Source organism: Gorilla gorilla, chromosome 3 (genome assembly GCF_029281585.2).
Source record: "Gorilla gorilla gorilla isolate KB3781 chromosome 3, NHGRI_mGorGor1-v2.1_pri, whole genome shotgun sequence".
Taxonomy (NCBI): domain Eukaryota; kingdom Metazoa; phylum Chordata; class Mammalia; order Primates; family Hominidae; genus Gorilla; species Gorilla gorilla.
This window is the reverse complement of record NC_073227.2, coordinates 132,903,725-133,829,272: the sequence shown is the minus strand read 5'-3', so window position 1 is coordinate 133,829,272 and position 925,548 is coordinate 132,903,725. Positions and strand designations below refer to the sequence as shown.

Here is a 925,548-nt window from a genome sequence, read left to right as displayed (position 1 = left end):
ATGTCTCCATGGGCAAGAACTGTGTATTCATCATTGCATTCCTAAACCCAAACCAAGGCCAGGAATGGAGATATCATTGATAAATAGTGGTTGAATTGAGGCCAACCCCTTTTGATAACAGAAGCCTCAAGGGGTACCCAGATAGTCCTTGTTTTAATGATGGGTTCTCTCACCACTGTCTTGATGCTCTGAGCAAGTTACCTCTTCCCTCTGACCCTCAGTTTCCATATTTGTAAAATGAGAATAAACATACCAACTTAATAAAGATATTGTGAGGATTAATGGGTACAGAGTGACTAGAATGATATTTGATAGAAATTAAATGGTAGCAGTATAACTATTCTGATCACTGACATTAATATTCCTATTGTTATTATTCTTTACTCAGGAGGGTATACAACTCTTGTTTTGCTGTTGGGCTGCCCTCTTTATGTAGGTTTACTGTTAATGCTGAGGATATACTCGGACTCAAATGTCTCAGCAGGAGGCTGAGAGACACCAAATGAAGTGGTCATCTAGCTGAATGTAGGAAAAATGAAATGTAGTAGCAAATCAGTATATTCTAAGGAAATTTTCAAGGAATATTAATCTTCACCCAAATTTTGAATTTTTATATAAAAAGAATTATAATTTAAGGGTAAACATAGATGACACAACTTTCGAGTGATTTCATTGAATAAAATTCTGCTGACTTCTATGAACCTTTCATGGCTCTGTGGTCTCTTTATCAGATTTTTTAAAGGTGAGAATGTACAAAAAGATTACAATGAAGATCAGCGTACTAGACCATGTGTCCATGAACTGAACAACAGCTGTCATAAACCACCCTAACCTGAGAAAGCAGCAGGAAGCATTTACAACATTCCTGCTTTTCTCTCAGACAAAACCAATTCTCAGAAGAGAGCTAGAATGTTCTCCTGCAGACTGGAGTAGGAAAAGTCGATAACAGACTAAGCAGTAATTGTACTCCAGAAGGATTTGCATTTAGGCTTTTGCTGCTTTACAACAGAAAAAAAAAATTCTTGTTTGTCTGTAAGAAGTGTTTTTATGTTTTTTTAAATGTCACCAACATTTAAAAATTGGATATGTCATGTAAAAGTCAAGATTTCTGGCTTAATTAATTTGAAAAAGTGTAAGGTCTGCCCCACTGGTTCTGTGTTCACTACAGCAGCAGTCAGAGAAGCTGCTGCCTGTTTTAGAAGGGAGCAGGCACTCCCCTATCCCCACCAGGCACACACATACTTCACATCTGCCCCATGAGTTTGCTGCTGGCTCCTGTGGACACTGAAGACTTTGATCTCTTTCTTTTTTTCTTTTTTCTTTTTTTTTTTTTTTTTTTTTGACAGTCTCACTCTGTCACCAGGCTGGAGTGCAGTGGCACAAACTTGGCTCAGTGCAGCCTCGTCCCGGCTTCAAGCCTCATGCCTCAGCCTCCTGAGTAGCTGGGATTACAGGTGCATGCCACCACACCCAGCTAATTTTTGTATTTTTATTAGAGATAGGGCTTTGCCATGTTGTCCAGGTTGGTCTCGAACTCCTGAGCTCAAGTGATCCACCTGCTTGACCTCCCAAGTGCTGGGATTACAGGCGTGAGCCATTGCGCCCAGCCAGCTTTGACCCCTTTCTTAAAGCCAAGGGGCACCTCTGTTGGCACCTCAGGCCCCAGTGAACAGGTATGGGCATTGGTTTGTAGAGGGATTGTTCTCAGCATCCCTAAAACCATGCTACTTAGGCAGCTGTCTTCTGCTGGGCCCCTGCTACTAAAATGTTTGTCATTATTTTTACTTCGTTTTAAGAAGAAAATCAAGGTCTACAAAAAAAAAAAAAAAAGCACAAAGTGTTTCTATGGTACTATTTAATTTCTTAAAGGAAGATCTGCAGCTATTTTACAGTAAAATGAGTTTATGTTGTCCTAGTTTCAAAGTCTTCAATGGCCAAGAACTGTTGGGTAATTTTTATTGCTGAGTCTCTAGGCAGGACCAGGACAAATTGTGAAATACTTATACAAATTATAGTAACTTTCTATCTATAACCAGATGTTTAGAAACTGCTTTGGGATATAATGGTTTGCACTATGGCCTGACTCAATTGCTAGCACATAATGTAGTCTGGGCTGCTTAATCTAAGTTAGCTCTTTACAAGGCTAGTAGAACCTAACTCACTTGCTCCTTGGACTTTCTCACACTGTTGGAAACTCACAACCATGGATACATCCTCTTATCTGCTTGGGCCATGCTCATAATCCTAAGGCTGAATGTAGCTGGAAAAACGTGCACCTATGCTGACAGGTCTTGTTATATATTCACGGCCATTGACCTGCCTCAAGTAAGCCCTAGAGGCTGCCCAAAAATCATATGTCCCTAATCCATTCTCTCTTCCAGTCTTCTGTCAACTATTTCAGACTTCATTTACTTTTCCCACCTCCAACATTTCTTCCCCTATTCTCACTCAGGTGAGGACCTTGCTGCTTATTTCACTGCAAGAAATGAAGTAATCTCTGCATCTCTGTGTATGCACCCTGCTATCTCTTTCATTACTGTTTGTAAATAGGTCACGCACCTAACAAAGGCCACCACCTCTGCTCACAAGTATTGCTCTAGCAACTCTCCTCACCTTGCCTTGTCATTATAAATAATTTCCTCCATACTAGTTGTATCCACCAGTGCCCCATTTCTTTATAGCCAGATTCCTTGAAAGGCTTGCCTAAACTGCTGTCTGAAATTTGTCTCCTCCCATTCTCTCTTAAACCCACTCCAGTTACCTTTACCACTCCACAAAACAGTTCTCTAAGTCACCAATGACTACCATGTTGTTAAATCAAGGATCCATTTTCTGTCCTCATTTTTATTTCATCTCTCAGCAGCATTTGACAGAGTTGTTCATTGTCTCACTCTTTAAACATTCTTCTTTTGTCATTCAAACAATACATTTGCCTGATTTTCCTCCCAGCTTTATAGATGCTCCTTCCCAGTCTCTGACTGGTCCTTTTTCATCAACCTGACTTTTACATTTGGAAGACTTTTTGTTTTCATTATTTTTTTTTTTCTGTCTGTTTTTGAGACAAGGTCTTGCTGTGTTGCTTAGGCTAGCCTTGAACTGGGCTCCAGTGACCTTTCTACCTCAGCTTCCTGAGTAGCTGGGACTATAGCACATGCCACCATGCCCAGCTTGACTTTTAAATTTGGAACTCATCTTCATTCTCTCCCAGGGTAATTGCATCTAATCTCAATGGCTTCAAATTATATTAATGATTCTTAAACATATCTCTCCAGCTTAGATCACTCCCCTAAACTCCAAACATATATATTCAGCTGCCTATTGGAAATCTACATTATACATCTACTAGGCATGCCAAATTAACATGTCATAAACTGAACACCTGATAGTCTGTACCAAAACCCTTTCTTATAACTCTTTCCATATCTCAAGGATGGATAACTCAATTCTTCCACTGATCAGACCAGAAATCTTGGTATCATTCTTAATTCCTCTCTTTCTATTTGAAATTCCTTCAAAACATAATCAGAATGTGACCACTTCTCACAGTACTGTCTGCTACCTCTCTTGAATCAAATCATCATCCTGTTATCTCTATTACTGAAATATCCTCCTAACAGTTTCTTGGCTTCTGCTCTTTGTCTATTCTCAATGCAGCAGCCAGAATAAACTTGTTAAAATATGTCAAAGCATGTCACTTCTCTGCTAAAAATCATCTGATAGTTTCTGCTTTCACTCAAAGAGACAAAGTGAGTTCTGCCTGATGCTCTTCTCCCCATGACTTTCTCCCCTTCCTCTTCTGTGAATGTGCCAGCGATGATCCCATCTCATGACCTTTACACTTGCTGTTTACTGTGCTAGAAATACTCTTCCTCAGAAAGGCAAGAGGCAAGAGGCTGGCTCTTTCACCTTCTTATTTCGTTACAAAATAAAGTCACCTTCTTGGTCAAGCCTTCACTGATAATCCTAAGATTTCAAACTCCCTCCCCCACCGGCAGTTTATATCTTCCTTCCCTGATTTTCTTCTGCTTGGCACTTACTATTTAACATACTGCTTTCCTCATTTTATTCATGTTATTTATCAGTTGTCTCCTCTCCTAAATTACACACACAGCGAGAGCAGGGATTTTTATCTCTTTTGTTCACTGATGTATTCCCAACTCCTAGAATTATCTGGAACATAGTAGGTGCTTAATAAATATTTGTGGCTGAATAAATAAATGAATTGCTCTCTAGCTTTACAGTTGAAAAACCTGAGGCTCCCAGCGCATATATGACTTGCTTCAGAGTAATTCCAAGAGCTGTATATTGCTTACATCGTAATCAACTGAAAAAGAAAAGAACAACTCTACTGTAGCTAAATAACTTTTAGCCATCATTGCACACATTTAGAATTTCTTAAGCCATAAGGAACAGAAACTAGATTCCAAACACCTTAAATAATAAGGAAAATACATTACTTCAACAAGAGAGAGATGAGTCAGCTCTGGCTGTTTATTTCAGTAACTTCAACAACATAAAAAAAGGACCCAGGTTCTTTCCATTTTTTAGCTCTGCCCTTGCAAGAGAGGAAACTCTATCCTCCAGGTTAAGCGACCTTGAGGTCCCAAAATGCATGACTTGGTTCCTCGTGTCACATCCAGACAGGACAACACCCACTGGAAGAGGAACGCTTGCTCAAGTCTTCTCCACACCTCCCCAACCCATCCTCAGCAAGGAAACATTTTCTAGCAGCCCAATTGGCCCAGAACTGGATCACAGGCCACACACTATTGGGCTTAGACTGATAAGAACCTAACCCTCAGCTAAGTATGAGCTACTGTTTTTTAGACCATGGGTGTTCAGGGGAGGGTGGACACTTAGAGAGAGACTGGATTGCGTTGCTTTTTTCAAGAAAGAGTTTGGGAACTCATTGGAATCAAGAAAAGTCAGAACAAATTATGTTTGTATTGTCCCCTTTAAGGTTGTTATTCTATGGATATAATGAGAGTTGTGAAAAAATAAAATATGAAGAAAGAAATTGTTATTTTCTTCAAACTCTAAACTTCATCCGCTGTTGCATTCACTCTTGCTGATGTGCCCAGCCAGTGCTGGATAGTTTTTCATCACATAATGATTTGGGACTAGGAAACTAAACGTCCCACTCAGTTTAAAGTTCTTGTAGGAATTCCAGTTGGAAGAAGGGTATGTTAAGCCAGAAGTGCTCTGTATCACCTTTAGATGATACTGTCTTCTCCCTGCCCTAACTTCAATGAAAATTTTTTTAAAAACAATGAAAAGACTGCTTAGCACCTGAAACCGCATTTAGTGATCAATTTTCTTCAGTTCTGCTTTTCTGTTTTATTACTTTAAATAAGCAAAATAGGAAAGTGAGCGTGTGGGGCGACTAGCAACCAAGTAAACATCAATGATCTTATTCACAGTCCACCCACTTGATTGTGCCTGGCAAAGTGAACAAAAGAACAAGCAGCTAGTTCACCCACAGAACCTGTTCCTCCAGGGTCTGAAGAAACAATTGGTGTTGTGTGGGAAGAAGGATTTAGCTAAGTAATTTGTGATTAGGTGGTGTTATGTGTACAATGCTTCTTTTTGTCAATATCATTGCTCATCATAGGTGACTCAGAGACATTCTACTGAAGATGGAGTTGGTTAGTCACCACAGCCTTATAAAAGCATTAATTTTCAGAATTTCCCCTCCTCTCCTATTTGCTCTTTTAATCTTGTCATGAGTACCCTTTCGCCCCCAAGCAAAAGAAGTAGATGCTTTGTTGTTCACACCATGAGGAAAGAACTCCCTCTAAGGCATAGGGCTAAGAGGACTAATTTAAAAAATGACAATCAAGTTTACATTCCTGCATTTCCCTCTTTCAGTTCATAAGAAAATTACTTGGCCCATTTTACTAAAAGATGGAAAACTCAATGTATACACACGTGTATATGTAGGTATATATGAGGAGATATGGAAAAAGAGACACTTTAGAATGGCGAAGAGTCATTTGGCTAGCAAGTAGAGATGAAAAACAAAATTAAACAAAACTTCCTTGCAGGCAGAAGAGAAGAACTAAAGGAAACATTGATTAAGGAGCCACTATGTTACAGGCACTGTGATAAAGAAAATGTTCCCAGAAGGAGAGAGCCCCTTTCCCGGAAGATTTCACTTTGGGATCATATCTAGTTTCTAACTTGGCTCCACTGCCTTCTGAGAGATTCATGCTTTAGCCAACAAAACTCCTTCTTGAAACTTATCCAAGTAAACATGCTCTACTTTTGGAACAAGTCACACTTAGCCATGGGAGATTTCACCATCTGATTTATTACTCATTCCCCAAGAGCCATTCTCAGGGTTGAGACATCGAGGCTGGAGAAGCATCATGGGCCTCGCTCAATGTGATCCCTACGCTGATGTTATAATGCCACTTGGCAGGAAAGTGTGAAAAGGAAATGAGGGAAAAAGGGGGTGAGAGTTTCGAAGCTCCAGGTCTCAGCAACATGAAACTTCAAGTATATTTCTCTTTCGGGTTAATCCCATCATTGTGTTTCTCATCCACAAAAAAACTTTGCTGGCTGTCCCGTGATCATGAATGTCCTCTCTCATTTTTAGTGTATTTGGTTTCTTTTCTACTTTCCCTTCGAGCTTACCAGAAAAACTATGGAGCACTATATACTTTTAATGATGATTTTATAAGAGAGATTTTGAAATGCTGAGTATCTTTTGTTCATATCATTCTTCATCTGCATACAGAAAAGGGGGTATCCTGTTCTCCCAATTACATAAATACAACAAATACAAGATCATACTATACATTCCTTTTTGTAACTTGCTTTTTCACTTACCAACATATAATAAACAATAAATTTTATTTCAGAAAATATGCTTCTGTTATGGCTAGTGGCTTCACTGGAATCTGTGTGTATCTAAATGATACACAATTTATTTAATCACCTATTGTTGAACATGTACATTTTCTTATTTTATGCTACCAACAATAAGCCAATTAAGTAATTCTTGTAGCCAATTTTTTGCACAGACACTTATTTCCTTAGGGAAATTGCTAGAGGCAAAAATACTGAGTCATCCATTCCATTTTAACTTCCAAAAACAGTTATGATTTATAGTGCAGAAATTACCAGAAAGATAAAATTACATACCCAAGCTAACTTAGTGGCGAAATTTTATCACAAATCCAGGTTTCTTCATATCATGTCCAGTGTCCTTTGCACTGTCCAGTCATCTGCAGCTTTTTTAAGCCAGCATGCTTGGCTCTGGCAACAAGTGCATGGCACCACACAGGAGAGAGATTCCAGAACAATATTGCTATTCATAGCTTTAGTTCTGAGATGCTGTCCTCAACTTGTTCTTTATACCTGATTACATTCTTCTCCAGATCTTCCTATACATGGGCCTTGCTATTGAGGCTGTTGTTTTAGTTTTGTTGTTGTTTCTTCATTTTGACCTTTAAAAGCGACACACTCATTTCTTACGTATCTTTTAGGTTCGAAAGTCCTGATAGAGCTACTCAGCCTAAATTATCGGTTTCAGAACTACTGTATAGATCAGAGAGAATGACACAAGAATGCAAAAGGATCCATTTTTCCTTATAACCCCACCTTAGCTGTTATTTTTGTTATATGGGTACTAGCAGAAGAAAGAAAGAAAGAAAGAAAGAAAGAAAGAAAGAAAGAAAGAAAGAAAGAAAGAAAGAAAGAAAGAAAGAAGGAAGGAGAGAGAGAAAAGGAAGGAAGGAAAAAAGAAAGAAGGAAGGAAGGAAGAAAGAAAAGAAAGAAAAAAGAAAGGAAAGAGGGAAAGCAAAAGAGAAAGGAAGAAAGAAGAGAAAGAAAGAGAGAAAGAAAGAAAGAAAAAGAAATGCCTCATTTTCAGAAGCCCAGATAAATGGATAGCTTATAGATGCTATCCAGTCTAACAGCTAATTTTGTAAGTGAGAAATCCCAAGAAATGGAATAGCCATTGTCCATTTAAAAACTGGAATGGAAACAGGATGAATTTATGAAAAGCAGTGTTTCTCAATTTCATCCCAGGACCACTTTACACTCCTAAATGTAATTCGTAACCTCATAAAGCTTTTCTCTATGTAGGTTATATTTATTGATATTTGCCATTTAAAAACACGAAAACTAAAAAAGTTTTCAAACACAAAAATATTCAAGCACATTGTCCATTAGCTCTCAGAGGAATGATGTCACAACACTTTTTTTTTTTTTTTTTTTAAAGACAGGGTCTCACTCTGTGGCCCAGGCTGGAATGCAGTGGCTCAATCATGGCTTTCTGCAACCTTGACCTCCTTGAGCTCAAGTGATCCTCTCACCTCAACGTCCTAAGTAGCTGGGACTACAGGCATGCACCACCACCACACCCAGCTAATTTTCATATCTTTCGTAGAGATGGGATTTTGCCATATTGCCCAGGCTGGTCTTGAACTCCTGGACTCAAGCGATCCACCCACCTTGACCTCTCAAAGTGCTGGGATTACAGGTGTGAGCCACCATGTCCAGCCTTGCCACACATTATAGAGCCTCTGGAAAACACTGTACACTCATGAAGGAATAAGAATGAAACAGGAAGTTAAGGTTTTAGTATTATAATGAAAATAGTTTTAACCTCTTGCAATCCTTGAAAATGTCTCAGGGACCCCAGGATGTTCTTGAATCACACTTTAAGAATGTCTGTGGGCCAGGCACGGTGGCTTACCCATGTAATCCCAGCACTTTGGGAAGCCAAGATGGGCGGATCACTTGAGGTCAGGAGTTCAAGACCAGCCTGGCCAACAGGGTGAAACCCCATGTCTACGAAAAAAAAAAATAGTTGGGTGTGGTGGTGGGCACCCGTAATCCCAGCTACTCGGGAAGCTGAGGCAGAGAATCACTTGAACCCGGGAGGTGGAGGTTGCAGTGAGCTGAGACCACACCACTGCACTCCAGCCTGGCAACAGAGAAACTCCGTCTCAAAAAAAAAAAAAGAAAAAAAAAAGAGCTTCTGTACTAGATAAAATAATAAAGAGGTACAGAGTAACTAATCAGAAATGTAACCATGTACCTAAATTATTAACAATCAGGGGACAGACCATTTGGAATCCATCCTCCTCCAATACATTTCTGATGATGGACTATAAACAGTGATTTGGGTGTTAAATAGATAATTGAATTTAGAATAAGAACAAAGGACAAGTAGATATTGATGAATAGAAAAAGATGAAAAGTAGATTTGGACAGAAACAGAGAGGGAAAAACAGTCGCCAAACATAGCAATTGACAATATGACTATAGCATTTGGAGGACAGGGGAGAGGTGGAGAAGAAATCAAGCATCCCAAATTATTTAAATTGGCCAAGATGGAGTACGAGGGGCTGGATTTATTCTCCTCCCTGAAATAACTTCAAAAAAGACAAAATCTATAAAACAATGGTTTTCAGACATTGGCTATCACGCACCACAGGACAGTGAATCCCTCAGAGATAGGAAGAACCAAGGTGAGCCCGGCAATTGCCCTAGCATACAGGCCAGAGGATTTCCAGCCTACAGCACAAGGCGGGTAAAATCCAGGCATTACTCAGCCAAGTACCCAAGTTGAAGAGATAGAGGTGGGAGAACAGGGAGGTCAAAGCGGCTACAATTCATAGGACAATGTGCCAGAGAGAAGAGAACTGCATGGAGAATGCTGTGGAGATTTGCAGAGGATTCTCCTTTAGCCTTCAGCTGAGTACTGATTAGCGAGGCTAGGGAAAAATACACCTGAAATAATTAACTGGTGAGATCCCTGGGGCTCACACAAGCCCAGGAATAGTTTGTGCTGTCACCAGCCAGAGAAAAAAATCCTTGTCATTCACTGGGCATGGGATGCAGTACTCAAAAATATATTCTCCCTGTAGTGGGAGAATATTAGCCCTAGACTAAAGGCTTCTCCGATCCCACTTGATGATATTAAAAACAAGTCTCAAAAAAGATCAGACTGTTTGCAAGTGGTGTAATGGAGCCCCCAGAAAAAAAATTTAAGAATAATTTACAAGAGTATAAAGTGCCCAGCAACAAATAAGGTAAAATTTACTATGGCGGGCATCCAATAAAAAAAATCATCAGGTGTGAATCATGACAGGAGAAAAACCAATAAAAGAAACAGATCCAGAGAGGACACAAATGACAGAATTAGCAGGCAAAGACATCAAAACAGGTATTACAATTATATTTCATATATTGAAGAAGGTAGAGAAAAAATTGAGCATATCAAATATAAATATTCAAGAATATATGTGTGTGTGTCTAAAGAAATACTTTTTATAATTTTTGGATTTAATTTTCTAAGATTTTTTTTGAGAATTTTTACATCTATGGTCTTGAGAAATATTGGTGTATAGTTTTCCTTTCTTATAGTGTCTTTATCTGGTTTTGGTGTTAAGGTAATGCTGGCCTCACAGAATGTGTGCACCTGCTTCTATTTTCTGGGAGAAATTGTAGAGAATTTGTATTATTTCTTTTTTAAATGTTTGGTAGAATTCTTCAGGGAAACCACGGTCCTGGTGCTTTTTTTTTTTTTTTTGAGGTAGTTAATTATTGATTCAATTTTTGTAATAGATATAGGCCTATTCAGGTTCTCTACTTCTCCTTGTGTGAGTTTTGGTGGTTTGTGTCTTTCAAGTAATTGGTCCATTTTCTCTAAGTTATCAAAGTTGCCTGCATAGAGCTGTTCATAGTTTCCCTTTATTATACTTTCAATATCCATATGATCAGTAGTGAGGATCTCTCTTACATTTATGATATGTGTAATTTGTCTTTTTTTTTGGTGACAGTAACTTCAAATCTCTGAATTGATTTGTATTTGCTTCTATCTAATAAATCATTAGAAAGTTATTTCTATCATTAAAAAGTTATTTTATTTTAAAAATAATCCTCCTTGGAGTATACATTGGAATGACTTTCTCCAGATGAAATTCACAGTTCCTCAGACACTCGTTTGCTCCAGGGTAAAGCACATCTACCAACAATGGATTCTGAACTCATTTTTTTCTAAACTACAACAGGTTAAAATTGCGCTTGAGTGAGTACTGTTTGTTAGTAAAATGGCCAGGGCACATTTTTTGAGGCTGTGTCCTGTGAGGTCATTTGTTGGCAGTCTTACTTTCTGTCAGATAAAATTGTGGTATAAGGAATGCTCCCATACCATGTATCAAGAAGTTTGCAACTGTCCATAAAAACAAACCAAAAGTTACCGGTCTACAAGTTTAGACAATTCAGTACTCCATACACATTGCTGTGACTCTGTTCTCAGTGCCTTGGTCTTCTGCAATTCATCATAATAACATGCAAAGAAAATGTAATGTCAGCCGGGCACAGTGGCTCACGCCTGTAATCCCAGCACTTTGGGAGGCCGAGGCAGGTGGATCACCTGAGACCAGGAGCTTGAGACAAACCTGGCCCATATGGTGAAACCCAGTCTCTACTAAAAACACAAAAATTAGCCAGGCGTGGTGATGTGCACCTGTAATTCCAGCTGCTTGAGAGGCTGAGGCAGGAGAATCGCTTGAACCCAGGTGGCAGAGGTTGCAGTGAGCCAAGATCACACCATGCACTCCAGCCTGGGCAACATAGTGAGACTGTTTCAAAAAAAAAACAAAAAAAAAGGGAAAGAAAATGTAATGTCTTCCAATAGAAAACACTCTGTGCCACTGCCTGATTCCCTTCAGATTTCTCTAGATGCCAGTAAATAATGATTTTATTATGAGTGGGGGTGTTAATTGTTTCCAGAAGTAGTGAAATCTATTTAAACTTAATTGTCCAAATAAAAATGAAATGAATAATTAGGAGACTTATACTCTCTTAAACTTCACAGAGGACAGGGCATGTAAAATATAAAATCACATCATTTTGAGGTTAATTTTAGGACAATTGCCACTAAATTCACACCAGTATTTTGATCTATTCCTAAAACACAGATATTAAAGTTTTGAGCAAATCTGAAATCAGAGAGATTAAATGATACTTTTGATATCACTCATTCTGTAGTCCTAGGCAAATTTCCCAATTCTCTCTAACCTCAGTTGTATCCGGAATGGGAGTGATAAAAGTCGGTTGTTATAGAATAAGATAATGGATACAATGCATTTTAATTGAATGCCTGGTACAAGTGCCTAATAAATATTAATGATGATGATAATGCTGCTGACAATGATAATGATCATGATAATGATGATTAGCGGAACATGTTCAGAGGAAAGCAGGAAGCACATTGCCTACCTTACTTTAATGGTGACTTTAAAAAAGCTTTATTGAAGTCTGCTTCCCATACTATAAAATTCACCCATTTAAAGTGTGCATTTCCATGGTTTGAGTATATTTACAGGGTTGTGCATCACTATTAACTTTAGAGTATTTTCATCATCCCCAAAAGAAACCCCTTATTTAATAGCAATCACTTCCCACTCCAACCTCACCCCAGTCCTAAGCAAGCAACTACCACTAATCTATTTTCTTTCTCTATAGATTTGCTATTTATATAAATAGAATCACACAATATGTGGTCTTCTGTAGCTGGCTTCTTTCATTTAGCATTATGCTTTCAAGGTTCACCCATGTTGTAGCGTCAATCAATATTTCATTTATTTTTATTGCCAAATATTTTTCCATTGTATGGATATTTTACGTATTCACTCATCCGTTAATGGACATTTGGGTTGTTCCCACTTTCTGGATATTATATGTAATGCTGTTTTAAACATTCATTTGCAAGTTTTTGTGTGGACATATGAGTGGACTATTTTTAAAAAGAAATTTTAAAAGCTCCTTTGATAAAGAAGCAGCACTGCCCAAATCTCCTTCAAACAAAGTCTTGCTCTCAGCTTGTGGTGAGTGTGATATTCAAAAACCTACAGCTGTCAGCTTCTTCAAAGTCAGCCTCAGCTACAGAGAATCAAGGCCATGCCCTTTCTAGGGCAGCCCGCATAGCATGACGGACCAGAGAAGTCTAAAGACCGGCTATTTCAAGTTGTTGTGGGATGCTCTGAAGGCCCATACTCCGTTGAGAGCTTCCCATTGGGTTAGCCAAGGTTTGTTGCCACTCCACTGCAGTTCAGCTTCTTCCTATATCAAGTTCTGTTTCATCCCCTTTTCTTCACATGTGTGGATCCTAACGAACATTTTGTGCCCCTAATTTATTCTTGCCTTCCTGGTCATCCAATTTGGAAGACTCCTGGATGAGGATGATATTGGGGAAGGATTAACCACTTGATGATGCTGATCATGAGTCCTTATCTCTAATCCTTTGATTCTGGGATTGCTTTAAAACCATAAAAGTGAGACATCCAGAATGGTGGCATTTTATGGCCCTTGGAGGAAAGTGATACAAGAGACTTCAGAGAAGCACGTTTTCACACATCTTAATCACAGTATGACAAATATAATCCTGGGTTGGTAAAAAAGAACCTGGGAAATTCAAAGGATAAATATGAGAATTGATTGCTACTCATTTACTACCCTATGGAACAATCTTTGACAACGTAGGAATTCAATACTACTTGACTCTCCAAATCTTTGAATCCAGGTTTTAACCAATCCATACTATCCCAAAGAGATATTTACCAAGCGAGAAAAATATAAAGATGATCTAAACTTGTCTCACATTCTTTGTCCTATGTTACTTGGGGCTTATACAGTTCAATTTTTGAATAAGTAAAATGAAGATTTTAAATAATTATTAATCTAGTATCTCATGAACGAGAAGGAATTTCTTGCCTTCATCTTTACACAGATGGAATACTAAATAAACTCAACATTCACAATTTAATCTGAACAATTGTTCTCCTCTGAAGCCCTTATTTAAGGTAAAATTAGAGAAAGAGAGAGAGAGAGAGAGAGAGACACTGCTGAGCTGAGCTAGAGAGAGAGACCTGTCTGGATTTCCTAGGTAGGGTAGATGTCCCAGAAAAATCAGAAAAAGACTAGTAAGTAGTCCTTAGCATGGACCATGGGCAACAGCTGTTAGTAGATCTTATGCACCACAGATTTTTTTTAAAACCATCTTATAACTTCCACAAGTATTTTGCCATCAATCTTGCCGTGTTAGTGTGCCCTTTATTACTTACTACTGCCGTGCTCTGTTCTGTGGAAAATCAAGCATCCATCCAACCCAAGCAAAATCAGAGTGTTTTAGGAAATGTGAATTCAATTGATCAGCACATTTCAGACTAAACATGGCCACTGCCTCTTTATTTCCTGCACTTGTTTAGTTTACAATTCACATTTGGGTATTTTCTCTTCAATAACCCCATTTCTTAGAGGTCTCTGGAGTCCCTGAATCTGTGTTGTTTACTTTATTGGATTTCTTCCAGGCTGTGTCTGAGAAATCATGACTGCTTTTGCTCAGAGCAACTGAGGACTTGCTTGCTGTAATTCATCTGCAGTATGCCTTTGACCTCAGGACACCCCAAGCTGCTCTCCAGCTTCACTTGTAGCTGTGTATTTCAGCTTCAGTGTTTTCTTCTGTTTTGCTGTCTTATTACCAAATTGATCTACATTGTAATGTTTTAAATAACAAGATATGTTCACTCTGCTTTCTAAAGATACTCTTAGCTTTTTGTAACTCTTATTAACAAGTTATGAGCCTTTCCACTGAAGAACCATGCAGCCATCATCTTGCTCCATTTCAAAGATGCTCTCTTTGGAACCAGAATCTTGAGCAAGAGTCTTCATATAAGAATATTGGCAGTCGCTGTATTAAAAATTGTGAAATTTTAGAGTGTCACCTTTACAAAAAAAAAATGGTGCTTCATTAGCTATTTGTGCTGAAGTCTGCCTGTATGGTTAGGGGGAAAAGAGAGAAAAAAAATTCTAATTTGAATGCTGTATTTTCTGTGCAGTGATGTGTGTGTGTGTGTGTGTGTGTGTGTGTGTGTGTGTGTGTGTGTGTTAACCCTGGGAAAATTTGATCATGAATCCTTACTTTCACAGTTAAATTTGACTTGAACAGTTGCATTTTCTTTTTCTGGTCCATCTCAATCTCTTTTATGTTCTTTCTCTTAATAAAACATGGTTTCAAAAGCCACATGGTTGTTTCCAGAATGTTTTCAACTGCCTAATTGGCTCGTCTCCATGCAAAACTGTTCACTAGGATTTCTATTTCCTGTCTACTCAACTTCTGTTTCAGCAGCAGGAAGACATCCTCCCCTCTGCCTCCAATTATCTTCTGAAAAGGCCACATTCTACCAGGAACTCTTCATCATAACACCGTTGTTTGTTCTACAAGACTAAATGGAATACTGCTTTGGTTTTCTATGCACTGTATATACTTAAATTAATCTTTTCTTCTAACAACCAGATAGTTTTGGCTCTTTGAAGAACATGAATATTTAAGGGTTAATGTATTTTTCTATAGCTATTTTTTGTTTTGTTTTGTTGTTTTGCTAAAAAGCTTGCCTTCTCCACTTTCAAAGCAAAGTTAGGCTTTGGAATTGCTTGCTGGAATTCTCACTGCTTGGCTGCATCATTTTATTCATTTGGTTAAATGTTTTTTGTTAGCAGACGGAAGAGCTACACCACATTAATGAGGCCAAAAGCAATGGCTCATCCGCGTCTGGAAGTGCTGATTTTACCCTCATGGGATTGAGAGTAGAAACCTTTTTAATCAAGACGATCCGCCCTGCTGCCATGGTGATAGGAAGCAAGTTTTCACAGGTAGTTAGAATTGGATGACACTTCAGCATTTCTCTGGGGAGAAAGATACCACTACCAGCAACTCCTCTCTCATCCCAAATGCTTTCAGGAACGAATTTCTTGCCCTAATGATGGTTCTTAATTAGGAGTCACAGTATTAGGTCACTCATGTCTGAAAAACTGTTGTTTCACCCTTACACTTCTTAAACTTTGCTCTAATAAAGATTATAATGATGTTACCTACTGGACACTATCATTTGGAAAAAATGACTTAAAAAGTTGCTTTTTGAACAAAGAGCATCTTCAAGCCCAAATCTGGAAAAGGTTATTAATAGTGACAACTTTTTAAAAATTCTTATTTTTCTTATATCAGAAGTAATTCATATTAAGTATAGAGCATTTGGAAAATTCAAAAAAGCATAAATAGTAAGATAGAAATTATCAGTAGCCACAATAGTCACAAATTTTTATTAATGAAGACTTAATGGATATTTTTCCTTGTTTCTTCTATTTATATAGATGCTTTTCTGTTATTACAAAAAATAACTTGGTTACATAAATATGTCTTTGTATTGCTTTTTCAATTAATGTATAAAATGTCACTCTATGAATTCATATTATACATTTTATATTTTATGATATCCCCATGTATTAGCTAGGATACTGCTACCTGCTATTCTAAATATGCTTCCAACTCTCAGTGACTTAACCCAACAGAAGTTTGTTTCTTTCACATGTAGCAAACCAATGTGGGCCCGTCTGGTCTGCAGGCAACATTCCATGTATGGATTCAAGGATCTACCTTCTTCCATTTTTTTTTTTGCCTTCTCCTGGAGTTCCAAAATACTCCACTTTCTGTGCCAGATGGAGAAAGAGAAAATGGAAAATGCACACCTATTTTACAGATTCTAGGTCTGAAAGTGGCCCATATCATCTCCACTCAAATCATATTCATATTGTTGGGAACTATCACAAGGCTCCACATGGCCACACAGGAAGCTGAAAAACGTAGTCTCTAGATGGGCAGCTGATTCTCAGCGATAATTCTTTTTAATGGAAGGGAAGCACATAGTTTTAGTGATCTTACATGGTCCACCATGTAAGTGGATCATGAAGTGTTTCTTACATGTCCACCCAACTGGGCAACCAATATCCATGTGCAAACTTCTTTGTAAACACAATACAACTGCTTTCTTTCCAAGGAGCCGTGTAAGAGTACACTATGTAAGATGGTTCCTCCAATCGCTACATCGTCAAAATCCTAGATTTCTAGGTCATGAGGCTTTCTCTCCACCAGGCTTGAATGTGGCTCCTCCCAAGTTGGCAACATTTGAGTTAAAAGGCACATCTGACCCCCTGTCATGGAGGGGCATGAATGGGATAGCTAGAAGTGTGAGAATTAATGCCTTATATGTCAATATTATTTAGATAAATATTGTGGACCACAATTTGTTGCTTGCTCCAGCAAAATTTTGACTAGGAAAGACAAGTCTGTAAATCAAGAAACAACTTCATAGTTTGCCTCAGGAAATTTCCACAGATCATTTTTTCCCCCAAGCACAATAGTCTGCTTACTTGGGTGAATGGCTCGCTTGTAAAAACGGCTTACTTATAAAGGCTTTGGTTCAGGACCTTTCTTGCAATTGCATCAGCCATTCCTAAACTATTATGTCACATAGTACTTTGCCCTGTTTCAAATGGTTCTCCACCTTGACCTTGCCTTTAACCAATTGATCCCAGACTCTGAAACCCTGTAAATATCCCACTTCTGACTTCTCCCTTCTGAGACACTGCTAAGCCTCCATCAAGATGGCATTTTCTCTTACTGCAGTAAGTTCTAAAAATTTTTAGTTTTGCTTTATTAACTAGTTATCTGGTGACATTATGAAATGCAATGATGGAGGGGGTGAATGAGAGTCATACAGTAGTCATTGGTACTTGGCAAAGTTGAAATTATTCTTGATTAGATATTGAACCAGCTCTGTGGTAGGAATTCATGCAACAAGGCGCATGATCCCTACTCACAAGGGAATGGAGAAATGTAGTCACTCTGTTTAACTGAGAAAAGTAAAGGTTTTTTGTGTTCAATTTTATTCAGTTTTATCTATTCATGTTTGAGTTCTAGAATCATGCAGATTTTCCAATTGTGAGAAATCCCAAATAACTGGATTCTTTCTATTCCCTTTCACTTTTGCTTGCACATGTGTCAATTCATGTCTAAGCTCATCTTTCTTCGAAAAACTTGCTAAATATGGCCAGTAACAAGCTAACACAAACATTCTAACTTAGAGCTACAAGTTTGGCAAGTACTCCTTTATGATTGTCAGCCAAGTTTTTTCAAGTTTATTGCCACTGCATAGCACGGCTCTCCATCTTTCCAACATCTTACATCAATTTTATCTACTCAACAATGACACATATTTTAGGATTCTGTTAAAATAGTATCCCAGTTGCAATATCATTTTTTTAATGAAATAAATCCCCAAAATCAATGACTTACAAAACCAGAAGTGTATATATCTTCCTTATCATACAGACCTATGTAGGCATTCCTGGTCAGCAGATGACCTTCCATGTGGAGATTTGGGGACCTTCTTTTAAATTGTGGTTCTGCACCTTTCTGCTGCTCTGCCACTCAGAACCTTGGAATCTTCTACACTTACCTAGTGTATGGTGAATGGGAGACTATAGAATGCACATCTGGTTTTTTTTTTTTTTTTTTTTTTAGCTATTTGACTTTAAAAAGTGACACACAGCATTTCTGTTCACATTCCATTAGCACTAACAAGCCTCATGATCCCTACTTGCAAGGGAACAGAGAAATGTAGTCTCTTTCTAGGCAGCAAGTTTCTAGTAACATTATTGTACTTTGGAAGGAAAAAAAATGATTTATGGCAGTAAATTACTCATCTGTCACATTCCCTCTTTGACAGCAATTTCTTTTTGATCTGGACATCAGAACACTAATTTTCTCTGGTCACATCTCTAATAATTACCCAGTGAGTTTGCTGTCTTCACTGTTGTTCAGAAGTCTCCATCATTACCTGGATTACTGCAATAAATTCCTAGTTGAAATTCTATTGCTGCTGTAACAAATTACCAGAAACCTAGTGGCTTAAAACAACTTTTATTGATTTTCTTACAGTTCTGAGGGTCAGAAGTCTCACAGGGCTAGAATGAAGGTGTTGGAAGGGCTGCGTATCTTCTGGAGGCTCTCAGGAGAATCTGTTTTCCTGCCTTTTCCAGCTTCTAGAAGCCACCTGTACTCCTTGGTTTCTTCTATTTTCAGAGACAGATGTACACCATCTTCAAATATACCTCATTCTCTCTCTGTTTCTGTAGTCGCATCGCCTTCTCTTAATTGTTCTGCCTCTTCTTTCCCCTTATAAAGACCTTTGTAGCTACACTAGGCCTGCTCAGGTAATCCACCCATCCCAAGATCCTTAACTTAATCACTTTCGCTATGTATAGTAACTCATGCCCAGGTTCTGGGTATTAGGAGGTAAATATCCTTGAAGGGCCATTACTTTGCCTACCACAGAATCCACATATGCAATCTTTAACAACTCCAGTATAGGATCCACATTGCTGCACTGCTGCCAGGGTAATCTCTCTACAATACAAAACTAATCATATCATCCTTCTAATTAAAACCCTTAAATAGTTCTCTGTTGTAAATTCTAATATTCTTACCATATATGCCATTGGATTCCTTTTGCTGTCTGATATTTTAGTAGATTTACCTGCTGGCAGAAAACACAAGGCCACTAGTGTCTGTAGTATTGTCTCCTGACACCTTTCCTGCATGTCCACTTTTTGCACCAACAACATGGAACTACATGTAGTTTTCTGAACACACTATAACATTTCACTCTTTCATAGCTTTGCATATTTGGTTCCATCTACCTGAATCTCCTCTTCGGTCCAGCTGGCAAAGTTTAATTAATATTTCAAAATTTAACACATATATCTACTCATTTGCACTCTTGGATAATTGCCTAACCTGACTAATTCAGACTTTGCCTAACCTGACTAAATTCAACTGTTGACATGTTCAGTACCAGCATCCAAGCAGCCGATCATGGCAGGAGAAAAATATTCCACTATGATGACTTGTCTTATTTTAAAATTCATAACTAAAAATTCTAGTGGGCCTTCAAAAGTTCCTATCAATCTGCCTACATTTCCTTAGCCTGCTAATTCTTCTCTGTCTCCATCCCTAACTACATTTCTTATCTCTCCTATCTCTTCAAAAGCCCAATTTAATGTCTCCTTTTTCCTCATACTAAGCTGAAGACTTTACTTGCTGTTCCACGCTGTCCATCCAAAAATCTACTTTCCTGTCTGTAGGAAATTATAGTTTCCCACCTTCTACCTGTTAAATGGAAGGCCTTTCAGTGTTTCTTTCTAAGGTAGCTCTTCCTCTGGGGCAGTGCTGCCCGTCTCCCTTCCCACTCCAGTGTCATCACCTTTTTTTTTTTTTTTCGAGATGGATTTTGCCTCTGTCACCCAGACTGGAGAGCAGTGACATGATCTCAGCTTATTGCAACCTCCACCTCCCAGGTTGAAGCGGTTCTCCTGCCTCAGCCTCCCAAGTAGCTGGGATTACAGGTGCATGCCACCACACCCAGCTAATTTTTTTATTTTTAGTAGAGACGGGGTTTCACTGTGTTGGCTGGTCTCAAACTCCTGACCTTAAGTGATCTGCCCACCTCGGCCTCCCAAAGTGCTGGGATTACAGGCGTGAGCCAGTGCACCCGGCCACTCTCTGCTGTTTTTAAGAATCATTTTCATCAGTTTTAAAACATAATGCATGTTATCCTATTTCAAAACAAGCAACAAACAAAAAACATACCATTCTTGGCACCAAATCCCTTCGGTTACTATACCATTTCTCTGCTTTCTTTTATAGAAAATCTCTTCAAAATAAAATAAATAAATCAACAATTCAAAATAAATAAGAATGAGTCGGCCATTTTCCTGCCTCAGCCTCCTGAGTAGCTGGGTCTACAGGAGCCTGCTATCACGCCCGGCTAATTTTTTGTGCTTTTAGTAGAGATGGGGTTTCATCGAGTTAGCCAGGATGGTCTTGATCTCCTGACCTCATGATCCACCCTCCTCGGCCTCCCAAAGTGCTGGGATTACAGGCGTGAGTCACCGTGCCCAGCCAGGGCAAATCTCTTTAACTACTGTAATTTTCTCAGGTATAATCTTGCAATGGTGGTTTCAAAAGGTGACTGGAAGAAAGCGGAAGGAATGCTTGCCTCATCTTGCAGACATCAGGTGCATTCCTGAGAAGCTACAGAGGGCCTCCAAAACTGTATACGCTTTCAGCCCTACAAAAACCAGATCCGACCAGGGTGGAGCCAAGATGGCCAAATAGGAATAGCTCCGGTCTACAGCTCCCAGCATGAGCAACGCAGAAGACGGGTGATTTCTGCATTTCCATCTGAGGTACTGGGTTCATCTCACTAGGGAGTGCCAGACAGTGGGAACAGGACAGTGGGTGCAGCACACCGTGTGCGAGCCAAAGTGGGGCGAGGCATTGCCTCACTCCGGAAGCACAAGGGGTCAGGGAGTTCCCTTTCCTAGTCAAAGAAAGGGGTGACAGACGGCACCTGGAAAATCAGGTCACTCCCACCCTAATACTGCGCTTTTCTGACAGGCTTAAAAAACGGCACACCAGGAGATTATATCCCACACCTGGCTCGGAGGGTCCTATGCCCACGGAGTATTGCTGATTGCTAGCACAGCAGTCTGAGATCAAACTGCAAGGTGGCAGCGAGGCTGGGGGAGGGGCACCCGCGATTGCCCAGGCTTGCTTAGGTAAACAAAGCAGGTGGGAAGCTCCAACTGGGTGGAGCCCACCACAGCTCAAGGAGGCCTGCCTGCCTCTGTAGGCTCCACCTCTGGGGGCAGGGCACAGACAAACAAAAAGACAGCAGTAACCTCTGCAGACTTAAATGTCCCTGTCTGACAGCTTTGAAGAGAGCAGTGGTTCTCCCAGCACGCAGCTGGAGATCTGAGAATGGGCAGACTGCCTCCTCAAATGGGTCCCTGACCCCCGAGCAGCCTAACTGGGAGGCACCCCCCAGTAGGGGCAGACTGACATCTCACACGGCCGGGTACTCCTCTGAGACAAAACTTCCAGAGGAACGATCAGACAGCAGCATTTGCGGTTCACGACAATCTGCTGTTCTGCAGCCACCGCTGCTGGTACCCAGGCAAACAGGGTCTGGAGTGGGCCTCTAGCAAACTCCAACAGACCTGCAGCTGAGGGTGCTGTCTGTTAGAAGGAAAACTAACAAACAGAAAGGACATCCACACCAAAAACCGATCTGTACATCACCATCATCAAAGACCAAAAGTAGATAAAACCACAAAGATGGGGAAAAAACAGAGCAGAAAACTGGAAACTCTATAAAGCAGAGCGCCTCTCCTCCTCCAAAGGAACGCAACTCCTCACGAGAAACGGAACAAAGCTGGACGGAGAATGACTTTGACGAGTTGAGAGAAGAAGGCTTCAGACGATCAAACTACTCTGAGCTACAGGAGGAAATTCAAACCAAAGGCAAAGAAGTTAAAAACTTTGAAAAAAATTTAGATGAATGTATAACTAGAATAACCAATACAGAGAAGCGCTTAAAGGAGCTGATGGAGCTGAAAGCCAAGGCTTGAGAACTACGTGAAGAATGCAGAAGCCTCAGGAGCCGATGCAATCAACTGGAAGAAAGGGTATCAGTGATGGAAGATGAAATGAATGAAATGAAGCGAGAAGGGAAGTTTAGAGAAAAAAGAATAAAAAGAAATGAACAAAGCCTCCAAGAAATATGGGACTATGTGAAAAGACCAACTCTACGTCTGATTGGTGTACCTGAAAGTGACGGGGAGAATGGAACCAAGTTGGAAAACACTCTGCAGGATATTATCCAGGAGAACTTCCCCAGTCTAGCAAGGCAGGCCAACATTCAGATTCAGGAAATACAGAGAATGCCACAAAGATATTCCTCAAGAAGAGCAACTCCAAGAAACATAATCGTCAGATTCACCAAACAACTCCAAGACACATAATTGTCAGATTCACCAAAGTTGAAATGAAGGAAAAAATGTTAAGGGCAGCCAGAGAGAAAGGTCGGGTTACCCACAAAGGGAAGCCCATCAGACTAACAGTGGATCTCTCAGCAGAAACTCTACAAGCCAGAAGAAAGTGGGGGCCAATATTCAACATTCTTAAAGAAAAGAATTTTCAACCCAGAATTTCATGTCCAGCCAAACTAAGCTTCATAAGAGAAGGAGAAATAAAATACTTTACAGACAAGCAAATGCTGAGAGATTTTGTCACCACCAGGCCTGCCTTACAAGAGCTCCTGAAGGAAGCACTAAACATGGAAAGGAACAACAGGTAACAGCCACTGCAAAAACAAGCCAAATTGTAAAGACCATCGAGGCTAGCAAGAAACTGCATCAATTAACGAGCAAAATAACCAGCTAACATCATAATGACAGGATCAAATTCACACATAACAATATTAACCTTAAATGTAAATGGGCTAAATGCTCCAATTAAAAGACACAGACTGGCAAATTGGATAAAGAGTCAAGACCCATCAGTGTGCTGTATTCAGGAAACCCATCTCACGTGCAGAGACACACATAGGCTCAAAATAAAGGGATGGAGGAAGATCTACCAAGCAAATGGAAAACAAAAAAAGGCAGGGGTTGCAATCCTGCCTGATAAAACAGACTTTAAACCAACAAAGATCAAAAGAGAAAAAGAAGGCCATTACATAATGGTAAAGGGATCAATTCAACAAGAAGAGCTAACTATCCTAAATATATATGCACCCAATACAGGAGCACCCAGATTCATAAATCAAGTCCTGAGTGACCTACAAAGAAACTTAGACTCCCACACAATAATAATGGGAGACTTTAACACCCCACTGTCAACATTAGACAGAACAATGAGACAGAAAGTTAACAAGGATACCCAGGAATTGAACTCAGCTCTGCACCAAGCAGACCTAATAGACATCTACAGAACTCTCCACCCCAAATCATCAGAATATACATTCTTTTCAGCACCACACCACACCTATCCCAAAATTGACCACATAGTTGGAAGTAAAGCTCTCCTCAGCAAATGTAAAAGAACAGAAATTATAACAAACTGTCTCTCAGACCACAGTGCAATCAAACTAGAACTCAGCATTAAGAAACTCACTCCAAACCGCTCAACTACATGGAAACTGAACAACCTGCTCCTGAATGACTACTGGGTACATAACGAAATGAAGGCAGAAATAAAGATGGTCTTTGAAACCAATGAGAACAAAGACACAACATACCAGAATCTCTGGGACACATTTAACGCAGTGTGTAGAGGGAAATTTATAGCACTAAATGCCCACAAGAGAAAGCAGGAAAGATCTAAAATTCACACCCTAACATCACAATTAAAAGAACTAGAGAAGCAAGAGCAAACAATTTCAAAAGCTAGCAGAAGGCAAGAAATGACTAAAGTCAGCCGAGAAATGAAGGAAATAGAGACATAAAAAACCCTTCAAATGAATCCACGAGCTGGTTTTTTGAAAAGATCGACAAAATTGATGGACCACTAGCAAGACTAATAAAGAAGAAAAGAGAGAAGAATCAAATAGATGCAATAGAAAATGACAAAGGGGATATCACCACCGATCCCACAAAAATACAAACTACCATCAGAGAATACTATAAACACCTCTATGCAAATAAACTAGAAAATCTAGAAGAAATGGATACATTCCTCAACACATACACCCTCCCAAGACTAAACCAGGAAGAAATTGAATCTCTGAATAGACCAATAACAGGCTCTGAAATTGTGGCAATAATCAATAGTTTACCAACTAAAAAGAGTCCAGGACCAGATGGATTCACAGCCGAATTCTACCAGAGGTACAAGGAGGAACTGGTACCATTCCTTCTGAAACTATTCCAATCAATAGAAAAAGAGGGAATCCTCCCTAACTCATTTTATGAGGCCAGCATCATCCTCATACCAAAGCCGGGCAGAGACACAACCAAAAAAGAGAATTTTAGACCAATATCCTGATGAACATTGATGCAAAAATCCTCAATAAAATACTGGCAAACCGAATCCAGCAGCACATCAAAAAGCTTATCCACCATGACCAAGTGGGCTTCATCCCTGGGATGCAAGGCTGGTTCAACACACAAAAATCAATAAACATAATCCAGCATATAAACAGAACCAAAGACAAAAACCACATGATTATCTCAATAGATGCAGAAAAGGCCTTTAACAAAATTCAACAACCCTTCATGCTAAAAACTCTCAATAAATTAGGTATTGATAGGACGTACCTCAAAATAATAAGGGCTATCTATGACAAACCCACAGCCAATATCATACTGAATGGGCAAAAACTGGAAGCATTCCCTTTGAAAACTGGCACAAGACAGGGATGCCCTCTCTCACCACTCTTATTCAACACAGTGTTGGAAGTTCTGGCCAGGGCAATCGGGCAGGAGAAGGAAATAAAGGGTATTCAATTAGGAGAAGATGAAGTCAATTTGTCCCTGTTTGCAGATGACATGACTGTTTATCTAGAAATCCCCATCGTCTCAGCCCAAAATCTCCTTAGGCTGATAAGCAACTTCAGCAAAGTCTCAGGTTACAAAATCAATGTACAAAAATCACAAGCATTCTTATACACCAATAACAGACAGAGCGCCAAATCATGAGTGAACTCCCATTCACAATTGCTTCAAAGAGAATAAAATACCTAGGAATCCAACTTACAAGGGATGTGAAGGACCTCTTCAAGGAGAACTACAAACCACTGCTCAAGGAAATAAAAGAGGATACAAACAAATGGAAGAACATTCCATGCTTATGGGTAGGAAGAATCAATATCGTGAAAATGGCCATACTGCCCCAGGTAATTTATAGATTCAATGCCATCCCCATCAAGCTACCAATGACTTTCTTCACAGAACTGGAAAAAACTACTTTAAAGTTCATATGGAACCAAAAAAGAGCCCGCATTGCCAAGTCAATCCTAAGCCAAAAGAACAAAGCTGGAGGCATCACACTACCTGACTTCAAACTATACTACAAGGCTACAGTAACCAAAACAGCATGGTACTGGTATCAAAACAGGGATATAGACCAATGGAACAGAACAGAGCCCTCAGAAATAATGCCGCATATCTACAACTATCTGATCTTTGACAAACCTGAGAAAAACAAGCAATGGGGAAAGGATTCCCTATTTAATAAATGGTGCTGGCAAAACTGGCTAGCCATATGTAGAAAGCTGAAACTGGATCCCTTCCTTACACGTTATACAAAAATTAATTCAAAATGGATTAAAGACTTACATGTTAGACCTAAAACCATAAAAACCCTAGAAGAAAACTTAGGCAATACCATTCAGGACATAGGCATGGGCAAGGACTTCATGTCTAAAACACCAAAAGCAATGGCAACAAAAGCCAAAATTGACAAATGGGATCTAATTAGACTAAAGAGCTTCTGCACAGCAAAAGAAACTACCATCAGAGTGAACAGGCAACCTACAGAATGAGAGAAAATTTTTGCAACCTACTCATCTGAAAAAGGGCTAATATCCAGAATCTACAATGTACTCAAACAAATTTACAAGAAACAAACAAACAACCCCATCTAAAAGTGGGTGAAGGATATGAACAGACACTTCTCAAAAGAACACATGTATGCAGCCAAAAAACACATGAAAAAATGCTCATCATCACTGGCCATCAGAGAAATGCAAATCAAAACCACAATGAGATACCATCTCACACCAGTTAGAATGGCAATCATTAAAAAGTCAGGAAACAACAGGTGCTGGAGAGGATGTGGAGAAATAGGAACACTTTTACACTGTTGGTGGGACTGTAAACTAGTTCAACCATTGTGGAAGTCAGTGTGGCGATTCCTCAGGGATCTAGAACTAGAAATACCATTTGACCCAGCCATCCCATTACTGGGTATATTCCCAAAGGACTATAAATCATGCTGCTATAAAGACACATGCACACGTATGTTTATTGTGGCACTATTCACAATAGCAAAGACTTGGAACCAACCCAAATGTCCAACAATGGTAGACTGGATTAAGAAAATGTGGCACATATACTCCATGGAATACTATGCAGCCATAAAAAATGATGAGTTCATGTCCTTTGTAGGGACATGGATGAAACTGGAAACCATCATTCTCAGCAAACTATCGCAAGGACAAGAAACCAAACACCACGTGTTCTCACTCATAGGTGGGAATTGAACAATGAGAACACATGGACACGGGAAGGGGAACATCACACTCTGGGGACTGTTGTGGGGTGGGGGGAGGGGGGAGGGATAGTATTAGAAGACATACCTAATGCTAAATGACGAGTTAATGGGTGCAGCACACCAACATGGCACATGTATACATATGTAACAAACCTGCACGTTGTGCACATGTACCCTAAAACTTAAAGTACAATAATAATAAAATTTAAAAAAAGAAAAAAAAACTTTTTTTGCTTAAGATCTGTGCCTTAAAATTAGTAGTTAGAAAAAGTTTCCTAAGAAAGAATGGTATAGATCTGAAGTTAGAAAGGACTATCCTAGGATATTTAAAACCCTTTATCTCCCATTTCCCCTCTCTCACCATACTTTGGCAACCGGTAATCTAATTTTTTTCTCTATTGATTTACCTATTCGGGACATTTCATATAAATTAATTCACCCAGCGTATGTCTTTTTCCGTCTGGTTTCTTTCACTTAGCATAACGTTTTCAAGGTTCACCCATATTGTAGTATGTATCAGTACTTCATTATTTTTTGTGGCTGAGTAATATTCCATTGTTTAGACATATCAACTTTTGTTTATCCACTAATCAATTGATGAATACCTTAATTATTTCCCTTCTTTGGCTACTATAAATATTGCTGCTGTGAAAAATCATGTACAAGTTTTTGTATGTATATATAGTTTTTAATGCATTGGGGCAGATATATAGATATGGAATTGCTGGTCATATAGTTAGAAAACTCTATTTAACTTTTGAAGAACTGCTAAATTGTTTTCCTCAGTAGCTGGGCCATTCTACATTCTTACCAGCAATGTACGAGGGTTTTAATTTCTCCATATCCTTGAAAATACTTGATATTTTCAGGTTTTCTCATGGCCATTATAGTAGGAGTACATTGGTGACTCATGGTTTTGATATGCATTTCCCTAATGCTTAATGATACTGAACATCTTTTCATGTGCTTTTGGCCATTTGTATATCTTCTTTAGAAAAATACCTATTTCAAATATTTTGCCTATTTTTTATTGAGTGGCTTATCTTTTTATAATTAAGTTCTAAGAATTTTTTTAAAAAAGGGTCCTAGACCCTTATCAGATGTATGGTTTGCGAATATTTTCTTTTATTTTGTCATCTTTTCATTTTCTTGATGGTGTCCTTTGACACACAAAAGTTTTTATTAATTTTGATAAGGTGTGTCTTATCTGTTTTTTCTTTTCTTGCATAAGCTTTTTGTGTCATATTGAAGCAGCATACTTTTTTTTTTTTTTTGAGACAAGATCTCTCCCTGTCACCCAAGCTGGAATGCAGTGGCCTGATCATGGCACACTGCAGCCTTGACCTTCCAGTCTCAGCCAATCCTCTCACCTCAGTCTCCTGAGTAGTTAGGACCACAGGCACATACCACCATGCCCAGCTAATTCTTTAAAACATGTTTTTGTAAAGACCGGATCTCCCTATGTTTCCCAGACTGTTCTCGAATTCCTGGGCTCAAGCCATTCTCCCACCTCAGTTTCCCAGAGTGCAGGGATTACCGGTGTGAGCCACCATGCCTGGCCAAGCAGCATAGATTTTTAATCTCCCCACTAATGCATCCACCAAAAATAAAAATACATATATATATACACACACACACAATAAAAATACATACAAATATATATATATAATACACACACAAAGCAGACATTATGACTAGGCTTGCATAACTTAAAACACAGAAAACATCCATGACTGATAAAAATCAGGCAAATTTTTATCACCTACAAACCAAAATTAAGATCTGGTAGGGTTGAACACTTTCCAGTTACAAAGTCTTGTAGTATAAACATCTGTGTTGAGGAAAGCAGAGGAAAACAATTAGGCCTATGATGGACCTGAGACCAGAAGAACCCCAAATTTCTAAAAGGCAGCCACTGGAATTCACACAGTGGGACAATTTTGAGAAAAACAGCAGAAACTGAAAGGGTCTTTGGCACAGTCTAGTTCTTAGGCAAATCTTGCCTGGGCCTGTGGACTCTTGAAACCAACCAGCCAAAGGGCCCCTTCTGGAACAAAAGCCCACAGAAACAGGACAGGGATAATAGGGACACAGAAAAAAAAAAAAAAAAAAAAAAAGAGCCTCAAATAAAAGCTAATGGGAGAAAAAGAACCAGGAGGTCTCTGAGAGTACAGCACCTCATAATTGAACAAATAATAAGCTCCGAAGTTGTGAATCGAAAAAAGCTATCCTGGCCAACCCTATCCTTATAGTTACAGAAAATTAACTTTACATAAAAAGAAACAACAGAAACTGATTGTAACTGAATTGCATACAAATTATTCTAGGAAAGGAAGGGAAAATAAGGAGCAGAATAACATCCCTAATAAAACTACAGCATGCCAGAAAGAAACATGCCAACAAAAAAGATAAAAATGACATCTAATATTTTAGGATGAGCTAAAATGAATAGAAAAAATAGAATTCTGAAAAACAACATAAGTAAGAATTAGAAACACTTAGAGATGTGGTGATAGAACTAAGGAAGGAATTAGAAATAAAATAACAAATAGATTTGGAAACAAGGACTAAAACTTCTAGTGTAGTCTTTTTTACACCACAGAGAGAATACATGCAATGGATAATATCTTAAGAGTTACAGATGAAATGAGAAAAATTTTTAAATGAAGAAATTATAAAAAGAAATAGAGAATTTTAAAATATTTGAAAGTGATGCATAAATAGAAGATATTTATAGAAGAAAACCAAAACAGAAGAAAATAATTAAAATTCATAATTCAAAAAAAGTTTTTTTGAAATATTTTTAAAAAGAGAGAATATAAAATAGTATCAAAGCATATTATAAACTCAGAAAAATCAACCTACAATTGCTATTGCTGAGAAATAGTATAATCAAATTACCATACTTTATGGAAAGAAAAAGAATCTTCGGCAATGTAACCAAAAGACCAAATCACTTATAAAGGAAGTAAAATCAGATTACCATTAGATTTTTGACAGCAAGCTTTATCTCAGAAGAAAATAGAGTATGGTAAATATTTTTTTAATTAATATATAGATGAATACATGAATGAGCAACATAAATAATTCTAGTTTTTCATTTTGTATGCACACTGGATCTCTTCCTTTATCTCTAATGATGTATATTTCACAATCTTTGGGGTACCTGGATGAATTATAAAATATTTATAAGCATGTATTTTATAATATCTCCTTATTATGTTAATGCCATTAGACTATTTGCCAAACCTAAAACATAAATTTTATCTGTTTCTTTTTTGAGTTCTACCAATTTTTGCTTCAAAAAATTTGAAGCTCTGATATTAGGTTCATAAACTTTAAGAACTGTTATGTTCTTTTGATGAGTTGAGCCCTTGTCATAATGAAAAAACCTTTTTAAATCCATCCTAATATTTTTTGTTCTGAAATCTACATTGTCTGATATTAATATAAGAAATCTAACTTTTAAATATTATTAGCATCATTTGTTTTCATTATTTTACTCTATTTGTATGTTTATATTTAAAGTAAATTTTTTATAGACAGCTTATTGTTGGGTTGCTTTTTTATACAATCTCTGCCTTTTGGTTGGAGGTGGTTAGGCCATTTACATTTAATGTAATCATCAACATAACTGAGTTTAAATGAACAATTTTGCTGTTAGTTTTCTAGTTGTTTCTTCTGTTTTTTGTTCCCTTCTTTTTCTTGACTTCTTTTGGATTATTATTTTTTAAGAATCCATCATATCTTCTTAGTGGGTTTATTTACTATAACTTTTTATTTGTTATTTAAGTAGTTACTTTAGGACTTATAGTATATATCTTTAACAGTTACTTTAGAATTTATAGTATATATCTTTATAGTATATATCTTTATAGTATTTAGTATATATCTCTAGTATATATCTTTAGATATATATCTATATCTTAGATTTATAGTATATATCTTTAGCTTATCATAGTCTACCTCCTAGTAATATTATACCACTTCAGGTACAGTAAACTTTCTTTCACCACTGCCCCCACAGCCACCACCCATCAGCCTTTGTGCTATTGCTGTTATACGTTTTATTTCACTAATCCCTATGAATTCCATTATATACTATTACTAAACAACATATTTTAAACAGCCAATGATTTTTTAAAGAGACTCAAAATAAGAAAAAGTGTATTTCATTTTTACCCTCTTATTTACCATTTCTAGTGTTCTTCTTTTTTTTTTCCCCAGGGGAAAGCGCAAACAAAATCCCCCACTACCACAAATTATGCAGTTGAGTTTCCCACATTTGGCGAAATCACAGGTGTCAGCACATCCAGAGTGCAATGGATAAGACTTGCCATGGGAAAACCATCTATGTGATCATGGTATCTCCCCTGCCAGGTAAGTATAGTATTCTTCAGTTCTTTGCTGATTGAATGTCTTCTGGCATGGATTATTTCTGAATCTGCTGTCATTTTTTCTTCATTCCTGTATATATAATGTATTTTTCCCACTCCTTTGGATGCTTTTAATGTTTTCTCTTTATCATTTTTTTGTTTTTGTTTTTGGTTTTGGTTTTTGGTTTTTTCTTTTTTTGAGACAGGGTCCTGCTATGTTGCTCAGGCTAGAGTGAGTGGCTATGCACAGGGGTGATTCCATTGCTAATGAGAACAGGAGTTTTGATCATCTCCATTTTTGACCTGGGCCGGTTCACTCCTCCTTAGCAACCTGGTGGTCCCCTGCTCCTGGGAGGTCACCATACTGATACTGAAGTTAGTGTGGACACTTGATTGGCATAGTGCACTACAGCCCAGAACTCTTGGGAACAAGCAATCTTCCCACCTCAAACTCCTGAGTACCTGGGACTACAGGTACATGCCCTAATGCCTGGCTTGGTTCTTAATAACTTGATTATGATGCATGTTCATGTATTTCTGTGTTTCTTGTGCTTGGAGTTCATGAGTCACTGAATTTGTGGGTTATATTTCTCAACAAATTTGAAAAATTTTTGGCAATAATTTCTTCAAATATTTTTAAACTTTCTCCTATTTCTAGCTTGTATAGGGATTCTAATTACATGTTTATTAGGCCGTTTAAATTGCTCACAACACACTGATGTACTGCTCAATACTTTTTCAGGTTTTTCTCCGGGCTTTATTTTGTATAGTTTCAATAAGTTCACTTATTGTTTTTTCTGTAGTGTCTAATGTGTTTTTAATCCCATCCCGTATATTTTCACCCCAGACATTGTAGTTTTCATATATAAAATTCTTTCCAAAGTAAAAAGGTTTTCTAAAAAGTTATTGTCAGAGAGGGACTATGAGAGTTTTTTATATCAATTGATAATCTTTTTTTCTTTTTTTGAGACAAGGTCTCACTCTGTCTTTCAGGCTGGAGTGCAGTGGTACAAACATAGCTCACTGCAGTCTTGACCTCCTGAGCTCAAGCAATCCTCCCATCTCAGCCTCCCAAGTAGCTGGAACTCCAGGCACATGCCACCACACCTAGCTGATTAATTTTTTTTGTAGAGATACAGCGTTACTTTGTTGCCCAGGCTGAAATAGATAATCTTTATCACTGATAAAGATACAGATCCCTGTTCTAGTTATATGTTTATGTATGAAGTTATCAGTGAATGCCATAATTAGTGAGATGGTATACCTGAAATCCACATTTCATAGCATAGCTACTAAAAATTGAAGCCAAGTGACAAATCAAGGTAATATTTGACAGTTAAAAGCCTTTATCAGAAAAAACACTCAATGGTGTGGCAGTACAGTTTATAAATATTGACACAGTTCAGATATTAAGCCACTGCCCATCAAATTATAAGATTCTTATATCCTGCAACTACATTCAAAAAGTCTTTCTAAACACAGAGGCCTCAGTAAATGCAGTTCACTTCTACTTACAGCATTGAAGCCTTCCTATTTTTCCTTGCTCTATCTGCTGTCCAGCCTGAGATCTTAAAAATCTTTTTCATGATTTTTAATTGAATCTCAAACAGACCCTGCTTTATCACCTAATGATAAGAGAGAGAGAGAGAGGAAGGAAGGAGAGGGGGAGAAAAAGAAGAAGGAGGAGGGAAGAAATAGAAAGAGAGAGGGCAGACAGGCATTTACCTTTTTTTCAGGTTCAGTAGACATTACTTGATTATCTTAAATGCCACCTTCAAACCATATAATAAAGCAAATGTGAGAGAGATCATGGCGGATGGGAGGCAGAAGTAGATTGCAGCTCCCACTTGGATGGACAGAACACCATGTGGAGGTTCACATCGTGAACTTTTGCTCCAGAACAACCGCAGAAACAAATCAGGAAAGCCAAGAGAACCCACAGACTCTCTGAAGGAAGCCGATTGCTCCTGCAAGACCCAGAAGACACCCTAAATATTGTGCTGGTATCCGCAGTTTAGAGACCCATAGACAGTTCACAACACAGAACTCTGTACAGACAAACCACAGTACCAGCCTGAAGCCTGCTGCACTGCTGGGTGGCTGGATCCAGAAGAGAGATAACAGTCACTATAGCTTGGCTCTCAGGAAGTCACATCCCTAGGAAAAGGGGGAGAGTACTACATCAAGGGAATATCCCACGGGACAAAAGAATCTGAACAACAGGCCTTGAGCCCTAGACCTTCCCTCTGACAGAGACTACCCAAATGAGAATAAACCAAAAAACCAACTCTGGTAATATGACAAAAGGTTCTTTAACACTCCCGAAAAATCACACTAGTTCACCAGCAATGGATCCAAACCAAGAAGAAATCCCTGCTATACTTGAAAAAGAATTCAGGAGGTTAGTTATTAAGCTAATCAGGGAGGCGCCAGCGGAAGGCGAAGCCCAATTTAAGGAAGTCAAAAAAAAGATACAAGAAACGAGGGGAGAAATAGATAGCATAAATAAAAAACAATCAAAACTTCAGGAAACAATGGACACACTTACAGAAATGCAAAATGCCCTGGAAAGTCTCAGCAATAGAATCGAACAAACAGTAGGAAGAACTTTGGAGCTCAAAGACAAGGTTTTCAAATTAACCCAATCCAACAATTACAAAGAAAAAATAATATGAAAATATAAGCAAACTCTACAAGAAGTCTGGGACTATGTTACATGACCAAACCTCAGAATAATCAGCATTCCTGAGAAAGAAGAAAAATCTGTAAGTCTGGAGAACAGATTTGGGGGAATAATCAAGGAAAGTTTCCCCCGCCTTGCTAGAGACCTAGACATCCAAATACAAGAAGCTCAAAGAACATCTGGGAAATTCAATGCAAAAAGAACATCACCTAGGTACAACAACAACAACAAAACTACAGACCAATATCCTTTATGAACATAGATGCAAAAGATGCAAAAATCCTTAACAAAATACTAGCTAACCGAATCCAACAACATATCATAAAGATAATGCACCATGATCAAATGGGTTTCATACCAGGGATGCAAGGATGGCTTAACATATGCAAGTCAATAAATGTGATACACCATGTAAACAGAATTAAAAACAAAAATCACATGATCATCTCAATAAATGCAGAAAAAGCATTTGACAAAATCCAGCATCCCTTTATCATTAAAATTCTCATCAAAATCAGCATACAGGGGACATAGCTCAATGTAATAAAAGCCATCTATGAAACACCCACAGCCAACATAATACTGAATGAGGAAAAGTTCAAAGCATTCCCTTTGAGAACTGGAACAAGACAAGGTTGCCCACTCTTACCACTTCTCTTCAACATAGTATTGGAAGTTCTAGTCAGAGCAATAGGACGAGAGAAAGAAATAAAGGGCATCCGAATTGGTAAAAAGGAAGTCAAACTGTGACTGTTTGCCAATGATATGACTGTTTACCTAGAAAACCCTAAATACTCCTTCAGAAAACTCCTAGAACTGATAAAGAATTCAGCAAAATTTTGGGATACAAAATGAATGTACACAAATCAGTAACTCTTCTACACACCAACAGCAACAAAGCTGAGAATCAAATCAAGAACTCAACCCCTTATACAATAGCTGCAAAAAATAAAATAAAATACTTAGGAATATACCTAACCAAGGAGGTGAAAGACCTCTACAAGAAAAACTACAAAACTGTGCTGAAAGAAATCACAGACAATACCAACAAATGAAAACACAGCCCATGCTCATGGATTGGTAAAATCAATATTGTGAAAATGACCATACTGCCAAAACCAATCTACAAATTCAATGCAATTCCCACCAAAATACCACCATCATTCTTCACAGAATTAGAAAAAAAATCCTAAAACTTATGGAACCAAAAAAGAGCACACATAGCAAAAACAAAACTAAGCAAAAAGAATAAATCTGGAGGCATCACATTACCTGATTTCAAACTATACTATAAGGCCATAGTCACCAAAACAGTATGGTACTGGTATAAAAATAGGCACATAGACCAATGGAACAGATTAGAAAACCCAGAAATAAACCCAAATACTTACAGCCAACTGATCTCCCCAAAGCAAATACAAGCGTAAAGTGGAGAAAGGACACCGTATTCAACATATGGTGCTGGGATAATTGGCAAGCCACATGTAGGAGAATGAAACTGGATCCTCATCTCTCATCTTATACAAAAATCAACTAAAGATGGATCAAAGACTTAAATCTAAGACCTGAAACTATAAAAATTTTAGAAGATAACATTGGAAAAACCCTTCTAGACATTGGCTTAGGCAAGGATTTCATGACCAAGAACCCAAAAGCAAATGCAATAAAAACAAAGATAAATAGCTGGAATTTAATCAAACTAAAAAGCTTTTGCACGGCAAAAAGAACAGTCAGCAGAGTAAGCAGACAACCCACAGAGTGGGAGAAAGTCTTCACAATTTATATATCTGACGAAGGAGTAATATCCAGAATCTACAATGAACTCAAAAATATTAGCAAGAAAAAACAATCCTATCAAAAAGTAGGCTAAGGACATGAATAGACAATTCTCAAAAGAAGATATACAAATGGCCAACAAACATATGAAAAAATGCTCGACAACACTAGTGACCAGGGAAATGCAAATCAAAACCACCTTACTCCTCCAAGAATGGCCATAATCAAAAAATCAAAAAATAATAGATGTTGGCATGGATGCGGTGAACAGGGAACACTTCTACACTGCTGGTGGGGATGTAAACTAGTACAGCCACTATGGAAAACAGTGTGAAGATTCCTTAAAGAAATAAGAGTAGAACTACCATTTGATCCAGCAATCCCACTACCAGGTATCTACTCAGAGGAAAAGAAGTCGTTATATGAAAGAGATACTTGCACACACATGTTTAAAGCAGCACAATTTGCAAGTGCAAAAATGGGGAACCAACCCAAATGCCCATCAATCAATGAGTGGATAAAGAAACTGTGGTATATATATAATGGAATACTACTTAGCCATAAAAATGAATTAACGGCATTTGCAGCAACCTGGATGAGATTGGAGACTATTATTCTAAGTGAAGTAACTCAGGAATGGAAAACCAAACATCGTATGTTCTCACTCATAAGTGGGAGCTAAGCTATGAGGATGCAAAGGCCTAAGAATGACACAATGGACTTTGAGGACTCATGGGGAAAGGGTGGAAAGGAATTAAGGGGTAAAAGACTACAAACTGTGTGCAGCGTATACTACTCAGGTGATGGGTGCACCAAAATCTCACAAATCACCACTAAAGAACTTACTCATGTAACCAACCACCACCTGTTCCTCAATAACCTATGGAAATAAAAATTAAAAACAAACAAAAAACCTAAATGTAATGAGGGTGGCAATAATCATCACCCTGCCCCTTTCAGGTGAGTAAACATGGCATGCAGCTATTCACTGTATCTGAGAGTCTCACAGAAGAAATATAATGCCCTTGCCTCCTAGGATGATTTGGAAACCATATTGGCAGACAAAGTTGCCTGTCTCTTGAGTCAATTGTGTTGTGTAATAAAGTATATTGAAAAGTTCTGGTCAGTCAAGCTTCTGTTCATATAGCCGATGTAATTGCTTTATAAGCTAAAAGCTATTTTTTGGCCAAGTTATTTAATTGTTCTGGGTCTCAGTTTCCTCAATTGAAAAAGAGGAGGTTGTGCCAGTTGGTAAGAGTCCTCAGCTCCATTGGCCCACACCAAGCTGCCTGAGAATAACAAGACCCACTTTTTATTTTCATTGTTTATCAGAAATTTTGACTTCAACTTTGAGTTATAACCCAGTCTATCACATTTATATGCCCACTCTTACTTTCTATCAATTCATTTACAAAAACAAAACTTGCTTAGAAAATTCAGTCATACAGAGCAAAGTTTTCTATCTTGATAGCATTCTGATTTGTTCTTTTTAATTCTTAAATATAATTTTCAAGAAATGTATTTTTTCCTTGGGCTGCCATAACAAACTGCCAGAAATTGGATGCCTTAAACAAGAAAAGTGTATCGTCTCACAGTTCTAGAGTGGCTAGAAGTGCAAAAATCAAGGTGCTGGAAGGATTGGCTTCTCCTGAGCTCTGTGAGATCTCTCCTAGTTCCCAGCAGCCTCAGGCACTCGTTGGCTGTAGACGGCCTTCTCCCTGTGTGTTTACATGTCTTTCCTTTATCCATGTCTATTTCTGTGCCCAAATTTCCCTCTTTTAATAAGGACACCAGTCAGATTAACGCCCACCCTAATGACCTCATCTTAATTTGATCACTGGCAAAGACCTTATTTCCAAATAAGATCACATTCACAGTTTCTGGGGGTTAGGATTTTATTCTGGTTTGGAGGGACACATTTCAACCCATAAACAAGAAGGAGAAGAGGCAATGTGATTCTAAATCACTGGTTACAATGTCTGCCTTTCCAAGTTTGACCTTTTAAAAATGACACTGCCACCTGAGGCTTCCAGTCCCACCATCTGCTTTCTTTTCATATTTGCATAATTATCTCTCTCCTCTCCTTTTTTTTACCCTTTCCCCATCATTTCTTTTTTTCTGTGCAATGTGAACATCTAAGAACTTGATGCAGACTTTTGAGCCTTCTGTTTGTCTTTCAATTATCTCATTCATCAGATTAGCTTTAGCCACTGTGGATGATAACCTGCAGTTACTTGTTTAGCAGGGACTTCTAGGAATATATATAGTCCTTAAACCCAGGGAAGAGGGAAGGGTCTGTGAAGAAGAGAAACATCAGCATCAGTGATGAGATGAATAGTGGCCAAGGAGAGGTGGGATTCTAAATCTGCAAGTCCATTAACCCAGGTCTGGACAATTGAGAAAATTCCCTGCAAAACTACTGATAAAATCTGTGCAGTTCTTCCTGGTTGAGACAGGATGCCTCCTCATCCCAGATCCTGGCTGTTATTGTAGCGTAAAATTTGCCCTGGTCTGAAATGTGTATTTATGCCAAGGTGCCACTGGTGCTTCTGAAATAGTCCCTCAACTTACCCCTAGCAATATATACGTAGTACAAGAGCCAGATAAGCCCACTAGAAAATTAATCTAAAGCTCCTGGATCTAGGACTAGTGAGCAATTAGCATCTCTGTGGTTGGTGCTTTTTAGCAAGAAAAATCTAATTGTGTTTTAATCGTTTCTGGGACTGCAGTGTCATGAGTATTATTTCTTCTCTTTCAATCTACGTTTATTACAGTGGATTAAATGTGTTTTTCATATTTCCCTCTGTACATTCTTGCTTTATATGTATGCCTGTTCCAGATTGCATTCTAAGACTGTAAACTGCCATAGTAGTGTTCCCCAAACTGTGGCATGCATAAAAATCATTGAGAAATTTATCTTTAAAAATCCATATGTAGGTCCGGGAGCAGTGGCTCACGCCTGTAATCCTAGGACTTTGAGAGGCCAAGGTGGGTGGATCACCTGAGGTCAGAGGTTCAAGACCAGCCTGGCCAAAATGGCAAAACCCCATCTCTACTAAAAATACAAAAATTAGCTGGGCATGTTGGCGCATGCCTGTAATCCCAGCTACTCAGGAGGCTGATACAGGAGAATCACTTGAACCCAGGAAGTGAAGGTTGCAGTGAGCTGAGATTGGGCCACTGCACTCCAGCCTGGACAACAGAGTGTGACGGAAAAAAAAAAAATTCTTGTATGGGTTTACTACCTAAAGAGATTCTGAATCAAGATCTGGAAGAGGGATCTTAGAACCTGTATTTGTAACAAGTACCCTCTTTGGTTCTGATACAGCTGATCCTTGGATCCCATTTTAAGAAACATAAACCAAGAGGGTGGGAACTGATTTCTTTTAAGATTACTTATATCACTCATGAGGATTGCCCCAGGCCGGTAGATATTTAACCAACTCTAGTTGTTGGCTGCTGATGTTAATTGTCTGCTAAGTACTTCTTATGGCCAACTTGCTGTACAGAAATTGAGTTTCATGTAGTCCATTAGGCACTGAGAAATAGAATAAAAGCCTGATGGATTTTCTTCCTGAATGGTAGAGATGAGCATCAATGCTTAAACAAGCCCGGAAAACACCCTCTTTTCTTTGATGCCCTGTAATTCCTTTATTACAACGGGTCTTGTGGATTGCTATTTTTGTATGGATAACAACATATAGATGAAAAAGCATTTGTATGTACAGAGATGTACTCATTTCTCCCTCTCTGTGGCCCATCACCCTGTCACCTCTCTTCACATTTTCCTGATGTCAGTTGAGGAAGATGCATTTATTTTATCAATCACAAAAATATTGCCCACAAAGAGAAGTACCTCATTAGGGCCAGAAGCACTGTGCCCTAGCTAAATAAATTTTCACCTAGCAGGCAAGGAAAACTGAGAAATACAAGCCCCCACTAGGGCTAAGGTTCCAGCATAGACAGAGCCCTAATTTTGATGCCTCCAGCAGACACTTCCTCTGACTGCCTTTGGGGAAGAATAGCACCCCCCGCTCCCCTCATCCCATGACAGCCCTTATCTAGAATTGCATCATTGACAGTTCACTTGTCTGAATCTCATTCTCATTTCTCCTTGAGGAGTAGGAACTATGTCACAATCATCTGTGTATCCATAGCTCTTGGCAAACTGCCTGAGCTAAAGTAGGCGATGAATCAATAAACTAAGCTCCTGGAAAAGTAGAGTTAGTTCTCCTAAATGCTTCTAGGGAAATTCCTAGTTTCTGTGGTGGTGTTGGGTCTGTACTGGAATTCACCCGGCAGCCCAGCCAGTTCCCAGTGTCTCCACCTTGCGTTGCATCTGCTTCACTAGATTTGTTCTAGAAGAAGTGGTTGGAAAGAGATTTTTTTAAAAATCTTCTTAAGCTCCCAAATATAAAATGTCCAAGGTAAAGAGCAGGCTCAGAAACATGAAGGAGTGGTGTGTGTTGTGGGGTCAAAAACATTCTCACATCCGTCAAGATTCTGAATCTAACCCTTCACAACTGAAGTTACATTTGGAAACTACATATAGATTTGCTCAAAAACCTACAAATATTACTAAAAACATTTTCTCTCTTTGTTTTCCCACTGTTTCTCTTCTTATATCTGTATTTTTATTTATTTGATAAAATATGAATCAGGTGAAAGTTGGAAGAGGAAATCTGATGATCTGGCAGTTTATCATTCGCCATCTCCTAAAATGCGCCTAATGCATCTGGACACTGGAAGGAGGCAATAAGACATTTTCTCAACCCCACGAAGAAAAGGGGAGGAAAATTCTATCCCCTTGGAATCTTCATGCTCCATCTTACCCATCCATGGTGCTTGCAGCTGAGCCATTTTCTACCTTTGATGCATCCTTGGTAGAAAAAGAAAGCACAGCCTTTATAACTGAGAGTCTAACTGTAAATAAAACAGAATCTAAGCTTTGAGGTATAACAGGAAATGGAATGATTTCATTTAAAATCTGATGACTCTAACACCTGGTGGTTTAAAGCACTGATATATAAAGAAGCAGGCAAAACCCTGAAGAAGCCAAAAAAAGAGAAACAGTGTTGAATTTGCTCTTTGGTACAGATTCTCTCTTGATATTAATACTAAGAGTGGAGCACCAAGGCTTTCTCCTGCTTCCTGTTTACAAGATGAAGTGGCATCATGATTCAGGGCAGAAATTTTAGAATCAGACAAAACTAGATTTGAATGTTGCCTGGACTTGGGAAAGTTATTTCAACTCTGGAAACCTCAATTCACTTATCCAGGAAAATGATTAAAATACCTCATGGAATGTATGAATAATGTCTCTTTAGACAGCATATACAGGCTATATAGAGAGAGCAGTTAGCATAGTGCCTAGCTCATTATAAATGCTCATCCAGAGTGGTGGCTCACGCCTGTAATCTTAGCACTTTGGGAGGCTGAGGCAGGCAGATTGCTTGAGTCCAGGAGTTTGAGACCAGCATGGGCAATATAACCTTAGTCTGTCTCTGCTAAAAATAAAAAATTAGCTGGGCGTGGTGGCACATCTGTAGTCCCAGCTACTCAGGAGGCTGAGGTGGGAGGATCACTTGAGCCTAGAAAGTTGAGGTTGCAGTGAGCCAAAATTGCACCACTGCATTCCAGCCTTGACAACAGAGTCAGACCCTGTCTCAAATAAATAAAATAAAATAAAATAAAATAAAATAAAAATGTTCCACAAAAGCAAGACGTTATTAAATTTTGAACAAAGGCAAAAGAGCACTCGGAATGGAGATTGGCTCCTGGTTGCTGAACTGTCTTATTTTATTCTTACACATCCCTTCTCTTCCCCTTCTCCAGGTTTTTGCATGAGTCTAGGTTATTGTATTTTTTCTTCTTAAGTTCTCCTGTCATTTTTAGTACACTATTTTAACCCTGTGAAGTTGCTGATATTTCATCATTTCAGACCTGCAAAAATGGCTGTTTCACAGGATCCAACCAAATATCTTTCCACAGGTTAAAAGTCATTGGCCATTGTTAGAAGCTTTTCTAAATGAATAAACAGGTTGGGATAATTATTTTCAGCAGGCTCAAATCATATCATTATAATTAGTTCACCCACTGAACTTAAATGGACCCTAGCACACAGTACTTAGCTCATAAAAAATCTCTTTACTATAAGCTTTACATTAAAGCACCTGTGATTAGTTGAATTAAAAGATTCTTCTGTGATTCACAATAAGAATTTTACAAGAAATTATATGCTATGTAACTGAAGATTTTAAAGATAATTTTTATAAATATAACCCAAAACTGCTTTCTTTTTTACCATCTATGAAATCAAGAAACCATAGAAAGTGTGGTTACAGAAAATAAAAACTTCCTAGGCAACAACCTCACACAGTACAAAAATAATCAAATGCTGGCAGAAATGGTCCCTTGGAAATAGTGGCTCATTTGTTTAGAGTTCTACTGCTATTAGCTTCTGGTGATCAGGGAGTGAGAAATGGAAAGTATGCCACAGAGAATCATTAAGAACAACACACTAGATAGAGATAACCCATTTAGCTGACAAGCCACACAATGCAGTTCGAATTAAAAGCAAACAAACACATGAAAACAAAGAAAAAATGTAAAACAAGTGGAGAGCATGAAGACCCTGAAAATCCTGACAGATTCCTAAAGTCTCCACAAACAAAGATTTCAGTATTGTCCAGGCGCAGTGGCTCACGCCTGTAATCCCAGCACTTTGGGAGGCTGGGGTGGGTGGATCACGAGGTCAGGGGTTCGAGACCAGCCTGACCAACATGGTGAAACCCTGTCTCTACTAAAAATACAAAAATTAGCTGGGCATGGTGGTGGGCGCCTGTAATCCCAGCTACTCAGGAGGCTGAGGCAGGAGAATTGCTTGAACCCGGGAGGCGGAGGTTGCAGTGAGCTGAGATTGCACCACTGCACTCCAGCCTGGGCAGCAGAGACTCCATCTCAAAAAAAAAAAAGAAAAGAAAAAAGAAAAAGATTTCAGTATTATTGTCCTAAACCAAGAAAAAATGCCAAATGTGCTTTTAAAAGCTAGGAAAATGAAAAGAAGACAAATTCTGAGGTGGAACCCGGCAATGTTAAAATGAGAGGTTTAAAATGCTTGAAGGGTCCTCGCCTCTGTGGCTTTAAACAACCAGATGCTTCTGCAGAGGCAGCACCTCCATGGTCTGTCCTGATCCGAGTGCAGAGCCCAATCTGGAACCTTCCAGGCATTGCCAGAACTCCTGGAGCTCATTCCTTTGGCTTTCCTTGTGCTGTCACTTACTCAAAATAATAGAACCAGACTTTGACCTCTGAAGACTAAATTAATCATTATGTCCACTTTGAAAAGTTTTCTAAACGCTTGCTGAATGCAGAAACTGTACTGATATTCAGAGAATCTGAGAGTGTGATGTGCCCACTACGGGCCCAGAGCAGAGTGGGGTCCCCTCTCTGAATGCATAGGATAGGCTTGGGCGATGCTCAGCTACTCTCTCTGGGCTTTTGGCAGTGTCATCATTGAGCAAAACCTGCTAAAGGGTTACAGCATCCTTGCTTTCTTACCCTTTCCCTCACCTACAGCTTCTCATATTTGAGAGGAGTATAATGATTGCATAAGCACCGAAGGATTTCCCAATGGGGTTATTGAGATATGAAAGGGATGACCAGAATTTTTGCTTTCACATACACAAAAAAGTGTTGAGGTATATTCTCGATGAATAATAGCAGAGTCAGAGATGTGGATCATTTCAGGCTTACAACATGAAATGCTTTAAAATTATTAGATGTATTTAACTGATAAAAGCTAGAAAATCAAGTCAGATTTGTTTGCCATCGAAGGAAGACTTTTACCTGAATTTATTTGTTCAGTGCCTCATACCTTCTTGAATTTTTCTCTGTATGAGTAAACGTTTCTGTTACTTATCATAAAATAATTGCTCCAAAAAGAAACATAGTTAAATCAGCTATTTGATAAAATATATTTTATCTTCTCAGAATTCAAATTTTTACAATAAAACAGTCAGATCTGTTTGTACAAACATGGCCATTTAAGGCCAAATGAGTTCTTCACGATATTTTATTCTCCCAAACCAGTTAGTTAATTGTATAGGTTTTAGTCAGAAGAATGGCCAGTCACTACACAGCTGTATCCCTTTACAACATCAGGATCAAAAGGAATCCACCTGGATGCAAATCCCCACACTCAGGCCTCTCTTTGCTCAGCCACTCTCCTCGCCATTGGCCAGGTGGCTACAAGGCTGTCTCCCTGGCCCCCTTCAGGTCTTTGCTAAGAGTCACTTTGGTGAGGCCTTCCCTGCCCACTTCTGTTCAAAGCTACAAGCCCACCCATCTGCTCTAGTTCCTATTGTACTTCCCTGATTTGTTCATCTCAATAGGACCTTTATCCTCTTCGTTGTTATATATATTATTCATTTTTTTATGAAGATTTCTCCTTCCTGTAAGGTGAGGCATCTCTGCCTCTTCTTTGTTGCTCTATTTTCAGGACCTAAAAGAGTGCCAGGCACATCGTGGGTCATAAAGACTTACTAAATAAAGAAAAGAGACACTTGTGTGATTGAAAGTTTGCTTTGCAGCCATCTCTGTAGTCACTCACTATGAATGGAATTAATTTATATATCTAGGAAAATATAAAATGTCTCTGCAGGGCAAATCAAATGTGCCAAAACAAATAGTGACAGTAAGTGTGATACATTATTTTGGGGGCATTACGAAACCAAACATACAAAAGGGCAATCTCTGAAGAGGAAAAACGCCACAAAAAAAAATCTGTTTGAGCGAGAGACACATTCTCAAAAGTGCTTTGCAATGCTTAGAACAGGACAACAATAAATAGTACACATACCTGTAACGATTATGAACGGGTGAGTTGGCTGCCTCTTACCGTGGATTTTTAGCTTCTTCACAGGTGACTGCAGACGTTGCCAAATATTGTGAACTGAAACCAAAGGAAAGATTCCCCTGAGCTGCTGACAGAGCTACCTGCCAAGAGTTTCATGTTTCTGAGTTGGAGCTGCAGTTGAACGGTGAAAGAAGCTTCCGTAGCTAATGAGCCCTTTTCCAGGTGCTCTGCATTGCTGAGGCCATACAGAAGTCAATGCCCTGTCAGTGATTGCTCAAAGGAACTCTCTGGAGTTTAATTGGGCTTTCTGATATGATCATTAGGCACAGCTATTGGTGTGTCCCCAGGTGACCTGAGATGCCTGCTCGGTAGTTATTGCTCCCTTCTTTGGCACTCACTAGAGGAGTGTTTACCATTTGTTGAGTTACAGAACAGAAAGGGCAGAAGAGGATTTAGTACAACATGTGATGGCAGCCCACAGTTGCTATTTAACCTCACAGGAGGTGTCCTTCATAAACTAATTCAACAGCGATGGCACAAGCAGCATCTATTCTGCCTCCAGATGGAGGAACAAGGGTGATGGTATGGCTTCTTCCCTCTGCTTCCATTTTCATTTGCTGCTAGCTTTCTTCTCCCCTTATAGTGGGCTGGGGGTATATGGGTAGTCTAAATTCCATGACGTTTTATTTCCCAGTCATTTGGTGAAGACCGTCCAGGGAAAATTGCTTTAATGGCTGAGTCAGCAACATAGCATGGAATTCTTGACTCCTGGCTAGATACTTCATTCTATTCTAATCCTATGGAGGCAAGAAGAACTTCACAGATTAATTCACTTTCTCAAAAGAAAAAACATGTGCACCCTATTTACTTTAGAAATGAGCATTTAGAGTTTGCTACCGGAGTAGGGAGGATGAAGAGTGCAAAGGTTCAACTCCTGGTCTCTGCCTCTGAGCACTGCCTCGCTGCCGAGTAGGTATGCACACTTGGTGAGTCAGGAAGCCCCTTCATGTCCCAATTTTCCTGACTATGAAACAGGGATAATAAAAGTATCTACCACCCAGGGTTGTAGAGAGAATTTATGAAACCATGTACATAAAGCATTTAAGATCATACCTGACACATAATCTTTCAATAAATCTTCACTGTTATAATTATTTCTGGTTACACATTATACACAGAAAAATGCATTAAACTCTTCTTAACATGAATATGTGATAAATTTAGAGCACTGCATAATCTTCCAGACACCTCTCAAGCATCAGTGCTTATGAGACCAGGAGGAGATAAAGGATGATTATCCACAGTCTTAACTACATTTCAGCTGCAACCGGTCAACTCTATTTTCATCAGGCTTAAGAAGTAATTACCAAGCTGATGTTTATTTCATCATCTCTAGCTCCTTCTCAGCACCACCTGGTTCAGGTGCTGATCAACAGTGCAACTTGTCTGCTGATGATCAGCAGTGCAACTTGTCTGGGAAAAGAGAAGAAACCAGGGAAAAGGAGAAGTCAGTAGCCTGGATGATCCCCAGCAAAGCAAAGGCTTCGAGTTAGTGAGTGGGATCAAGCCGCACCTTCCCATTTCAGGACGTTGGTGATTTACCCTTGAGTTCAGGGTCTGCTTGGAGCTTGAAGGAGCTGGCTCTTGAAGATCTACTGGCCAGTGATATGCAGGTCCACATTGTACTTTTCTACTGTTACAAACCTAGGCTGAGCCACAGAGAGTTAAAATGATGTCAGTAAATTTGAAAACTCCTGGGAGTTCATTGCATCAGCAGCGCTGGGCTTCAGCTTAGGTGGAGGTGATGAGGAGCTACAGGACACAGTTGAAGGCACATCAGGAAGAAGATCATCTTCCTCTTTGTCTGCACCCCTCCCAAAGCAACAAATCTCCACACTGTGGGCTGTTGATTTGGGCTGAGACTGTTGGTTGTCTGCCAAAATCCGTATTCCTTTACTTCCAGAATAAAACAACAGCAACTGGCAAAGGAGGAGATCATGTGACTAAGTTCTCTCGGTGAACGATCAGCCCAGATGGTGTGCTTCTCCTGAATCTGAGCTCTCAAGACAGCAGCTGGGCCTCCGCACTCTCCTTCCCCTCCACTGCTGGCTGCATATAACCAGAGGCCTCACCAGAGGGGCTCTGAATGACCACATAAAGGAAATCCGTCCAATAACCCAAATATCCACACTGGACTGTTAGGTGCACGAGAAATAAAATTCCATTGTGTTTGAATCTTGGATGACAGTTTAGCCTATCCTAACACCCTGCCTGAAATTTCACTTTTGAAAATATACTCCTTTGAATTAAGGCTTTTTTTCTTTGTTCATCCCCAATAAAAGACATACCTATCTGGGATATATAAAATACTATGCTTTCTTAGTAATTTGTTCTTAAATGCTTCAATCAGAGATTTACTGAGAACTGATTACAGCATGAGTCAGGAAGGAGAGGACATTTGAAAAGCGAGGAATACATAAGCAGAGAAGAGACCAGGACCCTGAAAGACTGGGCGAGAGTGACCTTTGTGTGTTTCACAACTTTGCATGAATGATGACAGACTTAATAAGGCCAAATTCCATCTTCCTCATGTTTACATGGATGGATGGGTTGGCTTCTCTCTCCTCCTAACTGAGGAAACAGCTCCCATGGGTGATTGCTGTTCTCTGGGGCATGTTTCAGGGAACTCCACTGTATGGTCTGGGCACCCACCATGTGCTGGCGAATGTACATGATGTCCTTTCTCCTCCAGGGGTTAACAGACCTCCGATGCTTACAGCTGGGCTTCCCACAGAGTGAGGTGGAGCTCACATCCAGTAATCAAGCTCTGGGTCACTATGGCCATTGGATCCTACTGGACAAAGTGATGGTGGTGGATACTTTTCAGATTTGTACCTGCTTTCAAATAGGTTTTGATCTTTTGGACTAATTTGGGATTTACTGCTCACTCTAATTTAAACTATTTCATTTTAGGTTAGTGGAACTATTTCAGTTTAGTAGAACAGCATTTATTGAGCACTCACTATGCGCTGGGCATTAGGAATTTTCTGAGGCATAGATAGAATTATTTTTCCTTTGAAATGAACTTTACCTCCACATACACATCTGGAGTTGCCCATATTCTGGGAGATTTGAGTTCAGAAGGCTGAGCTGACCTCCTTTACTGCAGGAGCTGGGGCTGGAGGAGAACATGAGCTATGTCAGAGAGGTAGAATAGAGATGCCTTCTTCCTCATCTTCTCTCCTATCCTTCTTCCCCAACAATGAGAGACCACTGAACTCTCCTCAGCTCTTAGATTTTCATTCGCATTGGCTCCTAATACAAAACCCTGGATCAACAACAAATCTTTGTTCTCTGCATAAAATCTTGGACCATTATTGAGGAATCTGGGCCAGAAACAAATAAGACCTCTATTCATCAGTTTCCATTTGTTGCAGGACTCAGGTTGTTTCTGGGATAGCTCAGTTACGAGATCTTCCTTCGATAGGGGAGGGGATGATGGCATATGATCTGTTTACTCTATTCATTCCTAAGCCAAACAGGAAGACTAACAAACATTGTTGTGCTGTCCTCCTGAAACTGAATTCTTATTTTAAAAATCTTCACGATGCACTCTCTTCATTTTGATGGTCATTAATTCCACTCATTTAATCTAAAAGAAGGAAATAAATCCTTAGTAAAGCTCTATTGAAATAACCACCATGGGCACTAAGAGAGATGATCCACCAAATGCCTCATTTTGTCTAGAGACCTTCATTTTTAGCAACAGGAAGAAGGATTTCAAATGTGTTTGGTAGTAAGAATGGTATTTATATTTTTATTCCTCAAACTGCCAAAGAGAGGAGCTCTTGGCATGGGTGGGAAAGTCACTACAAAGAAGTGGGGAAGGAGTAGGGATCCCAATTTTTGTTTCAAATCAATGCCTAATCCAATTTTTATTTACTAAAATGAAGCTGATACTTACTCCTAAATCTTTTTTCCCATTTGGTTCAGAACTCATAGCACAGGTGATGTGATCCATTATCACTGTCAAACCCCATGGTAACCAGAATAGATAATTAAGAAAGACTATTCACATTGGTAATTTGTCACAGGAATAGACAAAAATATAAAAAAGAAAGAATGTTAACATCCTTATACATATACTCAGGTTCAGATTTGGTTTATAAAAATTGTTTTCAAAATGTTTTTTGAAAGTGAAAGTTCCAACATACATTTTAATATATTTGTTCAGTTTTTGTTGTTGATCAAATTCAGGGTCACCAGTGGGTGAATTTCATAAGCAGTGACAAGGTGGAAGACTGTGGTACATCAAATCAAAATTGTGATAATATTGAGAACCCCTAGTCTTGTAATAGGAAAGAGATTTTGTTGATGTGTGATTCACATATTTTGTTGATATGTCTATGATTCAGGGGTTATTTTGTAGTTATCTGGAAGAAAAGAAAAACATTTATGCATTAATCAGATTTTTTTTTTCAGATGGAATCTTGCTCTGTTGCCCAGGCTGGAGTGCAGTGGCATGATCTCGGCTCACTGAAACCTCCATCTCTCGGGTACAAGCGATCTCCTGCCTCAGCCTCCCAAGTAGCTGGGATTACAGGTGCCCACCACTACGCCCAGCTAAGTTTTGTATTTTTAGTAGAGACGGGGTTTCACCATGTTGCCCAGCATGGTCTCGATCTCCTGATCTCGTGATCCCGCCACCTCAGCCTCCCAAAGTGCTGGGATTACAGGCATGAACCACCGTGCCCGGCCCACTTCATTTTTTGAAAACGTTTCTCCTTTGCAAAATAACAGTCACCTCACATATAGTAACACTCATTTAAAAATTTCAACTGTGTGTAAAGCCCAGGTATAAACACATTTCTGAATACCAGTTACAGCTTATATTAATAAACCCTGTCCTTGGTAAATAGCATTCTGTTTTCCAATAATCTTATTTTCAAGAAGTTTCATCTTAATAACAGCACCAGGCTTTTAACTTTCTTTTCAGGGTTGGTCAGGGCCTTCTTCTTAGACCACACTGCAGCTTCTGTGTCTCCCATCTGAACCCCTTAAATCCATTCCACCCAGGGTTTTGCTGAGCACATTTCTGCTGTGGTTGTACATGGTCAAACACATAACATCCAAACTCCACAGCTTGGCATTCAAGAATTTCCGTAATTTAAGTTTTAAAAAAATCTTTCAGATTTACCCAAAACTAGATCATTCGCCAAAACTAACTTCCTCCAGCAGCAAGACTTCCCTGAATGTGCCTTACGTGCTCCCTCCTCCCTGGTTTTGCTCACGCAGTTTCTCATTTCTCCAGGCTCTCCCCACTGTCCGGGAATGTTAGTTGAAAATCCTGGCATGAATGGAGAGAGAGAACGTACTTCAGGGAAATACCGAATTCTACTGAAGGTTATTTCAGTTTAGGCTAGAAAAAGTTTAAGCATATTTTTTAGGCAAAGAGGAAGAAATTTATGTTTTAGAGAGATAAAAGGATTAAGAGGAGGTGGGATGAGATGCTATTAAAAACATAGGTCAAGGAGACATTTCTAAATGTAGAAAATTATGAGGGTTAAAGTATTTTGAGCATTGATGCCATATATCTTGGTGAATAGAAGGGCATCCATTTTAGTAAGACATTTTACAAAAAAAGCACCAAAGTTTGGAAGCAGATCCAAAGACTGGTTTGCAAACAGACAAAAGCCAGCAGAGCTGACTCTAGAGGGGTCAATGATTAACCCTCAGGCATAATATTAGCCTGAATCCTGAGCACCTGTGAAAAGAAGCAAAGGTTTAGCATCAGCAAGAATGTTTTCAATTCAGTGACTCCCTGGCGTATACAAGGTGTTTCTGTGTAAAAGTTATGTGACTCTGACTTTAATTATTTCTTCAAAAATTGATAAGTAGGCCGGGGATGGTGGTTCACAGATTGCTTGAGCCCAGGAGTTCAAGGCCAACTGAAACTCCATCTCTACAAAAAAATAAAAATAAAAAAAATAAGCCAAGAATGGTGGTGCATGCCCGTAGTTTCAGCTACTCAGGAGGCTGAGTGAGGTAGAAGGATCACTTAAGCCCAGGATGTCGAGGCTGCAGTGATTACGCCACTGCACTCCAGCCTGGGCAACAGAGCGAGACCCCGTCTCAAAAAGAAAAATCGATAAATAGCTACTTCTCTACTTTCACATGAATTGTTAATGCCTCCAGTAGATATCAGGACTCAACCACACAGTATTGGTTTTGACAGTCCTACACCTCTGCAATTAAGATCTAATTCTTGCTCTCTAAATTACCTGGCTGTACCTAAAGATGGTTAATACAGTTTTCAGCATCCAACAGTACCTGGGAAAAATGACTTAAAAGATAACAAAAGAATTGTCATTGCAAACAGTTAAATGAACCCAGTCAGAGAATTATTTGAAGTTATCCAAAACCATTAAGGTCATTGGCAAGAAAAAGAAATAATCTATGTAAAACGCAGACTTGTTAAAAGTCCTCATAGCAAAGGTTTGGAAAGTCTGCATTCACACCTTCATGTACCCTTTCTGTAAATAATTATTATCTACTATATTCCAAGTACTATGCTATACCTTAGAGTACAAAGATGAAAACAGAGAAAGGATCTGACATAAAAGAGCTGAATTCTGGTTGGGAAAACAACAAAGTGAGTATACTACAGTGAGATTGTTGCTGAAGTAGAGAGACGCAAGAAAGAGCACCTCAGACGACCTTGTAGAGACAAGAAAACCTGTGGGGAGACCATACTTGGGGTGTTTCTTGGAAGAGCTTCTCACGGGATGGCGAAGAAACATTTCAGGGAGCAGGTGTGAGAACTGCAGTGAAGCAGGAGGCAGCTGCGGAGGGGACACTGCCTGAGGCTACACCCACCGCTGGTGAGGTTTGAGAGGTGGATATTGGGGAAGGGGCTGATGGAGATTAGCCCAGAGATCAACAGTGGTTGTAAATTATTATTTGCTTTTACGGTAAGTAAATATTACTTAAGTAACAAGGTATAGGATGCAATTATGTGATTCTGTACCCCAAAACGCTCACAAGAAAGTCATTTTCTGTAAGGGAAAAACGGTGAATCGCCAGCCAGATGCAATTATTACCATTTTCTCAGACATTTTATTGCCTTTCATCGCACTAATAGTTCCTAGTGTAATGGAGCTGTTACAAATGTGACCCTACCATTCTGGACCTATCTTTCTAACCGTGAGACCCTGGACAAGTTACTCTACCTCTGTGTACATCACCAACCTTATCTGCAAAGTGGACACCAGAACCGCACTTACCTCAACAGGAGTGTTTTGTAAATGACAATGCCAGCAAAGTGCTTAGAGCAATATTTGGCTTATAAGAGGCTCTCAAGAACCGTTAGCGATGTTTGAAATAAGGAATAATATCTAAACACATTTGAACTTAGTTTTTGTTTGTTTGATGGTTGAACTTTAATACAGTTTAACTTAATGGGCACTATGAGAATACAACTATGTGTTAAAATCGCGGCCTGTTAGAGCTGGCAAAGGTTTTAGAGTCAGCCAGTCCACAAGTCTCTCCACATTTTACAGGTGAAACTGTGATCTAGAAAAGTTCGGCAATGTTTCCGGTTACAAAGCTACGGAGCTCGGAGAGTTCCAGTCTAGTGTGGAAGCCACTCCTAAGGCAAATGACTGATTGTCTGCTGCCCTCCAGTGGCTAGTTTGGGAAATTATCTTCTATACGGTAAGAAATGACACAGTACCACAAGAGCCATTTATTTGCAGAAGGCTCACCAGGCATGTTACAAAGTCTGCATGTATTGTCTCTATAATGCAGTGAAAGTCAAAACTACTGGATGTTTTTATTATTTATATTTACAAGTAGCTGCATTTTTTTCATACAAATCATGTAAGGTATTGCTCTTTTTGAGTATTTACAGCTTTCCTATGTTTAACTCACCTCTCCAATTATTTAAAACCAAAGTGTTGTTTATATATTAACAACATTTCACTGCCAGTATCTATTTCTGCTTGTATTTGATTATTTATAACTAGGTCATCTACCCTTCCTTTAAATAGCATATGATTGAAGAGAAGATAAAGAAGAAAGACAAACAAAGAAGAAATGAAGGAAGGAGAGAAAGAGGAAGAAAGGAAAGGGGGGAAGGAAGGAAAGAAGGAAAGAAGGAAGGAAGGAAGGAAGGAGGAGAGGGAGGGAGGGAGGGAGGAAGGAAGGGGCAAGAAAGAAACTACATAGTACTTGATGAGTCTCCCTTTTTATAGAGACCTGGAGAACAACTATGAATAAATCCACATGTTTACACATAAATTACATTTTACACAAACGTGAGTACGTGCTCTGCCACCTCCTCTGGACCTTACTTACTCATATAAGATATATCTTTTTTTTTTTTTTTTTAAGACTCTCAGTTGCCCAGACTGGAGTGCAGTGGTACGATCTCAGTTCACTGCAAGCCTCAGCCTCCCAAGTAGCTGGGATTACAGGCATGCGCCATCACGCCCAGCTAATTTTTATATTTTTAGTAGAGACAGGGTTCCACCATGTTGGCAAGGCTGGTCTCGAACTCCTAAGCTCAAGTGATCTGCCCTCCTCGGCCTCCCAAAGTGCTGCAATTACAGGCGTGAGTCACCGTGCTCGGGCCAAGACATATCTTGAAGATAACAGCTATACATGTTCCATTATGCATCCTGTTATAGATATAAAATTTGAATATTTTTACTATGATTTTTTAAAAGGTACAATATCTTCCTTTTGCATGGATATGATCAATAAATTCCTTATAGTAGAATTGTTGAATCAAAGAAGTTTCTAAATATTTAATTCTGAAAGGTGTTTTCTTTGTGCATTATTTTTCATTCCCACTGGCCTATGAGTGCCCCGTTTTCCCACTCTTGGGCGACCACTTGGTCTTATAAAAGTTGTAATTATTTCGAAATTGATAGGTTAAAAAGTTACATCTTAATGTTTTGATTTATGATTTCTTTCATTATCGATGAAACCAGGATATTTTCCCAGGTAAACAAGTCATTTGAATGTTTTTTTGTGCCTATGTGAACAGCTTGTTCATATTTTTTGCTTTTTTTTCTGTTAAATTGTTGGCATATGAGACTTTTTTGGACAGTAAATTTATGCTTTTCCATTTATCTTTTAATTTAGCTTATAATATTCTTTCTGCATGGAAAGTTAAAATATTTATATAGTCAAATGTATTATTTTTTTCCACCCATGATTTTTTTCTTGCCTACAAAGATCTTCCTAACCAAAGGTAATAAACCGTTTGCCTAAGCTTTCTTTTATTACTTTTACGGGTTCTTTAAAAAAAAATTTACATGTAAATAATTGAGCTATCTATAAGGGATTTTGGTGAAGGTAATGCATAGGCATTCAGCTTTGTTTCCTGCCCCGAATTAGTAGCCATTTGACCTAACACTCTAGTGTCTAGGCTTCATTTGAAATGCTGTATTTATTATGTGCCAAATTTCCATTGACTTCGGATCATTTTTTCTCTCTGGATTCCCCATCCTATTTCATTGCTCTCGCTGTCTCTTGCTACTCTAGTACTAAACTGTTTTACAAACAGTGGCTTAAAATATATTTTAATATCCGGTAGGTCTACTGAGTCAGGTGACAACATTCCTTTTTTTCTTACCCATAGAATCTTCTTGATTAATTCACATGCTTGTTTTTTTCTTCCTATCAACTCAAATTAAAATCCTATAAGCAATTTTACGGTGATCTTATTAAATTAAGAAATAAATTAAGAAGGAATTGACGTGTTTTAATTGTTATATGCCTACATATATAAGTTAGTGCAAGTCCCTCCATTTATGGAAGTAAAAACTTTAAACATTTTTAAATAGGCTCTTTCTAAATGTATAACTAGGCATTTATTCTCTATTGTTAATGACATATAAAATTCCCTTCATTTTTATTCTTAATGTGGAGGGGTCTGTGTGTGTGTGTGTGTGTGTGTGTTAAGGAAAGTTAGACATATTCTATGATGAGTTGAAAAGAGTGACCAAATGGTTGACAGTAATTTTTCCTTCAGTTGGTTCCTTTTGGCTTTCCTGATTCGCAAACATCGTTTGCATATTGACAATGTTTACCTCTTCTTTTTTTGATTTTTATACTGTATTTCTTCTTTTTTGTCCATTGTATTGAATTGAGTAATACTTCCTTATTAATATTATGCGTTTAATACTTTGCCTTTAATGTTGTGCCACTAAGGACATAGGGGACTTTATTTTCTTATTCTCAATTTTAAGACAGAAATGCTCCCAGTGTTCATCTTCAAACAAGATGAATTTTGGTGTGAGGAGTATGTGTCCCCTCCTTAGTTCCCGTAATTAAATTAAAAAAAAAAAGTTACAAGGTAAAAAGGCATGAAGTAAAAGGTATTCCTGATGAAGCACAAATTCTAGTTAAAATCAAAATCAATTGTGAACTACATCTTAAAAGTAAATTCTTTCTAATTGTATTATGTGACAATAGAATCTTCAATTTGCTTTCTCTTTGTGTTTCTTAATAAATGTATGAGGATTTTGACCTTTTTACAAGAAAGAATTTATAAATACTCCCTAACTGATATCACCTTATAAGCAGATGAGTCAACAATTTAGATACCAATTTTAAAAGGACTGGTAGGCCAGGTTTGTGTCTAACACCTGTAATCTCAGCACTTTGGGAGGCTGAGGCAGGTGGATCACTTGAGTCCAGGAGTTTGAGACCAGCCTGGGTGACATGGTAAAACCCCATCTTTATTAAAAAAAAAAAACAATTAAAATGAATGGTTTAATTGCTGATGCTGAGGGTCAGCACAAGGCAGGCAAGAGGAGAGATGTGGTTGTGTTTGGTGAGAAATCAGAGATAAGGTTTTTTCTGTTGTTGCAAATTATTGCAAAAGCTACGCTAAAATGGTTGTAACTTAAGTGCTCTTAACATAATATTATTTGATCATTTGTAAAGGAAATGCAATTCATACATACACATACACATACACATACACATACATAATTTGATTGCCTTCAGGAAGAATACATCCCTTCCTACTTTCTTAAAAGGACATGAAATGGATGCTAAATTTCACCAAATGCCTCTTGGCCATCTATGGAAACATTGGTATGTGGTTGTTTCTCCTTTAATCTTCCAATATGAGGAATTTCATTAATAGCTTTTACTAATGAACTATTTTTGCTTGGAATGAAACCATTTGTTTATAGTTTGTTTTTTAAATGCATTGTCAATTATATTATATTTTATTTGTAATTTTTGTAAAGAGATTCCTTAGTGAAATTGGTCTAAGAATTTTTGTTGTGTTATTTTGAGGTTCTTTTGACGTAATTTGCCCAGTTTGGGTACCAATGATATACTTGCTGTGTTAAAACAAGATAAACTAGGAATTTTTCTCCTGGGACTCTCTGGTGGTTTCAGTATTAAAATTATCTGTGTATTGAGAGTTTAAGAGAATCCATCTGTGACAGCACCTAGATCTCATTCTTTCTTTTGGGGTTAAATATTTGCTGACTCAAATTATTTTATGGTTATTGGGGTTTACCTTTATTATCTCTTCTGTGGTAGATTTTAGTAATTATCATTTAAAAATCGTCTCTCTTATTGAAGTTTTTATATTTACTTACAAAAAATAAGGTTACATTTTCTTACTGTTATCTATTATTTCCTCTCTAATATCTCCCCCTTTTTTTGTTTTTGTTTGTTTGTTTGTTTGTTTTGAGACAGTCTCACTCTCTCACCCAGGCTGGATGGAGTGCAGTGGTATGATCATAGCTAACTGCAGCCTTAATTTCCTGGGCTCAAGCAATCCTCCTGCCCCAGCCTTCCAAGTAGCTGGGACCACAGGTACGCATCCCCACACTTCATTAATTTTTAAATTTTTTTGTAGAGATGGAATTTCACCACATTGCCCAGGCTGGTCTAGAACTTCTGGGCTCAAGCAGTCCTCCCACTTTGGCCTCCCAAAGTGCTGGGATTACAGGCATGAGCCACAGCACTCAGCCTCCATTCTCTTTTTTATCATTGCATATTTCTACTTTCTCTTTTACCTCTTGATGATGTTACTGGCCATTATCAATATTATTATTTCAAAATGTAACTCTTAGATATATTTTGCATTTTCACATTTTTATTTTCTACATTAAAACCTTCATAAATTGAAGGTTTCTATTTATCTCAATATATATAATATGTGGCATGTTCTCTTAAGTTTGCCATAGGCCAGCCCCTCTGGTGATTTTCTATGTTCAGACAGTTCACATGTTATTTTCCTGTCTGGCTACTCTCAGCACAGGAATTAGAACCCTAGTTTGAGGCTTTTAGTTTTCTTCTGACCTCTGTTTAGCCATATCTCATAGTTTCTAATATGTTTACTGTTCAGCGTTTTTTGAAGCCACACTGCAGGAGGATTGAGTAATGAAAAACTAGGAAAGCATATGTAGAAAAAAAGGAAAAGGAAAAGAGAGAGAGAAAGAGAGCATTAGTTAGGTGTAAAGACAGGATTCAGGGATAAATCTATTTTTCTCCATAAGCTGTGCTCACAGGCTGGGAGAGAAAGCCATCATCAGTGAGCACACCATGACAGAGCAAGGCTGCAGGAGACGGGGAGGGGACAGCAAGAATGTCTTTGTCCATTTGGGATGCTGTAACAAAATACCATAAACTGGACAGCTTATAAACATAGACATTTATTTCTCACAGTTATGGAGACTGTGAAATCCAAGGTCAAGATGCCAGCAGATTTGGTGTCTGGTGAGGGCCCATTTTCCAGTTCATGGATGGCATCTTCTCACTGTGTCCTCGCACAGCAGAAGTAACTAGCTAGCTCTCTGGGGTCTCTCTTATAAGGATGCTAATCCGAATCACGAAGGTGAAGCCCTGCCAAAGGCCCCACCTCTTAATACTATCACGTTGAGGGTGGAGGATTTCAACATATGAATCATCTCCCAAAGGCCTCACTTCCTAATACCATCACATTGCAAGGGTGATTTTAACATACAAATTTTGAACAAAATATTTAGACCATTGCAAGGGTGATTTTAACATACAAATTTTGAACATAATATTTAGACCATAGCAAGGACACAGGCCATAAATCCAGGAGACAGGAGAGCATTCTTTGTGAGAACGATGAGTAGTAGGGTTCACGTAAATACAGACAATTTTGGAGGTAGTAATAGAAAAGGTATTTGTGATGGCTAATTTACGTGTTAACTTGACTGGGTCATGGGGTGCCCAGATATTTGGTTAAACCCTATTCTGCGTATGTCTGTGAGTGTGTTTGTAGAATGAGATTAACATTTGAATGGGTGAACTGAGTAAAGCAGACTGCCCTCCCTAATACAGGTGGGCCTCACCCAATCAATCAAAGACCTACATAGAACAACAACAAAAAGAAAATAAAAGAAACTAAGACAAAACTTCTGCTTGACTGCCCTTCAGCTATTAGTTTTCTTGCCTTCAGACTCAAACGGAAACACTGGCTCTTCTTGGATCTCAAGCCTGCCTTCAGACTGAATCTATATCAGCTCTGCTCACTCTGCTGAGTGCAGATCTTGCGACTTCTCAACCTCCATCATCATGTGGAACAATTCCTTACAATAAATCTCTTTATATATGTGTGCGCACACACACACACACACACACACACGCATGCATGCACACAGGCACATACACACGCATGCATGCACACAGGCACATACACACTATTGGTTCTGTTTTTCCAGAAAACCCTAATATAGCATTGCAGTAATTCGTGCCCATTGACATCTACTTTCTTATAAAACAGCGTCAAGTTCATCTGGCAAATGCGAAGCAGATAAGGAAGAGAAAATGGGCTTGAGAAGCAAGAAAGAGATTTTTCAGAATAGTAATGACAGAGTTACTGAATAAGGTCTGTTTCCCTGCATAAATATATTTTTCCAGAAGAAGAAGAAATTTTTCCAGAAGAAAAGTAATTTTTAATTAATTGTTAAATGATCAGTTCAATATGTCTCTGCTGCAAGATTATAAATTCAAAGGGAGGGGTCTGTGTTTTTCAAAGATGGAGTGTTGTTTATTGTTGGTGCCATTTGCTTGAGTTCTTATCCCAGCTTTGTCGTTTTCTATCTGCATGATTTGGGGCATGTTATTCAATTTCTTTCCCCCTCAGTTTCCTCACCTGGATCTGTTTCCTAGGATTGTGATGGAGATGAAAGAAGTGCATTGAATAGTAACTGGCAACAGTGAAAACTCAGCAAAAGTGACCCACTGGGCCATGATCTTGGCCTGAGCACTTAGCACAATGTTTAAAATATAGTAGGTCTTGAATTGCATGCATTTGTGGATGGATGAAGACTGTTATTCTCTGGCTCAGCCACTGTGATTGATTGTTAGCAGATGAGCATTATTTTGGACCTATTCTACATTCTTCCCTGCATGTTGGGGGAAGAGCCTCAGGTATACATTTTTTGGAATCCCTTTCCAGTGGGGTTATGTATTTGATTTTGCCGATGAAAGTTGTTTGCCCAAGATTTGAAAAGGAAAGAGAAGAAAAATAATTATACCTTTGGGAGCAGCTGGGGAGAGGTGCATGGACTCTGGCAGAAGACACATGGAGTGTTTTTGCAGCCACATATGGGCTATCTCCTAAAAAACATATACTTTGCTGCTACATGAATCCGAGCCCTTCAGTGGCAGCTTGGATTTCTGATTTCTGCACTGGTGGATTTCTTCATAGCAGTAGTAGCTCCTCTGTGTGAAAGGAAAATAAAAGCTTGGGACCCCCAATGCACTATGCCACAAGGAAAAAATTAAGCTGAAAGCTGAGTCAAGCAAGACACTGACTTTCCTTTTGTTTCTAAGCAGATAGCTACAATAAAAGGTTAAAAATCCCCACGGGTAGCTACTCTATGTAAAGCGCCAATTTACTGAGTGTCAAACGAATACATAATTGAGTATTCCCCTACCTGCTCCTTTTCCCTTGCAGCATGTGAATTGAGTAGTGTGATCATACCCTTCCTTTTCCTCCTCCAGCCTGCTTTTCCCGTTTCAATACTGAAGCCCTCAAAATTATTTTCGAAGAAGGCACAGACCTATCTCCCAGGCATGTCCTCAATTTTGGCAAAATATATTTCTAAACTGATTGTGACCTGTCTCAGATCGTTTTTGGTTTACACCTGCCTTCATTTGTTGTGGCACTCCTGACACTGGTGTGAGTTTCTAATCCCCTGCATTAGATCCCTTCCTACTTAAAATACCTAGAGGGCTTTGCTTTTTGGATTAAGCCCAATTGTTAGGGGATGAATTGTGTCCTCTCCTCCTCCAAATTCATGTCAAAGCCCCTAACACCCACTACTTCAGAATGTGACTGCATCTGGAGATAGGGGTCTTCAAAAAGGTGATTAAGTTAAATGAGGCCATTAAGGTGGGCTGTAGTTCAATATGATGGCATCCTTATAAAATCCAGAAAATTGGACATACACAGAGACATAAGGGATGTGGGCACACAGACAGGAAAGTCCATGTGAGGACAGCGAGAAGGTGCTGGTCTGCAAGCCAGAGAGAGTGACCTCAGGAAAAAAAAATCTTGCCCATATTTCAGTCTTAGACTTTTAGCTTCCAGGACTGTGAGAAAATGACTTTCTGTTGATTAAATCATCTGGTTCATGCTATTTTGTTATGACAGCCCTAGGAAACTACTACATTAATCTGAACACAAATTGGATTGTTAGAACAATAGACTCTAAATTATCTCCCTGACTCTTTGAGGAGAAAGGGTATGCTATGGTCGTTCTCTAAGGCTCCAAGGTATCACCTATCTGTGAGCCACTTGAAAAATTCACACAAGGCACCTTTCATCCAGAAGTTGCTGCTGTACCAGTGCCATGTAAGTTCTGTAGCACAGCCTAGACGAGGTCTGAGTTCTGATCAACAGCCAGGAAAAACTGGCACAATGCGTATGTGTATTTTTTGTGGATATCATGATTCAGTTGTTTCTGCACATCATAAAGACAGCTGAGGTGTCCATAGCCACCTCCAGTCAAGCCCAGACCCTGCCCGCAATGCTCTGTAGCAGCTGTGGAGGGCCTGCTGCTAATGGGGGCATAGCCATTCAGTAGGGGAGTTTGAGTGACTCTCTCCAATTCTGTAGTCAGTTTTGACAGGTAAGAAAAAAAAAACACCTCAAAATAGAGAGTGTGGGGGAAGAAAAAGGAATGGAAACCAGAACTGAGTTATAAGGGCCTGTGATGGTTAATAATGAGCATCAACTTTATTGGATTGAAGGGTGCAAAGTATTGATCTTGGGTGTGTCTGTGAGAGTCTTGACAAAGGAGATTAACATTAGAGTCTGTGGGCTGGGAAAGGCAGAGACACCCTCAATCTGGATGGGCACCATCTAATCCAGCTGCCAGCATGGCCAGAATATAAAGCAGACAGAAAAATGTGAAAAGACTAGACTGGCTTAGCCTCCCAGACTACATCTTTCTCCCACACTGGATGCTTCCTGCCCTCAAACATTGGACTCTAAGTTCTTCAGCTTTGGGACTCGGACTGGCTTCCTTACTCCTCAGCTTGCAGACAGCCTATAGTGGGACCTTGAGATCATGTGATTTAATACTCCTTAATAAACTCCCCATATACATATCTATCCTATTAGTTCTGTCCTTCTAGAGAACCCTGACTAATACACGGCCCACTGAAGAAACAGAAAGAGATCCTGAAGAATCCTTCCTCCAAATGGGAAGTGAATCGAAGGGCTTAACTGACAACATCCCTGTGATTCTCATTATAATAGGAAAAGATTTAACTGTATTTTCTAACCTACAGGGGTAAGCTAATGCCTTTAACACCTACCCCGAGGCTGACTCCTACACAAAGAGGCAGAGGGTCGCAAACAGGGATCCACAATGAACGGACATCAAGGACACTTGCACAACAGGGGCTCTTCTACACTAAGGAGTGACAGACAGGCCAGGGCTGGCTGACCTTCCCTGCCTGGAGCAGTGAGATGCATCCAAGGCTAGTAGCAGTGTCTCCTATTTTACTGATGAGGAAATTGTCATCCAGTCGATAAACCTTTACAAAGTCATGGAAGGGGGCTAGACAGAGCTGGACTGATTCCAATCCAGGTCTTACTGTAAGATAACACACTTACCAATTTGTCACATTGCCTCATAGAAACATTCCATGAACTGAACAACTGAATGTCTCCAGTGACTGAAGACATCTCTTGAATTATTACATGTGCCACTGCCAAATGTCTCTGTTTATCATAGACAATAGCTCCATCCAAAGTCTATCCATATGCACTATTTACTTCATACTGTGGAACTAATTTAAAGCCAGGGAGTACTTTTGTTTTTCCCAGAAGGCCTGAGTATAACCCAATAGGAGTATTTTAATTTGTGTTCAGGACATCACCCCCTCCATCCCCACCGCACAGATATCTAAAAGATGTTCTTACTTTGGTGATTCATTCTATGATTGTAATTCTAGCTTCAATTAGATTAGAAAGAGAAATGATACCTTAAATGAAGGAAGGAGCATATAGTTTTTAAGCAGAGGTGGCAACCAAAGACATAGACTTTGAAACATTTTCTTTTAGAGCATGATGAAAGCAAGCAGTTCATTTGTATTCTGTTATTCAGGAAAACCTCGTAGTGATTTTGGTTCTCACTAGACCTACGTTTAACTTCTCTTTATCTGATTTATTCATTTGCCTGACTACTTGCCCACACCCAGACTCTCCATGCTTACAGAAATCAAGTGACTCCACGAGCAAACTAATTTCAAATTCAATTCAAGCCTGTTTCAGAGTGCTTATATGTCACTTTCACCTCTTCATGACTAATACAAATGATTTATAAGTGGTGCATAATCTTCTCTCAGTCTGGAAGTTTCCCCCACCCTACCTTTAAATATACTTCTGTAAAACGGCATATGACTCACTGAAGTTCTTTTACAAAAATGGGTTTTGCACAGCAAATAATTAAACATGAGAAGACATTGAATCTTCTCTGATGCTTTGATTTCCTTAATCAAACCCAGAGTAACACAAGCCCAGAGTTCCTGTAAGTAGAAAGTACAGCACATTAAACAAATGAGAAGGAGAGAGATGATCACACAGACGCTCCTACTTTGGAATTATTTTTAACTGTTTTCTTTGAAAAATGTCATGCATAATTGGTATTTTAAGTTCAGAGGACCTGTAAATCAACCAAGGATAGAAATCAGATCCAGTGAGCTTCCTGTCTCATACCAGATAAGATTCAAATAAAACCTACTCAATTTCTAAATCATGTCTTTTTTTGTTTTGTTTTTACTGTAAAAAATATTAAAGCAACAGTAAAGGGATTTTTCAAAAAATGAAACAAAACTCTCCACACACAACTGATTTTGATTTTGCATAGTCCTACCCTGTCTTTATTTATATTGATATATCCATTTAATTTTAAATTCTCAGGCTCTAAGACAGAAAGAAAACTCGAGAGCCAACTGCTGTTTCCAAAGACAGAAAGTATTTAGTGACAGCCATGGCCTCACGGGAGAGAACCAAACCAGTCTTGCTGTGCTGCCAATCCCACTTACCCTTTCTCATCCCCTGCAAGTCCCCACATTCCTATTTTCTTTCATTTAGTAGTGATCCAAAACAAAAATCCTTATTTTCTTCTTTTGCATAAAAAGAACAATAAGAATTTCTTGAGGGCAGAGGCAAAATCTATTTATCCCAGTGCTTAATCCAGTGCCAGGCATATAGCATATTCAGCGACTAAATAAAAACCATAAGAAAAAAAGCAATTTGTGTCTTTCTGTTGGTTTCAAGTCTAGCTCAACTTTTTAAAACCTCTTATTCTCCTGAAATCACAGACTCATGATAAAGAAGAACAAATCACTGTTGCCACATTTAACACTTGTACATTTTATTTAATTAAATCAGCCATTGTACACATTGCAGCTATGTATTGTTAGTGTTGTATTTTTTTTCCATTAACTAATACATGCCCTCATAGATATATTCAATTAGTGTTATCACCATGGGAACAAGATGCTGATTCGTCAACTGAAAATTCACTTCTTCTCACAGTATTCAAGTTTTTGATAACACAGCAAAAATCAAAATCAAAAAAAGGTGAATAACCATTATGTTGTTACACAGACATCATCTGCACTGCAAATAACACAACAGAAATGCTTTTCTTGAGCTCCAGTGAAGGTTTTGACAAGAAGGCCATAGGGTGTCTCAAAAAGTTTCACCATCGGCCTCTCTTATTTTGGCTGCCAAAGAATGTTTCATTTCCTATCCAACTGCCAAAAAGTGCTAGCATTTGAGGCTTAGGAGATTTGGCTTGTGGGAAACCTCCCTCCCAGGAAATTTTTTCTCTTGGCAACATTACTTTAAATGATGAAGTGCCATTGTTTGTCGCATTTGTTTTTGACATTCGGAGCAATGAGTCATTTTTGCACAACAGGAAAAGACCAGATAATTGGAAAATGTTCAATCCCTGGAGGATAGACTCTGTCCTTTTTTATTTAAATTTCATCTTCATTGAATATACTTTTCTTTAACAAATGACTGATTCAAAATGTATACTGTTTATATGAATATATTTGTGAATATATATATGTTAAAATGCTACACAGCTTCAACCACTAGAGGAATAAGGAAGAGGACATGGAAATTACTCAGATTGTTACAGTCCCTTCTTTGAGACAAACAAACAGAAGTGCACAAATGCACTTAAGAGTTTCCAAGGGAGTGTGGATTTCAAATAAATAAACCAAAAATTTTAACCAAAACCAAATTTTCAAGGATTTCTCAATCTTGTCTGCAAGCTGAAAAACAGACCTAGCTGGAAAGTGAAAAGTGCTCACTCAGGGTAAAAAGAATGGAAACAATTAATGTGATTAGAAGAGGGGTTTGACCGTGGTCTTGATTTTTAAACGCCACATGCAGGTATTAGAGAAGATATAAACCTGAAAAAAAAAAAAAGAAAGAAAGAAAAAAAAAGAAACCACTCCAACATACTGAAGGAGTTTAACCTTTTATGTAGTGGGTAAATCTTGTTTCCAATGAATTATCTACAGTGCAGTGGCCAGAAGAAAGTACCACTGTAAGACAGCGTGGTTTGCTAAAGCAGCAATGAAAACTGGAAAACTACAGTAGTTATAGCTTTTAAAATACCCTGCCAACTTGTCCAAGATCTAAAGACCTGAAGATGCTAGAATGCCACACAATGTAGCTGCTAGCAACTGAATACCCCATCGTTTCATTCTGCGTGGCCTCTGCTCCCTTCTCCCCTCCCTCAGAGTGGCTGTTGGAGTCCTAAGCCATGGCTGGCCAGCACCAGCAATAACTTCTCAGGACAGTTCTGCAAGGCTATTGACCCACCTTTAACTGGGAGCAGTGGCTACTCTGGAAGTTCTAAGGACATAATAGGTTTGAAGTGCTTCTTTTGCAGTAAAACTGTATTATCACTCGATTGTGTTAGCAATATCTTATTTAACCATTGTTCAGCAATTTCTAGAGGCCTTTTATTCTGATGCCCAGTGTAGTTACAATAGGCAGTGGTTTTAATTTTAACATGTTGTTCATCTGAGCATTTCAGCTATATACATTGTACATAGATATTCCTTGGAAGGATTCCTACATAGTGTCACTTGAAGAGGTCTGCAGGTGAAGTTCTTCTGATCAATGGATTTTCATGGATCTTGTGCAGAAGCAAAGAACAATGGAGGTGGCCAGTTCCCAGGTTAGCACAGACACAACAAAGTATTGGATACAGCATCCAGTATGAAGGATGCCATCTTTGGTCACAAATTAGCTTTATAGTTAAAGAGGATGGGGGAAAACTAAAACAAAATGCCGTATATTTGCTAACAGTGGAAATGTCGGGGTATCCCATTAATTAGGCCAGTTAGGTCACTCCCCTACTGAAACAGGAAGCTGCATATTGAGTGAATGTGTGGTTTCTGGTGTGAGAACTGGGCAGCCCCTCACTTGGCCTCTTGCTTCAAGTCCTCCTTGCAGAAATGCCGAAGGAGCTGCTGGAGATCACGCTGGAGGTCGTCCTGGTCTAGTGCTTCTGGTACATCCTCCAGGTGCTCCAAGTCAATGCGTTTTCCATGCTGGTCCTTCACCACAGCCCTCTTCTGTGTGATGGCTTTACTCATTGTTGTCCTGGAGAAAAGCAGACAAGAGAGAATTACGCTCTTTTCACTGCCAGAGGGCAGCTGTTAGGAATGAAGGTGACCATTACACTGAGTACCTAATGTCTTACCTTTAGATGTTTCCACAGCAAACTATTAGCATAACAAACTATAGACATCTTTTTGTGTCTTTCTTTTAAACATGGCTCCCCTCTCTAAAACGATTCATGAGATTTTTTAAAAATGTGTTTTGGAACAAGGAGTATTTTTTAAATCTTTAAGAAAAATTTAAAATAAATGAAACCATGCTTTAATTTGATCTTCTCAAAAACTAACCATAAAATCATTCATGGTTTGATTAAGTAGCCCTTACTTTATAGAGTTTGGTTAATTCTGAAATAGTACCACAAGTACCTTTTGACAGGCTAAAAAAATTTTTTTTTAATTTATTTGAAACACCTTGGCTGCCAGCTTAAACCTTACAGTCACACCCTGACCCAAACTTCCCAAAATTATGTTTTCAGAGAAGTTTTTTATGAGGCATATGTCTTTAAAAACTAAAATATTAGTCTATCAATATATAAGAAGGTGGCTCCCAACAAAAGATGAAGATCTGCCCAGGTCTCTAAGGCTTCATATGGAGATGGTGGGGGAGGAAGGGGAAAAGAGAAAAGCCATTGAGAGACAACTGCTTCCTCCGGATTCTCCAAGCCTCACGTTTGTTGCTCATTTTGTGTATTTCTTGCCATTTAACAGTCTGTTGTTTACTTGCCTCCCTTATAAGACTGGTGGTTACTTGAGAAAAGGAACTATAACACCTTTTCTTGAGACGGAGTCTCGTTCTGTCACCCAGGCTGGAGTGCATTGGTGTGATCTTGGCTCACTGCAACCTCTGCCTCCCGGGTTCAAGCGATTCTCTGGCCTCAGCCTCCTGAGTAGCTGGGACTACAGGCGCGTGCCACCACACCCAGCTAATTTTTGGTATCTTTAGTAGAGACAGGGTTTTGTCATGTTGGCCAAGCTGGTCTCGAACTCCTGAGCTCAGATGATCTGTCCACCTTGGCCTCCCAAAGTGTTGGGATTACAGGTGTGAGCCACCACATTGGGCCAGGAGCTATAACTTTTGTATAGTCATACTAATTTTAACTCATACTAATATTTTCCTGTAACTGCACTTGAAAGTGATTTGCTCATTCTCAATTCTTTTCACTATATATTCTTCTTCTTCTTTTTTTTTTAGAGTAAAGTAAAAGCAAGTTTATTAGGAAAGTAAAGGAATAAAAAATGGCTACTCCATAGGCAGAGCAGCCTTTTTCACTGTATACTTCCAAATGCGGGTCCTCATTCCACAAGTATTTGACGAATGTGTTGTATGGGCCAGACACTATTATAACAAATGAGGAAATTGAATCTCCGAGAATTTAAGCAATAGTCCAAACAAAAAATAACAGAATTAGCACGTAGTGGGACCAAGAGTCAAAGATTCCAGAGCCTGAGTCCATAACCATACACTATGCATCTACACTTAAAACCTCCATAGGAAATGATCAGTTTTTGTAGCTTTACCCAGCATTTTACTTATGTTTTCATTGTTCAGAAGTTGGAAGTTCTGCCATCATCCAATACCTCTATGCATTTGTTACGATCATCCTGATTTTTAAAAATAACTTGCTTCAGCTAAAATACTTTCAGCTTTTTTTTGGACATCCTTGTTTCCTTCTTCCTTCTTCCCTTATGTTCTTCTACTCTCCTTTTTCCTTTAATACTATATGAATTGTTCTGCATCTGGAAGCAAACTTAAATTTGTTCTTGCTGATGAAAAGGTCAAATTTGATTCCAATGATTGAAATCTGATGTTTTCCTAAATACGCGGCAACCATTTTTTTTTTCTTCAAAAAGGCACATTTCTGACTATTTCTGCTAAAAGCTAGTAGAAGCCTTTATAGCATTGATGCCAGGGGTTAAGCCTCCATTATAGGACATTTCGTGATATTCTGTGTAGGCAAATGTAGGCCAATGTGTTTCTGAATATGCACATGTATATGATGTCTTTAACAATGTATAAAATAAGTGTTGTACATCATAAATAGAGTTCTGTAACTAACTAGCTTCCATAACTAACTAGCTGTGGAAACTCTATGGAGTTGTCTATATTCCTGGCTTCAAATTCACCAGCTGTAATTGAGAACTTTGGATTAATTGATCTCTAAATCTATTCCAGTTTGAAGAGCCCATGATGTTAGTGCATGCGTGGATTATGTGGTTTCATCTGAATAATTGAATAAAAGACTTAAAAGTTGAGAGCATAGAAGGCATTTTATCCTTAATTCATGTAGCATTTTTTAAGTTCTGAGAGAGCAATTACACTCTTTTAAATTCCTAGCTGCTGCTCTTTTCCCATTTGATTGGTGGGTGGAATTGTGACAGAACCTTTAATTTTGCTGTTCTAATTATTATGTTCTAAAGGCTTAAAATAGTTCTGTAGCATACTCTGAATGACAATCTTTCTCCCTTTTCAATGAAGTGAAAAGCACAATTGTAACTTGGATTTCCATTGTGTCTTTTCACTGAGAAGCTGAGCACATTTTATTAATCTCAATACTTACAGTGCTGCTAGAGGACCAGTGAGAAGTCAGAGTAGATCTGTGGTACAGTGCCCAAGTTTGTACACCAAATCCATAATAGAGACCTAGGCAGACCAGTGTGCCTCACAGTCAGCCCCCTTGTATAAGCGTAAAAATGTGCTGCTTACTGCTTTCATGACACTTGCTCAACTCATTAAAGCCCCAGGTTTCAGCATCGCTAGGTATATTTTTTTCATGGGTATCAAACTCATGCTTATGTTATTGGCCACTCACATGCAGAATCATAAAGCAGCTGTTAAAAGAAAGCACATACCATTCAAAGTAATGATTTACTAAGATTGAGCTGAATATAGCTGGTCACAAAATTAATTTGTGATCCATCGATTAGATTCTTCTTCCTATGCTCTCTGAATCTATCGACACAATGTAATACCATCAGGCTGGCTTCAACTAAGTTGATGACTTGCTAAAACCCAGGGAGTCAGACTGTGTAAGCGTGAGTCTCATTCTTGCTATGACTTAGTATTATGTTTGAAGTATCAAGAGGATACTTCAGGGATGACACTTCAATAGATCCATTACTTGACCAAAGTATTATAATACAGGAGAGTAGGCAGTTCTCTATCCTCTTTAGGGTAGATGTAGGGATTCTCCCCTTCTTTTCTTAAAATTGGAAAAATTTTTATGGTGTTAGTTGGCAAAGCATCACCCCATGCTAACCCAAACCTTTTAATTATTGATCCATCCTCTTTCAGGATTTCATTCTCTACTAAACTGGGTAAGTGGACTTTCATGTGGCTACCTGTGTAACTCAAAGCCTGAAGTAAGAAGAAAAGAAAAGACAAAGCTCATCATAAACTATAGACTTTCAAACAATCTATTGCTTTGCTTTACTCATAGTCAGTATGAAAAGATATACTTGAAAGGATAAATAAATACAATTCCTAGAAGCAGATTTAAGTTTGGAGTTTTATTTAACAAGTCCTTTTAGTTTCATTTGTGAGGGAGATTTAGTTATTGTACTTTACAAAAGCTGCTAAGCAACATCCATATGGATTGACTTTAAATTTCCTCCTTGCTTCACCCAACTCCTTTCTACAGTGGAGATTTTAATGATAAATATAATAACCAGAGGCAAAAACAAGCAAACAAGGCCCAAATGGTATAACACAGATAATTCATTTTTGACCATTCAAGATTGCCAGTTGTCAAAATGTGAAAACCGAAAGTATTTAAAGAGGTTTGCTTTTAATATTTCAATGAATTCATATATAATTTCAATATATATTATGGGTATAGTAGAGGACACACATACAGCATTTGGTGTCAAAATGTTCCAATAGCAAAAGTACTTTGTAGATGTTTGCACATGCCCAGGACCCCTTAGTCAAAATTTTGGGACCAGATGTGTTTCAAAATTTAGGTTTTTTGTCCCTTTTGGATTTTAGCAAGGTAATATAATGCATATACAGTCACATGCTACATAATGACATTTTGGTTAAAAATGGACTGCATATATGACATGGTCCCATAAGATTATAATGGAGCTAAAAAATTCCTGTCACCTAGTGATCCTATAGCTGTTCTAACTTCATGGTGCAATGTATTACTCAGATGTTTGTGGCGATGCTGGTGTAAATAAACCTACTAAGGTGCCAATCATATAAAAGCACAGCACATACAATTATGTAGGGTACATAATACTTGATAATGATAATAAATGACTATGTTACTGGTTTATGTACGGTAAATATATTTACTATGTATACTAAATACATAAATCAGTAACAGTCACTTATTATCATTATCAAGTATTATAAAAGTGATACTTTTTATCACTATTTTAGAGTGTACTACTTTTACTTATTAAAAAACAGTTAATTATCAAGGAGCCTTGGGCAGGTCCTTCAGGAGGTATTGCAGAATAAGGCATTGTTTTCTTAGGATATGACAACTCCATATGTTATTGTTCCTGAATACCTGAATACCTTCCAGTGGGACAATATGTGGAGGAGGAAGACAGTGATATTGATTATTCTGACCTTGTGTAGGCCTAGGCTAATGTACATGTTTAGGCCTTTGTTTTTAGCCAAAAAAAAAAAAAAACCTTAAAAAGTAAAAACAAATAATAAATTAAAAAATTAAAAGCAGAAAAAAGTTTATAGAACAAGGATATGAAGAAAAACAATTTTTAATGCACCTGTGCAACGTGTTTGCATCTTAACTTGTGTTATTACAAAAGAGTCAAAAGTTAAAATAAATGTAAAAGCTTATAAAGTCAAAGAGTTACAGTAAGCTAATTTATTATTGCAGAAGGAAGATTTAAAAAAATTAAACGAAAATTTAAACATAGCCTAAGTGTACAGTGTTTATAAAGTCTACTGTAGTGTATAATAACGTCCTAGGCTTTCACATTCTCTCACCACTCACTCACTGACTCTCCCAGAGCAACCTCCAGTCCTGCAAGCTACATGGTAAGTATGCTATACAGGTAGAACATTTTTAATCTTTTATTTTGTTTATCTACTGTACCTTTTCTATTTTTAGATAGGGAAATACTTACCATTGTGTTATAATTGCCTACAGTATTCAGCACAATAACATGCTGTGCAGGTTTGTAGCCAGGAGCCATAGGTTATACCATATAACCTAGGTGTATAGTAGGCTATACCACCTAGGTTTGTGTAAGGACATTCTACAATGTTCACACAATGACAAAGTTGTCTAACAATGCATTTCCCAGCACATATCCCTGTCATTAAAACCCACTTATGCCTAGTGAACACTAGGCATGTGGAAGCTATTTATATCCTACTGCTCAAGGTCATCACCAAGGTCTGGTTTTTCACTCATGCAAAAATTTTAAAAATTGCAACCTCTGGCATAAGTGGGTTAAGCAATGCATGACTGTACTATATAATACTAATACTCCAGAGTGAAGATGGCAGCCTGTAATCAAACCCATTTTTATGTCACTAAAACATTCACTCTAGGTAGAATAAAAAAGCTTCATGTCATAATAGCTCCATGCCAATTTATTTCAAGTTTCACTTCCAAATTAACTTACAAAATTTGTTTTGGTTTTCAGCATTTGGGGATTTTAGTAAGAGTTTGTGGATCTGTTACTGTGGACCCATTTTCTTTTTCCTTTCTTTTTTTTTTTTTTTTTTGAGATGAATTCTCGCTCTGTTGCCCAGGCTGGAGTGCAGTGGTGCAATCTCGGCTCACTGCAAGCTCCGCCTCCCGGGTTCACGCCATTCTCCTGCCTCAGCCTCCCGAGTAGCTGGGACTACAGGCACACGCCACCACGCCTGGCTAATTTTTTGTATTTTTAGTAGAGACAGGGTTTCACCGTGTTAGCCAGGATGGTCTCGATCTCCTGACCTCGTGATCCGCCTGCCTCGGCCTCCCAAAGTGCTGGGATTACAGGTGTGAGCCACTGTGCCCGGCCGACTGTGGACCCATTTTCTAATTGTTGGAAACCAGAACTTAAGTAATTGTAAATGCTTTTAAAATTTATGGACATGGAATATATCTGAATTTTCTTTAATGTCTATCACAGATTATATTTGAAAAGACTGGCTAGCAAATATAATTTGCAATGTCTTTATTTCTTTCCCTTATTAATTGACAAAGCAAGACACTTCTGTGACTTTTAAACAAGATGTATAATCATATACCAGCTCCAGAGATTCTGAGTCTGATTCAGCAGAAGCAAATCCTAGTTACCCGGATTTTTAAAAGCTGTTAAGGTGACACCAATGAACACCACAGTTTAAGGAAACGTTACTCTGCAAGTTATTCAAACAGGAGTTCTACCCTCTGGAATTATTCTGCACCTTTCCATGAATTCATGTATAGAATGACACAATGACAAACGATTTTCTTTTCAAATGCAAAGCAACATAAAACACACACATAAAAAGACAAATGATGATGCTTCTATACCTCTTCAAAGTCATCTTTGGCTGAAGGAAGATCAGTGGCTAAACTAGAATCCCCCAGATGTTTCTCCATCCTCTCTCCACGTACCACAGTTGTTTTAACAACTTTGCTGACTCTACGGCCTTCCACTGGCTCAGCCTGAAATTGTGAGGTACTGGACAAAACGCTGGGCTCACACAAAGTGACCTAATGATCGAAGGACACACAATAGACAATGTCTGATTGCCAAATGTAACTATGATGAGTTTTTTCTATGTTAAAAAACAAAGGACAAAACTGTAAAGTTACATACTGGCTTTCCAGAAAACAGCAATGGGAAGCAGAGTTAGAAAAAAACAAACTATAACCTATTGGTAATATCTACATCATGACTGTATCTCCACAACACCAAAGCAATCTTAATTAGTCATTTGAACAAAAAGTTATCAGTTTTGTGTATAAGAAACTGCTCAGTGTAATATAGACATGATAATATGTGAAGAAACTCTCTTTTCTCATGTTTAAATAATTTCTTTTGGTATTACAAAGATAAAATTAGCCCTCAAAGGAGGAGCTCTAAAAGCTATGAGAAACTGAAAAGTAGATTTCTAGAGAATCTCATGTGTATAATATAAAATTTTGAGGATGTGAATGAATGGAAAATAGAATTTCATAAACTATTTGTCAAAACAAGTAAATATGTCCCTGAAAGAGGGAAGTAAAACAGAAATAAATAAAAGTATAGATTGCCAGGTGCAGTGGCTCATGCCTGTAATCCCAGTACTTTGGGAGGCTGAGACGGGTGGATCATTTGAGGTCAGGAGTTCGAGACCAGCCTGCCCAACATGGTGAAATGCTGTTTCTACTAAAAATACAAAAATTAGCCAGGTGTGGTGGTGGGTGCCTGTAATCCCAGCTACTCGGGAGGCTGAAGCAGGAGAATTGCTTGAACCCGGAGGTGGAGGTTGCAGTGAGCTCATATCACGCCACTGCTCTCCAGCCTGGGTGACAGAGTGAGACTCTGTCTCAAAACAAAAAACAAGGATAAATCAAAGAGTTTCTAGATCCTGATTTTAGTAACTCTGCAATGCAGAAATCTGAATATCAAATATTTATCTAGAGTGACTTTCTGAAGGCTGGTGTGCCAACCAGGCACAAGCACCACAGTGCATTTCTACACGATGTCTCCACAGCATACTGCTTGCCCAGCAAATAGAATTGTATTCTTTCAAAATTTGACTTTTGGATTTCTGCAGTGGTCAACCATGAATTAAATAAAGAATAGATATTTTTAAAAAGACCAAACAAAAACAATGAGTATAATGCCTGCAAGTCTCCCTGATGGCTGTCTTAAAATCACATAGAATCATGAAAACAAAAGGGTGAATGTGCAACTAAGAGCAAACTGCCACATGAAAGGGAGAAGTGAGGAAAATATGAATAAACAATCTCACTCATCTTTCTTGAGCTCTATTTTGTTCCTCTCCATCAAATGGGTTTTAGAGAATCAGGTTGTCTCACCTCTGACTGCTCGGTGTCACTCTTCAATACAACACGCTTTATAACTTTGGAATAGCCATCCCCTTCCTCGATGTTGACAGGTTCCTGTGGCATTCCCTGCACCATAATCTCTTCTTTCTCTGCGCCTTCGGAGGATACATACCGCCTAATGATTTTCCTAGTAACCTGAAATGTATTTCATTTGTGTATCTTATTTTTGTGTGACAGTACCATGGAATTGATAAATTTTAAACAGGAAGTTTGTAATCAACCCCGTTAGGATATACTAGACAATACCTTCTTTACCACGGTGTGTCCGTGCTCATCAATGTATTCTTCTTCTGTGACTGTTTCTGGGGGTATTTCAGGCATATCGTCTCCCTAAACAGTTGAGAGAAAAGGGTCACTGCACTGTTTGGCACCAATTCTGAGGAACTACTCCCAAGTGCTTATAATGTGAGGAATGTTAGAAAATCAAAGGCGATGTTGAGAAGCATTGCTGAGATATAAAATCCTGTCAACTAGTGAAAAACTCAAGTGGGTAACAACATGCTTAGGAGAATCTGACCAAAGTTAGATAAAACTTCAACAAAAATAGGAAAGCAAGAGGTGCGGCGGGTGGAAGTGAAGAAGCCGAGTCTTGCTCTTGCTTGGTGGCTCTCCTGGAGGAAAGCTGGAACCACTGCATTTGTTTGCAAACAGAACTTAGGAGAGTTAAGGGATCTGCTTTTGAATGGCCATGCACTACCTAAGGAACATGCCAAGCCTTCATTGATCCAGGTTGATCACTCTTAGAATATGGGGACAGGACTGTCCCTGACGTGCAGTAATTTAACAGCGGGTACCTGAATAATCACTCGCCGGCGGACAACCCTGGTAGTTACCATCGCCTCCTCATCTGAGCTGGCCTCCAGCTCCCCTAATTCCTCTGTTAGCTCCTGGTGGAAGCATGGAAGCATTGCTTTGTTTAACATGCTAAGGAATGACTTCACTACTGGTTTCTTCTTTAGCTTACATTGTATTGTGAAACTTTTATTCATGGAGGCTTTGGTGGACAAGTTGGTAGAGGTGAAAACAAATATGTGCTGGTCTCAGACATCAACAAAAATAGAGTGTTTTGGGTTTTTTTTTTTTTTTTGTTCAATGAATGAAAAAAAATTCTGGAATTCTGAGAGCTGTTGGAGAACCCATCTGTCAAAATCTCTCCAAAATAAAAAGCAGCTTGCTCATGTGACTTCTTTTAAACTCCTAAAAAAAAGCCTGACTGTAAACATAGACCCTAAGCAGTTCAGTAAACACTTATAAGCCACTGACACTTGTGCTTAGGCTTGGAATTATTCACCCAAAGGTATAGGAATATCCCCTGTTTCTAGCAGAACTTTTTGCAGGAAGTCAAAGTTTCCTGTAGCTATTATCTAACCAATAGTGCATCTCCCTGGCATCAAAAAAAGGTAGACTATGAATAATATTAGAATAATTCTATGGAGAAGCTGAGATAAAGTGGTCAATAGTATTTTAGGGCTCTGGCCAAAAGCCAGAGATAAAGCAAAAAACATAATTTTAGCTTAGCACACATTACCTTAGGAGTCATATATTGAATTACTCTTCCCTAATGAAATTTTGTTTTTAAAAAAGAGAAAGCTCAAGTAGATTTACTTAACATACTGTAAAACTCAAGTTATATGTTTACATTTGTCTCTGCTAAAGGAAGACATGTAAATTCTAAACCAAATTATATTTTAAATATAATCAGGAATCTACTGCCTAGAAATACGGTTGGTAAGAAAAGTGATTAAAATTGGATGCCCAAGTTAGGGTTATGAGAAATAAGGGTCCACATGGGAAGCTTAAGAGAAATGCCTGATACTCATCAAGAATAAGTCGAACAGGCCTGTATAAATTATGTGAAATTCAGAATGACTTATACAAACGTATTCCTTTAGTATAGATTAAACATATGTATTATCCAGATAATTGTTTCAAGTCTAACTTCACTAAGCCTATGGATTCTTAGGCTAAATTTGGTAACTTTTAGCCCAGATAATATGTATGAAACATTTTTAGTAGTACTCATTCAAGCCAAGAATTTGAGAGATGAATAATTCTATGCAAAAGCAAACTTGGAATAAACATTCATTCATGGCATGAATTTATTATTTAAGAAAACTGCCAAAATCAGGACACAGTTCTCATCTGCCTGGATCTTTCCTAATTTTAGTTATGATTTCAGATAATTCCTAGCAGCAGATCTCATTCTTACAGTGAACAAAAACAAATGTGTGTCTTAAGCCCAAAGACATGCTGTTTCACTTTATTTGCCCCCTGACATTTCAATTATTTCGTTTAACTCTTCTTTTACTACTAAGCTTTATGTTAACGCTCTAAAAACACTTTGAAATATAGTTTTTGAATTCTATTACTTTTTAAAAGAAAAAACAATACCTAATTTAATTTATATTAAATTAAGTTTAATTCAAATAGATTCTCATACTTTTTTTGTGGCTGAGAATCCTCTGGGGAGTTATTTAAAAGGCAAATTCTTGCTTTCCCTCCCCACCCTGGGATTCATTCTAATTCAGGACTTCTGAGGAGGGATCAAGCTCTCCAATCAGTTCTGACGTATGTGAACTATATAGACAACATTTTGAGAATAAATTGTTGATCAATTTCTTTTTTTCTTTTTTTGAGACAGTCTTGCTCTGTCGCCCAGGCTGGAGTGCAGTGGTATGATCCTGGCTCACTGCAAGCTCCGCCTCCCAGGTTCAAGCGATTCTCCTGCCTCCGTCTCCCGAGTAGTTGGTATTACAGGCACATGCCACCACACCCGGCTAATTTTTTTGTATTTGTAGTAGAGACGAGGTTTCACCATGTTAGCCAGGATGGTCTCGATCTCCTGACCTCATGATCCACCCACCTCGGCCTCCCAAAGTGCTGGGATTACAGGTGTGAGCCACCGCGCCCGGCCAATGGTTAATTTCTTAACATGGTCCCCACCCCTTTTCACAATTTTAAAACTCACTTAATGACAAAGGAAGCGCTATGATGCAATCTTATGCCACCGCCAGGCATTTGGACCTTTAGTTTAGGTACAATGTTCTTTTTCTCAGTCATTCCTAAAATAAATCTTAAAAAAAAATCTAACTTGGAAATCATCTTGCCTCTAATGAGAAAAATTTATTTTGGCAGCTAAACCCCACCCAATATCCACAGTCTGTGTGCTCATCACCTGGCAGGCCAGAGATCTAACAAACCTGCTGGTCCCAGCACCTCCCATGGCTGACTTACCTGGTGCTGCTAATCTCTGCCACCAGGTTTCATGCCCAAGTTTACTAATTTTGAAAAGCTCCTCCAGATATATTGTTTCACCACCGTATTCATTTTTCTTAGCAAAAGACTTTCCAATGATAAGATCAGGGCTCATGGTCAAATCACCAGCACTGGAACTGTGCGCCATTTCTTCAAGATTCATCGGCTCTCAGATTTTAAAAGGGATTGAGGGTTTCCATGTGCCAGGTTAATTAATTTGGTTAACTTTTTTGTTTTGAAGTGCAAAAAATAAACCATCAGAGAAATGGAAACTGGAAGATTTGTAGCTTTGTTACAGGTGGGCAAGAAAGTGGAGAGGAATGTCTTACCTTTTCAAAAGCTGCATCTTCATCGAGTCTTTCACAGGTCTCGGGCTGGTTATCAGCAGACTCCACTATTACGAGGCTGGTTTTCCGCGGAGAGCTCTCCTCTCTGTGCTCTGAGGGCTCTTCAGGTTCTTGTATGATGGGAGAGCCTCCCCGCTCGCTGGATGTTGGGGTCTGGAGGTACAGCTTCTCCTCCTCTGCAGGGGTGCTAACTTCCTCAGGTGTCTTGCTGGGAGAGCTGGGTACTATCATAGCCTTCTGAGTCTCTGACGCTTCTGTTCCTGGAGTTGTCACACTGGAATCAAAAAGCCAAATGAGACTTCAGGGACATTTGCATTTCACCTCCTGCTCAAGCAAGGAAATCGAAAGGCAAGATGGAGCTGGTTTTTCCATAGTCTATGACAGTCAAAATAGTTTTTGTACATTTGGCCAAGAAAGGACATTTGAAGAAAAATAATATGACAAGATATAGAGTTGTAGCTCATTGATCTACCACTGGCAGAGAGTGATGTTATTATTCTAAAGACGAAAATTATCCTAAAATGTATTACAGTTACCCAACCTCTACAATGTATATAAGTTATAGTTTCATCTTTTCTTTTATAACTCAAGGTGATATTGAGGATGCAAGGAATTTTACATAAGTATTTGTAGATAATAAGGCTTTTGAAGCAAGAATAAAAATTTGGCAGAATTACATAAATCCCCATGTTAATATAGTTATCATAAGTATAAATACAAGGAAATTCTTATTGTACCTCTGAAAAACCGTTTTATTTAATAATAGAGGCATCTGTTGACATGGAAACTTTTTTCATTGATATAGTCTGGAGTTACTCCAATGTAACTTTGATAACCTCAACTGCTAAATAAGATTATTGGCCTTTTCTGTGCCTTCTTTTGGTATTTAGTGCAATCTATCACTCCATAGATATTAAATGCCTAAAATGTCTCTCTGTTATCCTCTCCTCTTCTTCCCATCTTTTCCTTGGTCCTTCTCCTTCTTCCTTATATTTTCTTTATGCTCACCCTTAAAACCTACAGGTTGATGGGGCAAGGGTGGCTCAGTGGAAGAAGAGATAATTTCATTACTCATTTCATCCTCTTCTCATGTCAATGACCACAAAACTCACCAAATGACAAGCGAAATGCTTTGATACAATCTCATGACACCCTATTCTCAGACTTCAGGTTTAGGGATACGTTGGCCTTTCTCACGATTTGTTTTCTTTTCTGGACAATCAGTGTCAATTAAACAACTCTTTCTCCTTGGCTTCCATAAAGGCCGGAACTTAAATTCTGAGCCAAATTAGGCCTGCAGCTTCCTTCAGCCAGAAGCTCTTCGGAAGGCTTCTCTTTACTCCCACCCCAACTCTATTCCAACTCATTTTAATAGTCTTTTATTCTATGTGGTTAGTTTGCATTGCATTTATATTTTTACGATTAGTCCCCTCATAGCTTGGTTGAAATGCACCATTGGCTGTGGTATCTACATCATCACTGACCATACTCCTAACCAGCAATGGCACGATGAGCTCCATATTTGAAGTGCTACAGAGCAAATGAGGTGCAGCAATATTATAAGTCATGGCCGTGTCATCTACAGGGAATTTTACAGTTTAGATGAAGCTTTCATAAACACACTTCTGACCCTGTGAGATGAGTCAAGTGTGTATTATTACTATAATTTACAGATGTGGAAATGGAGATTCAAAGCACATAAGGACTTGTTCAAAGTCACAGCTCTGGAAGTTGGTTCTTGTAGGTCTGTGCCCCAAACACTGTCACAATTATGTCTCTTACATGTTAACACTTTTTTTTTTTTCCTTTAGCTCTGGCACTTGTGTTTGGTAGGGTCATTTTAAAAAGTATTTAAAAACTAGTTATGCTTATATATGCCTGGCATCCACAATAGCCTGTTTCTTTGGTATTACATTTGACAGGCTTTCTTTGGAAACTCACAAATATTCCTGCTGATATTCCAGAGATGACTCTTCAGGCAGGTCTTGCATTTTCCCTGAGAAATCCTGTTGAACTTCATCCTTGTGAGTTTGGGGAAAGAGTGCTGTTGCTGAGCTGTCCCCCTCAGTTTTGGGGACGCCATCCTGAAAAGTGGAATAACCAACAGAAATGTCTTCCTCTGAGACGATAGGAGGGTGATCGCAGGTCTCGCTTTCTTTAGAAACAGCTTGCTCCTCTTTCTGCTTGTGCTGTGCAGTGCATAACTCCTCTTGAAGTACCGAGAACCCTAAAGGGAGAATGATTTAAGTATTTAGTTGAAGCTTACCTATATTGAATGGATATTTATTAAGTAATAAATATAAGAGGATAAAAAAATAAGAAGATAAATGTGCTACATCCTGAGATGGGCCCATGGATTACAAAGATGAAGAAGACACTGTGTCCACCTTCAAGATACTGATCATGTAGAAGAGTCCACGCAAGTAAGGGTCAATTCCAGTGCAGAGCAACTGGGTCATAGGTGCCAGTCAATGAGTGTGGGAGCACCTAACATGGGGTTAGAATTTGGAAAGACAATGCAGAGTGTGTTACATGCCAAGGAGACCTAATGGCAAGTGGGAATCGACTGAGATAGTCAAAGCATGGAATCTGAAGAGTAAGATGAGTACAGTTAATAATCATCATAACAAACAATAGCTAATACATACTGAAAATTTATTCCGTGTTAGGCACCGTTTCAAGTGCACTGCAAGTATTAACTTGATTAATCCTGACTCTAACACTATAAGGATAGTACTCTTTTTATGTAGAGTCTTTTATGACAGGCTAAGGAATTTCATTATATCCAGGGAAATGAGGAGTCATTGAAAGATGTTTAGCAGAGGAGTGACTGGCATTCATCTATTGACTCATTTATTCAACAGATATATATTGAGCACCAACTATGTAATATGTGCTGCTTAGATGCTGAATATATAGCAGTGAACAAGATATAAGATATAAAAAGCTTCTGTCCCCACTGAACTTGCATTTCTGCAGATATATATTTATGATAAATATTGGGAGAAAAGTAAACCAGGATAAAGGTAGAGGATAAATGGGGCTAGTATTTTAAATAGACTTGTCAGGAAAGGCTCAGCTTAGGAGGTGATATTTGAGCAGTGACCTAAATAAAGTGAGAGAAAAAGGTATATGTTGATCTGACGAAAGAATATGCTAGGGTGGAGGGAGCAGAAAATACCAGGGCCCTGAAACAGGAGAATGCAGAGGGTGCTCCAGAAATGGCAAGGAGGCCAGGCGTGCAGGACCAGTGCGATAGAGAGAGAGGTGGGAGATGAGGACAAGCTATGAGGCTCTTGCTCAACAGTAAGATACATCATCATTCACATCCATGAGAAGTAACCTGCCACAGGAAGGAGAAACAGCCAGTAAAGTAAAAAAAAAAAAAAAGCAAGAATGTTATGAAATTTAAGTAAAGAAAATGTTTTAAGAAGGCAGGCTTCACTATTCATGCCAAATGTTACCCAGAGGCAAAGTAAGTTGAAGAATGAGAACTGCCTGCTAGATTTGAAAAAGAGGAAACAATAGGTGAATTTTATAAGATTGACTAGAGTGAATTATAGAGTTCTAGAGGGAATGGGAAGAGAGGAAGCAGAGACAGGAAATTCAGACTGTTCTTTTAAGAGGTTTCCTGTGAAATGGATGGAGTAACAGCAATAATACAGGGGGGACATATAGGGTAAAAGGAGTTATTTGCTTTGTTTTTAAAGATGGGATCTATTAAAGCATGGTTTAATGCTGTTGGGTATGGTCTAGTGGTAGGAAGCCAAAAGGGATACTTGCAGGAATGGAGTCCCTGATTGGGTAAAAGGAGATGAAATCTAGTACAAAACAAGAGATGATGGCTTTAGAAAAGTGAAGAAATTTTATCTATTTTAATAGGATGGAAGGTAGAGTAAGTATATGCATTGAGATGCACTCATGTTGGTAGATTTGTGGTGGAAAAATATAGACATTTGCTTCTGATTATTCTTATTATTTTCTAAGAAATAGGAAGTTTGGTCATCAGCTGGGTATAAATAAAGAAAAGAGACAGTGTTGGAGGTTTGAAGGAAGAAGACAACATGTAAAATAGAGATAAGAGAGAGAGAAAAGAAAAAACAGTGTTAGAGACCACAAACGAATGAGAACAGGTTAGGGAAACTTTAATACTGAAAAGGTGGTAAGGCCAATGGCTGAAGGTCCCCGAGGGTATGAAGCACTGTTGGTGCAGAAGTAAAAGAGGAAATGTACAGTCACTGGTAGTGATATAGTCCTAGTTGTGAGCCTAGAAATACGCGGCTAAGGTAGCATAAAAAAATACAAGTGTAAGAAGTGCCACCATGGAACTGAGGAAAGGGAATTCAATGGATCATTTTGTTATCTGTGAAATAACAAAGAATGAGCATGAAGCGGAGGTGGGAGGGTGTGTAAAACAGGGAGGAAAGCCTCAGGGTAGCAAGGAAAAGAACATATGATCACCATAGGCCATGGTCTACCTTCTGAAAAAAAAAAAGACAGTAGGTCCAGTGCCTCAATTAACCACACACAGACACAACACACACACACACAGATACACACACACAGTTTGACCTTCACTATGATCCAGTGTAATGGTCTGTTCAATTTCTGCATAACTATGACTGATGCGCTCCTGGAGGGGTTCTGTGTTGGTCTCCATGAGATGAACAATATCCATTCGGTTGATCTTGGTGAGACATTCAACGAGGTTGGTATCTGACACATTAGAGAAACAGCATTTATTACGTCTGAGAGGTACTCTTAAAAATCTCTTTCACTCAACTGCCTTACTAAGTTTTTGATATCTGTACAGAAAAAAACAATCAAAGCCTAACTAAAAGTCTTTGTAAAAATAAGCCAACAGACAAAAGAGATATGCATAAAAAAAGTGGTACAGCACGGGCACAAGCCCTAAAAGTAGAATTGTCAGATAACACACAGGACACTCACCATACCTGAATTTCAGATAAAAAGCAAATACTTCTTTAGTATAAATATGCCCCAAATATTACAAGGGATATGCTTATGCTAAAAATGTATTTGCTGACCACCTGAAACTGAAATTTAACTGGGCGCCCTTCTGTTTTTATTTGCTAAATCTGACAATTCTACTTAGAAGAATGTAAAGACAAGGAATGATAAATGTAGACTGGATGTTATTTATGAGTAAAGGAAGCAGAAACAGAAGGTAATGAATGCACTACCAGTGAAGCAATGCTAAGTAAAGCAATTGTGTCCACTTATCAATATTTTTAAAATATTAGGGTTTGAGTAACATTACTGTTAGAAGTGAGGGCTGTTATTTAATGTTGTTCATACGCATATCGTGCAAGAGTTTTTATGCAACATGCATACTTCAGAAGTGACAGTAGCTTGTTCTCATTTGCTTACAGTAGTTCACTAAGTTCTCACTCAACATCATTGATAGATTGTTAGAAAACAATGTTCTGGTCACAAAAACACTGCCAAACTTCTAAATAAAACCCCAAACACTTTTAATATTAAACACTGAAGTGAAAGTGAGTTACACATACATTTAAGAAAGACTAATAAACATAAGTAAGATAATTATTCAATTTTTGAGGAACCAGTGAGTGATGGCGGTCATAGTGGTGGTGGGGTTCAATCAAGGAATAAATCTTTGCAAAGTGAAAATTGTAAGGAGCACCTCCTCCCACCATGCCATTCATAAACAAACAATAACAAATATGGTGGGCTCGCTGAGTACTTTCCTAAGGCATCATTTATTTCATGCATTTGTATAATTATCATACACTGTACACATTTTCATTTGACAACAATTTGTATCAATTCATTCATTCTTTTCCCAATCCCCTTATTCAGTTCAGGGTCTCAAGTGGCTGGAACTTAACCCAGCAGCTCAGAGCACTTTGCATGGGAACCAAGCTGGGAGATAATGCCATCCCATTGCAGGGGGCACTCACACACACCCACACTCACTCAGAATGGGATACTGTAGAAACACCAGTGAAACTGATGTGCACATCTCTGGGATGTGGGAGGAAACTGGAGTACTGGGGGAAAAGCTACACAGACATGGGGAGGATACACAAACTATACACAGACAGTGGCCTTGCTGGGAATTGATTCTTTTTTCTCATCAATGTTATAAGGAAATGACACTGAACAAAATGATATTACTCAAGGACCCGCTGTACTGCAGATTAATGGCATTTGCTTCTTTGCTATTTTACTGAATTTGCAAGATGCAGTTGTTGAGCAAGACATGTCCAACTTTAGCCCAATATACATATAGTTCCCCACTTACCTGTAGCATGTTTCCCATCCCTCTCTAGCCAGTACTTCAACAGTGCATGACTCTGGTCTTGAAGAGAGTTGGGATTTTCAATTCGAATTTGATGAATTTGCTCCTCAGTGAAATCCAGTTCTCTTGCTAATTCTAGAAGATAAAATACTACTTTGTAAACTCATTAACTTCAAGGTTTCAGTCTCTACATTTTGCTTTGTGATTTTGTAAATGATGTGTTCTTTATATTGTGGTGAGTATTTGGGTTCCTTAATTTCTACATATTAGAAGTAACTCTTATATGCCTTTGTTCTTCTAGTACTAATTATGGATTTTTTCCCTAAAACTGGGTATAGAATTGATCACTGCATAGTGAAAATAGTAAGTGTGAGGCAGCGATGATAAGATATGTATAACTCAGGCCCATCTGATTCCAAAATGCAAATGAGATCATTAATACTTGCTTATATTTTTAAGCAAGATAATGGAAAATAAATGACTGATAACAAGAGAAAAAAACGTTTCTCCCTTTAATTAACATAGGTGATGTTTTGAGTATTATAAATCCTGTTTCTGGATACTTTGATAAATACTAGTTGTAGCTATATTATGGTGGTTGGATAAATGCCTTTCTTTGATTTGATGTCAACTGAATAAGAGGTCGAGGAAGCATTAATTGATCCAGGGAAGAAGACACAAAGTTTTCCTTTGAATTCTATTAACCTTCCATATGGATTGGGTGGGCCCAGTAGCTCATGCCTGTAATCCTAGAACTTTAGGAGGCTGAGGTGGTAGGGATTGCTTGAGGCCAGAAGCTCAAGACTAGCCTGAGCAACATAGAAAAACATCATTTCCACAAAAAATAATTTTAAAAAATTAGCTGGGTGTGGTAGTGTTTGCCTGAGGTCCTAGCTACTCAGAAGGCTGGGGCAGGAGGATCACTTGAGCCAGGGAGTTTGAGGTTACAGTGAGCTATGATTGTGCCACTACACTCTGGCCTAGGCAGCAGAGCATGATCCTGTCTCTATAAAACAAAACAAAACAAAAACAAAATAACAAACAAAAAACTATTACATATGGATGCTTATACATTATGGGGTGTGTGTATGTGTGTGTGGGTAAATAGGGTGACCTCTTTTGAAGGCAATTTGACAATATCTTTCAAAATTAAAAATATACATATCTTTTCCCCAGCAATTCTACTTCTAAGAATATGCCCTATAGATAAACTCACAAAAATATACCAATGCACAAGAATATTTACTGCCGTTACTGGGAAACGACCTAAAGCCCATCAACAAAGGCCATTGATAAAATTATGGAACCTCCATATAGTGGAATTAAATACCCACTTAAAAGAATGAAATACACGTGTATATGTTAATGGACTACTTATGAGGAATATTATTCAGTAAAACTTTTCTTACTTTTAAATAACAGGCATAAATATAGGCACTGTATATTTTTTCTAAAAGCATGAGAAAATATTAGCAGTTACTTCTGAGGCACATGGCTAGAAGACAGAAGTAGGTGTGAGAGTCATATTCACTTTTCATTCTATATGGTGGTAGGATTTGAATTTTTACCAAATATATACATATTGCATTTACTATGTAGATATGGATACAAACATATTTAAAAACCAAAATAAATAATTCTGAATGTTATCTAGTAAGTCAATCATGGATAGTTTGGTATCATTCTCTCCCTTAAAACCCCGAATTAGTTAAGTCTGATCAGTATGTAAGAATTACTTTAAAATTATTAAAAGTGAGAAAGTGGCCACTTCTCCTGTTTCCAGTCATGTACTCTAAATTAGTAGTTATCTTTATGAGTATTATGGGCTCCTATTCATCACCAAATCTAAGAAATGGAAAGGAAAAGAATATTATTTTACAATGTTTGTCTCTTTGAAGTAGTCACAAGTGATATTAAAAAAAAAAAAAGCCAGACTGAGAATCTTGCTTTAATAGGTTAAGTCACAAGTAGATGAAAATGTATAGTTTTTGAAACATACAAATCATAATGCGTAAATAAAGTATAGTGATTTTAGAATTCACTTTTCCTTAATAAATTATTAACATAAAATTTCTATACTTAAACACTCTCATCTCTCAAAAATATTAGTGAAATATCTCATTCATGTGTGTTTTAACACTTACCCAAAGCAATTTTTAGTGTTGTTTACTATGAAGATTTTTGACATAAGGTATCTAAAAGAAGGAGCCCTGGTTAAATCTCACATTAAATTTGATAAAAATTACATCTAAAAATGATTTTGAAACATAATAATCTCCCCCAAATTTAGATATCCACAACTGCCAATGGAGGTTCCTGAAGGTTGGTATATTCTCTAAATCTTCAAATAGAAAGTTCTATTATTCTAAATTTCAGAGACGATAAAAGGCCTGCCCTGGGCTATACCATTAGCTGATGCAGAGCCCAGGTTTTCTAGTTCTTAGTTTATTCTTCTTTTCATGTATTCTTTCTCAAGAAAGTGGGGGGTACCTTTTATGCTGTGAATGACACCTGACTGATGCATCTATGTCAGGTTTTGTTGAAAACCTGGGTCACATTCTTTTTACCTGTCCAGCTGAAGCCAAGGTGATCAGCAATATAAGCCAGCCTTTCCTCGATCCGTTCCTGCTCATCCTGTGGATCTGGAGAAGGTCAAAAACAGAATGGCCAAAGGTTGTCTATGACAGGAGAGGAACCACAGTACTGATTCATTCAAAGAAAGGAAGTCACTTCTCCAAATATGTGAAAGCACAAACTAGATACTACATTTCAGATCATATTGTGTGTCTGATTTCTGGGGTGGAATGGGGAATAGATCTAATATGAATCATGAAAACCATCTGCTTCCATATCTCTTTAATCAAGACTAGTTACTAGACATAATTATATAAGTTGCTGATTTCTAGTAATCTTATGACTTTTAAATTATTGGAGAGAATACTGCCCACCAAGAAGACCACCATCTTGTTCATGAAACACCAGAGAAATCATAAATGGGATGCAGAAGTAGAGCAATTGGCTAGGACCTCCTATTATTGCTTGTGGAGGGATAGATCATTTCCAGGTCATGTCTGAAAGGAATCACATCAGAGATTCACAAGAGATGTTGATCATGAGCTGATCAGGCCATCCTGATTAGTGTGGCCAGAAACAACATTTGGTCCTGGTGACCCTGGAGAAACGAGGATAAAAGCATATGCATTTTTATGTGTATATTGTATCTGTATGCATATATGTCTTTTGGGCAAAGTTTCTGCCTTCTTGCTATTAAGCTTATATACTACTCACTCCTATAAACTATAATTTTCCCATTCATGTTTAACTCCCACTGATTGATAGGCAGCATTTTAGACCATGGTATAGGAAAGTTTGTATAACCTCAATTTAAGAATGACAGTCTTCATTGTAGAGATATTGGAAGAACACAGGCTACTTTTCAAAGCCATCTATGGTTTCCTTTTTTATAAGTCAAAGAGCCATCATCCCCTCACAGTCAACTTAAACTGTGCAAAGTTTGAGTTTTTGTTGTCTGCTGCATCTAATGAGAGTACATTCTCCATTCATCTACCACATAAATGAAAAGCATATTTTTACCTTAGGTTTGTTTGCTTAAAGTATTTACCAATGGTATCTGAAATCCAACCTTTCTGAATCAAAAACAGATCCACAACAATTAGAATTTCATGTTATGTGAAATCTTCTCAAGCAAATGGCTTCCTAATGATTACAAAATTGTAAGTACAAATTATTTTAAAGTATGCAAAGGTAAGAAGAAAAGCAATGTCTTCATACTATGAAACAAAATACAATATATTTATGTGCAAAAGTGCTTAATTTGAGTCTAAGCTTGGGACTTCAGAACAACAAAACTCAAAGCTCGCATGGCCTTATTACGTGCAGAGGCTAAAGAAAGGCAAGATCACTGTTGCCCGGTTATTATGTTTATGTTTTCCATAAGCATTCTCATTACTCAATCTTGAGATTGTTTTCTTAGACAAGAGTATACAGAGAAAGCACAAAACACAAAGGGCTTACACAAACACATTAGCCACTACAGAAAGCTTAAAGAAAATGAGACACAAATCATCAAATAAAACAAACATACAAAAAAACTATATCAATTTTATGACATGCGTAGCACAGGGAATCCCGGTGGCTGGCAAATACCTTCAGCATGGTCATGGCCATTTTCATCAGGGATGCGTTCAATCAGAGTCTCAATAGACTCATCCCAAATGGGCCTTGTGTCAAAGATGTCCTCAGGAACTGAGTGCTCGGTCTCAACAGGTGGCAGATTTTCAATTACTGATACTTCCAGGGCACTACTACTTTCATCGTCTGAAACTATTTCCTGCTCCCTCTCTGACTGTGTCAGCCTATCCACTAACTTGGAAGCCTCATCACTAATCTCCTCAAAGAATTCTATGGAATTTCTGTAAAGGTCAAAGAAATGCTCCTTACTTTCTTTTGTGGGGCTCGTGCCCCCCCTGCAGGAAGATGTAGTGCTTCTGCTCTTAACTGGCAATCGGGATGTAAGTATCTTTGGTCTTGTGGCCCCTTCTTCTGATTCTAACTCAAGTTCCTCGGCCCTCTCTCTGCTCTCTGTTTCTGTCTCAGTGTAACTTCGGGTTTTTACTGGGCATTTGGTCTTTGAGTCCAAAGAACTAGCATCAGATTCAGATTTGCTTCTATTATCTGGTGCGATGCTTGTCATGTCCTGTCCCTGAGGAGCCACTGTCTTCTGGACAGAGGTGTCTAGATCTGAGAGCTGCTGTTCAACTCTTTGGAGGGGTACTTTGACAGGGAGTTTGGACTTTGGTTTTGCTTCATCCTCCTTATTTTCCTCATCTACACTGGATAGAAAATCTTCAGAAAGTGAACTCTCATACTCTGCAGATGGAGGTGCTGGGGTGGAAGTGGGCATAGTCCTTACAGGAATTTTGGATTTGCTTTCAGTAGAAGGCACATTCTCCATGGGTGCAGTAGGAATTTCGATTACTGATTTCTGTTCTTCTGGGGAAGAATCAGGAGAATCATCACCCCTATCTGAATAAACAGACCTGGTGAGTGTGGAAAAATCTAACTGGACTTGTACAGCTGGTTCAGAAGAGTCAGGGCAGGATATCTGCTTTACACCAGACAGAGGAGGTATATCACCCGTTTGCACGGTGGGGAGGTCCTTGGTCCCTACACTAACAGCCTCTTTTGTAGGTGTTTCAGTGGAGGCTGAAATCCCCATTTGGGAGTTAAGTTGAGCATCCGAAGCAGGTATTTCCTCTACTTCCTCACTGAGGTCATCTGGAAGTAAGTCTGCCTTATCATCCACTGTTTCTTTTGATTCTGAAAGTGCTAGTGATTCAGCCGATGTCTCCAGCGGTAGGGGCTCAGCCCCAGTAGCCCCTTCTTTCACATCTTCAGAGAGAGTCTCTTCCCTGGATTCTTGACCAATTTGGAAAAAGTGAAAACTTTCATCTGCATAGGACCTTTTGGTCATATCAATGGCACCACTTCGGGTCATTTCAAACAATTTTCCTTCCTGAAACAGAAATGGGTTTTGCTCACTTGTTGGGGTCCCCTCTTCAGTTGGGGTCCTAGCAGGAGTGGTGTCAGGGGTGGTACCCTGTGATTGTCTGTCTACCATCAAACCAAATATCTTTTGTTCTTCCTCTTTCACACGAGCCTCAAAGGCTTCATCGTCTTCCCGAATTTCACTCCAAGAATCAGAATCCACATCAGTTTTTGTGATGATGACTTTGCTTATTTGTTCACCAACAACTGCTGTTGTAGCGGACATAGTAGGCTCGAAAGATGAAGAGACACTGTCTGATTGCATTTCCCACAAGGTACTTTCCTGTTGGGATTCCATTTTTATGTCCTGGCCCTCAAAATTAGATTCTTTGCTTAAAACAGTTCCACTAGAGGAGCTTGCCACTACAACATCTTCAACAGGGGATGTGATGGTAACAGAATACACTTCAGAAGAGTGAAAACTTGTGGTGTGATTTGCATCTGTTTGGGTTTTGCTTTCTTCACTAGAGAAAAAAGATTGGGAAGGGACATTTTCATAAGGGCTAGTGATTTGTGGATCATAGATTTCATCAGTCTCAGCTAGGTCAGACACGGGAACATCCATGGAAAATCTATCTGTTTGAGTAGTAATGGATGAGTCTTGAGAGGGGCAGTCCTTTGGTAAGGTCTCAAATGTTTCATCAGTTTTTGTGACCTCTGTTTTTTGAATAGAAGATGTGGCAGATATGTCTTCATCTAATTCTTTTCCTTCAGATACCGAACAATGAGGCAAAGAGGATGAAGATGAAAAGCTTTCACTGGGGCAATCTGCTTGTGGAGATTCTGCTCTAGAAACATCAAGCTCTTCTCCTTCTGTGTCTTTTTCATGAGTGCCTTGGAGAGCTAATGATTCTTTATAGATGACTGGCTGTTCATCAACATCATCACCAGTCGGACTCTGTAGACCTGAAGAGACAGGAGCGGCTGAGCTGCTAGGACTCATGGCCTCACATCCATGGCCATCACAGATTTTTGGCTGATCAGTGTCTCTGTTTAGCTTATCATAAGACCTGTCTTCAGCCTCAGTGGAAACAGCATGACTGTCTTCAGCTAAATGGGATTCAGAATCTTTTTCTTCTTCTGATTTACCTGGCTCTTCCTGAGTATCTTCATTCATCTTGAAAGTATATTGTTTGGAAACGACAGGCTGGAATTGTACTTCTTCTGGACTGGAATTGGAGTCCATGCTTGATGGAAGTGGAGAAGGAGGTTGTACTTGAATCACTGGTTCTGGTAAAAGGCCTGAGTCAGCACCTTTTTTAAGCTGTGCCAACTCAGGTTCACTTTCTGAGGAGGAAGACACCTCCCTGCTCTCCGAAGTTACTAACACAGGGACACCACCTTCATCCTCCCCACTGCCTGTATGTTTTGGTTCATCCACATCTACTGAACAGTCAGCATCTGGGTCAGAAGATGAAGAAGATTCTTCTTGTTTGGGTTCTTTTTTGTAGTCCCTTTTCTGCTTTGCTTCTTGTTCAAGTTCATCAAACATTTTGATTTTGGTTACCATTTTAAACATCTCCTCTTCAGGTGTGAACCTCTTTTTCTCCCCGTTTTCTGAATCATCCTCCTCTGCACATTCATGAATCACAGCTGGTTTTGGTGTACTTACATCTGTGGTTTTGGGTGTAACCTCATAGCTGACTTCTTCAGAGCTGGGGGTGTCAGGAGAAAGGGGGCTCTTCCCTGAGCTCTCCATGAGCGATGTCTGCTCAAGACTGTCATCCTCAGCACTGCCATCAGGGTCTCGGAGTAGCCGGGACCGCACAGAGGCCACTTCCGTCAAGAGTTCTGTTTTGGCAACAGCTGCAGGAAGAGGAAAGTGACTTGGAAAAATTCCAGCCTTCATCTTTGGTTCAACAGGGCTGCTTTCCAGAGAGTCACGGCAAGGGGATTCTTTCAGAGGACTTGGCTCCAGAGAATCAGGGGTTTTGTGTGAAGAGTTATCTTCTAGCACAGGGCTGGCTTCCAGAGAGTCTTTGTGGCTCACTGCTAATGAGTCATCAGCCACAGCGCTGAGGACTTCGCTATCTCGGCTAGGAAGTGCAAGTTCTAACCCTTGGGGACTTCTAATGGCTCCCTGAGGTTTTGATTCAGTTCCTGTATCTGTCTTTACAGAAGCCTCAGGCAGCGGCAAGGCCTTTGTCTCGTCTGAGGTAGCTGTAGATTCCTGAGCCTCACTATCAGTTTGTGTCTTGTGGGCTGAACTACCAAAGGTACGTTGACCTTCATCACAGGCTGCCTCCTCAGTCAGTCCTGTAGGTGTCTCTTTAGCTAATGCTACACTACAGCTGCCTGTGCAATCATCTTCTCTTTTAGGGCTTGTGTCTTTGGGAGAGCCTAGAGTGGCCTCTTTCTGAAAACTCTCAGTAGAGGTCTCTGAGTCTTCAGTGACTGTGGCACCTCGCTCTTCAGAGCCACCAGTAATGTCTTTGGTCGTGGGATGCTCTTTTTCTGAATGAATTTCTGTGGTGGTTTCTGTCTTGGTGCTTTCCTTTGTTTCCCCAGTTTGCTCCTCACTTTTCTTTGGTGAGAAAGAAAGGCTTTCTGGGCTCGTCTCAGGGGTCTCTGCTAGGCCTTCATGCTTATAGCTTTCTTCTGAACTAATCTGAGGGGTCCCCTCCATCAGGCTGCCACACGGAGAGCCGGCTACCCCCACATTCTTTAGGCTTTCAGAACTGCCATCTAAAGCACCGCTTGGTAAAGACAGAGCTGGAAGGAACTCATCTTTCATGTAGTCGAGTGGAAATGTTGTGTTGAAAGGACTAGTGAGTACTTGGTCTAAGTGAAGCTGTGCCTTTTCTGTCTCCTCACTCAGGCGGAATTGTTGGTATTTGTCATTGTCTTCCAACTCTTGCTTAATGACCTCAGAGAAGTCAGTGGAGGTTTTCCTATCCGGGCTGATCTGTAGATCCATGTCTCCCTGCTCATCAGCCATCTTTTCTTTGGGGACTTCGCTCTCTCTGTGGCTTTCTTCTTCAGGCACTGACTGAATAGGTTCAGGTATTTTGTGGCTGAGAACTTTCTCCTTTCCTCCAGCTGCATCTTCTTTCTTAACTCCTATGGAGGAAACACGAACTCCTCTTTTGGATTCTGCTGTGCCCATTACCGGGAGTCTCTGGCCTCGTTTGATTGTCTGATTCTCTGTTTTCTGAGCTTCTCTCTGGGTTAGTATCGGCCCCTTTTCTTTTTCTACCCGAACTTTACCTTTCTCTTGTGGCTGCTTTTGTTTTGCTGATTTGTGCTCAAAGAGTCCAGTTTTATGTTTAGAAGGGTCCTGACCTGACTGGAAAGCCTTCATCAGCTCCCGAACAGACATGGTTTCCTCGATCCTCTCTGTTTTTGAAGTGGGGGATACAGGTGGTTGCTTTTCTGTTTTGCCAGAAGGTGACACGGGCAGGTGCTTCTCAGTTTTCCCAGCTGTTGATACAGGTTGGTGCTTGTCCGTTCTTCCGGAGGGTGAAACAGGCAAGCGTTTTTCTGTTCTCCCAGGCGATACTGGCGGGTGTTTTTCTGTCCTCCCGGAGGGCGATACAGGTGGACGTTTGTCTGTTTTGCCTGAAGGCGAAACAGGTGGGTGTCTTTCTGTTTTTGTAGATGACACAGGAGAGTGCCTTTCAGTTTTTGTCGAGGGTGATACAGGTGAGTGTTTCTCAGTTTTACTCGATGATGACGCAGGTGAATGTCTTTCCGTTTTTGCAGAGGGTGACACAGGTGAGTGTTTCTCAGTTTTACTTGATGGTGATACTGGAGGGTGCCTTTCAGTTTTTGCAGAAGAGGAAAGAGTAGAGTGTCTTTCTGTTTTAGGGGAGGGAGACCCTGGCGCATGTCTCTCTGACTTCAGAGAGGGTGACGCAGCTGGATGTGTCCTGTGGGTGGTCTTTTTTGGCACGTCCTCCTTGCCTTTGACTCTGATGGGCAACTTGCTTCGACCTTTCTGTTCATCTTCCACTCGCTTCTGAAGGGCCTTTACTTTGTCCTTTATGGAACCAATGGGAGTTTCTTCTATCAAAGGAGATGTGGCCTTGACAGTGGGAAGGGGTTCAGGGGCTAAACCTGGGTCTTCATCTAATGACTCTTCTGAACTACCTTTTTTAAGTTCAGCTTTCTCTGCACTAGCTTGTAAACCTTCCTCTTTTTGTTTCTGCTTTTCTTTTAATTTCCTTCTTACTGGCTTCTTTATTCCCAAGCTTGGTTTGTGCTGTTTCTGTGTACTCTGTGTCTCACCTGGGGGTATGTCTTTCCCTTCCTTTTCAGAACTCCTGCCAACAGCCAGAGCCTCACATTTCTTCCCTGCCTTATCTTGAACTGTCTGTAGCTGCTCTTTGGGAAGAGGCACATAAGTATTCAGATCATCAGTAAGGTAGTTCACTAGCCCAGTTGAGTCTTTCTCTACTTTTCCTTTGATCTCTTTATCTATTCTAACTTCTACACATGGATATTCAGTGATTTCTAAAGGTGCTTTTTGCCTAGCCTCTTCTATTTCCTCAACACTGACAATAACCCATTCCTCTTCAACTAATCCTCTCTCAGACCGAGAGCTCTGCACACTGCTTTCATCTCTTGTGCAGGTTCCACTTCTCAGGATTTCATTCACTTTCTCTAAGTCCTCTTTAACTCTTTCAACGATTTCAAAAGGCTCTCCTGGCTCTTCCTCAGCAGCCTTCACCAGCTCCTTCACTTTAATAGAACCTGCCTTATCAGACACATCTGTGGTCAAGATGGCGGTCATTTTGATCAAATCTTGTTTCATCTCAGAAACTTCAGAGAGCAAGTCCGGACTTGCTAGGACAGGAACTTCATTAATCAGGTGACTTTTCAGGACAGATGTTTCTGTAGATTCTGTCTCATCATCTTTGATGTGAATGAAAAACATTGAAAGTAAAATGGAAATCAAAAAAGATATTGGCAAATGTAATCAGGACTGAAACGACACAGCGTCTTTTCCTGTGGTGGTGGTGGGAGAGGCAACAAAATGGGCTGGGAATGGTAGATCCACAAGGCCTCAGGGTACAAGAGCAAAGCAAGGCTAACAAAAAAAAGAAACAACTGAAAAGGAAAAATGAGCAGGAAATAACTTGCTTAATTTTTCTCACTTGTAGCACATCCACACATACAACAAAGCTAAAAGAAGACGCACAAACACACACAAAAAAACACTACATATCGAAACAAAGAACGCAGTGAAATTACACAGAGGTATCTCAAGATTGTTCAGATGTTACAGATCAATGTTGAAAAAAAAAGAAAACCAACCATGGGGAAAAAATAAGAAAAAAAGCATTAGACATTGCAGAAAGTTGATTTCCTCTAGGAGAAAGCCAGTAGTAGCAAGCTCAGAATAACATCTAATGATGTATATACATTTTTAATCACATAAAAATCTGAAATTCAGTATGTTTAGTTCTACCAGTATACAAAGACTATATAAAATACATCTGAATCAGCTGCAAACCGGCATTTCATCTAAGGGAAATTCACACCTAACAATGAAACAAATAGTCTGGTGCTACGAGGCATGGTCATTTCCTTGGAGCAACCTCCTTGTTTAGACACAGAATGGACAGACCAAGGAGGGAAATAAAGGAAAGGAAAGAAAAACAACAGGAACAACAATTGTGATTAAACTTATAAGTGAGTCCAAAGTTAAAATGTGATGCATGGCAACCCAAGTCAGAGACAGTCACACGGGACACACACACAGTTTATGTAAGCCAAGTTATTTCCATGCAAAGCAAAGGTGGAGTAAAACTGCTGGGAGAGGCGGCCTTGCTGAAACGTAGGGGCAGGAGGATGGCGGGAATTTAGAACAGATATGTAAAGCATTACTGTGGCGAAGTGTACTTATTTCCGTATGAGTCCATGCATAAGCTGCTGAAGGTGGTATATTGAGGCTTAGGTTGTGGGGGCTTACCCTCATCAAGGTTAAGGAAGAAAACTCAGTAAACTCTTCTAAAATGTACTGATAAAAAGACTTCAGGTAAGAGTCCCTTCCACAGAGCACTTCTTTAGAGATTAGTTTATACCTAGATGAAGATTATTTAATGATTATCGTTAAATCAAAAGCAAACTTGAGTCTGTATTTAAAACTTCTGAAACACTCAAAACACCTAGAAATCCTTCAGGAAAATCCATGGCATCATAGCAACATGGTAACATTTTTTTTCTTTTTTTTTAACAACTGAGCCATATGGATGAATAAATTTTTAATTCTTACTAGTTTGTATCAGGGGAGCAAAGTAAGAGGCCATTTAAATAAATGGAGTAGTTCTGAAGAAGCAAGTGGGAGAATAAAGTAAAATCACTTAAAAAAAGGAATCAGTGAAGGCAATGTCATATGTCATATAAACAAAAGTGCCTTCTCTTGGGAGAATCTGTATTTTTTGAGGAGATACAGTATGTGAATTTACACATATAAATTTATTAAAATAATTTATACCAATACAAATTTGTTCAATTATATAAACCAATGAAAACATCCAGAATCTCAAACATTCTAGATCTGAATAATGCTTTAACATGAGGGTAAGCCTCATTCAAAGCAACTTCCATAACTTAGTAGTAAATTACATTGTCCTAGGACTTTAAAAAAGCCCTCAGATCATTGTGTAGGGCCACATGAGCATGTTAAACATGGTTCTAAGTTTTCTCATTTTGGGAATATACTGTGAAATACAGCAAATCAAAATAAACTCTGAAATAAAGTTTATTGATATTCAATAAACTTTAAAAATCAGATTTTTAAAAAGCATTTGGGGCACAAAAGCAGAAATCTGTAAAATTCAACTGGAGTTTCCACACAAGAAGCCAGAGAGTCACTAGAAATTGTCCAACAAACTAAAATCTTAATTGGATATTACAAACCTGAAATGAGTTCTAAGATAGCTCTTTTAAGGTCTGTCAAAACCAGTTCTCTCTCTACTAGATCAGGTTTGGGATTTGCATCATTATTTAAAATTAACCCTATAATAACATGCTGTTGTGATTAGTAATTTTATCCAGGGGGTTTTAATTTTTGCATTCTTGGCTCTTCATTTTTGTTTATTTTTGTTTTGTGGTTTTTTTTTTTTCCAGAAAGTTTTCACAGAAGTCTGTTAGACCTCAGCTCTAAAGACATTGGTTACACTTCACCACAGTAAAAAGTGCAAAAGGGTGATGGGGGAGGGGGCAGGCATTGGATGGGGTTAGCTTCAGCTAAGAACTATTAGACAGTATCACTTTTGCAGGTGTATCCTACAAAAATAATGAGCTCTCTACAGAAGTCACTATTGCATTACATAAAAAGTGATACTGTCATGTCAGTGCTTAAAAAATGATGAGATGACAGTGTTATGCTAACAAATGGACAAAACGGTAGGGTGGGTTTCTAAACAAGCGTAACAGCAATACCAGGGTTAACAAGAATGTCAAAAGAAAGTGAATGCTTAGATGAATAATCATTGCATTTTACTGCTAATTAGCTCGCAAATTAGGTATATTTGTAATTTAACTGGCCAAGCTGCTTTTATAAATATATTAATGATTAATAAGGATAATATAAAAATTTAATTACTATAGTGGTTAGTAATAGCAACTAGCTTGCATTTTAATTCATGCTTCTTTTTATGGTAGCCAGCTTTCAAACAAACTCAATTTTCTTTAAATTCTTACTTTTTTCTGATGTCATATCGATCTGAAAGAAAACATACATAAATTGAATGGTTACAAATACTGCCTTGGCTCATAGCCCCTGGTGTGCACAAAAAGCTCCTATTCATAATTATACATGTTGGGTGACACCATAGCTATAGGAAGGTCAGAGTAATTTGCTACATTTTTTCCTGAGAGTCTCCATGATTCTTATCCTGACTTTGAAAAAAACCTTCTGTTTTCTAGACACTACAGGTAGAAAGTCCTTTCTAGCATGTTAATCCTGGGAAGATATGACCCAGGTTGGTTTTGATGTTGGAATACATATTTAGGGAATACATCAGAAAAAGGGTGAAGTCAGTATTGAATAATAAGTATCCATTTAGTGGAGAAAAAGGAAAGGATGACAAACAGCAACGCTAGGGTGATGTGTTCTACAGAAGTAGTTTCATTATCGTTAATAATAAGCCAGCATTCCAGATCCTGAAAAGAATATGAACTGGATCTATTGCCCTAAATAGTTCCAGAAAGTATTCAGTAGGAAAATTATCTAACAGAAAAAAGTGATTTGTGAACATGGCAAAATTGGCTTCCCTATCATTTTTAACAGCTGTGGTGGTAGGGTCACTGAGTACAGGAAGGAAATGGAGTATGTGAAGCAAAGAGTGACTGTGCAGTTGAGGGAAAGAATGACTTCAGTCTTAAGTCGATTGTGTATATGGCTATGTGCGGCAGGACAGTGCGTCTATAGTCACCTCTCTCACCCTGCTCCATTGCAAGGTAGCAGAAAAAAAATGAATCCAGGGCATCTTCTGAACTGATAAGGGCTTACATTTTAAGCTGGTGGGTATAAGGGTATTTATCATATTTTTCATTTTGAATGCATTGGAATAACATTTAAAAAAAGAAAACTAGTATATTTGAAAACATTTACATATAACTAATAACATATGCATCTGTCTATCTTAGAAACAAATATATTATTTTAAGTTTTCCAATTATGTTTTTCATTTCTATTATAATATTTGGGCATTTTCAGATCTTTATAACGGAGACAAACACACATTTGCTTTAAATATTGAAGCAGGTTTAATTCATATAGCTATTTATTCAAGGTAACCTCTCTAAGACTTGCTTTCTTCATCAATAATGTAGTATTTAATAACAAACACCTCATAGGTGGTTGTGAGAGATCAACATTGATGAGGCATGTGCAACACTTAGTAAAGATCCCACTTTATAAGAAATTATTATTATTAGCATAGTTCTGCATTATGATATTATAGTCTAAGGAATCAGCTATATGCTTCTTAAAGTTTTTTGGTCTCAGTGTTTATCAAACCCTTTGGTCTTAGGGCCCCTTTACACTCCCAAAAATTACTGAGGAGCCTGAAAAACTTCCGATGGTGTGTGATATGTATAAATAGATATCCATATTACAAATGAAGGCTGAGAAAATGCTAGAACCTAAGAGTATGCAAGCATACATTCCATTAATTGCCAGAGTGGCAATATCATCACATGTAGTATAGCCTCTGGGAGACTCCTTTATAGTTTGTGAGGATATAGAAGTTTAAAAGGCAAATAATGTCTTAGTACATTAAAAGTGTACTAAGACATTTAATTAAAAATTAATTAATTAAAAATTAAGACATTAATAATGTCTTAGTACAAAAAGAGTTTCAACCACTAGATGTCTTCCGACTAAGAACCCCTGAGATAATGGGTTAGCTCTCAGTAGCTGGTGGAAAAATATAGTATTGCATAGCGACATGGCAACAATTTACAGGGAAACTTTACTATTCCCTTAAGTTGCTCCACAAGAGGAGAAAACAGAGGCTTAGAGAGGTTAAGTGAAATTGTGCCCCTTTAATTACTAAGAAGAACCGCCTACCCCATCTAAGAACACAGGTTAACTATGTGCTCTTATTAGTGGTTACAGCAATGACACAGCCGATAACAAGTGACACTGTCATAAAATTACCTCTTCCTCCTGTTCTTGATCTGACTCTGATTCCTTTCCGCCCCAAGATGCCATGCAAGATGGAAAAAAGAGAGAAGGAAGAGTAGAGAGTATTTAGAAGAAAAGGAAAGAGTAAATAAATACCCTTTCAACAAGCATCAACATGCAAGCATACAGTCAGCGTACTCTTTTTTTATTACTAACAGTTTATAGAAGACAGGCAGAAAAGAAGATTGGCTTAAGTACATAGTTTATAGATTCAAGAGACAAAAGAACCAACATTATAAATATACTAATTCCAGATACTAGGTCACCACAGCAGTCTCAAAGTTTGACCTTAAATGAACTGGATGGCATTTGTCTCTAGAAATAGTGATGATAATATCCCGATCATTACAGATATTGGTTGAAAATATTAAAAGCTACAAATAAGCATATGGTGGAAAATTTTCAATACACGGGCAATATTTAGAAGCATTATTCTAACAAAGAGCTACTGAATTCTTTCTTTTTTTTTTTTAATAGAGACAAGGTCTTGCTATGTTGCTCAGGCTGGTCTTGAACTACTAGACTCAAGCAATCCTCCTGCCTTGGTCTCCCAAAGTGCTGGGATTACAGGTGTGGGCCATGGTGCCCAGCCAAGAGCTACTAAATACTAAGGTATATTTTCAATGTACAATGTCTGGGATTTTTTTCTTTTTGAGTTACAAATTAGAAAATTGTACTGGACTATCACAGCATTAATAGCTGTGTCTGATATGTCTTGACTTAGAAATAAAATGTAATAATAAAGTTAATGCTTTCTCTTAGAGCACACTGAAAGCTCACTGAAATCAGCCAAAGCTCAGTCATCTTTCTTTAACACTCAGGTGGCTTGCCCGCAGCAGTACATATTTCTTTGTGGTTCTTATTGGCATACTGCCTCCACTGACTCACTACTAATCAGCAATACAAACCCCAAAATACATTCTGCACCATCAAAATACAATGAAATTATGCTCATTTGGGTTGATATACCCATTTCTATATTTTAATTCTTGGAATAACATGTATATTTAAATATACAAATAATATTTTATTTTATTCATTTAATAAAAATTTACAATGTCAAACCTAATGCTATGAGCTTTTCTCTAGATGGCTGATCTCTATTTACAAGAATAATTCATTAAGCAAATATAAAATTTAACAATTGTGGTGGGGAAAAAGAAGTACAGGACTTTTTTGTTTTGTGATGTCAAGATTTAGGATTTTAAATATATCCCTACTTCCCCTCCAGGTCTCAGCAGTCACCACTCATCACCCTTCCCAACCTGTTATATAGACACTGACAACTTCTGCATCCACCTATAGATTGCCATGTGGGAGCTTCCTATTCAAAAGAAATATTGGTTAAAAAAATTTAAAAGAATGAAACATAAATTATCCACAACATTTAATTGATTTGGTTTTCTTCTTTGATTTCATCAGAGTATTCAAGGAATTACGTGAGGGGGAGAGGTTTCAAAAGAAAGTAATTCCTGTAGGTAGACTTGGGGTCAGAAATTAATGTATTTCTCCTTTTCAACAATGTTTTAAATCTACTCATAACATGGCGATATGTTTTTTACTAATCAACTATTTCTACTATTTTTTATTTTAACCAATAATTTACACAAGTTATGTTGCCTAAGCTGCCCTTGAACTCCTGGGCTCAAGTGATCCTCTCACCTCAGCCTCCAGAGTAGCTGGGACTACAGGTGTGCACCATCACACCAGTTTATATGCTTCTAAAATATGATAAGTTCGAAGATTAATAGTTAATTACTTAGAAAAAATAAAATATCACGGGGCAGCTCTGAATTTAATAATATGTAAGCCACCTGTGAATTGGTAGTAAACAGAAGCTGATGAACTCTAATATTTTCATAGGGCCAAATGCACGAGTATGGTCGCAGGAAAGCACATGAAAACAATAATGAAGAAAAGCCAATTAGTTTTAAAAATTTCTTCAAAAAGTTAAATCTGAAGCCAACTTTTCTTACTTCCATGCCCAATGTGTATTAATAGAATTTTTGCATCAAAGTGCATTTAACATGAAATCAGGTGGCACTACGTTTTTTCTTAAGTGGAAATCGTAAATCTGACAGAGAATCAAACGTGATTATTACACGTGCTTTCAATCAGTCTTTGTTGGTATTCATTTTATTAGGTCAGTGCAAAAGCAATTGCTGTTTTTGCCATTACTTTTGCACTGACCTAACACAAGATTTAAAAATCAATTCCTATTCTACCTGAATTGCACTATAGCAGATTTTACGATACCTTTGTATAAATCGGCAAAGTGATGTTTAAGTTGCAAATAGCTTGATGCACCAGGCCTCTCGTGGATTTTGGCTCCTTCATGAATGATAGTCGTCCACAAGGTTCCTGAGTCGTATCGCGTACCTTGAACAAGAAAGACATACATGCTTCACCCATATTTGATTTGCAGTATTTACTTTAACTAGATGATGCTTGAAAGGGAAAAGTAAAATTCATTTGTTAATGCTAGGTAAGAACTCAAAGGATTTCCTTTCTCTTTTCCTATTACCATTTGGAAAGCCTTTTTAAAAATCATTCAGCTTTCTTTTTTAGTCTTATTTAAGTATGGTAGACAAAAATTGCATATATTTAAGGTGTACAATGTGATGATTTGATATATGTATACATTGTGAAATGATTAGCGTATCAAATTAATATATCAATCACCTCATCCCCCTTTTTTGTGGTGAGAACACTTGAGATCTCTTAGCAAATTTCAAGTATATAATACATTACATACAATTAACTATAGTTTAATGCTGTATATTAGATCTTCAGAACTTACTCAGCTTTTAAAATAATTATGGTAGAATATACATAACATACAGTTTACCATTTTTACTGTTTTGAGGTAGAAAATTCAGTGGCATTAAGCACATTCACAAAGTTGTATAATCATTACTTCTATCCAGAATGTTTTTCATCCTATGCAGAAACTGTCCCCATTGAACAATAGCTCCCCATTGCCCTCTTGCCCAGCCCCTAATAACCTCTATTCTACTTTCTGTCTCTATACGTTTGCCTATTCTAGGAACATGTAGAAATGGAGCCATATAGTATTTGTGTCTGGCTTATTTTACTCAGCATAATGTTTTCCAAGTTCATTCATATTGCATCATGTGTCAGAATTTCATTCCTTTTTAAAAAAATTGTGATAAATATATGTAATACAAAACTTATCATTTTAATCATAAAAATGATTAAACCTAAAAAGGTGTCTAGTTTGGCGGCATTAAGTACATTCACATTGTTGTATAATCATCACTACCTTCCATCTTTAGAACTTGTTAATCTTCCTACCTGAAATTCTGTATCTATTAAACAATAATTCCCCATTCTTCACTTCTCCTGTCCCTAGCAACCACTCTTCTACTTTCTATCTTTATTTCACTTCAAGGAGAGGTCAAAAAAATAAATTAAAAAAAATACTTTCTCTCTTTATGAATTTGACTACCCTAGGTACCTCATATAAGTGAAACCATACAATATTTGTCCTTTTGTGTCTAGCTTATTTCATTTACCATATTGCAGCATAAATTACAATTTCCTTCCTTTTAAAGGCTGAATAGTATTCCATTGCATGTGTATACTGCATTTTGCTTGTGGACCTTTGGACTTTTGGGTTGTTTCCATTTTGGCTACCATGGCTAATGCTGCTAAGAACATTGGTGTGTAAGTAATTGAGTCTCTACTTTAAATTCTTGTGGGTGTACACCGAGAAGTAAATTGCTGAATCATACACTAATTTTATGTTTAACTTTTTGAGGAAAAACCATAGTGTTTTCCAAAGTCGCTGCACTATTTTGCATTTCCACCAGCAATGTATTAGGGCCCCAATTTGTCCACATCCTTCCCAACATTTGTTTATTTTCTGTTTGTTTGTTTTAATAATAGCCATCCTAATGGGTATGGAGCGGTATCTCTTCACAGTTTTGATTTGCATTTCCCTACGCTGTTGAACATCTCTTTATATGCTTATTGACCATCTGTGTATCTTCTTTGGAGAAATGTCTACTGAAGCACTTCCCTCATTTTGTATTGGGTTGTTTGTAGAATGATTCTGCACACCAATGATGTCAAACATTAGCTTAATTATATAGCTATCTATGTTAAATGGATCCATTACCCCTGAGCAGTTACTGCTTAATGTGGTGATCTGTAAGAATCTATCATCAGTCAGGCAAAACAATTGAACCAGAAATGGCACAATGAGAGAGACTCAGCAGAGATCTTGGAAAAACTTAATAAGAGGTTTGCAGACACATATTTGGAAAAATAATAAGGGGTTAAAATAAAAAGAGTCATTGCCGATGAACAGTTGGAAATGAGTAGGTGAAGTAGGATTGGAAAAAAAACGACAGAAGCCAGCCTATACCTAAGAGGATTGAGCGTTAGGACCTCTGGATTAGTGAAATAAATTGTGAGAAACAAGAAGAAAAATGAGCTTGGAAAATAATGCAGAGTAGAATTATTACCTCCTTTTTATTTCCTGAATCTCTTATTCCTTCATATGTGGTCCCTTTTAGATTGGAATCTAAAATGAAACTTGCATATATCACCTCAAATCCCTAACTTGGTCTCTGTTTAGAGACAACAAACACCTGGTGCACACAAATGTCTCCATGCTGTTTATTGAATGAATTTATGAAAATATATCAAGTCTATAGCTCTACTGCAGATAATTTACTAGCTTAAGTGAGATGCTGGGTCTTTTGAGAGATTTTATTATAAAAAGTTGCCACTTAGAACTCTTTTGATCTCCACACTTGTGAAGTTCACGTGTATTTTTAAATCTAAGCATAAATATTTAAAAGTTATAATAGATAAATAGGCTTTCCTTCAGATTTGGAAAATACCAGTCACTGTGCCTAATTAATGAGTTGGCTATTATTTGTCCTGTTCTCATCCTTAAATATAGGCTATAAAAATTCAGGTTGACTTTGAACCTCAAAAATAAAAATGATTTGTTTCCCAGGGCTATAAAACGTTACAAATATGGTTAAAAAGAAAACTCTGAAGATGACTGAAAAGCAAAAATTTTCTATTACTAAAGGAAGGCAAATTCTTCCTTGATATTGAAAAAAATGCATCACAAAATTCCATGTATATATTACCTTGACAAATAGAGGAAGTCTATTTTCTTTGAAGGCAAAAAAACTGAATATGTGATGCTGGCCACTTTTAGTTAATGGTACCAAGTTGCCGAAACAATCAACGTAGATGGGTTTTCCTTCTAACACCTGAGTGAAAACAGAGAGAAATAACAATAAAGTAGCTGCAATTATACTTGTTGTTTACACAAAGAAGTGGTAGTACTACTTGGAATTTCAAAGTCTTATAATACACATACAACCATCTTTAAATTGACAACTGACATTCTATCTGTGACACAGCAGCATGTCCAGCACTCTTTCTTCTTACTAGTAATGGGAATCTTTAATGCATGGTGACATTTAATGTTCTCATTCCAAAAACTGTATCCCATTATTCCACAAACCCAAAATACATTTAAATCCTAAATTTAAACTTATGCTTTGGTAATATTTTTTTTTTTTTGAGACGGAGTCTCACTCTGTTGCCCAGGCTGGAGTGCAGTGGTGCGATCTTGGCTCACTGCAACCTCCGCCTCCCGGGTTCAAGCAATTCTCCTGCCTCAGCCTCCTGAGTAGCTGGGATTACAGGCATCTGCCACCACGCCCAGTTAATTTTGTATTTTTAGTAGAGATAGGGTTTTGCCATGTTGGCCAGGTTGGTCTCGAACTGGTGACCTCAGATGATCCACCCACCTCGGCCTCCCAAAATGCTGGGAATACAGGCGTGAACCACCACGCCTGGCCTGCTTGGGTAACTTTTGACATCACAATGAGTCAGGTTACTGGACTTCAACACCCAAAGACCTACACTGATGGAAAATTCTGAAATAAGAAAAAGTAATGTAGAAAAGCACTAGACACCCTGCTTCAACATTTATGCAAAAAGATATACTTCCCAGACTGTTTTAGTTACTATTAAAAAATAAGGACAACAAGGAAAGCTAAAAACATCTAAAGTACTACAGTCACTTACATACTTTGAGTTTATCAATAACTCATAATTTTTCCTCAAATAATCTTTAAAGGAATCATCTTACCTTCTCACATACACAGATCATTCCTATTGAATAGGTCCAAAATGGCTAAAAATGGCAGATTTTGGATGTTGACCTTCTAACTGACCAAAATGTGAACTTGTCTTTCACTTTTTAATTATTCTATTTATTAAATGATATTTGAAATGTAATCTATTAATACAGGTATAACAACATGGCATAAATTATTATTATTATTTTTGGTACAGTACCTCCACATCCCTGCTTCTGGCCACCTCAGCAAAATTTTCTTGTTGTTCAAGGGTCTTATCCACTTTATCATCAGTCATGCAGAAACACCTCAACCTGGCTTCAATGGGGTCATGTGATTTGGCAAACACTACAAATTTGGCCATATAAGGTACGCAGATAATTTCTCTGTATACTTGTGATGCAAAAGTAACGGATTCCTGGATCTGTCGACAATCTATCAGCCAGAACCTATTAAAATAAGTAAAGTCAGTTATCTAAAGTTCAAAGTATACCATGTGAAAAATAAAATCAGTTCCTTCAATATGATCAAAGGAGTCAACAAATGCTTCTTGGAAAAAAGGAAGTGAGAGAGGGAGATGATGAGAGAAAGCCAAAGGAAAGAAATAGCAAGACAGGAACAAAAGGAAAGGTAGGAGGAAAGAAGGGAAGGCAGAAGGGAGTGAAGAGAAGAGAGAAAGATATCAGGTTTAAGATCAACTATTAAATACTGTATTTCTAATTTTCTTTTTTGGAAACTCTTCTGAATATTCAGTTTTCTGAACTATATATTTAGTGTTTTGGAATCCTTTAGTGGAGTGAACTCAGTAGCAGACATAAGACAAGGATCTCACTGCATGGTTTTCTATTTTCCTTGATCCCCCCTCCCTAACTGTCATTTCATTTCCTGAAACTCTTTTCAACAAAATCTACCCAGCTTTTCCTCCCCTCGTTATTCTTTTCCAAGGAACTCTAATCACCAAAGTGGAATCAACCCAACCATTTTAAAAAACCTGCTCCAGAACTCCTAAGTATTGCTGAATATAATTCATAGAAGAAATTATTGGCTATAATGACTTTATGATTTCCAGCCTCAACTAAGTCTGTGACATTGACTGGCAATTTTTTGTTCACTGTGGTAACGTTACTAAATCTTATGACACTCTTTAAGCTTCATCCCTCACCACAGGCCCTAAGAGAGCTAACTTCACAAAGAAAGTCGAGGTCATTAGATGGAAATATTTTCATTTTGTTATTTTATACTTCCAAAGGGTTTGTTTTTTTGTTGTTGTTGTTTTTTGTTTTTTGAGATGTTGTCTTGCTCTGTCGCCCAGGCTGGAGTGCAGTGATTTATCACTTCTTAATCTACCCTGTAAGACCTTTTATAAAGTGTTGCCAACCAACAGTCCTAGATTTTGTTTGTTTGTTTTTTGCTATGTTTTGTTTTTGAGACAACGTCTCTGTCGCCCAGGCTGGAGTGCAGTGATGCAATCATGGCTCACTGCAGCCTCGACCTCTCTGGGCTCAAGAGATCCTCCCACCTCAACCTCCCCGGTTCCTAGGACTTCAGATGTGCGCCACCATGTCCAGCTAATTTTTGTATCTTTTTTGTGAGGGACAGGGTTTCACCATGTTGCCCAAGCTAGTCTTGAACTCCTGGGCTCAAGCAATCCACCTGCCTTGGCCTCCCAAAGTGCTGGGATTACAGGCATGAGCCACCAGGCCCAGCCTTAAGCATTATTTTTGAATTATAGACTACATGGATAATTGTTGCTATCCCCCACTACACCTTCTCATTCTATCTTTGCATCTTTGCTCATGTTATTCTCTTTTTCACTTTAATCTGCCTATTAGGTTCCAACGCATGTCTCAAGTCACCTCTTCTCAGATACCCTCTCTAGCTATCCCAATTCGAACACCCTTCTCTCATTCTTTTAGTCCCTCTGGTCTATATCCCTTATTCAGAACATGTCATCTTCTGGATTACAGTATAGATGCTAAATTGGCAAAACACATTGAAACACAGAACTGCGGACTCAATAGTTGAGCCTCTGGGTGGCTGGAACTATAAACATGTGCCACCACACCCAACTATTGTTATGCCATTACTTAACTATTCATGCACTTTTATCTTTTCTCCTCCACCCCAAATAGAAATGTACATTTTAATTACTCTCAACTTCAGTTTTCTCATCTGTAAAATGGACATAATGTCTCTTGCCCTACTTAAGTCACAAAGTTGTTGCAATGTCAAGTTAAAGAGAGGTAACAATGCTTAGCAATCAATTAAAGACCAAAGGAATGGGAGCTAACTTTAATCAATTGAGTTATTGTGTGCATAGGCAATAAAACTAGATAGCTTCACCGTTTTAAAGATATGTAATACATAAATAAGAAATGTGTATAAGAGCCACTGAAGCCTCTAAGCCTTTTAGACAAACCACGGTGAGATTTGTGCTGTTATCATTCTGTTGGAAAAGTAGTTCAGGCTATTTTGCTGACAACAGGAAATTATCATTCCTAAGGACTTTGGAAGTGGAAAAAGCAGCAGCTGCTACTGACTAAGTCAGAATCATACAGGCAAAGCAGACAATCGCTCCTTTTCCTTAGATTTTAATCGGATTGGTAATACTTTGTTACTGTATTATCACTATTCCATTTGCTGACAGATCTAGTTTAAAATATAAAAGCAAAGGCAGACCATATTTAAAATCCAATGAAAAAATAACTTTTAAACAATAAAGAAACAAAATAAAACAAAACAAAGGGCAGTTTTTTTGGAGGGTTAACATATCATAGTGGGCTTTTCTGTGCTATATAACGATACCTGGCAGACACGTTTGTTGTAAAGGAAACACATTCATTGACAAATGTTAATGGCGTAGTTCCTGTAATATCTTCCCACTGGGCAGGGGTGGTTCCACCTGAAATAATATGATTGTTGAAAAAAATCAGGCAAAACTCCAGACTCTAGATTCTAAAATAAAGTCTTTGTGGTTCTGTGTTCACCAGCCAAATCCCACCCCTCAAAATGACACATTGAAAACAAAATGACTAAAATCTACATACTAAAAAATGACACACTGAAAACAAACAGCAGACTACCACTCAAGAAACTAAGTTTTAGGGTAGTTATTTGAATAAGTGTTTATTAAGCCTTCTGTTCTCTTCCTGACATTCTGAAGCTTTTATTATAATTGCAAGGCTCTGAAGATAATTTTGAATTGTATACAGCTGATTATTTTTAAATATCCTTTGACCACCTAAGGAGCTGAACAGTTTGTTAAAACGGTGAACAATCGGCTGGGCGCGGTGGCTCATGCCTGTAATCCCAGCACTTTGGGAGGCTGAGGCGGGCAGGTCACGAGGTCAGGAGATCAAGACCATCCTGGCTAACATGGTGAAACCCCATCTCTACTAAAAATACAAAAAATTAGCCGGGCATAGTGGTGGGCACCTGTAGTCCCAGCTACTAGGGAGGCTGAGGCAGAAGAATGGCATGAACCCAGGAGGTGGAGCTTGCAGTGAGCCGAGATTGCGCCACTGCACTCCAGCCTGGGCGACAGAGCGAGACTCCGTCTCCTCAAAAAAAAAAAAAAAAAAAAAAAATTAGTGAACAATCTAAATATTCTTTTGTTCTTAAACTTCACATTTTATGAAATTGTTTTCAAAAAAGTTCCTCTCAATGTGCAATAAAAGTTTGGCCAAAAAATGTTTGTGAAATAGTAAGAGCTCAATAAATATTGCAAGGTAAATGAAAAAATAAATGAATATCAAAGTATGGCCCCTGTACATTGAAAAACTACCATGAAGGCTAATGGTGACTACCTGTCTTTCATTTCTACTGAGAAATTAAGATCACATAGATAAGGACAAAATTTTAGTTCAAAGGGCTGTAGGAGGAATATATGTTTGAAATGAAGAAAAGTCTTGACTCTAAAGTTTCTTAAAGAAGAGAACAAGTTATCAAAGAAAGGTTATGGAAGTTTATTCTAGTAGGCCTTTAAAATACATACTCAGCATAACTATATGACACAGAAAAATACAAAGACTCAAATGTCTAGGTATTTAAACAATTAATACATTAAATTATTTGTTAATTTTAAAAATAATTTTAATTAAATTTCAGAAATGTTTATGAGAAACCTGTCTAAAGACATTGGGCTGCAATAAATAGAGTAGATGGTGTTTAGGCCCCTAGAGTGTTTATTTAATCACTATAAGGGCAGGGCGTATCACAGATATTCTTCTGCCTCACCTGTTTCACATCCATGACATTATATTGCACATTATAGAAGGTTAATCATATATCTACGGGGCTGGAATTATGGGAAACATACCCAGAAATGATAGCAATAACCAAAAATGAGCAACTGGGAGAGAGATCATAAGTGAAGCATATGATTTCCCCCCACTCATTATTATTGAACTTATGGAATAATCTCGTGGTTCTCTATCATAACTACAAGAAACATACGAGTAAGAAGTGTGAATTAAAGAAAACAAAATAAAGGTGAACATCCTGCCAATACGAAAGAGAAATGAAAAAAATAATTCTAACAATACAAAAACATCCAGGGACGATTACTGTTCCTACTAACAATAGTACTAATATTTACTGAATACCAACACCATGTAATTATTGATAAATAGAGAAATTATCAGTTAAATTATTTAGCCCTGGAACAGATTATTCATGTGAATTTTTTTGCCTCTCACTATTTGTGATGGCATCGTTATGAAGAAACTACCAACGTTCTGGGAGTGTCTTTGGAGAGTTTGGTAGCTGTATGAAAGCGACTACACAACCACAATTGAAAAGACCAAAAATCAGTTAATCCCTGAAAACCTTTAAGTTGTTTTTCTAAAGTTAGTTCAATAGATCAATGATAAAGACATAACCAATTCCATAACATAACAGTTTGGTTTGAACTATTGGGTATAATTACTCAAGACAGTATTTTTTTTTTTCCAGCAGATTTAGTGATCTCTTCAATGAAGGCTTGAAGCCTGAACTTTGGAGACATATGGGTGTGGTTTTGAATCCCAACACCACCAAATATTTATAGTGCAAGTTATAGAACTTCTTTCAACCATGGTTTCCTTCTCAGCAACATGGGGTTAAAGTTTCCTCACAGGGTTACTGTGGAGATTAGAATGACAACGCATATAAACTATCTAACAGTTTGGCATACAGACTTCATTTAGTAAATAATAGTTGTTTCCTTTCACCTTTCATTTCCCTAGTTAATTAAAATGTATTCCCTGAATTAATGCATATGACCCTGCAGACATCTTAATGACAAAGGTAATTTAATATTTCCAATGATCTAAATTTCTTTTTTCAGAACTCTCTACGAACATAGTCATATGTGACTCACCTGTTATGCTGCATAGTAATCTTAAGGTTGGTGCATCTCCCCCAAAACCATTCAACATGACATCACTTGAAGCTTTGGGGACAGGAATGGTCATGGTAATTGGTTTGTGGAATTTTCTTCTTCTAGGTTCCAAAGTGACTATAGGGCTGAAGGTAGCTTTGTTGCCTAGGATCTTCTTAACCAGCTCACTGTGCATAGGTTGAGCCTTTTCAAAGTAAAAACACACACATATATATTTGTGTATATATTTTAAAATAAAGAATGAATCATTATATTTAATTTCAAATTTCTTCCCCAAAGTATTTTTTTATCTTACAAATAAGTTTGGTGGACTTCAAATATGGCAATCATAAGTTCAGTATTATTACTAAGCACTCATAAAATTTTGTAAGATCCACGATCTCTGATGGCAGCTCTTGCTTACTAGGAATAATCTGATTCTTTAACAATTTATTTCTCATTTAAAAGCTAATTTATTTTTTTTTTTACAAGAAGAAAACATTTGTAGCTGGAGATTAATTTTGGTTAATTGTCCAAATATAAGTTGAATTTTTAAATAGATTAGTAACCAATAAATATGGATTTTGACTTTAGCTCTACCATTAATGCTACCTTCCTTTTTGGTGTGATTATAAAACAAAGGTAACAGTCCTTGACAAAGCTAATTTTTAATCATTAGAATACAATCCTATTAGGATCATTTGCATGTAACATGGGCATACCTGCAGGCCTACGCGGATCCGCTTGGTGAGTGCCCCCTCTGGGAAGACGGCCTGCACCTGGGGCACCACTGTGCTGCTCAGCACACCTCCTTCTGGGCCAATCAGATTGCTGTCCTGTTTGATACGAGACACCACTGCAAAGTACTGTGGGAAGTCTCGGGTGATGATGCGGCAGATTCGTTTCTTTTCTAGGTCTTCTGGGCTATCCAGTACTAAGACAAGAAATGACCCACCTTCATTCACATAGCAAAGATTTCCTTCTAACAGCATTCTAGCCAACTCATTCGCTCGGTTAATAATGAACAGAAGTGCCAGCAAAACACATTTTTTTGAAACAACAGGACAATTTTAAAAAGCAAGTCTATCCTAAAAACACCAGAAAACAAAAAATTGCAATATTTCAAGATCTGTCAGCATTTAGCTTGCATGTTTCCTTTCTTCTCAGTGACTTTCCAGGTCACCGAGAAAGATAAACATTTAGTTCTAGGTGCAGCATTGCAGGGCCACCTTTGAAATGAGAGGCATGAGGGCAAATATGGAATGAAATGAACGTGTTCTATTCCTGGTTCATGTGATGGAAAGGAAGTTGTTTCTGGGCTCCTTTTCTTTGCAAATTTCAAAGTTAGCTCAAATCCAAGTTATTGTGGTTTTAAGAAGTAACATAGCCCTTTGGGTTTTCAGGGGAATAATGCAGGAATAAAATCTATCTTGGAAGGGTAAGATTCATGTTTATGAGTTTACTCCAGTGAAAGGATTGTGTCTGAGATACTCACTGTGGATATTAAAAAATCAGTGATTAGGAATTCAGGGTTTCAATATTCCCCTGATGCCATTAAATTTCCAAAAATAACATTTAACATCAAGAGGATGGGATCATGGGTTCTTTATAAATTGCATTAGTGTAGATATTCAGGGCAATACAAAAAAAATCAAACTAGTTTAAATTTAGAAAATGTGCACTACATGGATCACTGAATTTTAAGAGGTGATGGAAAGTTGTTCATTTTTAGAAATCATTTACAATTCATTATAGAGGCAGGAACAGCAACTATGTTTTTCTTGATTATTGGGCATAGCTAGATAGTAAAAGTAAAAAGTCCCAGGATCTGATTCCACATGATTGAAGACTGATGCACTGGCAAATACTAGCCTATATTTATTTTTAAAATTTCCAGACATACACAAATCTTTAACTTTCTATTAATAGATTAATCTATTAACTTTCTATTATAGATTAATCTATTAACTTTCTATTAATACCCATGTAAAAAGCTCATTTTTAAATAAATAAAGTTAAAGAGTGGGTCCCCATCCAAGGGCAAGATACCAATGCTCACTGGCAGTGTCATTGATAGGTAAATATCTCAGAGGAAAATATCCTAAACCTAAATGTCAGCAAAAGGAATGGTTCCAAGAAGTAAAAGCAGCTAAATATTGTAGGGAACAATTTTTATTAATAAAAACCCTGATTTTTTCTTTGCTTAGAAGATATTGACTTAACATATCTAGAGGGCATAATTTCTTCCTCCATCCACCCCTTGGATAAGATAAGCCTGGCCTCTATTCTTACTCAAACCTTGATAGGATGTAGAAAGAAATGGTAAAGAAGCGATGGTCAGGCTACTCTTTCCTATCCATAAGCCATATCTGAAACTAGTGCCAGAAGACTCAAGAACTTGATAAACAGCTATACTTGCTCTTGAGTGTCTAGCTGTATACAAAACTTGGTATGTTCCTGGTATGCAGGCAAAGAACTTGCCCTATTTGTGTAGTTACTTAAAGTTGAATGTGAATTCTACTATTAGGACTAGGACCTTTTCTCTGTGCAAACTATGGAGACCTGAGGAAGAGCCGCTTTCCTCTTTTCATACTGAGATATTACAACCTTGTCCAGTCCAAGACAGAGTTGAGATTTACAGCAATTGAAGTTCTAATGGAAAACTAAGTTCCTAAACTAGATGTGTATGTATGTGTATGCAATTCAACCCTGGCTAACTCCCTGTTTGAATTATAGGTAGGAAATTGAATGAACTTAATTTTCCTACCCCCTTAATAATAGTTTAAAAATTATAGTATTCTATAACTTACTAGTTATGGGTAGATGTAAGTTTTCCAACACAGTAGCTTAACACTTTTTATCAGTATCTTAAATATCTAATGTTTCAAGTTAGGCATTTTTTTAAATCATGGATTTATTATCCAGTATCAGTTCATTTCGTTATGAAGCAACAATATCTATTCTATCTCATTTTCGGCTCAAAAAAGTTTACACTAAAAATGGAAGCATGCTGCATCTCTTTAATGAGATGTTTGATATCTTAAAGGCTTTTATTTTCCTGAATGTAACAGAAGTAAGATTAAGCAAAAGTATTGTGCATTCCAACTCATCACTACAGGAGCAAAGCAGATTACCTGCTGTAGTAAAATACCACAAGGGACACACACACACATACATATACACACACACACACACACACACACACACACATATACACACACCCCTAGGTCATAAGAAAGAAATGAATCATTTTCATGCTTCCAGTTTAGATTTCTTTTAAAACGCTTCATCTGAAAGTACCTTCATCCATGCCGTTAAGAATTTCATTCAATTCATCTTCAGTGTAGTCGCAGAAATGCTCTTTCCAGCTGTCCCCATTCTCACTGCGCAGGACCACCAGTTCCCTTTCCTTTCCTCGAAGGGCCGCAAAGTGAGGGATCTCCACGATCACAGGCCTGACATAGCAATGCAGAACATTCAGTGTGGACAGGAGCTAACCAACAGCAAGACAAGCACCTCGACTCTGTTGCAAAGTGACCTGGAATTCTTCTTTTGCTGGGGACAGGGACATAGTGGGCCATCCCCTGGAGCCCACTGGCTAGCAGATGGTCACACAGTAGCACTCCACCTCAGGGGCACCAATCCTCAGGTACATGCTGCTACCTTAAGCCAAATAATGTTTCCCTGTGAGTGCATGTGGCATTCTGGAACTTCTCCTTTGATAAATGTAAGTAGAACACATTTAACCAAAAGAAATGTACATGCATATCTATGATGTCTGCCAATCTCCTAAAACATTTTCGACAAAGTGCAAAATGACGAAATGGTTTAAGAGGAAAATGGCTCACACATTGCATAATTTGATGTGTCGTAAATGAGGAGATGTCAAAAAGTTGACTACTTGTGAACTAAAGAGCCATGCACTCGTGGTTTTTGCTTATATTTTCTTCATTCAAGGAAACAATAGGCATGTGTACACAGTGTGGCCCTAATTGAGCCCCTCAGCAGACAGCCCAATTGTGTCCAATGCCTATTATACTCAGGATCCGGAACATGCACTGCCCTATTATTTTTAGGTCACAATCGTTCTCAAAATATATAGAGGGTTTGGATTTTTGGGTCCAGGTTGCTTTGATACAGACTCCAAATTCATCATAACAACATCATAACTAGCACATAGTACAACTAGGCAGATCTCATGCTTAAACGAAAATGAAGGTCACAGCACTTTAAGGGGAAAGATATAAAAACATCACTCAAAAATAAAAGTCACATACCACAAGGGTCAGAAATGGTCCACTAAAGATAGGTTATACAGAATTTAAATCATAGAGAGGGACATGTCATGGGCACAATGACAAAAAAGAGAAATCATATTGCAGAAGAAGGAGAAGAATGGGGGGCCAGCAGCCATCAATTTGTTTTAAGTCACTCCTACCCAAGGAATTTGGTTCCAGGAGGCCCCAGCTGAAGAATGCGGCTGACCAAACTTTCTCCCTCATTAAGTGGGGGAGGAGCCGTTGGCAGGTGAAGTTTACTGAGTACATCCAAAGCAGCAGTGAAAGAAAGAACATAGGTAAGCTTCAGGTATTGTCTTCCACAGAACCCCAGCGTCGCCAGCTGATCCACAGGGTGAACTTTGGTTTCACACTGCGTTTGGTTCTGCCCCCTCCATTGGTCACAAAGAGCAAGGAACCGAGACCCAGAGTGTACAATGGAGGCGCGTCTGTGCAAGGAGAGCACTTAGCTGTCCGGTCTGTCCCTAATTAGGTTCACCGCCAGGGCACTAGCCAAAAAGGGGGAAAAAATGCTCCACAAGAAAGACAAGCTGTTGGGAATATAATGAAAACTCTACCCTGTACAGAGGCCAGATGTTTTCATGCATATTCCCCAACAGATCTGAAGATTATTAAAAAGCCTAAACTATCTGAGCATGAGGGGAACACGGTCTGACACAGAATATGAAAAGAATCATTGGGGAATTACTCCAAACATAATGGCATTTTCTGATGCAACCCAGAACTTCACAGGCTCCTTGTAAAGCTCTGGTCTGTCTGATTGGAGGACATGAGAGGTGGTTGCTATAATTGGGAAATATAAACACACCCCTTTTCAGGTGTGAACATAATTTGGAGCAATCTGCTAATAGTTTGGTCCAAATTACAAAGCTTTAGAACATTTCCTGAGTTCTAAAGCAAGAAATCCTCTTCCCAATATGACATCGGCAAAGTAAAAGAGTTCACGATTATTAGGATTTTCTCCCAGTATTTCAAGCACCAAGACTTAAATACAATTGATTTGTTTCAAAATATTTTGAAACTTGTCCCCCTCCAAAACTTCATCCTTTTGTTAATTTCAGCTGTAGCTATTCATTTCTTGGCACAATGAAATGCCACTTAATATAACAGCAGCCGTACGAACAAACAGAAGAAAGAAGAAATGCTAAATTCTGCTCAAAATTGCCAAAACGAGCATGGTGGAAGCTAGTCTTGACGTATTTGTCTTAATATAAACTGTGACTAAATAGCCAATGTAATGATAAGGCTCAAGGTAGCAATTTTGATAGCTGAAAAAAAAAATCACATTGATTAAATTTGTAGGTATTCTGTAAAGGCAACATTGCTTTCCAAAGTAAAGATAATGATTCTGTTTCATAACTATACGAGAATTTACATTTATGCTTGGAACAGAGCAGAATTTTTTCTTTGTGACTTTACCACTTAATTCTCAGATGAGAAAATAATACCTACCATCGGATAAAATATTGCTTATTCACATTGGGGGTCTGGCAGCTATTATTAACATCCAAAAAGAGGAAGTGGTATTCATCCTGAATGTTTAACTCATTAATGCCTTAAAATAAGAGGCGTGTAAGTGGAGTCAAGCATTGAGGTGCTACTTCCAATTTTAAAAATTTCATTGGTGCTGATCCTCTTTCAAAATGGTTTGACGTACCTTTTTCCATTCCATCCTAGTGATTTCATGTAGAGGACACAAGCTCATCGGTGACTAAGTGGGAGGTTTATCAGAAACCCTTACCCAAGGAACTGAGCACCAGAAGGTCCAACTTCGATCAGGCGACTGGCCAGGCCTTCTCCTTCCACCATTGGAGGCATTGTTGCCAGTCTGTGGCGCTTGACCAGTCGGCAGGTGACTCGCGTTGGAGCAGTACATTTCCGAGGTGGAATAATGATTCGGAGCCCATTGTGTCTGCATCCTCGCATAGCACCACCTCGGGCATCCACCATAAAACTAACCAGGAAACTAAAAATTAAAATAGAAGATTAGATATGTTTTGAAATATTGGGGGCAGATGAACAAGCTTTGTCAAGTTGTTTTTCGTAATGCTTTGTCTCAAAATCTCTCTTTTTTATTTAAATGCATGGTGGTAAAATGCTTGTTTTTAAAAGTTATTTTACTTTATACCAATGTCTTTAATTCTGTTTTGTTGTTGTTCTAATTTTTATATTATTTTAATCTGTAAAGAATAATTCTAATTTTTGCTGACAATGGTGATGTTCAATATAAACTGTAAATTAAAAATAAGCCTAATTGATTTTGAAGGAAAATGGAATGAAATTACATAAAGAACAATTGACAAGTTTCCTTTTGTTATAAATGGAAAGACTTCTGCTTCCTTATGTGTACATCCTAAAAAATCTACATGTTGAAATAATACAAGGACAAAGCAGAGAGGAAAGACCAAATTGCAGTTTTTCTGCATCCTGTTCCAACATCATCTTACCCAGGATGTAGATTTTTAACTGATTATATTCTAAAGGAGGAGAAATGCAAAATAATTAAATCTTTTGAATTGAACTAATTTGCTGGTTAAAATGTACTTTTTTACTTATTGAGTAGGAATCTCTCTGCCATACCATTCTAATTGAAACGAACAGCAGGTGGATAGGGAACAAGTAGGCCCCCCCATACACCATTTTTGAAGTGAAATTTCAGGAGTGGGAAACCCTGGGCTCATGCTGCTGGAGGATATCTGTATCACCTGTATCATGATTTTTCTCAAATTGTAATAAATTGAATGTAAAAAATTATAGCTAATAATTTCGAAATGTTAACAGCATCCCTATTAATTTTTCTCCTTTTCTTCTAGGCTAATTGTTCATGAAAAAGGAGAACTATAATCCAAGATGACTTGGTTTCTTTAAGTGTACCAAGAGAACGGGTTTGTCTTAACTTTGAAGTTGTTTCCTTTGGGATGGTCTTAGCAGATCCTGATCCAGGTTAATTTGAATGCTTGTCATTTGGTTGGTATTAACACTCATTAAAGTCTCCCAGGCACTTACTGTGTCGAGGAGCAAAAATTAAACAACACAGCAATCTAAGTGTTGTGTATACGTATACAAAGACATACAAACTGTGTGTACTCTCTTTCACAAATTACATTAGTGTCTTTTCAAATTTTCATTGCATTTGCAAGATCTTTACACCAAAATGGGAAGAGGAAAGCAACATACAGGTGTATCATGTCTCTGCTTATAATCTGCTCAGCACAGAACCAACTGGATTTGTCCCACCTAGATATTGCCTCCATGACATTTAAAACATTTGAAAGGTATTTTATCAAAGTAAGTTATGGGATATAAACACAAAACATTTATGTTATTTTTAGATAAATGAAGAAAAATATCTTAGCATCTTCTTCAAAGCGGAACACAGAAATCATTAAACATGCTATTAAACAGAAATCCTGTTGCTAGTAATAAAAATGGGTGCGAAGGAGCCCAGAGTGCCTGTCTGAAGCACGTCATGCAGGATGAGACCACAAGAGGCAGCACAGGCCTTCCCACATGCAGGGGCCAGGCTAGACCTTCCATTCATACCTAGCCCGCTTAAAGTTTTCAGGAAGGAGTAAAAACTGGGAAGTACAATCAACAGTTCAGTACTGAAGTGTTGATGTTTCTGGTCTTTACCAAAACATAATGAGAAAATATTTGCCACTTTTCTTATTACTAGTCTTCCAGTATGAATTCTTTAAAATTTTCTTTTTTTATTTGACTTTTAAATGAACTATTTGTTGCTCAAAAGAATGAAAATACTGGTAACACTTCTAGACAGATGTAAAGTTTTCCTTTCCATTTTATTGTTCTTATTTGAGTAGGATACTTAGGTTGGTTTTTGTAAAAAAGTAGCAAAAAGTGACAAGTTTCAACTAGTGCTACTTCCAAATTCATTGCAATATTTTTGACTCACTGATAATTAAGATTAATATTTCCTTTGTTTTTTTTTTCATCTTTTGGTTGCTGCCTCCATTGGTGCACAGACAGGAACTCAAACTAGTAAGGAATTATAATACATCTGCTTAATGTTATCAATCCTCAGTACCATTTATACCTTTGAAGGCATTTAGTAAGTTTCCACGCTCATGTTGTGTGCTATAACCTCTCCACTACATTTATTCCAGTGATGGCTTATGGCCTATATAACATGGAGCCTCGATGGAAGAACATGTAGAGTATCTTCTGGTGGCCCATTCTCTAAAGAGTGAATTGAAGTAGCTAAGTTCCTGACTGTAACAATGTTTAAGTAACTACAGGTTAGATTACTTGCCCTGATTGTGTCACTGACTGTGTCTCTTGAAACTCTCTTTTTGTTCTCACTTGCTCTATAGTTCCGTTTCTATGCTCCTTTCAATGCAACATTTGTTACCTTCCTATTAAGTGTCAAGTGCCCTGCTAAGAACTGAGGATACAGAAAGTAAAGACATAGCAGCTGCTGCCACAAAGTTCATGGTGTAAGCCCCAGATGTCACATGATGGTTTCATCATTACTTGGAACTGCTTACTTTCCTGGTCACTGAGAAATGACTAAGTCCACACATAGGAGCCATAAAAGTGCCATAATAACAGTGAACATGTTCTCCATATTTCTTCCTGTGTCCTCTAGAGCCTGGCACAGTGTGGATGGAGCACTTAGCAGGCAGTCAATAAATAACTGTTGAATAAGCGAATGTACAACCTAGTGAAAAGGGCAAGACGTGAGGAGCTGTATATATTTATGTCTAAGGCTAACATAGGAGGAAATTTAATTCTTTAGTCTCTGGACAATCAGAGCAGTCAGAATTCATTCGAATCACTATATTCAGACATAGGAAAGCAGTTGGGAACAACTATCCTGAATGTTAAATATTCTCCTACAGGCTTATTCCTGCTCTAATATATATAGAGAGACCTAATAAATTGATTTCCTTTGATAGAGGACTAGTAGAAAATGAGAGTAAGCAAAAACCAGAAGTTTGAATTTAACAAAATAAACCATTTTAATAGAAGTTAAAATTATATGAAGAAAGACCAAAGATGGGAAAATCAAAATAATAGCACTTAAAGCCTGAAGCTGCAAGCAGATAAATTTACCTATAAGTATCTCTGTGTCATTGTAAACCTGGAAAGTAATATTTAAGTATTGCACAAAAATCCAAAGCAAATCGGAAAAATTCAGGTGCCAGTATGCATAATTCAGAGAAAAAACAATTTTTTTTTTCCTTGAGAGAGGGTCTTACTCTATTACCCAGGCTGGAGTGTAGTGGTGCTATCATAGCACACCGTAACCTTGACCTTCGGGGCTCAAGCGATCCTCCCATGTTAGCCTCCCAAGTAGCTGGGAATACAGGCAGCATCATTGCACCTGGCTAATGTTTGTTTGTTTGTCTTCAGAGATGGGGTCTCCCTATGTTGCTCAGGCTGGTTTTGAACTCCTAGGCTCAAGCAATCCTCCTGCCTTGGAGTTCCAAAGTGCTGGGATTACAGGTATGAGCCACTGTGCCTAGCCTAAATTAAATTTTTAAAGAAAACAAGCCTTCGTGTTTTTATCAAGTAACTAAAGGAAGAAACACAAACCAAAAAAACCCACCAGGTTGTAGTGAGGAAATTTTCTTTAGAAGAGAAAGAGAAGAGAGAGAAGAAAGTAAAACAGAAAGATGTCAAGAAAGAAATAAAAATATTGGAAGATATAAAAAAGCTAAATATTAATAGTCAAAATGAGTAAAACTGTTTATAAAATCTAGCAAGAAAATACTCTAAACAAATTAGACTCAAATAATGGAATTGCCAAACAACTGATAAAAATGCTGAATTTACAGAATTGCATAATAAAAGAAGTCTTTTCTTTAAATAAGAAGGAATAGGAAAAATAACTCAAGTTTATAGCTAGGTGCTGATGAAAAGTCTATTGACAACAGGTATGCTTATCAGTAAATCCTAACAGTTGATAATATAAAATTGGGTAAGCATCTGAGCATTTTCATTAAAAATATCAGAATACCCAAAAGTGCCACTATTTGGACAGGTAGTAGAGTTAGGAGACAGGTATTCTACCACGTAAAAAACAACTGCAAATAAGCATAAAACAAATTGTAAGCAAACGTACTTTTATGTACCACAGGGAAATGAGAAAGGTTAGAAGGTGTGAGTCGCGAGATGAGTCGTTCACATACTGGAGTTGACTGAATCAATATGATTTTTCTCATGTTTGCAGGAGATTAAAAATGGGACAAGATAATCCCCATAAACATTTGGAGATGAAAATAACTTAAGTAAAAACATATAATTAAATATGTTTAGAGGAGGCGGTAATATGGATTGATGGCTCTGCCTGTCATCTATGATCTTTAAGATTGAAACCTCACCTGGCAATGAAAAATAATCCTGTTACCACTTAAGGTTACAGTGAGAAGTCTTGTGTGGGTAAAGCATACAGAATTCAATAAATGCTTGTTCCCATCATTTTCCTTTCTCTACACTTATGGGATTTTACATATTTTAAATATCTTAAACACAATACAATATACCACTTGAAAAATAAATGGAGAAACTAACCTTTATTGAGTACCTACAATGAACCTGGAACTATGCTAAGTAGTTTAATATGATGATGAAGTTTTTATTAGTTTATGAAGTTTACTTAAATAAGATATAAAAATACTATTATCACACAGCACAGGAGAATGCAGCAAGTACCATGCTCTTCGCTGGGTCTAGTTATATCTCTATCTTGAATTAATGTCATAACCTCAGGTAAGTCACTTAACATCTTTAGATTTCAGTTTTCTTATCCATAAAATGGGAGACTTATACTAAATAGACTCTAAGTTGCCTTCCAGTATTAAAATTATATGCACAGTTTACTGTTAACTAGGTTAGGAAACCTACTTAAACCTTTCATTTCAGATGCTCTGAAAGAATTCTTAATTGGAAAATAAACTGCTATTACTTCAGGAAATATATATCATTTTTGCTTTATGGTTAAAACAGCTGTTTTGCAGAAAATGTGTACACACACTGCACTAAACATTGACTTAAGACTGTACATACAAAAAATATCATGTAACACTCAGCTTTAATTGCATCTCTTACTCTCCAAATGAAATTCAGCAATCATGCAAAGTAGAAACTCTTGTTGAAGTTTTCTAAATTGTGAGATACAATGTTATCACAATTTAAAAAGAATAAAAGCAAAAGCAACCATTATTATGCAGATGACTTGCCTACAAATACACAATTTGATTAGCTAAACAGTACATGCTTCAGAGGAGGCAGCAGAAAACCATGATCCAGTCATTTGAGGACTACATCCTCCACCCCCAAAGTTACTATTCCTTTAGTTTTATTTTTAATTCTTTGAGGACCATGGGATGGGAATGGGGAGGAAATTGCAGCATTCAGAGTTAGTTGAAAGAACAGGAAAAAAATCATCAGAGTGCTTCAGTGATCCTCATATACATAGCAAGAGGGCCTCAGATTAAATCCTATTTCTGAGGTACTGTGAGAAAAACCATAGCATGAGCTCTTTCTCCTCTGTAATTCCCTTAATTCCTTCCTAATTCTCCAAATTCTATAAACTTAAAAATTGCTTGGATATGGCTTTGAAAAAAGTGGTTCAATTTTTTTAAAATCACCAAACAATTATTTATCAGCCACTGTGTTCATGTATGGAAAGACAATAGTGTGCATTTGAGAAAAAGTATAAGGATGTATATAAAAGTTTTCAAAAATAAAAATACAAAACTGTCTTTTTTGTAGACTGATAATTTGTAGTACCATAATGGATGGCTGTATAATAAAAATACTATAATTAGCAGTCTAATAGGAACCTTTAAAAATAACTTTAAATAAATAACAGAATAATGGGTATTTTTAGAACACTGACTAGTCATGCTACAGTACAATTTCTAAAATATCAAAAGGTTGCATTTATAGCAGTACTAGCAAGGAAATGCACTATTAATACACTTTCAGCCTTTGCCTCACCTAGAATATGGTATTTAAAATAAAACCCAGAACAACAAAAAACTCTCTGCTAAGTGCCACTTAAAATCATAACCTTTAATAAAACCCTAAAATAGCTTGACCAATTTGCATAATTGTAGGGAACAACATTTTTCATCTCTATGTAGCACTTTTTCTCACAAAAGAAGCTGGAGATGTGGAGACCCATGACCAAGACAGGCAGTCCACAGTAAGACTGGAACAGCCCCACTTTATTTCCACTGAAATTAAAAATACCACTTTCTCTTCATCACAGAGAAAGGGGAATTCAGCAATAGCCACAATTTGGAGAACATCAATCTTTCTATCTCTTTGGCTAGGTATCTTCACACTAAAGCATCCTGAGGCAAGGAATATGCAGAAGGAGATGGCGAAAGGGGGAGAGGAATAGGCAACATGTTCAGAGAAAGAATTATGCAGTAGTTCACCTGCTGTTGTCACGTTCAAGACATGGAGAGGCACGGCTGCAACAGAATAGATACTTTAGCACAGAGAAGGAATGGATAAAGTGAAATATAAGGAAGGAACTCAGAAGTGACTTATTATTTATACACCAATACCTTATTCATTGAAAACAAATGGAAATCCAAATGAGATATAGGTCAAGAAGAGCAAGGTATGGGGGCTTTGTGGCAACTCCCAGTTTAGAGAACTGGGGATGTTACAAAATCACTGGATATGGGTTTTTAACCTTGGTCAACATTGGCTTGTGAGGGCGTTTAACAAAGTCTGAGTGTCCAAGAAGCTACAGAAACATCAAGGGTTATTATGATGAAAAACATAAAGTCTTTGATTTGATGGACACAGTTTTGACGCAAAGGTTTTTGTTTTACACATTTAATACTTTAAAAATAATGATAATAACTTTTTGGGCTATCACAGAAGAAATGCAAAAAGAAAAGGCACAATTTAAAGTATAGATCAACAACAAACAGTAGCATAAACTATAAAGCAGGGTAGGTCATATCAATTACCTACTAGAGTATAGCAAAAAAAAGCTATGCAAACAAAGTCTTGGTGCTTTTGTCAATACTTCATTTCCTGCTTTAGAGATTGCTGTCTTCCTCAGTGGTCATAATGTCTAATCCCACATTATAGTTCTACCTTTCACTCCTCTTCTACCTATGAGTCTGCTCTTCCGTAAAACCCTCCATAAGCTTTCACAAGATTCTCTTGTGTTTTCAACCCTAATGACACACAAAAGTATACATGCTTAATGGACCAGAAATCCAACCTTACTAAACACTTGTTTTGCTACTTATTATGAAAAAACTTTCCTCATCTAAAAGAATTTACCTTCATGTATCTAAAAAAAACCCTAGGCTCTTGTGAAATACATGAATAACTAACTTAACTGCCGTACATATTAGATAAACATTAATATTGTCATGTGAGAGCCTTGACTTCCTTGCATTTCAAATATCCCATTATTTGAGAGAATATCTTCAAGATGATTTTTAAAATAGACTTTATTTTTGGAGAAATTTTAGGTAAACAACAAAATTGCCTTCAACATGTTTTTATGAAAAGAAGTTCTTTAAAAGACAACCTTACAGACCTCCAGTTAATGTATGACTGTGTAGGACATATTAATGAATTGACATTTAATTGTTGGCATTTGACTGTAATTAAAACACTACAAAAACTAAAGACCTTTAATAACAATATTTAAGAAGACTTACAAAGCTAGTTACTGCTAAGAGTTGTGTCTTACATCTTCTAATTCCTTATGCACATATGAAATGAAGAAGAATTGTAAAATTAAAATTCTTGCCCAAGATTATGTTGTTATGATCATGACTAGGATACTAGAAATAACTGTTGATTAGAGTCATTGTGAATCTGAAGACAACACTTTAAAATAAACAGCAAATATTAGTCTTTCTTTTGCCAGGTATTTGCTGTGTGTATTGAGCAGAACAGATTTTTTAATACTGATACTGATTTTTTAATCGCTGATACCTATTGTTCTCTAGTTATGAACATTAGTCACTGGAAACATAAAATAGAGGTAAAATAAAATCACCAATACTGCTTATTGGTAGAAACGATGTCTTCTATTAATGTAAAATCCCTTTATTAAATTTAAGAGAACATTATATGTACAAATCAGTGGCATGTGCATAAAAAACTAACTTTATTATCACCTCTATCAAAATATCTGTTTTTTGGCTGGGCACAGTGGTTCACGCCTATGAACCCAACAGTTTGGGAGGCCGAGGCAGGTGAATCACCTGAGGTCAGGTATTCCAGACCAGCCTGGCTAATGTGGCGAACCCTGTCTCTACCAAAAATACAAAAAATTAGCTGGGCATGGTGGTGCACACCTGTAGTACCAGCTACTCGGGAGGCTGAGGCAGGAGAATCACTTGAACCTGGGAGGTGGAGGTTGCAGTGAGCCGAGATTGTGCCACCACACTCCAGCCTGGGTGACAGAGTAAGACTTTGTCTCCTTTTTTTTTCCTTACATTTTGGGTAGATCTTGAAGTGGCTTAAGAATCCATCCAATTAATTAAAGAAAAACTAAGTTCTTCAAAAAAATAAATAAAAACTACTATTTAGGAACCTGGTGTATAATGAATAAAATTACAAAAAAATCTTGCTACATGACATGGTATGATGAGTGTTACTCATATACATTAATATCATGGTAGCTTTCAAATACCAGGAAACTGAGAATCATTGAGTTTTCAATAGTAATAACTCATTCCGTTAGAGTCATCAAATGCATTGTGTTTGCTGAAACACTAGAGACACTAATAGAGAATAATTTGCCTGAATAAAAATAACAGTAAGTCAAACGTTACTATTGTGAATTGAACCACATTGACGCTGCCATTTAGAGGAGTCATAATACATTTTGCTTAATGGATTTGCAATTTGTGAAAGATCTGGAACATGTGTATGGGGACTGTACAAATACTAATAGCTATAATCTATTGAGCACTTATTATTTCCAGGCAAAGTGCTAATTATTTAAAAAGTATTTAGCTATTAAAGCTCCCCTATGGGATCAATAATATAACACTCATCTTATAGATATGGAAACTGAAACTCAGAGATTTTTATATAACTGTGCCTGATGTCACATACGAGTGTCAGTGTCAGGATTTAATTCTGACAGGTCTGACTCCCAAGCACACTATTAACCACGATGTTTCTCTCTCTTTACAGATTAAGTGTTTTCTAACTTTAAATAACAACATATAGTGTGTTTCTAAAGGCAGAGGCTAGATGTTACTTAGCTTTTTTCTTAGTACCTGGCACAATGTCAGGTACTTTATAGAATTACACAAATGTGTGAAGAATGAATACATAAGTGAATGGAAGAAATAAAGAACATTTGAGAGAACTAGGTATACCTTAATTAACTAGGTCTCTCTAATAACAAAAGTCTTATTAAGCAAAGTTTTTCCTAACAGTTTATATATAAAACAACTGTACTATTGGCGCTTGTAGACAGTATCAATGCCAGGCCTCCAAATAATTGGTCTGGGTTGAGGCCTGGGCACCAGTTTTGTTTTGTTTTGTTTTGTTTTGGAGATGGAGTCTCACTCTGTCACCCAGGCTGGAGAGCAGTGGTGCAGTCTAGGCTCACTGTAACCACCACCTCCCAGGTTCAAGTGATTCTTCTGCCTCACCCTCCTGAGTAGCTGGGATTACAGGTGTGCACCACCATGCCCGGCTAATTTTTGTATTTTTAGTAGAGATGAGGTTTCGCCATGTTGTTCAGGCTGGTCTCAAACCCCTGACCTCATGATCCGTCCACCTCGGCCTCCCAGAGTGCTGGGATTATAGGCGTGAGCCACTGCGCCTGGCCAGCACTAGTATTTTTTAAAGCTCCTAAGTGATTCTAATGCACAGCAAAAGTTAAGAATTATCCAGAGTCAGTATTAAATGCTTGAGATTCATAGGAAAACTGTTTTATTAAAGACTATGAATTTAAAGATCTTTATCTTAACACATAATTCATCTTTAACTACTGGATGCTGTTGGTTCATCATAAGTAGTGCACCATAATTACTTATAGGTGTATCTAGTTGTACATAATTGGGGTGTAATTGAGGTACTTAGGCTATTTTACTGCTCTTCAGTAATGAAAGAACTTCTTTTAAAAGTTCCTTTTTCAAAATATAAATGATTTATTTTGAAAACTGAAGTATTGGCATGCACAGATTCTTGTGTAAATTCAGTTATTATTAGTCAATTACATTTTACCTAAAACCATCTCATCACTTTGTAGGCTGCATATGACCTTTAAACACCTCATTATGATTTCTAGATTCTTATCTATGATCCTACAATACTCTACATCCAGGTCTTTTTCCTTCTTACCACTGTGAAGAAGTTCATTAGCAGAATGCAATGTTGTATCTTTTTAGTAATTTATAGCTTTCTTTTTTTAAAAAAGCAAGTAAATTTGAATGAAGTGTAATTTGTTTTTTATTCTCATGAATAACTCTTGCATCAGGAACTAGCCTCTACTTATTTAACAAGGAAAAAAGTATTAGGATTGTTTTCAATAACTATATAACTTATGTTATTGTATGAACCTTTACTTAGTATAAGATTAGTTGAAGAAGTCTAAAATTTTTAACTAAAATATGTTGGAACTCTTTCCTGAATAAAGAACATTTTAGAATAATAAAAATAAGAAAGGATCTACTTTTCCGAATAGTTCTGGGATTTATGGATAAGGATTTGGGGACAATAATTAAAATCAAAATATTGCATTTTGATATATAGCATATAAATAGGGCTTTAAAAATAATTAAATAAAAAATAGAAATTTTATATATAATTATGACATTACTATATTATTGCAAACTACTAATATGTCAGGAAGAACTTGGAAGAGTGTTACAATTTAAAACTCCTTAAAGAATTTATATTCCACATAACTGAACACCTTAAGAACAACTTTAAGTATGTTTGAAAGTATGACTCAAACTCCTATTTTTTAATGAGTTAATAAAAACAGGCAGCATTGCTTCAACAGTGGTGTGTATACTCTCTGAATGACTTTAAAAAGATAACTGAGAACCTGACTGATTGCGTTCAAATTCCCTTTTTGTTTATATCCCTACTTCAAACAATATATAAACTCCTCTATATATTTGTGTGATTCAAGCTTCTGTAACATTATTTTAAATGCATTAGCATCTGAGAAAGGCATTTATTTCATTGAACCAATCAGCTAATCCTAATAAATAGAAACTTTCTAGAAATCAAATGATTCAGCCCCTCTTTTTAGGATGTCTTAAAGACAGTACGTGAATAGTAGGAAGGCCACTAGTATATTCCAGTTAGGTAGCAAGCTGTTTGACGCAATTCTACTAGTTGTTTTAAAACAATAGTCAGTTTTTTTAATGCTGAATTCAATCTTTTTTGCTGGTTTGTTGGTGTAGATATAGAGTCCATGTTGGATAAAGCAATGTTATTTACAAGTTTAAACAAAGGGCACCTCCACTGTAAAGCTAGCCACCAGCTAAAGCTACTAGACAAAGCTGTTATTTTCACTCCCATCTCTTTTTACCTCTTGATCAGGATACATAATATTGATTTACTCACCCTGAATGAATAGGACTAGAAGAAAGAGCCACGTTGTCTAAGTTCTCAGTGCCCCAGCTTAGGCGATAAGAATTCCTTTCTGCCTCCTTGGCTAGAGTTGACACCTAAACACAAAGAACACTGGATTGAATAAACACACTTTGCTTCAATTAAAGTAAAATATAACAAAATATAAAAAGTGGCATCACTGGAAAGTGGTATAACCTAGAAAAACTTACACTTAAAATATAAAACCAATGTATTTACAATGAATCTTTTAAAATTCATTCTCTTTTAAACTGCATTATTTAAATAGATTATATAAGATTACATTCGTGTAATTGTCTTTGAAGACAGTAGGTATCCATCTATTTCCCTATACCCAATCCACCAAAAGTGATAAAATCATAACTAAAATTAAAATATTCCAGAATAAACTTTAAGCCTTTCTCATAGCTAACAATTTTAAATATTGAAAGATATAACTTAACCTGTACCATTCATCTTATACCTTAAATGCATCCTACTTCACTTTTTCCTTTAATGGAGGTTTTATTTGAAAAATATAATGTTCATATATAATCTCCACAGAAGAATTCAGTATAGCTGAAGAAATAAGCAGTATGCTTTTTCAGAAAAACACTGCTCATTGAAAAAATCTAGTGAACATTTTTCATGTTTTAGGAAAACCCTCAAATCTCTTATCCTAGCTTCTCAACTGAATTGGGAATGATTTGGGGGGGATTAAAAACTTTCTCAGGACATTTCTAGCATCCAATAATGTTACAAAGCTCTCCAGAAAGCAAAGACATGAAGGCAAAATGTCACATACCTGGTGACTGGGAATCACAACTGAGTCATCCATCACAGCACTGTCCCTCAGGTAGGAGGCATGGCTCAGAGTGTGAGACCTGTCGGAACTGAAGGATCGAAGGCTGGTAGGTTGGCAGGAGGCCATGGCATATACCAACAGCGGTAGCAGGGTTGGGATGACAAAATGATGAGCCGAGCAGGAAAGTGAAAAAAGCGTGCTATTAGCTAACAGCACAACTTCCAGGGGGACACAAGTCTCTGTGTTGTCCTACCTTTTTGTCCAACAGCTGAACTAACACATCCTTTGACAGGTTCCTACCGCTCAATGGCAAGAGCACAAGGGAATCCAGAAGTTAAAATTTGATACTCCTAATCTGATTCATTTTCTTCCCAGAAATGTTTGAAACCAGCAACTGTAGTTTATTACTGCCAGTACAAGAAATTCACTCAGGAAATAATTCCAGGATAGATTGCTTAAATCTGTGTTAAATGTTAATCTCTCTGCAACTAAGAAAAATATAAGGAGGAAAGTAGATGGCCCTCAGAGAGAAGAACAAAATGAAAGCCCAGTTTCATTTTCGCTTATTATTTTCCATTCTCTCTCTATGCCTCTTTCTCCTCCTCTCTAAACTGTGAATGACTGAATGTTGGTGCATTCCCCTGGAAGGTACAGAGTGAAATGAACTGTGGCCAGATGCATACTTCCTGCGGAAGTGGAGTTCCTCTTGTTTGTCTCTAGTGACTCCAACAATGCTATTATTTCAAACGAGAGCACTGTCCCCTTTGCATGTCCTGTGTGTGGTGACTGAAGCACCAGAGTGTTGGTTGCCGTGGTGATGAGATGTATGAGCACAAGAAACTGTTTCTAAGCTCCAGCCCAGAACACAGACACACCTGCCAGCACAAAGACAAATTGCCAATGGCCACTGACCAAAAATGAGGTTTGGCTTCAAAATGGGATTTAGGCCTTGATAAACCATGCATTACATTTTTGAAAAATCTGAATTTCAAAGTTCTAAATTACACACTCAAATGTAATAGGTAAAACTTGACATTTGCATAGATGCAATCTCATTCCTTTTAAATCAATTTGTAAAATCAAATGACAGATTGGTATCTTAAATAAGCTATATTTTATACACTGTAGCTCAAGTATTAAAGATCTGTGTTCAAAATATTAGCCCAAAGCCCATAAGGGAAAAAAAAGAGATATGCAAGCTTTCACAATATTTATAGAAGCAAACTTTCATTTACTTTTAGCTAGTAGGTGTTTGGCCAGTGAAGCACTGTAGAATTATGGACTAAATGTTAAATTAGCATATTTATTAGTAGAAACTATCTTCATTTTGCAAGTATATTTAATTTTGTAAGCCATGTACTATCATATCTATGAGGTGTCAACATAGCCCGCATCAATTGTCTTTGAGGAAATCATCACTTTGTAGGTAATTCATAGTAATCCAGGACCTTCTCCTTCTTATTTTACATGCAGGTATATTCCAAAAAAAAGTCTTAAAGGGTAAATGACATGAACAAAAAGAGTTGATTGTCTGATCCTTGCGTTTACACATACATAAATCTGTGTTTACAATAAAACAAAATCTAAATATAACCTGAGAATTAACTATTTTATGTTATGTAGTCTCTTGGAGAAGACTGAGGCTCTTGACAGAGCCTTAGTAATTTCATCAACAAGAGTTTTAGCTCCAGCAATTGGAGGCTACTTATATTACAGATGGTTTTACATTTAGCTTTTGATAGGGGATTAGATTATTGGGAAAAGGGTTAATCTCAGCAAAAGCTTGTCTCAGCTGGTGGAATGGATAATTTGTTTTCCTGCTGTAAATCACAAAGATAGCTAAGATCCACTTGGATGTGTTTTGTACCAGGTGGCACGAGATCAGCAAATCTTTTTTTTTTTTTTTTTTTGAGACGGAGTCTCGCTCTGTCGCCCAGGCTGGAGTGCAGTGGCGCGATGGTGGCCCACTGCAAGCTCCGCCTCCCAGGTTCACCATTCTCCTGCCTCAGCCTCCCGAGTAGCTGGGACTACAGGCGCCTGCCACCACGCCTGGCTAATTTTTTTGTATTTTTAGTAGAGACAGGGTTTCACCGTGTTAGCCAGGATGGTCTCGATCTCCTGACCTCGTGATCCGCCCACCTTGGCCTCCCAAAGTGCTGGGATTACAGGCGTGAGCCACTATGCCCGGGCTAGATCAGCAACTCTTAAATTCTATTCACCTTTATTTTGTTTTGAATTTGGCTAAGGAAGGGAAAATAATAGAGGAGCCAACCTCTTCTGTTTCTAATACAGCTGGTCTATGGGCTCAACCGTCTTCTGGAATAGCAGAAACACCAGTCTCAAAGGGAAAATGAAAATTTAGCTTGAATGAGAACAAACTGAATGGTAAATAATGGTACCTCAAATAAAACTTTGTGATGTGGCTGCCAGATTGCAAAGGTCTAAACTTTGAAAGAATCAATCAGGTCTCAATTGCCACTCTCAAGGAGTGACTATGGCTAAGTAGACAAGTCTGTCTGTTTCAGGAATGTGGTATTAAAGAGCCCATTGGGCTATGAAAGTAAAGTCGCACTTTGCAATCAGTTTATCAGTCATACAAGTGAAATTTTGATATCCATTTAGTTGATACCTGAGTCTATCTCTCAATTGGTTTTGTACTGAGAGGAATAGAGAGGTGTTGGTGTTTTTTGTCTTTCCTAAAACCCCAACAGGAAAGAAATACAGAGGGATAAGAAGAGAAAGAAGGAGACAAAGTGATATATAATCACAAAAAATTGATTAGAGAGAGAAAGATATTAGGATATGTACACAGAGAGTGAGAAAAGTTGCACAGAGAGAGGGAGCAACAATGAGTAAGTCAAAAACATATATAGGAGTGTCTCTACCTTTCTATGGGTTGTATTCTAGCCTCCTCTACTTACTTACTGCCTTCTGAAATGCTAATTGGTTGTTTAATCAATGTGTATCATTTCTAACTGCTTTTTAAAAAATGATGTCGTATAATCTACTTAAATGAAATAAAGATGGACTATTCCAACACCAGAGAAGTTATTCGCTCTAAAAGAATATTCCCTCTAAAATAATAACTAAAGAATTATTCTCACTAAAATAATATAACCAGCATGACAAAGGTCTGGAATAATTTAAGCCCTTGGATCAGAAATTGTTCACTCTGACTTAAGACATTAAAAACAAGTTTAAATATTTTCCAATACAGTTGCCAATTTTTCATGAAGTCAATGGTTCTGCTATTCAGTTAATAAATGTATAATAACATAGCCATAGAAGTGTAAAGTTTTACTTGCTGTTCATCTAGGGGATGTACTAGGGGTTTTGTTATGGTCTTAGTTTATACTTTTTATTTTACTATGGTACAACTGCTTTACGGACACATAATAGGTGGTATGAAAGTAATTTTATTGAAAAGTATAATAATTACTATCTTGGTAAACTGTAATATTTATTAAACATTCAATTAATGGAGTGGCAAACTTAACGAGTAGAAATCCACAATTTTCAATAAATTTGCTTTAAGACATGAAGAAGCTTCTGTGGTTATTTATTATTTAGTATTTTACATTGAATTTGGAAAGCATTTTTAATTTGTAAGCTACAATAAAATAAAACAGATGCAAAATCCAACTAATCATAACTTGGTTGTATTTGTATTTAATGTACATTAAATTGTATGTATTTGTATTCTTCCATATCTATGCATATTTTAGGCATCAGAATATTTTTTCTATCTTCTCCAACTACACATAGGCTAATTGGTGTTGTTTGGGGAAAGCCATGCTAATGTGTTATCAACCACAGGTGCAGCTGTGATTGTTGAAACAAAGCAATACCTGGGTCATGTCACAGATTTACATTTTAATAATATATTCACCTCTTCTAGCTCAGCTAGTTATTCAGTTTAATACATATAAATATTTATTTTAGAATAAATCCATAATTCTAGAATATAAGCACCCCCCCCCCCACTCCCCCACCACTCCCCCCCACCCCCCGCCCCGGCAACACACACACGCAGGTTGAGCAGTGAGCAGGGAAATGTAGATAAATCTAGGAAGGGCTTGTTTCCATGCTCTGTTAATACCTACCTGGGCATGGTGCTAGTGAAAGCAATTCAAATAAAGAAATAATGCAAAGGAAAAAATGGTCACTGAGAAAAGGTAACTTATATTAAATTGCCTAAGCAAAATTAAAAATAAAAGAAGACCATGAAAATGAGATGCTGCCTGTCATTCTATTTTGGAAATGGTGAATACATCTAGTGATCTAGAAATGCAAGAGGAGACCTGGAGAACACAGTATGTCTTGTTTGTTTCATGTCCCCTGACCTTATGTGCTAAAAAGTATTGAATTTAAGCAGGAGCATTCAAGCCATCCATCCTGTTTTACAGAAAGCATTATTCTAAATTCTTCCTCAACCTAAGTACTTTGAAAGAAGAAAAACAGATCAAATCAAGTACTTATTCTTAATAAGGGAGACCATGCAAAAAATAGAAGCTTTATGGTTGACAGTAATAAGACTGTTCATAGATTATCATCAATTTGTGCAATGCCATGAACATTACACTTTATTCAAATTTGAAATCTTTTAAGAATCTCAGAGCATAAGGTCCAAATCTACCAATGTATCAAGACAGCTTATGGAACTCCAGAGGGGCTCCTCCTTCTGGGAGCACCCTTTATCTAAGTTATTGAAGCCAAGGACTCAATTTAATCTCCTTCCCCTTCCTCACCTAACTCATGAAATTCATCATGAAATCTGACTAGTTTTGCCTCCTACACATGTCTCAAAAAACTCTCAAATTTTTTATTTCTGAAATTCTCTCCATGACTATCACCAAGGTTAGAGTGCTAGTCCTCTCACGACACCTGCAGTTAATACACGAACAATTGCTTCTCAGAGTGGCTGCAATCTCCAGGTTTAGCCCTTTGAAACTCTCCTTTAAAATTCATCCTCTTTCTCACTGGCAGAAGGATCCACCTGCTATGCAAATATAATTCCCATCCTCCACACTTACACTCCAGCAACACTGCATTCCCTTTTTTCTCATACACCCTGCGAGCCTTTGCTCAAGACCTTGTTAAGGCTTCAAATGCCCTCCCCACTTTTCCTCACCATTGTTACTTATTATTTGGTCTCAGTTTGGTTTCATCTGCTCCAGGAAGCTAGAGCCTCAGGGCTTCAGTGGCACTCTATGTGTACCACTAGCTTATGCCCTCTCCCATCCCATTAGACTATGAAGTTAGCAAGCCTATCTTGCTAAAGAAAAAAAAAAGATAGTGGAAGGGAGCATTGGTGCTCAAGGAAAAAGCCCAAGAAAAGTTTGTTTTTGCTAATTATTCACTTAGACTTTAAGGTATTTATTTCTTAGACTCTATGCTGGATATTCATAAAATAGCTTGCAATAGTGCCAACTTTAAAACTATAAACCTGAGATTATTGATTAGCAGAACACATTACACTACGTGGACAAACTTCCTTTTTTTTTTTTTTTGTCTCAAGAGACAGTGTCTTGCTATGTTGCCCAGGCTGGACTTGAATTCTGGGGCTCAAGGGATCCTCCAACTCAGCCTCCCAAGTAGCTGAGACTACAGGTACATGCCACTGCACCCAGCTATGACATCCATATTCATGGCCTAACTTATCAGTCATACTTTCAATGAGGAACCACAGAATGTCATTACCTAACTTGCATACAAAAATAACAAGTGCCAGTTGTACTAGTTAATAATAACAAAAAGTAGCACTGATCGTATATCTCAGAATATTATATAAACCTCCCAGATTTGTCTATTAACACTGGGCTCCCTCAGATTTTGCTCCGATTGTTTCTTGTATCCAGGCTCTCGTGGGATTCTGTTCGGATTCTTTTTCATGAAAAAGTCAGTTCCAGGCAGTTTTGTTCTGAATGTATTTCTTTTTAATTCAGCCTCACAACATACTTTATTCACAGAAATTATGTTACTAACAAAAAAGTGGGGGCAGAAGAGTATCCAAAGTGTCTGTGATGCTGCTCAGTAAGAATGTCTATAAGGCAAAATTGTCCTTTTAATTTGAGGAAAAAGTGGCCAGTGATGAAAAACGCCACATTTAAATGATGAGAACTCTTATTTATGATGGTTTTGCTTCTTACTAGTTGTTTGATTTTACCAAGTTATTTGATCTTTCTAGGCCTCAGTTTTCTGTTCTTTAAAATGGGCATATCTTAAAGTTGTTAGACAATGGAAAAACATAACATGCTAACTGCTGAGATTAATAAGGTACCTATTAAATGCTCAATAATTGCGTCTACATTTTTATCATCATCATAAAAAATATGTTGCAGATACTTCTGGCTGACATCAATTATAAGTTTTATGACATACCTGTCAGATCGTCCTCCCTCCAAGCTGTATCGCAGGTAATTCATACCATCCAGGAACTGACTGCTGGGTAGTGAGTCATCACCCAGTTCTTTTAGGTCCTCAGGCCTAAGGTATTCTCCCCCATCACCAGTCATTGTGTCATCACCTTGAAACAATCAGAGGAAGAAGCAGGATTATTTGTTGAATGTAATATCAACTACAACATATGGTCATGATTGTGAAATGCATCAACATCATTACCTTGACTTTGATGAAACTGCACTGCACACTAGAACACAGAACACCAGCAAACAACTATACAGTGCTAAAACTTAGAGAAACAACATTTGATTCATTTTCTTAGTACTTACCAAGAAGAACTAATCACTTGAATTTTAATTCTTTTAATATTAAGTTTGGATATCCCTTGTTGTTTACTTCTAGGAGAAAAAACTTCTAAGATGAATTCTAATTATAGATTTATCAAAACATAGGCATAGTCTGCTTTAGGATTAAGCCTACATTACTTTCAGAAAAAAATATGAGTTTTATTAACATTTCAGGAGACTACATCTATTCTTACTCATGAAAAGGTGAAGGGGATGGTTTAATACAGAATCTGTCACATAATACAAGCACAGTGCAAGCTGCATATTATGGATCCCTTGCAAAAAGCCAAAAAGATTATTTAAAAACCAAAAGTTGGCTGGCTGCAGTGGCTCACGCCTGTAATCCCAACCCTTTGGGAGGCTGAGGCAGGTGGATCACCTGAGGTCAGGAGTTCAAGACCAGCCTGACCAATATAGTGAAACCCTGTCTCTACTAAAAATACAAAAATTAGCTGGGCGTGGTGGCACATGCCTGTAGTCCCAGCTACTTGGGAGGCTGAGGCAGGAGAATTGCTTGAACCCAGGAGGTGAAGGTTGCAGTGAGCCGAGATTGCACCACTGCACTCCAGCCTGGGTGACAGAGTGAGACTCATCTCAAAAAAAAAAAGTCTGCTTATATACTCTTTCTTTCCCCCAGTCTTCTACCCCACCCCTACTCCCCAAAATTCCAGCACCAAATTCTGAATACTACTCAGGTTCGAGCATCCTGTCCCTCCTCAGAGTCTGTTTGCTTTTTCATTTCATCTTGCTTCTCCTAATTTGCCAGTTCTCACTGCTGTCTCTCAGCAGCCAAGATGGTCACAGGGAATAAATACAACTCAAAATAAGCTTTAACTTCTTGGTCCTTAAAAATCCACAAAACTCCTTAATAAAATGGGTACTACATTTCAAATTTTCTTATTTCTCCCATTTATCTTTCCCTCTTGTTACACCTTGGTAGGGTGAGGAAGGTTTATAAGGGTGAAGAAAGAAAAGGTGAGAAAGGTAAAGATAAAAGAAGAGTCTGGCTGGAATGACTCTACATCTGAAGGAGAAAGACACAGCATTTGATCAGGTAGAACATGCAAATCAACCACAGGAACCCAGCCTTCCTCTCTTGTGTGAATAGAATATTATTAGAAAATAGAAAGACATTTGAAGAGTATATTTTTAATCAAATATATCAAAATTTTATGACTCTGGTGACAAGACAAAAGTTTAAAACCTCTGATTGGCCAGGTACAGTGGTTCACATCTGTAATCCCAGCACTTTGGGAGGCTGAGGCAGGAGGATTGCTTGAGCTCAGAAGTTTGAAACCAGCCTGAGCAACACCTGGACCTCATCTCTACTAAAAATTTTTTAAAAATTAGTAGGTCATAGTGTCATGCACCTGTATTCCCAGCTACTTGGGAGGCTGAAGTGGGAGAATCGCTTGAGCCCAGGAAGTGGAGGCTACAGTGAGCCATGATCGCACCACTGCACTACACCCTGGGCAACAGAGTAAGACCCTGTCTCAAAAAAACAAAAAACAAACAAGCAAACAAACAAACAAAAAAACCACCTCTGATTACGCTGAGTTCATAAGTGAATGTCCTTTACATTCTCCCTTATTTTGTGCACTTCGATGGTTTTGTTATGATGCTATCTGCCTAAGGCTGCTGCTAGGTTCAGTGCTACTTAAAGTGAATTTTTAGCATTTTCATATACACCTGTGGTGGCCCTAGGTATATAGTCAATGTCTTGATTATGTCTCAGAGAGAAATGACCCAAAGAAGCAAAGTCCCTAAATGCTGAAAGCAGTGTCTAAATCCTATCCCAGTGTTGGCATTAGTTGGAAAGCCACCTCTCTGGGGACTAATCTTGTCAGTGCTATATAAAATTTCTCTCGAAGACAGTTAGTTGTATATAAATCATGCTATTCAGTAATACATACCAGCAGTGAAAGATGGAAAGTGAAAGCAAGTAGAAATTAACAGAATGTGAAAAATCACTTTGAAAAAAATTACCCAGGTTGGTCTATAACTGGAAAATTCTGCATACAAATCAAAGCTTTAAATGTATTTAATGAGCCCCTGAAATAACAGTCATATTCTTGCTTCCCTTGGTGGGTGAGAAGATTTCTGCTAGTGTAAAGCTGGCCCATCCCTGCCTCCAAAGCCTCATCCCCTCCCGTCTTCCTAGATACCTTTTCTGCTAGGCCCTTCATCTTCAACCTTCTGTCCTCTATTACAGATTCTATGGAGGTCTTTACCCTTCCATGGATAAAACATCCATATTTCTGCCATCTCTGAAATATGGTAGCTTCTTTCCCAAACTCTTAGACCTTCTTTATTTCACACTCTGACTCCTGTTTGTTAACAATCAAACTTATCAAGCAGATGCTTGCTAATTTCAGCAATTAATCAGTGGCTGAGAAGTGATTTCTTCTTTGTAAAACTATTCTCCTTAATTTCTCTGACACAAATCTCTCCTGGTCTTCCCCCTATATTTTTGAGTCTTTCTTCCCTGTCTCTACTTCTCTTAAATGTTGATATTTTCCATCTGCCCTTTCTTCTTATTTCACATATTATCACACGGACTTAGAGGTCCACTAACAATACACAGATCTGTATTGGTCCCAGACCTCTCTCATGAATTTTGCATCTATATTTCAATTGCCTTCTGGACTTCTCCACCTAAATTTTCTATAAGCATCTCAGATTTAGCATGTCCACAGCAGAACTCATCTTCTTTACCTCTCCCCTTGTCAACGTGCTTCTCTTTGAAAATTCCCTACATGAGCAAATAGCACGACTACTTCCTTGCCCAAGCCAAGGGGGGAGAAAAGATGATTTAAAATAATATTCAGATTAAAAGCTTTAGCTCTTATTTGTTTGAATAGAGTGCCATTAGACTTGGAAAGAATTTTGTACAACTCAGACAGCTTTAAGAGAATCATTATATACTTTCTTTTTTTCAACTTACTTATTCAATGTGAAAACAAAACCAAACCAAAAGCAACCTTTAGTTTTTACATTATAGAACAAACCTAAAATGAATTTCTTTATTATTTCCTATACTTGGAATAACTTCCTTCCGGTTGTTACCTATTTACTCACTTAATAGAATGATGATTCCCAGGTTTATGACTTGGCTTTTTCTTGTTTTATTGTCCAATGTTTCCAAACAATTTTGTGAAAACTGTTTTCTACTAACCGTAAAGCATCAGTGTACTGCAGGCTTTTTATGTACAATTGATGTTTTGATACCCAGAAAACACAAGATTCCTCAGTGATAGTGAGTGGTATATTTAACCCCTGTAGGACACGGGTGACCATAGCATGGGAATAACTTAAAGTGGAACGGCGGCCGGGCGTGGTGGCTCACGCCTGTAATCCCAGCACTTTGGGAGGCCAAGTAAGGTGGATTCCCTGAGGTCAGGAGTTCGAGAGCAGCCTGGCCAAAATGATGAAAACCAGTCTCTACTAAAAATACAAAAATTAGCATGGTGGCATACACCTGTAGTCACAGCTACTCTGGGAGCTAAAGGCAGGAGAACCCGGGAGATGGAGGTTGCAGTGAGCTAAGATCACACCACTGCACTCCAGCCTGGGCAACAGAGCGAGACTCCGTCTCAAAAAAAAAAAAAAAAAAAAAAAAGGTGGAATGGCTCCCCTTCCTGACAACCCCTCATGATGCTGACAAGGAGATTCTCTGAAACGTTATGGAACCCACTCCCTCTCAAGCAAGCATTATTCCTGCTGAGACACGGAAAAAGGGCTAAAACCTGAGACAAAGAGCCCCACTAAGTGTTAAGTGTTCAAAACAGAAGCGAGTGTTTCAAAGGAGAAGGCGCCTCTATATTTCATCCCAACATTCAGCCAGTCTGGAGTTCTCTTGATTACTAGTATACGTCATTCCAGAGTACTAGCAGAGATATATGCACAAGCCACCCACTCATGAATCCATAAGAATAAGGCATACATGAGTCACATTTCTATGGGCATTTTGGTTATACAGATGCCACAATCTCTGAGCCCCACCTCATCATTTATGGCTGGGAAGCCGAGTCAGTGAAGACAGGGATCAACTCACGATCCTACAAAGACTTAGACGATTACCTTCACATCTTTGGTTAAATCTGGATGCTATAATTCTGTTAGACTGAATTCCCATTTCTGTCTTTTCCTTGCATTTCGCTGCCATATTCCTCCATAAGGATGTTATTTATATCATGGCTGTGCTATTACAATAGTTTTCATACTAGGTTTTGATTCCACACCCACCACTTAATAGCTGCGTGCTATTGAACAAACTACTTAATGTCTCTAGGCCTCGTTCTCCAAAAATAAGCCTTTCCTTAACTGAAAATATATATATATATGTGGAACGATGTCCACAGCCTGTGTCACAGGGATGGTATAAGGATTAAATGAGACATGTACCTAGCATTATAGAGATTTAGTAAATGCTTCTCTTTTCTTAGATTTCTGCTTCCTTCCAGGTTCTTCTCAATAAACTTTTTCTATGTACCAATGCTAGTTAAATCTTTGTAAAAACAGTCTTAAATGTTTTCATCATTAATTGAAATCTATAAGGTATCGTGTTTCCCAGACTTTTCAGTTAATAATTCAAACAGTCCACCACTGAGCCTGGCATCAGCAGACCGAATGACTGGAGGATTCTGCCACTCTGTGTCTCTCTCTTGTACTTTCCTATCTCAGGACTTTCCCATACTGTTCCTTATCTAATCCCTAAAATCTATGCGCCTGTTATTAATCTCTCATCTCTTAGCACGTTCATGAGACTGTGTTAGGTATATCTAGCTCCTGATCTCCCCAAGTGGATATGAAAAACTGACAACATAGTGCCTTACATTATACTTCTTTTAATATATACATTATTTCTCCATATAGGCTTCCTAAAGGCGTGCCTCATGCTCACCTTTGACCACTGTGGCATCAGTTGTAGAGCTTTCCGAAACACAATAACATCATATTCATTATTTGTTAATTAGATTCATGAGTGGATATTATGGATTACTTTAATGTGTATACAGCAAATTAGCCTGATAGGATATCTCAATGTAAGGACATCTCAATGTAAAGTCTTACCTTATGATTTTATCTTGAAGAACCTAAAGAAACATCCTTAATATTTCTCCTTAAAAGCTATTAGTATTAAACATAGTGCCATTCTTAATGGCAAGAGTTTGAATACTCTTTTTGGGTATCGATACACTATTAGTACTAATAAAACAATAGACTGTAGAGAAAACAGGGATTAGCTAATAATTTTCAAATACATGTGGCTGCATTGTGTCCACGTGGATGATAGCAGGTTTCATAAAAACATATTAACCTCACAAAACATTAAAGTGTTGGCATTGGCAATGTCAACCAGCTAATTTCCTTCACACTAATTCTTTCCATGAAAAAGTTACTTATCAATACTCAAATAGATCCTTTACATTGAAAATTATTCAACTTGAATTTTCCTCTGGGAAAGAAATATCATTAAGTTTTGGCTATTTCTAAAAATGGACTTCTCTTGCCACAAAAGATAATCTTGGCCATTCACCAATATTCTTCACAAACCAAGAGTTCTTATCACCAGTAATATTTAATATATAACATTTTTAATAATGAAAGTACAGAATGTTATAACTTACCTCATTTAATGCAATAGGCAGATCTGAGAGGCTATTTTTTATAAATTTCATTTATAACTCAATATTAAATACTTCAAATGTATTAACTAATGGAATTCTCCAGCAATTATTTTGTAAATAAAGGGCTATTTTTAAATTAAATAATCACTATTCAATTTATCTGATTTATAAATTTAAATTTTCATGTAATAGAGTTGCTTAAAGTGGTACCACGTGTACTTTGGAAACCTCTTACTAGATAAAATATCTTACATTATTCATTTTTCCTTATATGCCAAATTCACCCTAAATAATTTTTAAATGTTACTTTATTCCTATTCTTAGCTATATTAAAAATCACATAACTATTAATATATTTTTAATCACACCTAAAATATATTATCAACCAAGGGGGTGACATAAACTGCATTCATTTCAAGTGGTCTAACTCAGTTATTGTCATGTTCACACTAGCTCAATGTCAACTAACAAAAGAATTACTTTTCTCTAAATTTATATTCTAAGAAAAGATATTAGTTGTGGAAAAATATTTATATAATGTTCATTAGATTATATAATTATGTTAGCAGTTCTCAATAATAGTTGCAAAATCATTAACAGTACAAACAATTCATGACTTTAGGCTTCTAAGTTAATAAAATCCACACACTCAAATGCACACATATACAATTCCACTCATATTACACATGCTATTTCAAAAGAAACAAATTAGTATTAGGCACACAGATTTAAACAAGTTGTTCTACCCAGTTAAGAAAAATCAAAAGCAAAGAAAAGCTTTCACTCCAAAAATATCCTCTAAGGGTACCTGAATCACTAAGTGCCTCCCCATCAATAAAGTGGTCACCAAACTGTTTAAGAGCTGTTCAACATACAAGTAAAGATAATAAAGATGATCCCACAAAACAAAATATGATATGCATATAGGAATGCTGAGAACTAGTAGGCAAGTATTAAGATAGAACACAAAATTATACTAAATATTTGGAACTGCTGGCCTTGGGAATACCTTTGAATTTACTCAAAATACTACATTGATCCAACATTTGTTCATTCTTGTCATAAATTTTTATAAAAGCTGAGAAAACTCAATTTATACTACCAATAGGTGATTCAACAAGTTGGTTCTAAATAAGGACATCTCAATGTAAAGTCTTCTTATGATTTTATCTTGAAGAACCTAAAGAAACATCTTTAATATTTCTCTGTATAAAAGCAATGAGTATTAAACCTAGTGCCATTCTTAATAGCAATAATTTTTCAAACATACATTTTCATGTACATATATGGTGGTAATTTTTCAATCATGTTCATTGGACCAATAGCTGAACTATTGAAACTTGGTTGCGTGATTTTTTTTCTTTCTTTTTTCTATCTTCTCATAAAGAAATGCTTGCAAATTTTATATGCTGCTTTCATGACTTTTTAGTAGCACATTTTTTTACCCAAGTGGAATATTACATGGAAGTTCAAAATACAAAATGAAGAAAAGTCAGCTACTCTAGTTGAAGTAGAGATAGGGAGCTGGACACCCTCCAGCTGGCCCATCTCCAGCTCTAGCCCAATGTCACACACCCACTCCAGGCAGTCCCCACTGCTCCTTTTTGGAAAGCAGGCTTCCCAGGACTTAGGAAGCCATTGCCTGAGATCATTTTTCATCAACTCTAAAATTATAGGGGGGATATTTTCTGACTTAAATAATACATTCTTCTGTGGAATTTATACTACTTCCTGCTGTACTATTTTTAAACCTTCTATAAGGCTCTTTTCCTCTGGGCTTAAAATATATTCTGTACATATGAACCAACCAGAATACAGAGATTTCTCAATTGAAGAACACTCATTGATGGAGTATACTTTAAAGTCTTTACTTAAAGGCATTTGAATAAAAAAAGATTTTTTTTAACATAATTCAAACATATTTTAATAACAATTGTGTTATTATATAGCTATTTTAACACATGGCCAGTTTCCAGTTTTTCCCCTTTTCCAGTCATATTATTTAATAGCCATTAATTATAATGCTAGGAAAAAGAAATAATACCAGAAACAAATATACTAATCAGAACTGCCCCCGGCCCCCGCTGCCATGGCAAAAGTAAATGTATTGAAACAAAGGTGAAAAAGTGACTTTAAATGTTAAGATTCTGTCATCCACATAACCAGCTTGGTCTCTGAAAAAAAGGGTGATTTGCCCTTGTGTAAGAACACGGCAGGTGTCATAGAAGATTGAATAGAAGTCTTACCCTCTTCATCAGAAACATCAAGAACCTCAGTCATCGTCTCAGGAACATTTAGTTTATGTTTTTCTGTAATAGTCTGGAAAAACAAAAATCATTAATGTTCAAGTTGAAACCAAAAGTAAACAAAAGATGAAAAGCATCACATAGGAGGCCACACTCAACAGCAGCAGCAAGCCATCGAGCCATGACTACGGGATCTTTCCCGCGTGTATATTTTGGAAATTTGCTTTCATGAAAACTCATTTGTTCTTTTTGAAGATAAATGATCATTTATGCCAGAGAAGTTGTACAAGAGACAGTTCATTATTTTGAGTTCTCATTTGAAAAATAAATTCTTTAGCAATGGTATTATTAATAATAATTAGTTGTATTGAGAAAGCAGATTGATGTTTTCAAAGCTTCCCTAAAATGAACTAAGCGACGTTTCCAGAAAAGCTTTAAAAAAGAAACAATGAACATATGCAATGTATTAAAAGCAAAGCCATTAGAAAAGAAGCTGTAAATAATGTGAAAGATATAAACTATTTGGGCAGAAAATATGACACATCTCTTTTGGGATCAGAGGATCAAATCATCTCTTTAATATTTCACTGGGCAACAGTTCTGGTTTGTTGCTTATTTGCCTTATGCAATAGCTCTCCAAGGTTGTCAATCCACTGCCTTTCATTCCTCATGTACAGTGTAAGGTTAAGAGACAAGGATCTGAGTCTAGCTGCCTGGGTTAAAATTCTAACTTCATCACTTATTACCTATAAGGCCTTAGCAAGTCCCCTAACCTATCTGTGCCTCAATTTCCTCAACCATAAGTAAAGGATAGAAAAGTACTTCATAAAATGGTTATGAAGATTAAATGATGTAATATATGCAAGAGCTCTAAAAACAGTGCTTGGCATATGTTGGCACTCCATAAATATTAGCTACCATAATTTATTATGATTATTGTAACTCAGTATTAAATGCATCTTAAAAGTGAAGAGCCTCTGGACTTTTTATAATCATTCTTGCACTCAAGGAAAATTCTGAATGTCTACTGCATGCTTGGCACTATTTTAGACACAAGATATACCAGTGATTTTTCAGAATAACAGAAATAAGCCAGACATAGAGACAAATACTGCATAATCTCACTTATATGTGGAATCTAAAAAACTCACAGAAGCACAGAATAGACACCTGGTGGTGACCAGGTGTTGGAGAAGGAAGGGGGAGGAGCATTCGGGAGATGCTGGTTAAAAGATACAAAATTTTAGTTAGACAGGAGAAATAAATTCAAGAGATTTATTGTAAACAATGTAGTATATACTTGAAAATTGCTGAGAGTAGATTTTAAGTGCGCTCATCACAAAAAAAAAAGGATATGTATGTGGAGGTAATAGATATGTTAATAAGCTTGATTTAGCCATTCCACAATGTGTGTGTGTGTGTGTGTGTGTGTATCAAAACATCATGTTGTATACCATAAATATGTACAATTTTTATTTGCCAACTAAAATAAATAAATAAAAGATATTTGTACCCCAAAAACATAAAAATCCAAATCTCATTATTTTGAGCATCACCTAAAGACTATTGAGTGTCAAATTCAAACCTTCAGTTTCTGTAGTGAAAATACATTAAGGGCATCAATTGACACTGTCATAGAAACTTTAAAAAAAAATGAATCCCTTGACATAAGAGTAACATCTTCAACTAAAGCCACCAAAGTACAAAAAATAGGTTGTCTAGTTTTTTAGGCTTTGACCTAGATGTTAGATAATTGTTTGAAAGGCTATAATGAACCTATCATCAATTATTTTCTTTCCAAAAGCAGTAGATAACTTCAAATATATTTACAAAGAAATTCAACTGGTTAATCAAATTCCACTGAGCAACTCTGACTATATACATATATAAGATCTGTGGGATCATAATGTGATACTGCATGAGCTTTTTGGTGGCTCTTTGTTTTCTTCAGAAAACTGATTAAACTGGCTCAGAAGAGCCCTGTGATTCAGTAAAGAGGGAGAGGTAGCAAGGCCTCATCTCTCATTCCATGCTACGATCGTGTTGAGCTGCCTTTATTTTGACAGGTCATGTTCTCTCATGCCTCTGAGTTTTTCCACATATTCTCTCATTTACCAGAAATCTTCTTTCCCCTCTTCTCTTGGCCCAGGTTAGATGTGACTTTCTTGGAGAAACATTCCCTGATCCTCCCCAGTGAATGTCTTTGTTTAACTGTGTTTATCTGCTGCTATGTACTCCTAGAGCATCGTGTGTGCTGTGTCATACACTATGCACTGTGTGTGCCCTCTCTGCTTATCTGCCTCCACATGAGAGCGTGAGTCATTTAAGAGGAAGATTGTTTCCACAGCACCTGAAACATAGCAGGAGCTTTTCAAATATATATCAAAAACTTGTTAATACTAAATTATGCAAAAAATAAATTTAAAATCCATATCATGATGAAATGGATTGTCTTTGGGTGGAATTTTAGTTAAAAGACAGGAAGAAACAGAGAAAGTAAAGAAAGTCTCCTGCTACTCACATGAAGGCACAGTTGGAGGCAAGGGTTGTAAATTCAGCTTGCCTGCATATTTCTAGTGATATTTAAATAGTTTTATTCAGAGTCTTATTCACTGAAAGCAAACTAAATGCTGCAGGAAAAACAAAAGTATCCATCCAAAAATCTGGAGAATAGTAGTGGTTGATAAATATTTGTTGAATGAACAAACTCACAAAGACTATTATAATATAAAATTTGATTATTATTTTAATATTATAAATTTTAATTTAGAAATTTAACACCAATAAATTATAGCCCATATTCTGTATTAGTGGTATTCAACTATAGCTACATATTACAATCATTAGAAACATTTTAAAAATATTGTTGCTTGGGTCCCGTCATAGACCAATTAAATCAAAATCCATAGGGATCGGGCCCAGCTATAATAGGGACCAGGGTATTTTTTAAAGGTTCCTTAGGTGGGTTTATTGCACAGCTCAATTTGAGATTCATTTTCCTGTATTAGGGAAAGTATATAAATTGCAGGAAAATGATTTGCATTTAAAATATAACACAGAGACTACCCTACTATGAAATCTTATTCAACTTTTTTTTTTTTTTTTGAGATGTCGTTTCACTCTTGTTGCCCAGGCTGGAGTGCAATGGCACGATCTCAGCTCACTGCAACCTCCGCCTCCCAGGTTCAAGCCATTCTCCTGCCTCAGCCTCCCGAATAGCTGGGATTACAGGTGTGCACCAGCACGCCTGGCTCATTTTTGTATTTGTAGTAGAGATGGGGCTTCACCATGTTGGCCAGGCTGGTCTTGAACTCTTGACGTCAGGTGATCCACCTACCTTGGCCTCCCAAAGTGCTATTACAGATGTGAGCTACCGCGGCTGACCTTTATTCAACTTTTTGGGAATATTTAAAAATGTGAAAGGATGTCTACTATATTAGACTGCATTAGAAAGTTAATTTTTGCAGAAATGTTTTAGAGTATTTGTCCTTTGTAGTAAACATTTCAATAAGGAGATGATTCTCTGTTTGAAAATAATTACTGGAGATGCTTTTTAAATGATTAAGTTTCATTGCCTGGTAGTCTCAGTTTCTATTTTCAGGTGCTGATAATGGGACTATATTTTCTTTGTACTTGTAAGAGTGGAAACAATAATTTACTTCAGTTTGGTCACTGAATGCTATCAGAATTATCAGCAAATATATGTGGCAACAGAAAAAGTAATACACTGTGATCATATTGGTCATGGATATTTTTCTGTATAGATATTAAAAATGGCCTCTATATGCAATGCGGTAAATACCATATCATTTATACATGAGAAGGTATTTGACCTTTAGAAGGCCATCAGTAAATATTTGTTGAATGGATGGCAAATAAGTAGTCCTACATATGTATAATGTAACAAGAAATGAATACATATTTTCCTTTTAAACAAAATGTCCTTTGAAAACTTGATTATTTAAACATAAACATGGTTTTATGCAACTACCTCTGAATCGTACATAGAGAACAAGGCTATAGTGAAATGATCATGGACATCTCTTTCTGCTACAGAATCCAAGATACTATGGTCAAGATTAGAAACTACTTTAAAAGTTAAAATGAGTACGATACTAAGTACAAGTTTAATGGGATATAATTAAATCAGATAATATGGCAAAAGAAATGGTATATAATAGATGGAAGAGAGATTTAATAATGAATTTATATTGTTAATCACGATATGAAAAATGTAGAAAATAAAGTAGTTCTTAACATTCTGCTTTACAAATAGTAGTCAATATCTGATTTGTTCTATACAAAAGAAACTGTGTGTTTAACTGATCTTCACTTAGCCAACCCTCACTCAGCCAATCCTCCTGGTCACCAGTTGCATTTATATCACATAATCCCTAAGCCACCACAGCATACTGAGTGATCTTGGTTATGATGCCACCTTTTAATGCCCACATCCATAGCTTCCATCAGTGGAGTTCAAGCTAAACTTGTTTTTGTTTCTAAACATACTTATACCAATCATACATATTAATATAACTTTAATAACTAAATTAAATATTATGTAAATACTGTTTTTTTTCTAGAAAAACTAGGGTAGATGTTTTTTAAAGTCCTAACAAAGGTGAGTCACTGAAAGTAATACCCAATTAGATGTAATTGAGACAATTATAACAGGTTGAAAAAACATGTCAAAAGTTTAAAAAGATTCTGCACTAAGTATGTCTTTTTAAGAAAATACACAGCAGGGGCTCAGGCCTGTAATCCTAGCATTTTGGGAGGCCAAGGCAGGTGGATCGTTTGAGACGAGCCTGGACAACGTGGCAAAACCCCGTCTCTACAAAACAATACAAAAATTAGCCAGGAGTGGTGGCACCTGCCCACCTACTACTCCCGAGTAGTCCCTGTTGCTCTGGAAGCTAAGATGGGAGGATCACCTGAGCTGCAGTGAACCATGATAGCACCACTACACTTCAGCCTGGGCAACAGCGTGAGATCCTGTCTCAAAAAAAAAAAAAAAGAAAGAAAAGGAAAGTACACAGAACATACATATATCATATAAATATACATATTATAGCATATATATACATAATATAATAGGTATTGATATTGTTTGTGCAAGAATGGCAATTTAATTTCTAATCGATGGACCTATATTTAAAGAAAAGATCTTGGCTCTACCTCAAAAGGTGTCAAATGACTTTACAAGTATTTATTGTATTGCCATTTTTATGGCTCCTATTTTTAAAATTTTTAAATTTTTATGGATACACAGTTGTACATACTTACGGGGTACAAGTGATATTTTGATATAAACATAAGTATAATGATCAAATCAGGGTAATTGGGATATCCATCACCTCAAACATTTATCATTTCTTTGAGTTGGGGACATTCCAAATCCACTTCTCTAGTTATGTTGAAATATACATTTTAGTTAACTATAGTTAGTCTGTTGTGCTGCCTAACACTAGATCTTACTCCTTCTATCTGACTGTATTTTTGTACCCATTAGACAACTCCTCTATCCCCTCCTCCCCTGATTTTCATGTTAACTGACTTATGGCATCAGGTAAGATTTAGGACTTAGAATATTCACATTTTCTGAGTTTACTGAACTATTCCCTAATGTTCAAGTAATAATATAATATAATATTTTTATTTTACTAATTTATTCAGTAATTTATGGTCTGCATACCAATTATATGCAACATAAAACACAATCACTTTAAGATTATACAAATAATAGAAATAATTGATGATGGTTGATCAATTAGTGGAAGGATGAGTCATATGTCACTGTTCTTCCAAGCTGCATTAGTGGATTGGGCTTGTTGGCTTCTGTCACCAGAAATGTGTCTCTACCATTCTGATATCCTTTCTGGCAAACATATAGTGATTGTAATCCCAGGAGAATGCTAAAGTGTCTCATATTCCCTGCTGTATCTCACAAAGTAAAGTTAGAAAAGCAAAGGTTAAGGAAACAAACTACGATTCCAAAATGTCTCAGAAGTTTCTACAGAAGTGGTTTTTCCTTTACAAACTACTGCCTTATTCCAGTCTCTACACAATGACTTTATTCATACTTTGGGGTAAAGAACTCAAAAGAAAGAATAGGAAAGGAAACTTTCTTTGATCAAAAGGACTACATGGTTGCTCATATGGCACATCATACAAATCCAATTCATGTTAAATTAATATGTCAGTTGTGCAGGTGTAATGCAACTGTTGCATTTAAGCGGTAATAACATTAACTTTTATTAATTTTACTTAACTATTAAGTTGTCTATTGTGCTGTCATCAGTAGTTTCAAATTATTTTTGTGACTGTAGATTTTAGAAAATGATATTGAATATCACTCTCCCACAAAAATCAATAAAGAGCACTATTTAAGTGGTTTTTCTTTTTGTTGAAAATTAGGTGAAAACAGTTTCTTCACAAAATTCCTATTAAGCTATTTTCAGCAAAACCAAAGTCAGTTATATCAGAAAGGTTAAGAACATGGGCTTTAAAACCCGACAACTTAAATCTGAAGCTTAGATCTTCCCTCAATGCCTTACATATTTTTACACTTAAATATTACTGTTTTTAATATCATTAACAATACATTATGTGGAAAAAATATTATGTGGGAAAAGAATGATTGAAAATCTCTTTCCAAAGAGAGGAAGTTTATGTAAGACTCCAAGAATAGATGAGAATAAGTCTATTCTTCCAATCCTTACCCCAAAATTCCATTTCACAAAACAATGAAGCTCACAATTATAAGAGAAATCAGTTCAAAGAGCAGCAGACAGTGAAGAGAGACCAGCATCGAAACATGTAACCATTAAAACTATCCATTTAGATAACAGAGATACTTGTTTAGTTCATGTGGACAATGATTTCTTAGTGTCCTAACTGAAAGCAGAAATGCTGTTATGTTTTCTATTTTTATTGGCTTTTCACCTAGAAACTTGAATTCTAAGTATAGCGACTTTTGATGGAGCAATGCTCAGCTACAGAATGTAGAGAATAATAGTTACCAGAAAAGAAAAAAAGCTCACAGAGGGTTCTAAAAGGAATTTTCATCCCATCTTTTCCAGAGATAGATGTGGTAGAGAGATGATCTTGTATCTGATTTCTGACAAGGACACTGAGAACTTATTTAGAGACAGCAATTACAGTATTTAGAGACAAACTAGAGAATGCTTATTTGCTCTTCTTTTTAAATAGAGATCTTTGTTTGAAGTCATTCACCTGAGTAATATCTACAAACCTGAGATCTCTTTGAAACCAGACATATAAGTTCCATAGTTTTGTTGAGTAAAATATGAATTTATTTTCTTACCAAGCCTGAGTCTCATTCTCTACTCTCATGACACTGAAGTTGCTGGTGGGGAGGAGTAATGTTTTCACCACTGATAAGTCTTCAGCACTTAGCACAGAACTTAGCACATATTTTATATCCAATAAATAATGAAGGAATAAATCAGTTAATGAAATGAATGGAAGCAAAGTAGGTACAAGATAGCAAGAGATACAAGCTTGCCATCTAGTGATAACTTGGTGAAATAAACATACATTATTCCCAGAGCAGGGAAAAGGTAAAAAGTTGAGAGAAAACATGACTTCTAATGGCAGAACAGGTGTGCTTGGCCAATCTTGCCACTAAAGGCTTCACGTATTGTGATATACACCTTGTTTTAAAGATATCAGATGAAGTGGCATATATGTGCAGGCCCTTAATATGAAGATTTTCCTGGTATAAGAAATCATAAAATAAGAAAAAGCCATTAAATATAGTGACCTACAAGTATGGTGCTAGGCAGTGACAAGACCTGTTTTTCTCCTATATAATTTATCAAAGCTATACTTTAAATCTTTAAAAATATTGTGGTGAACTGGCCGAAGGTTTTAAGATTCTGCTTCAGTAACAAGCAGTGCTATTCTTTCCCATCTAAATTCAGTTTGTGTCTTGCAGCTCATTAATAAATCATAGGCCACTCTGCTTAAAACTGCACGTTAAACCAACTGTATTCCATCACTTCAATGTATGTCAACAGGAACTTACTGTCAGCCTGAAGAACAAAATTCCTTTCTTTTTCCTCACATCTGTCAAAAACACCAAGCATTTCAAACTCTATATGCATTTTTAGTTTGGAGCATTTACTAGAACCTCCTTCAGAATTCTTTATTTGTTCATTGTGGTTTTATTGTCTTTGAAGAGCTTCTCATGTCGTACTGTTCTTCTACTTTTCTACTTCACGAAGATAAATTAAAGAGCCATTCTTTAATCCATGCTTAAAGTAGAAAGTTAGTGAATGAATAAATGCAAATATAACAGCACTTCCACTTTCAGGTAGGAGCCCCCTCTCAGGAGGCTCCTTTAAACTTTGCTCCCACTGAATGGTACAGGAGCATTAGGACTCAATATTATCATGGTCTTTACTCTTCTAGAGTTTCTCTAGCAAAGGCCAGTGATAATCACTGATTTGTCATGAAGAGTCAGCAGTTGTATTCAAAACAGAGAAAATAAGAAATTTAAAAATATACATTTTCACAACACAGGCACAATTTACCTAGAAAGCACAAGGAATTCTCTTTTTGAATCAAAAAATAATAATCAGAAATAAGATGCAAAGTAAGGATGAATTGCTCTCACTGGGAGTCCATTTGATCCAGTCATGAGCACAGTGTTGGGAGGAGCAGGGTCTTTCCAGGGGCTGGCCTGACCTCCTGGCTAAGATAAGTTTGCCGTGGAGTGTGTTACCGCTTTGCCAGCGGTAGGTGTCACACACAACTAAAGGAAAAGGGCACAGGAGCCAGAAAATAAGAAGCCAATCACAGAAAAAGGAATTAAATATTATAAAACTATATTCACATATTTTTATAGGGATAGATGCTGAGTAAAGGAAGCTGAAGCCCTGTATTCCTTGTGTGAATCCATTTACTTCTGCATACGCCTATGTATGTGCTACAATACTTTCAACAAAAAGAAGTTCAAAACTAAAAGCTCCAAACATCTTGTGAGTGAAAAAGTACTGTACATGTATTTAGTTTCAAAACGAAGAATAACAGGGCTGAAGCTAGTCAGTCACTCATACTCACTGTGGTGGTGGTGGTGACCTCCTCAGTCACAACCTTCAGGGTGTCGACCACGGAGATGTAGCCCAGACGCTTAGCAATCGCCAAGGCAGTGTTGCCATTCTGAAGAGAGAGTGAAAGAGAGAGAGTGAGAAATAAGAGAGAGGACTGCGATGTGAGCCAATGAGCTCACCCGCTGCTCTGCATGAGCCAGCATTTCCTTCCAAAACAAGGCACAGCTTAGGAAAATCACTAGTTTTTACCATTACGTCTAAATCTGTCTTTGTAACTTCTTCAGACTATAGGCCAGGTCACCATGGTAACACAACAAGCTTGCATCTGCTTGCTCTTTTTAATAAGAAGCACTTGACGCTTTAACCCTAAGGTTGTCAAATATCTTCTACAAATACTATATTGCGCTTAAGAAAGTGCCTCATGACGTCTCCAAAACCTGTTAGCAAGTACCAGGTACACTTATCCCTCATCAGAAGTCAGGCCATCTGCTGCAGGTAAGATGTTACCATCGGGAACACGGTAACATATTTAGCTACAGCTGTGCAGAAGCTCACTGTGCAGCAAAATAACACAAGCAAGCAATTCAGGCTGCATCCAACCCAGGCCACTCGGGATCCCAGTTCGTTTAATTGCACCGCTTAGTTTACATTTCAATGGCTCCACAACCCAATGAGCTTTGTTTAAGCTAGCAGCTCCCTTACTGTGCTCCCTTAAGAAGGCGAGGGGGGGTCAATTTGTGCTCACATCTGAGAGCCAGCTGTAAGCAGAGCACGTTCCAGCAGCCCAAGTGGAGGGCCCCCGTCTCCAGAGAGAGCCAAAGAGTCAGGCTGACTGCTTTCCCTCCCAGGGCAAGCACTTCTGGGGAAGTCACACTGACTTCTGGAAAGCCTGCCCAAAAATCTGGGGCTTTCCAGAGTCCAGGGGGCTTATTTAAAGAGGAGGAATCTGACCTCACTCAGCTCAGACAAGAAGCCACCAGGGCAAGAGAGGAAAAAGAAGAAAGCGTGGTGAGGGGCAGTGGCGTCTGCCTTACCGCGGTAGTGGCGTTGGGCTTGGCCCCATGCTGGAGCAGGACGTTGATGATGTGCGTGTGACCCTGCTGCGCGGCCTGGTGCAAAGGCGTGTAGCCGTTCTGTGGAGGACAGTGGTGGCGGGCCCAGCACCCGATTTCCAGAGGGAGAGGAAAATTAGGTTAGCCTTCATTTTGAATAGTCTTATTTACAACAAAACCATCAAGGATGCTTTATTTGGAGCCCAAGATTATCAGCAACCCATTTCTCAGCAGCAAACACTCCCTCATACCTTATGGTCTGCTAAGCAAAGAGAAGAGACCAGCTGATGAAACAAGATTAACAGACTCCAAATGATAACTATTATTACATTTTAACCAGTTAGCATTAAAAAGGAGGGTTCCCTTAAGAAGGTGAAGGGGGTGGGTGCAGTCGACTTCTGCTCACATCTGAGCTGAGAAGAGAGATTTAAAATAAGAAAACAGCATTATCACTGTGATTTCTTCCCTGGGAAACAAGAGTTAAAATTGTTTTTAACTGAAGGTTGCAGAGGGTCATATAAACCACTGCTTGTTCATCATGACTCTCCTAATAATTAACCTTTGGCTTAGCTTTAGGGATTCTAAATCATTGAAAGTAAATCTACATCTTATACTCCTTTCCAAGAACAGCTTTTCTCCCCATTTCAGACATGATGAAACTGAAAATAAGAAAGTTAAGTAATTTCTCCACAATCCGGCAAGGTTCAGATCCTGTGCAGAAGACCATGACAGCCAATGGCTACCAGACAATGGCTATTATTTATTAAAATCCACCTGCTTCACTTCTCATAAAATTTTATCTATATGTTTCAGACCCAATTGTCCTGGGCTCTGAGTTCTGAGTGGCCCTTTCATACTCTAAGCTTTTAAGTGTACATACCCCTTTCATCCAATGTCACTGCTGCCCTGTGAGCAACATACATATTTGCTTGTTCTGTCTACTATAGATGTGGGTGCTACATGATTTCTTCTATAAATTCACTGCACTCTGTCTGCCCATAGGAACATGCCCACATGTATCAGGGTTACCTAAGTGTCTCTAAGTGTGGCACATCCTCAGCTCTGTCATGTTGGAAGTCTTACATCTCCTTATAAATCCCTACAATGGGATGACCCCAGGAAACCTGAAAATATAAATCAATTACAGGGACTCCAAGAAGCCTTTGGCTATTACAGGGACTCTGTGGTCAAATCAGATAATCCATGGACATTTGAGGAGAATACACTAAGCAATACTTCTTTTTGTAAAAATTCTTCTTTTTCGTTGTGTTTACATCCATTAAATCCATTGAATTTAGTTCATCTTTTCAGTATCAGCCAAGTTAATTCATTCAACAAGCATTTACTAATCACACACTATGTGCTAAATAACTTAGCATGTAAATTAATAAAATATCACTATAATATATAAATAAACCTAAATTATCTATAAATATATGTAAATTAATAATGCCAAAGCAACATTCTTGCCCTCAATAGATCAGTGGACATTGTGGCCACAAAAATGTTCCCCAGCCCTGATTTAACCTAACCTTTACCTGAAATCCCCAGTGAGGATATTTGCCAGGGAAGTCTGGAGCAATTCAAAAGTGTTTACATAAACATTTGGTTGATTCTTAATCCACTGTCATAGGCCCATCTGGCTAGGAGCTGTAGACCCAGTGCTACCAATTATTTGCAGACCCTTAATCCTCTCTAAGCCCCAGTTTCGTCATTTGAAAAATGGAAATGGCCAAGATTTCAAGTCTGATGAAGGATCAGATAAGTTGTTCATGAATATGTTTTATTTTCTAGCTTTCAAAATTTTAGCAATCACTTTGGTGGTGTTGTTTTCATTTTGTTTGTTTGTTTTTCTAATTGAAGAGCTCTATAATCTTCACAGTGTCTTTAATAAATAAAATTTTTTTCATGTGCTGTTCTAAACCCTCTTCACAAATTAAATATATGATTAACCAAGTCTGGTTCGTCCCAAGTTGCTATAACAGGGTTTCATTCTAATTTTAAGCAACAAATAGTCTTATAAAACAAGTTAATTTTGCCAAATCTTTTATACCACATCATGAGAGTTTACAGAGTAAAGTTAATATATATGTTTACATTTTTAAAGCAATGAATCCATTTTTAGTAACTACAGCTACACATAAGATATGAGGAAGAAAACCTAATCCCTTTCCCAAAGATGTCATTTTCACGTGAAAAAAAAATCTGAAGAGTTTATTAAAAGACTGTCCTTTGAGGTTTGTATCTATTTCCCTGAAGATATATGGTTCCAAATGTAACACTGCAAGCAACTTAGTTCACTTAAAAAAAAAAACAAAAAAAACTGAAATGATAAAATGAGATTTTTCTTTCAATCAAATCCTCATTCAATGCAGGTCAAACTCCAGGGAGACCGCTGATATTCTCTAGACAATATAGTGTTTGCCTTCTAAATATTATAACCATTTCAACAATGAAACATTTAAAAATATGATAAGCATTTTCAAGCCCTGCCAACATCTCACTGTACTGTTGCATTTGTTCATTTCAAGAGAATACTTGGATTCCAACAAAAATGTCTTTCCTGGAGTGCTTATATAGGAGCTGGCTCATCAGAAAAGGCTTTAGGAGCTAATGCCTGAGAATTCATATTAGAGGCTTTAAATAAGTCTCAAAGTTCAATTTCATGAGAACTTAAGAACTGGTCAGAAACTAGGCAGCAAGCTATTCTTGCTAGAGTAAGATTGTAAGTTTAAATCTTAAATGTTAATAGTATTATTTATAGTTTAAAAATAAGTTTATTTTACATTAGCTATAAACATGCTTATGTATAGAAATGATTTTGTTTCTGCTTCTAAGAGAATATAAAGACTGACTTATAAAACTTCTGTATATTTTTAATTTATAGAATCTTGAATGATGGCTTTGAAAAGTCCTGAATGTGCTCACACTAATTTACTTGAGCCCATTCAAATAGCTGCAGTCAGAAATTTCTGGGCCAGGCTTGGTGGCTCACACTTGTAATCCCAGCACTTTGGTTGGCCAAGGTGGAAGAATTTCGCTTGAGCCCAGGAGTTCGAGACCAGCCTAGGCAACATAGCGAAACCTCATCTCTACAAAAACTTTTAAAAATTAGCCGGGCATGGTGTCATGCACCTATAGTCCTAGCCAGTCCTGAGGCAAGAGAATGACTTGAGCCCAGGTTCTAGACTGCAGTGAGCTCTGATCGTGCCATTGCTTTCCAGCCTGGGCAACAGAGTAAGACCCTGTCTCAAAAAAAAAAAAAAAAAAAGAAAAAGAAATTTCTGATATACGAACTTAAATAAATGTGCAAATAAATATTTCTTTGGATCAAAGAACTTGGAGCTGCAAGTTATAGTATGCATAATAGCCACAGTTACAATATGAACTTCTATTCACCTTGAACCAAATTGAGTGCACTGAAGTAAAGTGTTACGTTCCAACCTTGCTTTGCTGAATAGGACCTTTCAAATGCCACTGGGGAAACTGCTGGGATCAAGTCAGCTCTGCATTATCCTTGAGAACTTCCAGCCCAGGCCTTATACATTATTGCCTCACTGAGCACGTCCATGGGATGTTCTGAATGTGACAGAGTTCATTAAAAATGAAAGGCATGCAGTCTAGGCTGCCTGTCTGTATTTCTTCATGAGAGGAGAAGGGGTCAGGGGAGGGGGGCCAAGGCACTGAAACAATGTAAAGGAAATCTGCCAGAACATCAAGATGTTCTAGCCGGCATCTATTGTATCCTGCAGTAAGTTGTTAAATCGATGTCAGCTACTTTAACTTTATAATAGAAGTAGTTCGAAGCTAACCTTCATGGCTGTCAAAGGTTATTAGAATGAAAATTCTCAAATAATTACAAAACTACATCACCTCGTCAGAATCACTTTAGAACTAAAAAGGAAGAAAAAAATACACTTGTAGCTTTGGTAAACTAGTGAAGCATCCAGATGGCTGAACCTTTTTGCTTATAGGAATCGAAAATGACCACAAGTACTTTACCTTGGTTTTTGCGTTAACATTTGCTCCCTGCTTCAGAAGAAAGTTGACCATTTTCACATTTCCATAGTGACAGGCCACAATTAAAGGTGTGTAACCAAGCTGTAAATAATAATAAAAAGTTAAAAATAGGTAAAGTAGAAACTTTACTACTCTAGTGGTTAATACCCCAGAGGAGAAGGACTGGGTAGAGTATCAGTTATTATAGGATTCAATTTGACTAAAGATATTATTTAGCAGATTATATATGTGCCCCTGACCACAAGAAACTTCACATCAGTAAGAGAGATCAGATATGGGTGACAAAATCTGCAAAGAACTAAGAGAGAGGCACAAATAATATCTGAAAACAGCAAAGGCAGAATGACTCTGATAGGAGATGCAGCAAACATGTAGCTACAGCAGGCTTAAAGAATGGGTAAGAATTTTATGGCATAGAGAGGGAAAATCCATTTCCAGACCAAGGGCATGGAGATGAGCAAATACAGGAGGAACGCAGTAAGTCATGTGAACTAGCTAAAGCAGTAAGAGAGAGGGTAGACTTAAGGCTGCAAAATTGGAGTCTTCCTGCAAAGGGTCCTGACCTCATGCTATCCATTGGACTTGATTCCAGCAAAAAATAGGGAGCCACCATAGATTTGTGCATAGGAGAGGGTTATGATTAGTTTATATTTCAGAATGGACTCTTGAGGAGGGAAGACCCTGGACATGGGGTGACCCGAATGGGGGCTACTGGGAATCATCCCAGCCAGAACCTGTCACAATACTGAGAATGATTTGCTTTACCTTTGTATGAGCATCCTGATCAGCTCCATGCTTGGTGAGAATATCAGCAACATTCACTTTATCTTCCTGGGCTGCAAGGTGTAAGGATGTGAGTCCACTCTACAGAAAGAATGGAACCAAAGGGATACAGTTGAAGAAGAAAATACATTGCATCATCTATAATATTATGAAAAAATATTGAAAATATTGAAAATATCCTGGAAAACTCATAGCCTCTTCCCAGAAACTATATCTTCTGATATTCAAGGCAAACTCTCTAAATTAATGGTGTTTCATCTAAGACATGTCCTCTAAGTCAATCAACACATCAGGCAAATTACATTTTCTATTTTCTATATTGGGTTCTTATATTATGATGTGAGACTTTAAAATAGCACAGCCAATAAGCTTTCAAATGGCATTTATTTCAAATCCATCTGGATGTCCTGCTGTATCAACTTATTTATTTAAATAGCTGATCAACCAACTATTACACCTATTTTACAAGCATAATAATCATCTATATTTTATCAACAAAATATCACATCAGTGTAAAAAATGGACAGTTACAGGAAATGAGTTCAGAAAAACTTTCTCCAGCACCCAAAGAGAGTATACTTTTCAGGAGGTTCCTCTAAACATTACCTTAAAGTAACCTCATTATTTATACAGCACCATCAACTGCTCAGCTTTATGCAACATGTTTGGTATATATACATCAAGTAATTATTTGAATATCCAATTAAGGTACAGTTATGAATTAATAATAAAAAAAGAAAGGCATGGAGAAAAGATGGGGGAAAGTGGCTTATTCAGCCAATGTCACACTCTGGTAGCCTTACATGTTTACGGGTGTTTTCTTGAGTATGTTTCATATGTCATGAAGTGTTCATATTCTAGGCACTTGAATACAGCAGTGAACAAAAGTTTCTGTCTTTATGGAGCTTACATTCTAGCCTACAGTATATTTATACTGTATATTTCTCTCCCCTCACTATTGTTCAAATGCCTAGTATATTTATGCTCTTCCTGGACATCCTGCAGCTATAGACTGAGGTGGCTACCTGGGTTCTGAGTCAGCACCTCTTCCCCAGTTCACATCTGATTAAAATTGACCAGCCCTGTTGACCACAACTTTTCAGGCCCACTCTCCTGCATTAGCACTTAGGCTGAGAAAGCTAAGCCATGTTCTTCAAAATTCATGATCTCCAACCATGGTGCTACTTCTGGAAATCAAAAAGGACACTGACCTTATTTCAAAAATGTAAGTGAAACCTAGAGAGAGAAAACCATTCTACAGCGTGAGAGGAGGCTTTTTCCTTGTGGGCCTGGAGCTTTTTAATCCTGAGAGCTCTGGGTGAGCTCAACTTTGAGTTTCGTAAAACACAGGGTGAGATAGAAGGTGTATCCTTTTCTATTAAAATTTTCTTCACTTCTAAACAAATATTATTTAATCCTAATGTATAAAAAATGTGAATATTAGGATAAAACAAGATTCTTTCTTAATTTTCTCCTTACTAAAATAACAGAGTATTTCTCTTTACAGAGATAGTCTGTTTAAAAATGTTATTGAAGTGATCATCACATGAAGTGATCATCAAATCTCAAAGACATTTTTGATGACTTTTTAAATATGTGTGCTTTTTTCTACTCTATTTGCAGAATGGATTTTCTGCAATGCAAGATTAGAAACTAACAACCAGTATGAAAATCTCTGCAGTTTATTGTGGTAAACTTGCATATCCAAATCAAAGAATGTAAACTGCAGTGAATATAGGTTTTTGTCCACAGTTGCTGTCTCATAACTCCCATAGCCGTTATTATAGTCTTTCGTTATAGCGTTGTGCATTTTAGGCCTCAGGGCCAGGCCTCAGGAAACAAAATATCTCCCACCTTCCCCTGGCCTCCTTTCACTTTCCCTAAGGCTAGGCTCTAATCTTCCCTCCTAGCATTTGTGGATCATAAGACCCTCCTGAGAGAGACAGTCCCATCCTATATCCTGGGGGAATGAATGCTGACATCATGAAGCTTCCATAAATTCCAGAGGACAGGGATCGGGGAGCTTCTGGATAGCTGAACACTTGGAGCTTCTGGATAGCTGAACACTTGGAGCTTCCTTGTGGAGGGTGGTGCACCCAAGAAGGGCATGGAAGCTGTGTGCCTTCCCTCATACCTTGCCCTATGTGTCTCTTCATCTTCATCCTTTGTAATAGCCTTTATAAGAAACTGTAAGCACTGTGAATGTAAGTGTTTCTGTGAGCTCTGTGAGCCACTCCAGTGAATTAATGGAACTCAAAGGGAGTGTCCTGGGAACCCCAACTTGAAGCCAGTAGTTCAGAAGTTCAGAGGCCCAGACTTGTGATTGGTGTCTGTGCAGAGGGCAGTCTTGGGGATTGAGCCCTCAACTGAAGGGATCTAACACTCTCTCCAGATAGACAGTGTTAGAACTGAATTGGAGGACACCCAGCTGGTGTGTGCTGCTTGGTATGTGGGGAAAACCTCTCCATATTTGGTCACAGAAGTCTTCTGTGTTGATGATTGTTGTGTGGTAGTGTGAGAATAGAGGAAAAACACTGTTTGAAAGGTTTCTGGAAAAAAAAAAACTTTTCTAATAAATCAAGAAAATAGAAAGTGTTGAAGTTCTTTTCAAAAAAAGTAATTTATTTCCTAAGACACACTGGTGGACTCAACGACTGATCTTTTTTGGTTTTATTTTATGATAGATGGTGTTTGGACAATGATTATAATATCACTTCTATATTATAGTTCTTAATGTGAAATAATCATTTGGAGACTATGAAATTATTGAGTTGGCCTTAAAAAGAAAAGAATATATGTTTTCTTCAAAAGCAATGGGAAATTTTTTTATCGGTTTTGCTGCTTACCTGAGATATTTTTATAGTTGCATTATCTTATAATTCTAACCAAAAGGCAAGGTTATATGTTTTATGTAAATTTTGTACATTGTATTATTATTCAGATATATCTGTGTAAACTTACTAAAGTTTTACTCTAGTGATAAACATACTATGTGTTTAGGACACCACTCACATGTAATACTGAAATCATTGTTATAAAGATAACAAAATTACTTTGTGATTCAAAATTGAATGTTTTTCTTCATTGCTGAGTGTGCAACTCAAAAATACTCCTTAAATATTTGCTAACGGATAAAACGCTGTCAAAGAAAGTAATGTATTTAGAAGAATACCGTAAAGGAGGACATAGTGAACTGATTTCAGATATGTACTTGTCATTTTTATAAATTAAAAATACCACCATCAGAAGCACTGTAAGATCAGTTTCATGAACTATCTGGAATTTTAATCCTACTCAAAATACTGCTGAATTGTTTATGGATTTCTTTGGCTTATTTTCAAATGAAGATTTATTTGTTATTAATAGAGTAAACACATGCCCCCTTCATACACTAATACTAAATAAAATATTCTATGCTTCATGATCACATTTTCTCCAACAGGGTAAATGACCACCTGAATGACATGACGTCAACAGTCACAAGGACGTCCATGCCCTAGACTGTAATGATTGTCCATCTGATACACGGAATTTCACTATAAGGCTTTATCGTGTTCGTTCTTATAAAAATGCAACTATCCTTTGGAAGACTAACCCTATAATTTGCTCTCATCATGCTTTAAAAAAGGATTTGTGGGGACTTTTTATAAAGGCCAGAGAAGTACGTAAGGGCAGGGGATGTACAGGAACACTTCTGAGTGACAAGCAAATAGACTAGGACTGCAGAAGTATTCAAGGCAATCTGCCTGTTTCATAGCTCTTCCTGAAGGATGCATGCTACATAACCTATTTACAAATGTCGTTAAGACCAACTTATCACTGATACTTTAAAAGTACCAATTAACAATGAAATGTAGAAAATATAGAGTATTTGTATATTTATGGAAGGAGCTAAGAAACTTAATTTTCACTAAGCTCATATAATGTATTACAAAAAGCATCAAGACATCAAATGACAGACCAACTTAATAAATACAGGTTCCAATTCTGTGTTTCTTAGCAGCTGGCTATAGCAGCGTATATGTAAGTGTAAGATAGAAAGTTAGACAGATGGATCTATAGATCTTTATGTAGATGGATGGATAGATGTATCAAAAGACATATACTTGTAAAAATATATATTTTTATATTTGAATATTTTTCCATTATATCTTTGACTGCCATTGTATTATAATTAATGTGGAGGTCTATAGAGGCCAGTCCCTGGAGAAAGGCTAAAATGACTGATGTGCTTTATTTAAAAAAAATGATTTTCTCACCACCACCACCAAACCTCTCAAGCTAGGCCTACGTTGACTGAAAAAAAATCTGTATTTTATTGAGTTTCCTCTCTCCTATCCATAGGTGCCTCAGATGCCCAGCAGGACTAAAGAATGCCTTGGGTGGTGAACATGGGCCTGCCAGTTTAGAGGCAGTTGTTTAAGCTAAACCCCAGATGGAAGCATTCTTTCTCTCTATATATATATGAAATTTAGAATGAGGAGCAGCAGACACTGGAGCAATTATAGTGATGTTAACTTTGGGAGCTACAGGGTAGCCTCTTTAGACACACAGAGAAAAGTAAGGAAAGCGGGGATGTAGAGATGAATGAAACTGACTTGCATAGAAAAGTCAAGAAGCCAAAGTGTTGCCATACAGAGAGTCTCTCTCCCTTGCTTCCTTATGGTTTTCTAATCTCTCATAAGGCTTGACTCCCTTCCTGTCCTTGGGGTCTGTAAGATATCCCTGTTTCTTTTTAATACATTGCTCCTTTTTGTTCCAAACTGTCTGCGATTGGTTCCTGTTTACATGCATCCAAAACACTCTTGATTGATGCAAGAAAGGACAGAATACCTTAGTTGACATGTGGATATTGGCTCCCTTATCCAGAAGCAAGGTAACCATATCTGTGTGCCCCTCCTGCGAGGCCAGATGGAGTGGAGTTACTCCTTGCTTTGTCACAATGTTTGTCTCTGCTCCATAGTTCAGGAGTGTGGAAGCTATCTGCATTTGATTCTTCTTGGCAGCAATATGTAACGGAGTATAGCCATTCTAAAAAGAACAAAAATAAAACACATGCATATAGAGTAAGATTAACAATTGCTCTAATATGTATCTCTAAAGGAAATAAAAATCTCTAATCAATAGAAGAGTTAAAAGTGAGTTTACAGTTAATCCAAACTCTTACTCATCACATTTCCATTCAACAATAACCGAATCTCTACAATAAAAGTCACAAGGCACCCCATTCTACTGTAAGACAGATATAGACATCAAAGCTCCAGAACTAAAAATTCTCTCCTTATAATATTGCTTCTCTCCTGAAGAGCGACATAGAATAAGCCAGGTTCCTCTTCTACATGACCATCCTTTAAATACCTGGGGATGATTTTCATATCCACCTTTAGTTTTCTGTTTTCCAGGCTAATTTTCTCCATTCCTTCAACCATTCCTGATGGAAGTGCCATTTCTAGATCTCTCCCTATAAGGATGACCTGTTCTGAGCTGATTCTAGTTTGTCAATATTGCTCTTGAATTGTGTGTGCTATCTGGAACCAAGGCTACACTTCACATATGGTTATAACATAAAGAATCAAATGGAATTATTTCTATTATCTTACTATAATACTCCAACTAATATGCTTCTGTTTGGATTGTACTTTAAACTGGTTCAACAAATATTACTGAGTGCCTAGAATATGCCGAGCAGTGTGCTAGGTGTGGGAATACAATGGTGAACATGACATGATCCCTGTCTTTAATGGGTTGCATTCTAATTTAAAATATATTCAACAACAAAATTAGCTTATATTAATCTTGTGGTCCATTCAAATCCTAGATCTCCCCTTCTTTATAACCTGCTGCTTTGAAAGTACAAATATGAGGCTACTCATTTCGGGCGAGAGTTTGTGGAGAGGGACAGGATAACTCATACTCTGCTTACAAGAACAAAACTCTATACCCCATGTTTAGTTAAAAGAAAAAAATGTGGAACAACTGTAAGTCTGCAATATATATTGTTTTATTTCCTTTATCAAATCTGGTAGAATTTTCCATTCAAAATGTGTGATAGAAATTAAAAACAGTGGCTTTTCCCTTCAGTGACATGCTGAAGGGAAAGAGAGCATAATGACCAAGTGCTTCTTGTGAGATTACCATGAGATGTTTTATTTATTTATTTGTTGAGACCAGGTATGGCTCCATCACCAAGACTGGAGCGCAGTGGTGCCATCTCAGTCACTGCAACCTCCACCTCCTGGGCTCAAGTGATCCTCCCACCTCAGCATCCTAAGTACCGAGGACTCCAGGCACACACCACCATGACTGGCTAATTTTTTTGTATTTTTGGTAGAGATGGGGTTTCACCATGTTGCCCAGGCTGGTCTCAAACTCATGAGCTCAAGCGATCTGCCCACCTTGGCCCCCTAAAGTGCTGGGATTACAGGTTTGAGCCTGTAATCAAACTTGAGAGGTATTTTTAGGTCATGCTATTTCCTTAAAGCTAACTGCAAAGTGTACCAAAAAATAAAAAAGTGTTTTGAGAATTTAAATGTCTTTAAGAGCCATCATCAAATCTTGATCCTCACACAACCGTACATTATCTACTCTGTCCCCATTTCTCCAAGCAAGAATAAGTATCTTTCATTTTTGACAAACAATGTTTCTCCTGAAGCAACTGAAGGAAATTCAGCTTGGAAGCCTTTTCAGGGTCTGATCAGAGGTCCCAGATGCTTCAAAATACTGTATTTGTGTCCATAGACTCTATTGAAAAAAAGGACACACAGATTTTTGTGGACCAAATAAGTTTAGTCAACTTCTTTTTGCTACAATGTGTTTCTTTAGTCTCAGTTACCCCACTGCCTACAGCATGGGCTCTACTAAGGTTAGGTAAAGGGATATTTTAGCAAAACAACATAAGCGATCATCAAAGAAGGTGTCAATTCTGGCAATGGAGGAGGTTTGCCTGGTAGATACTCAACCTACAAGATCTGAAAAGCCCTCTTACTCCACAAAGAGGAAACATTTTTGGACTCAAATAATTGCAGCACTCCCAATAAAGACTAAGAGAAGGTTCTGGACTCTGGTGGAAAGAAGCAGAGTCCTCGTGGCCAAAGGACCATGTGTATTAAGGAGAGGGGACATTATAATGAGCAGAAAGAGAGTCTAAAGTGGAGACTACAGTGGGGATCTTACCACCTGGAGCCCTCTAGGAGTGGCCCCAAAGATGAAGGGCTCATGTTCATTGACAGGCTGGGGCAGATAAGTGAAAGACACTAGAGAGGCATTCCCAGAATACCCATCCTACTGTGGACTCTGGAGTAGACAAATGCTTTATGTCATTTTCTGAACTCGGTACGTGCATGCCTAAGATTAAGGACCATACAAAGTAGAGGCTAGAAATCAAGGCTATGTTTATCTCCTTAGGAAAACTATACACATTATTTTATAATCTAGGTCTTCTCTTGCAAGTAGATTGAGAGTCCCTTGTGGAAAGAGAACACACGTTTTACAATTTTACCTCCCATTGAGTACCTATAATCTTTTCTTTGCACATTGTAAGAGTTCAATGAAAGTACTCATCAGTACTAATGAAGTCTTTTGTATCTATGTTGAGAATGGTCAGCCTGGACAGCTAATGAAAAAAAAAAATGCTGGCATGTTAAGTGAGCAGGTATATTTTTTTTTTTCAATGAAAAGAGTATATTCTTTTATTGGTTTTTGTTCATACATGTTAAGTTTCAACTTTCAATAATAAAATTCAATAAATTTGATTCCTTAATCATAAAAACTGGCTTTACACATTATTTACATGTTGTCAAAGTCCATACAAAACATCACAAGGATTTGATTGACTCTATGCATGGTACCATCACACAGGAGGAGGGAGCTAATCCAGTAACATACATTCAAAGATTAAATTGCAGATAGAGCAGGTATATTTTTATTCCATAGTTGCTCAATCTTCATTCTTTCATCCAAATTTATTGGGAACTCACATATGTTATTAAATACCTCATAGATATGCAAATGAATATGATATGAACACTCCTCTAGTAGCTTATAATCTAGTGTGAAGAAAGACATAAAATATGTGCTGAATTGATGAGGTTGTAGAAAAAAGAGGAGTAAGAACAGTGTGGATAATTATGAACATTTGGCACCCTCTTTTGACAGTTCAAGTACTTTATTATAAACTGTTTACTGGCATCAAAAAGATATAAATATACGTAGATGTATATGTATGTATGTGTACAAAGTTATATATTTATGATATATATAATATATTTATATATAAAATATATATTATACAGAACATATTTTATGTATATATCCTATTTTATATTTATAATATGTATAAAATTTAAATAGGCATATGAGTATATATGTATATATTTGTATAACAGAAGTGGAATAAATCTCCCTCTATTGCTTTGGGGCACAAAGGACCTAGTGGTTAAGAGCACTGGCTCTAAAGTCAGTCTGCCTGAGGTCAAACACAGGTACAAGCTCTAACACTTATTATTCATATGACTTTGGAAAATTAACCTACTTAAATCTCACCTTCTCATCTGCAAAACGGAGATCATTAGAATACCAGTCTCATGGGGTTATTATGAGATATTGCCTGTAAAGTGCTCGGCATAGTGTTTGGCAAATAAATGGTGGCAGTTTTTTTATTATGTTGTCTAATATAGCATAAATATTTTCCCACTACAATCAATATTTTTTAAATAAACCCTGATGTGTTCTCAAAATAGGTGTGCTGAATTAATGAACGAAAGACGCAATGAGGACTTTATGCATTATACGACATTCATATATATTTTCAGTGTAATAAGGGGCCAACTAGAATGGTGGGAAATGCCCTGTCCGTAAGTACAAGTCTTAGTTGGAGCTGTTTTGGAATTTGGTGCTAGGTATACACCAAAAAGGCATCCTCCCACCACCTCTGAATCTAGGGACTTAGAGGGATCCATGCTACAGTTAACACAGGTAAAACATTTAAAAAAAGACAAAGAAACAAATAGAAGTTTGAAGTCGGAAAGAATGAGAGTATAAAAGGACATTTTCATCATAGCATTTGGTTTATAGGAGAGAAGAGAAAACATGTTAATGACTTTATTTCTCAATTCTCAAAATTCAGACTTCATTTATAACACACAGAATGTTAGCAATAAGATTCATCTCTACTGGTTTATAGGCACATCCCCTTAATATTTGCTGACTCTTAAAAAATCTTAAAAAAGATTTTCAAGACGCAACTGGCAGAAATACAACGGGAAAAAAAGGGTGTCAATACCAAAAGCTACTATCGCTAGGACTAGTCGCAGTTATACTATACCATGTGTTTAAAAGACAATTCTCATGTGTTTTCAGGCGATAGTTACACCCTGTGCCTGTAAATCCTTTTCTGTGGTCCTCACCTTGGCAGTGGCATGAGGGGAAGCACCCTTCTCCAGTAACAGCAGCGCCACCTTCTGGTTGTCATAATGAGCAGCAACATGGAGCGGGGTAAGGCCATTCTGTAAAGGGTGTGTTTAAGTTTCAGCATTAATAAATTAGGGTTAGCTGCCCTGAAGCTACCAGGATGCCTGAAAACTGATATTGATTAAATTCATGTTAATGAATTAATATAGTCAACAGAAAAAAGAACGAAAATAAACAAATCCCTAATAATTTTCATATTAAAAACATAACTAAAATTGAAAATGAGCATACCACCAGCAAAGGGGATCTTGAGGGTCACAATGTAAAAAGGTCTAAACTGCTATGTAAGAAATACTACATTAACATTGCAGCGATTCTTCTTAATATAGAGACGTTCTGGGGCTGTTGTGACAAGACTTTGAGGCACAGCTCAAAATGCTTTCTGAATCAGCGTGTATGTACATGGACGGTCATGGAAGACATCGCCACCGTGTCTATTTGGGATAGTTTCATCAGTTGCTCTCACATTCCTTTCAGAGAAGTGAGAAAAATGTCTTTACAGATCTCCTAATCTATCACCTTCACTGTTACATAATTATAACGTATAGAAAATCTTTACCTTCCCTGCAGAATCTGCAGCAGCACGGCGTTGCAAGAGAAGTTTTGCCACATCCAGGCTTCCATACTTGGCTGCTACATGCAGGGGAGTAAAACCCTTCTGAAAATGTGAGAAACAAAAGTAAAATCGTATTTATTGTTGTAACTCCTCAAAAAATCTTTTTATTTGTTAACATATTAAGCAAAGTATACTGATTCTTCATTTGGAAAAAATACTGGTAGCATTAAATCTGTTAGCCATGAACAAGGACAAAGACAAAGAATACAATTTAACATACAAAAGTTTGGCTTGATAGACTGAACAAAAGAAATTTTATTTTAAGGGCTTGGAGACTGAAATCCGACTTTATAGGTTTGGGATTTTTAAAAGCCACTAGTGTCAGTAAACTGGCTCCAATTTGTGAATGGGGGAAAAAAGCCTTTTTCTTGCCTCTAAAATTAATAGAATTGAAACAACAGCTGCCTTCTCTCCAACCCTCCTTCTCTTTCTTTCAATCCTTTTTATAACACCTGAATTCCAAATTCATTTAAATTTTAGGATATTTTGGCAGCCATAGTAAAAACAAGTATTCGTGAATTAGTTGACATATTTTATGCAGAAATGGCAAGATAAATGGTCTACAGAACAAAAAACATGTACTATTAAAAAGCAACTCCCATCCTGACTTGTCCCCTTTCCCAAAAGGCTCACACTGTCTAAAAGACCAATTGCTTTTGTAAAATACATTCTACTTCTGGCATGATGTTGGGCTGATTAACACCAGACTTTTAAACACACTGAAGCTTTAAAGCTTTTTTTAGAGGGCTGCTCTCCTACACATGTTGATATGTGTACATTCAGTGTCTTCCGTGCCTAACCAATGGCCTTACTCTGTAATTAGCAGTGTGTTATAAATACAGATAAGTCTCTGGACTAAGATCTCGAGGATGGCACAGTTCCTACACCATGATGTCAAATCCATCCTCTTGGCCAGACAGTTTAACCACATGCTCTTCTGGCACTACAGTGGGAGTGGGGGAATTCTAACACCGACCAGGGCCTGTAAAACACATAGCAAATATGCCTGGGTTAGGTGCTCTAAGCCATGGCTTATCCTGGAACCATTTAAGCCCCCATCATAAACACAGAATATCCCCCAAGAAGCAATATTGCCCTTTCAGTGTCTCCAGACAAATTATTTTTAAATGAGATGACGTTTTTCTTTTTGCTTCTTTTTTGAACATTTGGTATTAATAAATTCTTGGAAGAGAGCGAATCTTCTGGTTTTTTCCAAGTGTGGGACAAACGTAGGAAATATTTATTCCTTCTTGCATTGTCCATATAAACCAGCATTTGTGGTTAGAGCTCTCCTCCCTCCACTCAATGCACACAATGATTAGGGTGATACTCAGGATGAAACAGAGTTCTTTGAGACTAACTGCATCATGAGGAAGAAAACATAAACTCCTTATCTTTAAAGTCTTGCTAGAATAGTGATCCAACTCTTATAAGTTTTGAAATGATTATTAGACAAAAATACATAAAATCTACTGTAGAATAACAAAACCAAAGTTAGAAGGCATCTCTTGAGTCACACATCTGCCTTCTTCCTTTATGTTAATCTCACCAAGATTTCATTTACCCTCTTAAATGGCTTTAATAATGATGAATCAACCACTGTTCAGCCCTGGTCAGCTGAACTCTTAAAATGCTGTTTGGCCCAGTGCAGTGGCTCACTCCTGTAATCCCAGCACTTTAGGAGGCCGAGGTGGGTGGGTCACGACGTCAGGAGATCGAGTCCATCCTGGCTAACACAGTGAAACCCCGTCTCTACTAAAAATACAAAAATTTAGCTGGGTGTGGTGGAGGGCACCTGTAGTCCCAGCTACTCGGGAGGCTGAGGCAGGAGAATCGCTTGAACCCGGGAGGCAGAGGTTGCAGTGAGCCAAGATCGCACCACTGTACTCCAGCCTGGGCGACAGAGCGAGACTCCGTCTCAAAAAAACAAAAAAAATGCTATTTAACATTTTATTCTATTTTATCACCCTAATTTACCATGGATATAGTTATATTTTTTAAATCCTAAGTATCTTTGAAAGACAAAAGACTATGTTTTATTATCTATTTCTGTATTTTATGTATCTTAATTTTGATGATTTACACCCTCCTCTGATAAGACAACCACCAAATCTCTCAGGTTATTACTATATTTGTTGCTTAGTTGTTTTTTTTTTAAGAACTTTTAAAATCCTTTCAACTTTTCAGAGTTCAGAACTTCAATAATTGTCAATTTCTTATATCAAAATACCTTTTACAGCCATAGGCAACCATGTAAGTCATAACAGGCAACCAGATAAGCCATAACAGCTAGTGGGCTGCTCCTACTTACAAGAGGACAGATGCCACATCACTATCTCAGTTTAAATTTGCAACTTTCCCTCTCCCTGGATGCAGTACTTACGCCTACTGATTATGAGAGAATTGAAATTGTCCTTTCATTAATCTGAATCACTGTTAACATGTTAGCATTTGTGGGAATTATTTTGCCCCACGACAAATTCACTTGCACTGGCTCAATTAATTTTGCTCTAATTAGCTGAGTATATTCATGTTTTATTCTAAGTCATCTCCAAATTATGAATGTCAAATAGCATGTATAAAGCATGGGAAAAATTACTCTGCCCTGTCATGAAACTTGGAACATAAGTAAAATTCTTTGCTCGATGTCAATAACAACTAAGGAAGTGTGATTTTCTAGCTTCATCTCTGTTTAAACACTGTAAATACCCAGGCAAAAGTGTAGTTGGTAAAGTTGGAAACTAATACGGGAATGAGAATGTCAGATAAGTGGTGGCTAATAGTAGGGTTGCGAAAACGTGTAAGTAAAGTGAGCTTCGATCTGGTACTATAACTCACAGCAAATATAGTACTGCCAATCTAATGCAGTACCCTCTTCCTCATTAGTATTACCAGTTCAATATATTTAGGAATTTCATTTATCTTTTTCTTAAGAATATATTATGGATTTTATAATAAAAGAGAAGAAAAAGTGAAAATCATCTTAGAGTACTAGATACCTGTCCTAGAAACATTGGCATTAATTAGAATGAAATTCAGCACTCTTTATTGAAGATATATGGAATCTCACAATTCCATTAAATCATTTAGACAATGAGTCTTAAATATGTAGAGAAGGAAGTAAGTCAAGGCCTGAGGAGATCTACCCTCTTGATTCTGTATGTGGTAGAGCAGAAAGGCCATGACTTAGGAATCCTCTTGGTCCATGTTCTCATGATGTCATTCTCCTTACCTTGGTAGCTAAGGAGTGGGCTGCTCCTGCTTCCAACAGGACTGATGCCACATCCACCTGGCCCTCCCGGGCAGAGATGTGCAGTGGTGTGTACCCATTTGTAGTGGCCGCATCTGGATGAGCCATATGTTGTAGAAGCAGCTGGACAATTTCTGTCTTACCCAGGCGGGAGGCAATATGTAAAGGTGTCTGTTCCTCCTACAACTCAAGCCAAGTAAAAAGTTAGTGCCGGGCAGACAGAACTTCACTGGTGATATGTTTCACTCATGATGTCTTCTTGGAATCTCTAGGAACCCCACCCAAAAGAAAATCATTACTGCTTTAACCATGGCATATTTTATATTTTGCTACAGCAGTGACCTTGTTGGTCACAAAGTCTCCCTTTGATTTTTAAAAAGCATATACTTCCATGAACTTGATCACTGCTTTCTGAAATATTTCTCAACTCATTAAGGCTTTAGGCCTCACTTATGTTTAAATATAAACTAACTGATGGTTTGGAATAAGAATAAAATCTAGTCCAAAAGTCCTAGGACCTATATTCTCATCCAAGAGTTTTCACTTAGAAACAGGATTTATTCTGGGAACTCTTTCAAAGAAAAAGAACCAGGGATGCTGGAAAATCTTTGATTTTACTCCATTCAGCAAGCCAAGGATACAAATGCTGGTCATTTTCTTCAAGGAGAGAAACAGTGCACAAAGAAGATATTGTAATCTGGTTTTAAAAGATGTTTCAGAAAATGCTGCAGATAGTTCTGGAACTTGCATCCAGAACTTAAAAAATGAAATGGGACTCTGGCAAAAAGCAAATAGGGTGAACTATTTGCCAAGTACTTTCCATTAAAAACAGAGGATATAGCTGGTTCTAAGGGACAGGAAGGACATGTTCCAGGAGGCTCAGGAAAATCACCTGACTCTGAAGTGTAGTTGGAAATAATGTTTTCAGTGTTTAGAGAACCAGGCCAAACCATTCTTTTGTAAAAAGAAAATTGAGTGTAACTTTAGTGATAAAAAGAGGTATATCTTTACTATCTGCCCAAGGGCATGTCATAATAAAAGTGAGGAAGGGAAAACTGGGCTGACTTTCAGGGCTAAGAATGAATGGAGAAAAGTATATAGAGGAAGAAAGATCTATCCAAAAACATGCAGTATCTTAAAGTTATAAGAAAAAAGAAAAGGAGCTATAGGAAGAGATAAAATAGCACTGTATGAATTCCAAGATAGTAAGAAGTAAATAAATAACAGTAATATGATTATTTTAGACTAGAATTGAAATTTTGTGAACATTTGCAATTGAAAACCTTTCTTCATGTACAATGCATATGTGACCCATCTTCCTAATAGAGTTAAAAGGAAAGCATAAAATGTATTATTAGACCATTTTCCAGGTCAATATTAAGAAAAATTAAACAAGTTCTCAAAGATTGTCCAAGGTTACTCAGCTATTAAAACAGAACTTGAATTCAGGGCATTGGATTCTAAAGACATTTCTCTGCCTATACATTCTTTGGAAACAGATACTACAATAAGATGGCCACTAACAGACCTGTCGGAACAAAGTGACTCTCAGTAGGAAAGGAGACTGACAACACATTAGAAGATAAAATTTCTCTGAAATACAGAGGAAAAAAGTAGAGGACTGGGGAGAATAAACATTTTTTATTTATAAATAAAATGAACATATTTTTATTTATAAAAATAAATGGTTAGCAAAACAAACAACAATTTAAAAACCAAGGAACTTGAGAATAGCTATGATGAACATTTGTTGTTTCTGGGGTTCCCTTCTCAGATCTCTGTCCTGCAAAATTTGATAAAGGTGGGTGGGTATTGCAAGTGACACACTCTAAAATAGATTTTCCACGAGTAAGAGGGATAGTTGGAGCAATGATGACTCTTTAATCCATAGCTGAGAAGTGGCAATCATTGACTAGAGGTAGCTACATAATTGGTTAGTTATTAACTATTGATCCTTGGTTCTTAGACTGTATAGCATTAATGTTCTTCTTTAAAAAAAAAAGTTAAAAAATAGGATGTCTTGCCTATTTTTTTCCATTTTTGGTAAAGCTCTACCTGAAAGTGGAAAAGGAAATAACATGCAAATTTTGCAAAGAAAATCTTTCAACCTGTAACCAGGGATACAAGACTTTTTGAGGTTTGGCCAATCATTTCCCTGCTGAATTGCAAAAGTTGAATTTACTGCTTAAGGGTAATGTTAATTTAAACCAGGGAAAAGAATTGGGAAAGTGCAAAAGAAAAGATTCATGGGAAAAGGTAAAGAAATGAGGGAAGCCTGATCACATAGACCTCTTCCAAAAATGAGAGGCAACAATTCCCTCATCATAAAGCATCACTGGCTGACACAGCCTGGACCGGAAGTAGGTGAGCTCTGCTTTGCCACTGCAGTCTACCATTTTACTCTGGAGACTTGCTGAGCCCCAGCTCCTTTTACAAAGAGAAAAATAACACTGGCTGGGATAAAGTTCAAAGATTTGATAAAATTTCTATTACTAGTTACTAGCTAACAGGGTTCCCAGGAGCCACATCTCCTAGTATCTAACGCCACATCTCCTAGTATCTAACTAAAGTTCTAAATGAGCTAAGTTTCAAGTGAGTTTAAGCCTAGGACCCCTGGGATTGCTCGATCCCCAAAGCAAATGCCAAGCCCTGTAATTGTGCCAACAGAACCAGCTCCTAAAGCAAGAGAGCTCCCAGATGGTCAGGCTCTGGTGGCCTTCTCAGTAATGTCCATTGAGGACACTGGACAAGGAAGGACCTTCCTGCGAGCAGGACCTGGGTGCAAACACATTGGCTGACAGAGGAACTGAGGCCACTGTGGCCCCTGCTCTCCAGTCTGTCCAGCAAAATGTGTCTTATGCTCTGGACTGGTGAATAGAGTGTTCTGCGTGAACTTTAAAAATTACAGATGTTATTATGAGTATATGGTTTTTCTTTTGTTATATATTGTGAATAGGCAAAACATATGACTTAGCCCCATGAGATATTATTTCTAAACCTGATTGAGAAGACTGTGAACTACGCAGCAATCTCAACCTTGGAGCTCAATGTAGTAGCTTGGCACAATTTTTTACTATCTCTTCTTCGGGAGAGGGTGAATTCTCGAGCAATGTTATTAGGTTTAGAGAGGAAGTTTCCAAAAGTGTGTGTGTGTGTGTGTGTGTGTGTCTGTGTGCACGCATGCGTGCGGTGAGAAATCAAGAGGTAAAATAGCAGATATGTGCTCATTTTTCTGCCCAATACCCCCTGCACCCTTCTTCTGGGACAGCCATCCCTCATTTGGGGGAAACGGACATCCCATACTCCATGTGGTTCTAGAAGGGCTGCTGGTCTTCTTATCCCACCTCATAAATGGGCCGCATGAATGGGCATGAGCCCAAGCTTGATCTTATATCCTGATCATAGTCATAAGCTCAGGGAAAGAATGTGACTAATTAGAAACCAGTGGTTTGTTCGGATGGGAGAAAGAGGGGCTCTCTTTACATTTGAAGTGGGAGATAATGACGTTAGCAGAAAGAGTTAGGAGAAAGATGCGGAATCAGAGGAGAAATCTTTTTCTTATCTTAACTCTGTCACCACAGGTTAATCAGCACAATCTTGAATTTCAGGACGCTAAGCCACCCTAAAACACAGGATTGCTCTGGGTATCAAATAAGACACTTTGTGTTTAAATGCTTGATGAATTCTAAAGCACTGTTCAAATGTTAACTAAATCAGAGGCCCAGGAACACATTAAAAGGATTAAATGACAATAAAACACACATGGTGAAAGTACGCTTTAAAATAGGACTTATGAATAGGAAAACCCTAACTCCTTCCTGCTTGAAACATAATCCCAAAATCAGCAGCCCTGACATCACCTGAGAGTTTGTTAAATATGCAGACAGAACTGACTTACAATATGCATTCTAGCAGGGTGCCCAGGTAATTTGTATGCATATTGACCTTTAGGGAGCACTGCTTCACAAGGCTACAGTATTTTTGTTTGTTCACAACAGAAAATGCTATAGGGAAGGGATTTCAGTTGTAGCTTAGAATGGGAGGTAGAGCTGAAAAGAAAAAAAATAAACAAAAGATAACATCTGAAATTTGATATTTAAATTAGAAGGAATAAGGAATTAAGAGGTAGCTATATATGTATATAATGATACTAAATGTAGTTGCAAAAGAGAAGTAAAAAGTAGAATTGATGAAATCTTTGTGTAAAATTAACTAATTAATTAATATTTTAAAGGAAAGACTCTGTTGCCAGTGGTGCTTTTAAGGAAGAGGCTTCAGAGGGTATCCAAAAAGATAAAAGGCTGTAATAATGGGTTATATCAATACAGAAAAATTTGGCAGAGACACATGAAAATGAATAAATTTCCATTAAAAGTAGAAATTTTAATTTGAATAATAAACATAATGGGAAACCCTTTCATTATTAAATATGAATTACAAAAAATTTACAGGAACATCAACACAATTTCCAGTAAAGTATACGATAGTCAGAGTGCACTGGTTGACCATAGAAAATATTTTTCAAATAGCTGAATGCCAGGTAACCTTAAAAGGAAACCAGAAAAATGTTATGGCAGGGGAAGCTCATGGTTGAATAAAGCTTTAAATAGATAAGATTATAATAGATCAATGATGATTACCAAAGAATATAAATTACACTATGCGGGCAATGGACAGAAAGGCAGATGAAAACCAAGACAACAGGAGTAATCTTAAGGCTACCCGTGTATCACTGGATTCTGCATGAAGATCTGTGGAACCTGTTACAAGAAACTGTCTATTAAATTCATTGAATCAAAGAATGTTAAGAAAGTCTGGAAAGGAGTTTTGAGTTTCTGAGTCCAACCCTCATATTTTACTGATAAAGACTTGGAAGTGGCCGGAGGCTGGCAAGATGGTTGAATAGGAACAGCTCCCGTCTGCAGATCCCAGCGAGATCAATACAGATGGCAGGTGATTTCTGCATTTCCAACTGAGGTATCTGGCTCATCTCACTGGGATTGGTTAGACAGTGGGTGCAGCCCATGGAGGGCAAGCCAAAGCAGGGTGGGGCTTCATCTCACCTGGAAAGTGCAAGGGGTCAGGGAACTCCCTCCCCTAGGCAAGGGAAGCCGTGAGGGACCGTGCCATGAGGAATGGTGCACTCTGGCCCAGATACTACGCATTTCCCATGGTCTTTGCAAACTGCAGACCAGGAGGTTCCCTCGGGTGTCTATATCACCAGGGCCCTGGATTTCAAGCACAAAACTGGGATGCCATTTGGGCAGACACTGAGCTAGCTACAGGAGTTTTTTTTCATACCATGGTGGCGCCTGGAACGCCAGTGAGACAGAACGGTTCACTCCCCTGGAAAGGGGGCTGAAGCCAGGAAGCCAAGTGGTCTAGCTCAGTGGATCCCACCCCAGGGGAGCCAAGCAAGCTAAGATCCACTGGCTTGAAATTCTCGCTGCCAGCACAGCAGTCTGAAGTTGATCTGGGAGGCTCCAGCTTGGTAGGGAGAGGGGCGTCCGCCATTACAGAGGCTTGAGTATCACCACTGACCCCACAGAAATACAAACTACCATCAGAGAATACGATAAATGCCTCTACACCAATAAGCTAGAAAATCTAGAAGAAATGGATAAATTCCTGGACACATACACCCTCCCAAGACTAAACCAGGCAGAAGTCGAATCCCTGAATAGACCAATAACAAGTTCTAAAATTGAGGCAGTAATTAGCCTACCAACCAAAAAAAGCCCAGGACCAGACGGATTCACAGCTGAATTCTACCAAAGGTACAAAGAGGAGCTGGTACCATTCCTTCTGAAACGGTTCCAAACAACAGAAAAAGAGAGACTCCTCCAGAACTCATTTTATGAGACCAGAATCATCCTGATACCAAAACCTGGCAGAGACACAACAAAAAAAGAAAATTTCAGGTCAATATCCCTGATGAACATCAATGCGAAAATCCTCAGTAAAATACTGGCAAACTGAATCCAGCAGCACATCAAAAAGCTTATCCACCACGATCAAGTCAGCTTCATCCCTGGGATGCAGGACTGGTTCAACATATGCAAATCAATAAATGTAATCCATCACATAAACAGAACCAATGACAAAAACTACATGATAATCTCAATAGATGTAGAAAAAACTGATAAAATTCAACACCCCTTCATGCTAAAAACTCTCAATAAACTAGGTATTGATGGAACATATCTCAAAATAGTAAGAGCCATTTATGACAAACCCACAGCCAATATCATACTGAATGGGCAAAAGCTGAAAGTATTCCCTATGAAAAGCTGCACAAGACAAGGATGCCCTCTCTCACCACTCCTATTCAACATAGTATTGGAAGTTCTAGCCAGGGCAATCAGGCAAGGGGAGGAAATAAAGGGTATTCAAATAGGAAGAGAGGAAGTCAAATTGTCTCTGTTTGCAAATGACATGATTGTGTATTTAGAAAACCCCATCATCTCAGCCCAAAATCTCCTAAAGCTGATAAGCAACTTCAGCAAAGTCTCAGGATACAACATCCAGGTGCAAAAATTACAAGCATTCCTGTACACCAATAATAGACAAACAGAGAGGCAAATCATGAGTAAATTCCCATTCACAATTGCTACAAAGAGAATAAAATACCTAGGAATACAACTTACAAGGGATGTGAAGGACCTCTTCAAGGATAACTACAAACCACTGCTCAAGGAAATAAGAGAAGAAACAAATAAATAGAAAAACATTCCATGCTCATGGATAAGAAGAATTAATATTGTGAAAATGGCCATACTGCCCAAAGAAATTTATAGATTCAATGCTATCCCCATCAAGCTACCATTGATTTTCTTCACAGAATTAGAAAAAACTACTTTAAACTTCATATGGAACCAAAAAAGAGCCCATATGGCCAAGACAATCCTAAGCAAAAAGAATAAAGCTGGAGGCATCACACTACCTGACTTCAAACTATACTACAAGGCTACAGTAACCAAAACAGCATGGTACTGGTACCAAAACAGATATATAGACCAATGGAACAGAACAGAGGCCTCAGAAAAAATGCCACACATCTACAACCATCTGATCTTTGACAAATCTGACAGAAACAAGCAATGGGAAAAGGATTCCCTATTTAATAAATGGTGTTGGGAAAACTGGCTAGCCATATGCAGAAAACTAAAACTGGACCCCTCTCTTATGTCTTATACAAAAGTTAACTCAAGATGGATTAAAGACTTAAATGTAAGACCTAAAACCATAAAAATCCTAGAAGAAAACTAGGCAATACCATTCAGGACATAGGCATGGGCAAAGACTTCATGACTAAAACACCAAAAGCCATGGCAACAAAAACCAAAATTGACAAATGGGATCTAATTAAACTAAAGAGCTTCTGTACAGCAAAAGAAACTATCATTAGAGTGAACAGGCAACCCAAAGAATGGGAGAAAAATTTTATAATCTATCTATCTGACAAAGGGCTAATATCCAGAATCGACAAGGAACTTAAACAAATTTACGAGAAAAAACATACAACCCCATTGAAAAGTCGGCGAAGGATATGAACAGACACTTTTCAAAAGAAGATATTTATGTGGCTAATAAAATATGAGAAAAAGCTCATCATCACTGGTCACTAGAGAAATGCAAATCAAAACCACAATGAGATACGATCTCATGCCAGTTAGAATGGTGATCATTTAAAAGTCATGAAACAACAGATGCTGGAGAGGATATGAATGCTTTTTTTTTTTTTGAGACAGAGTTTCACTCTTGTTGCCCAGGCTGGAGTGCAATAGCACGATCTCAGCTCACCACAACCTCCGCCTCCCGGGTTCAAGAGATTCTCCTGCCTCAGCCACCTGAGCAGCTGGGATTATAGGCATGTGCCACCATAGCAGTCTAATTTTGTATTTTTAGTAGAGACAGGGTTTCTCCATGTTGGTCGGGCTGGTCTCAAACTCCCAACCTCAGGTGATCTGCTCACCTCAGCCTTCCAAAGTGCTGGGATTACAGAGGTGAGCCACCATGCCTGGCAGAGATAGGAACACTTTTACACTGTTGGTGGGAGTGTAAATTAGTTCAACCATTGTGGAAGACAATGTGTCAATTACTCATGGATCTAGAACCAGAAATACCATTTGACCCAGCAATCCCATTACTGGGTATATACCCAAAGGATTATAAGCCATTCTACTATAAAGACACATGCACACATATGTTTATTGCAGCACTATTCACAATAGTAAAGACTTGGAACCAACCCAAATGCCCACCAATGATAGACTGGATAAAGAAAATGTGGCACATATACACCATGGAATACTATGCAGCCTTAAAAAAGAATGAGTTCATGTCCTTTGCAGGACATGGATGAAGCTGGAAACCATCATTCTCAGCAAACTAACACAGAAACAGAAAACCAAACGCTGCATGTTCTCACTCATAAGTGGGAGTTGAACAATGAGAACACATGGACACAGGGAGGGGAACATCACACACTGGAGTCTGTCAGGGGGTAGGGGGTTAGGGGAGAAATAGCGTTAGGAGAAATACATAATGTAGATGACGGGTTGATGGGTACAGCAAACCACCATGGCACATATATACCTATGTAGCAAACCTGCACATTCTGCACATATATCCCAGAACTTAAAGTATAATAATAATTTAAAGAAAGACTTGTAAGTGAAGTGACCTGCCTGAAATCACTTACAATTTATATGACCATAGCCAGATGCTTTCATTCCAAGATAACACTGTATTATAATGGTACAACTCAAACTGAAATGAGTTCTAACTTACGTATATCAAATATTGAAGAAGGAGGGAAATTATTTAACATGAGAATCTCAATGATGTCAGTGCAAAAGTTAACCAAACAACATGGAAAACGAAATAGAAGGTACAGTATATTGATAGTGTATTCAGTGCATTCTGGTGTATTCAATGTAAAGGAAGGTGAGAAAATAAATTGGCAAGTAAGATTTAAAAACAGAAAAAGAAGGAAAAAGAAACTTGTGAAGGAATTACAAGCTATTAGAAACAGGACAAGTCTGATCAAGCAATCTTCAGTGCCCAAATTCTATTTTGGAACTGTGGAAATACAGAATGTCTAAATTTGTAAAATCAGAGTAAGAAGAAAAGTAAATATCATAAAAAGGAGGGAAGGCAAACAGATGAAGGAAAAACACTAAAACTTTGAGAATAACTTGATTTTATGTAACTAGTGAGGGATGACTGTGGAAATGTGATTGGTTTAAGTGGTAAATAAATTTTAATATGTATAGCATCTAAATACTTTAGGTTAAATTTTAAAATTCATGAAAATAAAGAGATATGAGAAAGTGCTTTCTGAGGTTAAAACAGTATTAAAATATCAGTCAATGTATTTCTTAGATGATAAGTTGTACATTTTTTCAAATGTTAATGTTTCTGAAATTTGGGTGCATTTTTCGTCGTGTGTAATTGCTTAAATAATGTTTCTTTTTTTTTCCTGGAAAACTGCTATTGAATTGATCCTTTCACTTACAGTCCCTGGTATTTCCAAATCAAGAAACTGAAGGGCAACACCCTCTCTTAAGGATGAAACTCATGCGTTGTGATAGAAGAGAACCTCAGGGCACCAGTACCTACCCTGGCTCTGGCATCAACAAGGGCACCATTTCTCAGGAGGCATCGGACCACTTCCACCTGCCCGGCTCGGGCTGCCATGTGTAGTGCCGTCTCACCACGCTGCCAGGGAACAAAGATCGTCAAATCATAAATTAACCCACCGCTCTGGATGGTAAAGAATAAAGTTGTCCCTTTTTGTGAAATTCAGCAATATATCCAAGGATTTAAGAAACCTATGAAAAGGCATAATTATTTAGTCTGGAAAATATAGATTTGTATCTTTTTTTTTTTTTTTTTGAGACAAAGTTTCACTCTTGTTGCTCAGGCTGGAGTGCAATGGCAACATCTCGGCTCACCACAACCTCCACCTCCAGGGTTCAAGCGATTCTCTCGCCTCAGCCTCCCGAGTAGCTGGGACTACAGGTGCCTGCCACCACACCCAGCTGATTTTTGTATTTTTCTTCTCCATCTTTATAAGGATAAAACGAATGTTTATTTTATTTTTTTAAGTCCATGAAAAACTAGTAAATTTATCCAAACATCCAGGATACTCTTGAGTTGTTTCACTTCACAATCAGCAGCTTAAGCATCCCTTTAAATTGATTTTGGTGATGAAGTTTTCTTTTACCCTAAAAACCTAAAAATCTGTCATTGTCTCACTTAACTATGTGATCTCAACTTGAATCTATTTCAGTGAGAAACTAGATGCTGAAGATCAACACGTCGCAAAAAATTAACACCACTTATACCATAAATAAATCATTTCAAGATTCAAAATTTACTTCTGAAATAAAATATTATTTTGTATCTGATTTTTTTGTGTTATGAGACTAGACAAAAATGGATCAGACAAGAAATTTGATTTGCCCAGGAGGTCCTCTATTTAAGACTAATGAGCATATTTAATTATAGACAGTTATTTGAGAGAGCCACTGAAAGATGAATAAAGTGACTGTCAGCAGTGTCATCTGTTGAGGTAGGCCATGCATCATGCCTCAGGTATCTTTGTTCTACCCCAAAATATGACACATCTGTCAGGAAAGGGTGGCTTTAGGTGTAGCATGAAAAACAAGGGTTTGATTAAGGGAATTTTCTCATCAAGTAGCCGGTTATTACTCTACTGTCTCTAAGAGAGAGGTTTTAAAAAATCAGCATATTTTAAAACCATATATAGTTCTAAAGAAGGCAGGGTTTCATTCACTCAAGTAATTTTACAGTTAGAATAAGATATTGGAATAAAAATTATTACAGATTGATTTACCACAACTGTTCTAGAAGATAAGGATGATTTCAACGAAGTAAAGTAAACCATTCCAAATAAACTAAATTTGATTTTAAATTTGGTTGTGGTAATTGACAAACTGCAGTGAATAATTTCTTCTGATTCCTTGTACAACAAACCCTTAAATCTAGAAACTTTAAGGCGAACTTTAATTTGGCACATAGTTCACAGTTAATTTTTTCTCAGTATTTTGGAGACCCATTTCTTTTGAAGTTATGAGAAATTCATGTCAAATGATTTGATTGTGAAAGCACTAAATTGGATATCTACTCTAATTTTCTCTTCTTTGTTGATGACTCATTTATCCTCTAATGGGCTTATTTTCTGATAACAGATTTAGACTTTTGTAAAGTAAATGTATCTGGAGTATGTTGTTTTATAAAACGATGTATCATTGGAATGCTAATATTTATCTTCAGACTTTAGATGTATCACAAGGTTTTTCCTCCCTGGACAGACAATCATGATTTCTAACTTGTTTTCCATATCATTTAAAACCTGTCTCTAAATAGATGAGGCTAAGATCTTTTTTTTTTTTTTTTTTTAGACAGAGTCTTGCTCTGTTTCCCAGGCTGGAGTGCAGTGGCATGATCTCGGCTCACTACAGCCTCAGCCTCCAGGGTTCAATAGATCCTCCTGCCTCACTAACTCAGCCTCCCAAGTAGCTGGGATTATAGGTGCCCGCCACCATGCCCAGCTAATTTTTGTAATTTTAGTAGAGATGGGGTTTCATCATGTTGGTCAAGCTGGTCTTGAACTCCTGACCTAGTGATCCACCCGCCTCGGCCTCCCAAAGTGCTGGGATTACAGGTGTGAGCCACCATGCCTGGCAAGGCTAAAATCTTCTAACTACAGTTGTCCCTCTGTATTGGTGAGGGATTGGTCCCACGCCTCCTGTTTCCCCCACCAATACCAAAATACATGGATGCTCAAGTCCTTTATATAAAGTGGTGTAGTATTTGCATGTAACCTATGCACATAATCCTGTATAATTCAGCTCTATATTACTTATAATACCTAACACAATGTAAATGCTATATAGTTGTTATACTGTACTTTTTAAAATTTTTTGTTATTTTTATTGTAGTTTTTTATTTTTATTTTTCCAAATATTTTCAATCCAAGATTGATTAAATCAATGGATTTAGAACCCACTGATACAGAAGCTACTGATACAGAGGGCCGATGGTATTCAAACAAAACAAAACAAGACCAGTTGCAGTGGCTCAAGCCTATAATCCCAGCACTTTGGGAGGCCAAGGCAGGAGTATTGCTTGAAGTCAAGCATTCAAGACCAGGGTGGGAGACATAGCAAGATCTCTTCTCTAAATAAATAAATAAATAAATTAGCCAGGCATAGTGGTGCATGCCTGTAGTTCCAGCTACTTGGGAGGCTGAGGCAGGAGGATAGCCTGTGCCTAGGAGGTTGAGGCTGCAGTGAGCCATAATCTTGCCCACTGTATTCCAGCTTAGGTGACAGGGCAAGGTCGTGTCTCAGAAAAACAAAAACAACACTCCTCAAATCTTTACGTTATTTCTAGGTCTGATAAAAGGCTAGCAATTTTACTAATTTTGGTAGAAATGACGATAAGAATAAATTTCCGTATAAGAAGTTAAAAGTCAAAGAGGTCCCAGGAATTCCTATGTAATGACAAATTTTCATGTTTATTATTTATTTATGTAGAGACAAAGTTTCGCTCTGTCCCCCAGGCTGGAGTGCAGTGGTGCAATCTCGGCTCATTTAAACCTCCACCTCTTTGGTTCATGTGATTCTCCTGCCTCAGCCTCCCAAGTAGCTGGGATTACAGGCATCCACCACCACGCTTGGCCTTCATGTTTATTTTTTAAGCCAAGCTTTATCAATAAGGGGCTTTCAAAATCTGAAATGTTTCCAATACTGGCCAATATTTCTAAAACCTTTATTTTATACTTAAGTTTTTTTTATGGGTTTTACACACTTGAAATTGATGAGTTAGATATAGAATCTAATTTAAAGCACTATGGCTTAAATTCAAACAAAGGTTATGTATAAACACACACATGGTCTCTCCACTTTATAATAATGGTCTTGTTTAATTATTATCTGACACCTCTGGCATAATGGACTTCTACTGTAAGTTGCCCTTATTAGTCTTTTATGTTAATATTACCATTGTTTATATATAAGAATAAATAAGAAAGTGAAGGTCAGGATATATTGTTGTAATAAATAATTTCCATGTCTTGATTGTCAGGCACCCTATTTTATTTAATAGCCTTGTCTTTCTTATCTCAAGCTAATGAAATTTAAGGATTGGGGGACATTTTTAAGCATAATATAATGTGTGAACTTTACCATTAGTCCACTGATTTCTTGTGGGAAGGAAGATAAAACTTTGTAAGACCTTGCATTCTTTCTTGATAGTTGTTAAAATGCTTAGTTTTCTATTCCTATGGTTATTGATGAATACTTTGGATTATGGATGTGTTGTAACTGGCAGTTCGGCATTCTAAGTTTCAAAGCGTATTAATAAACCTTCTGGAAAAGGAGATTTTCAGTTAAAAAAAAAATATCTATACGTGATTGAGTTACTGGTACACCTCACACTTGGAGTGAATTTTCAGGCAAAAACAAAACTAGTAAGAGAATGGGTATGCTCATGTCCAAAGCAGGTACTAAATTTCATGCCACTCTTCTCAGTTGTTAAAACTGACTCTGCTGACAGGGCTACATTGACTTCCACTTTGGGCGCATCAAGTTGAAAAGCATCGAAGCACAACAAACAGCATTGCATTCAAAAATGCAACATGATTTCAGGCAACACACAAAGGCTCCAAGGGTGGGGTGTTTTAGGGTCAGGAAGTGACCAACTCTGACACAGCAAGCAGGCAGTCAGTGTTCACACGGTTTCTTCATCAACTTGCAAAGAATTTTGGATCCAGTAGCTATATCCTCATGTTCTGAGAAAACACAACTTCACAGGCATCCCACTGCTAGAGAAAGTTAAATTCCTCTAAATGTAGGATTGCCAGATTTAGCAATTAAAAGTACAGGACAGCCAGTTAAATTTTAATTCCAGACAAACAACAAATAATTATTTTACTATGTCTTAACTATTGCATGGGTCATAAATAAAAATTTATTTTTCATCTGAAATTTAAATTTAACTGAGAGTCCTATATTTTACCTGGTAACCCTATCAATAGGTATCTGCTTCCTGAAGGACCTACCTTACAAAACATAACTAGAAAAAACGGAAATTATATTGGCATGTGCCCCTCAAGAATTTGTTTTGAGGGAGCTGGATGGAAAGATAATATAATGGACGAATGAACAGATAAAATGAAGAACTTTAAATGACCAACAGTTGGAAGCTGAAGTTTAATATAATGATTGTCAAATTTGAAAGTCTTCAACAACCTGAAAAATATGTCAAAACTGTTTGTTTCAATTAATATTTTATTATTATTTGAAAATATACATGTACCCCATATAACTTTTTTAATAGAAGGGAGTATATTATAACTCCATAACCATCTGAAGATTTGGAATTGGTCAGTGAAGAAGCAAAGTAAGAGTGGCCACAAATTCCACAACCATTTTATATGGATTATTCTTTGAAGAGTTTGTAAAAATCTCCACTAAAAGAGATTAATTTAGGGGATTGCAATCAAGCAACCCACAGAATATTCTTGTACATGTTATCATTATAATGTGATAACATATTGTAACAGTGTCACTATTGCTCCTCTGATCCTATAAGCATTGGAATGCAAATAAAAAAAGGTGGAGATAAAAAAGGAAAAGGCGGGCAAGAACACAGCGGTTTTTTGTTTGTTTGCTTGTTTCTTTTGTTGGTTGTTGTTGTCGTTGTTTGTTTTTTGTTTTAATGTTACTGGCCTGTACGTAAATCTGTTCAGGTCTCAATTAAAAAAAAAAAAAAAAGGTAGTCATCTCAAAAAAAAAAAAAGGGGGGGATGATGATTACTTTTAAAGTTCTAAGAAGTGACTAGAAATTAAACTTATGTTGGCACATTGTGAAATTACTCTCATGTCTAATGGAGTAAATAAAGATTAGCATATAATATTATGACCTTAGGACCAATAAGCTATAATTAAGAAAACTTATAAATATAGACTTTAAATTCTTCAATGATTTTATGCTCCAATTACTGAATAACATGAAGAGAGAGTATTAAATAATTTTTAAACTCAATTGAATTAATTCTCACAATGGATTTTCCTAGCCATCAGAAACTTCACTGTGGAAATGGTGTGTGAAATACAGAAAAAAAGAAATATAAGAGAGAATACAAATAAAAAGTGAAACTGGACATTCTCTTTCACAGCTTAAATGGAATGAGATGCCAAAAATTAGCAACAAGTGCCAATCAATTGCTTTTGACAACATAGCTCATTTTAATAATAAGCTTATTTATTTTGAGAGAGTTATTTCTGGTGCACATGTGAATCTCAATACTCTACTAGCCCTTCTTGAACTTCAAATACATGCCTGCACCTTGTGAAAAGAAGTTCTCTTGCTCAGGAGAACATTTGCATTCAATGATTTATCCTGATACAATGACCAAAGTTTAAAGGGGGAAAATCCAAGAAAATGAGAGATATACAAAGAAATTAGAAGTGAAAATCCTAATTTAGATTACACAGAAAAATTCTGAGACATCCAGTACTTGTTGATTGAATGAAAGTGGTCTGGAGACCAACATTCATTCCAGGATATGTGGTATAACTTTCAGCTAAGAGAAGCCTCCATGCTAGCAAATCAGATCAAATCAAAAGTAAAAATCAATGTAATGTTACAAAATGGGAAATCCATGTAATTGAAGAAGGAAGAGTTTGACACCAAGTAAAAGTCTCTGTTATTGATCTATCTCTGGTTAATCTTTTGTTAAGGTTAATTATGGTAATGATTTGATGTTTTTGTGAAAATTGCCTGGAATACAATTCCCTCAAGCAACTAGGTTGAGCCCTAAAGATTCTTTTCGAACCAATTATCCATTCACTTGCAGAGGAGCTTTTAAAATGTATTTTGTTTTAATAAATGCATTTAAGATGCATGTTCAATCCACCTACACCCAGAGTCTTAAGCTGTCTCACTTCATAGCTTCCGTTTTACTTTATAACACCTCTTACCCTATCCAGGTTCTTTTCAGTGAAGTTCTGGTGATTATTTCAATAATATGTTATTACAAGGGCCCTTCTCAAAGCTTGGTTGCTTACTTCGATGACATACACGCAAACACACATACACACACCCACAATCTCTGTTCCTCTCGCTCTTCCTCCCTGGGGTTATTCTGACCCAAGCCATACTCACAATGTTAGTGACATCTGGAGAGGCTCCGTTCTGCAGCAGAAGGAGGACAATGTTCAAGTGGCCCATGAAGGCAGCCACATGTATTGGTGTGAGGCCAGACTGCGAAACAAAGCAACAGCAGTTTTACTCCTCTGCACCGGTGGGGCTTTGGGGCTTCTTCAGATAAATAAAACTTGAGTGAAGAGGACAGAAGATGAGAAAAAGGAAAGGGAGGAAGGAGTAAGAGAAGGAATGCTTTGTGACTAGCTAAAACATTTTTCTACCTCTGTTATAGCTTGGATTGAAGCCCCATATTTCACCAGCAGTTCCATGACTTTGATGCGGTTTTTCTTGCAGGCAATGTGCAGTGGAGTAAAACCATTCTGTGCAAAAGACAATCAAGTTAGTTGAAAACATGCAGAAACAATTCTCACACAACTCCATGCTGGCACATTGCAGGCAATAATGTTACATCGTCACATAAGTTACCATTTCTTCAATCCCTGCAGGTGTTGGAATTTGGAAAGAAAAATGGTGATGTGTTCCTGTAGGCACTGAACTTCACTTATGTGTGGTGGGCCTGTACATAATTCTGTTTGTGTGGTTACAGGGAAAACAAAAGTGAAGAAAAATACATGGTCCTTCTCTTTAAAGAAAGAAAAACAGAGAAGCAATTATATTTTAGAAGTTCTAAGATGTTTTAAGGTATATTGATTGTCCTGGTTATTAAATTACTTGAAGATGAATTGAAGATAAGCATATATTCTTCTGAAGGGCCATTTCTCAGAGCACAAGAATTATTCATCTACTTAAAAAATCTAAGAATATACTGCCTTTGTAAGAAATATTTCAACTTTGCTACCACTTTCTTTATAAAGGGCGTATTTCTAGTCAGCAGAAATCATTATGTTGATCATTTTTACATACAGAAGCTATATTTTTACATCATTTTTATAACATATATGCCAATCAGATAAATTTTATTGTATAAAGAAATGACTGTTAAGTTCTTGAATATTTTCAAGAAATGTATGGAGAATTTCTGGGATAAATGCAAGGAGGTAGCTCTGGGGTAAAGAAATGTGGAGAAGAAGTCTGTCAGGTACTTTCTAACTTGGCGAACTAGGCTAATGCCCAGGAATTGGGGCAAATTAAGTAAAATGTGTTAAATGGCTTGGTGCTTACTCATCGTGTATTATATATTTTTTTTATTTCAACAATGTTCCTTTGTTATGTCTATTCTGCCAGCTAACAATTTCGCATGTCCCAACATGGACCAATCATCAGTCAACGTTTTTACACACTAGCAGTTCTCAGGAAAGCATATGGTCTTACTTAAGCTGATGACTTCTTATTTTTCATAATAGAGTGATAAACATAATTAATTGGTTAGGTCATTTCCCCTGTTTATGAGCTATACAACATGCCAGATATAAATAGCCACATGCACATGCAGCACTTAAAATATTTGCAATTAACAGGCTGTGATATTTTATAAGCTTATTGACCACTATCCAATTAAAAATTAATGTTTTTGACTCCCTAGACAAAATGAATGTTTTCACATAATTACATATAATCTGGAAAATATATCCACTTCCCACATAATTATCAATAAATTGATTCCAATGGAAAAATTCTCATAAAAATCATATTTAATATTTGATGATTCTAATGATGGTCTCTCAGCTTAAATACTGATTGTCTGAAGACCAATTTTAACAGACACAAACCATATAAACACATAGAAAAAAAGGATTTACTTTTAGTTTGAGAATTAGGACACAAGAGGCATAAATTAGTACATGTCTAATACTTCCAATGATTATTGTTAGAAAATAAGTGAAGCAAGGAAGATTTATTCAATATCAGAACTGGGGAGACATAAAGCTGCTCTAGGGACAGCCTCTTGCAGTTTTCTCTTGAGCAGTTCCTGAAATGGTGTATATAAAATGCTCCCTGAAGCCGTAACACACTAGGCATAACTTTTCTATTAGCCTATGGTTGAGTAATCAAGACAACAATGAAAATTTTCAATTGAACTCTGCATAGACTTACATTTTATACCCCCTTACATAGTCAAATATATTCACCATTAATTTTTTTTCCAAAAAGAGATTAATAAATTCAACTTTTCATACTCATGTTCTAACTTTATCTAGAGGTATCTAGAATTTATTTTGTAATTTCCTATTTTTCAACTTCTATTTTCCATTTAAAACTGCTTATCACTCCAAAGGTTTCATATCTATCTGTTTGCAACTCATTAGTTTCAGAAATGTTACATTGGTGTTCTCTTAAATACATCTTTGCTCACCAGCATTTGCTAGCAAACTATGAATGTATGAAGTACACAAGCTGATTGTGAAGGGTGATAAATTTAGGAGGATTAACTACATATCTGTAACCTTGCATTGCTGGTGTATGCACGTTGGTCAATGAATGTGGGTTTGTTTGTCTCAATCTGTATTCAGTTAATGTGGACTGGGCCAAGTTTACCAGGGCTCTGGCGTTCGGATTGGCTCTCTTGTCCAAAAGGAGTTTGGTTACACGGTAGTGGCCACAGTGCGCAGCAACGTGGAGGGCTGTCAGGTAGTCTAGGGTGACATCATCAACAGGTGCCTTGTGCTGTAACAGGTGCTTCACACATTCCACGTGGTCTCCCTGGGCAGCCATGTGTAGTGGAGACAGCCCATTCTGCACATTAAAAGAAAACAAAATAATGTCCATTTTTTTTTTTCATTATTTTCAGGTTCCAAAATACAGCAAAGTTGATTCTTGATCTCTAACACAGTTAGTGGCAGGGGAAAAAATAATTTCCATTTGACATCAGAATATACAGCAGACTATATTTCGTAGAGATGAACACTAAGAGATAATTTAATTTCATAATTATGCTACCATAGACAAAAATGCAAATTAGTATGTCTGTCATGAATGGTATGTGTGGCAATTTAGCCTGATTTTACAGTTATTAGGGCAATATTAAATACAGAAAAATAAATAATAGCTAATGCTTAAGTTATTTGTATCCAACTCCATGCATAGCAGTCTGCATTCACTTAATCTCTCTGCCTGCATTTCTTATAAATACAGAGGGAAGTGGGTGAATGAGAAGCAAGTGGGCAGGTCAGGGAGGTACGGAAACTCTGACCATCTTTTAGATCCATGTTCCTCTGAAATTTTACAATTCCTTTTACCTATAGTATTAGGAGACTACTTGAATTGGACTTGGAGAAAACAGGTAGGTAAGGGCTAGAAGAGTGTGAGGCAAATGTGGGCCACGTGCCAATGACCTCACAACTTTTACATTTGAGGATAATCTAAATTTGTCTTCATTAATATGGACCAAAACAGCTTTAGCCTTAATTCTAGAGTAAGGTCAACAGCAGGAACACAAGAAAGCAGGGTAATGCACTGTTCATCAGACTCGGTAAGACTCTCATTTTTTTTAAAGCTAAATAAATAAACTTTCAGGAAACAATATGTAAACTTAGGAAAAACTAAATTTTAAAAAACAATTTGCCTATTAAAGAGATGGGACTATTGTCTTTTATTAATACCAATGCAAATATGGCCACTAGAAAAAGGATTGTTCGCCAAGTATCCAGTTTGGCAGTCATTACATTCAACAAAGCAGAAATTGTATCTGGATATTTTACCAGAAAAGGCCCCCCACCCAATATTCTCAACAAGGAAGGTGATTTCAACAGTGAGGGACAACAAAAACAAATACATTAATTCTTAATTGTGGTAGAGTATATGTGACTTATAAATTATTCATATATTTTGAAATAATCTTCATTCATAATTATTACTTTCATGTTTAGAAGTTCATTAAATAAGTTTAGAAAACAGCAACAGGCTGATGAGAAGTATTTATGCATTGAGGGGAAGATAATTGCAAAGTGTAGAAGAAATTCAAGGCTTGACGACGTTTGGACTGGAGTGTTGCATGTTTCTTTGAAAAATTAACATTCATTGATGCTGTTTTACCTATTTGAAGGTTATTTATGTGGAAAATAAAATATTCATCATCTAATCTTTTGTTGATTTTACACATATTTACTTAGCACCTACTCAAGCCCTGTTCAAGTACTGTGGATACAGCAAGGAACACAACAGACAGGAAACCCCCGTCTCTATTGAGGTTACATTCTAGTGTGGAAGACAGACATACAATGTAAAAACAATAAGAATTAAAGTATATAGTATGTTGGATGGCCATCAATGGAAAGGAGAAAACAAAAACACCGAATGGCCTAGGGAGTTTGTGTACATGAGTGCAATTTTGATAGGATGTCCAGAAATGGCCTCACTGAGAAGATGAGTTTTGACATGAAGGAAGTAAGAGAGCTAGTCTTGTTGACTTGGGGGAAAAACACCTGAGGCTGAGAAAAGGCAAGTGCAAATATATTGTGTTGGGATTATAACTGGCATGATCGATATCAATAATCAGTAAGGAGAAGAATGTGGTTTAAGGCAAGTGATTGAGGAGGATGGATAAGGGGAGGAATTCAAAGAGGTGAGAGACCTTGCAGGTTTGACTTTTACTCAGAGAGACATGGGGTGCTGTTGAAAGGTTTAGGGCAACAGGATTACTCTTGCTGCTGTGCTGAGAATAGACCATATGGACAGAATGCAAAAGAAGGGAAGTCAATTAGGGGCCTCTTGCAGTCCTCCAGGTAGGGTTGATGGTGATCTGGACCAGAGTGGTAGTAATGAGATTGTTGGCAAGCTGCTGACTTAGTGACACATTTTGAAGGAAGAGGTGACAGTGTTTGGTGACAGAATGTGGAAAGTGGGAAAAAGAAGAGTCCAACATGACATGGGTATTTGGCCTGAGAAACTAAAAAAATTAGATGGCCATTTGTTGAGATAAGAAGGATAACAGGAAGATTAGGTTGAGGGGTGGGTATTATATCCAGTGCTTAATTTTGAGCTTACTAAATTTGAGATGCCCAGGAGACATCCAAGTGGCAATGGGGAGCTGACATCTACATACGGAATTCTGGAGATGTACACTCGTGGCACCAGCATACAGGTACTATTTAAAGATAGAACTGCATGGGATTTCATAGCAAGTGAGTGCCAATAGAGAAAAGATACAAAGACTGAGCTCTGGAGGTTCTAACGTTCAGAGACCTGAGAGATGAGGAAGAACTAGTAAAGGAGACTGAGAAGTGGCAGCTAGGAAAACAGAAGGAAAGTCAGAAGAATGCAATGTCCCAGAAAGTAAATAAAGAAAGTGTTTTGAGAAGACAGGACCAAGCAATCACACCAGATGATAGTAACAGGAGAGAATGTAGACTACATGGGCTCCAAGTCATGTCACTGGATAGATATGGATAGATATGGAGGTGGGAGTCTCTGGAAATTATCTTCCAATTGCTTGAATTCTCTCAGTGTTATGGGAAATGAAGACAAGGAAAGAAGTCTACATAAGTTTGAAGAAAATATAGAATGGTCAGATAGCAGGGATCAAGAGTGAATAGACTTAGAAGATAGAGCGAGATTGTCAGGCAGCATTACCAGCTGACTTGAGGTTAGTGATCATGAATCTAAAATGAGCACAGTTAGTGTGGCTGGGTGTTTCCTGTAGCCACATTTGATTGCATGAATGTGAGTTGAATTTAATTGAGTGAAATGTAGGTAGTATGAATACGTAAGGGAGTAGCATAAATGACTATGAAATTTGTGCTGGGCAGAGGTAAGGGCATGATGTGAATGAGGAAGAGTGAAACTATGACTGAAGGACCCAGCAGAATAAAAGAATTTCGGAATTGGGGTTCTGAAGAGAGTGAGCTGAAACATAGGAGGGGCTGGCAAATGTGAAGTTAGACACAGAAATAGATAGAGGGTTTACAGTTACCTAACTGAGAGGCCAACTAGAAGAATTATCTACTGCTTTAATCAAGATCATTAAAGTCACCAAGAATAAGAAGGGGTTGTGGTGAGGAGTCACAATTTGCTGAGAGCTAGAATTGACAAAGAATGAGGGGGTGACACTTAGATAGTTGCTTCAGAAGAATGGGTGATTTAAACCTAGGAGTTTTTATGGAAGGTAATATGGTTTGGCTGTGTCCCCACCCAAATCTCATCTTGAATTGCAGCTCCCATAATTCCCTTGTGTTGCGAGAGGGACCCAGTAGGAGATAACTGAATCATGAGGGCGGATTCCCCCATGCTATTCTCGTGGTAGTGGATAAGTCTCACAAGATCTGATGGTTTTATAAGGGGAAAGCCCTTTCACTGGGTTTTCATTTTCTTCTCTTGTCTGCCACCATGTGAGACGTGCCTTTCACCTTCTGTCATGATTGTGAAGCCTCCTCAGCCTCGTGATTGTGAGTTCCTCCTCAGGTGGAACTGTGAATCCATTAAACTTCTTTGTAAATTGCCCAGTCTCATCTCAAGTATGTCTCTATCAGTAGCGTGAAATGGACTAATACAGAAGGGGAGGGAGAATAGTCTAGCATTAGGTACCTATTCCACTCCCAGGAGAGTGGTATCCCCTCACTCTAACCTGATTAATTCATCTTCTCTGTGTTTATTACCCTATACATATCTCTATTTTTTATAATTATCTTTTTTTTTCTATCATGCCCACTAATTTCTGAGCTTCTTGCAGCTATAGATTGTGTATTATGGCCGGGCACGGTGGCTCATGCTTGTAATCCCAGCACTTTGGGAGGCCGAGATGGGCAGATCACAAGGTCAGGAGATCAAGACCATCCTGGCTAACACGGTGAAACCCTGTCTCTCCTAAAAATACAAAAAATTAGCTGGGCGTGGTGGTGGGCGCCTGTAGTCCCAGCTACTCGGGAGGCTGAGGCAGGAGAATGACATGAACCCAGGAGGCGGAGCTTGCAGTGAGCCGAGATCGTGCCACTGCACTCCAGCCTGGGCGACAGATCGAGACTCCATCTCAAAAAAAAAAAAAAAAGATTCTGTATTATTCATCTTGATGGTGCCTTAGTGACTAGAACACTTGCCTGGCAAATTGTATCTACTCAATATTATATAATAGTTGGATGCATTAATACATGAACATAACTGTACACTCAGAGACACTTTATGCAGGATCCTTACATTTGAATGATACTTGATTTTACAGGAAGAACATTAAAAAAATTCCATCTAGGTAACCTGCCATCTTCATTAGTGACATGACAATTACAAGCAAACTCTGCAGATAAGATTATTTTACGGTTTGTAAAGCATATCTGCCTATTTTCAACTTCATATTGGTTTTTGTATTGGTTGTAACATGATTGGTCTGAAATTTTGTTATTTCCATTTAAATTTCAATGTTTCTTTATCAAAACTTTCCATAATTATCTCTGCATTACCCAGCCCAAATTGTTGCATTTTAAAGACAGATCTATACAACATTCACAGTATAGGTATGAGAATAAAAATAACGCAGATAATTATTTCTCTTCTTCATATATCACTGATTTGAAGCCACTCTTTTATGGCATGTGGGCACACCTTTACAAATTGAGTTCATTCTACACATATCTTAAACATATGGGCTAGTTTTGTTTCAAATGATTTCAATTATATATAAATTGAAAAATATTTGTTTGTGTCAATTGCCTTAGTTTCTTCAGCTTACCCTAGTAATAGCATTAGTTGATACCAACTCTGTCGGGGGGGCGGTGGTATGAGGTGGAATGGAATAGGGAGAAAATATAACAACCGCCCTTTGTCTAACTTTGTGTTGTATTTAAGGATCCAAGGTTGCTGCATATCACATTAATCAGCTCTGTATGAGTATCTCCAATTCGTGTCTCAAAATATTTTCTGATAACCCAATGTAGGGTTGGATAATAGAGAACTATACAATAATAAAAGCATTTAAAATACATTTGATAATGAAAAATCTTCAGCAAACCAGCTCACAGTGTGGTGCTCATGTATATGGAAAAGTGCTTCTCCCATGTTTGAGCATATTGATAAAACAAGAGGAAAAAGGGCTAGATGTAGTATGTCATAAAGAAAATATGCTTGTTTAATAGTTCTTTGTAGGTGGCCTATTGCAACTTGTACTTTCCAAATCACCTCTACTAATCTTCAACATAATCAACCAATGCCACTGTTGAGTAATTACTTTTTATTAGTATTGCCTAAGAGATAAAGATTGGATGAGCAAAAAGATTCATTTTGTGTTGCTAATTGTTCTGCTTTAAAACATAATTTTATATATTTTTCATAGTCATCTGAGAGAATCATAAAAATCTAGACTCAGCATCTAAGAGATAGTCTCATTTATATTTAAAATACAGATGTATTCAGATTTCCATCTGCAGTAAGAATAACAGGTAAAAATATAGACAAAAACTTGAAGGCACACATTTAATACATCTTAATTCATATATCTGTTTATTTTAATAATTTTAAGTGGTTTGATACATATTCCTATTCCTAGCACACAATTATTAAAGAACTAGAAAATGCTTGCCTGATGCTTCAATTTAAAAAAGAATAGAGATAATACATCAAGTGACTTAAAGATTTCTTAGGACCCCATCTTACTCATAATGACTCACCTTAGTCCTTGCCAGCAAGGGGGCACCCCGTTCCAACAGAAGTTCCACCACTTGGTCATGCCCACTTCGTGCAGCACAGTGAAGTGGTGTCAACCCATCCTGCCAAAAGAATTAAATAATTAGGCCCAAGTTTACTTTAAAAAAATCCATATTTCATCTATTGCAACCATAAAGAAGGAGTTCCTAAACTCAATCCTGATTACTCAATAAATCAGTAATAGAACTGCAATTTGTTAAATAACCGGAAAGATGAGTGAAAGAGAAAACAAGTCAGAAGGACATCTTGACAGAGAACAAGAAAGAGAAAGGGAAAGACAAACAAAACAGAGACCGGGAGAAAGCAAGAGAGATCCCCTGTGTGGACAGAGGGTCAATGGAATGAAATTGGCTTCTGGTCATGTGTCTGCGTATTCAAGAAGATGGGAAAGCACAGTATGTGGCATTTGTTGAAATTTAAAGCTCTACTCCCTGGAACCGAAAACAGGGATTATATTAGGTTATACTGTTTTCATTTTGTTTGTTCTAATATACTTTTACTAAAAATTTTTCTTAGTGTAATTTTTTCACATATGTTCTCTTTTGAATTGTCATCACTTTCAAAAATTCTAAAATGCTTCCTAATGCTTGTAAAAGTGAAGCATCATTTTTTAGACTATTTTAAAGATTTTCACACGTATATTTCAACATTTTAGAAATCACATAATTGCTTCCCAAAGATGAACTTTATTATTAATAAATAGAACCCTAACTCCATCAAATAAAATATGGCAGAACTGTATGCTATATTACTTATAAAACTTTCTGATCTTTACACTTCTGGGATAGCCTCTGATTCCAGAGCAATCCCCAAGTGCCCTCTGTCTTTTATATTTTATTTCTCTTGAGGGTGGCATGGGCAAAAAGCAGAGTGGGTGGGAAATGTGAGGCAAAATGTAATTAACAGTGAGCAAGAAGTGAGAGAGAAAATGAAATACTGAGTGCTTAAATTTACTGGTGATTTGAGGCGGAAGGAAAAAGAAAAAAAGATTGTCCCAAGGACAGAGGTGGAGAAGGTGGATAAATCACAGAGAATGGATGGTGAGCAATTAAGAAGATTTCAGCAGTTTCTGATTTATCCAGAACTCAAATGGCCTCTCGTTTGTGTCTCTACTTCCAGGACCATCTCTCCAGGTTATGCTTTACTCCAAATAAAAATAATTCCTCTGAATCGCAACACTCTTTCTGACTCAACACGGAGATTTCTATGCTAGATGTCTTCTGTTTGCCCCTCCAGACCCATGCTCTACCCTTCTCCTCCCTGCTCTGTGTCCCAACAGACTGGCCACTGTAGGGGGCATCAGTGAGCTGCCTTGTCCTCTGGCTTCCAACTGGGTTTGGCCAATGCAGCAAGACATGAAAGCGACTTCGAGAGACCTCCCAAATCCGGCTGTGTGTCTTTACCAAAGTTTACCTTCCTGCCAAAGCAGCCTTTCCACACAATTCTCTCCTTTGAAGTTCTGGGGGTCTCCTGTACTTCTCACTTTTTAGGTTGAGCACTGGTATTGAGTCCCGCTGTTACTAGCCCCTGGGATTCTACACTGTCCCTTGTCCCTTGTCTCTTTCCTACAGACTACACAATATTATAAATAGACCCTTCAATAATCTCTAATCAAATGATCAAATTTGGGCCTCTGTTTTTGGCTAGGACCTTGACTGATAATGATTCTTTGCTTTGTGAAATCCATTTAGCTAGTATGAATATATTGAATAACCAAAACAGATTTTGCAGTTTTGGGTACCTAAGAATTAGCATGAAAAGACTGCCTTCTCAGAAAAAAAGTATTTAGCTAGTGTAGTTGAAATGCTACATTATTTTAAAATTTGCCAGATAGGAGCCTAAAAGAGTTGTTCCAGCAAAGTGATGACAATGATTACACTTTTGTATCCTGATAAAAGCACCCTGTGGTGGAACTACAGAGCATTAGTTGCTACATAACTTACCTAACAATTAGATATAGCATGGTTTCTCAAATGTATTCTTGGTGAGGGCTTTGTGGAGACCTAGGGTTTGAGAAATCCCACATGGTGAACAGAGACATCATATGTAACAGTTCAGTGTGTGGACTTCGGAACCATGGAACCCTGCAGTGAATCTCAAATCGGTCACCATGGATGAATCTCTCTAAGGCTGAGCTTCATGATACATAGAGTGGAGATGACGTTTCTCACCCTATTTAACTTGCAAGCCTTGTTTGAAAGATGAAGGAGGGAATGGCACCTTACATGTTTTTTAGAAAAGGCAGCGTATTGCTTTCTGCAAATTGCATGAAATAGTCTTTGTGTAATCATGTTGAAACATCCAAAATACTCTCAGAGTAACAACAGGAGCTTTATGGAGAACATTTAATATACCCACAAGAACATCAAGGAACAATAAGGATTAAATTAGTTCTAAATCCTACATTTAATGATGCAAGGTGTCTGTGCTTATAAGATGTGTGAATAATGACATCAAATTCAAGCTACCCAACAGGCTCAATTTGATTAGATTTTGAATATTTTCTGCAAAGCACATTATAAAGTTAATGCCCCAAAAAAATTCTTTTCAAGCTTTTGTATTCTAAAACCTTTTTACTTAAATTCTTAAGTTTGTAGTTGCAGGTTATGGGTTTTCCCCCCTTCCAGAGACCCCTTGTGTTTTCTCTGTTTTTTTTTTTTTTCTCTAGAATCAGTTCATCGCACGGATGTACTATACACCATGATGTGGATAATTTTGATAAAGGTAGATCAATCAACGTTGGAGGGATGCCACTTATGTAGTTTCTTTATCTTGTCATATTTTCCCCCGTCTCTGCTTAGGTCATTCTTTCAACAATGTATTCTGAAGTTTGTGTGACTACATGGGTAGGCTCTGCTGATTACAAAGTTCTGTGTCCTAGGTCAAGTTACATAATTCTGCTGAAACTAATTTTTCCCTTTGGTAGTCTCATTTCTCAAATGAAGACCTCCATATATTCTCAACAAGAAAATAATACACACTTCATAAGTTGTTAGGAAGATAAAATAAGATGATATTTGTAGAGTACTTAGCAGTGTGCCTAGAACAACATATGCATATGACAATTGACAACCATTATTGTTACTGCTTTAATTATTACACCTAATAACAAGAAGGGTGATTCCTTTTCCCTATGTGTTTTTTGTTCATCATCCTTTAATGTTTTTGTACACTTTTTATTGTTTGCTTTGAAATATGTTTTTTAATATTTTAAACATAATCCTAATATGCGGTATCACCACATTTAAATAATAAATAAGCTTAAAAACAAAAAAAGAATAATGCCCTTAATAAGCCTAAATTTATAATTTCATTTTAACTAACTATAAAATTTATGTTTTCACATTGAAATGAGGTCTTTCAGATGCCAGTAAAAGGCTCTGGTGCAAATGTCTTAGAGTTTCACATTAGATAGTAGTCAATGATGAGAATGCCAACAAGATGGAAAATGTCTCAATGATTGCCAAAATGGTGATGAGAGCCAAGAAATAACTGTGGGTAATATTTGTTTCTTAATTATCTGAAAGCCTCTCTAGATCTTGCTATTCTCTAGATAATAAAAACCTTATGAATGAGAAAAAATAATGAGAAGATCAAGGTAAGATCCTTGACAGAATATACTAAATTCAGAATATTTGTGGTTAATTTAAATGCGGGGGGAAATTGAGATGTCAACAACAACAACAACAACAAAATGAAAACATAATACTTTAAAAACATTCCGGCCGGGTGTGGTGGCTCATGACTGTAATCCCAGCACTTTGGGAGGTCAAGGCGGGCAGATCACCTGAGGTCAGGAGTTTGAGACCAGCCTGACCAACATGGAGAAACCCTGTCTCTATTAAAAATACAAAATTAACCAGGCACATGCCTGTAATTCCAGCTACTTGGGAGGCTGAGGTAGGAGAATCGCTTGAACCAGTGAGGTGGGGGTTGCGGTGAGCCGAGATCGCACTATTGCACTCCAGCCTGGGTGACAAGAGTGAAAACTCCGTCTCAAAAAAAAAAAAAAAAAAAAAAAAATTAATATGTAGAAGCTTTATTATATTCTCTAAAAATATAGTCAAAACCAAATTAAACATTGATATAGTTTATCAATGTTTTGATTTAGGCGTCACCACCTAAATCTCATCTTGAATTCTATTCCCATAATCCCTATGTATCATGGGAGGGACCCAATGGGAGGTAATTGAATAACGGGGTGGTTACCCTCAAGCTATTTTTGTGACAGTGAGTTAGTTCTCATGAGATCTGATGGTTTTATAAGGGGCTGCCCCCTTCACTGGGCACTTATTTCTCTCTCCTGCCACCATTTGAAGAAGGATGTGTTTGTTTCTGCTTCTGCCACGATTGTAAGTTTCCTGAGGCCTCCCCAGCCCTGCAGAACTGTGAGTCAATTAAACTTCTTTCCTTTATAAATTACCCGATCTCCGGCAGTTCTTCATAGCAGCATGAGAACTAACTAATATAAACATTTTTCTATTTTTGAATACATTTCAAAAGAAAAAGAAAAAGCAAAACATATTCATTTATTTTAGTAATCAAATATTATAGTTCCAGAATTGGCCTCCCAATTCCAGCACACAGTCCTTGATTTCAGTATTTACCTCCTACTTGATTTTGTCTTTAGTAAGAGGGATATAGGTCTGTTAGCTGTAGCCAGAATGAAAAGAACCCAACAATGCTTTTAAAATCCTTCTACTTACAGATGAAGAAGTATTTCAACTTATGGGGGAAAATTTAGTGCTAAAAAAGATCAATGCAACCCTATTCACATAGCAAAAACTTGGAACCAAGCCAAATGCCCATCAATGATAGACTGGATAAAGAAAATGTGGCACATATACACCATGGAATACTATGCAGCCATAAAAAAGGATGAGTTCATGTCCTTTGCAGGGACATGGATGAAGCTGGAAACCATCATTCTCAGCAAACTAACATAAGAACAGAAAATCAAACCCCACATGGTCTCGATCATAGGTGGGAGTTGAACAATGAGAACACATGGACACAGGGAGGGGAACATCGCACACTGGGGCCTGTTGGGGGATGGGTGTAGGAGAGGGATAGCATTAGGAGAAATACCTATTGTAGATGACAGGTTGATGGGTGCAGCAAACCACCATGGCAGGTGAATACCTGTGTAACAAACCTGTATGTTCTGCATATGCACCCCAGAACTTAAAGTATAATAAAAATAAAAAAAGTTCAGTGCAACCATTCAATATTGTAGCTAATCCTGGGGTGTGCTGGAACCAGCTCATATGAAATAAGGAGAGCCACTTTTTGCACACCTCTTCCCAATTCTACATTTAGTGATACCAAGTTGCTAGCTCTAAACTGACCACTATAGAAGTATTTATACCATGGAAACCAGCAAAGGCAATGCTACTAATCAAGGGTTTTGTTTGTTTTTTGTTTTTTTGTTTTTTAAGAACCTATTATTAAACTTTTACAAGAAGACTGTTAACTTAATTCCTTGAACTACTGACTTGCATCTCTATGAGTCTAGAAACCTACTCTGTCTTGTTAACTGTCGTATCTTCAGGGTTCACAGCACCAAGTAGGAACTCAATAGTTATTTGTTTAAGGAATAAATGAATGGAATGTTTATACAATGTATACAGTTAGAAAACCTATTTTATTCTTTTTAAATCCTTGAATGAAATTTAATTTATTTGCTGTATCTAAAGGCTGCACTATGACAGAACTAGTATAAGAATCCATTTCTCTTCATTTCTTAGTACTCTTTTTATGAAGATACACTGTCTATTTGGAGTTAGACTTTTTAATTGTATACCCAAATATATGTAAGCCACACAAATTAGAGTACTTTTATTAAGTAAATACTGTTGATTAATAAGAACAAAATCAACTATCTCAATAATGAGTTAATACTCCAAAAAGCATTAATAAAAGCAATGTGCATCCTTAAGACATTGGCCAAGATAAAAATTTTTTTGCATTTCCAAAATGCTTTCTTTCTAGTGGTAATCTCATAAAGGCGGTATATAGGAAGAAATTATGTTAGTAAAGTATGTTTGTAATGTAATACATTGGTAATGTTAGTAATGTAGTAATGTGCAAAAGCCCATTCCTTTAAACAGAAAGAACAAGTAAGCAAACCATGCAACATAACGCATACTGTTCCAAATTCTGTATACTCACAGTATGGCAAGGAAAAAGGCATGCCTACTAAGCAAAAAGTAGAAACCATATAAAACTCTGATGCAAAGACACTGGACACCACAGCAAAGATTTGACAGAACGCAAACCTCTCCAGAACTCCCACGTGTTGTGATGTAGCCACTCTGGACCAAAAGTTTTAGAGAAGTGAGATTAAGAAAGCAAGGTTTCCTGAGGTCATTAAAAACCATAATTTATAGTCTGGGACTGGTATAGATTCTGGAAGCTTACAGATGATAAAGTTTATTAAACAAAAGTGTTTGCTAGCCCCCAGATTTGCAAGGAAACTAGATTTGATCTTTACTGCTGGGACTATGAAAACATGAAGTCTCAGAATTAAACAAAGTGAAGTAAAATACCATAAGAGATGTATTCTATTTATCATCTTTCATAGGCTTTTTACACCACATATTAACATAGACTTTTTATACCACATATTAACATTTTTGTATTATAGGCACATTTGAAGTTTTGCTGAAGTCTATGATTAACCAAATCTACTCCAGATAATTAATACTGAAATAATCCTTACATGTTTCAGCAAATAACTACATATTGTATAACATCAGTAATATTATCAAATATCATGAAGAGCTAGGTAATTTACTCTGCTTTTTCAAAAATGGTAAATAATATACCTAAGAGTTAATTCTCACACAACTTTATGAAGTAGGTGTGTTATTATTAGCCTAAGTTCAGAGAAGGTAAGTAAACTGCCAATATAATACAACTTATTAATAGTAAAAATAGGACTTGAAATCAGGCAGTTTGCCTTCATTCTGCACTTTTAACAACTGAACTCTACTGTCTATTGTGTTACCTATTTGGGGTGTATTGCAAACTTGAAATGACATTTTACTTAAGTTTGAAACAAATGAAAGCTATCACTTCTACCAAAATGACATAAAGGTATAGTATACTAACTGTATGCTTTTCTCCATAATAGCAAATCCCCTGCTCAGGTCAGTATAGCATAGCTGCTTAAGAAAAATGAATTACGAATTGAATACTTAGAAGCAAAAGATTGTAAACATGTACTAAAATATTTTGTGTAAAAGCCACATTCTCAATCTTAATGTATGGTAATTAGTTTGGGTTCTTGATACTTATAACTACCCAAAAGAGAGTTGTGTAAGCCTAATCTTTGATCTTTGGTCCCAGAAAATCACTAAGCCAAAACTTGAAAAACTGTCTCATTGAGGGAACAACATTTTTCTTCTCTGGGCACTTATGAGCAAATATTAATTTCACTGTATGGTATGAACCCTTTAAATGTTGTATGAGATTTAAATCAATTCCAATAAAGCAATTTCCTTGAAAACACATTGCTTATGTTAATGACCTGGTGTCTTGAGGTGCCTTCTATGAGGATTGAAAGAAATAATAATGGTAGAAAATTGAAAGAACAGAGACACTCACCCTAGTTTTGGCATCGATCTGACCGCCTCGATCCAGTAAGAGCTTCACCATGTTTGTATTTCCTCTTTTGGAAGCCACATGCAGAGGAGTGATTCCATTCTACACCACAGAAAGACCAAACAAGAGCTGTTGGGTATGATAGGGCATGATGGCGATGCCTTTGTGTTAAAGGCCACAAAGGAAGTTGTGACCTACGTGGTAATTTGATCCACAGTTTCTACTCTTTCTATGTCTTTGATTTTTAAGGAACAAAAATCACACAAACCACGAAACAATATAGTTAGAGAATGAAAAATGGAATGAAACTGCATAACTAAGTCAATAACTACAAAATATGTATTGAATGTACAAGTTACAGTCAAGAGACAAAGGGACCACTTTAGTGTCATAGAAACAAAAATTTTAAATCTACCTAAGATAGGGCCCTAGTGTAAAGTCTTTCTTTCTATAACATCCATGCACTTGAAGAGTCTGGCATCTTAAGTTTTATGATTCTTAAAAACAGAATACAAATATTTGGGTATTAATATCCAATATAAAAATGATTCTTAAAAACATCTCCTTCAAGTTGGGCGTGGTGGCTCATGTCTGTAATTCCAGCACTTTGGGAAGTTGAGGTGGGAGGATTGCTTCAAGCCAGGAATTCAAGACCAGCCTGGGCAATACAGTAAGACCTCATCGCTACAAAAAATTTTTAAAAATTAGCCAGGCATGGTAGTGTGTGCCTGTAGTCCTAGCTACTCAGGAGGCTGAGCCAGGAGGATTGCTTGAGCCCATGAGTTCAGGGCTTCGGTGAGCCATGATCATGCCCCTGCACTCCACCCTGGGCAACAGAGCCAGACCCTGTCTCTAAACAGCAACAACAACAAACAAACGTCTCCTTCAGAATAATTCAGTAAGAAAAACAGTTTGAAAATAACACAACATAGTTTCAGTGCAGATGACTTCTTAGTACAAAAAACATTATACATACAAATTATATTTATTTATTTTATTGGCTATCACATATCATCATTATGGCAAGGATATATACCTGATTTTTTGTCTGTTGTAATTTTTGTATATTCATATTCTGCATTAACTGTATATTAAGTATACTGATATATACCATTATCATGTAAGTGAATTCTTTCTAATAACAGCATACCATGAAACATGTAACAATGTGACACCTTTTATGTATTTTAGTAAGACTTCATGTGAACAAATTCTCAATTCATTAAAAACAATTCCCTATCAAATTGTGTGCCCTACAGTCATCATAAGACATGCTACTTATATATTTTATAGTTAACATTTTAACAGTTTAATAATTTTTTGATGTGACTTATCAGGATTCATGGCATGATCGTTAAATATAACTGTTCATACTGGTCAGAATTAATGTCATCCTTAACTATTGGAAATAATTTTTGCATGAGTTTACAACATTCTTATTTTCTGCTTAAGCCAAGATGACTTCTTGTGATTTAAAGAAAGGAAGTGAAAAATCTAGTATCTCCAGCACAGACCCAGGTAAGGAAAAAGAAGTAAAATCTTTAAGAAAGCCATTGGTGTTCCTTTTTACTTTCTTAAAATATTCATTTACTGCTATCTAGAATGAGAAACTATTTCAATCCATACCCTGGCTGTGAAGTCCACAGCAGCTCCCCGGTTTAGAAGAAGAGTTGCCACGTTGACATTTCCGTAATGTGCAGCTATGTGCAAAGGGGTAAAACCACTCTATGAAAGCAAAGATATGACAGTCAGTATATTACTTCACTTTTCTATGTTGCAGCCATTGTATTAGTGAAGAAAGTCACATGGTAAAAGTCTACCTAATATATAAGCAATAATAAATGCTTTAGTAAGATCTTAAATCTTAATGTTATAAGGTGGTACATAACTAAACATATAAAAAGTAAATAAATATTCTACATTTATTGGCATAATATTCATGGCATATTTTTAATTATCTTAAATATTTATCTATTTATGAGATTTGTTGTTTATACAAAACAATGTTTCTTAAGTTGGTTTTGCATATTGAAGAAAACCAGAATATGTTTAAACAATATAAGGTTTCAGCCATAGGATTAACATATCAATGAAGTTTTTTAATGTCTTTTCAGAGAAGATTCAAAGAAACCAGTGTTTTTGTTTTATTTTTGTTTTAAAAAAGCAGTATTTGTTGACATTATACTTTTGGAAGCATGAAAATATGTTGAAAAATTCTTACAAAGGATATAGAATTTGTTCCACATCATTTACACTGTCATGATATTCCTATACCCTTTTACAACTGTGTAGCACGATTATGTTGTTATCATGATGAAATAATTAAAAAACAAAAATTAAACAATATACGTGGCATCAATAGGAATATAAAAGGAAGAAAAAAGTTCAGCTCACTCCAATTTTGAATGTTAAACAAATTTTATCAATACAATAAAATGTAATTTAACCAACCAGGTTAAATCAACTATATGGGCATTACAGAACTGTTTACTCTCAAAATGTTTAAAAAATAAGTCTGAAAATATCAAATAAAAAAATATATTTCCTTTTCTTTCTTTTTCTGATGAAAATCTAGTTGAAAATTGTTGCCATCTTTGCAACAGAAGCATGTTAACTCTTTTCTCATTAAAGTACACAAAGATCTAATAATTTTTCTTACTCTCCAGAATTTTCACTACTTAACAAAAGATTATGGGAAAAATAGAAACTGTTATTTGGCTATCACATCCTGCAGTTTTTGGGTTACTTGGTATTGCTCTCTTTTACTTGAAATCAACTACGATGTTTACTGTATTGTTTTTAAGAAATATTTTCAAAATTACAACCTTTTTTTCTATTGAGTTGATCTATAGGCTTTGGTGACTTTGTTTTAAAAACACCCTATATAAGCATTCAGATACCTTAGGTAATGAAAATTTGTGCTCTTACTGTAGCAACATTAGATACAAATAATTTCTTACTTAGAAGCAAGACACAAAATAAGAACAGTAACTATTAATCCAAATCCCATATCTATGATCAAGATATTTTTATTTTGCATTTACATAATGCCAATATTCATGTCAAAATGGAGGGGAAAATCAGCCCTCAACCTGGCTGTTATTTTATAAAATGTCAAATTTTCATATTTTAAGAAATAATTGACTAAATTTATTTCATGTTTATCTTGATATTTCCTGTCACACAGACATACCCTGAGTGTGTGTCTATTACTGATGTTACAATTTAGTTTCAGAAAAACATATTGAGGGTGGGTGAATCATTTTCAAAGTATTTAAATATAGTAAAATCATTTGCAAAAATAAACTTATTGTCTGATACAGCCTCACTGATCATTCATAATGATACCCAAGCTGTCAATCTTGGATCAGCACAAAACTGGTATCAGCCCTTCAGAGGAACTCTTCCCTGATTAACATGGAAGTAGGAGGCAGAGTTCACATTTCTACAGGATTAGACGAAGGGGTTTCTCTTCTTTTTACTCTATTGTCTTCAAGCAAATATTTATAACTCAGTAAAAATCCACCCAAACTTCTGCTTTCACAATGTTTAGAGCCAATACTGCTTTCAAAAATGTATCTTAAATAATCACCAAAAAGCATCTAAGAAATTAAAGGTATCGAAATTAGTTATTAAGATATCAATTTGTATGGTTCCAGTTGTGAACAAGTTCACCAAGCAGTTGGGCTTTCCGTTGTCTCTGACCTAGGTTCCATGCAACGATAGGGAACAAAAGAAATAACACAAATAATTCACATATACCCTGTGAGAATGCTCAAAAGTCCACAACCTAGTCATCAAGCAAGATGATAGTCTAAAGAATCCCCTCAGCAAAACAATAATGGACCTACATAAAAAGTCACTTGTTTTTGAGTATAGGTTAATTTGTGCAATATACATCAACAATGTTTGTGTTAGTGTCTCTCTCTGTAGCAATGGCCAAGGAGAGACTACTAAATACATACATATACAAACACACCATACTGGGAGGCTTCTGAACTTAATGTTCTTATTGATTGATGTGACTTATTTTGGAATGTGGAAAATATACGATTCCATGACAAGTATTTTAAGACTTACAAGAAAAAGCAATTGGTCTGCTCTTGATATGCTCAATAACATCATTTATTATATAAATGTGGTAAAGAAAGAGAGCATACAGAAAAAAAAAAGGGCAACAGCAATTAGATAAAAAGACAAAACTCAGTGGCAGAGAAACCTCCCAAATTTTCACTTCCTTAAAACTCTAACCTAAGAATTCTCATTAAGGAAATAAAATCATATCTCTTCTTGACAATAAGTTAATAGTAAAGCTCACTCATTAAAATATATGTTAAGAAAGAGTTTCATTTCATTCTCTAATAACCTATTTAAATAGTTTTACTGATAAAAATAATGCTTCAAATATACGTTACACTAAATATCTTTGAATTATCAGTTTGCCTTCATTATGGGAAAGGTTTTCAAATTAATTTCCCATTAATCAAACTTCTAATCATTAGTATGAATTAGTGAGCATTTATTCCAATTGGGCAAAAACTAAAAATAAAGACAAGGTAAATTTTGGTATAACCACAATACTGTACCTCAGTTGTCCTATTCACCATCATCTGAAGCAGTGTTGTTTGGAAGAAAGAGGGAAGATATTACACAATGCAAAATTACGGAAACAGTCAATCTGCTCGCTGCAATTGGGTATACTGTTCCACCATGGCAAAATGCATTCTACTGAAAGAAGACATCCCCAAGCACCACACAATACAATTTTATCTTTTAAATTCTACTATTTGTGACTATAAACAGAATAAGAAAGCAGATTTCTAAAAAGCTCAACCTCATCTTTTAAAGAAAATTATCTTGCATTTAATTTTTTTAGATGGTCCCCTTCTTTCTGAAATACCTCTGAAAGTCATTTATCTCTTTTTACGACCAGAAATAATTTTGCATTATCACCATGGCCTACTTCTTTATCATCCCCCAGGAGGAGTCTGGCAGCCAAAGAGTTCCTTTCCACAAATGTGTTCAGCTTTAAGTACCTTGGATTGTACGTCAGCATTGTGGTCATTCTGAAGCAGAAGTGCGGCAGATTTGGTGTCGTCTTTCCTAGCGGCAATATGCAGAGCTGGCAGCCTCACTTTCCCTTTGGTGTCATTCTCCAAGAGGATGGCCACCGCCTGGTTGTGTCCTTGCTGGAGTGCCACAGCTAGAGGAGTAAAGCCATCCTGGTAAAATAGAAGGTAAAAATTGTCTGTTAACATCTTTAGATGCTAGAGATTTAGTTCTAAGCAATGATGCCTCTAATCTTTAATGATCAAGATTGACAACCAAAAGAATAAAATATTACTGGGAAGATTAGACGCAGATTATAACCAGTTATCCATCATATTATGGAATAGTTTAATCAGACGGCTTTCCTAATTTCTATTCTATACATTTTGAAAAACATCCGCATTCCTTAACAAACATACTACATACAGGATGTGCTCAAATGTATGGTTGCAATCGAAAAATAAAAGTGAGAACCAATCCTAAATAATGCCTCTGTAGGTAAAGCAGAAAAGTGGGAAGGGTAGAAAGAATGGAGACCAAGTCTGACTGGGAATCAAAGATATGGTGACTGAGACAGGGAAATAAAATATATGATTGACTATGCAGGTTATTAAATATCTCTGAATGGTTAGGGAAAACAGCCCCTGGGGATGGAGTTGTCTATTACCAGTTCAATTTTGGAAGTTTAGGGAACAATATGATTTAAAACTCTGGCACATTAGGATAACTTATTAATTATGCTCTTAATAGTTGAATTTTATATTATTTTGACCATTGAGATATAAAATTACATGTGCTAGGTAATGTAGAAAAACCTGTTTTTCAATTCTAAACTTAAAAAGACAGCTTAAAAAACAGTAGCATGGGAAGTGAAAAGGTAGAGAAAACTTAGATAATCATGCTAGAAAACTTGGAAAGCTATCTTTTTCTTTCTAGAAACAAGAATTCAGTTCCCGGAAAGGTGACAAGTACATTAAAAAATAATATATTTTAGGCTCTACTTACGTGAAAGAAAAAAAAAACATCCTTAATCCACAAAAGTTGGAAAACAAGTCTCAAAGTTAGAAGTTTCCATTTACATAGAGAAAAAAATATGGGCAATACAATGGTAAATTGAAAGACTGGGGCCGGGTGCGGTGGCTCACACCTGTAATCCCAGCACTTTGGGAGGCCGAGGCGGGCAGATCATGAGGTCAGGAGATCAAGACCATCCTGGCTAACAGTGAAACCCAGTCTCCACTAAAAACACAAAAATTAGCCGGGCGTGGTGGCAGGCGCCTGTAGTCCCAGCTACTCGGGAGGCTGAGGCAGGAGAATGGCGTGAACCCGGGAGGCAGAGCTTGCAGTGAGCCAAGATCGTGCCACTGCACTCCAGCCTGGGCGACGGCACAAGACTCCATCTCAGAAAAAAGAAAGACTGCATTCTAGGCCAGGGACGATGGCTCACATCTGTAATCCCAGCACTTTGGGAGGCTGAGGCAGGTAGATCACCTGAGGTTCAGGAGTTCGAGATGAGCCTGGCCAACATGGTGAAAACCCATGTCCTCCAAAAATAACAAAGAAAAAATTAGATGAATGTGGTGGCGTGCACCTGTAATCCCAGCTACTTGGGAGGCTGAGGCAGGAGAATCGCTTGAACCCAGGATTGCATTCTAGAGACAATGGTAATTTACCACAATTTAACTACTCCATTTTTTTCCGAAAATAATTTTTTTAAAGTCACTGCAGACTTTTGAGGAAAAAATAATTTTCCTCAAGTGTATTGTATCAATATGCAGTACCAGCAATAATAATTGTTTTTTTAATAATAACTGAATTTTAAACATGACACATTACTTAACAGAATGGAAGAGTAAAGCATGTAGTATCTTAAGATGAAAAATAGTAGCCTGAATTTAGAACTTTGGCACAAATTAAATGCTCTGTGAATGAGAAAAGCACAGACTCATTAGCACATACATATTTAAATGTATTACCTCCTGCAGCACTGTGATAGTTTATATTAAAAGAGTGTGAAATTAATCTTTTTCTTAGAGATGAGGCATTTGCTCACAGAACAGAATGTCATTAAAAAGTTTTTGGCCTTTAATTTTGGTAACATTTAGGAAGAAGGAAGAGAGTAGAGAAATACTGTATAAAAATGGTGCTGGAGAGACTGAGAACTCCCTTCTAAGTATTTAACCTTGGATCTTCACCATGTAGATTTCATTCTAATCTGTACTGCATGGGACGAGGCTAAACATTTGGAATGATTTGTTCAAGTGCCTCAATTAAAAGGAAATCCATATTAAAGTTTGGTAGCTTCATTTTTCATCATTTATTTACCAATGCTAAGTGCCATAATTATGGGAAATTTAAAAACTTTAAATATTTCTTCTCAATCATGAATTTCATTGCCACATTGAATAATCTCACAATTATTTGACTTTAAAGTGATCATAATGTCTTGATTAGTCATTAATTTTTGCAAATTAGCTACCAAACAGCTCAGGGCAAGTCCCCTCTTTAGGCATATTGACACATGGGCACATAAGACTGTAGAAGGTATTTAGCAATATAACACAGGATATCAAATGGCAATCAACCACACAGCCCTGTAAAAACATTATTTTTTTTTTACAGAATGATGCACGAAAAAGGAATATGTAAAGATTTGTCCTTGTGTGTTTTTTGATAACCATTAGTGCAGGCATTGAGAGTTTAATCAATTAAGCTTATATATTCAATCAGAAAAAAGTAATTTTAATTATTTAAATGATTGTCTAAAATGAAACAAATAATGGGTATATAATGTGTCTAAGCTAGAATTTAAAACCTCACATGATTTATTTGCAAAAGACACATTTCCTTGTGGAATCAGAGAGGATTTTAACTTTCTGGGGATCAGAGTGTAACATGGCCTCTACTGCTGCAATGTACATAAAAGGGTATTTTTGGAACCAAATGGGAAATGCTACAGTGGTCTTGACCAAAGGAGCCAGGAGCCATGAGACAGCTGGGAATGCCAGCGAGCTGAGTTCTCCTAAATCCTACACTAGAAACCTTAAGTCTATTTGGTAAATAGAAGCACGCTAGCATAAAGGTTTCATCTGGTAAATGATTCTGCTTTCAAGGAAATCAAAATCAAATAAAACAAATATAGATGTCCTTATTTTGATATATTTCTCAGAGGCCCTGATGCAAAGATGCAGTCTCATATTGTTACCTGAGCTCTGCCTGAAGATATTCCCATGGTACTCCTGGACAGAACTAGTGTCTGAGGGAAAAAAAGGTCCCAAATCATAAAAATCACACTATATCCAAGTGACAAGAGTATAAAATCTGTGTGTATTGAATAAAGAACTCAAAAACATTTCATACTGGGTAGTTGTGTTTTCCAGTCATAGGTAGAAAACATGGTCTCATTAATAGTGATTTCTTGGATTTTTTTTTTTTAACTAATGAGAATAAGCTGTCAGAAACTTGTTGCAATTGGCTCCATAAAAAGTTTTCTCCCAAAGGGACTGGAAAATGATTTATTACATTTTAATAACCTCTCCTTCTAATGCAGCATAGAAGGGAGTTCATGTCCTCAAGACTTAATTGTCCAGAAAGGAAGCCATATTAGACATTAAAAATTATCTTAAGATAATTTCTGGGTAACAAGAATCCACCAGTCATCTTTCACTTCAGGCCAGGAGTTTTGAAATTTTATCAGTGGGGCCACAAAATATGAAATAAGAAAAGCCAAGCCCATATACTCTGGTTGAAACAGGTGAGAAGAGGCATGTCTCAGGGGAGCTTTCTTCCTCTCCTCTTCCATGTCGCCCACTCCCAACCTTCCAGTGGCCCCAAGCACAAGGGCTTCTGGAGCATCACTTGAAATCACTGCCCCAGACAGTCATTGAACTTGCTCCTTAATCTGCCTAAGCAAAAATGAGAGGGAAAATACAAAGAAAATGGAATAAGAAATGCTTAGGAAAGAAAACTGATGTTCTCAGGGTCCCTGCCCACTCCCACTTCTTATGTCTAGATGTCCTGGAACTCTTTAAAACTAGACTAATTTTGAACATTCTATTCAGTTGTTGCCATAATCAGTCACACAACCATGTGTCATAATTTATGCTTCAATAAGGTACAGGGTTTTTTTTTTAATGACATTCCTCATGAAACTGTGCTAACACAGATACTTATGAATTATTTCTGATGGTAAAAAAAATTGTTCCTTTAAGGAATTATATTGGATCCTAACAAAGATAAAGTATTGGTGAAAAGAGATGAGTAGAATTTACTGTAATCGAATTTTAGAATGGTACAAACCTCCTAAAAGGTCAGAGGATGGAAAATTAATGGAAGCATGATTTTATGTAAGAATAAATAGACACGAATCCAAAATGAAGGCATAAACTGATGGAACTCTGTGCACAAGCCTGAGTCATTTGTTCACAGCCACTGTTGCGATTATAATAGTAACATGAACATTCCTAGCATATTTTAGACAAAGTAATGGAGATTATTTGCAGCCTGATATAAAGAATATGGACATTAAGATCAAAGAATTCAAGGCTTTAGGGCTGACAGTCTTACCTCTGTAGCAGTGCTCTGATTAGCTCCATTTTCCAGCAAATATTTTACAACATCAATGTGATTCTCTTGGGCAGCCATGTATAAAGGAGTAAAGCCATTCTGAGGACAAGCAATAAAAAAAGACATCTTCAATCATTTGTATAAGAGAGAACACTAGGAAGTAAACCTTCGACATAGGGAAGATAGATAAAATACTTTCATACTGAATAAATTATACACATATTTATCATTATAAAGCTGGACAAAATCGCAGTGAACCACGCCCCATACACAATTCCTAAAGCAATGAGGAAAGTCTTCATTTCAGTACCAGAGAGTCACATTTCTCGTCAGCTAACACTGTGTTAAAGATATCTTAGTGGCCAGGCTCAGTGGCTCATGCCTGTAATCCCAGAACTTTGGGAGTCTGAGGCGGGTGGATCATGAGGTCAGGAGTTCGAGACCTGCCCGGACAATGGTGAAACCCCATCTCTACTAAAAATACAAAAATTAGCCGGGCGTGGTGGTGCATGCCTGTAATCTCAGCTACTCGGGAGGCTGAGGCAGGAAAATCGCTTGAACTTGGGAAGCGGAGGTTGCAGTGAGCTGAGATCAGGTCATTGCACTCCAGCCTGGGTGACAGAGTGAGACTGTCTCAAAAAAAAAAAAAAAAAAAAAAATCTTAGTGTCTTTAGCATATTTGGTATCTCAGTATCTGTATAAGTTCATAACATATGGAATTATCACTATATATAGCATCTTTATAAAATAACATCTATATAATATCTTCTGTATTTATCATTCATAAACTATTTAAACAGACCATGGTTATCTTGAATATACAGAGTTTAGTTAGCACCCTTAGTGAAGTAATTTACTACTCATAGCAGAATAGGCTAGGAGAGACTACAAATTTGATTGAAAATGCAAAAGTCTTGGCTGGGTGTGGTGGCTCATGCCTTTAATCCCAGCACTTCGGGAGGTCGAGGTGGGTGGATCACAAGGTCAGGAGTTCAAGACCAGCCTGGCCAATATGGTGAAACCCCGTCTCTACTAAAAATACAAAAAAATTAGCCAGGTGTGGTGGCACATGCCTGTAATCCCAGCTACTCGGGAGGCTGAGGCAGGAGAATTGCTTGAATCCGGGAGGCGGAGATTGCAGTGAGCCGAGATCGCACCACTGCACTCCAGCCTGGGTGACAGAGTGAGACTCCATCTCAAAAAAAAAGAAAAAAAAAAAAAAACGAAAATGTAAAAGTCTATATTTCAGTGTTGCGATTGAGGCAGCATGGTTTATATGGAACATCTTTATATTGTTTTTTAAAGCCATTTCGAAATTCTATCATTCATTCTCACATTCACTTAACAGTTATTTACTAAAATACAGCCACTGGTGACTCGGCTATCGCAGAGCTACAGTGATAAACAAGACAGACACATGCGCCCTAATGGAGCACACACTATGGTAATATTACAACATTATTATAGGCATAGATTTTTAAAATCACCGAAATTGTATAACATGAGTTTAAAATTAAATTTGAATGGGCAAATTTTCTTTTCATCAGAGCCTTAGGAATATGTAATGTCTCATTAAGGAAAAAACCTATAAAACCTTCTTGTGAAATAATTCATAAGCTCTCAAAACCATGTCAGACCTTAAACATAGATGATTCCTTAAACTTTCCATGCATTAACGAGAATAAGTAAAAACACAGATCAGCGTTCAGAGATTTCTAAAAACTTAAAAGAGGAGAAAACTTTTTTTTTTTTTTGAGATGAAGTCTCGCTCTGTCACCCAGGCTGGAGTGCAGTGGTGCAATATTGGCTCACTGCAACCTCTGCCTCCCAGGTTCAAGCAATTCTCCTGCCTCAGCCTCCCGAGTAGCTGGGACTACAGGGAGAAAACATTTTTTAAAGATACTTTTTTGGAAATAAAAATTCTTCTGTATACATTGTATAAGTGTGGAAACATTATTTAAAATGGCCAACATCCAGCAAAATATAAAGAGTATACAAGTAGACCAAGTAGAGTGATTTTAAATTAGATTATAGAAGAAAATCTTCTGGCTTCAAATGTTGGAGGAAAATTTAGAACTAAAAAAGAAATATAAGAGGAATGAATTAACAATGTTGTAGGATTCAGGAATAACTTGCTAGCTGGATAGCATATTTTTAAAAAAACACAGCAAGCAGGTGAAATCTTGTGTATTTTAAGAACACTGAAGAGGTGGCGGAAGGCTAGAATTAGAGATTCAAAGGAAGGGAAAGCCAGTGAGGATGGTTAAAAACAATGAGTGGATGTGGAATGGGGCTCTTTCATGACAAGCAAAAGGCAGGGATGAAAATAAGAGAAAAAGAACTTTTAATAGAGTAAAACAATTTGCTAACATGCTTTCCTCTGACAGTCTTGTAGATAGATCAAGAGAAAGGGAATCAGGCAGAGGTCGCCAGATCAGCAGGAGAAAGGAGATGTACCATGCTGAGGTCCCTGCCTGAGAAAGGACCCTGCCCTGGGTCCTGAGCTTTAGAGGGACCTCCTCTGGCTGGGCAGGGCAAAGAATCCTGAGAGCCAAGAGGACAGGCTCACCATGATCCCACAGCTCCTCCACTACCAGAATCCCTGCCTACGTGTTCCCAAGTGTGGCTCCAGTGCTCACTCACACTTCTTCCTTGGGTTCATCCTCTCAAGTGTCCATTGGTATGCACATCCTTTGGGAGGCAGAATGATGGCCCCCACATATGTCCACATCCTAATCTCTGGAACCTGTAAATGCTACCTAATTTGGCAAAAGGAACTCTGTAGATGTGAAGTTAAAAAATTTGAGATGAGGAGGTTATCCTGGATTATCCAAACAGGCTCTATGTAATCACTGGGGTCTTTACAAGAGCAAGACAGGAGGCAAAGAGGAGAGAAGGTGCTACACTGCTGGCTTTGGAGATGGAGAACGGGGCCGTGATCCAAGAATGCAACGTTAGAAGCTGAGAAAGGCAAGAAAAGGGATTCTCACCTAGAGCCTCCGGAAGAAAACAGCAATGTCAACATCTTGGTTTTAGTTCTGTAAGACTAATTTCCAATACTAAAAAAGAATAAATCTGTGTTGTTTCAAGCCACTGGTGGTGTAGTAATTTGTTACAGTAGCAACAGGTATGTAATACACACCTTTCAAGTTGTTTGCTAGGGAAGGTAAAAATGGGAGATCAACAAAGCTTGAATATGTGCAGGTTGGTGTGTACACACCCTTACATGTGATGCTCCTGTCAGGCAGATGGAGTCAGGGATAGGAGTAGAAAGGGGACTGGGTGGTAGGCCCCCGGGATTGGCATTGCCCTCATCACAGTCCTGTGTGCAACTCCAAGCATTCCAGGATGTCTAATTTTGGACCTGTCATGATTTACCCATCAAAGTAGGTTTTTTACTTAACCGTTTTTTAGCTTGATATGTAGCTTTTAATTTAAAAAATATATATATTGCAAGCGGGCCTCTTCTGCATTCCTTGTCCTGGGGCTTACAAAGAGATGAGCTAAAGTAGAAGAAAAGAGGGGAATATCAAGGTTTATAAAAAATATCAAGGGAGACTACTGGGTATCTACCCAGAGGAAAAGAAGTCATTATACAAAAAAGATACTTGCACACACGTGTTTATAGCAGCACAATTCACAGTTGCAAAAATATGGAACCACCCCAAATGCCCATCAATCAATGAGTGGTTAAAGAAATTGTGGTATGTATATATACCATGTACTAATACCCAGCCATAAAAAGGAACAAAATAATGGCATTCACAGCAACCTAGATGGAATTGGAGACCATTATTATAAGTGAAGAAACTCAGGAATGGAAGACTAAACATCGTATGTTCTCACTCTTAGGGGGAGCTAAGCTATGAGGATACAAAGCCATAAGAATGATACGATGGACTTTGGGGACTTGGGGGAAAAGGGTGGGAGGGAGCTGAGTGATAAAGACTACAAATTGGACACAGTGTATACTGCCCGGGTGATGGGTGCACCAAAATCTTAGAAATCACCACCAAAGAACTTATTCATGTAACTAAACACCACCTGTTCCCTTAAAACCTATGGAAATAAAAAGTTAAAACAAAACAAAAAAAATCAAGGAAGAAAGTATCAAGTATATGGGGAGAAGAGTAATGATAGACAAACATTCAAGATCTTGGTTATAGCATTTCACAAACATCACATGTGTGCCTTGCACCATGACCTTGGTGTGCTACAGCTTCCAGCAGAATAGGGGAGCAAATGCGAAGAATGATAAAAATGAAAGTGACTTATTGAGCTTCTGTTATATCCACTGTAAAAAATGCTTTGAATGTATCTCCTCAAATTATAGTGCCCTGGTTTGTCTGGGACAGCTCAAGTTTATCATAGTATCCTGAAGTAATTATTAATAGTGCCTCAGTTTGGATGATAAATGACCTAATACTATATCTAATACTTAGAATAGTGCTGCAACATTTGTACTATTATCCTCATTCAAACTGAGGCAGCTGAGGCTCAAATACCTACGTAATTAAGCCAAAGTCTTGAGCTAATAAGTGATCTGGGAGTGACAGGCAGGTGGCAGTTACTGAATAGTCTCTTCCCTGTAATAGTATTAGGACTCCATCCTGTGGATGAATTTTCCTCAGCCTGGCTGTGTGATAGAATCTCCTGTAAAAGCTTTTAAGAGTGCCTAGGTACCACTCTACCACCTCATCCCTACTGAATTGGAGTCTCCATGTGTAAAGCCCAAAAATGAGCATTTTTTAAGAGCACATTTTTTAAATTGCCTTGAAAAGTTTGTTATAGGTGATGCAGAAAAGTTGAATGTATTTTGGTAGGAAGTACCATAATCACATTTGCATTTTAGAAAGTTCATTCTGGTGAAAACAGATGCCTTGGCTTGGGGTGCTAGGAGACAAGAATGGAAGTAGGTTGTCAATCAGCTCCTGCAGTACCCTTTGCAATAGTGTACATAAAAGATGAAGGAAGCTTTGGTTGGGAGATCGGAGCATTGTTTATTGTTACAAAACATGTGAAGTAAGGCAATAAAGATTTACTACAGGTCCTTAAAATGTGGAAATTATTCTCTCTTAACTTACTGGTATTTAACAACAAAAAATAGCCCACTGGAGAATGTGAAACATGCCTCTGGGTAATTAGGACAAGGCATGGCAGCACTTTAACACCACTGTAAACTTTATAGGAAAGCATTTACCATCACATATTAATAGCTTATGAACACAACCGTATTGGCTTCTGCGTATATGCATCCAGGTGCTTTCCAACACCTTATGTCTCTGTGTGTTTCTAAAAAGTCTCTAGTTGCATGTAGGTATGAAAATAGATGCATTTTCTCCTTTTTGGTATAAAAAAGTCAAAGATATCCACAGCCCAGGCTGATACTGGGTGGGTGAAATAAGTACAGCATTACCAGTTGTTACAGTAGTTCTGGTGTGACCAACAGGTGCTCCTAGCATCTGGTTATTAAATATTTTGAACATTACTCCTGTCCATAGAAAACTATGAATTATTTGTTATTCATTATATTTACTCAACAAAAATATGTTTGGTGACTTTTCACTGCTAGGCATTGTGTTCAGCTCTAATGATTCAGAGACAAAATTCAAGGTTCCTGTTTTGAGAATTCACAGCCCAGAGACTGAGATGGACAAGTTAGCAAAATTCTGTACTACAGTTTAGTGAACACCTATATAATTAGTTTTTTTAAATTATGTGTCAGATATAAAGAGAACACAGATGAAAGACCCATAATTCAACTAGATAAGGAAATGATATATGAAGGAAGTTACTGGGAGTAACAGCTGGAAGACACTGAAGACACAGAAGCAGGCAAGGTATTTGAAAGAGAAGGAACACCGTGCAATGAGACAACACAGGACATACGGAAACTTACAATTAATGCATTGTTACTGGGGAGAAGCAGCTTAGATAGGCAGGGATCGGTCCCTGTCTGCCTTGCTGAGGAGTCTGAATTTTATTCTGAAAGCCTTGCGAGGAATTGGTTTTTGTACAGGGGTTTGACACAGACACATTTGCTTTTTAAAGATATTACTTGGCGAGGAATGGAGAGGATACATTGGAAAACAGAGGCCAGAAGAGTGCAAAGCAGGTTTTTGTTAAATCCCAAGAAGTGAGAATTACAAGTATTAATATGATCTTAGTATTTCAAAATGTAATTTACTCTTCATTTATTTATACTCTGTTTCACGATTAGGAAGATAAGCATTGCATTCAGTCTGTATTATTTATCAGTCATTGATAATAGTTCTCAGGTTTATTAAACAGCTATAATGCTTTTCTTCAAATATAGAAATCATGCTGTATTTTAGGGAATTCAAACACTTATTACAAAAATATCTTCCTATTTACATTAGTAATATGACTATAAACCAGTAACCAGGTTTTAGCCAATGGTGAAAATTCCTTTTGGTAATTGGATTATCTTGACAAATTGAATGTGCAAGAGCTAATATTAATATTTTTACATATCAGATGTAGATTTAATGAATCTTTTGGAAAATCTTTAAAGCAAGTAAATTTATTGATATTTATAAATCATTTCAAAGAAATTATACAGAGAAAAATACTGTTAATATACAACGTAATGAATGGTTTAACACCAATGTTTTGGATAAGAACTTCAACTCTAAGCATTGTCATTATTATCAATTTTAAAGAATCTTAACTTTTCAGCCTTTATTTTCCTGGCACGCATAACTTTATTCTTCCCTTACACAAGTGAAGATTCATCACTTGGTTGGCTTAAAAAGAGTGATCATATAAAATTACTTTTATCTTAATATAAGAGTAAATGTGACTATTCATTTTCAACAGTCTTTATAGCACCAGATTTGTTCTAAAAATTATTCCTAGGCACTGGGGGGTCCTGCTCTCACGAGTAAAAAAAACGACAATTCACAGAATACATCTATATAGAATCATTTAAGGCTCCAGACATACTATAATTTCCAAAAGAGAAACATGAATAAAATGCTGTTGGAATACTAAAGACTGAGCAATTAATTCCGTGAAGAAAGTATATTATGGCCCATGCACACAGATCAGAGAGAACATTAGGAGGTCTAAATGAAATCAGGATGGCAGATACAGAGAAAGTGGAATGTTCTTTATTGTTCTTTTCTCTTCTTGCTCCATTGTCTCTCAAAAGACGTGGTGTTTGTAGGGGAAGTATGAATGTCTTTGCTGCAGACACATATTTCACTTGGGGGTTTTGTCCTCTAAACCTGAGTCTAATGAATAGTGAAAGAACAGTAAGAGAAATTACTAGCATGGGTAAAAGCCAGTGCAAGAATGCATCTCAAAAGGAATTCTTACAGGTCTTAAAATTAAAAAAAAAAAAAAAAAAAAAAACTTCAAAGATCTCTTAGCCAGAACTTAATATAGAAAACTACAATTTTACCACTTAATATAGAAAACTACAATATTATCACTCAGCTAAAGACAGACCTTAGGTAATTTCATAGATGATGCATAAGCTAATTCACATTCTCTAAAATATATCACAAGAGTAGAAAATGATTATGGAAATTTCAAATGATTACATAAAATATCTGTGTAAACTACTCATTTTATTTGTTCTTACTTTCAATGTTACATTGCTAAGCTTATTAAATATATTTCAGTGATTAAAAGAAACTGCCGTATTTTCCTAGATGAAAATGTTGCAGCTGAAACAGATGTCACCATTTTACAGGAATTTTTAACCCAGAGATTGAGTAACCACCAAGGAGACTGGCCAGTTACAGAGGTTTAGGAGAGAATAGGAGGTGAACAGATACAGCAAGTGCAGAGATGTTGGAAACTCTTACCATATCTTCTTCATCTTTCAGGCCTCGACATAAGTGTTACTCTCTCTGAGAGGCTTTATTTAGTGCCCATAAAAATGCTTAGCACTTAGTAAGTGTTCAGTAAATATTTGTTACATAAAGGAATAAAGTAAAACAGAATTCAAATTCCTTTTTATACCTGTGGTGGTTTTAACATACACCTGCAAATTCTTTGACACTCCTCACTTCAAAAAGTGGAGCCAAATTTCCCTCCTCTTGAATGGAGGACATCTGAGTAGTTTGCTTCTAATGCACCGATGATGGCAGAATTGATGGTGCGTGATTTCTGAGGCCAAGGTTTAAAAGTCACTGCCCTTCTGCCTTCTTGTCTCTTTTGGATCATCTTCTCTGAAGGAAATGAGTTGCTGTGTTACGCTGACACTGAGGCAGCCTATGGAAGGACTCACAGGGGGAAGAAACTGACCCCTCTACCAACAATTAACACCAACATGCCAAACATGTGCAAGAATCAGCTTTGGACGGAATCCTCTAGCCCTAGAAAGGCCTTCAGGTGAACTCAGCTCTGGTTAACATCTTCACTACAACCTTATGAGAAACTCTGCACAACTAAGCCACCACTCCACAGTGACTGTGATGATAATATTTATTGCTGTTTTAAGCTAGTAATATCCCCACTAAGTTTGGGGATAATTTGTTATGCAGCAGTAGCCAACTGACATAAAGTCTAATACAGTCTTACATAATCTGGCCCTCACCTACCCTGCCAACCACATCTCTTACAACTTGTATGCTTCCTTTCTGTTTGGAAAAGAAACTCATATCTTAGACATTTATTTTCAAATTTTGTAGTCATTTAGCTCTTCAAATGCTATCTTACCTGGAACCTCTAAAATCTACAGCTCTAAATCTTTACAATACCCTTAATTCCATGTGTTATTTCCAGTTTTCTGAGAGTATTATATACCCTCTATATTTACTGGAAAACACACTGAATACGTTACATAACCAAGTCCAACAGTAGGAAATAAGAATGGTTACAGAAAGATCTGGGTTCAAATTTTGTAAGTAGAATTCCTCTTTTGAAGAAGCACCCCATCTTTTGCAGGCAGGTCAACGTCAAGATTTAAGTTTCTTCACAGAGCAGAACTCTTCAGCAGCCTTAACCGTGACATGCTAGGAGGATCTTCACAGACTCCAGTTAGCACTGGTTGGGAAATACTACTCTAATTCCCATCCCAGATACTATGCATCTTCTTCTTCCTTGGAATTAGCATTATGAAAGGTAAGTTGGAAAACATCCCCAAATTGTCACCAAGCTTTAAGGTCAGGATGATTCAAATTATTTCCCTAAATATATTGTGAAGGCACAGCTGCAAAGGATGTAAAAAAACCAATGGGTACTAATTGTAGTCACAAAAATAAAGACTACTTTGTGTACTGTGGGGGAACATTTAAGGGAAAAGGACAAAATATATGATCATATACTTGTTTAGTATTAATAGTTAAGAAGGCATCCTATTAATCAAAGTATCATATACATTTTCTCAGATAATCTGAAGTTGACAATTCTTAGCCAGGGTTAGGATATTATAAATTATTTTAACTACTTTCCTCTCTCCAAAGATGATTAAAAGATTAGTTCATAGTTAAACTATCCAGTGACATTAAAATGACTAACGTCCTAAATCTTTCTGGGGAGGTTAAGTTTTATTAAGTGTTTACTATGTCATCCTGTTTTATATCCACAACTATGCTGTTAGGCTCCTTTTACGAATGAGACTGTGGCTCAGTTATCCACCCAAGGACACACCAACTGGTGAGACCAAGATCTGAACCCTAAAGGGATCCAAACTCAGTACTCTTTTTACTCCCTCAGCTGCCCTTTTCAATAAGGATCAAATTGCCTCAGACTCAAAAAGGCTGAGGCAGGATAATTGCTGAAACCAAGGAAGCAGAGGTTGCGGTGAGCCGAGATTGCACCACTGCACTCCAGCCTGAATGAGAAAGCAAGACCCTGTTGCCAAAAAAAAAAAAAAAAAAAAAAAATTGTTTCAGAGAACACCTGTACTTTTATCTAGCAATTGGACAATTAACTTTCTTTTACTTTCACCTAAGCCATTTACTAGGGACGGGCTGGAAAGCTCTGCCTTGTGACATTATGGAATTTCTATGACCTGCTTGATGAAGAATGTTCAAATGTTTTCTTAGACACAGGAATTCTTCCAGTTTTTATTCCCAGTGGGTAAGAAATTTGGGTGGTGTTAATAAGAAGAGAGAAGTCTAAGCACTTTACATTTGTTATTTAACGCCAGCAGTCCATTGAAACAAATACTGTATCTTTATATGACTCAAGGAAATTAGCATTCACAGGGATTAAGAAGCATGCCTCAAGTTTCACATTACTTAAAACATGGAGCTGGGATTCGAACCCATGTTTAACTAATTCCAAAATTCATGTTCTTTCAACTACACTATTCTGCCATGTGTTTTAACAGCAAATTCCACAGATGATATTATACCATGTCTGGTTATTGCCAGCAAACAGAAAGAAAATACTGTATTCTCTCTGGGTCTACCATGATCCCTGCTTTCAGCTTCTCATGGATAAATTACCAAGAAAGCATTTGAACTATTTCGCATGTTTCCAGTTATTCATTCCAGTGCATCCTATACAGCAACCTGAATTAATCTTCTTAAAATCTATTTTCAACAAACTACTTATCTACATTGTCATTTAACTGACTGTGATTGGAGATCAGTTTTCTCTCTTTTTTTTTTTTTGAGATGGAGTCTCACTCTGTCCCCCAGGCTGGAGTGCAGTGGCACAATCTTGGCTCACGGGAACCTCCGCCTCCCGGGTTCAAGCGATTCTCCTGCCTCAGCCTCTTGAGTAGCTGGGATTACAGGCCTGTGCCACCATGCCTGCGCCACCATGCCTGCTAATTTTTGTATTTTCAGTAGAGACAGGGTTTCACCATGTTGGCCAGGATGGTCTCAAACTCCTGACCTCAAGTGACCTGCCCACCTCAGCCTCCCAAAGTGCTGGTATTACAGATGTGAGCCACCGCGCCCAGCCCTGGAGATCAGTTTTCATAGACAATAACTGAACATCAAAGACCTTTTATATCCTTGCCCCATTTTACTCAGTAAGTTATAATGAAAACAAACCTTTAATACATATTGTGATGTTGCTCCAGACCAACTTGTCTCACCACTATTTCTACACTCACATGCTCAATTCTACCTCCTCACATTGTTGTTACTAATCTTCCCATCTGCAAAGTCTTCCTTTGCATTTTCCTGTCTGCAGACCTTATCTATGAGTCAATGCCTGGCTCCAGTCCTCTGCGAGTTTTTCGTTAACAAAATCTAGGCTATTCCAAATCTTCCTCCCCAGTGCGTAGTCTATTCCATATAATTTAGTACCAACAGTGTCTTCTGTTGCTTGCCTTTGTTTCTTATGTGTTCACCTTGACTTTGTGTGTAGCCTATACACTTCTTGAAAGCAGCTTCTTCTCTTACATTTGATTGGAATCCTCCATAGAAATCAGCATTGTGCTGAGAACATAGTAAATGTCCAATAAATAGCTGCTGATTGACTAAAAGTTTACTTTTAGCTTTATTTTCCTTAGTTCCTGACAATTATAGATGACTTAGATTTGTGCTTTTCTCCTTTATTCAACATTTGAATTTAATAGCTGAATTACCATCACCCCATTCTACAGAAAAGTTGAGGTGGCTAGTAATGTTTTATTTACTCTCACATAACTCCAAAACATTTTCCTCTCTCTGTTTCACTTTGCAAAAATGAACAAAGACCTTGCTAAACTGTTAAGCTATGATGGAATAATTCTGTTGTTTATGTCTTTGGATTTCTAAACAAAAAATAAGAAAGCAAATAAATATTTTAAAAATCATAGAGAAAGTAAACAAATTTAAAAAGAAAACAAATAAACTTTTTTTAAAAAAAAGAAAACATACGACTTTTTAAAAATGGAATATCCAAGCTATAGAAGTGGGTATTTGTAGGCGCCTACCCAGGATCCTCCTTCTTTCTTGGAAGTATCCTGGTTTTTCATTAGAGTACCCATGTTTCCCCACATAATTCCAGTAAGGTTCCCATAATTACAATAAAGCTGAACTTCTCTCCTTATCTCCTAGGCCCAGAAAGGTTATCAAATGACTTAAGCCAATCGGCAGATTACATTCTCTTGGTAATGCTGGCTTAAGTTTGAGCAAGAGAATTAAGCTCGTTCAATCCACCAAACTCGAATTCTCTTTTGGAAAGCTAGGACACACATGTTCCCTTCTTTTGACTCTGAACAAGAAAATGTGTGGTTCTGATCCTAGGACCACAAGGAAAGCCAGGTGAGGATAAACTGGCACTGTAGAAATTATAGCAAAGAGGAAAAATGATTCTGAGTCCTTGGTTATGAATGAGCCACCAGATGGGCAGGAGGCAATCTTAGAGCTCATTATACCCATTTAAATTTTTTATTTATGAAAGCCAAGAAAACCCCCTTTTTGTTGTTTATCTAATGAGGAGCTGTTTTTCTTATTTGTGATTGAAGGTATCCTAGTTGGTATATCCTAGTCTGGTATATACCAAAATATAGTTTGTACCACTGCCATTAGTTTATAAGGGAGCATTTTCCAGGAAATCTGAAGAGTATCATAAAACACGTCACAGAAATAATAGTAAGAAAAACATAATTTAACATTATTATGGTTAAAATATATTATTTAGTGACCCTGAGACACATCATCTGCAGAGAAAATCTAAAATAGATTTTCAAGTATGAGGTTAAACTACAAAAAAGCAGGTGGATCATTTTCAGTAAGAAAGTAAATCTGCTCTTGCAAGTGATGAGATTTTAAAAATACTTTTTCTGTGTGAGGGGAAAACACAAAATAAGATACACAGCAGTAGGTTTTTCTTCATTGTTTTTTTTAATATATAATGCTTTTATTTAAGTTGTCAATAGAAATATTAAGTTTATTTTAGATTAAGTGCTGCTCACTATATCACATAAAATTTTATAATAATATATAAATGCCTTTATTTTTGTATGCATAATTAATTTAAATAATAAAAATTAAATTTTACAGTTGTTGTACCCGATTTGTTATAAAAATAATGAAAATGTCTAAATGTCAGAGAAGAAATTTTAGTGTAAAGTTAATAAATATTTGAATACTGAAATTGGGTAGAAATTAATTCCCTGGTAGATTTCCTTAAAGAAACTTTTCTAGACTTTCAAATTGTCTAACAACATAGATTACTAGATTCAGATCTTCAGTATGTAGTATAATTTGCTCAGCATGTAGCCAGTGCATTAAAATAGGTATATTGAGCAATTTAATACATGACCTAGTAACTTAGAAGCAAGAGAAAATGTGTTACCTCCAAAAGCAAAAATGCTGACTACTTTGTATAGGCCTAGGGCATTGAGAAAATTAAGTCAATAACAATTGCTATAGGGTGCTTTTATTTTCCCCCAACAGAGCAAAATCCATTAACCTGAAGTAATTATTTTGCATTAAGCTACAGTATTAACTTAATTGGTTATTGTTCTACCATTTTAAGGTTGATTCAACATAATAAGGATAAAAAAATGACTTTCTAGATTAAACCACTCAGAATAAGCTGTAACTCTTTTACTTCTCTCATGCATTATACCCCCCAAAATTATTTAAATGAATGACTACCAAATAGTTTTCTTATTTCTACTTAACTGTCTTTGAAAAAATAAAATGCTGCTCCAAGTTTTTAAAAACACATCTAACATCAAAACACTGTATGATCTGGTTAGACCAACTCATCTAAAGTCACATTTCCTATACTCAGCTAGTACACTGCTAGCTAGTCAACTGCAGCTAGTAGCCTTGGCTTTGTTAATAAATATAGATGGTAGCAGTATAGCACTTTTTATTGCCTGAGATATACACCCAGGAAATCTAAATCTCCAATCAAATGAAGTTATTGCTTTCTTCATCAATGTCAGTCATTTTTTTTTTTTTTTTGGTCATTTAATGATTACTGTTAAACTGACAGATAACTTTGCAGGGCAATTCAAAAATTAAAACACGCATTCTGACACAAATATACTGACACATTCCAAGGGGATTCCAACTTTTAAAAAATTTTCCAAGGTAAAAGGTTCATTTTTTTTATTCTAAAATAGTTGCTGTGTTTTCTCAACAGTTGTCAGAATTATAATGCTATTCTCACTCCATGTCTGGTATTAACAGTTTTGAATATAATCAAAGTCTTGTTTCATATCATATTACATGTATTATACCAATAAAGGTTAGAGCATTAGAACAAGACCTGGGGTTATAAATAGGTTTTATAATGTCTGAACAACAGAGAAATTTAAGCACAATGAAAGTCTTATTATAGAACTTGTCCATTACTAAGTGTGGATTTTTATCTGTGCTGACTTACCCTTATCCAAGGTCTTTAAAAGCTGCTAGGGAGTTAGAGCAGGCAGTGCGCCCAGACAGTGCTGAGATGGAGAAGAAAATTACACTACACCCAGAATCTACAATGAACTCAAACAAATTTACAAGAAAAAAACAACCCCATCGAAAAGCAGGCAAAGGACATGAACAGACACTTCTCAGAAGAAGACACTTATGCAGCCAAAAAACACATGAAAAAATGCTCACCATCACTGGCCATCAGAGAAATGCAAATCAAAACCACAATGAGATACCATCTCACACCAGTTAGAATGGCAATCATTAAAAAGTCAGGAAACAACAGGTGCTGGAGAGGATGTGGAGAAATAGGAACACTTTGACACTGTTGGTGGGACTGTAAACTACTTCAACCATTGTGGAAGTCAGTGTGGCGATTCCTCAGGGATCTAGAACTAGAAATACTATTTGACCCAGACATCCATTACTGGGTATATACCCAAATGACTATAAATCATGCTGCTATAAAGACACATGCACACGTATGTTTATTGCGGCATTATTCACAATAGCAAAGACTTGGAACCAAGCCAAATGTCCAACAATGATAGACTGGATTAAGAAAATGTGGCACATATACACCATGGAATACTATGCAGCCATTAAAAATGATGAGTTCATGTCCTTTTGTAGGGACATGGATGAAACTGGAGACCATCATTCTCAGCAAACTATCGCAAGGACAAAAAACCAAACACCGCGTGTTCTCACTCATAGGTGGGAATTGAACAGTGAGAACACATGGACACAGAAAGGGGAACATCACACTCTGGGGACTGTTGTGGGGTGGGGGGAGGGGGGAGGGATAGCATTGGGAGATATACCTAATGCTAGATGACGACTTAGTGGGTGCAGCGCACCAGCATGGCACATGTATACATATGTAACTAACCTGCACATTGTGCACATGTACCCTAAAACTTAAAAGTATAATAATTTTTTAAAAAAGTGATACACTCAATATTTAGCAGCTGCTTAACAAATTCTAATTCACAACTTGCCAAAGATAAAACCTCAGAGAATGAACATCTTCAACGCATTGACTCAAAACCTCACGTAGACAACACATGGAACCATTCAGTTCCGTACCGAGACTTAGTGTCCCAATCCCCTAGGTCATGAACCGGTACTGAAACTGGGCCGCACAGCAGAAGGTGGGGGCGGGGGAGAGGCGGTGAGTAAGCATTACCGCCTGAGCTCCACCTCCTGTCAGATCAGAGATGGCATTAGATTCTCACAGGTGCACGAACCCTCTCATGAACTGCCTGTGAAAGGGATCTAGGTTGCGCACGCCTTATGAGAATCTTATGCCTGATGATTTGAGGCAGAACGGTTTCATCCTGAAACCATCCGCTGCTCATGGATAAAATGTCTTCAACAAAATCAGTCCTTGGCGACCGCTGCTTTGGAGTATTTAGTTATAATTTATACCTTGAAATATATTCACATTCAAAAATTTAAGGCTACTTGAAACACTTTATATATGTATGGTTAAAATATATATCTACAGTCAAGATAAGGCTATAAGTGCAACCCTGAACAAACTTTAGTTGTAGTCCTTTAGCGGTGGTAACCAGAACTCAGAATGAACAAGGTACAATAATTGAACACTTGGGCTTTTGGCAGCCATAGAAAAAAGGGAAATGTGATAGAGATGGGAGTTCTCATATTTTGATAAAGGAGAACTTGCTTTCTTTTTTGGCCATCTAGAATGATGATTTCATACAAAGGACAGAGAACACACAGTTGGCTGTCTAGTGTACCGGTGGCTGTTCTTTGGAAGAATTCTCGTATGTGTCGAGGGAAGAATCACTATTAAATGAAGGTAAGTTTTCATCAGAGGAATAAGCTCTGATTAGCATATGATGTGGCAAGGTTGATTCATGCAAATCGTGAAAATTGTAGAGTGTGATGTACCCGTACTGACACAGAAGCTGCCTCATTCCAACAAAGACGTTCTATAGCAAGCCTTTCCTTTAAAATCCTTTAAAAAAAAAAAAAAGTGTTTGAACTGCCTTAAAAATCTGGATGGATAAAATTCTTGATCCCAAAGTACAAAAGCTACAAATTGGGCCCCAATAACTTTAAGGGAAGGTGTTGCTCCTCAAAGCTCTTATTTAAAAGGACCTAAGTATGCTCTGCCCACTCTTTATACTTCTGTTCAGAGCCAGATTTTAAACAAAAATATGTTCTGAGTGTTGTTCTTCCTGGATATATTGGCTTCAAAATGTACCCCCCAAAACTGATGAGGGGGGATGTGTTTTCTGGAGCAAGACTGCACAAAACAATAATTATTGTGGCCTCTGAAATGATATTTATTATTGTGCTTTCAAAAGATGATGCCCTAACAGGCCTAATTGCCTTCATAAGGCATTTCATTGGCAATCAACAGGATTCTTACCTCCTTATCTTTCTTTTAGCTATGGCAAGTGAGTATTCACCAATTCTTCTAAGTACAGAATCAGAGTGCTTAGATGTAAGCACCTTTAAAAGTCTAAAATTAGAATGAGATATGTCAATATATAGTGCTTCCCCTTCCTGGCATTATAAACTGTGCTACGCATAGGCTTCAAGAAAGTGTTTATTGTCTGAGGTTGCTGAGAGTATTCTCTAGCTTGGCCTCAAACAGTTCTTGACTATAAAATCAGGAGGTAACAATAAACTGCCAAATAATTTATGAAGATTTATACTGTTTTAGTCATTTTCTCAGTCAATTGAAAGATGATGATAAATATTAGTGATGAAATAGTTATGCCAGAAATGCTTGCTCCTAGTGTAAGGTGGAAGATTTAGAATCTGAAACTTGAAATACCACAAGAAAATGATGACAGAGTAGCCCGATTTAACAGTTGGGAAAAAAGGCTCTTTCTAAGCAGATAATCCTTTATTTTCAGCCTTCAAAATGTGCTTTTCATGTATAAGAAGAGACAAATAATACCTTTCCTTATTAAGTTGTGTATAAATAAATTTGTTAAGTAAATACTGGAATTAAAAATATTAGTTATGATAAAATAATAGAAGATAGAAAAATTGTAGGTGAAGATAACACAAGAGAAAAAGTGGGGTTTTTTTGTTTTTGTTTTTGTGTTTTTAGTTTAACTGTTTAACTACCAAAAGTTAAGAAAGCAAAGCAAAGACTGTATTGTTGCATTCTCAGAGCTGGAACAGTGCTTGGCATATGGTATATAGTTAATGAATATATTCATTTTTTTCTGGCTGTCTGTAGCAAATGCTTTTTCTAATTATTCACATTCAGGCCCTGTGTTCCAAAACTATGTTATACCAAGGTAAAGTTAATATGCTGCTAATCACAAAAGATGAAACTTCTGTACAATCTTTTCTCCACTCCCCACTCCAGAAAATAGTTATCTCTCAGTCTCAATGGAGAATTAGCCATTTTGGGCAATATTGTTCTCAACTCCAGTCAATTTATTTCTTCAATAACTTAAGTAGATAATACAAATATATCTAATGATTAGAAAAGTGGCTAACATTTATATTGCACTTATTACATGCATTATAAGTGTACTAACCCATTTAATCTCTATATCAACCCTATGTAGTAAATACTATTATCCCTTCTTTACAGATGGGGAATGGAGTCGCTAAGAGGTTAAGTAATAAGCCCAAGGTCACACAAATAGTGGATTAATGAAACATATTTCATTGCCTTTCCTCTCCTGTTCAGAAGTAGAGTGGGATTTGCCCTGCTCCTGCATTTACCTCACTTAGTAATGTCTTTATTTTGCTCTCCCATGTTGTTTTCTATTTTAACTTGAAGGTTTTATTATATTATGTATGTTTCCTGCTACTTACGTCTTCTAGTTAATATGTTATTTAAACGTAACATTTTTAAGGGGTATGATTTAAAAGATTGTACCCAGTTATGTTCAGACAACATACAGGAGAGTCTCCTGTACAATAAAATAGTTAATAAATGTCTTTCGATGACATTGTTGGTTCACATGTGTTTTGATTCCTGCAAATCCACCATTCTAAAGGGCCACTTTTTGTAAGTGAAATGATGTGTACTTTCACAGTGATATGATTTCATGGCATTTCAAAATTATTACACAAAAATTTCCCAGTGATTTGAAAAGAATAAAAAATATAGTTGAAGTTAGTCATGGAAGCACACTCTGATGCCTTGACCTTTGCCTCACGAGTCTAATTTCAGATAGGATATTTAAAGTCCTAACCTACCATGCTCATATATAAAAACTTGCTGCTTAATACTCTTAGTAATAAATTTTTTACAGAATGATTCATGTCAACCTTTAGGCTGAAGAAAATATTAGTCAAATACCATGACAAAACAACTCTGTGATTCATGGTATTGAATATTATAAGCAACAGGCTCTTAATAAATTAATGAATGTATAAATATTTTATTAATTGATTTGTAGATTTTTCCAGATTGTTTATTTAAATAATCATAACTTCTGTATACAACAGCATTTTGTCTTTTCTTTTTCCATTTATATTCATAGTTATCTTTCTCTTTTCATTGCACTGGCTAGGGATTGATTGCAATGTCAAATAGTATCACAAACAGGAATCCTTTTCTTGTTACTGCCTTTAATGAGAATACTGATGTTTGCAGTGGTTTTTGGAATGTTTCCTCTGCAAAGAACCTGATATTCCTAGTTGGATACTTTTCAATAATTATTAACATTTAATCTATTGATCTATTTAATCTGGAATTAATTTTAAAATTTTAAAACTAGCCAACTAGGAATATCAGGCTGATTCCAGAGGGCATATTTGCAGATTAAAATTTAAATTAAATCAATGTAAATTATTTACATATATTAATGAATCACTTAAATATTAAAATATTGAATCAAAGATTTATATTATAGGGGAACACTACACTGACCCATAAAAGTATGACCAATTAGCCCTTCTCAAGACTTATATTTGAGACAGCTGCCCACATAGTATTTGCCCAAATAGCAGGTGTTGCATGGAACTTTACATTTATAGAAACCTAGCCCATATAATCAAGAACATTAGATATCTTTTAAATAGCAGCTTAAAATTGGTTCTTCACATTTTTAAACTTGTGACTTTAGCTTCACTGATACTTTGTTCTAAGGTATATTATATTATAGACACTTCAAAAATCATTTTACTATTATGACACAAGCAAATGTAAACACAATACATTTTAGGTTTGTGATATTCCATTTAGAATTTTCCAGACACAGAATTACCTTCTGAAAGTGATTTTCAAAAATAATATTTGGTTAAAACACATTTTGTTAGTTGGACTTCTATTTTCACCATCCAGACTAAGATGAGAATCTTCATTCTTTTTCCCATTAGCTTGAAGCTTCAAGTGTCAGTAGGAGATCAATGTCTATACTATAAGTGTTTTAACAATTAAATTACTTAAGGGTCTTTAGGCATTGTGTTTAGGTGAATGCAATTTCATATACTCAAATTGACAGCATTCTAAGGAAGTTGTGAAACAAGCCAGTCACACAAACTGACTTTGTTATGTTCTTCATTGTGCCAAGAAAAGGCAGCAGTGGGCATACAGAATGGCTGGTCTTGCATGGCTGCACCAGTGCTGAATTTGGTAACAATGACAGCTAACAGTCATTGAGCTCTTAGAATTGCCAGGCATTGTTCTAAATGCCGAACATGGATTAATCTCACAACAACTGTTTGCTGAAGGTACTGTTATTATGATCCCCCTATCACAGATGAGAACTCTGAGACACATTTACATGAGTAGAAAGCAGAAGAGCTCATGAGTTACATGAGTAGAAAGCAGAAGAGCTGAAATTTGACCTCTGGGATTTGACAACCTAGCTTCAGAATTTGCGTTCTTATCCATTTCACTATGCTGCCTACCTCAGGCAATGTCAAAAGAGATCGCTGGCCATTTTAAAGTCTTAAAAACTTCTTCATAGCTTTAAGAGTAGAAATAACCAGAGGATTCCAATTATTACACATAGATAGGTATTAATAGCTATAGCTAACTGTATTGTACATGCATACAAATTTATATTTACCATGTTTAGTCAATTACTGGGCTTTGCATATCTTCCCAATTAAGAAAGGAAATAAACACTAAAGAATAATATCTGAAAAAAAGTTATTAGTAATTGCACCAAATATGAAAACTTTGAAAAAAATAAGATATAATACTGATTACAATTTTCATCTTTCAAGAATGATTATGTAATTAATCAAAGTTTGGGGTTTAAATCAAATCACTTTTGGTACATAGGCAGTTACCTAAACTCTCAGTTTCCTCTGTATAAAATGAAGAAAGCAATGCCTGAAATCTATGCAAATTATGTATTAAGCTGTAATAAAATATTGTCAACAAATATTGTCACGCTTTTCAGGATTTTAGATATATATAACTGGAGAACTCCATTAAGGAGCAATAAAGATGTAATTGTTTATAAAGCAAGATAATATAGCATAAAGAGAATTTAACTGTATAGAAAGGAACAAAAAAAATACTTCTGAGAAAGGCCATTGTACTTGAAAGTTGGGAATGGAGAATTAGGTTTGTTCTCCATATACTTTTGCATTGTTTTGATTGCTTAAAATAGAATATATTCATGTTACTTGTGAAGTTAAGATAGACAGATGATAGATAGATGATAGATAGATAGATAGATAGATAGATAGATAGATAGATAGATAGATACATAGACAGACAAATATTTAACACATATGGAGTATTTAGCCAGATATCAGAAGACACAAATTTGGATGAGACACTTGACCCTGTGAATTTCAAATTCCTGTAATAAGTGTTATGGACACAATGTCTCTAATAGCCCCTTCCAGTTATACACTGAAGTGATTTAGTTAAGAGTATAATATGTGAAGAATGTAAGAAGCTCTCACACCCCCCAAGTAAAGCAAAATATTTGCATTTATTTATGGAAAAGTTGTCTTCAAAATAGTTAAAACACTATGTACATTTTATTGCTTCCACAATTTTTGGTCAAAACACAATGCACAATGCTAACCTAGAAGGTTGAGATCTTTCTAAAAAAAACTTCAAGAAATAGGAAGAACACCAAAACATCCATCTTAGATGATGTTGTCTGTGGAGACTTACTCCAAAATGCAAGCTGTTTGATTATTAATCAATGGCACATTACGTGAAAGAAGGAAAGAACTAACAAAAACTGATCTCGTGCTTCCCACAAAGGTAGTATAATAGCCTTCCCATGCTCATGAAGCTAACAATGAAAATAATAAATATAACAACAGCAACTAACGTAGAGTGCCCCTATATGCTAAGGATTGTGTTAAGCGTTTTACATAATTATTTCTTTCAACCCTCACAAAAACTCAATTTTATGTACTGTAATTATTCCTTACCTGTTTTACAGATAAGCAAATTGAAGCACAGAAATGGGAGGTAACTTGTCCAAGGTCACAAGGCTAGTGAGTGATGGAAGCAGTATTTAAATCTAGTTTATCTGACTCTGGATTCTTGCTCCTAACCAGTGCTAAACTGAAGACAGTCCAGGTTTAAATCAAATGCTGATATCACTGGACTTGATTAGCTCTCATTTTAATTCTTCCAAGCCTGCTACTTTTTACTCATTTTATACTAAGGACCCAAAGTCCTCTGGTCAATGATTATAACTTTTTCAGTTTTTTTGACATATGCCTCAAATTTTCTTCATCTTATTTTCTTCAATGTGAAAATTGTCCCTAAAACATAAACCCTCTTCTATCTCTTGCTGGTAAAGGAAACCAAAATATTTTATCCCCAAAATAGAAGACAGAGCAGGGATCCCCTCTTAGGGACCTGCAGGCTCCCCAAGCATAGAAATAAAGGAAAATCTTGAGTTCCTTCAAGGGGAATTCCAGGCATGTAGCTAACCCTGAGAAGTAAATAAGAAACTTGATGAGCAAGAAGGTAATAGCAGCCAAGGAAGCTAGAATCACAAGATGTTTGGTTCCCCTATAGGCACAAAAGCTAACATCTTAACATATGTCTCTGAGTTCTTTCTCAGAAACCCAGACCCCCACCAAATAGATCTGCTGGCACAGAAGCCCCCGGTAAGGGGGAATGGAGGACTGAACTCTGGCCAACATTCTTTGTTTTACACTTCCTCCTGAGGGGCCTGAAAAAAGTCACGCCCATGAACCCAGGCTAACATTCTTTTCTGCTGACCCTACATTTTTAAACAAAGTTTCTCTCCCTTACCCAACTGCAAATCAGAAAATCTATGACCTGTAAGTCCTCCGCTTCAAGATACCCTGACCTTTTAGGCCAAAACCAATGTGGAACCTCCATGTTTTGATTTACAATTTTGCCTGTAACTTCTGCTTTCTGAAATTTACCCCCGCCTTTAAAAATCTTTACCTGCAAGCCATCAGGGAGGTCAGGATTTAAGCATGAGCTGCCTGATCCTCCTTGTTAGGCACCCTGCCAATAAACACCTTCCTTTCTCCCGCTGCAAACCTTGGTGTGGATATCTGGTATTGCTATACAGGGCGAGTGGGCCCCAGTTTGGTTCGATAACAAATATTCTTCTTTGACATATTTTGAGATGGCCGTTCAGAGGGCCTACAAAAAGAAGTAGCCCCGCAAAGCTGTCCTGTGGGGGAGATTTGCATCTGTAGAGAATCTGCACTGATGCAGCCAGGCTTTCTCTGCGGGCCCTCCCTTGTCCGGATCTAGAAAAAGTGAACTGAGAGTCTGACATCTTCAAAGGTCTGAAAGAAACATTCACCATCTATTTGCTCCAAGGGCTACTACTACTGGTGAGGTTTCATCTATATAGCAAGACCTCCTTTGTTAGCTAGACCTCGCCTTCTCCCCCTCCCATAACTTGTTTTGCCATGCTCCAGGCCCCTATTCTTTCTGTATCCTCAAAATGGTATAAAAGTGTCAATCATCTGGCCATTTCTTTGAGTTGTTATAGCTTTGTATGGCTCCCATGTATGTTAATCCATTTGTATTCCTTTTCTCCTATTAATCTGCCTTTCTGTTAGTTGATTTTTAGCCAGCCTTCAGAGGATGAAGGGGAAGTATGCCCTTTGCCTCTTCACTGTCTTTACTGCTCCGGCAGTCTCATTCGAGTCCACTGCTTTAATAACCATTTACATCAAATGATGTAATAACCACTTATATTTCTTTTAGGGATGTATAACAAGCAGTTCAAATGCTATTCATGATCTCTTACTCTCCTCACCAAAACCAAAAACAAAACCAGAAACAAAGTGGCTCATGCCTATAATCCCAGCACTTTGGGAGGTGGAGGTGGAAGGACTGCTTGAACCCAGGAGTTCAAGGCCAGTCTGGGTGAGATAGCAAGACCCTGTCTCTACAAAACATTTAAAAAATTAGTTCAGCATGTTGGTGCATGTTTGTAGTCCTAGCTACTCAGAAAGCTGAGGTAGGAGGGTTGCTTGAGCCTGGGAGTTTGAGACTGCAGTGAGCTATTATCATGCCACTGCACTCCAGCTTGGGTGACAGAGTGAGATTCCATCTCAAAAAAAATAAAATAAAATAAACAAACAAATCTTTGTCTTTATCCACTGTTTCATATTATACTATTGCATTACCATCTATACTGTTAGGCAAGGGAGAGATCTATTGACACTATCGTCTTCCTCTCCTCCCATAGGCCATCATCATCAAGTGCTCTGAAACTGGTCCTTAATCAGTCTTATAACAGTCCCCTTTTCTCCATCATCCAGACCACTACTACTCCATTCCAAGCTAACATCACCTCTTATATGGAGTAGATCATGACAACGGTCTCCAAATGATTTGTTTTGCATTGCACCTGACTCCCTTCGACTTGTTCTCCAAGCTGCACCAGGGTCATGTTTTCAGAATCCAAAACAGAATCCTGAGCTTGTTCCACCCCCAAGCCAGCCTCATATTGGGCTTAGGATACAAGTCTCAGAACGAAAACCTTAATATGGCTCATAAAATCTTTCAGGATCTGACTTTCTTCCTCAGGCTTCATTTCATACACTGCATTTCCCCTGGATGTTTCAGCTTCCAGATAGCCCATTTCTTTTAGGTTCTTGCATGTATGATTGTATTTGCCCATAGCACACTTCATCCCCTGACCGCTGATGTGCGCATTAACACTTTCTTTTATAAAAGAAGTTCAGTTACCACTTCCTAGGTCTTCTTCCGCATGCCCCCTGCCCACCTCATCATTGTAGGCTTAGCAAGTGTTCGAGGGCACACACTGGATGCCCAAATACCTGCTGAGTGAGTGAGTGCATGAATTATTACTTCCAATCAGTTTCTATTGGAAAGTTTAATTCGTGTCATGTTTTTACTTTTTTTTTTTTTTTTTTTTGCTTTGTGATCCTTGCCTCAAGGGATCACCATTTTGGTTCCTGATGGTTTCACCTAGCTTCTTAGTTGTTGTGGAATATACACATTAATGCTGTTAGATTTGAGGTAAGAAGCAGAATGCTACAGTACTATTTTAACCATTTACTACCAGAGTAGCTTATCTTTCATTTTAACTCAGAAGGGGAGAAAAAAAAAGTAACTCTTATGTAAAATTTGAAGTCTATTTCTATTAACAGAACTTGGAGACCATTTACTTTTCTCCCTACAAGTCTTAACTGACTACAAATTTAGTTCCTTTAAAATGCAATAACATTGGACTTGGATAGGCCTGTGTAGTGATAAATAAATGAGACATCTACCAAAGATTTTAGATGTGATGATGTCTTCGATTATTCATTCAAATTTCAGAATAAAATGACAAGCAGGATTCAGCCTTTCCATACCATCTGTCCCCAGATAAATGAGCATAAAGGCAAAATATAATTGTATTAATTTTATTTCAAAAGTTGAAAAATTACTTTATTATAAATGAAAATACTATTGTCTTTTAGGATGTGGGAGGGTGTGTGTGTGTGCGTGTGCGAGTAGTAATTTTAATGTTGGCTTTTTACTGGAATAGAGAATAGTAATGTCTTTCTTGGCATTTTTTTTTTGAGATGGAGTCTCACTCTGTTGCCCAGGCTGGGGTGCAGTGCAGCGATCTCAGCTCACTGCAACCTCTGCCTCCCAGGTTCAAGTGATTCCCCTGCCTCAGCCTCCTGAGTAGCTGGGGTTACAAGCACCCACCACCAAGCCCAGCTAATTTTTGTATTTTTAGTACAGATGCAGTTTCACCATGTTGGTCAGGCTGGTCTCGAACTCCTGACCTTAAGTGATCCACCCACCTCAGTCTCCCAAAGTGCTGGGATTACAGGTGTGAGTCACCGCGCCCAGCCTGGGCAAAACTTTAAAGACATCGATTCTCATCTTTTTCCCAAGCATATAGAGAACTGGAAAAAGCATATTTTCTTTAACTTGGAGTGCTGAGGAGCACAGATGCCCCTGCAAATTTGTAATCACCCAGTGGCCTGATATTCAGAGTCAAAAACACAAGTGTCCTGACTTCTTTTTTATTCCTTGTCAAATGCAAGTACCTGCCTTCATTTGAATTTCAAAGGATTTGTATTACAGATAGTAATACTCCCAATGGAAAAAAAAACAAGACCCTTATTAAGAAAGATACACCATGGAATACTATGCAGCCATAAAAAGGAATAAGATCATGTCCTTTGCGGGAACATGGACGGAGCTGGAAGCTATTATTCTCAGCAAACTAACACATGAATAGAAAACTAAACATATGTTCCCACTTATAAGTGAGAGCTGAATAATGAGAACGCATGGACACAGGGAGGGGAACAACACACACTGGGGCCTGTCAGGGGGCAGAGGGAGAGAGAGCATCAGGAAAACTAGCTAATGCATTTTGGGCCTAATACCTAGGTGATGGGTTAATAGGTGCAGCAAACCACCATGGCACATGTTTACCTGTGTAACAAACCTGCATGTTCTGCACATGTATCCTGGAACTTAAAATAAATTTAAATTAAATTTTAAAAAAGAGGAAAAAAGAACCATATGCATATATTTTGGGGGAAAACCCTGAAAATAAAACCTGTTTAAAAAAATCTGTGACTATAGATCCCACTTTATACACTGTGTGTGTATGTGTATGTGTGCATATGTGTGCATCCGTGTATGTGTGTGTCTCTGTGCATATGTCACAGAACAGAATGTTCCATTACAAGTTTTTGCTTTCAGAGCCAAGGATGGCTCTAAGACCATATGGAAGCAATTCAAGGTAATGGGCATGCTGACCAACTGTGTGGGTTTCCTTCCTCTTCACAGTTCAATTCCATTATCTGTGACAATGGGTTAGGGCCAATGAAGAAAAAACTATTGGAAGCCACACCTGAAAAGACATTTATCATTGCATATAGTGGGTGCATGCACCCCCATAAATCTGGGGGTGTAACCAATGGTGATATAATCTTACAACTGGCATTAATAGTCGTGGTCTGTAGAAATCCAAAAGCTAATAAAATAATCACCTAATCATCCTTGAGTTATAAATAGGAAAGCCTTCTTTTGAAACAATATTTTCAGGATTGAAAGAAAAGAGTATTAATCACAAAACAGGCAAAAATAACCAATAAAAATGGAAATAAATTTTCAGTGAGATATGATATCAAAAATGCCAAGTAAGAACATCTATTTGAACTCACTTGATATTAAAATAAGATGAAAAGAAAACAAATCTGTTTCTAGAATCCTTATGAGAGGACAGAAACAAGAAATTCCAAGAACAAGTAGAAGAATGTAGAGACAGACAAGAAAAATGAATTGAAAAGGACATCACCAATTTCAGAAATTATATTTAAGCCTTTTTTTTTTTTTTTTTTGAGACGGAGTCTTGCTCTGTCGCCCAGACTGGAGTGCAGTGGCGTGATCTCGGCTCACTGCAAGCTCCGCCTCCCGGGTTCATGCCATTCTCCTGCCTCAGCCTCCCAAGTAGCTGGGACTACAGGAGCCCACCACTACGCCCAGCTAATTTTTTTGTATTTTTAGTAGAGACGGGGTTTCACCGTGTTAGCCAGAATGGTCTCGATCTCCTGACCTCGTGATCCGCCCGTCTCGGCCTCCCAAAGTGCTGGGATTACAGGCGTGAGCCACTGCACCCGGCCAAGTCTTACACGTTAAAAATTTTGTTTGATTGAAGAACAGTCTAAGAGGTGGATGGTTGAATGAAGCCCAGATTATGGATACGCCCTCCCAGTACACCTGAATCGCTTTACTCACTAGTTGCCTAGCTTTGCGGAAGGCTCTTAGTTATAGCAGCATCTAAGCGCCTAGGCAAGCAGGGTTTTGGACTTCCCTAATTCAAGTAGAAGGTGTACAACAGTTTAGTGGGAAAGACTGAGGTATGCCTAGGATTATTTGGAAGGAAGGTATCCGTACCAATGACCACAGGTTTGTGGCTTCATCACTAATTGTTATGAGACCTTGGTTTTTCTACCTATGCCTCAAATTTTTCCATGTCCAAAATGAGACTATTCATTGTTGATTCACATAATTATAAATGAGATTAAATAAATAAAAATACAATTTAAAATTAAGGGTCTGAATGCAAGATATTATTACTGGGCTGTAGTTTAGTGACACTGGAATTTGCTCCAAGGCAGACTGACCGCCCCAGACACAAACTTCTTGAGGAGCCCCATGAAAACTTCTAGCCCTTCCCTTCTTCTACAAAAAAGTCATATTTTCCTAAAAGGAAGGGAAATTTACCGTACCCATTCTCCAAAATTTTGCTTAGCTTCTCATGTTTGATGATGGTGTCTAGTCTAGGATCCAGTTAACCTTTTTTTATCATGTAAAAATATACATTACATAAACCAATTTGCTTTGTAATAATAAAAAACATTTTTAAGACAATTTTGCTTTATTTAGAGTGCTCCTTCTGATTTTAATGATTTTATAATTAGAGAATATATTAATAATAAGTATCTAAAGAAAAAATTCTCTTATATGAGAACTAAAAATTATATTTTTTTTGTAGAGAAAATAATAAGGGGGAAATTCTAAAGCCAGATTTCCTTGGTGGTAACAGCAGAATATCTTTCATTTTCTGAACATTTTGCAGGACATTTATAGTTCATAAAAAATATTAAGTGAGAAATTCCATCTTAAACCTTTTACATGGATTCCACTTTAAGAAAATCAGCTTATTTGGACCTGAATAGGATTTGGACTAGAAGAAAAAGGAATTTTTAAAATTATTCTTTGAGGTCTGTAGAGAAGGTAGAACTGTTATGGGAATTATGAGAAGCAATATTGCCTGGGGATGAAGACTATGGGCAAGCAAATGAGCCACCTGAGTCTCAATTTGTCATCAATAATGATAAAGTAAAGGAATATCAAAAGAGATAATGTACACAACACACTAGAGACAATGCCTGGCAGTCAATGTTATTACCTGTATTATTATTAATATTAATGTCTACTGTTAGGAGTTATTGGAATACACAACAAAGCTAAGACTTATACATAAACAGTATACATGCATATATTCATCCTCCAATCATATATGTGCAAGGTATTATGCATAATCCTGAAACTATAAAGAAGTGTGAGAAAAAATTATCTGCTCCCAAGAAGTTTACCATCTTGGAGAAATTAAAGATGTATTTTTTTTTTTTGCAATCAGAGATAAGCAAATATCAACAGGCAAAATATCAACAAAGAGTGCTGCAAGTATTTAAAGAAACTCATGATTTTGAGAATATTTTTAAAAAACTTTCTAAGTAGAGTTTCTTTGATAGCAATATAGAATTTGAAATTTGAACATTTTTTTAAAAGTCATGTCTCTGAGTCTAACAGACTTACAGGTTATAAAAGTGACCAAACAAATGTCCCATACAGCTTATATGGAAATCATCCCAACATCACGTATGTAAGATTATTTAGAGGATAAGATGCCTACTAAAGATCTTCTGCAAGTGACTTTGTTTTCAGAAAGCAAAAAATCATCTTGAAAGCAAATAACATTCCTCAACTCTATGATTTTCACTTCTAACTCCATAATTCCGGCACCATGGATGAGACCTCCATGTCACTGAATCTAGGATACCAAAGAACCAAGCCAGAGAGCTACATGGTGAGGGGCAATACTTAAAATCACACCAAGAACTGGCTCAGCAGAGACCACACTGATACCACTGTTGAACAAAGAAACAAAAATAAACATTTGTTCATTGTTACTAAATCAATTACACTATACCATTTAAAGTACTGAAGTTGATCCAGCTGGTGTTCTGGAACTCTTAATGAACCAAGGACACTCTCTACCAAAATTGGCACCGTATCATGTGGCGGTAAGCCTCACATGAATCTCATACTTTATATGCAAAATGCAGAAAAATCCGTAAGTGTGTATTTCCCCATAACCTATAATTCCAAAAATTTTACTGAATATATTCCTTGAAGGTTTTTTCAGAAAATTTGTTATCTTCTTAATTCAAAAATAACTTTAGCAGTCTGTTTCCAAATAACTCGGAAGTTTGCCAAAGGCATAGTACTAGGCAGCTGCCAATGTTCCTATAATTTCAGACTATTCTGCATTTCAGTGGTTTAAATTATGTTCTTAGAAAGATATGGAAGAAGGTATCACTTGAATACAAAATTCAGACATTATGTTGTACATTCAGGATTCCCTACGTCCTTTTTCTGGTTCTCAAAAGGAAGAGATTGTTTAACTGCCATAAGTATGTCTCCCATCCAACCACTTGACACCCCATATTGTCACATAAAGAATCCTGTATCTTACATAAGACAGTACTGAGGGAAATAATATCTGTGGAGGAACTCAAATCAGCCCTCAGTGGCCCTGAAACCATCAGTTTTGGGATTGGCTCACACACAGGGGGTAAAATAATCAACCCTCATGTATTTTAATTTTAATCATTATATTATAAAATATTCTAAGTAATAATACTTTTTTTCAACTATGAATGATGGGTACATAAATTCAATACAGGAAATAATGTCATAGGCCTTATCAAAAGACTTAGAAAAACATTTAGAAAAAATTCTAAAATTTGATTACTAATTTTTCTCCCTCTAAAACTTTCGCACAATATGAATGTTAGTTTGAAGCTATTTGTCAGAATCCCCTGCAATATAAATCTTAAATTGACCTAATAGTATAAATTACAAATAGGATTATTTTAACGTCTTAATAATGATACAACCCTTCTTTTAAGATCTGTTATAATTTGGCATGATTACACCTTATAAATAAAAGCCTCTGACTCTGAAAGCGAGTTATGATTAAATGGTTTTAGCTTGTTCTCCTTGAGAAGCCTCCAAAGCATATACATTTCCAATAACTACTGTGTAATAACTGGTATCATAGCTTTAACAAGCATTTACCTTGCAGCATTTGCTACTAGTCAACTTTTATAACAACACTATGTTTGTCATTTTGAGGAAAGTAAAATATGGTCTTTTCACAGATTTTAACAGCACCAATGTATAGGTGAATTTCCTGTCAAAGTCAGGAGAACCTCCACTGAACAATTGAATTTAACCAGGCTTTCATTTTCATGATGTATAAGTACATTATTGATTCAGTCATGTAGTTGAATCTATACCTTGTGAATCTTACTGCAATATCTTACACCCAGTTTTCCCTCACATTTGCTAAAGCCGTAGTTCAGAAATGTGGTCCCTGGACTAGTAGCATTAGCATCATCTGAGAACTTGTAAAAAATGAAAATTGTCCGGCTCCACTCCAGAATTGAATCAGAAACCCTGGGGAGAAGCCTAGAAACATGGGTTTCAACAAGCCGTGCAGGTGGTTATGATGCAGACTAAAGTTTGAAAACCTCTGTCTAAAGCAAAAAGATGTTCTCTTGATATAAAGAAAGGTTTTCCAGCATTGGGATAGCTCAAAAAACTAAAAACGTAACTACCATTAGACCCAGCAATCCCCCTACTGCTTTGGGTAAATACCCAAAGCAAGACCATTTTGGGTATTTACCCAAAGGAAAAGAAATCGTTACATCAAAAAGACACCTTCACTCTTTTGTTTATTATTATTATACTTTAGGTTCTAGGATACATGTGCACAACGTGCAGGTTTGTTACATGGGTGTACATGTACCATATTGGTTTGCTGCACCCATCAACCCGTCATCTACATTAGGTATTTCCCCTAATACGATCCCTCCCCTAGCCCCCCACCCCCTGACAGGCCCCGGCGTGTGATGTTCCCCGCCTTGTGTCCATGTCTTCTCTTTGTTCAACTCCCACCTATGAGTGAGAACATGCGACACCTGCACTCTTATGTTTATTGCAGCATTATTCACAATAGCAAAGTCATGGAATCAACCTAAGTATTCATCAGTGGTTGACGGGATAAAGAAAATGTGGTACATATACACCATGGAATACTAGGCAGCTATAAAAGAGAATGAAATTACATCCTTTGCAGCAACATGGATGGAGCTGGGGGCCATTATCCTACATGAAATAACTCAGAAACAGAAAGTCAAATACAGCATGTTCTCATTTAGAAGTGAGAGCAAAACAATGAGTTCACATGGACATAAAGATGGAAATAATAGATACTAGGGACTCTAAAAGTGGGGAGGGAGAGACGGGACTGAAGGTTGAAAAATTACCTATTGGGTACAATGTTCACTATTTGATTACATAATATACCCATGTAACAAACATGCACATGTACCCCTTGAATCTAAATAAAATAAAGTTTGAAAAAGAAAAGTTTTGAATCACTTAGGTGGAGCAGTAGCTTCTGCACGGACCTTTCTCTCCAAGCCTAAAATGCTGTTATACTTTATAAAATATACAGACGTTCTTTACAGATGGTACCAAATTATAAAAATTTCATCTAATAAGGGTTTTAGACTAAGGCATATTCTCAATACATAAACATTGATGTGCATCCAACTGAATGTTTGAGTTGTAAGGGAAAAAAACGTGACTAATTAAAATAGCATGATATTACAAAGATAAAAATAATGTCTTATCTATCATAATTTCAACAGATTTTTCCCAAAATTAAAATCAAAGAAAATAGGGCTGATTTAACCACTGCCTTTTGTATTTTCTAGGTCCAGAACTTGTGCCATCTATAGAACTAGAGCCATGCCTAGGTAATTAATGAATGAACTATACAGTTAATACATATTCCTACACAATGGCCTTCAAGGGCAACCTGGTGAGGTTATCCCAAAGAATAGATGGAACAGAGCTGGCTTATTTTGCTAATATCCTCCATGATATAGTCTGTGTTATCAGAAAGGCAAAGGAGAAAACCCTAAAAATAGAGAGAATGAATTTTATCATAAAGATATATTTCTCAATCCCCACATGCGTACATGATATAATAGATATCAAGAGTAAAGCTTTGGGCAAAACAACATTTTCTCCCCTTTTCCACCAGAAAAAAAAAAGGGATCAAGCTTATAGTATAATTTTGATTAAATAATTATTGTTTAATTTTTTCTTAATTTCATTTTAAAACCATACATTTCCTATTTATTATTAGTAAAGCTCACATTAGGGGTGTAAAGTGACCAAAGTAGTGTTATTCCCACCTTATGGCAGATTTTCCACTGGAATGTAAATCTTTCAAGAATATTTTAAATTTATGGAAAGAGAATACTTTTACAGAGTAACACGAAACTTGCATGAATAATTCATATTTCACAGATGTCACTGTCATTCTGAAAAAAATCACTTTATATTCTTTTGAAAAATACTTAGAGACAATGATAGACTTACATTTTTCCAGTGTTAAGTTACATTAAAAGGGAGATTATATGTTGAAAAAATAAGCTTCATCATAAAGGTTAATAAAATTATTTGGCTAAAATAAATAACAAAGTACTTATAATAAATTTATCAGTAGAACAGCTAGCTAAACACATTAAATCAATTTCACAAAACTGTTCTAATTTAAATGTATGTACATCAGGGAAAATCTGAATGGAATACCTGAGACTGTGCATTAATATTGGCTCCTTCCTTAACAAGAACTTTGACAACTTCTGCTTGTCCAGCCAAAGATGCAATGTGAAGAGCAGTATTTCCCTTCTGTTTTGGAGAAACAAAATAGAAAATGTTCAAGGTTTCTGAATTTTGCAGAAATCAAAATGTCAGGCATTTTTCAACTTCACTAATCACTTTAACCGATTAAAATGTGTTATTTATCAAGATAGTAGCCCACTTACGAAGAGATTATTTTTTACCATCAAAAAAAAAAATTGGCCACCTCATATAGTGTCTTCCTTTTCTATTTTCACAATATTGGTTTAGTGTTAACATGGAATGACTGTGTTTTCAATTAATCAAAAATTTGTGGGGGGTGTGTGTATGTGTCAATATCTCATGAGATTCATGCAATTTAATCAACAACTAAAGAATCCTATTGCAAAGAAATATTAACTAAAAAAAGGTTTACTGAAACATTGAGTTTCTTTCACCTTGCAAAGAAACCTAGGAATTTTTAGTGGTAGAGAAACGAGCTGCTTATAGTTATGTTTGCAGCTACTGGGGCACTTGAGAATATGTTGGGAATAAGAAAAATAAATTTTACATAAATCATAACAGTACCAATGATTTTCTACCATTTGCTACATCAAAATTTACCAGCCACAACACTAACACCAATGAAAAATAATTTAAACCTTTCGTGAAAATAAAGGCCAAGAGATTAAAAATACCTATGATGTGATTAAAATAAATAACAAAAAGAAAAAAAAAAAAACAGAAACCAGTAGATTCCAAGCCATAAAGTTTGGACTCTAGTTCTCTTTCTGTCTCCAGCTCACTGTGGGAGCATTAGCCACTCACTTAATATTTGGGGGCTTCAGTTTTTTTCTGTTTAAGTGAGATTCTTTTCTGGGAAATTCTACAATTCTAACCTATGATTAAAAGTAAGCCTAATTTTTAAAATATCAACAGAGTTTAGAAGAAAAGAAAAACAAAAATAGTAATAAACACTTAAGCAGGCAAAAATAATTGGCTTAATGAATACACTATATTAACATGGGCAATTATACACCATCTCATACCAGTCAGAATGGCTATTACTAAAAAGACAAAAAATAATAGATGTTGGTGGGGTTGTACAGTGGCAGCCTCAAACTCCTAGGCTCACGTGAGTGCTCCTCTTGCTACAGCCTCCAAAGTAGCTGGGATTACAGATGTGAGCCAGCACACTGGGCTTCAAATAGATATTCTTTAAATATTTGTTTAAAATGTATTTGATGTGCCAGAGAGAAATGCTTATAAAAATGTTTACTCCCTCTTTATGTTCGAAGTAAGAAATTTATTGCGTATAGTGAATTCACATGTTTACTTCTGTGGAATTGCCAGTTGTTAGTTTCTTTTGTTTTTTAATTTCTGCTAGAATTGCTGTTTACTATACTACAAGCAGAACCAATGCACATTTTGGCAATTATGCATGAGGCATTGGAAATCCACGTTAACTGGCCATGTTTTTAATTTATTCTTGTACTTTTTTGTTTGTTTGTTTACTCCAGATTAGACTAGTGTCCCATCTAGAGACCAGAGTGTCTGACTTCTCTCTCTACATCTTCCACAGCCATATTATCACACTCAAGGCTTGATCAGCAGACTTGGCTCTGATTAGCACTGTATTTTTCCAAATAAAATTTTACCTTCAAAAGACAAAGATTGTTGTCATTCATAATAGTTTTTTAAATGTCTGTTGTTTATGAAATGACTCCTCGACAAGTTCAAATATGTTTTAGCAAAAGCAGCATCAAGGAACAGTTTCTGGTTTGCCAAGCGTCCCGTGCATTTCTTTAAAAATGAGTCCAATTTCCTTACCAAACACATTATGATGATAAAATCTAATATTGCCCTAACAATTCAATCCATGACCCAAAATCTCTTTTCTTATTAGAGTATAAATGATTCTGCATAGTCTCATACCAAACTGAATGTATACATTTAAAATTACTTGTTCATTTCCATAGAGAAGTTTCCCACATCAGTTTATTTTTAAACAATGAATTAACCATAGGAAAACAGGTGCTATTGTCTACAAAGGATTATGTCAAACTCATCCTCTTTGTGAATCGAAGGGGGAAAGATAAAATTTTATAAACTAGGTTTACAGATTTTTCAGACTCATGTCCCGTAAGTCCTTAAATGAAACAATTCACTCTGCAGAGTTTAATGGAGGGGGTTTTAATTTTAATTCTGCAGGTTAAGAATCTTGGTGTTCTAGCCAACCTCTGAAATGTACAAGAGGGAAAAGAAGCTTTAAGTGGGTGAGGTGTGGTGGTTCACGCCTATAATCCCAGCACTTTGGGAGGCTGAGGCAGGAGGATCGCTAGAGCCCAGGAAGGCAACATAGCAAGACCTCATTTATACTAAAAAAAATTTTTTAATTAGCTGGGCATGGTGGCGCACGCCTGTAGTCTCAGCTACTCAGGCAGCTGAGTTGGGAGGGTCACTTGAGCCCAGGAGGTGGAGGTTTCGGTGAGCTGTGATTGTACCACTGCACTACTTCCTGGGCAACAGAAAGAGACCTTGTCTAAAAAATAAATAAAAATGAAAAGCTTTAAATAATTTTCACTTTTCTAAGGAAAAAAAGTTCTACCAACATAAATATTACCTTAGTGGCAGAATCCACAGAGGACCCTCTTCCCAGCAGCTCCTGCACCAGCCCCACGTGGCCTTCCTTGGCAGCCAGATGGAGAGCGTTGAGTCCATTCTGAGAGAAGAAACAAACAAGGCTTTAAGAAGTGAAGTAATGAGGGAAATAGTGCCCTGATCCTACTCAAGCATATAACCCAGAGAACAGACAGACTCTGATCTCTTCTTTTTTTTCCTTTTTGCATTAGAATCTTGAATCTATTAATTTAAGAGAGACTAATTTCAGTGTTTTTGATTCAGAGAGGCAATAAGGTAAGTATTCATTAGAAACATGGATTTTGGCAACTTCATTTCAACAGTTTTTTTAAACGAAGAAATCTCTAAATTTTTTAAATGACTTAAAGAGAACAATTTTATATCATTTATTGTACTGGCACAAAATAAAATTCTGTACACTTTCTGGAACATGTACAGCTTTATATTTTTTCAGTCCTTTTGTATCTCAAAGCAGCACTCTGCTAAGCGCTATTCACACTTATGAAGATGTACTCCCCACCTCCTGGGATTTATAGACAACAGTTATACCTTAATTAATATTATAACTAACTCACTCTAACTAGCTACTCAGTGACTCAAAATACTGACCAACAATTTGGAAAAAAACTTAGAAGAAAATTAATATGATTTTAAAAATCAAGAACAAATTTTTAAGAGGAAAATATTAAGTTAATTCAACCTGAAAAATAGAATAAATATTAGTTTCTTCATCTTCAAAACAAGGATTAAAGTATTCAACTGACACAGTAGTAAGGCTTAAACAGAGCAATGGAAATAAAGTGACAGTTTAGCAGCTGGTACATGGTGCCAATTATTAGCTTCCATAGCCCACTTGTCTTATACAGACGGTATTCTAATATCGATACTGAATAATTTAACATTTTTCACATGCAAATTGAAATACACTGTTTTACACATATCATATAGACCCAAGTAATGCTACAAAATGTTATCTCATAACTAATCTCAGAAGCTAATCATAAATGTTTTTGGATATTGAAATGGAATATAGAAATTATTTACATGATGTAGATTGTTATAGAAGAGTACTTATCTAAGAATGACTGTGAGTCATACTCAGAATGTAAAAAAGAAAAAGTTGTACTAAATACGAAGGTTATAGAAACTGTCCTTCTTACACTGTGACATTTAATAGTAATAATAATAATATTTCATTGTTAATTCCTGACCACTGAATTGAAATCAGTCAATAAAATGATCTTATTATGATGTTAGAGTCAGAGAACAAAGACAATCTTGATATTCTTGATAGGGTCTCCAAATTTAGAGGCAAAAGACATGACAATGATATGTAATATGATCAGATTTATAGTTCAGAGATGTGCTATCTAACAGTCTTCTACTGAAATGTAAATTTATGAGGGAATAATTTTAACATTATAATTTGGGGAAGCTGCATCAAGGTATAGATTCACTGCCAGCAATGTTCTACATATCTATCAGTTTCACTGTGTCAGGTTATAGTTTCACTGTGTCAGGTTATATTTCTAGCAATGATTTAAATATCTCTCAATTTTATATATACTGCATGCCAAATGGGAAAAAACTAAAGCAGGATACTATTGATAAGTCATTGATATTGACTTTATGTAAGTTAATTTTGATAAAATAATATGAACTTAGTTTTTTGAAACAATCAGCAAATATTTATTGAGCTCTTATTGTGAGCAAGATATTGGGCTTTGCAGATCTGTGAGTTCCAGACATGATATCATCTTTGATGCCACAACTTCAGAATAATGCTATTTCTATATAATACCATTAAAATGGCTAAAAATATCAGGTAGATTTTAAAAAAAGATGGTAATGCTACACTGAAACAACCATGTGCACATTAATCAATCCTAAAAAACAAAGTTATCTTTTTTCTTCAGCACTTCTATCAAATTTTATAAAGCAATATTTTAACATTTTGTTCATAATCAGATTTATAATAAGCTCTATTCACTATTTCTCTTGCTGATTTTATGAAATACTTTCCCCATTGACTGCCTTTCTATGTTCATATAAAGCTAGTGGATGACCCCAGGTAGAACAGATAGCCAATAAAAATTTTCATGGAACCATTTGAGTGTTTCTGACATATACAGAAAAACCACAGAGGAGTCCATTTGGAAAAGTTGAGGAACAGATTCAAGAAGATATGGCTAAACTTACATGAAGGTTAAATGTTTGCATCATCATCCATCAAACTGTTTTTCACCTTATTATAAATTCATAATTAATACAAATTTATTTGTTAATTTGCTAGGTACCCACTAAGTGCTCAGCTCTCAGTGCTAGGTTCTAAGGGAGAAGTAAAGGACACATTATGTAATTTTTGTCCCAATAAATATTTGGCCCCCAAATACTTATCATTAAACAACTGAAAATCAACTACACAGTAGCATATATTGTCAATGATTTAATTTTCAGATCTCTGTCTGCCCTGCTTTGCATATGTCACATGTTGAATGAAGAGTTTCACAGTCTGTCTTTTGCATATCAGAAAAGTACAACTAACTTATATAACATCTTTAATTGTATGAAAATGTAAATATTTTGGAGAAGGCAATTAAAATATATGAGTTCTTGAAAGTTTTTGAAAGAGGTTAGAAAAAAGAGATAGAGAGAAAATGGGCACATCCAAAGGCAGTAATTGTGAAGGAAAGTGCAACTTGTCCTCTCAGTCCTCACCACCACTCTGAATGGACTTCAGTGTCAAGATTCCCACAAGCCAAGAACTCTTCTCAAGGTGAAATACGTGCCATAAATGTAGATACAAATAGATGTGAAATATTACTGCAGTTTCACTGTGCCATTAATATAAATGACATTGGCAAAAGAAATAATCTATACAATGAAGAAAAAATCAAATTAAAAATGAAAATGACACATTTACATGTTCTCTATCCCTTCTCAGTCCTTACACCCATATATCTTTTATCTGCAATTTTCCCTTCTCTTCCTCAGTGGCTTCTCTAAACCAAGGGTACTTATTCACTGTGGTGGGATTAAGGATTTAGTTTTTTATGAAGAGCAGGAGAAGCAAAGCACACAATGCGCCATCTTTGTCAGACACATTTAACTGAACTGACTGTGTCCTTGGCTGGTCTCCACAGGTTTCTGATTTAACAAAGTAAATCAAACTATAGGTGATCCAAGAGTATATTTGTTTTATTAGTTATTCTCAGATCTTCAAGGGTTTCTTTTAAATTCCCAAATGATAATTTAATATGGTACTTACTAAGCCTTCATTAATTTAAAAATATTTACAATGAGATTTGGAATTTGGCTGTTCAGGTTATTGATTATTTCATAGTGAAAAAGGGCTAGAATAAGAATACTTTGAAGATGTCACTCTATACAGTCCACACCAGGATCTCCACTTCATCCATAGTGGAGTCCCGTCTAGCGCCCTGGATGGTAGCTCCCTTTTTGGCCACTGATCTTTTCTCCCTGTCTAGCCCCATCAAGGGTTTTTTTTTTGTTTTTTTTTTTGAAATAATGCAATCCCTAAAATATAGAGAATGACCCTGAATTTGGTAGTGCATTTGCCTGGGAGAAGAAAAAACTGTAAAAATTGGTCTTCGGAATCTTACTAAAATCAAGAAAAATGAAGAGGTTATGAGTGCTGAGAAATAAATATTTGATGAATGAAAGAATAAGAAATGTTAATGACATAGGAATCACTATTATATTTTACATTTTACATATATTATATTACAGCATATTTTATTATATTTTACAGATGATGACACTAAAATTCTCAGAAGTCAAGTGATTTGCCTCAAAGAACACTACAACTTATAAGAGGAAGAGCAAAAAATCCAAACTCAGATCTGTCTGATTTCCAGACCCATGCTTTTTTATTTAAAATAATTAAATGCTAAACCAGTATTTCAGACTGTAGGTCACAATGCATAAACGGGTCATAAATTCGATCTAATGGACTGCTAATCAGCATGGTTCAAATCATGAAGTAGCATAAAGAAAAACAGAGTGCACTGTGGGTGGACTCTGTTGATTTTGAGGGGTTTTGGTGAAACTTTTTATACACACATGTCTGTGTGTGTGTGCACATGCAGGCATGCTCTGGATTGCAAAAAAGAAGTTTAGTCAAGACCTGAGACAGGAGGTCATCTTGGGGAAGTTAGATGTCCTTTTAGATCAAATAAATAAAACATTGGCACTCACAAAGATCACTTAAGGGAGGATAACGGACATTTAGAAATGGTTTTGTTGGACCTGGATGACAGGTTGATAGATGCGGCAAACCACCATAGCACACGTATACCTACGTAACAAACCTGCACATTCAGCACATGTATCCCAGGACTTAAAGTAAAATTTTTTAAAAAAGAAAAGAAATGGTTTTGTTGGTAGACTTATTTGAGTTTTCTGAACTTAATTTTCATTTTAGATGGGTGTTGTGATGCAAATAAAAGGACTGACAATGGATGAAGCAGAATTCTTCATTTTGAGAATATTGGCTAAATCGTGTCCACATTTGGGGTTCTGAGAGGGACGGTGGCAGAGTGAAGAACACGGGGACAGGGCAAAAGGAAATCTGAGCTCCCGTGCTGTCTCTCCAGTCCTAACAATAGGATTTAAGGTTTCTTCAATAGTAAAAAAGGGAAATGTCCTACTTTGCCTACCTCAGAGAGTTATTTAAGAGTATCAAACAATGTAGGTTAATTCTGTTTGTAATTTATGAAGTAAAAAACAAATGTAAGGTATTATTATTTCCCAGTTATATGCAAACAGTAATACATGTATATATTCCTGCTCTCCCCTTCCACAGCCCTGCCAATGTTCCATCACTAAGATTTGGCTAAATGTGATGAGATGAATTGAGCATTTTTGAGTTCAACATACGTTTACGTAGGCTAGCAAAAGTATTAACATATGCAAAAGTGATTTTTTTTAAGTATTTTGAATTACAATAAAACCTAGGAAGTAGATGGGTAAAAGGAGCTTGGTTTATTAGTAGTCACCCTTGTCAATAATTTAAAGAGTTGCAATTTTACTACTGAACATTTCAACTCTATTTATTTATTCATTTAATTTTTTGAGATGGAATTTTGCTCTTGTTGTCCAGGTTGGAGTGCAGTGGTGCAGTCTCAACTCACTGTGCAACCTCCGCCTCCCAGGTTCAAGCGATTCTCCTGCCTCCGTCTCCCGAGTAGTTGGTATTACAGGCACATGCCACCACACCTGGCTAATTTTTTTTGGTATTTTTAGTAGAGATGGGGTTTCACCCTGTTGGCCAGGATGGTCTCAAACTCCTGACCTCAGGTGATCCTCCCACCTCGGCCTCCCAAAGTGCTGGGATTACAGGCGTGAACCACCATACCCAGCCTCAACTCTCCTATGTAAATGCCATTTTCATGTGGTCTCTCATTTCTTTGGTTAAATTAATTTTTATAAGATTACATAGGTAAATTATTTCTTTAGTAGTTGGCTTAACATGTATAAGAAGAAAACATTTCTATAAGGCTCAAAGAAGAAAAATTATTTGAACTACTTATAATAGTCATGGTTTAAAGGAATGTAAAAATTAAATTTAAAAGTGAGTGGCAAATCATTTAAATAATAGCTAAAATGTATCAGAGTTTATTCTTCTGTGTCAGGTTCTAAGTGCTTGATTGCATTAATTCATATAATCCTGAACTGAACATTCTGAGTTATCAACTACCTGGTGATTCTGGCTCAGAAACTGCACTTTTAAACCTCCTCCCCTTTTCGCCTCCCTGGCCTCCGTAACACAAAAACCAATGGCCTCTGCATCATAATCCTATTTTATTTCCTTTAGACCTCAACTTCTCATTAGCTCTATTTTTTAATAGAAAATATCTGTCTCTAAAAATTATTTCTTTTAGGTTTGTAGATATTTAATGTCCAAATACATCAAAATTAGAAAAAAAAAACATTAAAATGAATTGTAGAATGTTATGGTGTCAAATGAATGCCAAGCTCAGCATTTAAAAGTGAATTCTAGGCAGGTGCAGTGGCTCACGCTTATAATCCGAGCACTTTGGGAGGCCGAGGTGGGAGGATTGCTTGAGCCCAGGAGTTCAAGACCAGCCTTGGCAACATAGAGAGCCCTGTTTCTACAAAAAAATGAAAACTAAAAAATTAGCCGGACTCAGTGGTGTGCACCTGTAATCTCAGCTACTTGGGAAGCTGAGGCTGCACTCCAGCCTGGGTGACAGAGCAAACCCTTTGCCTCAAAATGAGTAAATAAATCGATAAATAAATAAATAAAAGTAAATGCTAAGTAAAAATGGAGCAAAGGGTTTAGAATGGTTTCTCCCTTAAGTTTTTTTTTTACAGTAACAAAATTCTGTGTTTCTAAGATCAGATGACAAGTAATAACAAAATTCTGTGTTTCTAAGATCAGATGACAAGTAGTAAGAGTATAATTTCTAGAAGTTTTTAAAGATACAATCCAAAAGACTAGGTCTTAGTTCTGCATGTTTATCACTGACTCATTTAACATTTCAATGAACCCATCTTAAAAGAGGGCATTAAAAACCTGAACTTTCTCCTACTGACATAGAATTTATCAAGGTTGGCAAGCAGGGGAAGGAGTATGTACCATGAAACAAGAGAATTCTCCAGTGAGATAGCCAGAAGTGGAGATGCCTCCAGGCACCAACGGTGACATCGGAATTGAGAAGAAAGAGGTGGCAGGACCTCGAAGGAAAGGAAGCAAAAAGGGAGGCTAGAACTAAAGAAATTCCACAGCAGATTCCAGTGTGTGCCCTATCCTCCTGCTTCTAATGAGGCACAAGTAAAGAAACATTTTTGAACAAAATACTAAACTCGGATAAAACATGATACAGAGTTTTCAAATTAATAGACTAGGGATAGCTTAAATTCAATAAATAGTAACTAAATTCAAGTATTCACATACTAAAACATTTGTTGACTATTTATTGTTTGCTAAACATTGTGCTAGAAACCAAGTCTATATTTCAAGGTATCAATATAAAAGTTTGGCAATATTATTAGAGCATTACAATGACTTCCGATCTTCTCCACATTTTTTATAATTTTAATTAAAAATAAGCCAAATTTGGCATGCTGGACTCTGTGGGAAGAGAGAGGAGGGAGCATTAGACAATAAAAGCTTTGAAGAGTCTTCTAAATAACACCCTGGTACTCTGTTTTCCATCATTATAAAACAATTCCTATAAATGGTGTTTGGTATCAATTTCAGGTATGTCTGAGACACACAAGCTGGCTTAGTCACTTTCTCCTCTGAGCAATCATAAAATTTGGTTCTTTTAACCAATTTATTGTATTTGCGTGTTTCCTGTTTATCTTCCCAACAAGGCTTCTTTTTCATGAGAAATGGTCAAATTCTATTAATATTGGTAACCTCTACACCTAATATAGTACCTGGCACAAAAAAGGTGCACTTCAATAATGTTTGTACAATAAATGGGCTAATTAACAATGTGTACAGTATGAAAGTAAATAGGAGTTTGCTTAATTCACCCAGGTACTCTACATTTTGTCAGCAAATGCAAGTCAGTGCATGAACAAGTCAGGTATAAATATATCCATCTTTGGAAACAAAATCAGGAGACATTCACTCTCTGAGGCCCAAATTGGTTACCATTAACACATACAAGGGGAAACTAGATTCTGAAGGAAGGACTTAATTTAAATAGCCTTTGTTATTAAGGATCTCAGAGTTCTATGACAATTTTTAAATTTTACATGTTTATTTTAGTGCCAATCTGAAACACATTAATAGAAGCATATTCTGGGTCATCTGGATAATCATATTTAATTAACATTTAGTAATTTTTTGTTCTTGATCATGCTTCTGATTGTGTTTATTTCAAGGAATCACTTAAAGGGAACATTCAAATTTTGATGCAGTTTTTCTCAAACTGAGGCACACAGATGTATTTTCTTAGGGGACCAAAAGAAGTTTCCCCCTATAAGTAGAAGAAATGCTGTCTTAAGAGTTGGTTTGTAAATAGAACCTGATAATATGTGGGTCTTTCCATCTAGAAAGCAGAGTGGATGCTTAAGGAGGCATGACTAGAACCTTCCTAAGTATTAGAAGCTTTCCTGTGTCCCATAGGACTACAAATTATCTAAAAGAAATTATAACAATTAATTAGAAACTTTATAGCCAAAATCAAAAGGAATATACTTGTTAGTACTTGTCCAGAATTTGTCCGTCCATCTACTCTCATGTGGGTGAAATAATCATTTGTGGCTAGCCTAACTTTGCTAACCAAATTCTATCTAAATATAACCATCAGAGCCATAATTTGGTTTCCTAAATGACTGTGCACAACACAATTGATTTTCATATGTATCATCTGAGGCCCCAATCATCTCCTTTTAAAGTAGAGAAGTATGTTGTGAAGATTATACATATGTACATATGTATATACGCACACACACTATGTAACACATACACTGTAGCACAGTGATGAGGATGTAATAGGCATGCAATAAACTATTATTTGATATAACAGGTATTATTATTTCCCACTTCATGAATGGATAATTTGAGATTCAGAATGATTTAAGTGGCTGGCCCAATGTCCACTCAATCATTCATTTTTTATCAAATATTAATTGGATATCTATTATGTGTCAATCCTGGGTCTTCTTCTTTCCAACACTGTGCTCCTGTCGTTATATGACACTGAAGCTTAAATTCTAGTTTATAAATCATTCTTTAAAATAGGTTCATGTAAGTCAGCGATAGTGTCTCTCCCTGGTAAGTTTAATTTTAACCCTGTTTATATTTGTATACTATGTGAGCTTTTCTTTGTAAACCCCTCAAATTTCCTGTGTTGCTAAAGTTCCAAGTTCCCAGTTTGCGGGACTTGCTTTCCTGTCTGCATATTGCAAAATTGCTAGCTGGGGACACAATTGGTTAATAAGAAACTAGTGCCTTTTTTAAGATGCAAAAATTTCACTAAAACTAGAGTTGTTAAAAAGGGCCAAAGTGACCATTAGTTTGGCATCCAGACTTATAATTCCAAGAGAACTTGAACAACAAATCTCTTGAAAAACTTCCGATGGTTACTTTGGATGAGAAACTATATTCTCAACTTTCTGATAAATGGTTTTCTCTGCCTGCTTCCCTCCTCTAACTCCCATAGGCACTGTTGCTGTCTTCCTTTATTCCTCAAAGGAAATATCACACTGCAAATTCTCTTTTTCCCAAGGGCAGTAACAGCCTTCACTGACTGCAGCAATGACTGCACACCCACTGAGGTGCAGGGATTTATTTCAAACTGTCCCCTCTGCCCACTCCAGCCTGCATAAAGAGCTTTCTTTTTTTTTTTTTAAATAATGACAGTTTAGGGGGTGGGGTGGGGTGTGGAATGGGGAAGTTTCCTTATGCCCCAAGGTGTGCCTTTATGGGCTCTTGCTCATCTGCATCTTGGTCTCTTTTATCCTACCCTGAAGACCTTTCATTTCTGAGGAAAAAGGTAAAAAATGAACTGAGTATGGGGACTAAAAACAACTGCCACATGAGGCTCTACACTTGCACATATGCAGCTTCATTCACAGACAGTTGCTCTGATCATGCCCACATCAATCTGACAACCACTGCTTTATTCTGATGAATTCTCTTCTACACAAATTCCTTTTTTTCTAAAAAGAGAATCCCCAATTTGAAGAAGTTGCCATTTTAAAATAAGGTTTCCTTTTTCTTTTCTTCTATGTATTCCATAAGAGAAGAGACCTTGAAAAGACTAGAGATCATAGGATTTGTTTACTTCTTTACAATCATCAATACAGACAGAGAGAGTGAGTGAGAGAGAGAGAGAGAGAGAGACGGGAAGATATCCAGGAAGGCAGGGAGGGATGGGTGGGAAATTACTGGGAAACCTCTACAGAGGGAAGAAAAGACTGTTTAGAATCTTTTTTCAGCCTTTTTGCCCTGGTTTTTCTTCATCTTCATGGATTTACCTACCTTTGGTCTTTGATGTTGCTGACCTTCAAATGGGGTTTTTGTGTGGACGTCCTTTTTGTTGATGTTGATGCTATTCCTTTCTGTTTGTTAGTTTTCCTTCTAACAGTCAGGCCCCTCTGCTGCAGGTCTGCTGGAATTTGCTGGAGGTCCACTCCAGATCGTTTGCCTGGGTATCACCAGCAGAGGCTGCAGAACAGCAAAGATTCCTGCCTGTTCCTTCCTCTGGAAGGTTCATCCCAGAGGGGCACCTGCCAGATGCCAGCCAGAGCTCTCCTGTATGAGGTGTCTGTCAACTCCTGCTGTAAGGTGTCTCCCAGTCAAGAGGCATGGGAGTCAGGGACCCACTTGAGGAGGCAGTCTGTCCCTTAGCAGAGCTCGAGTGCTGTGCTGGGAGATCCACTGCTCTCTTCAGAGCTGGCAGGCAGGAACATTTAAGTCTGCTCAAGCTGTGCCTTCCCTATTTAATAAATGGTGTTGGGAAAACTGGCTAGCCATATGCAGAAAACTGAAACTGAACCCCTTCCTTACACCTTATCAAAAATCAACTCAAGATGGATTAAAAATTTAAATGTAAGACCTAAAACCATAAGAACTCTAGAAGAAAACCTAGGCAATACCATTCAGGACATAGGCATGGACAAAGACTTTATGACTAAAACACTAAAAGCAATGCCAACAAAAGCCAAAATTGACAAATGGTATCTAATTAAACTAAAGAGCTTCTGCACAGCGAAAGAAACTTTCATCAGAGTAAATAGGCAACCTACAGAATGGGGAAATAATTTGCAATCTGTTCATCTGACAAAAGGCTAATATCCAGAATCTACAAGAAACTTAAACAAATTTACAAGAAAAAAAATGCCATCAAAAAGTGGGCAAAGGATATGAACAGACACTTCTCAAAAGAAGACATTTATGTGGCCAAAAAACATATGAACAAAAGCTTATTATCACTGGTCATTAAAGAAATGCAAATCAAAACCACAATGAGACACCATCTCACACCAGTTAGAATGCCTATCACTAAAAAGTCAGGAAACAACAGATGCTGGAGACGATTTGGAGAAATAGGAGCACTTTTACAGTATTGGTGGGAGTGTAAATTAGCTCAACCATTGTGGAAGACAGAGTGGCAATTCCTCAAGGATCTAGAACCGGATCTAGAACCAAACCATTTGACCCAGCAATCCCATTACTGGGTATACACCCAAAGGATTATAAATCATTCTACTATAAAGACACATGCACATGTATGTTCATCGCAGCACTATTCACAATAGCAAAGACTTGGAACCAACCCAAATGCCCATCAATGATAGACTGGATAAAGAAAATCTGGCACATATACACTATGGAATACTATGCAGCCATAAAAAAGGATGAGTTCATGTCCTTTGCAGGGACATGGATGAAGCTGGAAACCATCATTCCCAGCAAATTAACACAGGAACAGACAACCAAACACTGCATCTCACTCATAAGTGGGAGCTGAACAATGAGAATACATGGGCACACGGAGGGAAACATCACACACCGGGGCCTGCTGGGGAGTGGGAGGCTAGGGGAGGGATAGCATTAGGAGAAATACCTAATGTAGATGATGGGTTGATGGGTGCAGCAAACCACCATGGCAAGTGTATACCTATATAACAAACCTGCACGTTCTGTACATGTATCACAGAACTTAAAGTATAATAATAATAATAAAAGAATTAATGATCAGCAAAAAAACAGAATATGAGAACATCAGTTGGCAAAATCTCAGCTACTGCAAAAGGGCTGGATGATTCTTAAAGGCACAAAGAAAATAACCAGGAGAAAAATGACTAGGCAGGAATGGCAGCTTCACCTCATCTCACACACCACCTGTGTTTGTAGTGCATACTGGAAGAATTGCAGCGAGTACATATTTGCATTAAGATCTTTCCTCTCTTTGTCTCCAACAGCAAAAATCAAGATAGGACTCCTGAACTCTACAGACTCCTGGAGAGATTCCCCCCACTTCTTTCTCCAGACAGTCTCCACAACGTCACAATTGCTATCTGCTTGGGACTGTCTGGGCTAAACTTATCATGTCCTCTATCCCTGTTTATGATAGTCACCAACTCCACCATCGTCCCTGCAAATCTTATCCCTCTCCACTTCTGTATACCTCCTTTTCTGATTCTGTCTCCTATCACTTCCCATTTCCCAAAACTCCCACACTGATTCTTTAGAATGCATGGGTGTAGTCATTAGCAAATACTCTGGGCTAAATCTGTTCTCTAAATATCCCTTTTAAGCTTCTTGCTCTAACTAGAATCCAAAGACACTGCTTCCCTGAAGTCTACTCAAGTGATGCATACTTCACTTGAGTAGACTTCAGGGAAGCAGTGTCTTTGGATCTCATATTCCTATTAATCACCGAACTTGGGGGAGCTATATTTTGCTTCTTGCTTCTCACCGCTCTTTTAAACTATTTTTCTTCCTCCTTTTTTTAAACCTCCTGATGTCATCAGCCTGTATCCTCTTGATGCCATTCCTTGTCCCTTGAAGATTTTAGCTTCTAGCTCACTGCCACTTTCTCCTACATATACACAGGTGACTCTTCCAAAACTCCAGGTGTTCAGGTTCTTGAATTCCTCAATGATTCCTTCTTTTCTCTACCTTATCCACTCACTTCCATGGTCACATTCTAGACATTTTCCTTTCCAATAATTATAAACTTCCTCTAGTATTTCAATTTTAAGCATCCAACCCTCTGAACACCACTTACTCTCTTGCTAATCTATTCATCCAACTCCAGAAATCCTTCAATCCTTAATAGTTAGAGCCTATTCATCTTTTCACGGTGCCCACTTATCTCCTCACTTGGCATGAATCCTATGCATAGTCTTTATCGTTATTTTATTCATTACCTTATATGCATCCTCAGTTCCCTTGTGTTTCTCTAGTTCTGCCATATGTGTTTAGCTAAACCACATTCCTGGCTATATATAACTCTCCATGTGATCCCATGTCTGAATGTAGCTGCAGAAGAACACACACACATGCCACCTCCACTCACTTTAAATTCCTGATCATGATGCTCAAGCAGACCCTTCATGCTGCCTGCCAATCATACTGTCTTACCCTCAATTGCCATCTCTCCCACTCTCCTGGATTATTATTTCACACCTTCTCCCTCCTCCACCTCCATCCCCTCCTCTCCTATCTTTACTCTCAGCTGATAACCTAGAATCATATTTCGCTGAAAAACAGAAGCAATTAGAACTTCCACCCCACAACCAGCTCCCAGCATGGCACCCACACCACTTCCTGCTCCTCTGCCCATACATCTTTCCTTTTCCTGAACTATCCATGATTCTAGCAAAAGCCAGTCCCTCCACTTGTGCACCAAGCTCCATCCCCACTTCTCATCAACTCAAGGACACCATCCAGTAATTCTCCCATCTCTCTCTGTCTCTCAAATTATATATTTTTCCTTCCCTGTTGATATTTTTCCATCAACAAAACAAAGCTATTATTTCTTTCCTATTACAAAGAAAGCCTTCTTAATTCCACTTCCTCTTCCAGCTACTTTTCTTATTCTCTTCTTTCTTTTATAGAAAGAGCCCTTGAAGCAGTCCTTGGTCTGCCCGTCATCCATTGAATGAGCTCCAGTCCAGCTTTCACCCCTCCACTCCACCAAAATTGCTATGATTAAGTCACCAGTTTCCATCACATTACTAAGGCTGTTGTTCAGTTCCTCAGCTTATTGGATCAACAGCATTTTACAGAGTTTATCATTTCATCCATCTGAAAATAATGTTTTCACTTGGCTTCTAAGAAATCACAACTTCAGGTTTTCCTCCTACATCCCTGGACACTCTTTCCCATTCTCCTTGATGGTTTCTCATCTTCCTGACCTCTAAATATTGTAGTACTCCAGGGCCAAGCCCCTGAACCTATTCTATTTTTCATAAACTCTCTCTCTTTTGGTGACCTCATGCAGTACCACGGTTTTGAATACTGTCTATACACTGGGTATGCCAAAATATATACTTCAGGCCAAAATCTTTTTTCTGGACCCTAGAAAATTCATATATCCAACTGCCTACTGAATATCTTGGATATCACACAAACAAATCAAACTTAACATGTTCAAAACTGACCTGCTGAGTATTCCCTCAAACCTGCTCCTCACACAGTCTTCCCCATCTCAGTTAATAAAACTTCAGCTCTCATTCTTTCCATTGTAACCTCAACCCTCATGCCTAATTCCTCTTTTGCCTTCATCCTAGATTAACTGCATCAACAAAATAAGCTGTATTTTTGAAATGTATCTAGAATCCAGCCACTTCTCACAAATTCTCCTGCCTGTTGTTCTACTGTAAAACACCTCACTTCTCACCTAAAGTATCATAAAAGTGTTCCCTGCTTCTGCCCTTGTTCCCTTTCAGCCTGAGCCTTACTATTAAGACTTGTCAGCGTATGTCACTCTCCCACTAAAAACCCTCTAATCACTTCTCTGCTCATTCGGAATTAAAGCCAAAGTTCTTAAAATAGCTCACAAGGCCTTACATGACCCGATGCTGCTTTCTGCTCTCCCCAACCTCCTCCTACGCTTCCCCTCCCTCATTCTACTCCAGGCAGGCTTGCTTCCTTGCTGGCCCTTGAACATGCCAGCATGCTCCTTCTGTGCGTTTCTCTCACCTGTCAAACCTTCTTCTAAAGTGTGCTCCCTCCACAGCATGCACGGCCTCCTTGCTCAATTTCTTTAGGTTTTCTTCTGTCCATCCCCTCTAAAGTGACACACCGCTCCCATTCCACCCCTCTCTCCTTCTCCCCTGCTGTATTTTCCTCCATATCACTTACTGCCTTTTCTTCTCTCAGGTTGTAGATTGTGAGCTTTATGAGAGCAGAGTTTTTGTCTCTCTGCACTGCTCCATCCCCAGCACCTAGGACAGAGCCTGCCACTGAGTAAACACACAATACATGTTTGAGTAAGTAGATGAACAAATAGCGTGCCTGAGTTCAGACTGGCAGAAAAAAATGCTGCGATTCTACTCTCTGAGATGAGCTAGGAAGAGTGGAGTGGCTGCTTGGAGTCAGGTATTAAAATCCATGTCGCTTAGCCATAGAAAGAGAGTGTTCAAGAGAATTTCCAGAATACAAAGTGTTCTGTTCCGATCTAAACCACTGCGGAGAGTACTTAATAAGACAGTCATAGAAATAATTTGCATGAAGCTACTCCCAGCATTTTTAAAATGAAAGAAGAGTCACATTTCAAAATCTTCATAAACCTGTCTAATTGTAAACAGAATGAATTTTTTAGAGCTGGGGGCAAGTAGTTGATGAAAACTCTCTACTGGATTTACTTTACTTTGAGCAAATATCAACAAGTAAACTAAAATTTCTAAGTACTCAAAATATTAGACAGGTGTTACTCAATTCTAACCTGAATCAGCACTACCCAGTATAGAGCAAGGACCAGCACTGATGCATCGAAAGAGATTACAGGATGGCACAGAATCCAAAACCACATAACCAGAACCAGATGGAAACATCACCTTTTGCTTCTTCTAAATGAGGGGTCAATAACAAGCATTTAGCTATATAGTTATATTTTTGCATATATATTTGTGCCTAATTTAACGGGTTAGAAAACTGTATATAGCTCATTCCATGCTCCATTAATTCCATGAATTTAATTCTCCCCTATTCATTTTTGTTGTTTTTATAAGGTCCCAGGCTAATAGAATTGTTTTTAGTATTTTTAAAGAGAAGTCTAAACCAGATGAACCCAAATGGCATTTGTGAAAAAGATTTTAGTTCCAGATAAATATTTCAGTTTAATGCAACCCAGATAAATAGTAACTTTACCAAATTGCTACTAATCATAATTTTTTTCTATTTGGTGATACAGGCTATGGCAATACCTTTTATGTTCTGTCCTGCTTGTGCGAATCAGTGCTACTTTTGCTAAAGCTTAGGTTGAGAATCAATATAAAAAAATTACATTATTATAATAAGCATCATTTTCACTAGTATTTATTGAGTACTTGCTCTGCCAAGCATTTTGCAAACATTTCACTTAATCATCAAAACAACCCTAAAACTTCAGTGTTGTTATGCTCACTCCAGTTGAGAAAACTCAGGCCTGCAGAAGCTGACTGCCGAGGGTCACTCAGCTGGTAAGTGGGGAAAACTAGAATTTGGTTTCCAGCATCCACATTGTTAATGTGACTTCCAAATATGCTTCATGGTCTGAGTCATACTGTGTGAGCATATGCTAAAGTCATTGTTGAGTGTATCTTCTTGTTGCTAAAGGTCTGCTATTTGAGGAACATTAATATTGTTTTGAAAATGGTGCTTCGACCTTGCCTTCTGTTTATAAAAAAGGAAACACAGGATTTAACTGATAATTTTGCACCTTTAAACTCCAATGGTAAAAGGCCAAGGCCAAAATTCAGGGCATTTTAAGACCTGTTAATCACTGGTATCATATCCAGGATTGTATTAAATAAATGCTAAGTGATAGTCTTTCATTTTGAAGTCACTATAGTGAAACTAATAAATTGTATACATGATGAAACTTTCTGAAACTACTGGGGTTTTTATTGACTTGTAACTGGCTACAAACTTTTATTAAAATACTATACAGTTTATTTTTAATGTCCTCATGTTAATCTTGTTTGTAACAGTATTAAGTTATGCAGAATTACTAAATAGGGAATAGTTAAGAAAGTACGTCTTCATGAGTTTCAGAAATAAATTGAACGCTAAGATTTATTTTCTCTTCTAAATGTACAAGAGATAATACGGTAAAAAGATGACTGGTGTAATCTTTTAAAGAAAATAAAAGTTAACCATATTTGTAATCATTTAAAAAAGAAAAATGAAAACTTGACATTCTTTTAGAGTATTTTCATGTGCCAAATTTATGAATTTTCCCCATATCATTTAAATAATTAAAAGCAAAATAGTATTTGGGAATTACATTTTAAACTTCTCCTGGTAGTTGTGAAACCAATTTTATAAAGAAAAAACATTGATTCAAATTTCAGTTTAAGGAATCTTAGCACGCCAACACATGTGATATTTTTGGAAAGCTGGTGCAGCCCAGATTGCCTTTCATTGAGAAATGCAACAGAGTACAGAAAGTCCTGGTTTCTATATTACATATTGTAATGCTCCCTAGAAACTCAGGCTTAGCAGCAAACTACAGGATACATTTTCTTTTCTTCTTTCATATGCCATATTAGCTTTGAATATTGTATACTTAGAAATAGCAATAGTTTGGCTGAATAGTTGTCTCTTTTACTTTCCTGGGTATTTAGAAATCATTTCCTGTTGTATATTGTATTTGAGTTTTAGTAGTAATCCTGGGGGTGGTGCTCTTTGACTTAAAAGATCCTGTAACCACCTATGAATAAAGTTATTTTTATATTAGCAGTAGTAATTAAAAATAAGTTTTGAGCTTTAAGATAAAGGACATCACCACTGTATTACTTTGAAGGGCAGCTCCAAATAGCTACTCAAAAAGATATCCTGCAGCAGAAAAAAGCTTGGACATGGGACACAGACAGATCCATGTGGCCCTGGGAATGTCACTTAACCACTGTGGGCCCAGTTTCTACATTTGTAAACTTGAACTAATCCCTGTCTCACAATATTTCATCTCAGTTGACTGATAAGACATCACATGTAAAGCCCCAGCACAAAGTCTAATACACAGTAGCTAAGTAGTTAACATTAGTCACTGTATTTCCCTAATCTTTATTTAATTAATATACTGTCTTGAATAGTATTAATAAAAATACAGAACCAGCATGAGACTGCATTTACTTTGGGGAATTTTTTTTTTTTTTTTTTTTTTTTGAGACGGAGTCTCACTCTGTCGCGCAGGCTAGAGTGCAGTGGCGCAATCTTGGCTCACTGCAACCTCCACTTCCCTAGTTCAAGCAATTCCTCCACCTCAGCCTCCCAAGTAGCTGGAATTACAGGCGCCTGCTGCCACGCCCGGCTAATTTTTTTGTATCTTTAGTAGAGATGGGGTTTCACCATGTTGACCAGACTGGTCTCGAACTCCTGATCTCAGGCATTCTACCCGCCTCCTGGCCTCCCAAAGTGCTGGGATTACAGGTGTGAGCCACTGCGCCCGGCCTGTTTTATTTATTTTTTTAAGAGACAGGGTCTTACTCTGTCACCCACTCAGGCTGAAGCGCAGTGGCACGATCATAGCTAACTGCAGCCTGGAATTCCTGGGCTCAAGCAATCCTCCTGCCTCAGCCTCCCACTGTAATCCCAAAGTGCTAGGATTAGAGGTGTGAGCCACCACACCTGGCCTTGCATTTACCTTATACCTGGTGAGTCAGGGAATTGAAGAGAATCAACCTCATATTTTGAGTGTAAGTCAATTTTAATTTGTATAATTCTTGGTGAATTATATACAGTAATTGTAATTAGAACACATGTACCTTAGAAACTCCTTTTACATTTCATAATTTAACTTACATTGCAACCCAGGGGTATAAGCATTGAATGTATTGTTTTTATCCTGTTTTACAAGTTAGAAAAATGTCACTTTCTAAAGTGAACTGACTTCTTCAAAGTAGAGATGAAACTTGAATTTGAACCTGTGGGATCTAAATTTTGTGTGGGCTTCATGAGATCATGTTGCCTTCTCACAGAAATAAATGTTCTTTCCTTTTATAGTGACACGTTAGTGGACGGCTGGCCACTATAAGAAAAAGCTAACTCAAGAAGCTAAGATGGTCTATAAATATGATAAGAATTGAGTATTTACTGTTGAGAGATTATTCTTTCTCAAAATAACCCTAAGACCTTTCATATAATTAATGTATTTGTTATACTTCAGTGTGAAGTAGACTTGGTTTGAAATGAGCTTTCTTTTCCTTAGGTTCTCTTTTTTGGCATTATTTATGATAAGTTTACCTAAATGAACTAATAGTTACATTGTGTATTCTCTAGCATATTGCAAATTTAGAAAGTTAACAAATTGACATTTAGGGAGTGCATTTAATCTACTTAAAGAAACCTAAGTTTGGCCAGGCGTGGTGGCTCACGCCTGTAATCCCAGCACTTTGGGAGGCCGAGGTGGGCTGATCACGAGGTCAGGAGATCGAGACCATCCTGGCTAACACGGTGAAACCCCGTCTCTACTAAAAATACAAAAAATTAGCCGGGCGTGGTGGCGGGCGCCTGTAGTCCCAGCTACTCGGGAGGCTGAGGCAGGAGAATGGCGTGAACCCCAGGGGACGAAGCCTGCAGTGAGCTGAGATCGCACCACCGCACTCCAGCCTGGAAACCTAAGTTTACATGAAAAGTATTAAATATTTCATATTCTGCACTATTCACAATAGCAAAGACTTGGAACCAACCCAAATGTCCATCAATGATAGACTGGATTAAGAAAATGTGGCACATATACACCATGGAATACTATGCAGCCATAAAAAAGGATGAGTTCATGTCCTTTGTAGGGACACGGATGAAGCTGGAAACCATCAGTCTCAGCAAACTATCTCAAGGACAAAAAACCAAACACCGCATGTTCTCACTCATAAGTGGGAATTGAACAATGAGAACACTTGGACACAGGAAAGGGAATATCACACACCCAGGGCCTGTTGTGGGGTGGGGGGAGGAGCGAGGGATAGCGTTAGGAGATATACCTAATGTAAATGATGAGTTAATGGGTGAAGCACACCAACATGGCCCATGTATACATATGTAACAAACCTGCATGTTGTGCACATGTACCCTAGAACTTAAAGTATAATAAAAAATAAAATAAAATAAAATAAAAATAAATAAATATTTCGTATTCAACTTCATAAGTATTTTATAGAATAAGTCCATATATCCATATGGGAGTTTGAATGTTCTTTCTTTCTTAAGGTAACTAATGTTATCTAAAGTTCAAATTATTTGTCCAAAAGAACACACAAAAAAAATCAGATAAAATGATTCATAATGAAAAATAAGATGGAGGAATGTAGACACAACATACGAAGATTTTACATATTGGAATACAGTAATTTGGGTCTACTCTACAGGTCAGTGTTAAGAACTATGTAAAGTTCTTGAGATTTTATCTTACCAAAGAGTTAAAAACTAAACCGTTACTGTTTCATAATGCTAGTAGAAGACACAAGTCTTCTGGGTGAGAAACAAAGGACGTTGTAATTCAGAGCAAAAGCAGTAGCCAAGTGTCAGCCTGTTGCTTATACCAGTTCCCTATCCCTTTCTTCCCCCATATCTAACAGGGTTGACACAAAGGACCAGTGATGGATGCCCATACATGTGGGCTGTGTTAAAGGAGAACACTGACCTTGGGGGATTCATACAGGCCTGCTTTGTAGCTAGAGGGAGATATCCCCTAATCCCTCAAGGTTGCTCACTGCAAGCACCACCCTGAGAAATGGCCCAGATAAAAAGCAATCCCAAAGTCTTTCATTCTTGTTATTCCCAAAAGTATCTGCAGGACTGCTCAGGGCCACAGCAGAATGCCTTTCCCAACATCAAGTAGCTCTCAACATGTTTTCATGGTAAGAGACACACTCCCCTAAAATATGAGAAATATTGACATCAGTGACAATGCTCTTTATGCCAGTGACTCTGAAGAAGAAGGAGGGAAATCCTGTACCCTTTGCAAAAGCCTGCAGGTGATTTTGAAACAACCACCTCACTGATCTGGGAATTGGTAGCCATATAGGGTAGCCATAGAAGTTTGGGGAGGAAGGAAGTGTTGTAATCTTATTTTTATTTTATTTATCGCTCAAGGCATTATGTGGAGAATTGATCAAAGTGGACAAGATTGAAGACAGAACCTAGTAAGAAGGCTGTTATGACAACTCTGTTAAGTACCACAGGGTGATCCGAGCTCATGTAATCTGGATGCAGAAGGTGAACAAAGAGAGGAGTGCTGGGCTGGAGAGGGGGAAAGATGAGGAACGGGAAACAGTTGGGTTGGAATGGCACATTGGTGAGGAAATCAGCAGGTAGGAATTAGGGAGTACAGTAAGTTTGAGGATAAGATACCAGGCTCAGTTTTTGAAAAGTTGTTTTTGAAAGATTTATTAATTTCAGTGGTCTATAAAGTAAACATAACTGGGTTCAATATATACCAGGATGTAGAAAAAGGAATTTATATATAATTTAGAATCCAGTAGTGACATTTACCTCCTTTTAACTTAAAATTAGCCAGAATTATTCACTTCCTAGTTAGGTCTCTGTCAAACACACACACACAACACACAACACAACATTTAGCATTGAAGTGAATACTGCAGTCCACTAGACACTTTAATTCATGATGTAAAAATCTTACTCAAAAATAGCACAAAAACGTCAACGTTGGTACCAAATAATATCCAAAGTGTATAATATTCTCTAAAGTCCTTATCAAATGGACATGATGAATGGATACATCATTTACAATAATAATTTCAAATTATTCTCATTATGAGCCATATTTTAAAATTAATTAGGAGAACATTTTATCCTCTTATTTCTCTATACTAAATTGTAATAATCAGTTTCCCATGAGTAAAGTGCATATAGTCAAGAAGGAAAGAAGCCAAGATCTGGATTACTAGATGATAAATGAGAAGTAAAACATCATTCTTGGTCAAAATTCCAGCTAAATGTGGCCCAAATCATTTCACAAACAAAATTGACATTCAGTTGTTGTTTTTGATCTATCTACTTTTTCAGCAACATTAGCTCTAGATACAAACATCTGATGCTTGAAAAGTTGGTAAGGGGGCAAAAAATGGGGTTTCAGAAATCTGAGTCACTGATATTTTAGTATTTTTAATAAAGACAAAAATAATCTTGGGCTCTGAGAATGTAATGAGTGTTTCTTCGTTGCACAACACAGAGCTAGCTGCCATGTTCTTACCTGATTGCAGGTATTGATGTCTATGCCCCCCTTCAGATATTCCACGACTTTGTCCAGGTTGCCTGCTCTGGCAGCACGGAGGAAGCTTGCATTGCTGTCAGACTGCGAGAAAAATAAAAGACCTTTAATGAACTATTGATGAAATAGAAATGTATCCAATACAGAAAGACAAGAATGTTTACACTGAAGTCAGAAAAGCTTTAGTTGGAAAAATTTCAATAATACGGAGTTTAAAACATTGAATAATCATTCACTATATAAGGTAGCAACTTCACAATATTTCTAGAGAGTTGTCTAAGTACATTAAAAGTCAATATTTTAGAGTATAAAAGAACCATTAAAATGGAAATAATTGTTACTGCTTTATTCTAAATCTTCGGCCACATTTGAAGATGTGTTGATGCTAGCCTCAAGTACTGCTATTACTCATTCATTTTAGCTTCAAGATTCTAGTGACTTTATACTGAGCTAACCTCAAGTCAAAAAAGAATCAGAAAGCTAAAGAAATTAAAGCTACTGGGTTTTTTTCTTTCTCTTTCTTTCCTGTTGGTTTTCAGATGCTTCTGAGAGAGAACACTGAGTATGGGTCACTTGGCAGTCATCTGGTCTCATTAGAAGGGAATAACAGAAAGCTCCGAGGGTGCTTTGAGGAAAGGGGATAGCCCTGCTTCGCAGGTGTGGACTGGGCTGATGCAAATTTTGTGATCCCAGTGATTCTGGATAAACATGATTAAATTTAAACCACCTGACATAATACCAGACTAAAATCTTTTGGTAAAGATGATCACTCTGGATGGAAACTGCTTTTTAAGTTTCTCATCTTCCCACACTCCTCTCAAAATCAGATGCTGGGAGACTCAGCTGAATTCTGCCCGTGAAAAGTCCGAAGAGAGTTGCTCCAGATGCACAGTTACAATCACACGGGCCCCTGGCTTGGTTATAAAGTCTGGTTATAAAGTCTTGGTTATTATTAACATAATAATGATGATAAACTTTTGTTGGGTTCCAAGACACCTGCATAACTGTTAAAATTTTTTGTGACATAATATCTGACTAAAGAGAAAATGGAGGCATGAAAAGGGACACAATTTACCTATTAGGAATTAAGATGAAGGTTTGATGACTCTTAATCAAACATTCTCCTCACTAGGCTACACTGCCTCCCTCCCTCAAACAAAGTACTTGGCAAGAACCTCTTGGCACACTCGGTCAGAGCTATTTATTATGATCCGTGGTGATGTACAGAGATAGAAATGGAAGTATCTTCTCTGGGAGTTTCAAATATGGAATTACTTGCATACTGTTAAAATGATTTACACATGGGAAGACTGAAAACCATAGAACTAAGTTACCTCACTTTTAACCCAAATACCAAGTGGCTTATATGTTTATAAATGAGATAGATTATTTATTAAGAGTTTAAAGGTGTGACTGAAATCTATACATCCAGAATTCACGCCCTGATTCTTTAGAAATCCATCATCATATGATTAATATCACACTGTTCTTCACTCTTCATCCTTCCTGAAGGCTGTACCAATGTCAGAGTGCCCCAAGAATATCTGCAATGCTGCAGCGACTGAACTGTGACTCGTTTTTAAATGCCTATTCTATGAAATTTATTTTGCTGTTTGCAGCATATGCTAAATTCCAAGAGGATTTCCTACCTTCAGGTTGGTTGTCACAGCACTTAAAAGTGAGTTATAATACTGTGTATTATGTTATATTAATATCTCACAAGAAACATTAATTTTACTATAAAACAACAAAAATTAAATAGTATTAGGTTACAGATATAAAATATGAACATATTATTCCTGTATATAAGGTTTTTCCAAAACAAATCTGTGTGCTATATATTATATTAGAGGTTGTTCCTAGAAAGTACTTCCAATTTGTACATAAAGCAGATGCTTATAGGTAACATTTACTGAGTGTTTAGTGGGTCAGGAACAGAGCTAAAGGAGTCACATGTATTATATCACAAATGCAACAATACTATGAGAAAAAAACTATTCTTATGCCCATTTAATAGATGAGGAAAGAGATTTAGAAAGTTTCCAGAGTCACGTATTTACACACATTTATTTAGTGGAAGACCTGAGATTTAATTTATGTTTATCAGTTCAGAGCTGTAAGTTTTATCTGCTATCCTATCCCACACCTTCAAAGTATCACAGTGGATATTACTACAGATTCCTAGCCTGTGAGCTCTAGGTTTATTTCACCTGCATTAACCCCAGTTATGCCTTTGGTCTACATATTTACTCCGTAAATCATGGCACTTGCTAAATAAAGTGCCTCAGCTGGAGAGAAAATTCTTGACTGCCATCCCTACCCTCACAACTATCACCCCTCTATACGCACCTAGAAAATTAAGAGCCAATCTGAGACGAACTACTTAGAAACACATTCATGTGAGAATGAGGAAACAGGTGATAAAGGATGCTTTGCATTAAGAAGCCAATTGTCTGTCTCCCTCTACATGCTTAACATGATTAAACTCAGCAAAAGATCAGGTTGCTCTATCGTTCCTATAAAAAAGAATGCTGTGAACAGGTGGAGCCAGAAGAAGAGCCTGACACCAAAGGAATGAAGAGACACCTAGAAACACCAGTGCAGCAGCCTGGAGTGGCAATGATGGTCTGATGGGGCCTCAGGTGTTGCTGAGGAGTATATAATAGACCATCTTTGAATCTTCTCTGGGGATTGGACACGACAATGAGGATTGCTTTTGCCGTTATAGAGTAACAAAAAGTTTTCATAACTGGTTTTCTCTTTTCATCAAACTTTTAAAAAGTGAATGCATGTCAAAGTTATAGCAAATCCTTAGAATTTTAGCAAACAATGCTCCCAGTGTTCTGAAGGGTCTGGGTCCTATGGAAATGTAATATCTGAGCCATTCTGCCAAAGACCACTTCAGCAGTTGAGTCATAGGAGACTTTTGTGTAAGGTGAATTCTTCTAGAACCCCTTTAAGGGATTTGGTTTCCCCCAAAGTGAGGAAATGCATTAAATGGAAATATTATCATAAAACGGTCCAAGAATGTAAATTTCAAAGACAGAAATAAAATGAGGTTTTAAAAGTTATGTATGAATATTGACATTATTGAAGCTCAAATTTATATACCTGCATAGAAATACATATTCTTCTCTCCCTTCCACATAGACACAAGCACATCGTACCCTACAATGAGGTCAATCTGTGATTAAGGCCCTTGACACAAGCGCTTTGGATAAACAGTGGTTAGCCTGGTTATCTTCAATCAATACAGAGATGAAAGAGGATTCAAACATTCAGGGAGAGAGATACAGCAATTTTTACCATGCTGTGTTTCCCAACTGATTATGATAAAAGCAAAAGTTTTAAAATCAAGTATAAGTAGGAGGAAAAGCATGCTTTTAAAATAGACTGTTTTCTTTGCTCAACCAGGAGATTTCACACATAAAAGCAAAATAAAGAGAAAATGAGGCAAAAGCAACTTCTTTGGGAGAAAGTCTCAGACAAATGTAAGACTATCCTCTCTCTGCTTTGCTGCTTTATGTCCCTAGGACTCTCAAATCCTAAAACAAATTGTGCAGATGCCCACAGTCAAACTCTGGACAAGGAATTCCAATGCTGAGCCCCACCTATTTGAATCTGCAACAGATGGATGTCATTAAAACTTGCCCCCTTTATAACCCTGGAGTGACATCTCAGGCCAAGAAAGAAAAATTTCCCATTAAATTATTCTTGACACAGTTCTGTATGTTGTCTTGTATCTGAATATTAGAAACACAGAACAATTTTCTTAGCACCCAGCAGTGTGGACATGAAAGGCAGGGAGGAATGTGCATTCATAGAGCCACATTATATCCCCAAGGAGCGCTGACGCAAAGGCTCTAGGGGCATGTCCACAGGGGAACATGAGCTTGCTACAAGTTTTTTAATTCTTTAATTCTGTGCTTACATTTCAATAATAACCTAATAAAGAAAATATTAGCATATTCCGGGTCCTCTACACGGCTACCCTATACGTGAGTATAACCATATAACTTCGGTATATGTCTTTGTGTTTATAACTCAGTACATAACAAGTGAAGTCCAAATGATATACAGATGCATAATAGACAGAACATTTTGCTGTAGTACAGAGACAAGAATGGTCAGAGAATCTGTTCATCATACATGGCAGGACATGACGAGCCAAAAGTGCCTGAGCAGCAGCAGTCAGTAGCATATTAACATATGCTCAGATGCTATCTTCATATGGTCCAACGTGCACTGACCATTAGCAGTGAGTGTAATAGAAAATCCACAGTGAAACATTTTTTCAGTTTTCAATTTTAGCTTTTATTGGTTTGCGTACACAATTCTATCCCAATAGTAATTTCCTCTCCAAGCAAATAAAGAGAGCTTTCAAAGATTATATTCTCTTAAAGCTATTCTCTAATAGCTTTAAGTTTTGTTAGCTTGAAGTAGGAAACAACACCTTAAAGTTACTAAGAATAGTTTGTACAACATACTTACAAAAAAGGTATTCTTTATATTATTTTTACTGGAGTCAAATTCAGAAACTAATTAAATACAGAACTCTGAGGTTATTTCTTTTTTTATTACTAAGCATAATATGTTAAATTTAGTTTCAGACATTTCCATTCATTGTATTAAATTTATGCCCTTTATTTGAATAATATTATAAAACTTACATAAGTTTTACTTAATTTGTCAAAGTTTCTTTTTTATAGTGGCACAAGAATTTAAGAAGTTTTATGTGGTTTTATGTTTTTAATACTTAACACTATAATAAAAATAACACTGGAGGTCATAATTTTTTATATACTTTAAAAGAAATCAATAGACTATTCAAGTTTGAGAACCACTTGTCTAAAAGGGTGACCCAACCAGCAGTCCCTACTAGCCTTAAAAGAGTGACACTGAACACCTCCCCCATCACAGTCTCTGGCTTATGGTGTGCCCTACACACGTATTTGCTGACTGGCTAACCTTACGTAAAGCACAGGCTCCTTGTGGAATTTGAGGAATCTGCTTATTTTCTTAGGAAGCAGTCATTCCTTTGTAAAAACAGGGTCATTTACCTGGTTACTCTGAGATCTGCGTTTTTATAGCAATACAAAATAAATAAAACCTAGTAAAGTAACTTGAAGGGAAAAACTTTAATAAGAATACCAGGAAAATAAGGGACATTTTTACAATTTTTTAGGTCTCTTCCTAGGCATGTAGGATAAGTTAAAATCCATGTCTAGCAAATTGTGACTTGTCCGATCTTGGGTCATTGTATGTCTCAATTTCCTTATCAAAAAAAAAAAATGTACTTTATAGAATTGCTAAGGAAAAAATATGATGATTTGAGCATGCTTACCCCACTGACAGGCACAGAGGACACTTACTGAGTTTGTTTTATATTAGTGGCTTTTCTTGTGAGGGATAAATGCAAAATAACAATAATAAATCAAATTATTGACGCACACACATGACTTTTTTTAAATGTGAAGATTCCTGGCGTTACTGTGTTGCCAGCAGGCCTAAGCTACACCAGAGTACTTAAAAATACACTGAGATGTACAGGTATAAAGGGACAAAATGAACCAGAACTGGGTGTGGTCTGTCACCAGTGATGAAGATGCTGCAGAGAACTCTCTTTGTGATATCTGAATGCTTGTACCTACAGATTTATACTTCTGTCCAAGGACTGCGCTATTGTTTAATTAATTCAGCTCTTTCATTAGCTCACATTATTATTGCTGTCTTGTCGAAACCAACAATTTGGGTTCAGCCAAGAACTGCATGCTGGATATACTAGGATTTTTTAGAAAGAATTGCAGAAGTTACTTTCTTGCAGTGAGAACACATAAGTGATATAAAACACTTTACACTGCAAAATCCCACTTGACAATTTCTATTCAGCTGCTACCAATTTATAAACCATAAATTTGTACACTCTGGCTCAAGCATGCAGGTTAACCTACATTTATGGTGTCCTTCAACAGCTCTTTAGATTGCTACTAAATGAAAATTACTGACAGGTCCCCTAATCTTCAGAGAGAGTAAATGCAACTTCTCAAAAGAGTGTTCTTAATCCAACGGCCTTTGTGTTAAGAAAATTGGTTCAGACATAAAAGTGAACTCTATAAATGCTTTAGTTAGGGGAAGAAGAAAGAGTAAACTTAAGTGTTTATATTTTTACTTTTGAATGTTGTTTAAGATAACTATTAACACAAAATTGAGAATTGGAATCATAACAATATCTAAGTTTAACTAAATAGATAAATTCTACCTAAATATTTTAAGTGAGAGATTATTTGAAATTTCCTTTTTAAATAAAGACAGCAATTTTTCCTTTAATTTAGTATTACATTTTAACACTAATTTTTGCTAGCACACTAGCTAAATTATATCACTTATCAATGCTTTCCCTAAGATACCAACCATGAAAAGTAAGAACCACCTACAGCATACCAATTCTATCTCTTTCAAAGCATTAATTAAGATTATTTTGCAAGGTTGTGTCAAGATTCATGAATTCCTTTCTAAAATTCTTATATTTTAAAAGAGAGTAAAATTGGAATATTTTACAGCAGTGGGAATAGGAATGAATGAATCATATCTATATGCACCATCAATAGATCTCACAAAGATAATGCCAAGCAAAACAAGTCAGACACAAAAAAGGACATGTCTTTTATTCCATTTATTAAAGTTCAAAAACTGGCAAAACAAATCCATAGTGTTAGAAATCAGTAGTAGTTTCGGACACAATCAGAAAGGGGCTTTTGGTTGCTGATAATGTTCTAATTCTACATTCTAGTTCTGGGTGCAGTTTAACAGGTATGTACACTTCCTACATATCAAGATGAGCATTTATAATTTATGCATTTTTCTGTATGTGTGCTATAATTAAATAAAATATTTACTTTAAAAGATGGTGACCTGGCTGGGCGCACTGGCTCACACCTGTAATCCCCGCACTTTGGGAGGCTGAGGAGGGTGGATTGCTTGAGGTCAGGAGTTTGAGACCAGCCTGACCAACATGGTGAAACCCCATCTCTACTAAAAACACAAAATTAGCCAGTCATGGTGGCAGACACCTGTAATCCCAACTACCTGGGAGGCTGAGGCAGGGGAATCGCTCGGATCCGGGAGGCAGAGGTTGCGGTGAGCCGAGATCACCACTGCACTCCAGCCTGGGCAACAAGAGCGAAACTCTGTTTCAAAAAAAAAAAAAAAAAAAAAAAGGTGACCCTAGTTTAGGCAACAGAGTGAGAACCCATCTTTATAAAAAATTTAAAAATTAGCTAAATGTGGGTAGTCCTGAAAAATAAGTTATTCCTAATTTATAAACTGATTACAAAAATCACAGAGAAGTAAATAGGTTTAAAAATTAGTATTCAAAAGCATTATCTTTTTTTCACACTGGAGGCAATTTTTAAATGCAGACTATATTATGTGAGATTTTTAATGAAATTTGTATTGTATATTTATGGTACAGTCTAAGAGACAATGCAGATTACTAAATACATAGAGTTTTGTTCTTTAGCTCAAAAGAATGCTTACTAAGAATCAAACTCTGGAGAATTTTTTATTAGTTGTTCTGATATTCATGAGGCATTGTAATTACAAAAATTGCATAATTCTCTTTGATTATACATGAATTATTATCCTTGGTATATATTGTATAAATAGCATTACTCCCCTGTTCTTCAACATGTTTACTACAAATTCAAGAAGAACAGATCTGGTTCAGAGATCTCAGTTGTTAAATTTTCCGGGATAAATATAAGTGAAGTAAGTTATCAGAGACAATTTTATACATTAAAAAATTCTGAATACTCTTTTTTTATGGCATTTACTTTTCTGAAAATTGAATCAAAATATTAATAATGTGATGCTATCCTCCAGTGAATGAGAATTACTACCAAAAAAAAAAACCAAAAAAACAAAAACTAGTAGGAACAAAAACCACAAACTAGAAATTTCTGATGAAATATCTTTGAAAACTATTTGATAACTATTTTATACTTCACATTCTCTATGTGCTTTTAAAACTTTAGGAAGTGCTTATGTAAGTGTGCATATATATATATACATATATATATACATACACACTTATATGAGTGTAAATATACGCTCATTTTTGAAGAATTATTAAACTGAAGAAATGTGAAATCTGTATTTGGTATTTCATGACATAATAGAAGTGTGACTTAAAAGATAACTTTGTTGTGTTGATATTAGTTTGGCTTCATAAAATGTCTCTATAACTATGCCAGTTACTAAAATGTTAATGACAATGAGGCAACCAAAACTTTCACTAAAATGGGAACTTTAACAAAGATAGGTAAAAACTTTCTTAGGTGTTTATTATTCTGTTAGTTTCCTATTGAACTTTTTAGTGAATTTAAAATTTAAAGTTCTCGTAAGGAACAAAATCAATAGGTTTTGATTACTTGTACTCCAGGCATGATAACTCTGAAATGCCTACAGAACTCAGAAGTTCCAATACTGAACACACATCAGTATTTTCTGAATTTGAATAGGAACATGGTAAGTTTATAGATGAAAATATTTGTGACTTGTATCACAACATTTCCAAATTTCTGCTAAGAAAATCAGAGTAACAGGGAAACATTTTGCTACAGCTTTAGGTCAGATGTCAGATTAAATAACAGTTTGAGGTCCATGTTAAAACTTACCACACTTATCTAAGGCTTCAGATCTTTTCAAGAAATAAGATACTCTTTGAGAGGCCTCAGCTACACAGATTTAAGACATTACTGCTTCAGTCAGGTAAGCACCTTAGTTTCTTTAGCCATTAAACTCTGTAGCAAAAGTTAATATTCCTTCCCAAAGAGTCTATCATACTTCTAGAGAATAACATATGAACTAGAAGAATATGATTCCCTCATTTTTGTTACTGGTTCCTCTTGGTGTGGAGGTATCTTAAAACATCATAGTTGAATTCCACATACAACCTCTAGCCATACTGGTTGAACAGATATATTTGAAAAGTTCTGCTTACTGTTTTATGTTCAAAATGCTGACAATGTAAAGGAAAGCAAAATATTATACAAGTCCTATGTTGACTATTACGGTTTCCAGATAATTTGCCCTAATATTTTTAATAACCAAAGTAACATGGAAATCTGTACTTCTTCAGGCCAGCAATAGAAATAATCAAATCTTACAGCTCCACATTGGATGTTTAATAATACCCACAGCATCTATATATGACTGAATTCTAAATAGTTCTCAATTATTGCTTTAGGATCTCCAACTGGTATTAATTGGGTATAAAATAATGAAAAACTTATTTTTAAAACAATTTGTATCACAGACCCAATCTCTTTCCCAATTTTCAACTAGCTAGATAGCTCTGTAAAAAATGTTCTGCCAGCATCTAAAAGTCAACATGTCCCAAAATGAATATAGGCCCAAGCACGGAAGAGCTGATAGAGTTTTTACATATTGTACACAAATATCCAAAGGAATTTCCTTTTGGATCATCACTGGTCATCAAAAAAAAAGTTGCTTTTATAAATGAATTACAACCACCTATAACAACATTTGGGTCAAGGGAAAAAAGAGAGAACTTTTGAGATCCTTTGGTAACAGTAGTTTATTTAATTCTTTCTTTAAGAAATATTCTCTATACAAAACTCTTTTCATTCCCTAATCAGCATGTTAAAATATTACAGGATGTTTAGAGAAAAAGAAATATTAGAGCTCATCCCACTGCAATACTTAAGGATTAGGATACATGAACCTGAATTAGGTCTTAGCCTCCTTCAAGGCTTTTAGAACTGTCAGGATATGAAAAACAAACCCAACCAAGTGAAAAAAACCTTTCATCAATTTTTCATTATGCTACGCATCCGCATCCTATAGTGTTAATTTACTCTTGCCCCCTTGAGGTAGGCACCACATTTTTATTCCCATTGGTCTCCTTATTCTGCAGCTTCAGAGACCATTTGCTCTGAAGCAGACATCACTCAATCAGAAGCAGCTTCGTGACACAACACAGATGAGGTGCTGACCGCACCCCAAGGGCTGCACACACTAAAAAGTAGATTGCTTGTTTAGTATTAAATTATTCAGGATTGAACAAAAAATAGATTCTTAAAACTTCACAATTACTTAAACTACAGAGACTATTTTAAAAGAACTTGCATATATTTTTCTATCATGGTACATTTTCTCACACTGTTGATCTTAGTGTGGCCCCATGAAGATGCACATGGAAACACAGGTTTTTCATTTGTAACAGTCTAATATATATACATATATGATTGATTTTCCTAGGAGATATCACTTAATTATAGCTTAACCACACTGTGACCTTCTGACTCTACTTGCCTAAATATCTCCCACCTTGGCCTCCCAAAGTGCTGTGATTACAGGTGTGAGCCACCGCGCCCAGCCTAGTCCCTTTTATTAAACTGTTATCTAAGCTTATTGTTGATATAAAAGAAATGTCCAGAATAGACAAACATACAGAGATGAAAAACTGGTAAGTGATTGCCTGGGGCCAAAGGATGCCATGGGGAGGACAAGGGGGAGGGGGTAGAGAAATGGAGAACGACTGTTGATGGTTACAAAGTTCCTTTCTTGAGTGATAAAGATGTTCTGAAATTTATTGTGGTGTTGGTCGCACAACTCTGTGAAAATACTAAAAACCATTGGATAATATACTATAAATGGGTGAATTGTATGATATGGGAATATATCTCCATAAAGCTGGGTTTTCTTTTTTTTTTTTTTTTTTTTTTTTTGAGATGAAGTTTCACTCTTGTTGCCCAGGCTGGAGTGCAATAGCACAATCTCAGCTCCCTGCAACCTCCGCCTCCCAGGTTCAAGCGATTCTCCTGCCTCAGCCTGTGGAGTAGCTGAGATTACAGGCATGCACCACCATGCCAGGCTAATTTTGTATTTTTAGTAGAGATGGGGTTTCTCCATGTTGGTCAGGCTGGTCTCGTACTCCTGACCTCAGATGATCCGCCCGCCTCGGCCTCCCAAAGTGCTGGGATTACAGGAGTGAGCCACCGTGCCCGGCCAAAGCTTGGTTTTTAATTTTAAAAAAAAGCTCATTGTCATCTGTAAGATGACAAAAGCCCATTTTTCTAATGTGTATATAATTTTTGAGAACTTATTCATTCACCCCATTCTCCAAAGTATGTGGGTCACAAATGGGGATGCACAGCTTTCAGCATCTTTTGCATATTTGTGACAATTTACATGGACACTGAGTGCAAATGGTGAGCTTTAGAAGGAAAAATTCCAATTCTAATAAGTCAACATTATACTGAAAGATATATATAAAGGCATTTTGCATCCCTTTTCTCACTCCCATCATGCCAGCCCACTGGTGCACAACAGTGTCAACAAATCTTTTTAACATAAAATTTTTTAAGAGACTAAAGAATATGTAATATGTGTACTGTATAAGAAGAAAATTGCTTCCCAGTTTAACTCACTGAGTTGACTTGATTAAATTACTGGAAGGATCTAGCTGTATCTATCTAAATATGTAAACCTACTGGGAAAAAAATTATAGCTTTCAATTTGTCAAGCGAAAATAAATCAGTCAAACAGCAGGTTATTTTATGATAAATAGTTGAAATAATTTAATCTGTCCTTAACAATGAGTTATTTAGCTGAGATGAGAATCAAAGAAATATTTTTGAAGTACCTACTATGTACCAGGCGCTGTGTTAGATGCTAGGGATTGAATGTAGAAGAAATAAACATGATTCATCCCCTCAAAGATTTTATCATCTTTGAAGTTTAAAAAAAAAAACAAAAAACTTTAGCTACAAGACAGACCAGGAACAGAAGTGGGAAAAGTAGACCCAGGGAGATCCATGTAGAGGCAGTAGTCTAAGCAATAGGTGTTTGTTTATTTGTTTTACAAACTTGTTTTACTATTTACATTTAGAATAGAGATTGCAATATAGTGTTTGATAAAGGTTCCTGCTGATAAGTCAGGTGGAAAACATAGCCAGCCCGGGGAATAGCAAGTGCAATGTCACAGGGGCACGAAAGAACACAGTATAGAGAAAACTATAAATTCAGTATAAGGAGTTATAAAGATCATATTGGAAACAGGAAAGAAGTAAAACTCTAAAAGTAAAGTAGGGCCCACACCATTAATGTTTTGTATGTCCTAATAGGGAGACTGAGTGTTACACCATAAGTAAAAGACAGGAAAAGGCAAGATCAGAATGTCCATTTTAAAATTACCACTCTAGCATGTGATGAGGATAAGCAGTGTCATCAGGGACATGTGAAAACAAAGTATTAGTCATATACAGAAAAAAAAAAAGCTGTAAAACTTGGGGAAATTGACTTTGAAAGTTTATGGAAAAGAAGAAACTAGGGAAAAGTTGGAGACTTCTAGCTTTTGCGTGTAATAAGTGACACTTTCAATAAAGATCAACAATTTAGGGGAACAGAAAACCCTAAAATTGGAGAGAAGAACACAGTTTGGTTTTGACCGGATTGAACTTGAAGTGCTGTCACTGTAGAGTAGGGAATTAAAAATGCAAGGCTAAAAAGTCCAAGAGATGGGCATGGACTAAAGATAGGGGCCATAGAGTGACCTCTGGGAGATGGCCCAGTTTTTCTGTAGACACTGGATTTTGCTTCACTCCTTCCCATTTCTCTGCTCATGAATGTCCTAGGAATAAGGAAGGGCCTCTTGTAATGCCCCTGGAAGGGAATAATGCTGACCCATCAACATATTTAATGAAATACCAGGCAGTGAGAATAAAATAAGGAATTGCAGTGCATACACGCACATGCACACACACACACACACACACACACACGAGACTAAAACAAAATTTTGTACAGGAGTTTTCTCACGAGCTCAGAATACTAATATCATGCAGCTGACATTTTCTCATTTTTCCCATAAGACCAGGGCACAACTGAGAGGCCACTTTATCCTCATTGGATGTGACCTACTGTAACTTTCTAAATTTACCATTGTGCTATGAACTGTAATTGTCAGGAATGTTTGGGCTATTCAATTTGAATTCTATGCAAGGTATAGCACTTACATAATTTTACACTAAAATGTAAAAGATAGGATTGGCTGAAAATGTAGGTGTTTGATTAATTATAGTACATAGCACATGGAGTAGAAAAAAGATGAGCAAATCAAGTATTTGTAGCTTGCACTGCCTTTTAAAAAAAACTTAGCTTATATTGCAAAATTCTTCTGTTGGAACTCCGTCAATAAAAATCCATGTAGTTATTACTGTATTTCAAAAAATATCTGAACTTCTTCTGAGGCAGCTTTCAAAACAAATTCTTGATTTGTTGGTGTAAGAGTACTGGCATCAACTCTAGAGCAAATTTTGAAAAGTAAGGAAATTCCTGATTTAAACACAACTAAAAACAAAAGCAAGCTTAGCTAATTCATCTCATGGAACTAAACTTTAGCCCAGATGCCCAAGATCTTCTTTTAAAAGTAAGTCAGACTTAAGCCAGGCTTAAGGAACAATGAAGAATTCTTTACTAGTTGTCTTTTATTATTTGACTTCTACAGGAATTTGTATTAAGTGGGCCCTGTGAGTCTATTTCCCAGAGGCAAGGATAGCTTCTTCAGAACCCTGCCTTAAATCTACCCTCAAGTTTGACCAAGTCCATTTACTCTGGGGTCCCCAACACCCTGAACATTCAATCGTTTATAAATATGTGTTGACAATGAGTCAGAAGCATAGCACTGTGCTAGATGTTGTGCATGGCTCAAGTGGGGTCCAAATTCATCTGTTTACATGCTTATATCCCCAGCTGGCCTGGCCCTCCAAGGTAGAAATAGTCCATGACTTATTCATTTTTATTTCCACTGTCCAGCACAGTACCTGACACAGAATAGATGGAGAAGTATTTCTGGAAATGAAACAATATAAGGGAAGATGTTCAACAGGGTGAAATTGGCCAATAGGAATGTCAAGCAGCATTGGTCGACATGAATTAAACTAGTGAAGATTTGGGGGATCAAGTAAATTTTTTGCAGACTTACTAAATTTTAACACTTGGTTTCAAACCTTGATTAGCAAAATTTATATCTGCTCTTATTAATTCACCTGAAACTCATTGCCTAAGATTAACTTTGTTTTTCAAAGTTTGCTTTACCCACTGGATGTGGTGACTCATGCCTGTAATCCTAGCACTTTGAGAGGCTGAAGCAAGAGGATCACTTGAGCTCCAGGAGTTTGAGACCAGCCTTGACAACACAGTGAGACCCTGTCTCTATTTATTAATTTTTTTAAGTTTCCTTTATAATTCTATCAAATATCCACAATAAAATCAAACAATGCTGAACTCTTTCTAAGGGTTAATGAGTAAAGTGTGTCTGTATCATTACTATCATACAGCTGAAGTCATGGATGACTAATGAATTTAGAAATACACTTGACTAGACAGGCTCTGCAGCTCAACATTCTCTAACTTTAATTAGGTTAACAGATAAATGACAATTATGACATTACTAAATAAATTAAATACAGAAAGAAACTAGATTCTTGCTGATATTAACTACATAGGAACACTAGTACTCTTTTTTCAGAAATAAACTATAGGCCAGGTGCAGTGGCTCACATCTGAAATTCCAGTACTTTAGGAGGCTGAGGCAGGCAGATCACCTGAGGTCAGGAGTTTGAGACCAGCCTGGCCAACATAGTGAAACCCCATCTCTACTACAAAAATACATATATATATATATAAATTAGCCGGGCGTGGTGGTGGGTGCCTATAATCCCAGCTACTCAGTAGGCTGAAGCAAGAGATCACTTGAACCCAGGAGGCAAAGATTACAGTGAGCCGAGATCGTGCCACTGCACTCCAGCCTGGGTGACAGAGCGATATTCCATCTCAACAAAATGAAAAAAAAAATAAAGAAATAAGAAACTATAATTTTACTCTTCTCTGTGAGGAAAAAGATTTTATGTGAAGCAATATATAAGCTTTAATTATTGTATAAATTATCCATGAAAGGGGAATTACTGACTACTCAGTATTTTTTAATGTGAAACACGCAGTAATATATTTCAGTATCCCCTGTAATTACAGTAAGATTAATTAACCTTCTAAATAAAAGAGATCATTGGTATGTCAAAATTATTCTGGCCAAGATACGAAGGAGAAAGGTTGTTTTCTTTATAATTACTATGTATATAAAATGTATCTCTCTTCAGTCATAGGGAGTCTATATATTTCATTTTACATATACATTTTTACACAAATATCTACCTGTAATATAATATAAACTTGTGTGTGTGTGTGTGTGTGTGGAAGGAAAGAGAAAGAGAGAAAGAGAGAGAGGAAGTCATATATCCCATTTCCAGAACAAAATTTCAATTTACTTGAAGGTGGAAACCATGCCTTATAAATCTTAGAATACCCAAAACCTAATTCAGTGCCTAAAATATATCAGCCAATAATGATGATTACTATGATAACAGCACCTTGGGGAGGATATTACCTTACCTTTTTTATGTAAAGCTGACAACAGTTAATATAAATACAAATTACGCTAGCTTTAATTACTCAAAAAATAAACTTCAAAAATCACTTAAAAAAGAGTTAGATTATTTTGGGATATATGAAAAGATAACAGAACTTTTTTGGCAAAGCAGTAAACTGTACCCAGAAAGATCTTGTTCATTAACCAAATTTAACTTAGTTGAAATGCCAAATTAACACCATAGATACCTCATCTCTAACCCTGACTAAGAACAGGGTAGCAGGCTACCATTGTCTCAGTAATTAAAGGGCAAGACTGTGAAACTACGAGATGTTAAGAATTTCAAATAAAAGGTGTTTAGGTTGTGCCATTTCTCATTGGCAACCTTCAAAATGGGAGCCCAGCATATAATGTGCAGCGTGGTGAGAACCTGGGTCTACCTTAAAATCCTGTGGCATTCCTACAAGATAGAGTTGTCTTCAGCTGGAGATGCTCCACTTTGATTTGGTTTATTTTTTTTTCACATATGATAATCATAGGATATATCAGTAATTGAGTTTCCTCCACTGATAATATCTTTTTCATAGATATAACTATTAACTTTGTACTAATAATGTAGTCATTACAAAGATTTGGTCTGACCAAAAGCCATCTCTTCTGATTATGGTTTCAAGTAAGAGAATTAATCATACGTGTTTTGATTGAGTTTATACTGATTTTCACTATGTCTTAAGATAAACACTTGCTAAAAGGTGCATTGAGCAAGCAAGGCAATTCTTCATTTTTACATGATTCATATGTATTTATTCAGTTTCAGTGATTCCTCACTGAAATGTTTAAATTTTTTCCTACACAACATGGACTGACATAACATCAAATTAGGATGTTACATGCCATCTAAACTTGCTTTTTCTTTTAAGTCATCTGTCTACTCAGGAGACTCTACAATATACAATTTGCTTTTGTGTATACCCTCTGGCTATTCAACTAGACTGTCAGCTTCTTGAGGGAATGAATGAGACCTTGCACCTTACATATTTTGTTCTCACACCTTTTACCACAATATTAATAGCTAACTTTACTATATTCCAAGCACATTTATAATCTTATTTAATCTTCTTAAGCTTCCCAAATGAGAAAACCAAGGTCTCATAAGGTTAAATCATTCATCTGTATATTTTGGGGTAAGAAGTGGCAGACCTGAAATTGATAACTGTTAAGTCTTACCATAGAGACCACCATTCATTACTACTTCCCCAAGTTCCCCCAAAGGTGCTAAATACCTTTCCACTGTTGACCGACATATAGGAGTGGCTGCTGCTTCCTGCCTGGGATGAAGCTACTGCAGTCACATTCCTGGCTCAACGCTCATGTTCTGATCTCCCTTGATGCTCAATTCCCTTTTTTGGTTAGGGGCAGGGCCCAAAGTTTGAACCATGTGGCATTGCCACCTGTGGAATACCAAGATTTCTTTTCTTTAATGTTGCTAACCCAAGAGCTGTGACTTTTAAGGGTATGGTTATATTATTTCAAGAGTGTGTCAATATTATACTCAGTAAGTGAATCTAGAGCAATATCTCTATCAAAATTATCATGATTAACATGCAAAGAAAAAAATTTTTTTAAGCTTCACAGCAATGGTAGGCTTCAAAGACAACATTTGTCCCTCTGTTTCTATAACAGCATGTAGACTGTTACTAGCTCATATTGACATATCTCCCTGAGTGGGATTTAAACCTGGACCCCTTCCAAGATAGATGAAACCTCCCTCAGCTGTTCTTAATTAATCACCGTACTTGCTGTTTAAATGTTGATTACACCTTTAAGAAATTATAACACTAAATCTTTTCACAGTAAAAACTAAGTAGTAGAAATATAACCCATAATAAGTTTTCTCTCCCAAATTGATTGAAGAGCTATTAAAGCATGGATTATTAAAAAAAAAACCTTTAGCTTATAAAACCTTAAGAAACATAGAAATACTTATTTCATAAAAGTATTTGTATAAAACTACAAAATGTCTATGTCCTTTCATGCCTTTTTTGCTCTTACAATCTCCCTTCTCTTAAAAAGAATATATATGTAAAATATAGCCTTCCCTAGCCTTTATGTAATGGAAGTAGACAAATCTGTTTGTGTGTCACACACACATATATTTTTATATATGATGATTTCATGTTCTACTGTGAAAATGTGCATGCAGACATATACATTTTATATATATAATATATATATAGGACATTTGAAAATGACTATAAAAGAAAACAAAATTATGGTCAGCAACCATAATCCCATTAATCAAACTTAACACTGCATATTTTGATGTGTTTTCTTCAAGAATTTTTCTACATTAAGGCTGGGCATTGTGGCTCATGCCTGTAATCCCAGCACTTTGGGAGGCCAAAGAAGGCAGATCATTTGAGCTCAGGAGTTCTAGGGCAACATAGTGAAACCCTATCTCTACTAAATATACAGAAAATTATCCAGACGTGGTGGCGTGCACCTGTAGTCCCAGATACTTGGGAGGCTGAGGCACGAGAATCACTTGAGCCCGGGAGGCGGAGGTTGCAGTGAGTCGTGATCACGTCACTGCACTCCAGCCTGGGCCATGGGAGTGAAACTCTGTCGCAAAAAAAAAAAAAAAAAAAAAAAGAATTTTTCTACATATACTCTATACGTTTGTGTAGGTAATGCTTTCATGATGTTGAAATAATAATATTCTGTTTTACTTTTAAAAATAAACATTACAAAATTAGTATAGCCTATACCACTCAAAAGTTTAAAAAGGTATTTTATATATCATATAATAGTCTACGGATAGATTATCATTGTTTTTAGCATTTCCCAAACATTTGTACAAAACTGGTGCCTTTAATATTCATTATTTTAAGCAACACTGCCATAAAAACTCTTGTATGTACATCTTTGTCCCTGTCTTGATTGTGTCCATTGTTTAAATTCCTAAAAGTGAATTAACAGTGTCAAAGAATGTAGATTTTTGGCACACACTGTAGACATTGAAAGTTGCTAACTGAAAAGACATTACAAATGTTTGCCGGAGAGACCACCTCAACACAATCATAAACTCAAATTGCTTTGCTTAGTTGATAAGTAGATCATTTTGGTTTTCATTTGCCTTTTTCATTTTTGAAGAGTTTGAAAACTTAGTCATATATTTATTGTCTACCACATTTGTTCTTTGATTTGTCTATTCACATTTTTTGTCCTTTTAGAGTTTCAAAAGTATTTCTTAATATTATATAGAAGGATAACATTTTGTCATTGTTTTTGAAAATTTTCTCAAGCTTGTTATAGAAATCAAAAAGTATGAAGTTCCACTTTTAGATTCTTATTCCATTGCTTTTATGCTTTCCAACCCTGAAGTCAATGAAATATTTCTCATTTTCTTATAGATTTATTAATTAAAAATTGTTTTTTTTCTTCCATTTAATTTTTTTAATTTCCTAAAACGTATTTTAGTGTGGGTCATAAGTAACAATCTTATTTGAAATTTTCCAAGTCAGTAATTTTTTCCAATTGTGGAAAATCTTAGAACCCACTTTAAATTTCTCCATTGTCTCCTTTTTTAGGTATCTCTTTCTTTAAAGAGCCAGCATTATAAAATGGGCTTAGAACTGCCTTTCTAATCATGGTTCTATCACTTGCCATGAGCTGTGTGACCTTGAGGAAATTCCTGAACTCAAAAAAGCCTCAATTTCCTAGTATATAAAACGTATAGAATATGTGGATTGGATTATGTCATATACATAAGTCCCTGAGAACAATGTATTGGAATAGTAGGCATCCAATAAAGGCATATTTTAATACTCGGTTCACAAAGCTAATGTCAGTAGTAAATGAAATGGTATGCAGTATGCCATTACAGAATCTAGCAGATAATAGGGGCTCAATAAATGATAGCTATTATTGATGATAATTAATATGGAATTTGCTATACACATTCATACATTTCTTTTATGTGTTTACTGTCTTTACTTTTTATTTCCTTCTTGTTTTCCACCTGTAAGTTATCTTGTGATCCTGGGTAGAATAGATCTGGTCCCAATGCCAGATGAAGTGGTTAAGACCAAGATGGGCCAGGAAGCAGCCCAGTCCATTAGTTGACAGTGTCCATGGGTAGGTTTTGGCATGTAGCTGTAACTGCATGGGTTACATTTAAAATAAGAATGGCAGTTGGCATGTCCATCTAGATCACTGCTTAATTCTTTAAAGAATTGATTGGTGGGTATGACAAATCAATACCAAAGGAAAGACTGATTCTTCAATCTATGTATATATTATAAAACAAGAATAAAGAACATGTAGACTTACAGAATTCATTATTTACTTTCTTGAAAGAAACTTACTGAATACTTAATTTTACAGATTTATATATAATTTTTTAAAATATAGAGAGTATCTAATATTTGATACACTTCACATTAGTCGATATATTAAGAACTTTTAGTGAGGCCAGAAGAATTTTGTTAATCATCTCTCATGTGCTACGTGACATTTTAAGCAGGAGTGTGGGATTCAGCCAAGATATTGTACTCGCCCTCAATTCCAAGGAAGGATCAGATCATTCAGAACAATCTTGCTGTTCAAGCTGACTGCTCAACAATGGAATGAAATTTTGATTTTTCAAAAATTTGGGGACACATTTTCATAACATTGTCTTATAGTACCTTAGTCCTTGGATTTCCAGTGGAAATTGACAAGGTTAAACAATGAATAAAAGGACTCTATATAGGTACACAGTAATTATTAGTTTTTGGAAGTGAAACTTAAATTTATTCTAAGTGTTATGGTTTAAAACTTTATGGTGATACAGCACAGACATTTTCTTATTTTTAAGGTGATGCATATGAAATGCAGAAGGGCCCATTTGATGGCAGAGTATCCTCCATTCCCATGGTCTCAGCTACTTTAATTGCCTCTAAATAGAATTTTGGCAATACATTGAATTAACCTGGATAAGAAGAAGCTTAATAAAATATGAAGGGTTTCTTCTACTTTTATGCTCTTATGTGCTGATGTTACATATTCAGCCCTGACTCTTCAGTAAAGTCAGCCTCTTGCAACACAAAGCAGTGGTTATCATACTTAAGTGCACTTATGGGTTACTTAGAGACTATGCTTAATCTTGTTAAATAAATATTCTTGGCTCTCACCGCTGAGATTTTAACTCAGGAGGTCTGGATTAAAGCTCAGCCATCTACATCATTTAAAAACACACCAGGCGATTCTTCTGATGTGGTAGTTCACAGAGTACACTTTGGGAGGCGCTGACATAAAGGATTAACTAGACTTTTCATACTGTGTATTTATTACACAATCCCAAATACACTTTATCCTATGTCATCTTTAATCATCTAGTCTGTCAAAATGTATGCTGTAAGAATGCATAAAAAGCTGAATATCATAAGCCATTTTTTAAAAGAAATTATGTATTATAGATGGTATAGACAAATCTGTGAAATATATACCTTACTAATATAAAATTGTTAAATGTCTTTTATTCCTGAAAAATACTCTTTTTCTTTTGTAACTCTGGGGAAAAGTTCATATGTAACAACCAGTGGTTTTCAAAAAGGAAAGATTTTCACAAATTTTTCTATGTACTTCTGTTTTACTAGGTATCTTAGAAGATGCTTTCTAATAACCTTCAGAAAGCCAATAATCTAGAAAGGTATGACACAAAAGTAGCAAATATAAAGGTACTTCAGCTCTAGTTCTAATATATTATTTGTGACTTGTGAGAGATCCAATTTAAGTACACAATGTGTTTATTTAATAGAGTTGCTGTACTAGAATATGGAAATTCCTACAGTATCAAACAGAATCTATGATTTCTTCAAAGCCCCCTTTTGGAACTCATTGATGACTGAGGAAGGTAAAGAGTACAGAAAAAAAAAAAGACTGAAATTTAACTAAACTGTATGTCAGCAACACTTAAACTCATCAAAAACACAGTTTCAATTTATAATCTCTATTACACAGCTGGCTTTAAGAAACATAGCTTTAAGAAACAATTCATTAGCTCAAAGCCACCACTGAAATGATTATACTTCTGTCAATCATTGTAATATTTTTACTATTTTTTTTTTTGAGACAGCATCTTGCCCTGTCACCTAGGCTGGAGTGCAGTGGTACAATCAAGGCTCACTGTACCCTCAATTTCCTGGCCTGAAGAGTTCCTCCCAGCTCAGCCTCCCAAATAGCTGGGTCCACAGGTGCACACCATCAAACTTAAAAAAAATTATAGGGACAGAGTCTCCCTGTGTTGCCCAGGTTGATCTCAAACTCCTGGGCACAAGTGATCCTCCTGCCTCAGCCTCCCAAATTGCTGGAATTACACGTATACTCCTTATAAGCAAGTATTAAAGAAAGGCACAAAAAAGTTTTACTATAGTCACATAAGCCCACACAAATATGATATGAAGGTCAGCTCTGGAAAATCAAACACGTAAAATTTTGACAATCATATGTGATATAATATGCCTAAGATTTCACAGAGAAACCCTTAAATAAAAATAAAGAATTCAGGAAACAAGTCAATCTATCTTGTGGCATAATAAGTTTTGATTAAAGGGGCATAAAATCCAAAACAGCAACTAAAAGTTGAGTAAGAGGCACAGCAGATGTCTGTGTGGGAAGGAAGCAAAATACAGCTGAAAAGAGGACTCTCTCCCCAGAGTATTCCCAGCTCCATCATCACACAGGCAACCTTGAAAAAGCCACTATAGGGACAGTGGAACTAATCTTATTAAATATAGCAGAAGAGATATTATTCAAAAGTTATTACATAGTTCAAGTAAATACAAATACTTGGTTTGGATATACCTCATTATAAAAAAAATAAATAGATAATGCTTAACATTACAATGCAATCTTTCTTTCCTTTTTTTTTTTTTTTTTTTTTTTTTTTTGAGACAGAGACTTGCTCTGTCACCCAGGCTGGAGTGCAGTGGTGTAATCTTGGCTCACTGCAATCTCCACCTCCTAGGCTCAAGTGATCCTCCCACCTCAGCCCCCCAGTAGCTGGAATTACAGACGTGTGCCAGCACACCTAGCCATTTTTTTTTTTTTTTGTAGAGATGGGGTTTCACTATGTTTCCCAGGGGGTCTTGAACTCCTGGGCTTAAGTGATCCTCCCACCTCAGCCTCCCAAAGTGCTGGGATTACACGTGTGAGCCATGGTGCCCAGCCTACCTTCACCAAATTTCTTTAAAATGTAACCACTGCATTTTATGTACAACTTGATATAGAGAATAACAATTCAAGAAAATACTACTTTCTACAGTAAATATGTTTTACACATATATTTTATACCAATGCTGTGGTTTCCATATTTGACTCTGCAAACCTCAAGTTGAAATGTGATCCCCAATATTGGAGGCAGAGCCTAATAAAAGGTGTTTAGATCATGAGGGTGGACCCTCATGAATGGCTTAGTGCCATCCTGGTGATAAGGAGTGAGTTTTTGCTGTATTAGTTCCTATGAGAGTTCCCCTGATGGCTGATCATTAACAAGAGCCTGGCACCTCCCCCTGGTTTCTGTACACACCAGCTCTCCTACCCTTTCCTCCGTGAGTGGAAGCTTCCTGAAGCCCTCACCAAAAGCAGATGCTGGTGCAATGCTTCTTGTGCAGCTTGCAGAACTGTGATCCAAATAAACCTCTTTTCTTTATAAATTACCCAGCTTCGGGTATTCTTTTGTAGCTACACAAATGAACTATGACAACCAGTAATGTGTGCAATTGCAGTAAGGGTACATTCCTTTTTTGAGCAGAAGGTTATAATTAAAACTTCTTAGTTACCAACGTCTTTACTGTTTTTAGAAGTGTTTTTGTGCTTCCATCACCTTTTCAATGTTGGCGGCCTCTGGTTTCATCTGGGGGCATGTCACCTGTAGTGGGAAAATTCCCATAAATAGATTTGCTACTTTGGGTGATTTCCTAGTCATTAATTCATTCATTTTTTTCACAAATATTTACTAAGTACCTATTAGCTGGTAGGAACTTCAAAGAAAATAGAGCTTATGATATGCAGACTACAACCTAATTGATTCTCCTAAAACAGCCTTTGGTCAATGGCCTTTCACTAGTATATAGTTCAAATTCTAAATCTTGACTTATGAATCTCTTGATAATCTTAGCCTATGTGCCTCATCTAAATTTTGGGGGTTCCACAAATGTCCAGTAGAAATGGTATTATAGCCATTGCTTTCCAGTCTTTCTAATGAGTCCAATACTGAGTGTGTGAACTTCCCATAATGCCTCAGGACTTAACTTTTCTGCCACCCTCTGAGGCTGAGTTGTCATCCTGAAGTACTCTATAATCCCCTGTGCTTTCTCAGGACATGGGAACACAATATTCAAAGTCCTGCTTTGGCCATCCCTGGATTACACTCCTTCAAGCCAAGTTTGCATGTCCTACTCATCTTGGTAGGCCCATGCCTGGCTGAATACATGCTTACTGAAGGCACAAGTGTACTTTCTTCCCAACAGGAACCCAGATTGTATTTTGCTCCCAAGATCTGCTTCAGGCTCCACCTTCTCCACTGGCAGGATGGATATTAAAAATATTTAACAACTAGTTCAGCTCAGGCACCAACCACTCCCAATGGACACTGGCCACAGCACTAGAGGGGGGTGGTCCTGGAAGCCCCTTGAGAGTCCAAGCATTATTCTTTTGTTTGCTTCTTTAGAGGATGGGAGTAGGCTGGGAAATCCTGAGGATGGGGTCCTGCTAGCCTCAGAAGGGGCAGCTTGGTAGGTTCATAGTAACAGCTGCTTAATTAGCCTGTGTGAAAGCAATTCAAACTGTAAACAAGTGGTACAGCTGATCTGCACCATATCAGCTAAGTATTAGCTCTGTCCACGAGGTGTTCCCAGAGCACCGAGGCCTGCACTGATCCCCTCCTTCTTGGGCATCCTATAATGGCTCATTTCATCACTCGTGCAGCCACTGAATTCTCTACTACCTTTTATAGTTAATTGATTACATGTGGGTAAGCCCTGTTTCTAAAACTGGATTGTAAGTTCCTAGAGAATGAAAGTCATGTCTTCTCTTCTTTCAATCTTTCTTTTTTTTTTTTTTTGAGGCAGGGTCTCACTCTCACGCAAGCTGGAGTGCAGTGGTACGATCAAAGTTCACTGCAGCCTCCACCTCCCCAGGCTCAGGTGATCCTCCCACCTTAGCCTCCTGAGTAGCTGGGACTACGGGCCTGTGCCACCACACCCAGCTAATTTTTGTATTTTTTTGTAGAAACAGGGTCTTGCCATGATGCCCAGACTTATTTTGAACTCCTGGGCTCCAGTGATCTGCCTGCCTCGGCCTCCCAAAGTGATGGGATTACAGATGCGAGCCACCATGCCAGGCCTTTATCTTTAAATAAATCATCTGAAAGTTACATAACCATATCTAAATCATTTTGTATTTTTTGAAATGCTTTATCCGAGTAATTTCCATTACACTTTTGGCTCTTGTTAGGGTTAATATCAAAACTAACCATATGAACAAAATTTCCTTATCTTTTATAAAACTTTTATGGAAGACAATACTATACCATTTAAACTAATTTATATTCTTTTAGAGTTCAAAACTGAAGGAAAGTTTAACTCAACTCTTTTGACATACTGATATGCTTCATAGATAAGGAATCATCTCACTCATTCTCTCACACACACACACGCCTCTATTTCTTTTATAATCTCCCAAAAATCTTTCAATAAAAACAAAAATACATCCTCAATCTGATTACAATCTCACCTCCATTGTTAACATCCTAATCCAATCCTCCATCCTTGTTCACTTCAGGGCTGCAAACCTTGAAACCAATTAAACTGGTCTCCCTTCTTTTTCTCTTGCTGCATTCACAACTCATCCTTCACCAAGGAAAGGGAGGGGGAAATGGAGGGAGGAAGAGATGGGGAGAAAGGGAGAGAGATTTTTCTCAAAGCATAAATGAAGTTCTACCATTTCCTGGTCTAGAGCTCTCCAGAGGCTTCCCACTGTGCTTCTAATGAAATCTCAAGTCCTTTTCCAAGACTCAATTATGTTCAGAAAGAAATCAAACTTTTGCCAAGGTAGGCCCATGCTTGCCTCTCATACCTCGTTGCCATCCGTCCTCTTCTTTGATCACTACATTTCAGTCATGCTAACCATCCTTCCGTCCCTTGAACGTTCCCAGTACATTTCCCTCTCAGTTAGGCACCATGCTTCCTCATCCCCCCATATAAATGCTGAAAGTCTGTCTCCCGCTATCACAGGAACTCTGTCTTGTCATCGTTAAATCGCCAGCATTCAAAACTATACCTAGCTCAGTGAACATTTGCTGATTGACTTATTACCTTTTGAGTCAGCCAGCAGAAAAGTATTGTTTTCATAATAAGAGCAGAATTCATGCTCATGGTCTAAAGTAATAAGAACATTTATAGAATAATGAAAAAGCTCATACGAAAAACCTGAAAATCTCCACTACAATTGGGAAAAATTGTTAAAAACAAATGAAGCAATAAAATAAAAATCTCTGAGAGTAAACTGGTAAAAAAAGAAGGATGTGATAACTTGAAAATCAGCTAGGGTAGGTAACCTAAAAAATGTCTATATTAAAGCATCACATTTATGGTTTTGCTCTTGGGACAGAGCAAATTAATTTGTTATGCTAAGGAAACCACAGTAGAAATACATGATCTCAATGCAAGAAAAATACACAGTATAATTAGACCAATATGCAAATTTATAAATGATATCATCACAAGAATACAAGCCAAAAGAAGACCATAAAATAAAGATACATTTTTTATGCTGTTCTAAATAGCACTTTATCAAAACATGGTCGAGAATCCTTCTCTCTGGAGCCTACTTGGACCCTAACAAGGCCTTGCTGACTCGTGTCAGAGCTACCCTAGGATCCAGGGCAAAGTCTGTAAGGCATCTCCAAGAGCTGCTTCTTTCACAAGTGAATTTGCAATACACCCACCAGTCATCTGCATACATGAACATGGAAAAATAATGAGATGATGCAGTTTTCCCCTCTGTGATTAAAAATTTAGAAGCATTACCAGGACTAAATAAAAATTTAAAAACAGCTGAGTTTTGTTCTTCACTCTGTCCTGTCCTGCATGCTTCCTCTTTTTTGGAGCTGCCAAGCCAATTGTGATAAGAGCAGATCTTTGGTCCTTTAAGGATTTACGTAAAAGGCAAGCTCATTTCAGAGGAAAACCCTGACATATGTTTGTGAGTCTTACATTCTCATTTGGAAGACATAAAGTCCAACTTAAACTACCTAGAACCACATATTTTGCTTAAGTCATGCTTGGTATTAAGTTAAACATTAACTTTTTCTTTTTCTCCATGGCCAAAGTAGAAAAATTCTGGGCAGAATATCACTTCTGAAGGTAGAAAACAGGTCCACTTCCACCTCTACCACACCTTTCCAATGTCACACCAATCATGATATGCTCCAGTCTATAAAACCTTTAGCAGAAGCTTTTATTAAATGACTAACAGGCTATATTAATTAATTCAGAGAAATGAGATTGTATATTTTAAAAAATACACTCATTTTTGTGGTCCTGAACTAGTAGTAATGATACTTTTTGTCCGCTCAGTTCAGAAAGCTGCATTAGAAGTGACTGCTCTGAGAAGTCCGGAGCGGCTCTCCCGGGTGGATGTGGGTAGTGGAAACCATAATCCAGGAGAAACGTTACTGCTCTTGGTTACAAACCTCGCCTGTGCGGTTGTTAACGGTGGGTGATCTCCCTTCCCCGGGACGGTCTCCCTCCCCACCTTTTTTTTTCTTCGTTTTTGACTACGGTGACTTCCATGCTGGAACTACTGTCCTCTTTTTCACGACAGGGCTTTCTGTTCACTGCCAACTGCAAATATTTGCCCTTCATGTTGTTTTTGTTGGTAAATTCTTAGTTTTCGTTTTAGTTTCACTATGGTCTGACAGAGTTTCAGTGCTAAGAAATGATGACATTGTTTCAGGTCAGAGTAAAAGCCAAAGAGAGCAGAGCACCACCTCCTATGCTTCAGACCCTGTTCTCACTCCTGGAAATATCAGGCAAGTACATAACAAGTACAAACGCCTCTGCCTCTCTTACTCAGAAATCCTACATATCTTAGTTTCATAGTTTCAGCCAAACCATGCAACCAGCTATTTATTTTCATGCAAATAAATAACTTGCAATAAGGTGGTCAAATTCCTGGATCTGACAGATAAAAGATAAACTTTATTCTCCAGCAAATATGAAAATCCAAAGATTTCAGAGATTCCTGGCCAAAAAAAAAAAATCACAATAAGCCTTTGTACCCATTTTAAGGAACACATCATGCCTATGAATTATTAAAATCTGAAAGTCAACTTATTTAATTGCTTAACGTTTAAGCCTTTTTACAAACTATTACTATCATAACAAGAAAAGCATTTAAGGACCTCTTCACTGAAGTTAGTCAAATATTAGAGGGAAATACTGTTTTAGGCTGGAGCTGGGATACTAAGGGAGCATATGCTTAAAAAAATGCTCTGTGACTTAGTGAGAAACGAACTATACATGAATAAATAGGCGAAAGAATTTGATAGACTGAACATAAGTGAATCTCTGCAATATTGCTGAAAGTCACTCTATAATAATACTTATGTCCACCTTTGGACAAAATTCCGAATTAAAGAGACAGCGTCATTGCTCATTCCCAAATGTCAGCTCAGAGTTAAAGACAACCAAGAAAAAACAAACATGTGGCATTGCATAACATGAAGAGGAAGCAAAAGCATGCCACTTGATCAGAGGTAGTCAGGTGGTTTGATCACATTGGCTTTATTCTGTCAGCTTCCTTCCAGGAAGTTTAGAGGTTTGACCAATGAGGTCTACTGTTGATTCTTATGCCACCATCCTCCCTTCCTCCTCCTTTGTGGCCTAAAACTTACCCACACTCCAGGTTCTTTGACGTCCTCACTGTTACAGCCATAGTAGTCTGGGGTTTTATCCAGTTCCTGCATGTTTCCTTGTGCTCTTATGCTCTTATCCGCATGGCAAGAAGAGCAGAGGGCTGCATTCCCCATCTCAGCTCTACAGTTCCTGCTGTCAGTGGGCCCGTCCTTGCCCTCTGCACTCTGTCCAGGGCTCCCAGGGGTACACTAATGTGGGCAATTCATCAAGATGATCCTTGGCTCCTCTGCTCAGTTCCCTTCCACGCCCCTCACCAGTTCTCCCCATCTGCTAGCTGGCTTGCTGGTGTCAGAGAGAACTCAAAACCCCCGGCAACTGCAGGCTGCATTCAGTGACCATTTCCAGTGCAGGCGCTGCCAGTCTATTTTTACACCTACCAGGCCAGCTATGCATGTCAATGGAGTGAGGGGGGTGAGGCAGACAGAGAGCAGGGGAGGGGGCGGTGTTGTTTTGTTTTTCACCATGCAAGCAGCCTGCCTCACACATGGACTTAAGTTCCTGCTGGGTAAAATGTCTCTACATATGAGAATTTTTGCATTACTCAATGAATGCCTTTGAATCTTTTTATTTCCCTCTTCTCTGTCTCTTATTCACACAATACTAAATATTTTAATGAATCTGCTCTATCAGCAAAACAGATAAAAATTATTTTTGTAATTGCTTCCACCAAGTGGAAACTACTTGGTTTATGTATACTTTCTCATTATTGTTACAGAAAACAATTAGCCATCCTTTTATCGTTCTTTTAACATGTAATATTCACTGGAAACACATCCATCAAATGGCTCACCTGACACTGGTATAGAAGTTTTGGTTTTTATAATTGTGTAGTTTGTCATTATTCATGATTGTGCCACATGAGAGCAAACATGTTGATTCATTTATAATTCGTTTTAATTTTTAGTATTTTGAAAATGTTTTCCCCAGCTTTACAAACAATAATCAAGATGGCTTTCAACACCATCCAATCTTTGAAATCATATTACAGATTTTTGAAAGAAATTGTTTCCCACTGAGATGAGCATGGCAAATATACATTAGATATGCTGTATGAAGCTAATTATGATCAAATCAAAGCTTTGTGAGGGACTAATATGGATTAAGCTTTATTCCTCCATTAGGGTTTCCTCTAAAACTATATATATATATATATATTTAAAACTATATGTTTATATATAAATTTTTATATATTATATAGTTTAAGTAGTATATAGTTTAAAAACCATATAAAATATATTAATATAAATATTATTATATATAATTATTTGAATATTAGTCCTATCCTTCCTCATTTGTTATTTGCATGTACATACAGCTTATTTTGCAAATCATTTTAAACTACTCAATGCAGGGTCCAGACTTAGATTTTATATTATCCATCCACATGCTATAAATTAAATATTAAATGTCTAAAAAAAGTATTGAATTGGAAGCAATTATTTGGGGAAAACAGGATGTGGAAGATATTTAGAAACTAACCATATTACATTTGATAGACTAGAATTTTCCTTTCCAATATGTCATTTTTTTTAAAGCTAAAAACCATTTGCCATTATTTTTTTAAAAAAAATTAAAAATAACATTCCTGAAATACCTTTCTCAGATTTGAGTTCACAAATCCCTAAACACTCAAATCCGAGAGGGACATTTTTGTATTGTTGCTTTCCACAGGGCCCCACGCTGCTTTTTTGTCAATCTGGTTTTGAATAACTCTTCATTCCAGCGTTTATGAGCCTCAAGTATCTTGCTTATTATAAAGTTTCTATCCTTACAATCCAGTTTCTGAGAGGCATGGCCAGTATTCAGTGAAATTACTTTAACTTCCCAGCTATAGGTGAAGGCATCTTTTAAAATCATGTTTTACAAATTACTGACTGAACCAAAAATATTATGACAACAATGGAAGGGGGCTCATTTCTCCATTCATGTTAAAAGGAACATAATCTAAACCTTTTAAATGTTAAAGTTTTAAGTGAAAGCATTCACAAAGATGATGCTTCAAAATCAGTGACAAGATTAGACTGTTGGCTGGGATACATCAAGCAAAGCCTTTCATGTTTCCTGAATAATTTTATATAGACTAACGATTCATCATAATATGGTAGTTTCTCATCAAATTTTCCACATATTTGAACCATGTACTGTAGGATTTAAGTAGGCTATGATGTTTAATGGTGTACTTATAAATTCTTTTACAAAGATGTGGTTTTAACTTTTTTGTCTCCTTCTATAAGGTTCTTAGAACTTGGAGAAGGTCTGTGGTCCACAAAGTCTTATAATAGGTGCTCCTTCTTGAACATATATGAACTATTTTATTCAGAATATAAACCCAAAACAAAGAATGCCAACCAAGATTTTTCCAGCTATTGAAAGAGATGCACTCCCCCACGCACACTTTTGGAATTAGTGTACTATTTTAAAAACATTCAATAGAATCTTCAAAATAGAATTATGTCCACTTAAAACACTGGTTGTAAATCCTAAAAATTATCTCTAGCCTCCTCACTTCATTCTGGAGCTGAGGTCTGAAACTCTGTACTTACACATGGAAAAGGAATATTTAACCACAGCAGATTCAGGAGATGCCCCTAGGTGCTAGATGAATAATTTTGCTGTGCTTTAACAGCTCGAATCGTTTCCTGGCATCTTTCTGTCTCGTTAGTACATTACCCATTCCACCGCCATGCCTTTAATTTTACTTCTTCCGCCAAGCATGTCTTCCCCCTCCTCCACCAGTCCATGTTCACTGTCTCCTTCAAAGCTCATCTTAAAGCTTTCCTTTCTCTTGCAAGTCTTCATTACACCTGTGATATTAGTCCCTTATTTTGTGTTAATATCTTTTTGAATAAGGTTGCGACTACTGTCAGCTCTCGCTCTTTACAAGATATGCCTGTTTTCTCTGACCAATGTCCTCCCATACCTAAATATGCACACTAGTATTACATGTTTGTGAGGTAAATGAATAAAAGACAACCACAGATAGGGACGCAATTCATAATATCAATATTTAACTGGACTACACTGACCTAAACGTCTTTTTTTTTTTTTTTTTGCAGATTAACAGGAACAGATTTAATCATTTTAAACATATTTAAGGGTGACAAATATTTAATTTCTTTTCCAGATTTTCAATAAACCTCCCTTTTGGCCTTTGAAAAAAAGGTTAACACCTTTTGGGGTAAATTTTCCTAGAAAAGAAATCACAGTGCTTTGTTAAGAAGGAAAAAACCACTGAGAGTATGAACCAACCAAGTAACATGCTGACAACTGTTGGAATACACTTTCCCTAAATAACTAGTTATTTGTTTTCTTCTACCCCCCTCTTTCTTTTTCTTCATCTCAGGGAAATCATCTCATGCTTTCTCCAATAAAGAAACTTTCTGCTTGATGAATATAATATCCATACTCCTATGATTAGCACTGTCCCAAATATGCTATGGAGTGATCCCTGAACCCCGCTGCTAAAGCTTAGTGTCCAAACAGGGACAGGCCAAGGAAAGACAAATACAAACACCTGGTGCTACTGTGATGGCTGAAATTTCCTATTTTCTGGCTGAACAGATTTAAATTACCAACCTGGAACCTGGAAAACATCATAGCTGTGAAAACAGAATTTCCTATGAGCAGCTGCCTATGTGTGATCACTTCAAACTTTGCCGATGATCAGATACTTTCTAATAAAAAATAAAAGTGTAAGGGGTCTGTAGAAGAGGACCTTACTTCAGAAGTTAAAACGTTTCTAGTTCTATCTTCCAGTGGTTAACTAAGGGTGGCTGCCAGACAGGTTTGGCACAGAAGCTTGGGTAATGTGACAACCTATATACGTAACATTTTGTCAAACTGAAGGAAAGCTTAGCAAATACAATGCAGCACCATCCTTTAATAATCTGCCAGTAGACAGTTGGGATCTCTGTGGACATTTGACAAGGAATATGCTTTCTGTCAGGGCAGAACAATGTCACCACTGTTTTTCAAAAATGCTTCAAAGTCATTAGGGCAAATTACTCAGAAAGCAAATATTTGCATGTTTGACCACACTTAGAGCAGGGTACTTGAATTTGATACATGACTTAGAAAGTGAAATTCAAAGCCTCCATGACGTGACATATTTGCAATATCTTCTTAAACTCCCAGGCCCTTTTACTGTTATTATTTCATCTGTATTGCTGTGTTTCAAATCCATCATAAGAGAAAAGCGATTAAGGACTGAGAACAAAGGCTAGCCTCTCAGCTTTAATCTTCTGAAAGTTGCTGCTGAAGTCCCTATGACAGCAAATCTAAAAATCATTCACTGCAGTTTTAAATTTCACCTTTTAAATAAGAAGTCATGATTACAGAACCATCAGGAAACTAACACCTTGGAGAAGAAATAACTGTCTCAGTTCTATAATTTAACCTAAAGGGATAGATCACAACTCCTGAAGTGAAGTTTTGAGAAGACCTCTTAGTTAGGATTTACTAATCCCAGGTTTTGATCCCACTATGAATTTCTCTGTGTGGACTTTTGTAACCTTTATCAAATCTGAGCTTCTATTTTCCTGTTTTTTAAAAAAGAAAATTAGATTCGATGGTTGTTGGATCCCTTCCAGCTCTGAAGTTTTTCACTTCTATGACACAGAATATGTAACATTTGAACACACACCTAACACAAGGCCATAGTTGAAGGTGATTACCTATTTAGTCCATTTGCATGGGGAAAAAAAGGATAGGAATCAAATGGTTTCTCATTCTCGGGGCTGGCTTTGCTCAGTAGTGTTTCCCTGACAGACTCACAGGGAGGATGAAAACACCACTGTGGCATATGACAGACTCTTTGTTAATATCCAGGAGCTCTTTTTCAAGGTGAGGACCATTTCACTCTTATTACACCTTTGCTGAGTATTAGCCTCACTTACACCCTGCCACATCTTTTACATGTCACAATTGTAAACTAACTGTCACCTGGAAACATTCTTACTCTCCCAAACTGGCTTTGCAGGACAGCTTTATAGGACTTTGTAAGACAAGTCTTTGCAAATCAACTGTGTAAGCTAGTTTTATTTTCCTTCCAATGTTTCTATTAATTTATGCTTTTTTTTTTTTTTTTTTAGACGGAGTTTCACTCTTGTTGCCCAGGCTGGAGTGCAATGGCGCAATCTTGGCTCATTGCAACCTCCGCCTCCTGGGTTCAAGTGATTCTCCTGCCTCAGCCTCCCAAGTAGCAAGGACTGCAGGCGTGCACCACCATGCCTGGCTAATTTTGTGTTTTTAGTAGAGACAGGGTTTCACCATGTTGGTTAGGCTGGTCTTGAACTCCTGACCTCAAGTGACACATCTGCCTCGGCCTCCCAAAGTGCTGGGGTTACAAGTGTGAGCCACTGGGCCCGGCCGATTAATTTATTCTTAAAGGGCTAGTGCTATCATATTAAAAAGACTGAAAAAACAATTGCCATGAGTCTTTAAAGTGGCAAATCAGAATGTTTCACTCAGAGTCATTGAATTAAATTTTTTTCTCTCCTCCAAGATCCAAGGATTATTCAAGAACATCACACAGATTTAAAAAGGTCATGTAGAGTTTCTCTTAATCTAAACTATCATGTGCAAAAAAACTATCCTAACGTGATATTTAGTCAATACTTTATATTTTTCAGATCATCATTAATATGTAAGATCTATGTTACCTTTGCTGAATTTAGAAATCTGCTTCAATTACTGTCTGCCCTTCTCCTTATTTTTGATCATGGCAGCTATAATTCAAGACTGATTGTTTCACTCCAATGCGTTTATCTAATTAAATTAATCTTTGGTTATCCCTATTGCATGCAGAATTCTCGATGCCCACATAGTCACATGAATCCAAGGACAAGTTCTCCTGTCTTTGGGAATTACTGACCTGTGGAAAGAAAATTGGAACATTCTGTGCAATAAGCAAGGCAGCATGCTATTTTCTTCCGTGTTTGGGTACATTCAATACAATTTATTTGACTAAAAGTTAAACACATAATGATTTTTACAAATTGGCTCTGTTTATAACTGATCAATCAGGGAAACTGTTGCATAACTTATGGATCTACACTAAATTCCCTATATGGACATGTGGCATAATTTTTCTAATTGAGGTCAATATAAATGACTTTTACTGTTTATGCTTTACACAGATTAATCAAAATGAATATTGCCAAGCTATTCATGTGCCCACAAACATCAATTAACCAATTTAATTTTACATTCCTTCCAGCTATTATTTTCATTCCACACTGCTGCCTCTTGACTTCTGGTACATAAAGGACAACATTCTTTAATAAACAGTGCTAACAGCTTGCATAGCTTTCCGAAGGCTACTCCACACAATGCCCAACACAAAGTGGGCACTCAATAAATGTCGCTGACTGACATTAAAGAGACTATGAGGACAGAAGTGTAGGGTGGCCAAAGCAAGCCTAAAGGGCCATTTGACTAACTCTATGTTCTATCACATCGGACTGGATTTTGAAATGCAATGTGAATAAAACAATTTAGTCACTGTGCACTCCTACTTATTTTGAAGACAAATATGTGTGTACAGAATCCCCCCAAACTGGTGAACTACTAAAGCAGGGGCTTCCCCACAGCTTTTTTGAAGAGAGGGTCAAGTGATTAAAATAAAAAGCAAGATGGGGGCTTCATTACAATCTGGCTGTAATAGCTATTTTTTGAAGCCTAAGCCAGAGTATAATTTATAAACACTTGTAGTAAGTTTCCATCTGGCAACCAGCTGATCGAGATAATCTGAAAAGTACTCAGTTAAGGTGATTTTAAAATAAATGATGCATAGCATGAGAATAGATCAGTTAATGGGCAAAGTTTGGTGCCCACAGGAACAACAATCTTAGAAGAGGTATGACTGTTCATGGTAGGCTGGAGAGAAAGCTGCCTGGCTAGGTTCTATATGTTGCACGCCATGGTTGTCCAGACCTATCTATCAAAGACGACTCACATGCCGTGGTAGTTAGACACACTGCTTGAGCATCTAGACAAGAAAAATGGGAGTATTGTACTAATGAGCATTTATAATCAACCTCCCCAAATAATGTCTTACTATTAAGCAAATTCAAAGTTCACGAAGATCCAGTGAACTATTCATGACTAAGGTTAGAAAATAAATATTCATTTATCCTTTCCTACTACTTATTTCTATTAGCATTTGGCCAGTGTTTTCCTTTGAAAGTTCACAGGCATTAAGCTACATATATTTATATGTTCAGTTTGTATACTCATCCTAGAGGTTCTAGAGAAATAACAACCCTTCATAAACTTTTTTGGGCTTCAACACATGGATTTAAATGTTTTGATACATTTGTCATTACAAAAAGATTTCTTCAACTGTAACACAGAGCTCAGTTCTGTGTAATCCTATACTCAGATATTTTAATCTATTGATTTCAAAATATTTTAAAATCCTACTTTCCCTACAAAATACACACATATGACATTTGGAATTAAGCAAGAGACATAGACATTGAAAATACACTTCCAGGCAGCAGCCAGGCATTCATCAGTCAATAACAAACCTAAGTTCAAACTAAATATCTGATGCTGGTTCAACTAGAGTATGTATGAGTATTTATTTTAGAATTACCAATTAAACCTGATTTATTATGAGGATAACTGATTTTCTTGTACTGTGTTGAAAAACAGAATCAACTAGGCTCTTCCAGTTGTGTTGCACCGACATCAGAGAGTTACTGTAAAATATGGTATTATGATTACTTTAAACAGCATGAAGAGTGTGCATTTAGTCAAGAACAGTTGCACTACAATTATGGAATGATACATAGACTAAATTCATTTTATTTCAAAGACGGAAAACTTAGAGCTCCAAAAAGAACTTGAATTTCATTGTCCAACTTCATTCACTTGGGTTTTATTTCAGGATCTCTTTAGAGTAAATGTATCTATACACTTCAAGGTATAAAGAATTATTTATGATCCTTCATATATTATTCATACTGAAATAAATATCCTGAATATATATCATTTGTTCTCTCTGGAAAATGGGAGAATTATTTTCAAGTTTTCAATCTTGCCCTACTTTTGTTTGGAAAACAAAATCACTTTATAAGCAATCAAAAACTCTGGAAATACAGTCATAAATATATTAGAAAGTCAATGCTGTTATTTCATTCTTCGAAAATTATGTTAATGTGGTCTTATGTCCTCTAAGCTCCATTGCTATTAGCTACATGCTGCTAGAAATAAATTCTAGATGGACACTATCAGCTGTCATTTTGAACTTTGGTGCTGTCATCTGTATAATGATAAGCTATAGTAAATACACTCATGCTGATGTTTATATGTGTTTAATCTTTACAGTCAGAAGTTTATAAATCACACTTAGGTCCACATAAAATTAATCTTCTCTACCAGAAGATAAGAAAGGAAGGAAGAAGGAAGAAGGAAAGAGGAAGAAGAAAGGAATATAAATATGATTTAAAATGCAGATATATCTCTAAAAATTAAGGGTTTTCTTCTTTAAGAGCAATTATTAAATAATATTTTTAAGAAAAAATGTTTTCCTTTTCTACCAGTTCCTTAGTATTTAAACATGCTCAGTGCTTTCCTAAGCAATGCCCTACTCAAACCTGCTCCTGCCCCAGTCTTCTCTGGCTCACTGACCAGCAGCCCTATACACCTTGCTGCCCAAGCTGACAGTCTTGAAGTGTTTGACGTTACCTTTCCCATACATCCAGTCCTGCAGAGTCTACTTTTTTCCATCCCTTTGCCACTATTTTAGGTCAGTGATTTATTTCTTGACTGAATTACTGCAACTGTCTCCTAAAGAGTTTACTGGTTCTAGCTTTGCTCTGTTTCAATCCATTTGTCATGCGCCTTAGCCAAGGAGATCTTTCCAAAGCTCAGACCTATTCAAGGAACTCCCTATAATCTTCAAGATAAAAGCGAAAATCTAGGTCGGGCGCAGTGGCTCACACATGTAATCCCAGCACTTTGGGGGTCCGAGGTGGGTGGATCACCTGAGGTCAGGAGTTTGAGACCAGCCTGGCCAGCCTGTAATCTCAGCGCTTTGAGAGGCCAAGGCGGGTGGATCACTTGAGGTCAGGAGTTTGAGACCAGCTTGGCCAGCATGGTGAAACCTCGTCTCTACTAAAAATACAAAAATTAGCTAGGCCTGGTGGCACGCACCTGTAATTCCAGCTACTCAAGAGGCTGAGGCAGGAGAATCCACTTGAACCCGGGAGGCGGAGGTTGCAGTAAGCCGAGATTGTACTGCTGCACTCCAGCCTGGGTGACAGAATGAAACTCTGTCTCAAAAAAAAAAAAAAAAAAAAAGCCAAAATCCTTAATAATGTGGTATGGACTCCTATCTGAGCTGATCTTTCTTTCCCCAGTTTTTGCTTTTTGTTTATTTGATTGTTTTAAGACAGGGTCTGGCTCTGCCACCCAAGCTGGAGTGCAATGGCGCTCATTGCAACCTCCACCTCCCCCGGCTCAAGCGATTCTACCACCTCAGCCTCCCAAGTAGCTGGGATTACAAGTGTGCACCACCACACCTGGCTAATTTTTGTATTTTTGGTAGAGACAGGGTTTTGCCATGTTGCCCAGGATGGTCTCAAACTCCTGGACTCAAGCATTCCTCCCAAGTGCTGGGATTACAGGTGCGAACCACCATTCCTAGCGTATTCCAGTTTTCATAATCTCATCTTTGCATTCTCTCCCTTGAAATTTCCTCTGGACTTTTATTAATAATTATTCCCCTGGATCACCTCCCTCCCTCTCAGCATCTGCAAGACTCCTCTCGGAAGCCCTGCCTGGCCAACAGGATTAGGAGCCTGCTGTGGACATAGAGCCATCAGGATGATTGTTACCCTGTATTTTAATTGTCTTTTTATGAACAGACACTATATTTTATTTGTCTGTTTGTCCCTAGTACTCCTGATAGTGCCCCTATATAGCAGGCACTCATAATTGATTACTGACTAAATGAGCAATAAAAAAACTTCCTTCACATACTTAAAATATGAGTGGTTTATGCAAACATTTATTTCATTCTTCTCACAAATATTCATTCAGCACTATACGCAGGCCCAAACACAACATTTAAATAAAAAGAGACAAATGCATATTATTACTGATGTACTCACAGAAATGCTTTAATGAATCTCCGAGAATAGCAATCTGCAGTCATTTATCCAATTACCATTAAAAATGATTTTGTTTTGGTCACATTACTATTCTGTCAGTTCTTGTATAATTATATTTTCAGATGTTTGATTTTGGTCCAGGCACCAAATCTGTTGGTGGCCATCTGAACATGAGGAGGAATGAAAAGAACAAAAATGCCAATGGCCACAAAAGCATCAGTAGCCATGAACCACAAGATGGTTCATGAGGTAAGAGTAAGACTGTTGATCACATCATGGATATTTCAGGATATCCATCAATGTCACTATAAACATATGGAGAGTAATCATTGCTAATGTCAGGGAAATATAATTATTGTTCTCTAGAGGTCCAGAAGGATTACTCTTACCATAAATGTCTACACACACACACACACACACACACAAACACACACACAGCTCTATGGTTTGGCCATCATTTGCCTCTACGGTATTACATGTAGTGAAAAGCTCTTTTCATTCCACTCTTTCCACCTGTAGAACTTCTCTGCATTCTTTCATTATGGGTTCCCCTTTTCCAGTGATGGATCCATCACTAGATCCCTGCCTGACCGTGATATCTAATCCTCCTCACAGCTGTCACCTCTGTGTGGCCATCACTTTACTGACATTACCTTTAATCTATGACACTTACTTGCTGCTCCTCTCTCCACAGTTTTTCTTTATTTTTCATAGGTATCTTTACTTCTAACATGTCTTACCTTCAAAGCAAATGCTAACCTTTTAGAGACAACAGCCACCAATAATATGGCATCTTGTAAATGCAAAAACGCCCCACAGTTATCAGCCTACAATAAATACTCACAGAAAGATGTGCATTTTCTACTTGTGTTCATGACCAACAACCCATTCAAATACCCAGGTGGAGCTCTCCATTCTTTGCCACTGTGAAACATCAGTAATTCAGATATATGCTAACTGTAGTAATTGTGCATCCTGAAGAAATGGGCACCATAAAACTTTGGTCATGCCACTTCTAATGTCTAAAATTAGGATTTCCAATTTTTAAGTTTCTATGGTCATAAAATTGATCTGACTTCATATTTTGATAACTCAAACTACATGGCAAAGTTCTAATCTGATTTTGTCAAGTTTTACTAAATACAAAGGTCATATAATATTTAGTAGACCAAGAAGTATGTCATGACAGTTTAATTTTGTCCTAAATTCTTCCTAAAAAAAGAATTATCAATAAAAGAGACTATGGCTTTCATTAACCACTGACATTTTAAAATGTCAATTTTACTGAAATATGCCCTTTCTATTTTAATAACATTCTATTTTAGCTGACCTGGAGATCAAGTGTTAAAAAACATCTCTGATAAGGTAGAAGGTAGTTTTTTTCTCCTTGCTCTGGAACAAGGAGAACATAGTTCAGTTTATTATTATTCCACACTAAGATAAGGGGGGATCAATTTTCCTATGGTATAAAGATGTCTTCCAGATCCTTGGCCTCATTGTTCAGCAGAGCACAAGAGGCATTCAGAGATCTCTATGCACTCCCCAACTTTTCGTATTTGTTGTGAGTAATACCTCAGTAGCCCTCCTTCTTCATTTTACTTTGAATTTTGTCCTTGGGTTCTCTCTGTGGTTGCAGTGAGAAAAAAAAAAAAAAAGAAAAAGACAACTTTCAGGAAATTTTAGAGCTACTTCCATTGCAGTTTAATAAACTAACTCCAAACTAGCCAGTCATATGATACTTTGGGCAGGAACCTACCTCACCTCTCTTCTACTCTAACAAGAGATTCCTGTTGATGACATCCAAGACTTAGAAATCGGCTTTGATGCTATTTTGATCACTGGAGGTGCTAGTAGTATAGATGGTTTCAGCACTTGATAACTCTAGCTCTTCTGTCCTTCTTCCTGTGATCTTATTATTAGGGACCTTGCTGTAGTGTAAATCACATCATAATTCTTCAGAGACTCCCCCCGCTATTTTGTTTGTCTGTTCCTTGAAAGGTTAGAAATATTTTTGTGTAACTTGGTGATACATATTTTTCATCCCAGCTACTCTTCTTTATAGCATTATAAGGTCAGTTGGAGAAGTACAGATTCAGGTCATCTGGGGTCTTACCTCTTCCTTCCTTCTTAAACCTCACTTTTTCCATTGGACAAAAGGGAGTTATAATCATTTCTACCTCATGGTGTTGCTGAAAAGATTAAATAAGTCAGTGCATCTTAAGTACTTAGGACAGTGTCCAGTATATAGCATTGCACAGCAAGCTAACTATGATTATTTTTCCTCAACTCTATTATTTTTTTCTCTTTTTGAATCAGATGGGTCTAAGGTTTGTTTATTATCTGCCCTAAAATTTAAGTTAAAAATACTACAAATCAGACATTACATGGTAGTATAGCATGGTTTAGCGAAAAGGCATGGGATTTGGAATCTGGCATCTGGGGTCTGTCACTTAAGGTATTTATTTGCCATGAAATTTCAGGGGAAAATCTTTTTCAAGCAAAATATTCAAGCATAATTTTCTTCCCCTAAAAAATGAGATTTAGAATATCTACCCCATTGTGAGAATTAAATAATATAATAAACAATTGTAAAAAGTCGAGTATAGAGTCTACATGCTCTTATTCTTCTCTGGATCAGTTTCTCATGCCTGGGACCCTTGATACATCTCACCTGCTGTCTCCATTCACCTCTAATTTCAGAATAAAAGGTCAAACTTTTTTCGACTTCCATCTAATGTTGACTCATAATGAAGTCATCTTCAGAAAACTAAGTGTTCCTGCTCTCCTATCTTACCATTTAGGAACAAGTCCTTATACTTTCACCTATATCTAGAAACAACCAATAATTACGTTGCCCTCAAAATATAACTCCATTTTTCTCTCGCTGGTGTCAGTGAAGAGAATTAACTCTTACTTCTGAATTTGGCCTGGATGACCAAAACTCTGGTGCATCCTTCCAGCTGGAGGGCTGCCATGAAGAGGTTTGTAAGTATAATAATAGTACAGCTCCAAAGGTAGAATCATCACATTTTTCTTTCCCAATACTGAAGCTTTGTCCCACAATCAATATCAGCAGGTAGTATCATGATGGCCAAGAACAAATGATCAGCCCCTTTTTGCTTGATTCCCAAGTATTGATGGCTGCTGGAATTCCCCATTGCTGTATCCCCCTGCTGGAGTGAGAACCCCAATGTTGACTATTTCCTACATTGTGGATGAAGCAACTATGTGATATCATGCCTGGATACCCTGTAGGACCCAGTATGATCTACTCTAGATCAGTTCTCTTCACCCCACCCACAGATCTAATGTCAGATCCCAAATGTTCCTGTCAGAGCCATCTATCTCATGGGCTCCGTCTGGCTGAGAAGCTACCATCATGCCACGGGGTCCAGTTCCAGGGTACAAAGTAGTTCTGTGGAATGATTCTATACCTTAAATTTCAGTACTTTTTAATCTAAAAAATTTCCTATCAATTTCACATACTTATTAAAAGGATCTATCCCTTAGTCAAATTTTATTCAAATGATCATTCCCTTAAGTACATTTGAAGTATGTACTATAGTAAAACTGCAATACTATAACTTCAATATGTTGAAAACTCCAGGAGAAAAAAGTGAAGGGAGAGACATTATTAAAACATATAAAAATGGCAATGCATTTTGATAAATACATTTATATACAATACTGATAAATATGTCCACATATATACATATGTGCATATACATCATATCATAACAATTCCAAGGATGAGTATTCTCAAATAATCTACTCCAAAATGAGCTAATTAGAAAAAATAAACCTCTAATCAAGTGGCATTACACCATATGGTCTGATAGTTGTGACATCTCTGAATAGTTTTCTATTTTTTCTTTTATATGGTAAAAAATATTTTCCTAGTTGACTTTATGACTCTGTTCAGTCAAACTCTTGACCTATCCAGTCTACGGCATTAAATGATAATTGAGCTCAAAGAGGAAAGGGGAAAAAGAAGAAAAAAGCCTTTGAGCCCTTAATCCTTTTGTCTATACATTTCACTCTTATATCTTGCCCGGATGTGTTTTTATCCCTGAATCTTCTATGAAAATGCATGTGGTTTCACACAGAGAAAAAGTGCTTTTTTAGGATATGTGGAATCACAAAGATCCTATTTAAATCTACTGTGCTTTAGTGTGCAGGAATGTTAGGCGGCTTTAAACTCAGTTACAATATACTGCTTGTTGCAACACAATTGTGCCTTTGGTGTTCTGTTTTACAGGTTTGTCTCCACTTAGGAGTGTATAAAGTACTTTGACATGCCACAATCACTTAGACCAGTTTTTAAAAGTCTAAATGAGCTTCACACTTCTACTTCTTGTTTTAATTTTGCATTCCAGTGATGTGCATGCTTTTTAGCAGCTTTCAAACAAGAGAAACCTACAGATATCAGGGATCAAATGTTTTATAAGTCATTGTAACACTGATATGTCTAACAAGGAGTAGACCCTAAATTTCAGTAATGCAGCCTATTCCCAGACAATTCAGATGCCTGGGTCACTGGTGTGTACAGTTTTCTCATTGCAGGAGCTTAAGTGAATTCATCAAAGTCAAACTGAAAGAGAACAAGGAAAGTTACAGAGGCTATGCTTCAGGGCAGCTAAACATGCCACCAATAGGCACTGAGTGTGAACAAGGCTCGAGATGAAGGGGAAAGGAAAACAGTGCAAATAGGAGTTATGAGAGAGGATTGCCAGCCTAAAGTATAGACTTCATGTATCCCAGAGGAAAGTTTCAAGCTCTACAAAGACTAGGAAATTTGAATTGAAAACAGGAGGATTAGTAGTTAATAAAACTATTCATTAAAAACTGTTACAGTTTTTAAACACTTGTTTGACTTTAAGATGGAAACACAGTGCATTAACATTTAAATAGAAATGGTACAAAGGAAGACAAAAATATTTTTCCAGAAATTTTTTTGTCTCATCCTTCATAACATCTTTAATTTCCTTGTTAATTTATAAAATTGAAAATAGCACAAAGCTCTGGTTCTGTTTCATTCTCAAATAACTGTCTATGCATTGGTACAATCTATGTGTTGCCTAAGGAAACTTCTCTTCCTAGGTTTGATTCAGGAGATTAACTTGTGACAAATTTGAAGTTTAAGTTTAGGACACAAAAATAGTATTGGATATTTAGAATCAGTAGAGTATCTATTATGTCTTAGGCAAAGATGATGTGATATAGAAACCTATGTTATTAGGTGCAGAGCAAGCTTGTCAAATCCCATGACATCGGGGCATTAGGCTGTTCCTGGCTGGATGCTGTTCTCATCCTGCACATTAAAACCTCAAAGTACATGGGCTTAGGGAAAATACCTAAAGTTCTCCCAGGTAAACACACTCAGTTGTCACTATACTGCTTAGGTATGTAAAGAACACGCATGTAACATTAATACAGGTACTATCATGGTCTTTGATCACAGTTTGCTCAACTTGCAGTATCATTATACATTTGACTAAAACTGAAAATTTAGTTTCAAAAGTGAACAGATATTACATATCTAAATATTTTACCAAGATAAATTGAAACAGACAGGTGAAATATTAAAGACAATATTAAAGATAAAGAAAACAGAAAAAAAAATTTTACTGAGTTTGGCCATGCTGTAGCAAAGTTAATGAAAATGAGAAATGGAGTGCCTTTTTAGGAGGGACCAAGGGAGAGATTCGTTAGGTGTAGGGTTCTATCTGTATGTGGAGAGCAACTGCTGCTTATGGAAATTATTAGACAATCAAGTGTGATAAATAAAAGACAAAGTTAGTTTTCATCCTACTGAACCCTAGTTCAAAGTGGAAATAGGTCTCAGTTATGAATTATTAACACTGAAACAGAAACAGCATATTATACAGATACCTGCACAGATTTATGACATGTCTTAGTTGCAAAAAGAAGTGGAAGAATAGACAGTTATCTAAGTAATTCAAACTAAATAAAGTTATAATTTCGCAAAACAGAAGGGAGATAGAAAGTGGTCAATGAATGTCAGTTGTAATTGTTATTTTCAACATCATGTAGTTAATATCACCAACAAATTTTTAAAAATCTACTTCCACTCATTACCTCAAAAAAGGGTCTTTTAAGTTTATTTTACTCAAAGAGGAATCAAGAATAAAATAGTAAAATAAGAAATGCATTACATCAATGCCAATATCATATATCTCAAAAGTACAATGTTCAGTATCATGCAGACATATGGTTAATAAAGACCAGCTTCAGATATTTGAAAAATGGTACTATGAACAAAATAGTTTTCTGGTATTTTGGTTATATCATTTAATGTACTATATAGAAGCTCCTTGCTTGTGCTATTTACTCAAATAATAATTTATGTAAAACTTGCAGTCATACGTTTAAAACAAACAAAAATTCTGTTTTGCACTTGTAATTCCATTTTATCTTTAGAATAAACACCTAAAAATGGCAATTTCATAACATAATCTTTTTTTCTAAATACATCTGAGAGTTCAATAGCCAGCAAAAGTCATTCCAAGTTATACAAAGCAATTGTGTCTCAACTTTTTCCCTCTATGATGACTTAAACACAATCGGTTAATTTTTACAGAATTCTATAGTTGAAAACAATTTGCTAATACAATTTTTGATAGTTAAACACAAGCTAGATTGCTGATTGCCTTTGTACTAGTCATAATTTCCATATTTCTTCTAGATTTATTCACTGGAATTCTACTATAAAAAAATCTGTCCCTTCTCCTCCACTTATTTACTTGTTTATTCAATTATTTATTTCCATTAGTAAAGACCCCGGGCTATTTCTTTTATTCTATGAGTTATTATTTGTTTTTATTAGTTATTTTGTTGCTCAGATTTCTGTGTATTCAGTCATTGGGAGCTGCTTCAGGTTGATATGCCCCATCATTTTCCGAGCCTGTTCTTACTCAAATCAGACATTTTCCCAAGAAGTTATATTTTCTTCTGTTGGAAAATTATGTTTGGAAACCAAGATGCAGGCTAGGTTTGCTCATTGCTACTGAAGTATCCTTGCTTCTAGGCCCTCTAAGTGAAGGGAGGTAGGAAATATATGTCTTATACACACAACATACAACTCTACGTATTTGTTTTTATATCTATCTGTGTATATATTAAAAACAACGAGTTCCGGTGGCTCACGCCTGTAATCCCAGCACTTTGGGGAGCCAAGGTGGACGAATCACAAGGTCAGGAGTTCGAGACCAGCCTGGCCAATACGGTGAAACCCCATCTCTACTAAAAATACAAAAAATTATCTGGGCGTAGTGGCAGGTGCCTGTAATCCCAGCTACTCGGGTGGCTAAGGCAGGAGAATCGCGTTAACCCGGGAGCCAGAGGTTGCAGTGAGCCGAGATCGCGCCATTGCACTCCAGCCCTGGTGACAGAGTGAGACTCCATCTCATAAAAAAATAAATAAATAACAACGAGTTCATATGATATTTTCATGGACATTTTTAATCATTTTACTAAGCATATTTTCTTTTGTCCTCTCACATAAAAAGGGGGACTATGGTGATATAATAAGTAATATTACTATGCACATAAGTGCTTTCAAAAGCATCATTTCATTTTAATCCTTAGAATTACTCTGTTTCATATACGTGTGCATTTAAAAATAATTATCATTATTAACTCAGTTTACAGATGAGACAACTGAGGCCAGGGATCAGACATCCAGAATTTGGTAGAGCTAAGATTTGAATTAAGGACTCCAAACTCTAAACTTCGTACTCTTCCTACTATACCCAAACAGAAAGATCACATTTTTATTTATTGGCTTTTTACATATAAAGTCTCTGCAATTAATGAAAATAAACATCATCCTGGCACCACTTCAAACTTACCACATATAAAGCAATGTGTTTTTACTTTCCTTCTGACTTTCACATGAAATCTGTATTTCTGTTGATGACCAGCATTTTTTAATATCATTGAAATATATAACTTTAAAGTTATTTATTTATTTATTTATTATACTTTAAGTTTTAGGGTACATGTGCACATTGTGCAGGTTAGTTACATATGTATACATGTGCCACGCTGGTGCGCTGCACCCACTAACTCCTCATCTAGCATTAGGTATATCTCCCAATGCTATCCCTCCCCCCTCCCCCCACCCCACAACAGTCCCCAGAGTGTGATATTCCCCTTCCTGTGTCCATGTGATCTCATTGTTCAATTCCCACCTATGAGTGAGAATATGCGGTGTTTGGTTTTTTGTTCTTGCGATAGTTTACTGAGAATGATGATTTCCAATTTCATCCATGTCCCTACAAAGGACATGAACTCATCATTTTTTATGGCTGCATAGTATTCCATGGTGTATATGTGCCACATTTTCTTAATCCAGTCTATCATTGTTGGACATTTGGGTTGGTTCCAAGTCTTTGCTATTGCGAATAATGCCGCGATAAACATACGTGTGCATGTGTCCTTATAGCAGCATGATTTATAGTCCTTTGGGTATATACCCAGTAATGGGATGGCTGGGTCAAATGGTATTTCTAGTTCTAGATCCCTGAGGAATCGCCACACTGACTTCCACAATGGTTGAACTAGTTTACAGTCCCACCAACAGTGTCAAAGTGTTCCTATTTCTCCACATCCTCTCCAGCACCTGTTGTTTCCTGACTTTTTAATGATTGCCATTCTAACTGGTGTAAGATGGTATCTCATTGTGGTTTTGATTTGCATTTCTCTGATGGCCAGTGATGATGAGCATTTTTTCATGTGTTTTTTGGCTGCATAAATGTCTTCTTTTGAGAAGTGTCTGTTCATGTCCTTCGCCCACTTTTTGATGGGGTTGTTTGTTTTTTTCTTGTAAATTTGTTTGAGTTCATTGTAGATTCTGGATATTAGCCCTTTGTCAGATGAGTAGGTTGCAAAAATTTTCTCCCGTTTTGTAGGTTGCCTGTTCACTCTGATGGTAGTTTCTTTTGCTGTGCAGAAGCTCAACTTTAAAGTTATTTTTATTCACTCTTCTCTTTTTTCTTTATTCCTAGTTGAGTGCTGATAACCATCCTGTTTTCCTCCCTGCTGCTCTTCTGGTATGACCATTCCAATCCAAGCCCTGTTCATCTCTCTTGGATTACCATAACAGTCTTCTGGGTGACCTTGACATTTCACTTCCCCCTCATAGTCTTTCTTCATCACAGAGAACCTTCCATACCTGCTTATTTTTTGCTTCACTGAGTTCAGCTACTTCTTTGCTCTGTAGGTGCTCCAACTTTATTTCCAACCCCTTTCTTCCACTTTGATCATGCCAAGCTGTTCACCAGCTTCTATGTTCAACCTCTGAGGTACCCTCTCCACCTAGCCAACCCTACCACCTACCTATCCTCAAGTCCACAATCTCTCTTAAAAAGCAACCAGCTATTTCATATTACATGCCTGTATAAAAACATCTCATGTACCCTATAAATATACACATCTACTATGTATTAAAAAAAACAAAAAAAGAAAGAAAATTTAAAAGTAATGATACCTAATCTAGCTCTGTACTCTAATTTTTCCATTGCCATTAACCTTAAATATCTATCTAAAAGGGAAGTTACTTGAGAGAAAATATTTTTTTACTCAGTAAATAATCTTTGTCTCTCAATTTAAAATTTGGCTCATAGCAGTTATTCAACAAATAATTCTTCCATCCAAGGGACTGCAATACCCTGAATTATATATATTATATACATCTGAACCGACTTTGGAAATAGGGAGGATGCTTGATGGAAAAATGAAGCATGGCAAATGTTTTTCTAAGACATGAAAGAAGATAAATAAAAAAGCATAATTTAAAAGAGCTTCTGTTTGATCGTAAGTGAAAATGTGATTAAAACTAAGAAGCATCATTCTCTGAATTTCTTGATCAAAAATAAAGTTTTACAAACTTTTAAAAATCATTGGAGTGACTAAATTGTTTCAGATGCTCTTATACAACTTACTAAAGAATACATAACCCAGAAGGCCCTCATGTGAAGGCCAATTACAGTGATTAATGGGAATTAGTCTTAATTATCAATTTTCCTTCAATGGCAAAATATTTGTCATATTAGCATATTACAAAGTCTTCTTTTATCTTTTGGTTCTCTTTTCTAGTATGAAAGCTGAAAGCTCTAAAATATTGCCCCTTGTGTTGAAAGACTGAGTATGAGTGCTTGATGTTATATACAAGGGCCCTTATATTCGATAATGTGTTTGTAGTCAGAGAATTGGCATCTGCTACTGGGTCCTTTGTTGTCTCCCTTCTCCCCAGTAATGGTAACGTGTGATTTCACAGATGGCTTTTCTCTCTCCCACCCACACCCAGGCTTTGATTCCTGTCCCTCGGAGCCCACAGTGAAGCCCCGTGTTTTGTAGGTGACCACTCTGAACAAAAGCTCCTCATTTCCTAAGTAACCTCTGTCCTCAAAGAAGTTACTGTTTCCAGGTAACCTGTTCCACTTACATTTTATTGGTTTCAGTCATTTTAGGATGTGACATGGTTTAATTAAGCATTCTGGCCCAGTTTGAGGCAGGAGCCATAAATAAGGAAGTTTGTACTACTATCTCTAGAAGAACTCAGGAGATTTATTTTCACTAAGCTGTACAATTGAAAGGTTTGTGAATTGCTGAGGTTTAAGTGTTTACTGTGGACATTTGTTTATTACAGCACCCTGCAATTTAAAGGCAGCTACCATTACTGCCATCAGATCTTTGTAAAATGATTAATTAAACAATGATGGTATTTCTCTGTGAATTTCTAACTCCTGGTATTATCAGTGTACAGAGTACCTAAAAGAAAAGTGAGAATAAACTTCAGGAGAAATCAACTGTGGTTCTCAGGGAACCACAATAAATTTCTTCCTTCATAATGGCTCAAATCAGTATCTGAAATACAAAACAACCATATAGCTTTATATGATTACTTCATTTTGTATGTATCCTGTCTTAATAACTTCCATAAAATTTCATGCACCACAACAGGAACTATTTCCTTCCATTATTTCATCTCCCAGGTAACACCTATTAAAGAAAACTTGCGTCATATAAACAAAAATAGACAATCTCAATTCTAACATAATGGCACAACTAACATTTCATTCTTATTATCTGTGAAAGTTCCTATCACCCAAGGAGGTCTATGAGCTCCTTGGGTAAAGGTACTCTGTCTACGACATAGTGTCAGCTCAAAAAAAATTTATCTTAAATGAAGAAAAACCTGGAAATTCTACCAACTGTCTTAATCATTTATAATAATAAAGGGAAGCAAAGAAACAATTAAAATGACACAGAAGCATAAAGACAGGAAGAATTCTAACAGATCTCAGATCCTTATCATTTTATAGATGCAAAAACTGAGGTCATTTGTTTACCGAAAGTTATAGTGGGTAGACAGAATTAAGCAGAGGTCTCCTGAATTAGTTTTTATGGAGCTTTAGAAGTATCTGGTAATTTTGTATAAATATACTTTATTAACTTAGTAAACAGCTTTCTGGTATGTTGCCTGTTTTTTATAATCTTAGATTTCACATCCACCTCTTATCCTGCTGAATGTCTTGAAAGGGTTATCGGCTAAACTTGGTTTCAAATGCAAAAATAATATTTGATCTTTATAATAATAAAAGTAAAGTAGATTATTAGAATTCATGTTTGTGAGATTAACATTATTTATTTATGAAAAAATAACAGATTTTTTTCGCTAAAAAATAGACTTTTGGAAAAACCATCATTAATTACATTCAAATACACAAAGAGAGGTCATTTTCAGTCTTAATTGAAGGCTTTTTTTACAGACAAACTATAAACAAGTGAGTTAAAATTGGTAATTAATAAGTCTCTATGCAAAAATATATAAAAAGCCAAGAAATACAGGTTAATGTGAAATAACACCATTACTCTTAACCAAATAAATTGATTAGATTAAGATACATGTTTATAATGACTGTCATATCCCTGATTTTTTTTTAAAGAGATGGGGATCTCTCTATGCTGCCTGGCCTGGTCTTCAACTCCTGGCTTCAAGCCCTCCTCACGTCTCAGCCTCCCAAAGTGCTGGGATTACAGACATGAGCCACCACACCCAGCCCACATATTCTCTTCCTTAATACTACTTACATTGTTTTCTATTGAGGTGTTCCCCTATGATAAGCAACATAATAATGATATACAATGAAATAATTTCTCTAGAAAAAGGCTAAGTTGGATATAAATGAAACTCTAATGAGAGAAAAAAGAGTTTTCCCTGGCAAAGTTGCTAATGAAATAAAGGAACATGGAAGAAGGAATTCCAACTGTACATGCTAGAAAGTACATTTCAGAATCCTGTACAACTGAGTAAGGAATCCCTTTCTGACTGCTCTAGAAGCTGTGGTGAACCAGAAAGAGAGTGAGAGAGCAGTTTCATGAAAAAAACAAAAACAGAAACAGAACAACTGACCAACCAAACAAACAAAAGATCCTGGCACTGTGAGAAGTTGAAGAGTTAGGAGTACTGAAAGAGAATATCTGAAGAATTAGGGGAGATAACTCACCTATGAATTACTTATTCCTTCTTTCTTACTAAATTAATGTCATATTACATAATTTTGAAAAGATCTATCAAAGTCAAGTACAAAACACAAAAGGTAGTTGTTGACTTGTGTTAGGAGTCCTAGAAGTGCTGACCTCTCCAAAGGTTTGAGGCCTCCAAGGCTGCTAAGCTACCAATTAAATCCCTAGGACACTAACTTGAGTTCTTTCAAAACAGCATAACGTGTTTAAGACATAATTTTAAATTCACAATGTAGTGGTCTTCCTTTAAAAACTTAGCTTGGATAACTTCTCCACCTGTTTGAGCTTAGTTACATAAAAGTCATTTACACACAACCTTATTTCCTGAAGATTATTCCATTAGGGCAAAGTTAGTCAAACTGCAGATCATGAAGTCTTGCAACTTATCTCTTAAACACTTGTTTCCTCCTTTCTGCGCTCAGAATTAATTGGTTATTACATAAACCAGTTAGTCTTATTAAACTTTCAGAAAGTTGCCAGAGTGTCTCCTATCTACACATGAAAAAATTAGAGTCATACTGATTATTAGAAGTAAATCCACGATTGCTTGAAATTTCAAGATGGAGTAGAGTAGCGGTTGGCGGGGGAATGGAAATGTTTATTCTAGTCATTTCCAACCCTGGTTGGAATCACCAAGGGAGCTTTAAAAATATACGGATTACGGTCTCTTTTCCCTTCCAGTCTACCCCAGGATTCTGACTTATTATGAATGGGATAGAACCAGATGATTCTGTTGAGACTTTCCACAATAAACATTTAAAATCACAGCTCACCTTTGGAGCAAAAGGGTCACACTCAAATAGCTGATGACTTCACTAGCAATTTATGCAGAAATCCAGAATTTGAGAAAAGTCTTCTTTACACTTTTCTTTATTTTAGTATATAATGTCTCTGTGACTAAGACTATTGTAAAGAAGAAATTATTTTGAGAAATACAAATAAAAAAGAGTGGCATAATGGAAAAATATAAACACAAGTAGATCATTAAATATGGCATGAGTAGAAGTCTTAACTTCCTTGTACTTTCACTGACTCTTAAATCTTTCTACAAAATATTTTCTGTATTCATGATGATGTCAAAATGTAGTGTAAATATCATTATTTTTAATCAATTGGTGAATAAGGGGACTAATAAAATTAAGTTGGATAATAAACGTAACGAAAGAATTAATTCTGATTTTTTAAAGATTAAAACATTTATATGAACACAGATTAATGTAATAAAATAGGGAAAAAAATTACATTGAGTGTGTATAAGATTTTAGATTCCAAAAATAAATCAACTCCCTCATAGTAGCTTTTTTTAATTAAAATTTTCTTTTTCTTTCAACTGTCTTCTTAAAACTTACCTCAAGCCATACAATTGGGACTATTTTTGCCACAATTGCACAAATTTGACAGCTGTAAACCTAAGCTATTAGTCACCCATGCAATGGTCAAAAGAAGTTCTTTATAATTAAAAACTAATAAAAACTCAGCCTTATGGTGCTGGTGAAGAGTGTCATTAATAAAGCAAGTCACTTATTTAAAGATAATGATTCTAGCCAAAAAAGGATTCGTGAACTGAGCTAAGAAGAGAAATCAGAGGAGTGATAAGGAAAAAGATAATGGGTTTTAAATAATAATAATGATTCTATGGAAGCTACCACATTTAAATAGATATGGCTGAACATTTTTATTTAGACTCAAAATGGGAAAAGCAAACCAATAAAACTTTTGAATTTTCACATATAAGTGGACACTAAGACATAAGAAGAGCATCTGTCCAGATAAAACTCAAGACAGCACCAATCTACTTCATGTTAATGTGGTTTCTGGAAATACTGACATACTGATGAAAGGGTTCTGGGAAGTTAACATAAAGACAATTCCATGCAGGTTTTAAAAACTGTTGACTGGGATTTCCCATGTTTGTAGAGTTCTAGAATGTAACACATTATACAGTGCCATGTTATTCTGGCTGTGACTTGTATTTTTAATCACAGTGTATTTGGTTTGGTGTCCAGACATCTTTGTGCATACATGGTTCTTGACTAAGTGTTGCAACTTCTGTAGTTGGACTTCCCTTCAGAAACAGGCTGCTGAGTGCCCAAGCAGAAGGCTCAAAAATGAGAGGGATGACTAGGCTGTCCAATCTCCTCCTACACTGCAGTCTTCACCCACAGACCACCAGGGAAAGCATGCTCAGTTTTACACTATGTTTCACTTTCAACTCATTCTTATAACACAACTTTCAACTCATTCTTATAACACACTTTCAACTCATTCTTATAACACAATTCACTTTCAACTCATTCCTATAACACAATTCCAAAGTTATAGAATACATTCCACTCTCAACTTGCAAATAAAACACTTTAAATTAAGAAAAAATACTAATATAACTTTTAAAAATCTTCATTTCTCCATGTCGCGTTACAACTTGATGAGAACTTTATTGTATATACTCAATAAGTATTATCATTGCTATCAATTAAATAACCAAATGAACAAGAAGAATGTGGTGGGGGGGGGGGGGAGATTTCCCCAAAGCCTATCCTAGAAATAAGTCTTGTTCTCACCAAGATAATAACTGTGTATATTTTTAAAAGCAAATAACTAATCAGAACCTTTTACTGTGAAATTAAATGAAAACAACTCAAAAGGAAGTTTTTTTATTTTCTACTTAATCCCATGCAAAATCACCTATCAGTTTAATAAAAGTAGATATGCAAATACATCTTGAAGTCCTAATAAAATTGTGACAAAAAATGATTATATATCATAGTCTATAATTGCCAGTAATTGACCTCAATTTGAAGAGCAAATGTTGACTTCTAACAGTTGATTTTCCAAGAAATCTCATGAAATATTTTGGTGCAATTTTGATAGAATCCCAACATGAATTTACATAATTTCCCCCTCAAATTCATCATTTAATTTACTATCACAGTATTTAAATTTCTTTCAGCTGTAGGAAGGTAATTTAGAAGTGAAGAAATTGAAGCATTGGTGGAATAAGTGATTTCCTTATAATCTACATCCAGTGTAGGTACAAGACCAAGAAATAATATTACTTTTTTCTCCAATGAACTTTAGAGCCAGACAGACCTGGATTCAAATCCCAACTCTGCCACATGCTACTTGTGTGTGATTAAGCAATTTCCTTGTTTGTGAAATCCAGAGAATAATACCTAATATACAGGATTGTTATCATGGTTAACAGCACGATGTGTGTAAAGTGTCAGATACATGACCACATGGGTACTTAATAAATGATCATAAATATTTTTTCAGAAAATGTGAACTCTGGCATTTTAATACTATAAATTAAAATAATAAAAAGAATGTTTTAAGCATCAGGATGTTAAGAACTAGTCATACATTTGCCTTTTAAGTCATATGATTCCAGTGAGTGTTGTAGACATTATGATTGATTGGACAATAGTTTGTCTGTGCTGAGAAATGGAGAACATATTGATTTATTTGAAAATTTATGGTGATCATAAATTTAAATGAGAAATATTATTTAAATATATACTCTGTGTTCTTACTTATAAGTGTGAACTAAATGATGAGAACACATGGACACATAGAGGGGAACAACACACACTGGGGCTTATTGGAGGATGCAGGTTGGGAGGAGGGAGAGGATCAGGAAAAATCACCAATTGGTACCAGGCTTAACACCTGGGTGATGAAATAATCTGTACAGCAAACCCCCATGACACAGGTTTACCTGTGTAACAAACCTGCACGTCCTGAACATGTACCCCTGAACTTATAATAAAGTTTTAAAATAAATAAAATAAATATATGTTTTACTTTCAAGAATAAATTTGTTTACTCATTCTCTAAAAATTATGTATTTTTCAAATTTTAAAAAACATACAGTTGGGAAATAGTATCTAGTTGTGGAAAGAATATTAAACTTCAAATCACTTTCTAGAACTAAGTCTCGCAAATTTGTGAAAACGCTGATAAATCACTTAACCATTTTTTGTTGGCATCCTCCTCAATTCTAAAATTCTCAGATTCCAACATAAAAACTGGCAAAATCTGGACATACAAAGAAATTACTTGCTAATATAAGCTAATAATTAGAATAGAGATATTCTGATTTTTGTAAAATTCCAGATTAATGAACTCTTCAGCAAACATACTAAATTAGTTTAACTCATCTTAATCTTTGCCTATTTGTTTAATGCTTAGTTTTATTCTAGCTCTACATAGTATGACACATACAATGGATATTTGGTACTATACCATATTTAAATATTAGCTAACCAGAGTATAGCCCAAAGAAATCTGAACGTATTATTCTAAGATAAGTTCTGCTTATAATGAGGTTGAAAGTAGATCTCTTAGTATATATTGTTCTAATACAACACCACTGGCAACTTGGTAGAGGGGTTATAGTCAAGTATGCAACATGTTTCAAGTTTACAAATAATTAAAATTAATTTTAAATGTTTTAAGGAGTACAAAATAATAATACAAATATTATTTTAATTAACAGTAAGTTTACAAAAGAATATTAAAATAAAGATTAAAATGACTGCTTAATTGATTTTAATGTGCAATATCTTTACCTTGGTAAAAATCCTTCAAAATCAGCTTATTTATTTTCTTTCGAGCCCCATAATTGGCTTTTATCTGCATTGGGGTGGATCTCATCTGAATTTTTCAAATAAACAGTTTCATTAGTAAGAGGCACTACAAATGGATATGAAAATGATATACTCAATCATCTCTACAACTGATGCTTTCCCTTATGATGATAAAGTGGCATCAGCAAATAAACTATGATAATTTTAAAATTACTTTCTGCAGATGGTATTCCAGAATGCCACTAATAGGCTACCATTTTTTTTCACTTCTTCATGAACTATCATGAAGGTATGTATACCTTAAGGTATGATGTACACCTTAAGGTATGATGATGAGGTAAATTTCTTTTTTCAAAAAAAAATTGAAAACTGGTTCAGTGCGTATGTGTGTGTGGTGGGGTTGGGGGAGGGATTGCCTATCTAGAAAATAAATATAATACAGCTAAAAAGCACACCCACTCTTTTAGCAAGTTTGTTGTGCTGTGTAAATATCTGCAGTAGAAAAGGGAGGAGGAGCAATAGGTGCACATGAAAAAAGAGGAACAAGGACAAATACTAGCTATGCCTTTATTTTCCTAATTTACTCTGGTTCTAGCTTAGATATAATATCTACATGTGAAGACCAGATGATCCTGTCATATGACCACGTTACTAACCAATAATCTTGCCTATGGTTCTGGATTCAAGCTAAAGCAATGCAGCATCCAAGCAACTGAGATTCTCAACAACAACTGGCACCTTTTATTTTAACAGTACAGTTTTTCAGTTTTTCTGTTTTTATCAAGGTTTGGAAAGGGAAAAACATTCAACTAGATACAGAAACAAACCAGAGTGAGATCAAGTGATTTTCCAGGTGTATGCATGGTACTCTAGCTAAGCAAAGTTGCTAGGTCACAGCTGAATGCTGACAAGGGCCGCTAGCCAAGAAATCATATACTGTGTTTTGGAGAACAAAAGATAAAAAAGATATAATCACAGAAAATTACTTTATACAATAATGTTCCATTTAGAGCATTAGAAACAGAACTGCAGTCGCTGTGAAGAAGGAATTCGACCTCCACAAAATGGCTAATAATACTTTTGATACTAAAAAAAAGAATTAATGCAATCTTGAAACAACACGGCCTTTTAAAGGTCAGACAAGCAGTATTAAAGTTTTCCTCAGGAGGGAAATCATTATATACTGCTAATTTTATTTCTGTAGCCTAGTAACAGTCATTTGATCTAGTTGGTGGTGAGATAAGTAGTAAACTGAAATGCAACGAATCCCTATGCAGTAAGATCTCAACTCAATGTTGGTTCTCAAGTGTCTTTCCAAAAATGAGGCAAAGACAACATCCCCCAAATTGAAAGGTAAACATATCTATTATGGAAGAAAAAAAGAGTCCATTGAGCATATGGATTATTAAGTATATGGATCCCCATTGCATCCCTAATCCCAGAGCTATGTTTAACGACAGCTTGTGTACAAACCACTATTTTAATGCTCTGCTAATGTAATATGCCATTTATCATCTTCTGAAATTATTCAGTGACCTACTTTGTTAATTAAAACATTTACAGAGGTCTTTCTTTATAGATCTAGATCACTGACTAAATGAGTATTTCAGTTCCATCAAGTTGTAAGATTATGTCTATTATAAAGGAAAACAATATTTTAACAGAAAGAAACAATAGTTCAATGTAAAAGGAATCAACATTTCATCCCTTGTTTAACCTTGGTTGTTTTGATTTCATTGCCATATTCAGAAAAGAAAATTAAAGGATTAATGATAGAAAACAAAAAATTAATTAAAATTTTAAAAATGCAGAGACACAGCTCACTGCACCAATATTCTTAGTGCAGCTTCACTAAGAAGTGAAAACCTGGTGTAAACCTCCAGGAGGGAAAAAGAGAGCACATAAAATCTTTAGTTTATTCTTAACTAGAGGTCTACATCAAATATACAGTCAGTGAGAAGACACACTGCTAAAGATATAGTAATACAGATGAGGAACAAGAAGAAGAAAATACTTTAACCCTCCAACCGTAAATCAACCCCTTCCTTCTTCTGTGCCCAGTACTAAGAGTAGCCTGAAGAGATAAAGCACCTAGCTTTGAGATTAAATAAAGATAATTGAGACAAAAAAAAAGAAAAATGAAGTGGAGGCATTTTTGCCTTGCTTGGTCAAAGCAAAGGAAATTCACCCTGCTCAAGCATCTCCTCCCAATGCAGCAAATGTAGGCATGAGCTCTAGGCTGCAAACTGAGCTTAGAAATGGTGCAGGGGAATGATGGAATGAAGGGAGGATGAAGTTGCCAGTTCTGAGGTTGATGGTGCTACACAGAGCTGCAGAGAAAGAGGGTTAAAAGGATGCTCCTCATACCTTTCTTTTTCGTTCCATACGTTCTCTGGGGATTTTCCGTTGTTTTTTTCTGTCTCTCTCAAGATTTTTTTCCTTTTCATCCAGATCAGCCTCTCGAACTTTTTTAATAGAAGCAGCAGCGTGAGCCATTTTGCAGAGGAAATCAGCAGAAGCAGTAGCAGAGGATCAGTTTCCACTCCCCAGCAATCCAGGTGATTTCAGAGCTCTATGGAGATGTGATTTTCCCCACCAGGGCAATGGCTGGCAGCCAGAACACTCACAAGATAATCCACTCCGCCCCCGAGCTAGGTCATAATCTTGCTCCAGCCTCTGCAGCACCCACAACTCACTACAATGAACTAAGGTCCCAAACCGAGACCTCCAGCAGCACACACCTGCACGCACACAGGCAGAGGTGTGCACCCACACTCAGAAATGGTCCCGGGGGAAGGCGGAGCACTAGACTTCCAGCTCTTCAGCAGTTGGGTGGCTGCAAGTGCAGAGAAGCATCCTACTAGTTGAAAAAGCCATCCTTAGACACACATCACCAATTGGAACAGTCTTTGGGGACTCCTCCAGACAGACTGTGTCTTCTGACTGGAGCCAGGAAGAGGCCACCTCTGTGAAACTGCTAGGGGGTGGGTAGTTTATTGCTGCTTCCAACCACACCTCTATGCAGGGTGAGAAGAAAATGGTGCAGTCTCGCTAAAGGACTCTCTGCTGCTGCTGCTGCTGCTGCTGCCGTGCTACTGCTGTTACTGCCGTTGCTACGGCTGCTCTGCTGTAGCACATGACATGAATTCCTGCCTTTTTCATCTCACAGCCCTTTCCTTCTCCAAGGTTCATTTAAAGTAAAGAATCGACGTTGCTGTTTTGGGAGAAGAGGAGCACAGTTGGAGTTACTTGCCACTGCCGTGGCAATACAGGGGTGAGCAGGTCTGGGAAGGGCTAGAAGTAGCCGGGTCCTCACTGTACCATTTACAGATCCACGTGAGGCTGAATTAGGGAGCTGCATTAAGCATAGAAAAGAGCTGTCAGTGAACAAACAATATAATCTGGGCTCAGCGAGGTTTTCCTGGGAGAAACAGGGGGGAGCTCAAAAGAGGGAGAGGAAGGCAGGGATAGAGAATGGGAAAGAGGAAAGCAGGCACCACCCAAGCCACTCTTTATCACTCAAAGAGGGCACACAGGTACTCATTATTAATTATCAAAGGCTTTTGTTAAATGCAAATTTACTTGAAAAGCAATGTGATGAAGTAAAGCAGGATTAGTATTTCTGAATATTGCTGTATATACACCCAATAGGGAGGCTCAATGAAAGAGGAAAGAGGATACAACCTGTTAACTCAAGAAGATGAAGTTCTCTATAGTATTCCAATTACCTATACTGCCATAGTTTTATCGAGGCCTAATAGGATGCCAAGGATGGCACTCACTTCTTAGTTATTCACTCTTAGCTGGAGACAGAATCATACCACTATATTGTATATAGAGGACTATGGACGTTCCTTCCCAATACACACAACTGTTGCATTTTAGGAGAAGGGTTTTCACTATTATAATCATTGATAGTAAAACAAGATAATCTGAGTCTACATATATGCTATTGTTAGGAAAAGAGTAAAATAACGTTAAAAATGCTCTCCTAGAAAATGATATGTTTTTGTATCCTAACCCTTATGACATATCTGCTTCCATAAATGAAGAACGTAAAGTCTCATTTCTTGCACTACATAAAGATAGTAAGAGAGCGACTCTTCTAGGAGGGAAAATACTAATGTGGATGGTACATGTTATAGTTTATATAACATAATTTATCATTTTTCCTTTTACTTAAACTGAGTTGAAAGCACTAAGATTAATAAAATATCCCATAAGCAAGCAAAATGCATTCCACAGTAGTACAGAGAACCTAGCACTTAATCTGATTCGAAAGTCAAAGGAAACAGTAATCACCATGGCATGGATCGGTGTTGTATTGTTGATATGATGGTCAGTCAACTTACAGAGGGTAGAGAAAGGGAGAGAAGGGAGCAGTTTTTATCATATATGGGGAGCATTAGCTTTCTCTGATCTGAACAGCTGAAAATTCATGTTCCAAAAAAACAAAAATAAAAACAAATCAGCTTCATTAGTATCTAAGCCCTTCAAACTCCCTTGTCTGAAAAACCTTTTACATATTTACAGAGAAATACACATAGTCATTCAGGCTTTCTGGGAAGATAATGTGTGGATGTGGGGAGGATTCTTCTATCTCCTTGGCCAGGGGAGTCACCGTCTACCACTTGACATAGCATACTTCAAACATTTTCTCCTCTGAAGTACTCTGGAGAATCAGCTGTTGTGGTGTCAAAGCAGTCATTAGGAAAGAAGGTGGTTCAGGGAAAGCAGCAAGACTAGAGCACAGGGTGTTCTGAATGCCATCTGGCATTTTCTTTTCTTCTACTTTTAAAAAAATGTTCGCAACAAGCAAGTCTTACTTGATTGGTGGATGTCCATTTAGCTTAATAGCATGAGTCCCAAGGAAATGTGGCTAAGCCTCCTGCAATGGTTTTCCTGTTGTGAGGGTGACTCCAGCTTCTTCTGGCACAAGACCTTTCCACTGCCCCTTTAGAATCTGCTGATACACTATCAAAATATCCTCTCCTCTTCTAGAAACCTCATTAAGAAAGTGAAAAATCATCAGCACAGATAGAGAAGAACGTGACGAGTTCCTGTTGTCAAAAAAAACCTTTTATTTCATTGGCTTTTAATGAGCTCAATATAGACTCTCTTGTAAAATCAAACAGTTATTAATTTCATTATGTTGTTTTCTAATGCCAGGAAAATTATACATTTTTACACATTTTTTAAACTTCAACTTAATAAGTAAAAAAAAAATTTAGGCATGGTTAACAGAGTCTTAGTCTCTAAGACTCTTTTACTTTCTATAAACAAGTATGACAGCTCTTTTTATCTTTGTCTCATAAAGAAAAGGTAATGAACCAGGTGATAGTTTGTTAGATGTTAGATTGACCAACATACACATTGCACAAAGCACTGTGATTGCCACATCTTTAAGAATCATAATTACACTACTTTGCTTACATTTTCTCATAATATCTTTAAGTGTGACAGAGAAGCAGAGTCACCATGTTTTTATAGATGAGGACACTAGAAGCTAAATAATTTTTTCCAGGTATCTTTCCTTGGGATGGCTCTCAAGGGCAGGAGGGCCAAGGTTCAGGGCTCTTAAATCAACCCACCTCGGAAAAGGAACCCACTCAAAAAGCCCTCATTGAGGGCTCTTACTATTCAAATCACAAAACAGGAAATCCCAGACAATTAGTATAAATATTTGTAAACAAAATAAACTCATCACAAGTCCATTCTTAGTGTGTGATTTTTATTTCTCTTTTCCTTAATTAAGGAACAGATTGCTCCCATAGGAGATAGTAGCACATAATCCTTTTAAGAAAGCTAGGCAGATTAGACATTCCTACACAGTGATAACTTTGCCTCTTTATAACTAACTTATTCAGTAGTAAGCTGATGAGAAATTGATGTTTTTAAAATCTTTCCTTCTTGTATACTTGTGTTGCTCAAACTTAACTATGATTTCTATTTGAATGGAAAATAATTGGTATCAGTTCTCTGAGGAAAGAGAGTAGCTCCTACTCACCAGCTGACCTCTGCACAGACAAGGCACCAGGTTCCAATCCCAGGAGCTCACAGCCATTGAAATGATGCATGCACCACATTAAAAGGCTCTTGCCATCAAACCTCCAGCAGAGATATAATTCTGGCTGAATTTTGAGCTTGTAACAAAAGCTGATTCCTTCCACAAAGCAACATGACCATCAATGGGATAAACTTGTTTCTGCCTTCAAAGGTAAGCAGCACACTGTCCGTTCACATTTAAACTTGAGAGCCAGCATAGACTGCCCTTCAGAGAGGGCATATTTTAAAGACAGGAGATAAAATGGCCATTTGCTGTCCTCACTGTCCAGCACTCCATTGATCAAATTCCAAAGAAAATCCTCTGCAGACATCAGGCATCAGTCAGGCAGCGTTCAATAACAACTGAGCTAGCCACATGCAACTTAATCTCCCCCTTCACTTTCCCTAGCCCTGCCCAGGAGAAGCAGCTATGCAACTGAACAGCATATATCGTCACTGTACCACAAATGCGGTGTGGGTGCTAAGTGGAAAGAGAAGCAGATGCACTACAAAGACAGTTAAAACATCACCTAATCAGGGAAAAAAAAAAAAAGAATGTGCTCACTTGAACTATGTTTGAACTATGTGCCAAGAGTTCATTATTCTAATCAAGTTCGTGGTGTTAATCCATAGTTGAGGCTTCCTCTGTTTTTTGGGACTAATGAGTGATCAAGGTAAGGAAAAGCAAACTGAGTAAGTGAGTCCAATGGCTTAGCACTCTCAATTTGTTTTACCTGAAGCCAAACCCAAAAGCCAATTTGATAATGCAAAATTACCAAGCAAAGCTTGCTCATAATATAATAGATCCTACTTTCTTGTGATAAGAATGTTTCCACAAGGAGATGATTTGGCTAAAATGAGAATGCCCAAAGGATATCTTCCTTCTACTCCTGCCTGAGGAAAGGAAGCAAGGACACTCCAGCTCCAAATCAAAACAGGCAGTTTTCATAGGCTGAGAAGGAGATGTAGAAGCAGTCTCAAGACCCCCCAAGTGTATGCCTCTCAAGCTCATAACACTTCTGAAGTTTCACAGAAAATTTCTAGCTAGTAACAATGGCCAACAGACAAGGAATGAAAAGCTACCCTCTGGACACCCCTTGACATAAAGAAGATAGAGCCGCACAAAGTGTAGGTCATAAATAGTGACCATTCTGTCACCACAGACCTCCCTTTATTATGACAGAGGAAGTCTGGGGATTGCAGGCAGCAGCCACACTGCAGTGGGCAGAGGGAAGGGAAAGGTACAGAGAAGGGAACACTGAAAAAGCCACAGTTCAGAAGCAAAAGACATTTCCATACACATTCTGTCTCCCCCTGCATCCTCCCAACCCCACTCCAGCCTCAATCACTCATTCCCAAATGGACAAAGATGAGTGTGCAACAGCCTAGCTTGTGGAGTCTGCCTGTGTAAACAGGCTGGATTTGCTAGTTGTGAAAACTCTTCTGATGAAAAAATCCCCTCACTAGAACTTCCTAAACAAATGTATTTTGTGTGCTCTCTTTGACAGAAAATAAAGAAATTTATTCCAGAGTCAGAAAAGCCCCAGGATGTTAAAATCATTCTTTTAATTTACTATAATAGTATCTTAAACTGAAAGCCTAGGGATTGAACTTAAAATTTGCCTTTTAAAATATCCTTTATTTAAAATAAAAACTTTCTTATTGTCCCCATCTTATTAGCATACACAGCTTCTTTTTATGGTTGTATCTTCTTATCAAACACAGTTACTAAAGGCCTACTATGAGCCAGCCAGGAAGCACTGGGGATCTGGTAACAAAAATGACAAAACCCTTGTCCTCATGGATATGAAAATCCAGCCATAGAAGTGTTTCTTTTCAGCCTTCCTGGAACACCTCAGTCACTTTGTATAATCTACAGTGACTGCAATTACTAATATTCACATCCTGATAGAAAGCTGCTTCAAAATCTTCAAATGCTTAGCCCAAGTTTGAAACTAATATCTTCAAATGGCTTCTCAGGGCTGCTTTCTTCTCATAAATGATATTTTATTCTATTGCTCACAAGGTTTTTTTTCCAAAAAATATACTGATTTTGGATAAGAAATCCTCATAGTCTATTAAAGGATTGGAACATTACAGTTAATATCTAACTCCTCTATTTATTGCTGTGTTTTATAACACATATAACTTCCCCTTTTGGTTTGTAACAGCTTTTTATAAAATCTCTGGGTATATTTCTTAGCCCTTTTACTTTGGTCAAATGAAAAGCACTGAATTGTGGTTAAAATGTGAAAATTCAATCTCAAGCCTCTTAACCCTCAAGGTCACTGAGGATGTTTTCGTGTGCTCATTTATGTCGTGCCTTTATCCATGAAGAAATTTGTTGTTTTCTTTAGTAATTATATTTTTACTCAGAAATTATATGTTAACAGCTTTAGCATCTCAAGGGAAACAATTTTATTGGTAAGTTTGATCAATACCTGTAAGTTTTACATTTATACAGTGTCAACTAGATGTGTCATTTGGATAAACCTTTGATAGAATATTTTAATTAGACTATTTGCAAAAGAAAAAGATTGATTTCTCCTAATTGGGACAGAAATATTTTTAATTGTTATTCTTTATGTGATTCTAAATTTAAGCCATGTGTATCTTAAATTTTCACAAAATAATTTTGTATTTACATATAAATTAATAATGCTTAAAAGCCTGTAAATGTGATTTTAAATGACTGGGCTATTATTCTGTACTTTTTATAGACCATGAATTCAGTATGCTTGGCCAGTAAATAATTGGCAAAAATATTTTCTTATTTTTCAAAATTAACAATAGAAAAATGGCAAAATGTAATATTAGAGCACATCCAAATCAACTATAGATCAAACATGAAATCAATGATAAAGTGTCAGGTCTCCAGTTTCCCAGCCCAAAGCCCTTATTGTTAAAACACAAACATAAACACTTTCAGCAATTCCAACAACCAATTCTATGGCTAGTAAAGTCCTGTGCAGCAGATACTACAATAAATATAGAATACTTATAAAACATGTTTCAATAGCACAGCCACTCAAAAAACAATCCCCCTGTGGCTGCATTGTTGGCACCAGAGAATTGAAGTGCTACCATCTGGTCATTTTTCACCTGGTGAAAATGACTATTTTATCCATGCGTACTTGGCAATTTTTATGAAGTTGTAAACATCTGGATTATTAATGCTTCTGGATGCTGTCATATTTAACTCTTTTTTTCCCTCTGAAAGAGCTTCTGTGATCCATTTTCATTTCTTTATCAACAGACATAAGATATGCTTGCACCTGTTGTTTAACTAAACTGCAAATAAAATCTATTGCTAGGGATTCCTTGTTTCTTGCTTTAAGCATGAGATATGGTTTGACCACCCAAATCTCATCTTGAATTGTAGCTCCCATAATCCCCACGTGTCATGGGAGGGACCCAGTGGGAAGTAATTGAATCATGGGGTAGGTTTCTCCCATGCTGTTCTCATGATAGTGAGTAAGACTCACAAGATCCCATGATTTTATAAAGGGCAGTTCCCCTGCACACACTCTCTTGCCTGCGGCCAGGTAAAGATGTGCCTTTGCTCCTCCTTCACCTTCCACCATGATTGTGAGGCCTCCTCAGCTATTTGGAACTGTGAGTCCATTAAATCTCCCTTTCCTTTATAAATTACCCAGTCTCTGGAATATATTTATTAGCAGTATGAGAACGGACTAATAACAGCATGACCAGCACTTTTCATTTTATGCCCACTCATGCAAACTCATATTCCATAAATACGGAAACCTAAGTATAAAATTAAATAAAATCTTCTTTAGAAACCACATTTTCAGAGGTAAAGCATGTTTGAGCTTTTTTGTGTGACATGGTCTTTATATCACTTCTAAATCACATCAACAACCAAAACACTAAGCACCTGTATGAACAGCATGTTTCCAGCTAATAGGAGCCAGGTATTCAGACAAACACTACTGCTGAAACAAACTAGAAATACTGGATAAAATATAAATAACTTCTTAAAAGCAACAAACAGCTGGAATGATACTAAGGAATTGCTAGGCAAAACTGAAGGAAAATGGAACCACTGAAAGATAAGCAAGCAGGGAAATTGCTTTTGTTTCCTAAGTGCATTTCCCTGCAAACTTGAGCTTTTATTTTGAAAAGTTCCAGGCAAGAAGGCAGATATCAAAGGTCAATGTCCACACAAGGTGCGCAGTCCAATAGGGAGCCCTCTTCACAGTCATCTGAGACCTCAAAAAGCAATACTCTAAGGGTAAGAGCAGAATAATAAATAACGAGACCTTCAGCAGATTTATAACCTGGGTTTTATTGCCGGGACTTACAACAAAACTCAAGCTTCGAACTTGGTTTAAAATGCTCCACAAGTCACTTGTGACCACAAAGACTGGCAGAAGTAATGTCAAAGACAACCAGGTGTACAGCAGAAACAACAAAAGAGAGAAACAGATCTATAAAGACTTCAAATAATTGAGCTGTGAACAAGGCACTGTGAAACAAAAGGGATGGAGTAAGGAAAGCAGTTATGGTTCCCCAAAGTAGTATCACTTAGTTGGGAAGTTAACCAAGCTGAATTCTTTGAGTACAGATTTATTTCATGGGTGTTTTTTGTTTTTTTCCACTACCTCTCCACCAAGACATACTGCTTTGCATAAGAACAGATGATTATAAATGTTAGCAAATGAGAAATATAAGCATCAAATGAATGGCAGAAACAATATGTACTACGGGACTTCAGAAAGTTATACTCTTAATACAAAGTTTTGATAATGATGTAATAAATCTTAACAGAGAATTGCAACTTGAAACATTTGAGAATTCAAAAGCATCACCAAAATCTGATAAATAAGATGTAATTGAAAGAATTCAAATAACATTTTTCTCACAAATTAAAAGCTTTTTATGAAAACCAAACTTGATGGTTCAGGTAGAAACTTTGGGCAATATTTAACCCAACTAACTTTGTAAAATAAAAACATCTGTAGAGTTTTTTTTTTCTGTTTCAAGTCCTGTGATACACATAGCTTAAATCCCATGTCTTCACAGAAAAGGAGTAAATTCTCTCTCTCCCCTAATTTCTTGAAAAACAGAGTAGAAGCTCTCTCAGCGAAACTTTACTTAAGAAAATGTTTCCATTTTCTCTATAAATGCTGACTGATGCCCACCATACATTAATTAAAAGCTTGTAGCTTACTAGCCATTCTATAATATGTGTACATTCTTCTTCCACTAGTAAAGTTATATGCTCAGCAAGAGTCAAGTATGTTTATCCCAAACCTTTTGATCCTATTGTAGTTGCTATTGCAATTACATAATTTAAATAAATCTTATATTATCTAATAAAAATGAGTTCCAAAAATTGTTGCTTTATGAAAATTAAGATGCATGCTTTGTAAGAACTTAATAAAAAGGAATTTCTACAATATTGCTATTGAATTATGGGTATGTCTGAAACAAATCAAAAAGATTGGGGAGGAAGCTTCGAAAATATTTAGAAGTTCTACAATCAGATTGTTTTGCAAGTGTCTTTAATTACTGACTGCCTTTAACAGATAACAAACCAGTGAGACAATGCCTACAAATAGGTATTGTTTATTTTTAAAAACACAAAGCTAAACCCCAAATTCTGGGAACTTCTTAAATAAAATATACTTAAATAAAAGGTCTTGACTGGACATCAGATCATTGGTAAAAGAATGTCCAACTTACATGTTTCAAGTTGAAATAAAATGTTTCAACTACGCATATATCAGTTTTTTTCTCCACTTTAACCATCTTTTTTATTAACTGATCAAATAATGGTTTTGCTACTGCTATGAAATAAAGCTTCTTTATGTGGTAGAGGGCATCAAATTTGGGTTTTTGAATCCTAATTTGGGTTCTATGTTGGGTGCATTACTTCACCTTTATGGGCTTCAACCTCATTTCACATGAATGAAGACAATATCTACCTAACAGAACCAAGTGAAATAGCACATGTAAAACACTGGTAACAGATCAATAAATGATACTACTATGATTATTGTTCTGAAACAAAACATGAATATAAAAGCGTAAGATAATAAAGTAGATTTACAAGACCAAAACACGATGGATGGACTGGAAATAGATAGACTCATCCCCAGAGATAGTGTGTGTGCAAAGAGATTGCTGATCACTTTGAATGGTCAGCATCATTAATAAGCTCACACTCTTTATGACTATTTGGTAATGATAAAATCCAACACTGGCTGGGCACGGTGGCTCACGCCTGTAATCCCAGCACTTTGGGAGGCCAAAGTGGGTAGATCACCTGAGGTCAGGAGTTCAAGACCTGCATGGCCAACATGGCAAAACCCCATCTCTACTAAAAATACAAAAATTAGCCAGGCATGGTGGCGTGTGCCTGTAATCCCAGCTATTTGGGAGGCTGAGGCAGGAGAATCGTTTAAACCTGGGAGACTGAGGTTGCAGTGAGCCGTTATCACGCTACTGCACTCCAACCTGGGCAACAGAGCAAAACTTCGTCTCAAGAAAAAAAAAAATCTAACACGCAACTTGGGACACTGTGGAATGAGTCTTAAAATCAGTGAGCATGTGTGCTTGAGAAAGTATTTAATATCCCTGATAGAAGTATAGCTATTTATAGTCATTTTTGTTAATGGGCTTCATTATCAAAGATTTACACCAGGCCTTAATCAGAATAAAGGGACGCCTCACAGAAGCTTTGTTTCGAATGGAAAAACACAACAAGGAACAATCACCATTTGACATCAAGTATGCATAATTCCAAATGGAAGTCTCTGTAATAGGTTCTTTTAAAAATAGATTTATTACCAAAGCAAAGTAATAAATAGGCAGGAGATGGACCTTTATTTCACTCCTATAATTGATCCAGTTTTAGTTAAGGGCAGAAACTGGCCCAGTTACAGGAATAAAATAAAAGAGTACAGAGTCAACCAATCTGCCAGCTTGGCACACCTATGAAATATTGTGAAGAAAATTTGTCAGAATAAGCATCTTTCTCACTCATTAGATTGGAGATGAAATGTCACCTTTCCCAAACAAAACAAAACAAAAACAAACTAACAACACATACAACCACACGGTAGGAACTACAGTTATAATTGAAGACAAAATCCAGGAAGAGGAACTTCTATAACTTGGGCATCATTCTGCTTATATATTTTCCATGCGGTGTCAGCATTAAGGATTACGACTGAACCCAAAAAGAGCTGACTTTAAATGTGGAAGTGTATTTTTGGATAAATCAGAGTGGAGGGTTTCAATTATCCTCCACACCTCTCTGGGCCTTCTGGAGAGGCAGCTTGGAGGCCCTTCTCCAATTAAAGCAGAGAGTGTATCTCACTTCCACACTGTAAAACTCTATCTTAAGAAAAGGATCTGCTGCTTAAAACCATCTGAAAACCACTGAAATAACCCATCTGAATTTTTTTGTCATGTGTGTTCACAGAAACTAATGGAGTTTGGTAGCCCTCTGCTGGATGAAAGATATTAAATCCAGTTGCTCTGAAGTACTATTTGAGGATTTACAAGTCTCCATAAGGTTTAGAGGGCTACTTTAACACTTGCTGTGTATATTTTTGTGTTTAGTGGATATTTTTCTGCTTTGCAGAAGAGAAAAAGACAATGTCCTTTCTGTCAAGCCGTACCATATAACAGTAAGCTAGAATAACTGAATACAAATTATAAATTTAAATACTATATAATTTTTTGAGTAAAAATAGGAATTGAAAGAAAGCTGGTAAAATTTAAGCATTAGCAAAATATTTATAAGTTAGCAGTTGCCACATCCCTCTCCCAAATCTCTAATGGGGTTAAGGATTTCTCTTAACTTCATTGTAGGTTAAATCAAAATATGTATAACCAATTTCTTTAAAGTTTGTTTATGCAGTCTCACACTGTACATTAGTATACATTAAGTTAAATCTAGTCTTACACACATTTGAGTAATACAATATGATCAGGTTTTTTGTTTAAGGTAAGAAAATTTCAAACATGATGGTAGAATTACCATAGACTATTCAGCTTTTAAGTTGGATGTACAAACACAGTTTGTGAAGCATGTCAGATCATGGAACAATACTCTACAGAAATTGTTTCACAAATGAACCTTCATGCCTATAGCTGACCCAAGTGGAAAATGATTTAATGTGTGTTTGACAGCAATAGTAAAATTAATGAGTCTTGAAATAGTTTCTTATAATCTTGGATCAATTTTTGGTTAATTTTATTCCACATAGCTAATCTTTTCAAAATCCCATCTTTCTATCGTAGCAATTAAAACTGTCTCTTACTTTCCACCTTCTCTTTTCTCTTGTTACCTGTCTGGCCTCTGTCACTGCTGCTTCCTAAATCAACTGATAAGGTCTTGCCTGGTCCGCAGTCTCTTCAACTTTCCTATCCTCACCACTTGATACTGACTTCCAAATTTTGCTAAGGAATTAAGGAATTCTTTTACAATTCTCCAAAACACAGGACCAATTTACTTTTGCATCTCGGTTCAGATAAAAAAGTTTAAACTTTGATGTCTAATTATAATTCCAACCTAGGTTAATTATATGCCTAAGGCTTCAGAAGGGCTACCTCCTCATAAAATTTGCCTATGACCAACTGCTCATAATTTTACTAAATAGCCAAAATTCCTCTCCTTCTGAATTTCTATTCAGCTTTGCCTGTCTGCTAGGGCACCCCTGTCATGAACATTAGCCTCTCAATCTGATTGGATTATCACCTATTTCCTGGAGTCATTTTCTAGGGTTACCACAACCATCAAGTATGCTGAATTGAGTTACATCCTGTTTCTGCTGCTCATTGTCCATAACTAGATACTTCCAGGAGGGCTCCCAAGATACTATACTATTACCTAAATTATGTTCTTCATTGTTACCCATTATTTCTTATTCCACTAATTTTAAATCCCACTCACTTTGTTTGCTATATTTTTATGATCCTGCATTCTCTTTCAGTTTTTTCCCAATTATACATGTTTTTGTTGTTGTTGTTGTTTTGCTTTGAGATGGAATCTCGTTCTATCACCAAAGCTGGAGTGCAGTGGCACAATCTCAGCTAACTGCAACCTCTGCCTCCTGGGTTCAAGCGATTCTCGTGCCTCAGCCTCCAAAGTAGCTGAGACCACAGACGTGTGTTACCACACCCAGCTAATGTTTTGTATTTTTAGTAGAGACAGGGTTTCATTATGTCGGCCAGGCTGGTCTCAAACTCCTGATCTCAGGTGATCTGCCTGCTTCAGCGTCCCAAAGTGCTGGGATTACAGGCATAAGCCACTGTGCCCAGCCCTCCCAATTATACATGTTTTTCACAATTCTCTTCTCTTCTTCAAAACAACTATCTAGATTTGTAGAGCTCTTTTTGTGATAATAAGGTTTTTTAGAAGGTTTTATTTTGTATAAAGACAAACTAATTGCTTTTCTTTTTCACCTCATTTCCCAGCCCAGACTTCCTACCATGTCTCCATCAAAATCTAAAAAGTAAAGGAAGAAAAGAAGAAAACAACAACAGCAACAACCCCAGCATCTAACTTCTGAACAAAAGGTGGTAGTGTTTCACCTAAGGAACAGGAACATTAAGTAGGAGTTATATTCTTACCTCACCACTGAAAAGAACAACAAGCTGGAGAATGACAATGTGGACAAAGGAGATTTAGAATTTGATCTGTTCCTCTTACTTATCAAACCCTAGGTTTCCGAGACCCTTGGTATTTTAAAAAATACTGCCTAAGTCAGGATTTTGTCTGTCTTCAGAGGGAAGGAATCAAAGGCATGGAGGAAAAGGGGGACAAAAATCACAACTAATATTTTTTAACCTAAAACCCAAATATTGGTATTTTATTCTACATTGAAGCTTAAACATCTTACTCTTGTTTTATATTTAAGCAAATATTCAGATGTGTGTACATATTCCACTTCCTGAGAATGACTAATGGATATATTTAATATGTATACTCTATCAACTTTATATAGCTGACTTTTAAAACACTGACAATAAAAGCTTATACTCCTAAATGTTGATGAAGCATTAAAAGCACAAATAATATTCAGTAATGCATTTCCAAAGATCTTACGTGCTTCAAAAGTACAAAAGCAGTCTTTTAACTGGATTTTGATTAGTGCTAAGCAGAATTCTAAATTATTTTAGTCATTAGTCATAAATTCATGACGATATATACTGGAGTGTCTTTTGACTACTTTCAAAAATTGCCATTAAAACATCACTGACATTCTTTTCCTTTATTTCAAAATACATTTCTCACTTAAAAGAAATCTTCAGTCTTAGATAATACTATTTTTAAAACAGTTGATGTTTTTGTATCATGAAGGCCATCAAACCCAGTCAATTTCTGGCCATCTAAGCACCTATTTCTCAGCATTTAATGCCAAGGCTTTTCTTATATGAATGTTTAAAAAAAAATTAGTGAAAGAGGATGAAACGTTTCAAGTCCTCATGACATCAGCCATATCATAGTATTTGCATTCCACATTAAGGACATCTTCATTTTATGCTAAGGATTATAGCAAATTAAGTTGCAAAGAAAGCTCTATTTATAGTTTAATCACTTCAGGAGTAGACAACACAGGATTACATTTATGTGAGCATGATGAAACAGATAATATTTTAAATTAAAATATACTTGTTTTTCTAAGTAAATGAAATACTTAGGCAAATACAAGGAGGAAAAGCAATTCTGTGAAGAATGCACGAAATTAAATATCATGTTGCATTAACTTTTGTCCTGTTTTCTTTTCCCCACCTCCCCTCCTCCCTGTGTTATACTTTTCTATTGGCCCAAAGTGAGGAGAATAGATGGATAGGAAAATAACTTGGGAAAGTGAAGAGGAACTGAAAATGAAATTAGTCCTGTAACAAAAGGTGAGAACAATAAAGAGGAGGATATCTAGAAATTCAGTTCCGTCTAGGTATGTGGTTAAGATACTAGGAAATATCTTACTAAATTACTAGTGACCTCCACGTTGCCAAATCTCATAGAGATTTGACAGTCCTCATATTATCTGACTTTTTAACAGCACTTCACAGTTGGACATTCTTCCCTCTTTTGGAATTTTCTTTTCTTAGTTCTGGCACTCAACTTTCTCCTGTTCTTTTCACGGTCTTTCTGCTTTGCCTCAGTTTTCTTTGAGGTGTCCTCCTTTTCTATCGGAACTCAAATTCAGAACTGTCCTGGGGCTTCCTCTCTTCTTAGCCTATACATGCGCCCCACCAGCAGCATCTGCTCCCACGGTGGTAAATCTCATATATGTGCTCAATCCAAAGTTCCTATCTCTGGTTCTAGCCTCTTTTCTGAGCTGCCCATTTGACATATCCACTTTGATGTCTCACGTACTATTTTTGGATTTTTTCCCCCGAAATGTTTTTTTCTCCAGGCTTCCCCATCTAAGTGAATAGTACCCAGCCAAACACCTGGGAGTTGTCCACATTCAATCTATCCCTGAGTCTTATAAATTTTTCCACCAAAATATATCTTCCATGTATACTTTTTTTTCATCCCCACAGCCACCAGCCACCACTGCTGCTCACCAGGTCTATAACCATAACATCCTATCAGCTCCCCTACTTCTACTCCATCCCTCCACCATTCCTCTCAGTGTAACAGTGTCAAATTATAGAATTGTTTCCACCTAGCCAATGCCCAAATAATTCCAATAAATTTCCATTAAACTTAGTAACAACTCCAAAGCCTTCATGAGCTGGACCCTCTTTGCTTCTCTATCCTCACCATACACCAGTGACACTGGCCTTCTTTCAGTCCCTATGTGCATCAAGGTCTTTCCCACTTCAGGGCTTGCATGTGTACTTCCCTCTGCCTGGAATGTTGTCCTCATTCTTCCATCTGACTCATCCTTCAAATCTCAGCTTCAGTATAACTTGGTCATAGAAGCCTCCCTTAATGCATTCCCAACTCAAGCCAAACCAGGTCTCCTTGTAAAACTCTCTTATACAAACCTGTGTCCTCTTTCATAGCACCTACCACAACTTCTAGTAATATAGGTAATTGGGTTCTTATTTGTTGAATTTTTTTTTCTCTCCATAGGAATACAAACTCCACTAAGACAAGTTCCTGGTGCCAAAAAACATTAACTGACGTGTTATATGAGCTCTGTAACTTTTTCTTAGATAGATGAATGAATGCATGAATGTATGAAAGAATGAAAAATTTGTTGTTGCCTAAGAACATTGGAAGGAATATTGATAATTAAAAATGCTAAAGTTATGTATCTTTAGAGTCCAGTTAACACCACTAATGCCTAGAATTTGACACATCCCTTGGGATCCATATTGAATTTCCTGGAGAAATTAAGGATATTTCCTTCTTACAGCTAGAAGAAATACTATCTCTGCAAAAAGTTACTCTGTATTTAGTCAAAGCCTGATTTTTGGCAGTGTAGGGAGAAATATCAAATTCATTCATGTATGTAAAAAACTAATTATGATACATTTACATATATACATTTGGAAAGAGATACATGAACATGTTATCAATAGTAATCTCTATAATTTGGAAAAATGTTTTTGTTGTTGATTTTATTCTATTTTTTAATTAATTAAGGTCTATAATTTGCATCAGAGTTTACTCTTTATGTTGTACAGTTCTATGAGTTTGGACAAGTACATTGTGTCATGTATTCCAGGATCACACAGCATTACAAGATCATACAGAATAGTTTCACGACCCTAAAAATTCCCTGTGCCTCATCTATTCATCACTTCCCCTTCTCCCCACAAAAGTTCTGAAAAACACTGATGTTTTTACTATCTCTAAAGTTTTGCCTTTTCTAAAATGTTATATAGTTTGAATCAAATGGTATGTAGCCTTTTCAAAAGGGCTTGTTTCTTCACTTAGCAATATGCCCTTACAGCTGCTGCATATTTTTTTGTGGCTTGATAGTTCATTTGTCACTGAATAATATTCCATTGTAAACTGTAACATCACAGTTTATCCATTCATCTATTGAGGGATATCTTGGTTGCCTCTGATTTTTCACAATTATGAATAAAGCTGCTGTAAACATTCAAGCGCAGATTTCTGTGTGCACCTAAGTTTTCATTTCATTTGAGTAAACACCTAGAAGTATGATCACTAGATTGTACAGTAAGACTGTGTTTACCCTTGCTAAGACACTACCAAATTGATTTCCCAAGTGACTGTGCCATTTTGCATTCTTAACATCAATGAATGACAGTTTCTGTTGTTCCACCTCTTCGCCAGCATTCAGTATTGTCAGTGTTTTGGATTTAGTAATTCTAATAGGTTTGTACTGTAAAACAACGTCTTGTTTTAATTTGTGATTTCCTAATGAGATGTAATGTCCAGCATCTCTTCATATGCATCTTTTGCCATCTGTATATCTTCTTTGATAAAGTATCTGTTCAGATCACTTACACATGTGTGAACTGGATTGCTTGTTTTCTTGTTGTTGAGTTTGAAGGGTTCTTTGTATATAATGGCTACAATTTCTTTATCAGATATGTGTTTTGCAAAGGTTTTTTTTCTTGTAGCCTGTGGCTTGTCTTTCTATTCTTTTAACTGTGTCTTTCATAAAACAGAAGTTTTAAATTTTAAAGAAGCCCAACTTATCAATTTTTGTTTTCCTGAATTATCCTTTTGGTACTGTATCTAAAAACTCATCATCAAACCCAAGGTCACCTAGATTTTCTGCTATGTTATCTTCTAGAAGTTTTATCGTTTTACATTTTACATTTAACTCTTGATCCATTTTGCATCACTTTTTGCGAAAAGTATAATATCTGCCACTAGATTCACTTTTTGTCGCATGTGGGTATGCAGTTATTCCAGCACCATTTGTTGAAAACACTCTCATTTCTGCATTGAATTGCCTTTTATCTTGGTCAAAAATCAGTTCACTGTATTTGTGTGTATCTATTCTGGGCTTTCTATTCTTTTCCATTGATCTATGTGTTAATTCTTTCACCAGTACCACACTGTCTTGATTACTATAGCTTTATATTGTCTTAAGTTGGGTAGTGTCAGTCCTCTGTTATTTTTCTTCCATATTGTGTTTATTATTCTGAGTCTTTTGCCTTTCCATATAAACTTTAGAATCAGTTTGTCAGTATCCACAAGACAACTTGCTGAGATTTTGATTGGGATTGTACTGAGTCTATACATCAAGTTGAGAAGAAGTGAAACCTTAATAATATTGAGTCTTCTTATCTATGAACATGGAATATTTATTTAGATCTCCTTTGGTTTCTTTCATTATAGTTTTGTAGTTCTCCTCATATATATCTTATACATGTCTTATTAGAATTACACATAAGTATTTCATTTTTTGGTGCTAATGAAAAATTCCAATTCCAATTGCTCATTGATGGTATATAGGAAATCAGCTGACTTTTGTATATTAACCTTGTATCCTGTGATCCTACTATCATCAATATTAGTTCCAAGAGGTCTTTGTTATTGTTGTTGACCATTTGGGATTTTCTACATAGACAATTATGCCATCTGTGAACAAAGAGAGTTTTATTTCTTTTTTCCCAATATATCTGTTATTTCCTTTTTTTGTGTTATTGTATTAGCTAAGCTTCCAGTATGATGTAGAATAAGAGAGTAAGAGAAAACATTTTTACTTGTTGCCAGTCTTAGGGGGAAAGCAGCTAGTTTCTCACCATTAAGTGTAATATTTGCTATAGGCCTTTTGTAGATGTTATTTATCAGGTTAAGGAAGTTCCCCTCAGTTCCTAGTTTTCTGTGATTCTTTTTTATTTTTTGAGGAATGGGTGTTGGATTTTGTCTAATGCTTTTTCTACCTTCACTTATATGATCATACGATTTTTCTTCTTTAGCCTGTTGATGTGATGAATTACCTTAATTGACTTTTGAATGGTGAACCAGCCTTGTATACACAGAATAAATCTCACTTGATAATGGTATATAAATCTTTCTGTTCAATATTTTTACATCATTTTCATGACAGATATTGGTCTGTGGTTTTCCTTTCTTGTCATGTCTTTATTGGGTTTTAGAATTAGGGTTATACCAGCCTCATAGGATTAACTAGGAAGTATTCTGTCTCCATTTTTTGGAAGACATTGTAGAGAATTGTTATCATATCTTCCTTAAATATTTGGTAGAATTCATCAGTGAAATCATTTGAGCCTGGTGCTTTATTTATTAGAAGGTTATTAACTATTGATTTGATTTCTGTCATAGATACAGACTTACAGATCACCTATTTCTTTTTGTATAGGTTTTGGTAGATTGTACTTTTCAAGGAATTAGTCCATTTCATCTTAGTTGTTGTGCATAATATTTATTTATTGCTCTTTTAATATCCATGGATTCAATGGTGATGATCCATCCCTCTTTGATTTCTGATATTAGGAATCTGTGTTTTCTTTCTTCTTTTCTTTGTTAGTTTGACTAAAATTTTATCAACTTTATATATCTTTTCAAATAATCAGCTTTTGGTTTCATTGATTTTACTCTATTGTTTTCAATTTCATTGGTATCTGCTGTAATTCTTATTTCTTTTCTTCTGTTTGCTTTAGGTTTATATAGTTCTTTATCTTCTCTAGTTTTCTATGATAAAAGCTTAGATTGATGGATTTTAATCTTTTTTCTTTTCCAAAAAATTCATTCAATGCTATAAATTTCACTCAGTAGGCAAATATAAAAAGAAAGTGGAAACTCTGAAACATGGTTTGTCCAATATTACATGAATAGCATTTATAAACCACTAAGATATTTTAGACTTTATCATTTTATTTATCTTATATATACACATGCACATTTATGATTTGTGTGTGTGTATATATATACATATATATGTGTGTGTGCATGTGTGTGTGTATATATTTACACACACACACACACATATACACAAGAGGAAAATTTATCTATAGCTATTTTGGGTTTTTACTTTGAGCTAATGGCTAACTCAAATTTCAAAGTTAGCTTTGTAAAAGCTAAAATAATTAATAGTGTTCAAATATTTGCAGCATTCTGATTTCCCTACATCTGGGCCTATAATTTCTCTTGATTATGTCTAAAATTAATAGCCCTTCAAACAGAGTCAGCCCTTGGGCAAAAATTGAAAAGTTTTCATTTATACAGTGCTTCCTAAAATGAACATGTACCAAAAGCAGTAGCTTTTTCTCTAACACTAGTCCATCCTAATTTATTTTCCCTTTGGTTTAGGAAATAGAGTAATCTTTGATAAGAAAACACACTCCCAAGCTGTATAAATTGGGTGCAATTTGCATACTGGAGTCTACCACTCTTAGACAATAGCTCAACGCAGCCAAATCCACCTTACAGAGTATAAGCTAGGACTCACTCAGAAAAAAGGAATTACGTTGCTGAGTGACCTGAAGACAACCATAACCAATCTGAATGAGTTCTATTAACTTAACTCTAGCACAGAGATCTATCAGAAAAAAAGAAATCAGCTATACCTTTTTCTGGGAATAATTTAGGGGAGTGAATACTTGTCATGAAAGCACACCATCTGGCACAACTGGTGCAAAGGTCACATCATATAGACTATTCCAGCATATGAGAGAGAGTATGAGTGACTCACTTTAAGAAAATCTAATGATATAAAAAACGAAAAGTGACAATGGACAACTCTGTAAATGACAGACATCCTAGCCCAAATCTGGAATTGAAGGAGTGATAATATTTGCCATAGAAAGGTCCAAATAAAATAGCCCTTGATGGCTTTGGAAGCAATTAATATTGCTTTTGCCCAAGGCATATGGTACTTTACAATGAAGCAAAATATAATGGAGTAGGTCTTAGCTTGAATTTAAGCCCAGACTTAGACAAATTGTGTGGACTGGTAGAATGAGTCTTCCAGAGACCTACTTGCATAAGTATTGAGGCAAAATCGACTTACTGGTTTTTTTTCTGTTTCTATGTACAGCACTGAAGGCTTATTCTTCGATAGATGGTCTCCCTTCTTGCTTTGATAAAATAATAATGATAACAACAATAATAATAATAGTAATAGTTGGGCACATGGCTGCATATGTGCTCCTGCAGCATACATTTCCTAGTGTCATCTAAAGCAAAGTATGGTCATGTAACTATGTGATGACCAATAGAATTTTTTAAAAAAGAGTTATTTGCAGCTTTGGAAGTGGCATTAAAGATAAAGCATAAATACTGCTATCCACTTTTTGTGATTCTGCTGGACATGATGGTTACAGCTTGAGCCATCAGCTCAGGCTGTGAGGTGGAAGCCTCATGCTGAGGATGGCAGAGAAGCAAGATAGAAGGACCCTGGATTCCTGAGCCCATGGAGCGCCTTACCAGCCCCAGGTTACCAATGTCTGGATTTATTTTATGTGGGAGAGAAATGAACTACTATCTTATTTAAGTCACTGTGATTTTGGGGTTTCATTGGTTCCAGTGATTAATCAGTTATTTAACAAATCAATTAATCCTGATTGATGAGGAGACTGGGAGGCTTTTGTAAACAGCTCATTCAAACGGAAGATGGAGCAATTCATAAGGAGACCCATGCAGTGACAAGGTGTCCTTCATAAAATAGGAAAGGCTGGCTGCTGTCACAGGCACTGAATTCCTGGTCAGCTTCTGAGTGCTCCTTATATTTGAACCCTATAGGAAGAATCAGGATGAACTTTGTAAGATGCTGGAGCACAGCTACACTACCTTGGCAGCCCCTCATCAGAGTACCATGGGGAAGAAGGGTTCTAATCAGACAATATACACCTTTGTATCCCAGTGGAGCCTGGTGATAGACCAGAGGGACATGGAATAAAGGAAAGATGTGCTCAGATTCCACATGGCAGCCAACGAAGTGGCTCACCAGACTCATTAGCACAGATGAGAGCCTGCAGTTAACTACTATAAACATGCATGGACAAAAACTGTAGGAAGACATAATATGAGCATGCACAGACAGTGAGATGTAGAGTACAAATGTATTTATACAAGAAACTAGCTCCTTTTCATATGATAAAGAATTCTGTTTCTATAAAAGAATTATTATTATACTTATAAACAGAAAGGTATAAATCTGTTTCACTTATTGTAACCTAGATTCTCCCCCAATCCTCATAATCTAATTTGTGATTCTACATTTCCTCTACTGGGGATAACAATAGAATAATAGAAAGAAAGAATAAAGAGATAGGACATGCCAGAACATAGCAGTTCAAGATCTAAACATTTCCTGTCTTCCTGCCTGATACAAATCACAGGCAAACTCTCAGGCACCTAAATTCATCATTAAAATGACTCCAAATCAAAAACGCATTTTATGTGTAACAATTTTTACTCATATAGGTACAGTTTTAGAGTTCTTGGAGTATATAACCAAAATTAAAAGCTGTAAGAAGAAAAAGGCACAAAAGGAAAAAAGGTAAATAATAAAGATATATTCTGAAGCATCAACACAGTAGAAAAAAATGCAGCCTAAAAAAAGTCTCTTCTAGAAAAAGAAAATCAATATAAACCTTGATGTTTCCTCTGTGAAAAATTCCTGAGTAATAACTGCAGTCAAGCATCACTCAGCATCAGAGCACTTCTTGCCACTGAGGAATCCCAACATTGGAAGAGGGTAGTTCTCACCTTCCATTTTTGAAGACCTAATGTTCTATTTCACCAGCCCCTGCCAATTAGATTGTGCCACAGCATCTTAGCTGATGTGCAAATTGCTCTTATCTTTTAAATTTCACCTGTTGCTTTGACTTTCCCAGTGATGCTATTCTTCAAAGACACCACTGGAGGCCAGTCATGCTACAGCATGCATTCCAGCCACACCCTAAATTTTTTAAAAAACAAGACAAAAACCATTAATTAGTTACAAAAACAATGCTTTGTGACTAAACACAAATGAATATACACAAATCTAACTTAATTTTTGAAATGCAACATAAAGTAAAATTTTTACTGGTGATGAAATCTGGTTCTGACATTCCAATAACTAAATATGTTTAGTAACTAAATGTGTTTTTTATCTTGATTGCAGTGATGGCTTTATGGTTTATACATGTCAGAATTTATCAAATTGTACCCTACACTAAATATGTACACTAAATATCTATGTCAATTACATCTTTTAAAAGCTGCTAACAAGAAGATAACTGTAATCCACTGCAGCTTCAATGTTTATACACACTCGTGCACACACACACACACACACACACGTGCTGCACCCTCTTTTCCATCACATAAATTCCTTCTGGTCCTCTTAGTGCTGGATGTATTGTTTTGAATCCATAATCAAATATCCCCTTCAGATAAGTATCAAAATTTGTATTTAAGAACATGGTTCCTTTGAGAACGTCTCTTTTCTAACGGCTGAAGTCTTTGTCTCAGAGATAGGTTGATAATAAATGTCTTTATTTATTTATGAATCTGATGCTTAAGCATAACAGCACTCCCCAGTTTTTAAGAGATCACTTTATCTCTTTTTTAAAAAACATCACAAAGCACTTCAATGGGATATGATTTGCAGATATATTAAAATAAGCAGAAAAATTGCCTAATTTAATTTGCATTCACATCAACATCCGACTTAATTGAAATATTTATTCAATGTGTTGGCTGCATGTTCACTGGGAAGATTTATCATTAATAATTGAAAAAGAGAAACAAAAGCCACAGATTAAGGAAGGTCTAAGAAGTTCTATTCATTTATACAAGTTTCACAATATACTCTAGTCCAATATAAACACTGGCCAAGTTAATTATGAATTTGGGACAGATTTTTCAAGCAAAGAAGAGTTACAATGAGCTCCTAACTCAAAGTTCTTGGTTATCATAAAGTTGATATTTTGGTACAGACTCTACTAACATAAAAGGGAAGCAACAAATTCCAGTGAATTATTTAATGGAGAGCAGAAAACAAGGGTAAAGTTACTGTCTTATTTGGTGAAGGTTTGTTGTGTGCCTGCAATGATTCAGGCATATATCACCTAGATGAACATGTGACATAAACAGGAGAGGAGAGCTGACTTTTATCTGAAGCTTTAGTAAATGTGTTGGCATTATTACATAATAAACAGAGTTTCAAAAAGCAAATTAGCCGGGGGTGGTGGCTCACACCTGTAATCCCAACACTTTGGAAGGCCAAGGTAGGTAGATCACTTGAGGTCAGGAGTTCGAGATCAGCCTGGCCAACATGGTGAAACTCTATCTCTACTAAAAATACCAAAAATTAGCCGGTTGTAATGGTGGATGCCTGGAGGCTGAGGCAGGAGAATCACCTGGGAGGCAGGGGTTGCAGTGAGCCGAGATTGCACCACTGCACTCCAGCCTGGGTGAAAGAGCAAGACTCTATCTCAAAAAAATAAATAAATAAAATAAATATAAATACACAAAAAACGAACTACTTCTTATACAAATAATGGATTTGGGATTAGATATAGGAAATCAGGACATGTGTTTGCAGCTTAAACAGTAATTTAATGATCTGAAGGATTTACTGAAACTTCTACAAGTACCCAATATAATGTCACAGAACAGCAGTCACCTGAACACCCTATCACAAATTCTCATAGATTAAGATAATGTATGCATAATAATTGGTTACTGACAGTTCTATAAATCTATAAAACTGCACTTATAAGCATGTTAAGGCATTTTATATTCTGATATAATATCCATGAAATCAAAAAAGTTAAATGTCAGGCTCAAGGTCAAAAGAATTGGGACTAGAGTTTAGTCTGTGTAATTCCCATTCCAGTGTTTTTTCCACTAGACTCTTTAACCCTTGGAAAATTTATCTCCTTCTAATTTTTTGATTTTTAAAAGCATATTTATATATCTGTGTAGTAGATTTTGAAAGAAATTTCTAATTCCACTTGTCATGTAATCAATAAGATTATATAGCACACCAGAGAAATAACTAAAAGAACCATCACAAGCACATATTAATCACATACTATATGTGGACAATATTCTATATACTTTACACTCATTACATCATTTAATCCTTATAATAATATGAGGTAGGTATTATTAATATCCCTATTTTATAGGCAACTAAATGAAGATTACAGAATTAAGTTGCTCTAAATCAACATGTAGTAAGTAGCAAGAAATGGAGGAAACTAAAATACAGAGAACATAGTGAGTAAATTATTCAAAGATGAATAGCTAATTCCCAGAGACTGGCAGAATCCAATCTATCTAACCCAATGCTTCTCAGACATTAGTGTGCATAGGAATAATCTGTTGATGTAAATATAAATTCCGCTTCCATAGGTCGAAGCTGGGGTCTGAGAGTCTGCTTTTTACAAGCTCCTGGGTGATGCCCATGCTGCTGGTCCATGGACACTTTAATTAACAAGGACTTCTACACCAAGTGACTTCTCACTAGTTCATCTGCCTTGTGTTTATATGGTTCAGTCCTTGAAGTCAGAAGCAAAGGCAAGCCTGAACTATATTTAGTGCTGTAATGTATGTTTGTTATGTTGTGTAGTGTATGGATTGCAATTCTGTGGCCAGATGCCATTCTTAAAAAAATCCAAATAGTCTCACCGTAATTTTCATCTTTGTACATTACCACATTTAAAAAATAAATTTAAGAACACACACTGGCTATATTCAAACAATCTCAGAAGAGAAAAAAATGACACTTAAAATGGAAATATATGATTTTGTTTTATAAGGAAAATCCACAGTTTCTACCAATCTTCATATTAATGAATTTTAGTTTTGTCTGTTATTACAATACATATGACTATAAATCCTTAAGTTTCATACAGAATGTCCCCAAAGCCCAAAAAACATTGGACTCCTGCACATTCTTACAATGTCTGAAAAAAAGACCTTTGTGAAATTTAGTGGTGGCTGTCACGTGTGTCTGAGAGAGCGCAAACTGAAAGAGGGTGGAGCCAAGCGATTAAAAGCACTTAATCTATAAAACAAGACTATAACCATCGCAAAGCATTGTATAATCTTTAAACAAATTCCTAGAAACAAATCCTCATGCTCTGCAAATTTAGACAAATTTAATCCCCTATCCATGCCTCAATTTTCTCATCTAAAAGTGGGGATATCTATCTCAAAGGGATGGCACATAATAAGCACTGCATAATGTTAGCTACTGTTATTAAAACCTAATTTTGATAATTTTCTGTACTGTTGATCCATTTCATTTCTCTGTTTTAGAAAGTAGAACTGCAGACATTTGGACCGTTTTGCTTTTTAATCAACATTAAAATTTCTAATTGGTAGGACAATGATAACTACTCTGGAAAAAATTCACTGCAGAATTCACAAGATTTTTAACAAAAATATAGATCAAATATCACATCTCTTAAAGACTGTGCCAATCCAAAATTTGATCAAAAGAAAGGTCTACTATTTAGTTAGTTTGCCTAAATTCCTGAGTTCAGAATTAAGGGTAATTTGGGATTATAATTATTGTCCTCCTTTCTTTGTAGCTTTCAGGAGCATTGAGGGAAGTCAAAATTTTAGGCTGTGTTGGCCTTGATATCAATATGATGCTAAAAATGACTGATAAGCAGTATTTTAAAAGCAGCAGGTACAATCTGTGCTGAAGTATTACTGCCAAAATCAGGTTTTATGATATGGTTCAAAGATGGGCAGAACCTGTACCACTGCTATTCAGAGCCTGATCAGGCGGCAGATGGAATTCTTAAGTTCCTCATTTCTCTTTGCACCCATCCATCTGAGGGTCTCAATCCTTTGTCACTGATGTACCACTGATATGCCCAGAAGTAGCCCTCAAATTGTGTTTGTTTATCAAACGTCAGAGGCATGTTTGAATCTTTCAGCCACAACTCTGTCATTGTCTCAAACTCAAATGCCTAGGACAACCAGGCAGATTATAAAAGTATGGAAAGTGAAAATAATGGTAACCAGGTTGCATGTGCCCCGTCTAACGAGGGTAACTTCTATTGAGCTTCAAAACATTAGAGTGGGAATGCTGGCCCAATATTATCAGATATTCTAACTTTTATCACGAAGCTAGAATTTAAGACTTTTACATAAAATCTTCTGATTCAAACATTGGCAACTAACTCAATTTTTAAAACATAATGTGAGCTAAACGAATACGCCTGTGGCTTGGTCTAAGTATTTTCTAATCCCCAGATTTCATGGTAGAGAACGCAACTTAAGTAGATACGTATATATAAAAACAACTCCAAAAAAGGACCAAACTCAAAGCTTTTAATCTTTATAATGTCAGTTATTTGGGCCATTTAAGAACAGATAGTTCAGGGTTAATTTTCAAGAACCTCTTCCTAAGTAAAGTTCTAACGTCTCACCTATTCATCCCTTAAAAAAAGAAGTAATCAAGAGGATATGTTTCATACCACTATGTAGGTTTTCCATTTTAAAACTCATTTTAGCAAACTGTAATAATATTTTGAGATGCAAAAAAAATTAGATTTTAGAAAAGTAAGGAGTTGAGAGTAATAATTTATTTCATAAAACTATAGCTTATCAATGATTTGAGATTTTTATGAAATCTATATTCAAAGTTAGAAAGATTCTTAGAAAGAGATTTAACTGAGGAATCTCACTCTTTGGGAAAGTCTTTTGAGTTAGGAATTTCTGCATTAGTGAAAACCATTCTATTCCCAAGATATGATTTCACAGACTTCCTTGTATGAAGACATCTGTCTGTAATACTATTAACTGCCCAAAGAATGGAAAACCGACTCCATTCAACTTTTACTCACTGTTTGATTTTACACACACAAACAACAACAAAACACTTAATAAAAAATACCACATATTATTACATTTCAGAAAACCATTAGTGCTTCTGTAAGTCTAGAAGAAAGAATTATATGCCCTATGAACAGGAGGTTGTTTCATATATTTTTTTCATCAGCTTTTTTATTTTTATTTTTATTTTTTCTGAGACAGAGATTCGCTCTTGTTACCTAGGCTGGAGTGCAGTGGTGCGATCTCGGCTCACTGCAATTTCCGCCTCCCGGGTTCAAGCGATTCTCCTGCCTCAGCCTCCCGAGTAGCTGGGATGGTGGCATGCACCAACACATCCAGCCAATTTTGTATTTTTCTTAGACACGGGGTTTCTCCATGTTGGTCAGGCTAGTCTCAAACTTCTGACTTCAGGTGATCCACCCGCCTCAGCCTCCCAAATGCTGGGATTACAGGCATGAGCCACCACGCCTGGCCTTCATCTGCTTTTTTAATTGATGAAAATATCATTTCTACAATAAATACTAGCATCTTCCATAAATCATAGTAACATCTTAGATTATAAAGGGCTCTATTTATAGGTTTTCAAAGCATCTCCATGTTCATTACCTCCTTTCAAATATCTTCTTCACAATGGTAAAGCAGAACAAAATTAGGAGGCACATTTTAGAGACAAATAATCTAAAGTTTCACTTGCTAACATTCTTCAGTGCTTTGGTAATAATACAACATAACACAATGTGTTAAAAATTAAAGATAGAAAAGAATAGTGACTGATGGCATATGGTCATGAAATGTTTACAGTTCCTCCCATCAAGAGGTAGAATCTATTTCCCACCATTTAATCTGGGCTGGCCTTGTGACTTTCTGAGACTAATAGAATGTGGTGAAGTGGCACTATGACTTCTAGAGGCTAGAAGTCCTAAGAGATCTCGCAGCTTCCATTTCACTTTTTTGGAATACTTCCCTGAGACCACCAGGTAAGAAAGCCAGTTGAGCCCACTGGAGTATGAGAGAATTTAAATTGTCGGTTTAAAATCATTAAGTGTTGGGGTGGTTTGTTATGTTGTGATAATTAACTAGAGCAGAACTACGGCTCAAAAATATCAAATTACATGTTTAAATAGAGCTGGGACTCATGATAGGGAGGAGCAGTATGAAAAGGGACATTGGAGCCAGAAAGATCTGGATCCAATTCACAGACCTGTCATTCAACTTCTCTGAGCCTCAGTTTACTCATCTGTAAAAATGTGGTTCTAATTATGTCTGTGCAACAATTGTAACAGTTAGGTGAATTCATATATAAAGGCCCATCTACAGATAAATGTTAATTTCCTTTCCAGTTCCTTTCCAGTCATTTGATTTCTGTTTCACCGTCTTTTGGAGACATAAAATGTCCTTTTCTAAATAACATTTTGTAAAAGAAAAAAAACAAAAAAAATAATATTCTCAGGTTTTCAAGCTTTGTTACATAAGCCCCATTAAAATAAGACTACAGTCAAGTTTTTAGATATGTGAGGCCAATTGTTGGTAATGGAGTGCTCTGGAAATGTCCACTTTATATAGGTAAACACTTCCACTTTAAAGTTATGTTTCAAAATCAAAGGTAATGCTCATGTTTTGTTTGCATAGGCATGTATATTCTAAAATGCTGAAACCTCCCCAGCTTGTCCCCTTGCCCATTCCCAGATGAACTGTGACTATTGCCAGTCACTAACAAAAGGACCTCAGCATAGCCAGGAAGGCACCTGTGAAAACTCCCAGTGACCCAATGCTGTCTCTCAGGGCACTGCCTGCTCCTCTGTAAAACCCCAGAGCCTGAGGTTCCCATAACATTATTTCACCATGGTACTTCTGATGCTAATGAAGATCATCAAGGGACACAGCAATTTATCAGCCTTAAATCTATCCAGTGAATAACACTTATGGATTGATCATGATTTCTTATTAAAAAAAAACTAGGCTCTTCTAGAAATTTTAGAAACACTTCAATTTTCAAAAAGAGAACCAATAAAATCAGTCTGATATGAAATCTTTTGAGGTTCAGAGGTTAAAATAATACATTGGGAAAACTTACGCTCAGAATCTAGAATTTATTTATAATTCATTTCTAAAACTTTTCAGCCTAGTTGCAAGACAATGAAGTGAATAAATTTTAAACAATAATAACAGCCATTCAAAATACATTAAATCTCCTGAAAAGTAATATCACATGAGCAAGAAATAGTCCCTTAAAAAGTTACTATATGTATAACTGTAGAACTTGTGGTAAATCAGTATCTGTGAGGAAACTAGGAAACCTATCATTTTTTAAAGTAAATAATTATTAAATAATATAGATATAACTTCAAGGTCTTGATCCCTTCCTCAAAGACCAAAAATTAAAGTGTCATTGAAAATGATTTCTGGTTACCTCCGCTTAAAAAATGATTAAGCCATCTTTGTTTAATATTTTAATTGCTTGTTAATAATTTTTGCTGCTTAAAGGAGCAGCAAAAAATAACACAGAAAAACAATGAGTTTAGTATAATGGATAAGAACTTTAAATTTCTATAGAATAACATAACACAAATGAAAAAGGGAAAATAGTCTAGAATACTTTATTGTAAAGTTTGGAAAATTTTTAAACTTGGAACCTTTACAATTTGGTTCTAACCTATTTTCCACCCTCATCTCCCGTAACTTTCCAATATACATCTTTTTTTAACAGCACTAAACATTTTGCTAAACCAAAAACATGCCAGGATGTTTTTGTCAACTCCTTGACTTTACCATGTGCTGCTCTCTCTGTTTGAAATACTCTTTCCTCTCTTCTTTTCCTGGAAATCTTGTACTCATCCTTCAAAACCCATTTCGGCATCATCGTCTCACTGATGCAGTTAGTTACACTGCTCACAGCACTATACTCCTTTCTTTATAATGGCACCTAACACAATTTGTTGTTCCTTATTTGCTTATACATCTATGTGCCTATTTGAATGTAAGCTTTTTGAAGTTAAGAACTGTCTTGGTCAGGTCTGTATTCCTATCACCCAACATAATACCTGCCATACACAGTGGTCCTTATCAGGTGGTCTCTGCTGACCTCTGACCTCATTTCTGACCACTCTTTCTTGCTCCCTACACTCCAGACTTACTGGTGTCCCTTACTCCTCCTCCAGCATGCCAAGCGAGTTCCCTTCTAAGGCATTATATACTTGCTGTTTCTCTGTCAGGAATGGACTTACCCTGACAGTCACAGAAGTAACTTCCTCACTTCACTCCAGTCAAATCCTCTGCTCAAAGGAGCCTTCCCTAACTCCCCAAGTTTGAAGAGCCCCCCATCACTCTCTGTCCCTTTCTGTGCTTCAGTTTTCTTCGTGGTTTTTTTTTTTGTTTGTTTGCTTGCTTGCTTGCTTTTTGCCACTTGACATTATCTACCTGTTGGCTTATGTGTTAATTGTCTAGCCCCACCCACTTCCACTAGAATATAGTTGCCACAAGGGCATGGACTTTGTTTAATTCACAGCAGTGTCTCCAGCCCTAGAACAGGGCCTGCCAGAGAGTTGGCACTAAGTCAACCTGTGGTCAATGAAAGAATGATGTATGTTTTTGTTGTGTTGCAACTGTATAAAAAAATCTATGAATATAAATGAAGACTAGAACATAAATGGGATGTTGTTAAAATAATATGGGAGTCAAACCTCTTTTCGAATTTTTAATTGTGTTGATTTTATGATAAAAAGAGTTTCATTGTACAAAAAAACAAAGGGAATCTTGCAGATGTGAGTGCCTTTTATCAATGTCTGAGACAGTTTCATTTAAAAGGCAGGCAAAGTGTAGTCAGTGTCTATATTAACAGGATGCAGTGGTTCCTAAATGTGTTCTGAGGCAATTTTAATATTTATATTAAAGATATGATTTCTGTTATACTCTTCTGATCAATGACCAGTTAATATATAACATTGGACCAGCTTTTGTGTCATATAAAAGGAAAAATCTTTTACAGTTTCTATAGTTTGTCAGTAAATTAATTTACAGCCTATGGGGACTTGAAGTTAAAAAATGATCTTGCTAGGTCCTCTATTTTTTTCATCTTTTCCCTTTCCCTCCTAGATACATGCAGAGCTTCTAATGAACTGTTCCAGAAGAATCTATTCCTTTTAAAAGAAAATTATGTAAAGGTTTTCTAAAAACACTAGTGACTGGTTTTAGTGCTTAATAACTCTGAAGGAAAGTTCCTCCTTCCTCCAAATTTCTCAGGCCGTCATCCTTAGGTCTTTGCTGGCATGTGTTCCCAGCCAGGTTCCTCACAGCCAGCCATTCTCTAACAGGCCCTTCAAATAATTGAAGACTTTTACAAAGTTATCTCTTAGATATATCTTCTTCTTGCTTAACATATTTTGATCTGTCCATGGATTTTAAAATACAAATTCCAAGGCCGGGTGCGGTGGCTCACGTCTGTAATCCCAGCACTTTGGGAGGCAGAGGCAGGTGGATCACGAGGTCACAAGATCGAGACCATCCTAGCTAACACAGTGAAACCCCGTCTCTACTAAAAATACAAAAAAAACTAGCTGGGCATGGTGGCACACGCCTGTAGTCCCAGGAGAATGAGGCAGGAGAATTGCTTGAACCTGGGAGGTGGAGGTTGCAGTGAGCCAAGATTGGGCCACTGCACTCCAGCCTGGGTGACAGAGTGAGACTCCATCTCAAAAAAAAAAAAAAAAAAAAAGAAAAAGAAAAAAAAGAAAAGAAAGAAAAAGTCTTAATATCTTAATATCTGTCAGCTCTTGGAATTCTACTCTATAAATACTTAAAAGGCAATACACAAAATATGTCTGTATCAGCAAAATGAATAAACCAGTAATGCTGATCCGTTACTTCAGTCACCTTGGTGATTCTCACATCAACTGCATTTGTGGGCATTTTTATAAATTGTACAACCTGAAAAACATATACGAATGGCCGTTTCTAGTGTCCAGATAGATCCAGTCATTGCAGATAATGAAAAGAATATTACAGGATTACAATGAGAACTATAATCTTAACAATAATCCTGGATTATTTGGATTATAACCCTTAACAACCCAAAGAATTTTAAACTAGTCATTTAAACACTGATAGTCTCATATTCCTTGTGCAAAAAGGGGCTAAGAACACCTGTTCTGTCTCTCTCAGAGGCTCATTGAGAGGCTAAAATGGCATAAGGACTTGGAAGTACTTTGCAGAATACTATCTGGATATTGTTATTCTTAATTACAGAAATTTAATTTAGCATCACAGAATGTTTATATGTCACAATCACTAAATACAAGGTAATGTGTTGCACGTATGTTCAGAGAAAATCATCTTGCTTAGCAGTTTTATTTGAGCAACTACAGAAAGAGGGAATTTTAGACCTTTACTTAAAAAGTAAAAAAAACATTTTACTTAAAAAGTAAAAAATAGTTTCTCCCCTTTTACCCTTGGGAAAAACTATTTTTTACTTTCCAGAGGGAAAAAGGGGAAAAACTATTTTTAATTTCAGAAATCCAAAATATCTCCTTAATCATCTAAATGGGACTCTACTTGATGCTATAACATCTCCTCTAGTTCTAAAGCGAAGTCCTAAATGTATTCAGTTATGGATTTAATCGCGTTTCGTTTCCATTTTTAAAAATAGCCTTATTTTCCATACCATTACACTGACGATTTTCAGTTGTTGCTTGAATACAGCAATCATAGTCACTCTCTTCCCACAGCAGAGGAAGCTAGCTGTCCACCAAAAATTCATGCTGCCTTTTCACAGAGAAGCGTTTTTGGAACATGACTACTCCATGGAAGACTTCATTTTCCTACCCCTTCTGCATGTGCTTTGACCATACAACAGGTTACAGAATGTAAGCAAAAGAGATGCACACCACTTTCAGGCCTGGCCTGTGACAATCTCCTGCGCCATCCTGCACATTTTCAGTTCCTCAGTGGACCAGCTGGACGTCAACTGCTAACGAGACCTCAGAAGCCAATGGTTAGAAGCAGTCTCTATCAAGATGACCCTGTAAACACATCTTTATAAACTTGAGTCCCCGAACAATCGCAAATCAAAGATACAAGATCCTCACCCCCTCACCCCACAACGATCCCACTAGATTTTATGTGAACAAAATTTAAGCATGTTTTGTGCTAAACCATGAAATTTTATGCTTCTATGTTATGGCAGCTATCAGCCGTAACTCTTATGTCACCTAAACTTTGTATGAAAATTAAGCATCTGTTAGAAAGACGTTCTCAGAAAAAAAAAACTCTATTAATTGATTCAGAATACCAGATATATAAAATAAAATATTTTAAATTCTTGCTGTTGGCTAGTTTAATAGGAGATTCAGATTTCTTGTTGCCTAAGCAACAATGTCACTATAAATGAATGCATCTATGTTGTGGTTTTGAACTTCAATGGCCACACGATTTTGATTGGCTCAGAGGGCTTAATAGATTACACACTGAGTGGAATAAATAGTAACCGCTCTCTCTCACTCCTTATACCCAACAGTGATGGGCCTGGATTTTACATCTGGAGGAAGATAAAGACCAGATGCAAGCCAATTCTGCTATCTAACTCAAGAGGAATTAAGAGATTACAGAGCCAGGTGCAGTGGCTGAAGCCTGTAATCCTAGCGCTTTGGGAGGGTGAAGTGGGAGAAGTATTTGAGCCCAAAAGTTTGAGACCAACATAGCAAGACCCTCCATCTCTACAAGAATATTTTAAAAATTAGCCAGGCATGGTGGCGAGCACCTGTAGTCCGAGCTACTCAGGGAAGCTAAGGCAGAAGACTCACTTGAGCCCAGAAGATCAAGGTGACAGTGAGCTATGACTGCATCACTGCACTCCAGCATAGGCAACGAAGTGAGACACTGTCTCTCAAAATAAAACAACAATGCAGCACACCAGCATGGCACATGTATACATATGTAACTAACCTGCACATTGTGCACATGTACCCTAAAACTTAAAGTATAATAATAATAAAATAAAATAAAAAAATAAAAAAATTTAAAAAAATAAAACAACAAAAGAAATTATACAGACATGTACAGTCCTCTCCAGATAAGGGCCAAATGTATATATCAGGAAGTAACTCAGACTGCTTGCCCAGGCTGCCAGATACATTCACACCTTTATAAATGACTCTCAGACAGATTTTGTAATTTTAAGCAGGATCACTTTTACAAAGATGGCTCGATTTTATAGCAAAATTTACATATTTCCTTTCAGGAAATATAAAAATGAACACTAAATATATAAAATGTTAAGAAGAAAATACAAACACATTTTAGAAGGCATTTTTCTTTGTAATATTCACAAGATGCTAAGTAATTGGTCAGACTATTTGAGCCACGTTTTCTCTCTTCACTTTTAAAATATTCTAGTATGAAGCTCTTATCCACAATAGAGGGATACTCTCACATATGTTTCAAATATTGAAGCTGAATTGGTTTTGCAAAAGTACGATTGACAAAATGGAAGGTAAAATTGTGCATTATAACTAAATGCATGTTTCATTAAGTTTTAGTAATTACACATCTCATCATTAGCCATATAAAACTAATTATTAAATAAATTAGTAAAATGTATAGTCACTAAAAAAATTGAAAATATGATTCTATACAAATAAGAAGGCATGCTTGGCTGGGCCAGGTGGCTCACACCTATGATCCCAAAATTTAGGGAAGAAGAGGCAGGAAGATACCTTGTGCCCAGGAGTTTGAGACTATCCTGGGCAATATAGTGAGACCCCACTCTCCACAAAAAGGGAAAAAAAAACAAGTTTGAAATAGGAAGGCGTTTTTATACCAAACGAAGCTTGAGTTATTCTACACACTTACTGGATATTTAGATGCAAAATATAGACCATGCAAATTCAGTTCCAAGCTAAAAATGTAATTTGGTAAGTAGTATTACCTACATGCAGTAAAATCTTATTAATAGAACTAATTAAAAGAATACATGTTTTCATGACCTGGTGCAGTGGCTCATGCCTGTAATCCCAGCACTTTGGGAGGCCGAGACGGGCGGATCGCCTGAGGTCAGAAGTTTGAGACCAGCCTGTCAAACATGGTGAAACCTCATCTCTACTAAAAATACAAAATTAGCTGGGTGTGGTGATGCGCACCTGTAATCCCAGCTACTCTGGAGGCTGAGGCAGGAGAATCACTTGAACCCAGGCAGTGGAAGATGCAGTGAGCTAAGACTGCAGCATTGCACTCCAGCTTAGGTGACAAGCACAAAACTCCATCTCAAAAAAAAAAAAAAAAAGAATACGTGTTTTCATGTATTATTTATCCAACAAATATTTATTGAGTACTTAAAATATGTGGTCACCATACTAATGGCTGTGTATATAAGCATTTAAGTAAAGCTAAAAAAAAAGCTTTGTAAATTCAATCTTTACATTTCAAGTCCTTATCTATGGTATATCATCTAAACACCCTGATTCCAAAGTAGGAGAACAAGGCAAGAGTCTGCTAAGAATACTTGCCATGGCAGCAAAATTTTCCCCAGGAACTGGAATGATAATAAAATTTTTGCATTAAAAAAACAGATCTTTCTTTCCATTAAGTATTAAGCTTCTTACTTTATTACTAAATGGTTCCTAATGTCATACTACTAGAATCGAGACAGTTGAATTCGTGATTAATTCATTTAAACAGAAGCCAGCTGTATTAATCGGAAGAAAATGCCCAGCCATTCTTGCTGGGCATCAAAGACAGTTAGGCTGGAATGAAGTCAAGCTCTTAGAATAAATTAATGATGATTTAGAGGTACTCCTTTCAAAATTAAAGACCATCAATGTGCAAGAAGCTTCCCTATGCACAATTAATACTGAGTTTAAAAATGTAAGGTGGTAAGTGGTACTACCTATGCAGTAAAATCTTATTAACAGAACTAATTAAAAGAAAAGATAGACTGAGTTAGTGAAAACTCTCTATTACATTTTTTTAAGAAACCAAATTCTTCAAAATATACAAAATGATTGATTTCTGGAGTCTGATAAGAATAATACATATTTTGTAAGTAATGCCTTTGAAGAGCTTGAAAATAATTTTTCATTTATTTTATAGATTAAAATATCTTCTTACAATTTTGTTTGTAGTCTCAATGCACTTGTGACTAGTAGATAAACGTGGAGGTTACTATACTGTCCCTAATGGGCTTTCCTGTGTCTCTTTCCTATGCCCATCCTCTTCCTCTCCATTCTGCTATGTCCTCTCCAATGCATCCAGGGTTTCACTTTCTTTCACAACTCCGATTGATTTTCTGTTCTAACAAGCCTGATTCCAAACACAGTTCTACAGGGACAAAGGTATAGAGAACAAACTTGATAGGTTGCTCATCCACGAAACAACAGGTGACATGGCAGAGTTAGAAAAACTACTAAGGAGGCCATGCCAGGAATGAACGCAACAAACTTCTTTGAATATATATTCAAACATTATATTTAGTATATATTCTCGAATGGAATGTATATATTCCATTCCATTTCCTAGTATGGAAAGAAGGTCTACCAGACAATGTACTTAACAAACTAAACTATTTTCCCATCCATCAATTTAAGAGGCTTCCAGAGTTTTTATATTCTCTTTTATTATTTCTGAGTTTTAAAACCTTCTAGTGATAAAGAATAACAATGGAAAATACAGGTTGTGAAATGATAAACCGCTCTAAGAAACAAAACCAATTCCCCTTCAATAAGTCACACACAAATCTCTTCCTTGGGAGAACAATGTAGACTGCTTTGTTACAGAGATCATCTCGGAGCCTAGCTAACCAGGTGACATGTTAATCATTCTCTAAAGTTATGTCAGAGGGCCACAGCCTGGTTACTAAGAACTGCATCTTCCAGAATCAATGCATTAAGAAAGTCAGGGTGGGCAGGGCATGGCGACTCACGTCTGTAATCCCAGCACTGTGACAGGCCGAGGCAGGCGCAACACATTAGGTCAGGAATTCGAGACCAGCCCAGTCAACATGGCGAAACCCCGTCTCTACCAAAAATACAAAAATTAGCCATGCGTGGTGTCAGGTGCCTCTAGTCCCAGCTATTCGGGTAGCTGAGGCAAAAGAATCGCTTGAACCCAGGAGGCAGAGGCTGCAGTGAGCTGAGATCGCACCACCACACTCCAGCCTGGGCAACAGAGCAAGACTCCATCTCAAAAAAAAAAAAAAAAAAAAAATTCTCAGGGTGATAACAGGTTCACTTTATTTAAATTAATAGATAAACGACTTTATGTTTTCATCTTTAATTAGGTTTCATTATTTTTGCTTTATTGAATTTGGGTAATTGTGGCATTCTGAGGAAAAAGTATAGTAAGGAGAGCCCACGTGCAATTGAAATGTCTATTTTCTCCAACAAGATCACTTTCCATAATGACACATTGATTCAGATAAACGAGAAGAAAGGCAGGTATCAACGAAGAAGTTTAAAAAAGAAGAAATCAATTATAATTATTTCCAAGTTTATTTACTTAAAAAACATTTATTGCAATGTGCCACATAGTGTGACGAGCAGTAAGAAAACTAAGGCACGTAAGTCATGTTCCCTGACCACAGATAACTTAAAATCTAGAAAAGAAAACCAAACATGAAAACAAGTAAGTGCAATTTAAAGATGCTGAAATTAAAAGTTTAAAGAACAATTCACAGGCAATTCTATCTGAATGAGTACCTACGGGGACAACCTCAAACACAGCCTCACAGTAGGTGGCCAGAAGCAAAAAGCACAAAACAACACTGAAAATTGCTCCCAGTTCATGTAGGTTAGAATCTCGAGTTTAAGGGAGCAGTGACAAAATCAAGCCATGATTGTATCCGGGAAACAATCGAGGCTAACAAAGAGCATAATAAAACACTAACTCAATAGATTCCAAGAAGAGTCAGTCAACTATACTGAAAAGGTACAAACTTTAATCTCGTAATTCTACGTAAATATATGGACAAGGTCACATGAAGGGCACTGAACCATGAGGTAGGAGGTAGGACCCTTAAGGTCTTGTGCAGTTTCCACGTGTTTATTCTAAGAATTTTGGGAGCAAGTCAACTTCTCTAGGTTTCAATTTTCCTTTTTTTAAAAAACGTAAATGGGTTTAATGAAATAGTCTTCAACTTTTCATGTTTGCAACTATCCTCCAAGATTCTCTCTTTGGGATTTAGAAATCTTATTAGTATATTAAAATATGAGTTTAAGAAGAAAGTAACTCTACTAGTTTGCATTATTTTTATGTGAATGGCTAAACCTAAAATACTCTCTGGCAGTTGGTTTTCCTAAGTGATTAAGTGCTCCTTTTTTAAACTTTGTTCAGAATATTTACAGGTAAACGTTATAAAGTGGTGAGCAGCAGAGGCTCTGCGGTCAACCTACTTGGGACGTTTCAAATTTGGGTTCACCACCCAAATGAGTGAACTTGAGCACCTTCCTTAATCTTTCCTAACCTCAGTCTCCTCGTCTTTAAAATGGCAATAATAACCGTACCTCATAGGACTGATGAGAAGAATCAAAACATATAAGTGGTGATAATCCTATGAGATTTCAGGTTAATTTTGGAAAAAAATCATAATCTGTATGACTTTTGACAGGTGGTAACCCCTAAGTTACCAGTAACTCACTACTTCACTTGACCTTATTTCCCCGACAGCATGGCTACTATTGACGAGCAGCATCCAATATGCTGATAGAGTAATGTCATAGACAATCCTCAGCAACTCTGCCTTCTGGAAGAGCTGCTTCTGCCAATGACATCACAGCTTGTTAGCTCAATATGCCACTGGCATATGGGTTCACTTTAAGTGGTGATAATAAATACCACTGGGCCATCCATTTACAGTCCATTTTGAGATCACATTACAAAGTAGCGTAAGTCCTGGGCATGGCAGGAGGACTGCTGCTATTTTACCGTTCTTTAGCATGATTATGTATGTACTTGAGAAAGCAATCACATAAAAAATGGGAATACGATCACGTAACAACAAGTATGTTAAAACTGTAGTTTATAAACCACTTATATACTTTACAGGACATAATCAGAGGAAGCCATTATGATTCCTATTTTAAACATAAACTGATGTCCAATTGAGTTTCCCAAGGTCACTCAATGAGATGTGGCCCTGGATGTGTTTTGCCTTCCTATTTTACATATTTACTGCCTGAGCATAAGCAGCAGATACAGCCATCCTGGGTGGTGTCTGCTTTTTATGCAGGCATACATTCAAGATACCGGGGCAGGCCTGCTCTTCAGAAGCTTGGGCTCAGGCTATTGTTCTGTGTAGTAGCATGGAGGCCAGCTGCTGGCTTTGATTCTGTAGCCGGTTGTAAAAAGTGAACAAGATTTGCACAGAAGCAAAGTAAAAAGCAGCTTTCGTTGGGGACAGCTTGAACTCAATAAATAGCTCCATTAGTTTAAGGTGGCAGATATGCACAGGGAAACAGAACTCACAAAGGCAGTGTTTCTTTCTGCCTTTACTAATTGGATCTAACTTCTTTCTGTAGTTACTGGTTAATAGGACTGGGCAGATGGTCTTTAGAACTGAAGCAATGTTAAAAAGGTTCATTTAGTCCATCCACCTGTTCTTAAGCTGAACCACTCTTAAAACAACCCAGATTTTTAAAATTATACTTCTTAAAAATTTTTTTTACCTAATTATAAAAGTCACATAAACTTATTGAAAATATTTTGGACTATACAGAAAGTTAGAAAGAAAAAAATTAAAACCACCTACAATTTAATATTCAAGATATGACCAATTTACATTTTGTTGTTTTTCCACTCAATTTTTCATGTGTATGTTTTTATCATTATTAAAATTAACTTTTTTTATCTTATTTCTTCTCTTAACATGATATGAGAATCTTCCTATATTCAATATTTTGAAAAATATTAATTTAAATGACTGCATTTTTCTCTCCTATGGGTATGCCAAAATATGTTTATCCATGTTCCTATGGTTTGAGAGTTAGGTTTATTTTGCTATTGATAAAGTTGCAATGATCATCTATTTACATAAGTTGTTATTCATGTTCCTTCCTCCCTTCCTTCCTTCCTTCCTTCTTTCCTTCCTTCCTTCTTTTTCCTTTCTTTAATGGTAAGTAGCTAAGAAAACATCCAGCACCAGTCAAGTCAGATTCTATTATAGGTTTCTTGTAAAAACTGTACAGTTAGTGAATTTTTTCTTACAAAAAATGCAACATGGTCACTAATCAAATCTAATGCATTGTGTAATACAGCTCTCTTATTTTTTCAGTTTTTTTTTTCTTTTTTTGAGACAGGGTCTCACTCTGTTGCCCTGGCTGGAGTACAGTGGTACTATCACGGTTTATTGCAGCCTCAACCTCCCAGACTCAAGTGATCCTCCCGCCTCAGCTGCCTGAGTAGCTAGGGCCACAGGTATGCACCACCAGGCTTGGCTAATTTTTGTATTTTTTATAGAGACAGGGTTTCGTTATGTTTCCCAGGCTGGTCTTGAACTCCCGGGCTCAAGTAATCCTCTCACCTCAGCCCCACAAAGTGCTGGCATTACACTGTGCCTGGCCCAATAGATTACATATGTCGATGCTTAGAATATGAAATCCTACAATGGATACAAAATCATTTTCTAATATCATCTCCTTCAAAAAGTTGGTGGATCAATCTATGGTTTACTAAGCTTAGGTATTAGCCTGGTGCATAGCTTTAGTTTAGATAATACTGATACCGAAAGAAAATAGTTAATTCCTAAGAATACAATGCCTTAGCAAGTTTGTCCAACCCTTGGCCCACAGGCCACATGCGGCCAAGGATGGATTTGAATGCAGCCCAACACGATTTTGTAAACTTTCTTAAAACATTATGAGATTTTTTTTGCATTATTTTTAAGCTCATCAACTATCGTTCGTGTTACTATATTTTATGTGTAGCCCAAGACATTTATTCTTCTAATGCGGCCCAGTGAAGCCAAAAGATTGGATACCCCTGTCTTAAAGCAATGTGTTTTTTGTTTTTGTTTTGTCAAAATGTAGTATTCTTAGTACCAACAACAAAATCTCCTGGAATGCTTGTTTCAAAAGATTCCTGGACCTTACCCCCAAATTACTGAATCAGATTCTCAGTGGGATCTGGAGTATCTATTTTGAGCAACATCCACTGATATTCTATCGCACACTAAAGTTTGAGAACAGCAGATGATTTTGTAACTAAAGTATACTAAGATCTTGTTGCTAATCATCAACCTAAGGGTGTTTAAGCAGATAACCAAATCCAATACGATTTGGGAAAAGGAATGTTTTAATAATTATTTGTTGATAGGCTGCCGTTTCTTAGGTCAGAAGCACTGTAAGAAAATACCCATCAATAAAATATTCTGCCACTTAACAAAACTTCTCTGAATCATTACTTACTGCTACTTGTTTAATTCAGATTAAAGAGGTAAATAATGCTTGCATGCCCAAGCTGAACCAGCTTCCTGTGTGCCTCAAGTTTCCTCTGGAATCTATGTGTTTCCCAGCCTCATGTCTTTCTGTTCCATCTGCCACATGCCACCGAAACCAGTGTGCAATGAGATGGCAGAGGCACAGGAGATCATAATGCATTTTCAGAGGTGATGTTGAGGACATCCTTTTGAAAAGCACAGAAAACATTACCAAGGTCTAAAATGAAAAGATATTATCTTTTTAGACATAAAGACTGGAACTGGAGAGAACACCTATACAAAGAAACATATATTTAGATGTATTAATCACACATAAGTACATTACTATATGGGGATATATAGGGTGACATATATAAAAAGATATGATTGAAAGAAAAGATTATTGCATATCAACACTATTCATCGTTCACAGTCATAGGTAGAAATTTAATTTGTTGAAACGTACTTCTCTACTCTTCTCAATTAATTACAGCTAATAATGTAATAATAATTGAGACGCTAAAGTAGTGCTTCTCAGACTTTAGTGTGTACACAAAGATCTTATTAAAATGCAGACTTTGATTTGTTAGGTTTGGGGTGGGGGCCAACATCCTGCATTAGCTTCATTTCTAACAAGTTACAGGTGATGCCAATGCTGCTCATCCGAGGACCACACAATCAAATAGCAAGATACTAAAGTGCATTTTTAAATCTATGTCTATTTTGCCATATATTAAACATATTTGTCAACCCTGTTGTTTTAAGAGTAACTTTTAGGAGTAGCAAATGAGGAAAAAAATGCTAAAATATCTCATTACTTCATAAACGTATTTGAGTTCATAGCTAGCTGAAATTACAAATTAATGGTAATGCTTTGTAATAGCAATCAATACTCCTTTTCTCCTAGCCTTGTGTTAGTCACTGGGTATTCACAGAACTGGCCTCATTCTTTTCTCATCCTAGTCTTTGATCCTCTACCTGGATACCTATCTCTGCCGATCAAAATTTTACACATTGAGAGTCTACTTAAATATTACTTCCTTCATGGAGTTTTTTTCTGGCAGCCTCAATAAAATGTAATTTCCTCTCCTTTTAAATCATCATACTTTTCAAATAGATAAATGATTTTAAAACAGTGTCCTTTGCACATCTACAGGGACTTGGCCATGTACTGCCTTTTCACTTCCTTTTATATCAGCTGTTGATTCTCAGATCTAATTACATATTATGAACATGAGGAGACATATGAAAAAATACTGAGGCCACAGACCTTACTCCAGAACAATTAAGTCAGAATTTCTGAGGGCCCAGAATTTTTCAAGTTCCGCTGGGAATTCAAATGTGGAGCCACAGTTGAGAATTGCTGTCTTAGATGGTAGGTTCCCCCAGGGCTCATTTCAGTTCAATCAATATTTAATAAGGGTCTTGAACACAGTAAGCAATTAATAAATACACATCAAGTTGAACATTAAAAGTTGCCATATTTGTACACTGGGAAGAAAATGAAAGCACATCAATCAAAATATGTTATTATTCACAACACATTCTCTACTGATATATTACCAATAATAGAGCAAATCCTTCACGTAAAAAAATTTTGAAATTGCTCACATTTTCCTCAACTCATCTGCCATCAAACGTTCACTCTGTAGATTTGGATTTTCCATAAGACTGAGTCCAATTTACTTTTCCTTTTTCAGAAAAGCACTTTTCTCCTCTCTTCAAGTTGAATGGATATTAAAAATCATTAATGGAATTTTCAGCAGCAAACATACTGGAAATAATCAGCTGGCATCCAACGTAAGGCATACTTTTTGCTGCTGTCAAACAAAATTAATCACAAGCTTCCAGCATGCTGCGTAGAGGCGGCCTGGGCACCATTGGATGAGGTGTTTCCGTGGCGTGGCAGCCGTCGATGATCAGCAGGAGAGTCAAGCTGTTTTCAGAAAACACAGCTATGGGTGGCTTCTTTCCCTTCTTTTCTTTCTTCTTTTTAATTTCTAAGGGAGAATCTCCTGGGAATGCACCTAGGAGATTTTCTTGCCATGGAAACAAGACCGTATGCTGTTTTAAAAGCTGACTGTAGAGAAAAAATGCCATTCTTCTTGCTTTGTTCTACCTCTGGCCTGTAGTCTTCTGTAGAATACTTGGGAATTCTTTCTACTCCTCAGGCTGGCATCCTAGTTCCACCTGAATCACATAGGCAATCTAGGTAGATTGATTTCTCCTGGCTGCACAATCCCAGTGCATCTATTCTCTATTCTAGTGTTCTTTTTTTATTTAGTAGAAGTCTAAATTGCATGTGTCCAGTCAAGAATCAGAGCTCCTCTAGTTATTATTTTTTAAATAAATTAACTGAGGAACATTTATGTGCCAGGTGTTGTGCAAAACTCCAAGAATCAAAAGACACTGTCCCTCAGCCAGACACGGTGGCTCACTACTGTAATCCCAGCACTTTGGGAGGCCAAGACAGGTGGATCACCTTAGGTCAGGAGTTCAAGACCAGCCTGGCCAACATGGTGAAACCTCATCTCTACCAAAAATACAAAAGCTAGCCAGGCATGGTGGTGGGCGCCTGTAATCCCAGCTACTTGGGAAGCTGAGGCATGAGAATCACTTGAACGTGGGAGGCGGAGGTTGCAGTGAGCTGAGATTGCACCACTGTACTCCAGCCTGAGAGATGGAGAAAGACCTCACCTCAACAACAAAAAAAAAAAGACACTGTCCTTGCGACAGAGTCGAGAAGATAAGCAGGTCTACTAATGTCACAATATAATTGTCATACATTTTGTAATGAAAACAATTTGAGTAGGGACACTCTAATATTCAAATATCTATAATTATAGCACCCAATAAGCAATCTAAACACATAAAGATTAAACACTTGCTGGAGAGACAAGACAGAAAAAAAAAATTATGCCAAGTGTCTATTTTAAGGGAAAAAGTCATCAAAAAGTTCTATTAATTTATTACACTCACGTTTTGGCTGAGTATTGCATAAGGCATTGCTATTGCCTAAACAATTCAGAACCTCCCTACACAATTTAACTGAGGTGCTCTCACACCCTGTCCCCCACCCAAACCTCTGCCTCTAAGAAAATAGTTACAGACTCCTTCTAACTTTGAGAATATCTCATGCTCACTTTATTTGAACATCACAAAGACCAGTCCGGCAGGAAGAGAACAGATTGGCATTGGAACTTTGTAGCATTCAAAAAACAGTGCCCCTCTCTACCCACCACCCCAAATTCCAACTGTATATGCTTCTCTGGTTTGCTTAAGTGACTCCTTATGTCTGGGTCTCTGAATCATCCCTACATGCTGGAGATGTCCTGGAAAGGGGATCTGGCTTGAGGACATAAAAATTGTTACAAAAACCAAGTTTTATTATCTCTCTTTTCCATACCAGGTAACCCTGAAGTTATCATGAAGCCAGAGCTCCATCATTATATCTATAGGGTAATGGCAAAAGTGCTGGGGAGAGAAACACAGACAGTGGAGGGCTGAGTTTTTAGATGCCTACTGATATGGTTTGGCTGTGTCCCCATCCAAATCTCATCTTGAATTGTAGTTCCCATAATCCCCATGTGTCGTGGGAGGGACCAGATGGAGATAATTGAATCAAGGGAGCAGTTTCCCCCATCCTGTTCTCCTGATAGTGAGTTAGTTCTCACGAGATCTGATGGCTTTATAAGGGGCTTCCCCCTTTCACAGGGCACTCATTCTTCTCTCTCCTGCTGCCATGTGAAGAAGGATGTGTTTGCTTCCCTTTTCGCCATGATTATAAGTTTCCTGAGGCCTTCCTAGCTACTGGGAACTGTGAGTTAATTAAACCTCTTTCTTTTAAAAATTAGCCAGTCTCGGGTATGTCTTTATTAGCAGCATGAGAATGAACTAATATACCTACTCAAGGTAATTGCTCTTCTCTCTGATTTCTCTGGCCCTATGGTGCAGATTTTAATCAAAATGGGAAAGGAGCAGGGTGTACCACTAAGCCTGGCCAGATTGTAAAGCCCTTATAGCAACTAAAAGGAAGCAATGAATCCTCCTGGGGTTGAGGGTAATGTGTAGGGGACAGAACACTGCGCATGTTAGCTGATCAAGGAAAGAATAAATCTGGATTAAGGAGAAGGTGGATTTGAGTTGAGTCTCGGAAGAGAAGCAAGCATTATCTAGGCAGCCAGGGTAGGCAACCGCCCGGGTAAGGCAAATTACATGGAGATGTTTATGAAGCCCTGCCTGATCTCTTGGTCTGAGTAGAGAACTACTACTGTGCATTTCTGTAGCACTCTCTAACAATATTACCATGGCCTTTATCACAGTGAGTTCTAATTGCTGTTATTATCTAGCCTACTATCCCGTCTGCTGAATGAGGTTTGAAGCCTGCTGTCACACGTGCCAGTGCTTGTACCTATCCTGGCTGAAAAGGCATCAGGTCTAAACTTCTGTCAGCAACTATTGCATGTAGGTTTTGTTTTAAAATCAATGTGAAGTAATTAAATCATGTGCAGTCTATATTAGAAGCAGTAATTATTTTAGGACAATGGGATGGTTGTCATCTCAATTTAAAATGAACCCAGACTTATTCTTAGGGCTTTATCTTGTCTGTTACTTTGTTCTGAGTAAATCTAACTAGACATTCTTGACTCATAACTTCTCTGGGGTGTAATTTTCTCCTTTATCCATCACCATTACTGTCATCAAGATTTGATGTTATGATGGATACTAAGGATTTACTAAGCAACTAAACACAAGCATTTTGAATGTCTCAGGGGCTTATTGTTTTGGGCAGAAAAGACCAAGGCAAAATGGGATATTAACGACATATACCATAAATTAATTTAATTAGTGTTTAAGTGTTTTCAAAAGACACAGTGCATTTAATGGTAGCCACGAGTGAAATCAGGGAAGTCACACAAGGGAATAAGGTTGATGGATCTTTGCTGGAAGAAAATGTAACATCGGGTGAACAAGCAGGAATAGTTGCTATCCAACAAAATAAAGAGTGTTTGATTGGTTGGTTCCAAAGTTATACTGATAAGACTTGTAGGGCAAACTGATAGGCTGTCTTCCTGTCAAACTTATTGCTTTTATGATGGACCAAAACCAGGAAATTCAAGTAAGTACATTTGTGTTTGGATTCAAACTCAGAGTTGCCATGTCTAGTCAGAAGTAAAAGAAAAATTTCAAAGATGGGACAATGCATTTATACTTATGAATCCCAGAGTAAATTATGCCAAGTAATTTTTGGTTAGAAAATCACCACTACTCTTCTAATTAGGACTCATAGTTTCATGATGCAGACTTTTTTTTAATGATAAAGGTGGACAATGTTGGCATTCTAGGAATAGATCTCAGTAGAGTACAAAAAATAAAAAAATAAAAAGCTGATCAACTTTGTCTAGAAGAAGGGAAAATATATCAAGAAACAAGAGAAGCAAATGAAGGAAGCTACATTTTTATTTAAATTTGGAGAATATAAGATGTAACCTCTCTGAGCAGAAAGGCATGGAGCGGAGAGTTTATGCACTAGTTCTCTGAAATGTCCACGCAGGATCAGGAACAATATATGCAAGTGGTATAAAGACTTCAGTCTTTTCACCACTTTTCACTGTGGACCAACTCTACTATGGTGAAATGGCAGGTTGAACAGGACATCCCCCAGGACTTGGGATGAGGTTAACACAAGTGTTAACACAGAGGAGGATAATTCATAGCATGTTGTAAAGCTGGAAATCCCTATGCCTGGAAAACAAGAAGAAAGAAAGGAAAAGATTCTTAGAGTCAAGCATGAGGAATAGGTAACTTCGGCAGCAGCACTACTGGTTGACTAGACTAATGCAGTCCTTGCGGGAGGCCAGAAGGAGGACCGAATAGAAACTGTGTTAAAGGTACAAGTGGTGACTTAATAGATATCACTGGATAGTTAGGATCTGAAAGAGCAATGACTCACATGTGCCCCTGAGGTTAAAGAGAAACATTACCCTTTTGTGGAAAAGTTTAGTATAAATGATGGTGCAATAAAGAGATGAGCAGCTCTTTCTTGTCCTATTTAGTTTCATTTGGTAGCAAAATACTCCATTTAAGGTATCAGATAGCAGTGCCAAAGGCAAAAGGTAATTTTGGCTTTTAAAAGACTGATTGCAACATGGAACTCTTATGACCTTATGCTGATCTTCGTTGATTGGATCAGCCCGTGCTTTCCTGAAGTACACTTCCTTTTCTCTCCGCCTTCATGACAAGGGTTGCTATTGCACACTGTCCACTGTAGCCTGTGCTGGAGACCTGGAAGATGGCCTGCTCTAATTTGGCTGATTTGGTAGTTCGTGCCAATAAATTTTTAAATTCTACTCTCCAGGTGGCAAAGCTGTTTTATAACAAATTGCTCACTAATTAGGGCGTAAATGTTCTTTTCTTCATTTCTCTCTGACCTTGTGCGTTCTCCTCTCCTCACTGATTACCTGCCCCAGCAGCTCTCTCCTTCTTGTTCTACAGAATCTCTTCTGTGCTTACCTCACCTTTTACTTCCAGGACTTTGATCCTCATTTCTAATTCTCTCCTCTCCTCTTTTCTTTTTTCTTTTCTTTTCTCTTCTTTTCTTTTCATTAGACAGGGTCTTGCTGTGTTGCCCAGTGCAGTAGCCCTATCATGGCTCACTGCAGCCTCAACCTCCCAGGCTCAAGCAATCCTCCCACTTCAGCTTCCCAAGTAGCTGGGACTATAGGCATGCACCACCATGCCTAGCTAATTTTGAAAACTTTTTGTAGAGATGAGGGTCTCACTATGTTGCCCAGGCTTGTCTCAAACTCCTGGGTTCAAGCGATCCTCTTGCCTCAGCCTCCTAAAGTGCTGAGATTATAGGCATGAGCCACCATGCCCAGCTCTAACTTCCTTAATCTGTTCAGTCTAACATCTCTTATTTGACTTCATACCTTTTTTGTTTCCCTAAACCTAAAGTGGCAGTTTATTATCTTTATTGTCTACAGTTTTTGACTCTTAGCCATGTCATTTCTCTCTGTAATGCAAATATACGATCATGTGAGTCATTTCTAATCATTCTCTTTATCCTTATGTGATATCAACTTTACATCTGTAATCTAAAAATTACATTTAAGTGCTTCGCTGTACAATTTTCTAATCAAGTATTCAAATGGTGTTAGGTATTTTTATTTGCTTTTCATTATATGTTTTAAAGTTGAAATTTTCCAAAGTTTGTATGGGATGTGAGTTTGTATGACATTCACAACATATTCAATGGTACAAGCAAACAAGGGTAACATACACTTAAAGATCCTCCAAGGACTTCCAGTATCCAAATCATTTAAAATTAACAAAGTCACTATCTTCATAATTTATATCATCACTTATATGCAGCACAGCAAGTTTAGACAAAACTAATTGTTTCAATTTTTGTGTATCTCCACAATTCTTTCATTGTGTAGAAGAAATTCACTCATAAGGGCAGGAAAAACTTATGTGCTCATCAAGGCAATAATGATTGTTGCAAAGATGTGGCTATCAACCTACATCTTTCCAACACTCAGGGGGAAACTAATGAGAAAGAAATAAAAATGCCATAGAGAGAGATGCTATGTTTTGGCTTTCTTTGGGAATGGCTACCCAAATGATCCCAGGAACTAGATAAATAGACTTTTAACAGCATCCTTAGGAAAAATGCCAGCATTACTGAGTGGCTCCAGGAACATAGTGACTGTGTGATCAGTATTAGCAAGAGTAAGCTTGCTCCACCTAACCAGAGAGAAATATGTGACTAGTTATTTTCACCTTGGCCATGTGGCCTGGGTGAAGTTTTGGAACACTAGCAACATTAGACTCATGCTTGGGGCCACATATGTAAAGTGCAACCTAAGAAGAATACTTCTTAAAATCTAATCCTGGCACACATGTGTGAGGAAATCATCTCTGGGGGCAAAAACATGAGCATGTTCTTTTTCCAGTCCTCCCAGGAGCTCTTCTACCTTCTTTGCCTCCAACCTGAAGACCTCTTCTTAGCTTTCCCTGTAACTGTAGATGTCATTCCAAGACTCTGTCCTTCACCTATGAGGGATTTTATTACTCGTGATTTCAACCTCACCATGCTGATGGTTCCTAAAACTCTATCTGTCCTGACCTTCCTCCCAAGTGTTACACTTCAAATGCTTGCTGGACTTTTCCATCAGAAACTTTAGGACCTGCATGTGAAAATCTGGACCCAGTATCTTCCCCTCTGTACCTGCTCCTCCTTTACCATTAGCTAGGTCAGTTGCTGTTACCACCAGTCACCAAATCACCAGCACTACACACCAAGGGGCCATCTTGGACTCTTGTTTCCCCTCCGCCCCCTCCATTTCACTCCCATGTCCCCTCAGTGGCCTAAGCAGACTAATTTCCCCATTCTTCCTACACATACTGCTACATCTTAGTTCATTTCCATATCATGTCTCCCTAGCACTACAGCTCCCTGGGTAAAATCTGTCTCCAGACTTTCCCATTCGCTGCAGTCTCCAGAGTGACAAAAAAACATCTCGCCATGTTTTCCCACTTTTTTAAGCCTTTCAAAGTCCCCTCTGGCTACATAGCATAAAGTCCAAGCTCATAAACATGAGATACAGTCATCCTACTCCTGCCGATGCCTCCAGCCTCATTTCTCACCTGTCCTGCTTGTTTTTCACTTCACAAACTAGCAACAAAAAACTCACATAATGCTTACTATCACCAAACCCTATTCTAAGCACTTTATGTATGCTAGCTCACAATTGTCACAGAAACCCTATTAGGTGGTCCTGTAATTATCTCAGTGTTTACAGATGAGGCAGCTGAGACGCAGAGAAGCTCAGTTACTTGCCCAAAGTTACACACCTTGCATGCAGCAGAGCAGGTGGTCCCGTTCCAGAGTCCATGCTCTACTCAGTTTGCCCTTCTTCACTGGATGTGCAGGGCTGCTTTCACCACCTCATGAGATGGCTCAGACTCCACTTTCTCCCAGAAGTACTGTCAGTCACACCTGTGCCTGGCTCACTCCTATTTATTCTTTAAAGCTCAGCTCAGTCATCATAGCTTGCAGGAGCTCTTGCCTAGCCTTTTCTGTGCTCCTGTGATAGGCTATGTATGTTTCCATATCACAGTTATCATCTCATATAGTAATCATCTATTTATGTATTTGTTTGCCTTTATGAACCGTGAACTTCTTGAGACCAAGGAATATGTCTCTGTCATTTTTGTATCTTGTATTTGGCATGGTGTCTGGTCATTAAAAGGCATTCAATAAATGTGCTAAGTGAAGAATAAATAAATACATAGATGAATAAAAGGCACCCCACCAGTAACCCTTCGTAATAAGAGTACCATAGTAATTGAACTTCAAACACTTACAGAATGAGTCCAGCCCCTGTGGTCGGCTTGCAAAAACTGTAAGAGGCCTAAGAGCACGCTCATGCGCACGCCTGTGTGTTTTGTGGGGCTGGGGGGGGGGGGAGGGGGGGAGGGTACTTGAATCAAGGTAGAAAGAGACTAAAAAATAAAACTACACACACTGTTAAACCAAACACCTTTAGAGGACATATGTGTTAATGGTTCAACAAACCCAAATATTGTTTCCTCATAATATTTTGATTTCAACTACTTTTTTTGTTTTAGTTCTAATTAAAGATGGTCTTAAAGTATTATAAAATATATACCTGAACCAGGTGAAGCCATCTAATTTCCTGGGGACACCAGAGTAGTGACTATAGTAAAATAGTGCCCCGTCCACAAATCACAGCTGAACAACAGACCTAGTTTGGGAGCACTGGTATGACAAGTTCTCATGAAGCAATTGATTAGTAAATATTGGGAAATTAGCTTTGGTGTAATAACGTTGTAGATAGAAGCTCAGTACCCCACTTGGTATTAGAAACATGGCTTGTGCTCATTGCCAAGTTAATCACAAGTCTCCTTCATGCAGCAGATCAGGGGCTTTGCTAAAGCTGTACCTCTCCCAAAATCAACATTGAAATTCTCTCTCCGATTGCTAGTTTTGATTGCTCTTTCAGATGACCTGTAAGAAACAGGAAAAACACTTTTCTAGGAATCAAGTGACATGAGTTCTAGGCCCGTGTCTGCCACTAACTACGTACATGATTCTGGCCAAGGTGCTTGACTTCTTTGGGTCTCCATTTCCTTATATAGAATAAGACAGTTAGAACTGGAAATTTCAAGCTTTCAGCTCTAAAAGTTTATGCTCTAAAACATAAAACTAGTATGAATCACACATTAAAGTCACTTGCATGCATACACACACAATAGAGAGCACTCACATATATATTGATTTTGCAATAACAAAAATATTATATTTATTATACACATATAGGTGATATCTATATGTTCCTGTAGAATTTGAGAAGTGCTGTATTTGTTTAAATTTCAACTCTAACATTTTTGTTAGAAGTTCTACAGAACTTTCTAACAAGAAAATTAACTGTCATTTCATGACAAAGATCTTAAAAGTTAAAATTGACTTCCCAAAGAACAACACGGGCCATACTTTGCACAATCGTTTGGACTTTCTTGAAGTAAGGGTGGTTGGTACTTTTTCACAAAGCACACCACCACAAATTGAGCTCCTAGAGCGAGGTGGATAAGCAGGGCTGGCAGGTGGGGAGGGAAGGGGATTTCTGTCATGGGAAAACAAAAGGTGGCTATGTGCACTGTGGAATGCAGAGCCCCTCCTCCTTAATCCTGGCTGAATCCTGACTGGCACCACCTGCTGTTATGTGTATGCTCACAGAACAATTGGCACCTGCGTATGGTAAATACGATTAAAACAGACACAAAAACCTATCATCACGGTAAGTCACACAGAGTGCTCTTGGGAGAGTTTAGTGTACACAGAGATGATGAGGTAGGTGGAAGGGATCTTTTTCTGCTACTAAACTTGAAGCAAAATGTATTTATGTTATATTCTAAAGGGCTTCAAATTCCTAAAAAGAAAAATTAATGAGGAAAAATTTCCCTACTATCAATGCTAGAAATCTTTAACACCTGTAAACAATTCAGCAATTAAACTGGACTGTATCACTAAAATTTCCAAAAATGACTTCCACTGGGAGGAGAGTCATTTATACATATCTGTTAAAAAGCAAACACAACAACAACAAAAAAATGTCCTTTTATGTTTATGGAAAAATCAAATTTCAGTTTGATGTTTTACGTCAACTCAAAAATAAAACATTTTAAAATCAGCTTTCCATAAGTAATGTGGGATTTGAGACATCAAATGAAATAAAGAAGCAGGAAGGTGTTTTTTTTAATTGCAATCTAAATAAATTCAAATGTATTTAGTTGGACATTAGCAAGAATTTAAACAAAGTCTACTAAAAATAGTCCTGAGATCTATTTTCAGCCTCACTTCTAAATTCACACTAAGAGTTCAGTTTCATTATTTTAGAATTTAAAAATGTATTTGTATGAGATAAAATATCATTTTTCATAATTCAGCTCTTTGAATTTTACATTTGCTGTTAATTCTCAAGTATTTTTCAAATTAAGTATAAAAATACCTACCTATAACTGCCAGCAGACTAAAATAATCTGTTACTATTATCATGCATGTGTATTACTATTTATAAGCTTATTTGTTCTTCCGTCTTCTACCAACTGAGAAAATGTCCACATAAAATATACTAAATGTTTTCTGATTGTAGAAAAAGCAATTCTTTTTATAGTGGAAAAGGGCAAATGCACATCATTAAAGAAATGCAAACTTTGACTAGACACACAGAAGAAAGCAAATTCAAGTACCATATGTTTTCTGAGAAAGCAATGCCAAAATCCACCTTTCCAAGAATTTCTTATTTTAATAATGATTGTTACCAAGTATTCTCTTATCCACAATGTTGGCTGCAGGTATGATTTGAGAGCCCTTAATAAACGATAACCAAATGCTATCATTTAAAACACATAACAAATTTGGTGGTAACTTTTTCCATTATTTAGCAACACCCAAAAAGAATATTTGGCTCGAATACACACACACCCATACACACACAGAGATATGAATATATATTCTACTGGATATCTTTTTACTAAATGTCATATTCAACTTTAGAATTTTAGATTCCAAATAGATATTACACTGTGGAACATGAATTTTCAGTCAGCTATAACACAGGCATTTGTCATCTGTCACCTAAATTGATATTAGCACCTCATTTCCTCAAGGTCATTTTAAGGTCAACAGACATAATTCCTTGTCAACATGATAGGCCCAGGGAAAATAATCAAATTAGTACAGTAATGTAGACAGAAAAGGCAAAATATTAATCCTATTATCAAATATCAGAGCTACATAGCCTATTGGACAAATAGTTAATAAATGTTTACTAGACAGCTGTGCTTGAAAAGGTGCAAGGGATCATTCTCGCATACAATAAACATTCAGTATACTGAAAGACCTAGCCAGCCATATCTGCGTATTAATCACTCCTGTGATGTAATTATTTGTGTCAAAAATGTTCTAGGAGGTCCATGTGGAACCACATATTCTTAGTGTACTGAATTATTCAAAACTGTTTACTTCTGCAATTCATAAAGTATATAATAACCTCTACCTAAAATATGGCTCTTCTGGATGGTACAAAAAAGTGCAGAAAATCTTATACGAATATACTATAAAAGAGTGATATGTAGTCATATAGAAATATACAAAGAGCTATACATCCAGAAAATTCAAGAATTTAATGAGATCCAAACTCATTGTTCATTGGTCACCTTGAAATAAACTTGAGACACCAATTCAAACAGTAAAAATTCTAAAATGCACATTATTATTACTTTCATTTTAAAATATTAAACTGAAATGTACATGATACTTAAATTATAGATTAGGCCATATCATGATGGTCTCCACATGACCCTTGACACCTGAGTTGGAACAAAAAACTGCCAATAGATCCTGACATAGAGAGTTAAAAATCCACCCTGGGGAGAAAGAAGCCTGTTTGAATGTTTGGAAATTTAATTTATGGCTTCTAAATTAATAATTCTGCTTTCAACAATAATCCAAACCCTGTACAGGGCATGGCCTTAGGTTTTTAGAATGAAGACAGTGTATAATAAAAAACTTTCTATGGCAACAGCAATTTTTTTTTAGTTGCTTTTCAAAATTTTTTTAATTTTTAATTTGTGTGGGTACATAATAAGTGTATATGTTTATGGGTTACATAAGATATTTTGATACAGGCATGCAATGCATAATAATCACATCAGGGTAAACAGGGTATCTATCACTTCAAGTATTTATCCTTTGTGCTACAAACAATCCAATTATACTCTTTCAGTTATTTTTAAATGTACAATTACATTATTTTTTACTATAGTCATTCTGTTTTACTAGCTAATACTACATCCTATTCATTCTTTTTAATTATTTTTTTGTGCGCATTAAACAACAGCAGTATTATTGAAGATACTTCAAATATCCAGGCAAATATAAATTGGAGTATGGTTATGGCAGTTTATCTTTTTTAAAAAATCCCCAAAGTTTATAAGCCATTTCCGAGAGCCTCATATCTAAAACTCAGAATAATGTAAGTGTGTGTGTACGTGTGTATGTAATTTTTTTAAATTATTGATGTTGTTATATAAGCAACCTACAAAAATTATCTCCTGATAGCCTTTTTGAAAAGAAAAATTAATTGCTCCACAAAGGAAAACACACTTCCTTTAGCTAATATTCTGCTCATTTTGACAAACTATAAATAAAGTTTACCAAAAATAGTCATCCATTTAAATTATTACTGGGAAAAAGCAATCAGGGGAGGAGCTTTAGTCTCCCACTGGATGAGGGTCAGTGATTCAGAAAATTATTCCAACAGTAATTATTTATCTGATCAAGGCGTTTTGTTACAGTAAGTGTAAGTTCCCCAACCACACCTAACCTGTTGCTAGTGCTCAAGAACTACCTTCACAAATCAAACATGGAAGCCACTTGGGGCAGGGTCATCTGGAAGAGGAACCAAGGTTCCAGATGGAACAGACCTCCTACCCATCCAAAAAAACAGTTTAAAGCACCAGTTTCTAGATGGGCCAGTAAACAAATGCCTGACTGCCCCATGTAATAGGCAATCAGTCCTACTGGTTCTTTAACAACTGGAAAGAGGTCCCTGCTGTGTAATGAGATTATGGAGCAATGATAGATTAGTGACCTTTTGAATTAGGACAAGCAACATGAACTCACTAACAAATTCCCCCTTATATTAGAGAGGCTATGCTAAGGGTGTCAGCCATTTGACAAATACAGTTGAAGTGCAGATGGAAATACCAACTATAAAGCTTCATTCTTCAGTGTTCCACAGCTGAGTCTGAGAATTCACATCTGGCTTGAATATTCTGAAAGCATCCAATAATCTTAGTCAACAACTACATAAAAAAACTTTTCTAATTTGGATTTATACTTCTGTTTTAAACCGTATTTGAAAAAAAAAAAAAAAAAAAGCTTTTTAGATTCATTGACCAATTGACCAATCAGCGAAGGCATATGAGTGAAACAGGTTTGGGACATAAACAAAACTCCTATTTCTTTAATTCTTAATCCTATTTTAATTGTGTAAAAGATTGTTGTATTCACATAGCACAGGGGTTTGGAGATAAGCAGAGTGGTCAGTTTGACCTGGGATAGCTCATTTAGGAGCTATGTAGATTCAAGCAGGAAGGGTTTTTTTAAACCCATCTGGACATCAGTGTCATCTTTAATATGGAATCATAAACTATCTACTCATCACGTTATTGTGAAGATAAAATTAGATAATCTATGTAGAACTCTATGTAGGCTAGCATGTAGATATACTAATCTCTTAATGAATATTAACTACTATTTATTATTATTATTGAAAAATGCTATTCCAACGGGATGAACTATTTTTTCTAATAAATAGTTTTTCTATAAATAAATTGTTCCATTTATTTAACAAAACATCATGTGTTCAAACAGGTTTGATTGAGGTAGACTTCATCACAATGCCACAGAAGACCCCTATTTGACTGTCATTCTATTAGTATCATTTCCCCTCATATGACCTTCTAAAAAGGACCAGAATTCCTTCACACATTAGGAGATAAGTGACTCTGGGATAATCGCAGTGTGTTAGTTTTGTTAATGTAGTTGGGTGTGCACACATCTGGCAGTACTCTGCTTTGCTGTGTCAGTTTGATCAGCTACTCTCTTCAGTTAAGAATGAAGTGTATGCCTTTGACACTAAATGAAGATAACTGGCTCTTATGGGATATTGGTGGCTAGATTAGCACTATGCGCTAAATAGCTAAGCATTCAAACCAAAACCCAGTCACCACTCATCCCCAAACCTCAGTATATGAACTTATTCTGAGTCTTGGAGTATAGTAATGTGTTACTCATGAACATTTTATCAATGCTATTTAAATGCTCTTTTCAGAATAATCTAAAATTATGGAAACAAATGGCTAATTCACATTAAGGCTTTTCATAGTCCCTACTATGAATCATAGACTGTGTGGAAAGTGTTGCCAATTTCTGAATTCTCAAAATACAGTCTCTGTACTTTAATGGGACAGAGGAATGACCTACAAGAATGCCGTATGAACCATTATGATACCTCTTTCCTCTTCACATTGAACAGAACTGATGTTTATAGGCTATTTATACAGTCTCTTTTGAACACCTTTTCTACACAAATGATAATATGTGGTAGATCAAGCCAAGAATAAATCATGTAGACAATTATTAAACATATGTACTATAGTTCATGGCAACAACGTATACATAGATCAAATTCATATGTAGGGCTAGTCTTCTGAATTTGACTGACTTCACAGAACACTGAAAGTATTTACTGTGTCAACTTTACAGAAAATACTATTTAAGCATGCCAGGCTATACACAATCTAATACAAGTTTAACTGAATGAGAGAACATTAAAGCAGACTGCTGTAATCTGAATGTTTGTGTCTTCCTCAAAATTCCTAAGTCGAAATCTAATCACCAATGCAATGGCTTTAGGAGCTGGGGCCTTTGGAAGGTGATTTGGCAATGAGGGCAGAGTCTTCATGAATGGAATTAGTGCCCATATAAAAGATGCCCCAGAAGGCTGCCTTGCCTTTTCCACCATGTGAGGACACAGAGAGAAGGCATCATCTGTGAACCAGGAAATGGGCCTTCATCAGACACCAAATCAGCTGACGGCTTGATCTTCAATTTCCTAGCTTCCAGAACTGTGAGAAATAAATTTCTGTTGTTTTTAAACTACTCACTCTAAGGTATTTTGTTATATCAGCCCAAAAGTACTAAGACAGACATTCACATTAATTTAATAGCAGTATGAATATCTCTAGCAGTTCTAATGGCATCTCTAAACTACTAAAATAATGGAAAGTATCTATACTTATTCTAATATCTTTCCTTCCTGATTTTCATTTTAAATTATTGGCCATTGGGTGTATTGCCACCCCTCTGCACTTATTACAAGACAGTGCTGTGGAGTAAGACAGAAAGGCATCCCGCCACCATACCCTCTGAATTCTGGGCAAGCATTTAGAACATCTGAAAAGGGGATTCTTTAGGGATAAACATTATACAAAAAGAGGACCAAAATCTTGACATAGAAAATACTAAATTTCTCATATATAGTTCTCCTAATGTTTTGAATTTAAGTTTTCATTTTTTTTAAACTAGAATACCTCCCACCTAAACTGGGCTCAATTGGCCACATAGAAATACTTATTATTAAGAATGTTGTCAAATATTAGAACTACAGTAACCATTATATTATAACATTAAAATACTTATAAAAAGGTACCACTTACTAGCACTGGGTGAAACATTCTAGAATGGTTCACAATTTCTTTTTAATTTCTTCCCATTTTTAGTATCGATGCAGACCCTAACTCTTAGCTCTGTTTCTATAGTTTTATTTCAAAACACCCCTTTATTCCTTTCTCTTTAACTATGTGTGATCTTTGAAGTGGCAGTGGCTATAATTGTGCTTATTTTGTAAGTAGGATGTGAAAGGTGGCCAGAAGTGAAATGGTTGGTCATGAGTCACTCTGTTTGCCAGTTAAAATGAACAAAGAAGACTGCACAGAAACCTGTGGCCAGACCAGGAAATGGAAAGGAGGGGAAAGTCTCGAATTTCTTGTTCAAGGATCTGAAAATCCAACAGAAGATCCAGAGCAAACTCAAAGTCAGCCTGCAAAGTGGACTACCTTAGTAATGTTATACTAGCATAACATTATGATCACCAATAAAATAATAACCCAAAGAGACAAACCAGTTTTTAGCTGCTATGCAAAGTATTATGAGTGCCTGTATAAGTGTTCTAGATAATTGCAATCCTGGGTTATCCATACCAGCATCTCTTTCAGGTAAAGGCAGAAGGCTGAATATTTAGATACTTTCAAAAATTGTCCCTACTAGATTCGAATGTCTTGTTAATTTGGAGCCTTACTTATTGGAATTTACTACTGATTGCAGAAATAATCTATAAACAGAGATATGGGGCAAATTTTCATAGGTAAAATGAGTGATTAAACATATATATATAATAGGAGAAGGACACAGGCTCAGTCATCAAAACAAGATGGATTCCAAAATGCAACCTGCAGCTGGCTAAGGCTGAAAGCATAAGGACAACCATGTCAGAGTCCACTCACAATGGTTATGGCTCCGCACTGCAACAAATCACTCAACAGTTTCCTAATCTTTACTGTAATTTGGAATTATATGCCTGAGGCTGTTGCATCCAGAATGCCTGTGTATCCCCTTCCTTTATACTCACACATTAGCCATAACTTACAGCTCTGTACTACTGTTCACCCACTCATAGGGTTTACTCTTCTAACAAAATTACACTGATCTCTTGCCCTTCTACAGAATCCTGTAGAGTTTCTTTTTGGCAATTGCACAACATATTTATATTTTACTTATAATATGTGTGAGTATACCTATAATATTTCTGTAGATTGCTCATTACTTTTTTCTTAGATAGAAATGTCTGCTCAGATTATGAATTCCATGTAAGTATCAATCATTGGCTTTTAGCCTAGCCATGCCATAGCACCTAACACAGTGCTATACACTCAGCAAACCAATACCAATTGTTGAATTGGGGGAACTTTCCTATGTGTTCGGAAGAAACACCTAAATTAAACTGAGCAAAACAAGCTGATTCTTAGAAACTGAATTTCATTAAGCAAATGCTAGAAATCAAGGTCTTTGTCTTAATGACTACAAACACAAATTAGTGTGTGGAAGAAGATGATAGTTGTCTGTGAGTTAACAGAAAAACATGAATAAAAACCAGGTCTCATGACTAAGAAGATGCTCACCCTGTAGACTGTGGTATATTATTATCTAGAACATATTTTCCCTTCTCCCTGCAGCTTTTTAAAAATGACCCTCCCTACGGGTTGGGATGTAGGCATGAATTTCAAAGAAAAAGAAATACCCTATCATATTTATTTGGTCTTGAGTATATAAAAAATTTAAACTTTTTCTATCAAAAGATTGTCTCCTTTGGTAGCAATCCCATCTCTGCTCTATCTAGTAAAAGGAAATTGAAATGGTAACTTTATTTGTTGTGATGTATCCGACCAGTGTCCAATGAGATAAAAATAGGCAGTGATTTTGTTTCTGCCTCCAACGGGAATTAGAACAGAATACAAGCAAGAAAGAAGTAAAGCTGTAAGCATATTTATAATTTAGCATGCTCTGAATCAGGACAAGACAGAAACAAATACAGATTAAAATTTCAAGTCTATTTTAATGTGCAATCAAATGTCTCTTTAGAAACTTTATCAAGAAGGAAAAAGAAACCTCCAACACTTCAGAAAAGAGTGTATGGAAAAGAACTTTTAATAGAACAACTACTGAGAATATCATACTAACAAAATTTTCTCAAGAGAATAATTAGAGCTAAAATGGTGAAAGTAGGGTGAACTTTTTATGGTGGCTTAATTTAACACGCCTAAGCCACATGAAGGCAGCTGTTTACTTAAGTTTTGTTTCTTACATTTTTGTGAATTTTCAAAGTCCAACATGTTGTCTACATGGACTGATGGATACATCTACAACAACATAGCACAAAACATAATGGAAGCAAAAGAAGTTTCCCTTCTTTTGGGAATGCTGCTTGGGACAGTATCATAGATAGCCATGAAAGAAGTTACTTTTCCATGTTATTCCCATAGATAAGAGTGAGCATTTTTGGAAATGTGATCAACTGATGCAAAATGGCAGCAACACTAGAAGGAAGAATCAGGAGGATATCTTAGAAGATAACCACAGAATCTTTGCAAGAGACACAGAAGACTACCTTACACCTGGTTTCCACAGGAGAAATGGCTCAAAATATGTTATTAGTTGAACAGTAGGAAAAATGTCTATGGTCTCTTCAGCACCATCTGTATGCAGTCTCTGAGTCTCCAGTTTCTCATCTATGAAACTGGGATAATAATATTCAATGAGAGTTATTCTGAAGATCAAATAAGATAGCATATGAAAGCAGTTCTAGATTCCAGACATAAGAGTAAGATTAAAAGAAATGTTGTTCTCAATTTTCTTGTGTCATTGCTGCTGCCATCTAGACTTAAACAAATGTTACTGTAAGAGCCAAGTAATAAACTAATACATCTAATCAAAATTAAAGATTCTTCTTTCTAAGATAACTCAACTTCATGACTGTTGACCACATTCTAAGGCAATTGTTCCATTCATTTATTTATTTGTCTATCTATTTATGCATTTATTTATTTATTTAGACAGTCTCACTGTGTCATGCAGGCTGGAGTGCAGTGGCAAGATCATGGCTTACTATGACCTCACCCTTCGGGGTTGCGTGTCCCCAGCAGTCCCCAGTAGCTGGGACTACTGGCATGTGCAACCATGCCTGGCTAATTTTTTATTTTTATTTATTTTTTTAGATACAGGGTCTTGCTATCTTGCCTAGGCTGGTCTCAAACTCCTGAGCTCAAGCAATCCTCCTGCCTCAGCCTCCCAAAGTGCTGGGGTTACAGGTGTGAGCCACTGCACCTGGCTAAGACAATGGTTCTAAACTTGAGTATGCATAAGAAAGAGTTGGGAGCCTGTTAAAAATCCTCAATGGTTCTGATACACAACAGGTCTGAAGTGGGTCCTAAGAAGTGAATTATTTTAGCAGACAACCCAGGTAATTCTGGTATTTGTGGTCAGTAGACAGCACTTTGAAATATGCTGCTCTAAAAAGGATAAATTAGTTATTACTAAGACATGAAATTATCAGCGAAAAAATTAATATCATAAAGGTGAGTAAATAGAAACAGAGAGGAAGACATTGAAAGAAAATCACAGAATACCAGGTTATAAGGTATTTTTCTTTCCAATAAAAATTTCCATCATCCCTGACAGATGGTCATTTTAAATACCTTCAGTGATGGGGAATTACTGTCTTCAGGCAACACATGCTATTTTGGGTTATAAGTTGGTATTTTATAAAGGGCAAATGGTAAGTTATTTGAAAGACTGAAGAAATAGGGATATTATTCAGAATAAATTATACATGGAAGCCTTTCTAGATATCAGTGAACTAGATAAGGCATCAACTTTAAATTCAAAATTAATTGACTCCAATACTATTTGGACACCCAAATGTTGGATCTACTACCTGATTTCACTAAAAAGGGCATAGTTTCTTTGGCTGCTATAAAAATAAACCTTTTAATATGTACCTCATTCACATTTCTATGGTACAACATTTTAACCACACATCTGGCAACACTTTCCTCCTTCATCTCTCTATTTAGGCAGTGGCCTAAACAGCCATTAAATGTGTGTGTGTGTGTGTGTGTGTGTGTACCTTCAAAATATTTTGCAATGCTTATGAATATCTTAGTGATCCAGATCAAAGCATCTTCAATAAATATAAGGTATCCTATAAAGCCATTTTATCCTACTACTCTGTTGAAAATAATGGTGCTGATATTTTATTTTTATCTTCATATCATTATTCCACTAAATGGGAAAAACAGTTAGTAAACCATTTACTCACGTACTTGTTTTAGAAGAACTCACAAGCCTAGTGGTTTCAGATGGCTGTCACCTGTGATTGATGCTTGGGCATTCCCATTTCCAATTATGTAAATTACCAAAATCTCCTACAGCCTCTTTTAGTATAAATCCACTGCTATGTTATTGCTACAAAATTGGAAAGTGTGTGGAGCTGCACACAAAAATATGGTCTTGGATTATTTTAATCTAATCTGTCAAAATAGTGGAATCGTGGAATAAGTTTTATAGTCTCATGCCTGTAATGCCAGCATTTTGAGAGGATGAGAGAGAATTGCTTGAGACCAGGAGTTCAAGACCAGCCTGGGTTCCTTAGGGAGACTGTCTCTACAAAAAGTTAAAAAAACAAAAATAGCCAGCTGTGGTGGCACATGCCTGCAGTCCCAGCTACAAGGGAGGCTGAGGCAGGAAGATCGCTTGAGCCAGGTGGGTTGATGCTGCAGTGAGCCATGATCACACCACTGTACTCCAGCCTGGGTGACAGAATAAGACCCTGCCTCAAAAAATATAAAAATCTTTACAGAGTTGTCTGGGATTTAGAGTAGGCTCAAAGCTGTCTTACACGGATACATTTCACATAGCTACCAATGCTTCTTTTTAGTCCTGGATTCCAGTTGAGAATTAGAATAGCCCCCATTTCCTCTTCGCCACTGAACCACCACTAGAACATCAATCCCAAATCTGCACCTTGGGCAATATCTGCTAGTATGAAATATCTTGGAACTAAGAAAACTTTGTTGGAAGTATCAGATGAAGGTTTTCATGACTACTTTAACAACATTACTACCTACAATTTATTTTCTTTGGGTACTAAAGAGTATCCAATAATAAACAAGTCTTTCTCTCTCTCTCCAAAGGTATCTTTGTGTTCAAGCTGGAGAATGAGAAAGGCAGCCACTGACCTACAGGAGGGGGCCTGGTACTATCAGCTAGGCCTCAGTGTTCTCCTACTGAACATAAAAAATTTCTCAAAGCATCAACATCAGACAAGGCCACTCTGACCATGACAGAGTAAAACCAAAACAGCACCACTCCCATATCATGTCTGAACACAGACAAAACAAAGACGTTGTCCAAGACACAAAATACCAAACATCTCCCTCTCTTGCCAAATGAGATTGCTGCCTCCTTACAACTATAGCTTTAGTAACGCTCTAGCCTGTTCTCCTGTAGATAAGACTTACTGGGATACACAATCGTAGAATTGTTCCTGCTTTCTGGGAGTACCCCATCCCCAGAGTGAGCCACCACTCTCTTGAACCCTCTTTCAAATTACTCAACTGAAGCCCATATCCTGTGCATTCTTCCTGGCACCTGTTTACTGAGATGCCCCCACGGTTCCCCATGATGTGTATCCTCCTCGCGGCAATGAGTCATAAACCCATCATGTTCAACCACCAGTGTACTCCTTGTGGTTTCTGAGTGGAGAGCACCGACAAGCTCACTTACTGAAGCCAAAATAGACAATCTTAAGTAAAGCTCAAAGAATTTCTATTCTCAACACACTCAGTAAAATTTTGACATAAATAAACTCCTCCTTGAGCTTGTTTTCTCACATTGTAGGTCTGGTGGCAAAAGACCCTTTAGCTCTGTCCCTCAGAAGAGGTACTTTTGGAAGGTACAGAATAAACAAGTAAATTACAGCCCATCTGTTACGTATTTACTAGAGATAGACGCATGATTTCAAGGAATATGATTCAGTAGGATAGATCCACACCCAGGCCATAGTGAGCTTGGTGGTCCGTAATCCTGGATGCTTAAGTAGAATCCCACAGCAGATTCAATGTAAACCTCTAGTAGAAAAACAAACAACTGAATTGAAGTGATGTGACATTGACTTTACTCCGATTTTTGCTTTCTCAGCTTTTATGCTTATTAGGGATACTTATCTCTTTATCATTAATGTCCTCATCAAGGCACATTTAATGGTCTAGTGTTTAAATATGAAAATGTAAGTTTCTTGCTGTGCAAAATAATGTGAAACAATAATATAAAGACCTAAGGTACATTTATGTAAATCTCAATGATTTTTTGAGATAAAAAAGTTCCCAATTAAAGCATATAACTTTTGACATTTTGAAAAATGACTACTAGCCTTTGCAAAGCACCAATATTGGATTCTGTCATTTCTGCCTCTCTCAAAAGTATAAACAGATTTTTCTCTTAAAAGGCTTATTGCAATAAACAAATTCCATTTAAGAGAATAACACCTGAAAGTTATTGCCATTGACTATATGTTTTAAATACTGTTCAAATAATCATATATACATTATTTCTAATCCTCACAAAATATTCTATACATAATTATTCTCATTTTACAGATGAATCCCTGGATTCATTAAATGAGAAATTAAATGATGTGCTCCAAACACACAAAATTAAAGGGTAGAACTGAGATTCAGACCCACTTATGTCTGACTGACTAGGCAAGCTGAGGGATGTGTATGTGTGTGTTTATGTGTGTGCGTCCCCTAATCTATTATGTAATTAGCATTTTTTTCAAAAGCAATTTCTCTTAGGTGAAACTCCTTTTAACACTCAATATTCATGGTGCTCTAACACACACATTCAAAACTTGCTCTTTCATTTTGGATGCAAGTTTGGAAAAAGACTTACTCCTAAAATAAATTTATTTGAGAAAATTCAGCTTAAAGATATGATAGTTATTACATAGGATGATTTCGTTGTCTCTACCTCCTCAAAGACTTTAAAATGGCTTTGGTCATGTGAAGTTAGTATCATCATTCAGAGCTCAAAAATCTCAAGATTCATTCTCCACCCCTTTAATAGTCCTGAGTATATTGTTTCTAAAGCACCACAGGGACTTTAGAGAGAAAATACGGGATTTTGAAATGATAATGTGAATTAAAACAAAAATTCCTTTTTTTTCTTTCTTTTTCCCTCTCTCTTGCTTGCTCGCACTCTCTCTTCTATTTTCTTTTTTTATGTTGTTCAATTATCTAACACTCTATAAAAATGCCCTCAAGGTCTAGAGGATCTGGAATGCTTAGGTACAAAAGGAAAAGGACATTCTACCAATGTTCCTGCTTGCCCTGAATTATCCTTTTGCCTGTTATCAGATTGCATCACTATCTCTACGCTATGATTAAAAATCATCACATACTTATTTCTATCAAATTGCATGATACCATACAAATATACTACTCCCTTGTTTGCTGATACAGTGATCTTTTAAATATCAGAGGTTGCAAATTATTTACAATCTTTAGATTATAAAACATTTAGTACACTAGACATCTAGAATTTTGAAACACAATGCAACTTCATTAGCAAAATGAAAAATATTCATTTGTTCATGCTTATTATTTTTGCAATCTGCTTATTCAAAATCCAAAACCATCTAATGTTGAAAGCCATTTACATTACAATCATATCGAATATCCTGCCCATATTATTGCTCCAGGAAATAAATGCATTTTAGGAGAATTTATTTATAGAGCATCTCTTTCAGAGGTGAGGCTCAGGGAAGCTCTGTGAGGCTGCAACAGTTTACCAGAAGGAGTCAGGCCATAAAGAAAGAAGTGCTGGCATTGGGTGGGGCTGAATAGTTTGCATCTTTTCCCACTGTTTCTCGCTGCTATCATTTCCATGAAAATCGAGGGTGTGGGAATGTATGCCACAGTAAGAAATCCTACAGACTGCTTTGTGTGCCCAAGAGCCCCCACCCCATAACATCTTTAGCTGTTTTTCTTATTATTGAAAGAGCTATCACACTAATGTCTGGGAAAACTGCAGAGGAGCTAAGCAAGCCAAAGAAATATCATGCTGGGGATGATATTTCTCCTGTCACAGCAGTCTTTTCTCCTTAGGAGGAATACACTTAGCATGAAACCAAAAGGCTTTTGCTGTCTAGCCATCTCAGGATCATCATAGAGCAAACGCATCTGGCCAAAAATCTGCCTTTTGCTGCACAATCCACGTTGCTTAACACTCTTCCTTTTAAACACTAAAAATAAAACGACTCTCTCTACCCAGTTAACACCAGAAGAATCCATCAGTGGCCACGGTCCTCAGTAATCCACATGTGGAACACACCTTATCTCTATTCACTTCACCATGCTCCAGTCAGTGTATCCATTATGAGCCATGGCTCCTTTACTATTCTCAAAAAGCAGCAGTTTGCACCTGCCTCTTTAAAAAGCAAGGCTTGGCACTGTTATCGTCTACAGTTACTCATAATGCTCCACGGTTTCCATAGCCTTGCTGATATTACACACTCACACATGCACACACATACATATTTATACACAGACATTCCTAATTCTGGCGATTTACCTTCTTGGGTCTTTTTCTCCTCTGACTACTGCCGTTGAACTTCTCTCCACTGTCGCTTTTCTGAGCTGCATCTTCGTTCATCATTTTGAACAGTTTGGAAAGAAAATATCTCTGCCATCAAACCGTGCCGCCTGTACAGACCACTAGCGAGTATGCACTTACTGGAGGAAAGCAGGAGGAGGAGGAGGGGTGGGGAAGGGGCGCGCACTGGGAGGGTAAGGACGGTGACGTTGCCATGGCAGCAGCTGCCACAACTGTTTATCTGACTGCATTGTTAAATCTGATTCAACCAATTACCATCAGGAACCGGTTACAATGAAGAAAGCCTTGAAAAAAGAATGCCAGGGACTCGAATGATTTGGGGACTCTGCTGGTTGGTTTCTGACACACCCTTGATAGGATCAGCTCTCAACCTACACACAAAACCTGTACTTAATTTTCTTCCTACAGGTACTTCAACACGGAACAGATACAATGCATAATGAGAAAACTGTAACATTCTAGAATGTGTCTCTGAACCTGAAGAGGTACATTTAGCCAGTCAAGAGGCTACTTAAGGAAAAGGATTGGTTATTAATATCCTAAAGTGAATATAAGAAAGCTATGTTTTTCAGATGTCATTCACTTGGTTTAAAATATAATCTTTTGAAACTACGCTAAAGAATGACTTCTGTCATAAAGCCTTGAGAACAGCTTCTCCAACCTCCAGATAACCCCAACCACTCTCTTCTCCTGTGCCTTCTCTTTCCAGTGTAAGCTTCTGACAGAATACCTGTGACAATGTATTACACAGCTGCCCAGATACCTAACCATCTTTTCTTGATAGGCCAAGAGCTTTAGATCTGGAGTGTGTGTGTGTGTGTGTGTGTGTGTGTGTGTGTGTGTGTGTGTGTCTGGGTAGGGGGAGAACTGAATTTCCCAGAACCAAGCATAATCCATGGCACATTAAAGGCAGTTAATCAAGGCTTGTTAAATATCTAAGACACTATCAGTAATAAAAACATAAAAAACTAATGGAGTTACAATATTTTATAACTTATCTCAAAAGTTTTCTTAACCTAATTGTGTCTATTGACTGATGAATAAAACACAATCCCTCCTCTCAAGGGGTGTATACTATAAAGTTCTGGAATTCTTGATTTTAAAAAAATGGGGCTTGTTCTTATAACAAGAAACCCAAATTCACTTATTGATTAAGGTGGCCATACTTGTATATTTAAAAATATTAACTTGTAGGCTGGGCGCAGTGGCTCATGCCTGTAATCCCAGCATTTTGGGAGGCCAAGGCAGGTGGATCACGAGGTGAGGAGCTCGACAACAGCCTGGCCAACGTGATGAAACCCTGCCTCTACTAAAAATACAAAAAAAAAAAATTAGCCAGGTGTGGGGAGGCTGGGGCAGGAGAATTGCTTGAACTCGGGAGGCGAAGGTTGCAGTGAGCCAAGATTGCCCCCAGTGCACTCCAGCCTCGGTGACAGAGCAAGACTCCGCCTTGAAAAAAAAAAAATATATATATATATATATACTTGTAGATGCAACCAGAACCTAATATACTTTGTACAAATGCACATATGTATATTCTAAACACTTGCCCTTATTCCCAGACAATGAACGTAAAGTATAATATACAGCATACTTAGAAGTAAAAATAGAGTAAGGATTAAACCAACAAGATAGTGTATATAAATGCACTTTGAAATTGGAAGGTGCCTATGTAAATGTGTTATTATTGCTAATCTTATTATTATTACAAATATAGACAGTTTTCAACTCTGAAAGTGTACCTTAAGAAACATATTTATATGAAAATGACTGCAGCAGTTGAGAACTCACCTTTCCATCAGACAGAGCAACAAAAATTCACCTTTTTCCCCATTGCTGTTAGGATTGCTCCTTGTCTCTGCCTTACCACCCTAAGGCCCCTCCACGTCGTCATCTAGAGTCAACTCTGTTTTGCTGCCCCTCACTCCCTCCACCCTCCTCCTGTTTCAGCAGACCCATTCCACCAATGCCATTCTCTCACCATTGCTTCAGTGGTATCTTGGATCACACAGCCAGGCCAAAGAGGCAAAGGTTCTCTTTTTTTTAAAACAAAACCCCAAAGAGCTTCTACAGAAGCCTCCAGAAGCCCAACTCCCACTGTGGTCAGAGCCCCCACTGAAATCCCCATGCCATTTCCTACTCCCCAACCACCTGCTCTCCCAACCCCTCACTCATTCCCTCACCTCGTCCCATTAGATGCCCCTTTCTTGACCTTTCCTGGGAGCAGCCTCAGCTTGGACACATTCAGTTACTCGATAAATATTTATTGGATGACTATCATGTGCCAGGAACTGAGCACTAGAGGCACATTGCGCTAACTACTGTGGATATCATGATAAACAAAACATTTTTGCAGTCATAGTGCTTACATTCTAACAGTGGAACTAGGTGGTAAACAAAAATAATAGTGACAAATGCTCTGGGGAAAAAAAGTAGAATAAGGAGTGATGAGAGACACATGTTACTGTGCTTAGCACACAAGGTGCTAAGGAATGCTCTTTAGAAATCTGAATGAAGGGACCAAGCCAAGCAATTACCTGAAGGAAGAATATTCTAGGCAAACAGAATAGCAGTTCAAAGGTCCTGAGATGGGAACTTCTTGGCAAAAATGTTGAGGAAACTATTATACTACGAAAAGAAGAAGCAAAATGGAAAACCTTTGTCGTAACTGGATCTATAGGAGAGAGATGCTGTTAATGTTCTTTGTCAGTTGAAGTCAGAACATGTTTTTCAATCAATGTGTTTGGTAGCACAATTAGTAATAGAATCATTGCTTGGACATCACCTCTGCAATGCAAATTGAAAACAAATATACTTCGTATTTCAACAGTTTATGAATTAGTAACTTCTGATTATGTTCTGACAGCCTTTGTAACAATGCCTCCTCTGTCAACATTCAAACATACAGTGCATGGTTGTAAATTCTCAGATTTTGGCTTCTCAATTTGACAGTCTGCTATACTCTGCTGGCTGCTTGTGTATCTTAGTGTGTTGGTGCTGCTATAACAAAATACCTGAGACGAGGTAATTTATAAATAATAGAAATTTATTTGTCACAGTTCTGAGGCTGGGAAGTTCCAAGATCAAGGCACCAGCAGGCTCACTGTCTGGTGAGGGCCAGGTCTCTTCTTCCCAGATGGCATATTGAACACTCTCCTCACATGGCAGAAGGAAAGAAAAGCAAAAAGGGCCTACCTAGTTCCCTCCAGCCCTTTTATAAAGCCACTTATCCCATTCACGAGGGCTCTACCCTCGTGATTTAATCACCTCCTAAAGGCCCAATCCCCTAACACCATCACATTGGGGGTTAAGTTTCAACATGATTTTGGAGGACACAAATATTCAAGCTATAGCAGTGTCATTCTGAAATATTACTTAAACTTGTATACAATGCACTTCCTGTACAAAGTATTGCCCAAATGCTATACAGTATAACATAGATGTAAACATCTAAATTCTGTATAAAATGAAAATCCCAGCCAGTAGTTAAACAGGTGCCGGTAGTATTGTATCAATTACAACACCGGGGGTAAATATCTCTCTGACATTTTCTATAGAAAATGTCAAGATGTTATAAGTGTTTGGGCAGTCATCTTTCCTCTTCTGAAAGCTTTCCGTCAATTTCCTTGTGCCTGTCTGCCGAGTATTCTTCACTTCCTATCCTAATGTACATTTTCCAGTGGGCATGTCCCTAACTGGACTCTAAGCTCCTTGAGGGCAGGATTAATACCTATCTTGGCATGCCACATAAAGCCTACTGCAGTGCATGGCATATAATAGGGGACTAGGAACTATTTTTAAATACAGTAAAGAAACATTTTCAGTACTTACTATGAGTTTTTATTTACAATTAGACATCTAAAATATTATTTTTTATTTCTTAGATTTTTCTTTCCCTTTATGTACTTTCTGATATCTAAGAGCTATATATAATTTTAAATAAGATTTTTACAGATATTTGAGAAAAGGGAGTTGCTGCAGGCACAATAGCAATGATGATAATACCTTACATTTGCATTTTATAATTCATAAAGCCCTTTTAGCTCCTGGAATGGAAGCTCCATGAGAACAGAGATCTTTGTTGTTCTCGTTGATATAATTCAAGTACCTATAAGAGTGCCAGCATATGACAGATACTCAATAAACACTAAGTGACTTTACGGGATTCTCATAACCACACAAGGTTAGTGTCAACCACAGTACAGGTGATAAAACTGAAATAAAAAGTGGGTTTGGTGACTTGTCCAAAGTAAGAAAGTTAATAAGATATAGAGCTGAAGTTCATCAGATTTGAAGGCTGTTGTTCTTTTATTAAATCATAGCTGGCTTCAATGAAAAGCAGCCACTTAATAAAGTATAAGATGGACAAAGACTAAGATGGAAAATGCCAGGAAAAGAAACCGCTGTCAGATGACAATGACCCAGGCAGAAATATGAAGATGTCTTTATTGGTTTTTTGTTAAGCATATTTTATAGGCATGGAGTTTTAGAGGTGATTATTCTAATTTTCATATGCCTATTCTATTTTATTAAACCATGAGAGTTAATAGTATTAAGAACTCTAACATACTATTTAAATTCATAACATTATTTGAGTGAGGTAAAGTTCTCTGAAGTATAAGCCTTGATGTCTTACAGGTAGATTATCTCCATTTGTGAGTCAAGAGTTATCTGTTGTTACAAACACATTTTTTCACAGAAACTATGTTAAAAAATCTCAGTTCTCTAAAGCCCTCAAAAGGCTTTCCCACTCACTATTACTTATGGTAGAAAATCTTAACTTGGCAAAGATCCAATAGGGGACACCAAAGCATTTTTTTTCCTTTTGGACACACAGCTAGACTACTGTTGTGGATTGAACTGTGTCCCCCTAAAAGATATGTTCAAGCCCCAGTTAAGATGAGGTCATAATGAACTAGGGTGGGCTAACCCAATGACCAGGTGTCCTTATAAGAGGAGAAAAAACTAGATGTAGAGACACACAGAGAGAAGATGGCCATGCAAAGACAGAGGCAGAAATTGGAGTGATGTAGCTACAAGGCAAGGGATGCCAATGATTGCCAGCAACCACTAAAAGCTGGGAAGAGGCAGGGGAGGGTCCTTCTCCAGAGCCTTCAGAAGGAACATAGCCCTGAAGACTCCGTGGTTTTGCACTTCTAGTCTTCATAACTGTGAGAGAATACAGTTCTGTTATTTTAAGCCACCCAGTTTGTAGTGCTTTGCTATGGCAACCCTAGGAAACTAGTACAGTTATATTTTCCATCCTCCCTTATAGTTGGTTGCAGCCTTGAGATTTAGTTCTAACCTGTAGAATGTAGGTGGAAGTGTATGCCACGTTGAAGCCTAGTTAATAAACCCTCCCATGAGTAATCTCTATTCATATGCTAGCTCAATACACAGGCAGACAAAACCTAGAAGGTGGAAGAGCAAAGACTGGGGAAAGGCTGAATCCCTGAATTACTGTGTGGAGCAGAGTCCTTCTTATTCCCTTTTTTATTAAACCTCATAGGACACAAGTAACTTTTTCTCATGCGAGTTTAATCACTGAGATTATGGTGTTGTTTATGAAAACAGCTAGCCTATGGTAACTAACCATATCTACCCATGTTTTTAAGGGAATACATAGTTATATTTCCACTTTAGGATGTCTGTTATGTGAACGATACTCCCATTGCACCAACATTCTTAGCTATTGAAAATTGATCCTATGTCCTGTATTAAAGGCACTAGTCTGGTAAGAAAGGGAACCAAAAGGAATTACAGGGAGATCAGAAGAGATGAGGAGAAAAATATTGTTTATTAGGGTTGGGTAGCAAAAAGGAATGCCTGCCAGATCTATAGAATCACAATCCCAGAGCAGCTTCTGTCCACTTTCCTTTTCCTCCTGCCTCTCTTCCTCAATAAATCCTTTGTGTCCTTTTCTGTTGCCAAAAGTCATTGTTCTGACCATGGTAGTCTCCCTTCTTGACTCACTGAGAATGTAAACACAGAATGCCTGCCTGTCTTACAAACAAACACATGACTTTTTTGACGTTCCCTAAGAATTCTTTTTTCTCTCTTTTTTATACTTTTGTTATCAGTGGGGAAAAGATATGGAATATAAAGATAACAAAGAGAAGATCCAGCTTCCCAAAATTCACAATGAAAAAGCCACTGGTCAACCAGGCACAGTGGCTCATGCCTGTAATCCCAGTGCTTTGGGGAGGGCAAAGCAGGAAGACCACTTAAGCCCAGGAATTCAAGACCAGCCTGAGCAACATAGTGAGACCCTGTCTCTTTTTTTTTTTTTAAGCCCCTGGTATTTGTTGGAATGTACACAGAGTTGGGGTCAGATCTACTTCTGGGCCTGGGGACTGCTCTCCTCCAGTGCCCTCCCTGAATTGCCAAGTGTCTGTCCTAGTGTTAGTCTATACTTCTTCTTTTCCATAGAAGACCTGGAAGGACTCTATTTAGTAGTTCCACCTCCTTGGAAGCTAAAGTGAGGATCATGGGCCAGGCAAGAGGCCTTTTTTATTTATTTCTCCCAGTTCTTAGTAGTTACACCATCAGCATCAGCAAGAAGTACTTCTTCTCCGTCCTTGAGATCCTTTTGTTCCTCTCACCTATGTCTTTCTCCTCTAAATTTATTTATTCCTTTATTCATCCAACAGATATTTGGGGGGTCACTGACTACTATATGCTGGACCCCATGCTAGTTACTGGGGCTTTGGCATGAACTAGATAATCTTTTTCCTTACAGAGCTTACAATCTAAAGCTAGTGATGGTCATAGAACCAGAAATACAGTAACACCCTCTGTAGGAGATAAGGTATTACAGAAGCATAAAACAGGGGCACCAAACCTAGTCTGAAAGAACAAGAAAAGTCTCTGAGAGAAAGTGACTTGTAAACTGAGAAGATCTGAGCTGTAAATAGAAATTATCTACATGGAAAGGAAGGTGTAAGTGGGAGTTAAAGAATAATTTGAGCAAAAACAACAGCACTGGAGAATGCCCTCTGGTGGAAAAGACCATGACACTGGCAGAACTGAGATGAGGCCCACATAGTTGAATGGTAGCTTCCAGCCAGGCCTGCAGTAGTGACTCCATCCTAGGCCTAAAAGTATCAGCAAGCATGTTTGTCCATAGACTCTCAGTGTCCCACGTAGGTATCTGTTATTGACAAAACATTTGTGTCCCTGCAAAATTTACATGTTGAAATTCAAACCCCCAATGTGATGGTGTTGGAAGACAAGGCCTTTGGGAGGTGTATTAGTCAGAGTTCTCTAGCGAAATAGAACAAACAGGATATATCACGATAAATAGATGAGGGGATTTATTATGGAAATTGGCTCATACCACTGCAGAGGCTGAGAAGTCCCACAATAAAACACCTGCAAGCTGGAGAACCAAGAAAGCTTGTGGTGTAATTCAGGCTGAGGCCAAAGGCCTGAGACTCCAAGAACCAGGGTGAGGGTGGAGAGGCTGGTGTAAGCCCTGGAGTCTGAAGGCCTAGAACTGGAAACTCTGATGTCTGAGGGCAGGAAGAGATGGATGTCCCAACTGAAGAAGGCAGAGAATTCATCCTTCGTCTCCCTTTTTGTTCTATCTGCGCCTTCAATGGAGTAGATGGTGCTAGCCCACATCGGTGAGGGTGAATCTTCTTTACTCAGTTGACTGATTCAAACGCTAATCTCTTCCAAGAAACTTTCTCACAGACACACTCAGAAATCATGTTTTACCAGCTATCTGGGTATTCCTTAACCCAGTCAAGTTGACACATAAAATTAACTATCAGAGTAGGTAATTAGGTCATAAGCGTGGACTGCTCATGAATGAGATTTGTGCCCTTAAGGAGAAACAGAAGAAAGATTATTTGTCTCTCAGCTATGTGAAGATACAATGAGAAGACAGTCATCTGCAAACCAGAAAGTGGGCCTAGGCCCTCACCAGACACTGACTCTGCCTGCACTTTGACCTTGGACATTCCAGTCCTCAAACCTATGAGAAATAAACGTTTGTAGTTTAAGCCACCCAGTCTATAGCATTCTGTTACAGCAGCCTAAACTAATATAGTAACCATGTGTCACACCTGATCATTATTATATACCTTGTGAACCATGTAGTAAGATGGCCCTGTTAGCTTATGGAAAATATTTCCCTAAAACTAGGATGTTATATACTGGTGATATGGCTAAAAAGGGCAGATTTTGCAACCATGTAACATACTTCCTCTGAAGTTTCAGGGAATATGTTTGGAGATAGAAGAACCAGTCTTATGCCTAGGCAAGAAGAATTCCATGACCACCAAACTAAGCCCATCTCCCATGAAGAGCTGGAGAGATTTGAGAAGCCACACCCAGCAACATCCTCAGCCTGATATTACCAGTGGTTCCTTAGTAAAATATATCATGTGTGCTTATTGCAGCACATTTAAATTAAACCAGAGGGGGCATGGGAAGATGCCAGAGATGCAGGGAGTAAAGAGCTCAACAGGCCATGTTAAGGATTTCGGATTTAGACCTAAAAGCCATCAAAGCCATTTAATGGTTTAAAGAGAGAAGTGAAATGATAAAATCTGAAGTTTTTGTAAACAGCATTCCTTATAAAGAGTTATTGAATGGGAACTAAGCAGCGAATGGATGTGATGAGAGGTATCTAAGAGTCTATAACAGCAGTCCTGTAGAGAGATGATGATGAGGGGTGGACAGATGCATTAGTCTGTCACCACCAAAAATGTTATATTCACAAGTCCTAGGAGGAAGTGAGAAACAAGAAGAGGACAGTGGGAAGGCATCTTGCCTAAACAGAAAGAGACCTCATCATCACAAAAGTCTCACATGGGGAAGGGCTCTCAAAGAAAAATTTGTGAAATCCATTTCATTTGACAAAGGAGGGAACAAGACCCAAAAACATTAGGGACTGCTCTCAAGGTACCACAATTAGTTAGCATAGGGAAGACAGGACCCAGGACTCATACCACCTCACTAAGTAGCCTTTATACCTTGGTCATCTTCACACAGATGAGCTTTAAAAGGTGGCATTATATCTTACCTGCTATGATTTGAAATTAAGGAGCCATAAATTCTTGCTTAAGGTGTAAAAGACCAGAGAGAAATGAGTCCACTAAACAACTACTCCCCTCAGTGAATGATTAAGAGAGGAAAGACCTTTGTGTCTGATGTAAATATGGAGTGTCTCCTTCCTGAATTGCAACCAGCTCAATCAAGGTTTCACTGAGATGGATTTTAAAGCAGCAGCAGCAGCAGCAGCAGCAATTGTTTAGGGACCTGCTTGTTTTCACTTTATACCAGTCCAACATAAGGTTTACCACAGAGGTAATTTGGTTGTAAAATTTACCCTGTCCAATCTAAAAAGAGAACTTTTGGAAATCATAACATACAATTTTAACACCTCACTTCACCTGAGACAAATATTAAATTTAGCCTAGTGATTAATTATGTCTTATTTTACATAAATACCAGCAACAATATTTTAGATGAAATGTAGAATTTCACTGAAGAATAACAAAATGTGGGTGAGCTCACCATGTACATGCTCCCGGCTAGGTCAGTTTTTTAGGACGCATTATCATCTGCTTGCTCTACTATACATTCAGTCTCTAGTGATATTAGTTCTTGAAAATAGCTGTTATAATTGGGTTTTCCTGTAAATGCAAATAAATAGCACATTGGGGCAGGTCGTGTCCTTGAAAGACATATTTTTTCAGCGGCAAGTTAATTTATTACTGTAAACATTTTCTATCTTAAACCAGCTTAAAAATAAGTTATCGCAAATTTTTTTCTTTTAACAAAAGAAAAACTCCGGGCCCATTGATAAAAAGTCAACAAATAACCTAGGGCCCCCATATTTAAGTCCATTATAAATGTAAATCATATTTTAAAAGATATGTACCCATGGAGTGATGGAATTTACAAGAAGACAAAGAATCCCAATGTTAGAAGGTAACTTAGAAACCACTGTATCCAGCTCCTACCTCTAAGTAAGAAAATTGGAACCCCCTAGGCTGTGTTACCTACTCAAGGTTGCACATACAGTTAGGCACTTTGAACTAAATTCTCAGTTTTCTTATTCCTAATGCAGTGTTAATATATTCTAGTGGGGTGTCTTTCGGCTAAAATGAATTCAGGACCCCCCACTCCTCAGCAAACACATAGGCCCAGCAATTGCTCAGTGCTCTGAGAGTGAGGAAAAAAAATATGTAAATCATTATCTATGAGGCAGAAATGTTTCAGATGTTTCAGGCATTACAAGTAGAGAACTGAATAAGAGAAAACGATTTTTTGTTGTTATTGTTGTTTTGCAAAATGCTGCAAAATACCCCAAGTTAAGATCAGGGGTTTCTATAATGGAATCAAAGGAGAAGAAGGCAAAAAAGGATTAACTTGGAGATGAGCCTGTTTTTCACAATGTTACCCTTTGCCAAAGAATCTCAGGAATGGTGGAAACCAACGATAATACGAACATAAAAACTTCAAGGAGACTTTAGATAGCTATGATTAAAAAAAATAGATGGCAAAGGAAGTCAGTTTACTATCTTATCACTCTTGTGAATTAATAATTAATGACTGACCACTAAAATTCCTTCCATTTAGTAAAAAAAAAAATCAACAGAAAAGAGTTTATTACCTTTCAGTGTTCTCTAAATTTTAACTACCATCCAGTCAGGAATGGTGGCATTCTAATTACCTATTACCTCACAAAATACCTCATAAACTTACTGTCTTAAAATAATTTCATTTTTCTCTCAAATTTGTGAGTCAGGGATTAAGGAAGGGCTCACCTGGCTGACTCATTCTGATACATGTGGTGTCAGCTGGGGCAACTCAGGCTGGAGGATCTACTCCTACCGTGGCATCCTTACTCACATACCTGATTTCTTGGTGCTTGTTGCTCTCTCTCTCTTCCCATGTGGCATTTCATTCTTCAAGGCCTCTCCACATGGCTTGGGTTTTCACTGTATGGTGGTTTGAACATAGTTGCATTCTTTTATTACAGTTGGCTTCCTAGAGGCCAGGAAATGGCAAGTGCCTATCCAATTAAGGGCTCTGCCATATTTTATTGGTCAAAGCAGTCACAGGGCCCTTCCAGATTCAAGGGGTGAAGAAATCGACGCCACCTCTTGTTGAGGGGTAGGTGGAAAGTTCACATTGCTGAAGAGCATATGGAAGGGGAGCCATCTTGCAAAATGTACTAGGCCACAGATGGCCAGCAAGTAAAGTAGGCCAGAGAGAGAGAAAGCAGACAGGCTGACTTTGCATACTATACTAAGGGGGTCTTTTCCCAAAGGAACAGACTCTGCTAGCCAGAACTGCAATGTTCTGCATTCCCTTTATTCATTTAAAAAAAAACAGTTATCAATGACTTTCTGAAATGATTACATATTACTGGGTCAAACTCTACTATTTCTTCTCAAAAAAAAGTCTTGTTGATCTTCAAAGATGAGTTTCACGTATCCTGCTTTCTGAATGTGAGCTACTGTCTAATCAATTCACCGGAATTCTTTCATATTAAACTACAGTGCAGCTTTTTTTGAACTTTCTTTAGCCTCTCTCTTTTCACTCTCCTTGGCCCCTCCTCTTCTACGTAACATCTATATGACCTCGTAACAGCCTTAAATTCATACAAAAAAAAGATAATTAAAAAACAAGCTTAAAAATGAAACAAAAGTATATCATAACTTAGAACTAATTTGTACTAATGTCTAAAAAGGTACACATGTAGTGCAAGCATAATTATTGTTTGTTAGCTTCAAACTCTATACTACGAAAATGATTAAACACATAATAGAGTTGGAAGAAAGTTTATTAACTTGTTAACAACCTGCTACTGCAGTCTAGAATTTAGTCTTTAGTTCTGATTTACATAAATATTGGATATTATTTGTGCTAGGCCTTAACAAAACCTATATATCTGATAAATTCCCTTGTTCTCGTCTATTTAGGCCTTATTCATGTTTCTGGCATACAGTAACACTAGAACAGAAAATATCTACTTTAATTATTTAATTTGCTTAACTACCAAGAACAAATTGTGACTTGGGCCTTGATAATGTGGTGATAATCAGACCTGGAGAGTATCCAAATTCAAGTAGGAAAAACAATCCTCCTCAAGAAATTTCATCAAGTCCTACACAAAAAAACTTAGGAACCAAAGTATGGTCAATCCTTCTATTTTGGTCACATTGACTATACAAATTACTACATAGTATCTGCTTGCCAGTTTATCTTGCATAAGTGTCAAAAAAATAACTTTTGCCAGCCTGTTAATTTGCAAAAACATTTAGAGTATAACAATAATAATACATTTAATGCTACAAAGATTGAAATTGATGAGAGCAACTAAGTATAATAGTATTTCACAAATCTAATCAGTTGAGACTCAGAATATTAATGCCACACTTAGACCTTAAGCTGTTCTAATTAAAACTGTAGAAATCTAAGTAAAAATTTAGTTATGTCCATTGATTTACAACATTTCCAATTTTATTTATGCCTAACCAATTATAAGAGTATTTCCTGGGCCCACAGATCTGTCAGCCTAGAAAGTGTTGAACTGTGAAGGAGCTGAGATCTTATCCTACTTGCAAGTTAACAAGTTAGTTTGCTACAATCTCATAGATTGTGGCAGAAGATATGAGACTCCCAGGTCAGAAACAAAGAGCTGTATTATTGTACACCACTGCAAGTAACATTAGCATCAGCATATTTGTGTCAGTTTCCCTGCTCCCAATTAAAGTAATGTGTACAGGCTAGATGGATGCCAGCACACTCAGCAGGCTGTGTACCAGAGAGAAACCCTGAGTTTAGGAAGCCTGAATCTTTTATAGTGGGCAATAAGTATGTGTGTACTTTGCTCCAGAGGGAACCTTTATCTTCATTATACTGGCTAGTAAGCATGCCAGACTTTTGCTTCTCTGTGCTGCTTGCTATACCAACATCTTGGAAAAAAATAATCTAGAACAAAGACAGCCCATGCCTCTGCTTGCAAGATGTACAGAAATGCAAGAAATCTACAGAACATTATTTCAACAGAAAGTTTCAAAAAATATAGGTTATTTTGCAGTTGTGGCTCAAAGTGTGAATTTGCCCTTTGTGTCACAGTCTAAATTTAAGTGGAAACTAGATGAGATTTCGTTCAAATTTCCTGCAGGCATACATATCTGTGTAGTAAGATGTAACAGTTAGCTTAATTATAAACATTTGGAAGATTATCTGTAGTCTTACCCAAATCACTACAGTATACAATCAGAAGCAATGGCTGAAGGTCAGCACACTCAGATTTTAAGCCGTATGCTGTCCTTAACTGACAACAGGACTCACAACAAATCATATAACTTACTTGGTCCTCAGTTTCTATATCTCTTCAAATGTGTGATTACTTTCTAATTTTTCTCCTAGATAATTTTCTTTTTGTTTGCTTCAAGTCCTGGATGTGGCATCTAAACTCCTAGATAATTTTCTACTTTTTTTTTTTTTTTTTTTTTTTACTACTAAAAGTCCTTGAATCTATGAAGCTACATTTCAAGGTGGAAAAAATGACTCAAAGAGAGTTTTAAGGAGCAGATTAAATGGCCAGTGATTCAGTATCAGACAAAATGTAATGTAGCTGTCTTCGTTTTCAATTCCCTTTTCTTTTTCCACTAGAAAACACAGACATTGGAAGACGTATGAGACTACGGAAACTAATTTTCTCAAGGTCAACAAATAGAGTTGGAAAATAACAAAGGAACAAAGAAATGCTGACAGTAATTATGCAAATTATTTAGACCTGAAAAACAGTTTTGGCAGTTGTACAAATGCTATGGTGTTTTACCCATTAATTTGGACAGAAATTTTTAAAATCTATGGTTGAACGTCTATTAAAACTTTTCCCTCTCCTCTTTCCGATTTCTTATATCCAGTATAAAACATTTTGTTTTTCCTTTGGAAACACATTTTAGGTATTCCTTCCATTCTCTATTGCTCCACCCCTTTTTCTCTCCTATCTGAGTTATTTTAATCAACAGGATTTGCTCTCCCTGCCTTCATGTTTTCTTCTCCATCTTATTTCCAGACAGTTGTATTTTTATTCTTCATAAAAAAAGTTTTTAGTCTTCAGCATTTTCAGAATAAAGGTGAAACATCTCCAACTATTGCCTAAATTCATCTACACATTCCTGCCTTCAAGCATTTTACTCGAATATCTATAAAAGGAGATAGATAAGTCAAAATACAGTATGATCAAATTTTTATTAAGGACGAGTTACCAGAGCTTCTAAGAGGAGCATCAAATCCTATTTTCCTGGGCTGGTGAAAAATTTCCAGATTAAAAAATACCTATTTTCTTTCCTTTCATCTCCCTAAAACCTACCTACCTGAAATCCCAAACTGACCATGAAGCTTTTTCTAAAAATGGCAACTACATTAAACTTTCTTTCTCTTTTGATCACTATGCCACTTCTTGTCTATATTAATCACACAAGCTAGTTCTCATTAACTGCTTAATATGCATCTGTATTTTCTTTCCAACTGGATAAATCCAGAACATCCCCTTCCCAACCCACCTGCAGCACACACCAAAACAAAAAAAAAGGTACCTTTTGATACATATCATTTTATTCTGAGTGAAAGCCACTCTTGGTATCTGTTATTTCTTCCACAGACTCATAACATCTAGAATAGTAGAAAAGCCTACTTTTTAAGAAAAAAGGGAAAAAAATGGAAGGTAGATGTCAAGCCAAGTTAGAAAAACGATGAGGTTCTCAAGGTTTGAACACAAAGCTTGTTCCTAGAAATTACATTATATATGACTTGAGTTCCTAGATAGCCCAGAGAAACATTTGTTCTCTGCAAAACAGTTTTCAATTATATCTAATCATTATTATTTCAATTACACATAATGGAAAATAATTATTACGTTTATTTAATAATGTCTAAACTGTTGTTTTAAACATTCCTTCCATAGGAAAATGAATTTCATACTCTAGTAGTGTTACCAAACTACATTTCTCCATCATGGTAGCCTAAGCCAGGAAGTGGAGAAAAGAGAAAGATGTCATTAAGTGGAAAATAATCAGGTAATTTACTCACTCTCTACATTTTCCCAGAAAGATTGTCAATATTTCTTCAGCAAACATTATTACGCACCTGCTAAGTGCCAGCTTCTCTTCTCCTTTCTACAGATAAAAAGATAATTTAGACATGATTCTTGCCCTCAAGGACATGCATAAAAAGGTACTCTCTTCTCACTGAAAAATGTGTTCCCACTTTCACTTAAACCTAGGAAAGTTAAAACCACCCCCAGGAGGTTTCTTTATATTGTCTGCAGTCTTTTCTCATGAATATTTTCTTTCCAGTAATGCTGGTCACAAAGCAGACAGTGTGTATTTCTTGATCAATTGAATAGATTGGAGATAAATCAGGATTACTCAGTTATTATTAGTTTAATTGAAAAACTACATCAGGTTATAAGCTAAATAAAAATATAAACAAACAGCAGATTCCTCTTTTTTGCCAATCTAAGGAACACTCGTGATCCAGTAAAAACTTATCTTGATTTCCGCTCTTGATATAATCGTCATCCTTAAGGTGTTCCTATCAAGAATCCTATCTCAAACCATCTTCAAGGTATTCCTATTCCAATATTTAACCAGGTCTTCCTGGGAGTCAGAGCTTCTTCCTCTTGAACTTTTTAGGTAATTCCCAGCAAATTACTCATTCTATTCTGTTAGCTAACGAGGCATGGCAATATACAGAAAAATGAAGCAAGCAGGAAAAGAGCAGATCTACCCACTGGGTCTGGAGACCTGGATGGCAGTGGAGGCTCAGCCAGCAAGCCAAGACACATTGTTCAAGATAGTTAAGACAGTTCTACCTATAATTCAGACAGCCAGGCATCTATGGTGTAGGAGTGAGGCAATGTAGAAGGAGAGAATCAAGGCAGGTGATTGCTGGAGTTTGTCAATATGGGAGTCGACTGCTAGTAACAAATGGGCAGTTAGATTAGTTAAATGGAAACTATCCATTTGTTTTTTATCATAAAGAGTTGCATACATGGATGGGATTCTTTATAATATTGGATAACGGCAGTAATAAAAGTGACAAATTCCATCTGACCAATTTGCAGTTTAGATACTTTATACACACACACACACACACACACACTTTTTTCTCAAATTGTAACTATTATAAGAGAAATAAATCTCTTTTCTCCAAAAATATAACTAGGCATGTGACAATAACACTAACTTATCATTTGATGTGTGACGAGTTTCGTTTTGTTTGGGTATTTCTCTGTGTTTCCTAGATTTAATTCCTTAAAGAGCACTTTTCCCCTATCATGTCATTACAGACCTTGAGCTTTTTTGTCTGCTTTATTGGAGAAGCAGAACCTAAGAATCCCATTCCTGGATCGACCACTAATTAGATTATAACCATGGGCAACTTACTTTTCCTGAATTGCAGTGTCTTAATTTCTAAAATAAGAAGGTTACACTATAGTTAAGACTTCTGAGGTTGTAATCCTGGTACACACTCAGCCATTCTGTCCTCATGTAATACAAAATAGAGATGTTATCCTACGCTACACTGGTGGCAACATGGTATTCCTTGGTCCCTATTTAGCAAGTTCCTAAGGCCAGGTAATATGTAGTTTTGCAAATACAGGAGAGAGACCATTTAATTTTTCTTAAGTGTAATCCAACTTAAACGGCCCAATGTGGACAAATGGAGTAGTGCTTGTGATTCCACATGGACGCACATGCTTTTCCTGATACTGGAAGCTATTTTATGATATAGTGAATGTCAGCTGGGAGCTCCTAAAGCTCACTCCAAAATCGGATTTCTCTAGAAAAACTCTATGCTTTCCTGGGTAGAAGAATGTTTCATCTAAAAGCTTGATAGCAGATATTTTCAGAAAAGATCTATCTACAAGCACCTGAGTGAGTATTCTAACTTAGCCTAGGAGCACTATCCTATCAGGGGGAAAGCACTACAGGGTGACTGTCTCTTTGAATAATATATTAAAAAATACAACGCATTTAATTGTAAAAGAGTACTTTCCTTCTCTCTAAAGTGATTTTTAAATCTTTCACTGGTATCACTGACTTTGAATAACAGAAGTAGCTGCTTTTTGGCAATACCTCAAAGTCATGTTACAGCCTTACTCATTGCTAAGTGAAAGATGTGAGGACCATATAATCATTCCTGAGACTCTGTTTCCAGAGTCCCAACACCAACAGTACCAGACTCGGAAATTTAAGGGTTTACACTCTCCTCATTAAATCCCCCTGTAATAACAGTTAAAAGGGTGAAGATGGGAATGAAGAACACCCGGCACTGGAAAAGGACTCAGAGGCAAGACAGTATCCACTGCCTCACATTCTGTATTTTTAACCCATGCCCTTCCTTGGCTCTCCACACAGTTTGTGCCCCAGGTCTGGGACAACGCCATCTAACAACAGCTTTTCTATATTAGAAACCAATTCAAAAATTAGATCAACAAAAGAAGACATGAATCCAAAACATTCTATATCTCTTTCTCCCTCAAAAAACAAACAAGCTTATGATTTAAGTTGCATATATTTTTCAAACAGTGTGTGCAGCCTTAGAGTGGTACAGTAAGTAGAACTGTTAATTAGCCTCAAAATAACGCTTTGATTCATTTATGATAGCATTAGCATTCCTGTCAAGGATTTTTGGGATGTTTGGGTTTGAGAAGTTCTTTATGTCTAAAGTACTCGATTGGGCTCATCGAGGAGTTAAGCTATAACTTGACCACACAGTAATTACGTCTAATTATGATTACCTGAAAACATACTATGATTAACTTGAGTGAATACAAATGTCTTGTTTTCAAAAAGAAAAAGATGGAAAGAAAGAAGAAAAGCACACATAGAGTTTCCTGCAGGTTTTGCATACCCTTGCATTTGATATTAAGAATGTCTCTGTTTTATTCATCATGTGTTCTCCATTTACTAAATAATAGGAGAAGAGGTGTTCAGATGGGATTTCTCAATTCTTGTTTAATGAGAAGCTTCTCCTAGCTACCTCCTGCTGAACCCTGCAGTTACATCTGTCCCATCCTGATAACAAAAGAACAAAAGAACAAACCACTGGTCTACTTAAGGTTTCATCAGTGATAACACCAAGTCATCAAGTCAAACAAGAATACCAAAAAAATAGAAATGGGGTGGGAGGGAGGGAGATGAAATAATATCTTTACTTTAATTATACTTCCATGATTGAGTAAACCTCATTTTAAGTGCCTCTGTCCGTTAGGAAGAAGTTTAGAGTCAAATCATCCCAGCTTACTAATAAGCAAGAAGTCAGCCCATCTGCCCATTATCCTGCAACAGTCCCCACGGCATCCTCTCTGTCCTTAAATAAATAGATCCAAGGCAAGATGAATGAATGGTTCAGGGAAAGATAAATATCTCCAGAAAAATGCAATAAAGAGAAATTTTGAGCCAATTAATAAATTATTATAAAAGTAATTTTTTTCTAATGCATCTTAATAGGAGTCTCACAGATACTAATGTTGTATAGCTCTTCCCTCCATTTATTTTAAATTAAAATTTGTAATATATTTTAAAGAGTTTTTGGCAAGCTTCAAATTAGAGTCACAAAACTGGCAGACAATTCAAGTCAGCTGTTAAGTATTTTTCAAGCAAGCAAATATCTTAAATCTTAAAGAAAAATGACCATTCATTATCTTAGTGAAGATTTCCAGGATGGTCATTTTACTATTCTCTTTGTCTCTCATAATATCTATCACTCTGATAGCCCACCAAAATGTCTTTTTCCTTTCACCAAGCCCATTTTTCTTCCATCTCAATATAAAGTGGAAATGATCAACATCCCCCTCACTTAAAAATCTTTTCCTATTCTTAAAAGTGTCTATACAAGGCAGTTTTCAGCTCATCTTTTGAAATGTTTTAAACCTGTACTCATCTACGGCCTTCTTTTCCTTTCTTTCCTATTATTTGGATTATTTTTTTAACATTCTTCAGTCTTACCTTTTAGTTCTTAGAGTACCTTGGCCATTCACAAACATAGAAATAATATAAGCCATAGTCATCATGATGCAGATTTTTTTTAAACAATGGCAGTGAATTACTGACCCATATTCAGCTTGTAACAGATTTCTTCCTGTTCTTTTCCTTCATTTCTCGCACTGAGTCAAATCCTGCATTTACATTACAAGAGGTATCACACTTTTCTGTATAGGATTTTTATTCTCTGCTTTTAAAACTACTTTAGTTTTATTTCTATCTTTTGAGATCTTACCTAATTTGAGCATCAAGGACAAATCTGACAGACATATTCTAGACTCCTAATCAGGTAGCCCCAAACCAGTCCTGTTGTTTGAAATCTCATCAGTAAGGAATTGAGCTACGGAAAATTACACAGGTTCTTGTGTCAAACATTCTCCTTGTTAAACAGCTCATCCAGGCTAGAGATGACCACCTTGTTTAAGAAGATATCAAGTGAGCCACATGTAAGACGTTCCATTCTCTAAATGGTTGAGCCTTCCCTAATATATTATTTGGTTTTTTTTACTGTTATATAAACAATTGACTCTTTTCTGATTTTATGTTAGTTCTACAGGTGAAACACACACTTCATTTTCAATATTACCTTTCTATACACTCTTATTTTGTTGCCCTTTCATGGTATTTATAATTCACATAATACACAAGATTTTTAATTTGCATTTTTGTTTTAGATAATAAATATAATTATTAACTTTTCATGTGGAAAACTATATCTTATTAGCAAGTAAATTAAAAAGTAAAGCAGATTATACATTCCAATGTCAAATAGAACAATGAGAACCATGTAAAATTGTATGGATGTTAATCAAATGACCAGGTATTCATGTTTTATTGTTTCTCTCACAAAATTTAAGAAAAGGTCATTAGACATCTCCATTACTGTACCTCTTTAATCTACTAGGGCATTTTGAGAGTGGTGTTTTTGGCCGTCGAGATAAGTCAGTCATTCTGAGGTATGGATGGACAGAGAGCAAGCACTGGCAAGAACAAGAAGAGACGAATAGGTCGGGCTCTCTCTGTGGGTATAAAACTCTGAGCAGTTCACTTCAATTCATTGGATCTTGGTGGGCCTCAGACCCACTAATTACTACAGTTTCTTAAGGCCTCAAGGTTCATTTTCTAAAGGAGAACTCCTGCCACATTCATTTATAGCTATCTTTAAAAAATACCCAAATCTGGCTGCGCAGTGGCTCACGCCTGTAATCCCAGCACTTTGGGAGGGTGAGGTGGGAGGATTGCTTTAGACCAGCATGGGCAACACAGCAAGACCCCACCTCTACAAAAAATAAATAAATAAATAAAAATTAGCTGGGTGAAGTTGTGTGTGCCTATAGTTCCAGCTACTCAGGAGGTTGAGGCAGGAGAATTGCTTGAGCCCAGGAGTTAGAGGATGTAGTGAGTTGTAATCATGCCACTGACTCCAGCCTGGATGACAGAGTGCCCTGTTTCCAAAACAAAAAAAAACAAAAACAAAAAACAAATCCTCCTATCATGAGTCTTTCCTTTAGAATAATTTTGCTTTCTTAAAATATTATTTTTCTAAGAATTAATAGCAAGTAATATATAATCCACACTTATGTATATGTTAAAAGTGCCTGGAGTTTTTTCAGTTGCTCTAAATCCAGCTTTTTATTTTTATCTTCTAAATCCACTCCATTGTGTTGACACCAGATATGATCAGGTCTTTAGAAGCTGAGTTGCACTAACAGAACACGTAGCAACATGTTATTCCAAGATATTAGCTTATATTAATACACAATGATTGAGTTGACTGAGTACTTCAATCCCCTACCTGAGGAGACTGGGTATATTGGGTTCACATACAGCAATATATAATGGAAGTAGATGGTCTTTGGGGTATCTTTCCTGCAACCCGGGAGTTTGTGAATCATTTTTCCTCATTGTGGAAACAATACGCATTTTTTGTTGTCTCAAATAAAATCATTCTTCTCATTTATTTTAGGCTTCTTATCCCAAAACCTGCTTCAAAGCAAACATGTTATCTTAATAGGACAAGGTCAATTTATAAATTAAGCCCCTAAACAAAAAAAGGACCTCTTTTACTTGAGATGTTGCAAAATAAATCTCCAGCCTTCCTTCATACCTCCAAAGATAATTGGCTTTTACTCCTTTATTCCACTGTGTCCTTAGAACATGTCTCTATTGTAGTGCTTATATACCATCCTACAATTATTTAGTGTATCAGCTTCCTGACTGCATAGTAAACATCATGAAACGGTCACCTTTGCGTAGTGCCTAGCACAGTGCCTGGCACAACATAGGTGCTTAATATGTGTGTTTGTTGCATGAACGAGAGATAACAAGTGTTCTCTGCATTTTTCTAACTTGCTGTGTTCTGACTGACCTCTGGACAGTATCACCTGTTTTCCCCTCTGTTCAGAACCACATTTGTTTGGCTACCTTCTACACCTCCCACAGGTCTCATCCCAAAGGTCATTACCTCTGAGAAGCCTCTGTCCCACTGGGTCAGGTGCTTGCCTACTCTGTGCTCTCATAGTATTTTATATTCCCCCATCATGGCACTTGCTGCACTCTATTGCAGTTGCTTAATTGCTCACATCCCCTACTAGAAACAAGCAAATGTGCAAATTGTTTACCCTGCCACCAAGGCAAAATCCACAGTGTGTGTTAAATAAATGTTTGTTTGATGGATTATCATCAGTCACCTATTTGAATAGCTTTACCAGAGTAGAAGAATATTTGAAGTAAATAAATGGTGAAGTCAGGGGAATGCACATTTTACACCATCTTATTTTGCTATTTTTAACATAAACAAAATTATGTCACCATGTTACATAACCTGATAGTGTACTGTAAACAAAAAAATCAATCATTTCATCCAAAATCACCATTTCTAAATAAAGCCACTAGTCTCCTTCCTCTATGTGAGCTTTGTTTTTGAGAAAATTTCAACAAATAGATAGATTTCTATTTATTTTCTATTTATTTATATTTATTTATATACTACCCAATGAGCAGTTATGTTTAATTTTCTGCAAATAATAGGCCAGCAGGAATATTTAAATTTGTGAACATGGAAGTGTGCCATAACATTCAATAGGAGTAAAAGGAAATGGCTGTAAGACACCTGGGGACATGAGCTCTTCCTTAGCTCTTGGCAACCTGATATAATGCTGCAGTCTCCAGGGCAGAAGCATATGGTTCCGCTCCAATAATGGTGGCCCCAGGAAGAAGACAGACACTGAACTCAGTAGAAGGGCTGCAGGTAAACAGGCAGAGATCAGGTTCTGAACAATCAGCAAAAATAATCACGGAACACTCTTGGCTCAGACTGACCCCACAGTAACTTTATTGAAGCATAACCTGCCTTTAAGGATTCATTCCTGGGATCTGGAGGTGCTTACAGACTAGAGTGATTTTGAGACACAGGAGAGATAGTGTATATTCTGTAATCTGTGAGTTAGCGATGGTACTGAACTTCTGAATATACACAAATAATGAGTCATAACTTTATTAATCATCCCACCCAAAAACTATCAAAATAGTTTATTCACACACCATAGAGGGGTTCGCATATGCAAGATAAGCAAGTCAAAAGGAGACAATCACTTACTTTCCAAGATACCAAGGACAATGAAGAGGATGTATCACCATCCAACTTCAAGCATGCACAGGTATTCCCCATATCCAGCACGCCATCTTCACTGAAACAGATGGATTCCTCCACTCTCACCCCAGCCCTTCTTCCTTTGTGTACAACCTCCTGGAAAAGCAGCATACCTCTGGATCTCCCAGTTTCTCACCTCTAATCCCTTTAACCTTCTCCAGTCTGGCTTCCATCCCAACTACTGAAAAAAGCCACCCTTTCCAAGGTTTCCAATAACCTCCTCTAAGCCAAATCAAATTGCTTCTTCCCTATACTAATCATTTTTTATTTTTTTCCTTCAAAAGGCCAGTCAGCAGAGCTGACTATTATGAATAACTCCCTTTTCCTTGATTACTCATCGTCCTGCACTCCCAGACATGATCCCATTCTCTCCAGCTACTTCAATCTATTTTCTTTGCATGCTGCTAAATCTTTTCTATGTTCCACAGTTCAGCATTTGAGCCTTTTCTTATAAATAGTTGTCCTCAGAATTACCAATGCTCCCTGTCCACTCAAAATACCTCTATAGGTCAAAATTTCCTACAAAAATTCAATCCAATGAAAGTTTTGATGTGATAAAAATTTGCTTTGTTGATATAGTTGAAGAGGAAAGAGTAGACACGGTTTCTGTTATCAAGGAATTTAAAATCACAGTTCTCTGGCACAGAAAGGATCTTCAGGACATATATCACAGCAATCTGTGGGCCGGATATGGCTTCGTTGTGTTTCATTCAGTCCACATGGTTGGGGTTTGGGTTTTGCTAGAATTCACATTTAGAAGACAGGAGATCTCATATAAAAATCTTACTTCTTCTGAAAACTCAAATCTGTCAATATTGTGCTCCCATTCCTACATGACAACAACAGATAGAACTAAGTTGCAGCGGTCCTTTTTAAACAGGGCATTTGCTTTCCACATAGCAGGTCCCAAGTGTCCGTGGCCACGTATTACGGCATTTGTGTTGTTTCCTTATAGTAAAGAGGGAAAATAAATGTACCGTATACGCTTTGTCTATTGAATGCCAAAGTGCAAAATGACCAAGAAAGCAAGCAATTCTTGGGCCCAACCAGTTTCATTTATTTACTTAACCTGCTGTTTCTGTTTTACATTTTATAAACTAGGAAATTAAAATGCCCATGAAAGTGACATAATCTACATAAGTTCACCTTTATATAATTGCCTACTTCTTAAAGTGACATAGCTATCAGGTATAGCAGCTATTCCTCCACATTAGTTATACTACCCATACCTCTACATCTCTCAAAAGCTGCTTTTTCACAAAACAATTTCTGATCTCAGAGTGAGACCCCCTTCCCCTCCACCCTCAGATCTCCTTAGCAATTTAAATTTATAAATTTCACAGAGAAAAAGAGAGAGGTACTCATTAGCCATTCACAAGAAGCCAAGAAACATAATGTACAAAGCTAATTACAACTGCATATGGAGAGAGTTGCATTCATTTTGAAGGAATGAAGGCATGATTGAAGAGAAGCCTTAGAAAGTGTCAAGAGATTGATTTTTAGCAAGGTTTTGAATAGAAGAAACATTATGTGCCAGGAATTTGGAGTTTATCCATAAGGCACAAAGAGAAACGTACATTTGTTTGGACAAAGTAAAGAATACTAGTGGAGATGGGCCTACCTTGAAATAAATGTGTGTGGAGGGAGTAACAGAAAAGAAATGGAATATGGGGACACCCAGGCAGATTCCCCAAATCCACATATACAACCTTTCTTCCTCTGTCACAATTTTTACCTCACAGTATGTGCATTGTGTGGGGTGAGGGGCATCGTGTATGAAGGTAGCCACTTTGTACATGTTACCTTGTTAAAAATAAAAGAGCAGCAACATGTTTAGAGTGGTGTCTATAGATAGAACACTGCTGTTATGTTTAAGGAAAATTGGGGCAAGGGGGCAGAAAAGATCAATATGACTAGTTAGAAGACTATTAAGGAGAACTTTGTATATGAATTATGGATTTAAGAATTAGAAAAAAAAGATGATCATGTTCAGAATTTTAGCTTTTTTACAATTGTAGTGGAAAAGAAAACTCCTAGAGTAATGAATCAATGGTATCCTACAAAAAGAGAGGTGCCAAAAATACCATGAAATATTATATTAAAAAATTCACACAAATAGGTAGTTATAATATGTAAAGACAGACTTCTTTTTATTTATCTAAAAGAAAATTTTTGATGGAAAAGATAAATATTTAAATAAAACATTCTACTTTTCATCACTATCACAGGACATGAAATTTTGTGACTAACAAATGCATAGAACCAATGACCTAAATTGTGCTATCTTCTAGCGTCAAACAATAATTCATATATAGCATTCATTGTATGCTCTTTGTAAGTGGGAAGTAGAAGTGTATTTAAATTTGCATAATGCCATTGGAGTCTTTAAGGAACAAGTTATACAGTCATTACAAAGACACAAGGGAATGACTTGTCCTTAAGTACTTTGCAATTATCCTGCTAGCCACAGACCATGTGACTATTGCTTAGTTACAAAACTTCTGGCAGGTACAGTTTGCTATAAGAAGTATTCCCTTGACAGTCCTAGATTAAAAAACAAAATAGTGTCTCATGTGTTTATTTTTGTAGATCAAGGAAAATTTTTGTATCCTTTAAAAATTTTTGTCTCTCTCAGTCAAATTGACAAACTAAGTAACTAGAGAGAGAAAAATTTTAATGAGGAAAAATAAATCTAATATCCTAAATTTCAATAACAGGCTATCTCACCTGTGTCTATCTGAGAGAGTGTCTAGTATACTAGTAATCTTTAAGAGCAAAATATTAACATATTTTATTCCTTATTAAACCCTGCCTCTGTGATGGAGGAGCATGCTCTTTTGATAAATATATAATTTCATGCTGTTAACAAACTAAGGAATTTATCTATATTCTTTTCTAGTTTTTATTCTCTTTCTTGGTCTCTTTAAGCCTAATACGAGCCTATGTACTGTGCTAATGAACTAGAATATGTGTAACATTACTATAATGGAAGGTTTAAATTGAAGTCTACCTTTCACACAAAACAAATTTTGTAAGCCCTAGGAAGAAAGGGACTTTATCTGTTTCCTTCACTGTTGCCTTTCAAAATTATCTTCTTGTAGTGTAGAGGGGTCCCCAATAAGAATGTGTTCTGCAGTATGTTCCCCCAATCTGTGCATGTCTTCTACAGAAAGGGTTTTAAATACATACGATTAAATCAAAAAAAATTATCTTCTCGTGAAGAAAATTCATTGATTATCTCTCAATTATTTATGAAGCATCCACTAAGTGTCAGGAACTGATGTAGGTGCTGTAGATGTTGCAATGAACAAAACAAAGACCCCGCTGTCATACAGCTTATGGTGTAGTGCATGAACATGAAGACAGAAAACAACGATTAAATAAATGAAGATGAAATGTTGCCGGTGGAGATACAGGCAACATATGATAAGCAGAGGTGGTGCTATCTTATGGCAGAGGTGGTGCTATCTTAGATGTTGTGGTCAGACACAATACCTCTGAGAAATGATATTTCTTCAGGGACCTGAAAGGAATCAGAGAGTCAGCCACAAGCATATCTATATAGAGCATTCCAGGCAGAGTAGACCTCTCTGCACCAAGGACCCAAGGGTAGAGCATGCATGATGGGCATGAGAAAGATGGAGGAGGCCAAGGGAATGGACTGGAGGGTGGGAGGTGGACACAGACGGGGCTGAGGTAGCTGGGGCTGCCCATGCAGGGACAGAATCTTGCTGGGTTAGATCATTGGTGGGGAGTTTGTGAAACGAAATGAGGGCTTAATGTCTGAGTACGGAAAAAATAATGTGAAATGTAAGATGTGATCTGATTTCACTAAAATCTTCAGCCTATAATTATGAACTGGCTCACTTCTCTTTTCCCTCTCATTCATACTCAACTTAGTTTTAAAATATTTTATTTTATTTTAAGTTCCAGGATACATGTGCAGGACGTGTAGGTTTGTTACATTCGTAAACATGTGCCCTGGTAGTTGGCTGCACCTATCAACCCATCACCTAGGTATTAGGTCCCACATGCATTAGCTATTTATCCTGATCACACTCAACCTATTTTTGATTATTAGACACTCCACAGAGTTATGTGTGTGCAATTTAAAAAAAAAATCAATCCAAACATTTAATATTTTTGTAAAACTTCAATAATAGAGACATCTCCCCTTTTGCTGTAACTTCATTGTACTGATTATGCTAACCTCTTGAAATTCAACAGCATTGCTTCCATCAGGATGATAAAACACAATGATGGGAATTTGGCTAATTTTTCAAGTCTCATCATTGCATCATCCAGTCAATGAAAAGTGATATGAAGTCTTTGCTAAAAATAGTCCATGATTCTTATGACACCAAATCTGCTGGCTTAAATTCTTCAAGGTAAGTGAATTACAATGTCAGCAAGATTAATAGAATAGGTAGCAATTATAGTTTTACTTTCTAAATTTCCCTATTATGGTAAGCTCTAAATGAATGAACTATACCCTAAAATTCCATGTACACTCAGTGTCTAGTGGCAGGCAATGATCAAGTGCTTACAGGATGCGACTAAGATGCTAGACTCACCAAGAACAAGGCATTGGATAAATCTCTAAACCATTCTAAGTCACTGTGAAAGGTGAAGCATTTGAACTAGAGCCATGTCCAGTTGGACAATGTGATTATCCTGGAATTGAGTACCAAATATGATGTAGATAAGTAATGTCCAATTTTAGGAAGGGAAACTAGAATTGATTTTAATAGAAGTAATGCTTTTCCTCTTAGTTTCCAATCTGGTAAAGGATGCATTTCATAAAAGATGGGAATTGTGTGGCTGAATTTGCTAAGAAATACTAGTCTCGACATTTATTTGCATTATCAAATACATATGTCCAGCAACACTAATTGGACAAATTGATAATTTGCCCTATTTTCCCTTCCCAGGTAGGGTCTCTCTCTCTCTCTCTGTGTAGAAGCAAACTTGCTAGACCCCTAATCACCAAAGAATCCCCAAATTTTTATGTCAAGGTTTACATATTAATATAAAATTACCCAAATGGGGGAAACATTTAAAGGCTCTGAAGGTTTAAAAAAGAGGGAAATGGACGATGAAGAAAGCCATGCTAGGACTGCCAGCTTCAAAGTGGGAAGCCGAAGTTATGCTGTTTAAGCATTACTTTCGTTATTGTTAATATTTTAAAACATAGTTAATTCTTAAAACAATTTCATCTCTGTCTTCTTTCCATTTAGATTCCAAGCTCCTCAAAAGCTGTGGCTCAGATTACTTAATGCATATTTATATGTAACACGAATTAACTAACAAACACATAGAGAAGTACAGAGGTTTTCATAAATGCGTAATAAATATCTCATTCAGTGAATCATAAATACTTGCATATATTTCAGAAAGTTATCTCCTGATAAAGACAGTGTCGGGGCTCAGAACACGACACCCCAAAATAAGGCTCCTTGGCATATATATATATGTGTGTGTGTGTGTGTGTGTGTGTATATATACACATAATATATACATACACATACACATACATACTTATATATATGGAAAATTCTTACTTAAAGCCATATTGTCTTGAAACAAGAGTGGAAAGTGAGAGACTACATTAGATCCATCACTGGAATAAGTGGTCAGTCATTTTGGCAAACTTGATCTCAGCTTGATCATTAGAGACCCATGAAGCTGTTAAAAACAACTCACACTAACGACCTAGCTGAATAATGGGAATATGCAAGGGAGAAGAAATGTTATGCTCCAAGAGTACAGGGCACTCTGAATTCTCTGTGTATAAAAGCTTCTTTTCATTGGAATTCAAGAGACAGAAAAAAAGCCCTTCCCTCTCTGTGCTTTTGAAGGGTTTACATCACTGCTTCTCACATTCCAGTAATTTAGCAGAAACAGCTGTTCTGCTGTCCCAGGCAAGAAGCCATGAACTGCATTCCAAAGAATATGCTCCATGCTGTTATTATTTATTAATTAATGCTATAGCCCCTGCCTCGTAACAAATGAATATCTGTGAAAAAGTCTAAAAAGAAAGAAAAATCATTTATTTTCTCTTTCCTGAACACAAAGCAATACCCTGATTTTATATCCTTATCCTCTAAATGGACTGCTACACTATTCTATTTTTCAAATACATCCATTAAGCTCTTTTCCTGTTTTGGTAGATTTTTTTTTTTTTTTGAGACAGAGTCTCACTCTGTCGCCCAGGCTGGAATGCAGTGGCGTGATCTTGGCTTGCTACTACCTCCACCTCCTGGGTTCAAGTGATTCTCCTGCCTCAGTCTCCCGAGTAGCTGGAATTACAGGTGCATGCCACCATGCCCGGCTATTTTGTATTTTTAGTAGAGACGGGGTTTCACCATGTTTGCCAGGCTGGTCTTGGACTCCTGACCTCAAGAGATCCACCCAGCTCGGTCTCTCAAAGTGCTGGGATTACAGGCGTGAGCCAGCGCAGCCGGCCATTTTGGTAGATTTTGATCAGAAAAAACAAATTATCGTTAAGATTGCCTCAGGCTGGGCACCATAGCTCACGCCTATAAACCCAACACTTGAGGAGGCAAAGTGGGGAGATAGCTTGAGCCCAGGAGTTAGAGATCAGCCTGCACAACACAGCGAGACCCTGTCTCTACAAAAAATAAAAATAAAACATAAATTAGCTGGGGCAGTAGCATTTGCCTGTACTCCCAGCTACTAGAAAGGCTGAGGTGGAAAAATGGCTCGAGACCAGGAGTTCAAGCCTGCGGTGAGCTGTGATTGTACCACTACATACTCCGGCCTTGGGCAACAGAAAAGACCCCATACCAAAAAAAGAAATGAACAAACAACAACAAACTGCTTCATAAGTAAAAGTATAGAATCTTCTTTGACTCTCAAAAACATTTACATTAAGTGAAAATTAGTAATATTTTGCATACAGCTTTTTAAAATGATAAGCATTTAACAAAATTTCTGCACAGCTGCTGTCAATCATGAAAAGCCTAACCAGTTACCTAGGACTTCCAAATCATAGCAAGACCTATGTATCTTTCACATAATAAACAATACCCAATCTTTGAAGTTTGCCCCTATCTATACAGTTGCACTATGTTTGTTAGATAATAGGTAATCCCTTCCCAGCCTAGGTTTAAAAAAAAAAAAAACCAATGTAAACATATTCAGATTATTTAGAAATACATACACTATTATTCTGGATCTTTATAAAAAATAATTTGACTTCTTCAGATTTTAAATGAGTGATCTAACTCATCTAAGCAAACAGAAAAATGAGAGCTTTTCCCCTAAAACATAATAAAGTTTCAAAACCAGATTCTGGGAAGTACTGAAATTTTGTTGATTACCATTATAATTTTCTCATGTACAGATGGTATTTTTAATGGCTCAAAATGATTGTTAATCTGTGTTCATAAATCAGTTACCTCTTAATTTTTAAAAGATTGAATCCATTCTTTCAAAAATATCTAAAAACTAGTACAAACCAAGAAAAATAGTTGTATTTACTTATTAGTCAAAAACAAATACAATTTTTTCTGGAATACTTTGTGTGTGTTTTATTATACCTGATTTATTTCTGTCCATATGATCAAAGGCTATCCAAAAGCAAATAACAACATTTAACTGAAAGTATCTTGCTTAGAAGAACTGACTTGTATATGCCTAGGGCAAACTTTAAGTACAAAAAAAGTTATGCTCACAATTCTATTTACAAATGTGGTCAGAAAACACGCTCTGTGTTTCCATTTCATCCTATGTGTAGTGATAGAGAATTGGTAAGAACTTTTAATTAAATATTATTGAGAAATAAAAAATATGTTAATGGGATATTTTAAAATGTTAAAAACCACTGGCAGTAGATTATTAACTAGCCTTTTTGTACATATAACCTGAACATACCTGTATCTTTACATGTAAGTATGTACATACCCCTTTTATTACGACCTTAAATAAAAGCATTAAAATCTTATCATAAATGCTCAAAAAAGGAAGTTGCACAGTTGTTCTCCTCAAATGGTTAATTTGGGGAGGGATCCAATATTTGAGGAGGTTCAGCTTCACCTTAGAATTATGTGTCAAATTAGATAAAAAGCATATTGGATGATCACAGAGGATTATAGAATTAACAGAAGAAATTGATATTATTGCAAGAATCAGCGACCTTTCAGAAGCAGTAAGTCAAGTCTGTTTATCCACATCTCAAGGAATTAAAAGTGAAAGAATGACACTATCTGCAAATTAGCCCTTAAAGAAGATCTGAAGGATGTTGTTACATCCCTTGGCTGAAGCATGATCAAGAACAACCTAGAGAAACACCGCCCATGCTCAGGTTCCTGTGCCTCTGCAGGATGATAGGAGGAGAAACCATGCAGGTGCTAGAATTGGTATATTCTTTAGAGTTTTACTTTTGGTTGATCCTGGCTACACCCTGAAAAGTCATCTCACATACCATATTTGGCAAAAGTGCAAATGGATGCTAACCTTAAGTCTAAACTCTAGATTTCTGAACTAGCAAGCTGTCAAATAGTAAAGAAAATTTAATTTATCTTCCATTTACATAGGCTTTTCTCCTAAGACAGTATGACCAACTCCTATGACATTGAATCTTTACGCAATGGTTCCTTTGAGATTTTGCTATCAAAGTAAAATCATGCATTTTATATGTAAGCTGGTGTTTTGATTGATGGTCAAACAATAATATCTCTCAAAATATGGCCCTTACTCCGGGATAGACTTAATTTCAAATTTTCTCCAAGTCACAACCACTAGCTTTGTAAAATCACTTCCTGTCAAGTTGCCTGTGTTTTATATCATTAATTTTAGCCAGTTGCCTCAGGCTACAGAACAGTGGTTTGTCAGTTTAAACACACAGACATCAAGACTGACTGACAACTAAAGCTCCTTAAAAATCTAATGCACTAAACATTTCATCTTGTTATTTTTCAAGGGAAGTATAATCAAAAATTGCGATGAATTCCCATTGCTTTCACACATATTACTTTGAACTTTCTTTTTTGTATCTCATTAAGTCCACAAAAGGAGTTCTTCAGCAGTCTTCTGCTCTTACACCCACCACATTCAATTATTCAGAAAATGAATGTTTTCAATATCAGAGGATCAAGTATGATGTGATGGGTTATTTGACACTAAAATAAAGGTAAGGAGAAAAAGCTTTTCAGAGTAATCGGTATGAATCCCATTGCATCACATACCATTGGGCTCAGAGTGTCTACTTAATAGAAACTTCCATAAGAATTTTATGCTGCGGCTGAAGTTCTACCTTCACTCGCCAAGTTTTTCTAATCCATTTTCAAGTGCACTTAAAACAACTGGCACATCAAAAATCTATACAAAATTCTGCATGTGAATGATAGATGCAAATCCAAGGTTTGGATGGAACCCAAATAATATGGGTTTCCAAAAGATTTGTAGTTGCAGCATACTTCACAAAGGGAGAGTCAGTTGACTAAATTATAGAGTCTGCAGAAAACGTACGATAGTTCTAATTTCTGCAATGTTGGTTTAGCTTTTCCTATTTATGACAGGCCAAAGTAGAGGCTTCAGTCTTGCAGAACTTCTTCTTCAAACAAAAAATATCAAAGACATGCATGGAGCAGTCTGGGCTTCATCTTTTTTTTTTAATTAAAAAAATTCTGTAGAGCTTATATCATCAACCATAATGTTCACAAAATAGATAAGTGGCCGAGTCAGAGTTTCTACACACACAAGACATTTCTTGAAAGTGAAACATGTTCTTGGGAAAATTAAGCTATATAATGGACTCAAGGAATATAAAATAATTTTCATATGTAACTCTATAAAACACAAAGATAAACAAACCCTTACAGAGAAAATACAGTAACATACATAAGAGGTCAAAGATTAGCTACAAACCTTCTTGAAATACCTTTAAATTAAATTAAGAACTGTCTATTCACTGTAGGTATTCATAACATTTTTGCATGTGGTATACCACATTTCTAAGTGTATACTGCATAAAAATGAAGTGAAGGGGATAGTAGATGATAGTGGTAATTCACCTTCACCTGCTGGAGAAGGGATTCAGGCCAGGGTATGGAGAAGTGACCCCTCAAGCACTCCAAGTTGATGGGGGGTAGGGCAGTCAAGGATAACCCATGCTCCTCAGCCTCAGCCTCAGAGGGCAGGGGATAATGGCAGCAGCAAAGTGGCTTCTTCACATCTTCTTGTCCTCAATAGTTCTTTAGAGCCTTTCCAGTAGAATGTGTCTCTACAAACCAGAATCAAGCTTCCTTTCTGCACCCCTGCCTTGGATTCATTTCCCTATTGTCTATTTTCATTCCTTTGTGTCTTGAAGGTAGCTCTTTAAAAAAGGACAAAACTTATGTTGGGGGAGATGGGTTAACACTCTTGTCACAAGAGGTGGAGGGAGGAATTACACAATCAGCTAATGTCTTCATCAGCTTTTTAGCCCTATGCAAGGCTACGGTTGCAGTTCAGTGAAGAATGTGAGACCTAGAGAAGAGCATCCCTGGAGCAGAGAAGAGATGGCAGGAGGGCTCAGAGTGGAAAGGATAGTTGCCAAAAATATGTGATAATTTTGCATTATACCAAAACTGTCTTGCATCAATATTTGGCACATAGGCACAAACTGCCAAGCAGAAACTTGGCGGGTGAAGAACCTATAAGAGTTTGTGCCTCCAGAGTACTGAAAGTGTCCACAAATGATTCTATGGGCCACATATTAGATGAGGTATATACCTCTCTAAGGCCTTTTCAGTCTCTGCCTATTTTCCCCCAATGACAGGAAACTTGCCCTCTACTAGGAAATTTGAAAAAATACAGGTCAGGTGCAGTGGCTCATGTCTGTAATCCCAACACTTTGGGAGGCCAAAGTGGGAGCATGGCTTGAACCCAGGAATTTGAGGTTGCAGTAAGCTATGAACAAGCCACTGCACTCCAGCCTGAGCAACAGAGTAAGACCCTATCTCAAGAAAAAAAAAATTTTTGAAAAAAAAAAGCCATATGAGAATTTTCTCTGATGAGTCTCTCAGATGGTTTTACATCTTTCTTTCTGAAAAAGTTTGTGTATGTTTTGCCAATATTGCCTTTTAATGATCACATTATTATCTCCTTCATTAATCATTTTCTGGTCTCCCCAAATGTGCTATTTGTTATTCATCAAACCTTGAGCAAAGCCTCTTAAATTTACGCTGAATTTTCTTCAACCCTCCATAAAATAAATGAGCAAAAATTCATGTAAGTAGAAAACATGATAAGACAAAATATACCACAATTGAGAATTCAAAATCTATAAGGTTTTTATACTACTTTTAAATTACCTTGTGAAATGGCACCATATGTAACAATAATCATTAGACCACGAAGTTTGCATGGAAAATGGAACATGCTTCAATGTCATCCTACAACCCATATATTTTTCGTTATTCATTAAGTTGAATTAAGGGCAGTAAGCAAAAAGGAAAACCAATACTAATTTTTGAATGGCCTCATGAACATATTAAATCATAACACTTAGTTCAACAATTGAAGATTCAGTAGGCAGGGCACAGAGAGCTGCAAGGTAGATGTTCTTAAAGTTCGGACATATGGTCAAGAAAGCAAGACCCTTTGAAATGTCAACTAATCACACTATTTAAAAATTGTCATATTATTTATTTAGGGTGCTAAGTCTATTCTCATCCTTAATCATGACCTTGAAGATTAGGTATTATTATATCTTCTCACAGATAGGAGAAAATGAAGACTTATGAAAGGTTAGGGATTTGCCCAAAGTTAGACACTATTATGTGCCAGGGTTATTTCTAACAATATCTTTAAACCTGCTCTGCAAACAATACATAAAAAGCTCTATGATCCACATCTATACAGACAATGTCTCCCAAATCCAATATGATGAGATTATTGGCTCCTATATATTAAGAACACTATATGACTGATACAGTACTAAATGCTTTATATACACTTTCTCACTATCTTTACAATAACTTGGAGAAAGATGGAGTTTGAGAAAGATAGTGCACCCCTAGATACGCTAACCAAAAAAAAAAAAAAAAAAAAGATTCTGGGCCAGCAAAGCTGTGGATGAAATCATAGGCCGTGAATACATCTAACTTACCCTAAACAAACCAACCAGTATCCTTCAGAATAAAGCACAGTTGTTTTAAGAGCTGGCTCTGTAGGTAGATCCGGGTTTGAATTTTGGCTCTGAGACTTAACAGACATGGTAGTCATGCAACCTTGGGTGAGTTTTTCAACCTCACTCTGCCTCAGTGTCCTAACCTGTAGAATGGGAATAATAATAGAATCCTCCTAGGGTTATCGCAAGTCATAGAACCTTCATATGGTTATCATAAATCTTAAGTGAGTTAATAGTGAAATTCTTACAACAGTGCCTAGTACATACTTAATTATCAAAATATGTTGGCTTTTTTATCTTTTAGACTATGAGCAGCTTGATATTTATTGATTACCCAGCCATCCTAGGGAACCTGCAAATATTTTCTGTTTTATTTTTCATTTCCATTTTATTTTTCATTTCATTTTGGGGTCTCCATAAAATAACATGCAACAGACAGGGAATGCTACTTATAGTCCATGCGTGATGCAAACCCATATCCAGCCAACCTAAAACCAACTCTCTGGGCTCTAGTGCTCAACCTGTTAAAAACATGTAGTTATTTTAATTCCTTAAATTGAATCAAATTCCACATACAAGATTGGAATGAAACAGTTGCACAACCTTTTTTCCCTCACTCAAAAGTTTAGGGCCTAAAACTAGAAAAAAAAAATGCTGATTTTAAGTTCCACTAAGATGGTGATTTATGAAATCCTTAAACTAAATATTTTAAATACTTTTGGAATAGGACAAAGCAGATATTTAGTAAACACAGAGGCTTTTGACTTTAAGACTAACTCCTGACCATTTCAATGTTTTGAGTGTATGTTTGAGGGGAAAAAAAATGTTCAAAACCACAATAGACCAAACATAAAGACAGTTTTAAAACAGTTTGAAAATATAATGTAAAGTTACCTTTAAGAAAAGCCACTGCCAAGGAAACACATATATGTTTTATGTCTCTTTATTTAGCAACTATAGATATATGTAATGTTTGCAACAAGATGTTAAAAGTAGTTAACTCTGGGAGATTTTTAACTATCTGTTTTGTGCTTTCTAAACTGCCTACATTTTAGATAAGTATGAAGTACTACTATAATTAGAAAAATAGAGCTATTTTCATTTTGAGAAAGACATAAATACCAATAATATATAAACCAAAAATAATAATATAATTTTTGGAGTCCTCAAGTTTCTGCTCTGTGACAGAAATATGAAATGATACTTTTCCTTTTAAAATTATCAATGTATGATAACCTTGTGAACTCTTGAAAGAGTCAGATGGAAATGATCTTTGACTAGGTAGGGACTACGGAATCAAAACACCTGGAAAAACAGGCTGCTAAATTACCACCCTGGTTCTGTAGATTACACACTCTGAACTAATCATAAACTAGAGCGCAGTTCATTGGGGCTATCAATTCCTTTCCAAAGTATGGGATTCCTGCCTTATGCTAGCTAGGATCACTTTAAAATACCACTGAGATAAACAATGTCTTTCACTTATGAATTCCAACTGATTGCAGGGAAACTTTAAAGTCCTAGCAACACTGTTGCTATAGCAATGCAACCTGATTAGATATTCTTAGCAACCAGTCACAACTCACGCCCACAGAGCTCCTTCACTTATTCTAAGAAGAATAATGTTGACATTCCAATTTCTAAAATATACAGATCTCCGTGATAGGCATCTATGGATGAGAGGCCTGTGAGATCCAATGAAATAGCATGCTCATGAACGACGCACCCAGGTCTTGAATATGTGATATGTATATTCAATAAACACATATAAAAGTAGGTTCTGTATGGCTAGAAATTAAAGAAGGATTTCATTTGACTCTTGGAATACAGGTAAATAATGGCAGAATCCTTGAATTTTATATTGTTATATCTAAAGTTTTACACACTTCTCAAATTGCATATTTTTTCTGCTAAATTAACAGATATAGTGATAAAATTATACGTTTGCCACAAACAGCAATGATTTGACATTTTGACTCTAAAGCTTTGATAAAAACTGGTATCTCACTTGAAACACCGCAGGCACTAGCCATAGAAAGGGTATGGTTAATTAAGAGGGTATACAGCAGACATGTGACCTTGATATCACAAATGCTTAAACCAGAGTTGATATGAGAAACTGATGGAGCTTATTCTCTGAAAGGAAAGATCTATCGCATTCTCAACAGGATAAGCTGTGAAGACTAGATTCTGGAGTTATTCCCAGGCAGACTTTAATCGGGAAGGTCAGATGCATAACCAAATCAATGAGGGCACAGAAAAGACAACTACAGTTCAGAAATCTGTCAACATGGCCCATGGTTCTGTAATTAAATAAAGGACACTTTTCTATAACTCCAGGTCCTGAATCATTCTGTTTTGATAGGGAATAAAAACAAATTACCTTCTCCTCCTTCCCCTGAATGGCTGCATTTTTGTGGTAAATAATCCAATCTCTATATACATGCAGTTTCTGTTATAAATGGAGGATCAAGTGTAAAGGCATTAAAGTGAAAAACAACCAGGACCAAAGAACATGTTGTTGTTGTTGCTTTTAAACATGATGAAATTTGAGCCTCAGACATGGTATTATGAGAATAATAACCCTCAACTCAGCTACAGAATTAGGAAACCCTTCCGAGAGGACTTATTTTTTAAATATAAAATAAAATTTCTACATAAGAAATATGCATAAAATTGTTTGCACAACCCTTACATAACAATTGAATGTGAAGGGTGGCAGACTATGCCACCCCAAAATATGCCACTTTGGCATAAAGAATTATTTTGAGCTAAAGGCACTTAAAAAAACAGCAAGTGCAAGAAGGATCCTCTGACCTCCCCATTTTTGTTCCTAAAAGCAGGAGATAAAATATCCATATGTAAGATGTCCTCTCTATACCAGAAGGAAAATTACATCCTTGTCACCAGAGACAGGGAGTCAAGACCCAGAGAAATCTTGACAAACCAACCTTGTTAAACTATCCCTTATCTTCTAGTTACTTTTTCATGATTAACGACTCTAGGCCAAGCTCTTTTGTCTTGTCACATTTTCACAATCCACTACTCTCTGTCCAATTCTGTATATAAGCATTCAATTCTAACTGCTTCTTTGGGTCTTCATTTCCTTAGGAGAGCTCCCATGTCACATAAAAGTCACATTAAATAAATTTGTATGCTTTTCTCCTGTTAATCTCCTTAAGTCAGTTTAATTCTCAGGCCCAAAGAACTCTAAGAGAGCAGAGATAAAATTTCACCTCCCCTACAAATATATCCTAAGAAAATGATCACTAATGTCCACAAATATATGTCTAGAAAAACATTTATCCCAGCTTAAACATTTTATCTCACCTGAATAACCTAAATGGAAACAGCATAGATGTATAAAAATGTGACATTAGCGAAATTGATTATGCTGTTTTGTCTTATGAAATACAGCTCCACCATCCCCTTACTATGATCTTTAAATCCAAAATATGCAGAAAATCAAAAGTTTACATATAACTTATTTAGCAGCAAAACTTTTTCTGACCAGGACTCATTTGACACCAAAACCTAATCTGAAGTGAGGCTAGTCATAGTCATTTTCTCACACAGTGTGATTATTCTTGCTTCACTAGAGGTATATTAATGGTGTATGACAGATTGCTGCCCCACTGCCCCAGACACTGCTGAAAATGTTACCTAATGTATGTATTTAACCATATTATGTTTCAAAGGTTCAAAAAATTCTAAGCTATCTATTACCACAAGAGTTTTATATGAAGAACTGTGACATTTATATCTAGTGGGAAAGAGGACAGGTTAAAAACTGTGTACATCTGGCATTCTCTACCTAAAATACTCTGTTTGGGTATGGATTTATAAATCTCCTGAATTGGTTCCCATCTACCATGCCTAAAGAGGACTCCTCTTTATGCTCTCCATCACACCAGGCTGCTCATTTCCTTCCTAGCACTTATCACAACCATTGATGGTCTCATTTGTTTCTTTATTTGCATATCTAATGACTGTTTTCCCCAATTAGGATGTAAGTTCTCAGAGAGCAGGGACCTTAACTGTCTTGTTCACTTCAGTGTTTCCAGCATCTAGTGCAACGTCAGGTGCATAGTCTACGCTCAGTATGTATTTGTTGAATAAATAAATGGATGAATAAGTAAACAAATGAGGTTTTTAAAACATACATACATTAAAATATTTTTAATCCAATATTACATTTTGATAGGACTAGAGGTAACTCTTTTTTCATTTGGGCTTATCTCTATGTTTGAAATGTTCTAAGAGGGAAATATATTGGTTTTGTAGTAGAGAGAACAATTTTTAAGTGGATAGTGATTAAATTGATTGACATTACAGGAAACACTTCTCTCAGAGTACTTATATTTACCAAATTATACAATCTTACTGATATCAACAATTTCTTCAAATAAGAATCACACAATACAGTTCCTTCAAAAAGAGAAACCAGGCAAAATAAAAGCAAAAGGTAAAAGCCCCAGAAGTGGTTTCACATTTTCTTCAATTTTTTCACCCTTTGCCATGTGAGGATTATTCTCTTATTTGCTAACTTCTGCCTAATTCCCAAACCAAAGTGCTGGCATATTATACCACAAGCACGTGTGTGTGAGTGTGTGTGTGTGTGTGTGTGTGTGTGTGTGTGTGTACTCTCAACAATGGGGCCTTAGGAAACATAGAATCTAAAACCTTTGGGTTCATTAATGAAGATACAGTGAGAATTAAAAGCACATCCCTACTCCATAAAGAAAAAACATTTTTAAAATATACAGTTAAGTATTTCCAAACTTGATTTACCACAGCACTGAGTTACTCTGCATTACTTTACAGAAGACACATACAGTCAAATGTTGAGAAATCCAAATCCTTTCCCAAGCCACTTATCATCAGGAGTGGTCCAACACTGAGCCAGAGAATATGCCCTGTGGGTCCTCTGACCCAACTGAAGTCTCTAGAATCATGGGATGTTCACGATCAGGAAATAGAGGATAAACATGTTTTTAAAAGGCAGGTTAGTTACATTTATGAAAAATCTTCTCGATATATTTTTCTCCAATCTCCAGACATATTTCAGGGCTCTAAATTTCCTGGTGTTTACAGGTTTTTTGCATACTCTATTTTGTACTTAATGTATTTTTTCAGATTAACAATTGGACCCATTGCCATAAATTTAAAAGTATTTCAACTAAAAAGGTATGGAGAATGAGAAAATATATAGATAACACATAAAATTTTAAAATAGTGAATATATATCTAAAACAGTTTTCAAAACTTTAAGGCACTCTGTAGTTTTCAGAATATATTTAAACTAAAGAACAGCAAGGATTTGCCATCATTTTGAGGAATCTACTTAATACCACATCCATCTCACTTAGTTCTTGCTCTGATTTCAACAGCATCCTGAAACAAGCAGCTCAAAAAACAAAAACCTAAACAGAACACTGTTCTCCTTTGTCTGCATGTTTATAATTTAAAACCTTTGATTCAAGAATGGTGGAAGAACCAGTTCCCAACAGCCTTCCCCATATACTTCTGTGGATAGGTGTGTTGTACTGTAACTTAAAACATGCTGTTTAGGACAAATTGAATTCTTTCTCTGAGACCCCATGAGTGAAGCAGCTGATCAGCAGCTGCAAGATTTTTTGCTTTATCTCCCTGCTTTTCTTTGTTAGCTGTGGTCACTGAGCCCTTTTCCCCAATGAACAGGCTGAGTCTGTGGGACAGCTGGACTGGACTGCTCCTATCCACCACCTAGACACAGAACACAGAATCACAGCCTCATCTGCCTACCATCAGCAAGGATTGTGCTTACTTTCAGTAATGGAGTGTCTGGGCTATTAAATAATAAAATATCCCACTACTGATACAAAATGGAAAATGACCATTTCCCCCCTGTGTCCTCCAAATAGAATTTGGATACATTTATGTATTACCTTTCGGCAGAAGAATCATCTCACTTTTTAATTCACATATGACACCACATACCAAAGGCTTATTTTAGGAACTCCAGCTTTGCACCAAACGTAAGTTAAACTGAAATTCTTATACCATTTATCATGTGTTAATTTCATGTAAGTAAATTTCAAAATTTGAGCCTATTGGCTTATAACCAGGGGTCACAAATATTCTTCCAAATAGGAGAATTAAATTGCCTGTGGAAAACCTCCAGTGTGAACTAAAACTAAAATAACATTTCTATTGGCATATCAGAATTCTAGGGCTACACTTGCAAAAGCAAACAGATGGTAATCATGTGAGGCTTTTCTCTAACTACAAATGCAAGTCTTATGTACAATAAACTCCACTCAACTGCCTTTAAAAGCTAATAAAGTGTAGCACACAAAGCTTTATATAATGTTTACAGTCCTATGCAGTTGGGAAATCCTGAAACTATAACCCTAGTTTATTTCCATTAAAAATGTAATTCAAAAGGAAAGACTCATTCAGTAAAAAAAAAAAAAAAAAAAAAAGGAAAAGCTTAATAAGTTAATGGTGTAGGTACCACTTTTTCCAGGTAAAACTACTGTAAAATGTAAGAATTAACACACTACAGGATGATGGCTCCAAGGAGAAAAGTGTATGCTGTTGTGGCAAGATTTCAGAGGAGGTGAACTGGAATGCTTGAGTTCACTAGTTTGGAGTTACACAGTAATCAGGAACAGAACTATGCAATTTCTGTATATTGCATCTTTTTGCTGCCATATCTCTACCACAATACAATATTGTTTCATATTGAGTTTGCAATCCACTCCAATACTAGCTTTTGTTAAGACTAGTCAAGTGCAAGTAGTGAGAAGGCTAATACGTGTTTTAATTTTAGTTATGCCTGTGCTTGTATAACATGGCTTATTTATTCACCTTTATTTGCTTCTGTTTTTAAGTCTTAATTGTAGTTTAAGGTACAAATTTCTTTATCATCAATAAATTCTGTATGTATATTCACTGTTTAGCAATCGAAGTCTTAAATTTAATGTGATGTGGTTGTAAGTCATATTTTCTGACATCAAAGTCTTTCAAGAGCCCTTTCTCTTCTGTAAGTAATAGTTTTCTTCTGAGATGGGGAGAATAAAACACTTTCTAAGAAGCACATGGGAAAAAAACATACTCTGATGCCCTTAGAACATCGTATTTGGGTATCCTGTAATGGAACTGCTGATTATATACAGTTTCTGAGTGTAGTTGTCATCAGGCAAAGATAAATCTTTGGGTGCTCTGTGACCAGAACCACACTTAGCCACCTGCTTCTCCAGGATAGCACAGCGTGTGGCCATATGTGTGAAAACGCCATTCTGAAAAGCTGAAAGCTTACTCTTTTCCCCAGAGGACAAGATGAAGGTCAAAATATTTATACTAACCGCTGCACAAAATACTCAAATTGGGCAGCTTCATGTATTACATATTTTATCAATTTTTATTATAAGTTAAAATAAGTAAATAACATTTGAGCAAAGTATGTACCCAAAAAGAAATAACTGATTTTTTAAAAAATATATCACTGTTTTGGAAAAGCAATGGATGGCATATCGATGATTTAAGACCATTTACTTTCTCAGGCTAAATAAAATGTTAGCTTTTTGGTTCCAAAATAGACGATAAGAAGAGTAACCATTTTCCTTGTTCTAATTTTTCTGCTAATTGTTAACAATTTTTAAAGTATAAAATTTTCAGAGAAATGTGTCAGTCAGGTTCATAATGGATTCATGACAAAGTCCTACATGTTTGAAACCAAATATAAGGAGATACATTGCCCCACCATGAGGCAGGATAAGGAAAAGGGAAAAGATAACACTAGACCAAAAGGTGCTGAAATGAAGATGTTTTTAAGCAAAAGTTTATTTAATTTTTAATTTAAAATTGTATTGATATTTCTAAGTACATTAACCCAGTTACAAATAAATCTGTGAATTAAATAATATGTAAAATTGCTGGATCAAAGAATATGTATATTTGTAACTTCAATAGATATTGCCAAATTGCCCTGTAGAAATCCTGTGCCCATTTATACTCTTATCAACAGTCTATAAGAAAAGATTGTTTCTCCACATTTTCTAACAAAAATTATTACCAAGACTTCTTATGTTTGCTAATCTGAAGGATAAATAATGAGAGCTCAATGTATTTAAACTTGTCCTGCTCTTGTGAGTGAAGTTGTACCTCCTTTCACATGCTGAAGAGGCACTTATATTTCCTTTTCCACTATCTTCTCATCTCTTTTACTTATTTTTATTGGCTCATCAGTCTTTGCCTTATTGAATGTGGGAGCTTTTCCCTCCTTTTATTGATATATAATAATTTATGTATTTATGAGATAGATGTGTTTGTAACATATGTTGAATGTGTAATGACCAAGTCAGGTTGTTTGGGCTATCCATCTTCTCAACTGTTTATCATTTTTATGTGTTGTATGATTTCAAGTCCTTTATTCTAGTTACTTTGAAATATACAGAATATTGTTGTGAAGAATAGTCTCCCTATGTGTTAGTCCATTCTGTGTTGCTATAAAGGAATACCTGAGAATGGTAATTTATAAAGGAAAAAAGGTTTATTTAGCTCACAGTTGTTCTGCAGGCTGTACACGAGGCATGGTGCTGGCATCTGCTTCTGGTGAGGGCCTCAGGAAGCTTACAATCATAGTGGAAAATGAAGGGGAGCCAGCATGTCATGTAGTGAAAGAGGGAGCAAGAGGGAAGAGGAGGAGGTGCCAGGCACTTTTAAACAACCAGATCTTGCATGAACTCATAAAGTGAGAACTCACTCATTACTGTGAAGACAGCACCAAGATATTCATGAGAGATCCACCACCACGACCCAAATGCCTCCCACTAGGCCCACCTCCAACACTGCAGATCACATTTCAATATGTGATTTGGAGGCGGCATACATTCAAATCATATTACCCTAGTCTACTATCAAACGTTAAAATGTATTTCTTCTATCTAACTGTATGTTTGTACCCATAACCAATCTCTCTTCATCCTCTCTCCTTCCTACCCACCCCTCACAGTCTCTGGTATCTATTATTCTATTCTCTATGTCCATGAGAGCGACTGTTTTAGCTCGTACATATGAGTGAGGACACGTGGTATTTGTCTTTTTGTGCCTGACTTATTTCACTTAACCTAATGACCTCCAGTTCTGTCCATGCTGCAGCAAATAGCAAATACTCTTTTTATGGCTGAGTAGTATTCTATTGATTATATATATCACATTTTCTTTATCCATTCTTTCCTTGATGGGCACTTAGGTTGATTCCAAATCTTTGCTATTGTGAATAGTGCTGTGATAAATATGCAGTGTGTGTACCCCTTTGATATACTGATTTTTTTTTCCTTTGGATACATACCCAATGGTGGAATTGCTGGGTCATAGAGTGGTTCTATTTTTAGGTTTTTGAGAAATGCAAGCTTTTTATAAATTAGGTAAATTAGCCCTGTCTATGATACAAGTTGCAAATATTTCTCCCTGATTTCTTATTTCTTAAATTTATTTGTGTTGATCTTTGCATGATGCAGAAACTCTTGATTCATATGTAGTTGAATTCATCAGTCTTCTTTCTTATGGCTTATTGTTTTCATGTCTTAGTTAAAAAGCATTTACTCACTTCAAGATTATAAAAGGATTCTCTTATGGCTTATTAAAATACAGTCATGCGCCACGTGATGACATTTCAGTCAATGATGGACCGTATATACGGCAGCGATCTTAAAGGTTATAATGGAGCTGAAAAATTCCTATCACCTCGTGATGTCACAGCTGTCCATTATGTCATAGCACAGCACATTACTCACGTGTTTGTGGTGATGCTGATGTAGACAAACCTGCACTGCCAGTTGTATGAAATAATAGCATATACAATTAGGTACAGTACATAAAACTTGATAATAAACTACCATGTAACTGGTTTATGTATTTACTATACCATACTTTTTATTCTTATTTTAGAGTATTCCCCATCACTTATAGAAAAAGAAGTTAACTGTAAAATAGCTTCAGACAGGTCTGTCAGGAGGTATTCTAGAAGAAGGCGTTGTTATCATAGGAGATGACAGCTCCGTGTGTGTTACTGCCCCTGAAGACCTTCCAGTGGAACAAGATGTGGAGGTGGAAGGCAGCTATGCTGATGATCCTAATCTTATGTAGGGCGAGGCTACTGTGGGTGTTTGTGTCTTTGTTTAAGAAAAAAAATATTAAAAACAAAAAAAATTTTTTAATAGAAAATAGTTTATAGAATTAGGATACAAAGAAAACAAAATTTCTTTATATCCTAATTGTATAATTGTACAATGAATCTGTATTTTAAGCTAAATGTTATTATAAAAGAGTCTAAAAGTTTAAAAAAACAAAAAGTTTATAAAGTCAAAAAATTACAGTAAGCTAAGGTTAACTTATTATCGAAGAAAGAAAAGCTTTTCAATATAAATGTAGTGTAGCCTAAGTGCACAGTGTTTGTGAAGTCAACATTAGTGTACAATACTGTTCTAGGCCTCCACATTCACTCGCCACTCACTCACTGACTCACCCACAGTGACTTCCAGTCCTGCAAGCTCCATTCATGGTTAGTGCCCTATACCGATGTATCATTGTTTATCTTTTATATTGTATTTTTACTGCACCTTTTCCATGTTTAGATACATAAATACTGATCATTGTGTTATGATTGCTACAGTATTCAGTACAGCAACATGCTGTACAAGTTTGTGGCCTAGGTGAAACAGGCTATACCGTATAGCCTAGGCATGTTGTAGGCAATATACCATCTAGGTTTGTGTAAGTACATTCTAAGGATGCATTTGTCAGAACATATCCCTGTCGTTAAGCGACACATGACTGTGTTTCTTTTATGCTTTCATTTCTCACATTTAAGTATTCAGTTCACTACCATTTACTGTGGTGTAACACAAGATCACTTTTTCAAACCGGACCACAGACCCTACACCAATTATTGGTCTCTACAGACTTGGGATGTCACCTTGATCATATAGTCAATCTTCATAGGTATCCAGTTTATTTCTTGACTTTCTCTTTTGTTGCATTGATTTGTCTCTTTTCATATTCCATACTATATTCTACATTTTATAGTATTTAATAATATTCGGCCAGACCAGTTCCCTCATACATTACTCTCCTTTGCAAGTATTTTTTCAATAAATTTTTGATTCATTATTTTTTTTCATTTGAGTGTTGTCTAGTTCAAAAAAAAGAAATCTATAATATCTCAGGGAGGTAATGTTAAATATATAGATTAACTTAGGAAAAACTTATGTGATATAGAATTTACCTAAGCAAAAACATGTCATGCCTATCTATTTATTCGTATCTTCTTTTGAGACCTTGCAATTATATAAAAAATTGTTTCATAAAAGCTCGCACATTGCTTGTTTTGTTTATACTCATGGATCTTACCTTTTCTATTGCTGTTGCAATTGGGGTTATAAAGAATTACAAGATAAGATTTCCATACTCAAAGAGATCAAACTTTTACAATAAAACACACAGGTCTCTAAAACCACTAAAATATGTGTTACCTGCCATTAATAATGTCTGCAAAAACAGGCTGTGGGAGTGAACCCATGGCAGATGGCTGCATAAGAGAATGTCACCTGAAGGATGAATAACTGTCTCCCAAGAGACAAAGTGGGCAAAGGCATATCAGATGGGCAGGAGTCTATACAGAGCCACAGAGGCCTGAGAGAAAGAGGTGATTTGGTGAACTACAAATAGTTTCCCAGAGGAAATATGTCATAATCTTAGAGGAAGTGGAAGGAGATGAGACTGAAAAGATGGACAAGGACCCACTCACAAGAGAGCTTTATGTCCTGTCAAGGTGTTTGGACTTTATCTCCGTAGGTATTGAAGTGTTATTAACAGAGAAAGTCCAAAATGCCCCAGAAAGGGCTAGCCTGGAAATTAGAAAAACAGAAGCCTATTTCAATTTTCAAGGTAGGAAATGACAAAGGTCTGTAGTACAGGTGGAGATCAAGAAATGGATGAGCTATCCCTCCCCCCTCCCCCCACCCCACAACAGTCCCCAGAGTGTGATGTTCCCCTTCCTGTGTCCATGTGTTCTCATTGTTCAATTCCCACCTATGAATGAGAACATGCAGTGTTTGGTTTTTTGTTCTTGCGATAGTTTACTGAGAATGATGATTTCCAATTTCATCCATGTCCCTACAAAGGACATGAACTCATCATTTTTTATGGCTGCATAGTATTCCATGGTGTATATGTGCCACATTTTCTTAATCCAGTCTACCATTGTTGGACATTTGGGTTGGTTCCAAGTCTTTGCTATTGTGAATAGTGCCATAATAAACATAAGTGTGCATGTGTCTTTATAGCAGCATGATTTATAGTCCTTTGGGTATATACCCAGTAATGGGATGGCTGGGTCAAATGGTACTTCTAGTTCTAGAGGGATAGCATTGGGAGATATACCTAATGCTAGATGACGAGTTAGTGGGTGCAGCACACCAGCATGTCACATGTATACATATATAACTAACCTGCACATTGTGCACATGTACCCTAAAACTTAAAGTAAAATAATAATAATAATAAAAATAAATAAATAAATAAATAAATAAATAAATAAAAGAAATGGATGAGCAATGCTTAGGAGGTGGAATTTTTAAGACATTAGATAATTGCATGTGGAAATAAAAGGGAGAATTTGGGCTTTCTGGCTGGAGCATGCGCCTAGTCAGGACTGGAGAAATAACTACATGGAAACGCACATCTGGAGGCTGTTGAGATTCGCTGTCATAATCAAAATGCTCATTTTGTGATGGTTTATCTCATCACCATTCACCCCAGGATGTGAGCGAGAGGAGAGAAGCCTGAGGACAGAAGCTTAGAGAAACTCAAACTCCTAACTGTCATATAGAAGGGAATCCTTGTTAGACTGACTGAGGAACGACCAGAACTGTAAGTGGAATTTACTTGGTGGGCTCCCAGAATCCAAAGCAGGGTCAAATTCATAAAGAATGAGGGGTCACTAGAATCAAAGGCCAAATAATATTTGAATAATTTTCACTTAATTAGAAATATGGAGACACTGAAATGCTTTGAATTTTTTTGTCGGGGAAGGAAAGTCAAAGTTAAATACTTACTAACCTGACACACTCCCAAGATATTCAACAATATGTCAACCACTTGACTATAGTCTTTCCTTTGGTGGTTTTGCCTAGTTATTTACTTTTTTATGATAAAGTTATTTTTATTAATTGGCAAGCATAAGGTTTCACCTTTTTTTTTTTTTTTTTGAGACAGAGTTTTGCTCTTGTCGCCTAGGCTGGAGTGCAGTGGTGGGATCTCGGCTCACTGCAACCTCCGCCTCCCAGGTTCAAGCGATTCTCCTGCCTCAGCCTCCTGAGTAGCTGGGATTACAGGCGCCTGCCAACACGCCCGGCTAATTTTTGTCTTTTTAGTAGAGCCAGGGTTTTGCCAATTGGCCAAGCTGGTCTCAAATTCCTGACAGGTGATCCACCCGCCTCAGCCTCCCAAAGTGCTGGGATTACAGGCGTGAACCACTGCGCCCGACCTCACATTATTTTTTAAGGAAAAAGAGAAAGGAAGTGACAAAATCCAACGGAAAGAAAAAAACTGTTCAACATGCATCTGATATCTACTATCTCAGACATGAGCTCAAACTTTTGTAGGAATTATTCCTGTAGTTCAAAAACAGGAAAATAGACAAAGAAGTAGTCATTATCTGGTGATAATCTCCTTCCCAGTGATGATGGTTTGGGTACGAGGATGATGATAATAAAATCAACAATTCTAATGTCATTGTTCAGTCATGAAGACTATGACAAGGATCCACATGAAGGAAATGACAGTTTTGATTTACTTTGCTGGTGGATGATGTGATTGGCCTCTACTCTTTCACCAAAAACTGTGCACAAATCTAGTTTTCCTTGTTTACTCAAGACTGAACTCTATCTACCATGTTCAACTCTTCTAAACTCATAATTTTTTTCATATCATTCTATGTCACTGGAAAACTTGTAACTCACTTACCGGATTATCTTCCTCCATAAACACATTTGCCAGTGTAGTAAAATGGGAGAAACACTAGACAATGAAATAGGAATCCCAGATTTTACTGGTGAAGGGGATCAGGATATGCCACCCCAAAATATGACACTTTGGGATAAGAATTATTTTGAGCTGATGGCAGTTGGAAAGCAATAGATTCAGGAAGAGTTCTCTGCCCACCCTTGCCCACTTAAAAGCAGGACATAAACTTCCCTTTGTGAAGATAGCATAAATTTCCCTTCGTGAATGAAGGTGTCCATCTCTCTGTACCAGGAAGAGGAGAGCAATTCTTATCACCAGAGACAGACAGCTGGCACCAAGATGAGTCTGCATAAACAAACCTTACTGAAATAACCCTTATCTTCCATTAGTTTCACTCATATATTTCACAGTCACTTTCCCACAGTTTATCATCCCTCAGAGCCAACCCCCCTTTTCTTTGTTAAAATGGTATATAAGCCCTGCAGTCTAACCATTTCTGTGGGGGTTCACTTCTTTTCTTTGAGTCCTTTTATGTGAACTCCCATGCACATAAAATAAAACTTGTATTCCTTCTCTTGTGTTAATCTGTCTTTCATGAGTTACATGTGTAGGCTCCTAGCCACTGAACTTAAGAGCATAGAGGAAAAGTTTTTTTCCTCTCTGTCACTCTTAATTGCCACAACTTTACTACACATTATTGAACAAATCCCTTTAACTCTCTGATGTTCAATCATCTCTAAGACATTCTATATATCACCTCCTCAAATTAACTTTCTAATGATGCTTGCCAAGAAAAGTAAGACGATTCCAGGGGGTTCAAATAAAATTAAAATCCTTAGCCAAAACCTTTCCTCTATGATTGGAATTCTGAAAATGGAGAATATGGGCCTCTTTGGGTTTGTGTTTTTTTTTTTTTTTTTAAGGAGGAGGAGGAGGAAAAGGACTGGTGGGGTGGGTTACTGGATTAGTATATTGCTGCAAATCACCACTGGTTTTGTATTCCAAAGTTTTAGTGAACCAAGACAGCTTATAAAAGCACAAAATATTTCAAAAGTATATATACACTTCAGGAATTTTGTCCCTTCCCTTTCTCTGTCAGGTGAGAGGCAGAATGGCAGGCTTAGTTTCGTGGTGCCCCATGGCTGTGGGAATCGTCAGTAAGTGATTTAATCTCTCTGATCTTCATTTCCTTAATGTAAAAAGAGCTCATGCTGGGCTTGTCTACTCTGCAGAATGACTGTGAGACTCAAATAAGATAATATATCCAAGGTTACTTGGCAAACTGTAAGGTGATACACAAAAACATAGTATTATATTATAGTTACTCTTTTGAAACTGCATTCCTTACCATTATTTTAGTTTTTTAAATTTTGGTAAAATATTCTCAATCACGAAGAAATTATCCATTAGCATCTGTCTGTATTGCAGAGGGAAACTGGAGAGAAATAATGACAAGAAATGTTTTACTTTAATATTTAAAAGGGCACAAAGTGCACATGTATAGCATTTTGTATAATGTATGTGTTGCAATATTTAATATATTTAAATACCTTATCCATATACAAGTATGGAGACAAGGTTATTCTTGCTAAATTTTAGTTATAGCAATCTCTCCCACTTTGTTATATAGTTATTTTTCCAATCTCTCCCATTTTGATTTGCAATGAAAACATATACAAAAGGAAGTATATACAGAAAGACTTCTCCAAATTAATTTAGAAGAGTGTTCATTTTCTGCAAGATGCAATTGGATATTTTTAAATTTTGAAAAAGGGTGCTGTGATCAAACATGTTTAGGCAATGCTGTGTACTATATGCTTATTTTAGAGATTCAAAATTCACAATGACATATGGAAGGTTCTCAGAAATCCCACAGCAGATGAATCTGCTTAACTTTATTTAACACACTTTCCCAAATTTATTTAACCATGACACTCTAATTTTTTTAACCAACCACCTATTAATATCCATGAACCTCTAGAGTTCTGCATAATGCAATTTGGGAAACCTGATCAATGAGTATGTTTCAAATATGCAGCAGTCGTTATAAAGTAAGACATCCAGCACCAACTCTAACTAGGCTCACTGGGCACTTTTCTTCTCATTCACTAACATTACTACTTAAAGTCATCCTGGAAACCCCTGGCAAATGCATTATGATGGATGCTAGTATGTGACTGAGGTTGAATGAAAAGGCAGAGGACACTTCTGGCAAATGGTACTCAGTATTAACAGTTGTTAAAGACCATCACTCATTTTGGGCACCAAATCTCTTTCGAATTGTACCCTAAGGGCCCAGTGGGTGAGGGGAAAATTGCACCTTCAAAAGGCAGACATAATTGACTTCTGCTTGAAACAGTCCATTTGCCCTTGGCAAAACAGGCAAATGTACCTTGAAAATGGCGATTATTTATTGCCACTGGGTTATCTAAGATTTCTGAAAAACTCACAGTGTGTTGGACACTGTCTTAACATCAGTCTTAACTAATGGACTTTTTATAATTCTAGTAGCTTTTGATAATAAAATGTGAGGAATTAAGACCATCTCATTTAGGACCACATGCTCAAAAGATGGCCTTTAAGGGTTACAATTTTCCACGCGCTTATGTAATTGGACAAAACAGTCAGCAAATAACACCAAAGTTTTGAGAAACAGACTCTAAAATTAGAAAAAAAAAAGCCCAAAATTCTATAATGTATGTGTATGTGTGTGTGTATATATATACGTCATTTGTATATATGTGCATATATGTGTGTGTGTATATATATGTTTGTCATTTGTATACATGTGTATATATGTGTGTGTATATATACACACACATATATACATACCATGTTGTATACCACATACAATTTTTACTTGTCAACTAAAAAAATAATTAACTAATTAAATGAATGATAATATGACCAAAATATTTGTGCACACATATACTGGAAGAAAAGAACAAATGCTACAGTCTCCAAAACAGGGAAGTTCTATGGAGTCTTTTTTAGGTGTTTGACTAGAAATGAGCTACGAGGAGTAAAATACACAAAAGGGATTTGGTGGAGGCATCACCTCTGCATCTGAAAAGTTTCAAGGTGTAGTGAGGGTTGATATTGTTAGATATTTGTTAAGCATATTGCATATCAGTAGTTTTTGGGGGATAGAGGAGGAGCAGATGGGAATATAAATAAGAGGGATCACAGATTTGGTCAGTCAGAAATTTCACAAATTCAAGAGATCTATTGTACATGGTGACTCTAGTTAATAACAACTTATTGTGTACTTGAAAATTGCTAAAAAGAATAGGTTTTAAGTGTTGTCACCACACACAAAAATGATAAGTACATGAAGCAATACATATGTTAATTAGCTTGATTTAGCCATTCCACAGTGCATACATATTTCACAATATCAGGTTGTGTACCATAAATATATACAACGTTTATTTGTCAATTTAAAAAATAGAGTGACATTAAAAGCCTAAAAAAAATCCATAGAGCAGGGACATATGTGCAGTTTGAAAAATACAGGAAAATAAACTTTGTCATAATCTTAACTGGTGAAGATATACTAGACAGAGAGTGAAAAAGCATTAGGAGAGAAGTCTATAATTTATGTCAATTAAATTCATGGACATAGGGAGAAGGATGGTTACCAGAGGCTGGGAAAGGTAGTAGGGGGCTGGGGATCGGGGAGGTAGAGACAGTTAATGCGTACAAAAATTAGAAATAATGAATAAAAAATAATGAATAAAACCTATTATTTGGTGGCACAACAGGGTAACTATAGTCAATAATAACTTAATTGTACATTTTAAAATAAAGAGTGTAATTGGATTGTTTGTAACTCAAAGGACAAATGCTTAAAGGGATGGATACCTCATTCTTCATGATATGATTATTTCACATTGCATGCCTGTATCAAAACATCACATGTACCCCATAAATATACTACATACCCACAAAATTTAAAAATTAAATATCAAAAATGAATCAGTAAATAAAATTTATGTGAATTAAGATGAATGAAATATAATGACATAAGAAAAGTGAATGGTACAATAAAAGGTGCTGTTCCTACTGCATTCTATAAGCACAGTATATGTTTTATGTGCAAAACGAGTAAATATCTTTTCCTTTTAAAATATAGTTTTATTAGAGTATAATTAAAGCATAAAAATTTGCATATATTTAAAGTGTACTATTTGATGATTTACACATTAGCCATCACCACAGTTAAGATAATGAACATATATTCATCACTCCTAAGTTTCCCCATGCTCTTTTGTAGACTGGCCCTCCCTGCTCCCATCCCTATTCCCAGGCACTTACTGATTTGCTTTCTGCCACTATGAATTAGTTTGCATTTTCTAAAATTTTTCATACAACACAGATTCATTTTATGTCTGGCTTCTTCACCTAGATCATTATTTTGAGATCCATCTATGTTATTGCATGTATTAATAGTTTATCCTTTTTATCTATTCACCAGTTGATAGACATTTGGGTTGTTTTCAATTTGGAGCTATTACAAATAAAGTTGCTATAAGTATCTGCATAGAAGTCTTTGCATGGGTTTATGCTTTTATTTCTCTATGTTGGAAGAGCTAGGCATGGTATGCACATGTTTAACTTTTTAAGAAAACACTGAATGGTTCTCCAAAGTGCTTATACCATTTACATTCCCACCAGCAGTGTATGAGAGTTCCAAAGAATTTGGAATACTCATCAACATTCCATAAAAGCAAATTATCCATCAAAATCCTGATGTCCGCTAGAAAGAATACAACTGGACCCCTACCTATCACCATACACAAAATGAAATTGAGATAGATTAAGGACTTAAATGTAAGATCTAAAACTATAAAAAATCCCCGAAGAAAACCTAGGAAATGCCCTTTTGGAAATTGTTCTTGGCAAATTTGTAACTAAGTCCCCAAAAGCAACTGCAACAAAAACAAAAATTGAAGAGTGGGATCTAATTAAACTAAAGAGCTTCTGCACAGCAAGAGAAACTATCAACAGAGTAAACAGACAACCTACAGAATGGGAGAAAATATTCACAAACTATGCATCTGACAGAGGTCTAATATCCAGAATCTATAAGAAACTTAGTTAAACACACAAAAAACAAATAACCCTATTAAAAAGAGAGCAAAGGACATGAATACACTTCTCAAAAGGAGACATACAAGCAACCAACAAACATATGTAAAAATGCTCAACATCACTAATCAGAGAAATGCAAAAACCACAATGACATACCATCTCACACCAGTCAGAATGGCTATGATTAAAAATTCAAAAAATATCAGATGTTGGCAAGACTACAGAGAAAAGGGAATGCTCATACACTATTAGTGGGAATGTAAATTAGTGCAGCCGCTGTGGAAAGCAGTTTGGAGACATCACAAAGAATGAAAAATAGAATTACCATTTGACCTAGCAATCCCATTACTGAATATATACCCAAAGGAAATTAAATCACTCTAACCAAAAGACACATGCACTCATATGTATGTTCATCGCAGCACTATTCACAAATAGCAAAGACATGGAATCAACCTAGGTGCCTATCAGTGGTGGATTGGATAAAGAAAATGTGGTACATATACACCGTGGAATACTATGCAGCCATAAAAAAGGAATGAAGTCATGTCCTTTGCTGCAGCACGGCTGCAGCTAGAGGCCATTATCCTGAGCAAATTAACTCAGAAACAGAAATTCAAATACTGCATGTTCTCACTTATAAGTGGGAGCTAAACACTGGGTACACATGGACATAAAGATGGGAACAGACACTGAGGACTACTGGGGCGGAGGAAAGAAGGGGAGAAAGGGTTGAAAAACTGCTTATTGGGTACTATGCTCCGTACCTGGGTGACAGGATCATTCATGCCCCAAACCTCAGCATCATGCAATATACCCATGTAACAAGATTGCACATGTACCCCCTGAATCTAAAACAGAAGTTGAAATTTTTTAAAAATCCAAAAGCCCGATGTCTATACCACAGTGAATTTTTTAAACTACTAGAGATTGTCTCATAAAAACTTACATTCTGAGTACTTTAACTTCATTAGTACAGAAAACTTCCACAATACTTTTTAGCTTGTTCTCCTATGAATTGTTGAGCTAGCTGAGATAGAAATGTTCGAATTTCGTAAAAGATCACATTATTTTTCTTTTTGCTATTAGTTGCTATGAATCTGCCAATGAAGGAATTGTGTCCATCCATTTATTGCAATATGTGCCAAAAACATAGAAGTGTTCTTTCTTCAAGGGTTACAGAATCTGTAAAAATGTTGCTGTCTACCAGATAGTATCAAAACAATGACAAGAAAATCAGTTGACTGTTGGCACCATATATATAATTTTTCTTTGACAATTAAAAATATAAACAAATCCCATATAAAAGAAAAAGTCAGGATTAATATCTGCTTTTATTAATGTAGTAGTGCTCCATTCAGATCCAAACATCAGCATCCAAACCTGCTTGCTAGCAGTAAGTGAGATGTTCCAGACTGTCAAATGAAAATATGTTTGTGTGGATGGACACTCTAAAGAATGCAGTTGCTGGCCGGGCATGGTGGCTTACGCCTGTAATCCCAGCACTTTGGGAGGCCAAGGAGTGCAGATCACTTGAGGCCAGGAGTTCAAGACCAGCCTGGCCAAGATGGGGAAACCCTGTCTCTAATAAAAAATACAAAAAATTAGCCGGGCATGGTGGTGCGTGCCTGTAATCCTGGCTATTCAGGAGGCTGAGGCAGGAGAATTGCTTGAACCCAGGAGACGGAGGTTGCAGTGAGCCAAGATCGTGCCTCTGCACTCCAGCCTGGGTGACAGAGTGAGTCCCTGTATCAAAAAAAAAATGCAGTTGCCAATAGAATGTAAGCTTCATGCACCTGAAGCCTTCCTCTTATTTCTTTTAATGCTCCTAGCACTCACAATAATCTACGATATATAGAAGGTATACACCGTCCAGGCACAGTGGCTCATGCCTGTAATCCCAGCACTTTGGGAGGCTGAGGCGGGTGGATCATGAGGTCAGGAGTTCAAGACCAGCCTGGCCACAATGGTGAAACACTGTCTCTACCAAAAATACAAAAAAAAAAATTAGCCAGGCATGGTGGCGGGCTACCTGTAATCCCAGCTACTCCGAAGGCTGAGGCAGAGAATTGCTTGAACCTGGGAGGTGGAGGTTGCAGTGAGCCAAGATCGCGCCACTGCACTCCAGCCTGGGTGACAGAGTGAGACTCTGTCTTAAAAAAAAAAGGAAGGTATATACTAAATATTTTTTTTTTTGAGACAGGGTCTTGCTCTGTCACCCAGCCTGGAGTGCAGTCACAAACATGGCTCACTGTAGCCTCGACTTCTCAGCCTCAAGCATTCCTCCCACCTCGACCTCCTGAGTACCTGGGACTACAGGGGCACACCACCATGCCCACCTATTTTTTTTTATTTTTTGTAGAGACAAGGTCTCCTTATGTTGCCCAGGCTGGTCTCGAGTTCATGGGCTCAAGCAATCCTCCCGCCTCAATCTCCTGAAGTGCTGGAATTACAGGTATGAGCCACTGTGTCAGGCCCCACACTAAATATTTTAAATAAATTAATGAATGATATCAGGAAAAGGGCCAACTAATTCAAACTTTCAGATATAACACATTTGAATAGGTTTGGCAATTAAAGATACAACATTTTAAGAACAGATGTCAATTTTAAGAAATAAGCATCCGCATTTTTGCTTGGTACGGACTGAACTGTTTTCTCCCAAAATGTATATGTTAAACCCCTAATGCACAACGTGATGGTATTTGGAGATGGAATCCCTGAAAGGTGATTAAGTTTAGAGGAGATCATGAGGGTGGAGCCCTCTTGATGAGATTCGTGCCCTTATAAGACGAGACACCAAGAGCTTGTTTTTTGTCATCCCTCTCTTTGCCCTGTGAGAACAGTGAGAAGCTAGAAAGAAAGCCCTTGTCAGAACCCGATCATACTGGCACCCACAACTCAAACTCTCCAGAACTGTCGGAAATAAATTTCTGTTTTTTAGGTCACCCAGTTTATGGTATTTTGTCATGGCAGCCTAAGCTGACTAATACAGACTTTGGTACCAAGAAATACCTAAAAATGTAGAAGTAGGCCAGGCTTTGTGGCTCACACCTGTAATCCCAGCACTTTGGGAGGCCAAGGAGTGTGGATCACTTGAGGTCAGGAGTTCAAGACTAGCCTGCCCAACATGGTGAAACACCATCTCCACTAAAAATACAAAAATTAGCCGGGCGTAGTCACTCGTGCCTGTAATCCCAGCTACTTGGGAAACTGAGGCAGAAGAACTGCTTGAACCTGGGAGGCAGAGGTTGCAGTGAGCTGCGATCACGCCACTGCACTCCAGCCTGGGTGACAGAGTGAAAGTCCGTCTAAAAAAAAAAAAAAGTAGAAGTAGATTTGGAACTAGGTAATGAATGGGTAGAAGCTAAAGGAGTTTTGAGGTTCATAATAAAAATATGGATTTTATATGCAATTCTAGCAAAAGCCCAGAAATAAAAGACGAGGGCAAGTTGGAAGGAAAAAGAGAAAGTTTCCATCTTCTCAGAGAATACGTAAAATAATGTACAAAATGTAGAAATACAGACGTTAAGGGCCATTCTGCTGAGGTCTCAAATGGAAATGAGGAACATATTGATGGAAACTGGAGGAAAGGCAATCCTTTTTATATAGTGGGAAAAAAAAACTTGGCTGAACTGTGTTCTAGTGTTCTGTAGAAGGTAAAACTTGCAGGTGATGAAACTGGATGTTTATCTGAGGGAATTGCTAAACAAAGTATTGAAGGAGCAGCTTCATTTTTCCTGACTGCTTCTGGTAAACTGAGAAGGGAAGGAGTTCAGTTGAGGACGGAATTATTAAGCAAAACGAACCAGAAATTGAAGATTTGGAAAATTCTCAGCCTATCCATATTGCAAAAAAAAAAAAAAGAAAGAAAGAAAAGAAAAGAAAAAAAAAAGCTTGCTCTGAAGAGAATATGAGGGGTGTGGCTGAACAGCCATTTGATTAAAAGACTGTGTGTGTAACACATGAACTTAATCAGCCATCTCAACAGAAGCCAGGAATAGAGAAGGGATTATACCAGCAAAGACACTGCCAGTTTGAATTAAATAAATTTCTGGGTTTTAAGCCACCCTATCTATGGTATTTTGTTATGGAAATCTGAGCTAACACATTGCTCAATATGATACCCCAAGCTTTTGCATCCCAAATACAGACATGAATGCAGCAAATGAGTGCTACAGGGTTTTTAATATCATTGAACCAATGAAGGTCTCCAACACGAGGTTCTTGATTTTTTTTTTTTTTTTTTTTTTTTTTTGAGGCTCTGTCACCAGGCTGAAATGCAGTGGCGCAATCTCGGCTCACTGCAACCTCTGCCTCCTGGGTTCAAGCAATTCTGCCTCAGCTTCCCGAGTAGCTGGGACTACAGGCATGCATCACCATGCCCAGCTAATTTTTGTATTTTTTAGTAGAGACGGGGTTTCACCATGTTGGCCAGGATGGTCCCCATCTCTTGATCTCATGATGCGCCCACCTTGGCCTCCCAAAGTGCTGGGATTACAGGCATGAACCACTGCGCCTTGCCCAATAGGATTTCAAAGAAAGAAAATTAGGATGAATTTGGTTGTAATTTAAGAACATCCAATTTGGAAGTTTGTTAGGTGGTCTTCCTTTAATCACATCTATAAAATACTTCACAGTAACACTTAGAGTTTGATGGAATAACTGGAGACTGCTTAGCCAAGTGGATACATCAAAATGACCATCACACCAACCATGCACATGGAGGGTGGTAAGGAGGGAAAAGGAGAATCCTGGTGCTCTGAGCATATTCTGTCCTGGGATAAAGGTAGAAGATTTACATGAACAAGCAGTGAGTCATGCCCTTTGTCTACTATACTCCTCAAAATTGGTATCTTCTTTTCTTGAAATGCCTATCATTTAAAAACATGAAATATTGATCTAGATGAGGGCTATGGAGATGATGAATTTCAATCTCTGTCTCTGAAACACACCCAGACATAGATATGTTACTCTCAGATACACCAAGACAGGTATAAAAAAAAACCCTCTGACAAACATGCTGGACATAAAACAGGAAAGAAGTGCCTGGGTTTAATCAGAGAATAGACTCAGAATGGGTGTCATCTATAATAATATCTAAGAGGTGGGTCGTTTATACCTTGACTATTAGTGAGAGACTCTGATCATGTCAGCCTTTTAACGGACTCTAAGTTATTGTTTTGGCTCAATGCCTGCATTATTATTATTATTTTATTGCTATTGAGACAGGGTCTCACTCTGTCACCCAGGCTGGAGTTCAGTGGCACAATCATGGCTCACTAGAGCCTCAAAGTCTTGGGCTCAAGCTGTCCTACCACCTCAGCCTCCTGAGTAGCTGAGACTACAGGAATGTGCCACTATGCCCAGGTAATTTTAATTTTTTTGTAGAGACGGGGTCTCACTACTTTCTCAGGCTGGTCTTGAACTCCTGGCCTCAATCAATCTTCCTGCCTCAGGCTCCCAAAGCATTAGGATTACAGGCATGAGTCACTGTGCCCAGCCAATACCTGAATTATTTTTTAAAAATTATTAATTTAGTTTGCTACAGTATCACAATTTCAACAATTCCTATTGAGCTATGAAATTAAATGTTAATTTTCTTAATTTAATCTTGGAAGGATACCGTCATGAACTGTCCAAAGTCAAAAAATATGTTTGTGCATGTTTTCTGTAATTTGTTGGTTTAGAAGCATTTCTTATCCCACAGAACAACACTAAGCCAACTATATATTGGCTTACATACCATTTATTACTACTAAACCTTCAGCTCCCTGACTTCCTGCCATTCTCTTTTAAGACCTCTGATGAATGTCCACAATTTGAGAGAGCTGACAAGATACACTATGAGGCTGCAGGATATTTTCTGAAACCATTAATTTAAAATTTGCCCCACTCTGTTGTTTCTTAACATTTGATAGTAGAGACTTACTTTACATAAGCATAATGAGAACATACTGCACGAGGCTGCTGCACCTGTCAGAGGCACCAGGGCTTATTTTTCTCTGCAGAATCAATTAGCTGCAATAAATATAAAACACCACTAAAAATAAAGGGAAATTTGGTAGATAAATATTATGGCTAAGAGGAGTCAATGAATCAGTAAGAGCACATGTTTTATCATATGTTTGTGTCTACAGACTTCATTTTCATCAATTTCACAACATAATTGTCCTGTTGAAGTTATTATATGAGTTTCTGCTATATTATTAAATTGTCCTATTGAAGTAATTATGAGTTTCAGCTATATTACATTATTATTAAAATTCTATATTAAGAATTTTTAACTTGGTAAACCAATAACCTCTTTGTGTCTCAGTTTTCTCGTTTAAAATATGAGCAGAACAAGATCTCTAGAATTACCTCTGAATTGATTCTCAGCCTTTTGGCTAAGATCAAGTGTAGAATTACCTCTGTCCTAGCATTGGTTTTTATCTGCTTCAAGAAGAACACAACTTAGAGATATATCTACACAAAATTAAAGCAGCATTTGTCTACACAGAGAAAACAGAATCATTCCCATTGGACCTGAAACACCCCGAAAATCTGTGTCCTCCCATGAAACTATTAGGAGACCATCAGAATTTTTTTACCATTTGGGTTACCCAGAAAACACTTACATATTGAGCCCTGGTTAAAAGCCATGAGTAGAATAAAGACTCTAAACTCCTTCTGCTAGTCCATCTACCTATCTTCATGCACATAATTAAGCTAATATTACCTTTTCCAATTACCTAAAGGATTACTACTAGGTTCCAATAAGATTAAGTAAGTAAAAGAAGGTTATAAGTCATGAGGCATTGTACATATTTCAGGTGTTACTATTTAACAGAAAGAAGTGCTAAGATATATTCCAAATTATCAGCCACTGTTATACTTCCATTTCCATCCCTAAATCTGGGAACTGGAAGTGACTACATTGGACTGGCCTGTAGCAAACTGTTTCCTCTCCCTTTAGAGAATGTACACATTCTGCATTTCTTCTCAGCTCAACCCTTTTTTCTTTCTATTAATTTCCTCAGATCATCCTTTCTTTCACATCTCAGAACCCACTCCAGTGAGAGCTGAAATGGAATATAGTAACCATGACAATTCCACTTAAGTAAGAAGTCAGCAACTTATTCAAGATACTTCAGCCATCATTCTGTAAGACACGCTCCTAACACGGTCACTAGAATAACAAGTACAAAGTCCATCGAGTATACTTGATTTCCAGTATTATGTTAATGCCAAGAGAGCAAGGGGTTTTCTGGTTCATTTAATGCTGCATTCCAGTTGCTGGAATAGTAGATGCTCAATAAAAATTTTGTAAATTATGCTTCTTCAACAATTTCTAAAAGATATCTTATTTCCCTAGCAGCCCCACTGACATAGCTATTATCACTGCAGTTCTGGTGTAAACCACTGACTCCTTCTCACCCGGACACTGAGGAAATGCTAGTGTACATACTTTATCCTGATTTGGAACCCATTTTTCTCCTTGGTCGTTCTAGCTCTGCTCTAGCATCTGAGTCACCTCTCCTATTTCTATATCTTATGCCGTTGCACACTAATACTGTCAGTTCTGGGGTCTGAAACGGTATACTATTTTTGTAAGTAATATATTCCTAAAAATTGTTACAAAGTTTAATGTCTCTCATTAAACTTTAGGCAATAGACATATATGTTATAGTTGTTTCTATAACATATATGTTATAGAACTAATACATATATTAGTATAATACGTATATTGCCTAACTAATACATGTATTGCCTAACTAAGTTAGGCAATAGACGTGTATGTTACAGTTGTTTCCACAGAAACCTAACAGGGAAAAAATAACTCCTGAATTACATTTTTTTCCAACACTGCTCTCACAGAGCCAAGTAATCCTGTTGGTGGGTATCACCTTCATGGATGGGTATCTGGGGATTGCTGACCTGAGAGCCAGTTGGTCATTTCCTTGTCCTGCCACAAGCAATTAGTCCAGCATTCCCTTCTCCAAAGACTTGTCACCCGCCACCTGTGACCCTTCCCCCAAAGACCTGCCTTCTAACAAAGGCAGATCAGGAATTCAGCCTCCAATCTGAATCTGGTTAGTACCTGAATCAAAGATTAAAGGGTTGTTGTTTGTCTCCTGCCCGTGTCTCCCAGCTGGGCTGAGTATAGAGAACATCACCAGGCTGCACGGCCACCTGCTTCCAGCCCAGCACTGCCCATTCCACTTACCACCATCCCTCTGTCCCCACTGAGGAAGCTCTGGGGCAGAGGAAGTCTGAGACAGGAAAGCAGATACCTGCCCTGAATGCCAGTCTAGTGTGAACAAGATGAGAGGATGAGAATACAGACCCATGCAATATTTTGAAATTATTAGATAGCTCAAGATTGTCCAACCTGCAGCCCAGGATGGCTTTGAATGTGGCCCAACACAAATTCATAAACTTTCTTAAAACATTATGAAATTTTTTGTGTGTGTGTTTTAGCTCATCAGCTATTGTTAGTGTATTTTATGTGTGGTCCAAGACAATTCTTCCAATGTGGCCTAGGGAAGCCAAAAGATTAGACACCACTGAAGTAGCTGATATGTAAAAAATGGAATTGGATATATGCCATGTGTGTCAGTGTCTATCTAAGGTGTCAAAGTTAAGTGAAATGTGAACATAGAAGGTGGAACATCGCACAGTGTTGCCATCTGCAAGCACTCAAGGTTCACTCTAAACTGCTACCCCTACTCCATTACCTATTATGCTATTTCTCTAGCAATTTTTCCCCATTTGATATTTTACAAATCTAAAATACTGGCAATGCATAGTAGTGAAACTCCTATGACGTAAACACTCTGCTACTGCCTTCTATAAAAATGTCTCCTTCAAAGATATCTGTTGTAGTTATAGAGTGTAAAAGGCATCTTAGATGTGCTGAAGACTTTCCAAACTGAGTGTTACCAGGAAGATTCTTCCCCTGAGTCAAAAGCCGTTTCTTCTGTGCCTATCCTCCTTCTCCCATGATCAACAGTTCCCTAACTGGAGTAATGTTAAAAAAAAAAAAAAAAAAAAAAAACAACCCTCTGCTGGCTACCCTCTGGGGCTTTTACAATTTGCCAGTTTTATGCACATGTGGGTTACCAAAACACATGGCTTCATATAAATCTAGCATTGTAAACACCTCAAATTCTATGTTCATATTTTTATAGATGAACTTTCTAATATGTCTTTAATGTTAAAAAGCACTTATATGTACAGAAATGACATACTCAACTAGAAAAAATTTGGCTGTTCATATATAGAAGCTATAATTTATCACACAGCTCAATTATCAAAAAAAAACTAGAGAGTTAAACTGAACTTACCTGGATTTTGAATTCTCTGATTCTATGAACCAGACCACAGTGTACTAACCAGACATACTGTGGTCTAGGTTCATAGAATCAGATAATATATATATATGGATCATAATTTTATATATAATTTTATATACTTTATAATTATATATAATTTTATTTTTTATTTCCATAGATTTTGGGGGAACAAGTGGTGTTTGGTTACATGAATAATTTCTTTAGTGGTGATTTCTGAGATTTTGGTGCACCCATCACCTGAGCAGTGTACACTGCACCCAATGTGTAGTCTTTTATCCCTCACCCCCATCTCACCCTTTCCTCCAAGTCCCCAAAGTCCATTGCCACAGTATATATTTTTAATCAATGCCTACTGTCCCTGAATCTTCAGTCCCACATCCTGCCCTCCAGGGAAGAACCATGGAGCATAATCAGAAAGTCTACCCAAAAACTTGAATAAGGAGACTAAAGGCAGACTTTCATATTACTAAATTAAAATATGGACATTGTCCTCTGAAGCTAGTAGCTTCAAAGAACTAACACTGAAACCAACCAGGTCCCTATGGTATAACTAATGCCCTCATAAATCTTCAGATGAGAACCACTTGACAAATATGGAGCAGGATTGTGCTCAATACAAACTTTAAGAAGCAGCCTCTTTCTGTTAAAACCCACAAAAGAGATGCAGAAGGGAAACACACTACTATGAGAGAGACTTCCCTAGAAGCCTTTCTGCTCTCATTGCCTATTTTTCACCCTTAGAAGAAATGAGAGAAGTGGGGAAGCAAATAGACTCACAGTTAGCATTTGTAATGTGTTGGTGTAGGTGGGTGTTGTGTGGTAACTCAATTGTAATGCAAATCTTTTACCTGTGAAAATCAAACACGACAAGTTTGCTGACACACTCAACTGAGTAATACCTGGAACTATATCTCAGTTGGAGTGGTTTAGGTTAGGTATAGAATAGTATTTTAAAAGTGGATGTTTTGAGGGAAGCCCTTAGATAATTTAGTAGACAGGTTAGAAATACAGATATGTCTGTCTTCATAGCAGCAGATACAGGTGGACAGTCCAGTTTTGAATGACATCACCATTATTTTTAAAGTAAGCTACATAGGAGTTTAATTGTAAAACCTAGATGATGGACTTATAAATATTCACTATACAATTATTTCAACTTTTCTGCATATTGTAACTTTTTTATAACAAAATGTTGAACCAGGTGGAGGGGAACTCAAGCCATACAGAAGGAGTTAGTCCACTGAGCTCAGTTTATCATGTACTACATTTGATCCCAACACACACTGGTAATGTAATTGAGCAGCCTCAGTCCAAAGATGATCTAAATGTTTTCCCAGGTTTGAATGCATGAGCTCACTTCTGACCATGAGAATGAACTTTAACAGCAAAGCATTTTGGAAAATAGTCAATAACCTCTCATCATTGGGTAAATTTCTGTGGCTCTACACATCCATTCCTCTTTATTCTTTACACAGGAAGCCAGAGTCATAGTAAAAAAGACCTGGGCTTTGAATTATGGCTCAGATCTCTACCCCACTGCTTATATACTGACTGATATGATTTGGCTGTGTCCCCACCCAAATCTCATCTTGGATTCCCACGTGTTATGGGAGGGACTTGGTGGGAGGTAATTGAATCATGGGGGCAGGTCTTTCCCATGCTATTCTTGTGATAGTAAGTCTCATGAGATCTGATGGTTATTATAACAGGAAGTTTTCCTGCACAAGCTCTCTCTCTTTGCCTGTTTCCATCCATGTAAAACGTGACTTGCTCCTCCTTGCCTTCTTCCATGATTGTGAGGCTTCCTCAGCCATGTGGAACTGTAAATCCATTAAACCTTTCTTTTGTAAATTGCCCAGTCTCAGGTATGTCTTTATCAGCAGCGTGAAAACAGACCAATACGCTGACCAAACCTCCTGATCCTCTCCCCATACAATAAGAAAAACCAAGATACTAATTTCCATTTTATACAGTTGATATAAGTATTAAATAAATAGATTTTTATAATTCTAAGCACAGTATGAACATAGCGTACAAAACTTTTGGTTATGATTCCACACTGGCTGAGCCTCTCCCAGGCAAAAGTTTGTCTAGAACTTTTTAAGTTGCTTTTAGGCAGTGGGATGTCAAATTATCATTATTATTATTTCATCAAGAATGATGAAAATACAGATAAATTCTGTTAATCAGACTCTGTCTTCATTAAATTCATACATCTAACAGTAAAATATTGAGTTGCTGAATAATGACCCCAAAGTATCTAAAATTCCTGAAGTTTCTACCAAATCATGTAAGTGCAATGAAGAGAAGGAAAAGGGAAAGACAGCTTTCCGCTCTCCTAAAACTCAGCTCCATCTCACCCTACCTTCTATTTTATTCATCAAGATATGGAGAAAGAGAAAAGAAAACAGGAAGAGATAAATCTTTTAAAAGGAGTTCAATTCTTTTTGTCTAGCACTTTTTTTTTTTCTGAGACGGAGTTTCACTCTTGTTGCTCAGGCTGGAGTGCAATGGCGAGATCTTGGGTCACCACAACCTCTGCCTCCCAGGTTCAAGCAATTCTCCTGCCTCAGCCTCATGAGTAGCTGGAATTACAGGCCACCACATCCGGCTAATTTTGTATTTTTTTTTTAGTAGAGACAGGGTTTCTCCATGTTGGTCAGGCTGGTCTCGATCTCCCAACCTCAGGTGATCTGCCCATCTTGGCCTCCCAAAGTACTGGAATTACAGGCGTGAGCCACCGCGCCCGGCCTCTTTTTTTTTTTTTAACCCAATAATGTTAGAAGTCTATGCACTTCAGATAAACAGAGATTTAATGAACCCAAATGCTAATGGAGCATAGTTATTTTTGTCACTACCTAAATAATTATTTTATAACATACATATGAATTAGAAAATAAGAAAGAATCTAATATGCTGAAGGCAATGAAATACGTTAACAATGTGAAGAAATTTACCCATTATATTCAGAAATTCATGTTATTTTAAAATTCAGCATGACCGTTTCTCTTCAGGATAATAAAAGAGAATTTTGGCTTTAAAGATGGCTAAAAATACTGCTAAGAGTTAATGAGAGAAATAAAAAATAGTTACTATTATATTATCAGTCTTGTTGGGTGGCTAAAATGCGGTATGCATCAGATGCACTGGTTGCCATGGTGTATATTGTTGCATTCTTCAGAGTATAAAACAGTTCTGTAACCAATAACAAGGGTTGAAAGAATGAATTCTACTGCACAGATTGCAAAACAGCTTTTTCATCTCTCTTTTTTTCTTGAACTACCAGGAGGAGCCACAAAATGTATACTAAATTATGGGATTTTTTTAGAATCGCTTAACTGAAAGGTGTAAACAGTATGTGCTTAGTAGTATAATTTTGACTTTGACTAGTTTTTATGTCATTTTTCCCTATCTACAGGGCCCAGCTTCCAACAGGGATTGATTGGTCACATGAGAGTCACAGATCACACCCGCAGTGCCCTCTATCCTCTCTGAATCTTCGAATCTCTTGTTAGCTCTCTTCAACTTTTTCTAGGACATAGGCACTATAAGTTCCCCCTTAGCTTAAGATATTTTACCAAATAACTTCAATAATTTTTTTAAATTTCTTCTATCAACTCAATTCTATTTTTCAAGAACACAGCAATAACTATGTGTTTTTAAAATTAGAAAGTTTCATTTGTTGAGAACAATTATCTGCTTATGCTACCAAGTGGATTTTCAGAATTGGCTAAATTCATATTCTTCATACAGATTAGATTACTCCGCCTTTTTGATTACTTTGTATTGATAATTCTACAGAATAATCTGACTTTTCAGCATTTGTCAAAGATGATAGGCATGTCTCAAAATTTAATTCTGGAGATTATTCACCTCTAACTAGAGCCATTTTTCTAAAATGGTTTATTTTAAAAATAAAGTAAAATAAAATAAGATTTTCATAATTAAAAAAATTTTTTTTCTTCTTTTAACTCCAGCATTTCCAAACTCTTTTTTAATTCACAGGCCAAAAATCTATTTTTTGCAGAACACACTGAGAAATGCTGAGTTTGCTGAAGCTTTTTTTAAACATTTAAACCTTGTCTCAGTTTAACTAGAAAGAATTAAGGGAAGGATCACTGCTGTTCTCTGTGTCAAAATGAAAGTTTCACTGCTTCTATAAACATCATGTTGATAGGGACTACTGTTGAAAGGGACAGAAACCCCTTCATACCCCCACACCCAGGAAGTTGTATCTTATGATTGTTGAATTAATACTGTTAGGGTCACAAAATCTGGCCCCCACACAATCTTGGAATTTGGGGATTTGTTTTAAAGAAAGAGGCATTACTTCACAATTCCAAATTCCTATCTCCAGCCCAAACTTCCTTTCTTTAGACCTTCAAATATTGCAGCATCTTTTTACTTTTCCACTAAAGTTGGTATTTTCCTATGCTTCTTCCTTAGGTATATCAGCAAAAGGATTAACTGCAATACTCCACTACCAGAACAGAATTCACTACATTCTTGTCAAGCCAGTTCCTCCTTCTGATTTTATTACACCTGTTAAAAGAACCATCACCCTACTCGTCCTCTCAACCTGAAACTTTAGTCTGTCATTCTTTCCTTTATTTCTCATCCATGAAGGTACTAAATCCCATGGTTCCACCTCTGCAAGGTCGCTTTCATTCCAGGTTATCACCCTAATCCAGACCTTCTCCCATAAAACTCTTCAAACAGCCTCCTAACTGTTCTCAATCCGCTTCTCTCCTCCTCCTCTTCATCGCCTGTATTTCCACTGGTTAGTTTTCATGAAGGCAACTGTGACATTTCTGTACATAAATCTCTGATATCTTGCCATTGCCTACCAATTCAAACACCAACTGGCATTCTGCCTAGGATTTCTACTCCGCAATTTCATACCCAAATTACTTGTCCAACTCATCCTTCCCTTAATCATATGCCAGTGGAGCCTTGAGCATGCACTTCACTTGAGCACATCTCTGCCACTGTTATCTGAAATGTTCTTCTTCCACACTCTTCCTTACATTTCCTTCCAGATCCATCTGAAATAGTTACACTTTCAGCCTGAGGCACGATGTAGTGAAATGGTGAACACAAGTGTATACAAGCCTTGTAATCAGGCAGATCTTCGTTTATAACTCAACTCTGCCTCTTATCAGCTGTAAGTTCTTGGGCAACCTCTCTGATACTTACTGCCCTCATGTGTTATTAAGCAGCCAATCATAAGCTTCCAATTTGCTATACATATTTTTCACAAGAATTAAATGAAACACACGCTTGCTTCTGACACATGAACTATTATGACCATTATGACTGAAATCTTTCCCAATTTCCTATATTCTGAAATGATCTCTCTCAATTAAAAATTTCACAATTTAAAAATTGTACTTTATAGTCAGCTGTAATAACAGAAATATATTCTGCCCTGAGCACCTCAAAGAAAAAGACTACAGCCCTGTTAGCATTTGCTAGAGCACTTACACAATATTTTGATTACAGCATTCAGTCCATATATGTTTAAATGAATTAAGGTGACATAGTTAAGAAGGGTTCTCATTTTCGATACCTTTTTCACAAGCAGAACTAAAGGTCCTTCTTCATTTGCCATTCACAGCAATCTATTGTTGATGGCAGAGACAGCCCATCCAGAGTGGCCGCTGTGAAAAAGCTGGCTGCAGCAGTGCGGCCGGGATTGCACACTCCATGGGGCCAGAGGGAGCCCACAACAGGCGGAGCCCCAACCCCACCGAGTTTGCGTCAGGAGCCCACGCTCTCGGTCAGGCTGCAGCCACACAGCCACAGCTCCAAACCCAGGTAAGCCCCTCTACCTGCAGGCTCAGAAGTGCCTGTTCCCACTCCCTGGCCTATCCCCACTCTCGGCGCCCCCTCCGGTGTGGAGCAAAGTTGAGGCCGAGCCCAGGTGCTGTCGCAGCACAGCAGGGTATGCACGTGCTCGGGGCAGGAATGACATGCCAGCCCCCTGCTGCCTCAGCCCCCTTTGGACTTTGGGCACTGACGAGTGTGGAAGAGGGGCCAGGGGAGTGGCTGAGGGCAGCTCTGCCTGGGCCTGCAGGTAACCCTCAGCACAAACAGCCTGGGCGCATGGACTACATGTTGATGTCAGGAGGGAGACTGGTTACTGGGCGGAAAGGGGCGGGTTTCCGGAGAAATCTCACCTTCAAGCCAGGGAGGGGCTGAAGCCTGGGGCCAGGCTACCAGTTCCAGACAGAATCTGCCTCGGAAAGGGAGAACTTATCATGCTTTTTCCGAACCCGCCCGTGGCCCCCCATGGACCAATCAACATGCACTTCCTCCCTCCTGAGTCCGTAAAAACCACCGGACCCAGCCAGACTCACACAGATGTCAGGACTATCAGCTGCAAGAAGGAGCTACCCACTTCGGATGTCCTAAACTTGTCAGGACAATCTGCCTGCAGAAAATGGCTACCCATTTCAGGTCTCCTGATAACTGTTCTGTCGCTCAGTGAAGCTCCTCTCTGCCTTCTTCACCCTCCAGTTGTCCACATACCTCATTCTTCCTAGGCATGGGACAAGAATTTGGAACCCACCAAGAATTTGGGACCTGCCATTTGGCAAGCCTGAAAGAACTGTAAGACAAACAGGGCTGAAACTTGCCCCCTGCTCACCAGGTTGCAGGCGATGAGGAGAAAAGAGCTGCAGCCCTTTGGGGAGCCCAGACCTAGGGGCTCTCTGAGCGAGGGCTGTGACACCATCTTTGGGGCTCTGCAGTCCCTGGCATCTCCAAGCTTCCAGGCACCACCGTGTTCCCAGGTACCCACCTTGGAAGCTGCTTGCGGTACACCTGGTCCAGCCACAGCCTCGCATGGAGCTGGCACCTGTACCAGCATTTGGAGCTGCCTGCCTTGCTGCAGCTGGCACACCTGACTGTGCACAGTGGTCGGACCCCACACTCACTCACACACCCCTTGCCACTCTGCACCTGGCTCACCCTTGGCAGGTATGGGATCTGGGCTGGTAGCACAAGCCAAGCACAGCCTGCTGGGCCAAGTGGGCAGAACGAGCCCAGCAGGCCTGAGCAAAACTCAGGCAAAGGTGCTGATGACCACAGAGGTTTCCGGCTGGAAAAGCAACACCCAAAGGATCCTGTGACATTGTTATGCTATTATTATTTCTATTGCAAAATATGGACACCTGGTCCCAGAGAAATAATCTACTCAAGCTCACATGTTAGTGATCTACAGAGTCAAGATATGAGCCTACAGAGTTGGCTCCAGTAACAGCACCCTGAGCACATTCTATGGTCTCTTTAGAGTAAAAAGGTCAAATGACTATGCCAAATTCATCATTGTTGAGGCATTTTCAAATTGGTAAAATTATAGGCTTAGAAGCATTAAGTCACTGGGAAATTCTTTAACAGTATGGAAACAACCCAAATGCCCACTGAGAGGTAAATGGATAAATGTGGCATACAGATACAGTGGAATATTATTCAGCCTTAAAAAGGAAGGATATTCAGATACATGCCACAATGTCGATAAACCTTGAAGACATAACACTAAGTGAAATAAGGCAGGCACAAAAGGACAAATACTATGATTCTGCTTACCTGATGTACCTAGAATAACCTAATTCAGAGGGTTGGAAAGGAGAATGGTGGTTTCCAAGGACTAAGAAAAGCGGGAAACTGGGCCTTACTATTTAATGTGTACAGAGTTTCAGTTTGGGAAAATGAAAGAATTCTAGATTGTGATGGTTGCACAGCAATGTGAATATACTTAATCCACTGTACACTTATAGGAAGTTTTATTTTAAGTATATCTTACTATGATACAAAAAAGTGGAACAAAATTATATTGAGAATTCCTAGGAAGAGAAATTTTTAGATGAAACTAACAGAAAACAAACTTTTTTTTTTTTCTTGAGACAGAGTCTTGCTCTGTCACCCAGGCTGCAGTGCAATGGCGCAATCTCAACTCACTGCAACCTCTGCCTCCCAGGTTCGAGCAATTCTCCTGCCTCAGCCTTCCAAGTAGTTGGGATTACAGGTACCCACCACCATACCCGGCTAATTTTTTGTGTTTTAGTAGAGATGGGGTTTCACCATGTTGGCCTGGCTGGTCTCAAACTCTTGACCTCAGGTGATCCACCTACCTCGGCCACCCAAAGTGCTGGGATTACAGGCGTGAGCCACCGCACCCAGCCCAGAAAACAATAAAAAGACTAATAATTATTTTTTGCCTGAATCTTATTTAAAAATTCATTCATTCCAGGGACATGGATGAAGCTGGAAACCATCATCCTCAGCAAACTAACATAGGAACAGAAAACCAAACACTGCATATTCTCACTCATAAGTGGGAGTTGAACAATGAGAACACATGGACACAGAGAGGGGAACATCACATACCAGGGTCTGTAGGTGGATGGAGGGAAAGGGAAGGGAAAGCATTAGGAAAAATACCTAATGCATGTGGGGCTTAAAACCTAGATGATGGGTTGATGGGTGCAGCAAACCACCATGGTACGTGTATACCTATGTAACAAACCTGCATGTTCAGCACATGTATCCCAGAACTTAAAGTAAAAAAATAAAATAAAATAAAAATAAATAAAATTTTTTTTTAATTTATTTATTCATGGTTATTAAATGTTTAAAGGAGAATTGAGTAAAGGTGGATATTAGAAATAATAATCACACTTAAAAGAAATTCATGAAAGACATTACACTCAATTCAAATTCACATTTCAATTTTCTTTATATCTTAAAATTAATATTAAACATTTCTTAAAATTGAATTTCCCAAAGTACTTTCTAATTAGTTTGTACCCTGTTGGAATAAAAATGTACCCTGCTATTGTTAATTTCAACAATATTATTTAAAGAAGAACGGTAATTCATAATAAATAACTGAAAAGTAATTTTTTCCACACAGAAAACAGCTAAGCAATTTGACATCATCAACTCGTTGTTTTTTTAAGATTACAGTAAAGATAAAAGAAAGTTACATGAATACAATTTAATTCCTACTACTTTCTCTTTTCATAAAAATCAGTAAACATGTGGCCCAGTATAAACCATTCTTTTAGAAAGGCAAACCCCGCTTCACTTAAGAAAAGAGAACCAAATGAAAGAGTGGAACAAAGAATTCCTGCTTTCTAGTCTTCTGAATTAAATCTGGTTCAACAGGGACTTACAAGAACTTACAACGGACAAACCCCAGCGCTAGATGCTAGGGATGCAAAGATAAGTGAGGTCACCCTTTCTACCTGCTTTCAAGGAAATGAGTCCAAGGAGGATATAAACATGTACTTAAATACATCTCTGCATTGTGGGTAAAGATTCTAAGGGCAGACTTAATTGTAAAGGTAGATTCAAAGTAGAGCAGGGTCACAAAGAAGTAGTCAGCACTAAGCGTAATGTTTTGGGAGCTCTCTTAAAGGGAAAAAAAAGTGCAAACCTCTCTGGTTTGGAATGGATGTCTTTAGGAAAAAAAAAAAGCAAATACAGCATGAATATCACCTTACATTTCTACTATCAGTTTACATTTCATTTTAAAATTAATTAAGCAGTTCTCATACACTACTAAATGAAACAGCCCTACAATTATTCCCATATTGCAGATGAGGAATGTGCCTCTCAGAGAAGTAGTTGGCTAAAAATTCCACAACCAGGCTGGGTGCCACGGCTCACGCCTGTAATCCAGCACTTTGGGAGGCCAAGGTGGGAGGATCACATGAGGTCAGGAGTTCAAGACCAGCCTGACCAACACAGTGAAACCCCATCTCTACTAAAAATACAAAAATTAGCCTGTTGTGGTAGTGTGCACCTGTAATCCCAGCTACTCAGGAGGCTGAGGCAGGACAATCGCTTGAACCTGGGAGATGGAGGTTGCAGTGAGCCAAGATCGTGCCTCTGCATTCCAGCCTGGATGACAGAGTCAGACTTTGTCCAAAAAAAAAAAAAAAATTCCACAGCCAGTAATACCTAGGGCTATGTATGATAAACTCTTTTAATTCCTAAGCTGCTTTGTCACTGAAGCTGTTTCACACCAGCATGCTTACAAAAGGAAGACATAGAGAATTTGTGGATTGCAGGGAAAAAATGACATAAAATGAAAAAAAATGTCAGAGCATGTGTGAGCATATTCAGTTTTCAAATTGAAAAAAATACCAATTAAATATAAGATAGGAGCCACTACTTAGGCAGCTGAGGCTTTCTGAATAACAACAAATTAAACATAAACTAAAACCAGACACAGATTGATCATATCCAAACGTACCCATAGATGGTACCCATCTATCACTTTTAAAAAATTCCCTTAAAAGGAATGAACTGGAGCTCTAATCTAATAATCTGATATTTTAAATGATATATCTGATCATCATAATACAGAGGAACTGCCTCGGAGATCTGTTACCTGATTACTGTCAAAATTAAAGGGAAGCATTTGGGCAAAAAAAGAAAGGAATGGAGGACTGCGAGAAGGAGATTACTTGCTTCCAGTCCTGCTGCATCTTATTTATAGAAGAAATAAAAATTAGAGTGGTTGATGGTATCTGCTTTCAATTCCTAGGTCACATTGGATAAAACTGTCAGCCAGCCCTCTCCTTTCGATTTATTTCCTTCAGTTTAATTAAACCCATTTTTGTGTAATACTGAATACACCAAACAGTGAAAAATTATTTAAAGTTGTGTATAATATCTTCCAAAATGTTTTTTAGGATCCAATATTTTTTTTCCTTTCAAGTAATCTTCATATATACCTCAACCATACTTGATAATCTGAAAGTACTGAAGAGATTTTTTTTATTTGAAGGAACATTTGGCATCTTCAAATTCATTCTAGCAAAAAATAAATAAAATTGTTGAAATAATAATCATCATGAACTTAGGAAAATTATGATTCCTGCTAAGTGAACAGAAACATCAACAGAATACACTCATAGTTTACCAGTAGCTAAATGGAAGTTCCTAAGCAGTATATTCCTTTACCAAAAGATAACCTCAGACAGGTAAGTGCTGACATTGATTTTTCTCAAAAGGGAAAAACGGGCATTTCCCGGACTGGATGAAAAGCAACGTGATATATGAAAGGGACTGGGCTGAGAGTGGGTAACAGTTCTAATACAGATTTATTTTTTAGCAAATGTTTTACTTTGTTATCTTGAAACTAGAGTTAACCCATTTGAAAATGAAAGCGTCAATTTAGATAACCTGAAAAATTCCTTTCTATGTCATTTTCTCCCTTCTTTCGATAATCCTTCTTTCCTACTTTCAAGCAGGCATAGGCCACGCCTGTGTTCACTTTTTTTTTTTTCTTTTTCTATACTTTTACCAGGACAAAAATAGGAGCTAAATGAGGAGAGGAAAAAAAACAGAGAAGACATTTCTATGAAGAATGCAAGTTCTCTACAGAAAACTAGCTAGGGAAATTTAGACCAATTTGTTAATCTTTCTAAACTTCATTGCCTTTTCCTACAAAGTGAAATAATGAAATTTTCCTGAGGATAAAGGAGATAATCCATTTGCACTTCCTGATGCATAGAAAGCACTTAATAAATTCTGAATGCTACTGCTATTGTTGATTTCCAGTGGGAAGATGGAGGAAGCAGCAGCTCTGGTCCAAGTTCAACTATATCATCTCTTCCTTCCTTTTACTTCATTTTCCCTCTCTTCACAAAAATCTTACAATTCTGTTTTTTGATGTGTGATTATCTAAATGGAATACCAGGTAGTATGTTAATTTAGTAACAAAAGAAAGTAGGCCTTTTGGGTTAGCATTTGATGCTGTAGTTGATTCAATCCCTCTCACTCTTTACATTAGACACAGGAAATTAGCAGGTCCCCTTTTAATGGAAAACATTTTCTTGCTAAATCTGTATTGCTTTCCAATTTAGGCCCTTGTTATTGTGTTCCCACAAATGACACAATTTAACAGTGCATGGGTGGATTCTCTAGAGACTGAGAAGGTTCATGAAAATATTCATAAGAGAGGTGTGTCATTTCCCCTCAGCACTACCCACTGCACCCAATTTAGAAAGACAAACTCCCAGCAGATGGGTCTCCTGGCCTCTTTCCAATACATAATTTAAATTGTTTTTCAAAGACACTACAAATCAAAAGCTGACTGATGCTGCAAACAATTTATGTGTTTCACAGAATCAAGTGACAAGGTCAGTGTACAGCACTGCTTTAATTATTATGCCTTTTAATGACTTGCTTTTTAGTGTGATAGCTTGTAGAATGAGTAGTTTCGGGTTTTCTTGGATTGTAATAAAACATTTCTTACTTTCCGCCATCTATCCAGTCAGATGGACTGTGGCTAACCCCTAACAACAGTGCAGTGGCCCATATGAAATGTTTCAGGTTTTAATTCAGTTCCTTAATGGAGAACCAACTACTTTACACAACCCATCACCCAAAGTATGACCATTTGGACTGAAGAAACAATAGCTAGAAGTGGCCTTGCATCTGTATTATTTAACATTTCAGTCACTATCCTAAATTACAGCAGAAGAAACATGCTTATTAAGTTTGCATAGAAAGCCAGGCTGGGAAGGAAGGCAGAGGATAGCATCTGAGAAAACACTTACCAGCTCTCTATGATCATGTCCATTTGGATCCTTTATCAAAAGCAACACAACTAAACCCAGTAAAGAGAGAACAGACAGCAGGATGGAAAGAGAAGATGGAACAGCGCTGAACTAGTCAGAAGCTCTGCAGTCAAAGACTTAACTCTGCCATTTGCTACATACACGTACATCTTGAGCACATCACTTTGCTTTTATATCTTAGTATATCTTAATTTGCCAATTATAGTGATAAAAATACTCTGCCACGCCTATTTGCTAGAGTTTTGTGAAAATTAAACTGCATCTTCTTAATTTTCAAAATAAAATCATGAAAGACATTCATTTCAATCTCTGAGGTTAAGGTTACTTTCCCTGGAAAAAGTCTTTTTTTTTTTTACAATGCAAATGATTTCTTTTATTTCAATAGTTTTTGAAGTACAGGTGGGTTTTGGTTACACAGAAAAGTTCTTTAGTGGTGATTTCTGAGATTTTGAAAGCACCTATCACCCAAGCAGTGTACACTGTTCCCAATAAGTAGTCTTTTATCCCTCGCTCCCCTCCCAGCCTTACCCCTCAAGCCCCTAAAGCCCATTATGTCACTCTTATGCCTTTGCATCCTCATAGCTTAGCTCCCACTCATAAGTGAGAACATACACTATTTGGTTTTCCATTCCTGAATTGCTTCACTTAGAATAACGGCCTCCAGCTCCATCCAAGTTGCTGCAAAAGACATTGTTTCATTTATTTTTATGGCTGAGTAGTATTCCATGGTATATATATACCATGTTTTCTTTATCCACTCGTTGGTCAATGGACACTCAAGTTGGTTCCATATCTTTGCAATTGCAAATTGTGCTGCTATAAACATGTGTGTGCATGTGTCTTTTTCAAATAATGACTTCTTTTTCTGGAAAAAGTCTTATTGAGGAAATTATATTTGTGGAAAGGTATTAGATTACTATCACACCCCATATTTGCTATATGTACCATCCTATGTATGTGGGCACCTCTCAACCCTTCTCACCCAGGCCCTCCCGCAGCTTAACATAACACCTGTACACTGACAACTCCCAAACACTTATCACCAGGCCCAGGGTCTCCTCTAAACTTCAGTCTACCTGACATCCAAACTTAGATGTCTAAGAAGCACAGAAAATTTTATATAATAACAGTAGTAATTGCAGTGATCACATGGACACAGGGAAGGGAACATCACACACCGGGGCCTGTCGAGGGGTGAGGGGCAAAGGGAGGGAGAGCATTAGGACAAATACCTAATGCATGCAGGGCTTAAAACCTAGATGACTGGTTGATAGGTGTGGCAAACCACTATGGCACATGTAGACCTATGTAACAAACCTGCACATTCTGTACATGTATCCTGGAAGTTAAAGTAAAATAAAAAATAATAATAATTACAGTGATCACAATAGCATCTACAGTCTATTGGACACTGACTTTATACCAAGCACTATGCTACATACATTTTAAATATCAATTTATTTTTCTTGCCCTTGCAAGACCACTCCTCCTCCCTTAACACTACCCTTGGCAGAATTGTAAAAGGGGCCCACCAATCCTTGAGTGATTCTTGTACATCTCTTTGATAATGAATAATTGCCAGAGATGGTTCAAGTAGGTGCATCTTAAAGTCAGATAATTATCTTGTGCTCACTTTTTTCTCACTCTACCATTGCCTCACTGGAATCATTTTCCCTGGGTGGATTTTAATGTTATGTCTGAGTCTTTCATCATAGGGTACGTTGAGGAAATAGCCCTATGACATCTGTTACTGCACCTGCCAGAAGGCTGTTTTTGAGGACCATGGCATGTGTAATTCCAAGTCCCTGTCCCTCCACCCCCAATATGAAGCTCCTCAAGATAAACTTGTCTTTCTCTTAAAAGAAAAAATGTTCCTTCGCTGAAGGAACCAATGTATTTCTTCTTTCCAACGAAGGAACCAATGTATTTCTTCTTTCCAACCATAAAGTCTTCTAGCCTATTATATATTCTATTCACTTTGCCTGCCAGAAAATTCACAACACTTTTCAAACAGCAATTACAATATGCCCTTATAGCCTACGTACTTATGTTCTATTTTCCATATTGGTCTTGGTTCCTCACACTAATTTTGTATTATTTCTCAGAAAAATTGTCTGAATCTCGGAAATAGGCAAATGAGATTACTAGGTATGCTTTTAGTGCAGTGCTGGGCTTGACTTTTACTTAGTGGCTGTTTACAACTCAGTTGGGACAGAGGTTACCTTGTAGATTTTGTGCAGTAGAAATGCGAATAAAGTCTGTCTGCTGGAACCTAAGGTATGCTTTATGGCTCTGTTGGGCATTAACCAATTTTACATCTAATTCAGCAATAATAAGTTGCAATAAATCTAATACAAATCAAGTGCTCTTTGGACCAGTTTTTAACATTTTGCTGGTTCCCTCATCAATTAATAAAATAAATAAAATTTGTGACGTGTTCATTTTAAATTTTCATGAGTCAGATTTTTCCCTTTTTAAAAGTATTCTTTAAGATATTTTATGTAATCATGATTTTTATTTCCCATTTATATTTTCCCCTTTTACCTGTATTTTAAATTAATTTTTAATTGATGAATAAAAATTGTATATATTTATGATGTGCAACATGATGTTTTGAAATATTATGCATTGTGGAATGGCTAAATCAAGCTAATTGACATATGCATTACCACATATACTTATCATTTTTTTAGTGGGACACTTAAAATCTACTATTTTCCTGATTTTCAAGTATCCAATACATCGTTATTAGCTATAAGCATCATATTCTACAAGTTCTAGATCCCTTGAACTTCTTCATCTGTCTAACTGAAATTTTGTACTTTTGACCAAAATCTACCCACTCTCCCCACCATTAAATAGATATAGATATACATGTGTATATATAGTTATAAGCTGCCCTGAAACATTTGTAGAATAAACCTATGTAGAAATAAATTAAAAGAAGCGGGAAGATCACAAGGTCAGGAGCTCGAGACAAGCCTGGCCAGTATGATGAAACCCAATCTCTACTAAAAAATACAAAAATTAGCTGGGCATGGTGGTGCACACCTGTAATCCCAGCTACTCGGGAGGCTGAGGCAGGAGAATTGCTTGAAGCCGGGAGGCAGAGGTTGCAGTGAGCCAAGATTGCACCACTGCACTCCAGACTGGGCGATGGAATGAGACTACATCTTTAAAATAATTAATTAATTAAAATGAATTACATATATGAGCATGTATGTGACAGCACCAAACAAATATGTTACTCTTAAATTTATATGTCTTGCCAGGCATGGTGGCTCATGCCTTTAATCCCAGCACATTGGGAGGCCGAGGCAGGCAGAGTTCGAGATCAGCCTGGCCAACATGGTGAAACCCTGTCTCTACTAAAAATACAAAAAAATTAACCTGGTGTGGTGGCAGGCGCCTGTAATCCCAGCTACTTGGGAGGCTGAGGTAGGAGAATTGCTTGAACTTGGGAGGCAGCGGTTGCAGTGAGCCGAGATAGCACCATTGCACTCCAGCCTGGACGACAGAGTGAGACTCTGTCTCAAAAAAAAAAAAAAAAAAAAAATTATATGTCTCTAGATTAACAGTATTGTTACATAAAACAATATATATGACAGGGGCTTGCATAAAAACTGTTTGGAATTAGATATTAGTCTTCTCACGCTTATCACTAGTGAGACAAAAGTACTCCTACAGAGCTCAGCTTACATATGAGAAAATATAATACATATTATCAAATATAAAAGGAGATTGCTGAATAACTGCTATCCATATCTACCACGGACAGAACAAGAAGATATTGGCTCACTCTACAGCGCAAATTTGGGTTAGATATAAGAATGAATATTCTATAAACAAGATATCCTAAAATATTTTGAAAAACTGGCTAGATATGGTTTGCTTGAGTTTTTCTCCTCCATGCTATCCAATTCCTATTCTGCCATTTTGGAGCATTGGTCTCAAGCTCAGAACACAACCTCCTCTTCCCCCTTTTCACTCTTTTCCTCCTTAGTCTTCATTTTCTTTAAGCCTTCCCTGGAGAGTCTGAACTTGTAGAAACAGCAAAAGGTGTCAACATTAAAGTCCGGGGGGAAGCCAATGGCATAAATCACAGAGGAAGGCGGAAGATAAAAACTAAAGAGAGAAATTTGGAAGTAAGGGAAAATTGCGGACTAGGCCAACCTACATGAATGCCTGTAGATAGGTAGTCAGCAAATGGCAGACTCTTCCTCAAGAGAAACGAGATGTTGCAAATCCAGGAAAAAGAGTGTTCAGGGAATATCTATGGGCTTTAAAACTAAGTGGAACTGCAAGTAATTCTTATTAACAGAGTTAGTGTGGATTCAAAAAGAGCTCCAGTGCCTAGGGTCTGAAGGGTTTAGATACCATCATTCATTAACTATAAATAAAGCCTTTGGAAAATACCTCCTAGAACCTCAGTGTTCTCATCAGTAGAATATAGGTAATCACATCTACCTTGCAAAATTATGTTGAGGATTAGACAACATATACAAGGCCCTCAGCATAGTTACTGGACTATACACAGGGCTAGCTGAATAATTCTGATGTGTAATTTTTAGTAAGGAAGTGAGTCACTCTGAACTGAGACTTTGGGGATGAATCTGAGGCCAAGACACAAAAAGACCTTGTTTCTCTAGGGATCTATTACCAAATTAAAATGGTATAAACAATCAATAAAATCAGTATAAGTAGAGAAATGAACAACTATAGGGCAAGCAAAAATATTAAATTCTCCAGAACAGACTGTTCAATGATTTAACCCTATGCTAAGTTCATTAAATAATGAAGAATTTTGTCCCTATATAGAAATGGCAAATAATTTCTAATTTGGGATTCCCTCACATTGTAGTAAAAGCTGCTCTGAATGTTATAATGGTGGTTGCTATGGGCAACAGCAGTCACAATGTGGGAAACGAGAAGGGAGAAAGAGAAAAAAAAAACAAAAAGCAATGATTCTACAGGGAATGTGCCTTTGCAAAAACCCTACATCCTCACCCCTTTATTCTTAATTTTGGTGGCAGGATAAATTTACCAGAGACAACTGGAAGAAAAAATCTGGCCCAGAGTTCCATGAACAATTCATTCTTCAACCAAAGACTGGCTCTTTTCTCTGGGATGGCCATCATCTTCAGCCAAGGGTGTGGCATAGGGGAGATGAGATGGGAAATGGCACTGTCCAGCTGGTTGGATGGGCCTGGTCCATGGGGAGTGACAGATGTCCGAGCCAGAGACCCAACATCTGAAAGAAAGTCTGTGGCTGAGAAGATCAATGCATCTGAACATTATTCAGTGGTACCACCACCTCTTTGAACCCTGTGCAGTAGGTAATACAGATCTCAGTTCAAGAATTATACTAACCTGCTAATAATTAATGGTTCATTGGAAAGTCCTTCAAATGAATAAGCAATTGAAAAAAAGTTCAATGCTTCTGAAAGTTACACATTCCATGATTGGGCAAATGTCCCTGGAATAAAAAAGGTGAGAGGTTGGGGGAAAAAACATAAAAATCATCTAATTTTACCAACTAGTGGAAGTAATCAACTATCAAATACCAGGAAAAAAGATGTCTGTATGGTATATGAAATGGGTCAATCAGGAGATTTTTCTTTATGAAGGACAATGGATTCCACAGTCTTCCTTGATATATTCACAGGCTTTTTGTCTTTTCAACTCAAGCTGAGAGGGGAAATGATTAAATATTAAAATAAGCAAGCTGCTATCTCTCTGTTTCTGCCACCCACACTAACAATTTTGCATTCAAGATCTGTCTGAGTGTGATTAAAGAGCTAAAAATGAAGGATCCAGCTAAAATAAAAACTGATATAACATCAAAAATATACGGATTTGACAGGATTTTTTTAAAGAAAACATTCAATCATTTAACGCTTTTGACTTACTACAAATTTTTGCTACACCTCTGATAACTTTGTTTTCACACCTTTGGAAAAGTATACATCATTTCAGTAACCCTTTTCACAGATTTTTTTAAAAGATAAAAGCCAGATAATAATGGGCCACTTTTATCATTTAAGTTACTATTTTGATTATCGAACAATGGAAAAATACTTCTGAAGCTCTAAACTAAATGGTGGTGAGGGAAAAGGTTATTACGCTGGGCTCTGCCGCTGCAAGTTTCAGCTCTGGCACACGATTATGTAACTTGGGAAAGTAGTTTAACTTCCTTCAGCATCATTTTGCTCACTTGTAAAAGGAAAGATTTAGATTAGTTTAATCTTGACTTTTGGCTTTCAGCCCCAGGAAGGCACAAGAGCTAATCCAGTCTTTATGCCTGCCAAGGGGGAGCCAAGATCATATACACAGTCTCACAAATCGCACCCTCCTCAATGGTGCAGATGACACTACATTTACTTCTTTACTTGGAACTCAGTACAACACCATCATATTTCAGGATTAAAAATTAATAAGGATTTATTTCATCAAGGGATCAACTGAGAAAATATCTAAATTCTCTGTAGAGAATATATTTTCTCCTACTACTCTGAACTGCTTAATGTGTCCTAAGGACACCCCAAAATCACTCTTATACCAAAGGAACCAGCAATTTGCTTGACATGCTCCCCCCAAGGCCCTCATCAAGCTTTCTTACATTTATTGACAGTGCTCGCTCAAGCTGAAAATGAGATTTGACCATTCTGAAAGGAGAGGGTCAGAAGGAGTAATACCATATTTAATAAGATTTAACAGCATTTTATGCATTGTCAATCAAACATCATAGATCAAGATTTTTTTAACATTTAAAACAACTTCCTAATAGGTTTCAAAAAGGCTTATATAGAATATCTTTTCTATATCCATGATCTTACATATGATTATGGTTGTGATATCTAAATATAGACATCTTTAATTCTCTAAAAATCTATTCTAGGTACAAAAATGTTCACCATAACACTACTTAAAATGGAAAAAAAAGCGACACTGATAAAGGAATACTTTCTGAGAACAGTTACAAACGTGAAGAAACTCTTATTATAGAATTAAGTTAAAAGATTAATTTTTATATATGATTTTAAAATTGCTTTTAAAAAGTATGTGTATACACACACACACACTTATTCATTTGAAAAGAACTGGAAAGAAAAACAAAACATTAACAGTATTTACCATGATTAATGCAAATATTTTTCTAAATGTTCTGCTAGTATTATGAATTACTTTTATAATGAAAAATATATATATTAAAAGAGTTATGCTTGAATTGCATAAACAAGAATTATTTTAGTATATTTCAATTTTTTAATGAGATATAATCTTTTATGAGTGTTAGAAGATATCAATTTAATCAAACATTTATAATGTAATTTGGATTTATAGCATAAATGTTCACAAAGAGAAGGAAACATGTCATAGTTTCTTTCTGAAGTAGTTTGAATCCTAATTGATGCAGATTGTTAAATTATTATAATTGAAGATGTTTATAGATTTAGATTTTTTAAAGTTCTACACCTAACAATGTGAAAATATAGCCTTATTTAAATATGTTAAAATTAAGTTTTTCTAAATTTGAAAGTATCATTAAAATACTTTTATGTCCTGCAACATTTGTTTCTATTAAAAAATTATTTTATAATTTTATAAAATCAGGCAATAAGTATTCTTATAATATAAAATACATAAAATAGTTAGAATATAGAATTACATTGTTTGCTATAACCAGAATATTATAACCAATCAGAATGTGATTTGAAATATCATCGAGAATAGAGAATCCAAAATCAAATTCATACACCTACAGTGAATTCATTTTCAACAAAGGTGCCAAGAACATATATTAAAGAAATGACAGTCTCTTTAATAAATGTTGCTGGGAAAACTGGATATCAATATGCAGAAGAATAAAACTTGATCCCTATCTCTCACCATATATGAAAATCAATTCAAAGTAGATTAAAGGCTTAAATCTCAGACCTCATACTACAAAACTACTATAAGAAAACACTGGAGAAACTTTCCAGGACATTGGTCTGAGCAAAATTTTTTGACTAATGCCCCACAAATACAGGCAACCAAATGGAATCATGTCAAGTTAAAAACAATCAACAAAGTGAAGAGACAATCCACAGGATGGGAGAAAATACTTGCAAACTACTTACCTTACAAGAGATTAATAACCAGAATATACAAGGAGCTCAAACAACTCCATAGGAAAAAAATATCTAATAATCTGATTTTAAAATAGACAAAATAATTGAATAGACATTTCTCAAAAGAAGACATACAAATGGCAACAGGCATATGAAAAGGTGTGCAACATCATTGATCATCAGAGAAATGCAAATCGAAACTACAATGAGATATACTCTCACCCAGGTTAAAACGGTTTTTATCCAAAAGAGAGGCAATGACAAACGCTAGCAAGGATGTGGAGAAAAGGGAATCTTAATACACTGTTGACAAAAATGTAAATTTGTATAATCACTATGGAAAATAGTTTGGAGGTTCCTCAAAAAATTAAAAATAGAGTTACCATATGATCCAGCAACCCCACTGCTGGGTATATACCCTCAAACAAAGGAAATCAGTGTATTGAAGAGATATCTGCTCTCTGGTGTTTGTTACGGTACTGTTCACAATAGCCAAGATTTGGAAGCAACCTAAGTGTCAATCAACAGATTAATGGACAAAGAAAATGTGGTACATGGTCGGGCGCGGTGGCTCACGCCTGTAATACCAGCACTTTGGGAGGCCGAGGCGGGCAGATCACGAGGTCAGGAGTTCAAGACCAGCCTGGCCAACCCTAAACACAATGGGGGAAATGTAGCATGCTTTTATTCTGTTCACATAAGTCATAATCTGCAAAAAGCAAATGGTATTCTCCACCCATGGTATGCACAGTTAAAGTCAAGGCCTGGTCTGTAGTGTATTTTAATCTAAGATATTTAAAACACATTAAAGAAATGAGGAACTTATTAAACACACACTTTTTCTTTCAGAAAAATATTCTGTCCTATATTCAGAATCTTTATTTATGTAGCTTTGTTTGGGCAATTTTGAAATAAAGAAAGATTCTCTTTAGTAGTTATTTCTGAGATAGAAACAATAAATAATTGTTACTCTAGACATAACTAAAAAAAATACCTTATATTCTCCTTTTCCTACCTATAATGAGAGTAGCATTCAATAGTTGTTATTGTTACATTGATATTTTTCTTAATCCAGAGATGCTTTCTTCCCACAGAATTCACTGCAGCTAGATCAGACACTTTCTATAGGCTGTCTGCCCGGACAAGGAAATAGCTTTTCTTATTGAGCTCTTCTGCAGTGATATTTTTATAATGGAATTTTGTCTGTAACCTATTTGTCTCTATTAAGCCCACCAGTTTCAAAAAAAAAGCAGTTATTTAGATAGTTTACAAAAACTAAAGAATTTTTAATATAGTTTAAAAACTAAAATTGCTACTCAAGAATGACATGGAAATTGAGTACTGTAAATACCTTACAAGTCTGATTATTTGTAAAGTATCTGATTCAAGCCTTATGAAAAAACAAATAGCTTTTCTAAACCTGGGTTTTATCTGAAAAATTGGAGTAATGATGCTCTCAATATCCTCATAGGGATGTCATGAAGGCAAAAAGGGGAAAGGCAGATGAGGAAACTTGACAAGCCAATATATAAAATAAATTATCTTATTACTATGAAAATGCTGTAATTGAGGAAAACGATGGTAAAATAAAATAGTTAATGTTAAGGATTATCACTAATTTATCATTTTAAAGAATAAATTTATTAAGAGAGCAGAGCTCGTCTCTTTTAACTCAATTTAATTTTCATCTTGAATTAAATACAATCTAATTCGGGACATTGTGATGTGCCTGAAGTTGGAGACTAATAGTTTATTTTAAAATAGGGAAGTTCTTGTTCTGATTCTTTAAAACAAACAGCAACAGAAAAACAAAACAGCGATTACATTTGAGAGCCAGAAAAACTTTGTAAGGAAATAGAAACTTTTTATATGCGTCTGGTATAATAATCAGATCACTTATGTTTGTCATTTTGAGTGGCTTTGGAAATTAGGTACCACAAGATTTAAAAAAAAAAAAAAAGGCAGACACTAATGCTGCTCTACCTCTGGTTTAGAATCCACCCTGCATACGTGTCATCTAGAGTCATCCCATCTAGACAACCGGACCCCAAAAGGAGGTTGTGGACAATATATGAATATATGCCGGTCCTCCAGCCTAATGGCACCTCCCGATATTCCTGACACAGATGGGCTTTATGTTATCACAGTATGGTTTACTCAGAAGTTAGTCTGGGGGGTGCCATTCATCTGAGTTGTTTGGCTTGAATACACAAAAACTTTTGTCTCTACCTTGGCTATTTTCAATAAATTATTATTATTATCATTGCCACCGCAGGAGACCACCACAATGATGGGCTTATCAGGATTTCCACTATGTACACTGTTTTTCTGGTTTCAAACTCTTTCAGCTGCTTAACATTCAATTAGGCTAAGCCTTGGCCTCTGGATTGCAGGAGCGTTTTGTCATTGTGGACAGTTCCGAGGCAGATTTCAAGAAGGGAGTTTCTCAAATTGGGCTGCAAAAAAATACTCCTCACGGCCCCAACAAGTGTCTGGAGCTGGGCTTGACAATTCTCTCGATCTTGTTAAGGTCTATTAGCCCACATTTCTTGTACCTCCACTCTTTAATCTTACTGCCAAGCTTCCATAGAAGCACCACTATTTATAAACATGAAAATTTGAGTATACATATATTCCTACATATCAATACATTTAAGGTAGGAATTCTGGTCATAAAAGGCAGTTATAATACAGGAAGAGAGTATCTCAAGTAAAATAAACTATTATATTATATACCTACCTATCACATGTGAGTGTTTCCCATAACCTATTCACAAAGTTCCCAAACCTTCACTTTTTAATCTTTACATCAATTCAATTAGGCAAACACTGATTAAAGCATTACAAATTTTAAAATAATTTTTAAAGCCCAAGGAGCACCCTTTTTTCTGTGGGAGAGAGGAAGAAAGCAGGGACTGCTTCATTCAGAAAATAACACACCTTATAATGGAGCCTGTTTTGTTTTTGTTCTTGTTTTCAAAAAAAATCTGCTTCATTAAGGGTTAAGGTTCCACTCTGCATTTTCAATCTTTTTTTTTCCCAATAAGATAACCTGTCTTATCTATTGGATACAATGTTCACTATTCCAGTGATGAGTACACTAAAAGCCCAGACTTTATGCCACTACCCAATATAAGCATATAAGAAATCTGCTGTTGGCCAGGCGCGGTGGCTCACGCGTGTAATCCCAGCACTTTGGGAGGCTGAGGCGGGCGGATCACCTGAGGTCAGGAGTTCAAGACCAGCCTGGCCAACATGGTGAAACCCCGCCTCTACTAAAAATACAAAAAATCAGCCGGGCGTGGTGGCGGGCACCTGTAATCCCAGCTACTCAGGAGGCTGAGGCAGGAGAATTGCTGGAACCCGGGAGGCGGAAGTTGCAGTGAGCCAAGATCATGCCATCGCACTCCAGCCTGGGGGATAAGAGCAAGGCTTCATCACCAAAAAAATAAAAGAAAAGAAAAGAAAAAGAAAAAGAAATCTTCTCTTGTACCCCCAAAATAGATTTTTTTAAGATTTCAAATTTCAAAAGACAATCATTATCATTGAGAAGGAATAAACATTTGGTCCACATCTTAATAATGCATCATAACATGGTATTCAGGTAGAGTCAACTCAAAAAGGGTAACAAAAAAATTGATTAACATGCAGTATTAAATCTTTAAAACAAGAGCAATAGTGCAGATAATTTAGAGGATACAATAATTTAAGAGACAACATCAATAAAAAAAATCATATAATACATAGTAGAGGTAGTGCCTACCTCCCTAACCTTACATTAAGCTGAATTAATACCCAGAACACTTAACATCTTTACCCACTTCATTCTCTTCATTCAGTTTCAGTTTCTGCATCAGGACCCCAGGGAGCAGTGACTTAGGGATCATTTCCAACGAATCTTTTAGGGATGCCCAATATTTACAGTGGTCTCCCTTATCCGAAGTTTCACTTCTGTGATTTATTACCATCAATCAATCAAGTTCTGAAAATATTAAGTGAAAAGAAATAAATAATCCATAAGTTTTAAACTGCGTGCCATTTTGAGTAGTGTGATGAAATCTCACGCTGTTTAGGACATGAATTATCCTTTTGTCCAGCAGATCCACGCTGTCTATGCTGCCCACCCACTAGTCACTTAGAAGCCTTCTCCATTATCGGATCGACTGTTGGATGTGGCAGTGCTTCTTTTCAAGTCACACTTATTTTACTTAATAGCGACCACAAAGCACAAGCGTAGTGATGCTGGCAATTCAGGTGTGACAAAGAGAAGCCGTAGAGTGCTTCCTTTAAGTGAAAAGGTGAAAGTTCTCAACTTAAAGAAGGAAAAAAAAAAATCATATGCCGAGATTGCTAAGATCTATAAATGTTCTATCTATGGAATTGTGAAGAAGGAAAATGAAATTTGTGCTAGTTGTGCTGTCGTACATCAACCTGCAAAAAGTTACAGCCATAGTGCATGATAAGTGCTTAGTTAAGATGAAAAAGACATTAAATTTGTAGGTAAAAGACATTAAATTTGTAGGTAAAAGGCAAACAGAAATGTGCTCTGTTTGCACAGGTAGATGGCAATTGGTTGGTACTATCTGAGGTTTCAGGCATCCCCTGGGGATCTTGAAATATATTCCCAAGAATCAGAGGGGACTACTGTATAAAATGTGATGTCTCACCTCAGGGGCAAGAGCAGAAAAGAAATTACTTTAATGATTTTTGTGGTTTTGGTTACCATTACTTCCTGGCAGTAAGCACAGTAACTGGCACATAGTAGGTGATTGATAAGCACGCATTAAATAAGTGAATACATGAATCCCTATACTTGCTATAAGAAAATTTCTTTAGAAAACAAGATGACATCCATACAAGCTTCCAAAATAGGGATACTAATCCTTCATTTTACCTTCTCTCCCTAACCCTACTAATTATCAAAGATTAGCACATAAATGTTGGTAATTATATAAATAATATTTTATTATTCCTGGCATATTACTACATATAGCATATTTGTTTTCAATAAGTAACATTCATGACACTGTAGACCAGAATCCCATCATATTAGGCTTTCTGAATACCCGGGTGTAAACTGACAGTTCTTTAAGCAATCAGGTCCACAATAAATTCACATTCATTTAAAAAAAAAAAAACAACCTTTTTTTAACAATCAAATATTTTATGGTTTAAAAGATTTTGAACTGAGAATTAAAAGGCTAAGGTGTTAGTCTTCATTACTATTAACGCTCTCATATCTACATGCCAAATGGAAATTTAGAATATATAATCTCAAAAGTTCTAGTCTTTTCACTATTAACACTTTTGCCTTGAGCATAATCTTTAATTATACTAGAAGTAAAAGATGATTTTTGCAATCCTTAGGCCTAGGTTACTTTGATGTCTAGTTTTTGGTCTGCAATGTCACTTATTATTTTTCATATTTTTATTATAAAAGTAATAATTGACCTTTTTAAATTAAAAAAGATAAAAAGTATGTAGATCACAGCAACTATTAGCATATTGAATATTTTCTTCCACAAATAGTTTAAGCTGTAGCTTGTTTTTCATGAACTTTATGTGATTTGTATCAAAGAATAATTTTCATCCTATTTTTCACTTACATTGTCATTTCCATTTTATTGCCTCTTGTTAACATAGTTGTAATGTGGGCATAGTTACTCTAACTGTACACCTCTTGCCAAAGATGTACATATTTTACAATAACAAACATATTTGGTCATACAGTTTTTCACAAATTTGGCATTATTTCCCTATAACTGATTCATAGATGTTGATTATTGCCTGTATATTTTTTCATGCTTTTAATATATATTTCCAAATTATTTTCCAAAAGTATTATTCCAGCTTACACTTATATCAGCAAGCAAACTCCATTTATAATACTGTATGATGATTATTACAAAATGGAGAGACTACCAGATAATTCTCTGAACTTTGCCATTTCTAAAACCAAAACCTTTCTAATTTAAAAAGACCTTGTCAAAGAATATATTTATATTTTGCTATTCTTATTTATTTAGAAATAAGTGTTGGTTAATGGTGAAATAAAATTAAATCTATTAAGAAATCAATGAGTAGTAAAACCCAGGAATTGCTAGTCTAGAGAATTAGTGCTATTTTCTATTGAATGAAGCCCAAAAGCCACCATCTGTCTAACAATTTAGAGTTTGTAGTAGTGTGCTTATACTCGAACTATGTAATGGATATGAGCCGTCACATTTCTGCTGCACAATCCTTTTCATTAAATACTTATCTCATTGTTTCCACAAACAGTAAATGGTATAAATAGAGTCCAAATAACATCTTGCCTTGGTTCAGAAAATAACTTAATGAAAGAGCTTTTTGCCCTGCTAACTCTGTAGAGGGAACTAATACCAGGACTGACATGTTATTGAAAAGGAAGGAAGGAAGGTAGGAAGGAAGCAAGGAAGGAAGGAAGGAAGGAAGGAAGGAAGGAAGGGAGGAAGGAAGGAAGGGAGGGAGGGAGGGAGGGAGGGAGGGAGGGAGGGAGGGAGGGAGGGACAGGAGGGGAAGGGAGGAGAAACGAAGGGACAAAGGAAGAAGAAAGGGAAGGATACAGGGGTGGGACACCAATATCCACTGGCAAATTTAATTCTATGAAAAAGGGATTAAATTGTTCACACAGTGATGACCATTAGGTACTAAAATCTTGTTTGAGTTTAAAATATAAACAGAAATAGTTCTGCATTTTTCTGAGTCTATAAAGTACCAGTCTATCATATATTCTAAATTCTTTTTTTTCTGCCTCTACATTTATAAGAAAGAAAGACGGGGGCGGGGGGAGAGAGAGAAGAAATAAATAAATAAATAATCTGTTTATGTGACTTCAACTGCCTAAAAAACTGAAAAACTGGGATTTTTGCACAATGTCAATGAAATCTCTATGACTGGTTTGTTTATTTTCACCATATATGAGATGCTTATTAAACCACCAAGCACCTGGTAATAATCCTCGTCAAAATTCAGGAGTCAAGATTTAGTGCTGACAAGGCAAAAGAACTACCTCTGCCAGAGTAGAGAGTCAGGAAACAGCCAGTCAATAATTAGACCTCTAGAGAATGTCAAAAGTTTAATTTCCTTAAATGGAAATTAATAACTATCTGAAAGAGTCTCATATGAGTAATGCTAATGGCAAAGCTCTGCAATTAATGCAAACCAAACATATGTAATCCTCTCCACAAACAAGTAATAGGATTCTCCCAACAATTGTGTAAGGACTGGAAGCTTTGGAAGTCTCTGGAGGCTTGGGAACAATAGGCAGGCCTGTCCTCATCATTAACATCTCCCTACTTCGAATGTCATAAGAGACTCTGGCCTGTGCATCTTGCACAGAAGCAAACACCTTAAAACAGAACTTTATTTCCTTCTAGAACTATGCAAAATAGAAACATGAATAATTATTTTTACAATATTCAAGCTATAAATTATGCTTGCCTAAAGAATGGATAAACTTAAACTGCATTTCTAGACTTGCTCTGTGAATGCAGAATATAGTGGAAATCCAGATTAATAATGAGAGGCAGGAGATTATAGTGCCTCTGGGAGTTAAGTTCTGGAATCAGATACACCTGGCTTTGAACCCCAGTGTCCCCACTTACGTAACCTTGAGCAAATTGCTCTACCTCTCTGGTCTGGGTTTCTTACTTGAAAAGTGGAGATTTATGGTATGTTTCATGGGATTAAATGAAACAATAACCGCAGTGTATTTAGAATAGTGCTTGGCATATCCTGGGTACTTTGTCAACAATTTCTGTAGTGATGCTGTTGCTGCTGTTATTATCATTACTAATATAATCTCCTAATCTCTCTTGACTTGGTCAAGTCACTTTACCTCTCTGTTTCCCCATTTCCTAACCTGTAAGAAGAAAATAATAATACGCCCCTTACAGATTTGTAGGAGGGTCAGATGAGACAATATGAGGAAGCATATTAAAAGGTAAATCCTTCTGGATTATTTTATAAAAGTATCTCTAAGAGATATTTTAGTTGAAGTAATTGTATGATAATAATTTTGCTCAATAATTTAGAACTTTGCATATATATTTCACATGTTCATCCTTTTATTTAAAAAGATGCTCAAAGGCTTAAAACACACATGTTAAGGAAGAGTAGGATTACCTCATGGGATTACTCTTCCTTAACATGTACTAACGACAGATAACAATAAAACATGTCATAATATGCTGCTCAGATACAAATTAGAGCTCAAAGAATGGTCTCTTTCATGGCTCTGCAGCTTCCCCAGAACAATAAAGACAACTCAAAAAGCAAAGATAACAGCTATATTCAGTGGTGTGTGGCATTTGCTCATGCAAGATTGTGAAAGCCAACTGTTAAATTTTCAATTTTGCAAGCCAGTTTTAATAGTTAAGTTATATAAACTTATAGTCAAACAAGTTATATTAAAAATAAAGTTAAATATACATTTTAAACATCACTCCCTATTTATTTTACTACATTTACTCCATTTTACCGTTATCTATGCTTTGAAGCTATTATGTCTATCACATATGTAAAGTGAAAATACTACATAATGGAGTGCTACTGTGCATCTGTCCCCAAATCCAGGTTCTGTGTTTTCACATTGGTAGATTGACATCAACCTTAGTGGGAATATTTGCATAACATAAATTTACAAGCACTATAAGGAAGGGTTTGGTTTAGTGCTAAAGCTGAAAGAGATTTGAGCTCAATAAAGATAATTTGTACAATGGTGAGAAATAGTCCAATGGTAGATCACATGTCAGATTTAATGATATTTGGTAAAGGGTTAATAAATTGGCATACAGCTCCATGTGTCAAATCATGGTTGAACTGCAGCCACAGGTTTGCTACAGATACAGCAGTTCAGCAAAAAGCAATGAAAGCAATTTGTTGTAATCAATTAGCTATTTATAATTTAAATAAAGAGTATTTTCTGTTTTCTTATTACTCGTAAAATATGTGCTCCCTCTACATAAATTGTGTGCATCCTTTATAAGTAAAGCTTATTAGAAGTTTATGAATGTATACTTATGTACACAATGCCTTCGGATAGCTGGAAGTAAAATGTTTACTAGCACACCACTGGTGATTTTTTTTTAAACCCTTAGAAAGAGCTACCTTCGGGGAAAAAATAAACGGTAATCTCGAACAATAAAAAAGCAAACCAATCCTCATCCACTAGGTGGCAGTAACAAGAATGAAGAAAATAATCAGAAAAACAAATGAGAAGGAAAAGGAATTTACAAAGAAATTACTTCATCTGTTTTCTTTTCATTTGAATCATTAAATAACACTGGAAAAGGAAATTATGATCTTTATAAAAATCTGTTTTATACCAGCTAGTTATCAAAATAACTCCTGCTCAGTATAATTTTTTCTCCTATATCACAAATACCTTTTTATATCAATAAACACAGACCTATAACATCATTTTTAACAACTAAGTATATTCATTTGTTTGAATGTTTTACAAAATATCAATTTCCTGATTATCAATGAACAATCTCATTTGCTAGTAATTTTTCCCTATCATAAACAATACTTTGTTACACAACCAAATGTATCTCTGTACATTAGTTCAGTAATTTTCTTAGGATAAACTTCCAAGCATTAAATTACTGTCAAAGAGGCACACATTTTAAAATTTGATTCAACTTGCCAAATTTTCCTGCCGAAATACTGTGCTAATTTTTACCTCCAAGAATGATAATACGTTATTTCACTCATACTAGGTATTTTTATTTTTTAACCTTTCTTTTTTTCTTTTTTCTTTTTTTTTTTGAAACAGAGTCTCGCTCTGTCACCCAGGCTGGAGTGCAGTGGCATGATCTCGGCTCACTGCAACCTCCACCTCCCAGGTTCAAGTGATTCTCCTGCCTCAGCCTCCTGAGTAGCTGGGGCTACAGGAGCATGCCACCATGCCAGGCTAATTTTTTGTATTTTTAGTAGAGACGGGATTTCACTGTGTTAGCCAGGATGGTCTCGATCTCCTGACCTCATGATCCGCCCACCTCAGCCTCCCAAAGTGCTGGGATTACGGGCGTGAGCCACCGCACCCAGCCTTACTTTTTAACCTTTCTTAATACAATAGGAAAATACTGTATGTAATTGTTTCCATTTACGTTCTATCAGTTCCTTCATTTATTTACACATTTACTCAACAAACATTTGAGAGTCTACTATGGCCAAGCACTAAATAGGCACTGGGGGAAAAAAGGCATAGATTAGGTATCTGACCTCAAAAAGCTTATATTCAAATAGAGAGAGGCAGGTAAGAAGTGAAGCATGGAGTTACAGAGATGAGGGACATTAGACTGAAGACCCTAGTGAAAAGGAATCAGGTTTACAAAAATTGTGAAGAAAAGGGGAAAGCATTCCAAGCAGACCAAAAAAGTGAATTATTTGCAAGACTGAACATCTAATTATATTTATGTTTATTGATCAACTGCATTTCTTCTCTTTCGAGTTGCCTACTTCTAAATTCCTTCATTTTTCTCATATTTTTATTTTTCTTAATGATATCTCATTATATATTGAGAATAGTAACCCTTTTTGCAAATTATTTCTCCACTATAAAATTTGTCTTTTGTGTTGTGTGCATGCCATGTGAAACTTTTTAATTGTTACAAATGCTAATTGGGCATTCTTTTTCCTGTTTGTTTCTTACCTTTGGCATCAAATTTAGAAAGGCTTATTCCAGACCAAGATGACAATATCTTGTTTTACTAGCAGTTTTATCATTTTAATCTTTAATCCATCTCAGATTTATTTTTGTGTGTGGTACCCAAATAGAGATCAATTATTTTTGTTCTAAATGGTTAGCACGATATTCCAATGTCATTTAGAGAGATATTTCCCCAACATGTTTGATTACATTTGAAAAAGAATGTGGAATTAAACTCTTTTGTGTTGGCTCAGAATTTAAGCTGAGGCCCCAAACTGAGTCAACAAGTCAGTAGCATCCACATTAGTTCCAAAAATAATCAATAGATCCATCGTCTCCCCAGCAATTAAAAGATTACAAAACCCAGCTACTGAACATATTCTAAACACCTATCCCATATTAGAAAAGCTTATAGACCCCTTAAGAGGACAGTTTATTTACAGAAAATTTTAGGAAGAGAATGCTCTATTGGTGTTTTTCCTAAGTGAAGCCATGCAGGAAAAGAAGGGACCAAGTGAACCACTTTGGAGATGTTTGCAAGTTTTACTTCCCTGGGGAGATACCAGCCCCTTCTTTCAAGATGAAACCAGTGAAACAATTCAAGCAGATATCTAGGCTTATGTCATCTTCACTTGACATGCACAGCCCAAGAACACTGCTGCCTGCTGGGGCAAAAGGACCCCAACAGTAAATGGCTGGAGCTGTACCTCCTAGGGTAAAAGCTCAGGGGTGAGGGGGACTCTGAAAGTTAACAGGAGAAATCCCAGGGGAGATCTTCAAAGAACTCCAGTGGCATCAGAGAAGAGGCAGCATCTGAAGGCCTGAGATGAAGAGGACATTTGATAGCCAGGAAAGCACCAAAAGCAATAGGTGAAAATGCCTTTGCCTCTATCTCTCTACTCACTAGCCTCATTCCCTCAACCATACAAAGTCTAAACATCTAAAAACAAGGAGAATATGGGGCAGAGGCAATCATAGGTCAGACCTGAGCTGAAAGGAGACAAAGCCATTAAACTGCATATAACAATAATGATTGATATATATGGCCTAGACTTTTTAATATCTGAAAATGAGACCATTTGATTACCAAAAACAGGGATTTAAAAGCTATAAGATGACTTGAGATGATAGCCAGGGCCAGGAAAAAGAGATGGCAGAGCTTGTTTGAATGAAATGTTGAGGGAAAATAAAAAGTTTTCTGTGTGCAACCCCTTCATTGAATCAAGGCAGTTACTCATTTATGATGTAATTGAATTTCCTTCTGGATTCTGTTCTGGCTCATTGATCTGTCTGTCTCTTCCTTCATCAGGGCCCACCCAGCTTTAATTACCAATTTCTGTTACTTTTCATATCCAAACATAAAAAAATAATGTTCAACTTTAATCCAAACAGTTAAAATGTTATATCAACTCTCACAAATGAATGATATGTAGAAAGCAGACATGTTCAAGATATAACTTGGAATCATATATATACATATGGCTTCTCCAAAGTGCTGTTTTTTTTGTAAATAGGCAAGGCAGCTGCCAGCCCCTCAAGCAGCCTTACAGACTGCTAATGCCCAGGTCTCCATGACAGATGGCACAGACCTGATCCTCTGTGAGAAATTACCCACAACCTACAAACACTTTTGTCCATCTCCCATCTTTCCCTACTCTGATTTCTAATTTGAATAGAAAAATGAAGAAAGTGATAATTGTGGGTTTGCATGTATACATTAGGAAGCACATATTACAAAATGGCAGGGGTCAAGGAGGGAAGAGTGCTCAGAGCACTAAGTAGAACGAAATATTTTAAATCTTGTCATAGGTTAATGAATATCTTAAGGTTCTCCTATTTGCCAAAATCTGTTCTCCAGAAATACGGAAAAGATGACATCTGCACTGTCTTCATTGACATCAAAACAGCCTGTGTTGGGCTTCAGTAGTAATAATAGTAATCATTGTTCACTGCATGCATGCTTAGGTCTAGATGTTTAACACACATTTCATCCAAAGAAGAACACTGCAGTTACGAATGACATACAACATGCAGTAAATATTTTTAAATAAGTTTCAAAGTGATTATATAAATTGCTGAAGGTAACACAGCTATTAGTGAAACACCTGGTTGTGAACTCAAGCCTAAGGAACACTCTTTGCCCTGCATGCTTTCTGCTGCTTCCCCCTAGCTCTCTAGGTAGTTACTAGAAACCGCACCCACTTATTTTCATTTTATATATTAATGTTCTAAACTCTATTATATATATCTATATTAAATATATACCTTCTAATGGTCTGAAAACAATACACTTGTAAGTTTCATTTGTGCAAATTTCAGTGATCTCTCTGCAGCTTTGGTCCAGATGCCTGCATGCTTCGCTTTTCCAAACTTTAAGCTTATGGAAATACAGGTAAATAATTGTAGTCATTTTGTGGCATAACTCAGAACAAATTGTAAGCACCTTAAGTGATAGCAGGATCCCAAAGCAAAGATTTCCATTAAAATTTTGGTCATAAGTCATCTCTTAATGAGCGACATAAAATGCCTAATCATAAAGTAACTACGCTTCATAAAATCAGCCATTCATTGAAGGGCACAACATTAAGAATAATGGGGGTTAAATAACTGTTTAGTTATGGCTCCTACCCCCAAAGAGAATAAAATATTATGTGAAGAAAATATGGACCCAACAAGCATGCAATACCCATTCGCAAGAATGAATCATGCAAGAGAAAATAATACTGATTTGTTGTTTCTGCATCAGCTTCATACCAGAGTTAACTGGCAAAGGTTGTCTAGAAAATATGGGTTGAGTAGGGATCTTAAGAAAAGCTGTTATTCTTCAACTTAAAAGAATAATTGATCCACTGAGCACAATCACCTAAGGAAGTGCATTTTAAAAGAAAGCACATGTTTGAAGAACATTACTACTTTCTAGCTTTATAACTTTGGGGAAATTACATAATCTCTTCAGGTTTCAGTCAGCTTACCTCTAAAATAGAATTACCATACCCACCTCATAAGGTTGTATATGGATTCAAAACAACTGTCTAAGAACTTGGCATTGTACCTGTCACTGTTTAGTAGTTAATTTTAAGCAAAATTAGATTTTTGCACTTATGAATTCCAAAATTAGCTGATCTGATATGCTCCCAGTTTCCTGTATAAACTTAATTTATTTGTAAGTTAGAAATAGTGCATGGACAGCTGCATCTGATTGATGAGAACACCACCACGTTTGCCTTCTAATTCTCCCCAGATTCCACCTTCCTTGTTTGGTGATTTGATTTAAACACTCCTTTAAAGATCCGTTAGCTGTCTGCGTCTTAATCAAATTATAGACAGTCTTCAATTTACAAGAATCCTCACAAGCCCTGGCCATCTGCACCTCTGCTCTGACTTGGGCTGCACTTAGGACAGGCGGCAGGCTAACAGCATCACAGCTTGCTCACTCCCCAGTGCTCCAGCTCCTGAAAGCCGACCCCATCCTCCCCCCCACCACAGGCAGGCATGGGGATGCAGACTCTGTTGGCATGGGCTCCTTTCCAGGAAAGGCTCTGGTGTTTGTGTTCTGGGATATTCCTGTCTCCCGCTCAACAAGCCCCTCTTAAAGCCCAGGAAAGGCAACAAACCCCTCTCAAAGTTCAGGAAAGGCAACTGAGCTTCTGGAGCCTGAGCCCAGAAAATCACTAATTTAAAAACAACTTCTTTGTTCTACTAAGATTATGAGCATGATTACTTGCAGAGTGACAAGATCATTGCCTCCTCTCCTGGGTCCAGCTGACTCAGCTACACTAACTCTCTCCCAGTCACTGTTTCCTGAACCACCCCGGGTTCAGGTATTTCTCTGTGCCAGTCTTGTTGCAAGGTAGCGGAGTATATGGATGAGAGCATGCACTTTGATGTCAGAGGAACATGGGTTCTAGGCAAGGCTCTGTCACTTCTGAGCTGTGTAACTTGGGAAAGGTGACATAATGTCTTAAAGCTTCGGCTCCTCATGTGTAAAATGGGCATTATAAGACAACCATCACTCATGATAAAGACTATATGGTTATATTTTTCAAACTGGAGTCTGTTGAACTGAATTCTTGGCAGGGGTGGTGTCCTGTGTCTGTCAATGTACTCGTGTTGAATTATTTTACCCAGTGACAAAGGAAATAAGCCTTTTTTGCAGGGATTATGTGGAATTAATAGATTCTTTTCAGTTTTGTCAAGGTTCCTCAAACTGATGTGTACAGATGCATTCCCAAGTCTGCTCCTTAGAATGACTGCTTGTGGTTACCAATCAGAAAAGGTAGCTCTGACCCTGCGATTTATTAAATAATTTTTGTAATGAGGCACTATGTCTATTTTTCCTCACCTAATTATTACTTTTAAAATCTTGATACTAAATGGTAGTCAGAAATATTATTTACTCTTTTTGGTTTTGAGAGGTGCAATTCACCAGTATTTCTGGTTCTCCTCCTTCTGGGCACAAGATGGGACAGCCCTTTCCTACACTTGCTTTGGCCAATGAAATGTGAGCCAAAGTAACATGCATCACTTCTAGGGAGAACTCTTTCACACTCAGAACACATTTTGTCATGTTTATTCCTACTGCCAGGCCAGGCAGCATTATTACAGATGGTGGAAGCTCTGCCTCAAATGAGGACAATGTGGAGCAGAGCCCCTGCCAACCCAAGATACATGTGGTATGAGGAAAAGATACACCTTTGTGATTGTAAGCCACTAAGGTTAGGGGCTATTTGTTACTACAGCACAACGTAGCCCATTCTAACTGATACACAGTTGCTTAAATATTTTGTAATAACTCATATAAATTCTTGCCTATCACACTCTTGGTCTAAGAAAGTCAACTGTCAATACGACACTGCCTTTTTCAGAAAGGTACTTTTTCCTAAAAGATAATCAACTCTCAGAGGGAGAGCTACCTGAATTAGATCACAATTTTCCTTAAAGGTAAGGTCAGTCCACTGATTAGCTCCCTCTCACATTCCCTCTTACGTTCTCTACAAGTCATGTATTTATTCTGTTATCTGCCTCAGCTCTCTTCATTGCAAACAAGCTAATCTTTTCATTTTTTTTCTATGCTAAACTTTAACCCTGGAATCACGTACCAATTATCATGTGCATACAACTAGCCTGCTCATCAAACCTTAGATATCCACCCATTTAGAGGTCCCAATGGGGAAGGGGGGTGTGACAGAGGAGAATATGGACATAAAAGACAAAATTAGGGTTAATAAGCTCCTAAACTCTTAGAGTTACGGATATCTTTTATGTACTGTAGCAATGATTACATGTATTCATTATTAATAGTAACTTCCTATTATCCTGATCACAAAGAAGTAAGCTGTTTACATTTTTAAAAATTCCTAATTAACGGATAGTTTAATTTACCCAAGTTAAAGAAAATATTGTGTTAGGCAGTTCTGTCAACTGCAAAATTCACTTCCTCTGTTTATTAACTGGAAATGAAAATACATGTACCATAGTCTGTGGGTAAGATCATAGTGAACAAATAGACAAGAGAATAGCACAAAGCAGCTAACACAATATATCATTTATGACTTAGGAAAAAGCCATAATAAATGGATGCATGCCAGGCCCTCCTGGAACAATAAGTGAAAGGCTTGTCCAGTAAGGGGAAAGGATTTAATGCCTGATTGCTATGTGGATAACCTTTATACATGTGTTTTTTAGTCCTTGCTGGATATAAATATTAGTTCAATGGACTGAAAAATTCTGCAAAATAGACCTCAGGCTTCTGTAATTAAGGACCACCAAAAACCATCTTCATTTTGTTTAGTCTGAGGTCATCTAAATTACATCTGTCATACAAATTAAGTTTGCGTCCATAAAGCTTGTTACTGAATACCAACTCTGCTTTCTTAATTAAAAATTATTAACAAGAGTGCCAGAAGATAAACTAAATTATATTCTCTCAAAGTAATCTCTTCCCACTACCCTTACCCTCTCCCCCAAATGTTTACAGCAAAACAAGGTAAAGGGGAAAGAAGAAAAACAATGTAGGCTCGATTTTACTATTATTTTTGTGAAACACTGTTAATCTTGACATTGTCATCTTGTATACACACTCACACACACATCTGTAGTAAAATATATAATAAAATTAGAAGGGTTTAGAGCTAAACAGATCCTTAGATTTCTAATGCGACTGTTTTAAAGATAAGGAGACAGAACCATACAGAAATTGAGTTTAGGACTGAAATCCAGACCTTATGACTTACAGTCAAGGCTTCCTCCGCTATCACACAACAGCCACAGAGAAAATTAACAGCAAAGAGATCAGTAACAGGAATCTGATTCTCCAACCACTCTAATTTTTTTCAGCAATTGTTCAATCTTCAGAGTAAATTGTTTATTGACACTGCCGATATTTGCAAGCAGTAGAAAGAAGGGATGGAGAGAGGCAGGGAGGGAGGGTAGAAAGGAGGAAAGAAAGAAGCAAAAGAACTTACAGTTTATTACGAGAGAGTTCTCACAGAGAATACACTTGCCTTTCAAGTTTTACATTTGAGACATTAGCATTTATGATGTAGGATAAGAAGAATTAGCTAACTGTTGAAGCCCCATCTCATTGCTTAAATCTGTTTTCAGAGTGAGAGGTTCATTACCATATTTAGACTCTGCCACGCCCCTGTTCACAAAAGTCTGGAGAAAGAAAAAGAAAGATTAAGGGCTGCAAAAATGGAGTGAGAGTGGAAGCAAGACCTTGTTCACCACAGCTTTCATATTCAGAGAAGAAGCAAGCGATTGATGGCTACCAAGTTTAATCATTTATATGTTGGGCAAGTAAAACTAAGTTCCATTTAGCACTTCTTCATGTTGATAACACTTTAGATTGCAGTTAGTTTAAAATCTCCCCTCCCTCTAAAAAAGATATTGTTAGGACTAATTTATAGAGGAATTTTTTTTCTTAATATATTTTATGAAGAAAAAGGAATACAAAAAGATAAGGAAATAAATATAAGACTAAAGTCAATACAAATAAAACTTACTTATTTGCGAAATTATAAGAAAAGCATTTGATATGTGCACACACACAAACCCAACCATAAGGCATGCTAGATGTGCCACATATTCAGTTTCATTTCTCTTAGCTTTCATCTTTTTAATCCCAATAAATATTTCACATATGTCCTATATTATTGATGTAATTCCTTATATAGTATTGCTTTGGTCATTTATCCTCATTTTTCTCATAAGCGGCAGTACACTTTAGTAAGACTACCTGGGTTCAAATCCTGACCCACCCCTTGCTTGTTGTGAGTTTGCCCAGTTTTCTCATCTACAAAATGGGCATAATATCATTTAAAGATATAAAACATAAAACTAAATCACAAATACAAAGTGACTATTAATTGCTTTGAACATAAACTTAACTTTCATTCTCTCAACAAATATTGAGCACTGACTTGGAACAGGAAAAGCATTAGGCACAAGGAAACAAAAATCAGGAAGACAACACAGCGCCACTGAGTGGAGCTTTCAGCTTACTGGAAAAGACAACCCTCAAACAGATAATTAATTAATTGCAGTATCAGTTTGTGCTGCAAAGGAGAATGATAGGATCCTATCTATCCTTCTAAAATTTGGATAACAGAGCTTGGGAACTAAAGAATCCTAGAAGTAGATAATATATTTTTTAAATAACTCAGTTACAAAAGTAATGTTGATTATAGAAAATTAGGAAAATAAGGAAACAAAAGAAAACAAGTTTTATCAAACACACATAAAAATAAAACAACAATAATAGCTATCATTTGTGCCAGCTATTGTTCTAAGCATTTTATAAATATTATAAGTATTATTTTATTTAATCTTTATAACAACCTTATGAAGTAGGTCCTATTATGTTAACTTTTAAATGAAGAAACTGAGGCAAACAGCAAACTTCTGACAAAATTTTGATGTACAGCTTCCCAGTTTTTCCCCATGCATACATTAAAAAATATACACACGTATATGTATATGTAACATGAAGTTTAAAAGATATATATGTACTATATATCTATATGTGTATAGATCATATAATTTTTATAAATATATCTTTATATATCCTTTTATATATCTTTACATATCCTTTTATATATCTTTATATATATCTATATATTTATTTATATATTTATATATTTACAAGTATTTATATATTTATATCCTTTTATATATCTTTATATATCCTTTTATATAGATATATTTATAGAGATAGATGTATATATTAAATATATGTTTTTAATTATATATAGCTTCTATATATTTAGTATATATTTACATATCTTTATTTATATATCTTTATATAAAGATATATTTATAAAAGATATATGTATATATACAAAAAATATATCTTTTTAACTAATTAGGTTCATATAGTTCATACTCTTTTTAATATGTATATTATATATAATATATTTAATATATAACTTTTTATATGTAATATATTTGTATATCTTTTATAAATACATAAATTTATATATCTTTATATATATACCTATATATCTTTTCTATATCTTTTATGAAAAGATATATAAATCTTTTTAACTGAATTAGGTTCATATAGTTAAATGTTCTTTTTTAATATCCTTTATTAGGCAACAAAATAACATGAACATTTTCTCATATTAACTATTCTTCTACCCATATGATTTTAACAGAGTACAGTATAAAGGAAGAATATGAACATCTTAAAGGTGCATTTAGTAACTTTTATGCCAAAGTAGCCAAACTCTTCTCACAATTTTTCAGTGTGTTTTCTCAACTTTAAAAATGCCAGAATCTTATCAACAACCTCATGAGGAACTTGAAAGTATTTGTCCCTTTCTCCCATAGATGTTAAGTTTTTAATAGAAATGTGAGCATTAGCGGCTGTGATTCAGAACATAAATAAATCATACTCTTTGACACGAGAATCCCTGTTCGGCTGTGCTTTCATCAAGAGAAAATAGATGCCTCAGGAACAAATCAATGAGCTTTAAGCTGCCTCAACTAAAAATTATATGTTTTCATGCAAAAAAGAGTTTACAGATTTGCAATAGATTCCTTCACTTTGGGTCTTTTTGTTTAAAAATGTAAATACTGAGCTAGCATTGTAGTTATGGTTCAGAGGTTTGTATGCTAAATAAAATCCTACAGCAGTTATTCAACAGCATGATACTGATGGCTATTCTAATTTTCTATACAATGCCTCTGGCATTTGAGAGAGTCTGAAAAATGCTAATAACATCACTTCTCATTATAAACAAGTACAGCAGTGAAAGTGATCTCATGTCTGTAATTTTTTAAAAATAATTAGATCTTCCCTGTGTGTGTTCAGATAGAGCCAAATTTTTTAATGTCACTAGCTCCTTTTATTGTGTGTCCCTAGGTAGAATTTGTCCCACAAATGTTCTAAGTTAATTAGGTGATTTCTACATTTCCTAGCACAGTTTTAGGCTTACAAGAGTATTTAAGAACGGCTTCTCAAATTAATACGTATCTGACTTCCCTTTACCATTTTCTTAACAGCAAAATTAAGAAATTAAGCCAAAATTGGCCTACTAGGCAAATAAATATTTGATATGAAAGTAAAATGCCTGTAATTGTGTTTTTCTTGTTTGCTGTAGTGATTGCAGCAAATTACTAAGGCAATGGAAACGTGAGATGACATGGTGGAAGTTTATGACCTAGTAAAACTGTCAACCAACATACTGGGAATCTGTGTGAATAATTTATATACAAATACAAATTTATTATAAAACTAACTTAAACAACTGACAAAGCTAAAATAAGAACTGTCATTTAAATATAATCAAAGGGATACCAAATGGCATTTTTCATTCAAAAAAGACTGACATTTTTGTTAATAACTGAAAGCATATTATGATCGTTGAAACAACTCTAAGTTTTACATCAAATTTTGTTCTTTAGAATAATAGGTATAATTTGTATAGCTGCTACTTATAGTAATAGCTCATAAACAGGCAAACACCTAAGAAGTCTCAGGAAGAACACATGGGAAGATAACCTTGGTGGCTTCCAGGAAGGGCATTGGGTAGCTGGAAGACAGATATAAGGAGGGAGAATTTTCACAGTATATCTTTTTGCAATTCTTGAATTATGAGTCATTTTAATGAATGTCCAACTTTAAAATAAAATTGTAATTTTAAAGAATGAACTGGCCGGGCATGGTGGCTTAAGCCTGTAATCCCAGCACTTTGGGAGGCTGAGGCAGGAGGATCACCTGAGGTCAGGAGGTTGAGACCAGCCTGGCCAACATGGCGAAACCCTGTCTCTACTAAAAATACAAAAAAAATTAGCCGGGCATGGTGGCACACGCCTGTAATCCCAGCTACTCGGGAGGCTGAGACAGGAGAATCGCTTGAACAGGGGAGGCGGAGGCTGCAGCGAGCCGAGATCACGCCACTGCACTCCAGCCTGGGCAACAAGAGTGAAACTCCGTCTCAAAATAAATAAGTAAAAATAAATAAATAAAGAATGAACTATTCCCTGATACTTTTTAAAATTTGTAGTTTCTTCTAAATTTGACTTCACTAATATGTCTATTAGCTTTCTCATTTCTAAAAGGCAAGCAAACTTAACAAAATAGCCATGAAAATATTTCCATAAACCATTACAATTTTAAAATAAAATATTTGTTTTAAGTTTCACACAATATTAGCATACTAACTTTACAATAGTAGCTAGGGTACAAAACTATAACGCACAAAAAAGAAAACCAACTCTGACAAACTTGTTTTCATATATGAATTATAAAAAAATTTCCAGTGAAAGGAAAAATGTAAATAATATTTTTATTTCAAATATAAGAAATCAACTTTCACATTAATTCACTCAGTTCCTGCTATGTGGCAGGTACTGTTCTAGATTCTGGAGACACAGTAGTCAACAGAACAGAAAAATTTTTGCCTTCATGGAGTTTACATCCTAGGGTAACATTTCAGTGATGAGCTGTTAAAAGGGTACTAGAGACTCTAAAGTGGCAAACAGACCCATGTCTTAAATCTCCCCTTTCTTCATTCTCTATTTATTTCAGCATTTTTCATTTATATCTTCAAGCCTCCTCTAAATCTTTTCTTATCTCTGCTATCTAGAAGTAATCCACTAGGTGGCAATGTCTGATTGATCCGAATAAAAATTTACTTAGCTTGCCTCCACTGGAATGCATTCTTTTTGTTTGCTTTAATTTTGCCATTACTTGAATTTGGGGATGACCAAAACACAGCTTAAAATATATCATTTTGGGGAAAACAAAAAATATACAGAAAGATTAGATAAAAGTAGATTGCTGGAACATACCACCTTCTCTCATAAGACAGTTCAGGCATGATCTTAATCATACCCCAACACATATAGTGGTAGATAGATTCCTCACCATGAATGAACAGAACTCCTGAAAAGAAATAGTACAGAATGATGGAAAAAAGAAGTCTGGAGAAGGAATCTAGAGATGTGTGTTCAAGTCCTAGCTTTAGTTCACCTTTAATCCACTTAAGATGAGTGACCAGGGGTAACTCACCAAATCACCATGAACCTCAGTTTCTCATTAGAAAAACATAGAGTAATACATCTTTACTCACCTGAGAGGGTCTTATAAAGATGAAATGATTTAAACTCTGCGAAAGTACTATTGTGGACACATGTAGTCACATGATTCTAACATGATATTTTGAGAATGCATGGTTTTGGGGTTTATGAATATAGTAAATAGTATTTTTCAACTTATTTTTTTAACTTAGTGCCCACTATGTATAATAAACTATTCCAAGTGTTTTAAAATGTTCATTCATACTCATAACAACACTATGAGTTAGATTCTATTATTATTTTCATTCACAGCTGGGGAAACTGTTATAAAAAGATGGAATAATTTGACCAAGGCCACTAAGACAGCTAATAAGTTGCAGAGGCCATCTCTTCTAAGGACCACCTCAACTCTGTAAGCCATATCCATTACATGAGCTATTTGAGTGTCTCTTGTACCACTGAAAACATCATAGCCAATAGACCTTTAGGGTAGGCTAGGCCTAAAGAATAGGAATTTCTTCAGAGCATAACAATAATGAATGTAACTGCTTCAGGCGAGGAAACCAAACTAATCAGACCGAAAAATGTCCAAGTCAAAAAAGGTAATAAGGCCGGGGGTGGTGGCTCACGCCTGTAATATCAGCACTTTGGGAGGCCAAGGCGGGTGGATCACCTGAGGTCAGGAGTTGGAGACCAGCCTGGCCAACATGGTGAAACCCAGTCTCTACTAAAAACACAAAAATTATCTGGAGGTGGTGGCAGGTGCCTGTAATCCCAGCTACTCAGGAGGCTGAAGCATGAGAATCACTTGAACCCAGGAGGCAGAGGGTTGCAGTGAGCCAAGATCACGCCACTGTACTCCAGCCTGGTGGAGAAAGCAAGACTGTGTCTCAAAAAAAAAAAAAAAAAAGACAATAATTGTGGTTTTACAAAGAAATTCTATACTCACACATCTTGAGTACTTTTATAGCCGCTTCCATATAGAGCCTGCCATCCAAAAGGTAAGTCATGGAAGGAGAGATTTTTGTCACCCATCACTACTTTACCCATCCTTCGATCCCCTGCTAGGATACTCGTAAGCTTTCAGAACCAAATTCAGATCTATTTGTTGGAGAAAAATTTTAAAAGTGCTTAAAAACTATAAATAGGCCAGGCGTGATGGCTCATGTCTATGATTCCAGCACTTTGGGAGGCAGAGGCGGGGGGATTGCTTAAGTTCAGTCCAAGACCAGCCTGAGCAACACAGTAAGACCTTGTCTCTGCTAAAAATAAAAACTAAAAAAATTAGCCAGGCATGATGGTGCATGCCTGTAGTCCCAACTTCTTGGGAGGCTGAGGTGGAGGATCACTTGAGCCCTGGAGATTGAGGCTGCAATGAGCTATGATCACGCCACTGCACTACAGCCTGGGCAACAGAGTGAGACCTTGTCTCAAAAAACAAACAAACAAACAAAGAATTATAAATAAACTTTATTGGTATAGTAGTTTGGAACATGATCTGTGTAGATTATTGACCTCCATCTTGGTAAAATAGGAATAGTAATAGTACCTCATAAGTTTGCAAGACTAAAACAAGTTTAAAAATGGATAATGCCGGCCGGGCGTGGTGGCTCACGCCTGTAATCCCAGCACTTTGGGAGTCCGAGGCAGGCAGATTACAAGGTCTGGAGTTCGAGACCAGCCTGATCCACATGGTAAAACCCTATCTCTACTAAAAATACAAAAATTAGCCAGGTGTGGTGGCACGCGCCTGTAATCCCAGCTACTCAGGAGGCTGAGGCAGGAGGATCGCTTGGACGCGGGAGGCGGAGGCTGCAGTGAGCTGAGATCACGCTACTACACTCCAGCCTGGGTGACAGAGTGGGACTCCATTTCAAAAAAAAAAAAAAGGATAATGATTAGAAAAGTATCTAGCACATAGAAAGTGCTCAATACATATTAATTATTAGTGTTATTGTTTCTACTTCTCACATCCCAGAGCTCTTTACACTTACTTCCCAAGTCATCAGCCATTTGGTTCTGTACAATGCTGAAGCTCTTCCATTTACAAACTCTCAATTAACATAATTTCAGAGACAGACAAAGCAATGCTTCAGGAAAAAAGAACGCAGAAGCTGCCCACACTATAGGTGGTGACAGTGGCCACTGACAGACTGTCATTTTGAGCTAGTGACAGATTAACTTAGCAACAGTCTTTCTGAGACTAACCTGTCCCAGGAAAGATTAGCTTTATTTATTTTCCATCACTGATGTTGCTTTGTAAATTTTTAATTTCTGTATGTCTTTCCTTGTCTCTTGCTGTGAATGATGGTTAAGTTCTTTGAGGGGTCTTATTGTATATTTCTATATTCCTGGTTGAGTTTGTTTGTTTGTTTGTTTGTTTGTTTGTTTGTTTGTTTTGAGACAAGGTCTCAGTCTTTTGCCCAGGCTGGAATGCAGTGGCATGATCTCAGCTCACTGAAACCTCTGCCTCCCATGGTTCAAGCAATTCTTTTGCTTCAGCCTCCCCAGTAGCTGTGAATACAGGTGTACGCCACCACACCCAACTAATTTTTGTATTTTTTATAAAGACGGGGTTTTGCCATGTTGCCCAGGCTGGTCTCAAACTGCCAAGCTAAAGCAATCCACCTGCCTTGGCCTCCCAAAGTGTTAGGCCTATTTTTATATTCTTCACAGTATTAACTGTGCAAGACTCTCAAAGGGGATTTGTCATTGTCATTGTTATGCTTATTGTGTGCTTCAATAATAACAGAACTGAGAAGAAAAGACACCAGACAGACAATCTCAAAGGCAAGTACCTGGCTCAGACATCTTTCTTCTAGAATTAAGCACTATGCCTGCCCCATCAGAAGTACTCAAAGAATAGTGATTCAAATAAACCAAAGATTATATATTTGCCTTCACAGTTTTACACTTAGATTTCTGTTTAACTTTCACTTTTCAAAGCAGTAAATCTGAATGAAAGAAAATACATTTAAAATACAGTTTGGATCATGTCACATCTCAGTTAGAAGCCCTCCTGTGGCACCCTATCTCACTAGAAGTAAAGCCAAGAACTTATAAGGCACTATGTGTTCTAGCACCCAACTGCACCCTACACACACACACACACACACACACACACACACTTTCTCTGACTTCGGTTCCTACACTTCCTCCTTGCTTACCTACTCCAGCCACAGTGAATGCTTTGGTGCTCCTGGAACAACCAAAATATGTTCTCACCTGAGGACTTTGTCCCCCATTGTTCCCTGCATATGGAAGATTCTTTCCTCCAATATCTAAAGTTTGTTCTCTTACTCCCTTCAGATCTCTACTTAAATGCCATCTAATCAGAATGACCTTCCTGTCTATCCTATATAAAGAACATCCCCTCCTCTGCCCTTCCTATTCCCAGCACTCTCATGTATTTTTCTTTGTAGCACTTATCACAAGTGTAATATATACATCACATATACATAGCATATATTTCATTTTTCTGTCACCTTCCACTAGAATATAAACAACATGAAAGCAAGGATATTTTGTTTATTTTGTTCAGTGCTGAATCTCCAGTGCCCAAAAATATTGCCTGACACATAAAGAATGCTCAATAGTTATTATAAATTAATTCTATCCTGTAACCATGTGTTTAACAAAACGTGAAGAAACAAATACAATAAATACTGAGGAGAGGAAGGGGGGCTGAAAGAGGAAATGTGGTCGTGGAATCTAATAAATACCACTGAATTGACTAAAATGTTGAAAATATAGAAAAGTTGATTAAAAATTCAAATAGAAAGGAATTAGGAGACCAGAGGGAGAAGAAAAGAATGTCGAGAGAGTAATGTTCTGGATAAAATGAAAAGTAGAAAGATATGGAGCAACAGGGACTCATGAAGCCACAGACAGCTGGAATGTTTCTCAAGGCTCAGCTGGATCCAACCTGGAGCTCAAAGACAGAAACACCTTAGCACGGCTCTGCAGTTGGTCACTAGCTTCCTCGGAAAACTTCAATTACGGAAATCATCTTATTTTACAAGACACTTAAATTCTATCTTGCAAAAGTTTTTATTAAGAAGTTCTTCCAAATTCTGATTCCAAACCTTCTAATTTATTCTTTCATAAATTGGTCACAATTCTGTCTCCCGAAACTACACTAGGTGAATTTTCATAACTTGAAATATTTCAAAACAACTAACAGGCTCCAACTCCCCCAACCCTTTCACAAATCTTCCTTTCTCTAGGCTCAATCTCCCGAGCATCTTTAACCATTCTCACATGACGTCATTTCCAGATGGTCACCCTCTTAGTCAATCTCCTTTAGATCTATCACAAATTTGCAATTTGCTTCTCAAAAAAAAAAATTCCACAAGGTTAGGTGATTATGTTTACATTAATTATTTGCACCTTATTTTAGAAAATCACTTTCTACTTTTTTCAGAGTTCTTTCATGTGAATTAGACCATCTCTGCTGGGCACGGTGACTCATGCCTGTAATCCCAGCACTTTGGGAGGCCAAGGTGGGCAGATCACCTGAGGTCAGGAGTTCGAGACCAGCCTGACCAACATGGCAAAACCCCGTCTCCATTAAAAATACAAAATTACCCGGGCTTGGTGGAGCATGCCTGTAATCCCAGCTACTCGGGAGGCTGAGGCCAGAGAATCGCTTGAACCCAGGAGGCAGAGGTTGCGGTGAGCCGAGATTGTGCCATTGCACTCCAGCCTGGGCAACAAGAGCAAAACTTCGTCTCAAAAAAAAAGAAAAAAAAAAGAATTAGACTGTCTGATCCTCACAGTTAGGTGTCTCTTTTTTTCTTCAATTTTAAAATTCGAAAAACTGAAAATCAGAAGGGTTAGGTGACATATCCAACGCTACTGAGTGTGGATCAGAAACCAGAATATCTACCTCTGGTTTTGTTTTTGTTTAATTTTTTATTTTGAAAAATTTCAGACATATATAAAAGCAGAGGGAGATTTGTAAAGTGAACACCTATACTTCCATTCCTTAGATTTAACAATTAATGACATTGGCTTCACTTAATTTTTTAATACTTCGCTAAAGTATTTTAAAGCAAATTCCAGGCATCCTGGCATTTCACCACAAATTCTTTTAGTGTGCATCTCTAAAATATATGTAAGTACATTTGTTTATATAACCATGAACTGGTATGACAGCTAACAAAATTAACAACAATTTCTTAATATCAACTAATTCCCACTTAATATCCAAATTTCCCTGCTTATATCCAAAACATTTTTTACAGTTAATTTATTCATGAATCATGCCCCTTAACTTCTCATCCATTCTTATTTCTGTTATACCATGGAAATTATAACCAAATAGAAAAAGGTACAATAACAGAGGCAAAAAAGAAAGGGAAAGTTGATTTTGGTGGATCATTTAACTTTTACATTATTCTGAATATAGAAAGAAATAGAATTTCAAAAGTAACATGAAGTTGATTCCTTTGATTAATTTCACTCATTTACATGAGTGAAATTTTAATGTTTTCTAGTATTAAACTATTTTGAAAACTAATTGAAAGAGATCTTTGAAGAGTGAAATTATAGGTAGTAATCTGGGAAATATTTTTAAGATAAAGACTCTCTTTCTCATTGGCCTCACATTTTACTAAATCTGATTACAAACAACTTAAACTTTGGACTAACACTAAAACTTATACTCTTTACAGGAAAAAAAAAAGTCACAGCTGCAGAATGAAACTACCTTCTAAGGATCATGTAACATTTCAGCCAAATATGTCTTTTTTTTTTTTTTTGAGACGGAGTCTCACTTTGTGGCCCAGGCCATAGTGTAGTGGCGCTATCTCAACTCACTGCAAGCTCCGCCTCCCGGGTTCATGCCATTCTCCTGCCTCAGCCTCCTGAGTAGCTGGGATTACAGGCGCACGCCACCACACCTGGCTAATTTTTGTGTTTTTAGTAGAGATGGGGTTTCACCATGTGGGTCAAGCTGGTCTCAAACTCCTGACCTCAGGTGATCCGCCCACCTCGGCCTCCCAAAGTGCTGGGATTACAGGCATGAGCCAACACGCCTGGTTAATTTTTTTTGTATTTTTAGTAGAAACGGGGTTTCACCGTGTTAGCCAGGATAGTCTTGATCTCCTGACCTTGTGATCCACCCGTCTCAGCCTCCCAAAGCAAATATGTCATTTTTATCACTATCTTCGGGCTAAAGGCTGTCTCTTGCACTTAGTACACCACAAGTTAACACTTGTTGATAAATAGCTGGTTCTTAAAAATAGGAGCACTATAATATTCTATGTTGTCTTTTTAAGTATGAATATATGGATTAAATTGAATCTTCAGTACCGATGTTCTATTAAACAGCAATTCTACATTTTTTAGAGTCATGAGAAGGTTTTATTGTTTGATTTCATGTCACTTCCAATTATAAGCAAAAATTAACTCTACCTGTTTAAAATGTGCAATTCCTATTAAGATAGTTAGAGACATCTGGATTGGGGTTATAAATCAGCATAGGATACTGTTTGAAAGAGTTATCACATGATTCTCCAAACATCAAGACCAACCTACAGTTACTTCAAGTGGGTAGGAGCCTTTATGGAACTTATCAGGGTCGAAATCTTTGAAACACCAGCCTGGCCAACAAGGTGAAACCCTGTCTCAACTAAAAATACAAGAACATTAGCCAGGCATGGTGGCACATGGCTGGAATTCCAGCTACTCGGGAGGCTGAGGCACAAGAATTGCTTGAACCCAGGAGGCAGAGGTTGCAGTAAGCCGAGATCACACCACTGCACTCCAGCCTGGGCGAAAGTGAGACTCTGTCCCAAAAAAAAAAGAAAGAAAGAAATCTTTGAAAGGTACGTAAAATAAATAGTATCCAATCAAGCTTTTCTTTAGCTTACAGCAATCCTACAGCTTCTCGAAAACCACAGATTTATGCTTTGAGTCTACGATAAAATGGGATTGAGGAGAAGACCTCAGTTTTTCAGGGTGCCTCTTATTTCCAACCACTAAGACTCCGGTCTCCACGGCCCTGCTCTACTCAACCACTTCCCCAAAAATTCCCTCTGATCATCTGCACCCAGCCTTTCTCCCTAGCCGTGTGCAGAGTCAACCCTGGGTTTAAAACCTCTTATCATAACTGTGAGGAAAGGACTGAAGGAACTGTTAGAAGTCATCAGACTTCCTGCCTATCTACAACTCATACCTTGAGGCCTCCATGACCTTGTGTTCTGACCAAAATTCTGGTAGTTCTTCTCAATGCCTGTCTAACTTGTTTTCTCCTCTGAGACATTTTCTATATGTAAATGTCTTGAGGCTCCGCTTGTTATTTGTCTGTTGTCCTTTCATCACTTTAAGTCTTTTTTTTTTTTTCTCTCGAGATGGAGTCTTGCTCTGTCGCCCAGGCTGGAGTGCAATGGCATGGTCTCGGCTCACTGCAACCTCCGCCTCCTGGGTTCAAGCAATTCTCCTGCCTCAGCCTCCTGAATAACTGGGATTATAGGCGTGCACCAACACACCTGGCTAACTTTTTGCATTTTTAGTAGAGACGGGGTTTCACCATGTTGGCCAGGCTGGTCTCGAACTCCTGACCTCATGATCTGCCCTCCTCGGCCTCCCAAAGTCCTGGGATTACAGGCATGAGCCACTGCACCCAGCGTCATCACTTTAAGTCTTATTCCTACATTTTTTTTTAACCATTTACAAAGTCAAATCCAGCCTTCCCTGTGTGCCCCTCATACTATAACTCCCCTGCCTGGGTACAGGTAGCACTCCTCAACAACACTTGAACATTTTCTTTTCTTTTTTTTTTTTTTGAGACAGGGTCTGGCTCTGTCGCCCAGGCTGGAGTGCAGTGGCGTGATCTCAGCTCACCATAGCCTTGACCTCCCTGGACTCAGGTGATCCTCCCACCTCAGCCTCCCAAGTAGCTGGGACTACAGGTGTGTGTGCACACCAAACCTGGCTAATTTTTGTATTTTTTGTAGAGACTGAGTCTCACCATGTTGCCCAGGCTAGTCTGAAACTCCTTGGCTCAAACAATCTGCCCGCCTCAGCCCCCAAAAAGTGCTGGGCTTATAGACATGAGCCACCAGACACAGCCTAAACATATTCAATGAGCAGGAAAATGGCTGTAAAAAAAAAGGGAGCTTTCATTTCTGATCAGATCTTCCTCCTTCCATTCCTCTACCCTTTCAGCACACCCTATTTACCAACTCCATTATGTGACATTGGAAGCAAAAAGTTCATTATTTCACAGGTGACAAGATAATCACTCAAAGAGACTGTACTTTATGAATCAGAGATCCTATCACAGTCTCCTAACTGGGCAATGTCTACTCATAACCTGGGCATAGAATAATTTTTCTTTCAACATCTGTATAGGCTACTACTTTCTAGGAAGAAGACAGAACAAGTCACCATGCCTGTCCTCATGCAGAGAGGGGCGTCATTAGGATTGTGGTCCTCAGAGAGAGAGAGAACTAAGGCTGAGTCTTCAGTGTAGATTGTGAGAGTGAGAACTACCATGGAGGCGCCTGACTCTGGATGCAAGAACAATCACTCATTGTAATCCAGACCTCATTTATCTCTGAATTCACCTAGAGACCAGTCATCTGAGGTCAAGAAATAGAAGATTTCTTAGGAAAAGCTAAGCCTGGCCAGCTGGCTAGTGCCTATGTTGGCCACGACAGAAGCACAGAAGCAGTGCTGCCCATGAACACAATAACACAATGAATCCTCAAAATGGATGAAGATTGGTCACAACAAGCCAACAAGTTCAGGAGCTTCCCTGCCATAAAGCTCTTTTCATTTCTTCACTTGTTCATAATTCTGAAGGCAATTTGCCTTTCTCATTGCAATCCCTTTTTAGAACAGATATTTACCTAATGAATAAATAAGATGTCAATCATTTTCAAGCCAATAAGAGAAGTATAGTAGTGTAAATCATGGACTTCCTAAAAGCAGAAGTTGACTTTGACCAAAGAAAGGGGTCAAAGATATTTTAACTGGTAAGTAAAAATTTACCTATTTATAGACTAATCTGAGTGGTGGTTGTCATATTCTACCCTGAACTCAATTTAAAAAACTGAAGATGGAGGCTGGGTGTGGTGGCTCACGCCTGTAATCCCAGCACTTTGGGAGGCTGAGGCAGGCAGATCACCTGGGAGGCTGAGGTTGGGAGTTCGAGACCAGCCTGGTCAACATGGTGAAACCCCGTCTCTACTAAAAATACAAAAATTAGCTGGGCGTGGTGGTGCACACCTGTAGTCCCAGCTACTCAGGAGGCTGAGACAGGAGAATCACTTGAACCCGGGAGGCCGAGGTTGCAGTGAGCTGAGGTCACACCACTGCACTCCAACCTGGGCCACACAGTGAGACTCTGTCTTAAAAACAAAAAAAAAACAAAAAAAAACAAAACCTAAAGAGATGAGTGGGTTAAACAAAAGAAATATATTTTCTACAATTCTGGGAGCTAAAAGTTCAAGATCAAAGTGTCAAGTAGGACGGGTTTCTTCTGAAGCCTCTCTCTTTGGCTTGCAGACGGGTGTCTCTCCCCTGTGTCCTCATGTGGTCTTTCTTACACACATGTGTGTGTCTTTGTCCTGTGAGTGTCTGAGTCTCAACTTCCTCTTCTTAGAAGGACACCAGTCGTCTTGGATTAGGACCCACACTCATGATTTCATTTTAAATTAATCACCCCCTTTATAGACCCTATAACCAAGTACAGCCACATTCTAAAGTACTGAGGGTTAGGACTTCGACATATGAAATTCAGAGAAGACACAGTTCAGCCAGTAACAATTATGATTGCCAAAAAATTCTACCTTAGATCTTTTAAGAAAAATGTATATTTTTATGGTTGACAATGGAAATGTCTCACAGTATTATACTAGATAACTACATACCAACAGTATCATACTATTTTTTATAGTACCATACTATTTTTATAGTACCATACTATTTTTCTATTTAAGACTTTTTCTAACTCTATCAGCTTAGAAAAATGAAAGACACTTCTGGCAAGTATAATTACTTCAAAGCGAGTTCAAAAAAATAAAGCAACCACTTTAATGTGAAGTCCAGTGTAGTATTATTTTCTCTGTATTTGTACTATTTTTAAATGTATAATCAGAATTCTAAAATTTAATAAACAGGTTATCACAGATGATTTTACTCTTCGGTAAATGTTTCTTTTTATGACATATTCCAAAAGTGTACTTCTTTTATATTATTTAAAATAGAATGAACCTATTGGACTGTTAGAAAATCAGAAAGAGCTTATAAATTATGTAGGCTAATGGCACAGCAGGGGGTTTCTTAATTAAGTACGGAAAGTATCTAGTGACAGCTTTTTCTTGTTCTGATTATTCAGTATGGGAAAGTTTATTGGTCTAGAAAGCAAAAGAGAATATCTTTGAATTGTTTCAGGAGCAAAGTCACATCTCCATACAACAGGTCAGAGAAATATGTACAAGTTACATATCACTTTGACATGTTTTGCCTGTTGCCATGATAGCAAGGAATGTTCCTCCAGTGAATGCAATGGAGTCTATGACTATAGTTTAGTAAAAGACATGAGAATGACTATGATGTAACCAATGGTTGCAAGATACTTGATTTTTCTTCACAAATCTGAAAAAATAGATTTTTCAGAAAAAGCAAGGGCAGATGATGTACCAATTTTTTCTGTTTTTTAGTGTTGTGATATCAGAGAAAGACTTGTGAAGTATTGTCTCAACTTCTGAAAGGGGCAACGATGAGCAAAGGGAATATAATATCCTATCTCCTGATCCAGTGACATGTAGTGACGAGTAAGAAAATAGCCACTACTTGAAAGAGCAACAGATATAGAAATATCCCAGATGGAAAATCCATTCCAAAGGCAAATCTGAGTCACGTAAGGATTTATAGTTGTTAAAGCACCATTTTCAAAATGGTAAAGTCATAGCTATCATACCAATATAAGATGATATAAGTAAAGGATTTTATGTAGCTAATTAATTAATGAGAGGATCAGTAAGATGTTAAAACTGGTTCAAAGGTGAATCTGATATATGTACATGTGATATGGTTTGGCTGTGTCCCCACCCAAATCTCACCTTGAATTGTAATAATCCCCACAGGTCAAAGGTGGGACCAGGTGGAGATATTTGAATCATGGGGGTGGTTCCCTCCCCAGGCCTATGCTATTCTTGTAATAATGAGTAATTTCTCACCAGATGGGGTGGTTTTATAAAGGGCTTCCCCTTTGCTCAGCTCTCATCCTCCTTCCTGCTGCCATGTGTTTGCTTCCCCTTTGGCCATGATTGTAAGTTTTCTGACACCTCCCCAGTCCTGTGGAACTGTGAGTCAATTAAACCTCTTTCCTTAATAAATTACCCAGTCTCAGGTATCTCCTTAGAGCAGCGTGAGAATGGACTAATACAATATGGACAACCACATATGCTAAATACTGAAACGATTTTGCTAATATATGTAAAGCTGGTTAGTATCTTACATGGCAGTAAAATATAATGTTTGGGATTACTTTTCTCTAGGAGAGAAATTAATTATATTTCTGCTTGACAAAGTGTATTAGCATTTCTATGGAAAGGATTCATTTGCCTTATCAGTTTTCTACAAATTAACATCTACCTCTACAAGTTATAAAATAGCCTAGAAAGAGAATCAAATATGCACACCCTTATAGAATCAGATAATTCCTGGAGGTCTGTTAGACAACACCTAGCACTCCAGTGAACAGACACCCAGTGATTTCTTCGGCCCATTTCAGATCTTTGATAATTTATGCTGACATAATTGAATCAATCACTGACCTGTTCTTTGCCCTCATATTCCTGGCATGGTAGAACCTCAGACAATAAACATAAAAACTATCAACATGTGGGAGGAGAGTTCATGACAGGAAAAGATCTTTTTTATTAGAAAAAGAAATATTTTACCAATTTTAAAGAGTAGACTCTGAGCTGCTCTTCAGAGAATGAACAACATGAGGATCTGCCTGATAACTTACTTCTTTGTATCCTCAATGGCTGGCACATATGGATGGCCCAGTCATTCTCAATTTGGACTGCACACCAAAATGACTGGAGGAGGCTTTCTGTTCTGTTTTGTTTTGCTTTGCTTTGTTTTGTTTAAATACAGTCTCCCTGACACTACTGAAAACCTATTGAATCAGATTCTCCAGTCACAGAATCCAAGTCCCTGAACTTTTAAAATGACTCTGATAGAGGTTCCCCCCACTTCAGCCCAAGATGGGACACACTGTTGGCTAAAAAATAAAAGATTCAAGCAAGTTATTTCTGAAATTTTTGTGTAGAGGTCTAGAACACAAACTATTAATGCCTGACTTTACTTGTAAACATTCTATTAAAGAAAAGTATCACCAAATTTTCTTTTCATGACCACTAAAGCTTTCTCCCTTTGCTGACCATGGTTCCATCCAGCTGTGGAATAATGGATTGATTACCAGAGAAATCCAGGAAAAAAACTCATTTCATGCTCTACAACTTTAACTGAACTACTTATAATTCTGTAACAGCTAACTCTTCTATATAATCTCCCAAAGTTCTTCCAAGTTTATTCCATTCAAGTAGGCCGAAAATGTTTATAGTATACTTATACATTTTGATTTTATTAATTAAAAATTTCTTTGAGGTATTTACTATCACTATCATTGGGAACTAGGAGGACTATGCCAAGTTTCATATTAGCAGGGACCTGCAGATTGAAGCTATCATTTTTTTCAACCAAGTGAAATTTTTCTTTCAGGACGTAATTTCTATAGTCAATAGGATCTACATTATGCAGATATATCTTTTATATCAATGGTAAAAGGAAACATGCATATTTCTAAAAATGTTATGCAATGTACTGTAGCAGATAGAAAACAGATGGATGTTATTCTTCTAAGACAGTGGCTGCTGTACTTGAGAGACAAACTGAAGCATTTGACCCGTTTCAGGTTAATCTAGGTGTTTTTTGCATTCTTTGCTCTTTTCTTTCTTGTACATTTCAAAAAACTAGCTTTTATCACAAACTCAATAATGACTATTTTCACTACTGTAATTTACAGTCACCTTTGAAATCAGCAAGCTTTTAAAAATGTAGTTTCTAATTATAAAAGGTAATAAATGGCCAGGTGCGGTGGCTCACGCCTGTAATCCCAGCACTTTGGAAGGCCGAGGCGGATAGATCATGAGGTCAGGAGATAGAGACCATCCTGGCTAACACGGTGAAACCTCGTCTCTACTAAAAATACAAAAAATTAGCGGGGTGTGGTGGCAGGCACCTGTAGTCCCAGCTACTCAGGAGGCTGAGGCAGTAGGATGGCGTGAACTGGGGAGGTGGAGCTTGCAATGAGCTGAGATCGCGCCACTGCACTCCAGCCTGGGCGACAGAGCGAGACTGTGTCTCAAAAAAAAAAAAAAAAAAAAAGTAATAAATATTTAATGTAAGAAAAATTTGAAATTAAAGTATGAAGAAAAATTATATGTATCCAGATAAAAACCACTACTGTCATATATGTATTTCTTTTGCATTTTTCTATGCATATAAATAACATAGTTGAGAGCATGTTGGATATACTTTTTTACATCCTAAATTTTAAAATTATTGGTAGTGGACTTTTTTCCTGTCATTACAATTTCTTTAAAAGCTACTTTTAAATGGCTACATAATATCTAATTTCATAGGTGTTTCATAATTTAACAATTTCCTTATTATTAAATATTTTATTGTTTTCTAAATGGGGCTATCATAATATTGATAAGTCAGCTTTTAAAAAGCTGTTTTCTCACCCAGCAGTAGCCAGAATATGCACTGGTTATCTAAGATGAAGTGTTACCCATAAATATACAGCTCACATCTTTTTTTTCTTTTTTTCTGTTTTTCTTTTTTTTTTTCTGAGATGGAGTCTTGCTTTGTCTCCCAGGCTGGAGTGCAGTGGTGCGATCTCGGCTCACTGCAGCTTCCGTCTCCCGGGTTCAAGCAATTCTCTGCCTCAGCCTCCCGAGTAGCTGGGATTACAGGCGCCCACCACCACACCCAGCTAATTTTTGTATTTTTAGTAGAGACAGGGTTTCACCATGTTGGCCAGGCTGGTCTTGAACTCCTGACCTCATGATCCCCCCGCCTCGGCCTCCCAAAGTGCTGGGATTACAGACGTGAGCCACTGCGCCAGCCAGCTCACATCTTTTAGAGATGTTTCAAGAAATCTAAAAGGCCCTTAGTTTTAAAATGTCAGTATATCTTCACCTTTTTAATTAACTTTAAAATCATTTTTATATATCATTCTTCATTTTTTACACTGAGACTTATAGAATTATCTTCCAAGTCATTAAAGCAGAGGTGCGACTAAAGTGTTTCACAACTGGAAGAATTATTATTTTAAAATCTGTGCTGAATTTCAGAGATCATTTCCTTCTGGTTTGAATCAAATTCCAAGAATCTGGGTGTTTTATTATATTCCTTTCCAAATTCCTCCATCTCTATTCCAATATCTAAAACTTAACAACATAGTAAAAGTGACCAATACTATTTTTTACAACTTTACTCAAGAGATTGCTTAATGTTAATATTTTAGTTCCCATTTTGTTCATTTCACTGTTCAAATTTCAGCACTTGGCCCTTTGGGAGTACTTAAAATGAACATTCTAATTTTAGAGCAGTCATGAATTTTTTGCTTAATATCTAATTCATATTTGCAAAAGACAGTCTTTCTTTCTTTTCAAAAATATCTAGCTCATGTTATTTTTCCCCAATTTTATGTATCACTTGAGCTTGTTATTTTGGAGGATTTCATTAGACAGGTGCTCATTAAAAAAAAAAAAAATACAGCAACATTTAGCTTTATAATCAGCCTCATTTTGAAAGGAATTCCACAGTATAGAGCTTAACATTTTAGTTAGCAGATTAAGTACCCACTACATACAGCACTCTACTAGGGCAAATGTTTTACCATTATATTTGAAAAAGGCAATGAAGCAACAACATTAAAAACATTTTAAAATAACTCTTCAATTTTCTCCCTTAGAGCAATTTTTAAAGTATTGGAATATAAATGTATTTAATTTCACTGATGTCTAGTTTAGTGCTATGTGTTGAGTGGGATTAGCTTTGAATCTAGGGCTACTAAATGTCAAAATATAAAAATGTTAAAGATAGAATAATGTGTCCACTACAGTATGCTGATTGATGAAACTGCGCCTCTATTTTGGAAGTACATATCTTGTGACATTTAAATCTACACATGTCTAATAATAAATTCAAGGTATTTTTTGTAGCTAGAAAAAAAATCCTAGCATTATGTAAGATATTGTCTTTTCTTTTAAGACACAGTAAAAACAACTTATCTTTTATAATAATAGAAAAAGAGGAGATAACCTAAAATAAGAACTTTATTTCCTCTTCTACTGTAGCTTGGGTTTTGCTAGGTTGGTATCAGTGACAAGGAATATTAGAGAGTCATTTTCAATTAAAGCCGTTTTTCAGGTTTTGACCATAGTTAAATAGGTTAAATACAACACTGAGATTGAATTGTCTACACTGATTATTACATCAAGCTTCTAGGACCTTCCTTTTCATATTCAAATAAGCTCTATATGAAATCTTTGCTCAAAATAACTGACTTACCCCATCTTTGACTCTGTCACACAAGGCTAAACAGTCTATGCTACTATCTCAAATATTTCCTAGCAGAACTACATTATTGAATATGCACTGTAGTATCTTTAAATCAAATCCCCTGTCTTTTACTTCTTTGTATCATTTTTCTACAGAGTCTTGAGAACATTGCTGAAGGTAAAAGTTTTTCAACATTCAGCCTAGTTGGGCTAAATCAGATGAACAGGATTTCATTGTTGGTAAATATTCCTTGTCAATTATTTTGTTAAATGCGGCCCATGTGGATAGTAAAAAAAACCCAGTCACAGATTGAATGTGACACCATGAGCCATATATAGGACGCTTGGGCTACATGAAAAGGAGAATTGAACAACCACTTAAGAAAATTAGAGAGGTTAGTGTGAGGATAACTAAAGTGCAGCTCAATACAGATATACTCAAAAAATGCTTTCTGTCCTAAAAACTCTTAAAGAAAGAGCCAGTCTCCCCTCTCTAAATCTGCAGTGAAAGGAAACCAAAGGTTCTAGAAACTGGTGTATGTGGGCACACCTAAGACGAGTTAGAGTAGCCCTACAATTTCAAGAATTACAATATTTGAATCAAAAGGAACTTTAGAAGTTATCCAGTTCTACTTCTTCATTTAACAACTCAGGAAATAGATCCAAAGATGTTAGTCAGTTGTTCAAGGCCATAATGCTAAACAGCACTGGAGCTGGTTACCAGCATCAGAAACTTCTTTCAGACCAGAGTTTTATTCCATCTGGTACCTGTCAGTTGTCAGTACCCAGAAAAACATATTCAAAGACAAATGAATTAAAGCCTAATTATTATAAATTCTAAGTAGTATCCACAGAAGATCATGCTATTTGACATTTGACAATGAAAAAGTAATAAACTTTTCTTAGCAGCCATGATAATAAACATTTAAACACAGGAAAAAATAGTGGATAATGCAAAAAAAAAAAAATAGAATGGTATTTTAAATTCTCCCTTGAAGTTTTGAAAAAAATTAGAAGTCAAGTGCAGTGGCATGTGCCTATAGTCCCAGATACACTGGAGGTTGAGGCAGGAGGATAGCTTGAGCCCAGGAGTTGGAGGTTGTAGTGTGCTATGATTGCACCTGTGAATTGCCACTGCACTCCAGCCTGGGCAATATGGCAAGACCCCATCTCTTTAAAAAATAATTAGAGGAATGGTACCTCACAATCCTCAAAATAATTTATACTTTTAGAATGTCAGATTATAGAACAGTAAAAAAAAAAAAACTTAAAGAAACCTAATGCAGAAAATATTTCTCATAAGAAAATAATACACAGAATCAGCCGGGTGCAGTGGCTCATGCCTGTAATCCCAGCACTTTGGGAGGCTGAGGCAGGAGAATTGCTTGAGCTCAGGAATTCAAGACCAGCCTTGGCAACATGGCAAAACTCCATCTCTACAAAAAAATACAAAAATTAGCAGGGCGTGGCACATGCCTGTAGCCCCAGCTACTTGGAAGGCTGAGATGAGAGGATTGTTTGAGCTGAGATCGCACCACTGCACTCCAGCCTGGGCAATACAGTGAAACCCTGCCTCAAAAAAAAAAGAAAAAAAAAGAAAAAGAAAATAATACATAAAATTATTCATTTGGACTAATCACCATTAAAAACACTCTGATAACATGATGTGTTTATATAAATAAAATTCCCTGAATATTTTATCAGGGATCCATGAGCTATACAACAGCTTTAATTTAGGGTTAACTTTACATATAATATTTAACTATTTTCTATTTGGCATTCAAAGCAATAAAAGTGGGAGGTGAGGCACAAGAGAGCATCCTTGATTCTCAAGTACATGTATGTGCAATACAGTATAGTGAAAATGAGGGTTCAACTAAATGAGAATAGAACAGAGCATCCTTGATGGCAGTATGAAAATACACGCTATATAAGGAAAGTAAGCAAATAAATGGCTTATCTGTGCTGAACTGCACACTATTTATAACTAATATGGTAAAACCTGTGGAAATTCAAAAGAATTTAAAATATTAATGTTCAATTTATATTATTTATAAGTAAAAGTAAAGTACATGTTTAAACAATCAAAGATCCTTAAAGACTGTTGTACTTTGTTCAGTTTTTTAAAACATAGAAATAAAATGCATTTTGTCTCTTTAGTGTTATATTCTACATCCTCTGGTATATGTATAATATTTTGGAAACATTTATTATTTCCTAACTGGTTTTTTGATAGAAAACACATTTTATTTGGCTATAGGAAGGCAGTATATATGGACATTTCCCACTCTAATGTCATGAGATCATGTCTCTCCCTAAAACCATCTCAGTAGTTGTTGCCAGCACACAGTATGTTTTATAAACATTGGTTAAAAAGAAGAATGAGCTGAGTCTTCTCATTAAACATTACAAATGCAGATTGACTTTGTGTCTTATAAAGGGTTAGTGTATATTACATGCCATATAAATCAGAGGCAACATAGAGTGGTGAAAAAGAGTCCTGGGCTTAGAGGCAAGAGACACGAGTTCTAGACCTAATTTTGCCACTAACTGGAGAGAGGAGGAACTTTTACTCCTATAATACTTAAAATAATATCATTGGACCAAATGATCTGAAAATGCCCTTCCCAAGAAACCTAAAATTCCATAATGTTATTATTCAGCTCTAAGTATAATAAATTATTATTCAACTCTAAATATAATAAATTATTATTCAACTCTAAATATAATAAATTATTAATATCTACAAGAAAGAAAAGCTATAGTTAGGCTGACAGATTTACTAATCAAAATGATATTTATTCTTGCATTAAGATGTTCCGTTTTCATTAATGGCAGATATAATGCACTTAAAGTTCGCTTTTGTATTTCTCAACTGGAACATTAGTTTGGCCACACTTTGCTACATTTGCAAAACACTTAGTAAAATTAAAGCAAAGAAATGATTATTTTCTATGACAGGAGTTTGAATAAAATGCTGGTTTATGAATTTTCTACTTGTTACTTTTTGTTAAGGAAAATAAATTTGGTATTATACTTATTTCATTTGTCTTATGAAAAATAAAGAGAATATTGAAAGTTCTATGTATCTCACACTGTTAATACTTAGGCACATTAAAAATAAATATACATGAAAATTAGTATATACATTAATTATATTAAATTGGCCTGCATAAAATAAACTAATTGTTTTATTTCCTTACCTGACACGTTGGACTTCAACCGACACTAATGACCATCAACGAGAGAGTTTCCATAGAGTTTTTAATTTAAAATAATGCTTGTTTTTACATACATTAAAAAATAGTTAACATTTATAAATAAAAATAACTGTGATAAAGAGATAAAAGCTGAGCACCGCTAATGGAGGTACAAATTATAAAATAATAAATTGCTTTAATGCTATACCCTGCTCCATATAACTGCTACAAGTCTTCACTATCACCTATAAATCCATCTAATACAAAAGATGCTATTGCCAATTGTCAATATGGAGCTAAAGCTGGAAGACAATATTAGTATGCATATTCCAGTATACTAAGAGATTTCTTCTAAGCTGAGAAAAGGTCTACTTTACTCAGGCCTAAAAGGGTATTTCCATGTGGAAAATGATAAATAACTCTTTATTAACTAAAAAGTGAAAGAAAATAGAAATTCCATAGAAAGCAGAAGTAATCAGGGGTCAATTAAAGCAGAGCATATTACCACCCCTGATTAGCTATATATAAACTCAAATAATTATGCAGATATAATCATATGCAAACATGAATTCCACATTCAAGAAGTAGCCAAATAAACAACAGCCAAGCAAACAAACAAGTGGGAATTTAGAAAAACAAACTGTCAAGGACAATCTTCAACAAATTTTCAAAAACAGAAAGCAAACAGCATGAAAATTAAAGGATACAAAAAATCATTTGCAATCCAAAACTATTCATTCTGTTGATATGCCAAATAACATTCAAAACACTTAAGAAGACAGTAGATCACATCATTAATATTACTGCCATGCTTTTTAGTTTTATTTGTTAGAGTGTGGCATCATTCCCCTCTCTATTCTTCAAACAGGAAAAATAATATTCACTCAGACAACAAATGCAGCAGCCATGGTGAAGGCGATCATAGAAAACTAGTGTCCGGACTTGGATGTTTCCGCCACGTCTCCCCGCTACTGTCAAATAGCTTACTTTCAGAGTGAGAGTGGGTGTGACAAATCTGGGAAGGTGACTTGATCATCTTTTTTTTTTCACTAAATGAAAACTTGTTGATGTCACTTTCCCACTTATGTTCTTTCAGGTGCTTTCACAACCTGAATTATTTATGCAAGGGTGCCAAATGCATCAAGCTATCTTCATTCCACCCTCCCTGAGCCAGGGCAGACTTCAACCATCACCTCAGGAGCACGCTAGTCCACTGAGCTTGGCTGAGCTCAGAGCCCTTCTCAAGACTTTTCCAGGAAGCTGCCCCTAATCAATCAGATGGCCTGTGTAATAAAACCCATTTACCTTTTGAATAGGTGACTACTCAGAAAAATGCTTTGGCTAAAAGCATAAGTAAAGAACTGACAGGTAAAGCAGGGTCAGAGAAGAAAGATGTTGATAGTGCCAGTCCAAGCAAGGGAAGCAATAAGCAGGCCCCAAATCTCCAGCACTCCAATCCTGGTAGCCAGATAATCTTTTTTATGCAGGTAGTGCTTTGAGGTACTAGCCTGATGCCATTGACAATCAAATTATATAATTGTTTCCCCTTCTTCGGGTCTCGTGCTTATGTAAAAACCTGTTGGCTAGTATTTTGTTCCCACATAGTTTTATCGACCCATAAAGTCAGAACACCAAATTAATTTGGCACAACTATTCTAATTTTATGTGACAATACATATTGAAAGTCCATATTATACATCACTTCCTGTGAGGTTACTTAATGTGAATTCACCCCTAAGAGACTGCTCTCTTCTTAGTGCACTGAAAAACTTAGTTTCTGAGCCTACAAAGTAAGGATTCAATGCTGAACCATGATAAATCCCCAAGATATGTATGTCATCTAATAATATATCTTAATAACCAAACAGTTGAGGTTTATTGTCACTGCCACTTCTTTCTCTTTAGACTTTCAACATGTAACACATGGAATAAAGGTCCCTCATGAACTGAGCTCCACCTTTTTTTCTTTCCAATTTTACCTCCAATGTAGTCCTACAGTTTGTATCAGCCGCAGGAATTCCGATCATGGCAGTGTTGGTGGTGGAGGATAAGTATATTGCTTCAGGACATCAAATCTAAAGTTATAAAGCAAAATCTTAAATACAAGAATAAGCAACAACATTGGAAGTTGGGAGCATTAAAAGTTTGTAGAATTGACCAGGATGTAATATGAAAAGGAATGCATTTTAGATCCAAGAGAGTTATCAGTAAAGAGTCTGTTAGAAGCTCTTTTTCATTGTGGTGCTTGTCACTTTAGCAGAAAGTTAGTAGCATAAAGTAGTTGTGTGGTTCTTGGACACCACAGCTCAAGCCTATAATGTCCACAAACCGTGAGGTCTAGCTATCTGGAATGACTTGCTGCTCTGGAATTTGCATGTTTCTCACATCCCCCTGCCTTTGCATATGCGTTTCCTAATTTCCAGAACATCCATTGGTCTTTATTCAAGCCATGCCTCTCTGCTCCCTTAGCATTTATGGCACTGGAATTTAAGTTGTCCCTATATATTTTCTTTATGATTCTAAGTTCCTTAAAATCAGGGCCCTGTTTAAGACATCTTAATGCCACTGAAGTATCTATCACAGTACTTTATATATGATGAGATATATAATTTGATCATTAAATTGCTTATTAAAATACATTGAATAGAAAATCCTGATGCTATTATACTAGTTGAAGATATTCTCATAAATTCTCACCTATTCATTTATCTGACAAATGTGTATCAGAGTTTTTGGGTTTTGTTTGCTTTTTACTTTTTTAATGTGTCTGACCTTGTGCTAGGAATGGGAGACATTAAAGGGACTCAATCCCAGCCATTAAGGAGAAAGAGATCTTGGTAGAAAGTTGACACTTTTACTCGCAGTAACATCGCTATCCAAACTGCTACCAAATATACAGACTACAAATGTTTCATTGAAATACTTAAATATGTAATAGATTGAAGGCAGGAATTTTATTTATGCATTGATTATTCAAGTTTTTACAGATCAGTTTCCTCTGCTTCATAACTGTAATTTAGGTGTAGAATTATGATGCACATTAAAGGTGATTTTGATTAATAACCCCACATTCTCCTGTTTTCCATCACTGAGGCTCATAGTCCTGCTCAGTTATTAAGATGCTTTAGTATAGTGCATTTAGAGCAGTAACTTTCAATAACTGAAAAAGGCAGATTTTTGTCACTTATACCCATAAACTATTAGGTTTAATATTAGCCCATTTCCTCATCAGAACCATGTCAGAACACAAAAATCCTGCAGATTCATGTGACTGGTTTATTAATTCAGGAATTGTAACATTCAAAATTCACAAGTAAACGGTCCTGTTTAAGCTATAAAACAAATATATTTTTGCTAGGTAGTTTAACTTTTTATCTTAATGAAATTCACACAACAGTTTTTCTCAATGGAGCATCTAAATATCAATAATATCTGACAATTAAAAACACCAAAGAGTTACGCAGGAATGGAAAACTTTTTGCATATATTAATTTTTTATGTTCTGTATATAAAATTCTGTGATAAAAGACAAATGTTATAGTGAGTATATACTTATATAATAATTATACTACACATTAATAATGGGAGACTTTAACACCCCACTGTCAACATTAGACAGATCAACGAGACAGAAAGTCAACAAGGATACCCAGGAACTGAACTCAGCTCTGCACCAAGCAGACCTAATAGACATCTGCAGAACTCTCCACCCCAAATCAACAGAATATACATTTTTTTCAGCACCACACCACACTTATTCCAAAATTGACCACACAGTTGGAAGTAAAGCTCTCCTCAGCAAATGTAAAAGAACAGAAATTATAACAAACTATCTCTCAGACCACAGTGCAATCAAACTAGAACTCAGGATTAAGAATCTCACTCAAAACTGCTCAACTACATGGAAGTTGAACAACCTGCTCCTGAATGACTACTGGGTACATAACGAAATGAAGGCAGAAATAAAGATGTTCTTTGAAACCAACGAGAACAAAGACACAACATACCAGAATCTCTGGTACGCATTCAAAGCAGTGTGTAGAGGGAAATTTATAGCACTAAATGCCCACAAGAGAAAGCAGGAAAGATCCAAAATTGACACCCTAACATCACAATTAAAAGAACTAGAAAAGCAAGAGCAAACACATTCAAAAGCTAGCAGAAGGCAAGAAATAACTAAAATCAGAGCAGAACTGAAGGAAATAGAGACACAAAAAACCCTTCAAAAAATCAATGAATCCAGGAGCTGGTTTTTTGAAAGGATCAACAAAATTGATAGACCGCTAGCAAGACTAATAAAGAAAAAAAGAGAGAAGAATCAAATAGACACAATAAAAAATGATAAAGGGGATATCACCACCGATCCCACAGAAATACAAACTACCATCAGAGAATACTACAAACACCTCTACGCAAATAAACTAGAAAATCTAGAAGAAATGGATAAATTCCTCGACACATACACTCTCCCAAGACTAAACCAGGAAGAAGTTGAATCTCTGAATAGACCAATAACAGGAGCTGAAATTGTGGCAATAATCAATAGTTTACCAACAAAAAGAGTCCAGGACCAGATGGATTCACAGCCGAATTCTACCAGAGGTACAAGGAGGAGCAGGTACCATTCCTTCTGAAACTATTCCAATCAACAGAAAAAGAGGGAATCCTCCCTAACTCATTTTATGAGGCCAGCATCATTCTGATACCAAAGCCGGGCAGAGACACATCCAAAAAAGAGAATTTTAGACCAATATCCTTGATGAACATTGATGCAAAAATCCTCAATAAATTACTGGCAAACCGAATCCAGCAGCACATCAAAAAGCTTATCCACCATGATCAAGTGGGCTTCATCCCTGGGATGCAAGGCTGGTTCAATATACACAAATCAATAAATGTAATCCAGCATATAAACAGAACCAAAGACAAAAACCACATGATTATCTCAATAGATGCAGAAAAAGCCTTTGACAAAATTCAACAACCCTTCATGCTAAAAACTCTCAATAAATTAGGTATTGATGGGACGCATTTCAAAATAATAAGAGCTATCTATGACAAACCCACAGCCAATATCATATTGAATGGGCAAAAACTGGAAGCATTCCCTTTGAAAACTGGCACGAGACAGGGATGCCCTCTCTCACCACTCCTATTCAACATAGTGTTGGAAGTTCTGGCCAGGGCAATTAGGCAGGAGAAGGAAATAAAGGGTATTCAATTAGGAAAAGAGGAAGTCAAATTGTCCCTGTTCGCAGACGACATGATTGTATATCTAGAAAACCCCATTGTCTCAGCCCAAAATCTCCTTAAGCTGATAAGCAACTTCAGCAAAGTCTCAGGATACAAAATCAATGTCCAAAAATCACAAGCATTCTTATACACCAACAACAGACAAACAGAGAGCCAAATCATGAGTGAACTCCCATTCACAATTGCTTCAAAGAGAATAAAATACCTAGGAATCCAACTTACAAGGGATGTGAAGGACCTCTTCAAGGAGAACTACAAACCACTGCTCAAGGAAATAAAAGAGGATACAAACAAATGGAAGAACATTCCATGCTCATGGGTAGGAAGAATCAATATCGTGAAAATGGCCATACTGCCCAAGGTCATTTACAGATACAATGCCATCCCCATCAAGCTACCAATGACTTTCTTCACAGAATTGGAAAAAACTACTTTAAAGTTTATATGGAACCAAAAAAGAGCCCGCATCGCCAAGTCAATCCTAAGCCAAAAGAACAAAGCTAGAGGCATCACACTACCTGACTTCAAACTATACTACAAGGCTACAGTAACCAAAACAGCATGGTACTGGTACCAAAACAGAGATATAGATCAATGGAACAGAACAGAGCCCTCAGAAATAACGCCGCATACCTGCAACTATCTGATCTTTGACAAACCTGAGAAAAACAAGCAATGGGGAAAGGATTCCCTATTTAATAAATGGTGCTGGGAAAACTGGCTAGCCATATGTAGAAAGCTGAAACTAGATCCCTTCCTTACACCTTATACAAAAATCAATTCAAGATGGATTAAAGATTTAAACGTTAGACCTAAAACCATAAAAACCCTAGAAGAAAACCTAGGCATTACCATTCAGGACATAAGCATGGGCAAGGACTTCATGTCCAAAACACCAAAAGCAATGGCAACAAAAGCCAAAATTGACAAATGGGATCTAATTAAACTAAAGAGCTTCTGCACAGCAAAAGAAACTACCATCAGAGTGAACAGGCAACCTACAAAATGGGAGAAAATTTTCGCAACCTACTCATCTGACAAAGGGCTAATATCCAGAATCTACAATGAACTCAAACAAATTTACAAGAAAAAAACAAACAACCCCATCAAAAAGTGGGCGAAGGACATGAACAGACACTTCTCAAAAGAAGACATTTATGCAGCCAAAAGACACATGAAAAAATGCTCATCATCACTGGCCATCAGAGAAATGCAAATCAAAACCACTATGAGATATCATCTCACACCAGTTAGAATGGCAATCATTAAAAAGTCAGGAAACAACAGGTGCTGGAGAGGATGTGGAGAAATAGGAACACTTTTACACTGTTGGTGGGACTGTAAACTAGTTCAACCATTGTGGAAGTCAGTGTGGCGATTCCTCAGGGATCTAGAACTAGAAATACCATTTGACCCAGCCATCCCATTACTGGGTATATACCCAAATGACTATAAATCATGCTGCTATAAAGACACATGCACACGTATGTTTATTGCGGCATTATTCACAATAGCAAAGACTTGGAGCCAACCCAAATGTCCAACAATGATAGACTGGATTAAGAAAATGTGGCACATATACACCATGGAATACTATGCAGCCATAAAAAATGATGAGTTCATGTCCTTTGTAGGGACATGGATGAAATTGGAAATCATCATTCTCAGTAAACTACCGCAAGAACAAAAAACCAAACACTGCATATTCTCACTCATAGGTGGGAATTGAACAATGAGATCACATGGACACAGGAAGGGGAATATCACACTCTGGGGACTGTGGTGGAGTGAGGGGAGGGGGGAGGGATAGCATTGGGAGCTATACCTAATGCTAGATGACGAGTTAGTGGGTGCAGCGCACCAGCATGGCACATGTATACATATGTAACTAACCTGCACAATGTGCACATGTACCCTAAAACTTAAAGTATAATAAAAAGATAAAAAATAAAAAATAATAATTATACTAAGCAAATTCACGTGCCCAGAAATAAAATTGCAAAGCCTCAATAATGAAAGCAAACTCAAGATTAAATCCAAAAATAAATTGAAAAAAATGTATTTATTATTATTATTATTATTTTTTTTTTTTTTGAAACAGAGTCTCACTCTGTTGCCCAGGCTGGAGTGCAGTGGTGCAATCTCGTCTTACTGCAGCCTCATCCTCCCAGGCTCAAGGGCTCCTCCCACCTCAGCCTTCCAAATAGCTGAGACTACAGGTGTATGCCACCATGCCCAGTTAATTTTTTTGTATATTTTTTGTAGAGACGGGGATTCACCCCAGTGCTGAGGCTGGTGTTGAACTCCTGAACTCAAGTGATCCACCCAACTCGGCCTCCCAAAGTGTTGGGACTATAGGGATGAGCCACTGCACCTGGCCAAATGAAAAAATAATTCATACTATCTTGCTACCAGTCTTTAAAATTTAAAATAGACCCCACTTTATATTTTTCTTTGAAACTTATCCTTTAAAAACATCTATTTAAAGTCTTATTTTTCTGTTGGGCCTCATGTTCTTGGTAAAGTGGTCTTTAGATCAAGTTTGACGTACACAAATACCATTTATCTGTCTATCCCAGTACATTTGCTGAGCTCCCATCATGAACTTTGAGTCCCTGAGGATCTTGAAGTTAAGAAGATCCCTGCTCTAAAAAATATGTAAGCTGTATAAAGAACAGTAACAACTAGGAAAGGCATGAAAATCTAATTTCTGTAACTCAGTTCAATTCAGTAGAACTCATAGCCTTATTATCTGGGGAAAATCAGAACATATAGGCCCTAAATTTAGTCATAAACTTTAGTTTAGATGTATTTTCCAGTAATTATTCAGGAGAAAGCAGTAGTCATGGGGACTCAGCCCCAGAGGCATCCGTCACTTGCTATTATATCAGCCTTTGCTGCATTAAGCTTTCCAAAAATAGAATTCACATCTTCAAATTCATGTATTCCTTCAGGTATCCCCAACAGACTTTTCCCCCAACAGACAAACATTATGTTCTTACCTTTGACAATCATTTCAACTGTGATACAGGAATTTGATTCTAAAAAAACAGGGGTAGGATCGGCTCTTTCCAGCCCCTTCTAGCTCTAAATTTTAGGAAACAGTGGGTGCCTCTTCTTCCCAATATGAAGCCACATGGGCTGGGTCCTTTTGTTTTCCTCAGATCACAGAAAGAAAAGTAAGCAAATAAGGGAAAAATCAGATTTTAGTTCACTATTTTTTTCTTTTCTTTTTTTTTTTTTTTTTGAGACAGAGTCTTGCTCTGTCACCTAGGCTGGAGTGCAGTGGCGCCATCCTCCTCTGGGTTCAAGTGATTCTTCTACCTCAGCCTCCCGGGTAGCTGGGATTACGGGCTTGTGCCACCATGCCCGGCTAATTTTTTTGTATTTTTAATAGAGACGGGGTTTCATCATGTTGGCCAGGCTGGTCTCCAACTCCTGGCCTCAAGTGATCTGCCCACCTCAGCCTCCCAAAGTACTGGGATTACCGGCGTGAGCCACGATGCCCAGCCAGATTTTAGTTCACTTTAGATACGATATGCACACCTAATTTTACCCTACGCCAATTCTGTAAATGACTGATATAATAACAGTAACACAAATGGGTTTTTCATTATTATCTTTATATAAAACAATTATAGATGTATTTAGATATGTAAATTACAGTTTGACTTCATGATTAAAAGCATGAGTTTTGGAGTCAGACAGGTGGATTTGAAGTCTACTTGAACCACCACTGATATGACCCAAACAAGTTACAGAAGCCCCAGTTTCCACTTTCACAAAAGGAGGATAATAAAAATCTACCTGAAAAGAAACCCCAAAAAAACTATCTCAAAGTGTGATGTGCCTGAGTTCCTTAGTAGAAAGTAAGAATTATAGATGTTACTATTACTCAACAAAATATTCCCATCAAAAAAAAGACAGGATGAATATCCATGAAAAGTTATCTAATATTTAAAAATATATAGAGAAAAAATATTTCAAAATGCTGTATTTATCTAAATTCCATGGCAAATTGACTCATTTTTATAAGGTTTGGATCTCTTTCAAACTCTAGTCCATGCACTATGTTATAACTTCTCTATGATTTCCAAATAGGGCTTTCAAGTTACTGAACAAAAACAGGTATATCTGTACAACTTTATGATGCATATCTAACAAGTTTATAGATGAGGCAATCTGTAAATTTGTACAAATGAGGGAAAGAGAGGCTATAAACATATTTTTAACCATCCAGAGAATTCAAGGTATTAAACTCATATACAGATTCCAAAACTTAACAGAGCAAAATTCAAAAACATACAGTTTCAAAATGTATTATTCAAAAATTAATACTGATCAGAAACACAGTATTAAGAAAGTTTGGAATAAGTAAAAGTCCAAAGTAAAATCAATTGTTTTAACATTAAAATATACTGTGTACAGGAGGTTGAGGTGGTAGGATCGCTTGAGCCCAGGAGTTCAAGGCAAGCCTAGGTAACACAGAGAGACTGATAATATTGACTTTACATATTCAACAGGAAAAATAATTATACTAGTCAAAATCCTTTACAATAAGCTTCACTTTACCATAAAACTCTACATTATAGAAAGGTAATTAAGTACCCATTACTGTCCATTTACATAAATTTTAATATTCAAATAATATTTAATATAGCACTATGCTATTATCAAATAATTTGGATGGTTAGAATGGGATTGATCCTAGCAACAATAGATATGAAGAACTCTGTACTCTACCACTCGAGCTAACATGAGTTTTTTTACAGTTACATAGGCATCCTGAGCCTATGTAGTGCACTTTGTTCCAATCATCTACATATTATAATATAAAATTATAAATTTGGAAAAAACCTTAGAGACTTCAGTGGATTTTCAGTCTAGTGCTTCCCCCACCCCACACCACCCCCATCAACATTCATTACATCATGTCTTCCTAGATGTAGTCATTTCTAGAACCTGAAAATTATTTTTTAATATTTATTTATTTATTTATTTTAGAGACATGGTCTCACTGTGTTGCCCAGGCTGGACTTGAACTCCTGGGCTCTAGCTATCCTCCCGCCTCAGCCTCCCAAGTAACTGGGACTAGAACCTAAAAATTATTTAATTTACATATACATATCTCTACTTCACTCTGGTCACATGGCTGACTTCTTCCTAATAACATCAAAATAAATTAGGCTGCTCACAAATTTGGTCTTCTAGAAACCATAGTGTGGGCTATCCTCTATTAAGCTCTCATAATTGTGTGATATTTTCCAGGTTACTTTTCTAGGAATACATATTTTTACTTTGGGATTCCCCACTTAAAAGATAAGAAAATGGGAGGGATAGGAAAATCATAATATACACCACCGCTTACCCCACTCAAAAAATGGCAACTAGATTAATTTTCTTAAATTCAATATTACACGAGTGAAATTTTGCTTGGGAACTTTTAAGTAGGAATAAATGGCTTCTAAAGTAATATGTTTTATCAGGGTATCAGGGTTTGGTCATCTTTTCATAGAAAATAAGTATGTTTGGAAACAACTGGCTCACATAACCGGTTCCTCCTTTTTTTCCAATTGTTGTCACTTAAAAAATATTCATCAGAAAGTGGAAAATTTGTTTTGAACTGCACTTGCCGTCCCTAAAGTGCCATATCAGTTTCTTTTTTTTTTGAAACGGAGTCTCGCTCTGTCACCCAGGCTGGAGTGCAGTGGCACGATCTTGGCTCACTGCAAGCTCCACCTCCCGGGTCCACACCATTCTCCTGCCTCAGCCTCCCAAGTAGCTGGGACTACAGGCGCCCGCCACCACGTTCGGCTAATTTTTTGTATTTGTAGTAGAGACGGGGTTTCACTGTGTTAGCCAGGACGGTCTCGATCTCCTGACCTCGTGATCCACCGGCCTCAGCCTCCCAAAGTGCTGGGATTACAGGCGTAAGCCACCACGCCTGGCCCACATCAGTTTCTTAACAACAAAGAAGACATAATTATTAGCACAATAATCAATTAAATAGATGTATTTTTAGCTAACTCACTTTAAAAACTTAAACTATTTTTCTAGCTAACTCAAATATTCTCTAAATATCTAATGTACACAGCTTTTTTCTTTTTTTATCTCAATGACCTGACAAAATATATACAGCAACTTTAGCTTCTCCCTAGTGTCAATGACAACATAATAAGGAAAAACATAGCAACAGAGTTTGTTTAAAAATATATTGATAATGGCAGCCAGGTGTGGGCACGCACCCATAGTCCCAGCTATTCAACAGGCTGAAGTGGGAGGATCTCTTGAGCCCAAGAGTTCAAGTCCAGCTTGGGCAACATAGCGAGATATATCGCTCTGTTGCCCAGGCTGGAGTGCAGTGGTTCGACCTCCGCTCACTGCACGCTCCGCCTCCCAGGTTCATGCCATTCTCTTGCCTCAGCCTCCCGAGTATGCGGAACTACAGGTGCCAACCACCACGCCCGGCTAATTTTTTGTATTTTTAGTAGAGACGGGGTTTCACCGTGTTAGCCAGGATGGTTAACTAGATTAGTTAACTACATCTCCTGACCTCGTGATCCGCCTGCCTCGGCCTCCCAAAGTGCTGGGATTACAGGCATGAGTCACCGCGCCCAGCCGAGATATACCATCTCTAAAAAAAAAAAAAAAAAAAAGCACCATCCTGGCCAACATGGTGAAACCCCGTCTCTACTAGTCTCTACTAAAAATACAAAAATTAGCTGGGCATGGTGGCTCATGCCTGGAATCCCAGCTACTCGGGAGGCTGAGGCAGGAGAATTGCTTGAACCCGGGAGTCGGACGTTGCAGTGAGCTGAGATCGTGCCACTGCACTCCAGCCTGGCGACAGAGCGAGACTCCATCTAAAAAAAAAAAAAATGGCAAATAATAAACAAAAGTCTTCAAATTATAAACCAAATGGTTTGAGCTTCTGCCAATTATGATAAATTATTTTGGGAGCACAAATGGGTATTAAAAACTTTTTAAAAGAAGGCTAAATATAGAATTCTCTTTCAACATTTTTTTAAACATTGCCTCTAAAATCTCTTAATAGTTGTCTTCCAAATATTATCCTCTTTCTAAGGTAAAAAAGACAAAAGATAATTAGTTCCTCTGGAAGTCTCTATGTTTGCCTGATTGTACTGAGCAGAAATATGCATATTTGCAGATCTGCCAAGTGCAACCCATTTTGCTGGACAATTCCCAGTGCATTGAATCTCTGCCAAAAAAATAAGCTGGGTGTTGAAAGTTCCTTTTTATCCGTCTGCAGAATTTCACTTTCTCCCTCTGCTGGCTGCCACAGACCCCCTTTACAGATATTAGGTTTAGATGTGCAATGAAACACACATTTGTTCTCTTTAAGTTTTACGATAATGAATACTTCAGTACCCCTTTCTTATAAGTGTTTCTCTTTAGAGCAGCTCTCAGTAACGAGTTCACCATTCCCTGTGCAACTGAATAAAGCTTTTCTGTGACAGGTCCTTCCTATAAGATTTGCAACTCTTGCCATTATTTAAAGAACTCAGAAGCACTTCTAAAAGCCGTAAGCATTTTACAATGTTTTCTTTGCACCACTGAACAGCCCCAGCTGAGGAAAGCAAAATGAAGAGGGCCAGATTCACGCTGAGGAGGGCATGATCTTTTCTGTGAGATCAGTATTTTCAGATTTAGTTCACTGATTAGGCTAAGTTCCTGTTTCTTTGTATGTTTTGCCTCTAAGCATGTAAACGCAGACATTGGAGATCACTGTGATTCATATAAGTTTGTAGAAACTTATGCTTATTCTATTATTTATTTGTTTGCAAAATTTTAACACTAAAGAATATGGTTAATAATAATTAACACAAATTTTACTGTTGTACCCTTAATTAATTCTATGACCATCATAGTAACTATAATAGACAATTACTAGCATTTCTAGAATTACAATTAATGTGTATGAATTAAATGGAGAAATTGTGGAAAAGGAAGAAAAAAATCTTTGCTTTGAAAAAAGTAAAAAAATGAATGAGCTCATTAGAACTTTGTTCACTTTTATCAGCTACCAATACCTTCGACACAGTCTCTGCTATACATAGACTGACCACAAAATAAGGAATTGGTTCCAGGTAGGGTACAGAAACGCTCACCACAGAGTGAATACTTTTTCCGCAAAATTCAGTTCTTTTCTTTCAGAAAAATCCGTGCTACTTTGGTTTATTGAGTTTTCATTTTCATCTTTTTTCATATAAAGACAGAAAAGAGTTTTAATGTAGATTATAAACCATTTTAACCCAAAACAAAACAAAACAAAAAAATAGTAGGAAACAAAAGAGAATTATTTTCTGTGGTCACAAGAACTGCATATAAAATACAGTTACAGTAATACAAGGATAAGATATCTATTAAGTTTAGATGAGAGACTAGAAATCTCCCATTTGATTTGATGGTTAGAAACAATAAATGGATTAAGATTAACAAACTTAACTCTATCATTACTCCCAATTATGTATGTTCTTCAGGAAAAAGAATTCCAGAAAATACCAAGCTTCAGTTATCTAAATTTAAGCCAATTATGTTACAATTATTGACCAGAACAAAGGGTGAATATTCCATCACTTCAGGAAATGGCTCAAAGATTACACCTAGTTTATACAAGTAGATGGGAAATTAACACCACTGAAGTATACAAAAGATTTTTGGCATCACATGCAAACAGAAATATACACTTATCAATAATCACGTTAATGCAAGGTATTCTATTCCCCAGTATCTAAAAAGTTTAGCCTTCGCTATTTTCTTCCAGTCGTCCCAGTGGTCCTCCTAGGCCTTGAAAATAACTTTTAAAAACTTGAGACAAAATTTTATATCTGGTCCATATGATTTCATACTTAACCCTTTTAATTATTCTCATTTCCTTTTGTGATTTTCTTCTATATAACTAGAACAGGATTTCATGTGCCATAGGTACTGATCTTCATGTGTGGTTCAGGGATATACAGCAGAATATAAGATGGCAGGGACACTGGCCAGACTGAGCCGCTTCACCTTCAGCAGGAAATGAGTTTTGGAATGAAAGGGTCCCCCATCCCCAATCAATGCGCCAGACTTACAAAGTCAGGAAAACCATGGGGAGTCCTCAGCCAGCCAGAGATCTTCCTATCTGACCTCAATATTAACAGCTTTTGGTGGCATAAGTCCTAAGCCCTGCAGAGACAGTCCTCTAATCATTATAGTTTTTAGAGGGAAGGTTGAGAGGAAGTGACTAAACAGGAAGCAGGTTCTAAGGATATAAACCTTCATTGGACTCTCAAAGCCACTTTTTTCTCAGCGAGCCATTGCAGGTATTTGACTTGAGTAGCACTCTCTCATTTTGAAGACCAGCCCTTTTCTTGCTATGTCTCTCCAGTCTCAACTACATCTTATCCTAGCTGTCTGTTTGTTCGGTCTGACTTCACCAGCCCATTTTGGTCTTAAAATAAAATGATCTGGATCTGAATTTTGGCTCTGCCACATTTGCTGGTGATTTGCAGTATGAGTTTGACAAGTTACTTAACCTGTATGAGCCTCCATTTCATCAAATGTAAAACCAAGTTATAATATCCACCTCATTGCATTGCTGACTATCAACAATAACTCAAGTTAAACGGCCCTCTTTAATTTGTCTTTATAACTCTGTTAGCAAGTTCTTCATACTCCAGTTTAACCCTCTTTTAACCATTTCTTATATTGGCTTTTCTACCTTATCAATACTCTGCTTTCCAACATAAAAGTATGGTTTTCTTGAAAACTTCTATCCCATCTTTGTGGATGTTTTCAGCCCTAGGCAAAGTCATACCCTAATGGAAAAGCAACACCCTGGTAACTCATACTACATGCTTTCATGGCTGCTCAATGTCAAGGCAGTTAATCCTCTCTGCCACAGTCATATGTCTATCCTTTGAGGATAACGAAGAACAGTTCTACTCATGAGCTCAGTGAAGGGCTCCACATTAACGAACTTTGGTAATCCTGATCAGCAAAATTAATTAAAAGAAGGGCTTGGCTTTTCAAATCCCAGATTTGTAATATATTTAGCAGTGATTTTTGTTGAGCTTCCTTGATAAAATTAGTATCTACTATCACTAAAATTATCAATATAAGGTAAGAATTTATACCTCAGGTTAAAGTAGATACCAACCTGCCTATTTTAATTGTAAAGAAAAAAATTATCCTCAAACAACAGGTAATTTATCTTAAGAATTTCATGTTTTGATGAAATTCAATATAGTTGTGATCACCTAGAATTGTACTTTTCAAACAATGTTCAATGGAGCCACCAGATTCAATGAGGATGTCTCAGGGGAACTTCCTGAAAGTAGGATGAGGAGGAGGGGAAAGAAGAGGGATAAGTGGGTGGGTTCCACATCCTGCATGCCCACTGTAATCAGAATAGTTCTCTTTGTTAATGCCAGATTTTATTTTTCAAAATGGTTTTGCAGCTAACAAAAAAAAAAAATTTAAGTACCTGAACTAAAAGATCCCTTCAGTCTTACAAAGAGCTCTATGCCCTCAAGTAAACACTCCTAAAAGTCAAATGGGATGCAGAAATTTAGAGTTTCTAGTTAAATGGACATATTAACCTTCTTATAATTCAAAGTCAGCAGACTGAAGTCTTTCATCTTCAGGGCCTGTTTAACACTTTCAGTCTAACTCTACTGTCCAAAGAATGCTTAGCAGAGCAGAAAGAATGTGCCTACCTAAGGACACCTGGGTAAGGACAGCAGGCTCTCTTCAGTCATGGCAAAAAGGACATACATTTTGGAGTGTTAAAGTAATCCTTTCTTCAAGGTCAAAAAGTGTTCTTAAATTTTGCCATGAAAATGCTGTTATTAGGACACATACCAAAACTGAGGACCTAAGAAAAGAAGAGTCAAATCTTTCTTATACCTTCCCTCAAAACAGATGATCCCTGATTTCTGATTTTTAGAGAGTAATATTCATGTACATAATACACTTATAAATTTAAGGGGTTTGATGATACTACAAATTCCCAGTCATCAATACTTGCCTAATCTAATATTGACCTCTCTCTCTCTCTCTTTCTCCACAAACAATACTTCAATCCTTGCCCTTTTCCTCAAATCCTCATTAACTACTCTGGCCACATCTTCTTCACAGAGAAAATACAAATTTTTCTTGACATCCCCTTCAATTTTCCCTACCAAATCTACAAACCTATCTGTATCTGCACGCATCCTACAGAGATTGCCTTAGCTGTGTTGATGTGCATGTTGTCCTTCCCACTGGCTATAGGTAATCCCTCTTCCTAGACCACCTCCTCCATCACTTCCTTCCTTTTCAGAAACCCATACCTCCAATCTCTCTCCTTCTTCTGCACTGTTCCCATTAAAATGTAAACATGTTCAAGACTCTCTCATCCCAACTTCCCTATCCAGACCCTGGATTCTCCACACTTTTATTTCCTGACAAAATTTTCAAAAAGCTATCTTTTTTGCTAACTCTATCCCCTTATCTCTTATTTACTTCTCAAACTAATCTGGTCTGGTTTCTACCCCTGCTTCTCTACTGAAACTTCCCTTGCCAAAGTTACTGAGGACATTTATATGTAAAACTCCAGCTGGTTTGTTGATGCATTCATCTTTCTTGACCTGTCAGCAACATTTGACACTCACTAACAAATCATTATTCTTCCCTTCTTTGTCAAGAAGTGGAATTGGTTCTCCTTTATCATACTATAATCACAGATCTTTCCTCTGAGCTTCTAAGATTCATCTATCCAACTTCTGACTTAGCTTTTATACCTGGAAGTCTCAAATGAAGCAAAATGTATTGGAATATATTCATATAATAATATTAATTATGTAACAAAGCAGAGTAATATCTGCCCTTCTAAAAATAGCCCAAGCTGGCCAGGCGCAGTGACTCATGCCTATAATCCCAGCACTGTGGGAGGCTGAGGTGGGCAGATCACTTGAGCTCAGGAGCTCACGACCAGCCTGGGCAACATAGTCAGAACCCATCTCTACAAAAAAATTAAAAATTAGTCAGGCATGGTGGTGCATGTCTGCAGTTCCAGCTACTCAGCAGGCTGAGGTGGGAGGATCACTTGAGCCAGGAAGGTGGAGGCTGCACTGAGCCATGATTGTGCCACTGCACTCCAGCCTGGGTGACAGAGGGAGACCCTGTCTCAAAAAACAAAACAAAAACAAAAAGAAAATAGCCCAAGCTGATTAATGTATCTCATTATCAACATTAATAAAATTGTCTAATTCTCCTTTAGCACTCAAAAGAATAGGCACAAAGTATAGAAAATGTATGATAAATAATTATCATTCAAAGAGGATAAAATTTTAAGTTATTCCCCGCTCCTTTTATCTTATCTTCAATAGTACATGACCTGAATTTTGTAAGGCCTTGAGGAAATTTCTAAGCAAAATGAGAAATGCTTTAAAAATTGCAATTTTATTAAAAAGCTAAGTTGATTTCTCCTCTTTTGGCATTCTTGCATATCTTCTGTTCTTGGATTAAATTATTAATCTAGTACAAAGGCACCATATATTATTTATTGCACCTGAAACATCATGGATATTTGCATGATTGTCAATGTTAATGGTGTCATACAACTCATCCAATAGTTCACCATGTAATTGTTTCCTCTGTAACCAAATGAGATGATTTTCACAATATTTCATAGATTCCTTCTAGAAAAGAAATGGATTCTTCTAGATGAGATTCATGACTTAAAAATACAAGCAGATTTCCCCAAATCATGTGTGTGATATAAATAGACTAAGAATTTTTACATTCTATCATTTAAGTCTAATATTTCCTTCTTCCCTCCTTCCCCTTGATTTAAATGTAGAATCTGGAGAATTCTCCACATGGATGCAATCTATTTGAATTATTTAGAATCAAATCACTTTATTGACAACCTTATAGCAATCAATTTTATAAGTAATTATGAAGATAATGTTCTGATCACAGAAAACAAATTCATAAGCCTTTAGAGAAAATAGATGACTTTGGCGAACAAATCCCAATGTGTTTATTATGTCTATTGTATTCAGATTTCTTTCCTCCACCTCCCTTTTTCCAGCAATGAATATCTTGAGGAAGAGACAATCTATTTACCTTTTCATTCCCAAATGATACCAATGATAATTGCCTAGACTACAGAAAGAAGTCTTACAGTATATTACATTTCTTATAATTAAAAAATTGTTAATGCTATAACATCTTTAAATCTGTTTTCATAAAAATTGTTTTTACCAAAATAGTACTTAATTACATTCTAACCTCCGTGTCTTTTTATAAGATTCCTTTAAAGTAATATTTAAAATACCAAAAGTACCTTTTGCAACATGGTGGTCATTTGAAATATCAATTCTTCATGTCTCTTTTCATTACTTACCTAAAAGGATAAAAAAGAGAAAATATTAGAAGTTTGAAATCATTTCAATTTATCATTAAGAACAGTTTCCATATTTCAAATCAAAATAAGCTTATAGGAGGCACTGATGGAGTTCTTCATTTTAAAAAGCCACTATTATAAATGCAAAAGAGCAAAGCAAAAATATTTGAACATTTCAAGAGTTCAGTAAAGTAGCGAAAACAGAATGTGATAAAAGATGAAAAATAGCCTATTAATATGTAAGAGAAATAGATTTTTAAAAATATGAGAATGTCCATTCAATCATAAGTAGATTCATAAGAATCTTGAGAGATTATGTTTACTTTCAGAGTCTGTCTAAATGCATGAAAAAGCATTGGCTGAAATTGCTGACCAAAGAGTATTAAATTGGATAAGCATTCCCTACCTAAGAGTCAATGACAAAAACTAAGAAATGACAGATGCGTGTGGCCTATCCCTTCTTCTTCCTTTTATAACTGCCATTTGTTAAACATCTACAATATGTCAGAAGCTACACTAGCCATCTCATATATCGTATCTATTTATCCTTCATGACACGTGGTAAAATAGGAATTACTAAGTCTCCTTTACAGGTAAGAAAAACTAAACATCGTAAAGTTTACGTGACCTGACCAGCATTGTAAATGCCAGAGCCAGGATATATGCATCACAGAAGTCTTCTTTTTTTATTATATTTTGCTGCTTCCTTTCAAAAGATTTGATTTATTTACATGTTACATAATATCAAGAGATTGGACAAGTTTTTAATGCCAAAATCTTGTTATATTACATCAGGTTATGCTAACTGCTCACATTATTGAATCACTATATATCAGACTTTCATGAGATTTGATTTCACCTCTGGTATCATTAAGCCACTAACATATCGCCATGCTTCTACTTTATTTTCTCTTATTCTTCAAAGCATATTGGAACTTAGCCATTCACTGACATTCAAGCCCATAAATGGTTATGGAAACATGAAAGACTCAAATACTAAGTGTTAGAAATGATCCAATGGCTTAGGATCCCTGGACCAATTATAGCAGAATCACTAAGGGTGCTTTTTCAGAAATCTCAGTGTTGAGTCCCACCTCAGTATAATTTTTAAAGACTACACTTTCTACAAACTCTCCAAGATGATCCCTCTGCATATTAAAGCATAGGAAAATATGGCAAGAATCACTGCCTTATACCAGTGGTTCCTAGACCAGCAGAATGAGCATCACCTGGAAATTCATCAGAGACGCAAATTATCGGGCCCCCCTCCACCTTCCAATGAGAAACTGGAAGTGGGGCCCAATACTATGTGTTTTAACAAGCCTTCCAGATAATTTTGATGCAGTTGGAAGTTTGAGGACCATAGCCCAGTGTGAAACAATTCCTGGATTTTCTTGTCCAGAGGGTTTTCACTCTCTCTCTTGTGAACCATTAGTATTTAGAGCTATTATGGATGGAGTCAAGGAAGTGTCATTCTTCAGTTTCCAGGAGGCTCTCTGAACTCCTGGGAATAGCCCTCTGGCACATACCCTGTTCAATGCCCACAGTCCTCTTTCTTCCCCTTATCTTACTTGATCTACTCTTTGTCTAGATTAAAAGATTATAATTTCAACAGATGTGGTGTCCACATTCACATAAACCTTAATAGGAGCTATTAAAATTATAAACACATATTCAGACACTGAAATCATAACCCTGTTTTTAAATTCCCTTGGAACTGTGTATGTAATGACAGTTATCAGATAGCTACCATAATACTTCTTTGAAAAAAAAATCTTCCCATAGTTCACTTCGTATGTGGTGAACAATCCTCTCTGTGTCTTGGTACAAATTCAGAAAGGACAACATTTAAGCATTCATAAGAACTTTCTACGAAAAAGACTAATCAAATTGAAATAAGAAGAACATAGCCTCCAGGTGTCAAAAGAATAAAAGAGGTTCACAAAAACCTGGCCCAATTAAAGTCCAAGGCATACAGACAATAGCATCACAGAATATTAATTGTGGACCAAGTTGCTTTCCAGTTCTTATATTAGTGAATGCGCCAACAGGAACCTGATTCAACATCTCACACAACAATGTGGAACATAGGAAAATCAATGTTGTGCACAGCATGCTGAGCAAAGTGTTCCATCTGACATTTAGAACTGGTTGCACTCAGCTACTTTTAATTTTAGTCCCAATTTCAAGAGACTGCCAAAGACACAAAGCTACTGCTTCAAGTCCTTGCTTCCAGCTCCCATTGGGATGATCTGTAGAGCCTTTGAATACTCAGCTCCACTGACAGAACACACATTATTTCCTTTTGAAACTGAAAAACCAGTTCCTGGGCTTTTGCATACATGTTTATTCTTCTCCAGGAAACTCAAGAGCAATTTAAGTGCTCTCCTCTTCACTGTGATTCTGTAACTCTCCTCTCTTAATGATGCAGTGTCTTGTGCTTAGCTCAGTTTAAAATGCACTTTCCTGGCTGCCTTCAGATTCACAATTTAATTTGATTCTCCTGGCCTCTGGCTGTTGAACAACTTTCCATGGTGAAATATATTACATCTCTTTTTCTTCTTCTTCTTCCTTTTTTTTTTTTTTTTTTTTTTGAGACAGAGTCTCACTCTGTCGCCCAGGCTGGAGTGCAGTGGCATGATCTTGGCTCACTGCAACCTCTGCCTCCTGGGTTTAAGCAATTCTCCTGCCTCAGCCTCCTTCCTGAGTAGCTGGGATTACAGGCACGTGCCAGGTGCCCGGCTAATTTTTGTATTTTTAGTAGAGACGGGGTTTCACCATGTTGGTCAGGCTGGTCTTGAACTCCTGACCTCATGATCCGCCTGCCTCAGCCTCCCAAAATGCTGGGATTACAGGCAGAGCCACCATGCCTGGGCTTTTTCTTCTTTTAAGGCAGGGATTTTGTTTTGAGATTGCAAAGAAACAACACTGAAAACCATTTGTAATAAAAAATTAACTAGACAGATACTTTCAGCATCAGCTTATCAGCATCTCTTTCTTCCCTAAACTTTATTTAAAAACTTCCTATAAAGATGAAGACTCACTAATTTTAACCTAGTATTTTTTTCTCCTAACTTTAACAAGCACTAAAATACTAAATAATAGATACAGTTGCTTTCCCTCACATTCTGGCCATTTTCTGGAATGTATGCTTCCATTTATACCTTATAGTTATCCAATCACAACTACTAAAAACCCATATCTGAATAATTGGATGAATAGTTAGATGGCTGTTGAAATCCCAGGGGCTAAAAGTGGTCATTCTAATACCCAAAAAAAATGACTCCCTACAAAAAGGTATGAAGTGCTAACAGTGTATAAGGCATTATATAGGTGCCTTCCAATGTAGTTGGAGATGACACAATTAAACCAAAAAAGCTAATAATAAAAATTTATAACTTATAGTGTGTTCCCAAGTACCAAAAATTGTATTGACTACATACATCATCTCAACTGGTATTCAAAACAACCTCATGAAAACCCTCCTATTATCCACATTCTGTAGACAAGGAAAGTGAGGCTCTTGTCCAACACCATATTGCTCAATGGCAGGAATGAAAACCAAATCTAGGTTTTCCTGCTTCATAAAGCCTTGGTCTTACGCATAGTTGGTTTTATAAATCAAGGCAATGTAAACTAAATGGCATATTGGTGGGTCAGGCATTAAAGGGCTTGGTGGAGGGTAATCTTCACAGAGGTGATGAAACTTAAGCTGAGTTTTGACATAATTAAGAGGACAGAATAGAAATGGAAACTGGGGGAAGGAGAAAGATGGAAAGAGGGAGACTTGAAGGAAAGTGTTAAGTTGGGTTAATATTGGCTTAAGCAAATATACAAAGCAGGATTTCTCAAGGTAAGTTCAAATAGTGAACATTGTACCCAATAGATAAATTTTAACCTATCTCCCTTGTTCCCTTTCCCCCGCTTTTGAAGTCCCCAGTGTCTATCAGGAAATACATTCTTTATGCAGATCATCACTTACCATCTTTGACATAAATCACACTCCCCTATATGTGAAGGTTAAATAATGCTTCACCATAACCAAAAGCAATGTACAGACCATGTTTGGATCCTAATCTGAACAAACCAATTGAGAAAAAAAGGCAGGTTTGAGATAGGAGATAATCAGGGAGATAAGGATATTAGATATTTGATATTAAACTATCTTAAAGAGGGGTAATAATGGCATGGTGGATATGGTTTTTTTTAATGTCTTACTAGTTAGAGGCATAATAAAATATTCACAGGTAAAATGACATAATATCTGGTGTTCATTTTAAAATGCTCCAGAAAAATGAAACAAAAAAAATGTGGGGTGGAAGATAGATGGAACAAAATTAGTAAAATGATGACGATTTTTGAAGCTAAGTGGATACATGAGATGCCTTATATTATTCTCTTTACTTTGGTCCATATCTGAAAATTTCCACAAAAGACTTTTTTAAGAGCCTCATGAAATGTGGCCAGTAATACAAAAACAACACCAAAATTTTGGTCTATATGGAGAGATGACCTCCCAAAATAGCTATATCATTCATTCATTCATTCATTCAGCCTGTGGTTTTTGAGTCTACAGTGTGCAGGGGGTTGTTCAAAGGTGTGAATGAGACACTGTTCCTGCACTCACAGATCTTATAATCATATAGGGGATGCAGGATGGAAAACTAATGACAGCAATCCAGAGTCATCATGGTGTGCAGATATGGACAAAGGATGTGATTAAGTTTAATATTTGAAAACTTGCTCTGGCTACAGGGATGGACTGATGAAAAGCAGAGAAAATGAAGATGGGAACCAAGACACACTATCACTAAAACTGAAGATGTGATGGATATTAGAAATGCAGAAGAAGTAACATAATTCTCATACTACTTATAACTTATTTCTACTATTCATAAAATAGTTCACTCTGTTAGGTGCCTACGTTGTACCCAATCCTACAGAGAAAACCTTGTTTAGAATCCTCTCATCAATGCTAATGGCTAAGAAAATTGGGTTTTTATGGGGCCAGAGGGAGAAAAAAGAAGAAATTGTATATGCATGTTCATCTTAGTAATAATGTAAATAACAACTAACAAAATGAGAAAATTATAAATAGTTTAAAATTATTTTGGATGTCACTAAGAAAATATGTAAATACACAAATTTAAGCAATCAGTTTAATTGAAAGGGAACTCCTTTTTTCTTAACTCCAATATGTGGTATTTGGAATCCTAATTACTAATGTCACATCTGTATTCTGTTAAAGAAGTTACTTTCCTAACTTTCATTATTATTAAAATATGCATAAAGATATTCAAGTCTTTGTACTATTGCTTTCACTCATTGTTAAATAAAAACAATGAGACTACACCCACAGGAAAGGCTTCACAGCCCCCATCAACTTGGTTAGAGTTGAGCTAGAAAGCAGCACACAAGGCTTAGGTAATGCCTTTCCCTTCCCTAAGTGAGGTGTTAGAAATGCTGAAAATACCCTTCTCGGTGGTCATTTCTTTCACTGTCTTTCAGCCAGAATGAAATATCTGAACTGACAGTCGTGGATCAGTGTCTGTAGGGCAGCAATTTCTTCATGGAGCTGACACATCCCAGAGAAAAATACCATCCTCTGCTTCCTCCCCTTTTATCTCCTGGTGTGTCAACTACAAAAAAATTCTTTCTCTTGGAAAAAGGTCTGAGTAAGCCATGAGCTTAGTTGTGTAGGTCTATGTTCATTAGACAGGAGAAAGAAGAAAATGAACTCTTTCATTTGTTTTTATTATTTTCAAGGTCTTTTCTCAAGTTAATTTTAAATTAATTTCCAAATATGGAATCTAGAATTTTTATTTGAAGGAATAGTCAACACTGGTTTAAAAATGGTTGGCTTCAGTGGAGAAATCATATAAACACTGTCAGCCAAGTGACCAGAGTTCACATCAACAGCACTGTCATGTTCACAGTGCTACTCTTGATATAATGTGATGAAAATGGCACTTTATTCCGTGATCAAAACATGTAATCCAGTCTAATTATAAGAAAATCATCAGACAAATTTCAATAAAGGGATATCGCACAATATACTTAACCAGTACTCCTCAAAATTGTCAAGAGCATAAAAAACAAAGAAAGTCCGTGAAGCTGTTACAGCCAAGAGGAGAATAATAAGACACGACTATATAAATGTGGTATCCTAGAAGAGAAAATGGGCATTTGGTTAAAAACTTTAAAAATCTCAATAAACTATGGACTTTAGTTAATAATAACACAATAACTTTATTTAATAATAATTTATTATTAATTACAATAAATATACCATGCTAATATAAAATGTTAATAATAGAAGAAATTAAGGGGAGAGGATAATCCCAGAACTCTGTACTATTTGCTCAATTTCTCTATAAACGTACAAATGTTCTAAAAAATAAAGTCTATTGATAAAATAAAGATGGTTGGCTTCTTTGATAAAATGTTCCTTTGATAAAATGTCAAAATATTTTCTCACCTGTTTGATCTATAGTTTATGTTCTATAAATTAATATTGATTTGATAGTAAACCTGTTTTTTTGAGATATTTGAGAAGAATATGCATATTTTCTTCACTACCACAAAATAGATCTCCCAGCCTCAAAAAGGAAATATACAGGAAACTAGTTCTTATTATTCTTGGAAATAATGGGAATAAAAAGCTCTTCCAGAGACAAGAGTGCTGACACCTTCTGGAGAGGCATTCTGCCGCTGCTAGCTGAAACGGTGAGCAAGGGGAATTGCAATGCCTTGGTATTACAGGTCCCAAACAGATGTTCAAGCCACTCACCAAGCAGATGCACAGCATGGAGAGCTGAGCATCCATCTGGCCTCCCCCATAAAAAGACAGGACATCATCAGTGCCATGGATATTTTTAGGGCTAGAAAGATCATTAAAAGATTATCTGTTTCAATCCCTTCATTTTCACAGATGAGGAAATTTTAATGGCCAACTAATTTCTGATCGGCAATCCTCTTACCACTCTTACGAAATGTAAAAAATAAAGAGGCTGATCCTGAGAGGTTAAAGAAAATCAGTTGCTTTTCTTTACAACCATGTATGCAAATAACTTTTGCTTGAGACAGATGATGTTTTCCATTTGAACTCCTATTGTGGAGAAGGGGAAAATGAAAAAAGTAACAAGGATGAAGACATGAACAAAAGGCATTGAACAAAGAAAGGGAATATTGGCAGACTAGGTCAAAGAACCCCAGGCTCCCAGGAAAACCCAGGAGAGAGAAACAACTTCTGTCATGGGGGACCAGAAGCTATAGCTATGCAAGGTGTTTGAAGAGAGCCATGGTTTTAGTTTTGCCTGAATGAAAATTTAAAGAATTGGCCACTTCCTCAGTGAACAGTTATCAGAGAAGCTCAGAGAAAGAGCTTCTCTAACCTCGGCTGTAAGAGAAATATGACTTGTCAGATCACCAGCTGGAAAAGAAGCAGAGGGGAGAGTGCGCCGGACAAGGAAAATGGAAGAAAAGAATTCATGATTGAGGAGTTATCGTCCCCTTTCATACAGAGGCTTCACTTTAATCGGCGTATCTGTATGTAGTTCATATGTTGAGCATCCTCACGCTGGAGTTAAGTGGTTTGGTCTTTAAAGAACAGCTTCACTATGAGGGTGGTGGCTCATTGGAAGGAGAAGGTAAGTAAGTGACTGTGGCCGTGGTTCCAAGGCTGAATAAAGGGAGAAGCCCTGAAGTTCTCAGGTTGGTGACAGCAGAAATGACAGCTAAAAAAACAGGCAGTTTGAGCCTGGCATTTACAGTGTTTATCCAAACCAGCCACATAGCAACAGTAAAAACTTGACCAAAAGCTCTTTAACCTCGTTCCTTAGCATCTGAGGTCAGGAATGCGACATCAAAGGTGTCTTTCTTTACTTGAGAAAAGCATTACCAGCACTCACACATTTATCTGTCTTTTCTACAAGGAAAAGGAAATCTCAATAAGCTGAGAAGTTTTATGCTGCATTCCTCAATCCTTTTTTTCTCCCTTCTCTTTTTGTTCTGGTAAAAATGGTTTCTATTTTGTTTCCAGTGCACAGATTTTACCTCTCAGAATTGTTACTTGCTTAAATAAAGCAAAGGGCTTAACAATAGACTGAAGGTAGGAGTAATTCATGTTTACACTTAAGAATTTGCCCCTGATGAATAAACGACTATGTTCTAAACAGAACGTATAGCCCATAGTCTATATCACACATGGCAAAAGAAACAGCTTTTGAAGACATATGCTGTAGCTCCTTCCTCCTATGGCTGGAAAACAAAGTACAAACAGCTAAGCTCTCTCCAAATAACCAACGGACATAAATTAGGTCAGAGCTTTGCTCCAAGTCCAGCAATCCTGCTGACCCTTCCAAGTCTTCTAAAGTGAGCTCCTTTTTCTCTGTCAGAGACTTTGGGTGTAATGGCCTGGAACTGAAGCAGTAGGGTGGCGGGTGGTGAGAGAATGAGAACAAATGCTTTCATTATGCAGCATGCTGAGGCAAAATGAGTTTGACTCACAAATGCAACACAATTGGGGCAATGTAGAGGCCACAATGCAGCAACGCTGAATCACAGACAGTTTGAATGCTCTCGCTTTGACACATACTCTCAGAGTTGACCAGTTTTCTGACATTACTGTCAACCAAGAAAACTATTTTTGAGCTGCTTTTGTTCTGATTTTGATTTTGGAATTTATAAATACTCAGGAAAATAAACTCTGTAGTTTGAGGACAGATTTTGTGGGATGTTAGGCAGACTTTCAATGTAACCAAACTATGTAATGAAGTTGCTTATGAATTAAAAGTGTTCCTTTGGCTTCTCGGCATGATTGTATCACTCATCTGAAAAAAAGACAGAAGTGCCAGCATCTGCAAGCTCTGGGGCTATCTGAGCATAATAGCAAAATTGTGGCCTCAGTGGAGCATTAAAAAAAAATCTATTTAATTCCCCAGAGAACAGATAATGATAAATTTCTGCCACTCTGAGGAGAAATCCATGGCGTTCAGCACCTTAAAGATTGTAAAATTGGTGGGGAAAATAATCCTGATGGTCACTAATGAATGAAAATTCCTTTTGCAAATCCTGCTCTGAATGATTATTTTTTTCTTTTAAATTGGAAATAGGCTTGCCTACCCAACTCTATGAAAGGGACAATTAAAAGGCTTTATGGTGAGTGTATCAAGTTCTCCCTAAGTACTATATTGATGTCATCCACTGTGGTATTAGGCTAATATGTCTGGTTTTTTGGTGCCATCTGTATTTTTCAGACAAATGGAATACGAGAGCAACAACTCTAAGTGGTCCAATGCTTACCACAACAAAAATTTCCATTAAGAATTTTCCATTAGGAAAATATGTTTAAGACTGTTTAGGATAACTAAATTACCCTTAGGCCATTTACCAGCACATTGGTGCTTCATCTCTAAGCATCTCCATCAGGAGAGGCTTTACAAAACTTCTGCACAAAATGCGTCTAATGCACCAGCATCCTGATGTCACCAGTTCATTAACCCTGTCAGGCATTTGGCAAATTACTGGGAATTTTACCACTTATTAGTTATAGTCAAAGACTGTGGGGGAAAAAAAGAAATACTGTACATCAAATCTGGCCTTCAGATCTTGCAACCCTGTCATATCTATGAGCTCTGCTGTTCTAAAGCATGTTTCATTGATGTGACTCAAAGAAATCATAGCTGAAATATAACAAACTTCCCTCTTGTTTCTGCTCCTATAAAATCAAGCTGAAATAGCCAGGGGATGGTGGAAAAAGTGGAGCAGTGAGTTCTAGGGGTGACAATACAAATAACACCATGCTCCCAATAAAAAATGACATGGATTCATGGATCTTCGAGTATTTGCATTTTACCGTGTTTTCTAGACCCAGCTTTTAGGAAATTGTGGAACATTCTACAGCACACCCAGATAAATGTTTAGTTCCTCATAATAATGTGTTACTAAATCTACAACCTTCCATTATCGTCAACTCTTACATAGAACAGCAACACAATCAGCATTCATTTGTAAAGTACTTTCATAATTTAAAGTTTGAAAGTTTTCAAATTATAAAAATAATATATATGTATGTATACTACATATCCATATGTAACACCAAATACAAAAATTTTATGTCAATCAATAATTTTAATCTCCTTAAAAAGAAAAAACTAGAGATTCCTTCTATTTATATAAATGAATGGAGCTCTCCTTCTCCACTAGACTGAATTTCTCAAGGACAGGAAGCCAGGCTTGTATTCACTTCCATATCACAGGGCCTATTACATGCCTAGTCCATAGTAAGTGCTCAAGAAATGAGAGAATTTCATTTTTTTTTTTTTAAAAAAGAAGCCAACTAGGGCATTTTGAAATGGGACATCACAGAGTTTAAAGATGAAGAATTGATGTGGTACTGTGGAAACTGCACAAGGGCAAGGGTCAGCAAGCTTGTGTTTGCAGCCTCATATTCCCGTTTCCTGTCTGTATGACCTTTTGTTTTGTTTTGTTTTTTGAAACGGAGTGTTGCTCCGTTGCCCAGGCTGGAGTGCAGTGGCACCATCTTGGCTCACTGTATCCTCCGTCTCCTGGGTTCAAGCAATTCTCGTGCCTCAGCCTCCCCAGTAGCTGGGACTACAGGTGCATGCCGCCACACTGGGCGAACTTCTTTGTGTTTTTAGTAGAGACAGAGTTTTGCCTTGTTGGCCAGGTTGGTCTCAAACTCCTGACCTTAAGTGATCTGCCCACCTCAGCTCCCAAAGAGCTGGGATTACAGGCATGAGCCACTGCACCTGGCCTGCATGACCTTGAGTAAGTAACTATATCTCTGTGGAGGTTTCCCTCATCTCTAAAAAGGGGAGAAGAATCTTGCAAGACCATTATGGAATAGAGAATGTATACAACATGCAGAGGTTGATAAATGGTCATTATTATGACAGTGTTTCCTGAAGTTGTTTATATTAGGTTGGTGCAAAAATAATCGCAGTTTTGCCATTAAAAGTAATGTCAAAAACCACAATTATATTAGCAAATTAAGACTTAAGGTGCTAGCTGGGTGTGGTGGCTCACACCTGTAATTCCAGCACTTTGAGAGGCTGAGGTAGGAGGATTGCTTGAGCTCAGGAGGTTGAGACCAGCCTAGGAAACATAGGGAAACCTCATCTTTAGGAAAAAATATTTTTTTAAAAATTAACCAGGTGTGGTGGCATGCACCTGTGGTCCCAGCCTACTTGGGATGCTGAGGTGAGAGGATCTCTTGGGTTTGGGAAGTTGGGAATAATAATAATATTCACACTTATAGGTATCATGCACTTTCCCAAATACTTTATATGCTTTATCATATTAATCTAGTCAATAACCACATAAAGTAGTATTATCTTCGTTTTGCATCTGAGAAAATTGAAGTTAACATTTCCAGGATTGTTTATAAGATTGGAGCTAGAATATCCGAATGAGTTCTTAAGAGAACATAAAAGCATCTTTAGAAACCTATTTATCTGAAGTATAGTTGAAATAACCATTTGGGGGATATAAAAGACTTATAAAAGATATATTTTTAGAATGTGCAAATGCATGAAGATTTACCCACTACGCATCCAAAAGGCCATCCTAAAAGCAACAGCTTAAGAAGCAAAATACGTGGAGTTCGATTGGTTTTGCAGACATCAAACTAATATCCCATATCCTATGACCTCAGAATTCAAAAAGGATAAACTAATAACAAGAACAAAAAGAACAATTATGCCTTAAAGTTTCACTTCAATACCCTTAGCATGCATATCAGTCTCACTGATTCTGAATCTTTACAACTCTGACCATGTGAATATGAAACACTGCTATTTTCTAATAGCAGTACATCCAAGGTCTAGAGCTGAAACAGGACAATGTCAGCATTCATAGCAAGTCCATATCTTTGTAAAGTACTTTATATTCATAAAGAGCTTTCAAACACTTTACTTCAAAATTCTTCAAAATTTGAGTTGGGTAACTGTTATGATCCTTAATAATTATAGAAGCTATCATTTGTTGAGTTTCTATAATAAGCAGGATGTTATATACATGCATACACACACATGCAGACACTTACTTCATTCTAATCCTCACAACAGCCCTATAAGGTAGATGTATGTATAGTTTACCAATGAAATAGCCAGGGCTGCTTGCCCAGGGGACTTACCCAAGCTTAACAAAGTTAGTCTAATTCCAAGGGCAAATGTTCCTGCCATGACAGGGCTATTTCCCCTTTTCTAGTACATAACACCAGTAAAATTTTTGTGTAGATAGCATTTGTGTAATGGCCTCTTCCATTTCCATCCCTTCCTTCCCCCTGGAATCCAGAACTGTTTCACTGGCCCAGAGCCACCTAGAACTCCCATATCCCATCTGAATCAGCCCTCCCAGGATCATCAGGTGCTAAATATTTCTCCTACCCCAATTCCCACCCACCCACTGCTATCATCAAAACTTACCTAGCCCATCTCTACATTTTTATGTCTTTTTTGAAATACAAATTATCCTTGTAACCATGGATGCTAGCACATTTTATTCCTCTGGGATAACTTATTCATTCGTTCCTTTAGTAAATATTTATTGAGAACTTATTAGGTAATGCTTTCAGAAAACTATGCTTTAATTCTAAGGACTGACTATAGAAATGAAGCTGTATTTATCTTCAGGCAAGTCTTTTGATACCACTTAAAGCATAATGACAGAAATCACTCTTTCTCCATGTGTAATAATAGACAATACTTCTCAAGGGTTTCCTCTTTCCTAACGCTATGCATGTATAACCTCATTTAAAATACAATTAAATGGTATTAATAATATTATTTTTATTTTATATACGAAGAAACTGAGGCATAGTGGTGAGGCAGTTTGACAAATATAAGATGGCTAGTAAATAGTAGAATCAGGATTTGAACTTAGCTCTGCCTCCAGAGCTGCTACTTCTAACTACTAAGCCATACTATCTCTAGCTTTTTAAATAATGAGGGCATTTATAGATTCTAGTTTGCCTTGGACAATTTTGATATAAGCTTGCTTTCTCCGTGCATAATTAATAGCACTCCTTTTAACTCTCAAAAGTATCCTGTTTCGAAAAATAAATTATATTGTCACCCTGTCTCCAGTAAAAAAAAATTGATAACTTGACATGGCTGGAATAGAAAATAGCACAAGATTATTAATTTCGTAGATTTTATTGTAAGCAGATAAACAAATTCTATCATGCATTCACTGGAACACAAAGGAAGCATGGGAAGGAAGAAAAAAATGAAAGATGAGGAGTCATGAATCTTGATTTAAAAACAGGATCTGCTACTGTTAGTTATGTGGCACGAGGCAAGTCACATAACCTCTGGGTCTCAATCTCATCTATTAAATAGAGTTTAAAACACCAAATCCAGTGTTGTGGTGAAAAGTAAATGACATTACACAGGAAAATACCTGGAACAGTAACTTTACACCTGGAACATAAAAAACTGTCAAAAAGATAGATGATTAGTTATTCTTTGGAATACAGTTTCCCTTGGCCTGCACACTACATCATTTTTCTACTGTAAATGAAAAGGAGTTCTTAGAAGGATTAAAAAGTCTTTGGATAGGCACCTAACATTGCAGAGCCAATAGAAATGTGTATCATAGGCCGGGCGTAGTGGCTCACGCCTGTAATCCCAGCATTTTGGGAGGCCGAGGCAGGCGGATCACCTGAGGTCAGGAGTTCGAGACCAGCCTGACCAACATGGAAAAACCCTGTCTCTACTAAAAATACAAAATTAGCCTGGCATGGTGGCACATGCCTGTAATCCCAGCTACTAGGGAGGCTGAGGCAGGAGAATAGCTTGAACCTGGGAGGTGGAGGTTGCAGTGAGCTGAGATCATGCCATTGCACTCCAGCCTGGGCAATAAGAGTGAAACTCCGTCTCAAAAACAAACAAACAAACAAAAAAACAGAAATGTATATCATAAATTCCTGCTACAAACTTTATTCTTCAGAGTTATTGCATTGGGAATTATGTATGAAAACGAATCCATTTCAGAATGCATTCTTTGAAGGACATGTAATATTCTACAGCCCAAATATCTGATCGTTGTAGGTGGCCTAACATGTAGGTTCAAGTAGCAGAACCACACCATGCTCTTGAATACTATTTAATTTTATTCTAGAATCTGGTACTTCAAAGACTGAGGAGCCAAGTTTCAAGGCTCATCTTGAGGGAACAGGAAAGGAAATCTCAGAGCAGCAAAGTACATAAAGAAAGCTCTTTCTCTTTCTCCCACTGTGAAAGAACAAAACTATTTGGCAAGAAATGTTATGTTTGTACCTCCTCATAGTATTTTTAAAGGAAGAAAAAGAGGTGAAAGAGAATGGAGGGGTCTGAATATGTTATAAGCCCCAACGTTATTAGTTTAACATTCCCTAAGCCTGTTTAATTGTTTACTTCATCTTTTGTTTAAGTAGTCTCTCCTCATAGCATGTCTTTGCTAGACATTAACGAGGCAAAATGCTGAAGAATGATGTATTTTTTACTTACAAGCTATAAAAAGAAGAAATAAATTTACAACTGCACTCAACAAAGAAAACATCACGGTCCCACAGACCTCTGCAACCCTGAGTCCTTGAATTTAGATTCATCCAGCACTGGTTAACATTATGTGGTAATTGTGTTTCCTCAAACTCAAATAATTCATGCCAATTACATAACTCACGCAACTCCCTATGGATTTAGCAATTCTCGAGCAGCTGGGATGTGAAGTAAAGACCATAAACTCAGTTCTTTTCAAGGAGAAATTACAACACAAACCTATTGGATCATGACATGCTTTACTAATAAAGAAAGTATCATGTTTTACTTTCATTTCTCACATTAGCTTGTAAAGTAGAAATAATTCACATTTTTTAAGAAAATAATTAGGAACCCAGTCAAAAAAAAAAGAATAAGGAAAAAAATAGAAAAATCTAAATTTTTAAAAAAGCACCAAAAAAAAAAGTGAGTCATCTAAAATAAAGTGGAGAAAATGTTTATTCTTGTCTACACAGTGTACCTCTGCAGAATTACTGAGCTAGCTTGTAGTCAGAAGGATGAGCATAGGCCATGTGGAGCATACATCCCTAAGTGTATATAATAGTCGATAATATTCTGTCTATTGCAGAAACAACATCATGCATCACTCACCCCAAAGAGAAGAAAGGGCAATATCTCCCATAAAAGAGATGATGAATGGTAAGCACACCGTTCAAGAGAATTTAAGGTTTTGTTTGATTTTTTTTTAATGAGTGACCCCAACAGCTACAGCACTCATAAAATTCAAGTACTGTAAGTGGTATTGTTTCTACTAAACAAGCTTAACAAACTAGAAGAGAAATGTTTAAGAAAATCTTAAATAAATTGAGATTTTTAGGGAGAAATGTGTCATTTATAGAGAAACTAGAAATTATAATTCACAGTTTTGTAATTGCATTTGATATTAGTTGGTAAGTGTATATAGTCTAAGGGAACCAATATAATCTGGGGTTTGTGCTATGATTTCTCTTTTCTATCACTATTAACAAGCCTTGCAGAAAACCCGCCAGAGTTAACAAGGTTCAGTGTACTCGGGTCAGCATTCTGAATCATCCTCTTCTTTGTTTGGCTGTCCTGACATGATACATGTTGGTACCACAACAAGGACAGCTGACAACTGCTTTCCCTGTTTGAAAAGACTTCGCCATTCAACTTGGACCAGAAACATTTGTCATGTTGTAGGCAGTGGATTAACTATAATCAGACCAAGCTAGTGGTAGTGCCAGTGCCAGATTGAAATAATCTGGTGAAACAAAGGCTGGATTTGTCATTTTGAGCATTGCTAGGTTGTTTCTTTTGGGGTAGACAGGGGGAGAGTGGAAGGTTATAAAATAGACATGACTCTCTCTATGTAGAGTCAAAAGAAAATACCAAAATTAAAAATTTTCCAAAAAAAAAATTCAGAGCTGTTTCAAGCTCTTTACCATGCTAAAACTTGCCAGAAGTAGAGATGTTTTCATATTGATTATATCTTAATATGCAAACCCTTGTTATTTTCAGAATACAAAAAATATCTTCCTCATATATTTTTGTTTTTAAAAGGTTGTAGTAGTTATACAAAATATGAGCATGTTCTGACTCTGTGAACAGCTCACTTTAACTTTCTAGAAGTCATTTTTCATAGGGTATAGTGATTAGATAATCTCTAGGGTCCATTCTAACTTTGAAATATGATGACATTAAACATTCTATTAACCATTTCCACTTTCTATATAGGTAGACAAGCCTCCACAAACTGACTTTTTTTAACATGTGAATTGTTATCAAAGAAAGCTTATAAATACTGTCAATATGATATATATAAATAGCAATAAAATCGACAGCTAAAACCATCTTTAAAAAACTAACAAGTAAAGGAAAACACCACCTACCTAGCTTTTGTTAAAATATAGTTAATAGGCCTTATAGTACAGCTATGATATTTGAGAAAAAATATTTTAAAACTCTGCAGGCTTTTATTAAAACACTCAAAATGGCTTAAAATAAATTATGAAATGGTAAAATATTTATCAAAACTTGGCCAAATACCAGTCAACGTAAGACATTTAATAAGTACTTATTAAGCATTTACTATGTGTCAAGAATGGAAAATACTGGGGATATTAAACCATGTCTCTGGCCTCATGGACCTTACAGTTTAGTGAAGATAGACACAAATAAATTTATATTTAATATTCTGGAATAAAAACAATAACCAACTGCTTTTTTTATTTGTACAACAGGAAAGAAGACCAATCTCTTTAGTCTGCTAATTCATGGAAACCTCTATGAAAACTCATAATTTAAACTAACATTAAGATGGATTTTTCACTCATACCTATCTGTACATGAGTAAATACAAAAATTGCAGAGTGTATATGGTTTTAAAACAACAGGGAAATAGGAAACACATATCTTTTATTCATATATTCAAAAATAATTATTGAGTGCTTACTACAGATGCTCCTCAAGTTACAATGAAACTATGTGCTGATAAACACATCATAAACTGAAAGTACCATAAGTCAAAAATGCACTTAATACACCTAACCTACCAAACAGCATAGCTTAGCCTTGCCAATCTCAAACGTGCTCAGAACTCAGAACACTTACATTAGCCTACAGTTGGGGAAAGATCAAAATTTAAAATTTGACGTAGTTTTCTACTGAATCCGTCTAGCTTTCACATCATTGTAAAGTTGAAAAATCATAAGTCAAAGCATTGTAAGTTGGGGACCATCTGTACACGACTTTGGTGGCTAAATACATTAGTAACTAAAAAGATGAGAAAATACAAATCCTTGGCCTCAGCCAAGGAAAGAAAATAAGTACGCAGATGACTATAATATAATTAGGTATCACAGGAGAGACCAGTGAGCAGTCAAAAGAGAAATAAATTATTTCATATTGGAGGAATTCAGGGAATCCTCTTGAAAAAAACCTACCATTTGAATAAGATCTTGACGAATGTGTTAAATATTAGCAAAAAATTGGGAGAACGCACTACAGGTTTCTGTGGGATGGCAACATCTAGGTCATCTCAGGTTCTGTTTCTATTGACTGCATTTTTTTGTGATTGTAGGTCTCATTCCACTTCTTCACATGATTAGTAATTTTTTTATCATATGGTGAACATGGTAGAGATTCTGGATTATGTGGTCTTCCTTTAAAGTGTGTTGAGCTTTTTTTCTGGAAGGCAGTTAAATTATTGGTAGATCACTTTGGCTCCATCCGGATCAATTTTACATTCTTTTTTAGGGAAAGTCTAGTTGTTTTTTGTCTGTTTGTTTGTTTGTTTTGAGACAGAGTCTCGCTCTGTCGCCCAAGCTGGAGTGCAGTGGCGCTATCTTGGCTCACTGCAACTTCCACTTCCCAGGTTCAAGCGATTCTCCTGCCTCAGCTTCCTGAGTAGCTGGAATTACAGGCGCGCGCCATCACACCGAGCTGATTTTTGTATTTTTAATAGAGACGGGTTTCACCATGTTGGTCAGGCTGGTCTCGAACTCCTGACCTCGTGATCTGTCCGCCTCGGCCTCCCTAAGTCCTGGGATTACAGGAGTGAGCCACCACACCCACCCAGTCTATTTGTCTTGAACTTAGACTTAGGGCATAGCTTACTCCGGAGTGCGGCCTTTTTGGTGTCTCAACAGAACACTTAAGGTACCTAATGTGGTATTTATATTCTAGCTGAGCCAGAACTTGAACATCTCCCAGCACAGTAAAACCTCTGTATCACCATTCAGCCCTCAGCCCTGGGGCTGGCAATTTCTCCTAGGCCTCATGGAGTCTTGACCTATACACGTGCAGATCAGCTTTTGGCAAATGATGTTGAACAGCAAGTCCCCAAACAGACTTCCGTGACTGCCATCCTCTCTAAAGACCCGCCTTGCAAATTCCAGCTGCCTCAGCATACTCAAACTCTAATCCCTGCCTCCTCAGCCAGCCCAGTGAGACTGAGCTCTGCAGAGGCTCCACTTCCATGTGCCAGGGCAGAAAACTGTTCCCAGACAGAAGCGAGGGCTTACCTCATGTATATATCTTCTTTTTAGATGTTCAAAAAATACCATCTCAGAGAAAAACTTGGTAAGGAATAGATGAGTATCAATGTCAATGGAAGGTTGCGCTGCTTATTTAATTTTTTTTTTTTTTTTTTTTTTTTGAGACAGAGTCTTGCTCTGTCCCCCAGGCTGGAGTGCAGTGGTGCGATCTCGGCTCACTGCAAGCTCTGTCTCCCAGGTTCACACCATTCTCCTCCCACAGCCTCCCGAGTAGCTGGGACTACAGGTGCCCGCCACCATGCCCGGCTAATTTTTTTGTATTTTTAGCAGAGACGGGGTTTCACCATGTTAGCCAGGATGGTGTCAATCTCCTGACCTCGTGATCTGCCCACCTCCACCTCCCAAAGTGCTGGGATTACAGGCGTGAGCCACCGTGCCCGGCTAATTTTTTTTTTTTTTTTTGGAGTCTTGCCCTGTTGCCCAGGATGGCATGATCTCGGCTCACTGCAACCTCTGCTTCCCGGGTTCAAGCGATTCTCCTGCCTCAGCCTCCCGAGTAACTGGGATTACAGGCGCGTGCCTCCACGCCCAGCTAATTTTTATATTTTTAGTAGAGACAGGGTTTCAACATGTTGGCCAGCCTGGTCTCGAACTCCTGACCTCGTGATCCACCCGCCTCAGCCTCCCAAAGCGCTGGGATTACAGGCGTGAACCACCACGCCCGGCCCTGCTTATTTAATTTTTAAATAGAGTTGAGCGTGATTACGGACAGGGAAGGAAGTCAGTGGGGAAAGATTAAGTGAAGACAGAGAAAAAAAGGGCAAGTATTGAGACCAAAAACCCAAATAAAAATGCTTTAAAACTTAATAAAAGAATGATATATATTGTATTTTGATAGCAAACATGTGAATCTAGTGTTAATACTTCTCTGTGCCCAGTACTATGCTGAGAGAAATGAGAAGAAGTATAATACATGGCTTCTGTTCTAAGAAGTTATAATCAAAAGAAGAATCAAAGCTCACATATCTGAAATAATAAAAGACGAATTCACACTAATCATATGAAAAAAGATCAAAGGTACTAAAGGGAATTTGGAGGCGAGGGACACACCTGAGGGCTAGTGAAGCTGTGAAAATTATCATGAAAGACAGAAACATTAAGCTGATTTTTGGATTAGAAAACAGAACAGAAAATGTTCCCAGCAGGAAAAAATATAAGCAAAATATATGTAAGCAAATATGAACACACTGTGTTTCTGTGACACTAAAAGCAGCTAGATTATAGGGTCGTGAGAAAGGCAGTGCTGGAGAGCTAGAATGAGGCTAGAGCAGGGGAGAGAAACAATGGTCAGCAGGCCAAGTGAAGCCTTCCACATATTTTTGGACAGAGGACAGACTATGAGCTAAGAATGGATTTTATACTTTTTAACGTCTGAAAAAAAAACTAAAGGAGAATAATATTTCATGACACATGAAAATGATATGAAATTCAAATTTTAACACCCATAAAAAAGTTTTATTGGAACACAACCATTCTGATTTGTTTGCATATTTTCTATGGGTGCTTTAGCTACAAGAGCACAGTTGAGTAACAACCACAAGATCCACAAAACCAAAAATATTTCCTATCTAGCCCTTTAACAAAAAAGTCGCCTACTCTAAATAATCAAACTCCTGATCTATTCTATTACCCACAGGCCAAAAAGTAGAATAATTTAAATCAAAGTAGGCCAGTTTGTTTCATTTTGGGGATAACAAAACTACAGAAAAATTTTAAAGATACAAATTTATTTTGTCATCTATCACTTATTTGAAAATCTTTTATCACAATCTCAAGTTTCTCATAATTACTTATCAAAAGTATTGATTGATCTAAGTCATATTTTCATAGTCACTCAGAGGAATTTGTGCTATGAGACCAAATTTGGCTGAAGCCTTATTGAATAATTGTTTAAATCTCTATTTAAAAATATTCATAGTATAAGCTCACATTCCTTATCTAGAGCAATCAGGCCCAGATGAAAAAGAATTGAGAATCATTTTTTATATATATATATATATATATATATATATACACATATATATATGAATGAATGATATTTTTATATATATTTATAATGTAAACATTTTACTTTGATTTAAAGTGTATTTATTTACCATTTCATTCATGAGTAAAGGCCAACAGCCTTTCTCTGATTGCATGACTGCAATATGGAGTTCTAAGTCCTCTTCCTTGCAAAACCCACATCTCCAATGGATAGTCTATTCCAAATTTTAGCTTTTTTAAAGTGGAGAGGGGAAAAAAGTCAAGGGAAATGTCAAGCTAAATGTAGGCAGTATGAATACAGATTCCTTAAAGATTTCAATGAATTTCTTTCTAATCTTGTTACAGTTTTCTGGCCCACCCTGATTCACTTTTATCGTTTTTACTAAACATTCCATTTTTCATAGAAAGAATAACTTTTGTTTTCAAATATGTTTCATCTGCTCATATAATATTTAATTAAATTGCATAATTATAATCATAAATGCAAATGAAAAGAAGCACACATGATCATAACCTATCTGTACATGCAACTCCGCAGGTTGGAACAAGACTGATCAAGCAGGCCGGGCGCGGTGGCTCACGCCTGTAATCCCAGCACTTTGGGAGGCCAAGGTGGGTGGATCACTCGAGGTCAGGCATTCGAGACCAGCCTGGCCAACATGGCAAAACCTCGTCTCTACTAAAAATACAAAAATTAGACAGGTGTAGTGGTGGTGCCTATAATTAATCCCAGCTACTCAGGAGGCTGAGGCAGGAGAATCGCTTGAACCAGGAAGACGGAGGTTGCAGTGAGCCAAGATCGCACCACTGCACTCCAGCCTGGGCAAAAGAGTGAAACTCCATCTCAAAAAGAAAAAAAAAAAAAAAAAAAAGATTAACCAAGTAAACCAGAAAGTGTCCAGTAGCCACACGGAGCACATCGCAGCCATTCAGTTTCTTCTCCAGTGGATAGGAGGTATAGGCCAGTCCAGCCTGGTGACATAGTGTGCACTCCAATGTATTTTGTTACAAGCTAATAAAGGCTTTAATCCTTTGTACAAGACACTGGTGTGTTTCTTTTTTTGGAATTTATCCAGAAATATTCTTCCTATTCTCAGGGTTCCTAAAACTACATTAAATATTATCTGCCTACGGTAAGTGATAAAATCAACAGAACCTAGGTTTTTGGCTTCATTTTTTAAAAAAAATTTCTATTATTAATGCATTAAACCTGGCGTTTTGGCTTAATTTTAATTTGGATAATTCATTTTCCCTACATAAATTTTCCCAAAGTTTCAATTAGATACGGCATCCTTTGATTCTGATCCTGAACCAACATTCTTATTTTTCTGAATCATTGAACAGCTGGCACATTCCCACCCCCTGATCAGGTTTCCATCCATTCCAAGTTAGTAAACATCATTCAGAATTCAAAATAAAAAAATGCATCTTAAACTAGTAATAATTTTTTTTAAGAGACTATGTCTCTGTGTTGCCCGGGCTGAACTGAAACTCTGAGATCAAGCAATCCTCCCACCTTAGCCTCCCGAGCATCTGGCTTGTGCCACCCCTCCCAGCTAAATATTTCAGCAACTTCAGAGGCACTTAATTTTCCTCCCTTTGTAAACTGGCAATCTTGACTCTAACATTTCTAGGAATTACTTATCTATATTTGTCCTTAAATACAGGACTATTAAAAAAAAATCAAGGGCTGCTTTCTGCCCGTGGGTACCGCTGAGGAAGCCTCGTTAAAGTCTCTCTTCCCAGGGCCGTCCTGTCCTAAAGAGCCGGAACAGCTGCGGAAGCTCTTCATGGGAGGGCTGAGCTTTCAAACAACCGATGAGAGCCTGAGGAGCCCTTCTGAGCAGTGGAGAAGGCTCACAGATTGTGTGGTAAGGAGACATGCAAGCACCAAGCACTCCGGGGGCTCTGGGTTTGTCACGTATGCTACTGTGGAGGAGGTAGATGGCAGCCGTGAATGCAAAGCCACACAAGGTGGATGGGAGAGTTGTGGAACCAAAGAGAGTGGTCTCAAGAGAAGATTCTCAAAAACCCGGTGCCCACTTAACTGTGAAAAAGATATTTGTTGGTGGCATTAAAGAAGACACTGAAGAACATCAACTAAAAGTTTATTTTGGACAGTTTGAATAATCGAAGTGATGGAAATCATCACTGACTGAGGCAGTGGCTCGTGTGTATGGGCAAAAAACTCGAGAACTGTGTTTGTGACTAATTGTATTTTAGTTTCTGTTCTGTGGAAAGTGTAAAGCATTCCAACAAAGAGTTTTAATGTACATTTTTTATTGCACCCATGCTGTTGATTGCTAAATGTAATAGTCTGATCATGATGCTGAATAAATGTGTTTTTTAAAAAAAAAAATCAAGGATCAAAGCTTCTAGAAAAAAATGACTTTGAATATTTAGCAGCTGACACAGCTAAACAACAGTATACAATTCCATTAGTTTTTTGTTTGTTTGAGACAAGGTCTCTCTCTGTTGCCCAGGCAGGAGTGCAGTGGCACAATCTCAGCTCACTGCAACCTCCACCTCCTGGGCTCAAGCGATCTCCCAGTCTGCCTCCCAAGTAGCTGGGACCACAGGCACATGCCACCACGCTTGGCTAATTTTTATATTTTTGGTAGAGACGGGGTTTTACCATGTTGCCCAGGCTGGTCTCGAACTCCTGAGCTCAAGTGATCTGCCCGCCTTGGCATCCCAAAGTGCTGGAATTACAGGCATGAGCCACCACACCCAGCCCACTAGTTATTTTAAATTGTTCTATAGAAGATACTTGATAATATATGTTTATTTTATAGTAACATAAGTACTAAAATGTGTAGTATATTTTCATTTTTATAAAAGAGTGAGAATTCAGTTTAGACTACAATATTAAGCAGTTATTTCTATGTAAGAAGCATAGTCATCATTTTTACTTTCTTTTTTTAGCTTATCTGTACATGTAATTTTAACAATAAACTTCTGTAACAAGAAACAAGCAATTGAGGGATTGTCTAGGAAGAGACTCTATTATCCCATTTTGCTCTCACTCTAGGACTCCAAGTGAAGGTGAAAGAGACCAGACGAGACCTTTCCTAATTCCATTCATCTCTGAGGGATTTATAAGGAAGTTACCAACCCCTGGTCTAAATAATCAAACAGAGAAAAGAAGAAAAGGAAAAAAGGATCAGAGGACACAGAAGAATTTCTGGACACACTTCCATCTGCTAATTAAATGGAAGGAGCAAGTTTGGGTTTTTTTGTTTTTCCTCTACCTCAATCAAAGAATCAAAGACTATGAATCTTTCTTTTAATCTCTGGAGCTAACTTCTCTAATTAGTTTCCTAGAGGAAGAGGATGCTTTACTATTGGCATTTCACACTCTGCACAATGGTATGAACTTGACATACCTCTGCTGATCCAGCAGAAAGAGCTCTAAAACTCAAAAGTTATGTCATCAGTAACTGTCAATAGATAGAAGTGTTCACAGGTACTACTAGTTCCAATACTCATTGACTTTGTAACAACTGGTATATTAGCTACAACCAAACAAAATGAGGTATTCTTTACAAGAATTACATAAGCCCTTTCCAATAAATTTTCTGTAACGATGGAAATATTCTATAATCTGTCTAGATAACTAGTTTGGGATGAGGTGAGGGGGGAGGAGAGATTACAAAAGGGCTTGGAGGAAACTTTTAAGCATAAAAGATGTGTTCATTCCTTTGAGCATATTGATGGTTTCAAATTTCATTTTAAATTTGTCAAAGTACATATGTTAAATATATACTGTTTACTTTTTACCTCTATAAAGCTGTAAGAGAGTATATGTGTGTGTGTGTGTGTGTGTGTGAGTGTGTGTGTGTGAGTGTCTGTGTCCTACTGGGTTAAAAACATAAAGGCCATATCACTTTTGCTGAAGAGCTGCTTTATGGTGTGCAGCTAGAGTTTTGCTTCAAGTACATAATCTTTGTCATTCCTGGAATTCAGAAATGTCAGACCATTGATGGAAGTCAAGGGAAACCAACATTAATGTCTCCTGGCTGGAGACACAGAAGAAGGAAGCAGGGGCCAGATCACATAGACACTGGGTAGATAAGTGCAAAGTATTCTTATTTAATTCTAAATAAGACTGTAATGGGAAATCATTGCAGAATTTAGGAAAGGATTTTATTTTCAGAGTTCCCTTTGTGGTTGCTTTTAGTTATACTGTTCAAACTATAGATATACGGTTCCAAAACTCAATACATATAAAAATGTATCTAATGAAAAACCCTCTGCATTAGTTATCTATTACTATATAATAAATTATCCCAAAACATAATGGCTTAGAAACCCAAACATTTATTATTTCACGGTTTCTGTGGATGAGGGATTCAGGAGCGGCTTGGCTGGGTGGTTCTGTATTGGGTCAGGAATCAACACATAGGCCAAGACTACAAGTATCTGCAGGCTTGCCTGGGATAGATGATCTGCATCTAAAATGGGCCACTCACATGGGCTGTTTTCTAGAAGCCTCAGTTCCTCAACACATACACTTCTCCATAGAGCTGTGTGCAGGTCATACACCACGGCAGCTGGCTCCAGAGCTAGTGGTCCAAGAGAACAGGATAGAAGCCACAATATCATTTATGACTGAACCTCAGAAGTCAAACTTCATTATTTCAGCAATATCCTGTAGGTTCACAAGTCAGTCCCACTCAATGTTGGTGGGGGGACTCACATGAGAATAATATACCAAGAGCTGGGAATCCTTTTACTCCAACCCATCCCTAGTTTTTTGTTTTTTGTTTCGTTTTGTTTTGTTTTGTTCATCTTATATGCAACTTCCATCTCATTTTTATCTTTCCAAGTTTATTCAACTTTGAAGTTCAATTTCAAATTTGATATTTTTCCTGAGCTCCTTACATTGGTTAGAAAATATAAATTCCTCCCTCAGTGAGCCCTTCCTAGCATTTTGTGCCTAGATATACCATTAAAAATAAGAATCAGGGGCCGGGCGCAGTGGCTCACGCTTGTAATCCCAGCACTTTGGAAGGCTGAGGCGGGCAGATCACGAGGTCAGGAGATCGAGACCACGGTGAAACCCCGTCTCTACTAAAAATACAAAAAAATTAGCCGGGCGTGGTGGCGGGAGCCTGTAGTCCCATCTACTCGGACAGGCTGAGGCAGGAGAATGGCGTGAACCCGAGAGGCGGAGCTTGTAGTGAGCCTAGATAGCGCCACTGCACTCAAGCCTAGGCGACAGAGCGAGACTCCGTCTAAAAAACAAAAAATTAATACGAGTCAGGGCCGGGCACAGTGGCTCACGCCTGTAATCCCAACACTTTGGGAGGCCAAGGCAGGTGGATCACCTGAGGTCAGGAGTTTGAGACCAGTCTGGTCAACATGGTGAAACCCCCTTCTACTAAAAATACAAAAATTAACTGGGTGTGGTGGCGCACGCCTGTAATCCCAGCTACTCGGGAGGCTGAGGCAGGAGAATCGCTTGAACCTGGGAGGGGGAGGTGGCAGTGAGCTGAGATTGCACCACTGCACTCAGGCCTGGGCAACAAGAGCGAAACTCCATCTCAAAAAAAAATGAAAAAATAAATTAAATAAATAAACAAATAAAAGAACCACAACAGAAAGAGAAAGCTTCAAGTAGGAGACAGTAATGAGTTTGGTTTTGAACATGCTGAGATTGAGGTATCAATTGGACAGCCGGATGAAGATTTCTCAGAGGCAAAAGGAGATAGATAGATAGATAGATAGATAGATAGATAGATAGATAGATGAGTCTAAAGTTAGGGAAAAAGCTAGAGATAGAGAGTTTGAAGCATCAATTTACATATAGGTTTCAAACTCACAAGCTTACATGTAAACCTGGAGGGACTAACTAGGGTAGATGTATGGCATAAAATGATAAGATAGTCAGGACCCTGAGAATCCAACAAACAGGAGTCAAAGATTGGTCATTCATTCATTCAACAAGTAATTTTTTAACAACCATGATTATGGATGGGAGATAGAAATATATGGGAAGATTAGGTTAATGCAAAAAGATAAATATAAGAACTGAAAAATATTTAACGATTTTAGCTAGGTGGAGAATCCAAGGTGGAAGTTTTACCTCCAGCATTAAGATGGAGGTAAAAGGTAAATTGCAGTGGGTGAGGAGGGAATGGGAGTTCAGCAAGTAGAAAAGAGAAGTGTAGATTCTGAGTCAGCTTTGTGATGGGCAACCTATGCAGTCACATAGGGCCCCAGTCCCCAAGAGTTGTTTAATACTCTGAGGTTGCCATCTTGAAATTCTTAATAATTTTGAACAAGTAACCATTCATTTTCATTTGTCCTGGGCTCTGAAAATTCTGTATCCTGTCCTTTGTAGCTCATACTTTAAAGAAGCTTGACTGAGCAAGAAAAGAGAGATAAGGGGCCAGGTGCTGTGTCTCATGCCTGTAATCCCAGCACTTTGAGAGGCTGAGATGTGAGGATCACTTGAGCCCTGCAGTTTGAGGCTGCAGTGAGCTATAATCATACCACAGCACTCTAGGCTGGATGACAGGTAAGATGCTATCTCAAAAAGAGAGAGAGCATGAGAGAGAGAGAAAGGCAGTAGGCAATAGAACTGATGTGCAGACAGCAGAACATTCTCCTTTAATTATTGTGGTGGGCATTCTGGTTGTTCTTGACATTTTAGGATGAAAACGTCTTACAGGCTTAGCAATAGGAGGCAATGAGGGAAAGAGGTTGAAAATACAGAAGGGAGAGGAAATAGATGATAAAGTAAAATAGCAACGACAAAGAATGAAATGAGAACTGCAGAGCCCAGGTGAACACCTAATCCCTGAAACTAAAGGGGGAAAGGTGAAGATGGGGAGAAAGGAATAGAGTTTTGTTCCAAAGGTCTTATTTATCTCAATTAAGGGGGAGAAAGTCATCTGCTCAGAGGAAGGGAGAGGAGATTGTTGGGTAGAAAAAAATTATGGGTTGAGAAAGCAGTTCCATGTCATTTTCAGTACAGCTACACTGCACTTTTTATCTACCAGTGCAACAAATTATCTCTACTAATGGAGACAGGGGTACCTCAGTGATCCTGGAACCTAGACTTTGTAGTATCTGATGTGCACAGGAAAATGAATATTAGAATATTAGAATAGTAGACCTGACACATGGATTGGGTGTAATATTTCCCTGCAATGATAAAAATTACTTCTTCTTTGGCTGCAAGATGAGGATAAATTCGCTCCCTTACCAGATAACAGGCCTTGGGCAAACAGTAAGAATCAGGGAAAGAGCTCTAGCCTAGTCTCAGACAAGCAGCAAATGCCTTACCATCACCTTTTGATGGCGATATATCCATCTCTACATCTGTTTTTTAACACTTTCCTGTAGGGTCAGAGGAAGGGGTATATCCTATCTCAAAGTTAGAGCCTATACCTGTGCCCTACATTCCACACACACTTCTTTTTTTTTGCTTTTTCCATCCCCGCAGTTTCCTACCCTCTTTATTTACCTCTGTAAATACTTCCTACATAAATAAAAACACCCTAATTTATCCATTTTGAGTGTGCCAGCTGCTTTCTGCTGGAATCCACTGTGTAACCTCAAAATATTCCCACAGTATATGCAAAGTTACATTGATTTAAATTAACATTTTAAAGTACGTAGAAATCCCAAGCAGGATTTCCTATTTTAAAGAAGAGATACTGTGATTATCGCTGCAGTGAATCCCCTGAAGCTGTTTTGTACTCAGAATATATGTTTGACTTTCTATTTGTTCAAACTACAAACTTATCTGAATAAACGCATTGAAAACGGATTGATTATATTCATTCAAAACCCACATTAAATTGTTGGTAAGACATTGAATGTTCTATTGAAAAAAAAAAATCCGAAATATACCACATGTGGTGGCTCACATCTATAATCCCAGCAGTTTGGGAAGCCAAGGTAGGAGAATCACTTGAGGCCAGGAGTTCAAGACCAACCGGGAAACATGGCGAGACCTTGTCTCTAGCAAAAAAAAAAAAAAAAAAAAATAGAAAAATTAGCCAGGGAGGGTGATGCACTCATCTGGTCTCAGCTACTTGGGAGGCTGAAGTGGGAAGATTGCTTGAGCCCAGGAGTTTGAGGCTGCTGCAGTGAGCTATGAGCACAGCACTGCCCTCCAGCCTGAGGGAAGAGTGAGACCCTGTCTCCTAAAACAAACAAACAAACAAAAAACCACACACACACAAATATCCAGAAATATCCACAGAAATATCCAGGAAATATTTCACATTTGCTGTAATGATTACAGCAGAAATTAAAGGTAATAAGGGGCTGTGCGTGGTGGCTCACACTTGTAATCCCAACACTTTGGGAGGCTGAGGTGGGAAGATCACTTGAGGGTAGGAGTTCAAGATCTGCCTGCATAAAATAGTAAGATTCTCATCTCCACAAATAAATAAATAAATAAATAAATAAATAAATAAATAAATGTAATTAGCCTGTCATGGTGGCACATGCCTGTAGTCCAAGCAACTCAAGAGGCTAAGCCAGGAGGATCACTTGAACCAGGAGTTCAAGGGTGCAGTGAGCTATGATGGCACCACTGCACTCCAGCCTGGGTGACAGAGCAAGACCCTGTCCCAAAAAACATAATTAGGCGGAGCACAGTGGTGCAAGCCTATAAGCCAACATTTTGGGAGGCCCAAATGGGTGGACCACTTGAAGTCAGGACTTTGAGACCATCCTGGCCAACATGGCAAAACTCATCTCTACTAAAACTACAAAAACCTCAGGCATGGTGGCGCCCACCTGTAATCCCAGCTACTGAGGAGGCTGAGGCACAACAATCACTTGAACCCAGGAGGCCTAGGTTACAGTGAGCCAAGATTGTCTGGGCAACAGAGCCAGACTCAGTCTCAAAAAAAAAAAAAAAAGTAATTAGGGAATTGGTACATAATTTCTCAGAATGGCCTTCATTCATCTAAGCATTTTTGCCTAGAATTCTAAAAACAAACAAGTGTTTCCACCGCTAGTCTCTCAGTTTCTCAATCCATACTTCTGACTACCATCCGACAAATATTTGCTGAGCTACTAAGTACAAGGAATTGCTCTACACCCCGGGGATGCAATCGATATAATTACTAATTCCTTCTAAAAACCTCCACTGATTTCCCACTGATTACAGAAGAAAATTCATATTCATTCACCAAGCAAACATTTCTGAGTTGAATTTTTATCCAGAGTCATTTCCCACCATTCCTTTAGGTCAGTGGTTATCAAACATTTTGGTGTTAGGAGCTATTCACACTTTTTTTTTTTTTTTTTTTTGAGATGGCGTCTTCTTCTGTCGCACCCAGCTGGAGTGCAGTGGTGCGATCTTGGCTCACTGCAACCTCCGCCTCCCGCATTCAAGCGATTCTCCTGCCTCAGCCTCCCAAGTAGCTGGGATTACAGGCGCCTGCCAGCACACCCAGCTAATTTTTTGTATTTTCAGTGGAGATGGGGTTTCACCATGTTGGTCAGGCTGGTCTCAAACACCTGACCTCACGTAATCTGCCCGCCTCGGCTTAATAATTTTTAAAAGTGTGGGCCGGTTGCAGTGGCTCACGCCTGTAATCCCAGCACTTTGGGAGGCTGAGGCGATCGGATTACCTGAGGTCATGAGTTCGACACCAGCCTGACCAACATGGTGAAACCCCGTCTCTACTAAAAATACAAAAAATTAGCCAGGCATGGTGGCAGGCGCCTGTAATCCCAGCTACTCAGGAGGCTGAGGCAGGAGAATCGCTTGAACCCAGGAGGCGGAGGTTGCAGTGAGCCGAGATGGCGCCATTGAACTCCAGCTTGGGAGACAGTGTGAGACTCTGACTCAAAAAAAAAAAAAAAAAAGAGAACCCCAAGAGCTTTTGTGTGTGTGAATTGTATCTATCAATATTTACCATCTTCAAAATTAAAGCTGGAAACTTTCTCAAATGTTGATTTATTAAATCACTTTCACACATGGAACATTCTCCAGGATCAATCACATATTATTCCACAAAGCAAGCTTTAATAAATTTAAAAGGAATGAAATCATACACAGTATATTCTCTCACCAAAGTGGAATAACTTTAGAAACCAATAACAGGGGCCAGGCATGGTGGCTCACGCCTGTAATCCCAGCACTTTGGGAGGCTGAGGCAGGCGGATCACGAGGTCGAGATCAAGACCATCCTGGCTAACACGGTGAAACCCCGTCTCTACCAAAAATACAAAAAAAAAAAAAAAAAAATAGTCAGGCGTGGTGGCGGGTGCCTGTAGTCCCAGCACTTTGGGAGGCTGAGGCAGGCGGATCACGAGGTCGAGATCAAGACCATCCTGGCTAACACGGTGAAACCCCGTCTCTACCAAAAATACAAAAAAAAAAAAAAAAATAGTCAGGCGTGGTGGCGGGTGCCTGTAGTCCCAGCTACTCGGGAGGCTGAGGCAGGAGAATGGTGTGAACCCGGGAGGCGGAGCTTGCAGTGAGCCAAGATCACACCACTGCACTCCAGCCTGGGCAACAGAGCGGGACTCCATCTCAAAAAAAAAAAAGAAACCCATAACAGAAGGAAATTTGGAAAATTAAAAAATAAGTGGAAATTAAACAAAATACTTCTAATAACCAATGGGTCAAAGAATAAGTCATAAGGGACATTACATAATATTTTGAGATAGAATGAAAATATGACATACTAAAACTTAAGAAATGCAGTGAAAGCAGGGGACACTTATAATGGTAAATGCCTATTTTATAAACAAAAAAAAAGATCTTAGGTCAATAACCTAACATTTCAACTTATAAAAATAGAAAAAGGAGAGCGACCTAAGCCCAAAGCAAGCAGAAGGAAGGAAATAATAAATATTAGGGCAGAAATAAACTAAATAGAGAATTTTTTTAAATCAACAAAACCAAAAGTTGATTATTTGAAAAAGTCAACAAATTAACAAACTTTTATTTTAGATCAATCAAGAAAAAAGAGAGAAAATTCAAATTACTCAAATTGGAAATGAAAGAGTAAATATTACTACCAATCTCACAAGGCATAAAAATGGATTATAAGTAAACACTATGAACAACTGCATTCCAACAAATGAGATAACTCAGATTAAATAGAAAAATTCCTAGAAAGATACAATCAACCAAAATAATAAAAGAAGAAATAGAAAATCTGAATACATGCATAACAACTAAAGAAGTTGATTCAGTAATTAAAAAAAAAAAAAAATTCACACAAAGAAAAGCCCATGACCAGATGGCTTCACTGGTAAATTCTGCCAAATGCTTAAATAAGATAAAACACCAATTCTTGAGAAACTCTCCCAAAAAATAGAAGAGGAGGGAACACTCCCAAACTCACTCTGTGATGTCTGTATCACCCTGATACTGAAAGCATAACAAAGAATTACAAGAAAATAAAACTAAAGAAGAATATCCCTTAAGAATACAGATGCACCAGGCGTGGTGGCTCATGCCTGTAATCCCAGCACTTTGGGAGGCCGAGGTGGGTGGATCACCTGAGGTTGGGGGTTCGAGACCAGCCTGACCAACATGGAGAAACCTCGTATCTATTAAAAATACAAAATTAGCCAGGCGTGATGGCGCATGCCTGTAATCACAGCTACTCGGGAGGCTGAGGCGGGAGAATCTCTTGAACCCAGGAGGCAGAGGCTGTGGTGAGCCGAGATCATGCCATTGCACTCCAGCCTGGGCAACAAGAGCAAAACTCTGTCTCAAAAAAAAAAAAAAAAAAAAATACAGATGCAAGACTGGACACAGTGGCGGACACCTATACTCTCAGCATTTTAGGAAGCCAAGGCAGGAGGATCGCTTGAGCCCAGGAGATTGAGACCAGCCTAGGCAACGTAGCAAGACCCAGTCTCTACAAAAGAAATTTAAAAATTAGCCGGGGCATGGTGGTGTGCACCTGTGGTCCCAGTTACTAAGGAAGCTAAGGCAGGAGGATCCCTTGAGCCCGGGAGGTCAAGGCTACAGTGAGCTACAATTGCACCTCTGCGCTCCAGCCTGGGTAATAGAATGAGACCTCTGTCTTGAAAAAAAAAAAAAAAATACAGATGCAAAAACCCTCAATAAAATACTAGCAAACCAAATCCAGTAGTACATAAAGGATTCTATATCACAACCGAGTGGAGTCTATCTCAGGAATACAATGTCAGTTTATATACAGAAATCAATTAATGTAATATGCCATATCAACAGAATAAAAACAAAAACTACATAATCATCTCAACAGATACAGAAAAATATTTAACAAAATCTAACACCCTTTCTTAGTAAAAACATTCAATAAGCTAGGAATAGCAAGGAAATTCCTGAACTTGATAAAGAGCATCTATGGAAAACCCACAACTAACATCATACTTAATGGTGAAAGCCTGAACATTTTCAAAAAAGAGAAAAGAATGTCTGCTCTCACCACTACTTTTAAACTTTATACTGGAGGCTCCAGCAATGGCAATTTGGCAAGAGAAAGAAATAAAAGGCATTCAGATTGGAAAAGAAGAAAGAAAACTATCTGTATTTGCAAATAACGCAATTTTTTACAGAGAAAACTCTAAAGAATCCAACTTTAAAAAATAAAAACTAAGGCCAGGCGTGGTGGCTCATGCCTGTAATCTCAGCACTTTGGGAGGCCAAGGCAGGCGGATTGCCTGAGCTAAGGAAGTTCACGACCAGCCTGGGCAACATGGTGAAACCCCATCTCTACTAAAATACAAAAAATTATCTGGGCATAGCGGCGTGCGCCTATAATCCCAGCCTCTCGGGAGGCTGAGGCAGGAGAATTGCTTGAATCCAGGAGACAGAGATTGCAGTGAGACGAGATTGCACCACTGCACTCCAGCTTGAGCAACAAAGCAAGACTCCCATCTCACAAAAAAAAAAAAAAACTAAAAGCTAATAAATTGAGCAAGTTTGCAGTATATAAGATCAATATACAAATATCAGTCCTATTCCTAAACACTTTGCAGTAAACAACCCAAAATGGAAATTAATAAAACTATTCCATTTGTGATAGCATCAAACGCGATCAAATATTTTTATTTGATTATTTTATTGAATATTTAAATTAGGAATAAATTTTAAAGAAGTACACTGAAAACTGCACAATACTGTTGAAAGAAATCAACGAGGACCTAAATAAATGGAAAGATAGTCCATGTTTATGTATGGGAAGACTTCATATTGTATTGGCAATACTACCCAAAGTGATCTACAAATTCAGTACACTATCAAAATTCCAATGCCTCTTTTGCTGAAATAGACAAGCTGATCCTTAAAATTTACATAGAATTGTAAGGGACCTAGAATAGCTAAAATAATCTTGAAAAAGAAGAACAAAGAACAAAGTTGGAGAACCACACTTCCTGATTTCAAACCTACTACAGGACAGTGTGATACTGACATGGATAAACATGTAGATAAGTGGAATAGTGTCCAGAAATAAACTCATGTGTCTATGGTCACTTGATTTTCAATAAAAAATTTCAAGAGCATTCACTGGGTAAATACAATCTTTCCAAGGAATAGTGTTGGGACAACTGAATATCCACATGCAAAAAAGTGAATTTGGATCCCTCCCTCATACCATATGGAAAATTAACTTAAAGTGGAAAATGAATCAAAGACCTAAATGTAATGACTAACACTATAAAACTCTTAAACAAAAACGTAGGTATAACTTCATGGCCTGAACTAGGCAAGGGTTTCTTAGATATGACACCAAAGGTGCAAGCATTGTAGATGACTGCAGAATAATTTCTTATTATTAAAAAATAATATGGCCAGGTGAGGTGGCTCATGCCTGTAATCCCAGCACTTTGGGAGGCCGAAGTAGGCTGATCACTTGAGGTCAGGAGTTCAAGACCAGTCTGGCTAACATAGTGAAGCCCCATCTCTAAATACAAAAATTAGCCGGGTGTGGTGGCGGGCACCTGTAGTCCCAGCTACTAGGGAAGTTGAGGCAGGAGAATCATTTGAACCCAGGAGGTGGAGGTTGCAGTGAACCCAGAACTTGCCACTGCACTCCAGCCTGGGTGACAGAGCAAGACTCTGTCTCAAGAAAACAAACAAACAAACAAAAACAAACAAAATAATAATAATAATATGCCAGGTACAGTGGCTGTAATCCCAGCATTTCGGGAGGCCAAGGTGGGTGGATCACTTGAGTCCAGGAGTGCAAGATGAGCTCGCAAACATGTCAAAACCCTGTCTCTACTAAAAATACAAAAATTAGCCAGGCATGGTGGCACGTGACTGTAGTCCCAGCTACTTAGGAGGCTGAGGCATGAGAATCACTTCAACTAAGGCGGCAGAAATTGCAGTGAGCAGAGATCACACCACTGCCCTCTTGCCTGTGTGATAGACTGAGAATCTGTCTCAAATAATAAAATAATAATCATAATAATCATAAGCACAAGCAACAAAAGAAAAATAAATACATTGGGCTTTGTTAATATTAAAAATTTGTATGTCAAAAGATACTATTAAGAAATTGAGAGCCAGGTGTGGTGGCTTAAGCCTGTAATCCCAATACTTTGGGAGACCAAGGCAGGTGGATCACTTGAGCTCAGGAGTTCAAGACCAGCCTGGGCAACATGGCAAAAACCCATCTCTACTAAAAATTCCCGTCAAATATTAGCCAGGTGTGGTGGCATGCACTTGTAGTCCCGGCAACTTGCGGGGCAGAGGTGGGAGGATCACTTGAGCCCAGGTGGTGGAGGTTGCAGTGAGCCAAGACCATGCCACTGCACTCCACCTTGGGTGACAGAGTGAGATCCTGTCAAAAAAAAAAGAAAGAAAGAAAGAAATTGAGCCCAAGTGTGGTGGCTCATGCCTGTAATCCCAGCACTTTGGGAGGCCAAGGCAGGAAAATCACTTAGGGTCAGGAGTTTGAGACCATTCTGGGCAACATAGTGAGACCTTGTCTCTACAAAAATAATAAAAAATTTTAAATTAGCTGGGCATGGTGGCACACACCTGTAGTTCCAGCTGCCCAGGGAACTAAGCGGGAGGGTTGCTTGAACCCAGAAATTGGAGACTGCAGTGAGCTATGATCGTGCCACTGCACTCCAGCCTAGGTGACAGAGTGAGACCCTGTCTCAAAAACAAACAATAAATAAAAGAAACTGAAAAGACAACTCTTAGAATGGGAGAAAATATTTGTAAATCATATTTCTGATAAAGATTTAGTATCCATAATATATAAAAACTCATAATTCTATAATAAAAATACAAATAGTTTAACTTAAAAATGGGCAATATTGGATATGTTAATTAGCTTGATTTAACCATTTACAATGTATATATACATATCAAAACATCACATCATACACTGTAAATATATCTCATTTTCATTTTGTCAATTATACCCTAATTTTTTTAAATGAAATATAGAGTTAAAATAACAGAAAAATAAATAAATTTAAACAAATGAGGAACAAATTTGAATAGACATTGCTATGGTTTGAATATCCCCTCCAAAGCTTACATTGAAATTTAATTGCTATAATGATGGTATTAAGAAGTGGGTCCATTAAGAGGTGATTAGGCCATGAGGGCTCTGCCCTCAGGAGCAGATTAATGTTTTTATCACTGGAGTGGATTCATTATTGTGAGAGTGGGTTGTTATAAAACTGAGTTTGGCTCATTTGCTCTCTGTCTGTCTCTTGCTCTCTCTCATGTACTCTCTTGCCCTTCCACCTTCCACCATAAGGTGATGAAGCTTGAAGGCCCCACCAGATGCTGACACTATGCTCTTAGACTTCCTAGTCTCTGGAACTATGTGCCAAATAAATTTCTGTTCATTATAAATACCCAGTGTGTGGTAGTCTGTTATAGCAATGCAATACAGACTAAGACAAACATTTATCCAAATAATACATAAAAATGACCTGACAAGCACATGAAAAAATGCTCAACATCATTTGTCATTAAAGAAATGCAAATCAAAAATATAATGATATATCACTTCACACAGAGAGGGTGGATAAAATCAAAATGTCAGATAATAACAAATGTTAGCGAGGATATGGAGAAATCAGAGCCCTCATATTACGCTGATGGAAATGTAAAATGGTATAGCCTCTTTGGAAAACAGTCTAGCAGTTCTTCAAATGGTAAAACATAGAGTTACTACATGACCCAGCAATTACACTCATAGGTATACATCCAAGAGAAATGAAAATATTATGTCCACATGAAAATTTGTACACAAATATTTATAGTAACATTCTTCATAATAGTCAAAAAGTGGGAACAATCCAAATATCTGTCAAGCAATAAATGAATAAACAAAATGTGCTATATTCAGTGGAATATTATTCAGCCACAAAAAGAAATGAAATAATAATACATGACAACATGGATAAATCTAGAAAACATTATGCCAAATGAAAAAAAAAACAGACTTAAAAGGCCATGTATTGTATGATTCGATTTCTATAAAATGCTCAGAATAAGCAAATCCATAGAAGCAAAGGGTATATTAATGATTGCCAGGGATGAGGGAGTAGGGGGGAAAGGGGAGTTACTGCTAACAGAGTTTCTTTTTAGCATGATGAAAATCATAATAGATAGTAACGGTGGTTGTACAACTCTGTGAATACAGCAAAAACCACTGAATTATACACTTTAAAGTGGTGAATTTTATTATATATGTATTATATCTCAATTTAAAAAAAACAAAACCTATACAAAAATCATAATACTAAAAGAATAGGAGGAAAAAACATAAGGCATAAATGACAAGTGAAGAGTATTCACCAGAAAAATGCTACCAGAGAACAGACAAAAATCTGATCAAACATCTTAATATAATTCTTTTAAAAGTTTAAAAAGCAATAGCCTTTATAAAATAAGAGCACAAGGTAGAAAAACAAGTGCTTAGGGAAGATAAGAAAATACTTTCAATGCAGATAAAACATAGCCAGGTAGAGTTCAAGGAAAAAAAAATGTAAGACCTCGAAAAAAAAGGTCATTATGAAAGCAGAAAGAATTGCCTTACAGACAATACATAATAACTTTTAGTGTATTCAAGAAGAAACTAGAAACAGAGCACTGCGTGAGTCTAGGAAATAGACCTATAGAAATACAAATAATTTTTGATTACATGAAAAGTAAATGTGAAGTAATTTTGGAAACTTAGATTTATCTGTAATTTATATTAAAAGATTTGATACAAGGAAATAACTAGTCGGACACAGAGTAAGACTAATACATCACCACAAAAGATTATCAGTAGACAATGTGGAATTATGAGAGAAAAGGAAAAAAAGAATCTGAGCAGGACCAACACAGAGTTTTTCTTCAGTCATAAATCACTTCTAAGAAAAAATTTAAAATTCACATCAGTAGCATTGCAAAATACTACCTTTAAAAAAAAATAACACAAGAAAAAACATACAAAAAGTTTATACCAATGTTAACATTGATTAATTAACTTTTCATTTCTGGGTAGTTACATGATTAGTAAACTGTATTATCTTCATTTTGCTTATTTGTGGTTTGTTAATGTTTTATCATTTTTCTGCAATAACCAAGTCTCACAATGAAAGAATAAAAATGAACAATGCTGTCTTTTAGTTTGTTATGAAAATATAACTATGTTTAAGGTACCTGAAGAGTGCTCAACTTCATGTTATTTTTATTACATAGTGTGGGTTTAGTCACTCACTCACTTTATTGTCATTATATACTCTCACATAAGTGGTTCCTTCCCATATGTTGACTAAGATCTTGGCCTCACTATAACCTCTACTGTGATCCAGATTTTGATGTTCTTACCTAGCAGTTGATAAGCAGCACCCATTGTATCATGTTGATTTAAGGATTTTTTTCTTGTCTAGGATTTGCAGGAGATAGGAGGACATAAATTACAGTCACAAAGTAGATGCCCAGTAACTGATAATTAAGAGTATTCTGTACTCCAAAAGATATTTTCCTTTGCTGCACTGTATGCTGCACCTCAGCTGAAAAGATAGCTATAGCTGCTGTGTGTTTAAGAAAAACAGTAGTGCTGACTCTTATTAAAACAGAATGCTGCATACATGTAGCACAGTGAGCCACCAAAGTGGTGAAGTAAGGCTGTGTGTGTGTGTGTGTGTGTGTGTAACAAATCTTTATTTCACACAAAACATTGTTTAAAAATTGAAACTCACATTGCTACAGAAAAAAACAGAGGACTTAATTTCTTTAAAACTTACAGCAACGAATTTTTGGAATAAATACATAAAAAACCTAGTAGACCATCCTTACCAAAAATAGATCTTTATAAAGCTGCACAGAAATGTATGAAATTTATCCATCTTAAATTTTCAAGTATATATGGCTGGAGATAAATCTCAGGTATATAAGAATATTTACATTTTTCTAATGGTTATATAATTAGATTAGATACAGTAATTTCTATCAGCACATCTTTTATAAATTCTAACTGCAGCAAAATTTCATTCATGTGACTCACCATGTTCCCTACCTCCATACCTCCACACCACATGTTGTTTTCCCTAACTGTTTTGTAAGCAGTTTATTCATCTATTTTTCTGGATAAAACTGGCAGTAAGTAGAGTGAGATTATTAAAATAAATCTTTTTTTATATGGCATAGTAATACTTTTCATATACTCAGAAATCTTTTTAAAAGAAGAAGTCTTTAAAACCTGAATAAACATTTTAAAACCATAAACATTATCATTGAGAATTTCTGCATTTGTGAGGTTGGTATTATATAAACCAAAACTCACTGTAATTATAATAACAGAGCTTTCAAAAAGTTATGTGATAAAATAAAAGGTGAGAAGGTGAATTTCTTTACTGCAGTTTTTAAAACTGCCGACATTAAGTTTCATGACTTGTACTAGAGAAGATGGTGATTTCTAATGCTAAACCAGAGTTTTCTCCATTACTTTGACAGCAGATGAAGTGCTCATACCATTGGGTAGATGAGAGTACACATAATCTACATGTTGCACTAATGCTATTTCTAAGACCAATGAATCTCTGGTTTCTACTTTTTTTTTTTTTTTTTTTTGAGACGGAGTCTCGCTCTGTCGCCCAGGCTGGAATGCAGTGGCGCGATCTCGGCTCACTGCAAGCTCCGCCTCCTGGGTTCACGCCATTCTCCTGCCTCAGCCTCCCAAGTAGCTGGAGCTACAGGCGCCCACCACCACGCCCAGCTAATTTTTTGTATTTTTAGTAGAGACGGGGTTTCAACGTGTTAGCCAGGATGGTCTCAATCTCCTGACCTCGTGATCCGCCCGCCTCGGCCTCCCAAAGTGCTAGTATTACAGGCGTGAGCCACCGCGCCCGGCTGGTTTCTACTCTTAACAGCCACTCAAAGTGCCATCATCATAGCACTTCGTTGCTTTTATATTATATCAAAACATAGTATGAGCTAATGAATCACCTTTGACCAAGTAAACGTTTTTTAAAAATACTTTAAAAATCCTTACCGGCCGGGCGCCGGGGCTGACGCCGGTAATCCCAACACTTTGGGAGGCCGGGGTGGGCATATCGCCTGAGGTCGGTAGTTCGAGACCAGCCTGGTCAGCATGGTGAAACCCCATCTCTACTAAACATACAAAAATTAGCTGGGCATGGTGGCAGACGCCTGTAATCCCAGCTACTCGGGAAGCTGAGGCAGGAGAATCGCTTGAACTTGGGAGGCGGAGATTGCATAGAGCTGAGATCATGCCATTGCACTCCAGCCTGGGCAACAGAGCGAGACTCCGTCTCAAAAAATAAAAATAAAAATCCTTACCATTTAGTGAAAATGTTACTAGTCTTTTCCAAAATGTCATAATGTCATAGTGATAAGAGATGGCACTGAGAATCAATGGAACAAACTCTTTTTTGAATGCTAAATGAATAAATTTTATTCATGCATTAACCAGAACCCTTATTTTGGTCTTTCCGTGTTATTTTGAACTGTTTTCTTCCTTCTACAAAAAATTTTTGGCTCTTCTCTATAACACCCTACCTAATCTCTTTATTCTTTCTGTGACCTCTACATTTAGACAATTTTTTGGTTGCATGTATTCCCACCTAAATGTAAGCCTCTCAGAAATTCCTGACTGTATCATCTTTTATCTCTTAGTAATTCTTTGAATAATAGTATTTTATCTTCTAATTTTTTACCTTCTTTAGTTCACAAACATTTCATTATTGTCCTCACAATACACAAAATGGAATTGGCTGGTTAGTCATCACTACATCAAAAAAATAATAAAGACACTCTAGGCCGGGCACGGTGGCTCACGCCTGTAATCCCAGCACTTTGGGAGGCCGAGGCGGGCGGATCACGAGGTCAGGAGATCGAGACTATCCTGGCTAACACGGGGAAACCCCGTCTCTACTAAAAATGCAAAAACTTAGCCGGGCGTGGTGGCTGGCGCGTGCAGTCCTGGCTACTAGGGAGGCTGAGGCAGGAGAATGGCGTGAACCCGGGAGGCGGAGCTTGCAGTGAGCCGAGATCACGCCACTGCACTCCAGCCTGGGCGACAGAGCGAGACTCTGTCTCAAAAAAAAAAAAAAAAAAAAAAAAGATACTCTAAAGTTAGATGTTTTCTACAAAATTATGTAAGAATTTCCAAAAAACAATATTTTGTAATTTTTTAAATAATGCGGAAATCTAATCTTTGAATTTATTGCATCTTACATCGAATTAGAAACTGACTTCTAAATTTAGGAGTAATACATAATTATTAAAATTTTTTAATAAGAATGTTTGAAAGATAAATAAATTACCAACATCTCTACTACCCATACATAGCCACTATTTCTCCTAGTCTTTTTCTCTATTGACTCTTCAGATTTTCATATTTATAATCACACCGACTATAACTTAAAATTAAATATCACACTGACTATAGTCACACTGACTATAACTTAAATTAAAATATCTTAGAAATCATTTTTTCAAAGAAAAAAATACAGCATGCTTGGGGGAAAGAAATAAGTTAGTTTCCTAATCCTTTGTTCTACACAGAAACATAAGGATAGCTTAGAATAAATTATAAAATGGCAAAGCATTTAATAGATTTCAAATACTTTACTTCATCACTAAGAGTGCACAACATATTTTATGGATAAAGACTGCATTTATAGGAAAATTCAAACTCTGGAGTTTCCTGAATCCTCTAGAATAAATGGCTTTCATTTCATTTGTTTTTAAGAGAGAGAGTCTTGCTATGTTACCCAGGCTGGACTCAAACTCCTGCACTCCATCTCGCCTCATCCTCTCAAGGAGCCGAGAATACAGGTGCACGCACACCCAGCTTAATTTTTTTCATTTATACAAAAAACATTTATCTCATGCCTTAAAAATGCTTTCCAAATCAAAGATACGAAATAATTGCAAAGAAAATCTAAGAATACAATTATAAATTATAAAAGCACACATTTGAGTATTTAAATGACTAATTTTATTGCCATCTAATATGAAGAGAACACTTCTGAAAGGATTTGGATTCAAACCAGAGTCTATAAACTTTTTTTTCACTAGTTTCCTTTCTGTGCTTTTTTAAAAATCTCATAAAAACAACTAGAACTCTGGCATACAGCTGCCCTTGTTAACATTCCAAAAATTAAAGCTCTGATCTGCCTTGTTCAAGAACACTCTAGAAATAATGAAGTCCAGCCTTCACACAGAAGATTAACATGTCAAAAAGTGTAGCTTAGAACTGTTCTCGTGGGACAAACCATCTATATCTCTTTATCAAATCAAAGGGCAATAATTAGATGCTAAAAAAAATGAAATAAATTTACTTTAAGGAAAGATATTGTAACCTAAATCTGTCAAGCACTACTGCACTAAAGCTCTTCCTTCCTATTTTTAAAATTGAATGCTCAGCAATTTAATACAGTAGTGGAGGTAATGGTGATCACTAACTTTTACTGGGCTCTCAGTACATGCTGGATACTTTCTTTAACATCCTTTATTTCCCTTTCATTTTCACAACCACCCTACAGGTACTACTATCTTCACAATTTGTAGAAGAGGAAACTGAGGCAGAGAAGTTGGAGAACTTGCCCCAGGCACTCAGTCAGTATGGTACATTATAGATTTGAATCCATGAGCCAAGGTTTGGACTTGGTGCCATTTTTTGATGCTCCTAAAGAATAAGGAAAAGTTTTCTTAGTTACGTTTTCCCACATAACTGTGACTCTCACATAAACTGTGAGAGTTTCTCTCTCTCTCTCTCTCTCTCTCTCTCTATGTAGCCACATTTTTGTTGCTTGCCTGTTTTCAACAAAGAAGAATTAGTGCAATTCATGTTTATTATAAAACATTGTCACACTGAAAGTGCCACATTTTAAAACATTACACCATGTAAGAGTCAGAAGCCCTTTCAGGTCCCTTGAGACACTAACTATGTCACTAAATTTTATTTAATACTCTCAATACTCCTGTAGATACCCTATTTTATATATAAGCTCAAGTAACTTGCTTCAAAGCAAAGAGCCACTTAGTGTACAGCTGAGATTTTACACAGCTGAGTTTTAAACCCACATGTTATTTACTCCAAAGTCTGTGTACTCAAGAAGGCTAAAGCATACTTACACTAGCACGCCTGTAGTAAAGAAGATATTTAGGACAAACTTCTAGTAGATCAGAGCGATTGCATTTTTAGTTTGAGTCTCAACGGAAAATATAGTTAGTCCGATACACGTGGCTTCAGGAAGAATTCTGTATTCCTTAGAAAAGGATTCAGAAATTCTAAATTCCTAGGAATCCCAACCCAGGAAGTAGCCCATAAGCAATTTCAACCTTTCCTTTCTCTAATAAGATAAAAACCCAAGAGCTTGAGTGTAGCCCAGCTAATTAGGTCTTTGTAAAACAATAGCCCTTTTCTTTAAATCTGTGGCTTCTCACCCAGATGATAAAAAGCAATTTCGGTTCAAGACTTACTTAATTGGTTTGCACCCTCACAGGGACCTCCTGGGCTCCTCCTGCATATCCCCACATCAGAGTGTAGAGACAATTCTTTGCCTCTCAGCAAAGCATAGTTCTTCTAAGATTTATGCATGGCTTTCATGTTCACCCACTGAATTAAATCTAAAAGCTTTGCTTCTTTTAGTTTTAACTACCTTCCCTGAGGAAAGCACAGCTTTGGAAACTTGTACATGTCAAAGGAAGTTTGTTTACCCTTAGAAAAGTCCAGCAAAATTAACAGTGAAGCAATTCTTTTGTACCCTTTGGCAGCTCCTATGGCTAAGGGCCCCAAATTACAATAGCCCCAGTCACCCAACCCTGAAAAGCAAGACTTACTACCAAAAAATAAAAGTAATATTAAAATCTTTCCACTTTAAAATGTTAACTTTTAATATATTCCACTGGTACTCATTAAACCCACTAACTAAGCAAGCCTCTAATTTTGCAAATATTTCTTTATTTTGTAAAATAAGATGGTGATACAAGTTTAGACCCAAAAAATATTAGTAATTATTTTTTCCAACTGCTTCATTTTTCCAGATATTTAATTTAAAGCCTAGAGGGTTCAAGTGTCTTTCCCAGTTAGTAGCTGGGTGGGTTGAGCTAAACAATCTTCTCAGTTTTTTCCTAGTGTTCAAAGGCGGGCGGATCATGAGGTCAGGAGTTCGAGACCAGCCTGACCAACATGGTGAAACCCCGTCTTCACTAAAAATACAAAAATTAGCCTGGCATGGTGGTGCGCACCTGTAATCCCATCTACTCAGGGGGCTGAGGCAGAAGAATCGCTTGAACCCGGGAGGCGGAGGTTGCAGTGAGCCAAGATCACACCACTGCACTCCAGCCTGGGCGACAGAGCAAGACTCCGTCTCAAAAAAGAAAAAAAAAGAATTTTTTTTTAAAACTTCCAATAAAAACTTAGGTCCCATTAAATGGTAAATCTGGCTCCAAAGACTGTGTGGATGAGAAACTGACTAGAAAAGGAAGCACAGTAAATGGCACTTAATCAAATAAATGTTTTATTCTCAGTTATAGAACACTCTAATAATGACACAATGGTATGAATCCTCCTTTCACTAGAGCTATCAGATTTGCTGGTACATACCGTCCAATTGACGCAACAACACCCCTTATTTAGTAGAGAATGGTCACTGTATTGCTGGCAGAGCAGTGATCAGCTAGTGTGTTCACATGAGTTAGAAAGCAAACAAACATCATGGAAACCAAGACAAGTTTAGTAAACAACTCAAACATCATCTTTCTATTATCGTTTTCCAGGTAATAAAGGTTATCAATTCAGGAAACAAATCTCTATGTGCTAACCCTCTTTAACAATCTAACTTGCAATCAGCCACATGAGAGGGGGCCCTAGACAGAAGCTGTGGCTTGGGTAAGCTGGTCACAGCTAAGTGACAAGGCAGGTGCCCCCATGCCTGCTGCACAGACTTGCTCCTGAACAGAAGCTTTATTAAAGAGTATTCAGGAAGCAGAACTGAATTATCTGGCTTCTAGCCGTATAAGCTGGCAACAAATAAAGAGATAATGGAGGGGTAAAAGCTTAGATACAGGACAGCTCTCCTCGCTGAGGGCTGGAGCCTTCCTGGACACAGCAGGCAGCAGCGGAGACCAGGTAGATCAGTAAAACATACACCTAACTGGGCTCAGCTCCTCTCACTCTTCCCAAATCGAGAAGGAGGTTTTGGAACCACGTAATAGCAGGAATTTAAAAGACATAGTATTCTAATGTAAATATTGCAACAATCATAATTATCTTATGTAAAATACAATTAATTGAGAAAGTGCAACTAAGGAAAAAGCTAAGTTCTCTCTTTTGCTTTGCCCAGGAAGGGCCAAGTGACCGTTTAAACCTGTGCTAGACATATTACTCATCATTTACTCCCAAAGACCTCAGCATCATTAGCGGGGATGCTGTGGTTGGTTATATACACTGGTTTTAATCTACACCCTAAGGGCAGTTAAATCTCCTTTTGATGTAATCTTTTCTTGTGTCTGCCTCCGAGCGAGGTTTTCATGGAAAGTTCTAGGAAGAGTGCAGAGTGCCAAAGGATAAAGATTGAGGTAACCCCACAGACAGGTTGTATCATCCTTCTGAATTTCTTGCTAATAAATGTTTGTAGGTACAGAAGAACTTGGTCTGAAACCTTGCTTTCATTGTTTCATTGAGACTTGTTTCACAAAGGTTTTACGGGACGAGACCCATGTCCCCAGGACATTAACCAATAAAAGCTACTAAGAATATTTTTCAAACAAATCCAACAGTTGTTGAATGGTCAAATAGCTTGGGCAAAAGGAGAAAAGAGAAAAAAGGATTACCTACCTACAATGTGAAGAGAAAGTCAAGAAAAGGGAAACTTTCAAGGTAGAAAATAAGAGAGTTAAATAGTCTCTGACTGATCTTTGTCCTCAAAGATGTTACAGCAATAGTCCTAGACAGAATCATTTTGCCAAGTCCTAACTTTCCCTTTGTTTCAGTCAATGCATGAACTAAGAATGCGAAGAACAGAATCCTCCTGGGAAAATAAAGGACTTTGATATTATTTGCATTGCAACAACCAAATTGGTTCTAATAGATTAGACACAACTTTGGAAACCCAAGTTCAAATTTCTCTTCTCTCACTACAGATACCTTAACTCTCTGAACTATGGTTTTCTCACTCATCAATGAAAAAGTATTTAATAATATCTACCTTGCAAGGTTGATATAAGGGCTTATAAAGGTAACGTATAAAAAGCACCTTGAAGAATGCCTAGCACATAGTCTGTGCTCAAGATATAATAGTTGTATTTTTTACTAACCTTATTTTTGTGACTAAAAATATTGTCAGTAATATTATAATCAATTATAATGTTATTATCAGTAATAATATTGTCACTTACTAGGAGTTTACACTCAAAAAAAAAACTTCCTCTTTACAAAGGATACTAGAACTGATGAATCAGTGACACCTTTAACTAATGCACTACATTTCCTTGAAACAACAGTCATTTCCATGGTATGGAAGTAATAAATTTAAAATTTTGGCTTTCTTTACAATGTGACAAGAACATATATATATGTTTTGAAACTAGGAACTATTCAATCTTACTTTTAGTGGAGAAAAGTAAATAAAGAGCTCAAAAGAGCACTTAGTTCTACTTCCTATTGAGTTAAGTCCTTGCTACTCAAAGTATGGTCCTAGGACCAGCAAAATTAGCATCACTCAGGAGCTCATTAGAAATACAAAATCTGAGGTCCTACTTCAGTCCCACTGAATCAGAACCTGCATGTTAAGAAGATCCTGAATGATTTGATTACTATGCACATTAAAACTTCAGGAGCACTGGATCCCTTAGTATCCAGACCCACCCCTGCATATTTTATGATACTTCAAGTCCAGCCAACTCAGATTGGTAGCATTCTCTTACTCTGTTTCTAATCAGTAGGAGGTGACTCATCAGCAGGAGGTGAATCATTGCAGCATAGTAACATGTTATTTCTTTTTAAACCCTGACTAGAGCCTTGTAGAATGTGTGAAAGGCTTGGAATATCCATGATGCGGAATTCTGGGCAAGTATGCTCTTGTAAATTTAAACATGATATACAAGAAAATACTAGATGAGTATTTCCCAGTAGTTTTTCAATATGCCTGTGAAATCTTCATGAACACCTGTCCTTGGTGCTAGGGCCATTAAAAGAGAGAATACATTTGGCATAATATGTTTATGGTGACTCTGAAGGTAAACAACCTTACATAAACTGATGACTTGATATTGCCTAACTTTTAAAATAGTGAATGCTCAACAAGTCTTAGTATAGTTTTCTCCATTTCGGCCTTCTTAGAGAACTGAATTTCATCCACATGGCTATTGTTAATTGTCTTTAAAAGTTTCTTTTAAAAACTTTTTTTTCTCCTCCTACTGACAAAGACTCTCTTCTTGATCAAACTTTAATCAGGCTCTCCTGAACTCTCTTCTCAACTAAGCCTCATCTTTGACTCCATCTTTGCCAGACCTGCATAGCCCAGTTTTAGCAAAAATCTTGCTAAGTCAGTTTAGAAAGAATCCCCCACTCTTGATATCTGATCAAATTCTTCACTCTCCATCCTTGATATTTGATTACCTTGCCCTGCCTTCTGCAAAGTTCCTGTTAAGTTGTTTTGGCAACAACCCCCTGACCCTTGATGTCTCCTCAGTAATTTTCCAACCCTGACCCCCTAATTCTGCTCATTGGCTATAAGTCTTCAACTGGCTTTGCTATATTAAGAGTTGACCCCAATTTCTCTCCCCTATTACAACAGTTGTGACAGCTAGTCCAACTCCTGAATAAAGTCTTTCCTTACCATTCTAGCAAGTATCTGAGTAATAGTTTAATAATACACTTTTTTGTTTTTTGAGACGGAGTCTCGCTCTGTTACCCAGGCTGGAGTGCAGTGGCGTGATCTTGGCTCACTGCAACCTCTGCCTCCCGGGTTCAAGTGATTCTCCTGCCTCAGCCTCCTGAGTAGCTGGGATTACAGGTGTGCCACACCATGCCCAGCTAATTTTTGCATTTTTAGTAGAGATGGGTTTTCACCATATTGGCCAGGCTGGTCTCGAACCCCGGACCTCAAGTGTTCTGCCCACCTCAGTCTCCCAAAATGCTGGGATTACAGGCGTGAGCCACCACACCCAGCCAATAATACACTTTTAAAAAATTATTTTTAAGAAGCATTCAGGGCACAGATAAATTAGGAAGAAGTACAGCTTACCTGCAAAGAGTTGTAAGACATTGGGAACTATTGGTTTGAATAAAATTTATTTTATTAAAAGTATTCTTGAGGTGCAACTTCCTCTCTTGAATGTGCCTGCATTGCCCTTCCTCAAGCGTGTACTTTTGCTTTGCAATAAATTGCTGTACTTTCACGCTTAAAAAAGTATCCTCAGGACTATTTAGCTTAACAAAAACAAGTTGTATAAGGATGTAATTTCACTTAGAATACTAGACATAGTCAAAAGAAAATCAAACATCTAAATGACAGTCCAAAAATGTAAAGTCCTAAGATTTAATAATCTATTTCTATGTGGAGTCCAAATAGAAATGAGCAAGCCAAACAGAAGTCCAGAGATCATGAATTCACTCACCTCCTGGGCGGGCACCCACATCTAAACTTCACTCACCACTGCTCATGAAACATAAATTAAATCCCAGAAATGGAATTATATGACACTCTTCTCATGTTTCTCCTAAGACCATTAAAATGACAGCAGGAACATAAAGACCAAAGGTGGGCAGCCCAAATCCAAAGCGGAGGACATTCCAGGTAACGCTGCCCCATCACATCAAGCTGTATCCAGACATGGACTCTGGAGCGAGCCTGCCTGATTCTGAATACTGACTCTGTCACTCTCCAGATGTGAGACCTTGGATAAGTCACTTAACCTTCCTGCACCTGTACTTTTGTCACCTAGAATAGTACTTAAGTCATAGCATTGTTAATACATGTAATGAACTTAGGACAATACCTGGCATATAGTAAATACTAGATACGTATTAGTTACTATCATTACAGGTATTTCTGCTATAACTTGATATATACATTCAGGGGGAAAAAGACTGTATTCTACAAAATTGTGCTCTAAAAATATAGGGCCAATTGAGGAGGTGCAGGGAAGAGAAATAAATTTACCTCTCAAAAACCTATGCAACCTGTTGTCAGGCTGCCCAGGCAGGCAATTTAGCATAACTGAAAGTTGTTTCAGCAGATGTTGACAACGAACAAAGACAATAGAGCAGAAGTGTTGGCAACACTTCAGTATGAGCAGACTGGCAGACAGTGAGAGATTACAGAAGAACACAGCTCTGGGCCAGCAGTGCTGCTGTCGAGGTGATCCCAGCAGGCAGTGCCACCCACCAGGAATCATAAACTGCACAAGGCCAGAGGTGAGTCCTTCTGTAAATACATAGCCCTGGCTCCAGGCATTTAATTGTCACAAAAACAACAAAAAATACTCCTATTAACAGTGCAATTTCTCTTTCCAAGGTCTACATCAAAAGAAAGAATATTAGGATGCTAATATTGCATTGTGTCATTGGAGCTTAATGTTTAGAAATAATAAACTAAACTGTTTTGTGGTCTGACTATATATGTCCTCAACTTAATTCTGTAACACCCAGTCAAAAAAAAAAAAATACAAAGATTTAAATAACCCAAATTAAATCATACCACCCTCCCTCCCATTCTACTCCATTCCTCCCACACTGAGCTCTCTCTCTGGAACAGTGTTTCTCCCATTCCCTTTCCTCACCCCAGCTCCCACCTCTGGACTACCAGTCCTCAGCCAAACCCTCAAACTACATATCCACTATGAACTCATTATAATGTTTTCCTCCTAAAGCCAATCTTCCTCCTGCAGTTCCAATGTTGGTCAATCATCTATCACACTCCCTTAAGCTAGAACCTTAATGCCTTCTTAGAATACTACCTCTTCCTCATTCAGACAGCCATTTAGTCACTAAGTCATGTGGATTTAACCTCCTCTCATTCTCACAGTACCAGCCCTCATCATCTCTCACCTGGAGGCTACAATAGTCTCCCAGCTCATGTCCCTGCCTCCCTGCCACCATCCATACTACTATCAAAGTGATATCCCTAAAACAAGGCTATCATATCACCACAGCATGTCAGGCTTTCATTATCTGGCCTGCATTATCTTCAGTGTCCTCCTCTACCATGCACCTTAATCAAATTAAACCACTTAAAGTTCCTTAAACATGCCAGATTGTTTCGTCAATTTTTGGTCTTTCACTCACATATTTTCCTCCGAAAGATCCATCCTGTATTTCTAAGCCACACAACCTTCAATCCTATAATCTACACAATGTCCTTCCTAGTAACCACCTACCAAGTTTATAAGATTCTGTTTAGGAATCATTTCCTCTGTGCTTTCTTTACAAATCCACACTCCTCACCCCTTCTCTATAGAAGTGCCCACTTCTTCCCTTGGGTCCCCATTCCTCCCCATCTATAGTTCTATTATAGTCCCTGTAACGCACTATTGTCCTTATTTTCTTACAGGTACATCTCCCTATACTAGAATCTAGGCTTCCTGAGGACAGGAACTATAAATAAATCATTTCAATAACTCTTATGCCTAACATTATTCCTAGCATGTAGTTGGAGATTATTAAACGTTTGTTTATTGAGTGAATGAATGACACTTATGTATGTTTAATGCATTTATTTCTACACCATCTTGTGGCCATTCCTAGAAACGGCATCCTCTCCACAATTCTCAAACCTTGTGAATTAAGAAACATTTCCAATTTCTCCTAGATTTCCCCCATTCTTAACTGTCCAAAATATTTGTAAAGATGGAAGACTCAACTGGTTAGCTAATTTATAATACTTAGCTAATTTTTTAATAACTGAAATTTAAGAACAATAAAGCTTAGGAAATGAACCTTTCTCAAGTTGTTCTGTATTTACTTAAAGGAAACAATTCTGTGGATATAGGTAAGACAAGATCTTTTTTTAAAAGAATTTCTTTAAGGAAACTTCCTTTTATACATATCAGAGACAAATAGGAGTCATTATAAATCAAGAACATTTTAGGCTGAGCGTGGTGACTCACACTTGTAATCACAGAACTTTGGAAGGCCAAGGCAGGAGGACTGCTTTGAGCCCAAAAGCTCAAGACAAGCCTGGCATCATAGCAGGACCTCATCTCTACAAATTAAAAAAAAAAAAGGCCAGGCATGGTGGCTCACGCCTGCAATCCCAGCACTTTGGGAGGCCGAGGTGGGCGGATCAAGAGGTCAGGAGATCGAGACCATCCTGGCCAACATAGTGAAACCCCATCTCTACTAAAAATACAAAAAATAGCCAGGTGTGGTAGTGCATGCCTGTAATCCCAGCTACTTGGGAGGCAGAGGCAGGAGAATCCCTTGAACCAGGGAGTTGGAGGTTGCAGTGAGCCGAGATCATGCCACAGCACTCTAGCCTGGCGAGAGAGCGAGACTTCGTCTCAAAAAAAAAAAAACAATTAGCCAGATGTGGTGGCACACATTTGCAGTTGAGGCTGTAGCGAGCCATGATCGTGCTACTGCACTCCAGCCTGGGCAACAGAGTGAAACCCTGTCTCCAAAACAACAATAACAACAAATTTCCAACAAGGAAGGTCCACAAAGTGACTTTAAATATTACATGCACCCAAATGTTTTCTTTTAAAATCAATGAGCCTAGACGACGATCTGTCTTTTCTCCAAATTCCTGCTTCATTTCTTCTGATGCTTTCTTGATTGAGGCCATGTGTTATCTTGAGAACATTTTTTTCCTGTCAGTATTCCATTCCAATACTCTCACTTGGGATTCACCGAAGAAAAGGGTATTATCATCCAACAAGGAATGCATCAGAAGAATTTTAAATAGGATATGTGTAAACATCTGTTCATTTAAGGAAATTCTAAATTAGGAAACATAGAAGAAATGTTTGTTGTTTTTTAAGACTCATATCTTCCCCTAGATATTTAACTTCAAACATATTAAATAATTCATACTATCCTAAGATTCTTTACTGATCAAGTCATACAATTTACTAATTATTTCCTATGTGTTTAGCCTATACTAGAAATGTTGGGAAAGGGTGGACAGACATAAAATGTATAAGAATTCCTTCAAAATAAGTTGGAAAGAGATTTTTTAAAAGAAACATAAGCAATTTGATAACAACCAAGTTCTTAATTTTAAATAATGACTTTTAAGTACAATCTCAGAGGTGTGATCTAGAGTACACAGAGAGCCATCTGGGTGGAAATTGAGTTAGAAGATGAAGAACATGAAGAGTCAAGGGTTTGCTTTTCAGGCAAAAAGGTCCACTGGGCAAAGGTGCATATAGGAATGAGCATGGTGTGTTCCAAAACCATCATCTTTTCTAAAGTTCTGTTACATGTTGGAGAATGTTGTAAAAAGGATAATACGTATTAGAGCAATAGACGAAGACTTAAATTCCAGTTTCTATCTAGTCTAAGATACAACAGATTTATGAACAACCTTCTTCAGAAAGCAAACTAGAAGCAAAGGAAAACACTGACAGATTTGACAAACCTATTTAGGGTGCTTAGGCTTCATCATAGGTTTGTGACAGCACTGTTGAAGAAGGGACAAGTAAAAGAAGTATTTTAAAGAAAAGTAATTGTGGCCAGGTGCGGTGGCTCAGGCCTGTAATCCCAACACTTTGGGAGGCCAAGGCAGGTGGATCACGAGGTCAGCAGTTCGAGATCACCCTAGCCAACATGGTGAAACCTCGTCTCTACTAAAAATACAAAAATTAGCCAGGTGTGGTGGCATGCGCCTGTAGTGCCAGCTACTCGGGAGGCTGAGGCAGGAGAATCACTTGAACCTGGGGGGTGGAAGTTGCAATGACCTGAGACCATGCCATTGCACTCTAGCCTGGGTGACAGAGCGAGACTCCAACTCAAAAAAAAAAAAAAAAAAAGAAAAGAAAAGTAATTGTACTTTAATATTCGACTCTATGGCACATGAGGGAAGGTGAATCAAAACTCACACAAAGTTCTAGCGAAACCTAGCAAGTGGAGAAGAAAGTAGCTTTGAGGAGAATGTGATGAGAGTGGACTTGAGGTGATGGTGGAATATTTGGGAAGATAGCCACAGAAGGTATGGGAGAAATGCTCTTCTCACTCCCAAAGTTTCCTCCATGTGGAGGGATGTCCAGAAGTGTCACTACCTTGGTCTCACTCCACCTCCTCGCTCACTCCTCCCCACGTGAGGTTGACTGGGGAACTTGGGAGCAAAAGCTGGACGTGGAAAGCACTGAGATTTCCTCTCCTCGTTATCTTTGGATGGCAATTATTAACAAGGGGTGCATTCTCTTCTACCCCACCTTCCTTAAGTCTCAAAGTGGCCTATATAATTTGAGATTCAGTATTAGGAAGTCCAGTTTCCACAACTATAAGCCACGTTTTCTGGTTTCAGCTCTATTAATAATGAAGACAGCATTTTGGTCTTCATCTGTCTTACTTCTAGTGTATCCCTCTACTGGTTCCGACCTCAGGTATGGAGGACGAGTGCTATTTATTGGTCCCATAAAACCTCAGTAATGTCCTTCAAGTAACGAAATCATACATGGTGTTGCTGATTTCAGAAGTATCAACATATACATCAGAGTTGAAACTAAATTTTTTAAGGGTGAATGTAAAGAAATGAGCAGAAGATGGCGGAGAGATGAATGATCAAAGAAGAGTCACTAAAGCATTCTCGTGCATCCCAAGCAAAAAGATTAGCACAGGAAGGTTAGGCGCAGTGACTCCCGCCTATACTCCCAGCACTTTGGGAGGCCGAGGCAGGCCTCCCAAGTCAGGAGGTCAGGAGATCGAGATCATCCTGGCTAACACGGTGAAATCCCGTCTCTACTAAAAATACAAAAAATTAGCTGGGCGTGGTGGTGGGCACCTGTAGTCCCATCTACTCGGGAGGCTGAGGCAGGAGAATGGTGTGAATCTGGGAGGCGGAGCTTGCAGTGAGCCGAGATCATGCCACTGCACTCCAGCTTGGGAGACAGAGAGAGACTCTGTCTCAAAAAAAAAAAAAAAAAAAAAAAGACTAGCACAGGCAATGTTAAAAAAGCTGGAGGCACTATGAAAAAAAAAAAACAAACAAAACAAAAAGAAACGAACAACAACTCTTAACCCCTGTACTTGTCAAGGTTCTCCAGAGAAACAGTACAAATATAATGGACAGATAGATGAATGGGTGGATGGATGGATGGATGGATGGGCAGATGGATGGATGGAATGATGAACAAATTAGATAGATAGATAGATAGATAGATAGATAGATAGATAGATAGATAGATAGATAAATAGATAGATAGATAGATAGATAGATAGGTAGATAGATAGATAGACAGATAGATAGATAGATAGATGATAGATAGATAGATAGATAGATAGATAGATAGATAGATAGATAGATAGATGAAATTTCTTATGGAAACTGGTTCACATGATTATAGAGTTCGAGAAGTCCCACCATTATGCCATCTGCAAATTGATGCTCTTCAGTCCAAGTTCAAAGGCCTGAGAAACAGGGAAGTTGATAGTGTAACTCTCAGTTTGAGGCTGAAGACCTGAGAATGAAAGTAGGGGTAAGGGATCCAGTGGTATAAATCTTGAAATCCAAAGGCCCAAGAACCAGGAGCTCTGATGCCCAAGGATAGGAGAAGATAGATGTCCCAGCTCAAGAAGAGAATTCACCCTTCCTTCACCTTTTTGTTCTATTCAGGTCCTCACCAGATTGGAGGATGCCCGCCGATATTGGTGAGGGCAGATCTTCTTTACTCAGTCTACTGATTCAAGTGCTAACCTCTTTTGGAAACACCCTCACAGACACACCCAGAAATAATGTTCACCAACTATCTGGGCATCCCTTTGCCCACTCAAGTTGACATGTAAAGTTAACCATCACAACCCTGTTTGATTAAACCATCAAATCTGTATAAGGATTAGAAGAAGGGAACAAAAGATGAAGCTGGAAAGGTAAATTAAAGATAGATCTTAGAGACATTTAGACATTTCTGGACAGCAATGAGGAAACTAAGTATTCTGAACAGATCTATGACTAGACATATGCTACTTTTCTTTAAGAACTATAAACTAGAGGCAGCATATTAACTAGCCTCGACAGGTAAGAGATAACAAAGAAGAAGGAGAAATGGAAATCCAGAAAGGAGTAATAAACCAGGTATGTGCAGTGAAGAGAGCTGGGGGAGACAGAGAATGTAAGAACGGCTATAGAACTGATTGGGCTCAGGCAACTATTAATTGAAGTGGACACAAGAAAAGAAAAAGAGAATTTCAAGATTTCAAACTTTGGAAACCTGAATAACACAAAGACTGGTATTTCTTTTAATGTCATTAAAAGAAATAGAGATGTAAAGAAGAGGTATTTGTAAGAGGATTGAGGGGAGTGGATATTAAGCTTGGTTTTGTCACATATATAAACACCCTACACCTACTGCCAAAATGTCCTCTATAAAAATAGCAGATTATGTTGTCAACTCTGAATGCTTGAATACATCAATTTGTCTTACATGTCACTTTTTTGGGACAGTGCCCCACTTTAACTTTGGCCTCCATACAGATGCTCCTGTAAATCCCTTACATGGTTCAATAAACATGGACTATGAAACTACATTCTATCCCACTGATGCCAAAACAAAACACTCCAGGATAAATGCAATTTTGCAGATTGTTTCACAGCCCAGCAGTTGCTATTTATATTCAGAATCAGAAGACTGCTTCTTTCTATTACAAAACAGCATTCACACATTCATCAAACTCTTCTCCATTCTTTTGGGGAAGGTAAGTCAAAGCCAAGGAAATGGGTTGACCTTTATTTTTCTACTTTAATTTATTTCAATTCAATTCAATGCAATTCAATTTAATAGGCATTTATTCCATGTCTATTTTTGCTAGGCACTAAGGATCAAAGGTGAGTAAGTCAAGACTCCTACCTTCAAGAAGCTCAAAGTCCAGCAGGTGAGACAACCAAAAACATAAATAAATATAATAATAAAACTTATATAACAGAAGCATTATAAAATGCTATAAAAACACAGATTGGAGAAAACGATTTTTTCTTGTACTCACACAAAAAATTACAGAGTAGAAGTGACGTTTGAGAAGGAGAAGGAAGGAACTGACATTTTGAAGCTCTACTATGGCCTCGGTACTTTATGTAATTCTCTTTTTAAATCCATTTTTCTGGCAGGGTGTGGTGGCTCATGCCTAGAATCCCAGCACTTTGGGAGGCCGAGGCAGGTGGATCACCTGAGGTCAGGAGTTCGAGACCAGCCTAGCCAATGTGGTGAAACCCTGTCTCTACTAAAAATATAAAAAATTAGCCGAGCTTGGTGGTGTGCACCTGTAATCCCAGCTACTTGGGAAGCTGAGGCAGGAGAATCGCTTGAACCCAGGAGGTGAAGGCTACAGGTGAATCGCTTGAACCCAGGAGGTGGAGGTGGAGTGACCCAAGATTGTGCCACTGCACTCCAGCCTCGGTGACAGAGTGAGACTCTGTCTCAAATAAATACATTAATTAAAATAAAATAAAATAATCGATTTTTCTGATGAGGAAACTAAGGCACAGATGAGCTCTTAATCCAGGTCTGCCTCGCTCCAAATCGCATGCTCTTTCAGGTGAGTCATTGTGTGCTCAATGAATGATGGGCAGACACCACTCATTACTGAAGAAACAGGAACAAACATAGACCTACTAGTGCCAGCCATGTGTGAGAGAAGCAAGCAATGCACTGTGACTAGAACAGGGAAGATGATGAGAATTCTGGCTACAGGTAAGTTTGGGAAAGTCAGCTAGAACTAGACTGTGAAGGGCCTTCTAGTTACTAGCAAGTAACCTAAATTAAAATCCTGTAGGCCAGCAATTTTCAAACTACCCTCTAAGGACAATGCCATACAAGAAGTTCTGCATTTATTTATTTTTTTATATATTGAAGGGGTTTATATAGGCTTTATTTTAAGGGGGAAAAGGAGGTCAATTTCTAAAAATCATACTTAAAGAAGATACACAGTGGCAAATGGAAGGTCATTACAGATATTTTAAAATGAAGTTATCCCATATGTACTTTAGAAAGACAAATATGGTAGCTGTGCAGAGGACAGGTCACCTAAGGAAACAATTTTTGGGCTGAAGACCAGTTAGGAGGCTTCTGAAATAATACAAGATAGAATTTTTTTAGGGTCTCAATAGACATAGACAGTGGTAGCAGGATAGATTCAAGCATTAAATAGAACTCGGTGACAAATTTTCTGTGGAGAGTAAGATATAAAGAAGAATCAAGAATGGTTGAGATTTCTAGTTCGAACAACCGAGTAACAATACCACTGAGAGAGAGAAAAGTGGTAGGAGCAGCAAACTTAGTAGAAAACGACTAGTCGAGTTTTTGTTTTGTTTTGACATGCTGAGTTTGCAGTATCCGCAGGACACACAGAAGACATCACAAAGCAGCCGGATCTGTAGACCTGAAGTATCGAAGAGTGGAGGCTGAAGGTATTTGAGCAGAGACCATAATTTTGTCCTTCTATCCCTTCTCTTTTTCTTCTTTGAAGTTATTATACTCACAGTTTTTACAGAGTATGTGACTACTGATTGCCCAGCCTCTCTTGAAGCTACATATGGCCATGTGACTATATCCTCATCGATGTAATTTCAGCACAACTGTTATGTACAAGTTCTTTACCACTTCCTCAGGAGGGAAGTCTTGACCTTCGTTTCCTGGATATTGGAACACAGACATGGTGCTGCTGAACTACTCCAGATTTTGTAGATAAAGATAACACATTAGGGAATGGTGGAGCAACAAGAGAGATGAAAACTGAGTTCTTTGATGACCTCATGGGCAAAACGACCCATCTACCTCTTTGTTACAGCAGCTTAGCCTCACTCTGACTGATGCAGGGATCATCAACATATATTGAAACATGAGGATGAATGAGATTACCCAGGAAAAGAAGAAAAGAAACTTAAAGGAGCACAATAATAAACAGCCAATGTCTAAAAGGTGAGCAGAGGCCCTTTGATGAGACTGAAAAGAAGGAAAACCACAGAGACAGGAAGAGATCAAGAGAGAGGAGAGGAGTGTTTCAAAAAGGAAGACCCATTTAGGAATATAAAATGGGGCAGAAGGAAACTAAGATGGAGATTAAAAAGAAGCTAATGAATTTCGTGACTTTGGCCAGAACAATGTCAGTGAAGTAATAAGGTGGACGAATGGCCTATTAAAAGTTAATAGGGTTGGGTGCGGTGGCTCATGTCTGTAATCCTAGCTAGCACTTTGGGCGGCTAAGAAGGGCAGATCGATTGAGCCCAGAGTTGGAGGCCAGCCTGGGCAACGTAGCAAAACCCTGTCTCTACAAAAAGTACAAAAAGTACTTAGCTAGGTGTGGTGGGACGCTTGTAGTCCCAGCTACTTAAGAGGCTGAGGTGGGAGGATCCCTTGAGCCAGAGAGGCTGCAGTGAGCCATAATTGTGCCACTGCACTCCAGCATGGGAGACAAAGTGAGACCCTATCTCAAAAAAAAGAAAGAAAGAAAGAAAAAAATTTAATAGGAAGGAAAGAAGCAGATTCAGTTAGGAAAGACTACTGTTTCAAGAAGTAAGAAGAAATGGAGAAAAACATATACAGGTTTGCCCAAATTCCTAAGTGTGGGGCAAAGTAAAGCCATGGTAACTCAAAGGAATTAGAAACCAAATAAGAGGATGTATTTACTGTCCTGGATCTGGTTGGGCATGCCCATCAGTCATAACACCAGAAATAAGGAAGGAAGTCAAGGTAAGTTTTGATCCTACCCCAGAACCACCGATGTGAAGACAACATCCCAAGAAAATCACCAACATTTAAAAATAACTTGAAAATCTACATTTCTGTAAACTTTTTTAGTAAATACTTGTACGTTGACAGGTATTTCCAAACTAACATTGGTGGTGCCTCTATTACATGATGGCAATATTAAACCCACACAGACACAAAGGAAGGGAAGTGAATGGCAGTTAATTTCCCAGAAGACACACGATTTCCATCTATCACATCCCTGCAGTTAGAACACTTCCATTCAACTTCCCCAACCCCAGAAGAGGGCTCCAGGTACCTGCCCTTCATTGACTGGTTTCTATTCTCACACCTTCCTCTTAGGTCATCATTTTCTGGGATAATTGGTATCTATAAAATCTCACTACAGTCAGTTTCCTTCTACTAAAAAGAAGCTTAAATTGCAACCTAAGGAAGAAATCTATTCTATATTTAACTAACTTTGTCCCTGTTGTTTAATAACTAGTCCTATTTGCTGCGTCCTGAAGTTATATATACAGGGAAAAGTAAAAAAAAAACACCTAAGTATATAATGTTCATCAATATTTGAGCCCCAACCTCAGAAAATTGATTATACTGTTGATTACAATTTATTTATTCTAATAATTAGGCAATATATGTTGCATTACTCCACATTATTTTACTTGCTAGTGAACTTTTATACTCATATTTTAAGTACAGATTTTACCAAAATAAAAAGTTTTGATAAGTGTTTTGCAATTTTGTTAGCATCGTAGGATTTTTATGAACCAATGTCTACTCCTTTCTACAGCTGTACTTCTTATTTAAGTTACGTCATCACAGTGGGGATACTATCATGTAAACCAAGACTGATATAAGAAATTTCTCTCTGAAATATGTTGCTGTGATTGGTGTAAAGATAAGTTGAATATGTTTTTATGTTATTCCTTATATTACACAGCAAACTCCTTCTGATATCCCATGAGAGGATTTTCTCATTGATCCCGGTTCTAGGAATAGCTATGATTCATGTGAGCAACTGACATCTTAATTTTATGGATACTAAAAATCAAATAACCAATTGCTTTCTTCACTGGTTCCTAGTAAGCTTAACACCAAACAATGTCCTCCCCCTACAGATGCATAAAATTTTATGACAAATATTTTTAAGAACTAGGCTCACTCCTAAATCCATTTTACTTTCCAAACCTTGTCTTCCTTTGCCTTAGGTATTTTACCTATTTTGATTTAGCTTTCTCCTTGTTCTACATATATTTTTGTGAGTTTCTTAAACTTTAAGTAGAAAAAAGTATACATGGATGGATCAACTGATGGATGATTGAAGTACACACCTGACATTGCTAAAATTTCCATCCTAAGTCACTCATTTGCAAACATTGGCACAGTTCCTGCTAAGGGAAAAGCCAGGCCTCATGAGGGGTACAGTTATGGCTCTTGCCTTCAAGAGCTTTACTTTGGGCAGATAAGCGATAACATGTAAGTAATAATGTATGATAAGATATAACCGTTGTCATAAGAAAGGGACAAGGTAGGTGCAAAGAAAGACTTATCTGGCAAAGATTGCATTGCCAACCTATGCTAAGGGTAGTCCAATCATGAACCCAGGTGAGAAGGCTAAGGCCCTCTTCACACCATTGTCGGGAGCTGTCAGGTGAATCATGTAAGTTATTAAGGACCATTCTCGACCACTTTACCTTCTCAAAATAGGGAAATGGTGAATACAGCTTTTTAAGATATATTTCAGTCCTGTGAGTCTGACATACTATTCACAATAGTAAATTTTTCCACACATCTTGAAAAACATTCAAAAGATTATCTTACTTTTTCCAGAACAATTTTGTGTTGTCTAGCACAAAATTGTTGTATGCATATAATATTATTCTAAATACTTATTTACAGAACCAAGGTTTTCGTAGCATTAGGTTTTGAGAGTCAATTGCTTTAAAGTCCAAAAAAACCTAAGTTCTGCATAGGTAGAAGGAAGATTAAATAGGAGAGCTGTCATTTAGGAGATATTTAGAATCAGCTCCAATATGCCTTTTGTATTTATTTTTTCAGGGTAACCTAGTTAAGTTTTAGAACGAAAAACTATAATACATTAAGGACAACATTTCTCAAACATAATACATTGGTATTCCTTGAGGTAATCCATAAGCATTCTAAAAAAGAGAGAAAAAGAAAAAAATTTTCATTTTTTGGGAAATTCATTCATTTTGGGAAAAATTGCATTTTTTCCCAAGTGCAAAAACGCACTTGGGAATCACAGACAATAGAATTCTCAGTACCTTTTCCATATGCTAATGTGTATTAAAGATGAAGGTGGGTGGAATGGCACATGCAATGTTTTGTTTTTTAATCTTATCTAAATCAGAACACTTTTTAACATAGAACACCTCCTAACATTGCTGGGCCACTAGAGTTTCTGTTTGGAAAATGTTATTCTCGCAGCCTCTTCATACCACTATTGGGAGTTCTCAGATAAATCAAATGTGAGATCTTAATGGAGCTTCGGGTACTTGGGATGAAAACAGAAAAAAAGAGTTGAGGAAGAAGTGCTAATTTAATATAAATTTCTAATACACAAAATCTTTTAGCAAGTCTGAGTTGTACATCTCCGTGAAGGCTAAATAACACCAACTCCTCAAACATGTCCATCTCCTAATCCCTGGAACCCTTAAATGTCATTTTATACGGCAAACAGGACTTTGCATGTGTGATTAAATTAAGGATTTTGAGTTGGGGAGGTTATCCTGGATTATCCAGGTGGACCCAATGTAATACAAGGCTCCTTATATAAGAAAGAAAAGAGAGTCAAAGAGGAAGAAGGTGATGTGACAACAGAACCAGAGGTTGGAGTGGTGTGCTTTGAAGACGGTTGTCCCCAGGCAACTAGAGGAAAAGGAAAGAAAACAGATTCTCCCTATAGCCTTCAGAGAGCCCACAGCCCTGCGGGCACCTCGCTTTCAGCCCTAGTGAAACCCATTTGGGACTTCTGATCTCTAATTGTAAGATAATAAATGTGTTTTGTCTTAAATAGAGCTTTGTTACAGCAGCAACAAGAAACTAATATAATTGCTTAATAGATTAAGGCAGGGGTCCCCAATCCCCAGTCTGCGGCCCAACAGGAACCAGGCCGCACAGCAGGAGCTGAGCAGCCAGTGGGCCAGCGAGCTTTAGGCCTGAGCTCCACCTCCTGTCAGATCAGTGGTGGCATTAGATTCTCATAGGAGCACGAACCCTATTGTGAACTGCACATGCAAGGGATCTAAGTTACGGGCTTCTTATGAAAATCTCTAACTAATGCCTGATGATCTGAGGTGGAACAATTTCATCCTGAAGCCATTCTTCGCCCCCCAGTCCATGGAAAAATTGTCTTCCATGAAACCCGTCCCTCGTGCCAAAAAGGTTGGGGACCACTGGATTAAGGTAAAAGAATAACTCTTACAAATCATTACTCTATTTTTCAGAGATTTAAACTATTGCTTTCTTCAGTGGGAATGTTATTTTAAGAGAAGCACCAGATATTTGTCAACATTGAAAATAATTTGGGCCGGGCGTGGTAGCTCATGCCTGTAATCCCAGCACTTTGGGAGGCTGAGGTGGGCGGATCACCTGAGGTCAGGAGTTCGAGACAAGCCTGGCCAACATGGTGAAACCCCCATCTCTACTAAAATACAAAAATTAGCCAGGTGTGGTTGTGGGCGCCTGTAATTCCAGCTACTGGGGAGGCTGAGGCAGGAGAATCACTTGAACCTGGGAGGCAGAGGTTGCAGTGAGCTGAGATCATATCACTGCACTCCAGCCTGGACAACGGAGCAAGAGGCTCCATCTCAAAAAAAAAAAAGAAAAGAAAAAGAAAACAATTTTGGGTGAAGATCATTCACCTCTTCAAAGACGTCTTCTTCTATTGGATTTGTTTAATAAGAAGCACATATTATTTTTAATGGGAAAATAATTACTTTAAATTAATAAAAATAATTGGTTTTTGGATTTTCAGTGTGGTCGACAGTCATTTCTGTGAGAACTTCATGTATCTGTCCACAGCTAGAAGTAACTTTGCCCTGTGGTAGGGCTACAAGTGCAGACACAGCTAGGCGAGGGTGTTTGTTGAATGGAAGAGTAAGAGTTTATGGAGCAAACCTATACCTAAGAATGATTCGGTCAGTAAGATAATGTTTCGTGGGTTTAATTCTCCAAACAAGGAAGCCAGGATAAAGCCCAATTTGTCAGGCCATTTGGGCATAATTTCCAAGAAATGGCAGCCTCTCACTCTTCATTCTACAGAATAAGAGAGAACCATCTCACAGTCCACAGTTTTCCTTCTGATTCAATGCACCTTCAGATCTGTTTGCATGCCAGATGTCTATCATCAGCTCAATATGTAATAATGTTACATAGCTCCTGAAAAAGAACTCAGGTCAAATAACTCTTCCTGTTGGAAGCTCAGACTCGCCTCAAACGTATTTTCCCTTGTTAACATTTTTTCAACTTTTTATTAATGACCCATATTTACTGAACATATAACATGAAAGCCTTCAGACACCCAATCTGCAATTAAAATTTTAAAAAAGAAACTGAAAAGTTGTTCAGCCTTCTAAATATGCACTGTGAGTTTTCTTGTATCACACACTTGCTTAAAGACTAAGATACTGTGGCTTTGTCTCTAAAAATAGTGCATCCAGTCTTCACTTCAGGCAGTGAAGGACCAGATCTGCTGTAAAGGGGCTTTTCATATGCATCTAGATTACAAGGTAACAGCAAAGGGAAGGGTGTAATTTCTTCTCTAAAACAGAAGAAACCAGCCCTGAAGGCATTTAAGAGGGCAGTTTTCAGGACTTCCAGAAGTGTTCCTTGTGTAGCCTATGGGGAAGGGAAAGTATTATTTTGGTGAAAAGCTGAAAGATATGGATACTCAAGTATAACAGTAGGAAAGATGTGAGTTTAAACTCCCACTGTACTTTCTGCATTTTAAATGATGACGCTTCTAAGAGGCAGCTGAATGAGCTTACATTCTGCATCACACTCCCTGGGTTGGAATCCTGGCTTATACTGTGTGACTTTGAGCAAATTACTTAACTTCTCTGTTTCCTTATCTGTAAAATGAGGATGATACTACTAGACCCACCTCATAGGATTATTATTAGGATTAATTAATTTATGCAAAGTGCTTTGCACAGCACCTAGGCATATAAGACATTGTATATGTGTTAACTCTTATTGTTTTATCTTTGCATTTTTCCGTCCCTAAATGAATCCTAATGGTATTAGCTGTCAGCTATATTATTCCTCTTTGGACACCCCAGGGGCTACATTATGGACCCTCTGGGTATATAAGCCTGTGGCCCTTATCCCCGCATCCAGCACTCCCAACCTAACCCAGAATCTGCCCCTTGATCCAGAACTGATTTTCTGGAGGACAGAATTTGCACCATTCTAAAATTTACAGTAGCACTTCAGCCTGCCACCTCCAGAGGAACCTTCAAGCCAGGCAAATTGTTCCCCTTCTGAGGAAACTTCCAGAAATATTAAAGCTGAATGGAAGCTCTCTCTGAGGAATGAGCTGTATCACTGTATCTCCCTATTAACTAGCTCACTCCTACCATGTCCTGGGCCAGTGCATAAGAGTCATCAGATGAAAATACAGATTCCTAAGTCCATCCCAAGATTCTGATTCAGTAGCTGAATATGCAGTTGATCTACAAACCACACTGGGAAACCCTGTTAATTCAAGCAGAGATGTTTGATCTAAAGCCTGCTGTTAGAGGAAGGACAGGGACCAGGACGACGTCCTATACATCTTTGTACCTCCAGCACATAGCACAAGACCTAGCATATAGTAATTGCTTAATAAATTATTATCAAATGAATCACAATTATTATCGAATGAATGGTAGGCCATAGCTCAACATACAGAAGAGTACAAACCTGGCCAAGAAAGATTACAAATAGGCATTTTTAAGAGGTTTTTCCCTGAAGGAGAAATATGGTACAAAGAATGTGCAAGGCAAAATTTCAACTGTTGCATATAATTCTCTTTAAAGTCATCCTTCAATCAAAAAATCTCTATACCCAGGATAAAGAGCAGACATGGATCATTATTGCCTTAAAGCTGGTCATTGAAATCTGAACTGACATATCATGGATTAATTGTAAAACAATTGAAAAAATAAGCCACTTCCTTGTTCTTTGATGTTTTCCTTTACTTTACACTTCACCTTTTATTTGAGAAGCAGTGCCATTTTGTGACAGTTTTTGATGCTCCAATCTGAATTAATACACAGAATGGCATTCATTTTATCCAAACCACACCTTAATACGTTAGGAAAACCATTCGAATTTGTCAAAATATTTGGTATCATCTACTCTTTAAAGACTCAGCACATATTCATAATAACCTTACATCAAAATAGAAGGAATGCACTAGAATGACCAAAAATGTCTCTTGTTTTCCAGGCTGTCACTAAAATATGTGTATGCTCCGTCAGCAGATTTCATTGAAAAAAAAAAAAGCCTGATCCTGAGCATCAGGAGCCAATTGTTCTTTTCCAGTCTACAGTGCTGACACTATATTATCTTCAGCACACATTTTCAAATCACTTAACCTTTCTGCCTTCTGTATATTTTAAAACTGGGACCTGTGAATGAAAGTACAGTGTGTGTCAGCTATTAGCTAGAAACATAGGAAAAAGAAATGAGGTAATGCTGAGAAAGGCTAGCTTTATCCATCACATGGACAAAGTGTTACCAAACGAGGGGTGCAAAATGTCTTCATGGACAGATGGTGCTTCTGAGAATGGAAAGATTACAAAAGGAGGGGAGAAAGGAACAGAAGAGAAGATGCCAGAAGTCCACAGAGGAAAGAGGAAAAATTGGCCATTATTTGATAGGGGAAAGTTGAAGACTAAAGCTAAGGCCTAAGATGTTACAAAGATGAAGAACCTATGAGAAAGTAAAGTACCAAAGGCACAGGAGAAACGGTAGTATTGTGAGTTACTAGAAAAGATAATTTAGCATATCACCCAGGCTGGAGTGCAGTGGCACGATCTCGGCTCACGGCAACCTCTGCCTCCCGGGTTCAAGCTATTCTCCTGCCTCAGCCTCCCGAGTAGCTGGGATTACAGGCATGCGCCACCATGCCTGGCTAATTTTTTGTATTTTTAGTAGAGACAGGGTTTCACCATGTTGGCCAGGCTGGTCTTGAACTCCTGACCTCAGGTGATCCACCCACCTTGGCCTCCCAAAGTGCTGGGATTACAGGCATGAGCCATGCGCCCAGCCTGTTAGGATAACTTTCTAATCCTAACAATGAACTGGAAACCAAGGATGAGGTAGGAAGTCCAAGACAGAGAAGGAGAGGAACATTCACTCTAGTTCCACAACTCAGGGTTAAATGAAGTGCTGTTTGCATTCCACCTGAGCCTTTCCAGATTGGGACTGCCTGAAAAGCAGGCATTGCCCAGTATGCAGCAGGGCCTCTGTATTAGTCCATTCTCGCGCTGCTGTAAAGATACTACCCGAGGCTGGATAATTTATAAATAAAAAAGGTTTAATTGACTCACAGTTCTGCATGGCTGGGGAGGCCTCAGGGAACTTACAATCATGGCAGAAGGGGAAGGGGAAGCAGGCACTTTCTTCACAAGGTGGCAGGAGAGAGAGAGAGAATGAGGAAGTGCCACACTTTAAAACCATGAGCTCTCATGAGAACTCACTCACTATTATAAGAACAGCACAGGGGAAACTGCCCCCATGATCCACCTCCCACCATGTCCCTCCCTCAACATGTAGGGACTACAATTCAAGATGAGATTTGGGTGGGGACACAGAGCCAAACCATATCATTCTACCCCTGGATCCTCCCAAATCTCATGTCATTTTCACATTTTGAAACCAATCATGCCTTCCCAATAGTCCCCCAAAGTCTTAACTCATCCCAGCATTAACTCAAAAGTCTAAGTGCAAAGTCTAATCTGAGACAAGGCAAGTCCCTTCTGCCTATAAGCCTGTAAAATCAAAAGCAAGTTATTTCCAAGATACAATGAGGTACAGGCATTGGGTAAATGTTCCCATTCCAAATGGGATAAATTGGCCAAAACAAAGGGGCCAAAGAACCCACACAAATCCAAAACCCAGCCAGGTGGTCATTAAACCTTAAAGCTCCAAAATAACGTCCTTTAACTCCATGTCTCACATCCAGGGAATGCTGATGCAAGGGGTGGGCTTCCAAGGCCATGGGCAGCTCCACTTCTGTGGCTCTGCAGGGTACAGCCCCTGAGGCTGCTTTCATGGGCTGATATTGAGTGCCTGCACTTTTCCAGGCACACAGTGCAAGCTGTTGGTGGATCTACCATTCTTGGGTCTGGAAGATGGTGGCCCTCTTCTCACAGCTTCACTAGGCAGAGCTCCAGTGGGGACTGTGTGTGAGGTCTCCAAACCCACATTTCCCTTCTGCATTGCCCCAACAGAGGTTCGCCATGAGGGCTCCATCCCTGCAGCTGCAGCAGACTTTCATGTGGACATCCAGGCATTTCCATACATCCTCTGAAATCTAGGCAGAGCTTCCCATACCTCAACTCTTGCCTCTGTGTACCCACAGGCCCAACACCACATGGAAGTTGCCAAGGTTTGGGGCTTACACCCTCTGAAGCAACAGACTGAGCTGTACATGGGCCCCCTTTTAGCCACAGCTGGAACTGGAGCTGCTGAGATGCAGGGTGCCCTGTCCCAAGGCTGCACAGAGCAGAGCAGCCTTGGACCTGGCCCATGAAACCATTTTATCCTCCTAGGCCTCTGCACCTGTGATGGGAGGGGCTGCCTTGAAGACCTCTGGCATGCCTTGGAGACATTTTCCCTATTTTCTTGGTGATTAACATTTGGCTTCTCGTTACTTATGCAAATTTATGCATCTGGCTTGAATTTCTCCCCAGAAAATGGGTTTTTCTTTTCTACCATATGGTCAGGCAACAAATTTTCCAAACTTTTATGCTCTGTTTCCCTTTTAAACATAACTTCCAATTTCAAGTCATCTTTTTGTGAGCACATATCACTGTGCACTTTCAGGAAAAACCAGGTCACCTCTTGAATGCTTTGCTGCTTAGAAATGTCTTCTGCCAGATACCCTAAATCATCTCTCTCAAGTTCAAAGTTTCACACATCTTTAGTGCAGGGGCAAAACGCCACCAGTCTCTTTGCTAAAGCATGGCAAGAGTGACCTTTACTCCAGTTCCCAATAAGTTCCTCATCTCCATATGAGACCACCTCAGCCTGGACTTCATTGTCCATATCACTATCAGCATTTTGGTCAAAACCATTCAACAAGTCTCTAGGAAGTTCCAAACTTTCCTTCATCTTCCTGTCTTCTTCTGAGCCCTCAAAACTCTTTCAAACTCTACCTGTTACCCAGTTCCAAAGTCACATCCACATTTTCAGGTTATCATTATAGCAGTGCCCCACTACCTTGGTACTAATTCTCTTTATTAGTCCTTTCTCACACTGAGACTGGGTAATTTATAAATAAAACAGGTTCTGTATGGCTGGGGAAGCCTCAGGAAACTTACAATCACGGCAGAAGGGGAAGCAAGGCACCTTCTTCACAAGGTGGCAGGAGGGAGAGAGAGCGAGGAAGTGCCACACTTTAAAACCATCAGCTCTCATGAGAACTCACAAACTATCATGAGAACAGCATGGAGGAAACTGCCTCCATGATCCAATTACCTCCCATCAGGTCCCTCCTTCAACACATGGGGATTATAATTTGAGATGAGATTTGGGTAGGGACACAAAGCCAAACCATATCAGCCTCCCAGGATAGAAAGCTGTGACCCAGCAATTCCAGATAAGTCTCCATAAAGGCCAACAGAATGACTCTTCACAGCAAAAACCTCAGGGCACCTAAGGTTTATTTATTTATTACTCCTGAAAACAGCCTAGGGAAAAAAAGTAATATTCATTACTACTAAGATTGGGGAAAAATTAAGAAATGGAGAAAAGTGGCACTATTTATTGAACATCTATTTGCTAAGCCCTATCCAACAGAATTTGCATGTGCTATTCCATCTATTCCTCAAATTTTAGCAGAAAGTTCATTTTAATGAGCACTTACTCTATGCTAGGAACTTTACCAAGCATTTTGATAGTTTTTTAATTTAATCCTTAAAACCATCCAGAAACTGGTTATTATTCTCAGTATATGAATTAAGAAAATGAGGCTTAGAACTAATAAATTGAAGGAAAGAAAAAAGAAAGGATAATTTCCCCCATCATCATATGGTAAATAAGTAACCAACCAAGGGTTAAAATACAGGTCTGGCCTCTTATATTTATACTAAATTCATACATACAGAGTGAAAAAGTCTGATAATTATTTTTCCATTAAAATATAACTATAAAATTATATAGTTTACTATTCATTATAAATGCATAAGTATATGAGAAAATACAGTTGGAAAAAATATAAACAAACCAAAAAGAGCAAATACTTTAAATAATAGATGACCAATTAAATTATAGTAGAATAAAATGCTATGTGGTTGTTAAAAAGAATAAGCCAACTGTATACTTTGGTTTATCAAAAAGTCATGAGGGAAACTTCTTTGTAGAACAATTCCAAGTAATAAGTATAAACAGAATGTAAGAATTTAAAAATCGTTTTGTAATCCCTAATGGAATAATGGACTCAGTCATTAATAATCACTGCATGCCAAAAACATCAAGTGAAATCTTGATGGTAGATGAGGCTGACACCACCCAAATCCTCTCCTAAATCTTAGTATCACTCAAAGTGAAACACGAGAAGTATGGGTTTCCTGAGATGATACAGCAGGAAGAGCAGAGCAAGCACCCCCTATGAAGGAGTCTTGGCAAATATACTGAACCTAAATCTAATCAAGACTCAAATATAAGGGATAGAGGAACAAGTTGAACCACACCTGGAGGAAACAACCAGTCAAATCCAGAAGGTGGGGCCTTCTACAGAATAGATGAGCCAGTTTCTCAAAGAAACAAGTGTCTGTTTTTTAAAGATCTGATTTTTTTAAATATCTGATTATTAAAGATCAAGAAAGACCTAAGACATGCCATATGTGGACCTAATTTGACTCTTAAACAATGCAACTGCAAAAAGACATTTTTGAGAAAATCAGAGCAATTGGAAAATGGACTGGATATTGGATTATACTAAGAATTACTGTTAATTTTCTGAGATATGATAATGGCTTTGTAGTGTTTTTTTAAGTCCTTATAATATTAGAAAAACATACAGAAGTATTTATGGGTGAAATTACATAATATCTAGGATTCATTTTTAAATACTTCCAAAAAAGGGGGAGAGCTATAGATAGAACCAGATTGGCAAATGTATTTCTTATTATAGAAATTTTCTAACATATACAAGAGCAGAGAAAATGATATAATGAATCTGCATGCACTCAACTTCAACATTTTACCAATCTTGGTTGAAGCTATTCCTTCCACGCATACTTTTTTCTTCTGGTATATTTTAAAGTAAATCTCAAACGTCAGAGAACATATCATTTCAGTCATAAATATTTCAAGATGCTTCTCTAAGAACATTTTTTAAATATAACCACCAAACCACTATCTCACCTAACAAAGTTAATAATTTTTAATATCATCTAATACATAGTAAGAATGTCAAAATATTGATATATGCATTGAACTGGGTAATGGCTACCTGGGGGTCCATTATACGTTCTAGTTTTGTGTATGTCTGAACTTCTTCATAATAAAACATTTCTTTAAAGCATAAGGCAACTTTGTATGTACTGACAGAGAATAATCTTCAAGACATGTTAAATGAAAAAAGGCACAGAATAGCATATGTAGTATGTTACAATTTGTGTTTTAAAAGTTATATCTATGTATATATAGTCATACAATATACTCGGAAGGCACACATGGAATTAAAAACAGCAGTTGTCTCTGAGGAGGAGAACTGGAGCACCAGGGATAAAGAAAGACTTATTTATCCTTTTGAACCTTTTGAATTTGGGACAGTCTATTATGTATTTTAAAACATAAATCATTCCGGCCAAGTGCAGTGGCTCACGCCTGTAATCCCAGCACTTTGGAAGGCCGAGGTGGGCGGATCACGAGGTCGGGAGATCGAGACCATCCTGGCTAACATGGTGAAACCCCGTCTCTACTAAAAATACAAAAAAATTAGCCAGGCGTGGTGTCGGGTGCCTGTAGTCCCAGGTACTGGGGAGGCTGAGCAAGGAGAATGGCGTGAACCCGGGAGGCGGAGCTTGCAGTGAGCAAAGATGGCGCCACTGCACTCCAGCCTGGGGGACAGAGCGAGACGCCCTCTCAAAAAAAAAAAAATACTTAAATCATTCGTAAATTAAAAGAAAAAATATATAGGCACCTAGGTGCATCACGTATCATCAAAACTAATCATTAAGTGTAAACGAGAGTAGTCACTGCTTAAACTACTCTAATTTTGACCTATCAGATTTATCTTGCAAAAATTGCCCTGACATCTCTAAAATCAGGTATCTCCAGCCAGCTGTCTGTTCCATCCAATATTCTAGCTGTCTAGATTTTAGAGCTACTATGGTCTAAAGATTGGCATTTCAGCATATTATTTCCTCCCCTTACCCACTACCTCATGTTTGGCTTATTCTGTTTAAAACTTTTTATAATTCTGTATTCCAAGGCTTTCTTCAGTAGAACTTCTAAGGAATTTCCTTCACTATCAGAACAACCAAGCCTCTTTCTGCTTCTCTTGTGGTTCAAACTGAAAGTAAGACCACCTTTCAAACTGTCCCATGTCCAAACGAAGCTAGTCTTCCCATCCAGCTGCTACAGATCACTTTCTGTCCTTCCAACCTACTTGTACTAGCTCCATGTCCTAACATATAGTAAGCTACCTACTATCTGTCTTTAGGTGGACTTGTCTCTTTCCAACTTAAATTTCAAATAATTTAATCAGATGCGTGCTTAAACACAAGTATACAGTTGTCTCTTTACAACAATTTAGATTTAACTGAAGCAGAATATTGGAGGTTATAAAGCAAGAATATATATCCTTTTAAAATATTTTTCTAAATTTCTCCTTTTCAATCCCAAATGGAAAAATGAAGCAACAGTGCATAACAGTAGAAGACCATGGAATGTTATTCTCTGTGTGAAATTTTAGAGCAACAATTATTTTTAGTAACATCTGGGCCAAATGTTCTTACAGGACTTAGTTTATTCTGAAATTGAATATCATACAATATCAGGATGAGGCATTTACAATTCTGCAGCACTACTCTACAAATAACTTTACAATTTGAATGGCTCTGCTTTTATCCATATCAACAAAGTTTTAGTAAGCACAGAGTATACAATATGAAGAAACAATAGTCTTTCCTGGGCAAAATAAAATAATTTTGTGACTGTAAAATGATGCAAAATCTATTTTTTTCTTCCAAATTTTATTTTAGGTTCAGGGGTACATATACAGGTTTGGTATATAAGTAAATTGCATCCTACAGGCCTGGTGCTGTGGCTCATGCCTGTATTCACAGCACTTTGGAAGGCCAAGGGAGGCGGATCACTTGAAGCCAGGATTTAGAACCCAGCCTGGTTAACAGGGTGAAACCCTGTCTCTACTAAAAATACAGAAATTAGCCTGGTGTTGGTGGCTCACGCCTGTAGTCCTAGCTACTCAAGAGGCTGAGGCAGGACAATTGCTTGAACATGGGAGTCAGAGGTTGCAGTGGCCTGAAATTGTGGCACTGCGCTCCAGCCTGCGTGACATAATGAGACCATCTTGTGTCCGGAATTGGTGGGTTCTTGGTCTCGCTGACTTCAAGAATGAAGCCGTGGACCCTTGCGGTGAGTGTTACAGTTCTTAAAAATGGTGCGTCTGGAGTTTTTTCCTTCGGATGTTCAGATATGTCCAGAGTTTCTTCCTTCTGGTGGGTTTGGGGTCTCGCTGGCCTCAGGAGTGAAGCTGCATACCTTCACAATGAGTGTTACAGTTCATAAACGTGGCGCGTCCGGAGTTGTTCATTCCTCCCAGTGAGTTCGTGGTTTCGCTGGCTTCAGGAGTGAAGCTGCAGACCTTCGCAGTGACTGTTACAGCTCATAAAGGTGGCGTGGACCCAAAGAGTGAGCAGCAGCAAGATTTATTGTGAAGAGCGAAAAAAACAAAGCTTCCACAGCATGAAAGAGAACCCGAGCAGTGTTGGCTCGGCAGCCTGCTTTTATTCCCTCATCTGACCCCACCCACATCCTGCTGATTGGTCCATTTTACAGGGAGCTGATTGGTCCGTTTTGACAGGGTGCTGATTGGTGCATTTACAAACCTTGAGCTAGACACAGGGTGCTGATTGGTGTGTTTACAAACCTTGAGCTACACACAGAGTGCTGATTGGTGCATTTACAATCCTTTAGCTAGACACAAAAGTTCTCCAAGTCCCCACTAGATTAGCTAGACACAGAGCACTGATTGGTGCGTTTACAAACCTTGAGCTAGACAAAGAGTGCTGATTGGTGCATTTACAATCCTTTAGCTAGACATAAAAGTTCTCCATGTCCCCACCCGACTCAGGAGCCCAGCTTGCTTTGCCTAGTGGATCCTGCACCCGGGCCGTGGGCAGAGCTGCCTGCCAGTCCCACGCCGCATGCCCGCACTCCTCAGCCCTTGGGCAGTCGATGGGACTGGGCGCTGCAGAGTAGGGGGCAGCACCCATTGGGGAGGCTCTGGCCACGCAGGAGCCCATGGAGGGGGTGGGGGCTCAGGCATGGCGGGCTGCAGGTCCCAAGCCCTGCCCTATGGGGAGGCGGCTGAGGCCCAGGGAGAATTCAAGTGCAGCACAGGTGGGCCGGCAGTGCTGGGGGACCCGGGGCACCCTCCGCAGCTGCTGGCCCGGGTGCTAAGCCCCTCACTGCCTGGGGCTGGCGGCTCCAGCCGGCCACTCTGAGTGCAGGGCCCACCAAGCCCGTGCCCACCTGGAACCCGTGCTGGCCTGCGAGTGCCACGCATAGCCCCGGTTCCTGCCCGCGCCTCTCCCTCCACACCTCCCTGCAAGCAGAGGGAGCTGGCTTCGGCCTTGGCCAGCCCAGAGAGGGGCTCCCACAGTGCAGCTGCAGGCTGAAGGGCTCCTCAAGTGCAGCCAGAGTGGATGCCGTAGCCTGAGGAGGTGCCGAGAGCGAGCAAGGGCTGTTAGCACGTTGTCACCTCTCAGTCTCAAAAAAAAAAAAAAAAAAAAAATTGTATGTTACAGGGGTTTGGTGTATAGATTATTTTGTTACCCAGGTAATAACCGTAGTAACCGATAAGTACCAATCTTCACTCTCCTCCCACACTCCACCTTTAAGTAGGCCCCAGTGTCTAATGTTCCCTTCTTTGTGTCCATGTGTATTTGTACTCCATGTTTAGCTTCCACCTATAAATGAGAACATCTGGTATTTTGTTTCCTGTTACTGTGTTAATTTGCTTAGGATAATGGCCTCCGGCTCCATCTATATTGCTACAAAGGACATGATCTCATTCATTTTAATGACTGTAGTATTCCATGTTGTGTATGTACCACATTTTATTTACCCAGTCCTGTTGATGGGCTTTTAGGTTGATTCCATGTCTTTGCTGTTGTGAATAGTGCTGCAATGAACATATGTGTGCATATGACTTTATGGTAGAACAATTTATGTTTCTCTTGTTATACACTCAGTGATGAGATGCTGTGTCAAAGGGTAGCTCTCTTTTAAGTTCTTTGAGAAATCTTCAAACTGCTTTCCATAGTGGCTGACCTAGTTTACATTCCCACCAGCAGTAGATAAGTGTTCACTTTTCTCCGCAACCTCGCCAGCATCTGTTATTTTTTGACTTTTTTTTTATTTTTTATTTTTATTTTTTTGAGATGGAGTCTTACTCTGTTATCCAGGCTAGAGTGCAGTGGCGCGATCTCCACTCACTGCAAGCTCCACCGCCCGGGTTCACGCCATTCTCCTGCCTCAGCCTCCCGAGTAGCTGGGACTACAGGTGCCCACCACCACGCGCAGCTAATTTTGCTTTTCTATTGTTAGTACAGACGGGGTTTCACCATGTTAGCCAGGATGGTCTCCATCTCCTGACCTTGTGATCTGCCAGCCTCAGCCTCCCAAAGTGCTGGGATTACAGGTGTGAGTCACCATGCCCAGCACTGACTTTTTAATAATAGCCCTTCTAACTAGTGTGAGATGGTATCTCATTGTGGTTTTGATTTGCATATCTCTGATTAGTTTTGAGATTTTTTTTCATATGCCTGTTGGCCGCCTGTGTGTCTTCTTTTGAGAAGTGTCTCTCCATGTCCTTTGCCCTTCCTTTTTTTTTTTTTTTTTTTTTTTTGTAGAGATGGGCTCACACTACGTTGCCCAGGCTAATCTAACTCCTGGTCTCAAAGCAATCCTTCTGCCTTCGCCTCCCAAAGTGCTGGGATTATAGGCATGAGCCACTGCACTAGGCCTGAGGATACGATAAATATAATTGTAAATATATATGTACCCAACACTGGAACACCCAGATATAAAGGGAGAAATAGACTCTAATACAGTAATAGTTGAGGACTTAAACACTCTACTCTCAGCATTAGACAGATTATCTAGACATAAAACCAACAAACAAACATTGGATTTAAACTGCATTTTATTCATTCATTCATTCATTCATTTATATTTTTGAGACAGAGTCCTGCTCTGTCACCCAGGCTGGAATGCAGTGGCATCATCTCAGCTCACTGAAACCTCTGCCTCCTGGGTTCAAGCGATTCTTATGCCTCAGCTCCACAAATAGCTGGGATTACAGGCGCCACCACGCCCGGCTAATTTTTGTTTTGCTTTTAGTAGAGACAGACAGGGTTTCACCATATTGGCCAGCCTGTTCTCAAACTCCTGGCCTCAAGTGATCCACCCGCCTCCACCTCCCAAAGAGCTAGAATTACAGGTGTGAACCACCACACCCAGCCTCCTTTGCCCATTTTTAAATAGGGTTGTTTGTTTTTTGCTTTAAGTGCCTTATAGATTCCAGATATTAGACGTTTGCTGGATACATAGACTTTTGCTGGATACATAGTTCGCAAACCTCCATTCTGGAGGTTGTCTGTTTACTCTGTTAATAGTTTCCTTGGCTGTGCAAAGGTTATTTACTTTAATTAGGTCCCATTTGTCAATTTTTTATTTTGTTGCAATTGCTTTTGGAATCTTTGTCATGACATCTTTGCCAGAGCCTGTGTCTAGAATTGTACTTCCTATGTGTTCTGCTAGGGTTTTTATAGTTTCAGATTTTATATTTAAGTCCTTAATTCGGCTGGGCACGGTGGCTCACGCCTGTAATCCCAACACTTTGGGAGGCCGAGGCGGGTGGATCACGAGGTGAGGAATTCAACACCAGCCTGGCCAAGATGGTGAAACCCCCCTCTCTACTAAAAATACAAAAATTAGCTGGGCGTGGTGGGGGGTGCTTTTAATTCCAGCTACGAGGGAGGCTGAGGCAGAGAATTGCTTAAACCCAGGAGGCAGAGGTTGCAGTGAGCCAAGATTATGCCACTGCACTCCAGCCTGGGCGACAGAGCGAGACTCTGTCTCAAAAAAAAAAAAAAAAAAAAAAAAAAAAAAAAAAAAAGTCCGTAATTCATCTTGAGTTGATTTTTGTATATGGTGAAAAAAAGGAGTCGCGTTTCAATCTTCTGCATATGGCTAGCCAGTTATCCCAGCAGTGTTTATTGAATAGGGAATCCTTTCCCCAATGCTTATTTTTGTAGGCTTTGTTGAAGATCAGATGGTTGTAGGTTTGCGACTTTATTTCTGTGTTCTCTAACCTGTTCTATTCGTCTCTGTGTCTGTCTTTGTACCAGTACTATGCTGTTTTGGTTACTGCAGCCTGTGGTATAGTTTGAAGATGAGCAGTATAACGCCTCCAGCTTTGTTCTTTTTGCTTAGGATTGCTTTGTTTATTCAGGCTCTTTTTTTATTCCTTATGAATTTTAGAATAGCTTTTTCTAGTTCTGTAAAAAATATTGTTGTCACTTAGATAGGAATAGTGTTGAATCTGTAAATTGATTTGGGCAGTATGGCCATTTTAACAATATTGATTCTTCCTATCCACGAGCATGAAATGTTTTTCCATTGTTTGCTCTTTCATATTGGTGATTATGTTCCAGGAATCGAAATTTCAGAACAGTGCAACAATGCTCTTTGTGTCTTCCTTGGCAGTAAATTGCAAGGATCTGGATGGAGAGTGGAGTGGTCCCTTCAGAAGGGCCAGGTATAGAGCTCGAGAATATTTCATCTCCTGTTCCTGTTCCATACAAAATATCAAGTCCCTGAGGCAGATTCTTGTGATTCTTAGACGAAGCAACTGTTTGGTGACTGTCAGGCTGGATGTCCCAGAAGCAAGAAGGTTGTCTTTTAAGCCCTCACTTCCAAGTTCTAGTGGTCTCTTCTTCCTTGGTCCAATAGCTGCAAGAGCTGTGAGATTAGCATCTCTATGCTGTATCTGTTCAAGTTCCAGTTGCTGTAACTCATTGGCTTTCTGCTTTAATCTCAGCTGTTCTGGATCTTCTTTATTACAACGACTCTTGGCTGCCTTAAGTAACATTTCTCTTTCTTCTAAATCCTTTCTCTGCTTCTCCAATTGATCCAGCTTTTCAAGAAATTTGAGGTGTGACCTGGTATCACTACACAGGATGTAATTTTCACTTGCCTTGTAAGTAGTCATTCAATGCTGAGCAATTGCAGTCAGTTTTTCTAGAAGGCTTCATAATTTTTCCTGTGTTGCATGGGTGATCAAGTTCACAGCAACAGTTAAGTTCTGTAATGTCATGCTTTTCACCAATGTCTAAAATTCTCTTTTGTAGAACTCCAATAAAAAGAAATGGTTCATCTTTACATGACTGAATGAGTGTGCCAACCAATTCAGAGTTTGTTGCTAAGACACAGGCATTTTCTTCATTAAGGTTGACCCCTGCCATAGAAGTCACATCATTGATGTTATCTTCATCCCTGAAGCATATTGTTCCATTCTCTTTTACTTTATTTTTTTGAGTAGAAGATGCTTGAAGCAACAGAATTTTATTTCCAGGCAGAGTAATTTACTTTAGAACAGAAGATGGAAGAAACTGACTGGTAGGTATTATGGTGTTCACTGGCATCGTCTTCTATCCAGATTTCTGAATGGTCAATGCTGAGGAATGTGTAAGTGTGGTCACCTGTTTTTCATTGCCTCCTGAAGCCTGCTGAACTACTAGTTGCTTGACTTTAACTGCCTATGGAATCCCAGCTGGTTGTGAAAGGACAGGGCCCGGCTGGGCAAGTTTGATTTGCATTGGAGTGCCAATAAGAGGCTTGTCAGATGTGGTCCCAGTAGATGTAACAAAAGGTTTCACAGATGGAAGACAAATAGCTGCACCTGAAGATTCTTCAAAAGTTACTGCTAGTAGGGAAAGTGTTACTGCTGTTCCAGGGACAACTGGCTTTTCAGGTTGCAGTGAGACCATTGTCACTGTGTTTGGTACAGATGTCACAAGTGGTTTTCGAAGTCTGAAGCAAAACAGACTACACAACTCTATAGAAATTTATAGTCAAAATAGTAACAACAGGTTATGAGATAGGCCTTAGACTTAGAAAGTCTGGACTGACTGGATTCTCAAATGACGAGTCACACATTTGGGGCAAGTTCATCTTACCATCTGTGAAATGTCCATAAATAAACGAAGTATTAGTACAGGGTCTTGCATATGGAAAGTGCTCAGCATTTAGCAGTGATGGGATTCAGGACCTGCTACCCCAAAATATGGCACTTTGGCATTTGAGGAAGCAGTAGAAGCAGAAAAGTTACTTGTTGACCTTCTCCCCTGAAGTGAGCCAAAACACAATTCTTTGACCTTCCTGTGAAATAAGTAATTAAGGCTCTCATGGAGAGGTGCCCACCCTATATATGGAGGAAAGGAATGTTCTTATCTCCAAAGGCACAGGGACACAGAGACAAATATGAATACACAGATCTAGCTAAGTCCCCCAGTTTATTACCATTAGATCATACCTCCTTTGTCCAATCATACTTTTCCACAACTGTCTACTCTTCATCAAACCTAAGCACAAAAATGTACAAATTTACCTGTTTCTTTGGGTCTTCATTTCTGAAGGCTCTTATGTCATGTAAACATATTAATTAAGTGAATTTGGTTTATGATTTTCTCTGGTTAATCTGTCTTTTGTTATCGGTGCCTCAGCCATGAACTTAGCAATGGATGAGGAAAAGAAATCTTTCCTCCCCTACAACAGTTGCTTTTGTAGTATTGGTAGTATTATTGGTAGTATTATCATTACTTGTGATACTTCCTCAAAAACCAGTTTAATTGGATGAAAAGGACATAAACCAAATCAGATAGGGTTAAGGGATAAGGGATCTAACTATGTCAACAAAATCTGATAATACTGGGTCTTGAATGATGAAATTTTCTTTCCAACTGAGGACAGTGGATAGTCTTTTTCTTTCTTTTTTTAAATTTTTTTTTATTATCCTTTATGTTCTAGGGTACATGTGCACAACATGCAGGTTTGTTACATATGTATACATGTGCCATGTTGGTGTGCTGCACCCATTAACTTGTTATTTACATTAGGTATATCTTCTAATGCTATCCCTCCTCCCTCCCCCCACCCCATGACAGGCCTGGTATGTGATATTCCCCACCCTGTGTCCAGGTGTTCTCATTGTTCAATTCCCACCTATGAGTGAGAATATGTGATGTTTGGTTTTCTGTCCTTGCAATAGTTTGCTCAGACTGACGGTTTCCATCTTGATCCATGTACCTACAAAGGACATGAACTCATCATTTTTTATGGCTGCATAATATTCCATGTTGTATATGTGCCACATTTTCTTAAGACAGTGGATAGTCTTTTTCTAAATCAATATATACAGAACTGGTTTTTTTACCAAATCATCTTAAAATCTGCATTATAATTACATTTTCTAGTGTGGTTGCCATGCAATAGAATTCCATAGCTTCTTTTCCATGCTCAAAACAAAGAATAAAAATATGCTAAAAGCAGGGTGCAGTGGCTCACACCTATAATCCCAGCACTTTGAGAGGCCGAGGCACGTAGATCACCTGGTCAGGAATTTGAGACCAGCCTGGCCAGCATGGTGAAACCCCATCTCTACTAAAAATACAAAAATTAGCCAGGTGTGGTGGCGCATGTCTGTAGTCCCAGCTACCTGGGAGGCTGAGGCAGGAGAATGGCTTGAACCAGGGAGGCGGAGGTTGCAGTGAGCTGAGATCGCACCATTGCACTCCAGCCTGGGTGACAGAGCAAGACTCCGTCTAAAAAAAAAAAAAAATGCTAAAGGTGGGGTGCAATGGCTCACATCTGTAATCCAAGCACTTTGGAAAGCTAAGGCAGGAGGATTGCTTGAAGCCAGGAGTTCAAGACCAGCCTGGGCAACAGAACAACACCCTGTCTCCAGAAAAATAAAACTTAAAAAATTAACTGGTCATGGTTGTAGTCCTGTCACTCTCCTGTAGTCTTGTAATCTTAGTTACCTGGGAGGCTGAGGCTGGAAGATCGCTTGAAGCCAAGAGTTCGAGACTGCAGTAAGCTATGATCACACCACCGCCCTCCAGCCTGGGTGACAGAACAAGACCCTGTCTCCCTCTAGATAGATAGATAGATAGATAGATAGATAGATAGATAGATAGATAGATAGATAGATAGATACTGAAGACCTACAACACATCCAAGGTCCAAAGACAATAAAGGAAAACAATTTTTACAAGGAAACTCTCCATCTAAAGTTTAGGGTATAATTAGGTTTAAAAGACTGTCCTTAAAAAAAATCGGCATTAATCAAAACAGATCGAAGTATAGAAGCCTAAATCCATGATCAGAAAAATCCATCTATAACTTCCATGGACCCCAAACAGTAATCTCAGATTTCACGTTGAATCTGGCTAAGTCACTAGCACAGTAAACAGTAGCATCTGGCTCTCATGTGGGATGGTATATACAATGGGCTGCTCCATAACTTTAGTGTACTTTGGACATTTAGATGGATGGGCTGAGAGCCCAGTGTGTTATAATAACCCTGAAAAACTTTTGGCTCTGGCTGTGAACACATTAGCATTAACTTAAATTTGTTGCTTTGTTTATAACAAGAGATATTTGCTTGTGCTTTCTGCCTAAATGGAATCGGTTAAAGGCACCCAAGACCTCAAAGAGTGAAATTTACAATTAGTACAGCAGCTATTCACTTTACTGAACTTTGCATTTTTTTTTTTTTTTTGCATTTCCTCTTAGTTACATCTTTTGGAAATAAATGATATCTTTATTTGTAGTTTCTGTCTGTTCATATTAGGACCATTAACAACTAATATCCCCTGCCTAATTTTTTCTTTCCTCCATAACCTGAAGCTTAAAATAAGTAACCATTTAGAGGGTTCCTTGAAGATGTCACCATTTAGAAATGTCACACATGCAGTCATTTGTTTCTGAGCTAGACAGTGTTGGCTGTTTCAAACAGTGTCCCAATTATTCTTTTTGAAACCACTCAAAGCCACCAGAACTAATTTCTCCCAATATATCACTACAGTTTAATGTCTACAATGAAGAGATACCCTCACTCAACCAGTAGAAACTGACTATTGCATATCCAGGATATAATCAGAGGACCTCTGTATTGAATTTGAGATTTCCAAAAATTGTAATTAAACAACACCCAATCTAATTTTGTGTTTATTGCTTTTACAAATAGCATCAACACAGGTGAATTATCTATGACATTTATTCACATGTGCGTTATTTTAAGCAAATAACGCGGGAGTCTTACCCTTACCAAAATAAGACTGAATAATTAACAGATGGGCATTCTAAAAACATTATGGAACAGCATAATGTTGGATTACCTTTTAAATCTCATTATACTCATAAGCAAGAATTGCAGTGTTCTATATATTTGTTCTATCAATGAACAAGTTTTTTTTTTTAAATCTCTTGTGGGTCTAGCATTGATCTCAACAGGGAAAAAAATTAATCTGAGATTTTATTTTGAATTAAACATCTTTTAAATGTTTCTTTCTTTCTTTGTTTTGTTTTTATTATTTCAGGTTTTTTTTTTTTTTTTTTGAGACAGGGTTACACTCTGTCACCCAGGCTGGAGTGCAGGTTGCGATCTTTGCTCACTGCAACCTCCGCCTCCTGGTTTGAAGCCATCCTCCTACCTCACCTCTCCTAGTAGCTGGGGCCACAGGTGCATGCCACCACCCCCAGCTAATTTTTGTAATTTTAGTAGAGACAAGGTTTTGTTATGTTGGTCAAGCTGGTCTCGAACTCCTGACCTCAAGTAATCTGCCCACCTCGGCCTCCCAAAGTGCTGGAATTTACAGGCATGAGCTACTATGCCCAGCCTTAAATGGTTTTTTGTTGTTGTTGTTTTTCTTTTTTTTTTTTTTTTTGAGACAGAATCTCGCTCTGTCGCCCAGGCTGGAGTGCAGTGGCGCGATCTTGGCTCACTGCAACCTCTGCCTCCCAGGTTCAAGAGATTCTCCTGCCTCAGCCTCCTGAGTAGCTGGGACTACAGGCACATGCCACCACGCCCGGCTAATTTTTGTTTGTTTTTGTTTTTTTTTAGTAGAGACAGGGTTTCACGGTGTTAGCCAGGATGGTCTCAATCTCCTGACCTTGTGATCCTCTCGCCTTGGCTTCCTAAAGTGCTGAGATTACAGACGTAAGCCACCGTGCCCGGCCCCTTAAATGGTTTTTAAATATGTCACCATGAATAGGTTTGTATAAAGAAAGAACATTAGGCGCAGTGGCTCATGCCTGTAATCCCAGTTCTTTGGGAGGCTGAGGCGGGTGGATCGCTTGAGCCCAGGAGTTCAAGACCAGCCTGGGCAACAAGGTGAAACCCTGTGTCTACAAAAAATACAAAAGTTAGCTGGGCGTGGTGGCGCACACCTGTGGTCCCAGCTATTTGGTGGGGCTGAGATAGGAGGATGGCTTGAGCCCAGGGTGCGGAGGTGGCATTAAGCCAAGATTGCACGAATGTACTCCAGCCTGGGTGACAGACAGACCCTTTCTCAAAAAAAAAAAAAAAAAAATCTATGACTCAGAAAACCACCCAAATAGAATGAAGCTTCTAAATGTTCTCGTGGTATGTGATTTGCCATAACTGAACAATAATCCCCCTTATTAATTAGGGTAGAAGACAGCATAGTGGTGCTTGCCTATAATCCCAGTTACTTAAGAGGCTGAGGTGAGAGGATCACTTGAGCCCAAGAGTTCAAGGTTACATGAGCTGTGATCACACCACTGCACTCCAGCCTGGGTGACAGACTGAGACCCAGTCTCAAAAAAAAAAAAAAAAAAAAAAAATTAGGGTAGTCTACATTCTCAGAAAGCCAAGATTAGAAAACTATAACAATCAGGTATTTGAGATCTCATCACATGACCCACAAAGAATATAAATATGCTACTTTCCTAAGAAAACAGAACTTAATTTTCTCTGTAAAGATTTTCCAATCTGAACTAGGTGTGATGGTGCATGCCTGTAATCCCAGCTACTAGGGAAGCTAACACAGTAGGATCATTTGAGCCCAGGAGTTCCAGACCAGCCCTGACAACATAGCAAGACTCCATCTCTACAAAAAACATTTAAGGGGCCGGGCGCGGTGGCTCATGCCTGTAATCCCAGCACTTTGGGAGACCGAGGCGGGCAGATCACCTGAGGTCAGGAGTTCAAGACCAGCCTGACCAACATGGAGAAACCCCCATCTCTACTAAAAATACAAAAAAAATTAGCCAGGCATGGTGGCGCATGCCTGTAATCTCAGCTACTCGGGAGGCTGAGGCAGGAGAATCGCTTGAACCCGGGAAGCAGAGGTTGCAGTGAGCCAAGATCGCGCCATTGCACTCCAGCCTGGGCAACAAGAGTGAAACTCGGTCTCAAAAAAACAAATAAATAAATAAAAATTATCCCAGTATAGCAGCATGCACCTGTAGTCCCAGTCACTCAGGAGTCTAAGGCTGAAGGATTGTTTGAACCTGAGTTTAAGGTTACATGAGCTATGATCATGCCCCTGCACTCCAGCCTGGGCAACAGAGAGAGACCCTATCTCGAAAAACAGAAAAACAAAGGCAAAGCTAGGCACAGTGGCTCATGCCTGTAATCCCAGCTACTTGGGAGGCTAAGGTAGGAGGATTACTTGAGCCCAGGAATTGAGTCCAGCTTGGACAACATAGCAAGAACCTGTCTCTAATTTAAAAACACAAAATTGACTTTCCAATCTATTGCAAGACATTCTTCGGGAAAGACAGTGAAATTACAGTCATTTTACTATGCTAATAATTACACAGCATTTTAAATAAAAAAGAACCAGAAATTGAAAAAAACACCTAATTTTTAAAGAAAATGTTCTCTCCTTAGGTTGCATGATTGCAGAAGGAGCACTGGGCAGTCAGGCAATCTGAGTTCTAGTCCCAACTCTGTCACTCATCAGATGTGTAACTCTGACCAGCTTTACCCTCTGTGAAATATGGCTGAACTATCAGTCCTAATAGGGTCTGGTCCAGTTCTAAGACTGTAACTACAGGTGCCTTCCCTGAAAAGCAGAAATCTGAAGGAGTGTGGATAGCCCTTCTGCATTAAACATAGCTAGCCTAATGTGATGATAAAGACAGGAAGAGAATACAGGACATTAAACAGAGTTGTATGAGTGAGATGGAAAAATGGATAATTTTCTTCCATTTCTTTTCACATTACTGTGTTAAAGAAAAGGAATTCTAAAACCCCCATAAATGGGTATCTTCACCCTGAGAAGCAGGAAATGTGTGTCTGCAGAGAAATCAGGCCTCTTCAGTTTTGTGACCCAGGAATCCATGTGCCCAAGGATGGGCATCGTTTTATCACACTCCCCTTCAGAGAGAGTTTTAGGCATGTGGCCAAAAAAGGGGGTGTGGTCTAGGCAGAGACGGAGGGCCAGATCAGGAAGACTACCTCTGAATTCCTCACACCGTGCTCGTCTACAAGAAATGGCTAACAAAATTACAAGCAGTGATGCAGACCCTTTCCAAGATGAATATAGCTTCACTCAACAATATGGAAGGAGGAGAAAGTAGGGTGGGGTGGGAGGATCTTCCATTTTTCTATGTCTTCATTTTAAATGGCTTGTACCTATAACATACAGGGTTCAAAAGATGAATTAGAACTGTCTCTGCGCTAGTGTTTATGCAGTTCAGTGGAATAGAATGGGAGGGGAATCATCCATGTTCACAACACTGGGTGGGGCATGCTCTCTTCTGTTGTTTGTTGTTCTGTGACTTAAACCATATACTGCAAAAGGCTAAAAAAAAAAAGGACAAAACTCATCTAAGCATATTTTCTTTGCATTCATACCATCATCTTTCTCACCCAAAAGTTTCTTCAATGCCTAAGTGTTTCTGGAATCAGTGTTTGGCCCCAAAGTCTCTGGTTTGTGCAGAGATTCATAGAAAAGACTAGGTTCTCTTCCTTTAAAAAATAAAGATTTTCCAATGCTTAAAGACATAGCCTAATTATTTGCCTATTATCCCTCAAGGGGACACCATACACCTTGACCTAGAACTCTATCAAGTGTTCACAGAAAAGTGCCAGGGCAAATAAACAATCTGTTCTTCTAAATTCCCCTTTATATCTCCTTCCAACCACACACATTTATTTTCAGTCTCTAAAGCAAACTTAATGTTATATGCTCAGGAGGAAGAGAAAGATGTTATTGAATTTATTCCTTTGCTCTCCAAAAAGGCCACACCTAAGACATCGTCAAGGTGAGAATCATTCCTGATGCATGAGTGTGGGAATGTGGTGCTTTTTAGGAATAAAAAATAAAAACCAAGCCAAAGAACAAACAAACAAACAAAAAAACACTGCTCAGAAATCTGTATCTGTTACATTTCTCTCTACTCCTTAATTGGGCTTTCGATACAGGAAAGACAATTCACTAGCTGGGAAAGGGAGAAAGAACTCCATCATTCTTCCACTGCCAGCACCTGTTCTGCCAGCTGACACTATTTAATATAAATTTTGACCATAAAAAAAGGCAACATACTAATAGCACTGCTGTTTACCAAAAACTAATTAAATCTCTTTACTGCTGGTTCACCCCCGCTTCCTCTCACACCACCTACTCACCCAATGCAGAGAAGGGGTGGCAACCACTTTCTCCAGCACAGACACAGCCAGTGTCTTAACACAAGCAGTATTCTGACCAAAAGAGCCACCACCCTCTTGCCCCTCTCCCTGCTTATCATACAGGGAACACCAAGTCCACTCTGGGGCTGGGAATCTGAAATAAATCAATTCACTTTAACCAGATCTTAAAAATCTGCCCTACGATTACAGAAAGAGAAAATGCAAATCAGAAAAACACATCACATGGAGAACAAACCAAAACCAGGGCTGGGGAACATTTGCACATCAGCGCTGCCTTTGAACTCCAGAATGGCATGGAAAGCGCCGCTGCCCAGCCCAGATCCAAGGAGGGGGTTTTACAAAGGCTTCCAGCACCCCCTATCAACACAAACACTTCCTCCCCACTTCCAAAATGCTCTGAATAAAGACCTTCTTTAAGCACTTACTGGGAGCGGCAGCTTCTGTCTGCAGTGTGCCTGTGAGTCACGCAGCAGGAGGGGCCCCGGAGCAGGGCAATTCGGAGAGCCCCCAGCTTCCCTGCAAGCTGATGTCTATGAGACAGCAGCCCAGGAACCGACTTTCCCATTACAGCCTCAGACTGTAATCCATGTGCTTTCGGCGGGCCAGTCCCAGCTGCCCACAGAGCACCACATGATCTGCTCTGACATCAGATCAGCCAGACGTGACAGCCCATCCGCCAGCCTCTTCCACACTCTTGGGTTGCATCATTTGGGTGCCTTTGGTTTGCATTTAAGCAGGTGGTACAGAGTAAGGAACTGTTGTTTTCTCACAAAATATTTTTTTTCTGGTTTCTTCTGTTCTAAAAGAAGGGAAAAATAAGCAAGAAAAGCACTTGAATTTGTTGCAGCCTAAATGTATCAGATATATGGGAAGTAACTGGAGTTCCACGCCTAGTTCAGGGAAGCTGAGGAATAAGCTACTGCCAAGATGCCAATGCCGTGGGAGTGATTTCATCTATAAATCACTACCACCACCATACCCCACCGCCTTTCAGTAGATCATCTTTTATATAAGAGTTTATATATATCTATATACACATATATACATATATATATGTTTAAGTCATAAAATATTGGTAGGTGGTGTGTGTGTGTGTTTTAAGCTAGTCACCACTGAGTTTAGTTCATGGGCAATCTCAATGAGGTAACCATGAGACTCAGTGCAATACACAATAATTCTATTTTGAGAGGATTCACATATAGTCCAACAGAAATAGATGTACAGACCTGGACGGATAGGCAGATAAGCAGACAGGAAGTCAGAACCATCCATTCAGGCTTACATTCATTCATTCAATAATCATTTATTGATCACCTACTATATACCCAGTCCAAAAACAGATTATCAAAATGGTGGAGGGGTTGGATATTTGTTACAGAGCTTCTAATTCTACTTCTGTGATAAGACAAGGAAGTAAGAGCCTTATCAAGGATCCTTATAAAATGTTCTGTGTCTAATACTGAATCTAAAGGCTGGTAACAAAATCAGGTTTTATCTTAATTTCATTAGGATAAATGGTAACACATGTAATCTTTAAGGTAAGAATAATCAAAATCAATAAGACTTTATGAAGCAAAATCATAGCCCGCTTAGACAGCTGTGACCAGAAATGATGTAATTCTAAAATTACAAAAAATATAATGCTCCCCTAGCAGAGAGGAGAATTCACTGTTTTTTTTGGACACCGTCTTGCTCTGTCTCCCAGGCTGAAGTGCAGTGGCACAATCTTGGCTCACTGCAACTTCCCCCTCCCGGGTTCAAGTGATTCTCCTGCCTCAGCCTCCCAAGTAGCTGGGATTACAGGCATGTGCCACCACACCTGGCCAATTTTTGTATTTTTAGTAGAGACAGGGTTTCACCATGTTGTCCAGGCTGGTCTCGAACTGCTGACTTCAGGTGATCCACCTGCCTCGGCTTCCCAAAGTGCTGGGATTACAGGAGTGAGCCACTGCGCCCGGCCAAGACACTTCTTAAGTAGAAAAATAAATATTTAATTTTAGTTTTCCTTAGTTTAATAATTAGCTGTTTCCCAGATGCTTGAAGGCAGCATGCTCGTTAAGAGTCATCACCACTCCCTAATCTCAAGTACCCAGGGACACAAACACTGCGGAAGACCGCAGGGTCCTCTGCCTAGGAAAACCAGAGAACTTTGCTCACTTGTTTATCTGCTGACCTTCCCTCCACTATTGTCCTGTGACCCTGCCAAATCCCCCTCTGCGAGAAACACCCAAGAATGATCAATAAAAAATAAAAAATAAAAATCAACAATAATTAGCTGTTTCCTATAAAATAATCACAAAATATGCAAACCCTTGGATTTCATTATTTTGTCTTTGTCCCTTATATTTAAAGTGAATTGTGCCATTTTCTTATATGTTAATTAAGGCTATAATATCATTATTTGATATTGTAATCAATATAATAGTATTTGCATATTTTTATGGAAATAATTCAATCTAATAATTATAAATTACTAATATCATAATAAATTTGTCATTTAATATATAATATTTAACTCATCTATTTCCTTTGTACCAAGTGTGTGATATTTTCCCCTGAGATGACCAGGATGCTTGTGACTGTGGAATTCAATATGAGATTCCAAGAGCACTTGTTTCCATTTGTTCTCTATTGGAAATAAGCTATATAAAGAGTAAAACTGTTCAAGTCTACTACTGTTTCTACTGAAACAGAACATCTCTGACACCAGATATGTGGGTTTTTCACATCAAGAAATTTCCCAATTTTCTGCAGACACCAACTGAGTGCCCTACAATTTAATTCAATTCTGACACTGACTACCCAGAGTTAACGCAGACACCACAGGTTAAGGGCTCAGTTCCACAAGACTGCCCCCAACTTCAAATAAAAATCACAAGTAGTGGGTACCCAGGTTACCCACCCTTTTGTCCAGCTTGGCTACAAATTGGGGGTTCCCATGACTGACTCCATCCTTAGGTTTGATAATTTGTTATAATAGCTCACAGAACTCAGGGAAACACTTTACTTATTATTACCAGTTTGTTATAAAGAATATTATAAAGTACACAAATGAACAGCCAGATGAAAAGGTATGTAAGGTGAGGTATCCAAGTGTCCAGAGTGCAGGAGCTTCTGTCCCCGTGGTGTTTGATGTGGTCCCAACATGTGGATACATTCAGCAACTTGGAAGCTCTCTGAATCCTATTGTTAATGGTTTCTTTTTATGGAGGTCCCATTACAGAGGTATGGTTGATTAAATCTTTGGCCATTGGAGACTGACTCAATCTTCAGCCCCCCTCCCCTCTTTGGAGGTGTGGTGGATCTGAAAGTTTAAATCCTCTAATCACATGGTTGGTTTCTCTGGCAAAGAGTTCCCATCCTGAAGCTATCTAGGGCAGGCCCCTGCCCCCACCAAGAGTCACCTCATTAGCATAAACTCAGGTTTGGTTGAAAGGGCCTTATGAATAGCAAATTATGCTAATCTCTTCTCATTATCTAGGAAATTACCAAGGTTTTATGAGCTCTGTGTCAGAAACTAGGGATGAATATTAATATATGTGTTTATTTATATATCACAATATCACAGAGTTAATTCTTTTACACTTATTTAATTGAACACCTATTATGTTCAAGTCACTGAAAATGATACCAAAGTGCATGATATTCGATGGGTTTATAATCTTGTTAGGGATATAATGTTTCCACACAAATATCTGAAATATAGTTGCTAAATCAATACATAGAAAGTAATGCAGTTAAAGTAGACAAAGAAAGTGAATTCTCGCCAGTGGTGGTGGCTTACACCTGTAATCTCAGCACTTTGGGAGGCCGAGGTGGGCGGATCATTTGAGGTCAGGAGTTCAAGACCAGCCTGGCCAGCCAACATGGTGAAACCCCATCTCTACTAAAAATAGTAGACTTTGAGACTCCATCATAAAAAAAAAAAAAGTGTCTTTTTGTATTTAGTTTCTTGGAATTTTGCTGATCTCTCTAGCTAAAATTAACTGGCAATTTAAAAATAGCACTGTTCAGGTACCTACCAACACCCCCCCATACAGTGATCTTTTGCCACTATTTCTTATAATATGAGCTAAGTGAAGTGCGAAATGTGGCCTCACCGACAAATTGTTCCTTCCAAAATCTATAGAGTTAACAAAGGTTTAATATTCAAAAGATTGTCACTACTCCTAAACTCTAGCACAGGCTACCATCATCACTTGTCTCCTGGACTACAGCAACAGCTTCCAGTCGTCCTCTATAGAGCAAGCAGAATGTTCTCTCTCTTACTTAAAACTCTCTCAGCCTGAGCAACATGGCGAAACCCCGTCCCTAAAAAAAATTTAAAAATTAGCCTGGAGTGGTGGTACACACCTGTAGTCCCAGCTACTCAGGAGGCTGAGGTGGGAGGATCCCCTGAGCCCAGGGAGGTTGAGGCTGCAATGAGCCACAATCATGCCACTGCACTCCAGACTGGGTAACAGAGTAATACCTTGTCTCAAAGAAAAAAAAAAAAAAAACACTCTCCAGTCATTTTCCATCTCATTTAACTCCTCATCATGGCCTCTAATACCCTTTAATGAAACTATATAGATGCTTCTTAAGTAGCTTCCTTCTCCAGTAAATAATATACTGAATATTTCTCTCGTTGGCTGAGTTATTGTTCATTAGGTAATTAACACTTGTTTTCTGAAATTCATTTATTTCCTCAGGAAAGACTATAAGAAAATGAACTATTGAATTAAAGGATGCGATCTTATTTCAAAGTAATAGTGTTTAGGCAAGATATATAACTGCCTGCCCAAAGACTACAGCTCCCAAACTCCCTTGCAACTGAGTGTGGCCTTCTGAGCAGAATTTCTCCTTTCTTGCCTCAAAGAACATTGCTTGCCTTAAACTTCTTTTGTTTCCTTTATGCAAGCTAAAACACAGATTTGCCTGTGACCTCACTTCAACCACACAGCTTTAACAGGGAATGGCAGAGCAAATGAACAGAAGAAAACTGGGCCACTAAATTACCACAGAAAGCAGAGTTGACCTTCTAACCTGGACGACTCATTCATACTGCATTCTTGTCAGCATTGAGGCCTATTTCTTTTAAGGGAAATCTGGCTGGGTCCAGTGGCTCATGCCTGTAATCCTAACACTTTGGGAGGACAAGATGGGTAGACAACTTGAGCTCAGGAGTTTGAGACCAGCCTAGGCAACATGGCAAGACCCTGTCTCTATGAAAAATAGAAAAATTAGCTGGGCATGGTGGTGCACACCTGTGGTCCCAGCTACTCAGGATGCTGAGGCAGGAGAATGGGTTGAGCCTGGGAGGTCGAGGCTGCAGTGAGCCATGATCACACCACTGCACTCCAGCCTTGGTGGCAGAGTGAGACCCTGTCTCAAAAAATAAATAAATAAATAAATATAATTTGGTAAAGGAAAAATAGTATAGAAAGTTGAAAATGGTTCAATAATTACTATTCATCGGCATTCTGTCTTTTAAGAATTGCTTGTCCACATTGATTTTTATTTTTACTGAATTTTTAATATGTTTCTTTATTCTGTTGAGCTTCATTGTTTGCCTTTAAATTCTGCTTTTGGGAAACATGTTGAAGTGTTTTATTGTCATCATTTGTAATTTTTCCATTGTTTTTGTTCCATTGAAAGTTTCCATAATGACCAGATTTTTTTTTTGATTTTTTTTTTTTTCAGACAGAGTCTCACTCTGTTGCCCAGGCTGGAGTGCAGTGGTGCAGTCTTGGCTCACCACAACCTCTACCTCCCAGGTTCAAGCGATTCTGCTGCCTCATCCTCCCAAGTAGCTGGGACTACAGGTGCACGCCACCATGCCCAGCTAATTTTTTTATTTTTAGTAGAGACATGGTTTCACTATGTTGGCCAGGCTGGTCTCGAACTCCTGACCTTGTGATCCACCCACATCAGGCTCCCAAAGTGCTGAGATTACAGGTATGAGCCACCGCGCCCAGCCGATGACCAGATTTTAAACTCTAAATACCATTCCTCACTAAAAAGAACCAGGGCTCTTTGGGGAAAAGGCTGATTTTAAATCTGAGGCAGAGAATGTATAAGATGAGCTTAGCACATTGTCTTATATCAGAAAGCAAAGAAATTACTGAAGAGAAGTAGGGTCGTGTCAAAGGACAGGAATCAACGTGGAGAGGCCCCCAAAAGCCAACTTCACCAAAGCATCTTTTCTAGTTACTATGGCTATGTAAAAAGTCACGCCAAACTTAGCTTAAAACATTTATTTTTCTCACAAATCTGTAGTCTGGGAAGGGTTCAGAGGGTTAGCTGGTTTCTACTCCACTTAGCATCATTTGAGCACCTCAAAAGCTGGAGAATGAAATCCTCTGAGGGTTCATTCACTCACATGTCTGGTGCCTGAACTGGAACATTGAGGAATGGAATAATTAGGGCTCCTTAATCATCTCTGTGTACCTCTTATGTTGCTTTTCCTTATGGTCTTTTAACATGGTGGTTTCAGGGTGGTTGGATTTCACTAAAAGCATGTGTCCCAAGAGAGTGCCAGGCAGAAGCAATGGAGATGTGTCAATATCACATTATAGGAAGACCATGTGAGACTGAATATATTGGTGTATCCTGCTTTGGTAAATACAATCTATCACAGCATCATAAAGAATACTATAATTGAGTGACACACTTGAATATATAAAAGTCCTAATGATACTCAGCCCAGAATGAAAAGACATATTTGCCCCTCATTGAGGTAACTATTATACCAATTCCTTACACGAAAATTAGTCGAGAGTTAAGTATGAATTCTTTCTTTTCCAAATGGAACTCTGTTTTGGCGTAACACATAGCTCTTTTTTTTTTTTTTTTTTTTTTTTGAGACAGAGTCTTGCTCTGTTGCCCAGGCTGGGGTGCAGTGGCGGGATCGTGGCTCACTGCAACCTCCGCCTCCCAGGTTCACGCCATTCTCCTGCCTCAGCCTCCTGAGTAGCTGGGACTACAGGCGCCCGCCACTACACCTGGCTAATTTTTTGTATTTTTAGTAGAGACGGGGTTTCACCGTGTTAGCCAGGATGGTCTCGATCTCCTGACCTCGTGATCGCCCGTCTCGGCCTCCCAAAGTGCTGGGATTACAGGCGTGAGCCACCACGCCCGGACGGAGTAACACATAGCTCTAATTAATAAGGCGAACTCTATTAGAAGAATCTTAGTTAATGAAAGCAACAACACTAACAATTGGAAAAATCACCATTTTGCAACTTGTAATGGAGTAACTGGTTCAGACAACAGTCAGCAATGGGTGCCAACAGCATTGAGTATAAGGTTGATAAAGGCACTGGATACTAATCTGCTGCTGAGTTCTTAGCACACAGAATATTTACTTGTCTCAAGGGGGGAAAACCGTAACTTTATAACAGAGAGATCTAGTAATTTCCCCATTTACCATTAATCTAAAGATCGATCTTAGTATCATAAAAAGTAACACAACTAAGTATTGTACAACTCTTGATATGATAGGATATAATGTTCACAGCATCACCCATGAAACACACTTGACAAAAATGTTTTACCTGACATCAATAACAACTTTAGATCAAAATTTCCAGTCTCCAGGAAATACAGCAGAGAGTTACCTAAAATTTAAATGAAACCAGAAGGAAACAATCATATAAATCCAGAAGGTGGAATTCTACCGGAAAACTGATCCAGTCTCGTGGCCGGGCACGGTGGCTCACGCCTGTAATCCCAGCACTTTGGGAGGCCGAGGCAGGTGGATTACGAGGTCAGGAAATCGAGACCATCCTGGCTAACACGGTGAAACCCCATCTCTACTAAAAATACAAAAAAATTAGCCGGGCATGGTGGCAGGCCCCTGTAGTTCCAGCTACTCGGGAGGCTGAGGCAGGAGAATGGCGTGAACCCAGGAGGCGGAGCTTGCAGTGGGCCGAGATCGCGCCACTGCACTCCAGCCTGGGCGACAGAGCGAGACTCAGTCTCAAAAAAAAAAAAAAAAAAAAAAGAAAGAAAGAAAAAGAAAATTGATCCAGTCTCTTCAGCAAGAAAATGTAACAAAACAACAACAACAAAAAAGCGGGAAGGGGCTGTGCGTGGTGACTCACGCCTGTAATCCCAGCACTTTGGGAAGCCGAGGGGGTGGATCACCTGAGGTCAGGAGTTCAAGACCAGCCTGGCCAACATGGTGAAACCTCGTCTCTACTAAAAATACAAAAATTAGCCGAGCGAGGTGGCGGGTGCCTGTAATCCCAGCTACTCAGGAGGCTGAGGCAGGAGAATTGCTTAAACCTGGGAGGCGGAGGTTGCGGTGAGCTGAGATCGCACCATTGCACTCCAGCCTGGGTGACAAAGTGAGACTCCATCTAAAAATAAAAATAAAATAAAATAAGCAAGAAGGAAACAGAACTTTTCTCAACTAACAGAGAAATATGAGCCATAGCTCACCACATATTAAGAATCATGCAGGTCATTGACTGGATCCTGATTTGAGCAACTTGGCTGGAAAACACACTGGGGCCAACAGAGGAAATCTGGATGTATACTGGGTATCAGAAGATAGCAGAGAATTATTTAATTTTGTAGCTGTGCTCATGATAAAAGTATTGTGCTCAGTTAAGAAAAAAATCTTTATTTGGCCAGGCACAGTGGTTCACACCTATAATCCTAGCACTTTGGGAGGCCAAGGCAGGTGGATCACCTGAGGTCAGGAGTTCGAGATCAGCCTGGCCAACATGGTGAAACCCCATTGCTACTAAAAAAAATATATATATATATATATATATATATATATATATATATACAAAAAAATAAAATATCTTTATTTTAGAGATACTGAAGAACATAATGGTAAAGCAACATTATAATTTACCTACAAATGCTTTAAAAAAATAAAGTAAATATGACAACATGTTAGCAATTGGCAAACCTAGATGAGAAATATACAGGTATTTGTTATACTCTCTATTTATTTCAATATTTGAAATGTTGTACAGTAAAATGTAATAAAACAGAACATTTCTCCCCAAATGCAGGGATTTTCTAAGTACTCAATTCTAATTTTTCTAATTTTTGTGTTTTTGGTTTATTTTTTGAAATGGGCTCTCACTCTCACCCAGGCTGGAGTGCAGTTGCGCGATCACAGCTCACTGCAGCCTTGACTTTCCCAGGCTCAGGTGATCCTCCCACCTCAGTTGTTGTATTTTTAGTAGAGATGGGGTTTCACCATATTGCCCAGACTGGTCTCGAACTCCTGGGCTCATGCTATCTGTCCGCCGCGGCCTCCTAAAGTGCTAGGATTACAGGTGTGAGCCACTGTGCCTGGCCTGGTTTTATTTATTTATTTTTATTGATTTTTTTTTTTTTTTTTGAGACGGAGTCTTGCTCTGTCGCCCAGGCTGGAGTGCAGTGGTGCGATCTCGGCTCACTGCAACCTCCGCCTCCCAGGTTCACGCCATTCTCCTGCCTCAGCCTCCGGAGTAGCTGGGACTACAGGCACCTGCCACCATGCCCGGCTAATTTTTTGTATATTTAGTAGAGACGGGGTTTCACCGTGTTAGCCAGAATAGTCTCGATCTCCTGACCTCGTGATCCATCCGTCTCGGCCTCCCAAAGTGCTGGGATTACAGGCGCGAGCCACCGCGCCCGGCCCTTATTTATTTATTTCTAACCATTTAACATTTAATTTAAACTACCAGGAAGTTTTTTTGAAGTGTTTTGTCTTTCCCCAGTTACCAAATGAATTGTCCTAGAAAATTTATTAAATAGTTTGGGCCGGGTGCAGTGGCTCACGCCTGTAATCCTAGCACTTTGGGAGGCTGAGGTGGGTGGATTACCTGAGTTCAAGAGTTCAAGACCAGCCTGGCAAACATGGTGAAATGCCATCTCTACTAAAAATAAAAAAAATTAGCCAGGTGTGGTGGCACACACCTGTAATCCCAGCTACTCGGGAGGCTGATGCAGGAGAATCACTTGAATCCAGGGGGACAGAGGTTGCAGCGAGCCGAGATTGTACCACTTTACTCCAGTCTGGGCAACAGAGAAAGAATTTGTCTCAATAAATAAATAAATAAATAGTCTGTATGTCCCCAGTTGTTATACCCATTTGTTTTCTATTAAGTTATTGATATATCAGAGTCTATCTCTGAAATAACTATTCCATTAATTTGTCTGTACCAGTGTCACTTTCATTTAATCATTATAGCCTATGTAGTGATCAACCAACCTTCTCTTTCTAATTTTCAAAGTCATTATTGTCTATTTATTTTTCTAGGTGATTTTTGGAATTTGCCCCCAGCCCCACAAAAATACCACAGGTGTTTCTGTCTTCTTGTTTTCTATTGAGTTTTCATTAAAATTGAATTGGGAAGAATTATCATCCCTACAATACTGACAACTAATACTTAATCCCACTTAAATTTTAAGAGCTGAAGTGTGTATTTCTTCTTTGTATTGTATCATAATTTGCTTTCTTTAAATTCTCCAACCGCACTGGTTTTAGTTCTGCTCTCTGGAGTGACATAATATTTGATTACTCCTTCTTTCACATAATGGGAGAGAGTAATTATGCTCCCACTTTATTCAGCCATTTCCTATTTGACATGATTTTTGCTGTCTTCATCATCCTGCTCACCCACTTCCGGATATGCTCCACTTTGTCAATATTTCCTCTTGAAATAGGGAACCCAGATCTAAGGACTCAAGACTCCAAATGTGTGTGGTCTGAGAATCACAAAGAAGTGGGATGACTATTTCCCTTACTCTGGACACTCAGCTGTTATTAATGCAGTGTAGATTTGTATCCCCATGTCTTGGCAGTACTCTTCACTATTGGCTCACATTGAGCTTGCAGTCAACTAAAATCACTAGAACTTTCTCACTGACTGTTCTTAAAATAGACCTTCATTTTCTTGAACATAAGCACATGAATGCTGAATTATTTGTACATAAATTGTTACATAAATCCTGATGAGATTTCATCTTTTCAATATCGGTTTATCATTTCAGCCCAATTAAAAATCCCAATTCTATTTTTCAAAGCATTAAAACTTAGTCATCTGCAAATTTAATAAACATGTCTTTTTTTGGTCTCATCCACAGTCTGACAAAAAGCAAAGGGCCAAGTCCTATAGCAAAGCAACCAAATGCTGTTTCTGGGGAATTGCCCAAGGCCAGGTTGAAATAGTGGATTTTCAGCATTTCTTTATTAACTAGGAGACCTATGAAAGAAAAGACCAAGGTTTCTTTGATCTCATTTGCTCTTCGTAAACCCAAACTTATTCCTACTGATTATTTCTCCCTAATCTAAGTACTCACAAACCACCTATTTTAAAATTCAGTCTAAATGTTGCTGAGGACTAATGTGAAACCTAAGTATACATCAAAATCCAAATTTTACCCCCTTCCTAAAAACATGGATAAAATTCACCATCATCCAGAACCTTTGCCATCCTCCAGCTCTCCTCAAAGAATAGTAACTGTTCTGCCCATTTTCAGTGTTCTGCCATGTTCTTCCTTACAACCTGAAACTGTGAACTCATTATGAGACTTAAATGCACTTCTGTGACGGTATCTGCATACATGTTTGTCTCCTCAAGCAGATTTTTAGTTCCTTAAAAACAATATGAAATCTTATTCAGTTCAATTCAACTGACACTTAATGAGTTTCAGGTATTTTAATAGCAACCGTGATAGGAGACAGGAAGGCCCCTACAAAAGAACGACAGGAACAGAGTTGCAGCACAGCACAGTGTGCCTAGAGACTAGAAACAGTTCTACACTGCTTAATTGAGATGTATGGAGCAGCAGGACATGAGAATGCAGAGGCAGTTAAAAGAGCGCTCCATCAGAGAGGGCCTTGGAAGCCATGCTAATAAACACCAGCTTTATCCAATAGAAGAGAGTTGGAAACGGGCCACCCAAGACCCAGATTATTCCCCTGAAGACTCATTTTGTTTTCCCAGCACACTCTTAAAACAAAGAAAAGAGGATTCCTCAAAAGACTAAAAATGGAACTGCCATAAGACCCAGCAACCTCACTGCTGAGTATACATCCAGAAGAAAGGAAATCAGTATATATATTTTTTCATTTTTTTCTTTTTTGAAACAAGGTATCACTCTGTCACCTAGGCTGGAGTACAGTGGCGTCATCACGGCTCACTGCAACCTCAGCCTCCCTGGGCCCAAGTAATCCTCCCACCTCAGCCTCCCCAAGTAGCTGGGACTACAGGCATGCGCCATCAAGCCTGGCTATTTTTTTTATTTTTTGTAGAGACTGGGTCTTGCTATGTTTCCGAGGCTGGTCTCAAACTCCTGGGATCAAGCAATCCTCCTGCCTCAGCCTCCCAAAGCGCTGGGATTACAGGCATGGGCACCACACCTGGCCTGAAATCAGTATATTGAAGAGATATCTGCACTCCCATGTTTATTACAGCACTGTTCACAATAGCCAAGATTTGGAATCAACCTAAGTATTCATCAGTGGATGAATGGATAAAGAAAATGTAGTATATATACACACAGTGGAGTAGTATTCCAGCATAAGAAGAATGAAATGCTGTCATTTGCAACAACATGGATGGAACTGGAGAACATTATGTTAAGTGAAATGAACCAGGCACAGAAAGACAAATTTCACATGTTCTCATTCACACGTGGGAGGTAAAAATTAAAACAATTCAATGGAGAGTAGAATGAGCATTACCAGAGGCTAGGAAGGGTAGTGTGAGGGGGCTCTGTGGCGATGGTTAATGGGTGCAAAAATATATTTAGAGAGAATAAGATCTAGTTTTGATAACACAATAGGGTTACTATAATCAACAATAATTTATGGTATATTTTCAAATAACTAAAAGAGAGGAATGTTGGAATGTTTCTAACACAAAGAAATGATGAATGCTTGTGATAATGAATACCCTGGTTACTCTGATGTGATTATTACACATTGTATGCCTGTATCAAAATATCACATCTACCCCATAAATATATACACCTATTTTGTACTCATAATAATTAAAGGCTTAAAAATTTAAAAATGAAGATACAAAAGTCTGCATGTGGCCGGGCACAGTGGCTCACGCCTGTAATACCAGCACTTTGGGAGGCCAAGGCAGGTGGATCACGACGTCAGGAGTTCGAGCCTGACCAACATGGTGAAACCCTGTCTCTACTAAAAATACAAAAATTAGCCAGGCGTGGTGGCATGCACCTGTAATCCCAGCTACTCAGGAGGCTGAGGCAGGAGAATCGCTTGAACCCGGGAGGCGGAGGTTGCAGTGAGCCAAGATCACGCCATTGCACTCCAGCCTGGGCAACAGAATGAGACTCTGTCTCAAAAAAAAAAAAAAAAAAAAATCTGCATGCCTATCTGCTTTGTCACAATCCCTACACCCTTGTTTTACACCACCCCAGGAACATTGGCTCTTGAAGAAATGAACCCTTGTCTAGCTTATTTACGACAATGCCTAGATCAGTGCCTGGTGCATAGCGAGCACGAAAAATGATCTGTTGACTGACTTGTTGGCCTGGCCCATTTTGGTTCATGTTACCTGGTACAAAGGTAGGCAACCAATAACAACTGCCGCAAATACTTCTGGTTTCCTCTCATTTCATAAAAATGTATGAAGCTTAGTTTTAAAATTTCATTTTTTTAAAGAATTTCCCATTTCTCTGGCACCTGCTTGTCTTTCAACATCCTCATGATGCAATTATACGTGTCTTTCATTTAACTTTTTGAGGCCTAATTTTCCTACAAACAGTGATCTGACTCAGCCCAGCCCTCCTTTCTGTGGCTACTTCGCATTCAGGGATGATCTGGTCACATCCTTCCTCAGTGCTAGTCACTTCTACATCTCCAACCTATTCTTCCTGGGTGTTCAGAATAAAGTTCTGATTAACCGTTCTTATTGGTTCTTCACCACTCTGTGAGGCACAATTTTTGTGTTCAGGTTGCAATTTTGTTTCTTTTTTTGAGAAGGGGTCACAATTCATCAGCCAGGCTAGAGTGCAGTGGCACAATCATGGCTCACGACAGCCCTGAACTCCAGGGCTCAAGCAATCCTCCCGCCTCAGCCTCCAGAGTATCTAGTATTACAGGTGCGTGTGCCACCATGCCTGGCTAGTTTTTTGTTTGTTGTTTTTGTAGAGACAGGGTCTTGCTGTGTTGCCCAGATGAGTCTTGAACTCCTGGCCTCAAGCAATCTCCTGCCTCACATGTTCCAGTTTATATTTGCATTTATATTTGGAAAATATCATCCATGCCCTCTACATGGGTCTTGAATTCTTGGCTTCAAGCAATCCTCCCACCTCACATGTTACAATTTATATTTAGAAAATATCATTCAAGTCCTCGATATCTTCTGGCATTCTATAACAAGCTCCCTCAATGAGTTACATTGTGTTTTGTTCTCATGTTATCTATATGCAAATGCTCATCACTCTCGATTTCCTCAATTTTTGTCCAAGGAGGTAGCTTCTTGAAATGCAGTGCTAATGCCACCATAGCCCTGTCCCTTCATACACTCATACATATGCTCATAAATAGAAAATCAAACAACTATACCATCAGAGCTGCTTCTCTTGAATAAAGTATTGTTTTAAAAACTGTGAGATTGGCCGGGCATGGTGGCTCACGCCTGTAATCCCAGCTACTAGAGAGGCTGAGGCAGGAGAATCGCTTGAATACAGGAAGCGGAGGTTGCAGTGAGCCAAGATCCTGCCACTGCACTCCAGCCGGGGTGACACAGCGAGACTTCATCTCAAAAAAATAAAAATAAAAATAAATAAATAAAAATTTTAAAAGAAAGGAAAAAATGTTGGAGAGGACGTAAAGTTGGAACTCTTGTTAACTGCTGGAAGAAATATAAAATGGTGCCGCTACCCTAGAAAACAGTATGGAGGTTCCTCAAAAATTAAAAATGGAATTACAATATGATCCAGCCATTCCATTTATGGGCACATACCAGAAAGAATCGGAAGCAGGCACTCGAACAGGTGTCTGTGTACCCATGTTCATGCAGCATTATTCACAATAGCCATTTGCCCATTGAAGCAACCCAAGTGTCCTTCAATGGGCAAATAGATAAAACAAAATATGGTATATACATACAACGGAACGTTATTTAGCTTTACAAAGGAAGGAAATTCTAACACCTGCTACACTGTGGATGAATCTTGAAGACATTATACTAAGCAAAATAAGCCAGTCACAAAAGGACAAATAGTGTGACTCCATTTACATGAGGTACCTAAAGTAGTCAAACTCATACAGACAGAAAGCAAATGGTGGTTGCCAGGGACTGGGGGATAGGGAATTATTTTTTAATGGGTATAGAATTTCAGTTTTGCAAGATGAAAAAAGATCTGGAGACAGATAGTGGTAATGGTTGCACAACACTGTGAATGTACTTAATGCCACTGAACTGTACACTTTAAAATGGTTAAAATGAGCTCCACGCCAGGGGCTCTAGGCACCATCAGACCTACCATGGACAAGCCAAGACAATGGTACCAACCTGAGTAAGTTAGATGGCCAGTCCTGGCACTACCACACCCTTGTGCTACACCAGTGGGGCTAAAGAAACCATGCTATGCATGAGGATGTTACTGAGTGGACTCTACTTTTACACAAAGTTATCAAGCAGATGAGCCACAACTAATATAGGTACAATTGATCATGTTGCTCATAGAAAATCCATAACTGTGGCCAGGCGCGGTGGCTCATGCCTGTAATCCCAGCACTCTGGGAGGCCGAGGCGGGAGGATCACCTGAGGTTGGGAGTTCAAGACCAGCCTGGCCAACATGGAGAAACCCCATCTCTACTAAAAGTACAAAATTAGCCGGGGTGGTGGTGCATGCCTGTTATCCCAGCTACTCAGGAGGCTGAGGCAGGAGAATCGCTTGAACCCGGGAGGCGAAGGTTGCGGTGAGCTGACATCATGCCATTGCACTCCATCCTGGGCAACAAAAGAGAAACTCTGTCTCAAAAAAAAAAGAAAATCCATAAGTGTAAAAACTATTTCTGTCATTCACATGTCAGGTTCAAAAATGAACTGTAAAGAAATATTACTATCAAGTTTGGGCACATTAAATGCCAAGATTATAAACTTGATGACTCAAGTTTCCTCGGCCAGAATGTTACAGATTCTGTGGAAGTAGTACACCTTGATGAGTTTCCTATAAATATTCCAGGGACCAAAAGAAACTTTGAACTAGTCAGACATGTTTCCTTGGTTGACTGTCCTGCCATGATATTTTGATGGCTACTTTGTTGAACGGTATAGCAGTGATGGATGTGACCTTTCTGTTGATAGCCAGCAATGAATCTTGTCCTCAACCTCAGACTCCTCTGAACACCTGGCTGCCATAGATATTAAGAAGCTGAAACATACTTTCATTCTGTAAAATAAAATTAATTTGGTAAAAGAAAGTAAGGCTAAAGAACAGTATGAACAGATCCTTTAATTGTATTAATATAAAGTAGAGTAGCAGAAGAGCCTCCTATTATTTTCATTTCTGCTAAGCTGAAATACAATCCTGAAGTTGTCCATGAGTATATAGCAAGGAAAATTTCAGTACCTCCAAGAGACTTTACTTCAGAACCCCAACTTATTGTTATTAGGTCGTTTGATGTTAACGAACCTGGCTGTGATATTGATGATATTAACAGGGAGAACAACTGGTGGCAGTATTTAAAAAGGTGTATTAAAGGTGGTCCAGGAGACAGGAGTCAGACTTGGTATTGTTCCCAAAAATAGTGAAGGAAAACTCATGTGTAAAACAATCATTTCCAAACTTGTATCACTTTTTGCAGAACACAATGATCCTCAGTACACTGCTCCAGGGAGTCTTATGGGAGTTGGAACAAAAGTTTACCCAACATTCATAGAATGGCAGGGCAGGTGCTTGGTGCAGTTGGAGCTGTACCTAAGATCGTCACAGGACCAGAAATGTCCTATTTACTGCTTAGACAGCTTCTAGGTGTATGTATAGAAGAAGGCAAAAAAACAAAAAAAGTACAAAAGCTGTCCATGAGCGAAGTTCTTATAGTAAACATACAATCTCTGTCTACAGGAAGAAGAGAGTGCAGTCAAAGATGATTTGGGTAAAATAGTTCTCACTAATCCTGTGTGCACAAAAGTAGGAGAAAAAAATTGCCCTTAGCCGAAGAGTTGAGAAACATTAGCATTTAATTCGTTGGGATCAGATAGGAAGAGGAGTGGCCATGAAGCCAACAGTAGATGACAAGTGAAGAATTACAGTTAAATAACACAGTTGGGCAAACTCAGAATTTATCTTAGTAACCTGAGGGTGTATTTTCAAAGCCAAATGAGGGAATACATTTCACAGCTCATTACCTTTGTAGAAACTGTCAGGTGATCCTCACTTTTTGTGATGAAAATTTAACTTCTTCTACTTAAAGAGTTGGATATATAATAATGTCAAAAATGGTATGTTGATCAATTTAATATACATTTTAGCAGACATTGATCATTGTTAAACACTTTCAGATTTGTACTTCAATGCGCTTTGAAATGAAACTGCTTGTTACAACAGGCCTTTGTTGTATCACACATACCGCTGGACCTATTTGAAATAAAGTTTTTATTTTAAAAAAGAAAAGAAAAGAAAAAAAAGAGAAGGTGGCCAGACATGGTGGCTCATGTCTGTAGTCCTAGAACTTTGGGAGGCCAAAGTGAGAGGATTGCTTGAGGCCAGAAGTTCGAGACCAGCCTAAACAACATGGTGAGAACCCGTCTCTATTTAAGTTAAAAAAAATTTAATAGTTAAAAAGGTAAGTTTTACGATATGTATGTGTGTGTGTATATAGATAGATAGATAGATAGATAGATAGATAGATAGATAGATAGATATATTTTTTTTTGAGACGGAGTTTCACTCATGTTGCCGAAGCTGGAGTGCAATGATACAATCTTGGTTCACCGCAACCTCCACCTCCTGACTTCAAGCAATTCTCCTGCCTCAGCCTCCCGAGTAACTGGGATTACAGGCATGCACCACCACATCTGGCTAGTTCTGTATTTTTAGTAGAGACGGAGTTTCTCCATGTTGGTCAGGCTGATCTTGAACTCCCAACCTCAGGTGATTTGCCCACCTCAGCCTCCCAAAGTGCTAGGGTTACAGGTGTGAGCCACCACACTCAACCATGATATGTATATTTTATCACAATTTTTTTAAAAATTCATCTCAGCCAGGTGCTGTGGCTCATGCTTGCAATTCCAGAACTTTGGGAGGCTGAGGCAGGTGGACCACTTGAGTCCAGGAGTTGGAGACCAGCCTGGCCAACATAGTGAAACTCCATCTCTACAAAAAATACAAAAATTAGCTGGGCATGGTGGTGTACACCTATAGTCCCAGCTACTCCCAGAGTCTGAGATGCAAGGATCGCCTGAGCTGGGGAGGTTGAGGATGCAGTGAGCCATGATCACACCACTGCACTCCAGCCTGGGCAACAGAGTGAGAACCTGTCTCAAAAAAAAAAAAAAAAAAGGCTGGGCACAGTGGCTCACGCCTGTAATCCCAGCACTTTGGGAGGCTGAGGCAGGTGGATCACGAGGTCAGGAGACTGAGACCAGCCTGGCCAACACTGTGAAACCCCATCTCTACTAAAAAAACAAAAATTAGCCAGGTGTGGTGGCAGGCACCTGTAATCCCAGCTCCTCAGGAGGCTGAGGCAGGAGAATCACTTGAACCCGGGAGGCAGAGGTTGCAGTGGGCCGAGATCGCACCACTGTACTCCAGCCTGAGGGACAGAGCGAGACTCCATCTCGGAAAAAAAAAAAAAAAAAAAATTTAATCTAGTTCTCCTTTCTAATCCTGTACCTGGATCTTGACATTTATCTAACTTTAGGGTCTGTAGGTCTTGTTCATCTTTCATTGAGAGAAATATTTATACACTTTACCTGAGCACTGAGACTCTGTGAGCAACTGGGGCCACTCTTGGGTTACCTTTCCCTGGAATGAAGGGCTAGTTATCATCATGTCAAGTCTCTGAGTAATATATCCAAACATGAATCTCCCAGGAATCTAGTTTAATTGGATTTACACTGAAGTTAGAGTGGGTGTTAGGGATGGGGCACAGTGGAGAGTGGTAATCTCAATCTCTCTTCTACATTTATTGGAAAATAACATCCACAGATAAGATGGCTTCTGGGATTGTCCAGTGCTCTCTGTCCCTACTTCTATTATTGCAAAGTTTAGTCTCCAAAGGAATCCAAAAGAAGTCAAATTAGATTTGTAGGGGAGAGAGAGAAAATTAAAAATTATGCAGCATGTACCAGATACTGCTATTGTTGCTTGACATTCATTACCTCATTTGATTTTCATAACAAACATGTTATCATCTTTGGACTAGGAGACAAATCTAGTTATTTTCTGACTCCATAGCCCAGGCTCATTCTATTCTATTATGCTCACAGTTGCCTAGAGTCCATTTCTGTCACTGCTTCCTCCTGGAAAAAGCTGTGTTACCCTAAAATCAAAAATCTATAGCCAAACTTTTATGTTGGCAGGCAAATGAGACTCCTGGCAGCAAGTTTACTCTTTGATGAAAGCACTTAATACTGATTCCCTGTTAAAATAGTTTGGGGAGGAGGGAGAGAAGGGGGAATGGCAGAAGAAAGTGCTTCTTTATCTCTGCATTCAGTACCTCCCTTGGCTCAAAAAAGAAAACAGAGCAACAAACTCATATAGATGAAAGAAATTAAACTTGATGCCTGAAAATCACTAAGCATAAATTTAGGCTTATATATTGTACTTTGCTACAAACAAACTAGACCTTTTTGACTTAATCATACCTAAATTGCTTTTCCAGGAGTATTGGTCATGGGATTATTTTGCTTTATTAGCTAGGAATAGACAAAGCAATAAGCAAATAAGATAACTACATACTCTGCTTCTATCAATCACTAATCAACTATCTCCCAACAAATGATCTGATTCTTCTTCCAAACAAGAAGACTTGTCTATCAAAATACTACTTTAAGGACATCAAATCCTTACAAATAAAATCTTAATACACATCAACAAATTTTATAAGACATCCAAGTTAGAAATCCGTGCAAATAAACTATTAGCTGCATGAAAACTTTCCAAAGGATTTTCATAATCTTTTATAGCTTATCTTAAATTGAAATTCACATTTTGTCACAAAAGCACTTCAGAGTTCTGTGTTTGCATTGTAAAATGTCTTCTGACACACTGGATTGGGGTAAAGTCAACAATTAGTTACTCAATAAACCAAATAAAATGTGATTATGGGGTGCTGAGGAGCTGCTTGTTACTCAATGGAGAAAATTATTGGCTGGGCACAGTGGCTCACGCCTGTAATCCCAGCACTTTGGGAGGCCGAGGTAGGCAGATCACTTGAGTTCAGGAGTTCCAGATCCTGGACAACATGGTGAAACCCCATCTCTACCAAAAAAAATAGCCAGGTGTGGTGGCACGTGCCTGTTGTCCCAGCTACTCGGGAGGTTGAGGTGGGAGAATCATTTGAATCTTGGAAGCAAAGGTTGCAGTGAGTCCAGATTGCACCACTGCATTCCAGCCTGGGTGACAGAGTAAGACCCTGTCTCAAAAAAAAAAAAAAAAAAAAAGAAAAGAAAATTATTTTATTTCTATCTGAGCTTTAGTTTTCTCATTTATAAAAGATAGTATATAACAAAATCATCTCTTAGTACATTTCAGTCTTTAAGTTTCTATCATTTGGTTATTCAGTAATACGATAAACCAAGATATAAAATAATTCCTATCTAATTGTTAGTATGTAATGACATAATGAGACAAAATTATTAACAGGGGTTTTCAGAGTAAATAACAATGATAAAATCTACTTCTCTTATTACTACTTTTCTAAATTATTATTTGATAACTAATATGCCTTAATATCATTAAATTCTCTGAAAAATATAAATATTATTCTGGCCTTTCATATAACTAATTTCACATTAAAACCTTAATTTCTTAAAGAAACACGTTTAGATTTGCCTTTTTTTTATTCGTGCAAATTTATGGGGTACATGTGCAATTCTGTTACATGCATAGGTGCATGTAGCAATCTAATAATGGACAAGTCAGCACTTTTAAAAACCTTTACTTATTTACAATTTGTTTTAATTTCTTTGACAAAATGATTTAACAAACGGCATCACAAGATCTAAAAATTTAATTTTAAGTTTTTCTTGTATTTTTAATACCCATAAGTTTTTAATAGTATAAATTGAGGTTCTCCTTGAAGTAAACCACATTCTTCTGGTTTTATTTTAAAATTTTGGATCAAAAGGAATTGTAAGTTTATATTATCCAAAAAAGAAAAAAGAAATGTAGTTTTGAGGTAGCAGATGGGAGGTTTAAAAATAATGCACTCATTTCCAAAAGATGCTGTAATAAGCATGTTTCAGCTTTATAATAAAACAATAAAAGAAATAGCATACCATGCAAATAAAATTCACATCTTCCTTTATAATAGGGCAAAATTTTTCTATCCTTCTCCTTTCTTTGGGGTCTATGTTTCTCCATGTTTCTAAAATAGTAGTAACTCAACTAAGCAGGGAAGATGGAAAATTATAGAATGTGTAGCATCTCTATATTTCTTACATACCTTGTATCAGATGAAATTAGTTTCTCATAAACCTTGTATCCGACAAAATATTTTTCTGCTATAGTTATATAAAATATTTATTTTTATGAGACCCACAGTAAACACCAAGCACCTAAAATGACAACCATCCTTCCCTAGTAACCATTTTATAGTTATCAACAATGCTGATCATTGTAGACTGTGGATCCTCTTTAATACTAAAAGGATTCAAATTCCATGGCAATACTACTTGTACAGTAAGAATGCTTTCAAATCCTTCAAATGTTTAGTTGTCACTAGGTCCAATTCTGATATCCTGCCTGATGCAAAATTTACATCAGTGCCTACTAAAAAGGGAACTAAATATAAGGATGTGTTGTCGCAGGGCACGGTGGTTCACACCTGTAATCCCAGCACTTTGGGAGGCTGAGGCGGACGGATAGCCTGAGGTCAGGAGTTTGAGACCAGCCTGACCAACATGGAGTAACCCTGTCTCTATTAAAAACACAAAATTACCCAGGTGTGGTGGCGCATGCCTGTAATCCCAGCTACTCGGGAGGCTGAGGCAGGAAAATCACTTGAACCCAGGAGGCGGAGGTTGCAGTGAGCCAAGATCGCACCATTGCACTCCAGCCTGGGCAACAAGAGCAAAACTCCGTCTCAAAAAAAAAAAAAAGAAAGGATGTGTTGAAGAACAAAATAAAATGTGGTTTATGTTCTGTAAAAGTAGTTACCAGCATCTACTAACATACAATCTATCTGTAATGCTATTAGGAACTTGTCTTTTAAAGAACCAATATACATATATTCCCTTTATTTCTGTTACTGATAAAGATGTGGGAATTCTATCCAAGTAGATTTTAATATTTTTACTTCTTTTATCTAACAAAGTATAGGCTGCTTTAGAAGTAAGAGGCTAGGCTGGACGCGGTGGCTCACGCCTGTAATCCCAGCACTTTGGGAGGCCGAGGTGGGCGGATCACAAGTTTAGGAGATCGAGACCATCCTGGCTAACACGGTGAAACCCCGTCTCTACTAAAAATACAAAAAAAATTAGCTGGGCGTGGTGGCGGGCGCCTGTAGTCCCAGCTACTCAGGAGGCTGAAGCAGGATAATGGTGTGAACCCAGGAGGCGGAGCTTGCAGTGAGCTAAGATCGCGCCACAGCACTCCAGCCTGGGCAACAGAGCCAGACTCCATCTCAAGAAAAAAAAAAAAAAGAAGAAGAAGAAGTAAGAGGCTTTCTTTACCTCCACCTTGATTTTCCAACATTTGTGATCTTGGTTCCTAAGATGCTCCTAGAAAAAGGTGAAACCTTTTTACGAATATGTACCCCTATATATGCTGCTCAAAAATCTACAGCTTTACCTTGCTCCTTCAGACTCAAGAAAACTTTGAGGTCATCTGGGCAATCCTTTCCTACTGTGGGAATCTCCTCTACAATATTCCTGACAGGTGGCTCACCAGCTTCTGCTTAAAGACTCCAAGCACAGGGTCCTCCCTGCTTCACAAGGTGTCCAATTCCACTCTCATATGTTAGAAAGTTCTTATTTTAAGGAGATATCTACTTCCTGCTGCCTCCACCCAGTAATCCAACTTCTGCCTTCTGAAGCCACATGAAATAAACTTAACTCCTCTTGTCAATAGAATTTTTCTTCAAATAAAGAGATGCAGATATTTTCACAATTCTTCCCATATCCTTTGAGCACTGTCTTTCTTAGACAAGTGCTCAAATTTATCAAAACCCTCTTTAAAACTGGGAGCTAGAAAGACTGCTCAAATATTCTGTAAGATTGAATGATACAGGGACATTATATTTTACTGAATTAGTCCTCATGTAACATTTCCCAGAAGAAAAGCTACTTTTTATTTCTCCCCACCTTTGAAGCCCCTTAAGAAAGGAACAGTTGGGCAGGGTGTGATGGCTCACGCCTGTAATCCCAGCACTTTGGGAGGCCGAAGTGGGTGGATCGCTTAGTCCAGGAGTTCAAGACCAGCCTGGTCAACATGGTAAAACACTATCTGTACTGAAAATACAAAAATTAGCCAGCGTGGTGGCATGCACATGTAATCCCAGCTACTTGGGAAGCTGAGGCCAGAGAAATTGCTTGAACCCAGAAGGCAGAGGTTGCAGTGAGCCATGATTATGCCACTGCACTCCAGCCTGGGCGACAGAGCAAAACTCCATCTCAAAAAAAAAAAAAAAAAAAAGAAAAGAAAAGTTAATGGGGCCCCTGACTGGAAAGAAGGACCTTCTGTGAGTCCCCTCACTCTGCTAGAAATCTGGTTATCAGGCTCAGAAATCAACAAGGTAGACTTCAGGATTAATTGGTTGGAGCCCTGATATTTCATGAAGACAAATTAGTACATTATCAAGCACAGATTATTTTTATTGACTAGTGGTCATTTTAATAAACAAAGAATCCACTAATTCCTTCTTATAAGTAGAAGTTAATTTAATATTTTATCACCTTTCTTATTTCCAAAAATGTCTAAATCAGTCTTCTCTTATTTATTCTCTTTTTTCCACAATGACAAACTATGTAGTCCACTATAGCAAGCTATCTCTACCATATAGAAGAAATGAAATCTAATCCTTTTGGTACCTGGGGAGCTCCTCAGTGAATCCTTTGCTATCACCATCTTGGATAACTCTCTAATGCTGCTTCCAAAAAGGCAGTGGTTGCTGCATTTTACAATCCCACCAACAAGGGTTCCAATTTCTCCACATTCTCACCAACACTGGTTATTTTCTGGTGTGTATGTTTTTGGTTTTGTTTTTATTTTAATAGTAGCCATCCTAACAGATATAAGGTGATATTTCATTTTGGTTTAGTTTCACATTTCTCTGATGCAAAGAGAGAGAGGTTTTGCCTTCAAGTCTTCCACCTTTTGTTTCATGTTCTTTCCCATCCCTTATTCTTCCTTCTTCTCTAGCAGCATACCTTCTCCCATTCCAACTACTGTGATCCCTAACACAGAGATCAATGGCACAGATTTACTAGAATATACAGGAACTTGAGGATATATACTACATATCCCTGAGGGAAATCACTGGCCATCTTTAAATCACTGATTTAAAGCCATCAATGGTCACTATTGTCCTTATTAGTCCATGTTTCTTCTCCTCCCCATAATAAACTCAATTCTAAGTTAATAAATATAAGTATGCTTATTTTTGTGCTCCTACAGCCTGTTAAAAAATTCTTTTTTTCCAAGGCTTTTCTCTACCTCCTTGGTCTCAAATCATAACTTTGGCCCTGGTAGCCATGTGACCTGCTGATTTAGATGGTGTCCTGTGCGCTCTTCGTCTAAGAATTTCTAACAAACTAGTCATCAGGTACCACTTTAGCTAAACCTTCATTTTGATCTTCCTATTCAGGATGCCTTTCTCCCAGCTACCTTTATTTCCAGTCTTCTAACACTTAAGGATTTTCTAGTAAGCTGAGAACCTCAGGCTTCAGCTCATCTAAGACTTGGGGATTTTTCCCTCAAATCCCTTTTGAGTCCTTTCTGAACTTTCCATTTTACCACAGTATAATAATTGTATAAGGGCACCCTCCATGCACAACAACTTCTTTATGAGAGTATTGTTTTCTTGCAAATAAGTATACATTACTTTTTCCTTAGAAGCAAATGTGATTTTTTTAAGATGGCGGAAGGCACCGAACCGTAATCTATTACATAGAATCCATGCCCTAAACACTTTGAGGGAAATAAAAATACACAAAATATGGTTCCTGCCCTCAGAGAGTTTATGCTGTATTTGAGATGATGAAGTATATAATATTAATAATTAAAAAAATAACTCTCTCCTCCTGCAGCCCAAGATGCTGAAAGGAAAGAAGGCCAAGGGAAAGAAGGTGGCTCCGGCCCCTGCTGTCGTGAAGAAGCAGGAGGCTAAGAAAGTGGTGAATCCCCTGTTTGAGAAAAGGCCTAAGAATTTTGGCATTGGACAGGACATCCAGCCCAAAAGAGACCTCGCCCGCTTTGTGAAATGGCCCCGCTATATCAGGTTGCAGCGGCAGACAGCCATCCTCTATAAGCGGCTGAAAGTGCCTCCTGCGATTAACCAGTTCACCCAGGCGCTGGACCGCCAAACAGCTACTCAGCTGCTTAAGCTGGCCCACAAGTACAGACCAGAAACAAAGCAAGAGAAGAAGCAGAGACTGTTGGCCCGGGTCGAGAAGAAAGCTGCTGGCAAAGGGGACATCCCCACCAAGAGACCACCTGTCCTTTGAGCAGGAGTTAACACCGTCACCACCTTGGTGGAGAACAAGAAAGCTCAGCTGGTGGTGATTGCACACGACGTGGATCCCATCGAGCTGGCTGTCTTCTTGCCTGCCCTATGTCGTAAAATGGGGGTTTATCAAGAGGAAGGCAAGACTGGGACGTCTAGTCCACAGGAAGACCTGCACCACTGTCGCCTTCACACAGGTGAACTCAGAAGACAAAGGCGCTTTGGCTAAGCTGGTGGAAGCTATCAGGACCAATTACAATGACAGATACGATGAGATCCGCCGTCACTGGGGTGGCAACGTCCTGGGTCCTAAGTCTGTGGCTCGTATCGCCAAGCTCGAAAAGGCAAAGGCTAAAGAACTTGCCACTAAACTGGGTTAAATGTACACTGTTGAGTTTTCTGTACATAAAAATAATTAAAATAATACAAATTTTCCTTCAAAAAAATATATTGGGTAGTACATAATATGTGTCCTCTGTAATGACTCACTAATCATTAATGATCATATAATGATCATACATGGAGGATGTCAGGAGACTGCAGCATTTGAGACAGGCTTTGCCTAACCCCTTAAGATTTCAGCTAAGTTCAGAATATGTGTAAATTCATGGAGAACGCTCTGTGGTCAAAAAGGAGAGGTACCAGCAAATGCAGGGAGGTGAGATGCTCCAGACATGGTCTGGATATGACAATCCCAGGGTCACACAGAAAGTGATCCCCTTCCAACTGAACTGCCTACCCATGACAGTGGTGCTACTCATTCTTTACGCAGAAGTGGCCACTGATTGGAACAGAGTGGGCCTGACCCAAGGGCAGCTTCTCCACAGCCTGCGTCTTGACCCATGGAGTGGACTTACTCAAAGGACTTTTCCTACTGGGGCAATGGAAATTAGTCCAGACTATCTCCCTCCAGAATTTATAGTAGAGAATGCAGAGAGGATTGGTGAGAGCGAGAAAGGAAGAGAGCAACCCCCTAAGAAGACACCAGAAAACAAAGCCTGGGTCCTGGGTATTTATAATAAACCCCTTTATCTTAAAATTATCTGAGTGAATCTCTTCCTTGCAAACAAAAAAGCCTGATGTAACATATTTTAAGAACAAGTAATACACAAGCCTACCCTGAATAGAGGGTTTATCGAGGGGAGTAGCAGAAGGTAATTTTGAAACAGTTTGAGGTCTTTACATGTGAAGAACTTTGAAGGTCAACTATATATTTTTGTCTTTTTTATCTAATCTATGCTTGAACTTAGCCAAAAGGCTGACAAGTGATTTTTAATCTAATCTTACTTTAATTTTGCCATTGCATATTTAACAAAATTTAAACCAAAACAGTACCTATCAGATTAAATAGAAATAAATTAATTTGCAAGATATATATGTGACTTGAACAGCAGGAATAAAAATGTTTGATTTTGGCCAGGTGTGATGGCTCACACCTGTAATCCCAGCACTTTGGGAGACCAAGGTGGGCGGATCACTTGATGCCAGGAGTTGGAGACCAGCCTGGCCAACATGGCGAATCCCCATCTCTACTAAATATACAAAAATTAGCCAGGCCTGGAGGCGCGTGTCTGTAATCCCAGCTACTAGGGAGGCTGAGACATGAGAATCACCTGAACCTGGGAGGTGGAGGCTGCACTGAGCCGAGATCGTGCCACTGCACTCCAGCCTGTGCGACAAAGTGAGACTCCATCTCAAAAAAAAAAAAAAAAAAAAAAAATTTGATTTTACTCTTATTTGTCACAGATGACCAAAGGCATTAAAAATTCTGGTGGTGTCTGGGCACGGAGGCTCACACCTATAATCCCAACACTTTAGGAGGCTGAGGTGGGCAGGACGTCAGGAGATTCAGACCATCCTGGCCAACACGGTGAAACTCCGTCTCTACTAAAAATACAAAAATTAGCTGGGCGTGGTGGTGCACGCCTGTAATCCCAGCTACTTGGGAGGCTGAGGCAGGAGAATCACTTAAACCGGAAGGCAGAGGTTGCAGTGAGCCAAGATCACGCTACTGCACTCCAGCCCGGGAGACAAAGCAAGACTCCATCTCAGAAAGAAAAAAAAAATATTCTGGTGGTTAGTTGATATAACAAGCTGATGCTTTCTAAATCTTTTCTTTTTTCACACACAAAATGATGGTGATCTATACCCACACCTCATATTGCCATATATTTTTACACACAGTGAAGGATGAATTTAGTTATTTTTTTTTTTACTTTTTTTTTTTTCATCAAACCTGTCAGCAGAAAGTAGAAGGATGGATTTTGTAAACCAAAATGTTTTGGTCAACATTATAAAAAGTTTATAGGATATCTCAAAATAGGCTGTGCGTGGTGGCTCATGCCTGTAATCCCAGCAATTTAGGAGGCTGAGGTGGCCGGATCACTTGAGGCCAGGAGTTCAAGACTAGCCTGGCCAACATGGCAAAACCCCGTCTCTACAAAAAAATACAAAAATTCACCAGGCATAGTGGCACGTGCCTGTAATCCCAGCTACTCAGGAGGCTGAGGCATGAGAATCACTAGAACCCAGCAGGCAGAGGCTGCAGTGAGCCAAGATCACACTGCTGCACTCCAGCCTGGGCAACAAAGCAAGAGACTGTCTCAAAAAAATAAAAATAAAAAGCAACACCAGGCTGGCATAGTGGTTCACACCTAATCCCAGCACTTTGTGGGGCTGAGGCAGGAGGATTGCTGGAGCTCAGAAGTTCAAGGTTATGGTGAGCTATGATTGTGCCCACTACACTCCAGCCTGGGCAACAGAGCAAGATCCTGTCTCTTTAAAAAAACAAAAAGGCTGGGCGCAGTGGCTCACGCTTGTAATCCGGCACTTTGGGAGGCCGAGGCGGGTGGATCACGAGGTCAGGAGTTTGAGACTAGCCTGACCAACATGGTGAAACCCCGTCTCTATTAAAAATACAGAAATTAGCTGGGTGTGGTGGCGGGCTTCTGTCACCCAGCTACTCGAGAGGCTGAGGCAGGAGAATCACTTGAACCCAGGAGGCAGCGGTTGCAGTGAGCCGAGATCATGCTACTGCACTCCAGCCTGGGCGACAGAGCAAGACTCCGTCTCAAAAAAAAAAAGGAAAAAAAGGAAAATAAATAAATAAATAAATAAATAAATAAACAAAAAGAAAAAAAAGCCACTACTGCCAAGAGCTTCACCCATTCATTGAGGGTCATTGGAAGGGTTGTTAATAATCCAAACTGAGGCACACATATTAAGGATCATGGGGAGGTAGCAAAAGAAGCACCAAGAGTAAGCAGTGAAAAAGGTTAAATATTCCCACCAACAACCCAGATGTACAAACTCTTCCATCATTTGCATTCACAGCCTGCAATCTCACAGAACCTTCCAAATGGATTTTCTCTAGAGCAAGCAGCTGTTTCACCAAAGCTGCATTAAAGTGACTTGCTATAATACAATTTTAAAGACTCCCTCTGTTCCCATACTTCTGGTATTTTCCTCTTGTTTTATTTTATTGGCCACAGCATCAAACTGAGTAAACATTTTCCAGCTCAACCACAAAGTACTGTTAGCTTTGTCTATCAACACTTATAATCGCTCTTAAGAGGAAATATATTTTTCTGTAAGACCAAATGAGAATCTTTCATGAGAATTAGTGTGCACCACTTGGAAAATTTTCAGAAAGGATAAAATAAATCCAATCAAATCTGTTCATAAAGCAAAATAAGATGATTAGCTCTGCATTTTTATCCATTAAATTAAAAGTGTAGGGCCAGAAATGGTGGCTCATGCCTCTAATCCCAGCACTTGGAGAGGCTAAGGTGGGCAGATTGCTTGAGCCCAAGAGTTTAAGACCAGCCCGGGCCGGGCGCGGTGGCTCACGCTTGTAATCCCAGCACTTTGGGAGGCCGAGGCGGGCGGATCATGAGGTCAGGAGATCGAGACCATCCTGGCTAACATAGTGAAACCCCGTCTCTACTACAAATACAAAAAATTAGCCGGGAGTGGTGGCAGGCGCCGGTAGGAGGCTGAGGCAGGAGAATGGCGTGAACCTGGGAGGCAGAGCTTGCAGTGAGCCGAGATCGCGCCACTGCACTCCGGCCTGGGCGACAGAGCTAGACTCTGTCTGAAAAAAAAAAAAAAAAAAAAAAAAAAAATCAGTCAGGGTGGTGGCACGTGCCTGTAGTCCCAATTTCTTGGAAGGCTGAGGTGGGAGGATCGATTAAGGCTGGGAGATCGAGGCTGTGGTGAGCCATGATCGCACCACTGTACTGCAAGCGAGACCTGGTCTCAAAAAAAAAAACCATATTAAGTGCCATTGTTTATAGGAGTTTACGCTTTTAACATACTCGTTTAAGTATGCCATATGTATTTGTAGAAGCATTGCTTATCACAAGAAAAGACTGGAAACAACCAAAATGTCCATCAGTAGGTAGAGTTTACTCATACCATGAATGGATACTAAGCAGGTAGTTTAGCTTTAGTTCATGTATTTTCACTATTGTATAGTATGCCAGAGTATGAGTATACCACAATACGTTTTAAAAATATATCAACATAAGCCAGGCGCGGTGGCTCACGCCTGTAATCCCAACACTTTGGGAGGCTGAGGCGGTCGGATCACGAGGTCAGGAGATCGAGACCATCCTGGCTAACATGGTGAAACCCCGTCTCTACTAAAAATACAAAAAATTAGCTGGACGTGGTGGCGGGTGTCTGTAGTCCCAGCTATTCGGGAGGCTGAGGCAGGAGAATGGCGTGAACCCAGGAGGCAGAGCTTGCAGTGAGCCGATCGCGCCACTGCATTCCAACCTGGGTGACAGAGCGAGACTCCGTCTCAAAAAATAAATAAATAAATAAATAATATATCAACATAAATAGATTTCATAACGTAAGTTGAAGACAAAAAGCAAATCACCAAAATGCCAATAGTATGCTATCAAGAAATGTAAAAACATGAGAAACAACTATATTTGTTGTTAGTATACATTCATATGAAGTACAAGTTCAAAGAAATGCATGGGAATGATGAGAGTTGTTACCTGGAGAGTTAAGGGAGGATACACTTGGAAAGAGATATTGGGTTAAACCGCATGACGCTGCCAATGTTTATGCATTTATGACATAGAAAAACACCAATCTCATGTTCCAACCCAACATATAAGTCGTGTTCCATTATGTTAAATAGGTTTTATTTCTTAAGCTAAGAGGTGAATACACATGTGTTCACATGAATGCGTGTGGCTCCACAAACTAACCCTGTGACCCTAGAAAAGCTATTTAGGCCAGGCGAGGTGGCTCACGCCTATAATCCCGGCACTTTGGGAGGCCAATGCGGGGGGAATCACGAGGTCAGGAGCTCGAGACCAGCCTGGCCAACATAGTGAAACCTCATCTCTACTAAAAACACAAAAATTAGCCAGGCATGGTGGTGCACGCCTGTAGTCCCAGCTACTTGGGAGGCTGAAGCAAGAGAATCACTTGAACTTGGGAGGTGGAGGCTGTGGTGAGGCGAGATCGAGACACTGCACTCCAGCCTGGGCAACAGAGTGAGACTCCGTCTCAAAAAGAAAAAAGAAAAGAAAAGCTATTTATTCTGATTTTTTGTTTTTTGTTTTTTTTGAGATGAAGTCTCACTCTTGTCACCCAGGCTGGAGTGCAGTGGTGCAATCTCAGCTCACTGCAACCTCCACCTCCCAGATTCAAGAGATCCTCCTGCCTCAGCCTCCTGAGTAGCTGGGATTACAGGCACCTGCCACCATGCCCAGCTAATTTTTGTATTTTTGGTAGAGACAGGGGGTTTCACCATGTTGGCCAGACTGATCTCAAACTCCTGACCTCAGGTGATCCACCCATCTCGGCCTCCCAAAGTGCTGCAATTACAGGCGTGAGCCACCAAGCCCAGCCTTTAATCTGGTTTCTTCACCTGTAGCATGGGGATAAAAATAATATATATCTCACAGGGGTATACTAAGGATCAAATAAGTTAATATATGTAAAGGACTTAAAGAGTGCCTGGCACATAGGTAAGCATTATTTGATTCCATTACTATTGTTTGTATAGCTGTTTGTATAGTTGGAAAATATTTTATGAAAATATGTTTCAGTTTCTTATGGAAAAAGGTAAATAGAAACAAAAGTAAAGAGAATAGTATAATGATATATAAACAAAAGTAGAGAGAATAATATAATGACTCAAATCATTTTGCCTTCACAATTAGCAAATCATGGCCAGCGTTTCACTTCTATTCCCATCCCCTTTCCAGAAACACATATGAGATTATTTTGAAAAAAATCCTAGATTTTATCAGTAAGCATTTCAATATATATCTTAAAATATAAAGACTTCTAAAAACTTAACCCAGGCTGGGCGCGGTGGCTCACACCTGTAATTCCAGCACTTTGGGAGGCCGAGACTGGCGGATCACGGGGTCAGGAGTTCGAGACTAGCCTGGCCAATATGGTGAAACCCTGTCTCTACTAAAAATACAAAAACTAGCCGGGCATGGTGGCATGCACCTGTTGTCCCAGCTACTCGGGAGGCGGAGGCAGGAGAACCACTTGATCCCTGGAGGTAGAGGTTGCAGTGAGCCAAGATCAAGCCACTGCACTCCAACCTGGGCAACAGAGTGAGACTCTGTCTCAAAAAAAAAAAAAAACAAATACTGTTATCACACTTTAAAAATTAACAATTTCTTAATATTATCAAAAATAGTCACTGTTAAAATTTGTTGCTTGTGTCATAAATACTTATAAGTAAGCTTTATGTTGCAGTATTTATAAGTAGACAGCTTGATGAATTTTTATAAAATGAACATACTTATGTAATAAGCACCTGGAAAAAAAAATAGAGTCTGTGTGTTTTTTATGATTTTTAAAAATCAGGATGCAAATAAGGCCATGCTTTACACTTGATTGACAATCTCTTTCATAGTATTAATAATTAATATTAAAATAATGAAGAATATGAGCTTATTTCTGTTTTTTAGACAACTTGTTTTTTTTCTTTCTGAAGGAATATATAAAACACGATTAGTTACCATTGACAGTGGAAATGGAAGTCAGAAATTCAATAAGGAAAGTTTACTTTTCAGCTGGGTGTGGTGGCTCATGCTTGTAATCCCAGGACTTTGGGAGGCCAAGGTAGGCAGGTCACCTAAGGTCTGGAGTTCACGAGCAGCCTGGCCAACATGGTGAAACCCCGTCTCTACTAAAAATACAAAAATTAGCTAGGTGTGGTGGCAGGCAGAGATCCCTTGAGCCTAGGAGTTTGAGAGTTTGAGACCAGCCTAGGCAACATGGTGAAACCCCTTCCCTACAAAAAATTATCCAGGCATGGTGATGTGCACCTGCAGTCCCAGCTACTTGGTAGGCTGAGGCACAATAATCACTTGAGCACAGGAGGTGGAGGCTGCGGTGAGCTGTGATCACACCACTGCACTCCAGCCTGAGTGATGAGAGTAAGACCTTGTCTCAAAAAATAATATTTTTTTAAGAAAGAAAATACTATCAAAAATTAAAAATGGGTTCAACTTATGGTCATTAAAGTATAACAAATAGTTATATAATTTATATGGTTATGCTTTGTGTCCTCACCCAAATCTTATCTTGAATTGTAATCCTGATAATCCCCACATGTCAAGGGAGAGACCTAGTGGCAGATGATTGGATCATGGGGGCAGTGTCCCTCATGCTGTTCTCATGATAGTGACTGACTTCTCACGAGATCGGATGGTTTTATGCATGTCTAACAGTTCCTCCTTCACACACTTGCTCTCTCTCCCCTTCCGCCATGACTGTAAGTTTCCTGATGCCTCCCCCGGCCATTTGGAACTGAGTCAATTAAATCTCTTTCCTTTATAAATTACCCAGTCTCGGTAGTATCTTCATAGCAGTGTAAGAACAGACTAATCCAATAATTATATGCTATTGTTCTACATATGAATCATATTATACATTAAATTAATATTATACTATACAGAGTTACCTATATTCTACAGCTAACTCAACATATATTAGAATTCACTTGTTTCTTTCATAATTATAATTATTTTCTACCATAATCACTGTGTCTTTGTTACTTAGGTTTCCAGCCCTTGGTCTAATTGAAACAAAAGCGTCTTACTGGTGTGCCAGCAATAGAATTTAAAAATCTTTAGACTGCGATATTGTAGTTTTGCAGACCTTAATGGCGTTGCCCTTGACTGGAGATGCACAAGCAAATTCATTTCCTGTCAGCCTTGCTGAGGATAATGGGCTTTCCCAGTGCTGCAGAGTTTTCACTGACTTCTTTTTTTTTTTCTGAGACAGAGTCTCACTCTGTCACCCAGGCTAGAGTGCAGTGGCGCAATCTTAGCACCGCAACTCAGCCCCCCAAGTAACTGGGACTACAAGCGTGCACCACCAGCCTGGCTAATTTTTGTATTTTTAGTAGAGACAGGGTTTCACCATGTTTCCCAAGCTGGTCTTGAACTCCTGACTTCAGATGATCCGCCCACCTCGGCCTCCCAAAGTGCTAGGATTACAGGTGTGAACCACCACACCTGGCTCACTGGCTTCTATTGACAGTGCAGTGGAGGGGGCTCTGAGCACAATGCCATCTTCTGGCAGAGTTCCTGGAAAAAGGAAATAATGATGCCCTGCAAGAATCCCCTTGTTTCTGGAAACCAGAATGTCAGGCTCTATCATAAAGGTTTCATTTTCCTCCTACTTTAGGATATGTTCAGGTGAAGGCAAGAAGACAACTGAACAGTCCTGAAATTAAAATGTGTGTGAATGTGTCCATAAAACATTTAGAGTACTCCACATTCCAGAACTTTGAGGAAAGTGGTAAATCCGGTGATAATATCTGAGGAGTCCTCTCATACATTTGTATAATTGAGATCATTGTGTAAGTAAATAAGAAGAAAATGAGAAATCTATGTACTTCTTTGTCAATAAAAATAAAGTGGCCTTTTTTTTTCTTTTTTTAGAGATGGAGTCCCGCTCTGTCACCCAGGCTGGAGTGCAGTGGCGCGATCTAGGCTCACCACGAGCTCCGTCTCCCGGGTTCACGCCATTATCCTGCCTCAGCCTCCCAAGTAACTGGGACTACAGGCGCCCATCACCACGCCCGGCTAATTTTTTCTATTTTTCAGTAGAGATGGGGTTTCACCATGTTAGCCAGGATGGTCTCGATCTCCTGACCTTGTGATCTGCCCGCCTCAGCCTCCCAAAGTGCTGGGATTACAGGCGTGAGCCACCGCACCCGGCCAAAGTGGCTTTTTTTTAAAAAGCGGAATTATCCAAAAAATTACTTATCCCACATATATATTATAGGATGTACATTAAAAAATATACCAGGACTTCACCAAGAGAGTTGGCTCGGCACTCCCAGAAAACAGCACTAACAAATAAGGGTTGCAGGATCACTCAAACTGAATGATGACATATTTAAAAGTTGCTTTTGCACCAACCTAATAGTAAACTTGCACAGGGACAAACTTCAATTCCTGACCACTTTGGTACAAATTAGATTTCCCTGGAGGTCCAATGTGATGTGAAGAATAGGGAGTTTAAGCTAGCTCAGCACGTCAGAAATCAGTGGAAAGCACTAGTACTGCCTATAAATGATGATGTTGAGAAGTCAGAAGTTATTACACATTCGATTTCCCCCAGACAAAAAAATTCAACAAACAAAGTAGTTGCAGCCAATGGTGTACTGGGTGGTTATCTAACAGCCACTCCCACATTCCACATTCCCCTAAACACAAACACGAATAATCTAGGTAACAATCCTATTGCAGGCTGGCGCCCCTTGTCAGCGATTGGTTCGAATTGACACCATTATTACAAGGGGTAAGCAAGTCACAGATATCAACCTACCTGCTTCAGAGCAGCGAGAGATGACAAACTCTTTAGGGAGAAGGACTGTGCGTTCTTCTATCCCAGTCTCCCCAACCCTTAACTACACATGGATTTCATTGTATCCTCCACAGATGTTTGTTCAAATGATAGTTAATTAGAAGTCACATTTCAGGGCCAGGTGTGGTGGTTCATGCCTGTAATCCCAGCATTTTGGGAGGCCGAGGCAGGGGGATCACTTGAGGTTAGGGGTTCAAGACCAGCCTGGCCAACTTGGTGAAACCCCATCTCTACTAAAAATACAAAAATTGGCCAGGCGTGATGGTGGGCTCCCATAATCTCAGCTACTTCAAACCCAGCATAAAAATACTGGGATTGGCCAGGTGTGGTGGCTCACACCTGTAATCCCAGCACTTTGGGAGGCTAAGGCAGGTGGATCACTTGAGGTCAGGAGTTCAAGACCAGCCTGGTCAACATGGCAAAACCCCGTCTCTACTAAAAATACAAAAATTAGCCAGGCATGGTCACGTGCACCTGTAATCCCAGCTCCTCGGAAGGCCGAGGCAGAAGAATCGCTTGAACCCAGGAGGCAGAGGTTGCAGTGAGCCGAGATCACACCATTGCACTCCAGCCTGCATGACAAGAGCAAAACTCCGTCTCAAAAAAAGAAAGAAACCTAAATCTTCATGGTGATTACTTCTCAAATATAAGATTATAGATGGGCCGGGCGCGGTGGCTCAAGCCTGTAATCCCAGCACTTTGGGAGGCCGAGGCGGGCGGATCACCTGAGGTCAGAAATTCAAGACCAGCCTGGCCAACATGGTGAAACCCCGTCTCTATTAAAAATACAAAAATTAGCTGGGTGTGGTGATGCATGCCTGTAATTACAGCTACTCGGGAGGCTGAGGCAGGAGAATTGGTTGAACCTGGGAGGTGGAGGTTGCAGTGAGCCAAGATCGTGCCACTGCACTCCAGCCTGGGTGAGAGCGAGACTCTGTCTCAAAAAAAAAAAAAAAAAAAAGATTATAGATGTATTTTTTTAAAACTACTTTGAATATTTTTCAGTATCTTTATTAGCTAGCAGGGCTTTTTAAAAATTTACATGCCAGGTGCTGTGGCTCACGCCCGTAATCCCAGCACTTTGGGAGGCCGAGGCGGGCGGATCACGAGGTCAAGAGATCAAGACGATCCTGGCCAACATGGTGAAACCCTGTCTCTACTAAAACAAATACAAAAAATTAGCTGGACGTGGTGGCAGGTGTCTGTAGTCCCAGCTATTCAGGAGGCTGAGGCAGGAGAATGGCGTGAACCCAGGAGGCGGAGCTTGCAGTGAGCCGAGATCCTGCCACTGCACTCCAGCCTGGGCGACAGAGCAAGACTCTGTCTCAAAAAATAAATAAATAAATAAATAAATAAATAAATAAATAAATAAATAAATAAATAAAAATTTACTTGGTGAGCCAGTTCCCACTGTGTGATTTTGCACATGTAAGCCTTACATATGTATATTGCCCATCAGCTGTAGCTCACCCTTCCAAACAAAACTGTATGGAAACAATTCAACTAAATTAAGAAGAACACATTATGCCAACATTCACTGAGTTATTTGTGTAACTCATATTATTTTTATTTTTCTCAGAGTTTGAAAAATTAAAATCCTTTCAATTTTTAGAAACAACTAATAGGAGATCTCAGGATATAAATTTGGTTTGACTTTTTTGTTTCAGGGATGAGTAAAAGCTGCTCAGTTAATGAGAGGGTTGTGTGAAATGGGTGACTCTCAAACGAAAGCCATTCAGGGATTAAACAGAGTGAGAGGGATTCCTAGAAAGACCAAATATATGGGATTCACAGCATTCTCTCTTTCCCTAGTTTTCTTATGAAACTTCCTGTGTCCCTGATAGATGCCTACTTAATATGCAAATACATGTGCATAATGTACATATTTAATGTGCAACTATTTTTATTACAATGTGATGAAAACTCTAAGACAAATCTGTAAGTATTGAAGAGTAGTGGAATATGCCACCCCAAAATATGCCAATTTGGCACAAGGGTTATTTTGAGCTAAAGAAACTTAAAAAACAGCAAGTGCAAGAAAGGTTCTGACCTTTCCTTTTTCTTCCTAAAAACAGGAAATAAAATTCCCATATGGAAGATGTGCTCCCTACTCCAGAAGGAAAGTAACATTTTTACCAGAGAGGTGGGGAGTTAAGGCTGAGAAAAATCTGTACAAACCTTGTCAAACTCACTCTTCCCTTCCTAGTTACTTTTCCACCATGAATTGTCCTAGCTCAAGCCTTTTTGTCTTGTCACATTTTCAGAATTTACTGCTCTTTGTCCAATTCAGTAAATAAGCATTTGACTCTGCTTCTTTTAGTATTCACTTCTATACGAGAATTCTCATGTCATGTAAAGCTTATATTAAATAAATTTGTATGTTTTTCTCTTGCTAATCTTTTGTTACAGGGGCCCCAGCTGGGAACTTAGGAGGGTAGAAGGGAAAGGATATTTTTCTTCCCTTACAGTATCCCTCACTACTTCCTGTTCCTTCACTTCCTTCTTAACCAGAACACTCCCCCAAATTCTACCCTTAGTTCTCTTCTCTCACTACATGTTCCCTAGGCTGGTGCTTCTCAGAACGTAGTAGTTAGACCAATGGCATCAGCACCACCCGGGAACTTGTTAGAGCTGCAAATTATTGAGCCCTAACCAGACTGAATCAGAAACTCCAAGGGTGGCTGGGCTGCAACATGTTTTAACAAGCCCTCCAGGAGATTCTTACACATGCGAAAGTGTGGAAAACCACAGCCTTCATGCAGTCCCATCCACCTCCAAGACGTCAGTCCTTATAGACCTACAACTACTCAAACCTATATACCTGGCTCTGACCAATTTTGTGAGCTTCAGACCTAATTTCTCATGTCCGCTAGGTCGGTCTCCCTATATGAATACTCCCAGTGTAACTCAAACTAAAAGTGATATACTCCCATCTTCCTACAAAAGCCCTGAGCAACCTCTACCCTACAACCTGCCCATTTTCCTACCTTCCCTTCTCAGTTAATGATACCCAACACTCACCTGGTCTATTAGCCTAGAAATCTTAAAATCTTAGAATTTTTTTTCTTGTGTGTGTGTGTGTGTGTGTGTGTGTGTGTGTGTGTGTGATGGAGCCTAGCTCTGTCACCCAGGCTGGAGTGCGGCGGCCTAATCTCGGCTCACTGCAACCTCCACCTCCTGGGTTCAAGCTATTCTCCTGTCTCAGCCTCCCAAGTATCTGGGATTACAGGCACGTGCCACCACACCCAGCTAATTTTTGTATTTTTAGTAGAGGCAGGGTTTCACCATGTTGGCCAGGCTGGTCTCGAACTTCCGACCTCAAGTAATCCACCTGCCTCGGCCTCCAAAAGTGCTGGGATTACAGGCATAAGCCACCGCCTTTGGTGAAATCTTAGGAATTATCCATTTTAATTGTCTTTCTCTCTTACCAGCCCCTCTGGTCACCAAGTTCTGATTCTACCTTAGGCACATCTCTTTATGCCCTACTCTCTTTCTTCTTTCACTGTCTATACTGCAGATTATCAGTAACTGGCCTCTCCACCTCCAGCTGATCCAAACACAAAAGCATCCATCACACTCCTGCTGTACAAAACCCACGAGAAGAGGGGAAACTGGTGGAGAGACTGTGTTGAATATCAGTACAAATTTCAGTTGAGTCTTTAAAAATTATTCTCCAGTGGCCTGATTCTCTGTGAACCTGTTGCCCACAAGTATTACTTTTCAAAGCATCAGTCTTGTCCCATTAAATCTCTTCTCAAAAACGTTCAAAATTTCCCATTGTCTATAAACAGTTCCAAATCTTTAATGGGACAATAAGTTTTTAAGCCCCTGCCTCCTGCTTAAATGATGTGGTGGTCTCACACTTTGACTCACACTATTCCTTGGACTGGACTTGGCCTCCCGTTTCCACCCCTCTTTCTTTACCATTTCACTTGTTATCCTTTAAAGACAATTCAAATGCTGCCTGCCCACCAGAACTCATGAACTGGTCCTCTTTCTGCTGCCCATGGCAATGTCTTAAACCTTTATGAGAGCTTCATTTCTTCCAGGCTTACAGTAGTTAGTCAGTTCGTTAGTTAGCTATTTATTTTTGAGATGGAGTCTCGCACTGTCGCCCAGACTGGAGGTGCCGTGGTGCGATCTCAGCTCACTGCAAGCTCTGCCACGTGGGTTCACGCCATTCTCCTGCCTCAGCCTCCCGAGTAGCTGGGACTACAGACACCTGCCACTACACCTGCCTAATTTTTTGTATTTTTAGTAGAGACGGGGTTTCACCGTGTTAGCCAGGATGGTCTCGATCTCCTGACCTCGTGATCCACCCACCTTGGACTCCCAAAGTGCTAGGATTACAGGCATGAGCCACCGTGCCCAGTGGTAGTTAGTTATTTATATCTTACAATACATGGATAGAAGATCCTTCCTTAAGGGCGTGACCAGGGCTGCAATTCATTTTTGTCTCTTACACAAATAAAGATTTGTGTAAATCTTACCACAGTACCACAGTAAAGATTTACTGCTGGGCGCGGTGGCTCAAGCCTGTAATCCCAGCACTTTGGGAGGGCTCAAGTCTGTAATCCTAGTACTTTGGGAGGCCAAGGCAGGCAGATCACGAGATCAGGAGTTCAAGACCAGTCTGTCCAACATAGTCAAACCCCACCTCTACTAAAAATACAAAAACTAGCTGGGCATGGTGGCGGGCACCTGTAGTCCCAGCTACTTGGGAGGCTGAGGCAGGAGAATCACTTGAACCTGGGAGGCGGAGGTTGCAGTAAGCCGAGATCTTGCCAGTGCACTCCAGCCTAGGCGATACAGCAAGACTCAGTATCAAAAAAATAAATTAATTAAAATAAAATAAAATAAAATTTACTTAGGTGGATAAAGATTTACTGGATGGATACTGATGGAATGGAAATACATATTGTATCTGTTACCACATAAAGGCTGGGCTAATGAAGCCTAACTGTCTTGGCACAAGTTGAATGCATGAATGTGTCTCTCTATTTCCTCAGAGCAGCAACTCTCAAATCTGGCTAACCATGATAATTAATGGGGGAGATTTTCCCCAAAAAAGTGGATTCCCAAATGTTACCTAGGTAAAAACACAGAAAAGTAGTAATAATCTTTTAGGAAAGAGTCTAGGGGTAGGTGGGAAGAGAGAAGTTTTTACTTTTTACTTTGTTTTATATCTTCAATGCTATGTGAATTTTCCAAACCCATGCGTGTTTTTGGCTTTTTTATGTCAACATGGGTTATCCAGATAAAGGAAACATGGGCCAATTTTGTGTTCTTGTTTATATTTTTCTGTGTTTTTTAAACTAATAATAAGACAGGGTCTCACTCCGTCATCCACGCTGGAGTTCAGCAGCATGATCACGGCTCACCGCAGCCCCAACTTCCCGAGCTCAGGTGATCCTCCCACCTCAGCCACCTCAGTAGCTGGGACTATAGGCATCCACCACCACACCTGGCTAATTTTTGCATTTTTTTAGAGATGGGGTTTTGCCATGTTGCCCAGGCTGGTCTTGAACCCCAGGGCTCAAGTGATCTGCCCACCTCGACCTCCCAAAGTTTTGGGATTTCGGGTATGAGCCACCGCATCCAACCACACTTTAAAAATTAATAAAACTAAATTAAAATACAGATCCTAAGCCCTCATTCTGGAGGTTCTCAGTTGGTACGTATGCAATAGGAATCTGTATGTCTTTTCAAAGCTTCCACATAATTCTTGTACAGCCTCAGAACGCACGCTCCCCAGTACCGTCACCTCCTACCCCTTAAGTGGAGGTGAAAGGATGGGGCACCTCATTAATTTACAAATGTAGCAGAAGAAGAAAGCAACTGCACCAACAGCTAATAAGATGGACTTGAAGGCATAACCTGCTTACAAAACCCATCCTGCTGAGGGTACCAAAGGGACTCAACACTCCCCTCTTGAACACACACTTCTCCTAGGTAATGCTATACTAGTTAATGAGGCTGTTTGCCTTTAGTACCTTCTTTTCCCTTCAGACTATTTCTTGATATTCATTTAAGCCAGGTTTCAGGAGGGTAATCCAGGTGTGGGTTTTTTTTCACATGTGTCCCAGGTGAGTCTCCAGTGAGGAATGGCTGAGTTGGGGCTCACAGGGTTCAGGATACGCTACTCCAAAATAAGGCACTGATATGATTTGGCTGTGTTCCCACTCAAATCTCATCTCGAGTTGTAGTTCCCATAGTTCCCACGTGTTGTGAGAGGGACCCGGTGGAAGATAATTGAATCATGAGGGCGGTTTCTCCCATACTGTTCTCATAGTAGTAAATAAGTCTCACGAGATCTGATGGTTTTATAAAGGGAAACTTATTTCACTTGGTCCTCATTCTCTCTTGTCTGCCACCATGTAAGACACACTTTTTGCCTTCCACCATGATTGTGAGGCCTCCGCAGCCACGAGAAACTGTGATGTGAGTCCATTAAACTTCTTTTTCTTTATAAATTACCCAGTCTCGGGTATGTCTTTATCAGCAGCGTGAAAATGGACTAATATAGACACCTTGGCACATTGAATATCTGAGGCTGAAGGACTCTGAGAAGCAGCATATGCGAGAAGGGTTTTCTGACCTTCTCCTGAAGCAGCTCCAAGAGCCCCATCTGAAAGATGCTACTCTGTACCCAGAGGAAAGGGACTTCCTTATCTCTGAAGACACAGGACACCAAGAGGAATCTGAACAAACAAGCCTTGTTAAGTTTCCCCAGTTTAGGCCAGGCGCGGTGGCTCACGCCTGTAATCTCAGCACTTTGGGAGGCCAAGGCGGGCGGATCACGAGGTCAGGAGATCGAGACCATCCTGGCTAACGCGGTGAAACTCTGTCTCTACTAAAAATACAAAAAATGAGCCGGGCACGGTGGCGGGCGCCTGTACTCCCAGCTACTCAGGAGGCTGAGGCAGGAGAATGGCGTGAACCCGGGAGGCGGAGCTTGCAGTGAGCTGAGATCACGCCACTGCACTCCGGCCTGGGCGAAAGAGCGAGACTCTGTCTCAAAAAAAAAAAAAAAAAAAGTTTCCCCAGCTTATTCCCATTAGATCATGCCCTTTTGTCCTCCTATTATATTTCTCCATGACCTCCACACCTCATCAAGCTCAGCATAAAAACATTCAGTTCTAATTATTTCTTTTGGTCTTCATTTCCTTATGAACGCTTCCTGTCACAAAAACTTATACTAAATAAATGTGGCCGGGTGTGGTGGCTCACGCCTGTAATCCCAGCACTTTAGGAGGCTGAGGCAGACAGATCACCTGAGATCGGGGTTTCGAGACCAGCCTGACTAACATGGAGAAACCCCATCTCTACTAAAAATACAAAACAAAAATTAGCCAAGCGTGGTGGCGCATGCCTGTAATCCCAGCTACTAGGGAGTCTGAGGCAGCAGATTCGCTTGAACCCGGGAGGCGAAGGTCGTGGTAAGCCAAGATCGCACCATTGCACTACAGCCTGGGCAACAAGAGTGAAACTCCATCGTGAAAAAAAAATAAATAAATAAATAAACGTGTATACTTTTCTTTTGTTAATCTGTCTTTTGTTACCGGGGCCCCAGCCACAAACTCAAAATGGAAGAAGGAAGAGATTTTTTTCTGCCCCACAGTGCTTCCTGCATTGTCACTACTTCCTGGCAGAATCCCCTGTTCTTCACACCCAAGGTCGAGTTTTGGAGGTCTTTGCTGTGCTGAGGAGTTAGGACTGTATTCATAAATAAGGTAGTTTTCAAAGTGCAGTCGCAAGACTATCAGCATCAGTGTATCACTATGGGGCGGGAAAGTAAGAAATGAAGTTCTTGGCCCTCACCCTCAGTCTACCTAATCATAAAATCTAGGGATGGCCCTCAGAAATCTGTTTTAATGAGCCTGCCAGATGATTATAATGCACTTTTTTTTTTTGAGAGAGAGAAAGAGTCTTGCTCTGTCACCCAGGCTGGAGTACAATGGCACAATCTCAGTTCACTGCAACCTCTGCCTCCCAAGTTCAAGCGATTCTCTTGCTTCAGCCTCCCAAGTAGCTGGGATTACAGGCACATGCCTCTATGCTCCGATAATTTTTGTATTTTTAGTAGAAACAGGATTTCACCATGTTGGCCAGGCTGGTCTTGAACTCCTGACATCAGGTGATCCACCCTCATCGGCCTCCCAAAGTGCTGGGATTAGAGGCAGGTGCCACCACACTCAGCCTAATGCACATAAATCTGATAACCACTAATGAAATGTAAAGGTAATGAATGGTGATTTAAAACAAAACAATGAAGGCAGGCACAGTGGCTCATGCCTGTCCACATTCCCTGGAGCTCCTCACTGTGGCACACCCTGGGAGGGCTTAAACATCTCTGGAGTTGTGGGTCAGGGCTGCCTGAGAAGGGAGAGACCAACTGATGAGGATCTGCAGGGCTCATACAGAAACTAAACCAGTTTTATTGTGATTCGATGTAGAACTTGATAAGGGGAGAGAAGAAAACCCACGAGTGCAAAGACTATTGTACTAATCCAGGAGAGCTGTATTAGTCAGGGCTCTCCAGATAAACAGAACCAGTGGGACAGGATACATATAAAGAGAAAGAGGAAGAAATTGAGTAAGAAATAATTAGATCGCGTGATTATGAAGGCTGAGAAGCCCCACTATCTGCCATCTGCAAGCTAGAGAGCCAGGAAAGCCAGTGGTATAAATTCCAGTCCAAGCCCAAAGGCCTGAGAACCAGGGGTGCCATTGGGGTAAATCCCAACTTAAGGGCAGAAGACAACTGATGTCCCGGCTCAATCAGGCAGTAGGCAGGAAGCAAAAAGGAAGAAATTCCTCCTTCCTCTGCCTTTTTCCAATCTCAGGATGGATTGGATGATACCTACCCACACTGGGGAGGGCCATCTACTATACTTAATCCACCAATTTAAGTGCCAATCTCATCCAGAAACTCCCTCACAAACTCAGAAATGATGTTTAATCTAGGCACTCCTTGGCCCAGTCCAGTTGAAGCATAGAATTAGCTATCACAAGAGTGACGGTTAAATTCTTCAGAATTATGCAGCATTGATGGGCACTGATGGAAAGGAATGATTCTATTTCTGAGGAAGAATGAAGAGGACATGACCAACTTCATAAAAAGTAAGAAAAACAGAGAAACCAAGGTTGACTCCAAGTCTAACTTCGGTAAGTACAGTAGACTGATTGCATTAATGGCCTCGATTAAATGGGTTCCAGTATGTATACCCTTTCACCTATTATATAATTCTATTTAATCTTCCCCGACTCTGACTCTGTGCTGGGCAATGTGGTATGCTTTGGCCAGTGTGACACTGGCAAACTTGAAGAAAGCAGCAACTTGAAAAAGTTCTTGAGTCTTTCCAATCTCTTTTAGTTTTCTATGATCACCATGAGCATATTCCACAAGATTGCTTGAAAAAATGCCCAGGCTAGCCCGCTGGAGGGACATGACAAACATATGCATGTACGAGACATATGAAGAAGAACCCAGTTATCCAACCAAGTTCAACTTAACCCAGTCTATAGCCAGCTGTCCCCCAACATGTGAAAGCCCAGTCATGTTCAGCGGAGCCATGTAACCTCATAATGCATAAGTGAAACCAGCTGTCAGTCATAATAAATGATTATTATTATTTTAAGCCAATGAACTTCGGGGGTGATTTGTTAGGCAGTATTATTGTAGCAATAGATAACTGAAATAATAAGAACCCAAATGGTTCTCTTTTGATATACTTTTTGAACAAAGGCAGGTCATGTGCATAAAGAAAGATTAGCTCAGGTCCAAACATTTTGAGATAATTACAAGACATCTGGGTATAAATATCCATAAGTCAGATGGAAATGTAAGTCTGGAATTCAAATAAAATTTTTGGCTGGCAACATAAATTTGAGTCATCAGCATAAACTGATCTCTGAGAACACAAAGAATGAGTTTTTTGTTTGTTTGTTTGTTTTGTCAAGAGCAAAACAAGGAACTTTGGGAAACACCATTTAAAGAGTAAGTAGAAAAACAGGTATTCTCTCCTGCTACAGGAGAAAATAAAATTACAACATGTAATGAAAAAGCCGGGTGCGGTGGCTCATGCCTGTAGTCCTACCATTTTGGGAGGCCTCGGTGGGCGGATTGCTTGAGCCCAGAAGTGTGAGATCAGCCTGGGCAACGTGGTGAAACTCCATCGCTACAAAAAATACAAAAATTAACTGGGCATGGTGGCATGAGCCTGTAGTCCCAGCTACTTGGGAGGCTGAGATGGGAAGATCTCTTGAGCCCAGGAGACAGAGGTTGTAGTGAGCCAAGATAGTGCCACTGCACTCCAGCCTGGGTGACAGAGTGAGACCTTATCTCAAAAAAATGAAAAAGACAATTCCAAGAAAGAAAGCATGAACAATAGTACCAAATGCTTCTGAGTTCAGTTGGGATGAGGACTGAAATGTATTTGCCTATTGATTATGGAGTAATATCAATGTAAACATAAAGGACAATATATAAAGTGAAACACCCCCTCATGCCCACATGACCTGTCCTGTTAAACAACAGCCACTCAACAAATCTTGCATATCAACTTCGTCTTCCTATATTTCTTCTTCTTTTCCCTCTCCCTGTCTCCTTCTCCCTTTGTTTTCTCCTTTACCTGCCTTTCTAGCCATACTCTCTTCTTCCTCTGATTTTTTCCAGTAAAAGGCAGAGAGAGGTATTTCAGACTTGGGAGAGGATGAGAGAGATGGGAAAAGATATCTCTGTAACAAGAATATTGGATTGCCTGAATCAGAAATCCCAGACTTTTTGAGGCAATTAAGTCCTTTTTAAGTTAAAAAATGGGTTTCTCTTGGTATCTGCTAAATAACAGTGGCCAAAAATACTATTAATAGACATTTAATTTTTAACAACAGCAGCTACATACTCATAACATATATTCAGAGAGATAACATTGTCTATAAATATTATTTCCTGCTGCCCATTCACTTTCCCCATAGGCAAAGCCTAGTGGGCCTAGGGTACTGTCTGCACCACGTTTTATTATTTATTTATTTATTTATTTATTGAGACAGGGTCTCGCTCTGACACCCAGTGCCAGGCTGGAATGCAGTGACACAATCTCAGCTCACTGCAACCTTGATCTCCTGGGTTCAAGCGATTCTCCTGCTTCAGCCTCCTGAGTAGCTAGGACTACAGACACATGCCACCACACCCAGCTAATGTTTGTATTTTTAGCAGAGACGGGGTTTCACCATGTTGCCCAGGCTGGTCTCGAACTCCTGACCTCAAGTGATTTGCCCACCTCAGCCTCCCAAAGTGCTAGGATTACAAGCGTGAGCCACCGCGACTGGCAGAACATACTGTCTGCCCCTCATTTTAGAAGTCAGATTAAATTTAGCATTTTGATTCATACTATCTTGAATTGCTCTGCAATTATTTTACTAGGAATTTGATAACAAAAGTAGGCCTTAAGAAATACCTGTGGAATTTAATTAAAGGATTCAATTTTGTTTGGAATATCCCTTAGTTTCTAGTTTTGTGGTAAGAAAGAGATGATGCTTTACATCATAAGATATTCAAAATATGAGTGATACTGTATAATTACATTAAAATTACATTGCATAATTATACTTTTAAAATCTGTGCCTAGCACAGGTGATAGTGACTGAATGGATACTTTTCTGATATTTTGTAGAGTGATGGTTTGTGCAGTGGAAATGTGTGTTGTTTCCTGCTCAGCATCCATTCCCTCTTCTGATAAAGACATCTGGATTAGGTGGGCTAACTCAATTCCTGCCTTGGGTGAGGGAAAAGACACAATCCAGCCTGACCCACCACCAATGTACCCCATCTCATCAGGGCACAGTGATTGGTTTAGAGACACACAGATGTTGCATATAACTCTGGTAAGATTAAAGTATGGGTTTAAACTGTTAAGTAAAGAGAATTATCTTTTCTGCTGGGCTTGAGGGTAGAGGGATATAAGCCTTGAGCTGCTGGGCGCCACCTTGAGGAGAAAGCCTTTCAGAAAGTGAAGTCAATACCCAGAGTAGAAAGTCAAAAATTAAAGGAGATTAAGTACAGATAATACGACTTGACCCTCAGGATCCTGCAATTTCTGAAGGCAGATACTCCTGGACTTTTCAATTACATAATCCAGTATAAGCTGAATTTTTCTCACTTGTAATTAAAGGATTTCTAACAAAATAGTTAACTTTTGTGAATTTTTTTGTGGCAAAATAGTCTGCTTTACAAAAGTCAAATTTCAAAATGCATTAATTTATGCAACAAATTTTTTTTTTTTTTTGAGACAGAGTCTTGCTCTGTGGCCAGGCTGGAGTGCAGTGGTGCGATCTCAGCTCACTGCAACCTCAGCCTCCCAAGTAGCTGGGACTACAGGCGTGCACCACCACGCTCGGCTAATTTTTGTATTTTTAATAGAGATGGGGTTTCACCATATTGGCCAGGCTGGTCTCGAACTCCTGACCTCGGATCTGCCCACCTCGGCCTCCCAAAGTGCTAGAATTACAGGCATGAACCACTGTGCCCAGCTGCAACAAATATTTATTAAGCATCTACTATGTGCTGGTGTATCACATTGTGTCAGTCATGCTGAGAGTAAGTTAACTAGGATCGACTACATAGTGTTCCCAACCTAGGCACTATTAGCATTTTAGGTAAGATAATTCTTAGTTGTTGAGGATGATTCCAAGTGTGGCCTCTGGTCAATATATGCCAGTACAGCCCCCAGTCACTGTCACTGTGACAAATGAAAAATGTCACAAATTTTCAGAAGTTTCTCTAGGGGGCAGTACTATGCTGATGTAGAACAGTGAAGTTGGGGGAAAGACAGACCCTGACAACACAGAGTTAAGAATTTTAGAGCTCTCAGACATATACTATCTAAAAGACATGTCAGAAGTCCTGAACGGAAAAAAAAAAAAGGGGGGGGGGGGTTGTTCCAGAACACAGTGGTATGTAGTATTATAAGGTAAAAGGCAAGCAAGGGTTTTAATGAACTTAGAAGAGCTAAGTGAGTGAAAGAAATCTTATAAAATATCACATGATTAAGGACAAACAAACAGAATGCTTGAGGCCACCTATAGCCAGAAGTGAGCTAAAACAAGCTAACAGTGAAATAGAGCTTTGATCCTACAAATTCAAAAGGGGACGTTCTGCAGACAATTGGTTCTCCCTCTCAACAAGGCAAGGTCAAGGCAAGGTCATAAAAAAAGGGATGAGGAAGAGAAGTGTTCAGATTAAAGAGGCCTAAGCAAACAACCAAAAGCAATGTGTGGACTTTACTTATATCCTGATTTGAACAATTTAGCTGTAAAGACATTCTAGGGACAATTGAGGATGTTTAAACACAGACTAGATCTTAGACGATATGAAGAAATTGTCACTTTTCTTTGATGTAGTTACATAGAAAAATGTTCATGTTTTTTGAGAGGTATATTCAGCAGGAGCAATTATGTCAAGCTGCTTAATATCTCAGTACCTCAATTTCATCAGTAGAGATAACAATTACTTCATACATTGTTGAGAAGATTGAGTTAATATTTATAAAGTGCTTAAAAGAATACCTAGCATTGCCAGGTGCGGTGGCTCATGCCTGTAATCCCAGCACTTTGGGAGGCCAAGGCGGGTGGATCACCTGAGGTCAGGAGTTCAAGACCTGCCTAACAAACATGGAGAAACTCCGTCTCTACTAAAAATACAAAATTAGCCAGGGTGGTGGCACATGCCTGTAATCCCAGCTACTCGGGAGGCTGAGGCAGGAGAATCGCTTGAACCCTGGAGGCGGAGGTTGTGGTGAGCTGAGATCATACCATTGCACTCCAGCCTGGGCAAAAAGAGTGAAACTCCATCTCAAAAAAAAAAAAAAAAAAAAAAAAAAAAAAGATAACTTTTCAAGGAGACCAGTTACAAAATACAAAGGAAAGGCAATAAATAATACAAAGAAATTAGGCCGGGTACAGTGGCTCATACCTGTAATCCCAGCACTTTGGGAGGCCGAGGCCGAGGTGAGTAGATCACCTGAGGTCAGAAGTTCAAGACCAGCCTGGTCAACATGGTGAAACCCCATCTCTACTAAATATACAAAAATTAGCCAGGCTTGGTGGCGGGCACCTATAATCCCAGCTACTTGGGAGGCTGAGGCAGGAGAATCATTTGAACCCAGGAGGCAGAGGTTGCAATGAGCCGAGATCGGGCCATTGCGTTCCAGCCTGGACAACAAGAACGAAACTTCATCTCAAAAAAAAATACAGAGAGCATCAGAACAGAAAGATAGATTAGCGAATAGAAAAGAGATCAATGGGACAAAAAAATGGTGGAAGGAAAAACAATCATGAAAGCCAGAGGGGGCGGGGCGCAGTGGCTCATGCCTATAATCTCAACACTTTAGGAGGCCGATGCAGGCGGATCACAAGGTCAGGAGTTCAAGACCAGCCTGGCCAAGATGGTGAAACCCCGTCTCTACTAAAAATACAAAAAAATTAGCCTGGCATGGTGGCGGGCCCCTGCAATCCCAGCTACTAAGGAGGCTGAGGCAGAGAATTGCTTGAACCAGGGAGGCGGAGGTTGCAGTGAGCCAAGATGGCACCACTGCACTCCAGCCTGGACGACAGAGCCAGACACCCTCTCAAAACAAAAAGCCAGAAAGAACATATGTGTGAATTATGTTAAACTTTAAGTGTGAGAGAGATGTGAGTGAGAGATCCAAGGAGAGATATAGGACAACCAGGAGGTACCATTCCCCAAATAAGCCAATGAAAATGCTATATATGGTCGGGCACGGTAGCTCACGCCTGTAATCCCAGCACTTTGGGAGGCCGAGGCGGGCGGATCACGAGGTCAGGAGATCAAGACCACAGTGAAACCCCGTCTCTACTAAAAATACAAAAAAATTAGTCGGGCCCCGTGGCGGGCGCCTGTAGTCCCAGCTACTCCAGAGGTTGAGGCAGGAGAATGGCTGAACCCGGGAGGTGGAGATTGCAGTGAGCCGAGATCGCCCCACTGCACTCCAGCCTGGGCGACAGAGCGAGACTCCGACTCGGGGAAAAGAAAAAAAAAAAAAAAAAAGGCCGGGCGCGGTGGCTCACGCTTATAATCCCAGCACTTTGTGAGGCCGAGGCAGGCAGATCACGAGGTCAGGAGATCGAGACCATCCTGGCTAACACGGTGAAACCCCGTATCTACTAAAAGAAATACAAAAAAATTAGCCGGCCGTGGTGGCGAGCACCTGTAGTCCCAGCTACTCTGGAGGCTGAGGCAGGAGAATGGCGTAAACCCGGGAGACGGAGCTTGCAGTGAGCGGAGATCGCCCACTGCACTCTAGCCTGGGCGACAGAGCGAGACTCCGTCTCAAACGCAAAAAAAAAAAAAAAAAAAAAAAAAAATTAGCTAGGTGTGGTGGCTAATGCCTGTAGTCCCAGCTACTCAGGAGGCTGGGGCGAGTGAATCACCTGAGCCTGGGGGCGTCAAGGCTGTGGTGAGCCCACCGCGCCCAGCCCCCACTCTTATTTCTTAAATGATTATTCATCACATGTTCCAACAATGCTTCTAGGAGTTATTACTTTACACTGATCCAAATTAGCACTTTCTTCCCATCATTTACAATTTAATTTTCCCCCAGTGAAACGTTGAATTTAGAATTAAACTATATCATTTTCAAAACGTAAGGTTTTAACAGTAAATTATTGCCACTAGAGGGCACCAGAAGCTCGGAAGCATAAACATAAAAATAGTTTTCACGAACCACATTTAGGTATTAAAAACAAAATACAGTGCAAGTTATAGTGTCAAAAATATTTAGAAGCCGGGCGCGGTGGCTCACGCCCATAATCCCAGCACTTTGGGAGGCCAAGGCGGGTGGATCGCCTGAGGTCAGGAGTTCCAGACCAGCCTGGCCAACATGGTGAAAACCCACTCTCTACCAAAAATACAAAAATTAGCCGGGCATGGTGGCGCAGGCCTGTAGTCCCAGCTATTCTGGAGGCTGAAGCACGAGAATCGCTTGAACCCGGGAGGCAGAGGTTGCAGTGAGCCGAGATCGCACCACTGCACTCCAGCCTACGTGACAGTGAGACTCTGTCTAAAATAACAACAACAAAAAAAAATTAGAAAAGCATTCACATGCCTTTACTTTTTTTGATTAATATTTTAAACTGATTTTTAAACATTGTCACTAAATGTTTCAAACTCTTGAAAAAGTAAAAAAATCAATAGGATCATATTATAAAGCCTTGTTGCAATTTTAAAATAGAGGTTACTGATTCACCAAATTACCTTGCTTCATTAAGAGTAGACATTTGAACTTACTAATTTTTCCTTTATCTAACATGTTTCCTTGAATTTATTTATGTTCCAATGATTTATTTAATCCAATATTAAGAAAACGTTTGTTTTAACTTGAGTAATCAATTGAAATTCAAATAAATAGCCCTTTGAGTTCTGAGCTTTCAATATGGCAAAACACCGATTGACTGGGGCATCTTAGACAAAGTCACATCTAAAATGTTGGAACTCTCCGCACCTTGGTAATTTACCTGAAATGTCTGTTCCCCATGCCCAGCAAATTCAAGACTCAACTCAGATGTTGGTATGGCTTTCTCTAGCACGACATCACCTGCAGAAAAGTTAATTATTCCTTCCTCTGTGCTTCTCTGTATTCCTACAACACTTGGTGTAGCCAATGCAGTTAGATGAAATCAATAGTTCTTAAGAACGTACTATGTTATTCAGAACCTACCGGAGGCTCAGTTCCTTCTTTCAAGGAGTTTATAGAAGAATAGAGTGACATGAGGAAAAAAGGCAACTGCATGAAAAAATATGGTATTTTTCATGCAACGGTATGAGTATGGTAAGTGAAGAAGTATAGTAGAGGAAGATGACAAGCATTTTGTAGGCATTTATTATTGAAAGAAATATTTCCAAGCACTGTCTTTGCACTTAACTTAGAAGAGAACTTTATTTTTATTTTATTTTTATTTATTTATTTATTTTTGAGACGGAGTCTCACTGTGTCGCCCAGGCTGGAGTGCAGTGGCGTGATCTGGGCTCACTGCAACCTCCGCCTCCCTGGTTCAAGCGACTCTCCTGCCTCAGCTTCCTGAGCAGCTGGGACTGCAGGCGCGTACCACCACATCAGGCTAATTTTTTGTATTTTTAGTAGAGACGGGGTTTCACCGTGTTAGCCAGGATGGTCTCGATCTCCTAACCTCGTGATCCACCCGCCTCGGCCTCCCAAAGTGCTGGGATTACAGGCATGAGCCACGGTGCCAGGCAAGAACTTTATTTTTATTTATTGAGCACCAACTCAGAACACTGTTTAAGACACCATAGAAAGGCTTACAAAAGAAATAAATGGCACAGTTTCTAATTCAAGATATTTCAAGCATACTGGGTAAGTAAAATATGTATGCCCAAAATTTCAGGACATTATAAAAACAACATACATTCAAATGTAATTCATTTACTATAAAAATGCACGTGTTTACGTTATAAAGAAGGAACACATGGCCGGGTGCAGTGGTTCATGCCTGTAATCTCAGCACTTTGGGAGGCCGAGGCGGGCTGATCACGTGGGCAGGAGTTCAAGACCAGCCTGGTCAACATGGTGAAACCCTGTCTCTACTAATAAAACACAAAAATTAGCTGGGCATGGTGGCGTACACCTGTAATTCCAGCTACTCGGGAGGCTGAAGCAGGAGAATTGCTTGAACCTGGGAGGTGGAGGTTGCAGTAAGCCGAGATCGCACCACTGGACTCCAGCCTGGGTGACAGAGAAAGACTCCGTCTCAAAAAAAAAAAAAAAAAAAAATAAGAATAAATACATAATAAATCCACTTAACGGACTTTTGATTTAATATATCGAAAAATAAGAAATCCCATTAAGTCTCCAGGAAAGAGCCCACCTTTAAGAATACGGAATTTGGGGCGAGGGATAGCATTAGGAGATATACCTAATGCTAAATGACGAGTTAATGGGTGCAGCACACCAACATGGCACATGTATACATATGTAACAAACCGGCACGTTGTGCACATGTACCCTAAAACTTAAAGTATAATAATAATAAAATTAAAAAATAGGAAAAAAAAGAATACAATGAAGAAAAAAAAAAGAATATGGAATTTGAGGCTGGGCACGGTGGCTCACGCCTGTAATTCCAACACTTTGGGAGGCCAAGGCGGGCGGATCACAAGGTCAGGAGATCGAGACCATCCTCGCTAACACGGTGAAACCCTGTCTTTACTAAAAATACAAAAAGATTAGCCGGGCGTGGTAGCAGGCGCCTGTAGTCCCAGCTACTCTGGAGGCTGAGGCAGGAAAATGGTGTGAACCCGAGAGGCGGAGCTTGCAGTGAGCCAATATCGCGCCACTGAACTCCAGCCCGGACAGCAAAGCGAGACTCCGTCTCAAAAAAAAAAAAAAAAAGAATATGGAATTTGAAAAATATTTTTCTCCCAACTCTATACAGAATGGAGCGTAACTGGGGTGGGCAGGTGGGTGGGGGTGAAACCAAACAGTCAACCATTGATTTATGGCCTTGAAAGTAGTGGTCAAGGAGCCTGGGGTAGAGGGTAACTATAATCTTGCCAAAGTTACTCAACCACATTAGATCTCAGTTTCTACATCTATAAAATGAGAAGCTCATATTAAGGGGTTTCTAAGGATCCTTCCAGCCCTACTATGCTGTGATTTTTACAGTGTCAGCTACTGAAATTAAGTGGTTGAATTTAAAAGACATTACAGCTATGGAATCAGTTGGAACTTGGTGATGAATTAATAGCAGATGATGAAGGAAAGAGAAAAATATATATATATGAACGTAGAAGCACTTTGAAAAGTACAAAGTCCTCTACAATGTATACAGCCATAATAATCATTATTAATCAAATATGTCCAAGTCTAGAGGACAGGCGAATGCTGGAATGATGCCACTGAAGCAAATCAAAATCAGAAAATGGGAGGGTAAAAGAGAAAATGGCTTGCTTTTCACATGCTGATTTACTCACCCCCCTACCTCTCAACACTATTGAGATGGAATTTACCACCAAGGAACAGGGCAAAGAGGATGCTTATTTTCATGCAACATCTGTCTTTATTCTTATAGTCTGAAAACACTTCCTAGGAAGGTAAAGAAAATAGCTATTCAAATGTGGTAATTAGAAAGATTTGGGCCCAGCGTGGTAGCTCACGCTTGTAATCCCAGCGCTTTCAGAGGGTGAGGCAGGAGGATCGCTTGAAGCCAGGAGTTTGAGACCAGCCTGAGCAATGAAGCGACACCTTGTCTCTACAAAAAATAAAATAATTTTTTTTTATTTACAGGCACAGTGGTGTGTGCCTGTAGTCCCAGCTACTCAGGAGGCTGAGGCAGAAGAATCACTTGAGCCCAGGAGTTTGAAGCTGCAGTGAGCTATGATCACGCCCCTGCACTCTAAACTGGGTGACAGAGCGAGACCCTGTCTCTTAAAAAAAAGCTATCTTGTAAAGACTGCTCTGATAGTAGACCTAATCCGTAGTATTTTTTAAATGAAAATCAAAAATAGAAAAACTAGGGAGAAATAACATTTAATCAGAAAGTAAAATATATTTAGGCTTGCATTTCAAATATAAAAAGGACCATAGGAAGATAGGTCACCTATAAAGGTCCTAAAAGGTTTCTGCACTAGATAACTATGTTGCTATGTGATTCGAAATTCTCCCTAGAATCACCATCATGGGCACAAGGTTCCTCATCCCCAAAGTGGCCACTGCACACATCCACAAGTTCACTAACTGGGGCAAGGAAAAAAAGAATTAGCCAGTATTCCTATCAGCAGAGTTTGATGGAAAGGGGCAAATCCGTGGCGTCGTTACTACAGTTTTTGTCAAAGGGTTTTGAGAAGATTGATTAGAAAGCATTTTGTGCCAGGCGCGGTGGCTCACACCTGTAATCCCAACAGCTTGGGAGGCTGAGGTGGGCAGATCACGTGAGGTCAGAAGTTCAAGACCAGGCTGGCCAACACAGTGAAACCCCGTCTCTACTAAAAATACAAAAATTAGCCGGGCCTGGTGGCGCCTGCTCGCCTGTAATCCCAACTACTCAGGAGGCTGAGGCAGGAGAATCGCTTGAATCTGGGAGGCGGAGGTTGCAGTGAGCCGAAATTGAGCCGCTGCACTCCAGCCTGGGCGACAGAGTGAGACTCTATCTCAAAAAATAAATAAATAAAAATAGACAGCATTTCCTGATTGATGAGAGAATAGCTATGCTCATCTACTCCTGCTGAAAGATTATGCAGTGTATTATGAAGTACTTAATAAAAATTAAATGAAGAAATTTTACAATTGACTATAAATAGGAAAAATAATTCCATTTTTCTAATTTAATGTTAGAATGTGTATGTGACTCAGAAAAATACACCTAAAAAAAAAATCCATCTTGGCCGGAAGCGGTGGCTCATGCTTGTAATCCCAGCACTCGGAGGCCAAGGCACGCGGATCACCTGAGGTCGGGACCTGCGTGACCAACATGGAAAAACCCTGGCTCTATTAAAAAAAAAATACAAAATTAGCCGGGTGTGATGGCACATGCCTGTAATCCCATCTACTGGGAAGGCTGAGGCAGGAGAATCGCTTGAACCCGAGAAGTGGAGGTTGCAGTGAGCCAGGACGGCGCCGTTGCAGTGGGCCAGGACGGCGCCATTGCACGCCAGCCTGGGAAACAAGAGCGAGACTCCGTCTCAAAAAAAAAAAAAAATCTATCTTTAGAAGGATTACAATCCAAAATTAAGAAGGCTTTTACATTTTTCTCCTTTACGTATAGCGCCTCTCAATCCACAGCCTTTCTTTATTCCTGTTTTATAATGATATGACTACAAACACAAAAGATTCACCCTAAAATCCAGCAGTCAAAGTGAAGAGAAGTATAAGATATTCATGAGTCAAAAGCTTCATGATTTCAATTTACAAGAACTCATAATCCATAAACCATGGATTACCTATTAAATAAATGATAAACTGTCCAAAAGTTAACTACTTTAATTCTCTATGCTTCTAATTCCTCATCTATAAAACAGGAGATTATATTAGCTCTCACCTCGCAGGATTCTTATGACATCAAATAAATTAATGTGTGTAAAATACCTGCAAATGTGCCTAGCACGTGGTGATTCATCAATGTAGACTTTTGTTAATACTGTTTGACAGTTACTGATGAGAAAAGTCACTGCTGTCAGCCGGACACAGTGGCTCACGCCTGTAATCCCAACACTTTGGGAGGCGGGTGGATCCCCTGAGTTCAGGAGTTTGAGACCAGCCTGGCCAACATGGTGAAACCCCGTCTCTACTAAAAATACAAAAAAAAAAAAAATTAGCCGGGCGTGGTGGCGGGCGTCTGTAATCCCAGCTACTCGAGAGGCGGAGGCAGGAGACTCGCTCAAACCCAGGAGGCGGAGGTTGCAGTGAGCCGAGATTGCGCCATTGCACTCCAGCCTGGGTGACAAGAGTAAAACTCCGTATCAAAAAAAAAAAAAGAAAAGAAAAGACACTGCTGTCGTTGAGAGAAATGATATAATTTAGGAATTACAGGGTGATGTAAGAACAATTCTTTTTTAAGTGATGGCACTCATGAGTTCTAGGAAAATTTCCTAAGATCTAACTTTCCTTTTTCTTTTGAGATGGAGTCTCGTTCTGTCATCCAGGCTGGATTGCAATGCCGCAATCTCAACTCACTGCAACCTCTGCCTCCTGGGTTCAAGCGATTCTCTTGCCTCAGCCTCCTGAGTAGCTGGGATTACAGATGCCCACCACCATGTAGGGCTAATTTTTGTATTTTTAGTAGAGATGGGGTTGTACTATGTTGGCCAGACTGGTCTCGAACTCCTGACCTCAGGGGATCCACCCGCCTTGGCCTCCCAAAGTGTTGGGATCACACGCATGAGCCACAAGATCTAATTTTTCAATATTTTTCCAGCCGAGCTCAAAAAATCTCTTACTCGAGTGTTCATAATCATAAAGCTTTCATAGTTCCTCAGCTTCCATCACAGATAACTCCCTATGTACGTAACCAATTCTCCCAAGTAACATGTGGATTATTAATTTGGTTTAGCAAGTACTTGAATACCAGATAAACATTACTATTCTAGACATTGGAAAGACACAACCCCACCACTAATAAATTGATTGCCATTTTGGGTTATAAAGCAGTATCTTATAAATTGTAGAGAATCTATTCCCCCAAAGCCTGATTAGTTAGTTCTACGTGAATTGATAACCAAATTATTTCCGAACCAACAATACTGAACTGGTGAAATCATAAACCCCAGATAGATTTTGTATCCTATAATGCTCAACCTGAGAGAGCCAAGTGCTTCAACCCTCACATCCTGCCAAGTAGATACTAGGAAAGGATAAATCTCCAAAGTATGTGTTTTGACACACAATTCTACAGCATTCTGACACTGACTCCTACATTCAGGCTTCACTGTACTCTTCTTCATTGGCAAAGAAAAACCACAATTTGAGTTCATTCTATTTCACTATAGTTGTTAAATAAAAGAGAAAGTGTAAATCTTACTTTTTTTTTTTTGAGACGGAGTTTTGCTCTGTCACTCAGGCTGGAGTGCAGTGGCACGATCTTGGCTCACTGCAACCTACTCCTCCCAGGTTCGAGCGATTCTCTTGCCTCAGCCTCCCGAGTAGCTAGGATTACAGGCGCCTGCCACTGCACTCCAGCCTGGGTGACAGAGTGAGACTTCATCTCAAAAAAATAAAAATAAATAAACGTGCCTACCTTTGTTTTATAGACAAGAAATAATTTGTCTTTTTTTCTTTTTTTGAGACTGTGTCTCATGCTATTGCCCAGGCTGGAAGTGCTGTGGCCTGATCTTGGCTTACTGCAATCTCTGCCTCCTGGGTTCAAGTGATTCTCCTCCCTCAGCCTCCCGAGTAGCTGGGATCACAGGTGCCCTCCACCATGCCTGGGTAATTTTTGTATTTTTAGTAGAGATGGGCTTTCGCCATGTTGGCCAGGCTGTTTTCAAACTCCTGGCCTTGAGTGATCCACCCTCCTCGACCTCCCAAAGTGCTGGGATTACAGGTATGAGCCACTGAACCCTAATGGCCTAATTTGTCATATAGATAAATATTGTCAAATAAATTACGTCAGAGAACACAGTGTATTGTAAAGTGAAATTCAATAACACACTAGGTTGAAGGATTGAGCAACAGATCATTTTGCTCCATGTTATCCCCATGAGCTAGGCTGTTTTCTTTGTTTGTTGTTTTTTGTTTGCATCTTTTTTTCTTGAGATGGGATCTTGCTATGTTGCCCAGGCTGGCCTTGAACTCCTAGGAATAAATGATCCTCCTGTTTCAAGTTGTCCTCTTAGATGTTCTGAGAGTTGCATGAAAGAAGGGGAGTAAATGGTTCTAATTCAGGCTTCGGTTCTGGAAAACAAAGCCAAAACTCAATCCTTCTGACATTAGAAGACCATTCCATCATTTGAGTCTAGGAGGTTGAGGCTGCCGTGAGCTATGATCAAGTCACTGCACTCCAGCCTGGACAGCAGAGTGAGACTCTGTCTTTTTTTTTTTTTTTTTTTTTTTTTTTTGAGACAGAGTCTCGCTCTGTCGCCCAGGCTGAAGTGCAGTGGTGTGTGATCTCGGCGGCTCACTGCAAACTCCGCCTCCCGGGTTCACACCATTCTCCTGTCTCAGCTCCCCAGTAGCTGGGACTACAGGCACCCACCACCACACCCGGCTAATTTTTTGTGTCTTTAGTAGAGACAGGGTTTCACCGTGTTAGCCAGGATGGTCTCGATCTCCTGACCTCGTGATCTGCCCGCCTCAGCCTCCCAAAGTGCTGGGATTACAGGTGTGAGCCACTGCGCCTGGCCAATGACTGTGTCTTAATAATAATAATAATAATAATAATAAGGGTAGTCCAAGTGCAGTGGTATTTACGACGAATTGATTATAACCAGTTACAGATTTCTTTGTTCCTTCTCCACTCCCACTGCTTCACTTGACTTGCTTAAGGAAAAAAAAAAGAAAACATTTATATTATTATTGGCATGACACATGTCAGGCCTCTGAGCCCAAGCTAAGCCATCATATCCCCAGTGACCTGCACGTATACATCCAGATGGCCTGAAGCAACTGAAGATCCACAAAAGAAGTAAAAATAGCCTTAACTGATGACATTCCACCATTGTAATTTGTTTCTGCCCCACCCTGATAAATGTACTTTGTAATCTCCCCCGCCCTTAAGAAGTTTCTTTATAATTCCCCCCACCCTTGAGAATGTACTTTGTGAGGTCCACCCCTGCCCGCAAAACGTTACTCCAAACTCTACCGCCTATCCCAAAACCTATAAGAACTAATGATAATCCCACCACCCTTTGCTGACTCCTTTTTCGGACTCAGCCCGCCTGCACCCAGGTGAAATAAACAGCCTTGTTGCTCACACAAAGCCTGTTTGGTGGTCTCTTCACATGGACACGTGAGACAATACAGAGCCAACTAACAATAGTTCCATGAAGCCCTTACCAGTTAACCAATTCACTGGAAAGGTCATAATTCAGTCTTTAAAAACGTGTGTGGCAGGACAGTGAAACAAGTTAAACAACACAAGGAAGCAATGAGACATATCCAGAATGTGAAACTTGACACAGGACAATCCAGTTTCTTTAATAAATTAATGATGGGGCCCAGGGGATTGGAGGGGGGCAGGATTGAGGTGCGGAAGCAGGGCAGGAAGTCATTCTTGCCACAAGGCATATACAGTGGTCCACTATCAGACTTTAAACCCTGGCAAAATAAATATTAGCTACTTCTAAGATGATATGCCTTCAAGTCTTCACCTGGGATTTTCCCAACTGGTGGATTATTAGGATATAAGAGTTTGAGGTAAAAAAGTAAAAAAATCTTCATCTTTCTCCCTCCTCCCGTGTCTCTATTTCTAGGGGTGACCACCAGTATTAGGTTAGAATGTGTTCTTCCAATATTTCATCTCCTCAAATCTCCACTCTTGTCTTTACATGACCCCCTCACTCTCCCTTCTACTGCCTCACTTTCTAGTAAGTTTTCTTGGGCAACTTTAGAGCAGGGATTATAAACTTAATATATACTGTGGCCTGGAGATGGGGGAACAGGGACCTTAAATTGAGTTTGCAGGTGGCAGCCACATGAGAGTGCTCTAGCCAATGGCTGCCTGAGGGAAAGCAGGCTCAGTGGGCCCTGTTTTTTGGAGATAAGCTAAAAATCTGTACTTTAATATGAAGACTTTTAGCCCCTGGAACTCATTAAAAGTTTTTAACATAATACACCCCCCCGCAAAAAAAAAAAAAAACTCATAACAATACAAACAACAAAAACAATGAGGACCCAACTCAGCTCACAAGCTAACAGTTTGCTACCTCTGCTTTTGATTTATAAGAAGCTTCAGATCAACCATAGGATGTTAGAACTGGAAAGGATGTTAGAAATCATCTGGTGCAAATATTTTATTTTATGGCAAAAGGAAACCGGGGCCCAGAAAGGGGCTTTGGCTTCAGTGCAGGTGAACCAATGTTAACTGGGGACTAATTACTATGCCAGGCAGAGGACATGCCATAGTAATTGTCCTGTCCTCAAGCTGTTCACAGTCTAGTGGAAGAGAGAACCTGTGAACAACTGGAAAGCTGTTTCATATATCCCCATGCAACCATATATATATATATATATATATATATACATTTTTTTTTTTTTTTGAGACAGAGTCTCACTCTGTGGCCCAGGCTGGAGTGTAGTGGCATAATCTCAGCTCACTGCAACCTCTGCCTCCTGGGTTCAAGTGATTATCGTGCCTCAGCCTCCCAAGTAGCTGGGATTACAGGCATGTGCCACCACGCCCGGCTAATTTTTGTATTTGTAGTAGAGACAGGGTTTCACCATGTTGGCCAGGCTGGTCTCAAACTCCTGACCTCAAGTGATCCACCCTCCTTGGCCTCCCAAAGTGCTGGGATTACAGGGATGAGCCACAATGCCCAGCCAGTTATTTCTTGATTATATGCTAAACAAGGGGTGAGTTATTCATGCCTCCCCTTTTAGACAACATAGGGTAACTTCCTGACATTGCCATGGCATTTGTAAACTGTCATGGTCCTGGTGGGAGTGTAGCAGTAAGGGTAACCAGAGGTACTCTCATGGCTATCTTGGTTTTGGTGGGTTTTGGCTGGCTTCTTCACTGCAACCTGCTTTATCAGCACGGTCTTTATGACCCGTATCTTGTGCCAATATCCTATTTCACCCTGTGACTAGGAATGCCTTAACCTTCTGGGAATGCAGCCCAGCAGGTCTCAGCTTCATTTTATGCAGCCCCTGTTCAAGATGGAGTTGCTCTGGTTCAAATGCCTCTGACAATACCATGTAGCCTGGGTGTGTAGTAGGCTCTACCATCTAGGTTTGTGTAGGTACACTCTATGGTGTCTGCACAATTATGAAATTGCTAATGATGCATTTCTCAGAATGTATTCCTATTGTTAAGTGACACATGGCTGTATATGTATCCAGCTATCTAGTCCGCTCAACTGTAATATCTATGGGTTTGGAGATTTCTCCAAAACTCTTTCTACCACCTGCCTGCACATTTATTCCATATCAGCGGATGAAGCAAGACTCATTCTTTGAGTCCGGGAGAAGCACCTTGGTGAGGCTTTGGGAGGCACCAATGTGCTCTCTGAAGGAAATGGCCTGAGGCTCGAGGAAAATAATATGGGATGGAGACCTGGGAAGAGGGAGAGACCAGACTTATTGTCAGGTTCCTGAACAGCATATTCGTGAAATGAAGGGCGGTGGTCATAGAGACAGCATAGCCAGGAGGTGTTGCTTAGAAGAGTGGGAGGCCAGCGCAAAGGTTCACACTTGTAGTCCCAGCACTTTGGGAGCCTGAGGTGGGAGGATCACCTGAGCCCAGGAGTTCAAGACCAGCCTGGGCAGCATGATGAAATCTCTTCTCTACAAAAAATACAAAAATTAGCCAGGTATCGTGGCGCATGCCTGTAGTCTTAGCTACTCAGGAGGCTGAGACAGGAGGATCATTTGAACCTACAAGTTGGAGGCTGCAGCGATTTCCACTGCACTGCAGCTGGGGCGACTGAGAGAGACTCTTTCTCAAACAAACAAAGAGGTGGGGAGAGAAGAGCAAGGTACAGTGGTTCAGGCCTGTGATCCCAGCACTTTAGGAGACAGAAGTGGGAAGACTGCTTGAGCCCAGCCTGGGCAACATCACCAGATCCCTGTCTCAAAAAAAGTTAAAAAAAAAAAAAAAAATTAGCCAGGCCTGGTGGCATGTGTCTGTAGGCACAGTTACTAAATCAAGGCTGCAGTGAGCCGGGATTCTGCTGTTGCACTCCAGCCAGTGAGACAGAGAGAGACCCTGTCTCTAAAAGACAAAAAACAAAAGCTGAGGAGGGGGAGAAAAAGGACTGAACTAGAAAGAAGAGGCACTTGCTGCTTAACATTTAATGCCCCAGAGTTGCTCTCTTGCCTCCTGCTCAGCCCCAGCCCAGCGACCAGGTGAGTGGAGTGCTTGCCCTGCACAGGCATCTACTCACATCTCTCAAGGAGGGTTTAGGGAGTTGAAGCAAATGGTAAAGAGCAGAGAGTGATGTTAGTAATCCAGTGAGGACAAGAAACCCAGAGTGAGCCTCCTAACACAGTGTCCAGTGGAGAATATGGACTCCCTGCTCCCTTGAATTTCTCATAAAAAACCTCTAATTTCTGGGAGTGGGGATCAGGTTGTGCCATGTGTATAAGAACTACTGGCTTCAGTGGTCATTTACCCTTGGTTAATAAGTCCTGGGAATGCTGGCAAAAACACCGGAGCATGCTCCAAGCTACTTTCTCCCTATTCTTTGCACTGATAGTAAAATCAGTAAAATCAACTCACTAACATTTCACAGGCTACACTAAAAGGGTTTCCCAGCTGTGCTGCAACATCCCTTGTTGGGACTCCAGCACATCCTCCACATCCCCTATAAGAAATGGTCCAAAATTTTCCCCCACTTCTTAAGTCCTTAACACCTCCTTTGGGATTCTTTATGCAGCTGGATCTCACTTCCTACCTTAGAGATAAGATCTCTGCCATCTGGTGGGAACTCCCTCTACACCTTAGCATATCTCTGGGTGCATTCCTGTTCCTACATTTTTGTTAAAGCTGTTTCCTTCTGCTTCCCCCTTCCCCCTCCAATTCCATCCCTTCCCCCCTGCTACTTAATCCTTCTCATCCTTTAGGGCCTAATCCAATCCACAGCTCCTCCACACAGTTTTCCCTGACATTTCGTGCCCACAATGATATCTTCTTTCTTTGAACTTAGTGAAGTCTGTTATGAAAAGTTCTAGAATCACCAAACAGGCAGTGCCTTAAGTCACCTTTTAGTCTAACCTCATGGATTTACATATTTGCCTAGTCCTTTAGCCAGTTAATGGCTGAGCCAGGACTGGACTGCAGCTTTCTGATTTCCAGTGCTGTTAACTGTGCTACTATATTTTAAAAATTCAGGGCCGAGTGTTTCTTCTCTTTCACGGGTCGCTTGCTGCTGGTATATGGCATTGTAAATGCTAGCAGTTTTCCTTCACATTGCAAGCCTGGTCACCTTTTACACTGCCACATTTCCTTGGAGGGAGAGGTTGGGGTTGGTTTTGGGGACTGGAGACAGTACCATGTAGCATAAGAATTTAAGGATAGAGAAGCAGGAAAACTGGGTTATGATGATGCATTAAATAGCTACCAGAGAGGTGGCTGCTTCCTTCTTTGTTCCGTTTCTGTACCTTGTTAAATCTTCTAGGCCGGGCATGGTGGCACACGCCTGTAATCCTAGCACTTTGGAAGGCAGAGGCAGGTGGATCACCTGAGGTCAGGAGTTCGAGGCCAGCCTGACCGACATAGTGAAACCCGTCTTTACTAAAAATACAAAAATTAGCTGGGCATGGTGGCCCGTGCCTGTGATCCCAGCTACTCGGGAAGCTGAGGCAGGAGAACTGCTTGAACCCAGGTGGTGGAGGTTGCAGTGAGCCAAGATTGCGCCACTGCACTCCAGCCTGGATGACAGAGTAAGAATGTGTCTCAAAAAAAAAAAAGAAAAAAGGAAAGAAATAACCATAAAAATAGGCAACCCAGCAGCCCTTGGGGCTGCTCTGCCTATAGAGTAGCCATTCCCTTATTCCTTTACTTTCTTAATAAACTTGCTTTCACGTTACTCAAGGGACTCGCCTCTCATTCTTTCTTGCACAAGATACAAGAACCCTCTCTTGGGTCTGGATCAGGACCCCTTTCCCATAACAGTATAGTCTATTGCTCCTAGGCTACAAACTGTACAGCATGTTACTATATATATATATACTGAATATTGTAGGCAAGTGTAACACAATGGTATTTGTGTATCTAAACATATTTAAACATAGAAAAGGTATATAAAAATACAATATTACAATCTTTTTTTTCTTTTTTTGAGACAGGCTCTCACTCTGTCGCCCAGGCTGGAGTGCAGTGGGGCGATCTTGGCTCACTGCAACCTCCACCTCCCAGATTCAAGCGATTCTCGTGAATATGGGGTTTCCTCATGTTGCCCAGGCTGGTCTCAAATTCCTGAGCTCAGGCAATCTGCCCATCTCAGCCTCCCAAAGTGCTGGGATTACGGTTGTGAGCCACTGCACCCAGCCAGCGAGCTGTGATTGCACCAATGCATGCCAGCCTGACAGCAGAGACCCTGTCTCAGAAGAAAAAAAAGTATGAAAGAAAATGTGTTAGAAGTTACCTACAGCTAGATGCCAGGAGCGGTGGCTCACGCCTGTAATCCCAGCACTTTGGGAGGCCAAGGAGGGCGGATCACAGGGTCAGGAGATCGAGACCATCCTGGCCAACATGGTGAAACCCCGTCTCTACTAAAAATACAAAAATTAGCTGGGCGTGGTGGTGGGCGCCTGTAATCTCAGCTACTCGGGAGCCTGAGGCAGGAGAGTGGCTTGAACCTGGGAGGCGGAGGTTGCAGTGAGCCAAGATCGCGCCACTGCACTCCAGCCTGGTGACAGAGCAAGACTCTGTCTCAAAACAAAACAAAACAAAAAGTTACCTACAGCTAGATAATTCCAAAATTTAGCAACTGTTATGTTCTATGATAAATCTCAATGTCTAAAATTTGCTTCATTATTATCTATCACTTTCCACAAACATCATGGTACAATCCTAGGAAACATTGCTGTGACCGTTCTCAATCCAGTAACTATTCAGTAGGAGACCATCTCTCTCATAAGCCCTCCAGGGTTGGTGACTGCTGACTCTGAAAAAGTTTGGAGTAAAGAGCTCATGAGTTTCCATACATTTTCTGAATATAACTTTCCTCCCAAAATTCCAAAGTTGGGTCCATAAACAAGTGATTACCATTAATATCTATGGATCTATTTTTATGCCTGAGTACAAAGTCATTCAAAACATTTTTTCCCACCAGAGACTTGAAACCCCTACATGCATGTTACTCTTGAGACTCAGACTTTTCCTCCCATACTTTACCAGTGATATCACTGGTAACATTACAAATGGTGATAACTGCTCAATGTACAGGTAGCATAGAAGGATGCATGCTTGATCAAAGATGACTTAAAATCATAGGTCAGGCCAGGCGCGGTGGCTCACGCCTGTAATCCCAGCACTTTGGGAGGCTGAGGCGGGTGGATCACCTAAGGTCAGCAGTTCAAGACTACCCTGGCTAACATGGCCAAACCCTGTCTCTACTAATAATAAAAAAATTAGATGGGCGTGGTGGCACACGCCTGTAATCCCAGCTACTCAGGAGGCCGAGGCCCGAGAATCGCTTGAACCCGGAAGGCAGAGGTTGCAGTTAGCTTAGATTGCGCCATTGCACTCCAGCCTGGGTGACAAGAGCGAAACTCCATCTACAAAATAAATAAATAAATAAATAAAATCATAGGTCCGTCCACTGACTTTATTTTAAAGGACAATCTCTACCTCCAGCTGCTGTTTACTAAGTTGAATATCTGCAATTCTTGTTTCCAATAATTCAAAGCATTTTAAAAGCATGGGTGTGTTTCAAAATGTCCTCCAATCAAGTAGTTTTCAATTGCCTTGCCTCAGGGGACCATAAAATATGCATTTGAGTATCTTGGATTCATCAATCCTCAGACCACATCCAGCACAAAATTACACTGTGAGGAACTTTAGGCCCAACAGCTGCAGGAGTTAGAGGAAGGGAAATAAGGTCAAACAGGAATGTGCTGTCTGTGCATAAAATTAGCATAGCCTTATAGGTTAACATAAGATAAACATAAAGCATGCTAGAAAAAAAGCAGGTAAAGGTGAAAATAATATGTCATTGAGCTAGACCTCTCCAGGAATTAAGGACACCAGGTCACTCACATTCCTAAAAGAAATACGTTCCATTAGGCTTGTTATGAGGATGTTCTCTACATTTCCACAGCAGGCTCAAGTCTAACAAGACTGAATTACAACTACCACTGCTTGAGGACCCTGAATTTGATTTTTCATTTGTGCCATATTTACTCTATAAAACCCACAATAACCACTTTAATTTGCTGTATAACCATTATTACATGGTAAGCATGTTTGTCTGTATAGGCACATTTGGTGGTGTTCAGTTCCAGATTTTAAAACTTTGTTTTTTGCCTAAGGTAGCTCCTTGAAAGAAGAGCTCTTCGTGTTCTACATCATACAATATTAATCGCCACATTTTCCTGATGCACTGCAGATATTGAATCACTTGGAGGATGCCTTACAAAAAATGTATGAAAACAGCTTTTACTACATCTCAATAGCTAATGTAGAACACATTATATTCTAGGATGATAGCCAAATCCTTTTATCAATGGAAAAAATTAGTAAATATACATCTGATGACATTTCAAGGAACTCTCTAGAATAGAAAACTATAAACCCATTTTGCGAGGACTATTTTGATAACCCCAGCAGTTATCACATATTCAGAAATCCTTACCAACTTCTCACTTTTATCTCACAATATTTCTCCTTTCCAACCCTAGGATACTGGAGGGTTAAAGTCTGGTATTTAATGTCTTCTGTTACTCCTGTCCTGTCACTCTTTCCCACCTTCTTTTAATTCTCAATATTCTTGATGTTCCAGAAAGTAAAACCAGAAATTAGAGAACCACCATTAAAATAAATCAGATCAGAACCAAGTTACTTAATTGTCAGAAGTTAATATTTAACTTTCAATTTGAAAAATGAATCCACTCTTAAATGTAGTGCTTTCACATAAAACTTTTCTCTTCCTTTTTCTTTCACAAGCTCAAGAGTTCCTAGGAGAACTCCACCCCCTACTCCCAACAAAAAGGTATTCAGCTAACCAATTATGCACATAAACCACCAATTTTCACATGTAAATATTCTTGTACATTATCATTTTACACATTTGAATGTGATTTTTACATTTAAAGTCCCGTGACAAGGCTTTGGAGATCTCAGCCTGTGGGCTATGGACAGATTAAGATTTCTTTTCTAATGATCATTTCCTTTTGGTGCTAATGTGTTTGTTCCTTATTAGTGCCACTCACTGGCCTGGACTTAAGCCAGATTAAAATAAATTCCTTTGATTTGCCTGGTTTCAAAGACACAAAAGAATTTCCCACTTTGAAAATCCCCACAGAGTTTTGGCTAAAGAATGTGTCACCTCAGGATGTTGATACTCTTCATTATGACTTATGCTGTTAGGAATTCCTCAACCTTAAGAGATAAGGTTGGTGTTGCTCCCTTCTTTTTTAGAAAACTGCAAAGGTAATGTCATCTGCTGTGAGTCTGATACCATTGTTAACTGTGCTTAATTCCTGAAATAATATAATACAAATTGAAATTTGTTTTAGGGATTTTGTAAATGCGTGACCACAGTTATACAGCCTTAGTTCTACTGCTTAAAATTGGATATCTGAATATATTTGAAGTATTTGCAGAAAAATCACAAAAGCATGTCTTTTTTATCATTGAATATGTCAAGGAATAATTTTAATAAGCTTCATCCAGCTTTCCTATTATGCATGATTAAAATGTAAGTTAATACATAATTCAAAACTATTTTGAAGTTATTAAAATGAAGACATTCCTTTAGATTAATGTGTTAACTGTTTCTATTTTACAAATCTGCAGATGAAACCAAATTTTATTTAACACTAAAACATGTGATAAGCTAAGGAGCACATCATCTGTATCACTTCAATACAAGAAAATAATGACAGCTTCCTTTATCCAGAAAATTATGCATGTTAGGAGGAGGTCTGTATTCAAAAAGGCATTTTCTTTTTCTCTTTTTTTTTTTTTTGAGACAGCATCTCACTCGGTTGCCCAAGCTGGAGTGCAGTAGTGCAATCTCAGCTCACTGCAACCTCCACCTCCCGTGTTCAAGCGATTCTCCTGCCTGAGCCTCCTGAGTAGCTGGGTTACGGATTTTCTAACCCCCAAGATAACTCTACCACCACAATCCAAACAACATTTGAACTTTTTTTTGTTTGTATCATATGTAAGCACTAAGAAAGCAGTTTTAATAGAAATTAAACATATATAGTGTTCTCTTTAAATATATTTAGAAAATTACTCAAGATTAATATAATTTTTCAATTGTTTTAGTTCTTGTACATTTTGATGATCAATAAAAGCTGGCCATACTTGCTAATTTAATTGTCATCCTAAATATATGTAATCCTGCCTAAGAACTTCCAAAATCTCTTTAAGAGTCACTATAGAATTGAAAATATAGCGGATTCCTTTAAAGGGCTGATAGAAGGGGATGGTAGGTGAGTGAGAGGACAGGATTATTGAAAAAAAACAACAATAACAACAAGAAGAATGATTTAAAACAACTGAATTCATGGAAATAGAATGAAAAATGGTTATCAGAGACCAGGAAGGGCAGCCAATGGGGAAGGGGGAGAGATGTGGGGATGGTTAATGGATACAAACATATATTTACATAGAATGAATAAGATCTAGTACTTGGGGCCGGGCGCAGTGGCTCACACCTGTAATCCCAACACTTTGGGAGGCCAGGGCAGGTGGATCACCTGAGGTCAGGAGTTCAAGACCAGCCTGACCAAGATGGAGAAACCCCATCTCTACTAAAAATACAAAAATTAGCCAGGCATGGTGGTGGGTGCCTATAGTCCCAGCTACTTGGGAGGCTGAGGCAGGAGAATCGCTTGAACCTAGGAGGCGGAGGTTGCAGTGAGCCGAGGTCGTGCCATTGCACTCCAGCCTGGGCAACAGGAGCGAAACTCTGTCTCAAAAAAAAAAAAAAAAAAAAAAAGATCTAGTACTTGATAGCACAACAGGGTGACTACAGAAAACAATAAATTATTGTACATTTAAAAATAACTAAAAGAGCATAATTGGATTGTTTGTAACATAAAAGAAGGATAAATGCTGGAGGTGATGGATACCCCATTTACCTTGATGTGATTATTACGCATTGCATGCCTATATCAAAGTATCTCATATACTCCATAAATATATACACCTACTATGTGCCCACAAAAATTAAAAAGAAAATAAAAATAGATTTAAAAAAGAATGATAGTTTTTATGTCGGAATTTATGTTTGATGTGTTTATGTGATGTGTTTGTGTTGTGACCTATATAATAGGTGAATGTATGCAATACTTTTCTTTTAGAATTAGTCAAGGAAGAAGTAACCAATGAAGGAAGAAAAAGACTGATAAATTGACTGCCTGCTTACATATAATAAAGAAAAAATATGACAAATGAATTCAAAGGATTACAGTCCAACTGAGAAAAAATTACTTGATCACATATGACATATAGAGAAAAAGGGCTTAAAAATCAGTAGAGCAAAACACCAATAGAAAATGACAAAGACTGTCAACAGACATTCACAAATAAGGAAATATAAATGGTTAATAAACTTACAAAAATATGTTTAACCTGATGACAGATGAAGACATACATGTTAATCCACTGAAATGCTTTTTGACGATTATATTGGGAAAGACAAAAATGAGAGAAAAAGCTTAATGTTGGCAAGTATTTGCTAAAGCAGGTACTCTCATATTCTGTAAGTGGGAATACAAATTTGTGCCAAAACTGTAGAGGATAATTTGACAACGTATACTAAAATTCAAGATGCTCTAGTATGATCCAGAAATTCTACTTTTAAAATCTTATCCTGGCCAGGCGTGGTGGCTCATGCCTGTAATCCCAGCACTTTGGGAGGCTGAGGTGGGTGGATCACCTGAGGTTAGGAGTTCGAGACCAGCCTGGCCAACATCGTAAAACTCCATCTTTACTAAAAATGCAAAAAATTAGCCTGGTGTGGTGTGGCATGCCCCAGTAATCCCAGCTACTCAGGAGGCTGAGGTGGGAGAATTGCTTGAACCCGGGAGGCGGGGGCTACAGTGAGCCGAGATCGTGCCACTGCACTCCAGCCCGGGCAACAGAGCGAGACCCCATCTCAAAAAAAAAAAAAATCATATCCTAAGGAAATATTATAGGTAACGTGAAAAACTGGAAACAATGGAAATCTCCCAGAGTAGAATTATTCATGAAGTCTAATATTCTGTATCCATTAAGTTTATCTATGTGAGCTATTTTGTCTGAGATGTTCAATCAGAAACAAAAGCTACAGAATATTATACCTCTATTAGGTTGGTGCAAAAGTAATCACAGTTTTTGCCATTGAAAGTAATGGCCAAAATGGCCGGGCCTGGTGGCTCATGCCTGTAATCTCATCACTTTGGGAGGCCAAGGTGGGCAGAATTCGAGACCAGCCTGGCCAACATGGCGAAACCCCATCTCTACTAAAAAAAAAAATTAGCCAGGCATGGTGGCACATGCCTGTAACCTCAGCTACTTGGGAGGCTGAGGCAGGAGAATTGGATGAACCCGGCAGGCAGAGGTTGTAGTGAGCTGGATCCGCCACTGCAGTACAGCCTGGGTGGAGAAAAAAAAAGAAAAGAAAAGAGGCCAGGCATGGTGGCTCACACCTGTAATCCCAGCACTTTGGGAGGCCAAGGCAGTCAGATCATCTGAGGTCAGGAGTTCGAGACCAGCCTGGCTAATATGGTGAAACTCCGTTTCTACTAAAAATACAAAAAAATTAGCTGGGTGTGGTGGCGCACACCTGTAATCCCAGCTACTTGGGAGGTTGAGGCAGGAGAATTGCTTGAACCTGGGAGGCAGAGGTTGCAGTGAGCCGAGATTGTGCCAGGGCAGTAAAAGCGAAACTCTGTCTCAAAAAAAAAAAAAAAGGGATAGAAAAGAGAGAGAGAGACAGAAAGAAAGGAAGGAAGGAAGGAAGGAATGAAGGAGAGAGAAAGAAAGAGAGAAAGACCGAGATTACTTTTGCACCAACCTAATTACATGTGTTAGTTTAAGCAATATAATATAAGGAAGTTATCTTTAGAGAACTATAAAAGACATATTTTCTTTTAATGTTAAAAACCAATATTGTAGAACTGAAAGAAAACATGTAAATAATAATTAAAAGAATGAACAAGGCAAGTTATTCAGGATTCTACCATAATGAAATTATCAGGTATCAGCCAAAGTAAACTGCCCGCACTTTCATGTTTCTGTCCCCAAAAAGGAAAGGCTATATAAAACACCATTAAAGTGGTCAGCCTGTAGAAGAAGCTATTTCACTAATAACTCCGTCATTGACTACACACTGTATTGAGCTAATATAGGAAAAGATTTTCTTTTACAGTCTGAAGAAGATTAAAATTCCATATTCTTCATGCCAAGTATCAGAGTCAACATTTGGGCCTTGGCCTGACTTGGTAGTCCTGACGGATCTCAGAAGATGTGGAATGAGAGGCCCGTTGCGGTGGCTCATGCCTGTAATCCCAGCACTTTGGGAGGCTGAGGCGGGTGGATCACGAGGTCAGGGGTTCGAGACCAGCCTGACCAACATGGTGAAACCCCATCTCTACTAAAAATACAAAAATTAGCTGGGCATGGTGGTGGGTGCCTGTAATCCCAGCTACTCAGGAGGCTGAGGCAGGAGAATTGCTTGAACCCGGGAGGCAGAGGTTGCAGTGAGCCGAGATCGTGCCACTGTACTCCAGCCTTGGCAACAGAGCAAGACTCTGTCTCAAAAAAAAAAAAGAAGATGTGGAATGAGGACTGAAATCCCCTAAAACCTGTTTATAAATGATTGTAATGGAATTTTGGATTATCTGGCATTTCATTTTAGGGGACTTTTCTTCAGTTTTAGTTTTACTTTCTTTTAAAAAGAAACAAAAGTAAATCTGATTATGTTATTCCTCTATTTGCAAATCTATTATGGATAACCATTGTCTAAAATATAATGCTCAAACTCCTCCTTATCAAGGCAAACAAGGCCCTTCTGACAACCTACCTTAACCAATCTTATCTAGGGTAAGTCTCCACTCACCCAACTCCATAGCCCTCCTAATACACACACACACACACACACACACATACACACACACACACAGAATTCAGTGAAAAGTTTGAAGACACTGTGCCAACACAGTGAATTTCACCTCTGTGAAGCCTTCCCCAAGTCTGTGTAGCAGTTATCATATTTTATTTTTATTTTATTTTAGTATTTTATTTTGTTCTGAGACAGAGTCTCGCTCTGTCGCCCAGGCTGGAGTGCAGTAGTGAACTGCTTGACCTCCTGAGCTCAAGAGATCCTCCTGCCTCAGCCTCCCAAGTAGCTGGGACTTAAGGTACATGCCACCATGCCCAGCTAATTTTTTTAAAAAAATTTGGCTGCAAACGTTGCCCAGACTGGTTTGAACTCCTGGTCTCAAGCAGTCCTCCCACTTCAATCTCCCAAAGCACTGGGATTACATGTGCAAGCCACCACTCCCAGCCCTGTTTTATTTAAGTGCGCATTCTCTTCTCTAAACAGTAACCTGTTCAAATAAAGGGGCCAAGTACTCAACATCTGGTAACTGAAACAGTACTATATTATAATTGTTTATATCAATAAATCAGAAGAATGCTTTGATAAGGGTTTTGAACCCAATGCCAATTTTATTGTGTTTGTTTGTTTGTTTGTTTGTTTTTAAGAAACGGCGTATCACTATGTTGCCCAGGCTGGTCTTTATCTCCTGAGCTCAAGCAATCTTCCCACTTCAGCCGCCCCAGTAGCTATTACAAGCATGAGCCACCACACCTTACCCTGAACCCAAAGCCAATTTTAAAGATTTACAAACCAGTCATTTCAAATGAAGAATAATGAAATCCAAGTGGAAACAAAAACAAACAAAAAGTTTTAGTTATACCCAAAACAAAATTGACGAGGAATGCTTACACTAGGCGTCTGTATGGACGCAGGCATAAAAGCACTGACTATGATGATGACAGACTGACTGCTCTGCCACCCTATCGCTAAAGAGGGCCCATCGATCCTGACCACATTGCCCAGGTCCAGCCCTAAGAAGCAGCATGGACAGAGCAGGCTTTGCTTTGTCAGGATGGCTATGCAACGAAAAGGGAGCTCTCTGAAGAGGGCCAACTGAAGGGATGCTTGGGCTTGCTGGAAAGAAGCCTATTGGTTAGAGAAAAGCCTAGTGGAAATAGTCAGCTCAATGAATCAAAGGGAGTTGACCTAATCTCTTTCTCCTGAGAATTTCTGCCTGGGTGAAGAAGGCAAAACTGGATCTCTGCATATAGAAGCACATGATAAACAGTTGTTGCTAGAAAAACTATGGCTGTAATATGTGATAATATCCATTAAGAGAATAATACTTTTGCCAGGCATGGTGGCTCCTACCAGTAATCCCAGCACTTTGGGAGGCTAAGGCAGGTGGATCACTTTAGGCAAGGAGTTAGAGACCAGCCTGGCCAACATAGTGAGATGTCTGTTCCTAAAAAAAAAAAAAAATTTTTTTTTGAGACAGAGTTCACCCTGTCACCCAGGCTGGAGTGCAATGGTGCAATCTCGGCTCACTGCAACCTCTGCCTCCCGGGTTCAAGTGATTCTTCTGCCTTAGCCTCCTGAGTAGCGGGGACTATGGGTGCCCACCACCATGCCCGGCTCATTTAGTATTTTTTAGTAGAGATGGGGTTTCACCGTGTTGGCCAGCCTGGTCTCGAACTTTTGGCCTCCCAAACTGCTGGGATTATGGACGTAAGCCACTGTGCCTGGCATCTACAATAATTTTTTTTTTCTTCTTTTTTGAGATGGAGTCTTGCTCTGTCGCCCAGGCTTACGTGAAATGCCATGATCTCGGCTCACTGGGTTCCAACTCCTGGGTTCAAGCAATTCTCCTGCCTCAGCCTCCTGAGTAGCTGGGATTACAGGCACGTGCCACCACACCCAGCTACTTTTTTGTATTTTTAGTAGAGACAGGGTTTCACCATGTTGGCCAGGCTGGTCTTGAACTCCTGACCTCATGATTCACCCACCTCGGCCTCCCAAAGTGCTGAGATTACAGGTGTGAGCCATCGCACCCAGCCGCCCCAAATTTTTTTAAGTTAGCCAGGCATGGTGGCATGCACCTGTAGTCCCAGATACTCTGGAGGCTGAAGTAGGAGGATTGCTTGAGCCCAGGAGTTCGAGGTTACAGTGAGCTATGATGACACCACTGCTACAGCTTGGGAGACAGAGCAAGACCTTGTCTCTAAAAAAGTAAAAATAAAAATAAATAAATAATGCTAATAAAAAAGAGAATAATACTTTTGACTCTTTGATAATGGTCATTTTCCTCTGCTTTTCCTCTTTTTTTTTTCCTCATCAGAACAGAACTTTAACTAAAATACTGATAGCTAACCATATTTAGAAAGACCAGGTTGATGTGGAGAATTTGGAAATGGAAATAGGTTAGAAGAACCCGCCTGCAACAAAGATTTTTAACTTTATTATTATTTTATTTATTTATTTATTGAGACGGGGTTCTGATCTGTTGCCCAGGCTAGAGTTCAGTGGTGTGATCACAGTTCACTGCAGCCTTGACCTCCCAGGCTCAAGAGATCCTATGACCTCAGCCTCCAAGTAGCTGGGACTACAGACTGGCTAATTTTTGTATTTTTAATAGAGATGGGTTTTCGCCATGTTGCCTCGCCTGGTCTTGGTCTTTAAATATTTATTTCTTTTAGTATTAAAAGTTAGCTCTACACTGACAAAGCTAAGAGCACAACACACATTTATCAGAGAGTGATAGGAGGGGAGCAAGGAGGAAATTGCTTCTCCCTCCCCCATCTAAGGGAACATCAGGAAATTGGTAATTCAGCATAACATGGGTGGGCAGAGATCTCTTTCTGTTTCCCAGACGGAGTCTTGCTCTGTCACCCAGGCTGGAGTGTAGTAGTGCAATCTCAGCTCACTGCAACCTCCGCCTCCCTGGTTCAAGTGAAACTCCTGCCTCAGTCTCCCAAGTAGCTGGGATTACAGGTGCGAGCCACCACGCCGGGCTAATTTTTGTATTTTTAGTAGAGACGAGGTTTCACCATGTTGGCCAGGCTGGTCTTGACTCCTGACCTCATGATCCACCTGCCTCAGCCTCCCAAAGTGCTGAGATTACTTACAGGCATGAGCCACAGAGCCTGGCCTAGAAATATCTTTTAAAAGCATTCATTCCAGCCGGGCGCAGTGGCGTGCTTCTAAGTGCATCAAACCATTAAATATCCAGACAAATCAGACTTTTTTGCCTATTTTAACTCTGCTTCTCTCCTTACATTGGACTCTTCTAGAATGCAGGAGTTTTTTTGTTTGTTTTTGTGTTCTTGGCAGTTTTTACGGTTTTATTTAAACACAAAACGTGCATATGAGCTATCTATTCATTTTCTTTGCTGCACAGCCTGGCATTGGGGTTGGTGACTCTGACGGCCAGCTGGGCAGAACTTTCCATGATGGTTTTGCGGTTCTTGGTTTTTGTGAGCGATCTCAGCACAGTAAGATTTGTTGCACATCAGCAGCACTTCCAGCTCCTTGATGTTCTGGACCAGGAACTTTCAGAAGCCACTAGCAGCATGTGCTTTGTTTTTTGTTTGTTTGTTTGTTTGTTTGTTGTTGTTGCTCCTATAACCAATGTTGGACATCAAGATCTGGGCCTTGAACCTTCTATGAACCCTGTTGTCAATACCTCTGGGTTTCCACCAGTTAAGCTTCATTTTGACATATGGGTCTGACTGGTGCCGGATGAACTTCTTGGTTCTCTTTTTAATGATCTTGGGCTTCACAACGGGTCTGAGGGTAGCCGTGATGCTGAGGAGGAGATGGCTGCCACCTCTGTAGGCAGCCCAGAGGAAGAGCTAGAATGTAGTTTTTAACTCACAATTCAGAACTCTCCTGAACCTGCAGACTAGGTTAAGGTTCCTGCTAGCTACCTGCAGCATATAGCCCTTACTACTCTCACAGCACCTGTTAAGTAAGGAACTACTGAAATCACTTGCTTAATTACCTGATGTGTACTCCACCTGGGCAAGGATCTTGCATGTCTTTTTTTTTTTTTTTTTTTTTTTGAGACAGACTCTCACTCTTGTTGCCCAGGCTGGAGTACAGTGGCACAATCTTGGCTCACTGCAACCTCTGCCTCCCTGGTTCAAGCAATTCTCTGGCCTCAGTCTCCTGAGTAGCTTGGATTGCAGGTGCCCACCACCACACCCGGCTAATTTTTGTACTTTTTAAATAGAGACGGAGCTTCGCCATGTTGGCTAGGCTGGTCTCGAACTCCTGACCTCAGGTGATCTGCCCACCTCGGCCTCCCAAAGTGCTGGGATTACAGGTGTTAGCCACTGCACCCGGCCTCATGTCTTATTCAATTGTGTATCCACAGTGCCTACTATAAACCTGGGCACAGGACAGATCCTCAGTACATAATTGTGGAATCAGTAAATGAGTATTCTCTTATACATCAAGGTTGCTAAATATGTTAGATGAATGGTGTGGTAGTTTGTTCTATCGATGTACCCCGATGAACCAAATCTCCTGCTATTTACATCCTTTACTGCCATCTCTTCTTGAATCTGACACATTTTAACCAATAGAATACAGCTAAAGTTGTCCTGTGCCAGTTCCAGGCCTAAGTCTTAAGAAACCTTGAGCTTCCTCCTTTTGTACAAATGGAAGAAAATCCTAACATACATAGTCCAACTCCTTCGACTACCAAGCCAGGAAGAAGCCCAAGTCATCTATATGGTGAGGCCACATGTAAGAGAACTAAGAACCCAGCTGACAGCAAGAACTGAGGAACTCAGCTGAGCAAGAACTGAACCCCTTCTCCCATCAAACTCCACCAACTAGCACCAATGTACCAGTCATGTGAATAGGCCACCTGGGAAGTGGATCATCCAACCCCAGTCAAGCTGCTCCAGCTGATGCCATGTGGAGCAAACTGCCAAGTCCTGCACAAATCTCAGAATCGGGAGCAAATAAATGATAGCTACTGTTTTAAAGCCCTGAACATTGGAATGGTTGTTATGCAGCAACTGATAATTGAGATAGAGGATAGGTGGATATTTACATTTCACAGAAATAAAATACAAATCATGTGCTCTATGTGCATGTATATGCAAAGATTTGCTGCAATGAAAGGCAGCAGATTTACAGAGAGAACTTATATATTTCCTGGACATACAATAGTCTAATATGTTATTAAATCAAGCATTATAGAGTGTTAGCATTTTTCTTTTAGTTATGAAAAATAACTAATGTTTGTGAATAAGAACTATTTACTATGTGCGCAGCACTTTGTATGCATAAATTCTCACCATAGCAATATGCTAAACATATTATCCCCAATTTATAGACAATGAAACTGATAGTTAGAGAGGAAGTAACCAGGCCAAAGTCACACACTGAGCAAGATTCAGAGCCCGAATTTGAACTCAAACCATGCAACTTCAGAGCCCAAGGTCTTAAAAACACTAGAGGGACTTTCCGAAAAAAAGCCACCACTACCACCACCACTACTTACTACTACCAAAACCAGTCATGAGAACAATGTAATTGTGCTCCTTCAAGGGAGAATTACTGTCACTATTTCTCTTTCTCTCCATTTCCATTCTTTTTCTCTCCAGCTTCAGCTGAGCTCCTCCAAGACTAGTGGTCTAGTGATGCCATCAGCAATCTCACTACATGACAGCCCCCCAACCAGTGTTTAGGAGAAAAATGACACAGTCACGAATGTTACCTCTAAAAAGGATTTGCAGAATGAGCATTAACCTTACCACACATGCAGCACCTCCTGAAATAGTGTGATTGCAAGGAAATGCCTCTCTAACAAAAAATCTCTTCCCTGAGTGGCAGATGTCTGAAATCTGCCATTGTGAAGGGGAATGAAAAATGATCTGCCACATGCTTCTGTATACCTGATTCTCTGGACTCAATTTCCTCATCTGTAATATTAGAGAACTGATTTGTTAAATTCTCTAAAACTTTATGGTTCTATTTTTTTTTTTTTTTTTTTTGAGACGGAGTCTTGCTCTATTGTCCAGGCTGGAGTGCGGTGGAGCAATCTCAGCTCACAGCAACCTCTACCTCCCAGGTTCAAGCAATGCTCCTGCCTCAGCCTCCCAAGTAGCTGCGACTATATAGGCGCAGGCTGCCACGTCTGGCTAATTTTTTGTATATTAGTAGAGACGGGGTTTCACCATGTTGCCCAGGCTGGTCTCAAACTCCTGAGCTCAGGCAATCTGCCCGTCTAGGCCTCCCAAACTGCTGGGATTACAGGCATGAGCCACCGCACCCAGCCCTGGTTCTGTTTTTTAATTTAAATTTAAGATAAATTTAGCAGCTACTAGGTTATTAAGTTAGGCAAGGGATTATAAAAATATAGTGATTTAATTGAAAGGCACTTGTCATAGATGGGTTTTATTTCTATTCTGAAACCTAAAAGAAAGAATAGGATTCTGGGAACATAGACTATGTAAATTATAGTCTACCTAAGTAGACTACAAATATAACAGGCTATATAAAATAAACCAATCACAAAAAGACAAATACTGAATGATTCCTCTTATATGAGTCACCTATGTAGAAAAATTCATAGAAATATAAAGAATAGTAGTTACCATGGGCTGGGATGAGGAGGAAATGGAGAGCTGTTCAGTGAGTACACAGTTTCAGTTTTGTAAGATGAAAAATTTCTAGAAATTAGTTGCAGAACAATGTGATTAAACCTAATACTACTGAACTGTACACTTAGAAATGGTTAAGCTGATAAATTCTATATGTTTTTTTTACCACAATTTAAAAAAAGAAATAGAATATACATACCCCATGAATGGTACAGAGGGTAATACTTCAGTGGTTTGGGGAAACCAGATTCACTGGTGTCATGTGACTGACATCAGTGTAACAAGGAAAGCCCCCTTGTGGGAAGATGGGTGGCAGTCCTTGAAGATGATGAATGTTGACAGGTAGAGACAGGAAGATGAAGAGATAAGCAAAATTGGGGAGGTGGAAGAGGCTGCAATGTATTGGGGGATATGAAGGAACCCAGTCTGATTTAACACTTAAGCAATGTGCACAGAGAAGAAATGCTTAAAGAACCACATCCAGGGAATTTTATATTTTATTTTATTTATTTTTGAGACAGAGTATCTCTCTGCCACCCAGCCTGGAGTGCAGTGGCACAATCTCAGCTCACTGCAACCTCTGCCTCCCAAGCTCAAGCGATCCTCTCACCTCAGTAATTTTTGTAGAAACAGGGTTTCACTATGTTGCCCAAGCTGGACTCAAACTCCTGGGCTCAAAGGATCCACCCACCTCAGCCTCCCACAGTGCTGGGATTATAGGCATGAGCCACCTCACTTGGCCAGAATTTTAAATTCACTGAAGTTAGAGTTATATTTCCAGTGTGTATCATTTCTTCATAATTGAGGCAACATGTGCAATTGCTCTAGGGAATGAACTTTTTATTGCTTCAATTTTAGATTGATAAGATCACATTATGATGTATCATTAGGAACAGCTAATAACAGTAATGATCTAATAAGTGTAATGCAATCTAAGACACTTCACAAATAAACAAAAATTAAACCAAACTGGGCAAAATGCCCAGATTACTTCCTACACACACCAACAAAATACTATAAAAGTAAAAATGGAAACAAATGTCTCCCAAAAATGGTGGTTATTTTTGGGTTGTAAAACAATGGAAGACTTTTCTTCTTTTTCTCTGTATTACTTCTTATTTCTGTTTTAAAAATAAGCATGAACATCTTTTGATAATGGGAAAACATTTAATGATATAAATTGTTATTATACGTGGCATAAGAATACAAGAGAACCACTTCTTGAAATCCCAAAAGAAAAATGATGAGGAACCCACCTCTATCTCACCAACGTGGGGATTCCAGCTACTTGATAGCAGGCAACTTGCCTTTCATTGATTTTATACAACCCTAACAGGGATCCTCACAGTATACTTTCTCCAATAAGTAGTTTTTGACTATTAATGACTCTGGACACAGGAAAAGGAAAGGTTCTAAGCCATCCCAAGAATACATTTTGGCCCTGAATTTAACTAGAAAGAGGGAATAGCAGAAATGCTCCCACTACTCACCAAGCTAAAGATAATATTTTCAGCACTTGTCAAGTCCCATCAGTGAGCCAGCTAGGGAGCTCAGTTCCTTCTCCAAAAGATTAGAAAGTAAGCATCTTGTTCTCTTAAGGAGAGACTGTGAGTAGGCTTAAAATTGAATTCACACTTTTCATCTCTAATGGAAATCAATGTTACTATTCCTTCTGTTTCCTTCTACAGATATACTATGCATATATATATGTATATATGCAAATATGTATTTTACACACACACACACCACATCATATAAGTAATCTCTGTTAGCTGGATGTGTTGGCTCACGCCTGTAATCCCAGCACTTTGGGAGGCCGAGGCGAGTGGATCACCTGAGGCCAGGAGTTCGAGACCAGCCTGGCCAACATGGTGAAACCCCGTCTCTACTAAAAATACAAAAATTAGCCGGGCGTGGTGGTGGGCGGCTGTATTCCCAGCTACTTGGGAGGCCGATGCAGGAGAATTGCTTGAACCCAGGAGGCGGAGGTTGCTGTGAGTTGAGATCACATCATTGCACTCCAGGCTGGGCGACAAGGTGAGACTCCGTCTCAAAAAACAAACAAACAAACAAAATTGGTCTCTGTCTTCAGTTTTTCCTTTTCTTTTCTATGCAATATATTTAACCTATAGCTATGGTGTTAATTCTTGTTGATTTGAATCAAAGTTGAATTGTTGAATTGAATTGAAGAAAATTTCCTTAATTCATTCCACAAATGTTTAATTTGAGCTAGATGCTGGGTCTGTATCAGTGAAAAAAACAGTTTCTGCAGAAGCTTGAACTCTAATTTGCAAAGTCATGGTAAGTTATTAGTATAAAACTTACATAATTTCTATTAAAAAATGTGTACATGTATGAAATAACTAGAGTAAAATTACTCATGAACTAATGCTTTGTCACTAGTAGAGCTATGGGCTACCTATGGAGCAGATACCGGACCTCCAAATACCAGGACAAAGAAGCAGAATTGGATAGGCTTTGGTTAAACTAGGATTTTACATGTGGGAGGCACTTCATATATAATCATATCCCAATTATTTATACTTAGGGGAGGAATCCAAGTCTCAAGGAGATATAAATAACAGTGTTATTTTTTTTTTTATGTATTATTAATATTATTTTTGAGGCCGAGTCTCGTTTTGTCGCCCAGGCTGGAGTGCAGTGGCGGGATCTTGGCTCACTACAACCTCCGCCTGCCGGGTTCAAGCAATTCTCTGCCTCAGCCTCCAGATTAGCTGGGATTACGGGTGCCCGCCACCACACCTGGCTAATTTTTTTGTATTTTTAGTAGACGGGGTTTCACCATCTTGGCCAGGCTGGTCTTGAACTCCTGACCTCATGATTTACTGGCCTCAGCCTCCCAAAGTGCTGGGATTACAGGCGTGAGCCACTGTGCCTGGCCCTTTTTTTTTGTATTTTTAGTAGAGATGGGGTTTCACCATGCTGGCCAGGCTGGTCTCAAACTCCCGACCTTGTGATCCCCCCGCCTCAGCCTCCCAAAGTGCTGAGATTATAGGCATGAGCCACCACGCCCAGCCTGAAACACTGAGTGTTATTTAGAAGCATAGATTCATGCTCTTTCTAGTCCAGGGTAGACCACATTGTTTGGTGTTGGTGAAGACCCAAGTAGATGACTTCTAAAAGTGCATCCCAACACTCAATTGTGAGGCTAGATTCTGTTTTGTAGAAAACACTGTAAGGAGAGAACACCTCTCTGGGAGCAATCAGTAGCAACATTGCAAAGAGTTTATGACCATGAACTCAAGAACCTGACTGCTACAATTAAAAATCCCTACTCTGGCTGAGCACAGGCCTGTGATTTCAGCACTTTAGGAGGCCAAGGTGGAAGGACTGCTTGAGGACAGAAGTTTGAGACCAGCCTGGGCAACACAAGGAGACTCCCCTTGCTACAAAAAACAAGAAGTAAATAGCTGGGTATGGTAATGTAGTGCCTGTAGCTACTCGGGAAGCAGGATTGGTTGGGCCCAGTAGTTTGAGTAGTTTCAGGTTGCAGTGAGCTATGATCATGCCACTGCACTCCAGCCTGGGCAACAGAGCCAGACCCTGTTTCTTGTAAAAAAAAAAAATCCCTACTCTGTCAGTTCCCACATCTGTAAAATAGGAATAATAACGGTATCCATTTTATAGTCATTGTGAGAGTAAAATGAGCTGATACACACAGTGGTGTGCTGGTAAATGTTTAACCAGCCTAGGAATAAGAAAGCTCTGTAGCTTTGTAGCACTTACCAATTTCCTACCTGATTTCAAGCCACCAACATGAGTCAACTAGCTTATAGAATTCCTGATATTTTAACCATCGGCTCTTGTGAGCTGGTACTTGTATACCACAACATATGAAATATTTATGAAAATCCCTGAGCCAGGCATGGTGGCGCACACCTGTTGTCCCAGCTACTTGAGAACCTAAGGCTTGAGCCCAGGAATTGAAGGCTATAGTGTGCAATGATTGTGCCTGTGAACAGCCACATAGGCACTCCTCTAGCCCAGGCAACATAGTGAGACCTTGTTTCTGCACTTTGAGTATTACATGCATACAAAACATGTAGATATTAGTTACTATATATACTTTTTTTTTTTTGAGACAAGGTCTCACTCTGTTGCCCAGGTTGTAGTGCAGGGGCATGATCATGGCTCACTGCAGCTTCAAACTCCCAGGCTCAAGCAATCCTCCCACCTCACAGCCTCTGAAATAGCTGGGGACTACAGGCATGTGCACACACACCCCGCAATTTTTGTATTTTCTGTAGAGACTGGGGTCTTATTTTGTTGCTCAGTCTGGTCTCAAACTCCTGAGCTCAAGTGATCTAGATCTACCCACCTCAGCCTCCCAAAGTGCTGGGATTACAAGCGTGAGCCACCACGCCCAGCTAGTCACTATATATACTACTAACATATATATGACAGCATTTTCTCTGATTTTGGAATGTTCGAGTACACTATAATTTTCAAAATAACTAAATTCTTAGTGATGCCCAGTGGTACCCTTATCCCCAGGAGGCCCTAAATAAAAATATAAACTAACTAAAACAGTATGTTTACTATGCAAATGCAGCTTCCAGACAGTTTCCTCCAATGCCTCTGCTTTTCCACCCTTAATTCCCTCTAGATCGAGTCTAGAGACATCATAAGTGTGTGACTGATTCCCATCTGAATGACATTATTAATTGTATATTTTTGGGGGTGAAGTTTCTATTTATTTCCTTATTTTATTTTATTTTTTTGGAGATGGAGTCTCTGTCGCCCAGGCTGGAGTGCAATGGCGCGATCTCAGCTTACTGCAACCTCCACCTCCTGGGTTCAAGCGATTCTCCTGCCTCAGCCTTCCAAGGAGGAGCAGCTGGGACTACAAGCGCCCGCCACCACATCTGGCTAATTTTTGTATTTTCAGTAGAGATGGGATTTCACCATATTTGCCAGCCTGGTCTTGAACTCTTGACCTTGTGATCCGCTCGCCTGGGCCTCCCAAAGTGCTGGGATTACAGGCATGAGCCACTGCGCTCGGCCTAGTTCCTTATTTTAATGGAAAAAAGTGTACATATTTATGTTGTAAAACAAGATGTTTTGATATATGTGTATACTGTGAAATACGTAAATCAAGTTAGTTAACTTATTCATTACCTCACATATTTTTTTTTTTTTGAGACTACATCTTGCTCTTGCCCAGGCTGGAAGACAGTGCAGTGGTGCAATTATGGCTCACTGCAACCTCAACCTCCCAGGCTCAAGCAATCCTCCCATCTTGGTCTCCCAAGTAGCTGGGACTACAGTTGTGCACCACTCAGCCTTTTTTTTTTAGACAGAGTCTTGCTCTGTCGCCAGACTGGAGTGCAGTGGTGTAACTCGGCCCACTATAACCTCCACCTCCTGGGTTCAAGCGATTCTCCTGCCTCAGCCTCCTGAGTAGCTGGGTCCACAGGCACGGGCCACCATGCCCAGCTAATTTTTTTTTGTATTTTTAGTAGAGACGGGGTTTCACCATGTTGGCCGGAATGGTCTCGATCTCTTGACCTCATGATCCTCCTGCCTCGGCCTTCCAAAGTGCTGGGACTACAGGCGTAGCCACCGCGCCTGCTCTTTTTTTTTTTTTAGAGACAGTGTCTCACTATGTTGCCCTGCTGGTCTTGAATTCCTGATCTCAAACAATCCTCCCACCTCAGCCTCCCAGAGTGCTGGGTCTACAGGCATGAGCCACTGTGCCCAGCCTATTTATCCTGTTGTGTGTGTGTGTGGTAAGAACACTTAAAATCTACTTTTCTAGCAATTTTCTTTTCTTTCTTTTTTTTTTTTTTTTGAGATGGAGTCTCACTTTGTTGCCCAGGCTGGAGTGCAATGGTGCAATCTCGGCTCACTGCAATCTCCACCTCCCAGGTTCAAGCGATTCTCCTGCCTCAGCCTCTGAAGTAGCTGGGATTACAGGTGCCCACCACCATACCCAGCTAATTTTTTGTATTTTTAGTAGAGACAGGGTTTCACCATGTTGGCCAGGCTGGTCTTGAACTCCTGACCTCAGGCAATCTGCCATCTCGACCTCCCAAAGTACTGGGATTACAGGCGTGAGCCACTGCACCTGGCCAGCAATTTTCAAATGTACAATATATTGTTATTAACTGTATTCACCATGATGTTCAATAGGTCTCCTGAATGTATTCTCTTCTTTCTTTTTTTTTTTTTTTTTTTTTTTGAGACAGAGTCTCACTCTGTTGCCCAGGCTGTAGTGCAGTGGCGCAATCTCAGCTCATGCAACCTTTGCCTCCCTAATTCAAGCGATTCTCGTGCTTCAGCCACCCAAGTAGCTGGGATTACAGGTACGCACAACCACACCTGGCTAATTTTTGCATATTTAGTAGAGACAGGGTTTCACCATATTGGCCAGGCTTAGTCTTCTTAAATTTCATGTCCTTTGTCTAACATCTTCCCAATCCTTGCCCTCTCTGCCAACCCCTACCCCGATAACTAACATTCTACTCTTTGCTTCTATGTTTTTGACTTTTTAGATTTCATATAAGTGAGATCATGCAGTGTTTGTTTTTCTGTGCCTGGCTTATTTCATTTAACATAGTATCCTCTAGGTTCATTTGTATTACTGCAAATGACAGGATTTCCTACTCAGAATACTGAGTAGCATTCTGTTGTGCATATATACCAGATTTTCTTTTCTTTTCTTTTCTTTTTTTTTTTTTTTTTTTTGAGACAGAGTCTCTCTCTGTCACCCAGGCTGGAGTGCAGTGGTGTGATCTTGGCTGCCTGCAACCTCCGCCTCCCGGGTTCAAGTGACTCTCCTGTCTCAGCCTCCCAAGTAGCTGGGACTACAGGCATGCACCACCATGCCCGGATAATTTTTGTATTTTTTAGTAGAGACAGGGTTTTGCCATGTTGGTCTCGAACTCCTGACCTCAGGTGATCCACCTGCCTGGGCCTCCCAAAGTGCTGGGATTATAGGCCTGAGCTACCGTGTCTGGCCCAGATTTTCTGTATCTAATCATCCACTGATGGACACTTAAATTGCTTCCATACCTTGGCTATTGTGAATAATGCTGCAATGAACATAGGCATGCATCTATAACTTCACCATACTGATTTCATTTTCTTTGGATATATATCCAAGAGTGAAATTGACAGATCATATGGTAGTTTTATTTTTAATTTTTTTCAGAAAACTTCATATTGTTTTCCATAATGACTGTACTAATTTACATCCCAACCGTTTACTAGGTTCCTGTTTGTTTGTTTGTTTGTTTGTTTGTTTTGAGAGAGATCTCCCTTTGTCACCCAGGCTGGAGTGTAGTGGGGCAAACATGCCTCACTGCAGCCTTGACATTGGAACTCAAGCTATCCTCCCGCCTCATCCCCTAAGCACCACATGCATGTGCCACCATGCCTGGCTAATTTTTAAATTTTTTGTAGAAATGGGGTCCCACTATATTGCCCAGGTTGATCTCCAACTCCTGGGCTGATGTAGACCTACCATCTCAGCCTCTGGAGTAGCTGGGACCACAGGTGTGTGCCAAAAAAGTACCAGGATTACAGGCTTGAGCCACCACACCCAACCAGGGGTTTCTTTTTCACTACATCTTTACATCCTCACCAACAGTTATTTTAAAATTTTTATTACTCATTATCAATCTGCTCAAATTTTCTGTGTATATATGTATTTTTTACTTTTTATTTATTTATTTATTTTTTGGAGACAATTTTGCTCTGTCACCAACGCTGGAGTCCAGCTGACTGCAGCCTCAACCCCCCGGGGCTCAGGTGACCCTCTCACCTCAACCTTCAGAGTAGCTGAGACCACAGGAGCAAGTCACCACGCCTGGCTAATTTTTTGTATTTTTAGTAGAGACAGGGTTTTGCCATTTTGCCCAGGCTGGTCTTGAACTCCTGGTCTCAAGCGATCATCCTACCTTAGCTTCCCAAAGTGCTGGGATTACAAGGGTGAGCCACTGTGCCAGCCTCAAATTTTTTCATGATTCAGTCTTAGTAGATTGTGTGTGTCTAAGAATGTATCAATTTCTTCTCAGTTATCAAATTTGTTTCTAGGTTCGAATGTGTTGATCTATAATTGTCCATTGTAGTTTCACAAGATCCTTTCTATTTCTTTTCTTTTCTTTTTTTTTTTTTTTTGAGACAGAGTCTCGCTCTGTCGCCCAGGCTGGAGTGCAGTGGCGCGATCTCGGCTCACTGCAATCTCTGCCTCCCGGGTTCAGGCGATACTCCTGCCTCAGCCTCCCGAGCAGCTGGGACTACAGTCGCCTGCCACCACGCCCAGCTAATTTTTGTATTTTTAGTAGAGACGGGGTTTCACCATATTGGACAGGCTGCTCTTGAACTCCTGACCTTGTGATCCGCCTTCCTTGGCCTCCCAAAGTGCTGGGATTGCAGGCATGAGCCACCGCACCCGGCCAATTCTTTGTATTTCTTTTCTTTTTGTTTTCTTTTGAGGCAGAGTTTCGCTCTTGTTGCCCAGGCTGGAGTGCAATGGCGCGATCTCGGCTCACCGCAACGTCCGCCTCCCGCGTGCAAGCAATTCTGCCTCAGCCTCCTGAGTAGCTGGGATTAGAGGCATGCCCCACTACGCCCAGCTAATTTGTTGTATTTTTAGTAGGGACAGGGTTTCTCCATGTTGGTCAGGCTGATCTCAAACTCCCGACCTCAGGTGATCTGCCCACCTCAGCCTCCCAACTTGCTGGGGTTACAGGCCTGATTACAGGATTACAGGCACCCAGCCGATCCTTTGTATTTCTATGGTATCAATTGTAATGTCTTCTCTTTCATTCTGATTTTATTTGGGTATCCTCTATTTTTTCCTAGTCTCACTAAAGGTTTGTAGATTTTGTTTATCTTTTCAAAAAACCAACCCTTGGTTTCATTGATCTTTTTTATCTTTCTAGTTTTATTTATTTATTTATTTCTAGTCTAATAATAATTTTAAATTTAAATTTAAAAATAATAAATTTCCTTCCTTCTACTAACTTTGGGCTTAATTTGTTCTTTTTCTAGTTCTTTAAGGTGTAATATTAGGTTGTTTAATTTGTAATTTTATAAAAATTACTTGGATGTATACCCTATGCTTTATTTACAATATTTCAATCCTTACAGCAACCATAATCTGTGATATTATTTTCAAGTGATGAAACTGAGGCTCAGAGAGCATTTATAACTTTCCAAAGGCTATACATCTAGTCAATAATATTCAGTGTATTTGAACCTGATCTCTGCTGGCTAAATCTTATGTTCTCTCCAATATCACACATTATGCCATAATTAAGAGAGGACTTTGCTCTAGTTCCATATAAAAATTTGAGTTAAACAACACAAAACATAGTATTTTAACCATAACTATTCTGCATACTACAGCTAGTCTCTGAATTATATATGTATTATATAATTTTATATATAAAGTTCATAGTAAGCTATGGATACATATTTATAAACACTGAACATTTTATTACGTATTTTCCAATAAATTATTGATAATTCTGAAATTAAAAGTTTTACTTTGATTATATTTCTCTGTAATTGTAGACATAGTGTCTGTTTGTTTGAAGGCAGTTAGATAGACTCTATCTCCAATACGAATGTTCATCTAACTTAGAGAGGTACAGAGAGTGAAAATATGTCTGAGGTAAGTCAACAGAATCATCTGCCTTCAAACAAACAGACACTATGTCTACAATTACAGAGAAATATAATACCTACATTTTATTCATACCAGGATGCCTTTATACATACTCAGGCATAACTCGAAACATGATCTGTCCATCACCACCTCTCTGAGACCTTATTCCACCACTCTCCTCTCCTATCATGTTTGAGCTACAACTGGCTCTCTTCCTATTCCTAGAACACACCAAACTGGTTCCACTTTTTACCACTGGCATTTGCTTTAACATCTGCTGAAATGCTTTTTCCCCAGATGTGTGCTTCCTCCTTCACAGACTTCAGATCTCTGCTTGACTGTCACTTATCAGGGAAGTGTTCTCTGACCACCAAATATAAATCTACCCACCCCACCCCAAGTGCTCTGTGCACCTACCTTGTTTTATCTTCTTCATAATCCTTCTTACTACCTGATATTTTAAATTTTTATTATTTATTTATGTTTTTAAATTGGATAAAATCATGTAACATAAAATTTGCCATTTTCACATTTACATTGTTGTGCAACCAATCTTCGAGAACTCTTTTCATCTTGCAAAACTGAAACTCTGTACCCATTAAACAATAACTTCCCATTCCCCCAGCCTCCAGCCCTTGGCTACTATTCTACTTTCTGCCTCTGTATATTTGACTACTCTAGGTACCTTATATATTTGGAATCGTGGTTGGCTTATTTAACTTAGGACAATGTCTTTGGCCAGGTGCAGTGGCTTACGCCTGTAATCCCAGCACTTTGGGAGGCTGAGGCGGGAGGATCACTTGAGGTCAGGAGTTCAAGACCAGCCTAGCCAACATGGTGAAACCCTGTTTCTACTAAAAATACAAAAACAGCCGGGCATGGTGACTCGCGTCTGTAGTCCCAGCTACTCGGGAGGCTGAGGCAGGAGAATCGCGTGAACCCGGGAGGCAGAGGTTGCAGTGAGCCGAGATGGCGCCACTGCTCTCCAGCCTGGGTGACACAGCAAGGCTCTGTCTCAAAAAAAAAAAAAAAAAAAAAAGACTGTGTCTTTAAGGCTCATCCATGTTGTAGCATGTGTTAGAATTTGTTTCCTTTTTTTTTTTTTTTTTTTTTCTGGAGACAGAGTCTTGCTCTGTTGCCCAGGCTGGAGTGCAGTAGCGCAATCTCGGCTCACTGCAACCTCCACCTCCTGGGTTCAAGCAATTCTCCTGCCTCAGCCTCCCGAGTAGCTGGGACTACAGGCGCCCGCCACCATGCCCAACTAATTTTTTTTGTATTTTAGTAGAGACAGGGTTTCACCTTGTTGCCCAGGCTGGTCTTGAACTCCTGAGCTCAGACAATCCACCCGCCTCAGCCTCCCAAAGTGCTGGGATTACAGGCATGAGCCACGGCACCCGGCTGAATGTGTTTCCTTTTTAAGGCTGAAGAATATTCCACTGTATGTATATGCCACATTGCGTGTATCCATTCTTCTGACGTTTGGCTTGCTTCTACTTTTTGACTATAATACTGCTGTAAACATGAGTGGACAAATATCTCCTTGAGACCCTGTTTTCAATTCTGCTGTGTATATACCCAGAATTATATTTATCCCTTTAGAAGTGGGATTGCTAGATCATAGAGCAGCTCTATTTTTAATTTCTAAAGAACATTCATAATGTTTTCCACAGTGGCTAAACCATTATTTATTCCCATCAGTAGCACACAAGGGTTCCAGTTTCTCCATGTCCTTTCCAACACTTGTAACTTTCTGGGTTGTTTTGTTTTGTTTTGATAGTAGCCATTCTAATGGGTATGGGATGGTGTGTGGTGTGTGTGTGTGTGTGTGTGTGTGTGTATGTGTGTGTGTCTATATATTTATATCTTTATTTTCTTCCTTTCTTTTACTAGAATGCAAACTCCATGAGGGCCAGGATTTTGTTTTTGTCACTGTTGCATTCCTAAAACTTTTAACCTGCCTAACACATATTAGGCATCCAAAATATATTTGTCAAATGAATCAATAATCTCACATTTTCAAGATTTTTCTGGCCGGGCATGGTGGCTCACACCTTTAATCCCAGCACTTTGAGAGGCCGAGGGCGGCAGATCACCTGAGGTCAGGAGTTCAAGACCAGCCTAGCCAACATGGTGAGACACTGTCTCTACAAAAAATACAAAAATTAACCGGGCATGGTGGCATGCGCCTGTAGTCCCAGCTACTCTGAAGGCTGAGGCACGAGACTCACTTGAACCCGGGAGGCAGAGGCTGCAGTAAGCTGAGATCGCACCACTGCACTCCAGCCTGGGTGACAGAGCAACACTCTGTCTCCAAAAAAAAAAAAAAGATTTTTCCTATATTAGCATTAGTACTCAAACTGAAAAGATGAGAGAACAGTTATTGTAGGAATTATGATACAGAGCATGTCTAACAGATTCCCTTCAATGTTTTAAGGTCTAAAATTATAATCCTTGTCTTTACTGATATTTTAAAATGTAAACACAGTATAATTTTAGTAATGTAATGCATATATCATATCAACTAAAGAATAAATTCAGTCAAAGCACATTCTCATTAGTTGTCAAGAACCATATTTGTTTGTTCCTGTGATCATCATCTGTGACCTTTGTTGTTAGGTTCTAAAGAAATGCTCTTAGGTGGCAATGCTTTTGATCACCATAAAAACATTAACCAGGAAATTTATATCAAGTCCTTGACGAGACAGCTAATTAAAAAAAGATCTTGCCGGGGGCGGTGGCTCGTGCCTGTAATCCCAGCACTTTGGGAGGCCGAGGAGGGAGGATCACCTGAGGTCAGGAGTTCGAGACCAGCCTGGCCAATATGGTGAAACCCCATCTCTACTAAAAATACAAAAATTAGCCAGGCATGGTGGTGGTCACCTGTAATCCCAGCTACTCAGGAGGCTGAGGCAGGAGAATTGCTTGAACCCGGGAGGCGGAGGTTGCAGTGCGCCGAGATCGCACCACTGCACTCCAGCCTGGGTGACAGAGTGAGTCCGTCCTACCCACCCCCCTTCCCCCACAAAAAAAAATCTTGAGGAGCCAGGTGTGGTGGCTTGCACCCATAATCCTAGCTACTCAGGAGGCTGAAGTGGGAGGATCACTTGAAGCAAGGAGTTCAAGGAAAAGAACTTGAAAACTACTTTTCCTCCCTTCCACTGCAGTAATGAAACTAAACATAAGATTCAGTAAACAGGAGCAAGTAACCAGTAACTTAATTCCAGGTTCGTGAGATCTATGATTCAATCTAGTTCCAGCTGTGTAGGTGTATCAGAAGTTGTTGACTGGCTACATATTTCTCTAATGTCTCCCAACCAAAACTTAGTTTCGTTGGATGGCAATGAGCCCAGCCTCAATACATGGCATTCTTTCCTTCATTTCTAGAGAACTTTTTTCTCTTTTTTTTTCCTTTCCTTTTTCTTTTCTTGACACAGGGTCTCTGTCACCCAGGCTGGAGTGCAGTGGCGTGATCATGGCTCACTGCAGCCTCAAACTCCTGGGCTCAAGCGATCCTCCTGCCTCAGCTTCCCAAGTAGATGGGACTACAGGCATGAGCCATCATACATGGCCTTTTCTAGGGGTAAGCGCATGGCCTTTTCTAGGGGTAAGCACATGACCCAGTTCTAATAATTAGAAGAAAGGAAGTGTCTGCAAGATGGCTACTAAGAAAGATTTACCTCCCTCATAAGAAAGACCTTTTGCCACCACCTGACACCTTCCTCCAACCTTGCTTTCTGCTTTGGACACCATTACATGAAGATGTGATTTTTGGAACTGTGGCAGCCATCTCATGACCAGAAGGGATGACACTGCTATCACCTGAGGATGGCAAAGTAGAAGGATCAGAGAAGGTTCAATCATCAATGACACTATTGAGCCACTGAGCCAACAATCCTGGGACTAACAATTTCTGGCCTCCTGTTAGGTAAACAGTGAATGTACTTATGATTTAAGCCACAGTTAGTGGAAACACCCTAAAGGTGTGTGTGTATGTGCACGTGAGCACTCGTGTATGGGGGTATGTGTGCCTGTGTGTGTTTTAGGCAGGATCTTGCATCAAAGAGCTGTGACTCTGGAGCACAGCTTTATCATTTGCAGAGAGAGTTAGTGAGACAAGGAGATACTGTTAGGTGGTCCAAATTCATATGCTTTAGGGGCTAGAGGTAAGGATGAATTAAAAAAAAGTTGAAAATACAAACACAAGATAAATTGCAAACTATCTTGGCTGGAGCTGTCTCTGCCTGCCTTGAAACAATTTAGAACATAGCAAATGCGGACAGCTGTTTAGAAATGGCTCGAATAATGTGACTGCAGAGTCAAAAGCCTGTGGATGTTTAATACAGTTAACAAAATAAAACCTTTCATGAGGTTACATATTTTCCTATTAAATTTTAGAAGGATAACAAATGAAGTCAGATAATAATGCTTGTGAGATATGCAAATTACCTCTCTGATGCCTGCACCTCTCCTCTAGAAGAAACTCACTTTTAAAGATTCCTCCAGATGCCATGAGTTTGGATTAGTGTGATCCCAGGTGACTCACTTACTCAAACAATGAATTGCTTTTGATATCTTTTCTGCCAATGCTTATGATGCCATTTTCATCACACCTGCATATGAGTTCCTGGCTAGACACAATAAATCCTGGCACTTTCATTTCAGGATTCACAATTTCATTATTACTTTCCCCTTCGAAAAGAGCAATAACTTTAGAATCATTTCCTTTACTTTCTGCTTCTCCCATACTCCAAATTGGAAGCTCAGGCCTTTTCCAGGTGTGTAGAGACAGTGCCTAAGTCTTCAGGGTAGCCAAACTGTTGTTTTTTTTTTTTTTTTGAGATGGGGTCTCGCTCTGTCACCCAGGGTGGAGTGCAATGGTGCAATCTCAGCTCACTGCAACTTCCACCTCCTGGGTTCAAACAATTTTCCTGCCTTAGCCTCCCAAGTAGCTAGGACTACAGGCATATGCCACCACATCTCACTAATTTTTTTGTATTTTTAGTAGAGACAGGGTTTCACTATGTTGGCTAGGCTGGTCTTGAACTCCTGACCTCCAGTGATCCACCTGCCTTGGCCTCCCAAAGTGCTGGGATTACAGGTGTGAGCTACCGTGCCCGGCTAGGGCAGCCAAACTTTTAATCAGCTCCAAGATGATAAAGGAGCCTCCATTATCTTCATCACAATAGCAACCCTCCTTCCAAGAAACACAAAGGAATCCTCCATCTCTGTCCCTCCCCTTCTTCAGCATCCTTCCTCTCTCCTACCTTTCATGTACACAACCCTGAGAGTAGCTGGCAAACATGGGTTTCTGAACCTTGGGGATTCCGGGATTATATTTTCTCTGCAGCAAGAGAATAAAAGAAGCCAATAGATGCTGGTGGGGATGGAGTGGAGGATTTTCCTAAATACTGAGATCATTCCATAGTACTTTTCAAAAAAAACAACAGCTAGGCAAAACTTCTAAATCATGGAACCATTATTCCCTTGATGGTCCTCTAATAGTCATGGCCAACGTAAGGTTTCTTTTTAATGCATAATGACTTTTCCATTTGCCAACACAATCTCTAGGCAAGAAATATTTGAGTTATACGTTACACAGTCAAGTGCTTTGAAATACCTTAATTATTAAAAGCACATTATAAAACCAAACTCTATGTTTTCCTTCTATCTAGTCCACACATGTAAGACTTTAATTTCAATTTTAAAAGATTAAATTATTTATTGAGCACCTGTTATATTTCAGGCAATATGACAGGCATTGTTCTACACTCAATACCTCATAGTGTAGCAATTAGGGAAATTTATAACTGATTCCATTAGGAAGTGACAGGATCAGATGTGTTGTATACAAGAGAGTTTGTAAATGGGAGAGACTACAGAGAGTGAGACCAATTAGGACACTATTATAATATAGTCCATATAAGACCCAATGTGGTCCTGAACTTGGACAGAAAAAGTAAGATTGGAGAAAAGATGGAGAGAGGAAAAGAAACCAAAAACAGCACTCGAGGGTAGGCACCAAATAGTGAGACTTTTATAGACATGTAATGTTTGAAGGACCCACAAGACATAAAGGAAGAGATTTATGGAAGTCAGATGAAAGTACCAGGTCAACAGAGGGGTTTACACTAAAGATGCTGTTGAGGAGACATCAACATATGGTAGTAATGGAAGCTACAGGAGTGGATAATTGGTCTGGGAAGAAATATAAATATGTGAGGTGAAAATCAGAGATGGAAAGTAGAACCCTGGTTGACATTAATGTTTAAAGAACAAGTGAAGGAAGAGGAAGTGATGGAGGAGAATGATAAAGAACACTAGTAAGAAAACCATGAATAAGTCATGATAATAAGTACAGCTCCTTAGGATCCGGCTGTTGACGAACTCACCAGTCTCATATCCTGCCACCTCCTCCAAAACTGTGCTCCAGCCATTCAGAACTTCTGATAACTCCCTAAAATGCCTAAAATGCCGTATGCTTTCTACTTCCAAGCCTTTGCAATTCCTGTTTCCTCTGATATTCCCTTTCTATCTTAGGTTGCAAGCTCTTACTCTTCCTTCAAGCACCAGCTTCTGTTTGAAGCCTTTGCTGAAGTCCCCAAGCAGAGGCCTCCACTGCTTTGAATTATACCTTCTTTTTTTTTTTTTTTTTTTTTGAGACGGAGTCGCGCTCTGTCGCCCAGGCTGGAGTGTAATCACGCGATCTCAGCTCACTGCAAGCTCCGCCCCCTGGGTTCACGCCATTCTCCTGCCTCAGCCTCCGGAGTAGCTGGGACTACAGGCGCCCGCCACAACGCCTGGCTAATTTTTTGTATATTTCGTAGAGACGGGGGTTCACTGTGTTAGCCAGGATGGTCTCGATCTCCTGACCTCGTGATCCACCCACCTCGGCCTCCCAAAGTGCTGGGATTACAGGATTGAGCCACCGTGCCCGGCCGAATTATACCTTCTTTATTGAAATCATCACATTCTATCTGCTTAGTTGGTTTTTCCACTGTATCATAGTTCCCTGAGTACTAAGTGTTTTCACCTCCGTACTTCCAGGCCCCAACATGATACCTGGCATGAGGAGGTGGTATTACATGCACTGTTTAAGGACACAAGCTTTGATATCTAACACATGTGGACATGAACCCCTTTCTCTACCATTTCCTTGACTGCATGATCTTCAGCAAACTACTAAGCCTGGTTTCTTTAAATTAGAGTGATTATTGTCCTATCTCATCAAATGGATGGGAGGATGAAATAATACATGTAAAGAATTTGTCACAGAGCTTGACACACACAGAGCTCAGTTAATATAAGCATCTCTATTTCAGATGTTGAATATATGAATGGTAATCTATAGTCCTAATGAGAAGAGCTTCAGGAAGGAGGAAATGGTCAACAGAATAAAAACTGCTGACTGGGAGCGGTGGCTCATGCGACCGACCGGGTGCGGTGGCTCATGCCTGTAATCCCAGTACTTTGGGAGGCCGAGGTGGGCAGATCACCTGAGGTCAGGAGTTCAAGACCAGACTGACCAACATGGAGAAACCCCGTCTCTACTAAAAATACAAAACTAGCCAGGTGTGGTGGCACATGCCTGTAATCCCAGCCACTTGGGAAGCTGAGGCAGATGAATCACTTGAACCTGGGAGGCGGAGGTTGCAGTGAGCCGAGATTGCACCATTGCATTCCAGCCTGGGCAACAAGAGTGAAACTCCGTCTCAAAAATAAAAATAAAAAATAAATAAAAACTGCTAAGAAGTAGGCCAGGCCCAGTGGCTCACACCTATAATGCCAGCACTTTGGAAGGCCGAGGCAGGCAGATTACCTGAGGTCAGGAGTTCAAGACCAGCCTGGCCAACATGGTGAAACCATGTCTCTATGAAAAATAAAAACATTAGTTAGCGTGGTGGTGAGTGCCTGTAATACCAGCTACTCAGGAGGCTGAGGCAGGAAATTTGCTTGAACCTGGGAGGCAGAGGTTGCAGTGAGCCAAGATCACATCACTGCACTCCAGCTTGGGCGACAGAGCAAGACTGTCCGAAAAACAAAAACAATTAAGAAGTCTAATAGGATGAGGGCTATCCACTTACTAAATACTTAACTAAAGCATCCTTGTCTCCCCATCAACTGGGTTTCTTTAACCTCACTGTCAGGCTCAGCCTTGCCCCAATCTCTATAACTAGTGAAGACAAAAGAATTGCGGAAAACAACAACACCTTCTAAACAGAGGAAAGTCCTAGAATAGGCAGGAGAGAATGTGATCAAGGTCAGGATAATTCTTCTTCTGAAACAGGAAGGAAGAAGGCAAGAATATGTGAAAATGCAAATGTTTAGAAGTGGATGTGTGTTCCTGGTTCTCTTTTATAACTGAAGAAGGTGTCTATAAAAGAGGCATTCATGCATAAAACATTTTGTACTGTCAGATGAAAGAACTAAGTCAGCTATATAATCATCCAAGTTTTTATCAGAAAGAGAGATAAGATTTTCTAAGTTGGCATACGAGGTCTCTTATCCAATTAGAAGTCTGATTTAGTCAATAGCCCTGGAACTTTTGTACATTTTAGCTTTTTATATTTATAAATATATTTTTTTAAAGTAAATATTCATTGTTGTCTAAAAAACTGTCTAAGCACTTCCAGCAAAGCTATACAAATACTTGGTAACTATCTTGGATAGGTAATAGCACTAAAGCATATTGGCTTGTTAGATATTATGTTTAGCTCAGTGGTACAAATTCATAAAATAAACATTTTTCCTTATAAACTGGCATTATGAAGTGATTAGTCCTTATAATTTGTATTAAATATGTCTATTACTCTGAAATCTACAAGCTCACACAATTTAAGGAATATCACAGTACCATGCATCTATCATTTTCCTTCATGTTCACTATTATCTATCATTCATTACATTGGGCAGTCTCAGAAAGAGTTTATTTGATTTGCTCAATTCCAAAATGAACTAAGGCAAAATAACCTTATGAAGTTAAAGTGCAGACAGATAGCAGAAGAGAAATTCAGTATTCATAAAACTTGAAGGAAAATAGTTTAATAAGCGCATCTTTTAGGACAATCAGAAAAAAAAGGTCACACAAGCCCAATATATATTAGATAATACACTGCAGAAAAATGACACGCTGCTTCTACATTTATTATGATAAGAGTAGAATAAAGGTTAATGGATTTGAAGAACCACATTTCCAAGAGTCTGGCTTTTAATACCAAGTGCCTGGCAAGATACCATTCATTATAAAGGAAAACTGTTAAGATAAATAACTTGTATATTAGTCTAGTGAAATAAAGCATTGAAAAGAATGAAACTGTTTTTAGACCTGCTCAGGTAAAACAAAAGAAGGTTTGCTTAATTTCATTAAAAGGAAAAATAAATTCCAGATGTAGCACTTGACAATCACCCAGGTCTTCATGTTTCCTCCAATTTCTTCAGGCTACGCAATGCTATTCTCAAGGAGCATGACTGATTCTTCTTAGGCTTCTTGTTGGACTGCTCTTCCATCTCCAATTTTCTAAATTTGGGTACATCTTCAAGGGATCTGCTTCTGTCATATGTGATACGGAAGGGCCAATCTTCTGCTCAAAGGGTTCTGTTTTCAGCCCAAACCCTAATCAAGAAATGACCTGTGAATCTGTAACTTAAAATATCCTTCTCATCACTCACAGCTCCCTAAGCAATGATCATGGCCAAATACACATATTCAAGACAGAAGACACTGGCTAGAGAGACATTTTTATCAGGCTAACAGGTATGTAATGGAAGTTTTTCAGGCTAACAGGTATGTATGGAAGTTTTACACCATAAGGCAAGAGAAGCAAAAAAAAACCCCAAAATTAGATGAACAAACTTAGTACTTTAAGTTAAATGTAATCACATTAGCACCACATAAGATGTACAAATAATAATAATGGCCCTAAAACAAGGATGTTAGCAACCTCAGCATAGACATTGCAGAGAAAGAACAATATGGAATTCAGAATGTGATCAGGCTACATATGGAAGAAAGAAAATCCAGACAGGATTGAGACTTCCTAGTGAAGAGGCACAGAATTTCATACCCAAACCCCAGGGGATAGTATTATTAATATCAAAACCCCAGGGGATAGTATTAATAATTGCAGAGATCTGTTTAAATTCTTTGAATTCTTTGAATGTTATTTCCTACAAATTCCATTATTACTTTCATAAAGTCCTAAATTAAAGAACCTCTTCCAAGTATTGTCATAAAAAATATCTGGCAGCTGGGCACGGTGGTTCACGCCTGTAATCCCAACACTTTGGGAGGCGGACGCAGGCGGATCACCCATGGTCAGGAATTCGAGACCAGCCTGGCCAACATGGTAAAACCACGTCTCTACTAAAAATACAAAAATTAGCCGGGTGTGGTGGCGGGCGTCTGTAATCCCAGCTACTTGGGAGGCTGAGGCAGGAGAATGGCGTGAACCCGGGAGGCGGAGGTTGTAGTGAGCCGAGATCTCGGAATTGCACTCCAGCTTGGGCAACAAGAGTGAGACTGCGTCTCAAAAAAAAAAAAAAAAAAAAACAACCTGGCCTAATATCTCGATGTTAGTCAAGATTCCGTACACAAATGAGCCAAAGCAGTTAAGCAATATCCATCATAATATTCATTTTTTTCTAAGTGTTCTACAAATTACATTCACACAAAGTATCTTAACAGAACTATGATTTTAAATCTAGTACTGTTCAGCCTTTGAAATAAATTATTCCTTCAATTAAAAACCCTGCATGCAGTGACAGTTCCAGAAGTTTTATTTAGGAGGGACTTAATGGAGGCAATCTGATTGGAAGACAGACAGAGAGATTCTAAGGGGGTATGGCATGAAGTGATCTGTCTAGAGGTTAAACATATATATATATATATATATATATATATATATATATATATATTTTTTTTTTTTTTTTTTTTCGAGATGTAGTCTCACACTGTTGCCCAGGCTGGAGTGCAGTGGCACGATCTCGGCTCACTGCAACCTCCACCTCCCGGGTTCAAACAATTCTCCTGCCTTAGCCTCCCAAGTAACTGGGATTACAGGCACCTGCCACAATGCCCAGCTAATTTTTGTATTTTTAGTAGAGACGAGTTTCACCATGTTGGCCAGACTGGTCTCAAATTCCTGACCTTGTGATTCGCCCACCTCGGCCTCCCAAAGTGCTGAGATTACAGGCGTGAGCCACTGCACCCAGCCCCCAAAATATTGTTTTTATTAAATTGTATATTATAGAACTGATGAAAATGGCAATTTTTTAAAAGTTGTATTTGGATTTTAAATAAGATTGTGAAAATATGACATCCATGATTAGGTGATAACGATGACGACGACGACAATGACGACGACGATGATGATGATTTTATTTGGAAGTGGCTTTTATCTGGGGATGGGAGGAAGGTGGCTAATGGTGCCAACACCTTTCAGGGGTATTCATTCTCTACAGAATAAAGAACAAATTCTTTAGTAAACTGAAGGCCATCCATGATATTATACCAAATATATTTTCTTTTTTATTTATTTTGAGACGGAATCTCACTTTGTCACCCAGGCTATAGTGCAGTGGTACAGTCTCGACTCACTGCAACCTCTGCCTCCCAGGTCCAAGTGATTCTCCTGCCTCGGACTCCCAAGTACCTGGGATTACAGGTGCCTGCTGCCACACCCAGCTAATTTTTGTATTTTTAGTAGAGACAGGGTTTCACCATGTTGGCCAAGCTAGTCTCGAACTCCTGACCTCAGGTGATCCACACGCCTCTGCCTCCCAAAGTGCTGGGATTACAGGCGTGAGCCACCATGCCCAGCCTACCAAATATCTTTTCAGTTTTATCTTTCACTGGTAATTCCTTGTCATTTACTCGTTAGTCCATTACTATTGATCACTAACTATTCTGCCTGCCCTCCAATAATTTCCCATCTCTCTGTGTCTCTTTATGCTGCTCCTTCTGGATCTGAAAAGCTCTTTATCCAATCTCTACCTATCAAATTAGAGCCATTCTCCTATATCCCACTCAAATTTCAACTTTTTCATTAAACCTAATACGATTTCCTTCAACCAAAATAAACTTTTATCTGTCCTTCCATGTTATTTCATACACTATTATTGCCCTTACGATATTCTTTTTTTTTTTTTTTGAGATGGAGTTTCTCTCTTCTTGCCCAGGCTGGAGTGCAATGGCTCGATCTCGGCTCACTGCAACCTCCGCCTCTCGGGTTCAAGCAATTCTCTGCCTTAGCCTCCCGAGTAGCTGGGACTACAGGTGCCCGCCACCATGCCCAGCCAATTTTTTTGTAATTTTAGTAGAGATGGGGTTTCACCACCTTGGCCAGGCTGGTCTTGAACTCCTGACCTTGTGATCCACCTGCCTTGGCCTCCCGAAGTGCTGGGATTACAGGCGTGAGCCACAGTGCCTAGCCCATCATCTCCTATGTGATTCTAAGATTCTTGAGAGCGAGGATAGATCTAATGTCCTTAGAAAAAAATTTAAAATATTCTGAGTGCTTTTCAAATTAAACATAACTTATAAAGTCATAACTTTGCTTTTGAAAAATCTGAGGAATATGGCCGGGCACGGTGGCTCATGCCTGTAATCCCAACACTTTGGGAGGCCAAGGCAGGTGGCCTGAGGTCAGGAGTTCGAGACCAGCCTGGCCAACATGGTGAAACCCCATCTCTACAAAATATTAAAAAATTAGCTGGGTGTGGCATCATGCACCTGTAATCCCAGCTACTAAGGAGCCTAGGGCAGGAGAATCACTTGAACCTAGGAGGTAGAGACTGCAGTGAGCTGAGATCATGCCACTATACTCCAGCCTGGGTGACAGAGTGAGACCTTGTCTCAATAAATCAATGAAAAATCTGAAGAATGTATCTTTTAAAATTATTGCCAAGGGTTATATTCCAGGTGACATCTGAAATTATTAATTTGGTTTCTAATTTTAACAGCTACCTTCTATAATGTCGAAATGAAATGTAAGGGAGGATTACATTATTAGTATGTCTTCCATCGAGTGGTAATTAAAACTGAAAATGTAATTGGTAATTTCTCTCTTCATGTTTGAAAGGCCATGAAGTTCCATGGATTAAAGAGCAAATTATTACTAATTAGGGCCCTGCCAGGCTGCCACTTGTTTGCTAGGTAATTTTGAGCAAGTTACTTACACTCTGTGCATCCACTTAACAAATCTGAAATCTAAAATATGGATTATCTGCTTTCCAAGTTGCTACAGATATTAATCATTAAGTTACTGTCAAGAATTATAAGGAAGGAGGGAATCTGAAAAGTGAACAGAAATGGTACTTGTTGGGGGTAGGGTAGTTAAACTACTTCTTGGGTACTATGCTCACTACCAGGGTGGCAGGATCTGTACTCCAAACCTCAGCATCATGCAATATTCCCGTGTAACAAATCTGCACATCTACTCCTTGTATTTAAAATAAAAGTTGAAATTTAAAAAACAAAAACAAAAACAAAAAACAAGTCATACTTGCTAATAACACCCTGAAGCTAAATAACCTCAAGTGAGCTAAGGAAAGAACAGAGTTAAATGAAGAAAAGTTTTCAACTGAGGTGTAATCCCTACTTGTTGCAAGATTATGAGGGTTATTTTCCTAATATGTTGACGTCAGCATGTAATATTTAAAAGTGAAGGAAACAAACAAGATATTTGTAAAATATAAAGCTTGACTAGCAATTGTACACCTAAGACCAAAATTAGTGTAATTCAATTTGTTACTTGAGATTCCTACGTTGCTGAATGTAGTATTCAGAAGTGAGAGGGTGTAAAAGTAGTCTTTAATTCAGCAGTTTCACTTTATTTTTATTTTTTCCATCAGTTAACAGGGTAGAAAGAAAAAAATTTATTTTTTTTTATTTATTTATTTTTGAGACAGGGTCTTGCTCTGTCACTCAGGCTGGAGTGCAGTGGTGTGATCACAGTTCACTGCAGCCATGACCTCCAGACCTCAAGCAATCCTCACACCTCAGTCTCCTGAGTAGCTAATTTTTTTTTTACTTTTTGTAGACATGAGGTCTCGCTATGTTGCTCAGGCTGGTCTTGAACTCCTGGGCTCAAGCAATCCTCCTGTCTTGACCTCCCAAAGTGCTGAGATTATAGGCTTGAGCCACCACACCAGGTCTAAACCACCAGTTTCACTCCTGGGAATTTATCTGTCAGTACATGTGTTCAAGGACCCATATATACTCTTTTTTTTTTTTTTTTTTTTAAAAAAAAAGACAGGGTCTCACCCTGTCACCCAAGCTGGAGTGCAGTGGCACAATTATGGCTCACTGTACCCTCACCCTCCCAGGCTCAAGTGATCCTCCCACCTCAGTCTCCCAAGTAGTTGTGACTACAGGTGCTCATCACCATGCATGGCTAATTAAAAACAATTTTTTTTGTAAAGATGTCATCTCATTGTGTTGCCCTGGTAGTCTTGGGCTCAACAGATCCTCCCACCTTGGCCCCCCAAAGTGCTGGGATGACAGGCATGAGCCACTAGGCCTGGCCCTCACACATGTTCATAAAGATAAATGTACATGGTGTGCACTGTAGCAAAATGCTGGAAACAATCTAAATGCTCATTCATAAAGAAACAGTGAAATGAATTATGATACATGCATATAATAAAATAAGTAACTAAATAAAAAAATGAAGTATATGTACCAAAATGGAATGATAACCAAAATAAATAATAATAAATAATAATAATAATTATTATTATTATTGAGATGGAGTTTCTCTCTTATTGCTCAGGGTGGAGTGCAATGGTGCAAACTTGGCCCACCGCAACCTCCACTTCCCAGATTCAAGCAATTCTCCTGCCTTGGCCTCCCGAGTAGCTGGGATTAGAGGCATGCACCACCATCCCCGGCTAATTTTGTATTTTCAGTAGAGACGGGGTTTCTCCATGTTGGTCAGGCTGGTCTCAAACTACCAACCTCAGGTGATCCTCCTGCCTCAGCCTCCCAAAGTGCTGGGATTACAGGCATGAGCCACCGTGCCCGGCCTACCAAAATAAATTATTATTAAAAAGGCATGATGTAAAGCAATGTGGATAGTAGGCTCCCATTTATGTAAACAAAATGGGGAGGGGGGGTTGCAGTGTTTTGTTTTGGAGTAAGGTTTACTTTTCCCACATATCCATCTATAAATATGTGATGTTATTACCACATTCTTGTATAACTTCTTCAATTAAAAAAAGTACAATAAAATCATGTTTACAGATTATTAGAGGCCAGGTGCAGTGCTGTAAGCCTATAGTACCATTTACTCAGAAGGCTGAGTATCACTTGAGCCCAGGAGTTCAAAGCTGTGGTGCACTATGATCATGCCTATGAATCATCGCTGCACTCCCTGGCCTGGGCAATATAGGAGGCCCCCATCTCTACCAAAAAGACTATTAGAATAAGAGACATTTAGTTAACCAGAAGGCTTACGATATAAACAATTGAAATCAAAATTACATATTTTTTCACAATAGCATATACTCCTATAATATTTTATTATTTTGAAAGCACTTACACTAACATTATACCATTAGAGATTAATGATGGACCAATGAGGCCCAGTGTGGTGGTTTACACCTGTAATCCCAGCACTTTGGGAGGCCAAGGTTGGAGGGACTGCTTGAGGATAGAAGTTCGAGACCAGCCTGGTCAACATAGCAAGACCCTGTCTCTATATATAAAAAAGAAAAAAATAATAATAATGGACCTGTGAGATGGAATTATGGTTATTGCCATTTAATACATTATAAAACTAAAGTTTAGCCAGATTATATAATTTACTCAGAGTTACTCAGATAGGAACTAGGGGGGCTGTGCAAGCCTCATTTCTGACTTCCGTGTCTAATCCTCAGGCAAATGGCTGTCCTTCCTTGTAGTGCTGTCCTTGGGGAAGGGAAGAGGCTGACATTTATTGTGCATTTATCATATAACAACAATAGTTAAAATCATTTAGTATAAACCAACTGCCAGGTATCAAGCAAAATGTATTTTGTACATTTTATTGTTTATTTATTCATTTATTAATTTTGAGATGGGAGTCTCGCTTTGTTGCCCAGGCTGTAGTGCAGTGGCGCAATCTCGGCTCACTAAAACCTCCACCTCCCATAGCTGCAAAGAAAAAGTGCAGGCCCTATGTGAGCAAGTCCCCTGGTCCCATGCCCTCCTCATTCAGTAGGAAAAAGTGTGGTTGGAAGGAGCCCAGAGTGAGAAGTTCTAGAGCTTAGAGCTGTGTCTAAGGGTGGTACTGTGTAACACTCGCCAAACTCAAAGCACAGAGCCCGAGTACAAGGCAACTGAACAATCAAAAGGAAGGTAAACAGCAGAACTACAGCATTTGCATATAGTGATTTATGAAGATTTAAGTGAGGAAATATTTCCTGTGAAATGTTTGTAACTAGTTCTTATCACATCTGTGTTACCTCCTGATCCGATGACAAAAATAACGTGCTAAGTCTTGTTTGATACCAGCTTATTTGTGTTAACCTAGTTCTCACTCTGTGGTAGATCATATTTTCAAAGGTGGCCAATATCCCTCCCACATGCTATTTTTATAATATGATGTTAATATCCATCCCTCCCATGGAATAGTGGAATGTACGTCCCCTACCACTGAATCTAGGTGAACCCATGAGACTGCCTCACCAAGAGTATGACAAAAGAAACCTGTGATTTCTAAGGCTAGGTCTTAAGGATGCCTTTTACTTCTGCCGCAATTTCTTGGGACTTTTACTGTTGGAACCCAATCACCGCGCTGCAAGGAAGCCAAGATCCACACAGAGAGGACTTATACAGGTGTTCTAGCCGACACCCTCAGGTAGTATTGGTCACCAGACGTGTGACTGAGCAAATCTTAGATGATTATTGCTCCAGTCATGGAGTCACCTCCAGCCTTCTAGTCACCCCAGCTGATTCCTCATATCCTTACCAACCCCTACCCAATTGCAGATTAATGAGCAAAACACATGATTACTGTTGTTTGAAGCCACTATGTTTGATGGGGTTTGTTATGTAGCAATTTATAATTGAAACTATTTATATATCCTTGCGATAAAAGCTAGGTTTACAGGCTAGTGAACTCAAGGCTATACGTGTCACTAGAAACAGATAATTAGCTCCTTAATATACCATAATCTACCCATATAATAACCCTTTATAAAAACATAAAATGCTAAACGTCTCCAAACCTTGTAGTGAATGAAGCTTAAAGTCCCTATTTATTTCTCATCTTATTGCTCATATTCAATGTAGCCGATTTAGAAATTGTTTTTTTAAAGCCTCTGGGAACTCTCTGTATTCATCAAGTAGGGTATGACATGTGACATATTACTTTGTCTTTTTTCATTTGATTTTTTGATATACTTTTATTGTATGCAGTTCACTTTCATAAACAGCCTTCCTTCTAGAAATGAGTACTTGTCTTGTAGCTTCATATGATGTTTAAATGGGAAATTGTATAAATAATGTTTTAAGGCTGGGTGCGGTGGCTCACGCCTGTAATCCCAGCACTTTGGGAGGCCAAGGTGGGTAGATTGCTCAAGGCCAGGAGTTCAAGATCAGCCTGGCCAACATGACAAAACCCCATCTCTACTAAAAATACAAAAATTAGCCAGGCATGGTGGCGTGTGCCTCTGGTCCCAGCTACTTGGGAGGCTGAGGCAGAAGGATTGCTTGAGCCCAGGAGGTGGAGATGGCAGTGGGCCAAGATCCCACCACTGCCCTCCAGCCTGGGCAACAGAGCAAGACTCCATCTCAAAAAAAGTAAAGAAAACATAAGGATGTCAAATAAGCACATAAAAAGTATTCAACATCATTAGTCATTAGGGAAATACAAATTAAATCCACAAAGAAGTGTCTCTACACCCTTATTAGAATGACTAAAACAAAAAAATGCCAACATCAAATGTTGACAAGGATGCAGAGCAGTAAGAACTCTAATTCATTGTTGGAAGGAATGTAAAAGCAGCAACACAGTCACATTGGAAAATAGTTTGACAGTTTCTTTTTTTTTTTTTTTTTTTTTTGAGACGGAGTCTCGCTCTGTCGCCCAGGCTGGAGTGCAGTGGCACGATCTCCGCTCACTGCAAGCTCCGCCTCCCGGGTTCACGCCATTCCCCTGCCTCAGCCTCCCGAGTAGCTGGGACTACAGGCGCCCGCCACCATGCCCGGCTAATTTTTTTTGCATTTTTAGTAGAGACGGGGTTTCACCGTGTTAGCCAGGATGGTCTCGATCTCCTGACCTCGTGATCCGCCCGCCTCGGGCCAGTTTCTTATTAAGTTAAACATATACTTACTATATAATCCAAAATTTATATTCCTAGGTGCACACCCAAGAGAAATAAAAACATGCTTCACAGAAAAAATCCATACAAATTTTTTTTGTTTTTGAGACGGTGTTTCACTCATTGCCCAGGCTAAAGTGCAATGGCGCGATCTCAGCTCACCGCAACCTCCGCCTCCAGGGTTCAAGCGATTCTCCTGCCTCTGCTTCCCGAGTAGCTAGGATTACAGGCATGCGCCACCACGCCCAGCTAATTTTGTATTTTTAGTAGAGACAGGGTTTCTCCATGTTGGTCAGGCTGCTCTCGAATGCCTGACCTCCGGTGATCTGCCCACCTCGGCCTTCCAAAGTGTTTTATATAGCAACTTCATTCATCACTGCCCCAACCTGGAAACAACCCAAATGTTCTTCATCTGGTGAATGGCTGGGCAGTGGTGCACCCATACGATGGAATACTACTCGGCAATAAAAAGGAACAAAATGTTTACACATGCAAGATACTTAGAGGGACCTGTTTACAGGCACTATGATGATTGAAAAAAATCAATTTTAAATGGTTTTATTCTAGGTAATTTCATTCAACTGACATTCTCAGAAAGGCAAAACTATATGGACAGAGAACAGATCAGTGGCTATCAGGAATTGAAGGTAGGAGGAGCCTTTGTTTGACTACAGTAGGATTAGCATGAGGGAAATTTTCAGGGAGATAGAATTATTCTCTACCTAGATTGTGGTGTGGTTACACGACTCTTAAGTATTTGTCAATACTCATTAAACTATATAAAAAGTGAATTTTACTATGTGTATATTAAAAAACAAAATTTAAAAACCTAAATTAATAATGTCAATACATAACTATATTTATTTATTGCCTGTGACTGTCATCCCTTCACTGTCTAAAATAAATTTTCCTGTGCTGTAACTCAAATACTTTTTATAAAATAAAAATTAAAAATATAACATCTTGGCCGGGCGCAGTGGCTCATGCCTGTAATCCCAGCACTTTGGGAGGCCAAGGCGGGCGGATCATGAGGTCAGAAGATCGAGACCATCCTGGCTAACACGGTGAAACCCCATCTCTACTAAATATACAAAAAATTAGCTGGGCATGGTGGCGGGCGCCTGTAGTCCTAGCTACTTGGGAGGCTGAGGCAGGAGAATGGCGTGAACCCGGGAGGCAGAGCTTGCAGTGAGCCGAGATCACGCCACTGCACTCCAGCCTGGGCGACAGAGAGAAACTCCATCTCAAAAAAAAAAAAAAAAAAAACCATATATATATATATATATATATATATATATATAACATCTTGGCTGGGTGTGGTAGCTCACACCTGTAATCCCAGCACTTTGGGAGTCCAAGGTGGGTGGATCACCTGAGGTTAGGAGTTCGAGACCAGCCTGGCCAACATAGTGAAACTCCATCTCTAATAAAAATACAAAAATTAGTCAGGCATGGTGGCACATGCCTGTAGTCCCAGCTACTCGGGAGTGTGAGGCAGAATAGCTTGAACCCGAGAGGCAGAGGTTTCAGTGAGCCGAGACTGCACCACTGCACTCCAGCCTAGAGGATGAAGTGAGACTCTGTCTCAAAATAAATAAATAAATAAATAAAAATAAATATATATACATATATATATGTGTGTGTGTATGTATGTAACATCTTGACAAAAATATACAAAGAATGCAATTAATAATAGAAGAAACTGCCAGGTGCAGTGGCACAGGCTTGCTTGTAGTCCTAGCTACCCGAGTAGCTAAGGCAGGAGGATTGCTTGAACCCAGGCATTTGTTTGTTGTGCTTTACTTTTATCTTTTCCTTTTTTTAATTTTATTTTTTATTTTTATTTTTATTTTATTTTATTTTTTTGAGACAGAGTCTCACTCTGTTGCCCAGGTTGGAGTGCAATGGCATGATCTCGGCTCACTGCAACCTCCATCTCCCGGGTTCAAGCAATTCTCCTGCCTCAGCCTCCCAAGTAGCTGGGGTTACAGGTGCCCTCCACTACACCCGGCTAATTTTTTTTGTATTTTTAGTAGAGACAGGGTTTCACCATGTTAGTCAGGCTGGTCTCGAACTCCTGACATCAGGTGATCCACACACCTCGGCCTCCCAAAGTGCTGGGATTACAGGCATGAGCCTCCATGCCCGGCCTGTTGTGTTTTTCTTAGACAGGGTCTCACTGTCATGCAAGCTGGAGTGCAGTGGTATGATCACAGCTCACTGCAATCTTGAACTCCCCGGCTCAAGCAATCATCCCACCTCAGCTTCCCAAGTAGCTGGGAGTACAGGCACCCACGACCATACCCAGCTAATTTTTGTATTTTTTGTAAAGATAGGGTTTTGCCATGTTGCCCAGGCTGGTCGCAAATTCCTGAGCCCAAGCCTTTGAGGCTATAATGCAGAACGACTGCACCTGTGAATAACCACTGCACTCCACTGCACTGCCCATAGCCTGGGCAGTACAGAGAGACCCTGACTTTTTTTTTTTTGAGACAGTGTGCTAGGATTACAGGCCTGAGCCACTGTGCCTGGTGACCCCAACTCTTAAGAGAGAAAAAAAGAAAGAATGAAAAATCCTTTAAAAATGTAAGCCTGGCCAGGCGCAGTGGCTCACACCTGTAATCCTAGCACTTTGGGAGACTGAGGCAGAAGGATCACTTGAGCTGAGGAGTTTGAGACCAGCCTGGACAACATAGTGAAATATCACCTCTATTTATAATAAAAAATAAATAAATAAATAAATAAAAATGTAAGCATATATACATATATATATATATAACCTGTTCAAAAAGATTCTCCATTAACCCATTCATTCTCAGAAATATTTTTCTCAGGACCAGCAGAAATAATTGAGGAGCTCCCAGTGGAGGCAAAAGGTAACTGAAAGCTTTAGTCTCTCCTCTCAGCAACCATGATGCTGGAAAAAAATGTTCTTTCAGAGAACACAGAAGTGAAAATGGAATTCAAGCATTTTTTATTTTTTTGAGATGGAGTCTTGCTCTGTCATCCAGGCTGGAGTGCAGTGGCGCAATCTCAGCTCACTGCAACCTCCACCTCCTGAGTCCAAGCTATTCTCCTGCCTCAGCCTCCCGGGTAGCTGGGATTGCAGGCGCCCGCCACCAAGTCCAGCTAATTGTTTTGTATTCATAGTACAGATGAGGTTTCACCATGTTGGCCAGGCCGGTCTTGAACTCCTGACCTCGGGCAATCCGCTCGCTTCAGTCTCTCAAAGTGCTGAGATTACAGGCGTGAGCCACCTGGCCTGGCCCAGGCTATTCTCCTGATGGATTTGAGTAATGAAAATTACTTCAACTCTACCGTAAATACTATAGTTAAATCCAAGTAACTCAAAGCAGAACTCCATGAGAATAATTATAGTTAGCTAGGAGTAACAGAGGAGTTCTTTAATAGTCACAAGCCCTGAAAATTAGAAGAAGACAGTAAGTAACAGTGATTGCAAAGTAAGGCATCATTAAGACCACATTTTAAATCCCTAACTTCCAATTTCCTAACTATGAACTTGAGTATGTAGCTCAGTTTCTCTAAACCCACGTTTTCTTGTCTAGAAAATGGGAATAATATATCCTTCACAGGATTGTTGTGAAAACTATGCCTCGCTCAGCACCATGCTTGGCTCACTGTAAACATTTCAGTATTACCACATGGGAGGTCTCAATGTTTCCACAGCAAAGAATGAAGGAACACTAGTTTGGTGCCATAAATGATATGACACCAATACCCAGAGACCACGGGGAAGGATTGATGAAGAAACAAGAGAATGACACTGAAGTTTTCTGGCACCAATGACAGACGGTCTTACAGCTCTTCCAAGTCTCACAGCAATCAGTGCCATGATAACACCCATCAGAGTTTGTCAGAAAGATGGTAAGGTCCAGATAGATGCTATCACCATATCTTTTCTTTTTTTCTTTTTTGAGACTGTTTTGCTCTGTCACCCAGGCTGGACTGCAGTGGCTCAATCTCAGCTCACCGCAACCTCCGCCTCCTGGGTTCAAGCAATTCTTCTGTCTCAACCTCCTGAGTATGTGGGATTACAGGTGCCTGCCACCACACCCAGCTAATTTTTGTATTTTTAGTAGAGGCCAGGTTTCACCATGTTGGCCAGGCTGGTCTCGAACTCCGGATCTCAGGCGATACTCCCACCTCGGCCTCCCAAAGTGCTGGGATTACAGGCATGAGCCGCTGTGCCCGGCCTTCAATACATCTTATACGTCATAATCTCAGTAAGTACGCATTTAGCTTTGATTTAAATTCTCTGGAAATGGCCATAAGAGTCATATGGGTCCTTTAATGTACATGACATATACAGACAAACTATTGCAAAACAACCGTTTCTTCATCTTTTCTTTTACAAAGTTAGAAAATGAATGAAGAATAAACATGGGCTGATGTCCACGAAATCTATTTTCATAACTAATTTGACTTACGAGTTGGAAAAAGTAGGTGAAACTTCTGTAACTTATTTATCCTGTATATAAAATACAGAAAAGATACCCCTTTTCTTACAAGAAGAAGACAAAAAGGGAAATACCTAATGCCTAACAAGCCTGAAAAGATGGCGCACTGATAAAGTTATCTCTCCCTTAGCAGAATGAACTTAAAGGTCATTTTTCCTTGTCCTTCTCGTTTTTGGAAATCTAGATTTTAAGTACACTGTGTGAAGGTACTGGACCACTTTAGATATTTCACGCTACATCAGCATTTTCCAAAAGCTTTAAAAAAATCTTTGTTCAAAATATGAAGTTGTAAAAAATAACATACATAGCTTGTGATATGTAATTCTAATAATATATGAAATAATTAATGAGAACAGAAATATAGCAAATAAATGCAAACGAATTCAATCCTACAGTGACATTTTAGGTACATACAAATTAGGTATTATTTAGGCTCATTATTAGAGGAGTGATCAAAACAAAAAGTTGATAAATAACTATTTTGTCTAAATAATATGGAAAGGACCCTATAAGTAATTCAAATTTTAAATAGTTTGATGCTTCAAATACCTACACCTGCTAATGGGTAGGGTTTTTGTCCTCTTCATTTCATTATCTTTAGAACATGAAACATTACTTTATGCTGAATAAATGTCTGTTGAATAAATGAATCCCCACACAGCATAGTTTCATTGAAATTAGTAGTTAAATATACTAATTTGCCAGCTATGTTTATATTCACCAAAAGCTTTCCTAAAATATTTTAATTTCTAAATTTCCATTATATAATTAATAGTATGACCAATAGATTTGTCAAAAATCCACATTAAAATCTTTACTCCTTTGGACTTCTGTGCTTTTCTCAATTACACTTTTTCTGAATTTTTACATGGTTCAGAAAGAGTAAAACAATTCCAATTTTAATTTAATTCCAATTCAATCCAGAATTGATTTGAAAAAGAATTATTAATGAACATGGAAAAATATGTCCAGGAAACAGTGACACAGTTAAAATACAATGTGAATGGGGCCTAAAACATGTCACCACTTAGTAGAACAACACGGTTTTCCCTTCCATTTTTCTATTTCTAATTTGCTCAAAATCACTTTCAGGCAAATGGTGATTCTGCAGCCAGAGGTTGTCAGTACTTCTGTTCCACCTGACTGGATGAATCAGGTAGACTGGAAGGACCAATAATTCCAGCAACCTATTTCTACATCCTATGCAAATTAATGCACCAATCACTAAAACAGTGCTACTGTAAGGTCATATAAATGAAAGCCTGAACAGAGGACACCAGTCAATAACTTGAATGTTGCAGCACTATGTCATTTTACACAGCTTTTAATTATGAGCTTTTCTAAATAGGGTGTCTAGTCTGCAAAATAACAATGACCTTCCACGCACATTTTTTCTATAACTATTTTCATACGTATTATTTGCTAGATCAATAAAAGTGCTTTACAGAATAAGATTTCATAGAAACGTTTGAGTGCACATATTCTGTTTATTAATAAATTAACAAATTTTACTTCCTCAATGTTTATGTATGTGTGCATACATATATATTTAGCCAAATATAAAAATAATTTTTTGCTTAAAATGATTTATAATTGCAAATAACAATAATTTCACCTTCATTCTTGAATGCATAACTATCACAAATACAGATTTAATGATATCTGCTATCACAATTCTTCCAGAAAATAATAAAAAAAAGAATAGCTCCAAGTGCAATTAAAAATGCATTGTCATAAAATTAGAGTCCTAGATTCTACAAGGATTTAAAACCCTAACAATTTCTTTGGGACGCAGATTGCCACAAAAACTGTACACACTACTTTTTAGTCATTGCATTAAAAAATGCCCATAAACAAAGGTTGTCCCTAATATAACACTACCTACACATATTAAAATTCAAACGTGGCAAAGACCTTGTTAGGCATCAATCAATTTTACTGTCACGTTTTCATAAATCCTGGAGTCTCCTTTATTTTTCAAAATTTCCACACTACCAGGGAGAAAGACCATTCTGTTGGGCATTATTTTCCTGCACAGATAGTATTCATCAACCAATTTTAGCCCTCTTTCTAAATAGGAATCCAATTCTCTTCGGTAAAGAGGTTTCCTATTTGCAGTCCATGGATCATATTCTCACACTCATACACTACCATGAACACAGCAAGTGCACAATCGCTACTACTGTGATAACCTAAAGTGCTAGTGCTATAGTTCCTGGCAATGGTAGCCGGGGGGAAAAAAATCTAGATACCAAATCACAGATCACAACCAAATGGAGTACTCCCTTGTTTTAATATTACCATACAAACAGAAAACAGGGCTTATTCAAACAGTCAAAGAAAAGTGCATTCCTCCTTGCAGTGCTGGGGGAAGCTGTTTGTGTCTCTATAGACGTGGAGAGAACAGGAACACATGTTTTCTGTACTACATGGCTAATGCAGGATACAGGGCTGCAGTTGTTGGGTGAAGCTTTGCCCGAAAGTTGAGAAATGGTGAGTAACCTCTAGATGAGGTTCCTGCTCTCCTATGGGTGGAAGTAAATGCTTCCAGCAATCCTTATCAAGGTCCTCGGGGAGTTTGGGTCTGGGGTACCTTTCCCCCAGGGGCACCCTGGTTTCTTCTAACGGTATAGCTCTGCAGTGGGTCATGTGACAGCTGGGTGTGTGCCTCTGTGCGGGGTGGGAGGGATGAGTTTGCGGGGTGCGTGTGTGTGAGTGTGCGTGCGTTCAGAAGTTACACGTCTGGTTTTGGAAGACGTGTATTTTTCTAGGGCTATCTGCGTGTGTCTGTATGTGTGTCTGTGTGTGAAGTGAGACTGAGAATAGAGGTTTAGAGAATGGTCCTGGGCCGGGCGATGTAGCCAAGTTGGCTCTTGTCGGCCCCGCTCCTTGGGGAGCCGCCGCATTGGGGTTGAGGTCCCCGCCCTTGGGGGACGCGAGGACAATGGGGTGCCGGCGCCCCTCCCGCACTTTGTGCACCCACCTGACGAATCCGCGGCGGGTTCGGCGGGGTGGAGGCCCCGCCTTCCGGGGCCGGGGAGGTGGGAGAAGCCATCTTCCTGCGGCTCCGGGTTTCTTCCTCCTGTCACGCCCGGGTCTCCCGCGTCTCCTCGGTCTCCTCCGCGTCGGGCCTGCGGCCCGCGCCCGCCCGGAGTCTCCGCAGCCGCCGCGCCCCGCGGACCCGCCCCGGCTCCTGCGCCGCAGAGTGGAAGGGGCGGCTGTGCCCTCTGCTCGCCCAGCCGAAGTCCCTTCCCGCGCCACCTACATTCCGGCCGGCGGACTCGGGGCCGCGGCGGGCCGGGGTCGGACGCGACCTTGGCCGCGGGGCTGGGCAAGCAGCTGCCCCTTCCCAGCGCCGCGCCCGGCGCGTGTGGTCTGAAAGTGCGAGCTGCCGGGCTTATTCTAGCGGCGGCGCCGGGAGAAAGGAGGCTGCTTCCCTAGCCGCTGCCGCTATCGCCAGGAGAGCGATGAGCTCATGGACAGCTCCCAGAAATATGTCTATATGCACCACTGACTGCCGGAGTTCGGGAGGTGGGTGGGGAGAAGGAGGCTCCTCCGCGGGCGCTCCCGCATCACTGGCGGACGTTCCCTCGGGAGGCCCCTGGCTGTTGGGGCGCGTCCAGCTCTTCCCTGCCCATCTCCACACTCACTCTCGGCTCTTTCCATTCATGCCATACACACATTTCCTATCCGCACTCACTCTCCGCTGGAGTTGTGCTGAGGCACCCACCCACCGACCCACCCACCTCTAGCCTCCACGCGCACACATTCTTTCTTCTGCCAACTACTCCCTATTGATAAGGGGGAATTCATTTACGGAGTGAACGTGGTGTGAAATGCCACCGGGACCTCAACCCCTGTCGGATGTGGGCTGATGGATGAAGTGTCCCAAACGGTGTGTCCTTCACGCTTTGGGCGTTTCCCCCACCCCCGAGATCCAGCCTCTTCCCTTCCCACCTTCTTCACTGTGAGAAAGCATCTTCCAGCTACCGTCCAGGGTAGGGACTTGGCCCCATCCCTCACCAAGGCAGAGAGCACCTCTTTTGTAGCTCTGTGAAGAACTTAAAAGACGGACCATGTTTTGCAGACCTTTGCGCAAGGGCTATGGCAGGAGTCATAAATCCCGCACAGGGGCCGACCTTGTTTGCCTGACTGTTTCCCAGGGGTATAGAGCTTCCATGGATATGCAAACCACCTTCCAAACCTGATTACTGTCTTTCTTCATTGGCTCAGCTGTCCTATTGAGGTGGAATTATGGCTTTTTACAGATAAAATGACCTTCCTGAGATTGTTCCCTTTCTCAGGCATCATAAATTTTCCTTTCTTATAGATTTCCGTAGAAACATACACCTACCTTCAAAAACAAAACAAAGCAAAACTTTCCTTTACCGCAGCCTCCCTTCCCTCAGCTAGTGTTCCAGTTTTGTACATCTCCTTTCAGCAAGAGCCTTTACAAAGTTTCAGTATCTCCTGTTCCTCTCTTCACGTTCTCTATTGAACATAGTCCATTCAGGCTTTCCTCCACCTACATCACCAAACTTTCTCCTGGCAAGGTTCCCAATCACCTCCATGCTGCGAAATCTAATGATCAATTCTCATTCCTCCTTTGGCTTGACCTCCAAATGTTAAAAAGAAAGAAAGAGAGAGAGAAAGAAAGAGAGAGAGAAAGAAAGAGAGAGAGAGAAAGAAAGAAAGAAAGGAAAGAAAAAAAGAAAGAAAGAAAGAAAAAAAGAAAGAAAGGAAAGAAAAAAGAAAGAAAGGAAAGAAAAAAAAGAAAGAAAGAAAGAAAAGAAAAGAAAAAGAAGAGAAAAGAAAAGGAAAGAAAAGAAAAAAAAAAAGAAAGCTAGCTCCCGGGCGCGGTGGCTCACTCCTCTAATCCCAGCACTTTGGGAGGCCAAGGCGGGTGGATCACAAGGTCAAGAGATTGAGACCATCCTGGCCAACATGGTGAAACCCCACCTCTACTAAAAATACAAAAATTAGCCGGGCGTGGTGGCACGTGCCTGTAATCTCAGCTACTCAGGGGGCTGAGGCAGGAGAATCACTTGAACCCCGGCAGGCGAAGGTTGCAGTGAGCCGGGATTACACCACTGCACTCCAGCCTGGCAACAGAGTGAGACACCGTCTAAAAAAAAAAAAAACTATACTTTAGTTTCCTTACCTGTGAAAGGGCAATAATATTACTTACTTTGTAGGATCATTGTGAATAGCAAATGAGATAATGTACATAGACATTGTAAATGCTCAATGTAAATACTCAATACTGTAGTCATTACTACATTATTATGTAATATTATGTAATGATATATTACATAGATATTATGTAATGATATCTACCTAAAAACAGGAGACTGAAGATACAGGTGGTTAAAAAAGAAAACCTTTATGTCATATCAGAAAATCAAGAAAAACTTAGTGAGCCAAGTAAGTACTGATAATACTGCTGTGGCTCCTGAGCGCTCTGTACCATAAGTGGGCACACAGAAATCTAAATTTATGGTCTTCAATCTCTCCTGTCCTGGGGTACATAATCCAAATTAATGAAAAAATGAACATAACAATAAAAGAATAACATTTTAAATAGATAGATAATAGGTTGATATAGAGACAGATGTTGAGATTGATAGATATGGGCAGAGATACAATGCAATATTATAAGTAGGAAAGTATTTTCTTTTTTCTTTTTTCTGTCTTTCTTTTCTTTTTTTTTTTTTTTTTTTTTTAAGTAAGTGTCTCACTGCGTCACCCAGGCTGGAGTGCAGTGGCAAGATCTAGGCTCACTGCAGCCTCCACCTGCTGGACTCAAGCGATGCTCTTGTCTCAGTCCCCCAAGAAGCTGGGACCACAAGCACACACCACCATGCCCAGATAATTTTTGTATTTTTTGTGAATATCGGGTTTTGCCATGTTGCCCAGGCTGATCTCAAACTCTTGGGCTCAAGCCATCCGCCCACCTTGGCCTCCCAAAGTGCTAGGATTACAGGCATGAGCCACTGTGCCTGGCCAGTATTTCAATTTTTACTTTCACAGTTCTGGAGGCCAGAAGTCCAAGATCAAGGGCACAATAGGGTTGGTTCCTTCTGAGGACTTTGAGGGAGAATCTGTTCTATGCTTTTTCCTTAGCTTCTGGTGGTTTGCTGGAGAACTTTGGCATTCCTTGGCTTGTTGAGGTATGACTCAAGTCTCAGTCTCACTTGTCGCTTGCCACAGCAGTGAAGAGTGCTCCAGGAAAGGCATCATTTGGGTTTACCAGGAAACTATGCAAAATGGAGACTACTGTAGTGGTCTCTGAAGCCCTCTTGGGTGGTGGCTGTTTATCTTCCAGTAGCCCTCCTTCTCTCTCAGACCCTGGGATGAGCTTCATCTTTGCTTATAACTGCTACGTCTAGACTCTTGTCCCTACCTCTTCCCGTAAAAAATCCAACTGCTTTGAAAATCATGCTAGACCACCGCAACTTCTCTTTCTTACAGACATTTACATTTCCCGAAGGCCTTAAAAACCTTACTTTCTTCTTCTTCAGCAATATCCTTGTCATAATTCTTGTTAATTTTTTAAAAATCGACATAGGCCGGGTGCAATGGCTCACACCTGCAATCTCAGCACTTTGGGAGGCCAAGGCAGGTGAATGATTTGATGTCAGGAGTTCGAGACCAGCCCAACCAACATAGTAAAACCCTGTCTCAACTAAAAATACAAAAATTAGCCTGGCATGGTAATGCATGCCTGTAATCTTAGCTACTCGAGAGGCTGAGGCTGGAGAATGGCTTGGGCCTGGGAGGTGGAGGTTGCAGTGAGCCAAGATTATGCTGCTGCACTCCAGCCTGGGTGAGAGCATGAGACTCCATCTTAAAAATAAAATAAAATAAAATAAATCCACATAGACAATTAGACAATGCCCCTGTTAACCTGCAATGACTTGACCTCCACCCCACCCCAGATATACACTGTCTACTCCCATGTTCATACCCTAGGGTTTTTCATTATTGATATTTGTCCCCTCTCTATGACCACACTATCAAGCATTCCATTCTCCGGTCATCACTTACTTTCTTTGCAACTGACTTCCTATACTACCCTATCTCCAATAATTCTGTAATCCCACTAAAACCTCCAACCCTGCAGCCCTACTATCTTCACACTATCCCTACTCCATTGCACGTCCCCATCCTCCTCCTAACTCAATTTGGATTCCATGAACCACTATTATATTATTACAACCACTGCCTTGTATGTACTTCAACTTGCCTCTTTCTCCCTCTGCCGTACTCACCTGGCAAAATGAAATCTCAATTATATCCATTTTTCCATCTACTCTAAGCCTGCACCCATGCAATGTATACCTGGAGAAAAATGCTGAGAGGTCTCAGTGTTGCTGGACACTAATTTCAAGTGGGCCCTTGTTGGCGTGTGGTAATCCTTCATATTTCCTTAGTAAATTCATTCTCCCACTTTTCAAGACAATCATTAACACATTAACAACTCTCTCCTCAAACTTCCAGTGCTGCCCCTGAATTTTTTTTTTTTTTTTTTTGAGACAGGGTCTCACTCTTGCCCAGACTGAAGTGCAGTGGAGCAATCTAGACTCACTGCAGCCTCCACCTCCTGGGTTCAAGTAATTCTCATGCCTCAGCCTCTGGAGTAGCTGAGATCCCAGGTGCACGTGACCATGGCTGGCTAATTTTTGTATTTTTAGTACAGACGGGGTTTCACCATGTTGGCCAGGCTGGTCTTGAACTCCTGACCTCAAGCAGTCAACCTGCCTCAGCCTCCCAAAGTGCTAGGATTATAGGTGTGAGCCACCACTCCTGGCCTGGATTCTTCATTCTCAACTGATGACCTTGTTATTTCACCAAGAAAATAGAGGGAATGAAAAGAGAGCTTCCACATAGTTTCATCACCATTATTATATTCATCTGCCCATATGCCGAATGATGCCTTTTATCTTCTTACCATAAATGAATTGTGCATGCTCTTATGAGAGGCCAAGCCCTCCACTTGGGCACTTCATCAGATCTCCTCAAATTTACTTGTGAACATCATTCTTGTAAGTACTCTCCCTCCTCTCTCTCCCTCTGGCTCCCACTTTCCCCTGTATCATCTATTTTCCCTCTCTACTGGCTCGTTCCCATAAGCATACATCCCCGTCGCTCTGTAATTCCATGCTTCTGCTCCACGTATAGAAAACTTTTTCTGAAATGTAGTCTGTACTTGCTATTTCTGCCTTAAATCCACTCCCTTCAGGTTCCCTCCTTACCATTTCACCAAAACTATTCTTGTCAGGGTTGCCACTCACATCCATGTTGTCATATACTTTGGTCTATTTTGTTTTGGATTTTTTTTTTATTTGGATAAATGTATGAGGGTACACATGCAATTTTGTTACATGCAAACATTGCGTAATGGTCAATTCAGGACTGTTAGGGTATCCATCACCCGAATAACGTACATTGTACCCATTAAATAACTTCTCATCCTCCAGCCCCCTCCTACCCCCTCACCCTTCAAAATCTCCATTGTCTACCATTCTACTCTCTACATTTATGTATACACATTTTTAAGCACCCACTTATGGGTGGGAACATGCAATACTTGTCTTTCTGTGTCTGGCTTGTTTCACTTAACATAATGACCTCCAGTTCCATCTTTGTTGCTTTGGTCAATTTTGGTCTGTTCTTGTCTGACTTATCTTCAAAACAAATTTATTTGACATAAATTTCTTCACTTGACTTCCAGGACTCCACACACTGTCTTGGTTTTCCTTCTGCCTAATGGGCTGCTTTTTTAAAATCCATAATCCCAGCCCTTGGACCCCTTTTCTCTGTCTATGCTCACTCCACAGCCAATCCCACATATTCCCATGATTTTTTTGTTGTTTGTTTGTCTGTTTTGTTTTGTTTTTTGAGACGGAGTTTCGTTTTTATTGCCCAGGCTGGAGTGCAATGGCGCGATCTCAGCTCACCGCAACCTCCGCCTCCCAGGTTCAAGCTATTCCCCTGCCTCAGCCTCCCTAGTAGCTGGGATTGCAGGCATGTGCCACCATGCTTGGCTAATTTTGTATTTTTAGTAGAGACAGGGTTTCTCCAAGTTGGTCAGGCTGGTCTCGAACTCCTGACCTCAGGTGATCCGCCAGCCTTGGCCTCCCAAAGTGCTCGGATTACAGGCGTGAGCCACTGCGCCCAGCCATTCCCATGATTTTAAATAGCATCTATAGCTGACGACTCCCAAATCAGATGTCTGGCCCTGCAGCTTCCCCTTTTGCCAACTGACTGCTCTCCATCTCCACCTAGATATCTGGGAATCTGGGAAAGATCTCAGACTAAGCATGTATAAAGCTATGTACTACTCCTCTAGCAGCCTTCCCCATCCCAATAAATAGCAACTGCATCCTTCCAGGTGCTCACCCCAAAACTTTGGAGTCATCCTTGACTACTCTCTCTCATACACACATCCAGTCCATTAGAAAATTCTGTTGACCAAGTCTTCAAAGTATGCCCAGAACCTATTTCCCAGTCATACACCGCTGCGTAGAAAAGTCCAAGCCACCAGTCCCCTCTTTCTTGGATTATTGTAATAGTTACCTATAACTCTAACACCTATTCTTAGCAGGTCATTCAAAATTATCTCTAAATATAAACCCAATCATTTCATATCTCTCCCTAAAATCCTCTAATGGGACAGACACAGTGGCTTACATCTGTAATCCCAGTACTTTGGAGGCTGAGGCAGGTGAATTGCTTGAGGCCAGGAGTTCAAGACTAGCCTGGGCAACACGATAAAACCTCGTCTCTCCAAAAAATACAAAAATTGGCTGGGCGCGGTGGCTCGCACCTGTAATCTCAGCACTTTGGCAGGCCAAGACATGCGGATCACAAGGTCAGGAGTTCGAGATCAGCCTGGCCAATATGGTGAAACCCCGTCTACTAAAAATACAAAAATTGGGCCAGGCACAATGGCTCATGCCTGTAATCTCAGCACTTTGGGAGGCCGAGGCAGACAGATCACAAGGTCTCTACTAAAAATACAAAAGGTTAGCTGGGCGTGGTGACAGGAGCCTGTAATCTCAGCTACTCAGGAGGCTGAGGCGGGAGAATCACTTGAACCTGGGAGGTGGAGGTTGCAGTGAGCCGAGATCTCGCCATTGCACTCTAGCCCAGGCGACAGTGCAAGACTTTGTCTCAAACAAACAAACAAACAACAACAACAACAACAACAAAAATTAGCCGGGCATAGTGGCAAGCACCTGTAGTCCCAGCTACTCAGGAGGCTGAGGCAGGAGAATCACTTGAACCCAGGAAGCAGAGGTTGCAGTGAGCCGAGATCGCGCCACTGCACTCCAGCCTGGGTGACAGACAGAGTGAGACTCCGTCTAAAAAAAAAAACAAAAATTAGCCAGGCATGTGGCACACACCTGTCGTCCCAGCTACTTGGGAGGCTGTGGTGGGAGGATCACTTGAACCAGTGAGATCAAGGCTGCAGTGAGCTGAGATCGTGCCACTGCACTTCACCCTGAGTGACAGTGCCTAAAATACGAGAGATTTAAAATACAGCCTCTCCCTCTCCCTCTCCCTCTCCCTCTCCCTCTCCCTCTCCCTCTCCCCTCTCCCCTCTCCCCTCTCCCCTCTCCCCTCTCCCCTCTCCCCTCTCCCCTCTTTCCACGGTCTCCCTCTGATGCCCAGCCGAAGTTGGACAGTACTGCTGCCATCTCAGCTCACTGCAACCTCCCTGCCTGATTCTCCTGCCTCAGCCTGCCGAGTGCCTGCGATTGCAGGCGCGCGCCGCCCCGCCTGACTGGTTTTCGTATTTTTTTGGTGGAGACGGGGTTTCGCTGCGTTGGCCGGGCTGGTCTCCAGCTCCTAACCGCGAGTGATCTGCCAGCCTCGGCCTCCCGAGGTGCCGGGATTGCAGACAGAGTCTGGTTAACTCAGTGCTCAATGGTGCCCAGGCTGGAGTGCAGTGGCGTGATCTCCGCCCGCTACAACCACCTCCCAGCCGCCTGCCTTGGCCTCCCAAAGTGCCGAGATTGCAGCCTCTGCCCGGCTGCCGCCCCGTCTGGGAAGTGAGGAGCGTCTCCGCCTGGCCGCCCATCGTCCGGGATGTGAGGAGCCCCTCTGCCTGGCTGCCCAGTCTGGAAAGTGAGGAGCCCCTCTGCCTGGCTGCCCAGTCTGGAAAGTGAGGAGCCTCTCTGCCCGGCCGCCATCCCATCTAGGAAACAAGGAGCGCCTCTTCCCGGCCGCCATCACATCTGGGAAGTGAGGAGCGGCTCTGCCCGGCCGCCCATCATCTGAGATGTGGGGAGCACCTCTGCCCTGCCGCCCTGTCCAGGATGTGAGGAGCGTCTCTGCCCGGCCGCCCCGTCTGAGAAGTGAGGAGACCCTCTGCCTGGCAACCGCCCTGTCTGAGAAGTGAGGAGCCCCTCCGCCCGGCAGCCGCCCCGCCCGAGAAGTGAGGAGCCCCTCCGCCCGGCAGCCACCCCGTCTGGGAAGTGAGGAGCATCTCCGCCCGGCAGCCACCTCGTCCGGGAGGGAGGTGGGGGGGTCAGCCCCCCGCCCGGCCAGCCGCCCCGTCCGGGAGGGAGGTGGGGGGGCCAGCCCGCCGCCCGGCCAGCCGCCCCGTCCGGGAGGGAGGTGGGGGGGCCAGCCCCCCGCCCGGCAAGCCGCCCCGTCCGGCCAGCCGCCCCGTCCGGGAGGGAGGTGGGGGGGTTAGCCCACCGCCCAGCCTGCCGTCCTGTCCAGGAGGGAGGTGGGGGTTCGGACCCCCGCCTGGCCGGCCACCCGGTCCGAGAGGTGAGGGGCGCCTCTGCCCGGCCGCCCCTACTGGGAAGTGAGGAGCCCCTCTGATCGGCCAGCCGCTCCGTCCGGGAGGGAGGTGGGGGGGTCAGCCCCCCGTCCGGCCAGCCGCCCCGTCCAGGAGGGAGGTGGGGGGGTTAGCCCACCGCCCAGCCTGCCGCCCTGTCCAGGAGGGAGGTGGGGGTTAGCCCCCCACCTGGCCAGCCGCCCCGTCCGGGAGGTGAGGGGCACCTCTGCCCGGCCGCCCCTACTGGGAAGTGAGGAGCCCCCCGCCCGGCCAGCCGCCCCGTCCGGGAGGGAGGTGGGGGGGTCAGCCCCCCGCCCGGCCAGCCGCCCCGTCCGGGAGGGAGGTGGGGGGTTAGCCCCCCGCCTGGCCAGCCGCCCCGTCCGGGAGGTGAGGGGCGCCTCTGCCCGGCCGCCCCTACTGGGAAGTGAGGAGCCCCTCTGCCCGGCCAGCCGCTCCGTCCGGGAGGGAGGTGGGGGGGTCAGCCCCCCGCCCGGCCAGCCGCCCTGTCGGGGAGGGAGGTGGGGGGGGGTCAGCCCCCCGCCCGGCCAGCCGCCCCGTCCGGGAGGGAGGTGGGGGGGTCAGCCCCCCGCCCGGCCAGCCGCCCCGTCCGGGAGATGAGGGGCGCCTCTGCCCGGCCGCCCCTACTGGGAAGTGAGGAGCCCCTCAGCCCGGCCAGCCGCCCCGTCCGGGAGGGAGGTGGGGGGGTCAGCCCACCGCCCAGCTTGCCGCCCTGTCCGGGAGGGAGGTGGGGGGTCAGCCCCCCGCCTGGCCAGCCACCCCGTCCGGGAGGGAGGTGGGGGGGTCAGCCCACCGCCCAGCCTGCCGCCCTGTCCGGGAGGGAGGTGGGGGTTCGGCCCCCCGCCTGGCCAGCCGCCCCATCCGGGAGGTGAGGGGCGCCTCTGCCCGGCCGCCCCTACTGGGAAGTGAGGAGCCCCTCTGCCCGGCCAGCCGCCCCGTCCAGGAGGGAGGTGGGGGTGGTCAGCCCCCTGCCCGGCCAGCCGCCCCGTCCGGGAGGTGAGGGGCACCTCTGCCCGGCCGCCCCTACTGGGAAGTGAGGAGCCCCTCTGCCCGGCCACCACCCCGTCTTGGAGGTGTACCCAACAGCTCATTGAGAACGGGTCATGATGACAATGGCGGTTTTGTGGAATGGAAAGGGGGGAAAGGTGGGGAAAAGATTGAGAAATTGGATGGTTGCCGTGTCTGTGTGGAAAGAGGTAGACGGGAGACTTTTCATTTTGTTCTGTACTAAGAAAAAATTCTTCTGCCTTGGGATCCTGTTGATCTGTGACCCTACCCCCAACCCTGTGCTCTCTGAAACATGTGCTGTACCCACTCAGGGTTGAATGGATTAAGGGCGGTGCAAGATGTGCTTTGTTAAACAGATGCTTGAAGGCAGCATGCTCGTTAAGAGCCATCACCACTCCCTAATCTCAAGTACCCAGGGACACAAACACTGCGGAAGGCCGCAGGGTCCTCTGCCTAGGAAAACCAGAGAACTTTGTTCACTTGCTTATCTGCCGACCTTCCCTCCACTATTGTCCTGTAACCCTGCCAAATCCCCCTCTGCGAGAAACACCCAAGAATGATCAATAAAAAAAAATAAAATAAAATACAATGCAACCCTTCTCTGTCATCTATCCTACCTATGTGTCCATCTACACAAATTCTCTAAACCTGCTCCATCCTCTTCATTCCTAGCCTAGATGGAGATTCTTACCATCAACCAAATCACTCAAGCTAGAAACCTTAGTGTCATCCTAGACCTCTCTACATCTGTCAGGTTCTATGACTCACCACACCCAGTGAATTCTAATATGGTAATCTCCTGCTTCTTTTTTTTTCTGTATCCTTGGCTTTAGTCGAGGCTTTCAGCCACTCTTTCAGTGTTTTGTTGTAGTTTCTTAATAATGACCCCGGAGTTCTTCCTATCCTGGAACACCCAGCAAAATTCAGCCAGAGCAACTTTCTTTTCAAAAACTCTCCTGTTTAAACAGCCCTGATGGCTTTCTATTGCTTCAGGATAAAATCTGCATCCCTTTGCTTTGAAATAAAAGCCCTTCTAAATATTGATATACTTTTTGCATTAGGGAAGATATTCCTAAGACTGATCGTTATTTAAAAATTTAAAAGGCTGGGTGCGGTGGCTCATGCCTGTAATCCCAGCACTTTAGGGGACCGAGGCAGGTGGAGCACCTGAAGTCAGGAGTTCGAGACCAGCCTGACCTACATGGAGAAATCCCGTCTCTACTAAAAATACAAAATTAGCCGGGCGTGGTGGTGCATGCCTGTAATCCCAGCTCTTCAGGAGGCTGAGGCAGGAGAATCACTTGAACACAAGAGGCAGAGGTTGTGGTGAGCCAAGATAGCACCATTGCACTCCAGCCTGGGCAAGAAGAGTGAAACTCTGTCTCAAATAATAATAATAATAATAATAATAATAATACAAAAATTAGCCAGGCATAGTGGCGGGCATCTGTAATCCCAGCTACTCAGAAGGCTGAGGCAGGAAAATCACTTGAACCCAGGAGGCGGAGGTTGCAGTGAGCCAAGACCTCGCTATTGCACTCCAGCCTGGGCGACAGAGTGAGACTCTGTCTCACAAAAAAAAAAAAAAAGAAAAAAGAAATTAAAAAGAGGCTGGGTATAGGGACTCAAGCCTGTAGTCGTAACACTGTGAGAGTCTGAGGAGGAAGCATCACTTCAGGCCAAGAGTTTGAGACTGCCCTAGGCAACATAGTGAGACCTCCCCTCTATTAAACATAAAAAAAATTAGCTAGTGGGGTGCGGTGGCTCACACCTGTAATCCAGCACTTTGGCAGGCCGATGAGGGCCGATCACCTGGGGTCAGCAGTTCGAGACCAGCCTGGCCAATATAGTGAAACCGTGTCTCTACTAAAAATACAAAAAAATTAGCCGGGTGTGGTGGCAGCCGCCTGTACTTCCAGCTACTCGGGAGGCTGAGGCAGGACCTGAACCTGGGAGGGCAGAACCTGGGAGGTGGAAGTTGCAATGAGCTGAAATCGTGCCATTGCACTCCAGCCTGGGTGACAGGAAGGATACTCCGTCTAAAAAAAACAATTAGCTGAGTGTGGTGGTACTTGCCTCCTGCTCCTAGCTACGCAGGAGACTAAGACTGAAGGATTGCTTGAGCCCAGGAGGTTGAGGCTGCAATGCGCTATGATCGCACCACTGCACTCCAGCCTCAGCAACAAAGCCAGACCCTGTCTCAAAAAAGCAAACAAACAAAAAAAAAGCCGGGTGTGGTGGCTCATGACTGTAATCCCAGCATTTTGGGAGACCAAGGCAGGTGAATCGCCTGAGGTCAGGAGTTGGAGACCAGCCTGGCCAACACGGCAAAACCTCGTCTCTACTAAAAATACCAAAATTATCCGGGCTTGGTGGCACCCGACTATAATCCCAGCTACTTGGAAGGCTGAGACAGGAGAATCACGTGAACCCAGGAGATGAAGGCTGCGATGACCTGAGATGCTGCCACTGCACTCCAGCCTCTGTGACAGGATGAGACTCTTTCTCAATAAATAAATAAATTAGAATAAATTTTACGGTTATATGTAAAATAATCTTTCAGCATTTCTTCTTTTTTTTTGAGACAGAGTTTTGCTCTTTTTGCCCAGGCTGGAGTGCAATGGCGCATTCTTGGCTCACTGCAACCTCTACCTCACCATGTTGACCAGGCTGGTCTACATGGTGACCATGGACCCTAGCAAAGATTTTCATTGTAGCACTGCTTATAATAGATAAAGCATAAATAAACAATAACAACCTGGAAATCAGCTAAATATTCTAAAAGAGAGGATTGAGTACATACATTATGAAGCTTCCACATATTGGGATGTTTTATAGAATGTTATTCAGCCATTCAAATAATATTTTAAGCAAATATTACTGGCTCCATTGTCTGTATAATAAAATCGTTTCAAGCTATTAGTTGCCCCCACCCAGGCCCCACTTTGATGACATTTCCAATTTTTTCCATAACTGGCCTTTTGAGCTGGTTTCCTTCTGCTGTTCACTCATGCTGTGTTCCTGCCGTTCTCCCTCCTCAGAAGACAGTCTTGCCTGTGACTCTGGCTTTGTATATCCTGGGTTCCATCTGCGTAGAACGCCTTCACCTCTCTTCTTCACCTGACTAGCATCTGTGCAAAACTGAAAGGGGTAATAAATCTCTTTTAAAAACAACAACAACAACAATAAATCTCTTTTTAAAAAAAAAAACAAAAACAATGTTCTTTTTATTATTTATTTATTTATTTATTTATTTTTGAGATGGAGTCTTGCTCTTGTCACCCAGGCTGGAGTGCAATGGCACAATCTTGGCTCACTGCAACCTCTGCCTCCTGGGATCAAGCAATTCTCCTGCCTCTGCCTCCCCAGCAGCTGGGATTACAGGAACCCACCACCGTGCCCAGCTAATTTTTGTATTTTTAGTAGAGATGGGGTTTCGCCATGTTGGCCAGGCTGGTCTCAAACTCCTGACCTCGTGATCTGCCTGCCTCAACCTCCCAAAGTGCTGGGATTACAGGCATGAGCCACCGCGCCCAGCTGGGTAATAAATCTCTAAAGAGAATTGGGCCCACTCCCAAATAAACATTTCAAATCAATATAAATAAGGTCCAAAGCAATCTTAATACTAATTGACTAAAAGGGTAGGAGTTTCAGCTACACAGAACAAATCAATAGTCTGAAATTTAGATATTCTAGCTTAAATGGATCTTGAACCAAGTTTTATTCATATTAAATATAGACTGATTGTCAGGTGGCTGATGTTCAACGCTTTTCACATTAAGACTCCATCCTTCCTTTCCAACTTTATTTCCTGTCTCTTCTCTACATAAACATTTCTTCAGCTGAATCAGTCTACTCAATCTTAAATAAAATCCCAAATTTATTCTATCTTCTGCCAAAAGCATGACTGGATTTTCCTGTACTTTTGCTATTACCTCATCCTAGGATAATTTACTGTCTATAGCAACCAAATAATATACATAATACTTGTATATTACTTATATAATATATATGTAGTACTTGTATAATACACATAATACTTATGCTATATTGTATAGTTATTATTATTATTTTTATTTTATACATATTTTTTGAGACGGAGTCTTGCTCTGTTGCTAGGCTGGAGTGCAGTGGCACGATCTTGGCTCACTGCAACCTCCACCTCCTGGATTTAAGTGATTCTCCTCCCCCAGCCTCCCAAGCAGCTGGGACTACAGGCACGCACCACCACGCCCAGCTAATTTTTGTATTTTTAGTAGGGATGGGGTTTCACCATGTTGGCGAGGATGGTCTCGATCTCTTGAACTTGTGATCCGCCCGCCTCAGCCTCCCAAAGTGCTGGGATTACAGGTGTGAGCCACCGCGCCCGACCTATTGTTGTTATTTTTTAAGATGAAGTTTCGCTCTTGTTGCCCAAGCTAGAGTGCAATGGCACGATCTCAGCTCACTATAACTTCCGCCTCCTGGGTTCAAGTGATTCTCCTGCCTCAGCCTCCCTAGTAGTTGGGATTATAGGCACCCACTACCATGCCTGGCTAATTTTTGTATTTTTAGTAGAGACGGGTTTTCTCCATGTTGATCAGGCTGGCCTCGAACTCCCGACCTCAGGTGATCCCCCGCCTCTGCCTTCCAAAGTGCTGGGATTACAGACATGAGCCACTGCTCCTGGCCTATTGTATAGTTATTTATCTTTTATGCATATGCCCTATTTCCCAGTAGCTATGTTATTAACATCTTCAAGTCGGGGGGGGTATCATATGCTTACTTATAACCTTAGCATATGTTCTATGAATATAGGCATTAAATAAATGATAATTGTTTATGATTTGAGGAAATCACAAATGGAAAGAGCACTAGAACTGGGCATTTTTTTAACATAAGCACTTTAAAAAAGAATTATTTGTCTCCTTTTTCAGTCTTTTTTGGCTTTTTCAAACTAATAGAGTTTATAGAGCAGCCAAATTTGGAAGAACACATTGGTCTTTAGGTGACAACATGTTGCTACCTTATTGCCTGAAGTTATTACAGACATTTTCTACCCTCATATTTACAAGTATGTCCCAATATTTTACAAAATTTTATTAAAATTTTAGATTGCTATTAAGCTAGAATTTTTTTTGTAGAATTTTAATTATAAAGGTAGTACATGCTCATGGTGAATAGCATACAAACATTACAGAATTACATATAAAATGGGCTGTGTGCAGTGGCTCACACCTGTAATCCCAGTACTTTGGGAGGCTGAGGAAGGCAGGTAGCTTGAGCCCAGGATTTCAAGACCAGTCTGGGCAACATGGCAAAATCCCATCCCTACTAAAAATTTAAAAATTTGCTGGGTGTGGTGCATTCCTGCAGTCCTAGCTATTCGGGAGGCTGAGGCGGGAGGATCACCTGAGCCCAGGGAGATCGAGTCTTCAGTGAGCCCTGATCATGCCCCTGCACTTAAGCCTGGGCAGCAGAGTAAGACCCGTCTCAAAAAGAAAAAAAAAAAGAAAGAAAGAATTACACATAAAGTGAAAAATAAGTGTCCTTCACTCCCTATTCCTGTAGTCCCATGCCCCAGAGGTAACTACTGTAAACTGCCTCTTTTTTATCCTTTCAAAACGCTTAGCACATGTATTTGCAAAGACAAGTGTATTTTGGGGATTATATTATACATGCTACTTGACAAGGTCCTTTGTTTTAACTTTACAATATAGCATGTTTCCATATCAGTAAATCGACTTCATTTTTATAATATTTGATACCCTACAAAAACCTTACATAACAAATATATAATAATTAAAATATTATATGAAACATGGTGGCTCACACCTGTAATCTCAGCACTTTGGGAGGCCAAGCCTGGAGGATCACTTTAGCCCAGGAGTTTGAGATGAACCTGGGCAACATAGCAAAACCCTGTCTCTACAAAAAAATTTTAAAAATTAGCCAGGCATGGTGTCGTACCACTGTGTTCCCAGCTATTCAGGAGGCCGAGGTGAAAGAATCGCTTGAGCCCAGGAGATGGAAGCTGCAATGAGCCATGATTGCACCATTGCACTCCAGCCTGGGCAACAGAAAGAGACCCTGTCTCAAACAAAAACAAAAACAGAAAATAACAACAACAAAAAAAATATGATATGATGACGCAATATTGATATAAAGTAACTATGGATTCCCGACATTTTTTATTAAGTTGAGGTTTTTATTGAGGTAATTGTAGATTTACATGCAGTAGTAAGAAATAACACAGCAAGATCCCTTACACACTTTGCCTAGTTATCCCCATGTTAACATTTTACAAAGCTATAGTGTAATACCATAACCATGATATTTACGTTATCAATCCACTAGTTTTATTCAGATTTTTCCAGTGTTACTTATACTCATTTGTCCCTGCTTGCAAGTGTGTGTGTACTAAGTTCTATACAATTTTATCACCTTTGTAGATTCGTGTATCCACCTACCACAGGCAAGTTATTAAACAGTTTCAACACCTGGAGGACCTCATGCATTGCCCTTTTATAAACACTTCTTCTTAAACCTTGGCATCCACTTTGTCCATCATTTCTAAAATGTTATCATTTCAGAACTGCAATATAGGTGGATGCCAACATGATCCCCATGGAGCTACCATAGCTAACGGTGCCTACGCCACCAGGAGCATCTAACATGGGCACGGCTAAGGCTAACCACTGGGCGTGGCTGCTGGTGCTCAGATTCCTGTTTGGGTGCAGTGTCCTTCAGATCCTACTCCCGTCCTTCTCTTTTATGTCCAGGGTGCAGCGCAAGGATGCAGAACAGGAGTCGCAGATCAAAGCAGAGATCCAGGATATGAAGCAAGAGTTATCCGCGGTCAGTATGATGGACAAGTTTGCCAGATCTGCCAGGCTGGAAAGAAAGATCATCAAGATGCCGAATAAGCTCAAAACTCATGTGAAAGCACAGACAGCTCAATCAGGAATGCTAAAATGGGTTATAAGTGTTGCTTTCTACAAATTGCCAGGTACCGTGATCAGGCTATAAGGCAGTCTTGTGGGGTTATCCATTACTTGACAGGGTCTCGCTCTGTTGCCCAGGCTGGAGTGCAGTGGGCCATCTAGGCTCACTGTAGCCTCTGCTACCCGGGTTCAAGTGACCTTCCCACTTCAGCCTCACAAGTAGCTGGCACTAAAAGTGCTTGCCACCATACCCAGATAATTTTCATATTTTTTGTAAAGACAGGGTCTCGCCATGTTGCCCAGACTGGTCGCGTTTTCTTCCTCTGTTTAAAATGGCATTTGTTGGACAAGCATTTGTATAGTACTATCTACTTACTTGAAGCTGTTAATTTTTCATTACAATGTTTTGTAAATTTCTTCATGAGGCCATAATGCATTGTTTTGTGCTCAAATTTTGCATTGTATTTAAGGCATTCAAGTGAAATGTATTTTATATAACATTTAATAGTTATGCTCTGTTGAATGGAAAGAGGTAAAAAACAAATTTAGGAAGCCTGATTAAATTAATCTGAACTGAAACCTGTTTGGCCCATAAAGCATAACTCTGCTAGACCTATTTTTTATATACTTTTTTCTAATTAAAATTTTTGCAAGTGCTTGTGTGACTTTCTTCCCTACAGCCACTTATTTGCTATGAGGAGTCTGTAACTGACAAGTGTTGCAGAGGGTTTGCCCATTAACTGAGTAACCATAGCACAATAAAGCTAAATTCTATCACTAGTTTATAAAAGATCATATTTGTATCTTGTGTTCCCTCATGATTGAATAAGTAGCTCGTTATTATTTTGGCTGAGTGCTGCAGTCCTTTAGTTTATTGTCATGCTGTAGACCACCAGAGTGGATTTCAGGTTCCACTTATTCAAGCTCACAGATACCACAGGCTTAGTCAGCACCAAATTTAGTTTCCAGAAAGGACACAGGACAGGGAACACAGCGGCAGCGCCATGGAGGACCTGGCACCAGTTTCCCGTGTCTCATCACCACACAGGATACATTTTGGCCACAAAGGATAAAAAGCCAAACTAAGGTGATTACAGCAGCGTATGGAAGCTGCAGTGTCTATGGTCCTTAGATAAAACTTAGCACTTGGAGGACACGTGCCTAACTCATTTCATTTATTTATTATTTATTTACTTATTTATTTATTTTTGAGACAGTCTCGCTCTGTCGCCCAGGCTGGTGTGCAGTGGCACAGTCTTGGCTCACTGCAACCTCCGCCTCCCGGGTTCAATTGATTCTGCTGCCTCAGCCTTTCCAGTAGCTGGGATTACAGCCACACACCACCATGCCCAGCTAATTTTTGTATCTTTAGTAGAGACGGGGTTTAACCATGTTGGCCAGGATGGTCTCAAACTCCTGACCTCAGGTGATCCACTCGCTTCAGTCTCCCAAAGTGCTGGGATTACAGGTGTGAGCTACCGCTCCCTGCCCATTTTTAGTTAGCTGTTGTTTAGTGGTTAAACAACAAACAATTGGCAGCCAGGTACAGCATGCCCAGGGCCAGTTTTGCATCACTAATCAGTATGAAGTATTCCTGATAAGACCCTTATCTCCTAACCACATATCCCTTCAGTTGTTACCAAAAGAATTTTGACAAATCTCACTGAGACTAGAGAAAAAGATTTATAATTCACAGCTGTTCACTGTTTCCAAATACATTAATAGTCTGTGAAGATTAAGTAGGAAGATTAAATAAGGAAAACTTAAATGTCTTTTATGTTTTATATCATTGTGTTTTTTTGAAAATTGTATTTATTTTAATGTAATTTTATTTTATTTTCTGAGATGGAGGCTCACTTCGTTGCCCAGGCTGGAGTGTAGTGGCACAATCTCGGCTAACTGCAACCTCCACCTCCCAGGTTCAAGTGATTCTGGTGCCTCAGCCTCCCGAGTAGCTGGGATTACAGGCGCCCGCCACCATGCCCGGCTAATTTTTGTATTTGTAGTAGAGACAGGGTTTCACCATGTTGACCAGGGTGGTCTCAAACCCCTGACCTCAGGTGATCTGCCTGCCTCGGCCTCCCAAAGTGCTGGGATTATAGGCGTGAGCCACCGCATATGGCCTGTATTTATTTTTAAGTAGATAATTAACATGGTACTAAATTCAAAAGATACAGAAAGGAATACAGTAAAAAGTGAGTCTCCTGACCCTCTACTGTTTTGTCACCAAATTTCCCAAGGTTTTCTGTTATTACCAGTTTCTTATGATTCTTTCGATAATATTCCATGCATTTATGAATATTAATATATGTGCTTTTTTTTTTTTGAGACAGAGTCTTGCTGTATCGCCGAGGCTGGAGTGCAGTGGCATGATCTCAGCTCACTGCAACCTCTGCCTTCCGGGTTCAAGCAATTCCCTGCCTCAGCCTCCTGAGTGGCTGGGATTACAGGAGCCTGCCACCATGCCCGGCTAATTTTTGTGTTTTTAGTAGAGACGGGGTTTCACCATCTTGGCCAGGCTGGTCTTGAACTCCTGACCTCGTGATCCACCTGCCTCGGCCTCCCAAAGTGCTAGGATTACAGGCATGAGCCACCACACCTGGCCCTTAAAATAAATTTTTAAATTATCAAAGTAATATCTCAAAAATGTTATATAAATGGAATCATAGAATATGTAGCCATCTGAGATTGGCTTATTTGTTCAGCAAAATTCCCTGGAGATTCATTCTAGTTGTTGCATGCATCAGTGGTTCATTCCTTTTTATTGTAGAGTGGTATAAATTAGAATTTTTTTTTCCTTTAATAAACAGGTCTTGCTATGTTGCCCAAGCTGAGTGCAATGGCTATTCACAGGCACAATTGCACTACTCATCAGCGGGAAAGTTTTGACCTACTTTCTTTCCAGCCTGGGCCTGTTCACCCCTACCAAGGTAACCTGGTTGTCTCCTGCCCTCAGGAAGTCACCATGTTGATTCTGAACTTAGTGCGGGCAAGTGATTGGTATAGCACACTGCAGCCCTCCTAGTCTCAAGGATTCTCCTTATTGTGATAGAAGATGCCGTGGTATCTGGTATGAAGATTCTAATTTAGACAGGCCTATCGTCCCAGCTACTGTGTTAACCTCAGACACCACAGCATCTTCTTTTTCTTTTCTTTTCTTTTTTTTTTTTGAGACAGAGTTTCACTCTTGTTGCCCAGGCTGGAGTGCAATGGCGTGACCTTAGCTCACTGCAGTCTCTGCCTCCCAGGCTCAAGCAATTCTCCTGCCTCAGCCTCCCTAGTAGCTGGGATTACAGGCATGTGCCACCATGCCTGGCTAATTTTGTACTTTTAGTAGAGATGGGGTTTCTCCATGTTGGTCAGGCTGGTCTCGAACTCCCGACCTCAGGTGATCTGCCCGCCTCAGCCTCCCAAAGTGCTGGGATTACAGGCATGAGCCACCGCGCCCAGCTTCTTTTTTTTTTTTTAGACAAAGTCTCGCTCTGTCGCCCAGGCTGGAGTGCAGTGGCACAATCTCAGCTCACTGCATTCTCCGCCTCCTGGGTTCAAGCGATTCTCTGGCCTCAGCCTCCCGAGTAGCTGGGACTACATGCGCGTGCCACCACGTCCGGCGTATTTTTTGTATTTTTAGTAGAGACAGGGTTTCACCATGTTAGCCAGGATGGTCTCGATCTCCTGACCTCATGATCCGCCTGCCTCAGCCTCCCAAAGTGCTGGGATTACAGGCGTGAGCCACCGCGCCCGGCCACAGCATCTTCTATCACAATATATTTTAAGAAACTAAATACAGGCTGGGCACGGTGGCTCACACCTGTAATCCTAGCACTTTGTGAGACTGAGGCGGGCAGATTACCTGAGGTCAGGAGTTCGAGACCAGCCTGACCAACATGGAGAAAGTCTGTCTCTACTAAAAATACAAAAAATTAGCCGGGCGTGGTGGCACATGCCTATAATCCCAGCTACTCAGGAGGCTGAGGCAGGAGAATCGCTTGAACCTGGGAGGTAGAGGTTACCGTGAGCCAGGATGGCGCCATTGCACTCCAGCCTGGGCAACAACAGCGAAACTCCATCTAAAAAAAAAAAGAAAGAAACTAAATACAAGTGACTCTAAGCGTCAAAGATTGCATTGAAATTAATATGGGCCTACTTTTGCATTCAGGAGTGTAATGGTAACTTCACGTGAATATGGCCCTGGGTGAAGCCCAGGACAGTCTTTCGAATAGGAAATGTATAAAGTTAGGAAATGCCACTGTGTTTGTATGTATTTTAATCATTTGGTAAACACTATTTATGTTGACCTTAAGGGACAAGAATAGTAATCCTAGATTGAATGAAACCTCTACAAGAGGCTTCTGACCTTCTTCTCCACTGGGATAATTTCCATTTCCTCAGGGCAGCATGCTTGGTACATGAAGAGCCAAAGTGAAAACCAGCTATTTGAGTAGGTCAAAAGGGTAAAGTACTCTTCTATGGATTTGCTCTGGTGTTTAGAACAACTTCCTTTTGAAGGACAAATTTATCTTAGTGGATTAAGATGATATTGCCTTTTCAGAGGAGTTAGGAAACTGTGAAGGAAAAGGACAGATGAGGAAAACTGCAAATTCAGGACACTTCGAACCTCACAATTGTTTAAACAGCTTTGTAAAAAGCTTCAGGAAATGTGAGATAGTACTGTGTCAAGAAGCACTTTTCCTTTTTTTTTTTTTTTAATTTTTTTGAGGCAGGGTCTTACTTTGTCACCCAGGCTGGAGTACAATGGCACATCTAGGCTCACTATAGCCTCGACCCCCTGGGCTCAAGCTATCCTCCCACCTCAGCCTCCCAAGAAGCTAGAACCACAGGCATGTACTACCACGCCCGGATAATTTTTTGTATTTTTGGTGGAGACAGGGTTTCACCATCTTGCCAAGTCTGGTCTCAAACTCCTGAGGTCAAATGATCTTTTTTTTTTTTTCTTTTGAGTAGGAGTCTCACTGTATCACCCAGGTTGAAGTGCAATGGTGCGATCTCGGCTCACTGCAACCTCTGCCTCCCGGGTTCAACAGATTCTCCTGCCTCAGCCTCCTGAGTAGCTGGGATTACAGGCACGCGCCACCATTCCCGGCTAATTTTTGTATTTTTAGTAAAGACGGGGTTTCACCATGTTGATCAGGCTGGTCTCGAACTCCTGACCTCGTGATCCACCTGCCTTGGCCTCCCAAAGTGCTGGGATTACAGGCATGAGCCACTGCGCCTGGCCTTCAAATGATCTTTCTGCCTCAGCCTCCAAAATGCTAGGATTACAGGTGTGAACCACTGCACCCGGCCAAGAAGCACTTTTCTAAAAGAGGAAGCTAGAATATAAAACTATTCTACAAATATATATATATAAATTCTGGCCTAAGTGCAGTGGCTTGCATTTGTAATCCCAGCTTCTCAGGAGGCTAAGCCAGAAGCATGGCTTGATGCCAGAGTTCAAGACTGCGGTGACCTATGACTGTGTCACTGCATCTCAGCCTGGGTGACAGAGCAAGACCCAGTCTCAAAAAAAAAAAAAAAAAAAAGGAATTTTGCCGTATGATAGAATGTCTTTCTTTCAAAGTATTAGCTTTTGGTGAGATCATGGAGGGAATATGAGGAGAGAAAATAATGTTAGACATAGGTTTTTAGATGGGAAAATGTGTGTTTGACCTCTTATGATTTTTAAAATTAAAATATGATCTAAGGATCTGTAAATGGGAGCAGAATATTTATAGCCAACTAGGAAAATTTGAATAGCAAATTTCATTGGTTTGCAGATGGTACATAAATGTGACTTTGCAAAAATAGATCAGAGAGAACAGGAGAGAAATGGAGAGTAATTTATTCCAGTGACAAAGAAAACAATGTCTTGACCCCATAACTAAACAATTGTTTTCCTGTTTCTGCTAAAAGTACTTTATATGTTAACTTTTAAGATAATTACCTCAATATTTTATTCAGTCGAGCATGCAAGGAACATTTTAGTTTGTGTCCTTTAAAGTTTCTTTCCTTCGGCTGGGCGCAGTGGCTCACACCTGTAATCCCAGCACTTTGGGAGGCCTGGGCGGGCAGATCACCTGAGGTTGGGAGTTCGAGACCAGCCTGACCAACATGGAGAAACCCCGTCTCTACTAAAAATACAAAATTAGCCAGGTGTGGTGGCACATTCCTGTAATCCCAGCTACTCGGGAGACTGAGGTGGGAGAATCGCTTGAACCCGGGAGGCGGAGGTTGCGGTGAGCCGAGATCACCCCACTGCACTCCAGCCTGGGCAACAAGAGCAAAATTCCGTCTCAAAAAAAATAAAAAAATAAAAAATTAAGTTTCTTTCCTTCTCTGTGCTCTTTTTTTTTTTTTTTTGAACCGTGCAAATGGAGATATGAAGAATAATAAAGCTAAAAGACCAGGATGAGGATAAAACATACCCCAGAAGTCAACTATTCAGACCTATTAAGCGTTTCAAACTCTGTGTGTCCAAAACCAACTTCAGCTGCTTCTCTGTGTTTTCACATGAAATCTAGAATTTTAGGGATTATCCTAATCTCCTTCTCTCCCTCCAATCTTCCCCACAACAGTCATTGAATTCTCCTCATACCAACTTCTTTTGTAGTACTTCCATTCTCTGTCTTTGCATATGCCACTATCTTTATTCATACTCTCACCATTCTCCCGGTCCCACTTACCCCCTCATTTTAAATATGAACTAGGACTTCCTGAGTGGTCTTTCTGACTCTGATCCTATGATCTATCCTAGAATGATCTTTCTAAAACAAAAATCTAACCAGGTGGCACCTCTCCTTCCACTCCAAGTATTCAGTAAATGCTTGGATTGGATACACTGGATTCAATAAAATCCAAATTCTTCAGCTTAATACACAAAGTTCTTCACAATCTCGTCCTGGCTTGTGGCTTCTGCCTCATGACCAGCCATTCCAGCACTACACACAGGGCCCTGAGTATGTCTTACTCTTCACCACCACTTTGCCTTCAAATATCTTGCTCCCTGTTATTCAAATGCTTCCCTTACTTTTATGAAACACAGCTCAAGATCCCTCTTCTGGGCTCTGCTACCCCCAGCCCCACCCCACACCAGTCTACTTTATTTATTTTATTATTAATTAATTCATTTATTCATTCATTTATTTTTGAGACAGTCTCGCTCTGTCACCCAGGCTGAAGTGCAGTGACGTGATCTTGGCTCACTGCAAACTCTGCCTTCCAGGTTCAAGTGATTCTCCTGCCTCAGCCTCTTGAGTAGCTGGGATTACAGGTGCCCACCACCATGCCCAGCTGATTTTTGTATTTTTAGTAGAGACGGGGTTTCATCATGTTGGCCAGGCTGGTCTCGAACTCCTGACCTTGTAATCTGCCTGCCTCAGCCTCCCAAAGTGCTGGGATTACAGGCATGAGCCACCGTGCCTGGCCTTATTTATTTATTTTTAATTAGGAAGAGGATTTATTTCTGCTCCTTTCATATATCCTATTGTTCAGGAAACAGTCTTACATACATATCTGAAATAATCTACCATCACACACTCTAGTTAAAGGCAAAGCACCATAGGTAAAGCTGATAAGCTGTCCAGAGTTCTCAGCTTATGGAACCTTGCTTCTTAATTTTATGTTAATTTCTGAAAATCAGAAATGTCATCTCCAAAAAATGTTAAGGGGGTTGTAAAAAATAATTATTTGATATTATAGTTGTAGATATGGAGTAAGAAATGAAAAACTAAGAAGAAAATGCCACTAAACATAATTGGTATAGCAATAGGACAGCAGGAAGAAAAGATACTGTAATAAAATTGTCTCTTTAATACCAAGAAATTCTAGTCCAAGCTTCAATACGCTTCCTGTTTTTTTCACTGGATATTTCTTTTACTGCTGCTCTTCATTCTTTTCCACATGTCGTATTAGAGGATTGGTACAGTCTTTAAAACTTCATTGACAGGAGCAAATCCAGTATCCACTGATTTCTTCTCAAAGGCACTCTAACCCATCAGATAGCCCGGCAGTTTCATTCTCACGAATACTCCAGCCATGAAAAAATTTAATAGGACACAGACAAATCCAATGACTAGAAGAAGAAATCTATTGAGTTTGGGGATTTTTGGTGCACTCAATGGGTCCAGGATTATGAAACTTAAACCTCCCATGGTAAACAGGAAGCTGGATGCAAGTCTTTCCATAATATATTGTCCATTTACTCTGTAGGCCAAGAAAGGTACTGGCCTCTGATACCCATGTTCATCAGTCATAGAGCCACACTTGGAGGTTCAACAATAACAACATAAATTATTCCTCCAGTGACGAGGAAGTAAGACACCGTCACCAGAGCATACACAGTCATGGCCGATGGTATGTGCAGCCAGGGCGGCTTCTTCAGCTTCAGGTTGGGACATTTAAGCACTAAGAATGGGACACGGTACAAAGTCTCCATGTTGGTGGCAGCAAGCTATTTATTTATTTTATTTTTATTTTTATTTTTTGAGACGGGTCTTAGTTGCCCAGGGTGGAGTGCGGTGGCACGATCTCGGCTCACTGCTAGCTCCGCCTCCCGGGTTCACGCCATTCTCCTGCCTCAGCCTCCCGAGCAGCTGGGACTACAGGCGCCCACCGCCATGCCCGGCTAATTTTTTGTATTTTTAGTAGAGACGGGGTTTCACTGTGCTAGCCAGGATGGTCTCGATCTCCTGACCTCGTAATCCGCCTGCCTCGACCTCCCAAAGTGCTGGGATTACAGGCATGAGCCAACGTGCCCGGCCTACTATTTGTTTATTTTTAAGACAAGGTCTTGCTGTGTCACCCAGGATGGGGCACAGTGATGTGATAACGGCTCACTGCAGCCTAGACCACCTGGGCTAAAGACATCCTCCCACATCAGCTTCCCAAGTAGCTGGGACTATAGTTGCATGTCAGCAGGCCAGCTAATTTTTAAATTTTTTGGTAGATACAGGGTTTTGCCATGTTAAAAATTTCTGTCTTTTATGCCCTTATTTTACCTATATTATGCGTTCTTTCACTTACTCAATAAATACTTTTGAGTACCTACTATGTGTCAGGCATTGTACTATACTGTCACTCTACTGTGATGATTTACGTGTCTCCCCCCTACTTGAACATAAGCTCCCTAGATACACATTCCATTTAAATACAGTAATGAATGGGTGAATGGATGATGGATGGATGGATGGATAGATGGATGGATGCATGGAGACTTTTGATGGTAGCTAACAGGGTTCCTTACAAGCTCCTATATGTATACATTTATACATATTTTATATATATATTTATATTTATAAATATATATATTTATATATTTATAAATATATAAATATATATAAAACTATATATCTATTTAAATATATATAAATATATTATATAAATATAACTATATAGTTTTATATATTTAAATATATATTTTTTATTTTTTATATATTTAAATATATATTTTTTATTTTTTATATATTTAAATATATATTTGTATATATTTAAATATATATTTTTATTTTTTATATATTTAAATATATATTTTATATTTTTAAATATATAAAAAAATTTATGTGTATTTATATATTTATAAATATATAAATATATATATAAATATATAAATATATATAAAACTATATATCTATTTAAATATATATAAATATATTATATAAATATAACTATATAGTTTTATATATTTAAATATATATTTTTATATTTTATATATATATATTTTTTGAGACAGATTCTCGCTCCATTGTCCAGGCTGGAATGCTATGGCGCGATCTCAGCTCATTGCAACCTCTGCCTCCCGGGTTCAAGCAATTCTCCTGCCTTAGCCTCCCAAGTAGCTGGGATTGCAGGTACCCACCACCATGCCCAGCTAATTTTTTTTTTTTTTTTTTTTTGTATTTTTAGTAGAGACAGGGTTTCACTATGTTGGCCAGTCTGGTCTTGAACTCCTGACCTCAGGTGATCCACCTGCCTCGGCCTCCCAAAGTGCTGGGATTACAGGCATGAGCCACCGCACCTGGCCCAAGATATTTTTATATTAATTATTGTAGGCAGGGTGTGGTGGCTCATGCCTGTAATCCCAGCACTTTGGGAGGACGAGGCAGGCGGATTTCCTGAGGTCAGGAGTTGGAGACCAGCTTAGCCAACATGATAAAATCTCGTCTCTACTACAAATACAAAAATTAGCCGGACGTGGTGGTGCGTGCCTATAATCCTAGCTACTCGGGAGGCTGAGGCAGGAGAATTGCTTGAACCCGGGAGGCGGAGATGCAGTGAGCCGAGATCATGCCATTGCACTGCAGCCCGGGCGACAGTGCGAAACTCTGACTCAAAAAAAAAAAAAAAAGAAAGAAAGAAATGTTCCTACATAAAATGATTTTTTGTTTGTTTGTTTTTTGAGATGGAGTCTCACTCTGCCACCCAGGCCAGGCTGGAGTGCAGTAGCAGGACCTCAGCTCACTGCAATCTCTGCCTCCTGGGTTCAAGCAATTCTCCTGCCTCAGTCTCCTGAGTAGCTGGGATTACAGGCACTCGCCACCATGCCCGGCTACTTTTTTGTATTTTTAGTAGAGACGGGGTTTCACCATGTTGGCCAGGCTGTTCTCAAACTCCTGACTTCGTGATCTGCCCGCGTTGGCCTCCCAAAGTGCTGGGATTTCAGGCGCACCCGACCGTATGCAGGAACATTTCTAAGATGTATTAGAACCTCTCTGCCTTCTAAAAAACACCAGGACCATTTGGCCCTACTAAATGACACTTTACTAATGTTCTTTGGAGGGCTTGAGTTTTCCTTTAAAATTTTTTGTTTTCTTCCGTGCTGACAGGAAATCACTTGTTGCTTGATTGTCATTGATATGCCACCTGAAGCAGCTGATTTTCCTCTAACACCATTCTGATCTGTTACAAGGTTGGAAGCCACATCATGAGAACTGCTGTAACTTCATGCAAAATGCAAACCAATAGATTCAGAATGAGGCCCTGAAGATTCTTATGAGATTGGTCTTGTCCAAACACTTGGGGGTTGATTAAAGAAAAAAACAATTTTTTAAAAAAGAGAATAGTCTTGAATCCAGGGCACCGAACTTTATGACAACTATTTTTCCTACTCAGAATAATTCCTTACTTCCTGATTCTTTGGGCTCTTGGCAAATGTGGCATTAATATGTAAAATGTAGTACCATTTTAAAAACTAGAGTCCACAAAAGGCTGGGCCTTACAGTGGCTCATGCCTGTAATCCCAGCATTTTGGGAGACCAAGGTGCGAGAATCGCTTGAACCCAGGATTTCAAGACCAACCTGGGCGATGTAGCAAGACATTATCTCTACTAAACATTAAAAACAAAAACAAACAAACAAAATACACTAGCCAGGCATGGTGGTGCTCGCCTGTAGTCCTAGCTACTCCAGAGGCTAAAGCAGGAGGATCTCTTGAACAGGGGAGTTTGTGGTTGCAGTGAGCTATGATCATACCAGTGCATTCAAGCCTGGGTGACAAAGCAAGACCTTGTCTCAAAAATAATAATAAATAAATAAAATCCACAAAAAGAGGAATTAATATTTGAACATGTACGTATATAGGAAATGGTGATAAGATATGGTATTGTGAAAAGACACATTTTAAATTCTATTTGATTTAAATATCTGGCGTAATCTATGGTATTTTTTAGTAAATGAAAATAACATGAGCTTGGGAAACAGATGAACCCAGGTCCAAAATTTTGTTCTGTCCATTTGGGTGACCTTTGTGTAACTTAGCTATTTTCCCTTCATTTTCGTCTATAGAATCCCTAACCTGAAAAATGGAGATAAAAACACTTTTTTTCTTTCTTTTTTTTTGAGATGGAGTCTCTCTCTGTTGCCCAGGCTGGAGTACAGTGGAGCAATCTCAGCTCACTGTAACCTCCACCTCCCGGGTTCAAGTGATTCTCCTGCATCAGCCTCCCGAGTAGCTGGGATTACTGGTGCACACCACCATGCCCAGCTGATTTTTGTATTTTTAGTAGAGACAGGGTTTCACCACGTTAGCCAGGATGGTCTCCAACTCCTGACCTCGTGATCCACCAGACTCGGCCTCCCAAAGTGCTGGGATTACAGGTGTGAGCCACTGCGCCCGGCCCCAAAACACTTTTTACTGAATTGTTTGCAAATAGATTAAGATTGTAATTTAAGAGCAGTTGCTTATTTGGCACTTTCTATTGCAGAAATGAGCTAAAATAAGACAGGGTTATGTATCAGTCATTAAAGAGATAACACTAACCATCTCAACAAAATCATTAATGTTTTACTGGGCAAATCTTGTGATCTTTTTCAATTGTATGCTATCAGTGCCCCCTGTGATCTTTGCTCACCTGTGATTAGAGCTTTGCTCATCCTCCTGTCATGAGATCTCCTCTACTCTGAGTGGCAACAAACTCTTCTCTAGACCATCAGGTCACTCTTACACAGGGTCTTGGGTTATCTTCCTGTGTGAAGCAAGCTAAGGAAACGATGTGGGGTGGTTCCCAGCCTCTGACCACTGAGCTGCTCCAGCCACTAACAACCTTTTGCTTTTTATTTTTTTATTTTTATTTTTATTTATTATTTTTTTGAGATGGAGTCTTGTTCTGTCGCCCAGGCTGGAGTGCAGTGGTGCAATGTCACCTCGCTCCAACCTCTGCCTCAAGGGTTCAAGCAATTCTCCTGCCTCAGCCTCGCAAGTAGCTAGGGTTACAGGCATGTGCCACTGCGGATAATGTTTTGCATTTTCAGTAGAGATGGGGTTTCACCATGTTGGCCAGGGCCAGGCTGGTCCCGAACTTTTGACCTCAGATGATCCACCCACCTTGGCCTCCCAAAGTGCTGGGATTGCAAGCGTGAGACACCATGCCCAGACAACAACGTTTTACTTTTAAAATTCTGAGTGTGTCATAATCACTTTGTTGTATCCATTAACAAACTCAATCATATGAGACAGCATTTTCTTAATTAATTGATTTATTATATATATACACATATTTTTTTTTTAAGAGATGGGGACTCCCTCTGTCATCCAGATTGGAATACAGTAACATGATAGATCATAGCTCACTGCAGCCTTGAACCCCTGGGTTGAAGCAATCCTTCTGCCTCAGCTTCCCCAGTAGCTGGAACTACAGGTGTGCGCCACTGCACCCAGCTGACAGATACTATTATTATACATACTTAACAGATAAGAAAACTGAGGCAGAAGTTTGAGTCTGTGCTGTCCAATGTCATATCCATTAGCTCATGTAACAATTGAGCTCTTGAAACATGGCTTGTCTGGGCCAGGCGTGGTGGCTCACTCCTGTAATCTCAGCACTTTGGGAGGCTGAGGCGGGTGGATCACTTGAGGTCAGGAGTTCAAGACCAGCCTGGCCAACATGGTGAAACCCCGTCTCTACTAAAAGCACAAAAATTAGACCGGTGTGGTGGCAGGTGCCTCTAATCCCAGCTACTTGGGAGGCTGAGGCACAAGAATCACTTGAACCTGGGAGGCAGAGGTTGCAGTGAGCCGAGATCTTACCACTGAGATCGTACCACTGCACTCCAGCCTGGGTGATGAAGTAAGACTCTGTCTCAAAAAAAAAAAAAAAAAAAAAGGCAGCTTGTCGGAATTGTGATCTAAGTATAAAGCACACACTAGATTTCAAAGACTTTAAACTATCTAATTAACATTAGTTTACATTAATTATATGTTGAAATTTTTTGGATATATTGGCTTAAGTGAAATACATTATTAAAATTAGTTTCACCTGTTTCTTTTCACGTTCTTTAATCTGGTTACTAGAAAATTTTAAATTAGCCAGGGGCAGTGGCTCACACCTGTAATCCCTGCACTTTGGGAGGCCGAGGCGGGTGGATCACAAGGTCAGGAGATTGAGACCATCCTGGCTAACACGGTGAAACACCGTCTCTACTAAAAATACAAAAATTAGCCAGGCGTGGTGCCAGGCACCTGTAGTCCCAGCTACTTGGGAGGCTGAGGCAGGAGAATGGTGTGAACCTGGTAGGTGGAGCTTGCAGTGAGCCGAGATCACGCCATTGTGCTCCAGCCGGGGCGACAGAGCAAGACTCCGTCTCAAATAAAAAAGAAAAGAAAATTTTAAGTTAGGCCGGGCGTGGTGGCTCATGCCTGTAATCCCAGCACTTTGGGAGGCCGAGGTGGGTGGATCACCTGAGGTTGGGAGTTCGAGACCAGCCTGACCAAAGTGGTGAAAACCCATCTCTACTAAAAATACAAAAATTAGCCGGGTGTGGTGGCACATGCCTGTAATCCCAGCTACTTGGGAGGCTGAAGCAGGAGAATCGATTGAACCCAGGAGGCAGAGGTTGCAGTGAGCCGAGATCATGCCATTGCACTCCAGCCTGAGCAACAAGAGCAAAACTCCACCTCAAAAAAAAAAAAAAAGAAAAATTTAAATTACTTATGTGTCTCACATTATGCTTCTATAGGACGGAGCTGGTTTAAGCAAGTTGCCCAAGGTCAACCTGCTAGTGTCAGCGGCAGAATTGGGACCAGGTGGTCTGGAAATATCGGCATTATAAATTAATGTTAACCATATATTAAAATATTTTAATAATGCAATTAACATATTCATAATTTAGTATGCAAGGTACATTATGGTAATTTCTATACCAGATGTCTGGTAATTCTTATAGTACAGCTAGGCTTAACACATTATTTTAAAACAATTGGACATTTTGGAACCTTTCGTCTTTCAAAGTTGAGGTTAAGAAGGAAATGAAGATACGGTGTCCTTATTACAATCTTTGAGATAATTTAGAGAGGAGAACATATCATTAATCTTTTGACATTATTTGTGTCCTAGTTTCTTTTCTTTTCTTTTCTTTTTCTTTTTCTTTTTTTTGAGACGGAGTTTCACTCTTGTTGTCCAGGCTCAAGTGCAATGGCTCGATCTCGGCTCACCTCAACCTCTGCCTCCTGGGTTCAAGCACTTCTCCTGCCTCAGCCTCCTGAGTAGCTGGGATTACAGGTGCATGCCACCATGCCCGGCTCATTTTGTATTTTTAGTAGAGAAGGGGTTTCTCCTTGTTGGTCAGGCTGGTCTCGAACTCCCAACCTCAGGTGATCCACCCACTTTGGCCTCCCAAAGCGCTGGGATTACAGGCGTGAGCCACCACGCGTGGCCTGTGTCTTAGTTTTCAAAAAATTACTTTTATAAGGCATTAATCTTATGTGTTGCAGAGAAAAAAAAATAGGAAAAGCACTTGTTTTAATAGAACTTATATTCTGGCCATTGGGTATGAGAGAACATAGATGTTAAACAAATAAATATACATAATATCAGGTGGTTATAAGGGCTATGAAGAAAAACAAAGCAGAGTAAGAGGACTGAGAATAACAGGGAAGTGAACGGGGGAAATGGTGCTATTTTTAATAGGAGAATCTAAGAAGTCCTCTCTGATATGCTGACATTTGCAGAGGACCTAAATGAAGTGATGGAGCAAGCCTTGCAGTTATTTTGGGGAAAAGCATTCCAGGCAGAGGACAAACAGGTGCAAAGAACCTAAGGCAAGAACAAAAAGCTAATGTAGTAGGAGTGCTGTGATCGAGTAGAAGATGAGGTCGGAGGATATGGGGTGGGGGTGGATACACAGGCCTGATGGTCCACTAGAAGGACTTTAGACTTCCTTTTGCTTGACACTGAAAGTCACTGGGGGTTTTAGAAGAGAGGAGTGATTAAGTTCTGTCATAACTCTGCCTGCTTTATTGAGAACAGGTTGTAGGGGTCAGAAATAGAAGTAGCAGTGCCAGTTAAGATGCTATTGCAATGGTCCAATTGAGCAAGCATGGTAGCTTAGACTATAATGGTACCAGTGTTCAAGGTGAAAGAGGTCAGATTTGTGTTGTTTATGAAGGTAAGGCTGACAAAATCTGAAAATGGATTGGATGTGAGGCATGGGGAAAAGATTATCAAGTGGCCTGAATGCACATGACTATCTTATTTCATCTGTTCATTTGTTCATTTATCCTTTCAGATATTTATTTATCAAGTATTTCTGCATGCTAGCAGAATGCCAGTAAATGTGGTACATGCTGGGATGATAAGAGCAGAGAACACTTTCAGTTTAGTGGATTTTAGAAGCATATATTTCAAGAACATTTTTTTCTGATTGTACTATTCACTGAAGATATTTTTAAGAGAAAAATAAAATATAAAGAAAAATTAAAATCTCCACCAAGGTATTACAATCTTGAAATAGTTATTTATTTATTTATTTATTTATTTTTCTGACAGGGTCTCACTCTGTCACCCAGGCTGGCATGCGGTGGCACCATCACAGCTCACCGCAGCCTTGACCTCCCAGGCTCAGGTGATCCCCCCACCTCAGCCTCCTGAGTAGCTGGGATTACAGGTGCGCACCAGCACACTCAGATAATTTTTGTATTTTTTGTAAAGATGGATTTTCGCCATGTTGGCTAGGCTGATCTCGAACTCCTGGGCTCAAGTGATTCGCCTGCTCAGCCTAGTCTGCTGGGATTACAGACATGAGCCACCACACCCAGCCAAAATCTTGAAATTTTAACATATATTCATTTCACTTTGAAATTCTTAACATATTATTTCTTTTGATTTATAATTTATGTATTATCTAAGATATATGTAACATAATATAATTGGAATCATACTTTATATTCAGTTTTGCACCTGATATTTTTATCCCTCAATATGGTTCTCTTAACATGTCATTTAAATTTTTTTTTTTCTTTTTTTGAGACAGAGTCTTACTCTGTCGCCCAGGCTAATTTTTGTATTTTCTTTTTTTTTTTTAGAGACGGGGGTTTCACCGTGTTAGCCAGGATGGTCTCGATCTCCTGACCTCATGATCCGCCCGCCTCAGCCTCCCAAAATGCTGGGATTATAGGCATGAGCCACCTCACCCGGCCTTTTTTTTTTCTTGAGATGGAGTTTTCACTCTTGTCGCCCAAGCTGGAGTACAATGGCACAGTCTTGGCTCACTGCAATCTCCGCCTCCCGGGTTCAAGCGATTCTCCTGCCTCAGCCTCCGGAGTAGCTGGGATTACAGGCATGTGCCACCAAGCCTGGCTACTTTTGTATTTTTAATAGAGATGGGGTTTCTCCGTGTTGATCAGGCTGGTCTCGAACTCCCAACCTCAGGTGATCCACCCACCCCGGCCTCCCAAAGTGCTAGGATTACAGACGTGAGCCACCACACCCAGCCAACTAATTTTGTATTTTTAGTAGAGACGGGGTTTAACCATGTTGGTTAGGGTGGTCTTGAACTCCTGACCTCAGGTGATCCACCCGCCTCAGCCTCCCAAAGTGCTGGGATTACAGACGTGAGCCACCAACCCAGGCCTGATTTTACTTCTAAGGTAACACAAATCTTTTAAAAATCATAGGAATACAGAAAGATAAAAATTGGAAAAACTGTTTACTCAGTCCCACCACTCAATCACAGTCACTGCTAAACTCCTGGTGGATCTCATTCCAGTAATTTTTTAATGCTCAGATTATTTTTATTTTTTTAAAAAACTTACTTGTATTTCTACTATAAATACAATTTTGTATCCTGACTTATTCACTTCACCTTTCTCCCCATAAAGTTTTCATGAACATACCGTTTTGATGACTATAAAAATTCTATGGAATAAATGAATAGATGAAGAAATGAAAGCAATCCTCAGCTGTAAAAGAAGGATGCAGATGGTGATAATGGTACCTTTCTTGGCAGTCAATTTAAGGATCAGTAATGGAGTGTTTAGCACAGCATCTTGCACATTGTGTGTACAATAGATGAGAGCCAGTTTTACTAACTGTCTTACCTAATTTCTTTCATCTGTTCATTTATTCATTTTCTGTGGAATTTACTTGGATATTAATATGATCTATCTTTGACTATTGTTGGCCCATCCATCACAGAGTTTAATTAAGTTGATCTGTCAAGCTAAGTGGATGTCTTACTCTTCCCTTAGCACTCCATGAAGTTCACTGCACAGACTTTCCCAAAGAGCTAAGGTGGGTTTACAGAAGCCTCCATGCCAGATCCTCTATAGATTTTCCTTAACTATTCACCTATTGTTTTGAGCATCTGTAATAATATCTTGGTGCTGCATCTGTCCTAACAGCATTTCCAACTTATTTGTTGGCTTTTCACCTTAAATATTGGTAAGTAATCATTTATGCATATTTTAAAATTAAAAATAATCTTTCGTAATTATTAAAAACGCAACATCTGTTTACTTAAGAATGTTATAAATAGGCCGGGCGCAGTGGCTCACGACTGTAATCCCAGCACTTTGGGAGGCTGAGGCGGGGAGACCACCTGAGGTCGGGAGTTCAAGTCCAGCGTGACCAACATGGAGAAACCCTGTCTCTGCCAAAAATACAAAATTAGCCGGGTGTGGTGGCGCATGCCTGTAATCCCAGCTATTCGGGAGGCTGAGGCAGGAGAATCACCTGAACCTGGGAGGCAGAAGTTGTGGGGAGCTGAGATTGTGCCATTGCACTCCAGCCTGGGCAACAAGAGTGAGACTCCATCTCAAAAAAAATCCAAGCAACAACACTAACTCCTAGTATATACCATTTTATATCCTTTTTTTCTATGTACATGTATGAATATATGTCCCTTGAACTTCTCCTGTACTTGTCCATGTTGCTTGTCATAAAAACATGGAGAAAAACCAAATTTTTCATTTTGGAAAAAAACAAATGCAGCATCCTTGAACTAAAGTTTCATATCTTTGTGATGTTTTTCTCAGAGGTGTTTAGGAAGCCTTACCTATTCAGTTTAGGGGACAGAAAACAAAGTGAGGGAAGGTTGATGCTGGATGTAAAAGGAAGTGGAAAAAGAAAGTCAAGGTTAAAGGGGAAGGACAGGTTTCAGAAGCACATGTGTCTTCTTACTGGGTTCTCAGCTGCTGTTGCTTCTCATCTTGCATCTGGACCCCTGCCCAATACCAAGTGCCTGCGCTTTACCTCCCTCCTCCGTCCTGCCCTTGAGACCCACATTAAGACATGCTAAGGCTCAACTCCCACTCTTCCGAACTAACCCTACAATAAAAATGCCCAAGACATTCCAGCTAGTGCTGATTTCTTAGGGTTGCTAGTAATCAGTATTGCCTTAGGGAGCTTTCTTGTGTTTGGGCAATATTTTTGCCTCAATAAAAGATCAAAGAGATCTCTTGCCATAGTAATACACAATTTAAATGGTTTAATTATGTTTAATGCTCCACAGAACAATGAAACTATATATAGACTGTATGCTTGATATTGGTATTCTATTTTTTTCCTTAGTGATTCTTGCTGTGATCTATTTTTTTTTTAAATGTTACCATTTGTGCTGGTAAAACATGGGCTTTAATGTCAGATAAACTTGAAATCTTACACCTAACTTCACTTAACTTCATTAGTTGTAGGAACTTCATCAAACAGTTTTACCTCTCTAAGCTTCAATTTCCTTAGGCAAAATGGGGCTAACAATACCTAACCCCAATTGTAAAAGTTAAATGAAATAATATATTCCAAAGGATTAATATGGTGCCAGGGAGATAGTTTTTTAAGCCCTTGTTTCTTATCAGACCTAGAATGCTGTCTTATGGGTATTTGTTGCAAGTGAATTAAATAGATAAGCACATAATAAACATGAGTTCAATTCTTTGCCAGCATAGATATCTGAGAATTTTTGCAAGGGAGAGAGAACACTCCCTGGTCTTTCAACACAGAAAAATGGTGCCCAGTGCTGTCATTCACTTACACATATCCCAGGTTATGGAGTCTACTTGAGGGCATGGCAAAGAAAAAAAAAGGACTGAGAATTTCAAAGAATGACCAGTAGAATCCAGACCCAGGAATTTTCCAGCATGCTGCCATAGAGCCAGCATGATTGAATTGACAGCAAAGTTATATCAGACTTTGCATTAGTCATCAGTGTCAGAGACTCTCAATATAAATCTTGGTTCCAGCAAAGAATTTAGAAAGGGAAAAATTGCCCTCATCCTAGAAGGAGCTTAAGATCCAGGAGAAGGAATCCATGCACATAGCACTGAATGCATATGAGGTGCTAAAGTTGGTCAGCATTTTTTTAAATTGTGATTTAGCAATGATGGTTTCCTCTTTAATGATGAGTTTACAGTAAGAATAATATTTCTGGAACAATGTAATCTAAAACTTTTTCTTATTTTACCTCTTGTCACTAAAGAGTAGCTTAACTCCCACATCACCAGCAAAATTCAGAGCACTGCATGGCTGCTCTTGTCTGTAGGAAGGGGAAGAGAGAAAGTGAGGTGATTTCAGGAGGAAGACACCCCTACCAAAAAGTATCTTCCTATCCCTGAAATTATGTTTCAGAATCTCCTTGTAAAATGTTTATCACAGAGCCTGCACATATTAATTATTCAATATAAGATGGTTGTTTCTATTACCATTATATTACACATAATAATATATATATGGTCATTATTTTATCTCTACAACTTTGCAGTCCTGGAAAAGACCATACTTTAAGCTGTTTTAGACCATGTCATTCTGCTCAAAACCTTCCAATGGTTTCTCGTCTCCCTCAGAATCAAAATAAAATTTTTTTACAGTGAGCCCCAAGGCCCTATATCATCTGACCTGCAGCACTCTGGCCTCATCTCCTACCACCCACTCCCTTGTTCATGCCACACCATCTATGTTGAACTCCTTATTGCATCTCAACAAAGAAGGCACACTCACACCTCAGGGCCTTTGCACTTGCTATCCTTGGGCCTGAAAGTCTTCCCTCAAACCCTACTACAAATAGCTCCCTATCTCACCTCCTTCAGGTTTTTGCTCAAATGCTATCTTCTAACCAAGACCACTCCAGGTTAACTACACTTGCAACATCACATACACCGTCCCTTTGAACTCCCTATTACCTTTTTTGTTGCTGCTGTTGTTGCTGTTGTTTTTTGAGACAGAGTCTTGCCCTGTGGCCCAGGCTGGAGTGCAGTGGCACAATCTCGGCTCACTGCAACCTCCACCTCCCGGGTTCAAGCCATTCTCCTGGCTCAGCTTCCCGAGTAGCTGGCATTACAGGCTTGCACCACCACACCCCGCTATTTTTTGTGTGTGTGTGTTTTTAGTAAAGGCGGCTTTCACCATGTTTGCCAGGCTGGTCTCGAACTCCTGACCTCAGGTGATCCATCCGACTCGGCCTCTCAAAGTGCCGGGATTACAGGCATGAGCCAACGTGCCCAGCCCCCTATTACTCTTTGTACTAGTCAGGGCTCTCTTAGAGGGACAGAACTAATAGGAGATATATATATAGGAGTTTATTAAGTATTAACTTACACAATCACAAGGTCCCAGTATTAACCATCACACCTTTCCTCTTTTTATTTTTCTCCATAGTCTGTATTATCGTCTGATATAATCAATATGTATATATGTATTCATCTATTTATTGCTATCTCCCAACACTAGAGTAAAAGCTCAGTGAGGGTAGATCTATTATTTTGTTACTGATGCTTGATCCCTGATAGTTGCAAGTTAAATATTGGCTGAATGAATGAATGATACCGCTATCTTGTAATGGAAGATTTTGGAAAGTATTTTAATAAACATACAACCATGTGAGGGATATGAGAATCAGGGTGACACCACCCAAGGAGGTAAAGGGGTCAGAATAGAGAAGTCCTAGAGGTCTGAAGACAAATTTATCTATTTGATCATTTTGTAGAGAGCTAATCCTCTTCACTGGGTCAGCAACGATACTGCATTAGTTTTGGCAATTGAAGAAAACCTAAACCTCATCTCAGGAATTCTATTGCTTTTTAAAAACCCATTTGTGGCCAGTTCTCATTCATGTTAATAGATCTCTCCTTTTCCTTTAAGGGCAGCAAAGCCAAAAAAAGTTACTTCAAGGGCCCAGAAAGGAACAACTAGCTAAATATAGACACATCATACTGTATGAAATAAAGACTGTTTAAGTCTGCCAAAATAAGATCCCATCAATGAGGAACATATTATGTTGTTCCTGGTTTCAACCTTGACATAGGAAAGTTTAACAAACAGATTTGTAATTCTCCATTGCTTATGTAATAATTAGAAATCTTAAACGATCTGGTATTTGGACTATCCTTTCAAAGAGCAACCTGGATATTTAAAGGCAAGGACTGGGACTACGTGACTCCAGACAAAAATATACTGTATCATACTGGAAGCTATGTATGCCTTCCCAGCTGCCGCAAGAACATTTGTCATGTGGTGACAGCATTCTTCTCACTTCTGATAGCTCACACACTCTCAAACTAGTATGCGTGCCCTTTGCTATAGTTTCTGTGTCTTTGTGAATTCAGTTTTCAAGAACCTTTGAAGACAGAACAACATAAGCAAGGTCTTAAGTCTCCTATTACTTTTTCAGACCACTGTAAAGTTAAGGATAAAATCAGTAGAGATTACATGTCAATGATAGGTAGTTTGAGGCTAGAGGTATGATGAAACCAAACACTTTAGGTGTGTGCAGAGTCTCACAATGCTAGGATTAAACATTAGCTTTGGATAGTAAGTAAAGCAGTCATTAAAAAATTGTTCTGGGGCCGGGCGCAGTGGCTCACGCCTGTAATCCCAGCACTTTGGGAGGCCGAGGCGGGCGGATCACGAGGTCAGGAGATTGAGACCATCCTGGCTAACAAGGTGAAACCCTGTCTCTACTAAAAACTGCGTGAACCCTGCAGTGAGCCGAGATCGCGCCACTGCACTCCAGCCTGGGTAACAGAGCAAGACTCCGTCTCAAAAAAAAAAAAATGCTCTGGAAAACTTTATTTTATTTATTCTATTTTATTTTTGAGACAGAGTCTTGCTCTGTCACCCAGACTGGAGTGCAATGGCGCTATCTCGGCTCACTGCAACCTCCGCCTCCCGGGTTCAAGCGATTCTCCTGCCTCAGCCTCCCGAGTAGTTGGGACTACAGGTGCCTACCACTATGCCTGGCTAATTTTTGTATTTTTGGTAGAGACAGGGTTTTGCCATGTTAGTCAGGCTGGTCTCGAACTTCTGACCTCAGGTGATCCACCCGCCTCGGCCTCCCAAAGTGCTGCAATCACAGGCGTGAGCCACCGCGCCCAGTTCTGGAAAACTTTTAATTATAGCTCTCTCTCTCAGTGTAGATAAGTTAGACAGGAAATAATTCTATTTTACAAGATGGTGATATTTTTACATAGAAGCTGTAGAGGAAGAAAAATTAAGCGTAAACAGAGGGGAGGTACTTTGGAGGCAGACAATAGGTTAGCTCACAAGGGAATACGATGTGAGGCTTAAGCAAGAAGAAGCCAAATGATATGCCATAATTTGTTCCACATAGTTAGCATCAGAGAAACACTAGAGCAGTGATCCTCAAAGTGTGTCAGCATCACCTGGGAACCTATTAGAGATGGGAATGCGCAGTTCCACCCCAGACCTATTGAATCAGAAACTCCTGGGATGCAGCCAGCAGGCTTAACAAGCCCTCCAGGTCATTCTGATGCATGCTACAATTTGAAAACCATTGAACTAGTGTATTCTATGCCTTAGTGCAGTGGTTCTCCAGCATTAAAGAGTATTAGAATAATTGCCTGGTAATAGATTTACCTCTGATGCCGCGTACAGAATAGGTGCTTTAGAGCCAGGCACAGTGGGTCATGCCTATAATCCCAGCACTTTGGGAGGCTGAGGTGGGAGGATAACTCGAGCCCAGGAGTTCCAGACCAGCCTGGGTGACATAGTGAGACCCCTTCTCTACAAAATACTAAAAAATTAGCCAGGCATGGTGGCACATGCCTGTGTACTCCCAGCTATTCTGGAGGCTGAAGTAAGAGAATTGCTTGAGCCTGGGAGATCGAAGCTGCAGTGAGCTGTGATTGCACCACTACACTCCAGCCTGGGTGACAGAGCAAGACCTTGTCTAAAAAAAAAAAAAAAACAATACATGCTTCATCAATTCTTGTGGACTTGTGGAAGAAGGGAAGGGAGAGGGAAGAAATATACTCCTATATATATATACCAAAGAACCAGAACTCACAACTTTTGTCACTCATCTCTTATGTTTTCTTTTTCTTTTCTTTTCTTTTTTTTTTGAGATGGAGATTTGCTCTTATTGCTCAGACTGGAGTGCAATGGCACGATCTCGGCTCACGGCAACCTCCACCTCTCAGGTTCAAGTGATTCTCCTGCCTCAGCCTTCCCAAGTAGCTGGGATTATAGGCATGCGCCACCAAGCCCAGCTAATTTTGTATTTTTAGTAGAGATGGGGGTTTCTCCGTGTGGGTCAGGCTGGTCTCGAACTCCCAACCACAGGTGATCCGCCCACCTCGGCCTCCCAAAGTGCTGGGATTACAGGTGTGAGCCAACACACCCGGCTTTATGTTTTCATTTTTATTATATTCCAACAAATTTACAGGATAAAAGTCATCTTCATCTCTAGTACAATTTACATTGTACAAAGTAAATGTACACAACAGATATTTTACTGAGTTGAAATCAGTGTATTATTTTGTGATATTCTTATTTTGTGTTTATTTTTTATTTATGCTTTATAAATGATTTGAGGCTTTTGCTTTTTTTCACTTGGCTTATGTACACATTTCCGTGTATCAGTTTATCTATATGCTTGTCTTTTTTTTTTTTTTTTTTTAGACAGGGTCTCACTCTGTCACCCATGCTGGAGTTCAGTGGCGAGATCTTGGTTTACTGCAGCCTCCACCTGCCAGGCTCAAGCAATCCTCCCACCTGAGCCTCTGGGAATAACTGGGACTACAGACATGCGCCACCATGCCTGGCTAATTTTTGTATTTTTGTAGAGACGAGGTTTCACCAATGTTGCCCAGTCTGGTCTCAAACTTTTAGACTCAAGTGATTGGCCTGACTCAACCTCCCAAAGTGCTGGGATGACATGCATGAGCTACTGCTGGTCATTTTTATGCTTTACTATTTTTCTGCATGTTTCTTTTTCAATGACTTATTAAACAACTAAATTCTGATTTTTATGACAAGCAGTGGTAATAACATCTGAATCTTCTTTTGAAGACAGCATTGAGTGCCATTATGTGCTAAGTTCAGCTCAGATAACAAAGAAACAAAGGATCAGTCCCAGTTCTGTTAGAGACAATAGTCACTTGAAGGAGTTAACAAGGACCGCATTAAGAAGCACCACAGAGCTTAAGTGATTAGAGAATAGGAAGTCAATAAGTGGTCAGAAAGGGATGTCTCCCTGAAGAAAATTAAATTTTGGATTGACACTGGGAGGAAGTGATGGATACAGATTGGCAGAGAGTAGGAAAGACATTTCAAGTTTTTCTTTCTTTTTCTTTTCTTTCTTTCTTTCTTTTTTTTTTTGAGACAGAATCTTGCTCTGTTGCCCAGGCTAGAGTGCAGTGGCGTGATCTCGGCTCACTGCAACCTCCACCTCCCAGGTTCAAGCGGTTCTCCTGTCTCAGCCTCCTGAGTAGCTGGGATTACAGGCATGCGCCACCAAGCCTGGCTAGTTTTTGTATTTTTAGTAGAGACGGGGTTTCAATTTCACCATATTGGCCAGGCTTGTCTCAAACTCCTGACCTCAGGTGATCTGCCCACCTTGGCCTCCCAAAGTGCTGGATTACATGTGCAAGCCCACTGCACTGGGCCCCATTTCAGGTGTTTCTAAGGGCCTAAAGAAAGGAACTAGCGCAAGGCGCAGTGGCTCACGCCTGTAATCCCAGCACTTTGGGAGACCGAGGCGGCGATCACAAGGTCAGGAGTTTGAGACCAGCCTGGCCAATATGGTGAAACCCTGTCTCTACTAAAAATACAAAAATTAGCTAGGTGTGGTGGCAGACGCCTGTAGTCCCAGTTACTCAGGAGGCTGAGGCAGGAGAATCGCTTGAACCCGGGAGGCAGAGGTTGCAGTGAGAAGAGATCATGCTACTGCACTCCAGCTTGGGCGACAGAGTGAGACTCTGTCTCAAAAAAAAAAAAAAAAAGAAAGGAACTAGCTAGTCATGTGCTGCATGCTACCTGCCAATTAACTTGGCCTAAGAAGAAGGTCATGCTAGCGAATAACAAAAAATGAGGTTAGAGAGTTGACAGTAAGCACAGAACCCTAAGCCTAGAGATATGGCAACCAGTACACAGGGAAATAATATATTCACAAATGAGGAAGTGATGTGATAAAAACTACAGCATCGTATGAAGAAATCAAAAACAAAAACAAAAGCTGACACCCCAAATTAATATGGCTATAAGAAGTAAAATCCATGGGTTTATTTTATTGGCAATAGAAGCTATTTAAAGCAAGATTTTTTGTAAATAAGATATATGATAATTATTTACACTATTTTTTTTTTTTTGAGACAGAGTCTTGCTCTGTTGCCCAGGCTGGAATGCAGTGGCACGATCTCGGCTCACTGCAACCTCCACCTCTCCTGCCTCAGCCTCCTGAATACCTGGGATTACAGGCGCATGCCACCACGTCTGGCTAATTTTTGTATTTTTATTTATTTACTTATTTAAAATTTTTTGAGACGGAGTCTCACTCTCTTGCCCAGGCTAGAGTGCAGTGGCACAATCTTGGCTCACTGCAACCTCCGCCTCCTAGGTTCAAGCGATTCTCCTGACTCAGCCTTCCACACAGAGGGGATTACAAGCAAGCATCACAATGCCTGGCTAATTTTCGTATTTTTAGTAGAGATGGGGTTTCACCATGTTGTCCAGGCTGGTCCGGAACTCCTGACCTCAGGTGATCAGCCCACCTCGGCCTCCCAAAGTGCTGGAATTACAGGCGTGAGCCACCGCACCTGACCTATTTATTTATTTTTAAATTTTTTTAAAAAAATTAATTTAATTAAAATTTTTTTTCTTTCTTTTTTTTTTTTTTTTTTGAGACGGAGTCTCGCTCTGTCACCCAGGCTGGAGTGCAGTGGCGCAATCTCAGCTCACTGCAAGCTCCGCCTCCTGGGTTCACGCCATTCTCCTTCCTCAGCCTCCCGAGTAGCTGGGAGTACAGGAACCTGCCACCATGCCCAGCTAAATTTTTAGTATTTTTAATAGAGACGGGGTTTCACCGTGTTAGCCAGGATGGTATCAATCTCCTGACCTTGTGATCCACCCGCCTCGGCCTCCCAAAGTGCTGGGATTACAGGTGTGAGCCACTGCACCTGGCTACTTTATTTTTTTTTTAGTTGAGTCTGAGTTTCACCATGTTGGCCAGGCTGGTCTCGAACTCCTGACCTCAGGCAATCCTCCCACCTCGGCCTCCCAAAGTGCTGGGATTACAGGCATGAACCACCGTGCCCAGCCTATTTATTTATTTTTATTTTTATTATTATTTTTTTGAGATGGAGTCTTACCTTGTCACCCAGGCTGGAGTGCAATGGCACGATCTCGGCTCATTGCAGCCTCCACCTCCCGGATCTAAGCGATTCTCCTGCCTCAGCCTCCCAAGTAGCTGGGATTACAGGCACTCACCACCACGCCCAGCTAATTTTTTGTATCTTTAGTAGAGATGGGGTTTCACCATGTTGGCCAGGCTGGTCTCGAACTCCTAACCTCGTGATCCGCCCCCTCTTGGCCTTCCAAAGTGTTGGGATTACAGGCGTGAGCCGCCACGCCTGGCCTATAATAATTATTAACACTATTATGTCTTTCTTTTGTTGTCTGTGTACAAATGTGCTTTAGCAACTCTCTGCCCTTTTTACCCCAGCATCACAGTGTAAAATAATTCTTTTCTTTTCTTTCTTTCTTTCTTTCTTTTTTTTTTTTTTTTTTTTGAGACAGAGTCTCTCTCTGTAGCCCAAACTGGAGTGCAGTGGTGTAATCTCGGCTCAATGCAACATCTACCTCCGGGGCTCAAGAGATTATTGTGCCTCAGCCTCCTGAGTAGTTGGGACTACAGTTGTGCACCACTAGGCCCAGCTAATTTTTTGTATTTTAGTAGAGACGGGGTTTCACCCAGTTGCCCAGGGTGGTCTCAGACTCCAGAGCTCACACGATCCTCCCACCTTGGCCTCCCAAAGTGCCCAGCGAGTGTAAAATCATTCTAATGTAAGTCATTTCTGCTAGAAAATAGCCCTTGACACATCAAATTCTTTTTTGCTAGGCAGGATGGAGTGCAATGGTGGGACAGCTCAATGCAGCCTTGATTTACTGGGCTCAGGTGATTCTCCCACCTTAGCCTCCTGGGTAGCTGGGACTACAGACACATGCAACCATGCCCAGCTAATTTTTGTATTTTTTGGATTTTTTAGTTGAGATAGGGTTTCACTGTGTTTCCAAGGCTGGTCTCAAACTCCTCCGCTCAAGCAATTCACCTGCCTGGGCCTCCTGAAATGCTGTGGATTACAAGTGTAAACCACTGGGCTCAGCCAACACACCAAATTATTATTATTATTATTATTTTGACATGGAGTCTCACTCTGTCAACCAGGCTAGAGTGCCATGGCATGATCTCAGCTCACTGCAACTCCACCTCCCAGGTTCAAGAGATTCTCTCTCTCACATAGCTGGAATTACAGATGCATGCTACCACGCCTGGTTAATTTTTGTATTTTTAGTAGAGACAGGGTTTCACCATGTTGGCCAGGCTGGCCTTGAACTCCTGATCTCAAATGATCTACCTGTCTAGGCCTCCCAAAGTATTGGGATTACAGGCCTGAACCACCATGTGCAGCCGACGCACCAATTTCTTTTTCTTTCTTTTCTTTCCTTTCCTTTTTTTTTTTTGAGACGGAGTCTCTCTCTGTCGCCCAGGCTGGAGTACAATGGCGTGATCTTGGCCCACTGCAACCTCTGCCTCCTGGGTTCAAGTGATTCTTCTGCCTCAGCCTCCTAAGTAGCTGGGATAACAGCCGCGTGCCACCATGCCCGGCTAATTTTTGTATTTTCAGTAGAGACAAAGTTTCACCATAGTGGTCATGCTGGTCTCGAACTCCTGACCTCGTGATCTGCCTGCCTCGGCCTCCCAGAGTGCTGGGGTTACAGGCATGAGGCACCAAGCCTGGCTGACACACCAATTTCTATCATGCAAAGTAATTTAGATTTTCTTGAACAAATTGTAACACTGTATTTCTGTACTACATTTCTGAATCCACCACACTAGCACTGACCTGTATGGCAGTACCACTTAACCCTAGTCAAACCAGGGAAGTCCGTGCTTGCTGTATTTTTTGCGTCTGCTGTCAGCTTCATTTAAGGCAACTGTATCTAATTTCCCTCTTCATTTTCTTTAATTGGGACAGTAATAAAGCTCAATACAGCTTTAAAATTTTTTAATATGCCAAAGATATCAAATAAAAGAGGAAATGTGATGCTATACTTTCCAGCACTGAGTTCTCTTTTTCCTTTTTTTTTTTTTTTTGAGATAGAGTCTCGCTCTGTCGCCCAGGCTGGAGTGCAGTGGTGCCATCTCGGCTCACTGCAAGCTCCGCCTCCCAGGTTCATGCCATTCTCCTGCCTCAGCCTCCCAAGTACCTGGGACTACAGGCGCCCGCCACCACGCCCAGCTAATTTTTTGTATTTTTAGTAGAGATGGGGTTTCACCATGTTAGCCAGGATGGTCTCGATCTCCTGACCTCGTGATCCACCCACCTCGGCCTCCCAAAGTGCTGGAATTACAGGCGTGAGCCACTGCACCCAGCCTATTTTTTCTTTTTAATTTTAATATTCTACATGCATAAAAATCCATCTATATTGAGCTATAGTTCACTCTGGGGTCCGTATGATTCTGGGCTATCATGGTGAATTTAAATCAAGAGCAGAGTTAATGGACAGCAAATCAGTGCAGGAATTTTGCCAAGGCTTGATAGCCTAGGAAGTAATGATTTCAGAGTGAAATCTTTCCAAACCTGTCAAGAACTGTAAGAGCCATAGAAGAGCAATGTATTGAAAAGCAGAGCCCATGGATTTACTTCAAAATGTTTAAGAGTCGGCACTAACTTTTTGGCCAAAACTCTTTAAGTATTGGGAAATGAGGACAGGTTTGGGGGAGTAAGTAATTGGGATGCTGAGAAAGGAAGGATAAGGATAAAAACCAAAGAAAATCACTAGGTAGTTTCCTCCCTAGTGGATGCATATGACTCTTGTATTTTCCTCTCTGTTCTCATTATTCCAGTTCCTCTTGTGGCCCTGTAAGCCCAACAACTGGAGTCACAAGATAAATAGATATGTTCATTTACCATAATCCCAACACTTTGGAAGGGCAAGGCTGGAGGACTGCTTGAGCGCAGGAGCTTGAGACCAACCTGGGCAACATAGGGAGACCTTGACTCTTAAAAAAACCATATTATCTGAGTGTAGTTGCATGCACCTATAGTCCCAGCTACACAGGAGGCTGAGGTGGGAGGATCACTTGAACCAAGGTGGTTGAGGCTGCAATGAGCTATGATAGCACCACTGCACTACAGCCTGGGCAACAGAGCAAGACCATGTCTCAAAAAAAAAAAAAAAAAAGCAAAACCTTACAGCTAGGAAAACGGAGAAAAGGAAGAAAAGAAGTGAAGAAAAGGAAGGAAGGTGAGGGGAGGAGAAGAGAGTATGATATTTATTAATTAATTTTTATTTATTTGTTTTTAGAGACAGGGTCTTGCTCTGTCACACAGGCTAGAGTACAGTGGAGTGTCATAGCTCACTGTATCCTCAGATTCCTGCTGCCTCAGCCTCCTGGGGAGGGGGGACTACAGGCACACAACACCATACCCAGCTAATTTTTTAATATTTAATTTTGTAGACATGAGGTTTCACTCTGTTGCTCAGTCTTTATTTTATTTATTTATTTATTTTTTGAGACAGAGTCTTGCTCTGTCGTCCTGGCTGGAGTACAGTGGTGCAGTCTCGGCTCACTGCAACCTTCACCTCCCGGGTTCAAGGGATTCTCCTGTCTCAGCCTCCTGGGTAGCTGGGACTACAGGCACGTGCCACCACACCTGGCTAATTTTTTGTATTTTTAGTAGAGAAGGGGTTTCACTGTGTTACAGCTGGCTTCTCATCTTTTAAAAAAATTTATTTTTATTTTTATTTCTTTTGAGACAGGATCAATCAAGCTCTGTTGCCCAGGCTGGAGTGCAGTGGGTATTCACAGATGTGATCATTGAGGACTACAGCCTCAAACTTCTGGTCTCATCCAATTCTCCTGACTCAGCCTCCACAGTAGCTGGGCCTACAGGCACGTACCAGCACTCTTGGCTTCAATTTTCATTGTTATAGCAATGAACATTTATAAAGCACTTGCTACATGCCAGATATTGTACTAAGCACATCGTACCTATTACCTAAGTTAATTTTCTGCACACTCTGTAAAACTAGACATTATCGAAATCTCTATATTAAAAAATAGCTGAGGTGTCAGCTGGGCACAGTGGCTCACGCCTGTAATCCCAGCACTTTGGGAGGCCGAAGCGGGTGGATCACGAGGTCAGGAATAGGAGACCAGCTTGTCCAATATGGTGAAACCCCATCTCTACTAAAAATACAAAAAATTAGTCGGGCTTGGTGGCAGGTGGCTGCAGTCCCAGCTACTCGGGAGGCTGAGGCAGGAGAATGGAGTGAACCCGGGAGGTAGAGCTTGCAGTGAGTGGAGATCGCACCACTGCACTCCAGCCTGGGCGACGGAGTGAGATTCCGTCTCAAAAAAAAAAAAAAAAAAATTAAAATAAGGCTGGGTGTGGTGGCTCACACCTGTAATCCTAGCACTTTGGGAAGCCAAGGCAGGCATATCACCTGAGCCCAGGAATTTCAAGCCAGCCTGGGCAACATGGCAAAACCCATCTCTACAAAAAATTAGCTGGTCATGGTGGTGGTGGCACCCAAAATCCTAGCTATTCAGGAGGCTGAGGCAAGAGGACCACTTGAGCTCAGGAGGTTGAGGCTGCAGTGAGGTGTGATTGTACCACTATACTCCAGCCTGAGTGACAGAGCAAGAACCTGTCTCAAAAAAAAAAAAAAAAAAAAAAAGTCAAGCAATAATGGATTAATTAGTAAATTATGATGGATATCTATAATGGCATACTAAACAGCTATTAAAAATAACCCAGCCTGGCTGGGCGTCATAAAGACCATAATCATAAAGACCATAATCCCAGCACTCTTTTTTTTGAGACAGAGTTTCGCTCATGTTGCCCAGGCTGGAGTGCAATGGTGCAATCTCGGCTCACCACAACCTCCGACTCCTAAGTTCAAGTGATTCTCCTGCCTCAGCCTCCCAAGTAGCTGGGATTACAGACATGTGCCACCACGCCCAGCTCATTTTGTATTTTTAGTAGAGACAGAGTTTCACCATGTTGGTCATGCTGATGTCGAACTCCCGACCTCAGGTGATCCGCCTGCCTGGGCCTCCCAAAGTGCTGGGATTACAGGCATGAGCCACCTCGCCCGGCCAATCCCAGCACTCTTGAATGCCAAGGTGAGAGGATAGGTTAAGGCCAGGAGTTCAAGACCAGTCTGGGCAACAAAGCAAGAGCCCATCTCTACAAATAATAATAGTAATCATCATCATCATCGTCGTCACCCAGCCTGGGCAACATAGGCATAGCCTCTCTGCCAAAAAATTTTAAAAATTAGCCTGGCATGGTGCATTTGTGCCTGTAAGTCCTAGCTACTTGGGAGGCTGAAGTGGGAAGACCACTTGAGCCCAGGAAGTCGAAGCTGCAGTGAGCTATGATCATGCCACTGCACTCCAGCATGGGTGACAGAGAGAGGCCCTGTCTCAAAAACAAAATCAAAACCAAAAAAGAATGCTATTTTAGAGAGACATAGGTGCAGTGGACTAGCAGTTGAGTGATTACCACCTGCCAAGAGTGTATGAGATGGTAGATAATATTATCTCTGTTTTACAGATTAAAAACCTGACTTCGAGGGGATAGAGAATGCTTTTTGAAAGAAAAATTTTTACAAAGGAAGTTATAAAACTGTAATAGTATGTACGGAATTTTGATGCCTTTTTTTTGTTCTTATGTTTTTTCTAGTTTTTTTCCACAATAAATTTTTGTTGAGTGATTGAAATGATAGGGAAAGTAATTTCTAACTAGAATTTTCAGGTCATTGTATTTTTATACTTTTGTCAGTACTTGAGATAATTTAAAAGTATATTTTCATTCCTTCATTCAGCCTTTGTTTCCTTACTATTTATCAAACTTTGTGGCTTTTTCTTTTTTAAACTAGAGAGGGCAAATAGAGTTGGTTTCCTTAGTAATGGTAGCTAAAGCTCCCAAACATTCTTTTCTGTTTTTTTTTTTTTTCATTCCTTTCTCTTAAAACTGTTTGGATTTCCTGAGTAATAGATATGCATACTAATTACCAGTCCAATTTTATTTTAAGGGCTAAAATGATGACTGCAAAAATGGACTGATTCTAAGCTAAAACGAACAATTTTAGTGGGTTGCCGGTTCCTCCTAGAATTTTCATACACTTTTTCAACAGTGCACCTTAAGTTCAAGGGCCAACGTCCTACTGTGTGGTTGTCAACAAAGGCTTTCATATGAAACATGAAGATTGTATTTGAAAGATTCTTCAACTTTCCATTTGTCTACTTAAAATACATTAAATAAAATAATGCATTTTTATTAAAATATACAAACAGGACACAAATACTAAATTAAAAAAAGTTTCCATCTTTGCTTCAGTTCTTCATCAAAGCAACCACTGTTATAAACTTGGACATCCTATGTGGTAAAAGAAAAAAAAAAGGACCACTGTTCATTTCCTATATTATTCTAAAATGTGTTTAATGTATATAACAGCACATATATGATATATGCTTCTTAAAAGGAGATATATTTTCCTTAATATGTTTACCTAGATGGGCTAATACCATATGTACTGAATTGGAACATCTTTTTTCCACTTCAATCTTTTTTTTTTGTAAGACGGAGTTTCATTCTTTTGCCCAGGCTAGGTTCAGTGGCAAGATCTCAGCTCACTGCAACCTCGCCTCCCGGGTTCAAGTGATTCTTCTGCCTCGGCCTCCTGAGTAGCTGGGATTATAGGCACCCACCACCATGCCCGGCTAATTTTTCTATTTTTAGTAAAGACGGGGTTTCACCGTGTTGACCAGGATGGTCTCAAACTTCTGACCTCAGGTGATCGTCCACCTCAGCCTCCCAAAAGTGCTAGGATTACAGGCATGAGCCATGGCACCCGGCCTCCACTTCAATCATAACCACTGCTGAGCATTGTATTTCATTGTATAAATATACCATCATGTAAATAGTCTTTTTTTGATGGATTTTTTTGTTTTTTTCTTTTAGGAACAATCTTGTAATGAGCAAACCAGTAACACCAAAGATCATCTAAATATATGATTCTTTTTATATAAAGCACAAATCGGATACAACTAATCTATTCTGATGAGTTCTCCCTTGGGAAGTGACTGAAGGAGGGGTTGCTGATAATCTGTTTCTTTGTGGGGTTTTCTTAGACGGAGTTTCACTCTTGTTGCCCAGGCTGGAAGTGCAATGGCACGATCTCAGCTCACTGCAACCTCCGCCTCCTGAATTCAAGCGATTCTCTTGCCTCAGCCTCCTGAGTAGCTGGGATTACAGGCATGCACCACCATGCTGGCTAATTTTTTGTATTTTTAGTAGAGATGGGGTTTCACCATGTTGGCCAGGCTGGTCTCGAACTCCTGACCCCAGGTGATCCACCCACCTCAGCCTCCCAAAGTGCCAGGATTACAGGTGTGAGCCACTGTGCCTGGCCATTTGTGGTTTTTTTCTTTTTTAAGACAGACTCTCACTATATTGCCCAGGGTGGTCTTGAACTCCTGGGCTCCAGCAATTCTCCCGCCTCAGGTTCCTGAGGAGGATACTACAGGAATGTGCCACCATGCCTGGCCATCACATTTTTCTGATCAGTTCCAAGGCTGATATAATTCTGGTTTGTTTTTCAGAGACAGAGAGTCTCACTCTGTGATCCAGCCTGGAGTACAGTGGAACCATCATAGCTCACTGCAGCCTCCAGCTACTAGACTAACCAATTCTTCAGTCTCAGCCTCCCAAGTAGCTAGGACTACAGACATGTGTCACCACATCTGTTTTTTTTTTTTTTTTTTTTTGAGATGGCATCTTGCTCTGTCACCCAGGCTGGAGTGCAGTGGCGCGATCTCAGCTCACTGAAACCTCCACCTTCTGGGTTCAAGCAATTCTCCTACCTCAGCCTCCCTAGTGGCTGGGACCACAGGCATGTGCCACCACGCCTGGCTAATTTTTTGTATTTTTAGTAGAGACAGGGTTTCACTGTGTTAGCCAGGATGGTCTCGATCTCCTGACCTCATGATCCACCCGCCTCAGCCTCCCAAAGTGCTGGGATTACAGGCGTGAGCCACCACACCCGGACAACCTGGTTAATTTTTTAAATAGGAGACCGGGTCTTCCTATGTTGCCCAGGCTTGTCTCAAACTCCTGGCCTCAAGCAATTCTCCTGCCTCTGCATCCTGAGTAGCTGGGACTACAGGAATGTGCCAACTTGCCCAGCTAATAATGTGTTTCCTTTTTTTCCCCGACATGCATCTTTGGCCTTGAAGTAATCTGTTTGAGTGCAGTTACCCAGGTACATTCCTTTTATAAAATTTCATAGATCTTTGGTACACTTTTTGGTACATATGATTTACTTCAATGAGAAGTTAAAAAGATAGTTGTCAATGCAAAAGCTTTTTGTAGGACTTAATTAAATGTTATGAAACAAAGTGAGGGCCAGGCGTGGTGGCCCAGGCATGGTGGCCGAGGAGGGTGGATCACGAGGTCAGGAGTTCAAACTCAGCCTGGCCAAGATGGTGAAACCCCGTCTCTACTAAAAATACAAAAACTAGCCAGGAGTGGCGGCATGCACCTGTAGTCCCAGCTACGCAGGAGGCTGAGGCAAGGAATTGCTTGAACCCAGGAGGTGGAGGTTGCAGTGAGCCAAGATCATGCCACTGCACTCCAGCCTAGAGGCTCTGTCTCAAAAAAGAAAAAAAAGAAAGAAAGAAAGAATAAATAGGGTTTCTCCTCCCTTGCATTTTTTCTTACTAGGACTTGTCACTTTCTAACAAACTCTGTAATTTACTTATTTTTGTTTACTGTCTGTATCTGCTGCTGGAATATAAACTCCATGAGTGAGGGATCTTTGTTTTGTTCAATGTTTCTCAAGTGTTACAATGTCCAAACACAGATATTCAATAAATATTTGTTGAATGATAGTTTTAAAAACTGCTAACGGGAGGATTTCTGAAATTTTACTTGGTAACATCTCCATGTTGCCTTAAGACATTCCTCACTGACATCAATTGAATTCTTGAAACCTTGATTTACTCCTGATATTCTGGATCTACTGGAGCATCTTTAGTTATAATCCTCATAATAGGACTTAGCAACTATTTATACATCTTCCTTCTCCTCCATGAAAATGCATATGCTAGCTTTCCTTCATGGAAAGAGAAAAACTTCATGGAGCGGGTGAGTGGGAACTTGCCATGGCACTAACTTTGTAGCAATTAGCTGTCACTCCAACCAGTGAGATGGCCAATCTCCTCAAATATTTGGCTTATAGAAGTGAACAGATCCTGATTGTAGCCTCCCCACAATCCACGGAAGGGGGTGGCCAAATAAGACCCTCAATTTTGGATAAAGCTGACAGATTCAGGATTTGGTTTGTAGCCCAATGAAATTAACTCCATGGCTGTCCAGAGTACTTCCTTGAGATTTTGATAAGAGATTAAGATGACAGTCCTGTATGGACCCAGTTAAGTTCAATTCTGGGAAGGCTTTATATGCTTCACTCCTGTGATTTTCCTGAATAAAATAACACAGCTCAGTTCTGCCTAAGGTTGATTCCTCTATTTTTTCCTTCTTGTGCTCATAGCACCTAGTACATTTTATTTTGTCTAACCAAAAAAAAACATTTAACTTGATTTATGAAGAAACTCAATTCTTTTAAAAATTTAACATTTTAATTAGAACCAATCCCTATGGTCTATTGTTCAATGGAAGCTCAGATAGGCAAAGTGGAATGAATAGAATGAAATATTAAACATGTCTGTATAAATCAACATGAAAAGGTATTGAAGGTATTGCAAGTTACAAACTAAGTACAGTGAAAGTTTAGTGTTAAACATTTCTCTAAACTTTATATATATTCATGTATTTTTGCAATTATGTTTTGTTTTTACAATATAAAAACAAAATCAACACATTTCCAAATAATGTTCAAAACACATTTATTTACTAAATCACCTGACACTGACATCTAAGATAATTTCAACAAATAAAATGTTTAAGAAAAATTGTGGTATACATCGTATTTGTCTCTAGAAAAAAGTCTTATTTACAAGTTGAGGAACAAAGATATTTCTTTTAATTAAAAACACATTAATTATGCAGTGCTACCATAATAAAAGTGAATCTCCCAAGAACAGCTCAAGTATCTTGTGAAGTATTAAGAGGTGAACTGTTTTTTTTTTTTTTCAGTCATATTCAGAAAATCTTATGTGTTTACTCGCTTGTTGAGTCTTTGCCAGTCTAATCTTTTCAGCTTTGGTGATTAACTAAAGAGAAATAAATCAGAAATTAAAATGTATTGGATACTCAAAACACACACACACACACACACACACACAAAACTATGACTAGAAAAAATTTCACAGCTATCAGCTTAAATGGAAATTTTTTAAAAACAGCGAGAAGATGACAAATGAGATAATTATGCTCAGGTCAAATCAATTACAAATCAAATCTGTTATTAAGGCTATTTACTATTTCCTATTTCTTACACCCTTACATAAATTGTTGAATATTTTTAAGGAAGGCAAATGAAATTACACAGAATAAAAAAGAAAACTGTTTAAAATGTCTAAAATATTCCAAAAGCTTCCTTGATAAAAAAAAAGTTAAAATATTAAACTTTGGAGTAAATGCAAATCTTTTTCTCTAAAAAATATAGATTCTAATGAGTATTCATTTAAATAGTTTTAAAGTGTTTGGTACCATATGGCAATTGGAAGGAATTCACTTTTAGATTAAACTAAAAGCCTATTATTCATCACTGAGGTGAATTAAAATCCAAAGATGTTTAGAACTCTATCATACCCATGCTGCTGTTCACAAATTTTATAAATTCTGCCTTTATCTGCTGAGTATCAGTAATTTTTATAGAAAAGAATTCAAATGTTTTAAAAGCCAAAGAGAAATAAGCTTCATTCTGTCTCTAGTAGCTGTTATCTATTTTTACCAATGTGTTCAAAATGATAGGGCATACTACAAAGATTTAGGCTAGCAAAATGAGTAGGAGACTTCCCTTGTGGCAGACCTTTCCTTCATCTTCTTGATCTTTTGTGATACATCACTAATTTAATTTACTTGTGTTTAATATATTATTTTAGTTTAGTTTTTTTGAGAGAGTCTTGCTCTGTTGCCCAGGCTGTGGTGCAGTGGCGCCATCTCGGCCCACTGCAACCTCTACCTCCTAGGTTCAAGCAATTCTCTTGCCTCAGCCTCCCCAGTAGCTGGATTACATGTGCGTGCCAGCTGGCTAATTTTTATATTTTTAGTAGACAGGGTTTCAACATGTTGGCCGGGCTGGTCTCCAACTCCTGACCTCAAGTGATCCACCAGCCTCAGCCTCCTAAAGTGCTGGGATTATAGGCATGAGCCACCGTGCCTGGCCCCATATGTGAATATTAAGAGCCAGAATTTTTTTACTTTTACTCAATTATGGGCCAAATACAACACTGTTGTAGAAATATTGGGCTGTCAGGTCAGTAAGGTATTTATGTAACCTTTTGGCAGATTCACTGATGTTCTACTAGTTTTTTTTCTAAGCAATTTCCATTAATTACTAAGATGCTCCTAGTACTCCAACTACACTGGTCTTCTAGTCCCTGACAATCTTCCCTTCCGGTCTCTGCATTTTCTTTGCTTCTGCCTGAAAAGCTATACTTCTAAACTTTACTGGGGCTTACTCGCTCACTTCCTTATGGGTCTTGGCTGTAACATAACCTTTGCAGAGAGTTTTCCAGACAACCTCAGCTGTTAACAATGCTCTCCTGCAATACACTTTGTTTTATTTTTCTGTCTAGCACTGGTCATCACCTAAACTATATTGCTTATCTGTTAGCTTCATGAAAGTAGGGGACTTTGTGATTCATGGCTTTACCCCAGGTTCCAAGAATGGTGCCTAACACAAGGCACTCAAAAATCATTAGCTGAATTAACTAGCAAACAAGTTGGCTAAACTAATTATGGTCTACTCCTTTTTTCCAACAAGCTTTGCACAGCACTTACTTTCTGTGTTAACCTCCGTTTCATTTCACAAGAGTCAACTTGCTACTTCCATAGCTACTTAACAAATTGTGTTAACGACAATCCTGACGTCATAACTGAGTTGTGTTCCAACTCAATTTAAGAAACTTCCTAGTCAAAGACGAGCTCTAAATTTTTAAAATGAAAAATAAAAGATTTATTCCTAGTTTTAAAAATATATAAAATCTAAATGAAATTTCACACCAATTAGAAGGGTATTATTTAACAAAGTGACTTCACTTCAGTTACCAGTTCTGGATTAGTGATTTTAACATTTGAATAATCTCAAACTGGCTTTGAAATTAACACCTCATATCCCTGAAAGAATCCTTGGGAAGCACAGGAGGCTTCCCCATCACAGCAAGTTCAGCCTCCTTTCAAGGAAACAAAATTCACACCTCCCCACAAATCACGATAAATTCTGGGCAATGGTAGAAGAAGGTTGATGAAAAACACTTGCTTTTTAAGTTAGTTTTTTTTTTTTTTTTTTGTATAAATATGACCCCAAATCAACAAACCTAGATTACAGGAAATAGGACTTTTAACGTGCTCACCTAACAAAAAAGGAAGTTCATCTTTTTAATTTTTCTTACACTTTTATAATATGCATTTCTAAATGTTGATGACTATAGTTAATATTAGGTATTATGTACCCTACTTTGTTCCAGGCACTTTTAAAATGTACTAACCTTTACATGTATAATAATTTGTTTTAAAACTTTTTAAGAGACAGGGTCTTGCTATGTTGCCTAAGCTGGAAAGCAGTGGCTATTCCCAGGTGTGATTCCACTACTGATCAGACCAGTATCATTTTAAGTGACAGAAAAATAAAATTACTGAAAGAGGGGCTTGCTTTAAATTATTTTAGCTTGTTTGTATTACCTACTATCTTAGAGAAAGAGGAATAAAGCTTATCGTTGCTACAGGAAACACTATGCAAAGTCTCTCCATCTTATCTATGGAGCCTCCTATCTTTATAAACTACATTCTGAATACATTGTGTTTTTACCATGAAGATAATCTTTCTATAATCATTTATCACCAAACTACAAGACATAGCAGCCAGATATCAAGACTATTAAAGTATATCACTGGTTAAAAAGAAAAAATCTAAATTAAAATTATGTATCCTTGTGAGAAAAATAATTCAATTTCATGCATTTTGAAATCTAGAGAAATGACTTTTCCCTCCGAACCTAAAACACAGTATATACTCAGTAAATCTTTGTTAGGTAATAGCAAAACTACGATCATTTTATGACTACCTAGTACTGACTTTGGCATTAAACGTTCAAGGAAAGTTTAGTCTAAAAAAACAAAAATGAATCAATTACCTTTTCAGTGCCTCTTTTCTTTTCCCGAGGCTGATTAAGTTTTGCCTGTCTATCAACCAAAATCTTCTGCCAATACCTTTGTTCGTGATCACCTTAAAAACAAACAAAGACTCTAATGGACGAAAAGAAGAACATATCTGAAAAACCATATTCAAGGCATTACATTCTCAATAATAGAAACTAGGACAGTTTTTGATTATATTTAATGCTACTTTACACATATTACAGAATAGAAAAAAAATAGTTTTGCCAGGTGCAGTGGCTCAAACCTCTAATCCCAGCAATTTGGGAGGGCGAGGACAGAGGATCACCAGAGGTCAGCCTGGCCACCAACATGGCAAAGCCCCGTCTCTACTAAAAATATAAAAATTGCCTGGTGCAGTGGCTCATGTCTGTAATCCCAGCACTTTGGGGGGCCAAGGCAGGCAGATCACCTGAGGTCCGGGGTTCGAGACAAGACCAGCCTGACCAACATGGAGAAACCCCGTCTCTATTAAAAATGCAAAATAGCTGGGCATGGTGGCACATGCCTGTAATCCCAGCTAACCTGGGAGGCTGAGGCAGGAGAATCACTTGAACCCGGGAGGCAGAGGTTGCAGTGAGCCGAGATCGCACCACAGCACTCCAGCCTGGGCAACAAGAGCGAACCTCTGTCTCAAAAAATAAAAATATAAAAATTAGCCGGGCGTGGTAACACACGCCTGTAATCCCAGCTACTCTGGAGGCTGAGGCAGGAGAATTGCTTGAAACTGGGAGGTGGAGGTTGCGGTGAGCTGAGATCACACCACTGTACTCTAGCCTGAGCGACAGAGCAAAACCAAAAAAAAAAAAAAACTAGTTTCATTAGCCAAACTCAGAAAATATATTACCCACAATAAGGATGGTAACAAAAAAAAAAGGAAACGTCTATGAAGTTTTACCAGAAAGGATCTCGAGTTTCCAGCAGTGTTTCTTGTTAATTTCTGTATAGGCATTTATTACTGCTTGAGCATCCTCAGGAGTTTTAAATCTAGCATGGCATTCTGTATCCCCTTCTAGCAAATCAACATAAAGAACTTCTGAGATTGCTGCCAAAGTATCCTGCATTAGAGTTAAGTAGAAAGACAAATAAAATTTAAAAAGTTTCACAATAATTCTAAAACTATTCCAATGGTTATGCCAGAATATATTATGTAAATAAAGCATTTTGCAGACTAATGAGGAGCAAATATCCTGCATCAAATATTTCCTGTAAAGCATGTTCTTAAAAATAGATTTGAATAACATCAACTCTAGTAATTTATTTTCATTTATTTTCTTGAAATCACATCCTTAAAATCTGCACTAGAATCGGAATATTCTATAAGGACAACAGATTTATAGAGCAGAAAGCAGAAATAGTGTCCCCCAACCCCCAAATCAGGAAGCGTTCACATCTGGGAGTAGTATAAGGAATAAAATTAAAAAAAAAAAAAAAAAAGGATTAAGGGAGGTTTGTTTTTATTTATCTTTAGAAAATCACTATGACTTTAAAATATGTGTACAAATCATTCAACTTTTAATAACAACTCATGAAAAACAGTTTAACCAAACCTAAAATACTAGATTTCCACACTGTTCAAGAGCTCTTACTTTCTGAAAAAAAATACTTAAGTAACCTCTTCTAAACAAGTTGTGGTCACCCAGCAAGGAAAAGTTTTACCTACACTGCCTGCTGTGAGGGCAAATTAACCAGATTCCTGCATTCTTAATCAACTTTTTTTTTTCACAGCAGGTTTTACAGAGTATACAATGCATTTATGCAGGAATGTTACACTAATTCCTAATTCATCAACTTCCATTCATAAAGCTAAAGAAGTAACTGGAGATTCCTAAATGGGGGGGAAAAATCTTATTTATCTTGCCTCCGTTTCGCTTTGGCCTAAAATTTCAGACATAACTAATTTAGATTACTTTCAGATGTTGAATTTTAGATGTTTGAATTACGGAAAGAACTGAGCAATACCTGGAAGTATTATTTCATCATAGAATAAGAAAAGTTTATCAGTTAATAATAAAAAATATATAATAAAATCTGTGAGTTTCTAGAAGCCAGGGACTAGATCTTAACTCATCCCAACACTCAGCAAACTATCACAAAACAGGCATTTAGTAACTGTTTGCCAAATTAAAAAAAAGAAAACTGCAGAGACTTACACTTGCTAGTCCTTCCCACTTCTTTACCTAGTTAATTAGTACCAAATTTAGATATAAAGCAAGTAAAAAACTCAGTATTGTTGAAATTTGAATGCATTCAGTAGTAGTAATGAGTTTTATAACTGACTTTTGAGCATATTCAATTACTACAACTCAAAAGATATATACTAAATATCCATTATAATGTCAGGCTAATCTCTTGATTTAAAACCCTTAGAATTTAAAACCCATAGAATGACAAATTAGCCTGGTAATCACATGGGCAAGTCACAGACAGTTGTAACCAACACAGCTCAGTTTTTGTTTCAGCAAAATGTAAGTAACTACTAACTGGATTAATGCAGGGATTGATTTTATGATTTTGATGATCATAAATGATGAATTTGTAATTGATAAAGTTACCCTTTAAATAATAGAAGTTATTTAATGAGTTGATTCGAAATAACTCTGAGCAATTTTTGTATTAAATGTTTTGCAATCTGATTAATCAGAGCAGTATTTACATCCCTCAATTTTCAGCCATCTCCTGAAACGCAAGCTGGTAAAAGCAATTTGGATTTGGCCAAATCCTTCACCAACATTGCAAAGAGAATCAAAATTTGTTTCTTAGTGACAGCTATAGGATTGTAGGACAGTATTTCAGATAAGGAGGGCTTACAGATAAACAAACCACCACCTCAATGGTATTCAAGTTAAAACCTGTGACTGATGAGTCTATGTAAAACCAAAACAACATACTAAGTGATGATGAATGTCAGTATAAGAAAATACTTAAAATATGTGGTATGTTACAGAGCATTTCACACTTTTTAAAAAGAAAAGGATTCACTTAAATGGGTGACAGGCAGGGTAAGGGTAAATAAGATATGGTACTCTCACCTAAAAGTATATAATTTCCCTAATAGAAAGTATTGCTACCAATGTGGTATAAAAGGCTACAGAAGATAGACTGTATAAAGCGAAAAAATTATAAACCTGTATGTACAGCAGTTTGTAGCGTAAATTATATAGAACTATGGGTTTTTCGGCACATGCGTGAAAAATTTTAAGAGGTTTTCAAAAATATTTTACACTTTTCTATAATTAAAATTTTAAAGATAATCAGCACATAGGTAATACAAAAAAAATCAGTGCCAATAAAAATAAGCAAAGTTACAATTTTCCTATAGAGAAGGATGTTTAAACTGTGCTTACATATAGATTTAGTGAGGAATTTCAGCCTCTAGATTTTGCTTCAAAATTAAACCTAAGAGTTACCATGGAATTAAAACTGTACAGTAGTTTACCATAGGGAAACAAATTCTAACTTGATTTGTTTTATCTTCCATATTCAAAACATTTTCACACAGGGAAATAATAAGAGAAGAAAGGAACAAATACCCTAGGGGCTCAAAATCATTACCCGGACTTGTTTCCTGCCAGGTAGAGGCTCTGTGCTAATGATCTTCACAATCACTCCACTCACGAACTGTGGTCCTGTTGCATTAACTTTCTCCTGGGTGCGACACTCTTCCCTGTTGGCTGCTGATTAGAAAAGGAAAAAGACCAGGACTAAATCTCTTACACTTAACAACAATTTAATACTTAGGAGGACTACCTTAGAATAATTCCTGAGGCAGATTTAAATAATTTAAAACGTATTTAATTTTAAAATAAACAAACGTTATACGTCATACTGCTTATTTCAAAATACCATGAATAAAACTCAGAAAGTTTTATTATTCTACATGCAAACTGTTACTGCTAGAAGAGCATTCGTAAAGCCTTTAAATTTGCCCCTTCTCCCTGAACAAAGGAACAGCAAATTTTTACTCAATAAAGTTAAAAAAAAGTTAAAGGATACTGTGTTTTAAATACATTATTCAAACGTGAACACTTATTTTTACAAGAAATGAGAATTTAAAATGTATCCTAATTTTGAATTCATAGGAATTCTGCTTTAACTTGTTCCTGCTTGTGGTGCGTACTACAGAATGAAATTAACAGGTGAGAAACTACAATCTTCATTCCTACAAACTTGCTCAGTCTACAAACTCTGCACTCATGTGCTTAATGAAAACTGTAGAGAAAACTCAGGTTATTTAAAAAATTGTTTTAAATGAGCCTTTTAAATATTCTTGTATCAAGAGTAAATAACACATCTGGATAACTTAACAAATCAAGAATTGTTCTAATAATGAAATAGAATAATCAAGTTTTTTAAAATTAAAATTTATAACAACTCAGAGATAGCATTTACATATATAAGTACATTATAATGTTGTCAAAACTATCAGTGATCTTTACTTTTTTCATTTTTCATTCCAGTGTTTTGAGGTACTCCACTGTCTGTTTCCATTTCTGACTCTGATTTTATTCGGGATATTGTTTTTTTTAAAGAAGCCATGCTAGCTTTTTGTAGCGCTAAATACTCTTTTTTCAAATCCATCCATTCGCTCCTACAAGGAAAGAAATGGTGATAACAGATGACTAAATATAAAAAGTAAATATGGAAATATCTAAATATATACATTCACAATGACTTGGAGCAACTCCTCCACCCAACTTTCCTGTTTCTTTAAACACATATTCAAAATATTTCCTAGGTTCTAAAGACATTTAGCAAATAAGCTAAGGGAGTTCCTCTTCCCCCAATATTCAGATTAAATGTTTTAAGATTGCCAATTAAATTTTTGAGTGTCTGAAGTATTTTATAAATTAAAAGTAAAATTTTAGCATTAATTCCTTAACTAGTAACATTTACTAAATCAGTCATCTCTGTGGGAAAAGGGCGAGATTAAAGATTTGTTAAACTGCTTCCAATTTGAGAGATAACATTCCTTAGTATTTACTTGAATCAAAAAGAATTTCTAAGTAGAACAAAACACCCCGTGGAAGCATACATACACTTAACATGTAGATGCTTCTTCAAACAGAGTTCCTCCAGATAGAAACACAATGCCTTTCTCAGCTCAGTGGGAGCACTCATTGTTACCCTAATCTATGCCATCAAACAAGCAGATAGGAGATTTTTTCTTTTTTTTTTTTTTTAAGAGGAAGATATCTTGTGGTAATGGTTTTAGCTGTTAACATTGACATCTGTATACTTCAAAAAAAAAAAAAAAAAGGATCCAGACCCACCCAGGATCATACATTCCCTGAGAGCTGATACATTAAAATAACAAAAGGCCCTTGTAATGATTCTCTGAGATAAAAAGGCAAAAGGAATTCAAGAGTTAAGAATAGTATAAATAGAAGTGGCTGAAGTCCCTGCCTTTTACCCTTCTGGAGGAGAACAGGAATCTTTGGGAACTAGTTCAGGAAGGTAAAGAAATTTTTTTCTTCAAAAGGTATGCCATTTTGTTTTCTTTCTCCTCAGCTCTAAATACTCTGAAGTCCAAAGAAGTTGTATGTGGGTGGGCTCCCTTCAACTTTAACATGGAAGTGCTTTCTGTGACTTTAAAAGTAAGTGCTTCCATGTTTTAGTAGGAGTGAATCCAACTTACTTCTCCAAAATAGAACACGCTAACCTCATTCTCTTAAAGAGGTTGAAGGGATCCCCTTTGCTTTAACATGGGGGTACCTGCTGTGTGAAACAAAAGTAAGTGCTTCCATGTTTCAGTGGAGGTGTCTCCAAGCCAGCACACCTTCTGTTACAAAATTTTTTTGTTATTGTGTTTTAAGGTTACTAAGCTTGTTACAGGTTAAAGGATTCTAAGTTTTTCCAAGACTGGGCTCCCCACCACTTAAACGTGGATGTACTTGCTTTGAAACTAAAGAAGTAAGTGCTTCCATGTTTTGGTGATGGTAAGTCTTCCTTTTACATTTTTAATATTTTTTTAGAAAAGAACTTTATTGTATTGACCGTATCTCATATATTTAAGCTTTATTTTGTATTTTTACATCTGTTAAGGGGCCCCCTCTACTTTAACATGGAGGCACTTGCTGTGACATGACAAAAATAAGTGCTTCCATGTTTGAGTGTGGTGGTTCCTACCTAATCAGCAATTGCGTTAACGCCCACACTGTGTGCAGTTCTTGGCTACAGGCCATTACTGTTGCTAATATGCAACTCTGTTGAATATAAATTGGAATTGCACTTTAGCAATGGTGATGGATTGTTAAGCCAATGACAGAATTTAAACCACAGACTTACTTTGATAGTACTCTTAATGGTATAACTTCTTCTCCCATTTTATGTCTCTCTTTATGTTTTTTCTTATGTTTCCTTTTTGTTTTCAAGAGAGAGCTATCTTTTAGATCTCCAGTATCCTTTTCCTCTTCAGTAGAGATTTCTATATCTTGAAATAAATAAAAAAGCACTCCGTTAAGACATGGGGCTGTGAAATGGGTGAAACAGAAGCTTAATTTTATCTAATTAAAACCTTGTAGTTTTACCTCTATTTTCCTTGGAAGCTTCTGACGCTTCCTTAATGATGTCTTTCTGAATAATTTTCTTTACTTTTGATCGGGGAGCTAGGGATTCTGCATCTTCAGAGCTGCTTCTCTTCCTCTTCCCTGTTCTGACTTCAGGTAAGCTAGATGCTTCAACTCTGTCCCGTTTTTTCTTTTTCTTTGAGGACTGCTTTTGGGGTTCAGTGGACTCAATGTCAGAGCCCTCAGATGTGGGTCTGGATCTTTTCATTTTACTGACGCTGGTGTTGCTTGTGTCCATGTTTTCTTCTTTGGCTTGGATATTGTCTTCCTTTTTCATTCGGCCTTTCTTCTTCTTTTTCTTTTTTTTCTCTTCTGTAAAAGTGCCATCATTAGTTCATCTCACTTCAACTACATCTATTTAAATATTGAAAAATACTCACCCACAACTCTTAAGGCTGGAATGGGCTTATTTTTCACTGTTTTAGGAAATATGCCAGGTTTTCTTGGTGCTTCTTCTGGTGGGTTGTTAAGAAACTGAAATGATTGCAAAAGTTACTACTTGAATACTTGTTTTCTTTTTTTTTTTTTTTTTAGGATCTGGACCTACCTCAATTGCTTTTGCTGCTTGTTCTTTTGTTTCAAATTCCACAAACGCAAATCCCTTTGGATCTCCAGTAGACTTATAATGTGGTATACTTATATAAACAACATTGCCACATTTCCCAAATACTCTTTCAATCCAGCTGTGATTAACATTTTTGGGAAGTAACTCCTATTATAAATTAAAAGCAATATTAGAGTTTTTCACAATCAGAATGCCAATAAATTTTTAACTTAATTATATTGTTTCTGTGCCAGTTTCTGACTGGGGACCCGGGTTCTTAAGCTTACCACATACACTGTGCGTTCATCCTCATCCTTTGGTCTTTCCCCCAGAGGTTTTTTCCTCCGGATTCTGGTGCCTTCCAAATCAAGCTTTAAAATAGTATATTACATTAATAAAACTAATATTATTTATAATTGTAAGCTATAATCATATAATCATTACGTTAACATTCTTTATAATTATAAACTATAAATATAAACAGTAGTTATTCTTGATTCTTACCTCTACAACAGCTGAACTTCTCAATGCTCTGGCAATTAACTTCCCATCAGTAGTCAATTTTTTCATTTTGTTAAAAGACACAAGTAGTGATATATCAACATCTAAAGAAAATGAAAAAGTTAATATGTTAGTGTATCAGCAGGATTAATTCAATTTGGTACAATTTAACCTGCCCCTCAGGCTCAGTGGCTCATGCCTGTAATCCTAGTACTTTGGGAGGCCAAGGCGGGTGGATGGGGGAGTTCAAGACCATCCTGGCCAACATAGTGAAACCCCATCTCTACTAACAATACAAAGAATTAGCTGGGTGTAGTAGCGCACGCCTGTAATCCCAGCTACTCGAGAGTGAGGTTAGGAGAATCGCTTGAACCCAGGAGGCAGAGGTTGCAGTGAGCTGAGATCACTCCAGCCTGGGAGACAGACTCAAAACAAAAACAAAAAATTGTATGAGGGTCTAAATGGCATTGCATATTTGGCGACCTAAAATGACACATTTTAGTGTATGTAACTGCAGATTAAGATTTGAACACAAATTATTAGCAATACCCAGACATTCAAAGAGGATGTCTGGATCCCATCCTATTAGAAACAAGCACAAGGTTGGCTATGTGAAATTTAGCAACTGGGGATGGTGGCTCAATGATTCTTGGTTGGCTATGTGAAATTTAGCAACTGGGGATGGTGGCTCAATGATTCTTATCTCAGCAATTTAGGGGTGAAGGTAAATATCTCTTGAGCTCAGGAGTTCAAGACCAGCCTGGGCAACATGGTGGGACCCCATATCTCTTAAAAATGCCAGAAAAAAAAGCCGGCCTGGTGATGCTTGCCTGTGTTCTCAGCTACTGGGGAGGCTGATGGAGGATTGCTTGGGTGGGGCTGAGGGGGTGGAGGTGGGGGCAGAAGTTGGAGTGAGCAGCCATGGAGCCAGTGCATTCCTGCCTAGGGAAAAAAGATAGACCTTGCCTCAAAAAAATGAAACAAAAAATAACATTGAGCTAGGTGAAATGCCTTCTTGTATGAACTTAAGTATAGCACTCTCGAGTTACACATGATGAATGGTTATTGAAGCAATTAAATCCAAAATACTTATAAGCTTTGATTTGAAATTGCTTATTTAATATAGCCTAAACTCTTACCAACAGTCTTTATTTAGAAGATTGTCATTCACTAAATAAAAATTAGAACAGATTACATGGAACACTTACAGAAAAGAATATACACATTATAGAATATACTATTTTAGGCTGGGTGTAGTGGCTTACGCCTGTAATCCCAGCATTTTGGGAGGCTGAGGTGGGCAGATCACGACGTCAGGAGTTCGAGACCAGCCTGGCCAACACAGTAAAATCCCGTCTCTACTGAAAATACAAAAATTAGCCGGGCATGGTGGTGCTTGCCTGTAGTCCCACCTACTCGGGAGGCTGAGGCAGGAGAATCATTTGAACCCAGGAGGCAGAGGTTGCAGTGAGCTGAGATCATGCCACTGCACTCCAGCCTGGGCAACAGAGCAAGACTCCATCTCAAAAAAAAAAAAAGAAAGAATATACTATTTTATAAGTAAATTTAAAGGCAACCGTATCTAAAAATTGGTTCCTTTACTGAAGCAAACTTACATCCATCTCTAGATTTTTCTATCTGTTCTCGAAGAAATCTATCCTTGTGAAGATTTGCATCCCCAAACCAGAAGTCCACTTGCTTAGCAATATCTGCAAGCACCTGTTTAACTCGTGACCGTTTCTTTTTTTCAACTTCTTTTTTCTTTTCAGTGCTTTCTTCTTCCATTACCTTTTCCTGATTTCCACTTTCAGTTTCCATTCCTGTGAATTACAAGAAAAAGATGTAAATATTTAAATCACCACAATAGCTAATATAGTTAAACATTTAGATTAGCCTTTAATTGTCTGAGAGAATAATGGACTCACATTTGGCCATCAGAAGACAAACAGAAAGAACATTCATTTTTATATTTAATAAATTAAATTTAAAAAATAATTTACTTTCTATGTTAGGGATCATAGCTTTAGTTTCTTTGTACCTTTTAAAACACAGGGCCAGATTATCCTAGAATAATATAAAAAATTACACCTTTATCTCACTAAGCTGCACTTTTAAGTCAGTAAGTGAAAAGTGTAAGATTAAGGGATGTGGACACTCTCCATCGCAACACCCCCTCTCCATCGCAACACCCCCCCGCCCCCGCCCCACCCCAGAGAAGTTGTATTCACTTTTTTTTTTTTTTGGGAGACAGTTTCCCTCTTGTTGTGCAGGCTGGAGTGCAGTGGCGTGAACTTGGCTGACTGCAACCTCCATCTCCCGGGTTCAAGCAATTCTCCTGCCTCAGTCTCCCAAGTAGCTGGGACTACAGGCACATGCCACCATGCCCGGCAAATTTTTGTATTTGTAGTAGGAGACGGGGTTTCACCATGTTTGCCAGGTTTGTCTCGAATTGCTGTCCTGGTGATCTGCCCACCTCCGCCTCCCAAAGTGCTAGGATTACAGACATGGGCCGCCATGCCTGGCAATTTTGATTTTTAAAATGTTAATTTCTGCTTTCTAGGGGCAGAATTCAACTCGTAAGCTGTAGAAATCAGCCTCTTCTCTCTTCTCTTTCTTCTTCTCTTCTCTTTTCTTTGAGGCAGTCTTGCTCTGTTGCCCAGGCTGGAGTACAGTGGCATGATCTCAGCTTACTGCAACCTCTGCCTCCTGGGTTCAAGCGATTCTCCCTGCCTCAGCCTCCCAAGTAGCTGGGAATACAGGCACCACTGCCAATCACACCCGGCTAATTTTTGTATTTTTAGTAGAGACAGAGTTTCACCATGTTGGCCAGGCTGGTCTCGAACTCCTGACCTCAGGTGATTCGCCAGCCTCAGCCTCCCAAAGTGCTGGGATTATAGGTGTGAGCCACCGCACCCAGCCATAAATCAGCCTTTTCAAGTGGCCTTCTCATCCCAGTGTTTATTTCTTGGGCAGCAATTTCTAACCCCCTCCTTCCTCAAGTTACTTTCAGTATCTCTTCCCCTTTGCTTTGTCAGCTCCAGCCATACAGTCCTTGCACTTCTTGAAGCTCACCCAGCAATGTCTAACGGGGTCTTTTAAACCTGTTCTCTTTGAAACACATATCCCCAGAGATAACACAGCTTGCTCTCCTACTTCAAGTGTTTATTTAAATGTCACCTCAGTGCGGTCCCCTCCCACAACCATATTTAATAATGCAAATTTCTGGATACATACACAGTAACTCCCCTGCCTTATTTTTGTTCATAGCATTTATCATCTTCTAACATTACTATTACCACTATGCAATTTATTTCTTTGTTGTTTATCCTTCCTAGATGGTAAGATCAATGAAATCAGAGATTTTTGTTTGTTTACTGATATATTGTCAGTCCCTGCCACACAGTCACTTAAAAATGTGTTGAATAAATTGTGCCTCGATTTTGTTGAATGAATTGAATCACTAGTGGTATAGGAGCAAAGGATTAATATCAGGCCTGGGATAATACAGGCTGCTTGAGAATAAATAACCTCAGTCTCCTATAATACAGTCTTCTTGGAAACTGGAGAGACTAATGCGGAGTGATGTATCGGTTTCCCATGTTGCACCTGGTTTGGAGCAGCTATTAGATGGCATGGAGGCCTTATGCCTACGTGACCAGAACAACAGATTGATAGGCAAAAGAGGTTAAAGCTTTTATGTGTCAAAAAAAAGTGTCCTAAATACACCATGGTCCTTATCTAGGGAAGGCATACATGCCTGTTGTGGGTAAATGGGAGAAAAAAGTAGTGAATTTGGGTAATTGCTAGATATGGGTAAATGGCTTGGTGGCCTCTGGTGGGATGAAGAAGCTGCATCTACCCTATCTTTTGCCTTGACTCTTTCTTTGGTAAACAGTATTTGCATCTCTTGAGTCTGACTGCTGGTTAGAATCTCTAACTGCTACAGTGATGCTGCTGATAGTAACAGAAACAGATAATGTATTTCAAAGTGATATCCAGTAAGAGGGTACAAAGCCCTTAATGCATTTCACCTCAAATCTCCAACTAAACATGCATTCTCATCAAACTCAACAGAAGTACATTTTGGCATTTTAGGTTTCAGTAGATCAATCAAGTACCAATTTTGAAATTATACAAGTAATGACATATTTAGGTGATGCTAGCTTAAGACATAAAACACAACTATAGGTCAGAATTAATAATAGAAAAACAATGAGGTGTCATTGAGTACCACATAACCATGTTCTTCACCTCATGCTCTTACTTCAACCCATCCTGTCAGGCTTTCCTCCTCACCATTCTAGAGAAACTGCAAACAAGCTCCTCAATGAGCTCCACTGTCTACTTGACCTCTCAGCAGCAAATGCAGCTGGTAACTCCCTCCTTGAAAATATTTTCTTCATATAGCTTCCAAACGGGTTTTCTTCCTTTTCAATTTCCTTTTGCAATCTCAGTTTCTCAATTTCCTTTCACACTACCTCTCCCACTGTGCCCTACACCTTTACATGATGCCTAAATTGGACTCAGTCCTGGGCTTCCTTCTCATTTACACACTCATTCTTTCTGAGGATCCTGGCTTTAAGCTCATTGGCTTTATGCTGATGATTTACAAATCTATCTTCTCTCATTAGCTCCCCATTCCAATATTCAACTGTCCACCTGACACCTCCACTAGTTTATCTAAAGGATATTTCAAAATTAACATGGTGAAAATAGGACTCTCAAGTGCTAACAATCCCCTCCCACCAATTTTCCCTATCTCAGAAACACCAATTACAAAATTGCTGAAAAGGCAAAAGCCTTAAACTCATTCTTAATTTCCCTTTTCCTTACACCTCATGGTCAACTCATCAGTATTTCTGTTAGCTCTAACTTTAAAATATATCCCAAATATGAATAATTCTCATTTCCTCCATCACAAGCACCTGGTCCAAGCTACTACTGCGTTGTCTGAACAACTACAAGAACTTTATTACTAGTCTGCCTGCTTCTAATCTTCTTTCCTTATAATCGATTCTCCAGATAGAATTACTATTTAAATACGTAAATCAGATCATGCCAATTCCTTACACAAACTCCTCCAAAGGTTTCTTTTTTTCTCTCTCTCTTTTTTGAGACGGAGTCTCACTCTGTCACCCAGGCTGGAGTGCAGTGGCGCGATCTCGGCTCACTGCAACCTCCCCCTCCAGGTTCAAGCGATTCTCCTGCCTTAACCTCCCAAGTAGCTGGGACTATAGGCATGTGCCACCACACCTGGCTAATTTTTTTTTGTATTTTTAGTAGAGACGGGGTTTCATCATGTTGGCCACCTGACCTCAGGTGATCTGCCCGCCTTGGCCTCCCAAAGTGCTAGGATTACAGGTGTGAGCCACCGCGCCCAGCTCAGAGGTTTCTTATCACACTCAAAATAAAGTCCAGAAACCTTACTGTGGTTGACCAGACCTTAAATAATCTGGCCTGGGGATCTCTCTAATTTCATCTATCACAATTCTTGCCAACAGGCTCAGTCCAAACATAACAACCATCTTTTCGTTCTTTAAACATGCTAAGGCCATTCCCACTTCAGGGCCTTTGCCCTTGTTGCTCCCTTTACCTTCCTTACCGTATCTGTATGAATTACTTCCTTGTTCACTTAGGTCTCTGCAAATGTCACTTCTTAGAGAGACTTACCTCTTTCCGCTCAATCTAAAATATTCCCTCCCTGCTGACCTTAACTCCGTCCACTGCCTCAGTCACTATTTTTTATTCTTGTATCTTGTTGTCACCACCTGGAATTATAACTTTATTTTTTATTTTTAATTATTTATTGAGATGGAGTCTGTTGTGCAGGCTGGACTGCAGTGGCACAATCTTGGCTCACTACAACTTCTGCCTCACAGGTTCAAGTGATTCTCCTGCCTCAGCCTCCTAAGTAGCTGGGATTACAGGCAGCTGTCACCACACCCTGCTAATTTTTGTTTTCAGTAGAGATGCGGTTTCATCATTTTGGCCAGGCGGGTCTCAAACTCCTGACCTCAAGTGATCTGCCCATTTGGGCCTCTCAAAGTGCTGAGATTACAGGTGTGAGCTACCATGGCCGGCCTGGAATTTTAATTTTATTGTCTATCTATCCCACCAGAATGTAGACACTATGAAGGCAGGAGCTTTAACTTCATCAGTACCTAAGTATCTGTTGAATAAAAAAACAGATTTAAAAGTACCTGTAAAGTGTTAAGCATTTCAAATTCTTTGTAAGGTTGTGGGATGTAAATAAAATACAAATAGGCCAGGTGCAGTGGTTCATGCCTATAATCCCAGCACTTTGGGAGGCAGAGCCAGGTGTATCACTTGAGGTCAGAAGTTCAAGACCAGCCTGGCCAACAAAGTGAAACCCAGTCTCTACTAAAAATAACAAAATTATCTGGGTGTGGTGGCCCATGCCTGTAATGCCAGCTACTCGGGAGGCTGAGGCAGGAGAATCGCTTGAACCCAGGAGGCAGAGGTTGCAGTGATTCGAGATCGTACCACTGCACTCCAGTCTGGAAGACAGATTCAGTCTCCATCTCAAAAACGAACAAACACAAACGTAGGCTATGATTATCACTACAGCAGGCTCCACTGCTAATTTTCTCTCTTGAAAAAACAAAGTTATAAAGGGCAGACTACCTGCTCTCCAATTCATTTCCTTGTCAAAGCCCAACATCTAAGGAATAATAGACAGAAATGTATAGGCGCAGAAAGCCACAATTTTCCCAGAAGCCAGGCTTTCCTTATCATTCTCATCGCTCAGCCCAGAGACCCTCCTTCATTCTTTCTCCTAAGGATTATTTTTGTGGCTTGAAGTATTTAAGTTCAGAATGATTTACCTTCGATTTAAACAGCAAGGAACATAAGACATAATAATTTAGCTTCTCTATACATTGACTGCAGAAAATCAGAAGTTACAATACTTTCCTTAGTCTTGATCCTTCTCAAAGTCTGTACTTCTCAATGTCCTGTGATAACAGGTATGTGTATTGTCACTCCACACATTCCAAATCAAACTCATTGTCTTTCTTATCCACACCTGTTCTTTCTACCATCCTCAACTTATTTAAGGATGCCATATTCCACCAAGTTAACCATTCAAACTACTTATTAGCTGTGTGGATTTTGAGCAAGTTACCCCATCTCTCTGTCGTCTATAAAATATGGATAAAAATCATACCTACATAATAAGGCTGTTAGCATTAGCCAAAATAATGTAAATAAAACACTTCAAATTGCTAAGATATAGAACACAAGTAACCAATTATTCTATCCAATAATTCTATCCAATTATCTATAATTATCAATTATTCTATAATTGATAATTATAATTCTATAATTGATAATCTATAACGATCAATTATTGATAACTATCCAATTATCAATAATTCTATCCAATTATTCTATCCAATCTCTTGTTAAATCCTATCAGTTTGACTTTTGAAATGGCTCTCATCTCCATCCAGTGTTTTCTACAACTACTGCTACAACTGTCACTAGACTATGCCAATAGTTTATAAACTGTTCTGTTAAGTCACCCATTCTCAACAGGAGCCTATGTATAACCCATCTAAAACACAGACCTGGTTTTGTGATGCTTCTGTCAAAACTTGCAACATTAGAAATTCCTTAGCACCTTCCCATAACACAATATGCAGTTTATGAAAACACTGTTTAAAAAAAAAAAAGTAACATTTGGCCAGGCGCGGTGGCTCACGCTTGTAATCCCAGCACTTTGGGAGGCCAAGGCGGGCGGATCACGAGGTCAGGAGATGGAGACCATCCTGGCTAACAAGGTGAGACCACGTCTCTACTAAAAATACAAGAAAAGAAAAAAATTAGCCGGGCATGGTGGCAGGCGCCTGTAGTCTGAGCTACTTGGGAGGCTGAGGCAGGAGAAAGGTGTGAATCCGGGAGGCGGAGCTTGCAGCGAGCCGAGATAGTGCCACTGCACTCCAACCTGGGCGACAGGGCAAGACTCCGTCTCAAAACAAACAAAAAAAAGTAACATTTAACTGGCTTTAAATGAAGAATAAAAGTTACTGGGTAACAATACCAGTAACTTTATATACACTTTTGTAAATCCTCACAATCCCACTAGGTAGCAGTTTCTTCCATCTTCTTAATACAAAAACTCAAAAAGGTTTAAGTGACTTGGCCAAAGCTAGCTAAGTAAGTTGTCCCAGGTATGTTTGATCCCACATTGTCTACCTTTTGGTAGAATTTCCCGCAATTTATCACCACGGACTCTATGTTCTGACTCAGGAATTCTTAATCTGAAGTCCATGCAACTTTGGCTGGACAAGAATTCTAGTGGGCTCCATTAAATTGTAAATGATACATTTTAAAGATAACGTAAAATCAAGACTCTTGTACAAATATAAAATGAATACATGGTAAAGATTTAAGCACAGTCATGGGTTGCTTAACGACAAGGACACATTCTGAGAAATGCACAGTCAGGTGAGTAAGTACATCATTGAGTATGTAGTTATTCTATGATGTATTCACACAAACCTAGGTACTGTCGCCTATTACTCACCTATAATCTTATGGGACCACTGTCATACATGCGGTCTGTCGGTATGTGGTGCTTGACTGTAAATAAGGGAACCAGTTAAGTGCTAAAAACCAGTTCAAAGGAGAATTTAAAAAGCAGGTACACAGGCACTCGGGAACGTTGAAATGAATATTAATAAATACTGCTCAGGACAATAATTAATTGCATCTTTACTAGACAAACCTAATTTCCATGATGCTGTAGCGAGTTACACGGTTGAAAAATAGTTCAAAGACCACGAAAGACATAGATAACTTGGAAGAGTGAGTCAGACAAGACACCCAGTCATTTATGTCTGTTTGCTATTTAAAAGTATTTCGTAATTTCTCCTGAGGAAATTATATGAAAAATGTTTGTTTGGAGACGCAGCCTCTCTCAGTGGCCCAGGCTGCAGTGCAGTGGCGCGATCCCGGCTCACTGTAATCTCTGCTTCCCGAGTTCAAGCGATTCTCCCAACCCAGCCTCTTGAGTAGCTGGGACTACAGGTGTGCACCACCACTCCCCGCTAATTTTTGTGTTTTTAGTAGAGACGAGATTTTGCCATATTGGCCAGGCTGGTCTCGAACTCCTGACCTCAAGTGATCCTCCCGCGTCGGCCTCTCAAAGTGCTGGGCTTACAGGCATGAGCCACCGTGTCCAGCCTCGCAAAATGTTTTAATAGGTACATGCACGTTTTCCTGAGAAGCTAATCCATATAATTAAGTTTTCAAAAGAAGTGTGCCACAACAGGTTAAGAATCATTGTTCTGGTCACTGCTTACAATTCAAGTCCCTCAACACATAGTGGCCTGTGTCTTCTGCTTTGTCTGAATCTTCTCGTCTAAATTTCCTTATTAAATTTTCAAGGCCCAGGTTAAATGGCATCTTACTCTTTGAGATCTTCCACCACCCTGTGTCCTATCATTTGTTTTCTCTTAAGTTTGCTAACGCACTCTGCACACCATATCCAGCACGTGTTAGTTCCCTTCCGTAACTGGATTTTTTACTCTTTGAGGACGATGGCAGAGTCCTGCAAAAGAAGATGATTATTTTAGAATATAAATCCTCACGTTCGCTATCCTCTGGCAGCCACAGCTCAGCTCCAACCTGCGAAATACGGCACTCTCTTTATTGACTACTGCTTCTCTCGGCACCCGTACTTCCGCAAGGATGCCGACATAGGCTGGGCGCGCCCCAAACCTCCCCACACCGGGCCCCTATGCGCCCCTACTCTCTGAAAACGGGAACTACAAGTGCTGCCGAAGACTTTTGCGCGTGCGCATAGATAACTAGGCCAAGGAACTGATGGGTGTGCAGGACGGGGGGGCGGGGTAAGAAGGACGATAGATGATAGAGTGGACGGCAAGAAAAAGGACGGAGAGTTAATTAGACTTCGCCCAAGCTGTGCGACCCTATAGGCCGCTTGTAACTTACTCCGTTCGACTCCCAAAATACAGGGTCAAGTACTGCGGCCTTCGGACCTTTCCGTCTCCGGATCCTGATAGTCTTGGCTACTTTTGCGTCATAGGATGAGCGACAACGTTTTCCGGTCCCAATTGAGAAAGACGGGCCCGGAGGCAGTGCGCGCGCCACGTACGTCACAGGCGAGGTGGTTCCAGGAGGGCTGGGCATCGGAGAGCGCGGCCGGCTGAGAGACTCGAAGCCAAGGAAGAATTTGATTGGCGATTTGAAAGCGGCGGTTTTTGGCTTAGGCGGAGGTGGGCGGGCCAAGTTTTGGGTCCTCATCTGGTGAGGTCCCGCGTTAATGACGTCATATTGTTTCGCGGGAGAAATTCGAAAGTGGATTTTGTGCAATTTGACAGGTGAGGTGAAGTGTTTCTCGGGATTTCCTAGGAATGACTTGAGCGATTTGGGGCGAAGGGACGAAAGACTCTGCTCCTTAAGAAGAGAACCGGGAAGGATGCTGTTTGGAACCAGGATTGGGGTGGTCGCAGTCACAGCTACTCGGACTGCTTGTAATAATTGGTGCCTCTTCACCGTTTTTCCCAGGCCTTGCTTTGCAATTTCGAGTAGGTATGAGGACCAAAGAGGGCTTTGCTGTTTGTATTTAGGACTGAGAAAGGATCAAGTCTCCATTGTCATTTGGTGACACAGGATTATGGTTATTAGAATCTTGGCAAATGAGATGTGGGTTTCCTTTGTTTATTTGGACTGGATGGTTTGTTAACAATGTTGAGTTCGTGATTCCAAAACTTTGTTATCCGAACTATTTAGAGGTTCAGGTTTAGGTTCAAAAAATACTCCTTGTTTAAAAAAAAAGGAAAAATATCTTGTATTTAAATGAATAATGGCTCATACTTTACTGAGAACACCGAGTTTTATGTATATATATTGTTTCTGTACATATAGTAGCACAATGTATATGTATATATATGTGTGTATGTACGTATATCTGTGTGTATGTATGTATGTATATAATTATCACAGAACATCTGGGGTCTTTAAAAACTTATTTGGAGATTAATCTTTCACCTATTAGAAGTCGGTCAACAGGTGAATTGTCTGGTAGACATGGACAGATGAACACTTGGAAAAAACTCTATCTTTGCATCTCACTTAAATATATATGATGCTGTTGTCTAAAATAATTTTTTCTGATGAATACTAAGATAAGAAAGGGTGTTGACTTTCAATGAATAAGTATTAGAGCTCTTTTAAATTTTAAAAGATCCAGTTAGCTTTTTTTTTTGAGGTTTTCTCCTATAATCGAATTTAACCATCCTTTAAGAGTTTCAGTCTTCTCAGTTCTTTTTAAACTGTACATTCCAGAAGTAATATCTCAATTTAGGAAAATAATGGAGAATTTATCTTGCAATTGCGAAATAGCATATAAGTAATCCTAAACTAGTAAATACTGGGTTCCTAATCTGTAAATTGTAATAATGCTTATTCTTCAGGATTATGAGACTGATAAATACTGTATGTAAAGTATCTCGTCCAATTCCTGCCTGATACATAGTATGTAATCAATAAATAGTTATATATAATTACACACGATAATCATATAATTGTATATTACATAATACAGTAATATAGTTATATATTATATAACTACATAATAATTATAATGTATATAATTAACATAATATAATGTATATAATGTAGTTTATAATATAGCACTTTGGGAAGCTGGAAGGATTGCTTGAGCCCAGGAGTTTGAGGCAGCAGCGAGCTATGATTGCAACACTGCACTCCAGCCTAGGTGACAGAGTGAGACCCTGTCTCTGTAAAAGAAAAAGAAAAGTTAAAAAGCCAACAGAAACAAAACCTCCAAATAAAGCATTTAACAATCTCTAGCATATGTTAGCACTGAAAAAATGGTAGCTATTAAACAGATCTGATATTAATAACTGCCACATGCCCAGCACTGTGTCTGTACCATGTATTCTCATCTATGTATACAGCATATCTAGCCCAGGAGTGTTTTTCTCGATCTCTCTTTTATCTTCTTGGCATTCTTAGGCATCGGCAATTTATGTACGCTGGAGGGGAGGGAGATAGGATGTGGAAGTTGTATTTCTTTTTTTTTTTTTTTTTTTTGATATGGAGTCTCGCTGCTCTGTCGCCCAGGCTGGAGTGCAGTGGCGTGATCTCTGCTCACTGCAACCTCCGCCTCCCGGGTTCAAGCAATTCTCCTGCCTCAGCCTTCTGAGTAGCTGGGACTACAGGCGTGTGCTACCATGCCCAGCTAATTTTTGTATTTTTAGTAGAGACGGAGTTTCACCATGTTGGTCAGGCTGGTCTCGAGCGCCTGACCTCATGATCCACCCGCCATGGCCTCCCAGAGTGCTGGGATTACAGGCGTGAGTCACCACACCCGGCCAGGAGTTATATTTCTGAAAGGCAGTCCTTCTGTAGGTTTGGTTTATGTCCTGTGACCTGTGTCACGAAGCAAGTATGCATATCTCATTTGCATACCCCTTACCTATTCTTTCTCCGGATCACCTTGATTAGTCAAGGGAAGATGCCACTTTCTTGCACTTCACTGCCCCCGCCTCGCCCTTTTATTTTTATTTTTTTGAGACAGTTTTGCTCTTGTCGCCCAGGCTGGAGTGCAGTGGCGTGATCTCGGCTCACTGCAGCCTCTGCCTCCTGGGTTCAAGTGATTCTCCTGCCTCAGCCTCCCAAGTAGCTGGGATTATAGGCACGAACCACCACACCTGGCTAATTTTTGTATTTTTAGTGGAGACAGGGGTTTCACCATGTTGGCCAGGCTGGTCTCGAACTCCTGACCTCAGGTGATCCGCCTGTCTCGGCCTCCCAAAGTGCTGGGATCACAGGCCTGCAATTCTTGTTTGGGAAGACCTTCACTGGCCTTCCCTTGACTAAGGGTTATTTCAGCTTACAGCTTAGACTTTACCTCCTTGAAGAAGCCTTGTTTGATGATCCACACCAAGCTGGGTGCCCCTGCTGTGCTTATTCCTGCCTTATTTTATTAAAATTACTGTTTATCACCCCGCCATACTGAAATTCCTTAAGATGGAGGATAGAGTTTCCATTTAAATACTTTAGCATAATATCTGGCACAATAGTAAGTACTGAATAAATATATGTAACTTATAAATAATATGTAAGTGGCATATTTTATATGTCTAAAAGAGGAACTGAAAACACAATTACAGCTTTATTGAATCCTTCTAGGTCTTTTAGGTCTGTATTCTCAAACTTGAGTGTCCATCAGCATCACTTGGAGGGCTTCTTAAAACAGACTGCTGGGCCCCCAACCCCAGACTTTCTGACTTAATAGGTCATTTCTTACTAGTTCCCAGATGATACTGTTGGTCCAGGGGTCACATCTTGAGAACCACCTTAGGGGAAAAAAAAGAAAGTATGTTTCTTTGGCATTTCTGTTTACTTCTTCACGGATCACCATCAGTGATTTTAGATTTCCAAATTTGCCCACAAAAACAGTTTTATCCAATAGCATAACAACTACGGTAACTGTTGCAACAGTGTTGGAAAGATTTTTCCTTGCAGAGGTACTATGTAATTGGTCCTAGATACTGTGGTATATTGATGCTAAGAAGTGAAAGGAAAAATTTAAAACACAAGGGGGCCATCTTGTGGTAACCGTAGCAATTCAGAAAACTTTAAAAATTGAATTTGCGCTATAGGGAACCAAACATGTGGAGGACAAATTCGTGTTTTCTGATACATATTATGCATCTGGAAAAATGCAGACTACAAGTTAATTTATGTATTTTACTTAGTTTTTTCTTTACTTATGAAAAAATTCTTGTTTCACAGCATGTTATCACTTTTACTGTGTCCTCAGTGATAGATAATTACACCTCTGTTTCCCTTGGTAGTTAGGTAATCTTGGAACTCCTTGATTCATGTCTGTGGTTGGGAGTTTATTAAGAAAAATTATATTTGATATTTTTTAAAAATCAGGGTTGAAATTTTATGTCATTTTTAATTTTAGGTGGTATAAATAGTTGAATATTTCCTATTTTCTGGACCCAGCTGGTTTATAACTTCAGAAGAAATAATGGAAAGCCAAGAATTTATTGTAAGTTTTACCATTTTTCACAGTTTGGTGAAATTCCCTTCCTCTGTCCCTTTCTTTCTTCTTTCTTTTAAAGGCGTTTCACAAACATCTTGCTGTGTTGCCAGATTTAGCAAAAACAAAACAAAAAACAGGCTACTCAGTTAAATTTGAATTTCAAATAAACAATGCATACCTTTTTTAGCATTAGGATCCCAAATATTGCACAGTATTTTATCTGGTAACCCTATCTGTTACCTACTATTCATATTTGTTACACAAAATCATCACTTTTCAGCCTTTTGGCTAAGATCAAGTATTAGACAAAGTCCTTTGTAACATAATCTTTGAAAGTGTGAGACCGGGAAACAATTTCTTTCTCTTGAAGAACTGGCATCCGTCTTCTGTATAGATCAGCGGTTCTCACACTATTTGGTCTAGGGACTCTTTAACACTTAGAAAATTATTGACCCCAAATAACTTGTGTATATAGGGTCTTACGTCTATTGATGTTTTTCATACTAGAAGTTAAAGCAGAAATGTAAAAAGTATTTATGATTTGGCTTAATGGAAGACAACTGGATTCTCATATTTGTTTCTTCTACATTCAGGTTGCAATTGAATCTTACAATATTGTATATACATAATCCTGGGAAACTTCATTCTGCACCCCTGAAGGAGTGAGGATGAAAAGACAGCATCATGAAAATAGTTTTGACCTCACAGATACCTGTAAAGGTCTTGGAGACCTCCAGGAGTCTCTGGACCAAACTTTGAGAACTGCACAGATTATTAGTACTGTGTAATCCAGTAATTTTTTTCCCTTCCAACTGATGACTAGGGAGCTCAAATTACTTTCAATGCTCATTTATCTTTTTTGTTTCTTCCTTGGATTTCTCCTCTCCTTTCTTCCTTCTCCTGCCATTTCCTCCCCTATTCCCTCCCTCTCCTTCTCTCTCTCCCTTCCTTCCCTTACTTATTTCATTTAATTAATATTTAATGTTATTGTCATGCTATCTGTGCTTTTGTTTTTAAAATTTAAAAAATTGATATGGGTGTATGTGCCTTTTTTTGAGGAAAGGTGCCTTAAATATATTTTGTATGTAGGAAGGATATATAAAATACATAACATTGAATATATATAAATGGAAACCATTTGTTTTGTATTTTTGGAAATAAGGTTCTATATACTCATCAAAAGATGAAGAAGTCAAAAGTGTGGCAAGATGGAATTCTGAAGATCACTCACATAGGAAACAAAGTGAGTACAAAGCAGTTGACTACAGGGTGCAAGAGCAAGGTTCTCGATTTTTGATTGAATATTTAAAAAACTGTACATGATAAAATGTCAGATATATCCATACACTGAAATGATGTGAAAACAGATTTTCAAATGATCCCCATATCACAGTGGTTAATTTGTGCATTATAAAAATAGTTCATTAATAGATAGAATGAATAAGATCTGTTATCCAGTAGCACAGTACAGTAACTATTGTTATTTATTTTTATTTTTTTTGAGACAGAGTCTTACTCTGTCACCCAGACTGGGGTGCAGTGGCACGATCTCGGCTCACTGCAAACTCTGCCTCCTGGGTTCAAACTATTCTCCTCCCTCAGCCTCCCAAGTAGCTGGGACTACAGGCACCCGACACCATGCCTGACTAATTTTTTTGTATTTTTAGTAGAGACGGGGTTTCACCATGTTGCCCAGGCTGGTCTCGAACTCCTGACCTCAGGTGAGCTGCCTGCCTCAGCCTCCCAAAGTTGTGGGATTACAGGAGTGAGCCACTGCCCCCGGCTGAGTGACTATTGTTAATGATAATTTTTTGTATATTTTAAAAATAACTCCAGGAGTGGAATTGGAATGCTCCTAACATAAATGATAAGGCCAGGCATCATGGCTCATACCTGTAATCCCACCACGTTGGGAGGCTGAGGCAGGAAGATTGCTTGAAGCCTGGAGTTCAAGACCAGCCTGGGCAGCGAAGCAAGACTCTGTCTCTACAAAAAAATTAAAAGTAAATAAAAACGTTTTTAAAAAGTTATAAACTGCTTATTATATGCTAGGCATAATGCTTTAAAAGTATCAACTTACTTAGTCTGCATAACTCTCCTACTAGTTAGGTGTTCTTTTAATCTTTATTTTACTGAAGATGAAACGGGTACAGAGAGATGGAGTAGCTTGCCCAAGGGTCAAAGCTGGAAGGTGGAGGAGCCACATATGAACCTAGGCTTTTTGTCCCCAGGGCCCATGTCCTAACCATTCTCCATTCTACTGTGTCTCTTTCTTTTTTTTTTTTTTTTTTTGAGCCAGAATCTCACTCTGTTGCCTGGGTTGGAGTGCAGTGGCATGATCTCGGCTCACTGCAGCCTCTGCCTCCCACGTTCAAGCAGTTCTGCCTCAGCCCCCCAAGTAGCTGGGACTATAGGTGCCACCACCATGCCTGGCTAATTTTTTGTATTTTTAGTAGAGACAGGGTTTCGCCATGTTGTTCAGGCTGGTCTTGAACTCCTGACCTCAGGTGATCCAAATATTACTAATTTTAAAAAAGAACTTTATTACAGTTGAGTCACTAATTTTATATAGGACACATTGACAATGTCTGTGGCCTCCTGAATGAAGTCCCTACTCCTCAGTCTAGCAATTAAAGATAACCATATTCTGTTCTTTTTTTTTGAGATGGATTTTTGCTCTTGTCGCCCAGGCTAGAGTGCAGTGGCACAGTCTTGGCTCACTGAAGCCTCTGCCTCCCAGGTTCAGGTGATTCTCCTGCCTCAGCCTCCTGAGTAGCTGAGATTACAGGCACTTGCAACCATGCTCAGCTACTTTTTGTATTTTTAATAGACACGGAGTTTCACCATGTTGGTCAGGCTGGTCTTGAACTCCTGACTTCAGGTAATCCACCTCCCTAGGCCTCCCAAAGTGCTGGGATTACAGGCGTGAGCCACTGCGCCTGGCCCTACTATTTCTTAATATTTAATTTGTTAAAACAGCAAATTAAAAAACTAATTTTGCCTTAAGCCTTCAAGTTCAATTTATGTAATCCTATTAAATTTGTAAACCTAGTTAAGTTAAACAGTTACTTTCAGTAGGGTTTTAGCTTAATGTTCAAGCAACTTAAGTTGAAAAAACTAAGTGCTTTTTTTTTTTTTTTCTTTTTTTAGACAGAGTCTTGCTCTGTTGCCCAGGCTGGAGTGCAGTGGCACGGTCTTGGCTCACTACAACCTCTGCATCCAAGGTTCAAGTGATTATCCTGCCTCAGCCTCCTGAGTAGCTGGGATTACAAGCGCCCACCACCATGCCCAGCTAATTTTTGTGTTTTTAATAGAGATGGGGTTTCACCATGTTGGCCAGGCTGGTCTCGAACTCCTGACCTCAAGTGATCCACCCACCTCAGCCTCCTAAAGTGCTGGTATTACAGGTATGAGCCACTGTGCCTGGCAAAAGTAGCTTTTTAAAATTAAAAATAACACAAATATTTTATTAGTTTTTTTGTTTGTTTGTTTGTCTTTTGAGAGAGAACTAACTCTGTCACTCAGGCTGGAGTGCAGCGGTGCAATCTCTGCTCTCTGCAACCTCCACCTCCTAGGCTCAAGTGATCCTCCCACCTCAGCATCCCAAGTAGCTGGAACCACAGGCACACACCACCTCACCTGGCAATTTTTACATTTTTTGTAGAGACAGGGTTTCACCATGTTGGCCAGGCTGGTCTCAAACTCCTGAGCTCAAGCCGTCTGCCTGCCTTGGCCTCCCAAAGTATTGGGATTACAGGCATAAGCCACCGCGCCTGGCTCAAATATTTTAAATATCGGATTACCTAATGTCAGATTGGCCAATAACTAAAATCTATTCATGATCATAATTCAAAAGTATTGATATTTTTGTTTCGAATTACTTCATTATCTCTATATCCAGTTCTAAATGTTTCAGGAGTTACAGGGTACTTTCACATTGAGTAAAAAACTTGTTACTCAAGTAAACTGGAGTTATCATATCGATGAACTGAGGCTGCTAATAAGATTTTGGATTGAAATTTGAGACCCAGGGCTATAGATAATCAGGATAACTTGAACACCATCACCAAGGGACATGTCGAGCCTTGTGTTTAATTGTAGTAACAACAGGATCTCCAAGTCTATGCTCTTTAAAGGTGGTGGTCTCATAGTTAATATCGCAAGTCATGTGATTAATTCTTCTAATTTAAATAGATGAATATTCAGGTCTTTGCATATCCATATGTTTTTTTAAATACATAAACTAATTCATTCAGTGTCTGATGCTATTCTATATAACTTTTTCTTTTATGTTCTGCCTTTTTCTTTAGATCCAGTGTCTTTAAAATCTTGTAGATATTTAAAAGCCATTTGATTGGATTCTGCATATCCTTTGTGTTGTCTTCTGGTTCCAAATTATTATGGTCATGCTAGTGCTATTATCCAACTTTATCTTCAACTATAGCATACATTTGTTGAGTGCCCATTATATATCTCACACAAGTAGGTTATAGGAAAACAAGATAGATTCAAGTTAGTCCCTGAAAGTTTCTATGTTCCAGGCAAGTTAATTATCTCACTGTTTCCTAAATAACGCCCTCAATCTTAAATGCAGGCTATTGCTTATATTCTTCTCTTGCTAGTTATGCCTTTTCTCTATCTAAATTCTGTCAGAGTTATTCATCTTCCACTGAATAAGTCATCAACCAACCAACATATTACTGGTAGACAGTGGGAAAAGTCAAATAAGATAGGTGGATGCAGAGTAGAAGAGCAGTTAGCATCAAATGTCAAGTAGACCTCAGTTTCAATTCTGGCTCTTCTCTTATTAGATGTATAATTTTGGGGGAGTAATCTCAGTGCCTCTGTTCTTTCTTTGTAAAATGGGGAAAATGATGCTTCATAAAGTTGTCTTAAGGATTAAAATAAGAAACACGTAAAGACCTTAACGAAGTACCTGCCATATCCTAAGCACGCAATGAATGGTAGTTTTTTATGATAATTCTTGTCTTCAAGGGACTTTTATCTAATTTTTGACTAAGGGCATAAGGATCATAATATGTTTGTTTAGGATTCTATGAGATTACAAGGTAGAGACATTTAGATCTGTCTCTGGTTCAGAGAAGTCTTTCCAGATGAAGCATATATATATATATTTTGTTCTGTTTTGTAAACAAAATTGCTAAGTTAGGGGGAAGGGAGCTGAAGATGGTATCCTAGTCCCAACAACATGAATGTATGAAATGATATGAAATGTGGGGAACTATAAGCATTTAAATATAGCTGAAATGAAGGCCCCATATTGGGAAATGATGCAGTATAAAGCTAAAGTGGTAGACAGGAACCATATCATGAAGAATTTTGTATGCTCAGCCCCAGGAGCTAATGAAGAATTATGAGAAGAAGAGTGACATATCATATTTGTATTTTATTTTATTCTATTTTTTTGAGTAGAAGTCTTCCACTGTCACCCAGGCTGGAGTGCGGTGGCACGATCTCAGCTCACTACAGCCTCTGCCTCCTGGGCACAAGTGATTCTTGGGCCTCAGCCTCCTGAGTAGCTGGGATTACAAGCATGTGCCACCACACTTGGCTAATTTTTGTGTTTTTGGTAGAGACGGGTTTCACCATGTTGGCCAGGTTGGTCTCAAACTCTCGACCTCAGATGATCCACCCGCCTCGGCCTCTTAAAGTGCTGGGATTACAGACATGAGCCACCGTGCCCGGCATATTTGTATTTTAGAAAGATTGGTTTGGCAGCAGTGTAAAAGTTGTGTAGGATGAAAGTCAGATTGGATTTCAGAGACTTATAGTAGAGGCTGTAGAATAATCTAGACAAAAATTAATGGAGGTCTGACCAAGCAGGCATTTGCAATGGCAATGGAGAAAAAGAATGATTATAGAGAAATTATGAAAGCATAGCCTCTTAGATCTTGGATATAGAAGGTGAGAAGAGGATCCAGAATGACTTTTAGGTTTGTGTATTTATTTCCCAAAATGAAATATTTCAAAAAGAAAAATAAGTGAATGGGAACAATCAAGATTTTTAGTTCCATTTTGAACATAATAAATTTGAGGCTGGGCGCGGTGGGTCATGCCTGTAATCCTAGTACTTTGGGAGGCCAAGGTGGGCAGATCACTTGAGGTCAGGAGTTTGAGACCAGGCCAGCCTGGTTAACGTGGTGAAACCCCGTCTCTACTAAAAATATAAAAATTAGCCAGGCATGGTGGCGGGTGCTTGTAATTCCAGCTACTCAAGAGATTGAGGCCCGAGAATCGCTTGAATCTGGGAGGTGGAGGTTGCAGTGATCTGAGATCATGCCACTGCACTGTAGCTTGAGCGATAGAGCAAGACTCAGTCTCAAAAAAAGAAAAAAAGATTAAAATAAAATAAATAAATAAATTTGAAGTATCATAGAAGCACTCACGTAATTAGCTGTAGAGACCGAGACCTCTGGAAGGAGTTCCTGACCACTAGTATAGATTGGAAGTCCTTGGCTTTTAGATGGTATTTGAAACTATTGGAGTGGATTCATTTGTTCAACAAATATTTTTTGAGCATCCGAGTGAGTTGCACACTGTTCTAAGAAATACAGCAGGAAACAAAACAAATAAATCCCTGACTTCATGGAAATAACGTGGAGGAGACAGACCACTAAATTAAATGCATATGTATGTCTAGTGAAAGGCAATAACAAGGACATTAGTGTGGTTGGAACGGAGTGAGCAAGGGCGAGAATGGAGATAAAGGGGATTATATAAGCCTCACTGGCTATGGAAAGAACTTTTGTTATTCTTAGGAGCTGTAGAGACATGGGAATGATTTGAGCAGGAGCATAACATGATCTGATTTATATGGATGATAGTGCTCAGGGAGGGTGTATCAAATTAAAAGAATAGAGGGACAAGAATACCATTTTTTTTAACAGCTTTATTGAGATATAATTCACACTTCACACACTTTTCGATTCACCCGTTCAGTGATTTTTAGTATTTTCACAGTTTTGCAACCATTAGCACAATTTAAATTTGGCATATTTTTGTCACCACCAAAAGAAATCTCATACTCATTGGCAATTACTACTCAGTACCCAGCCCCCAGCCCTATGCAAACACAAATCTACTTACTGTCTCTATAGATTTACCTATTCTGGACATTTTTGCATCAATGAAATTATATAATAAGTAGTCTTGTGAATAAGTCTTATTTAGCATAATATTTTCAGGGTTCTTCCATGTTGAAGCATGTATCTTCATATATATTTTATTTTTTATTGCCATATAACTTTTTTTTTTTTTTTTGAGACGGAGTTTCGTTCTTGTTGCCCAGGCTGGAGTGCAATGGCGTGATCTCAGCTCACCACAACATCCACCTCCCCAGTTCAAGCGATTCTCCTGCCTCAGCCTCCTGAGTAGCTGGGATTACAGGCATGTGCCACCAAGGCTGGCTAATTTTGTATTTTAGTAGAGACGGGGTTTCTCCGTGTTGGTCAGGCTGGTCTCGAACTCCTGACCTCAGGTGATCTGCCCGCCTCAGCCTCCCAAAGTGCTGGGATTACAGACGTGAGCCACCACGCCTGGCATGATTTTCTTTTCTTTTTTTTTTTTTTTTTTGAGACGGAGTCTCGCTCTGTCGCCCAGGCTGGAGTGCAGTGGCGCGATCTCGGCTTACTGCAAGCTCCGCCTCCCGGGTTTCACGCCATTCTCCTGCCTCAGCCTCCCGAATAGCTGGGACTACAGGCGCCTGCCACCGCGCCCGGCTAATTTTTTTGTATTTTTAGTAGAGATGGGGTTTCACCGTGTTAGCAGGATGGTCTCGATCTCCTGACCTCGTGATCCGCCGCCTCGGCCTCCCAAAGTGCTGGGATTACAGGCTTGAGCCACCGCGCCTGGCGATTTTCTTTTTTTAAATAGACAGGGTCTTGCTCTGTCGCCCAGGCTGGATTGCAGTGGTGCAATCATAGTTCACTGTAGCCTCAAACCCTTAGGCTCAAACAATCCTTCCGCCTTAGCTTCCGAAGTAGTTGGGACTACTTAGGCTTGCACCACCATGTCTGGCTAATAAAAAAAATTTTTTAGAGATAGAGTCTTGCTTCGTTCCCTGGATTGATCTTGAACCTCTGGTCTCAGATAATCCTTGCATCTCAGCTTGCAGAGTACCTGGAGTATCTGGGATTAACACCATGAGCCGTGTACCAAGCCCAATACGTCATGTTTTATTTATCCATTCATAATACAGTTGATATACATTTGGGTTACTTCAACTTTTTGGCTATTATGAATAATGCTGCTATGAGCATTAATGTGCAAGTTTTTGTATAGACATAAGTTTTTATTTCTCTTGGGTATATACCTAGGAGTGGAATTGCTGGGTCATGTGGGAACTTTAATCTTTCAAGGAATTGCCAAACTGTTTTCCAAACTGATGGAAACACCAATATTAAAGGGGCTAGTGGAAAAATTGCTATGAAAAAGGGCTACAGACATAAGGGAAAAGCTAGAAAATGGTAATCACCTTAGCATCCTTTTTTCCCCTCTTACCCCTCACATTTAACAAGTTTTATTCATTATACCTCATAAATAATTGTCTTATCCTCCAAAATGTCAATATCTTAAGTGCTAATCATCTCCTTCATCCTGTATACCATCCCATTGCAATAATCTCTTAAAATGATCTTGTCTCCTGTTTGTCCCCTTTAATGTGTTTCAATCATAATTTCTTCCCAATTTTTTTTTTTTTAATTGAGATGGAGTCTCACTCTGTTGCCCAGGCTGGAATGCAGTGGCGCGATCTCGGCTCCCTGCAACCCTGTCACCTGGGTTCAAGCAATTCTCCTGCCTCAGCCTGTATTTTTAGTAGAGATGGGGTTTTGCCATGTTGGCCAGGCTGGTCTAGACCTCAGGTGATCCACCTGCTTTGGCCTCCCAAAATGCTGGGATTACAGGCATAAGCCACCATGCCCAGCCTCTTCCCAGTTTCATTCTAATATCCTCCTGGTAGGAATTAAGTTCTTGAATTCCTTTTTTTTTTTTTTTGAGCAGCAGGAAGATTTATTGCGAAGAGCGAAAGAACAAAGCTTCCACAGCGTGGAAGGGGACCCGAGCGGGTTGCCCGAATTTCTTTTATGTATGCCTTTACTCTCTTAAACAGACTGATGCATAATAAACATTCAAAATAGATGAATTTTCAAATCCAAGTTCAACAAATGTAATCCTTTGATTATATGATTACTTATATAACAATTACTTATTTCCTCTTGAAGAAGTTTAAGAAAAGCATAGTTGTGTTGTTCCTTTTTAACATTTATTTTGTTTTCATACAGGCAATTTTATATGATGACAAAGGAGCATGTTTGGAGAGTCTGTTTCTTAAATGCCTTGAGGTATTTTAGTGTGTTTATCTTATTTTTAAGTTATTATTTAAAAATCTCTTTAAATACCTCCTTTATGAATATTGTTAGTGTAGTCATAATATTAATACTAATAGTTAGTATTTGTTGAACATTATAGCTAGACTTTGTGCTAAAACCTTTTAGATATTGTTTCCTTTAATCTCTACAACTGATTTTTTATAATCAAAAAAACTGATTTTTATAGATTAGGAGTGCAGTGCAGAAAGGTTAAGTAACTTGCTCATGTTCATAGAGTAACAGTGGTAGGAAGGCTGAAATTTGATCCTAGGAGGTGATTCTAGAGTCTAATTCTACTACATGATTTTTTCATAGGCAGAGGTCTACTGTGGGAAATTTTTTGTGACATATTCTCATTTAAGTATAATATTCTCTCACCTAAAAACAGAACTACCATTCAACCCAGGAGTACTATAACTGGGTATATACCCAAAGGAATATAAGTTGTTCTACCATAAAGACACATGTATGTGTATGTTCATTGTAGCACTATTCACAATAGCAAAGAGATGGAATCAGCCTAAATGCCTATCAGTGATAGACTGGATAAAGAAAATGAAATAGAAATACACCATGAAATATTATACAGCCATAAAAAAGAATGAGATCATGTTCTTTTAAAGGAATATGGATGGAGCTGGAGGTCATTATCCTTAGCAAACTAATGCAGGAACATAGAAAACCAAATATTACATGTTCTCACATGTAAGTGGGAACCAAATATTACATGTTCTCACATGTAAGTGGGAGCTAAATGATGAGAATGCATGGACAAAGGGGAACAACAGACACTGAGGCCTACTGAAAAACGGAGAGAGGGTAGGAGGAGGAAGAGGATCAGGAAAAATAATGGGTACTAGACTTAATACTTGGGTGATGAAATAATCTGTATAATAAACCGCCATGACATGGGTTTACCTATATAACAAACCTGCACATGTACTCCTGAACTTAAAGGTTAAAAATAAATACATAAAGTATTCTCTCAAATACATAGTTTGTGTTTTTCCTCTCAAAGAGGAAAAAGCATGGAAAGAGAACTAAAGGCATATTTTAGTGAAGAGTTAGGATATTAAAGTTGGTCATTCTGGGTTCATTTCCCAGTTCTAAATACTTCCTGGCCCACCTAAACTCTCTCTGTCTAACTTCTCTGATGTAAAATGTAGATCACAGACAGATTTTACAGGGTCGGTCTGAAGGTTAGAAATAATTTCTGTAAAGTGCCTAGCAGTTTTACTTAGTACAGTGATTCTTTTTTTTTTTTTTTTTTCGAGATGGAGTCTCCCTCTGTTGCCCAGGCTGGAGTGTGGTGGCATAATCTTGGCTCACTGCAGCCTCTGCCTCCTGGGTTCAAGCGATTCTCCTTCCTCAGCCTCCCAGGTAGCTGAGATTACAGGCGTGCGCCACCATGCCCAGCTAATTTTTTGTATTTTTAGTAGAGATGGGGTTTCACCATGTTGGCCAGGCTGGTCTTGAACTCCTGACCTCAAGTGATCCACGTGCCTTGGCCTCCTAAAATGCTGGGATTACAGGCATGAGCCACCGCACGTAGTCTAGTACAGTGATTCTAAATGTGTTAAAATGCATACTATGATGATGACGATGTTGATTTTTGGCCATAGTATTCATTTTGAAATTTTACGTGACATCAGTAGTGGTTATGTTACTTTTATATATTTTTAAAAGGGTCTAGGAGAATCAGTATCTTAGTATATGGTCTGATTGGTCGTAACTACTATTATTTCATCTTAAAAATCATTTCAGGCCGGGCGCGGTGGCTCACGCCTGTAATCCCAGCACTTTGGGAGGCCGAGGCAGGCGGATCACCTGAGGTCAGGAGTTCAAGACCAGCCTGACCAACATGGAGAAACCCCTTCTCTACTAAAAATACAAAAAATTAGCTGGACGTGGTGGTGCATGCCTGCAATCCCAGCTGCTTGGGAGGCTGAGGTAGGAGAATCGCTTGAACCCGGGAGGCGGAGGTTCGGTGAGCCGAGATTGCGCTGTTGCACTCCAGACTGGGCAACAAGAGCGAAACTCCATCTCAAAGAAAAAAAAAATCATTTCATTAGTAAAATATTAATCTGATATAGATTTTGTGTATTTTCAAATTCAGCTGATAATTTTTTTTTGTTGTTGAGATGGAGTTTTGCTCTTGTTGCCCAGGCTAGAGTGCAATAGCGCGATCTCACCTCACCGCAACCTCTGCCTCCCGGGTTCAAGTGATTCTCCTGCCTCAGCCTCCCGAGTGGCTGGGATTACAGGCATGCACCACCACACCCGACTAATTTGTTTTGTATTTTTAGTAGAGACGGGGTTTCACCATGTTGGTCAGGCTGGTCTCAAACTCCCAACCTCAGGTGATCCGCCCACCTCGGCCTCCCAAAGTGCTAGGATTACAGGTGTGAGCCACTGCGTCTGGCGATAATCTTATTTTTATGCTGCAGTCAGAGGTGGTGGCAAGTACTACATTTGCTCATTAACATGATTAAAATGCATTTTTGGAATATGATTAAGCAACTGTAATGATTTATAATAATGTTTAATTTGTGATAATTATGAGTATCTTATTCATTTGAAGATATATAGTTGGTAATAACTCTAATTTTTGAAAAGTTACACTTAGTTGTATGGATTCTAAGTGAATTGCTTGAGAGGGGGCATTTTGTTCTTGTTTGTCTTTGTATCCCTAGCATGTAACAAGGGGCCTTATATAGGTCCCCAGTATGTAATATTTATTTACTAATTTAATTTTGTTTTTAGAGACATTGTCTCACTCTGTCATCCAGGTTGGAGTATGGTAGTGTGATCATAGCTTACTACAGCCTCAAACTCCTGGGCTCAAGGGATCCTTCCACCTCAGCCTTTCAAGTAGCTGAGACTATAGGAACATGCCACCGTGCCTGGCTAATTTTTTTTTTTTTTTTTTTTTGAGACAGGGTCTCACTCTGTCACCTAGGCTAGAGAGCAGTGGTGTGAAAACTGCTCACTGCAGCCTTGACCTCCTAGTCTGAAATCATCCTCCCACCTCATTCCCCCCAAATAGCTGGGACTATAGGTGCATGCCACCATGCATGGCTAATTTTTTTTAAAGTTTTTTGTAGAGACAGGGTCTTGCTATGTTGACTAGGGTGGTCTTGACCTCCTGGCTTCAAGCAATCCCCCTGCCTTGGTGTCCTTAGTGCTGGGATTACAGGCATAAGCCATCCCATCCAGCCCGGGCTAATTTAAAATAAAAATTTTTTTGTAGAGACAGGATCTCAATATTTTGCCCAGGCTGGTCTCATAATCTTGGCCTCAAGCAATCCTCTTGCCTTGGTCTCCCAAAGTCTTGCGATTACAGGTGTGAGCTACCACACCTAGCTCTAATATGTGTTGTTGAATAAACAAATTAGAGAAATTTTAAAATTATATTATTGTCCTTTTTTGTGCTTATTGATAGTTAATGAGTACATAATAATAAATAATTGAAGACTTTAGTTACTGATTTATTCGTTCAACACCTATTTATTGAACACCCATTGTGTCTTAGTGCTAGTGAGCATCCTGGAATACATAGATAATCAAATAATTAGATGTATGTGATTTTGACATTTATTCTTTCAGGTGAAACCTGGAGATGACTTAGAAAGTGATCGATACTTAATCACAGTTGAAGAGGTTAAAGTTGCTGGAGCCATAGGTATTGTTAAGCAGAATGTCAATAAAGAAGCACCAGAGTTAAATTCAAGGACATTTATATCCTCTGGCCGATCTCTTGGATGTCAGCCCTCTGGCTTAAAAAGGAAGTTTACTGTAAGTTTTGCTATGGAAAATAATATATCAAAATATATTTATAAAATTGTCTCAAAAAGTAGTGAATTTTGAAGTTATTGTTCTCTGTCATTCAAAGGGCACTTCATAGTATACTTAGGTAGAAAGGAAGTAAACCCTACTTTGAAAAATCTTATTACAAATGAATGTACTTTGACAAACTTTAAATCTGAATTATTACTTTACCTTAGGCAAACCAGAAACAATCCTTCTCCTTTTTTTTTCTTAGCCAGTTCATTTCACATTTTCTTAATGGGTAATGGTACACCTAACAGTTATTTTAATATTTTCAGGGTTTTCGAGGACCACGTCAGGTTCCAAAGAAAATGGTTATTATGGAAAGTGGTGAATCAGCTGCATCACATGAGGCTAAGAAAACTGGCCCTACTATTTTTTCTCCATTCTACAGCATGCCTCCTTTGTTTCCTACTGTTGGCAAGAAAGATGTAAATAATATACTGGCAGACCCTGAGAACATTGTGACTTACAAGAACAGGGAGAGAAATGCCATGGATTTTTCTTCAGTTTTTTCTCCATCCTTCCAGATTAACCCAGAAGTGCTGTGTGAAGAAAATTATTTTTGCTCTCCTGTCAATTCTGGAAATAAGCTTTCAGACTCTTTACTGACCAATGAGCCTGTGAAAAGAGATAGTTTGGCATCTCACTATTCAGGAGTTTCACAAAACATCCGAAGCAAAGCACAGATATTAGCTCTTCTGAAGTCCGAATCATCTAGTTCATGTGAGGAACTAAATTCTGAGATGACAGAGCATTTTCCTCAAAAACAACCACAAGGAAGTTTAAAAATTGCTACTAAACCAAAGTACCTAATTCAACAGGAAGAGTGTGCTGAGATGAAGAGCACAGAAAATTTATATTACCAGCATCAATCAGAAAATACCATGAGAAATAAAAGCCGGTGGGCCATGTATTTATCCTCACAGAGTTCACCTATACATTCTTCTACTGTAGATGGGAATGATACAGAAAGGAAACCCAAGGCCCAGGAAAATAATGTAAATTCTAATTTGAAAGACCTTTCATTACAAAAAAATATACAGTTCGTTGAAACATGTGCTGAAGAGAGGAAAAAGTATAATGTAGACCAGTCAGTCGGTAATAATGATCCATCCTGGAATCAGGAAGTAAAATTAGAAATTCCTTCATTCAATGAAAGCAGTAGCTTACAGGTTACTTGTAGCAGTGCAGAAAATGATGGTATATTATCAGAATCTGATATTCAAGAAGATAATAAAATACCTTTTAATCAAAATGACAAGGGGTGCATTAAAGGATCAGTTCTCATTAAAGAAAATGCTCAGGAGGTAAATACATGTGGAACACTGGAAAAGGAGTATGAACAATCAGAGTCATCTCTGCCAGAACTGAAACATCTCCAAATTGAATCTAGTAATAATTCTAGGATCTCTGATGACATTACAGACATGATTTCTGAAAGTAAAATGGATAATGAAAGTCTTAATAGTATTCATGAATCTCTGAGTAATGTAACACAACCATTTTTGGAGGTAACTTTTAATCTGAACAATTTTGAGACCAGTGACACTGAGGAGGAATCACAGGAAAGCAACAAAATTTCCCAGGATTCAGAGAGTTGGGTAAAGGACATTTTGGTTAATGATGGCAATTCATGTTTTCAAAAGAGGTCTGAGAATACAAACTGTGAAGAGACTGAGGGTGAACATTTGCCATTCTTAACATCTGTTAGTGACAAACCTACAGTGATATTTCCTGTTAAAGAGACTCTGCCATCACAGTTTTGTGATAAAACTTATGTGGGTTTTGACATGGGAATATGTAAAACTGAAAACACAGGAAAAGAAATAGAGGAGTATAGTGACACATTAAGCAATTTTGAATCTTTCAAGTGGACTGATGCTGTATACGGAGATAATAAAGAAGATGCTAATAAACCTATTCAAGAAGTCAGGATTAACTATGATTTTGCTTTACCCCCGAATAAATCTAAAGGTATAAACATGAATTTACATATTCCTCATATTCAAAACCAGATTGCTGAAAACAGTAATCTATTTTCAGAAGATGCTCAACCTCAGCCTTTTATTTTGGGAAGTGACTTAGACAAAAATGATGAACCTGTTTTACCCTCAACTTCTAGTAGTGACAACAGTGTCCAACTATTAAATACCAATCAGAATCACTATGAATGTATTACACTTGATAAATCAAATACCCATATTTCCAATTCTTTGTTTTACCCACTGGGAAAAAAGCATCTTATTTCCAAAGACACAGAAGCACATATATCTGAACCTGAAGATTTGGGAAAGATTAGAAGTCCACCCCCTGACCATGCTGAGGTTGAAACTGCCAGAGAAGGCAAACAATACTGGAATCCTAGAAATTCTTCAGAACTTTCTGGATTAGTAAATACCATTTCTATTTTAAAGTCGCTATCTGAACACAGTACTGCTTTAGACAGCTTGGAAATACTGAAAAAGAAAAATACTGTCTTTCAGCAAGGAACTCAACAGACGTGTGAGCCAGATAGCAGTCCTGAAGGTTAGAATTGCATGTCTATTTTGGATTGTTTTCTTTATAGGTCTTTGAGCTATAAAGAAAGAAGATATTTCTGGGTGATACATTAAAGAATTACATAGTGTTTAAATAGGTAATACATGTACTTGGTAAAACCAATATTAATAGAGAATAGTAGCAATGAAAAGTCCCCATCCAACCACATCCCTTAGTCTACCCTTCAGAATTAGCTACAGTTTTCTTCTAGAACATCCTTCCATAAATATTCTATGCGTATATAAGCATATATTGGCACATTTATGTGAATATATGTCAAAAAATGTACATATATATGTATGTATGTGTGTGTATATGTCAATCTTTTTTTTATTTTGGAGACAGTCTCACTCTGTCACCCAGGCTGGAGTGACACGCTGCAACCTCTGCCTCCCAAGTAGTTGGGATTACAGGCATGCACCACCATGCTTAGCTAATTAAATCTATTCTTATTCATTTTTGGACAGGTACTAGGGAATACATTTTTTTTAAAAAGTGAGTTCATGTTGATACCTCTAATTCCAATGCTATACCACAGAGTTCTTTTCCTCTTTCCTCCTTTCCACAATTATGTCTTTTTTTTTTTTAAGACAGTTTCACTCTTGTCGTCCAGGCTGGAGTGCAGTGGCGCGATCTCGGCTCACTGCAACCTCCACCTCCTGGGTTCAAGTGATTCTCCTGCCTCAGTCTCCTGAGTAGCTGGAATTACAGGCACCCACCACCACGCCTAGCTAATTGTTTTGTATTTTTAGTAGAGACGGGGTTTCACTATGTTGGCCAGGCTGGTCTTGAACTCCTGACCTCGTGATCTGCCCACCTCGGCCTCCCAAAGTGTTGGGATTACAGGCGTGAGCCACCACTCCTGGCCCATAATTGTGTTTCTTTTTTTTTTTTTTTTTTTTTGAGACAGAGTCTTGCTCTGTCACCGAGGCTGGAGTGCAGTGGTGCGATCTCGGCTCACTGCAAGCTCTGCCTCATGGGTTCAAGTGATTCTCCTGCATCAGCCTCCCCAGTAGCTGGAATTACAGGCACCTGCCACCATGCCCAGCTAATTTTTTTTTGTATTTTTAGTAGAGATGGGGTTTCACCATGTTGGCCAGGTTGGTCTTGAACTCCTGACCTCAGGAGATCCACCTGCCTCGGCCTCCCAAAGTGCTAGGATTACAGGCATGAGCCACTGCACCCAGCCCCATAATTGTGTTTCTGTACTCTCACAATATGAAAGGATCCTGGCTCCCAGTATCAGTATACCTTCTCAAATCTGCAATACCAGATAGCTTCCAAATTGTTATATCAATATTACTGCTAATAAGAAACCTTTACAAATTTATAAAGTTCACAAATCCTTTGCAGTTTTTGTTTTGAGAATATATTCTGTTGAGTGTATAGAGTTAGAATACTAGTTCAAAAATTGGGTTACTTTTTCCCTAGCATGATATATGTTACTTTATATAAATGGAGTTAAGTTCATTGTTTATAGTCTGTGTGAGGGCTATTTTTGTCCATCCCTATTGACTGATTGATTGATTGATTTTACTTTTTGAGACGGAGCCTCGCTCTGTTGCACGGGCTGGAGTACAGTAGTGTGATCTTGGCTCACTGCAACCTCCGCCTCTTGGGTTCAAGTGATTCTCCTGCCTCAGCCTCCCGAGTAGCTGAGACTACAGGTACACGCCACCACACCCCCGCTAATTTTTTGATTTTTAGTAGAGATGGGGTTTGCCATGTTGGCCAGGCTGGTCTCAAACTTCCGACCTCAGGAGATCTGCCTGCCTTGACCCCTGCAAAGTGATGGGATTATAGGCATGAGCCACTGCACCTGGTCCAATTTATTTTTATTTCTGACAATGTAAAATATTAACTGAGTTCAAAAGTCAAAGCTATATAGAAACATACTCAGATTCTTTTCCTGTACTTTCTGTCCCATTCCTACCCACCTGCTCTAGGCAACCAATATACTTACGGTTCTTTTTGTAAAAATAAATATCTCCATATAGAAATTCTTATTTCCCCATATTCAGTAAAATACCAAATTCATATGCTTTAACATCTTGTATTTTTCACTTAAAAATATATTCTGGGGCCTGGCACGGTGGCTCACACCTGTAATCCCAGCACTTTGGGAGGCTGGGGAGGCGGGCAGATCACCTGAGGTCAGGAGTTCGAGACCAGCCTGGCCAACATGGTGAAACTCCATCTGTACTAAAAAATACAAAAATTAGCCAGGCGTGGTGGCAGGCGCCTTAATCCCAGCTACTTGGCAGGCAGAGGCAGGAGAATCGTTTGAACCCGAGAAGCGGAGGTTGCAGTGAGCCGAGATCAAGCCATTGCACTCAAACCTGGGGGACAAGAGCGAGACTTCTCTCAAAAAAAAAAAAAAAAATCCTGGAAGTTATTTTGTATCACTTCATAGGAATCGTCTTCATTTTATTTGTTTATAGCTCTATAATCTGCTATGTGGATGCACTATTATTTATTCAACTAGTCTCCTAATAGTAAAATATTATGCCCAATATTTTACTATTACAAATGGGAAAATGAATAACCTCAATTTATACTTATTTATATCTGTATAAGTATATATAGTTTTTTTTTTTTTTTTTGGACATAGGGCCTCACTCTGTCACTCACGCTGGAGTGCAGTGGCATGATCTTAGCTCACTGAACCTCCACCTCCCAGGCTAAAGTAATCTTTCTCACCTCAACCTCCCTAGTAGCTGGGATTACAGGTGCACGCCACCATACCCGTCTAATTTTTTGTATTTTTGGTAGAGATGGAGTTTCACCATGTTGCCCAGGCTGGCCTTGAACTCCCGAGCTCAGATAATCTACCTGCCTTGGCCTCCCAAAGTGCTGGGAATTACAGGTGTGAGCCACCATGCCTGGCCTGGATTTTTTTTTTTTTTTTCTTACATTTGGAGATGTGTCTTCAGGGCAAACTTCTAAAATTAGGATTGCTAGGTACATGGGTAATAGATGGGTAGTTTTACAGATACTTCAAAGTTCTCTTTATAGGAATTAATCATTTCTTATTCTCATCAGTAATGTATGAGACTGGGTGTTTCTCCACTGCCTTGCCAATAGTGTATTGCCCAGCTTTTGAATTTTTGCCAATCTAATAGATGAGAAATGGCTTTTCAGTGTATTTTATTGTATTTATTTGTTTGTTTTTGTTTTTGTTTTTGAGATGGAGTTTTGCTCTTGTTGTCCAGGCTGAAGTGCAGTGATGTGATCTCGGCTCACTGCAAACTCCACCTCCCAGGTTCAAGCGATTCTCCTGCCTCAGCCTCCCAAGTAGCTGGGATTACAGGTGTGTCCACCACACCTGGCTAATAGTGTATTTTTAGTACAGATGGGGTCTCACCATGTTGTTGAAGCTGGTCTCGAACTCCTGACCTCAAGTGATCCACCCACATCGGCCTCCCAAAGTGCTGGGATTATAGGTGTGAGCCACCACTCCTGACCTTTTCAGTGTATTTTAAATTTGTGTTTTTACCACTACAGGTGAAATTGAGCATCTTTTCATATGTTTAAACGTCATTTGTGTATATTTTTCCATGAACTATCTTTTCTGTCTACCCTTTTGTCCAGCTTTTTAATGGATGTTGGCTTTTTAATTCTTAATTTATAAGAGTTCTTTATATATTAGAGATAATAGCCCTTTATGATATATGTTGTAAATGTTTTCTTTCAGTATGTCATTGATCTTTTGACTTTCCTTATGGTACACTGGCAACAGCATTGTATTTTAAAGAATATAGTAGTAAATAATGTATACATTTGAATGTAAATGAGCAATGCACTACTTTCAAAAGGTAAAATTGAACTTTTGAGTATCTCATGTGATTCCTGAGAAAAATATAAATTAACTTATTGTACCTACTAAAATGATTCTTTGAAATGTAGTTAAGTTTGAAGATAATTGTTAGTTTATTTTCTAAAATATTAAAAGTAAGTAGCCAGGCACAGTGGCTCAAGCCTGTAATCCCAGCACTTTGGGAGGCAGAGGCGGGTGGATCACCTGAGGTCGGGAGTTCGAGACCAGTCTGGCCAACATGATGAAACCCTGTCTCTACTAAAAATATAAAAAATTAGATGAGCATTGTGGCAGGCACCTGTAATCCCAGCTACTCGGGAGGCTGAGGCAGGAGAATCATTTGAACCCGGTAGGTGGAGGTTGCAGTGAGCCGAGATCATGCCATTGTGCTCCTGGGCAACAAGAGTGAATGAAACTCCCATCTTAAAAAAAAAAAAAAAAAAAAGTAAAAAGCTTTAATGAACAATAAATATGAGTAGATAAAGTTATATGATACCATATAAGAACACAAAGTTCTAGCATGGAGATTTAGGGATTATAGAATTTAGTTTTGAAGGCCAGGTGTGGTGGCTCATGCCTGTAATCCCAGCACTTTGGGAGGCTGAGGTGGGCGGATCACCAGAGGTCAGGAGTTCAAGATTAGCCTGGCCAACATGGTGAAACCCCATCTCTAATAAAATATATAAAAATTAGTTGGGTGTGGTGGTGGGGACCTATAATCTAAGCTACTGGGGAGGCTGAGGCAGGAGAATAGCTTGAACCCGTGAGGCAGAAGTTGCAGTGAGTAGAGATTGTGTCACTGCACTTTAGCCTGGGTGACAGAGCAAGACTCCATCTTAAAAAAAAAAATTAGTTTTGGGAAACCAGCTGGTTTCTCTCATCAAGTTGGAAAGAAAATTAAAGTTGATTCTGATTATTTGCAGTAGTTCTGTGAAGTCACTGCAAACCCATAATTAGTAATAGTAAACCTTGCTCCTATGGGAGATACAGGGTTAGGTTCCTGCAAGCCTGTGGTCAGAACATTTTCATTAATTTATGAATACGTAACCTTGTTTTACGTATGTTTCTGCTTAAAGAACCTTATTTAATATATATTGTTGATTCATTAACATTAAACTCACTCATAGCCAACAGCAATATAACTCTTACCTTTAAAAAACGTACCTAACATATGCACTTTCCTCATAAGGAATATCACAGTCTTCTTGCCCTTGAGAACACTAGATAGCACTATTCTTAGGGGACTTTTGTTTTTTTTTTTTTGACACAGAGTCTCGCTCTGTTGCCCAGGCTGGAGTGCAGTGGCGCAATCTTGGCTCACTGCAACCTCCGCCTCCTGGGTTTAAGCAATTCTCCCACTTCAGCCTCCCAAATAGCTGGGACTACAGGTGTGTGCCACCACACCCAACTAATTTTTTTTTTTTTTTATTAGAGACGGGGTTTCGCTATGTTGGTCAGGCTGGTTTGAACTGACCTCAGGTGATCCGCCCACCTCGGCCTCCCGAAGTGCTGGGATTATAGGCGTGAGCCACTGCACCTGGCCTCTTTGGGGACATTTTAAGTAGTGAAATTACCAATAAACAGCACAAAAATGAAAAATGTGGCACTAAACAACCATGAAAAAGATAATTGTTTACAACATAAGCTAAAACAAGAAGCCAGAGTGTTACCTTGAGAACATGCGCTTCAGGCAATTCGTTTTTTGCTGTTCTATGTATGTCTGCAAATGACCATGAAAGTATAGCAAATACTGATTTGGGGTTACAAATAAACTTTAGGGAGTAGGCAGAATCCATGAGTAATGATCGACTAAATTCGCTTTTTTGATACAAATATATTTCTCTAAAAAGGATTAAGTTGGTTGCTTGAGACAGTTTGAGAAAATTGAATCACTAGGGTATAACATACTTTTATGAAGTTTAAAGCAAAATTAGAGAAGAATAAATTTTGCCACCAATTTAGAATGTGCGAAAGTGTTAAAACTCTAAATTTTTTGTGAGATAATTGTATATAGCTTAGAAATGTTAATTTAGAATGTTTTTCTGGAGCAAAGGCAGTAAAGGAAACAACATCAATTTTCATCCGGTGTTTTAAAAAAACTTGTTAGAAATGTCAAGTTCCAAAATTATTTTTTATTTTATTCTGAATTTTAGCAGGAAAATAATGAAATCATAAATAGGAATTGCCTAAAAATGAAGTTTACACTAGTTATAGCTATGATTTTTTACCGTAATTATCACTTTAAAATTAGTCTTTTTGTGATTTTAGAAGAGATTATTGAATATGTACTTTCTTTTAAGAAAAAAAATTTCTATTTTTAAATGGATACCTGATAAGGTGGCAAAACTAGCCACCCTGCACTCCTTTGCATTCTGCAGGCTTGCCAACTTTTCTGCTGTTTTGTATTCAGCCTTTTACCCAAACACTTTTACCCTTGTCATAGCTGAGTTTTTTCTTCATCTCAACCTAAATGTTACTTCCCATGAGAAACTTTTCCTAATTCCTGTATCAAAAATCGTTCTGTATCATATCACTGTTCAATGAGATACCCTTTTGTATCATAATCTGAATTTATCTGGTTTAGTTATTTGTTTGTCTTTTGTGTCTCTCTTTTTTCAAGGAATTTTTTTTTGTCTTGTTCACTGCTATTTCCCTAGTGCCTGGCACACTGCACTTGGAAAATAATTGTTGAGTGAATTTTTTAGAATATAGAATTTTTTTCTTAAGCCATAGTAAAAATGGATTTAAGATAGACTAGAAATAGCATGAAGTGCTGTTTTTTTTTTCTTTTGTTTGAGACATGGTCTCACTGTCACCCATGCTGGAGTGCAGTGGCACAATCTTAGCTCACTGCAACCTCCACCTCCCGAGTTCAAGTGATTCTCCTGCCTCAGCTTCCTGAGTAGCTGGGATTATAGTTGTGCACCACCATGTCTGGTTAATTTTTGTATTTTTAGTAGAGACAAGGTCTCACCATGTTGGCCAGGCTGGTCTTGAAATCCTGGCCTCAAGTGATCTGCCTGCCTTGGCCTCCTAAAGTGCTGGGATTACAGGCATGAGCCACCATGCCCGACTCTGTTTTTCTTTTCTATGTTTGTATATAGCAACAGTATACTGGGAGTCTTGACTTTCTTTTTCCTAACAGTTGTCCGGTACTTCATTTTTAGCATTTTTAGTATAGGTTATTAACTACTGGGTTAGTATTTATTTTTTAATTAGTGTGAAAAAGGAATACAAGGAAACATTCCTACTATTGACTTAGAAAGTAAACAAAAAGGCTTTCATTCTAAATATTTTTAAATTTTTATCATAAAAATGTTTTAATCTAAACAGAGAACAGTACAGTGAATCCTCAAGTGCTACATTCCAGATTGAACAATTACCAAGATTGTCTGATCTTAAGATTTAAGTTATATTCCTTGTTTTGGTTTTAGGAATAAGTTAAATTTTAGAGTACTGCTATATATAACAATGATATGATTATTTCTTTTCTCCATTACAGTGAGGAAACCATTTATTACAGTAGTTTCACCAAAGTCTCCTCATCTGCACAAGGAGTCTCAACAGGTACAGGTTTTTTTTCTAAGAGTATGTTTTTTTTATTTTGATAAGAATGTTCTATAATTTGTAATAGAATTATAGTAATACAGTCCCAAGCTATCTTGGTTCATGACTCCTCCTGTATCTCAGTAATTTTTCATTGCCTTCCTCAGCCAAAAGAAATGCCTAACAGTTTCATTTATTATGTAGTTAATAGTATTAAGCAACTCAAGTATTTCCTAGTAACTTTGTAAGCATTTTGTTTGTTAAAAAACACAGTTACATGGGTGGACGTGGAGGCTCATGCCTGTAATCCCAGCACTTTGGGAGGCCGAGGCAGGCAGATCACTTGAGGTCAGGAGTTCGAGACCAGCCTGGCCAATGTGGTGAAACCCCATCTCTACTAAAAATACAAGAATTAGCCAGGCATGGTGGCATGCACCTGTAATCTCAACTACTTGGGAGGCTGAGGCAGGAGAATCACTTGAACCCAGGAGGCGGAGGTTGCAGTGAGCCGAGATCATGCCATTGCACTCCAGCCTGGGCAACAAGAGTGAGACTCCATCTCAAAAAAAAAAACAAAACTCCACAGTTACTAATGGAATGTGTACCTCTGTTGGGCACTATAAAACTTCTCAAACCTTGGAATAGATTAGGTAACACCACCTTATTTCTTGATACACATTGATTTTCTCATGATAATTGCTTTTTATCACAGCAGTTTCTCAGAACCCAGCTTCACAAAGGCGCAATGTCATTGAAAGAAATGTAGCAAGATCTGATGTAGAGACAGACCTGGAGTTAGTAGTTCATTAGGTGTCAGACAGATGTCAGGTGACACTGTTACCCTACATATAAAACACCTTATGGAGCTCCTGTGAGTTCATTGTGCCACCTCAGGGTACCTTGTTGCACAGTTTGGGAACCATGGTAGTTATATAAAAAATAATAGTTCTAATTAGGATGAATTGAAATTCTAGGATAAATCATCTAGATGAGTGTTTCTCACTCAATGGGAATGCTGTTAGCACTTTTGGAGGGTCAGTTCTTTCATTATATGGCACTGGTCTTTCTACAGACATGTTTGGAACAAAAGAAAGTAGAATGTTTCACTTGCCTCCATTTTATTTTTGTTTTTATTTATTTTGAGATGGAGTCTCTCTCTTTCGCCCAGGCTGGAGTGCAGTGGCACGATCTTGGCTCACTGCAGCCTCCATCTCCCAGGTTCAAGTGATTCTCCTGCCCCAGCCTCCCAAGTAGCTGGGATTACAGGCGCGTGCCACCACACCCAGCTAATTTTTGTATTTTTAGTAGAGATGGAGTTTCACCATGTTGGCCAGCTGGTCTCCAACTCCTGACCTCAAGTGATCCACCTGCCTCAGGCACCCAAAGTGCTGGGATTACAGGCATGAGCCACCAGGCCCGGCCTCACTTGCCTCCATTTTATATGTTACTTTATTCTTTATGTTACTGGTCCTTTTTTTCCCCTTTTAATAATCTTGATTTTTTTTTCTTTTTTTTTAAATACAGAAAACAGTGAAGAAAAAAATAAAACCTACCCTGCCTCTCAGAATATTTATTAATGTTTCCAGATTTTTTTGTGTCCAGTTAAAAAAAATGGTTAGATTGATGTATATAAATAGTTTTATATCCTTTCCCCTTAATATCGTCGTATTATCTTACATTATTAATAATTCTTCTTAAACATACCTTTTAAAAGTTATTTACCATCCATCCTATGGCTATCTTGTGCTTTGGACAAATAGTTCTCTGTTTTGGTCATTTAAATAATTTCCAGCATTTTGCTATTATAAGTAACACTTTAATAAATGTTTTTACACATAAATCATTGTTTGCATTTTAAGTTTTTTCCTTAGATTTGATTCCAGAAGTAGAAGTAATTATTTGGAAGGCTAGGAACAACTTTCTTTCTTGGGTTCTTGATATTTTCTTTTTTTTTCTTTTCTTTCTTTTTTTTGAGACGGAGTCTTGCTCTGTTGCCCAGGCTGGAGTGCAGTAGCATGATCTCGGCTTACTGCAACCTCTGCCTCCTGGGTTCAAGCAATTCTCTTGCCTTAGCCTCCTGGGTAGCTGGGACCACAGGCGCACGCCACCATGCGTGGATAATTTTTGTATTTTTAGTAGAGATGGGGTTTCGCCATGTTTGCCAGGCTGGTCTCGAACTCCTGACCTCAGGTAATCCGCCCACCTTGGCCTCCCAAAGTGCTGGGATTATAGGCATGAGCCTCTGTGCTTGGCCATGATATTTTCAAATATAAAAATTTTAATGTTTTACAATTAGAATATTTATTTTACTTCATTTTTACTAGTACCGTTGCAAGCTTTTAAAATTCTTGCTAAATGACAATACTGTTTTATCAGGATTTTACTTTTTATGTATGTATTTTTTTCTGAGACAGGTTATTGCTCTGTTGCCCAGGCTGGACTGCAGTAGCGTGATTGGCTCCTGCAGCCTTGACCTCCTGGGCTCAAGTGATTCTCCTGCCTCAGCCTCCTGAGTAGCTGGGACTACAGGTGCATGCCACCATACCTAACTAACTGTTATATTTTTTGTAGAGATGGGGTTTCACTATGTTCCCCAGCTGGTCTCAAACTCACGGGCTCAAGCAATCCTCCAGCCCCAGCCTCCAAAGTGTTGGAATTACAGGTGTGAGCCACAATGCCTGGCCAGTTTTTATTTCATATTAGTGATGGTGTTCTAGTATTTCTTTTTTTTTTTTTTCTTTTTGAGATGGAGTCTTGCTCTTGTCACCCAGACTGGAGTGCAGTGGCGCAATCTTGGCCCACTGCAACCTCCTCCTCCCGGGTTCAAGTGATTCTCCTGCTTCAGCCTCCTGAGTAGCTGGAATTACAGGCATGCGCCACCACGCCAGGCTAATTTTGTATTTTTAGTAGAGATGGGGTTCCTCCATGGTGGTCAGGCTGGTCTCGAACTCCCGACCTGAGGTGATCTGCCTGCCTTGTCCTCCCAAAGTGCTGGGATTACAGGCGTAAGCCACTGCACCCAGTTATACCTGGCATTTTTTTCTAGTGTTCAAACATTTAATTAAAAATTTAGAATCAGAATTTTTTAATATGCTAAGTTTTCAAATTAATTAGCATAGTGACTTATCTGCTAAAGTACCCCTTTGCCAGGGAGAGCTAGCTTGTATGTGTATGTAGAGAGAAGCAAGATAGAGATGGCAAGTGTGTTTTCACAGGGCAAACTTAAGTTTTGCAATTATTTTTCCATCAAAATCATGAACCACCTGTGAAACTATTCTAGCTAACTAGATAACTTATTCATATTTTATCCTAGTTCTCTTCCTCGGGAAGTAAAGAAGAGACTGCTTTTCAAGCTGTTATTCCTAAACAAATAGAGAGAAAAACCTGTGACCCTAAGGTAAAATTTGTGAAGAACATCGATTTCTTTAACCAACTATATTTTCTTTTCTGTTTAAAACAAAAAAACAAGTATCAGAGTTTTCACAGGCAGAAGGTTAGTAGCATAATAAATAAGTCTGGTTTTAAGAACAAGAAAAACTATTTAATGACTCCTGCCCCCGTTTTTGGTCTTAAACTTTCTCTATACTACTAATGAGCTAATAATAACAGTGTTTACATTATCCTTCCATACATAGGATACTCTAGGGGTTGGACACAAAGCCATGTAGAGTAAAATTAATGAATACTCTGTGGGGAACAAAATGAGTATCTTTATACCCTTTAACTTATTATAGTCTATTCTACCACTTATACTTCTGAGTATATAGAAGTATACGTAACCAACATCTAAGTAGTGCTACCTATTCTGTATCAAAAATTAACAAAGACAACAGCATAAAAATGGATGGGTTTTGTAAATAGCAGTTCTACTCCTAAAACCCAACACACCTCTGGAAGAGATCTACATGGCAGCATAGAAGGCAAGGTACCTATTTTGGCCAGGCATGGTGACTCATGCCTGTAATCCCAGTACTTTGGGAGGCCAAGGCGGGTGGATCACTTGAGGCCAGGAGTTCGAGACCAGCCTGGTCAACATGGCAAAACCCCATTTCTACTAAAAATACAAAAACTAGCTGGGTGTGGTGGTACACACCTGTAGTCCCAGCTACTCTGGAGGCTGAGGCATGAGCATCACTTGAACCTGGGAGGTGGAGGTTGCAGCGAGCCAACATTGTGCCACTGTGCTCCAGCCTGGGTGACAGAACGAAACTCTGTCTCAAAAAAAAAAAAAGTGGGGGAGGTAATGTACCTGTTTCCTTGTGGGGAGTATACATTACCCATCAGACAAAGCAGAAGCAGAAATATATAGAATCTTTAACAGTTGAGACTCATTTTTATTGCAATGTTTATTTTTAAATTCAGAAGAATATTTTCCACCAAAGTCCTATTAAAGGGGCATTTAAATTAGATTTTTCTTTCAAATGTGTGATTTACAGTTCTTCATTTTTGAATAAGAGTATATTCAAATTATATATTACTGTCATTTTGTTAGTTAAAAATGAATTAATCCTTTACCTACATTCCTTTGACTCTGTTACAGTCTTATTTTTCCACATTTTGGGTAGGCTTTACTTTGTATGGAGTAAAAAATCCTAGAACCCTCCAGGGGGCAGCAGAGAAAGCCATTTGAAGCCTGAAAACAGACTGAGTGAAAGAGCCTGTCTAAGGAACATGTCTACATTGGAATCACACTCTTAGGCTTTTGCTCTCAGAGCAGTAGGATATCACATCTTTCTACTGAGAGGCAGAGAGTCCACCACCCATCCTGCAGTTGAGCCTGATATTTTACAAAACCCCTAAGTAAAGAGAAATGCTGTTTACATTCTTTCTCATTGTTCCGTTTCTGTTACTGGCTGCTTATTTATTGCTTCCTGTATACCAAGTACTGTGTTAAATATAGGTGGTACCTAGATGAAGCAAAACATCTCTGCTCACAAGGGGCTTACGGTACAATTAGTACAGAAATAAGGAAAAACTTCATTGAAGTATGAAGTTGTGAGTCTATAATATATAGTATTGTATGTAATGCATAGTTATGTAATATATAGTGGAAGCATTGAGAAGCAACTAAATATTTCTGGTGTAATTAGCTATTATTATTATACTCATCTTTATGCTTGTAATAAAATTATACTTGTTCATTTTTTTCCCCCTCATTGGCTATAAATCATACTTTTTTTCTTTTTTTGAGATGGAATCTCTCTATGTCACCCAGGCTGGAGTGCAGTGGCGTGATCTCAGCTCACTGCAACCTCCAACTCCTAGGTTCAAGCAATTCTCCGGCCTCAGCCTCCCGAGTAGCTGAGACTACAGGCGTGCACCACCACGCCTGGCTAATTTTTTATATTTTTAGTAGAGACGGGGTTTCACCGTGTTGGTCAGGCTGATCTTGAACTCCTGACCTCAAGTGATCCACCCACCTTGGCCTCCCAAAGTGCAGGAATTACAGATGTGAGCCACCATGTCCAGCCTAAATCATACTTTTTAATGTTGAACTTAAATGTAGTTAAATCGATGCGCTTTGAATTTGTTACCCATAACGCATGTTTTAGGATAATAGGAGAATTTCCCGGTTTTCAGCATTAGTTCCTGGTATTTACAATAGTTCCTGTAATAAAAAGCTGAATTATGTATTATATTCTGTGTGTTTACTTTGTGACTATATATGTCAACATATAGTTATGCAGTTCTTATTTTTAATAATTTACCTGTAGCCTGTTGAGTTTCAAGGACATCAAGTAAAAGGATCAGCTACTAGTGGTGTAATGGTCAGAGGACACAGCTCACAGCTAGGATGCAGTCAGTTTCCAGATAGCACTGAGTATGAAAACTTTATGACAGAGACACCAGAGTTACCTAGCACGTGTATGCAGATTGACTTCTTGCAGGTAAAAATATTTTTATAGTTGCATTTTGCCAAATCATTTTCTTTATGTTAATACTACATTTTGTGAAAATAGTATAGTTGTTTGTACAGTTATAAGTTAAAAAGGAGTACAGTAAATTGACAAGAAGCATAATATCTCAAAAGTAAATAACAAAAGTATTTTACTTGAAAGATGTATTACTTTTTTAACATTGGGAGTTTAACAGATTACTTTTCACTCTAGAGAAGACTATAAATTCATGACAAAAGCGAACAGGTACATTACACAGAGAAAATACTCACCTGTTTAACATCTAATAGATTTTTTTTCTTCTGATATTTCCCTTCTCTCTTTAAATATGACACTGAGTACCTCTAGTTGCTACCAAAGGCAGATTTCTGGGGATGAAAATAGAGGTCATGAGGTTAGAATGATAAGCATGTATTTGAAACAGTGTTCATCAAAGAGATTTTTTTTTTAATTTCCCTTTTTGTCAAAGCATAATACATATTAGAAGAAATAAAGTAAAAAAAGCATAATACATATATGAAATAAGTAAATCACCACAAAGCATACTCATATAACCTCCACCTTTAACAAATAGAGCATTCTCAGCATCTCAGAAGCTCTCCTGCCCCTTTTCAATCACTACCCTTTTCACTTTTCCCTAAGATATCCACTGTCTTGACTTACAACCATCTATTAGTTTTGCTTTTAAAACTTTATATAAATAGAATCATACACAGTATATTCTTTGTGTCTGCCCTCTTTTGTTTAATATTGCAATTTTGAAATTCATTTATGTTGTTGCCTGTGGCTATAATTTATTCATTTTAATTGCTGGTGTAGTATTCTGTTGCATAAATATATCCCAATTTATCCATTCTTCAGATGTTTGTGTTATTTGTGTTAAGGGACTATTACAGATACTGCTGCTGTGAACATTCAAGTACCATCATGAACATGTACATATACACACATGCGTGACATACTTATGTTGGTTATATTACCTAGGAGTAGCATCATTGAGTCACTGGATAGGATATATTTACTTTTAGTACATAATGCAAAACTGATTTCCAAAGTGGTTTTTATAATTTACATTTCCATTAGGAGTGTATGAGAGTGCCCATCACTCTACATCTTTACCAACACTTGATGCTGACTGTTTTTGGTTTTCAATTTTAGCTATTCTGGTGGGTATATATTGGTACTTCAGTTGTAGTTTTAATTTGCATTTTCCTGCCTGATAGTGAGGTTGGGACCTTTTTTGTATGCCTGTTGGCCATCTCTTTATCCTCTTTGATGTAGTGCCTGTTCAGCTTTCTTCCTTGTTTTTTTTTGAGACAGAGTTTTGCTCTTGTTGCCCAGACTGGAGTGCAATGGCGTGATCTTGGCTCACTGCAACCTCTGCCTCCTGGGTTCAAGCGATTCTCCTGCCTCAGCCTCCCAAGTAGCTGGGATTACAGGCATGCGCCACTGAGCCCAGCTAATTTGTATTTTTAGTAGAGATGGGGTTTCTCCATGTTGGTCAGGCTGGTCTCGAACTCCTGACCTCAGGTGATCTGCCTGCCTCGTCCTCCCAAAGTGCTGGGATTACAGGCGTGAGCCACCATGCCTGGCCTCTTCCTCATTTTTTAATTGACATGCTTATCTTTTAAAAAATTTTCTGGAATTCCATGTTGGTCAGGCTGGTCTCAAACTCCTAGCCTCAAGTGATCTGCCTGCCTCGGCCTCCCAAAGTGCTGGGATTACAGGCATGAGCCACTACTCCCGGCTGCCCAGCTAATTTTTAAAATTTTTTTGAGATGTTGTTTCACCAGGTTGCTGCTGGTTTTGAACTCCTGGGCTCAAACGATCTTCCTGCCTCAGCCTCCCAAAGTGTTGGGATTATAGGTGTGAACCACCACGCCTGGCCTAGTTTATCTTTTTTTTTGAGATGGAGTCTTGCTCTGTTGCCCAGGCTGGAGTGCAGTGGCGTGATTTTGCCTCACTGCAACCTCTGCTGTTGGGGTGATCAGACCCAACACCAGGTTGTAGGGGTGACGAAGTCTGGCAGAGTCAAAGGATTGAGAAAAAGACAGTATGAGAAGTAAAGCTGGGACCAGGTGGCCATCGCGATCATGGAGGCTGCGAAGGCCCGGATCTCTGGGAGCCCACGCTATTTATTGGTAATCCAACAGCGAAACAGGTGGTGAGAATGTGGAGGTCAAAAGGGCAGGCACATGATCTACAGCTGTGACAGTTTAGCATTTATAAGGAACATGTTCTGCTACTTGAGATAATGGGAATAGGAGCCTAGGAGGGCTAGAAGCAAGGAGCCAGCAAGTCTACACACATTCCAGAGGACATTATGTCAGTCCTCTAGAATGACATACCTACCTCAGTTTCCCTCCCAACACTCAGCTTTTTCCCAACACTCCGCCTCCTGGGTTCAAGTCATTCTCCTGCGTCAGCCTCCCAAGTAGCTGGGATTACAGGTGCCCACCACCACGCCAGCTAATTTTTGTATTTTTAGTAGAGACGGGGTTTCACCATGTTGGCCAGGCAGGACTTGAACTCCTGACCTCGTGATCCACTTGCTTCGGCCTCCCAAAGTACTGGGATTACAGGAGTAATCCACCACACCTGGCCCTAGTTTATCATTTTTAATGTAATTTATTTGCTGTTTCCTTTACGATTAGTGCTTTTGTATCTTAAGAAATCTTTCTCTGGACAACAAGGTGACTCACACCTGTAATCCCAGCACTTCAGGAGCCTGAAGCAGGAGGATCACTTAAGGCAAGGAATTCAAGACCAGCCTGGGCAACATAGTGAGACTCGGTCCCTACAAAAAAAATTTAAAAATTAGGTAGATGTCATGATGTGTGCCTCTAGTCCCAGCTACCTGGCAGGCTGAGGTAGGAGGATCGCTTGAGCCTGGGAGATTGAGGCTGCCTTGAGCCGTGATCATGCCACCACACTGGGTGACAGAGTGAGATCCTGTATCAAAGAAAAAAAAACATTTCTCTACCTCAAGATCATGAAGATATTCTCTCATATTATCTTGTACAAGCTTTATTAATTTACATTTCACATTTTGATCTACAGTTTACCTGTAATTGATTTTTATGTATTGAGTACATTTTATGTAAAGTTACATGTTTTCTCCATATGAATATTCAGTTGACCCAGCACCATTTATTGAAAAAGCTATCTTCATTCCTTTGCCATGAATCAAGGGTCCATATATTAAGGGTCTCTTATTAGTTTCTCTTCTGATTTATTGGTCTGCAATTTCAGAAGTCACAAAGCATGTGTTTTCTTTCTTTCTTCCTTTTTTTTTTTTTTTTTTTTTTTTGAGACGGAGTCTTGCTCTGTCGCCCAGGCTGGAGTGCAGTGGCGCGATCTCGGCTCACTGCAAGCTCCGCCTCCTGGGTTCACGCCATTCTCCTGCCTCAGCCTCCCGAGTAGCTGGGACTACAGGCGCCCGCCACCACGGCCCGCTAATTTTTAGTATTTTTAGTAGAGACGGGGTTTCACCGTGTTAGCCAGGATGGTCTCAATCTCCTGACCTCGTGATCCACCCGCCTCGGCCTCCCAAAGTGCTGGGATTACAGGCGTGAGCCACCGCGCCCGGCCCTCTTCCTTTTTTTTTTAAACAGAATCTCACTGTGTCACCCAGGCTGAAGTGCAGTGGCATTATACAGGCTCATTGCAGCTTCAAACTCCTGGGCTCAAGTGATCCTCCCTCCACAGCCTCCCAAGTAGCTGAGACTGTAGGCACACACCACCATGCCTGGCTAATTTTTTTTTTTTTTTTTTTTAGACACAGGGTCTTGCTATTATTGCCAGGCTGGTCTCAAACTCCTGACTCAAGCAGTCCTCTCACCTTGGTCTTCCAAAGTGCTGGGACTGTAGGTGTGAGCCACAGTGGCTGGCCTATGTACTTTCTACATATCTTTAAATCTTCCCACCTTATTCTTCTCGTTTTTTTACATTTGCATATATGTTTAGAACTAGCTTAATGGTTTTCACACATACACACAAGCTGGGAATTTGGATGAAATTCCATTGCGCATGTCAATTTTGGGCAGAATTAACATTTTTATAATATGTTATTGATAAATTTTCAATATTATAAAAATATTTCCCTTTATTTCAATCTGCTGCAATATCTTCCAGTAATGTTTTACAGTTTTGGTATAGAGGTTCTCTATATATTATTTGTATATTTGATTTGTAGGAGCTCTTTGCTCTTTACATACTAAGAAAATTAACCCTTTGTCATTTTTTTCCACTACATTAGTGCTTTGACTCTGATTTTTTTGTTTTTGAGAAGGAGCCTCACTCTGTTGCCCAAGCTGGAGTGCAGTGGCATGATATCAGCTCACTGCAACCTCTGTCTCCCAGGCTCAAGTGATTCCCCCACCTTAGCCTCCTGAGTAGCTGGGACTACAGGTACACACCACCAAACCTCACTAATTTTTAAATTTTTTATAGAGATAGGGTTTTACCATGTTGCCCAGGCTGGTCTTGAACTCCTGGGCTCAACCGATACACCTGCCTTGACCCCCCAAAGTGTTGGGATTCTAGGCATCTGACACCGTGACTGGCCTGATTATGATTTTTCTAAAATTAAATGTTTTAATTTATGTAATCAGATTTGTCAGTGTTTTTTGTGATTTCTGGAGCTCAGAACTCTTTAAGTATTCACTTAATGTTTTTAATTAAAACATTATTTTATTATTAATTAATAAAAGCACCTTGATGCTTTTAATAACTATTATGGTTTTGCACTGTCTTTAACAAGAGCTAATGATTACAGTGGCTACAGTAAAATTAGTTGTTTCTGAATCCCTCCTTTATATTCTTCCAGGTACCTATAATATTAATAGCTATATTATAACTTTAAGATAAATATATATTCAATGTTTTCGTTATTATAAATGTTTTAATATTTTCACTGCTGAGCCAATTGGTATACTATGATTAGATTTTCTTCCCTTTATAACTTCGGGTTTTTCCGGTTGATAATTGTCTCTTTGTAAAATTTGCTTAGTGTTTTTTGAATACTGGGGCAAAGTTTTTCCATACCCTCAAAAAGCTGTATAAAATACTCCTTAATACAGGAATTCACACATACTTTTCATATAATCTGTGTCAGTTCCATTATTTTCCTATGGCATCTTTTCCAGGTTTTTCATCTGCCTGCTTCAGTATGCACTGTATAATTGACAACTTAAGAATGCCCATTGCCGCCTTCCTAGCATGAGTTGCTTACATCTTGAACACCATGTCTCCTTTCTTGTTATGCTGGAGTACATCTTTGAATACCTCCAAAGAAAGGGAGCAAGGGGAGATAAAATTTGGGAGACTTTGCATGTTGAAAATGGTTTTTTTTGCTTTCATACTTGATCGATAGTTTGACTTAGTGTAGAGTTTGGATATGATCTGCTTTATTCTTTTTTTTTTTTTTTTTTAGTGTGTGTGTGTGTGTGTGTGTGTGGGTACATTTTGAGACAGTCTGGCTCTGTCACCCAGGCCGGAGTGAAGTGGCACAATCTCGGCTCACTGCAACCTCTGCCTCCCAGGCTTAAGTGATTCTCCTGCCTCAGCCTCCCGAGTAGCTGGGGCCACAGGCACGCACCACCACGCCCAGCTAATTTTTTTTTGGTATTTTTAGTAGAGACAGGGTTTCTCCATCTTGGCCAGGCTGGTCTTTAACTCCTGACCTCAAATGATCCACTCACCTCAGCCTCCAAAAGTGCTGGGATTACAGGAGTGAACCACTGCGCCCACTTCTTTGTAATTTAAATTTAGCAGTGCCTTCTCTCTCTAGAATTATTATTACTATTACTATTATTATTATTAGAGACAAGGTCTCACTCTCTTGCTTAGGCTGGAGTGCAGTGGCACAATTATAACTCACTGTAGCCTCAAACTCCTGGGCCCAAGCCAACCTCCTGCCTCAGCCTCCTGGGTAGCTGGGATTACAGATGCACACCACCACACCTGGCTAATTTTTAAAAACTTTTTCTAGAGATGGGGTCTTCCTATGTTTTCTGGGTCTCAAACTCCTACCCTCAAGTGTTCCTGCTGCCTCAGCCTCCCAAAGTGCTGGGATTATAGGTGTGAGCACAGTGCCTGACCCTCCCTCTAGAATTTTTTTTTTTTTTTTTTTTTTTTTTAGATGGAGTCTGGCTCTGTCACCCAGACTGGAGTGCAGTGGTGTGATCTCGGCTCACTGCAACCTCCGCCTCTTGGGTTCAAGTGATTATTCTGCCTCAGCCTCCCAAGAAGCTGGGACTACAGGCGTGCACCACCACACCTGGCTAATTTTTGTATTTTTAATGGAGACAGGGTTTCACTATGTTGACCAGGATGGCCTCAAACTTCTGACCTTAAGTGATCGCCTGTCTCAGCCTCCCAAAGTGCTAGGATTACAGGCATGAGCTGCTGTGCCTGGCACAGAAACTTTTAATAACTTCAAAAAAATTCCTGACCATGCACAGTGGCCTCCCAAAGTGCTAGATAATCCCAGCACTTGGGGAGGTCGAGGTGGGCAGATCACCTGAGCTCAGGAGTTCAAGACCATCCTGGGCAACGGGGCAAAACCCTGTCTCTACACAAAATTAAAAATTAGCCAGGCGTGGTGGCATGTGCCTGTAATCCCAGCTACTTGGGAGGCTAAGGCAGGAGAATCCCTTGAGCCTGGGAGGCAGAGGTTGCAGTGAGCTGAGATTGTGTCAGTGCCCTCCAGCTTGGGCAACAGAGTGAGACCCAGTTTCCAACAACAACAACAAAAATCCTGATATTCTGAAATTTCGCTGTCATGTGCTTTCCTTCAGGTTTCATTAATACACTGTACTCAGTGGGTCTTTTCATCCTGTAAATACAAATCTACTTGTCTTATGAAACTTTTTAAAAAATATATTTCTTTGTTGCTTTTTCCCCCCAGTGTTTTCTAGATTTTCTTTCTGGAATCTTTTATCAAATATTTTAGTCCATTGTATCCTACTTTCAGCAACACCTGTGGCCTTCAGTTTCTGAGCCCTTCCATGGTTATTGGGGCAAATCAGTTTACTTCTTATTGGGCTTTCCTTTACTAGGTGCTTTGGTTAGATTTTCTTGATATTGCCAAGTCTATACTATTCCCCATCCTCTTAATATTGTATTGTAATTCAGGATTGCCATTGCTTCTTAGTTTCATCAAAGATGGAGTTTCTGTTTCTCATCCTCTGTATTTTTTGAGAGGAGAACAAAATTTAGAGGTATTCCATATTGAAAAAGAAACTTATGTCCATTATTTTTATTTCTAGTTATTGTTATCTACATCAGTTATGATTATATGCTTTATATTCTGAGTTTACAAAAATGTTCTAAAACAAAATGATTAGATCTGCAAACAGACAAGTGCTTTTTTGAATAAGCGTGACATTGCTTGCACGTAGCAATCTCTGGACTTACAAAAAATTCTGTATTTTTATCAAATTCTGAGATACTACCACTGTAAAAAGCACCAGTTTGTTATACAGCACTAAGAAAGAAGAGTAGTCATTTAGACATTACACAATGTTTTATGTCCTAGACTTTAAAAACATTATAAAATATTTACTGTGGTGAAAACCATATATCATAAAATTTACTATTTCAACCAGTCCAGTAGTGTTAAGTATACTTACGTTGTTTTGAAATGGATCTCCAGAACTTTTTAATCTTCACTTAGACTTCTAATGTTATATTTATTGAAAGAATGCTTTTAAGCTTATTTGGGCATACATATATTTTGATATATATATAAATACACACACACACACACACATATATACACACAAACATATATATTTATGTTTTGTAGAGACTGGCTCTCACTATGTCGCCCAGGCTGGTCTCCTATCCTCAAGCGATCCTTTTGCCTTCACCTTCCAAAGTGCAGGGTTTATAGACGTGAGCCACTATGCTGGGTTGGGCACAGTTTTTAATTGTATATTACACTGCTTTGTTCTCTTGCCTTTCTTTGAACATAATAATTTTTTATTCAGGGCTAAATCATAGTATAATCTTTTGAAGACATTTAAACAGCAAAATTACTTAGAACGTGTTTGATATTAGTAATGCACAGACCAATTCATATTTAAGTGATTATTAAGATGAACAGCATGACTAATTTGCATACATTTGCACATGTACAGGCAATGACAACTATGTCACAACTGTTGCCTGTGCTATAGAGATGTAAAAATGTCATCACTTTTAAAGTATTTCCCTATTTCAAAGACATTAAAATGTAAAAAATGTGAATCATAAGAATTTTATATTTTTAGTAGAGATGGAGTTTCACCATGTTGGCCAGGCTGGTCTTGAACTCCTGACCTCAGGTGATCTGCCTGCCTCAGCCTCCCAAAGTGCTAGGGATTACAGGCGTGAGTCACCGCACCTGGCCTGTGGAGTAATTTTTGTTAAAATCTAACAAAACGTAGATGACTGCTTTCTTTGTCATTTAAAGATGTTTTGATCTTTGCAATATGACAGGAAACGAAACATGCATAATTATAAAGGAAGAAATAGAATTAAAATAACCAATTAAAACTTGGAAGTTTAGAAGGGATTTTAGAAAGGACCTGAAGACAAGATAAACTTGAAAAATTAGGCCAGGTGTGGTGGCTCACACCTGTAATCCCAGCACTTTGGGGGGCTGAGGTGGGCAGATCATTTGAGGTCAGGAGTTCGAGACCAGCCAGGCCAACATGGTAAAACCCCATCTCTACCAAAAATACAAAAATTAGCTGGGCATGGTGGCATGTGCCTGTAATCCTAGCTACTTGGGAGACTGAGGCAGGAGAATCGCTTGAACCTGGGAGGTGGAGGTTGCTGTGAGCTAAGATCATGCCACTGCACTCTAGCCTGGGTGACAGAGCGAGTCTCTGTCTCAAAAAAAAAAAAAAAAAAACCAAAACGAAAACAAAAAACTTAAAAAATTAATAGTTTTCCTAACCAATTAGAAAATACAGTAGAAAAAGAGTCCCAACAATAGTAACAAATGATATTTGTTAGAAATGTGCAGGACATGTGTAAAATAGACTATGAAATTTACTGTTGAATATAAAATTTGTGAATAAATAAAAATTCAAAAGTACTTATTGAATACCTTCTGTGGGTCAGAAGACTTGTAAGACTTGGTTGGGTATAGATTGATGGACAAACCAGATATGACCTTAAAGGTCAGCAGGGGGAGGGAGATGTTAATCAGGAGAATAAACAAACAAACAAATAAATTGAGATAATTGCTATGTAGGAAATCTGTGAAAGTACTCTCAAATTATAAGGGAATCTACTTTAGAATGGGTGATTAGGCTGGGCACGGTGGCTCACACCTGTAATCTTAGCACTCAGGGAGGCCAAAGCGGGAGGATTGCTTGAGCCCAGGAGTTCAAGTGAGAACAGCCTGGGCAACAGGGAATCCCCATCTCTAAAAATTAGCCAGGTGTGGTGTCACACAACTGTAGTCCCAGCTACTCAGGAGGCGGGGGTGGGACGATCAATTGATCCTGGGAGGTTAAGGCTGTAGTGAGCTGTGATCCCACCACTGCATTCCAGCCTGAGCGACAGAGCAAGACCTGTCTTAAAATAAATAGATAAATAAATAATAAAATGGGTGATAAAGGAGGGCTTCTCCAGCATTGGCAACAGTGAGGGACTGAGCATACCATGCAAAGAAACAGCATGTGTAAATTCCCTGAGATTGAAAAGTTGAGTGAGTTTGAGGAAGTGAAAGAAGGCCAAGGTATCTGGATTGTGGTGAATGAAACAGAAAATGGTAATTAATGAGGCTGGACAGGTCAGCTGGGCCAGACATAGACATAGAGTCTTCAGGCCAGGTTCAGAATAAAATCAAAACTTTGATTTTTATTGTGCGTGCCACTGGGAAATCACTGAAGGATGCAGCATGAAGTGACATGATTCAATTTATATTTTTAAAGTTTTTGCTGGCTGCTATATAGAAGATGGCTTGGATGGACACAGTGGTAGAAGCAGAGAAACCAGTTAAGAGAATGCTTTGATGATAGTGAATTGAAGTAGGGATTGTGGCAGTGAAAGTATAGTGGAGTTGGTGGGTTTAAGACAAATCTTGGAGGTAGAATCATGGATGTTACTGGATTAAATGTAAGGAGTAGGGTGAAAGAAAGGGAGAAGAAAAACAACTGGGCAGACTGAGGCAATTTTCATTGAGTAAAGCAAGATGGGGAAGTGTATTAGTTTGCTAGGGTTGCCATAACAAAATACCACAGGCTAGTTGGCTTAAACAACAGAAATTAATTTTCTCACAGTCTGAAAGCTAGAAGTCCAAGATCAAGGTTCCAGCCAATTCTGTTTCTGATGAGCCCCTCTTCATGGCTTACAGATAGCTGCCTTCTCCCTGTGTCCTTACGTGTCCTTTTCTTGTGTGCATTTGAAGAGAGAGAATTCTCTGTTGTCTCTTTTTGTAAGGTAACTAATTCAGTTGGGTAAGGGCCCCACTCTTATGACCTCATTTAACCCTAGTTATCTCCTAAAGGCTGTGTCTTCAAATATAATCACATTGGAGGTTAAGGCTTCAACATATACATTTTTTGTGGGTACATAATTCTCTCCATAGCAGGGAGGAGCAGGTTTGGTGAATACATAAGAATAAATAAATAATACCTGTGAGACCATCAAATAGAGATGCTAAGTAAGAAGTTGGGTACATGAGTCTGATTTAGAGGAGATATTTGTGGAGTCATTTGCACAAAGAAAAGTTTAAAGCAATAAGAGCGGATGGATTCATTTAAAGAGAGCATAGAGAATGGGTTATATTTGTATCAAGAATTAGGATAGAGAGAGTTATGTGAATTATTATTGAGACATCCAATAAAATGAGGACAGAAATATGTCCATTTCATTTAGCAACTTGGAGGTCAGTGGTGACCTTGGCAAGAGCAATTTCAATGAAATAGGGTAAGAATTAGTTTAGAGTCATTTAAAAAGTGAATGAGGCCTGGCGTGGTGGCTCACACCTGTAATCCTAGCACTTTGGGAGGCCGAGTCGGGTGGATCACCTGAGGTCAGAAGTTTGAGACCAGCCTGGCCAACATGGTGAAACCCCGTCTCTACTAAAAGCACAAAAATTAGCCTGGGGTGGTGGCACACACCTGTAGTCCCAGCTACTCAGGAGCCTGAGGCACGAGAATTGCTTGTACCTGGGAGGTAGAAGTTGCAGTGAGCCGAGATCACGCCACTGCACTCCAGCCTGGGCAACAGAGTGAGACTTGATCTCAAAAAAAAAAAAAAGAATGAATGAGAGGTAAGAAAATGGAGACCATGTATGTAGCAAACTCCTTAAAATGAGCATATTTATTTAATCAGTCACTCATTTGACAAATATTTCTTGAGCAATGCCTGTTATGTTACACTGTTCTTGGTGTAGAGATAGGCTTGTGAATAAAGCAGGCATGATCTTTCCCTCATAGAACTTACATTCTAGTTAAAGGAGACAGAAAATAAATAAATATACAGCACCTCAGAGTGTCTTAAGTGCTCTGAAGAATGACACTGGTATGTTGGGGGATAGGGAGTGCACATGGGAGTGGAGTTCTATTTTAGGCAAGGTAAGCCTCTCTGATAAGATGACACTGGAGTCGAGATCTGAATGAAGAGAGGGAGACAGGCATGCAGATATCTAGGGGAAAGGCATTCCAGGCACAGGGAATAGCAAGAGCAAAGGGTTTGGGGCAGAAGAATGATGGCTGGTGTGTAAAACAGCAAGGAGGCTGCCATGGAGTGAGTGAGTGAGGGGGAGGGTGATAGGCAGTGAGGTTAAACAGGAGGTAAGGGGCTGATGAGGTAGGGCTGCATAGGACTTTGTAAGAGCTGCCTCATACTTTAAGAGAGATTGGGAGCCATTGGAGGGTTTTGATCAGAGGAATGAAATAATCGAACTTACATTTTAGAAAGTACTCTGGCAAGTTTCTGGAGAGGGTAGTAGGGGAACAGAGCGGAATACTGTACTCAGTAAGTACTGCCTGTTACTGTTATTTTTATTAAAGAGGCAATACAGTCTAGACTGGCTAGATTTGAACTCCCTTATAAGCTTGATGAATTAAGCAAATTTAAGTGCTCACCTGCTCTTTTTCTCACTTCTCACAGTTGTAAAATAAGGAAAATAAGAGTACCCACCTCATATGGTTGTGACAAGGATTAAACAAGTTAAAATATATAGTCTTGGCATATAGTAAGAACTCAGAAATATAATAAAACTATTTTTATAGCGATGATTGTAATTTCCCATTTGTCTGTCTTCCACTGAACTGAACTCCTTGAGTCCAGGGATCATGAGTATTTTTTCACATCTTTGTTTCCTAGCACAGCACCCAGAACCCAGTAGCCAATCAAGAAAATGTTGTAAAATATATATATAAGCTTATAAACTTTGAATCTTTATTGTCTTTTTTTTTTTTTTTTTTTGAGAAGGAGTCTTGCTCTGTTGCCTAGGCTGGAGTGTAATGGCGTGATCTCGGCTCACTGCAACCTCGCCTCCCAGGTTCAAGTTGTTCCCCTGTCTCAGCCTCATGAGTAACTGGGATTACAGACGCATGCTACCATGTCCGGCTAATTTTTTGTATTTTAGTAGAGATGGGGTTTCACTGTGTTGCCCATCCTGGTCTCGAACTCCTGACCTCAGGTGATCCACCCCGCCTCAGCCTCCCAAAGTGCTGGAATTACAGGAGTGAGCCACTGCGCCTGGCTCTTGTCATTTATTAAGGAAAATATCATACAGTCACTAACATAATCATTTTAAGAAGTTCAAATCATTTACAAGAGTATGAAGTTACAAGTAAAAGAGTTTTTCCCCCAATTCCACTCCCATCAAAAGCCACTCTAACAATTTGGTATGTATTCTTCCAAATTTTATTCTTTTATTCTGTGCTTATACAAGTATATATATTGTGTATATATTTGATCATCATATTAGATTTTAAGATGATTAATTTCTGGAAGAAGCAGCAGCAAAATTAAATGCTGTTCTAACAAGAATAACATATGAACTGTATAGCTGGCATATATTTAACAAGTTCACTTCATTTAGGAGCAATGTCTTGAAGTTTAGATCAACTATGGACTTGAGGACATAAGAGAAAACTGTTCAGTCCTTGAGTTTGTAGGGATTTAGACCTTCACAGCTGTAAACATGAGGTCTAATTTGGCCTGAGCCCCTTAGAATGGCAGTTGATCTTCAGGACCAAAGCCTAATAACCCAGACCAGTCCAAATCAAAATCTGACCCACTTCAAGTAAATCTGAAAGATTTTATGCTCTGTATTTTACTGTTATTCTTGTTGATTTTAGTAAGTTTATTCTGTCCTTTTTGGAAGAAGTTTTATAGTTGTTGCCCCCACCATAGCTCTACATAATGTGCTTTAAATCATTATTTTTATAATATAGATTACTAGAATTCATTCAAACTAAAGAAAAAAATCAGAAGATTTTGGTCTGTAGTTTTGATTCTTCTTTCTGTATAGGTGACATCACCAGAAGAAAACATCTCTACACTGAGCCCTGTTTCTACCTTTTCTTTGAACTCAAGAGATGAAGACTTCATGGTAGAATTCTCTGAGACGTCCCTGAAAGCAAGAACTTTACCTGATGATCTTCATTTTCTCAACTTGGAGGGTAGTCGTTACCACATTGCTCTAATATCTGTCTATTCATTTAAGATGAAGTTTTTTATTTGAGAGATTATTACACTAAATATATCTTAGAACCAGATTCAGTGTCATATCCCTTGAAGCCTTTCCATAACCTTTCTTCCTTCAAACTTTTTCTATCATAGATAGCTATTCCAGGTACAATATTCCCTTCTAGCTATCTAGTTCCTTCTTGTTTCTCCTCCCAACTTTGTCAACACAGACCCCTGAAAGTATCTTCTACCATTGTCAGTTCTTCTCACAGCTGTAACTCCAGCATCTGACCCCTTTACAGCCCTTTCCTGTTCCAGAGGAATGACTCATTGCAAGTGACTCATCATCACCATTGGTTGACCTTAGCATAACCTTTTAGTGTCTCTTTTTGCTTTGGGATCCTGAACTCTTCAACTGCTGCTACCACCCTTGCATTCCTAGGACTCTAGGTTTTCATATATTTTGGCCCTTCACTATGAGTCAGCTTCTGCTTCTTGATGAATATAATACTATTCTCTAGGATCCCTTTCACTAAAATTTCTTTTTTTCTCTTTTCTTATAATCTCATCAATATATCTTCCCCTGATTCTGAATTTATGTTGGGTGAGGGGTGAGTTGTAGATAGTTTTTTGATTTTGGATGGATGATACAAAAAATTCTGTAATGTGAATTGGTAGTTGGGTTAGAAAAGGTTTTATGGGTGTGGTTGGTAGAAGGCAACAAGGTAGAGAAGAATCAAATACACCCGAGTGGGTATTCAAGAATAAGTGATATGGTAGTGAACAGTAGATGATTTTCACAGTTATACCATGAATCTTTTACTTTAATGGATTTTTAACTTTTCTGTCAGTGTTACTTGATCGACTTGTTAGAATTACAGCATAGCACTTTATAAAAGAATATTCATTGGCTCACCTACTGCTCTGCTACTTTCCAGATGATCTCCAGAGTATATTTCCAACAAGATAGAAACTCTGTCAGGAAGGTACATTATTATAAAATAGGAATCCATAGTATTGTCAGATAAAAACTATAAGCTTGCATAATTCTGATGCAGTATTATTCATTTGTTTATATGTTCAACAAATAGTTACTGCTTCTTAGATTTTTAGGAATATATCACTAAAGCTGCTGACACACAGAAGGAATCATTAAACTCTTTCAGACAAAATTTGCCATGAGTTTACCAGAATTATACTCTTATCAAACACCATTAGATCAAAATAAAGCTAAAATCTTTTTTACTCTGAAGGGTAACATGATAATTCATGAGTGTAAAAATATATAAAGGAAGTTACAATCACATATGTCATATAAATGAACCATGAGCTTCCGTCTCTGGAGAAAGAATGTAAAGTAGATATAAAAAACTAGTCTAGGTTCTTATCCTGACTCTGCCACTTAGTAGTTATGCTACCGCTAAGCCTTTGTAATCTCATTTGTAAAATGAGAATGATGCATTTTTGTTGTTGTTGTTAGCTTTAAAGTGCTTTGAAAATGTTAAGTGCTATATAAACATAATTTAGTAATTAGGAAAAAAATCATTAGTTAAGGAGCAGAAGAAAAAGAGGGACTTCATCAACCCTAAGAATGTTTCAGTATATATGAATTAAGCTTTGAAATCTTTATTTTTTGAGGTTATAAAACCATTAATTTTTTTTTAAGGAAATAATGTGATTTTTTTTTTTCAGAGCAAGTTGCTACATTTTGCTTTTGTATACCCACTGTTTTCTAGAGCCTAGGTGATAACTAGTAGAACATTTTTATTTAATCAGCATTCTGTTTTCTTTCAGGGATGAAAAAATCCCGTTCTCTGGAGAATGAGAACCTTCAAAGGCTTTCATTATTAAGTAGAACCCAGGTTCCACTTATTACTTTGCCACGTACTGATGGACCACCTGACTTAGACTCTCATTCGTATATGATCAACTCTAACACATACGAGTCTTCTGGCTCCCCCATGCTCAACTTGTGTGAAAAGTCAGCAGTTCTTTCGTTTAGCATTGAGCCTGAGGACCAAAATGAAACCTTTTTCTCTGAAGAATCTAGGGAAGTGACTCCAGGGGATGTTTCACTTAATAATATATCTACTCAGAGCAAGTGGCTGAAATATCAAAACACATCCCAATGCAACGTGGCTACTCCAGACAGAGTTGATAAGAGAATAACTGATGGCTTCTTTGCTGAGGCTGTTTCTGGGATGCATTTTAGAGACACAAGTGAAAGACAGAGTGATGCTGTCAATGAAAGCTCTTTAGACTCTGTGCATTTGCAAATGATAAAAGGCATGCTCTATCAACAGCGGCAGGATTTTAGCAGTCAAGATTTGGTTTCCAGAAAGAAAGTACTTTCTCTGAATTTAAAGCAGACTTCTAAGACAGAGGAAATTAAAAATGTATTAGGAGGGTCTACCTGCTACAACTACAGTGTAAAGGATTTACAGGTGAGGAAATGTACCAGTCTTGTGGTGCATTTTTCCAATAGTTATTGTCTGAATTTCAACAAAAGAATTACCAAAATATACTGCATAGGAGCAATTTGGACAAATGGCTTTTTTTGATCCTAACTCTGAGCTACAGTTACATCATCCTTTACTTAAAATCTCTCGTAATAGTAGTGAACATTGAATGAAATGATTTATTTGAAAGTATCTGGTGCAGTGTCTGGTAAATTATCAGTACTTAATAAGTGATAGCTCCTACTTTTGTTTCCATCCTACTACCATTACAATGATTGTTTTTACTTTTGACTGTCAATTGTGTTTGCTGATTAAGTCATTAGGGTAAAGGTGCATCTTATTTCACGTTAATTGTGAATAATCCTTATTATAGTCATAACCAGAAATAAAGATACATAATGATCCATTCACGTCAGTTAACTTTTTCCTAGCAAAAAATATATAAAAACTTATTAAGGGGCAGATAAGAAAAGTTACTTTTATATAGGGTTAAAATTGCCATTCGTAGCTATTCTTGCTATATTTGGTTTCTCATTTAAAATTTGAAAGTAATTTTCAAGGATCCTAGAAATCAAAAGAAAAATTAATATTTAAAAAAAAATGTCTATGAAAAATAATTTACTCTTTAGTAAACAGTATTTTTCTGGAGTTGCTATGATAACTTGAATTATTCCATTGCAGGAGATAAGTGGCTCTGAGCTGTGCTTTCCAAGTGGGCAGAAAATAAAATCTGCTTATCTTCCCCAAAGGCAAATTCACATACCAGCTGTTTTTCAGTCTCCTGCTCATTATAAGCAGACTTTCACATCTTGCCTCATAGGTATGGCTGTTGTGTTTTTATTGTATCATGATTGCTGCTTCATGTAAGTAGCAGAATTGTGAGAGTTTAATACATTATATTGTGAATTTTCATACTAAATACCTTATTTTTCATATGTTCTAGTTTTTGACAGTAACTTTTATTCTAATTTCAGATCAAAACTGAGTTTTAAAAGTGGGAAATTACAATCTTCTATTTTTTTTGAGACAGGATCTCACTATGTTGCCCAGGCTGGAGTGCAGTGGAGCAGTCTTGGCTTACTGTAACCTTGCCTTCCAGGTTCAAGTGATCCTCCCACTTCAGCCTCCCAAGTAGCTGGAACCACAGGTGCACACCACCACACCCAGCTAATTTTTGTATTTTTAGCAGAAATGAGGTCTCACCATATGGCTCAGGCTGGTCTTGAACCCCTAGGGGGCTCAAGCAATCTACTCGCCTTGGCCTCCCAAAGTGCGTTGATTACAGGCATGAGCCACCACACTTGGCCAGTATTATCTTTTGAAAGTTAAGAGTTTTTCTTCCTTTTTTTTTTTTTTTTAACTAGAAGTGTTACAAATGACCTGTTAAATTTAGCAGAAAATAACTTTTAAAAATGGATATTCCTATTATATATGACTCTGTTTAAAGGCTATTCAAATTTAGCTACAAACAGCACATATGTGATACAAACAAAATTATTTTGTATTTAATTTTCTGTTCTATCTCTTTTTTTTTTTTTTGTAGAACATCTAAATATATTGCTGTTTGGGTTAGCACAAAACCTGCAGAAAGCTCTTTCAAAAGTTGACATATCATTTTATACATCATTGAAGGGAGAGAAACTGAAAAACGCAGAAAATAATGTACCATCCTGCCATCATAGTCAACCTGCAAAACTTGTCATGGTTAAAAAGGAAGGTCCAAATAAGGTATTCTTGCTTCCCCTCCCTCTACCATACCAAATACTTGTCTTATAAAGGGTTTAGGTACCTATTACTTCATGATAAGCTTAAAGAGTGAGTCTTGATTAAGAGCTTTCTATTTGAGGTGTTGGTACCTAACATACATTAAATTCTCAAAGTTTTATTGAAAGAATGATTTGTGCTCTAGGATATAAAAATATGAGTTAAGATTAACCTTCAAGTTGCTTAGGAACTTTTTGTATAGTATTTTTATTTATTTTTATTATTATTATTTTTTTAGACACAGGGTCTCACTGTTGCCCAGGATGGAGTGCAGTAGTATGATCATAGCTCACTGCAGGCTTGAACTTCCGGGCTCAGGCCATCCTCCCGCCTTGGCCTCCCAAAGTGCTAGGATTACAGGCATAAGCCACTGTGCCCAGCTGAAAATTTTACATACTTCTGTAATTGATAAAATAGGAGGAATATGCTCAAGTTACAGTGAGATCACTGAGAAGGGGGATATGTTCTAACCTGAGAGCTTGGAGAATTCAGAAATGAGCCTGAAAGAAATGAAGGTTGAAACTAGTCTACCATGTAATCCCCAGTACAAGTAACAGATAAGGCCAGAGGAATAGAAAAGTATGCTGGCTTAATTTACATTGTTAATAATATATTATGGAGGAAGTCAGGTTAGTAAAATGTATGTTGACTGATGACTTATACTCATTGTAGAACTGTGCTTTCATTCATAATACAGTTTGCTTCCACCATTTGCATATCCCACTTCATTGTTAGCTAAGTGTGTAAATTTGGATTTAAATTTAGGTGTCAAAAGCAAAAATTCATAAATAGTGATATAACTGTGGACTAAAATATAACCACTAAAAATCTTTGTTTTCTTTTTAAGATTATTTGATGACATAGTTGCATGCTCATACTATGTTGTTGGGTACAAGGGCTAGGTTACAGAGTAGAAAATGTATCATCTGAGTTTTGTGTAAAAAAAATTTACATGTGTTTGTTCTTTTTGGGTTGTGGTGTGTGTGTACTTACACGAATGAGAAAAAAGGATAGAAATAAATGGATAAGATATTCAGTGTTTCTGGACAGTTTTCAGGTTGTTTATAGTGAACATTTTAAATCAGAAAAACAAATTTTCAAATAAGCTTTTATTCTCAGAATAATGTAATCTTTAGATAAAGAGAAAGTAAATGGAAAAGTAGGTGGTTTTAAATTTTAAATTAATAATAAAGTTAAGTCATATCGTGACTAATTTACTGGAGTACAGTAATGCCAAGCAGTCTTCATAGAAGCCTTGACAAACACAAAAATAATCGAAAAATAAAAGCATTTTTTTCACTAAATGTTGATCTTTTTTCTTTCCCCTTAGGGTCGTCTCTTTTATACATGTGATGGACCCAAAGCTGATCGATGTAAATTCTTTAAATGGCTTGAGGACGTGACTCCAGGATATTCAACACAGGAAGGAGCTCGACCTGGCATGGTTTTAAGTGATATTAAGAGTATTGGCTTGTATTTAAGAAGTCAAAAGATACCACTTTATGAGGAATGCCAGCTTTTGGTGAGGTATGTTTTGTAGTACCAAATAATTGCCTGTGATTATATAAGAGAATGACAGCCTTCACAGAACTATCATCAGTTTTAAAAGAGATTAAGATAGGAAAACTATTTAAAAGATGGAATACCTCAGTTTCTAAACCTGCAAAATGGGAATAAGTCTTTTTTTTTTTAATTATATAGTTACAAGGTCTTGCTCTGTTGCCCAGGCTGGAGTGCAGTGGTGTGATCCTTAGCTCACTGCAACCTTCAACTCCTGGGCTGAAGCTCTCCACCCGCCCCAGCCTCTTGAGTAGCTGGGACTTCAGGCACATGCCACCATGCCCAGCTAATTTGAAATTTTTGTAGAGTTGGGGTCTTGCTATGTTGCCCAGGCTAGTTTCAAACTCCTGGACTCAAATGATCCTCCCATCTCACCCTCCCAAAGTGCTGGAATTAGAGGTGTGAGCTGTCATGCTCGGCCAGGGAATAAGTCTTTAAAGTTATTTCGGCTCCCTCTAAACATCAAACAATGTCAGCAATATCAGGATAACTAGCAGTGTGCTATTTTTCTAACTTATTTTGTATATAGTCGGGGCTATTTTCCACAATCCTAAGGGAAACCCTATCCGACAAACTATAGGAATAATTTTTAGCAGTGTGGCATAATAAATAAGTGATCATTTGCGTGTCTGAACTACATAGCTTATAGGATAATAGAATGCTACTTTTTGGAAGTATGTCTTATAAGTTTAGATTATTCAAAATAAATATAATGACTATTTGCATGGTGATTTAGTAGTAAGATTTTTATTCGGAGCTGATATATGCCAGGCCCTCTTCTAACTAGGCACTTCACATGAATTATTTTATGCAATTATTATAATAGCCCGTAAGATGGAGATATCGGAATAAGTTATTCCCATTTTATAGTTTAGAAAATGAGGTTCCGCAAAAAAATAAAAATAGAACTATCATATGATCCAGCAATCCCATTCTTGGGTATGTATCCAAAAGAAAGGAAATAAGTATATCAAAGAGATACCTGCACTTTCATGTTTATTTCAGCAGTATTCACAATAGCCAAGATATGGAATCAACCTAAGTGTCCATCAATGGATGAATGGATAAAGAAAATGTGGTATATAAACACACACACACAATGGGATCTTACTCAGCCATAAAAAAGAATGAAATCTTGTCATTTGCAGCAACTGGAGGTCATTATGTTAAGTGAAATAAACCAAAGGCCAGGCATGATCTCACGCCTGTAATCCCAGAACTTTGGGAGGCTAAGGTGGGTGAATCACTTGAACACAGGAGTACCAGACCAGCCTGGGCAACATGATGAAACGTCGTCTCATGAAACCTCGTCTCTACAAAAATTAGCCAGGTGTGGTGGCCTGCACCTGTAGTCCCAGCTACTTGGGAGGCTGAGACGGGAGGATGGCTTGAGCCCAGGAGGTGGAGGTTGCAGTGAGCCAAGGTCATGCCACTGCACTTCCAGCCTGGGCAACAAAGCCAGACTCTGTCTCAAAAAAAAAAAGAAAGAAGCCAGATACAGAAAGACAAATATTGCATGTTCTTACTCATGTGTGGAGCTAAAAAAGCAGATCTCATGGAAGTAAGAGAATAGAATGATGGTTACCAGAGGCTGGGAAGAAAAGGGGGTGGGAAATGAAGAGAGGTTGGTTAAAGTGTTAAAAAAAAAAAAAAGGAATACAGTAGGGAAATTATAGTTAACAATAATTTATTGTGTATATCAGAATAACTAGAAGAGAAGAATTGTAATGTTCCCAACACAAAGAAAAGATCAGTGTTTGAAGTGATGAATATCCCAGTTTCCCTGATTTGATCTGATCATTACACAATGTGTAAAGGTATCAGGATATCACATGTACTCCCAAAATATGTGTAACTATTATATACCAATAAACAAAATTAAATTTAAAAATTTTAAAAAGCACACGAGGTGTTCTATCTTTTAGATACTTTTCTATCTCAGTCTCTTCTAAAACTGATGACAGTTCTGTGACAGTTATTTTCTTACTTTGATACAGTATATTTATATTTTGTATACATGTATGAAACTAGGTAAACATATGAAACCCTGGTTCTTTTCATACTGTATTTTAAAGATTTTCAAAAAACTTGCATCTTAATATTACAATTCTTTTTTATTTTTTATTCCCTTTTCAGAAAAGGATTTGATTTTCAGAGAAAACAGTATGGCAAACTAAAGAAGTTTACTACTGTAAATCCTGAGTTTTATAATGAACCAAAAACCAAACTTTATCTTAAGCTAAGTCGGAAGGAAAGTTCTTCAGCTTATAGCAAAAGTAAGTTGATCTGATCATACTGGTGATTTAGTCTAGCCTTATATCTCCATTACATACAGCTGTATAAATTGTTTAAAGAATTTTATATTAAATTTTAAAAGTATAATTTAATAGTAATATGTATTATAAACTATTGTATAATAAATTAGACCATTTCTAAAAAACATATTTTTAAGATGTTAGGGCTTTTTATTTATTTTTATTTATTTATTTTTATTTTTATTTTTATTATACTTTAAGTTTTAGGGTACATGTGCACAACGTGCAGGTTTGTTACATGTGTATACATGTGCCATGTTGGTGTGCTGCACCCATTAACTCATCATTTAACATTAGGTATATCTCCTAATGCTATCCCTCCCCCCTCCCCCCACCCCACAACAGGCCCCAGTGTGTGATGTTCCCCTTCCTGTGTCCATGTGTTCTCATTGTTCAATTCCCACCTATGAGTGAGAACATGCGGTGTTTGGTTTTTTTGTCCTTGCGATAGTTTGCTGAGAATGATGGTTTCCAATTTCATCCATGTCCCTACAAAGGACATGAGCTCATCCTTTTTTATGGCTGCATGGTATTCTGTGGTGTATATGTGCCACATTTTCTTAATCCAGTCTATCATTGTTGGACATTTGGGTTGGTTCCAAGTTTTTGCTATTGTGAATAGTGCTGCAATAAACATACGTGTGCATGTGTCTTTATAGCAGCATGATTTATAATCCTTTGGGTATATACCCAGTAATGGGATGGCGGGGTCAAATGGTATTTCTAGTTCTAGATCCCTGAGGAATCACCACACTGACTTCCACAATGGTTGAACTAGTTTACAGTCCCACCAACAGTGTAAAAGTGTTCCTATTTCTCCACATCCTCTCCAGCACCTGTTGTTTCCTGACTTTTTAGTGATCGCCATTCTTACTGGTGTGAGATGGTATCTCATTGTGGTTTTGATTTGCAGTTCTCTGATGGCCAGTGATGATGAGCATTTTTTCATGTGTCTTTTGGCTGCATAAATGTCTTCTTTTGAGAAGTGTCTTTTCATATCCTTTGCCCACTTTTTGATGGGGTTGTTTGTTTTTTTCTTGTAAATTTGTTTGAGTTCATTGTAGATTCTAGATATTAGCCCTTTGTCAGATGAGTAGATTGCAAAAATTTTCTCCCATTTTGTAGGTTGCCTGTTCACTCTGATGGTAGTTTCTTTTGCTGTGCAGAAGCTGTTTAGTTTAATTAGATCCCATTTGTCAGTTTTGGCTTTGGTTGCCATTGCTTTTTGTGTTTTAGACATGAAGTCCTTGCCCATGCCTATGTCCTGAATGGTATTGCCTAGGTTTTCTTCTAGGGTTTTTATGGTTTTAGGTCTAACATTTAAGTCTTTAATCCATTTTGAATTAATTTTTGTATAAGGCGTAAGGAAGGGATCCAGTTTCAGCTTTCTACATATGGCTAGCCAGTTTTCCCAGCACCATTTGTTAAATAGGGACTCCTTTCCCCATTGCTTGTTTTTGTCAGGTTTGTCAAAGATCAGATAGTTGTAGATATGCGGCATTATTTCTGAGGGCTCTGTTCTGTTCCATTGGTCTATATCTCTGTTTTGGTACCAGTACCATGCTGTTTTGGTTACTGTAGTATAGTTTGTAGTATAGTTTGAAGTCAGGTAGCGTGATGGCTCCAGCTTTGTTCTTTTGGCTTAGGATCGACTTGGCAATGTGGGCTCTTTTTTGGTTCCGTATGAACTTCAAAGTAGTTTTTTCCAATTCTGTGAAGAAAGTCATTGGTAGCTTGATGGGGATGGCATTGAATCTGTAAATTACCTTGGGCAGTATGGCCGTTTTCACAATATTGATTCTTCCTACCCATGAGCATGGAATGTTCTTCCATTTGTTTGTATCCTCTTTTATTTCATTGAGCAGTGGTTTGTAGTTCTCCTTGAAGAGGTCCTTCACGTCCCTTGTAAGTTGGATTCCTAGGTATTTTATTCTCTTTGAAGCAATTGTGAATGGGAGTTCACTCATGATTCGGCTCTCTGTCTGTCTGTTATTGGTGTATAAGAATGCTTATGATTTTTGCACATTGATTTTGTATCCTGACACTTTGCTGAAGTTGCCTATCAGCTTAAGGAGATTTTGGGCTGAGACAATGTGGTTTTCTAGATATACAATCATGTCATCTGCAAACAGGGACAATTTGACTTCCTCTTTTCCTAATTGAATACCCTTTATTTCCTTCTCTAGCCTGATTGACCTGGCCAGAACTTCCAACACTATGTTGAATAGGAGTGGTGAGAGAGGGCATCCGTGTCTTGTGCCAGTTTTCAAAGGGAATACTTCCAGTTTTTGCCCATTCAGTATGATATTGGCTGTGGGTTTGTCATAGATAGCTCTTATTATTTTGAGATACATCCAATCCATACCTAACTTATTGAGAGTTTTTAGCATGAAAGGTTGTTGAATTTTGTCAAAGGCCTTTTCTGCATCTATTGAGATAATCATGTGGTTTTTGTCGTTGGTTCTGTTTATATGCTGGATTATGTTTATTGATTTGCGTCTGTTGAACCATCCTTGCCTCCCAGGGATAGCCCACTTGATCATGGTGGATAAGCTTTTTGATGTGCTGCTGGATTCAGTTTGCCAGTATTTTATTGAGGATTTTTGCATCAATGTTCATCAGGGATATTGGTCTAAAATTCTGTTTTTTTGTTGTGTCTCTGCCAGGCTTTGGTATCAGGGTGATTCTGGCCTCAGAAAATGAGTTAGGGAGGATTCCCTCTTTTTCTATTGATTGGAATAGTTTCAGAAGGAATGGTACCAGCTCCTCCTTGTATCTCTGGTAGAATTCGGCTGTGAATCCATCTGGTCCTGGACTTTTTTTGGTTGGTAGGCTATTAATTATTGCCTCAATTTCAGAGCCTGTTATTGGTCTATTCAGAGATTCAACTTCTTCCTGGTTTAGTCTTGGGAGGGTGTATGTGTCGAGGAATTTATCCATTTCTTCTTGATGTTCTAGTTTATTTGCATAGAGGTGTTTATAATATTCTCTGATGGTAGTTTGTATTTCTGTGGATCGGTGGTGATATCCCCTTTATCATTTTTTATTGTGTCTATTTGATTCTTCTCTCTTTTCTTCTTTATTAGTCTTGCTAGTGGTCTATCAATTTTGTTGATCTTTTCAAAAAACCAGCTCCTGGATTCATTGATTTTTTGAAGGGTTTTTTGTGTCTCTATTTCCTTCAGTTCTGCTCTGATCTTAGTTATTTCTTGCCTTCTGCTAGCTTTTGAATGTGTTTGCTCTTGCTTCTCTACTTCTTTTAATTGTGATGTTAGGGTGTCAATTTTAGATCTTTCCTGCTTTCTCTTGTGGGCATTTAGTGCTATAAATTTCCCACTACACACTGCTTTGAATGTGTCCCAGAGATTCTGGTATGTTGTGTCTTTGTTCTCATTGGTTTCAAAGAACATCTTTATTTCTGCTTTGATTATGTACCCAGTAGTCATTCAGGAGCAGGTTGTTCAGTTTCCATGTAGCTGAGTGGTTTTGAGTGAGTTTCTTAATGCTGAGTTCTAGTTTGCACTGTGATCTGAGAGATAGTTTGTTATAATTTCTGTTCTTTCACATTTGCTGAGGAGTGTTTTACTTCCAACTATATGGTCGATTTTGGAATAGGTGTGGTGTGGTGCTGAAAAGAATGTATATTCTGTTGATTTGGGGTGGAGAGTTGTGTAGATATCTATTAGGTCCGCTTTGTGCAGAGCCGAGTTCAATTCCTGGATATCCTTGTTAACTTTCTGTCTTGTTGATCTGTCTAATGTTGACAGTGGGGTGTTAAAGTCTCCCATTATTATTGTGTGGGAGTCTAAGTCTCTTTGTAGGTCTCTAAGGACTTGCTCTATGAATCCGTGTGCTCCTGTATTGGGTGCATATATATTTAGGATAGTTAGCTCTTCTTGTTGAATTGATCCCTTTACCATTATGTAATGGCCTTCTTTGTCTCTTTTGATCTTTGTTGGTTTAAAGTCTGTTTTATCTGATACTAGGATTGCAACCCTTGCCTTTTTTTGTTTTCCATTTGCTTGGTAGATCTTCCTCCATCTCTTTATTTTGAGCCTATGTGTGTCTCTGCATGTGAGATGGGTTTCCTGAATACAGCACACTGATGGATCTTGACTGTTTATCAAATTTGCCAGTCTGTGTCTTTTAATTGGAGCATTTAGCCCATTTACATTTAAGGTTAATATTGTTATGTGTGAATTTGATCCTGTCATTATGATGTTAGCTGGTTATTTTGCTCGTTAGTTGATGCAGTTTCTTCCTAGCCTCGACGGTCTTTACAATTTGGCATGTTTTTGCAGTGGCTGGTACCGGTTATTCCTTTCCATGTTTAGTGCTTCCTTCAGTAGCTCCTTTAGGGCAGGCCTGGTGGTGACAAAATCTCTCAGCATTTGCTTGTCTGTAAAGGATTTTATTTCTCCTTCACTTATGAAGCTTAGTTTGGCTGGATATGAAATTCTGGGTTGAAAATTATTTTCTTTAAGAATGTTGAATATTGGCCCCCACTCTCTTCTGGCTTGTAGAGTTTCTGCTGAGAGATCAGCTGTTAGTCTGATGGGCTTCCCTTTGTGGGTAACTCGACCTTTTTCTTTGGCCACCCTTAACATTTTTTCCTTCATTTCAACTTTGGTGAATCTGACAATTATGTGTCTTGGAGTTGCTGTTCTTGAGGAGTATGTTTGTGGCATTCTCTGTATTTCCTGAATTTGAATGTTGGCCTGCCTTGCTAGATTGGGGAAGTTTTCCTGGATAATATCCTGCAGAGTGTTTTCCAACTTGGTTCCATTCTCCCTGTCACTTTCAGGTACACCAATCAGACGTAGATTTGGTCTTTTCACATAGTCCCATATTTCTTGGAGGCTTGGTTCATTTCTTTTTATTCTTTTTTCCCTAAACTTCTCTTCTTGCTTCATTTCATTCATTTGATCTTCCATCAGTGATACCCTTTCTTCCAGTTGATCGAATCGGCTACTGAGTCTTGTGCATTTATCATGCAGTTCTCGTGCCGTGGTTTTCAGCTCCATCAGGTCCTTTAAGGACTTCTGTGCGTTGGTTATTCTAGTTAGCCATTCGTCTAATTTTTTTTCAAGGTTTTTAACTTCTTTGCCATGGGTTCAAACTTCCTCCTTTAGCTGGGAGTAGTTTGATCGTCTGGAGCCTTCTTCTCTCAACTTGTCAAAGTCATTCTCCGTCCAGCTTTGTTTTGTTGCTGGTGAGGAGCTGTGTTCCTTTGGAGGAGGAGAGGCGCTCTGATTTTTAGAGTTTCCAGTTTTTCTGCTCTGTTTTTTCCCCATCTTTGTGGTTTTATCTACCATTGGTCTTTGATGATGGTGACGTACAGATGGGCTTTTGGTTTGGATGTCCTTTCTGTTTGTTAATTTTCCCTCTAACAGTCAGGACCCTCAGCTGCAGGTCTGTTGGAGTTTGCTGGACGTCCACTCCAGAGCCTGTTTGCCTGAGTATCAGCAGCGGAGGCTGCAGAACAGCAGATATTGGTGAACAGCAAATGTTGCTGCCTGATCGTTCCTCTGGAAGTTTTGTCTCAGAGGAGTACCCAGCTGTGTGAGGTGTCAGTCTGCCCCTACTGGGGGTGCCTCCCAGTTAGGCTACTTGGGGGTCAGGGACCCACTTGAGGATGCCATCTGTCCATTCTCAGATGTCCAGCTGCATGCTGGGAGAACCACTACTCTCTTCAAAGCTGTCAGACAGGGACATTTAAGTCTGCAGAGGTGTCTGTTGCCTTTTGTTTGGCTAAGTCCTGCCCCCAGAGGTGGAGTCTACAGAGGCAGGCAGTCCTCCATGAGCTGTGGTGGGCTCCACCCAGTTCGAGCTTCCCACCACTTTGTTTACCTACTCAAACCACTTTGTTTACCTACTCAAACCACTTTGTTTACCTACTCAAGCCTCTGCAATGGCAGGCGCCCCTCCCCCTGGCCTAGCTCCTGCCTTGCAGTTTGATCTGAGACTGCTCTGTTAGCAATGAGCGAGGCTCCGTGGGTGTAGGACCCTCCGATCCATGCATGGGATATAATATCCTGCTGTGCTGTTTGCTAAGACTGTTGGAAAAGCGCAGTATTAGAGTGGGAGTGACCCGAATTTTCCAGGTGCCGTCTGTCACACCTTTCTTTGACTAGGAAAGGGAATTCCCTGACCCCTTGCACTTCCCGGGTGAGGCGATGCCGCATCCTGCTTCGGCTCATGCTCGGTGCACTGCACACACTGTCCTGCACCCACTGTCCAACACTCCCCAGTGAGATGAACCCGGTACCTCAGTTGGAAATGCAGAAATCACCCATCTTCTGCATTGCTTATGCTGGGAGCTGTAGACTGGAGCTGTTCTTATTTGGCCATCTTGGCTCCTCCCCCCAAATGTTAGGGCTTTTTAAAAACTTTATTAAAAGGGATACGAGAAACATTTAATTAGTTCTTGGAATCATATAAGTAAGTATATTGATTCAACTGTGCTCTGATTTAATGTCGAAAATAGACTGAAAATACGTAATAATAAGTTTGTTGATGCTTCTTTTATTGTCTATGTAATTTGGCAACATTGAGCCCCAAATTTTGTATATTTGGAAATAAAATTCTTTAAACATTGAGTGTTTTTTTTTGTTTGTTTGCTTGTTTTTTTTTTCCTGAGACAGAGTCTCACTCTGTTGCTGAAGCTGGAGTGCAGTAGCGTGATCTAGGTTCACTGCAACCTCTGCCTCCTGGGTTCAAGTGATTATTCTGCCTCAGTCTCCCGAGTAGGTGGTATTACAGATGCACGCTACCACATCCAGCTAATTTTTGTATTTTTAGTAGAGACAGGGTTTCACCATGTTGGCCAGCCTGGTCTTGAACTCCTGGCCTCAGGTGATCCACCCACCTTGGCCTCCCATGGGATTACAGACATGAGCCACCATGCCCGGCCAGCATTGAGTGTTTTTAAAGGACCTTAGGTACACTGAGTTGGATTAATCATTATTTGAGATTTTGTGACCTACTCTTAGTCATTGGTCCTCACATAGCTCACCTTCAGTTATTTAATTAGTAACTTATTTAAAATAATACAATAAGCATCTGTGAGCCCACAAACCAAATCAAAATCTAGTACCTTTATACCAACCTACATTTAAGTTAACCCCATTACCTCATCTTGTCTCTCCAAACCCAAGGTAATTATCATTTTGATCCTTGCACTCACCAGCATTTTTCTTTCTTTTGTGTATAGATTTATGTAAATGAATTCCTAAAGAGCTATATAAAATTTTTAGTTTTTTTAGACCTTACTAAAATGATGTCATTCTGTATATAATCTTTTGGAATTTATCTTTTTTTGGTTAGTATGTTGCTACAATTTATTCATGTTGTTCTCAAATCTAGAGTCTAGATTATTTGTTTTGACTGTTGTATAATATTTTGTAAACATGCTATAGTTTATTGTTTTCATTGTTGTTTGGGTTTCTAAGTTTTACCATTGTGAACAGGGTGTTATGAATATTATTCTTGTACTGTCTTTTAGACATGTACGGGTTTCTTTTGAATATTACTCTAGGAATGAAAATGCTGCCTTACAGCATATGAACATACTTCACACATCTTTAGATTGTGACGCCAAACTGATTTCCAAAGTGGCTCTATCAGTTTGTACTCATTCTAAGTATAAGAGATCTTATGGATCAACCCATTCAAATGAGTATAAGATGATTGCATTGTGGTTTTAGCTCACACTTCTCTGCTCACCACTGATGTTAAAATACTCTTCATGTGTTTTTTAGTTACATGTGTTTCTTCTTAGCCATTTTACTATTGGGTTCTTTATAACCTTCTTTTATTTATAGAAGTTCTTTATGTATTCTTCATATTAATTCTTTGTTGATTATGTGTATTGTAAATATCTGCTCATCAGATCATGTCTTTTCACTTTAAGGTATCTTTAGATAAATAAAAATTCTTAATTTTAGAATAGTCATATTTATTAGTAATCTTTTCTTTTTGACAGTGCTTTTTACATCTTACCTTAAAAATCTTTTCCTATGCTGAGTTCTAAAATTACTCACCTATATTTTCTACTAAATGTTTTACAGTTTGGTTTTTGACATTTAAATCTTTATTATTAATTTCCATAATTTTTTGAGGGAACAGGTGGTGTTTGGTTACATGAATAAGCTCTTTAGTAGTGATTTCTGAGATTTTGCTACACCTATCACCTGATCAGTATACACTGTATCAAATTTGTAGTCTTTTTATCCTTCACTGCCCCCCTTACCCTTTCCCCGAGTCCCCAAAGTCCATTGTATTATTCTTATGCCTTTGTACCCTCATAACTTAGCTCCCACTTATGAGTAAGAACATACGATGTTTGATTTTTCCATTCCTGAGTTACTTCACTTAGAATAGTGGTCCCCAGTTCCATCCAGGTTGTTGCAAATGCCGTTATTCGTTTCTTTTTATGGCTGAATAGTATTCCATGGTGTGTGTGTGTGTGTGTGTGTGTGTGTGTGTGTATCACAATTTCTTTATCCACTCGTTGATTGATAGGCATTTGGGCTGGTTCCATATTTTTGTAATTGGGAATTGTGCTGCTATAAACGTGTAATTATCTTTTTTGTGTTTTCCTCTGAATAGATACCCAGTAGTGGGATTGTTGGATCAAATGATAGTTCTACTTTTAGTTCTTTAAGGAATCTCCACACTGTTTTCCACTGGTTGTACTAGATTACATTTCCACTAGCAGTGTAAAAGTGTTCCCTTTCATCCCTGCCAACATCTATTAATTTTGATTTTTTGATTATGGCCATTCTTGCAGGATTAAGGCAGTATTGCCTTGTGGTTTTGATTTGCATTTCCCTGATCATTAGGGATGTTGAGCATTTTTTCATGTTTATTGGCCATTTGTATATCTTCTTTTGAGAATTGTCTATTCATGTCCTTAGCCCACTTTTTGATGGGATCATTTGGTTTTTTCTTGCTGATTTGTTTGAGTTCCTTGTAGATTCTGAGTGTTAATCGTTTGTCAGATGTATAGATTGTGAATATTTTCTCCCACTCTGTGGGTTGTCTGTTTACCCTGATGATTGTTAATTTTGCTGTGCAGAAGCTTTTTACTAATAGTTTAATTAAGTTCCACTTATTTATCTTTGTTTTTATTGTGTTTGCTTTTGGGTTTTTGGTCATGAAGTCTTAGCCTAAGCTAATGTCAGAAGGGTTTTTCTGATCTAGAATTTTTATGGTTTCAGGTCTTAGATTTAAATCCTCGATCCATGTTTAGTTGAATTTTGTATAAGGTGAGAGATGAGGATCCAGTTTCGTTCCTCCACATGTGGCTTGCTAGTTATCCCAGCACCATTTGTTGAATAGGGTGTTTTTTCTCCACTTTATGTTTTTGTTTGTTTTGTCAAAGATCAGTTGGCTCTAAGTATTTGGCTTTATTTCCGGGCTCTCTATTCTGTTCTATTGGTCTGTGTGCCTGTTTTTATACCAGTACCGTGCTGTTTGGGTGGCTATGAGATTTAAATCTTTAGTCCACTTGAAGTTGATTCTTTTTTCTTTTGTATATGGTATGAAGTAGGGATCCAGTTTCATCTTTTTCTTTTTAATTACCAATTTTGCTAGAATAGTAACCATTTTTTATTGATTAGTCTCTCTTTTCCTCACTGATCTGAAATGCTACCTCTGTCATATAATCAGGTTTAAAGTAGCTGTGTGTGTTCTGGACTCCCTATTTTATACTGTAGGTTAATTTGTATATTGTTGTACCAGTTCGACACTGCCTTAATTACCATGGCTTCATAAATCCAAATATCAAATAGTGCAAGTTCCCCTCTCTGTTCTTAGATGTGACCTGGCTGTTCTTGGTCCTTTACTCTTTCATATATATTTTAGAATCATCTTATCAAGTTTCATGAAAAACTTGTTGGGATCTTGATTAGAATTGTACCTATAAAGTTGAGAAGGGATGACATCTTTAAAATACCAAGATTTAGGGCTGAGCATGGTGGCTCACGCCTGTAATCCTGACACTTTGGGAGGCCAAGACAGGAGGATAGCTTGAGCTCAGGAGTTTGGAGACCAGCCTGGGCAACATAGTGAGACCTTGTCTCAGGAAAAAAAAAAAATTAAGATTTAATACCATGTACTTGCTGTATCTCTGTTTATTTAAAAATTTTTTGTAACATCTTATAATAAAGTTTTGCAAATTTCCCTGTAGAAGTTTTGAATATTTTTATCTTAAATTTATTCATATTCTCTGATACCATTGTATTGTTTGTGTTTTTATTCTTCTGACCAGTCTTGCCTGAGGTTTGTCTTATTTTGTTATTGTTTTCGAAGAACTGACTTGGCTTTATTGATCAGAAGATCAGCAATGTATTTTTGTTTTGTTTTTATTGTTGTTATTGGCTTCCTCTCTAATTTTTATGATTTCTTCTATTCTGTTTAGGATAGTATACTGTTCTTTTTACACATCTTAAGCTTGATACTTAGCTAATTTTGAGGCTTTTCTCTTCTCTAATATAATTATTAGGGCTGTAAGTTTTCCTTAAAGTACCACTCTTTTTTTTTTTTTTTTTTGAAATGCAGTCTGGCTCTGTTGCCCAGGCTGAGTGTAGTGGCACAATCTTGGCTCACTGCAACCTCCACCTCCTGGGTTCAAGTGATTCTCCTGCCTCAGCTTCCCGAGTAGCTGGGACTACAGGCACCCACCACCACACCCAGCTAACTTTTTGTATTTTTAGTAGAGACAGGGTTTCACCATGGTGGCCAGGTTGGTCTTGAACTCCTCACCTCAAGTGATCTGCGTGCCTGGGCTCCCAAAGTGTTCAGTTTACAGATGTGAGCCTCCATGCCTGGCCTACCACTCTATTTTTGCTGAAGTATTTTTTTCATTATAATTCAGTTTGTTTTAAGTTTTCCATTATGATTTTTTTAACCTGTGAGTCATTTAGCATGTGTTTTAATATTAAAAATGTAAGGAATTTCTAGTTGAACTTTTTGTTAACTTCTGACTTAAATATGTAATAGGTAGACATTATGATTTTTATAATATTATTCTTTAAAATTTATTAAATTTATGTATGTATGTATGTTTGAGACAGAGTCTTGCTCTGTTGCCCAGGATGGAGTGCAGTGGCATGATCTCAGCTCACTGCAACCTGTGTCTCCCAGGTTCAAGCCATCCTGCCTCAGCCTCCCAAGTAGCTGGGATTACAGGCACCCACCACCACACCCACTAAATTTTCTATTTTTAGTAGAGACAGGTTTTCACCATGTTGGCCAGGCTGGTCTCAAACTCCTAACCTCAAGTGATCTGCCCTCTTCAGCCTCCCAAAGTGCTAGGATTACAGGCGTGAGCCACCACGACTGGCTTACTAAGGTTTTTGTACACTTGATCGTAGCCAAAAGACTGAGAAGTGATATTATTAAGGTTTTTTTTTGATGGCATAGTACAAGAGAAATACATTTTCTCTAACTGTTGAATTCAAAACTCTTTAATGATCAGATCAAGCTTATTAATTGTCTTGTCCAGATCTTCTATATAGTCTTGCTAACTTTTTGTGGCAGTTATCTAAGTAATTAAGGGAGATGAGTTGAAAACTTCCTCTGTGGTGCACTCTCTCTCTGCTATTTATTACTTTTTGCATCTTATATATTAGGGCTATTTTATTGGGTACATATATGTTTTAAATTATTATTAACTTCGGGGTAAACATATCATCATGTAGAGATGATCCTCTCCATCTCTAATAATTTTTTCTTAAAAATCTATCTGTTAATATAGATATGCTAAGTTTATTTTGACTAGTATTAGTTTCATAAGTCTTTTTTCATTTTTTTATCTTTCTTTCTTTTTATATTACAGGTGTTCCTTATAAACAGCATATGTCTCAATTTTAAAGATGTGACTTGTAAATAGAATAATCCTGATAGTTGAATTTATTATAGTAATTGACACCTGGATATGTTTCTTTAATCTTAAATTATTTTTGTTTATTCTAATTTTACTATGCTTTTTAAAATAATTTCTTACTTTTAAAAAATACATTGATATTTAAATCTTATCCCTGCCCCCAATAAAACAGATACTTAGAAAGCACCCACATCCCTTGGTTCTTCCCTGATCCCTTTCCTTACTCTTGCCCACCCTGCCCGCAGTTGACAAAATCTAGACTAGTGCTACTCAAGGTAGAGTCTGTAGGCTGGTTCTGGTCCACAAACTTACTGGTTCCCAAAAAGAGCTGAGGAGCTGCTCCAAAATGTAAATCACCTATATCATTAGCATGCTGTTTAGTTTAGCTGTATTTTGTTTTATTTGTAGCAAGCTTTCTGAATGAAGGAAGCATTATGTTGATTTATTGGATTATATTCTAGCACAAGCTTCTTGTTACAGATCAATAACAAACTGTTCAGGACAGCCTACTTTGAGTAGTTCTAGTCTAAATCTTGAAACACTTGGTTAGTATAGATCTATTTTCTATCTTTCTTTGGACGATAATTTGGCTACATATAAAATTTTAGGTTCTAAGTTCTTTTCCTTTAATACTTTCAACCTACAAAAACAGCACTTTCAAATATTTTAATCCAACATTTAATATACTTAGTTATCATCTTGTATTCACTGTTTGAAAGTCTGATGGCACTGTGATTTTATTTTTTTTTCTGAGATGGAGTCTTGCTCTGTCACCAGGCTGGAGTACAGTGGCGTGATCTCAGCTCACTGCAACTTCTGCCTCCTGAATGATGAGGTGATTCTCCTTCCTCAGCCTCCCGATTAGCTGGGACTACAGGCGTGCACCACCATGCACAGCTAATTTTTGTATTTTTAGTAGAGATAGGGTTTCACCATGTTGGCCAGGATGGTCTCGATCTCTTGACCTTGTAATCTGCCCACCTTGGCCTCCCAAAGTGCTGGGATTACAGGCGTGAGCCACCACGCCTGGCTTTTTTTTTTTTTTTTTTTGAGACAGAGTTTCACTCTCGTCACCCAGGCTGGAATGCAGTGGTGCAATCTGGGCTCACTGCAACCTCCACCTCCCGGGTTCAAGCGGTTCTGCTGCCTCTGCCTCCGAATAGCTGGGATTACAGGTGTCCACCACTATGCCTGGCTAGTTTTTTTTATTTGTAGTAGAGACACGGTTTCACCATGTTGGTCAGGCTGGTGTCGAACTCCTGACCTCAGGTGATCCACCCACCGCGGCCTCCCAAAGTGCTAGGATTACAAGCGTGAGCCACCACACCTGGCCGGCACTCTGATTCTTATTTCTTTATGTGTTATGTGGTCTTTCTGGCTGGGAGTTTTAGAATTTTCTTGATTACTTTGATAGTCTTATATTTCTCTATACAGTGTCTAACTGGGTTTTTCTTGTTTCTCCTCTTGGGCACATTATGGGCCTTTTAAATCTAAAGTTCATCATCTTTTTTTTACTTCTGGGAAATGGATCTTCATTATTTCTTCAAATAAGCTTCCTATTTATCTCTTTATTCTTTCCCTCCTTTCTAGGTCTTTTATTATTTAAATATTAGCACTTCTGAATCTGTCTTCCAGATCTCTTGGTTTTTCCTTTATATTTCCTGAATTTTTGTCCTTTCTTCCTTCTGGGAAATATCATCAATATGATTATCTGAATTGGCTATTGATTCCTCAAATGTATTCATCCTGCTATTTATCAGTTATATTTTTCCAACCTAATATTTCTGTTCATTTCTTTTTCCTGTTTTTTTTTTTTTTTTTTTTTTTAATTTTTGAGACAGGGTCTCACTCTGTCACCCAGGCTGGAGTAGAGCAATCATGGCTCACTGCAGCGTTGACCTCCTAGGCCCTAGTGATCCTCCCACCTCAGCGTTCTGACTAGCTGGGACTACAGGTTCAAGCCACTACACCCAGCTAATGTTTTTATTTTTTGTAGCCATGGGGTCTTGCTATGTTGCCCTGGCACATCTCGAACTCGTGGGCTTAAGTTATCCCCCTGACTCAGCCTCCTAAAGTGTTGGGATTATAGGTGTGAGCCATTGTGCCTGGCCTGTTTTCTTGTATGTATGTGCGTATGTATTTATTTATTGAGATGAGGCCTCACTGTTTTGCCTAGGCTGGTCTCAAACTCTGGGGCTCAAGCAATTCTGTCATCTCAGCCTCCCAAGTAGCTAGGACTACAGTTGTGTGCCACTGCACTCGGCTGTTATTATTTTACATTGTTACCATCTTCCTTTACCTCTTTATATCTCTTTATCAGGCCAAATTTAAATTATTTGCCCATCAATTCTGGCTTTCCCTTTTCTATATGACTCTATAATCCAGTTTTTTTTTTGTTTTTTTTTTTTAAAGTCTTTGTGTTCCTTGAATGTCTCAGTATTTTGGCCTGTGAACTCATTTTTCCCTGGCGTTATGAGCTTTTCTTTCTGGCAGTATATGTCGGGGAAGGCCCATCCCAATCTGGTCAGCTCCAAGGAGCTCAGGGAGTTGAGGGTGTAAATGAGCTATGGGGTGGAGAGCCCCAGGCACCAGAAAACCACAGCTACCTGCAGAACAATCCCTAAAGTGAAGTCTAAAACCTCTGGTTAAAAGGAAAAAGCAACATTAAGATGTATCATTTCTTAGACTGTAGAATTCTTTAGCCCTAGGAGTTTGGAGGTGAGGTAGAGACTGCCTGTGATCAGTGAGTTACCATCTGTTTTTCTCCACACTTTATGGCACAGGGCTTGCATTGCTGCCCTGATTTTTTTTTTTTTTTTTTCCTCCAGAGGATTTCTGGACCAGAAGTATAAATTGCCTTATGGATGGGTAGGCCCTATTTGTCCCAGTACAATTGGGGATGGGGAGGAGGATGGGATGGGAAGTAAGAACAGAACCCCAAGAGCCTCCCCACCCTCTTTGATCCCCTCCTCCTCTACAGGCCTTCTGCCCTTGGCCAAAATCACTTCAGGGACACAAACCCCAGTACAAAACAGGCCCTCCAACTCGAGGTTTTCCATGGTTTTCTCCACCTCTCTCTCTGTTCCCCACAGAAAGGAAGCCAACAATCATACTAATTCAGCATCTTAGATGACACCAGAATCAGGAATCCCCTATATCTTTATTTTTTTAATTCAAAAGTGTTTTTGAGCATTGTTTTGCATGTTTTGAATTATGTTATTAATTCAGTAAGTAAAAAGAATTTATTTTTATTTATTTATTTATTTATTTTATTATTATTATTATACTTTAAGTTTTAGGGTACATGTGCACAATGTGCAGGTTAGTTACATATGTATACATGTGCCATGCTGGTGTGCTGCACCCATTAACTCATCATTTAGCATTAGGTATATCTCCTAAAGCTATCCCTCCCCCCTCCCCCAACCCCACAACAGTCCCCAGAGTGTGATGTTCCCCTTCCTGTGTCCATGTGTTCTCATTGTTCAATTCCCACCTATGAGTGAGAATATGCGGTGTTTGATTTTTTGTTCTTGCGATAGTTTACTGAGAATGATGATTTCCAATTTCATCCATGTCCCTACAAAGGACATGAACTCATCATTTTTTATGGCTGCATAGTATTCCATGGTGTGCCACATTTTCTTAATCCAGTCTATTATTGTTGGACATTTGGGTTGGTTCCAAGTCTTTGCTATTGTGAATAGTGCCGCAATAAACATACATGTGCATGTGTCTTTATAGCAGCATGATTTATAGTCCTTTGGGTGTATACCCAGTAATGGGATGGCTGGGTCAAATGGTATTTCTAGTTCTAGATCCCTGAGGAATCGCCACACTGACTTCCACAGGGTTGAACTAGTTTACAGTCCCACCAACAGTGTAAAAGTGTTGCTATTTCTCCACATCCTCTCCAGCACCTGTTGTTTCCTGACTTTTTAATGATTGCCATTCTAACTGGTGTGAGATGGTATCTCATTGTGGTGTTGATTTGCATTTCTCTGATGGCCAGTGATGGTGAGCATTTTTTCATGTGTTTTTTGGCTGCATAAATGTCTTCTTTTGAGAAGTGTCTTTTCATATCCTTTGCCCACTTTTTGATGGGGTTGTTTGTTTTTTTCCTGTAAATTTGTTGGAGTTCATTGTAGATTCTGGATATTAGCCCTTTGTCAGATGAGTAGGTTTCGAAAATTTTCTCCCATTCTGTAGGTTGCCTGTTCACTCTGATGGTAGTTTCTTTTGCTGTGCAGAAGCTCTTTTTTTGACCCCATGGAAAAAAAATACCTAACGTTCAGAACTACCAATAACAGGAAGAAGAGAATTTTTTTTTTTTTTTTTTGAGAATGAAATGTTTCCCATCATAGTGGATTCTAAAGCACGTTCTCAACGTATGCGGTGTGCTAGCTGGATGTCTTTTGGCATAATTGTTACACGTTTGGCATGGATAGCACACAGGTTGGTGTCTTCAAAAAGGCCAACCAGATAGGCCTCACTTGCCTCCTGCAAAGCACCGATAGCTGCGCTCTGGAAGCGCAGATCTGTTTTAAAGTCCTGAGCAATTTCTCGCACCAGACGCTGGAAGGGAAGTTTGCGAATCAGAAGTTCAGTGGACTTCTGATAACGTCTAATTTCACGGAGCGCCACAGTACCAGGCCTGTAACGATGAGGTTTCTTCACCCCTCCAGTAGAGGGCACACTCTTGCGAGCGGCTTTTGTAGCCAGTTGCTTCCTGGGTGGTTTACCACCGGTTGATTTGCGGGCAGTCTGCTTTGTACGAGCCATGGTACAGAGACCTCCTTACTTACCCCCCTTCTCCTTCGGCTGGAGCTCAGTCAGCGACAGGCGGCGCTGGCGTTGGAGAGCGACTGCGGTGCGGTGGCGGCTGCGAACACAATTCAGTAAAAAGAATTTATAGTGTGACCTTTGAAGGAAACTTTTGTGCAGGAACAGTATGTTTTTATTTTTTAAATGTATATCACATAGAAGACATTCATGAAGTGGTTGGATTTTTAGAAATTAAGCATTTGAGATCATTTTTTAAAAATTAAAAATCTCCAAGCCAGCATTTGGGGGAAAAAAAAATTAAACAAGTAATACATAAATATGTACAATGAAAAATGAAGGTATAAAGAAATATATACAGTTAAAAGTGAAAGTCTTACTTTAATACCTTTCATTTTTATTCCTTATAGGTTACCATTGTGAAATGCATATGATTAAATAATTACTAGATATATTCAGTCTTAAGGTTCTCTTCAGTTTATTTTCTTCACTTCAATCTCTCATTCCTATTTGCAGCAGAGAAAATTTAAGATGAATCCAATTTGATAGATTTTGTCCAGTAAATTTCAGATGCATTTGGGTATTGAAATCTTAGTCGCTGCCCAGTTTAGTCTCTCTTTCAGGGCTTCCACACGTTTCTCATTTTTAAAAACCCTGTTCTTCTCTGTGCCTACTTTTAATATCACAAGATTCACATACTAATTACTAAGTAGTTACAAGAGAGGAGGAAGGTCAGCTTTCCTGAAAGAAGCTTGTTAGTGAAAATGGGATAGTATATTACTATTTTGTGATTATTTCTCAGCTTGCTAGAACTGCTAATATCCTTACTGATCTGATCTTTGGCACTATTCCAATTGCTGATGCCCTGGCAGTTGGTTTTCTCAGCCTGAACTGAGTCCAATATTACTTTTTTTTGTAGCTTGTTAAGTGGTTACTGTGGTCTAAATGTGTTCCCTGCCGTCCGTTCCCACTGCCAAATACATACTTTGAAATTTGATTGCCAGTGTATTAAGAGCTGGGGCCTTTGGGTGATGATTAAGTCATGTGAGCACTGCATAACTTAATCCTGCATGGGATTAGTGGCCTTATAAGAGAGGTTAAAGGGAGTGCCTTGGCCCCTTTGCACCATCTACAAAGTGAGAATGAGCCTTCACTTGTTATTCACTGGTGCTCTGCTGGCACCTTGATTTTGGGCTTTTTAGCTTCCAGAACTGCTATGAGAAATAAATTTCTCATTTAAGATATTACTCATCTTAATTAATTACTCATTTAAGATATTTTGTTATGGCAGCCTGAACGGACTACTAAAATAGTCTTATGGGCTAGCCCATGTCCTGCCTTCTTAGGCCTTCTGTGGGTTTATGCAAAACCTAGGGATTTCCATCGTAGCAAACTCATCTTCCTATGTGATGTCTCTGCCCTCCTTCTTCCTCACCCTGTAATCCTGCCATCTCTTTAGTCTTTTTCTGTGTGATTCAAGTGGTACTGTATTAATTGCAGAATCTGATGCTGGTTCTTTTGTTCAGAGCACTCCGAACCTTTAGGTTGATAGTTGATGAATTATCTTTCCAGAACTTTACTTCTCATCTTGTGTATGTATATGTGTACTATAGATATATGTACACACATATGCAAATGTATATAATTTTTAAAAATATAAAACCATACTGTATATGTCTGTGTAATATTTAAAAATGTTTGTCTTTTCAGATGATCTTTGGGTGGTTTCAAAAACCCTAGACTTTGAGCTGGATACTTTTATTGCATGTAGTGCTTTCTTTGGACCATCATCTATTAATGAGATAGAAATACTGCCTTTGAAAGGCTATTTCCCTTCTAATTGGCCCACTAACAGTGAGTATTACTATGCTCATTTTAGTTTATATTTAAAAAGAATGATAGACATAAGATGCACTGTTTGATTAAAGCCAACAAAAAGGACCCAACTCTGGTTTCGACTGTTGTGTACAGTGAGTTCCTGAATATGTGTATGAAGTTGAATATATAGATATTTCTGTGAGGAAGAATGGTGTGTGGGGGATTGTTTTGTTCTAATTTTCTAATTAGATTATTCTGATTTTCTGTTTTCCATATATTTCTGTGAAGTAATTGAGGAAAAAATGCAAGAAAGTGTTTAAAAATTATACAAATACTACTCTGTGGCACAAGTGATATGTTGATTAAAGGAAACTGCTGGCTGTGAAGTTGTGCTACTAGGTACTAACTCAGAACAGGTGTTCTTGTTCATTTGCTGATATATGGAAGTCCAAATATGGTTTAAATTATGCAGTTTATGCATACCCATTATAAAATGAATGAGCAGATAGCATAGTAATTTAATGAATATAAGTTTGGGATCTCTGTGTGTGTGTAAGGGTTTGTTTTATGTCACGTGCTTAATTCAGTAGCTGAACTCTGAGTTATGTGGGCATTTAACACAGAGTTTTTATGGTCCATTTTATTTACATCAAATGTTTATTTTCTGCATCCTCTGTACAGTGGTTGTCCATGCGTTATTGGTTTGTAATGCTAGCACAGAACTGACTACTTTGAAAAACATTCAGGACTACTTTAATCCAGCTACTCTACCTCTAACACAGTACCTGTTAACAACGTAAGTCATTTTTTACCTTTGAGTCATTGGTATTAAAAAATGGTAATCAGAAGTAAATATGAAAATTCAATAAAAGTACATTATATAAATGTTGCCAATAAAATTGTAATTATTTTTCAGACTATGACATTATTCTCTGTCAGTGGTTAAAAAGAGAAAAGGGGCTGGGTGCAGTGGCTCATGCCTGTAATCCCAGCACTTTGGGAGGCCAAGGTGGGCAGATCACCTGAGGTCGGGAGTTCGAGACCAGCCTGACCAACATGGAGAAACCCTGTCTCTACTAAAAATACAAAATTAGCTGGGCATACTGGCACATGCCTGTAATCACAGCTATTCGGGAGGCTGAGGCAGGAGAATTGCTTGAACCTGGGAGGCGGAGGTTGCGGTGAGCCGGGTGCCATTGCACCCCAGCCTGGGCAACAAGTGAAACTCTATCTCAAAAAAAAAAAAAAGAGAAAAGGAATTATGCATTATTTTTCATCTGTTTATTAAGGTTTGAGCTAATAAATGTTACTGTACATTTTCACTTCATCAAGAGATAATTTAAGGATCATTTCAGTATTGATTTTATTTTTTATTATCTGTATTTTTATATTACAAGTTATTTAACATTTAAAGGAATCATTTTACAGCTGGAATCCAGTGTGTATATTGCTACTGATTTTATTCTTGATATAGCCATATCTCATTTTGAATTTCTCAAGCACCATGTCCCTTTTTAAAAAATTGGAAGTGATATTATATTAAATGCATTAAAAATGATAGGAAAATCCAGTTTTCAATTTGGAATATTATTATCTATCTGTGATGTTTTATTTTTCTCACTACAATGAAGTCCTAGGTAAAAAAATAAATATCCTTTGATTTCATTATGTTATTTATCCAATTTGAAATGAATTTTCATGGAAATAGAAATAAGACCAATTCATGTGATGTAGTTTTACCTGAAATGAGGGCTAGATTAATTATCTAAGTTAGATTTGTATAATAGAGCATGGGTTTTAAAGTCAGTCCGCCACTTATTTGTGGTGTAGTATTGGGGGAAAAAATTCAATATTCTTGTATCTGTATTTGGGATAATTAACTAACTATTTCCTAGTGTTGTTGTGAAGATTTCATCAAGTAATATGTAAAATGCTCAGCAAAGTGTCAGCATGTAGTAAGTATTCAACAAACGTCAGTTGTCTTCTACCCTCCTCGATATTGGAGTATGTATCCATTTACAGTATATATCCACTTACTGTTTATTTCCATAAAAAACTGTTCTCTGTAATGCTTACAAAGTGATGGCTAAGTTATGAATTATTCTACTCATCTTTTTCAAATGCCCCTTTTTTAAAAATTGTTTATTTGCTTCATTTTTATTAGGTCTTCGCCAACTATAGTTAGTAACAAAAGAGTCAGTAAGAGAAAATTTATCCCACCAGCCTTCACAAATGTCAGTACAAAATTTGAACTACTCAGCCTAGGAGCAACATTGAAGTTAGCTAGTGAGTTGATTCAGGTACACAAGTTAAACAAGGATCAAGCTACAGCTCTAATTCAAATAGCTCAAATGATGGCATCACATGAAAGCATTGAAGAAGTGAAGGAACTGCAAACTCATACCCTCCCTATCACAATCATACATGGTAAGAAGCAAGAAAGAAAATAATTGTAATTGTTTTCTATTTGTAAGCTTTTGTAACTCAGTCTGCTCGTTTATAATTTCCTAGTCAAATGAGGTTCAAGAATAACTCTAAGTAGACTTTTTAAACCTGTACCCACTTTGGTAAACTGTTAGATGAGAACAGAACTGACTACTAAAAGGGAGACTTATTAGCATATCTGATGAATGAGTAGCATTATAAACTTATGGTCAAAGTATCCAGATTGATCTAGATGTTTACATGTTGCTCTCCTATAGTAAACTTAACTTGATCAGCAAAACCTTTTATTTATTCCTAGTCAGCTTACTCTTCTATCCTTTGTATCAGTGATTACAAACCTTAATTCTTCTCATAACCTCATTCTTGCCCTTTCTCTTGATCTTGCCTCTAAAAGAGGAAATGGAGGTCATAACAGAAACTGCTTTCAGTATCCTGCCTTCCTTCTCCAATTTACCTAATTTTGGAGCTATTCTTACCGCTTGGTTCTGTCACAGTGAAGGCGATTTACTTCCTCCTACTTACAGTAAATAGTTCTATCTGGACTCTGTTGCCTCTGTAGCACATTTTCTCTCATAGACCTCCACCCCAAAGCTAATCCTACTTTTCTGTCCTATTTTGAGGAATTATGTCATATCCACCCTGTTGACCAAATCAAATCTGAGAGTGATCGTAGATTTTTCTTTCTCTCAAGATTAAGTGACTCTCTCTTAATCCTCCTCATATTCTCTCACTATTCATCTCCCGCCATCAGATTAGTCACTGAAATGTGTTCCTTCTAGCTTCTATCCATCTTTCATATTGAGTATCTCTTCTCCAGTTTACTTGTATCCCCTCAATCCAAGCCTTCATCATACCTCCATATAGCCTAGCGGGTAAGAGTGTGGGGTCTAGAGTTAGAATCCTGAATTTACGTTCTGACTGTATCATTTGTTAGCTGTATGATTTTGGGCAGGTTATGTATCTCTTAATCTTTAATTTCCTACTCTGCAAAATGGAGATCATAATAGCATTCACCTCATAGGGTTGGAGGATTAAATGAGTTAACATACGTAAAGGGTTTAGAACAGTGCTTGGCACATGGGAGGTGCTTAGTAAAGTTAACATTTATTATTGTTGTAATTATCTCACACAACTTTCTAATTGATCTACCACTAGTTTTGCCTTACTTCATATTTTCATTCAAGTTGTTTTTTTAAAACACAGTCTGATTAAGTCAAACCCATTGCTTGGCCTCACACCTGTAATCCCAGCACTTTGGGAGGTCAAGGAGGGTAGCTCGCTTAAGCTCAGGAGTTCAAGGTCGGCCTGGGCAACATGGCAAAATGCTGTCTCTACAAAAAAATTTAAAAATTAGCTGGACATGGAGGCATGCACCTGTAGTCCCAGCTACTTTGGAGGTTGTGGTGGGAGGATGGCTTGAGCCTGGGAGGCAGAGGTTGCAGTGAGTCACGATTGCGCCACTGCACTCCAGCCTGGGCAACAGAGCCAGACCCTGTCTCAAAACAAAACAAAACAAAAAAAACAACCATTGCTTGAAATCTTTAGATGACATCTGCTGGCCTTTAAGATAAAATTCAAACTTTGTTTAGCTATAGCAAACATAGCTTTTGTGATTTACCCCTGTGCCTACCTTATCAGCCTCATCTCTTGCCTATTTGGTAGAGGTTATATAGAAAAGTTATTTTAACAGTGACATGCTTTGTCATGGCTTTGCCTGGAATGGCCGTATCTCTAAGCAGTCTGGACATCTTATTCTGGAAGTCTTAGTTCTACTTCTTAATTTTAGGAAGTACTCCCACCTCCATCAAAACAGAGATAGATTTTCTTCCTTCTCTGATCCAAAATAATATTACTTACCATGTTATTTCTAATTATTCCTTGTTTATCATTTTAAGTAGGCGCTGGTCTCATTAAAAGTGGAAGTATTTTGGTTATCTATTTATCCCCTGTGCTTTGCACATAGTGAACACTCAATGTATTTTGAAGACATTAATTAATTAAATGGAGGAGGGAGAGATGGATGAAATATTTGTTATACCTATAGAAATTTATGTTTGACCAGGCACAGTGGCTCACGCCTGTAATTCCAGCACTTTGGGAGGCCAAGGCAGGTGGATCACTTGAGTTCAGGAGTTTGAGACCAGCCTGCCAATACGGTGGCTCTACTAAAAATACAAAAATTAGCCAGGTGTGGTCGTGCACGCTGGTAATCCCAGCTACTTGGGAGGCTGAGACAGGAGAATCACTTGAACCTGGGAGGTGGAGGTTACAGTGAGCTGAGATTGTGCCACTGCACTCCAGCCTGGGTGACAGAGTGAGTGAGACTCTGTCTCAAGAAAAAGAAAAGAAAAAAGAAATTTATTTTATGCTTTTTATTTTTTTCTTCTTTTAAAATAATTAGGTGTGTTTGGAGCAGGAAAGAGTTATTTGCTGGCAGTGGTGATTTTGTTCTTTGTACAGCTGTTTGAAAAGAGTGAAGCTCCCACCATTGGAAATGCAAGGCCGTGGAAACTTCTGATTTCTTCTTCTACTAATGTGGCTGTTGACAGAGTACTTCTTGGGTAGGCATGACAAGTGCATTTAAGTAGCTAATGTTTTGGGATATTGTTGAGAGAGGCAACCCACTATGGGCCCTGAGTGTCCATGTACTCTTGCTGGTTATGCCAAGAATGCAAGACCTTTGTCTCTGACCCAGAAGCCAGCATCTATGAAACAGTAATGGGCTAATTAGTTTGTAAGTAGGATAAAATCAAAACCAGAACTGGAAATTTTGGCACAGTGATACTCATGCAAAAATTCAAGTTCAGCCAAGAACATGTAGGGCTAGAGAGGTATTGTTGGGGGAGGCAGTCTGCCAGCGGCCCTGAGCATCCCTGCTGGGATGCTAAGGATGCAAGTCCCTGACCATTCTTACCCAACACATTTCTCACAGTTTGTTTGCAATAAGCAGCTTTGACTGATGAAGTAATGTCTCCCTCCAGGACAAAGAGCAGGCTTGCTTATTACTTGTTATAAGATAATGGATCCCCAGCCTCAGTGTTCTTGCCCTACTCCTCAACCCACGGCATGTGCAGGCATCTACCTGGATGCTGTTTGTCTCCTCATGTGACTTGGGAACCAAGGGAAACCAATGCAGATATGTTGATGATTATACTGCTTCCTGTGCCATAAGTAAAAGTCCTTTGTCTCTGATCTAGGAGTCTTGGGTCTGTTACCTTAGAAGTAGGTTAAAATCAGGCTGGGCATGGTGGCTCATGCCTGTAATCCCAATGCTTTGGGAGGCCAATGCAGGCAGATCACTTGATGTCAGAAGTTCAACACCAGCTTGGCCAACATGGTGAAACCCCATCTTTACTAAAAATACAAAAAAACTTAGCCTGGCTTGGTGCCAGGTGCCTGTAATCCCAGCTACTCAGGAGGCTGAGGCAGAAGAATTGCTTGAACTCAGGAGGCAGAGGCTGCAGTGAGCTGAGACTGCACCACTGCACTCCAGCATGGGTGACAGAGGGAGAGTCTGTCTCAAAAAAAAAAAAAAGAAGTAGGCTGAAATCAAATTCCAGAATCAGTAGTTATAGGTTAGTCTCTTGTTCATCTGCCTATATGAATACATAATAGTAAAATGGCTGAACAAATTTAAGTACATTATGTTTTTTATTTCAATAAGAGGAATGCAAAGAAGACAATCTGTTTTTAAGATAATTTTTGTGATTGCATAAGACTATTAAAAATGCAAAGAAGTATTACAGTATTTCACCAATATTCTGATGTTTAATGATCTGAATTTCAACATAAATGGCAAAGTTTGATTAGGAGAAACAGTCATTATTTCTAAGCGTAAGCTTTTTAAAAATTAATTTTTATAATTATACAAGTTAATGCTTATGGTAGAATATATGCAGACTACACAGATGTTTTATTATATTTATTTACAGATTTTTAAATATACATGCACACATTTTGTTTTCCAAATTTGTGATTCAGTAGTATGTGTTGTTTGTGTCCTGCTTTTCTTACTTAAAAGGTTGGCTCATGCCTGTATTCCCAGCACTTTGGGAGGCCGAGGTGGGCAGATCACTTGAGGCCAGGAGTTCAAGACTAGCCTGGCCAACAAACATGGCAAATCCCCATCTCTACCAAAAATATAAAAATTAGCTGGGAATGGTGACACATGCCTGTAATTCCAGCTACTTGGGCAGCTGAGGCACAAGAATCACTGGAACCCGGGAGTGGAGGTTGCATTGTGCCAAGATCATACCACTGCACTCCAGCCTGGGTGACAAAGTGAGACTCTGTCTCAAAAAAAAAACTTAGAAAATGTAATTTTTTATAACTCTATTATATTCAATGATTTTCTTATACCATACATTAAGCAATTTTTGATCAGTAAATTATTTCCAAATTCTTGCCAATATGAATTATATTATGACAAAGATCCTTAAACATAAAACTCTGTATCCATTTCTGATTCTTTCCTTAGGAAAATAATCCTAAGCCTAGAATAAAAAATATGAAAACTTTTAAGCTTCTAAATATACTTTTCAAATTTCCCTTCAGAAAGATTCTTTCAGTACACACTCTTATAAGCAATTTAAAAGAGTGACTGAGGACAACGTTGTTTTTTTTTTTTTTTTTTTTAAATTAAAGACAATGAGGAGTTACCTGGAGACTACACAGGAAGGAACTTTAGATTGCTTAGCCCAAAGTGAAAATTTAACTGTAGACTGTTAGAAAACAAAACAATATTAAAAAACAAAACAAAACAAAAAAACGAGAAGTTAGAATGAGGAGGGAGGGTAAGTACTCAATACTAAAAGTTAACAGGAAACTTATAAAAGAGATTCTTTAATGCTTAAATCTCTGAGAAGAACCTGAGAAATGTGAATCTCTAATTAGGATCTGTGCCTCAATTGCTTAGTCTGGTTTCGTACATTTCTTCACACTGAAATAACCTTCTCATTGTGTGCTTGAACAGACAATGTTTTCCTATTGTAATGGATAGAACAGTTTCTTGAGAAGAAATGAAAGAGCATGGGGTGAATAGTACTCTGAGGAGACTGCATCCCTTATTATTATAGATTTAACCAAACTTGCATTGGAAAAAAAATTGTAAACTAGTATTTCAGCCTGTTAAGTTGCTATTATTCTTCAGGGTGAAGACTGTGAGAAATGTGAAAATCGAAATCTATTCATGTATTGACACTAGTTTGTGTCATAATTATTTTGGAAAATTGTTTTTAGAGATCTATAGTTTAGTTCTCCAGCTCTTTAAATTCCCATTTTGAGGTGGTAGAAGTTTTAGAGGGTTGAGTATTCACTGAGTTCCACCTGTGTTCCCAGCATAGTGCTAGAGCTGTAAGATATATAAAAGGGAAGTGTAGGTGAGGGGTCCTTCCTCACAAAGCCCTAACTGGGGGGTAATGTATGTAGAGGAAAGGTCATAACCTTTGGATGTAGACAGAGTTGCTTGGGCTTGAATCATGATACCTCACCTCTGAGCTTGTGTCCTCATCTCTAAGAGGAGATATCATCTAGAGCTGTAGTGAGTGTTAAACAATGTAACATATGTAAAGAGGCTCTTCCTAACAAATCTTGATGCTAAGTATATGATAGCTATTGCTTTATTATGTCTTTAGAGGCAATTTTATTTGTGATAAATACTAACATTGGCATTTTATGAACATTTAGTGAGCCTTCAAGATGGAATAATGCGTATTTTAAAATTCTCTAGAAAATGCATTATATTTAAAAAACCAACTACTTGCATTTACTTTGTTTGAGTTTAGGTATTTCACATTAAATTTTATAATTAAAATATACTGTTACACAAAATTAGTTGTAGTAACAGTTATTATATGAAACTTTATATTCTGTTTCCTAAATAATCAGAATCTATATTGTTTTCTTATTTAAAGGCTTCTCAGTCTTGGATTTGAAAACTTTATCAGAGTTGGGAGTGTTAGGAAGATTGCCAAACCAATTTTACCTTATAGGTAAGAATGCAAAATTCCAGAAGTCACAGAATGGTCAGAGGGAAGTATGGTACTTTTATATCACTCTTACCTTAAGTTTGATTTTTGAAGAATGGAGAAAGGCTTATCTTTACTTGGTTAACTTACAAAATCTGTATTTTGCTGAGAATGATGGTTTCCAGCTTCATCCATGTCCCTACAAAGGACACGAACTCATCATTTTTTATGGCTGCATAGTATTCCATGGTGTATATGTGCCACATTTTCTTAATCCAGTCTGTCATTGTTGGGCATTTGGCTTGGTTCCAAGTCTTTGCTATTGTGAATACTGCCGCAATAAACATACATGTGCATGATTCATAATCCTTTGGGTATATACCCAGTAATGGGATCAGCAAACTGTCGAAAGGACAAAAAACCAAACACCGCATGTTCTCACTCATAGGTGGGAATTGAACAATGAGAACACATGGACACAGGAAGGGGAACTTCACACACTGGGGCCTGTTGTGGGGTGGGGGGAGGGGGGAGGGATAGCATTAGGAGATATACCTAATGTTAAATGACGAGTTAATGGGTGCAGCACACCAACATGGCACATGTATACATATGTAACAAACCTGCACATTGTGCACATGTACCATAAAACTTAGAGTATAATAAAAAAAAAGAAAATCTATATTTTGCTTTACTGTGATGTTATGAAAAATGGAATAAAGAGGAGTGTTTTAATATAATTCTTTAGCTTGCATGCTGGCTCAGAAAATGAAAGTGAACAGTTAAAAGAACTACATGCACTAATGAAAGAAGACCTGACTCCTACGGAAAGAGTCTATGTGAGAAAAAGCATTGAGCAGCATAAACTGGGGACCAATAGAACCCTGCTGAAGCAGGTAAGAAGTAGTAGCTTCAATTTGTTTCTTGATTTATATATACCATTCAGATTCTCTTATTTCTGTTGATGAAATAATATTTCCTTTAAATAAAACAAACTGCTATGATAGTTTGTATTCTACTAAGGTGCATGCATGTGGATCCTTGGATATAGTCTACCCAGTGTATGTTTTATGTTTGCTTCAAAGCATTCTTCAAATTCGTGAATAGATCCAACTCACCATGACCGAGTCATCCTTTCTCCTTCTCCCTGTTTACTTTCTTTTTATAGGCTTGAAGAGGAAAGTATAGAGGTGGGAATAGATTCCTTACAAGTTAAATGAAATTAGTTGTATTCTAGGAGAAACAGTGATGGAGAGGATCTGACCCTGAGTAAAATATCCAAATGAAATTTGTGTTTGATGCTCTCCAAGAAAGCCAAGACTTTTAGTGTTTGTATATTTCCAAGAATCCAGGAGGCTCAGACGCTAGCTTCCAGGTATTGAGAGCCAAGACTAAGCACACAAGATTCCAGGCTGTAACAGGTAGCACTATCTCCTTTATCAAGTTTTGATCTAGGGAAGCCTGGGCATCAGCTGTTGGAAGAGAAAAAATCAATCAGCAGCTTCCTCCTATGAAAGGAGAGCATGGGGAAAAGCAATGGGGATGGAGTAAAAGAAAGTTGTTGGCTTCTTGGGCCACTTGCACATTGGTAACTTTCTGCTAGAGAGTTGAGAAGATCAGTCTACTTGGGACACTGTATTGATCAGCTATTGCTGAAATAATGAGGGTTAACAAACTCAGTCTCAGTGCTTTAAGACAACAGCTTATGACTCTACAGGTCAAGTGGTGTGGCTTGGCTTGAGGCTATGGGTAAAGTCTCTTATTCTGAGAACAGTTGCTATGGCATGATCTTCTAACAGATGGCAGAAGTGCAAGAGGGCAGGACAGATCACAGAAACACATTTAAAGCTTCAGTTCATATTATGTTTGCTGACATTCCATTTGCACAGGTCACACGGCCAAGCCTAACATCAGTGAGGCAGGGAAATATACTCCCCTACTTCTCTGGGAAGCACTGCCAAGTAACATGGCAAAGGGTGTGGATATGTAATAATACTTTCCTAGGGCAGGAAGGAGAAACTGAAAATAATAACCAATCTATAACAAGTTTTGGTTCTGGAAGTCCTCAGAAAACTTCTGTTATTTGAATTATAGAGTTAACTCTATACTCTCTTCTTAACCAAATCCAGAAAGGCTTAGTTTGGCTGTGTTCAATTAATACAAATTAGTCATTTATGTAAAGTACTTATCATTTTACTCACCCAACATAACAATGATATATAAGAATCATTATTCATATATATCATTGTTAATGATTTCTTGGATGATTTTCTGAATGAAAGCCCAGTTACTATGATCTATTGCTCATTTGTATCACCTATTCACAAATGAAAACTATTTTAGAGGAATTATTTTTTAGAAATTTTCTCTGACATATTTCTAAGGTCCAGCCAGGCATTCAGACCTGACACATTTCTTTCTTTCTTTCTTTCTTTCTTTCTTTTTTTTTTTTTTTTTCGAGCCAGAGTCTCGCTCTGTCACCTAGGCTGGAGTGCAGTGGCGCAGTCTCAGCTCACTGCAACCTCCACCTCTTGGTTCAAGCGATTCTCCTGCCTCAGCATCCTGAGTAGCTGGGACTACAGGCACATTCCACCGCACCCGGCTAATTTTTGTATTTTTGGTAGAGACAGGGTTTCACAGTGTTGGCCAGGTTGGTCTCAAACTCCTGACCTTAAGTGATCCTCCCACCTCTGCCTCCCAAAGTGCTGGGATTACAGGCATGAGCCACCGTGCCCGGAAGACCTGACTCATTTCTAAAGTGGCATGTCTTCACAATAAAACTAATTTTTAAAAATGCTTCATAGTTAATTAATACTTGCTAGGTCAGTAACAAAATCTTTTCTGCTGTTAGAATCTCAGCAACATAATAATAAATAAAAAGATAACATAATTTTTTAAAGAAAACTTAATACTTTAGGTTTTTGTATTAGATATTTCTTTAAATTTAAAAAATGCTTCTTGACACATAACTTTAGAGTTCTCATTCTAAGATTGTTTTGTAGATATAGTTGCCAGAAATTAAATAAAATGAATAATATTTCAGAGTGGCACCAAAGCTTGATCATTTTTAAAGAACTGAATGTTTAAATACTGTGGAATTTCTGATATAAATGTGGCTTTAAGATTTTTGTTTTTGTTTTTAACAAAAGAAGAAAACCTAACTGATACAGGGCTATTGTGTGTGGTGAATATTATTTATTATTAAAATAAGGCAGTTGTAATGTTTTCTTATTTTGTAGGATCTGTGGAGGCAATATTTAATTTATAAAGCATATTTTTTTGTCAGTTTGTTGAAAAAAGGTATGGTCAGTTGGTATGAACTGCCCTTGCTATCAAGAAGTATAATTTTATAGATCTTCAGATTGTTAGAAGAGAATAAGTACAGTCATATATCATTTAACAATGGGGTTACATTCTGAGAAATGTATTGTTTTACAATTTTGTCATTGTGTGAACGTCATAGTGTACTTACACAAAGCTAGATGGTATAGCCTACTACACACTAGGCTACATAGTATAGCCTACTGCTCCTCAGCTACAAATCTATACAGCATGTACTGAATACTGTAGGCAATTAATTGTAACATGGTGGTATTTCTGTATCTAAACAGAAAATGTACTGTGAAAATATGGTATAAAATATTTAAAATGGTACACCTGTATAGGGAGGGAGGGAAGGAGAAATTGGAAATAATAACCACAAAGTTTTGGTTGTAGAAGTCCTCAGAAAACTATATATACTATAGCTTTTTAATAGTTAACTTTATAGTTAACTGACCATGAATGGAGCTTGCAGGACTGGAAGTCACTGTGGCTGAGTCAGTGAGTGAGTGGTGAGTGAATGTGGAAGCCTAGGACATTACTGTACACTACTGTAGACTTTTAAAAAAAAATTTAATTTTTTCGAGATAGAATCGTGCTCTGTCCAGGCTGGAGTGCAGTTTGTGATCTCAGCTCACTGCAACCTCCGCTTCCTGGGTTCAAGCGATTCTTCTGCCTCATCCTCCCGAGTAGCTGAGATTACAGACGCCTGCCACTACGCCTGGCTAAGTTTTGTATTTTTATTAGAGATGGGGTTTCACCACGTTGGCCAGGCTGGTCTCAAACTCCTGATCTTAAGCGATCCGCCTGCTTCAGCCTCCCAAAGTGCTGGGATTACAGGCGTGAGTCACCACGCCCGGCCTACTGTAGACTTTATAAACACTGTACGGTTAGGCTACCCCAAATTTATTTCAAAATTTTTTCTTTCTTCAATAATAAATTAACTTTAGCTTATTATAACATTTTGACTTTATAAAGTGGAAAATTTTTAAAAACTGTTTGATTCTTTTGTAATAACACAGCTTAAAACACAAACATGTTGTATACACAAAAATATTTCATAAGCTTTTTTATTTAAAATTTTTCTTTTTTTACCTTTAAAACTTTTTTTTTTTAATTGTTGAAAACTAAGATACAAACACATTATTCTAAGCTTACCCAGGGTCAGGATCATCAATATAGCACTGTCTTCCACCTCTACATCTTGTCCCACTAGAAAGTTTTTTTTGTTGTTTTTTTTTTGAGATGGAGTCTCGCTCTGTCGCCCAGGCTGGAGTGCAGTGGTGCGATCTTGGCTCACTGCAAGCTCTGCCTCCCGGGTTCACGCCATTCTCCTGCCTCAGCCTCCCAAGTAGCTGGGACTACAGGCACCGCCACCACGCCCGGCTAATTTTTTTGTATGTTTAGTAGAGATGGGGTTTCACCATGTTAGCCAGGATGGTCTCGATCTCCTGACCTCGTGATCTGCCCACCTCAGCCTCCCAAAGTGCTGGGATTACAGGCTTGAGCCACTGCACCCAGCCTTGTCCCACTGGAAAGTTTTTAGGGGCACTAGGACACATGGGGCTGTCAGCGCTTATGATAACAATACCTTCTTATGGATACCTCCTGAAAGGCGTCCCTGAAACTGTTTTATAGCCAACTTTTTTTTTTTAAGAAGTAGGAGTACATTCTAAAATAATATTAAAAGTATACTATAGTAAATGTATAAACCGCTAAAATTGTCATTTGTTATCAAGTATTATGAACTGTACGTAACTGTATGTGCTATACTTTTATATGACTGGCAGTACAGTAGGTTTGTTTACACCGGTATCACCACAAATACATGAATAATGCATTGTGCTATGAGGGTTGTGATGTCACTAAGGGCTGGGAATTTTTCAGCTCCATTATAATTTTATGAGACCATCATCATATATCTGGTCCATCATTGACCAAAACATCACATTGTTATGTGGCACATGACTGTATATGTATATGTACATGTATGTGTATGTGTTTGTGTTTATACACACGTATGTATATGTACACAAATGTGTGTGTACGTGTGTATATGTGTATGTACACATGTGTGTATAGATAGCGGGCTACTAGGTCAGTGACTACATCTAATTAGAAAATTCATAGATTTCCCTATTGTTTACGTTTAATTCTAGAGATTAAAAATCAGTTTTTATGAAGCTTTTTGCCTTGAGAGTAATGGCATGCTGCTATAATGTGTAAGTTACAAGATTCAAATACATTTACAGGCTATGAGTACATTTTATTTACTGTTGTTTAGAATTAGTTAGTCATCTTTACATTTTTAAATAAATAAAACTAATGTGCTTGAAGGTTAAGCAAAGAATATTTCGTTAGCATATTTAATGTTCTTTGTGAAGAACTTTGGCCTGTGTTGATATAATGTATGTTGTCTAACCTCATCTAGAAGATAAAATAAGTGCGTCATCCTTGATGTTTAACAAATGCTTGATATTGTGATACTTTCCATCTGAATATCAAAATATGTCTTTTATTTGTTCTTGTTAATGGGCTTGTGGCTTAAGTAACCTACATTTGTTGATTTCCATTTTGTATGTAGGAATAATAAAAATGTGGAGATACGATGACCTAAGATTTCTGATGGCTAGGAATTAAATTAGGACTAGCTCACTCTCTAATTTTAGCCTACAAGTTCTTTGGTAAATACGTTCTCTTATTTTCTTTTAATAATTGTTAATTAATAACATTTTTGTTGTAATAAAGGTTCGAGTAGTTGGAGCTACCTGTGCAGCCTGCCCATTCCCATGCATGAATGATCTTAAATTTCCTGTAGTTGTGCTGGATGAGTGTAGTCAGATAAGTGAACCGGCCTCTCTCCTTCCCATTGCAAGGTAACCTAAAAGATTCTTTCCCCAGGGGTAACACCTGTAATCCTAGCACTTTAGGAGGCTGAGGCAGGTGGATTGCTTGAGTCTAGGAGTTTGAGACCAGCTTGGACAACATGGCGAATCCCCATTTCTACAAAAAATACAAAATTAGCTGGGCATGGTAGTGTGTGCGTAAAATCCCAGCAACTTGGGAGGCTGAGGTGGGAGGATTGCTTGAGCCCAGGAGGTCAAGGCTGCAGTGAGCAGGGATTGAACGACTGCACTCCAGCCTGGATGACACAGAGTAAAACCCCGTCTCAAAAAAAAAAAAAAGAAAGAAAAAAAATAATAATACTGAAGCATGAAAGGATTAAATAACTTGCTGGGTCTCTAAAATATATTGGAGTTCAGATTTGATATAGGTTTGTTTATAAAACTTTGATTTTTCCCCACTATATCCTACTCCTATTTAGGAAAACATTTAGCCCCTAAGAACCCAATTTACTTCACTTCTAAAACAAGGGTTTAAGCTAAATGACTCCTAAGAAAGACTTGAATTTTAAGAGTTTATGGATTCTAAAAACCAGCATTTCCCAAATATGCTTTGTGAAATACTAATTCCATGCGGAGGCAAGGGGCACCTACTAGGTTTTATGTGCAGGGAGGGCAACTAAATTATATAAAGGATTCTTTATTGCATAACTTTTCAAAGCCTTTAATGCGCTTAATAGCACTACTAAGCTTTATTAGTACTCAGGATACTTCATGGCATTTGAATATTTCGAAGTGCAATTTTGGCAAACAGTGCAATAAATGATGTTAATGCACCCATTTTAATTGCTTAGATTAATTTTTGAAATTCTGTTTTAGGTTTGAGTGTGAAAAGCTGATTCTTGTTGGGGATCCCAAACAGCTACCTCCTACTATTCAGGGTTCTGATGCAGCTCATGAAAATGGATTGGAACAAACTCTTTTTGATCGACTTTGCTTAATGGTACATACTGCTAAATTCTTACGGAATTATCATTTATTGATTCTACATTGTGTGTGTGTGTGTTGATAGAGAATGAAAATATTAGAAGACTTAGTCCTGCCTTAAAATAATGTATAATTGGAGTTGTCTGGAAAGTATTCATCTTAAAGACAAGTGGAACCGTATAATTTAAGTGCCCTTTTATAAAAAGAATTTTTTCCCTATTTGAGTAGTGGGTAGGAGTATATAACTTTTGCTCTAAAACCAAAAAAACCTATAATGTCTCTATTATCTACCTAGAGCACTACTTCATATTGTAAATAATTTTTAAATTATTAACATTTTTTAATTGGGGTTGAATTTACTGTCTTAGTCTATTTTGTGCTGGTATAACAGAAAAACCTGAGACTGGGTAATTTATAGAGAACAGAGATTTATTATAGTTCTGGAGGCTGAGAAGTCTAAGACCTGGGGACCTGCATTTGGCAGGGGCCTTCTTGCTTCATTGTCATCCTGTGGTGGAAGGCGGAAGAGCAAGAGAGTGTGAGAGGCCAGACTCATCCTTTTATGAGTAAGCCACTCATGTGATAATGGCATTCATCCATTAACCCACACACATATACCAGGAATGGCATTAATCCATTCACAAATCCATCGTTTTATGAGGAACCCACTCATGTGATAATGGGATTAATCTGTGAGGATTAGGCAGAATCCTCATGGCCTAAATCACCTTTTGAAAGTCCCATCTCTCAACACTGTTGCATTGGGGATGAAGTTTCCAACACATGAAATTTGAGGGACACATTCAAACCATTGCATTCATCTAACATAAAACCATTTTTTAAATTTCTTAAAAAAAACTTTTTTTTCTTTACAGCATGCAGTTTATATAGCAGAAACTATTTTAAAGTGAACAGTTTAGTAGCATTTAGTACATTCACAGTTTCTTGTGTAACCACTACCTCTGTCTGGTTTCAAAATGTTTTCATCACTTCAAGATAAAATTCTTACCCATTTAGCAGTTAACTGCCCATTTCCTCTTCCCTAGAGCTTCTGGCAAACACCAGCCTGCTTTCTCTCTGTATGGATTTATTTATTCTGGATATTTTATATAAATGGAATCATACAATATGTACCTTTTGTGTCTGTCTTCTTTCACTTTTTGAGGTTCATTCATGTTGCAGCATGTATCGGTACTACATTATTATTATTATTACTTTAAAGTACATTCATAATGTTGTACAACCATCACTTGTCCATTTCCAGAATTTTTTCATTATCCCAAACAGAAATTTTGAACTGTTAAGCAATAATTTCCCATTTCCTCTTCCCTCAGCCCCTAGTAACCTGTGTTCTACTTTCTAGCTCTGTGAATTTGCCTATTCTAGGTGCCTCATTTGAGTAGAGTCATACAGTATTTGTCATTTTATGTCTGTCTTATTTACTTAGCATAATGTGTTTAGAGTTCATCCTTGTAGCATGTATCAGAATTTCATTTCTTTATAAGGCTAAATAATATTCCATTGCATGTGTGTACTACATTTCTGTTGATAGATAGTTGGGTTGTTTTCACCTTTTGGCTCTTGTGAAAAATCTCCTGTGAACATTGATATACAAATACTTGTTCAAATCCCTGCTTTCAGTTCAATACATACCCAGAAGTATAATTGTTGAGTCATATGATAATTGTACATTTAAATTTTTGAGGAACCACCAAACTTTTTTCTATAGCAGCGGCATCATTTTACTTTCCCAACAGCAGTGCACAAGGGTTCTGATTTCTCCACATTCTCACCAACACTTCTTGTTGGTTTTTGAATATCATAGCCATCCTAATGGGTGTGAAGGGGTATCTTATTGTGGTTTCCCTAAAGACTAATGATCTTGAACATCTTTTCATGTGCTTATTAGCCATTTATATTCTTTTTGAAGAAATGCCTATTCAAGTCCTTTGCCTATTTTTTAATTGGGTTGTTTGGTTTTTTGTTGTTGAGTTATAGGAGGTTTTTTCTTTTCAAATATATTCTGGAAATTAATCCTTTTTCAAATATATGATTTGCAATTTTTTTTTCCATTTTGTTGGTTGTCTTCACTTTCTTAATAGTGTTTTTTGATGCACAAAAGTTCTTAATTTCGATGAAGTTCAATTTACCTATTTTTTATTCTGTTGCTTGTGCTTTTGGTGTTATAGGTATGAAATTACTGCCAAATCCAATGTCATGAAAATTTTCCCCAATATTTTCTTCTAAGAATTTTGTAATTTTAGCTCTTATGTTGAGGTCTTTGATCCATTTTGAGTTAATTTTTGTACATGGTATGAGATAAGGGTCCAACTTCATTCTTTTGCATGTGGATATATAGTTTTCCCAATACCATGTGTGGAAAACACTATCCTTTTCTCCCATGTAATTGTCTTGGAACCCTCATCAAAAATTAGTTGAGCACATGTACAAGGGTTTATTTCTGGACTTTCTATTCTTTTCCATTGGTCATTGGCTTGTAGATGCTACCTTCTTGCTGTGTCGTCACATGGCAGAGAAAGAGAGAGAGAACACTGTTTCTATACAAACTATACAACTATATAAACACTATGTTTGTATAGTTGCCATTCTTGTTTCATTTTCTGGTGTTCATGCTTGAATGTCAGATACTCTCTCAGATCTGTATTCTCTGTTTTCTCAGTACCTAGAATTATGGTGGTGTCCCATCAAAGTGACAGGACACCTGAGGCCCAAGAGTATCCCTTCTCTGGGAAAGGGACACAGTTCTTGAGCCTTCAATTCTACTAAAAACTGCCAAGTTCACTTTCCCTTTTTTGTTATTCTTCTTAGGAACCGTTGCCATCATATGAATTCTGGCTCACTATGCTGCATTTTCCACTTCCACCCCAGAATCTTGTTTCTTTCTCAATGACAAGTACTTTTTTAAGTTTATGGCATTGGGTTGGCTGTAAATCTTTCTTTGTTGCATAATTGCTGAATTTTCTTTGCTGTTGTTTTTGTATTTTTTGTACCTTTATATATTGGAGAATGGATTCTACAAGGCAGCTTTATTCTACCTTCTTAATTAAGAAGTTCCACCTTAGATTGAGTTTCAAGTTGCATTGAATTTTAAGTCGAATTGTATTCCGTTTTGCAAAGAACGAAGCTTTCAGTTGTCTTGAGCTGTTAATTGTAATTGAATTTAATTGCAAAACTTTCTACCTCTTCTATGACAAGTCAGAATCCAACCTCTTTTGTATTAGACATTTTCAATGGCTTTTTAAAAAAAATCTTAACTAAAAAAAAATTATCTTATAAAAGGGCTGGGCATGGTGGCTCCAGCCTGTAAATCCCAGCACTTTGAGAGAGTGAGGTGGGTGGATCACTTGAGGTCACGAGTTCAACACCAGCTCTGGCACCGGAGCTCTGACCCTGCCTCTACCAAAAAAATTTTTTAAATAAAAAGTTATCTAAATTCTTAAAACATTTTTGAATAGGTAATATAGTCATATGGTTCAAAATTCAAGTGGAACCAAAAAACGTGGAAATAGTGAAGACTTCTCCTCCTGTCCCCCAACCATTCGTTCTCTCCCCTTCAAAGAAACTGTCATTCCTTTCTTGTACCTTTCTTGTGATATTTTATGCCTGTAAGCAAATACAACATTTTCCCTCCCTGTTTTAACAAATGGTAGTGTACTCTGCACACTGTTCTGCCCTTTTTCATGTACCTATTGTCAATGCCTTTTAAAATATGAAGTAGGTTTTTATTTGGGGGAATTCTAAAAGGGCAAATAAGGGATGGACAAAAAAGTGATTTAGTCGCAGAGTAGAATAAAAAACAATAATGAATGAGCTTGATCCATATAGATAGATCTCAGAAACATAGTGGATATTGAAAGAAACAAAGCACAAAGGGATAATTATAGTAAAATGCCATTTACGAGAATTTCAAAAGCACATAATATATATTATTCATAGATTCATACTAATACAATAAACATATAAAAACATGTATGATGAGTCCACAAAACAAAATCAGGACTGGGGTTATTTCTGGGAAAGGCGGTAGAAGAAAGCAATGAAGGGGGATCTTTAGCTATATATGTCATATTTTATCTAACAAAAAAGAGAGCCAAAACAAAAATGACTTAATATGGCTAACGTCAAGTCTGGGTGGTAAGTTCATGGATGTAATATTGTTTCTTTGCTTTCTGTATATTTGAACTAGTTCACAATTATTAAAAGTAAAAGAAATAAAAGTAATCACTACTCATTGTAGAAAGTGTGGAAACTACAGAAAAGAGAAAAGGCAAGCTGGGTGTGATGGCTCATGCCTATAATCTATAATCTCAGCTGCTTGGGAGGCTGAGGTGGGAGAGTCATATGAATCCAGGAGTTCGAGGCTGCAGTGAGTTATGATCTCACCACTGCATTCCAGCCTGGGCAACAGAGCAGGATCCTGACTCTTTAAAACAAGAAAGAAAGAAAGAAAAAGAAAAGAAAAGAAAAAAGAAAGAAAGAAGGAAGGAAAGAAAGAAAAGGAAAGAAAAGAAAAAAATAGATAAAGTTGGGTGGGGTGTCAGGCACCTGTAGTCCCAGCTACTCAGGAAGCTGAGGCAGAAGGATCGTGTAAGCCCCAGGAGTTTGAGGCCAGCCTAAGCAACAGCGAGACCCTGTCTCAAAAAAGAAAGAAAAAAGGTAAAAACAAAACAAAAACATCTGTAATAACTTCACTGCCCTTAAGAGAAAACTCTTGGTAATATTTTAGTATTTTTCCTTCCATCTTTTATCCTAGGGTTATATGCCTATATCAAATATATGTATTTGTACATAGTTGAAACCATACCATAAATATAACTTCTCTCTTGCCTTTTTGAACTTTGCATACTAGTAAATCATCTCCCCTTGTTACTACTAGCTTTGTAATCATTACTGTTGTCATAAATATGTTGATCACTAAGTATTATGTTGTGCAGATATACCATAATTTAGTCATTTCTTTAACATTTGAGCGGCTCACTGCAACCTCTGCCTCCTGGGTTCAAGCGATTTTCCTGCCTCAGCCTCCCAAATAGCTGGGATTACAGGTGCCTGCCACCATGCTTGGCTAATTATTAAATTTTTAGTAGAGATGGGGTTTTACCATGTTTGCCAGGCAGGTCTTGAACTCCTGACCTCAGGTGATCCTCCCACCTTGGCCTCCCAAAGTGTTGGAATTACAGGCGTGAACCACTGCGCCTGGCCTGAGCATTATTTACTACAGAACTTTTTGCTCGAAGAGCGCTAAAGTAGATAGGACTTGGATTTTATGATGCATTAATAAAATCTGAAACTTCTTTCAAGATTCAGAATGAAAAATGGCTTTTACTCAGTGAGGAAAGTTAACGAGATATTTACGACACCTCCTAATTTTTTAAGAGATGCTTTTCAATTTAGTGTTAGACCAACTCCAGATATATTATAAAAGCATAATGTTGGCCGGGCATGGTGGCTCACGCCTGTAATCCCAGCACTTTGGGAGGCCAAGGCAGGTGAATCACCTGAGTCAGGAGTTCAAGACCAGCTTGGCCAACATGGGGAAACCCCGTCTCTACAAAAATACAAAAATTAGCCATGCATGATGGTGGGTGCCTGTAATCCCAGCTACTCGGGAGGCTGAGGCAGAAGAATCGCTTGAAACCAGGAGGTGGAGGTTGCAGTGAGCCGAGATCATGCCATTGCAATCCAGCCTGGGCGACAGGGTGACTCCATCTCAAAAAAAAAAAAAAAAAAACCCATAATGTTAGGAGTCAAACTTACTAGATAAGTCTAAGGTTGACCTCTTTTATATTTTCTAATTTTTCTAAATTAATATGAACATATTTTTAGTAATTTAAAAAATATTTTTATTTATAGTCTATTCTATCATGGTTGTAATTCATCTCCTAAGACCATAATATAGCGATATTTTTAATTTTAAAAATATAATTTTCTTTCCCTAGAAGAATAAAAAAACTATGTTTTATTTTTCTTCATTTAAATTTCTTAGGGTCACAAGCCAATTCTATTGAGAACTCAATACCGTTGTCATCCTGCAATCAGTGCTATTGCTAATGATCTGTTTTACAAAGGAGCCCTCATGAATGGTGTAACAGAAATAGAGAGGAGCCCTTTATTGGAATGGCTACCAACCCTGTGTTTTTATAATGTTAAAGGACTAGAACAGGTAAATGACATTAATGTTGATGAGAGTCAACATGGTTTAGGTTCCTGGTTTAATTTTGTTGTTGTTTGTATGATTTTACTTGGTTTTTCCATAGCCTTTCTGGGAAATATAATTTAGGATCTATTTCTTACTCCAGATAGAAAGAGATAACAGCTTTCATAATGTGGCAGAAGCTACGTTTACACTCAAGCTGATTCAATCACTGATTGCAAGTGGAATAGCAGGCTCTATGATTGGCGTGATAACATTATACAAATCCCAGATGTACAAGGTTGGTATTATGTATTACAGTATTTGCCATATATTAAATATTACAATTACATATTACCATATTTGATATTACATTTATAGTAGTTGGTTTGGTGCCTGAAAAACTTTTGGTACTGTAATTAATATATTAAAAAAGAAACATTCTGATTTTTTTCTGGTCTGGCTTTTTTTCTGTATAATTAAATGTAAACCTAACAAGGTTTAATTAAATTTAGTTTACAGCTGTTGGGGCAAAAATGCAAAAAACAAATTAGAGGGAAGAAAATATGGTGTATGCTTTGTAGACAGATGGGACTGAATCTCTGTTATCCAAAATGTTCTTTTATTATTGGTACATTTTATCAGTAAATCAAGGATAGATACCAAATATTAATGTACACATGAGCCAATTACTTCTAACTAGATTTTTCTCTTAGTATTTTTTATCTGTTTCATTATTAGTTTATCAGCTCCAAATTAGCATATCCAAATGAGTTACCCAGCAATAGATAAATTGCTTTTGATTTTGTGTCATAATTAATATTTTCATCTAGTCATTTATCTATCATTTTAGAAACTAGCCAAGTCTATGTGAGTCATAAAAGAAAAATGAAAATTATTTACTATTAGTTAAATTACAGTGGTTGCTTTGAGCAGGTTCAGAGGCTTAAGTTCTTCGCAATCTCTTACTACATGATTGCTGTTTTTGCCTCCACAGCTTTGTCATTTACTCAGTGCTGTGGACTTTCACCATCCTGATATTAAAACTGTGCAGGTGTCCACAGTAGATGCTTTTCAGGGAGCTGAAAAGGAGATCATTATTCTGTCCTGTGTAAGGACAAGACAAGTAGGATTCATTGATTCAGAAAAAAGAATGAATGTTGCATTGACTAGAGGAAAGAGGCATTTGTTGATTGTGGGAAATTTAGCCTGTTTGAGGAAAAATCGACTTTGGGGACGAGTGATCCAACACTGTGAAGGTAAAATAAAAATGGGTTTAATTCATGCATTTCAAGTTCAAACTGACTTTTATGGGTTAATGCTTGGGGTGCTTCAAGCAGGAACAGCTCTGCTGGGGGAAGTAACTGACATGATAATATTGGGACCTCTGTAAAATAAAGAATAGTTGTCTCATGTCATATGTCTTTTTAAGGAAGGGAAGATGGATTGCAACATGCAAACCAGTATGAACCACAGCTGAACCATCTCCTTAAAGATTATTTTGAAAAACAAGTGGAAGAAAAACAGAAGAAAAAGAGTGAAAAAGAGAAATCTAAAGATAAATCTCATTCATAAAAAGACATGGTGTAAATATTTTGTATTTATGTAAATTCAGACTCATTTTACATGATATATTTTTTATATTTTTATTACTCTAAACCCTCTTATTAAAAATATGATATTTAAATAACATAGTAAACACATGTAAAAATTTTGTTCTTCAAAAAAGTGTACAAAAGGTAGTATAAAATCCTACTAATAAAAATTAGCTTTTTTCTAAGAAGAATGATTTCTGTTTGCCAAAGAAATGAATTTTACAAGGGGCAGGTTATAGAGAATACCTGTATACTTCAATAACAAGTGAATGTCTCCAGAGCTCATCTGTTGGAACATATGTACAGAATAAGATATACCAACACCTTTCTAAAGTTTATCAGAATATTTTTTAAATGATTATAAGGCCTCCCTATTTTATAAATAAAAACATATTCACAAATATGTTTTTATGTTTAAAACTTTTGAAAAGTACGCAAAAGAAGAAAGAAAAACACTAAAAGTTTACACCTGGAGATAGCAGTGTTCAACACCTGACCATGGCTAGTGCCTTGCACCCATACCTGATATAGTAGGTGCTTAATAAGTATCCGTTGGAAGAATGAACAGATGAATGAAAGATTGCCGTTGGTTCATTTTCTTCTAGTTTTTTTCCTCTGCATTTGTTTGCATAGTAGGTATTGATATATATATATGGATTACAACTTTTTATTATAAAAATAATACATTCTTCATGTAGAAAATTTGCAAAATACAAGGAAGTATACAACAGAAAACAAAAATCACCTAGAAATACAATACCTGGAGATAATCACTAACATATTCCTTTAGTCTTTTTTCTATGTTTATATTCTATGTGTATATATGTAGTTAAGTTTTAAGCCATTTGTGTCCATACTGATTCTTAGACATTATTAACAAAAGAGCGTTTATACATCCTGGATGGAAAAATGACAAGTGCTTGATTATAATTAATATCAATGCAATATTTTTACCAATTAAAAACAAATCTTAGTGACCCAAGTCACTCAATATATTCATTTCAAAGATGCAGGAAAATTCTTACTTGAATTATTTCACAATAAAAAGAATATGACTAGTCAGTCTCTATGGAACTCTTAGGGAAAAAAATAAATTCAACAACAAAACTTGTGGTTTAGTAATTCTCCAAGCCTTTTCCCAAATGTGTTACTGCGTGCAACAACAGTTGCTTTTTTAAGTGTTCATCCAAACTGTGAAGTGAAAGATGTGACTTCCAACAGATCCTTACAAAGCAGAGGAATAGTTGAAGGAAGTATTACAGAACCGCGCCTTACCCATGAACTGTACAATCTAACTGACAACATACATTTAAACTGGATTCCTGAGTTTTGCTGCCCAGACTTCCCTATTTTTTATTTCTTAATTTTGGTCTGTTGGCCAGCTGGAGCTAGGTCTCAAGTAATTTATTTTCCCCAAAAAGAGTATATAGATTATATATCTTTTGAGGTTTTGTATATCTGAGGATATATTTCTGTTACATACACTTATGAGAGCTACATAAACACTATGTAAATTGCCCTTGGCTTCACTTACTGTTCATTTGGATGATAGTTGAACTTCTGTCTCAGATCTACAGCTGGATGGCTGACTGATTTTGCACAATTCCTAGTCTAAATCCTACTAACTTTTATCTAGAACTGCTCAATCTTCTGCACTTGTGCCTGTGCTGTCATTAATTGCTCCCTTCCCTTCATCTCTCATTTTGTCAGTTTTCCAGAAATTTCCATTTCTACTATGATAATAGGGAGAGGTCTTGATGGTATAGAGTAAGATTTCTCAACTTTGGCATTTTTAACGTTTTTGGACCAGGTAATTCTTTCTTATGGGGGGGCTGTCCTGTGCCCTTTAGCAGCATCCCTGGCCTCTGCCCATGAGATGCCAGTGGCACCTTACCCCAAAGTTGTGACAATTAAAAATGGCTCCAGACATTGCCAAATATTCTGATGTAGAGGGTGGGTTCAGCATTCCAGCAATCTCAGAAAGCAGTAACTGCACTTAAAAGTATAGCTGCCTTATTTTTTGGTAGTTATAAATCTTGTATGTTTGATATTTAATAAAGGAGAGAAGGGTCTTTTTTATTTTTAAGCGAGCATGCCTACTCTGTTTCTAATGCCATTATACATGTAGTGTATCAATTTTATATTTTCAATCCAGTTATATCATTGTAGCAGTTCATTACTATTCCTCCCAACTTGTGACAATAGGTCAGCTAGGAGTGTCAAATATTTATCTTATGTGTTTTCATAGTTATTTTAATGTGACAGAGCCCATTGGAACCTTATTATTATTATTATTATTATTATTATTATTATTATTATTATTGTTTCTTTGAGACAGAGTCTTGCTCTGTTGCCCGGGCTGGAGTGCAGTGGCACGATCTCGGCTTACTGCAACCTCTGCCTCTCAGGTTCAAGTGATTCTTCTGCCTCGGCCTCCCGAGTAGCTGGGATTACAGGTGCCCACCACCATGCCCAACTAATTTTGTACTTTTAGTAGAGACGGGGTTTCACCATGTTGGTCAGGCTGGTCTCGAACTCCTGACATCAGGTGATCTGCCCACCTCAGCCTCCCAAAGTGCTGGGATTACAGGCATGAGCCACCACGCCTGGGTCCTTTTTAAACAGGAACACATTGAAATCTTTAAAAGAACTTCCCATTCAACAACATTCCTCTTGTTTAGAACATAAGAAGTTAGTATAAATGTTATGGTGTAGAAAGTGGCAAAGAGATTGATAATATACTATTGATAATATACTATGCTACTATTTTTTGCTAAGGGATTAGCTCTATCTTATACATAGCTATTATTTCCCTTTTTCTAATTTATAGCATATTGTAACAGAAAACTAAAACTCAATTAATAGAAAATGTTGATTTTTGCAGAACCATTCTTTCCATTCTTTCTAGCCCACCTGCATAGCTGACTAGATTAAACACTCTTCTACACCAGGCACTTTAGAAAAGAAAAAGTAATGGTGGTGCGGGGGAAGAAATGGAAATGGTTTAGTCTCTGTTTCCATGCTGCCCCCATTCTCTTGGTTTAGGACGGAGATTCCCACCTGGGCAAGAAGATGGAGAGGCTTTCTTTCACTCTGGGTGGACCTTACTCCACAGTGGATATGGTATTAATAGTTTTGTCTCTGGTTTTAATCTTTACCATCCTGGATTGGGTCACAGAATGTCATCCCAAAGTGTAATGTCAGCTGCAGCAGGCCTGGTTTATATCTAGGAGTCAGATTTTAGTGCTCTTGCCCCAGCCCCTGTCCATTAGAGCACAGTCTTCACTCATTCCTTTTTCCCAAGACTTTTACAACAGAAATGGGGTGAGAAGCAGCTCTCACTTTCTTATTTCCTTCAAACACCCAGTAAGGGAGTGGGAGATCGATGAGCTCATCTACTTTATCTTTCTTAAAGAGAATAATAAAACATTCTTCTGATTGGGTGGTGTTGACCATTGAGGAGTTGTCTTTGGCTCCATCATATATTTTGAGTGAAAACATACTATCTGAACCCTGAATATTAATATGGTCTTTATTTTCAGTAAGAAAAAGATAACAATATTTGACATTAAAAAAAAAAATCCCCAAAGCCCAGGCTAACACATTCTTTATCTTTGTCATCTCAGATTCCAAGGTTGGATAGACATGAATTGAACTTTAAGAAGTATCCTGTTCAATAACAATCAAAATATTAAAATTTCTTAGGATTTTACAATATACTCAATAAGCCAGTTTTACAATTATAGCCATCAAACATCTATACATAACAATAATCTTAAAACAATGTCTCCCAACTCATGTTCAGTAAATGATAGGACTATATAAAAAGGTCAAGATTTTAATTTATAGAATAAGTCTATTAGTTTATGTATCACAAATTGAAATAGAATGAAATTTCTAAGCTTTAATCTACTCATCATTAATTGCTTACTTTATATAGTATGTGTGTTGGATTTTTTTATTTTTGAAGATTTTTTCACAAACATCTCATTTATCCCAGTGGGGGGATAGGTATTTTCCCCATTCTGTACATGATTAAGCCAAGGATCAGAAAAACTGAAGTGATCCACCTAATCTACCATGAGTAGTACCCGGCAGGGCTGGAACCCAAGCTAACCCAACTCTCAGGCTAGGCCATATTGCACCACCTGCATTGTAAGTCACTTTATCAAAGGGTAAAAGACACCAAAACCAAAAATTTTACAGTCCTCTTTGACCCAACTAGACTCATGTCCTGATCATTTACCTTAGTTAATTTAGTATGCAACCATTTATTAACAATGTATTTTTTTTTTTTTTTTGAGACAGATGGGGTTTCACCATGTTGGCCAGGCTAGTCTCGAACTCCTGACCTCAGGTGATCCGCCCGCCTTGGCCTCTCAAAGTGCTGGGATTATAGGCATGAGCCACTGTGCCTGGCCTATTTGTTGAACAGTCTATACCTTCCTGGTAAATATAATTTTTACTAGAGAAATGGGTTTGTTGATTTCTCTTTGAATGTCTACATTTGCTACTATAAGATGTAGTTTGCTACTTAATGCAAGAGAAATATTATTAACAAAAATGTATTTATAGCTGAACTGGTGATTCTTAAAATTCTCAAAAGTAGGTGAAAAAATAATATACTTTGCTTTCCTCTGTAGCCAGCTCCTGTCCTTATTCAAAATTTGAATTGTGAAAAATTATAGGTTACTTGAGTTTATGAAGCTTAGCTTAAAACTTCAAAATAAAACATAACTTTTGGTATTGCTCTTTTATATTTGAACAAAAAACATTTGATTTGGGATGCCAAAGCAAACCCAAAATGCTGCTTGCTCTTTACTATGGTTTAATTTAAAGACAGCTGTGAAATATCTTTATACTAATTAGATTTGTTTATATTAAATAAGAATGAACTGGAAATTGGTGATTTACTTGACAGATATTGGACCTTGAAAATTAAATAATTGTTCTAAAAACATTAGATCAACACTGATTTGAAATCCCTGGTTTGTAATTAGCCATGAGTGAAATGTGTGTTTAGTTCAAGTTGTGTGTTTGGTTTACATTAGCATGACTTGATTATAAAGTAAAGGAAAAATACTAACCAAATATCTCTGCAGTCCTCTAAGTTTCTCTCATCCTGAAACACTAGTTAGGTTGATTTTTTAAAAATTCTCTGTGAGTGTCTGAATTATTGCAAATCTGGTCCTGATAATAAATGGAGATGTATGTGTGCATGCTTGCACGTGTGAAAAATCAGGAAGCAGTCACCTTGCAGGCTAAAGAACTGGTAGAGAAAATTTCCTAAGTGAAAGTTTTAGGGTACCTATGGTAGCCAGCCTCTTTAAAGACAGATATAGTTCATTTCATTGGACAAATTATGATGGATTTGTGGCTTCTTGAAATAGAACTAATTATTTCTGTGGTGCCATTAAAGTCAGTGCATCCATTGAGCGTCTGCTCTGTGGCTGGCCCTTTGTGCACAACAGGCATATGCAGCTTGTTTTATGTGTTAGGCCAGGCATGGAGTGCAGAGCTAGTTATGTACCACTCTACCCCGACATGGGGCAAAGTAGAGCTCTCCCTGATGGAAAAACTTAGGGGCATACTTGAAGCAAGAAAATCAGCCTCCTTTGCCCATTCTTTTGGAATATATATTTCTAAATAAGAGCTAACATGACCATGATGCCATCAGGAGCTCGATACTTTGTCTCCTATGTCCTTAGGTTCCTTATATCTAGAGTCAATGTCAGGCTATGGGGTATGAAGTAGAAGCTAGACCTTTGAAGACCAGGTAAGTCGGAGAGGTAGAAGGATAGTTGTGAATGGAAGGGAGTAACTGGTGGGGAAGACAATATGGTTAACAAATTCTGAGGTGTAAAAAGATCCCACCTCTTTCAGCACAGCTGTGGATGTATGTGTAACCAGCTGACATCTCCCACAGGTTTGTGACTCCTTTTAGGTATTATGAGCCCTATCCAGTGTTGTGAATGGATGATGATGACCTTCCTGAGCAACATGGTAACATCACATAAGAACAAAATTAGAGCATAAGGTAAAGTGTAATGAACAGCAAGCAGTCCAGTGTAATTTGATGAGTCTAGACATTGTTGTATGAGACCAGACATTGTTGTATGCACTATGTATGTTGCCTAGGCAAGCTGACTCAATATAAGGGACCAAGGACAAAATAGTCAACATATTGGTAAAGGAACCACATACATAACTTTAGTGACAATGGCTCTTCAGAATCATGTTTTGCATTTATAATTTGGGATCAGCACCAGTACAGTAGGTGCTCAGTAAGTGCTTAACTATTGAATGTTATAAAAATCTAGAATGGGCAGGGCATGGTGGCTCATGTGTGTAATCCCAGCACTTTGGGAGGCCAAGGTGGGCAGATCACTTGAGCTCAGGAGTTCAAGACCAGCCTGGCCAACATGGTGAAACCCTGTCTCTACTAAAAATACAAAAATTAGCTGTCTGTGGTGGTGTGTGCTTGTAGTTCTAGCTACTCAGGAGGCTGAGGCAGGAGAATCACTTGAACTCAGGAGGTGAAGGTTGCAGTGAGCCAAGACCCTGTCCAGCCTAGGTGGACAGAGTGAGACTCCATCTCAAAAAAAAAAAAAAAAAAAAATTAGCCAGGTGTGGTGGCGTGCACCTGTAGTCCCAGCTATTCAGGAGGCTGAGGTGGGAGGATCACTTGAGCTCAGGAAGTGGAGGCTTTTGGGAGCTGAGATTGTGCCACTGCACTCCAGCCTGGGCACCAGCCAGAGTGAGACTCTGTTTAAAAAAAACAAAAAACCAAAAACTATTATGTCCAGATGATCTGTTTTCTTTTGTGTTTTGCATACTTTTAAATATTTTAAAACAAATCAAACTGGGTTTATTTCTTACCTTCTAGTATGTGCTCACATGTATGCCTTATTTTTTCTTTGAGACAGTGTCTCTGTCACCCTGGTTGGAGTGCAGTGGTGCAATCAAACTCCTGGGCTCAAGTGATCTGCCCACGTTGGCCTCCCAAAGTGCTGGGATTAAGGCATGAGTCACCATGCCTGGTCAGTGCCTAATTTATATGCTTGAAGCATGAATACCTCATTCTGTTTTCTGTTTTTATTCATTATGGCACATCTATTCTCTTTCCCCTTATTTTTGTTTAATTCTACTTATATACTTTTGAATAGATGATAACATTCCCATGGTTTGATATTCAAGAGGAACAAAAGGGAATACAGCAAAAAGTCTCCCCTGCTCTGTGTCCTCCAGCCTCCTAGGTTTCCTCCTCAGAATCAACCAATGTTATAAGATCCCTGTATTTCCTTGCAGAAATATCTTACTAACATATAGGTAAATGCATATAAATATCTCCCCAGCCACCAGCTTTTATTTTTTAAATTTATTTTGTTTTTTATTTTTTAGATACATGGTCTTGCTCTGTCCCTCAGGCTGGAGTGCAGTGGCATGATCTTAGCTCACTACAGCCTCAACCTCCTAGCCTCAAGTGATCCTCCCAACTTAGCCTTCCGAGTAGCTAGGATGACAAGTGCATGCCAGGCTAATTTTGTTTTGTTTTGTTTTGTTTGTATTTTTTTGTTAAGACGGGGTATGACTGTGTTGCCCTTGCTGGGGCTCAAGAGATTCTCTTGCCTCAGCATCATAAATGCTGGGATTATAGGTGTGAGTATGCTAGGTCTCACATTTTTTTTAAAGATGGGGCTTCATTTTGTCATCCAGGATGCAGTGCAGTGGCACAAACATAGCTCACTATAGGCTTTTTGTAGAGAAGAGACCTCACTATGTTGCCCAGGCTAGGCCTGAACTTGTGGCCTTAAGCAAGCCTCCTGCCTTGGTGTCCCAAAGTGCTGGGATTACAGGCATGAGCCACTGTACCCAGCCTGGTCTCCCCCTTTTACATGGTAGACTACTATATAAAAAGTGTTGCATACCTTGCTTTTTTCACTGAACAATATCTATCTTAGAGCTCATTCCATGTTGTCTATACTTAAAAAAAAGTCATCTGAGATTTATCATCACCCTAAATTACTCCAACATGCTGCTGACCATGACCTCTCCCTCACTTCTACACACACTTTCTGGCTTCATGAGCTCTCATTTCCTGACTCGTTACTATTCTGACATTCTATCAGTTCCCTTATCTTTTCCTTTCTGTCCAGACACCATCCTGCTTAAGCACTCTCAACTGCCTTGGCAAATTAGTGGCTTGCTGCAGTTTTTTTTCCAGCTAATAAAACTCTGGATTTATTCAAACATCCTTTTCCATTTTCTTACACCTGGGTTTCTGGGTGTTCTAGAGGAAATTATTCTAATGTGCAGATGGGTGCCACAACACATTTATGATAACTGATCTCACATGTCCCATATGCCCAGAAGTTATATGTCCCTAAGCTCTTCAACTCATTGTCTTCAGTCACTCTTCCCACCAGAATGATTTTTCTAACATTGCAAATATGATCACATTAGAATTTTTTTTATTGCAGCTCATCACCTATAATATTGTTTCTCAATATGTGATCATTGGTCTACCTGTGTCAGAACCACTGACTTCAAGGTCATTTATCCTAAGAAATATGTTTTTGTTTTTTAAAAACTACTTGTATTGAAGTACATAAAATATGCGTAATTTAAGCGTACATCTTGATGAATTTTAACAAATGTATGTACACCTTTGTAACCACCATCACAATCGAGAACATTTCCATTACCCGCAAAGTTCCCTTGGGCCCCTTTGGGGTGAGTCAGTCTCTCCTCCCCAAGGTAACCATTAATCCACTCTCTCCAGAGACTACTTTTACCTGTGTTAAAACTTCGTATACCTTTTTCAAAAGATGGTACCGAATGCGAAGAAGGAAGCTCCTGCCCCACCTAAAGCCGAAGGAAGCTCCCGCCCCTCCTTTTGGCGAAGTCTTTGAAGGCCAAAAGACAGGGTTGAAGGGTGTCCACGGCCACAGAAAAAAACACACAAAAAACAAAAAACAGAAGATCCGTACGTCACCCACCTTGCGGCGGCCCAAGACACTGCGATTCTGGAGGCAGCCCAAATATCCTCGGAAGAACGCCCCCAGGAGAAACAAGCTGGACCACTCTGCTGTCATCAGGTTTCTGCTGACCACTGAGTCTGCCATGAAGACCACATAAGATGTTCATTAGTTTACTTTCTTCTATTACCAAGATTGCCACCTTTGACTATCTAGGAATCAAGGTAATGTTAAGAGAGAGACCAAAAGGAGTTCCTTCTCTCTGTTATTTTTTTCTTTTTTTCTTTTTTTTCTTTTGAGACGGAGTCTTGCTCTGTCGCCCAGGCTGGAGTGCAGTGGCGCAATCTCGGCTCACTGCGAGCTCCACCTCCCGGGTTCACTCCATTCTCCTGCCTCAGCCTCCCGATTAGCTGGGACTACAGGCGCCTGCCAGCACGCCTGGCTAATTTTTTGTATTTTTTTTTTAGTAGAGAAGTGGTTCCGCTGTGTTAGCCAGGATGGTCTCGATCTCCTGAACTCGTGATCCGCCCATCTCGGCCTTCCAAAGCGGTGGGATTACAGGCGTGAGCCCCGCGGCCGGCCCTCTCTGTTATTTTTCATTGGTTTGGGAGTTTGGAGCTTGTTAGATTGAGTTGTGAATGATAGAAAACTCAAAATAACAATAGCCTCAACAAGTAGAAGTTTATTTCTCCCATGCAAATAAGTTGGGAAGTAAACAATGTAGAACTGATATGGTGTCGCTGCTCCACCATCTCCAGGCTGTCCGCCTCTTCTCACGACCCAAGATGGAGATCCATATATCATATCCATATTCTCAGCAGCAGGGTAAAGGAAAAGCAAGGGAGGAGGGCATGCCCCTACCCTTAAGGACATGAAATTGCATGTGCCACTTCTGTTTGCATCTCATTGGCTAAAATTGGGTTGCACTGACCTCTCCTAGCTGCAAGGAAAGTGAGAAATGTAGTCTTTATCTTAGGCAGCCACATGCCCAGCTAAAAATGGGGATCTAACTACTATAAAAAAAGGAGAAAATGGCTAGTTGAGCACCACTGGCTGTCTTTTCTGTAGCAGTGTCACATTAAAGACATTCCCATTCAATCTTGTTGGGATATATCTACCTCATTGCATGTCTTGAAGATCTCAGGAGGTGGTGTTCCCATCGTCAGTTCATGGGGTAGGTCCCAACTCTGGTGTGGAGTTTATGAATCTAAGAACAGGCATCTATGGGGACATAGAGATTCTCTGTGCTCACTAATAGTGTGAGATTTTAGTGGCCTGTTTACATTTATGTTTCTGATCATGTTGGCTCCGCGGAGTGCTTTAACAGCCAATAAGAAAAAAATGGCAACTTACTATGTACATTATTAGTCAACACTTAATGATAGCCAAATAACACTGTACAAAGATTTCTTGGTGTATCAAAAAAGGTGGATGGGGAGTGGTAGGCATATCACACAATATACCTGGTGCCATACTAAAGGCATCCAAACTTGAAACTTCACAGTGGCAGGTTATATGAAATTTGTGTTGTGTCTTCAGGTGATTTAAAAAAATATATGACATCTATCCTGTCAAGTTGATGTTAATTTGGATAGAATTGGCTTTATAGTTGTACTTATATTTATAAATTTTATGGTTGTCATGGTTATATAAGAGATAAAAACAAGGAGTTTATAGTAAGATTTATATTTGTCCATCTTTAGATAACCTTATAATAACAATAGCACTGTCTGCACTGATGAGGCCACAGGGAATCTTTTCCCTTTCAGAAGGGTCAACACATTCCTCAAGGAAAGGGCACAAGCCTGAAATTGTCAAGTCTGGGTATACAGTGTGACAGGCCTAGACTGCAGTTGTGATCTGGGTGATCTTAGGCAAGTTTCCTCATTTGTGAAAATGGTAATGACAATAATGTCCTCATTGGGATTTGTGTGAAAACAAAATTAAATAATATATTCAAGGTTGGCAGGTGGTACAGTGCCTGGCTCATTGTAGGTTTGCTTCCCCTCTCAAGAAGCAGTCCCTATATCCTCCAAGTTTTCAAAAGGTATAAGCTGCAAATAAACATCTAAAAAAGTGCTCCAGAAAAACACTGAATCCTTTGGTCACCCAATGCAACTTAAAATATGGAGAAAGACTAAGTAGAGGAAAAACTGCAAAAGAAATCATTCCTTTAGAGGATAACTTTGTCAAGAACACTCTTGTCAAGAGCACTGACACAGCCTTGCCATAGCCATAGACTATACACTGTCCCATAAGGAGGAGGAGGAAAAAGTGATGGTCTTCATCTCTATGAATGCTATCTTGACCTAACTTTTAACTTGGTTCTCCACACTGATTAAATTACCTGGGCGAGTAAAGAAAAATCACTTTGTGTTCTGCAGATACATATCTTCTTAAATATCAAATTAAAGAGAAATTCCAATGCCAGCAAGTTGTGACTGAAATAACTATCTAGATATTCTTTCTTGGCCAAATGCTTGGAACCAAGAGATTACTACTGAATTCTTAGGAGGCTGTATCCATATGTTTCTTATTATTACTTTAAAAATTCTGTGTGGTTTATTTCACCTCTATTTTATTAGGGAGAAAAAAGCACTTTGAATTTTTGGGATGAGAGGGAAGGAAAAGGCTGTTAATTTATTTTTGAGATGGAGTCTCACTCTGCCACCCAGCTGGAGTGCAGTGGCATGATCTTGGCTCACTGCAACCTGGCCACCTTCTGGGTTCAAGAGATCCTCCTGCCTCAGCCCCCTGAGTAGCTGGGATTACAGGCAAGAGCCACTACGTCCAGCTAATTTTTGTATTTTCAGTAGAGATGGGGTTTCACCGTGTTGGCCAGGCAGGTCTCAAACTCCTGACCTCAAATGATCCACCTGCCTCAGCCTCCCAAAGTGCTGGGATTACAAGTGTGAGCCACTGCACCCGGCCGGAAAAGGCTTTTATTTCAATGAGGCACTACTCCTTTTTCAGAGACAGTCCCTCTGTGTTGCTCAGACCATCGTGCAGTTGCACCATCTGGTTCAGTGCATCCAGGAACTGTTGGATTCAATTAATCTTCCTGCTTCTGCCTCCCAAAGTGCTAAGATTGTAGGCATGAGCCACTATGCCCAGCCGGAAACACAACATTCTTGATGCCAATTTTATAAGACACTGAGAGCCAAAGGAAGACTCAGAGAAGAAACCAAAATACCATGTGACTTTTTGGGTGGCCAGAAATTTATCTTAAGAAACAACACGCTGAAACCTAATACAATTTCCTTAAACCTCTGATCATTTGTTTTCTGAGAATATTGTTGGTCTCAAATCCAATGTAACTCAAATTATTTGAAGTATAAGAATAAGACTAGGCCGGGTG

General features: G+C 38.3%; 5 protein-coding genes, 2 long non-coding RNA genes, 1 other non-coding gene and 4 pseudogenes across 74 annotated transcripts; 5 read left to right on the top strand and 7 right to left on the bottom strand.

Annotated features, from left to right (window-relative positions):
• Positions 1 to 31,198: 31,198 nt before the first annotated feature.
• On the bottom strand, positions 31,199 to 31,362 carry LOC115934460 (U1 spliceosomal RNA). The gene has a single exon (XR_004070254.1). It is a non-coding gene; the product is annotated as a U1 spliceosomal RNA (small nuclear RNA).
• Positions 31,363 to 63,547: 32,185 nt separating this feature from the next.
• Positions 63,548 to 742,312, bottom strand: ANK2 (ankyrin 2). Of its 50 annotated transcripts, none has more exons than XM_055385215.2 (50): positions 626,976 to 627,171; positions 540,466 to 540,525; positions 271,709 to 271,810; positions 249,817 to 249,915; positions 247,164 to 247,262; positions 213,990 to 214,088; positions 209,411 to 209,596; positions 208,961 to 208,984; positions 206,001 to 206,099; positions 204,378 to 204,476; positions 196,733 to 196,831; positions 190,680 to 190,877; positions 188,465 to 188,563; positions 188,202 to 188,300; positions 181,623 to 181,721; positions 171,981 to 172,178; positions 168,692 to 168,790; positions 168,069 to 168,167; positions 163,498 to 163,695; positions 158,647 to 158,745; positions 157,864 to 157,962; positions 153,844 to 153,942; positions 152,820 to 152,918; positions 143,733 to 143,805; positions 135,489 to 135,633; positions 129,108 to 129,210; positions 128,297 to 128,400; positions 123,154 to 123,189; positions 116,484 to 116,708; positions 114,883 to 114,981; positions 113,745 to 113,899; positions 111,167 to 111,378; positions 110,445 to 110,649; positions 107,891 to 107,987; positions 105,306 to 105,534; positions 104,081 to 104,206; positions 101,208 to 101,330; positions 98,925 to 98,957; positions 96,962 to 96,983; positions 87,911 to 94,165; positions 86,311 to 86,385; positions 83,747 to 83,878; positions 82,030 to 82,173; positions 79,399 to 79,684; positions 77,440 to 77,731; positions 74,650 to 74,742; positions 74,102 to 74,185; positions 73,826 to 73,990; positions 72,329 to 72,511; positions 63,548 to 65,826 (listed from the first exon to the last, which is right to left on the bottom strand). In XM_055385215.2, exons 2-50 carry the CDS (start codon positions 540,484 to 540,486, stop codon positions 65,812 to 65,814), a joined length of 12,123 nt encoding a protein of 4,040 aa, XP_055241190.2. In that variant the 5' UTR covers positions 540,487 to 540,525; positions 626,976 to 627,171; the 3' UTR covers positions 63,548 to 65,811. The 50 variants fall into 50 exon arrangements, with proteins under 50 accessions (XP_055241190.2, XP_055241179.2, XP_055241221.2 ...); XM_055385204.2 differs by lacking the exons at positions 540,466 to 540,525; positions 626,976 to 627,171 and adding exons at positions 295,045 to 295,089; positions 396,861 to 397,688; XM_055385246.2 differs by lacking the exons at positions 540,466 to 540,525; positions 626,976 to 627,171 and adding exons at positions 69,107 to 69,198; positions 300,118 to 300,914.
• Positions 91,321 to 110,539, top strand: LOC134758355 (uncharacterized). Its single transcript, XR_010133463.1, has 3 exons — positions 91,321 to 91,527; positions 99,429 to 99,563; positions 110,412 to 110,539. It is a non-coding gene; the product is annotated as an uncharacterized lncRNA (long non-coding RNA).
• On the bottom strand, positions 617,226 to 620,029 carry LOC101134318 (transcription initiation factor TFIID subunit 4B-like). Its single transcript, XM_063705466.1, has one exon. The coding sequence runs from the start codon at positions 618,076 to 618,078 to the stop codon at positions 617,533 to 617,535; it is 546 nt and encodes a 181-aa protein (XP_063561536.1). The 5' UTR covers positions 618,079 to 620,029; the 3' UTR covers positions 617,226 to 617,532.
• LOC101133144 (eukaryotic translation initiation factor 2 subunit 3, X-linked-like) lies at positions 642,114 to 643,775 on the top strand (annotated as a pseudogene).
• Positions 651,936 to 652,807, top strand: LOC101132020 (large ribosomal subunit protein eL8-like; annotated as a pseudogene).
• LOC115934366 (large ribosomal subunit protein eL32-like) lies at positions 701,670 to 704,189 on the bottom strand (annotated as a pseudogene).
• Positions 742,313 to 766,221: 23,909 nt separating the features above from the next.
• On the bottom strand, positions 766,222 to 766,833 carry LOC101131663 (oligosaccharyltransferase complex subunit OSTC-like; annotated as a pseudogene).
• A 28,677-nt stretch (positions 766,834 to 795,510) lies between these two features.
• On the bottom strand, positions 795,511 to 816,869 carry LARP7 (La ribonucleoprotein 7, transcriptional regulator). Of its 4 annotated transcripts, none has more exons than XM_004040294.4 (13): positions 816,556 to 816,869; positions 808,194 to 808,397; positions 806,581 to 806,681; positions 806,364 to 806,447; positions 806,080 to 806,244; positions 805,913 to 806,006; positions 805,494 to 805,844; positions 805,252 to 805,396; positions 803,403 to 803,554; positions 802,519 to 802,640; positions 799,862 to 800,021; positions 798,942 to 799,033; positions 795,511 to 795,854 (listed from the first exon to the last, which is right to left on the bottom strand). In XM_004040294.4, the coding sequence occupies exons 2-13, from the start codon at positions 808,393 to 808,395 to the stop codon at positions 795,774 to 795,776; spliced, it is 1,749 nt and encodes a 582-aa protein (XP_004040342.1). In that variant the 5' UTR covers positions 808,396 to 808,397; positions 816,556 to 816,869; the 3' UTR covers positions 795,511 to 795,773. The 4 variants fall into 4 exon arrangements, with proteins under 4 accessions (XP_004040342.1, XP_004040343.1, XP_055241175.1 ...); XM_004040295.5 differs by lacking the exon at positions 816,556 to 816,869 and adding an exon at positions 816,192 to 816,357; XM_055385200.2 differs by lacking the exon at positions 816,556 to 816,869 and adding an exon at positions 815,126 to 816,274.
• LOC109026633 (uncharacterized) lies at positions 804,337 to 806,315 on the top strand. Its single transcript, XR_002005661.3, has 3 exons — positions 804,337 to 804,420; positions 805,576 to 805,628; positions 806,067 to 806,315. It is a non-coding gene; the product is annotated as an uncharacterized lncRNA (long non-coding RNA).
• Positions 816,403 to 913,307, top strand: ZGRF1 (zinc finger GRF-type containing 1). 15 transcript variants are annotated; one of them, XM_031010028.3, is made up of 27 exons: positions 816,704 to 816,944; positions 820,568 to 820,654; positions 821,811 to 821,891; positions 829,951 to 830,010; positions 833,644 to 833,832; positions 834,144 to 836,394; positions 843,726 to 843,790; positions 847,083 to 847,166; positions 849,484 to 849,657; positions 863,156 to 863,306; positions 865,108 to 865,757; positions 866,454 to 866,592; positions 867,316 to 867,500; positions 868,867 to 869,063; positions 871,233 to 871,372; positions 889,794 to 889,937; positions 890,583 to 890,697; positions 892,066 to 892,328; positions 894,748 to 894,907; positions 898,259 to 898,336; positions 899,061 to 899,208; positions 904,382 to 904,509; positions 905,356 to 905,479; positions 911,471 to 911,647; positions 911,784 to 911,918; positions 912,615 to 912,876; positions 913,050 to 913,307. In XM_031010028.3, the coding sequence occupies exons 2-27, from the start codon at positions 820,634 to 820,636 to the stop codon at positions 913,190 to 913,192; spliced, it is 6,264 nt and encodes a 2,087-aa protein (XP_030865888.3). In that variant the 5' UTR covers positions 816,704 to 816,944; positions 820,568 to 820,633; the 3' UTR covers positions 913,193 to 913,307. The 15 variants fall into 15 exon arrangements, with proteins under 15 accessions (XP_055241164.2, XP_055241167.2, XP_030865888.3 ...); XM_055385187.2 differs by having other exon boundaries at positions 816,898 to 817,155; XM_031010029.3 differs by lacking the exon at positions 816,704 to 816,944 and adding an exon at positions 816,960 to 817,151.
• LOC115934295 (histone H3.3A-like) lies at positions 887,585 to 888,148 on the bottom strand. The gene has a single exon (XM_031010030.3). It carries the CDS (start codon positions 888,081 to 888,083, stop codon positions 887,685 to 887,687), a length of 399 nt encoding a protein of 132 aa, XP_030865890.1. The 5' UTR covers positions 888,084 to 888,148; the 3' UTR covers positions 887,585 to 887,684.
• Positions 913,308 to 925,548: the final 12,241 nt, after the last annotated feature.

Bases quoted from the DNA above. Each gene is read 5' to 3' on its own strand.
- ANK2 (XM_055385246.2), bottom strand. From the start codon at position 300,252: ATGGGGAATGCAGCCCTCTGCTCTTCTTGCCATGCGGATAAGAGCATA. The intron at 208,985-209,410 runs GTACTTAAAGCT...ACACTGCTTCAG, and splicing joins ATGCTGACGTACAATCCAAG to ATGATGGTGAATAGGACAAC. The intron at 104,207-105,305 runs GTACTGTACCAA...GTTTTCACTCAG, and splicing joins CCAGAAGCAGGGATGTGGAG to GTGTTAGAAGGAAAACCCAT.
- LOC101134318 (XM_063705466.1), bottom strand. From the start codon at position 618,078: ATGACTACTTACAAGGCAAGTGAAAATTACATCCTGTGTAGTGATACC.
- LARP7 (XM_004040294.4), bottom strand. From the start codon at position 808,395: ATGGAAACTGAAAGTGGAAATCAGGAAAAGGTAATGGAAGAAGAAAGC. The intron at 805,845-805,912 runs GTGAGTATTTTT...GCACTTTTACAG, and splicing joins TCCAGCCTTAAGAGTTGTGG to AAGAGAAAAAAAAGAAAAAG. The intron at 800,022-802,518 runs GTAATGATTTTG...ACTCTAATGCAG, and splicing joins CTGGCAGGAAACAAGTCCGG to GATACTTTGGCAGCAATCTC.
- LOC115934295 (XM_031010030.3), bottom strand. From the start codon at position 888,083: ATGGCTCGTACAAAGCAGACTGCCCGCAAATCAACCGGTGGTAAACCA.
- ZGRF1 (XM_031010028.3), top strand. From the start codon at position 820,634: ATGGAAAGCCAAGAATTTATT. The intron at 867,501-868,866 runs GTATTCTTGCTT...CTTTCCCCTTAG, and splicing joins AAAAGGAAGGTCCAAATAAG to GGTCGTCTCTTTTATACATG. The intron at 911,648-911,783 runs GTAAATGACATT...TTCTTACTCCAG, and splicing joins ATGTTAAAGGACTAGAACAG to ATAGAAAGAGATAACAGCTT.